Source organism: Ceratocystis lukuohia (assembly GCF_044167205.1).
Source record: "Ceratocystis lukuohia strain C4212 chromosome Unknown Supercontig6_pilon, whole genome shotgun sequence".
NCBI lineage: Eukaryota > Fungi > Ascomycota > Sordariomycetes > Microascales > Ceratocystidaceae > Ceratocystis > Ceratocystis lukuohia.
Window position 1 is genome coordinate 1 of NW_027263525.1, and position 1,096,130 is coordinate 1,096,130.

The 1,096,130-nt window shown below is 48.8% G+C and overlaps 264 protein-coding genes across 264 annotated transcripts; 129 read left to right on the forward strand and 135 right to left on the reverse strand.

The window, feature by feature from the left end:
* HOO65_060001 (Retrotransposable element Tf2 155 kDa protein type 1) lies at positions 1-3,397 on the forward strand (the record flags this gene model as incomplete). Its single annotated transcript, XM_071003648.1, has 8 exons — positions 1-163; positions 213-596; positions 681-847; positions 902-990; positions 1,092-1,147; positions 1,209-2,025; positions 2,248-2,342; positions 2,541-3,397. Coding segments are annotated over 8 exons (2,628 nt in total), but the record flags the coding sequence as incomplete, so codon positions are not given.
* A 10,494-nt stretch (positions 3,398-13,891) lies between these two features.
* Positions 13,892-14,539, forward strand: HOO65_060002 (Endothelin-converting enzyme 2 region; the record flags this gene model as incomplete). Its single annotated transcript, XM_071001031.1, has 1 exon — positions 13,892-14,539. One exon carries the CDS (start codon positions 13,892-13,894, stop codon positions 14,537-14,539), a length of 648 nt encoding a protein of 215 aa, XP_070857352.1.
* A 3,124-nt stretch (positions 14,540-17,663) lies between these two features.
* On the forward strand, positions 17,664-18,849 carry HOO65_060003 (putative double-stranded RNA/RNA-DNA hybrid binding protein; the record flags this gene model as incomplete). Its single annotated transcript, XM_071003941.1, has 2 exons — positions 17,664-17,702; positions 18,067-18,849. 2 exons carry the CDS (start codon positions 17,664-17,666, stop codon positions 18,847-18,849), a joined length of 822 nt encoding a protein of 273 aa, XP_070857353.1.
* Positions 18,850-20,002: 1,153 nt separating this feature from the next.
* HOO65_060004 (uncharacterized protein) lies at positions 20,003-22,558 on the reverse strand (the record flags this gene model as incomplete). Its single annotated transcript, XM_071001032.1, has 1 exon — positions 20,003-22,558. One exon carries the CDS (start codon positions 22,556-22,558, stop codon positions 20,003-20,005), a length of 2,556 nt encoding a protein of 851 aa, XP_070857354.1.
* Positions 22,559-24,335: 1,777 nt separating this feature from the next.
* On the forward strand, positions 24,336-25,352 carry HOO65_060005 (uncharacterized protein; the record flags this gene model as incomplete). The annotated part of the gene is made up of 1 exon (XM_071001033.1): positions 24,336-25,352. The coding sequence occupies one exon, from the start codon at positions 24,336-24,338 to the stop codon at positions 25,350-25,352; it is 1,017 nt and encodes a 338-aa protein (XP_070857355.1).
* A 2,716-nt stretch (positions 25,353-28,068) lies between these two features.
* Positions 28,069-29,744, forward strand: HOO65_060006 (mutator-like element transposase; the record flags this gene model as incomplete). Its single annotated transcript, XM_071003832.1, has 2 exons — positions 28,069-29,656; positions 29,710-29,744. 2 exons carry the CDS (start codon positions 28,069-28,071, stop codon positions 29,742-29,744), a joined length of 1,623 nt encoding a protein of 540 aa, XP_070857356.1.
* A 492-nt stretch (positions 29,745-30,236) lies between these two features.
* Positions 30,237-31,112, reverse strand: HOO65_060007 (uncharacterized protein; the record flags this gene model as incomplete). The annotated part of the gene is made up of 1 exon (XM_071001034.1): positions 30,237-31,112. The coding sequence occupies one exon, from the start codon at positions 31,110-31,112 to the stop codon at positions 30,237-30,239; it is 876 nt and encodes a 291-aa protein (XP_070857357.1).
* Positions 31,113-33,687: 2,575 nt separating this feature from the next.
* Positions 33,688-38,285, forward strand: HOO65_060008 (reverse transcriptase family protein; the record flags this gene model as incomplete). Its single annotated transcript, XM_071003609.1, has 2 exons — positions 33,688-36,721; positions 36,769-38,285. The coding sequence occupies 2 exons, from the start codon at positions 33,688-33,690 to the stop codon at positions 38,283-38,285; spliced, it is 4,551 nt and encodes a 1,516-aa protein (XP_070857358.1).
* A 2,878-nt stretch (positions 38,286-41,163) lies between these two features.
* On the reverse strand, positions 41,164-43,228 carry HOO65_060009 (uncharacterized protein; the record flags this gene model as incomplete). The annotated part of the gene is made up of 6 exons (XM_071003762.1): positions 41,164-41,356; positions 41,416-41,976; positions 42,046-42,223; positions 42,319-42,481; positions 42,696-42,919; positions 43,036-43,228. The coding sequence occupies 6 exons, from the start codon at positions 43,226-43,228 to the stop codon at positions 41,164-41,166; spliced, it is 1,512 nt and encodes a 503-aa protein (XP_070857359.1).
* A 1,643-nt stretch (positions 43,229-44,871) lies between these two features.
* On the forward strand, positions 44,872-45,855 carry HOO65_060010 (Ankyrin repeat protein; the record flags this gene model as incomplete). The annotated part of the gene is made up of 1 exon (XM_071001035.1): positions 44,872-45,855. The coding sequence occupies one exon, from the start codon at positions 44,872-44,874 to the stop codon at positions 45,853-45,855; it is 984 nt and encodes a 327-aa protein (XP_070857360.1).
* A 1,256-nt stretch (positions 45,856-47,111) lies between these two features.
* Positions 47,112-48,195, forward strand: HOO65_060011 (Acetolactate synthase small subunit, mitochondrial; the record flags this gene model as incomplete). The annotated part of the gene is made up of 2 exons (XM_071003973.1): positions 47,112-47,887; positions 48,015-48,195. 2 exons carry the CDS (start codon positions 47,112-47,114, stop codon positions 48,193-48,195), a joined length of 957 nt encoding a protein of 318 aa, XP_070857361.1.
* Positions 48,196-48,704: 509 nt separating this feature from the next.
* HOO65_060012 (Ornithine carbamoyltransferase) lies at positions 48,705-49,917 on the reverse strand (the record flags this gene model as incomplete). Its single annotated transcript, XM_071003935.1, has 3 exons — positions 48,705-48,745; positions 48,807-49,488; positions 49,579-49,917. The coding sequence occupies 3 exons, from the start codon at positions 49,915-49,917 to the stop codon at positions 48,705-48,707; spliced, it is 1,062 nt and encodes a 353-aa protein (XP_070857362.1).
* Positions 49,918-50,659: 742 nt separating this feature from the next.
* On the forward strand, positions 50,660-51,526 carry HOO65_060013 (uncharacterized protein; the record flags this gene model as incomplete). Its single annotated transcript, XM_071001036.1, has 1 exon — positions 50,660-51,526. One exon carries the CDS (start codon positions 50,660-50,662, stop codon positions 51,524-51,526), a length of 867 nt encoding a protein of 288 aa, XP_070857363.1.
* Positions 51,527-51,658: 132 nt separating this feature from the next.
* On the forward strand, positions 51,659-53,630 carry HOO65_060014 (pre-rRNA processing protein; the record flags this gene model as incomplete). The annotated part of the gene is made up of 2 exons (XM_071003782.1): positions 51,659-52,628; positions 52,780-53,630. The coding sequence occupies 2 exons, from the start codon at positions 51,659-51,661 to the stop codon at positions 53,628-53,630; spliced, it is 1,821 nt and encodes a 606-aa protein (XP_070857364.1).
* A 371-nt stretch (positions 53,631-54,001) lies between these two features.
* On the reverse strand, positions 54,002-56,090 carry HOO65_060015 (U4/U6.U5 tri-snRNP-associated protein snu66; the record flags this gene model as incomplete). Its single annotated transcript, XM_071003759.1, has 2 exons — positions 54,002-55,209; positions 55,253-56,090. The coding sequence occupies 2 exons, from the start codon at positions 56,088-56,090 to the stop codon at positions 54,002-54,004; spliced, it is 2,046 nt and encodes a 681-aa protein (XP_070857365.1).
* A 1,196-nt stretch (positions 56,091-57,286) lies between these two features.
* HOO65_060016 (glycosyl hydrolase family 15) lies at positions 57,287-60,402 on the reverse strand (the record flags this gene model as incomplete). Its single annotated transcript, XM_071003659.1, has 4 exons — positions 57,287-58,491; positions 58,560-58,994; positions 59,080-59,474; positions 60,299-60,402. 4 exons carry the CDS (start codon positions 60,400-60,402, stop codon positions 57,287-57,289), a joined length of 2,139 nt encoding a protein of 712 aa, XP_070857366.1.
* Positions 60,403-62,307: 1,905 nt separating this feature from the next.
* HOO65_060017 (putative cytosolic iron-sulfur protein assembly protein 1) lies at positions 62,308-63,681 on the forward strand (the record flags this gene model as incomplete). Its single annotated transcript, XM_071001037.1, has 1 exon — positions 62,308-63,681. The coding sequence occupies one exon, from the start codon at positions 62,308-62,310 to the stop codon at positions 63,679-63,681; it is 1,374 nt and encodes a 457-aa protein (XP_070857367.1).
* A 533-nt stretch (positions 63,682-64,214) lies between these two features.
* HOO65_060018 (putative oxoglutarate dehydrogenase protein) lies at positions 64,215-67,432 on the reverse strand (the record flags this gene model as incomplete). Its single annotated transcript, XM_071003653.1, has 2 exons — positions 64,215-64,756; positions 64,867-67,432. 2 exons carry the CDS (start codon positions 67,430-67,432, stop codon positions 64,215-64,217), a joined length of 3,108 nt encoding a protein of 1,035 aa, XP_070857368.1.
* A 3,430-nt stretch (positions 67,433-70,862) lies between these two features.
* Positions 70,863-72,970, forward strand: HOO65_060019 (putative RNA polymerase II transcription factor B subunit 1; the record flags this gene model as incomplete). The annotated part of the gene is made up of 2 exons (XM_071003754.1): positions 70,863-71,004; positions 71,100-72,970. 2 exons carry the CDS (start codon positions 70,863-70,865, stop codon positions 72,968-72,970), a joined length of 2,013 nt encoding a protein of 670 aa, XP_070857369.1.
* A 378-nt stretch (positions 72,971-73,348) lies between these two features.
* Positions 73,349-77,299, reverse strand: HOO65_060020 (Protein MSP1; the record flags this gene model as incomplete). Its single annotated transcript, XM_071001038.1, has 1 exon — positions 73,349-77,299. One exon carries the CDS (start codon positions 77,297-77,299, stop codon positions 73,349-73,351), a length of 3,951 nt encoding a protein of 1,316 aa, XP_070857370.1.
* Positions 77,300-79,548: 2,249 nt separating this feature from the next.
* On the reverse strand, positions 79,549-86,808 carry HOO65_060021 (Protein mms22; the record flags this gene model as incomplete). The annotated part of the gene is made up of 2 exons (XM_071003576.1): positions 79,549-80,771; positions 80,859-86,808. The coding sequence occupies 2 exons, from the start codon at positions 86,806-86,808 to the stop codon at positions 79,549-79,551; spliced, it is 7,173 nt and encodes a 2,390-aa protein (XP_070857371.1).
* Positions 86,809-88,398: 1,590 nt separating this feature from the next.
* Positions 88,399-89,345, reverse strand: HOO65_060022 (Protein RER1; the record flags this gene model as incomplete). The annotated part of the gene is made up of 4 exons (XM_071004004.1): positions 88,399-88,484; positions 88,559-88,858; positions 88,923-89,040; positions 89,277-89,345. 4 exons carry the CDS (start codon positions 89,343-89,345, stop codon positions 88,399-88,401), a joined length of 573 nt encoding a protein of 190 aa, XP_070857372.1.
* Positions 89,346-90,409: 1,064 nt separating this feature from the next.
* On the forward strand, positions 90,410-91,357 carry HOO65_060023 (enoyl-CoA hydratase; the record flags this gene model as incomplete). The annotated part of the gene is made up of 2 exons (XM_071004003.1): positions 90,410-90,551; positions 90,627-91,357. 2 exons carry the CDS (start codon positions 90,410-90,412, stop codon positions 91,355-91,357), a joined length of 873 nt encoding a protein of 290 aa, XP_070857373.1.
* An 882-nt stretch (positions 91,358-92,239) lies between these two features.
* Positions 92,240-95,425, forward strand: HOO65_060024 (E3 ubiquitin-protein ligase CHFR; the record flags this gene model as incomplete). The annotated part of the gene is made up of 3 exons (XM_071003656.1): positions 92,240-92,269; positions 92,339-94,627; positions 94,850-95,425. 3 exons carry the CDS (start codon positions 92,240-92,242, stop codon positions 95,423-95,425), a joined length of 2,895 nt encoding a protein of 964 aa, XP_070857374.1.
* A 373-nt stretch (positions 95,426-95,798) lies between these two features.
* HOO65_060025 (Cysteine synthase) lies at positions 95,799-96,999 on the forward strand (the record flags this gene model as incomplete). The annotated part of the gene is made up of 2 exons (XM_071003939.1): positions 95,799-95,928; positions 96,002-96,999. 2 exons carry the CDS (start codon positions 95,799-95,801, stop codon positions 96,997-96,999), a joined length of 1,128 nt encoding a protein of 375 aa, XP_070857375.1.
* Positions 97,000-97,289: 290 nt separating this feature from the next.
* Positions 97,290-98,438, reverse strand: HOO65_060026 (uncharacterized protein; the record flags this gene model as incomplete). The annotated part of the gene is made up of 1 exon (XM_071001039.1): positions 97,290-98,438. One exon carries the CDS (start codon positions 98,436-98,438, stop codon positions 97,290-97,292), a length of 1,149 nt encoding a protein of 382 aa, XP_070857376.1.
* A 458-nt stretch (positions 98,439-98,896) lies between these two features.
* On the forward strand, positions 98,897-99,664 carry HOO65_060027 (mitochondrial 54S ribosomal protein bL19m; the record flags this gene model as incomplete). Its single annotated transcript, XM_071004043.1, has 2 exons — positions 98,897-99,050; positions 99,141-99,664. The coding sequence occupies 2 exons, from the start codon at positions 98,897-98,899 to the stop codon at positions 99,662-99,664; spliced, it is 678 nt and encodes a 225-aa protein (XP_070857377.1).
* A 554-nt stretch (positions 99,665-100,218) lies between these two features.
* Positions 100,219-103,415, reverse strand: HOO65_060028 (Potassium transport protein 2; the record flags this gene model as incomplete). The annotated part of the gene is made up of 2 exons (XM_071003654.1): positions 100,219-101,205; positions 101,277-103,415. 2 exons carry the CDS (start codon positions 103,413-103,415, stop codon positions 100,219-100,221), a joined length of 3,126 nt encoding a protein of 1,041 aa, XP_070857378.1.
* A 3,743-nt stretch (positions 103,416-107,158) lies between these two features.
* Positions 107,159-107,708, forward strand: HOO65_060029 (putative zinc finger protein; the record flags this gene model as incomplete). The annotated part of the gene is made up of 3 exons (XM_071004081.1): positions 107,159-107,163; positions 107,241-107,284; positions 107,389-107,708. 3 exons carry the CDS (start codon positions 107,159-107,161, stop codon positions 107,706-107,708), a joined length of 369 nt encoding a protein of 122 aa, XP_070857379.1.
* A 338-nt stretch (positions 107,709-108,046) lies between these two features.
* Positions 108,047-109,163, reverse strand: HOO65_060030 (Proteasome subunit alpha type-4; the record flags this gene model as incomplete). Its single annotated transcript, XM_071003965.1, has 5 exons — positions 108,047-108,371; positions 108,456-108,843; positions 108,950-109,002; positions 109,065-109,071; positions 109,133-109,163. 5 exons carry the CDS (start codon positions 109,161-109,163, stop codon positions 108,047-108,049), a joined length of 804 nt encoding a protein of 267 aa, XP_070857380.1.
* Positions 109,164-110,160: 997 nt separating this feature from the next.
* On the reverse strand, positions 110,161-111,852 carry HOO65_060031 (Proteasome subunit alpha type-4; the record flags this gene model as incomplete). The annotated part of the gene is made up of 3 exons (XM_071003829.1): positions 110,161-110,928; positions 110,983-111,129; positions 111,202-111,852. 3 exons carry the CDS (start codon positions 111,850-111,852, stop codon positions 110,161-110,163), a joined length of 1,566 nt encoding a protein of 521 aa, XP_070857381.1.
* A 6,324-nt stretch (positions 111,853-118,176) lies between these two features.
* On the reverse strand, positions 118,177-119,811 carry HOO65_060032 (D-lactate dehydrogenase cytochrome 2 mitochondrial; the record flags this gene model as incomplete). The annotated part of the gene is made up of 1 exon (XM_071001040.1): positions 118,177-119,811. One exon carries the CDS (start codon positions 119,809-119,811, stop codon positions 118,177-118,179), a length of 1,635 nt encoding a protein of 544 aa, XP_070857382.1.
* A 1,119-nt stretch (positions 119,812-120,930) lies between these two features.
* Positions 120,931-124,849, forward strand: HOO65_060033 (Alpha-actinin-like protein 1; the record flags this gene model as incomplete). Its single annotated transcript, XM_071003625.1, has 4 exons — positions 120,931-122,654; positions 122,765-122,831; positions 122,899-123,878; positions 123,970-124,849. The coding sequence occupies 4 exons, from the start codon at positions 120,931-120,933 to the stop codon at positions 124,847-124,849; spliced, it is 3,651 nt and encodes a 1,216-aa protein (XP_070857383.1).
* Positions 124,850-125,419: 570 nt separating this feature from the next.
* On the reverse strand, positions 125,420-129,118 carry HOO65_060034 (Protein priB; the record flags this gene model as incomplete). The annotated part of the gene is made up of 4 exons (XM_071003633.1): positions 125,420-126,803; positions 126,893-127,321; positions 127,399-128,268; positions 128,901-129,118. 4 exons carry the CDS (start codon positions 129,116-129,118, stop codon positions 125,420-125,422), a joined length of 2,901 nt encoding a protein of 966 aa, XP_070857384.1.
* A 2,612-nt stretch (positions 129,119-131,730) lies between these two features.
* HOO65_060035 (General stress protein 69) lies at positions 131,731-135,369 on the forward strand (the record flags this gene model as incomplete). The annotated part of the gene is made up of 5 exons (XM_071003636.1): positions 131,731-132,603; positions 132,696-132,866; positions 132,989-133,555; positions 134,327-134,472; positions 134,592-135,369. 5 exons carry the CDS (start codon positions 131,731-131,733, stop codon positions 135,367-135,369), a joined length of 2,535 nt encoding a protein of 844 aa, XP_070857385.1.
* Positions 135,370-137,580: 2,211 nt separating this feature from the next.
* HOO65_060036 (fork head domain-containing protein) lies at positions 137,581-140,024 on the forward strand (the record flags this gene model as incomplete). Its single annotated transcript, XM_071003708.1, has 2 exons — positions 137,581-137,715; positions 137,781-140,024. The coding sequence occupies 2 exons, from the start codon at positions 137,581-137,583 to the stop codon at positions 140,022-140,024; spliced, it is 2,379 nt and encodes a 792-aa protein (XP_070857386.1).
* Positions 140,025-140,757: 733 nt separating this feature from the next.
* On the reverse strand, positions 140,758-144,860 carry HOO65_060037 (GSKIP/TIF31 domain protein; the record flags this gene model as incomplete). Its single annotated transcript, XM_071003621.1, has 4 exons — positions 140,758-144,420; positions 144,516-144,571; positions 144,655-144,780; positions 144,839-144,860. The coding sequence occupies 4 exons, from the start codon at positions 144,858-144,860 to the stop codon at positions 140,758-140,760; spliced, it is 3,867 nt and encodes a 1,288-aa protein (XP_070857387.1).
* A 1,835-nt stretch (positions 144,861-146,695) lies between these two features.
* Positions 146,696-149,146, forward strand: HOO65_060038 (uncharacterized protein; the record flags this gene model as incomplete). The annotated part of the gene is made up of 1 exon (XM_071001041.1): positions 146,696-149,146. One exon carries the CDS (start codon positions 146,696-146,698, stop codon positions 149,144-149,146), a length of 2,451 nt encoding a protein of 816 aa, XP_070857388.1.
* A 609-nt stretch (positions 149,147-149,755) lies between these two features.
* On the reverse strand, positions 149,756-151,503 carry HOO65_060039 (putative ctp synthase protein; the record flags this gene model as incomplete). Its single annotated transcript, XM_071003814.1, has 2 exons — positions 149,756-151,346; positions 151,412-151,503. The coding sequence occupies 2 exons, from the start codon at positions 151,501-151,503 to the stop codon at positions 149,756-149,758; spliced, it is 1,683 nt and encodes a 560-aa protein (XP_070857389.1).
* Positions 151,504-152,785: 1,282 nt separating this feature from the next.
* Positions 152,786-154,510, forward strand: HOO65_060040 (Protein dml-1; the record flags this gene model as incomplete). The annotated part of the gene is made up of 2 exons (XM_071003822.1): positions 152,786-152,857; positions 152,918-154,510. 2 exons carry the CDS (start codon positions 152,786-152,788, stop codon positions 154,508-154,510), a joined length of 1,665 nt encoding a protein of 554 aa, XP_070857390.1.
* A 1,212-nt stretch (positions 154,511-155,722) lies between these two features.
* Positions 155,723-158,023, reverse strand: HOO65_060041 (Poly(A) polymerase pla1; the record flags this gene model as incomplete). Its single annotated transcript, XM_071003728.1, has 4 exons — positions 155,723-155,770; positions 155,959-156,091; positions 156,188-157,765; positions 157,869-158,023. The coding sequence occupies 4 exons, from the start codon at positions 158,021-158,023 to the stop codon at positions 155,723-155,725; spliced, it is 1,914 nt and encodes a 637-aa protein (XP_070857391.1).
* Positions 158,024-158,992: 969 nt separating this feature from the next.
* Positions 158,993-161,270, reverse strand: HOO65_060042 (heat shock protein; the record flags this gene model as incomplete). The annotated part of the gene is made up of 2 exons (XM_071003730.1): positions 158,993-160,350; positions 160,424-161,270. The coding sequence occupies 2 exons, from the start codon at positions 161,268-161,270 to the stop codon at positions 158,993-158,995; spliced, it is 2,205 nt and encodes a 734-aa protein (XP_070857392.1).
* A 1,947-nt stretch (positions 161,271-163,217) lies between these two features.
* HOO65_060043 (Negative regulator of the PHO system) lies at positions 163,218-164,595 on the forward strand (the record flags this gene model as incomplete). The annotated part of the gene is made up of 2 exons (XM_071003902.1): positions 163,218-163,286; positions 163,390-164,595. The coding sequence occupies 2 exons, from the start codon at positions 163,218-163,220 to the stop codon at positions 164,593-164,595; spliced, it is 1,275 nt and encodes a 424-aa protein (XP_070857393.1).
* Positions 164,596-165,411: 816 nt separating this feature from the next.
* HOO65_060044 (Lysophosphatidylcholine acyltransferase) lies at positions 165,412-166,621 on the reverse strand (the record flags this gene model as incomplete). The annotated part of the gene is made up of 3 exons (XM_071003936.1): positions 165,412-166,123; positions 166,195-166,299; positions 166,404-166,621. 3 exons carry the CDS (start codon positions 166,619-166,621, stop codon positions 165,412-165,414), a joined length of 1,035 nt encoding a protein of 344 aa, XP_070857394.1.
* A 560-nt stretch (positions 166,622-167,181) lies between these two features.
* HOO65_060045 (Nitric oxide synthase-interacting protein) lies at positions 167,182-168,380 on the forward strand (the record flags this gene model as incomplete). The annotated part of the gene is made up of 2 exons (XM_071003940.1): positions 167,182-167,191; positions 167,254-168,380. 2 exons carry the CDS (start codon positions 167,182-167,184, stop codon positions 168,378-168,380), a joined length of 1,137 nt encoding a protein of 378 aa, XP_070857395.1.
* Positions 168,381-168,785: 405 nt separating this feature from the next.
* On the reverse strand, positions 168,786-170,172 carry HOO65_060046 (Cell division control protein 25; the record flags this gene model as incomplete). The annotated part of the gene is made up of 4 exons (XM_071003897.1): positions 168,786-169,180; positions 169,263-169,439; positions 169,513-170,043; positions 170,097-170,172. The coding sequence occupies 4 exons, from the start codon at positions 170,170-170,172 to the stop codon at positions 168,786-168,788; spliced, it is 1,179 nt and encodes a 392-aa protein (XP_070857396.1).
* Positions 170,173-171,955: 1,783 nt separating this feature from the next.
* On the reverse strand, positions 171,956-175,855 carry HOO65_060047 (Cell division control protein 25; the record flags this gene model as incomplete). Its single annotated transcript, XM_071003626.1, has 5 exons — positions 171,956-172,245; positions 172,305-172,521; positions 172,650-173,768; positions 173,830-175,014; positions 175,223-175,855. The coding sequence occupies 5 exons, from the start codon at positions 175,853-175,855 to the stop codon at positions 171,956-171,958; spliced, it is 3,444 nt and encodes a 1,147-aa protein (XP_070857397.1).
* A 3,803-nt stretch (positions 175,856-179,658) lies between these two features.
* HOO65_060048 (uncharacterized protein) lies at positions 179,659-181,043 on the forward strand (the record flags this gene model as incomplete). Its single annotated transcript, XM_071003899.1, has 2 exons — positions 179,659-179,714; positions 180,755-181,043. The coding sequence occupies 2 exons, from the start codon at positions 179,659-179,661 to the stop codon at positions 181,041-181,043; spliced, it is 345 nt and encodes a 114-aa protein (XP_070857398.1).
* Positions 181,044-185,202: 4,159 nt separating this feature from the next.
* Positions 185,203-187,924, forward strand: HOO65_060049 (Transcriptional regulator form adherence 5; the record flags this gene model as incomplete). The annotated part of the gene is made up of 2 exons (XM_071003680.1): positions 185,203-185,368; positions 185,658-187,924. 2 exons carry the CDS (start codon positions 185,203-185,205, stop codon positions 187,922-187,924), a joined length of 2,433 nt encoding a protein of 810 aa, XP_070857399.1.
* A 1,865-nt stretch (positions 187,925-189,789) lies between these two features.
* HOO65_060050 (Glucanase B) lies at positions 189,790-190,956 on the forward strand (the record flags this gene model as incomplete). Its single annotated transcript, XM_071001042.1, has 1 exon — positions 189,790-190,956. The coding sequence occupies one exon, from the start codon at positions 189,790-189,792 to the stop codon at positions 190,954-190,956; it is 1,167 nt and encodes a 388-aa protein (XP_070857400.1).
* A 3,807-nt stretch (positions 190,957-194,763) lies between these two features.
* On the forward strand, positions 194,764-196,967 carry HOO65_060051 (uncharacterized protein; the record flags this gene model as incomplete). Its single annotated transcript, XM_071003738.1, has 2 exons — positions 194,764-194,984; positions 195,086-196,967. The coding sequence occupies 2 exons, from the start codon at positions 194,764-194,766 to the stop codon at positions 196,965-196,967; spliced, it is 2,103 nt and encodes a 700-aa protein (XP_070857401.1).
* An 812-nt stretch (positions 196,968-197,779) lies between these two features.
* HOO65_060052 (Peptidyl-prolyl cis-trans isomerase-like 2) lies at positions 197,780-199,621 on the reverse strand (the record flags this gene model as incomplete). The annotated part of the gene is made up of 3 exons (XM_071003794.1): positions 197,780-199,462; positions 199,518-199,534; positions 199,612-199,621. The coding sequence occupies 3 exons, from the start codon at positions 199,619-199,621 to the stop codon at positions 197,780-197,782; spliced, it is 1,710 nt and encodes a 569-aa protein (XP_070857402.1).
* Positions 199,622-200,316: 695 nt separating this feature from the next.
* HOO65_060053 (Membrane protein PTM1) lies at positions 200,317-202,323 on the forward strand (the record flags this gene model as incomplete). Its single annotated transcript, XM_071003775.1, has 5 exons — positions 200,317-200,391; positions 200,479-200,512; positions 200,572-200,738; positions 200,834-201,275; positions 201,365-202,323. 5 exons carry the CDS (start codon positions 200,317-200,319, stop codon positions 202,321-202,323), a joined length of 1,677 nt encoding a protein of 558 aa, XP_070857403.1.
* Positions 202,324-202,586: 263 nt separating this feature from the next.
* HOO65_060054 (Protein arginine methyltransferase NDUFAF7, mitochondrial) lies at positions 202,587-204,261 on the reverse strand (the record flags this gene model as incomplete). Its single annotated transcript, XM_071003833.1, has 3 exons — positions 202,587-203,672; positions 203,747-204,022; positions 204,088-204,261. The coding sequence occupies 3 exons, from the start codon at positions 204,259-204,261 to the stop codon at positions 202,587-202,589; spliced, it is 1,536 nt and encodes a 511-aa protein (XP_070857404.1).
* Positions 204,262-204,622: 361 nt separating this feature from the next.
* Positions 204,623-206,082, forward strand: HOO65_060055 (cyclin-dependent kinase G-1; the record flags this gene model as incomplete). Its single annotated transcript, XM_071003885.1, has 3 exons — positions 204,623-205,171; positions 205,217-205,284; positions 205,338-206,082. 3 exons carry the CDS (start codon positions 204,623-204,625, stop codon positions 206,080-206,082), a joined length of 1,362 nt encoding a protein of 453 aa, XP_070857405.1.
* Positions 206,083-206,790: 708 nt separating this feature from the next.
* Positions 206,791-207,758, reverse strand: HOO65_060056 (uncharacterized protein; the record flags this gene model as incomplete). The annotated part of the gene is made up of 2 exons (XM_071003999.1): positions 206,791-207,542; positions 207,623-207,758. The coding sequence occupies 2 exons, from the start codon at positions 207,756-207,758 to the stop codon at positions 206,791-206,793; spliced, it is 888 nt and encodes a 295-aa protein (XP_070857406.1).
* Positions 207,759-209,913: 2,155 nt separating this feature from the next.
* On the reverse strand, positions 209,914-212,125 carry HOO65_060057 (Vacuolar protein sorting-associated protein 9a; the record flags this gene model as incomplete). Its single annotated transcript, XM_071003734.1, has 3 exons — positions 209,914-209,943; positions 210,002-211,832; positions 211,956-212,125. 3 exons carry the CDS (start codon positions 212,123-212,125, stop codon positions 209,914-209,916), a joined length of 2,031 nt encoding a protein of 676 aa, XP_070857407.1.
* A 1,879-nt stretch (positions 212,126-214,004) lies between these two features.
* HOO65_060058 (Protein RTA1) lies at positions 214,005-214,913 on the forward strand (the record flags this gene model as incomplete). Its single annotated transcript, XM_071004011.1, has 2 exons — positions 214,005-214,200; positions 214,273-214,913. 2 exons carry the CDS (start codon positions 214,005-214,007, stop codon positions 214,911-214,913), a joined length of 837 nt encoding a protein of 278 aa, XP_070857408.1.
* A 2,750-nt stretch (positions 214,914-217,663) lies between these two features.
* HOO65_060059 (uncharacterized protein) lies at positions 217,664-218,083 on the forward strand (the record flags this gene model as incomplete). Its single annotated transcript, XM_071004095.1, has 3 exons — positions 217,664-217,720; positions 217,805-217,924; positions 217,976-218,083. The coding sequence occupies 3 exons, from the start codon at positions 217,664-217,666 to the stop codon at positions 218,081-218,083; spliced, it is 285 nt and encodes a 94-aa protein (XP_070857409.1).
* A 1,619-nt stretch (positions 218,084-219,702) lies between these two features.
* HOO65_060060 (Trafficking protein particle complex subunit 13) lies at positions 219,703-220,716 on the forward strand (the record flags this gene model as incomplete). Its single annotated transcript, XM_071001043.1, has 1 exon — positions 219,703-220,716. One exon carries the CDS (start codon positions 219,703-219,705, stop codon positions 220,714-220,716), a length of 1,014 nt encoding a protein of 337 aa, XP_070857410.1.
* A 62-nt stretch (positions 220,717-220,778) lies between these two features.
* Positions 220,779-223,244, reverse strand: HOO65_060061 (DNA polymerase iota; the record flags this gene model as incomplete). The annotated part of the gene is made up of 3 exons (XM_071003704.1): positions 220,779-222,247; positions 222,384-222,681; positions 222,852-223,244. 3 exons carry the CDS (start codon positions 223,242-223,244, stop codon positions 220,779-220,781), a joined length of 2,160 nt encoding a protein of 719 aa, XP_070857411.1.
* A 3,955-nt stretch (positions 223,245-227,199) lies between these two features.
* HOO65_060062 (uncharacterized protein) lies at positions 227,200-228,834 on the forward strand (the record flags this gene model as incomplete). Its single annotated transcript, XM_071001044.1, has 1 exon — positions 227,200-228,834. One exon carries the CDS (start codon positions 227,200-227,202, stop codon positions 228,832-228,834), a length of 1,635 nt encoding a protein of 544 aa, XP_070857412.1.
* A 1,660-nt stretch (positions 228,835-230,494) lies between these two features.
* On the forward strand, positions 230,495-235,231 carry HOO65_060063 (Meiotically up-regulated protein 190; the record flags this gene model as incomplete). The annotated part of the gene is made up of 5 exons (XM_071003604.1): positions 230,495-230,875; positions 230,951-231,394; positions 231,458-231,528; positions 231,592-231,938; positions 231,990-235,231. 5 exons carry the CDS (start codon positions 230,495-230,497, stop codon positions 235,229-235,231), a joined length of 4,485 nt encoding a protein of 1,494 aa, XP_070857413.1.
* Positions 235,232-236,021: 790 nt separating this feature from the next.
* HOO65_060064 (FabD/lysophospholipase-like protein) lies at positions 236,022-236,912 on the reverse strand (the record flags this gene model as incomplete). Its single annotated transcript, XM_071004018.1, has 2 exons — positions 236,022-236,514; positions 236,641-236,912. 2 exons carry the CDS (start codon positions 236,910-236,912, stop codon positions 236,022-236,024), a joined length of 765 nt encoding a protein of 254 aa, XP_070857414.1.
* Positions 236,913-238,617: 1,705 nt separating this feature from the next.
* HOO65_060065 (Ribosomal RNA-processing protein 12) lies at positions 238,618-242,504 on the forward strand (the record flags this gene model as incomplete). Its single annotated transcript, XM_071003627.1, has 2 exons — positions 238,618-238,686; positions 238,764-242,504. The coding sequence occupies 2 exons, from the start codon at positions 238,618-238,620 to the stop codon at positions 242,502-242,504; spliced, it is 3,810 nt and encodes a 1,269-aa protein (XP_070857415.1).
* A 593-nt stretch (positions 242,505-243,097) lies between these two features.
* On the reverse strand, positions 243,098-243,973 carry HOO65_060066 (Vesicle transport v-SNARE protein vti1; the record flags this gene model as incomplete). Its single annotated transcript, XM_071004021.1, has 3 exons — positions 243,098-243,185; positions 243,286-243,704; positions 243,794-243,973. The coding sequence occupies 3 exons, from the start codon at positions 243,971-243,973 to the stop codon at positions 243,098-243,100; spliced, it is 687 nt and encodes a 228-aa protein (XP_070857416.1).
* Positions 243,974-245,138: 1,165 nt separating this feature from the next.
* HOO65_060067 (60S ribosomal uL24 domain-containing protein) lies at positions 245,139-247,155 on the forward strand (the record flags this gene model as incomplete). The annotated part of the gene is made up of 7 exons (XM_071003772.1): positions 245,139-245,383; positions 245,476-245,545; positions 245,610-246,060; positions 246,124-246,187; positions 246,564-246,607; positions 246,693-246,805; positions 246,877-247,155. 7 exons carry the CDS (start codon positions 245,139-245,141, stop codon positions 247,153-247,155), a joined length of 1,266 nt encoding a protein of 421 aa, XP_070857417.1.
* A 1,393-nt stretch (positions 247,156-248,548) lies between these two features.
* Positions 248,549-251,147, reverse strand: HOO65_060068 (uncharacterized protein; the record flags this gene model as incomplete). Its single annotated transcript, XM_071003693.1, has 4 exons — positions 248,549-248,771; positions 248,833-248,879; positions 249,031-251,012; positions 251,093-251,147. 4 exons carry the CDS (start codon positions 251,145-251,147, stop codon positions 248,549-248,551), a joined length of 2,307 nt encoding a protein of 768 aa, XP_070857418.1.
* A 3,939-nt stretch (positions 251,148-255,086) lies between these two features.
* HOO65_060069 (galactose-proton symport) lies at positions 255,087-255,905 on the forward strand (the record flags this gene model as incomplete). The annotated part of the gene is made up of 3 exons (XM_071004030.1): positions 255,087-255,347; positions 255,425-255,493; positions 255,573-255,905. The coding sequence occupies 3 exons, from the start codon at positions 255,087-255,089 to the stop codon at positions 255,903-255,905; spliced, it is 663 nt and encodes a 220-aa protein (XP_070857419.1).
* A 195-nt stretch (positions 255,906-256,100) lies between these two features.
* On the reverse strand, positions 256,101-258,059 carry HOO65_060070 (uncharacterized protein; the record flags this gene model as incomplete). Its single annotated transcript, XM_071001045.1, has 1 exon — positions 256,101-258,059. One exon carries the CDS (start codon positions 258,057-258,059, stop codon positions 256,101-256,103), a length of 1,959 nt encoding a protein of 652 aa, XP_070857420.1.
* Positions 258,060-258,632: 573 nt separating this feature from the next.
* HOO65_060071 (Retrovirus-related Pol polyprotein from transposon TNT 1-94) lies at positions 258,633-262,931 on the reverse strand (the record flags this gene model as incomplete). The annotated part of the gene is made up of 1 exon (XM_071001046.1): positions 258,633-262,931. The coding sequence occupies one exon, from the start codon at positions 262,929-262,931 to the stop codon at positions 258,633-258,635; it is 4,299 nt and encodes a 1,432-aa protein (XP_070857421.1).
* Positions 262,932-263,609: 678 nt separating this feature from the next.
* HOO65_060072 (Lanosterol synthase) lies at positions 263,610-265,986 on the reverse strand (the record flags this gene model as incomplete). Its single annotated transcript, XM_071003717.1, has 4 exons — positions 263,610-263,897; positions 263,996-264,472; positions 264,530-265,708; positions 265,777-265,986. The coding sequence occupies 4 exons, from the start codon at positions 265,984-265,986 to the stop codon at positions 263,610-263,612; spliced, it is 2,154 nt and encodes a 717-aa protein (XP_070857422.1).
* An 846-nt stretch (positions 265,987-266,832) lies between these two features.
* HOO65_060073 (Meiotic recombination protein SPO11-2) lies at positions 266,833-267,891 on the forward strand (the record flags this gene model as incomplete). The annotated part of the gene is made up of 4 exons (XM_071003979.1): positions 266,833-266,925; positions 266,986-267,072; positions 267,263-267,334; positions 267,391-267,891. 4 exons carry the CDS (start codon positions 266,833-266,835, stop codon positions 267,889-267,891), a joined length of 753 nt encoding a protein of 250 aa, XP_070857423.1.
* A 1,874-nt stretch (positions 267,892-269,765) lies between these two features.
* Positions 269,766-270,408, forward strand: HOO65_060074 (Ankyrin repeat-containing protein YAR1; the record flags this gene model as incomplete). Its single annotated transcript, XM_071004072.1, has 2 exons — positions 269,766-269,961; positions 270,038-270,408. 2 exons carry the CDS (start codon positions 269,766-269,768, stop codon positions 270,406-270,408), a joined length of 567 nt encoding a protein of 188 aa, XP_070857424.1.
* Positions 270,409-288,857: 18,449 nt separating this feature from the next.
* Positions 288,858-289,621, forward strand: HOO65_060075 (Arp2/3 complex subunit; the record flags this gene model as incomplete). Its single annotated transcript, XM_071004045.1, has 3 exons — positions 288,858-289,112; positions 289,204-289,331; positions 289,408-289,621. The coding sequence occupies 3 exons, from the start codon at positions 288,858-288,860 to the stop codon at positions 289,619-289,621; spliced, it is 597 nt and encodes a 198-aa protein (XP_070857425.1).
* Positions 289,622-289,953: 332 nt separating this feature from the next.
* Positions 289,954-291,131, reverse strand: HOO65_060076 (NADH dehydrogenase ubiquinone 1 alpha subcomplex assembly factor 5; the record flags this gene model as incomplete). The annotated part of the gene is made up of 2 exons (XM_071003946.1): positions 289,954-290,772; positions 290,841-291,131. 2 exons carry the CDS (start codon positions 291,129-291,131, stop codon positions 289,954-289,956), a joined length of 1,110 nt encoding a protein of 369 aa, XP_070857426.1.
* A 917-nt stretch (positions 291,132-292,048) lies between these two features.
* On the forward strand, positions 292,049-295,141 carry HOO65_060077 (AP-2 complex subunit alpha; the record flags this gene model as incomplete). Its single annotated transcript, XM_071003660.1, has 3 exons — positions 292,049-292,545; positions 292,609-294,892; positions 294,971-295,141. The coding sequence occupies 3 exons, from the start codon at positions 292,049-292,051 to the stop codon at positions 295,139-295,141; spliced, it is 2,952 nt and encodes a 983-aa protein (XP_070857427.1).
* A 214-nt stretch (positions 295,142-295,355) lies between these two features.
* Positions 295,356-296,342, reverse strand: HOO65_060078 (putative family pyridoxal phosphate enzyme protein; the record flags this gene model as incomplete). The annotated part of the gene is made up of 3 exons (XM_071003995.1): positions 295,356-295,870; positions 295,987-296,158; positions 296,235-296,342. The coding sequence occupies 3 exons, from the start codon at positions 296,340-296,342 to the stop codon at positions 295,356-295,358; spliced, it is 795 nt and encodes a 264-aa protein (XP_070857428.1).
* A 390-nt stretch (positions 296,343-296,732) lies between these two features.
* HOO65_060079 (Protein SGT1) lies at positions 296,733-298,141 on the forward strand (the record flags this gene model as incomplete). The annotated part of the gene is made up of 2 exons (XM_071003892.1): positions 296,733-297,506; positions 297,575-298,141. The coding sequence occupies 2 exons, from the start codon at positions 296,733-296,735 to the stop codon at positions 298,139-298,141; spliced, it is 1,341 nt and encodes a 446-aa protein (XP_070857429.1).
* A 220-nt stretch (positions 298,142-298,361) lies between these two features.
* On the reverse strand, positions 298,362-299,876 carry HOO65_060080 (Gamma-butyrobetaine dioxygenase; the record flags this gene model as incomplete). Its single annotated transcript, XM_071001047.1, has 1 exon — positions 298,362-299,876. One exon carries the CDS (start codon positions 299,874-299,876, stop codon positions 298,362-298,364), a length of 1,515 nt encoding a protein of 504 aa, XP_070857430.1.
* A 535-nt stretch (positions 299,877-300,411) lies between these two features.
* Positions 300,412-302,037, reverse strand: HOO65_060081 (putative tRNA-splicing endonuclease subunit tsp-2; the record flags this gene model as incomplete). Its single annotated transcript, XM_071001048.1, has 1 exon — positions 300,412-302,037. The coding sequence occupies one exon, from the start codon at positions 302,035-302,037 to the stop codon at positions 300,412-300,414; it is 1,626 nt and encodes a 541-aa protein (XP_070857431.1).
* A 3,849-nt stretch (positions 302,038-305,886) lies between these two features.
* HOO65_060082 (Ceramide glucosyltransferase) lies at positions 305,887-308,108 on the forward strand (the record flags this gene model as incomplete). The annotated part of the gene is made up of 2 exons (XM_071003732.1): positions 305,887-305,978; positions 306,518-308,108. 2 exons carry the CDS (start codon positions 305,887-305,889, stop codon positions 308,106-308,108), a joined length of 1,683 nt encoding a protein of 560 aa, XP_070857432.1.
* A 689-nt stretch (positions 308,109-308,797) lies between these two features.
* Positions 308,798-310,094, reverse strand: HOO65_060083 (multidrug efflux system translocase MdfA; the record flags this gene model as incomplete). The annotated part of the gene is made up of 4 exons (XM_071003918.1): positions 308,798-308,954; positions 309,017-309,379; positions 309,469-309,675; positions 309,751-310,094. The coding sequence occupies 4 exons, from the start codon at positions 310,092-310,094 to the stop codon at positions 308,798-308,800; spliced, it is 1,071 nt and encodes a 356-aa protein (XP_070857433.1).
* Positions 310,095-314,741: 4,647 nt separating this feature from the next.
* On the forward strand, positions 314,742-317,864 carry HOO65_060084 (Mitochondrial chaperone BCS1; the record flags this gene model as incomplete). Its single annotated transcript, XM_071001049.1, has 1 exon — positions 314,742-317,864. One exon carries the CDS (start codon positions 314,742-314,744, stop codon positions 317,862-317,864), a length of 3,123 nt encoding a protein of 1,040 aa, XP_070857434.1.
* A 918-nt stretch (positions 317,865-318,782) lies between these two features.
* Positions 318,783-320,301, reverse strand: HOO65_060085 (Protocatechuate 3 4-dioxygenase beta subunit; the record flags this gene model as incomplete). The annotated part of the gene is made up of 5 exons (XM_071003867.1): positions 318,783-319,318; positions 319,377-319,545; positions 319,601-319,767; positions 319,842-319,888; positions 320,081-320,301. 5 exons carry the CDS (start codon positions 320,299-320,301, stop codon positions 318,783-318,785), a joined length of 1,140 nt encoding a protein of 379 aa, XP_070857435.1.
* Positions 320,302-321,171: 870 nt separating this feature from the next.
* On the forward strand, positions 321,172-322,189 carry HOO65_060086 (abc-type nitrate sulfonate bicarbonate transportsystems periplasmic components-like protein; the record flags this gene model as incomplete). The annotated part of the gene is made up of 2 exons (XM_071003985.1): positions 321,172-321,442; positions 321,555-322,189. 2 exons carry the CDS (start codon positions 321,172-321,174, stop codon positions 322,187-322,189), a joined length of 906 nt encoding a protein of 301 aa, XP_070857436.1.
* A 198-nt stretch (positions 322,190-322,387) lies between these two features.
* On the reverse strand, positions 322,388-323,866 carry HOO65_060087 (uncharacterized protein; the record flags this gene model as incomplete). Its single annotated transcript, XM_071001050.1, has 1 exon — positions 322,388-323,866. The coding sequence occupies one exon, from the start codon at positions 323,864-323,866 to the stop codon at positions 322,388-322,390; it is 1,479 nt and encodes a 492-aa protein (XP_070857437.1).
* Positions 323,867-325,884: 2,018 nt separating this feature from the next.
* HOO65_060088 (uncharacterized protein) lies at positions 325,885-327,491 on the forward strand (the record flags this gene model as incomplete). The annotated part of the gene is made up of 2 exons (XM_071003850.1): positions 325,885-326,333; positions 326,711-327,491. The coding sequence occupies 2 exons, from the start codon at positions 325,885-325,887 to the stop codon at positions 327,489-327,491; spliced, it is 1,230 nt and encodes a 409-aa protein (XP_070857438.1).
* Positions 327,492-328,553: 1,062 nt separating this feature from the next.
* HOO65_060089 (putative sugar phosphate/phosphate translocator) lies at positions 328,554-330,338 on the forward strand (the record flags this gene model as incomplete). Its single annotated transcript, XM_071003806.1, has 4 exons — positions 328,554-328,678; positions 328,776-328,840; positions 329,183-329,808; positions 329,922-330,338. 4 exons carry the CDS (start codon positions 328,554-328,556, stop codon positions 330,336-330,338), a joined length of 1,233 nt encoding a protein of 410 aa, XP_070857439.1.
* A 2,344-nt stretch (positions 330,339-332,682) lies between these two features.
* HOO65_060090 (uncharacterized protein) lies at positions 332,683-333,951 on the forward strand (the record flags this gene model as incomplete). Its single annotated transcript, XM_071001051.1, has 1 exon — positions 332,683-333,951. The coding sequence occupies one exon, from the start codon at positions 332,683-332,685 to the stop codon at positions 333,949-333,951; it is 1,269 nt and encodes a 422-aa protein (XP_070857440.1).
* A 609-nt stretch (positions 333,952-334,560) lies between these two features.
* HOO65_060091 (Septum-promoting GTP-binding protein 1) lies at positions 334,561-336,003 on the reverse strand (the record flags this gene model as incomplete). Its single annotated transcript, XM_071003887.1, has 4 exons — positions 334,561-334,659; positions 334,737-334,811; positions 334,970-335,552; positions 335,666-336,003. 4 exons carry the CDS (start codon positions 336,001-336,003, stop codon positions 334,561-334,563), a joined length of 1,095 nt encoding a protein of 364 aa, XP_070857441.1.
* Positions 336,004-337,663: 1,660 nt separating this feature from the next.
* On the forward strand, positions 337,664-338,330 carry HOO65_060092 (Glycine cleavage system H protein; the record flags this gene model as incomplete). The annotated part of the gene is made up of 2 exons (XM_071004064.1): positions 337,664-337,784; positions 337,933-338,330. 2 exons carry the CDS (start codon positions 337,664-337,666, stop codon positions 338,328-338,330), a joined length of 519 nt encoding a protein of 172 aa, XP_070857442.1.
* Positions 338,331-338,785: 455 nt separating this feature from the next.
* On the reverse strand, positions 338,786-339,817 carry HOO65_060093 (Porphobilinogen deaminase; the record flags this gene model as incomplete). Its single annotated transcript, XM_071001052.1, has 1 exon — positions 338,786-339,817. One exon carries the CDS (start codon positions 339,815-339,817, stop codon positions 338,786-338,788), a length of 1,032 nt encoding a protein of 343 aa, XP_070857443.1.
* Positions 339,818-340,754: 937 nt separating this feature from the next.
* On the forward strand, positions 340,755-344,519 carry HOO65_060094 (NAD(P) transhydrogenase, mitochondrial; the record flags this gene model as incomplete). Its single annotated transcript, XM_071003629.1, has 7 exons — positions 340,755-340,848; positions 341,080-342,129; positions 342,195-342,806; positions 342,884-343,186; positions 343,252-343,422; positions 343,500-343,885; positions 343,947-344,519. The coding sequence occupies 7 exons, from the start codon at positions 340,755-340,757 to the stop codon at positions 344,517-344,519; spliced, it is 3,189 nt and encodes a 1,062-aa protein (XP_070857444.1).
* Positions 344,520-344,958: 439 nt separating this feature from the next.
* HOO65_060095 (NADH dehydrogenase ubiquinone 1 alpha subcomplex subunit N7BM) lies at positions 344,959-345,875 on the reverse strand (the record flags this gene model as incomplete). Its single annotated transcript, XM_071004009.1, has 5 exons — positions 344,959-345,010; positions 345,082-345,240; positions 345,366-345,408; positions 345,474-345,551; positions 345,821-345,875. The coding sequence occupies 5 exons, from the start codon at positions 345,873-345,875 to the stop codon at positions 344,959-344,961; spliced, it is 387 nt and encodes a 128-aa protein (XP_070857445.1).
* A 353-nt stretch (positions 345,876-346,228) lies between these two features.
* On the forward strand, positions 346,229-348,028 carry HOO65_060096 (CDP-diacylglycerol--glycerol-3-phosphate 3-phosphatidyltransferase; the record flags this gene model as incomplete). The annotated part of the gene is made up of 4 exons (XM_071003803.1): positions 346,229-346,504; positions 346,575-346,646; positions 346,710-346,990; positions 347,062-348,028. The coding sequence occupies 4 exons, from the start codon at positions 346,229-346,231 to the stop codon at positions 348,026-348,028; spliced, it is 1,596 nt and encodes a 531-aa protein (XP_070857446.1).
* A 292-nt stretch (positions 348,029-348,320) lies between these two features.
* HOO65_060097 (54S ribosomal protein L35 mitochondrial) lies at positions 348,321-349,775 on the reverse strand (the record flags this gene model as incomplete). Its single annotated transcript, XM_071001053.1, has 1 exon — positions 348,321-349,775. The coding sequence occupies one exon, from the start codon at positions 349,773-349,775 to the stop codon at positions 348,321-348,323; it is 1,455 nt and encodes a 484-aa protein (XP_070857447.1).
* A 570-nt stretch (positions 349,776-350,345) lies between these two features.
* Positions 350,346-351,479, forward strand: HOO65_060098 (mitochondrial 54S ribosomal protein uL4m; the record flags this gene model as incomplete). Its single annotated transcript, XM_071003961.1, has 3 exons — positions 350,346-350,441; positions 350,506-350,581; positions 350,704-351,479. 3 exons carry the CDS (start codon positions 350,346-350,348, stop codon positions 351,477-351,479), a joined length of 948 nt encoding a protein of 315 aa, XP_070857448.1.
* Positions 351,480-351,940: 461 nt separating this feature from the next.
* Positions 351,941-353,653, reverse strand: HOO65_060099 (uncharacterized protein; the record flags this gene model as incomplete). Its single annotated transcript, XM_071001054.1, has 1 exon — positions 351,941-353,653. The coding sequence occupies one exon, from the start codon at positions 353,651-353,653 to the stop codon at positions 351,941-351,943; it is 1,713 nt and encodes a 570-aa protein (XP_070857449.1).
* Positions 353,654-357,050: 3,397 nt separating this feature from the next.
* On the forward strand, positions 357,051-357,552 carry HOO65_060100 (Replication factor A protein 3; the record flags this gene model as incomplete). Its single annotated transcript, XM_071004084.1, has 3 exons — positions 357,051-357,203; positions 357,279-357,381; positions 357,506-357,552. The coding sequence occupies 3 exons, from the start codon at positions 357,051-357,053 to the stop codon at positions 357,550-357,552; spliced, it is 303 nt and encodes a 100-aa protein (XP_070857450.1).
* Positions 357,553-357,813: 261 nt separating this feature from the next.
* Positions 357,814-359,070, reverse strand: HOO65_060101 (uncharacterized protein; the record flags this gene model as incomplete). Its single annotated transcript, XM_071001055.1, has 1 exon — positions 357,814-359,070. The coding sequence occupies one exon, from the start codon at positions 359,068-359,070 to the stop codon at positions 357,814-357,816; it is 1,257 nt and encodes a 418-aa protein (XP_070857451.1).
* A 415-nt stretch (positions 359,071-359,485) lies between these two features.
* On the reverse strand, positions 359,486-361,891 carry HOO65_060102 (uncharacterized protein; the record flags this gene model as incomplete). Its single annotated transcript, XM_071003710.1, has 3 exons — positions 359,486-360,669; positions 360,999-361,203; positions 361,406-361,891. 3 exons carry the CDS (start codon positions 361,889-361,891, stop codon positions 359,486-359,488), a joined length of 1,875 nt encoding a protein of 624 aa, XP_070857452.1.
* Positions 361,892-363,292: 1,401 nt separating this feature from the next.
* On the reverse strand, positions 363,293-365,739 carry HOO65_060103 (5'-AMP-activated protein kinase subunit gamma; the record flags this gene model as incomplete). The annotated part of the gene is made up of 4 exons (XM_071003706.1): positions 363,293-364,026; positions 364,091-364,240; positions 364,306-364,429; positions 364,693-365,739. The coding sequence occupies 4 exons, from the start codon at positions 365,737-365,739 to the stop codon at positions 363,293-363,295; spliced, it is 2,055 nt and encodes a 684-aa protein (XP_070857453.1).
* Positions 365,740-368,852: 3,113 nt separating this feature from the next.
* On the forward strand, positions 368,853-370,886 carry HOO65_060104 (Vacuolar protein 8; the record flags this gene model as incomplete). Its single annotated transcript, XM_071003767.1, has 4 exons — positions 368,853-369,005; positions 369,158-369,392; positions 369,505-369,750; positions 369,808-370,886. 4 exons carry the CDS (start codon positions 368,853-368,855, stop codon positions 370,884-370,886), a joined length of 1,713 nt encoding a protein of 570 aa, XP_070857454.1.
* A 1,034-nt stretch (positions 370,887-371,920) lies between these two features.
* Positions 371,921-372,433, reverse strand: HOO65_060105 (Mitochondrial inner membrane protease subunit 1; the record flags this gene model as incomplete). Its single annotated transcript, XM_071001056.1, has 1 exon — positions 371,921-372,433. The coding sequence occupies one exon, from the start codon at positions 372,431-372,433 to the stop codon at positions 371,921-371,923; it is 513 nt and encodes a 170-aa protein (XP_070857455.1).
* A 432-nt stretch (positions 372,434-372,865) lies between these two features.
* Positions 372,866-373,879, forward strand: HOO65_060106 (translation initiation factor IF-3; the record flags this gene model as incomplete). The annotated part of the gene is made up of 1 exon (XM_071001057.1): positions 372,866-373,879. The coding sequence occupies one exon, from the start codon at positions 372,866-372,868 to the stop codon at positions 373,877-373,879; it is 1,014 nt and encodes a 337-aa protein (XP_070857456.1).
* An 805-nt stretch (positions 373,880-374,684) lies between these two features.
* On the forward strand, positions 374,685-376,160 carry HOO65_060107 (putative translation initiation factor eIF-2B subunit delta; the record flags this gene model as incomplete). The annotated part of the gene is made up of 2 exons (XM_071003879.1): positions 374,685-375,242; positions 375,345-376,160. The coding sequence occupies 2 exons, from the start codon at positions 374,685-374,687 to the stop codon at positions 376,158-376,160; spliced, it is 1,374 nt and encodes a 457-aa protein (XP_070857457.1).
* A 657-nt stretch (positions 376,161-376,817) lies between these two features.
* On the reverse strand, positions 376,818-377,162 carry HOO65_060108 (NADH2 dehydrogenase subunit 14K; the record flags this gene model as incomplete). The annotated part of the gene is made up of 2 exons (XM_071004101.1): positions 376,818-377,050; positions 377,129-377,162. 2 exons carry the CDS (start codon positions 377,160-377,162, stop codon positions 376,818-376,820), a joined length of 267 nt encoding a protein of 88 aa, XP_070857458.1.
* A 624-nt stretch (positions 377,163-377,786) lies between these two features.
* Positions 377,787-380,558, forward strand: HOO65_060109 (uncharacterized protein; the record flags this gene model as incomplete). The annotated part of the gene is made up of 4 exons (XM_071003677.1): positions 377,787-377,987; positions 378,045-379,211; positions 379,453-379,723; positions 379,768-380,558. The coding sequence occupies 4 exons, from the start codon at positions 377,787-377,789 to the stop codon at positions 380,556-380,558; spliced, it is 2,430 nt and encodes an 809-aa protein (XP_070857459.1).
* Positions 380,559-381,194: 636 nt separating this feature from the next.
* Positions 381,195-385,699, forward strand: HOO65_060110 (Cullin-associated NEDD8-dissociated protein 1, C-terminal part; the record flags this gene model as incomplete). The annotated part of the gene is made up of 4 exons (XM_071003613.1): positions 381,195-381,424; positions 381,498-384,447; positions 384,530-385,230; positions 385,321-385,699. The coding sequence occupies 4 exons, from the start codon at positions 381,195-381,197 to the stop codon at positions 385,697-385,699; spliced, it is 4,260 nt and encodes a 1,419-aa protein (XP_070857460.1).
* Positions 385,700-385,869: 170 nt separating this feature from the next.
* HOO65_060111 (uncharacterized protein) lies at positions 385,870-386,772 on the reverse strand (the record flags this gene model as incomplete). The annotated part of the gene is made up of 2 exons (XM_071004014.1): positions 385,870-386,130; positions 386,230-386,772. The coding sequence occupies 2 exons, from the start codon at positions 386,770-386,772 to the stop codon at positions 385,870-385,872; spliced, it is 804 nt and encodes a 267-aa protein (XP_070857461.1).
* Positions 386,773-388,012: 1,240 nt separating this feature from the next.
* On the reverse strand, positions 388,013-392,194 carry HOO65_060112 (putative phospholipid-transporting ATPase DNF3; the record flags this gene model as incomplete). Its single annotated transcript, XM_071003619.1, has 2 exons — positions 388,013-388,481; positions 388,584-392,194. 2 exons carry the CDS (start codon positions 392,192-392,194, stop codon positions 388,013-388,015), a joined length of 4,080 nt encoding a protein of 1,359 aa, XP_070857462.1.
* Positions 392,195-395,685: 3,491 nt separating this feature from the next.
* HOO65_060113 (Protein kinase domain protein) lies at positions 395,686-396,687 on the reverse strand (the record flags this gene model as incomplete). The annotated part of the gene is made up of 1 exon (XM_071001058.1): positions 395,686-396,687. One exon carries the CDS (start codon positions 396,685-396,687, stop codon positions 395,686-395,688), a length of 1,002 nt encoding a protein of 333 aa, XP_070857463.1.
* A 5,441-nt stretch (positions 396,688-402,128) lies between these two features.
* HOO65_060114 (Homeobox domain-containing protein) lies at positions 402,129-404,021 on the reverse strand (the record flags this gene model as incomplete). Its single annotated transcript, XM_071003790.1, has 2 exons — positions 402,129-403,623; positions 403,711-404,021. 2 exons carry the CDS (start codon positions 404,019-404,021, stop codon positions 402,129-402,131), a joined length of 1,806 nt encoding a protein of 601 aa, XP_070857464.1.
* Positions 404,022-411,656: 7,635 nt separating this feature from the next.
* HOO65_060115 (Alpha and gamma adaptin binding protein p34) lies at positions 411,657-412,801 on the reverse strand (the record flags this gene model as incomplete). Its single annotated transcript, XM_071003959.1, has 3 exons — positions 411,657-412,084; positions 412,175-412,651; positions 412,717-412,801. The coding sequence occupies 3 exons, from the start codon at positions 412,799-412,801 to the stop codon at positions 411,657-411,659; spliced, it is 990 nt and encodes a 329-aa protein (XP_070857465.1).
* A 548-nt stretch (positions 412,802-413,349) lies between these two features.
* Positions 413,350-414,765, reverse strand: HOO65_060116 (Alpha and gamma adaptin binding protein p34; the record flags this gene model as incomplete). Its single annotated transcript, XM_071001059.1, has 1 exon — positions 413,350-414,765. One exon carries the CDS (start codon positions 414,763-414,765, stop codon positions 413,350-413,352), a length of 1,416 nt encoding a protein of 471 aa, XP_070857466.1.
* A 442-nt stretch (positions 414,766-415,207) lies between these two features.
* On the reverse strand, positions 415,208-416,842 carry HOO65_060117 (Alpha and gamma adaptin binding protein p34; the record flags this gene model as incomplete). Its single annotated transcript, XM_071001060.1, has 1 exon — positions 415,208-416,842. One exon carries the CDS (start codon positions 416,840-416,842, stop codon positions 415,208-415,210), a length of 1,635 nt encoding a protein of 544 aa, XP_070857467.1.
* Positions 416,843-417,436: 594 nt separating this feature from the next.
* On the reverse strand, positions 417,437-422,633 carry HOO65_060118 (ATP-dependent bile acid permease; the record flags this gene model as incomplete). Its single annotated transcript, XM_071003594.1, has 2 exons — positions 417,437-422,357; positions 422,566-422,633. 2 exons carry the CDS (start codon positions 422,631-422,633, stop codon positions 417,437-417,439), a joined length of 4,989 nt encoding a protein of 1,662 aa, XP_070857468.1.
* A 3,369-nt stretch (positions 422,634-426,002) lies between these two features.
* On the reverse strand, positions 426,003-427,815 carry HOO65_060119 (Protein transport protein SEC61 subunit alpha; the record flags this gene model as incomplete). Its single annotated transcript, XM_071003800.1, has 3 exons — positions 426,003-426,078; positions 426,153-427,497; positions 427,806-427,815. 3 exons carry the CDS (start codon positions 427,813-427,815, stop codon positions 426,003-426,005), a joined length of 1,431 nt encoding a protein of 476 aa, XP_070857469.1.
* Positions 427,816-428,741: 926 nt separating this feature from the next.
* Positions 428,742-430,204, forward strand: HOO65_060120 (tRNA dimethylallyltransferase, mitochondrial; the record flags this gene model as incomplete). The annotated part of the gene is made up of 2 exons (XM_071003883.1): positions 428,742-428,801; positions 428,867-430,204. 2 exons carry the CDS (start codon positions 428,742-428,744, stop codon positions 430,202-430,204), a joined length of 1,398 nt encoding a protein of 465 aa, XP_070857470.1.
* Positions 430,205-430,610: 406 nt separating this feature from the next.
* Positions 430,611-433,119, reverse strand: HOO65_060121 (Homoaconitase mitochondrial; the record flags this gene model as incomplete). Its single annotated transcript, XM_071003700.1, has 2 exons — positions 430,611-432,929; positions 433,102-433,119. The coding sequence occupies 2 exons, from the start codon at positions 433,117-433,119 to the stop codon at positions 430,611-430,613; spliced, it is 2,337 nt and encodes a 778-aa protein (XP_070857471.1).
* A 4,715-nt stretch (positions 433,120-437,834) lies between these two features.
* Positions 437,835-440,712, forward strand: HOO65_060122 (Fungal specific transcription factor domain-containing protein; the record flags this gene model as incomplete). The annotated part of the gene is made up of 4 exons (XM_071003671.1): positions 437,835-438,143; positions 438,233-438,532; positions 438,655-439,131; positions 439,195-440,712. 4 exons carry the CDS (start codon positions 437,835-437,837, stop codon positions 440,710-440,712), a joined length of 2,604 nt encoding a protein of 867 aa, XP_070857472.1.
* An 8,813-nt stretch (positions 440,713-449,525) lies between these two features.
* On the reverse strand, positions 449,526-450,836 carry HOO65_060123 (uncharacterized protein; the record flags this gene model as incomplete). The annotated part of the gene is made up of 1 exon (XM_071001061.1): positions 449,526-450,836. One exon carries the CDS (start codon positions 450,834-450,836, stop codon positions 449,526-449,528), a length of 1,311 nt encoding a protein of 436 aa, XP_070857473.1.
* Positions 450,837-451,449: 613 nt separating this feature from the next.
* HOO65_060124 (uncharacterized protein) lies at positions 451,450-453,156 on the reverse strand (the record flags this gene model as incomplete). The annotated part of the gene is made up of 3 exons (XM_071003825.1): positions 451,450-451,482; positions 451,917-452,080; positions 452,184-453,156. The coding sequence occupies 3 exons, from the start codon at positions 453,154-453,156 to the stop codon at positions 451,450-451,452; spliced, it is 1,170 nt and encodes a 389-aa protein (XP_070857474.1).
* Positions 453,157-457,962: 4,806 nt separating this feature from the next.
* HOO65_060125 (uncharacterized protein) lies at positions 457,963-459,172 on the forward strand (the record flags this gene model as incomplete). The annotated part of the gene is made up of 2 exons (XM_071003937.1): positions 457,963-458,720; positions 458,797-459,172. The coding sequence occupies 2 exons, from the start codon at positions 457,963-457,965 to the stop codon at positions 459,170-459,172; spliced, it is 1,134 nt and encodes a 377-aa protein (XP_070857475.1).
* A 1,781-nt stretch (positions 459,173-460,953) lies between these two features.
* On the forward strand, positions 460,954-461,692 carry HOO65_060126 (uncharacterized protein; the record flags this gene model as incomplete). The annotated part of the gene is made up of 2 exons (XM_071004052.1): positions 460,954-461,194; positions 461,256-461,692. 2 exons carry the CDS (start codon positions 460,954-460,956, stop codon positions 461,690-461,692), a joined length of 678 nt encoding a protein of 225 aa, XP_070857476.1.
* A 1,001-nt stretch (positions 461,693-462,693) lies between these two features.
* Positions 462,694-463,836, reverse strand: HOO65_060127 (uncharacterized protein; the record flags this gene model as incomplete). The annotated part of the gene is made up of 1 exon (XM_071001062.1): positions 462,694-463,836. The coding sequence occupies one exon, from the start codon at positions 463,834-463,836 to the stop codon at positions 462,694-462,696; it is 1,143 nt and encodes a 380-aa protein (XP_070857477.1).
* Positions 463,837-464,932: 1,096 nt separating this feature from the next.
* HOO65_060128 (Regulatory protein SWI6) lies at positions 464,933-468,164 on the forward strand (the record flags this gene model as incomplete). Its single annotated transcript, XM_071003652.1, has 3 exons — positions 464,933-465,616; positions 465,775-467,488; positions 467,542-468,164. 3 exons carry the CDS (start codon positions 464,933-464,935, stop codon positions 468,162-468,164), a joined length of 3,021 nt encoding a protein of 1,006 aa, XP_070857478.1.
* A 934-nt stretch (positions 468,165-469,098) lies between these two features.
* Positions 469,099-471,417, reverse strand: HOO65_060129 (VAC1 protein; the record flags this gene model as incomplete). The annotated part of the gene is made up of 3 exons (XM_071003726.1): positions 469,099-469,958; positions 470,014-470,871; positions 471,135-471,417. 3 exons carry the CDS (start codon positions 471,415-471,417, stop codon positions 469,099-469,101), a joined length of 2,001 nt encoding a protein of 666 aa, XP_070857479.1.
* Positions 471,418-472,311: 894 nt separating this feature from the next.
* HOO65_060130 (ATP-dependent helicase hrq1) lies at positions 472,312-475,144 on the forward strand (the record flags this gene model as incomplete). Its single annotated transcript, XM_071003674.1, has 2 exons — positions 472,312-473,743; positions 473,889-475,144. The coding sequence occupies 2 exons, from the start codon at positions 472,312-472,314 to the stop codon at positions 475,142-475,144; spliced, it is 2,688 nt and encodes an 895-aa protein (XP_070857480.1).
* Positions 475,145-477,059: 1,915 nt separating this feature from the next.
* On the forward strand, positions 477,060-479,113 carry HOO65_060131 (Vacuolar cation/proton exchanger 2; the record flags this gene model as incomplete). The annotated part of the gene is made up of 4 exons (XM_071003763.1): positions 477,060-477,792; positions 477,887-478,232; positions 478,331-478,582; positions 478,645-479,113. The coding sequence occupies 4 exons, from the start codon at positions 477,060-477,062 to the stop codon at positions 479,111-479,113; spliced, it is 1,800 nt and encodes a 599-aa protein (XP_070857481.1).
* Positions 479,114-479,418: 305 nt separating this feature from the next.
* On the reverse strand, positions 479,419-481,990 carry HOO65_060132 (Cullin-domain-containing protein; the record flags this gene model as incomplete). The annotated part of the gene is made up of 3 exons (XM_071003695.1): positions 479,419-479,476; positions 479,570-481,443; positions 481,610-481,990. 3 exons carry the CDS (start codon positions 481,988-481,990, stop codon positions 479,419-479,421), a joined length of 2,313 nt encoding a protein of 770 aa, XP_070857482.1.
* A 936-nt stretch (positions 481,991-482,926) lies between these two features.
* HOO65_060133 (Serine/threonine-protein kinase tel1) lies at positions 482,927-490,068 on the reverse strand (the record flags this gene model as incomplete). Its single annotated transcript, XM_071003577.1, has 3 exons — positions 482,927-485,375; positions 485,433-489,932; positions 490,058-490,068. The coding sequence occupies 3 exons, from the start codon at positions 490,066-490,068 to the stop codon at positions 482,927-482,929; spliced, it is 6,960 nt and encodes a 2,319-aa protein (XP_070857483.1).
* A 355-nt stretch (positions 490,069-490,423) lies between these two features.
* Positions 490,424-492,183, reverse strand: HOO65_060134 (Serine/threonine-protein kinase tel1; the record flags this gene model as incomplete). Its single annotated transcript, XM_071003811.1, has 4 exons — positions 490,424-491,849; positions 491,921-491,954; positions 492,026-492,073; positions 492,123-492,183. 4 exons carry the CDS (start codon positions 492,181-492,183, stop codon positions 490,424-490,426), a joined length of 1,569 nt encoding a protein of 522 aa, XP_070857484.1.
* Positions 492,184-493,502: 1,319 nt separating this feature from the next.
* On the forward strand, positions 493,503-498,611 carry HOO65_060135 (Nucleoporin NUP192; the record flags this gene model as incomplete). Its single annotated transcript, XM_071003597.1, has 3 exons — positions 493,503-493,692; positions 493,763-498,492; positions 498,558-498,611. The coding sequence occupies 3 exons, from the start codon at positions 493,503-493,505 to the stop codon at positions 498,609-498,611; spliced, it is 4,974 nt and encodes a 1,657-aa protein (XP_070857485.1).
* Positions 498,612-500,611: 2,000 nt separating this feature from the next.
* HOO65_060136 (putative double-stranded RNA/RNA-DNA hybrid binding protein) lies at positions 500,612-502,962 on the reverse strand (the record flags this gene model as incomplete). Its single annotated transcript, XM_071003722.1, has 3 exons — positions 500,612-501,720; positions 501,979-502,065; positions 502,701-502,962. The coding sequence occupies 3 exons, from the start codon at positions 502,960-502,962 to the stop codon at positions 500,612-500,614; spliced, it is 1,458 nt and encodes a 485-aa protein (XP_070857486.1).
* Positions 502,963-503,216: 254 nt separating this feature from the next.
* Positions 503,217-503,609, forward strand: HOO65_060137 (Vegetative incompatibility protein HET-E-1; the record flags this gene model as incomplete). Its single annotated transcript, XM_071001063.1, has 1 exon — positions 503,217-503,609. One exon carries the CDS (start codon positions 503,217-503,219, stop codon positions 503,607-503,609), a length of 393 nt encoding a protein of 130 aa, XP_070857487.1.
* A 1,461-nt stretch (positions 503,610-505,070) lies between these two features.
* On the reverse strand, positions 505,071-505,768 carry HOO65_060138 (Helicase-like transcription factor; the record flags this gene model as incomplete). The annotated part of the gene is made up of 2 exons (XM_071004060.1): positions 505,071-505,102; positions 505,363-505,768. 2 exons carry the CDS (start codon positions 505,766-505,768, stop codon positions 505,071-505,073), a joined length of 438 nt encoding a protein of 145 aa, XP_070857488.1.
* A 1,657-nt stretch (positions 505,769-507,425) lies between these two features.
* Positions 507,426-510,977, forward strand: HOO65_060139 (DNA polymerase gamma; the record flags this gene model as incomplete). The annotated part of the gene is made up of 2 exons (XM_071003641.1): positions 507,426-507,475; positions 507,536-510,977. 2 exons carry the CDS (start codon positions 507,426-507,428, stop codon positions 510,975-510,977), a joined length of 3,492 nt encoding a protein of 1,163 aa, XP_070857489.1.
* Positions 510,978-512,169: 1,192 nt separating this feature from the next.
* HOO65_060140 (DNA repair and recombination protein pif1) lies at positions 512,170-514,511 on the forward strand (the record flags this gene model as incomplete). The annotated part of the gene is made up of 2 exons (XM_071003724.1): positions 512,170-513,196; positions 513,283-514,511. 2 exons carry the CDS (start codon positions 512,170-512,172, stop codon positions 514,509-514,511), a joined length of 2,256 nt encoding a protein of 751 aa, XP_070857490.1.
* A 2,266-nt stretch (positions 514,512-516,777) lies between these two features.
* On the forward strand, positions 516,778-519,136 carry HOO65_060141 (Enhancer of mRNA-decapping protein 3; the record flags this gene model as incomplete). The annotated part of the gene is made up of 3 exons (XM_071003721.1): positions 516,778-516,784; positions 516,879-518,068; positions 518,150-519,136. The coding sequence occupies 3 exons, from the start codon at positions 516,778-516,780 to the stop codon at positions 519,134-519,136; spliced, it is 2,184 nt and encodes a 727-aa protein (XP_070857491.1).
* Positions 519,137-520,315: 1,179 nt separating this feature from the next.
* Positions 520,316-521,122, forward strand: HOO65_060142 (uncharacterized protein; the record flags this gene model as incomplete). The annotated part of the gene is made up of 1 exon (XM_071001064.1): positions 520,316-521,122. The coding sequence occupies one exon, from the start codon at positions 520,316-520,318 to the stop codon at positions 521,120-521,122; it is 807 nt and encodes a 268-aa protein (XP_070857492.1).
* A 3,718-nt stretch (positions 521,123-524,840) lies between these two features.
* HOO65_060143 (pH-response regulator protein palH/prr-4) lies at positions 524,841-527,276 on the forward strand (the record flags this gene model as incomplete). The annotated part of the gene is made up of 1 exon (XM_071001065.1): positions 524,841-527,276. The coding sequence occupies one exon, from the start codon at positions 524,841-524,843 to the stop codon at positions 527,274-527,276; it is 2,436 nt and encodes an 811-aa protein (XP_070857493.1).
* A 1,682-nt stretch (positions 527,277-528,958) lies between these two features.
* HOO65_060144 (Canalicular multispecific organic anion transporter 1) lies at positions 528,959-533,844 on the forward strand (the record flags this gene model as incomplete). Its single annotated transcript, XM_071003601.1, has 3 exons — positions 528,959-528,994; positions 529,233-529,574; positions 529,636-533,844. The coding sequence occupies 3 exons, from the start codon at positions 528,959-528,961 to the stop codon at positions 533,842-533,844; spliced, it is 4,587 nt and encodes a 1,528-aa protein (XP_070857494.1).
* An 869-nt stretch (positions 533,845-534,713) lies between these two features.
* Positions 534,714-536,258, forward strand: HOO65_060145 (uncharacterized protein; the record flags this gene model as incomplete). The annotated part of the gene is made up of 2 exons (XM_071003861.1): positions 534,714-535,773; positions 535,840-536,258. 2 exons carry the CDS (start codon positions 534,714-534,716, stop codon positions 536,256-536,258), a joined length of 1,479 nt encoding a protein of 492 aa, XP_070857495.1.
* Positions 536,259-538,185: 1,927 nt separating this feature from the next.
* HOO65_060146 (Guanine nucleotide-binding protein subunit alpha) lies at positions 538,186-539,462 on the reverse strand (the record flags this gene model as incomplete). Its single annotated transcript, XM_071003923.1, has 4 exons — positions 538,186-538,229; positions 538,295-538,851; positions 538,916-539,258; positions 539,345-539,462. 4 exons carry the CDS (start codon positions 539,460-539,462, stop codon positions 538,186-538,188), a joined length of 1,062 nt encoding a protein of 353 aa, XP_070857496.1.
* An 8,803-nt stretch (positions 539,463-548,265) lies between these two features.
* HOO65_060147 (Smr domain-containing protein YPL199C) lies at positions 548,266-549,306 on the forward strand (the record flags this gene model as incomplete). Its single annotated transcript, XM_071003982.1, has 3 exons — positions 548,266-548,299; positions 548,468-548,568; positions 548,767-549,306. The coding sequence occupies 3 exons, from the start codon at positions 548,266-548,268 to the stop codon at positions 549,304-549,306; spliced, it is 675 nt and encodes a 224-aa protein (XP_070857497.1).
* Positions 549,307-549,851: 545 nt separating this feature from the next.
* HOO65_060148 (Protein kti12) lies at positions 549,852-550,952 on the forward strand (the record flags this gene model as incomplete). Its single annotated transcript, XM_071003966.1, has 2 exons — positions 549,852-549,857; positions 549,921-550,952. 2 exons carry the CDS (start codon positions 549,852-549,854, stop codon positions 550,950-550,952), a joined length of 1,038 nt encoding a protein of 345 aa, XP_070857498.1.
* Positions 550,953-552,578: 1,626 nt separating this feature from the next.
* Positions 552,579-555,503, forward strand: HOO65_060149 (Cell division control protein 48; the record flags this gene model as incomplete). Its single annotated transcript, XM_071003669.1, has 5 exons — positions 552,579-552,619; positions 552,805-552,912; positions 553,026-553,275; positions 553,359-554,850; positions 554,905-555,503. 5 exons carry the CDS (start codon positions 552,579-552,581, stop codon positions 555,501-555,503), a joined length of 2,490 nt encoding a protein of 829 aa, XP_070857499.1.
* A 700-nt stretch (positions 555,504-556,203) lies between these two features.
* On the reverse strand, positions 556,204-556,866 carry HOO65_060150 (uncharacterized protein; the record flags this gene model as incomplete). Its single annotated transcript, XM_071004065.1, has 2 exons — positions 556,204-556,632; positions 556,753-556,866. The coding sequence occupies 2 exons, from the start codon at positions 556,864-556,866 to the stop codon at positions 556,204-556,206; spliced, it is 543 nt and encodes a 180-aa protein (XP_070857500.1).
* A 4,142-nt stretch (positions 556,867-561,008) lies between these two features.
* HOO65_060151 (Heavy metal tolerance protein) lies at positions 561,009-564,093 on the reverse strand (the record flags this gene model as incomplete). Its single annotated transcript, XM_071003661.1, has 3 exons — positions 561,009-561,343; positions 561,472-563,617; positions 563,725-564,093. 3 exons carry the CDS (start codon positions 564,091-564,093, stop codon positions 561,009-561,011), a joined length of 2,850 nt encoding a protein of 949 aa, XP_070857501.1.
* A 15,762-nt stretch (positions 564,094-579,855) lies between these two features.
* On the reverse strand, positions 579,856-581,333 carry HOO65_060152 (longevity assurance proteins LAG1/LAC1; the record flags this gene model as incomplete). Its single annotated transcript, XM_071003877.1, has 3 exons — positions 579,856-580,275; positions 580,388-581,092; positions 581,157-581,333. The coding sequence occupies 3 exons, from the start codon at positions 581,331-581,333 to the stop codon at positions 579,856-579,858; spliced, it is 1,302 nt and encodes a 433-aa protein (XP_070857502.1).
* A 1,182-nt stretch (positions 581,334-582,515) lies between these two features.
* On the reverse strand, positions 582,516-583,895 carry HOO65_060153 (Cell division cycle protein 123; the record flags this gene model as incomplete). Its single annotated transcript, XM_071003901.1, has 2 exons — positions 582,516-583,716; positions 583,792-583,895. The coding sequence occupies 2 exons, from the start codon at positions 583,893-583,895 to the stop codon at positions 582,516-582,518; spliced, it is 1,305 nt and encodes a 434-aa protein (XP_070857503.1).
* A 462-nt stretch (positions 583,896-584,357) lies between these two features.
* On the forward strand, positions 584,358-585,237 carry HOO65_060154 (Pre-mRNA-splicing factor CWC21; the record flags this gene model as incomplete). The annotated part of the gene is made up of 2 exons (XM_071004020.1): positions 584,358-584,581; positions 584,658-585,237. The coding sequence occupies 2 exons, from the start codon at positions 584,358-584,360 to the stop codon at positions 585,235-585,237; spliced, it is 804 nt and encodes a 267-aa protein (XP_070857504.1).
* A 275-nt stretch (positions 585,238-585,512) lies between these two features.
* Positions 585,513-586,331, reverse strand: HOO65_060155 (uncharacterized protein; the record flags this gene model as incomplete). Its single annotated transcript, XM_071001066.1, has 1 exon — positions 585,513-586,331. One exon carries the CDS (start codon positions 586,329-586,331, stop codon positions 585,513-585,515), a length of 819 nt encoding a protein of 272 aa, XP_070857505.1.
* Positions 586,332-586,877: 546 nt separating this feature from the next.
* On the reverse strand, positions 586,878-589,248 carry HOO65_060156 (indole-3-glycerol phosphate synthase; the record flags this gene model as incomplete). Its single annotated transcript, XM_071003718.1, has 2 exons — positions 586,878-588,852; positions 588,929-589,248. 2 exons carry the CDS (start codon positions 589,246-589,248, stop codon positions 586,878-586,880), a joined length of 2,295 nt encoding a protein of 764 aa, XP_070857506.1.
* Positions 589,249-591,002: 1,754 nt separating this feature from the next.
* On the reverse strand, positions 591,003-594,990 carry HOO65_060157 (Vegetative incompatibility protein HET-E-1; the record flags this gene model as incomplete). Its single annotated transcript, XM_071003624.1, has 3 exons — positions 591,003-592,388; positions 592,454-594,403; positions 594,472-594,990. The coding sequence occupies 3 exons, from the start codon at positions 594,988-594,990 to the stop codon at positions 591,003-591,005; spliced, it is 3,855 nt and encodes a 1,284-aa protein (XP_070857507.1).
* Positions 594,991-597,213: 2,223 nt separating this feature from the next.
* Positions 597,214-598,174, reverse strand: HOO65_060158 (putative double-stranded RNA/RNA-DNA hybrid binding protein; the record flags this gene model as incomplete). The annotated part of the gene is made up of 2 exons (XM_071004000.1): positions 597,214-597,764; positions 597,973-598,174. 2 exons carry the CDS (start codon positions 598,172-598,174, stop codon positions 597,214-597,216), a joined length of 753 nt encoding a protein of 250 aa, XP_070857508.1.
* Positions 598,175-599,640: 1,466 nt separating this feature from the next.
* Positions 599,641-604,155, forward strand: HOO65_060159 (Vegetative incompatibility protein HET-E-1; the record flags this gene model as incomplete). The annotated part of the gene is made up of 3 exons (XM_071003612.1): positions 599,641-600,189; positions 600,257-602,206; positions 602,266-604,155. The coding sequence occupies 3 exons, from the start codon at positions 599,641-599,643 to the stop codon at positions 604,153-604,155; spliced, it is 4,389 nt and encodes a 1,462-aa protein (XP_070857509.1).
* A 1,719-nt stretch (positions 604,156-605,874) lies between these two features.
* On the forward strand, positions 605,875-606,186 carry HOO65_060160 (Endonuclease/Exonuclease/phosphatase family protein; the record flags this gene model as incomplete). Its single annotated transcript, XM_071001067.1, has 1 exon — positions 605,875-606,186. The coding sequence occupies one exon, from the start codon at positions 605,875-605,877 to the stop codon at positions 606,184-606,186; it is 312 nt and encodes a 103-aa protein (XP_070857510.1).
* A 2,657-nt stretch (positions 606,187-608,843) lies between these two features.
* HOO65_060161 (Vegetative incompatibility protein HET-E-1) lies at positions 608,844-613,574 on the forward strand (the record flags this gene model as incomplete). Its single annotated transcript, XM_071003605.1, has 3 exons — positions 608,844-609,356; positions 609,424-611,373; positions 611,433-613,574. 3 exons carry the CDS (start codon positions 608,844-608,846, stop codon positions 613,572-613,574), a joined length of 4,605 nt encoding a protein of 1,534 aa, XP_070857511.1.
* A 3,176-nt stretch (positions 613,575-616,750) lies between these two features.
* HOO65_060162 (Mitochondrial import inner membrane translocase subunit tim-9) lies at positions 616,751-617,237 on the forward strand (the record flags this gene model as incomplete). The annotated part of the gene is made up of 3 exons (XM_071004087.1): positions 616,751-616,758; positions 616,825-616,900; positions 617,004-617,237. The coding sequence occupies 3 exons, from the start codon at positions 616,751-616,753 to the stop codon at positions 617,235-617,237; spliced, it is 318 nt and encodes a 105-aa protein (XP_070857512.1).
* A 437-nt stretch (positions 617,238-617,674) lies between these two features.
* HOO65_060163 (Nucleoporin nup184) lies at positions 617,675-623,156 on the reverse strand (the record flags this gene model as incomplete). The annotated part of the gene is made up of 2 exons (XM_071003590.1): positions 617,675-622,141; positions 622,230-623,156. 2 exons carry the CDS (start codon positions 623,154-623,156, stop codon positions 617,675-617,677), a joined length of 5,394 nt encoding a protein of 1,797 aa, XP_070857513.1.
* Positions 623,157-627,287: 4,131 nt separating this feature from the next.
* Positions 627,288-630,950, forward strand: HOO65_060164 (Rho-GTPase-activating protein 5; the record flags this gene model as incomplete). Its single annotated transcript, XM_071003634.1, has 3 exons — positions 627,288-627,417; positions 627,829-628,020; positions 628,102-630,950. 3 exons carry the CDS (start codon positions 627,288-627,290, stop codon positions 630,948-630,950), a joined length of 3,171 nt encoding a protein of 1,056 aa, XP_070857514.1.
* Positions 630,951-632,178: 1,228 nt separating this feature from the next.
* On the forward strand, positions 632,179-635,730 carry HOO65_060165 (uncharacterized protein; the record flags this gene model as incomplete). Its single annotated transcript, XM_071003642.1, has 7 exons — positions 632,179-632,466; positions 632,563-632,590; positions 632,775-633,177; positions 633,256-633,373; positions 633,490-634,686; positions 634,761-635,339; positions 635,581-635,730. The coding sequence occupies 7 exons, from the start codon at positions 632,179-632,181 to the stop codon at positions 635,728-635,730; spliced, it is 2,763 nt and encodes a 920-aa protein (XP_070857515.1).
* A 1,259-nt stretch (positions 635,731-636,989) lies between these two features.
* HOO65_060166 (putative endo-1 3(4)-beta-glucanase) lies at positions 636,990-638,093 on the reverse strand (the record flags this gene model as incomplete). Its single annotated transcript, XM_071001068.1, has 1 exon — positions 636,990-638,093. The coding sequence occupies one exon, from the start codon at positions 638,091-638,093 to the stop codon at positions 636,990-636,992; it is 1,104 nt and encodes a 367-aa protein (XP_070857516.1).
* Positions 638,094-639,404: 1,311 nt separating this feature from the next.
* On the reverse strand, positions 639,405-643,782 carry HOO65_060167 (Vegetative incompatibility protein HET-E-1; the record flags this gene model as incomplete). The annotated part of the gene is made up of 4 exons (XM_071003616.1): positions 639,405-641,168; positions 641,230-643,087; positions 643,130-643,179; positions 643,249-643,782. 4 exons carry the CDS (start codon positions 643,780-643,782, stop codon positions 639,405-639,407), a joined length of 4,206 nt encoding a protein of 1,401 aa, XP_070857517.1.
* Positions 643,783-645,625: 1,843 nt separating this feature from the next.
* On the forward strand, positions 645,626-646,714 carry HOO65_060168 (uncharacterized protein; the record flags this gene model as incomplete). The annotated part of the gene is made up of 1 exon (XM_071001069.1): positions 645,626-646,714. One exon carries the CDS (start codon positions 645,626-645,628, stop codon positions 646,712-646,714), a length of 1,089 nt encoding a protein of 362 aa, XP_070857518.1.
* Positions 646,715-648,003: 1,289 nt separating this feature from the next.
* Positions 648,004-650,213, reverse strand: HOO65_060169 (putative transcription factor SEF1; the record flags this gene model as incomplete). Its single annotated transcript, XM_071003735.1, has 4 exons — positions 648,004-648,971; positions 649,009-649,124; positions 649,317-649,751; positions 649,846-650,213. The coding sequence occupies 4 exons, from the start codon at positions 650,211-650,213 to the stop codon at positions 648,004-648,006; spliced, it is 1,887 nt and encodes a 628-aa protein (XP_070857519.1).
* A 982-nt stretch (positions 650,214-651,195) lies between these two features.
* HOO65_060170 (PIG-X-domain-containing protein) lies at positions 651,196-652,977 on the reverse strand (the record flags this gene model as incomplete). The annotated part of the gene is made up of 3 exons (XM_071003807.1): positions 651,196-652,449; positions 652,529-652,604; positions 652,673-652,977. The coding sequence occupies 3 exons, from the start codon at positions 652,975-652,977 to the stop codon at positions 651,196-651,198; spliced, it is 1,635 nt and encodes a 544-aa protein (XP_070857520.1).
* Positions 652,978-689,694: 36,717 nt separating this feature from the next.
* Positions 689,695-690,983, forward strand: HOO65_060171 (Homeobox protein TGIF2; the record flags this gene model as incomplete). The annotated part of the gene is made up of 2 exons (XM_071003920.1): positions 689,695-690,730; positions 690,793-690,983. 2 exons carry the CDS (start codon positions 689,695-689,697, stop codon positions 690,981-690,983), a joined length of 1,227 nt encoding a protein of 408 aa, XP_070857521.1.
* Positions 690,984-696,808: 5,825 nt separating this feature from the next.
* Positions 696,809-698,999, forward strand: HOO65_060172 (Azaphilone cluster-specific transcription factorazaR; the record flags this gene model as incomplete). Its single annotated transcript, XM_071003741.1, has 3 exons — positions 696,809-696,925; positions 697,021-697,809; positions 697,914-698,999. 3 exons carry the CDS (start codon positions 696,809-696,811, stop codon positions 698,997-698,999), a joined length of 1,992 nt encoding a protein of 663 aa, XP_070857522.1.
* Positions 699,000-701,002: 2,003 nt separating this feature from the next.
* Positions 701,003-701,452, reverse strand: HOO65_060173 (uncharacterized protein; the record flags this gene model as incomplete). The annotated part of the gene is made up of 1 exon (XM_071001070.1): positions 701,003-701,452. One exon carries the CDS (start codon positions 701,450-701,452, stop codon positions 701,003-701,005), a length of 450 nt encoding a protein of 149 aa, XP_070857523.1.
* A 3,229-nt stretch (positions 701,453-704,681) lies between these two features.
* HOO65_060174 (ADP-ribosylation factor family protein) lies at positions 704,682-705,514 on the forward strand (the record flags this gene model as incomplete). The annotated part of the gene is made up of 2 exons (XM_071004027.1): positions 704,682-704,730; positions 704,790-705,514. The coding sequence occupies 2 exons, from the start codon at positions 704,682-704,684 to the stop codon at positions 705,512-705,514; spliced, it is 774 nt and encodes a 257-aa protein (XP_070857524.1).
* A 418-nt stretch (positions 705,515-705,932) lies between these two features.
* On the reverse strand, positions 705,933-706,883 carry HOO65_060175 (Exosome complex component rrp45; the record flags this gene model as incomplete). Its single annotated transcript, XM_071004002.1, has 2 exons — positions 705,933-706,659; positions 706,720-706,883. The coding sequence occupies 2 exons, from the start codon at positions 706,881-706,883 to the stop codon at positions 705,933-705,935; spliced, it is 891 nt and encodes a 296-aa protein (XP_070857525.1).
* Positions 706,884-707,260: 377 nt separating this feature from the next.
* HOO65_060176 (Pre-mRNA-splicing factor cwc15) lies at positions 707,261-708,116 on the forward strand (the record flags this gene model as incomplete). The annotated part of the gene is made up of 2 exons (XM_071004024.1): positions 707,261-707,293; positions 707,355-708,116. 2 exons carry the CDS (start codon positions 707,261-707,263, stop codon positions 708,114-708,116), a joined length of 795 nt encoding a protein of 264 aa, XP_070857526.1.
* Positions 708,117-708,313: 197 nt separating this feature from the next.
* HOO65_060177 (D-xylulose kinase) lies at positions 708,314-710,212 on the reverse strand (the record flags this gene model as incomplete). Its single annotated transcript, XM_071003788.1, has 3 exons — positions 708,314-709,546; positions 709,612-710,060; positions 710,167-710,212. The coding sequence occupies 3 exons, from the start codon at positions 710,210-710,212 to the stop codon at positions 708,314-708,316; spliced, it is 1,728 nt and encodes a 575-aa protein (XP_070857527.1).
* A 638-nt stretch (positions 710,213-710,850) lies between these two features.
* On the reverse strand, positions 710,851-712,104 carry HOO65_060178 (Mitochondrial metal transporter 2; the record flags this gene model as incomplete). The annotated part of the gene is made up of 2 exons (XM_071003929.1): positions 710,851-711,473; positions 711,546-712,104. 2 exons carry the CDS (start codon positions 712,102-712,104, stop codon positions 710,851-710,853), a joined length of 1,182 nt encoding a protein of 393 aa, XP_070857528.1.
* Positions 712,105-714,803: 2,699 nt separating this feature from the next.
* HOO65_060179 (Peroxisomal catalase) lies at positions 714,804-716,453 on the reverse strand (the record flags this gene model as incomplete). The annotated part of the gene is made up of 3 exons (XM_071003838.1): positions 714,804-715,945; positions 716,013-716,151; positions 716,226-716,453. The coding sequence occupies 3 exons, from the start codon at positions 716,451-716,453 to the stop codon at positions 714,804-714,806; spliced, it is 1,509 nt and encodes a 502-aa protein (XP_070857529.1).
* Positions 716,454-721,096: 4,643 nt separating this feature from the next.
* On the reverse strand, positions 721,097-722,114 carry HOO65_060180 (ADP-ribosylation factor-like protein 1; the record flags this gene model as incomplete). Its single annotated transcript, XM_071003986.1, has 5 exons — positions 721,097-721,117; positions 721,187-721,510; positions 721,734-721,817; positions 721,920-721,958; positions 722,037-722,114. 5 exons carry the CDS (start codon positions 722,112-722,114, stop codon positions 721,097-721,099), a joined length of 546 nt encoding a protein of 181 aa, XP_070857530.1.
* A 2,872-nt stretch (positions 722,115-724,986) lies between these two features.
* HOO65_060181 (E3 ubiquitin ligase SCF complex, Skp subunit) lies at positions 724,987-725,772 on the reverse strand (the record flags this gene model as incomplete). Its single annotated transcript, XM_071004038.1, has 3 exons — positions 724,987-725,163; positions 725,376-725,653; positions 725,718-725,772. 3 exons carry the CDS (start codon positions 725,770-725,772, stop codon positions 724,987-724,989), a joined length of 510 nt encoding a protein of 169 aa, XP_070857531.1.
* Positions 725,773-728,812: 3,040 nt separating this feature from the next.
* On the forward strand, positions 728,813-730,828 carry HOO65_060182 (GPI mannosyltransferase 4; the record flags this gene model as incomplete). Its single annotated transcript, XM_071003773.1, has 3 exons — positions 728,813-728,933; positions 729,137-729,487; positions 729,837-730,828. 3 exons carry the CDS (start codon positions 728,813-728,815, stop codon positions 730,826-730,828), a joined length of 1,464 nt encoding a protein of 487 aa, XP_070857532.1.
* A 2,184-nt stretch (positions 730,829-733,012) lies between these two features.
* On the reverse strand, positions 733,013-733,336 carry HOO65_060183 (uncharacterized protein; the record flags this gene model as incomplete). The annotated part of the gene is made up of 1 exon (XM_071001071.1): positions 733,013-733,336. The coding sequence occupies one exon, from the start codon at positions 733,334-733,336 to the stop codon at positions 733,013-733,015; it is 324 nt and encodes a 107-aa protein (XP_070857533.1).
* A 3,623-nt stretch (positions 733,337-736,959) lies between these two features.
* Positions 736,960-737,818, reverse strand: HOO65_060184 (60S ribosomal protein uL1; the record flags this gene model as incomplete). The annotated part of the gene is made up of 3 exons (XM_071004022.1): positions 736,960-737,416; positions 737,532-737,628; positions 737,719-737,818. 3 exons carry the CDS (start codon positions 737,816-737,818, stop codon positions 736,960-736,962), a joined length of 654 nt encoding a protein of 217 aa, XP_070857534.1.
* A 617-nt stretch (positions 737,819-738,435) lies between these two features.
* On the forward strand, positions 738,436-743,333 carry HOO65_060185 (uncharacterized protein; the record flags this gene model as incomplete). Its single annotated transcript, XM_071003600.1, has 5 exons — positions 738,436-738,533; positions 738,601-741,175; positions 741,233-741,240; positions 741,282-742,521; positions 742,587-743,333. The coding sequence occupies 5 exons, from the start codon at positions 738,436-738,438 to the stop codon at positions 743,331-743,333; spliced, it is 4,668 nt and encodes a 1,555-aa protein (XP_070857535.1).
* Positions 743,334-743,534: 201 nt separating this feature from the next.
* Positions 743,535-745,980, reverse strand: HOO65_060186 (uncharacterized protein; the record flags this gene model as incomplete). The annotated part of the gene is made up of 2 exons (XM_071003707.1): positions 743,535-745,456; positions 745,527-745,980. 2 exons carry the CDS (start codon positions 745,978-745,980, stop codon positions 743,535-743,537), a joined length of 2,376 nt encoding a protein of 791 aa, XP_070857536.1.
* Positions 745,981-747,526: 1,546 nt separating this feature from the next.
* On the reverse strand, positions 747,527-752,055 carry HOO65_060187 (putative PH domain-containing protein C19A8.02; the record flags this gene model as incomplete). The annotated part of the gene is made up of 2 exons (XM_071003611.1): positions 747,527-747,911; positions 748,001-752,055. The coding sequence occupies 2 exons, from the start codon at positions 752,053-752,055 to the stop codon at positions 747,527-747,529; spliced, it is 4,440 nt and encodes a 1,479-aa protein (XP_070857537.1).
* Positions 752,056-755,775: 3,720 nt separating this feature from the next.
* Positions 755,776-757,053, forward strand: HOO65_060188 (Alpha/beta hydrolase family protein; the record flags this gene model as incomplete). Its single annotated transcript, XM_071003922.1, has 2 exons — positions 755,776-756,078; positions 756,178-757,053. 2 exons carry the CDS (start codon positions 755,776-755,778, stop codon positions 757,051-757,053), a joined length of 1,179 nt encoding a protein of 392 aa, XP_070857538.1.
* A 3,348-nt stretch (positions 757,054-760,401) lies between these two features.
* HOO65_060189 (pth11-like integral membrane) lies at positions 760,402-762,137 on the forward strand (the record flags this gene model as incomplete). The annotated part of the gene is made up of 3 exons (XM_071003819.1): positions 760,402-760,690; positions 761,032-761,692; positions 761,945-762,137. 3 exons carry the CDS (start codon positions 760,402-760,404, stop codon positions 762,135-762,137), a joined length of 1,143 nt encoding a protein of 380 aa, XP_070857539.1.
* An 8,466-nt stretch (positions 762,138-770,603) lies between these two features.
* Positions 770,604-771,800, forward strand: HOO65_060190 (uncharacterized protein; the record flags this gene model as incomplete). The annotated part of the gene is made up of 1 exon (XM_071001072.1): positions 770,604-771,800. The coding sequence occupies one exon, from the start codon at positions 770,604-770,606 to the stop codon at positions 771,798-771,800; it is 1,197 nt and encodes a 398-aa protein (XP_070857540.1).
* A 1,784-nt stretch (positions 771,801-773,584) lies between these two features.
* On the reverse strand, positions 773,585-776,194 carry HOO65_060191 (Long-chain-alcohol oxidase FAO2; the record flags this gene model as incomplete). The annotated part of the gene is made up of 5 exons (XM_071003692.1): positions 773,585-774,265; positions 774,341-774,426; positions 774,487-774,571; positions 774,736-775,696; positions 775,788-776,194. The coding sequence occupies 5 exons, from the start codon at positions 776,192-776,194 to the stop codon at positions 773,585-773,587; spliced, it is 2,220 nt and encodes a 739-aa protein (XP_070857541.1).
* Positions 776,195-778,769: 2,575 nt separating this feature from the next.
* On the forward strand, positions 778,770-780,289 carry HOO65_060192 (Elongation of very long chain fatty acids protein 3; the record flags this gene model as incomplete). Its single annotated transcript, XM_071003866.1, has 2 exons — positions 778,770-779,531; positions 779,633-780,289. 2 exons carry the CDS (start codon positions 778,770-778,772, stop codon positions 780,287-780,289), a joined length of 1,419 nt encoding a protein of 472 aa, XP_070857542.1.
* A 724-nt stretch (positions 780,290-781,013) lies between these two features.
* On the forward strand, positions 781,014-782,195 carry HOO65_060193 (Homocysteine S-methyltransferase YbgG; the record flags this gene model as incomplete). The annotated part of the gene is made up of 1 exon (XM_071001073.1): positions 781,014-782,195. The coding sequence occupies one exon, from the start codon at positions 781,014-781,016 to the stop codon at positions 782,193-782,195; it is 1,182 nt and encodes a 393-aa protein (XP_070857543.1).
* A 6,006-nt stretch (positions 782,196-788,201) lies between these two features.
* HOO65_060194 (putative amidase) lies at positions 788,202-790,241 on the forward strand (the record flags this gene model as incomplete). Its single annotated transcript, XM_071003766.1, has 4 exons — positions 788,202-788,485; positions 788,563-788,990; positions 789,090-789,159; positions 789,257-790,241. 4 exons carry the CDS (start codon positions 788,202-788,204, stop codon positions 790,239-790,241), a joined length of 1,767 nt encoding a protein of 588 aa, XP_070857544.1.
* Positions 790,242-797,037: 6,796 nt separating this feature from the next.
* On the reverse strand, positions 797,038-798,347 carry HOO65_060195 (FYVE-type zinc finger-containing protein C9B6.03; the record flags this gene model as incomplete). Its single annotated transcript, XM_071003913.1, has 2 exons — positions 797,038-797,424; positions 797,694-798,347. 2 exons carry the CDS (start codon positions 798,345-798,347, stop codon positions 797,038-797,040), a joined length of 1,041 nt encoding a protein of 346 aa, XP_070857545.1.
* A 7,262-nt stretch (positions 798,348-805,609) lies between these two features.
* On the reverse strand, positions 805,610-808,058 carry HOO65_060196 (Cyclic pyranopterin monophosphate synthase accessory protein; the record flags this gene model as incomplete). Its single annotated transcript, XM_071003705.1, has 2 exons — positions 805,610-806,238; positions 806,588-808,058. 2 exons carry the CDS (start codon positions 808,056-808,058, stop codon positions 805,610-805,612), a joined length of 2,100 nt encoding a protein of 699 aa, XP_070857546.1.
* A 380-nt stretch (positions 808,059-808,438) lies between these two features.
* HOO65_060197 (WD repeat-containing protein WRAP73) lies at positions 808,439-810,053 on the forward strand (the record flags this gene model as incomplete). Its single annotated transcript, XM_071003848.1, has 3 exons — positions 808,439-808,463; positions 808,610-809,424; positions 809,481-810,053. The coding sequence occupies 3 exons, from the start codon at positions 808,439-808,441 to the stop codon at positions 810,051-810,053; spliced, it is 1,413 nt and encodes a 470-aa protein (XP_070857547.1).
* A 267-nt stretch (positions 810,054-810,320) lies between these two features.
* HOO65_060198 (HEAT repeat protein) lies at positions 810,321-816,715 on the reverse strand (the record flags this gene model as incomplete). The annotated part of the gene is made up of 2 exons (XM_071003582.1): positions 810,321-810,842; positions 810,920-816,715. The coding sequence occupies 2 exons, from the start codon at positions 816,713-816,715 to the stop codon at positions 810,321-810,323; spliced, it is 6,318 nt and encodes a 2,105-aa protein (XP_070857548.1).
* A 539-nt stretch (positions 816,716-817,254) lies between these two features.
* On the forward strand, positions 817,255-818,347 carry HOO65_060199 (putative transcriptional regulatory protein C8D2.12c; the record flags this gene model as incomplete). The annotated part of the gene is made up of 3 exons (XM_071003969.1): positions 817,255-817,459; positions 817,521-817,583; positions 817,638-818,347. The coding sequence occupies 3 exons, from the start codon at positions 817,255-817,257 to the stop codon at positions 818,345-818,347; spliced, it is 978 nt and encodes a 325-aa protein (XP_070857549.1).
* A 333-nt stretch (positions 818,348-818,680) lies between these two features.
* Positions 818,681-819,050, reverse strand: HOO65_060200 (Protein PET100 mitochondrial; the record flags this gene model as incomplete). The annotated part of the gene is made up of 2 exons (XM_071004099.1): positions 818,681-818,923; positions 819,021-819,050. The coding sequence occupies 2 exons, from the start codon at positions 819,048-819,050 to the stop codon at positions 818,681-818,683; spliced, it is 273 nt and encodes a 90-aa protein (XP_070857550.1).
* Positions 819,051-819,735: 685 nt separating this feature from the next.
* HOO65_060201 (uncharacterized protein) lies at positions 819,736-820,995 on the reverse strand (the record flags this gene model as incomplete). Its single annotated transcript, XM_071001074.1, has 1 exon — positions 819,736-820,995. The coding sequence occupies one exon, from the start codon at positions 820,993-820,995 to the stop codon at positions 819,736-819,738; it is 1,260 nt and encodes a 419-aa protein (XP_070857551.1).
* Positions 820,996-822,507: 1,512 nt separating this feature from the next.
* HOO65_060202 (putative zinc protease mug138) lies at positions 822,508-826,009 on the reverse strand (the record flags this gene model as incomplete). The annotated part of the gene is made up of 3 exons (XM_071003645.1): positions 822,508-824,664; positions 824,790-825,644; positions 825,719-826,009. 3 exons carry the CDS (start codon positions 826,007-826,009, stop codon positions 822,508-822,510), a joined length of 3,303 nt encoding a protein of 1,100 aa, XP_070857552.1.
* Positions 826,010-829,351: 3,342 nt separating this feature from the next.
* Positions 829,352-830,244, reverse strand: HOO65_060203 (uncharacterized protein; the record flags this gene model as incomplete). Its single annotated transcript, XM_071004017.1, has 2 exons — positions 829,352-829,681; positions 829,759-830,244. The coding sequence occupies 2 exons, from the start codon at positions 830,242-830,244 to the stop codon at positions 829,352-829,354; spliced, it is 816 nt and encodes a 271-aa protein (XP_070857553.1).
* An 839-nt stretch (positions 830,245-831,083) lies between these two features.
* Positions 831,084-831,855, forward strand: HOO65_060204 (Lactobacillus shifted protein; the record flags this gene model as incomplete). The annotated part of the gene is made up of 4 exons (XM_071004040.1): positions 831,084-831,350; positions 831,473-831,646; positions 831,715-831,773; positions 831,825-831,855. 4 exons carry the CDS (start codon positions 831,084-831,086, stop codon positions 831,853-831,855), a joined length of 531 nt encoding a protein of 176 aa, XP_070857554.1.
* Positions 831,856-832,349: 494 nt separating this feature from the next.
* On the forward strand, positions 832,350-832,721 carry HOO65_060205 (Lactobacillus shifted protein; the record flags this gene model as incomplete). The annotated part of the gene is made up of 1 exon (XM_071001075.1): positions 832,350-832,721. The coding sequence occupies one exon, from the start codon at positions 832,350-832,352 to the stop codon at positions 832,719-832,721; it is 372 nt and encodes a 123-aa protein (XP_070857555.1).
* An 865-nt stretch (positions 832,722-833,586) lies between these two features.
* On the reverse strand, positions 833,587-834,568 carry HOO65_060206 (uncharacterized protein; the record flags this gene model as incomplete). The annotated part of the gene is made up of 2 exons (XM_071003997.1): positions 833,587-833,918; positions 834,031-834,568. The coding sequence occupies 2 exons, from the start codon at positions 834,566-834,568 to the stop codon at positions 833,587-833,589; spliced, it is 870 nt and encodes a 289-aa protein (XP_070857556.1).
* Positions 834,569-835,486: 918 nt separating this feature from the next.
* Positions 835,487-837,211, reverse strand: HOO65_060207 (Carboxypeptidase Y -like protein A; the record flags this gene model as incomplete). The annotated part of the gene is made up of 2 exons (XM_071003823.1): positions 835,487-836,640; positions 836,725-837,211. 2 exons carry the CDS (start codon positions 837,209-837,211, stop codon positions 835,487-835,489), a joined length of 1,641 nt encoding a protein of 546 aa, XP_070857557.1.
* A 1,832-nt stretch (positions 837,212-839,043) lies between these two features.
* Positions 839,044-848,552, reverse strand: HOO65_060208 (Ubiquitin carboxyl-terminal hydrolase 12; the record flags this gene model as incomplete). The annotated part of the gene is made up of 6 exons (XM_071003574.1): positions 839,044-839,774; positions 839,903-840,623; positions 840,699-843,439; positions 843,555-844,302; positions 845,869-848,318; positions 848,390-848,552. 6 exons carry the CDS (start codon positions 848,550-848,552, stop codon positions 839,044-839,046), a joined length of 7,554 nt encoding a protein of 2,517 aa, XP_070857558.1.
* A 7,315-nt stretch (positions 848,553-855,867) lies between these two features.
* On the reverse strand, positions 855,868-858,938 carry HOO65_060209 (Copia protein; the record flags this gene model as incomplete). Its single annotated transcript, XM_071003662.1, has 3 exons — positions 855,868-856,054; positions 856,162-858,190; positions 858,263-858,938. 3 exons carry the CDS (start codon positions 858,936-858,938, stop codon positions 855,868-855,870), a joined length of 2,892 nt encoding a protein of 963 aa, XP_070857559.1.
* A 2,316-nt stretch (positions 858,939-861,254) lies between these two features.
* On the reverse strand, positions 861,255-863,434 carry HOO65_060210 (Tryptophan--tRNA ligase cytoplasmic; the record flags this gene model as incomplete). The annotated part of the gene is made up of 11 exons (XM_071003742.1): positions 861,255-861,877; positions 861,945-862,103; positions 862,185-862,225; positions 862,299-862,337; positions 862,401-862,460; positions 862,523-862,578; positions 862,641-862,693; positions 862,750-862,761; positions 862,824-862,912; positions 862,973-863,019; positions 863,129-863,434. 11 exons carry the CDS (start codon positions 863,432-863,434, stop codon positions 861,255-861,257), a joined length of 1,485 nt encoding a protein of 494 aa, XP_070857560.1.
* A 525-nt stretch (positions 863,435-863,959) lies between these two features.
* On the forward strand, positions 863,960-864,904 carry HOO65_060211 (Ribosome maturation protein sdo1; the record flags this gene model as incomplete). Its single annotated transcript, XM_071001076.1, has 1 exon — positions 863,960-864,904. One exon carries the CDS (start codon positions 863,960-863,962, stop codon positions 864,902-864,904), a length of 945 nt encoding a protein of 314 aa, XP_070857561.1.
* Positions 864,905-865,493: 589 nt separating this feature from the next.
* On the reverse strand, positions 865,494-866,590 carry HOO65_060212 (40S ribosomal protein uS13; the record flags this gene model as incomplete). The annotated part of the gene is made up of 5 exons (XM_071003967.1): positions 865,494-865,605; positions 865,676-865,952; positions 866,047-866,055; positions 866,116-866,172; positions 866,575-866,590. The coding sequence occupies 5 exons, from the start codon at positions 866,588-866,590 to the stop codon at positions 865,494-865,496; spliced, it is 471 nt and encodes a 156-aa protein (XP_070857562.1).
* Positions 866,591-867,312: 722 nt separating this feature from the next.
* HOO65_060213 (Heat shock protein hsp98) lies at positions 867,313-870,081 on the reverse strand (the record flags this gene model as incomplete). Its single annotated transcript, XM_071001077.1, has 1 exon — positions 867,313-870,081. One exon carries the CDS (start codon positions 870,079-870,081, stop codon positions 867,313-867,315), a length of 2,769 nt encoding a protein of 922 aa, XP_070857563.1.
* Positions 870,082-870,881: 800 nt separating this feature from the next.
* Positions 870,882-871,765, forward strand: HOO65_060214 (mitochondrial 54S ribosomal protein mL67; the record flags this gene model as incomplete). The annotated part of the gene is made up of 2 exons (XM_071004019.1): positions 870,882-871,082; positions 871,181-871,765. 2 exons carry the CDS (start codon positions 870,882-870,884, stop codon positions 871,763-871,765), a joined length of 786 nt encoding a protein of 261 aa, XP_070857564.1.
* A 329-nt stretch (positions 871,766-872,094) lies between these two features.
* Positions 872,095-873,333, reverse strand: HOO65_060215 (Branched-chain-amino-acid aminotransferase-like protein 2; the record flags this gene model as incomplete). Its single annotated transcript, XM_071003931.1, has 4 exons — positions 872,095-872,232; positions 872,297-872,827; positions 872,998-873,180; positions 873,265-873,333. 4 exons carry the CDS (start codon positions 873,331-873,333, stop codon positions 872,095-872,097), a joined length of 921 nt encoding a protein of 306 aa, XP_070857565.1.
* Positions 873,334-875,135: 1,802 nt separating this feature from the next.
* Positions 875,136-876,101, reverse strand: HOO65_060216 (Bifunctional chorismate mutase/prephenate dehydratase; the record flags this gene model as incomplete). The annotated part of the gene is made up of 1 exon (XM_071001078.1): positions 875,136-876,101. The coding sequence occupies one exon, from the start codon at positions 876,099-876,101 to the stop codon at positions 875,136-875,138; it is 966 nt and encodes a 321-aa protein (XP_070857566.1).
* A 5,560-nt stretch (positions 876,102-881,661) lies between these two features.
* Positions 881,662-884,451, forward strand: HOO65_060217 (Protein kinase byr2; the record flags this gene model as incomplete). The annotated part of the gene is made up of 2 exons (XM_071003676.1): positions 881,662-882,081; positions 882,148-884,451. 2 exons carry the CDS (start codon positions 881,662-881,664, stop codon positions 884,449-884,451), a joined length of 2,724 nt encoding a protein of 907 aa, XP_070857567.1.
* A 1,006-nt stretch (positions 884,452-885,457) lies between these two features.
* HOO65_060218 (putative aspartic-type endopeptidase opsB) lies at positions 885,458-886,950 on the reverse strand (the record flags this gene model as incomplete). The annotated part of the gene is made up of 2 exons (XM_071003873.1): positions 885,458-886,684; positions 886,756-886,950. The coding sequence occupies 2 exons, from the start codon at positions 886,948-886,950 to the stop codon at positions 885,458-885,460; spliced, it is 1,422 nt and encodes a 473-aa protein (XP_070857568.1).
* Positions 886,951-891,033: 4,083 nt separating this feature from the next.
* HOO65_060219 (Vacuolar membrane protein pep3) lies at positions 891,034-894,026 on the reverse strand (the record flags this gene model as incomplete). Its single annotated transcript, XM_071003664.1, has 2 exons — positions 891,034-893,708; positions 893,783-894,026. The coding sequence occupies 2 exons, from the start codon at positions 894,024-894,026 to the stop codon at positions 891,034-891,036; spliced, it is 2,919 nt and encodes a 972-aa protein (XP_070857569.1).
* A 1,431-nt stretch (positions 894,027-895,457) lies between these two features.
* HOO65_060220 (uncharacterized protein) lies at positions 895,458-897,861 on the forward strand (the record flags this gene model as incomplete). Its single annotated transcript, XM_071003711.1, has 2 exons — positions 895,458-895,602; positions 895,652-897,861. The coding sequence occupies 2 exons, from the start codon at positions 895,458-895,460 to the stop codon at positions 897,859-897,861; spliced, it is 2,355 nt and encodes a 784-aa protein (XP_070857570.1).
* A 3,269-nt stretch (positions 897,862-901,130) lies between these two features.
* HOO65_060221 (uncharacterized protein) lies at positions 901,131-903,534 on the forward strand (the record flags this gene model as incomplete). Its single annotated transcript, XM_071003712.1, has 2 exons — positions 901,131-901,275; positions 901,325-903,534. 2 exons carry the CDS (start codon positions 901,131-901,133, stop codon positions 903,532-903,534), a joined length of 2,355 nt encoding a protein of 784 aa, XP_070857571.1.
* A 3,525-nt stretch (positions 903,535-907,059) lies between these two features.
* Positions 907,060-908,840, forward strand: HOO65_060222 (mutator-like element transposase; the record flags this gene model as incomplete). The annotated part of the gene is made up of 2 exons (XM_071003808.1): positions 907,060-908,623; positions 908,776-908,840. The coding sequence occupies 2 exons, from the start codon at positions 907,060-907,062 to the stop codon at positions 908,838-908,840; spliced, it is 1,629 nt and encodes a 542-aa protein (XP_070857572.1).
* A 1,694-nt stretch (positions 908,841-910,534) lies between these two features.
* Positions 910,535-911,804, forward strand: HOO65_060223 (uncharacterized protein; the record flags this gene model as incomplete). The annotated part of the gene is made up of 2 exons (XM_071003926.1): positions 910,535-911,210; positions 911,287-911,804. 2 exons carry the CDS (start codon positions 910,535-910,537, stop codon positions 911,802-911,804), a joined length of 1,194 nt encoding a protein of 397 aa, XP_070857573.1.
* Positions 911,805-914,696: 2,892 nt separating this feature from the next.
* Positions 914,697-916,061, reverse strand: HOO65_060224 (Ribosome production factor 1; the record flags this gene model as incomplete). The annotated part of the gene is made up of 2 exons (XM_071003906.1): positions 914,697-914,832; positions 914,905-916,061. 2 exons carry the CDS (start codon positions 916,059-916,061, stop codon positions 914,697-914,699), a joined length of 1,293 nt encoding a protein of 430 aa, XP_070857574.1.
* A 646-nt stretch (positions 916,062-916,707) lies between these two features.
* Positions 916,708-918,815, forward strand: HOO65_060225 (Glycine--tRNA ligase 1 mitochondrial; the record flags this gene model as incomplete). The annotated part of the gene is made up of 2 exons (XM_071003755.1): positions 916,708-918,300; positions 918,435-918,815. 2 exons carry the CDS (start codon positions 916,708-916,710, stop codon positions 918,813-918,815), a joined length of 1,974 nt encoding a protein of 657 aa, XP_070857575.1.
* A 4,412-nt stretch (positions 918,816-923,227) lies between these two features.
* Positions 923,228-925,839, forward strand: HOO65_060226 (Serine/threonine-protein kinase CLA4; the record flags this gene model as incomplete). The annotated part of the gene is made up of 2 exons (XM_071003691.1): positions 923,228-925,237; positions 925,330-925,839. The coding sequence occupies 2 exons, from the start codon at positions 923,228-923,230 to the stop codon at positions 925,837-925,839; spliced, it is 2,520 nt and encodes an 839-aa protein (XP_070857576.1).
* Positions 925,840-930,351: 4,512 nt separating this feature from the next.
* HOO65_060227 (uncharacterized protein) lies at positions 930,352-931,342 on the reverse strand (the record flags this gene model as incomplete). The annotated part of the gene is made up of 2 exons (XM_071003994.1): positions 930,352-930,363; positions 930,431-931,342. The coding sequence occupies 2 exons, from the start codon at positions 931,340-931,342 to the stop codon at positions 930,352-930,354; spliced, it is 924 nt and encodes a 307-aa protein (XP_070857577.1).
* A 3,863-nt stretch (positions 931,343-935,205) lies between these two features.
* HOO65_060228 (Sterol uptake control protein 2) lies at positions 935,206-941,814 on the forward strand (the record flags this gene model as incomplete). Its single annotated transcript, XM_071003579.1, has 9 exons — positions 935,206-935,616; positions 936,104-936,608; positions 936,755-937,323; positions 937,564-937,580; positions 938,311-938,361; positions 938,538-938,647; positions 938,781-939,175; positions 939,319-939,568; positions 939,638-941,814. 9 exons carry the CDS (start codon positions 935,206-935,208, stop codon positions 941,812-941,814), a joined length of 4,485 nt encoding a protein of 1,494 aa, XP_070857578.1.
* A 720-nt stretch (positions 941,815-942,534) lies between these two features.
* HOO65_060229 (Vacuolar protein sorting-associated protein 21) lies at positions 942,535-943,534 on the reverse strand (the record flags this gene model as incomplete). The annotated part of the gene is made up of 3 exons (XM_071003993.1): positions 942,535-943,208; positions 943,302-943,365; positions 943,460-943,534. 3 exons carry the CDS (start codon positions 943,532-943,534, stop codon positions 942,535-942,537), a joined length of 813 nt encoding a protein of 270 aa, XP_070857579.1.
* Positions 943,535-946,212: 2,678 nt separating this feature from the next.
* Positions 946,213-948,355, forward strand: HOO65_060230 (Protein KRI1; the record flags this gene model as incomplete). The annotated part of the gene is made up of 2 exons (XM_071003747.1): positions 946,213-946,372; positions 946,443-948,355. The coding sequence occupies 2 exons, from the start codon at positions 946,213-946,215 to the stop codon at positions 948,353-948,355; spliced, it is 2,073 nt and encodes a 690-aa protein (XP_070857580.1).
* Positions 948,356-948,826: 471 nt separating this feature from the next.
* Positions 948,827-952,365, reverse strand: HOO65_060231 (putative transcriptional regulatory protein; the record flags this gene model as incomplete). The annotated part of the gene is made up of 2 exons (XM_071003644.1): positions 948,827-951,044; positions 951,257-952,365. The coding sequence occupies 2 exons, from the start codon at positions 952,363-952,365 to the stop codon at positions 948,827-948,829; spliced, it is 3,327 nt and encodes a 1,108-aa protein (XP_070857581.1).
* Positions 952,366-953,697: 1,332 nt separating this feature from the next.
* Positions 953,698-960,187, reverse strand: HOO65_060232 (Cell division-associated protein bimb; the record flags this gene model as incomplete). The annotated part of the gene is made up of 2 exons (XM_071003580.1): positions 953,698-957,031; positions 957,093-960,187. 2 exons carry the CDS (start codon positions 960,185-960,187, stop codon positions 953,698-953,700), a joined length of 6,429 nt encoding a protein of 2,142 aa, XP_070857582.1.
* A 450-nt stretch (positions 960,188-960,637) lies between these two features.
* On the forward strand, positions 960,638-961,316 carry HOO65_060233 (uncharacterized protein; the record flags this gene model as incomplete). The annotated part of the gene is made up of 2 exons (XM_071004062.1): positions 960,638-961,094; positions 961,162-961,316. The coding sequence occupies 2 exons, from the start codon at positions 960,638-960,640 to the stop codon at positions 961,314-961,316; spliced, it is 612 nt and encodes a 203-aa protein (XP_070857583.1).
* A 63-nt stretch (positions 961,317-961,379) lies between these two features.
* HOO65_060234 (SIR2 family histone deacetylase-like protein) lies at positions 961,380-962,603 on the reverse strand (the record flags this gene model as incomplete). The annotated part of the gene is made up of 1 exon (XM_071001079.1): positions 961,380-962,603. One exon carries the CDS (start codon positions 962,601-962,603, stop codon positions 961,380-961,382), a length of 1,224 nt encoding a protein of 407 aa, XP_070857584.1.
* Positions 962,604-963,072: 469 nt separating this feature from the next.
* HOO65_060235 (putative NADH pyrophosphatase) lies at positions 963,073-964,378 on the forward strand (the record flags this gene model as incomplete). The annotated part of the gene is made up of 2 exons (XM_071003916.1): positions 963,073-963,607; positions 963,696-964,378. 2 exons carry the CDS (start codon positions 963,073-963,075, stop codon positions 964,376-964,378), a joined length of 1,218 nt encoding a protein of 405 aa, XP_070857585.1.
* A 2,754-nt stretch (positions 964,379-967,132) lies between these two features.
* HOO65_060236 (Siderophore iron transporter mirB) lies at positions 967,133-969,126 on the forward strand (the record flags this gene model as incomplete). Its single annotated transcript, XM_071003778.1, has 3 exons — positions 967,133-967,317; positions 967,507-968,120; positions 968,180-969,126. 3 exons carry the CDS (start codon positions 967,133-967,135, stop codon positions 969,124-969,126), a joined length of 1,746 nt encoding a protein of 581 aa, XP_070857586.1.
* Positions 969,127-972,055: 2,929 nt separating this feature from the next.
* HOO65_060237 (Mitochondrial import inner membrane translocase subunit TIM23) lies at positions 972,056-972,844 on the forward strand (the record flags this gene model as incomplete). Its single annotated transcript, XM_071004037.1, has 2 exons — positions 972,056-972,718; positions 972,788-972,844. 2 exons carry the CDS (start codon positions 972,056-972,058, stop codon positions 972,842-972,844), a joined length of 720 nt encoding a protein of 239 aa, XP_070857587.1.
* Positions 972,845-977,617: 4,773 nt separating this feature from the next.
* On the forward strand, positions 977,618-980,238 carry HOO65_060238 (uncharacterized protein; the record flags this gene model as incomplete). The annotated part of the gene is made up of 8 exons (XM_071003689.1): positions 977,618-977,628; positions 977,706-978,181; positions 978,383-978,535; positions 978,603-978,799; positions 978,863-978,901; positions 978,960-979,083; positions 979,680-979,722; positions 979,779-980,238. The coding sequence occupies 8 exons, from the start codon at positions 977,618-977,620 to the stop codon at positions 980,236-980,238; spliced, it is 1,503 nt and encodes a 500-aa protein (XP_070857588.1).
* A 571-nt stretch (positions 980,239-980,809) lies between these two features.
* Positions 980,810-982,096, reverse strand: HOO65_060239 (Eukaryotic translation initiation factor 5; the record flags this gene model as incomplete). Its single annotated transcript, XM_071001080.1, has 1 exon — positions 980,810-982,096. One exon carries the CDS (start codon positions 982,094-982,096, stop codon positions 980,810-980,812), a length of 1,287 nt encoding a protein of 428 aa, XP_070857589.1.
* A 1,045-nt stretch (positions 982,097-983,141) lies between these two features.
* Positions 983,142-984,677, reverse strand: HOO65_060240 (putative sterigmatocystin biosynthesis P450 monooxygenase STCB; the record flags this gene model as incomplete). Its single annotated transcript, XM_071003862.1, has 2 exons — positions 983,142-983,962; positions 984,041-984,677. 2 exons carry the CDS (start codon positions 984,675-984,677, stop codon positions 983,142-983,144), a joined length of 1,458 nt encoding a protein of 485 aa, XP_070857590.1.
* A 1,812-nt stretch (positions 984,678-986,489) lies between these two features.
* Positions 986,490-987,621, reverse strand: HOO65_060241 (UPF0613 protein PB24D3.06c; the record flags this gene model as incomplete). The annotated part of the gene is made up of 3 exons (XM_071003962.1): positions 986,490-986,766; positions 986,832-987,112; positions 987,178-987,621. The coding sequence occupies 3 exons, from the start codon at positions 987,619-987,621 to the stop codon at positions 986,490-986,492; spliced, it is 1,002 nt and encodes a 333-aa protein (XP_070857591.1).
* Positions 987,622-989,502: 1,881 nt separating this feature from the next.
* Positions 989,503-992,959, forward strand: HOO65_060242 (HEAT repeat protein; the record flags this gene model as incomplete). The annotated part of the gene is made up of 2 exons (XM_071003647.1): positions 989,503-989,574; positions 989,726-992,959. The coding sequence occupies 2 exons, from the start codon at positions 989,503-989,505 to the stop codon at positions 992,957-992,959; spliced, it is 3,306 nt and encodes a 1,101-aa protein (XP_070857592.1).
* A 736-nt stretch (positions 992,960-993,695) lies between these two features.
* HOO65_060243 (mitotic checkpoint regulator, MAD2B-interacting-domain-containing protein) lies at positions 993,696-994,865 on the forward strand (the record flags this gene model as incomplete). The annotated part of the gene is made up of 1 exon (XM_071001081.1): positions 993,696-994,865. The coding sequence occupies one exon, from the start codon at positions 993,696-993,698 to the stop codon at positions 994,863-994,865; it is 1,170 nt and encodes a 389-aa protein (XP_070857593.1).
* Positions 994,866-995,178: 313 nt separating this feature from the next.
* On the reverse strand, positions 995,179-997,344 carry HOO65_060244 (uncharacterized protein; the record flags this gene model as incomplete). The annotated part of the gene is made up of 2 exons (XM_071003743.1): positions 995,179-996,667; positions 996,725-997,344. 2 exons carry the CDS (start codon positions 997,342-997,344, stop codon positions 995,179-995,181), a joined length of 2,109 nt encoding a protein of 702 aa, XP_070857594.1.
* A 2,340-nt stretch (positions 997,345-999,684) lies between these two features.
* Positions 999,685-1,008,193, reverse strand: HOO65_060245 (Ubiquitin carboxyl-terminal hydrolase 34; the record flags this gene model as incomplete). Its single annotated transcript, XM_071003575.1, has 12 exons — positions 999,685-999,791; positions 999,864-1,002,059; positions 1,002,134-1,002,697; positions 1,002,769-1,002,980; positions 1,003,044-1,003,147; positions 1,003,205-1,003,421; positions 1,003,476-1,003,782; positions 1,003,890-1,004,193; positions 1,004,270-1,006,243; positions 1,006,319-1,006,826; positions 1,007,127-1,007,295; positions 1,007,368-1,008,193. 12 exons carry the CDS (start codon positions 1,008,191-1,008,193, stop codon positions 999,685-999,687), a joined length of 7,488 nt encoding a protein of 2,495 aa, XP_070857595.1.
* Positions 1,008,194-1,010,426: 2,233 nt separating this feature from the next.
* Positions 1,010,427-1,011,327, forward strand: HOO65_060246 (RNase p and RNase mrp subunit; the record flags this gene model as incomplete). The annotated part of the gene is made up of 3 exons (XM_071004016.1): positions 1,010,427-1,010,491; positions 1,010,545-1,010,595; positions 1,010,655-1,011,327. The coding sequence occupies 3 exons, from the start codon at positions 1,010,427-1,010,429 to the stop codon at positions 1,011,325-1,011,327; spliced, it is 789 nt and encodes a 262-aa protein (XP_070857596.1).
* Positions 1,011,328-1,012,816: 1,489 nt separating this feature from the next.
* HOO65_060247 (Nucleolar complex-associated protein 3) lies at positions 1,012,817-1,014,913 on the reverse strand (the record flags this gene model as incomplete). Its single annotated transcript, XM_071001082.1, has 1 exon — positions 1,012,817-1,014,913. One exon carries the CDS (start codon positions 1,014,911-1,014,913, stop codon positions 1,012,817-1,012,819), a length of 2,097 nt encoding a protein of 698 aa, XP_070857597.1.
* A 420-nt stretch (positions 1,014,914-1,015,333) lies between these two features.
* On the forward strand, positions 1,015,334-1,015,995 carry HOO65_060248 (60S ribosome subunit biogenesis protein nip7; the record flags this gene model as incomplete). The annotated part of the gene is made up of 2 exons (XM_071004066.1): positions 1,015,334-1,015,559; positions 1,015,655-1,015,995. The coding sequence occupies 2 exons, from the start codon at positions 1,015,334-1,015,336 to the stop codon at positions 1,015,993-1,015,995; spliced, it is 567 nt and encodes a 188-aa protein (XP_070857598.1).
* Positions 1,015,996-1,016,326: 331 nt separating this feature from the next.
* Positions 1,016,327-1,017,835, reverse strand: HOO65_060249 (Glutamate 5-kinase; the record flags this gene model as incomplete). Its single annotated transcript, XM_071003872.1, has 4 exons — positions 1,016,327-1,017,021; positions 1,017,088-1,017,358; positions 1,017,430-1,017,728; positions 1,017,796-1,017,835. 4 exons carry the CDS (start codon positions 1,017,833-1,017,835, stop codon positions 1,016,327-1,016,329), a joined length of 1,305 nt encoding a protein of 434 aa, XP_070857599.1.
* Positions 1,017,836-1,018,897: 1,062 nt separating this feature from the next.
* Positions 1,018,898-1,019,848, forward strand: HOO65_060250 (WW domain-containing protein C2F3.14c; the record flags this gene model as incomplete). The annotated part of the gene is made up of 1 exon (XM_071001083.1): positions 1,018,898-1,019,848. One exon carries the CDS (start codon positions 1,018,898-1,018,900, stop codon positions 1,019,846-1,019,848), a length of 951 nt encoding a protein of 316 aa, XP_070857600.1.
* A 207-nt stretch (positions 1,019,849-1,020,055) lies between these two features.
* On the reverse strand, positions 1,020,056-1,022,369 carry HOO65_060251 (Pre-rRNA-processing protein rix1; the record flags this gene model as incomplete). The annotated part of the gene is made up of 2 exons (XM_071003727.1): positions 1,020,056-1,021,960; positions 1,022,031-1,022,369. The coding sequence occupies 2 exons, from the start codon at positions 1,022,367-1,022,369 to the stop codon at positions 1,020,056-1,020,058; spliced, it is 2,244 nt and encodes a 747-aa protein (XP_070857601.1).
* A 1,253-nt stretch (positions 1,022,370-1,023,622) lies between these two features.
* HOO65_060252 (putative cargo-transport protein ypp1) lies at positions 1,023,623-1,027,233 on the forward strand (the record flags this gene model as incomplete). Its single annotated transcript, XM_071003637.1, has 2 exons — positions 1,023,623-1,023,640; positions 1,023,709-1,027,233. 2 exons carry the CDS (start codon positions 1,023,623-1,023,625, stop codon positions 1,027,231-1,027,233), a joined length of 3,543 nt encoding a protein of 1,180 aa, XP_070857602.1.
* A 179-nt stretch (positions 1,027,234-1,027,412) lies between these two features.
* Positions 1,027,413-1,028,399, reverse strand: HOO65_060253 (putative sugar lactone lactonase; the record flags this gene model as incomplete). The annotated part of the gene is made up of 2 exons (XM_071003996.1): positions 1,027,413-1,027,900; positions 1,027,991-1,028,399. 2 exons carry the CDS (start codon positions 1,028,397-1,028,399, stop codon positions 1,027,413-1,027,415), a joined length of 897 nt encoding a protein of 298 aa, XP_070857603.1.
* Positions 1,028,400-1,039,077: 10,678 nt separating this feature from the next.
* Positions 1,039,078-1,040,529, forward strand: HOO65_060254 (uncharacterized protein; the record flags this gene model as incomplete). The annotated part of the gene is made up of 1 exon (XM_071001084.1): positions 1,039,078-1,040,529. One exon carries the CDS (start codon positions 1,039,078-1,039,080, stop codon positions 1,040,527-1,040,529), a length of 1,452 nt encoding a protein of 483 aa, XP_070857604.1.
* Positions 1,040,530-1,041,358: 829 nt separating this feature from the next.
* HOO65_060255 (aldehyde dehydrogenase) lies at positions 1,041,359-1,042,873 on the forward strand (the record flags this gene model as incomplete). Its single annotated transcript, XM_071003869.1, has 3 exons — positions 1,041,359-1,041,399; positions 1,041,495-1,042,119; positions 1,042,310-1,042,873. 3 exons carry the CDS (start codon positions 1,041,359-1,041,361, stop codon positions 1,042,871-1,042,873), a joined length of 1,230 nt encoding a protein of 409 aa, XP_070857605.1.
* Positions 1,042,874-1,043,279: 406 nt separating this feature from the next.
* HOO65_060256 (putative guanine nucleotide exchange factor-likeprotein) lies at positions 1,043,280-1,045,311 on the forward strand (the record flags this gene model as incomplete). The annotated part of the gene is made up of 2 exons (XM_071003768.1): positions 1,043,280-1,043,420; positions 1,043,524-1,045,311. 2 exons carry the CDS (start codon positions 1,043,280-1,043,282, stop codon positions 1,045,309-1,045,311), a joined length of 1,929 nt encoding a protein of 642 aa, XP_070857606.1.
* Positions 1,045,312-1,046,993: 1,682 nt separating this feature from the next.
* Positions 1,046,994-1,048,178, reverse strand: HOO65_060257 (Whi5 like protein; the record flags this gene model as incomplete). Its single annotated transcript, XM_071003943.1, has 2 exons — positions 1,046,994-1,047,710; positions 1,047,777-1,048,178. The coding sequence occupies 2 exons, from the start codon at positions 1,048,176-1,048,178 to the stop codon at positions 1,046,994-1,046,996; spliced, it is 1,119 nt and encodes a 372-aa protein (XP_070857607.1).
* A 2,621-nt stretch (positions 1,048,179-1,050,799) lies between these two features.
* Positions 1,050,800-1,056,175, reverse strand: HOO65_060258 (uncharacterized protein; the record flags this gene model as incomplete). Its single annotated transcript, XM_071003592.1, has 3 exons — positions 1,050,800-1,055,263; positions 1,055,463-1,055,565; positions 1,055,994-1,056,175. The coding sequence occupies 3 exons, from the start codon at positions 1,056,173-1,056,175 to the stop codon at positions 1,050,800-1,050,802; spliced, it is 4,749 nt and encodes a 1,582-aa protein (XP_070857608.1).
* Positions 1,056,176-1,063,445: 7,270 nt separating this feature from the next.
* HOO65_060259 (Aspartyl aminopeptidase) lies at positions 1,063,446-1,065,013 on the forward strand (the record flags this gene model as incomplete). The annotated part of the gene is made up of 2 exons (XM_071003855.1): positions 1,063,446-1,063,512; positions 1,063,599-1,065,013. The coding sequence occupies 2 exons, from the start codon at positions 1,063,446-1,063,448 to the stop codon at positions 1,065,011-1,065,013; spliced, it is 1,482 nt and encodes a 493-aa protein (XP_070857609.1).
* Positions 1,065,014-1,067,120: 2,107 nt separating this feature from the next.
* HOO65_060260 (GPI anchored serine-rich protein) lies at positions 1,067,121-1,067,888 on the reverse strand (the record flags this gene model as incomplete). The annotated part of the gene is made up of 2 exons (XM_071004044.1): positions 1,067,121-1,067,220; positions 1,067,281-1,067,888. 2 exons carry the CDS (start codon positions 1,067,886-1,067,888, stop codon positions 1,067,121-1,067,123), a joined length of 708 nt encoding a protein of 235 aa, XP_070857610.1.
* Positions 1,067,889-1,075,347: 7,459 nt separating this feature from the next.
* HOO65_060261 (Exportin-T) lies at positions 1,075,348-1,078,915 on the forward strand (the record flags this gene model as incomplete). The annotated part of the gene is made up of 3 exons (XM_071003640.1): positions 1,075,348-1,075,359; positions 1,075,761-1,077,294; positions 1,077,390-1,078,915. The coding sequence occupies 3 exons, from the start codon at positions 1,075,348-1,075,350 to the stop codon at positions 1,078,913-1,078,915; spliced, it is 3,072 nt and encodes a 1,023-aa protein (XP_070857611.1).
* A 504-nt stretch (positions 1,078,916-1,079,419) lies between these two features.
* HOO65_060262 (Patatin-like phospholipase domain-containing protein) lies at positions 1,079,420-1,081,814 on the reverse strand (the record flags this gene model as incomplete). The annotated part of the gene is made up of 2 exons (XM_071003714.1): positions 1,079,420-1,080,696; positions 1,080,773-1,081,814. The coding sequence occupies 2 exons, from the start codon at positions 1,081,812-1,081,814 to the stop codon at positions 1,079,420-1,079,422; spliced, it is 2,319 nt and encodes a 772-aa protein (XP_070857612.1).
* A 1,428-nt stretch (positions 1,081,815-1,083,242) lies between these two features.
* On the reverse strand, positions 1,083,243-1,084,177 carry HOO65_060263 (Small COPII coat GTPase SAR1; the record flags this gene model as incomplete). Its single annotated transcript, XM_071004007.1, has 5 exons — positions 1,083,243-1,083,436; positions 1,083,514-1,083,579; positions 1,083,649-1,083,688; positions 1,083,815-1,083,918; positions 1,084,132-1,084,177. 5 exons carry the CDS (start codon positions 1,084,175-1,084,177, stop codon positions 1,083,243-1,083,245), a joined length of 450 nt encoding a protein of 149 aa, XP_070857613.1.
* Positions 1,084,178-1,086,070: 1,893 nt separating this feature from the next.
* On the reverse strand, positions 1,086,071-1,088,413 carry HOO65_060264 (AAA ATPase containing von Willebrand factor typeA (vWA) domain protein; the record flags this gene model as incomplete). The annotated part of the gene is made up of 1 exon (XM_071001085.1): positions 1,086,071-1,088,413. The coding sequence occupies one exon, from the start codon at positions 1,088,411-1,088,413 to the stop codon at positions 1,086,071-1,086,073; it is 2,343 nt and encodes a 780-aa protein (XP_070857614.1).
* Positions 1,088,414-1,096,130: the final 7,717 nt, after the last annotated feature.

Sequence of the window (1,096,130 nt, forward strand, 5' to 3'; positions counted from 1 at the left end):
CCTAACCCTAACCCTAACCCTAACCCTAACCCTAACCCTAACCCTAACCCTAACCCTAACCCTAACCCTAACCCTAACCCTAACCCTAACCCTAACCCTAACCCTAACCCTAACCCTAACCCTAACCCTAACCCTAACCCTAACCCTAACCCTAACTCAGTTTGTGAGGAGGCTGTGAACTTTCAAACAGTTGATTGAAAAAGATAGCAAAGACCACAGCATGTACAAGGCCAAAGTTTTCAGAGCTACAGTGGAAGACATCAACAAAGCCCTGGACTGCCTTTACCAAGACCAACTACCCACAGACCCATCAAAGTGGAAAAGCAAGGTACCTGCCTGGGTGTCAAACGAAAACGTTGATGCTTTCAACCCAGATGCACAATTTACCAAGCGCCTCCCTCCTCACTGTCCAGGAATGGATCACGAGATTGAGCTGTCTGTCCCAGACGATAAAGCACCATGGGGTCCTCTCTACAAGATGTCTCGCGATGAACTCCTGGTTCTTCACCAAATGATTCTGACATTGCTACAGAAAGATTACATACACCCAAGCAAGTCCACAGCCGCCACGCCAATTCTATTCATCAAGAAACCAGGTGGTGGTTTACACTTCTGTGTGGACTACTGAGCTCTCAATGGAGTAATGATAAAGGACTGTTACCCACTTCCCAACATCACAGAGACCCTGTGCAATGTCTCAGAAGCAACCCTCTTTATGAAACTGGATGTCATCTCTGCCTTCCACAACATTCGGATTGCCAAAGGAGATGAGTGGAAAACAGCTTTCAGGACTCGCCAGGGACTTTATGAGTGGCAAGTGATGCCATTTGGACTGGCCAATGCACCTGTACACTTCCAGAGATTCATTAACAGCCTGTTGTGACTGTATCTCGATGTTTAGGCCTCTGTGTATGTCGATGATGTTCTTATCTTCACAAATGGAACCCTGGAAGATCACTACGAGAAAGTCAACACAGCCTTGACCTGTCTGTGAGAAGGAGGCCTGACTGTAGATATCAACAAGTGTGAGTTTGCAACTCAGGAAATCACGTATCTGGGATACATCCTATGACCTGGTCAAATTCTGACAGACCCAAAGAAAATCTCAGCGATCTCAGAATGGGAAACACCAAGTTCTGTACAGCATGTGAGGAAGTTTTTAGGGCTTTGCAACTTCTACTGAGGATTCATTGACAACTATTCTGAAGTCGTCATGCCACTTAACGCCCTGGTAACAATGAAGAAAACATTTTGCTGGAATGAAGCAGCAGATGAGGCATTCAGGAAACTTAAGCAAGCCTTCACCTCAGCGCCAATCCTATGTAGTCATGACCCAGAATTGACAACAATAGTGGAGGCAGATGCCTCTGGGTATGCTATGGGTGCAGCTCTCCTGCAGATTCAGCCAGATGGTTCCAAACGCCCCTGTGCATATACAAGCCGAAAACTGACTGCATCGGAATGCAACTATGCCATTCATGACAAAGAACTTCTTGCAATCATTTATGCACTCAAGGAATGGCGTAGTGAACTGAAAGGTTTGAAGGATGCCTTTGAGGTGGTGTCAGACCACAAGAACCTCCTACACTTTACAAAGCTCCAACATCTGTCAGAACGTCAAGCCCATTGGTACCTAACGTTGAGCGAGTACAATTGTTTCATCACTCACCACCCAGGCAAGCTCTCTGCACTCCCTGACGCCTTATCACGGCGTGACATGCCAGAAGGCCCAGACGACAGTCGATTCGAGGAACGAAAGCAACAGCTGCTACAATCCCAGAGAAACAGAGTTGATGAAGTGCTCAAAGTGAGGCGTACCGACAGCCAACTTCTGATTCCAAGCGAAACCACACCCCCAGATTCACTGCCAGAGAAAATGAAGAGCATGTGGTCCAAGGCTGTAGACAACGACAAGGATCTTGAACAAATCAGAGCCTGCCTGATGGCGAAAGACAGCCAGTGGCCAGAAGATCTCAGACACAGACTGCATGTGGGCATCAGTGACTGCTCCTTGGACGACAAGATGTGAGTACTGTACTGAGGCCGATTTTGGGTCCCCAATTCAGAACCCTTGAGAACAGCATTGATGCAAGACGTTCACGACTCACCTACCCTCATACACCCTGGAAAGAATGTGCTATATGCAGAACTGGCTTGTATGTTCTTTTGGCCCAACTTTGTTGCAGATGTACGACGATTTTCGAGAAATTGCCAGGTCTGTGGAAGCACAAATACTTGGCGCACTAGCAAAGAGGGCTTGTTGAAACCCCTGCCTATCCCAGATCAGCCATGGCAAGACATTGCAATCGATTTCATTGGCCCACTGCCAACAGCGAAGAAAGGTGAGGAGGAATTCACCCACATACTCACTGTGATTGACTGCATGTCGAAAGGAGTGCTCCTAATGCCAATGAAAGCACTGGATATGGAAAATGTGGCTGATGCTTTCTTCCACAACTACTACAGGCACCATGGGCTACCAAGATCCATACTTTCGGACTGAGAATTCATCAACGCAGCTTGGAAAATGATTTGCACAGAACTTGGAGTGGAAAGGAGGTCAACAACAGCATACCACCCAGCAACTAATGGAGCTGTTGAGAGGATGAATGCTGAGGTCAAGTCTAAACTTGCTAAGCTTGGTGCCCAAGGACCACATTGGTTGAAGGCTATCCCAATGGTCGAGTTTGCTCTCAATGCAACACCAAGCAGTGCAACCCAAATATCACCATTCTTCCTCAGTCATGGCTATCACCCCAAGACAATTGACCTGGAACCCCCCCAGACACTGCCACCAAACCCTGATGGCCTGCTTGGCCAAGCAAAACGGGTTTTGGACAAGTTGAGGAGTGCTCGAGATTGGGCCAAGGCAAACCTTACCATGGCTAGAGCTACTATGGAAGAAGCCGCAAATGAGAAACGAAGGCCACACAGAGACTACCAACCAGGTGACTGGGTTTGGCTGACACTGCGAAAGGAGCATTTTGGACCAGGACTAGGACGTGGACTACAAAGCAAACATATCCGCTGCAAAGTGAAAGAAAAGGTTGGCAGTCACACTTACAAGCTGGATGTACCAGGCTCGACAGCTCATGACACCTACCATGCTGACCGACTCAGACCTGCAGCAGATGATGCTTTCCCATCCCAGACTACTCACGATGACCGTCCAGGCCCAGTGGGACATGAAGATGGTGTAGACAAATATGATGCAGAAAAGATACTGAACCAGAGGACAAGATATGGCAAGTTACAATACCAAGTCAAATGGCAAGGATGGAATCAGCCCATGTGGGAACCAGCTGAATATCTGGAGAACACCATCGCACTGGAGGAGTGGAAGGAAACTAATGCACAACAACCGGAAACGAGAAGGAGAAGAAGGAGGCAGATGTAAGGGCTGCGCCTGGAAGGACACGCTGGCCAGCCCCACTATAGAAGACCCACCCCGCAGAAGGGACTATAAGAACCTTCCTCACCAACTAGCTAGTTTAGAGTAGTTTCCCTTTCCTTTCCTCTTTAATGCGTAATCTTTGACCATCTCCGAACTTGCTTATACGAACATCTGTAGGCTAATCCGTGACATACACTCTTCCTCTAAGGGAGCAAGGATAGTTATGCATGAGGTAGGCTTATTGAAGGCCAGAGTTAAAGACCTTAAACTGGCAAATAAGAAGCCAAGTCGGCTCCAGAGAGCAATAAGAACCCCCAACTGCAGGAAAGAGGGGCAATGAGAGTCGAGGAAGGGAATCAAGCAATTGGTCAAATGGATGTGGATGCATAGGTAGTGGCCAAATTATCGAGAAGTGGTTGGTTGGGGAAGGTCCCTTAGACCAGAGATTCAAGCCTGCGCATAATGCAAGGACATGTCAGGGAGTAATCCAGACATCTGCGGAAGAGTATAGAGAATAATTTAGCCTGATTAAATAATTTGTCATGCTTTAATTGCGATTTCTATCTTGAAGGTATAAAAAAAAGTGTGAGGCATTCTTGGATGCGGCACATGCTTGTGATCCACGTTATCTGAAGAAACCAGTGCTAGTTCTAGGTAGGCCAGGCATGAGGTACATAAACCCCCCCATTTGGTACTCCAACTCCCCTTTTTGCTTACTAAACCCTTTTTTAGCTTATATAAGTACATTTTTGCTGTGACCCCCCCTTAGCAACACTAGCAAGTAGACTACAGATACAGCAGATGGAAGCAAACAATACAGTGGAAATTATTTATTTAGTAGCTCAGAATACCTAAGAGGACATGCCTTCGAAGTCATTATATGGCCAACCTGATGACACTTGCTACATCTTGTATCTTTCCTTTTCATAGGCTCAACATTCTCAAATGCAGACAGCTCGCGCCTTGTACTTGTGGCCAGCTGGGTAGGTTGTCTGAAAGTCGGGGTCTTCAATGGCTCTAATATAGGATTTTTCTGAAGTTGATTCCGTTTGAGATGCCAATGGGAGTGAAAATATTGAATGGAAAGACTCTGGTTTGTCTCTTGAAGTAGCTGAAGAGTGTGGACACATGGTAGACCAAGAGAAGAAGTGAACGAATGGGTACAAGCTTTCAGGGGCTTTCTAGACCTTCCAGTTATAAATACATAGCCTCGAGGCTTTGCCCAGGCATTCACAGCAGCAAAGAGAGCTTGGCTAGACTCATAAGTCCCTTCAGGTGGAAGGACATCGTCCAGAAATTGACTGATTTATAGCGCCTCTGCTACATTGTTTGCATTTACAGCATTTACAGCATTTGAAGCGTTTGATACAGCATCTACTTCCATCTTTATCTACTATCACTGGTGTATCTGCTGTATCTGTAGTCTACTTGCTAGTGTTGCTAAGGGGGGGTCACAGCAAAAATGTGCTTATATAAGCTAAAAAAGGGTTTAGTAAGCAAAAAGGGGAGTCGGAGTACCAAATGGGGGGTTTATGTACCTCATGCCGGTAGGCCATCATGATCATACAACTGTGGAGGAAAATTATGAATACGAGGAGCTTGTGGGACACAATATCCCAAATATGATCCTAGATGCTCGTGCTAGGATCCAGGGAGAAAAACTGCTAAACATATGGGGCATCTTTCCCCCGATCAAGACTATATTGCACTGTGGTATGATCCTATTCTTGATAGACATTAACTTGATCAGACTAACGAGGTTATTAGGCCATAACTACTGAAAAGCCAAGCAGAAATTAGCTTGGTGGCAGGAGTCAAAAACCCTCTGTCTACCCCATTGCCTACAATCTCAAGTTACAGGCCTTTCTTTTTTTCCATGATATTTGGTTCATGAAAGCACGCTCCATTTATGAAGGCAGTAGCATATATATTCAGAATATTGATAGGTAACACTTTCTTCTACCACGAAGTTTCCGAACGTGATGAAACTACCTTGTATTCTAATTCTGTCTTCTTGGACTTGACTGATAGGTGACTCGGATTATCTCAAAGCATAAGCGCGGCTTCAAAGAACCCATGACTAGACCTCGCTAAAGACCACCCCAGTTTCCCCAGAGCTTTTTCCGAGGAGTGGCCAATGTTTGTCTCAGAGAAGACCTTCTATTGGCCCTGGCCAGTGCTTTTTGAAAGTCTAACAGATATGAACTAAACGCCCTTGTGCTAACCAAGTAACAAGCACAATGTACTGGCTTCATGCATCCAAGTGTTAAAATGTCACAAACGCTGGGCCTAAAGGACTAGCCCGCCACACAACAGGACATCGTGCTTTCGTAGTAGTATTTAGAGCATTGTGAGCTTCAATTTCTACATGGATAGTATGCCTTCGTTTGGGCGGTGTTTTTTATTCTTTTCCCTTTCTCCTTTCTGATGAACACCAAGATTTAGTCATGATTGAAACACGCCGACCTGGGAAACGGGGAATACTAAGGACCAATATCGGGTTAAAGTTCCATCCCGAGGATTTAACTGTGGGGTCTCTAATTTGAGCTTAAACAATCAAAGCTAAGATTAGTTGAATGACTGAGGTGGCACTAGTAGATGGGGGGGGGGGGGGGCTAGCATTCTTTGGCTGCTGTTGTTTACACTCGAAATATTAGCATTTAAGGCTAGAGAGAGCATAACAGATGTGAACTTAATAAATACAGCATAACAACTAAGCACAGGATATATACTATATCTTCATCTCCATTACAGTAATTGTGGCTATGCCACTTGGTGAGATTAACATGCCAAGTTGGAAATCGATCAGTAGTTCTTTCAAGTTCAGTTTAGGATCTTGCTACGACTTGCTGGACTGTAGCCTGCTAAAGGCAAAGGTCAGACACAAGCAATTCAAAATTTCACCAAATCATTCCAATAGTTCAACGTCGAGTAAATCTTAGTGCTTGGACTCTCATGTATGAATATATTTTAGTAGCATAGCTTAACTCAAGTATTTGCCGGAGAGACAGCTTAGGTTAGGACTGCTTTTCATTGCCGATCTTATCCTAGTCCTAGCTATCTCTATGCTGAGGTTAGGTATACCAAAGGCTGGCAAACTCCTACTACAGGCACCACGCCACAGGAGCCTCGAAGGTTACATCATCCTCGTCAACGCACATACAAACCCCTTCTATTAAAAAGCAGTGTATTTCTCCACGTCCAGTATAAGTGGTATCAGGATCAGGCTCTTGACCATTGCCGCGATTGTGAAGGTTGCTGGGACGAGCTGCCAGAGCACTGGCAGCAAAGGCGAGAAGTAGAGTAACAGTCCAGCGTTGCATGATTGTCGAGTGAGAGTTTCTGGGTAATGTTTTGTAGAGGGGACTTTGCAATGGCAAAGATATTGTAGAAAAATCAAGGATTGCAGATAAAGAGAGTGGTAAGGAGGCTCAAGAAGAGGCTGTGAGTGAAGTCAAGATGTGAGAAGTATGAAACCAATGTTCAGGAGAAAGAAGAAAAGGATCTACATGTTGTGAAGTGAGACCCCCTTATATACTTGTCTGAAAGTTTTTTCAAGCAAGTCTAAGCACATTCAAACATGTTGCTAATTCCACATCACTTGAGCTACCTCGGCATCAAGATCGCGAAAGAGGGTCACCAAATCAAGTATGCCACACATCTGAAAACAATATTTAGCAGCTATGTTCACCTCAGCATCGAGGCACATGATAACAGAGTTGCCATGGCTCACATATTATCTCTACAAGTTCGAACTCCGGCAGGTTTCTGGAAAAGCAGAAAGTGGAGATTGAATTACAACGAGCTCCTTTCGTAGCTCAGACTTCAATGCAGCCGACGAAGGATGTTGACTAATGCTGTCTTCCCTAGAAGCGCTTACATGTAACCTTCCCGTTTTCTCGTCCGGCCCCAGAACCAATCGGTTTTTCATTATGTTATATAATTGCTGTGTTACTCTAAAGCCATCTTCTTCCATAAATGTCGACAACTCATTCTTACATAGCACGGCTCACATACAGGCAAACACAGTTACAGGCCCAATTCTGGCCAATGGGCTGTCTTCAGTGTTCTCGAAGAAGACTTACCATCTATCCCTTCCACAACGCTCAGTCGAAAGGGGGGAGGGGGGCGGGGGAGGAGCCTCTCGAATGCGCGTTTGACGTAAGTGTGACTAAAGGTTTCTCAATGGAGAGAGCGAGCTTCCTGGAACTAGCAAGGGCTTCGCGTTGAGTGTGCCGTCTATTCATTCTACTCCCCACTGTATTTGAAGTCAATATTGTTGTCGGATACTGTGTTTTTGGTATTGATAGGCTGGAGGACTAAGAGTAGCCTGGGCCCTGTGGCTGGAATTTCATCTGCTTAATAAGACCTTCATCCATATTGAAGGATGGGCTTAGGACAATTGTACACTGGCTTATAAGTCGTGTTATTCTTTTGACTCCTAATTATTCCTATGTGTGAGTAGGCAAATTTTCAAGACAGCATCCCAAGCTAGTGGCTAGCATACCCTCAACAGAAACTACATTGCCAGGGCTATAAGCCTCTTTGATTCTCATTAACAGCAGTTGATTTTGTGATATTCATAAGCTATATGAGCAATAAGGGCAGTCTTTCCCAAGATATAGGTGTGTGATTCTAGAGGCTCTGGTATACTTGAGTCTGAACTCGAGTAGCTTTCATGCAGGTAGAAACACAGCTATACATCACGCTCTTGAATAACTTTGATTGTGGTTGAGGCAGCGCCTATATGTGGCTTGATTCTAAACGAAGATAATTTAATGCGCCAGGCCTTTCCATGTCGTAGTTCCCTCAACTTATTCAGGGATACTTTTCTCTATCCCTGCCCTTAACTCTGAGAGTGCAACAGCCATGAAAGCATTCTAAGGATCAAATAGACAATGTCTTGTAGTAGGGTTATGGTGATCATCGAGAAAGAGGGCCAGTGTTAACGGGCTAGCCTAGCGTCCAGCTTGCTAGCATGCAAGTGGTCTGTTGAAGCTGCATCTCGAATCTCACATCGAGTGCTGCTGTTGTAAAGGGCACCATTAGGGTGTATTGCATAGTGGGATAGATTAACAAAAGGGCTGTGGTAAAAGAGGAAGTGAAGCATTTCAAATGTAAGTGAAGGCCAGTAGTTGCGGTGTGAGTGTTTATTTTCGAACCCGCTTTCAACATGCTAATAAGCTGGCGTTAGGCAGATGTACTATCTTGCATCTGGACCTATGCTCTGTGGATTTGGTAATATTTATCTCCCTATCTTTGGGATATAGAGCTTTCGATGGGGGTGAGAGGCCATATTTGGGGTAACCGCGAAATCACAGATCCCTACTATACACCAGCACACCTTTACTATGGCACACGTGGAGCAATGCCTAGACCCCGCCTGGAATTGACTAATAAAACTCTTGCCAGCCAAGGCGTGTACTTAAATCGGATTACAAATACTAGTTATCTGTTGAATAGATGGCTCAAGAATTACGAATTCAACTCTGCCACGTTGATCGAGTTCGTCTTTTTACTTTAGCACTACATATATACCATGTCACACTTGATGACTGACAGGATGTCCCTTGAGGTTATTGTGTGGTAGAGTACAAGAATCGCGTGTAATTCTTAGCTTGATGATGGTTGCACAGTAGATATCAGTGGCACTGTGGGTTATAGCGGAGCGACTTAATTAGTCTTAAAAAAATGAGCTTGGTTTGAACGGGATCTCCGCGCATCTCATATTGCAAAAGCTACTCCTGCTCCTTGGGTAGGGGCCCAATAGGGACACAGGTACCCATCGCTATAAAATCACACAAGTACCTGTGTGGGTTATGTAGGTAAAGCAGGAATGGGTCGAGCCTCGATGCAGGTCTTAGCAGCAGATACTTTGCTGTATTACAGTCAACTCGCAATAGAATCTATTTCTATTTAATAATAGAGCTGTTTCTGTGACTTACGTCCAATTGACAAAAGTACTGTACTTCATTATTGTGATGTGTGAGTCAACTCTCCCTCTTACAACCCTCGGGGGGGTACCTTTGAGGTCTGGTGCCTCCCCTTCTTCCAGGCTGCTGGAGGACGACGTCTATGACACTGATAAGCGTCTTTCATTCTTTTCTTCTTCTTTGACTCTGTCATGGATCTTGACAATGAGCTGTGGAGCCTTGAGGCCGCACTTACCCAACTTTGAGGATAACCTCGTCGTCAACTCGCCCCCATTTTCACGACAACTTTCGCGATCGCCAACTCCTCATCGCCACAACACCACTCCAACTCAAGGAGTTCACCTTCACACCCAGGACTGAATTTTGGAGAGTTCACACAGTCCGCACCTTTTTCTTTTGTTTTGTTTTCTTTCTTGCGCTCCTCTGTCCTCGGATAGACTGGTGACTGTGGCATGTCACTAGAAAGGGGGCTGTCTCGCGCCTCATCCACACGCGCAAGGCAGCGGCCACCAGAAAAGTGGAAGGATATATCACGAGCCCTCGGATGCTCACACAGTCTGGTTTTTTTTCTCGTCTTTGACTTATACAACTCCTGCAGGTCCTGGGCAATACCTACATGCGCACCCCCCTTGCCTCTATGCGCCCCGCCCTCTGTTTGGGGTCAATAGGGCCACGCCACAGCTATCTGTGGTTTTAAAATCTGTAAGAGGCTGTGTAGAAATTGGTCCTTATTTTATTATTTTAAAGTAGATAAAAAGTTTTACCACTTGTCGATGATTCTGTCGCTACCTACTCATCCACATCCATTTGATCAATTGCTTGATTTCCTTCCCCTACTTTCATCACCCCTATTCGCGGTAGTTGGCTTCTTTTTGTCCGCTGGCGCTTACGTTGCATCTCATTCGCCTGTTCAAGGTCTTTGACCACATTAGCCTGCACCTAGGATAAACGGTGGGATCACTCAGCAATCTACATGAATCGTTTGAATGACTACAATCTATTCCCTGTTTCTAGGCTGAACTAAATTTGGTTTTCCACATTTATTTGCAACTGTGATGACTGTTCTACCATGAATCATGCCCATCACAAATCTAGTCTTGTCAACATTGTAGATATTATCTAATCAGATGCCATACTTTGCAATTCTGTTCACCAAAAGTGTGAACCAGTTATGGGTAGTAGCTGGGCCTTTGCACAGAGCTCTCTGGTACTTATACTTCTGAAAAAAACAACATGTCTTGAGCTCTACTTGTCGCCTGACGAAGTTTGAAGCTGAAGGTCGGGTTCGGCAAGCAATTGATCAGCCATTCCTCTTACACCACACAGACTAGGGGCAATCCTTGCAAATATAGGTCAAGAATGAAGTGAATAAAGGGCTCTTCCTCTGGATCGGATGGATTGTGTAATTTAGGGATAATATCGCCTCAGGGTTGCATGCCCTTCCATCGACGCCATAGAGTTATTAGGTTGACTATATAGATCACTACAACACATTAGAGTTTCTGTTAAAATTGGTCCTTATTTTTTATGTATTAAGTTGGAAAATATTTCTTTTCCCTCTCTCTACTTATGTAACTCCTTTTTTCCACAGATAAGAACCCAGTCTTATCTATTTACCCGAACTTTCTCCGGGGCACTCGTGGACGTTCTCTCAACAATCCTTCTGGTTGTTGTTAGGGTCATGTACTTCCCTACCCCTTTTCTGTTTAGAATCTAGATAGTTTGTGTTATGGATTGTCTTTTGTTAAACTTGATTATATTAAGGGAAGAGATTTCTCTCAAGAGCCACATCGTGCTATACATATCTACATAGTGTATTTACCCGATGTTGACCCGGATAGTGGCGGTATATCCACAACAGTTTGAATGAACAATGCATCATTGAATTTACAAAATCACATGGGACCCCATGGGACTTGCGTGAGCTTCCGCTTTCAGCATCACTAATCGCCAGCACGAGGCGTAAAATCGCGGCAAAAACGCTCCTGAAGTGTGGAGAAATAGGTAACACAAGAATGGATTGAGCCTGGATTGAATTAAATATATTTCAGAGAATTCCTATTCACACCTAAAAGTTCCATCCCCTACACGTCAAATACTTGAACCAATCACATAACTGATCTGACAACAATCTAGCCAAGCTAATAGTCTTATATCTTCATAAAATGTGAATATTGGCCAGTTCATCAAGAGTAGGCAGGTTGTTTTGTCAAGAGTATCAGAAACTACAGCCAATGAAGTATCTCTCCAACAGAGTCAGCACATCATGAGCCAAAAAAACTATTTGATCAGAGGTACCGGTGGCTTGAAGGAGGGTTTTGACATTATTCAAGAGCTTTTACAAAAGAAGTAAAAAGCTTTTGATGCAGAAGTTGCTAAGCAAAAGAAGGGCATTCGATGAAGTGACACAGCTAATTAGCTTAGCATTATCCCTTGTGAGGTATCATGTGCCTGTGTTGATATTCCCACTAAGAAATATCACTATATTGCAGGCGCATTAGATTCAGGTCTACCTACTTATATGCCTCTTCGATTCAAGGGAACAGAAAGAGAGGAACATGGCAAATAACACTGGCCATATCACCAAAGGAGGTACAACTGGAGCCAGAGGAAGGGAAGGGGGCTATATACAACACTCACCACGAGAGGCCCAGAGTTGACTCTCTTAAATTCAGGAAAGACATCTCATAAAGTATGGCTCTTACAGTTATTTGATTAGCTAGATTGTTCTTAAATTTGTCATGTGATTGATTCAATTACTTGGTGTATCTAGCATTGAACTTTTAGGTGCAAATAGTGATTCTCTAAAATATATTCAAACCAAATTGGTGGTGTGGGATAGTGCACCATTAGATTCATATACACTGTGATAGATGCACTTATCGGGGTTATGTAAGTATTTAAGATATACGTAAGTGTACAGTAGTGTGTGCCTAGTGAGAGCCTTTTCAGCATAGCTCACACATCAGAATAATGAAGTACAGCCCTGTGATCAATTAGATGTTCAAGTTATAACAACAGCTCAATTATTAAATATCAATATATTCTATTGCCAGTTGACGATAATACAAACGTTCTTCTACTGCTGTTCTTCGATATCTTCATTGAGAGACTGTTTTGCTGTTATTGAGAACAGGCAGTTGGTACCTCAGGTAGTACCCTTTCATCAGGCAAAAAAATAAGAGTGTTCTGTTCCTATTGGCACCATGATGATTTCCTACTCACACCTCAAAATTTAATGCCCCACATACCACAAAGTGATTGAACCAATCACATGCCAAAGTCAACAGATACCCAGCCAATCAAATAGCCGTAATAGCCCCACTTTACAACATCCTTTTCCCCCTCAATTCAAGAAGGTCTACCTCGGCCTAGACTTGGATAGATACAGAACAACTTCAATAATCACTTATTCCTTCTCCCTCTTCTTCACAGGACATTCAGTACATCCTCCTAATATATACTGTTAGATTGCTGCATTATAGTCTTTGCTATGCATTGGAAAGCGAGTCTGATGGCAGGATGGACTAGACTCGGCATCAGCTTTCTCAAACTACTCGATGGCAAGTTGAGTGATGGGAGCAATAGTGTGTTTGCGTTGTTTAATGCTCTCAGGATGTGGGATGGAAGTCTAGTATGCCTAATAAAAGCCATTCATACATAGACTAGGGTATGCAGGAGAGCAACTAGGATAAGCAGAGAGTCTACTTTAGCATTAACTTGCATACCTCTTGGACTCCATGGCCATCTTCACTTGCACGAGGCCTTTGACCTGTCAATACTTTTAATAGTGAAATAGATATTTACAAATCCAAGTCCACAAGGGAAGGCATTGGACTGTGTCTGTCACAATGAGGGGGCTCTTGTTAGGAAAGCCCTCTTAAAAACAGAGACTGGGCCAAGGCGTGTAGACTCAAGGAGCACAAGGTGAGGACGATAATGTAAATGCTTAAGGAGTAAACCTAAGGTGACTTGACATTCATGTGGTGTAGGAGGAAAGCAGTTCCCAGGCGTCTGTGCTAAGCGCCTGTCTGATGCCATTATTAATGCTGCTTCTAGCAGAGACTGCACAACTATGTGGCCACCTTCGTTTCTTCTTGTGGGTGTTTCTAAGATGGTTTATGTAAATACCAAGCGATAGCATCAAGTCAAAAATCCAGAAACATGCTTACTTATCCTATGAGGAGATGCTATAAGCCCATCTATGCGCCGCCTGCTGGTGCCAAGCTTTTTATATATAGTGATTGGTAGACACCCCAGGCGTTCCTTGCCTGCCTAGAAGCCGACTACAAGTGTCTGTCTGCACTATTCCTCAGCACGTTCCTGGTTGATATTTTCGTGCCATAAACCACTTCAAAACTGAACCGTGCTTGAGGAGCCCTGGAAGGCTAACAGTTGAGCACGTCCGTATATCTCTACCGCTAACGACGATGGTCAAGCAAACTGGCCAGGTTCTCCCACAAGCCGAGCCAGCTACTGTATTTAAGACAGGCCAATCGCCCTGGGATGAATATCGTCGTTAAGGAAATACCACTGAACATCCGCTTCTCGTCAATACACCATCATGATCAAAACCGCGATGAAATTCTCAGCTGCACTACTGGCGGTGTGCTCCGCTACTCTTGGCGTTCGTGCTAAGCCAACTGTTAAGCTCACGGCCGACACTCCATTAGCTACTCCTGAAGTCCCCTGCGACACCCCTGAGTGCAAGAGTGCTACTCGCGAGATTCTTGATAGACTCTCGCTGAACTACATGAATATGAACGCTTGCTCCAACTTCGATGAAATGGTCTGCAGTGGCTGGCGTGATAAGCACGATCTTCGGCAGAACCAATTCCAGATGTCTACTACCACCCTTATGGAAGAGCAAGTTAAGGCCTCTCTACGTGACATCATCGAGAAGCAGCCCTACAAGAACACCTGGTTAGAGGCTGACATCAATTTCGACAAGCTCAAGGCTTCCTACGAGGCGTGCATGGACATAAAGACCCTAGCTGGTCTTGGTCTCGGACCTCTCCGAATGCTTCTGGAGGAGGTTGACCGATCCCAGTCTATCAATGACTATCTCAAAGTCTTGATGAACAATGGTGTCGCCACCACTCAGTCGATTTTGAGAAATATTGTGAAGAGAACCACATCATCACACTTTGTATGCCAGCTCATTCCTCTCATCTACTTCAGCCTCTTGATGTCGGGTGCTTTGGGCCACTGAAGAAGGCTTATGGTCGAGAAATTGAGCATCTAATCAGGTGCTCGATAACCCACGTTTCCAAGACTGATTTCTTTCTGGCTTTTTATGCTGCCCACCAAGCAGCTGTGAAAACCAACTTAGCGAGTAGTCTGAGTCTTTAGTGAAGACTTAGGTGCGGGAGCGTGTATAAAGTTGATCTTGTATTGTCCCTCTTCTATCTTCTAACGAGTGATTGTACGAGCTACTTAAATACCTGGAAGTGAACCCCTTCTCCAAACCATACCTGTCCTTGTGACTGAATCTCCAACCATTAGTTCACGATTAGTAGTTGGAGAATATGATTGTGACGTATGAAGAGTAGTCACGAGGGAAAGATGTGACATGGGTGATTTGCACTCAGCGCCATCCCTGCGGTCACATGCTTGCAACAGAGCCGAAGAAATACTGCCGACGGAAGCCGAATTTTCACAGCAGCTATGGCGGAAAGCAATATCAAAGGGGGTTTTAGAGGCACTGGAATCATTCCTTTAGATCCAGAAAGTGTGATATCTAAGCTTGACGTGCAGCTACGGACTCCAACACCGATCGAGGAGGAGGCCGGCCTCCCCGACCCTTGGGTTTCTAAGACGCCAAAGACAGTGCTAGAAGCCAATTCTCAATCTGAATATCTTGAAAAGCGAATTAGAAGGCATCAAAGCAGCTCCCCAACACCAATTATCCAGACACTTGAGTCATTTTCAAAAGGAATGAACACAACAATGTGCCAGAACACCTTGTTGAAGTCCAAGGTCCAGATCCTTCGACAGGCAAATGAGACCCTTAGCAGGCGTCATAGAACAAAAAGAACTATACTACAGAATAGAGGGGAGATGACTATAGATGAGGGAAGGAGTGAGATTGATCAGAAAGACGTTGATGCGCAGGTGATGGCAGAATTATCCCGAAGTGGTGGTCAGGGAAGGTCGGGATTAGCGAGGGTAAGGCTGTATGGAACTTGTGGAAAGGCTGGTCATAATTCAAGAACTTGTCAGAAAGCTGCTACAGTGTCTACGGAAGAGCATAACACTTAGTTTCAATCGATTAGATGTTTTGTTGCGTTTTTATGCTCTGTTTTGTCTCGAGGGTCGATATTTTTGGTGCGTTCGCATAGTTGGTGCATTCGCTTATCATTGACGTTAGCTTTATTAAATGATGGAGAGGAACGGGAATCTTTACCTGCAGTGAAACATGGCTGCCATATTGAGTTTTGGCCCTTTGCTTCTTCTAGTTTCTTTCCATATGCTAATTCTGTTTCTTGCTTTATTCAGTGCAGGCTATAATACCGGCCTCTATACCCTTCAGTTAATTCTAGTTAGACGTATGGATGGATATGGGCGCACGGCACATGTTGGTGAATATGTGTAAGCAAGCTCTTTCATCTATAGAATTACTTGACCAGTGAGAGTAAATGCCCTCACGTATAGCAACTAAAGCAAAGGCTTTGCAATCCTATGTGTTATCATTAACAAGCGCGGCGAGCCAGTCAAAAGACGCTGGGACACTTGATACATAATACGAGCGACAACTCACTTAGTGCGGCTAGATCTAGTCTCCGTCTTCTTCCTAGCATATCTTTTTGCAAATTTCTAACGAGATTTTTACAGCTTGACTAATATTACCACAAATTCGACAATTTTCTTTCTTCAGTTATGCCGACTATCATGGTTGTCTAGCTACATAATACGCCGTATAAACGGGTTCGGTGCAAAACGGAGACTTCATATTAGAGAAGGAACGAGGAACGATTGGCTGAAGCCATACGAGCGAGTTGGCATTTATAATATAGTGAGATTGTTGTATAGCTTTGCTGTAAGCCTTAGAAGACTTTCAGATGACAATTCAACCAGGGCATTGACCCGGAGTAACTCTATACCTTGTCGTATCATCGTATATCACAAGGGCTAGTAACCCTACATATCAGCGCCCCTTTCACTGCAAGAACGAAACCCTAGATAGACCCTACATTCCAGAAGCGGGGCTGGCCACTAAAGGTGATACAGAAATAAATGGTGCTCAATGACAAAATTACACATTTCAATGAAATCTTGGAACCTTTCTCAAGCTTCAAATGACAAGACTTTCATTTCCCTACTGGCCGTTGTCTGATGGAATGTGAATGTGACTTAAGACAACCCCATCTCTAGTGGCTGTTCACAGCCATCAGTCCGTTTGACAGGCTGCGCAAACTCTCTAAACACAGCCCCGAGTGCCAGGACAACCCCCAAGTCGGAGCAATGCGGCGGCGATGACGGGCTGGGGGCCTTGAGAGATGCCGCGAGCAGTGAGCAGATCTATAATGAGGCTGTCTCCAAAGCAAAACTCTGTTTGCCACTTGCTGCTGGTGACAACTTAATTAGCCATGGCCTAAGTGCTGATATGTGGATTGCCGATGGACGAGATTAGATTAGCCACCTGCCCCCCTAATCAGCCGGAGTCCACTCCCAACAATGCCCGAATCAAAGAAGAAGAACATAATAGAAGCGCTTATAAGTGTCATAGACATTGTCATCTAGAAAACTGAGAAGAAGGGGGGGCACTACACTTCAAAGGCATCGCCCGCCTGCCTCCCCAAGGGTTGCAAGAGGGGGAATTTGCTTATGGCTACAAGAACATTCGAAACCAGATATACAATCCTCTTGATCGAAGTTCTCGCGAAGATAGTAGATGGAAAAGGGTCGATACAAGGAATGCGCAATGCAAAGCCCCGGAATACAAAAATCAAAGAGCCTCAACCTCTATCAAACAGAAATTGCCTCCTTGCTATCCGCCTTTCATTACAATCATTCGGCAAGACAGCAATCATCTTAAAACAGACAATATCTCAACAAGACACTTCCACAACCGTGGGCACAACTGCAATGTCCCCTAATTGAACCTAGTTAAAGACTGGCCGAGGCTTCCAGGGCTTCCTCCAGCTCATGCGATCTTTGCGCAAAAATCAACCCAAGGCCAATCCTAGCAATCCCTAGGTTATGAACCCTGACCTTCATCGATTCAGCTACCACCCGTCTCAAGGTTTTACCATAAACAGCAATGACCGAAGATCAAATGGCTTTTTCTGCAACACAGCCGGACGTCGTAAAAGCGAATGCAGGATCAAGAAAACATGGGAGCAGAGAAGCATTACTGCGAACATGAGCTAAATGTATGCAAACTCGAGTAAGAAGACCCCCACACACTAGATTGTTGACAGTAGCACCACACATAACTTGACTAGAGACCTAACCAAAGTCTAGAGTCTCCGAAAAACAGGTCCTACCACGGCAGTTTGAGATGATCGCAGACTAGACATACGGATGGCTGGGCTACCAAAAATAAAGTTAGGGATTCTACCATGGCCATCAATGTCTACTATATAGAATGATTAAACTAGATTCTTCTGTCCGTAAAGAAATTATGCCAAAAAGGAATGAAATTAACTGCACGCAAAGCAGGAGTCCTTATAAAACAAGGTTAAAGGTACATGAAACCCATTGAGAAAGATGGACTATACACAACTCCGTGTGTAGAGACCAAGTGTAGAAGTGGCGGATGCGGAAGCGATTGCTGCCCTAAAGGCAGTCAGAGCGGCCGCTGAAGTCGCCCCCTCACAAGCAGAAGGCCTGAACCTATGTGTCGACAATTTGGGAGTGGTAAAGCGGATTGGCCGGAGAATGCAGAAACCGGGCACTTCGCAGCTTGCGATAGACGAGATCCGCCGCACCCTCGCAAGATGGCAAGGCGGATCAGACAACCTGGCCCTGGAAAAGCCGGTGGGCAAGGTGCACTGGGTCCCAGGACACTGCGAAGTCCCGGGCAATGAAGCAGTCGACCAGCTGGCCAAAGCGGGTTGCAATAGCGAAGACCTCCTGGTCCCAAAGGCCACAATGTCACTGACGGCAGCAAGAAGGTGGAGGAATGAAGCCTTTAAAGCAGACTTCCGAAACTGGATGAAAGAAAACTGCCCAAAGATCAAGCACCTCGGTGGAGCGCTGAACTGGCCGAGACCATATGACATCGGCTGGATGAAGGGGCTACACAGAGGCACAGTCGCCCGGATCCTGGCAGCGCGCTCCGGACACGGCGACTTCAAAGAGTATCACGTGCGGCTCAACCACAGGAACGCAGAATTACACTGCCCAGTCGCAGGGTGCGATCAGGCCAAGACCTTTACCCACCCATGGGAATGTCTAGGCAATGAGAAGAACCTGTCCACGACATTTGTACGAAAGCTCCTCACAGGAGACAAGAGCTGCAGATATCTGGCAGGGAAACTAGACCCTAAGTGGAGGGTGTTCCGCATTGGGACGTGAGAGAGGACGGTGTGGGAGAAGGTGATCTGCCAGGAGAGGGAGTGTGGAGGTACGAGTCTGGTTTTCTTTGCTACTTTTCTTTTGCATTCTTTCTACGCTTTGTTCACTGTTTTTGTTTCTCTGTTGGATGATTGGTGTTTGATTTTGTTTTCATTCTTTCCTTCCTTTCTTTGTTTTCGTTTTTTTTTTTTTTTTTTTTTTTTGCCTTTTGTACTTTAACCACGGTAGAGTGGAAACGAGCAACAAGGTAACTTGGGAGCAATTGCGCTTCGCTCGCCAAAACTCTATAGTGAACCTTGCAGAGGGTTAATTTCTGTCCGGTAACCAGCCCGGCGTCGTTTGATCTCTGTGATTCCCGTAGACGTTAAATATATTCAAGTTCAAGTTTCTACAACATGATCATGTTTGAGGTATGCAGTAGGGATTGTGGTCTACTATTTGTGTGGAGACTTCAGCTCTACTAAAAATAGCATTATGTGTGTTGGATGAAATGTTGGATGAACTACATATGGAGGATGGGTATTGTGGGGAATCTGCCTCTTTTCGGATTAACCCTTGGTAAACCTGTTGATTGTTCCAACATGTCAGAATAATCTACTGAATTCAGATATTATCACTTTAGAAGTCACTCGTGATCCTGTACAACCGCACGTGGAACCGTGCTGGTATACAGATTGATCGTTATGGTGAAGCTTGTTTTCTATTCATTCTCTAAGGTGTTAAGTTCTTCCATCATGGACAACTAAGCTGAAGTATTCAGGCTCGGGTTTACCCAGGGTTAACCCGACTGAAGGCAAATTCCCCACAATATCCACCCTCCATGCAGTTCATCCAACATTTCATCCAACACAACAAGTATTATAATTTGCAGAGTGTTCTACCATCTACACCACATCAAGTGTGCAATAAGTCAATGAAATCCAATCATTCCATCCTAAAGCAACTAGTCCACAAGGATAAGAGCCTAGAAATTGTGCTTTATACCTTTCTTTCTGCCATAGTCTATCTTCTAATTAGTTGCTTCACCAACCTATGATAGGCATTTGATAAAATTGATGATGGCACTATATTGTATTGATACAAACTATGGTAAAGTCCAGACGTTAAAAATGCCAATCAAGATGAGCTCCCAGTCCATATTCTCGTATTGCAATCAGGGTAAATACTCTGTCTCGAATAGAATACGCTTGTGGGCATCCTTGTTCTTTTGCAGCTCAATCGTATTTACTGCAGATAAAATTGTCTGGAAATAACGCAAGACTTGCTGCTTGACTAATGTATAGGGATCTTCTGGTGGCCCCTGGAACATTGGATACCGTTCTGCGTCTAGCCCAACAGACAGAATGATGCCAAGGTTCTTTTTATCACTCACAGAAGAATGCCTAACTCTAGAGCCATGTTTTATACCCCGTAGAGACATCATGAAGCCAATGCTAGGCATTTCGCGACTGAATTCTAGTGCTGTGAAACCACGATTTGTATGATCATATGCAGAGTTCATTGCATTGGCGGCAAATCGATGGTAGGCTTTATTCTTGACCTGCACAAGAATACAGCCAACATAGCCCATTCTGTTGTCTTGTGGAGGAACCCAAACTGGAATGAGGATGTCAACCCCATTAAAACCAGGTGGCAGATAACAGGCTGTACAGGTCCTATACATGTTGTAGATATCTGTTTCCGATGGTGCAGTAACCCGGCGATAAATCCGGTTGAAGAACACTGTTCCAGAAGAGAGCATCGTGCCAAAGTTCAGATCTAATGAATCTTTTGAGACTTTCAAGAGATCTTTCACAACAGCATCCCCAAGTAGGTTCTTGAGAAAGACCTGAAGAGGAAGAGGCTTAGGGAATGAAACAAATGAAGCAGTATCAAAGGCAAGGAGAAGAATGAGTCCTGCAATGAACTCACCTATGTCTCCTACATTGACACTGTTCCAGTAGAGTTCTTGATCAAGTACTTCTAGAGCTTTGAGCAGCATATCTGACATTGTCATCCCATGCTGAAAGGCAGCTAGGGCTAGGATGGGCTCACCAGGTTGTAGTACCATTAGTTGCTCACGGTCGTCTGAAACATCAATTAATGTGTGCATCCATTGTGAAACAAGGGTTTCTGCAAGAGCAAAATTGGAGATGGTGAAAGGTATTCGATATGAAACAAGAGCAAGAAGCCCAGTCTTTGTATCAAGGTCTTGGCATGGTGGTTCACTAGGCTGACACTTTTCTTTACAAAGATCGACCACAGCCTGACAGGTGCTGCCCTCTTGAAGCAGTGCCCCCCATAGAGGGCGACCAAAGTTTAACAACACATCCCAGGATACTTTTGGTATATCGAACTGGGGTGGCGTTGGGGGCGCATAAATATTTTTCGTGAAAAACTGGTGGTAGGGGGGGAAGAGCACTGCACTTGGTCGCTCACCAGTGCGAACCTTCTGACTAGGGTCTCGTGTGTGAGCAGGTGAGAAATTAGATACCTTGGATGTTGTGTCAAGGAACACACCAAAGAAGGAACTTTCATCCCCATACTTAGCAGCCCACCACAGAGCTTGACGCAAAGAACGGAACAGTGTGCTGTCTCCTTCAGGTCCTCCCAAAAGATTCCGTGCCTCATCGATACAAACTACGAATGCGAGGTTAGATGGCTGTGTGGAACTATTTGCATCATCATTGGTCATTTCTTGAGGCCCAGGTGTAGTGAATGCATTTTTGCAGTGATCATCAAAAGCTTGCCAGTCAGCTGTTGGGTTAGGAAGTTGGATTGTTGGACAATGAAATGGGGGTTGATTGATGGCGAATTGAAGAGCAGATGTGATGACATCTTGTTTTCTAACGTCGCCCTCATCGATTTGCAAGTGAAAGAAGTCATGGGCGCTCACCCCAGAAGCCCGGGCTGATCTGGCCAGTCGCAAAAGCGCCCAAATAACAATACTCCAGATCCATTCCATCCTGCGGCGTCTTTCAAGAAAGGGTAAACCTTGAATTACTTTGTTGAGGGCCTCCAAAATGAGAGAGGCGTAGCTTGATCTTCCTGGATAACCTTTATGGTATTCAGGGGCAAAGTTCAGGTAAATCACATACTTGTTGTGTTTAACAGCGAGCTGCGAAACAGTATATGACTTTCCTGTCCCTGATGGTGCAACAATCGACGTGTAAGGCGACAAGTAGTGTTCCATTTTCAACAAGAATTGGCGATGGTATTGCTCGAGTATTTGGCAGAGATCAGCACTAGCATAGCCAAAGTCGGGATGAGCCTTTTCACCAATGGTGAATGCCTTTTCTATAAATGTCCGCTCAGCATCATAGGGAGAGGGTTGCTGCTTGGTGTATTCCTCGACTTGGTGTAAGACCCTTTGAATCTCAGGGATAAGTATGTTCCCAACACTATCCTCAAAGATACACATATTAACCCATTCAGTGTAGGATACCTTCAAGGAGAGGTAAACTTTCAAGTTGTTGATGTCGATGTACTCCTTTTTCTCTTCCAGCTTATCAAGTTCTTTCTGTAGCCATGGAAAACACTTGTATGCTCTTGTAATTACAAAACCACACCAGTCTTGGATCCAGCCTGCACGAAGGTCTACAGGCAGTGTAGAATATAGCTGTGGTGGTGTGCTGTTTTGGGGCCAGTTCGCGTACTGACACACGTCTTCAAATGTTCTGAGGTTCATGATCTCATCGAATGAGAGGTGGAGCCCAGGGTGACTCGTCATTTTGAAAGCAGTGGGCTGTTTTGTAATCAACTATATTGTAGTCATAGCATCAGCATAGAATATGTAAGATGTAGCAGCAGTCCTAAGGTTGCTTACAGATAATATTAAATGGAGAGGGCAGTGAAAGGGGTAGATGTGACTTGAAAGAAGTGATAAATAGAGAATTGAGGGGAAATCAACAAGAAAGCAGCTTGGTTCTTCAGAAGTTCAATGATCAAAGCTTTTAATGTCATGGTGATGTTTGAAGTAATAAGCTAACCATGACTTAGGTTACTGACAAATATTGATCATTATCATTCTGGAGGTTCTAACCTTTATCGGAATAGCACTGGGTAAACTAAACAGATAAGACAAGGCTCTTATCAGAGGAAGCAGGGAAAGAGGGGTAAACAAGCTTTTTGTTGGATGAACTCTGGATGAACTATATAGAGGATGGGTATTGTGGGGAATCTGTCTTCAGTCGGATTAACCCTGGGTAAACTTGAGTCTGAAAACTCTCCTTTACTTGTGCATGATGGTCAAAGTACAATACGCAAAAAAAAAAAAAAAAAAAAAAAAAAAAAAAAAAGAAAGGAAAAGGAAGGAAAGAATGAAACAACCAAGCACTAAACATCAAACAAAGAACAAAGAACAAAGAAAGCAGTGAACAGAACGTAGAAAAGAAAAGTAGCAAACAAACAACCAGACTCGTACCTCCTGAGAGATCACCTTCTCACCACGCCCTCTACTCTCACATCCCAATGTGGAATAGCCTGCACTTAGAGTCTCTTGTCTCCTATAAGGAGCTTTCGCACAAATCTCATGGACAGAATCTTGTCATTGCCTAGACACTCCCATGGATGGGTAAAGGTCTTGGCCTGATCGCACCCTGCGACTGGGCAGTGTAATTCTGCGTTCCTGTGGTTGAGCCGCACGTGATACTCTTTGAAGTCGCCGTGTCTGGAGCGAGCTGCCAGGATCCGGGCGACTGTGCCTCTGTGTAGCCCCTTCATCCAGCCGATGTCATATGGTCTTGGCCAGTTCAGCGCTCCACTGAGATTCTTGATCTTCAGGCAGTTTTTTTTCATCCAGTTTCAGAAGTCAGCTTTAAAGGCTTCATTCCTCCACCTTCTTGCTGCCGTTAGTGACATTGTGGCCTTTGGGACCAGAAGATCTTCACTCTTGCAACCTGCTTTGGCCAGCTGGTCGACTGCTTCATTGCCTGGTACTTTGCAGTGTCCTGGGACCCAGAGCACCTTGCCCACTGGCTTTTCACAATCAATCTGTGTTGAGAAAACTTCCTAACTGGTTGAAGTCTGCTCTTCAGGCAAGAAAAAGACAGACATAGAACAACTTCAATAATCACTTATTCCTTCTCCTGCTCTTCACAAGAAACTCAGCACATTCTCCTAAAATCTACTGTCAAAATCGCCACAAGAACCAAGTCAAACACATCATGTGCAAGGTGTCTACCAAATGTTTTTCTGGTTAGGGTTAGAATGTTCACAACAGTAACAATCAATATTCTTTACACTTGAAACATGATCATGATATTGAAAACTGTAATCACTCAACTTCTGGAAGACCAAGCTGCTTTGTTGTTGATTACCCTTCAATTGTCTATTTATCACTTCATTCAAGTCACACCTACCCCTTTCACTGCCCTCTCCATTTAATACTGTGCTGCAACTATATCTGTAAGCAACCTTAAGACAAGACTACTTCAACATCTTGAGTATTCTATGCTGATGCTATGACTATAATGTAGTTGATTAAAAAACAGCTCACTGCTTTCAAAATGACGAATCACCCAGGGCTCCACCTCTCATTCGATGAGATCATGAACCTCAGAACATTTGAAGACGTGTGTCAGTATGCGAACTGGCCCCAGAACACCACACCACACCTGTTAATGACTGAAATGCCCCAGCCTAATGAGCCCATCTTGGCCATAGCTGCCCTTCAGCATGGAATGACGATGGCGGACACACTTCTCCAAGCTCTTGTTGTGCTCGGTCAGGAACTCTACTGGAACAATGTCAGTGTAGGAGACATGGGTGAGTTTGTTGCAGGGCTCATTCTTCTTCTTGCATTTGATACTGCATCACTGCAGCAGTACCCTGAGCCTCTTCCTCTCCAGGGCTTTCTCAACAACTTGCTTGGGCATGCTGTTGTGGAAGATATTATGAAAGTCTCAGAAGATTCATTACAATCAAGCTTTGGCCAGATGCTTTCTTCTGGAACGGTGTTCTTCAATCGGCTTCATCGCCGGGCTACTGCGCCATCAACAACAGACATCTACAACATGTATAGAACCTGTACAGCCTGTTACCTTCCCCCTGATCTCCATGGGGTTGATATCCTTATTCCAGTTTGGGTTCCTTCAGAACGTGAGAGAGAGGCCCACATTGGCTGTATTCTTGTACAGGTCAAGAATAAAGCCTACCATGCATTTGCAGACGACGCAAAGACTTCTGCATACATTCACACAAAACGTGGAGTCAAGGCACTAGGCTTCAGTGACCAAATGCCTTTCATTGGGTTCATAATGTGTCTGCGGGGTCAAACACATGGCTGCGAAGTTACATCTCACTCTAGGGATGCTAAAAAGAATTTTGAGGTCATCCTGTCAGTTGGGCTAGACACAGAACAATATCCAATGTTTCAGGGGCCACCAGAAGAGCCCGAAACACTCATCAAGCAGCAAGTCTTGCGTCATTTACAGTCAATGGTATCTGAGGTCAATACATATGAGTCTGATAGGGACAAGAATGCCCACAAGCTTCTTCTATTCGAGTCAGAGTTTTTGCCCTGATTGCAGCCAGAGAAGGAGGACTGGAGGTTGGTTTCGCTTAGTATTTTTCAGTTTAACTCAACTCTAGTTTGTATCAACACAGTAGAGTCTCAGCATCACTTTCATCAAATGACCATTGTAGGTAAATAGCAACACCAACAAAAGGTAGAAAATGAAGAAAGGAAAGGAAGAAAGCAAAGCAGAGGAGACACATGGGGGACTGAATAGATGAACACAGGAGGAGATAAATTATGGTAGGGGACACAGAACAACATGAAAGGAGAGATGAAAGGCACAGGTGTTAAAAGCACAAAAACAGTCTTTAGCAGACATTTGTAGAGCAGCCAGTCCCAGATAAGTCACACGCTATCACACACCACACAATTGCGTACAATTACACACAATCACAGTCAACACCCCGCAATGGCCAGATATGTAATGATCTACGGATCATGTATGGTTCAGGCCTTGCCCTCACCCAGGAAACCATACGATGCACCAAAAGCCCCTTTTTCTCTCTAGCCCCTTCTCCTAGCGTCTCCCTAGCGTCTACCTAGTGTCCTCCTAGTGTCTTCCTAGCGTCTTCCTCTAGTCCCCCTACCAAAGTGCATATTTCCCAACGTACATATAAACCACTTGACCACCGTCGTTAGCATAACTCCTTTTAGTTTCTTTTAGAACTTATCGAGTTCTTCTTCAATACAGAGCTGTTATACAATTGAATCTTCTTGTATCTCGTGAAGCCTTACAAGATAGATGCAAGAGACTCCTTGGATCATGCTGATATTTGGGATACTTTGAGCACAACGTCATTTGCCCGGGATGCTGTGGAAATATGCACTCAGTTCCAAGATATGAGCAACCGCTATATTCAGTCATTCAAGATTGGCAGATATTATGACACTGGAAAATGGGTGCAGATTATATTTGCTACAAAAAGTGAGTGATGCTCTGACAATAGCTTTCAAGGCTCCCAGCATGGCTATGGCAGTCTATATCATGTGTAGCATAGGCCTCACTCATGCCCATCACACTGCATTTCAGTGCAGTGAAGGACCCCCCCCCCCCCCACCAGGTAGAGGGGGGACCTTGGAAAATTCTTCACAATACTTGAAGGGAGAAACACTCCAGCATGTAGTCCATTTTCTTCTTTTTCCTCCTCTCAGTTTCTTTTACAATAAAACGCTTTAAGTGTTGGATGAAATGTTGGATGAACTACATGGAGGATGGGTATTGTGGGGAATCTGCCTTTTGTCGGATTAACCCTGGGTAAACTCGAGCCTGAATACTCCAGCTCAAGTGTGCATGATGGAAGAACTTAGCACTTTAGTGAAAGAATAGAGAAAACAAGCTTCACCATTTCCATCAATCTGTATACCAGCACAGTTCCACGTGCAGTTGTACAGGATCACGAGTGACTTCCCAAGTGATAAAAACTGAATTCAGTATATTGTTCTGACATGACCTGTATGACGTGTATGGCCTGTATATCAGCTGTTACGGGTTAGGCGCACTGCTATGATACGTATAGAATCTTTATTGATTGATGGGGAGGGAAAGGAGTCTATCTAGAAGATTGTGCTGGTGAGCAGGGTGAAATACTTTCACTCACGGGGCCCGGTAGGCACACGGGTCCCTGTGGCTTGAAAAATCACACGGGTACCCGTGGCGATTACGTGAGCTTTTCTCTTTTGGCATCTCTAATATGTGAGAACTTGACTTCCATCACCAGTACTCCTTCGGCTCCATTGTAAGTATTTGGACCACAGGGACAGCACTAACTAGAAACCACCAGCGCTTCATCTTTCTCCTGTGTTTGTGTTTGATTTTCATCTATTTCAATCTCACTCTCTGACAACTTCCATCTGAACATTATCTACCTGTTTGATCCCATCACAGCAAACATACAGTATGGAGAAGGCTGGAGCATTTCCATTCACACTGGCGTTTGAAACGAGATGACACACCCCAATTACTACTGGAGCCTCGTCAACGTTTTGAGCCACTTACTGCCAGATCAACCATACCACAATCTAGCACGAGATGAGAGCCTAGTGGATTCGAGGCAGTGGAGGCAATGGCACGGCAGAAAGCACCACTGAAGTGTAGTAGATGCCACGCCCTTGGTCATATTATGACTTCGAAAGCATGTCCTCAGAGATTTCAGGAGCTTATAGCGTCAGTCACAGCTACTGAACAATCCCAAGCCCCCCTTGAATCACAGGTAGTAGAACTGGTTTCGCAGACAATGGCGGCTACACCAGAGCAGCTTACCATTGGACAGGTTAGAGGAAGCACATATCAAGGCTCAAGCAGCACAGGAGATGGAGGGTAACCCTTTACAGGTGATAAAAGAGGTGTTGGTGAATTATGGGAGAAAATGGAGAAGGATATCGAATAATAGTATCAGATACAGTCCTGTATCGTAGTCAACTTGCAATAGAATTCATCACTATTTAATGATGGAGCTGTTTTTGTAACTTAAGGCGTCCAATTGATCACAGTACTGTACTTCATTATTATGATGTGTGAGCTATGCCAAAAGAGGCGCCGCCTACATGCGCGCCCCCAATTCTTTTATGCGCCCCCTCCCTTGTTGTTTTTTGCTTACCTAAGCAATTTTTTGGCTTACCTAAGTATGATTTTGACCCCTCAACAGCGATGCAAATTCAGAAGATACATGAAACCAAATACACCACATACACCACATCAAATACACCAGATAAACCAGATAGAGATGGAGACAGACGCTTTATCACACGCTTTAAATGCTGTAAATGCAAACAACACAGCAGATGAAGTAGCAGACAATGCAGAGGCACTACAAGTCAGTCAATTTCCAGACGATATCCTTCCCCCTGAAGGGATTTACGAGTCTCGCGAAGCTCTCTTTGCTGCTGCGAATGCCTGGGCGAAACCTCGAGGCTATGCATTCACAACTGGAAAGCCTAAAAAGACTAAAAATGGCCGGACAAAAGTTGTTGTTGCTTGCGATCGATCTAGAAAGCCGCCAAACCCTTTAGCCATACGAAAACGCCGAACTTCAAGTCGAGTAACTAGCTGCAAGTTTTCAGTATTAGCCAAAGAATCTCCAGATGACGGTGGCTGGACTCTAACTTACCGGCCAGGCAGCGAATTTGCCCAGCATAATCATCCGCCAAGCGACGACCCATCTGCACATCCCATACATCGCACTCTCAAAACAGAGGACATATCTACAGTTTCGGGCCTAGTAACGGCTGGAGTTGCCCCTCGAAGCATCAGGACGTATCTATATAATACCTCAGATACTCTTGCAACTGCAAAAGACATTGGCAATCAAATTGCAGCTGCGAGACGAGAATTACGCCAAGGGCAGAGCAGCGTACAAGCCCTCATCGACCAGCTCAAGATAGAAGGCTTTAGGTGCGAAGTTCGGGTTGACTCGGAAAACCATTTAACAGCTCTTTTCTTTGCGCATCCTAGCTCTATAGCATATCTACTAGAGAACCCAGATGTCTTGTTACTTGATTGTACATATAAGACAAATCGGTATTCTATGCCGCTCCTGGATATGATCGGAGTCGATTCCTTCCAGAAATCGTTTTGCATCGCCTTCGCATTCCTTTCAGGAGAGACGGAGGATGACTATCTATGGGCATTACAACACCTGAAGTCTCTATACCAACAAGAACTTCCTTCTGTTGTTCTCACAGATCGATGTCAAGCAGTTATGAATGCTGTTCCAATTCATTTCCCTTCTGCTGCTGCCTTGCTTTGCCTTTGGCATGCCAATAAGGCAGTTCTCCAACACTGCCAACCAGCTTTTGGCCTTAAGCGCAATGAGTCACCCGACAGTCCGGAGACCAAGGCATGGGAGGAGTTTTATGGATGGTGGCACTCCATAATCGCATCGCCAGACGAAGAGACGTACAAGACCCGTGTTGAAGACTTTCGGCGTCAGTACACCTCACAACACCTTCAAGAAGTTGGGTATGTCTTGACATACTGGCTCAACCCACACAAGGAACGACTTGTAAAAGCATGGGTGGACAAGTATTTCCATTTTGGTAATACCGCTACCTCAAGGGTTGAAGGAATTCACTGGCTGATCAAATCACACTTGGGAACTTCAAGATTTGATCTTTTCGATGCTTGGCAAGCCATTAAAAACGCAATCTTGGGTCAGATGAGAGAGCTTCACAAAATGCAAACCTCCCAGAAATTACGTGTGCCTCTAGATATCCCTGTGGCACCATTTGAATCTGTCCGTGGCTGGGTCTCGCATCAGGCTTTACGCAAAGTCCAAGAGCAGCGGCAACTTCTTGGAAAGCCTCTGAAAGCTTGTACCCAATCATTCACATCTTCTCTTGGTCTACCCTGTGTCCACACTCTTCAGCTACTTCAGGAGACAAACCGGAATCTTTCCCTTAAATATTTTCATCCTCATTGGCATCTAAACCGAAATCAACTTTATCAGCAGCCTATTTTAGAGCCATGGAGGTGTCCGACTTTCAGAACACCCACTCAGCCAGCCTCAAGTACGAGGCGTGAGCCGTCTGGATTTGAGAATGTTGAGCCTAGGACAAGGAAAGCCCCTAAATGTAGCAAGTGTTATCAGGTTGGCCATACAATGGCTTCGAGGACATGCCCGCTTAGATATTCAGATCTATTGAATCAATAAATTTCACTGTATTGTTTGCCTCCATCTGCTGTATCTGTAGTCTGCTTGCTGGTCATAGCAAAATCATACTTAGGTAAGCCAAAAAATTGCTTAGGTAAGCAAAAAACAACAAGGGAGGGGGCGCATAAAAGAATTGGGGGCGCGCATGTAGGCGGCGCCGGGTACCCGTGTGATTTTTCAAGCCACAGGGACTCGTGTGCCTACCAGGCCCCTTCACTCACCCCTCGTGTTTCCGCCCATCTTCACCGCCTTCCATATTCAGTACTAAACTGCAATAGGGCTCTCTGGGGACTGGGGGGGGCCCTCTGTGATGGGCCAGGTCGAGAAGATGACGCTAAGGCGGTATGGCGGGCTCTGTGATGGTCGACTGCCTGCATCTGTTGCCAAAGCTCTTGGACCCGTAGCACCCATGCATTGTATTCCTTTGGTAGAATTGCGAAATGGTAGTAAAGGACGTCTATGATCTTTGGGGAGAGAGAAGACTTCAAGAGTTCGATCTTTTGGAAGTCAGTGAACTCATCACAACCTGAGAGGTACAAGAGTTCTTCGAACCGCTGCAGGTGGGCGTCGAACGACTTGTTTCCTTGGTGGAGTTGATGCAGAGCATGGCGGGCCTTGCCCGCTGCCGTTGGGTCGTGATACTTGGTGTACATCATTTTCAGGAAAGATTCTCCCGAGAGGAGGTTGGCTGCATCTAGGCGTTGGACCTGTGCTGTGGCATAACGGGCAACAGGTCCTTCGAGTTTGTTCATTACCGTGGCGATGAATTCCTTGTCAGCGTTTGGGAATTCCTTGTCAACCTCCCACTTCATTCGGAGGTGTTGGTAGTACGTTGGGAAATCCTTAAGATCTCCTTTGAATGTGGGAGCCTCTATCTTAGGGCGATACGAGGTGCTCCCCATGGTCCTCTGCGTGGGCAATCCTAAGAGGTGGTCGAATTGCGCAAACGACTGTCCTTTGGCTTCAACCGCGGCCCGGAGCTGTGCAATATGGCAGAGGTAGTTTGCATGGGCTTCGACTGCTTCATCTACCAATTTCGGATCAGCGGTGTGAGCTTCCGTTGGGGGGTCCGTTTCCATGAAAGAAGCCTGAGGGGCATTCTCTGGCACTTGGTTCATTGTGATGTGGGTTCCGTGTCTTCCGTAGGTTCCGTGTCTTCTGTGGGTTCCGTGTCTTCTGTGAATTCCGTGTCTTCCGTTCCGTAAGTACATTCTTTGTGGTGCTGGTGTCACTCAAACAGCAAGAGGAACGATTGTAATGTAAGGGAGCGAATCAAACTAATGGATGTATTGGCATAAGAACAGAAACAATCGTTGAAGAAAGAACTAACCAATACTACAGGCTTGCCATGTAATTTGCCACAGGCCCCCTCCTTCTCCTCTCACACAGGATATCCTCCAACCATTATACTTCTCAAGTCGGTAGAGTAATATATGGCCTCTTGTTGTCCCTTCGAATTAGCACTTTGCAGCAGCTCCAAAAGGGGTTCAATCATTCCCAAGAGTGTAGCAATGGCAACCCCTCCTTTATCCGATTCGATCGATATTCATAATTCCGCAATCCTCGTCAGTCGTCCGTCGTCGTTAGCCACTTCATTTGGCTGTTCGTTGTCGAGATAGAGGGCGTTGAAAAACATCAAAAGGGATGTAAAGGCAGGTGTAAAAATTGAAGATAAACAAAAGAGTGTAAAAAGAGAAGGCGCCGTTATTTTATTTTGAATGCATGTTGATGTCACGGGTTGGATACAAGATCTTCATTGTAGCCAAAGAACAATGCATTAAGGAGGGAAGGGAATCACTAGCTAGACTGTACTGGCGGGAGAGGGGCTCTTTATAGGTTAACTCTGTGTGGTGGGGTCTCGCACGGACCAATGGGTATCGCCCTAACACATACAGGCGCAACCCTAACATTTGCGTGGTGTCAAAGACTAGCAGAGCCTTTTCTAAATAAGTCTTCGAGTATTCTTAACTGGGCTATAGAAATGCAAAGTCATAGAGTGGAAATAGAGCTTTTGGAAAGCTCAAAGCTTTGAGCTCCAGCAAGCTAGAGGAGGAAAGGGCATATCTGACAGCGGCTGCATAAGTTCTACATTTATGTGCATACTGTTGCCGGTGCTAGACGATGATGTCTCAAATGACTATACCTTAAAGCGATTTATTCTTAAAGAAACTAAAGAAGGAAGGGAAAGAAGAAAAGAACTAAAAGCCAAAGTATTCCTCCCTCTAAGTACTATGATGATTTGCCAAGGACACGTCTCCTTTTCACATGATCCTTTCCTGTACCCTTGCTCACCCTTCTCATAGGCGCCCAGCCTATAACACATACTATGCATGCTAATGTGGTACGTTTTGAACATTATCTATACAGAAGTGATAGACAAACTGAGTAGATTGTAGTTAGTGGGGGCAAAGCCTAAGCCAGCTCGATGTAACGGAGACCAAAAGCCTTGCATGGCGAGACCGGCTATACATGGATAGATAGCTTAACCGCCAATCTTCTTCGGTAGATAGAAAACAATATTGATGTTTGTTGTTTTCTTGACTTTCTCTAACCGAAGTACTCAATGGAAAGGGTAACTAGGATATGCAGGATTTACTTTCTCACAAGTGGTGTTCAATCAACCAACTATAAGAGCCTCGTAGCCTTCTAACACACACATTCGCCGCCAGCATTTACAAGTTCCTTTGCATCCGTAATGGAATTGGCCACCTAGGCCCCATTTAATTAGACATTTAAAGTTGAGCTTAAGCTAGACTTAAAGAGGTAAGGTATAAGACAAGGCACAGACATGATAGCTACCAAGGCCCGAACCTTAATGGGAGAAAACATCAAGCCACAAAACAGCAGGGATCGATCCCCTTAAGAGTGCCCATGTCGGAACAATCTACTGAATTCAGGTAAATCACTTTTGAAGTCACCCGTGATCCTGTACAACCGCACGTGGAACCGTGCTGGTATACAGATTGATCGTTATGGTGAAGCTTACTTTCTATTCATTCTCTAAGGTGTTAAGTTCTTCCATCATGGACAACTAAGCTGAAGTATTCAGGCTCGGGTTTACCCAGGGTTAACCCGACCGAAGGCATATTCCCCACAATACCCATCCTCCATGTAGTTTATCCAACATTCATCCAACAGATAGCATGATATGCTGGGGTCTGCCTCCTGTGAAAATTCGGCTTCCGTCGGCAGCATTTCCTCGGCTCTACTACAAGCATGTGATCGCAGGGATGGGTCTGAGCGCAATTCACCCATGTCACATCTTTCCCTCGTGACTACTCTTCATACGTCACAATCGTATACTCCAACTACTAATCGTGAACTAATGGTTGGAGATTCAGTCACAAGGACAGGTATGGTTTGGAGAAGGGGTTCACTTCCAGATACTTAAGTAGCTCGTACCATCACTCGTTAGCAGATAGAACGGACAGACAATACAAGATCAACTTTACACACGCTCCCGCACCTAAGTCTTCACTAAAGACTCAGACTACTCGCTAAGTTGGTTCTCACAGTTATGAGCCCGGTTGACGTCTACCACTTGCAAAAAACACAGAATCTCACGCTCACTCGCACTCGCTATTACTGATTCACTTTTTACACTTGTTCTCGTCACCTCGTCTTTTGTTTCACCCTAACTAACACATTTCCCGCCTCACTTGTATTAACGCAACTTTACATTCGCTAATCAAGATGTCTACTCAGAAGCTTCAACTTGAGGTCACGCTGACCTCTCAGTCGGATTGGGATGTCTGGTACCACCGCTTAGAGCTTAAATCCATTTCCCTATCAGTATGGGATCTCCTCACACCAGAACCACCAACCACTGTTGACGCAGCTGCAACTGCGGCACCCGCCACCCAGACCTTACTTACTGAACCTCATCTCCCCGATCTGGAAGACCCCTTGTATGAGCGAAAGTATCGTGTCTTCGCACTCGATTTGAAGAGATATGAGGCGCAACAGAAGGCTCTGCAAGTAATCTCAGACTTCATCGGTCAAACCGTCTCCGGCAGTCTCAGCCGGCTTTTGCTAAAGAAAAAACACACAGCCAAGGACCAGATCGCCGCTCTCTACAAACGGTTCAATCAGTCCACCGCCCAGATGAAGAGACAGGCTCGTGAAGCCTGGAGGACGGCCCTTCAGCCACCGAAGAAGCAGGGTCTTGAAGTATGGATCAACAACCTGCTAGCAGCCCACGCAACTCTCACAGAATTTGAGTTGTCAGAGGCTGAGAACACCAGCGCTGTTGAAGCCCTGCTTGCGTCTGTTGGCCCCATCGCACCGACAGGTTGGGTAGAACGAGTGGTCTCCCGAATGATAAAGAACAAAGAAGTCATCTTCGAAGATATTCTGGTTCAATTCGGACAGGAGTGCCAGTTGGTCAACGCTTTGAGAGGTTACCAGCCTCAGACGGGAGCCTTTGTCGCAACCACCGATCAGCCAAAACAGAAGCCCGTGGAAAAGGCTTGCCTATGTGGAGAGATGCATCGGTTCAGTGCATGCCTGTACCTCCACCCGTCACTTCGCCCATCGGACTGGAAGGCGAACCAGCAAATTCACGATTCGATAAACAAGAAACTCGCTGATAGCTGGAAGCTACGCAAGTCAGTCGAGAACTCAACCAAGTACGTCAAGAAACCAGAATCTGCGCAGAACAAGCCAGATCAGCCGTCGAACGCGAGTACAGGCATCGAAATCAAGAAGGCCTTCGCAACCTCCTCAACCGCCGGGACTTTCTCAGTCCAAAATCACGATCACTTCGAGCGCCTCCGAGACAGCTGGATTTATGACACTGGTTCAGACGTCCACGTCACCAACTCACGTATGGCCTTCACCGAGACACGCCAGGTGCAGAATGAATGGCTCGCTGCCGGCAGCCAGAAGGTCAAAATAGAGGCTTACGGAGAGGTTGTCATACCTATCAGTGGCCCTGAAAAGACCGAGTTCATCAAACTCACCAATGTTGCCTACGTGCCGGACTTTCTCACCAACCTGGTATCTAACAAACTGCTCAAATCTCGCGGAGTGTACCTCAACACTCGTGACAATGTGCTCTTTTCCGACGACGAACCTGTCTTTGCGCGCCTACGAGAACTAAATGGCCACCTGTTCGTCAACTTTGGCCATGACACGCCTATGGAGCTCTTCCAGAGCAGCGCGTTTGCCGTCACAAGCGCAACACCCCGCAAGCCCATCACCGCCGCAGAAAATAGATGGCATCAGGCGCTTGGTCACCCTGGCCCTGATGTAATGAAACATCTTGTCAAAGCAGTCGATGGCGTGAAGGGGGTGGAACATGGTCCAACCACCATCGAATGCCAGACTTGTGCTCTGTCAAAGGCACACGCAATTGTCTCACGCCGATCAAACCAAAATGAGATCCAGGCAATCAATCCTTTCGACAGAGTCTGCTTCGACTTTATCCAGATGGACCGCGCTTACAACGGTATGGAATGGGGGCTCCACCTGGTCGACCAGATCAGCCATGCACACTGGTTTTGGCCTCTGCGTCGGCGCAAGGAGGTTGTGCCACATCTCCGCGCGTTTATTCTTTTAGTCAAAAATCAACATGGCCGCAACGTCAAATGTTTCCGCTCCGACAACGATTGGGCGCTCTTAGGAGCACCATACCGCGAGCTCACCCAGGAATTTGGCGTCATCACTGAATCGAGCGCCGCCTCCACTCAAGCACAGAATGGTCGTGCTGAACATGCTGGTAAGATGATTGTCCAGAAGGCTCGTACGCTTCGAGGACCTCTTCCACATGATCTATGGCCAGAAGTCATGGAAGCGGCCGTGTATCTCCTGAATCGGACTCCCACTCGCGCACTCGCAGTTGAAGATGAAGGTAAACTTAGATATCGGACGCCCTTCGAAGCGCTATACGGACACAAACCTTCGCTCGCCCACATCCGTCCCTACGGATGCAAGGCATATCCGTTGATCCGCAATATCCCGCATCGAATGAAGCTCCAATATCGAGCGCACATTGGTTATCTTGTCGGATACCATTCTACCAATATCTTCCAGATCTGGGTGCCGAGTCAGCAGGCAGTCATCCGCACACGAGACGTCACTTTTGACGAGACAGACTTTTACGACCCACGAAGTGTCGACCTGGCAATCCTGCAGCCAATACAACACTTCGTCAGCACGATCGAGCCAGACTCCGCTGCGGAACCTGATGAGGATATATGGGAAACCGTTCTTCAAGAAACAGTCCAGCAACCAGTGGAAACACCCGTACCAGATGCCATCTCGCCCTCAGAAACAGAAAAAATAACAATGAAAAAACCCGTCAAACCTTGGAGTGGCCAACCTACGCCCTCACCAGAAGCCTCGCCTTCACAATCCAACACTCAGAACGAGACGGCCACGGCAGCACCTCCCGTGAACCCTCGCACGCCCAGTCCCACGCCAGACATTGATTTTCCGGAAACAGAAAACTCACAGTTTGATCTCCTTCCTCCATCATCGCCTACACAGCTCACTGGGGCGTCGCAAACTCTACCATCACAATCACGCAGAGTCAATGTGGCGCCTCGTGCCAACACGATCAGCGCGGATGTCGATACTGCGAACATCCTTCCAAATCGCAGAACACGCCGACGAAACGCTGCACTTGCCGTAGCACAGCTTGCTGAGGGACAATTTCATGCTTCCTTCGCTGGGGGGTCAAGAACAGTCGTCCGCATCGCGACTCCATGCCTCCAGAGCCAAAAACGTACTGGCAAGCCATGAAATCCCAATACGCCAGTCAATGGCGTGCAGCATGCGAGAAGGAAATCAATACGCTGATCAGCAAAGAAGCATTTAATTGGGCATCCAAAGAATCCGCCGACCAACAAGGAGTCCTACCTTTGGTATGGGTCTTGAAGTATAAGTTCGATGAAGATGGCTATCTCAAGAAGTTCAAAGCACGTATTTGCGTACGCGGAGACTTACAGCCAACCCCAGAAGAAACTTTCGCCGCCACTGCTGCAATGCGAGTCTTCCGCTACTTCATGTCAATAATAGCAGCCTACGATCTGGAAACTGCTCAAGCGGACATGGTCAACGCTTTCATCAATCCGAACATCGATAAACAGACCTTTGTACAGGCACCAGACGGCTTCTCGCAAGGCACTGACATCTGGGAACTGTTAAAGGCTCTCTACGGACTAAAGCAGTCACCATACCTCTGGTACCAACACCTCACCAACACGCTTTTAGACATCGGACTGGTACCCGTGAATGGTTGCAACTGTCTGTACAAGGATCCCAATGGCACTCTCCTGGTCATGTACTACGTCGATGACCTGATATACGCAGCCACAGCAACTGACGAACTACGCGCATTCGAAAGAAAGATCTCAAAGATTTACGAAACCAATTTCCTCGGACCAGCAAGTTGGTTCTTGGGAGTCAGAATTCTACGAGATCGCAGTCAACGGAAGCTTTGGCTTGTACAAGACGCGTATATCAAACGACTTATCACTAAGTTCAACATCGTCACCACGCACAAGTACCAGACACCCATGAGGCCTGACAACATGGCACCACGAGAAGGCACGCAAGCACAGCCCGACTTTGTCAATCTATATCAACAGAAGGTAGGGTCATTAAATTGGCCAGCTGTTGTCACACGTCCAGACATCGCTTTTGCGGCTTCACAACTTGCACGCTTTATGTCGAATCCCTCCAATGAACACATGGCTGCTGCTGACAGAGCACTGGCATATCTCGCTTCCACACCTACACTTGCGATTGAGTACTCATCCGATGCCATGGAATCTGCCTTCAAAGTTTACGAAACAGACGTCAAGGTCTACTCAGATTCTGCTTTTGCAGACAACATCGATACTCGTCGCTCCTCGTACGGATCTCTCTTTCTGCTACACAACGGGGCTATTGATTGGAAGGCCGCACGCCAATCCACGGTCACTACTTCCTCCACAGAGGCCGAGCTTCTTGCACTATCGCAAACTGCAAGAGATTTAGTTGCTTTCATGCGCCTTATGAAATCGGCTGGATACCCAGCAACTACGCCAGAGATCTATTGTGATAATCAGCAGACGATTCGCCTTCTCAAGGCTCCAGACGCTCAGCTCACCACGAAGCTTCGTCACGTCGACATCCACAGGCACTGGCTTCGTCAAGAAGTCCAGCAAGGTCGTTTAGTACCTCAATGGATAAAGACATCTGAAATGGCTGCTGATGGACTCACCAAGCCTCTCGCTACGGACGCCTACAAGCGCTTCGTCCAACAGCTGCGTCTAGTCGACATAGGCACCAAACTTGCGCCGTAATTCAGTTCAGCCCCATACTATCAAGCGTCAGCAATGGCACTGACCTGGGGGGGTCTGTGAAAATTCGGCTTCCGTCGGCAGCATTTCCTCGGCTCTACTACAAGCATGTGATCGCAGGGATGGGTCTGAGCGCAATTCACCCATGTCACATCTTTCCCTCGTGACTACTCTTCATACGTCACAATCGTATACTCCAACTACTAATCGTGAACTAATGGTTGGAGATTCAGTCACAAGGACAGGTATGGTTTGGAGAAGGGGTTCACTTCCAGATACTTAAGTAGCTCGTACCATCACTCGTTAGCAGATAGAACGGACAGACAATACAAGATCAACTTTACACACGCTCCCGCACCTAAGTCTTCACTAAAGACTCAGACTACTCGCTAAGTTGGTTCTCACACCTCCTTAATAAATCAGAGCTCACTCTCAACATACATCTTCACAATCAAACTCATGGCATTCCTACTTACTAACACCCTATCTGAGAATAGTAGGATGCATGGGGGCCAAGGTGAATCCAAGTTTGATCGTCTTCTAGATTTCTCTCATTGTACCAGGTTAGGCTGGTTCGCTTAGAGTGAGCTTGTCACGCATATATATCATGGCCTCACTCGATGTACGACAAACACCAAAGCTTGCAAAACTTTGTGTTGTAATCAGGTTGCAGCACATCGTGCAGCCAGCTTGAGGAGTTCTGTTAGCAAGGCATCCCGGGACGCTGCCTTCTGTAAGTGCTGGAAAGTCTTGAGAGCCGGGGTTGATCAAGGATAGGTAGATGTATCTGCTTAATTAGGAGTAGGCCTTGAAAGGAAATAAGAGTATCTGATCTATCGATCCAAAGCTGCTCTACTAATTTAACCGGCAGGCGTACGCCCTTATACCATCGTATCCAAGGGCCATGAGTATTCTCGCTATCTCCAACTAAAATTTCCATGGACCATTAATCGGCGGCTTAAAGATGTCAGCAATCTTCTCCCTCGCACAAGATTTTCTATAAGGCGGTGGGGGGTAATTGGAATAATTGGAATGATAGACGTTAGTTACTGGTTTTCTTTAGAAAAGGGGATGGGCGTTGTGACAAAGCGCTCCTCTGTTATGGCTGCTTTTGAGCCAGTAGTAGCTATTTTGTGTTTGCAATAATGCGAGATGGTCTTATCACCAAGGAAGCACCCATCATCTATTGAATAGAAAGGGCTGCTGATGCTCTATTAATTATCAATGTGATAGGAAGCTCTAGTGTCTTGATAGTCACGTGATCAATATTTGTAGAGCATCTACCTTCCGTGCAAAAGAATACCACGTAAGCCCTTCTCTTCCAATGTATACACGTCTAAAGCACTTGATCTAGAACGACAAGAGAATTTCAAAAGATAACAAAACCTAAGTGTAGGCAGGGTACGAATCCTCCTGTTAAAACGAACGGCCCATAAGAGCTAATCCCCAAACATATCCTCGCTGCCAGGCAGGAAGATAGATAGATCTGGAGAATCTGTCTATCAAGTCGTCCAAAGGCCACGAGAAGAAACGGGGTTGGATGTGGCGCAGATCCATTCTTGCAGATCTGAAGCCAATGATATACACGACAGACAAGACGGTAGACGGTAATGCTGGCTCATGAAGTGTTTAAATGGACTTCCACCAAGCCTGGTACCAATTTGCCAAATGCTACTCCAACATCAGCTTAGGTCTCAGTACATCGAGTGGAAACAAACGTAGGGGTCTCAAGACCCGGCTCACCCATCATCCAGACGTCTGTGTTGCCGAGGCACAGCAGAGCTGCATGAATGTTTAGGTTACCACACAGCACGGTGCAATTAGCCATGAATGGCAAGTCAAATTCAAACTCGCGCTCTCTTCTAACTGGAGGCGATATTCTTTTCTTCTCTTCTATTTTTTTTTACCTTCCCTTTGTTTCATTGATTTTATTTCATTTCCATAGAGACCGTTAACTGTCACTCACCAGTTATTCATACTTTTCCTTGCGCGGATTTACTTCTAACATGTGCACCGCCTCCCTACATCCCAGACCTGTCGCACAGGAAGTCATGTAGCTTCAAGGCTTTCACTGCGCCGCACTTCCCTATTTCTCATCTACTTCAAAGTATTAAAAGAGCACGATATCAATATCACAGCTTAAACAATACATCTACTCTTCACAGGGAGCTTGCAAGTCTAGCTTTAGCCTAGATCAGATGGCTCTCACACCTGCATATATCCCCCAGGCAAGGCGACTGCCAATCAACTGAGGCGTTCCAAGTATACAGACTCCAAAACTTACGGCTCGCAATCGCAATGGGCAGGGGGTGGTGTATACATACCACAGAGGATGAGGCATGTACGGCACTCTGAGAAAAGTGCGGCCGCGTATATACAAGGTGGATCTGTAACCAAGACCTCAATGCACCTCTGCGTTGCAATCAGAGGAGGGAATTTGAGGGACATCTGTAAGAGAGAAGGAAAAGTCAAAGTTCAACACGGAAGACAAATCAGGAGCATAGCATGGCGGGAGGCTGCAGCGTAAGATATTTAACGAAAAGAAACGAAACGGGCGACATAAGTGACGTCCGAGATGAAGCTAGAAGTGAGCGGCCCATTAAACACAGTATGAAAGACGTTTACTCCAACTATCCTTTTTCGCTGTCAAGCATTTTCGAGTTTTTGAAACACTGCTCAAGGAGCAAAGGATACAGAGAGAAAGAGGGAGGAATTCTGGTGAGGGAATTGTCAGTGACGCTGACTGGTCCATGTCGTTTGCTACCAATCCCTGCTTTGTTTATAGGCCAGGTGGAGGAGGAATCTGGGGCCCAAGAAAGGCGAGTCAGTAACGCAAAACCTAACCCACACACTTCAAAAATAAACCCCCAATCATTTGATCCTAGTAACTTACCGAGCTGTAGCTACCAGGGCCAGAGGCTCCTGGAGGAGGCGGAGGCGGGGGAGCAGCAGATGACGGAGGCGGTGGGGGAGGGGCAGATTCCGTAGGAGGGGGTGGAGGGGGTGAACCTGAGGGAGGGGCGGGGTGCTGTTGCTGGGCAGCCGCAGCCGCAGCGTAATACCACTGCACATAACTATAATTAAATTAGTCATCCGTCCATCATCAGCACCCTCGAAATAGTCGCCAACTTACGCAGTATAACCACCATAAGCAGCATAAGGGTCTTGGCCACCGTAGTACTGGGCATACTGGGCAGCAACCTCAGCATCTGTTGCAGCGGCAGCGGCGGCAGCAGCAGCCGGGTCCATTGGTGGATTAGGGGTTGCTGAGGTCGCGGTAGCTTGGGAAGGGTTAGCAGCACCGTGTGCGTGGGCGTCGCGGGTCTGGTATGAGTTCTGATCATAGCCACCACGACCATAGTCACCTCGATGGCTGTCTCTGTCTCTGTCACGCGGCCCGTCGCGATGGTAGCCGTCTCTGTCATTCCGGTCGTGGTAGCGACCGCCACCGCGATTAGCACCATAACCACCACGATCACCGCGGCCATTATGACCACCGTCGTTGTCGCGGCCACGATAGTGGTCGCTACCACCGCTACCTCGGGGACCGCCACCGTACTGGCCATCATCATAGCCGCCTCTGTTAAACTGCCTGGGAGGCCGAGCCTTGAAGTCCTTATACTGTTGCATAACACTCGAAACCAGGTCGTCGCAAAGAGCCTTGGCCTCTTCGACCTTGTTAGGGTCGGGCCCGCTATTATTCAAATAAAGGCCAAGGTTAGTCTAGGCATGGAATAGGCACAACAAACGACGGTCCACTTACGCAACATGCAAAAACATATCCTCATCAGCTTCCTGATTAGTTGATTGCTCAAGGTAGCCGGAGCCACGGCCCTTGATTTGAACGCGGCATCCGGTTTCGTTCTGTATGTGCTTCACATACTGGCCGCCTTGACCAACTACTTGAGCCCTTAGGTTGAAGCCCGGTAGAGGCTCGAGTACTATGGGGATCTTGGCTTCGGGCCACTTGCGCTATGAGGTTGAGGCATATTAGTATTGGTAATTGGTTAGCTAAGGGACAGGAGACGTGCTCTACCAAACTCGTCGCGCTCAACTTGTTCTTGAGGCTCGCGACGGCGGAAGCGCCGCTCATCGACAAGATTAGGAAGGTCCTGCTTTAGCATGCCCTCGATCTTGGCAACAGCTTTTTCGAGGCCCTCTTTCGAAGTGCTGGTGATGTGTAGGTACAATGGGGGTTTCTAGTGGTCAGTGTGTTAGCTAGGGTGAACGGGGGCGGAAGGTCGACGGTCAGGCAGCTTGGGAATCTTATACAGATGAGGTGGCCATGCTCTTGTCGGGCAGGTAGTTTCCACGAGTCGTAATATCAGCGCCAGTTTCTTCCTTAATCTAGAGATGTAAACTTTGTTAGCAGCACGAGCTAGAACGCAAAAATTGCGACGGAGCCAGATTTACCTGGGCTTGCACGGAGCCCTTGGTAACAAGGAAGCGAGTCTTGTAGTCGTTGATTTCGATGTCCTTGATGAAGTCTCCGTCGGCTACATAGATTTCCTCGCGGATAGGGCCATCACCACTGACAGAGCCAGCAGCACTGTCCGAGCCCTTGGCGGTCGGTGTGTCGGCCTGCTGGGCTCCGCGTCTGGCCTGAAGAGATGCGTTGATTCTTGCGGCAGCAGCAGCTGTATTATAACGTTAGCTATGAAGCAGAGCGGGGGCAGAGCGCAGCACGCTTTTTGTTGCGCAAGCAACTATTATGCAGCAGCTATGCCTTCCGGCGCGGGGATAGTTTTCTTACCCGCAGCAGCAGCAGGGTCTGCGGCAGTCTCATGCTTTGCATCGTCCTTGACGCTTTGGGGGCTGCGCTCTCGGTTTTCGGAGCGTCTCGAAACAGGAGAGCGAGAGCGACGGTCGAATCGGGAGGCGCGCTTGGGTTCAGGTTCGGTCTGGTCAAAGCGCGACCGTTTGGGACGATGTTCGGAGTCAGCCATGGTAGAAATACTACAAAGCCGGGACTAAAGGCAAAAAAAGCAACTGGAGCTTCAAGTGCCAAGCGGACGAATGGCCGGGAGATGGCAAAACTAGACTAGGCGAGGAAGACGTGCTTATGCTATTCGAGCCGTGTGCTGTCTAGGACGCCGCCAGTCAAAGCAAGGGCTGAGCAAGTATAGCAACAGGAGCCGAGGGGAGGGATAGAGAAAGCAAGAGGCAAAAATACAACCAATGGTTCTATTGTTCTATTGGAAGAAGCGAAAGAACCAGAGCCAATCAATAAAAGGTGAAGACTTTTATGGTGGTGGTGGTCGCAGTTCGCAACGTCAGGTCTGTTCTAACCAAGGTTAAGCAGCCAAAAAGAATATCAAGTGGGTCTCCAAAAGCAAGGTCGCGCCGGCAGCTGTCGACTGGCAGATCGACAGCTGCCAGAAGCAATGCTCCGTAGCATGCACCTTTATGCAGCTCTATGCATATTTATGCAGCGTTATGCCGCTCTACATGGCTTGATCATGTCCGCGTCAGCACCCTCACACGCTTTTACCTCCATGCCAAGAAGCATCACCTGCCTGCCATGGGTTAAAGGCAGCGATCGGCTATCAATCTAGCCGTCACATCCACTCATGCACGTCCGCTCTACCTTGCCAACCTGGGCAGCTTGTCGGGTCTCCACGGGCTCGACCAAGGCCTGACCCCCGTGTCACACTAGGGTGGGCTGTGACGTGACAAGAGAGGCTGCCCACGGTGTAGAGAAGCACCATAGTAGGACCAATAGAAGGGCTATCAAGGCTAGGCGAGAAGCTGTTTGCTCCCGTCGCATCAGCTCTACTACAGAGAGCTGACAGGAAGGACGTACTATGTCTGTATCGGCCTTGGGCTAGACCCAGCTTAGAGCTTGCTTGTTTGCTATCCTGCCTGCAGCAATGAGATCTGCGCATCGAGCCCTGTCTCCTCTCTTCTCCTTGCTCTTCCCCCTCTATTTCCCTTGATGTTTAACCATTCGTCATCCATAATACAGACCCGCTACTCGTCCTGCCGCGAGTACAATCGTAGGCCAGCTTGCGATGGTGCGCACAAAAATGCAAATGCAAATGCAAATGCACCTGTGCATACAGACACAGACACAGATGCATACACATGCAGCACAGCAACGTTCACATGCATAGTCCATGGATTCCATGTATCGCCCGTTGATCATCCACCCACCCATCCAGCCCTTTCGTCTCACTACAGCTCGACAGCCCTTGGCCTGCTGGCTCCCAGTGAGCACCCTCTTTAGCTTTTATCCTGCAGCATTGAGCATAAACAGCATTCACTCCTTGTGCAGCTCATCCATCCCAGGAGGCTTCGATAGTATAGTCAAGCGTACAGAGAAGGCGGGCACTTTTGGCAGAAGAACTTGGGCGTTGTTGGGTTTCTATTTCCATATCCATATCTACATCCAGATCCACATCTACTCGCCTTCTTTATCTTTATCCCTCTGTTCTTTTTGCTGCCTTCTGTCCGTCTTTTTTTTTTCCTTCTCTCTTCTCTTCTCTCCATCTTCATCGTCTTTCATCGTCTTCCCCTTTGTCCCTATGCACAGACTCCGACATATTGACTTTGCCTCTTGAAAGATGCACCTTGTCCTAGCACCGCTACCATGCCTGACAAGAAGGACAAGAAGGGTCTGCGAAAATTTATGAGCAAGCTAAGCGGCTACCGTCCGCACAGGCATCCTGACAACACTCAGGCCCAGGCCCAGGCCCAAGTCCAGGCCCAGACGCAGGCCCCCGACAATGGCCTCCAATATGCGGACCCTAGCCGCCAATTTACTGGCGCTGACAGCCTTTATCAATGGCCGTCGCATATCCATTCATCCACCACCTCCGAATTCTCGCCACTCCCTCAACACACATCCTACCAACCAGAGCCCAGTCTAGATCCTGGGATGGTCGGCAGCCTTGATACGAGCTACACCACCTCCGCATTCAACCACGGCCCTAGTCAACATCGCCGCCACCGTTCCAGCCATACGGTTTCACCCCTCTCGTCGGATAGAAGCAGCCATCGCCACCTCAGCTACCAATCCGCCCATGCCAACGCTAGTTCTACGCATCGCCCAAGTCATGAGAGCGGAAGCAATAGCAGCGCACAAGCCTGGGGACAGGATCGCATGCCCGATATTCACCAGCTGTGTAAAATGTGCGTCTCCAGCAGCCATAACAAAACATCTACTGCTATTCTCCGTATCCTTCGAGAAGCCAGGAGCGCAGAATGGAATACAACACTGCAAACATGTGCTTTGGCCACTGCACAGAGCGACAATATCGCTCTCATGCAAGAGCTCTGTGAGCTTGGCGCGAGCATCGGGCCGGAAATTCGTGGTGAAAATCACGAAACGGTTTTGCACATAGCTGCAAAAAAGGGACAGCTTCTCATGGTCGAATGGCTGATTGAACACGGGGCTGCCCTAGGAGCGAGGGACTATGGGGGGTTGACCGCTGATCAGACAGCTAGTAATCATGGGCAACGAAGGTGTGCTGTCATCATTGCAGACGCAAGAGGCATGCCTTATGAACCGTGTATGTTACCTTCAACACTCTTGCCAGTCGGCTTCAACCTTTTATACGTATTTCAAAACTAATCAGCGTGTTGAATTGCAGCAGCGCAGTGGTCGCACTACCAGCCCCAGTATACTCACACGCTGTCCCATCATCCGCCACGCTGAAAGTAGCATAAAGATACGGGTTTTATCCTGGGCAAAGAATAATGCAACTCGGCTTGCTCGTACGATCCGGACATGGTTGCATTCTCCTACTTTTCCCCATCTCGGCCCCCTTCGAAATATCAGCGAGATGACAAAGGTTACTTGAATGCTCCCTATTTTTACTCCCAAGCCGTCTTCCGCCAGACATTGACTTTCCCCTCTTGTCCCCGTCAGCTTACTCGAATGCACCAGTAAAAACTTTTTTCCGTGTCTAGCACGCCTCTGTTATCGAGCCTGCGCCCTATGGGTTGAGCTTTAGCTGCCCAGTCTTGCACTGCACAATCACAACGAACTGATACCGAACCACAGCGCAACTTCAGTCATACGTGGTATGGTCAGTTGACGACAAACAAGATATTTTCCCACACAGATACACACCTGCGCACATCAGCCTGTTTTCATCCCATCCCTCCCTCCCTCCCTCCCCTTTCTCATTGTCTCTTTGTTATAAGTGCGCAGACACGCGCCCATATTAGCAGGGCGTAACCTCATCATCTGCTTTTTTCCTTGCCATTGTCCTTGCTTGATACCTCAGTTTTTCTTTTTGCCCTTGTTGCTCTTCTTACTTCTTTCTTTCTGCTTCTCGTTTCCGCATATCTATAGATGCTATAGACATACATATAGGACAATTTAGCCGCATATATTGCTTTTGCAATACTCCCCTACACCCATTCCCACTCTCACGACTCTTTGTCCGTCATCATGACACACAGTCGCATTTCTCTCAGCCCGATGTTGCAACCCTTATCTCTAACCCATGATTGCAACATGAAGCGACTAGGCCAGTGGGTCAACAATCTAGCCAACCCCAGATATGCGTTAGGGTTTATAGATCATACCCCACAATATTCTCTTTCCGGCGCCGGAGAATGGAGCAACTTACTTACGGCTAGGATCCATGACTCTACTCAATTTTTACTCTCTTTTTTTTTCCCTCCCGCTTTTATCAAGAGAAACATAGCCTCAGCCAGAATTTGCACCTTGGGTCTCTCTCTTTGTTGAGGAAGGGATCGTCGTCTAATTTTGTCTCGGTTTCTTTGTCACGTCTTCTTGCTGTGGCTCTTTTCCCTCTAGCGTTTTCTTTTTTCCTACTACTAACCTTTGCTTCCGTTTGACTCCCTACCCCCTCCATTATGGCTTCCCGCCGACTGCTGGCCCCCATGGCCCAGCTTGCCTCGGCTGTCCCCGTTGCCGTTCCGTCTATGCCTGCCATGCGCTCCTCTGCCGCCGCCGCCGTCACCCGCCGCTGGCAGTCAAGCTCGACCTCGGCAATTGCCTACAAGGCCCTGCGCCGCCGCAGCGCCCCGCTGCCCCTCGCTGACCCCCCGTCTTGGACCCCTGAGGCCGCCGTGTCCAACATCCTCTACGAGATGCCCTCGCCCACCTCAGCGCCGTCTAAGCGTCATATCCTAAACTGTCTTGTGCAGAACGAGCCCGGTGTATTGTCACGTGTTTCTGGCATTCTGGCTGCTCGTGGCTTCAACATTGACTCGCTGGTCGTCTGCAGCACAGAGGTCGAGGACCTGTCCCGAATGACCATTGTGCTAACGGGCCAGGATGGCGTTGTCGAGCAGGCCCGTCGTCAGCTTGAGGATTTGGTCCCCGTCTGGGCCGTGCTGGACTACACCAATGCGCCTTTGATCCAGCGCGAGCTGCTTCTGGCCAAGATCAACACCCTGGGTCCCGAGTTCTTTGAGGAACTGCTGGCCCACCATCGCGAGTTGGTGGCCACAGATGGAGATGAAGCGCCTTCCCTGGAGCAGATTTCCAAGGACTTCCACCCTAGCAAGCTGGCTCCTAGTGAGGCGCTTCGCCAAAAGCATCGCCATCTGCGGGATATTACGTACATGGCCCATCAATTTGGTGGTAAGGTGCTAGATATTAGCACTAATAGCTGCATTGTCGAGATGTGAGTAATGTCATTCTTTTGTTTCTTTTGTTCTAAACGGGTTTGGAGCTTGTTTATAGGCAGTTTGGTGCTGCCAAACTTAGTGGGCCTTTTTCTTTTTGCTGACTGTCTCACTCCATCGCTATAGCTCCGCCAAGGACTCACGTATCGATACCTTCCTCAAGCTGATTGCCCCCTTTGGCATTCTCGAATCAGCCCGTACTGGCATGACTGTCCTGACTCGTTCGCCTCTGTACGAGTCTGAGAACGAAAACATGGTCAAGGAGGCTGACGAGGTTGTTGATATCAGCCAGCTGCCCCCTGGTTAAAGAGGTTGGTTGTTTGCTGTAAAGATATGAGTCGAAAGCTGTTGTGGCTTTTGAGTTTCCTTTCTTTTGTTGCTTCCTTTATTGTGAATGAATAGCCCTTTACTACCTGCTTTTTACGTTGACATATCAGAGACCTTCATTTTACATACACACATATACACTCGCCTAAGCCACAGGGCTGACTGGGAAATGTTGGTGACTAACTTTAGAGAGAAAGGAGGCCAGAGAAATTAACTTAAGAAAGGAGACAGATTAACAGAATGTGTTCTTTGCCGATGTGCGTGTGTGTGTGTGTCTGGCCGGCTCTGTCAAGATGATGTTCAGAGGAATGTAAGGACAAGGGATGTTTGCTGTAGAACCACAGGAAAAAAACAAGATAAAAGGTGCACCGTCAAATGCAACAAGCGCCGTCCAGGTTGTTGGACAGTAAAGATCTGTTATTTTATATTATTGTATTTTTCTTTTTGTTTTTTTTTTCAAGTCTACTGCCGTAAAACAAGCGTAGCCCCTTAAATCTTACCCTTGTTCACGACGAAGCCCTCTAGAGCAGCTATTGTGTTCCTGAGTCAGTACAAAGTGTATTGTAGACGCATCTAAGCAATTCAACTTACAAACAGCAGCCCAGAGGCGGTTTTCGGCTTCGGGGAATACTAGCGAACGGTCGCTGTAGAAAACCTCGTCGTGCACTTCCTCCTGATGGCGAGGCAGGCAGTGCATGAACTTCCAGCCCTCGTTGGCGCCTCCACGCTTGGCCATTTCGTTGGTGATCTGGAAGCCGGCGAAAGCCTTGAGGCGGCGCTGAGCCTCGGCTTCCTGGCCCATGGACACCCAGGTGTCAGTGACCAAGACGTCAGCGCCCTTGACAGCTTCTTCAGGCACGTTTGTCTCTATGAGCTTGCCAGGCGAGGCAACACCCTTTCCAGCGGCGAGGATGAGCTGCTTCATGGTCTCCGGAATGGTGAAGCCGGCGGGCGAGGCCACAGCGATATCCACGCCCATTTTAACGCACCCAATGGCTAGATCAAACAGGACATTGTTGGAGTCGCCAATCCATGCCACCTTGAGGCCCTGTAGGCCAAGACCCGAGGCAGCGCCAGGAGCAAAAGTTTCGTGCAGGGTCAAGAAGTCGGCAATGGTCTGCAGCGGGTGGAAGTCATCCGACAGAGCGTTGATGACAGGAACGGAGGAGTCCTTGGCTAGGCCAGTAACGTCGGAGTGCGGGCCGACGCGGGCAACCATGCAGGAAGTCATAGATGATATGACTTTTGAGGTGTCGTAAAGGGACTCGTTAACCTACAAGGGGGTGTTAGTCACATCAGAGGTGGTGGGGGACGTAGGCACGAGCCAGTAGCAACACAATAGGGGCCCATTAGTAACACTCACGCCTAGCTGAATGTCATCTTTGCCTAGGAACATCGCATGGCCGCCTAGCATAGCTACAGCAGCCTCGGTAGACACACGTGTGCGTGTACTGCGCTTGCTAAACATCATTGCCACAGCCTTGCCTGCCATTGAGCCAGCCAATTGGGCGGGGATTTGGCCGCCCTTGACGGCGGTCTTGTGGGCAGCGGCATTGCGAACCAAGGTGGTGAACTCGGGGGGTGTCAAGTCCGCAATGGTCATGAGATGGCGCGGTGCGGACGGGGCAGCAGAAGCGGAAAAGGCTCGCTTTTGCAAACCGCTAATGGCGGCCTGGGCTGCCTTGGTGGTGTGGCTCTTCATGTTGGAGATAGGCGAGCTTGGGGGAAGGTAGTGAAAAGTTTTTAGAGTGCAAGATGATTTTAGGCCGTGGTTAAGAGCAGACAGAACGACGGACGGGCGCTTTGATTTAGGGCGGCAACACTGTAGTCATAAAGTCGTTAAGCGGAGCAGACCAGCAACAAAGGATTTGTTTGACGTGGGTTGTAGGTCAAAGTTTGGTTTAGGCCCAAGTGCAGTAGGCTAGTGAGACAATGGCTCTTAGACGCCGTTTAGGCATTGTAGGAGTCAGCGATGAAGGGCTGCAGAAAGTCGCTTAATTAATGTACTCACATTCAAGCTGCTAGTCGGCCAAGGGCAGCGGATGAGTCAACCAGACGTCCATTCGATGATTGTTTTGTTCTCTTAGTATCTAGTATTCCGTTCCAGCATCGTACCTTGCACAGTTCCAGTACACAGTCCATATTGATATTTAGCACTGTTAGAGCTCATTGTCGAGTCAGCCTTATCTTATCAGCAAGAGGCGGCAAAAGCCTCGCGCGGCGTCTCTGTGCTGTCTGTGTCTTGCTCATATCTTCATTCTTGGTGTGTGGTATGTGGTTAGGCTGAAACAACGTCCGTGTCGAATGCCTTAAACCAGGTTTTTTTTTTCCATATTTCATTCAGGTCTTTCTTTCTTGGCTCGACCCTTTTCGCTCTTTTCTTCACTCTTTTTCTTTTATTTCCAATACCCAATTTATTGCTTCATTACTCGCTCCACCACACCATGACATCGCCGCCATCACCGACTGGCTCGGCCCTGGGTCAAGACCCAAGCCCTTCCAAGACCCCCAGTCCAAACCCCATTTTCGACGACGACGACCACATACCTTCCGACGAAGTATCGCCGCTTCTTGGTGCCACAATTCCGCGCCGCTATGATGGCGTCGCAAGCAGTTCTCAGGAGCCATCGGACGATACCAACGACAGCAGCAAGCTTGCATCAACAAAAGCCTCACGTAAATCGCTCGCCTCCACCATTGCTATCGCTCTACTGGGCTTGGTCTCTCTGCTGGCCATTGTTGGTGTTTTCGTTCTCCCACACAACGTCGAGTCCTACGTCAAACAGGCCGCTGTCCTGGAGCCGACAAACCTCGCGATCGAGTCGGTGACGTCAGATGGCATTCGTGCCCGCATCGGTGCTACTTTTCAGCTTGACTCCCGCCGTGTTACTGAAGATACACCACGCAAAGTCGGCACTTTCGCCACTTGGGCCGTGCGCAAGCTTGCAACTGCAGAGACTCGTCTTCATCTGTACTACGCCGATAGCACTAACACAGACTTGAATAACAAGCTTCTGGGCTCTCTCGTGGTGCCCCCTCTGGCCATCAACCTAGTCGACGGCCGGGTCACCCATCTAGACTTTATCACAGATATCGTACCCGGCGATGCTGAGGTTTTCCGCAGCCTCGCTAACCAGTGGCTGCATGGCCAGCTGGGGGCTATCAAGGTGATAGGCAAGGCTAATGTCACGGTCAAGACGGGAGCTATCCCGCTAGGCACACACGCTGTGGCCGAGTCTTTATCGATTGAAGGTCAATCTCTCTACCACTCCTTTGCCTCGGCGTACTTTGGCGAGAAGCGTCTTATCTAGCGCTGACATAAATGCAACAATCACAATCCCATACACTGTTTGTTGTTCCTGTGCCAACCCTGGACTAGTGATGCGTGCGCCGTTTTACTCCAGTCCTGCCTTTTTCCTGCTGTTCCTGTGCTAATACGTTCTATGTCTGTTTCTCCTGCCGTAGCCGGTGATATACCTGCGATCCCCAAATACACCATATCCCGCCTGGAGTTCCGCGATGTCGGCAATTCTGCTGTAGGCGCCGATGTAGCTGTAACGGCTTACAACCGACACCCAATCCAAGCAAGCATTCCATCGCTTGCATTTGACGTGTTGATTCCCGACTGCAACCCGCTTGATCCATATCTCGTAGTGTCCCGGGCTACCACCGACCAAGTTCTCGTGTCTCCGTCTTCTAATGTGACGGCCAGCGCACACGCCGTTATACACCAATTGCCCAAGTCCATCATGCGTGTATGCCCAAAGTCGACAAGCTCGCCCCTGGACGAGTTCTTGCACCACTACATGAATGGCCACGACGCCACCGTATTCATTCGTGGAAGCCGAACCCCGGCCAAAGGGACGCCAGCCTGGATCGGCGCCTTGTTGTCGGACCTTATGGTACCCGTCCCATTTCCTAGCCACTCGTTTGATGATGTTATCAAAGATTTTTCCCTCACCGACGTCGACTTTACACTTCCCGATCTCTTTGCCGAGCCCGGCAGCCCTGAGGCGGACCCCAAGGTTTCGGGCACCATTCATGTTGTGGCAGCACTTCCTAAGCAGCTAAACTTCGACATCAACGTGACGAATATCCGCGCCTCAGCAAATGTGTCCTATCAATCGCACAAGTTTGGCGAGTTACATCTAAAGAAGTGGCATGCCGCCAACTCAACTAAAGTCCATGATGACGTCACAGGCGAAAGCGACCTTGAGATCTATTCGCGCATAAAGAGCGCGCCTCTCACTATCACTGACTCAGACGTCTTCTCCGAGGTAATCCAGGAGGTTCTCTTCGGCAACGGTGACATCATTCTCGATGCAGATGCTACTGTTGACGTCAAAGTCACCACTGCTCTTGGTGAAGTGATTATACGAGATGTGCCTGCTTCTGGCCAGATTCCAGTAAAAAGTTCGTCTTTTTTCTCCCCGAACTAGGTTTCTCTTTTTTCTTTCTTATTTTTCTTTATCTTGGTTGTCTCTATTGTTTCTTTGTATTGTCCGTCCTCCTGTGGTGTCCTTGTCTATGTCTAGCTGCTCTTTGGCTAACGGCTTCCTTCTAGACCTCCCTGGCGACTCCCTCGGCAAAAGCCTGGAGCCTCAAATAAGCGAGTTGCGTATCATCGAGTCATCATCTGCAGCTATAACGCTTTCCGCCGTTGTAAACATCACTAATCCTGCGCCTTATTCTGCTTCAATCCCCTATATCAATATCCATTTGCTCAAAAACGGCTCTGTTCTTGGAAATACCACTCTACGCAATGTCAATATCACCAGGGGCCGCAATTTGAACATTCCTGTGTCTGCAATTTGGGCTCCCGAAGATGCAGGGCTAGATGCTCGCAAAACTGGCGTGGATCTTATTTCTGGTTATCTCTCCTCCTATAACACCACCATAACCGCGAAGCTTCATCCTAAAAGCATCCCCGCCTGTCCTATAATTGGGCAGTCGTTATCCAACATCAGCATCAACGCCACAGTTCCAAGACTCTCCGCACCGCGTGATGGCCACAGCCCAGATGACGGCAGTAAAACGGGACGCGGCAAGGGCGAATTTATTCGTGATGCTACTTTCCACCTGTTTACCTCGACTGCCACCTTTACCCTTGTCTCGCCGCTGCAGTATGACACTATTACACTGCGTAGCGTGAATGCCACAGCTTTCTGGAACCACACCGAACCCGTCGGTGAAATTAACTATGGTTATTCGTTTGACGCCCCGCCCGGCGCATCGACAACGCCACGACTGCCGGTTGATTGGAGCGTTGGCTCCGTAGGGTACAACGAGTTGCTAGGTGCCATGGGGGGTAAGCTAAAGCTAGATGCACGGGCCAATGTCATTGTGGCCATTGGAGCATACGAGGAGACGCTCTGGTATGTTGGTAGAGGCATTGGAGCGACTGTCAGGCTGTAGGGGTAGGGGTAGTAGAAGAGCTGTGGTTTGACTGTATTCAGACGGTGCATTTCGTTCCTCGGCGCTCATTATTGCCATAAGGCTTGACCTTATTTTGTAAGTATTGTTTCTGTTTTAGTGTTTTCTTTCATCTGCATATCCACCCGTACGTACGACATTGTCATCTCTCAAATTGCACTCTATATATACATATTTTTTCCCGCAACCTTTATCACGCGCAGCTTTCTGAATGATCTTTCTAGACTTCGTGAACCATGATGTAATTACCAGCAATTAGTGAATTAAACTTGCCATATATGTCACCGCCTAAGCCATATTCTCCATGTGCTACAAAATTCATATGATACTACCTATACCTACCCACCTCACCTCTATGCCAGTCTCACGCCTGCTTCCTTGCGCTTCTTTAGCTGCTGAGCCGTCACCGAACTCATGCCTACATTCTGACTCGCGTCTAGCATGGACTGCGCCTCGCGCCTCTTCTCCTCCTCAATCTTCTTCAACTTCAGCTCCGTCTTGCCCTTTCCTGAGCCCTTGCCGTGGAAGGCATGACTCAACTGCTTAAAAGCCCCTTTAGTATCAAGACGTCGGCCGTCGTCGTCAACGTATTTGATCTCAAACGTCGGCACAAAGTTCTCTGAGAACAACTCCGCCATCTTGCGCGACTGCTGCGTCTCGCGCTGCGCATTTTGCTGTCGTGCATATTCTTCGCGTTCACGCGCGCTCATCCGGTCAAGACGGCCGCTATTGCGGTCACGTTCACGCTGCAGGCGTGCAGTTTCCTCCATCTCAACCTCCATTTGCCGCTTCTTTGCAAGAAACTCTTGCTTTTTGCGGAAGGCTTCATGTGTTTCGCCGCTGTTTGTCTCTTTTAGGATTCCGCGCTCACGTAACAGAGAAAGTGCTGAGCCCATGCTATGCGCCACGGTCTTTTCTTCCATGAGTTTCCCATCCTCGTCGTCGTCGTTGTCGTCGCCGTCGTTATTGCTATCGCCGCCTGGCATCTCCTGTGGGTATTCACCATATGTCTCAAGGGGTTCGGCCTCGCCCATTTGTTGATCGCCGTCCTTGTCCTGTGAAGAAGCCGCGATGGCCGACTTTGGCTTGGGCTTGGGCGCTTTGGCTTTTCGCGTTTCTTCATGCTGTAGAGCACCGAGTCCTGATACGAATTCAGACACCTCCCCAATGACTAATCCAGCAGAATCTTCTGGTGTTGGGTCTTCTTCAGTCGCCTCCGTTTTAAGCTGTTTGGCAAGGTCCTCTGGCTTCATCTTTTTGCGCTTTTTTAGCGCTTCGCGTCGTTGTTTTGAAAGGGCAGCCTGCAAATCATCGTCGTCACCCAGGTCAACATTGCCTGATTTTCGCTTCTTTGAAGGAACTAGGTCGATTTCCATTTCCTCCGTGACAGCGTCCGCTGCTGGGAACAAGTCGTTTTCGTCGTCAGCTTGTTTCCTTCGCGTCGACTTCGACTTTTTGCCCTTCTTGGGCTTCTTGACTTTAACTTCCGAGATGTCGAGATAGTCGGAGGATGGTTGGCCGGTGCCATCTAAGGTGACGAGTCCGTTAGTTGGTGGGATGGCTACGCTATGAGCAACATGCGCAGAAGTTACTAGTCAACTTACCAATCATGTCGACATCAATTCCTTTGGGTTTTGCCTTGGCCGCTTCGCCTTCCAACATGTTTCCCAAAGCCGCCACAGCTCCATTAGTATCTAGGGTGAACTTGGTGAGCTTCTTTCCGTATATTTCTTCGTCGTATTTGGAAAGAAGGCCTGAGTTGTCGTCGTCTAAGGGATTGTAGTCTGGACGTTTTATCTTCAAGTCGAGCCGTTCCTTGAGTTTTTCCTGGTCTCGGATATCCACGTTCTCCAATTCGTCGCCCTCTTCCTCTAGTTGGTCGATTGATGCATCTTTAAGCGTTAGAATCTGTTCGTCGCCGTCGCCAAACTTGTCAACTTCGTGGGCGACTTTAAGGCCTGCCAAATCCTTGGATGTGTACTGGATTGCAGCCGCCGCACGCGCCTCAGCCTCAGCTAGCTCCTCTTCCATCTTGCGCGCCTTGTCGATCTTCTTTTGGCGCTTCTTCTGGCCCATCAACCACGACTTGGCGTCCACGTCTGCTTCCGCTGCATCGCCCAGAATGCTGCCCTTGAGCAGAGCATTGCGCTGCTCTTTTTCGCGCTGCTTCTTGATAGTAGCCATGCGCTCAGCGCGCTTGCGCTTTTCCGCTTCTGCGGCCTGGATTTGGCGGTAGTTGTCATATGAGGCCGCCTGACGGGTTTCTATTGTGCTGGCAACCTCGCCATCATCGTCGTCGGCATCCCTGTCGTTTCGGTCGTCGTTATCGGAATCGTTTGTATCAGCATTTGCCGTTGAAGAAACTGAGCCGGCCACGGGCAGCGGCTTCATGCCCATTGAGGCACGCAGTTTGTTCTGCTCTTCGATCATGGAGGCATCCATGTTGGATATGAGGCGTTGTTGGTAGTTTGTTGGCGTGTATACAGAATGCGACAAGCTTGTGATATGGACCTGGTCTAGAAATGCAAGCAGCAAGGCTGCACACAGGATCTGCCCTACACCTCAGCCTTGTGTGACATAAGACTAGTGTCTAGGGTTGCCCATTAGGGTTACGGCCATCAACCAGGCTCCAAGAACATTTATAAATTCATAGCTCATGCAACTAATAACTAAAACTAATAACTAATTTAAAGCTGTGGGCTGGCTCTTTCTTCTTATCCATTCCACTCTCTATATCCTTTATATTAAACAAAAATCTTGCATTGGCCCAGCAACCGGCCAGCAAAATTTCTCAGTTCAAGATGCAAAAAAAAATCAAAGGTTGGCGCGCTCCAGCCCCACCAACCCCTAGCGCGCTGAGTGGTCAATTTTGGGACCCACTTATCCTCCAGATTTTAGTATATAACAGCCACTCATCTCTCTCTTCCTCTTGATTTACTTTCTCCTCTTTCACTACCAAGGACCTGTGCCCTGCGATCCCCTGGCTGCAATTTGCGGCTTCAGGGTTGAACGCAGACGGCAGCTCGATCGTTCTATGGAGCCACACATACTTCGGTGGTGTTATCCGATCGACAGTTCCCATATCAAGTCAGCTAGATTGGCCATACCCGGGTTCTTCGCTTGTACCTTGCACATGCTCGCTCTTCACACGGGCTGAGCGGTGTGAGGGAGACGGCTCGGGGAGACCAATCTTGTGCTGTTGCCGCTATATTCCACCCCTTTTTTCTGAGGTCATTGATCAGTGAAGTTGAGGATACCCATAGTTGGCTACATTTCAGCTCGTTCCAACCTGAATTTGCAGAACGATTAGGATTAGCAGGGGAAGCAGTAAGCAGTGTTCTGGAAGACGAACAACCGAAGCGCAACACCAGCTCGGCTGGTATCTTGGTGGCTAACACCTGGTGTCAAACTACTCCATGTGCATGTCTTTGCTCAGTAATCCTTGTACTACTACCTTGATTTCTGTCGGTTGGCTAACCCTGTCATAGTCTACAAGCATTCATGTTTATTTCACATCACTTGAAGTCTGAAAAATTATGGTCGTCATTCATGTACCCATTATTCACCTGTCTGCATCAGTTTCTCTTCAAGCCATGTTCCAAAGGCCCAGGCCATTATCGATGCACCAGTGCTACCGTTTAGGAACTGTTGACACTGTAGCCGCTGTTCCAGGTAGCACTAACAGTGATCGTGTTCGCTTCGCTGCCGGCAGTGAGGACCTTGTTGTCACCACTCTCCCATGTTATAGCACCATCTGAACCAACGCGGATGAACTTGAACTCCAGACCAGTGCCCCTGGCAATCGATGTTGTCAGTGACCACAGGGGGTTGCTGTCAGTGTAGGCATCAGCCGACAACAGCACTCCAGAGGCAGGGTCCCACGCGCCAAAGTCGGTTGTGTTGCCAACAACCTTGATGTTCTCGCCAAAGTAGGTGACGGCAAGCTCGTTAAAGATCAGCTTGGCGTCATTGGAGCCGTCGTCAGGCTCACCGGAGTTACCATTACCAGCACCGGAAGAGGCACAGTTTGAAGCGGCAACGTAGGTGCCAGTGACGGTGGTCGGGGTGCAGGTGGTCGGCACTGAGACGGAAGCAGCACCGATCCAGCCGGGAGGGACGGTGCCAGCGCGGCGCTCAGTGGCAGATAGGAAGGCAGCGTAAGACCAAGTCAAGTCATGGGCAGAAAGGGGGGTACCGTTGGACTTGTCAAACTGCTCCGCAAGGGAACCATCGGAGGGCGTGTAGGTCTTGACAATTTCAACGAAACCATCAGCGTAGTTGGTGACTGCAGTGATAATGGACTGGAAAGTGCTCGAGTCGGAAGCATAGGTTCCCGCCGTCAGCGACGGCAGCAGATCGGTGAAGAACGGCAGCGATGTAGAAGTGACGGTAATAGACCCAGCAGCCTTCCAGGCGATGACCGAGTCGTAGAGCTGCTCAGCCACAGCCAAAGTGCACAGGTACCAGGGGTTGCCGTTGTAGTAGACATCCTCAGCGTAACGACCAATAGCGATAGCGGTACCAGCAGCTTTGCCCGAGTTGATGCTGTACACAGTGCGGAAAGAGTCGATCAGCTTCTTGGTGGTGATTAGCTGCTTCGGCGCACAAGGCTGGAAGGTAGAGTCATCGCAGCCCACAGCGGGGTCAAATAAGTGAATAGAAAGCAGGGCGCTGTTGGCATCCAGGCCAGTGCGGCCAACGTTGGTCTGCACATTGGAGACGATGTGTCCCTTGCTGCTAGACCAGAAGGTCTGCAGGTAGCACAGGATCTGAGGTGACACGGCGTCATATCCAGTATGGGCCTTGCCCAGCCTGGCGGCCAAGGCCGAGCCCTCAGCAAGAGCTAAGCAAGGGTTAGTGACTGTCTAGCAACAAGCACATTGCATCGCATCCATGGCTGATTGTACGTACCTCTGTATTGGGCGCCGACAGTGAAGAAGGAAGATCCCTGGACCTCCTCCCACAAATCAAAGCCCGTGTTGTTCCAGTACTGGGCTACATAGTTGAGATCGTTCTGGATCACCTGCCACAGCTTACAGTCTGTGGAAATTTCGTTGTCTAGCAGATAGTTGTAGTAGCCAATCAGAGCCGTAGCACGTAGAGCCGGGCCGTCGCGCTGGGGGCGGCCCCAGGCGCCCGTGAACTGCGTCATATCAACGTTGAACTTGGGCTCAGCAAGACCAGTGCCTAGGGCAAGAGTGCCCGAAGGGTTGCTGACCGTCTGTAGATGGGCCTGGGAGGTCACATAGTTCTCAATCTCGGGCAGAAGCAGCTCAGTGTTGGTGTTGACGTTGTCAATGAGCTCCTTGAGAACCAGGCCAGCATCACGAGTCCAGGTGTACCAGTCTAGTAGATATGAGGGTTAGAAGCAATGCTAAACCAGAACAAGGAGCAAGCAAGGCAGCACAACAGTCTGGCCATTGCAACTTACAGTCAGGGTCCGATTTCGAAGGTGAGGCCACAACGATTCCAGGGCTGGCTCCCGAAGCAGCACATCCCGATGATCCAATATTGCATAGCAGCTTGGTCAGGGCAATGGGCCGCTGGGTGGTCACAAAGGAATCGATGTCAGCACGCTTCCAGGACACAGGGTTAGCTACAGCGCCAGTAGCGGCCATCAGCCAGGCGGTGGCTGCAACAGCCGTCTTAGAAAAAACCATTGTAGATGATAGTGGATAGAGCAGAGAATCCTGAAGGCTAGAGAAAGAAGCAAGAGCAGAGGAAGAGTCCGGTTGACTAAGGGTCTCGGAAGAGAAGAAGAAGTCGTAGCCACTGTGGGTGAAGAAGAGATACCAGATGAGCAAGAAACCGAGTGAGACGATAGCCCTAGTTATAGTTTTCCGGGACTGTGTTAGCAAGCAGATATCTTGGGGACTCGGCGACCATGGAAAGCAGGCTGCGAGAAGGTTTAGCATAGACTCGATGCCATAGTGACCTTCCGGAGTGGAGATTTCTCGTAAGGGAGCCGAAGATACAAGGTCAAGCCAGTTCGCCTGGAAAGGGCCGACTAGACACGGGGGAGGGGAGGGGGGGGATGGTCAATGGCGGGGAAAGGGGGGGGGGGGGGGGGATGGAGGGCATCAGCGAGAAAGAGAGAAAGACAAGCAGAAGACTGAAGAGAGGATTTTACAGAAACAGAGCGGCAGGATCACAGCAATCAGAATGAAACCAAGCAATATCCCCTCCTAGTCTGGCCGATATGATCCAAAGACAGAGACAAGCAGGGACAGGGGCACAGGCACAGGCATGGGCAGATTGGCTAGGAGACAGGAAAGGAACAAGCACTAGGCCCGAGTCGCCCATCGCAGTCTAACAGGCCAGAGGCGACAGGCCAGAGCCCAGAGCCCAGACCATCCATTCTCTAAGTCCTGAGCCTAGCTTCCCCGGACTTTTCCCCAGACTTGACCGTCAACTGCCACAGACAGGGCAGTTAAAGCCAAGTAGGATGACAGCTTATAGCCTAAATTTCCGTCTCTGGTCCTCCACATCCTGCTCCTTCTTTCTCTTTCAAACGGACCGATACCAGATATTTATCCAGAGGTATGCTTCTCAACTTGAGCTTAATGGCACCGAGGGGGAGGGGGCGGAGGAAAAAGGACGGGAAGCGTTACATTGAGAGCCCTGAAGTGTGGGGGGCGCTTCTGTTGCACCGGGGGCCGGGATCGTTGTCCTGAGCGTTGGCAGAGCCTTTGGGAGAGGCTTTGGCGGTGCCCGTCATAGAGATAGAGCTGTCACGAGACAAGGGCGACGACATAGTTTCTGCTAGCTTGTTTGTCTGTCGCCAATAAAGAAAAGAATAAGATGATGAAAAGGAAGATAAAAGAAATCAACCACACACGACAAACATATGTATGGAAGTGTTAGGAGAGAAGAGGGACGTCATGCAGCAATAGCAGCAGTAGAACAAACAACAACATACAGCTGTACTGTACTTGTCCACGGGCCATTAAGGCGTAACGAAAAAGGCAATTGCCGGCTTTACAAGGGCCTCGACTCCCAATAGTAGCTCGCAGAAGGTCCGAGCAGGATAAAGTAAGAATGCGGTTACATAAAAGAAAGAGATAAAGAAGCAACTGCAACCACGAAAAGACAAAAAGAGAAATTACCAGCTTTTGTTTTTCTTTTCGGGCCTATATGGCCTTGCTCCAACGGCCATCGTGTCCGTTCTTTTTCTCATTCTTCCTCTTCCTGCTCGCCTGCATGTTGATTGTATCTCGAGCGCCTGGACTGGACGGCCATGAACATGAGGCTTCGTGCTTCAACGTGCAGAGCGCTGCAGGACAAGCCAGAGGGCTAGCCAAGCCCAGGCTGCCAAGACCATGTCATACCTGACGTCAAGGGAGCAAGAGGAGCAACTAAATTTGACCAACAATAAAAGTAGTTGCTCTGCTAGGGCAAATCGGTACATATACGGCAGTCTTCTTCCTACGCAAATGCCGGACAGCATAAAAAAAAGGAAAGAAAAGAAAAAGGCCCATGACTCGGCAAGCAGGCGCAGGCTGCATGCACGCAGTAACAGCAAGCAACAAACAACACAGGCTCCGTGTCAAGATAGACAGACTTGTGCACATGTACCACGTGCTGGCTGGTCGATGAACAGCTGTCTCAATCCAAACAAACGAGTTGATTTTCGCCCTGCTATTGCAGTGGCAGTGACTTCGGTCGTTTGCTCCTTCCCAGTGGCCAAGCCCCTCCCACTTTACTGGTAGTACCAAGAATTGGTACGTATATAGCACTAGTACTATTGACACACGAGCTTTCTTCAGCACTCCCCCAGTCTTCCCCCAGTCTTCCCCAGTCTTCCCCGTCTTCCCCAGTTATTCCCAAGCCTCTCCAAGCCAAACTTTCCCCAGAAACTATCATCCCTTCCCCCAAGATTTTCCCCAGCCCCTTGCCAGTTGAGTCCCTGCTAGAGAAGGAAAATGAGGAAGGAAGCAAGCCCCGGGGCAGAGGTGTCATTGACAGGGCAGCAGTTGCAGAACATGAGAGCAGGGGCGGTGAAGCTTGCCAGGCTGTAAGACACCCCCATCCCGTCTTTACTTCTATTAGGGCCGCTTCTTTCACATGCAGATGCGCCGATGTATCATTGGACTAGGCCATTTGGAGCTGGCGGCCGCTCGCTTTTCCTCCTACCCCTTTTCTAATGCCTCAGCGGCAATGGCCTATTATCACATGTTCAGAAATAGCTTATGCCAGGCCATACCTAGTAGTAAATCACGGATAAAGATCATCTGGACCGTTGCATTGCATGAGCGGAATTGGAGAACATCCAATTTGGCCTAGAAGCTCCCTAGCCTGAATTAGAGCTTTCTTTATTTGCGCTTAAGTTTCTGACTAGCTTTTGCTGCATGGTCGGATTTAAGTGGATTACACCCTATACCCTACGCTATAAACCCTAGACACAGACCCTAACATAAACAATATCTTTTTTGTTCATCACATCGTCATCGATAGCACCAAACACACCACACCCCTCCTTCAACAAGGTCTTCTGCCCGTTCATCTTCGTTGTTTCTTTGCCCACACACCCCTAAGGCCGCATGGACACGGGTTTCACTGGCTTATTACCTCATTACTCCCATTTGCTAACCAAGTTTTGCTTTATTGCCGTTTGTGATACTTCTCTCTATTTCTCTTCCCTCCTTTGCTCCTCTCTAAAATGGCTGCAACTGCTGCCCCTCCTGTCCCTTCTCCTCCTGCTCAACACAAGCCCCTGTCAACGAGAAAGACCGAGATTTCGCCCTTGACGCCCTTCTCGCCAGACTTGTACGAGCGTGCATGGTGTTCAATTCCGCATCCCACCCTGCCGCTGCTAGCCACCGCCCATGCTAAGAGCGTTACCATCTTTTCTCTGTCCACTTTGACCAAGCACAGTGCCTTGAGCGGCGGCCACAGTCGGTCTATTCGGTCATTGTCATGGAAGCCCAATCTAGCGTCAGATGGCATGTGCTTGGCCACTGGCAGCTTTGACTCAACGGCTGGCCTGTGGCGCTGGGAGAACATTGAGGAGGATGAAGACGCTGCACTGGAGCGTGAAGTTACCCGCTCTAATGTGGCTACTAAACTGGGCAGCGCTGAGGACACTGACAGCAAGGAATGGGAATTTACACTGGTTCTTGAGGGCCATGACTCAGAGATCAAATCCGTGCAATTCTCACCGTCCGGCACCTACCTGGCTACCTGCAGTCGCGATAAGACTTTATGGATCTGGGAAGATATTGGTGCTAGCGAGGGTGATGACGAGTGGGAAACCGTGGCTGTCCTCAATGAGCACGAAGGCGATGTCAAAGCTGTTGCCTGGTGTCCTGATGTTCCCGGTCGTAGCGCTCGCAATACGTATGCCAGCGACGTTCTGGCCAGTGCTAGCTACGACAACACCGTGCGAATCTGGCGTGAAGACGGCGATGGCGAATGGGTCTGTGTCTCTGTACTCGAGGGCCACTCTGAAACTGTTTGGGGCATGGAATGGGAAGGGCGGCCACGCGATGGCGACCCATTCCCACGCTTACTTACCTTCTCAGCCGACCGCACTGCCCGCATCTGGGAGTTACAGGAAGACGGAGAAGACAACGAGACCAAGGACAAAAGTGGCTCAGAAAGTGGATTTGGCGGGGCTCTGGGAAGCATCCCGAATACTATGCGCCGAGCCCTTCACGAGACATGGAATTGTGTCGCCATCCTACCCTCTATTCATACACGAGAGATCTACGCTGCATCTTGGAGTGCCTTATCTGGCCGTATAGCAACAACGGGTGGCGATGGACGTGTGGTGGTTTACGCCGAAGAGGAAATTGCCTCTCCTGCACCTTCTGTCCCCGAAACCGAAGGCACCAGTGAAAATCCCGGCTCAGGCAACTGGAAGGTAGTTGCTTCTTATGAGCAGGCGCATGGTGCCTACGAGGTTAACCATTTAACATGGTGCCGCCGCTTCGACAAGGAGGCAGAAGCCCTAGCGGGCGTTCAGGAGATGCTGGTGACAACTGGCGACGATGGAGTTGTGCGTTCATGGGCAGTGTCTTTGAAAGACGTGTAGCGACCAGTTAAAAAAAGGTTATTACTAAGGTGTTAAAAATACAATAGGACAACATGTAAAACAACGCAGGGATACAAGTCAAAAGCCAATATTACACATAACACAAGTTAGTCACCTGTCATTATTCATGTCTTAGCCACTTTAGCTTGCATAATTCATTGATTTTGTACAGCCTTATTCATTATCACATTTATAGCATGTGGTAAGCAAAGGAGAAGAGAAAAGAGAGACGAGAGAAGACATGAGAAAAAAAGGAGAGAAGTCTAGAGAAAAAAAAAAGATATAACAACAACATGGCGAGTGACAAGGGGAGGAAAGAGAGTGAGGGACTAGGAATTGAGAGGAGATGGGATGACAGACGAGGCGAAAAGCGTCTGATAAGGGTATGTTATGTGTATGAGATGGGGAAAAGAAGCACAACACCAACACAAAAGATAAAAAAAAAGGAGAAAAAAAGCGAGAATTCTGCATTGCACCATCAAAGGGAGCAGAAGGGCTACAGATACTCATCTCATTCATGCATAAGCATGAATTCACTCGCCCTTGAGCTTATCCTGTGTAACACTAAACGCAGCCTCGAGCAGATCGTTCTCCTCCTTGATGTGCATCTTCTTCATACCAGTGGCAACAGAGGCACTGGGGTTGCGGCCGGCATACATGACGTGCTTGCGGTTGTGGTGTTCGGTCTCGTTAAGCAGAGTCTCAATACGCGGCTGGGTGAAGGTCCAGGCGCCAGCGTTCAGAGGTTCTTCCTGGGCCCAGACAATAGTCTTAGCGTTAGGGTAGGAGTCCAGGTTCTCCTTCAGCTGCTGCCAAGGGAAAGGGTGCAGCTGCTCAATACGCGTGATGGCAACGTTATCAATCTTGTTGTCAATGCGGTGTTTGTGAAGAGCAGCATAGACTTGACCAGAGCAGAGAATGACGCGGTCAATCTCCTCATTGGGCTTAAGGCTACCAGTCTTGTGCTCAGGGTCAGAAATGATCCACTGGAACTGCGAGTCACCGAGGAACTCGTCAATGTCGGAGCGCGCAAGGGGGTGGCGCAGAAGAGACTTGGAAAAGAAGATAACCAAAGCTGTCGGGATAGAAATGAATGGTCAGCAACTGCATTAACTCGCGAGGAAGGACATCTACTGAAACAGACAGACATGCAAAGATAAAGGGAGGGAAAGAAAAGAAACTTACGCTTGCGGAATTGACGGTTCATCTGGCGACGCATGATGTGGAATAGGTTAGAGGGGCTGGTCATCATGGCAATCTGGACATTGCAGTCCTGGTGCTGGCGAGCAAGCTTAGCCTCGGAGGGGAAGAAGCGAGGATCCTCTGAGCACAGCTGGAGGAAGCGCTCAAGGCGTCCCGAAGAATGCTCAGGACCCTGACCATCGTAGCCATGGGGCAGAGACATCACCAGGCCAGTACGCTGCATCCACTTGGCTTCACCAGAAGCAATGAATTGGTCAATAATGCACTGAGCGTTGTTGGCAAAGTCACCAAACTGGGCCTCCCACATGACGTAGGCATTGGGAGATGACAGAGAGTAGCCATACTCGAAGCCCAGGACACCAAACTCAGACAGAGACGAGTTAGACACGACAAACTTAGCCTGGTCATTGGAGATGTGCTGCAAGGGAGTGTAGACATCCTCAGTGGCTTGGTCGTGGAAGACAGCATGGCGCTGAGAGAAAGTACCACGCTCAACATCCTGACCAGAAACACGGACATGGTGGCCTTCGGCAACCAGGGTGCCAAAGGCTAGAGCTTCGGCAGTGGGCCAATCAATGTTGGTGCCCTCAAGAACCGACTTGGTACGGTTGGTGACAATACGCTTCAGGTTCTTGTGCATGGTAAAGCCCTCAGGAACACTGCCAATCTTGGTAGCGATGGACTCGAGCAGCTCGCGCTGGACGCCAGTAGGGCTATGGGGTAGGATCTCAGTGGCCAGCTCCTTGGGAGACTTGAAACCGTTCCAGGCAGAGGTGGTCCACTCCTTGGAGGTAGGAGTGTAGTCCTTGGACTTTTGGAAACTCTCCTCAAGAGTATCCCATACCCACTTCTTGTGCTCCTCAATGTCCTCCTTAGTGAAGGTGCCCTCGTCTAGGAGCTTCTTGACGTAAATATCAATTTGGGGATCCTTGGCCTGGATGCGCTTGTACATCAGGGGCTGGGTGAAGGCGGGCTGGTCAGTTTCATTGTGGCCGTGCTTACGGTAGCAGACAAGGTCAATGACGACATCGCTGCGGAACTTGGCGCGGTAGTCAGCAGCCAGCTGGGAAATGAAGTTGACGGCCTCAACATCGTCGGCATTGACATGGAATACGGGGGCATCAATGGCCTTGGCAATGTCCGTGCAGTAGGGAGTTGAGCGGGCAAAACGGGGGTCAGTGGTGAAGCCAATCTGGTTGTTGACAACAATGTGGATGGTACCGCCAACGGAGTACTTGGGCAGGGAGTGGAAAGACAGGCACTCGTAGACAATACCCTGGGCAGCTAGAGCAGCATCACCATGAAGTAGAATGCTCATGGCGGTGTCATGGGTCTCCTCGTCGTTGTTGTAGTGCTGGATAGCACGGGTCTTGCCCATGACAACGGGGTCCTCGGCCTCTAGATGCGAGGGGTTGGCGACTAGAGAAAGATGGACACGCTTGCCCGAGGGGGTGGGACGCTCAAAGTTCATACCCAGATGGTACTTGACGTCACCCGAGCCCTCATCAGAAGCATTAGCAGTGCCCGCAAATTCCGAGAAGATAGACTCGTTAGGCTTGCGGACAACATTGGACAGGACATTGAGACGGCCACGGTGGGGCATACCAATGACGATGTCCTTGACACCGTGGTCAACGCTGCGGTCAATGAGAGCCTTCATGCCGGGGATTAGAGTTTCACCGCCCTCCAGACCGAATCGTTTGTCGTTGGGGTATTTGGTGGACAGGAAGGCCTCGAAGCTGGAGCCCCAAATCAGGCGATCCAGAATGCGGCGCTTCTCGTCGACGGAGTAGGTGAAGGGCTGGGGCACCTCAAGACGCTCGCGTAGCCAGTCGCACTTTTCACGGTCGGGGATATGGATGAACTCGCTGCTAGAGGTGCCACAGTAAATGCGCTCGCAGTGGGCAATGATCTCGCGCAGAGTCATTTTCTCACGGCCAGCCTCCTTGAAGCGAGGCAGAATGCCAGGGCCCAGGTTGAATTCCGTGTCCAGGTCCTTTTCGGAAAACTGGTAGAAGCTCAAGCGAAGCTCCGGAGGATCAATGTTGCTGAATCCCTTAGCCTGGTCGGTGTTGCGGATACCAAGAGGGTCGATCTTGGCCTTGTGATGGCCGCGAGCCTGGTAGGCGCGCACCAGAAGCTGGACTTTAAGGTGGTCTTCGGTGACCTTATCCTTAATGTCCATGGAAGAGGTCAGGTTGGAAATGTCACCACCAGCGTTGGGGAGGAGAGTGGGGGGAGCTTGGAAAGCCTGAGACATGGGCATGTCGCCAGTCTCCATGTTCTTGAAGTAAGCCTGCCACGAAGCGTGCACACTGGAAGGGTCCTTCTTCCACTGGATGTACATCTCGTCAATGTAGCTGATGGCATTGGAAGTCAAGAAGCTGTCATTAGGGTCAGGAGGCGAGCTCTTGACTGTAGAGTACAGGCGCTGATGCAGGTTGTTGGCAATGGCCAGGGGGGCACGACGAGCCGAGAAGGCTCTCAAGACTGGTTGCGACGAGCGCATGAGGCCTTTGCTGGCCCGAAGGACAGAAGAGGACAGCATGGTGAAGGGTGTGCTGCAGGGGGGTATGCAGAGGATACAAAATCAAGGAGGGAGAGGCCAGACAGCAGCGGCGGTTTGGATTGTATATCGATCGAGTCTAACCCGAGTTTATAGAGGATGGTGGTCGGGAATATAAGGGCTCGGCCGAAGATTGCGCTCGGGACGGAAAGAGGCTCAAGGTAAGATTATTCCGCGGCAGGGAAAACCGAGAATGTCAAGACTTAAGACTGATGTTGATTTTGTCACAGAGCAACCAAGATCAGGCCAAAAAATCAAAGACCAGGAGTCAGGTCAAGGTAAGCTGTTAGTATTCTACCGTAGCAGCCAATTGCGGGTTGCAACAAAGGGGAGAAATCAAAAGGTAATAAAAAGGGAATAAAGAAAATAAAAAGCAAAAGCTAAAAAGACAAAAAAGAAATCTCAAATGAGCGGCGGAGTAAGTCGGACGCCTAGAAGATTGAAATCGAGGCTCTTGAAAGACAACAAAAGAAACGGTTCTCAATTTTATGGAGTGGAGATATTCATCTATGAGGGAAGAGGAAGAAGAAAGATGAAGATGAAAATGAAGATGAGAGAGAAAATAAGAAAATAAGGGAGTAAGCCGGCTAGGGGAAGGTAAGAGAGGTGCTGGCAAGCGAGAACCAAGGAAAGAGGGAATCAGGAAAGGGCTTTCCGAGAGGAAGGTGCTGCAAGCTTTGCTATTGGCCTACAGGCCCTTTTTCGACTTATTTTTTCATTTGGCAAGGACGTTGGACGGCAGGTGCACCAGCAAAAAAAAAAAAAAAGAATTGGAGCCCGCTGACCCGTTTGCCGTTCCTGCCGCTGTTTGTTCTTATTATACACTTGCCTGAATAATATATGGCGGTGATTTACGGAAAGCTTGTGTTGCTGCTATGCAAGCCGGACTCTGATTCGCTAATTGTGGACCATCACGTGTATGTGTCGACCCTGGAGCTGCCTGTCTGATGGAAAAAGTGGCGCACAGCCTCTGTTGAGCCACTCAAATCCAGCCACAGCGGGGACCGCTGACGTTTGCTTGCTCTGATTGGCCCTGGTTACCGGATAGTGAGATTCATAAAGAGCAAGCATCGTCACTTCGTTGAATCTTGGGCTCAAGTATCAGCATATTATGTTGATAACCCAGCCTTACTTCTGTGAGCTTGGCATCCCCTTCCATCTAGACATAGGACTCCATCGACAGAGTTGGCAACATGCTACGGGTCTTCATTCTTCTCACGCAATGGTCTGGGGCTGAGCCGCCATCAGCTTGGCCAACGTTCGAACGCGGGGTACGATGCAAGACCCGAAGTAGTGCCAGGACGCCTTTGCTCCGCGGCCCGTCCGCTACTAAGATCTTAGTCTCACTGCACGAGTGGCGTATATGTTGCCGAGGGCCAGTGTCTTTGGACGCATCACGGCTAGGCACACGACAATTGGCAAGTGTCCATCTAAATGAGATTGATCCCGCATAGGGAATTTGGGATGCGCTTAACTAAGCTGCGGGACTAGACACTTGTGAGCAGCTGCGCTTGCTGATCTTGGAGCTCCACAGGTTACAGCATGTGCCGGGCGAGTTTTACCTAGTGAGCTGTTCAGTGACGTCATCTATACCAACGAAAGCTATCCTTCAACAAGACCCTTTACATGTATAGAAGAATTCCACGACTAGCTGTTAATGGCAATGAAAACGCCCATGCGGTGCTACTTTCCAGTTCAAAAGATCCCTAAGACTCTGGCTCCATATCGGGCGCCTGGAACGTAGTTTACACACGTGTTGAACTGCGCCTCAGCAACATCGTCGTGTCGACCGAGTTGAAAGGATCTTGCAAAACTGCGGTGGCTATAGACTAGAGACAGTCGGGTTGGCATCGGAAGTACTAAAAGTTCCACAAGGTGTCTGCGGTGACTGGCTGCATGCCTATACACTTCGATTAACCAAACTATGATGATACGTGGGACTCTGTTGCTGGCACATTCGAGTCTTGGGACACAGAGAAAAATTATCGGTGGAAATATTTTTCTTGACCATGACAAGCTATCTTCATGTCATGCTTTCTACGTAATAAGGAGACTCTACTGGCGTTAGTTGACGCTGCTGTATAGTTCATCCTCAGCTTCCTGCAGCTAGTCTAGTTTCTGAAAAAGTATGGCTTAGCCCAAAGTGCTTTGGACACTAAAGCCAGCCTTCTGGGGACCGCCACATGATGTTTTTATGGAAAAGACAGACTTGGAAGTATGTAGGTACCTGGCAAGGTAGCAGGTCGGCATATGAATGCTACTCCTTCCTATAAGTGCAGCTTACTCGGAGTAGCAAAAGAATGCACTGTAACCAATCTTAAGTCTGTGTGCTTCTGACCCCATGCCCAACCACTGCAACCCTGGAATTGCTATGGGTTGTCCTACTGTTTGCCCTTTCTCGCTTCTCGGCTTGCGTATAGGGAAACACGCTGAGGCTTCCTGGAGTAGCTCTAAGTTCTGGTTCCCGATTCTTGCCTCAACTTCATGGGGCTCACGTGATACACAATGCCAAGAAACTATTCGGTACTCGCATGCCCCACTAGGCTCTATTCGGGAATAGCTGCAAGTGCTGAGTGTTGTTGCTGACTGACGTTAGCCGCCTATTGGCTGCAGCCAAAAGAGTCCACTTATATAAGAGGGTCGATCTGCCACCAATCAGCAAGTTAGCAAATAGAGTCACAGCTGAGATTTTTGATTTTTAGAGCCTAGCAATAGCGGCCTGTCATGCTGTTCTTGTGCCTCGGAGCTCAAGTTCAAGGGCTTGACTGAATGAGTTCCTCTTTTTTCTCTTTCATCACGATAGTCCTAAAGTTGGGGACTCTTCTTATGAGGGAAAAATGAAGGGACAAATTTTGAGAAGGAAGTCGTCACTTGGCTACTATTGGTTCTGGCAAAAAAAAAAAAAAAGGAAATTACGTAGTAGGGAGCAGCTGGCTGCTGGGGGAAGGACTCAACACTAATTATGTAAATGACGGATACTACGCCACAAAACAGCCGCCACATTACTTGCCGTTTCTTGTGTGGCTGAAGGTCTGCATATAGTACAAGCAATTCGCGACAGTGTAAAGCCTTGTGAAGAAATCTCACCGACCCCAACGTCGTAATCAGAGTTTATCCGTGGTCGACTCTCGCACAGCGCCTTCATCACAAACGCACCGACGCTCTGTGCTTTCATTTGAAGCGGCAACGCCATCGCCAGTGGCAAAGAATAAAAAGGACAAGCACAAACACGCGGCCAGCGGCTGCTGACATCCGGGTGGTTTTAACCTACAGCCTAGTCTGCAATCCACAAAAGTTTTCTTTACTGGCTCGCCATCACGTCGACCTGTAATCGCCCCTCTACAAGCAGCCGGATTTGCGCATTGGCCGAGGGCATGCCGTGAGCCGAGCCTCAACAAAGGCCAATCCTGCGATGCCAGCCCCTACAGGCCAAGCGGCCTTCAAAAAGAAGGATGGCATCATTGGCCTCACCCTTGATAACAAGCATGTGACATGGACACCAGTGCCTGGCAATGGGCCTCCAACGGTGTCATTGGCTGTAGCCAACATTACAAGTAAGAGGCCCGGAAGGCGGCATAGGAGACGAGGAGCAGCCGCATCTCTTTTTGCTATGACGTCAATGCACCCTAACGCTAACATGCGCCGCCAGATTTGCAGCAAACTCCGGACAGTGCACCAAAAGTAATGCTCAAGATTTTTGAGAAAGGCCCCGATGGCGGAGAGGCGGTCTCTTATCTATTCCATTTCAACACGCCCGAAGCCCGGCCTCAAGCCAATGCCGTGAAAGACGCCCTCTCCAATCTCATAACAGGACTCCGTTCCAATGATCCAAACGTCCCTAAGCCTGCCGCTACGGCAGCTCCGGCGTCATCCGCTAGTACAACACAAACTGTGGCTTCTGGAGCAGCGGCGGCAAGCAATGGCTCAGTATCCGGCTCCATGGCATTTGCAGCTGCTGTCAAATCTTCACAAGCCCTCTCGACAAAATGGTTTGATGATAACCAGCTCAAAGTCGACATAGAGCTTCAGCAGTCTCTTATGAAAAAGGACCGCGACTTGCACCAGACATACATGGAAGCTCGACGAACTAAGCCCGAAGCGATATCTGATGGCGCCTTCAACTCCCAGTTTTGGTCTACGCGCACTAATCTGCTACGTGCACACGCTATTGAGACGCACCAGAAAAAGGGAGCCTACAACGTCTTGTCTACAGTCAAGCCCCGGACAGTCGACGGCGAGCTGAAGCTCAACATCAGCGTCGAACAGGTGCAGATGATCTTTGCCCAGCACCCGCTTGTAAAGCGGATATATAACGAAAACGTACCAAAGCTGAGTGAGGGCGAGTTCTGGTCGCGCTTCTTCCTAAGCAAACTGTCAAAAATGCTTCGCGGTGAACGTGTCACTGACGCTGACAATCGAGATGCTCTTTTTGACCGCTATGATGCTGCTGAAGATACGCGTGGCTTTTACTCTAGAATGTTGACACAACAGGTGCCGGCTATCATTGATATTGAAGCCAACGAGGAAGACCAGGGTGGCATGAAGACTGGCAACCGTGCTGATGTAGAGATGCGGCCTCGCACAAATGTTCCAATTGTCAAGACCCTAAACAGCCTGAGTGAGAAGATTATGGCCCACGTGGCGCCATCGGATGCTGACCCGTTGGCTCCAAAGGGCCTTGACGAAAGCACATACAACCAGCTTCTGCTTCACGATCTCCAGGCCGATGTAGCTGAAAACCGCATCATGCTAAATGTCAAGGAGCAAAACCTATTCTTCACCAAGAAAGACACGGACCCATCATCCAATGCAACCATATTCACCAAGCAGGACCCAAAGGCAGTGCTACAGCAGTTCCAGGCCGAGCTTGGTACGCTAGCAAATAGAGCCGGTAATGGGCTTGATCTCCATGCTATGATTGGCGTAGATGATGCCGAGACTGAGGTTGAGATCGAGGCTAGTGGAAACCCTGCTACAGGTGCAGAGGCTGTAGATGCGAATAAGCCCATGTACGTTGGATCGCGTGCTGCACGCCAGGCTGCTGAAAAAGACGTGCTGGATGTGATTGTCGCTAAGCGCAACCAAGTCCACGGCGATCTGAAGGAGTCCGACTCCCCGCTGGGCCTCTCGCCTGCGCTCGCTGAGCGCTGCACCATCACACATGCTACAACCATGGAGTTCCTAAACCAATTTTGGACTGCATTTCTCTCAGGGGACCCAGACCGTGCTGGCGAGCTGCCTTACTTGGTTGAATCTCTAAAGCGGTCAGCGGTGCGCATTTATGCCGTCGGTGATGAAGCGGAAAAGGAGCGCAATGTTATCATTGAGGTCAAAAAGACTGAGATTAGAGACTACTACAAGAAGACGGGCAAGAAGCTGCGCTGGAAAGCAGACAGCGTGGGGGGTGGCAAGGCAGCTGTGGTCACGATGATGCGACCGACTTTGGAAGCGTTGGCTAAAGCTGAAGCTGAGTATAAGAAGGCGCTGGCAGCCGAGGGAATTCTGCCATCTACAGAGTAGATTTAAAGGCGAGAGACGAAAGACACGGAGCCGGCATGTATGTTGGGGGGGATCACACAGGGTCAGGACGAATAGGTGGAGTCTGAATTGCTCATGACAAAGATACCATAACCAAGCTTAGATTTATAAGACAAGTAAAATATATAGCTATGTATTGAATAGACCAGGAGTGGAGAAATGAATAACAAAATGCACAAAAAGCCGCCCAGTCAGGCGAATTTCTGTGATACCGTATGCCGATGGTGAATAGTAGTCGTAGCTTAGGCACGGAGAGAGGGAGGACAAAGGGAGACGAAGAAGAAGAATAGGGGGAAGGAAAAAAAGAGGCAAAGGGAAAAGGAGAGATGAAACAAGAAATGGACGTCTACACACCTCGGCCTACGCCGGTGCCGTCTTTTCCTCCGTATTCGCGCCGCAAGCCTCCCCGTCTCCATTCTCCTCATCCTTCTCTACCTTCCGCACGCGTACGTCCTCGGCATCTACTCGGCGCTTGTCTGCGCCAGGGATGGCAAAGCCCATCGAGGCCTTCTTCCGCTGGCCTGGCTTGCCGTGCATATCGTCGAACTTGCGGATTGCCTTCATACTGTCCATATCCTCACTGATCGATGCGCCAATCTCCTTGAGCGCATGGTCGAAGTGCGACTGCCGAAGCGTCCGCCGCAAAGGGTACGTGTACGGCTGGTCGTTTTCGGCATGACGGTCAGCCTCCTCGGTCTCCTCACGTACTGCAGCCATGGCGGCGGCAACGCACATGTTTTTCAGATCAGAGCCTGAGTATAGCGGGGTGCGCTTGGCTAGGGCATCAATAGAGACATCGGCACTGAGCTTCTCGTCGCGTAGAAGAATCTTGAGGATAGCTGTGCGGTCTGATTGTACGGGCAAGTCAATGAGCAGCTTGCGTGGCAGACGGCGCAGGACAGCCTCATCGAGGTCAAAGGGCCGGTTGGTGGCAACCATGATAAACGCATTGGTGGAGCTGATGCCGTCCCACTCGCGCAGAAACTCGTTGATGATTTCGCGATGCGACGTCATGCTGGAAGTGCGCGAGCGACTGGCTAGCAGAGCGTCGGCCTCGTCAATAAAAATTACTAGTGGAGCTAATTTCTTTGCTAGAGAGAAGACAGCTGCTACATTTTTCTCGCCCTGGCCAACCCACATTTCGTTGATGCTGGCACCGCTGATTTGCAGCATGTTGGCGCCGCTTTCTTTGGCTACGGCTTTGGCTAGGAGCGTCTTACCAGTTCCCGGGGGTCCGTACAGGAGACAGCCAGGGATGCGGTCACGTGCGAGAACTCCATAGCCAAAGGCCTCTGGGCGCTGCAGCGACAGCATTGTCAGCAGCTTCAGGGCCTGGATGGTAGCCGCAGGGGCCTGGACGTCTGCAAATGTCGTCTTGATGAGCGATGCGTTAACCAGACCACTCAACAGCTTCTTCTCGTGCTCATTGAAAGGACCTGATGAGGCCCCATTTAGGGGCACAGCCATATCCGGGTTCTGCCAGTCGACTTCTCGGCCACCCCGAGACATGGGGCCAGAGGTGCTCGCCTTGAATGGGTGTGTAGCGCTGCCGCTTGTGCCATCGCTGCCGCTAGCAGACCGTTCGGCTTCAGAGCCTGGCTTAGGCACCGGCACGTGCATGTGCTGTCTATGAGAATGCGACGGATAGTGCTTAGGCTTGTTAGTTGAGGAAGCTTTCTTCAGCTCCTGAGCTAGAGCGGCTTTCTTTCCCACTTCAGACAGCGGACTGTTCTCTGCCTCAAGCTGTTCGTAAACCTCCGAGAACGTCGCGGCTGACACAGCATAGGGGCTTTGTGACAGACCAATGATGCGCTGTGCAAGCGGGTAGAGCTCCGTAAAAGGCACGATGCCCGACCCTATAATAGGCTCGTAGTCACGGCCGAGGTTATCTCTCAGCTCGTCGAATAGCTTCTTCAAGGGTTCTTTGATAGCCTCACGCGACCACCAGCCCTGTTCGCGCAGGCCTGCAAGGCTTTTGCGATAGCTAGCTAAGGCCGAGAAAGGGAGCTGTTTCTCCAGGAACTCGACGTCGAGAGGCTCCTCGGACAGGGTCTCCAAAACGTGCATTAGATTAGCGCAGTTTTGCTCTAGAAAGTCGACTTTTTCAGAGCCGGCCCACTCATACGAATCTAACGCTAGTCGAGGCTCAGCTTTGAACGGGATAAGGCATTCGCTGCTAGCAATTTCTTTGACTGTCTTGACGTATTCTGCTGAGCGCTGTCTTGCCGACGATGTACCAACGAGCACAATCTGCTTGCCCTTCATCCACTGCGCATCAGCCATCTTTCGGAGTCGGCCGATGATGAGAGCGCCTTCCAATGTCATGTTAAGCTCTACAAAGTCGTCGATTTGGATAATGGTCTTTTTGGACTCGCTGTGAGGCCCAGCCTTGGCGGTTGCAGCATGGAGAATGCGTTCTAGGGCGGCTTGGATCTTGAGATTACCCCAGCGGTCTGTGCTCGAAAGCAAATATCCCATGGGCTCCTCTTTAATCTTCAAGAGCTCTTCCTCAAAGGCATCTTCAGCCACATCTTTAGAATGCGCTCCAAACATGAGCTCGGCCAACTGAGCTGGCTCGTGTTCGGCATTCAGGTCTTTGAAGCCAAGGTAGTTGACAAGATCATCGGGTAAAGCAAGCGTGCCATTCAGGAAGGCTGCCCGGAAGCCAAGAAGCGAAAAGGGTCCTCGGGATAGGGCCCAGTCTTGGCCTAGGTACTGGCCAAGGATCTTTGAGAGATCCTGGGCGTCTAAGCGCACGAGATCCGCACCAACCGATGTGGCAACATGCCTTAGGAGCGACCTGCTAAACCGCTTGCCACCATACTTGGACGTCTCGATGACGGTGATGGGCCGCTTGATATCATGGCTGGTCCTGCCTATAGGCCCCTTGGCGTTAAGCTCGACATACACAGCCTTTTCCACTTCGAGAATATCGGTAACTGGATTGGATTTGCCGGACTCTTCGGGGAAAAACGGCTGCTTTTGCAGGATCATTTCAGGGATGAATACTGTAGGAGACTGCATGTATGGCATGGACATCGCCTCGACAGCTTCGTTATTTAGGCTGTCCTCCCCGCGTGAGAAGTCTTCTGGCTTGTTCTCTTTTGTGCGTACAGTGCGATCCAACCCCCAGTAGCTTGGCGCGGATTTGCGCACTGCATCAATCGTCTTGAGAAGATGGTTGGGTGGCGGCAGCTTATTTTGGACATGCCAGGCGTAGAGCGCGTAAGCAGCGCTGAGAGATGTGACAGCCGTACGGCGCTCTATAGAGCCGAGATCGCGATGGAGAGCCTTCTTTAGCTCACCCTTCTTCCATTCTGAAAGGAGGAAATGCAATCTGTAGCGTTCAAAAGAGGGGGTAGAAAGGGGGGTGTCTTGGGATTCGGCAGAGCTGGGAGCATCAGTAGGGGAGGGGACTTCGACAGTGGATTCTGTAGACTGGACAGGTGGATTAGAGTCAGGTTGTTCTGTAGATGGAGTAGAAGCCTCAGAAGAGACGCCAGCCAGTTGGGAGGAGCCGTCTTTTCGTGCTATATCGGAGTTCTGGGTTTCGGAGAGGCCACTTGACAACGGTTCTATGGCTGGTTGGGCGTTTTCTTTGGGGGGTGCACTTTGGGTGATGGGGCTTTCAGTTGGAAGTGGCCCGGGTGTAATAGAATCTTCGACGAGACTGTCTACGGGTGTTTCTGTGGTGTTCACATGCGTGGATGATGGACAACTCTCTAGGGTGTGCGGCCCGTAAAATTGCTGCAGCCAGGAAGCCTGCACTGACCTCCAATTGGGCTCGTCGAAAACAGGCCATTCGGGCTCAGCAAAAGGCTCGTAGAGATGGACATTGTGCTGCACAAACGACTCGGGCAAGTCACATGCCGGCTTTTCGGTCTCTACAAGTTTCTTGCTAGCCCGACGCGAGCGAGACTGTGTGCTTTGCTGAATACGTAGTCGTCGGGCGGTAAGCGGGACACGGCTGGCGGTCTCCAAGCCGTCGGCTGCTGTGGGAACGGAAGGAGAGGGGGTTGAGGAGGGGTCATCGGTGCCGCTGCTGTCGTTGCTGTTGTTGTTATGAGGGTCGGAAGATGGCGCTGGAGTGGACGAATCGGCGCTTGAGGGTGTCGAGTCAGCGGCTGGGCTGCTCGAGGGCGTCGAATCTTGCAGACGAGACGTAGCGTGCAGATTGCGGCGTGAAGCAATGGAGCTTGGGGCCGCTGTTGATTTAGACGCCGAGGTCGCGGCTGCGACTCGGGCGGTTGCTCTTGAGACGGAAGCACACTGGCTCCCTAAACGGTGATAGCATGGCGCAATAGAATGCATTGCAAGCTAAGTTGTGTAGCGGAGAGGCAGCAATGATCAAGCGCGAATGTAGGAAAGGGTTGTAAGAAGCAGGAAAGACACCAAAACGAAGAGCATCCTTCGCTTTGTACAGGTGGTGGGGAGGAGGAGGGGCCACACGGCGATCAAGGAATGGCCCAGCAGTCAATATACGTAAGAGTTGAAAGGGCGGTCGTGAAGCGATGAAAGGGGGGCAGGAAGAACGAGAGATAAGGAGCAGCAGGCCAGTTATCGCAGGGGAACAGGTTAGGAAAGATCAATGTATAATGCACAAAGCACAAGCAAGCGGTTATGGTCCGCTTATGCACAAATAATCAGTGACGTTGGTTTCTTTTTTGGGATCGCGAAAAAAAAGCCCCGCGGCTTTGTGGCCCACTTTTATGTTGCTAAATTGCGTTACACAAGATCACGGACCCACTTTAGTGATGGCAGCAATTGAACTTGAACTTGAATATATTTAACGTCTACGGGAATCACAGAGATCAAACGACGCCGGACTGGTTACCGGACAGAATTAACCCTCTGCAAGGTTCACTGTAGAGTTTTGCCGAGCGAAGCGCAATTGCTCCCAAGTTGCCTTGTTACTCGTTTCCGCTCTACCGTGGTTGAAGTACAAAAAAAAAAAAACAAAAAAAAACAAAAAAAAAGAAAAAGGAAATCCCCAGATATACCCTAAGCCCAGAAGTAGTGGGGCTAACCCCCAACTTCCCCACAAACATTCGTTCCTCTGAAAAACCTGCCACGCTTCCTGAAGTCGTGAAAATCACGAGAGCAAGACGGCAGCGTCCAGTGCAGCCTGGGAAAACCCCCCCAAAGACGAGAAAAAAAAACCAGACTGTGTGAGCATCCGAGGGCTCGTGATATATCCTTCCACTTTTCTGGTGGCCGCTGCCTTGTGCATGTGGATGAGGCGCAAGACAGCCCCCTTTCTAGTGACATGCCACAGTCACCAGTCTATCCGAGGACAGAGGAGCGCAAGAAAGAAAAACAAAACAAAAGAAAAAGGTGCTGACTGTGTGAACTCTCAAAATTCAGTCCTGAGCGTGAAGATGAACTCCTTGAGTTGGAGTGGTGTTGCGGCGATGAGGAGTTGGCGATCGCGAAAGTTGTCGTGAAAAAGGGGGCGATTCGACGACGAGGTTGTCCTCAAAGTTGGGTAGGTGCGGCCTCAAGGCTCCACAGCTCATTGTCAAGATCCATGACAGAGTCAAAGAAGAAGAAAAGAATGAAAGACGCTTATCAGTGTCATAGACGTCGTCCTCCAGCAGCCCGGAAAGAAGGGGAGGCACCAGACCTCAAAGGTACCCCCCCGAGGGTTGTAAGAGGGAGAGTTGTGATGGCAGCAATGGCGAGAGCAATTACTTGATAAAGCAGGACCCTACGGCGGCGACAAGTTACATGCGCCCCTTCATTGAGTATTTGCGCCCCCCTCCGGATTACCTAATCAAGATTTTGCCGTGAGCCCTTGACAGTAGGGAGCCCAACATAGAGATACTAGAGCGACCCCTCCTGTCCGTAGAGGAGGCGAGAGCGACAATGTGAACACCTGCAAATACAGCTCCTATGGCAAAGAGGATCTCCCATGAAGTGGGGAAGAGAGCCTGGGAGCAACTGGGCAAGGAGATAACAGGACTATACGGACTTTTCCTAGAATCCAGACACCACCCAAGTATCTATAGGAAAGCTAACCTGGTAGTAATCCCAAAAATCAAGAAATCCATGTCTACGGATCTCCCCAGTCTCACCAGTGCTTTACATGCTATTCACGTCATCACCACACAAACAGAGCGTGCTACTGCTGAGATATACAAGCTATACGGTTGGAAATGATTTTACCAATGGTAGAATAGGTATTATGTAGTATAAATTAGCCCCTACATCTTGTGGCTACGGACATATAAAATAGTCAAAGGCTCCAAAATGCTCATACGTGGAGTAGCGAAGGCATGGGACCCAGGATAAGTAGAACTTGGACATGGAGAGTAGGGGGAAATAGAGCATATGCTTGCCTTGAGATCTATAAAAAAACAGTAGTTTACGGAACGCCTATGCCACCAAGCCACTCTATCGCTGACCTAAAATGCAAGCTGGAAAGACTCTAGGGCCAGCGCCCTGGGTCTACCCGCGATCAATCCACGAGAAGTATTCATCCAACAGACCTTAAATACAAACTGCACACTCAACATATGTCAAGCCCGCCCTACGCGCTATGCCACCACCAACGCCTCACCCTATAGTATTAGATCCGGAAACACCCCTAGGATCTCGCGCGCCATCTCTCGCTCCGCTAGCTCTGGCGTCATTGCCATTTTCCACTCGTGATTCCAACAGCCCACTTCCTCCTCTAAGGTATCGAGTGTTTCTTTCAGCGGTAGTAAAGGCATTGGATATCCTGGCGGCGCAACCCCCGGCCGGTCCGATCCAGCGCCACGCATAAAGAGACGGCCTCCCCGTACCTCCCAAGACCGGCTTACGTCCGTCTCGATGATACTGGCAAAAGATATCACATTAACGTCATTCTCAGACCGCAGTTTCTCGCGTCGTGTGGGATCAATACCCGACAATATATGCTGAGTGTCAACGCGACCAAGACTGCGCCACTCAGCTATGCAGGACTCCATAGCACGCGTTATACGCACAATGCGACCCAAGTCTTTAACAATTCCACCAACAGCAGCACGCAGATCGGGCTCAAAACCATGAATGCGCACTAGCGGCCAAAGCGCGCGGACCAGCTGGATGCATCGTATTATGCTATGCACCACATAGAGCGATACCTCTACGCTGTTAGAGCGAATCAGATCGTACATGGTCGTTAGCATGCAATCTAGCAGTAATGCGACATTCTCAAGATCCCTTGCTGAAAGATCCCCGGGGACTACTGGCTGGCAGTAGTAGGCTAGAGTGGCACTGGCATAAACGTCTAGAAAGAAAAAGGTATAGGGAAGAGCAATCATAGCTCTGATGACGGCCGGAAACATTTTGGTGAGGACGAACATCCTAATATCCGCATGCTCCATGCCATGCCTGATAATAGAGGCTTCCTTGTCTGTGCTATTGTTGACTAGCGCAATCTTAAAGTTGTTGTACAGGTAGTGGAACAGCTGCGGGACAACTTTAGAGTCGCCATCTCTAAGCCGAAGGCCATAGGATACTATGCCTGCTACGCGAAGTTTGGGGTCCTGCACTGGAGGGGAGTAATCCTTTGTAATCTGATAAAAGAATGTGTCCACAGCGCAGATGTCAGTTGCGTAGGAGCGAATGAGATTGATGATTTTCCGGATGAACAAAACGTATGGCTCGTGTACTTGAGGGCTGGATGAAGAGAGGGCCTGGAGGTCGAGCTTGACCTGTTCCATGACCAGCCGCAGAGTGTTGGAAAACGATGATACCGTCGATTTTCGTGCCGAGACCGTGGATTTACGCAATGAGGTTCGCATCCACGCCAGAAAGACTACAGGCAAAATTTATGTGTTAGTAGAAAGCCAAAAGAGCGTTCGCGGAGCAGACTCCCGTCAACAAAGAAAAAAGCCTAGCTTACATTCAAACAGCTGGTGCTGAGTGCTATATGAGGCGTTTGCGGCGAGTGCGACTGCATCCCGAGGCAAATATGGCTTGCCTCGTCTAAGAAGCTCACTTGCTAGCAAATGTTCGTAGATGACAAACTTCGATGGCTTGCATATTGACATCGCCCAGAGATCCATCACGGAAATAAAGTGAGGCTCGACACTCTCTGGAAGCTCACCTACGTGGGTAGCCACGTACAGCGGAACGTATCTGCGCTGGGCAAGTCGCAGACGATGCAAGTCGCCTTCAAACAAAGACCACTTATTGCCAGAGAAGACATCAGAAACTTTCATAGCACCAATACGAGACAACAGATTAGTAGCCCGCGCACATAACAGAACCAGATTCTCGATGCACATCTCTCGCACCATATCAGTCCCTGAAGACGCTAGCTTAGGCGCCTCCCGCTCCGTCAACACAGTGCGTGCGGCTGCAAACAGATTCGTAGCAAGTTCACGCTGCAATAAAACTGCGTCGCTGCGCCTGACAGCATCAAGAGACGAGTCGCCAGACACAGCGCAATCTCGATCAAAGAACATGCGCAGCGTTTCCAGGCCTGCCCCAAGAATAGACCAGTCCAGCATGGGTGGCGAGTACGTGAACTGGCGGAGTATCTCATTTAGCTGGTAGGTGTTGAGCGCAAAGACAGCCGCCTCCCGCGTCTTGCCATGCCGGAAAATGTCCTGCGAAGCTCTAACAGAGAAGAAGATCATGTCTTTAATGGCAGCTCGATTGAGAGAAACAAACATGTCAATCTTGGACTGGCTAAGCCCGTGGTTGGTCCCTTTAGGCAGAGCAAGTAGCTGCGCCTGCATGTCAGATGCCACAGACTCAAACTGATCCAGAAGCTGTCGGAAGATATTGTTCTGCCATGACATAAACGCACGAAAGACCTTGGGATCCTGGTTAGTTGCAGCCACAAAACGTGCAAGCTGGTTCCAAGCACGTAGGTTCACCAAGCACGCCTCTTTGTGGGATTCCGAAGGAGTCACAAGCTTGGCAATCAGCTGTGCATTTGGCCGCAAGTCAGGCGGCGCAGCCCAAAAGATCGTACATAATAGATCATGGTGGTTACGTAGTGAAGCTAGATCTTGATGGTGGATGTTTTGGTCCTTGAGAAATTGCCGGTTGTGATTTGGCATGATGCGAGCAATTAAATTGCGCACTTCAGTTGACATTTTCCTGTCGTTAAGCTGTTTAATGGCCAGCGCAACAAGCTTGAGGAAGATATGAAAGCACCGATCGCCAGCCTCAACAGACAAAGAGGGACCTCGACAAAGCTCTTCCAGAAACCCTGGGGACTTGAACACTTCCTCGTTCCGCAGATGCGAGAGGTTCTGAGACCCAAAAAAATCAAAAATAAGACCAACAATGCCATTGCATTTAATCCATCCCCATTCCTCAATCAGGTAGTGGCACCGCCCAACCAGCGCTCGGCAATACTCGTTGAAACTTGGAGACTGAAGGGCGCTCCCTTCTCTATAGATGTCAAACACCCGTCGTATGAGCTTTTGAGGAAGAGCCCATCCATCCATGGACTGCACTCGACGCATGCCAGGCATCAGAGCCCCCAAGTCATCAAACTCGCGCAAGGGAAGCAGGGTGAACATGGTTTCCCAGAGCTTCTCAAATCGAGACGCTGCTGTCCCCTGGAGGTCCTGAGGTAAAATCAAAACAGCATACAAAACATCCCAGAACGACATGCGGGGGATGTTGACCGCTTCCAAGATTCGCATCAGAACGACCCACGCATGTAAATAAGTCTCGTTAGCGGGAATGGCTCGCTGCACTGATGTCTCCCGCTGAGAGCTTACATAAAAGTCGTGAAGAGGCTGGAGACCAACGGCCAGCAGAACTTTGATGGTGGCTTTGCTGAGGTCTACAAGCATCGTCTCCATATTAATAGCCTCAGACAACAATTCCGGCTGGCTTTTGCAAATACAGTGAGCAGAAAGCGCAGCTATAAGAATTCTAGTAAGGACCTGAACCACAAGAGCTTTACGCCCAACTTGCAGACCCTCTATTCGCGATCTAAAACTGCGGAATACGTCAAGGATCCGCGAAACAAAGGATAGCCCACTGGCCGGATCCGCAAAAGTGACTGTGTTCTGCAAATAGTTGAGAATAAAATCAGCGCCTTCAATGACCACAGAATCAGGCATGGGGTTCTCGTCAGATGGCCCATTGAGATTATCCAAAATAGAGTCGAGAAGCACGCCGAGTTCCGAAGACACTTTAGCATCCCAGGGACCCCAATGCAAGCCAATACCACCAAACAGAAACGAGACAGTTAGTTTGCGCCCTTTTTCCCAACCCGCGTCATGCTTCTCTACTGCTCTGTTTATGAGCCCCTTGCCGAGCAGCGTATCTGCGTGAAATGAGACATTAGTGCTGAGTGGGAAGACGCCAAAGTGAAGAGTATAATGCGTGCCAAAGGGACCAAGCCCAAGGAGTTTAGGCTTTTTGCTTAGTGCGTCGCGCGCCGGTACAACTGGGCCATCATCTTCAATAACCACAGTCGGGAGAGGGTCGTTAGAACGCAGAAACTGGGGTGCATGTACGTCAACTTGACGCGGCTTAAACTGCTTTCGGACCTTGCGCTTTCTCCATATCGCTGCCTGGTTTACTACTGGCTGGTCGAGATCAAACATGTCCTCATCCTCGGCGAGTAAAGGCACGGCATCCCCCTGGCCTGGTCCTGGATGTTGTGGACCAGGGATAACAGAGGCCATCAAGGCTGGCTTGGCCGGTGCCTTTTTCTTCGTACGCTCGTACAACTCGTCTAAGATCCGTTTGCCAGCCTGAAAATTTGCAACCTTTTGCCTGTTATTGTAATAATTGCTTTGAGAGGCAGTGATGCCCTGCTGGGTAGGTGGAGTAATGTTTGGTCTCTCTCGCCGTAGACCTGCATCGGGTTTCGACACAAACACGCCACCACGGCGTATTGGTCGGCTGACATTCTGACTCTCAGTACCTTTAGGCGCGGGAATTGCAGCAGCAAGGGTCCTAGTGCCATCCATGTTCCAGATTTCTCTAGTTGTTCCGGGCGCTAATGAAGATGCAGAAATATCATGAATGCTAGCGCTGTCCCCGTTAATCGCATCCAAAGAGTCCCAGAGAGCTGCGCGGGGCGTGGTGTTTCTAGCGGGAGGCCGAGAGGATGGAGGCTTTCGGGATTTAGAGACAGAGAGGTCCCTCTGCTTTATTCTTCCTTCTTTCCACTCGCTGAGAACTGTGTTAACGTCTTGATTGTCCCAAACATTTGCAAGCTGAAAGACCTTTCTGCTTGGACTCGTGCGGCCATCTCCGGCGGCGAGTCTAGAGCGCCGCGCTGCCAGGCGCACGAATCTCGGGGCATTTGCTTCAAGAGTATCAAGGATGCTAAGTTTAGGTGGTGGGGCCTTCTTCCGAGGCTGAGAAGTGCGAGCGATTTTATTACTTTTAGAACGAGAAGGCGGCGGCTGGTTGCGAGTCGAAGACGGCTTTTTCCTAGCGCTAGACTTGGAAGCAGGAGCAGGCGCGTTCCGGGTGCTCGAAGAGCGGAAATGGGATGTTATAGAGGGCTGGTTCCTCGATGCCACTTTCCCGGCCCTAGATGATGAGACAGAGGTCTTCAGGCGCTTCTGTCCTGCGCTGCCATTGAGACGAGAGGATTTGGATGGACGCTTGCGAGAAGCAGACATCATCTTGTCTATAATATCTTCTTCCATATCAGAAGAATCGCCGTCTTGATTGCCAGGGTAGTTGTCCTGGGTTTCAAAATCATCCACGTCCAAGGTGTCTAGCGAAATGTGTGTTTGTACATAGTCTAATCTAGGAAGCGCAGCTGGTTGCGAATCTTCGTCATCCGAATCTTGAATGGATTGCAAAAAGCTGTCGTGGGTTCGGCCCGTGCCAATCCTTGTTTGAGCAACTCCACGCTTTGGCGATGTAGGTTGGCGTCTAGTGGGAACGGTCGCATTTGCCTTCCTAGCAATCTGTTTTTGCTTCTGCTTCTCAATTTCATCGGCAAGGCGAAGATAAGAAGGCGGCAAAACACCACGGAGACGCCGCCCGAACTTCTTCAAGGCAGCGTCAATGTCCTCTTCTGAATCAAGCTGCTGCTGATTGTCCTCCTCAACCTGGGTTTCTTCTTCTTCTTGTCCACTGCTGTCCCCTTCGTTATTAGAGTCCTTATCAACAGCCACTTCATCTTCCGAAGAGCTCTGCCGCCTGGGTCTCTTGTGTCTAGCTGAATATGCATTTTGCAGGTCAGAATTTGCATTTGTAAGTGGGCCTATACCGGGCGAGCTAGGGATCACTATAGCTGTGGATCCTTCCCTACCCTTGGCTGTCGTTTTTTGTGCAGGGTGAGGTAGGACCTGCAGTTCATCGTCTTGGTTGAAATCATAAAAGTCATTAAAAGTGTCATCATGCGTAGTTCTATCCGCGGTCTTGCTTGGTGTATGAAATGATATTGCAGCCTGAGAGGAGGGCCGCAAGCGTCTTCGGGCTGAGGTATTGATAGGAGGGCTACTCGACAGTAATATTTGATCTTGGGCCGTAGCATATGGGACAGCAGTCCCCTCCGTGCTATTCAATAGAGCCAGACTATCCGGAGAGTCAGCCCTGGGAGCTGGCAGCCGAGCCCGCTTCTTGGACTGGCGAGCCGTGCTTGGTGATGACGGTCGCTTGCCCTTGCGGGGTGTCCTTGAAGAAATCAAATCGTCTAAAGTAGGGAGATCATCAGAGCCTTGCGAAGCAGAAGGGCCGATGGTTTGAGAAGCAGGAGACGGCGATCCGCGATCAAGCAGCCTCCGCATTCTTCGCGGTGGATTTTTGGTCGACGAGGATGTTAGCAAGTTGAGCTCTTCAGCACCAACTACCAAGTTCTCAATATCATCCTCAGGTAATGGCGCCCCTTGGCTGTCTTCTTCGAAGTCCTTGTCCTGAGAATCGCTTTCTTCTCTCCGCTTGCGAGAGTCCTGCGAGCTCTGTGCAATACGCAGGGGCTTCACACCATGCGATTTCAGCTGCTGATTGTAACTGGCTATTTCAAGCAGATATGGATGCTGCTGGATTGGTTTCCGGGGTCTAAAAGTCCGTTTGGGAGCCTCATTTTGGAAACGCAGAAGTTGTTCAGGCGTGGTTTCAGCCAGCAACTCTTGGGTAGCAGATGGCTCGATCTGAGAGGGCCCGGATATTGGACTGCCGTAAGGACTAGAACGTGGAAAGGACCTAGCGCTAGCTGTAGCGCTGGGAGTCACTGAGGGAACATGACCACCTACAGTTTGGTGGGCATGAGATGCCTGTAATTGAAGAGGGGCTTCGCTATGGCCTAGCAGCTGCGGCGTCAATTGTTGGGACGAAGGCTGCGGTGGAAGTTCCACCTCCTGTTCATCAATAAGCTCGACATTCCCATTACTTGCGTTATCTCCGGTTGTGTCAAGGTCAGTTTCATTCAACGGCTGAGATGGGAACGGCGGTTCGGGCCCTGCTAGGGGGTTCAGCGAGGACTGCACCAAATCCTGGCTTCGTGAAAGCTCTCTATCCGGCCTAGACTCTGCAGATAGAGTCCTAGGAGGTGAGTTCTGGAGAGGAGGCGTTGCGGATAGCCATGATAGGGGCGATGAAGGAGTATGTTCCAAGGGTATCACCCCAATTTCGGAAGATATATCACCTGGCAGTGGCCGTGGGCTTTCTGCTTGAGCAGGAATTTGGTGTTCTGACGATTGGGGGACATTCCAGATATCGGACTCTATAGAGCTCTGGGGGTGGGCGTGGGGTTGATGCTGAGGCCGGGTCTTTGGTACAGTCCGTAGTGATGGAGTTGTTGGCGAAAACTTGGGCGAGGTCGATAAAATCGCGCGAGACGGGCTATCGGAGCCGGAGTCATCATCGTCTTCGGAATCGGGAACGACTCCACGCTCTTTCCAAGGCGTCATTCCGGGAGAAGATGGGATGTTATATTAGCACCAGAGTAAGTAGCATTGCAAGCTAGAGGCGCGTGGCGTTATTTTAAGCAGAGCTATTGAGGAGGAAAAATGGCATGCAACAATCACGCTTGGTGTGTTTTAGCAGGATACTATCGTCATTAGGCAAACTGGCTGGTACAGTCTTTTCGTGCCGCACCAATTCACGGCGCGAGAAATAGGCATGAACGCGATCCCTGTGAAGCCAAGCTCGCGGTGTCACGTGACGGATATCAGAGGTGCTTCAAAGTTCTTCCGCTAAAGCTGTTATGCCAACGGCTTGACGTGGTGATCACGTAGCACAGTAGCTGAAGAACCATGCTGTTTTTTTTTTCATACTCGTGGCCTCTTCAATTTTCTTGTGTTTGCCCCTGCTGTATGTAGTCACTCTTTATTTGCTGCAGGCGTTGTAGATCTAGCTATTCATGTGAATCTTGCATGAGCCCTTGTCGTCCCTAAACCAACATCTACATAATTCCAACGGGACTCTTTCCAATTGCCAATCCATCCTTTTACATATCCATCGTACTTTCGTTAAATGTCTTTGTAGAAGAGCATAACTTGCATGAACGCAACAACTCCATGGCTGAGGGCGTGGGTGGTCCAGTCAAGCCTAGCTTCTTTCAGCCAATCATAGCACTCTATGGCCCAGACCAGGATTTTCCGACAACCAAGCTTATCACTGACATCCCAACATAAAGGCCCTGGGACTCCAACAGCTTCGAATCGACCACCCGTATCGCGATTCCAGTGATATCACCTTCAACCAAGCATCCGCAACACCGAGATCCTAAAATCACTTTACACGCTCAGGCAGCATCTCGCCCTTCGCGTCTTACGACATTCCCACTTGTTACTGGTTCATGCCTTCGCAATGAGAGGTAGCATTCTCCCAATAGTTGTTGCCGTAGGTGCAGGAGTCGGCATTTGTACGTCTTTCAGTGTCAAAATTCGATCACCACCCATCTTGCTAATAACCTTTCTAGCAATGTACACCTTGCAGCCAGCATTTGCCGAACAGGAACAACGCAGGCTTTCCAAAGAGGCGGCCAAACAGGTCGAAGAGGCTGAGAAAAGGATGAATGCTGGAAAGAGGAGCTAAACTAGACGGCGCAGCTAACTAATGCCATCGCTGGTTTCAAAATACAAAGTGTGGACTTCTCTGGTTGCCCTCATCACCAAGTTTTTGACATTTCATCACAGGGTGGCCTACGGTGTTAGGGTTAAACAAACATTAAGGGTTAAACATCAACGTATGGTAACCTTGTAAAATAAATCAATAATTAACGCCAATGCTTGTTTGTCAAGCCGATGATTCCAGAATTAGACAAGGCGAAACACACGAGCAAATACGTAACGCCGAGGAAGCAAGATGTGCCGTAGTTGTTGGTGGCAGAGAAGGCATAGTCATTGGAATTTAGCAGCTCGAAGGAAGCGAGATTCATGTATTGATCGTTATTGTCGACTAGATGCATGTCTTTTTTTTTAGTGCGGACGCAGTTGATCGCATGAAATGGGTAGTATAGAAATCCATAGAAGAACGCAACAGAAGGGTAGCGTAGCCTAGTTCTTGTTTTTGGCATAGTTCTTCTTGCCGAAGGAGAACGGAACGTAGCGGTATTTGATCATGTGCTGGATTTGGCGGCGCACTGGAAAGAAAAGAGGACGATGTGAGAAACAAGATAACAAGAGCAATTGGCGGGCTTCGGTAGGTGGTACTTACTGGTGAGGAAAAACAAAATGAACCAGTACATCAGGAGTACGGGCCAGAACACCGGGATGTTGAAGAACTCAGACCAGCTGCAAAGAAACGAAATGCCAATCGCACGGGTAGCCCACAGCCAGAACTTGAACTCGGGTAGGCGGCGGATAAAGGGCCGGAACTCCTCATCGGCGCGGGTTGGGAGGGTGCCTACGGAACCATCCTCCATTTCACTGTCGATGGCATCATTCGAAGGGTCGAACTTGGGGGAGAGGAAGGCGAGGAACAGGTTGAGCAGATAAATACCGAGAGCATAGGCAACTGGAAAGAACGGATAGAGGAGGTTAGCACTAATAGGCGACGATTGGCAGAGGAGAAGGCGCACCAATGTACCAGCCCTGCGCAATCAATATGCGCAGACCAAAGATGAGGAGTAGCACGCCGGTGCCGATCCAGCGGTAGAGGACGTATGGCGTTGACTGGTCAAGCAGTACCTGCACTCTCTGTATGAGGAAAGCAACAAAAGTTAGTCGTGAATGCGTTCCTGGTATGAGAGACGTTGGCGGGATGTTTTGTTGGCAGAGCCACAGCTGACGACTTAGCAGGCCAATCGACAGCTAGCTCTGTTCTAGCTAGAAAGTCTTGCATCGAGGCAATGGGAATGGATATGGCCGGGGAATTGGGTTCTGGTCCTAAATTTGCCCGGAGGCTCAGGACAATTGATCTATGGGCGACGTACACGCTGTATCCGCGAGGTTTGGGAGGTCACAGCCTCAAAGGGGGTCTTGTCGGGCTCGGGGATATCCATGGTTGTTGGCGTACGAGGCGAGAATGTGGAATGCAGTGGTTGGAAGTGAGGCAATCGAGGACAGTAGACGACCGTTGATGCGTGCGTAAGCGGACTTGGTAGAACGGGGTTCGTGTAGAGCAGGCTTGCGAACAAGAAGCGATGTGTAATGGGATACGCAGAATTAGGAGCAAGGCCTGTCTAGAGAAAAATGGAACAAGGGAGACGAGAGGAGAAGAGAAGGAGTAGAGGGTCGAAGAGGGCGTGAAGCGTGGATCTGGGCCAATGCACACTGTTGCAGGGCAAGGCTTGGATTTTGAAGACAGAGACCGAAAGCGTTTGAAGGCTAGGAAAAGTGAGACAGACAAAAATCGCGAAATCGGAACAGTATGCAATTTGGCAGCAGGATGGCACGGCGTGGGCAAGTTGTGAGGTGTGGGAATTGGGAAGTTTGTTTTCTCTGGCGATCTTGGTGATGGGCCTATTGCTGCCACGTAGTGCGTACAGGTTAGTGCTTTACTGGGTGTTACTTGCCACCTACACACTTGACTAGCTAGCTTTGTTTATCCACTTAGTGGGCAGTGCAACACGATGCTGCTTTGTGCCAGGTTGGTAGCTTTTCAGGTTTAGGCCTAGATAGACCGCAACCAAGGGCCTAAATAAGCTACATAAGCGCCTGGAGTTTAACGGCGCCCGCTGTATTTAGCCATAGTTTGGCCGATAAAGACCATAATCAAACCCTGTAAAATCACATGCTACTGTGCTGGGTCGCTATTAGTGAGCGCAGTATAGGGTAGGGGCAGCTACTGCTAGTTAGTGCTACGGATAAAAGCAGCGATGACTAGCCACGAGTAAAGCAGTAACGAGCTTCTCCAAGCTCTGCCTAGCTTCCCCAAAGCCGTCTGTCGCTTGCTACTCTCGCCATGTGTATTTGTCTCAGCCTCGGCAATACATGGATCCATATGTAGGCTCTTTGCTTCATTCTTTCTTCTATCAGGACCTGCGATCAGGCTTTTCCACATGAACCAACTAGTACCTACTAGAATTTTACTGCAACCTCTTCATTAGCTAAGCTCAACTCTACCATGAACGCTTTCAGAACAGCCATCCAGCCTCGTGCTGCCCTCATGACTACCCGCCGGATGTCGGCTGCTCGATTTTACTCGGTTGCTTCCCCAGCCTATGAATACTTGGCTGTTTCCCAGCCGCGCCCGGGCGTCGGCCAGAGTTGGTTACCCCTCCCTCAATCTGACAGAGAGATGTTCACTTCCGGCTGTTCTTGTGGCTAACGCTCCTGCACAGTCACTCTTAACAGACCCAAAGCACTCAATGCATTGTGCACGCCACTGATAGACGAGCTCAACACCTCTCTTTCTGCACTCAACGCAGATGCCGATACGGCAGTTATTGTGCTGACTGGATCAGCCAAGGCCTTTGCCGCCGGCGCTGATATCAAGGAAATGGCGCCGTTGACCTTTAGTTCCGCTTACACATCGGCCTTTATCGAATCCTGGTCGCAGCTCACGACAGCCGTCAAGAAGCCTATTATTGCCGCTGTTTCCGGCCATGCTCTTGGTGGCGGCTGCGAGCTGGCCATGATGTGTGATTTTATCTACTGCACTACAGGCGCCAATTTCGGCCAGCCGGAGATCAAGCTCGGTGTAGTCCCCGGTGCCGGCGGCTCGCAGCGGTTGACTCGGGCGATCGGAAAGTCGCGGGCAATGGAGCTGATTTTAACCGGCCGGAATTTCTCTGGTGCTGATGCCGAACGCTGGGGCGTTGCAGCACGCGCATTCGAGACGCATGAGCAGCTGATGCAGGAGACGCTTAAAACAGCAGAGACTATTGCGGGGTACTCCAAGGTAGCGGTGCAAGCAGCCAAAGAGGTGGTTAACAAGAGCCAGGATTTGGGGCTGCGGGATGGTGTAGAATTTGAGCGCAAGATATTCCACGCGCTCTTTGGCAGTAAGGACCAAAAGATCGGAATGCAGGCGTTTGCAGCAAAACAGAAGCCTGAGTGGGTGCACGAGTAAGGGCAGGGCCGAGCCAGAAGGCCAAGAGCGAGAAAGAGGTGACGGGGGATACAGCACTGTAACCATCTCTTGGCCAAGGCAGCGCTTGCTCGCCCTTGCAACAAGTGGTTCGGTGTTTCTTATGCAATGATTAGGGCTGGGAACAGTTGTTTACTGAGAGAAGGATGCGATGCAAAGTGAATAAACAGATAAACAGCAACGGGCCTGGCGACGATTGGGTCGTGTTCCCAGAGGCCTTTCAGCCTACTTATGTGCATGCCATGTTAGACGTAGACAGGGGCAGGCAAGTAACTTTATTTCTTGTTCTTTTTTGCCCCATGCTAGGTTTGATGTGAAGCTCCGCTTCCTCTACTCTTCCTCTGCATCTTGTACGCTGGCTGGCTGGCTGGCTGGCTGGCTTAATTTAAGCTGGTTTGACTGGCTGCAGCTACATTCAATCCAACCAAGCCAGCTTCGCTTGTATGTAGGCAGCCTAGTACTTGTTCCCACTCGCCCATCACCCTCCTCTTTTTTCATTTTTATTCTCAGGCTTCTCCCTCTAGGGCCCGCATGCATTCTAGCTCATCTTTCTTCAATATCAATACTCCTTTTTCGCGGCTACAAACCCTCAGCGAGCAAACCCAACCTAGAAAAGACAGCAGTGGTTGGGAAACCGCTGCTGCTTGCTCACTTGCCCTACTGGTTAGCAAAGGGCTCCGCTTAGGTTGGTTTCACTGACCAACTCCACTATCGCCATCGCCTTTAGGCGTCCGTGCTTCCACGCATTTGCTGAAGGCAGAAATCGTCCATCTCACCGCCCACCAACGCTAGTTAAACGGGTTAAACCTCCTGTTTATCAAGTCTCAGACACGGGGGACGGCACTGTCGCAACCTTCTGCCGCCATGGATCTTGAAAAAGAACTCACCTGCTCCGTAAGTCTTTTTTTCGCCTTGCCTGCACGCTTTCTTCTGTCCTTTCTCTGACACCTACACTCGCAATAGATCTGCACGGAGCTGCTTTTCCAGCCCCTCACTCTGTTGGACTGCCTGCACACCTTTTGCGGTGCCTGCCTTAAGGACTGGTTCGCGTTTCAGGCCTCTGCCGCTGAACGGTCCCCTCTACCGCTGCCCCCTGCGGGGACACCACTCTTCACCTGTCCGGCTTGTCGGGCTGCCGTGAGAGATACAAAGCACAATGCTACCGTTGCCACCCTACTGGACATGTTCACCACTGCGCACCCAGAAAGAGATCGTAGTGCTGCTGAGAAAGATGAACTTAGAGAGAAATACCAACCTAGTGAAAAAGTCCTCCCCGATGTTGATCTACGTGGTCGTTCGGAGCAAGAGCGGGTGTATGCCGAAGAAGACAGTCGGCTGATGGAGCAAGTGCGTCAAATAAGCCTGAATGAGATTGGAGTTACACGTCCATCGAATGCACCAACTCCGAGTAGGCCGCAGCATCGTCGTCGTCGTACTGATGAAGGCAACTCCGATACCGAACGTCGGACACATCGTCGCCCTGTGAGTCATGACGGGAGGGATCGACCCCGCAGAGACCGATCTGCCGCTCGTGCAAATTTGCGTAATAATGGCGACCATCTCCAGCCTGTCGATTTTCGCGGTTCCAGCTCTAGCAGCGATGGAGGCCACCGACGACGTAGTGTTGACCAGAGACGTGGCGAGGAAACTAATGCGCCACAAGGCGCTATCAATAGAGACGAGGGCGAAGCATCTTCAACAGCCTCCCGTCAAGTTGAGCACCAGAGCTCACTACGCTCCTTGATTGGGACAACAGGAATGAGCGAAAGTCAAATTGCACGTGAAGTCGAGGAGCTTGCTCGTCAGATTCAGCAGGAAGGGCTTCTCGATGGCCTAGACTTGGATAATCTAGACCCCAGTCACCATGATGAACTCTCTCGGCGTATTGCGCAGGCTTATCAACGTCGTCAGCGAGAGAAGGAACGTGATAGAGAGAGAGAAAGAGATAGGGAGAGGGAAAGGGAAAGGGAGAGAGAGCGAGAACATCAACGTCGGAACGAGGCCCGCAGAACCCGTGCTGATGACCAGTCTGATGTCAGCCGACCGCCACGCTCGTCAAGTGCCCAGCGTTACCATAGCAGAGACCATAGCCGGGCAAGACGTGGCACAACAACAACGGCAACATCAACAGTACCGACTTCATCTTCTCAGCACGAGTCGCGCCGAAACTCTGAAGATAGATCCCGTCCACCACCTGCACCTAGTGCCGGCCACTATCTTGAGATAGACACAGACCGTCGCCGTCGGCGTGCCGCAAGTACAGGCCACTCAATAACGAGTGCAGTTCGCAGCGCGACTGATTCTATTAGTGGGACGGCTTCTGTTAATACCCAAGCGGCAAGGTCGCAAGTAGATCTAGCCGTAAGAGCACCCACGAACGATAATCGTGCAGCCAGATCCCAGACAGATCTTTCGCTTCATACAATGACAACGAACAGCTGTGCTGCGAGGTCGCAAAATGACCTATCGCTGCAGACTGCCAGTCTACAAACCGTAACCACAGAGGCTATCACCATGTCTCCACGAGACCACAGTGATACCCAACTATTCAGCTCGCCTCCCCAAACATCAGATACTGCGCGTTCGTTTGCCAGTCGGCTGCCACAAGTCACGGTAGCTTCAGCACCACAAACGCCGGCTGTTCACAGCTCTAGCATTGCTCCAGCGCCCGCGAATCCCCCCTCCTCTCGATGGAACACCCCCCAAATGGCTTTCGAGCTTCCAGCAGAGCTTCCCGTCAATTCTAATCAGCTAGTGCCTCGAAATACCCTTGCTAGCTCTCAGGGAGCGGGCCATCATCGCAGTGTATCACAGCCTGCAAATATTACAACAGCCCTCACTACAATACTAGCCCCAGAGCCCAGCATATCCTGCTCTCGCTGTGAAAAGCCCCATATCGAGTACGAACTGCATTATAACTGCGGAAAATGCTCTTCGGGCACTTGGAATATCTGCCTTTTGTGCTACCGCAAAGGTCGTGGCTGCCTCCATTGGTTAGGCTTTGGATATATGGCATGGCGGAAGTGGGACCGCCTGCGTCAGGCCGGCGATGCAGACCTTGAAAGGCCCCACATGCTTACGGCTGGCCGGTACCGCCGCCCCAATAACAATGGCCAAAGCTATGGCGCCGACTCGGTTGAAGAGAGGTTTGAGAGCGGCTGTTTCTGCGCGCGCTGCTACCAACGCACTAACGAATGCTACTGGCGCTGTGAAATCTGCAACGATGGCGACTGGGGCTATTGCAACTCCTGCGTGGGGCTTGGTCGGCGCTGCAACCATCCATTGTTGCCGTTAACATATCAGCCCACCAGCAATAGTGGCAAAATGTCGGCAAACCTGCCCCGTTGGGCAGCTCTTTTGACAAGCCCAACGGCCGCAAACATTGGATCGTTCCGCCCGCTATCCTTTAAGCCACAATGCAATATTTGCGTAAAGCCTATTTTGCCGACATACTGTAGACTACATTGCTTCCAGTGTGTAGGCGAAACTGCCATAGATTTGGAGGGCTCGTATGAGGGTGACTACGATTTATGCATGACTTGTTACGCATTTCTTGTTAGCAGTGGCAAGATATCACAACAGAATGGCTCCGCAGGCTGGCGACGCTGTCTTAAAGGCCACCGGATGGTTATCGAGGCTTATTTGGAGGGGAACGGTGGGGAGCGTCGCGTTATAATTGAAGATATCGTTGGAGGATCCTTGCTTAAGCTGGAGGATGACCCTGAGGAGAGATATCTACGATGGACATCTAAAGAAAACGGCAGGCTTGTCTCTCGAAAGGTGAGCCGCAATGTTGCTTGTGATGTCCCCACTTCAGAGCTCAAAAACGCCGTATTCTCGGTTCCGCGGGAGCAGGATCTAGGCTCCAAGTATGTGGCAGGCTGGCCGTGGTTTGGCCAGCACAAGCAAGCAGACGATGAGCTGTACTTCCCCCGAGGAGCTTCGCTGAAAGAGGTGGAAATAGCTGGTGAAAGCTGGCTGTTTGGTGTTTTTATGGACCGAAGTGGGCTGTTTCCAGCGGGCTATGCGAAGATGATTCCCGAGGCTTGAAGGAAAAGCACAGCAACAAGTATTTACAAAACATAATATAGCAAATCTACTCTTTCTCTTTTACTATACAGTCCGTCATCCCATTATTTAAACGAATTTTCACGCCTGCCTTAATTGCGGCAAATCTACGGCACTAACCCTAAGATGTGATGACAATAGCTAGAATGCATAAATTAAGGTTACAGGCTGTTCGACGTGTTAGCACTATGTTCTTGCCGGTTCCGGTGACGCCATCGCAGATGACCCACTTCTTTATCCCTCAGCTAAACCACAGTAAACTTAAGCTGTCCATTGTTATCGGATCATTTAGTGTTGCTCATAATATCTGCACCATATTTTGCTTGACTTTTTTTTCTTCTCTGTTCTTCTTACCATGTTTCGTTGTGGTGCGCGAGGCTTTGCTACTTCGGTCCGGCGTGCCCTCCCCGGATTTGCGTTTGAGCAGACGGTCCGTTCTAAGGGTCTGAGCTTGGCTCAAGGTACCGTTAATGGGCTGACTGAAGGTTAGTTATCTTATGGCGAGCATGATTGCTGAATTCCCGCTCGAGTTTTCCTGTACTGACGCTGTCGCTGTAGCTATCGGCAACACACCACTCATCCGCCTCACACGTCTTTCGGAGGAGCTGGGCCGCAATATTTTGGGCAAGGCTGAGTTTATGAACCCTGGTGGCTCCGTTAAGGATCGCGCCGCACTTTTTGTTGTCCAGGATGCTGAGAAACGCGGGCTTCTTAAACCTGGTGGAACGGTTGTTGAGGGCACTGCGGGAAATACTGGCATCGGCTTGGCTCATGTGTGCCGTAGCCGTGGCTATAAGCTGGTAATTTATATGCCTAACACACAGTCTCAAGGCAAGATCGATCTGCTGCGTCTTCTTGGCGCCGAGGTGTACCCTGTCCCTGCCGTTGCCTTTGATAACCCGATGAACTATAATCACCAGGCCAAGCGCCACGCAGAGAGCTTAGACAACGCGGTTTGGACGGACCAGTTTGATAACAGGGCTAACCGACAGGCCCACTTTGAAACAACCGGCCCTGAGATCTGGCACCAAACCAACGGCAAAGTTGACGCTTTTACTTGCTCTTCTGGCACTGGCGGCACTTTCGCCGGAGTCATGGGTTACCTAAAGAACCAATCAAAAGGAAAGGTGAAGGCCTACCTTGCCGATCCCCCTGGGTCTGTGCTGCACAGCTATGTGCAAAGCGGTGGGAAGCTCACCGAACGCAGTGGCAGCAGCATAACTGAAGGTATTGGCCAAGGCCGAGTGACAGACAACATGGCGGGTGAAATTGAATCTGTGGATGGGTCCTTCCAAATTTCAGACGAGAAAACTATCGAAATGGTGTATCGCTGTCTTGATGAGGAGGGCTTATATTTGGGAGCTTCTAGCGCGCTCAATGTTGCTGCTGCTGTTGAGGCTGCAAAGGAGGTGGGACAGGGCCAAACAGTCGTCACCATCTTGTGTGACGGTGCTTACAGATATGCCGACCGGCTCTTCAGCCGCAAATGGTTGGAGAGCAAGGGTTTGATTGATGCTATCCCGAAGCATCTCCACAAGTACATTGTGCTCGAATAAGCATAATAAATTGCAACGCTCTGCATTTTGTCATGTTTTGAATTACCTTTAAGGCGCCTTTTAATAGTTGTCTTGGCCTTTAAGCAGCTGTTCGTGCGTGCGCGCGTGTGTATAAGGTAGCAGAAAGCACCTACATCATGGTCTTATTTGGATGGAGCTTTACCAGTATTCTTATTATTGTACAACAGGAGTATATGATGAAATAGACCAATACCCGGACACGTTATTCTTAGTGTACATGAGCTGCATAGCTGTCGCAACTTTTCTTTGTCTAATCGTACATGTTCTGCTCAAGCCTTAGCCTCAGTCTCCTCAGACTTGGCTTCGGTTGAGACTTCAGCCGGTTGAGGCTTTACTTGGTTAGGGCCCAAAAGTGCATCGTACATGGCCCAGCCGCGTCTGTCATTGCTTTCAACTCTCTTGCTTAGTCTATCCTCCATTTCTTTAGTGACACCACTGGCAATACTATCCAGCTTAACCGCTAGCTCTGGGCTCACGACTTGCTTTGCTAACTCGATAGCCTTCAGTGTAGTTGCTGCAATGGAAATGTGTCGCGTGGGCGAGTAGTTTAGGTAAAAGTCTTCAACGTAATCCACCTTTGCGCGTAGCATTTTCGAACTCCGGTTGGGTTGTTCCTCTGGCACGGGGTGGAGCTCTAAAAGACCCTTACCGGCTGGCCACTCGAGAGCTAGGATCTTTGCTATTTTAGAGACATGACCACCGGCGTCCAACTTGTTGCCGTGGAAGACTGATTGCGCCGCCAACAGCATCAGATATTGGGCCAGGACTTGGGGTTCACGGTGGAGAGCGCGTGGGCTCAAGGACTGATTTGGCCGGCGATGCTCGGGCTCCTCTAGGATGTCCATGACGATGGTGGCCCATGTGGCGGCCTGCTTAGTCTCAGACGCACTCCAGTTGTTTGAAACAGCCTTGTGGCATAACCAGTACATTATTTCGTCAACCGGGGGGAGATGGCGTAGGTACAGGCCGCTCTTTTCTGAATGACGCATTGCCTCAATAATGGACCAGATGTTACCGGTGCGGCCGGCCTCACGGATCATACGGAAGCGATCGTGAAGCTTGATAGTGCGCTTGCTGCGCGCATAGCCATTGAGGAGGCGGACAAGGTTGTCCCAGTCGGCGCGGGTCTTCATGAGACTAATAGCCTTGAGCAAGATGGCGCGCGAGTTGGGCACATCCTTCTTCTTGAAGTTCAGGGTTTCGAAGCGGTGCTCATAGCCGTCAACTTCAATGACAATAGGGTCAGTCTGCAGACGTGAGCGGTACTCTTCGCTAAACACCATTTTTCGCTGCAGGGCAGGAAGACGGTACGGAAGCACGATCCGGTGTAAAATCGTCGTGAGAGTCTCATCCAGCTCCGGGGACGACGTCTTGGAGAAAATAACATCGCTTTCTGAGGTAATTGTTAGCTTCTGCATGCTCAATGGCGCACGAAAGAAGGAGCAGGCATACTTTGCGGAGCGGCACTGCTCATGTTGCGGATCATCACCGGGGCTTGCACTGGAAGCTGGGAAGCTAACCTGGCCCGCAAGCCGACTGATCGTATCGTAGAAGAAAACATGGCGCTTATGGTCTCCGTAGCTTAGCCGGGATATATCAATAAAGCTAGCCTATGTTACGAATACTGAGGCCGGAGAAGTATGAAGCGTTTCACGTGATCATGATTTTGTCGAAAGCCTGGATCTTTTTTTTTTGACAGCCTTGCTAGTGGGGCAAGCTGCTCCACCAGTAGGGCAGCCAATAAGCAAATTCAAAGTGCCTATTGACCCACCTTTTTCTCGGCCTGGAAATTTGGACATCGTCAAGCTGGGTTAACTTTGAGATGATAATGTCCAGCATCACATAAACTAGCGACAAGCTTCCTGCACAAAAAGCTATGAACGTGCTTCCTGTTTGCCGGCCGCTGGGCTGTCTGAAGACAGCGTTTCGCCAGGCCCGCACCCAGCGTATCTCCGCACTCCAACGCAACTATGCTTCCTCCTCTCCGGCTCTGCCCTCGACCGACATCAAGGGTGCTGGCGCCCGTGTCTGTAAGTACTTGAGGGATTCGGGAGGAATTTGTACAAGATGTTGAATATATGCGCTATTGAGCCGTTTTTAAGCTAACCCCTCTGTTATAGTCTACAAGCCCTCCAACAAAAAGCCGTTTGCCGTTTTCACTCCCCCACCCACCGTTCGCACCGAGTTCAAGAACCCTCTGCCATCTTTCCACGCCGACGAAATAGCCAGGCTCGATCCTACCGGCAGCCGCACGGCGCTATTCTCTAAAGCCCGCCTAGACCGCGCCAAGGTCGGTGACGTTCTGATGGTGACGACTCGCTCGGGCGAGCCATTCTCCGGTGCTTTTATGCAAATTCGCCGCCGCGGCGTGGACACGGCCATCCAGCTACGTGGCAATCTCATGAAGACGGGTGTTGAGATGTGGTACAAGATTTATTCGCCGAGTGTTGCTGGCGTGGATATTATTTGGAGAAGACCGCGTAGAGCTCGCAGAGCTAGACTCACGTACCTGCGCAAGCCAAAGCATGACATGGGCAGTGTCGACCATTTAGTCTTCGCATGGAAGAGGGAGAGAAGTATCCTGCGTTCGTCAGCAGGCAAGACTGGCGGTAGCAAGAATCTCTCGACTCTGTTTGAGCCCTAGAAATTGGATGTTTACCATGTGCTTGCCGTCGGATCTAGAGGGGGTGTGTAAGTGAAGTGAAAGGATTGACTGTACTATTATTATTATTATTACCACACGTATCTTGCAATACAACATCCCGTCTTGAATATGGGCCAATTGTCTAAGCGCCGACATCCAAGACAGCTGGATGAAGTAAACATATTCAAACAGGTGATGCCATAAAAACAGAGGGCAAAAAAGTGATTTCAAAGTCTATAAATCTATCCACGGCTCGATTGCTTTGTGGCAAAACGCCGTCAGTGGTTGGCACTGGACATCAAAGGCCTCTCTAGTCATCAACAGTGTCGTGGCTCCTTTCCCAATCTTTAGATGCATCGAAGGGGAGAGCTAATTTAAACAAATAGCTGTAGTTGAGGAGGTACTGGGAAAGGGAGAAGGGGGAAGGGGGCAAAAAACAAAACAAAAAGAGATCGCTAAACAAGGATATATGACGTGCTAGTAAACAAAAAGAATTAAATCGCCCTCACTTAGGGGAAAACATGTCTGAGAACGGTAGTCTATGCCTTTCACTTTTAGTTGGTTGTCAGTGACCGCGGGAAAGACGTCGATTTTGCGCCCATACGGTGTCTTATGTTCGAGTCATCATGTTCGTCATTATCGGTAGGATGATAGTGCATCCGACGTCGCGGAGCCGCCGTTGCAGTTGACATTGAGCGAGGCATTTGGTGGTGGTAGTGGTGGTGGCCCATCCCAGGAAGAACATGGGGCAGTTTGTGGAATTCGTGAGAAAGGGCGGGACCGGGGTGCAAAAGCTGCTGAAGAATGCCGGGATTCCTCTCTGAAGTCCTACTCCGAACCATTCCAAGAGTGCCACGACGGGACCTGGCGCTCATAGTGCGATGCAGGGGAGGGACAAGATCGGGGGGCACCAGAGTCTCGCGCTCGAAGCGTTGCTCGCTGGGGAGAAGAATCGCGCGATCCAACCCATAGGGCAGACCGCGATGGCGACCACGTATTTGCATGGCAATCATCACTAATTTTCCAATGACAGAAAACTTGCCACTTAGCGATGTGTTGACACCCGAATATCCAAGGGACATGCCTACAGTCCCATAGGCGCTGATGACCTCGAATAATACAGCCCACATAGTAAATTTGTTGTCCTGGACCTTGCTACCCTCCACAATAGCAAGAAGGAACAAACCAAGACAAACGTACCAAATGTCGAAAGAAAGCTGGCGGCGCAAATGCGTCCCAACATAGGAAACCTCGGCATCCTCTTTTTTTTTTTCTTCTTCTTCATCTTCATTATAGATAGACTCATAGATAGACTCATACACGCCTAGAGACCGTTCCTCGTACACGTTTGTGCCCCGGATTGAAATGGCAATGGGATACACGGAGATGTACATCATAATCATATTTGAGACCTGTACTCCAGGATGTAGCTGAGAAATGTCCAAACAAGCGAAGCCGGCGGTCCGCGTTGATGTGGCTTGAAACAAAGCGTTCAAAATGCGAGTGTGGACAGGCAAGTCTGTCACCACATCGGCTTTTAGCTGTAGAGCGAACGCGGGTGTGTTAATGTACTAAGTCTAACCAACAGTTAAGATGGGGACAAGGAACTTACGTCGAGGATGATGAAAAGGATGACGTCAACTCCGTTGAACAAAATAAGAACACCAAAGAGCCACCATGTAGGGCTGGACGGGAACAACAAAGTAAAACACCGGCGAGGGTGGTCCAACAAAAACCTTAGCTCTTCCCAGAGCCCACTTTTCTCTGGGACAATAAGAGACAGTAGCCAGATAATGAACCGTAGCATTATAGGGAAGCCAGTATTTCCAATGACAATCAGAAATGACATGACCAGCATGACGAGTGTAGAGGAGTTGAAGGAGTACATGCTGTTTGGGGTCAGGGTAAAGCCCAGATCCATAAAGGCAGACCCAGATGTGAAAAAGCCCCACCACGTTCTGTTGATAGCCATGTTGTCCAGAATCTGCCCATAGCGGTTACTATGCTTGATAAACGGCAGCAAGAAACAGAGGCCAAATATGTGGAAGCCCCAGAAGTAGCAGCCGAGAATGACAGCCAGAGTGCGAAGGGAGCGATACTCTATGCCGCCTAGTTCCTCGCGCTGTTCTAGTGACAAGCCAATAAACTGAGAATTGCGACCGGTAGTAGGTGTGTAGCTCAAATACGGCATGTCTTGGATTGCCTCGCCGCCACTGATGATGTCCCGAATTTGAGAAAAGGTACGAGTGCGATACGCGCTAGGCATTTCGTTGTCCACTTCACGCCCAAAACATCTTTTCAGCCAACGCGGCATCTTAAAGATGCTGAATGTATTCTTTAGCGCCTCGGCCTCCTCTGCTATTTCCATCCGCGTATTGCGGGTATTTTGCGCCTGGCGATGATCCCGTGTTTCACGACTAGGCTCGGAAATGACTATAGTCGCTCTATTGTTAGGGTTTGCATTAGAGGCCGTCAAGCTTCTCTGATTTAGTAGACCGTCATCCCGAGACTCAGGTCTGTATAGTGCGGCTGATTCGCGTGGGACACGGGTGGGCACGATTCCCTGCTCGACCTCACGAGGATTGGGGATCCGAAGAACCTCGTCACCATCAACAGAGATGACGCGAGAAAGATTGGGTCGTTCCAGGACATGCTCAGATCCAGCCGTCGAGCCCTGGCTGAGGAGCTGCCCCGCACCGTAGCTCACTGGTTTGAAGTTTGTCTGGGCATCGACTCCGTCGCTTCGCTTTACGGTCTCGCCAAAGACAATGCGATTGGGCTGTCGCGAAGGCGATGTTTGGGTAGGGCTTATATCTCCATCGTCCTCGCTGTCATCACCATCAGCGGACGCAGGGGGCTTGTATGATTTGCTGCCGGTTTCAGATTCGGTTGACGAACTTTGCGACGAGTCTGATGGGAGCGGGTTCGCTGCCGTGTCAATGCTATGTGGTGTAGGGGACTTGACATCAGGGAGAGGGGAGAGCATAGCGCCGTCGTGGGCCATACGTTGGGGGCGACCTGACGAGTGCATGACGGTAATGCGGCGGCCGCGAACGCCACCACTACTATTGGCGGTCTTGCTGCCATCGCTGGACTGAACGCTGCTGCTTGAGGCATTTTGGCGGTTGATCTGCGACTCAGGGTCAGCTTGTTGCTGGTCTTTGGTGCGGCTTTTGGAAATGGTTGTCCTGCGAAGGCGCGCCTCCTTCACAAGCTGGTTGAAGTGCTTCTCAAACCAGTACAGACGCAAGTAAACCACCATAGAATGCATGATGATGGGGTTTGCCATCATGGGAATTAGATAGAGGACGACTTGCTGTCCCGTGTTGAGCAGGTTTACATCAACAGGGTTAAGGCCAGCTTGAGTGCTGGAGCCAGTTGAGAAAAAGAGAGCATCGATATATGCGAGGTTGTTGTTTCCAATAGTGTAAACCAGGACAGAGCCAAATAAAGAGAAGCCGACAATCGCGATATCTAATGAAAGCGAGGTAAGTATAGTGCTATCAGCAGCTGACGGCGTGGAGTATTCAGCATGCAGGGCCCGGTTTCGCGCAAGCACCACCAAGGACCCATCAAAGAAGACTGCTGCTGCGGTGCTTGCAGGATCGTAAGAGCAGGAACAGGCCAGAAGCAGAGACTCTAGCAAACTTACAGTGAATAGTGATGAAGCTGAAGTGCGGTTTTGACGTTGGAAGAAACGTCTTGAGATTAGTCTTGAGCCGAGGCCAAAAGCCTGGGGGGACTCTTCCATAGCTTGCGATCAGGCAGGCCGGGTTTCGAGACGAAGAATACGGCGAATCCGCAGGAGGTAGCGAGCTACGGAAGCGAAGAAGAACGGGGCCAGGGAAGACGGATATAAGACGGACGAGGGGGGAGCGAGATGTAAGCCGCGTGTACGTGTGTATGTGTGTGTACATACACATACACGTACATGTGTATATATGCGTGTGTATGTGTGTGTGTATGCGTGTGTATGTGTGTGTGTATGCGTGTGTATGCGTGCACAGTGGATGTCTTGGAGCCGCGCAATTTGAAGCCAGGACTTCTAGCATGCCGCGAGCAAACGATCACTGGTATAAGCAATGCGCGTTTTTGGCAAGACGGCAAACAAGTCGGCCAGGTGGATGAGAGTTGGGGTTAGAAAATCATGATGATGCAAGCAGAAACTAAGCCGAAAGGATTGAGGAACGAGTCTCTAAATCGAGAATGATGAATTGGAAGAAGAAGAGGCAGAAAAAAATGAGCAAGGCCACGCGAGGGGAAGGACGGTGATGAAGGCAAGGACGAGAAGGAGAAGGAAGGGGCGGCAAAAAAAATAGGTAGTTTCAGTATTCGGAAAGAGGATAGATGAGAAAGTGAGATTTGGAAGCAAGCCGGCTAGATAAAGGCAGCCAGCCCCCAATATGTTCTAGAGCTTATTAGAAAAAAAATTAAAAAATAAATAAAAAATAAAAATAAAGAAATACCAAAGACAAAGAGCAGCGCGAGAGCCATCCCATCAGGAGACATAGGGAAGCGCTAACACCAAGTCTAGCAACGCCTTAAAAATGACTGGCCTACGCACCATGCACGACCTCTGGCAGCTCCAGAAATGATTTGGCTCGTCCGTCTTTCCTATTCTCCCTCTCGTTTTTCGCATCTCGACTTTCGCTGTTCCCTTTTTTGTACCTCGTTTTTGTATTCATCTCTATCTCTGGCTGGGCAGACAGGGAGAGAGGAGAGGGGTACGTATGGTCACCGCAACAGCAGCACAGCACAGCACAGGCCCAAAGCACAGCAGGAGCTAGCGGCGGAGAAGGAGAAATTGGACCAAGAATAGTGCTGTTCCAATACTTAACGTGGTTTTCGGGTGCCGCGCAAGGATTTGAGGAGTGCGGTGATATGATGGTTGGGTGGTAATGCAGCAGTGGGAAGCTATGCTATAGAGAGTGACGACTGCAGCGGGTAGGAATTGCAGTGATATGTGCTATCATGATGTTATGGCAATATCCAGGGTTTGTAAGAGCGGGCAAACAATAGCAAGGCGATAACGGCCCCTGGTCGACTTGCCTTACCGCAAGTCTGCAGATGCAAGACACCACCACCCACTCCTCTCCACCGAGCGTTCCGTCATATTATGTGCCCTTGGCTGGCTGTATAATGTGTTGAAGAGGAGGGGGGAGGGTAGCTAGCTATGCGCAGATTATGGCTTGAGCCAAACGGTCAGGGTACTAAGACAAGGAAATGGACGAAACAGCCAAACTCCAGCTGAAGTGAAAGCAGACTAGATCCAAAATGTGCAAAGACGCAGCAGTGCCTAGTCACTCATCATCAGGGCTTTGAGAAGGCGTACGATGAAAGGAATAGCAGGCAGGGCTATGCCCTCGAAGTCGAGCGAAGTTGAAGCTCGGCTATCACGAGCCAGAGATGTCAGTCAAAATCCTCTGCTTGCCTTTCCTTGTCCAAAGCATTCCAAACAAGAGTCATAAATACAGCCATCGCGCCCTTTTTGAGTCTCGTAGACCGCCTCTTTCAAGAAACCTGGACTTGGGATATTGCATGCCCAGCCTTTGAAACAACAGGCTTATCATGATCTGTCGGTGTACGCAGCATGTACTGCTAGTTGTGCTACAACGCAACCGCACCTCTCGCTATCTCGGCTTGTCCGCCCCCGCCTCCTCCTCGCCCATCTCAATGTACTCTTGCCGGTACTAGCATGCCTGGGGTAACTTCAGTTGCCACTATTATACAGAGGAGATTCAAAAAATAACAACTACAAAGCTTATCTCTATCTTGTCCTACCTCCATCATGTCTTGAGTATTTCGATACCGTTTCATCCATCAGCCAAAGTGGCGTACTTTCATGCATAACATTGCTACCCGCCTTAGAGCCTCAAGCACATATAAGTCGGGTCTTATATGCATGCAGAAAGTACCATGTTTACCATGGTTTGTTTTCTACAACCCTGGCCCGTCTTGGCTCCTATAACCTTGAGACTGAAAAAGAAAACAAAATACGGGATGGGATGCATTGCCCTGCCCACTGTTGATGTTATGATGTGCAGCGCCAGCACGGCACTCATCTCTTCATCTTTACGTCTTTTTCGGCCCCCCCTCTTCTTTGTCCTTCCTGATCCCCAAAGCTTTGACAATCCAAGGCTTGGCAGTACTTTTGTTCCAGAGCGAGTGCTGCCCTTAAATGCTGACAGACAGTTTGTTGTTGCTCTTCTTGCATCCGAGCTTTGGCTTGGGCTTTAAAAAGAGCCGCAATCCTAAAATAATGTTCCCAACACAGAAAATACCCTGGTTGCAAGAAACCAAGGACAGTCAGGCAAGACGAGGCCAATAATAGCTCCTCGTCACAAGGAACGTGTCGTGACGCAGCTAACACTGATGATGGTTAAAAAAAGATATCAACAGAGGAGCTGCTGGCAACTGAGCACAGCACGTCCCACGTTTCTTGTCTTCGATTTCCAGGAAACAAATACTTGTCAATCTCCGGGATGTCCTTCCAAACAGAACAGAAAGAAGAGATCTATGTCTCAGCCAACGTTCGAAACTCCCCGAGATCAGCACTTTCTTCTGCGGCATGGATAGCACGTCGAAGAAAGACCCCATAAGCGCAGCTTCACGCCAAACGTCTTGCGACATACGCCGTTAGCGGCACTTCCAGCGGCAAAAAAGACTCGCTTCCCTGGCAAGCATCCCAAACGGTAATGCCGATGCAGCCGGACTATTGTATCGCTCACAGTGGCATTTCTTGGGGACCACCCGCCTCCTCTGTCTCGTGATAATGACACATAGCAATGCCGCCCCGCCCGGATAGCACAGAGGTTGATATCTCAAGAGGCTCATAGCAGCGCAGGATTGAAGTCTAGGACTAATTTCATTGCTTCCCCGATTTAAATCTGAATAAGCACGCCTGCATTCGCTTGTGCGTATCGTCTGATGGATCCCAAAGAAAATCAGGTGGAGCTGCAACGCTGTAGTGAGTTCGCATAGTATGCGATTGCCTTGGAATGGATTTGGCATCCGGCTAAGCCTCCCGCAATGCTGAGCTTGGATTTATTTTACGTCTATTGGAATCACTAAGATCAAACGACGCTGGACCTCTGCCGGGCTGACCACAGATTTGGGGTGAGAGAAGCCCTGCCGCGCTGTCATCTGCTCTTGAAGACGGTATGTATGCGAAAGACTAAATAAATAACATGAGGAGGAACACAAAACTTCCACTTACCTTGATTGTTGGCAGACCAAGGCTTCGCTGGACATGCTTAGGTTTGAAGGTGCTTATAATATACATATGCTGTGGGTTAGTCAAAACTTCTCGCTCAAACAAACCCTAGTACAATAGGGTTAATATACTAAGAGAAGCTAGGGTTGATAAGTTATCAGGACTGCCCCACACTAACATCTTGTATAGGTGAGCCCAGGGGCAGGCTGGACCTACTTGCCGAATCACGAGCCAACGACAGCAGCAGCTACACCAGACTACGAACAACACTGTCACTCATAATGTGGTAAGCAGGAGTCCCTCATTTTACTTATGTCCAATACCCCCCCCCCCCAAACCTCAACTCTAACGACACGCTTTTAGCAAACACATCCTGAACGCCCAGGTTTCCATTCGCGCGCCTTGCTGTACGTCTGTTATATGATGTCCCAACAAGCGGCCCTAACGTGGTCGTCCGACATCCCCCTTCCCGCCAATTCGTACTAACCCCTTCTGCCACCGCCCAACATAGGCCGCAGATGGTTTGACTGCGCTGAATGCCACGCCGAAGCCGAAGCACATCCTATCCGCCAGCAGTCCGACATGACATTTGCCTGCAAGAAGTGCAAAAAGTGCTTCCGCAAGGACGCACAGGAGTTTGAGGAGGCCGACGAATACTGCCCACACTGCGATAACCACTATGTCCTTGAAGCCGTCATGCCCAAAGCTGCGCTGCAGGTCGAGGGCGAGGACGCCCGTGTCGATGCGAGAATGCTCAAGGATGAACGTGTAAGAGGGAAGGGTGACATCACCATCTTTGACCCTCAGCCGGAAGCCGATAAACTCGGTTAGACCCGCCTCCGCGGGACAAAAATGCGAACATTTCATTGGCTAGGCATGTATGGCTTTTATCGATTGGGAGGAAGCAAGCCTGCTTCATGGACATATACTCTAATAACTAGGCTTCAGCGAGTAGTTTTCCCTGTGCGGCAGACTATCCAAAGGGCTTTGGTGGTGTTGTGAATTTAATGAGCATACGATTTTTCTTTTCAAAGGCCATTGCCGTTGTCCGCGTCGCCTCCGTGTAGCATGAAAAGGGGTGGCATGTAAAGTAAAAGCAGATGTTCATTACACGTCTAGTATGCACGTTGCATCGTATGGATGGAAAATAATCAACAGAGTTGTGGCTTTTACTCGGCGTCATCTGGGCCCCGAGTCAATATTGTGGCAGTGCCTGTTCCGGGCGTCCGGCCAGTCTTCTTCTTAGCCGCCTCCTCCTGCTTCTCCTCCTCAATGCTCTTCACAAAGGCCTCAATCTCCTCTAGAGGCATCATCTCGATACTCTTTCCCGGCGCCATCAGGGCAATCTCAATGTTCTTTGCACCAGTCTGCACCACCTCTAACAAAGATTTGATGGCCAGGCGCACTGTGGCGTCACGGTCCATGTCGTCCTTGTAGTTGCGCTCGAGGAATTCACGGACGGTCTTGCTCGATCTACCAATGGCATTGGCTTTCCTATTGTGGGGGTAATAGCTGCTTGTTAGACTTGGACTTATGCAATCGGAAACAAATATGTGGTGGTGATAGGATTCAACGTACCATGCTGAGTAGATGCCCGAGGGCTCCGTCTGGTAGAGTCTAGGGACCTCACTGCCCTTGTCAAAACCAACAATCAAAGTGCTGATTCCAAAGGGACGGACACCACCACTCTGCGTGTAGCGCTGCTGCACACCAGCAACATACTTGGTAATGTACTCGATGGTGACGGGGTCCTCGACAGTGAGACGATGAGACTGTGCCTCTATGCGAGCCTTGTCGACAAGAATTCTAGCATCAGCATTGAGACCAGCAAACGCCAGACACACATGATTGTCGAGTAGACCGAGCTTGGAGGGGGTGATGCGGGTATCTTGAAGCTTCATGGCAGAGCGCTTTTCGCAGCCTAAAACGACGACATCCTTGCCTTTCACGCCAACAGCGCAGGTACCTACGGAGAGAAGAAGGCAATTAGTAGTGTGCTTGAGGCATAGGCTCTGTGGCTCTTGGAGACCGAGTTGGGCGGAGAGAACAGGCTGTGGTGGAAATCGCATTACCTCTCTTGACAGCTTCGCTAGCGTATTCAACTTGGAAGACATGGCCATCAGGACTAGGGCAGCGTTAGTACATGGCAGCATGCATGCATGGGCCGTGGTTGAAATTGGTGCGCACCTGAAGACTAAAGGTTGTTAGTTGGATTATACAGCAAGGCTGAGCAAGACGAGAGTAGGTAGACTAACCAGACAGAGCTCTATCGTATGAAGATGCCATTTTGTATGTTTAGATGCGAGGGGGGGCAAAAAGAGCAAAGCAGTGTATCGCTCTGTTTAGAAATCCGAGTAATTAAGGTTGATCTAAGGTGTAGAGGACCTTATATGTGTTTGTTTTTTTGGTGTTGGCTTCGTCATTAAGCTTCGCTGTGGAGGAGCCTAGCTAGCTTGCAGGCGCCAGCGATAGCGCGGCTGGAGCTTGGAGCAGTCTTCACCACGTGACCATAACCCTAACTGGGTCACGTGACTGTTTATAAGGGTCATTGGTGGGGGCTAGAGTAGATCTCTTGCATCTTAGGTAACAATGACGCAATATCTACCCATCAGAAAGTCAAAGATAGCAACCAGGACTATGAAACACAAGGAGTATCTAGTATTTGAAGCTGATCGAGGCATCTACAAGTACAACTATCCGGAACGGGATGCCAGCAAGCTAGAGCACGAGTGAGACAGCCTAGTGCTAAGGGCAGCTTGGGGCAGCCACTGCATCCTCTAGGCTACATGCCGCACAGCCTATACCATGCGGCTGCAGAATAAACAGGTGTGTCACATTAGTCACTTGGAAGAGGCGTGGCAAAGTCAAGATAGATGGCATATCGTCTACACGACTTATTGCTAGTTTTGTTACACAACAAAACATGTGCAATGAATGAAGCACATCGCGTAGCGACATGTATCCATGAACTATTCGTGTACTTCACCAAAAATAGACAATAAAACATGGCGGTAGAAGAGTAACCATAGGTATAGATTAACTAATGCGTAGGGAAAGAGCGCTAAGCGTGATGCAGAAAGAGTTTGGGTATGAAAGATCCTCAACAGAGGAGATGGGTGGTATAGAAAGGATGGCTGTCATTATGAAAAGGGGGAAGACATGAAACGACAAAGATATCAAGAGTTAAAGAGTAGAGGAAAGGCAGCAGCAAAGAGACAAAGCAATACGCCCCCTCCCCCCTCTCCCGCTAAAGATCTGCACAACTACCATGGTTACGGCGAGCTTAGAACCTGCCATACTCATCCCAGTGCCGCGATGCTACGACCGACACAATATGCTGGCCTTTGGCAGCCATTCTTTGCCGGAACCCATCGCACCATGCTGTCTCGAGCTGGCTCTGGCCGCCCCCCTGAAACCCCTTGAAGTACATATCTGCGACAGCTAGTGGACCGGCTAGGACATCCGGCTGTGTGGATGTGTTCAAGGCAAAGTCTAGAGAGCAGCAAATGTTGGCAGCGAAGATGCCGTCGCGCTGGTAGTTGGACACGTCGATGTTGAGTTCGACAGGAAGCACTGGGGGGTACATGTTGTAGTCAACGGCGGGCTGGAAAAAAAGCCTATGCAAGTTCAGGATGGACCGGTTGAGGAGCAGACTCCCCATCCAGTAGTAAAGGAAGCCAACAGCTGTTGCTGCGTTGATAAACGCAAAGGTCTCGGAGAACGGCATGGATGCCTGTGTTTGCGGCGATCGGCTGATCCAGTAGCTGTGGCGGTGGCTGTCTTCTGGGTCTTGTGCAGCAATGGCGCACCATTCATTAAGCTGACGATCGATGTAGAGACAGCGAGTGAGCAGATCCTGAATTTTGAGTTGTCTGTCCTGTGTTGGGACGTGATGAGACGTGGCATCAGCACGCTCCAGGAGATCGGGAATCTGAACTAGAATATCGAAAAGGCGATCTATCAATGACTTGGGGTAGTATTGCCAGGGAGTAGTGGCCCAATCGCGCTGGGCCAAATGTGTTGCTTTGCGGGTGAGCAGCGACCACGCAGTCTAATAAAGAGTCAGAGGAAGGCCGCGAAGCAAGCAAGTCAAGAATATTCATACGTTAGACGGTCGGTATACGCGAGAAAAGAAATGGTGTGCGGGGAACAAGGTGAAGGCTTGAGGACCAGCAGCCTGCACAGTGTTCATGTAATCATGGGGGCCCTTCCACTGAGAAGTCTCTGGGGGAGAAGAAGAGCAGTTGTTGGGCTAAAAAGGCAGCTGTTAGAGAAACATGGAACAGAACAGGACGCACAAAAAATAATAATAAGCAATACCAACCTCGTACAAAAACACACACAGGCCTGACTTGGGCTCGCTCGCCGAATCGATGTTGACTATGCATTGACCTGACACGCTGAACTCGCCACTGCTACTAGCAGGCCGGAAGTCTGGCAGCTCATAGCTTGGAGGGCTGAAGATGCTGCTGGAGACCCCACGGCTGACATGGGCCAGCTTGGTCTGGAGGGAGACAATTTGCGTGGTATAGTACGAATGCTTGTCTGAGAGGAAAAGCAAGTCGTCCCATGCCGGTCTCAATGGTTCGCTAGGAGACAATGTCGGGGCTGAAATTGGGGAGCCATTGGACATGGAAGCGGAGGGGAGGGGAAGCTGATGGGATATTGAGCGAGAGGAGGACGCAGAGGCCGGTGGAGAGGGGGAGTTTCCTTCTTGGCTGTTACGGGACCCATGGCTTTTCACACTGGCAGAGTCGCCCCTGAGAGCCTTTTTGGATGTGCTACGCGGAGGGTGTGAGGAGCACCGACCACCGTCCTCGGGGGTAGCCGTGATAAAGATCATCTGGCGCTCATAGCCCTCGCAGCTGCGGCCAGTACTGACGCATTTCCGGCAGATAGGACGCATGTTGTCGCACTTGACTCTCCTTCTGCGGCATGTCTCGCAGCCTTTGTACTTTCCGGGAACACCAACCATGGTGGGTAAGGTGATTTATGATGAGAAGAAGGGGACGTGAATACGCAGACAAAGCAGACAAGAGAAGGGACAAAATAGAAAGTGGGAAAGGTAAAAGCTAGAGTGCGGGCTGGGGAGGGGGAGGGGGGGGGGGGGGCAATGGGCAAGGACAAAATGGAGAGAAACAGGACGTAGGAATATGAATATGCAGTAGACTGGTATGTATGACAGCGGCGTTGTCACAGACCAAAAGTTTGTAAATATATATAGAGAAACTATATGACAGAGGGAAAGAGATGAGAGGCGAAAGATATGCTGAGCCAAGCCATGTCACGATACCGCGCTGGGAGAGTGGCTGCCAGCTTGTTATATATAGCCTTTGATTTAAACATCCATCGTTGATATAAGCCCGGTAGATAGCTACCAGTCGAGTGGCATGTCAAACCATGGAGTAAACTAGGAATAAAAACAATAAAAACAGGAATAAAGCAAAACAACTACCTGAAGGAATAAGGGACTCAACCATCAAGACCTGAATTCATAGTGTAGTTTCTTAGTTACCATAGACAGACGGCCCAAAATATGAGCGACTCCAATAAAGCCAATGATTTATCGCGAATTAATCGATGGAGACAAGAGGAAAGAGAAAATGTCAAAGACAAGGACGAGGAGGATAAAAAACAGGAAACCAGATGGCCTCAACATAAGAAAGCAAGACAAGGGGAGAAAGAAGCATGAGCAGGGGAGGAATTGCACAAATGCGAGCCAGTGACTGACTGACTATACTAGGCCGAAACCAAGCCCCTCGTCAATTATATCGGAAATTTTTAGCTTGGAAAAACGATGCAAGGTCAGGCCAGACGCCCACACCCCTAGGGTAATGCAGTTGTAGCCTGCTTAGTAGTAGTGATTTTTGCGCCCGGAAAGACAGTGGAAGGGAAGAGCCATTTCCACAAGCAAATGAGCGGGTTAGTGCGTATGCCTCCTTCTTTCCTTCTTCGTTTTGGCCCCCTCTCTCCTCTCCTCTCCTCTCCTCTACTCTGCTCTACTCTCCTCCTCTTCTCTCTTCCTTCTTCTCTCTGCTGCCCTCAACAAAGTAACCCCATCGGGGCAATAAGCAAGCCAAGCCAGGAAGAGCAGGCGAGGCAGGCTAGAAAAGAAAAGCGCCGACAAAGACAACGACCGACAGCAGTGGGCGGAATTTCAGCGCAAGCAAGACACTAGGGGGTAGGGTAAGCTATAGCCAGGTTTCCCGGCTTGACACACGCACCACCCATACGCACCTACACACCTACGCACCATGAAATGAAATGAGAAGGGGGAGAGAAGATAGAAGAGTCAGTCGGTTTAAGGATGGAGGAATAGAGAAAGAGAAGGAGAGAAAGGGCCAAAAAGCGGTTGAGGTTGAGGGCAGCACAAGCACGCCCAAAATAGTAGTAGATATGACGGCTGTTGTTATTGCGTTGCTGCTGGTGTTGCTGTTGCTGCTGGTGCTGCTGTTGCTGTTACTGTTGCTGTTGCTGTCAATGATCTGCCTTCACACGTGCCCTCTATCCGCGAGACGCGAGCCAAGCCTGCTCCCTAGCTCTACGAAGATGTCTCTAAAAACATATACGGCTTGTTCCTGCGAGCGAGCTTTGTCGGCCGCCCTCTCCCGCGAGAAACGGGTCCCCATAACTCTGTTTCCCTGGTTCGTTTCATCGGCTCTTGGGATTCGTTGCCGCCAAAGATCTACCCACTATAGCTCCAACACAGAATATCATGCCGAAAGATGGGCATATGGATGGATGGATGGATGGGATGAATAAGACTTGAGTCGACAACGGTACTTTGGGTGTTTTTTCTTCTACAGCGAACGGAAGAAGAGAGAAGAAGGGGCCTTTTGTCGTGAAGGGATGCAGCCCTACGAGCAAGATGGCAGGGTCTGGAGTTGGTTGACTTGAGGGCTCTGGAAAAAGCTTGACAAGCATCCGTGTTATGCACTTTTCCTTTTTTTTTAATTTTTTTTTTATTTTCTTCTCGTCGTTTAGGAAGACAATATCAAAACCACTTCTCGGCCGTTGGCGCTGCCGGTGTGCCAAGCTGGGTTTCCAGCGATTGGAAATGCAGATGCGGATTCAAGCGCAGATGCAGGCAGATGTAGGTAGGTGTACATGCGGGTGGTCAGGCAAAAAGCAAAGTGAGCTGATAACCTAGTGGCATAGCCATAGCCAGTGATGCCCAATTGAGGTCTGATGGACGAGATAAAGCCAAGGGTAAAGGAGACCAAAAAGGCCAAAAAAGACAGTCCAGACGAATAAAATGAATGATGCAGAGGTAAGCGGATGGCTTGTCATTGCAGCCCAAATTAATCGCTAGCAAACATTGCCTCTCTGTTTTCCTCTTATTTGTCTTCTTTTTACACTTGCAAGATATGCCCTGTTGTGGAAAGTGGATCCTTTTGCTGTCAACTAGAGGACTCGAGATTGACTCGAGTCAACTCATTGGCCACTCACAGTGTACAGGGCCTTCATTCCTTCCAATCATCCCTGCATATTGGAGAAATCCTTACAGAGGAAGAAGGCAACTGCTATTAGAGGTAGGATTCAGAACACACACACAAAGCATCCATGTGGGAAAAAGAGTAAGAAAAAAAGAAGAAGAAGAACAGGAAATGCAAGCCGCTCTCGTATTGAGAAACACAGGCTATCGATTGGCCTAGATGAAGCGGCTGGTCCTCTCTCGCTCGTGTATTTTGGGGCTCCTAGCCCACGCTGCAAAGGATAATGGGGAGAGTGTCCAAGCACTAGCTAGGGAAAGCGCACTATTGGCAAGAGGCAGGAGCGGCACGTGGATAATAGCGTCAAGGGCGGCACAGAGCCGGGGCAACTGCCCAAGCTCAGATGGTGTTGCAAGGGCCTGAATATCTGGGGGGGGGATGGGCATGGAGGCTAAGGGCGACGATGTTGGCGACATGGCAGTAGGTTGCAGGACGTCATGATGTGAAATTGCCTAGTGGGATAAATAATGTGAACAGAGCTATGCTGGAAGGGGTGAGGGGCGGCCAGCTTTTTTTTCGTCTTTTTTTGTTTTTTTTTTGTTTTTTTTTTTCTTTTTTTTTCCTTTTTTTTCTTTTTTTTTTCTTTTTTTTTCCCTTTTTTCCATCTTCTTTTTCTCCTCTACTTTCCTCTTTTTCTCTTTTTCTCCGTCTACAGAGTCTAGGCCTGGTAGCACGCTAGATTGTCTCCAGGGTCTTGAGCTCGTTTCTTTTTTTTGTTTCTCAACGAAGAGGCCGGCCCCTCACCTGAGCGAGCTGCAAACCCAGCTTGACCACCCACCACCCCCTATGCAGAATGGAGGAAACATTGGCGAAAAAGCAGTCCGAGAAAAAAGGAAGAAGCCTATGTTTACTACGTACTACACCTACCGCTACCACTACCACTACCACTACCACTACCACTACCACTACCACTCCTACCCACAATCCATCAGGACTGGCTATGGATTCCGTGTACATTAGTTTGCCCACTCACCTGTCAATGGTCACAAGCTCTCAGACACGGCCGGCCTCGCCGTGTCCAATCATAGAGTGCAAAGCCGCGGGCGAGGGAGGGAAAAGGCCATGTGGCTAGCATGGAACAAGGGATGGGGCTAGATAGGAAGAGACAGGTGGGTGAAGAGGAATTGATTACGCCTTTCCCCCAAGGAAAATTACTAGGAAGGAGCAGAAAAAGCGCGTAGGTCAGGATATTTCAGCTAACTGAACTGGCTAGCTAGAACAAGGAGAAAGCCACACACAAAGATAAACAACGGAGCAGCAACTACGCCCCAGCATTGCCCTTCCTCGACCTACCGTTCTGTACCCGCATAACCCCTTCCCCCCCCCCCCCCCCATGCATATACATACTGTAATGTACATACATTGCATGCATGTGCACGCACATAGCACATAGCTCACTCATTGTTGAGGCCGAGATAAGAACCAGAATCAACGCAAATAACAGTACACCCGCAATTCTCGGGGGCCACGAAGAACTAGAACCACACATCAAAGGGCGGGCGAGAAGGAAAAACAAAGCAAATTCACCAGACTTTTGCCCTCATCCTTGTCCGCCCGACTCCATTTCACCTTTGTTTTTTCCGCTTTTTTATCCTAGCATCAAGGTTTGGTTGATTGTTTTACTTGGGCGCCCTAATCTAGAAGACAGAGGGAGATAGAAAGACGGCGAAACAGCGAGACAGCGAGAGAGTGAGAGAGACAGATAGAGGTAAGATGTGAGAGGGGGGCTGATAACGATGGTACGCCGCGCGGTCACATATCAAGCCATCAGGTAAATACGGCACTAGCCAGTGAAGAAAAAAGACAAGGAGAGATAGAGGAAATCTTCGGAATAAAATCCGCGATTGAAACATACGCACAGAAGAGCAACACCCCCCCCCCCCCCTCCTAAGAGAATATATTGAATCCTTTTCCGAGTGCATGTTAGCCAGGTATGCCCGCACATCAATCCCACTCTCACAGCCAGAGTATAGACCGCAGCTTCCTGTAAAAGAGCTTGGACTGGAGACGTCATACAAACGCCGAGACACCGGGCTAATTTCGTGATCGAGCGGGGGGAGAGGAGAGGCAGATGATGGGGAGCTGGCGACGAGCCTTGGCCAAGCCCCTTCGCCTTTCGCTCTCTACTGATTTTGGGGGCCAAGTTACAGAGGTTGAGTTTGAAAAGAGAGGCAGGAGAAAAGAGAAATATACATCTGGTAGCGTAGGAGTTTGCAAAGAGGAGGGAATATGCACAGGAAAACCGCCGTTGGCCTGGCATTGTGTTTGTCTGCTGCCAACAGCGGTTTTGTCTTACCCCAAGGAGATGGTTAAGCTTTTGGTAGGATTTCCCCTGTGGAATCTAGAGATTGGGTATTTGATTGAGAGAGGAGAGGAAAAACAAATTAAATAAAGAGAAAAATGACATTGGGCGAGCGATTCGTCAAGCCAAGCTGCCCGCCTGCCCGCCCGCCCTCGTCCCCAGACTAACTAGCTAGAGCTAGCTAAGCTATGAATATGGGCTGATATTCTCACGCTCATGCTCACGCTCATGCTCACGCTCATGCTCACGCTCGCCCTCTCGCCCTCGCTCTCGCCCTTTCTCTCCTCTCTTATTGCTTCTTCTTGGTTGGTGTCTCGCGCTGCCCGGAGCGCCCTTGTCTCTGCTATCAAGATCAAGAGGAGCAGGAACGCAAGAGCTGGATTTGAAGTGAGCCTGTTTTCTCTTTTGCATTCATTGTTGTCTCTCTTTTTAGTTTCTTTTCTCTCAACTTTAGTTACCTAGCTAATGCTTGTCGTTTTCCTGGCCATCCCTCCTCCTGAGTCTCAAAGAAAAGAAAACCCAATTCCATTTCCATGCGTACAAGGCCAAGCCCCAGGCATACTGTATGTAATACTAGACGCACGCACGCACGCACGCACACAAACAGCCAACTGGCTGGCCGCAATGGAGTGTCTGTTTACAGCCAGATTTTACGTGCTGATGTTCTGGGGTCGTGGCAGAGGAAAAGAAAAGGCAGGCAGGCAGGGCTATATGAAGGAAAATGAAACGAAAAACCCCCAAAGCCTGGGCCATGAGGAGAGACAACATCCGACCGAGTCAACGAGGCTACAAAGGAGCGACAGCAACACCCTCTTGTCCCCTCGCCCGTCGCCCGCCTCGAGGACTGAGAAAACAGCCAGCTTGGTCTAGACTGGTCTAGGCTCTCCTCCCTCCAACCCAAAAGCCTAGATTGGTCTTTGTCTTTTCCAGCTTGCCAGCTTTCCAACTTCCTGGGACTATACTAGGCCAAATTCATGTCTGTTTCCTTTGTCTCATTGGCCAGAGGATGGCAAGGAATGCAAGATGAAGAGGCCGAGAAGAAAAGGATGGGGGGGGGGGGTTCTTTTCTTCGCATTTTGACGATCAAAAGCGTGGAAAAAACGAAAAAGAAAACAAAAATAAAAATAAAAAGAAGCAAATGTTTTAGCTGGGGCTGGAAGGGTCTATATCCAGTCGGTATCTGCCGATATTATGGGCTGATACACAGATCCTGAGTCTGACCCTCTTATACTATTCTACTTTTACCGCCCTTCTGCATTTCCCTGCTCCCCATGTCGCTCTTTTACGGCCCAATGAAGCGCTATTTTTCTCCTATCGTTAGATGTATTTGTAAGGGTTCATGATGCCATTCTGTTCAGTCCCTTTGGTTAGCATGTGTCTGATTTGTCGAGTCAGACGTCCTCCCGTCTGGCTCCCCTCCCTCTCTTATCTTTTCCAAAAAAAAAAAAAAAGACGAAAATAAGAGCAGAAACAGAAACAGGATCGCTTGGGTTGGGTTGGGGGGTCAACTTACCGGATCATATAGCTTCTTAATGTCCTTCATCATGCCAAGCACCGTCTCGTTGCGGCTATACCCAATAAACTTTTTCTTGGCAACTCCCAGGCCGTGTTCGGCACTGATGCTGCCGCCCCGCTTAGATATCCACTCGTACACAAACGGCTCAAGCACCCGCTCAATCTTCTCATCGTACTTATGTGCTGCAATGTTCAGGTGCAGGTTGCTGTCGCCCATGTGTCCGTAGCCAACAATGCCAACCACTAGGTCACCGTCGCCCGTGCCAACCAATCCGGCCTCGGCCATGCGGACCCGCACGTCCTCCACCAGCTGGTACATCTCGCCCAGCGGGATAGACACATCGTACTTGTAGACTGCGCCCCAGTGGCCCAGCGCTTCGGCAATGCCCTCACGCCACCCCCAAAGGCTGGTGATCTGCGTCTGGTCCTGCGCAACTACGCCGTCCACCACAATCTCCTTCTCCATGACATCCTCTAGGAACTTCTCTAGCTTCTCGTAGTCGTGCTCGCTGTTGGATCCGCTAGTTTCAATCAGGCAGTAGAACGGGTAGTCCTCCATGGGCCGGTTTGCACCCTTGGCCACGCTGACCATGCGCTGGGACTCCGAGTCCATCAGCTCGAAGGCCGACAGAATCTCTCCCAGCTGGCCCTTGGCCTCGCGGAAGGCCCGCTGCACCTGCTCGAAGCTCTCCAGGCCGAAAAACGCCACGTTGACAGCCTGGGGTCGCTGCGGGCACTGGATGGCAATCTTAGTGATGACGCCAATGGTCCCCTCGGCACCAATAAACAGCTGCTTCAGGTCGTAGCCAGTGTTGTTTTTGCGGAGGGTGCACAAGTCATCCACTATGCGGCCGTCGGGGAGAACCGCCTCAACTCCTAGCACGCTGCCATGCAGAGAGCCATAGCGCAGGAGGCGAAGACCGCCTGCATTTGTAGAAACATTCCCGCCAATCTGGCACGAGCCCTTGGCTCCCAGATCAAGAGGAAACAGGTATCCACGCTCAGCCAGGTACTGGTCAGTGACCTCGAGAATGGCACCGGCCTCAACCACCAACACGCCACTGACGTCATCAAACGAAACCACCTGATTCATGCGCGACATGCTGATGACAATCTCATCAAACACCGGCACTGAGCCGCCCACCAAGCCCGTGTTGCCTCCCTGTGGCACAACCGCCAGCTTGTGCTCGTTGCAGTAGCTCAGAGCCTGGCTCAGTTCCTCGGTCGTTTTAGGCCGAAGAACCAGTCGGCTCTGGCCGCGGTACTTGCGCATCCAGTCTTCGTTGAAGGGCGCAATGTCCCCCGAGGCGTCTGTTGTCACGCCGTCAATAACAGCACTCTCGTTGCCCAGCAGACTCTTAAAGTGAGCCACATGCTCTGCTGTGAGTGTGCCAAAATCGCCCCGTGTTATGTCGGTATACTTATCAGCCGTCAGACTAATTTCTGGCGCACGTAGCCGGGCTGATGTGCTCAACAGACGCTGAGAGACGGTGGCCGTGGCAATGCCACCTATTCTTAGGTGGGATGCCACAGCATGGGACAAAATTGGGGTTGAGCTAGAAGGGGCACTGCTGCGGCAGATGGAAGCTCGCAGTACGGGGCTGATTCTCGACCGGGACGCCATGTTGTGTGCGATGAGCAAATCAGGGGGTCCGCGTTAAGTCGGTGCAATATAGTGGTTAGGGGAGAAGGTCGCAGCACAGCAGATCACGACATATGTGAAGTCTTTTTGACATTGGATTTAGGGTTTGCGGTTGCCAAGATTGGGCCAATCAAATGCTGTTTAGTCGGCATAGCAAGCCGACTTCGGTAGGTGGGCTTTGGTGGAGCTTTCGGATAGTACAAACCCTAACTCCAAATCAGTTATACAGCCAGTCCGGACTTTACTGCTGGCAACTATTATTATCCGTTGTTTTTTCGGGCCACGGCTTTTTGCATTGACGGAATGCAATGCGATACAAGACGAGACATCGATCATGTCGAGCCAAAGAGAGGATTAAGATCTGTGACACAAACTGTTTACTCGAAGGCGAAGCATGTTCCACGCCAGGGAGCACATGGAACGCATTTCAACATAGCATAACAGCGACCTAAGAGGCGGCCGAAGCATGAGATTTGCATTCTGTAACGCAGTAAACAAAAGGCGGAGCGAAATTTGGTGACCGTTTCGGTTCATATTGCGCATAAGAGGCGATGGCCTAGCTTCGGGAGTTAAGGAGGCACCAACGGAGGGAGTTGGGCAGAATGATGTACGGCAGATGGGAAAGAAAAGCAACCAGGAGATAGACAATCTTATAAGCAGAACGGCTCCCCTCCTGCCAAGCAGAGGCTGCTTTTTTGTGTTCTTTGATCCTCTTTGCAAGATATCTGACTCTCAGCAAATGATACCGGCTGGCCGTACACTCTTTTGACTCTCATTGATGCTTCACTTGATTTTTCTCGCTGTCTTTCTTTATCCTTTGCTTATCTATCTTCATCCTCCTCTTCTTACGCTCGCTCTGCCTTGGTTTTATCCCTACATTTTATCACGCGTCCTTGATTCACCGACCGATTCGTCCCATCTACCTTCGCCTAGCATCATTTATATGGTCTGTTGCTAGCTTCTTATCGATAAGCGATAACAGCGACGGACCCACTTTATTCTTGAACTTGTTCCACCATTTGGCCTTCTGTAAGCGCTAGGATACCAGGCGGTAGACCACTGATAAGGCCCTGCACATCAGGCGTGCTCTAGGCCTACAACATGGCAGCACGGTTTTTTTCCAGGCTCATAAGGGGTGATGGCAGCACCGGGGCTACCACTGAAGCCACTACTGGCGTTGCTGGCGCTACTGAGGCTGCTGCTGGTGCTGCTGGCGCTCCTGGTGCCATTGCTACTAGCGGTGGTTCTCCTGGCAACAGCCTGTTGGCGGTGGGTGTCAGCAGCGGCGGTGAGCACGACGAAGATAGTGATGAAGTGCTGCTAGAAATCACTGACGTGACCCACGGCCGAGCAAATACAGCGGCCATTACCACTAAAATTATAGTGGGTAAGACAGCGGGCAGGAACACTGATGCCAGTACCGTGAGCAAAGCTAGCAGTGATGCCAGCGCCAGTGCCGGTGCTGATGCTACTCGTCCTGGCGACAAGGCTACTCAGGATGCAGACTCCAGCTTTTGTTTACTCCCAGACCAGGGCTTTGTTTCCGAGCCTCTTGACAGCCAAAATCCTCCTCTCGACAACGCCCACCAGAACCGCCAGATAAATACCCAGGATAGCCTTGTAGCTGCAAAGCCTCCTGCTTGCTCGTCGCCCACCACATCGCTCCCGGTCTCTCCACAAGCGTCGTCTGTCCCATCTTCACCTCCCTCTCCTTCTTCTTCTTCTTCTTCTTCGCCTTCTTCTCCTTCTTTACCAGCTCTAGAAGCATTGGGCTCCAAAGAAGACCAAATCGACGACACCCAAACCCTGGGGCAGACCCTAGCGAAGTCACCATTCAGAACTGCGACCCCTACAATCGCTTCCACTAGCAGTGCTCCTGTTGCTGTTCCTTCTACCGCTGCTGCTGCTGCTGCTACTGCTGCTGCTACTGCTGCTACTGTTGCTGCCGTAACTGTGATTGCTGTGGATGCAAGTGACCAGACACCAGAGATCTCGCCAAATCTGCAAGCCCTGGCCCACCACCACCAAACCCCACCCTCAACCACCACCACCACCACCACCACCACCACATCACGAGTGCGAGTCTCGACCAATAGCCTTGTCTTTCTAGACGACCCCAGAGCCTCAGTTAGCAGCTCTGCTTGCTCTGAAATCTCAACCTTTTCTTCACCGCCCGCCTCTACGTCCTCTGCCTACACAGCTACCTCCGCTTCCGTTTGTGACACTGGCGATACTGCTTCTGCGGCTACCTCCCCGCCATCCTCGGATTATCTCCCGTCATCCCCATTGGCCAGCCAAAGCTATAGTCGTCCGTGCTCTCCGTTTCCTCGGGTGACTTCAGCATCGCTTGCGGCATCGACTGTCTCCACATCGGCGCCATCTTCTGCAGCTCGTAGTCGTGCGTATTCTTCAGCCTCGTTTGCCTCGATTTCGTCATTGATCGACCCCGCGGCTACCGCGTTTACTACTACTACTACTACTACTACTACTACTGCTGTTGCTTCTACTTGTGCTGCTCCTGCTGCTGCCACTACTGCTGCCACCGCAACTTTTGCAGATTCCACCTCCAAGCGCTCGCGATACAACAAGCAGGAACTCCACGCTGCTCGAGTACAGCGCTCGGCCAGCAAAAGCGTCTCATTTGGCTCTTCCCCTCCTCCAGGAGAGCGCCGTACGAGCATCCAAACCCGATTTAAGCGTTCGGCGTCTAGTCCCGCCGAAGCCTTGGCTGCTGTTGAACCCCCTAAAGAGCAGGGTCTAACTAAAATGGCGTTCGCTGAACAACAGCGCTGGATCACCGTCCAGCAAAAGACTTTCACAAAATGGTGAGCAATGAAGAAAGAGGACAACAGGGAGTTAGCCAGAACACTGAGCTGCAAAAATCACCCGCTCCTTTCCCCAGCTTTACACTAGCTAACATGCTTTGTACGGACAGGTTAAACACTAAGATTGAGGTCAGAAACCTCCAGGTGAATGATCTTGTCAAGGATCTAAGCGACGGTGTAAGCATAGACCCTCCTTTTCCCTCCCTCCGTTCAGCAGCTAACATACCCCCCTTCTCCTCCCCAGGTAGTTCTCATTCACCTACTGGAGTGTCTCTCAAACGAGTCTCTTGGAAGATACGCCTCGAAGCCTAAGCTGCGTGTACAGCGCTTTGAAAATGCCAATTTGTCGCTAGACTTCATCAAGTCTCGCGGCATCCAGATGACTAACATTGGTGCCGAGGATGTAGTAGACGGGAACCGCAAAATCATACTGGGTCTAATATGGACACTAATTCTGCGCTTCACCATCAATGACATTAACGAAGAGGGTATGACAGCCAAGGAAGGCTTGCTGCTCTGGTGCCAGCGCAAAACGGCGTGCTACGACGAAGTCGACGTGCGAGACTTTAGTGCCAGCTGGAACGATGGCCTTGCTTTTTGCGCACTACTAGACATCCACCGCCCGGACCTGATTGACTACGATTCGCTAGACAAGAGTGACCACCGCGGAAACATGCAGCTAGCCTTTGACATTGCCCACAAAGAGATTGGCATCCCCAAGCTGCTAGATGTGGAGGATGTATGCGACGTAGCCAAGCCTGACGAGCGGTCTTTAATGACGTACATTGCCTACTGGTTCCATGCCTTTTCCCAGATGGAAAAGGTCGAAAATGCCGGCCGCCGTGTCGAGAAGTTTGTACTAAACATGCAGGGTGCCTGGGAGATGCAGAGTGCATATGAGCGTCGAATGGCTGCGCTGCTGGCTGCCCTCGAAGGCCAAAAAGAAAACTGGCAAACTTCCAAGTTTGAGGGCACGTATGCCGATGCTAAGGCCCAGGCTGCTCAGTTTGCAGCATACAAACGCGGCCAGAAGAGAGAGTGGGTTGCGGAAAAGAGCGAGCTGGCTACCTTACTGGGAAACATCAAGACAAAGCTTGGCACGTACCGGCTCCGGCCGTACGAACCTCCCCGGCACCTGAGCCTGGAGAATATGGAGATTGAGTGGGCCAAGCTCTCCAAGGCCGAGATGAAGCGGGCACAGTTGATTAACGAAACAATCAGAGAGTGAGTCTAGCCGTGCGCCTGCCGATCCATTTATCCCTTCCCTCTTTTCAAGCTACTTTCACTGCCAGTTCTTTGCTAACATCCCATCTAGTATCAAAAATGCTCTACGCAAGTCCTTTGCAGACAAGGCCAACGACTTTGCTATGGCCCTCAATGCCATGCAACTGGCTATTTCTGGCCTCGAGGGCGATATTGAAGATCAACTAGAGCTGGCCAAGCAACTGAACCTGAAGATCCCGCCCCTTGATAAGTACCTCGAGACTATCCAAGTAGTCGATACTCAGTGCATGGAGGCCAACATTGAAGAAAACGACTTTACCACATACACTCTGGACGAGCTTGTCTACGAGCTTAGTTTAGTCAAGTCTTCAGTACAAAAGAAGCTTGCCTTCCTTGACAATCAAATGGTGGCACGAAACATGACAAACCTAACGCCTATTCAGCTGGAAGAGTTTGAGAGTGTATTCCGCCACTTTGATCGCACGGACAGTAATTCTCTCACAGAACTGGAGTTCAGTGCTGCTTTGGCATCTCTGGGTCTCGTGTTTTCAGAAGACGAGATGCACGACTACTTCGTTGAGACTTCCCACGGCCGTGACCGCGTTACTTTTGAGCAGTTCATCCGCTTCATGGTCGAAGTGACGGAAGACCAGAACTCAGCCGAGCAAGTCTTCCAGTCGTTCCGCGAGGTGGCTGATGGGAAGCCCTACATCACGGAAATGGACCTGCGACACTCGCTAGTGCCAGACGAGGTCATTGAGAAGCTTACTGACATCATGCCTTCACACAGTGGGCCCGACATGCAAGCCGACAGAGGGATGCCGCAGTATGACTACATCTCGTTCATGGATAAGCTGATGGCGGATGTGGATGATGAGACGTATGGCGAGGACTCCTTATTGAGTGGAGAGGGCGATACGCAAGACGATGATGATTCGTACGAGAGTAGTAGGCATAGCGGGCAGATGTAGACAAGTGAGAAACAGCGAAGAAAGAAGAAGAAAAAGGGGACGGGGAAAAGATATCCTGCTCTATTTTCTATCCATGGTTGTCTAAATGATCTACTATCTACTATGTTTGTCTCTGTCTTTCTCACACTTGGCTGTCATGGCTTTTTTTTTTGTTTTTTTCTTTTTTATTTCCTTATTTTCTTCTTCTCATGTTGGGAGCTGTCTTGATATTATCCTTTTCTTTTTATTTTCTTTTTATTTCCCCCTTTGCTCTCTTTTTCATCATCTTGTTCACATTTTCCTTCTTCATACAACGGCTTTGCTTTTCTTCCTTGGTCTTCTTGTCTTTTAGTTTCACGAATATCGAACGTTCTTTTTTTTTTTAAAAAAAAAAACAAAAATTACGATACACATACATTAAATTATCCTCTAGTGATTCGTCATAATAGCTTGGAGTCTGAAAAAAAAATGAAACAAAAGACGAGAGGTGCCGCAGGTGTACTGTAGTTCCACCTGTCGATAGATGTAAACTTGGGGTCATGTTGGCTCTCGTTATCGTCTTGTAGTACGTTTCCTAAGTATAGTTGTTCGTTACATGCTGGTTATATTAGGCTGCATGAAAGCGCCCGTCTCTTCGTTAAAGCCGGCATTAGCAATAAAGTCCTGCCACGAGGGGCCAATTCTTGCAACAAGATAATCTTCGTTCAAGAAATCCATCTGTTGCTGTTGTTGCATTAGCTGCGACATAGCCTGATAAGCCTGTGGCGGTTGCTGCGACTGCTGGCTGAGGTCTGCAGGGTATGACGTCATGATAGTGTCTTGCATTTGTGACGAGGGCTGTGATGGGGGTAACTGGGTTTGCAGAGACTGCCTGGTGCCTGCCCATGAACTATCGGGCGTTTTGACAGATGACATGGGGAAGGAAGGGCCAGAAGAGGCAATACCGCTTGATGGTGGGTTAGTCAGCTGGGGCAGCTCTGGCTGAGAAAACGGTGGCCAGCCCAGCGAGTTCGGCTGTTGGGATAGCTGGGGCTGAGGCTGAGGCTGAGGCTGAGGCTGGAGTGGTAAAAGTTGCTGTTGGTTAGTCTGTCCGGTACGCGCCGTAAAGAGCTGCCGTTGATCCGGTATTGGAGTGGTCGAGGCAGAATCTTTAGGAGAATACGGCGAAGGTCTGCGGGGGCCCTGGGGGGGCTGCTGTAGGCCTGCGGACAGCGTATTTTTTCCAGAAGTGGTAGGTGACTCGTTTTCCGACGAGCTAGCAATCTTCTTTTCAAGCTCGCGGATGACATTTTCCAGAAACTTGGCCTGAAGATGACCTGTATCAGAGGAAGCTTTGTGGTGTTTGAATACAGCCCTAACGCCTTGCAGAGCTTCCATAACACTTAGCCGTAGGGTATTGTGAATGCTGTTTCCCCCGCCAGAGAGACAAACTTTGAGAAGAAAAGAGGTCGCATAGGCCGTCATGACGTGGATAGAGTCCTGGCAAAAGCACAGCGATGGCAACAGATCCGGCTCGCTGAGGAGCTGCAGCATCTCATGGGCAGAGGTAAAACATGCCCATAGGGGCCGCTTATCAAAGGCCTGCATGTTGAGGGTTGTGAGCATGCTCGGCTGCAGGGGAATGGAGTAGAAGCTCAGGCGCAGATGAGCCCCATAAAAGCAAATCAGGAAACTGTGACAGCGTTCGGGCGACGTGCGGCATATGCCGTACCAGCGGTCGCGCCAACGCCGCAGATCAGTTTCCATGCTTTCGAAGAGGACTTCGGATTCCAGCATGTGGTTAGTACGTGGGCCGCGCCACATGTATTTCGGGTGGACAAGCTTAAGGGTTTCCGATGTCAAGAGGCGGAGATTGACGAAGCCACAGAGAAGCTTATCGTTGTTAGTAGCCAGGCGGTGGGTGTACCAGTTGCTAGAGTCGATGATAAAGTCAGACCGCTCAATCATCCACGGCTTTCCAGTTTGAAGGCTTATGCTGAACAGCAGAGGGCAATATTAGCAGACTATAAACCTGGGGGGGGGGGGGGGGAAGGCATTAATATAGAGAAAAGATAGAGAACATACCTGCGATCGTAAACGAAAAGGAGCAGCCAAAGCCTTTCGACATCTCTCTGCTTGCGCAGCTCCAGATCACTTAGTTCGTTGTGCTCATCCTCGTCCCGATGGAAGGGCAACTTGTGCCAGCCCAGCTCCATGCACATGCGGATAATGTAGCCTGTTATCAGCCACGCGCGAGTATCATCTGGATCCTTCCAGTACGTCAGCAACAGTGTGGCGTGTACGACATCAACAGACTTAGTCCCTTGCACAAAGGATTCGGTGTGAAGTTTCCGAGCAAGGGTTTGTAGGGGCTTTGTGAATTGGTGACTAAAGGCCTTGGCTGCGGCAGCGAGGATAGCCGTGAGCAGAAACGTGGATCGAGAACGCACGTAGCCAAAGGTGTGCAAGGAACGGTCGAACTGGGCAATCCAAGGGTTGAAATTTTTCATGAAGCTAGGCGATGCGTGCATGTTAGTGATGGGATCAACACGGAGAAACAGACGCAGAGGTAATGGGAAACCACTACTCACTCGTCAAACAGGATATTGGCTGTCGACATGCTCAGGATGCCCTGACTAATCGGGTCATTGGCCGCGTCTTCAGGGCCTAGCCCAGCAGTGGCATACTGGGCTGTGGAGGAAGAGCCTGGTCGGACCTCTTCATCTTCCACACTGAGGATGGTTTTGAGAGAGAATTTGCCCATAGTGGCCTGCTGATTCAGAAGGTCAGGCGGTTGGAAGCCCCTGTTCTTAGTCCAAAAGTTGCCAGTGCCGCCATTGTGACTGCCACTCAGCGTGCTATTAGCAGTGCTTCGATGGGTGGGAGTGGCGGCTTCCACGCTGCATTCTGAAGGAGATTCGATCTTGTAGGGTTCATTTAAAGTGTGGGGGAGTGTCGTAGAGCCGTAGGCCGAGGCAGGGGTAGAGAGCTCCTGGGGGGGTTGGCGCGGCTGTGGTTGAGATTGCGATGGGAGAGGCTGATGCTGGTGCTGGAGTTGGAGCTGGCGCTGGAGCTGGAGCTGGTGCTGGTGCTGGTGTGGTTGGCCATGTGGTAATGGTGGCTGATGTGGCGCCTGGTGTGGCTGATGTGGAGGTTGTTGGTGGGGCGTCTGTGGCGCCTGCTCCTGCTCCTGTTCCTGCTCCTGCTCCTGCTCCTGCTCCTGCTCTTGCTGATGCTGATGCTGATGCTGATGCTGCTGCTGCTGCTGCTGCTGCTGCTGATACTCTGAACAAGGTGGAGCCGGAAAGGACGACGTGCCTATGCTAAATGAAGGTGGGCCCACAGACGACGATGGGACGGTTGGATCATAAAATGAGCCAGGGGGCGGCGTGCCCATGTTAGACAGGCCTGCAGAGGATGATGGTGGGCGGGTAACGACTTTGCCGTTGGTGCGGTTGAGCCTGTTATATTTGTGTAAGTATTTGTTGCTATACCTATACATATATTGCCCTAGAGGCGTGCGTGGGTACGTGGATGTGGATGCCTAGGTGTGTAAAAACACAGTCTTAGACGTGGGTGTGAAAGCATAGGTCAAGGCAGGTAGGTGTGTGTAGGTGAAACGGAGTCTGTTCGACTGGCGAGCGCAAGTGCGCGTGCGTGGGTATATGTAAGCCATCTCAAAAACACGATTGAACACGTAACACGTATACATATTGCAGCGGATTTGACAGCGTGAAGTGGGTTGTACAACATACTTAGTGCCAACTTTGCGACCTCGGCGGTGTTTTTCCAAAATGCATTCGCATTGCAGGCGTATGCAGCGTTTACAAACGATCTCGCCCTCTGCAAACACACATTTCATTTTGACTTTGCGACACGCTATGCAGGCATTAGCGCTGAAAGAAGGGGAGGGAAAAGTAGGTGAATTGTGTTAGCATGTGACATTGCAAGAGAAACAGGAGCTGGATGGGGACAAATGGGGCCAGATAGGGCAAGAAAGAGAAGGGCCGTAGAAGGGCGGCATATAAAGACAGAGTGGGGTGGATGGGTGGATTGTCAGCGGGCTACAGTGGGATAAGAAATGAGGTCGTACGTAATAGGGCCATTCTTTAATCGGCGCACTACAGTAGCAGCAGGTGTTGCTGATGGTGGTGGTGGCAGTGCCGATGATGGTGATATTGCCGCCCCGGGATCCAAAGCCATGGCCGGAGCGGGAGCTGATTCTGACGATGAGACATGATGAGTCTTGTCTCGGCCTGGGGTTGGGTCACTATCGAGCTCAACTGAGAGCTCGTGTTGAGACGAGCTCATTATGAAGATGAGTCAATGAAAAAAAAAAAATGAAAAAAGAAATTTGAATTTGAGGGAGGAGGGAAATTAACTGGCAAAGGTAAATGTGAGATTTGGTGGTTTGCAAGTGGAGTTATGAGAAGAGAGAAATAGAAGAGGAGAGCTTGAGCTTGAGCTTGAGCTTTTAGGTCAGACGATAGTAGCACCGAGGAAGAGAGGAAGACGTTAATTCATGGCCCAAGTATTGAATGGTCGATTTAATCAGGAATAAATAAAGGAGCGAAGGTGGGACAAACCGGGCGTCGAGTAGTAGGATATACGATGGAGAAAGAAAAAAAAAATAGCAAAGAAAAAAAAAGAGAAAAAAGAGGGAAAAGGGAAAAGGAAAGATGAAGGGGAAAAAAAAAGAAATAGAGAGGAAGAAGAAGGAGAAAATAAAATAGAATAAAATAAAGTAAAATAAAATAAAAAGAAGCCACAAAGAGTCAGTGAAAAACGAGAAAGAATAAATGAACAGAATAAAATAAAAATAAAATAAAAAGAGCAAAAGAACACACTACCAAAACGTATTATAAAAAGAAGCTCGGCAGATAAGTCCAGTGACGCCGTGCTCTCTCCTGGAGCTTTGAAGAAAGAGAGAAGACCAAGAAGCTGGCTAGCCAGACTTGTAACTGGTGAGATATTTTATTCGCGTTTGATATCGTTTTTCCGCTATTTAATAGCAACCAAGATGAAGAAAATTTTCATCCGACGGTCTTGGTGACTAGGAAGGAAGAAAAGAGAGGAAATATAGAAAATAAGACGCAGAGGAAAAGATATTCAGAAAAAAAGGCAACAACAGAGGCACGCCAGCCTTACAGTTCTATTTCGGGCGCCCTTGCCTCCTTCGCTCGACGAACATGTTCGGGGTCGAGGTCGGGGTCGAGGTCGGGGTCGAGGTCAAGGTCAGGATCAGGATCAGGATCAGGGTCAGGGTTGAGGCCGAAAAAGGTTCGCTGACTAAGCATAAACCCTACTTGCTTCACCTCTCTTTGCTGCCATACCATCCACACACACACACACACACACACACACACACACACACACGCAAATAAGCATACATAATAATAATATGCAGGCCAAAAGCAGCTTGCAGATCAAGCTCGAGAACGAAAACGGGCCTCTCTCCTCGTCTTGCCTCCTATCCCAGCCCAGCAAGCCTCAGCCAACCCAGCCCAGCACCTGCCTTTGCGGTTCCCTGCTCTGCTATAGGCCGATCGGGCCGAGCTCAGGGTTGTATAGGGCTGGACAACCCTAATTGGTTCGCAGCCAAGATTTGCTGCAATAATGCGAACTCAAAAGCCTATGAATAGTTACACCGGCACTCTGCACAGATCGTAGATGACCGGTTAAGCAATAAACTTTCTCGTCTAAGCTTCAAGCACAACCTTTTACCGCAGGAATGAAACATAGCCTGTGTAGACGAAGCCATGACAAACTAACGACCAGCCAGCCAGCCAGCCAGCCAGCCGGCCAGAATCTGTCACCCTATCAATGCTGCTGTCTGTCTTGTCTGTCTTAAGCTTCTCAGTACTTGCAGATCGGGGGAGTTGGGTGGAAAATAAGCGGGTTTCTGACAAAGATGAAAATCAATAAAAAAAACGGAATTGAAATAAAAAAAAATAAATAAATAAAAAATAAGGCAAAAAGATATTGTAAAAAAATAAACCCCCCCCCCCAATACACATTCACTAAAATCCCTAACCGGCATCCTACTCTCAACCACTCGGCGCTTCCTTTGCCTGCACTGCTTTTCCTGCTCTCTCCCTTTCTCTGGTTGCTAACTAGATAGATAACCGGTAGGATGGGTCTATAAGACGAGCGAAAAATTGCAAGACAGGAGACAACAACAACACGACAAGGTCGTCTATTATTATTCGTCTTTTTCGTTTTGCTTCTCTTGGGGCCCTGGTCTTTTTCCTCCCCTTGTACTCGGACCGGCTACCAGTGCCGGTGTTCGGCTTCTTTCGAGTTCTCGACTCTTGGCTGTTATCAAAATCGTGCCATGCGACCATTGCACGACGGGTGGACTGGCCGGTATCTAGACAGTATGCTGCTGCGGCAAGACAAGGAAAGTCAAGCTAAGGTAGGCTGGGTCCCTTTCCATCCTTTTCTGCCTTTATTGCCTCGGGCTCCTTTTCTCACTTCGACTGCTACGTAGTATGTAGCCGGTGTTCCAGTTACTCGGCTTATACCACCTCCAAATTAACTAAATTAGTTAGCCCGAATGTCGACATATGTAGCCTCTGATATTAGGACAATGACGGAGGGAGAATGTGATTATGTATATCAGACAGTATCCCAGTCTAGGAGTAACGCGTGGCCATTGTTATTTTTGCTTGATCTGAGGCATCTATCCTATCTATCCTGTTCCTCTTTTCCCTTCTCCTCCATCTCCTTTCTGCTTCGTAGTCTTTTCTTGGCGTCATTGTTCTTCCTGTCTTTGCCGTAACTTAGCCTTGTCTTGCCACCATTTCTCTCTCTTCTCAATACAGGCTCTTGGTGCGCTGCCTTGCCTCCTCTCATCTTCTCTTGATCCTTTTGTTGTAGTAGCTATATCCTTGCCCCTACAACTTGCAATACTAGCCCTCGTCATGGCCTCCTCCTCCCAGCTTTCACAGGCTAAAACGGCTCATGTCAACCTCATGACAGACACCATCATCGCCAATCTGCCGGCCGATGCTCTCCGCTGTGTCCTCCGGGCTATGCTGACAATAAGCCCAGATTATAGTGTTGTCTTTGAGACGGAAGCTAAGAAATACCTACAAAGGACACCCTTTGTTGTCCCTTTACCAATATTTGGCGTCCCGCCAGAATCCTTAATTAGTCGCAACTTCTATAAAGTCCAGGCCCGCATCCGGAGCACACTGGGCGCAGGGCTAGCTAGTGACTCTCTTCAACTACTTTGCCAGGTAATCCATGCAGCTAACGAGCTTGTATTTCCTCATGACGATGAGGAAGCATTGCTTGCTCTGGCAAGCATTGACGGCGATGTTGTGCAGGCCATTACAGCTGTACAAAAGACCCTGACTACACCCACAGGCATGAGAAGCTTGGCTAAGAAGGAGTCGGAGGTCTTGCACAAGCTCCTTGACGCCATGTCCTTGGCTAAACAGGCCTGGCGGCCCAAAAATCAGGAATTTGTGCTAGAAAGGAGCTTCGTTTTGGTATCGAAGCTACTTGATCCAAGGGAATTAACTTTAGCAGCTCCTAGAGTATGCGCACCCGCAACCACACAGGCAGCCGCCCCCGCCACTCCCAAGCCCTCTATACAAACCCGTATAGAAACTTTTTCAATGGGCGGCAGAGTCTTGCCTCGATTATTTAGTGGCCTCTGGCAACTCTCTAGTCCTGCCTGGGGCGCCGCTCCCCAGAGCAAGATCCTAGCCCAGTTTGAAGAATATGTAAATATGGGCTTCACGGCATATGACATGGCTGATCATTACGGTGATGCCGAGGTGATTTATGTAAGCTGTGGTAGCAACAACAGAAGACGTGGTATTACCGTTAGTAGCTAACAGTTTGCTTCCTTTTTTTTTCCTTTTCTTTCTCTTTTCAGGGCCACTTCCGTCAGAGCTACTTCGCGCCAGAAAGTCTCTACGCCGCAACTAAATTCTGCGTCTTTGGACCCATAGAGGTCACGCCCAAGGTCATTGCTGCAAATGTCACCGAAAGACTGACGCGCTTGCAATCAGAGCATATTGATCTGCTGCAGTTCCACTGGCAGGACGTAAGGACCCCTTCCCTTCTCCTTTCCTCGCCCCCTCGTCTCCCCTGCTCACTTCTGCTTGCCTGCGACATATGCTGTTTATACTTGTACAACAGCGGCTAACACTTTCGCTATGACAATAGTACTCTAACCCTAGCTGTATTTCTGCGATGAAGCTTTTAGCCGCAGATAGCCGTGTCAAGGCTCTGGGCCTCTGCAACTTCGACACGTCCAACATGGCTGCTATTTTGGCCGCTGGCGTGCCCATAGTTTCCAACCAAATACAGTTCTCGCTCATCGACTCACGCCCAACCTTTGCCATGGCCGAAGTTTGCACTAGACAAAAAGTCAAGCTCCTGACTTATGGTACGTTGTGTGGCGGCTTTTTGGCAGACAAATGGCTTGACCGCCCGGAACCCGAGCTGTTCGCCCCTGGCTTAACTCCGTCACAGCGCAAGTACTTTGAGATGATTGGTATTTGGGGAGGCTGGACTCTATTCCAGGAGCTCCTAGGCGTGCTAGACCGCATTGCAAAGAAGCACAAGGTGTCTATTTCTAATGTGGCCACTAGATGGGTCCTGGACTTTGACTATGTCGGGGCCGTGTTAGTGGGCACTAGAATGGGTGTGAGTGGACACGCTAAGGAGAACTTGAAAGCATACGGCTGGAGGCTGGATGACGAAGATCAGAAGGCCATTGAGGCAGTGCAGGTAAAAAGCAGGCGTGCAGTAGTCTTTCAGGCTATGGGTGATTGTGGTTCTGAGTATCGGTGATGGGGCGACCAGGAGCAGGGGAGGAAGAGGTAGAGATAGAGGGCAAGGGCAAGGGAAGACTGCACGACAGCAGGGCGACAGCAAAGGAAGAGGGAAGGAGAGGATGGCTATCTCTAGACATGATAGGGCGATATCGTGACGTCGTCGACATGACAAGGAACTGGGTACTTAGGTGAAATACATGAGTACTTGCATAGAGCATGGATCATGCAAGTTTTCTTTAATCTCTCAAGCTGAGCATCCGGCGACTTATGCACAGTTGTTCCTCCTATTCCTCCGCAACACAGGTGCACGCAGATACATCCTTACACCGACCTCATGACTTTTTTTTCTCTCTCTTTCTTTTTTTTCGTCCTGGTGATCTGGGTCGGTTATCCTAGGCAAAGCAAAGTCCCGCTGTCATTCTATCGGTGTAACCAAGAATTACCCAGCATAACCGAGGCCTAACCGTTGTGCTACCGTCGTTAGCCGCTGGATAGCGGAAAAAGACATGACACATGGAACGGGAGACAATGGGCGAATGGTTCTGTAACCGTACTTGAGCAAAATTTGTTGTTGGGTGCATGTTGGAGTGGCTAGTGGGTGGTCATCGTGTATATTAGGGTTGAGTAGGGTTGCTGTAGAGGTGGGGAAGGATCAAAGTCGTGCGGTTTGTCACTTGTCGCACGTCTTTGAAGTGTTTCCTGTATACTTTCACCTGTCATATAGCTCACACAGACAGTCCTTTGCAAGCCCAATATGTCTTACCGTGTGCATAGCTTTGGCGACCATGCGCTACAACGAGTCGCCGTTTGGCTGCCCAACAAACTAGAGCCCTTGGCCATCTCGACTAACATCCCGGTATTTTGGATTGTGTAAGTGCTGCTGCTGTTTTATCGCCAACTCCCTCCCTCATAAATTGCGAGATCTGGTAGCTTGTGACTGAGGTGAGGCATGGCATGTTGTGTGTCTCTAACAATTGAGGAAAATGCAGCTTTATACACGGGGGTGCGTGGCGCGATCCTGCCATAAACCATGTCAACTTCGCGCAACCCACGATCAACCACATCACGGCTTCCCTTGAGTCATACAGGAGCCTCCTTGGCGGGAAGCGATTGGGCTTTGCGTCGCTCGAGTACCGGCTTTCCGCACACCCGGATCACCCGCAGGGTCCCGAAACGCCTGCGACCGATATTCGCAGCGCACAACATCCTGACCATGTTAACGATATATGCTCGGGCCTCGAGTTGTTGGAAGAGACTTATGGGCTCAGCAAGGGCCAGTATATCCTAGTTGGTCATTCGTGTGGTGCGACACTGGCATTCCAGACATTTCTGGAAGAGTTCCGAGGGTTCAGGTTTCCGTTGCCACGAACAGTTGTGAGTCTTGCTGGAATCCATAATGTCAGAGGCATTGTTGAGAATCACAAAGACAGCCCGTGGGCCGGAGTGTACCGCGACTTTGTTAGGGGAGCTTTTGGGGAAGATGAGGGAGGAGCATGGGATGATGTTTCACCAGTAAACTTTCTAGCACAACAGGGGCTAGAGGCTTATCTGGGAGTGGTGCTATGCACGGCAACATCAGATTCTCTGGTAGAGGACAACCAGCGGCAGGAGATGGCGACAAGGTGTAGTGGCTTGGGAATTGAAGTTATAGAGATTTCGGTGGAAGGGGACCATGACGAGATGTGGCAGATTGGGAGTAGACAGGCTGCCGCAATACAGGCCGCCCTAGAGAGAGTGCATGCGGAGAAAGAAGTGCGAGGGACATGAAGAGACAGCAAGAGAAAGCGACGAGGGAGGAGAGAGGGCTGGGTGGAATCTGAAGAAGGTTGTATGACTTGACTAGTGGGTTAAATAAAGAGTCCTTTTGGAAAAGATTTCTTTTTTTTTTAAGACAAAAAAAGAAAACCTCTCTCAAAGGAGACCTACAACAATAGGAAACGCAACCCATAAACTACAAAACAAATTGTTAGCACAGAGATAAATCAACGGTGTGACGGGACAAGCTGATAGGTAGTGAGTGTGATTTGCCTGTCCTCCCCTGTCGGTTTTGCGACGTTGTGACGATCGATTACTAGATGAGATGCAATGCGGTGCCGATGCAGGTACCAGAGCAGGGAAGCAGTGCTAGACCAGGCACAGGCAGTTGGCTATAGGTACAGGCATAGGTGCTATATGGTGCAGTATGTATAGTGTATAGTCTAGTGTATAGCACAGAAAGGCCCAGGAGTGCGGTAGACGCAAACGGCACATGGGGGCGGGAATGCACTTGACTTGAATACATATAAATACACATATATATACGCTTCCGTCGGCCACTCTATGCGGAGTCGAGGGAGACGACGCGAGCGCAGGAAAGACTCAAGTTTTCTTTCTTCAGTTCGGCAAGATCTCAGCCAACACAGGGATGGACGACGAGTAAATAGGCGGCATACTAGGCAGTTTATAGGTCGCAACAAGAAGCAAGGGAGCCTTAGTTTCGCTATTAGGCCACAAGCCAGAGGCACAGAGACGATCACATGGATGCAGATACATGGCAAGGGACGCAATGGAGTTGTCAAAGGTAGGGTGGCAAGTAGTAGGTTGTATCGGTTGATGTTTACGTATGTACGTATGCAGTTAGCCTAGTCAAAGTAAGTTTAGTAAACTTTAGAGCAAAGTACCTCTGCACTTACATCGAGCTCATCGGCTGGTCCCTGCACATTTTTCGGCTAGGTAACCAAGGAAAGAAGAATGGTAGAGGGAAAGACAAAGGGGAAATGGAAGAGGAACGGTTCGTGTGCATAATGCAGGGGATAGAGAAGCGTGAGAGAAACAAAGCTTTTTGGGTGGGTGGCAGTGGACTCAACTTAACCAGTGCCATGTAGCACACTAACCCTAGCGGCCTTCTCGCCGTAACCCCGGCGACGCGTAGAGTGAAGGCGTCCCGTGACACGCGCGGTTTCTTAACTGGGGAAGACAGCCAGGGAAGGCAGAAGTAGAAGGTGGGGCTTGGCGTGTCGAGACAAGAAAGAAAATTGAACAAAGAAAAAAATTGCAAAAGCGAAGAATGCACAGGCGGAAAAAAGCAGACGCAAAGACGAGACGAGACGAATGAAGAAAGAGAAGAAGGGCGGTGGGCGGTGGGATAGCACTTGGCGAGAATTATTTGTTTCTCCGTTGTTCTTGTTGTTCTTATTTTTTAAGCTAGTAAAAGGCAAGGTCTCTTTTTTGTCTAAATATTTGGCAAGTTGGCAACTGCCTGTTGCAGATTCTCAATTTTGGGTGCACTTTCCATGCTGGAATTTTCTCTTTTTTTTTTTTTTTTCTTTTTTTATGTGCGTGGTCTTCCCTTTTGGACTTTTCCTCTCAATTTCTCCCTTTATTTTATTTCCTTTCTTTCGTTCATCCATTGACCGACGGCCTTGTTTAGTTTCTTTGGCCTATTATCATTTTTTTTTTCTCGTATTATTCTTTTTTCACGTTCATTTTTTTTCTGGTGGTTGGACGCTTTGGCTCTCGCTTTGTTTCCTTTGCTTGCTACACCCCAGCCTTTTATCACTACCGCAACCACGACAACCAGAGAGCCTCTCCTCCTCTCTTCTCTGTCCTCCCAGTTTTTGTCTCTAATCTTTTTTCTTTTCTTTTCTTCTTTCTCGTCCAAAGTTCGGACCACGAGCCCACGAACCAAGCCAAGCGAACAAGCCAGGGTTGTTTACTACTATATCGTTATACACATCGATCGATGCTCTTGCTACGCATTTTACCGCCAACCTTTTTTCTCTCTATTTTGTTTCCTTTGTAGCTGTTCCAAGCTTTTTTTTTCCTCCTTGTATCACCATATCCCGCTGCGGAGCGCTCCCACGTGAAGTTCGCTCGCATCTCTTTCTGCTATCTTATTGCGCTTGCTACCCCCCCCCCCCCCTTCTTAGTCGCATATACCCACCCAGCCGACTGCTTCTTCTGAACTGCCTCTGTTGATTCTCTCCTCAATCCCCAACCATGGCGCCGTCGTCGACTACTCGCGGCCAGCGCAGCCGTGCAAATTCCAAGCGCGAGGCTGCCGCACCCACAATATCTGTCTCCGCTGCTCCCGATATCGAGACTCCTTCTAGACCTCCCAAGCGCAGAAAAAAGGTAGGTCTTGCTCTTCCCTTCTCTCCCTCTCGCAAACACGCCCTAACCCTTACCCCCCCCTCCAGGTCGACGACCTTCCCTCCCAAGCTGCTGCCCCCACCGACGACGACGATGACGAAAATAACGACACCCACTTGACCGCGGACACTTCAGCGGCTGACGAGCCGGATGGCGACCAGCTCGTGTCGCAAATAGTTCAGCATCTTGTTTGTCCGAAAGAAAACCCTGTCCAAGCTAGCAAAGACCACTCAAACCAAATCCACGAGTCCAACAAGGACGGAGTCAAGGCCTACGCTAAAATCGCCGCCCAAGACTGGACCTTTTATGTGACTAAGTTGGAAATCAAAATCGGCCGCTCCTCAGATGCTTCTATCCTCACTGCTGCTGCTACTACGGCCTCTGACGCCCCAGCGCCGCAATCCGAGACCACAAAGTCTGAAGATCTTGTCCACATCGACCTTGGCCCTAGTAAAACTGTATCGCGCCAGCACGCCCTCATATTTTTCAACTCCGAGGCTGAACAGTGGTATCTCAACGTTAAGGGACGCAACGGCGCAAAAGTCGATGGAAGCGTGCTTAAGTTGGGCACTTCTAAAGCCCTCAAGAGCGGCAACGTCATCGAAATTGGTGGCGTGGAAATGATGTTTGTGCTACCTTCTGAGATTAGCCCTTTACATATCCATGATACCTTCCGTCGCCGTGCCGGTCTTGCTACTGTTTCCCGTCTTCCCGCCGTTTCTACGCCAGCGCGTCAGCTACCTTCTTCCTCATCTTCATCCTTGTCGCATAATCCAAACCTCGAGACGCCTCTGCCGCGCTCGTCATCGGCCACTGCTCGCTCGGTTTCTCGAGATCTGTCACATTCCTCGGCCCAAACACTCACATTTCAGCAGCCAATTGCCCCTGCGCCCGTCGACTATCGGCGCCCTGGAACTCCGACGTCGTCTCGAAACAATCTACTTGCTACTCCTCGTCTCGGCATACCCCCTAGCACGCCTATTTCCGGCCCTTCCGACATCGACCTTAGCCTGGATGAAAACCGCCATATTAAGCCCCAGTATAGCTACGCTCAGATGATTACCCAGGCCATAATCAACACTCCCGACGAAAAGCTAAATCTCAACGGAATTTACAACTACATAACCGACCAGTATGCCTACTATCGCCATCAGCCCTCTGCTGGCTGGCAAAACTCTATCCGCCACAACCTTTCTCTTAACAAATCCTTTGACAAAGTCGCTCGATCTACAGACGAACCAGGCAAGGGAATGAAATGGCAAATTGTAGCGGAAGCGCGCGAAGACATGATACGCTCTGCCTACAGGGGTGGCAGAGGAGGTCACCGTGGAAGCTCCGTGCCTAGCTCACCTAGCCAGCTTAACTACATCACACATGGCCCTCGCGATATGGCCGCTTCTTCTCGCAAACGTAGGCTATCGCCTATTCACTCGCCGCCTTCATCAGGCCTGACCCCTGCGCAGTCAACGCCAGATCGTGCTGGGAGAAGACGGGGGCCCTTGGGATCTGCTGTCGCCGTTGATGGAAGTCCTCTTCCTAGACCTCGCCAGCGCAAGCCCGTGCCTAGCTCTGCGGCGTCTTATCAAACCACTCCCCAGTCGCTGTCGAGTCTTAAGGAGATATCACAACAAAATCACCAAGAACAACCACCTCCTGCTCCCTCACAAGGCCATTCTCTTCCCCGACAAAATGAGCCGCCAGCATCATCTCAACAAACCCTCATTGCCCCGCGTTCCCCTACTCTGACATCCTCATATCTACAAGAAGATGGCTCTTCTTTTGTCACTCCAGCCCCACCACGTGTACATCCACGGCTTGCTCCACCAAGCACCGTCCAACGGCCTAGCCAGTACATGCCTACAAGCTCCCCTGCTCCATTCTGGAAGTACATTGATATTGGCAGCACTCCTTTGCGCTCCATGCTTAACTTTGACTCATCTCCATCGCGCCAGCCTTCAGGAACTGTTGGGGCCATGGGAGGAGATTCTAGCCCGCCGCGCCTGGGAGACAACAGTCCTACCAAAGGCCGGGGGCCCATCAATGCCACCCCTTCAATATCTGTCTCCAAGGCAGTCGAAGACCAAGAAACCGACCATACAAAAGACGCCGTTGCTGCCTCTGCTGTCGTTGCCGCTGCCGTCAATGGCGGTGGTGCGCCTCGCGCGAGCCCTAGCGATGAAGAAGAAGAAACATTTGATCTGGCCAAGGGGTTCCAGTCCATTGGGTCATTTCATGCGTCAGCACCACCCGTGTTGGGACGTGGGCTTCAGCTTGCACCAGGCCAAAAGTAAATGTTGGGGGGGAAGTGAGGCGTGGGAAAAAGGGAATGAAAAAAAAAACAGACCTGGCCAGGCTTGTTGGCGATCTTCGGATGTTTGTATTATTGTTAAATATGTAGTATCACGGATAATGATACTCTCCGACCAATGAGACATGAATCTTGATTGAAGCGTAACCTAGGCTCCATTCTATGCGTTGTAAGCAGGGTTCTTTGGTGATACATCAATTATAAATGAGGGAGAGAAGTTGGTGACTTGAAAATGGGAGGCCAAGACCGATTGAATTGACTGACGTATCATTGATTCCTTGTTTTTAACTTTTCATTCACTAATCGTACACCCACCCAAAAAAAAAGGATAAAAAAACAATACCGTCAGGTAGCCCCTAGCTTTCAGTGCAATTTGAAAGCATCAGAGGCTCGATTGTTGGTCAGATGAGAAGCTAAAGCGCGTCCGACCAGAGGATAAAGAGGAGTAATAGAGGTGAAAACTGGGACGAAGAAACATAATGGGAGACGTGGGAAGACATGAGGCAAGATAAAAAACAAAGATATAGCAAAATAAGAGCAAAAATGCAAATAAGAGCAACGGAATGGGGATGAGAGAAAAAAAAATACAGCTCATGGCAGCAGCAATTTACACGGATAGAATACATAGACTTTTCCCGCTGGCTAAGCCTCTCGCAGATAGCCCTGTGTGCCTGTAGGAAAGAAAATCAACAAAGGTGGCGCGATGTGAATCTCGTTTATTTGCGCTGCTTGCCGCCACGGGAACGGCCCTTCTTGGATGAAGAACCGTGGCCAGGCCCTTCGATATAGCTGACCAGATCGTCGATGCTGCGGCCATCAACATTGGGAGTCTTGGAAGCTTCTGAATCTAGAGTGCGTCCGGCAATACCCGCACCGCCGTTCAGACGGTTCTTAAGCAAGCTTTCGGGACGGATGCCTCTGGCTTCAAGGAACTTCTCCTGTTTAGCAAGCGTAACAGCATTCTGTGTCAGACGCTCTAGCCAGGCTTCGGCCTCCTTGGTGTTCTTGTCTTCCTTGCCCAGGTGAGCTGCGAAGATGTTGAATGACTTGCGCATGCGGGTGACAGCGGCTTTAGCGTCCGAGTCCAGAGCAAGGGCTTGTGACAGCTGGAACTGCAGCGTAGCAGAGTTGACACTGTCTTCGCCAAAGATTCCCTCGCAGACACGTAGGGACTCTTCAAACCACCGGCGAGACTCATGGTACTCCTTAAGCTGCTGGAGCATAACCGCAGCATTGTTCATGGCAGTGATTTGATCGGGGTGGTTGACGCCGTACACAAGCTTCCACAGCTTTAGCGCGTGCTTGGCGTAAGCCAGAGCAATGTCACTGCGGCCCATCTGATGCATAAATAGTGACAAGTTGAGGTAGTTAAGCAGTGTCTCAGGCGAATCAACACCCAGAGTGCGCTCTGAAACCACAATAGCCTTGCGGGCAAGTTCGATAGCGATCTGCTTCTCATCCATCTGGTAGTAGATTGTAGACAGAGAGTTGTAGACACGGGCAACTTCGGGGTGCAGAATTCCATAAATCTGCTCGTGCAGCGACAGAGACTCCAGAAGGAGTTCTTGACCTAGCTTGCGCTGGCCTTGCAGAATGGAAATACGACCGGCCTCGAAAGCCTCCTCCGCAAGGGCACTGCGAGGAGTGGAGTGCTTTATGACGGGCACAATGTTGACAATGTCCTCAGCCATGAATGTGACGTTTAGGACCTTCTTGGTGACGACATCGGGAGAAGCCTCGCGGGCCTTCTTGCCCTTCTTCTTCTTGCCACCTTCGGAAGCACCGGTGGTATGGGCGGCAGCATTCGGAGTAGCAGAAGCAGCGGCAATAGCCATATCGGACTGGAAGCCCTGGGCCTTGGGGAGACCAAAATTGTAAGTCTTGGCCTCAATTTGCAGACCTAGCGAGATGGAGATCTCACGCAGGAGCTGGACAGGCTTCACATTCTCAAGCCAATCCTCGGGAAGAGTGAACCTGAAACGCTCCGTAACATTCTGGGCGATCTCAGCCTTGATGGAGTCGGTAGTGACTTTCACAAACTCCATGTTGGCGTCAGGGTACAGCGACTGAAGGCTCTCATCAACATCGGCCTCAGGGGTCCTGGTCACGCGCCAGCCCAGCAGGCAGTTTAGCAGGTGCGCGTAGCAGGAAGTGGCAAGAACGAAGGGGAGATCAGCCATGTATCTACGGCTAACATGCTTGAAGGCACGCGCAATCATGTCTTGCTGTCCGAGAATACGCAGGGCTTCGAGGCGGGAGTCGGTAGCCTGCTCAATAATCTTTCCCAGATAGCGAATGTTGATACCACGCTTGTGGAGCATGAGGCTCAAAGAAGGACTGTCCATGGGGAAGCCAATGTCAGACTCGGCTAGGTCATTGAGCAGGTTGGGGATGGCCTGTTCTAGGAGGTAATCGCAGACCTCGCGGACACGGTCCTCGTCGTTATCAAGCTCTTCTGTCTCTTCCTCGGTCTGGGGCATCTGCCCACTGTAGACATCAGGGTTGAGGCTAAACTCGAAGTCTGCAATGTTGAGATTGAACTTCTCCTTAGGCTCGAGATCAGACTCCTTCTTCTCGGCCTTCTCGACTTCGCCTCCCTTTTCTTCGGCCTTCTCCTCAGCCTCCTCAGCCTCCTCCTCCTCCTCCTTGCTAGCCTCACCTTCCTCAGTGCTCTTTATAGCAGCATCAGCCTTAGCCTTCTGAGCATCACTATGCTCCTTGTACTTAGCTTCAGCCCATTCCTTCATCTTCTGGCGAGCGTAGATGTCAACAAGCTCAGTACGGAGAACGGTCATGCGGTGGGGATAGTCAGGGCCCTCCATCCAAGTAAGATCTAGAGGTGTAACGCGGTATAGATCAAGGACGTACTTGCGGCCGTCAGTTCCCATGAGACCCTTGGTTTCCACACTAGCCTCCAGATCAAAACGCTTGCCATCCTTGTCCCAGACGGGGTGAGCCTTGACTTTGAGGGCTTTAGAAAGTTTAGCAAAAGGCTCAGCAAAACGCTGGTCCGCAGCGACAACCTCCTTGCCCTCAACACCTCCATAATCAATCTGGTTCTCGCCAGGGTCGCGTTGACGGAAGATACCAGGCACAATGCTCTGGCCAACAACACGCTTTCCAAGGTAGTCAACGACGACAGTGGCAGCGGTATAAATTCCATCAATGTCCAACTGGTTTACAAGGCGGACGCCAGCAACATCCTTTCCAGTAGCAACACGGGCAGCCTCATCGCCGCCCTCAGAAGTGAAGGTACCGACGCCATCAGCACCAAAGGAGAAAAAGACATTGTTGTGGACAAATATCTGGGCATCGGTAAGCTCAGTAGGGTTGAGAGGAGCAATCTCGCCACGAGCGACCATAATGGCACCCTTGGTAGCAGCCTCCACATAATCAGCGTACAGCTTGGAAAGCAGGCGCTCACGGAAGACTCTATCGGGGACAGTTACTCTAGGAAGCTCCTTGGCCGACTGGAACTCTTCGTTCCAGTCACGGAGCGAGTCAGTGTTATCGACTCCAGACATGATGAAGCCCTCCTGGCTACGAATCATGTCAGAAGAGTGGTTAGACTGGACAGTGGTGGCAGAGGGCACTAGCCATGGCGCAGCAGGGATGGCATTGGTGCACTGGAAGGTGGCCAGAGCATCCCGGCGATTGTTGTAAGCTTGAAGCTCCTCAAAGGCCGCTTTGAAGCCAGGAGATACCATGCCGATTAGAGTCATCAATGAGTGCGAGCTAGCGGCCTTAGGAGGGGGGCGCGGGAAAGGGTCAAACTTGGCATTGGAGGTCTTGCTGATGTAGAAGCCGCTAACGTGGGAAGTGACCTGGAACTGCTCGCCCTCGAGAGTGGTGAACATGAGGTAGAGAAGGTGGCCCTTCTGGCGAAGGTTGTGGGGAGGAGGGTTCCAGGGAGAGATGGAGAGAGCCTTGATGGTCTTGGGGGCGCTCTGAACGGGGGTAGGAACAAACTCGCTGGGAGTGGGCTCAGAAGAGAAATCATAGACGCCAACGGGAATAGGCTTCACGGGGCTTTCTGGCGTCTCAGTTAGGAGCTCCTGGAAGTCGATGGAGTTCTGAGCGTCGACAGTCTCAAGAAGAGTGATTCCAGGGGTGACTCCTTGAGTAGCCTCGATCCGTTCGGTTGCAGCGCCAATAAGTTCCCGGGTTCTCACGATATGGATACGGGCTTCCTTTTCGGTGTAGGGGTCCTCAACCAAGGTGACCTCCGGCTTCTCTAGGATGCCCTCAATAGATCCAAGAGGAACAAAGTCGGTGATGCGCTGACCATTGAATTCCAGGTGGAAGCATGTGTACTGGTAGGCATCGGGCGAGTCGATGATAGACTGTCGGATCTCGTGAATCTGTTCTTGGGTTGAAACCTGTGGTAGACAAGTTAGTAACGAGTGGCAGTGCGGCTAGCAGCAGGAGTAGTGTGCAGTTATGTGACGGGGCCCTTTCATTTTGAGGAACTTACAGCTACACCCATTTGGAACGGCTCCTGGGGAAGTTTGACGAGGAGTTCAATCATCTCTAGGGTTTTCCATCAGTATGACGTCTTCTCTTTGATGGGGGGCTCGGGGCAAGCCCGGCACACTACTAGTCCCATTACTCACGCTCCTGGACATCGTTCTCGATCTCATCGGCGCCAATATCGGCAGCGACTTCGCCGTCATCAACAGCCTCAACAGGCTCCTGCTCCTGGGGTTCTATAGACAGAGGATCTTCGGTTAGCAAGTGAGCTGAGATTAGTCGGTAGAAGAAATTACGACTGTCTTAGAGTTTGCATCATTTACTCACCTTTCTCAGTGGAGGCAGTCATAATTGGTCACGATCTTCCTTTTGTAGAAGAATGATTCCAAAGATAAAAGACGATATGGGGGAGAACAAATGAACCGGAGATTGGTTGGTTCAAGTTGATTCTAAGTAGTGTTCCGCTCCAAAAAGAGAAAAAAAGAGAAGGGAGGGAAAAAGAGAAAAGGAAAAAAAAAACCACTCGCTTATCGATTCAACAACGATATGTAACGAACAACAACTGCTCTAAGCCGCGCCAAGACCATTTATCTGAAGGACGGGGATGACAGGCACACGGAAACTTGAGGCTGAGATTGCTGGAGATGCTATACAAGGCAATAGAGTGCGTTAGCGGAAGTCCTTGAACCTGTTCGGGGGGTGTCTCGAGTCGGATGTAGAGCAAGCTAACAACGTACAATCAAGGAGAAGCAAAAAGAGAAAAAAAGAAAAGAGCCTTAGCCGACGAACTCAACGGAACTAACCTCGGGCTACAAGGGCAGAGTGAGTGGGTTTTGGTGGTGTCAGTATTCTAGAACTTGGACTCATAATAATTTTTTTCTGTACTTTTTCTAGGATCCGCCTTGAGTCTTGGGAGACCCCTCCATCCAGTGAGTTATAGGGCTTTTGTGGGCAAGTGGATACGCTATGTAATATGAGGATCGGGATATTGACAGGATCAAGAAGTTGGAAGACAACGACAGGAAATGAGCCAGCAATGGCGAACGAAGAGCGGGCGGGAGTGAGGGCCAAAAGAGCGCAGCTGGGCCGGAGAGGAGAGGCGAGATAGAGTGTAGATACATACCTCAAATCAATAGCGTATACCAACCTCGGACACCCGCAGAAGTGGAAGTTTTTCGCGTTGTGGATATGCGATACGGTAAGCAGGAGTCTTGCTAGTCTGCAGCAATACAAACAAACAAACATGAACAAACATTCACACTAAAGGCTAACGGTTTCTATCTATCACAGTCATTATATTATGGCTCTTCTTTTCCCATTGTCTCATTGGTCCCGCCGCCCAATTCCCCATTGGCCACACAAGGGCCGTCATCTACCACTTACGGTAGCTACGACAAGAAAAACTTGAAGAAAAATTGAAGTTTGTGCGCCACGATAAGCCCACTTATCAGACTGTAAATAGTGTTAATAGTCTAACAAAGAATAAGCCTTGTGCCTTAACAAAGACGACTTTCCATGTCTGGCCCTTCCCCACCAACACCAAGTAGCAGCCAATCAGCCAAAAAAACGTTCTTTATCTCAAACAGGCAAGTTATTATTGTACGTAGCCAGTGGGGGAATGAATGTAAACACAAGCAGCAGCCGCCGCCTAGCAATCTTTCTTTTCCTCTTCTTCACCGGTCTCGTCCAGCCAAATGTCCATGATCGTTGCGTCTCTCTATTCTTTGTCCTTCTCCGTTTTTGTCTTATCCGTTCATCTATTTGCCAGTACTTCTCTTGATATGTCCATATCCATCCATATCATTCCCTCCTGATTATTCTCTTACCCTTCCCTTCGCTCATCGTTCCCCCTGTGCATGGTATAATCGATTGTATCAGCACCCCCTCCCTGTGCTCCCGACCCTCCCTCCCTGTCTTTGAATGCTAATTTGGTTGCTGTGCCATGTACAAGATGGCCTAGCTAGCCTTTCGGGAGCACTCGCCTTTTGACATTCACATTCCTTTGAATCATGGCGTCACTGTACCTTTACGTTTAGACTTTGGAACATAACATAACATGACGGTGTCAAGTCGCTGTTTGGTTGAATAAACTTTTTTTTACCCCCATCGCTATTGCATGTTCTACAACTATATTATTTCGGCTCGTCGTCTATCCGCGAAGTGACGTAGCCCTCTCCTTTCAGTATGAGTGCTGCGCCGCCGCGTTCATCATCACATTCAAGGCCCTCTTCAATATGGACCGCATCTCGCCGCCACCGCCTTTTGCGCAACCTCAATAACCGCCTCAACAACATCCGCAGTATATTGCTGCCTACGAACAAGCCCCTTAATGATGAAGACACCACCTGCAGGCGCCGCTCATCTTCACACAATGCCCCCCCTCTCGAAGATTCAAAGCGACAACGAAAGCGGACGCGCATCACTTACTCGCGTAAATGTAGACCGGCACCGCCAATCGAAACACCACGTAAGCCACAAGTCAATAACGACGATAGCGCAAAATCATCTCGACTGGCTTTTCGCGCACCGGTAACACCTGGAAGAGTGCCTCTCGAAACGCCCCTGGTGCGTAAAATCCGACAGGTTGACACACCCGGCAGAACTACAGCCCTTTTCGACCCCGAAACCCCCTCTAGCCGGCGGCAATGCCACCAAGACGCGTTGCCCTCAATTCGCGCAGACAAGAGTTCCCAGCTTCATACCGAATATGATTTTGTCCTGCGCTCTATCAAGACAATCATTGCACAAACTCGCGCTGAAAGGACCAATGGTCTTCCCGGGGCTCTCATGGAGATGTGTCTGCGCAAAGTCACAGGCGTAATCCAGGAGCTCCAAGTCCAGGAAGAAAAGCGACAGTGTGAGGCTGGATCCAAATCGCTTTTATCGGACACCGACGTTACCGCTAGTATATACACCCACCTTGAAGCCATGAACTCCCAGGGACCGGGCTGGGAGCCTTTGCGAATAGTTGTTCTCCGCGAGGCGACTGAAATGCTCAAAGATTCTATCTGCGAAGGCTTGTTCGATATGCCCTTTATCCAAACCCTCATACAGCAATTTGCAACCAGTGAGTTGCTTTCGGAGGCTTCGCTGCTGCTTGAAACTGTCACCGATATCCAGTACGAACCTCCGTCAGACGAAACCGATGCGGAAGTGCTGCCACCAACACTTGCTCTGCTATACAATTTCTGCAAACACAATCATAAGCGAGACCTGCTCTTCCGAATACTCGAAAAGCTTCTGTTCTCTGGGCAGCTTCCCGGTGAATGGCTTAGCACTGCGTGCTTCTTGCCCATCTGGTCTGAAGCCTTGAAGGCGCTTTCCAACGCCGCACCTTGTCGGACCATCATGGATTTCACTGCGATGGCTTTGGCAACTTTGTCGCATTGCATAGGGGTGAAGCTAAGTCCTGTATCAAAAGCGCATGTCTCAAAATCAGCTAGTTCTGCGCTTGCTTTATCAGCACAGGTATGCGAAAGAACACTCATCAGTGTTCTAGGTGCCATTGTGGCACTAGCTATCGTCAACCAAAAGACCCATTCAGGTAGCACAACAAAATCAGGTACCATAACGCGTCGAATCGTCTTTATCTTAACGCATTGCGTTTCCTATGCTCGCAAAAAATTCCGCCGCAGTCGAAAGCGCGACTGTATCTCTGTCTTAACCCTCGCCTGCTATTTGTCTGGTCACAACTCTAGTGATCTGAACTGCAGGGATTGGGACAGCGTTGCTGCCCTAGCGGGCTCGTATCTCGAAAAGCCTTTAGGGTCATTTGTGGACTCCGCCGTATATGACACACTAGTGAAGCTTGCATCATCAATAGCCCATGGCGCAAGTCGCGGCTCCACCATCGCTCCTCATCGGCATCTTCTTAAGCTATGTGAAGCGTTGAATGGTGTTGTGATCTGCGGAAGACCATTAGGTAATATTAAAGTAGATGGCGCTATTCTCCTTTCGCAGCGAACTGGAGATCTGCGTGACGTCGTTTTCGCAGAGGGCTTATCTGGGAAAAGACGTAGACCTGTTGGCTTTGAAGCTGAGAAGGCCCTTCAAAACCCCAAAGGCATGTACTCTGGATATCAGTGGGATGATGCATTGAGTGAGTGGGTAGACTGTACAAGCAATTGTAGCAATGCCCCCTCCTCTCGCTGCACAACGCCGGTTAATGTAACAACCAGGCAGATGAAACGGACCTTAAGCACCATCTCCAGCAGCAGCTCATCCTCACATCGCCGCCAATCGAAAGTGCTAACACCCCCCACTCCGGCCGATACAAATGAGGACCTGTCTGAAAACGCTCTGTCTGACCACATCTCTGATGAAGATGAAGACACCAAGGTTTCTCTTTCTAGCAACGAACACGGGCATCTGAGTGAAGATGATGACGAGCTTTCACAGTGCTCTCTCACTTTGCCAAGAATGAAACGAGACGTTAGCGATTCCGGCTCTTCTATGTCGCTTCCCGGACCCCGTAGACCGCAACCCTTGGTCAAAATGTCGATGCCCCGACGTAAAGCCCTGCTCAAGGTCCAGCGATCAAGTAGTTACACGAAGATGCTAGCATCAAAGCCTCATGTAACATTAACAAGCATCGGCAGCTGGGCCGGGGCTTCAAGCGATGACGAGCTTATATAATACCCAGGTGCCTTTTTCTTTCTTTATGCCCCTCTTTTCATATTCTTTTGCGTATTCAATTTGAGTTTAGAATGGACTAGATACTTGGAACTATTTGGGGTTTTTTTTCAGGACTGGCTTACTTCTAATATTACAAGACACATCTCTAAATTTGACACAACCAAGGCCAGCCCTAACCACGTCCGAATATTCGTTCCCACTGCTACTGTCAACACGATGGTATATTCTAAAGGTTCGATTGCATTATGTCTATCAAAGAAAATAGGGAACGTTCTTCTACACCGGATATCAGAAAATAAACATGATGGGATGGTGCGAGTATACTAAACTCGTCATGCTGCATACATTGACAGCAGTTACAAATAAATGAAAAAAAAAAAAAAACAAATCGAACCCTGAGCTCCCTAAAAGCTGACTGGTTCATATAATAGCCGCCCGTTCTTGTTTTTTGTTGCTTCTCCAGGTCAGTTCTCTCGAAGGCCGCTGCAAGTATCATAAACATGTCATATAACAAGAGCACGCCACAAAGAGCAGACCAAATGTTTCCGTACAGCTGGCTACGAAATTACACTTCGTCTGTCTTTCCTCATAGCATCATGGCATTTCTGCCTAGAAATGAGTGCCCTCAGTAACGCCGTTAACGAAAGAAGCCGACTTCTTCGCCTCCACGATGTCCTTGGTGATCTGCTCTAGGCAACCAGCGCTGGCAGCCACAAAGCCTAGATACGGGCGAGAGGGGTCAAGCACACGGCTGAGGTACTCGGGGTGGTACTGGACACCGACATACCAGGGATGGTCCTTGAGCTCCAGGATCTCCATGCGGTTCCCAGTATCGTCCTTGCCGATAAATGTCAGGCCCGCCTTTTCCAAGGCCTCGACCATGTCAGGGTTGGTTTCGTAGCGATGGCGATGACGCTCTTCAATCTCTGACACATCGCCGTACAGAGCACGAAGTTTGCTGTGCTCACTACCTGGCTGGAAGTGAGTCATACGGGAGCCTAGACGCATAGTCCCGCCCAGAGTGTCTTTGGAGCCCTCGGGCATGAAGACGATGGCCTTTTGCTCAGCTTCAGCATCAAACTCCTCCGAAGTAGCACTGGCAAAGCCGGCGACATGGCGGGCATATTCGATAACAGCAACCTGCATGCCGAGGCAGATACCAAGATAGGGGGTCTTGCGCTCACGAGCCCACTTGGCAGCAGCAATCATGCCTTCAGTGCCCCGGATACCGAAACCACCGGGAACAAGAATGCCCGAGGCAGTGCACACCTCGTGCCATGCCTTGTGATATTTGGTGGGGTCAGACTTTAAGGTCTTTTCCTCTAGAAGCTCCGAGTCAACCCACTGGATGTTCAGCTTGCGGTTGCAGCGCATAGCAGAATGCTCAAGAGACTTTGTGACGGACAAGTAGGCGTCATGAAGGTCGGTATATTTACCAACAAGCGCAATGTTAACGTCTTCCAAGTGGGACTTGGGAAGGACAGTTTGCTTCCAGGTCTTCCAAAGTCCCTGGCCGTGGGTGACACGGTCAGGCAAAATAGGAATGCTGTCAAGTCTGAGCTTGTTGCTCATGTTCTTGAGTAGGCCTTGCTCTTCCAGAAGAAGAGGAACCTGGTAAATGGTGGGCATGTCACGGACAGCAACAACCTGATCAATCTCAACCTGGCAACTATTGGCAATCTTGCGGATAGTGCCCTCTTCAAGGGGGATTTCGCAGCGACACGCAATCAAGTCGGGAATCAGACCGGCGCTGCGGACGCTTTTCACTGCATGCTGTGTGGGCTTAGTCTTCTGCTCACCATTAATTAGCGGCACATAGGAGACGTGAATGTTGATAAAGTTCCCCTGGCCAACAGAGTGGCGTAGCTGGGTCAAGGCCTCAACGAAAGGCATGCTCTCAATATCACCAACAGTGCCACCAAGTTCGATGATGCAGACGTCAGGCTCCTCATCGGAATTGTCAACGGGAACCTTGGAAATGCGCTGGATCCATTCCTGGATAGCATCAGTGACGTGGGGGACAACCTGGACAGTGCGGCCAAGGTAGTCACCGCGGCGCTCCTTCTCGATAACGTGCTTGTAAATCTTGCCGGTGGTGATGTTGTTGTCACGTGTCAGATCTAGGCCCAGGTAGCGCTCATAGTTGCCGAGATCCAGATCGGTCTCGCCACCATCCTTGAGCACAAAACACTCACCGTGCCTGAGAATCACATGTTAGAAAAGGCCAAAGCCAGCAAGCACATGCATCATTAGGAAAAAACACACTCTTTAGGGTTCATAGTGCCGGCATCGACATTGATGTAGGGGTCGATCTTGATGGCCTGGTGAAAAAAACACATGTGAGTTTCGATGGCCATTTAACATTAGACGAAGCAAGATCATTGCCAGTCTCAGGAGAAACCAGGGACGGCAAGACATACAGTGACCTTGAGGCCCAGCGTCTTAAGCAACAGACCGGAAGAGGAGGCTGTCACGGCGAAAGAAAGCACAGCAGGTTAGTGAACAGAGACTCTATGCATTTAATAGCACAGCATTAGACGAAGCAAAGCACCCCAGGCTAGCATTGGGTACATGCTAAACAGCACATATCCACTGCAGTAGAGATAGCGACGATCACCACCATAGTAGCGATGCTGGCAATAGCCACAGCAATGACGAGAATAGCCACATCACAACGAAGAGCGTCGTCGTCGTCGTCGTCAAAAAGCTTTCAAGAATGAAGTACAGATAGGGTTCATACCGATAATGCCCTTGCCCACGCCGCTAATAACACCTACACATTTTGCAAAATGGAAAGAACATTGGTTAGAAGATGGAAACTACTACAACTGTGGCAAGGCGGATCAAGATCAAGGGACACCGCTTTCCCACGGCTGTTTCAGATTGCAAAGACATGACTTACCTCCAGAAACTAGAACATACTTCATCTTGGCTGAGGTTGGGATAGAAAATGAAGCACGACAAAGTTATCTGGAGGGAAGGGGGGGAGAGAGAAAAGGAAGAAGAAGTGGGCAAGAATAAGAAACCGAAATTTTTTTCAGTCCTGTCTATAAATGGAGTAGTTGCTGTACGTAGTTCAAGGCTGTTTCCCTTTTCTCTCTTTTTCCCCTTGCTTTTTTCTGCATCCTACAGGAATGAAATAGGTTATCTTGTGTTGTGGAGAATCTGCCTTTGGTCGGATTAACACTGGGTAAACCTGAGCATCTTAAATCTTTAATAAATAAATAGAAAATCAACATACTTCACAGCAGCTTTAGTTAAAGTCACGTGCTAACGCGTTGTCTCCATTCCAGAGAAAGACCCTGACTTACAAGATGCAGGCACTGTGACGCCGCCTGGTTGTTTGCGTTCGTATTTATTCACTTTGCCAACAATGATGATGTTGCCGTGCTGCTGTTGTGCCAATGGGTGGTGTGCATATTGCTGCTGTGACTCGAGCCAGTGACGTAGTTGAGCGCTATCACAGGCGATGATGTTAGGGTTGCCACCCAGGGTTACGTGAAGAGAAGATGGAATTTCTCTGCCTTGTGTAACCCCTCCCCCCACTAGGACTGACATCACAGCCAAGCTTTTCAACCCTTCTTGCGGCCACCAGTTCAGGACCATAAGACGCCCTGCTTTATACAAAACTCTGCGGGAATGAGAGAAATTGTCACGCTTCAGCTCGGTGAGCTTGGAAACTACATGGGCAACCAATTTTGGAACGCCCAGGTCCGTTGCCCTGGGATTTTGCCTCCCTTGGGAAGGTTCTGTTGCTGACAGGCTTACTAGGAATCATATTTCACATACGATAAAAATGATGTTTCGTTGGTTAATCACGATATCCATTGGCGCCAGGGCCTTTCTCCCGATGGGTCAGAGACCTTTCTACCTCGCGCTGTGATTTATGACTTCAAAAAGAGCCTAGGCACGCTACGCAAAATCTCGCCTTTGTATGAGACTGAAGATGAGGCCAGCTCTTCTTCCAATACTAAAGAGCTTGCTGCTGCTCTGTGGAATGGAAAGGCCGAAATTCATGCACAAGATCCACTCAGCGTCAGTAATTATCAGGAAGCCTTGAACGCAGGCTCGGCCCCAACCAGGCCGACTGCCAAAGATGTTCGATATTGGTCAGATACTACCCGTGTCTATTTCCATCCTAGATCGCTAGTGCCTCTAGATGACGTAGAGATTACGACTCCTAAAGTTACTGCGGGCCATTGGATGCGAGGGTCCGATCTATTCCGTGAGCTCGATCGCGAACATGACTTGATGGATCGCGATATGCGCCCGTTTGTCGAGGAATGTGACCTGATGCAAGGCATACAAGTCATGTGCAGTATTGACGACATCTGGGCCCCGTTTGCGACTGAGTATGTCGAACGAATGCGTGACGAATACGGAAAGTCATGTATTGTTGTATGGGGCGGTCAAAGCCCAGATCTCCCAGCGACTAAAGACCAACGTCTCCTGCGCTTGGAGACTAAGACGCGCGCTATTGCGGAGATGTGGTCTCAAGCATCTCTTTTAGTCCCGCTTTCAGCCCCAATTCTCCCGATGAAAAATGGCTACACACCCGATCTCTCGTCTTTTTGGCATCTATCTGGTCTTTTTGGGACGGCACTTGAAAGCGCAGCGCTGGCTTCAAGGCTGTCGTATCCTAAGCACGAGATTGGCGTCTCACTAGGTGACATGGTGGAGGCGCTGAACGCCCATGGAAAGCAAACAATCGCACGCCTGCGCATGACTGTGACAAAGCCAGAAGCCTCCCGTGTTGAAGAGGCTGAGCAACAGCAGAAAAAGAAGATTCAGGGTGTAAGCCTAGAGCTACGGCCTAAGGATCCCGCAGATAGGGGCCATAGCGGCTATCAGGCGGAGAGGCAAGAGGATGAAGGGGCAGATGACGAGATGCCGGATCTAGACCTTGACCTATTTGATCTTTTAGGAGAGAATAGTGGGCGTATGCGGAAGCGCAACAGCCGTTCTGACCCTACGTTCTACACGCAGATCCTGTCCCGCCGTGGAGTAGCCCGATCGGACCTCGCACCAAAGCGAAGTGGGGATCAAAACTATGCTTCTTCCCGGCCAAGGGAATACCTCGGAAGGTCTATTCAGCGTAGCTATGGCATTGAACTTGGGTTTCCCCTACTGGATAGCTTCCCTGATATCTACAGCAAAGGGTATCAAGGTGAAGTCAAATGCTTGGACGTGGATACGATTTTGTCTACAGACAATACAATCTGCGATGAGATCCGACTGCTAAAAAAGGTAGCCTTGTTTACGGTGGGCCAAGAGGATAGAGAAGGCCTTGGAAACTCGTTATCAGAGATTGTAGACGAGTATCACGAAGGTTGGTCTAGTGGGAGCGACGACGATGATGATTAGACGGCTACTTTATAAAGGGGACCATTGAATTTGGTATGTTTTTTTGTTAACGATGATTTCGAGGCGGCGCGTCCCCGTGACAAAAGATGTATTGTGTAGTGTAAGATAAATAAGCCAGTAAAAAAAACAAAAGATAATAGAACAGCGATAAAGCAAAAACAGTGAAACCCTCCCGGAAACCGACAATCAGTCTATACCAAACCAATACCAAGTAGGTATAGAGATATAAAAGAAAGGTCAACTACAAAGCAGTGAAACAACAAAACAAACCCCCAAAAGCAAAGCGAGATGTCCTGTATCATAAGTAAGAAAGGGAGAATTGAGAAAAATAAAGCCAGGATATCCCGCTGAAATAACCACAGCAGCGCCTCGGTACGCCCGATTAGAAGTTCCAGACAGAAAGAAAACATCGACGAGCAATGATGCAGACAAGAGAAAACAAGGAAATAAAAGAGTGACAAAAACGCAAAGAAAAGAAAAGAAGAGAAAAGAGAGAAACTCCAAAGAAGCAAATATAATGAATAGAATCTGGAAATTGCGGCTGTACTCACAAATAAGAAGGGGAGTGTGCCTTTCCTTACCTAACTTGGGTTATTTTTTTGGGGGAAATTTCAAATGTTGGTGGTTATAATGATACGGCGTATGTGTTTTGTGCTTAAAAAGACTTGAACGGGGGAGTAAGACAGCAAAAAAACAATGTTGAGGTTTTTTTTTCAAGCGTGTTGCCGATATCATGTCGAGTAGTGTCGCCTACGACATCGATGGTGGCGTGTTTCTCGATTCACGCATTTATTATCGGTGGTAGTTGATGGGGACGAAGGAGATTTCTGCTCGTAACCCAAGTAGCTTGGGCAAAACTTGAGGTTCCGGACTAAATAGTCGGGCGTTATTATGAAATTCGTAGGTGGCTGCGCCAAATTAACTAGATATAATTGTGTGGTGTGTGGACCTGGCTGTTGATATGTTGCAAGGTAGAAGCCGCCGGCAATACGATGGGAATGGAAAGCTGACGTGTCTGTAGAATGAACTTGGTGTAGAGATTAGAACTGTGCTGCCAGAGATGCGAGGTTTTGCGTTGTCTGGCATGTCGAAGTTAGGGTGAATAGGAATGAAGCCTTGGCAAGAGCCGACGGCAAGCCGAATGAATCCATGAAGAGGCCCGGGTACTATGTGCACCACACCGTGAGTATAGACCTGCATCCTTAATCAAGCCTAGGTAGCAGCAACAGACTGATGCTTCTTGGTAGGGGGCTCAGCAACCTAATTGGAAAGATAATATTAGCGGCACGAAAAATACAGGCATAAATGGATAACCCTTTGCCCAGGGACAGCCTGATTTCTTAGGCTACCAACAAAAAGACGCGCAAAACACAAGTGCTAGAGTCTTTTATGGATGCAAGAGTAGTAACAGAATTACTCTAGAGTATGATAGGAGAGCGTTGAAATACCTCGGGCGCCATGCGACGTTTCTTGGCCTGCATTTCGGTAGGTTGAGCTGACTCGGCCCGGCGAACCCGTTTAATTGCCTTGCGTTTGGGCTTGGCTTCGCCCTCTTCGAAAACATCATCAGGAAGATCAAAGCTACAGAGAACTATGTTAGTCTCTGTTTTTATGTGAGGCGGGGTACACACACACCCACTGTAACTAGTGGAAAATGGAAAAATGAAAAATACTTACTTGCGCATGTGAGCAATGTTCAAAAAGTTCACTTCGGGTTCATACTTGTCCCACCTTATGCAGACTTCCTTGAAATCTGCCACTGCAGTGGACAGGTCCAGCGATTTGGCATCTTTCTTGAGCTCTAGTCCAACGTAGTGCGTTAAAGTGTAAAGCAAGTCGTCGTCTTCCTTGGGCGCTGCTGTCTCATCGGCGTCAGTCTTCTCACCCCCGGCTTCGGTGCCGTTAGCCTTGGCACTGTCAATCTGTGCGATATTAGTCTCGGCTTCGTTAACCTTGGTACCGTCAGTGCTGATGCCGTCGATCTTTCCGTCGACAGCCCCAATACCGTTGACCTTGGTGTCATCCGTCTTGTTGGCATCACCACCTTCCTTGGATATAGACTGCTCAGCCTCAGCGCTAGATATGGCAAACTCTTGAGATCCGTTCAGCACCTTTTGAATATCATGTGTCGCCTTGCACCTATGGACTCGTTCAAATCCCTTGACAAAAATGTGAGCCACCTCGATACTGTCGTGGCGGTCGACATTCTGCACCAGGACTCGGGCTTTGGATTCAATAAACCCACTCCACTTCTTGTGGGCTTCCTTGGTAGTACTCGCGCTTGTGACGGCCAAATAGTACTTGTAGCCAGTCGTGAAGAACGTGTGCTTGACAAAAAGCTCCGACCATGGCTTCTGGCCCGTCACAATCTCATCGGCAATTTCGCCGCCGCGGTTTAGTTCTCTGTTGATGATTTTTTTGGAAGACTCGGTGATGTTGTATGTAGCGCACATGGACGGATATGCGGGTGTTATAATGGGCATCAAATGGTATTGATCAGCTTTGTAGACTTGAGGGTTCCAGACACGGACTCTCAGTGGCCCGCTCTCGACCATTTTCAGGAGCACAGGTTGGGGCCATGGCCACAAGCGCATGATATGAAAAAACTTGCAGACAATGGTGGAACTGTTGGCCTTGGGGTACAGCTGGCAAACGCGTGCGACAAGCATGGCCCAGGCAACACCTCCGGGGAATCCCATGATATTGGCATACACAGCACGTCTCTGTGCCCACAGCTTGATGGCACGAAGAGCAAGACGGAACGTGCCCTTTTCAGGAACTAGGTTCAGAATCTCGTCAGTAACCCGAGTACCATTGAGCGACCGCAGCTCCTTGTCGTCTAAGCCCCGCAGCAGATTGGAGTCTTTGAGGTCGAAATTGGGGTCAGAGGGTAGCTCCTGAAGAACAGCAATCCGGGAAAATATAAGATCAATACTGATCCCATTGTATTCGAACTTGATAATCGGGACGAATGCGTCCTGGACACTGGACATGTCTGTGATGGCACCGGGTGGCGTCATTTCGAGGAGTAGGTTGGGGAAAATATCAAAGTAGTCCTCTCGAGTGACATATTTGGGCGCAACAACTAGAGTATCGATATCAGAGCCAGGGCCATAGACGCCCAGGCGGAAACTTCCGTAAGTAAAGACCTTTCCACGGGCCGACTTAAGGACGGCATCACCTTTTTCTCTCCGGATGGCGGCCCGGCGCACAAACTCGTCGCATATTTTCTGGAGAGAAGCCAGGACTTTGTGTCTACAGAGAGAAGGAGACGTTAGCAGATGGACAGTATGTAATAGCAAGAAAAAGCCAGTAGCTATGTAGATGAAGCCATGAGAGTTGCTGTATAACACCATACCTCTTTTCGGTTTCGGCCGGGCTTTCAAATGTTCCCTGGGATCGCAGCTCTTCTAACAAAGCAGCATTGGCAGCCATTTCTTCGTCTGTTGGCTTCTTAGTCGATATGGGTGGCGTCATTCCCAATGTCTGGGAGGATTCGGGCTGAGGCATCATGGCGGTTTGGACTGAAAGAGATAACGGGTACACAGGTGGTGGCGATATACATATAAATGGTACGACGCCGCTTTGTATATGCGTATGGAAGATAATCGCGCCACCAGAGAGCAAGAGAACGTATTCGATCGTGATTTGATTATCGGTACGGTTATCGCGACGTGACGCCTGTTTGTAGGGTGTTTCGGTCGATGTTGGTTCTGTCGCGCACAAGCTACAATCCTCAAACTCAAACACTTTCGTATGTCTGGCTATTGGACAAGGTTTATGTTGCCAAGCAGGCACAAGTCACTGGCGAGCAAGAAATGAATGCAAAAAGAATGATTAAAGAGAAGGGCCTGCAGTAACTAGTCGAGGTGACCTGAAGACAGGCAAAATGAGCTAACCAGAGTATCAAATGAAGAAAAGAAGAAAAAAAAGAGAAAAAAAAAGGTACAGAAGGACGAAGGAGAGGAGAAGAAAGACACGAAAAGGGAGAAAGCCGCGAACGATACAAAAATATGACTGACTAAAACAACTTGGGGTTTGGGTGCTACCAAATCCAAGTCTTGATCAGCGCTATCGTGCTTTGGTCGCTCGACTTTTTCTTTGGGAAAGGGCACAAAAAATAGAGAGGGAAAAAAAAAAAAGAAAAAAAAAGAGGTGGGAAGAAAGGCAAATTAATCAGTTTGAATACTGGCTTTACCTGTTTGTCCCCAGACGCACGATAAATCCCATCACGTCGCGAAAGGGACATATTACAGCCAGGATAGGAAAAATGCAGCCTCGCAGCCTTGCATCAAATCTGTTGTTGGTCCCACAAAAAAAGAAAAACGGACAGCCCCATATCTACAGGTACAAACAAGCAGCTTGATAGTTGACAAAAACACCCACCCACCATACGTTGTACAGACAGGCCAACTGAAAATCTAGGCCCCAAAAATGCAATTACTATATACCGCCAGAAAGGAAGAAAGAAACAAAATCCTTTCATAATGCCGCCATTCCGGAGGGAAGCCCCCCTAATGAAAATCCGCCCCCAACAAGGCCGACTGCTCCAATCATCTGAACAGCAGACCAGCCAGTGTATTTGATGCCCCGTATTGTCGTCAACAGCCCTAGTGGATCTTGCTCCATGCTAGGCGTCTCAGCGCGGCTGCGCTGCCTTCGGTGGCCTTCTGCCTGGCCCTGACCATGACCATTCCTATGTCCGTGTCTTGCACCGCCGGCACTGCCGACCACGTTGCGCTGCACCAAAGCACCGCCACCCGCACTGCGTGCCAAGTCCATCTCACTGTCAATCTCACTTAAAACTTGATCACGGTGTGGTAGACGAATGTTAGAGAGGCTGCGCTGTAGGTTGCGCGCCCAGGGCTCAATCTTGATGCGGCTTTGGCGATGGGCCGTTATAGTCTGGTCAAAATCAAAACTACACCATCTATTGCTCCCAGGGCCTGAAGGCGACGTATGCGCAGAGTTAGACAGCGAACTAAGTTGCCACTCATAGGGCCGGAGCTGAAGGGCTGTTGGGGAGTACTGCGACTGCAGCGATTTGCACCACAGAAGGGCCTTTTTGGCAGAAGCATGGCGCAGCCAGCTTGCGCCGTCTTGGGTGAAAATATCATCAATCAGCCGAGAGAGATCGCTAGGAGCCAGCTTTTCTTCGCGGTCAGGCTCTAGTGCAAACAATGATGACGCAGAGTAGATAAAGGGCGCCGAGCCCAAATCCTCCCCCTGAAACGTAAACGGCACAATACCTGCAGAACTAAGAGAGGATGCAACAGTCTCTTTGAGAGCTTGGAGTGCGGATTTGGATAGAGTATCAGAACGCGAGATAATGGGAATCACATTAGTAAGAGGCTGGAGAGTTTTCATGAACTCAACGTCGCACTTAGTCAGGCCAGTGGGTGAAACCAGATAGAGAACTACGCTGACAAGATGTGACTCGTCTCCGCCCAGAATGCGGACGGTATCAGCGTCATCGTTGGACTCGCACAAGGAGCTTGATGTCTGCAAGATTGCCGTGAGACTTTGTGATACAATTGACATAGCCTGTTGTGTTTGCTTTTTTAGTGATGGATCAAAGCCTGGCGCTTCAAGAAATGTGATGTTGCGATCTAGGAGTTCTTCGTGGTGAGCTTGCGGCCCAGCAGAGGAAGATGCCCGTCTGCTGTTGACCCTAGTCCACCATGGCGGATGTGGCTTCGAGCTAGCACAGGTTTCACAGAGAGGCAGCGGCTGTGGCCGCGAGCCAGAGACAGGGCTTCCTGAAGCTTTGGTAGGGTCGGCGTGGATGATGTGCGTACACGACTCCAGGGTGGCACGGATTAGAGACGACTTGCCAGTAGCTAGAAATAAGATAAAAAAAAAAGCAATTTAGTTTACAGCTCCATAATTAAAATGCCACAATCGGAGTCTTACCCGAGGCCCCTGCAACGAGGATCTTGATGCGACCCAGTGCTTTTCCGACATCAGTGAATGGTCTCCTTGAAGGAAGGGTCAGGGTTGGCATGATAAACTGGGATGCGCCGTTACTGCTGCACATGTCGTTTAGCGCTTGGCTAGAGTCCAGACCAAAGTTCCCAGGGACGGCTGCATCTGCGTCTGCCTGGCTAGCAGCGTAGTGATAGTCTGAAAAAGTGGCCGCAAGAGATTCGCCCAGCGAGGAGGAGCTGCTTAGGGCCGACGATGAAGCTATGGTCCCAAACCGGGAATATGTGGGTGAAAGCGCCTGAGGCGCCTGTCCGAAGAATGGGTGGAGTGGCGAGTGACGTGAAGGGGTAGCAGACTGCAAAGACTGGAGCGATTGTAGATCTGTATCGCCGACATCCAGGGGTTCGCTTGGCGGGAGAGAGGCAAGCGTCTCGATACCGAAATCCGACGTGGAGTCGCCCTCGTAAGATTCATTATCGTAATCGTTGCCTGGCTGCGCCCTGGGGGTGGGCCTGCGCAAGGGAGCGACAGATTCCTGGGGCGGGATGGCATCGCAGTCGCGGTTGATTGAAGATGCGGCGCTAGACACTACAGAGGTTGAACGTCTTTTATACTTGGATGTTGCAGCATGCCGGATATTAGAGTGCGGGTGGCAGGGCGGGGCAGCGGTGTTAGTAGTGATACTATTACGGCCGCGTATAGCATCCATCTCGTCTTCGGTTCCTAGAAAGAAAGTGGTTGGCATCGAGAGACTAGAGTCAGAGCCAGGTGGAGGACCAGAGCCAAACGGCCTTCGATAGGCCGCAGACGACGTGTGGCCGCGTGAATTGCGCATGGCTTATCAAACTAATCGCCGGACGGCGGCGAGGGTCACTGTAAGAGCGAAGTGGAGCGGGCACGATGGAGATAATGCAAGATTGATAAGCAAGCCAAATTGAGGCAAGAGGAGCAGCGCAATAATAAAAAATAAGAAAATAAAAAAGGGGGGCTATTGAAAACCGTATGCAAGAACAAGGACGACGTGATGGTGAGGGAAAGCGCAAGAGGAGGCACCAGAAGGCGTGATTGTCTGAGTAAAAAGAGCGAGAAAGGGGAGGCAGAGACAAATGAGATAATTACGATGCGTACGCTCAGCGCAAGGGTCTAGCAAGCACGAACGTCTTGTCCCGGAAGATTTTGGTCAGGCGATAGAGCAGAAGATAGCTGAGGCTACTAAAAGGAGCTGGGGGATAGGAGTATAGAAGGAAACGGGCTCGCATCTAGGGTGAGGGAAAAAGACTACAGTAGAAGAAGCAGGACAGAAGACAGGCAGAAAATGGACGGGACCGAGGGCAAAAAGACACGTTGAAATATCACGATAACCACAGAAGGAGAAAAGGAGGTGAGAAAAAAGAGCATATGCCAGGACAATCGGAGGAGAATGCAGTCTTTATGTCAGTGTGCAGAGCATATGCAATGCACGTTGAGGTTGGGAAGACAGGAGGCCGATAATCAAATCAAGAACGGGTCAAAGTTGGAGAAGGACTGTGAAACCCAGAACAAACGTACGAAGGAGGTCCGCTACCGGTCGGTCTGTAGGGAATATCAAAGAGAGGGGAGACAAGAGTAGGCAAGGAGGGGAGCCGCAGGCAGGTGGTATCGTAGGGCAATAAAACACAGCGGAATCAGATCACTTGGGAGCGTTTGTTTATGCCACCTGCATCAAGTAGAGCCACCTTCACAAACAAGCTTTTTGTGGTGACTGTTTCGCATCTCAATGGCTGATAGAAGACATCAAATGGGCTGTTGGGGCAGCAGTCGTTCGTTGTACCGCTAACATGAAGACCCTGCCAACCTTGGTGACAGGCCCATGTAGCGGTACCCTGCCGTCTTTGTACTGTTGTACTGTACCTGTTGCCACTGTCTACAGCGGTAGCAGTACTGTGGCGTGGTAGCAGAACTAGTGGCAGTTGCAAGTATATACTACCTGTAATATAGTACGTCCCCAGTGCAGTACAGCAGAACCCTGTCTCTCTTTCTCTTTCTTCCCCTCCCGCCCCACTCTTTTCTCTTTGCCGTCACACTCGGGCCCCCATTAGTGGCATCATTAAAGAGAAGCCGCTGCCACTCTCAACAAGAACACCGACAGCGAGCCGTAACCTATGCTCTTGTTTTTTTTCTTTTTTGGCAGTTACCCAAAGCCGCTAGCTAGCCTGGATTCCCTCTTGTCTCCTATCTGCTGTGCTGGCTTGGTTTGCCTTTACTAAACAGGCTCTTGCTTCGACCCCGCCTCCCTTCCTCTGCCTGCTCCGTCCCTCTATTATCTCTCTATCCCTTCTCTCCTTCTCTTTTTGGGCCTAAAGAATATTTTCCCCTCTCTAGCCGAACGCCACACAAATCCAAATAAGACAGCCTCCCCCCCCCCCCCCCCCCCCGAATCGTCATTCGCTCTTTCTTCCTCATCCGTCGTCCTTTTCATCGATTTATCGCCATAGATTTTCCATTTCCATCTAGTCTCCGACATCCCATCGCAGCCCCTGTCGCAGCTTTCTTGTTATTTTTATCGCTTTGGCCTTACACCAACAACGCTTCCCTGTCCTCCTCTAGCAGCCAGCCAGCCTTGCCTTGTTATTGATTGATCTTATCGTGTCGGCCTTCCAGCACTTTCCGCAATATATCGTTTCAGCACTTTGCCCATCTTGCGACAAAGCCCTCCTCGAGCACACGCTCCAAGCACTCCTCCACAAACAAACCACTCCGTTGCTCTGTTGCCGCTCCACGCGTGCTCCCATTTCATCCAAAAATGGATAACAAAAGACATGCCAGTTCATTCGCCCAGCTAGAGAAGCTAGGCGAGGGCACCTATGCCACAGTAAGCCCCCCCCCCCCCAGCCTAGGTTCTCGGCTTTCTGATCCACAATCCGCCGAAACCCCCCCCCCCCCATCTTCCTATACTAACATTTCTTTGTTGCCAGGTTTTCAAGGGCCGGAATCGCCAAACCGGCGAGCTTGTCGCTCTCAAGGAAATCCACCTCGACTCGGAAGAGGGAACCCCGTCGACTGCAATCCGCGAGATCTCGCTCATGAAAGAGCTCAAGCACGAAAACATCCTAGCCCTCCACGATGTCATCCACACGGAGAACAAGCTCATGCTGGTGTTTGATTTCATGGACGGCGACTTGAAGAAGTACATGGACACGCATGGCGACCGGGGTGCTCTTAAGCCGCCCACCATCAAATCATTCATGTACCAGCTGCTCAAAGGCATCGACTTCTGCCACCAGAACCGCGTGCTGCATCGCGATCTCAAGCCTCAGAACCTGCTTATCAACAATAAGGGGTCCCTAAAACTTGGAGACTTTGGACTTGCCCGTGCCTTTGGTATCCCCGTCAACACCTTCTCCAACGAGGTCGTCACCCTCTGGTACCGTGCCCCTGATGTCTTGCTCGGCTCGCGCACCTACAACACATCCATCGACATCTGGTCTGCCGGCTGCATCATGGCTGAAATGTACACCGGCCGGCCTCTCTTCCCAGGCACTACCAACGAAGATCAGCTACACAAAATCTTCCGCATCATGGGCACCCCGAATGAACGCACTTGGCCCAATGTTACCAAGTTCACAGAGTACAAGACCACCTTCCCCAACCATGCACCCCAGGACCTGCGCACTTTCCTGCCTCAGATCGACCCTCAGGGAATAGACCTTCTGCAATCCATGCTCCAGCCACGGCCAGAACTCCGAGTGAGCGCCAGCGATGCCCTGAGACACCCCTGGTTCAACGACATCATTATCCAACAACAGCAGCACCAGCAGGCGCAGCAGGCGCAGATGCAACACAAGCACCAGCAAGCCGCTATGCATGCCCAGGCACAAGCGCAAGCGCAAGCCCAGGCTCAAGCCCAGGCTCAAGCTCAGGCTCAGGCGCAAGCGCAAGCGCATGCTCATGCCCAGGCACAAGCTCACGCACATGCTCATGCCCAAGCCCAGGCACATGCTCATGCTCAAGCTCAGGCACAGGCACAGGCACAGGCTCATGCCCAAGCCCAGGCTCAGGCGCAAGCACATGCTCAGGCTCAAGCTCAGGCTCAGGCCCACGCCCATGCTCAAGCCTATGCCCAAGCCCAGGCACAAGCCAGAGCTTACTCGGATGCCGCTCATGCATACGGCTACCAATAGAATAGGCACCAGAGCGTACAAGACATGAACAATACCAACTGGATCAGCACTGGAATCGCAATCAATCGTGTGCCTGCACGCGGGGATAGTCAGGGCGGACAGGGCCATCAGTTCCAATCCTATGGTGCCTATTGTTAGACAAAGAGATGTAGCACAGCACAAGTACATATCAAAAGAAACCATGCGTGTTGTGGTGTTGCGACATCTCGCCGCAGAAAACAAGGCAAAAGGTTGGCTTCGGTTCCATAAGCAAAGCGGCCCATGTATGTCTCTCTAGGAGCGTGAATGGTAGGTAGTTAGGTAGGTAGGTAGGTAGGTAGGTACTGTGATTCTAGCGTATGTTATGCACCAAGGCCAGGCATGGGACAGCGGAATAGGAAAGGGTGTGGCACGTACAGGATGTCTGTATTCACTACATGTCTGCATAAATATAGCCAGTCTGGCTTGCTTGACTGTGTAGCGATAAGTGGTCGCCTCAAAGACCCCGGACAATGACGGGCATTTTTCCGTTCCAGAGCAACCAGCCTATCCTCAGCTGCAAAACATAGGCGAAATAATATAGATACAGATGGTGTTTGCTACTTGCCTTGTTGTAGTCATACATTCGCCTCATCAAAGCGAATCAGGGGTGGTAGTGGCTTAATTATCGTAATATATATATATATATAAATATCATCGTAGCTAAGGAAAGACTTTTGTTCTGTTGTACATTGCCCACCCGCAAGAAACTAAGACGTGGTTATGTGTTGACATCTGCATCTGTTCCTATATGTGTGTGGAGTTTTGCTTCATTCTTTTAGCCGTAGCCGCCAAAGATTACAGCGTGTTGTCCCGTATCTCCCCAGCAAAAGTCGATGCCAGCTTCTGCTCGCTCGGCGTTATGGGATACCCTTGTTCTGTCTTAACCTTGTTTACCTGCTCCCACATACGCTCGACAGTCAGCAGGCGAAGATTCTGTGCCTCCTGGCTCGCCTGCAAGTCCCCCTTGACCTTGCCCTGCCGATGGCGCTGTTCCAGCGCACGCCACTTGGCAATCAGATCGCCAAACACGGCATCGACGTCAAGCGGTGTGCCAAAGGCAATATTAACATCAACACCCCATTTCGGCAGCCACCGGGGCTCGCGATCCTCGGGCATGATATCCTGGGTACCGTTAATGAACATGGGGATAACATCAGGCGTGGGCTGTGCCTCAAGAATGAAGCGGGCCACGCCCCATTTGAAGTAGCGCATGGTAGTCATCGGGCTCTGAGTTATGCAGCCCTCGGGGAAAATATGCAGCCACACGTTACGGTTCGACCTGAAAAATGCAGGCGAGTTGTGTATGTCTACCCCATCAGTAGAGTATTTGGCAGACAACGCTTTGGGCGGGCTTGACGGGATGGCTGAAAAGGAGGCGGACGCAGATGGAGAGGACAGCATGTGCAGAGCCTGCGTCATGGTTGGTTGGTATATTCCTCCATGAGGAGAGTAGCGGAAGCGGTGTGTAGGGAGCACCTGGCCCAGGGCGAAAAAGGTGGATGCAATTCTAAGGTGGGTGGGTGATTAGCCGGGTGAGGACAACCCCAGGAAGACGGCCAAGATGCAGGCTGTACTTACGGCGACTGGAAGCAAATGTCGTGCGCTCCCAAGCTCCAGCGCATAGTGGATGCACTTATCATATACTTGAAAGGCAGCACGCCCCATATCAACGGGTCGTCAACACTGCGCATTGAGTTAGTGGGCTGGTTCTCACACTTCCTCACTCCCACTCACCACGCTCATGTTCACATGTCAGCGCTCTACCGTGACGTAGTATGCAGACTTACACTGAAACGTGATTTGATATAGTCAGTAAGCCCCTTTCACTCCTGTTGGCGCGCCTAGCATCTAGCTTCTCCAGCAGATGTTCCATTCCTGTCACCTTGACGTTGTTGAGGCCATACAGGTACGTTTTGCACACCAGGCCTATCGCACCTATGACAGCACTAGAGGCCATGCGCCATGGCAGCGTGGGCAAGTCGGGAAGACCGCCGTCAAAATCCATGACGAATACGCTGTACTGTATAGCCTAATAAACCAGGTTGCAGCAGTGTGAATTGGTCAAAGCAAGCCCGTCCAAGGCAATGAGTAGCAATAAATAACGAGTGTAATATAGTGAGATAGAAGGGGAGGGTCTGGCTAGACTTGCAGTATCACAACCAACTCCTCTGGCTAGGATGGGCGACGTCTCTCAATGGTTGGAATATGAGACCACAGAGAGCAAAAGAGAAGGCAAAGACGACCCTTTTTCTAGGCTTAACACCGTCACAGGCTTGTGGGTGAAAAGCCAAGTATCAAGGACCACGTTAAATCCCTTGAAGAAGGCCGAAAAACCTGCGACTTGGATGAGAGGGAAAATGGCAGGAAGCTAAGGATTGCAGGGGTCCCCGATTGGTGATGCATTTATCGGGTGTTTGTAAAATGTGGTGCGATGCATCTGCTTAGGGTTTAAGGTTGACTTTTAAGCTTCCTTCATGAACACTTCTTAGCCTAGGCTTATGACTACGCGTAGCTTCACGGCGCTTCTCCCATCGTTTAGGCCTTGCATTTGCTCAAACAATAGTCATGTCTCATAGTATGCGCCCCCCCCCCTCCGCATGATATAGCGACCCTTTTGTACTAACCCGCGCTCCTTAGGCAAGCGCAATACCTCGCGGCCTGTTTTCACCGCCCACGAACGCTCTATTGCACGTGCGGCGTGGTCATCATCGTCTGCGCGTTTGTCGCGAGACTCTTTCCTCCCCTTTGGCTCGTGCATACTATGCCTTGAAGCCGCACGTGACCCTGTGTGCTGTACGCACGGCGATATCCTATGTCGCGAATGTGCCCTGGCTAATGTGCTTGCACAGAAGAAGGAAATAAAGCGTGCAGCCAAGATACAAGAACGCGCCGCGGAGGAGATCAGCAGGGGCTTGCGTGAGAGGGAAGAGAAGGAAAAGGAGCGCGAGGTGAAAGAGTGGGAAAGAGTCCAGGCGGGCCTGGAAAATTCGGCGCCAGCAATCCGGCCAGATGTGACACAGAAGCTAGCCCAAGAAAAGGGCGTCAAGCCCCCATTACTACTTCTCGAAAACGGGCCGGCCAGTCGCAACTCTGTGCCGAGTGACGCGAATGAATCTCGCGGCACAAAACGCAAGCTATTGGAGCCCGAAGCTGTCGCTGCTGCCTCCGACATCAACCGCACAAAAACACAGCGCCTCCTGGCCTCGGAAGCTGCTGCTGCACCCGTTCTGCCATCTTTCTGGACCCCTTCTCTGACGCCATCCGTTGATTCCAACGTCATTCTTGCAGGCAAAAAGATCAAGGCGGGCCCCGTTTGTCCAGCTTCCAAGTCTGATCACGAGCACGGCATTAGTGCCAAGCACCTAATCACGCTCAAATTTACAGGCGAGGGCGGCCAGGAATGGGTCGAGGACAAGGAGAAGACGAGTAGTGTCAGCGACCCTAAAAAGCCGCGCTGGTTCTGTCCGTCGTGTGTAAAGCCGCTCACGAACTCATCAGGCGCGATCCTTGCAAAGGACTGTGGCCATGTGTTTTGCAAGGGATGCACCATGATGCTTATCAGCACCTCTTCGAAGAGTAAGGCAGCTGGTAGCCCAGATGAAGAGGTCCCAAGATGCTACATCTGTAGTAGCTCTCTAGCTGGGGAAGGCGGCAAGAAGCACGGCCTCCCGGCTGGGCTAGTATCTCTCAAGACAGAGGGGACAGGATTCTCGGCTAGAGGCCAGAGCAAAGTTCAGCGCTCAACAACAGACTTCAATGTGTGATGTCACTTGCCAAGTTGGAAGACGGAAGACAACATACAACAAGTGCGCCATGCGTTTAGAAAAGACCACAATCAAGGAAACCCATCAAAACAATACAACATTGGGTAAATAGTATAGAATTATTGACGTGTAGAAAGTAAATGGTTATACGAAATAGAAAAAAAAAACAGAGAAAAGAAACCCCAAAAGCCAAATCACCTAACGCCAACGCTATATGTCCCGTAACAATGACATCATCCCAAAGCTCCCCAACAATAGACAAGCGTAAGTAAGTCCCTCCCCTATGCCGTGATATAAGAACAAAAAATAAAATGCGCCATAAAACATGTTTTTTTTGCTCGTGCCTTGGCCGAAGCAAGTAAAAAAAACAACCGAGAATAGAGGAAAGCCGTAATGCCCCCTTCTCTATCTCGCTATCGTGGATAGCTTCCGTGCTGTGGTGCCGACCGTGCCCGTCGATGGTGGCAGGATTTGCGACGTATATGACACGCCAGAGTCGGGCTCCCCTACTGCGTCTTCGCCATCTGCTTGTGAAAGGTTGTGGTCAGGCGGAAGCTTCTGCGCGCCAAAGCCCACGACCTTGAAGATGTTCTTCTTCATGCCATTTGTTGCAATCATGAGTTGCTCGTACAGTCGTGAGCGGCTGTACTCCCGCTTGATGGGTTCGAAAACAGGCTGTTCTACAACGGGTCGAGGGTTCCATTGACTGAGGCCATTCATAACGGAATTGAATTCTTCCTCAGGGTCAACGGGTCCCGTCTCATCTTCTTCGATCGGTGCATTCGCATCCATAGCGGCCTCTAAACGGGTGGGAAGGAAAAGTGCGTTAGTAGTGCAACACCAAGACTAGCTAGGTAGGAGGAGGTACGGTTCGGTGCTTACTCTGCTGTTTGGCCTGGTTCTTCTTTTGGTATGCTGCTAGCAGCATGTCATAGGGCAGTGAGCGCCCAGCCACAGCTCTCTTAGCTCCCATGCTGTGGCTCTTGCAGGTAAGAGAGCGAGCACAGGGCATTCCATTAGGAAGCAGGACACCGCATTGTCGTTCGACATCAACCGGTCCTATGAGAAAGGTTAGCAAGGCAAAAGCTCCAACTGCGGCTCTACAGGCTAGGCTGTTATATTGAAGACATACCCTTTGGTTTCGCGACTTTGGGCTTGGGCTCCTCTTTCTTCTTCTTGGACTTTGGTCCCTTTTCTGCCTCGCCATCAGCCTTTCGTTTCTTGCTGGCCCGCGAAGAATCGATATCGGTCTTCTTGGCGCCTTTCCGGGTGGTTTTGCCGGCATTGCCCTTCTTGTCGGCAGGGATATCATCATCGCCATCGCTAGAGTCGTGTTCTTTGTCGTCGTCATCCCGTTTCCCGCCTTCCTTTGCAGCTTCCTTGGCACGCTCTCGTGCCTCACGTGCCTCCTTTTTGCGCTGGGCCTTTTCCTTCTTAAGCTTGAGGCACATGTTGATGTGGTGGCTTGCATTGGTGCGGTATATGCCCTTTTTGCAGTGCTTGCAGAGTTGGAGATCAGGCCCCTCCTCAACCAGACGCGCAAGACTAAAGGAATCACGAATCATGGGATCGATCTGGTTGGTTTCTGGGCGGGGGAGGGCTGCCATGGCGGCTTCAAAGGCCTTGACCTTTTTCTCATCTGTAGAAGCAAACAAGAGGGGGACTGTGAGCAGGTGGGCCAGAGACGGTGCATCTAAAAGACGGGTGTGTTCTCACCTTCCTGCCAGCTAGCGGTCTTGGGCTTAGGCTGGGACTTCCTGAGTTTTAGCACGCCTCGCTTTATAGGCTTCATTACTGTTTAGTTGCGCGGGCGGGGGGGGCAGTTGTCAGCGACCTAGTCTTAAAGCCTGTAGCAAGCGAGCATAAGCTGTTGTTGTAGTCAGGACCAACCTTCAGTTGCCATGTTGCCGGTGTAAAGCGATTGACAATGCGCCTAGAGACAGGGTGCGTTGTGTGCACGTGTTTGTTTTTAGATATGTAAAGAGATCGATGGGTCGGTCGTTGGCTGCGGGTCACAAGGCGATGGATGGATGAAAAGAATAGAGGTGCGACGCGTTGAAGGAACAGGGGCCGCCAGGTCAGGCTGGGTTTATGGGCAAGAAGTTGGTAGTAAATGAGGCGCTATTAAAGATTCCAAGGCAGCAAAAAAAAGCCAAAAAAGAAACACAAATTAAAAAAAGGGCAGAAAAGTCATCACATTTGCCTGGAATATATATCGGATATCGCAATAGCGCAGTTTTTTTGATGAAAAATCACGCTTTAACACACAAATTTGATGAAAGAATCATCTGTATAGTGTTCCAGCAAAGTCAAGAAAAGGCGAGTCGTGATTGAAACTTGCGATGGAAGGCTACCACTATGCACAGGGATGAGAGCCCTTTGCTAGCGTGTCACGTGACTGACTGCTTGTCCCTTTGCATGTTGTTAGTTTGGCAGCTGGCAGGTTCTCGTTTGGCAGCTGCCATGCCATACCAAGAACAAATGACGGAGGACTGAACAGCGACGGCAGTTGAGGATAGCGATGCAGCGACCGGCCGGATATTCACACGTGAAAGCAAACTTTATGCAGTGCCAAAAGAACGGAGACAACGTATATTTACTTTGATATTAACCCTTAAAATCATGAAATCGTCCGTGTGTACATGAGCCCCCAACCAGGGGACAGACATCCGCCTTATTACTTGTAGTCGTACAGTAAGTAGTAGTGATAGTAGTAGTGGTAGCAGTAGCAGGAGTAGCAGTAGTAGCAGTAGTAGTTGTTGCGGCGCTAGTAATGGCGAAAACAGCACGGGCTGTAGCTTGCAGTAGTATGTTCAATTTCTCATAATATGTGATAGGAAGGATGGGCTGTCATGTTACAGCGCCAAGTCCGATATTGAAAGGCAGGTGGGTGCTGGAGGCAAAGACGGATGCATAACAAATGCACAGGCCCCTCAAAAACGGAAGAGAATGGGCCAGAAGCGGCCAAGGCGGAAAAGCAGAAAAAGAAATAAGGGGGGGGGGGGGGGGGGGCAGAGGGAAGGAAGGGTTTATAAAGCCAAGGGTTCTTCTTGTTCTTGGTCTTCCTTGCTATGCCTTGACTGCTCAGTAAAACACTACAAGAAACCCGACTCGGCCAGTACTCTGCATCATGTCCACGCAGGTTAGTCTTGAAAACGAGAACAGTGAAATCTAGTTGGACGGAGAGAAAAGTCTATGAATGAAATGAAGCAACAAGAAAGGAAAACAAAAAAGACAGATGGCCAGGACCAAAACAGAACTAGAGAAAGTCTTTCTTGGAAGCCAATGAGCAGAGAAAAAAAGGCAAAAGTAGAGCGATAGTAGCAAGAAAAAGAGAAAAGAAACCTTCCCAGCCTAAAAAATAATAGTAAAAAAATAAAAAGAAAATCAAACGCCCCTCGTCCATAAGATACAAGTGAAAAAGAGATAGCAATACAAAGAGAATAGAAGAAAGGAACAAACTGAGGACAAGAAGAGGAACAAGAATGACAAAGACAGAGAAATGGATAAACACAAGGTGATATGAGAAATGTCCAACATGTGTTGTTGCCTGCTTATTCTCTCGCCCGCGTTCACTATCGTGGGAGGACATACCTAACAATCTTCTCGTCCTCACGCTCTCGAGGTTCGACTTGGAGACTCTTGTCGTACATCTCATGCACGTCTCCAGCAGCCTGCATATTGCTTAAAATATAGTCTTGCAACTCGGGCACCGCGTGGAGGTTGTAGCCAACGTTCTGGTACTGTTGAATGTCCCGAATGACCTCTGCGGTTTTGGCGCGTTTGGCAAAGTTGATTAGGTTCTGCTTCTTGATGATTGAGGGAATGCCATCTTCTATGAACGTAAGGTCCGTGAGGTAAACGCCTACAAAAAGTCGAAAACGTCAGCAAGGTTAACAAAGCGTGAGCATAGAGTCGCCATACCAAAAAATGGGATGCATGGAGGATTTGCCGCATGCAGAGCCTCACGGTATTCGCCAAAGTTTTTGGTGCTAGCCATAAGAGTACGCATGGTCTCCAACATGTTTGATGAGCGTTGCGGCACTTGGTCCCAGGTGCGCTTGAGGCGAGAAATTGGGGCAGTACCCAAGGCAGAAATGATGGATGTCAACGTGGAAAAGTTGTTCATGGAGCGGCATTTCTATATCAACGACAGGTGGGAGGGGGGAGGGGGGAGCATGTTAGCACATTGGCACTAAAAAAAAAAAAACAGAAAAGCTTGAAGCACGAGGATCAGGGGGGAGGGGCTACCATCCTGGCATTACTTACATCCGCGACAGACACAAAGTGCTTGATGACAACCACGCGCTTTCGCAAGTCCATCTGCGCCAGGATCATCTCTGCAACCCAGTTGGTCATTTGGTTGGAGTGCAGAATCAAAGCCTTGACGTTTGGAGCCGGCTCAGGCTCGCCTTCGCCAACTTTTTTCTGCCACGTCTTATTCAAGCACTCAGTAGCCTTGATCTTTCCGTACAGTCGGGACTCTATAATGGTTAACTGGCGGGCAAACTCGGTTACGTCAATATCGAGGAACTTGAGCTTCTTCATGTTCTTGGGCATGATGGATGCTGGTACACTGCGGTCCAGGTTCTGCACCATGCGCCGAGCACCGGCTTCCTTGCCCGTCAGGCGCTGGTCCAGCACAGCCATCAATGGTGCGGAGCCAGGCGCCTCGGCGCTCTTAACAGTGTCGCGCGCAAAATTGTACACATCGCGCATCAGCTGCTTGGAGTCATCGTTGTAGTCCTCCATCCAGAAATTGTCGAACCAGTTCTTGAGAATGTTGACCACACGCACGCGCACAATCATCTGCTTCTTCACTCGCCACTCTTCGTAGTTGCTAGTGTGCAGTCCTTCGGGGGGCTGTATGCTAAACCGCTTGACAAGCATCTCGAATAGCTCGCGGGCCGTCGTAAAGGACCGATATGTGAGTAGGAAGGTGTTGTTGAAGCTTGAATCCAGCTTATCATGGCGGGTGAGTTGCTCAACAAGGGCTTCCAGAGTACCACCCTTAACAGTGTGCGGTGTTGTCTTGGTTTCCCATGAGATTTCATGCTCAAGGTCAAGCGATAGGTGGGGGGGGAGTCTGCGAGTCGGAATTCTGGGGAGAGGGGTCTTCGCCGAAAATCTTCTTAATCTTAGACATGTCGCCTTTCCGGAAATTCCCAACAGGTTCTCCCTCGGTAAAAGACTGCGCAGAGAGCATGGACGGCCGTGCTGGGATCGTTGATCTGGACTCCTGTCGTTGGTGTATCCGGCCAGTTTCATATGGGTTAGAATCACCGCGACGCAAAGGCTCTCTTGCTCCTGAAATGGATTCTGTCCGTTGGCCGTGGCCGTGCTGCGATTGCTGGACGCTTTGATGCTGCTGCACATATGCGACCAGGCCTTGCAGATTGAACGTCAAGTGCGCAGAATTGGTCTCGAGAACCGTGGCACATTGACGTACATACTCCAGCCTACTCTCAAGGGCCTCGCCCCGGACCTCAGACCACTCATCGGCCAATGGGCCGCTGACAGCCTGGCAGCCGATAATCACATCGGCAACGTTGTCGTAAATGCTCTGTTTGCTCGTAAAGAAGTCGGCCAGGACTGGCTGCTGCACTGAGTGGTTCATGCTGGAGAGGTCAATGTTTTCAATGAGCGAGATCCAGGCCTTAAAAGCATCAAGCACTCTGCCACCAGTGGCACAGATATTGTTGCCAATGAGCTCATGGCGGGCGGGGGTCACAATCTTGTCGTTCAAGACTAGCGTCTTATCTAGTTCTCGCAGACTCGATATCAGCAGCCTCTTCATATCGTCAATACGCTCTAGTATCGCATCGTCAAGATGTGCTGATGGCTCTGATGGGCCTTCATCATCGTCATAGAAGTTGGCAGCGATCCGATCGCGTGGGCCAATTCCATTGTTCTGCCAGCTCCCGCCGGTAATGCTGCCAATCACGAAGCCAGGGAAAAGACGGGGGATCTCCTCGCCTCTCTGCTGCCTGGCTACTTCGACGTAGTTGAAGACACCCTGGAACACGCCATCGGCCTCGAAAAGGCACTTTTGTACGGATTCAGCATTTGGCCAGTCGGCCGCAGCAATGTGTGAAGAGATGACGAGCTTAGAAAACTTTGACATCATATCACGAAAATGCGGGTAGAGGGCCTTGTTTTGAGAGATAATTGACGGTTGGCCGGAGTGATTGTCCGTAGTACCAGAGCCAGCGGCTAGCAGCAGACGCAGATGGTCTGAAATATCTTCAGCTCGGGCGACATACTGGGCACGGTCGTTGCTGGTGACGGCCTCGCGGTAGCGGGCAATGGCCTTCTTCATATTTTGCACCAGACGTGTCCATGTGAGAGGGGGCGTGGTTCCATCATCGAAAAAGGATTTTGACATGTTGGCCGTTGATGGGAGGTTGAATGCTGTGGTCGTGAAGGAAGTGGCAGAAGCAATCATTGGTGGCTGTGCTTGTGCTGTGGAGGAGGAAGGGGGGCCAGAGACGGCGTCTGTTCGTGAGTAGATGTGTTGCTGCTGTATTTGCGCAGGCGTTTGTGACGAAGGTTGTGAGTGAGAATGTGAGTGCGAGTGCGGTTGTGCTTGTGCTTGTGCTTGTGTTTGTGGCTGTGACTGTGACTGTGACTGTGACTGTGCATGTGTGTGTATGTGTTGTTGTGGTCGTGATTGTGTCTGGGTCTGCGCTTGGGGGATGACCCCATTGATAGAGTCCATCGAGGCTGATGACGATAGTTCGTCACCAAACGCTCGCTGGTTGTGTATCTGCTAAAGGCAGGCGGGGTGGGTTAGTTTGGTTTGAGCCGGCTGTCAATGCAGACGAAAGATTTAAGATACTTACCATTGGGCCACGTGAGCTGCCTGAATGCTCACCATCTGCCTCCGAGATCGAGGCAAGAGATTCTTCGTCTTCGTCGCGCATCAGGCCGCGAGCCATCATCTCGGGTGGGAGACGTGTGCGGTCAGGAATAGCTACATTCGGTCGGTCCATGAGGCCGGTCTCATTAGCGGAAACAGGAGACTCCAAGGGGAGCTCAGAGCTCCGATCGCCCGTCATCATGTTGTAGTAGAAAAGACGGCCATCGGCGGTCGCTTGCGGTATCCAAAAATCGGCTCGGGATTTGTCACCAGAAGGGGCGTCGTCAAAGGGCATTCCAGCTTCATCGCTATGCTCTTCTTCGATCTGGTCGAACTGGTCTTCGTATGCGGGATTGTCATCCTCATCATCTTCGACAACATCAGGCGTTGAGTCGGGGATTTCGTCTGGGCTTTCGATGATCTGGCAGTAATTACTAGGGAACCAGCCTCGCACGCCATTCATGACACCATCCCACCATCCACTCTCGAGCTGCGTGATGACTTGGATGATGTCGCCCTCATGGAAGCTAAGACTTGTCCTATCGTCGGCCTCATAGTTGTATAGCGCCCGGACAAACATGGTTCCGGGCGGGGCCGCACCGACGAGGTTATTCATTGAAGTTTTTTAAGTTTGTTTTGAGGGGGGGGGGGGATAGGCGGACAGAAGAATAGGGGGGGGGGGGGTGAGTTGTGATGGAATTATCGGCGACGAAGGCTGGAGAGACAATTCGAACAGTCGAGCGGAGACAAGGCGAAAGAAAACGGAGATGTAGATGCTAATTGGATGGGGGTAGCAGAAGAGGGCTTAATGTATGGTGACGGGCTAGGTGGCTGTGGTTATTGATATTGTGTGTATCGTCTCCAGGGCTCTCACAGTAGTAGCGGCAGTCTCAGATATGGTTTCGGCCCAGCAAGTTCAATGGTGTCAATTTTGCAAGACAAGGCTGAGCAGCGACATAACAGGGTAGAAGGTAGAACAACGTTGAATATGGGGATCAAGGCTGAGCGAGTGGAAGTTGTCAAGCTCATGGGCTCATGGGCTCATGGGGGGGGGGGGGGATGTCGAGACAAGAACAAACAAACAAACAGACCAGCAATCAAGCAAAAGCAAAGCAAGATGGGGCCAGGAGGCAGGAGGAAGGAAGGGCAGAGCAAAGAAGAAAAGAGAGAGCCCCAAAAGGAATCAGGGGCGTCCACTCCAAGTTTGTAGGGCGTAAAGGTCCAACGCAAAAGCCAAGTGGAAAACGATTGGCCCAAATCGAGGAAAGAAGCGTTTGAAGCCGGGCAAAAAAGGACTGACGAGGCAAAAACGGTAGGAAAATAAGACAAAGAGTAGAATAAAATAAAAGAAAAGAAAAACGAAAAGATGCAAAGATGCAAAGATGCAAAGATGCAAAGAGCAAACATCAAACACCAAACGGTCTAGGCGCACTTTTTGATCTCCTTCGAGGGAGGGAAAAATCGGCCAGAGGAGAAAATGGCAGGTGCGAGGTTTGGAGTGGAGTTCGAGAAACAGAAATGAGGCAGGCACGGTTCGAGGCAACAGTAGGCAGGTGGGCTGGCTGGTGTTGGAAGGAGGAGAATGGAAAGGAAATTTCAAGGCAAGAAGCCCACCAAAGAGAAGGAATAGAGACGAAAGAGGCAGAGAGAGGAGAAGACACGAGAAAATCAGTGCATGCCAGGTGCTAAGCTAAGCTTCTTCAAGCCGACAACTACCATACGAACTACGCACTACGGGAACCTACAGCAAGGGAACAGGAAACTACTGCAAGCTAAAAACGACAAACGGAAAGTAAAAAAAAAAAAAAAAAAAGGTTATGGAAACTACTCTGAGTGCTACTGGGCTGGTCCGGTTTAGCGTCTAGCTTACTTCTCAATGCGGCAGCTTTATGATGAAAACCCCGTGCTTGTGGCGAAAAACTGGAGGCAGCTTCCGGCACCCGATTTGTGGGCACAAGACAGCAGACAGCAGACAGCAGTTTAAGGCCAGGCAAGACCAGGCAAGGCAACTGCCATGGAAAGTTCAGATCAATAAACCAGAAAGAGCAGGTTGGAAGAAGAGACTGAGATCCGACCAATCCTGTTCGACCCAGCCATGACACACGCACACACACTCACTCACTCACTCACGCACGCACGCACGCACACACACACACACACACACGACACTACGACTCTGCTGTTATACTATTATACGAAACAAAAAGCATGGAGGGGAAGGGAGGGAGGGAGGGGGAGCAGAAGAGACAGACCTGACCAGCACAGTACGCGCAAAGGCTTTCTGCTTGAGGCCAAAAGAATCGTCCCTGGACAACGGGATGTCATTCGTTGGCGACTATCTGGCAAATTTGCACTCCGTGAGATGGAAAAAGTGAGAGAAAAAAAAATGACAAGCAGAGTGACAGCGGAAGCAACACCAGCTTCAAACAAGCACCATTGAAACCAATAGCTGATATTTCCAAGACAACCTACAACGGGACAGAGCAAAAGAGCGAAAGAGAGAGGGATAGAGAAAGACAGGACGGGGAGGGGAGGGGAGGGGAGGGGCGAGAGGGGGACCAGCCTCCAGAGGACAGGTCCAAACCGAGCGAGGGGTCAGTCAAGGAGCAGCACCAAACAAGGAATGTCCAAGAGCAAAGATGGCATGGCATGGCATGAAACGTGTGATGTTTACACCAGGCGGCCACCAGCCTTGAGCAGAAGAATAGAAGAATGCTAGGGTTGCTTATCAGAGGGTTTACAGTGGAACACAGAAAGACTAGCCCGTACAGCACTCTTCTTACCTGTGCAGCAAAAGAAACGGCAACACAGCCAGAGCAGAGGGCAAAGTAGCAACAACAACGACGACGACGAACGGACCGCAAAAGCACGGACGCCCTAGGGGCTCTTATGCGTTGCTAGTCCTCGACTATAATTCAGGCCAAGTGTGGATGGAAAAACGGATAGCGCGACGAAGCTCACCACAAATCAAATGCATGTGTGTATATAATACGATGATGTATGATGTATGATGCATGCATGCATGCTGGCTGGCTGGCATGCAAGTAAGTACAAGCACAGGTAGCTCGAGCTACGGCAGCTCTTGCTGTAGAGGTTATGTAGTCAGCGGTTGGTGCGCACGGCGTGTATTTGTGTATGTATATATGCACATATATGCGCATGTATATATATCTCTCCCTCCCCCTGACAGAGTGGGACCATGATGATATGGCCCACTGGGGATTAGCTGCGAATCGGGTTTAGTCCCAATATTGTTGTTGACTGCTGGGCATGTTGCTTTGACGCGGTTGAAGCAGCTATGGAGAAAAAAACAAAGAAGGCGGGTAGAAGGGGGGGGGGGGGGAGCGAGAGAAAGAGACGGAAAACAGGGGGAGGGGGACAGCCATAATGTTGTACTTGTGGCGGGGCATTAGAAACGCCAAATGAATCAAATTATTATTTTCTTTCTTTGTTTCTTGTCTTTCTTTTCTGCAAAGCACTCCAATCTCAAAAAAAAAAAAACAGCCTGAGAGAAATAGGGGAGTATGATGCCGAAGCAACAGCTCCTTGTGACCTGCCCAGGGGGAAGCAGCTTGGATACGCCACCAAAGGCCCAATGTTTTACAGCACTTGACACAAACACAATATTAAGAGAAATTTGAGTGTACGATGGCTTAATTTGGGAGGAGTAAGAGCTTCAAACAAAGGCCCAAAGGAGAAAAAAGAGTGTGTTGTTATCCAGGAAAGCCCCTCTTAAACCCCCCCCCCCCCCCCTTCCTCCCCCTCCAACACCACCAATGAAGACAGCCAAACTTGACGATCTGCTTCCCGCAGGACCAACTTGTAAGTGAGATAGAAGAACAAGAAGAAGAACAAGAAAAGTGGGATGAACCGACAGGGGAAGCCAAAACAGAAGCATAAAAGAACAGTGCAGACATAGCATAGCATGCCTACATAACTGCAACCAAGATGCTATGCTAAGATCCCCCCCCCCCAGCCTTGGACGCCCTTCGCTTCGACCTCACCGCCATTGTCTGCTAGCTTATAGGCCGGGCAGATGAGAGAGGGGAGGAGGAAACAGAATCAGAGCAAAATAATGACGAGTTCCAAGCGGAATCGAGCTGTCTTGCTACTTGTAGTCTACTCAAGCTATGAGCTCTCCCATCTCCCTTGGAGGAAGGCCAGGAGCTGCAATAAAAGCTGTAACGCAGCTGATAGCACACAAAAGGCCATGCCTGCCTTGCTCGCCTTCTTTCTCTTCTCTCTCCCCCCGGAGGACCTTTTCATATCCATCCCTTGGCTGCAAGGCATGGCAATAACAGTAACATTTCCTCCGCGCCGCCCTTTGAGAGCAGAGAAAGCGGTCAGATGTCATATCAGCTGTGGCTCCAGTGCTATCGCCGACAGGATGAGAAGTACATGTGAGCATGCACCACAAATATGCACGTATACTACACTACATACGATAAAAAAGACTACCTCGCATATTCATTTATGTACGTAGCATCGAGACAAGAACGAAGGATTTATCCCCTTGAACCCTTGGACGACCTACCCCGTGACCCAAATCATGCATCTCCCGGCCCGGGCCTGCCCTCTCCCCTCTGTGGTCTTCTTGCAAAGGACATTCCAACAGTAGCATTTATGTTGCTGGCTGGCCTGGCTTGTCACCGCTCATTTGCATGTATGCATCAAAGCTTCGTGAGAGCGCAGCCCAAGGATATGGGAAAAATAAGAAGAAAAAATAAGAAGAAGCAGGAGGACAGAGAAGGAGGTGAGCGAGAAGGAGAAGACAGGAAACCAGAAGGAGGGGGAGAAGGAGGGGCAGCAAAACAAAGCCTCCCCTCTCCTCCTCCTCTCCTCCTCTCCTCCCCTCCCCCCTTATCGTGGCATGTTTGGAGTCACACGCTCGTATCGGGCCTAGCAAGAAGAAAAGAAGGCAACAGCTGCGAACTGTAAAACAGCCACTTATTGGTAGCAACCAAGCCCCATAGCTGCGTAGCTCGCATCACGGTAATATAACTGATTGCAGATACATGTATAGATAGATCATCTGTCCTGTCCTTGCCCGTGCAGCACTATTTACTTGCTGCTTTTTGTCTGGTACCTACGTGCCTGTAACTCTACTTGCACAGCAGGGGGAGCCACTCCGTAAAGAGGAAGAGGGGTTTTGCATTCGCCGTTATGAAATAAATTTAAAGTCCATCCATGAAATGAGGGTTATCCAATTACGAAGGGAAGGGTTATGTACCTGGTACTTGGTTTTGGCGAAGCGCTCGCGGCCCGTGCTTTGTACTAGTGACTTTGCCAGAACTTTTAGACTCTGGCGCACACCCCCTCCCCCTCCACATTGACCTCCCCTTGGCTTACTGAGCAAAAACAAACACGAGCTCTAACAAGGAAGAAGAAAACGCGGTGGTGATTTGCGCCGCTCAGAGCGACGCGTCCTCACATAAAGACCCACCCCTTGCTTGCATGCCTGGCCTTTGGCTTTTTTGGCTTGGCCTAGCCTGGCTGTTGACTGGCGGTTAACTAGCGGGAGGAAAAGGCAGGATGAAACCCTGGGCCGGGCCATCTGGGAGAGGGGGGGGGGGGGGAGAGGCGAGGGCGATGAAGAGGATGGGGATGAGAAGGAGGAGGAGGGGGAGGAGGAGGAGAAGAAGAAGAAGGAGGAGGAGAAGACGAAGAAGGAGGAGGAGAAGACGAAGAAGGAGGAGGAGAAGACGAAGAAGAAGGAGAAGGATAAGACGGAAGAAGACCAGTCCCCTCTTCTCTTTCCTTTCTTGCATTCCCTTGTTTTTGAATTTTCCTCGGAGATGTCCTAGAACTCGTCACCTCTGGTCTGCTATAACAAGAAGCAAAGTGCCCCACCCGCCTCCTTCTCTTCTTCATCCCCCCCCTCCCCCTCCCCCTCCGCGTTATTATGTCCTTGCAGACGAAAGACCCAGCTGGAGACCTGGGTTTTGTTTTTATCTCGTTTTATTCTTCGTTCTTGCGGTGAGCTAGTTTTGTGCTGTTTCTCGGGACTGCCATATGCACGCACAACTAAGGCATACATGTGGTAGCAAAGCACTCACTCCCATTACGCCAACCTTACACGTAGCCTAAAAAGGAACAACAAGTGGTCGGGCTTGGGAGCCGACGACGAGAGGGAGAGGGACACAGGGAGCGTAAAATGAACAAACAAATAACAATAACGAGAGACAAAGCAAAGAGACAAAGCAAAGAGACAACTGCAATCTTGAGCGACATGACCTTGGGGAGCCTTTGTCCATCTCGCCTCTCTCTCCCCCTCTCCTCCCCTCCCCTCCCCTCCTCTTCTAACCACACGCCTACCTCCTTACAGAGAAAGGGCCCTCCCTGTCCTGTCTGTCTGTCCGTCCGTCCGTTTTTGCCCCTCTCCTGTTCCAGGACAAACCTCAGACGGACACTGGCAGCTAATATATATTTTAAGCAATTACACCAGGACTTGTCTTCTGTCACGTACCTTACCGTACTTGTAGCATGTATGTCTAACAATAAACAGCTAATAACACGCTAAAGGAGGAGTTTCAAGAGGTGGGTGTTTAGCAAGAGTCACAAAATTAGACTAACAGCCTGGGGACGAACGAACGAACGAACGAGCACCAACAATGGGATGGGGCTGCTTGACGTGTCGAGCTCAAGCCATCAGAGTGTGTTGCTGTGTTGTTGTGTGTGTGTGTGTGTGTGTGTGTTGGTATTGGTATAGGCATAGGCATGGCATAGGTAAATGAGCGAGCCCCTCCTCCTGTTCCCTCTTCTCTCTAACAAAACTAACAGAAGATCAGCCAAATGAAGACCCCACCTCTCCAAAAAGACTCCCATTCCCAATAGATCAAGTGGAAAGTTGCAGTCTTCTCTTGTTGGCAATAGTACAATGCATGCGGCCAGTTGGAATGTATTCCGGCAGTGCTCTAATTCAACCTGGCATGAAGCTAGCTATACTGTGTGTGCTAGCTCGTTAATTAAAGCAGGGCGAGCAACAGCTTGGTTTAGCCTCCTGGCGTTGCAGGCTGTCGGTTGGGCTATCTCGTAGCTTTTTGCGTTGGTTTGCTTTGTACTTTGGGGGGGGGGGTTTATTTATTTATTTATTTTTTTTCTTTTCTCTTTCCAACTTCCCTTTTTCTCAATCTCCAGAGCTTGCCTCCTCCTTGGATTGAATTGATTGTTCGTCCGTTTTGGCTGCAAGCTAGATGGCTAAGAGGGGTCTAGCGGGCTTGGGCTTCTTCCTTGGAGATGACAGAGGGATTTCTTGTCTTTTTTGCTTTTTTTTTTTTTTTTTTCTCTTCTTTTTCTCGCCCTTTCTTTATTCCCAGCGAGTGTCCCCTTGCCGACAATGGGCTGGGCCTTTATAAGTGCACCCCACCTTGGATCTGATCGGGAGGCTTCATCCGCTAGGACACGAGACCGGGCAGAGAGGAGGGGGAGGGGAGAAGGAGGGGGGAAAGAAGGGGAGAGAGCAACAAGAGGGGAAAGACGGTGGCCCTTGGTTCTGGGTTGAGCTGGTCTGCATGTAAAAAATATATACATACAGCCCGGAAAAAAAAAACGAAAAAGACCTCTTAATGAAGCCGAACGCTAGGCGAGCAAGAACAAGGCTGTCTTGTCCTACTTGCAAATCACAAGGACAGCCACAAGGTCAGAACAGGCCCGGGCCAAGCTTTGTTGTTATTATTTATTTCCAATTTTTTTTTTCCCCTTCTTATTTCCTGTGCTGCCTGTAAGTAAAATGCTGTGGAGTTGCAGTGCGCGTGCATCTTCACTTATGGAAAACTTACATGCTATTGCACATGTGCATATGGTCGATGCGGGGTGGATTTAGCGGCAGATCCGAGGAGAAATCGAGAATACAAGAACAAGACCCAGGCTGACCTTGATTTTGCCTGGACTTCGGCCTTCTTCCTTATTTTTATTCTCGCTGCGCTTGCAAGTCTAACTGATAGTAGCATCCTTAACTGGCATGAGGCACCAACCAGCCTCTCTTTCTGCTCCCTGGCCCTCCTTTCCGTGGCTGCAGTCATTTAAAGTGGGAGACACAAAAAATACCAAGGCCACCCACTGGTTGGCTGCTCACCTTATTCTCACCTCTTTGGATAGATGAGCTGTCTTCGAAGTACAGCCCGGCCCAGCCACGCGAACGATCCGGCCGGCTAAAAAGCTGCTCGATGCGTTGGAATAAACAAGGCTCGTGGTCTTTTCGGTTTCTTTTTCTTGATTCTTTATTTCTCTTTCCCTTCCTGTTTATCCTCTGGTGCCCAAAGGCATGTGTACAGCCGCCAACTACGTACGTACGTAAATGTCGTTGTTGTTCCTTATTGCAGTCGTTGTTTGCCCTCGGGTCCAAGTCGTCATGTCATTGCATGCATGAAGACCAGTAAAATGGCAACTACTTGACTTGATAACTTTCGTCTAATATCTTTTGGGTAATTGCCAAAATGAGCTGGCCTGGTGAGGCAACTGTAACAAGCCTGATTTCTAGATTGTTCCTCTTGCGGAGAACAAAAAAAAAAGCAGCAACTGCAGTTTTTGGTTAACAACGTCGAGCCTTGATTTGTAGGTGAAGCTTGACTTTGGTTCTTCTCTCAATCTCTATTTCATCTCACATCGTGCTGAACACGCCCCCCCCCCTTCCCTTTGCACAATGTATTCTTTTTCCACTCCTTCCCTTGTTGACCCTTGCTATTTTCTTTTTGTTCAACACCCCTGCCCCCGGGTCTATTTCTGATTTCATTGCTTAAGCTCAAGCAATTGAAATGGACCTGCAGTCAAGTGAAGAGAGCTAACTGGACAACAGTAGGCAAATTCCCCGACAACAATTGTCTTTGCTCCTTGTTTTTGCCAGATGCATTTTGTGTCCGTCGTGTGCTGTCTTCCCTTGTCGTGTCGTGTCTTCTCTTTATTTTCAGCGGCCCCTCCGTTTCCTCTGGGACTAGCCTCTTCTCTCTTCTCTATCTTTGCCCCCCCCCCCCCCCCCCCCCTCCTTTGTGCTGTGTGGTTTGCCTTGTTCGCCTTTTTGTTCCCTTTCCCTCTTTTTTCTTCCACACAATTTCCACGCCTTCTACCCTTTCTGCAGGCTTACTGACACTAGTGCCCATGTTACTTTACCCCCCTTCTTCCTTTTGAATTTACCTCTAGTTTCTCTTTATTTTGCTTCGCCCTTTCTTCTTTCTTTTCTTCCTTTCTTTGTTCCTCTTCATTTTCTGCTCTTTTCTTTTCTTTTATTTTCATTTCATTTTTAAGTTCTTCGTTTTTTTTTTTTTTCTTTTTTCTTTTCCCTCTTCCTCTATCTCCCAATTCCCTTCATCTTTCCTCCTGCTAGTTTCCATTAATATAGCTCCGACCTTCCTCTTTCCCTTCCTCTTCTGCTCCCGTCCTTTTGGTCTTGCTTGATTTTAGCGCTTCTACTCCCCCCCCCTCTCTCTCCCCCTTCGTCGCCTTTCGTTTCCCTGCACGACCACCGCGATTTGAAAGTTATCTTCTCCAAGCTTCACTCCCGTCGCATACACAACACAAACTTTCAACACCTAAATCTCCTGAGCCTAGTGCTCCGTCTCTTTTCACCATCACATGCCTATATCACCGTACTCAATGATCAACTACACGAACCAGTCGAACGAAGACGCCCTTTAAACCCTTCAACGGGAGCGCGAGTAGTTGGCCACCATCTCTTACCACTACCATTGACATCCACTCACCACCACCACCACCACCACATTACCCGACTACATTTACTACAACAACTGCCCATTGTCGTTATATTCAGCCTAGCAACAGCTTCCATTCACCTGGTATCTTGATTCATTTTTCACTCTCTGTTCTGTTTGCTATATTCATATACCCGAGCCGTGTTCTTTTCACTTCGACTTCATTTTTTTTCTCTTTTTTTATACCTATCTGCCCCGTCTCCCCTGGAGACCATAATAATTACTACCAAGTTACCTCCCTTCGCATACACACTTCAAGATGCCTGCTGCAGGTGTAGCCACTCTTCCCCCAGCCGCCACGGCAAACCCACCAGCTGCTAGCGTCAAGAAAACTGCCGCAAATGCGCCAGAGCGCAAATACAAATGCCAGTTTTGTAACAGAGCATTCAGCCGTAGCGAGCACAGAAGCCGCCATGAGAGAAGCCGTAAGTCCTAATGAATTTCATCGTCAGCAGAAAAATATCGCATTGCCCCTAAACATCCATCTCCAACAGCTTCCCCTCTTCTGTACCATCTACATCCTTCTTCTGCTCGCCCCTCTAGGGCCTTCTGCTTGGATTACACCCAGTGAAATCGTGGGATTCTTGAACCCCGCGATTTATTCTTTTCCCAGGAAACGCCTCTAGCCTCTTTTCGGCTTAGCCATCAAGCTAGTCTAGCCAGCCAGCTTGCCCCTCTCAAGTTCTTTTTTACTAACTCAACTGACTTGAGCAGACACTAAGGAGCGTCCGTTCAAATGCATGAAGTGCCGTAGCACCTTTGTGCGTCGTGACTTGCTATTGCGCCATGATCGCACCGTCCATGCCAAGGATGGAGGTGTCCCTCTTCACAGCGACGGAAAGCGTCGTGCTGGCCCTAAATCTCGCGCGACTGCTACGTCTACTAGTGCTTCTTCTAAAGCCTCTATTCCACTTGACCAGTCTGCCCTCGAGCAAATTGAGTCGGTCTCAGACAATGCCTTTGACATCGAAGCCGCTGCTATGCTGGTCGCCGATATGCAGCAAAAGGCTATGCGCGACAGCGCTGGTCCCTTTGAGGGCGATACTTCTGGAGCCTACCCGAGAGGCAACACTGCCGTCGAACACACTGGTGTTTATTCAAACGGGCCTATTGCTGTTGGCCAGCAAATGGCCTGGGAATTTATGCCCCAGGGCGCTAGAGAGAACACTGCGCACTCTGTGGCAAGCACTTCCGCCTCGTTTGATTCGCAGCCCTCTTTTGGTTCTTCCAACGGCACTGCCCCTCCCCAGCCCAACCGCCGTTTGCCCCCCTTGAATGGCCTGGTTCCAGCTCTGCAGTCCATGATTAGCTCGCTATCCCCCTCGGAAGCTCCTACTTCTGCACCTCAGACGCCGCTGGATATGCAATCCGTCCCAGCCAGCTGCTTCAAGGTCCCCTTTGTTGCCAGCGAGGAGGAACGCTCCATTATCATGGAAAACATCCACAGCATTGACACCGAGCGTGCTGTTCCTGATGGATTCAGACTGTCTAGCCTGAGTTCCTTGAACCGCTACTTGTCTACGTACTTTGGCCTGTTCCACCACCACCTGCCCTTCCTGCACCCCTCGTCCTTTGTGCCCTCCCAGGTTGCCCCGGCCCTCCTTCTCTCCATTTTGAGTATCGGTGCTTTGTACTCGTTTGACCAGGATGAAGCCTATTTGATGCACATTGGCTCCAAGATACTGGTCAACCAGTTCCTACAGCACAAGGAAAACTTCAGCTCCCGCAAGTGCCCGCTGTGGACGATGCAAAGCTCCCTGCTCAACATGGTCTTTGCCAGTTGGAGTGGAGATGCCAAAGGGTTGGAGTGGACCTGCTCTATCAAGAGCTTGTTGGCAAACATGGTTGCTGGAAACCGCTACGAACTGAAGCTTCGCCAGGAAGCCCGCGGCAATGCTTTGCCATCGCGCGCAGAGTGGATCGAGGACGAGGGCTGCCGCCGTACGTACTACGCCGTGTACATTTTCTTTGGTCTGTTGACCATGACGTTCAACCACACTCCAGTCATAACCTTCAACGAGTTTGAGAACCTCCAGCTGCCTTCTACCGAGGCGCTGTGGAATGCGGGTCACATGGATGAGACTGTCTGGCACGAACAACTGCGGGCGTCCCACGTGCCTACGTTCATTGAGGCTCATGTCAGCCTGGTTCAAGGCCAGCCCATGCGCTATAGCTCCTTTGCCACTCGCACTCTTATAAACGCTCTGTTCTTGGAGGTGTGGTACCACAAGCGGTCGCCCGAGGCCCTGCAAGACATGGTCACTGAGTACAAGCTGCGTCTGGCCCTTGAAACATGGGAGAAGAGCATCGACATGTGCGAGCAGGAGTCGGTTTCCGTGCCTCTCAGCTCGCCGCATCAGGGCCACCACCCCCTGATCTTTAACGCCAAGGCCATGTACAGAAACGCTCTGTGCCGTCTGGAGGTCGATCTTAAGCCCGTGCAGGAGGCGCTGCGCTATCACGACTCGTATGAAGTTGCTGCGGCCATGTCCAATGCCCGGGACCGCGTAAAGCGGTCTTCGGAGATGCTCAAGGTTATCGAGCTCTCGTATGCTACGATTGAAACCTGTGTGTCTCAAGGTGTTCGCTGGGTCGCGCGCACTTCACCGACCAACTGGAGCATTGAGCACCCGCTTGCTGGCCTGGATATGATGATCATTCTCTCCATGTGGCTCTACCGCCTGGAACATGACGGTGAGCCAACTACTCCCCAGGAGATGGCCATGTATAACAAGCTTCGCGCACTTTTAGAGCGCGAGTGTGCTGAGCATCGCGTCAACCAGCTGTCGTCTGTTGTCGCGCGTCTCTGGGGTAGCATGCTTGACGAGGTTGTTGTCTGGGGCATTGCTCGTCTCATGGGCGAGTCTTTCCGTCTTCACTCCCAAGCATTGATTGGCTATGTTGATGACATTGAAGGGTACTCGAATGCATCTACTCCTTCAATGGTCTCGCAAGGCGTTGATGAGGACAGTGTTTATTGAGTGCACCCTCGTCGCACAGATGACCATGCTGTGGCCAAATCTTTTTTATTGTTTATTTTCTTTATTATTTTCTTGCTTGTTTGTTGAACACACCACAGATATACAATTACAAAAACACTTGGGATAGAGGTTTGGGTTTCACGGCCAAGGTGGGTGGGAAATGTGGTATGTTTACTCGTGGTTGGAGCGAGGTGAGAGACAGACTCTCCTGTTCTTCATTGCCCACCGCTATCCCGTCTTGCCTTTTTTTTTTCTTTTCTTTTTTTTTTGCTTACCTCTTGCTGAGCGCCCTCTGTTTCATCTTGTCCTTTTTTGGATCTCATTCTACTTGTTGTCTATGTACTCTTACTCTACCTTCACTCGCGTTTTCGGCTTCTTATGGCTTGAGATTCACAATGGGAGGAGGTCCACGCCGGCTATCCAACTGTTTTAGAAGTTGGATAGAACAACCTTACGTTGCACGCTCAGGCTTGTGTTCCGCATCTATCTACGATTCACTCTACTATTTACACACTTACACATCTGGGCTTCATGCATGCTTCTGCTGGCCGGCGCACATTCTCTTGAGATACGCGACATTCTCGTTTCATTTCCTTAGCTAGCGATGGCTCTTTACATCGCGCCTCTTCATTGTCTATCTAGAGGACTCTGCCACGCCTTGATACTTGGTCCACTCTACTGTCTTTCTTTGTTTTTTTTCGAGCGAGTTTATTTTGCTATCCTGTATCTGGGATGTCGACCGGGCAGGGCAGCCTTGATACCTACGCACAACCTGTCTGGCGTATTCTCGTTTACAATTTATCTTTTCTCTACTGTTTTGGTATTTTCTGTCTTTTATGCTTTCGGCCCTGGATTTGTTTTGGTTCTTGTCCTGTGTGTGTTTTTTTTTCTTTTTTTTTTTGCTTTTTTTTTTCTTTTCCTTTTCTTTTCCCTTCTTTTTTTTCCACCTTTATCAGCCTTTGGTTCAATCTTTTTCGACTTGTTTCTTTTTCCTTCTTGTTTAATTTATTTCTTGTTTCTCCTTGCTCTGTTTTACATTTGATTGTTTTCTTTCTCTCCAGCTTTTTATCTTTTTATCTTTTTTTTTTTTTTTTTTTTCGGTTTGTGGCCTCTTGTTATTGTTGTTTTTGCAATTAGATTTTCATTTATTGTCGGCTTGTTTTTGCTTCAGTTTTCTTAGTTCCTTTATTATTATATATCAAACTCCATGCGCATTGCTTTTCTCCTCGTGGCAAGATTTGTTAGAAGGCATGACATCACCATGGCCTTCATGGTATGTTGCTTCTAGGAGCTCCATTCCGGCATCATCGCGTGCATCTCCGTCCAGTTGCTTTCCACAAGCCACATGATGTGATATAACAAAAGCGACCTCTTGGATTATGTACGTACGTTTCTGATGTTACACTGTCATCTTTACATCAGAATAAGCCACGTAGTTGCCGATTTTCTCGAGACCTATAGCTGTTGATTTATAGCAACGAATCACACCTCAAGTTGTCATCCTCGAGTCTGCCTGCACCTGCTGTTTTCAGCATCAAAATAGGGCGGGACTTGGAAAGGGTTATTACCAGTTTCTAATATAATAGTCTGATGTTTATATGGCTCTTTCCTTTTTTGGCACCTGCTTTCTGCGTTGTTCTCGAGTCAAAGCTTTTTATAGAAAGAGATTGAGCCAAAAAGCGGTGCTCAAATACTTTTAACTTGGTTTAATAACACGCTGTTCTATTTTCATCGCTATATATCGCCGTACTTGACCAGGGAGGCTGCTCGCCTCACCACAATTTGTTTACATGATCGACCTATTTTGATCTTCTTGTTCGTTCTTGTGTCACTAGGAAGAGAAAAATAACTTACACCATATCATCATGGTGACTGCCCAAACCCTCGATATCACGCTCCGAAATGACACCGCTTCGAGCAATGTATTTGTCACTGTTACTGGGCGTGCAATGCAGCGAAATATGAGGCCGGTCTTCCTGTCGGCAGATGGCAAGACACCCTTTTATCCTGCCTCTCCATCTGCTATATTGCAGCCATTAAATCATGATGTCAGCATTGCCCTTGGCCCTCCAGGCAGCACTCGCGTGGTGACTGTACCGAGAATTGCAGGCGGTCGCATTTGGTTTTGCAAAGACGCCTCCTTGACTTTTCTCGTCAATCCAGGCCCTGCTGTGGTGGAGCCGTCCATGATGAACAAAACAGACCCTAACTATTACCTTGACTGGGGCTTTGCGGAGTTTACCTTCAACGAGCACCAGCTCTTTGTCAACGTCTCGTACGTGGATTTTGTCAGCATCCCGGTCTCACTTGAACTGGAGAACACGGCTGGCAAAAGAATGGTGGTCGAGGGGTTTCCCAGCGACGGCCTTGAGCAGGTTTGTCGAGAGCTCCAGAAGCAGGAGGCCCGAGACCATGCAGGGTGGGGTAAGCTTGTTGTCCAGACGCAGGATGGAAGTAAGCATCTGCGTGCCCTGAGTCCCAATTCAGGATGCCATCTTTTTCCGGGGCTATTCAGAGGATACCTTGAACCATATGTCGACCAGGTATGGGAGCAATATTCTAGCAAGGACAGGACACTGGTGGTCAACACTCAGGCGGCGTGGGGAGATGTTAGCGGCGAGATGGAACACTGCCACAATAAGCTTCTCTTGAGCTTTGGTGGCTTCGGAAAGTTTGAAAAGCCTTCGACTGCGGACATCTTTAGTTGTTCCACAGGTCCGTTTGCTCGGACTGCAGACTACACAGAGGCCAAGGGGGCGATTGGGGCCCGGCTTGCTGCAGCACTAAACCGAACGACTTTGGTGGAAAATTGCCAGCAGCCTGAGGGGGAGACTGAGTCGAGATACTATCAGATGGAGAGGACAAACCATTATGCGCGGATTTGCCACGAAGTCAGCATAAGGGGGCGTGGTTATGCATTTCCATACGATGATGTAAGCGCGAGCAAGGGCATGGACCAGTCGGGATCGCTGTGGGATGGGAGTCCCAAGATGTTGACGCTAGGAATTGGAGGTTGGAGAGGCAGTGAATAATGAGTTGAGGCATATGAGGAAGTGGGAGTGAGGGAAGGAGTAGATGGGGGGGATGGATGAGAAGGGGGAGGCAGAGAAGGAGGAGGCAGAGAAGGAGGAGGCAGAGAAGGAGAAGACCGACCGACCCAATGATGATGGCAAGGAATCAAAGAATTGACAAGATCAAGAATAGGAAAGACATCCGAAAAGAGGAACAGCCCCGGCCCTCAAACGAGATTGTCACGTTGAACAAAAAACAGCCTTGGGACTGAGTAGGCATGCATGACGTGAGTTTTGACTTTTGGATCATAGCCAGACGGTATAGGATTGGCTAAACGCCCTTGGTATTGGGCTATCTCAGCTATCGCTCCCTAAGCGTGGCCTGGCGGGTCTGGGTGCCTGTGGCGCGAGGCCTGAGCTTGAGATTCTACAGTCAATGAAGAGAAGGGGAGAGGGGGCCCATGTCATGGAAGAGGGGGCTCCTTGCTATAGCAGCAGTATCCGCCTAATAAGATCGTCCCAATATTTGAAGTGCTTTTTTTTTATTTTATTTTATTTTATTTTTATTTCATGCTTGATATTTGCAGCATAGAACTGGCGTCTTAAAGCTTTAGTTCAGGCTAGTGACGATGGGTTCACATGATAGAGTGATGATGAATATCATGAACATGAAACCGCGTACACTTATTTAGTTTCTTGGCTATAGAAGATATTTGGGTGCTTTTTTGACTTTTTTTTCCGCATTTCTCTCATTGCCCATGTCATACGTAAGTGGCACACTGTAAATAGAAGCGGCACTGCAGGCTGCATTCTTGTATGTTATTTCTTTATCCTCCATAGCATAGCAATAAACAGGTAGCAATAATGCTGGTGGGATAGACAGACACGAATGGAGTCTTGAAGATGCATGTCTAATACCAAATAGCAGCCGGCAATGGCTACCGTTATGTCTAATTTGAGCGACTGCCGCCACATAGAAGAATGAAACGGAGGGTTGAATAGTCAGGGAAGCTTTGTTAGACTCGTGAGGGAAGGAAGAAGAGATCACCAAGAATGGGAGGAGGAGGAGGAGGAGGAGGAGTAGTTTTTTTTATTTTATTATTTTATTTTATTTTATATTTTATTTTTTTAATTCTTTTTTTTAATTCTTTTTTTTACAAGAGATCAAGGGCCGGATGCTTGAGAAAGGCAGCAGAGGTCCAAAGAAACATGGGAACAGAACAAAAACAGAGCAGAATGAGCAACACGCATGGGGTATTCATGGCCTGCTTGTTGCCGTCGTTCATCTGCACATTGCACGCACATCGCTGCTATTACTACAGGCCTTGCATACGAAGGTGATGCTGGAAGAGGAATCTGCCATGGCGCAAGCACAAAAGACCTGGCTAGCCTCAAGAGGTCAAGAAGCAAAGAGGAAAAACAAGAGCCTGCTAAAGACTCCCTTCTCTTGTGTAGCGTAGCATCTTTCTGCCCCTTTGCCCTTTTGCTCCTATCTTGCCCGCTCTATGGCCTGCCACTAAAATTCTCTACTCTCGTTTGGTCGGGTCTTTGGTCTCTTTTGGCCTGAGCGGATGAGCTTGGGCCGGCCTTGAAGGCTAGAGATAGAGAGCCCATGTTTCAGTACAGTTAAAGCAGAGAGCGAGCAGGAGCAGAGGAAGAAGCCCTGGCGAGTCCTATGGCTATTCTTGGTAGAATGTGATAAAATGACAACAGAGACTAAGCCCAAATAAGAACAGGGGGTCGGTTTGTTTCTTGAGAAGATATGGAAGCTGGAACACGCTTCGCTTAGCAGGCCTGCGTTCTGTCGTGCTGTCTCGCCCGGTCTTTATTCTTCTTATATGGTTACTTTTGTTTTACCCGTCTTAACGCCAGTGAAGTCTGACGGATAAACACTTTCACAATGGACTTAAACAAACCAAGAGATTGGAGATCAAAGAGAAAGCTATGTCCGTGACGCCTGGGACTTGGGTGACTGTTGTTCCTGTGTGTCGAATGTTGCATGCTGTATGCCGAATGTTGCATGCCGAATGTTGCATGCTGTATGCCGAACGCCGCATGGTGTATTTGTGTTTAGCCTCCTCCTGGGTGGCAACAATTTCAACGTGATCTCGAACACTATCTATTGTCTAACAGCAAGGAAGCATCCATCCGCCCTTTTAGCGTGTCCTAGCCTAGCTAAACGCTGCAGCAGTGGCAACAAGACAGACACTTGGACGGCAAAGAACAAAGACTAGGACAAGCCATAGCTTCCGCAAATGCGATCTCTGCGTTGCAACCCCCACATTCTTGAGCGCAAATACTGGCTCTGGCCTTTCCTGGGAGCGTGCTCTCAGATCTCCCCTTCTCTTTCTCCTCTTCCTCCCCTCCCTACTACTCGGTCAATAATCCGGAGGAGGCTCGAGGGCTCAGACTAGCTAAGCTAGCCGACTGGACAGCAATCACTGAGCTACAGACAAATATTGACGACAAAGAGAAGGTCTTTTTGGCCTTTGTCAACTCTAACGAGGCGGAAATATTGCTAGCCCAGGGGCAAGGGCCTTTTGGCATTTGCGATCGCGTCTAGGATAGCCTAGATGGGCCTAGCTGCCAGATTGTGATAGTGGCTTATACCAATGCCATCCTTATTCGATTCGTTCTTCATTTCTATTTAATTCGTGTTTTTTATATTTATGGTGCAGTCCCTCTTGTTAACAAAGTAGGCCCGGCCCAGCAATCACGCCCCGTACTGCCTCCTAAGGAGGCTCAACCGAATTGGGCCGAATCCGAGCTTCTCGGTGTGTTGGATAACTGTCCAAGCTTGTGGGAAAAGCAAGAACAGGGCTTTTCTTTGCTGTTGCTTTTAGTGACTTTTAGGGTATTGTGGATAGGCCAGGGATGATCATCTCTATCTACTGTCTAACACGCCAAAGAGGGACGGGGGGGTGTGTGTGTGTGTATGTGCTTCGGTGAGTGCTCAGTGCTAGGACCCCTCCAACCTAAATTCCAAAGAATGGACGGCCGTAAACAGCAAAAAAGGACATGCAGAGTAGATATGACGACAGAAAAAACACATCGAGAAGGCTCCTTTGGTCTCTTGTAATGAGTGGCTTATAGTTTGCAAATAAAAGCCGCCGCTAGATTCGGATGTTAGTATGGTGGACGGGGATAGGAACCTAATCAAAAATTGGACGAGGGGGGTGGACGGGGGTGCACCGAACAAGCCCTGAGCTATTCTCGACTTAACTAGCGAGGCGTGTGAAGAGGCACGGCATCAAAACCAAGGAAACCCGAAGGCTTTTCTACTAAAAAATAGAATGGGACGGACATAGAGTCAAGATCGTCTTCGAGACTCCGAAATCTCTGATATCTTCATATACCTCATGTCAAGTCGCCATTCAACGAGTTTCTTGCTCTTCTCTTCCCGAGCACCTCGGATTTCACTCTGCTTGTCAACCAACTTCTTGGCTCTTAGCTTCTTGTCTTGGCCCCCATTTCTGTTAGTGACGGCGTCATTCTTGCTTTCTTGAATGTCCTCAGACTAGCCGTTCTCTCCTTTCTTCTTTGCATTCTAACTTGTCCTTCTCTTGACTACTCATATTACTGACCTTCTTTCCTCCTCTCTCTCTCTCTCGGTCCCGGTCTCGGGTGTCTTTCATATCTTTAACCCTTATACTTGCCCGTTCATCTAGGGAAGAACTACAAGCAAAGCCACTGCCAACTTATACATCTTTCTTTCTCGTAGGCCTGGCTGCTCTTTCCTTGATGTGTTTATCTAGCCTAGGCCGTTGCGTTCATTGATACGATTTTATATACATATACGCACGTCACTCGTTCTTCTTCATCACAGCCATGCTATTCCAGAGGCTCTTTTCCTTGGCTTCTGTGGCCTCTCTTCTGGGCTCGGCCATGGCTAAGCCCGTGGTTGTCAAGAGCGATACCTGGGAGGTCCCCGAGGCAGTACGCCCCCTCAACCACATTGAAATCCGCGATCCCATGGTCGAAGCTCGGTCTCAGTACCTCGAAAAGCGCTTGTCAGGCAAACTCGACTTGTCAAAGTCGCTCATTGACAAGTCCCTCTTCTCCAGGCAAGTAAAGACGGGGATGACCCTTTCTGCTTTCTTTAGCTCCCACCCCTCTTCAACATACTAACCTTTATCTACCCTCTCTGCAGCACTGCTGGTGGCATCCGCATTAGTGCTAGATGCGTCGAGTGCCAGACTCAGGGTACCGTCAATTTCCAACTCACCAATGAAGACGTCATAAACCCGGTATTGCGCATAGACTTTACAAGCGTCAAGGCCTGGATCGAAGTGGGATTGATTGTCAGTGGTGGCAAGGCTTTCAGTCTGAACCTGTACTCCAGTCAGACGCCTATTGGCATTGGCGTCCCTGGACTGAATATCGGTGTACTCCTTTTTGTGGACTTGGTCATTGATGTCGATGCTGAGATTGATATGACAGGCGGGTTTTTCGTCGAGCTTGCTGAAAACTCGTACATTGAGGCTGCCCTACTCAAGGGACAGCTTGAGCAGACCGCCTTCAAGGGAGTCGGTGTCCAGTCTATTCCTGTCAAGGTCAAGTATTTCGATGTCCTCCTGACTGCTTCTCTTCGTGTCCGTGTCCAGGCCGGCGTTGAAGCCAAGTTTGCTGGCACTACTGCTGTAGTCGGAGTCTACGCCAACGTTATTGAGTTTGTGCTAAGCCTGGAAGTCGTCGACAATGACTGTTACTTCGAAGCTACAGAACATTTCAACGTCAATATTGGTGCCTATGCTAAGCTGGAGCTCCTCTTCTTCAAAGTTGGTGCTCCCACCGCCTCGACCACACTGTTCCGGTCGCCTACTCTTACCCAGTGCATCGAGGAGACAAAGCCTACTACTATGAATAGAATCATGACCAAGTCAGGACAGGTTATCGGGGACTCACCCACTAGCAACTATCCCCTTATCACTAGCCCCCCTGGTGATGCTAGCGACCCTTCTGCCCTTCTGCCCGGCTCTATTAGTGCTTCCAAGACTATGCCCCCTGGAACTGGTATTACGAAGGGCACTGGCTTGCCTACTGGCAATCCATATGCCATGCCATCTGGCGTCCTCGGTGCTGAGAAACCCACTGGTGGTGTTGGTTCCACCGGCTTGCCTTATTACTCTAACCGAACCAATACTGCAGTTGCTCCATCCGCTGCCTACACGCTCTCGACTAAGCTAAGCTCTCGGCCTGCAATTTCCACTGCTACTCGCGCCTCTTCGCCCGAGTATGGAGGCAAGGGTTCTGGCATTGCTGCCGTCCCTTACCCTACCTCTGACTCGTATTCTCCTAAAGCTACCGGGACCTATGGCCAACGGCCCTATGCTCCTTCGGCCGCCGCTTCAGGCCCATCTTATCCTGTATATAATGCAACCATTACTTCTCACGCTGGCACTCAGGCTACTGGCATACCTTATGGTACTGCTCCTCCTATTGCAGGCGACGTTTACACTATTACCATGTGTGCTGTCCACGCCATCAATTGCCCTGCGGAGTACGTCCAATACATCACTGTCACCAGGCCTTACGAATCGTCGCAAACTAGTAGTGCCGCCACTGTTACTGAGGCACCCACTACTAGCAGGGCTCCCTTCCAGTTCCCCACAAATTGCACTTCTCTCGAGCCCTTGGAGACTCCTATCGTCAACGTCTATGTTCCGCCCCCTGACGCTGTTATGCCCGACTCTCAATCGCTCAATATTATCGACTACGGCTACGAGCAGATTATCCACAACGCCGCCGGCAATGAAACTACAATCCTCCTTGAAACTGCTACTGCCATAAATGTGGCCCCGACCGTTATTCCGGTTGTCCCTAGCGGCCTTTCTGGAGATGGTGGCTTTAATGCTCTCCCCAAAATCAAAGAATACGAAGGATCTAACACGAAGACCACTGCTTCAGCATCAGTCAGCGCTTTCCCGCCATCTAGCTCTGATGTCGTGCAAAGCAGTGCTCTCATTCTCCGATCTTCTTTTGGAGGTGTCATGGCCTCATTGGTCGCTATGTTTGCTGTCACTGTCCTATAAGAAGCACATTGCGCTCCAAGTCCGGCCTTGATTCTTATTTCTTTTTGGAAGCCAGCGGGCTGTTAGGGCCGACTGCATTGCGGTAGCTCACTTCCACCATCTCTTGCTTCGACTTTCCTTTCTTTTGTTTCCTATACTACTGGCCCTTTTTTGCCTTTCTTTCTTTTCCCTTCACCATCTATATTTGGGTACATATATCAGCACGCATGTGCAAACTCTCACTTGCCCCTATTTCCTTTTTCTTTTTGTTTGATAATTGGACGAGCCAACACAAATATCCCTGGTCTTATGTTTATTGCCTTTCCTATGTCTTGTTCTTCTGGAACGAATCTAATATATATATATATATCTTCTCGCTACATGCTGTACCTATGCACTCACAAGTTAGACTGTTATGATAAAATCTCAACACATCAACGAATAAAAAAACAATACTTTAGCATCAATCTCTTGTGCCACTCGTAGATCTAAAAAAAAAAGGATCGACCAAGCAATATGCTGGTATTTCATTCTGTGTCTTGTTCTCGTTGAACTGCCTCAGTTACAAATGTGACGTCGAAATTTGCGGGGCTCTTGCCTGTGCTACCTGCCGTTTTGATGTTCCTTCCCAACAAAGTCGTATTTGTCTTGTCTTCGGATTCCTCGAGTACCTTCCGCATTCTGTTTTTGAATGGCGCTTCGACCAAGCAAGTGCATTGTGTAACTATACAGACGCCCAAAACGCGGCCTCCCCGTTGCTGCCCACATTGAATCACCTCTAGTCCCTATTAATTGTCTCTAGATATACATATATATCTAATTTGCTTCATATCCTACCACCCATCAAAGTTGCCAAACCCGCCCCGTGACTTGACTTTCTTGCGTGCTGGCTCTTCCCACGGTATTTGCTCAATAACCTCCTCCCGCACCACTGGCGCTTCTTGCTTGCCCTTTTTCAAGTATTTCCCCACGCGCACCTCGGTATCCGAGTCGACAATATTGCCGTCGCTCAAGATGCGCTTGCCTGTCCATGTCATCTTGTCGTCGTCGGTGCCTCCTTGGAGAGCAATGGCTTCTGCTTTTAGCGCTTCTTTTTCCTTCTTCGCCTTTTCTGTCTGGAATTCTTCAAAGGGATCAACGTAGATTACAACGTCTTTGATGGTGATTTTGTTGAGCGGCCGATCAGAGCCATCCGTCGGTGCATTTTCCATGCGCGTCAAGGGCTGGTTTGGCTGCAAGCCACCGCCCTCTATCACCCTGCCAAATATCGTATGCTTGCGATCCAGATGCGGAGTAGCTTTGTAGGTAATAAAAAACTGGCTCCCGTTTGTGTTCTTGCCCTTGTTTGCCATGCTGAGGACGCCCCTTGCGTTGTGTGTCTGAGCGCCTTCAAACTCATCATCAAAGTTCTTATTCCAAATGCTAGAGCCCCCCTTGCCAGTCCCAGATGGGTCGCCGCCTTGAATCATGAAACCAGGAATATTACGATGGAATGAAACGCCGCGGTAGTAGCCTTTCTGAGCCAGGCGTGTAAAATTCCAGACGGCCCTAGGCGCTGTATCTGTGTGCAGCTCGATATTGAGGTTGCCTAGATTTGTTTCCATACGAGCATAACCTTTGTGTTGGACCATTTTGGGCTTGAGCATGTACTCTTCATCGGTGAGAAGTGCGCGTTCTCCGCTAGTTTCAGGCGTCAGCCCAGTACTGGTGAAACTAGCCGCTGCCTTTCCAGTGGTATAGACTGCGGCATTTGCAGCTGGCTTTTTTCTATCGTGAATCATGCGGTTTATTGCTGGAGTTGTCTTGTTGGTAGTGGCCAGCGCAGTAGATTTGTTAACGTTTATCCCAGCTTCGCGCTGCTTGCGCGCATTTTCGACAGCCACTTTAGCACGAAGAACCTTGTCGCCTATCCTACCCAGAGCGGCTACATTGACATTTCCTGTAGCTCGCATTTCTTGCTGCTCTTTAGTGGCCACTGCTTCCTCGCCGTCTTTGAGGTACTTGAACTGGCTGAGATCGCGCCCGCCAAGAGCCTGTGGATCTTGCAGTGTAATGATATCCTTACGGGTGAACTCTGTATCGTCAAGCAAATCAAGCCACATTTTGGCCTTGATATTCATGCGCTCGACAGTATCATAAGCGAACACATTTGCATACGTGCCATGGCGAACCGCGACAATATGTGTGTTATCTGTAAAGACCTTGAACGTCACAGGGTCGACCAAGTCGCCAGACCCGTCCTCATTACGCACAAAGTTGAGCTTTATAAGATCCTTGGGGTTGAGTGGCTCTCCATCAACGGGGTTTGTTTGCCGCTTGTCAAGCCATTGGCTAATCACTTCGACGTCAAAGATTGTCCCTGATGGCGTACAAACGGGGTTTTTGAAGGGCTGCAAGCTAGCTGCACAGAAATTAAACGGTAGCTTCCGGAAAGATCTATCACGATGAGACCGGGATAGGCCGGCACCGCCGCTCGCAGAGAATGAATCTGACGAGGACCACTCGCTGTGGGTGATCTGGAGCAGAATGTTAGGAACAAGCAGAGTGTGAAAAGAGCTAGTGTTTACATACGTATAACTTGTCAGTTCCTAACGGATGCCGAGAAATAAAGCGCGTTAGTCGGGATACATCCGGTTCGTAGCCAAGAGCAGAAGAGGGCTCGTACCTTTTCCCATTTTAATCTTAAGCGTTCTACTTGCTGATATGCTGCAAATTGTTGAATGATTTACATGAGGTGAGGCTGGCGATGCAGTCGCCTCCAAGGCTGAGCGCAAACCAGTTTATAACCCTAATCAACCCTCCTAACACATATGTGTATGACTAAGCCGACAGCTGGTCACAGCTGCCAGACACTAAGCTTCCAACCCAAGCTTCAACACTATGCTGCTTACTCTCTCTGTCACTCTGTCTCTTACTTCATTTTCTTAGCTTAGCAACGGCGATGGACGCAAGTCGCAACTAACGTCCCATTGCATCTCGTTTTTTCGCTATCGCCCTTTTTCGTGACGCCTCTTCTAGGATTGTTAATCAATTTTCTGCGCCATTAAACCCCATCTTTTTGGCAGCACGACTGAATCTTCGCAGAGTCCAGGCTTACGAAACAGACGGCTCGACTCCTTGTCACATTATCTAGAGACCAGACAACAAATTAACTACGTGTTTGGACCTCCGGCTGCTTGACTTGCACTCTTGCGACGCTCCAACCTTTGTACGGGCTGTTATAAAAGACTACATATCGCACCTTTGAAAATCACCGACTGTGTTGGCACCCATCTTCGCGAATATCCTTCAAGCCTCACACGACACAAACCCGAAAGCTTCCCTCTTTCCCTCTCTCTCTCTCTCTCTCGCACACATCGTTCCCGCAATCATGCGGTCGTGGCTCTGGTCTATGGCCATAATGGCCATGTCCTTCTGGGTCTCCCATGCCATGGAAGTGTTAGTGGTATGTTATGGCTCTCGCAATAAAATGCCCCTCCACCTACCGGCCAAGGACATGGACTGTAACTAACACATCTCGTGCCATAAACAGGACCAAACCGAAGACAACAAACGCCAATGCACGGGTTAGTCGCATATCCACGCGGTTGTCGCAATCAATGGCGCATCTTCTAACACTGAACAGGCATGTACAGCAAGTCGTCCTGGGACGGCCCAGTTGACCCCTTCATCAACGTCATTTTTCACAACAACTCAATTCCCGATGATAGAGACCCGATTGTCAGTCTGCTGATTTTCGAGTGGCGGGACATGGATCTGATTGGCATAACAGAGCCGGATTTGCCGGGCGAGGTAAGATGGCCATCTCTACAATAACCATAACCGCTCCTACTGCTACAACATGACCACGACACGAAGCTAATGCAACCACTTGCTCCCCCCCACAGCGGATCCTTGTTCTTTGCGACGATGCGCAAGTCTCGGCCAGCGCCTGCGAAGAGTCCAACAAGGGCCAGTTCGTCCTGGCTCCCAATGCTCTCAACAGCTCCAAGCTGCCTATCTATAACGAAGCCGTGCATTTGAAGGATCCCCATGTCAACATGTATCCTATTACTAAGACTGGATACTACTGCGTCTTTACCGAGCCCTTCACCGATGATGATTACAACGCTGCGGCAGTCTTCCGCAACGCCTACGGCGAGCTACCCGCTACCCAAGTTCCAAAGCTGCCATTTTATGGCGGCATCACGATCCTGTATGCTCTAGTAGCAGTATACTGGGGATTTCTCTACTACATGCATCGCCATGATATCCTGGCCGTGCAGAACTATATCACAGCAATTCTGGTGTTCCTTGTGGTCGAAATGCTGCTCACATGGGCGTTCTACGGTTAGTCGGTCTACTACTACTAACACTATTGCTGTCAAGCAAAACCATCTGTGCATCTGTAGCTCAAGCTAACCGCTCTTTTTCTTTAGACTACCTCAACCGCAATGGCCGCAATATGGGGGCCAACATCTTCATGATAATAGTTGGAATTCTGAACGCTGGCCGCAACTCCTTCTCCTTTTTCCTGCTACTAATCGTCTGCATGGGCTACGGAGTCGTCAAGCCAACCCTTGGGAAAGCCATGATTTACGCCCGCTGGCTGGCCGTTGCTCATTTCGCTTTCGGGCTGATCTATGCCGTTACCGGTCTTTATATCACCCCGGAATCTGCTGGTCCCTTCCTATTGTTTGTCGTGCTTCCTCTTGCTGCCACGCTTACCACCTTCTATGTTTGGACTCTCAACTCTCTAAATGACACTTTGAAGAACCTGCGGGAGCGCAAGCAAAACGCCAAGGAGGCCATGTATCGCAAGCTTTGGTGGTGCATCCTGCTGTCAATTTTCATCACCTTTGGCTTTTTCTTCATCAACTCTCTGTCGTTTGCCTCGGTCAGCGACCCCGACTACGTGCCTTTCCACTGGAAAACCCGTTGGTTCGTACTTGATGGCTGGCTGAACCTAGTCTATTTCGCTGATGTTGCTTGGATCGCGTACGTCTGGCGTCCCACTGCCAATAACCGCCGTTTCGCCATGAGTGATGAGATTGCCCAGGACGACGACGGAACCTTTGAAATAGCCGACCTTGGCCAGCCCGATGGCCTCTCAGATAGCGAAGACGAGGAGGCAAATATCGGCAACAACCACTCTCGCCAGGAAGAGGGCATCATTTCGTCCAGCTCTTCTATGCCTGTGGCTTCCATTACAAGGAGCCAGCCACAGGCGAAGCCTGTTCAGGCACACTCTAAACGCATGTCGGAGGAGATCTTCGCAGTCGGCGACGGCTCCGATGAAGATTCCGACAATGAGCTTAATGATTCGGGCCAGTCAGATGACGACTCGGACGAGGAAAATGCCAAGCTTGTAAGGGGACAGGGAAAGAAGAGCGAATAGAGATGAGAGGAGAGCAGGTGTGAAGTAGAATATCCAAGATCCAATCGTTGTGTACTAGTGAGAACATTCCTTTTTTTTCGCTGTTCTTTATACCGCTGGCATAGGATTACAGATTCAATTCGTATTGTTGTTGGTTAAGCGTGATTAACAGGGTTCTACGTCAAAACGGTGAAGACATTTTTTCCATATGAATCACACAACCAGGCTTTCGTGATACACTTTTATTACATGTAATCCGTTTTTTAACTGTATTTCCCCTGTCACTAAACAGGTATATCCCCCCCAAATCCAACAGGCACTCGCCTTCCACTGTTTTCCGGTATCACCGCAAGCATCTTGTACACCTTGCCCATTCCGCTTGGCGACTTGTCCATCAATCTCTCTGCCGAAGCTCTAATTTTCTCTGCCAAAGCTTTGTCAGCTATTGACTCGGCAATAGTTCTAGCCTGCTCTTTCATTCCCATCATGGAGAGAAAGTCGCCCTGCATAACCGGTCCGTGAACCTCAACATGCTCGCTTGAATCCAAAAATGCGTCGGCGAGGCCCTTGAAATCCACATCGGCACTGAGATCAACTAAGCCGGGCTCGGAGAAGGCGCTGACCCGCTGATGTTCCTTGATGCCACGAAGGGAGTTGGCTGGGATAGCATCCGACTGGCCATAGTCGATTATCAAGGCAGCTCCTACGCGGTTTTCCGGTGTGAAGCTATCATTGCCACCAATGCGGGCTGCGAAGTCCGACGCATACATGTCCGCATCAGGACAAATTTCTATAACCGTCCCGGGTTTGGACTTTGCAGAACGATAGCGCTCGTGCATCTCGGGTAGAAATCGGGAATGCCGGGTATGGCCCTGCGAACAGTGCAACTGGAAGTCCGGTACAGCACCAACCCGTTCAATAGGCGGGGTTTTAAGGCTTTGGTGTGTTGCATCCGGTGGAGAGGGAGCCACGACAAGCTCGCGCCACTCGGTATTGACAACAGCAGACTTTTCAGTCTCCGGGCTAACTTGAGTGGGAGCAGGGGGGCTGCTTGGTGTATGTTTAGTATCAGATCCAGACACTGGGACAGACTGGAAGATATGGATTGGAAGAGCATCAAAGAACTCATGAGCAACAATAAGAGGCATCCGCTCAGGGCTTTTCGGCACAGACTGTATCGTCTCGACCCAAGTGATTTGAACCGGAGCTTTCCCCTTCCACATGCAGGTCCATATGCCGGCGGCCTTATCATGAACCAAAGGTGCTTCTTCTCCACACAAGCGCTTCTTCTGTTCTAGCCGCATCTCAGCACTAGCCTCAACCATGTAGATATTCTTTACGCGGTTTACCAACGCATGGGAGCTAACTATCTAGAGAATCAACACAGCCCGTCAGTACCACAGCACATACACAAGCTCGATAGTCCGACAGCAGCTTCACTCACCCGCATAGCATCACTCATCAGTGTGCCTCGACCAGGGCCAACCTCGATAATGTCTACATCTTGCAACGGCCGGTTCGCATTTTGAGCCATCCACTCCGTGATGAACCACAGTCCTACAATTTGACCGAACAGTGGGGAGATTTCGGGCGACGTAATAAAGTCACCCTTGAGCCCAATTTGCTCGCGATCCTTGCCCAAAGCACCAGTGTAGTAGCCACCAATGTCTGAAGTCAGACACATTCGCATGTACGAAGCTACTGGGATGGGGCCTGTGATCTAAAGGAAAATAGAGTCAGCACAAGTGCGGGCATTTAGGGCCTCGACAAGGAGACAGTAGGTACCGAAATAGCCTCAGCCAGGCGTTTAGACAGCGGCGTTGACCATTTGCGCGACGAAATGTCGTCGCGAAGGCAGCATGACACTGAAAATGGCCGAGTAAGAGGCCGTCTGACTGGAAGCACAGCAGCACGGGCAGGCTTCGCCAAGGCCCGCAATGGTAGTGAAAACCGACTCATGCAGAGTTATTAGGGGAGATCTCCAGGGAAACTCTGGACTTTACTGGTGTTATATGTAAAACATTGGTGTCATCTCACAAATCGAGGCCAATATAAAGCTATTTACCAATCAGTAATGGCTCGTTGACTTGTCGCTCTTCTCAACATGCGAGGCTAAGATTTAATGTGGGGCTAGAATATATCTCAGCCTTGCGTATTTCTTGACGTCAATAAAACAAGAACAAGCTTGCTTGGTGTCTTGGCTTGAGCTGCAGATCGACCTAATTTTTTTTTTCTTACGTTTGCCTTTCTTTTTTCTACAATAGACACACTCTAATAGACCGCAGCATCCCTATCTTCCGTATCTCCTAACACCACGACCATGTCCACCAAGCCATCGTCGCGATGGGCAGACACGCCCGAAGATCTAGCACACGAGGCCCGCCGCAAGAAGGAAAAGGCCGAGAAAAAGCGCCAAAAGGCGGAAAGATCGCGCCTGGAGGCCGCAGCAAGAGCACAAACCAAACTCGAAGATTACTCAGCCTCCGCAACCTCAAATCCAGAGCCCAGTCTCGACGACACGCGATCAACGAAACGGCGGCGCATAACCGCACCCCAGGATAACGATTCTTTTCAGACTGAGCCAGAAGATCCGGGAAATGACTCGGCGATCAAAATGCTTCGCTTTGAAGGCGGAAGCTTTGGGCCACCCTCTTCCCTCTACCAAGGCTTCTCGAAACTCAACAATATCGCAGAAGGGACTTACGGGCGGGTCTGGCGCGCAGAGTGCAAGCAAACAGGCAATGTATTTGCAGTAAAACAGCTCAAGTCAGAAGATAGCGGCAATAAGAGAGTCCTACCGTTGACGGGTCTTCGTGAAATTCAGATCTTACGAGACTGCGATCATCGCAACATTGTGAAAATCGTCGACGTAATTGTTAAAAATACGACGCCTCCCATTGAAACGTAGGTGTAGCCATTTGCCATGTTTACAAACATTCGGGCATGGAATACAACAGCTAAACCCAGTGGCGAAAATACAGGGTCAGTCTTGTTCTCGACTTCATCGAACACGATATCCGTACGCTCCTATGCAGCATGCCTGAACCATTTTTAGGCTCAGAGGTCAAGACGCTGCTACACCAGCTGGTATCTGGTGTCGCATATCTCCACGACCACTGGATCTTACACAGAGACCTCAAAACAAGCAATCTCCTTCTCACCAACCGCGGCGTCCTCAAAATTGCAGATTTTGGCATGGCCCGATACGTCGGCGATCCACCGCCAGCTGACCTAACCCAAGTGGTTGTCACACTATGGTACCGCGCACCAGAGCTTTTACTTGGCGCCACTTCGTATGACGGCGCTGTAGACATGTGGAGCATCGGATGCATATTCGCAGAGCTAATGACTCGCACACCGCTCTTGCAAGGGAGCGTCGAGGCTGACCAATGGTCCAAGATCATGGGCTTCTGCGGGCCCCTAAACGACCAGACGTGGCCCGGCTTCGGGCGACTACCACTAGCCCAGGCCATGAAGGCATCCAAGTACCAGTCTCGCGAGAACAAACACAGCGCCAACACGGCAGAATCCATTGTCAAGCTTCTCCCTCAAATCGCACCAGGCGCAAAAAGTTTAATGCAAGCTTTGCTCTCACTAAACCCAACATCTCGGCCACGGGCAAAGCAGGTGTTGGGAAGCGAGTACTTTTCAGAGCTGCCCAAAGCAAAACAGGAGCACCTGTTCCCTACATTTCCCAGCAAAGCACGCCAAGAAGCCAGAACATGGGACGAGCCACGGGCTCCAACACGAGGGAAGAATCTCTTAGAAGGCGATGACTGAATAAAGTGTGGCGGAGACGGAATAGTACTAGAATAATACTGTTTTTGGTTAAAAGTGCAAAGCATAATACACAGCGTAGACAATGCCATTATACTCCATTTGCAAGCTCTTAGAAAAAAGAAAATAACATTGTAAGGCGAAAAAGAAAAAAAAGTGTCATAAATTTAATGTTAAGCTGCAAGGCCTGTAAATCCCCCCTCCCAAAATCCATCACGTATAAATTAAATAAAACAGGTAATGCAAAGAAAACTTCAGAACAAACAAATAAAGTGAGCCTCCACTGAGGCTAGCCATCCAGGGGCCATACATACCACACAGTCCAGTACAACGCACGACTTAACGGGCCATAAGAAAAGAAAGAAAAAAAAAAAGGCACGAAGGTACCATCATACTTGGATACATCCTCACGCTCACCCACCACAAGGGCTGTGAGACATCGCTGGTGTTATCCAATGTCGCATGTCGAGGAATGCAGAACGCGGGGTCGCAAGACAGCTCAAAGTGGTTCGCAGTCTGCAGGAGATGGCTCATCAGGAAAATATGTACGAGCAGGAAAATAAGTGTTGGTGAGCAAAGGGTGGTGCCAGTCTGTTACACCATGGGAAGCTGACCCAGTCGATGCAGTCTCACCACAAGCAGAAGGGGGACACACAGGGTTACTTTTGCACCTGTTTGTGAAACAAAAACAAAAGGCATGCGGAGGTCCGACTACAACACGAGTCCGTTGAGGAACCACATGAATCCAAATGTGGTCAACAAACTGCTGATAACCATGGGCAAAACCATATCGGACGGTCTTGAAGCAGCGCCCACAATGCACGTAGTGCACTCCCAATCGGCAAGTGGTGTGTAAGGGGCAGGAGTGTATACACCAAAGGTAAACGTCGACTGCACAGCAAGATATCCAGCTTCAGCAGCAGCAGTTACCGAGTCTTCGGAATCCTTGATGATTAGGGTGTAGTTGTTGGGCACCAGTGGCTGCTGGGCATCATTTGCCTGCTTAGATGAGTCCCAGACAAAGGTAGCTGGGGTAGCGAATGTCATATTAGAAGTAAGAGTCCATGACTGTGTAATAGAGCTGCAGCTGAGAATCAGATCGATGGCAGTCGGTGTGGCGCGGATGTTGGTGTAGTTCCACTCCCAGGTGAAGAAGTCGCCGGCCTTGTACAAAGGCTTGAAAGCAGCGGTCTGGGGAGAAATCATCGACATTCCACCAGCCTGGGCTAGTGGATCGGTATAAACAGTGCGAGTGCTGTTTCTGTTCGACGAACCGCGGCTGCTGGTACTCCTGCTGCTTCCTTGGCTGGTGATAGTCGCGTCTTCGGAGCCAGAGGTCCCAGTAGCTGTGGAATCGGCATTATTGGAGGTGGTGGCAGTCGAATCTTGGTTGGACACAGTAAAGGCGTCGATGGTTGAGCTGGCATCGTTGTTGTTGTTTTCTTGAGATGATGATGCGACGGCTAAGGGAAAAGTAACATTAGTATCAGGACGCAGAATGCGGGATTACGAGGTCAGGTGTGGTGTGAGCAATATTGCCTACCTGTGTTGACGCCGACGTTGTTTTGACGCACATAGAGCGAGTCCATGGGCGGCATCCAACTCGGCCAGGCCTGAGCAACTGAAGCGGCAGACGCAAGGCCAACAGCCACTCGTGTGAGAGTTGTAGAGATCTTCATGATGATGATGATTATTCGGGCTTTGGTCTGTTGTGTGTATACTCGTGGTTTTAGGTTGACCTAAGAACAAAGATGAAAGATGCACCAGAACTTTATTTTCTCACGTCGCTATACGACCAAGTTGAAGTCGATGGAAACAGGGACAAGTTTGCAAGAACGGAAGGTCTGGTCAAACAAAATCGACGCAAGGAGGCTCAATTTCGATTTGGTATGTCGAATTTCCACCCAGGTCGACCAGGGGCACCTTGTCGTGTTATTGTTGTTGTTGTTTTTTTGGTGTTCGGAAGGGTGTTGGCCTGAGCTGAATAGTTTATGGCTTGTTTTTCAACCTGGCTCTTGCACGGGACCTGGGCACAACGAAAATAGGGGGGTAATTGTTGAAGTTAGGAGAAGGAAACAGATTTGAGAATCAAAGATGCAGAATTAGGCTGATCAGGGAGATCGAGGTAGCAAAAGCGAATGTTGCCAAAGAATGCCAATGAAGAGTGCGAGCATAGAATGAAGAGAGTAGGGGATTAAAGCGAGCGTACAATACAGCTGAGCTGGACAGAAAGCGAAAGAACACCTAAGAATGAAGATGGTGTTAATCGGACGTCAAAACGAATGAACTGACGATGAAAAAGGAAAAGAAAGAAAATCAAAGAAACCAAGTTCTGGTGGGTGGGAAATTTTGAGGAAGAAAATACCAAACGCCATGCCAGGCCCCTAGCCTAGGGATTTATTAAAGCATAACTACACAACGGCAAGGGGTAACAGAGGAGGAAGGACCTCTCCTTTCGAAAGGAAAGAGCGACAACTCCTAGCCCTGCTAAACGGCTAGAACTTGCATGTGTGCATGTCCCTTCCTATTCCTACCTTGCTCCTGCCCGTCCAGCCGCCCCCAAACAAGCCGAAGAAAAAACAGAGTGGCGCTACCCATACATGCACATACAATATTGTAGCCATAGCCAGCGACCCCGTATCCTGTACTGCCCATACAGAGGCCAAGTCCCATACTAAAGCGTCGCAGCATAGCGCAGCATAGCGCAGCATAGCATGGCAAAGCGAGCAAAACCCTCTAAGCTATGCCATGCCATAGAAACGAGACAATTTTTTCAGTGTACGGACCAATCAGGTAGTCACACGACTCAGCCCCAGGGGCAAGGGTGGAAGATGAAAGGAATTACGGAGGAAGGAGCAAAAGAAACATTCGTATTGGTCTAGGCCCGACTTCCTTCCCAAATCTCTTCCTAATGTAAACTTAAGCCATCCATCAAACCTAGCTCCCTCCCTCCCCTAAGGGTTGATAGCAGATTACCTGCGGCTAGCACAGTCTCTAGGGCTTCAAAAGCCTGCCTACAGGCCCCGTCGACACTAGGAACTCGAGAAGCGGCCTGAAGAGCGGACACAGAAAAGGATCTGGTTCAAAAATAAACCATCCAGCTCGTATCCATCCCACACAGATGTCATCAATGTCACCGATGTCACTATACAGCCACGAAATCCCTAAACTGGTCTTGTTGCAAGTGCTACAGGCTGTGGTTTGAGAGTTTTGCTTGCTTCCTTTTCCGCGACTTCGGCTCATGTATCGATCGCATCAACGCAAGCAGCAAAATCGTCGAGGGCCTTCAAAACAGCCTAAAAAAAGGCACTGTTCTCACCCTGTTGATTACATCGTATTCGCTCTTCCTTCTTCCCAACGCCTTTTATGCGTCCGCTATTGACTGCTGGTTTACTTCGCCTCTTCTCTCACTACCGGGATACTACACTAGAAAGCAGGAACAATGACGGAAAATCAGGTCACACTGAGTGAGGCAAACCAATCAATTGTCTATCAATCCTGCCAATAAAAACCCAAAACCCTAACACAATAAACCCTGGAGATAGCCCCTATGTCCCTTCTATAGCAAAGCCTTACCTACTGATCCCGCAGGTCAATGCACACCCTTTCTATGACGTCACGAAATAAAGGCATTCCGCTCTTCCAAGGCTTTTGCCAGACGTCTATAGTCTCGCAGGAGATCTATTACTTCTGACACCCGGATATCACCTGGGTTTTGCAACTCCATAAAGCGTTTCTTAGGAGGCGCGATTTTGGGAAGTTCCTGAGGTGGCAATATGTGTGCCGGCCCTGGAAATGCCTGCATTAGAGGTGGCTTGTTAGTTATAACGTTACTTATACCGGCGTCAACATAAGCTCTGGCGCCTATATATCTATATAAATGCATAGCATGTTGTTTTTATTCGCAGCGAGTTAGACTTACCGAAACGGGATGGCCGCCTTCATCAGGAGCCACATCGGCATCTGACCCACCAGAGCCCAAGGGTGCGCTCACATTGCTAACGTTCGCATTCCTCGAGCTCGCTGAAGGATGAGATGTGGGAGCTACTGTGGAAGGAGGATTCTGACTTCCAGACGCCGACCTGCCAAACCCACGGAAAGAGCTGATGCTCGACAGGCGTGCCATAGGGTTTAGTGAACTGCCGAGGTTGAGCACGCTGTCAAGCACTGCGGTATTGGACCCTGAAGAGCTAGGAATGCTGTCCTTGACCGCCGCATTCCTAGAGGGGGCTCCACTTCCAGCATTACGGTTAGTCGCTTTACGGCCTCCCATAAGATCAAACATTTTGCTTTCTGGAGGCGGAGGTCGGTGGAGAGTATCTTTAGGAGCATTGGGCGATGCGACATCGTGGCCATCCGTAGAGTTACCGTAGCTGAATGTTTCTTCTTCTGGTGGAGGCGTGCTGATCAATTTGCGTGCTTCTTCAAGTGTAGTTGGGACTACGAGGCTTCTGCCCGTAGCATTGGGCTCGCGCAATTTCCCTAGAACAAACTTGTAGCTATCGCCAAGACTAGTGGAGATATTCTTCAGGCCCTGGTCGGCTGTAGTGAGGATGTCTGATGCAACGCCGATGGCGTTGGCGGCAGGTGCATTCGCCAGTTCACTCAGCGTCCGAGGCTTGGATGGACGTGACAGCCCGGCTAGGATTGTGCCCGACATTGTTGTGGTGGTTGTCGAAGTTGTGGCTGCTGACGGTGAGGTTGAGCGGGAGTTTGTACGTGATTTCGAGGTCTCAGAGGGTGCAGTATCTGTTTCGGCGCCCTCCATCGCAGCAGCAAAGTCAGAAGTGTAAGCTGGTGGGAAGGTTGCTGACTTGGTGAGCGAGCTCGACCCGGGCACCTTGATAGGGCCTGAAGGACGCTCGTCGGCACGTAGGGTTGACAAGTCTACCGTCTCGAGAAAGCCTATCGCAGCCTCCAGGTTGGTGAGACAATATGCAGCCTCCCCCGTCAACTTTTGAGTCCAGCGGAAATTCTGGATAAAGTGCATGTCGCTCGTGACGTTGAGATCCTCTGGAGGCATGGTGATCAGGGTGTAGATGAGCATGGGCAGAATCTCATCTGCCGAAGAGGAGGAGGGGTGGAACCGAGCCAAGGTTTCCACAATGGCACGGTGTGCTGACCTCAGATGGTTGAGCTTTCCAAGGGGATAATGGCTCTCATGCATGCGAACTAGACTTTTGCGGGCATCTTCCAGCCACGCTTTGATCTTTTCTTCGTGGGCGATCTTTGCTTCTGGAGTGTCCCCTGCAATATCTCCTAATGCGATACCAAGATCTGACGGGTTTATTCCAACCAGTGCAAGTGCGGCAGTGCGAGAACGCAGTCTATCATCTGAGGCTTGATCCTGAGTACTTCGATGTCGGTAGATGCGGTCGTAGATACCCTCACATAACCTTCGTTCTACCGCCTCTTCTAGCCGCATTCTCTTAGCCTCAAAGGCTTTGCGTGCCTGTTGCTTGGCGGCCATTTCCTCGGCAGAAAGCATTTGCTGCTCAGAGTTCTCTGAAGCATTGCTTCTAGTACTGAGCGCTGCCGGAGCAGGGGCTCGTCTACCAAGAAAGGAGCGTGAGAGAGACGGGACTGTGGATGTTGGTGCTGAGGACGATTCGCGGGTTTGCTGTGTAGCTAGGGTAGCTATATGTGTGCTAATATGTGATGATGCAAGGTCGTAAAACTCTTGGAAAAGAACATGGAGACGATCGATAGACGGCGGGGTGGGGTGGACTTTTGCGGTCAGAGACTCGACAAAGCTAGAAATATGGGAAAATATAGCGTCTATTAGTGTCTGTAGTGCAACGCATGGAGGGTGATGTAAGGCCGATTGGCTGGGCTGGCTACTACTAAAGGCCAAACTAATGCGGAGGCGGATTTACCTATCTGAGAGTGTCACAATTTCAATCGGGATTTCACCTAGGTCTATGGATTGGCGAGGTACATCGGATAGTAGCGGGACAGGCTCGGATGCAGGTGTAGGTGGTGTAGGTGTAGTGGGTGCAGGAGTACCCTGTGGACGAGGCGTGTTCACAGAACTGAATTGGTCCATTTGTGGGCTTGGTGGGCTTGGTGGGCTTTGTTAGAGAATGGGATGAGGATGGATGGGAGAAGTTAAGATGCTCGAGCTTTGTAAATCTGCTCGTCTTCTTCTATATGTACCTGTAGCTTAAAGTGAGGGGAATATCAAAAGCACAATAAGGCAATTCAAAATAGGACGCATGAACCCATCTAGGTGATTGACTAAAAATAACCCTAATAGCGGTACTAAAAAAAGGACATGGCGCTGTCTGTTTTTTGTTGGGGTTAAAGACCCTAATTGACATCCCTCCCTTTACCGTGCGGCTCATTAGTTTGGCTGCTGAGGCACGATGGAATAAGCATCGGCTTCCCCTAACCTGTTCTTCCAAGCGGATATACGTCGTTGGTAAGGCTCTATGTTTTGCCGGGTAGACCCACACGTTTAGGCGGTACTATACCTGAGTGGGTTTGTTTTGTAGTACTTAGGCTCTGCTCAGAAGTGCTACAGTGGCTAGGATGGAGCTAGGATTATCGTGATAACATGAGAGTACTTGGGGTGTAGGAGTGTTGGCTTATTATAAGGGCTAGTTTTTCTCAGGGAGACTATTATGGTATAACGACAAAAGCCCTGCTTGGCACTCTTGTCAGGCCAACTGTTTATCCTTACGGCTATAAACTTATTGGCAAGGGGGTGGTGGATCCCAGATTGCCACTCGTAGTCTGCCATGAGCTACCGGTGTGTAGTTGGAGGATGCCTATGTAGAGAGTCGTGAGCCCGGTGTGCAAGTCCAGCATGAGTGTCATTTTTCCATAATAGGAACTCGGCTTGACTGTACAATCGAGTGGCTTGGAGTAGGGTTTCCTGTATCACATGCTACCGAGAAGCGTGTATTGTGTACTATATCTAGGCCTTGGCCTTGGCCTTCAGTATGCATGTATGTATGTATGTATGTATGTTTTTCTGTTCCCCTACTCCATGCACTTAAGATATGGCCTGACGCTCTATCCTATATTTCTGTTTCCTGATGGATTCATGGTAGGAAAAGCAACGCTGGAGCCTAAGACTGCAGGTTCAGAATAGTGTAACATTTCTAGGGCTATTTTCATTCTTAACATCATTGTACTTTTTTTCGAACAGTAAGACAAAGAATAAACGTATTAGGGGGTGGTGTGGCGTCGGCAGTATATCCATCAAAACACTAACCAAATAAAGGCTACCACCATTCGAGGGCTTTCCTAGATGTAGCTAACCGCTGTATAACGTAGTAGCCCTACCTTGATCGGGACATGCCCGGCAGTACGACTATTCTAAAATCCAAGATAGTCATGTCATGGCATAGTGCATAGTAAGGCACCCCTTTTCTGAGAAAAGCCTAGGTGATGTATGGCACAGATGGATGTCTCTTATTTGCTACTCGTACTACCTGGCCTACACCATGTTGATGAGTGAGTGCCTTCCGTCCTGCTGGTCCCTGTCGGTATAAGCGCGAGTCCTCCTGATTGATATCCTCTTCAAGTCTTTTAGGCAGCGCTAACTCCTATGGGGAATGAAGCTCATAAAGGGGGGCGACCTTCCTGACATAAATTCCTCGTAACTCTATACGCGTATTTGAGCACTAATACGCGTATTGATATTGAACTTGGTGAGACAACACCACTTGTGTGATAGCCATAGTTAAAGAAAGTTGGTTACCTAGCTAGAACATTATATATATATACCTACGATGCTTTCTTGTCTTTGGAGTCAGAGAAAGGGCAAGCATCACTCTCACATCTTCCCCAATAAACGACGACTACCTACCTCACTTTACCACGCCACCCTTTTCCTGCATATCTTTGGGGTCCTAGACTAAACCTCATTGCACCTACACGTCGCCAAATCTGCGACTGCCAGCACACTTATTTTCAAAATGGGAAACTCGCTTTTGGATCCTGTCCCCGGCGTTGAGCCTACAAAGGGTGGCTACTACCTGTGGCGCTATCTCCCAAGCCAAGCTGCTGCTGCTCTGTTTCTTGTCCTCTTCACAGCTTCTTTCTCCTACATATCATGGAAGACTTACAAGACTCGAACATATTTTTGCATTGTATTTGCAGTAGGTTGCTTGTGTACGTCTGCCCCAGCCCCATCCACTGCATTAGATACATTTCCAAATGCGCTAACACACTTGTCTATAACAGTCGAGGTCATCGGTTACGGAAGCCGCATTAGCGCCCGCAGCAACACTGGAAGTATCATGAAATACTCTATCCAGAATGTCTTCATTCTTGTCGCCCCGACGATCTTTGCCGCAGCCATCTACATGACATTGGGACGGATCATCACGAGTGTCCGAGCAGAGAAATATTCTATGATCCGGCCGAGCAGGCTCGCCAAGACCTTTGTGATCGGCGATGTCCTTACCTTCTTTATCCAAGGAGGCGGTGCGGGAATGATGGTTTCACAGTCACAAAACTCTGTTAAGCTCGGCGAGAAAATCATCATTTTTGGTCTTGTGGCTCAGGTTGTCCTGTTCTCGCTCTTCGGCGTTGTTGCGGCAGTTTTCCACCGTAGGCTCAAGCGCTTTCCTACCGCCGACTCTCTAGACGGTTTAATTCCATGGAAAGAGACGCTTGTTATGCTATATTCCGTCAGTGTTCTTGTCATGATCAGGTCCATCTTCCGGGTCATCGAGTATCTCCAGGGCCATACCGGATACTCTCTTTCACACGAATGGACACTGTATGTCTTTGACACGGTTCCAATGTTCGCTGTCACTGTTCTTTTTGCGTGGAGATTCCCCAGTGGCCTTAAGCGAAAGGGCAGTATTTCAATGGAGTAGAGGGATATGAGGTTAACTTGGCGGCCAAGTATTACAAACCGGGAGTGGCTTTTCGATTGTTAGCTAGTTGCTGTACTTTATATTAACTTAAAACTTTCTTTAAATCTCTATATTTTACTTTCTCCTCGTAGCACTGCGTTCGGCCACCTTAACCATCGCTCCCAATGAGAGCCTAAATGGCTTGTAATAGACTGGATTATGTACTGTCCACCGTCTGCGAATATCCAAAAGTCTCGACTGCAATGGAGCATCGTTGCGTAAAAGGCAAGGATCACCAAGGCTTCTGGTTGGCGCTGCTTAAGGAATTCAACATAATTCTTGTTGACGGTAATACAAAAAGTCATAGGACCGTCAATTGCCTGTATGCCCTGTTCTGTTAAGGCATGGTGGAAGTTAAGGCAGTTCCTAACGCATTTTATTGCCTGGTGGTATGCGTCAATTGAAGCATCATTCATGTGCGACTCATTAACCATTGTATATAGAACGTCAGTTTCATGCGCATGGTCAGGTGCATTATTGAATGTATCTTCAACTTTCTGAATCATAGTTTTCAGGTCTGAGCTTTTGATAATAGCCCACGATTTACCAGTGATAATAGAGACACCGCGATGGAGAGACATGTAGCTCATGTATTGCTCAAGGAACGCGCCAAAGTTATCAGGGCGATATCTCAATGTGTCATGGAGAACATGGAGCCCTAGCAAGGAGGAGAAGAGGAACATTGGGATGCAGGTGGCTTCTGAGACGTCGTGCTTGGCCTCATTAAATGATGATAGAGCGCGTGTCTGCAGATCCGTTGCATGTTGTGGATAGTCTGTTCTTTCAGAGTGAAGATGGGCCAGATGGAGAGCAGAAAAAGCCAACAGCTGATTCATTAGGTACTGCCCCTGAAGAGCATATTCCAAGATAACAGAGACAGTATGTAGCGGAGATTCATGAGGCATTGCCGTGCCGTTCAGAACGGTTTTGGCGTGATTGTAAAGAGCAAAGTGCTCCAGAGTAAATAAACTGGGCGAGTCAAGAGCGCTCAGTTGTGCTGCTTTGTACACTGGTGGGCCGTGTTGGTGGGACGGTGACACTGCTGAGATGGCAGCTGGCGATGGACGTAGGGTGCAGAGGATCGGAGCCGGACTGTTGGCTTCAGGAGTGTCTGGCAGCGAAGGCTTTGGTGATGACACGAGAGACGATTGGTACTCACAGGTACGGCCAGCAACAGAGCAGTTTATACAGGCTGGTCGTGTCTCATCACACTTCATGTGACGGCTTTTGCAGACACGACAGCCATTACGGGACTTGCGATGTGAGCGCCGGGGCTTGACGCGTTCGTGTCCGGTGACTTTGCTAGACGCCATAAAGCTAGATTTTGATATGGATGAAATATGATGGTGGATATCGTCGGCTTTGTGTGGAAGTAAATACTCGTACTTTGGGTTTTTGGTACGAGTATTTTGGGGGTTGATACGAGTATTATGGTCTCCTTGCTAATAGGGTTTTTAGCCCTAAACAACAGGCACCAACTCATGCAATGTTTTTAATTGTCTGCCTAGTCGCTTGTTCATCCTACGAGTTGTCAGGGTATTAGTGACACTGTTAGTAGGAATGCTAGGGCTGACGAGAGCCAATAGGGTGCTGAGACGCGCCTATTGTCAGTGACAGACAACATGAGCTTTCACATTAGGGCTTATAAGCTAGCCGCCCTAGTCTGGGACTTGCGCTAGTTGGTACGTCGTCGGTGTGAGCGAGTACAAACTGCCCCGTACTAAGTTGTTACATGAATTCCAATGAACACCCACTGTGTGCCTCTATGTGTTTATCCAGGGCCTGTTATTATCGGGCCGAGCCGAAACTTGTCACAGCATCTTGCCAGCTCAGGGCGGCGCTGCCTACATGCGCGCCCCCATTTCTTTTATGCGCTCCCCTCCCTAGTTGTGGGCCTGGATCCAGCAGTCGCTGCCTGCATTTCTGGTCATTTTAAAGGGCACCTAGGCGCTGTCATAGTGCGAGCTTCCGCGTAGAGGAAGTCCCACCAAAAATCACCAGCTAGAGAATATATTCCGCCCTCCCCCCGGATTGAAATAGGTCGTTGCCTCGTTCGCAATAGTCATCTGGCTTGGCCAGCGTGCGAAATACTTTCAAGCTCACTAGATGACCCGATGACACGGGTCGAGCAAAATGCTATAGTATGCTTGATTGAGAGCTAGTTGCTGAACTCTAGAAAGCAGCAAAGAACCCTTCAAAATACAGGCTAGTAATCACTACTTTTCATGGTCAACCGAGACTAATGAATGGGATAAGGCAATCGCCATCGCCATCGCCATCGCCATCGCCACGCTACCTTCGCTCCGCCGCAGTGTCATACGTTGTAATTCAGACAAGGCGGATACAGAGCAACGCAAGAGGTATCTATCTATCATGGAGGATCCACCGCCGCCTGGGAGAATCTCGGGTAAGTGTGAGATACGCGTGGCACCTTCCGCGAAGGGACATGATCTTGAAAAACATGAAGGCTCAACAATAATAGTACTTGGATTTACAAAAGTATTGATTAGATCAGATAATCATAGATAACTGTTGTTGCTGTCGTCATTTTGTGGGTCACGTGGGCCTGGCCCTGTTGGATCATTAAACGCCTAGCTTGAAAGCTTCCTCAAGGACAAAGGAAAGGAGAAAACTAGCTTCTCTGAGAGCTGACAGCTTTGGGGCTCAGGAACTTGAAGAATTAGCTCTTGGTTGTCACGTTGTTTTCCGCCATGCAGTACGGGAGACAAGGGACTGGAGGTTATGAGCTTTTGTGCATGATCTATGGAGTGCGTACCTTGGTCTTCCGCGTATAAACTTCCCTCCTCGCACCACCAAAAAATGATTCGGACCCCACGGCAGACATTATGCAGGAGGAGCTGGACGATTGCATCCTCAAGACCCTTTCGGGCTTCGAGGCTTCCGGAATCACTATCGTGGAATGGGAAACCCGCCTCCTGCGTCGCCTGGACGCCCCTCTCAAGATAAACCCAGTATGTACCCCCAGGGCCCCATGTATATTCATTCATATTGACCACGACTAGGATTTGATATTCCTTGTTCCAGACGAGCAACTAGACAAGGCGAATGAGATCGCGGCTAGTAGTGACTTCAAAATCGTCGAAAATATCGATTTATCCCCGGGCTTCTAATATCACAGCTGTGTGGGATGGGAAACCCACCACCTTCGTCGCTTGGACCAGGGGTGGCGGACGCCAGTAGCATACTGCATGCGTGTCCATATATCGACTATTACAGCGCACACTGCTTGCTGCTCCCGACGAGCAACTAGTCTAGGCAAGCGATCGCGGCCGATAAAGGCCGGCAAGTTGTCACAATTGATGAAGCATCCACAGGCCACCTCTTCCAAACCATCTTTCAAGATACACGAACTATACCTTTCACCATGTTTATAACCAACAAAACAATGGTCCATTCTCGCTTCTATCTCACGCACTGACGTTGAACAATACGAAATTGAGGTGACCCAGTAGGATAGGCATCACCTAGCACTTTCCAGCACTCGGCGCGCCATGTCTTTCTTTATCTATGTACTATGCGGCCTACCTACGGACCATCATAGCGGAGAACAGGAGATTCGTGGCTCATGTAATGGCAGTTCCTAGCCTTCCAGGTACCGTCAGTTGCGTCATGTTTGGCATGGGTTCCAGAGGAGACTTTATGATTGCCCCGAAGAATCGTCTCGACAACGACATAATTGGGCCCTTAAAGGGAAGAATGAACTACAACTCCGGAACGCCCGACGCAAGATGGAAACTTAATGTTTCGAGAACAACTGCCGGTAGATTAGAGATGTGTTTATTTATTGAGTTCCTAGAAAACCAGGCTATGCCCATTACTTGACAGGGTATCATGATCCAAGCAAATACTAGATTCTCAGATGGCAAGCAAATTTGCTAGCATAATTCCTCCATCCCTCTAAACACTTTTGCTCTGTGGTATCTTGTTATTTTCAATTTCATCCCCCCGCTCACTGCTTTGTTTGACATCAGTTTTCTCCTTGGGTAGTCAAAAAGCAGTCCCTCACGTAGACTTGACCAGGTATGATACGGCAAACCTAGAACAGCTCTACCAAGATGCCTGGGCCCTGTAGAGGCGGCACTTCACATGCAATTAGGCCCCCAGCCCTCTACAATATCCAGACTTAGCTGTTAAAGAGGATAGATTAGCTATCTCCAGAATCTAGCAACATACACGACAGACACAATAAGCACAATCTGCAAGTCTTGGTGTCCATAGTTCAACCTTCCCTTTCTGGGCCATCCATTTCATTCCCCAATCTTTTGCTTTTCCTTTTATTTATACACCTCTCTTCTAGTACCTATAACCGCATGCATCTTCGTGTTGCTACCAAGTATCACCTCTTCGAGACCCTAACGTCAACCCTAGTTTCAAACCTGGCATATCTCTGATGACGTGCAGTTTTCTAGAGGTAAAATGCAACTTCAAGGCCTCACCATCAGCAGACATCCATCTAGTTCTTTCTTACTGAAATAACCGCCACTCCCCCCCTCCCCCCCCCCCCCCAAAATGGCCCATCAACGGTATCCGTCTATCGATCCTACCCGCGAACCGCATTCGCTTTCTCTCAAGGTTCTGCGGTAAGCCAAGCCCGTCATCATCGACCCCCAGGCTTACCTCCCACCTAACCCACCCTCCTGCTCGTAGACTCTCACGCCCCTCCCTCTCGCGCCAAACGCCGCTCACCAAGCCAACCTCGGCGGCCCATCATGACGATCTCCCGGTAATAATGCCTGCCTCTTTGGCTAGCCCCTCCAACGTTGCTTCCACCTCAGCCTCGCTCTTTTCCCCGCTCGCCAGCCTCCCACAGTCCTTTGGCGCCGCGTACATTGGTGAGACCTTCAGCTGTACGCTATGTATCAATCACGACGCGCTCGACCCGCTGTTGCCGCCGCCACCAACAGCTGCAGTCTCTACTGCTGGTTTATCACCAGACGGCTCTGGCCGCGAGCCGCGCAAGAAGACCATCCGCAACGTTCGCATCGAGGCCGAAATGAAAACCCCCGGCACGTCCGCAACAGTGCACAAGCTCGAACTCCTTCCTCCCTCCAATCCCCCGATCAGCCCCGAAGACTCCGGCTCTACAGCAGCAACTACTGCTGCAACTACCACTACCACTACCCCACAGGCAGCACAGGGCGTCGATCTCGCTCCAGGCCAAACGCTACAGAAAATCGTCAGTTTCGACCTGCGCGAAGAAGGCAACCATGTGCTCGCTGTTAGTGTTAGCTACTACGAAGCCACGGAGACAAGTGGGCGTGCCCGCACATTTCGCAAGCTGTACCAGTTCATGTGCAAGTCGGCGCTGGTAGTGCGCACCAAGACAGGCCCACTAGCGCTAGGCAAGGCTCCCGGCCGTTCACGCAGGTGGGTTCTGGAAGCACAGCTGGAGAATTCCGGCGAGACGCCGATTCTACTACACAGTGTAGGGCTAGATGTCGAGGGCCAGCTCTTGTACGATGATTGCAATTGGGAAGTTGATAGCAGATATGTAGAGGCAGATGAGAACAACGACACCCAGGTAGAAGCAAGAGCGGGGGTGAGTCTAGCAGGGCGTAGGCCGGTATTGAGGCCAAAGGAGGTGGAGCAAATTTGCTTTGTGGTGCGAGAAGAAGAGCCGGGATCAGCAGTTGTGAGTAAAGACGGGAGGGTTGTATTAGGAGGGCTGACGATTGGGTGGAGGGGCGAAATGGGGAGCAGGGGATCACTGACCACCGGCAAGTTGAGTGCAAGGTCACGGTAATATGGACAGAGACTAATATTAAAACGTAAAATATTCACATTACGTACCATCAGATCATGTTTCTACTGTGCAATGTAACGAGGATCTTCTGGTTCTCCCATATCATGATACCGCAAATGCGCTGTCATGGCAAACGACAAAAACCGCCTCCCACATAGTGGGCAAATAGTTTTCAGACTGTCTTCATCGCTATCACTGCCCGTCGCACTCTCCCACAAATCCATCTCCTCTTCGCTGGCTGCAAACTCACAGCCACTGTTTTCTCCACAACTAGCCCCGTTATCATCTCCACCCATTTCGATAAGCTTGAACGGCCGCAGCACCTCGTCCTGTTGCTGGAACATGTGCACAATATCCCGACTAGAACCTGCCACTCCACGAGCCTCACCTGCGGTTGCAACCATATTCGTCACGCATACATTCAGGAGGATCAGCTGCCATTCAGTTTCAGCGACACCAAACTTGCGCAGCAAGCTTTTCAGGGCTTCTTCAACCAGCCGTGAGGCAAGCATCTGCGGAGATTCGTCTAGGTTGAAAAGAAAACTAGGCACCGGCTGCGAGCGTGATACACGATGCCTGTACGCCTCGCCAATAGATTCACCCGGGGTCATGTTTTTGAGAGACAGTCGGAGAGTCTTGGGCCTCGCCACCCAGCGAGGGCGTTGATCTGGATTTGTGGCGCTGCTGGTGTTGACGCCATCACCACCAGTCTGCAGCAAATCCGCTCGCATGCGCCTAATCAGAGAAGTAGACAGCTTGTGCAACTGCTCATAGATACGCTCCATGCCACAAAGCTGGCGATATGAGTCTTCAATGCTAATTTGAGTCGGCAGGCTACCGCCGTCTTTTACAGGCGTGTTGTCCACTCCGTGCAAAAGACCCCAGACCCGCTCGCCAATACCCCGCTCGGCACCAGGCCCAGCGAGGGTTTTTTCTAGTAATGACGGTGAGATGCCGGGAAGCCCACGGACGTCCGAGACAGCAAGACTTTTTCCATAGTTGGAGCTGAGAGCGGGACTACCAGGGTTTTTGGTACGGGGGTACACAAGAGTATATAGAGCATTTGCGAGCCGTGATCCAATAGCAGGGATCTGGCGCAGTGTATGGCTATCCATAAAGTCCACAGCTGCCTCTTCAGACCACACAGCTACGGTGGTTTGATTTCTTGGCTTGTGCTTAGTTCCAGCAACTTTGCTCAGCAGCTTGTTTGTAGCAATGCCACAAGCAGACGTAAACCCACACTCATATTCCAGTTGTTGGCGGAGATAGGCAGCCAAATGAGAGCCTAGAAGCAGGCGCAGTGGAGCGAGATTGTATGGGGGGACAGACGAGGGGTTGGGGGAGAAGTCGGGCGAAGATAGAGCGTGGCTGAGGGCCTCCTCGATGGGCAGGCCGACGACAAAGCCAGAAAATGACGTCAGGTCACATGCAAAGCCATGCTGGGGGTTCTGGCGGGAAAGATGGAAAAACGAATTGGCCAGATTATCACGATTGAGGCAGGAGATGTTGTAGTCGACAATGTCCGTAACGTCTGGTCAGGCGACGATTTAGGGGCGATGTCAGCGATCGGTGGGGGGAGGGGGAAGGGGCAGAGTCGGAGCCCTCACTGGCACCCGATTCGTATTCAGCTTGCCATGTATTTTCCATGTGGGTAGGCAAAGACTTACCCAAAAAAACCTCGTCAAGCCCGAGCCTTTCAACCTTGGAATTCCATGAGACACTAGCCAACACAGCATACAAGGCTTTGCTTTCTTTGCGGAAGAGGGTCAAATCCTCGCCGTCAACCACGACCAGATCGGGACAGACCTTCCGAGCATCATGCAACAAAGACAACTTCTTGACACCACGCGCGCGGGCTACATAATTGCACGTGGCAATGATCGATTTCTGCCGGACAGCAAGAGGCTTTGATTTTAACGACGGGTCGTGCTTTTCAAAAACAGAGGCGTAGAAGCAGTCGTAATCCTGTGTTATATGAAGGGAAGAGGAGATATAGTTAGCTCTTAAGGTTACTGGCGGGGAGAAAGGAAGAGACGAAGGCAAGATAGAAGAAATCCAGCGGCTTATACGAAGAGGTAGGAATTAAATTGACGAGCTAAAAAGCAATTATACGCCGGTCAATTGGGAGGGCTCACGAAATGCAGAATTAGTCGGTCGTCTCTTCGCCGCGGGGTTCTAGGCCTTGCTTCAGAGCCACCCCGGCCAGCTCCAGGCCTAGGCTTGGCGACAGCCATGGCTGTTGCAGTGCTGGTAGTGATGGTGGTTAGCGTGGCCGGAGATATTGTGGGAGCAAGACTCGGATTTGTAGGCGATCTTTGCATGCTATGGCAGGCGGCATGATAAGGACGGTTGCTATTACAGTGGGCAGTTGTGGAGGCGCTTGTGGAGGTGTGGGCGCTAGAGCTAGTGCTACTGATGCTGTTTTTATTATTACCATCACGAGTTTGGCGGTGGTGTGGGTGCGTGTTCGTAGTAGGCCTGTGCTTGTGCTTGTGCTTGTGCTCTTGGGCGAGGTTCTGGTGGGCCATGTGGGAATAGGGGAGGGGTTTATTATGCAGTCGCTTGGCTGGCTGGATGGATGGATGGATGGGGTGGGCTGGTTAGCTACCCAGGCTAGGTCAGATTAAGAAACAAAGAAAGAAACAAAGCCTGTGCAGCAAGCTGGCAGGATAAAGCCGGGCTAACCCTCCAGTCCAAGGCAAGTAGACAAAAAAAAAATTGCAAAAAAAAAAAAAAAAAAAAGAATCCGCAGCTGTGGCCTCCAATTGGCCAGTGCCCCTCAACTTGCCAGCTCGGTGCTCGCCAGACAGCAGGCCAGACAGCAGACCAGGCAACAGGCCAGACAGCAGCCCATTCATTTTTCAAAGCTCGTCGTCGTCCCTTTTTTGGTGTCCGTGAAGCCGTGGGCGAGCTGCCAAAATGAACTACCGGCGTTCTTCGTGCACTTTTTTTGTTGTTAATATTTCTGTCCCTCGCTTTCCTTTTTTGTCCGTCTTGTGCCGGTTTTTAGACCGCAATCAATGCTATAGAAGTCGTGGAAAATACCAGGTTCATCTGCTGGTCTGCCTTCTTCCCTCGCAATGGTGATTTGACGCAGCAGAAACATTGCAAACAATCCGTTATGCCAACAGGAAAAGGTTGCATTCAGCAAGCAGACCATCGACAAAACAAAGACAAAAGTCAGAACACCTTTGTTAGGGTTAAATAATACGTGACCTATAGCCCCACTTAGCGGTCTCATACTCCATACTTTGGCTGCTGCTTCACCAAAAATGAAAGGCAAATAAAAAATTAAATCTCCTTTCTCCTTGTCCCCTCCAATCAAAAAAAAAAACCGACAACGATCAGACCTTCTCTTCCAGCAACATAGACGGGAAGGAGAAGGCAAGACTAGCAGGCATAGGCAATACAGCAAGTGTCGCATCTGACAGCCCGGGGGCGGCGCGGGGCAAGGAAGAATACTAAGTAAACATACTCTATACAGCCCAAGGCCAGCCAGGGCGGGCTGGGCCCATAGGAGAAGCACCACGTCTTGGGAGCTATCCATCGGGAAAAATTTACAGTGTTAAATTGCCTTTCCTGGTCTCTGTTGGGTTGCCCCCTTAACACACCATCTAAGCCCTGGCCAGTAAGAACGAAGCACGAAGCGCGCAAGAGGCCTGCTCTATTTATAGCCATGTATAGGCATCTGTGGTGTATCGCGACCCACTTCACGAACAAGGGCCCTCCTTTGAGGACTGACTTACAAGGACGGACAAGGGCTGCTGGGAAGAACAGGGCTTGGGCAGAAGGGCGATGAGTTGACGAAATCTTGTATCGTGTAGAGGATTCGTCTGGATTTCCTAAAAAGGTAATGAATGGCCGAGAAGACGGGGTATTGGGGCTGGGGCAGAGGGGAGGGGGAGGGGGGGAGAGGAAAACAGAGGAGCGGACAGACGATGGAGATTGATGGAAAAAAGGAAAAGGGTAAAAGGGTAAAAGGGTAAAAGGGTAAAAGGGTCTGTGGGTGGGTGTCTGTGTCTAGTGTCTGAAGCTTTCCTTTTCTTGGACCTCTTCCCTTGTTGGCTGTGGTTGGCTGGATAGAGTGAGTGTTCTCTTCCCGAGTATGTCATTCTTCTTTTCAATTTGGGAGCAGACTTGCAAGCTGCTGGCCGGCCGGCTGGTGTTGGGATTGTTAGCGCCTGGGTTGTCGGTAGATGTGCGGTGGTAGAGTTGTAGTCATACGTGCGCGAGCTATGCGCGTGCGTAGAGCTGCTGTGTTTCTAGATATGCAAGTACAGGCAGGGACTGAGGGAAGGTTGTGCACACGCGTACATGTGTCCTATCCCTCTGCCTGCTGTGGCTAGCCAATAGTGATACTATGAATAGCCGTCGTTGGGAAGGGGTCTCTGCAAGTATGTGCAGATGGATGTGCGTGCGCATGTATTGCTGCTCTCATTTCCATGAGCCTGATGGGCCTTTCCTTGTTTTTCCTCACCTCTTTTTTTTCTTTTTTCCTGTCTTTTCGTGCCCTTGCCCCTATGGCTTTTCATTGTCATTGTCATTGCCATTTCCTTTTATTTTTTCTTATTCATTTCGTTTCTCGCCTCTATGCAAAACCCCAAACCCCCGTTTTTACATTAATATCCGGAGTTATCTCCTGCCTCCTTTCATTGGTTTTGGAGGGAATATTGATTGTGCTGATAAGGGCAGCCCAAAACTCGAGAGCTGACGGAAATGCAAGTAAGAAAAAGGAGTGGCAATCAAGAGCACATCTCTGCACCTGTAGAAGAGGGATCGCTGCTTTGGCCATAGGGTCGTTTCTGTGACTGGGCGTCGCCCACCCTCCTGCCCTTGTGGCTGATTGGCTGTAGACGACGACGGGGGATGGCCCCATACTGCGACGCACACTTTACCCGAGGATTACCCGCGGCGAGATTAAAGTTATTCACTGGTCTGGCCAGCGGTCATACAAACAAGCAAGCCAGAATCTTGTCTTGCAAAGCCAAACCCAGGGACTCAGGAAATACACGAAAAAAAATGAAAAGACCGAGACAAAGAACTGTAGCGAATTTTGATTGTGCTCCTATTCTCCGTGTCCTGCTGCAGCCCGTTCCTTTTTGGCAAAAAAAAAAGAATCTTTTTTTAGAAGCTTTTTTAACATATAAATATTGTGGGTCGCCGGGCTGGTGGTGGTGATGGGCAGGATGTGCTACAGCGACCCCCGTGGTGATCTCTCTGCGGCCTGTTCTCCTCTTCTTTCTGGCCCATCGGAACTGCTACAAAAACAGAATAGAACAAACACCAAGGGAAGCAAGGCAAACAAGCAGAGCAGTGACGGAGACAGAAAATAGAGAGAGGCCTGGAAATCTAGCTCCCAGCTAAAGTGTCCCTGGGGTCTGTTCGCAGGCTTAGTCCAGACATTGGGCGAAGAGAAGAGTCTCAGCCCCCTGCTGGGCGGCCAAGGTAGGCCTGCTCCTCTTCTCTGGTTTGCGAGGACTGAAAGTCAGAACGAGACAACAAGGGCACTGAGTCAAGTAGAAAAAGTAAAAGTCGTCTCTGATTAAGTTCTAGCGGCTGCATCTTCTATCCTCCCAGCCTGGTTTCATGTGTAAAATTTTGTGTGGTGTGCTGGTTTTAGTGTGCGTGCTGGGGATTTATCGGGGATTTAATTGGCCAGTCCCCACATTTCCTTTTCATATAATTCGTTTAATTTGTGACTTGGTTATTTGCCTTGTGGCCTGTAAATAGGACTTTGGGGGAAGGAGGCAGGAGGAGGCACTATACCTTGTTCTTTCTACCGTGTCTCCCATGTACCTAGCCCTGCACACCCTGTCTCACTGTATCTACCCCTTGCCCGTGAATACACCAGCGACTTGTCCTTGTCCTTGTCCTTCCTTGTCTTCCTCTTTTTCTCTATTGTTGACCCCCTGTTTTAGCTTGTTCTTGCTCTTGTCCTTCCACTGGTGCTCATATATTATAATTACTCGCCCTCTGATCTCTGGCCTGATGGTTGGCATCCCGTCCTACCTCGTGTCTCTTCATTTCTCTCTTCCAAGCCTATTTCTATTCTTCTTCGTTCGTCCCGACTCAGGCAACACGCTCAAACGTCTCCATTTATAACGTTGTTGTTTCTCTTTTGTGACTCCTGGTTTCAAGCCTATTTTTTTTTTGCTTGTTTTCTTGGTTGTGAGGGAGATCGCTGAATCTACTCAGCCACCTGAATCGCTTTTATACAACTTTTATATAGCTTTTTTTTTTTTATTTTCTTTTATTTTCTTTCTTCTTCTCGTCATTCTCTCGCTTTATTCTTTATATCGCCAACCGCCGACATCTCTACATATCCAGAACACACCTTCTTTTCTCCTTCATCCTCCCCTTTGTCCACCTCGGCGCTTCCATACATCACCTCATATACCCTTTTTGTTATCTTCTTTCCTTCTCCTCTTCTCTCCACGCACACATAATTTCTTGTTTTCACACCCGCCCACACCACAGTACAAAATGAGTGCTGCTACGATACAACAGCAGCAGCCGCTGCAGCTGCAGACGCCCGCTCCTCGCGTCCTGAGACCCAAACTGTCTCTTACTACCTCGCTCTCCGTCGCAAGCCGCAAATCATCTCTCTCACACACTGCCGCCATGGCGACCCAACCTTTATCACCAACTGCTCTTACCGCATTGAACACTCTTTCAAATAAGCATGTCGCCCTGTCTACTTCACCTCAGGATGCCTTTCTACCCCAGTCTCAGTCTTTGCCACAGTCTGAGTCCGCCATCCCCATGACTGCCATCAACACCAAGGCCCAAACTCCGTACATCATCACCGCCTATCCTGAGACGCCCATGACTTGCCAACAGATCTCTCCTGCTGCTCCCCAGACCGCCATCTGCCTGCCCAACACTATGACCTTCACACCTCCGCTCTCTGCCGGCCCCGCCGAGCAGCGCAGCGTCTTCACTTTTACCGATGCCAGCAAGACCTACCCCAAGCTGAGCATCAACACCCAGATCAACTCCGTCGGCACACACTCTCCTCCTCAGCCTAGCCCTCCTCTATACCCCCGCCGCGTCAGTGCTGACGATGTGTCATCTGCTTCCCTGCCCTCCTCTCATACTCCCCACCACGTGCGTGCCGGCTCTCTGCCCTACACTCATCCCCGCGCCCTTCACAGCATCCTGCGCAACTCGCCGTTGCCTTCTGCTGCTCAGCTCCAGTCCCAATCTCAAGAGCGTCGCCCGTCAAACAGACCACCCAAGCATGTTGGCTACAACAGCCCGCTGGAGCAGACTATTGTTAACCGCAAGTACACTGTCTCACACATTGACCTGCTGGTTGCTGATTGCTCTCCCAGCTCTCCCAGCATGCCCGGCAGCCTTGGCTGTGACACCCCCATCGACCCTTTTACTTCCAACGAGACCCGTAATGGTGGTATGACACCGGGCCCTTTTGAGGAGATGCGTCGCCGTATTGCCGGTCTGGCTGCCAATTCATCTCCTCCTACGAGCAGGCCTGCTGCTCCCACCTCTGACGCCAACACGGCCACCACACCAATCGTCCCCAAGCGTCGCGAAAAGAAGCGTCAATGGCGCTGGACTATTGGACAAGATGACGAAACAGACCTTGCCGAGGAGGAAATAAGTGGTGCCCTGGTTGCTCTGCGTGCTGCTGAGGAGCAGACCCAAAAGAAGGCCCGCGTGCTTGCCGCTGTCGTAAACCCCGAAGCCAGCTTAAATGAGCCCCAGCCGGCTGTCACGGAGCCAACTACTCCCTGCCCCCTAGCTGCGCCTATTCAGCTGCAAATCCCCGCGCCCAAGAGGAGGCGGCCTGTACTATCATGCTCATCTACCAAATCCGGTCTTGCTAAGCAAACACCCACAGCTTGCTTGACTGCACCAATATTAATAGGGTCCCAGGACACTGAAATGTCTGATGCTAGCAGCGGCTACAGTGTCTTTGAGTCATCAATGGCCGGTATGGATACCGATACCGATATTGACACCGAAGGCGACAGCGGTGCAGAGATGGATGACAAGACCCCCGTGGCATGGTCACGCGCGTACTCTGAAGAGACGGAAGAACAACCTTGGAGTGGTCGGCAAGACGGTCCAATGATGCTTCCTGCGCTGCTTTCATGACACTGAGAAAGCAATTAAATGAAAAAAAATGAATAAATAAATACACACGGATGGTGAAGGAATGTACGGCATTCAAAGGCTGTGCGTCCTTGAATAATATTGATATCATGAGCTTTTTTATTTTGGGGGAACACGAAGGGAAAGATACCACGAGGTTATTACTGTACTATATATTTTTACAGGCGTTTTCATTTCTCTCTGCTTTGCATTGTGGAGAGACCGGGAAGGAGCTTTACGTCTCCCTTCCCGCTTTGGAGTTTATACGTTTGTTCGTGCTACTGATATCATCTAATATAATTGGTCTAAGACCCTCACCATCATATTATTATTGCGACCGTTAAATATCTGTATATATGTGTCATGTACCTGTCAGCCGTTCCATATTTTTCGCAAGTAGTTAATGTCTAGTACCTCTATAGAGCACGCACATCAACCATGTAGAGCCAGAAATAAGCCCAAGCCAAGTGTCACGCAACTAAAATTGCAATTTCAAGCTACGACAACGCTTACGCAACTGCTGCCCTCTAGTTTTTGACGCTGGGTAGGCTTTCCCTTGCCTACATGGATCCCACCCCGTCAACCTTTCTGCAACTGCCGTTAGAAGATAGCACTACTTCTTCAGCCCTTCCCTTCTCCCTCCTTGGCTCATCCCCATTCCCTCCCTAGCCTGACTTTTTCTTTTGGCTCTATCGTCCATTTATTTTTAAAAGTGGAGCATTTTACTCAACCCGTTATGTCATCGTCATTGCCCTAAAAGTCTTTGGCCTAGCCCGCGAAGAAGGGATAGCAGAGAGGGCAGAAGCGGAAATTACCAACTAGACGGAGGAATAGGTAGTCGCTCCGCTTTTGCTAAGCTATGCGCATGTCCGTCATCTTCTCTGTTTGTTCTTTCCCTTGATAGTTCTTTCCGAATTCGACTTGCTGTGTGCCGCCTGCCGTCAGTCATCGCTTAGCCCTAATGCCGGCTAATTGCATTTCCCTGATCTTTCCTTTACGCACCATAATCCACCCACACTTTTGCTCTTTTTAAATTTATCGATCAACTCTCGACCGAATTTCATCCCCATTGCCATTAATGAGGCGGCTCGCTGCTAAGAGCTAAAAGATAGCGACAATGACAGCTTATGACGCCAAGATGCGGTCTCTTTAGTGTTGTCTTGCGATGTGTGGAGACAATTGGCTGATTCCGTCGACCGACGTCATTGGTGTGCAGAATCCCCGACATGGCATAAGTACTCTCCGCAACAGGAAATAAAGACAGGAGCCCGGCCTGGATCTGGATGGGAGCTACAAGGGCTTTGGGGAACTAGGAATGGCAATGAGCGCATCATCCATCAGCTTGCATTGCTGTAGGCTCCTATTTCTGGTTCCGGTTTCTTACTGCCCCTGACTTGTGCGTGACCTTTTCTTCACTTTGCTATTGTTACTGATATAACTTCATGATCTCTTGCATTTCATTGTGCCCGGCACTTGATCCAACTTTGTCTCGCCAGTTTTCTGCATCTTTATTTCCCCGTTGAACCCCGTGTTTTCGGTTGTATGCCGCTTGACGATTGCTCAACTTGGACCCGGATCACATCCGAATCAACACCAAGCTACTGGGTGCTAATATCCCCTTTTTGTTTGTTGTGCAGCCAAATCTCGCTGGTTGCGTTGCGCCATGGAAGCGACAAAACGTCTGCCTGCGAGTCAGCCCTACAGTGGCCGCAACCGCATTCCTAATATCTCAGAGTTCATGCAGCGGCTTGACCAGAACAAAGGTCAGCGCGATGCCGAAATCGACAACTCTGATCAGCGGATTACGCCTTCGAAGCCTAAACGCACCATCCTGAGCAGCTTTACCCAAAACCCGAACGCTGTACAGGCCCCTGAAGACGATGACGTCAGTGTTGAGGTCCCAGTTGATGGAGAAGCTCATGATCATGTTCCAGTGAAAAGGAAGAAGAAGGGTTGGCGGACTGTGCGCGACCCAGTCACAGGCAAAGATGTCCAGATCCAGGATATTGATATGGACTACAAGACTGTTGTCGACGACCCCAAGGTAAGGAATCTCCGTCTTTGCGTACAGGACTAGACTCGATAGCCGCTAACTTTTGGCTTATGTAACGACTTGTAGCTGTCCGTTCCCAATGAAAATTTGGGCCGTCCTACAACAGTGCCGATGAGCTCATCTATGAGTGGAGAAGAGTACCGTCATGCGCAGGACATCACTGCACCTCCGGATCCAATAGAGCTAGGATCCACCTCTGATGTTCCCATCCGTAGCGAAAAGACCTCGATTCTGTTCTACAAGACCCCCAGCATAAGCTACGAACCAATGTTTGAGTTGCTCGAAATGCGCGCTAGCTTCCTTGCCGTTGGCCTTTTCTTCGGGATTTCCATCGTCGGATCCATGTTTGGCGGTAGAATCTGGGCTATGACGCTATTAGGCGCCTTTGTTGCTTCCGCCGTGTTCCTCTGGGTTAAGGATCTAATTCGCAGTGGTCGAGATCGTGAATGGGAGTCGGAGCGTGAGCGCGGAGAAATGGCGACTGCAAATCTGATCCCCGAGTCGGCGGAAGTGAGTATCTTGGACCCAATTTCAAAAAAAAGAAAAGAAATCCTCTAAGCTAACTATTGATAGTGGATGAACTCTATGCTGGGTCTTTTCTGGGGCCTTATCAACCCTGAAATGTTTGCGGGTGTGGCTGATACGTAGGTTATTCACACATCATTTCATTCTAATCGCGTGGAAACTAATACGCATGATTGCCATAGAATTGAAGACATCATGGTTGCCTCAGTCCCCGGAATCATCGAAAATGTGCGTGTTGCCGATATTTCCCAGGGATCCAACCCGATCCGCGTCCTCAGTCTCAGATCCCTCCCCGATAACCACATGCAAGATATCAAGAGCGAGCTGCATAATCAGAATGTAAAGAGCATGGACCCTGAGGAGCTTGCGGCTATGGAGCAGTCTGGTGCATTTTACAATCTGGAAGCATCAGTCGCCTATCATGCCAAGCCATCGGGTGGCGATGTTTCATCCAAGGCTAAGAATATGGGCATGCGCCTGGTTTTCTACCTTGGCATTCGCGGCCTATTTGGTGTCCCGCTGCCTGTTTGTAAGTAGCTACTGTGCCTGGAACCCGTTTTTGTAAACTAACAGGTTTTAGGGGTTGAACTTATTGGCTTGGTTGCTACCGTACGCATGCGCGTCCAACTTACCCCCGAGCCTCCTTTTTTGAAGACGCTGACTATCACTTTAATGGGTGTTCCCAAGGTTCAGGCTGGATGCACGCCCATGATTGAACGCGGAGTCAACATTCTCAACCTCCCCCTCATCTCCAACTTCGTCAACTGGGCTATCAAGACCGCTGCCTCCATGTATGTCGCTCCTAAGAGCTTGACTTTGGATATTGCTTCTATGCTCTCTGGCGATGACATTGTGCGAGATACGACTGCTATAGGTGTTATTTACATTCGGATTCGCCGCGGTATCGACCTCAGCAAGCAAGATCATCGCGGTAGCCCTGGTGGTGGCTCTGACCCTTATGTCACTGTCTCATGGAGCAAGTTTTCCAAGCCTCTCTTCTGCACTCGCGTCATTCAAGACTACCTTAACCCAATCTTTGAAGAGTCGTGTGGCCTTTTAGTGACACCAGACACTATTAATGCTGACGAGCGCATTTCATTGGAACTTTGGGACAGCGATCGCAACTCAGCCGATGACATTGTTGGAAAGATTGAGCTTAGCATTGAAAGGCTGATGGCCAACCCCAACCAGATGTTTGAGCAAACATCTTCTCTTAAGGGCCTCAAGGCTGAAAGCAGCATGCCAGGCCAGCTCTTATGGGATGTGGGCTACTTTCAAAAGGCGCCCTTCAGAGAATCGCTGCGCCTTGCTGCCGAGAAGGATATGGAGCGTGAAAGACAGGAAAAGAAGAAGCAACTGGAGAAGATTGAGGAAGAGGAAAAGAACATCCAAGAACAAAAGGGCGAAGACCAGACTAGCGGACATTTGGCCAAGGCGGCCCAGGGACACCAACGACATGATAGCAAGATGGCAGACATGCCGCAGTCGCCAGCCAATGCCCATCACCCCCAACCTCAGTTGGGTGATGGAATTGTTCAATCAGCTAATGGTAGAGCTGGAATGGGTAGTGGCCACACTCTGCCCGCTGTTGGGGAGGTTGATAGCCAACAGCCATTTCAGCCTTTGGTTGAGATTCCTACTTCTAACACTGTTGCCGCCTCACATATTGTTGACAGTCGTGGCATTCCAAGCCCCCTCGGCGTGTCTAATGCCCCCAACTCTGCAACTCACAGTGCCAGAACTTTAAACTCTTCAAGCCCGGGACTGGATAGTGCTGGCCCGAGTCCTGGAGTTGAGATGAACTCTGCTTCTGCAACAAAGCCTGCTTCTATTCCACATCAAGCAGTCAAGGCTGACCGTAAAGCCGAAATCGCTGCCACTACGAGCGAGGATGAGAAACACGCCATTCTTACCCCTCCTGACCCACAGTGGCCTTCCGGTATTCTTAGCATTGTTGTGCACCAAATTGTTGGCCTGGAGCTTGTAAACATCAAGGGATCTGCAGGTAAACGCAAGGGGCGTGAGTATGAGCCTGGCCGCCCTGAGGCCGGTGCTATTAAGGAAGAGCAAGGCCGCTCATTGCCCAGCTCATACTGCACTATCCTGGTGAACGATGAGCTAATCTACAAGACTCGCACAAAGGCGGTTTCATCGCAGCCGATTTTCAACGCCGGTACGGAACAGTTTATTCGTGACTGGACGAGCTGCATTGCTACAGTGACGGTGCGTGATTCTCGTAACCGTGAGCATGACCCTATTTTGGGAGTGGTTCCTCTCAAGATTGCAGAGATCCTCCACAACTCTAGTCAGATTACCCGCTGGTACCCTATTGATGGGGGCATTGGGTTCGGCCGTGTCCGCATCTCGCTTCTGTTCCGCAGTGTCCAGTTGAACCTCCCCCCTACACTCCGTGGTTGGGATGTTGGTACTTTTGAGTTCACTTCTGGCAAGATGACCGCTACAAGCTACATCAGCAAGCACCGGCCTAAGCTTCGACTACGTACTGGCGGCTCTTCAGTTGCTGTCGGTAGGGAAATGTGCACGGTGCTGGATGACAAGGGAACTGTGGAATGGGACATTAGCACGCATGGAAAGCATGACCATGCAGTGCTTCCCGGCCTGCGTCTCCCCGTGCGTTACCGCTATAGATCTCCCATCTTTATTGAGTTCTGGCAGCCCAGGAAACACAGCCCGGATGCTTTTGCGTCTATGTGGCTTCAAGATATTGCGGACCTGGAGGAGAACAGTTTTGATATTCCTATTTGGAAGTGTGACAACCAAACCCGCCTCTCACAGAACTACATTACCGAGCAAAATCTGAAAGACGTGCGCGATCTTGACTTGGAGGAAGTTGGCCGTCTGCGGTTCTCCGGTCGCTTTTCGGCTGGCACAGACAGGGACCATATTAGATTTGTTACGTCGGATACTCTTCGGGAGACGATTGAAACATGGGAAGCCTGCTACGCTGAGGGTGTCCGCAGTGAGTCTGTTGATGTAGCGATACCCGAGTCTGCTCAGAAGCTGCACAAAGCTGCCGAACACGAGGAAGAAAAGAAATTGCGCAATTCGATGCGCTCATCGTTTAGTCACCGCCAAGAAGACAGCGAGGCTATCCCGGAAGAGAAGGGCAGCGATGATGGCGGTAACAACAATGGGAAGAATCCGTGGATTGCCCATGATGGTACTGACTGGAGTCGTGCCTTTGGCGAAGACCCTTCACAGCTCATGGCTGGCCCGCGAGCGCGTAGTAGCATGGCCATGTCGGAAGGTGTTTCGTCACTTTCTTCGCATGGATACTCGGAGCCATACACTCGGTCCTCGATAAGCGGTCCACATAATGATGTGGTGCAGGCAGAGGACAACATGATTGGTGTTGTAGACACCCAGCATGTCGGAAACTCTCAGTCCGCTGACAACACAGCTGTTGTTGACCATGCCGGAGACGGCTTCTCCCAGCAACAGTCCCTAGGTGTTTCCACCAACGCCTCATCTTCTAGAATGCCGCTGCAAAGCCGCGCCAGCCTGGCTAGTCACGACAGCAATGATAGACAGAGATTGTCAAGCCCTAACCAAGGCGTTCGCGCCACAGCCGAAGGTGACTCAGACAAAGAATCCAAAAATCCACTCAAGCTGATAAAATCTTACAAAAGCCGCAGCCGAGACTTGCACAGGGTAGAGCGCGGATTAATGCAATGGAAGCCGATGCGCAACATTCGATTTGCCAAAGACGAAGCTATTTATGCTGCACGGCGGGTGAAGAATCTGGGGTCGCTGAATGGACGGACCCCTGACGTTGAAACAGAGATATCGAACAACAAGTGAAGGGGTTGAACGTCATGAATTTATTTTGGTTGCGATTAGCTAGGTATTAATAAAAACTTTGGGAACCTACTGACTCAATTGTAGTGGCGGACAGTATCTTGTCAGCATAGGATAATGTTATCAAAGGTTCCCTCACCTTCAGCCCTTCGAAGAACAGGATCTCTTTGCAACCCATTCATCAAATATCTCCTGACTCCACCCAATCTCGGTGACCCTTGTGCAACGAGGATCTCGAGTAGCTCAACTATAGTTTCACAAAGCCCAATCACTATTTGAATCGACTTTAGAAGCAAAAGATTGCTATCGACCCCAAGTCTCTATTTCGTTCTTATTGCGCACTCAGTAGCCAAACCGATTATCGACTTGGCTTCTATTAAGGTATGCTCTCGCAAGCTCATTTTGAGATTTTAAAACAAGAGGATCATTGGCCTTGAGTGTCTTCCGTCTCGCTATCACTACGTGCTTCAGTATAGGAATGGCTGTTTTGGCTTGGCCGTTGGCAAGGCGGGCTTCCGCCAGTGCCTGTTGAGATACTAGAAGCGTACAGGCTTCAAGGCTATCTGGGTTATACCCATGCCACCTAGACCTGCAAGTGCGGCCTGATGAAAGCCAGCATGAAAGAAAAGCTTGGCTTTTAGTACTGAAAGGATTTCCTCATGTCTAACAGAATTGAGGCCTTCTTGAAGGGGGATACTATGAAGTGGGAGACTGTCTCAATATTGAAAGCCCAGCCCAATAGCTACACTATGACTTCTTCTTGTGCTGTTACTGGCCTGGACGCTAGCAAAACCTAAAGAAGGCCCTCGGTAAAAGCCTGAACAAACTTCCGAATAACGTATTCATTTTTGCCAAGGTAGTTCTTTGTATGCGCCGAGATTTTGCTCATTTCGCCCCAGTCCGAGATAGTAGTGTCCCTCAGTCCATCGTCGACATCAAACCGATAATATCCCCTGATATTCCTGTATTCGTTTTCAAGCCTGAGGGTAGCCTGCTTAGAGGTAGATGCCATTGCCTTCAACGCTTCGATGACAGAGCTCTTGGTATCACGGATTTCAATGACATTGCCAAGACCCGTTCCAATGCTCGTAATTATCATTGGCCGGTCCGGTGACGACTTCTTCTTGGCCTCCTCGATAAGAATCTCACAAGGATTGTTAAAGCCAAAGTTGGCATCAATAAACTTGACTGAATCCCGGCCGATTTCAATCGGGCTGAAAAAGGATGCCGCTGCCGATGTTGCTCTTGCCACTTCCCAAATCTTGCACCCAGTGAACCCATCGGATCTGTCATATGTCCTTAGGAGAGTTGGTACTGTTTCGACGTTAACTTGAGTCAAGGCTAATACAGCACTGTAATATTAGGGGAATATTAGTTTCAAGAGTCATTAAATGCGCACGTCTAGAACTCACGTATCTGTGCATGATCTGTCGTGGAAGATTAGATCCTCATGTGCACAGGTTGTGGCGGCAGGATTATCCAACTGCCGAAGTTCTACACACGGCGCTTGAGTGCAGCTGTCCTGAATCATTTGCTTGATAGCGTTCTCTAGATTTATGTCTGAGAACGTAGTTGGCCATGGCCTCTGAAACAACCTTGGCTGTTGTGTGGCGAAGGCGGTTTGGGCGAATTTCTTATACGCTCGGATAGATTGGTCAACTGTCATCCCTAGTCGGCCAAGCATGATGGCAATTATGCTGAGGAAAAGCTGTTAGCAAAGTTTCCCAACGCGCTACTGGGTCATGATCCATACCCTCCAGTGCTTGTACCGCCAATAAGATCAAACCAGTCACAAGGTTTTGGTATTTCATTGAGGTTTCCGGCTGTTTTGATACATTCCATGATATTTTCGAGAATCAAGAGGCTAGATAGTCCACGAACGCCACCGCCATCTATTATTGTCAGCGGTATAATGCCAGTCCGGGGTAAATCGGGATAGCGTACCGAGAGAAAGGACCCTCAACGGTTTGGAGTTTGCACTAGACTGCGTAGCTGGGCTCATATTCTTGAGTCAAAGACTACGATGACATGAAATTATAAATCAACCTAGCCAGTATCGCTCGAGGGAAGAAAAGAAAAGGCAGGGAGTAAAGTATGCAGTGGAAGTAATCGGCTGGCAAGACAAGGATAGGGGATTCCCATCCTAAAGAAAGAGAAAGATGTGAGCAGGCAGTGGAAAGGAGATGTATGCCTCGCTGATGGGACGACATGCATGTATGAAAACAAGTAACGAACGCCCTGAGACATGTGCCTTCGCCCGACTTGTATTATCCCTGGCAGAACATGCAGGCGCTAGGGAGGCGGGGTTAAAGCCCAACTGGTTGTGGCTCCAATCACCATAGCCTGGCCAAGGCATTGGGTGTAAAAAAGACTGCGCCTCACTTGTGATGTAGCTTCAGATCAGATGCCGCCAGTCAGGACTTCAACAGTAGTTAGTAGTTGTTGGTTGGCACTATTGTAGACAGCCTGAAGGAGCAAGCCAAAAGCCTTCAGTCTGATTCAAGACCGTGTCAGTACATGAAGATACATTATTATATAGCACTCTACATTGCATGCGCCGCTACACTGGGCACGCAGCATGTTTAGGCTCAAGGGACACGTCCAGCCACTACTTCCTACACACATCCGATCGCATGAGTGTCAGGGATGAAGCAGTTCGCAGCATTGCGCCAACAAGTCTTTAGGTTGAATGTTCCAACGGACAGCCGTGACAGACGCAGCGTCGATACACTCAAATCAGCAACAGTCAGTCAGCCTATCGCGAAGCCAGGGAGTTGCAGCCATCAGCTAGCAGCTGGGCACAATCGGTGGGAGTGGGAAAGAGTGGGACCAAGGGGTCTTGTCTCGGTCGCAAGGGCCAAATAGACACAGCCAGTGTAGCACAGGATGGTTGATGCTTGGTATTGAATGCCGCTTCTTTCCTTCTTTTTTTCCATACAAGAGCAATATGTGTCTTACATTCGGCCATGTATTTCCTACACAGGCAAACGCTATTAAGACTGTGCATGCAAAACCCACGATACCCAGCCCGTCAGTCCTACCTAATCCCGCTTAGATTTTAAGTCGGCTAAAAACCAACTGGTTCCCCAGCCAAAAATGTGCGATAAGATAAGCAAATGCTTCTTTCTAGATAAGCGCTTATCAGTGGTGGGCTACTGCTGGTGACAGCTGGTGACAGCTGCTAGCCCCTCGAAAATTTCAATTTTTTTTTTTTTTCTGGATCACCAAAGCCTTCACAGTAGCAAAAAAACAAGACTGCAAGCAACAGAGAAGACTGTCGCTGTGAAGAACATATTTGTGTGTTTAGGCCACGGATTCCAGTCTCCATTCTCCTTCTCACTCTTCTTCTTCCTCTTCTTCTTCCAGCCTTTGCTTTCGTCACCGCAACCATGGCGACACCAACGCTGGCGGAGAAACTGGACAAGATCAAGTCGCCTGGCTTGCAGAGCCAGCAGAAGGTCAGTTCAAGCTATTCTACTTTGTTCTTTATCTGCTCTGTCTCACTCACTAACTGCATCCCCATCTCCCTCCATAGAACGTCATTGTCCTCTCGGCTGTCGAGTCCACCATCAAGGAACAAAATGCCACACCTACTCCAACCGCCTACCTTGCTGCTCTGCTAGCGCTCCTCAACCAGAGCATAGCCAACGACAATGCCAACCCCGAAATCACCTCTTCTGTAATCTATCTACTAGATGTCGTGACACCCTATGCACCGCAGTCCATCCTGCGGGCCAAGTTCACTTCTGTATTGACTTTCGTTGCGCCTGTGCTTGTCCTACAAGATGGCGAGCCTAGTTTGCTACGCTCCTCCATCGGCTGTCTAGAATCGCTGCTGTTAGCTCAGGATGCTGCTGCCTGGGACCTGTCTGCCACGGAAATCAGCCCTCGTCGTGCTGTCGCCGGCCTTCTCCATCTGTCACTCGATCACCGGCCCAAAGTCCGGCGCCGTGCTCAGGATGCTCTGACTCACGTGCTGCGCAACCCACCGCCCAGTCCTTCGCTGGACCACCCGGCCGCTGATATGTGCGCCCATACTGCCATGAAGAGCCTTGAGGATCTCGTGGCCAAGAGCGCCCAGCTACGCAAGCAGAGCAAAAAGGCTGATGCCCACGATCCCACGCTGATCCATGCCCTACAGCTCACCAAGACCGTTGCCCATGCGTCGGGAGGTTGGCCTAGCAAGACCATTGAGCCTCTTTGCGAGCTGCTTCTAGGCATCGCCAAGACCGGAAACGAGTACATGGCCATGGCCGTGTTCGACATCTTTGAAGTCATTTTTGCTGGCATGACCGACCAGACCATGTCGGCCAAGCTCCCACGCCTGATGGAGATTATCTCAGAGCTACAGCCGGCCGAGAACGACACCCAGCTAGTCCCGCCGTGGGTGGCTATTCTATCTCGTGGCTACGAAGTCTCCGCCCAGCTCGAGCCTGAAGAGACTTTCCAAAAACTGCCCGAGATATTTGCTCTGGTAGCCCATTTCCTCGAGTCGCCCTCCGAGAACATCCGCATTTCCGCCTCTCAGTGTCTGGTTTCCTTTTTGGCCACATGTGTGCCTAAACAGACCATCCTCGATCCGTCCATCTTTGACCAGAAAATTCTGGAAAAGGTTGCCAGCATCGCCGAATCCCTGCTCAGCGTACGATACCAAGCCGCCTGGATGGAGACCTTCACTGTGCTGGCCGCCATGTACGATGCTCTGCGCTGGACAGCTTACCCAATCATGATGGGCATCACCAAGAACATTGGCGATATCCGCGTGCATGGTGCCTTCCAAAATAAAGCCAAGGCCGACGAGGTCATTGGTAAGGCCATCCGTGCTATGGGTCCCGAGGCCGTGCTCTCCGTTATGCCCCTTAACCTGGCGAAGCCCGTCAAGGGCCAGCCTGGCCGCGCTTGGATGATGCCGCTGCTGCGCGACTATGTCAGCAACACTAACCTGGCCCATTTCAAATCTGAGTTTGTGCCGCTCAGTCAGGTCATGTACCAACGTGTTATGGAGCACCAGGGTGAGCGCACCATGGAGATCAAGATCTTTGAGACTCTGGTGCAGCAGACCTGGTCTCTGCTTCCAGGCTACTGCGACCTGCCCCTGGACCTGACCGATGCCTTTGATCAGGAGTTTGCTGAGCTTCTGGCCAACCTACTATATTCGCAGCCAGAGCTGAGAATGGACATTTGCCGCTCCATGCGCATGGTGGTTGAGTCTAACCAAGCGATTGCCGCAATCGAAGATGATGAGGATGAGAAGGATGAGGACGAGGACCTGGTTCTGCAGAGCCGCGTGTCGCGTGCCCAGGCCAAGAAGAACCTCGAGTACCTCAGCGCATTTGCCGGCAACTTCCTCGCTGTCCTTTTCAACGTATACACACAAACTCTCCCCCAAAGTCGCGGTCCCATTCTTCAGACGATCAACGCTTTCCTAAGCATCACCCCCGAGGCTGAGCTGATGGAGACCTTTGAGCGCGTGAGCCAGATGCTTGCAGTCGAGCTAAACAACAGTGTTCCCAAGGATGACAAGGAAAATAAGACCCCAAAGAAGGACGCACTTCCTTCAACGTCGCAGACCCTGATGGACTTGGTCATCACCATGTCCATCTACATCCCCCGCGCCAGTTTCAGCGCACTCTTTGAAATTGCTTCTGTTGTCATCTCTAGGGGCACTGAGCCACAGCTCCAGAAAAAGGCCTACAAACTGATCCCTCGTCTAGCTGAGTCTGCCACCGGCCAGATGGCTCTTAATGAACGCAACGCTGAGCTGCAAGAACTGCTAGTCTCGAGTGCCAGCAAGGTTTCAGCGCCAGCACGCCGTGAGCGTCTGGCTGCCATCAGTGCACTATTGCCGTTTGTGCCGACCTCAGACTTGCACTTTATCCCTGCCATTCTTAGCGAGGTTGTCATCTCATGCAAAGAGAATAACGAGCGAGCTCGTGAGACTGCCTACGGTCTGCTGGTGCAAATGGGTCAAATTATGGCCAATGCCAACGGTGCCCTAATCCAGAACTCAAAGGTGGCCCATATGCCTGACGACTCACCAGCAGTCCCAGCCACCATGGAGGAGTACTTCACTATGGTTAGTGCCGGTCTGGCTGGCAGCACGCCTCACATGATCTCGGCTACCATTACAGCTTTGAGCCGGATACTCTACGAGTTCAAGGATGCCATTAGTGTGCAGACACTAGCGGATTTGGTGCAGACCATGGACCTGTTCTTGACATCCAACAACCGTGAGATTGTCAAGTCGGTTCTAGGCTTCATCAAGATCTGCGTCATCAGCCTGCCACTTGACCTGGTAACCCCACGCCTGCAGTCATTAGTGCCCAACATTATCGTTTGGAGCCATGAGCACAAGGGCCACTTCAAGTCCAAGGTCCGCCACATTCTGGAGCGCATGGTGCGGCGATTTGGCTACGATGCTATTTACCGCAACACCCCCGAGACTGACCGCAAGCTTATCATCAACATCCGCAAGACCAAAGAACGCAGCAAAAAGAAGAAGCAGGCTGAGAAGGACGCTAACCGCGAAGGCGGCAGTGACAGTGACGAGGGGGCCGATAACAACAAGTTCGAGGATGCCTACGACCAGGCCTTGTACAGCAGCGATAGCGACAATGACGGTGAAGCTGCCTCTGATGACGAAGGTGAAGGCGCACGCAGCTCGCGGTCGCGTGGCGCAAACAAGAAGGGCGGCAATGCATACATTATCGAGGATGATGATGAGCCTCTGGATCTACTAGATCGTCGCGCTCTAGCCAGCATCTCGAGCACCAAGCCTGTCAAGCTGCGCAAGCCGACTAAGAACAAGGCCAAGACCGATCTAGACGGAAAGCTGATTCTGGGCCGAGACGATGACGTCAGCATGGACATAGACGACGATAACAACGATGCTGTTGCTGGCGGCGAGTCTGGTGTTGGAGCATACGTAGCAGCACTTAAAAGCAAAGAGGCTGGTCGCCGGATCCGCGGAGGCAAGCTCAAGTTCTCCAACAAGCGCACCAACTCCAAGGACTCGGATGATGAAGACGACGAGCCCATGGCCGAGAGCACAGTGGCTGCAGCTGCCGGTGCTGTCCGGGCCCAGCAGCGCGGCCGTGGTGGTCCACGTGGTGGAGGTGGTCGTGGCGGTCGTGGCGGTCGTGGCGGTCACGGTGGCCACGGTGGTCGCGGCGGCCGTGGCGCAAGCGGCAGCTTTACCAATGGTCGGAGAAGTCTCGGCGGCGAGCGCAGACGCGGTGGCGGTGGTGTGATGAAGTCGCCGAGACATAACAAATAAGAGAAACGAGGTAAATGGGGAGAGGCTTTGGCTCGCTCCCCTTCTACACTCTGATTCTTGCTTCTTCCTATGCTCTTCCATTGTTGCTGACGACCTGCTTAATCCTTATGCTACGACCAACCCAAAACTTTGCGCTTTTTGCCTTTTCTTCTTCTTTGTCTTTACACGGCTTGCTTTATGTTCTGTTGTTCTGTTGTTCTGTTGTTATCTTGTTTTTCGTTGTTGTTGTTGTTGTTTTTCTTACCATGTCTCGCGTAATCTTTCTATGCCCAGGAGATTTACTGTAGTTGTTTTAGCTGCTGATACTGATGCGTAAAAAAGTTTTTATCTTTCACCCTTAGCAAGATTCGTCTCTAGCACGGAATCGTGATGTTTATATTGGTGTTTAGCTGAGGGGGGCTTTGCAAACATAAAGAAAATTAACAGCAGGCTGACAAGAGAGAAAACGCCCAAACATAGAAAATCCCTAAAAAAGAAATCACGGGCAACCAAGAACGCCGCAGCAGTAAGTAACAAGCAGACAGACACGCACACTAAGGTGGGAAGGGAAGAAAAAGGAAAGGCCCAATCCAATCCAGTGCTGGTGGCTCACTCTACCGGAACTTGCTGAAAATGACGGCAAAGATGAGCAGCACCAGGATAGTAATGATAGAGATTGTAATAATTCGGTTAGTCGCCATTCTAAGCACGTGCAAATATAGGCGGAACGGTTAGCCTCAGGGATTCACGGACAGACAGACAGACAGCATACATCATGGACACAAAATCGCGTTACACTCACCTCCGTGCCATGCCCCGCAGCGTTTTTACGCTGCGGTCAACATATCCCTCACTTTGTAGCAAGGTATCATGCGTATGCTGTATCGTTTCGCGCTGGCGATGCAGATCCGCCAGCGTGCTTGCACCCAGTGCCTCCGTCTCAACAGCCAGTGCCTGGCTAGCCTTGAGTCGCTGTGTGCTACGGTCCAGCCGATCAGTTCCAGCCAGCAGCTGCTGTCGTTGTTCCAGCTGCACATCTGAGGCGCTGCCACCGGGGCTATCGGTATAGCGAGAGCCAAAGAGTGCTGCGCGATCGTCAGCGAGAGTGCGCAGCTTGCGGCGCTGGCGGTCGATTTCGGATTCATAGTTGCGCAGGCGCTGGTTGACCTTGGTCTTAGCAGTGGCCGGGATGTTTTGCTTTTCGAGGCGCATTTGGCCCATCTACATGGCAGGTTAGAGGGGGCGAGTTAGTGCGTGCTTTCTTCTTCTTTATTTTCCAAGGGTTTGCAGCTCTGCTTGCAGCAACTCACCAGCTCATCGGCCTCCTCCAGCGCCCGCTCGGCCTGGGAGATTGCGGCTTTACGAGGCTCGCCCGATAACTCGGGAATTTGCTCTAGTTTCTGGTTCAAATCGGTCTGGACCAGCTTGAATTCAGCCTCATACGAGCCGAACAGCTCTGAGCCAATGTCAGTATCCAGAGGGTTGGCCATGGCGAATGATACAAGAATATCGAAGTAAAATGTTGGGTTGGGGGTTGGCCGAGTCTATTATTATTTGTTGCACTAAACAAAGGCTGGTCGGTATCAGAGAAACAGCTTATCTATCGCAAGGCTGAGGACAATGTAAGGAGAATGAATAGGCAAATCTCTTCTACCACGAAGAAAGCAAAGACACAGGGAATCAATTAATCAATCAAAAGCAAATGAGTTCTTATCGGCATGCCGTTTCCGTCGCAGGTTTCGCTACTTTGCCTCAGCCTCAAGTTCTCAACCTTCACCAGCAAGCCAACCGCGCCACACAATCCAACATCCTATCTTGTTACCGTGCCACGTGATCTATGTCTCCGTAACCCTTGATTCATAACCCTCGGAAATTGTCAGAGACTTCTGTTTTGTCTCCACAAATTTAGTACCACGACCCACTACTAGTCCTATAAATACGCCAACATCCCCCTCTGTCTTTCCAGATTTCTCTTTCTTCTTTTCTTCTCCATGAAAGTTGCACCCGAATATGAAGAATCCATGACTCTGTCTGCACCTCACTGGCGGCAAAGTTGAATTAGACGGGGAGAGTATGTGCTATTTCAGTCTCCTTCCTTTTTTTGTCTGAGACTAGTTTCAGATAGAAAGAGGGGGTTTCTGTAGGCCCGGCGCTTCTAAGAATTGGCTTCTCTATTATTACAGATTCCAGTCCCGTTGAGTGTTCGACATTTCTCCAATAGAAAATCACTTCGTTCCATGTATGAAGGTTTTTTTTTGAGTCCTGCTAGCCATCTGGCTGGCGGGAAGTGTATTTTACGTATTCTTAACCCTAACAAGATCTTTTCACGGGGGGTTCATCTGTTAAATGCTGAGAAACAAATGTATATTGTCATTGCATTGAACCATGAATCTGCACCAACATCTAGTAGAAACTAAGTCCTGTGAATTAATTTCCAAAGCCAGGAGAAGTGAAGGCTTCTGATATTTGACTTGCCCAATAAATGATGACTGTGTTACACAAGAGCACATGGCAGTTTGAGAGCACAGCTGCCATCAGCTGACAAAGAGCTGAGCCGCCTAGAGCCTGACAATACTTTTTCCAAGCACCTCTGCTTATCGCATACCACGCCCGCAACTTAGTCAATCCCACGTTGATTTGTCAAGACCTACGACCATGAACATTTCGCAGATGCCCTTCCGGCGCATACCATATGCGGCCGGCCAATGGTCGTGCGCCTTTTGCAAAACTACAAGCCGTACCGCCTCGCGCCGGTTTACCTCGACCCTCCCCCCATCGACTCCAAAGCAGACCTCAAATGGCTCGACCTCTATTCCTAATGCTGCACCACGCCGGCGCCAGGTCCAACCTACGATGCAGCAAGTCCAGGACTACTACCGCAACAAAAACCGAACTGCTATGTATGCGTCTCTTGCTAGCAGGCGAAGCTTCGCGCATATTCATGTGCGGGCTCTGTACTTTGGGCGGTCCTTTGGCTGACAAATTGGAAAAGGAACTACACTCTAAGCATGGTATTGATGACCATTGCACTTTCATATGGCTCTGTTCCCTTGTACAAAATGGTATGAAAACTACGGCTTATAACCTTCGCTCCTCCAAAATACCTAACCATTCATTCTCTTCAAGATTTGCCAAACCACTGGATGGGGCGGACAGCCCATCAGAGTCCATGGCGGGCCCGGCTCTAACGACGAAGACATCAGCCAGCGCTTGGTTCCTGTTACAGATGTACCACGCATAAGAGTCACCTTCAGCTCATCTGTGTCGGATGTGTTGCCATGGAAGTTCACACCACAACAGCGAGAAGTGCGCGTTTTCCCCGGTGAGACTGCACTGGCGTTTTACACTGCTACCAACAAGAGCGACCAGGACATCATTGGTGTCGCTACATACAGTGTCACACCGGCACAGGTAGCGCCTTATTTTTCAAAAATTCAGTGCTTTTGCTTTGAAGAGCAGAGGCTGGCCGCGGGCGAGACTGTGGATATGCCCGTGTTCTTCTATCTCGACCCTGATCTGTTGAATGACATCAACATGAAGGGCGTTCAGACTGTTACTCTGAACTACACTTTCTTTAGTAAGCTCTATTGCTCAAAATTTTCCCTTTTTTATATCATTTGCTGACCTGCTCACTTAACAGAGGCGAAATACGACGATAACGGCGCCTTCAAGGCTCCATCCTCTGCTCCTCTCCGTGAATCTCTGTAAGATAATTTGCTAAATTTTGGACTGGCGAGATACGTCCATTTGTATTCTAGATAACTGGTAGGCTCTAACCTGAGTCGCCACTGTAATAATACTATCCCCGCATCTTGTGTCTTCCTGTCTTTGTCTTCCGTGTTTAAGGGCCGACCCGGTCCCTGCCGTCGCCAGGCTAAAGTGGAGCCAAGCAGCCACATTAGTTTAGCGCCATCGAGAGCGCCTCATCTCAATAGGTCACGTGTACAAGGGCTTCCTCAGGTTTTTGGGCCCACAATGGACCCCACACACTAACTTCGCCAATCCAACTGGTATTTGTGAAGTGGGACAAAAACGATAAAAATTGAAAATTACAATCTTGTTCTTTTGAATCCCCTCCAGCAGTATCATCGACTCCAACGCCGCCAAAATGAAGACCTCTCCCAGTATGTTCCGATTCTATTCCAGCATCATTACGCTCACGAGATGCCGTAAGAAAGCAACATTTAGTCGACTAACATGTCTTATTAGCCGTCTCCGACTCTCGCCGCAAGGCCCGCAAGGCTCACTTCAGCGCTCCCTCGAGCGTTCGCCGTGTCATCATGAGCGCTCCCCTGTCCAAGGAGCTCCGTGAGAAGTACAACGTAAGTTCATTGCTGATATCTCTCACAATTTCTCTCCTGTCGGTACCAGAATCTAATCTGCATCCCTTTAGGTCCGCTCCATCCCTATCCGCAAGGACGACGAGGTCATTGTCAACCGTGGCTCCTTCAAGGGCCGTGAGGGCAAGGTCACCTCCGTGTACCGTCTCAAGTATGTCATCCACGTTGAGCGTGTCACCCGCGACAAGGTTTCCGGCCAGTCCGTTCCCGTCGGCATCCACCCCTCCAACGTCGTCATCACTTCCCTGAAGATGGACAAGGACCGCGAGGCTATTCTGGAGCGCATCAAGGTCGGCCGTGACCTGCGTGCCAAGACCAAGGCCACTGCTTAAGCGGTTTTCTTGGGCAGACAAATAAAAAAATTCGGCAACAGCGGCTAAAAAAACTTTTTACGAAACGGACATGCGAACTAGTCTTCATTGGCGACGATTGCAACGGACTGACACGGCACGTCATTTACATATATTGACGGATACGGCGTTTGGGAATAAGGAAAAAAGATCGGGAGTGTTTTAGCAATTCACTCATCAATTAAGAGAGATACCAAAATATCTCAATGGCCGTTTCACACCTTTGCTCCGTCATACCTGTGAAGCGCTCCATGGGAGGTCCTCCCGAAGCCGAACAGCATTTGCCTTGCCTCGCCTTTTTTCTCTTGTGTTGAACTTCTTCGCTGGACAGTCCACTTGGATCAGCACCACTAAACTCGAGTGTTCGTTTTTTGAGCATTCACGTATCGGCTTGCCTCTATCTCTAGGAGCATGATGCATGAGTGTTGCAATGGACAGAGTTTGTTGGTCGCCCACGAAAAGTCAAAGAGAAGATGCATAGCAGATTCCACGTTCATGCAATGGCTTTGAGATGACCTGCACCATGCCGTGGATGTGATATGTGGATATGTATACATGTATGTGCAGTATGAACACTAACCTGAACAGAAACTTTGACTGTCATGTTATGTATAACTAGTTAGTTGGCTTTTTGCCCATCATTGACATGGGCAACGAGCTCATCTGCTTGCCAACAAAGATGTAGCTAAAATGGCTCTCTGATGATGGCAGGGAAGAAACAGCTGCTTTCATCTCGTCATGAGGTTTTCGCATCGAAAAGCGACATATCCCAAGGTAGGAAACTATTATTTGTGACCGAGTAAATTAATGAATGGATGAATCAAAGGCCAATTCAATGGATATCAACATACTACCACGCTATAAATCACCTTGTAGACTACAACCCCGTTGGTTCTCAAGGTAAACGAATGGCGAAGAACAACTACCTCAGACTGGAACTCATGAATCCTCCTTTCTGATCTCTTCGAAGACCCTCCGCCTTAGTTCTACCAGGCTGAGATTTTGATGTTGAGAAACAATTATCAACACCGTTGCATCTTATCTGCAGGCATAGACACTATTCTCGTCTCTCTAGGCGTAATACAATAATCTATTTAAAATATGCCATCGTCTTTGGGCTTGTGATAGTCATGTAGTAAAGTAAAAATGGTCAAAAAGATAAGCAACGCCATGAATATGGATATCCTCGGCCTCCAAAAACAATATCCTGTATATAAATGCCCCTCAAGTCCCCGATTTTGAAAGCATAAGTCATGTGGCTATCAATGCTATCAAAGAAGCTAAGCAAAAAACAAACAATGATCCAAAAAAAAAAGGGCGATAAGCGAGCTAAGTGGTTGTGTCTAGTATTCAACACACAACGTTGTCACATGTTTCAGAAGTGAGGAACAAGACCGCTTGGTGGCAGGTTCTCAATACCCCGGCGAAGCTTGTCTCTGGCTCCAGCCGGAGTCGCTTGCTTGGGCTCGGGAGACTTCTCCGTAGCAATTGTGGCATCGGAGGGCATAGCGGGAGAGGCTGACTTTTGAGCCGTTAGAGCCTGTGCCGATGAGGCGAGGACATCGCCATTGGTTGTCCAGTTCACAGTCATCTTTGGGCTATAAAAACAGGCAGTGTCAACGAAAGTTTTAGAAGACAAGAGTTGTATCAATCTCTTACCTTGTCTTTTCATCTACAGTCTTTGAAGATAAAGGCTGGCGCTTTACCTCTAGAGTTGAGTCGTCACTTTTTTCATGATGCGAAGTGCTGCATGAACCAATAAGAGTGACAGACTCGGACTACACAATAAACAGGGAACATTAGTCATGTTTCAGCAAACAATTATAAAGTGCTTTGTTGACAAAACACTAGACTTACTTGATGCGATGCACTAGCATCAAGCGAAACTTCGCTGCCGGCCATGGTTGACTCCGAAGTAGTTGCCACCTTCTTGCCGTAGTCTTCTTCACGGCTGGACCGGCGGCCCCAAACGCGAGAGGTGCTGGTACCAGAGCGTCCAGCATGTCGAATCTTGGGGGGGGAGGCAAAGTAAAAGTCCTTTCCGTCAAACTTGGGAAGGCCACGAAGAGCTGATTGGGGAGCACGACCCCAGTACAAATGACGAGCGCGAACTTCCTCCTCAGTCAAAGGCCGGCGATAATGAAAGCCATTCTTCATGGCATTTTTTTCATCCATACCAGGAAGAAGCTCACCCTCCAAGTAAGGCTTGACTGTCTTCTTTAGAGACTCAACAGTCGAGGAGCCTCCTGTTGAGAGGCGAGAGCTAGATGAGACAGGACGGCTGGGTGCAGCCGAGGCTTTCTTGACTGGCTCAGAGGCCTCAGTAGCGTCGATAAAAATAACGGGCTCAATGCTTCCACCACTAGAAGTCTTGTGCTCAGTGTTCTGGGGCTTGAAAGGGGGGGCAGTTGGAGCCATCGATGAAGAGCTAGAAGTGGCAAGTTTGCCATTGCTGTGGTTTGTGTTCGATTCACTCTCGCTGCTGGTGTTTCGCATAGCATTGCTCTTAAAAGAGCGGGCACCCTTAGCAGCAAGTGGCTGTTTATGAGAGTCACTGCGAATACGGCGAGACTCCTTGCGGCTTAGGGGAGCCGAAGACGGATGAGCAGATGCTGTAGACTTGATCTTGCTTCTTGTTTCAATCTTGGGATAGTGCAGCTCTTCAAATTCAAGCTGACTAGGAAGGGCCTCCTCCAGCCCCTTGATAGCGTCGCGGATTTCGGCAGCCCGTTGCTCCATTAAAGGAACGTCAATCTGATGCATATTGTACTTGAGCTGATCTTCAACACGACGCAAGTTAGTACGTAGAGAATCCAAGTGGGCCTTGCTGATTTGACTAGGGCGAATCGATGATACGGGGGGGTTCAGAGGCGCTTTGAGGGCACTTGAGGCTAAAACGCTCGAGTCTGAGGTAAAGGCAGACATGGTGCCGCTCCGTTGGCGACTAGTAGTGGTAGACTGCTGGGCTGCAGCCATGCCAGGCATACCATAGAAGCCCGGGGGAGACATAGCTGCACCCATGAAAGGACTAGGGACATATCCTGCTCCAGGCATCATGCCTGGAACTCCATAGGAAAACTGTCCCCCCCAAGGGTTCATCCAGCGATTCTGGGGCATGTAGCGAAATGCGTCAGGCTGCTCATTAGCTGTTGAATCGCAGGCCGTAGACGACATGCCATTGGGAGACTGCTGGTCATTTTGATCAGAGCTAGATGAGGTCGAAGCCTTGGCCTTGGGCATGATACCTGGGATGGGGCCAGGCATAGCTCCTGGAACGCCAAGGCCATAGGGGGAAGGGAACGGAAGGGCCATCATGCCGGGGGCAGGAAAGCCAAAGAGCGGGTGCGGGGCAAAGGTGGACGAGGGGAAGCTGGGATAAAAGGGATTATGCGGGACTCCAGTCGAAGGGCGACCCTGAGCTTGACCGTCAAGGTTGATTTCTTTTTCACGGGCAAACTTGGGAGTTGGAGAAGCGGGAGGCTTTGTGTTGGGGACAATACGACCGCCTGCAGTTACCCGGACATGAGTGGGCGAAACGACCGCCTTGTAGAAACGCTGAAAGCCTTCTTCCTTTTGGGCAGCCAGAGTGGGAGGCGCACGGAACTCGTGAGTGTTGGCATGTAATGGGGGCTGAGTTTGCGGGTTGACGTGGGCATGTTGGTGAGAATGCATATATGACTGGGACGAATCACCCGACGATTGTCTCATGCGACCACCGTGGAAAAGGTTTTTGGACTTCATTAGAGGGCCATCCTGAGAGTCAAGAGGCTTCCTCAGGTGGGAATCCGAAATGCTGCCGTCCTCAGAAAGCTCGCTGCTTCGAGTGGCGCCCAAAAGCCCTGCTTCACCGAAGTTAGCAATGGAATTGTCAATTGTGCTGCGCACTGTTATGTTACACCACGCAGGAGCTCACGCTTACACAGTCCGGCATCATGCAGAGGCTTGAACATGTTTTCAAGAAGCTTGGCCTCCATTTTTTCAGGGCGCAACTTGAGTATATCGTCAGGGGTATAAGTGAGAAGAGCCATTTTCTCCCGATGAGGGGTGTCTAAAACGTAGCAGTTGAGGGGATGGGAACGGGCTTCCAAAACAAGGAGCTAGGGGCTAAAGGTCAAGACGGGGAGCTGTCAGTCACAAAGCTGTAAGCACAACAATAAATGGACTTACTGGAAATAGAACACGGCTATGTATATACAAAGTGTGATGGTCTGTTTAAGCAAACAACACTAAAGTTCAACTCAAACAAGGGCCTAGCTAACAAAAGAGCAGCAGATGCAGAAGAGGAGAGAACTGAAGGGCAGATTGATGGGTAGAAGCTTGAGTCTTACATAAACAGCAAGACAGAGCAAGCAAATGGGTAGGCTTTAATGAAGCAGAGTGGGCAAAACAAGATGTTGATTAGCAAATCAAAGCAACAAGAAAGAGCCGCGCCTAACCAGGACCGAAGGCTGCGGCAAGGAGTAAGGAAGAAGCAAAAGACAAACACGCGTTTAATGATTGCAGAGAAGAACGAGAAGAGGGAAAATATTTGTATTGAGAAGAAGACAAAGAGAAGAAGAGCAAAATGCGAGTGCAGAGAAGAGAAGGAAGAATAAAAGGAAGAGAAGAGAGACAGACAAAAGCAAGAGGAATGCCGGTAGTAAAAGTTTTTCACGGGTAAAGTGGATAACGCCGGCTTGGAATCGGGCAAGAGCCTGCAGGTGCAAGTGCAAACAGAGCCATTGTTGTCTACTGCCCAAAATATCAACATCTGTGGTGGTTATCAGGAAGGAGCCTAGCTCCAGCCTCCCCGTGGCTTCCGTCAATCTTCCAGCAAGCTGGCAAACAAGCAGACGCAAGAGATCAACATAAAGGTCACTTCTAAGTGTAAACATACAAACAACAGCTTCTTAGCTCGTTCTTGACTTGCTTTTAGGAAAGAACAACATACAAGCTTGCCAGATCTAGAAAGCATACGCTTCCTAGCCCCTATAGCGGCTATTTCCTCCAATTCTAGCAAGCCCTTGAAAAAGCACACAACGAAGCTAAAGAGGAAGCTACCACGAGTATTTCAATTATCAATAAGGAAACAGCAAAATTGGAGGCTCTGTCTCAATAACAATAGAAGTTGATTTGTTTTGATGTAAACAAGCCAGCCAAGACTTGTTATGCCTCTTTTACGCAATGTTACACAAGTCCATCCACAAGCTCCAGGACGCAAATCTTTCTTAGTCAAAATCCTTTACGGAGAGTGTTCCTCTACGAATAGTAAAGAGTAATAGACGGGGGGGGGGGGGGGTCTCTTTTTGTATGGGCCGCATCTGGATATAAAGGCTATGCAACGATGGAGTGGGGGAAGTGTCATTGCAAGAAAACCTTTCTTATTGGGGCATATCCATCAGGGTGCGTGGAAAAGAAAACCTTAAAAGTCCAAAGTTCAGTAGCCAAAATCCCTCGCCTACCAAGACTAACTAACAAACGCCAAGAATCAAACACTGTGAAAGGGTTGGGCCGTAATAGCAGATGCGGAGAACCGAAATCACAGAAGGACCAAGAAGAGGAGTATCAAAATAGGCAGCAAGTAGTAGTAGCAGGCAGTTGCTGTTCGAGAAAGTGGGCGGACAAATGGTAGGCAAGCACAAGAGTAGGCAAGATAGGAAGGCGTGCATGTCACTATTGCAAAAAAGAAGCACTTTACAGGAGTGGCAAGTGCCAACTGTGATGCTTGGCTTGCAAAGTGCCGCGATTATGTGGCGCCTTAATGGAATTCATCGTCAACCTCTGGGCTAGGGTTCGGATGAGGCACCGGCGGCTTTGGCTGGGGTCGAGGTCTGTTTGACTTATCAATAGAAGAGGAAGATGGAGACATGGCGAAAATATGTAAGAGTAGTGTAGATGGGTATTGCAGTAAGACCAAGGAGAGCTTGCCGAAATCACAGGTATAGATTGTCAACAAACAAAAGGAAGGTGCAAGAACCAGAACAAAGGTGCACTGGCCCAAAACAGAAGGGCGGCCTCCTACGTTCTTATACTAGACAACAAACAGGCCAGCCTATCACACACCCGATCACATAATAAGGCACATGGTAAGAAAGACCATCAAGGCAGGGACTACATGGCCCTAGCTTGTACATGTGTGATTGGCTTCATGCTATGGAAACAAGAAACGCACACAACACCAAAAGCATGAACGATGGTTAGTATAGTGTGGTGCGTTGGTCGCAACGGCCAATAGACATGGCGAGACGGCCATAAGCCATATAGATATTACTCTAATATCAGGAAAAGACACAGCAAGTTAAAAGCAGCCAGTGGCAGAAAAGCACAATACCGATTGAGACATAAAACTTGTGAGATATCAGGAGATACATCACTTCTGAGATGACGTCATCTCTATATGAGCAGGCTGTCCATGAACAATGCATTTCTATTCCCCGGAAAAACTAAATTCGTTTCATAGGTGGTACATAGTACTTAGTACATGGCGAATGAGACATGCAACACACATGTCGCCATGTAGCTCACCATGCAAAAAGACCGAGCACTAGGGAGGTCAGCTTCTAAGGCTACCCTAGTTCTTTCTTCTCCTACTCCAGAGCCTCTCTGTCATCGTAAGAAGAGGCCCGCGCCTAGGAAAAGAGCAAGTTGGCAGAATACAACGTATATCTATGAGGCTGCTATGGCCGTTATCGACAATAGCGGTATCACCTAGGAGCTACGGCGCCCAATATTTTACTTTGCTGAGTCATGCATGTAAAAACAAAAGAACGCGAGTCTGTGCGTCACTTACTGCATGAAATAAATGGTGAGTTGCAATGAATTCTGCAGCGACTGATGGTAATACTATGACAGTCGGTTAATAACTTCCGTTATTTATGACCTAATATATGCGTCGATATCCGCTGATTCATGTAGTTAGACACAGTGCGTTCCCCATTCAACGCTCTTATGATCGGGTCAATAACCCTATTTATACACTCGGTACCCCACATGGTGTCACAGCCAGTAGAAGTAGAAGGCGAGATTATTAACACGGCAGGTGTCATTCAAGACGGAAGGGGAAGGTTCGCAAATAAATAGAGGGAAACAAGAACTCGAGTATCAAACGAACGAGGTAGCTACGAATATGGAGCAAGAGCTATGTTATAAAAAGAATCCAGTATCAACGAAAAGAGAAAACGCAACTACTACAATATTGTACAGGATGCATGGACCAATCAAAAAAAAGGAAAAAAAAAAAGCAAGAAAAAGCCCTCATGTTCCTTGATTCAGGAGCTGTGGTTTGATGTTAGCCACTAACTCCATCTAGCCTCTTGGGTTTTGTGCTTGTTCCCGAGTCTGGGGCTAAAGCGAGGTGAGAGGGCCTAGAATGACCGTTTCAAGGGAGCCTCTAATAGCTAGTAGCGTTCTCCGCCGCAGCGTTGTTTCTGCGAGTCTGATACACTCAAGCTGATGGTTTCCTTCCATTTCTGCTGGTATAACCCTTATTTATACTGTGTATGACGTTCAAAATTCTCGTGTATGCCACAATTTCTTCTTTCTTCTCTGGTTTCTATTCACGGACCACAAGCAGAAACTTGCTTTTATTTGCTTTATAATTGGCACTTGGAGTTGTTGCGAAATTTTATCCGAGGCTTGCGGTCTTTACGGACTAGGCGATGGAAGTCATGGGACTGCTTCTAGGAGCCGAAGGATGTACGAGGATAGGTAGTAGAACATATATAAACATACAAACGTTTATCTGTGATTTTACTTGGCCCCATTGGTTACTCACGCACAACTACCATCTTTCACGATCTTTCTGATCTTTTGTTACTCCGCCCTAGTTCACGCAACCGTGTGCATCCATCCATCAATACAACTACTACCATCTCTACTGCCAAGCACTACTACTCTGCCACTCTGCCATTACTATTTCTACTCCTACCGTTATCATGTCATCCCCTCTCAAGCCTCACTGGGACCAGCCCTCCCACTCAGATGTTCAGGAGGTCATTATCAGCACTGATGGGTTTCTATCCAAGAGCTTGTCTCGTGTTGAGCTTCCGCCTTTTGCTGTCTTCGCAAAGATGCTATGGCCTCCATGCACTGAGGCTTCTGAGCCAACCTATGCCACTGTGCAATTTTCCAAAGACCGCCACCTGAACTTGAACAGCGACCTGCTATACATCAACCATTCATGTGACCCATCACTGGTGAGAAGCCACCCTCTCTCTAATGTGCTGCTGTATAGTGTATCTGAGGTCACATACAAACTAACACTGCTTGACAGATCTTCAATACATCAACCTTTGAGATTCTTGTAGGCCCCAAGGGACTCAAACCAGGCGATGAACTGACCGTAAGCATGCCTCACCCTGTTTCTTCACCACTTTTTGTTTACATCTACTAACCCTAGGGCGAACCCTTGTCATCATTAGTTCTTTTACCCGTCGACTGAATGGCATATGGCCCAGGCTTTTGACTGCTTCTGTCAAGCAACGAACTGCCGTGGTCGTATTGCCGGTGCTAAGGATATGACCGCTGAGCAACTGAGCGGCTTGTATCTCAACGGCCACATTCACGCGCTTCTAGAAGAGCGTGATGCTGCACTAGCAGGAAAGAAGTTACCTGCTAACCACCCACCGGCTGTGAGTTGCCATGATACTGGTTCAGAGACTGAAGCCAAGATTAATGGAATCGCACCCAAGACGCGCAATGGACCGACGTCACGTGAGCTGGGTGGCGAGATGGGCGGCGATACCGTAGCTTAAGATGACCAGCTTGCAAGTATTGTACATCTACAACCTAGAGACTCTATATTATAAAATATCAACAACCTTCCCCTATCCCCAACGATACAAGTCAGACATGGAATATAATGAAGAAAAACAAAACTGGAACAAAGAAAATATGCGGCGAGTAGTCTCCTCGCAGCCAACCTCAGCCCTTCGCGGCTTTTCACTCTCCTACTCGGCCTTATTCAACCCATCTTTAGTATCGCTAGTCTTGCCGCCCACTCCAGCGATCTTGTCCTCGATGTTATCCCACCAGCGAGTCCTCCGGCCCTGTTCAGTGCCTAGGCCCTGAACATACTTGCTCTCCTCCGTTTCCCACTGCTGGCGCTCAACAATGCGTCGTGCCAAAAAGGCTCGTGCAAATTTCCAGGCTTCCAAGTCAGCTAGGTTCCAAGCCTCAAGGGCATTGCGGATCTTGACATCGTTGGCATCACGTGAGGTACCTATGGAGAGAGCTTTTTGCAGCAGAGTGGCCTCCCTAATAAGATCCGTGGAGTCAGAATTGCCTTTTTCGGGGGAATCGGTGATTTTCGCTTTCTTCTCGTCCTTTTCCTCTCCCGCCCTCTTGGCCTTGGCTTTATGCTGAGCATCGTGTGCTAGCACTGGTAGAGATGGCATCTTGACATTCTTGAGTGTCTCCGATTTCGCCTGTGGAATCGCAAAACCAAAATGCCAGTTAATATCGGCCGGTGCGTCCTTCTCAGCACTCATCCACAACGAATGCGATGGCGCATACTCGCCTGCCACGGCCTCCTTGAAGCGCATGAGCATTGCGTTGCGTGAAGCTGGCTTGGAAAATATGTTCTCGGTGATCTTGGTCAGCCACGGATCGCGCACCGTCATTTCCTTCAAGATCCACTTAGTGTCTATAGCATTCGTAAGATGCACCATCGAGGCAAACGTATATGGATGCGGGACTGTGCCAATAGTGTATAGAGATGTCGAGTTGACAATAAATTCGCCTGTAGTAAGTTTCATACGGGCGCTATCTGAGCACTGTACACATTCAGGCATGTTCGGTGGGCATGAGCCAGTAGATAGCGGCGTAGGGCTACATGTAACCAAGTCGTTGGCAATTGAAACGGCGTTTTTCACGATAAACCCCGTGTGCTCAGGCTTAGGCTGCAAGACAACCAAGCCCTCACTAAACATGCCTTGCCATGTCTGGTGGAGATGGGAATTGATTAGCTCGTTGAGCTTCCTCAGCCCATCTGTCTTGTCAGTTGCCATGACTTTGGAAATCTCGTTGTATTTGTCTTGAATGACTGCGGCATCGTAATAAGCAATGACCTGAGAGCCATCGTCGGTGACAAATAAATTGCTAGGGGCAGCATGGAAAACATCCTTGGCACTGTCTAGCTGCTTGCTTTCTAGCGTAGCCTTGATTGTTTTTGTAAGGTCGGCTTGAGAGCCGACTAGAAGCCCGGAGTCTAGACCGCTGTAGCGCGTCATCTTGCTGTACTCTCCGTTGCGCAAGTAAACTAGCAAAGGATCCTCAGCCGGACCCATTGGGAGCAGCGTGTACTCGGCTAGGATTCCTCCACCCATAGTATCCCAGGCTATCCAGCGCGTTAGCTGTGTCTTAACAGCAGGATCCATTGTTAGGCGCTGCAGCTGGTCATACAGTGGATTATTCGTGGCCTCAGCCGCACTTAGGATCACAGGCAAGAAGCCCTTTGCCCACCACGCGCGACGCCATGTTAGGAGAAGAGCGCTTTCGGCGTCCTTGGTAGCTGAGTCCTTCTTGGTTGTCGTATCGTAGTAGCAGTAGATAGGCGGTCGTGGCTTGAGCGGTGGCAGCAATGAGCGGTCCTCGTCCAACGTCAGTGATGATGAGAATGGCACGAGCCACTTCCAGTCTGACCACCAAGAAGACTCGCCATCGGTGTCGTTTTTCTGGCGCGGTGGGGCATGTACAGGGGCACGGAACGGGTTTAGCACATTTGTGACGTCGTGGAATGGGTTAGGCACTGTCGGCAGCGTGAACTTGTGCTCAGTCGTAGGCTTGCTATCGGGCTTTTCGGCATCGGACCCAGCCGGCGCGACGTTGTGAGGCCCATTGACAAAGATCGAAAATAGGATGAACATGAGGAGGGCGCTGAGCAGCAGCGGCAGCTGTTTGGTGCCCATTCTAGGCAGAGGTTGACCAAAAAGGCCTAATATACGGGGCATGAAAAAACAGGAAGGGGCAAGGCAAATGTTCAGTCAGGCTGGGGCTGAGGCTAGGGCTCAGAATGAGATCAAGGTCGAGTTGATAAAGGTATATATCGTCAGTATTAGAGCATAACAGCCAGTCTGTAATCTAGGGAGGAGCTCTTTCTCGCCAGACAGCTTGCGAATCCTGAATTAGAGGAGGTCTTTGCGTATACAAGGAGACAAGACAAAGCTTCATAATGGGCCATGGCCACCCCCTGATCAAGATCGAGGTGATCCTAGTCTAAGGTTGTACCTGAGCTGAGCTTGCATAGCATCCTGACAGCTGTCAGTAGGATCTGGCAGCTGCCAAAGCGTAGCTGCTGTGTGAGGTCCTGCGTCATCATAGATAAGAAGCTACTGTTGTGAAGTGTATTGATTTTCTATTGATTTATTAAAGGTTTAAGTTCTATCACTATGCACAACTAGGCCGGTGTATTTATGCACAGGTTTACCCAGTGTTAACCCGACTGAGGACAGATTCTCCACAACATTCCCCCAGAATCAACATCATTCGGATTCGCCAGGTATACTGATGTTCATCTGTGATCTGAACTTGTTGAACTTGACGTTGTTGAGTGGTTTTGTAAGTCCATCTGCCAGCATGTCTTCTGTTGCAACGTATTCAAGTTTCACTTTCCCCTGTTGAATCCAGTCCTTAACTGCATGATGCTGTATGTCAATGTGCTTGGTTTTGTCGCTGGCTCCTAGGTTGTTGGCGATCTTTAAGGCAGCTTGATTGTCTCCGTATATCAGAGTGTTGGCTCTTAGCTTAATGGTTTGCGCAGTTTTACTTCTTTTTCCGTCGAATTGTAGCCTTTCGAGACACCACTGTATCATTCTGTGTATCCAGATGCCTTCTTTAGCACAGGGAGTAAATCCGACATACTCAGCCTCGGTTGTTGAGGTTGCTACGCTTCGTTGTTTCTGAGCTTTCCATTTTATAGGGCCACCAGCTAGGGTAAACACCATACCTGATACCGACTTTCTGTCTTTGGAGTTCGCGTAGTCCGCGTCAGAGTATCCTATCAAGGATTCCTCCATTCCCCCAGAGCGCCGTAAGCTAAATCCAATGCCCAGTGAGGCAGTATCTCTAAGATATCTTGCAACTCGTTTGGCAGCATCTAAATGCCTTTCGGCTGGATTCGAGTTGTGTTGTGATAGCATTGCTGTAGCGAAAGCTATGTCCGGTCTTGTCATAACGCTTGGGTACATCAGTGTTCCAATCAGTGACTGATATGTTTTCTTGTCGACGCTCTTTTCTTCTTCGCGTATTGGTTCCAACGTTTCCCATGCTGCTATTGGGGTGCTGACCGGTTTTGCTCGTGGTGCAGTGATGTCGAGCTCTTCAGACATCTTCATGATGTATTGCTTTTGACTGAGCCACATCTTTCCTTTGTCTCTGTTTCGATTGACTTCCATGCCTAGGAAAGTTTTCAATTCCCCCATGTCCTTGATCTCAATCATTTTCGCAAGTCCCTCTATGAGTTGACTGATCTGGGGTTTGTCAGGGCCTGCCACGGCTATGTCATCAACGTATACAAGCACAATAATTCGTTTCTGTGGATTAATCATGATGCACTCGTCATCCGGGCATTTGACTAGTCCAAGTTTGTTTAGGCATGGTATTATTGTGTTGCGCCAGGCATGGGATGCTTGTCTCAGACCATATAGAGCCTTGTTCAGTTTCCAGATGGTGTCCGGCTTCTTGAGGTGTGGAGGTGGATTCACATACACCATTTCTTCCAGTTTGGCTTGAGCAAATGCATTCCTCGCGTCTACTTTGCGGCACTCCAGATTAAGACCACATACCATTGCAAAGAAAGCTCTGGTTGTTGTTTGTTTTGGGGTTGGTGCGTAAGTTTCATGGAAGTCAACACCTTGTTCCTGTCTGAAGCCTTGTGCCACAAGTCTAGCTTTGAACCTTTCTGGCTGTTCATCGGTGCTCGGTTTGATCTTGAAGATAAACTTGGTGTTTACTAGTTTTATGCCGTTTCTGAATGGCACTTCTGTCCAAGTTCCGAATTTTCGCAGAGTTCGTATTTCTGCGTCTATCGCTTCTCGCCATTCTGATGCATGTGTCGGGTGCATGATGGCTTCGGCATATGTTCCTGGTTCCCGTTTCAGCATTGTAGCCATCATTGCTCTGATTCTCTTTGCTTGTGGGTTTTCATCGTTCTTTTCATCCTGTTGAAAGATGTTGTACGGCCTTTTCAAGATTCCACGGATATATAGATCGTGTAATTGGCTGTCGATCCTTCTTTGGACCGTGTCGGGAGTGTCCTCAATTTCATTCGTTGAGTCTTGCTCCACATCCTTCTGTGTCTCTTCTGCTTCTGTGTCCTCGTCTTGCCCATCGATCATCATGTCTTGTCCCTCTGGGGTGACATATTCATCGTCATCCATGTTTGGGTTTTGTGGTTCCTGAATTGCCAGGTTGTCGTCCTGTGTCTCCAGCTCATTGACCTGGTGATCAACTTGGTTGTTTTCCCCCAGAGTGTTCATTCCTTGTCTTGGTGTTGACTGATCGTCTTCATGGTTTGCCTGTTCTTCTTGCACGAGTTCCTCGGGTGTCGAGACATCTTTGTTGGGTTGATCCGACTCCAGCAAGTCTCCACCGGATATATTTTCGAAAAATTGCAATGACTCTGTAACAAATGTTTTGTTCTTCATGATGTCCCAGCATGTGTACCTCCCAGTTACCTTCTCATCAATTGCCAGTAGGATTCCTTCCCGTCCACGAGTTTCCAGTTTGTTTCTCTGCCGTGTGTTTGGATTCTTGTTGTAGACGTTGTGGAATACTACTTTGCAGCCCCATCTGTGTATATGCATGTTGTTTGGAGCTATGTTGAAGAATAGTTCGAATGGCGATTTTGCGTCTCTGATGCTCGCTCTATTCGCTATGTATGCCGAGTGTGTGGCTGCGTAGGGCCAGAAACTGGTGGGCATTGATGAGTCCGCTAGTATCGTGCGAACTGAATCATTGATCGTTCTGATTGCCCTTTCAGCTATACCGTTTTGACTCGACGTTCCTGGGATAGTGAACTGCGCTTCAGAGCCGTGGCTTGCCTGCCATTGCAATGTCAGTTTCTTGAGTTCTGGGGCGTTATCAGTTCTGAACGCTTTGATTGTTTTGTTCATTTTTAACTCAATTCTCTTTTTCCAGCTGTTTAGAACCTCCGCTGTGTCCTTTCTTTGCTGTATGGGGAGTACCCATTTGTACTTTGACGCATCGTCGACTATGATGATGTAGTATTGCGTCTTGTCGATACCAATTGGGTGATTGCCTGATATGTCCATGTGTATCAGGTCGAGTGGTTCTTGGCTAGGCAGTGTGTGGGAGTGTCCATTCGTCTTGGTGATCTTCCCTTTTACACATGTTTGACAGTGAAAGTTTGTCGGCTTCGCAGCAATCTTCCAAGAATGCTTGTCTGCTGACTGTTGGTGTAGTTTTCTAAGTTTTTGTTCACCTACATGCCCAAACTTGACATGAGCTTCCTCATATGGTATTGTCTTCATACGCATATCCATTCCTCCCATGCATGGAATTGTATACAGTCCGTCCTTCTCAGTGAGGTCGGTTCTTTTGTAATTCTTTCTGATGAAGGCTCCATGTTCCAATGCTAGAACCTCGATTCTTTTTCGGCACAATTGTCTTACTGATAACAGATTTTGATTTAAACCGTCTACATGATACACATTTATAGTAACCTCTGATCCCCCCACATCAATCTTGGCCAGGCCGTATGTGTTGGTTACTAAGCGGAGACCTCCCCAATGAACCGGTATGGGGTCTATTCTTTGGAAGCTGTAAAGTCTCGTTAGATCGCCTGTCAAATGATGTGTGGTACCACTGTCAACTATCCAGTAGTCGGGGGTCTTCTTACTTGAGGGGTCCATGTGACTCATGTTGGCGGAAATCTTCCTCTGCTCCCAGGTCTGCTTGTTCCTGCATTCCTCTTCTTTGTGTCCGATCTTTTGGCAGAAAAAGCATTTTGGCTTTCCAGCATTCCTCGTTTGTTTCGCTTTCGAGGAGTCAGTCTGATTGGATTCTCTCTGTCTGTTAGATGATATTAGGATCTCATCATCTATCTGATCCATAACATCATTCCAGGTGCCATTTCCCTGCCGAATTTGTCTTTCAAAGATTTCGGCGATTTTAGGTGGCAGATGCATCATCCAGCATTTCACGATGGGCCTAGCCATGAAGTGTGTGATCAACTGGTCCCTGCCTAGGGGTGCATACTCTGTCGTTTCTGCCAACCTGTGCCTGATGCTATGCCATTTGCTGGTTGCTTGATCTCCATCTTGCCACTTCATATGCTCCGCGATTTCTTCCATCATGTTGCAATGTTTGCGGCTTGTGGAGATGGCGAATTGTGCCTTCAAGGTAGTCCAGCATTTGGAGACAGTTTCTATCCCCTCAGTTGCCAGCTGTGTTTCTTCGTCCATGCCGGCACGTAGGATTGTGAACGCTTGTTGCTCATCGATTGACCGTTCTGCTTCGGTTTTGACGAGGTCCATCGCGTCCTCAAATTCTTTTTCTCCAGTGTCCTTGAACAAATAGAGTACCTTAACGCCTTTCAAAGCACGAACCGCGTGCTTCACCCATTTGTCCCAGTTATTTGCATTTAGTTTCGGGAAATTGTGAAGTATCATTTCCCTGGCTAGGATTGATGGCTGGGCATCTTGTCTGCTTTCCTTCGTAGTTGTCGCCTTGTTTGATTCAAGGGTCTCAAAGATCCCCTTGATCATTTTTGTGACATCCTCTTGGGTCAGGTATTGGTTCTGGGCGGGTGGGTTGCTCATTTTGTTGTGAGATTGTAGCGACGACTGGATTTTTTTTTTTTTTTTTTTGGTAGGAGAGGTTGAGAATTAGGGTAGATTATGTTGTATGTGTTGTTGATTAGGCTGAGATAGTAGGTTTTTTTTGTTTTTTTTTTGAATAGAAAACCTCTTCAGTCCTAGTCCTGATGGTGGTAACGTTGACACGTCTTTCAATTCCGTCTTCAAGATTTATCGGTTCGGTTCTCGACTTGTTTCTCGTTCACGGTTGTCGTCTCAATTGTCTGTTTTCGAAGGTGATTTTTAGTGTGCTAGAAACACCGGGCTCATAACCTGTTGTGAAGTGTATTGATTTTCTATTGATTTATTAAAGGTTTAAGTTCTATCACTATGCACAACTAGGCCGGTGTATTTATGCACAGGTTTACCCAGTGTTAACCCGACTGAGGACAGATTCTCCACAACAGCTACCATGTGATATCGTCACGTGCTAGTAGTGAAAAGTAATTTTAGGTGCAAGAGCAGTGCTGATAATTAGAACCATACTAATGTCGTAGCATACTGACCTTATGAACACACATGTATTGATATCTGATTTAAATTAAAGTTGTATAGAAAGAGAAAAAAAAAACATGGTAGAATTAACCGACTCCCTGTCAGGAACAAGCTCCTGCATCAGCCTACTGAGTTGCTCTGGCCACCTCAAATCTCGACATCAGGGTACCGCCGCGCAAACATCCCCAATGCCTTGATTGGGAAAACAAACTTGTAGTTGGGGTATGAGATTGTGCAACTTTTGTTAAACACTCCCTCGATGTTCTCCTGTAACCACTCGCCGTTAGGCTGTTGCCGCCCGATCAAGAACCGGACACCCTTCTTGAGAGGCTCAAGATGGGGGTAGTCCGCTTCCATTAGGGCAATTAGGGCCCAGGCCGTTTGGACTACCTGTGAACCGTTTTCATGATCGTGCCAGGTCATGGCCTCAGAGCCCTATGAATTATGAGCCACGTTAGTCATAAATATGGAAGATGTGATGGCGTGCTGCAGTAGAGAGGAAAAGCCTCCCCCAAACAAAATAGAGTACGTACCTTGTAACTTTCAGACCATCCTCCATCCTCGCGTTGTTTCGACAACAAGAATTCGCATGCGCGTTTTGAGTCTGCACTGGTCAAGTATGTTTCTCCAACATGGGCCAGGCTCTCGGTCGCGAACATGGCCGCATATGTAAAGCAGATTCCCCAACTACCATACCAGCTACCGTCGGCTCTCTGGTCCTTCTTGATCCACTGCACAGCGCGCTTGACGAAACGCTTGATATCTTCGGACCGATAGTCCGGGTAGTATTTCTGGAACAGTGACAACGCAGTAACACACGCAGTTGTGCATTCAGGGTAGTCATATTCGACCATGATGTTGCCAAACACTTCGGCCGCATTGAGGATTTCCAGTCTTTTAGAGCCACGCCGTTTCTCGTACGAGCCACAGCCACCAGTCGAGTTTTGATAGACTAAAATGGTATCAACAGCGTCTTTTATGCGCTGGTCATCAAGCAGCCGTGGATATCCCTCGGAATTTTGCAGTAATAGCACAGACTTTATGCACTCTGACACACAATCACTTACTGCATAGCCTTGTATTCTATTGCTGAACGGCCAGCCGCCCTTACGTTGCTGTCGGTAGTACTTTTCCTGGTCAGGGCAGTTGTCGCGGATTTGCTGCTCGTCCAAAAAGGTCAGTGCCTTAAGCAGCATAGGCTTCCACCGCTCTTCTTTTTCCAGGCCAGCCGCTACGATGGCCTGAATAGCGAAAGCCGTATCCCAGCACTGCACGCCGTTTGTGCCGTTGACAAGCATTCCCTCTTTGTTGACCCAGATGCAGTCCTCAAGCCGCTCGAGATGTCTGCGTACAGTATAGGCACCTGGGCCATCGCGGATATAACAAACAAGCGTGTTCATAGGCGCGCTAACTGGGGCAAGGGCAGCATAGTCTGTGTTTGCATCTTCTACGTCAACCAGCTCACTAACCCATGCTTCCGCTCTGTCTCTAATAAGGGTTGGCCGGAGATACGGATTCCAAACATTAGCAATCAGCCAATTGACCGATTTGAGCACCCATGTTTTGGGGTAGTAGTTGTCAGTGGGGGCGATACTGTTTCTGTGGCTTCCCCAGTTGATAGTCTCATAGGGCTCGGCATACACCTCATTACGGAGACTACGAATCAAGTCGTTTTCCTCGCACTGCCACCTGCGCGAATACAGAAAAGACATGGGGAGGAACACCTGTCGAATATGAATCCACCATCTCCATGGCGAGATGGGCAGACAATCGGGTAGCAGCCAGATCTCAGGCGGCACGGGGTTAATCAAGTCCCAGCTAGCAATATTCAGTGTGGCCAGCCAGAACTTAGCCCAGTGTGGGCTATGGGTAGCCCCTCCGAGTTTATGCAGAAGGGAGCGTGCCCTAACCATCTCCGGCACGTCTGGTTCAACACCGAGTAGACGTAGAGCAATATAGTTCATGGTGATGCCAAAAACAGACGATTCGCCCTCTATGTGTAGGCCCCAGCCTCCATCCTCTGGATGTAAATGGGCGAATAGGTAGTTGCGCATTTCGGTGGCATATTCATCGGAGATCTTGGTTTTAGTCGCGTACCAGCACATTACAATGCCGGGTAGGAGAAACATCGGGCCGCCATATTCACATCCCCAGTTTCCGGGCGGGAGCTGAAGCCTTTCAAAGAAGTCGAGGCCGTTGCGAACAGATGAAATCGCACTGTCTGGCTTTGGGAGATCAGGCAGGTTCTATAAAGTGGAGAGGAGTCAGTGACATGGCATTGCCTACCACAGGCAGAAGTAGTGGCGGTACGTACCATGGGTATGCCAAGATACCATCTATCCGCATCTGATTGAGGCCACTCTTTTGCTGCCTCATCGTCGGCCATGTAATGCCAGGTATGGCAGCCATCGTCGTCCTTCAAGCGCCAACGTGTAACATCCGTCTTTGTCAACAGCTTAGGGCGTTTGGGCCAGGGCTGCTGCGCGATAGCTTCAGCTACACGTTTCCTGCTGAGGTTATCCATTGCGTGTCAGTTTTGGCGATGGATAGATGGATGATGGTTGATCTTGCAGTGCAACGCGTGATCTAAGTCGTTGGCCCAAAATGGCCCCCAAATGCCGTAAGGTTCAACAAAAATACTTGCTGATTGAAAAGCGCCAACAAAAACAACCCACCAATTCGCAGGGGGGGGTGTGCTCTAGGTCAAGGCGTTTTGCTTCTCGCATGTGAAAGTCATGCCAGCAGGGGGAATGAAATAATCCGCCACAATAGCGTAGAGATGTGGCTAAAATAATGTGGCTGTAAACATGTGGCTGTAAGACCTAAGGCAAGTTGCGATCGCAAGTAGAAGTTACGACAATACACAAAATCCAAGTGAAAGAGCGAAAATATTTTCCGTTTGTGCGCCAAATTTTCATTGCGTCTCACCTGCTGTAATATTTGTGCCTTTGCTGGCGTCAACAGCCTCAATCCAGCCCCGAAGTCCACCAATGACACCCCATTTTGATCATCGCCAGTCGGTCTTAACTAAGATCGAACATGTGATTGAAGAAACTATACTAAGCATCTCGCAGGGTGGTGAAGCCTTGACTACTGGTTTACTAAGAAATTGTAGTGATATTTTGGTCGCGGTTTCATTCCCCAGCTCCTCTTTTCATTCGCGCAACACTCTCGGTATGTAAATTCACGCAATAGCTGTTGAGCCAAGGGTATGACATTAATAGAGACAAGCTCGTCTCCTATATATTCTCAAGGTTGCACATTCGGCTATCACATCGGGTGCTGTTGTGACAAAGAGGTACGCTTCTCTCTAACATTCCTGTCCCACGTGCGCTAACTCTCATATCGCAATAGGAGCATCTACTACGAAATGCCCACTCTCTTCACTTCGCAAAAGCAAGTAGATGAGATTGTAGATAGGGTTTCTCGGACTCTTCGTGTTAACCGGAGCGATCTTGGCATAGTGCGTTCGTGGTTTTTAGATTATTAGCACCATTGTGGCTAGTTCACTAACCTATCGCAGGTTGCAGCGGGAAAAGGTCTAGCATCTGGTGCCTTGGCTGTACAAACAGCCGCCGGTTCAACCGTAGACTTTTCACAAAATGCAAAAGTTAGCCAAGATTGATCGCCGTTATGACGCATGCAATCAACTAACAAACGATATGTAGGGAAGCTTCGTTGTACAGCCAACACTAATCCGAAGGGCCGGGCTCCATTCTCTCAGATAGGTTCTGGTTATTGAGAAAGAGGTATTCAAACCAAGCGACTTTCTAGTGCGTACATTTCTAACACATTCACAGGCAACCTTTCGAACCCTTGCTGCAGACCGATTTTGGAAAACAGCGTCTGTTGCACCAGGCCTTTTGGTCACAGTATGATGCACACCACACCAGCCAGGCATATTTCCCAATATATTAACAGTTCATAGGGCAAAGGATACCCAGATCTCTCGACACGCTGCTTTCTCCGCTGGATTCACAACATCCGACCAGATATCCCAATGCTAGCCTTGACAGATTTCGATCCTGATGGCGCTAGGATTTTCTTTTGCTACAAAAGCGGTTCCAAAACATTGAGCCATGAAACAAGCGCCACTCTTCCAAATCTTCAGTGGCTAGGAATCCGCGAACAACACCTCCAGGCTTTGACCTCCTCCAACGAGGACAATGATCCAAGCTCAAATTCGCGAACCCGCCAAAGCCAGCTGCTCTCTATGTCTACAAGGGACCGATGCTGTGCAGCCTGCATGCTAGTCAAGCTTTCAAACAGTGCCCATACAGATGCTCAAGCATTAGAGTATATGAGCCAGATTCAGATGATGTTGATGCTAGGTGTTAAGGCCGAGATTCAAATGCTAAATGAGAATGGTAGCATTGCAACATGGCTAGACGATCAACTAGTCCAGTATTTCCGAGAGAGCTGTAACTGAAGCCGCAACCTGGAGCCAAATATGCAGTGCACAAAGAATGTCTATTCAATTTCTCGGCATCACTGTGGACATCGAAGGCCTGTGCAAGACAGCTATAATGACTCAAGTAGCCCGTCAAGCATGCCGTGGGGTTAAATGCTCTGAGCACCCGTCAACTACATCACTAGCTAATTATTTAGCACTAATATATCAACAAACCGTCAACTATCTCCTACGTCATGTCAAGGCACCAAAGCTTTGGCGCGCTAATGCTCTATTTGATCCGGGCTCAATCTCCCAGTCCTTCGGATTCGCCCTGGGCAATAACAGCTCAAGCCTTGCCTATCAGTAGATGTCAGCTTTGACGACAGGAACCTATTGTAATTAGCTGTTCAGAGCAAGTAATGGACCCGGAGTGGGTAGATTAAAACGCCTTGACTACGCGCCAGACCCTCAGCGGAAGATGGACAATAGCCCACTTCCCCAAGATCGCGGCATCGCGGCAATTTCCGAGTAGTGGCTATGCATGGAAGATCGGCAAATTACAAGAAATCTGGAAGATAACTATACTGTCTTCGGTCTTTCTTCTTGCGACTATCTGGGAGCCCAAGTTCATACTCCAGGGCTACCAGCTCAAAGGCGCTCAGCAAGAGGATGAGAAATACAGTACTAACGCCAACTCCAAACATATATATAGTGGGGGTCGTCCGCAAGAAATCAGCGGGTTGGCCGATCGCAAGCACGAATACACCATTTCATTCGTAAATAATACCAAAGTGTCGACTATGAAGAGCGATTCATATCTGTACAAAATGCAAGCACCCCGACACTACGCAAGTTCGTTATTCGTACCTAGCGCCTAATGCTCTTGCCATAGGTGAGCCTAGTCACTAGCTAGTTGATCATAGAATCAGCAGGCATTTATTAGCTAACAAATATTCTCTGAGGCTCTCAAGGTCCAACAACAGAGGCATCACCACCACTACCAGTACATCGGGAACTTTGACGAAACCCCATATGGCCAAGCCATCGGTGGCAACAGAAGCAGTCATAGATTTTGGTTAGGCTATGTGCAGCTCAGCCCACTCCGGATATCACGAGAACCTCGCCTATATCAATGGCCATGATCGGGGCAGCACAGCTGTATTCAGCGCAAAGCCCGTATCTAAACGAGCTCCGCAAGTAGATATGCAGCCATTTTTCACATGCCGATAAACTGCTCACGATGGTTTGTGCAGGCAAGATAGGGTTCTTCACGCCATCGCCGAGTGGGGGCAATATCTCCTGGCTGCCATAACCAGCTAATCCCACCTACATTGAAGCTTTTAACCACACTCAAACGAGCATGTATTATCTAGCCATTCAAGGGCAGCAGTACCTTGGAACCTAGCTTCTGAGTCGAGGGGAAGACGGTGTCTATCTATCCACATGTTAGACAAGCAGTCTTTCTAAAAATATCGTATCAGACTACGTAATAAGCAAGCAGCGCGATTCTTAGGCTGGTCAGTGTTGCCTTGAGGAGTTGAAGATCATCAAGTGCATTGAAGAGGTTTTTTATTATTATTAGAAATAGGACAAAGGGTTACACCAATGATCACAAAGTGGGCTCTGTCAAGTGTCTCTCAATTAAAGCCCAAACAGGCAAGACTCAGATTTTGGCTGGTCCGTTCCATATATTTGCTAGCTCTGATTGGCCAAGCTGAAAACATATTTTTTCATCATCACCTTGCCCGCAGCAGCCCATCCGCAACATCCCCCACTATCAAGATTAATCCAGTCTGAATATACATACAAAGCGTCTCATCTTTACTCCCCAAGTCGCAAGCCACAGCCGACCTTTGTCAGCCGTTTTTCAATCATTAGAGGAATTTCACATCCATCACCCTCAGCTCAACATGGCCCCCACTCTGAACGAAGAGGAGATCGATGATCTTCTTTACTTTTCTCGGACCGGTGAAGACAATGACCTGAACGAGGTCTTAGCAAGCCTAGCGGAGAGAGAAAAGGTGACCAAGGCGGAGATCCTAGTCGCTGCGAAGGACGAGTCCAAGGCCACTTGCCTCCACATGGCTACCGGCAACGGTCACCTCAGTAAGTCTATCTAGATGGCAGACAGCGCTGAAAATAGAGAAAAACTCACACATCCCTTCTTTTTTTTCCCATTTAGGCACAGTCAAGATTCTTTTGGAGGCCTTTAGCGGGCGGCCAGCAGAGGAACAAAAAGCATATGTGGATGCAGCCAACGAGTTTGGCAACACAGGCCTGCACTGGGCGGCCATGGGCGGTCATCTAGAGGCAGTCCAGGCTCTGTTGGCAGCTAACGCAGACCCGGTTCTAACCAATGAAAAGGACTACATGCCCTTAGACCTAGCCAATTTGCACGGCAAGCTAGACGTAGTCCAGTTCTTCATGAAAGAGGCGGGTGATTTGGAGACTGGCAATGACGGTGGCTTGGAGGGAGCAACCAAGTCGGTCACGCTTGAGACGCTAGAGAAAGCGGAAGAGTCAAAGGAAACTTCTGCTAATGATGGGCTGTAGGAACGGAGGGCCTGCACCGCCAAAAGAAAACCCCGAGAAGCACTGGGAGAGTCAACCAGACAGATGGAACCAGCATAGGAGCACAGAAGCAGTGGAGGATGTCTCAACCAGAAAGGGCCAAAGAGGCATGATGGGACACCAAACAAGAACGGGACCTGAAGCAAGTAAGACAAAAAATACACCATGTCTACTGAGACGAGACGGCCCAGACAGAACAGCGGCAGTAGAAGTTAGACAAAATGAAAGGGGGTTATCAGTGCAAACCCAAGAGACCTTGCCAGGGCGTGATGTTGCACGCACCGTACCAGACTTGACAGAGATCAAATGACTCAAATAAACACAACGATCAGACCAATAAGTGGTAACAAGCAATCAAGAGCCTGCGTGCGTACATGGCCAAGAAGGGACACAACTCAGCACCATGCAGCATTGCAGCATTGCAACGATGTGAGATATTCCGGGCTTACCTTCTTGCTTGCGTCTTCGGATAAGCCACGTTCCGAGGTGAAATAGACGAAAAGGGGTGGCTTCGCGAGGTATTCCTACAGGAAAAACTACCCAAAAGTCTTGCTTGTGTTGGCCAAAAGTCTTGAGTCGTCGGTGAAAAAAGGGAAAAGAAAATTTAAAAAAAAAAAAAAAAAAAAAACAAAAAAAGAAGAGGAGTAAACAGCTTGGGGCAGGTGTCGGGCGACAAAGAACGGCAAGCCGTTTCTAGTCAGACATTCACATCACCCACATGCCCATACGCACACGCGAAAGAGCAATGGAGAACGGCGATTAAACAGAGACACAAGCCGGTGTCTGTTCTATTGTCCTAGGCCTGTCTCCCCCTTCTCCAGCTTAATGCTATCCCTCCATCCCTATGAGATTCGTGTTGCTGACTCGCATCTCTCCAAGCCCACGGTAAGGGTACGATTTTAGGACAACCCAACTAGCGCCGTCGTCTGCCTCCTGTATTCCTTCTTGTCTCTTTTCCTTTCTTGTATTGCTATTTGTCTTTAGGTGGCCGGCCTGTCTCGCGGATGATCTTCCCGACTCCTAGGAGCATTCTCGGGCTGTTTCCTTTTCACTGTGTTTATCGATAATTTATTGCCTCTTATGTCTACTTATCCACTTCTGTTTATGGACAAGAGCAGTTGTCACTTGCCTTTTTTAGGAGACATTGGATTGGTGTTGATACGTTACCCGTCTGGCTCCTCGAGGGAGGACACGCAGAATTATGACAGGTCGACTTTCCTGTTTGTCCTGTTGTCCCATTTTAATTGCCATGGCAGGCTGAAAAAAAGGAGAAGATGGGAAAAAGGAATATGGTCATGGCCAGCAGCCTGGGGCTGGCTGGCTGGCATTCCGGATCCCAAGTCTTGTCAGCCAGTTCAGCCGTCGCAGAGACTTTGAAGTGTGCCGATATTGTGTTAATTTTAGGCTAGTGCGGTACGGTGCGGATACGGGAAAGAAAAACTTGGAAGAGGGAAGAGGACGCGTGGGTGTTGTCGTAGTGTAGTGCCTACGTTTCCATGCAAGTATGTACAGCCCCAAAGTATTTTTCACTGGCATATATCAAAAGGAAGCGGCTTATACTATTAGGAGGGGAGGGGGACATGAAAAGCGAGCGCTGTATCCACACTCTCAACCAGCCAATGGCAGTATGTTTTCTATTCTTGTCAGGCACTTTTTCCATCTCGTTCTTTTAGATGGACTCTTCAGCTAACAACAACCCGGCTCAACATTCTCAGCATGAGGAGCCGAAGTTCTTATGCAGGTACAAGTCCAGTGGTGAGACATGCATAAGTCAGATAGAGAGGATCCTTCCCCCCTAAGACGAATCTTTGCACACACACCTACAAAAGAGGGGAGGGAGGTGAGAAAACAAAGCGTAAGAAAATAATGAGAAAACAGATAAAGAGGATGAAGAAGCAACAAAGCAATGAGAAGCACTTTCGGAATTTGTAAGCAACAAAAAGAGGAAGTGCTACTACGAGGTTGAGCCACAGTTGGGAGGAGAAAAAAAAGACACACATCTCCAGTGTTAACTTGGAGGACGTCAAGCCTAGTGTTGCACAAGACTCGACGATATTCTGGTTGTGGTACCTGCCTACCTTGTCTTTGGGGCCTTGTACCCTACCTACTCAGTTGTACGTGCTGGCTAGGTACTCGTTCTTCCAAAGCCTTGTATTACAGAGCTAGCGGCTGCATGCATTCTCATAGACAGGGAAACCGCTCAACGCTAATGTCCCAGATACATTAATCGCCATCACCACTAGAGCATAGCTAGCTTTAGCTTTGTAGCAAGAGGATATTGATTTTTTCTTTCCTTGCTGGCACTGAATGCCATAAGTCCCTCCCTTCGCCGCCGTATAGGAGACAAGTTCAAGAAGGCAAAGGACAAAGAAAAGCCTGTAACTGTGAGTGATCGCCATCATACTCGTCCATCTTCCTTCATCGCCCTTTCCCTCCTTGTTTCCTTCCCTTGCCCCTCCTCCCTAGTCCGTCCTGAGCCAAGGAGGGCTCTAGGAAAAAAGTGCAAGTGAAAGGGAGGAAACGCGAACATACAAAATTGAACGAAAGAGAAAGGGCAAGGATAGAACGGGAGCGTGAACGTGAAAATGACTGTTCATATTAGTCAGTCGGGGGAGATGGTAAGGGGAAAACCGGACAAGAGATGGACCCAGCTTCTTCAGGCAAGCAGGCTCGAGAAAGGAAGCTGCATTTCTTTTTATGCTTCCTGATAATATACATTACACTTCCCTCTGGCCCGATGGGCTAGCTAGCTAGCTGAAGCTTTGGTAAGCAGCACGTTTCCTCTTTCCTGGGCCACTGCTTTCCTATTCAGCCAGTCAAAAGGCAAGCACAGCAAGAAAAGGGATGCCAAGTTCGAGGCGAGGGGTATTATTTTACATCAAAAGAAAGGTCGAAAGGGAAAGTAGACAAAAGCAGGTGGGGAAAAAAAAATCACTGCCCCACCTTCTCGCGCCGTTCTCCTGCAAGTGCAAGTGCAAGATGCAAGAACCTCCTTCCTGCCTTTTCCTGTTCCCTTGATATTTTGTTTGCTTCCTAACCCCACTTCCTGCATTCAATTCTGAGCAAAGCACCTCATAGAGCAGTAGCAGTACATCTGTACGAGAATGACAAAAAAAGAAAGTGCCGCCGGGAGAACCCTGGGGGTTTAGGTTTTCCCCTCATCGCCCGGTGCACAAGCAATCAGCCAGCCGCAGGCACGAAGCATGGTGGCAAGGCATGGCTTGAAGGAAGAAGGGCTTAATGCAACCAAGATTGCGGACATCAAAAGGACTATCTGAACACAACATCAACACAATAGTGGCAGGAGATATGCAGGTAAGCACATGCACAAATGTATACAACACGGGAGAGGCGTTGACTCTTCTATCTTTTCTATGTCGGCTGCCTGCAGGTGCAGCCGCAGACGTTACCTGGTCTTTTGTTCTAGAAGGGGAGGGCGGAAGGGAAGCACCCAGCCTATTCTCCCTCTATGACATGAGAAGCTGTCAACTAACTATATGCAGCCAGCCGTTTCCCGATAGGCTTCCAGATTCCCCGGAGCCTTTGTACACCCAGTGTCACTTACATAAGTACATGCACGCCAGCCACAACAGCGGGGGAGATGGTCTGTTTGGGGTTGATGAAGCTGGAACGCGACAGCGAGGGCGACAGCATCGGGGAAGCGGGGAAAGCCATCTCTGGCTCATTTGTACCACCAACGGCATGGCATGTATGTATCGACCTGCATCAAACCTGGCTGGTTGGGCGTCTGAACAGAGCGATCGATCGTGCATCAAAGCCCCCCCCCCCCCCCCCCCCGAGACACCTTGCATCAGAAACATGTGAAATCAAAGAACCTCAAAAATAACTGCCGCGCCTCCTCCCCCTCACCCTGGATTTAGGAAAGGACGGTACTATTATTGTGCAGACAGCCGTGTGTGTGTGTGTAACAGCACCTCGGACGACGATGTGACATGAGGGCCAGGCGATGGCAAAGAGCACCTGTCTGCATGTTTCTATAATTGACGATGCACCCGCTGTTTTATCTATTTTGCGTTGGCTTGTAGTTAGCTCCCGCCTATTGTTTTCCTCCAGCAGGATTCAAGTGAGAAACACAATGAAGCTGGAACTGACACACTAAACAATTGACAGAGGAAGCTGCATTAACCGCACCAGCTCGCTCTGGGCCTAGGACCCAGCCTAGCCTAGCCTTGGCCCAGCCTGCCTAGCCTTGCCAGTCTCAGGCCTAGTGCATATCTGTCGCTTTTGTGCTACAAGACACCAACCAAACATGCACACGCTATGCACAAGTATACCACGACAAAGGCGCCATCAGGATATCCTCCTCCTCCCTATATTCCCCTTTTTTTTTCTTCCTTTTTTCATGCTGCAACCATCCGACCGGCCGATCTGCTTCTCATCTCTTGGCCTCTGATTGTCTTCTTCTTTTCCCCGTTTCAAAGTCCCCCCTTCGTAAAGAGATGACTCCTCCATTGCCACAGAACAAACAAACCAAAAAAGAGAGAAAAAAAAAAAAGAAGAAAAGAGCAGTGTCCAAGCTTCATTCGTTGCTACTCTTTGTTTGCTTAGTCGTCCACTATATAGGCGCTAAATTGCTTCGCTCTGGTTTTGGCTGTGGCTTTTGCTTTGCCCCTTATTTTTGCTACCAGCAGACCAAGAATCCTGCAATTATCCAGCCAACACAAATTGGCTGTCACATGCCAGGTTCAAGGGGCAATCAGCAGCTTCAGCCCAAGGCAGGGAGAGCAAGCAGAAGAAAAAAAAGCAACAAGAGGCAGGCGGCAGCGTAATTCTTGTCCATTCGCAAAAGTATGCGTCACTGTTGGTTGTGCTGATTTCTGAGCCATAATATTTTCTTGCGCCAACCGTATTGCCTTGAACATTTCAACTAGGAGCTCACGACAACGAGCCACACAAGTATTTAGCAACCAAGGCATATGGCCTATATACGAAAGAAAACATGCACAAGATGGACTAAAATCAAACACCGATAGAGCAAAAAATCCGGTTGTCAGGGGAAACATTGGCATAAAGTAAAAGTAACCCCTAAATTCTATGGAAATTTATCACGAGAATAGAAAATAATAAGTGCAAATTGAAACGCCACGTCTATAGTTCCCAGCAATCAAAGGCAGTAATAAAAGCAAACGCCAAAAATAAACCCCGAATATCAGATATGCTTGGCCAAGACGCCTTTCAGCGAACGGCATTCTGACCAATGTTCGTAAAAACAAGAAAAATAAACACGGTGTAGTGGGAACTGGGCTTTGTAGCAACGAACGTCTGTCTCGCTCGCTCTCTATGGTTGAAGACGATGGCGGTCAAGCAGTGTGAGGATGTCGGTATCTCAAACACACCCACCAAAGTCATGAACAAAATAAATAAAAGAAAAACGAAACAGAAAAACAAGAAATATGAATGGAGGCGCAATGGGCTACTGGGAAGCTGGCAACCGTCTTGAAAAGCGAGAGTGCAAAACATCTCGTCGAAAAAGGGACGGAGTGAAATAGAAACAAAGAATGAAAATGTCGGAGGGGAAGGGCAGCGAGCCGAAGATTGTAGAGAAAAGAAAAAAAAAAGAAAAAAGAAATGGACCAATAGCAGGACCAAGAAGAAAACCCAAGGCAGATTAGAAAGAGATATTGTGCAAACGCCCAAGCGGATAATGGGTATCGGTAACATCAAGAGGAGGAGTCCCGCCAGGGAAACCCAAGAAGAGAAGCGCCAAAGGTCAATAAACCAAGAAGGGTAGAGTCTGGAACAGACATGCGAAGAGTGCGATCAAAAAAAGACTCTTGTTTGGACGAAGTGGTGTGGGGCGAATGGCTGTTTATACAGCCAGGTCGAGGCACTATCGCCAGAGAGCATTGTAAAAAGAAAGGATAGAGCTGCTCAGAGCAGAGACCGACCGTTAGCAAGGCGCAGTAGTTGTGGCGAGTACTCGGGCCTGTCCATTGTGCCATGTGGATATCGGGTGATACGGGCAGAATCCCCCATTGCCGCAGTCTAACCAGAATATTGTAGCCGACTGTATGACCAAGCAGCACGCACACTGAGAGGTGTCTACTTTTTGTTCGAGCTGTTGGTGGAGCCGCCAGTAGGTTTGGGAGTAGTAGGTACACCGCTAATGTCGTAAGCACCGCGGCCCATGTCGACAAGCTCGAAGTTGTTGGAGAAGGCCATTTTGAAGTTTAGGGATTGGAGGCGTCTGCAGAGAGATGTTAGCTGATGGAGCTTCGAAGGACCAACTTTGGAGGCATAGCACTTACGCGTAGAGGTTGAGTGGAGATGGTTCTGGTTTTTGGAATCACAACTGTGTGGATAGGCAAGAGAGAAAAAAAAAAAAAGGATACGGTGAGGTTGGTGCCACGAAGTCCTTTTATAGTCGAAAATCTATACTGCTGCAATTGCGTGCGATTGTGGTTGCTGTGCAGAGTAGTTGTCAGAATGAAGGTGGGCTGGTGATATTAATCTGGCGATGTAGCGAAGTAGATGGTCTAGATGCAGAGTGAAGAACAACGATGTGGTATAAGGCAAGTGCGTCAAGACAAACGGGTGCTCTAGTGCGAAAAAAACAAGAAAGGCTGGAAGATGATAGAAAATATTAGAATAGAAAGATGGAGTGGAGGAAAGAGCTTGATCTGGAGAACAGAAGGAGCAGATGCAGCAACGAAAGAGGGAGAAGAGAGTGTGTTATATCTAAGATCTTGAGCCTACGCTTCGTACTCCTAACATGCTAACAGGTCTGAGAAGAGAAAAACTCCTTTTAAAGAATCTTTTCTCTATCCTTTTCATGGGACGAGCCATAGCCAGGGATTTTGGAATAGAAGCCAGCAATAAAACATAAAACCCATTATAATTCTACAGAACGTTGTACAATTTATCTTATTTTATTTTAGTATTTTAGTATTTTGAACATGGGTGGGTGTATGTTTGGGTTTTTGGGGTGGTGTGGATTTAAAAAAGAAAAAAAAAGATTTATTCCAACACCTTTATTTTTTTTTTTCCCCCATATCCCCTTTGTTGTCAAACTTGTCTCACGCCTTTATACAGGACACAACTCTCAACCTCGCAACTGCAAATTTGCCTTGCAGCAGTGCAGAAAATTGTTTCTGTCTCTACTGGCCTTATCTCACTGTGTATCTGCCCACGCCGCTCCTAGGCCTCTACATGTCTCTCGTTTTGTAGTTTTCTCCCCATCTATGTCTCTTTATCTCTGTCTCTCTGTCTCTCTCCAATTATGTGTGTGTGTGTCCCCCATCGCATCACATCCTCCATCCCATCCTGATCCAGTCTGTCCCGGCCTGAAGTTGACCTATCCCATTCTATCCCCATCTCGTGTCGCTTGTAGCTTACCTATAATCATCGCTGGCCGCATAGCTGGCAGCCAGTCCATCCCTAAGGTGATTCTTTTTCCAGGTATCAGGTACCATGATGGCATGGCTACAGCCACAGTCACAATTACAATTGCTACCAAAATGCACGAACAATGCAAGATACAGTCACCCATCACCCGCCTCTTTTATTATTCAGGGCCATGTGATCGGTTCTTTTGTTACCAGCACCAGTTCTCTTTGTTCCCTAGTGTCTTGCCATCTGCCCTGTTGTCAAGCTCTGGCTCAGCTAGCTACCGCCTAAATCTAAACCCCTTTACACCCACTCGTAAGCTATCTCCGCCCTGCAACGTGAAATACCCCCTTCACGCCTGTATTTTTTGCTACCTGTCTACTTTGCTGTCAACAGGCTCTTTTGTGCTTTCCCAGCACTGGCAGACCCCGAAGCATGCTCTTCTGGCTGGAAAATGCACCTGGACTATGTTTCCTAGCTTCACAGCTATCTCCTGTGTCTGTACCTTTAACAGCATCGCAGCCTCACATCTGGCCCTGGCCTGCCTTGTTCCACGATGCTAGGTCCCTTGCTGGCTGCCTGAAGAGAATAAATGTACACACAATAGCCACCAAACAGAGACGGAAAGGCTTATGTGAGTGCTAGCATGGTCGAAAGCACAGTCCTAGCCACCCAGAGCCCCCCCCCCCCCCCCAGAACATGCACCCATGGGATTATTCTCTGTGTCCTTGTATTTGTACATCACATACAAGGGCAGCAGGCCAAGTTCCAAGTCACACAACACAGCAGATTGACAACATCAAAGGGAAGAAGAGAAGGGCATCCAGCCCGGACATGCACATCCACGCACACATAAACACACCTCACCACAAACATGCCCACAAAAAAAAGCCACGTGAACTTACAGTCAGAGGAAAAGAATAATAATCAGACGCTCACATATGCCAGCTGTACCTTGGTACATTGCATGTATGTATGTATTGTGCATGCAACAAAAAGACAACAAATATGCTCTTGCTTGTTTGCCCTTCTTTTCCTCTACCTTGCCTTCATTCTCATCCAACCCACGGTATTTCTCCCTGCCGTCCCCGCCTTGTTGTCCGTCCTCTGCCTACAAGCCTGGGACAGTAAAGAGCAGACAGCAAAGAACATCACGCCATCGTGAAGCCCTAGAACTAGCCCACTTAGCATTGCTGAACACGCGGACAACTGAGCTCGACTTTGCATGAGTGTCCATAGGGATTGTTGCTGCTGCTTTTTCTACTGACTGACCTCCTGACCCCTGTTTTTTGGGGTTTTGGTGTTTACAGTGCTACTAACGCTTGGATAGTCGTTTGCGGCTCACCATTTTATTGCAGTTATTAATGCTGTGATTGTTTTGCCTCTGTTGGCCTATTCGTTTTTATGAGACTAGATAGACCAGCTAACGATTGCAGGGCAGGGGCAGGAGGAGCCAGGGCAGAAGGATGGGGGGGGTGAGAAGGATACTGGGGGCTAGCTAGAAGACTAGAAAACAGCCAGAGCGTCCGTAGAATTGGAGGAAAAGGCCAGCAAACCAAAACAAACAAGAGCACAACAAAGACCGACCAAAGCAAGCCTATCAAAGGAGGGCAGATCAAGCAAATCCTTGAGGGGGGGGGGCTCTTGGCTCAGGCTCAGGCTTAGGCTTTGGCTCAGACTCAGGCTCTCAGGGCTTGGGGGTGTGTAAAGTGCGTGTAAAGTGCTGTTGACAATGTTCTGTCTCTCGCTGGTTTGATATGCCTGATGAGAAACGGCGCTTGGCCTGAACGTTGTACTAGTTAGTTGGCTGTTCTCTCTGCCTTCATTTTTAATCTAACCTAAATTGATTTTTATTTATGTATTTGCATGTTTCCAACTGGAATCTTGTCGCCAAGACGTCCCGTCCCGTTCATCTAGTACCCGTAAAACAAGTAGAGTGAGAGACCTTTTGGATAAACTCCCCCCGCTAGCTGTGATGTGAGTGATAACACATTCATCTCCGGCCTGGGTTTAGCCTGCCCTGGTGTAGAAACGTCTACTAACGGGTTCAGTTTCCGTCGTTTCTTTTGTTCTCCTTTCTCCTGCTTTTTACCTTGGCCGGCCTGAAGCTAACCTTCTCGCCATCCAAAAGAGAAATAATATGATTTGTCCTGCCTTCGGGCAACAGCCCTTTAGCCGCTAGCCTACCCCCAGCCCATCAATCAATCGGGATTAGCATATCAGCGGAACAAAAGGGCAGGCAGCTGGCCAGACCTGAAAAGAAAATAAAGGAATCACCAGGCCCCAGGAGCGATTCCCGGGTCCTATGGACTGTTGGAAAGGGCTCCTTGTCAGGGGACTGAGGGAGAGAAAGGGCGGTTGTGAGCGGGCTGCCCGCAGCTTGCCAGACCTGTTTGGTATATGGATAATGCAACTTGTGGCAAGTTGGAATGAGGGATAAGGAAGGGCCTGGAACTTTTAGCCTGTTACCCCCGAATTGATTGAGCTACGGGGTACGGAAACATCTTGTCTACTAGAGCCAGCCAAGGAGAGAGACAAAGTTCCCAGCGTCGTGGATGTTTTCAAGGATAAGATGAGTGGACGCTATTCCAGCTCTACCTAGGCCGTGTTTCTGGGACAGAAACTGACAACGGATCAAGCAATAAAAAAGGGAGATGTCGAGATATACGAAGTAAGGATGGGCGAAGGGAACTGGAAACCCAGGGAAAAGAAAGGCGTTTGAGGAAAGGTAACCCAGACTTGATAGCGATAACCCTAATCTAAGCGCAAAGCAAGACAAAAAAAGAATACTTCAAATTGTTTGATTGGCCGACGAAGGTTCGGTGTGCGACAATGTGGGCAGGCTTTTTTTCTTTTCTTTTTTTCCCCTATATTGCCTTTTTTGTCACTTCACTTGTGAGAGCGTTGTCTAGCAATGGCGACACTTGTGTCAGCTTACAAAAGTAGGCTTATAAGTCCTTCCGGGTGCTCAGGCCAGTCTGTGATCGAAATTAACCAGGAGAGGGCGGGCAGGTAGGTCTGAAGGAGGTGCCGAAAAATGAGAAGGACAAATTGCCCATTAAAACAACGAAATCGTTATGTTATCTAGCTCTCAAGGATGGACGGTTAATTAGGTGGCGAGAAAAGAGAAGAAAAAAAGCGCGGTATAGGACTGCCTCTCATTGGTGGATAAGCAGTGTAAGTCTTGTTTGTTGTGCTGGCTACTTGCATTAAGATTCCCATTTTTGTTCTGCTGTTGTTGTTTGCTTTGCATGAATGAAAAAAATGGATCGGGTTCGTTTCCCCTACTTCTTCTAGAAGACAGCCAAGTCGTACAAGCGTGGCCAGTCAGTAATGTCATGCATGCATGAAGGTGATGTTCATATTTTCACGCATTCGCATACTCACACTCTCTTACTTCAAGGGAATCAATCAATCAATCAATCCTTTTTCTCACTACGCTCCATTTCTTGTCTCGGGCGCTTGTCTCTCAAGCTGGAAACGGACGGAGTCTCCCCGTTCCCCATAGAGCATGGACTGTTTGATACCCTGCGGGTGGCCCGGTGAATGAATGGGCGAAAGGCGGGGCTCTGGTAATATATAGTGTTTTACTTGATGCTTTTATATACGGCCTGGGCACGCTGGTTGAGGTTCTATGAAAGTTGTGGAAGTAAATAGTGGAACGGGTCCAGGCCGAGCATCAGTGCACACCTAGGAGGGTAAACTTACCTGTCACAAATGCTTTTTGACATCCGTGGATCTCTTCTCCGAGCCGAGAGTGAGGGCGAAAAGAAGGGGTTTGTCTCTGTCTGCTGCATCTGAAGTTGCGTTTGTTGATACGGTGAAGGTGCATATTATGTAAAGATACCCAATGGCATGAGGCTATAGCAGCCTTGGGGTAGTATTCGTGGGCTATAGCTGATGCAGTGAACGTATATCAGAACCGCCACAACTTGCCCGCTCTTTGCTCTTTGCGCTGTTTGCATGAGCACTGTCTCCTAGACCAGGTATGACGATGGCCAGTAGGAGAACTGGTAGTTCTACTTGATACACATCACGCACCCACACACGGGCCCAAACCAAACTGCTGCTCACCGCGAGAGGCGGGAAAAGGAATATATGATGGATGGCGATACCTTGCATGACTCAACAGAAGCCCTTGGTACCCAAATTCCAAATCGGCTCCATCCGCCGTTATATTGCAATGTCTGACAATCTGAGAATCTGAGCTGTTGAATTGTGTGATAATATTGACAAGGTTAAGCGTGGCGGTACATGGAAAGAACTCAAGACAAAAAAATAGAAGTGGGTGCTGCTGACAAAGAAGCGAAGAAGAGGCAAGAGCCCAGAGTCAAAAGCCCTAGACACGTGTTTTTGTGGAAGCCAGCCGATGCAATCGGAAGTTTACTTGAATGCAATGTGCGGTGTGATACTGTTTGTGTGTGAGTTTTATGATTTGTGTGCGTTGCATTGTTGTGATATGTGTCAACTTGGGGGCTTGTGTAGCCTCAGCCTGAGCTAAAACATTGTGGCATTCTACCCATAATCTATCTCAGACTATCACCATCGTCGTTGATCAGCATGGGCAAGCTGAACTTCCCCTTTCGACATTTCTTCCCCATTCTCTTACTATTTATCTCCCCGCACCTGCGCATATACATGGAACCTCCCGCCCCAATCGAACACTGAAAAAACTCTTCTAGAGCTGAAAGGACGGGATCCCTCTACAGAATGCCAATTATTGGCTTTAGCCTAACTCAAGGAAATTCCGGACATAACAGAAACGGACAATTGGCGAAAAGAAGAAAAAAACAAAAAGAGACAAGCAAGTTGGTAAGTTTTCCTTTTTGTGTTTGGTCTCCTTTTGTTCGGTAATCTACTTTGTGCTTGTTCATGGTGTGGCCTATGCTCTTCCGCCCAAAAGTTTGGCATTTCATCTAACAACGGCAAGCAGAATAGTAGAAATGAAAGCAAAGGAAAAGGGAGCGGTCCAAGAGAGAAAGACATACTGCATAACTGAGTATACTGAGAAAAAAAAAAAGGCAAGTCAGGTCTTTACGAGTACGCCTTGTGCATCAAGCTAACACCATAGACAGAGTTAGACGCCTGTTCGATGAATATTCTACGGGGGCTTCTAGTTTACCCTTTCGCTCCCTAATCTTGCTTTAGCAATCCTTTGGCTGCAGCCACTTTCTGAGGAACAAAGCACAGGGAACATGGGTGCTGTCAACTGGCCACTCTAGGGAAATACAGCAAAAAAAGCTAGCATGCTATCTCTACTTGGCTTGTGTTATAGCCCCGTGAAGAGATCTTATAGGGCTCTACCACTTAGATCTTATAGGCATTTATAGATGCTTATAGGAGGCAAGGCTTATTGAGCAAGAGACAAAGTGAAGCGCGCGCTATGAGCAGCAAACGCCCTTTCCAACCCCCCCCCCCCCCCCCCGAAGGCCCTGGCTGGTTGAACCAGGCTGACTGGCTCAACTGTGCTCTTATACCTTCCATTTTCTGCCTTTTCTCTTGTTTTGGAAGATGCTCGTTCGGTCTTGTCAAGGTAAGGCCGGAGGAAAGGAGGGAAGAAGACAATACTGGCCCATTGGCTTGGTGATTTAGGGGGGGGGGGATAACGCAAATGTCTGAGATACACACAGGTATACATATTGGCATAAGATGCCCAGTATGCAACACAGACGACAAAGCTCATACAACATTTCCCCAGAATGCTCCTATCCGGTTCCTCCGCTGCTTTTCTCTTCCCATGTATTATACACGTGCCGAAAAAAAACACAAATGTCTCTCTGCATCTCTCCGACTATGTTATCTCCCGCTCTGGTCCGCTAATTAATGGGATGGCATGACCGAAAGCACATTCTTCTATATCCACATCACTAACACTAGCGCCCGAACCACCCTAATACTAACAGCAGTCTCGGTCGGCATTCCTTATTGCCCTTGTCTTGGCCTTCACCTTGGCACCCTCAGACCCTCACCTTCTCTCACCTTGACACAAAGCTCCCCTTGGGCCACACTTAAGCCAGTCTCTCCACCTCCATCATCTTTTCTGTCTGCGTCCTTCCTCCATTCACCGTGGCTTCACCTTGCCTTCTTTTTCGGCTTGGCTCTGTGCTCTGTGCTATGGCCTTTCAAGGAGTAGCCGCTCTTAGCTCTGCGTCTTGGCACCTCCGTCACCCCCCTCTATCAATACTTCGTCGCACACCTATAATAGGCCGCCCACTATAACATAAAATCAAGCTAAGGCATCCAGAAAAGGCCAAATACGCAAACAAGTTTTTGTTGTCGTAGAGAGCAATACCAAAGATTAGAGGAAACTTGGCCCTGTTGTTGTCGCCATGTGGCAAGGTTGATACAAAGTGTATAGATTATAGCCACTAACACGCATTTGGACCAACCAAAGCAGCCAAGTTGCCTTTCAAGCCGCACAAACCTCTTGGGCCATTGCCCTGTAGCGGCTTGCTTTCTTCTAACCCCCTCATCTTCTCTCTTTTCAGTATTGTGTCGCATCTTCCGCTACTGGACTGGCTTGGGCTGGTGCGCAACACTCACCTTTCACCTCAACTGACTGCACCTACCACGCATGATTTTCCCTTCTATAACTCGCTTGACCCGAACTAACTATGAGCCTAAACAATGGCCGCTTTATTATGACACTAGGTTCCTTTTTCTTAGCTTAGCTGACTTGGTGCTTGTCACTGTCCCCTTGGCCTTTCTTCTTTGTTGGCTGGTTAGCGCCCTTGGGTACCCTCGAGCCCAGCCAAAAATACTATGAAACAGTCAAAGGACTGAGCGACTAATAGTGTGCTGTGTCGTGGTGTGATGCGCCTCTTGCTTTTTTTTTTTTTTTTTTTTTTTTTTTTTTAATTCTCTCTCCCTCTCTTCTAGGCGCCCTTGTTTCCTGGTCTTCTCTTTCTGGCCTATGTTCCATTGCCGTAGTTCGTAGTCATTTGTGGCGTGACTGCGCCAGACCAAACTGGCCCGGTCTAATATTGAGGCAGCATTGCATTCACCGGGCTAATGCCTGCTCTCATCCCAACATGAAAGTCGAATGGCAATCACATTAAAATTCCTCTCCTTCCAATGCCTTGGGATCTTCGCTTGCTTGCTCAACCACAGGGCCAGCGTAACACAGTAAGGAAAGGAAATTGCTGGATATTTTTTGCCTGGCTGTTCAAGCCTACTTCCAGCGCTTCAGGGGTCATACTTGAGGCCCTTGTCGGCTCCCCCTTCTCGCATGCCAGGGTAGCAATGCCAACTGCGTTGCCACTACTGTGGTGTTACTTCTGCTATGCACCCATAACAGCTAATCAAACGCGTCCTGGGCCACGGGCTGCTGGTGCTTCTGAGGCCCAGGCCTAGTAGGTAAAAAAGAAACCCGATCCAGTGGCTTGGATCTCCGAATCCCAGAGGAACCCAAAGCAACGGTAGTTCAAAGGGAAACACCAATCCGAGCGAGGGTCAAAGGAAGTCACACGCCTTCTCTCCATCCCCTTTGGCCTAGGACCAGCCCTGTAGCCACCCAAAATAGGCTGGTAAACTGGAGGAGGGCAGGGAGGAGACGACAAGGGAAAACTTATAAAACGCAGGTTGCAATTTGATGGCACACTACGCTAGATACACGGCGTCGTAGCAAGGCGTTTTGACACGAAGAACTCAATAATTTCTTCCAAGTCTGGTGCTGGTTCTATTCTCACTTTAGTTCGCTCACCTCAAACCTCTGATGCACCAAGAAAATCAAAGCCAAATAGCCGGCCCCTCCGTTTTGCTCAAGGTGGAATTTGGGCTCAATGTATCAACGTGCAATCAATACTACCGCAACGCGGGAGGAAACAGTAAATCAAGTGTATTTTGGGAGGAAAAGACTTCTGTTTTCAGTAAGCCCAACCCAGTTACATCAGTACGTACCAGCCTTGTCGGCTTACTGGTTTCCCAAATCCGCAAAAAGAGAGCAGGACATGTTTGAAATAAAAAAAGCCTTGACTCATAACTTCCTGGCGATCAAGTTCGTGATTTGATTTGCTTTCGGTGGTGTTTTGGAGAAAGCTACGATCGATTCTGGTTCAAGGTATGTCGAGGCGAGAAGTATGTACGCTTGGCTGGTATCATCGTGAGACTGGTGTATTATACGCAACTAGAGTGCGTTTTCAATTGACCCAAGGCCTGCCAAGTCTCGGGACTAGTGCTTTGCAACCACAGCCGATGAATAGGCCAACTTTCTCCCTCTAGCCTTGTCTTTCTGCACCGTCGATCATAGGATCAAAAGGCCCCAATCCAACTATGAGGCGGGATGGGTAGAGGGTAAAGAAGCATGAAAGGCGGCGGCTTATCCCTTCTACTCTTGCCAAACAACAAGAAGTAGGGCTTGTCCTCGGCCCTAAGCCACTAACCAAACCGCGGCACCAAGACGCTAGAGAAGTCCCTGAATTTACACAATGAACAACAAAAATAACAGTCACCAGAAAAAGGATGATCCCAAAAGAGAACTAAAGGACCAAAAAGGGGGGGAGGGATGGCTTGTTTTCGGTACTAAATAAAGAGACCCGCTCGGGACCACTATCCGTAATGCTAATTAGGAAGGAGCGATAATTAATTTACTTTGTGCGATTGTAGCTTTGTACCCCCCTGATCTGGGAGCACAAAACAATATGTAGGTACACTTACATGCACAAACACACAAGTTTAGGTACAAATCACACAGACTTGACAGCTTTCGTCTGAAGACACAGTGTTTTATGTGCTTCTCATACAAGCCACTTACTTGCCCAACACGCACCCCAAGCTTGTGTGTTTGGGACTTGGGACAGTCCGCTACACTTATTTCAGAAGCTTCTTTTAGGCCTGATCCTGGCCCTGAGTTTGGCCTGTTCCTCCTCCGTCTGTCTAACTTGGTGCTCGCTGGCTAACTGTATTGCTTATAATAGAGTCGCTGCTGGCATTATCCCGCCCATGTGTCGTCGCCCTTTGCTGCATCTCCTGACTAATCAGAGCTGTTCTCGGTCTTCTCCTCTCGTTAATCTCTACCAGAAAAGAGACTTTCTTCAGCTTGCGTTCAGCTTTGATGAGCTCAAAATGGCCATCCAGTCATGAAAGGACCTCCTCGACCTAGATTTTCTTTTGCCCCCTTCTTTTCGCTTCCTCGACCGTCCTTCTCCATAGCCGCATAGAAGAGCCGGTAGCTTGGACAAAATGGAAATGGATAGGGTAGCTATACCAGGGCATCCCACACCCCCATTCCATCTCAACCCATTCCATCCCCGTCCCCCGGCCCCTCCCCTTCCTCTCAGCCCTGGTATCCCGGAAATTTGGACCCTGAAAGGGGGAGGGGAGCCATATGCCTGATTTTACATAATGAACTTCTCGATTAAACAGGGCTCTTCTTCCTTTTCCGAGTTTTCTCTTTTGCCTTTTTCCTTTTCTTCTAATTGCTACGATCTCCTTTTTTTTCTTTTCTCATTTCTTCCTCAGCAAGACTCGTTGTATACAGGAGAGGAAATCTGGGCCAGGAAAAGAGAGCAGAAAAATAACATGGTATATTATTGCCAAATAATCCCCGTCAAATCTCAGAAGATCGCCAAAGGAGGCGTCGGCTTTCCACTCTTTGGGGTCCGGCCCAGAACAGGGGTGTCTTTTCGTTCTGTGGACTTCTATGGGTATTCTGTTGAGAAGCCAAGGAAAAGGCTGCAGCCATGAAAGGAGAGTGCAGCCATAAGCCACTTAATACTTGCCTTTACACCCCAGCTTGCCCCTCCGCTCTACTCCCCTAAAGGTCATATTCTTATCTGTTGGACTATCACCAAACCCATCCAGGTTTTTTTTCCCTGCCTGTCCCGGCTCCTGGGTTCTGGTGATATATTAGGCGTAAACTCCGAGTCAATGCCCCCTATGAGAAATTTAATAGCCTATACCCTCTTATTTCTCATTGCATTCTTGTTCATGGACAGCGTTCTCCCAACAACCCCAACAGGGGCATTGTCTCTCCTTCCTCTCCCACTATCCATTTCTCTTCCCGTAATCTGGTACCGACTTGTCCAACTTGCCTCTTCTGTTCTGTGTCTTGTTTTTGTCCAGCTGCCCTGTCCTGCCATGCCACACCCTGTAAGCTGCACAGTTCTCTCTGTCTACCTTGACAATCCATTCTCCTGAAGCATCCAGTCGTCAGCAGGCCCGCATTGAGTTCTCTAAGCGCCATCGCATGGTCTTTCCTATCTCTGTTCTTTGTCTTTGGCTTTCCCTTGGCGTAAGCGACTCACCGCTGATAGGTTCCTTATGTTGTCTCCTTTTTGCTATATTGATCTCCAGAGTTCCCTAGACTAGGTGTACCTCATGGCTTTATCATGCAGTATAGAGGCTGAGTAAAAAAAGCAGATCCCGCCTGACCGGTAACCCTGGAGCAAGTCCTCGGAAATTCGAGCCATGTCAGGCATGCATTTGCTTGTGCTACAGCCTGTTTAAATAAACTAGGTTGGCTCAAACTTGAGTGAATATAGATCTATCTCTCGCACGCACTCGGAGAATTTAAGGTAAAGCCGAGTGAATGGTGATATTTTATTAGCAAGTCGTACAAGCCGGAAGTAAATCTACTTCCCATATTCCTACATGTAATACCATCTGGGTCTTAGTCAGTATGGTAATTCTTAGGGTAGATGGGGTCACGTACTAGGGTTTGGTGGGGATGCATCCTGCAGCTGCCACCAGCTGTTCCCGCAACGTCACCCAGCCCCGCAAGGCTTGGGCTATGCAGCCATTAGTCCAGAGCTCCCGATAGATAGCCTTCACAAGATAAAGGCTGTTGAGCTTCATTGGGTCAGCAATTCTGTTCTTTGTTCATGTCTATTAATCAAAAAGTCTAAATCTCACTGGGGGCTTTCAATCGCATATTTTAGAGAAAAAATTGATCTTTTTTTCTGTAAACCTCTGCTCTGCCAACACACTAAAGCCGCAATCAAAAGAGAGGAAACCCAAGCTCCACGACATCTACATCTAAAGCTTATTTACTCGAGCTCCACTGCTCCAAATCGCCTCCATCTTCTACAACCATCTCTCGAGCTCGCACTCAATTTACAGAAACTAAATACGACGCTACCGCCAGGATGTCTATTATCCAGCAAGTCACGGCCGATTCGTTCAACGATGCTTGGCGTACCATCAACATTGATGCCTTGGAGGAGGACTCGCCCTACAACTTCAACACATCTACGCTGCACCCACCCCAGCCTGAAATCTCAGAGGCTGAAGTACGTGCGTTATCGACGCAGGTGCGCCAGTTGCTGCGTGGTGGGGACTCTGAGGGTGCGTTGAGAGGGTGCCTGGAAATGCCGGTGTACAACGGCGATGACGCGGCAAAGGTGAGTGATATATCGGCAGCAATGGAGGCCAACAGGGACACATTTTCACAGAGGAGAGCAAAAAAGGCTAATTGTTCCCTTGTACGTATAGGATGCCCATCTGCAGACCATCCTCGAGGTTCTGCAGTCTATCAAGGCTAGTGACATGACTCCTATCCTCACCCAAATCTACACGTCCCCCGGCGGCAGCGAGCTGGTTGATGTTTTGATGAAGTACCTGTAAGAGCAAATCACAGCTGTAAAAAGCTATAGTGACATTGATAGGAAGACTAATAGTTTACTTGGTTCCCGCTAGATACAAGGGAATGGACTCTGGATCGTCCCGCACGCCCTCGGCCAGAGTGGCTCCCCAGGCGACGGGCTTCAGCCAAGTGGGAATGAGACCTGGTGGCCCCAACGAGTCGGTGACAGCAGCCATGAGCGTGCTTTTGAGCTGGCATGAGAAGGTGGTGGATGTTGCGGGACAGGGCTGTATTGTGCGGTGTATGTCGGACTTCCGAAGAGTTTGAACTTGAAGGGCGAAGGAATCTTTTTGGAAGCTGTCCTTCGAAAGCTATGCTTTGATGAATGGAAGCGGCGTTTGACTAGTTTTTATTGCTTTTAAAGGCGTTCTTATTTCTTTGAATGCCCAAGTATGGGGCTTTCGGATTGGTAGAGATGCCGTCTGCGACTGCTTTTATTATGGTGCCCAAGACATATGAATAGAGGTGTTTTTTTTTAAGAAATTTAGAGATACACATATTTGTACAGAAAAATGACCAACCGGTGGGATATAAATTACAGACGCAGAGATGATGAGTATGAGGTACACGAAGGCGGTTCAGTCTCCACCGTCATCTAATCAGTCCTTCTTGGCTAGAACATCAATGAGACTGACCTCGCCACTGCCTCTCTTTGCGGGCTTGGGCTGGTTCTCACCTTGCTTCCAGCCAATCATGTAGATGATGCGGAAAGTGGCGGGAACGCTCCCGTCATCATTTCCATGAAGCTCTTTGTATATAGAATTAGCAGCTAGTAGCACATCCCTCGAGATGGGCCCCATTTCGCGGCCGAGAACAGCGTTGGCTTCGCCCATGGCCTGCAGGTCCTGCATTAGGGCGAACATATCGGGGTAGTCGACAATGATATCATCAACGTCAACTGTTAGCATCTGGAAGTTAGCCTTTTGTAGAAGATTCCCGACGTCGCGAACATCAGCCAGTGGCGAGACATGCGGAGATACGCCGCCGCGACGCTCCTGCTCGGCTAGCTGCAGCGATGTGCGAAGTTCGAACAATGTATCACCGCCAAGCATGGCCCCGAGGAAAGGACAGTCAGGCTTGAGCATGGCATTGACCTTAGCCAGAAAGCCGGGCAGATCGTTGATCCAATGCATGCTGAGCGAGCTGAGGACCATGTCAAACGAGGCGGGGTCGTAGATAAGAGATTCCTCATCATCCACGACGTCACGTGTGATAGAAAGCTGCTCGTTAAATGGTTGGTCAGAATCGCGATAGAGAAGGGCATGCGACGAGTCGACGGAGAGAAGAGACCCGATGCGGTCGGCGATGGGCGGCGAAGTGGGGCTTGCAGGATCGGGGTTGGGGCGGGTCAGGGCACGAGCAATGTTGCACGAGTTTGCACCGAGGTCGAGAACTCGAGGAAAGTGGCGCTTGACGTCCTGGAGATAGTCTTGGTTTAGCGGGGGGGTGGCCGTAACTGGCGATTACTGGAGGAGCAGAAACTCACGAGTAGACGTTCGCAGAGGCGAATAGCGACTTCATCCTTGAGATAGTCTGCCTGACGACTGTCCTGGACATTGCGGGCTGCCCGTTCTTTCTGGAGCCATTTAGTGCGGCGATTGAAGATTTGAAACTGCGGAGAAGGCGAGGCGTGTGAAGCGAAGCCGCGGACACAGGGAAGTGCGATGGCGACAGCAGAAGAGGTGGGGGAGAAGACGGGTGTGGAGGCCGGTTTGTAGTGGAGGGGAGACGTTAAAGCCCGGATTGAAGTGCGGGTGGCGAGAGTAGCAAGGATCATGGCATTTAGACGGAGGGGAGAAAGGAAAGAAGGGAGAGAAGAACAACAAGATGTAGGATGGGCTGGTTGTTGGTGTTGATGTTGTACAATGCTATAGCGGGGAGGAACTAGAGCAGGATCATAGCAAAGGGTTTGGAAGGCATGTGCATGTGCTATCGATAAGGGTTGAAGGATTTCCTGCTGCGTTCTCTGTAGCGCTGGGATGCCCTATAAACACAGGGGTATCTAGATAATTTATAGGCTCTTGCAGGCTCCAATAGCTCATCATAGGCCCCCCATCAAGACATTAGGCCGAACGAGACTGGCTTCTTTTACCATTATTTCTTGCCAGCCATCCTGCCTTTTTGAGTCTCTGTCTTCCCCATCATCCAATTAATAATTCTATTTTTTTTCGTCGTTGCTTCAATCAACAAGTGCCCCCTTTTTCCTTCTCTCCTTGCCTCTTTCCCAAGGCTACCACTGCAGTGCAAAGCCAGACAAGGCTACGCTTCATTAAACGAAGAGCCACAAAGCAAAGCCTGGCTAGCTTAGCCGCCCCGCCCACCCGCCCCCTATTGTGAATCTCCGGACCGTCTCTTGCCGACTGCGATTTGAACCAGCTGGTCTCTGCGGGTTTCCCGGCTATTGAAAAAAAGCCCTGGGCCTTCTACACGTAACTGCGGGTGTTTGCCTCACGAGCCTGGACTCACTTTTTATCTACCGGCCTCGGCCTATCCTTTGACGACTGACATTGAAGCGTGTCCACATCCCCGATCCGATCTCCCGATAACGTCGATATCGTTCTGGCTTTGTCTAGCCTAGTCTAGCCTGGCCTTCCGTACTCTTGCCATCCTGCTCCGATTTTACCTCCTCTTCCCTCCTTTGCCCTGCTCTCCCGTTTAGCCCCCCCCCCCCATAATACTAACCCTCCATTAATCATGTCGTCCGGAAGCACATCCTTTCTGGGCCGTTCGTCCACTGGCAATCAGAACATGCGCGGCCTTGTCCAGTTCATTGCTGACTTGCGCAATGCTCGAGCCCGGGAGCTAGAGGAAAAGCGCATCAACAAGGAGCTGGCTAATATTAGGACAAAGTTCAAGGATGGAAACCTGAACGGCTACCACAAGAAGAAATACGTGTGTAAGCTCTTGTACATCTACATCTTGGGCTGGGATGTCGACTTTGGCCACCTGGAGGCTGTTAACCTCATATCGTCCAATAAATACTCGGAGAAGCAGATCGGCTATCTTGCCCTGACATTGTTGCTACACGAGAAGCATGAGATGTTGCATTTGGTTTTCAACAGCATCCGCAAGGATCTCATGGACCATAACGAGCTGTTCAACTGCTTGGCACTGCATGCTATAGCTAACATTGGTGGGCGTGAGATGGGTGAGGCTCTTAGCAGTGAGGTGCATCGTCTGCTGATTTCACCGTAGGCATTCTTCTATCCTTTGACTCTCTGTAATAGGTACTAATCAACGGTCTTCCTCCGTAGAACCTCAAAGTCCTTTGTCAAGAAAAAGGCTGCTCTTACCCTCTTGCGCCTGTACCGCAAATACCCGGCCATAGTACAGCCGACCTGGTCAGAGCGCATCATTTCTCTTCTTGACGATCCCGATCTTGGCGTTGGCCTTTCCGTATCCTCACTTGTCATGACTCTGGCTCAGGACAACCTCGAGCAGTACAAGGGCGCATACCCCAAGGCTGCTGCAAGATTAAAGCGCATAGTCATGGACAACGAATTCACACACGACTATCTATACTACAAGGTACCATGCCCATGGATTCAAGTTAAGCTGTTGCGTCTCCTACAGTACTTCCCACCATCTGAAGATACCCATGTGCGGGACATGATACGCACGTCACTCACGAAAATCCTCAACAATGCTATGGAGTCCAATAAAAACGTGCAACAAAACAATGCCCAGAATGCCGTGCTATTCGAGGCCATTAACCTGATTATCCACCTTGATAACGAGACCGGGCTTATGAAGTCAGTCTCGACACGCTTGGGACGCTTCATTCAGTCACGAGAAACGAACGTGCGATATCTCGGCCTCGAAGCCATGACCCATTTGGCTGCACGAACCGAGACCCTAGACCCCATAAAGCAACACCAGGACATAATCCTTGGCTCACTCAAAGACCGCGACATCAGTGTGCGCCGCAAGGGACTGGACCTGCTTTATAGCATGTGCGACTCGTCTAACTCGCGTGCCATCGTGGGCGAGCTGCTGCACTTCCTCCAAAACGCCGACTTTGCCATCCGTGAGGAAATGGTTCTCAAGATTGCTATCCTGACAGAGAAGTATGCTACTGATGTACAGTGGTATGTTGATATTTCTTTAAGACTGATTGCCATGGCTGGTGACCACGTAGCCGACGAGGTCTGGCAGCGTGTGATCCAGATTGTCACCAACAACGAGGAGCTGCAGGTTTACGCGGCTCAGAATGCCCTGCAGTATGTCAAGCACGACCACTGCCATGAGACACTGGTCAAGATTGGCTCCTATATTCTCGGCGAGTTTGGGCACCTCATTGCCGACCAGCAGCGCTGCAGTCCTATTGAGCAGTTTATGGCATTGCAGTCTAAAATGTCTGGGTGCTCTTCTAGCACGCGCGGGATGATCCTGTCATGCTTCGTTAAGTTTGTCAATTTGTTTCCCGAAATCAAACCACAGCTTATTAGTATCTTCCAGCTATATAGCCACACCTTGGACTCAGAGTTACAACAACGTGCCTGCGAGTACCTTTCTTTGGCAACCCGGCCAACTGATGATCTACTGCGGACTGTTTGTGATGAAATGCCGCCTTTCCCCGAACGCCAATCTGCCTTGCTCTCGCGTCTGCACCAGAAACACGCCAATACTAGCGACAAGACAACGTGGATTGTTGGCGGCAAAGACGCCAATACCGATACCGTTGAGCGGAACATGGCTGTTAACGGGGGCTTGAAACGCACGTTTACCGTTCGTGGGAGCGGAGATGTAACTGGTGGCTCAGGCTCTGGCCAATCTGGAGGAGCGGGCAATGATCTTGCTGGAATAGATCTTCTGACAAGCGATGGAAAGACTCCTAAAATGCCTAATCTGGCTAGCGCGGCTCATCTTTCCCCAGGTTGGGAGCATGGATACAACCGACTGATGCTTAAGGCTGACGGTGTGCTGTTTGAGGATGGCCAGATTCAGATTGGTGTGAGATCCGAGTATCGCGGTGAGATGGCGTGTTTGATAATGTACTTCCGCAATCGTACGCCGGCTACGATAACGTCGTTTACTACGACACTCGATCTCGACGAATCAGAAAAGGGCAATCTTACGTGGGATGTCAAGTCTCTTCCGGAGCCAACTATTGGCGAAGGCCAGCAAGCCCAGAAAATCATCATGTACGAAGCTAAGCGCATGTTTGGGAAGATTCCCACTATTCGCATTAGTTACCTAGCTGGTGCACTACAAGCACTGACACTCAAGCTCCCTGTCGCTGGACACAAGTTCATGAGTCCTGCCGACCTGTCAGCCGACGACTTTTTTAAGCGCTGGAAGCAAATTGGCGGTGGCCCACGCGAGGCACAAAAGATTGTCGGATTGACTGCGCGCGCGGCGGCGAGCCGTGGGCTGAATGTCGACTTTGTGCGCCATATAATCGACGGATTTCGATGGAAGATCCTGGACGGTGTAGACCCGAAGCCCCAGAATATTGTGGGTGCTAGCGTGCTGCATACATCGGAAGCCGGAAAGTTTGGTTGCTTGATGCGACTGGAGCCGAATTACGAGTCTCAGGTAAGTTTGGTTCATGGTGTATAGTTTGTCCATGTAGATACCCTTTTTCACTAACTGGTAACCCATCTGTCTTTGTAGGTTGTGCGCCTCACGATCCGCGCTACCGATGAAGCCGTCCCGCCGATTCTGCTTAAGCTCATGGAAGATCGCATTGCAGAAGGCTCACCGGCAACTATGGATATGGGCGGAATACATTCCGGGCCGACAAGACAGGAGATTTCGGATGTATTTGGGAACGTCATGGTGTGATGACAGGCGAGGATGGAGACGACGAGACTGGGTTTCTAGGGCTTGAATCAGGGTTTTGCTGTTGGTTGCTTTGATGCTATTTACACGCTTTGTGTTGGGCTTGTTCTCTCTCAGACCAGGGGAGATGGCGTACGTTGGAATAGGTTTTGCAGGTATATATTTTTACATTCCTCCTGCCCCTCCGCCCTTTAATACTACACTAGACCTACATCAACTACACCACTACTTGTGCATCCGTCTTTGCTGGCCTTGTCCCGAAAATCGTGCTGCCCACTCGAATCTCCCCACTGCCCATGGCAATCGCTCCTTCAAAGTCCTCACTCATGCCCATACTCAACTCTAGCTTTTCATCACTCTGTAGCTGCAACTCGGACTCAACCAGCAGCTTCTGCTCTGTCAACACACGGAAGTCTTCGTTCTCGGTCTCAGCTGTCGTTGCATGCGACCGGGCAATCGCACCAATGGTCATCAGGCCTAGAAGGTTGAGCGCTGGTAACTCACGGACGGACCGACATAATGCAACAGTGTCTGGGCCGGGAGCACAGCCAGATTTGTTTTCCTCGCCCGAGGTGTTGACTTGGATGTGAATGTTGAGCGGCGTGGTGACGGGAGAATCGGCGGATGCAATGGCATCGGCACGGTGCTTGGAAAGGAGCTGTGCTTTCTTGAGGGTATCGACGCTGGAAACGACCCAGAGGTTAGGGATCTTGGAGAGCCCTTTGCAATGACCTGGAGAAGGACGTCTTTGTTAGTGATTGGAGTTGAGGAGGGGCTGGGGGGCTTGGATCAGGGCTGGCGCAGAGGAAGGGTGATGAGATAGAACAAAAGGATTAGGTGATACGAACCGGATTGCAGACCACCAATGAAGTGCCACTTGATGCTGGGAGGGAGCAGTTCAGCCTTTTGCGTCAGCTCTTGTGCATAGTTCTCGCCAAAGTGCTCGTGGTTTGTAGGGCTCTGATGGAGAGCAAGAATGTCATTGGCAGGTTTCAGCTTGGAGACGGCAACAAGACGGACCTGCACAGTTGCGAAGCGACGCATGGACCTATGGTTAGCTAGACAGCTCGTTGGGGGAAGCAGAGGATTAACCTACTGGCCGGCCCTTGGCTACTGCGGTAACGGAGCTTTGCACCGACTGGAGTTGAGAAATGAGCGTGGCGGCACGGGTATGATCGACCTTCATTTCGGAAACAACAGACATTGCGATATATATGATAGAATCAAGATGCCGATCTTTCCCTCTTTTTGTTGTGCTTGAGAGGCTCAACTCAAGTTTAGATATATCAAAGTTGGAGATCTTTTAAAAAGCGGTAAGGGCCTTTTTGCGGTAGATTCGTAGCTCCTAAGGCGGTGAGCAAGCTACTTGCTAATTCTGCTTGGCAGATATGCCCCGCGCTGAGGCCTTAAAAGCTTCCATGACATTCTAGCACCTGTAAGAAAGCAGAAAACCGCAGTTGCTAGATTTAGGCATTTATTTTGAAAATACTGCATTTCATCACGAACCTTGCGTTTTCCTCTTCATACGTAGCTTATCTATCTCAGCCTTATATTCATCAAATATTGACCTTAACTTTGTCACTTCCCCCCCATCATGTCAGCTACTACTCTGGCAACACTCGGTGCCCAGGCCCTCGAAAAACGCGACTGGCCGACTGCCATCGCTAAATACACTGCTGCTATTTCCCAGACTGCTTCACCTCTATGGCTTATAAACCGCTCCAAGGCCTATGTCGGCAACCAGGACTACGCCTCTGCTTTGGCCGACTCAGAGGCTGCCTTCCACGCCGCTGTATCGCGGTCCAATCGAAAATTCATGGCTGAGGCCCAATATCGTCGTGCTGTAGCGCTCCTGCGTCTTGGCCGCTATGCTGATGCCGACTGCGTTGCACTCTGGGCCCTGCAGTTGTATGGACCCGGCCCGGCGTCGACTCCTGATGATGAGACGACTCAGGTCGATAGCCAGGGCAACTACACGGTGCGAAAAGAGTCAGCTGCCGAAAAGATCAAGGCAGCCATGTCAGGTCTGGACAAGAAGGCTGTTATGGAGGTTAGTGAAGTTCGTAACCGCATGGTCGCCATCCAGGCTTTTAGGCAGCAGTGTCTGGGTGCTCTGGAAAGGCTCCCGGAAAACGACCCTAGTCGCAAACCGACAGTGTCTAAAGTGCCCGCTAAAAACGGAGTGGTGGACACCCAAACGACGCCTGTAACTACAGCGGCCCCAGAAGCTGCCAAGAAGGGAGCGAACCAGACGGCGGCAAAGGACTTGCGGACCGACTTTTATCAGTCAACGGGTCAGGTGACGCTGTCGGTTTTTGTCAAGGGCGTGGATAAGGCTCAGTTTGCGGCCCAGTTTATACCTGACGATGTGAGTGCACTACATATAGGATGGGGTGAATGGTTTGTGGAGAAGCGACACTCGCTAACCCTATGCAGGACCCTGCTACTTCTTCAGCTGTGTTGCTCAATGGTCTCCCAGTTGATGGCCAGGATGGCGCTACTATCAAGATTGTTCTAGGAGGCCCAATTATCATTGCTGAATCAAGCGCCCGCGTGTCACCCGTCAAGATTGAACTAAGCTTGAGGAAAGCCACAGTTGTCAAGTGGAACAAAGGCTTGACTGGGGCTCCTGAGTCTGTGACTGCCACTGAGGCCGGGGCAACATCTACCGTTGCCACTTCAGACGCCGCTTCAACATCTGCGCCTGCTATGGCTGGTTCGTCTGCTGATGAGACCAGGCCCAGCTACCCGACATCCTCTAAGAAGGGCCCTGTGAACTGGGATAAGCTAACACAGGAAGAGGATGATGACGACGGCAAAGATGTTAACCACTTCTTCAAGAAACTGTACGCTGGTTCCTCGGACGATCAGAGGCGGGCCATGATGAAGAGCTTCCTGGAGAGCAACGGCACTGCGCTGAGCACAGACTGGTCAGATGTCAAGGACCGTACGGTCGAGACTAAGGCCCCTGATGGCGTAGATGTGAAGCAATGGAAGCCGTAGATGACAAGGTAAAATGTAAAAATGTCCGCTAGTCGGGCAAGGAAAGAAACACACAATACCCCCAGCCCTTTCCCGCTCCCTATGTAACCCGCTATTTGAATGAGATGATGGTATTGATATTGCATAGATATATACAGGCAGATTCACCTACACTCTCTCTTATTTCATATATTCTTGATATTGTTTTGTTTCGCCCTGATCCACATTGCCTTTAGGTAGATTAATTTGCTTGTAAATATTCCAGCACCGTCCGCTCGCCCTTGACCGCCTTATTGTTGACGAGAACCGGCAGTCCCATCCTTTCGGCATATACTTGCAGCCGGTCTCTCGGGACACTGTGCATTTTACTGCGGAAATCCTCGTCGGAGATGTATGTCCCTCGCAACCACCGCTCGCCTGATGCTGTGTCAAACGCACGTCTGGCGTGCAACACACGACGATTATCAAATAAGGCGCAATCACCCGCACCCATCTTGGTCTCATAGACGTGGTCGGGATGCTCAATCAGTCCGCGAAGAACCTGCAAAGCCTGCAGCCACTCTCTGCTTCTACGTTCAGCCTCAAGATCTGAAATACCCTCAGCCTGTGGATCGGCTGGGGGGTTGGGTGCCTGGAACGGGGGCGACCACCAGACCTCATCGAGCTCGCGGCACGATACCCCACGACTATCAAAGGTGTCGCGGAATTGCAAAACGGGCCACGAGTTGCGGTACGTGAAGGGTGGCGTGGTGTAGTGGTAGCGCACGCGGAAGTCGGCCAACAGCTGCACATACCTAGCGGCCTGAGTGTCACCGGCTGTCGACCGATCGAGAAGTTTTTGGGCTGCCAAGCGTGCGTCACTGAAGAGTGATTCACCCCCCGTTGCCGAATTGACCATGCAATGGAGAAGCTGGATACGTGGCGGCTGCTGTACGTAGAGCATATCCTGGTGCAGGCCTAGGAAGCCAGCTGTATAAGCCACGTTCTCGGCCTGCGGCTTGGAGACTACGTCCCAGGTGCGGCCATAAAAGGTTTCTTGGAGCGTGTTTATACGCAAACCGATACGCGCAACTGACTCCTTATCGCGTGGCACGTCAGTTAGAAACACAAGACCCAGCGCTTCGAGATCCAGCAGGGCACGCCACAGCCCAGAATCGTCACTAGTGTCCATGAATTCGGCATAGGGAATTCGCTGAACGTGTTGGCGCGCGGCCGCACCATCCCAGAGCTTCATGCCAACAGCGCGCTGTGGAGCGCGAAAGTCGTGTTGGTCCTCATGCTTGCCGGCACGCTTCAACTGCAGACTCCGCAGGTACTGGGGCGAGTACTCTGATACATGGCCGTGTGGGGCACTGGCGACATCGGCCGTCCACGTGATCCGCAGTGTGAAGTCGGGCAAGATGTCAACGTGACGCGGTCGGATGTCCGCAGGAATATCAAACGTCCCAAAGGTCTTTTGACCTGAGGATGGCGTGACGCAGTGCGGACATCGACAGGCATCACGCAGAAACACTGAAGCGGCCACAAGCTTGGCCGGGATATGGGCCGTGGGACCATCCCATGCGCTGGAAAGACTGGGGCTAGCTGATTCGGCGATGGTAGAGCTGATGTAGGATGAGGTGTGGCGTCGGCTAGATACAGTTTTCAAGGAGGCTAGGGTTTGGCGGCGATAGGCTTGTTTTGGCGCCCCCAAAACCAAAGCTGCAGTAGCCCTTGCCACCCGTGTTCGTGTTCGTGATAGTAGAGCAGAGGCCATGGTGATTGGACAGGGTTAAGTGAAGCTTACTAGGACAAGGACTGATTGATTGGCTGGGGTTGAGAGAAGAAAAAGAGTGCAGGCAATAGTTCAGTCTTGATTGGGATGCCACGTATGTCTTGTAGCTTCACTGAACTTCCTGAGCTTTTGTGTATCGTGTTCAGGCAAGTCTTCTAAATCAAGTAACTTCCTCGGTCTCGGTAAAAATGAAATAAAAGCCACTCAAGCTCGGCTGACCAACTACGTTGCTGAGGCCCGCGCTCCTTCCTTCCCTCATTGCAAGTGGGAAGTGGGGAATTGCCCTCTCAGAGTGGGGAAGGGAATACGGCGATTCATTATCCATTCGTATTATTATCAAGATTAACTGCAGGGGGCATCACATGCTAATAGAAACCTATACAAAACTAGACGCAGCCAAGCCAGGACAAAATATCTCCGTTATCATCTAGAATGCTAAACATTACGTCTATAAAAATCTAAGTCACAGTATCATACAAATACAAAAGGGGAGGATAGAACCGTGGGCACGCTCTGCTTAACGGTTTCTATTCGCAGACCATCGCTTGATAATAAACTCTCGTACTTTGTAAAGCTTCAGCACAGCTGTTATCCCTCCCTTTTTCTCGGCGAATGCAAACTCTGACGGTGAAGGAATATCAACGTACACCACAACGAACGTCTTAAAGGCATGAGCTAACGTCCGGTTGACCCCGTGGAACCACTGCCAGTTGCGTTCCGGCATCGAGACCCCAAGCTTTGCCCACTCTGGGCTTGAGTATGATGGGATCAGTACCATGCCGTACTCGGCATGATCAAAGACGGGTCCACGCTGGTACAAGAGCCAGTCCACACCAAACTTCATGCCGGGCCGAGGCACAAATCCGAGGGAACGGAAGTGGTGATACACCACATAATTAACTAGAAATGGATCGTCCGAACGCAGGGGTGCTGCTATACGCGGGGGAACATGGGAATGCTCGCGGAATAGCCGAAACAGTTCCGTATTAGAGTAAGCTTTCTTTGACTCCGGATTGGAAATCTGTAAGCAGCCCAGACCATAGGCCAGGAAGAAAGCCTCTTCAAACGTTAGCTGCAGATGTTCGGCAGTCACCAGAGTCTCGACCCCAACATTGACGGTATGCCCCTGCTTTAGCGTCGCAGGCTTGACGTTGACAATACAGGCCTGCGAGTCGTCGCTGGTGGTCTGGGGGCTTGGCGGGGCGTCTTCGAAATAGACAGCGGATTCCACTTCGGGAGAGAAACGGACAGTCTTGGGCAAATTGCTGTTACTTTCCTGCTCTGACTTGACAGACACAGGAGGCGAAGGGATTTCGGCCGTAGTGACTAGCTTCTGCGCTTCCTCCCGAGCCTCAAGATCTGCTTGTGAATTTGGAAGTGCCAGGAGAGCTAGGGGACTAAAAGGAACAGAGCTTGTTTTGATAGTAGGAGACACTGAAATAGCTTCTTCTAAAAGGGGTGAAGAGTTTTCTACCCCACGATCCGTCTCCTCGGCGTTGGATGAAACTGATAATCCAAAGGACTTGAGATGGTCGTTTTGACTGTCAATTACGACCCGCTCCAGCGCTTGGCGCTTTGCGACCATGTCTTCAAGCGAGTTGGGAAGTGTCAAGAGAGATAAAGGGCTATGTGGGACTAGCGACTGATCGAAGTTCTCCAAGGCTTCGCGAAGGCGAGTAGCATTTATGGCAGCCTGCTCGGCGCGGGCTCTCTCCCACTTTGCTTCTTTACGCTGCTCACGGCGTAGAATGGTAAAAGACTCACTGACGTGCGCGTCTTTGAGGCCCTTTTTGACCTCTTGGCTTTTAGCCCAGTTGGGCTCGGAACGACTAAGATTCCCCTTGCCATAAAAGCCTTGTTGCCATAGAGCAAACATCTCTTTTTCATTGATAATGTTCACCGACATGCTATGGGGCGAGAAGAGGCCTTGGTACATTTCAAAGGCCTCTTTGGGCGGGAATAGCACTTGGCTAACCCATGAATACAGTAGCTGCGCTACAGACAACGGGTTGCTAGGCTGGAAAGTGGGCAGCGGAAATACTTTGACGGGGGCAGGCCGTGCATATATGTCGTGTATAGTGCGCCGAGGAGAAGCCTTGTCAGCCGGAAGCCTAGTGGTAGGCTCCAGAGCGGGAGAAGCCATGGTCATGTATTGCTACTAAATTTGGATGCTTGATGCATTGTTAGCACCACAATCTGCTGTAAGATGAATTGGAAGCTGGAGAAAGGGAGTCGAGGCGTTTGCATTCAGATACCGTTGTAGTCATAAGAGTTTCCTGCACCGAAGAAGTCCTTACGGAAGTCTTCTACAGCTCGTTGGAAAAGTAGTCATCATCACAAACATGGCCGCTATCGCAGAGACAACTACGACGCTGGGCCAGAGGGGAAGAGGGAAGAAATAGAGAAGCATTGAAATAATAAATGCGGTGGGCAAGTGAGCGAACTTACTTGGAGACTATGGGTAGGTCTTCATCCCGTGTGAGGGATTGTAATGCGACGATCCATCCGGTCAGTCCCAGTATGTTCTAACTGGGAAACAAAGCACGAGATCTCGAAGCTGTCCGTATAGGTAAAACACCGAAGTGTCGGAGGGTGAGATAAAGAAAGAGAGAAAAAGTAGGAGACAGTTCACGATATAGCACGAGAGAATTTTTTTTCGCGGGCAAAAAAAAAGGTGCCCAAACCCTGTTTTGGTGGGTCCAGGAATTCACAGAAAAAAAAAAAAAAAAAAGAAGCACTACTGCTGATTGGCTCGGGGGAAAGAAATGGAGAAGCTCCAGCTGCTCCAAATTGACCTAGAGCTCAGAGAGAGCTCAGAGTGCCCGTATCACGTGATCTAAACAGGGTAATTGTTCCTGTGTCTAGGATAACATTGATGATGCTCCAGTTTTGTTTCAGCATCAGGGTTGAGGTGGAGGTTATGGTTGAGTCCAGGGCCGATCAGAAACAGACAGAGACAGAATTTAGAGGAGATAAGATGGCCGAGTAAAGAAGTAGAGTTGTAGCGTGTGATGCAGAGGGTATAGGAGATAAAAGATAGAACGAGTTTGCCAAGATGCGTCGTCCTGTTTGATCAAGGAACATTAACCAAGAGTGCCAAGAACTCCAAGCCTTTTTTGACTTGAGTCAGACGTTTGAGGTTTTAGCGGATCTGCGGAAACGGAGTTGATTAAAACCCCGCACGCAAAATCCGAGTAGTTGTGTGTGTGGGGCTGCATTCTTGGCCTTCATAAGACGGCTGTTCGTGCGTTTAGAAGGCGAAGAGCAGCAAACATAGCTTCCTGGAGAGGGGGCCTGCTGCTGGCTGTGCAGTTTATTCAATCTGTTTTTGAAGAGTAAAAAATGGACAAAAAAGGACATCTCCGAATAGCCCGGAAGGAAAAAGTGTACAGACTTTTCTTCTCAGCTTCTTTTCAGCGTCATAGCTTGGCATGAGGGCAAGCCGGACGGTTGAGTAGTTATGAGCCATAGCGTGTTGTACCTGGCCGTGTTCCCAGCGTTTTTGCATACACGGTGCTGATTGGCTAGATTCTGCATCTATGTAGGCATGTTGGTAGCAAGCAAAAAGGTCAGGTGGAAGAAGATACGGACAATAAATGGAGATTTTTATGGGGGCGGCATATGACGCAAGGATCTGGTCTCATTAGGAGAGGAAGACTAGAGAAAGAAGAAAGCCCAACCAAAGGCTCTTCCCCGTGAGGCCCGTGTGGTATGATTTTAGAGGTGCTCATTAGACACAAGTCCTTCGTTAAGCCAACAGCGGTCACGCACGACACAGGTTGTACAACAGTACAACAGGGTGGGTACATGCCTCCCAGTCTGCCAACGGGATGGGGGGGCAGCGATTTGGCCGACTAGTTCTTGAGTTGGGCCGATTGTGAAAATGTACGTAACATATACGTACTTATGAGAGTGCTTAATGGTACTTTAGAGAATAGGCGACTCGCAGCATAAAGGACAAGGTTGAAGAATCTGGCAAGGGCAACAGTTATTGGGTAGCTAGAAGTCGGCAAATCGGCAAATCTGGTACATATCAACCAAGGAAGTAGCTACTGCGAATAAGACAGGGTAAGCCGGCCGGGTATCGGTCGTTAGTGTGGTGTTGATTTGTAAGAATACAATAAATATGGAGCACCAAGGCTTTTTTTTTTTTTTCCTTTTTCTTTTTCGGCAGGTGGGCTCAGTGAAGATTTTTGACCCTCTTTTTTCCTCTATAAAATGGCCTGTAATTTAGCGGGATTTTTGACCTCATTAGGCGCGCTTTAGACGTCGCTTCCCTAGTATATGCAGACTTTAGGTTTTTTAATCCCTCTGTTATTTCCTGCTTGTAGTGCGTCAGATGAGAGAAGAGACAAGAGCGACACAAACAAAGGGAAGACAGGAAGACAGGAAGATAGAAATACAGAAAGAAAAAGGCAAGGGGGCACGAAGAAGCAGGGCGAGCAAGAAGGCAATAGACAGAAAAAGCGCGAAAGGAGAGGGAGGGAGAGAGAGAGAGAGAGAGGGGAGGGGACACGCCCTGGCCTTTGATTCCTAAACAAAGGCGAGAAGGAGAAGGCGTTTCGGTACTGCATGGTGGGGTGGGGGCTAGGGTAATGAGCGGTAGGAGCGAGTTGAAGAAAGAAATGAGGAGGCAGCATTGCCTGTATACTGTATACTATGCGCCGGTGTGTTGCAAGACAAGCCAAGCCATTGCGCTGTGTTGTGCTGTGTTGTGTCCTGCCGTGTTGTTTTTGTGGCCCAAACCGAAAGCCAATCGGGATGTGGGATTAACCGGAGGAGGGAAGAACGCACGAGTCAGCAGAGAGACAGAGATCAGCATAGGTGGTCTTAGGACACGAGAAACAAAGCTCGACAAAACAGCGTTGCAGTCAGCAAATCCCATAGGCTTTATGGGCCTTCAAAGAGGATGGCGTCGGGCTGTAAATCATAATTCAACTTCAGAGAGCCAGAGCCCACGTTAGACCCAAACCTGGAACTCTGGTCTGCTCATATTCCATATGCAGCGGGCACAAGCGCGTTGTTTTGTTTGTGTGGATCGCGCGCGTTAGGAAGCTGCAACTGCAACGAGTCAAAAAGCCTTGGAGGGAAGGGGAAAAGCGGGGCCAAGTAAAAAGAAGCAACGGTAAAATGATGGCGAGTTTATCGTTGACGACGTCACTGCAACTTCCCAAAGCATGGAATCCCAGAAACCCCACTTTCAATTTTCCACGAGCTCTGGTTTTTTCTCTTCTATTTAATTCTTTTCTTCGCCATTTAATTCTTTATTTATTCTTTTGATCCGTCGTCTTGCCTACTTCACAGTCACAGCCTTCTCTCTCTCTTGCGTCCCTCACAGCTTCGTACTGTGCCTTTTCCATCGCCGCACCTGTCACTTAGTAGCTTCATCCAACATCTCTTTGGCTATCGTCCCGTGTCTCGTTGACACCACACCAACCCATACCGATCCATCTATCGCCCACTCGGCGGCTGCAGCACATCAGACACCAACCACCAACCACCAACCACCAACCACTTAGTATCGCCTTGACCCAAGCAACGGGCCTAAGAAGAAGCCCTTCAGTCGTGCTCGTTGAGACATCCACTCGCATCATCACTTGTTGTGTGCCGCGTCCTCCGCCCTGTATCCCGCGTGTTGTGTTCTTTGCGGTTAAGAAGAAGCTGGGCCCTGAAACGACACCAGGCTCGCCTTTCCGTGCCCTTGGAAAGCAACGGCGGAGCCTTTCGTTCCTTGTGTCCTATTTTACGTCGATGGTCAACTAAAGAGAGCGAGGCATAGCATCGCACCGCATAGGCCAAGGCCCAAGCTTCTTTTTAAATACCAGAGACGAGTCAAGGCGGCGCAACTGGGAATCCGACCAGGCCAAGAAAAACTAGTAAAAGACAAGGCATGAGCTGTTGATACTTAAGCTTTGTCCTGCTGCTATTCCTTCAGACTTTTCTTTCTCCCACTTCTCAGCTAGCCACCAACGCCTCCGCCCAAACCGCTGTTATGGCTTTTTCAGACCTTCACATCCTCGCTTCTGCATGCTTAGGCTGGAGCGTGGGCATCTTTATCGTGCAGTTCATTGGCATCTCCCGATTGTAAGTAAGCGGTAGACTCATCACGCTACTGTTGCTGTCGCTGTTTTGATTCTCCATCCATCCATCTCCCCCAGCCCTGCTTTCTTGTGCTCGATTACACCATGGCCGGCCATCGTTATCATCGCATGTCCGCTTTTTTCCTCGCATGCGTTCTTTCGTCGTTTTCACAGCTGGCTGCGATTCTCCTCTCTATTAGCTCCAGCGTTTCCTCTGGCTCTTGCCCTTCTCTGTTCAGGGCAGGCTGGCGCTTCGGGCGGTCGCTAGAAGGTGGCGGGCGTACACGAGCTAGGCCCTGTCAGTCTGCTTGCTAGGAACTGTCAGGCTTTTGCTAGGCCTCTATTTTATTTTGAGCGCTCAGCCCTAGGGCCCTATTTTTAGCCTTGTTTTCTCTGCATTTTCAGGGCTTGCATTGCTATAATTTAGGGCTCTTTTCGGCTTGGGTCTCCCAATTTGCCGCCGCCGCCGCCACGACATCGCCTCTTTATTTTTATTTTTCCCACACATCCTCTGTCAACACTCTACTAACTCGTCTTTTCTAGGTTCAGAAACTTCTCGAAAGTCCCCCGCCCTCCTATCTCGCCGTCACTCCCTTCTTCCCAAATTCCCCACGTTACCATCATCAGACCAGTCAAGGGCCTCGAACCCGGTCTATATGAGTGCATCGCCGCCACTTTTAAGCAAGACTACCCCGTCGACAAGCTCTCAATCCGTCTCTGTATCTCCGAAAAGTCCGACCCCGCTTATCCTGTCCTGCAGCGCATCATCAATGATTTTCCCGAATTTGACGCCCAGGTCCTTGTCGAGGAGGAGGACCCTGTCTTGCACGGCGTCAACGGCCACGTGAACAATCTGGGTCCCAACCCCAAGATCCGCAACATTAGCCGTGCCTATCGTGAGGCGCCCGGTGACATCATCTGGATCGCTGATTGCAATGTGTGGATTGGCCATGGTGTAGCCGGCCGCATGGTGGATAAACTCATGGGCTTCCGTGCTGGAGGTCAACGCGGCCCCATGTACAAGTTTGTTCATCAGCTTCCTCTCCTTGTCGACATTGATCGCCCCAAAACTGCTGGAACTGAGCCTTTGCTTTCTGTTGCTTCCTCATATACGCCAACAATTTCTGGCACTCCCGTTTCTACCCCCAGGCGGAAAATCCAGAGTCTTAGCAATGCCTTCTCCTCTGGGGGAGGTCTCCTCGACGAAATGTTCATGGCCACCTCGCATGCCAAATTTTACAGCGCCATCAACACCGTATCTGTGGCTCCATGCATTGTCGGCAAGAGTAACATGTTCCGCAAGTCTCACCTTGACATGCTGACTGACCCCGACCAAAATCCCGTGCTTAAGGGGCAGGATAAGAGCCACCCCAAGGGTATCGACTACTTCTCTATCTACATATGCGAAGACCACCTCATTGGCGACCTATTGTGGCGCTCCAAGATTCCTGGCTTCCGAAACCACGGAATGTGTCTAGGCGACTTTGCTATCCAGCCCACCTCCAGCATGCCTGTCAGTGCATTCTTTGCCCGCCGTTCGCGCTGGCTGAGAGCCCGCAAGTGGACTGTCCCCGCTGCTACAATCGTTGAACCTGGAGTCGAATCTCTCGTTTGCTGTGGCGCGTTTGCCTATGCCGCCACCTCCCTTCCTTGGTTTGCTAATCGCCTGGGCATTCCTCCTACCAGTACTGCCCAGTTCATCATCTGGGCGTTGGCCGTGCTCTTGTGGATGATGTTTGACTACATGACCTTTTGCATGCTGCACCGTGGGTCTTCCATTGAAGCTGATCATGATACACCCATGTGGGCTCGCGGTACTGAGAAAAATGAGGGCAGCACTCGTAGACCCTTCCGTCAGTGGGCACTCACCTGGATTGGTCGCGAGCTACTTGCCTTGCCCATCTGGACTTACGCTGTGCTCCTGGGAACTACTGTTAACTGGCGTGGCCGCTCTTTCCGTGTACGCATGGATATGCGCGTTGTCGAGTTGCAAAAGACCGACAGCTACATGGTCTGCGGCAGCGATGGGTCACAAGCGCGCTACTCACCCACCCATCGGGGAAATGGAAGTGGCACACGCACGCCCGAAATAGAAATGGGCCGGTCAGCGAGTGACTCCCGTCGACTCGACTAGATGTGTTGATTATTAGTTTTCTTTTGCTTGTTCCTCCTTTTCCTGCCTGCATGTCTAATTTCTAATATTTTTTACCTTGTCTTGAGCCTGTCTTGTTTGGTGTTGGAAAAATCTTTTTCTCTTCTATCTTGTCTGTTTTCTTTTTTCTAGCAATTTGGTTGTGATTGGCTTTATCTTGTTTGATATCTAATTTCAAGCTTGAGCTTGTGCTAGTTGGTTCGCGGTTAGGGGCGGTTAGCTTCATGGGAATGAGTAATGACAGTATCCATTTAAGTAATTAATAGTTTCATGCATCATGTCATGCTACCTACCAAAGACACGGCACGATGGCTTCTATTCGAGGGGCACTTTCTCGTCTCCATCCCTACAAGTCCTCATCCTCGCTGTCCTCTTCTCTCCCAACAGGCCTATGTAAGAACCCCAACCCCACCAATGTTGCTCCGCACAGTCCAGCGATATACAAATATGGCAGCCCCGTCAACCACCCCTTCCTTCTCAATCCTATCTCGAAGCATAATGCTAATACCGGTCCGCCAAAAAATGAACCGGCCGTCTCCACGATGCCAATCAACGCCATCAGCCGCGATGTTTCCTCGCGTGGCACGTATCGCGTAGCCACCGCTCGAGCAAGAGGGTTATTACTTGACCCGACCGTGCCTACCACCAGGCCTGCCATAAACCATTCCACGTTACGCGATGCCCACTCTATCAGTGCTCCAGCCGCTACCAGTCCCAGCGCCACACGCGTCAACGCCACATCCTTGCGCCACGCACTCAACCGCAGGCGGGTACACAGTTCGCGTGAGAGGCGCGGCAAGCTGGCTAGACAGAGGATATTGAGTAGACCTAGTGGTGTGAAGAGGTAGCTCGTTCGTGCGATGGTCCAGCCAAAATGGTGGCTGACGTACTGTACCATTATGGTGCTGTAGGCAATGTAGATGGGCGTCTGTAGGAAGAAAACAGCCATGACCAGTTGGATATTGCGGTTGCACAGGAGCTGCAGCGAGGGTAGAAGCTCGTGGAAGCTGGTTGAAAGTGCAGAGATAGAGCGCGAAATAGAACTAGAAAACGCTTGCTTCTGTGGTGGCAAGGCCGGTTGCGGGAGTGTCTCGGGAAGCAGGAGGATAAGTACTATGATTGGCGGGCTAAGAGCGAACACAACGAATATAGGCGCCCACGGGCCGTAGAGCATCATTATTTTGCCAGCCAATGGAGGCCCAGTAATGCCACCTAGTGTGGCACTGATAGCTAGATAGAAGAAACTCGTAGCACTGTAGTCGCGTTAGCCTTGTCTGAGACAAGTTTTGCCTGACACATTGGCTGTGTCACACAAGCTGCAAAGTTGCATACGAAGACTCACCAGTTCTGGTTCGCTGTTACATCAGACGCCACGGCATAGATGGTGGAGAATGCAACAGACAGGCCGCCACCAAAAACCTGAAATAGCGACCCGGTAAGAACAAAGTACAAGTTCCGGTCACGAGCCAAGTAGATGAAACCCATAATGTAAGCGAACCCGAGAATCATGCCACACCATGACGAGAGCAGAGCTGGCTTCCTACCGACTCTTTTATATTAGTGTACATAGTTAGTTCAGACATCATATTATAGCTTTCCCATCATCCTAGGCCATGAAACTTACCGATCAGCCAAGATCCCATACGGCATTGCCGCTACAATCGACACGACTCCCTCTGCGACCTGCTGCCATCCCACCAAGTAGCCAAGCCGTGCCTGCACCTCCTCCGTTTTGCAAAGAGTTTCGTCCAGCAGCCCACGCGATGTATCTCCACGCACCTGGTGACATACGGCATCTTCAAGCAGTCGCAACATTGGGAGCATCACCATTGACGTGGCGAGCGTCATAGAAAACTTGATGATACATATGGATAGTAGAATTCCATTCGAGGAACGCCCGAGGCTGCGAGAGACGAGGGGTATCGCCGGTGGACGGGCACTGAGAAGTGGCTGGTTTTCAGATGCCATCTTGAAAAGTCAGGACGTGTGTGAGGTGAGTCTCGATGAGTTGAACCAAGCCTGCTCGCTCACTTATAGTTCAAAAGCCGAAGAAAAAAAAAGGAACATCGGAGGGGGGGGGAGGCGGGTTTTCATCATTATAGCGTTTCTGATCTTTGTAGCCTAGAGCAAAAAGGGAAGGAGCCCCTTTCACCCATTACTTTTATTATCAATCTAAAAGGATGAGGTTGCATCAGGAATGTCCTAACACGGACTCGATCAAAAAAAGAACATAACGGGTCTTGCCGTGGATCGAACACGGGACCTCTCGCAAGCAATGCCCTAGGGTTAACCCTAAGCGAGAATCATACCACTAGACCACAAGACCGGATTCATGCGGCGACGGGAAATGTGTATTTTAACAAAGTATTAAAAGCCTACCACTTTTTGGGGCGAGTGCACCACGATAGAGCACAAACGAGCAACATGTTCAAAAACTCTCCCTCTTACAACCCTCGGGGGGGTACCTTTGAGGTCTGGTGCCTCCCCTTCTTCCGGGCTGCTGGAGGACGACGTCTATGACACTGATAAGCGTCTTTCATTCTTTTCTTCTTCTTTGACTCTGTCATGGATCTTGACAATGAGCTGTGAAGCCTTGAGGCCGCACTTACCCAACTTTGAGGATAACCTCGTCGTCGACTCGCCCCCTTTTTCACGACAACTTTCGCGATCGCCAACTCCTCATCGCCGCAACACCACTCCAACTCAAGGAGTTCACCTTCACGCTCAGGACTGAATTTTGAGAGTTCACACAGTCCGCAACTTTTTTTTCTTTTGTTTTGTTTTCTTTCTTGCGCTCCTCTGTCCTCGGATAGACTGGTGACTGTGGCATGTCACTAGAAAGGGGGCTGTCTGGCGCCTCATCCACACGCGCAAGGCAGCGGCCACCAGAAAAGTGGAAGGATATATCACGAGCCCTCGGATGCTCACACAGTTTAGTTTTTTCTCTCTTTGGAGGGTTTTCCCAGGCTGCACTGGACGTCGCCGTCTTGCTCTCGTGATTTTCACGACTTCAGGAAGCGTGGCAGGTTTTTCAGAGGAACGAATGTTTGTGGGGAAGTTGGGGGTTAGCCCCACTACTTCTGGGCTTAGGGTATATCTGGGGATTTCCTTTTTTTTTTTTTTTTTTTTTTCTTTTGTTTCTGACGACTACAGGTGGAAGACGAGTAACAAGCTTGCTTGGGAGCATACGAGCTTCTCTCGCCCAAAACCTGTGGTCAGCCCTGCAGAGGGTTAATTCTGTCCGGTAATCAATCCGGCGTCGTTTGATCTTAGTGATTCCAGTAGACGTTAAATAAATTCAAATTCAAATTCAACGAGCAACATGTTAGTTTAGGAGCTACTTAGCATCCGCTTTCCTTCGCATGCTTTCTTTGCTTTCGTCGTTTTCAAGTTAGCTTAGGAGCAATCGCGCTTTGCTCGTCAAAACTCTATTATAGTGAGCCTTGCAGAGGGCTAATGCTGTCCAGGAGCCAACCCGGCATCGTTTGATCTCCGTGACTCACCCAGATGTGATATTCATGCCCACCCGTTCGTGAATTATCTCCCATGCTGTTGTGGTATTGCCCATTTGACATTTGGGCTTGCGTCGCTTGACCTTGGTGAGTCTATCTGACGTTGAATACATTGGGATTTGAGTTCAAGACCTAGGCTGGCTGCCTATTAAAAGCGAGAAAAGGACCAGGCGATAGGCAGGTGCGGCTGTCTGCTGAGACTGTTATCCGGTAGTATAGAAAGGAAGAAAAGACGGATGGCAAGTTGAGATTGTTGAGCCGCCATGAAGGCGGAGGAGATGAAAGGTAAATTCTTGCAGCAGTCAGAAGGGACACTAAAACCGAGGCTCCTGGCGCCTGATCATAAAAGTAGGTCTTGGAAGTTGAGAAGCCTAGCCTAGCTTGTAAGAAGACCCACGCTACTGTCCGTTTTCGTCTTAACTTGGCTGCGAAGGCTTTGTTTTGGTTTAACGGACTGGGTGAACGCCCTCTCAGCAATCGGCGACTTCTTCTCTGGCTGGCCAAGCAAGATTCCTCAGCTATGCAAACCTTCCCCCTTCCCGCCAGCATGGGTCTATGCCCAAGCCGCAGCCCAACAGCCAGCTGGTTGCGTGCGAGACTTGCAAAACCAGCGTGCAGATGGCGGGCGAGCTTGACAGTTGGCCTGTTTGCAAGCCTTGGCTTTATATGCGGCGCTGCAAGGCCTTGAGGGTTATCGAACCCTTTTGGGGGCGGAGTTTGTCCATGACTTTGTTAGTGATGATAGTATAATCAAATTATGAGGACTGATAACCCTAGATTACATCACGCTCCTTGAAAAGACAAAGGAGTGGAGGAATAATTACCTAGACGGCGGCCTAACAAAGAACAGACAAGGCAACAAAGGCGCTAGAAGAAACAACTAGAACGTCATGTTTCTAGCCGAATACAGTTAGCGCTCATGGTTCTTCTGGATTGGGCTGGATCTTGCCCATGGAGCAACTGGTCTCAATGTGGACTGTGCAGGTGGATATGGAGCAGCAATATTTTGCCAAGTGCGAGTATAGTTATGCAGCCGGCAGCAGCGTTAGGGGATGAATGGGAACAGGGTAGCTGGTGAAGCCCAGCCCGCTGTATTTTTAGAGCTGGGTCGCCTGTAAGCCCCGGCTGGCTAGCCCTGAATTTTCTCCCCTAGTTATTGGACGAGCGAGCTGCACTCTTCCGGGTTGCCTGCTTTTGCGGAGAGTGGGGAAAGAAGCTTGTACTTAAAAGGTTCACCGCCAGGCGGGGAGCCATTAAGACAGTGGCAGGGCATAAATAATCAGCAAGAGAAAAGGAAGGTGGGGGAAGGGGGGTGAGGAGGAGAGAATGAGAGGAGGGCGAGGAAGATGAGAGAGGATAGAGAGAGGATAGAACAGGCAGAGGGAGGGACGGAACCAAGATGGACAGATGGGCGATGAAGTGGGAAAGCAAAGCACAAAGAGAGACAGCCAGCCATGTAGTATCCTGATAGCAGCGCAGCAGTCACACGCATAACAGGCAAACAAGCGCAGCGCACAGAGATGAATTCGAAGGCGAGAGAAGCGCGCAAACTCTGCTGGCAGGGAGGCTAATGAGCTTGGGCTTTCTTGTCCGCTCTAGCGCGATAGCCTTTTCGGCCAAAGCCTTTGAGGCTGTTGAAACACGGCGTCGGTGAAGGAGGTGTGACTCAGGACGGATAGCGCTGTAGTGGAAGGGGAAGCTGGAAGCTGATTGATTGATTGCATGCTGTGGGCTTGGGTAGAGGCAGGCAGAAATGCAAGCGAAGAGGCAGAGCAAGCAACTGCTGGCAGAAAACGAGTAGTACAGGCCCTAATGGAAACGGGACGAGCCAGGCAAGGAAGGGACGGACATAGACAAGCACTGCACTAGCGTATGCTCTTGCCTGGCTGGTGCTTTGCTTTCCCTGGCCTAGATTTCCTCCTTCCCTTTTTTCTCTCTCCCTTTGACGCCCGTCAGTCTGGCCACACCGCTCTTGGCCTGGGGTCAGCGGTCCCTTGTCCCGTCCAACCATCCTGTTAAAAGCCGTCGCGCCTGGCCGGGGTAGAGGGGAGAAGGGGTGACCGGTTTTCCGAGGCTGGGGGGCTTCTCGCTGGGGATTTTTCTGCGTTGTCTAATAGTGGAAGACAAGAAGAGAACGGTGGCTTGGAAGGAGGCTGTCCGCTACCTCTGCCCTCCTGCCCTCCTGCCCTCCTGCTCCCCTTGGTTCTCTCCTGCCTTATGTGCTTGTACTTGTTTGTGCTTTGCTGGTGTTATTCCTTGTGTGGGTGGTTGCTGGTTTTTGCTTGCTTCTTCAGGCTGTATCGTATCCTGTTTGGGTTAGTCATCCTACCTGCTGCTCATCATGAGGATGGGGGGAAAGCTGGCGCTGTAAGTGCATACAACTCTTATCCATACATGTACATCCACGTTAAACGTGCATGCTGCACCTGCACCTCGTTCATCTGCTCTCCCTCTTTCTTCATGTCTCTACTTTTTTTTTTTTTTTTTCTCCATGTACTTTGTTGCAATTTTTTCCTCATCTTTTTTCTCTCCCTGCTTGTTGGCTGTTTTGATTTCAGCCTAACCTCAGTCTATCTTTCTACTACCCGCCTGCTTGCCCACGTGTTTGTCTCTTGCTGTATGCACTTATTACATTGCTGGCTCTTTTCTCTCTCTTTATCCTTCTCCGTATTCTTTGGGTCACACCGGCTTTCCTTTCTTGTTTTCCCACGCTACGCCTCGCACAGGAAATCTCTGCCAATCTCGTGACATCTTCTTGAAAGCCTGCCTGCTTGCTTATAAGTTTCCGTTGGTCTGTTTTTTATATCTAGCCAGCTGCTCTCTTGCTGGCTTCATTTCTCGTTCTTGAAAGTTCGTCTGGCATTCTCTCTTTCTTCATTGATTTTTCCTTTGCGAGCAAGCTTGCATGGCAGTCTCCCTCTTTGGTTTTCTCTGTTTATATTGGCATCTATTTCTCCTCGCCTTTCACTTGTACTTTCTCTCCTCCAGCAGAGCAGGGTAAGCGACTTAAGCCGGGCCTCCCGCTTTCTCCTATCCGTCTTGCATCGAATCACTCCCCCCTAAATATTCGTACTTGCTGTCTCAATCACTGCTGTCGCTTGCCATGACGTCTTCCGCCACTGGCGCCGTCGCCGCCACCTCTCTTCTCACCGGCTCCCCCTTGCAGTCTCTCTTCGAGGCCTACACCCCCGGCTTTTCTTCGCTCCACTCTTTCTTTCTGAAATGGCTGCACATTGACATCACTAAGCTGGCCATGGCCGTGACTATTTGCGCCATGTTGTCCGGTGCTATTGGCAATATTGGCGACATGGCTACTCGCTTCTATTGGTGGATAGCCCGATTTTTGACTGCTAGCATCTCCATCACCGCCAAGGATCGCCTTAACCGCGAGGTCATCAACTGGCTGAGCGCCCATGTCCTGCGCCCCAAGAGAACGGGGGACATCTTTTCAACGCTCTCCTGCAGCGAGACACGCACTATGATTGCCTGCTCTTCTGAGACTTTTACTCAAAACGATGCATTTATCCACTCCCGTTGCATGGAAATCGATGATAGCGCAGTCTCCGACACAAGCTCGGCTTCATCTCTTGATCGACCTGCCGGCCGAGATAACCGGCGAGCTCCAGTGCACTATCTCCCCACCTTTGGGATTAGCTGGTTCAGATTTGAGGGTAAGCTTTTCCTCGTGCGTCGTGTGAATTCTGGCGACTCCCAATCTCAGAAGTTGCCATTTGTTCATGAGCCTTATAGCAGCGAGTATCAAGAAGCTGCTACTGGTGCCGAGCCTTTAGTCATCATGTGCCTGGGCCGAAGCATTGACCCCATAAAACGGTTCTTAAATGCTTGCCAGGAATTTACTGCTAAGCAGGCCGAAAAGTATGTTACCGTGCGCACAGTCCGGGGTCGCTGGAGAAACGACGAATGGGACGTCACCATCTTGCGGCCACGACGTTCATTAGATTCTGTGTACATAAGCAAGGAAGTCAAAGAAAGTCTTATACAAGACATCACCACATACTTGCTCCCTTCTACTCGCAACTATTATCTTTCCCATGGGATCCCGTATAGACGTGGCTATCTTTTTCATGGCCCGCCGGGAACTGGAAAGACTTCGCTGTCCTTTGCTTTGGCAGCGCATTTCAACATTCCCCTTCACGTGATTAACCTCCAGATGATTCAGGGAGATTCGGATCTAGAAGTTCTGTTCATCGCCTTGCCTCCTCGCTGCATTGTCCTCTTGGAGGATATCGACTGTATCTGCATGAAGCGCAGGCGGCAATTTACCACACATGACCCAGATGATGGAGGGGTTTCTTCAAGCTCTGAATCCGAAGACGAGCGAAATCATCGAAGCTATTTCAACCTATCACTATCAGGCCTGCTCAATGTCCTGGACGGCGTCATCTCGCAAGAAGGCCGCATTGTGGTTATGACATCCAACATGCCCGAAAAACTTGACGAAGCCTTGGTGAGACCAGGTAGAATCGACCGCAAGGTGCATCTGGGCCTTTTGTCGCATGAATGTGCTTCCGAAATGTTCTTTCGCATGTACACTGATCTCTTGCCGACCAAGGCTCACGTCGAGGAAGAAGACCACTTCTTTGGCTCCGACTCCACAAGTCGCTTGTACTCCTCGTTCACCGCTAGCAAGCCCCAGGAACACTGGACTCACAGAACGCTTAATGAACTGGCATCTGATTTTGCACAAGCTATCCCCGAGGAAAAGCTTTCACCTGCCCTTGTACAAGGCTTCCTGCTTGACTACAAACATTCACCATTTGAGGCAGTGCGTGCAGTTCGTCCATGGGTGGATGCTGAAATGAAGCGCCTGCAAATAGCCGAGGGCTTGAAACAGCGATCGCAGGAAAAAAAGCAGGAAAAGATGAAGTACAGGCGCCAGAATCGCAAGCTCAACGTGATGCAAAGAGATCTGAACCTCAAGCAGTCTATGAAAGACACAATGTCTAGAATGGAGGAGATGGCGCGTAGCGAAGAAAAAGAGCTACGCAAAAAGGAAGCTATTGCAAGGGGCGAGCACGTTAGCAGTAGCAGCTCAAGCTCTCCCAGCAACTCAAGTTCCGACTCTGATTCATCACCTAAGAAACATCGAAAGCACAAAAAGAGGAAGGATGGAAAGAAAAAGAACAAGCGCAATACCGATGTTAAGGAAGGTAAAAACGAAGATAGCGACTGTAGTACCAAGGGCTCCTCGTCTGCGCCGAAAGATCTAATGTCCCCCATTACCCCTGCCTCTACCTCTGAGCCAGAAATGTCGGCGGAGGTGGAAAGCCAAGATCAAAAAAGCAATCTCAATGTCCCGCTGGAGGACAGACAGGCTTTGGTAAGTCCGGAGACTGTGGAGGACGTTGAGGCTGTTCCGGAAAAGCTTATAAGCGTTACCGACAAGACAATCGCTGAAGAGCAAAAGCCCACAGACTACAACATCGCTAGTGCCCGCCCAGAGAATGCTGCCCAGGCAACTCCACAACCAGAGATCCAGAGCACAGATCTGCTTGAACAAGAACCGGTAGAGCAAGGTGCCAAGCCAGGCCAGGAAGCTCGTGTGTTGGCCGACAACGAGCGGAGAAACGACCAGATAAACGATGATGTCGAGCGGCCACAGAGTACGCACCAAGTCAAAGAAAGGCTCCAGAAGATCGATGAAGAGCCCGAGAATGTACGAGAGCAGCGGGGTGATCTCCAAGAGGCTGAATCGTTCTTCCCCTCTGCGCCTGCTACCCCAGCTTCGGCCCCCCCTTCTAGTGTCCCTAGCAGTCTTCTGGAAGTAGAAGACAACGCGGGGGGTACGCCACCTTTGCCTTCGCCCGTCTCGCAGACCCGGCCGCATACTCCACCGCGACTGCTCGGCAAACTGCCGCTCCTGCGCCGCCACGCCAGTGTAGGAGGGTCTAGTGCAGACTCGACCAAGTCGCCACGCCGGCTTAGTGCCAACTTTGGGGATGTAGTTGGATCGGTTATGGATTTCCGTAGCCTCAGCAGCAGCCGCCGTAATAGTAATGCTAGCATGGCAGCCGTAGCTGTGACGCCATCGGATCCCGGCGCGTCGCGCAACGACATGGCACCCGCACCTACCTCCTCCGCCGAAGCCGCCTCTTCGCCTCACGAGCGTGTTCAACCTCACCTCCATAATGAAAGCAGGATCGCGGCTTCGGGGGCTGAGGAGAAAGTTAAAGACGAAAAACCCAGGGAACTCGTAGGCCCGTAGCAGCGATGGCGATGGCGGCGAGCAATGGTGAGAACTAACAACAAAGATGAGAAACTAAAAACTAGACACACGGGATAGAACAGAACCGAATAAGATAGGTGGGTTGAGGTGAGAGGGAGGGAGGCTGACGAGATCAATTTGGTTAGTTAACTATTGGCGCTGCTAGAGAAAATGAGTCGTATGGGTAGGAGAAAATTGCTGATATGATAGAGCAAGCAAAGAGGAAAAGAGGAGAGAGACGGAGAAGAAGAAGAAGAGGAGTGGAAAAAGGGCAAGACAAGGGCAGCCGATTCACTCGCTTTTGTAGTGATAGATGCCATGTGAGACGAGGAAGGGCAAAGAAAAAAGCGGCTTTCCAATTTCGTCTCTCCTTTTTTTTAGGGCTTTATGGGGGGAGGGGGGGTTCTTTCTTTTTCCATCTTTTCCTCATTTTTTTGTCTTTCCATTTTTGTGCGCGGCCATCTGGGTTGGCTCGGTGTGGTGTTTTCGGCGTTCTTGCCTTTTTTTCTTAGAATTTCGGGCTGTTAGTGGCTCTCGGTTTATGGGGCCCCTTTTTGATTTTCTGTTTTGTGCGTTCTTATTCTGGTTGTTGCTCTTAATGTTGGTGATTCAACCTCATACGGCAAAAGAGCGGTAAACGACTAGAGCAGCAGTAAGGCAGATACTTACCATTTTGCTTTTCAAGTTAATACCGTTGCTCTGTGGAATTCTATTGACTTCCACGGGCTTCCACGGGCTTCCACGATTTGGTTGTTTACTTGTATTCTTTGAAAATGACCATCTGACTTATTGATTTTATTGAATGAACGACAACTGACGTTCTATGATAACTATATTCTATCTTTATTCTTTGTGTAACTCCAACTAAACGTCTCCTTTTTTTTTTTTTTCAAGTCCAAATTTTGGCTTTAGACTAGATTAGGGAGCAGCTGAATCATTTGCAGCCTTGCATGTGGCTTCCTTGTCCTTTTCCTTTCCCTTGTCTTTGTCCGTATTCTCGCCCTCCTGGCTTTCTTCGGCATTATCTCGTGCATTGAGATCTTGAGGCATTGTGTTCGAGCCGTAAAAGTACATCTTGGGCATTGCCACGGGCAGCGGCAGCTCAGATGGGTCCTTTCTGGCGCGTGGGGTAGGCTCCGATCTTTTCTCGGGATGTCCAGGCATAGGACGCCGGGCCTCAAGATCAACAGCGAGCCGAATCCATCCATACATTCCCTGCTCTAGGTGGTCGCCCAGCAGGGAGTAGCGCATGACAGGATCGCCGCCAGTGGCGGCATACAAAAAGTGGGGATCCTCGACATTTGTAGTCCATGGCATCATGTTTTTGTTGTATGGGTCTATTAGCTCGACCGACCTCAAGAGCGTTTGGTCCATATAGATTTGGCCAATATGGGAAACATGGCCACCCTTAATTGTTCCGTCATCCATGATCTGGACGTCATGGTGCACACCAACTACGAGGTGTTAGCAAGGTCGATTATTCAAAACGCCAGAAAACCTGCGCCTACTTACCATGCATGTGTGTTGTGCGGCCAACATAGTGGCCAGGAACGTTGACAATGAAGTGGGCGATCCCGTTTTCGTCAGTGGGCTGAATGCCGCGAGCAAAATGTTTATCAGCCAAGGTTGTGTCTGAATCGTCTCCGTTTCTAACGAAGCCCGAGATAGCCGAGTAAACACCCTATAATTGGATTAGCAGCTGTAGCTTGTAGCGCTAGTAATACTTTGATTGTTACTAGGGCAAAGAGCTGAACACCTACAGAAGCATTGGTAGCCCAGAAATCAACATAGGCGTCAGGAACTGGCAGGCAAGTTCGCATGTCAACGATCTGGACTTCTAGATGAATTGGGACTCCGGGCTCGTTGTCCCGTAGATCAGAGCGGATCTGCTGGCTTCCCTTGTCTATCATAAATCATTAGCATTGAGCATCTTCTAGGTGGACTCTGCAGCCATTTTTCTTCCCAGCCCGAACTTACACAAGGGGCCAATATCAGTCTCTGGGGTCATTGGGCAAACGCCAGCACTGCCAAACATTTCCACCATTGTAACATCGTCCTAGTTTTTGAACAAACGGTGGGTTCTGTGAAGCACTTCCAAGGGCGAGTGTTGTATGACAGAGATGTGGTGATCAAAAGGATTATCGAGAGATCTAGGAAAGGTAAAGTTGTCAATAACACGGACATTCAACCGAGCATCTTTCCGTGCATGAACTCACTCATCTTCGAGTCCCTCTAGAATCCGGGCACGATTTAGGTTGAGCAGATGGCGTTTGGCCGTCCGGTGCTTGAAGCTCTCCTCGCTAAAATGAGATTGGCAGTGATCGATGAATGGGCGGGCTTGAAGCATATGCTTCTTGTGAGCTTCAGTCAATTCATGGGCTGAAGTGGCCGCGATGAAGAGAGACGCCACAACCGAAAGAGCAGTGGGAAGATGCATGGCAGATGTTGTTTAAATGGGCTGAGTGATGATAGAATTAGCGATGTGCAGTTGCCGTCATACTAAGGTTAATCAGTTCAAAAGTAAACAAGAAGAAAGGATCTAAAAGGCTGAAGGGAGGGATATTAAAAAAGAAAAGGATAGGGTATGGGGTGTGGGCTAAGCTATTGGTGATTGAAGCTGAGCGATGGATAGACAAATTGATGTTGGAGAGGCAAGGAAAAGACAAACAAGATCCATGGCGGGATTTCCGCGCTATTAAAAGGCTAAAAACGGTGGCAGACACTCATTGTTTATTGTGATATGGCCACTGGAAGGGGGTAGTTGCCTGCCAAGATGGTTCGGGGTTTCGGGCTAACGGGCCGTTTGTAATTCTCTTTCCCAAGGAGGAAATGGAAAGCTGGGCCGGCCAAAGGCTTGATTGCCGCATTCCAGCAAGCAGGATCTCAGGGTTACTTTGAGGGTTATAATTGCTTTTACTTTTCTGTTCGTTTTCGGCAAGACGGGCCTTGTTGACTATCTGTGCTCTTTCTGGATTTTATATGGAAACTACGAGGCATAATACAAAGACATTCTTCATTCGCTGATAGCTAAGCTAAGCTAAGCTAATCCATAATTGGTACGTACATACGTACATATGGAGTCGTTGCTGCCATGCGTCAATACTAAAACCAAGCCCCGCTTTCATTCAATGGTGGAGCTTGAGTCTTATTGTCGCAAGGTGCTCTTATCAAACTCTGTAAAAGAATAATTGCTGCTCTTATAAAGTTGACTAGTTACAACAAAGATCTTTTCATTTTCACTCGGCAGTTTTTTTATCACACCAACAACGTCACCGGACATAAAAAACGAGCAAAACAAGCCGCTAATATGGCCTCCTCCACTTCTACCCGCCTGAGAATCGGCTATGTGCCCGAGCATTTCTCCACTCCCCTATTCTTCGCCCAAAAGTATTTTGGTCTAGAGGCTGAGCTTATCCCATTTCCATCCGGCACCGGTCACATGATCACGTCCATCCGTGCGGGAGAGATTGACGTTGCCATTGGTTTGACCGAGGGCTGGATTGCCGGCTTGGGTAAGGAGGATATGCCGGGTGATGGCGGGTATAGACTAGTCGGCACGTATGTGCAAACGCCTCTGTGTGAGTAATATAACCTTGTAGTTTGGCTCGCTACAATACGCTATTCTACTAGATATCTAGCTTCTTCAATTCCCTCTTTTTCTAACCTCTTGATGTTTTGCTTCATTGCCAGGCTGGGCTATTTCCACCGGTGCTGCCCGCCCAGAGATCTCCTCAGTTGACTCTCTTCATGCCTCCAAGATCGGCGTTTCCCGCATTGGCTCGGGATCTTACGTCATGGGCTTCGTTCTTGCCGACCAGCAAAAGTGGCTTGTGCCCGGGACCCCTCCCTATTCGTCTACTGTTGTGCTCAACACCTTTGCCAGTCTACGTGATGCTGTCAACTCGGGTGCTGCCGACTTTTTCATGTGGGAGCATTTTACCTCTAAAAAGTACTATGACTCGGGCGAGATTCGCCGTGTTGGTGAGATCTACACGCCGTGGAGCAGCTGGAAGATTGTTGCTTCGACACAGCTGGCTGGCGAGAATGGCAAAGTCGATGATAGGGTTAAGGATCTATTTTTCAAGATCGACAAGGGGATTGAGCATTTTAACGCAAACCAGGAAGAGGCCGTGCAGTGGATCAGCGCGAATCTTGATTACTCCGAAGCTGACGCCCGCGAGTGGCTAAAGACTGTCAAGTTCGCTGACAAGACCGAGGGTGTTGATCTAGCAGTCGTGGAAAAGTGTGTGTCCATCCTAAGGAAGGCCGATGTTTTATCCGAGGGCAAGGGCATGGAGCCCGAAGCTATGGTAGTGCGGGCTTGAGTTAGCCGCCCTCTAATTAAAAAAAAAATAGAATCCCCAATTCAACAACGTTTAAGAAAAGAAGTTCATGTAAATTAAAACTATGTACATATGGCTTAGCCTAACTATAGCTAACATGCTGTGCTCTCCCCTTTAAGATAAATAACTAATCCCCTTCTAAAATGCCGCGATAGGCAATCTCGTATCTGAATTGCTCGTTTACCACCACCACAAAGGGGGGGCTCCAGTGGGCTCAACGTCAGGCTGGATGCAGTGGCTTTCGGGATTGCATGAGTTTTCGACAATAATTTCCGAAATGGGAGGTCGGGTTGGGGCAAAGGCATCGATAGCAGCCGAGTCCCAGTCTGAAGTAAACTTGGACTCTGACTGGCTGCAGTCGACGCATTGGTCTCCAACGTAGCGGAAGCTCGGTGACTCGAGATTGTACTTGACAAAGGCCTCTGAAGAGCCATCAGAGACCAAGACTGACATGGCCATGGGGAGAGTTGTGTAGCCATCGCTCTCGACAATCCATGTCCTTTCCTGGCCCATGCGGTAGAGAGCATCGATGAGCACAGGGACAATGGTCTTTCTACCGTAGCCTTCAATATTGCTTCCTGAGCAGCGGTATCGAATGCTAGTATCATCCGACAAATAGATGCTTTCGCTGTGGCAATTACCCCAAATGTCAACGAGTGCCTTCTGAACAATGGCAGTCCAAAGACGCTGAACGCGGACCTGGCGAGGATGTGCTTCAACCTTGACAGTAAGGGATCGGCTAGCAGGGTCGGTGGGGTTGGGGTTGCTTGTGCCAGTAGGAACAGTCCCGGTGGCAGTGCCAGTGCCAGTGCCAGTGCCAGTGCCAGTGCCAAACCCAGAAGTGCCCGTAGGGAAGCCAGTAGTTGTGTTACCCGTGAAGCTGAAGCTTTGACTCTGTGTAGACACAGTCGACGAGGTCGACCAAAAGCTAGACAACGGGATAGAAGTGGATGAAGACCCTCCACTAGTGGTTCCAAGACTAGGTAAAGAGCTGCCGGTGCCCGATGAATACAGGGTAGAGGTCCAGAAGGTGGAAGAGCTCAAACTAGAAGTGGAGGACGACCAGCCAGTGGGTTGAAATGAGCTAGTACCAAGATTGCTAGTAGACGCAGAGGTTCGGGAAACTCCATAACTAGGAGTAGTTGGAGAAACGGGGTATGAAGTAGGCTGAGGAGCCCCATCAGTTGGGGGACAGGGAACAGGAGGAGCCTCGTTACGACACAAGAATGTGGACTGACAGTTTTTTCCCGAACCAGAAGGGCTAGGGCCCAGATCGACATCATGGTGAGCATAGCAGTACAAGGACTCAATACGCTGACCATTGGCATCACGATGGATGCCATAGCCAGCATAATTGAAATCAAAGATATCGTTGTTAATGGTAAATGCCCAGTTAGTGTTGTCACTAAACTGGACAGTGACCCCGGAAAGTCTCCACGGATAGACACCGTTATCCCAAGGGACTACAGCATGAGTATTGGGACTCTTGACGTTGTTGTTTCCATCAATATAGACATAAACCTCGCGGCTAGTCGACCACGTAGGGTGATCAGGAACAGTTCCAACACCGCAATCGGCAAGGAATACGGTGGAAGCAGAGGCTAGGGAAGGGCTCAGAGCCACGACAAGAGCAGAAATGAGGGCAAACCGACTCGCCATTCTAATGGGGAAGCGAAAAGCGTGAGACGAAAGGAGATAGTGAGGATTGAATGAGAGAAAAAGAAATGAAGAGAATCAGAAACGAGAAGAGGCGGGGGGGGTAGGCAATAAATAGCAGGCTATGCTATGGCCTTTTCGGAGAAAGAAGCGAGAAGTCAGCCTGACCCCGCGGAAGGTTCCATTTCTTGGAAACGCAGTGGAGCAAAACAAGGCCGAATAGGTAGTTTGTTGTGCTAACTATGGAAACAACTGACGGAAGCGATAGCACGATGACGGCCTCTATAGTGCAACAACACATCAAATTGAGCAGTGTTACGTGTATCGAGGTGGGATTGGGGAAGCTTTCAAAAGGCTCATACGAAGCACCTGATTGAAGCCAGCCACAAGATGCCCTCCTGCCGCTTACTTCGCGCAGTTTACAAAAGCAACTGCTCTGTATGCTCTAAGCAAAAATGAAGCGGCTGGGACGATGACCTTTTTTTTTCTGCCACCTACTCAATCGGCAGTAAACAGAGCCACCATTGTAACCCTCAACCTGCCGAGAACCTTCCATCATGTACTAGATTCTCAAAACCTACACTAATTTGGGCCATGTGGAAAGGAAATCTTATGAATTTTGTGGGAAACTTAAGGGGTTATTGCTTTGACAGGAGTTCTAGAGTCGTTAGCTTTGCAGTCAAGCCGGTAGTGTGATTCGCCTAACTGCCTTCTCCTTTGTGCTCCGAAGGTAGTTACATCTCTTCTTGTGCCATGTGCCTTTAAAAGGTATTCTTTTCCTGGCTGGGAAATCGCGAGAAGCATTGGCTAGCGTGTGTTTCCTTCGTATATTTCTAGTAGCTATGGGTTAAGACGCATATTTTTCTTTCCACTGACGCGGCGGGATTTGCTGGCTGATGATAACCGAGAATGGCAAAGTCGAAACGGAATTACTCGCAGCTTGAGGGGTATCTTCGGAGATGAATATTATTATGAATAGTTTAATAGACCTATAAACTGCTAGTACTTGGACGGCCTTAGAGGGTTCTTAACTCCAAGCTTAGGTATAGCCAGGGCAGGTGCATTCGTATGTACTAACCTAAGAAAAAGGCGTCGTACAACACACTACTACCAACGTGAGGTCACCACGTATTTTAGGGTCTGTGTAGGGTTGAGCCAGGAGAACAAATCGACTGGTTGTCTGATCAGGGGCAGCTCAGCTATGATAATCTTAAGATTTCTTGTTGGGGATTAGACCAGAACAATCATTCGATTATTTGCTTCTATCGTTATTGCCTCAGCACCTTTCGCTGCCTTTTAACCCCTTTCAAGAGTTAAAGGCAACCCTAGGAATGATAACTCAATAACCCTAAATACAACCTACTACCAAGTCTTTCAATTTCGCTGCTGCATGATGGTCCTTAAGCATTGATCTCTATCACGCTCCCACAAAACGATTCCAACAACGCTACGAAGCACGAGTCTCAAGCTGTATCTTTTCAAGAACGCTGGTATTACCATCTAACTTCCTTGTTGTTTCTTTCGCTTGATTTCTCTTCCTCAGACTTATATCGCCTATCCTCTGCCTGGTTTCTTCTGCTATGGAGGATGCCTCCCCTCAAGCCGATAAATCCGCTCCCTGCCGTACGCTTCGGCCGTACTTTTCCCGGTCTCGGGGGGCATGCATGTTGTGTCGCCAACGCAAGAAAAAGTGTGACGAGCGTAAGCCGTCGTGCTGGACTTGCACACGCAGCGGAAGAAAGTGTGTGTACCCTGTAGCCAAGGGCAATGCAGGCGGGAGTGGCGGAAGTGGCACAAAGGACCAGGACCTTGTGGTCGGTACAGGACAGGCTACTGAGACGGTTACAATCGTGGATTTAACGGGGAGGAAAGCAGGCAGTGGGCCAGAAGAGGGGGCTATTGACAATGGAGCAATTGGGAATATAGAGAACAGGAGAGAAGAGAGTACAAACACTGATATACAGCCCATTTCTTCTTCATTTTCTTCCCGCCGCCCTGTCACGCCGGTGCCATTGGCTAAAATGGTCTCGTCAAGTACACAGACAGATCCTATGATAAACACGGAGACTGTGCAGCCACAGGCCGTGTCATCGGTAGCAAACGGGCCTCAACAGCTACAATCTACAAAGTCACAACAACTGCCACCGTTGGTGGAGCCACAGGGCACAGATTCAAGGCTAACACCGGCACAGGACGCCTCTTCCCAGTGCATACGGCTTCGGGGCATGCAGCTGCAATCTGCGCACCCCATCCAACAACAGGCTCACTCTCCCAAGAACCTTAGGGACCGCCAAATTTCGCCCACATTCCCATCCAGAGTCCCTGTCTCGCCCAAGCTCCAAACCTGCTCTGAGTCTTCTAAACGACCAGTCTACTCAAGCGCCTTCTCTAACAACTTTCTCGAGCACTATCTCCACATGACAACTGAGATCCTGGTGTCCAACACAAAAGCAGAGAACCCATTTCTACAGTATGTCATGCCGCTAGCACATAGCGATGACTCGCTAATGGAGGCCGTGTTATGTCTTGGCGGGACTCATCTTTGCGCATCAATGGAAACCCCCGACCCAGCGGTGCGCAAGGCTACACTAGGACTGTACGGGCTTGTTTTGCATAGGCTGCGAGAGAATATGATGAGTGGGAGCACAGCAATGCATGATCGCCAGCATAAGTTGCGGGTAATGACAATAGTGATGCTGCTCTGCCAAATAGAGGTAAGGCCGAACCTTGGTTTTTTGATCGTCTCTCCCCTTCTCTAACTTTTGTCTTTATTCTTGCCGCTTCCCTACAGTCTTTACAGCGGCATCACCGGGGCACAATTTTCCCCCATCTTAGAGCATTTCGCAGCATTCTGCTTTCTTTGCAGGATGAAATGCCTAGCTCATTTGATTCCATAGAAGAAAAGCTCCAGGGCTCCATGCTGGAGATCTATTCGTACCTTGTTTTGGTGGCAAACATCACCCCGTATGGCCTTGATGAGAACCGCACTCTGCCATTCGACTCGTTCTTGTTTTCATTCGGTGAAAAGGTTGCTGGGCTCGACAGTTCTGGCGTGATATTTTCCTCAATCGATGGCCTTTTCTCACTAATTCCAAGCGTCTCCCTCCTTGCACGCCAGCGCCTCGAGGAGCCTGATAATAGCCCGAGTGCCGGGCTTATGCGCAAGTTCACCGAGTTGGAGCAGCGAATCAGTGGATGGGAGCCTCCAGCGGATACTGCGGTTGTTTGGGATGCGGATCGCGACTCGCTGGCGTCTGTGTATCGCCATGCACTGCTTGTATATCTCAAGACAGCTCGCTGCGGCGCAGTTGTTGGTGATGTGCGTGTGATCCAGGATGTACAGGAGCACGTTAACTCGGCCATTGCTACAATGATGTCGTTGGCCATGTCCACCATGTGTGCTGTCCTGCTTTGGCCGGTGATGATTGTTGGGTCGTGTTTGATTATCAAGCCACAGCAGAACATGGTGTATGAGGGCCTGCGATATTCACGGTATAAGACGGCGAATGTGTTGCAGGCCATTGAGCTTTTGGAGAAACTGTGGAGGGACCCAGCACCTGAAGCGTACGGACCATATGGCCTGCATTATGTGATGAAGAAAACAGGGATTAGTCTATGCATGTCTTGAGAGATCGTAGACAGGTGGCGACAGGTGGAGGTCTGTGCTTGACAGCTGTGCTGCAGCCACACGTTAGAGATCTGGCTGGGGCTCTGTTTCATGTTTCACCGGGGTTCAGCATTGTTTTAATTAGAGCTTGAGTTAAGGCATAAACAACACGTCGCCCATACGTACTAAATTCCACTTTTGTTGAGAACTATTTTAGAGCATGGGCTGTACATGGGTTGCTGTGAGAAGAGGGAGAAAAACGTGGACTTGGCAGCGAGCTGTGATTTACTTTAGAGCCTGAATGAAGTGGTGCTCCTTGTTAGGCGAAATGTTGGGGGGGGGGGGGCTTCGTTAGAGGCTTCTGTATATTTTTAGCATTCTTTAGCACTGCATGACAACAACCCACAGTCCTTATTCTTCCTATTTTCTTTGGCCTTTTTAGTTCTTTCCATCCCTGAATTTCTGCTTCTAGCAAGCCCATAATCCCAATCTAACTCCATTCTTTTCCTTTTTCTCCGTGTCTTTCTTTTCTTCTTGTTCCTTCCTTAACCTCACGATCATTTTTCGTTCTTGCCATCATTCCAATTGTCATCATTTCTTTTTTTCTTTTTCCCGTCTCGCTTAGTCATTCCTGCGCCTGCCCTCTGCTCTCCTTATAGCTGCAGTCCCGCCGTCGCTCTTAACTCACAGCGTATTTGTCACATAACTTATTCGTCCTTTTCTCTCTTGTTGTTTGCGAGTATTCTTTTTCTCTTTCTTTTTCTCTTGCTTTTTCGTCTCTTTCTTTTTCTTTTCTCCCGTTTCATTTAGTCCTCGAATGTCCCTTCTTCGAGCCCCCTTATTTGGCTTCTAGAAGACTTGAAAAGATTCTTTTTTTAGGGTCACTGTTGGAATACACAGGCGTCGTTCGATCCCTCATCCTCGTTGCATCCGCTGATTTATTTCGCCGCTGTATCTTGACCTAAATTCCTGACCGACCTGCCTGCCTGCCTACCTGCTTGTCTGTCGCACGCACGCCAATATTCCGAAGACGAGTGCATTCACACACGCACACACGCACACATAGACCCATTGTTCCCAACCATGTCTTCATCTACAGCGCCCCCGCGCAATACCCTTCCAGTATCCTCATTTGAGGTGGAAAAAGCTCAGGCTGATGCCGCTGCGAAACGAGCTGGTCTTTCGCTACACCCTAGCATTTACATTATGTATGTCGCTGCGGCTAACCATCGCATCACGATACCAGCAGCATTTTTCTTGTATTAGGAGATGTCTAACTGCTTATTCTTGCCGTTCTATTTCTAGTGTGTGGATGATTTGCTCCAATTCCACGATTCTCTTCAACAAATGGCTACTCGACCGCAATTTTCGTATGTCTTTTCTTTCCTACCCCTCCGACGCGTCATCTATCATCCCCCCCCCTCAATCTATACTTTCTCGATTTTGATCTAGAAAAGTGTAAAAAAAAAGGGGGGGGAATGATGCTATTGTTCTTGGCTGTCTTGTCAACCGCTGCTTCCCCTCCTCCCGTCGTGTCCGCTCTTACTAACTAAGTTTGCTACTACAGGCTATCGTGAGTTATACTTTGCCCTTTCCTAAGGTCTTCATCCGAGCTATAATAGGCCTGCGACTCGCGCTTTGCTGCGCTCATACCGTCCACGTAACCATATCCATTTAGTGCTCGTCCCTAACTTAGTCTGCTCCTTCTACAGCCATTATCCTCACATGCTGGCATCTGATTTTTGCTACGGGCTTAACACAAGTGCTCTCGCGCACTACCTCGCTTCTTGATGGTCGCCACAAGGTCAAAATGACCGGCCGTGTCTATCTTCGGGCTGTAGTGCCCATTGGTGTATGCTACTGTGGCTCGCTGGTTTTCAGCAACATTGTGTACATGTACCTCAGTGTGGCCTACATTCAGATGCTCAAGTCTGTTGCGCCTTGCACTGTCCTTCTCATCGGTTATTTCCTGGGCACCCAACACCCTACTCTGCGCACGTGGATCAATGTCCTGGTCATCACGCTGGGTGTAGCCATTACCAGTGTTGGCGAGCTACAGTTCTCCATGGCTGGCTTCATTTACCAAATGCTGGGCATCATATTCGAGGGCACTCGTCTAACCATGATCCAGGTCCTGCTTTCTGGCGACGATTTCAAGATGGACCCTCTTGTATCATTGTACTACTTTGCGCCTGTCTGCGCCGTAATGAACTGCACTGTGGCGCTGTTTACTGAGCTTCCTTCTTTCAAAATGGAAGATTTGTGGCAAACTGGCATTGGCATGCTTTTTTTGAACGCAGGTGTCGCATCAACATTGAACATTGCGTCAGTGTTTTTGGTAAGTCCTTTTTATTCCGCACCTGTCTCTCAGCTTTGCTTCCTCATTACCTATTTGCATTGCTGTCCGGATCTCATGTTTCGTGCTCTAACCCTGGCTCCTCGAAATATTAGATTGGCAAAACATCGAGTCTGGTCCTTGTCTTGGCCGGCATTCTCAAGGCCATTCTCTTGGTTGTATTGTCGGTTATAATTTGGGGTACCCCCATTGCCCCGCTGCAGATTTTAGGCTACGGCATTGCGTTAGGAGGCCTGACTGTCTACTCTCTTGGCTGGGATCAAATGAAGACCCTGACCATTGCCGGCGTGGCATACACCCGCGCCTTTGTTAGCGAGGAAGGCCGGATGTCGCCTTTGATGCGGCGGTCTGTGATTGTCTTCGTGTCAGTTATTGTCATGTTCTTCCTCATGTCGCATATGTTCCCTGCCGGAGCAATTCCAGAGCCGGGGCAGGTGAGCGAGGCAGCTGAGCAGGCCAGGGAGGAGACCAGTAAGACTGCTCGCAGCTGGTTTTCGTCATTTGGATGGTAGTATAGCGGACTATCAGGAAGGAGGGGACTATGAAAAGCACTATTACGGACTTGATGCACATGACACTGCCAATTTCGTGCCAAGCTGCCCGTATAAGCATCGGCGTGTATTCAAGTATCAACCAGCGCGTGGGTGCACATGGGGAGGGTGTTCTTGGGCGTGATCGATATGACGGATTTGACTTTACTCTTCTTTTTCTTATATACACTTGAATCCATATCTCATGTCCTTGTTTTTATCTTGTTTGTTTTGTTTTCCCAGGCGTTGCTGTAATTGACACAACGCCCAGTCATCTGCTCTCTGCCCATGTCCACACCACGATGGTCTATTATCATTTTCCTGTCAATTACGGTACTTCCCCCCCCTGCTTCGAATCCTATATCTGGCTGGCTTTGTGCGTTTCTCTGTTTACCTCTCTGTCTTTGTCTCTTGTTCAAGCGCAAGGCAATGATGGAGCTGAGACATGTGTCTCTAACGATCTCCCCCGAGGAGTCTTCCTTCTTAATAAGCGCGGTAGCAATTCATATCCTAAGGGTTGATTGGCTGGGTGGGTTTTTTGGTATGCCCTATCTCGAGGGGTCGGCTCCAATATCTCCAGTCTTGGGACGAGGGAGCTACAACTGGAGGACTAGGGAGAGAGAAGGAGAACATGAACAAAACAGTTGGCCATCTCTTTTCACACTCACTGCTTCAAGCAGGCCCAGGAAGGCTGGGTAGAGGGGCATCAGTGGGGGAAGTTAGTAGGCTCCCTTTCCAGACAGGTGAAAACGAGAGAAGCAAGGGAGAGACCACAGGGGAAAAGAGGGCAAATAGGTAATCGGGAAGACGTGAATACCGACAGGCCGGGCTGCATGCACCATGAAAATTAAGCAAAGAACAGACGGCAGGGACCGGCACCTCTGCCACTGGATTTGCCTTTTGTGGGAGGGGCAGGAACAGGCTCTTTCTCGCTCCTTGTGAAACCCAGCTTGCGGCATTACCTGCCTTCTTCGTTCATCCATATCACTTCATAGATCTGCTAAAACGGTAACTCCCTTGTTTGAAGCAAGCAATTGCGAAAAAGCCATCAAACAAGACAAGACATTTCTTTGTTCTCAACAGATCTCTCTTTCTCAGTCTTCCCCTCTCCCCTTTCTCTTTCTTTCTCTCTTAATCATCTTTTCTTCTTTTTGTCGTCTTCTTTGGCATCGTTCCGCTTCGTTAATCATTCTTTTTTTTATTGCTCCTTTTTTTTTTTTTCTTTTTTCTGCTTTTTCATACTTGCTCTTCTTCGAATTATTATATTTGATAAACATCACAAATAGTCGTCAAGTTGTTTACTTTTCTCTTTTCTTCCCATTTTTTCTACTTGATGTTATTTTATTTCTCGCCTTCTCCCCTCCAATAAGTGACAAACGACGGCTAACTCGTGTTGCTTTGTTTTATTTATTTCTATTTATATTCTTTTTGTCTGCTAGCATCGACCGATATTCACCTTTTTCCCCACGTCGATCAGTCAGTCGGTTCAGGCCCGTCTAACCGACAACAGGCCGGTTACTTGCGGCTACGTCCTTTTCTTGCTCTCATTCCTGGCTTTATCCCGCATCTTGTCTACCGCTTCTATTTGCTGCCCTTTTGTTCTTGTTCTTTCTCCCTTTCTGTTGGCCTGTTTCACATGCATCAGACGATGGGCTTATTCCGTGGTTTCCGTGGGGGGAGCAGTCTGACAGACCACATACACTCATCGCAACTATCAACCATCCAGCCTATGTGCACTCAACGGGAGCAAACACCCGTTGCAACTAGCACGGTTAGCGCCGCTAACAAAGCTGGTTACTGGAAAAACATGCAGGGTCCAAACATGTGGGTGAAACTAGCCATACCATGTCTGACCTTCGGCCGGACCCATCAGCGTCTAATTGATGTGGAAAATGGCGAATCAGGACTAGATAGTGCGCTACGCAGAGAGGGCCTCACTTCGTGTATCGAGTGCTTTGGAGCTTCTATGTTTGCTGGTGAGTTTCCCGTTCCCTTGCTCTTTTTCTGTTATTGTTGTTATTTTGACGATTTCCCATGACGTCATCTAGCTAACAATGACATGTGAAACGTCGTCTACTATGAAGGATGGGGTTTTTATATCGCAAAAGAACGTCAACGCATTCGCCATCGGCTGGGGATTCCTGGCTCAAAACTTACCGATTTTACTGCATCATGTTTCTGCCCTTGTGTGGTGGTTCAAGAACATGAACGAACTGTGTTTGAACACTGCGTCGAAACCTCCATTACAACGCAACCTACACCGGCGCTACCCATGACCCTAGGTGACCCTAACAATCGCTCATCTTTCATTACCATCCCTGAAGCTATGTTTTCCAGTCCTCGAACATCCGACGTGCCGCAGGTGTCAATACCGCATTTATACCCAGGCCCTCGCCATGTCATCTGTCAACTTTACGAGAGCGGCCAGAGCTCATCGGAAGACGATTATCTTGTCCAGGCCAAGGCTGACGCTGCTGCCATCATTGGCAATTTTGAACTTGACGACACTAATCCCAAATCTTTAGCTCGCTTACCTATGCGTCGTGCTTTTAGCGCCACGGCCTCCATATCCACAATCGAGGAGGAAGGCTCGGATGATACAATTGCAGTGGGAATTCCTTCTCGTGACACATGGCCCAATAGCCGATCCGACAATGCTATAGGTATGAGCAAGGGTAAATCTCATTTGCAACATGGCCAGATGCCGCTGTTGCAGAGAAAGCCGCATTTCACTTCGTCAAACTCTCTACGCCGCCCGAATTCTGCTTCCGATGGAGCAGCACGTGCCTCCCGACGTACGGCACCTAGTGACCAAGAATTCGGCCAGTTCAAATTGATAGGCCGGCCCCGCAACTGGTCTCCCCTGAATCGCGACAGTGACAAGGCGGCGCGCCTTAACTTCCTAGATGACCAAAACCGCGAGTCAAGTAATCAGAGTGACCGTGATCGAGAGGCTGCAAGTGGTATGTCACTTCGCCTACACAATGTCCGCCGTCGATGGCACAAGCATGTTAGGGCCATCTCAGAGCCGAGATGGTCGTTCGATGAGATGAAGGACTTGAACAAACGGAGTGGAGCTCGAGCAGCCACAGAAGGCAATGCAGAGCATTACCATTCACGCGGCAGCCGGTCTGCCTCGCAAAAAATACCATGCGATTTGCCTCTCCAGGCCAACTCATCTACTTCCAGCTCTAATGGATCCTTGGAATTTTCGTCGGCACGAGGCTCGTTTGGGCCGGGTGTGAAATCATTTGACGGTGGTGCATCAAGTGCAGGTGATGGTAGCGAGACAGGTAATGGCCTTAGCCCAAGCAAAAGCCAGAGTCAAAGGTTGAGCTACGGCCAGCGACTGAGCCATACCTACCACAGTCAAAACCAAGGCCATACCCAAAGCTATAGCGATAGCACTAGCAACAGTCATTCTAACAGCGACACGCCAAACGGCAGTGAATCTGTTATCCAGTCCAGGACCTCATCCCACTCTCGTTCTGTCTCAGACACGCCCAGAGCACGTAGTCTGCCAGATATGGGCATGGCAGTGGAAGATGGGACATATCTACGTAAGATGCGGGTAGCACGGTTCTTAGCGCACTGAGTACGTGCGAATGAATACGTGTATGGCCATGAAATGAAAGCAGAGATGGACTTTGTCTCTTCCTTGAGATCGTAAGGGCGAAAGGGTTAAGGAAGACAAAAAAGAAAAAAAAAAAAGTCAGTTCGACATGGCTAAGACAGTGCTTGTCTGCCTTGATAGATATACGGTTATTGTTACTTGTTAGATACCAGTTATTGATTATAAATTTCATTTGAAGGTGCTATATTCGAGTTTGTTTAGAGTTTACAGGGGAGGGCAGAGTGATAGAAATGCATGCAGAGAGATGGGGAGTATAACAACATGATGGAATATGAGAGGGCGAACTGTTGGCAAAGCAAGCAAAAGGAGAGAGAATGGAATAGGAGCAAGGTATCAACAGCAATGATAAGGAAACTAAAACGAAACGCACAAAGAGAAGAGTAAAATATAACAACAAGAAAATAGAAGCTCAAGGTAAAAAAGAAGAAAAAGAAAAGCGGTGATTGAATTTCAGTCAATGTTTAGATTTTTTTTTTGTAAAAAAAAAGTAAAAAAAAACAATTTTTTGTTTTTTGGGATTTTTTTCTTCTTTCTTGTCTGATCTCGCTTCTTGGTTTCTTGACTTCGTGCCTAGCAGTTCTGGTATAGTAGCAACGGCTCGCCGACGTTTTCGATTTCGGGAATGGTGCACTTTAGGTCAAAGGCTTTGGACAGGACGATTTTGAAGATCTAGAGGTGGAAGAAAAAGGAAATGGCGGGTTAGCAAGTGGACCAGAGGAGATGGTGAGCAGGACTAGAAGACTCACCTTTTGTACGTTGATGCTATGGCTGGTGCTGCTGAATATAAGAGCAGCACGCATTGCCTTGGCGAAACGCCGGGCCTGAATTCAAGACATAGTGTTAATAAAAGCAACAAAGTGAGTAAAACAAGACGATAGACATGTAGTCGAGTCAAGCAACAAAGACAGGCAACATCTCTCTTTGCAGACACGATACGGCATATTACCGTATCATCCTCAGATAAAGACCGGGAACTCACCTGGTTGGAAATCTCCTCCTGCTCCTCGCGCGGGAAGTTGACGAAATGGTCATACTTTGTGCCCACCAGGATTGGAATAGCGGTCTTGTTGAACCCCCGGCCCTGCCGGTACCACTCCTTAATGCTGTTGAGCGTACTCTTGCGCGTTAGGTCGAACATGAAGAGAATGGCTACAGCATCATTGCACACGAGCGGCAGCATGTTGACAAATTCGCGCTGGCCACCAAGATCCCAGATGGAAAATGTGATTTCCGTGTTGCGGATGCTGATAGTCTTTTCCATAAAGTTGACGCCCAGCGTCTGGATATAGTCCTCGTCCCAGCTGCCCTCAACATACTTGACCATCAGACTAGTCTTGCCAATCTGCGCATCGCCAACCATGCCGACCTTGATAACCACATGATCGCGACGAGCCTGCTCGGCAGCAGCAGCAACAGCGGCAGAAGATGACGAAGATGCAGAAGCGCCGGCTGGGGGGCGAGATTGGTAATCGTATGATGACGGGGGTGTTGTGCGTGCTGGCTTTGGAATTGTTGGTGTTGTTGTTGGTGGTGTTGTGAAGAATGTGATGACGTCTGGTGTCCTGCAAGCCCTGAGGATGGCCGTGATGATGGCTGCTGGTGTAGGTGAGATTGCGACTGTGAATGGGAATGAGAGTGGGAGGAGTTGGGCTGATATTGAGACTGTGAGGCCGACATGTTTTGGTCTAGGGATGTGGCCGAGTAGCGGTCGACGAGATCTTCAGGGCTATGGTTGTTATTGTTGTGGGGGTGATCGAGCTGTGGTGCGACAGCGTCCCCAAAGTTTTGGCTGTAGTGATGGCCGGTAGACGGCCGTGACGAAGGAGCCGAGTATGAGACTGGGTGGTAAGGGATAGAGGCTGGCGAGGGCGAGTCAGCAGCAGACGGGGAGGCGTTGTCGGGATCCGTGGCGGCAGCAGGGGGCCCAGCAATAAGAGTAGTAGAGTTGGTAATAGTGGTGTCTTCGGGAGCGGCCTCTGTAGACGTGTAGGGTGGCTGCTGCTGAGGGTCCATGATGGCCGCGGCGGGAGTAGAAATAGACAGCAGAAAGAAGGGAGAAGGCAAGGAAAGCGCTAGGGTCGAAATTGAAGACCAAGTCTAAGAGGACAGGGCTTTCTTTGCTTGGTTGAGGGTAGGGTTATCGTCGGTTTGTTCGCCCGTTAGTTGGTTGAGGGGAAGAGGGAGAGACAGGGCTGGAACAGAAGAGTAGAGAGGTAGAGAGATAGAAAGGGCGGATTCAAAGAAAGAAGCAAAAAAAGAAAAAACCTGAAGCCAAAGATGTGATTTTAGTTTAATGCGAGAAGTGGATTTTTAGTTTGATCAAGAGTGACAAAAGAGAAGAAAAAGAAGCAAGAAAAGGCGTCGCGGACTTTGAAGCGGGGAAAGAAAAAAGTAGGGAAAAAAGAAAGAATTATTTCAAGTGAGCGTGAAGAAGAAGAAGAAAAAGAAGAAGAACAAGATGAGGAACAAGAAGTAGAAGTACAAAAGGAAAAAAAGCGTTGAATTTCAAGGTGACGACACGAACCAAGAATAAAGTGACGATCGTGAGCAAAAAAAAAAGAATGAAGAGAGAAAACAGACGCTGCAATCGATGATATCAACAAAGATAAAGATAGAGTGACAAGACGTAGGACAGGGCTGACGATGAACGATTAGGCGTTGGCTTCACTAATGTCCAGCACTATCGAGCTGGCTTCTAGCACTGAGGCCCCCTATAAGCAAGGCCGACGAGTGAAGGGGCTACTCTATAAACGAAGGGCTTATAGGCTGCAGCCCTACAGCGAGCTACAGTTTATTGCTTCCTCTCCAACTGGCGCCTGCAAACGCCTCGACCAGCCAATCAAACAGCATAAAAACTCGAGCTGGGGAATTTCATGCTGGCTGCCGTCCGTCTCCGCTTTTTTCTCTCTTTGCTTTCGTTTCACAGCCAGGGCATTACAAGAGCCGCCAAAATAAGCAGGAACGCGGGCAAGAGAAGCCGCCCCTCTTTTGCTGCTGCTTGTTTGTTTGTTTACTTTGTTCTTGACAAGGCTGCCATGCTGGCTTGCCTGCACATGCCTGCTTCCCTTGATGCAGCTTGTTTTTTCTATTCTTCCATAGTTGAGGCCTGGATGCAAAGCGGCCGGTTGGGTGATGTCATTCATTTGCTAGACTCGCCGCATTGCTTAGCTATCTACCAACCCCATTTCTTGATGCTTCTCCTCCACAATAATACCACTAACAATCCACCCATTAAAAAGAGCGTCTCTTTCCTCGGGCAAGTACCTGAAAACAGCGGCTCCATATTTTTTCTCGCCCATTTTTTCCTTCCTTGTAAGATGCGATAGAAGAGCTGCAAAAAGCTGTGAAGAGCTATCTAGGCTCTAAAATACAGTGGATAGGCCATAGCAGGGCCGTCTAACCCCCACTAAACATTCTTTCCCCTCCACTGCTTTTTTTCTCTCCTGCGGTAACGTAGATACTTACTATCCCAGCACAAGCCACGGATTGCTGGTTGGCTACTATCAAGGATTCCTTCAAGGATTGTTTTCCGAGTATCTAACTCTTCCCGCTTCTTCTTTCTCGTTAGTCCCCGCCATCGCCATCATTCTATTCTTCTCTTCCCTTCCTCCCACTCCAACCTCACCCAATATTCACCTCCCTCGCTCCTCGTTCCTCGCTCCCCTCTATTACAATGGCCTCCGTCATCCGGTCCCTTCCTATTACCCGGGTCTTCGCCTCCGCTGTCCCCAGAGGCACTGCCCGGCCTATTGCCCTTGCCGCTAGCCGCCATGCCTTCTCAACTTCTAGGATCGGTATGTCTTCTGCCTCCTGTTCCCTGCCCCCCGTGTCTTCCGTCTCTCTGGCTTCCAGCCTACTCCCCCCCCCCCCCCCTCATGAGTAACGCTTTCCGCCTGGCCCCTCGCTATGTGCTAACCCCGATCTTCTTTTCTTGCTCCTAAGCTCTCGAGAAGCGCTACGCCAAGGACCACGAGTGGGTCGACCTCGACCTCGAAAAGAAGACCGCCGTTATTGGAATCAGCGAGTATGCCGCGGAGAAGTTGGGCGATGTCGTTTACGTCGAGCTGCCCGAGGTCGGTGCTGAGCTTAAGGCTGGTGACACCATGGGCGCCGTTGAGTCGGTAAAGTCTGCATCCGATATCCTCGCCCCCATCAGCTGCCGTGTCGTGCACGTGAACACCACCCTCGAGGATAAGCCCTCTACCATCAACCAGGCCCCCGAGGACCTTTCAGGTGGCTGGATTGCCAAGGTTGAGTTGGACGATGTTTCTATCAAGAGCTTCAATGAGCTGATGACCTTTGCGGACTACGACAAGTTCACCCAAAGCGGCGACCACTAAAGCGGCATATTTACGGACATCAGGGCCATGCGATTCTACCCCCGTTGTCGTCGCCGTCTCTTGTCTCTTCGCCACCTCTCAACCCTTCGTCTCTACCCCTGCCTGCGCATCGATTACTCGGAAGCCTTGTTCAACACTCCAGACAGCTTTGTTACCCTTATCTGATACCTCGCCCTCATCTATGTACTATCTTATGTTCCTTTTTTTTTTTCTCTGTGGTACCTACATATATGACAGGGCATCGCCAAAAATAAAAAACTGCTTTCAACCACCATCTATAGTGACTAGTCACCCCACCACTGTTTTCGGTCATGTGATTCTTACCATGCCATTTCCTGACCCCATGTTCAGTAGACCATTCCGTCAACGTTTTTATTGTTCTCTTCCTATTCTTACATGCCCTCCGTAAAATGTTGACGTCATAGCAGACGACTGTCCTTGAGCCTTGACCTTTTCTACGCGGTCGTCGCCGGTGTTTCTACTTGCTTGACGGGGGCAGTGTGCTTCAGCGCATTAATGCCCTCTAGAATCTTATCCGCACCCATACCCGACAGCTTCTTGGCAATATCGTTGCCAAATACATGTGCATCTTCCACCGTCTTGATCTCGCGTTTTTCATCTGCATCCACCGCCTCGCTGCCATTTGGCCGAACGACGGTTGCCTTGAGATGTAGAACATGGCCGCCGCCAACCCAAGATGTCTCTACACCAATTGGCACGCTGCAGCCACCCTCCAGAGCCCGCATCACGCTGCGCTCTGCCGTACAAGCGAGCCGTGTCTTTTCGTGTTGGATGCCAACTAGTAACTGCGCGATGCGCTCATCGCCCTCACGAGCCTCAACACCAATAGCGCCCTGTCCTACAGCATGTAGCACGCCAGCACTTTCGCTGTCGAGGTACTGCGCGATGCGCTCGCCGTAATCCATGCGCAGCAGACCGGCAGCAGCTAGGATAATTGCTGAGAACGGGCCAGAATCGTCATCAAGCTTGCGTAGCCGTGTCTGAATGTTGCCACGCACATCGGCAAATTCCAGTCCTTGATAGCGCCGCTTCAGCTGGGCAATGCGTCGGATCGAGCTAGTGCCCACTACGCTGCCAGCGGGCAGATCGGCCAGCGACGTGTACTGAGTGCCTAGCGAGGCCTTGAAGACGACTACGTCGCGCGGGTCTTCGCGCTCAGTGATGCAGGCCAGAGTGAATCCGGCAGGGATAGCAGTTGGCATGTCCTTGAGCGAGTGCACGATAAAATCGACTTCGTTGGCAGCCAGCATGGCTTCAAGCTCATTGGTCCACAGGCCTTTGCCGCCGAAATTGTACAAGGCCGTCACTTGGTCCTTGTCGCCAGCTGTAGAAATGCTGTTGACGCGGAACTCATGGTCAGGGTGGAGTTTCTGTAGAGCTTGGATGACGAGGTCGGTTTGTTTGAGGGCAAGTGCCGATTTGCGACTGCCAATGTTGATGATTGTAGGTTGAGATGGAGCAGACATTGTATATGTGTGCAGAAAAGAGAGGGATATGGTTAGTAGGCGAAGACTGCTTAATAAAGCCCAGTGAAATCTGTCTTGTGATCAAGTGTTAACAGTGACTCAGCGTCAGAGTTTTCCTATTGCGTGATGCTCTTTCCCTGGGAACTAGGAAGCTAGAGTTTTGATAGCAAGTAGTTGCAACGTTGAAAATATGCCAGTGATGTTTCTGGAACCTATAAAACAAAAAAAAATGGAAAGCGAAAAACGAAGTCGTGATTAGAGCTGGGGAGTTATTGCCTTGTGTCTGGACCTCCGCGGCCCAGAGAGCAGGACGTAGCGGGGCACTAGTAAAGGACTACTGTGTGAAAACAAGGATCAGTGCTATTAGCACGGTGCAGAGTAGAAACTAAGATCTGATAAGAATTGATCAAAATCAGAACCTTGTTTATCAATCAGTAGTCAAAGTGGCTCCATCACCACTTTTTTTCATTTCTTTTATTCCTTTGTTTCCATCTAGCAGGATGCGCGAGAAGGCAGCTCATTGGGACTTGGTGGTAATAATTACGTTTTCGGCCGTGTCTCTGAACTGAATATCCTGATATTCCCACGTGTTACTCTTCACTAGCTTACGTAGCTATAGTTGGAGTAATGTCAATTCATGTAACGTAAGCGGGGGAAAGACAGCCATACGGAAACATGCAAAGAATGGCCGGTTTTGTCAGAGGCCCCATAGGGATCCCCAAAGAGTCAAAAACTGCGATGGAGTGAAGACCCTCGATTCTTGGCTCCTCCCCCTCTTTCTTAATGCGCCATTTCCTGTTGTCGGCCCTTCGTCGTCCATTGTTTCCCCTAACCTTCTAGGCGACCGTAATACTAGATGTCATCACCATAAATTCACGCTGTGCTGATATACTGCGTTTTGCTTACACCGGCTTATTTTCTCTTGTTTTGTTGAGCCATGTCTTTGGCATCTGGCAGACCAATAGCCCTCTTGGGCTTTGGGTCTGTTCCGGCTCTAGACTCGTCTATCTCGAGGGGGGTTTGGTGTCTAGGTAAGATACTACAGTGGCTGCAATAGCCACAGTGTGCATGGAAGTTCTTCGAATGGAATCGCTGATTTGCTCGCTCTGCAGCTTTGAGACAAAATCGCATGCCTGTGTCTCCTCCAAGGTGGCATTGGCACTCGACTGCCTCAACAGCGTTCTCTTCTAGAGCCGCAAGTCCTGTGCCGTCGGACGGGCTAAGACTCTTTTCTCTAAGGCATATGACAAGTGCGAATACAGCCTTGACTCGCTCGCACTCTACTAAAGCCGCTTCTAGTGTTTCTGCTTCCGCTTCCGCTTGGTATTCGTCTTTTTCACAATCTGCTCCTGTCTCGTCCACCCCATACAGCGTCCTCACCGTCGGTGTGCCCACGGAAACCTATCCCGGAGAACGCCGCGTAGCCGTTGCCCCTGCAAATGTTGCTGTTCTGCTGAAAAAAGGCTTTGCGCATGTCATCGTCCAGTCTGGTGCCGGGGCTCTAGCTGGCTTCCCCGATTCCGCTTATCTAGCCGCAGGAGCAACTATTGTCGCCGAGCCTAGCTTAGTATGGAAGAATTCTGATATTGTCCTCAAGGTCCGAAGCCCTAGCTTAGATGAAGTGCCACACGTGAAAGCCGGCCACACCATCTTGTCCTTTGTCCAGCCCGTCCAGAACAAAGCGCTAGTGGATAAGATCGCTGCCCAGAAAGCCACGCTCTTCGCCATGGACATGGTCCCGCGCATATCCCGTGCCCAGGTATTCGATGCCCTCAGCTCGATGGCTAATATTGCCGGATACAAGGCCGTTCTGGAGGCTTCCAATACGTTCGGCCGCTTTCTGACTGGCCAAGTAACAGCTGCCGGGAAAATCCCCCCCTGCAAGATACTGGTTATTGGTGCAGGCGTGGCGGGGCTCAGTGCTATTGCCACAGCTCGCAGGATGGGTGCCATAGTGCGTGGCTTTGACACGCGGCCGGCCGCCCGCGAACAGGTGCAATCTTTAGGTGCCGAGTTTATCGAGGTCTCAGTAAAGGAAGATGGCTCTGGTGCTGGCGGCTACGCCAAAGAAATGTCCAAGGAGTTCATTGAGGCTGAGATGAAGCTGTTCGCTGACCAGGCTCGTGACGTTGACATCATAATCACAACAGCGCTGATTCCTGGCCGCCAAGCGCCGGTCTTGATTACCAAGAGCATGCTAGACGTCATGAGGCCCGGATCTGTGATCGTGGACTTGGCCGCCGAGGCTGGAGGCAACTGCGAGGCTACTGTAGCTGGGAGTCTGTCCGTCTACAACGATGTCAAGATAATTGGTAAGCATTGGTATCCCTTGCGCGTGTCCCATGTTACTGCTAATCTGGATATTTCATCTTTCCAGGCTACACTGACCTGCCGTCACGTCTCCCCACACAGTCTTCGACGCTATACTCCAACAACATCACCAAACTGCTTCTATCCATGGCACCCATCGACAAGCACTTTGGTATCGACCTTGCTGACGAAGTTGTCCGTGGGAGCATCGTGACTCTCAATGGCGAAATTCTGCCTCCTGCTCCACATCCAGCCCCCCCTCCCCAAAGGCCTGCGGCATCTCGTACTGATGCCCCCTCTGCGGTTTCCGCTCCTGTTATCACTCCCTTACGTAAAACAGCGCGTGAAGTCGGTGCTATTACGCTGGCCATGGGTGCTATTTTGAGCCTCGGTAAGGCTACCGACCCGGTCTTTATGGGCAACGCTATGATTTTTGCGTTGGCATCGTTGATTGGCTATCGTGTGGTATGGGGTGTAACACCAGCACTTCACTCACCTCTAATGAGCGTTACTAATGCCATCTCGGGCATGGTTGGCATTGGAGGGTTATTTGTGCTAGGTGGGGGATACAGTCCGGAGACAGTGCCGCAAGCACTAGGTGCTGCATCGGTAGTTTTGTCATTTGTAAACATCTCGGGTGGCTTTGTCATTACGAAGCGCATGCTCGATATGTTCAAACGTAAGTTGTATAGTTGCCCTGCCTGCAATGTCCCGCTCCTAACAAGCCTTATTTAACGCAATGCCTCGCCCCTATAGGCCCAACTGATCCCCCTGAGTATCCGTACCTTTCTGCTATTCCCGCTGCTCTTTTTGGTGGGGGTTTTCTTATTGCAGCATCTTCCGGAGCAGCTGGCCTAGTCCAAGCTGGATATTTGATTAGCTCAGTGCTATGTATCGGCTCGTTGGCCGGCTTGGCCTCGCAGGCTACCGCAAGAATGGGCAGCATGCTGGGAATCCTGGGAGTTGCCTCGGGCGTCCTGGCTTCGCTTTTGGCTGTCGGCTTTACGCCCGAGGTCTTGACTCAATTTGGCGTACTAGCGTCAGTCGGAGCTGTGATTGGTGAGAATTATCAAGTAACATTGCAACTTTGCTGTGTTGGTGTGGCTAACGGACCGTTTCGCTAGGATTGCTCATTGGCAAGCGCATCACCCCAACCGACCTTCCTCAGACTGTTGCTGCACTGCATTCTGTGGTTGGTCTAGCAGCTATGATGACAAGCATTGGCAGTGTCATGTCTGGGATTGATCATGCTACCAGCCTTCACTTGATCACAGCCTACCTTGGCGTTCTTATTGGTGGGTTCTCACTCAACTCACATCACACTTATTATTGGCCCGAAGCATACTGACAGGCAGGTAATGCCACACTCTAGGTGGAATCACATTTACTGGCTCTGTTGTGGCCTTTATGAAGCTTGCCGGCCGCATGTCTTCTAAACCGATACGCCTGCCCGGAAAGCACCTCGTTAACGGCACTTTGCTCGGCACTAACATGGCAACTATGGGTGCATTTTTGACGCTGGCACCTGGGTCACCAGCAATAGCGGCTATGGCTTTAGGAGCTAATGCTTTGCTCTCGTGTATCAAGGGAGTGACTACCACAGCAGCCATCGGAGGTGCCGACATGCCGGTGGTGATTACGGTGTTGAACGCTTATAGTGGCTTTGCACTAGTTGCCGAGGGCTTTATGCTAGACAATCCGCTATTGACTAGTGTTGGAGCCTTGATTGGCGTATCAGGCTCAATCTTGTCGTATATTGTAAGCGAACTAACAAACTACTGTACTCCAAACCATAGGGACTGACACGCTTTGACCACAGATGTGTACGGCTATGAACCGTTCACTGGGAAATGTCCTCTTCGGTGGCATGGCACATCCTGTATCGCAATCCGATTATAAGATCGAAGGGGCTATTACCAAAACTAGTGTTGGCGATGTAGCTGATGCCCTTGTTGGTGCTGAGAACGTCATCATCGTCGTCGGCTACGGCATGGCCGTTGCCAAGGCACAATACTCAATCAGTGAGATTACGCGCATGCTGCGCTCTAAGGGCGTCAACGTGCGCTTTGCCATCCACCCGGTAGCCGGCCGAATGCCAGGACAGTGCAATGTGCTGCTAGCCGAGGCAAACGTGCCCTACGACATCGTGCTGGAGATGGATGAGATCAATGACGACTTTAGCGACACGGACATCACGCTGGTTATCGGAGCCAATGATACGGTAAACCCAATTGCGCTAGAGCCAGGCAGCTCGATTGCTGGGATGCCGGTGCTGCATGCGTGGAAGAGTAAGCAGGTGGTTGTCATGAAGCGTGGAATGTCTAGCGGATACGGTAAGCGACAATATGTTCTCAAGCAAGAGAAGCCGCAAGTACTGACAGGCCATCTATAGCCGACGTGCCAAACCCTATGTTCTTCATGCCAGGAACACAGATGTTGTTTGGAGATGCCAAGACATCTTGTGACGGTAAGCAGAGAAACACCTTGGTGCTCATGAGTCTTTGGTGCTAAAAGCTAACAATTAAAAAATGAACAGCTCTAAAGGCAGCTGTAGAGAGCAAGCTGACATAGCATAGATGGGGGTGACAAAGACTGTCTGCAAGTTAATGCGTAATGTAATACAATACATGCACTCCATGATGCATGCTACAATGGATATGCACGGGAATCACGTGAGCCAATTGGTAGAGTTGTGTTTGATCTTGGTCTGTACTAAGATTCTGTCTGGTGTTCGTTCTATACGCAATATCACTGCGTGTCTGTTCTTTATGGGCTCGGTGCGGCTGAACCACGATTTATGTGGTGACGATGAGCGCTGTGCCTTGGTTCATTTACCGCCTATCAGCGACCTTGGGCTGCCAGGCAGAGAGCTTAGGTACGGTGCTGAATATCAAGTTAGCGGGGGAAATAGACCCCAGGGGTAGCATTTTGATGCCCAGGATTTGACGACTTACGTGTTGTACGGTTTGTAGGCACCTGGTGTGGCTGTGAGGTTGATAATCGACTCAGGGCGCTCCCATTTGCGCACCTTGGTTTGCAGTAGTGCGTCCTGTGTGGGGGGTTGATCAACTGCGTAGGAGATCCAGGCGTGCCAGCCAGGCTCGATGTGGCCACTATCAAGGAGAAGATTAGTGCTAATTGAACAGACGAGCGCGGTCAAGAGGAGAGAGGCTCTTGGTTTAAGTTTAAACGTTGAGAGAGACTGCCGACTGTCGGGGAGGAATTGTGTTCAACATACGCATCGTAGTCGTGCTTCTTGTAATCAACCCAGCGAGTACGGACTATACGCGAGGTTAGAGATTTATCTTGGCTTGCGGATGGCTTTTGACGGGTGGTGGGCTCTTACGGGGGAGCTCCTCGTTGTTTTCGTAGTACTTGTTGCCGAACTTGTCGGTGCCAATCAGCTGGCCATACTTGGTGTCGCCTATTCTGTTTTGTCAGTCATGCGCTTCTGGTAGTATTTGCAGGTTAGGGGCCAATCACACCAATGTACTAGTGGTGGGAGGCCCATCGAAGAGCGTCTAGAGGTTAGCCTGCGGCTGGCATCAGGACTCTCAGCAGCAAAAAACTGCCGAGACAAGAACGAATAAATCGACTTTACCATCATCTGGATAACATATTGCTATATTCAGGGAAGAATGACAGTTAGCTTCATGATCAGCAGCACGTCTAGGTAGCTTAAAGCCTGCAGACAAACCTTGAAGCCAATCTTGCGCAGATTGCTCAGCGTTCTCGTGATTGTTGACATCGCGACTTGGAAGCGACAATAGGGGCGCTTTAGGCAAAAAATAAAATAAGAAAGGACCAAGAGAGCGTGGTTGCGAACACAGGGTTACAATTGAAGCTTTCTTGAGGTTCTAAAAGTAAGTATCGTGAGCTTCGCCAATGCATCGGGCGGGCGTGATGGCTAAATATCGGGTAATGCCGGTATGATTCACGGCAGAACATACTGCTTTTATGGGGCAACCGTATAGTGGATACCATTCCTTGTATCACCAAGACGTAAGTGTTGGCTTCCCTACCAGCCTACGAAGTAAACAAGCAGCCCTTCTAGATCTAGTGGCTCTCCCCTTCCTACGCATCTATTAATATTCATTCGCTATGTTTCAGGGCCTTAGGCGGTGTGCACCCCGTCTTTGTGGGCAGACCCGCCAGCTCTCTCTCCGATCAACCTTATATCAACCGCAATGCCGTATGTATTCTTCGGCTAATGGCTCGGCCTCGTCAGTCTCCGCGGATGCAGCGGCCGGTTATTTGGGTGCTGGAAGTGTGGTACCAATAGTCACTGAGCTAGACCAGATTGCGCCGTCGTTTAATATAGATGGCTCGCAAATCCAGGTGATCCAGTCGCCGGCTGAGTTCTACAAGACCCTCAAGGTAAATAGACGATGAGTCTCTGAAATATCAAGATTCCAGCTTAGTGCTGTCGTGGCTAACGGCCCCACAGGACAAGATTCTCTCGGCCAAGCGCAGGGTCTTTCTCTCAACCTTGTACATAGGCAAGTCCGAGCGTGACCTGGTATGTACACTTCTTGACCCCTTTCGTTCTCACCACTAGCTAACCTGGCTTTTGCTCCTCAAGATCAACACTATCCAGGCTGCCCTGCGCACCAACCCGGAGCTTCAAGTCAGCATCCTGACTGATGCCCTGCGAGGTACGCGGGAAGCGCCGCAGCCCTCGTCAGCGTCACTACTTGCACCACTAATCAGTGAGTTTAGGGCTGACAGAGTCGAGATCCGCATGTACCATACGCCCAACTTGACTGGTCTGCGCAAAAAACACATACCCAAGCGCATCAATGAGGGCTGGGGACTGCAGCACATGAAGCTCTACGGCATGGACGACGAGATTATCTTGTCAGGGTAAGTTTTGGCTGCAATTGAAGCTGTTGAACTTCACGTGCTGTTGGCCATGCATGCTGACTAATCCATAGCGCCAATTTGTCCATGGACTACTTCACTAACCGCCAAGACCGCTACCATCTATTTTCCTCAAAACACATCACGGAGCACTTCAGCAAGTTACATCACGCCACCGCATCGCTTAGCTACTTGATCAAGCCTAGCCATGACCCTGCTGGCTTTGAGATGGTGTGGCCCAACACCGGCCCCGCACCAGTTGAGAACCCTGCCGCATTTGTAGCCCATGCGACGTCTGTTTTGACCCCTCTAATATGCCTATCGCCGACTGCAGCGGCCCAGAAAAATCCAGCTCTTAAGAACACGCGTGTGTACATGCTCTCGCAAATGTCACAATTGCTCCAGCCTGATTCCTCCACCGAGCTCCCCGCTGTCACCCACATTCTTCAAACCCTCTCACGTCCGGAATACACACAGTCTTCGTGGACATTCACTGCCGGTTATTTCAACCCAGCGCCATCTCTGACAAAGCTGCTACTTGGCTCAGCCTCTAAAAGCGGTACTGTCATCACGGCCTCGCCCCACGCCAACGGCTTCTTTCAGTCTAAGGGTGTCTCGGGCATGTTGCCCGATGCCTACACGTATCTAGCACGGCGCTTTCTCCGAGCTGTTCACACAGCTGGCCGAGACTCGTCAATCACGCTCAAGGAGTGGCGTCGTGGGTGTGTCACTAAACCGGATGGTTGGACATATCACGCCAAGGGCCTTTGGGTAACGCTACCTGGTGACAACAACCCAGCCATCAGCATTGTGGGTAGCTCCAACTATACCAAGAGAAGCTACTCGCTGGATCTGGAAGCCGGGGCATTGATTATTACACGTGACGAGGAGCTGAAGCGAAAGCTAGGCCGTGAACAGCAGTGGCTACAGGAATACGCGTCCAAGACTACGGTAGATGATCTGGCAAAGCCAGAGAGACGCGTAGGCATCCATGTCAGATTAGCCATGTGGTTTGTGCAAGCTGTAGGGGGGGCGTTGTAAGTGATTAGAGGGCAAGTCGAAGACGGTCAACGACCACCATGTATTTTATATCTGTATTATCATTCCCACGTTGCATTGCATTAGATAGCATGTCTTAACTCTACATTTTATACTCTTCGACATTAAGCTTAAACACGGCATTTTCACAGGAATCAGCGTAGGGGCATTGATAAAGCACAAAGGGGGGAAACTATAGGAATACATATAATGTACAAGGAGCAGTAATGAAAGCCATACGGCATAGCTCTGTCCCTTTCTCGCTCTCTCGGCCACACCTTCAACCACATCCGCCTCACCGCTTGGTCCAGCCACGGCCATTCGACAGACCACGAATGCGCTTCGTGTACTTCCAAAGGTGGCGGTACTTGGGGCCTTGGCGCTTAGCTTCCCAACCACGGGCCTTGCGACGAGGCTTGAGCGAGTGCACCCGGACTCTGCGGAACACCTGGCCGAGGCCGTCATACTTGTTTCGTTCCATGACAGCTGCCATGTTCTCATCCCACACAGTGCGGAACAGGTTGAAACCAATAGGTGTGCAGCCGGTCTTAGAATTGAAGCTCTTGACGCTGAAGCCAAGACGCTCAGAATACTGCTCCTTCAGCTTCGCCGTATCCAGAGGCTCAAGGCCTGGCTGCTCCAAAACCACAACAGCTAGGCGGTGGTAGGGCGCACCTTCATGGGCGTAAGGCGCCATCCACGGCTGCACAAGCTGGGAGGGGTCACGGATGTGCCAGAGTGGCAGCGAAGAGACAGTGGGGTCGAAGGGGATGTTCACAGCCAGGAAATGGCATCGCTTACGGTAGCTGTCGTTCTCGACATCTGGAACATCCAAATCGACCACGGCCACAGAGAGCAGACGTGGACCCGGGTTGAATAGCTGCACGTTGAGACGCACGGGGTGTTCGCTAACAGCACTGTTGACGGTAGCACCGGGCTGGATCTTCTTGCGGTGAAAGTGCAGACGCACTGAGGCCGTGGGATCCAGCTTGGGCAGCATGTCAGGGATAATGTTAAACTGCTTGATGCGCTGCATTGTGATGAGGTATTCGTACGAGCGCCACTTGCGGTGAGCCAAGTAGCGGTAGATGGGCTTGTTCATGTCGCCTACAGCAGAGGAGCGTGTTAGCCTTTCAATATCTTTTTTTTTCTTTTCCGTTTTTCTAGATTCTTTTGTGTCTTGCTTGTAGGATAACTCACCCACGCCGTCTTCCGACCTTCGACGCACTACTGGGTCATTGATATCTGCCAGGATCTGAAGCTGATTCACTCTCTTCTGCAGGCTCTGTAGCCTGAGATCACGGCTGGCTTTGCCTTGCTTAAACATGCTTCCATCACTCCGCTCCAGACTTGCAATAAGCTCGGCCTTCTCCTTTAGCTCTTCAACCTTTTTCTCGCGGTCGGCCTTAAGAACTTTGCGGGCCTCCTGAAAGCATTGGAACGGCAGCTGCTCAAACGGCAGATTTTGGCTTGTGCGGATAGCCATACGACGACGACGAGAACCAATTGGGGGCTTGCCAGCCTTTTGCAGGGCTAGCTCAGCAGCCCGGCCGACAGCCGTGTTGGGGTCAAGGGTTGTAGGGTCAAGCTGGGCAGCCGGTGCGGCGTCCGTTGTCTGGCCGGTCGGGGCCGTGGGAGCATCAGAGCGGGCGGCAGCATTCATTGAGAATGGCCGAATAGCCAGTTTCACAGGGCCATTTCCAGACAGCCCATGCAGTAGAGGGCGCGCAAGCGAAGGGCACCGCGACATGGCCGTTCGTTTTGACCCGCCAACAGACAGCCGGAAAAAAACGGCGGGCGGGGGGAGAAGGGGGGAAACTCGGGGGATGCCGGAGCTAGTCGGAGCGGGAAAGCCGGCGGATGCTCGGTAGCTTTCGTCGCAACAATATGAAGAGGCAGCTAGCAGCCCGTAAGATGGAAAAAACTTGACTGTGTTCTTGCAAAGGGCTCGTGATGTTGCATAGCCAAAGCACAAATTTCCTAAGCTTTTGAGTATGCCCCACTATGAAACTAGTGGCGGCTGCCAGCTGATGTTTGCCAGCTGTAGGAGGCTGCTGGATTGTTCAGACAGCCATGCTGCCACCTGTAGCCACCTGCCACAATTGAGAATGAGGCACCGACAAGCCCACAAAGCTTTTCATAGCAACGCACTACCAAAAGCCGTCAACTCGACTTGACGATCCTTGGATTTTGAATTTAGGTTCTCAATTTTACCCCAGACGGAGACCCCCAGTCCTGGCACGCCAGTCTTTGCTCATTTGCTCTTTCCGCGTGTCTTGGGACCCTTACTCAGCTCTTTCAACCGTTCAGCTAAGCTTCAATGGCTGCTTCCGGAATTCGCAGTCTCACGGAGGCTCTACGGTCATTGTCAGTATCTTCGGCTGCGCCTATCAGATCAGGCACCTCTGTGATAGCAGTATGATGCGCTCTTTCTTTCTATCCTGAGATATTTGCAGAATTAGCGTTAACAATTCTTCTAGAAAAATGCCCGCGTGGTAGGCATGAACCGTAGCATAACTACTACCACTACTGCCGCGCCCCAAAACTTTACTACTGGTATGGAAGTCTTCTTTCGATCCACCTCTTTCCCACTCTTCGATTCGTTATTCTCCCCCCTCTGTCTCTTTCCTCTCCTCTATGCTACACGCAACGAAACGCCCACTAACTCCGTTCTCCAGATGTCCCCGTTACCATCCACTCCTTTCCAGCTCTAGAGCCCGTTGGTCTCGAGCAATGGTCCTCCAAACACCTTTATGTCCCCCTTCGCCGCGACATTCTTCATAGAGCCGTCATTTTCGAGGGTGACAGCACACGACAAGGCACGGCCTCAACCAAGACACGGTGGGATGTACATGGCTCGAAACGCAAAGTCCGGCCACAAAAGGGCAGTGGACGTGCGCGAGCCGGCAGTCGCCAATCGCCTGTCTTCCGCGGTGGAGGTGTTGTCTTTGGCCCACATCCGCGCGACTTCAGCACCGACCTCCCCCGCAAGATGTACGACAAGGCGTGGCGCATGGCCCTTTCTTACCGCTATCGTCGAGGTGAGCTAGTCGTGTGCGAAGACGGCATGGAACTGCCTCTCATCTCCGACTTCACCTCTCTGCGTGATGCCGACTTCCTTGAGCCACAGCTCGTCGCTGGCTACCTGCGCAAGCAAGCCGTACAAATGCTCGAGGCCCACCAATGGGACCGCTCTCACGGCCGTACTCTGTTTATCACCAACGATGTTCGTGACAACCTTTTTGATGCCCTAGATGAGGCCGGCGATCATGGTCGTGTGCTGGTCCCAGATGAGGTTGATGTCAAGGATCTCTTAGAGGAGGGCCGGCTCGTTATTGAACGTTCGGCTTTACAGCGCCTCATCTCGGAGCACCAGAGCGATCTAATCAGCAAGATTGTCATTGGTGGTGTCTTGCCAAAGGGTCCAGAACTAGGCAAAACGGTTGTGGCATGAGACACAAAGAGCGAGTCCAGTAAAATTATGCGAGAATTAAGGGCAAACCTCTAGTCGAGAAGAAGACAAGTCGTCGTACTAGCAGTGAAAGAAGCAAAGGTTGGAGCCGCAATGGCATGTAGCACTATTGCACTGCTTTCTGTGTAGAGCAGTGTCTGTACCAAATATATCTGTATAATACGAAGCGAGAGAACACCGCTACCACTGGACGAGGTTACAAGACAACACGTGTATAACAGACATTACATATTCAATGCCAAGGCTAGGTAAGAAACAACGCTTTTTTTAATCCAAGGTGACGTAAAACAAGCACATCAAGGCTTGTGCAAAGACGGAATTTAAAGACTATGCCATAAGCAACCAACCCCAAACACCATTCATAAGAGTCCCGAAGACGTCATGAAAGAAAGCACGCTATGGGCGCGCTAACAGTACCCCCCCCCCCCCCCCAGAAACCTTTCTCATAGGCCCATCAACTCGCACACGTTCATGTTCACCATCTCATCATAATATGGTTGGTACTGTCCACCTCTATCTGAATTAGCCCCCAACACTGGTTCGCCCCCGTCTCCAAAACGAGCCACTGCCTGAGCATTCAAGCCCTCGGGGAATCCGGGGATGTAAACTTGCGGGTCACGACTGGTCAGGGCATTTGGAAAGTGGAAGTCTATATCTACAGAGCCTGTAGACATCAACGGGACTTGTGCTATGGGTGTGGAAATTGGAAGAGACTGGCTGGATATGTTCGTCCCCAAAGGCGAGAGAGGGGCTGTATTCTGACTAGGACATCTGTCAGCGGCCAAAGAGAGGACTAGTTCAGGGGCCTGGGCAACAGCCTGTGCCAAAGCCTGCGCCGCAACAGTTAAAGAACGGCTTCGTGAGGCTCGGCTACTACCAACTAGATTCTGCGAACGAGGCGGGGGAAGACCCGACGCCATTTGGTGTGGCGGGGTGCCCAGACGACAGAGATGTTGCTTGTTGGGAGGCACTCCTTGATGGACATCCTGCTGAGAACGCGGCTTGGCATAAGGGAGGCTAGGCTGGGCTGGTGGGACCTGCTTCCGAACGTGTTGCAAGTAGTCATTTTGGACGTGCGCAAACCGGGATGTCTGGTACATCTCTACCGGTAGATTTTGCGGTAAAGGCTGGGCTGGCTGCACCATAGGAGTCATGTCCCAAGTCTGAGCATCTGAAGCATGTTCATGGTTTAGGCTGCCAGGCTGGAAGTCGCCCTGGCCAGATATTGCCATGGTCCTGTGGTTCAGCCCCGTCGCGGAAATTTGTGCCTGTGCAGCGGCCTTCCCGTAGAGATACTGGCCGATCTCGGGGTCATTACAATGAGCATGGCCCTGGACCACGGCATGCAAGCGCTCTACTTCTGCGCAAAGATCCCGGACCTCTTGATGCAATCGGCTGTTTAACTCGGTTGTTCGCGCATATTCTTCCTCTCTCATCATCCGTTCCATCTTCTTCTTGTGGCGAGATCGAGCTGCTGCATGCCGGTTTCTCTGTCTCGGAGTGAGAGGGCGTTTCTCGTCTTTCTGAGTGGCAGCAGTGGGAAGAGCGGAAGCATCACAAGAAGCATAAGGCGCAGCAGCCGAAGCAGAGACTTTCATTTGGCTTTCCGCCCCATCCGGAGCCGGGTTGACTTGGGCACAAGGAAGGAAGGAGCCACTGCTGTCATTGTAGCCTGTATATGAACCCTGGGACGGGGGTCTTGTAGAGCTACGCGACATAACAACCGAGCCGCTAGTCGAAGAGTCCTGGACTGAGGTTAAAGCCGAGGCCCTATTTGAAGATGAGGCTGACGATGACAGAAGCAGCTGGGTTTCCGGGGCAGCGGGGCCGTTGGCGGCAGCATGCACAGGAAGCGGGGAAGGTATTAAGCTCTGTTCGTCGCCCGTTGATTCGCGATCACTCGCGTTGCCAAGAGCACCGGAGAATTTCTGTCCGAATTTATGAATCACCAGATCATCAGAATCCGAATTGCCGGCCAGAAACCCCGAATAGCTGCCGGGGGAAGGCATAGCATAGGCAGAAGTCGGAGAGATTGAGTCTGAAACAAAGGCATCAATTTTGGGAGGTGGAGAATAAGAGGAGCTCGGCTTGGGAGACTGTAGAGCCCCTTCTGCAACAATAGATTGGCTCTGCATGGGGACACTCAGCCAGGCCATGTCGACCAAGTGAATCAAGGAGCAGTGGTTGGTCTTATCTAATCTGATCTGAGCAAAGCCTGCTAGGAGCGATCGGCGTCCAAGGAAACTGCAACGAGGCAAAATAGCTCAGAGGATAGGAATAGGAAGGAATGACAACTCAAATATCAAGCGATAGAATGCCGGTATTCGAGGTTACCGGTAGAATGATGCAGTTGCCTGTTATGTCTTGTAGGTATGCTAGTAGGGAAAATCTGTCACAAAATCTAGCTCTGCAGTTATTTCCAGGCCCAAGGCCGCAAAGATAGACAGATCCGCACTTCTAAAGCTCCAGCGACTTTCCAGCAGAGAGCAACCGAGAAAGCTACGGTCGCACGAAGTCTGAGACTAGCCTTGAGGAGACAGGCCCGATGGTGGGCCAAGCTGTGCGTGCTGATCTGCTTCTTTTAGGCGAAATAAATGAAGATTAGAGTATCTGCATAGAAGCTGACAGAGAGGCGACCACGAATATCAAGAAGTAGAGTCTAGAAGCTCTATTAAAATCGAAGCAGGTTGCCAGCAATAAAGGGAAGAAGAAGTTAAACCGAAGCGAACGCAACCGGTAGGAGGAAAGAAGACTAGGAAGGAAGGAGGGAAAGCAATCCTCTTTTGTAGCATGGGCACCTGCCAGATTCATATAATATACTACTTTCCCAGAGACGGTTTGGACTGCCAAGCGGCACGACTCAGCGAAGGTAATATCCTTTGTAAATCTGTAGACGAAGCGACGCAAGCCTGATTCGAGCAGCCATCCAACCAATCACAACACGGCCGCTTTTCGTCACTTTCCTATTTCTGACTCTTTTTGCGACTCATTTTCTCCATACCCTACCACACGGCCCAGTCTTTGGTATGTCTCTTGTTAAATTCAGCTCGATTCTTTATATTTTATCTATTTTCCTTGTGTTTCGCTTTTCCTAGTGCGCGCCAGGCCAACTTGTCACTCCCTGCATTGAGAAAAAAACAGGCCGACTTATGATTCGGGACTTCGATTAAAGCTTCTGGTCGCTAGACGGCTGCCGATTGCCAGCTAGCTGACAAGCCGACACCCCAACTTCGTATTGCCCTTGGGAATTTGGGAGGCGAGAGGTCAGCACAGCAAGAGATAGGGCAAACTGGTACGAGACTTGCATCGCATAGCCCATATAAACAGTATATCTGGGTCTTCTTCTCTTTGCTTCTCAATTGACACAGAAACAAAATCACTATTTTCATGTTTCCCATCCTCCTAAAAGCAGAAGTAACAGCCCCAGCAATGAATATGTGTGTGTCTCAATCCACACCCACACAGTCTGCGCTGCGTTGCGGGGAGCGAAGAAAAAGAGATAAGAAAAGAAAAGTAAAGAACGAGATAGCAATTGCTGCTGCGCTATGAAGAAAAGCTACGCTACAGGCTACTACCTCACAGCTTTGCCTCAACGTCCTCTTAGCGAAGGTCGGCGGTCTAGAGTGGGGCCAAAAGTATTAGCTCGGCAGGCTCGTTTCTTTCCAGATCGGGCCTCGCGGCCAAGAAGGCCATATATATGTATATACATGTGCCTTATCAGCCCCCCTCCCTTTCTTGGTGAATGCTCAAGAACTTTGCTGTGCTGTGAATGTGGATGGATGGATCTTGTGCCTTTCTTTGGCATGTGTCTCACGTCATGCAAAAGGTAGAAACGAAAAAAAAAGGAAAACAAATAAGAATAGAAATTGCGAAAAGGGTGACGCTTCATAACGAGGCAAATGACCCGTTCCATAGTAGCAGCAGTAAGCAGCTCATGGCTTCAATCTCCCAGGACAAACACACTACAACCCATTAAACGAGGATAAAGAAGCAAAGGGCCGATCTTCGCTTGGCCTATGATAGGTCTTTCGTTTTCCCTAACTTGCGCATATTCTATTTCCTATCTCCTCATGACTTCACACGTCCTTTTGTACTTTGCCCTCCTAGCCCGTCGTGGAGGGGAAGGAGGGGGCTCGTGACATCGTCATTCCTCGATGCTTTATCGATGTTTTCAGCCATTGCGGTAACAGGCCAGACCGCCGGGTCTGCAGACGTGGGTCTGCGCCTCTGTCTCCCAGGTCTTGTCTCCCCCAGGTCTTCCAAGTTGCCAACCCAAGTCCAGCCAAGCCCATATAAAAATCCAAGGCCAACTAGTAGCACAAAGAAACACCCCTCCTCTCCTTCTTCTCCCAATTGTGACATGGGCGAGCGGCATCAGCACCAGCACCAGCACCAGCACCAGCACCAGCAACAGAAACAACAGAACCAGCAAATAAGCCAAGCCACTCGAACAACCCCACTCCTAAGCACAAAGATGTGTGTGTGTGCTGCGTTGCTTGAAAAGGAGCTCCAATTTTCTCAACAAGGCAAGCCAATCCAAAGCCACCCCCAGTCTCTATCTCCCTTACCATCCTAGCCAGGCCAGATGAATCAGTCACGCTAAGCAACCCACCCCAACTGACTCGTGCTGTTGCCAAGCTGTACGATGAGGATGAGACACAGTTTCTGATCGATGTTCCTTTTCTTGCTCCCTCACGGCTCGTTGACCATGGATGAGATCCTGCCTGTGCTTTTCCGTCTGGCCATCTATCCCGTCTCTCTGTCTACTTTGTTCGATCTGCTGATTTTTTTGCCTCTTGATTTTAGCTTCTGTTGGGGAAAAACAACATTGGGGAATCTAAGCCTCTGCTTGCTCTCCCAGTTTACAAATTGGCTATTCAAGCAGGTCTTGCCCCTAGCAAGCGCCCAAGAACCGGAAAAAGAAAAAAAAAAAAAAAGAAAAAAGAAAAACCACTCAAAGGTTAAAGGCAAGTACCAAAAATCATGCACGAATCTCACCACTTAAAACACACCATGTGAATGAAACATTTCAATGGAGAGGAATCTCAGACATGAGAGAGACAGTACAAACCTATAATCCCACCCTTAGGGGGATCGACTGACTGACCCGCTGTCTCGCTGACTCGGGCTTTGGTGCGTAACCAATCAGCATTGAAGCCTCGCAAAGTCACCCATGCTGTGGCCTAGAACCTGACTCGCCGCTTTCTACTACAGAGCAAGTGTGGCTAGTATTATAGTGGCGTTCTAGCACAAGGTGTGGCGCTAGGCTGCCTATATTTCACGTGATACCGCGTAGCTTGCCTAAACACTAGCCAATTTAATCTACGCGCAAGGCTTCCAAGTGGGGCAACAAGCATTCCACTATCACGAGCTCCCTCACGCGTTCCCATCCCATTGTTGCACCATCAATCAAACCACGACCTAACAAATGCAATATCTCCTCTCTTTCAACCCCCCCAAAACAATATAGTCCAACACATAGCTCTCTTTGACGTATCTTCTACACACATCGTTTTTTATTCCCGTTGCGAGCCCTCTTACAACTTCCTCGCCATGGCCGACAACATCTCAACCCCGCGCATCACCGCGCCCTACCTCGACCGCTACATCAACCAGAATGTGATTCTAGTAGGCCGCGTTGCTGAGCTGCGCGGAGATACAGCTATGATTGAATCTGACGGTATGGTGACCGTTGTCCTAAATCGGGTATGTTCTCGCCCCCAGTCAGCCATAGCCAGCCGACGTTTAGGCCCTAGCTAACTCTCCCTCTCTACCTGCCAGGAAGCGCATCTCTCTATCAACAACGGTGTCCACCTTATTGGCAAAGTCAATAGTGACTTGACTCTCAAGGTTCTCAGTGCAGGTGACCTTGGGCCGGATGTGGGTAAGTCTTGTCTCTCCTCTCGACCCTCAGCGCCAACCTCCATGCTCTCGCCCTGGAATAATATGTGCGCGTATTGACCTATCCACCCCTTTTTCTACAGATTACAACATGTATCATGACGTAGTCCAGGCTACACATCAGTTTAAGTCAATCTTTGTCGTCGAGGCGTAGAGTCGTCCGGCTTTGATTACGTATGTAGAAAATAGCAGATATAAATGACATCACGACTCCTTTTTTGACTGTTGCCTGTGGCTCAAGTCCATACATGTGTACTAAGTGCCCATTTAGAGGACAGGACGCCTTGTTCCCCCATAAATAACTTGGAAATACTTCAATTTGTTTAATGGTAACGTATATGGATTTCAAGACCACACCAGCCATTACTGGTTACCCATCAGTAACCCCCAACTTATAACCCTTATCATCCTGTCCTTATTCTTCCCGTATGCTATATTGGCTCTCACTGCTTCCAGCACTAACTTTACGCACATCTCTTCTTTTTGTCTCGCGCTCACGCTCACGCTCCTCTTCCCGTCTCAACATCTCACCTAGTTGTCCTTCCGCCCTTTGTGCACGAACCTTCCATATCTTGCGCTCATTGTGGCACTCACGTAGCTCAGCCTTTAGTGCATGGACTGTCATATTTTCCTGGTTCTTGGCTTGTGCCACCTCTTGGTACAGCGAGTCGACTTCTTGCTGCAGCTTACGCACCTCTTCCAGGCTAGGGCGAACAAGACACATGGAGCTTCCAGACTGGCGTTGTTGCTGCGCAGTGCGGCCACGCCATGACATCTTCCATCCAGAGCGTTCCTTGTTGGCAGAAGTATCAATCGTCTTAGTGCTAGCTTCGCTTGTTGCAGTGCTGATAGTGGTACTTCCACGACTATTTTTGTCCTGACGAATCCGAACAGAACCACTGCTAGTAGCACTTTCAACGGATTCAATAGTATCGACATTAGAGGTGTCAGACTCCCTACACATAGTAGTCTTAGAGAAAACCTCAGGTCCATTAGCGGCCTTGTCAATAATAGGCTGCTGTTGCCTTTTCTCTGGTCTTGCAGCAGCCGTTTCGAAATTTATATTGTTTTTGCTAATTTCAGTGTTAGGGCCGACAACAGCTGCCATGATTGCAGAAACCATAGCATCTTCCTGTGGAGTACCCTTGGATTCATGCAGCTTTTGATCTCCAGAGGTGTCGCAATCTAAAGCAATCTCAGCATCCAGACTCCTGTTGCTTTGATCCATGTTGCAAGTGTCTCTGATATTGGACAGGACTCGTCTTAGGCGCCTGTGCCTTGGCTTTATTCGAACAGCGCCATTTCCTAAGTGGCTACCATCAAGGTCAGCTACAGCAGTTGTTGAGGCTGCTGCGATAGAATCCACTGACGTGTTGAAGACATCATCACTGGCTTCTTTTTCTAGTTCGGCAAGCTTCTTATGGGTCAAAGCTGCAGACTTTCCTTTATGTAGCGTGGGTACAGCATCTACTGGTGATAGGGAGTGCCCATGATGGCGATGAAAGAGAGCACCTAACGAGCGGACTGTGCGCAAGGCTCGTCCAGGTGTTCGGGTAGTGCTTGAGGTTTCAGTAACCATTGATACTTCCGAAGTAACCATATTGGCCTTGATATCATTTTCGAGTGAAAGTGCTTGTTTTTGAGCTTTGATAGGAGTCTGGGGCTTGTTCATGATCTTTTAAAGCATCGTCAATAGAATTAACATAAGAGCACTAAATCAAGAAAAAGGGACAGCATACCTCTTGCTTCTGTTGGTCAGGGGATTGACTTTGAAAGTGACCATCAATATAGGCTATCGGAGTTCTATTTTCATAGTCGGCAGACAAATGGGCCGTAGCCCGATTATAACTTGTAGGGACTTCTCGGCGCTTGAAAGCCTTGAGGGTCTCCTGAGTATGAAATGACTCCATAGGGCTCATGGAACGGTCAGGATCACCTACTCGAGCCTCCCGGTTCACTTCTACGTTAGGCGAAACCACACGGGGGGCAGTAGAGTTATTGGTAGTATCTTCGTCGTCAAAGTTGAAGGCAAAGGGACGAGGAGAATTAATAGGCACGCGAGCCGGAAGTTGATGTTGGGGCCGATTCTATCTTTGGCCTGGGACAGCATTAATTTTGGGCGCAGAGCGGGTCAAAGAGGTTAGTCCAATATTCTTGGGACTGCAAACAGGAAGCTCAGTGATAGTATCACCACCCTTAAAGCCAGAATCCTGTTGCTGTTGTTGGATACGACGAATGTACGAGAGAGGTACAGGCATGTTGGTAGCTGAAGCCTGTAAATGGGGTGGTGAATGTGTTGGAATTCGGCTATCAATGCGTTCGCGATGTTTCGGGCGTGGTTGTGGTTTAGACTCGCACTCAATATCAGAGTTTTCGTACGACGGGACTCTACGAATATGGACACTATGTGGTAAAGCCGCAGCAAGATTCTTTTCTCGAGAAGAAAATGCCTTTGGGAAAAGCTTGCGCGCCGACTTTAACGGTGATTGTGGTCTAGATCTTGGTTCTGGTGAAGTGCTTCGTGGCGTCTCTCTTGGAGAAGATAGTTCAGGTATAGGAGATGCCCGCCAAATACGGGAGGGATTCTGGTTTAGGCTATTGTCAGACTGTTGGAAAAAAGAAGTGGAAACCTGAGTTGAGGGCGAAAATGGCCGGTATTGGTTTGATCGGGTTTGTTGTTGCTGGGGTTGCTGCAAATTGTTTGACACAAACGGACGAGCAATGCGGACTTCCAACACTCTATTGTTTTTAAGCTCGGGCACGATGTCTCTCCACAACGATATCAATAACGAGGCGATGTCATTGGCGTTTCGGGCTTGTTCAACAAGACGTTTTGTTGCTTCTAGGTCCACAGCAACTGGTGTAGTAGCACCTGAACCAGAAGGCCCTGAGCCCGAGGCTGAATCAAGCCCAGATAGATGAGCACCTGTTTCAGTGGATGGAGTGCTGCCAGTTAACAAAGGCCCGAAGACAATTCCTAGACCTTGAGCACCCAGTTGTTCCTCGCCGTTCCCCATGGCAACAGACTTCTTAGCAACCGCTGCCATGAGAGCCAACAACCCAAACACACCACAAATTAACTCACGCCTAGGCTGATAATTGACCGCACCAAGGGCAAGTGCAATCAGATTGGCTGTAACTTTTGTCTGCTCGTCACGTGGTAATGATGAGTGGTTATGTTGGTATGTGACCTCTTCCAACGCTTCAAATAGAGCTACTGAACCTAGAATGCCCCCCGGGATGGCGTTTAGAAACCGTTTGAAGGCAGATGCTATATCATGAGGCCCAGTCTTAATATGGGACGGAAGCCCCTCGCACCGGATAGTTTCCGAGATGTCGTGGCCGCCATGGTGAGCATATAGATAGTACTCATACAGTTCATTAACTACCCTGTATGATCCAGGCACGCGAAACAGGCCGGGGACCCCCATATCTAGTCGATTAGTCAATAATCTGTAGGTTAGTCTACCTTCATTTTGGTCAAGTAATAACCAGCAAAGAAATGCTTACAGTGCTCCAGAAGGTACACGCCAGTCTCATGTAGACATGACGGTAGCATTACTGGTCTAGATAAAAATGGATATGGAAGCGACAAAACACTAACACCGCTGATGCGAATCATAGCATCAAGGCCGACATATCGTGGCATATTCTTTTTCACAAGTGGCCTCATATAATCACCGACTGATTTCTTAGTGAGTTTGAGACCCGTATCTGCCTGCTTAGGGCTTGGGCTTGACGTGCTGGCTCTAAAGAGCCGAGCCAGCAAGGATCGACGAGGCTGCTCAGGCGCATCGGGCTCGCACTTTTCAAGACATGTCAATAGCTGTCTAAAAATTCGAGATTACTATTGCTTGCTAGCTCATGAATAAAAACTCACCTGCAATGCGCGGAAGTTTTCCGCTTCCAACATATGCACACCGTCCAGCTTGAGCACAACAACATTTTGTCAGTTTGCTTCTACAAGTATAAGATTTGTGAGGGCCTTTTTCTGCTAGTTCTCTTACCTTGGCAGCCGCCTCATTGAAACGCGCGACAAACTCGTCCCGGTCTTCACCGTTCTCCTGCCGGTTGAGACTAGCCCATGTCTCACTTGGTCGCAACTGCGGCTTCGACTTGGACCTTAGGCCTAAGCCCAAGCCTCTCACATAGCCCTGGCCTTGATTCAAGGCCGATGCGGTTGTCATTGACACTGGCAGTGCGGGAGTTGATCTATTGTTTTTATTAGACATCTGCTGCAACTGCTGCAATCCCGTGGTTGCAGAGTCTGTGGGTCCACGATACAACGGCCCGGGTACATAAGAGCCGGACAGAGATGCTGATGTGGATGCGGGAGATGATGATGGCGCAGTCCTAGGACGAAGCATGCGAATACGCCGGGCTCGTACATGATCGTCGGGATTCTCGTGATCGGCTTTGTGCTTAGTGTCGTCGTCGTCGAGTTGGCTGGATGGAAACGGGCTGGCTATGGGCGATATATGCTGCCGTGACATTATGAATACAGCAACAAATGAAGAAGATGCCTGATAGCAGTAGTTCGAATAGTAAGGCTGCCCTTGGCACAGATAGATACAGCAAGAAATTGGAAGCTATACTCAAGGAAGTTGTTAGGCTGCAACAGTAGTAAATGGACAGCAGCCTAATATAGCTTCAGCCTAAAGGCAGTGAATCCTGCTTAGCAGTATATGAAAGTGATGATAGTAAGATAGTTTAACATAATAGGAATTCAGAAGAAAGAGAGAATGAGAAGGACTGGCTTAGCAGCCTGAAATGATTGCAGCACAGGCAGTGTACAGCAACACAACAGCACAGCAACAAAGCAGAGAAAATCCTTCTCAGCTTACTTTGTGTTGCTCATAAAGAGATGAAGAGAAAGAGAATAAGACTAGCCCTAGAAGAATAGAGAAGGGGGAAACGAAGATGCCTGATGGAAAACAGGCATGTGCAGTGTTGTCCTTTGTTTGGTTTTGGGACCTTCCTGTTTTCTTTGTACTATTTTTTTCTTTGTGTCTTTTTGTGCTGGTTGCTTGGTGGTTGAGTCCAAGCTTAGAACGAGCTTAAGAAGGAACCTGTCTTGATCAGAGCAAGTGCCCTAGCGGGTTTTGAGCACTTGCCAAATTACAAGTTGGGCTAGCCGTGAAAGACGCTCTGGCTGCTCTTGACGCCGTGCTGGGGCCTGAGGACAAAGTCTAGGAAAGCTTTATGAAAATACAAAAACAAGGAAATAAGAGGATAAGAGGATAAACGCATCTGTGATCCAAGCATGTGAGATCCTACCACAAACAACAGAAACAAAATAATATTAGCTTGACCAGGGTCATGGACTGAAGTATTTCGTCAACACTTTACATGCTCGTACAGACTACCACATATACAAGCTTTGCTTCATGTTGTACCCCAGCCTACCATATATCGTAGCCGCCTAGGAAACAAAAGTCTGTTTCACACACAGTACACTATGAGAATGCTCAAGAAATAGCTTACAGCAAATCTTGTTTACCTTAGACCCTGTGTATATGTACTTGTCAATGCTCAATCTAAATGTGGAAGGCTAAAAACCAAAATCCTAACCCTAACCCTGGTCAAGACTCTGTTGCACAACATATGCTCATCGCATTGCGTCCAATTTCCTGTTTCCGTGAAACGAAGGGAAGCCACATCTTAAGGAACCCAAAATTAAGACTCACAAGATACTTCTGTTTATATTCATTACAGAAAAATAGTGCCAGAAAATAAAAAGCGCAAATAGATCCTTTATTATACCAGAAAAAGTCGAGATGGAAAAAAAAATCAGAAAAAAAAATCAAACCTCTGTGTAGGCAAATCGTGGCTAAGAAAAAAACCTCGGTTTCTTTTAGTTTCCTTTCCCAACGTCGTACAAGCAGAGCATCAATCTACTTTTGTTGCGGCTGCGTGTACCGAGCGGCAATCTGGTTTTGGCGGTTAATCTCCTGTTCATCCTCTTCTTCCCCGTATAAATTGTCCGTCTCCTCGCCGTGTAGCAAGACGTACTTGAGGATGTCCGAGAGAGAGATGATTCCTCGTAGCTTTGTATCGTCATCCACAACCACCAGCCGATGCACCCTGGACTTCCGAATTGTGTCGAAGATAGAGTCGAGGCGATCCTCCTCGCTGCAAGTGTAGATACCCGGTGACTCATCCGCACGCTTGCACAGCGCTGTGCCAATGTCTTCCGACAGCTCCTCGTATATACCACCCTGGATGCAGGGGATGATGTCGACGGCCTCAAACACATTCAGCACGCGGTTATTCTCATCAACAATAGGGATAGACGAAATATTGTGCTGTACCATAAAGTGCACAGCGTCCAGCACTGTATTGTCCATACTGAGTGTAACCAGGTCTGTGTAGGTGCCTAAACCAATCTCTTTGATTGACTTGCGGAGCAACACTGTGTTCATCTCGTTATTCACTGCGATGAACTTGAGAATGCGGTATTGCGTTATGACGCTTATAACCGTCTCACGCCCCGTTTCTTCGTCAATATCAACTAGCGGTATTCTGCGTGCACGGGTCTGGAGCATTTTTCGGAGAGCTTGGTATAGCGGCTTAGTAGGTTTGACCGAAACATCTTCAATTTGTGACACGCCAATGGCGTTTTCAATAGCTATAAAGTATATTATGTCAGACCCGGTAGTTTTGCTGATCAGAAGATGCCCATAGTAACTTACAGCGAAGATTAGCTAGCTTGAAATGCTCGAGAGCGCCCATTTCTTCAGGAAACAGGCAATAGTACTGGATGACGTTGATGTAGTCTGTGGCAGTAAGTAACCCCGCAAAGGTCGATGTTGCGGCATCCCATAGCGGTGCCGAGACGATGGCTATTCATTCATCGTGTTAGGAGCTTGGCATCTACGGCTGGAGTCGGCAAACACATCGTACGCACCATTTTGAATGAGTATGTTGAGGCTCTTCTTGATCAGCAGGTTGTTATCAAGAACAATGAGGCGGAAGGACATGGGAAGGACATCGTAGCTTGTCCGGACTTTAAGGAAACGGCGAATTGTTCTCTGATTCGAAAGAAGAACGCAGTTGTTAGTTAGTTCAGCCTAGCGACATGCTTAAACATTTCAATGGGATATCTTGGGGCTTGTCGCATTGAGCATGCGGTGGCCAAAGTCTGATGAAAGGAGACAGAAACGAAAAGAGAAAAAAAAAAGGAAAAGTCAAGGCGTATAGCTACATTTAATGCGTTCTATCAGATGTCTCAAAAAACACACATCACAACAAATCACAACCTTTCCAAGGTAGAAGAATAACAGAAGATGCTTACTAGACCAAGTAGTTGGAGGTATTCAGCCTCAGGCAGACTCTCCTCCGTCTGTGATTGGACCATTATATTTGATGGCGAGAATTTGGTAGCAAGCGGCGTTATTGGCTCGGTTAGGTCGTTGAGTGTTATGAGGTGACCTGGCGACGTCGGACGGCCAAGAGGTTCCGTAGAATACTGGAGGAGCGGAGGTGCTATAGATCCCAGTGTTGCAGCTACAGCAGGGGGAGGCAGTCCTGATACCGAACTGGGATTTTCTGGCGTATTCTGAATAAATGATGATGGCGTCACAATGGTTTGTGGCGTTGAAGATGCTATTGATGAGTGGAGGGACGCGGGGTTGGCAATGCAAGAAGCGCCTGTGCCTACGTCTGTGGCTTGTTGTAGCGCAGGATCTTCGGCGGTCTCAGGCGCAGGAGCCAGTATTTCGCTCGTAATTTCACCTTCCAGTTCGAGTGCAGGCTCGGGGGGCGGAGTGTCAGTTGCGGCGTGTATTTCGCTAGAGGTAGCAGCAAGTATGGCAGCGGCAAGCTGTTCAGGTTTATCGGATGAGTGGAGAATTGGCCCAGAGGACGTTGTCGTGATGACAGCAGTCGTAGGGGCGATCGGATCAACCGCGTCGGGTTGAGCAATAGTGGGTGTGGGATTTAATGGCAGATTGTCGTTGTTTGTCGAGGTATGATTGTGGTGGTTGTCGATGTCGATGTCAATGTCGGTCTTGGATTGTGGTTGTGGCAATGTCGGGGTGCCACTATTGTGGTGGTCCTCAGTAACAGCGATATCAGCGGCAGTCTTGGTAGCAGTGGTATCAATGACAGTAGCGGTAGCACTCTGCTGGTTGCTATCGTTTACGGCTAGTAGAGCCTCCTCCTCCTCCTCCTCCTCCTCCTCCTCCTCCTTGCCTGCGGCTTCGTGGGGTTTTTGCTCCATGCCTAAAGAAGCGGCACTATTGGCCGCATTGGCCTCAGTGGCTTCTGTAGCTAGTTCAGTGGACATGAGTAGTGGGGGAGGGGGTGATGGATGGGATACAGGGGCTTCAGATCCGGACATAGCTAGGCTAGAAGGCGATGTTTGTCTCGCCTGCTTGTCCTATATTATGACGAACAAGACAACAGAAGTAATAGAAAAAAATCAAGCGTGCGACGATAGAGAGCAAATAAAGCCGGCAATTGGTTGTAAAGCTTGACCACTGTTGGTTGCTATCAAACGTCGGCGGGTGGGTTTTCTTGTAGCGTGTAGGTTCAGGGCATCACAACCGCTTTGAGGCCTAAAAGAAGCCTAGGATACAGAGGCACAGCGAACGCCAAAACTGACAAATGTGTACCAAAGAAGTTGAAGATCTTCGCGACAAACAATTCTGGTCGGAAAAGACAGGAGTTGAGAAATATTATGAAGAGAAAGAAAAGAAGAAGGACGAAAAAACCGGAGCCTCAAAAAAGATGTGCTTCCTTGATTACTACATCGCTATATGCAGTGAGCGGGTGGTGCATCTTTTGATTTGACTTATCCTTTATTCCATATGTTGGCCTTTGTTACTTGTCATATATCACGTCACCTTTTCTATCCCGACTATAATAACCAGCCAGCCAAATCAACCCAGACCCGGCCGGGCCAGTCAAATCTCGATCAATTATGCTAGTGATGGGCTTCTGTCGTCACTGATAAGCCTTTCTTGGAGCACCTCAACTCCGCACTTCGCTTTATCATATTGTCGAGAGGGCGCCAAATTTAGCTTGACACAGGGCTTAGCTGACTTGGTGCAAAAGGGGTTGCGATTAGTAAAAGTTTGTGTTGATACAATCACGTGAACTATAAAATTTAAGGGTTATGCGTGAACTCGACAGAGAAAGATCCAAAGCACTAGGTCTTGTGCAGCGTGAAGCGCCCATATCATGTAATATTTATCCCATGGAAAGAAACATGCCAGTACAGGGTAACCCAAAAATAAGAAGGGAAATAATTTAAAGAAGGAAGGCTGTTAATAAGAAGATAGAGAGAGAGAGAGAAGCTTGTCTGTGCATAGTTAAACCCTTGTCGACATTTTATCAGCACAAATAAGGGTAAAAAGGTCGAATAACGCAAGTACTTCATTACCTCCCTAGGTGCACGGTCTTCTACTGGTCATCACTTGAGAGGAGTAGAAATCGACGTACAGTAGAAGCGGATGGAGAGCAAGTCATGGACCTAATGAACCCTGGCGAATGCAGGTACATACTCACGCTCATACAGGCGTTCTTCGCTTTGCCTTTGCTCCTTCAAGAAAACCTAAGGGCTGGGCTTTGTGTGTCTTTTTGCTGTGATTGCAGGAGACGTGATTCAGCACATAGGTTGGGAATTAAGGGATGATGGTTGACAAGAACAGCTCTGAAATGGGTTGGAGAGTGCCTGAGATATATGAAGCCATAGTGACAAACAGCAAGGGTATCTATTAAACTTTGTGTGGTCTACCGAAGAGGAAGTTGACGGGCCATGCAGTCATGTGGTGCTATAGGTGAAATAAAGGCATTGTGCTGATAGGAGGGGTAAGGGTGAGGGGCGAGGGGCAGGCAGGCTATTGCTGTACTGCGCTCTCTTCTCGTAGGTGAGTGATATAATTAAAATGTGGTGTCTCTTAATCAGTACTTGGGCTCTATTTTGCTAGTTCTAGTTGTCGCCGGAGAGACATCCGCGGAGAAAGACCTGCATTTCAAATGTGCGGCATACTAGGGACAGGTAGTATGTATCATGTGGCTACAACCTACAGATACTACATCTTACGGATGTGGATAATTATAGTAAGCCTCATAAATCACTCACGCGATATACGTACACAATCGTGGCCATTTTACGCCTGTCTCCTTGATTCAACTGCTAGTCAGGCTTGCGAGACCAGAGATTGCGTTTTTTGCGTTGTCTTGTACTTGACCTGTACTAGCCAGTCTTGTATCAGACAGACAACACTCTATTCCGGCCTTGTGGCTTACTGAGACCCGTGATTAGTACTTCTACCTTTTGTCTAGCTTTCTACAGACTGAATTCTTTGTATAATGACTTTACTTCCACACTCACCACTACTTGCCTTTTTTCTTCCACATGATCCCAGGCCCCGCGTCCAGCCGGGCGTTTGCTGCCTGGAATTCCCACTCCAGTTAAGACCAACACACATGCCATTAAGAAGGCTAACTCTCCACTACAGGAGTGGCTAGCTTTTTTCTGCCTTATTCTAGGATGCTTCTGTATATGACTTTTATTTCAACCTGGCAATTACTATATTGGCCGGTAGAATACTGCTGGTAGATGTAGTTTGTAGACGTAAATCGAAGCTTGTGTATTGTACCACAAAGGAACTTTCTCAGGCTCCATTCAAGTCAGGCTTAGGCTCTGCATTCAGGGTCCCACAAATACAACAAGCTAGCTGGCCCCTTGCAAGTATGGGGTCATAACTTACAGGGTTACTAGAGGATAGCTACAGAGTCCTACAGGATACTACAGGGTACTGCAGGGTACTACAAGGTAGCTTAACAGGTACCAAGTACAAGAAGTGACAAGACATAATTAGTTAAACATCCAGCAACCCTGTTGAAGCACAGCCAATGCGATTATCGAAGACCTTCGAAAAGAATTAATTTTTTGATTGTCATTTATTTTTCTCCCTTATTTATTTTCTTCTTTTATTTCGTTGCTTTGTCTCAGCATTCCAGTTTGGTGCCTTTTCTTTGCTGCTTCTGCCTCTGGTCTTTGCCCTCCTCAAAGCCAGCCAGAAAATCCTCCTTCGGCCCAAGAGCCTTATTTGCGTTTGCTTAGTACGCCAAACACGCTTCTGCCCTTTGCCTTGGCCGTTTTCACCTTTTGTTTCTCTTTTTTTTTTCCCACTCCATCGTCCACGTCCCGTCCATCGCCAAAGGCCTCAGGAGAAACACAAAAAAACAGCGCTGTTTGTCTATTTTATCTTCTATCCTCCCAGCAGCAGCAGGCTGGATTTTTGGCTCATCTATCGTCATCTACATTCTCATTAATTGCGCGGTTATCCATCGCTCTCAGCAATGGGCGTCTGTAATTCGTGCTGTAACGGTTCGTCACCATCTGTATTCATCGCCACGCATCTTCACACTGCTCGTATTCATAGTTGATCCAAATTCTACATCTTGGCCTCCTTCATCTCTTTTGCCCTCTGCCTTGTGTCTATGCTGTCGCGATCCGATGTTTTGCGTTTTGCCTCAACTAACCCAGGCTTTTTGTTTCTCTTGTCAGGCCGATCAGGAGACAGCCTTTATGATCCCATACTGGCCGAAAATGAGCGCGAAGCTGTTGCCGAACTCCTCCAATATCTAGAAAACGTGAGTGCCATCGTTCTCTGTATTTTCGCTTATTACACTTGGTTTATCGCGGCTCGTCACCACTCCTAGCGCCACGGCCACCACCAATATCATCATCAAGGGCGCTCCTTCATACTTGTACCTCCTACTAATCTGGCCCTCACTCATCATAGCGTGGCGATACCGACTTTTTCTCAGGCGAGGCCTTGGCAGCCTTAAGTACACTTGTCTATTCAGAAAACCTGGATCTCCAGCGCAGTGCCAGCTTGACCTTTGCGGAAATCACCGAACGAGATGTGCGCCGAGTAAACCAAGCCACGCTCAAACCCATAATCTATCTGCTTGGAAATGCCGACATAGAAGTCCAGCGGGCATCGAGTGCCGCCCTAGGAAACCTTGCTGTTGACCGTGAGTACCGAAGATAATATCGTTTGCTTGTTACCAATGCCGACTCCGCAAGCTTCTTATATATAACCGCCGGCAGTTCTATCGCTAATATGCTTGGCCAATTTTTCTATAGCCGACAACAAGGTCCTTATTGTGCAAATGGACGGCCTTCCACCTCTGATCCGTCAGATGCTCTCGCCCAACGTTGAAGTTCAGTGCAATGCCGTCGGCTGCATCACTAACCTTGCGACTCATGAAGACAACAAGGCCACTATTGCCCGATCAGGGGCCTTGGCTCCTCTGACTCGCTTGGCCAAGTCACGCGACATGAGAGTGCAACGTAATGCCACTGGGGCTTTGCTCAATATGACACATTCTGGTAAGTCCTCTAAATTCGCAACCATTAATGATCGGCTGCCTTGCTAACACCACCTAGACGAAAACCGCCAACAGCTCGTCAACGCTGGTGCCATTCCCGTCCTTGTCCAGCTTCTGTCCTCCCCAGATGTCGATGTCCAATACTACTGCACCACGGCCCTTAGCAACATAGCCGTGGATTCAAACAACCGCAAGAAGCTTGCACAAAACGAATCTAAGCTGGTCCAGTCACTTGTCAACTTAATGGACTCTGGCTCGCCCAAGGTCCAATGCCAAGCAGCCCTGGCTCTCCGCAACCTCGCATCCGACGAAAAATATCAGCTTGAAATTGTCCGGTCCCATGGTCTGCAGCGCCTCCTCCGTCTTTTGCAATCTTCATACCTGCCACTTATTTTGTCGGCAGTTGCTTGCATTCGCAATATTTCGATTCATCCTCACAACGAGTCGCCTATAATAGAGGCTGGCTTTCTGAAACCGTTGGTGGACATGTTGGGGTCTACTGATAACGAGGAGATTCAATGCCATGCTATCTCGACCCTGCGCAACCTGGCGGCCAGCTCGGACCGCAATAAAACCTTGGTGCTTGATGCTGGAGCTGTGCAGAAATGCCAGCAGCTTGTTTTGGATGTCCCGCTCTCCGTTCAGTCTGAAATGACAGCGGCTATTGCCGTGTTGGCCCTGAGCGATGAGCTTAAACCTGATCTTCTGAACCTTGGAGTTTTTGACGTCTTAATTCCTCTGACGTACTCGGATAGCATCGAAGTTCAGGGAAACAGTGCAGCGGCTTTGGGCAACTTATCCTCAAAGGTTGGGGATTACACAATCTTTGTTCAGAATTGGTTTGAGCCGAATGGTGGACTTCACGGCTACCTTGACCGCTTTCTTCAAAGTGGAGATCCTACTTTCCAACACATTGCTATTTGGACTCTGCTGCAGCTAATTGAGTCTGAGGATAAGAACTTGATCTCTCTTATCGGTAACTCGGAGGATATCCTCAACGAGATTAAGGCTATTGCGAACCGTATTCCTGACTCTGAGTGCGAGGATGATGACGACGAGGCCGAGGTTATTACTCTTGCCCAGCGTTGTCTTGAGCTTTTAGGTCACAGCCTTCCGAAGACTCACATTGAGGGTTAAGTATCACTGACAGAACAGACCTTGCTCGGGTTGTGTCAACTTCTACGGCGATGGAAGCGCTTGCTTGCTTGTCTGTCTGTCTCTTTGATCTTTCTTTCCGATATCTTGGCGTTGCTTTTTTTTTCTCTTTGCTTGCCTTTTCTTGTCCTCTTTTCTTCCTCTTTTCAGCGCAACTTCATTGTTTTTCTTTTTGCTTTTCTTTCCGGTATCCCTCTCTGCCCTTTTTTCTTTTATTTTCTCCCGCATGAAATGGCGTTTATATGGCGTGCTTGGCCTCTTTTTTTTTTTTTTTTTTTGTTTTCTATGTGCCTGCTATTGGCTACTTTACTACTTGGATGGTTATCCATCGGTCAGCTTTGATTATCTTTTGCTCATCATATATTGCTGACTCTATTTTTATTTCTACTCTTAACTATTATTTCCTTGTTCTTTTGCCGTCTTGTTCATTTGGATTTTCTTGCTGTCACTATTTCCTCCTTGTTGAGTGCTGGCTGACTTGGAGGTCCGGATTCTTTTTGTTTCTTTTGTTTCTTTGTCGTGCTTATCGTGGTTTCTTTTGTATTTGGCCTTTCGCTGCTCTGCCATTCTATCTCGTTATCTCGCAAATCTCTGCTCTTCTATCGGATATTTGGGACTCGAATTGAAAGGGGCCTTGGATTGTTTGTAGGTAGAACAGTATACTCAAACGCAGATACCGTGTTTTAGTAGGACGAATGATCCGCCTTTAGCCTCTGCAAGGGTGCATTTCATTTCCTGATCTTCGTATCGATTATCTTTGTTGAATTGCTGGTCATGATGAATGTGTCTGGGCAATTGAGGCTGTCTATGGATTGCATATGCATAGTGCCGTGCTGTATTTTTGCAGAGGTCCCTTTCATAGTGATTTGTATCAACCGTGCCAATGCTCAGTTCTGAGCCTGTCAGGATGCAAAGTAAGTATATGCATCGGATTTATAGGGACAACAATTCTTTCTGTCGTTTGCTTCTGGCAATTCATACCATACACGTGGACGCGGACATTATCGTAAAGCCATTTATTTTACCGATAACAGCCCGTTCTTGATCCGTTTCAAATCCCAGAATGGAAACTTGTAACGGTACACGACTTTGCCTGTCACCAAGGCTAAGGGCAGCGGCCCAAAGTCTCTGCAATCCCTCGAAGCCTTGAGGTTATCGCCAACTAGCCAGCAATGGCCCTCGGGAACCTGCAACATATCCTGGCTGCTTCCGGGGTTGCCCACTAAGACGTAATCACCAGGCAAACCAATTACGCGCTTGACACCGATCTCCTTATTGATGGGGATGTCGTAGGCAACCAAATCACCGACTTGGACGTTGCGCCCAATGCGACACAGACGGTTGATAACCAGGCCTTCGCCAGCGACAGTGAAAGTCGGAACCATGGATGGACCCTGTGCAGGACCGAAGGCAACAATATGATCAAATGTGTATTGCGAGATGCCAATGACCTGAATAGCGACGGTGATGGAGAAGACAACACCACGGAAACGGGGAGAGGCCCAGCTAGAGCGGAGAAAACCGGCCATATTGTGCGGGCTGGGGATAGAAGGAAGAAGGTGGGATGTAGTGTAAGCTGGGGCCTAGAGCCGCTGCGAGAAATAGCAAGCAAATTGTTTTGGATTAAGGTTAGAGCTAGGGTATAAGGGAACCAAGACTTCTCGTGAAGCCCGATCATAGATAGATGTTCATGAGAAGCCATTGGTACGAACTAGGAGTATTCGCATGTGATTGGCTGAAATGTCAAAATTTGCGGGGTTCTGTTATCCTGTACCAAAAAAAGTCAGTCACTAGGAATTCTCCGTATATTCTCTAAAAAGCTTCCAAAAAGCATTTGCGCACTGCTGCTAACTGCAACACATCGCCTTTGCAACCTTTGCAACAGCGTTGCAGTCCCCCCCCCCCCACCTATTGAATGCCAAGGACCGTACGACATGATCGCAGCTCCGGGCCACTTCAATATGAAAATAGCCCTCTACCGCACTTTTATCGTCCCAGGGCTCCTTGCTCATGGGGCGCCTCTTGTTCTACAGCCTTCTTTTTCTCCATGCAAAGGAGGCCCGTCAGCAATAGCTATGATGGTATCTAGAATTCGAAGTGCCCAGACAGCAATTCCCATCTGGCATTCCTTCTCGACAATGCCACTGCGTCTCAACAAGTATCGCAAGCAGCTGGACCCGAGCGCGATGCCACGCGACTGGAATATCACGGCCCCCGAAGTTATGATTGCCGATAATCGCGGAATCCGTGGCCCAACACGCACATCAACCATCCTGGAAAAGCTCGATCTGGGAACCTACTCTCTGCGCATGGTAGCCAACCCTGGAGGCCAATTGCCCATCTGCCGTGTGGTACACATCGCAACCGAGGCCGAGCTAGAGAGAAAAAGGCAGATGGTAGAGGGCCAAAAACTCAAAAAGAAGTCGGCGAAGGCGATTGAGATCAACTGGAACACCACAAAGCACGATCTGAGCTACCGCATGAAGCAGCTAGGCGAGTTCCTAAACAAGGGCTTTGTAGTAACCATTACAATGACCCGTAAGCGCAGAAAAGAGCAGTCAACGAAAGAGCACATTGCTGAAGTCACAGAGTGGGTGCGTGACGCAGTGAATGCAGCCAATGGCTCTATTTCTAAAGAGGACTTTGACAGCGGTACAATGACGCGCCGCTTGAGTGTGGAGCGCAAGTCCATGGTGGTTCATTGGAACATAAGAAAAGACGACCCTATCTACTCGATGCGACAGCTCACTGCCCTCTTAGAAAAGGGCTTCCTAGTAAACGTCGTATTCTCGTCCAGCCTTGAGGCCCAGCAGTCAGAGGAAGAGTTTAAGCGGGAGACCACCGAGTGGGGAATGAAGCCGATCGCGGATGCGGGAGGGAGAATTCTCAAGGATGAGACTGAGAGCAAGTCAGGCAGGGTGTCGCGCCGGATCACAGTGGATCAAGTAGGGACACTTGCGAGTCGGAAGGAGTAAGGGGTGTGTGAGCGAGCAGAGAGAGCTTTGAAAGCAGAGGAAAGCTGCAGTGTACGATTACGATTACATCCCATCTGTATATTATTTCTTGATTTCTTGATACCTTGGGCACGGAAAAGCGAGGCAGAGGATGCCACAAAAGCTGGGCCGGCACGAAGCTGTGAACTAAATAGATATGCACATACGTACAAACTTGCATGTGTATAATAAATAAATCAAAGGAAAATCAATCTATCTATCTACATCACAGTTTCTCTGTTGCACAAAGACTTCCTTCAGGCCTATGTAAGCCCACTTAGGCCCCTGTTGCTCCAAACAAGGCGCTGTAAAAATACGTCAGCGGGGCTGTCAACTTACTGCTAAAAGCACAAGCAAAAAAGCACAATGAGTGAGTCAGCTTCTCGCTTTCTTTCTCTCCATTTATCTCCACCACAACGACTACACACATAACGACTAGAGCTTGTATTTGGAAGAGAAAAAAAAGAATTAAACCTAAATAAATATTCACTTTTTTTTTTTTTACTTGAACCCCCCTCTGTCCTTTATCCCCCTCTCTTCTCCTGCTCTCTCATATCTCACCTTCTCTGCGTTCACTATTCCATCCTCATCTTCAACCTCACAGCCCTGCCGTTTTTGCGCCAGCTTTCTTATCCCCCTTTGCTGCTTCTCTTGGAGTCGCTCATCTAGGACGGGAGAAACTACATACACACAGCAAGCGGCAAAACCTGGTACCTTTGGCCCTTCATTAGCCTACACTCCGACAGCAAACACAGCTCTCCGTCCGTCTCCGACACCTTGTTTAACAATGACGCAACAACCGACCCCTTCTGATCTAGCAGCTGCTGCTTCGCCTACTAATTTAGCTGCTGCTCCCACCTCAGCCACTGCCACTCCCGCTTCAGAGAAGCCCGCAACCACAGGGACTCCCGCCGCCGGCGCCACTGGCGAAAAGAAGCTGACTGGAGCCCAGCTCAAGGCCCAGAAGAAGGCCGAGAAAGCTGCTCGTCGGGCACAAACCAAGGTTGCAGCGCCGCCGCCTGTTGCTACTGCCGCTGGCCCTGGTGCCTCTGGCGCCGATACCAAGAAACAAAAGGGCAAGGACAGTGGCCAAACAACTCACGCTGCTTCTCGTCAAGCAGCCCGTCAAGCAGCACAGGCTGTGCCGGCCGTGCCTGACAAGGAGGCTAAGAAACCTACTATCCCCGACTGCTTCAGCCATTTGTCCATGGCTAAGCGCATACAGAGCACACAGGCTGATAAGGACGTGCATCCTTCCGTGTTGGTGCTAGGACAAAAGATGAGCTCGTTTGCCCTTTCCGACAGCATTCAGAGGCTAGAAGCTACCCTTTTGGCGCTGCGTCAGGTATTATTTTCTTCCTCCTTTGTGCTCTCTAGCAATCAACTCGTCTTTTGATGTAGAGCAGAATCAGCCGTGTGCTAACCTTATTTACTATCCTCTTCTCAGGTCATCGAGTCCTATTCTGCCCCCCAGGGCACTAGCATGTCTAGGCACTTGACTCCCCATGTGTTAAATCCCCAGATTGAGTATCTAGCCGCCTGCCGTCCCCTGTGTTTCGCCATGGGCAACGCCATCCGCCGGATTAAGGTAGTCATCACCAAGATTGAAATCGACACCCCTGAGGCTGAAGCCAAGCAGATGCTTTTTGAGGTCATTGATTCTATGCTACATGAGCGCATCATCATTGCCGACAACGTCATTGCTCACAACAGCGCCAACCTGATCAAGGATGGTGACGTCGTTATGACCTACGCCAGCCACCGCTTGGTCGAGATATCGCTCAAGTTAGCGCGTGCCAATGGCCGGCAATTCCGTGCCGTCATCATTGACGACCCGTTCCAGCTAGATGGTCTTACCCTTGCCAAGCGACTCAAGGCAGACGGAATTCACGTCACCTACTACTCGGACCTCAGTGGCCTGCGCGCTGGCCTAGAAGACGCCACTATCGTTATGGTTGGTGCCGAAGCCATGTTTAGCAACGGAGCCATGTATGCTCGCTCAGGCACAGCTGACTTGGCTATCGCCACCAAGACCTTTGGCACGCGGCTGTACGCCCTCAATCAGTCCATCAACTTCACCGATCGCATGGCTTTGGACTCCCTTACTTATAATGAGATCGATCCCGACCTAAACCGCGAGACAGGCATCCGTCTCTTGTTTGACACCACACGCCCGGAGTATATTGGCTCGCTAATCACCGACTATGGCGAGACACCACTGTCAACAGTTGCAACACTGCGACGGCTGCAGGAGGAGAATTAAGAAAGGGTAGGAGAACAAAAGAGAGTAAAAATGTAGGCACGAGGATAAGGGGAAACAGGATAATTGGTCAATCAAAAAAGTTTTTCGTCTCAATTGCGTAAACGCCCGATATATATATATATAGGCACATTTATGATACTTTCTATTTTACGCTTACCTGAACTTTCCTTGTCTGATCAGCGGCACCATAAGTGTGTTGGATGGTGTAAACTTGCAGTACAAATAATCTTGTCTTTATTCAGCCAGCAAGACTAGAATACCGCCACAGCCAGTAGCTACTAATCCATGCATTCACATAGCTAAAGACTGAGGTGATTTGAAAGTATAGTTGACATTCAGAGACGAGTCCTGTGTAACGTATCAACACCTAGAGATAAATCCAAGCTGCCGCCTTTCCCTGTTTCTCGTCCCCTTTCTGCTCTAAATAGTGAATAGCTAGAGAGCATGGCCATTCAACCAGCTGCTAGTCTAATTCAGAGTATCTGATTTGCTTGTACCGTATTTCGCTCGCTCGCCTGTTCGATTTGGTTGTTGTGGGCCGAAAGGCTTGTCTGTACTATGTTCATTTATGCCGATATCGTGATCGGAAACGAAGTTCTAAGGCCTCACCGATCATCTTGTTGTGAAAGAGTAAAGTGCGCTCGTCAGTATTTACGTTTAGGACTGAGTCTGGGTTTCAGTCTCAGCGGCCTTAGCAGCCAAGCGTGCCCGCTTGTCCAGTAGCTTTTGTTTCCGGTCTGCCAGAATAGCCGTCTGTCTGTCGTCAACGCCCTGCAACCAGTAGCCAAAACTGGCACCACCTGTCATGTAAACTGGGTACGCCCACAGTGATTCCTTGGCGAAGAACGGACGCATCTCGATACCCATCTGCCACCAGCGGACGGCAAAGCCTATTTTATTTTGTTGTTAGCGACAGAAAAGAGACTTAGAAATCGTGTGTTGCTGTGCTAAAAACTGGTTTTACCCACCGAAACCACTCCAGAAAGCTAGACGACCAAGCATTGTGAAAAGAGTAAACTGAGAATTGAAGACAGTATTGATGAGAAATCGCCAAAAAAAAAAAAAGATTGGTGTAAAGAGCGACCCAGTGAAGATCAGCTGTGATGTTATTCCAGCAATCTTGAGCAAATGGTTGACGAGTACTAGCTATGCAAACTAGGATTCACAATAAATGTGATATCTAAACGGACTGACCAACATCACGAAGGACTGGGATCTGGAGTGTCATCACGTGACATGACCATATCGCAAGGATAAGGCGTTTTAGCTGGGAATCCATTGGTGGCAGAACGATGCGGGGAGCCCCACATGGCGACCATTGGCTGCCGTAACAACGAGGCTGTAGAATTTCAACAATGTTTAGAGTCTAAGTTTGTTACTATCTTCGCTAGACTATTAGCCATTGATAAATTCACAGCAGTGCTTCACAACCTACAACAAGAGTTTTTCTCCTCGCTACATTTTGCAGTATTGGCCGTGGTGCATATTCAAACGCCCGGTTGTCTTTTTTTATAGATTTTCTTTTTTGTTTGTACCTACAATAAACATTCTGACGACTCCTGATATGATTTCTCAGATACACTTCTCGTGATACTTGAAATCTAGACGCACATTATTTTACCTACCATGGCTGAAGGCAAGGAGGATAAATCTGGCAAAACATCCTCTAGCTCCATAGCAGCGCTCCCTATTCGAACATACAAGGCTTCTGATCTACCACTGCCATCCGCGACTCGAGGCGCTATCGAACAACTTGCTACCGCTTTCAAGAAAAAGGGTGGCTATGATGATATCCGGAAACAGGTTTGGGAGAGCTTCCAAGCAAGCGTACGTGTCTCTTATTATCACATGATGTTTTTGTCTAGTCTAACGCTCAGCACATAGGACTACGAAGCGCAAGTAACAAAATCCATCCTTGAAGTAGCTGAATGCGAGCTCGAACGAAACCCCTCCCAACTTCTTTCCATAGGCCCCAGCAAGGCCGCGGTTTTGATCGACGGTGCCCTTGAGCGTTCTGGTGTGTACCAAAAAGCAGAAGAAGTCATCGCCAAGCTCATTGACGTAGATGCCATTGAGAAGCAAATCCGCGAAATACGGCGTGCCGAAGTAGGCCTCGAGCAAGCTGAGACAGAACGCATTCTAGGCTCTAAATCAGACGAAGCCTACGCTGCTGAAACAAACGCCCGCCAAGCAGAACGTATTCGTGTTCGTGAAGATATCAAAGCAAAAGAACAGGCCGCAGAGGAAGAGCGCAAACGTATTCTCCGCGAAGAGCGGCGCAAGCGTGAGGCAGAGTTGGAAGCAGCTGAGGAGCAACGCAAAAAAGAGCGAGATGCGCGTCGCCTCGAACGCGAGCGCCAGAGAGAAGAGCGCGAAAAGACACGTGAGAAAGAGCGGGCCGAAAGAGACGCACGTGATCGTGATCGTGAAAAAGATAGGCCACCACGGTCTAGGTCTCGCGATCGTGATAGGGATCGCAGGGATTGGTCTCGTGATCGGTCTAGAGAGAGACGAAGAGATAGATCACGAGATCGACCTCGCCGTACTTCATCCGAAAGAGACCGCTCAAGAGAACGGCGGCGCCGTGAAAGAGAGGAAGAACAAGAGCGCGCCAAAAAGAAGCTTACCAAGGAAGACCATGAACGGCTAGAGCAAGAGGCACTTGCTAATCTTTTGCGCGAAAGCAAACGGGATGACAAGCAGCCCGAAGTCGAGATCGATGAGGCTCTTGCTCCACCACCCAGAAAATCTAAGCCTGCTTCTGCTATTCTTCCCTTCAAGCGCGAACCTGGAAAAGCTACTGAGCCTAGTAAACCCGGTGACCTTAAGCCGGTCAAAGATCCATCCGAAGCCATAGAGGGCCCCGCTGAAGAAGACGCACCCAAAGCAGCAACTACTCGTCGCAGCAGCCGATCGCATTCAAGAGAAGCAGATCGAAACAGAGATGGCGAACGTGATCGTGACCGTGACCGTGACCGTGATCGTGACCGTGACCGTGATCGTGACCGTGACCGTGATCGTGACCGTGATCGCGATCGCGATCGCGATAGAGTGCGTGATGATAGAGACAGAGACAGAAATAGAGAATACAACAAAGGGGATCGCTACACTAGATCTCGGGAACATGGCAGAGATCGGGACGAGGAGCGACGACACGATCGCCCCATTTATTCTCCTCGTCGGGGTCGAAGTCGCCGGTCTCCAAGCCTAGCTGAGCGGCGTCAAAGAAGTAGATCTCGCAGCAAGCTTGATAAAAGAAGCGAACGGAATGATGACCGACCCCACTCACAAGACCGGCGTCGGGCGAGTCCGGCTCGCCGCTCACGGAGCGGATCTAGGAGCCGTATTGATAGGGCCGAACGAAGCAGAACTCGCCGTCCTTCGCCTCGCCGCTCTAGATCCCGTCATCGCACAGAAGCTCCTCAGCCTGTTTCTCGCCCACGATCTAAAAGCCGGGCGCGACGCCCAGTTGCTTCTGAAAGATCTCTCTCGCGCCGCAGATCTAGCAGCAAGGGACACTGGGATCGCAACAGCATACAGCCACGCCCAAGAAGACGCAGCAGGTCATCATCACCTAGCACTGCAGTTGCCCCACCACCTGGGCTAGACAAAGAGCAACGCGAAGCCTGGAAGCAAGAAGAGGTACGAAAACGAGAGCGAGAAGCAAAGGCCTATCTCGCTGCGCAGCGCGAGGCCAAAAGCAAAGGCGCAATTCCAGAGACTCGGCGAGTAGATAGGGCTTCCGATGTCTCTTCTCGGTCGAGACCTATGGAGGACCATGATCGCTACGTCCCTCCAGCACGCGACAAGAGTGCAAAGAGAGATGACCTTGAAAAAGCCGCCCGGCCGCAAAGTCGCACCCGCAGTCGAAACAGAGATAGGGACAGAGATAGGGATAGAGACAGAGGCGTTAGAGATATTCGGGACACTCGAGACCGGGGTAGGGATAGAGACGGAGACGGAGATGGAGACAGGGACAGGGACAGAGATAGGGACAGAGACAGAGACAGAGACAGAGACAGAGATAGGGACAGAGACAGAGACAGAGATAGGGACAGAGATAGGGACAGAGATAGGGACAGGGACAGGGACAGAGACAGAGATAGGGACAGAGATAGGCATCGTGACAGGTCGAGAGATCGTGATAGGCCAAGAGACCGGGACCGGGATCGTGCTAGGGATCGGAAGGACCGCGATAGAGACTGGGACTATGACAGATCTCGGGCCCGCCGCGACCGGGAGAGAGACAGAGATCGCGATCGGGATCGGGAGAGGGACAGAGACCGAAATCTACGTAGGGACCTGAGCGTGTCTTCTCGTCGAGATCGGGACCGTGATCGGGACCGTGATCGTCGAGATCGCTCACACAGCCGGCGTCGTCGCAGTCGCAGTCCTTGATCTTATCTCATGCCAATCCCATTACTACTAACTTCTATTGTGTAATCAGGCCCCCATCAATAGGCACTCATTCCAGAATCCAGAACTCTTTTCATAGTTCTATAACTATCGCTTAACCCTACTTTGTCCTAATAACCCTATTCATCTTGGTGGCCCATACATGCCAGGAAGCGATCCCAAGGCTGTTACGTTTATTTTGGCAGGTTCCCCTCCCCGCCTTATGCTTGTTCCTTCCTTTAGCGGCTTGGCGGGGAAGCTCCAGCTTTAGATTCTTAAAAGGCAGCTGTCCACGTAGTTCTTGTGCGTTTATATTTTATTTTGACAGAACCCATCACAAGGCTAAGAAATCTTAGTCGTCAGTTTTCGTTTTTCTCTGTGATAGATTCTCCTTTCATTAACTTCACGAGAGTCTCTACGTACTCCTTTTTGCCCTTTTCTCCCTTTTCTTTTTCCTTTTTTTTTATTCGCTTTTGTTGACAAAACCATATCTATCCCTGGCTCTTTGCTCCCAAACCATTCGCGCTCAACTAACCGTGGAGAGTACATCCCCACCCAGTCAGCCTTGCACTTGACGACCTATTATTTGATTGAAGGCTTATCTATTACCATCGACATCACCACTGTTGGCCATTCATAATGACTGGTCCTCCTCCCACTGCGGCTTCAGTATCGCAGCTGCTCCCTAGGTTAAACGACAATGATCCCGATTTCCGTTTTATGGCTTTAACAGACTTGATGCAGGTACTTTCAGTGGCCAAAGAAGATATTTTGCATCATGATGTTCACACAGCATCTAAAGCTATCGAAGCAGTGGTTTCTTGTCTGAATGACTCAAACGGCGAGGTCCAAAACTTGGCTGTAAAATGGTAAGTCACAAGTTAAATATGTTTGGAAATTTGAACAAGCTGTGAGTTGACCATCTTGCTTCCATCTATCTAGCATCGGCCCTCTTACGACTAGAATTCCACTTTCATTGTACGGGACATTGATTAATGCAATCATAATGCTGAAGTTGCAGCACAATGCTGATAACTCTCTTACTTCACTTGCCATTCGAAACTCTATAATGGCATTTCCCCGCCCCTCGGCCTCCATAACAGACAGCGCTGGAATGTCATCTATTATGGTGATCACAAGTAGATTCCTTGTCTCTCGTCTTATCAGCCCTGAACTACGTCCGGAAAGCGATTACATTACCAACCCATACCGCATAGACCTATTGGAAAACGTCAACGAAGTGCCTGAGAAACTTGATGTGCTTATCGAGGTGGTACGTGGCTTGGGTGCTTGGCTGACCAAGGTTGAGATCGAGCTGCTTCTAGCCACTCTCATTTCTTGTCTGAGCAATCCCAATTCAACGTCGGCTGTCCGCAAGAGAGCTGTAGTGGCCATTTCTCTCATAACGGTTTACATTAGTGACAGTGCCTTGCAAAATCTAGTAGTGCAAATCACACAACCTCTCAAAGACCAGAAAGCAAGCCCACTTATCCAGCGTCTATACATTTCCATAGCTGGTTCCATGGCCCGATCTGATCCTCAGCGTGTAGGAGCTTTCACCTCGACACTCATTCCCCCGATCTTTCAGGCTTTAGGCCAAGAAGAGTTAGATGCCCACATGGAGCTTTTGGCCAATGGTGACAATGGCAGTGCCGAATTTGAAGACATCCGCGAGTCAGCCCTTTTAGCACTCGACAACTTTTTGGCCTCTTGCCCCCAGGACATGAAGCCATATACTGATCAAGTGGTTGCGGCAGGACTCCGCTTCATTTCATTTGACCCAAATTACGCCGCGGACGACGACGATGAGGATATGGAAGACAGCGACCAGGATGAAGACGAAGACAATGACTTTGATGATGACGATTTCGGTGATGACGATGACACCAGCTGGAAGGTGCGCAGAGGAGCCGTGAAGGTTTTGCACACCCTCATAGAAACCCGTGGAGGCGGTGATTTTTTGGAAACTGGAACTCTTTACAGCCATATTGGCCCTGCCCTCATAAGGAGATTTGGTGACAGAGACGAGAGCGTGCGCTTAGAAGTCATTTCAACACTCTCTATGCTGATTCGCAAGACTGAAGAAATCATTTTTCCAACTGGACAGTTGGAGCCAACTGAGATTGAATCAGGAGCTGCCCCGACAGCTAGTCGCAAGAGAAGAAGACAAAGTAGTAACCTTGAAACACCCATTTCTCCTGTTGTTTCGCTAGAGCCGGCTGGGGGCATCCGCGTTGACTTGGCTCGTCTCTCGCCAGGAATTGTCAAAGAATCGCTCAAGGTTCTCAAGGGCAAGCTTATACCAGCCAACCAGGCAGTCATGAAAGTTTTGAACAGCCTAGTCAAGGCCCGGCGTGGAGATATTGACGATTCTTTCGTTCCTGTGGTTGTTGCTGCTTTGAACTGTCTGAACACTTCAGGCAACAACATGACAGCATCTACAGCAGCTGCGTCTGGGACAGCCTCTGCTACGCCGACAACCTTGAAAGTGACAGCTCTTGTGCTTATTCGCGATATCTGCAGATTCAAGCCGTCGGTCCTTGAAACCCAGATTGAGAAGATTGTGTCGACTTTGGTTTCCCTAATAGGAGAAAAGTTCTCCAAGATATCTAGTGAGGCCATTTTGACAGCCAAGGAACTTGTCAGATCGTTCATTGATACGCGCTCATCCCTGGCCAGTTCGAACTTCGAGTTGACAGGCATGTTCGACGCAATCTATTCACGTGTAGATCCCGCTAGCAATAAGATCGATACGGAAGTACGCCAATATTCTATCGAAGCTCTGGGTGTGCTGATCTCTAGAACTCTGGTTCCACAATTCAGTAACCTTTTGTCAGACGATCGTCGACACTCTGGATTGCAAGCAATCCAGGCTCGCCTGAGCATTGAGACCACAAAGCTGACCTCAATTCACACCATTGAGGAAATTGCCTCGTTCAAGGCCGGCTCTGCGCAACTTGAGAAGTCATGGATTCAGGCTGTAATGCTTGAGCTGGCTAACGATATCAACAAGTCAAAGAGAATTGTTCGTAGCGCTAGTATCAAAGCTCTCAAACATCTAGCGGCGGCTGCAATTGGCCGGATGGAGCCTGAAATCGTGCGCCAGGTTGTGACACTCCTAATTCCTGTAGTAGACTCGGATGATGCCTACATGGTGACTTCAGCCCTCTGGGTTTGGGCTTCGTTCGTTCAACAGGAGCCCAGACTGATGACTACTGACGAGGTTTCAAAGGCCATTGTGACTATGTTGAATACCCGCTCGGCTAGCATTGCATTAGAGCCTCTGCTAGTGCTAGTTTCACACATTGGAAAGAGTGGTTGCGGAGACACCTTGATGCGCCAACTTCTAGCTAGTGCGCACAATATCACCGATAGCACAGTCTATGGCCGGGTTATTGGAAGTCTTCTGGTTGCTGGTGGCGACTCTACCGGGGTCAGTCTTGACTCTTTCATCTCCGAACTAAAGCCCAATCCTGAAAATGATAACCGTACAGCTTTGGCCTTGACTGTACTGGGTGAGGCTGGCAAGCAGCTTGGAGAAAAGTCTCCCCTCGATCCCAACATCTTCTTTGTCCAGTTCCGGCCAAGCTTTGATCGTGTATCCCTAGCTGCAGCTTTTGCTCTAGGCCGTGCTGGCTCGGGAGATGTCGATAAGTATCTTCCGCTAATTTTGGAGAAGCTAAATGCTGCTAGCGACATGCAATATCTTCTTATCCTATCACTAAAGGAAATGCTTCAGAATATGTCGCCAGATTTGATGCCTCACTTAAAACCAATCTGGTCGCAGCTTCTAACAGTTGCAAACGCAAATCTGGAAAACCGCGTAGTCATTGCCGAGTGTCTTGGCCGTCTTGTTGTTCTTGACTCTGCATTTTTCATGCCAAAACTCCAGGTAAGTTGCCGAATATACGTGGCGCTCTATGCCTGGCTATGCGTGCAGACTTGAACTTGGCTAACTAACCTTGGTGTTGTAGGAACTTCTTGAGCATAGAACTCCCATGGTCCGCGGACTTGCTATTCAAGCGGCTCGCTACACGCTTCCCGAGTCCGATGAGGCATTTGACACTGGGCTTAAAAGCTCGTTAGTATCTATGCTACTAGTTATGCTTAAGGAATCTGATATGGATAACCGACGCTTGGGAATGATGACCTTGACCTCGGCAGTACAGAACAAGCCTTCCATTGTTCTTCCACGCATGGGCGACCTAGTACCATTCATCATCGACGAGTCCAAGATCAAGCCTGAGCTTGTGAGAGAGATCATGATGGGACCTTTTAAGCACAAAGTAGATGATGGCCTAGAGGTGCGCAAGAGCGCCTACGAAACTCTGTATGCTCTTCTAGACACGGCCTTTAAGAGTTTCAGTTTGCCAACTTTCTACGACCGTGTTCTTGCCGGACTAAGCGATGACCATGACATTCGGTCTTTGTGCAACTTGATGATCATCAAGTTGGCTTCAATTGTGCCCAAAGAGACCACACGTCGCCTAGATAGGATTGCCACTGCCTACCAACAGGTCCTATCCGTTAAGCTGAAAGAGGGTGCCGTGAAGCAAGAAATTGAGAAACAGGGCGAAGCCATTAAGGGTGTCATCCACGTTACCATGGTCTTGGTGGAAAAGTTGCACCTAGCCCAGAGTGAGACTGGGGGCGAGACGTGGTCTGAATACTGGCGGTGGGTGAACAGGGAGTTTAGCGCGCAGGTAAAGGCTATTAAGAAGGCTCAAACCGAGGCTAATCCCTAGGAATTTCGGGGCGGTTGTAGGGCAACCGCTATCATAGCCCCGCAAAAAGGCCAGAAAGGACAAAGCCAAAAGAGGTCGGGAGTGAATGGGAAGAGTCGGAAGGCAATTAAGAGGGAGAAGAAGGAGAAGAAGGAGAAAAAGAAGAAGATGGATAAGATGGATCAAAAGTCGAGGGAGGAGAAAGATAGTATGGAAATACAGGCCGCAGAGCTGGCTCAAGCAAAGCCGGCCAGTGGGCAGCAAGGGGCGAAAGCAAGGAAAAAGAAGACCAAGAAGAACAAGGGCAGCAACCAAGGCAACGGCGATTTTGAGGGTGAGAAGGGCTCTATTGGATTACGGACTACTCAGCAGCTTGTCTTGTTGCCGCACCCTAGCCTTTCCCATCATGGATCACAATAAGGTCTAACAATGGACCTAGCGCCCAAAATGCATCGTCAGCAGTCTAAATATCACGGTTAATATTTTGCCTCTTAATTAAATTCATTGCCTCATATCTGCCGAGACTGGTATCACATGTATATTTTAGTAGTTCGTTCCATCCTGCCTTCATCCGCCTCCCTTCCACTATCTTAGAATTTCAAGGTCGGCAAGAACTTTTCAGCATCTTGCTTCTGCTCTGAAACCGACTGGGGGAATGCTGCGATTCCAGCCACGATACCGCCGATCATGAAAAGCAGAGAGACTAGACTCCACACTATGCCCCAGGCACGCGATGAGCCACCGTAGCGATGCGCAAAGACACTAGCATCGGACTCGTTTATTTTGCGTAGAATGAGGTCGTCGCAAATATCCCAGACGCTGTAAAGCGACGACATGACGCCGATGAAGAGCTACGGCAGGAGAAAACCACAAGAGTTAGCTAACGAAATAGAGCCAGACTGCTGCCAGGGGTATGGCATGGGGAGAGGAAGACATAGCATGAGACTTACCACCACAAATCGCAGGGCTTCGGCGTGGTTGATGAACCAGCAGGCCGCAAGTAGGCCGACAGCTGAAAGCACAGTCAGCACCGTCAGCCAATCGCGCTTTCCCCACCAGATAGTCAACAGGAAAGCTACGGCAAGAACCAAACTGGCGATCTTGCTGGCGACGATATTAAAGCCACAGAAGGTCAATAGGGCGCCAATCAACGACGAGCCAAGGTATCCCGCAGGCAGAGTGATGGCCGGGGCACCGCCGAGCATGTGGGTAACTCCACCCTCGTGGGGATCAAGCGAGATGCTCTTGACACGGCCGCCGGTGCAGATGCAAGCAAAAGCGTGACCAAACTCGTGGAACGCAATCACAAGCATCTTGAACGGCCATAGAACCCATCGGATGTAGGGCACGTTCCACAGGATCGCTATGACTACCACATACGCAGCAATAATGCCCAGAGTTACACCCTGTGTGTGGTTAACGGACAGGCCACGACGGAGAAGCTGGCCGGTAGTTATGGTGTCATCAGAGTATGGATGGTCTAGATAGGGCATGGTGGACAAGGCCAGGTCGGGGCCAGGGTTAGGGTGTCGGATCGCGGGGGGGGGGGGGGGGGAGAGGAGTTTTGGATGTGGTGTTGTCGAGAAATCAAATGGAACTAGAAGGAGACGAATAATAAGATATAATATGTAAAAAGGGCAAGTTTTCGTCGCAACAAGACAAAAGAAAGGGAAGTTGTATGCTGCGTTCCTGCCTAACGGGGAGAATCGACTCGAAACAAAGAAGAGATAAAAAAAAAAGCAGACAAGCGAGAAGGAGTTGTCTTTCTTGTCTTGAGGGCGATGAAAAAGAAATGAAAGAAAGAAGAGAAGAAAAGCAGATGTTTGGATGGCTCTTTCCCTTTCCCGTTCAAATACAGAATAGAATGCAACTACGCCTTATGGCTGGCTGGTTGGTTGTTGCCTTTTGGTGCTCCCCTTGTTTCTTGTTTACGTCCACGCATGACGCCATGGTTTTTTTCTTTTTTTGGGGAGGCGCGGGCGGGCAAGACACAGACAGAACAGAGCAAGAAGAGGAGGAGGGGCCACATTCTTTCCCTTGTTCCTTCCCCCCCCCTTCGTTGTTTCCTAGTTTCCCAGACTTAGGTCAGGTTAGCAGGTTCCTGGCTAAAGTAAAGTCCCCTGCTTCATTCTTTCTTATTTTTTTTTGGGTGGGTTTTTGGTCTTCTATCTTTGGGTTTCTTGACGCAACTGCCGCTCCTAGGTCCTAGCCCATGCGGGCCCTGTTAGCGAAGGAACTGGGATAGAGCAGGGAACAAAAAAGAATTAATTAAGCTCTAGTGTAGTAGTAGCAGTAATAGTATTACAGTATTACAGTATTACAGCGCTACTGCTGCGTGTGCTGTACAATGACGCGGCGCGGTGTGGCTGAGGCCCTGCCAAAACAGCCACCCACATATCGTTTGCCTTGTTTTCTGCCTTGCGTTTGTTTTACTTTGGTTGAATAGCTTTGCATCAAAAGTGCTCAAGGCTCCCCCAACTTGACGACAAGCTAGCAAGATTGAAACAGGAATATGGAAGAAAAAAAGAAGCAGAGAAGCGTAGTATAGATAAAATCGACTGCTATACGCAATGGGCAAAAGAACAAGGAAAGAAAAAAAGCCAGCCGCAATACAAAACAAAGAACTGGAATATATACAAAAAAATCAGCGCTGCCAATGACGTAAAAACGATTCCAAAACTCCAGACCTCCTACCCCAAAGATTCTCACAGTATATACTCTGCCCAAAATAAATCACATCGCTCTAGATCGTCCTGTTCTCGCCTCCGGTTGGTCCTCATCGGCCTCTACCACTACGGCCTCATCTAGTTCCTCCTCAATAATATTATTATATGCCGGCGGTGTCTTCTCCGGAATCAGGTTTTTTGCCATGTGCGACTGGGCTTCAATGTCAGCCACCACCTGGTCAACCTCATTGTTCTTCTCAATGCGCTGCATCCAATCGATATCTTCGGGCAAATAGATACGTATCAGAGCCTCCGAGACGAGCTCCGTGATAATCATAGCAACGAGAATGACAAACAGGGTGGCCCACCACGACAGTTTCTGTCCAAAGTTTTCCACAAACGCGTGATATGTCTGGTACTGGCTCAGAGCGTTGGAGGTCATGTAGCAGAGGATGATCATCCACAGCCACCAGGCCACATTTGAAAGCAAAAACACGGCCCATGACAAGATAGTCTTGGAATGCATTTCGAGAACCCTGAGTGTCGGTCATAGTTAGTAAATTTCTGCCTGCTCTCTCTTTCTCCCTTTCTCTCTCTCTCTCTCTCCCATAATCAAAACAGTTCAAGGAGATACTTACAAAAGCTTAAAGTTGATAAAGATCACCACGGCAGTGAAAGGGGCTGATCCCATGGCATACAGAGATGTATCCTGGTCAAATAGCAGCTTGTCATACTGCAGGTATGTAAAGAAAAACAGCACTGCCGACTGCGAAATGCCCATAAACATCCAGCCAGCCCATTTGCGGAAGTTGAATGCCTTGTTCTGCTGGCCGTACGAGTACAATTCAGGGACAGCAAGCAAAGTCTCAGCCTTCAAATCGCGATCAAGCACACCAAGTGCGATCACTGGCAACGACGTGAACAGCACATTAAACACTGTCAAGGTCCAGTTCTCGTACAAAGAGGTGCCAGTATATCCAGTATAGCCTTGGTAGAAAGCCTGAGTGGGGAAAAAGGCAATCTCCTTCCAGAACGTCGCCAGAATATATTTGCCGGTACGCATGTAGTTCCACCGGCCGTGGACAAGCAAAAGTCGCTGCAAGAAACGGAACTGTGCAATAGAATAGTCGGCAGTACGCGCAGCCTGAAGACCCTCACGACCAGAAATTCCAATACCAACATTCGAAGCCTGGATCATGCCAATATCGTTGGCACCATCTCCAATAGCAAGAGTCATAGACTTTGGTACATGGTCTCGGATGCGCTTGACAATACTAGCCTTTTGGGCTGGTGATGTTCGGCAGCAAATTACGGCGCTAGCCATGACAGCAAGTTCGTAGAAGGCGTCATGCAAAGAGCTATCATCGTTGACGACATTCAGTGTATAGCCGTCAATGACGACACAAGAATGGGGAATCATACCACTGCTAATATCCGCCGAAGCCCCGGCTATTGTGTTGCGGAGGTCCCCGGACCCTGTGGCGCTCAAAATGTACATTTTGGACCAAGGCAGAGCAACGTGGGCTGATAGGCCGATGTTGATGGCAGTCTCGCGTCTATCACCAGTTATCATCCAAACACGGATGTTAGCCCGGCGGAGTTTATCAATAGTCTCGGGGACGCCGTCCTGGAGTTTATCTTCAATAGCAGTAACTCCCGAAAGTTCCAGTTTTTGTTCAATAAGCTCGCCAACCTCTTCAATCTTTTGCTGGCGGTTTTCCAAGCTGGTGGAAGCCTCGTGGAACTTTTGCTTCCAGACCCGATACTCGTCATCTTCGAGGTAGCGATGTGCGAACATTAGAGTACGGAGACCCACAGTAGAAAAGTCATGCAGATGGCGGAATACCTTGTCGAAGATGGCACCATCGTCCGCAGCAACCCTCTCGTCAACCATTCCGTCGAGATATTCGGAATCAGACCTAGCCATTCTCTGCCGTGGGGTGCGATAGTTGGCACTATCAGTGGATTGCCGGGCAGCCACAGGATCCCGGTGAGTCTGGAAAGAGGCGCGTCCATTTCCAAAGCTGTCTCTACCCCCATCTGTGCTAGCCCGATGCATCATTCTTTGTTGCATGTTACGCTGTTCATTGGCATGGCGCTCGGCTGCTTCAGCCTTGCGAGTAGCCAACTCACTTTGAGCAAGGCGTTCAGTGATAACGTTATCAGCGCCCTTGCAAAACACACAAATCTTGCCATCAGGCATGCGGATGATGATAGACATGCGCTTTCGCTTACTACTGAATTCGATCACATCCAGAACCTCGTAGGACTCTGTGGTCAGAGAACCATTGGTATCAGGGAACTGAAGAGTGATCGTCTGTGCAGGGCGATCAATCATGACGAAGCCCAGCTCTTGGGCAGCCTCAACCAAAGCAAGCTCATCAGGGGACGCAGACTGGTAAACAATCTCGCCGTTCTTGTTTTCCGGTAGGCACGTGTGGCACAGTGCTAGCGACATTAGGAAATGGCGGGCTTTGCGGGAAAATTCGGTATCGGGGCGGGCTGCGATATAGGCTAGTAGATCCTCAGTTTTCAGCTCGGCTTGGCCCTGGACAGGCTTGAAGCGAGACTGGGACCGGAGTCTAGTGCTCGTCTCAGAGTCGACGCGAACGAGAGGCATAGGATCTGGGGTGCCAGACTCATCAGCCTCGGGATCGTCAATTGTCACAGGACCTCGGACCTTCCCCTGCCGTCTTGCTTCAATTTTGGCACGTCGGACTTCTTCGTCATGATCCATGTTCATGTCATGGACAAAAGCCATACCGGCGACGCTCATCATACGGAAACGCAAAAGATTTTCGGTTAGTGTTCCAGTCTTGTCGGAAAAGACATAGTTAACTTGACCTAGATTCTCAAGGATAGTAGTGGTGTTGACGACCATAGGGGTATCGCTGACTGGGTCGTACATTTCAATGTCATCCATAAAATAGTACTGGCCAATCTTTATGATTTCCATGCTGACATATAAAGACAGAGGAACCAAGACGTTGAACATGATCAAGTAACCAACAATGATCTGCGACATGGGTACGCTACCAATGAAATCTCGGATATACCAAGAGTCAGTTTCAGTGTCGTTTTTCCAGACGACGTAGCCAACGGAAAGGCCGGCAGACAAAATGCACACAACTGCCACAAGCATGAGAACTATGTAGTTCAACTGATCTTGAATAGCGGGTTTCTTGGTGCGAACGTGCTTGTGGGCGTTCATGCGAATCTTACACTCTTCACCGCTGTTGACGACAATGCCAATTGCCTCGGTGGTGTTGCGCAATGTAGAGCCACGGAAGATGATGTTGGTCAGAGTGAGAGGCGATGTCTGACCGTCAAATTTTACACGGCCTTCGTAGCTGTAGAGGTCGACGTTGGGATCTTCGGAAACAATTTCAGCATTGCAATTTTGGATTGCCTCGAGGGAATGGCAGCGCTCAGCCAAGAGAGGGCAAGCTTGCTTGCTCTTGAGGTTCGTTTCTCCGTCCAGTGCCATAGTTTCGATATAGGCGATGCCATTAGGGCCAGTGGCATGCAGAAGCACAATGTCGGCAGGGACGTTGTCGTCCCGCTTAAGGCGAATGACATCACCAACCTTGATATTTTCCCATGCAACACGATGCCAATCGTCGGTAAGCGGAATTTCGGGTAGCTGTCCGGACAGCACAGCAACGCGGTCATCTGTGTGATCGTTGTCGGTAGGTTTTACGCGGGAAAGTCTGATGTGACGTCTCTTCTTGCGGCCTTCCCATCCCAAAACACGGGCAACACTGCGGTTTTCGACTTTGTCCATGAGGTAGCGGTGATAATCGTCGTATCCCTCTTTAAACATGCTGAAGGCAACGAAAATGATCAAGGGAATAATTGTTGTATAGCGTCCGACGGTGCTGAGCCCTGGGATCATCTGGAGGATACCGATAACAAGAAAGTAGAAGTTGGCGAGTTTGCTGAATTGAAAGACGAGCTGTTTAGGAAGGAAGTCCCAAACGGTGTAGCGACTAGAGCGGATGTAGTTTGTGATGTAGGCACGATTGCGACGTTCATCAACGAGATCTGCCGGCGAGACAGCCATAGAGACATGGCGGCCATCTTTTGAAGGTGGTAGAGGTTTCTGGCGCAAAATAGTCTCGATAATAAATTTTTGGTAGAATTTAGCCAGTGAGCGTTTACATGAAGCGGTGCTAGTCTGTGTTCTTTTTTGCTTCTTTCGCAACCGACCAGAGGCCGTTTTTGAGGATGTGGGTAGCTCGGCACCCATTGTGGGCGCTGAAGATGGTGTAAAGCGGCAGAGATCAACGACGACTCGATGATTGTTGTCGCAGCAGAAAAAGACTCGAGACCGACGTAGTGTGTTTGAGCAACAAACGAAAGCAGCTTGCCGTCAGAAAATATTTAGGTTTGGTTCCTCTCCAGACAGCTAGAACTCAAGCCGCGAATGGGCCCAGTGCAGATGGGAGGAATTTCTGGTGTCCCTGAAGGTTGGGGCCCTGCAAGTATCCGAGGTCAGTATTAAAAGGTCATGGGGTGGTCCGAGAGCTGAAGCTTAAAGCAAGAATAGCAAAGTAGATTAGACCGGGGGGGGGGGGGGGAGGCAAGCCTTATGGTGAGAGCTAAAAAGATAAAAAAAGATCACAGAGCAAGGGAGGCGGCATGTTTATATGGGGAGGGAGAAGAAGGGCAAACAAGATATGCGAGCATCGATAAAGTGAGGGCTATGGCGATGGTGATAGCGGGGTGGACATGTTATTGGTTTTGGGTTGAGCCCAAGCTTTTGAGTTGTTTTTTTCTTGTTATATTTTTTTTGGCAGTGATGACGATGATGACAGTCGCTTTTTGCCTTGAGCTGGCTGTGCGATACTGGGTTCCGCTCCGCCCTCGTATTCTGTCTGCTTGTAGGAAGCAGGAGGCAAAAGCGCAGGGGAGAAGCTATTGGTTACTCACAATTTAAGCGGGCGTCACTATCCGCAGTTTGCAAGAGAGAGAATAATAATCAAGAGAGGAGCACAAGGCAAGGAAAGGCGGGTGCGGATAGGGATATTCAAGTCAAGCCAAGTTAAGACAAGACAAGACAAGACAAGACAGGCCAAGACAGATTGGAGTAATAATAAGAAGAACGTTGTGCAATCTTGGCCAATAACTTAATAACTTGGCGCGTGTTTCAAGCTGCTGGCTGTGGTTGTTGGTATAGTTGCTTGCTGGCTCGCAGGGCCTGTCAAAGTCGAGGTCGTCGAAACTTGGGTGGATTAATAGATGCCGGCTAAAAAATTAGACCCAGATTTGTCATCGCTTGGGGTCAATGCCAGCGAGGAATAAAAATAAGAAGCAAAAGACAGCAAAAAGCAAAGCAACATAAACCAAGGCCAAGCCGGCGATAGTAAAAATACAGATGGTGAGGATGAAGGGCGATGGACGAAGGATAAGAGGGGAAGAGGGGAAGAAAAATAGAGACAGGCCATGAGCGGGGGAAGTCTTGCTGTGCTGCTTTTCAAGTCTGCTTTCAAACAGGAAACTGCGGACTTAAATATTATGACAAGGTATCATGGATAGAGTTGGCAACTGCACAGCCCTGTCGTTGGCGAAAAAGAAGCCAAAAGGTAAAAACGCAAAAAGGGCAAGGGCAGAAGAGCAAAAGCAAGAGCGCCTTTCTCCTCCAGGAAGGTGCCTATATTATCGTGCTCTTGCTTAGCCGTTCGGGCCAATTATTCTACCTTCTCTTGCCATGTCCTTTTTTTCTTACCCGCCATCTCCTGCTTGCAGCTGCCTTGAAACTTGGACCTGGGCGCATTTTATTTTTTTTTCTCGGTAGCTGCGTTCTTTGCGTGCGGAGCAGTAACCGTTCGTCCTTCCACCGCTTTTAGGACGCCTGCTTAGCTCTTATCCTACAGCAGTTCCTTAATCAGACGAAAGCATGCTGAACTGGTAGGTCAAGAGACGCTCGCAACACTAGGGAAGGAACGAGACTAGGCTGAGGCAGGAAATAACGTCATATCAGCGAGTTTAACAAGGGTGAACATCGTACACTTATCGCTAGGATGAAGGAGCTTCTCTGTACGGCAACAGCAAGTTGCTTGCGTATACCATTTATTATGTCATTAAAGAACAAAAGCAGGATTGAAGCAAACACGCCTCTCTGTCCAGGCCCTACTTTACGAAATAAGGGCTAATAACCCCAGGTAGAATCTCGACCACGGGAAGTTTACATCTATGTCGGCCCAGATTTTGTCTAGGCTAAAGTTTGCTTGGAGAATCTCGTTTTTTGTTCTCTTGCAAACGCCTCTTCTGCTTCTGCTTCTACTGTTTTCCTGTCTTGGCTCTGCTCTTTTGCTTTTCTTTGGAGGAAGGCTCTTGGTTATGGGCTTATGGATCGTGTCTTGGGCTTTGCACGCACCGCCTTTTTGTTGTGAATCCTTGTTTTTGGGTTGGAAGGCAGCATGCACTGCGCTGTCGTGTTTTTGTTGGGCATGGTGCATGTTGATTGGGGCGCTGTTCTTATGCTTTGTGATGCATTGATTATGAGTGTGCTTAGTCGTTGCCGTTAATCCCGTAGATGTGTAGTGAGCATAGCTAAGCAGCCGTACTGACAGTATAACTTGGGCAACATGCTATGTATATGCTAATTACGTATGTCTACTCCAGCCTCGCACTAGCACGTGTGCTCGCAGTGCTGCAGCTACAGGTGCATATGTATATGCATGCGTGTCCATGTTGCCCGCCTAGGTCTCAGCGTACATTTTGCTCACTGATCAAGGGGTCGAGGCTTGAGCACAAAGCGCACTTACCAGGTATAAGGCGAACGGAAAGCTTTGGGCGGCTTTTTATTTTTTCGATTGCCCAGCGAAATATTGTGCACTCTATTGGACCGCGTTTCCGACGTCAGTCTTTACTTTACAGCCTGTAAAAGCCTTGCGGGAGGTACAATTTAGAGGGCAGACAAGCGAGTCAGGGCAGAGACCAAGCCAAGAAGAACGGCTATCGCTAAGTATGTACGCAGTTGCGGGGATATACCATGATATGATAACCCCACGTGATGCAGGTGGCGTCGATGAGGGGGAACACGAACAGGGGGTTGTTAAAACGGTTCTTGATTCTCCCAAGATACCAAGTTATTTTAACTACATTTGTATCCACATCCTCTTTTCTTCGATAAGCCAGACTCTTATCAGTTTACCCGAGGCTTATCCGAAACGACCGCGGAGGTTCTCTCGACATCCACCCCACTCTCCCGGAGTTCCAGAGAAGTGGGTTCCCGGGGCCATGATGCTCGTGGGTCTCGTACTCCGACTATTGACCTGAATTCGGGCATCTCCAAGTGGCTTCGCCAGCCCATCTGCAGCCATGCTAGCTACTAGAATATATCTGGCCTTAATCCGACCTGCCTGACTGACTGCATGATGTTGTATATCGTATATCAATGTGTTTGGTGGTTGTACCTGTAAGTTAAAGCCAATCAGAGCGCGTAAAATTTGATGCCCACATAGGCCTGATGCCCGTGTAACAAAATGGGATGCCCACGTAGTAATTGCCATCTTGAGCCCTTAACAGCGAAAAATCTGCAGATACAGTGAAATCAGATGGAGATGGAGACAGACGCTGTAGCAGACGCTTTAAATGCTGTAAATCCAAACAACACAGCAGACGAGGTGGCAGACAATGCAGAATCAGAGCCATGGAAGTGCCCGACCTTCAAAACACCTACTCAGCCAGTCACAAGCACGAAGCGTGAGCTGTTTGGATTTGAGAAAGTTGAGCCTATGATCCCTGCATGCCGTGGCAACATGATTCATTGACATTAGCTAGAGCTCCCTGATAGCCTCCCTCGTTGAAGGCCGCTATTATAGGGTTGTAAAGTTGGCCTGGATCTCCAATAGGTGTTCCAAGGCTCATCCTCCTGTCTTTGTCAAAAGGAAAAAGGATATTCCTAATTTCCAGGCAGAGCGGCTTCACGACATCCAGCGTCTCTGGAAATTCCTCCATAATATCTCCAAGACCATCCACAGTCATATCATTGAGCTTAGCATTTGCTATGTCTTTGGAACTCCCAAATCTCCATTTCCGAAGGATACTATACTTGGGCGGTTTCTGTTTACCAGCGAATCCATTACACCATGCTTGCCGTGCGCACATCCAAGTCAAGACATAGAAGAACGACTCGAGGTCGTGGCTGTAGGTGTGATCCGTCTTGCATAGTACCTCCACTGCCATACACCCCAACGTGCCGGCCCGGTTCTGCGCCCCGCTCGGCACACTTTCTCGTACTTCGGCCAAGTCAAGATCGACGAGCATGCCCTTGAAGCCATTGGCTGTTTCGGGGTTGGCGATAATGATCTTGCTCAGAGAGATGTTGCGGTGCAAGATCTTACCACTGACATAGAGAGACCGATGCGCTTTGATCGCATCCCGCTCAGATTCCAGCAATTCCTTGATGGTTGTAAACTCGCTGATGACACGGCCGGCTGGCGAAACGATAATGCAGGTGTAGACCCTGTTCTCCCACAGGTCCTCACCAGGTGTGTACAGACTCGGCTTCGTATTGCTAGACCGCCGCCTCTTTGACCCAGATGCATTGCCAGAAGTGCGGTCAGCTGAAGATTTGTGCCTGGTTGACATGCTCATGGTTGTTAGTGGATCGTCAAAGTGAACGTCCTCACCCCGAAAACAGTGGGCTGTGGAGAATCGGAGTCCCTCCCGCATCTCTGCAATAGTAGTGATCTGACGATGTGCCATAACCCTGGCCACGCCCTCGATACCCATCGCTTCCGCAAGTTTCAGTTGTTCGACCTCAAGCTTCCGCTCCGCTTATCCGATAGCCATAAAAATTTGGCAACGTGGCTGCCCCGCGTCTTGTAGCATGTCTTTGCGCGGGACACAACGGCTTTCTGTCGAATCATTAGCTTGTCCAGCCGGAGCCTTGTTTTTTCGCCACTTGCATCATCCAAGGTAATATAGCGATTCCCATCCTCTCGCTCTATGAACGTATCCAGACCCATCATATCATCATCCATTGTAGCATAGACAACAAGGGCACGCGCAAATTTGTCCGGCTCATCGTGGATGTCGAACGTACCCGAGCTGTACGCCTCTGACCGATCGGAGATCCAAAGTTCCATTTTGGAAGCACAAAAGAAATGGCGTGGACAAATCGGCGGGTCGGCTGGTCAGTGAAGACACCCCGAACATGGCACGTGAGCCGAAGGAAATCGGCCTTGAACCTGCTTGTGTCGTAGGACTTCTTCTGATCCCCCACAACAAGGACGTTCTTGTGCCAAAGCGTGTCACTCCCTTCTGCAGCTGGCCTCTGCAAGAAAAGGACCATCTGCCCTCTTCGGTTTTGGAACTCGTTGGCAGTCTTAGTGGTGTGGAGCCTGTATGGCGCGTAGTCCAAGAAGAGCTAATAGAAGGTCTGCGATATCTGTGCCCTGTGGATTGTCGATATCATCGCGTAATTTTTCTCGAAGATGGTCAAGCGTATTTTCGAGAGGGTGTTCTGAAATGATAAGGTCGTTGTCGTGCTGATGGTGTCAACCGTCGGAACTGGGGCACCTTCCGGAGGGGCTATCCGAGCCAGACCACGGCGGTTCATTATGGGTGTCTTTACAGGGCAGATCAAGGCTGGGCTTCATCAGCGAACACCTCGGCTAGCGTTAGGAGGCCTTCTAGGCTCTCGGTGCTCCAGCCTATCCGGCGCTCTAGCTATGGTGGCCGAAACCCCGCTGAAATTGCGTGGCGGGCAGATCCCCAGGGCGTGGCGGAATGGTGGCACTTCTACCGCATATTGAACCAGAGATCTGGAGGTTCAATGGATCCTTGGGGCGGCGATACAATCAAGACGCCAAGAGGCCACAGCTTTGACTCATAATCAAGCTTTGCGGCCGACATGCTGCCCCCCCACTAACTAGAAAGCCACTTGACCCAGCCTCTATTAGAATGATATTGAAACTGGCCACATGCGTGGCTCTTTGCCTTTGCTTCCATGAGTAGTAGGTGGTGGTGAGACTTACTGGCTCAAGCAGTCGTTTCCAACTCAGATATATGACAAGGATGCCTGCCACACCACTTAACCTTACACCCTTTTTCTGCCTCCTGCAGCTTGACCACAGCTCAGCTACAGCTCATTTTCCCGAGCCACGTCTCCCCCTCACTTTACCTCACACCTTCAGACGCTGCTAGACAACTACCTATTTTAACAGATGCGCGTGAACACATCGCACCTACGAGGAAACAGCAAGCGGTACTCGCTGCCAGAATTCTCGCAAATCTTCCTGTAGTATCGATATCTCACCAGACCGTGTGAAGGGCAGGATAAGCGATGAAAACATATCTTGCTATCTCAGAGAAAACTACTATGCTAGCTCGAGCATAACACTAGTAAGGATTCCCTCCCGCCAGGGCACCTTTTGGCTTTTAATGTGGTCTCACAGGAATACAAGGCCTGCGGTTGGCAATACCATTGTGTTCTAGCAGTACGTCGAGTCTGAGCTTCAAAGGCTCGCCGCAAAGTTTAGGCGAGTCTCAGAGCGTTTAAATGGCTCATAATTGCAGTGAATATAATGTAATCATGGATCTCCATGTGCTACACGGAAGTACTGTCCCCTGATGCACAAGGAAACGGTGGATAGATAAGATACTCTTATGCTATGGTCAGAAAGTGCGGGGGATTCAAGAACATCAAGCGCGGGTACAGGTATATGCTAACTTGAAGGTTACGCAGGAGAATAATCCTACCGCATTTTGTATGTTTCTAAATGCGCCGCCCTGAACATTTAGCCTGGCCTTCAGACTACCCTGGCAGTATCGATATAACGTCAAATCCATCAGGCCGCCAGCCGTGATCGTAGGCGATAATCCCCGTGCTTCTGCCTGTTCGCCAGCATTAAGCCTCTCCCGGAAACCCTCAATATCTCATACTGCAATGGAATGAGATCTATTCAAAGGCATGTGTCTAGCAAAGCCCAGCTCACTAGGTTAGAGATACAGCCGCGCCTGTAGCACACAAAGATGTGAGGCCATTGCGATTCAGCAACCTCAGCAACGGGGATTGGCGCGCCGAGAATTCTAGCTGGATCCATCATTCCAACGAGAGCAGGCTGTCTTGAGACTTGAAAACCAAAGCCGGCAGAAGCTTCTTCCCCTACCATCCCATACAGGCCACAGCTAGTAGTCTATGCGCTGCGTGAAGCCCTAGGAGCAGGAGACCGTGAGGGGTATTTGTGCTTACAGGGTTCTGTGCTATGACGAAGGCTGTGGAGGTATAGGCCATAATTAAATCGCTTTGGTAGATTCCTGTCCAGCCGTGAGGGCACCTCTGCTCAAAGACATTAGTACATCCTATCCAGGCTCGCGCCTCCGATTTGCCATGGAGCATCGTCTATAAGACCAGGTTGAAACGGGGAGTTCTCAGATGCGATCTTGCGCCGACTTGCTGACAAGATGGTGCTACCATTGTGGAGGCTGTACCGCTGAGACACCCCACTTAGCCATAGCTGTGGCCGGCCGTTTTCGACCTCTGCCCGGCCCTGCCCGAACTCACCTGCGGCCAATGGCCTTCACATCAGGGCGTATCTGTGCTTTACAATTCCGAAGTTCACGGCATCTCGTGCAATCACCACATGTTTGGACATCTGCTAGGCGTGTGCATTTCACCATGTCGTTAAAGAACGGATGCATGATTACAATAAGCACAGCTGCCCAGACTCCGTGGTTAATATCTCTAAACATGGTAGAATCCAGGCGACAGGAATTTGGTGTCTGCGTCTGTCCAGATTTCAGCTTGGCTAAAGCTTGCATTATTTTTTTTGTTTTGTTTTTTGCGTTTCCCCAGGTGTCCGTGTTTTAGCTTCTTCCACTGTCTTGTAGCCCTGCTCTTTCGTTTCCTTTAGAGGAAAGCTCTTAGTCGTGGGCTTATGTATAGCGCCTTAGCCTTTGCATGCACCGCCTTTTTGTTGTGAATCCTCGGTTTTAGATTGGAGGGCAGTACTGCACGCTGCGTTCCCGTAGACACTGTTCTTATGCTTTGTGATGCATTGCTTACCTGTTCTTGGCCGCTGCTGTCTGTGATTGTTGCCGCTAAGACATCTTGATAGTGTAGCTCGGACAACATACTGTTCGTATGACTCGATTACTCACCTATTCTCTCCCTCCTTACACTCGCACGCCCGGTCGCAGCTGCGGCTACAGCCACATATGGTATATGCATTATATCTACGTTGCCCAAGTCTCAGCGTGCATTTCGCCCATTAAACAAGATTTTGAGGCTTAAACACGGTCTCGACAGATATGGTACCAAGGCTTTGTGTTTGGTTGATGACTTGGCTAAAAAAAAAAAAAAAAACAAAGGCAAAAAAAATCGGGTGCGTGTTACTGTGTTTCTGACGTCAGTTTGTACAGCTTTCACAAGACCTGCTCTGCTGTATCAGTACAATTTAAAGGGCAGGCACGAGAGTTTGGCTAGCGCCCAGGCGAGGAAAAACGGCTATCGCTAGACACTTTTCTACACGTAGTTGCAGGGATGTGCCATAAGATGGTGGCCCCACGTGATACAGATGGAGAGCTCGAACAGGGAAAGAGCTCGAAGCTCAAGCGAGCAAGAGGAATGGCAAACAACAATTGACAGGAAGAAGGAAAAAGAAAAGAAAAAAAAAAAAAAAAAAAAGAGGCAAGGAGCTAACTAATACAGAGTACAGACCTAGGCCTAGGGAGAAAGGTAAAACCAGCAACAACCCCAACAGGTGAATACAAAGAGAGAATGACAAAGATGCAAAAAAGACCTGCAATTGGTCGATTTAGGAGCGCTAACACGGTTTTATAAGTTGCCCTAACGTTCACAAAGTCATGTTGCTGCCAAACGCTAGATCTAATCTTTCACATGCTTTATTTATACATGCATATATATAAAAAGCCGAAAAAACATTTCTTCTTGTCTGTATTTTGCCACTTCTAGCTTTTGTTATTGCTGGGCGCAAGCATACGCATGATGCCATGCCCCAGCCCAGAGCTGTCAGTCAGTGCAACAACTCCTGGGCAAGTGCGTTTAGATTTCGAGGGTCGAGGGTGCCCTGTAGCTTTTAATCTAAAACGACTGTAAAAAAAACACTAGTCTAAGAGGTTATCAGCTTTCAGCAGACCTCGGCGGAGCACCGTGGTCTTGTTCTCAAATAGCTAATATCTAGAAAAGAACCCCTTCAACACACTCTAATAGAATTGCCCTCACCATCAGCTCTCGAACTGACTATCTGCAATACTCTATAATTCCCCCTCCCCTCCCCTTACATTTCTTCTCGCTCCGTCTCAGCTTCCTCGCCAGCCTCGAAATCGAATCTCTACTGGCCCTTTACTTTCTCTACCAAACCTCTTGATTTGCTTGTGCCTTCGAGACTTTGATGCTGCGTTTCAGGGGCAGGTCCTTTACAGCATCACCTAGACGAAAGCCATGTAAGTACATGTCGTACATATTGTATATTTCTACTACGGGAGGCTAGCCCATAGTCTTTACACAAAACTTAAACTTGCTGTAAACAAAATAAAATTTCAAAGGCCCAGATATTGCTCAGCCCGAGATGAGGCATGGGAAATAAGAAAATAACTACCAAAAAAAACAGGAAACACAGTAATAGAGAGAGTAGATGAGCATCAGGAAAGAAGAAAAGAAAAAAAGTAAACACAGTAGAAGAAGAAATCAAGGACAGGGAAAAGAGCAGAAACATAGAAGAAGCAAACAAAAGTAAAATCATATCCACAGCTGCGCCTAACTGATATAGTTGTTGAACCTTCAACGCCTTCAAAATGATGAAAGCAAATTATCATCATCATTGATTTTATAGCAGGCAAAGCAGCAAGCAAGCCATAAAAAGTGAGAACCAAGAAACAAAGAGTAAAAAGAAACCAAGCAGAAAGCCACCACCACTAAATTGACTGGCTGACTCTAGCAAAAACAATCACGATGCAAAGGAAGAATGAAAACCTGCACCGCCTACATTAACAAAGAGGCCCGTTTTGAGAAGCACGGTTGGTCTGAGCGAGAGAGGCGGTAGCATGAGAAAGAAAGAAGGAAAAAAGGAGAAAAAGAAAAAAAGAAGAGGGAAAAAGGCGGAGAAAATTCACAAAAAAGACATGGAAAACCAAGAATATATGTACGTCCCCAAACAAGCCCCATGTTTAAACCACCGCCCCCGCCCTTACACAGCCACGCCCGGCTGTTACTGAACCTGAGCCATTTGAGATCTCACTTCAGGGGACAGGCTATGGGGGTTCTGATCTGAGCCGTCATAAGCAACGAGGTGGTTCATGTCAATATCAGTTGCTGAGGGCTCGACAAATGAGGCTGGCGAGTGAGTGTGGATAGGAAGGTTCATGGTTTGTTTCGGGTACATATCCCCAAGCCCATTCCCATCATCTGAGATGGCACACGAAGAGTCGGGGCCTGTCCCTGGGTAAACCTCAGCTGACGTTGGACGCATCATACCAATGGGAGGGGATTGCTCGGCAATCGCTGAGTCGGTGACAGGGCTCGTAGAAAACGGCAGGGGCGAGATAACAGGTGCCATTGTTGTCGAGTTTGCCATGGGTGAAAGGAAAGAGCCACTATACGGCGTGCTCACCGGTAGTGGCGTAGGCTCTCCAGTGGGGGGAGCAAAGTAGTTGGGGCTAGAAAAATCAGCAGGCGAGGCTGCAGTCGCGGACATGGGGTACTGGCGCATGTCTAGGCCAAAGCCAGCCTGTGTGTCGATACGGAGACCGGAGCCCATATTCGCCGGTTGCTGGGGTACAGGAGCATACAGATTAGGACTCTGTTGAGACGCAGCCTCGCCCGGTTGTTGAATATAGAACGAAGGCATGGGCTGTTGGAACATGGAAAAGTCTACGGCCATGGGCACCGAGCGACTGCGCTGTCTCTTGTGACCAGGCCCAGCACGCATGTTTGGTTGCATGTTGCTGATCCCCCAGGTTTCCTGGAACATGCCCACATGAGGCGGAGCCATGAAGTTGGGTTGGGATGAAGGACGGGGGATGGGAGACACAGGAGCCGAGACGGCCAGGTTGTTATGATCAAACATGTGCTGATGGGCATGACGGTTGATAAAGGACTCCAGGGAGATGAGCTTAGCCAGCTGTCCACTCAAGACCTTGGCATTACCGGCGAGGCGATGAACCAAGCACTGTGAGGCCTGCTTGTCTTCAGTGAAGTCAAGACAGTTGACAAAGCCCTGGGTAATGGCAGTCTGGTCCATGAAGAAAAATGGAGGGCTAGTCAGATCAATAACGATGCCGCTGGGTTTTGTCGGGTCGTCGTCGTTATTCTCGAGGTGGATATTCTTAATGTAGGAAAAGGGGTACTCGATTTTGTAGCCGGCCTGATCATTGTTAATGTAGTATGTCATGGTACATTTGTCAGGAGAGTAGAAGACGATCAAGTCCATGGTGTTCTGGCCAACACGAGTCCACTTTCCAATACTCAGGGCACGACAGGTAAAGTGCTGGATGAGAACCTTACTCTGGGCAGCCTGATCGCCATGCATAAACATATTGTTGCCGTACGGGTAGAGGCCGGAGCGACCCAGAAAGCTGCCGCCGATTCCTTTGCCAGTTTCCATGGCCTGGATAGCCAGATACTGGCGCATGGACTCGGGGATAGACTCCATATCCTCGCCATTCTCCAAGCTTTTCTTCGCAAGCTGCTTAATCTTGGCTCGTCTATAATAGGCGCGCGTTGTTAGCAAATAGAACGGACGTATCTAACGGGGGGGAGGGATGCGTATTATTATAGGACGTAGTGCGTACTTGTTCTGAAACCAAATCTGAACCGACCTTTCGGTCATGTTAATCTCGTCAGCTATCCGGTCGCGAACAGCAGCAGTGGGAGTGGGGTTTTTGTTGAACTCCATTTCCAGTGTTGACAGCTGATCGGGGGTGGCACGCTGACGCTTGTGGTTTTTCTGTTGCTGGGTCAGGGTGCTTTTCCGCGGGGGGCGCTTAGAAGCAGAGTTGGGGCCTGACTGCGAGAAGTTCTGTGTGGAGCCGCCAGGAGTAGAGGGACTAGGCGAGTCCATCATGGAGGGAGGGCCCATCATGGGAGCCGAAGTAGATTCCATTGCAGTAGCCATAATACAATTGCAATCAGAAAAGGAAAGAGCCAATACTATGCACGTGACGTAGTGCGTTTATGGTTTCCAGAAGCCAGATAAACTCTTCGTTGTCGGGTTAAGAGGGTGAGGCTATTAAAAATAGCTCGTCAAGAGGGAGCAATGGAAGACTTTTTAGGCCAGGGAGCTCGATCTACAAGTTGAGACGGGAATGAAGACTGGCTGTACAAGTAAGCTAGCGGGGTCGCTTGCATATAGAGAGAGACAAGCAGATGAGGACGGAGGTGTGTGTAGTAGTAGTGAATCAGTCAGTGTTTGAGGGGGATATCGTGAAACCGGAAAACAAAGGCATCCAAGTATCTGCGGGTGAAAAGAAAGAGTCGTGAAAAAGAGCGACAGATCGCGAGACCAGATCGGAGATGTCGAAGGGAGGGGGGAGAAGAGAAGAGCAAGAATTACGGCGAATTAAAGGGCTGTGTTAAAGGGAGCCAGTCTGTCGTAGCGGAGGGGTCGATGACGGTCCCTGAAAGTGAGTGTCTGCAAGTTTGCCAATGAGCGAGAGAGTGTAGAGAGCGTGTGGGTGTAGTAAATACAGTGGGTTGGGTTGGACCAAAAGAGCGGCAATTTGAGAGGCAACAAGGCCAAAAGAGTGAAAGAGACAGACAAGCGACAAGCTGAAAGAGGTCTGAGTGCGTGTGTGTGTGTGTGTGTGTGTGTGTATGAGCCGATCTCGGGTGAAAGGTTCCCCTCAATTCGAGAGGCGGGTCTACGGTTGATAGATTTATGAGAAATATTTCAGTCGGAATCGAGTCGTAAGAGTGCAGAAAGCGTGGAAGCAGATCCAAGTAATAATAAAATAGTAATAGAAAAGAAGGCCAGCAAAGAAAGTGTGTGAAAGAAAGTGGTATGGGACCTCGAATGAATGAAAGGAAACCCAAGGACTGGCGATGAAGAGAGTGACTTTGAAGCAAGAGAAAGAAGAAGAAAAAAAATTAGAGAAAAAAAAAAAAAAGAAAGAAAATAGCGAAAAGCTGGAAAGAAAGAAAGAACGACAACACAAGGACGGGATATGGCGATGATACGACAAAGACGGGCAGAGAAGAAGAGAAGAGGAAAAAGGAGGAGGGGAAGTGGAAGAGAAAGAAAGGGAAGAAAAGAAAAGAAAAGAAAAAGAACAAGCGGGAAAAAGTCAGAGAGAGCGGGCCAGGGACTGGGGACTTGGGGGGGAGGGATATAAGGAAAGAAGGAAGCTATGGGAGGGAATAGGGGAACAAAGGAACAAGAGGAAGGCAGAGAAGAAAAAAAAAATGTGGAGGAAGGAACTGCAACTTGTAACTGCAAAAAATGCAACTTGCAACAACTTGTTACTCGCCAGTTAGGTAGCTACGCTACTGCGCCTATGTCTACACCTACGCCTATGTGTCTGGGCTGGGGGTCGGACTTCTTTTCTGTCTTCAACTTCCAACTAGCACGACGACTAGAAGCCGCGTACCTGGCCTTGGCCCTGCTTCTTCCAGTCCCTGGCCTAGTCTTGTGCCTGGCTGGCCCTGTCGTCTTTTTTCTGTTCCTGGCACCGTCCTACTCCTACTTAGACACAGACCAAGAAGGAACAGAACAGAAGAAAAGAAGGAACAGGGGAAGAACAGGGCAGGTGCGCGCCGGGCAGTCAGTGGGCGGGTGTGTACTGGCGTACCTACCGGGTTGTTGTGGGCAGGTGGTAGTGGCGGGCGTTTGTGCTTTCCCTGCCCAGGATTTTTCTTTTTTGGGATGCTTGGCTGCACTCTACATGGCCAGGCTGGATATCCGTCGATGTATCTTTCCCATCCATTAAGGGAAAGACCCAGCCAGCCTGCCTCGACCTCAGAAGCCAGCCAATGGAGTGGAAGAGACAAGCAGAAGGGGGGGAATAAAGATAAAAAGTAAAAAGAAAAAAAAAAGAATAATAATAAAAACAAAAAGATGGACGAAAAGTAGACGATAAGATATTAAGAGAAGAATTATAATAATAAAAAGGCAAAGCCTTGAATAAAAATATAAAGTATAGGCAAGAGGAAGCCAGCAGGAATCAAAGGATAAGAGAGGAGCCAGTCTGGATCTGGAACAGTCAGGAACCAGAAGGAAGGAAGCAACTACGAAAAAAAAAAAAAAGCTGTCAGGCGGAGAGACGCAGGAGAAAGAGCAACAACCAAAGAAGGGCACCAGGCCGGCGTAACAGTCACCGTTCAGCGGCTTTTTTTTTTCCCTACCCTCCTCTCTTTCTGCATCAACCCACGCAGACGAGCGCTGATCTTGGTTCATACTTAGTTTTGACCTGTTTCTTTCTTTTCTTGACCCCCTCCCCTCCCTCTCGCTCTTGCTCGTTCTTGCTCCTGTTCTCGTTCGCTCTTTCCCGTTGTCTCTTAAAGTCCTGGCTGTCTTGCTCAGGGGGGATGGGCCATGCTATCTATCAACCGGGGCCTACCATATAGTCAAGGCGGTGTGGATTAAGAAACAAAAAGCAGAAGCCCATCCACACCAAAAACGCAAATCCACCTTTGTTCCCCCCTCCCCTCCTCCTCCTCCTCCTCCTGCTCTTCCTCCTCCTCCCCCCTTCCTCCCACGCTCTGCTCGCGGACCTGCTCTGCTTAGCTGGCTTGTGGATGGTCACTGCCACCACCGCCCGCACCTGCCTTTGCGGTGGTTGTACTAGCTTGTCCCGCCTATACTTCAGTGCGCCACAATGCCGCTCCTATCCCCTGGACCGCCTGTGTGCTCTCCCATGCTTTTCTGTTCCCTCCTATCCTATGCCATCTGTACTTTGAATCTTATCTAAGTCCGCTCGTGCTTTCCTTTTGCCCCTGCACTTGCCTTGTCTTTGTCAATGCATGGATTTGCACTGAGCATCCGTTGCTAAAACCGCCCCGAAAGCAGCAACGCACACAGTTTGCGGCGCAGGCTTTAGCTCTTTCTTCCTACATTCAACTGCTGCTGTTGGGTGCTATGCATAACTCTGCAGGTAAGCACGCCCTCGCCAGCCAAAGACTCAGGGCCGCCTCTGCCCGCTGGGGCTCAAATCCATACAGTCGGCTTTGCAGCCCAGGCTTGACTGGCTCCGCTATGCCGCCGCGCTTCACTTCGCCCATCTTCTTTTTTTTTTTTCTTGCGTTCCCCAACAGGGGCAGGTCAGGAACCAAAGTTGTTGGGCAAGGGTTTCCGCGCCTGGTCAGAAGATAGGAAAAGCCCTTGTTACTCCCAGCTCGGATTGGCCCGGGATTTGGGCTCATTCTGCAAGCCGGGTGGCAGAAAGGACAACGGACAGGGCATTCCCAACCCTTTCTATAGTCTACGGGATCTGGATGATCTGCACAAATTCCAGAGTTCAGCCAACCCCAGCGGCCAGAGTCTGGCGAGTCATCCAGGCTTGTCTACAGCTGAAGAAGACGCATGATAGGACGACCAAGGGCTTCTGCGTACATCCATAATAGCGCGTTCCAACGCCCTATAGCACGCATTTTCTACATGTGTGTTTGTACATGATAGTCTTGGGCGTTATTATGGCTATGTGATTTCCGATGAAAAAGCCTGGCTCTAGTGGCGCGGTTGTTCCGGATGCCGTGGGCTTCCTGTCCTTTATGGGGTTAGCAAGGGGAAAAGACGAGATCAGGGGCAGGGCCCTTCTCAGAACTCGAATTTATCCAAAGGTTGAGACAGCAGATCTCAGACTCTGACGCTTTGCTAGTAGCTACGTACGTCGTTGAATGTTGACGTACAGGTACTGTGTACTGTAGCGCATGTACCTCTAGTCCTCGCTAAGGTGGTCTGAGCCTTTTTCTTTTTTTTTTTTTTTACTTTTCTTTTACTTTTCCTCTTTTGCTCAAGCAAACAGACCAAGACCCTTCTCTGTATCTCCATCGCTGGCAAGTTCAGGGGGGAGAGAAGCAAGAAAGAAAAGGCGGCAATAAGGAGACAGAGCCAAGACCAGGACAGCTTGAGAGGGGTCTGTTTCAGAAGTCAACCCAATGCTAAAGTGGCTCCCTCGTCAAGGCTGCAGGCGTCCAGGAATGGCTTGGCTTCAACAGTGCCTGCATTAACTCTTCCTAGTCTCCCTGAGTTAACCCCAAAGCGAGCAAGCGGTAAGGGTCTTATTGGGAACATTGAGAAACCATGTTGGGGCTAAGCTGGAGAGGCTAGCTGCTAGCTTGTTGCTGCGTGTAGCTGGACAAACCCTACTGTTGTTTGGCTCTGTCTCAGACAATGAGTCGCAGGGATATCCCTTGGTGGTTCTTCTTCTGCTTCTGTTGTTTCAGAGACAGGGTCTGCTCGTTTGCAGGATATGTGTTTTTGTCTGGAGTACTGTTGCTGTGAATATCATATGTGCACATTATATATGTCATATTTAGTGCACATATGTGGATGCATTGATGGTATATGCACGGAGTCAACAGGCACAACTATCCTTTGGGCACCTATAACAGGTACTTTCACACATGCACCTTCTCTTTCTGTGGTTTGCATGTCGCGCTTACTATCTTGACATAGGTGAGCTGCCCTCCCTTTCCTCCTTGGGAGATCCAAGAAAGGGGCGGCAGGGGGATGATGAACAATGTGCTGGTTGGCTCTGTTTACTGCTCTTGCCTTCTCGCTTTCTTGTCCCTACTCGGCCTAGTCCCATCTATCTTCCTCCGTGTTAGCAGGCCCGCCCTGCCTTCTTTCATGATCTATGACTCCAAAGTTGCCTAGTTCCAGGCTCTTAGCCATTCCGGGCTACGTCAACAAGTTTCTCTCCGACACCTCGCTACGAGAAACGGCTCATCGGAGCTAACAAGGGAAAAGGAAAAAAAAAAAAGCCCAAACTGAAGGAACAAGAACGTCGAGGCGTGAGGTAGAAGAATACTAGGGTGAGGAGAAAGAGAGAGTCTAGCGCCGTTCTCTTCCTAGTGCGTGCTGCTTCTCGCGATTTTTTGTCACTTGAAGGAGCATGGGAGGCTAATAGGACAGCAACAGGGCAAAGATAGACAGGTTATGGAGAAGTAAGCATAGAGCGTACAAGGCAGTATTGTTTGCATCCTGCCTCTGCTCTTACTCATGCACTTGTGTAAGCCGTGAGATTATGTGCTCTCGTCTATTGGCCTCTCTGTCCTCTAATCCTCTAACACCACCCTTACTTTCTTCTGCCCTTCCTAATGCCTTGTTGCTTTTCTCTTTCTGCCCCATTGATGTCATGAGATGTTGACCCCCCCCCCCCATGCAGGGGTATGTTTTGTGTTCCTGGATTTACTAGTGCCCCTTGATTTTCACCGGTGAGAGCGATTTCAGGGATCCCAGTCTCTTTCTCTCACTCGCTCACTCTCTCTTTTGACTTTGGCTTTTTTTTCTCTTCTCTCCTTTTTTTCTGTGGTCTGGCTTGTTTCTTGTCTCTTGCTCTAGTTGGCCTGCATTTCGATTCGTCTGATTCCTTGTCAGTGTTCGTGTGGACTCCTGCTGCTTGTCTCTGCGTTTTTTTTTCCCGGCCGAATAAACGATTTGATCCCCAAGTCGGATCCAGACCTAGGCCAAAGGCCCAGCAATCATGTGGGGTGGGAGCAGAGGAGCAGAAGGGGGTTGTGCTGCTTTGTTTTACTCTGCTTTACAGCTTGGCCTCTTCTTTCCTCCCTTTGCCAGCCCGTGCTTCTAGCACATGTGTACATCCGTTGTCTGTGTCTCTTTCTGTCTGTGCCTACATCTGGGCTTGTGCCTGCGCCTTCTGTCTGGTTATTCTGGTTATTCTGGTTGTCTTGTTATCTTGGTGTCTGTGTCTGTGTACATGCATAAATCTATGCATTTGGCGAAGCACATGCAGACACGTACCTGCTTCATGTTGGCGCTGTTTCGCGTATCGCAGCTTCCCATTCTTTCCCATTATGTCCATTATGTCCATTATGTATGCATTGCATTGCTGTGACGTTGTGATGTGACATGTTATGTCCATATGCCTTCACTGTTTACACTGCCCACATGCACTTTCACGTTCGCGCGTGTAGGGGGGGGGGGGGTACATCAGACTAGTGGGCGCCCCCATTGGCTGTTCCACTGACTGCTGCCCGCTTCTCTTCGCATGTCGGCTAGACGGTGGAGAGAGTCTAAAGAGGCTCTAGATGTGGTCCTCTATCGCGTATATTTTTAGCCAGCCAAGGCAAAACTCGGACCGAGAACTCTACCCCCTAAAGATTCCTGTGATGTATCTTGAGCGTCCGACGGTTCACCAGCAGCGCGCCTCCCAAAAATAGACCATGCTTGGATGGCCGTTGTAGCACTACATAAGTTTGGATCTTGTATCTTGTATATTGTTTTCTATCTCGTTTTACGGTCTCAAGTTCTCCAGTGATGAGATGTTTGGCTTTTGCCGAAGCTCAGAAAAGGGGGGGCAAGACCAAGAGAGAGGAGAGGGGTGGAGGGCAGGGTAATGGAAAGGCCCGGACTAAGTCAAGCCAAGTCCAGCTTGGAAGGAAGAGGACGAGACATAGAGAGACACGCAAAGAGAGACAAAAAGAAACACGTGCAAAAAAAAAAAGTGTGTGAAAATAGTTTGGTTGCAAAGTTTCCATTCAGCGTGTTGCGTTGCACTTGGATGTGGAGCGTTACAGTGAAGGCACAGGCTCAGCCTCAGGGGTATGAATGGATTCTTTGGTTTTCTTTTCTTTGTCGGGCTTGCTCCGATCAAACAAGGGAAAGGAAGAGCAAAAAAGCCCGTGGATGCATGCGGTGCTGGGAGTTCAGAAACAGATGCTCTATAACATAGCATTGAGCATGTAAGTGCTGCAGTACAGCATGTAGCCAACCCTATGACACCCCAAACCCTAAATCTAGAGGCCATCTCTCTTGCCGTTTTATTTATTCTTATTTTTATTCTCTAAATTTTCGTCACTGCTATTTTTCTTCCCGCCTGGCCTCGGCGTCTTTCCCGATATCGACCTCTTTCCCCGTTCTCTGTGCTTCCTTCGTGAGCGTTAATGGCTAGTGCAGAGTCTTGGCAAGAACCCTTTTTGATTCTCTTCATCCCATGTATTTCTGTTCTTCGACTCTTGCTTTCAACGTATTTTTCAAACATTGGCTTTTCCCATACAAAATTACCATTACCAAAAATTTCGGGTGGCTCTATGCTTCCTTTTCCTCGCTGCTCCTTCCCCCTTTTGTACCTTCAGGACGAAAGCCTGTACATATGTTACACCGGCCCCAAATGTAAACCTCCTCGTACGGATGTGGCCAACACTGCTCTAGCCCGTCTTGGGTTCTGGGGTATGCTGCTGGCTATATTGGCGGGGGGCTCTACTATATGTGCTTGGCTCTCACTATGGTCCTGTTTCTAGCTACACGTAGACAACATAGATAATTTGAAGGAAAAAAAAAAAAAAAAAAAAAAAAGCCACTCGGGAAGGGAGAGGCTGGCTGTCCGGCAAAGCGACCGACAAACAGGCCAAGTCTAGGGTCCGAAAGCAAGGGGAATCCAAAGAAACAAAACCTGTTTTGCAGGCGGGAACACATACACAAAGGAAGGGACGGAGGGGGAGGAGGCAGAGAGAAAGGGAAAGGGAGAGAGGGAGAATGTGAGAGGAAGGGAGGGAGATGCGAAAAAAAAAGAGGAAGAAATATTGGGCTCAGAGTAGGACAAACTGTCATATTTCCTATTCACAGTTCCTTCATCACTTCCAGTACCGCCTTTTTAGCCATCTTTTTGCGCTGTGCCTCTGGCAAACCCTCGCCCATCTCGCGGGTGGCCTTGAGCTTCATCATGAGCTTTTCGATCTTCTCGACGTCGTCGGGGCCGGACTCAAATGGATCCGGGTTTTCTACTGTCGGGCCTTCCTTGGTCTCTCCATCCGCATCTGCTTTCTCCGTGGCGGCTGCTGCTGACTCGCGTGCAGATATCTCGCCCCAGATGGCCTGTCGCAGCCCCTCGAAATCACTGGGGTCGCCCATTGCGAAGTCAAGATTATCCGGGTCAAGATCAAACTGGTCCTCATCAGAGTCGGCACCATCTTGGCCGGGATCTTCGGAGCCAGAAGCCCAATTGTTAGCCTGTAGAGCCTCTAGGACTCGCGCAATGCCCATTGTCTCTATGAGTGACGAGAAAAGGAAAAAAAAACAAATGATTAGTTGGTGCATGTGATGCAATGCCAGGCGTATCTGTACAGGAAGAAACTCACCCCCAAACTCGTTGCGACCTTGGCCTTTATCTCCGCCCCGCACAGACACGAACTCCAATCCAAGCTCAGCGCAGCAGTCCTCCCAGTCGTCTGCGAATGTGCTGTCTTCGCCTGCGCCAATTGCCAGGGCAACTCCGTCCCACTCCCAGCCTCCCAGACCGTCTTTAACTACGCGGCCGATCTCTCGCAGCAAATCCCCGGATGTGGGCTTGGCTATGGTCGTGCCCGATTCCACTGCCTGGCCTGCCGTATCCCGTGGGGAGACACTCGAGGAGAAGACCACTACTAGCGCCCCGAGAACCTCTAGGACTTCTTTAGCCTCGTCGGACAGGAATGTCTCGCTCCATTCGTGCGGCGATGAAACTAGATCCAGCCATATGGGCACATCAGCTGAATAGTAGGCTGTGGTGAGGGGCAGCTGGTGTGATGTGCCGGCCAGTGAGTCTTCGACAGGCTCCGGTGAAGAGCCGGTCAACTCTGCGATGCTGCAAGTTAGCTAGTCTATGGTGCGCCACTTGCATTTGAATAGCTGGGAAATGTACCGGTGATGATACGACTGAGATGATGGCCCTCAGTGTCTAGAGACACGGCAAGAATACGGCGGGGGTTTTGTACGTCTTGCGTCATATTCGAGGGGGAGAGGGTGTTATGCGAGTAAGTATACGTGTGATGGTGGTATAGTAGTAGTCGTACAAAAGGACGCTTTTTGGTGTCTTCCAGTGTGTCAAGGATGAAAAGGCCTGTTGGATAGTTGTCAGCTAGTCGGCTTTGCGTGATTGTTTGCCTTAGAGGTTGCTTTGGAGGTTTGAAGGCTTTTAGGGTCTAGACTTGCGATTTGAGGAAGGAGGAAGCGCAAAAAGGGTGGGGCTGCTGAAAGAAACGTTCCTTCCCTGGCGCGATGCAGGCGGGTGGATACAGTACAGTGTACAGTATACTTACTACTAGCACAATACGCCGAATACAATGCATATACACTATGCAATGAATGGCAGCGATAAACCTGTGACACAAAGGACATTGTTTATATTGCGTGATATTGACATGAACTCGAGGGCTTGTAAAAAAAAAGAGCAATTAAAATGGACTGGAAGTATGGCAGAATACGAACAGAATATGCGACTTCGTGTACACGTCCCCAAGCAAGCCGCCCCTCCTCGCCGCTCCCTTCTACTCCCTTAGCAGTGCCGACCCCATCCCGTATGCCGCTGCATTGCTGAGGCCGCATAAAACGCCGACTCCATGCGCCCCTGCATGTCTCTGTATGCCTCTGCTCCCTGGCCGCGACTATGTGAATCGCGTGCTGAGACGGCATCCCCAACATGTAGGTTTCCCCTGCGTTTCCGCATTGCTGCCTCTTGGATCCCATGCTGCCAGAAATCGAGGATCTGGTCTTCCGACATAGACACAAAGCGACGTTCGCCCGTAGCCTCGTCCCGCCGCGAGAACCACCAGTTAACAGAGACAACGTTGAATTTGCGCGTGCGCAGGAATAGGTACGGCCACACAAGAACAACCAACAGCGTTAAAATGACTGCCCAGCGAAGCCATTTCATCAGGCGCCACTCGTTGATATAGCACGACGAGAAGACTGTCATGCGTGCGTGGTCAACGGGGAAAGTAATTGAGACATCGCCCATGTAGCCTGTCGTGCGGATTAAATTAGTTACTCGCCCACGCACATAACTCTCGTCGAAACCTAGAACCCGCTTCTCTACTTCGAATGATCGAACCAGCCCGCTCGAGCAGTAGCGATGGCACCATTCTGTCAGGGACGGTTTCTCCTCTCCACCAAGAGCTAGTCCGCTATTCTCAAGCGTATCTAGACTATCGCTGTTGTCGCTGCCAAGGGAAACCCCCGAAGCAGCTTCGGGTCGCAAGATGGCCGCACTTTCACTCTCCTCGTCGGCAATCGTCAAATCTCGTCTACGACCTTTCCAGAGCCCCCGACGCCGACGCCATAGTTTCTTGACGCCGCGAAACGGGTGGGCCCTGCTGCGGAAGATACCACCCCGGTAGGCCTTTTCGTGGTTCTCTACTGTATGTAATTCGGCCCACGATGCCTTCGAAAGCATATCGCAGAACAAAAACGCCGTCAGGTCGATCTGGAAGTCGAAATCCTCCACCGTCTCCTGTTGATCGCGTGAGCGAGATCGACCATCGCTGTCGCGGTGCATATGCATGCGTGTCTCGGTGTGTTGACCGCTGATGCGAAGCTGCATCTGGATAGGCTCGCGGGCAACGTGACGTATCCATGCCTCGAGGAAGGCCGGATCCGAGTCGAGTTGTGGGTCGAGGTAGCAGTCAGATGAGAACCATTTGAGGTGCTTAGCCAGCGGTCGTGCGAATGGCGGGTTGGCTGGCACGAGTAGATTGTTCTCGGGCTGTGGGTGGTGGGCGTTGATGATTTCAGCGTATTGTGGTGGAGACTCAGTCGGTGCGGGGCCGGAGCCGGACATAGCAGGCTGCGAGAAGATAGCATCGTCAAAGGCCGGGGGAGGCTCAGAGGGCCCGCCTACAGGGCTATCGGAATGAGACTGTGAGAGCGTGCCATCAGTAACGGGGCTGCCCTTGTGCTTGTCATCAGAGCCCATATTTAGGACACTTAGGGGGAAGAAAAAAAGAAAAAAAAAAAAAAAAAAAAAAAAAAGGTAGATAACACTACGAGGGGGCAGCAAATGAGGCAAACAAGAAGAAAACGATGATGAACTTTTAATTGCAGCAAAGAGAAGTGTCAAGACGTCAAGGCAACCAAATTACCTGCAGGGCTAAAAATAGAGATGCAGGCAGCAGCCAGCCCAGCACCTAGGCAGTCACCAAGCAGGCCTTTGAGGCTTAGCAAATAGAAGGGTTAAGCAACAGTCGGGAAAGGAAATAGGGTTAAGGCATAGATGACCAACGCCCCGTTTCACGATGTTTGTATTTATCTATCATCTACAGCCAAGCAGAACTTGATTAAACTAAGAAAGCTCATCCGTAAGTTTATACCATTTTCGTCCTGAACCCCGAAATGCTGTCTAAAACGCATCTCCGAAGTTAAAAAACGAATCCCCCACCCCCTTCTTCATACTCTCCATAATCTTCATAATTTCCATAATCTTCATACTCTCCATAATCCTCAAAATCATGGTGTTCTTCACTTTCTTCAAGCTCTGCATCTCCGTCGTCTGTAGACCCGAAAATTTGGTGACCTACCATAGCGAATCCGCCCAGCGTACCCCATCTTGAATCCATATGAGGACCATTGATTTTAGTAATCACCATCAGGTTTGCAAGATTCCTGAAGCAAGTTGGTTTTTGTCCGTGTAACATGTCAATCTGAAATGAGCTTTTGGAATTTTCAATCTCTCTTTTCATCAACAAATCTGAATCAAGTGGATAGATTTGTGGTCTGAAACCGATGAATTGGCTCGCGGTTGATTTTCTCCAGTTCAGTGACAGATACTCGAAAGACATCTCGAGTTTGTTGTTGGCCAATCCGGGGCTATTGGTTCCGTGCTCAGACTCAGTCTCGTAAATGCCCTCGCGTTGATGTATGCGTTCATACATGTTTGCTAAGTCTTTAAACATCTCGCACCATGGATTTTTGGACTTGTTTAAATGCAATACTGGATCAGGAATGTTGTCAATATCCACCTCCTCTGAGATCAGACCCACACGGAACAGTCGGAACGTGTGCAGCTGCGATAAGAAAGCTTCGATAACTTTGCTGAGCACACCGGCATCGACGATCATCTTGCCTAGTTCTAGGTGACGCAGATTAGAGAGGTCAAGCGGTACTCGTGGTAGCTCTAGTGGTCTTAGCGTTATGTCATTTTTAACCTCTCCTTCATCTAGAATGGCATCTTGCACGATTGAGAGCTGTGCGCCTTGCTCAAGCAGCTCCTGACCATGGCGGAAATCAGAAACCAGCGAGTTCAATATTATCTCGGCATCGATGTCGGTAGAGCTGCGCTCACTATTTATGCGCAATAGACGTAGGTTTGGCGTCTCGGAAAGCAGGTAGCTGAGCGGTGATGGCATCATAACGTCAACTAGGCTTGTGTTACGTAGAGCGAGTTTTAGAGACGTGAGTGAACGGAGCACGGGTCCCATGGCTATGCGTGTGTACTTGAGAAGACGGATTGCCCTTGGGTCAATCCCGCCGCCTCTAGTGCCATTATATTCAATCTCAACAGACGTGATAGGATGGTTTATGTTGGCAGCAGCAACGATAGGACTCTGGAAGCAGACATATTGCGCCATTTCGGACGACCCTGATGAGACAACAATGATAAACTTGTGGAGATTGGGGAGTACCCGAATTGCGTCTTGCAGCATGAGAATATGAGAGCCAGATGCGATAACTGGTAACATCGAATCATTCTGGCTAGCTTCAAAGTAGAATGCTCTATCATTGTACTGGAAACGCATAGCCTTGATATAACCTGCCACTTTCTCGCATCGTGAGATTTTAATCAGTGCCCTCAGGCTGGGCAACGACATGGAAACATTGAGTGTAGAGAAGTGCTGTTCATAGAACTGCGGTGCTAGCTTGGTGTTGAGTGCTTTATTGCAGAGCCTTAGACTGCCAAGGTCCCCTGTTTGTAGCGGCTTCAAAATCTCTGTGAGGATCTCCAGCGGGAGTCGCTCAGTCAGGTAGTAGACAAAGAGATTGTCACTGGCCGACATGATGGTGGCAGCGAATGCTATGGTCGAGACACGGATGACAAGACGAGGGTTAGAGTGGAAAGGAGGAGAGAGGAGAAGGTGGAGGCGGAGAACCGGACAAGAGAGGAGAGGTCGAAGGAGCCGAGGTTTGAAAGACGGATGACAGGATTTGGTTATGAATTAGAGAACCATGGCCGGCTTTTGTATTAGATTAAGTATTGAAGAGTTTGGGATCGTCTTGCGATTCGGTAAATTCAATGTGGGGGATGCAATTTTATGCCAGGTAACCACGCTTGTTGCCTGGAAAGTTCCCACTACCTAATAAAGCCTTGCTGTGATGGGTTAGAGCTATAGACTAGGGTTGGCCGGGGGTGGGGTTTAGGTGACATGATTACTACTGTCGCCACTATAAGAAAGACAGCATATTCAGGCTCAGAGATTAATGTCTACAAGTCAAAAAGAAAACCCCCCCCCCCCCCAAAAATAAAGGAAAAAGAATCCAAAACAATGTCCCAAACCTTATCCACATCCCCCTCTTCCTTATACAAAGCAAGAAAAGAAAAGACTCCGGCTTCCCATCATTCCCCCCTCCCTCCTCCGGTGTTTTAGCAAGACTTACTCTTGTCTACTAGCTGACTTCACATCATATGCCTTCTTGGCAGCCGTCAATAAAGTCTCATATTCCCCACTTGTCTCACACATGCCCTTGAAGATGCCCTCCTCCATAATCATTAGCTCGTACGGGTGTGCAAACTCCTTGACCTCACCCTTGTCGAGTACAAGCACCCGATCGTAGTCTGCAATTGTCTGTAGTCGGTGGGCAATAGTGATGATCGTGCTCGTTAGCTCACGGATCGTGCCTTGAATTTTGGAGTCGGTCGTATAGTCAATCGAGGCCGTGGCCTCATCCATTAGAAGAACCTTGGGATTCCGCAACATGGCACGGGCTAGGCACAAAAGTTGCCGCTGGCCTTGCGATAGGTTGTTGCCTGATTCACTGACTGGCGACGACAGATCCAAGAAAATGTTCTTGTTCGACTCAGAGGGTGTCGATGTGCCCGATGGAGCGCCAGGAGTCTCGTCAGGCCCAATCAACTGAACACGACGCAAGGCGGCAAAAATATCGGCATCTTCAAATGCCTCAAACGGATCAAGGTTTGTGCGCAGGGTGCCCTGGAACAGTGTTGGCTCCTGCGGCACAATGGTGATATTGCTGCGCAGGTCCTCCAATCCGATCTTGCTAACATCCAGCCCGTCAACCACAATCTTGCCCGTCTCGGCTTCGAGTGCCCGGAACAGTGCTAGAGCCAGAGAGCTTTTACCTGCGCCAGTGCGACCAACGATGCCGACCTTCTGTCGAGGCTCAATCTTGAATGAGACATTTCGTAGTACAGGGTCCAAGTCCTCGCGGTAACGCGTCGTGTAATCGATGAATTCAACGCTTCCTTGAGAAGGCCAGTCATGGGGCGGCCGGCTGTCTTCGATAACGGCAGGTGCCTCTTGCTCTACGTCAATGTATTCCTGAATACGCTCAACCGAGTTCATGTTTTGTTCGTTCATGGCGTACAACCGGACTAGCCATAGGATGTTCTCAGTGAAGGAAATAGCATAACTCAGAGAGATGCCAGCGGCACCGGGATCAATCTTGCCCAGGCTGAGCACAATAAACACACCAGCTGAGAACGAGACCAAGTCTCCAAGCAAGTCGCTGCGGAGAGCCAGCCAACGGTTGCAGGCCCAAAGATAAATGAACGGACGCGATTGCGTGTTGATCTTGGCTAGGTTCTCGCGAATGAAACGTCGCTCATCGCCATAAGCACGAATTGTCGTCATGCCGCTTAGCGTCTCGCCAAACTGCTGGAATAGCGGGCTGCGCTGCACCGACTCGAGACGCTTGAGGTCACGGGATGCACTGATATACAAGATACCAACACCCAGGAAGAGAAGCGTTATGAAGAAGGCCGCTACCAGGAATAGAGGCGTGATGGTGGCAATCAATACTATCGTAATGATGATGCCGAGTGCACAACCAGCAACACTAAGAGCAATGGGTGCAATTTCTTGGTCAACAGCTTCTAGATCTTTGCTGAAGCGGTTCATGATCTGACCCAATGGAGTGACGTCAAAGAACTTGAACTTGGCGCGTGTCACCGACTCGATCAGGCGTGAGTGAATGGACCGAGATGCCGTCAAAGATCCATAGAACACCCAGATATCGCGCATAAAGGCAGCAAAGGCACCAACCAGTCCAATGATAGCAAGAACAGTAATGTAGTAGGTCGCATTAACTGAGGGGGCCTCAGGATGAGTGCCATTAGAAGATGCAACGGCAAGCCACGTCTGTGGGGCAAGATAGGCAGAAGTAGAAGCGGTAAAGATCGAAGATGAGACGCCAGCTTGAACCTGAGACCCTTGGGCATTGATACCCATGGTTGACAGGTTGTCCTTTTCAGGCACATATTGGTTGCTCCATTCACGAACCCAGATACTACTAGCAACAGTGCTTAGCTGTTGGAGCCAGAAGACAGCCAGAGCCACAACCCAGAACCACCACGACCCCATGGACTTGAGGTACAGGATGAGAACTGACCATTTGACACTACCAACAGCCTTGTTCTCTTCCATTGCACTACGCTTAAATTTCTTGGTCGCATCCTTTTTGGAAGTCGCATCGGGAGAGGTACCGTCAGGGCCACCTTCAACAGCAGTTTCGTTACTTGCGGATCCAACACTTGACGGGACACGAGAGGGCAGCCGAGAAATCTCGCGAGAAACACCCTTAGACTTTTGGATCTCCTCGCCAAGCTTACCGGAACCAATGACGTCGTCAGGAGAGCCCTGGGAAACAATACGACCATTTTCTAGCACGACAACAAAGTCGGATGCGGGGACACATAGTTGAGTGTTGTGGGTGACCATGATGCAAGTACGTCTATGCATCAGAGGCCCACGGATACAGTTGGCAAAAATCCATTGGGCAGTATGAGAATCAACAGCACTTAAGCAATCGTCGAGAATGACGTGCTGTGAGTTGGAGTATAAGGCACGGGCAACGGAAATACGCTGCTTCTGGCCACCAGAGAGTGAAATGCCCTTTTCGCCGACAAGGGTCTCGTCACCGTCATCGAGGATATCAAAATCACGTTCCAGAGCACAAGCAACTACAACAGCCTTGTAACGATCCTCGTCGAAAGGAGCGGAAAACAATATGTTTTCCTTGATGGTGGCATTTACAAGCCAAGGAGACTGGGCGGCATAGGCAAGGGTATTGGCAAGACCAGTCTCGGGGTCAACACGCACATCCTCACGACTACGGCCACCAGGACAGTAAACACGGCCCTTCATAATAGTCATCTCACCCAAAAGGGCCATGAGCAATGATGATTTACCAGCGCCGGTGGGGCCAGCAATAATATTGAGTTTGCCGATCTGAAAGTCAACATTGATGTCCAGAAGACGGAAGGCCATGGACCCGTCCTCACGCACGGCGTTTTTGCCACCCCAGATGAAGGTGGCATCACGGATACCAATGATGTGATTTCCATCATCGTCAACATTGTCCTCGCCAAGCTGATGATATTTTTCGGTCTCTTCCTCCATAAGAAACTCCTCAATGCGATCAATCGAGACCTTTGTCTCCTGCACGTGAGCAATCATGTCGCCAAACTGGTCTAGAGGAATGCGAAGCAGCATGAATAGCGACATGGCCGTAAAGGCAGTAGAGGGTAGAAGGGGCTTCTTCTCAATGAGGGTGTAGGAAACAAAGGTGAAAAAGGTGATAAGAACGGGAACTGAATTCCAAATAACGACAGCAATCGACCACAGGATGTAGCGCGAGCGTAGAGCACGAATCTCCTTTTCACGCTTCTCATCGACCATAGCACCAAAACGACGCTCCCATGCAAAGTACTTGATGATGCGGATGTTTTGAAGAATTTCATTGGTAATGCTGATGCGTTTGTCTGTAGCACCCATAATCTTCTTTGAGGTAGTGCTGAAGCCAAGAGCGAGGGTATAGTTGACAGGCAGCAGGATAACCATGACAACGAAGCCGGGAATAGAGCTACGGCCCATGACTTGCCACAGTAAGACAATTGCGAGGGTAAGCTGGACAGGTGCAGCAGCGCAGAGAAAATGGAGATAGGCAGTAATCTCAGCAACTTTGAAACTGTCAACAGACATCAGGTTGATAATGGTACCTAGGTTGGCCTGCTCATCGCTGCCGTTCTTATCATCGTTGTCGGCATCGGCTTCGGAGTCAGAGTCGTCCTTCTTTTTCTTAAGACCAAGAGCACGCTTGGCGCGAGCGACGATACCGTCGTCACTGTCTCCGTTATTCTTGGTTTTCTTCTTGTCTTCGCCAAAAGACTTTTCGTTGCCAGATGCAGCCTTGCGACGTAAGGCCTTGGCGTAGATCTCGCCTACCATGATGGCACGGATACGAATGCAAATCTTGCGACCAGTCCATAGTGCCATGCCGTCGGCAAAGGAGCGTATAAAATCGACTGTGGGGAGAAGGATGACATAGAGCCAAACAACGTTTTTGGGTGCAATGGTTGGCTGCTCAATGTACTGTACAATGGCACGCAGAAGCAGTGTCGGGACAAACGTGAGAGCGCCTGACAAGGCAGCCATAAGACACTGGTATAGAAGCATGCCCTTGAAGTACTTGAGCAAGTGGAAGGCAAGCGTGCTCGTCTTTTTCATTGAGCGGTAGTTGGAGATAATGGCAGCAGCCTTGTCTTTAGGAAGCAAGTTCCAGACCATCTCCATCTCCATAGTCTTGTTGTACCCTTGCCAGACAATGGCATCGACCCAGCCGAAAGTGGCCAGAGAAAGCAGAGAAGCTAGAGGCTCGCGTGAAGGCTCAATGCCATCTTCCCATTCTAAAACAACAGTTTTGTTGCCCTTGCGCTCAGTCAATGCGATTCCCCAAAGAAGCGAGGATAGAATAAGCTGGATAACTGAGATATTGCGCTCGATAAGGCCAACAGGATGTACTAAAGCTGACCGGAATAGAACGAGCTGGATAATCCACAGACAGCCGTAGATGGCTGCGGTGTGGTTCCAAAGGTGAGGCACACGCCACTTCGAGTTACCTAGGAAGAGGCGCAGGCTAGCAAGTATAAGAACGTAGGACCAAGACACAATTCCAGCAATTGGTCCGGCAACCTTATCGAAATGGAAGAGGGGGTAGATGTTTGTGAAGATAAGGCCGATAATAGCAATAACCTCGACGATGATGAGGAAATGCTCAGCAGGAGGCTTGTCAGCCTGAGCAATCGAGCCACGGGTGTTGGTTTTAGCAAGTGCTAAACGGCCGCCGTTTATTTCAACATCGTCTTCAGATGAGTCACCTAGCTCAGCTTCGGCAGCGGTATCAGGAGGCAAATCGGTGTGTTGATGAGCAGCATCGCTGCTGATTGAGATGTATCCGTCGTTCCGGCGAGAGTCAAATAATCGCGAAAGGGCACTGGCAAGCAGCTGAAGGCAAGAAATGGAGACGATGGTTATAGGGAAAGCAATAGCCAAATATCTGCGAGAAAATAAGAGGGCGTTAGTGGCGATTTTATCTTGGGGGCGGCTTTATGTAGATATCTGTCCGTCTTTTTTGCGAGGCGCCGTGTTGCTGCTTAAGAACCGCAAATGGGCGACCAATGGACTAGGTTTCTATCTTCTTCTCTCTGAGTACAGTAAGAGCTTGATGCTTGAGATTCGAAGGGGCTAGATTGGCTAGTACTGACCTTGTCTTGAAGCAAGCTGTGAAATCATCGACCTCCCAGATGGGCCAGGAACAAGTCTCTGGCGCCATGGAGACAGCGAGAGCGCTGGAGGTTAATGAAAGAGTAACAAGGAGATGCTGAGCGGTCTTCTAGCTAAAACCAAGCTCACAAAAGTCGCGCCAGAAAAGGAATGGGAGGGACTCTAGATGAGATGCGAAGAGCAAGTCCCGAGGTGCTTCAGCAATTGGCTGACAAGACGTGAAGATGGAGATGGAATTCCCAGATTCAATAACGAGACGCCAATGAAAACAAAAAAAAAAAAAAAAAAAAAAAAAAAAAAAAGAGAGACAAGAAGCAACACAAGAAAGAAGGAAAATAAAACCTTGTTCTAGCAAAAGGACCGGTGAGGAAAAGAACAGAAAATGTGCCGATCAGGAATATAATTGAAAGCACCCCCAACAGTGCTAGCAAGGCCTGGAACTAGCAAAAAGGGCACAGGGTTTTTGGTGCAAAAGGGAACAAAAGAATATAGTAAGAATTAACTCAAAATTAATAAAGAAGAAAATCGGGAGATGGGAAAAGTTTATAGCGATGATAATCCAGAGAAATGGTAAGAAGGGAGAAAAAAGAGAAGTAAGAGAGAAATACAGAAGAGGGGAAGAAAAGGTCTTCATAGGTCAGGATTGGTAATAACCATTTGGTATTAACATTGACGTTGGCAGATACTAACCTAGACAAAACCGGTGGCGGGCAAGGCAGGACAGGAAGTAAAGTTTTCATCTTCGTATCTAAGTGCGTAATGATAATTGCGCAAATAAGAAGTACATGTGATAAATCTTAGTCTTATGGATGCCTTATACGCGCCAACCAGGAAGATGATAGCTAGCACATATGAGATGGACACTACAAGTGAATGTATAGGAGGGAAGTAAAACTATGAGTCTTCACCGCATCATCAACCACACCACCGCACCGACCAGCACTAACTACAGAGGTGGCAAGCACCTTCCCTTGGTGGAATGAATAATAATAGCTTCCTGCCTGAACAAGAACGTGGGAAGGAAAAAAAAAAAAAGGAAAAACTAGATAGCGCAAATTTGTTTAGGTTAAGCTTGGGGGCAGCCGAAGACTAGAGTATAATATATAGACAACATCAAAGGACACAAATTGGAATACCTTTCAACGACTGCGATAGATACTGGAGGGTATATACCCTGGAATAAGCTTTTTAGCTACTTGTGTGAAACGTTGTTTCCCATATCCCTTCGTGCTATTGCCTCACTTCCAGCACGAAAGCGAAGGGTTTAACTGCGTGGTACATTTGGATCCATCAGGGCAGAAAAGAGCTAACCAATCGCACGCTCTCGATTAAAGCCAACTGCATAGCATGGCCTTTAACATTCCGCTACTCCAAGAGAAAGAAATGTATATGTAGGTGGTACCACAATTACTTGCATTTGCCTAAGCATGAATATACCGCACATCAGCCAACACGCGCACATTACGGATGTGCTGTATGTAGCCATCTCCATATTGTCACCGCTAGCACATGAACTCAACTAGCATTAAACCGCTAAGCGCAATTGCTGACAAAATGAGTTGTGGGGGTCTGTGTAATATAAATAGCCCCCTCCGCCTGCATATCCTGCGCTGCACGCATCCGCGCGAGGCAAGACAAGAGGTGCTCTTCCCCATCTCGCTGCCGATTCCGTTCAGAAAGTAGTTCGTTGAGTCGCGCCGCACAATGGTTGTACAAGCTCCAAGCCTGGATCTTTTTGTAGTTTTCCTTAGTTTTCGTTCTCCATGATTGGGTAGACTCATACTATCATTACAAAAGTGGTGCTTCTTTCTACCTGAGGAGCTAAGCAAGGACCTTTCGTAGTTGTTTTCGCTAAAGAACAAAATACCACCTAGCTGCGAGCGTTGCCCGCTTAATATCAGTCGAGTTAAATACAACGAGAGGGTACTGTAAGCTAAAGTCAACTGTCCTCCAAAGTAAAAGGTACTTGTGTAAGAATCCTACTGGTCGGTTTTCTTACCTTCCTATTCGAGCAACTAACTTTCTTACCTTATCGCGAGGAATTTTTGTATCCTGTGTCATTTTGCATCATCCATGATAGTTTGACAAAGCCCTGTTTAAGCTATGAAATCGAGGGCGAGCAAATTGAAAAGGAGGAATGGATTGTATCTACATGCCACATCCCCATAAATAAGAGCTATTAAGGCATTCTTCATAGCCTAGACCCCTTCATTATATTTTAAGCATACTAGGGCTCACTTCTAGGGTTGCCCATACTGATTCTTGCATCATCATTCCTCGCTAAGCCATGGTATATCTCCCTTAATCAGGCACCCCTTGACTGTGTCTGCTTCATGAAACCCTGCCTATGACAGTTGATAGATTGTTGAATAAACAAAGAATGACACGCTACGAGACCCGCTAGACTGAGTGAAAAGTCTCGTGATTTGAGAAGATACAGGCGTTATGGAAAGCTCGAATACGACGATGTCTTGGGGTCCATCGTGTATGGGCTACGTACCATCTATGCTATACAGAATGGTTGCTTGCGTAACCCGGACACGACTCTAAAACTGGGGCACAAAATGCAGGCTAGAGTGATGATGAGGAGTTTTTAGAAGTTTATCGAAGCTTTAGTTTGATAGTGTGAGTGACATTGTCTCATGGCTATCTGGACTTGGCATGGTGTTTGCTACTGGTGGTTGACTGTGTACCTGGTGGAATAAAGGTGAAAGCAACACGTCCATCCATACAAAGATGGGCAGAAGTTCCGGTGGTTGATAGATATATTTCAACTATCATGAATAGGCATTGTCTCGCTTGGACGTAATTCATTGTTTCCTCCCTCATCTCTCATCTCAAGGCGAACTTGAAATAAAAGGGTATGGTATAATAATGGCATGGCCTTGCACGTTGGCGTGTGATGTCTGGAGATAGATGATAGATATAGACTCATAGTAGAACTGCGTTAGCGTGGCATTCCCATAGCGCTTTGATTTTCTTGGGAACAACCCCTTCTTATCTGATTATCTACCAAACCAATCAACAAAAAACAGAACATATGATGAACATCAAACAACCCCATCCGTAGCATAGCTGTGTAGAACCAAAAGCCAAAAAGGAAGACACAAAACAAAAAAAAAAGCATAAACAGATAGATGTTACGACAGGGCTCGCTCAGTTTGTGCACGTACTTGTGTACATTGGTACAAACGAGTATAGCCTATGTTGCGCGTGTAGGGTTGGTATGCAAGTAGGCAATAGGAATTATACCATGACTTTAAGAACAAAAAAATCGAATTGTGTTGGTATTACACAAGGAGCAGATCGTCTAGACCTCATCTCCTTTTTACTCTCGTTTTAGCTACGAGATCAGGGCTCATACTTCAACTTCAGATCAGCCCTGAGATTCCCACACTAAAAGCTGTGCAATGTGACCTTAGGCCATGATCATGCCCTTCATGCTGGCCATGTCGCCCTCCTTGGCAGCAATTTCAAAGTAACCGTAGATGATGCTATAGGACAAAGATGCAATGTTAGTTTAAGAAAGGACAATAACTGGATAAGGGGAATAAGAGAATAGACTTACGTTACGGCGAGCAGAGTACCGGTACCGGATCCGAGAGCGCCCATCAGATCACTGGCAACAGAGAGAGCACCAATGGTGGCACCACCAAAGGCGGCAGCAGTAGGGATAATGCGCTTAAGCTCCTTGTACATGCTCTGGTCGCGGTGGCCAGCCATGACAAGACCCTGGTCCTTCAGCTGCTTGGCAACATCGCGGGGGCTGGAGCCGGAAACCTCAATCCAGGTCTTGGAAAAGATGGCACAGGCAGTCAGCATGTAGGTGATGTACAGCAGAGTGTGGATGGGGTCCAGAAGAGCATCCTTGAAGTTCAGGGGAGGCGACATGTAGTAGACAAGACCAGAAATGGCTTGCAGCTGCGTAGAGCCTTCCTTGGCCTCCCAGACACCGAAAAGACGAACAATCAGGTTTTCAGAGAAGCGCGAGTACAGCATCTGGCTGATTAGGAAGATGTTGGAAGAGAGGGCAGACTGCAGCATGATGGGCATGTTGGAGGTGTAGAATAGACGGACGGGGTACGAGCCGCGAGCACCACGCTGGCGCGACGACTTGACGGGGATTTCAACGCGGAAGCCCTGCAGGTAAATGACCACAGCAAAGATGACGATGGTGGACAGCAGGTTCATGACATTGGGCAGGTTCTGGCGGTAGAACGCCTCCTGGAGGGCACGCTGCTTGTTGGGCCAAGTCAGGAGCAGGTGGAACAAGGCCAGAATGGCACCCTCGAACTCAGGGCCACGGCCAGTGTTGATGGTGGTGGGAGAGAAGGCCTTCCAAACAATCGACTCGCAAATATTGGTAGCAATGAACAGAGAAACACCACTGCCAAGACCATAGCCCTTCTGCAAAAGCTCATCCAGCAGAATGACAATCATACCAGCAACGAACAGCTGGAGGATGAGCAAGAAGACGATACCGGCACCCAGGTCGGAAGGAGGTCCGTAGAGGCCAGAGAAAACGTAGACAGTGGCAGTACCGGCAGAAAGGATAAAGGCAAACAGCTTCTGGGCGCTCTGGTACAGCTCGCGGTCGGACTTGAGCTCTAGGTTGACATCAATCATGTGGGTACCAGCCAGGAGCTGGAAGACCATACCAGAAGAAATAATGGGGGTGATACCCAACTCCATGAGGGTTCCGCGATTACTGGCCATGACCATACGAAGCCAATATAGGGGATCGGAGTTGTCAGAAGAGACAATGCCGTACAGGGGCATCTGGCTCATGACCAGGAAGATGAGCAGGGTAAGGGCTGTCCACATGAGCTTCTGGTTGAAGGGGATCTTGGTTTCGGGCTGCTGAACCTCAGGGAGGAACGGCACGAAGGGCTTGACCAAGTCAAGGAAGCGAACTGTTTTTTTTTTGGAGAAGGAATGGTTAGCACCATGCTTTGGGAATGAGCATTGGGGAGACTATTTGAAGACATTGAATTGAAGTGGCTGCGAGGAAGCTAAGCTTTATGCGATGAGCGCCGTCTTAGACGGATTATGAGCCATTGTTGGCCCGATGAATTCACCAGGCCGTCGAGACTACCGTTGGGAGCCAATGGCAATGCGCACCACGAGTGATGTGTCCATCGAGGTCGCAGCTACTAGAATCGCAATCACGGGAGCAATCCCCACTAGAACACCGAGGCACTGAAGAGAATCGAAGACTTACGTGAACTCATGATGGGCGAAGGCTATAGACAAGCAGAGATAAGAAACAGGATAGGGACGAAAAGAAGAGAACAAGGACGGAAAACAACACCACTCAATGATAGCTGAGCAATCAATTGCCCTTGCTCGAGAAGAATGGCGATGAAGGAGGGCTGAAGAAAATAAAAAGAAGAAAAAAAGACTTGAACAAAACAGAAAGAAAGGGAAAGAGAGGATGGAATCTTGGGAGGAAGAGAAAGAAGAAGGCGGTCTTTTTGGGTGGACACGCTGGAGCTGGCGATCTGGCTTCAAAAACAAGAGAGCCCGCAAAAAGGACGATGTGTCCAAATTGGCCACCCAAGCTAAAAGGCTACAGGCTTAGTTGGCCTTGAACGCACGCGAGCACGTGATCATACGCTGCTACTAATAGTTACAATCCTTGCTGGGCTTTGCTGGGGTGGGGCTGCTGTCAGCATGTTCGTAGCCGCTTTTAGTGTCTAAACTGGCTAAACTCCACTAAAGAGATCCACTGTAGCGCCTGATCATTCTTGAACTCCAAAAAAGACATCCAATCTCCAATCAAGGCTACTGTGCTTCTAGAAGGTTTTCCTTGCGGCTTACATAATAATGGCATGGGTAAAAAAAATCAACTAAAAATAATCTATAGTAGCAAAAAGCTCAAAGTATTAGTTCGCTTGACACTGAGCCTGTGAATATTCACTTCACTCATGGAATACTAGTAGTTTGAAAATAGGGTCTTTCACGCGGCCTTCTCATAACCCTGCCTCAAGACTTGCTATGCTTTGACTGGAGGCCAGGAATGAGCTTGCTTTCGCTATTTCCTCACGCTCTTGGTTCCCGTCTGGCCACTCTCTTCTGCTGCCCCCTCCGCAAACTAGCGTCTACGTCTGCTGCTTCTACCTCTTTTGCTATCTCAACGACAGCTATGTCGGCGAAAATGAGGCCTACAGACCCCCTGATCGTTATCATGGGCTCCACTGGCACCGGCAAGTCTGATGTACATAACACGTTTGTCCCTGCAGCGCACCCGATGTGTCATACATACATAGACTACTAACATAGCCTTCCTACGGGGGTTTTCCCGCTTTACAGTTGGCTGTTGAGCTAGCCATCCGCTTCGGCGGCGAGATAATTAATGCAGATGCCATGCAGATGTACAGTGGCTTGCCAGTTGTCACCAACCAGATCACCGAGGCCGAAAGACGTGGAGTTCCGCACTACCTATTAGCTCATATCAGCCTTGATCAGGAAACATGGGCCGTGGGCGACTGGAAACGTGAAGCACAAGCCCTCATTGGCGACATTAGAAGCAGAGGCAAACTGCCAATTGTCGTTGGTGGCACTCACTACTATCTAAATGGCCTTTTGTTTGAGGATATACTCGTGGCTGGAGACACCGATACGACATCCGACTTTCCTGTATTAGATGAGCCTACCGAAGTTTTACTTGCCAAGCTGAGGGAAGTTGACCCTGTAATGGCTGATAGGTGGCACCACAATGACCGGCGAAAGATTCGACGATCGTTGGAGATATTCCTACGTATGGGGCGCAAGGCGTCTGACATTTATGCAGAACAACAACTGCGACAGCAGAGTTTCACATCCCCACTTGACGTGCAGAAGCAATCCGGGCCTTGGGAAACGCTCCTATTCTGGGTGTACTCTGAGCCGGAAACTTTGAAAACCCGCTTGGACAAGCGCGTCGACAAAATGGAGCATGCAGGTCTCATGACTGAAATCCAGGAAATGTTCAGCTACCTTGCCGCTAAAAAGGCTTCTGGAATCACTGTCGATATGACGCGCGGCATCTGGCAAACCATTGGCTTCAAGGAGTTTCGTGCGTACCTTGAGCTAGTGAACAGCGATTCGCAAATAGAGCCTGATGTGTTTGAAACCATGAAAGCACAAGCTCTTGAGGACATGAAAACCGCTACGCGACAGTACGCCCGGTCGCAGATTCGCTGGATCCGCCGCAAGCTCATCCCTTTGCTAAAAGAAGAGCCCGGCGCCCTGGCGAAGCTGTTTCTTGTTGACAGTACAGACGTCTCAGCATATGCTCAAACTGTTGTTGAGCCTGCCAGCACCATCACGCGAGCCTTCCTTCAAGGTGAGTCTCTGCCAGCACCAGAAGAAGTATCAGATGTTGCTCGGGAGGAGCTCAGAGCCGCTGGTGAACCTGTCAAACCCCGGGCTATTCCTATTAAGAGAACGTGTGAGCTATGTCACATAACGCTAGTGTCTGAAGACCAGTGGCAGAAGCACCTTAAAAGCCGCCGCCACCACAGAGTAGCTAAGAACGCCAAAAAGCGCGCCCTTGCTATAATCCCAAATCAACCGGCCCAAGATGTGTTGGCAGTGGACGAAGCCATAGCAGACATGGAAGGACTTGAAGCTGATTGAGGTGATGAAGTAGCATAAAAATGGGACCAAGACATGTAGTATGTATGACAGAACCTGCAGCTCTACAAAACCATCAACGAGAGAAACATTGGCATTTTGGAGTCTTGGTTGCGATGAGCGGGGCCTTGCCTACATGTTTAGAATATAGCGCCCCATAGATTAGGCTGGAGAAAAAGGAGGAGGAGACTCGAATATAGAACAAGAGAAAAGAAAACAAATCTAAAAGACACCAATCACAGGCCTATGAACATACAAACAAAACCCATACACTAAACTCCGCTCACCCATTCAGCCACTGAGCATCGTACAACTAGAGAGACCTGGCTCTGGTTGGCTAGGCTCATTTATATGAAAAACACGGACCAATATCCACACTATCAATTGTTTGGTTTTATTTTTCGTGCCCTTACAGGCCGATCTCAGCCTTGACCCATTTCTCCAGACCGCCACGGGCGATGATCTCTTGGACGTTAGGGGGCAGTTCGCCAACCTTCTGGCTCCAAGACTCGCCGCTTTTGCCCTCGGTGACGGTGACCTTGGAGCGACGCACATCCCAAGTCAGCTTCCAGCCAGTGCGGCGAGTAGGCAGCTTCTCGGCATCCTTGAAGGTCTCACGCAGGCGCTGGATGAGACGCGGTACTTCGACGCCCATAAGGGCGTTGTTAATGGAGTTGCGACTGAAGATGTTGCCAAAGCTGCCCGATACAACTAGCGGGATCTGCTTAGCCAAAATAGCCGTGGCGGCTTGCTCGCGTGACGAGCCACAGCCAAAGTTGAAACCGGCTACGAGAATGTCGCCGGCCTTGGCGATGTTGCGGAACTCGGTGTCGTAGTTTTCCATGCATACCTGGGCCATGGTTTCCTTGGGCACGTTATCCTGGTACGTGTACTTTCCGGGGTAGATGCCATCAGTGTTGATGTTGTCAGCATCACACCACACAATTTCACCCTCGATCTTTTCAGGGAAGCCTTCCAGGACCTCCGTCAAGGTCTCCGACTCGCTCTCAGCGGGAGCCGAGCTAGAGTCGGCCGCTTCACCGGCAAGATTCTTCTCACCCTCAGCAGCAAGAGCCACGGCTTCGGCAATCAGCTTTTCTAGAGCAGACTCGACACTCTGGGTCTTGTCGGCAAGAAAGTCGCCGCTTCCCTCGCCAATAATAACCTTTTCAACGCCCTCAGGCTTCTCGTACCAGCCAGGACCAGCAATCTTGCCCTTCAGAGCACTGGCAGCCACGACTTCGGGACTAGCAAGGTAGGCCTTGGCCGCAGTCGAGCCCATGCGACCCTTGAAGTTGCGGTTACTGGCACTAACACCAACCTCGCCAGGCTCCAAAAGACCAGTGCCCAGGCCAATGCAGGGGCCACAGCCAGCAGGCAAAGTCTCAGCACCAGCATTAACTAGCACTTGCCAGTCGCCAGCTTCCTCGGCAGCCTTTTGTTCGGGAATAGACGCAGCAGCAATGTAGAACTTGACGCCATCCGCAATCTTCGGAGTCTGGCCATTGGCAGCAGCTTCCCTGAAGACGCGGGCCGCTGCAGAAATATCAGACGAGCGAGAGTTGGTGCACGAAACCAGATAAGCCTTATTAACCGCAATGTTCTGGGCCTCCAGATCACGAAGGGGAGTAGCAACCTTGACGGAGTTTGGGCCAGCAACGAAAGGGGATAGAGTTGACAGGTTGAGGTACAGCTCCTTGGCATAAGTAGCACCCTTGTCAGCCACAAGCGGGTTGGCAAACAGATTATCTAGAGCCTCATGAGTGAACTTGCTCTTGCTAGCTTCGTCGAGAACGGCAGAAGAGGTGGCCTTGGCACGCAGCCATGACTGGAGAACCGAGTCAATAGGAAACAGGCCACTTAGGGCACCCCATTCAGTGGTCATGTTAGCAATAGTCAGGCGGTCATCAACAGGAATTGAGTTTAGGGTCTGCTCAGAGCCAGTGAATTCAATGGCATGGTTTAGCACGTCGTCGTTGTTGAACAGGCCGCAAAGGGCAACAATGACATCTTTGCCGGTGACACCAGCGGGCATGATGCCGGTTAGAGTAATCTTGGCGATAGGAGGAATCTGCCACCAGGTGCGGCCAGTAGCCCAAATCGATGCGGCGTCCGTGCGAACCATGGGGGTTCCCAGGCAGCCCACGCCACCGTACATGTTAGAATGGCTGTCAGAAGCAACAGTGACTGTTCCAGGCCAGGCGTATCCCTCTTCGACCATGATTTGGTGGCCAATTCCGCGGCCAGCAGGGTAGAAGTCAACGCCGTGCTTCTTGGCAAACTCCTCGATCTGGCGGTACTTTTTGAGATTGTTTTCCGACTTATTCTGAACGTCATGGTCTAGGGTCATGACGACCTGGCGGTTGTTGTGGATAGTAGATGCTCCGATGCTCATAAACTTGAGAGCCACAGGCCACGAGTTGTCGTGAGTCATGCAGTGGTGGGGTGACAGAGTGACATAGTCACCGGACTTGACTTTCTTGCCAGCGGCCAAGCCAACCGAGTAGCGCTGCACAATCTTTTCTGTGAGAGTTTGCGGGTTCTCGGGCGCCGGCGTGGAAATCGAGTCGAAGGCGGACAAGACATTGCCATTGAGCACGTGGGCGGTTGTTGAGAAGGAAGATCTAGCAGTAGTGGCCGTGATGGCGTTACGATGCACAGCACCCAGCTGAGTCCGGGCGGTGAGTGTAGGAAGGCGACGGGTAGTAGAGAGAGCCAAGGCTCTAGTCTACAGCAAAGAGAAGGACAAGTCAGTCATATGGACGTTACTGGCACAGGCTGGTCGTGCTGGCAGCAAGCCCAGCGAATATCGGGGAATGAATGGGGCGGGCAGAACAAGCGCGTTTTGGATGGGTTGGGTCGGCCAATTGGCCAAGTGAATTGGTGCGACAAAGACTTACACTGGCCCGGGGGATCATGATTGGCTAGTTTTGCGTGTTTGAGAAAGCGGTTCAAGTTTAGTCACACCTTCATTTAGCCTTACAGGCAGCGTGAACATCAGGGAAAAAAAAAAAGCCCACCTACGATGACGAACTAAAACTTTGGCGTTGATGGACCGGGGTTGAAGGTACATGGGTACATGAAATCCTCTAATGGCAGCTGGGCCAATCAGGACCACTGTAAATCAATAATGGAGCTCTTAGACCCAGAGTGTGGTGACTAAGCATGCAATGTGGTACAGTACTTTGTGTTACCTGACTTCATAGAGAACAATAGACGAGAGAATAGACAAAGGACACTCGACGTTCTAGGATCACTCACTATCAATAACTTTTCTGAGTAGACAGACTGACGATCATATATGGTTTTAGCCTTGTAGATGTGTGAGGCGGTGGGTCTCGTCCGGGTTTTGGTATAGTTATATACGGTCAGGTGTTAGGCCTGATCACCAACGCATGGATGACACCAATGGCACCATGTCAACTTTGGCCAGAAAATAAACATGCGCTCCCGCAATGTGTAGAATGCCAAGTGTCATTAAGCAACGGGTTTTAAGACTTCTATATTCTGTCTTTCTGCCCTGGGAAAACTGGACTTTTCAAGTGGCTGAAGCGCAGTATTTGATTGCGTAGGCCTGTTTGTGTTAGCCTGGCACATAGCAAGCTTTTGCCGCTGCTATACACGAGCACAACGCACTACTGAAAGACCAAAACTGGTCTCGATGTACTAGGCTAAGTGGCTGACATCGAGTGTCCTCATCCTCTATACGCCCGAGAGCCGGCAAATTATCAGCATGCTGCTTCATGCTAATAATAGAAATACACACGAAAACTAAAGCCATTTCCCGATGCTTGACGCAGAAATAGCCCAGAGGGTTGAAGGGGAGTTTTTCAAGCCATGAAGGCCAGCATGGCAATGCAGGGGGAAGAGGGAAGAAGGGGGCAGATTTGAGGCAAGATGGATCCCATTATTCCGTAGAATGGAAGGGGGTGAAGGCTATGAGTACGATAGGCAGCAACTTTAAAGTTTAATAGAAAGAGGACGCTAGGAGGAAGGGAGGGTGCAAGGTTGGGTCTGGGATGATGGATAAATAAACAATGCTGCCTGTTGAGTGATAGCAAGCATGAAAGCGAGGAGGAAAATGAGATATGAGAGACGGCTAGCTTTACGTCACCTGATTTAAACAATGGAGAAAAGGCACTCCCTGCAACAAACTTCTAGTCCAGGGGGGATTATGAAAAAGAACAATAACAAAGCTTTTAGGAGAAGTGCCCAAGCGCTGAAAAGCTTAGCCAAGTAGGCCTCCCAGGAGAAACGCGTACCGCACAGAACACACAAACGCTGGTCACCAACATCCCTGAAACAGGTTGTGCTTCCGTGTGATTTTCATTTTCAGTTACTTCTCCGTTCGAACCTTCTGGCCTTGACTTTTTCTTCTCCCTTCTTCTAGGGACCTTCGCGAACAATCTCGGGTTATAATCCGAGCTACACTCGCTCCGCCCCTTTAGCAGCCTACCCATCTTCGTAAGAACGAGGCCAACTTCTCAGATGCTTTAGTACCAAGACGAAATACGACGAATTACTCTTGTCAGCTCGCCGGTGAGGTCAGGTGAAGAAAACAAAGGAACAAACTGCATCAGAGAGAATAGCCAACAACAGGGAAGAAAGTAAAGTTGGGATGAGACTTTTTTTTTTTTTTTTTTTTTTTCTAAATCTACACTGCAAATTTGCGGGGCAGTTTGTGATTACAGTGGGGCCAGCTGCCAGCACCCACTGAAGTGCTTGTTTGCTTTTCCCCTATCATGGCTGCAGCAAGTAGCACATGTTTCAGAATGTCATGGAAGCCCAGGGAAACAAGAGGAACTGATCACTAATCACTATCTATAGCATGCTAACCACAGCACACGATATGGTGATATCGGCGATTACATCATAAGACGATGCCACGGCTTGATTGCTAAGCTAAGCTAAGCAACAACAGACACCCAATGCTCCGAATGATGGGGCAGTGAACAACGGGATGTGGGAGATAGAGGGACACGGCTGATAGGACGGGCAGGAAATGAACCATCGTCAATCGAGATGCAGCAGCGAATGGCCTTTTTTCGATTCTCTGACCTGGCTCCGGCCTTTCTTAGAAAATCTGATATTCTTGCGGGGGAGTGGCATCTCCCGGTTTCTTGTTGTACGTAACCTTGCCTTGCCTGGAGATGATCGTCAAAACCCTCCGAAGCGGATATTTGAGCAAGACGGAACAGAACGTCTTTGGCCCTCGAGAGTCGAAGATTTAGAGAAACTAGATTCGAAAAGACGTATGTGTCGCTCTTGTTCTTATTCTTATTCTTATCTGCCATAGGAGTCTTTGTCCTCTGTCCCGCCAATCCTGTCAACTCGCTGTGGCGGCAGACGGACAAATTTTTGCTTCCATTCCCTTTGAGGCTCAGGCTTGTCCAATACCGGATGAAGGTTGCACCGAATGCGCTGCGTCTCCCCGTTCCTAATTTTTTTCTTTGTTCACAATGGCTGTTATATCTCGGCGTCTAGCCTGGCTGGCCTTGAGCTGAAAGACATTCGCTTCTTTCCTCTCCCCATCCACTTTTGTCTTCCAAAATCCGTATTTACCGTATCCATCGCATTTCAATCTCTCCTTTGATTTCAAGCTATAGTTGCAAAGATTTATATATTACTACGACTTTGATATTGCGTAAAAAGGCCTGCGAAAAGACGACTCATGATGATGTATAGTGAGCGTGTGGCGGGGATCTAGTGCCCCTCATTGATAACCCTGACCACTAGGGTTCACACATGCTGGCTGTCGCCTACAAGCAAGGGGCGGGCAGCTGCGTTGAATGTGATAGAGCCACAGTATGATCCAACAGGAACTACGAGCGGCGAGGTTGCTTCAACCTAATGGCTCTCTAGCTTCGCTTCCGGCATCTTGCCTCAGCCTTCATAGCCACTCGTCTTGTGTATGTGCACCCGCTATGGCCCATGGCCAATGAACAGGCTCCTTGCCCTACGGGAGACTGGCTGCCACTTACCAAAGCTAGCATTTGAAGGAAGCGCTGTGCCCCTTGTGCTGCGTTAAGTGACCACGGCAGTCGTGAATTTCTGCCAAGAATGAATCCGTCAAATAATGTATAGATTATTCTTGCATTCTTGGTAGGCGCAGAGAGAGGAGGAAAATAATGCTTCTGTAGGTCTGGCCTGACCCTGGCTTGGCTTTGCCGCGGTTTGGGCTCTGGTTGATGATGAGTCAAAGATTGCCTATTGCTGCGTGAAACTGCAAAGAAAATGCCAGATGTCCCGTCTGTTTCCGTCTCATAGACTTGAGTAGAGGAGGGAGAAGGACAGTGAGTGGGTTCTTCTTCAGTATTCAGTGCTATTTTGATTTTTACTTCGTCGACGTAGTAGATGAAAGAAGACCAGGAATCGTCTTGAATAGCCTGCGATCTATTAACTGGTGATGGAACTGCGGACTAGATACTGCAAAACGAAGTTATGAGTAACGATGGACCAGGATTTGTATGTATCCCAGCGAACATAGTATAACAGCAATATTCCATCTCGGGGTCTTGGAGAGTTTTCGGCCCCCATCACACTGATTAATAGCCCGTGCCAGGCCAGCCCAAGAGTAGAATGTGGCAGCCTAGGTATCAGACCATGCCTAGTTGCCGTTGAAGTACCAACTCATGGGTTCTAGGGCTTGTACGCTAAAACACTGTAAAAGTCAGGGCCCAAAAAGTACATAACAGGGGTCATGATAGCCCCACCAAGCCACTGAGTACTCAAGCCACTGAGTACTCAAGCCACTAGAATGGTCGCTTAAGCCCCCCTCCTTTGCAAGTAGGTACTTTCCTCGCCAGGGGGAGAGGGGTGATCACCACTAAAGGGCAAACGCACCCACAGAATATCGCCAACTTTTTATTCTTTTATTATTATTTTCTTTCTAGAATTACTATCAATTCATACATCGCCGCTCCTTTTCCTCTCCTTTCATTCCCTTTCGCTTCGAAGATTGACATCAAAGTTGTCGCAGAATTTTTCTATTTAGTCCGATTTTATCTACCAAATTCTCCGTCTCCGTTTCCCTGCTTTGTTTTGCTCTGCTTCGCTTCGCTGTTCATTGAGAGGTTATCGCGTCGATTAAATCAATCAGCTCCCATATTGGGCTTCCGTTTTTCTTCTACTGCCAAATCAATACCAAGCAACAGCGCGGTCTTCTCATTCCATCCAGCCTGCGTTCTCTGTCTGCTACAATCTGGCTAGCTGGCTGGCTGGTACTCTGGTCCTATCGTCGTCACCATTGCTCATAGAACACCCATCCCCCCCCCCCCCCCGGCCAATCAATCCCCACTTCCTCCACTATCATTCATTGCTCATCATTCATAATCCTATCCACTCCCACTTGTGTTCGTACTGACTGACTGGCCTTACTTGACCTTGGCCTTGTGAGCAATCCCGTTCTCTTCTCTTCCTTTCGTCATATTTGCCGTCATCATTTTTAATCCTTCCTTGTCCACTTTTGACGCCAGTTTTTTCTTTTTTGCTCTTGCTTCCCCAAACAGCTTCTTCCACTTTCTTTTGTTTTCGGTCGTTATCGAACTAGATAAGATACTCGAGTGCTTGGTCGGCTAGCTATTGCCGGAAGGAGATATCTAAAGATACAGAAAAATCTTTCCTCGGCCCCGCCATGTCCTACATCACTTCGCCCTGTGTCAATGGAAATAGTCCCGTCCGACCAAGCCCTGGTGCGGCTTCAGACATGACGATAGCCAGTCCTATCATGAGTAGCAATGTCTCAACACCTGTCCAAACCCCAAGTGGCCAGCACCAGGCTACTACTCCCGGTAGTTCCACTACTACCGCCAATACACCTGCAGCCTCGGCCGGCGCCGGCTCCGGACACGCCATAAAAGCACCAAGAATATTAGCCTGTGTATTGTGTCAACACCGCAAGATCAAATGCGACCGGAACACGCCCTGCTCCAACTGCATCAAGGTCAGTCAGTCAATCCATGTTTACACGCCTGCTCGGTCTTCTCTGCTTGTCTTTGCACTGAATTTTCGCCCCCCGCTAACCCCTCCCAGGCCAATGCCACTTGCACTCCTAGCACACCAGCTCCTGCTCGGAAACGACGCCGCCCCAATCAAGATCTACAAGAACGCCTTGCGCGATGCGAAGAACTGCTCAAGACCTATTACGCCACTAGTGGTCCCGCTTCAAGCATTAGCACCGCCTCGTCTACGCCATTAGACTGCTCAACCGACACTGAGCCCGCTCCATACCCCCCAAACTCGACTGGATTCACACAAACTGGCCGCGTAGTAATGGAGGATGGCACTACTCGCTTTACTGACAGTGCCCTCTGGAGCAAATTTTATGACGAGGTAAGAAGGCTAGCTAGTTACATGAGCATATATTCAAAGAGGCGGTGACAATCAACTCTGTTCTACAACATCTTTTTCCTATTGAACTTTTCGTCGTTTTTGTTAACATCAACTTGCTACAGCTATCTGCCATGCGCCAAATCATAAATACCCAAGACAGTGGTATTGAAGACACAAGCCTTGGCTCTGAGAGCACCAGTCCCGACGAGCTCACGGAACTCATGATGAACGACTACTCAAACATGTCGCTACGTGATGTGCAACCCGAACCTGTGCAAATGTTTCGCCTCTGGCAAGTCTTTTTGGACAGAGTTAATCCTCTCATGAAGATTATCCACGTACCTACAATCCAAGGCTATATTGTCAATGCTGCAGGCTACTCAAGTACTAGCCTTCCCGCTAATTACCGGCCGCTAATCTTCGCCATTTTCACCATGGCCGTGTACTCTCTCACCGACATTGAGTGTCGCCAAATGCTGGGCGTGCCGCGTGAAGATGCTATAAAAAAGTATTCCCATGGTGTGCGCACTGCGTTATCCAACGTCAATTTTATGCAAACATACGACATCCCTATCCTGCAGGGTCTATTTTTGTATTCGGTAGGTGTCTTCTAGCTTTATACCCTCTTGAACGCCTGCTCCTCTAACAAATAGCAACATTAGATCTCACTATCTGGCAAAATCGATCCTCACTCTCACTGGATCTTTGGTGGCCTTTGTATGCGCATTTGCCAAAAGATGGGCCTGCACCGAGATGGTGAAGTCCTGGGCCTCTCCCCCTTTGAAACCGAAATGCGACGTAGAATTTGGTGGCAGATTGTACTTCATGACGCTGGCTGCGCCTTGATGACTGGCATGAGTGTCAACGTCATTCCCTCTTTCTGGGACACAAAGCTTCCTTCCAATGTCAATGACGCAGACCTCTTCCCTGGATCTACTGACCCTGTGGAATCTCGCGAGGGCCCTACGGAAATGGGCTTCTCATTGATATCCTACGAACTCGGCCGTTTCATGATTCGCAGCCATGGAATGGCGGGCTTCGAAACCGCCATTATGGGTGTTGATCCCAAAAGCGGTCGTGTTCTGAACAAACTCGATCTTGAACTGGTGCGTAAATATCGTGCTTGGGTCCGTGATTTCAAGCAAAAGATCCAGTCCCAAGCTGAAAAGTATCTTGATCCAACTGCCGGGCCTATGCACGAAGCTGCAAGCTTGCTGGTTGATTTCATCATAAAGAAGCTTCTTGAGGTTCTTGAGCCTTCAGAGGACATGCCTCAACCAGACTCTGATGACTTCGATTTCAAGGAAAGAATGTTCCGCTTGGGTGTTATGAACCTTGAGAGTCACCTAGAGCTCTACGGGGTCATGGAGCGACTCAATTATCTATGGTTTGCCAAATGCCATTTTTCCACGGACGTCATGGTCATGGTGGCCGGTCAGCTCATGAAATATACGACTGGCCCATTTATCGACCGGGCATGGATCGCTATTGATCAGACATACCACTACCATCCTGAGCTTTTTGATATGAATAAACGGCCAACGCACTCGCTAGGCACATTTCTACTTAGAGGCTGGGCTGGACGAGAAGCAGCGCTGGTCGCACTTGGGGAGGCCTCTGTACCTCCTAGATGTATTCTAGAACTACGCACCCGTCTGCCTAATCACTCGTATGATTCCTTTTCAGACGAAGTTCTATCGGAACCGCCCATCCCGTCTTCCTTGGAGGCACCAATGTCAAGCATGCCGATGAGAGCTATGCGCGGCGGAAATTCTAATATGCAAAGTGCCAATATTAATAACGCCGCAGTCAGCACCAGCAACCTTGCTGGTAGCAGTGGCAACAACAACCCTGAACTCATGAACGAAACTCTCGATCCCTCCATTGACCAACTTATTGGGGGATACCTCAACGTCGCACAGTTTGACTGGGACATGTGGCAAGATGGAAGCAACAGCAATCCCATGAACATGAACACAGCTAACATCACCAACGTCAACAATCGCACGCCGCAGACTCCCATGATGCACAACTTTGACAATGTCCTCCAGCCAAACTCCCTCCCCGCTACGATTCCTGGCTTTGGTAATATCCCTGTCGTCCATGGGATTTCCATGAACAGCCATGATATGGAAGCAAGCCCTGACGGACTTAAGCATCCTGCTCCAGGTCCATGGTGAAGGACGTGAATCCGGCAGCTGGTGTAACTATTGAAACAAGCTAGGTGCAACAAGCTCCTGTAGTCTGTATCAATTTGTTACGTGTATAATAGTAAATAGTGTGTTTCTAGCACCTACTTCTCCGCTCACTTACGCGGCGAAGCATACGGCCCTTTCGTTTTTGAATTCTGGTCTCTCGACTGCCGCAATTGTGCTAAAGTATACCTGCTCTACCGAAGAAAGTCAGGTGCATCCGCTCTGCCCTGAGATCAAAGCGTAAAGCTGCTAAGCTATAGGCCAGACCTAGGCTTAGTCTTGTGTTTCCAGACGCAGGCGGCTATGCCGTAGTACAGTAGCAAGTTATCTAGCCTACTGGATCTTACTGGCATACGGATGGAACGATCTGTGTGGGTGCAATATCGGTATTACGTATTGTCTGTCAGACCTAGACAGGGCCGATGTTGTTTCTCTCTTATTTGAAATTTCTTACATCCTGGAAACATTCTAGCACGGATGAAGCCAAAAACGGTAGCGACACCTGCATTCCTGCTGGTGACAAAACCGCTTGGATTGCTTGGCTGAATTGGATTGATTAGAAGAACTCTTAGACATGCAGCGCGTTGTCGTGTCCTTCTTTTTCTTCTGACTAGATATGTGGTCACCCAGTTCTTAGATCTTGCAGCATCTACATCATGGCATACACGTCATTTCTTGTAATTCTTTTTATTTAATCTGATTTCCTTTTATATGCTACGAAATATAATTCATTTGACTTGGGCGGCAAGATGTACATCGTACTTGACGGGGTCGACGTGCTATTCTTGAAAATGTAGCGAGTAAAGGGATAGACCAGACCATATGGCCAAGCTAGGGGCATGAAGACAGCAGGAAACCAAAAAGAAAACTTTGTAGGATTCCAGTTATCATCGTCAAGAATGAGTGATGACCTCACATGAAGATTATATATCATTGGGGGCAAAAAAGGAATGGTGATGGTTGAAAACATACAACACCGAGGATTCGCATGTGGTCACCCACCATACTACTGGTTCGGCGCTCTGTGGCTTGACTAAGGGGGAGCAGACGGGACCCCGTACTTTCCACAGGCTATGGTCGTATGTCGGAGATATAGCGCTATTATCGGACATTATATTCTGTCTGGATCACCGCCCCGGGCGTCTTTTTTTGTTCTTTCGTCGTGTGATCTTGGTGATTCCAGTAGACCTTGGATAGATTCAAGCTCAAGTCACCGCCTCGGAGTTCTATCCATTATATTCCGCCGGGGCCTATCTCCCGTGCCGAAAGCTGGTACGTTTTTCACCTGGTTTCTATCTACCAAAAATACCAGGCAACTAACCCTGAAACTCAACAGGTACGGACGGCCCTCGGGCCACACTAGATAGAGAGTTCTCCTAGCTCTAATGCCGGGCCCTAGAAAGTCACAGGGGATGCTTGAAATCTATGTTTTCCTGTCACTGCTGACCGGCCGGAAGATGCTCCTGCCCAGGACATGCCGTCGTACTGCTGTAGAAGACCGGTAGGTAGGCGTTCGGTGATACAAGCAAACAGGCAAACCCTGGAATTCTGCCTGATAGCTAACCCGGCGCCGTTTGATCCTTGGAATTCCATGGGGGTAAAATATCTTCAAGTATTTGGGGTTGAGCTCGACACGTCTGCCGATTAGCCCTGGTGATTCCTACAGACACTAGGTAAATCCAAGTTTATGTTCAAGAACTTGACCCCTCTCCGGCTTTGGAAGTAAAAAGAGCGCCAATCAACCAACAAATACGGTGTCTCAATTCGGCCTACCGCTTTCCTATACCCAACTTATTTCACACGCAATAGAATATATACATTAGTGGGTGGTTACATTATAGTCGGTTAAAGGTACTAATGGCCGGCCCCAAGAAGCTAATATCTAACGAGCACAAGAAGTATGTTTATTAGCCCAGTGCAATTCCTGCACATGTACATACTTGGGAAATTCAAGGAGCACCAAAGCTAGACACTTTGTATCCTTTCATGACTGCATGAACAAGCAGTATGTCTTGCTTTGCTTTTACTAAATTCAACGCAAGCTTGAAGGCTAAAGTGGTTGGGGTTGATTCGGCCTGGCTGTCTATGAGTGGGGGTGAATGCTAGTTTTCAATTGGTCTGATTCTTTTCCTGCCAAAGGCGGTGAAAAAGCAGGGCTCGCATGGCATTACACATAAACAACCACCACCACCTACCTACCTTGAATTCCGGCCAAGTACATGACAGAAAAAAAGTATCACGACAAAAAAGTAACATACAACACTGGGGATTCCCATGTGGTCACCCACCATAGTACTAGTCCAGCGCTTTGTAGGTTAACTAGGGGAGAGCGGACGGGATCCCGTGCTTTCTACAAGCTATGGTCGTATGTCATGATCACAAGCAAGATATCATGATCTATATCATAGGTCTTCTAACAGTACAAATTAATGAAAAATGAAGAATATCGTAGAGAATACATACAACACTGGGGGTTCTCATGCGGTCACCCACAATAATACTAGTCCAGCGCTTGGTAGGCTGACTAGGGGGGATCTCGTGTTCTCGACAAGCCATGGTCGTATGTGAAGTTCTGACGACACCGGTGCAAATTATATCTCCAAGTTTAGCCGGCCAATCGCTTGGAGTAATCTTTTCAACAACTTACTTCTTATATAGCATGAAGCCTTCATTATCCTTTTCATCATTTCCATGGTTACCCATAGTCCGTCCCTAGAATCTCCAAAGGGGCAGAAACATAGCACTAACACTCACCATCAATCCAGGGATCAAAGTCAACATCCGAGGCGAGATGAAAATGTAATCTAGAGGTGAGATAGGTTAGTGGATTTATTAGTTAACGAAGCCTAAACACGAGCTTGACGGATGGCCCATCTGCTTACCCTGGCGAGTCGTTGCAACCATTCCATATCAGCCAAGGGAGTTTGGAGGTAATCCGGGCATGTGGCTACCATAACTGGCATGCCACATCTGGGATCATGTGCAGCTTTACTATCTCGGACAAAAAAAAAAGAGTAAACAAAGAGTGGGAGAGAAATAGTGGTAGATACGATACTTTGTCGCAGATGTTGGCAGAGCTTCTTAAGGCATCAGAGCCTCCGTATACTTATGCAACAAACCCTACCTTCCTCCCTGTCGCTTTCAAACTTCCATCAGCTCTACTCATATACACGGTCTTCTAAATCGCCATATATCTGACATGTGGCCAACAATAGCATCGAGGCGCTGGATCCCTGCGCTGCCCCCGCGATACGCCATCCTCACCGTCGTATCAGTCGCTGTCACCCTGTTTACTGTTGTTGCCAATATCGCGTTACTGGCAGCAGGGCGACACATCTCTGGCGTCGGCACAGCCCATGAGTCTATTTCACTATCCTGTCTTGCTCTTGCATCTGTTAGTTCAACCTACCCACTTTCGTTAGACAACCGACCAGGCCACGTCCTAATAAACAGAAGTTCCGTGGAGTTGCAGTACAACAGTTGCAGCCCCATATGCCAGCAGCCTCGTATGACACTGTTTATGATAAAGATCAACAGCAGGTCCTTACTACGCATGCCGAAGATTCAATATCTAGCTCAATTAGTAACGTCAACCCTCAGTGGCGTCCACGGAGAAGATTAAATAATACAGTCACATTCGCCGTCCGTATAGCTGTGTTCCCTCGGTCAATTAGCTGGGTTTATCCCGATGCGCCATTGTCGAGTGTGCGCACAGGCACGCTCTTGCCAGCGTCATCAGGTTCATCGTCGTCGCGACTTCTTCTAAGGCCTCGTCTAGACTTGATAAACATTGCAAAGACAATTGGGCTCCCACCCAGCGAGTGGGATTGCGGGATGCAGGGTATAAATGACAACAACGACGACAACAACAACAACAACAACAGCGACAACAACGAGAAATACCAATTATCCAATGCAACTCACAACGAAATTAGGAAATGCACGAATCCATTCTTCCAATCCTGGACACAACCGCCATTGGTAGAAAAGGCGCTCCCTCTTGGCATAGGAATAGGATGTTTGGAGTTGGCAGTTGTGCTGGGAATTGCCTCTTTGTTGATGGAGTCAATCATCCTCTGGCGGCCAGACCTTCTACTGCATCACCAAGGCCCCACTGCTAGTTACTTTTCGGACGATTACATCGCGCGGCCCAGAGTGGTTCGTTCTTGCAGTGGCAGTGGCGGCAGGCTGCAGCAAGTTCTACTAGTTTCTCATGACAGTCAAGAAAGTGAGAGTAGGCTTGCACTCCAAAAACAATGGACGCCATTGCGCATAGCCCTTTCATCACTTCTAGCCATGGCTATTGGTTTGGGTCACTACAACACTAGCCTCGTGACCGCCCAGTTGCTGAGCATGCTACGCCTGGTAGATGCAAGTATGATTCCAGAGCTGTCGCTACATGTTCATGGGTGGGGCTATGTGGCTCTTCTAAGCACATCTTTTGGCTTGTCGCTGGGGGTGGTAATGGGTTGGGCGTGTGTGATTCTTTTTGAGACCAAGATGGATAACATTGCCGAAGACGAAGCAATTATTGACGAGCGGCGTCAGGCTGACGGTGAGAGCAATAGTGATGAGGGATACCACAGCACAAGGTACCGTTGTTACAGCGATGGCTACCAATATATCGACAGATACGGCTGCCCTTCAGCATATGATTCTGAGCGACAACGGTATTTAGGGTTCCACTCGGAGAGAAGGCGAGGCTATTCAGGATACAGTTCGAAAAGGAGACTCTATCCAGAACTCAACTCAGACCCAAGGGAGCCTGCAGCCAGCCCTCCACGCACATTAAGGAAAAATGATGAGGCTCCATTTCTGCGCTATAAATATGGCACTGGTGTGGGCCTAGGGATTTGGACCAACAGCACACAGGCTGTAGTCAGAGCGTTTAGTCAGCCGGCCTTCGTATCAAGACCACTATCGCCTGAGTGCCTGATTGTGCCTAGATGGGAAGATGATGAGGGGATCGACGGCGATGAAAACGAGGAGCCAGTGCAAGATAGAAGGCTAGGCAGAACAGGGTGCCTACAGACAGGCAAGAGGGGCCGAAGGATTCAAGAGACGAGATAGTCTGAGGGCCAGCGGCAGAGGATATCTTGGCGAATGGCAGGGCTTGGGCGTGTATTTATGTGATGAATTGATGTGTCTGCCTGGGCATTTTGCTTACCTGTAAGAAGGAGGCCGGTGATGAGGCGGATTTTCACTGCAGCTAGTGTGCATGTATGTACCTAGGCTATTTGCTGGCCCTCTCATTCTGAGGATTTTCTGTGCATGACACAGGTAGCTGAGAGGTGGCCCTGGAAGCTATTGGCGAGAAACTTTCTGTAGTTAAGTTTTACCTTTTCCATCTCTGCCTGCGGTTCTGCTGTAGTTAGAACTAACAGTATGTGCAATGCAGATGAAAATTTACCCAAACTCCAAGGCTCTTCTTGGTTGTCGCACCTATAGTAAGACACAAAAAGACTGAGTAGGATCTGGCATTGATTAGCAGGCTTTGTCTTTGTCGTATGTATTACCATATTAGGAAATCTGGATTTCATGAACAACCGGTCTAGATGAATCCAGTTGTTTTGGGGGAGGGGGTGAAGGAAGATTTTGCCGCTTAGGTCTAGACATTGCTATTGTAAGAACACTGTGCAGATGAAGATGAAGAGGGGTAGAATGAGGGGCCAATAGGGAGCGAAGTGTCCCCGGTTCATAGGCCAGAAGAAAAACCGGTTACCGTATCCATTACCCCATTTCCTGACTTGAGATTGACCATGCATGACTTGCGCGCTGTGCTGGGAAATAAAAGCCACATGGTTGGTGGTGATAGAGCCAAGGAAAAACGCAGCCCCGTAAGAAGAATATATAGGACGCATGTACAGAAGAGCCAGGCCGCATACAAACGTCGCACAATTAGGGCTTGATAATAATTAAAACACGCCACAAGCCACATACTTGTGGATGCCAGTAGCCATGGCGCAGTGCCTTATTGTGGCTGTCTCCTTCCTGGGTTATTGCCGTGTGTGATCATGTCTTCATGCCTCTGAAGTCCATGTAGTGTGCTTGCGGTACATCAGGGTATATGTGTGGAGTTGGGCGAAACTATACGTACAAGTAGCTTTACAATGCATGTGGGCAATCTCAAGGTACTTATTACGCGTACATGTATGTGTATGTGCATGTGTACTTGCACTTGCCTGCCGCCATGGTATGCAGACGCTTGTGGGGGGCTCACCTAAGCATGCACATGCGTATGCACCTGCCCAACCAGTGGACTGCTCAAAGTGGGAAGAGCAGCATATCAAGGTGGTATTTCTGCACTCTAAGGCAGTGAGGTTTTTGTATATGAGAAAACGACAGACCCTGCGTCTCCCCAGCCGGAAGATTGCTCGTCTCCTACAAGTCACGAGTCCTCAAGTTACTAGGCACCAAGTCCACTGAGTCACCAAGCCAGGTCCAAGCTAGCTTGTTCCCTTTTCTAGTCCCCTGCCTAGAACTTAGTTCCCAGGTCGCACAGCAAGTAGAAATCAAAGCACAAAGGCAATTGCCTAGCCTCAATCCCGTTAGTCTCCTATATTAGATAAGTCATTATCGCCCTATTCTCACATCTCTCGCGTCGCACATCGAATTGCAACCACATTACAACACACCAACAATTGGCAAATCAGAGACATCAGAGGATGTCTGACTGGCTGTTTTAGGAAACTTTCCTTGTAGCTTGCCCGTCCGCCCGCCTGTCCCCCATTTCCTCATGTCCCACTCCTCGCCTGCCGCTTCTTTTTCTGTTCCTTTGGGCTTGTTGCTCCTCAAGTTCCTATCTAGCACCCTAGGGCCTGTCCGTGTCCTTCCCTGCTTGTATTCTTATGTGCTTATTTATGTACTTGCCTGCGCATGCATACACATTCCACGCAAATTTGTAAATGTGTGAAGACATGGGCAATAGTATCATGTACTGTCTATGTACAGGCTCTCTTCTTCCCCATCCCCCTTCTTCAATCAGGACGCTCCTCCGCTTCCCTTGTCTCTCCTCAACTTTTTTTTTCCATATATTCACCCCAGCTCCCTATCTCCTTGATCTTTCTTTGCTTTCTTTGCCTTCTTTAATTCGTGTTATTTCAATTTAGCAGTCTCTCTGCTACCCCCTATTGCTTCCTTTTCTATCGCAACACTACAACACCAGTCCCCAATAACCACTACGAATCTAGGCCTCATGGCAAAACACTACAGATGTGTCGGTGTTGTAGTCGACTCAGGTCAAGGAGTTGGCCTGGAAATTGGTACGCTCACCCACCACAAATTCCGTCCCTGTTTTTTTTTTTCATTTTTTTGTTTCAGCTCTGTTACTTGCTGCTAGTCCTGTTTGTAGAGTGGTCTTCTCTCCCCTCCTCCCCCTTCTTGTCTAGCTGCCCTTGAAGCTTTATAGCCAAGGCCTCTTTGCCACGTCTTGAAATTACCAATTTAGGCAATTTTCAGATGTCCTAGTCCACAAGACGGGGTTTGGTTACGCCCGCCCCCTTGCTTGCCTAGCAAGGCTTGCTTCACTACTCCATGCCAACTTATGCAAGCTCAAGACTGCACTCAATATTGTCTGACATATAAGGCAATACAGCATACTTGGCCAGTAAACCCTATTATTCATTCACCGTGATATCTAACCCTATTCATCTTTGACTTGTTAGTTCGTCAAATCACACTCGGTTACGCGGGTTCGTCATTGGATAAGGGTCCTTTGCTATTGTACATGACATCTAGCCAGCACCTTACAGTGGGCCAAGGCATGATGGCGCTGCTCTCAGACCCGGAAATTATCACATCCAAAGCCTTGCATATCCACGGTGGGAAAGTGACACTCAGCATCGAGGTCGTCGATCCGTCCGACATGGTCTTAATAGACCGGTTTACACGAACTATCAACGAAAGACACCACGGAGAGCTAGACTTTATAGTGAATAGCATGGGGCTTATGTTCAATGGCTTTGGTGAGCAGATGGAAAAAAAAAAAGCAACAAGGTACAGCGGGCCACTAACACTCCCTTTCTACCAGATTCTGCCTCTGTCCAGGCCACAATAGCCCATGATATTGATGGCTTACTTGCTATTTGCGATTCTTTTTCACCTCATATGCGTCCCAACACCGGGCACATTATCCTTCCCGGACACGAAGCTGAATCTCTCTCCTACTTCCCGCCCACATGCGCCTCACTCTTTCTCAACTCAAGAACACCACAAGACATACAGTCCATCATGCAAACCTTTGCCTACGCAGCTATGCGTGGCGTTGTGATAGATGAGGGGTGGGTGCCAAGTGCCCTTTCCATGAGCCAAGCAGCCACAACAACTTTGGCACATGTGTTGGCGCTAGAGAATGAGTTTCAGAGGAACAAGGTCTTGTTCAGTGCAGCTTCCACTAGGCAACCTATTGAAACACACATTACGAGATTTCCATTTGAGGAGATGGCCCAAACGGCTGTCTCATTGGTGCTTAGCGGTTGCGGTGGCCAGTCAGGAGGTCTATGGGACAATTCCGTGGCGACGTTTCGGTAGCAGGAGGTGAGGGGGGGGGAGGGGGATACAATCTAAAAGTCAGCTGACAGCCGATTAATCGGACCATGGGGTTTGTATATCTGCAACGGCAACACTATTTGAATACACACAGTGATACCAAGCTCAACACCTATTCATCGACCGTTTATCCTCGGTTGGTAGTGCGACCGGCATGTTCATGTTTCTTTCTTCTCTCCATCTGGTCTTTTTCTTCATCTCCACACTTTGATTCAATCTCACACCTCACTTTCTTTCCTCAGTTCTTCCTCTCACTCACTCATGAACGCCAGCAAGCTATACAGCCGCCCGTTCTCAATCCGACACCCCTCTTCATTCGGTGCTCTTCGAAAGCCATCTTCTAGCCACGACTCGATAAGCTGCTTACTCACACCCTTGAAGTTCTGCTGCACCACCATTACCACTGCTTGTGTGCATGGCGTCGTGCCCGAGTCGCCTGCTGTTGCCGCCTGCAAAATCTTTTTAGGCAAATGTGGACCGTGAATTTCTGGCTGCGAGCATTCCATGTCCTCGCTTTCATCCGCCTCTTCGGGGTCATCATCGGCGTTGGTGTCGGCACCCACACTTCCTAGGTCAGTTACGGGAGGTAAATCGTCTGCACAACACCTTGGCCCCAGAACACATGACGATGTGTTGTTTTCCGAACCGTCGCCTCCATCACCATTGTTATTTCCAGAGCGGAAAGGAAGCGATAACGGTGTGGATCCAAAGCTACGAGATATTATAGCCAGGTCGTTGTCAGTGCAGCAGGTAGTTTTGCTCCCTGAGCAAGATGATTTATTAGCCCTAGCTAAAGCCCGATCCATAAAGGTACTGATCTCCGGCGGTGTCATAGGGAATATGTCGAATCTAGGGTTAGGGTCCATCATGGGTGCTTCTGTACTGGCGAGTGGGGGGGTTTCCATGAACTGAAGGAGTGTGGGTCCGTCGGCGGTCGGAGAGTAGCGGACAAGCGGCATTTCGGAAGAAAGGTTCGGTACAGAAAGTTGTCTTAATGGTGTTACGCATGGCTGCAGCAGATTTTCCTTTGGGACTGCAGCTGAAACAGAAATGTTGGTGCTGCTACCACTACTATTAGTGACATTAGCCACAGCAGAAGTATTAGTGACAATGATATTGGATGCAGCAGCATTGCTTGCAAGTGCTAGTGTTGGAATCCCAAGGGCAGTTCCCGTGAGCACAGCATCGTGGCGACCACAGCGCTCTAGTTCAGACTTGATGGCAGCCAGCTCGGCTCGCAACTGGTCGATGGTAGCCTTGTTTTCACAGGCGAGACTTTCGAGTTCCTCTAGTCGCAGACGCTGCTGCGCACGGTGACGACGCTGGTTATCTCGCACGCGCTGACGAGTGTGCTCGGCCGTGACTCGCTTTCGGCGGTGCTTTTTGCTCAGTGTAGCGATAGGAGTTTCGTCTGAAGCCATGGTGCTTTCGTCGGCTGGGTCAGTGGCAGAGGCAGAAAAGACGTCGGGCCAGGACGGCTCGTGCGTGGGAGACGTGCGGCCAAGGCTAGGATCAGTATCTCCAAGTAGGGCGGTGCCGGGATCAAGCGGTTGTTGGGACATGAGTAGTTACGGGATGGAAGATAGTGTAGGGTATAAAAGCGTGGTGGTAAGACTTGATTAATTCAAAGAAGAGGGGGGGAAGCAAGAGACGAAAGTAGGAAGAGCAAGTTGAATAGGCGAAGCACAGGGTGTAAGTCGGTTCAAGACGATGAAAGAGCGTTGTGTTGTGTTGAAAAGAAGAGGCAATAAAGGAGGAAATCAAGCAGCATTGAAGGTGGAGGGGAGGTCACAAGAAAATTCTGCAGCAATTTGACTGGCTTCCAAATCTGTCCTCTTTTTTTTTTTTACTCGGGGGCATGAGTTTCTCGTGGAACGCAGTTTCCCAACGGATCGCGACTCAGGATCGGGAGTTTGAGCAAGAAAAACAAGGAAGGGAGTAGCAAAACTCAGCCAACGAAGGTTTATACGCAGGGGAGGGGGATCAAATGAGAAACAGATACAGGCGGTGGGGCGCTATAATCTGGGGCTTGTAGAAGCTCTATAGAAGGGCCTCTTTCTACAAGATCCTTGAGAGACTTATTATCTACGAAACGGCGATTGGGAAAACGCTAAATCGATGACGTATCGATTAAGCAGGCACTTAGCGTTGGCCAATAGCAGCATGATTACCGCATTAAAGGTGGAGCTGTGGAGCGTCTGTGACTGACTTGACGCTGATTTCGTGTAACGCAGCGTTTTACCATGTTATTATAGACTTGCAGTTATGAGCAAAGAACAATAGTGGTAAAGACGCTATAATTGAAGGATAAGGCATGTCAAAATATCTTGTGGGTAATCTATGAACAAGAAAGGAAGGGGAGGAAGAATAGAAGGGGAGGAAAATGTACAAAGGTAAGAAATAACATGCAGGATAAAAAGCCAAGCACCCCCCTCACCCAATATGCCAAAGATCTCGTGGGAGGCTTCGGCCAAACGCTAACAACTTAAACACGGCAAGAAATGATACAAAAGAAAAAAAAAGAGAAACCGCTAGGAAAATACCGCCGATCAGCCGATAACGGCAGTACAAAGAGAGCAACAGAAGCAATGCAATGCATCCTCCGGTCATACTGACAACAACACCGCACACAGCGCACTTACCATTACCACCACAGTCACGTGGCTCGCCGAGGATCGCGGCGACCCGTTGACACCAGTGACACGTGGTGTTTTCGCTTTGACAACAATATTGTCTGCCATAGCGTCTTGATTGGATGTCCAGACTTCTTCAGTGAAGTTGCACGTCCAGACAATGTACGCAGCGGCTATAAATACATGTTAACACCGACGAAAGAGCAAAGGTAAAAGAGAAACTCCATGGGGAGGGAACGGGGGGATAAGGGGGTGAGGGAATAGCAAAAGACTTACGGCCCATAGGAAACCCCGCCTGTGCAATGCAACTCGAGCACAATGCTGCAACGCGAGCCACATCAAAACTGTCGTTTGAGCACACGCAATCCTGCTCTGCCGCTTGAACTCTCTTGATATCCAGACCGCTTAGCTGACTTTCCTTCACAGCACCGGTAGATTTAGGAGACGAGGGATCCGAACTAGACTGCAATCCTGAGTGTATGTTCTCTGTGCCTGCTGCGTTGCCTACGGCTAGCGGGTCTCCAGAGTCAACAATTGTGGGCAAGCCCGTTTCACCTGCAGGCAGAGCTGACGTGAGAGAGGGTGGGAGCGGAGATGGCAGCGGTGATAAAAAAGCTGTTGTTGGGGGTGCCAAAAAGGAACTGTTCCGGGTGCCCCCGGTGGTAAGAAGAGGTATGCCTGTGCGAAAACTGCCTGTTCCAGAAATACCAGTCGAGAATGGACGGGGCGTGGTTGACGGCGGGAGCAGTGAAAAATCAGCTCCGAGTCCAGTAGACAAGGGAACTGAATCTGTGGTTGAGGATGTCTTCCTCCAAATTCCCATTTTACTCGACGCGTGCGCCGTTCCAGTTCGCTGCCCTGTGGTCAATCCCGTTGCTGGAACTTGCCCGCCTGCAAGCTGCGACGTATTTGAAAAACGGAACTGGTGTGTCAAAGACGCTGCCGGCGGCGTGGTGCGAGCCGTCCTGAACGCAGTGGTCTTGCGCTGTTTTCTATGTCTATCAGGCACGGGCTCACGGGCGTCGAGCTCCCGTCGTAGTAGCCGCAGCTCCTCGGGACTAGAGTCCACGGGAATCTGGCAGGCGGAAGATAGTTCGACCATGGGTCCACAAATATCGATGCAGATGAGTGGGACATCATTAGGGGCGAGGTTGGCGTTGGTTAGTGCTGCGGTGGCTTGTGTTGGGAAGGAGAGGCTGAAGAATAGACCAAGAAGTGTGACGGAGGCTTGTAGAGTGGTTGCTCTCATGATGTGTGCTTGAAAAAGCCTGGTTGGTGTGTCTCGCTCTATTCGTGTCTATGGAGCAGTGGAGAGACCGGCTGACTGATTGACTGACTGACTGGCTGACTGACTGACTGACTGACAAGCAAGTAGGTGAGTAAACGAATGAAAGTGCACAATCAGAAGAACGAGAATAAAAAGCAAGTCGTAGCCAGATGATCAAGACGGCAGCATGTGGAGAGATTCAAGAGTAAAGGCGGCTGAAGGGCCTTGGGAATGAAGGACAAGCTCAAAAATAGCGTGAGCGCAATTGTTTTGTATGCCTTCAGGTAAATCGGATTGTATGTATAAGTGAAAGCAAAGCTTGATTAGCTTAGCTGCAGCTCTAGGCCAGCAGAGAACTGAAGGAGTCAGACAGAGACTAAAGAATGAGAGGCTGAGAGCGTATCTCAAGAAGAGCGGTGGAGGAGTTCACGATGATGATAGCAGTGCCATATCAGCCAGAATACGGTCACGCAAGCGTGGTAATCGAGGAAAGAGGGAGAGTGAAGAGACGAACAAGAGAGTGAGTAGGGAATGGCACATAATGAGAGAGAGGGAATATGGACAGGGAAAGCCACATGTACTACGAGCGAGGAACAGTAATATCGCATGAGTATCTACGTAAGAAGGGAGAGGAATTCGCAATCTGAAGCGAAGCTGGACTAGATGTCAAACACATGATACCAAACAGTTAAAACACCAAACGAGTAAAACACTAAACAACCGGATAAGAGGAGTTTACTAGAGATACCAGAGCAAATTTCGAGTGAGGGTCGTGCGCGGACTGTCACAAACACGGATACCGGGGTTAGGGTGGAGGTCGGTATCACTTGAAGTTTCCTGTATAGATGTAGGCAGACGGGACGGGTTCAATAGGGTTAAGCTGGAGATGATGTCCGTGATAGGGTTGATGAGATACGGGCTGCCCAGAGAGAAAGAGGGACCCGTTCTTCCCACTTTGGCCGATTTTCTTGACCTTCACTGCTGCTTAATGATGCCTATTGAACCTAGAATCATCATCTTCTTGTCATTTGTCCTTTCTCTGTTTGCATATTTTTCTTGTTCCTGTCTTGCCAGTGGGCAGAGGCGATGATAGACAGACGTGAAACACAAAATGCCCCAGTCGTTGTTTCTAAGCCAAGCCGACAAGTCCAGCTTAGCCAAAGGCTTGAAAGCTTGGGGAGGAAGAGTGAGGGGGAGGGGGAGGGGGAGACTTCTCGAGAGGAAAGATTTAGCCCAATTGTTTCCCAGTATTGTACTGCTTTTCTTTGCATAGGATGCAGAGTAGGCAGAAGGAGAAAAAGGAGGGAGACGGACAGGCTCTATCAACGAGGCTTATTTGCTGGCCCCGTACCTGGTGAAACAAATAGGAATGATGCATGAGCCAATCAGCGGACTTTAGCGGACGGCGTCGGGTAAACAATGGTTGAATACAGTTACCTACCTCCAGCTCTAGGTAGGCTGTGATCTTTGAAACAGCATACTAGCTGGCGTTATCAATGCGGGCCTTGCTGCAAATAGAAAGCAAAAGGCCCTGAACAGCAATGATCTGACGATGTATGCGAACCTCTACATACCCATACCGAAACCAGCATTTACCCTAAGAGGATAAAAATGTGGCAAAAGAAAAAGGAGGAAAAATATGAGAAAATAAAAAAAAAAGAGAAAGAGAAAATCACTACAGCCACTAGTCAAAGGTAAGCGCTTGTCCCTGGTGTTACATGTGAGGCAATCTGCGTCTCGATAGTTACTGATAGCCTGTCGATGAAGTTCTATTATGCCTCTGAGAGACTCTTGGCAGCAGCCCTTCATTACCTAGTCTCGACCATGGCTAGTTGTCATTTGGGCTTTGTGGTGTGGCTTGAAAACCTCGCGATTACAAAGCTGTATTAGATGGCAATGGGCTGATGGGAGAGCCCCTGCCTCTGATGTGTAACACATTAGACGATAAATTAGGCAATGCTTCTCTGTCTGTTGCTTCGTGACTTGCTGCCTCGTGATCGCAGCGAGATGGCAGGCCTTAAAAGGTTCCTTGACGAATTTCGAATTAACCCTAAAAGTTAACCCACGAGAAAGCGGCGCGCGCTTCTCACGAACTACAGACAAACTGTGGGGACGGAAGAGGGTTTATTTCAAGGGTCAGGTTAAGGAGAGCTGTGCCTTTTAGGCACAGACCTCGTGTCAACTATGGACTATGCTTCAAAAGGTCGGTCCACTTCAGTGATCGTGGAGAGATAAAAAAAAAAGATAAAAAAAAAGAGAGGACAATGAGTCCTAGATTAGACAGGGGGAGGGGAGAAAGACCAAGACCAGCTTCGTTTTCGCTTCCGCTTTTGGCGAAGACTAGAGGCACTATTTTGGATTTGGGGCAAGAGGAGCCTGGCGTCGCCTGGCCTGATACGTGGGGGCTTGTCTAGATCGAAAATCAGAGAGGGTTTACAAGGGCTTGTGAGTAGGCCCAGCGCTGGGTTGACAGATGCAGTGAGGTAAGTGCAACGGACATCAGGATATTTGCGCACAGAAAAAGCACAGCCCTCAAGCGGAGAAGAGAGGAGGAATGATTTTCTTTGACAAACTGCTGGCACGTCTGGATTCTTGCTATAAATTATTTACAGCCCCCAAATCGAAATACGGCGGCGAGGTCCCCGATGTGTTCCTCCACCATGAGTCGGGGTGGGTGAGCGAACGGCTCTGTTGTTCCTCTCTGTCTCTCGCTGGTGCATATTATGCGCGCGCGGGATTCTGGTAGAGCACAGAAAAATTAACGTTGCCAAGAGTGAAGAGGATAAGGCCAGCCAATCAGGCCCAGCCAGGCCCAGCCAGGCCCAGGTCTAGGCCACTGCTACCCCATCGTAGTACTACTATGACGGGAGGAAAAAGCTTGGCTTTTTAAAAGTGTAAATGTAAAAACGCCAAGACACACGAAGGAAGTTATATTGGCTTCAGCAAGCATATGCCAAAATGTACTCTAAGCGAGGCGGAGAAGTAAAGGAAAAGAATAATGGCTGGCGAAAGGACCAAGATACTGGCCAGCAGTGAGGTTGGAAACTGCTGCCACTGCTGCCACTGCTACTGTTGCTACTATAGTACTGTACCCACGTTTTCTCAGCCCTTCCCTAAGGTCGGCCCGCTTTCTGCCCGCCTGTCGGCCGCAACATGCCTTGTGACAGAAGTACAAGCTTCTCTCGATCTTTTCTCAGTTCTCTCCTCCTCGCGCTCCCTTGTCTCCTTTTTTCCTGAATATTAGAAAAAAAAAACCCCCGAGGTTATGGTGACAGCCAGCAAAGGGACACGGGCTATCTTGGGCTCCGATCAGTTTGTTCAGAGTCTATAGACAGGAATGACAGGACAACGAGTCAAGAAGTCAAGAAGCCAAGAAGCCAAGAAGCCAAGAAGCAGAGTTTGACCGCCTGATCAAGTCTATTGGTGGGGCCACTTTCAGGCCATGCAGGCATGATAAAGAGATGGATAGGGAGGACTCCAGAAGACGGGAGAACCTGTTTGGCACTGCCCATGTCCTTTTTTCCTTGTCTTGTCCCCTGTGCCCTGTAACAGCAAGCCTACCAATCCATGTCCGCCTCCTATCCCTGGAACATAGACTCACTAACCGTGCGTGCTCTATTTTGCTTCTGTTTGGCTGGGCTGGTTCCTTGGACTTGGTTTCTTGGTCTCACCAGACTTTTCGTCCGTTCTTTTTCCTCAGCATTCCTTCATCTCTAGCTGTCTCTGTGTCTGTCGCTGCTTTTCATTCTACCCTTCTATTTTCCTTAGGTTCTTCAGGCATCTCCATCTTCCTTTGGCTCAGCCTTCTTTTTCCTCCCAACGCTCGTTTACCAGCCATCTTGTCTTCCTTGAATTCACTGTCCTTTTCATCATATTCACGCTCTCTTGTATCTTCATCTTCGTCTTCGTCCTTCCCGTGTTCCCGTAACTATAAAATTCTGTCTCGAATTTTGCATGCAACCGCCACATTAGCATCGCACCACCTGCACATATATACTAACCCCCAACGACACTCGTTATCAACCATCACCACTGCCAGTATACTGCTGCCGTACAACCTGCCATCCTCCTTATCTTGGCACCCACATTCTGCTCTCCTTTTCTTGTTTCTCCGCTTTTGTTTGCCGCTTCTCTTAGCTGACCGCCGTTCCCTAACTGCTCCCTAACTCATGATCGACAACCCGACACACGCCCAGCGTCTGCTTTGTTTTGCTGCCTTCGCCTTTGGTTCATCGTCGGATTGATAGCCGTTATTGTTTATGCTTCTTGCGTGGAACCTAGTGGCATATTTGTTTCTTGTGTTCACTGGCACCATAACCGCTTCTCTCATTCGGGCTCCCTCGGCTGCCCTTCTCTGGCATCGCGATCCGGGCTAGTACTTCTTCCTAGCTTGCCCTGATCACCTCGTCTGCTTCATTCTTTTTCTCCTTCTCTTCTTTCTTTTCTTCGTTCTTCCTCTCCCCAGCCGTCTTCGCTGTGCGGAACCAGAACTGCTCTCCAGTTTCTCTTCTCTTCTTGTTCATTTCTAATCCTTTTTTTTTTTCTTCTCTTCTCACAACCGCCGGTCGGCCTTTTTTTATTTATTAATTATTTTTCTTTTTTTTTAATTTTTTTTTTCCATTGCGCATTTCCATCACTCTGCTGTGGCTTCTTTCGTGGTTGCTTCTTGCTCATATAATTCGCACTGAGATAACTTCACAGAGACAACGCCCAACAGCCCAGCCAAGGTTGTCTGTCTGTTTCAACCAACCCCAGCAAAAACTCTATCCATCTTTGTCTACTAGCAGAATGTTCTCCAATTTGGCTTTGGCCCTGGCTTTGGTCGCAGCCGTCATCGTTCGAGCTGGCGATATCGTCAATTCTCCCCTGGGCATTGACTCCTCTGGCATATTGCGTTTATCAGCTTCCGAAGCCACCGTCGCCAACTACGGCGAAATCGTCAAGATGCGCAAAGCAGCCGAAGTATCATTTTCCAGCACCAAATCCAGCCTTGGTCTAAATAATGGCACAGATCTCAACGATGTCAGTAACAAAGGCTCAACAAAGGCCTCTGATCGCGACATCTCCGAAGTGCCACTTAATCCGGACGGCACAGTCAACATGGAGATCTGGCAACGCACAACAGAGCAGGCTTGCCAAAAAGCCCTTTCGTCTACCCCCGCTGCTTCAAATCCGTCCGGCACTGGCATTTGCTATAACCTTCCGGCGCTGAATATGACTTCCGGCGTCTTCCAGGCCGATCTACGTCTGTACAAGATCTCTGATCCGTCTGGAGAATTTGCCGCTGTGCTGCCGTCAAATATCCAAGTCCAGCTGAGCTATGACGGTGCTTTTGTGTCTACCGTGGATGTTTTGAATAAAACGACAAATGCCAGCACTACCATTACACCAGGCTCAACCTCCAATGTGCCCAGGTCAGCCGAACTGGAGTCATTAACTAAGCGGGATATTTCGATAGAGCGTCGTGCAAACGAGGTCCCGCTGCTCAAGCAGTACATGCTTGTCGGTCAGATTGACCCTTCACGGATGACACCTGACATGTCACTGTAAGTCTTTCTTTTTTTTTTTTTCCTTTTCAAGCCATACGACTTAGAAGTGTTTCTGACCCTATTTTTTTCACAGTGCCTCTCTAGAAGCCCTTGTCATGCCTATCCTTACTCTTAATGCCGCTGGTGCTACCGGAGTTATCCAGACGAATGTTTCCTCCAACGAGGCTTTGTTTGTCAGTGGCATTTTCTCTCGTGAGGTGGTGATGTCTGATTTGTCGCTAGCCATGTGGGCCGTTGAGGCCGTGCATGCTGAACTAGCCAACGGCACTGTGGCCTTTGTGCTGCCTGGCATGCAGCTAATGGTATATCCCATTGGGCTGGGAATTACCGGTGGCTGGATGCTGATTGGGTTTGCAGTGTATGGCTTTGGCACATACGAGCGCTTCATGTATGCGGCAAGATATCGCCGGCAAAAAGCCATGGCCGCTCCTACAGTCAAGACATTCTAAGCCTTGCTCTGTTTTTCCTTCTTTCTGACCCATTTTTTTTTCTTTTTTGTGGTTTATATTTTTTTGTCACATTGTACTTTTGTGCATGACGATACATACAAGCGTACAAGGTAGCTGCCAAAAGCAAATTGTCGTCTATCTCTAGGGCTATTTGAATATTTTGTCTTAACCTTGATTCGCCTTTTCCCGTAACTGCCTTTCCTTGTTTCTTTGTTTAGCTCGTTGTAACGGCCTTTGGTTCTTTTTTTTGTGGCCGGCGTTTTGGATATGCACGAATCTAACCCTCCCCCCCTACTTTACTTTCTTGTATATAGTCTTGTGTACACTGCAATGTGTATCTAAATGCGCATTGGACATTACACTGCAAGTCTTTTATTCATTTTCAATCACACCAATTACTGGGGCTTTTTTTAAGGTTAACTCGAATGAGATGAAACGAAACATTTATCTATTTAAATACAGCATGTAACGTTCTGAATATCTAAGCATAAAGAATAAGCCTTGAGCATCCAAAGCAAACACAACTTGAACACAAGATGGGGAGAGCGTGAGACAAAAGAATACACTGTACAGGACTAGCCGGAATCTAGAAAATGAAATAGCCTCTGTTTTGCCTTTCATTTCGAGTTGGCCCGGGGGTAAGGAGCCATAGGCCGCTGACCTGCCAGGCGCGGCCAGCTGGGCTGAGAGTGGGCCGAGACTCGGGCAGAGATAGAGGAGTGCTGAGTAGAGCGGGCAAGAGACGGAACCAAAGGGGTATAGCATTTGTATGAGAGAAATCTAGGCGGAGAGTCCTAGGAGTAGAACGTAAGCCAATAGAACGTTGAAAGATTCGGTAGAGGGACTGTCTGGGACCTTTTGGTTATAAATTGATAAAAGACTGATATAGAGGAAGGTGACTGCCGACAGTGCAAACGCGCCTTCTATTAGCACAGCGGCGGATAGAAAAAGCCAAAGACCCCGACAGTGTAACTGCCATAAGAAGAATAGCTACTAGAATGATGTATTTGGCAGTCTGGTATTTCTAGCTCATAGCCTGCTGTGCGTTTCAGGCAAGGTCTCTAGCGCTGGGTACGATCATGTCTATTGTGACAAAAAGGGTAAAGGCTCAAATATATATTTCTAAAGAGGCGTCTCCATCACTGACTAAGCTCCGGCATAGTGCTCGAATAGTAGCACCTAAAACCTAATATCCTACTTAAATAAAAACACGAATCGGGAAGCCATATTCTAAATTTTCATTTTCGATGCTCATGTTGTTCACCGATTTTCCTTGTCATAGTCTAAGCATTGATAAAAATAAATAGTTAACTGGTACAGCTAACCCTAGTACATCCGCATCACTATCACGGGACAAAACCCTAAAGAAAACTTGCATTCCTAAGCTGGCAAACATCTTCTCCAACATCACGGTCATCGTTTCATCCCAGCATTCCTTTTTCCCTAGTGGCTAGGCGCTGTGACTCATGCTCACATTATTCAATGTTTGTGAGGGAATGTAGCAACAAACCAACATTACGACGAAGTGCAAATCGTGTGACCAGCCCGGTTGTCAGGTTACCACAATCATGTGCCATTAGCTCTGCTGACGCCTTTCATCTGCAGCAGAAAAATGAACAATAGCATGAGCAGATACCAACCCACCTATCTAGCAAGCAACAAAAGAATAAATACTTGTAGCACTAGTTTTGGAAAACTCTGCAATTCTGCCAATTTCAATCAAACATCGAAACTGAATTTCCTATAGTCGCCACTGAAAGCTATACGTTGCCATTTGAAAAATGCACACACCCAAGCTTGCTGCTACTGCAGCTGTCTTTGCATCCGCGGCCATTGCCCAGTCCTCGGAGGATGTATTTGGTCTAGCGCCATGCAGCGCTCGCTGCTACCAACAGACTGCACAGTTGATCGGTTGCAGCTCAGATGATTTCCCATGTCTTTGTCGTGTGTGGGATATTGACTTCAGAGCGCAGTACACCAGCTGTTTGATTGAAGGCTGCATTGGGTCGCCCAGCACCATTAGTAAGTCGCAAGCTATGGCCTCAGTGGGGGAAACATACCACTAACATGTGAATGATGACAGCTGTTGATGAGTTAAAGCAGAGAGTTTGCAGTGAGGCTCTAGTATCCAACTCGACGGCTTCTTGGGTGTCTACTGGTACCACTGTTCCAACAGGCATTACAGCATCCAACTCTGGATTCGTCACTGATTCGCCAAACGCCACATCTTCGCCACTCACTTCCACTACCACCACTTTTGTTGGAACGTTTTTGACTGAGGTAAACCCTAAGAACCGTACTCAACAACCTCACGCAACCACAACTGGCGAAGCCGCAGAAAGCATCGTAACAACGGACACTGAGACACCGAGCACCGACACAATGACGTCTGGGCTTGCGCCAAGCTCTCCAAGTGTTTCCGCATCTGTTCGTCTTGGTATGGCTGACATTAAGGTTCTGACGGCTTGCTTAGTCGCGGCAGCAATGGCCGTGAGGGTGTTCGCTAATGGTATCTTTTGATGTTACAAGGGAAAATATTTAATCAACATAGGGAATCGAGATGCTGGGGCTTGCATTGTAATTAAAAGTGCGGAGGCGAAGTTTGTCCTACGTTGTTCTAACACTAGCAAAAATAGTCTGAAATCAATGCGAATCAAACAACAGATACGACAAGTGTCCTCCTAATCTGATCACTACTGGCCTTTTCCTTCCCGAGTCCTTCTCTCCCTTCTTCGCCCGGAAGAGCCTGTGTTTGACGATGGGTTCTGCTGTATTTGGTCACAGTCGAGTCCAGGGCCTAATGAATAAACTATATTACTGAATCATCTGAATAGTTGCCATGCATAAATATACCTAAATGACTTATCTGATCAGGCGTACTGCTCACCATGTTTCATTTTATATAAACAAGCCACAACTATTCCCACTTAATCCTCAGCTGAACGCCAACTGTTGATTTGGTATAAAATACATAATGGTAGAGACCATCCCAGACGTCCGGAGCCATGCTATAGAAATTGGCCGACTGCAAGAAAGAGCCAAACGCCTCGGAGACAACTGAGCGGAAGCTTCTGGCCACTCCTACCTTTGATTCTCTAGACTTGCCTCAAACCCAGCAAGGCCTCGATTGCATTAAACCCGCCACCTCCACACGTCTAGCTCGCTACCTAGTCTTTCGTGAAAACGACAAAGCAGCACTCTAGTTGTACAGCTAATAGCACATGGCGTGTCAAGTATGGAATCTGCCTTCAGCACCTGCTTGTCCGACCTGCATACCCTAGGAAGGTCTGGGGCAAGAGGCTGCTAGCAGAGCTGACAAGTGCAATGGCGACGTGGAGATGGGTGGTGGGTAACCCGAGAGGATGACTCCAAAGCAGGATAATCTGAGCATCAGCTTTATGAAATTACTGGGGCTAGATTAATGGATTACTAAACTTGAATGGGCGTGGATAACGAGGTGCTCATGAAGTCGTAACAACAAGTGCTTTTTGCTGCGTTCCGCTAAATCAGTATGCTGCCGCTTAGGTTCGCTTTTTGACTTTAGGCGCAGCAAGGAAACTTTCAACGTAACGCTGCTTTTGATGGCCTGGAGGTAGACCAGTGATCTTGTCTACACCACTAAATAGGGCATCGTGCTTTGACGTTGCGTTCTTAAATTCTACTTGCACCTTACCCCAGGTAGTCGTACGCTCCAGGGTGACTGGATCAAGCTTTGATATAGATGCCGAGTTATATACGAAAAGGAAAATGCGCTGGAGATTCCGAGCCGTTAGAGGAGACCATCTTTCAACTCTCCAAGGAGAATCGTCTATCAAACCAGATCGCTTGATGAATGGCCGCGACTTCTGGCGCTCAACTAGAGCAGTCGAGGCCCTGATATCATTACCGAACTCCCATTCAGTCTCACGTTGGCCATTGAGTTTTGCAAGGTATCTCTGGTCAATGGCCCGGCGTGGGGTCACCTCGAGCGGCTTGCCATCGTCGATGCCGCAGGCTAGATCTCTTAATCGCGAAAATCGCGTCTCTGTCATAGGCGGAATGATCTTCTCCTTTGTCCGCCGCCACCACGCTGCCGTGCGGTATCTTTGACCATTTGCGCTGAGTGGGGTGCCCCAAATAGAAAGCTCAGGGACTACGTTGGTGGTGGGAGTTGCTTTTGTGATTGTGGCTTTAGGCCACATGACTTTGGGGACAGAACGCTGCTGATCCATTTGGGTCTTGATGTATTCAGTGAGTTTATTTAGAGGCCACTGGTTGAGGATGTGCGTGCGCTTAGGGCCAAACTGCCCGTTTTTGAACTTGAGCATCTCCCGCGTTAGCTGCTCTTCAACCTCTTCAGCATTGCGTGGACCATCCGGCCTCATAAAAGAATTGATCCGCCGAACGCGGTGCTCGCCAATGCGACCAAACGTTAGGAGGGCAATACGGTACATACGGTCGAGTTGGCCGGCGTTGGCTGCACGCATAGTACGCAGAGCTGAGTAGCCATCATCAATATGTTCATCGACACGGGTTTCACGGAATTGGTTGATGCGAAACTTGTGGAAAATCTGCCCACGCACGTACTGACGACAGGGTCGAGGCAGGTATGAGGCTTCACGAAGGAGGTGCCTGTAGAGGTGGAGTTTTTGGATTGGCTTTTGGAGTGGTATTTGGAAGGACATGGCAGGGGTGGGGTTGGAAGAAAAGTATGAGGTTTGGGGGTGCCGATCAGGAAAGACGAGCTGGCGGATTTACGTCCAATTGATAGGGGAAGGGACAAACGAGTGTCAAGGAGCGCTCAGTTCAAACTCTGTTAGCTCCTGGTGATGTGATAGCTTTATAACGGCCCTTGCTCGGGGACCCCTACCTAGGTGCAACGGTTACACAGAAAAAAACGTGAAGCAGGCGCCACAAAGTATCTTGTTTCATTTAGCCACACCAGAATTGTGGCGTCATGATCCTGAGTAGCTGAGTAGGTGAAGCGGGTGAAGGCGAGGCGCACTAAAAGACGCGTCACGCTAAGGGCAAAAGACACGCTTTGTTTTCTTCAGCCTCGCCAGTGCCACGAAAACGACACGTCTTGGTTTAATTGAATTTGCCATTTCAGAAAGACTCGAGCCTGATACTAGTGACTTTCTCCTCTACAAACTACGCTGCGAGCGAATCCTGTTACCAGGGCAAAGAAAGCGAGAAAACTCTCTCATCATTTATCGTCTTTTTTTCTTTTTTTTAGACGAGACATTTCCTCTGTCTTCATTTGCCCAAGCCTGCGATTTAACCCAAATATCAGGCTTTAATTGCTCACCTGCAAAGGCCTTTTATTCTCTTTACTTTCTTTTCAGTCTTTCTAGACGCCCATCGTTGCGCATTCATTTTTCTGGGCTCATTTCACTCGCTATCACTCACTTCCTTTGTTCATTTGAGCTTCGCGAAATACAAAAGCCGGACTTCTTTTTTTCTCTTCTGTCTTTGCCGTTGCCAGGTAATCAATCAGATTCCCCAAAATCAGGCCCAGCACTGAACGACTACATACTTAGTTACCACAGCTGCCAGACAGTCCCAATTCAGCCTCTTCGCCAGCTTAAAGGCCCTTTTGTTTTCTCCTTCCTTAGGCGTCGCTTTACTTTTTTGACTCTTGACAGGAGTTGTCATTGCTCCTATTTTCTTGTATATCCCTTGGGCTTATCGCTAGACCCTAATTCCTATTTCGTATCATCGCCACCAGCTACTTCTCCCAGCCAACTTGACTCTCGACAATCAAGCAATGCGCTTCTCTCAATGTCGATAGTAGTTACAGAAAACCCCCTTCCATCACCTACTACTACCGCTACTCTTGCGCAGCCGTTGTCTCTACTACCATCAAAGTCCGAAGGTATCGCACATCCATCAACAATTTCAACTCAGGCTGATTCAGCCCCTGCCATTTCGACCGCTTCGTCTTCGTCTACGATTGCCAAGCCACCTGCTTCGGCCTCCTCACCAGCCCCGGAGATGACCTCTAAGGTTACCGCTCTTGCCGCCACAGCCCTGGCAGCCTCAGCCTTAGTAGCGCCTTCATCACCAGCACCCTCAGTCTTGGTTGCAACACCTTCGCCAAACACTTCTATACCTGTAACTTCAGCACCCCCTTCAGCCTCGACTACCCTGCCATCTCAACCTTCTGTGACTCAATCGCAATCGCAATCGCAACCACTCCAACCAGCTACCGGCAATATACGCCCTGCTACAGCCCCAAAACAATCCTGTTCCTCGTCTTCCGGTCCCGTTCTCAAACTCATGGCGACTCCGGGTGCTTCTACTTCTCAACCTCAACTACCAACTAGTGCCTCTATTGCAAGACCCGCATCCCAGCCTAATAGTTTTGCGGTCTCCGTGACACAACCACCCTCCATGGCCAGCGCCGCGCAGCTCCGGTTAGCTAAAAACAACCCAGCGCAGATCGAGGCACCGTCAATATACTCGGTATGCGAACCCTTGAATAACTAATTGCCTACCTTGTCCACTACCTTCCCTCCTCCCCCCTCCCCTCCATCGTGCAAAGTATGTTTGCGTTCTTGTGGAATTGGCAATGCCAATAGACTAAACGAGACCCCGCTAACAAAATTCTCACTTTGTTCCAGGCTATTTATTCCGGTGTTGATGTCTATGAAATGGAGGTCAACAACATCGCCGTCATGCGTCGCCGAAATGATAGCTGGTTGAATGCAACCCAAATTCTCAAGGTTGCCAAGATCGACAAGGGAAAGCGCACCAAGATTCTCGAGAAGGAGATCCAGACTGGCGAGCACGAAAAGGTCCAAGGCGGCTATGGCAAATACCAAGGGACCTGGGTCAAGTTTGAACGCGGTCTCGATATCTGCCGACACTACGGCGTAGAAGAGATTCTGCGACCTCTCTTGACTCACGACATGGGCCAGGACGGCACTATTGCTGGCCGCGACGTCAACACACCCACAAAAGAACAAGCCATGGCAGCCCAGCGTAAGCGCATGTACAATCCCAGCACGGCAACAGACACCCGGCAAAACGGCGTTTCAGGCACCTTCTTCCGCAATATCTCATCCACGGCGTCACATGCAGTAGCGGCTATCAACAAGGCGCGTTTCGACTCTCCTGGCCCACGAAATCGATCCGGAACATCACTTTCTAGAGCCCCTAGCTTTACCCGACAATCATCAAAGTCCCAAGGGGGCGATGGATTCCCTACCAACTCGCAGCAAAGCTTTACTTCAGACTATGGCAGTGGGCACGACACACCATATTCCAGCCAGCAAATGACAATGTCTATGAGCATAGACATGCCAGAGCCACCACTCAAACGTGCTCGCTCGACTTTGACACCTGCTGATAGTTGTTCATATGGGGGACGAGATGTGAATCAGAGCCAGAATTTCCCCGTCTCCTCTATTGAAGCAGGCGAGTCTTTTTCTTATAGCAATGGCTCCTTCTCTAGTCAGTTTGACAGCCAGGATGGCTTCGGCCCTCTCCCTCCATTGCCATATGAAGCTTCACAAGAGGCAGATGACCGTAAAGCCCAGCTGCTTGGCCTCTTCCTTGACCACAATATTTCAGAACAGCAGATTGAAGAAAGCATCAAGGGCATGACACCTGTAGAGCTTGACATGTCTATTGATAATCACTGCCACACAGTTCTGCACTGGGCTGCTGCTCTATCACGCATGACTTTGCTCCGGGCTTTGATTCGCGCTGGTGCTAGTCCTTTTCGTGTAAACGCAGTTGGTCAAACTGCTTTAATGAGGGCATGCACCGTGACAAATTCCATGGAACTCAACACATTCCCCGAACTCCTTGACGTCTTAGGATGCACCCTTGAAATCAGAGACAACAAGGGCCGAACCGTGTTGCACCAGATTGCCGTTACCAGTGCTGTCAAAGGCCGTAATGCTGCTAGCCGCTACTACCTCGAGAGCCTCCTGGAATGGGTAGTTCGTCAAGGGAGTGTACCAAACAGCCAGGTCACACAATCCAATGGCATCATACCTAATGGATCGCAGCAACCGCCCAAGATGGGTCTTGCCAGGTTCATGTCTGAAATTGTCAATGCCCAAGACAACTCAGGCGACAGCGCCCTGAACATCGCAGCCAAGAACGGTAACAGAAGCGTGATTTCACAGTTGCTGGAAGTTGGGGCCGATCCCAACATTCCAAACAGATCAGGCTTGCGGCCTATTGACTTTGGGATTGGTGGTGATGCTAGTGATGTTGCTGCTAATGGCAACGGGGGGTCTGGTGTTATGGTTGCAGGCAACACCAAATCAACGGCATTGCTTGGCTCACAAAAGAGCACTCAGAGCAATGACGAGATTATGAGCTGTAAGTATTATCTCCCACGCCTGTCTGCGAAACCTTCTCTAACAGCTAAACAGCTATTTCACTTATCCTTAACGAAGCCACTAGTGATTTCCACAAGGAAATCAAGTCCAAGCAAGCATCTGTAGACAGCTTACACAAAGAAATCCGCACAGCGTCATCCAATCTCTGCGATGCACGGCGCAAACTTGACGCCATCCAAGAAAAGGTCCGCAAGCAAACCCATGCACGCCAGCAAATTGCCAATCTCATGCACGCCAGCGAGGATGAACAATTTCGCTCTGCGCGCGACTCTGCCCTGGCTGCCGGGCGAAGTGATCCTATCTCATCATGGGAAGCTCAAATCAGCAGCACAATAACCCAGGCATCTGATTCAGATGCCAACTCCGCTGCTGCCGCTGCAAGTCTCCCATCTTCTACTGTGCTCAAGACGCGTATCAAGGCCTTAACGGAGCGCAAGGAGGTCATGCGGAAGATGGTCTTGGCGCTTAAAGGTCGTAGCAAGGAGACCGAGGTCAAATATCGCAAAGTGGTGTCGCTCTGCACGGGCGTGCCGGTGGACGATGTTGACTCGGTAGTAGAGGGTCTCTTGCGTGCAGTGGAGAGTGAGAAGGCAGAGCTAGAACTAGGACGCGTGAGGAGGTTCCTAGGTGGTGTTGAGGAAGGCGCTGTGCGATGAGCTGTTTGGAAGATGGGTTTCTTCCTTTTATTTTCTTTTCATGTCCCTCGCTTCTTTCTCTTGCGCTCGTCTATATGTATGTCGTCCTGGTCAACATGCGGAGCCAGGCTGTCTACGTTGTCTTCAAGGATGCTGGATAGCATTTCTGTTTGTTCTCTTTGCCTGATTACTACTACGCCTTCTTCTTTTTTTTTTCCTTTGTCTTGAGGCTTTTAAGCCACATCTCGTCCCCGAGTTTCCTGTTTCTTTTTTTTTTTTTTTTCTCTCCTTCTTTGGTCGATTTTACTTATTCTTCTCTTGTTCCTTTGCTTTCTCGCCTTTCTTTACACGACGCATTTCCTTTGTTACGCGGTTTCATAGCTTCTCTTTTTTTTTTTGGAGTCTTTCATCTTTTCTTCTGGTTTGGCGTGAATATATAATCTCAACACGATGACGTCGTTGATGCCCACTGTGACCCTCAAAGATAGCTAGCTAGCGGCATTGTAGTGAAGATGTCATGATAGATGGGCAAAACGAACGCGCCAAGCTTTCTATATAACTGTTTGAATAAATCTTGATGGGGGAGGAGGAGGGGTGGCGGTCGAAGAGAAAGAATCATCAAAATGAACGCCATGTAGAGCAAATCAAAATAATAAATAATAAAAGTATGAAAAAAAGAAATAACAAACCAAGACAAAGACAAAGGCCCGCTATTGAGAACTTCCGAACAAGATCAACAAGTGCCAAACGCCATGCAAAACAAAAGGAAGAAAAAAAAAAGGAACCAGAGAAGAAAAAGCAAGTAGTCAGATAGCCTCTCGGAACCATGCCCGCCACTGTAAAAGAAAACACAAAAATAAGGCTTACAACCCAAAAAGAAAAATATACAAGGCCAATCCAAGCTCCGATATTGGAAAGAGGAGATGGGTTCCAAGAAAAAAAAGCTCCCGTTCCCCTAAGCCTCACCCATGGCATACAGGCCGTGCCATCGCTCCTCAACATTGCCCACACGTGCTTTCGCATGCGCAATCTCGGCATCCAGCTCCTCGACATTCCTTGTCAGAGCACTGACCTCCTCGAACCGTCGTCCACCATGCGCCGAGTCAATCATCTGCTGCACCATAAAGCGCTGCTCCTCGAGGACAATCAGCTTCTCGCGCACTTGCCGTTCCTCTATTTCCAACATTGACATAGCTGTGCTAGTTTCCGAAGCCTGACTAGCTGTTTCCGAGGCCTCGGCATGGCGCAATGGAGAAAGTCCTGAGTTTGACCGGCCACGATGATGGTGATGGTGTGGGTGGGAGAGGTGGTTTTTACTTGAGGGAGTACCAGGCTGGCTTTTGGACGAGCTGTGGCGGAGAATATTGGGCACGGATTTCAACGTGAGCATGTGTGTGTGCAAAAACGCCGAGGCTGCCGCATATATAGCCTTCTGCAAGCGTAGTTGTGTTGCAGATTCAGTCCGCAAGTCTCGCAGTCTGCGTGCTGCGGCATCATACTTGGTGAAGCTATCAATCAAGCGTCGTCGTATCTTGCCTGCTTCTTTTATCTGAGCATGGGAGGGCAACGTAGCGACCTGCAATGAGGACGGGTTGTCAGTCTGTAGAGCAACAAGGCTCTTTTGAAATCGTGGAATTAACTGGCGTATGCCGCGTTCAAATTGCTTTAGAGTATCGTAAGCCCGTTGATCTGGGGGCTGGTGTGCTATAGAGGCAATAAAGTCGCGCTTAGAAAAAAGTGTGTGGATACAGTCGCGACACATGCGTATATCGACGGGGATATTGGCCTGTCCAGGCTTTTCTGAGGCTTCTAGGGCTGGATTATTAGTAGTTAGCAAATGAGTGACAACAGGTGTTCGTGGGTAACGTACGGCTTTCTACGTTCAGCCCTATTTCGGATGAACAACTCGTCTGGGCGTCAGCGCAAACCACCTTGCCGCACATGCGACAGTGATGCCTACGAAAGGTCCACGATCCAAACTCTTGCTGGCAAAATGGACATCTAGCTACAGCTGCATCGTCTTCCCATGTCACTATAGACTGTTCCAAGTTTTTGCGCTGGTTCTTCTGCGTTAGAATCCCTGCTGAACCAACAAAGGCAGCAGGCTGTTGTTCCTCTGGTGGAGCCGCTAGTAGCCTGGTGAGTTTAGTAAGTCGCTTTTCAAGACGCGTAACATCAAGGTTTTGCCGCTCTGTTCGTTTGGTGCGTATGGAAACAAAAAGATCGGTATGATCTATGAGGGCACCATGGTGGTCGTTATAGCCTTCGCGGGACTTGTAACACGTCTCGCATACACGTGCCCATACTCCCCGTACAGGCTCATGGACAGCTGATCTTGACAGTTTCATTTGGTACATCGTGTGGGCCTCGCAGAATAGACGGCCACATTTGCGGCAGTTTACTGGCGCATTCAGTGGGCCGAGACGTTGCTCACATGTAGGATCCGTGCAGTAGTCGTTGCTTGTCTGGCGCTGCCAATGGCTACGACTTATCATCTCATCGGGCTCAGCAGTGGTCTCTGGAAATTTGATGACGGGGCCAGCGGTGGAAGGAGGGGCGGATTCATTAGATTCAAAGACATCAAGGCCACGAAGCTTTTGGTTGATTAGTGAGAGAGGCTGGAAACGCTTGGCTTTAGAGACCTGTTTATCGAACCAGGTGCGCACTTCGTCCTGAGCAACGGCTGGAAGCTCTTGGTGTTCATCATCAATATGGCTATGGGAAGCGACTGTTAGTACATGCATACAGTGTTCGTAGTATGTACAATAGACCTGGACCGTCTCATCTCTATCAAGGGAGGGTCGGATAGAGGGTGTCATACCGGTTTAGTTGGAGCAAGGTGAGCTATAAAAAGAAAATGGGTTAGATTACAAGTCAGCGGCCCCCTTGGCAGACAGTGTAGACAATATACCGACAGTCGACGTACCATTTCCTCGTTGCATATTGGACACACCAACATAGAATCCGTCTTTGTTTGGGAAGATGCCTCACCAACACTAATGTTGGCCAGAAGATCATGCGAGTTATCTGCCAACAAGGCCGAAGGCGTGGGTGAGGATGCTGAAAAGGAGCTCTCGGACATTGCATCGAAGCCAGCAAGTGCAGCTGCCGATGCTGCCGACCGACGTATGGCTACACCGCCGCCATTGGATATCGAGGGGCTTGGGGATGTGGCAGCCAAAGATGCAGCAGGCGAGGGAGAAGGAGGAAGTGGCGGACCGAGAGCGCGGCCGTTACCCAAAATGCGGCCTCCGCCTAACTTACGCCCAGACATTGATAGAAGCTGGGCATAAGGAGGGAGCGGCCCCTATAAAAGCTCGAAACACTGGGATTCCAGGCTCAACGGCGAGGTGAAGTTGTATTGGCGCAGACTATAACTCGCGATTGGGGGGGGGGGGGGCGAAGAAAGAGAGCAAGAGCAAGAGTTTAACGCTTTAGGGTCGCTAGCGATGAAAGTTTGACGGTGGGCTCGAGGTACTAATGTAACAATTAAGGCGAGGCTGACGTTGGAAGAAGGTCGGGGCTATCACGAGATTCGGTAAGCGGTAAAATGGCTTTTTTTGGTGTTGGCTTCGTTTGTGCTAGCAAGAAAGGGAAGGAGGGCTGAGGTGAATTTCAGCTGCAGAGCAAGTAGGTACCTGCACACTATATGTGGGTGTGTCAATACTTATCCACCGTGCACCAAGTTATTTAGTTTTCTTAATATTCACTTCAGTACGGATACGTAAGTGCCTAGCTACTTACAACACTCTGCGGAATCCCCATCAATGAGCTAGCGCTAGCTAAGCCCAGTCTGGGGCTTAATGAGCTGGAGCACTCAGCAATACCAAGGTACAGGAAAATGTATCGTCTTAGCATACTAATTTCAAGTCACTTCTTATCGCTCCAGTGGGGCCGGGGGCGTTGCTTGGCTGGATCCTATCTTATCGCCCTTGTAGTAGAATTATTCTCGCGCTATCCCTGTTTCATCTCATATTTGCACAGGGTGACACAAGGTCATTGTGCAATGTCCCAACCCTATCAACCCTAAGTATATCACCTGACTACGTGTCAACTCCACATCCAGAATCGCGACAGACGTGGTGAACACGTCTGGAACCAATGACCTCATAAATTTACATTATTCTACGTTCCGTCACATCGCTTTCAAAGACTTAGCAAACTCACCATGGATGAGCCATCTACAACTTGTGATAAAAAGAGAAAGTCTAGTGATACTAAGCACCGTAAGCGACCCACCAAAAAGCAGGCGCAATGTTCTAAGGAACCAACAACTCCGGGCTCTAGTTGTGGACAAGGTGATGTCGAATGGCCAGAACTCTTCAAGGAAGTGGAAAAGCTTCACCGCGCTCTTAACACAATATTTACCTTTTGCAGTGCTCGCAAGCACATGCCGACTACATTTGATATTATCAAGAGCACTGTTGAAGCAAACCTGCGCCGGCCAATCACGATTGCGGAAGTCGCACAAGTTGTGGCTATCCAGCCGGAGCGCTTCCAGTTTGAATATGTCAACGAGACGATGCTGCGACCATTAGACCTGGATCCATTTGTCGCAAGGCTGGGTGCCGCGGAGAATGCGAGCCGTGGGCGGTGGATTCGGGCGGATGGTGCCGACAAAGATTATCTGGACCGAAAGCCGGTTTTAGCACCGGGCGAGGCAACCTATGTTCTCTACTTTGAATTTGTTGATACGCCAGCAAAGGAAAAGTCGGAAATGACAATAGATCACGAGGCTGTTAGTGGCTCGTCGTCGTCTTCAGCTGCGAGGCCCCAACGGCGGCTCAAAGACGACGGAAAGCCGGGGACGATGAACCATAAGCACCTGGCAAAGCTCATCAGCCGGAGGAATGAGTTATTCACAAAGGCAGTCAGTATTTTCATTGACAAACACACTCGCCAGGGCGACGACCCGGTAGAAGCTTTACAAAGAGAGAGTCGGAATTACATCCCTAGGCCACCAGAACCAGCGACTTTGAAGCCAAAAAGCGAGTACCAGGATACCATACCCGCTAAAATCCCGACAGATCGCAATTCCTTTGCCGAAATAATCAGAGAGCTCAAGGCTAGCTCATGGTACCTTGATCAGATTATGCCGGACGGTCACTTTACGACAATGCCCAAAGAACCCGAGTACGGAGACTTGGAGTTCCTGCTTAGCCAAACCCTAGTTGATGCTATCTATAACGCGCGGGGCATCACGCAGTTTTATTCTCACCAGGCCCAGGCACTGAACGCTCTACACTCAGGCCACAATGTGGTAGTCTCAACCTCGACTAGTTCCGGAAAATCCCTAATCTATCAGCTGCCAGTTCTGTACGACCTGGAAAAAGACCTTGAGACACGGGCGTTTTATATATTCCCTACGAAGGCCTTGGCGCAAGACCAACGCAAAAGTCTGGCTCAGACGCTAAGCTTCATGGCAGGCCTGGAGCATACAGTGGTTGACACCTTTGATGGTGATACGGCACGTCATGTACGCGATGACATCCGCGAGAATGCCAACGTCATCTTTACGAACCCCGATATGCTGCATGTCTCCATCTTGCCACAGCATCAAAGCTGGGGTCACGTGTTGAAGCACTTGCGCTACGTAGTTGGTGAGTTGTGTGGTATCTGCGTGCATAACTATTGGAGGGTGGGGGTTTTTTTTTTACCCGGGACGGATAGTCAAGACGAAAGAAAAAACACAGCCATAATTAGGCCTGTAACTAACCATGGCTGACCTTTTCTATGCGAGTACAGTGGACGAGTTGCACTACTACGACGGGCAAATGGGCGCACATATGGCCTTTATTATGCGCCGCTTACGACGAATATGCGCCCTGCACGGCAATACTAGCGTCAAGTTTATCTCTTGTTCAGCCACTGTTTCTAATCCAGTGCAGCATTTTCAGCGTATTTTTGGCCTTTGCGATGTAACCTTGGTATCGCAAGACGGCTCTCCAGAACCGCTGCGGCACCATCTTCTCTGGAACACTGCAAGTCCAGCTCTTGCAGCTGCTGGGGCTGAAGACCCCTCCCATGTCTTGGGCGAAGTGGCTCGGGTATTCTGTGCACTTCTCTTGCGAGGGGTACGCCTGCTTGTGTTTTGCAAGATGCGTAGCCAATGCGAACAGCTCCTTAATGCCGTCCAGAATGAGCTTATGAATCTTGGGCGGGCGGAGTGTATGGCACTGGTCATGGGTTATCGTGGGGGCTATATGGTGCAGGATCGACGGCGTATTGAGGCCGACATGTTTTCTGGTCGACTCCGCGGCATTATCGCGACATCGGCACTAGAGCTTGGCGTCGATATGGGCTCATTAGACTGTGTTATTAGCTGGGGCTTTCCACACAGCTTGGCAAATCTCAGGCAGCAGTTTGGACGTGCAGGGCGCCGTGCACATAGTGGGATGGATGCACTGGCCATTCTAGTGGGTGATCGCACAGCAGAAGACCAGCACTATATGGAAAACGCAGCAGAGCTGCAGATGCCGGTGACAGCCGAGCTATGGAGCGATTTGGGCAACAGGGAAATTTTCGAGGGCCATCTGAACTGTGCTGCGTTCGAGGAGCCTGTGGACATTGCAGGGGACATTGTCTATTTTGGGAAAGATCTTCCCGTTGTTTTGGCATCATCCTCCCCTGTGGATGGAGATTGGGATAGCAATGGGAATAAAGATTGGGAGGATAAGGAGGACAAGGCCTGTGGCTGTCCACGCCCCCGTCCATGTCCGTTGGCCGAAGATGGTAAAGTTCGGGGAAAGTTCCACCCGCGGCAAGTATTTTGGCCGTATCCAGCGAAACGCGTGTCAATCCGGGCGATTGAAGAAGATATGGTCTCAGTGGTCGATCTGACCAATGGTAGATTTGTGGTGCTAGAGGAGATGGAGTTATCGCGAGCGACTTTTGCGCTGTTTGCGGGGGCAGTTTATCTCCATCAAGGCCAAGCATATACGGTCAAGGAGTACAATGCCAAGGAACGCATTGCCAAGGTGGAGTACGTGAAAACAAGGTAGGCGGCAGTAGATGGGAGATGGAGAAGTGACAAGAACGGAAAAATTAGAGAGAATTGAGGCTCGGATTAAGGTTTGAGGGGGTAGGAGGCATGTTGCTGGAGTTTACGGAGCGGAAATAGGCGGGCCGGAGATAAGAAAAGGCGGGCGGAACTTTGAGCTGTTTTGAGTTTGGAGGGGCGGACAGCCACAGGAATGCGGTCGAGGCAAAAGCCAAACAGGAGGGAATAGGAAAGAGCCAGATGGAGACAGATAAGGATAGAGGGGGGGGTTAAGGGATCGGGAGAGGCAATGATATGCTGTGCTATGAATAAGAAAAAGGAGCCAAGAGGACTTTGTTCTTGTTGCATTTTCGGGGCCGCCTAATTTGGGGTATCACGAGTTAGAGCTAGGGAAGCGAGACCAGCGAGTCTAGAAGCTAGGAAAAGGGTAAAGGGGAGGGGAGGGGGAAGACGAAGGCGATGGGGGGGGGGAGCGAAACAGAGGTGCCAGAGACGAAGGCGAGACAAAGCGGATAGAAATGTGGCCGAGATGTAACAAGGACAAGGGCCAGCAGCCACAAGGAAATGAAGATTACAAGTGAAAGGCCGTAAAGAGGAGGAGAGGAGGGGTGGAAACAGAAAAAAACACGAAGTTTATGCGGGTGTCTACTAGGAAGGCAGGTTTCCACCGTCGCTGTATAATTGGGCGTTCTTATGCGCACGTAGGCAGACCAGAATATGCAGAAGATGATAGACAAGCATTTTGGGGGGGGGGGGGGGGAAGGGGGAGAAGAGACAAGCACTGTTGCATGTATTGATATGCCTAGATGTACCTAATCTAAACACCCATATTCATGATGTAGATGTGGTCGTAGGTCTTGCATGAGAGGGAGGCCTTATTGCCGACTGCCGTTTGTTATTGTTTTTTGAATGTCAGTTGTCAGCAAGAAGCCTTGGCGGCAACATAGTAATTGCTAGGGAAGGAGCATCACACACTAAAACACGCACCGGGAAAGAAACACATCCGCTGGCAACAACTAATCGCAGCAGGGGGAGGAGCAGAAACAGCCCCCAGAATTTACAGCCCAGGGTAAAAAAAAGGCAACTGCAACGGCAATAACACCAGGGAGCAACAACTAAAAGGAACTTCTTTCTTGGCTTCTTGAGAAAAGAGGAAGTTACGAATAGGAAAAAAAGGAAAAAAAAGGGAAAAAAAAAAAAGGATTTTGTCTTGAAGAAACAAAGGCGGGCCAAAGCTCCACAAGTGCCCGCCAGCGCTACGACATAAAATAGATAAAGTAAAAATACGGCCAGCCAGGGGGCTTTTATCTAATTAACCTCGAATGGCTAGGCTGCTTCCATTTGCCACTCACAAACTAGGCCAAGCCTTTGGCCCTAAAGCTTAAATGAATAATTGCTGTTAAATCCATAACTTTAAAAAAAAAAAAAAAAAAAAAAAAAAAGGGAATTTTGTCGTCCCTTGGAGCCCTCTCGGCCTGGCTCTCTGGCTTCATCTATGGCATGGCCTTGACTTCGGCCTTTATATAGTGCTTGCAAGCTCTCCCTTCCCCCCTCCTGGCATACTCCATACTCTTGTCTTGGTCTTGGCCAATTGCTTCTTGCTTTTTCCTCCTTCCCTTCCACAGCTACTACTACAGCTGCTGCTACGGCTACTACTCCTCTCTAGCTTCCTCCAGCTTGCAGGTCCAGCTCCCATTTTCCAGCTCGAGTCGTCCGTGTGTGTGCCTTGTAACTTCTTGTTTGTGTCTATCCTGAGCTTGTGGCTTTCTCGTCTCCCCCTCCTTCTCTGTGCTTGTATGTTTTGTACGCCCTTCGTGTCTTGATTGAGCGCCAATCAGCAGGGCAGCAGCTTTCCAAGCCAAGTCCTCATTTCCTTTCCCTCTGCTTCCTCCTCCTCTTCCTCCCTTCTCGTCGCCATGTCACGCTCCCGCTCACATTCCCGTTCTCACGCCCGCTATAGCGAAGCCTCGTCTCCAGAAGATCTTAGTCCTCGTATCCCGCTCGCCTCTGGCCACGCTACTTCACCGCACTACTACCATCAGCCCCCCGCTGTCCAGGACGAGGACAACAACCACTACGTGCCCTCGGCCAACCCCAATAGCCAGTTTCCCCCTTCCTCGCGGAGACGGAGCAACAGCCGTGACCGTGGCCGTCGCTCTACGTCGCGCCAGCATTCGTCTCGAGGCTCCTCGGCCGAACACCACCACCAGTACGCACAGCACCCGCAGCCAATTCCCACTGCCAACAACAGTGATATTGAGCGCACAGCTTCTGCCCCACGTGTAAATGACCATTACGTTGCGCACGATCTGCCGCAGCCACTCCACCATCGCCCACAATCTGCACGGCCCACCAGCACAGGCCTCCAAAGCACTAGAGCACCACAGAATCTGCCACGCCGGAAGGCCGTTTACAACGTCGCCCGTGAGACGTCGCGCTCATCACAGCCCGGACTTGCCCAGCATCAGTCTATCCCTCAGTCTACAATGTCCGCAGAACCTGAAAGCTGGATCCGGAAAGCCGGCCAGAGTGGCCGTCGGGGCTTCCATCCCGGAAAGTTCTTCCTTATTGTCATGCAGTCGACTAGTAGAGCATCGATGCTATGCAATTTTCTCTGGCCGATTGTGCCTGTGGCTCTAGCCATCAAATGTAAGTTCCTGCACCCGCACCCCTTGCCGTCGCCGTGGTCCTCGCTGGCTGCCCTTGGACATGTAGCTAAACGAATCCCAATCCTTATCCGCAGACTCGCTTCCTAATGACCACCTCCTCATCTTTGCCCTGTCGTACATTGCCATGATTCCTTGCGCCAACACTGTTGGTTTCGCCGGAACGGAAATCGCCCGCAAGCTACCTCATGTGTTTGGTGTCCTGATCGAGGTCACGTTTGGCTCGGTTGTCGAGATTATCCTATTCATGGTCTTGTTGCACAATGATAAATTCGCCGTCATCAAGGCTGCGTTGCTTGGCTCTATTCTGGCAACCATGCTGCTGTGTCTGGGCATGTGTTTTATTGCAGGAGGTATCCGTCGCGAGGAGCAGGGCTTCAGTGACGTCGTTAGTGAAGTCGGCAGTGGTCTGCTCCTAACAGCGTAAGTTATATTGTACCCCCAACCAGCCAGCAGTCCGTCCATCAGCTAACCCCCCCTGTCCATTCTTGCAACAGCGGTGTCTCGCTCTCTGTGCCTAGTATCTTCATCCACTCGCTTAGCGGTGGTGACATTGAATCTGAGGATCTCGAACGGCGCACGCTGGAAACGTCTCGCGCTGTTTCGCTTTTCCTTATGCTCGCGTACACGGTTTACGCATATTTCCAGGCTCGCACACACCACGGAATTTTCGATGCCATTTTCCAAGACGATGAGAAGCTTAACGAGGATTATCACGTCGACAAACGCAAACCGCGGCTAACGCTGACGGAGGCGGTTGTAGCGCTATCTATGTAAGTTATTACTGAGGCATGGCCAATTAGTTAGCCTTGTATGCTAACTGCAATCTCTCTAGTTCCCTGGCCCTTGTCACCCTCATTGCCATTTCGCTCGTCAATGAAATTGAACCAATTGTTGCTCGCCACAACATCTCTGACCCTTTTATGGGCCTTATCATGGTCCCACTTGTTGAGAAGTTTGCTGAGCATTTGGGTGCTATCAACGAGGCCTGGGACAACCAAATGAACCTGGCTTTGTCCCATGTGCTTGGTGCCACCATCCAGACGGCTCTATTTAACGGGCCGCTGGCCGTCATTGTCGCATGGTGCCAGCAGAAGAAGATGGACCTGACGTTTGTCGTGTTTGATATGGCCATGCTACTGCTAGCCATCATTACGGTCGGCGGTTTTCTGAGAGATCAGAAGAGTAACTATCTCGAGGGCTTTTTGTGTGTGACGCTATATTTGTCGATTGCCGTCGCAGCTTTCTTCTTCCCTAACTTACATGATCCCGATGCAGGCGCTACTGATTCAGGGGGACATTAAACAATAGGAGTGGAAGAAAGAGTAGCCGAGAAGACATCACGTGTTTTCGAAATAGACTCTCGTGGTAGGTTGGTTGCATATGCCTTATATTGTCCTGTTACAAATAGACCCTGTACATACGAAATACATTTGTAGACCTGTTTTATTTTGCCCTATAGGCACACGTTTTAATCTTTTTTTTTTTTATAATTTTTTATTAGAATTTAATATTTTTTCTCCATATTCATGATAGTGCTGTTTACCGTCCAAAATAATCACGTACTCTCTCCTACCCTCATTTACTGATGGTATGGTGAGAAAAAGAATCAGGCAATGTACTCGTATTCGTTGCCGTCACGCTCTAGATAGTCCTTGTCAAGAAGTCTGCATTGTTAGGACGCATGTCAGAGTTAGCAAATCTTGGATCTAGTCTCGAGACTCGAGATGCAAGCGCAAAAGTAAAGAAAAATAACTTACGACTCAATCTGCTTCTTTATTCCTGCTGGGTCTACCTCTCCTCGCGATCGCATCATGTTGATAACCTCAGCTACCAGCACTGAGTGCGAAATGCGCTTGCGGCTCTTCATAATGCGCACAATGGCCGCCTGTGTCTCCAATTGGCGATCTATCACAATGCGTTCATGTATTTTCTTGTTTTCCCGGACCGTCTCGCGTAATTGGATTTGGTTGATCTTGATCTTGAACTTGGGGTCACTGAAGCCGCTGTTTATCGTGAAAGTGTCGGTCACCTCGACCTCACGGCCCTTGGGGTGTTTTGTTAGCACACGCAACTTGCCGCAGGCCAGTGACTGCAGGGTGCGTTTGAGTTCAGCCCCGTCGAGTTTTGATTCCTCCGCAATCCTGGAGTATGTGATAAAGCCATCTTGGCCGTCGGGCACATCATTGAAGAGCAGCAGAATAGTAGCCTGAGCCAAGCTGACGTTGAGCTCCTTGATTCCCTTGGGGAAGCAAGCCTTGACCACACAGTTGGCAAGCGAATGCTTCCATGTTAACAGGCGGCCCGCATGATTTCTCATGTAGTAAGTCTCAAATATTCCTAGTGCCTGCGCCATGTGCAGCGGAATCGTGGGTTGGATATCGGGGTATGTTGGCCAAGCAGCGGCAGAAAGCACTAGAACTTGCAAGTCGATCTTGGGCTTTAACTTGGTCTCCTCACACCAGGCCTTAAAGTGATCCATTGTCTCCTTGTTCATCTCCTTGTCCTTGAACATGTTCTCTAGGTTTTGAGTGAAGTTCACACCGCACTCGCTGCGAAGACGTGCCAGCATGTTCCGTTCGGCATCGTAGCTGATGCTTCGATCCATGAGCAGACGACGAGCCAAGTCGCGCTTGTAGAACGCCTCAAAGGCATCCTTGCCATTAATCAAGCGGAATACTTGCAGCGCCTGATTCAGCTGGTAGTCAAGCTGCGAGTCGTCATCGCCGGCACCCATGAATTCATCTTTATCGTCATTTGTTGCTTCATTTAGCAGCATAGGAGGAATAGCTTTGACGCCTCCCCGCAGCAACATATCCATGTACCGTGCTATAAACTCTCCGACATTCGAGGCGCCTTCACTGAGATGAGCCGTATTGGCCGCGTCGTTGATAAAGACCGCAAAAGAGTCTCGAAGGGCATGTCTCAATACTTCATTCGAACCAAATGAGCAGTTGACTATACGGTACAGGGATCTGCGTAGAATCAATAGTCGCGAGACTGTGCTTGCTTTGTTATCATCTCCACTTTCTGAATCGCGCATAATCTTTCCGCCTGTCTCTATAATGTAATGGCGCCACGGCTTCTCTAACTCCTGGAGCATACTGGGACCAGGCTCCGACTGGGCACCAACCATTAGCGTATACAGTATCTTAAGTGTTTCTATGTCGACTGTGTCAAACAGCTCTCCCATAGAAGTACAATCCATAAGTCGATCCAACGGCTCTCGCAATAGATATTGGTACACCCTATCAGAGAGGCGAAAGCGGGTTGCATGGTCAAGTCCATATACATCACATCTCTCAGTCTCCTGTGTTAACAGCCGGTTGCAGGCCGCAATATAGTCAACCAAAGGCATAACGGCATTTTCTTTAGCGACTTGTGCGAAGTAAGCCGAAGAATGATCCAGGAATTTCCGTTCAAATATCTTGGTGTACACACCCAGCTGGTGCAGCATGGAGATGCTGTCCTTGTATAGAATAGGGTTAAACTTGCCATTATCCCAGCGATGGTAGTCGGTTAGTTTACAAACACCTTGAACAATCGCTGTCCCAAGTAGAACGTTCGGACCAGATGATGATCTGCCGGATGGGAACAAAATGCGACAAAATTGTGAGGTCATGAGATCGTTAAGCTGCAGCAAGTTTTTTGACTGCTGAAGATAGGTTCTATCCAAATAGCTAAATATACTTCGGACTAGCCTCTATAGACAGTATTAGTTAAATCAAGTAGTCAGATATAACCGCGAACATGTTGTAACAGTGATGTAGTATCCCGTTTCTACTTTAGTTTAGGCTTACCGTCCGGTCCATCCAAATATTCCAATTTAAAACTACCAGGTTTAGAGTCTCTAGCTCCGGCAGGTCCGAGTTTCCTTTGAATAGGACGGGGTACACTTTTGATCTGAGGTGGTCGTAAGTACGTTCAGAAAGTCGTTTGCACAGTTGGTCTGCCTGGCCATGACGGCAGATGGCCTCAACACCGCGATATAGTGGGTCGAGGGGAGTTCTGAGAGGCTTTCCATGCAGTAGGGCATCAATTGCCGCACTTAGGTCTACCCATGTCTTGTCAAAATATTCTCTGACCTTTTGGTCTGCTTCGGTTGGAGGTTGGCGGCGGTTCTTGATGACAAGCTTTTTTGCTCCACTTAGCGGCTGGTAGGACTGGCGTTGGGTCGCCATGATAATAGAAGTGAGAAATGTGAAAGGTTGTATGTAGGATGCCGCAGTGAAGGCAGTGCCAGTGGGTGCAAATTTTGATACAAAGCTGGAATTGATCGCTCGATAAGGAGAATACCGGCTTTTGACTTGAGATCGAGCGTGCTTGTAGTTGGTAATGATGGTTTCCGTTCGATTCGTATCGTCTCGTCTCGTCTCGTCGTGCACGAATGGTACAAATGCGGATGTCAGTTAGGCTGGCTGTGGGGTATAGAGAAAAGCAGGAGATTCGGTCTATTTGCAAAATATCAAGAAGCAAATAATCTTGGGGCTCGTGATTATTTTCTTTCCCGCTCTCCAACGCAATAAAGGAATAAGGCAAACGAAGCTGTTTGAGGCAAGACAAAAGGACCGTAGGCCAACGACAAAGAAAAGTAGAGCGCCTAATATGATAGTAAGACTTCCTTGATTCAAGCCAAGATTATGTGTAGATGTATCGGTGTATGAGTTAAGTTCGTGTGTTGTGTTAATTTGAGATTCTGACTATTCGCAGAGCCTGCAGCATTCAAAAGCCCATCGCTTGAGGAGTCTTGTGGACGGGCGTCTTTTTGGAGGTGCAAAATTTAGGGTTTAGCTAACTTGTAGCCCAATGGAAGAAGAAAACAATAATCAGGCTGCATAGCAGGTCACAGCAGCTTGGAGAAGCGAAATGCAAGGGAGAATGTGAAGATCAGTGCTTTATGAAAGGATTTATCGTTAATGAAGCTTCTTAGAGAGGACAAGTAAAGCTAAAACCAAGAAGAGTGGAGGTGAAATTTTCTTTTGATGCAGCTGGGGGTAACTACCATGTATTGAACTTGATGCTATGCCTGCCGTTTTCATCTTGCTTTTGAAGATAATGTGTTAAATATAGGGTTATACATTATAAATAGGGTTAGATTTGTGGTGCGAATGTTCCCCTTAAGCATATGCACCCCATCCAGCGAAAAGGACGGCTAGATTCCGGTCGTCAGTTGCTTGGTTGATAAGATCATTGACTGTGGCAGTGACACTCAGGGTCTTGGACAGCTTCTTGCGTACGATAGCCAACGCTCTATCAGCCTCGCTGGCCTCGCTTACTAGTCCATTTTTGCGGCGTCCATCAGCTCCGATATCTGCGGCATCCTTGTCAACCTCTTCTTTCTTGGCATCCTGGAGCTTTGCCATGCGGACAGGCGACATGCTCCATGAGTACAATGGGTCGTAACGGAGCACATCGAGGATTGTCATGATGCTATATGTCTCTTCGCGTAATGCATCGAGTGTGAATTCACAGCTGCGTCTGAACACACCTTCGGTTTTGGTAATGCCCATTCCGTCGACGATATCCCGTGTCATGCGAAATGGCACAACTTCGGGGATGGGAAGCACTCGTCCGAGCTCAAAGGCAACGCCAAGGTCAATGTGCACGACTTCGCCAGTGGCAGTGTCAAGGAGAATATTATGGCCATGGCGATCGCCCAAACCAAGGATATGGCCCACGATCGAGATAGCAGCAGTAGTACGTGTATAGGCAAGGCGCCGTGCAAACCAGTCATCTGGGTCCATGAAATGTTCCATGAAGAAGAAGCGCATCACTGGACGAAAATTGGCGGTGATTTTGCGGAAAACCTTGACGCGAACATCAACAGATTTACTGTCTACAAGAGAGATTTCTTTGCGGCAATGGTTGCTTTTGTAGTCGCTAGGATAATAGCGTTGATGGGCAGGCATTAAAAAGTCGTGGAGTGGAATGGTGTTGGCAACAAATTCGATGATACCCGAGGTGGGTGTTAGGGGGAGGACTTTGTAAGTGCGGATGCTGAGATTGCGCTGTTGAGTCGCGCGATGGCGTTTTAGTAGCGATGAAACTGCAGCAAAGACTTGCTCCATGATGGCATCTTGACGCAAATCGTCGTTGCCGCCTTTGACTAGTTGTTTGTAACGCTTCCCATCTGTACCGATTGCTGTAATAACCTTAGGAGCGCTGTTTCCACCAGCAATTCGCATGTATGGCTCCAGAAATTCGACCAAGGGCACTTGGCTATAGTTCCTGTCGGCTCTTACTTCGAGATGCATTGTTGGCGGCGGGATGCGATATTTGTTGAGGCTTTGTATAAGTCTGAGGCTAGTCTTACTGCTCTTCAACGCAATCTTGGCGCCTGTTTTGTGCTTGTCTGTAGGCTCTGCTGCAAACAGGTCGTAGCTCTGGCTTGTTCGGTCAATGGCTTGCCATACACTGGCCATGCTAGGATGAGTTTCAATATACTTGGCGACTTGATGAGTGGCTGTGATTCTGCTAACAGCAACACTATCACGCTTGTTGGCCCGTGATTTAGTGCCTGACCAAATATGATACATGCCATGATACGGATGCTCGATGCAAATTCGCTTGACCAAGTCAGTGAGAAGCTCCTGGAAGGTATTTGACAAGTCCTGAAGGCGCGAAGATAGCTGGTTCATGAGTGTGGCAAATTTGCGGGTTGGAACTTTGCTTAAATGCTTGAAAGCTGCTGCATTGATGCTGTCGTCATCGGATCTTTCGAGCCACAGAGCTGCAAAGCGAAGTGCATCATTGTTGTGTTCGTCGGACGCAATAAGCGATAGGAGATAGTTTTCAACTCCAAGGCGTAGAAACTCAGTTCGAGCGTCTTCAAGACGTTGAAGCTCCATCTTGTCGAGCATGTGGAAACGACGGGCGCGGCCTTGATGTGCTTGGTAGCGCCTCTTTGAATTAGCATCGCGGGTGCTAGCAATCAGCATTTCAAACTGTTCTACTTCTTCCGCTTTGCCCTTTTCCAGTTCCTTGAGGCGCTCTAGATCTTCTAGCATATCTGGATTCTGCAGCTGTTCATCGCAGAAAATGGCAAACTGGTGGAAGACTTTGCCGGCATCTTTGCCTTCAGAGCGTCCCTTTAGCTCCCTGAGCGCCGGCTCTAGATAGTTTTTCTGAATTTCGTCAGGATTTTCGAGCCTTGCTACAGAGACTTGGTGACCCAGCCGAGAAAGAACGTCTGCAAGACTAATAGGAATGCTCTGGGTTTTGAGCGAGTTACTATCACGGGAAAGAGTCTGCAAGATCCCGATAGATGAGAGCATTTCGTCATGATCCCATAGAGAATTAGCAACTTCAACTTTAATTGCAGCATCAATATTCAGGCCGAGTTTATTGCAAGGGCTTGCAAGAGCTGAAAGAGAGGTTGAAAGATTGAGTGACTCCTGTTTCGCCTTGTGGAAGCGGTAGATCTCGGATGATAATAAAAGGCTATGCACCTCAAATTTGCGTGCATCACTGGCAGATATATTGACAATATTGCGGAGAAGCGGGAGTTGGCTAAGGAGTCCAAAAGTAGTTTGGCGGCATGACAGGATATTACTGACGTCATCGTATCTGCAAAGAGAATTGATCGTTAGTATTGTAGCCAGGAGAAGGGAAATATAAACCAACCTTCCACTACGCATCCAAGTTTTACGCCTGTAAAAATCGGATGGCAAACTTGATAAATCGGTGCTGCGTGTCATACTTAGCACATCATCAAGCTCAGTTAAAACTGCCAAGGATCTTAGGTGTTCTCTCAGTGTTGTTGCGGAATTATTTTCTTTCGATGCAACCAGGCTCATGGTCTCGGAGAAGCCATCTTGTATGTAGCTCCTCGCTATGTCGACCTCTGTCGCCTGGTACAAACCCTGAAAGACTTTGTAAATGGTTGCACTTGAGCTTGTGGAAGCAACAGGAACAGGCAGATTCCACTGCTCCAGCCGTCGAGCAATCTGAAATGTGCTATCCAATGATTCTTTGGAAGCCACATTATTGCTCTGATTTTGCAAGATAGAGCTTGCAACTCCGGACAGTCCGAGGCTACCTAAAACCGCCACAAGAGCTTGGCCATCTTGGGATGCCAAAGGGTCTCTTTTGCGAAGATGGCTATCATATTGCGCACCTCTTAGTGCCAGACTTTTCGCACCGTCCCCTTCGTATTCCATACGTGCGAGAGCACTGGAAAGACTGGATGCTTGCGAGATGCCGTAGTAAGCATCTGGGTCATCGATATTTTCAAATATGCTTAAAAGGAGCTCCTGAGATGGCGCATCTTGTGGTTGGGGAACCGCAAAAGAGGATGAGCTGCGTGATGTAGAAACGCTTTTCAAAGTCGTCCCCTCTAGAAACATTAGAGCGGACTTGTGCATGCCGCACTCAACTGCCATTTGGGCCGCAATGTTGGGGTCAACGTCAAGCCACTGCATACGATCAACCATAGACACTCCATTTGGGGGCTGCTGAGTGCGAAGGTAGAGAATGGCATTTAAAATTAGACTGATGTTGTCTCGAGACTCTTTTGAAACAGGGCTGTTGAACCAAATTCTGATGGCATCTGAAAAGGTCTTTTTAATAACCTGCCCAGTGTCATACTGAGATAGCAGAGTTAAATGTAAGATGAAGGGAAAGGCCTGTTCTGCGAAGCCGCGCACATTCTTGACGACAGGGGCGACTGCAGAGATAACCACCTTATCAGCAGCACATAGGCAAAGGTTGAGCGCCATTCTCTGTATCCAATTAGCTCTTTCAATAGCTTCAGCTGAGAAAGCGAGGGGATCAAGCTTAGGATTCACTTCTGGGGTTTCTGAGCTGGGCGCATAGTACTCTTTCCAATGCGATGACCAATATAGGCTCTTGCTAAGTGCTTCCTCACAGACTTTGGAAAGAGTATCATCTGCAGTTGACCCGGCATCAGATACAATGCGCCTAATAGCTCCCTCAGCAAGGCCGGCAGTAAAAGAGACTTCACTGCTAGAAAGTTCCTGGAGCAGGACGAGAAGCGCTTTGTCGGAGCCTACAAAGTCTGGCGATACCTTTTCGTACTCGGGTAGGCGGGACTCATAAAGAAAGATCTTTGGGACAGTGCCAGAAGCTGCAAATGAGCGCCCAGCTACTTGCCCCGCCCAGCTCAGATACTCTTTGCTTTTGCTCATCGAAGACGTTTTGCATGTTTTGCAAACTACAGCCGCAAATTTGACAGCATCATCATCAGTTGAGATGATGTCCACAGCACTGGATTCAGGCAGCTTAAAATTTCCGCCGAGGAGACCTAAAGCCAAATTACGGGCCGACTCGCTGAGGACTTGCCTCTGCCTCTGCTCATCCCTGAGGATTTCTAGAAGCAGGTTACTTTCGTGTGTCCCTTTCTCTGCATTCCCAGATGAACAAATGCGTGCTGCAGACTGTGTGATGATTTGAAAGGCCCCCTTTTGTGCCTCTTCAGCAAATTCGCCCAGGTCAAGATAGCTAGTTAGATATGTACTGAGCCAAGAATGGAAAGCCTGAGTTTTCTTCAATGTCTCGTGGAACTGGTATTTGTCAGTAGTGCTGAATTGACTTGACTCCAGAAACACCCGCAAAGATGCCAAAGTAGAGAGGCCAAAGCCGGCAAGAAATGAAGGCACTGATTTAAGGTATTCGATACCCTTAACTAGGAGATACTGAGCAAGGCCCATGGCATCATCCGCACATTCAGGATCAGTCATGAACGGCCGCAGGGAGAAGAGCAGCATCTCAAGGGGGTGGTACTGCAACGCAACATCTCCACAGAGACATACCAATACTCGCAACTTTCTCAGTACTGAACAAGCATGAAAAGATCCAAGAGCAGGGTAAATAGTGTTGATCAAACGCCGAGCTACGTAGACAACTAGAGGCGGCGTCCACATTGTAAATACGTCGTACTTGGGTGTTAGGGTGCAAAGATGGTTGAGCTGGCGTACAAGGTGTTTGCCCTTGAACAAAGGTTGCTGGTTTGGTGGTATTAATACTGAAGAGTGTGAATAAGCTTTGATCTGGGCCATGATATTAGCGGCATACTCCAAGCCACTCACGAAAGATACCTCAACAGGGTCCTCTTGGTCAAATATATCCATCAGGATGCTAACCGCATCTGCGAAACCAGAGTAGACGCTGACAAGGAACGTCTGGTCTCCAAGAACCTTTCGTAAATACAGCTCGCCTTTACTCTTGGTTTTAGGCCCGTCATAGACGCCAGAATCGGAAGCATTGCTGTCTCTGTTGACTCGGGATCTCTGTTTGGCAATGCCATTTGCAACGCTGTATGCAATAATTTTCGCAAAGTGTTCTAGGATAAGCTGTTTCGGTGTCATGTTGACTCTAGCGGCAAACTCTTCAAACGTCGCCTCCTCGCCACGCATTATTAGAATGCCTGATGCTTCTTCCCGGCATGCCATGAGCAAGTCGTATAAGCTATTGAACCCAAAGATTGAGAATGGCATATCATCGACATTATTCACTGGAAACCAGGTATACAGAATTTGTGGGGCAAAGAGTCCAAAGAGATCCTGGGGTGACGTGAGATTGAGTGCTTGAGAAACCTTTTCAAGTCCCCTTTTGGCGTAGTTTGCTGAATTTGGTATCATTCCAGGCGTCTCGAATATGTGATATATGCACCTCCTCAAAAGTGTGGACCAGTGGCAGGCAAGTTCAGACAGAACGTAGAGTCGATATGCAATGCCTTCGATGAAATCTGCAGATGTCGGAAGAGTTTCCATCACACTATTGAAAATATCATCATGAGATTTGAGAACAAAAAATCCAACCATCTCGGGAAGCCTCTGCCCAATGTAAAACTTGACTGCCATATCGCCTTTCTGCTGAATGTGCAAAAGGGTTGACTGACAAGATGCCAAGCTGAGCCGGTCAGCATAGTCTGGCATCTCCTCGATTAGTCTGAGCAATAGTTTTGCTAGGCTTATCTGGGCACTAGAGGATAGCATGTTCATCTTCAAGCCATTTTTGACAATATGAAAGTACATGTCACCCACCATGGCCGCAAGATCCGATTTATCTGACTTCCATACCGGCAAGAGTCCGTTAATGGTGTCGATGCATGTTGTGAGCGCTACCTCGCAGCAGTCATAAGAGCTCTGGGACATGATACTGCCGACCTTTTCTACAATTTCAATAATACCAGAATCTCTAAACCTGATTTGAGATTGGAAAAGTTCTATCAATGCATCACGGCAGGCTAGAATGTTGCTATCCGGCATAGCAATAAGGTAATCTGTGAAAGAAGTGGGAAGCTCTTTCAGTGTCTCGCGGCTATGGCACGCAAATTTGATAATTTGAAGACGAACCTCAGTCTCAAGCTGGAAAGAATAGGAGCGAAAGCCAACTTCTTCTATGAGGCGCGGCGCGATAACTTCTTCAAGTTGGGATATTAAGCCCCCCTTTTGTGACTCAAAGTCATCGTCAAGATCCATAAAGTCATGCGACATTTCATTTCTCATGTTTGCATATCTTTGATGAACAGCTTCATTCAACTTTCGAATTAAATCCAAAAGCTCAGGTTGGTCATATCTGAGACTTCTGAGACCCTCTGCTGTAAGTGTTGGCAAATGTGGTCGAATAGCTCGAATTAAAGCGGAAAAGAACGAGCTGTTGTCAACAACTCTCGTGACTGCCTTGAATGATGCGTCAGTCAGTGCTTTCAGAGATCCCTCTAGAGTCGAGATATCGGGGTCTTTGATCTCCTTTAGCAAAGGAAGCATCAAGGCCAAGGTTATGCATGTGGAAAACAAGCTGTGAACCATTTCAGGATGAATCAACAAGCCACCATCTGCGACCTTTTTGCTCCAGAGGGTACACATATCCTGGAGAGCGGTCATTTTAGGCAAAAACAAGTCTAATGTGAGTTTACGAGCAGCGAATGAAGCGACCTGATCAGAGCTTTGAGCAAGGAAACTTTGGGATGAGGTTTCATTGAGGCTCTGGCGAGTTTGCAACTTTGCAGGCTCCTTGAGCAACGCCAAGTGTCTCGTTACATGCTGGATCTTGAATTGCTCTCTCCAGGCTTGCCCAAGAGCTCCCCCAGGCAAAGTGTTAACATGCACTTCTTTTAATGGGCCAGCACCACAACAGGCCCGAAGGAGGTTGGCCACGTCGCTGGGATCAACATGACAGGAGCGTGAATATGCAAAAGCAATATCGTCTTGAAAAGCAGAAACAAAGTTAGACACTCAATGACAAATTGATAAGAAATTTGGAGGTGGGGGTAGAGGGGCACATACCAGGATTCCATTTCGAAAATACCCAGCGAATAGTTTGACTGCAAGTCATTTCACTTGCATTTGGCGCCCGCGAATTCCGCAAATGGAGAAGACAGAGCATCAGCAAGAGAGACGAATCAATGAGGATAGTTGGGCCGTTCACATCGGGATTTGTCATTATGCGCGAGATTTCAGCGCAACTATCAGCAGAAGAAACGAGATCCAATTGAAGAACCGTATGTAAGAGGACGCACGATGCTCGGCAAACGCCTGGTATACTGATGACTCGACTAGCGGTTTGCCAGAGGTGCTTCCAAGTTAAAGCCAGAGAAGCATCATTTGCGCCTTGTCTCAGAGCGCAACTATAAGTTTGTTAGTGATGCTGCCTTAATTATTTTTATCCTCAAGAATTTCAACTTGCCTTGAGCTTGCTATCATGGCCCAAGAGGCAATAGTAAAGCTCTTATGCCCAACAAGGTTTGAGCTATGCTGAAGGAGCTCCCATACATCTTCTTCGGCAAAACTTTGCGACTGTACCAGAAAAGAAACAAGCTGGAGGGCTGTGATCTGAATGTTTTGATCTGGGGACTTCAAACGCTGGTGAATCCGGTTATAATTCAACACCCGTCTGCGTTTTCTCTGGTGCTCACTTGCCTGAGTAGCAACATCCAGCAACTCCATATTATGGCCACAGCAATAAAAGACTTCTTCCAAGGAGGCGATACATTCCAATGTGGTCCAACTTCTCTCTTCACCAAGACCACGGTAATAGAGGTAGAATAAGGGAGTTTGAAAGTAGTCCTTAGGGATCCTAGAAGACCCAAACGAAACATCACCAAGCTGCAACCGACACTTTTCATCTCTTTGAGAGTATTCCTCCCATAAAGTGTCTAGCAGGTCTTCGATGTGAGTGCGGAATTGGGTGGAGGCTTCGTTTTGTGAAATATACTGCAAATGGAGCTGCATCGAGAATAGTGTCTTGAGAATTTCATCGCGAGCGCTTCTCACCGTCTCCTCTTTTTCTGGCTTATCTGGTTGCCACCAATAACGAATGTGCGGCAGCACATTTTGAGTTATTGACGTTGCTTTTGCGATATTATCTGCTTGAAGTCTTATCATTAAAACACTAAGAACAGCGAAAATATCTTGAGGGATGCGCCCGAAAGCCAGGTGACGAAGGCGTATGACGTGAATCACGGCACTAGTTATCTTGTCAACTAGATCTTTAATAGGGGCTATAGGAGGAACAATCAAATGATGCAGACACTCAAGCAATAATTGGAGATCTGCAACGTTAATAGCCATTCCTTGCAGGGCAATGCGATTCCCTGGGCGTGAAGAGAACACGGATCCAGATGAAGACACTGGGTGGGAAGATGCCCGCGTCGAGGACTCAATGTCAAACTCGACTTCACTCAGAGATTTGATAATGACTTCAACACAAAATCCTGTGCACGTCAACCACCCCTCGCTATGATCCCGTGCAAGCTGCTCAACTGTGCATGGATTAGATAAAATGCTTACAAGAGCACGAAGGTACTCGCTCACGAGATTTGGCAAAGCAACAAGAGTGCCATCTGAGCTCTCCAGGGTCTGAGTGATGTGATCAATAACAGCAAGGATAGTCTTGCGTTTCAAAGCACCAAAAGCGTGTTCATATGTCAGGCGTACAGCTTTAGCACATTTCCCTAGGCGTAGCCCTGCAGCAGCGGCAGTTGACGAAGATTTTCGGGCATTCTGCTGCTTTTCTGCAATAGTACACTGGAAGAGAGTTTCGAACACCCTGTGATATTGCTTGTCGGTGAGTTGGGGGCTGAATTGAATAGCTAGTTAGTTCTAGCCGTTGATGGCAAGGCTGCAGCTACTTATGCGTTTTCGACGTACAGACTTTTGGATTTGTCCATCAGTGATAATAGATCTAGACAATTGTTAGTTTTTGTATACGTTATCACAGCCCGTATCTGCGTGGCCAGGTGAGGGCGAACATACCATCGAGCCCGGATGCTCTAGCCTTCTGGGAAGTTCCAGAGATCGCGGCTACAAGTGTGTGAATATTTGCGTTAGTATCTTTTGTTTTAGGCCATACCACGACAGGCTGTGGAGAGATTACCCAAAATGCCATTAATGGAGCTGTTTTCCGGTGCCATTCTGGATCACCACAAAGGTCATTATATGAGAGAATAGGTTGAGTGCCGAATGCTGCGAGTAGCATGTAATAGTTCGCGACACTCTATGGAGTTTGCAATGTGCTTTGATGAAAACTCTTTCTGACTAAGTCCAGAGATGGAAGGGGCCAGTTGAGGAGCCAGGAAAGTGCAGAAAGCAAAGCGTCGGCCAATCGACTGACAAACTCCAAACAAAACAAGAAGGTGCAGGGGCGGGCACACTCTAGATAGAATAGATAAGGGGTTATGAAATAAGGGTTATTTCGCAGTCGGATGGGATGATGCAGATATGGGAAGCGCGTGTGGTTGAAGTCACGACAGACAACACATCTTCAAACAGTCATAAATACACGATATCTCGCATTATCCTTGATATTAGGATCGCTAGAAGCTGGAGGGAAAGTCGCTAGCTTGTGTTGGCACTTCGAAACTTCTAAACCCTTACTAGTGGCAAGAACCCCACCGCCTTAGCTGTGTGCCCTCGACCATGAGCAACTCTTACAATGGACTATTGTGTCAAGAGCGTTACCTACTTTTAGTTGATACCAAGTGATGTAGGTAATTGTATCTACGATGACCTGATAGTGGCATACAAGCTTTTGATATAAAAATTAACCACGATAATTAGGCATGAGTAATGTGAAGTATTTTTATTTTTCTCCAACTTTGCAGGCAAAAAAAGTGTGGGGCGGTGTGCACGAATCTTAGCAGCTCAAGTAGCTACTTGTTTGTACTGCCTGTATATTTACATGCCTGTGTAAAGCACAGGCTACCTAGGCCCTAACTACTACTGCAAGAAATATCGTCTCCAGCAACTTCCAGCCTTGTAAAAAAGATCGTCAGTTTATTTTGGCTTCACTTTTCATCCTCATCCATGGGCTTGTCAACGCAGACACTTTGCTGATGGAACAAATCTGGGATTAAGCTTCCTTCAAGTTTCTGCCCTTTTTGCCTAGACAACCGAGCTTTGTTGATGTTATTTTCCTAGCATACCAGCCCTTGTCTCTACTCGCTCGAACCTTGTCACACTTTTTTTTTTTCTTTTTTCATTGGGGCACTAACGCTCATCGAGGTGTGAAGCCATCAATACTACTAGCCTCTGTGGTCCAAAAGCTTGCCCTTTACGCCCGCGCATCGCGACAGCTCGACCATTTTTTCCCCTCCCTTTCACATTGCCACGGCTGAAGGCGCATCCAAGCCCTTCCACGCATTGGTCGCAGTGGCGTCTCGTTGCCATACAACAAATTTCTTTCTACCATAATTATCCATCAATACACACAAAACCCACACCATCATCCATGATGGCTGACGTAAAACGACTTGAGATCCTCACCCAGCTTCATAGAGATCTTCTAGCTTTGGCTGAAGGCGACCTTGACTATACGGACATCCTATTCTCCGATGCCTGTCTAGCACTCTTTGAGTCGGAGCTCGAGATCTTTTGGATGAATGCTGGCAAAAATGACAAGAGCCGTGCTACTGTCAACGCAGGTTCGTCGATGACACGCGCAATATCTAATGGCCATGTTTAGTTGCTAACTATGTCTACTCGGCCTCTTAGGGGAGATCGAATTCAATGACCAAACTTTCCAGCTCAACGACCAATTCAAAAAAGACGCCCTCGCCTTAGCCGACGAGGCTAACATCGACGAAATCGCCGCCGTCCATTACATGCTAGAATCCCAAGATGATATTGAAACTATGGACCAACCGCTTCTTGAACTAGCTTTGATTCGCCTGCATCGAACGCGCAACTTCGTCCTCGACATTGCTCGCCTCTTTGTCGATATAAACAATAGTCTTGATGAAGAAGAGTTCTCAGAATACGTCAACCAACAGATATTTGCCGATGGCTCCAAGCGCGTCGTCCCCCGCTGTTCTAAGGCAATGATCGCTTTGAAAACCAATATCCAAGCTATTAACGACAAGCTGACAGCAGCATCAGTACTGGCTAATGGCAACACCAATAATAACCTAGCCGACGACAGCTTTCAGACTATCTATTTTATCCGCAATTCGCTTTACAACCAACACCAGCTAGTGGCACATATCATGAGCCGTGCCATTGATAAGAGAAAGTCTGAATCTCAAGAATTCCTCAATCTTCTAGCCGACCTAAAGATTACCGACAAGTACGACGCGCTACTGATTCACAAAATCCCCGTCCTGGGTGCCTTCATCACTGAGTATGCGTCTACGGAGGGCCGCAACGACGTTGAGCTTGCGCGGAAACTTAACCCCTCAGTGATCCCAAGTAGCGATGCTCCTTGGCCGCTTCGTGGCCTACAAGCAACAGTGAAGGCGTGGTGGATCGCCGAATACGGTGGCCACTTCATGGGTACCCAACCCGATCCTGCAGATGAAGCGCAGTTCGAGCTGGAGGAAAAGAAGAGAGCCTCTGATTTCATAGAAGCACTTAAAGATGGGGCTTTTGACTTCCTCCTATCTGTTGCTTCCGACATACGCTCGCCTGATTGGCAAGATCCAGCGCGTAAAGGCATGCGACAATGGCTACAGCGACGGCTCCCTGCTCTACCCTCTAATTCTGTCAAGTTTCCCGACTACTTCCAGGTTTTATTAATGAGCCGATTTGAGATATTTGTAGATGGCTTTATCTCAAACCTACCCGATGTCATTCGAAAACTGCGCACTGACGAGGACGAGCAGCGCCAAATGAGCCAGGCCCACGAGCAAGATCTTGATCTCGAGCGGTTCCTCATCATCATTGCCTATGCCTACGAAGGACGACCCGAGGCAGCCATGAACTTTTGGACCGACCCAGACAGCAACTTGGCTGGTTTCATGCAGTGGGCGTCTCGTCGAGCTTCTACCCCCCTGGTCACTGCATTCTGTGAAATGCTTCAGGCCATCTCTGCTAATGAAGAGTGTGCTACCTGTGCCCATCAGTTTTTGCTTGACGAAGGCTCGTCTTCCTCTAGTCGCCTCCGCAAGTCTCTCTCATTGACATGGAACCAAATTATGAAGGAACTCATTTTCTTTACTAATAAAATTCGTGAAAAACCCGCCCCGGCACCCCCCGCTTACCGCCACGGAAAGCCTGTTGCCAATCCCATGGATATCGAGCCGGAATCCGCCATGATGCTTGAATGCTATCTCAGACTCACTACGCGGTTGGTTTCTCAGAGCGAAGAGGCCCGCAACTTTTTGTTAAAGGATCCAACCTTTAACTTGGTCGAGATTCTTTTCCAGCTAGCCAGCAACCCCGTTCCTCCACGACTGAGAGCATGCGTGTTCTGGACTTTGGATGCCCTCATGACTAGCCGATCTGCAGACAATGCCAGCGTTATGTGGGTGTGTCTTGATGCATGGATCACGGGGGCATACACGCCCATGGCTCTTAGCGGAACCCACAAGAACCAGATGCTACCAACATCTCTAGCATCCGCAGAGAGAATACTTGAGGAAATAAGCCAAGGCTTTGAAGAGCCTCAGGCATTTATCACGCTTCTAACTACTCTTGTGACCCCTGTTGACGACGCTGGCCCGATAAGAGATACGCTGGCGTTCCCAGAGAATCTTGGTGCCTCTTACAGAACTCCTGGGATTGATCTCTTTGTTGACTACGTCATAGGCAAGGTATTTTCTAACAAAGCAAACGAGCTTGAAGACGTCAATCAGAAACGACTCATTAGACAGAAGTGCCTTGAGTTCTGTATCGTGTGTCTGCAATCATTCAACCAAAACCTCATTGAGCTCGCCAACGTCACCAGTATTAATGTCGACTCAGCCATGGGTGCCAGCTCGCTCGAGGCCTACGTCAAAACCCACCCCTTTGGCCGCATCATGGAGTGGATGATGAACGAAAAGGTCATGTCTACCATCTTCAGCATTCTTCACGAGTCACCTATGGAGATTGGTAATTCTTCGCCCGATTCCCCCTTAATTCAGGGTATCCATAACGCCATCACGCTTTTGACCTTTGTACTGGAGGAGCAACCAGTGTTTGTTAATATTGTACGCAAATTCAACCAAAAAAACCAGTCTAGTTCTCACAGTCAAGTCACAACGACTCGTTATGCCTCATTTGACGATTGCCTGGTGGGCCATCTCAGCCTTGTTGTCGACTTGGGTCTGCTATGCGGCATTGCCCCTACAGACGTTGTTTGTGCTTCCTTACGCCTTCTAGAGAAGATGTCAGCTTCACAAAAGATTGTCTCAGTGTGGTCCTCTGGAAGTGGTGGCTACGTTTCCCATCGGAACAAGGCCATCGTAGCCATGGAAGCTGACGGCGACCATGAAAAGATTATTGGCTACTTCCATGATATATTTAAAGCTTCTATGGATGAGAGACTAGAAGACAAGACGGATGCGTATATTATGAAAATGAGTGCTTTGGAATTCCTCCACGAGTGTCTTCTCAATTCACCCACAAAGCCGACAATAGCACATCTACTTCTAGGTTTTAAGTGCCATGCCGATTCTGTCTCTATCGATCCTAAAGGTGCCTTTGCAACACGGAAATCTCTGTTCCATGCGCTGCTAAATGTCTGGGCTGAGATACCTTTCGGGGGGCCCGATAATGTGCGTGGTTGGCTGACGTCTATGAAGACTAAAGCTCTCATGATCCTAAAACTTCTCTGGAGCTCGCCTCTAACTTCTGAAATTGTCCTGGACGACTTACGTATGGGCTCATTTGCCTTTAGCCTTCTTCAGCACAACATGATTATCGACGAAAATGCCAAGTGGGAGGGAATTGAGACGTTTGGCTACATGTTCACTCTATCGCGCAGTGCTGAGACCTTCAGTGACTTTTTGGCTCACCGAGCTGCTTCTCTAGACTACATTTCCCGCGAGCTCTGCTACCTTTCGCAAACCAAACTCCCCACCTACCAGCGCAGGCTATTTGATGCTCTTAAGGGCAACCTCTACAATGACTCTGGTGAGATTGAAGAGGTCCCTTCGATTTTCGACATGTTTGACTTCCTCCCAAATGGCGCTATGCCAGAGATAGATGAGCCTAAGCCATGCTTCTTTGCGAATGTCATCTTTGATGCAGCTGAAGTTCCAAATCCTAGGCAGCCTGAGCTCAAAGTCTACGATGACACCCGCGCAGCTGAAATTTTGCTTCTGAAGCGCGGGGAAAAAAAGGATGAATATGCACTCATCACGGCTCAAGAAGCTGCTGCTGTGGAGGCAGAGCAAGCGCAGATTCTCGATTACTTGCAACATACTAATACCACCACCGAAGCTTTGTGGAGAATAAAGGATGTTTTGAAAAAGTGGGCTGACCTAGTCCTTGTTATTCTGGAGTCAAACGACTTCCAAGGCACAGCGCGCACAACTCTGTACTTGCAGACACTTCAGACTATCATGCCTCATCTTGAGTATCACGCTGGTGACAAGCCTGACACAGCTGTTCCTTTGGCACAGCTCGCAAAGGTCCTGTTATTTAAGCTTGATCCTGTTTCAAAGACTGAAGGCACCTCTGATAGCGAGTCGAGCGAGCTAGGCGATCTAGTAAGCGATAAACTGTACCAGCTCTTCCAAGCTTCGCTTGATTCAATCAGCCGCTATGTACCGGAAAGTGGACTACGAGCCACCTACTATAGTATCTGCTACCGCTATGCCACTCACATTGCCAGCTCTAGCTCTGACTCCGCCGACCGCCGCCAGGTCTTGTCAACAATCGTCACTTATGGAGAACGCTTTATCAACTTCATTTGTGACGATGCTTGTGACGGCGATTCGTCCTGCCAGATTGCTGCCCTTATCTTGCTTGATGCCCTTGTCAATGTTTCCCGCGAGGAATTTGACCTGTCATTGATTGAAGCTTTGATCAACGTCAATTTTGTTAGTATCCTGATTGACTCGCTGAGCACCATTCTTACCGACAACGAAACTACTGCAGTTGATAAGCGCGGCGAACAACAAAATGTTTTAGATGCCAAGCTTAGCCTTCTGCTCTCATTGTGCCAGTCGCGCGAGGGTGCCAAACATGTCTTCCATGCCAATCTCCTTCGCAATATCGACGTTTCCGGCCTCTTCTCAGTTGACCCCGAGCTTCACGTAGATCAGGCTGATAGCGAGGCTATGGCCCGGCACTACTCCCTCCTAGCACGCATGACTCACATCATCAGTGCGGCCATTATCAGTAGGGGGTCACAATACATCCCCTCAGGCCGCCATTTTATTTCCAAGCACAGAATGCTCATCATGCACACGCTCAAGCGGTCAGCAGGCATTGGTCAGGTTGGGAGTGGGCTAGAGGAGGCTGTGAAGGATCTTGCAGATGCCTTCTTGGTGCTTATTTCAGCGACGGACTTTGTCAATGTAAGTTTCACTTTTTCCCTTCCTTTCCTAGACAATAACCCTTGCTGACTGGATTCCCCACGCAGTTTGAAAATGATAGCATGCCAAACTCCGAACTCACGACGCATGTTTTCCACTGATAGCGGCTATCTTGTTAGAAAATCTCTTCGTTGGCTTTTGTATTTTTCTCTGCTTAAACTGTGTGCCCTTCTGTTTATTTTCATTCCTATTAGGCTCTTATTTTTGGTCGTATACAGCTCTGATTCAAAGTGCCTCTTTCCCCCTTTCTTCGTGCTTCATCCTGCTTCATTGTTATGTCCAAAATCTATTTTGCGTCCGTTAGCTAGTCAATGGATTTGACTCTAATTCAATCCTTCCGTGGGGCTTGTGTCACCCACACCCAACTCCGTTCTTCTCCATTACTGCCCAAGTGAACTCATATATGCGGTCTTGACAACGAACTAAGCTAAGATAAAGGGTAGTACTATTCAAACCAGGATGCTTTCTTCCAAGACGTCAAGACGCTGCTCATTCAGAAGATGGCAAATTATTACTGAAGTTTTATAACTTCAGGAAGGAAGACATTTGATATAGCGATGATAATTGGCCTAGAAACTTATTTTGGGCCTGTCTCGAAGTGGTACATAGGGAAGTTCTGCAATGTTTAGACTGATAGTCTAGATGTCAGTTTTCAATGAGTCAGTCAGGCGATAAGCCGACAACAAAGCAGGCTTGAACTTGAATATATTTAACGTCTATAGGAACAAGAGAGGCTTATCTCATATTCCTGTAATTTAAAGCGGCGCTCTTTGTGTCACCTTGCACTACTCTAGTATATCCTAGTCATGACAAGCTATCTATCGTCTTAGCGCTGGGGGCCTGCCGGCGTTATATGGCGTTTGATCATTTAAGCCAAGCCATATGTCCTCTGATGGTAGCGCCTTCTCTTGTTTAGAGTTGGATAGTATGTTATCAAAGCCATTGTCTAGGGAATACTTTACATAAACCCGTTCTGTCACACCTACTGGAGTAAATTTGAGGTAGTACCAGTAGCTAAGTTAGCACTTCATTTTCTCTTCACGAAAATAGAATTTGTACAAGATCAGAGTAGCATAATCCTAGCCCTATCTGACTCTCTCTCTCTCTCTCTTGACTTCTTCCCTAGAGCTAGTTAGAAAGCCTTGTGTACCGCAATATGCGACAGGATTCGGATAATCTCCGTTCCATCATACATAGCAAGACCCGTGTGGGTCCAAGCTCGGTGTTTTCTGAGCTTTACAGGCGCGATATTTCTCAGCCAAAACAGGCCAACAAAAAAGTATGTATATGTATGTAGCCCGGTGTAAATCGGTACTCCTACTAGATAGAGCCATCACTTTTGCTCTCTGTTTGACACCAAATGCTTAATACCGTTGCCAAGCGAGGACCTTTTCCTTCGGGCCTTATGTACCCCGAATTGTGTATGTATATATAGTTTGGCTTCCGATGTTACCTACCCCGTTACTTACCAGACGTGCTGGATATCAAGATTCCGGTGAGCCGACTGAATCAAAACGCTGTGTTTTGTTTAGTAGTGACTTACTTCTTTCCACCTACTAGCAAAAAGCATAAAGAAGTAATTAATGCCCGAGTACTAAAAGTTGAAGCTCCAGACTGCCTGCCGCCCAAAGGCAGCCGGGGCCGGCAAAAAGCTAGTCCCACTGGGGATCGAACCCAGGACCTGTCCCGGACTTCCACATGGTGTATCAATGTGAAGGGACCGTCATACCACTAGACCATAGGACTCATTAGCTGTGCCTGATGATGATGATGATGATGATGAGATTCTATTTATACTCTAGCGGCTATTTGCGGCCCCAATTTGGGAGTCCGGAGCTCTTTCAAGGTCCGAGTTTTCTGGCTCCTGTTTTTCTGTCCCCTGCCGCCCGTGTCGTTTCTGGCCCCGGGTAACGGCGGCGCCGCACCCATAGGGACCTGTGCGCGACACTCCCCTGCTGCTGTGCATGTCTGCTCAGCTCCAACGCGAAAGATAAAAGCAAAGAAAGAGAAGCAAAAACCTAAAAGAAAAGGAAGGAAATGTAGATGTGAGTCAGTGTTACCAGTGCAAGCTTGACCCAACTTGCCCTTTCAAGGCCGCAGCCTATTGTCCTGTGTTTGTTATCAGCTTTTTTCCGAGCGTAGTTCTGCCCTTTGTTGTCTTCAGTAATTTGGTGACGAAGTTCTCCGTCCACGGTTTCTTCTTTTTCTTGCACGACCATCTGTGCGTTTCCTTCTTGTCCTCGCCGCATGCGGGGCATTGTAGGAGGGCCGAGTGGTGTTTAAACCTTTGGTGGTATTTCTTGAAGTCTCCATGTCCTGATACTGCCGCTAATATGGTCCCTAAGATTTTCCGAGGCACCTTGGTGCTTTTGAATTTGTCTTTCTTAGGGAATTCCAAGTGTTTCCTAAAGTTGTGATCCTTTATGTCTGTCTTGTCGTAGAACCACTCTTGGAAGTTCTGGTATGTCGTCTCTCTCAGCCACCTCTTAGCCCTTGCCAGAGACATGTGGCGGTCTGTGACTTCGGTAGCTGCCTCTCTTGCCTTCTCGTCCGCAGTCTCATTTCCGCGAATTCCTGAGTGACCAGGTATCCAGATGCAGTGGAAGGAGCGTCCGGGGAGGGCAGCTTTTTTGCCTTGTATGTACATTTTTGCTTGGTCTATGACGTGTTGTGATGATGTCACTGACTCGGCTCTAACGTTCATTCGTTGGACTGCCGCCTGGTTGTCCGAGCATATCCATACAGTATTTGCCCTTCTCAGTGCCTGGTCGGGTATGTCTCGCAGGCCATTCTCTATTGCCCGGATCTCTGCGTCCGCCACTTCAGCCCATTTCCCGCAGGACCTTAGGCCAGATCTGATGATTTGTCCTTCGCTTTCAATAGCCCATCCAGCTCCCGTCCAGCCATTTTGGAGCCGTGAGCCGTCCGTGTATAGCCACACGTCTTGAGGTGGTCTCGTCTCCTTGAAAGTGACGTGGTCGCGAGCTGCCTCGTCCTTGTCTTTGCCTGTGACTAAAGCCTCTGGGGGCGGTGGGTCTGCTGGTTGTTGCTTGTCTCTCACTGTGCCATACCTTGGGGGGGGCTTTGGTAGAAGCCTCAGTAGGTTGCTGAAAGAGTTGTGTTCCTCTAGGTTGCAGAGCGGGTGTGCTTCATCCAGTGTGTACCACCTTATCAGTTCCCGCAAGACTGCTGTGTGTAGGATCTGGTTAGCTGGGGGAACATTAGCTGTGCCTATTTTTGAGGCTGTATTAGGGCCTTATATATTTTTCACGATCTGCGGAAAATCGTGCGCTTTCTCAGGAAGAGGTTAAGGCATCAATATGGAAGCCAACGAACACCGCCCCTGGGGTAGACAGTATCTCCAATGAGGTGTGGAAGAGGGCTTGGAATCCACTTGGTAAAGTTATAACGGGATTATACTTGTGCCTAGAAACCAGACACCACCCAGCTACCTTCAAGAAAGCCAACCTCGTGGTGATCCCAAAGCCAGGCCGCCCAAGACTGGCACCACGCTCGTACCGCCTAATCTCGCTCCTCCCAACTCCGGGGAAGGGCCTGGAAAGATCAATAGTGAGAAGGCTCGCAGAGGAAGCGATTGATAGGGAAATCATCCCTAGAAATTACATCTGTGGGGTGCCAAAAAGGGCGGTAATGGACCTGCTTATTGATCTCCGTGGAAAGATAGAGGAAGCCCAAGAATGGAAGAAGGTAACATCAATCTTCACGTTCGACATCAAAGGAGCCTTTGATGCGGTCGACCCTGAAAGAATAGAACGCAGGATGGTGGAGAGCCTTTGGCCGACAAAATTGTGCAGATGGGTCAGAAGCTTCATGGAGGGAAGAGAGGCGAGCATCCATGCCAAAGACACAACCACAACCCTCGTGGGAGGCTCTCTCCCACAGGGCTCACCAATCTCCCTAGTGCTATATATGCTCTTCATGGCACCGCTCTACAAACACATCCCCCCCGCTACTAGGATACGCAGACGACGGAGCCCCGGTGGTCAGTGGACGAGACTTCGCAGAAAATAGCAGTGCAATCGAAGTCATCATGAAGGAAGTGGTAGAGTGGACCACGCTCAATGGACTAGAAATAGACCAGGAAAATTCAACACGTCTGCACATCAAGGGCAGAATGAGGATTGCAGGAAACCCATCCGTGACTGTGGAAGGCCTAGGCACGCACGAACCGACCCCGGGAAAAGAATCGATGAGATGGCTTGGACTGCATCTGGACTCAAGTCCTCTCTTCAACAAGCACATCGCGCAGGTCATTACGAGTGTCAACCGGTTGGCAAATGGCTTGAGATATCTAGCCGGCTGCTGTAAAGGGGCAGGCACAAAAAGCATGCTCACAGCGGTGCGTGCCTGCGCCTTGAGCAAAGCGCTCTTTGCAGCGAGCGCCTGGTCTAGACTAGAGACAACGAAAGAGGCAGCGGAGAAGCTGAACATCTCGCTTAGGAAGTGCCTCCGAGCAGCTCTCCCCATGTACTGTACGACACCAAGGGAATGCTTACACCATGCTGCAGGCATTCCTCCTTTCGGTCTCCTCCAAGAGGAGGGAAGCCATACGGTGGCACACACTAGGTGATAGACACATTATGAGAGGACCAAGTTTCAACCCAGTGGTGGAGAGGCTACGTAAACTCCTGCCAGCGCAAATGGAGAAGCACACTAGGTTGAGGCCACTTTTAGAAGGACCAGACATGCCGCCCCAAACATGGCTCAGCAAAGAGGAGGAAACGAAGCGACACCAGGCAGAGGTAGAGAATACCCTGCCAGGAACGCTCGTCGCGTACTCCGACGGATCGAAAGATGCAAGTGGCAACGCGGGCGCAGGATGGGCTATCATCGAAGACGGAGCTACCCAAGAAGTAGACCACATAGCTCTGGAAAAGTGGATGGAGGTGGCAGACGCGGAGGCAGTTGGCGCTCTCGGGGCAACTAAGCGAGCGACAGCTCGCGGAGGAGCTGGAGAAATCTGGCTGTGTCTAGACAACAGAGGAGTTGTGAATCGACTCCGCAATGCAGCCACCAAAAACAGCACATCACAGGAAGCGGTAGACGAGACAAGACGAATTCAGCCTTCCTTCTCCTAATGGAAACAGTAATATAGCGATGCAATTATTTCCAATTCATCAGAATGTCCGAGGGGGTACAGTTAGACTCGACGAATTTTGTCCTCTTGTCCGCCATGTCGTTGACAAATCTACTGACACCGGCATCTGGGAAACGGTATTCAACATCATCAGCAACCTCACTCCCCCCGCTAGCATCGCCCCGTCATTCAGAGGAACTTTCGAAGAGATAAAGAAATGCACCTTCCGCAATGTAGGGGACGACATGCTACAAGACACAGGACAGCCACATTGCCAAATTTTCGTAGACATCAGATAAGCGGAAGCTTGAGGTCGAACAACTGAAACTTGCAGAAGCGATGGGTGTCGAGGGCGTGGCTAGGGTTGTGGCACATTGTCAAATCACTGCTATTGCAGAGATGCGGGAGGGACTCCGATTCTCCGCAGCCCACCCTTTTCCGAGTGAGGCCGTTCACTTTTACGATCCCCTAACAATTATGAGCATGTCTTCAAGAGAAAGTTTTGGGAAACCTGTTCTTCTCAACGACCAGTAACAAACTGTGACAACCGCTTCGGGGATCAAGGGCAAAATGAACGTACTCCGTCAGGGCCGACATCCTATGTCGACAGTTTTCCATGCAGTTGCTGCAGACCCAAAACGCCAAGTCGTTAATCCTTAAGCCATACGCCCTGGAGCCGCGTTAGACAAAATGTCATCCTTGTTCCAATACCAGCCCCTGCGATCGCTGGCTACCCGAGAGCTCCCCTTGGTGATACTACCCGTTTGTTCCCGACCAGTATACACTGTCGCATGAAACAGAGAGTAGGCGTAAAAATACAAAGAAGGTAACAAGAAAGTCGCATCACTCGCCGGGCTAGCTCAGGGTCTTATACATAGTTATCACGACTTGGTTTAGCAAAAGTGAAGCTGAAAAGATGGCCACAATTACACACCTTAGGATGCAATACGCCAATGTCTGATTCATTAAGCAAAAGCCCATACTAACATGAACATGAAGAACAAGCAAGCACATGCCATGAAGGAACCAAGACCTGCCGTCCCCCCATCATCGTATACGGCTAAAAATAGCCAAGAAATATCAAAAGAAGAAGACCTCGCGGTAAACAAAGAGAAAGATAAGCAAGCGCTATGCGATTTATTGTCTAACCCAGCATTTATGACGCCCTCTGCAGTAGGAACTGTCTAATATCAACAAAACGCTAGAAGAAAGAGGCAGAAAAAACAGTGTATGTATGTGAAGCAAGGGCAAGGCAGCAAACAGAGGGAGGATCTTAGCTCGATCAGACTGTTGCAGAAAACAGAGAAGCAGAATAGATATGAGGGCTATTCGAGGCAAGGAGGCGCTCGGCGGTTGCAAAAACAAACATCGAGATGCACACAGGGCAGCATCCTGTTCTAGGAAGTTAATCATTTCCATAGCGTGCTTGGGGCGCACAACAGAAATTATTTCCGCCTAGATGTCAACTGCTAGCTGTTAGCTCTCCAATGTGCCCTAGCTAGGAGCAGTTGATGGCTTTCGTGGTCGTGTCTTCACTTTGATTTCGAGCGGCCAAAAGCCCTTGGTTTTAGACGTATATGAGCCTCGGTCTTTTGATTCGACTTTTTGTCGACATATAGGGCATTTGTTAGTTTCATATTCCGATCTCAGGGCGTTAGATAGACACTCGAGGCAGAACATATGGCCTAACTTAGGTTGTCAGTACTTGATTCTTTGTCGTGATATTGTAGGTAGGAGAAGCGGCAAGCACGTACCACAATGGGTAACAGTTAACTTCGTTGCATGGTCCATGCAAATAGCACATTGGAAAGTAGCTAATCGCACCCAGTTTTTCCTCCGTTCTTTTTGTTCTGCCTCCTCCCTAGCGGCCTTTTCAGCAGCAGTCTCGCCTTGAGATGGCCGCAGGTCAATAACACCCTCCTCTAGATCTGCTTCACCAAACAGGTTGTCACAATCATCGTCGAACTCGCCGTTGTTGTCGAGGAATAACCCATCATCTTCATTTATTGGAACAAAGGCGTCAGATGTCCTTTGTCTCTTGTTCGCTGATCCGGTATTTCCAGATGGACTTCGACGGGCAGATGGAGATGCCAAGGGCTCTGGATCTGGCGAGGATACGAATAGCTCTGAGCTCCTTTTCCTTCGGTGGCCAGTCGGCATGTTTGGGGTCCTTGTCGTGGTGTGGCGGTGACAGTGGTCTATGATTTTGGCTGGCCTTCGAGCAACCAACAGGCCTCAAAAAGGAAATGTATTGAAAGGAGAATTTGTGAGAAAAAAGAGCAAGAAGCAGAAGCTATTGGCAGTTATAGCAGCTCGGATGGCGCACAAATTGTCAGAATGGCCGATGGCGAACAAGAGATCTTTCACTGTTCGGTTTGTTTGTGAGCGGCTGGATGATAGGTGGATTGCACGCTGGGATTAATGGCGCGTAGGTTTGTTACTATCAGCGCCAAAGCAGCAGCACAAGGGCGTAGGTAGATTTGCAAAGTGTGGGTTTTTAGTTGCCCTTTCAAGCTTTCTATCTAGAAGGCGGCAATCAAGTAGAGCCTGAGACTTGGAACGGCTAAGAGTAGGTCAACCAAGCACGAGCGACGATATATCAAATCAAAGAAAGGTAGAATAGGATAGGATAGCGAAGGGCAGTTGAAACTACCGTCGTCGGGACTTCGGCTTGATAACTATGATTTTTAGGTGGCTCGGAATGCTAGCAACAAGGGCGAGATTCGTGCTGGTCGTATTGGTTGGGCAGACGGTTGGTCAGTCGGTGTCGGTGGTGTTTGGTTCACATATAAAAGGGAAGCGAACAGGGAGATGGGAGAAAATGAGAGAGACAAGCACAGAAATGGGAAATAGACGATTCGAACTGATCTAGCACAGGATAAGAAGAGTGTTCGTTAATAAGGGTGTAGATATACAGGCAGATAGCTTAGGCAAGGACTGAATAAGAAAGAACAGAGGAAGAAATAGAGGGAAAAAAAAGGAGAGGGTGGAGGTTTCGAGAAAGAGCCACTAGAGAGTGAGAGGGGCACTCTATTTAGTATTTATACTAGCCCTATCTAGGCTCTCTTTAGGGCATCTTCAGGGTATATAGTACAATAATCATACTTGCTACATGTTCCATTGAGATGGCGTTTTTGACGCAGGACAAGCTGTCGCAGCGTAAATGGGAGAGGATAATTTCTGGAAATCGCCGTCACAGTAGAAAAACGAATAATTTATCAAGCTTGGGCGGCTCCAGAAATGCGCCTTTCAAGTGAATTCTGTCTGTGGCTTCTGCTTGTGACAATAATCCAGCCATTACAATAGGGTATGCAACCCTTATAGTTGCTGACTAATTCCTGCGCGCACTGATCGCTAGTAAGATGGGATTTTCAATGCCTTCACTCCTGGGATCCTGGGATATGACATAACCATATTCACATTTCGATTTCACAAGCCGCAGCTCTAAATTTTTTTGGTGCCACCAAACATTACGCATGATAATCAGCAGCAAACGGGCAAACATGCCACTCAATCTCGGGTTTCCTTTCATTTGAAGTCAACAAGATAATCATTGCGGCCACCCAAGACTTTGTTGCTATTATCGAGTTCTTGGAATTGGCTACAGTGAGAAGAGCACAAAAAACCTTGCAACAACCCTCTTGTCATCATAGTTTGGATAAGGTCTGCCCCTCACTTATAGCGCCCGCAACGCCTGCCGCGCCATGTCCATCTTCTCGCGTAATTTGATAGCGCATAGAGCGCCGTTGCGTATTTCTCCCCCGTCCAATCTGCGGATAGTGTCAAGGAGGTTGCCTGCTTTTACGGCCATTTTACGATGTGCATCCACCGAAGCCGCAATCGAGAAGGAGATGAAGACCCTGGCATGTAAGTTATACCCGTGATGATCAAGAAGAACATGCTTGCCCATGACAAAATCTCTGACAGGCCTTCTCTTCTAGTGCCCGCAACGACTCGCACCAATGAGGTTGGAATCCAACACATCAGCCATGAGATGCACAAGCAAATCTTCCCCAAGGGTGCGGCTACTAAAGTCCCCCAGGAACTTGTTGAATTGGCTGAGCTCCACCTGACAAAACACAATTTGCTCGGCAAAAACACTGATGCAAACGGCCCAATTGCCTTTGAAGTTCCTGAATTAGTGGGAAAGTCCAAAACCCTCGACGAACACTTTACACGTCTCGGCATAGACTGTGCAGAGCCATACCTCACGAAAGCAAAAGAGTTTTCCATCTGTGGCTACCCGCGGAAACCTTCAAAGTGGGCACAAGTCAGTGGTTGGGTTAAATACACACGAGATGAGGATGGCAGAGAAGTCCATCAGGCTGTTGACGCTCCCGATGACGACTGTTTGTGCTTCGATACTGAGGTTCTATGGAAGGAGAGCCCATATGCTATCATCGCGTGTGCTATGAGTCCGACCCATTGGTACTCCTGGCTGTCGCCATGGCTCCTTGGAGAGTCAGACTCTCCTAAGCATCTGGTGCCACTGGGCGACCCCTCTAAAAAACGAATCATTGTTGGCCACAATGTAGGCTACGACCGGGCTAGAATTCTCGAAGAATATGATATGAAACAAACTAATAACGCTTTTATCGACACCATGTCTCTCCATGTTGCCGTTAATGGCATGTGCACGCAGCAACGCCCTACGTGGATGAGGCATCGCAAGAATCGCGAGCTGCGAGAACGCATGCTTGAAAACCCTGAAGACGTCGAGCTTGCTGAGCTCATCAAAAGTCGCACTCAAGAAGAGGAGGAAGAACTGTGGGTGGAGCGCAGCTCCGTCAATTCTTTGCGAGACGTTGCACAATTCCATCTAAAACTCACCATGGACAAGTCAGTCCGTGACGACTTTGGAACCCTCAACCGCCAGGGTGTAGTCGAAAAGCTGCAAGAGCTCATGGATTACTGCGCCGCAGATGTGCAAATAACTCACAAAATCTACCGCATCATCTTTCCCAACTTCCTCGAGGTCTGTCCCCATCCTGTAAGTTTTGCTGCGTTACGGCATCTCTCATCAGTCATTCTTCCAGTTGACCAGAGCTGGCAAAACTATATTCAAACCGCCGAGAATACGTACCAAGCTATGAACGAGGGTGTTCAAAAACGCCTGGTCGAGCTTGCGCACAAAGCCCTCGAAGTCAAAGATAACTCTGAAGTATGGAGTAAAGACCCTTGGCTATGCCAACTAGATTGGTCTGGCCAGGAGATCAGGATGGCTAAGGGCAAGAAAAAGAACGACCCACCTCGCCCAGCTGCAAACCAGAAGATGCCAGGTATGCCTAAGTGGTTCAAGGACTTGTATTCCAAAGCCAATGGCCCTATCAATCTTACCGTTCGGACGCGAATTTCCCCTATTCTTTTGCACTTGTGCTGGGACGGCCATCCCTTAGTTTGGTCTGACAAATACGGCTGGACCTTTCGCGTGACAAAGGAAGAAGCCAACACATATCTAGCCAAGCAAATGGTTTTATGTGACTTTTCGGAAGGAGAAAAAGTCCAAGCTTTGATAGACGACAAGACTGGCTGCTACTTCAAACTCCCTCATAAGGACGGCCCAAACTCTCGGTGCACTAACCCCATGGCCAAAAGCTATCTTTCCTATTTTGAAAAGGGCATTCTATCTTCCGAGTACCCCTATGCGAAGGAGGCCCTTGACATGAACGCCTCCTGTTCGTATTGGATTAGCGCTCGCGACCGAATTATGTCACAAATGGTTGTCTATGAGAAAGACTTCAAGGGCGAGAAGGCTGACGGCGAGCAAGGATACATCATCCCCCAGATTATACCTATGGGAACCATAACTCGTAGGGCTGTCGAAAACACGTGGTTGACAGCTAGCAACGCTAAAAAGAACCGAGTTGGCTCTGAACTTAAGGCTATGGTTAAGGCTCCGCAGGGCTACAGTTTTGTTGGGGCCGACGTGGATTCCGAAGAACTCTGGATTGCTAGCCTTGTTGGCGACGCTACATTTAAGCTGCATGGTGGAAATGCCATTGGTTTCATGACCCTTGAGGGGACGAAGGCCAGTGGTACTGACATGCACTCGAGAACAGCTAGTATCCTAGGAATTACCAGGAATGATGCCAAGGTCTTCAATTACGGCCGTATCTATGGCGCGGGTCTCAAGTTTGCCGCCACTCTTCTTCGCCAATTCAACCCCAATCTTTCGGAGCAGGAAACTATGGATACTGCTTCACGGCTGTATGTTAACACCAAGGGCACCAAGACTAACCGCAAGATTCTGCATAAGCGGCCTTTCTGGCGAGGCGGCACAGAGTCGTTTGTATTCAACAAGCTAGAAGAGTTCGCCGAGCAAGAGCGGCCTCGAACATTTGTCCTGGGCGCTGGTATCACCGAAGCTCTTATGGGCCGGTTCATTAGCAAAGGCGGCTACCTTACTTCCCGCATCAACTGGGCAATCCAGTCATCGGGTGTGGACTACCTTCACCTTCTCATTGTGGCAATGGATTATTTGATTCGCAGATATAGCATTAACGCTCGTCTCTCTATTACTGTGCATGATGAGATCAGATATCTAGTCAAAAACGACGACCGGTACCGCGCCGCCATGGCATTGCAGGTGGCAAATTTGTGGACCCGCGCCATGTTCTCAGAACAAGTCGGCATTCCCGACCTCCCTCAGTCTGTGGCTTTCTTCTCAGCTGTTGATATCGATCACGTTCTCCGCAAGGAAGTGGATATGGACTGTGTCACTCCTAGCCATAAGACACCGATTCCCCATGGCGAAAGCGTCGATATTGAGACTCTTTTAGCCAAGGGTAGGCTAGCCTATCTCGATCCCAACATTACCCCCGACCCACTTGTGGCCCCAAAGCCCGAAAACACTGCCTTTTCCCCGCGCTCTTCGGTTATGGCTGGTATGAAAGGCGCTGGATCCTATGATGAGCACATGACCTTCCTCAAAGCGCAAATAATAGATTCAGACAAGGAACTCGAGGATCTTGTCAAACAGCGCGTCAAGAAAAGGACGGTAGCCTCGGCACTTGCTAAGTCTGCTACATCTACAAGTGGCGGGTCTAGGTCCAAGTCTAGAGGCGCCGCTGCTGTTCCTGGCAATGCATCCGACAGCACCGGAATTAGAACGCAGGACGGAAGCAAATGCAGTGCATATGCCACCACGGGCATCAAGCCGGGTCCTGGGAGGCCAGTTTCCCTCAAAAATGTGATACCGTACCATGCAACCCCCAAGATGATGCCGACCAAGAACCCCGTAGTATTCTACAATTCAGTCAGCAGCTTCAACTACAAGAGCAACAAATTCGCCAACAAGCCCGGCTCGTCACCATCGGCTCGGTCGGATACTTCTATGTTTATACCATTTTACGACGGCTTCCGGGGGTAAAGCAAGCAATGCTACTTGTTTTTCTGCTACTTTTCCTTCTCTTCTCGTCAACCCCGCTACCACGGAGTTTACCATCTGTATTATTCTAGCCTGTGTTCTTGCTGCTTTCATTTCTTCTTCATTCCCCTCTTTTATTGTATGTACATCTAACTTGTTTGCCGTGTTGACACCCTGCGGTCCTTTTATTTCCTTTTATCATCTTTCGCACTCAACTTTCTGTATTCTTTGTGAGTAGCGTTAAGGGAGTGGTGTTGGTTTATCTTTGGGTTTGTTACGGCTCCTGCTTTTCTCTTCTATTCCGCAATCCTTGTTTTGGACTAAGCAACGCAGCAGGTACAGCTGGAGATCTATGCGTTCCTTTCTATGAAAAATGATTTTTCAATATTTATTTCTTAAAGTTTGCCCTAGGTTTATTAATATAAGGCGAAGGTTACCGATTTGATAAAGATTCTAAGTCTGGCTCGAGACCCCATGAGGAAAGCTTGGCGACAACGACACAGAGTGTTTACTGGAGACCCACTTATTGTGTCCCTCCCCCTCTATACGCGTCGTCGCGGTTTTTTTTTTTCACAATGCAGTAGGTAATGCTAGAGTCCATTTAACCTACCCACTATTGCTGCCTGTCTGTGATTCTTGTCCATTCAGGCTTCAGTCTGGTATCTCTGTTAGCAGCAGTTGCTGTTTTCTCTCTCCTCTCCTTCCTTTGCCCTAATAGCCTCATCTGAAGCTAATCAAACTACCCTAACCTACGTACCTTGCCTGTTTGTTTCTCTGTCCTGATACAGAGCGACGTATGTTGTCCAACTCTCCTTGCTCTTTCCTCCCTTGATATTTACACGCCCATTTATTCATCTGTCATCCCTTGCATTTTCTTGGGACGCTTCTTTCCATGCGCATTACTCCAAGAAGCAGCCATTCTGATCGACTGACCTGGCTCTTTGATCAAACTATAACCCGCGGCGAGTTCTTTGTTACGCCTCTCTCCTTAGCCTCCCCCCAAACACACCAACAGCCTCGACTTAATCTCTACTCTACACAATCACAATCACAATCAGTGCCACCCTTAGTTATGCTCTCAGACGACAAGTATAAGGCCGAAGCCGCCCTAATATCCCGGCCACCAATATCAGCGGCCAAACTAAATCTTGGTTCCAGGCGATCGGGCACATCTTCCAATCAAAATATCTCACAGATGTTTAGCGCTCAAAAATCAACGATAGCAAAATTAGAAGGGTCAGCTTCTATTCATCCGCCAAGGGCTTCCGCCTCCACATCAATCAAGCATACTCGCCAACCACCACCACCACCAGCTTTTGGTACTTCGAAGTTGGCTTCAATATGCGGAAACTCGTCTTCCTCCTTTGCAGATACACCACCAAAAACAAGCAGCTTTCTCTCCGGCGATCAGTTCGCAAAAGACCATGGCTTTGAGGACCTTGACCTCGACGATTTCTCTGACGATCCCCTCGCCGAATCAGGCCCGCCCGCTGCGCTTCCCGTAGCTGCACCACCTCGCAAACTCGCCACTAAGCTGCCACCGCTGGCTGCTACTCAAGATATCCCTTGGTCTTCCTCGCCAGAGGCACATCGCAACCAACCGCCCCCGACAACTTCCGCCACTTCATCGACTCAGCACAAACGCACTCTTTCGAATGCCCCAACAGCACCCCATGTAGCTGTGAAGAGACAGCGTTTGCCGGAAGGCTCCGGCTGGACCAGCCATAGTCCTGACCCTGATGCTAAAATTGAGCCCGCCCAACCTGCACCAACAACACAGGAAAAAATCGAGTCTATGATACTCAATAACCCTATAAACAAAGCTACTGCAAAACTCAAGAAGGATCCTGCTGCTGCTTCAGAAAGTTCCGGTGGCTCTGCTACTCCTGCTACTCCTGCTTCTAATGCATCTGGTGGCAGCGGCGACAGCCAAGGCCCTAAAGATGGTAAACAAGCTCCCGCATCTATAGTAGACCCATCAAAAGCGTTTGCCCCCGTATTCCTCAGTTCTGAGCAAAGCGAAGTGCTCAACATAGTGGTTAACCGAGGGAAATCAGTCTTTTTCACCGGCCCTGCCGGTACTGGAAAATCAGTGCTCATGAGGTCCATTATCAAGGACCTACGCAAGAAATGGGCCAGAGACCCCGAAAAGCTCGCTGTTACTGCGTCAACTGGTCTTGCGGCTTGCAATATTGGCGGCATCACGCTTCACAGTTTTGCTGGTAAGCATAGCATATGGAATATGCAGACTCAGGTTACCCGAAATGTTCTTTTCCATAAATTTCTAACACCGTACAAAACACTGTAGGTATTGGTATTGGCAAGGATGCCGTAGATGTCTTGACAAAGAAGGTTCGCCGCAATCCAAAAGCCAAGAACCGCTGGATCAAAACCAAGTGTTTAGTTATCGACGAGATCTCAATGGTAGATGGAGACCTCTTTGATAAACTAGATATGATAGCCCGCAAGATTAGAAACAACGCCAAGCCCTGGGGTGGCATCCAGTTGGTTCTCACGGGTGACTTTTTCCAATTGCCTCCTGTTCCTGATAGCCAGAACCGCATGGCCAAATTTTCGTTTGAGGCTGCAACATGGGCGACATCAGTTCAACACACCATTGGGCTCACGCAGGTTTTCCGTCAGCGGGACCCCGAGTTCGCAGGCATGCTCAACGAGATGCGTTTGGGTCGCATCAGTGACCAGAGCGTCCAGGCATTCAAGAAGCTGTCGCGGCCTTTAAAGTTTAACGACGGCCTTGAAACGACTGATCTTTTCGCCACTCGAAACGAAGTCGAAAACGCCAACATTCGTCGCCTTAAAGAGCTTCCAGGTGCAATCCATAAGTTTGAGGCCTATGACACGGGCGACCCGAATTTTCGAGAGAAGCTACTATCCAACATGATGTGCCCCAAGATGCTTGAGCTCAAGGTTGGTGCACAAGTCATGTTGATCAAAAACAAGGACGACAGTCAGCTGTTCAACGGGTTGATTGGAAAAGTGGTCAGCTTCAAGACCGAGCTAGAATGGGGCTATGCATCAAGGATGGAGGCCATGGCCCCGGAATTGTACCTCGTTAGTGGCGAAAAGGCGGCCAAGAAGTTTGCCAAGACGCCGGAGGGAATGATGGACGCCATCAAGTACCCGGTAGTTGAATTCCCCGTGGCAGCCACCGGAAACACCATACGTATTCACGTGGTTCCCGAAGAGTGGAAGGTTGAACTGCCTAATGGTGAAGTGCAAGCCACCCGTAGCCAAGTTCCACTGATTCTAGCATGGGCGTTATCAATCCACAAGGCACAGGGCCAGACGCTGGAGCGCGTATCAGTCGATTTGCGTCGAATTTTCGAAAAGGGCCAGGCATATGTGGCACTGAGTCGTGCGACAAGCCAGGCCGGTCTGCGAGTCTTGGGTTTTGAAAAGAACAAAATCATGGCACATCCGAAAGTCACCGCCTTCTATAATCAGCTGTATAGCGTGGAGAAGGCGAAGAAGGGGATGAATCAAGGACACATCACGGACGTGTTCAAGAAGACTTGAGAGGGGAAAGGCGAAGAAGGAAGGGGGGAGGAAGAGGAAGGGAAATAAATAGACACAGAAGGTGTACTTTCAAGCTGCAGATATACGTGAAGATGAGACAGGGTATCACGCATACCTACTCCACGTTTAATGTGGCATGTGCAAAGGACCAGAGGCTTTTCATCCCTTCCCGCCTATATCGCATGTCTATAGCCGTATTGAGCTGCTTTTGAAGCTTTTCGCATGTTTGATTAATCCCTTTTATTCCTTTCTTGTTTGTTTATTTGTCCTATTGAACGTCCATCTATCTATTCATTTTCCAAAGCAAATTGGACGGCGTGTTCTAGACGGAAGTGGCTTAGATGTTGTCGTCTCCCAGCATCACTTCTGGGTAGCCGTGTGTCGACTTCTGGGATTTTCTGTGCCTTTATTGAGCCAGCATTGCATCCAGGAGGCTCTTCCGCCAGACGCTGCCTCAGAGCCCCCCCCCTCAACACCCTCCTTCCGAACCTATTATCTTTTTGCTTCCTCTTGAACTTGCTTAGCTTTATTTAACATCTACTATAATCGCCAAGATTAAATATATTCCAACTTTATAGTTGTATGCTGAGATTCAGAGGCATTGCTTTGATTTGATTTGAATATATTTATCGTCTACTGGAATCACCAAGATCAAACGACGCCGGATTGCTTACCAGACAGAACCGTCCCTCTGCGAGGTTGGCCGCAGACCTCGGGCGAGAGAAGCACGTATGCTTTCAAGCAAGCTTGTTACTCGCCGTCCTCCTGTAGTCGTCATATACAAAAAAAATAAAATAAAAAAATATTCGGAGGCAAACTTCCAACTTTCGCCGAAATCACAAATTGACAAACAAGAGCTCGATATACCGGCAAATAGCTTATCCTCAATAGTGTAGTGGTGATCATACCTGCTTGTCACGCAGGTGACCTGGGTTCGATTCCCAGTTGGGGAGATGTATTTTTAGTGGTTTGTGATGCTCTTACCAGTTTCTATCTAGCTATTTGTTGTATGTACTTCATCAAATATACATACGATAGTCATTTCGCTCAACCATTCGTGTTGTTTCACCCTGCTACAAATTAGCTATGTGCTACTTTCTATTTTTTGCTACTTTCTTTGCTAGGACTCCACAGTACACGAAAATAGACGCGCTGACACGTGACCACTATAGCTTCTATCGATAAGCAAAAAACCTTGTCTGGGATCAGGGGCCTTTTTGCACGGTTCTTGGTTCGACTCTCGCTCTTCGCTTTCAGTGTTAACATCTATCGTTTTTATTCACCAGCTTTTCATCTACATTGATGTGCTGTGGCTGCTTTGACCTAACACTTGACCTCCTCAAAACTCTCCTTGGCTCCATTTCATCCTGCAATATCAACCAACCTTGGGGCTCCCTTCCCCTCCCCCCCCCAGAAAAAAGAGGCGAATAAGGGTCAGTTATTAGAGGGCATCCTAGCTCCCTTTTTATCCATCACATTTCTATCGCATATTGGTTCGCAGTCATCATCAAAACAGAATAATCGGGAGACTTGGGCAAGATTCCAGCTGCTCAACAATTCGAACATGTGAGTTTACTTTTGACTTTTATTCTGACTTTTCTTGGTGTGTCAATGTTCTTTTGTACCCTTTGGCTTTTGCTCTGATGAAAGCCTCTCCCCCCACTGTTCACAAGAAGATCTGTATTGTCTTGTTGGTAGCCTTTCTTGTGCGTTTTGGTCCCGATGTCGATGTAAATTCTTTGCCCGCATCAATTAAAAATCACAGAACGCGCTTGAGGCAAAGCCTATAGTCTGCAAGCAACCACCAATATTCCACATCACACGTCATCGCAATCTTCCCATCCATTACCCACCATCACCGCCCTCGCTGCGACCAAACCGTGGGGCTTGCAGCACCCTGCGCCCTCGGCACGTTGTTGACTGCTCTGTCGATGTCGGCGGCTTTATCCCTAGTTCCCATTAAGTGTTTGATCACCTAGATCCAATGATGTCATGCCACTAATTTCTGCTTCCTACGTGTACACTTCCAACTAGCTGTTGGTATGCAGGAATAAATAAATAGTCTTGTCTTAACTAACGCCTTTCATTTATTCGAACAGCTTCAAGAGACTCCGCTCTTCCCGTTGAAAAACTGCGCTCCAGTGATTCGAGATGGATAAAGAGGTGCTTGGCTTGCATGTTCTGGTAACCTTCCACAACCCGCCTGGGCTTCGGGTTCGTGGAAATATTGCCAAAGCCGTGCCCGGAGTGAGCCTCCAGCTACAAGATGGCAAGTAGATCCTTCATGTTCCTTTGTTGCTACATTGCAACCTACGGTACTGTCTCTGCTCCCCTACTAACACTCCGCTCTCCTCTTCTCTACTGCAGTCGTGATACTTGGTGCCCGCCCTTCCACCGCCCCAAGCCTCGATATATCAATCCGAGATCTGTCCAATGTTGAGGTCATTAACCCTCAGAAATACATCCCCGTTGCTGCTTCCGCCCCCGGCCCCGCCTCGCCCGCCATTAACACTCCTGTGTCCTCAATTTCACCATCTACAACCATAGCCCTAAAGACAATAGCGCCCAAGACGATGGCCCCGAAAGCGAAAGTCCTCTCTCAACCACAGACCCCTCAGGCCCAGCCTCAAGCTGAAACTCTAACGGGCCCAATCAATATCCCTCTAAGCCACCAGCCCAATCCCCAATTCAAGCCCCAGCCGACGAAAGCCTTTGTGGACCCCGCTATCATCAGTGTTGGAAAACCAACTTCAACTCGTTCTGGTAGTGAAGTTGACGAAAATCTGAAGTTGGTCAAGGAGGGCATGTCTCCTCTGGTTAGCACCGGATCTACTCCTGGTGATGCTGTCAACACACCCCAATCTGCTCAAGTTTTGAACTCCCCAAGCATAGCCATTGAAATGTCAGCCATAGAAACCGGAGTAGCCAAAATGGATTTACAACAAATCAAGGCTCAGGCCATTGCCAAGATTCCCAAGACGCAAACTAGGGAAGCCCGTCTTGCCCGCCACCGTCGGAAAAAAGAGCAACAGCAGCAACAGCAGGGCCAGAATAGTAATTGCTCAGGAGCTGGTCGCGGGAAAGGCTGGCGCAACACCCCTCTGCTGGAAAATGCCAAGTCGTTTCAACCGTTCACTGCGCTCAAGAGAAACTCCAAGTTAGCAGCGGGTGGCGGTTGGGCGTCCGAGGACTTGACAGATAAGAACGAGTTTGATTTCGCGGGCGGACTAGCCAAGTTTGACAAGCGCACGGTATTTGAAGAAATTACCAAGTGCGATACAATCCGCGAAGACGAGAGGCTTGTCTACCACAACCTCAAGGCGAAGCCCGGAACTGCGGGCGGCAAGAATCTTCATCATTCAGAGAATGTGCTGGATATGTCACCATCGCTGAAGACTCATGACGACTTCTGGAATAGTGAGGCAGATGTGCACATTGAAGATCGACGCAGCAATAAACCCACCCGCAAGAATGATGGAAGGCCAGGACTTAGCCGCCAGCAGTCTATCAGGAAGCCTAGTATAGTTCCTGGTTTACCACAGCCCGCCGTAAGCAGAGTAAGTTCTCAGGTAGGTCTCCTCCATTCAAGACCTTTTCTATCCTGAGCAAACAAACGTAAAGCTTACTAACATTTGGAGTCTGTACAGTTAAAGGAGCATATCGTGGGCTTTTACCTGGAGCCCTCAAACCGATACATCGACCCCGTATCCCCGTTGCAAATGATTACCCTTGAGAATACAGCAGTCAACGAGCTCGGCATGCCAGAGGTTGTGCTGACGGAAAACGCAGGTCGCGGTGTAGCCGAAGTCACGCTACACACGTTACAGGACCCGGCAGTGCGACATGGGCTAGGTGTGGCCAATCCCGACCACCCTATGTCGGATCTGATACAAAAGTGCGTTGTACTAGTGCTTGCTGGAAACAACAAATCTGGTGCGCGGGCTATTGCAGCTGCCAGACAACTTAGATGCAAAGGAGTGGAGGTGATTCTTTGCGTAGTTGACCTGGACCGCGATTCGCTGCTGATTGATGCCGTGCGACACCAAGTGCGCCTATTCCGCAACTTTGGTGGCCGCGTGTACGACAAGCAGGAGCTCTTTGATCTCTATAGAACAGCTAAGGAGAATGGCAGTCCCATCACGTCAACACTAATCATCGACGGTCTATTAGGCCTGACGGTTCCGTTTGAGGAGCTTCGGACAGGGGAACAAACAACGGTATACGAGCTGATCCATTGGGTCAGCAAAGACCCAGGGTTTGTGATCTCGCTGGACATTCCGTCAGGGGTAGATCCGTCGACGGGCAGGATCTCCATAATTGACGGACTGCCGTTGTGTGTCAAGCCGCGGTACGTGGTATCGTTTGCGGCACCCAAGAAGTGTCTTGCCGAGGCGATCTACCCAACTATTGAAGAAGATCTGGCTCTAAGCGCCACAGCTGAGACCTTGCGCAGCACCGTCACAGACGGCAATGAGTGGCGGCTATTTATCGTCGATATCGGACTCGACACGGCAGTGTGGAAGAAGGCGGGAATCAAAGCACGCCATGCTGTGGACTTTTCGGGCGAGTGGACCTGCAAGATGCATTACCGTGGGCTGGCATCTGAGAGTGACGAAGATGAATGAGGTGGGGGGAGGAAGATGAAATCAGTCAAGAGGATCTACTACAAGGTATGGTGCATCTTCTGTCGCCATGACGGACTGCATACAGCCTGTAGGTTGTGATATCCAACGAGGTTTGAATTGTGTTTCTTTTTGTATTTTTGTTTCAAGAGCTGGCGAACATGGCGTTTTTCTTTTATTTTCCGCCCATTATCTTTTGGCTTGATGGTTTAGTGAGCTTTTTTCTAGTTTTCTGGGAGGTTCATATTGAAGGAAGTAAAGAGGGCTTGGGGGTTTTTTTGCTGCCGCTTTATTATTTTTTTTTTCTTCTTTTTCTATCACTTTTCCTGCTTTTTTATACAATAAACCAATAGAATATCTTAGCACACAGTCATGTCATGAGCAAGAAGAAGAGGCCCAAACGAACAACGTCGTGATGTAGTTTTTCGCAAGGTCACACCAACAAATAGCATCAACCAAAAAGAAAGAGGTTGGAAAATGGGAGAGTAACGAATTAACTAACTACCAAAAAAAACAATGCAATAAAAATGCAAGGGGGCCTGCAGAAGCTTCAGCCAACAGAGAACAGCCTTGCGTTTTATTTTCTTGTTTAATATAGTTGCAAGTTGCTACTTTTCTTTTTTTTTTTTCTTTCTCCTCGAATCTTCAGAAATTCTCGCCTTTTTTTTCTTTTACTTTGGTTGTTCTCTAGCTCTCGCCAACCTCTTCATTGCTGCTCCTTCTTTTTTTCTTTGATTGCTGGGTCAAACTATCACCATCATTACAACCTTTTGGCTTCCTTTTGTTTGTTAGCCCTAAACGGCGTTTTTCCTGGCTTGTGTTCTCCTACTCCTCCCTGCGATTCTCAATTGCTTCGAGCTTCTAGGCCTGGTTTTTTTGCTCCTGCTTCATTCCAGTCGTTCAACTGGGATTACGCTTCCGACCGTCTTTCTACAAGAGTAAAGAGCGACGTGACGTCTTACTTGTTGCGGCACAAGCACATCCCTCTTACGTAGACGCCCTCCGGCCTCCCGTGCTGTGCTCCTGGATTGCGTGTCCCGGGCGCCCTCTTCTGGAGCTTCCCCACCACGGAGCCCCGAAGTAACGCAGGTGAGAGAGAAAGAAAGAGAAAACGCGTATGTGCGTACAAGAGACAATACGAGACGTGTAGTCCAGTCCAGCTTCTGTCTCAACCTATCCACCATGCAAGCCATCGGCCCAATCAAAAACCACTTTTTTTTCTTCTTCCGCGGCGATGACCGCTACTTCCTGTCCACCGGCTTCAACGATGCTTCTCACAACCTGCCGCCCGGCGAGCACTTGAGTGTCTTTGACGAAAGCTGGCAAACCATGTGCGTCAGCTGGCAGCACAGTGTCGAGGGTGTCATGGTCAACTATCGTGACTGGAAGTGGGAACGCAACGTTTTTCTAACCAGTCCGACAGCGGAGGCGACGTACGGGCGACTCAACACATTTCTGGCTGCAAACCGGCCCGATGATGTACGCGTCGTCTTTGGCCCACATGGCAGCTACGTAGCATGGACCCAGAGCGAGCCGCTGACGTTGAGCGAGTGGCCTGACCGTCAAACTTGTACACGCATGACCCCGGTAGTCCTAGGTGCCCGGCTAGAGGTAGTCGCTCTGGGTGTCGCCGGCGCGCACTACATCAAGACGCGTGACGGCCATGCCACATGGGAGCTTTACGGTCGCTATGACGCGCTATCGCGAGCGCTCAAGGCAGCCCCGGCCAAAGACGTGACATTTGTAGCGCTGAACCCGGACAGGGATCACGAGTTTCTGCTTGTCCTTCGCAACAAAATTGTCGTCATGTGTTTGCCGGAGCACATAGTGTTAGCAGTCCGCAGGCATCTTGAGAGCAGGAAATACACATGTATTGTGCTTGCAGGGCGTGATGGCGACTTTGCAATTCCAGAGGGGTTGTCGTGGGAGAAGGTTCTAGAGTACACACATGCAGTGGTGGCAATAAGCTCAGAGTGTGCAGTGATGTGATGTCATATAAGCTAGAGTGTATGGGAGGAGTCATGCTATGTACATTGTCATGCTAATTGGGTAAATAAGGGTTTATATTGGATAATTGGATAGGGTTAACCGGGAAACGACAGTCACGATGAATGAATTCTTTTTGACCGTCATTTTTTTTTGACAGGTCGCTGGCCACAAGACACATGAACAGCGCACATACACAATACAAAGGGACTGCTTTGTATACGGGAACTTTTTCTTGATCTTTTTGTCAGTGCATGGTTAGACAAACCGAGTGACAAGCAGGTAGATTGCCTGTTTGTATGGTTCCCTGTTTTCTCCCGTTGTTCGCGGCGGCATATTATGCCGAGAAAGAAGCCGTGAAGAACAAAGGAAAAAAACTGGTGAGGTGTGACAGCAACCTGGGACATTACGCACAAAAAGAAGAAAAAAGGGAAAAAAAATAAAAAAAAAAAATAAAAACTCTGGCAATGATGCAATTCGACATGGCATGGAACAGGAAAATAAGAAATAGCAACGCAGAAAGAAAGTTGGGATGAAGGAGAACGAGAATGGAAAGGGAGACAGACGGGTTGAGATTCTCCAGGGCTTGGCGGCATATGCATGCACGCTATAAATGTAGGAGAGAGCTGAGAAGAAGGGCGGGCGGGAGGCCTAGCGGTAGCAGAGGCAGAGAGAAGTAAAAGTTGGTTGCATTGTTTGCCAAGAAGCAGGTGATCAAGCAAGCAAGAAGGGCAGAATTAGAGCACTAGGAACAGGGAGGGAGAGAAGAGCGAGTAACGAAGAGTGTAGTGGTAGGTTGATTCCAGCGGGCCTGGCTTGGATTAGTGCTAAGCTTTACGGCTAAAAAGGCTTGGTTTTTAGCTTGCATGGGAAGGGACATAGCAGAGCGGGGCTTCAAAGGGAACGGCCAATCGGAATACAGGGAATGCTGGGCCTAGACTCTTTTTTTTTCTTGCTGGGAGGAGAGAATCTCATTGTAGTATGCAGTAACACTATGGGATTGATGGATGATGTGCAGACGAGAGCGTTTGACAGTGGGATGGATGCTGGCCTTGATTTCTTGGCCTGGACTCTGGGCCTGTGGATCTTGGGATGTAGAGTGGTGATGTGGAGGGGAACACTGGCAACGACAGAGACACATGTATGCCGTAGATTGCTGGCATGTGTGACGTCTCTTAAGAGAGGAGAGGCATCATGTATGGGCATATTCGGCACGTTTCACGAACAAGGAGGGGGTCAGAAACAAGAGGGCGAGAATACGTAAGAAGAGACACAGAGACAACAGTAAATCGAGGACAGGTGCGTGCTGGAAGCTGTTCAGCTTGGCCGTTCTTCTCCTGCCCTCCAAGCTTTGGCAAGGCACATCAAACATGGACGATCACGTAGCGTCTAGAGGTCGACCGCACAAGTGCCTCTCTTTTGCGTCAGGTCTTTTCGACAGGCTGGAATAGGCTAGTGGTGGTTAGATCCTGAGATAGTGTTACGCAGTTGGGTAGTGCGGTGCGTAGCATAAGGGGTTCTCCACATGCTCCACTCAGGGAGCCCAGGGACTGACATGCTGCTAGCCAGGGGACTCTGGGGGCGCCCCTTCCTGCTGATTTAGTGGTCAGGCTGCTGTAACTTGGCTGCCACAGGCTTTTGCGGCGCTGCTGGGACAGCCACTAGAGACCCGGAGGTAAGCAATAAGGTGTGGCCTAAGCTTCTGGCTTTTGGCTTTTGGCTTTTGGCTCTGGCTCTGGCTCTGGTTATGGTTCTGGTTTTAGCGCTGGCTGTGGCTCTGACTTCGGCTTTTGTAGCTTTACGTTCCTGGCTGTTTGGGCGGGCTTATGCAATGGGGGAGCTGGGAGAAAGAGGCGGCTTTGAATTTTATTCATGGGTTGTTCGAAATATGAACCTACGATATGAAATGCTGGAAGCATAGGGGACAGGACTTCTGGGCTGGACATAGCTGAGAGATGAGCGGCCGACAGAAGGAGAAGGAAGGCGGCGAGGCATGCCTGTGAGAATAAACCACAGCAGAAAACAGTGGTGACGGTCTGTGCGTCTCAGTTTCGCTGGGCCCTGCATTCTCTTGTTTTAAGTGCATGGCCCCAGCGTAGAAGGACAGAAGGGACATTGAGGGGACAGCGGAATGGGGGCACAGCACAGCACAGGATTGGTGGGTGAAGGGTGAAGGGATGAAGTGAAGGGGGAGGAGAAAACGTGGAACTTGGAGATGGGGGCCTGGCTCTGGCGCCGTGATGAGAAACACACATAATTTGAAAAATTGGCGAAACTTCATGATCTATGTAGCAGTTGGTATTGTTGTGTAGGATTTTCCACGAACGCATCGTGGGGTTTGTTCTGATATGCTGGCCACCCTGCTCTCCGTCGCAAAGTACAGAGCACCTGGGCCCTGTGCTTCTTTTCCTCTCCTTTTATCCGCCCTCCCCCAAAACACACCCAAAACAAAATTTCAGGCCCTGTATTTGCTTTTCGTCTCTGTGTGCACAGCACAGCAAATACAACTCAAAACAGCAGGCTCTTGTGCTGCAAACTCGATCTCGATTTTAATTGATGTTCCTCTGTGATTTAATTAGCTTCGATTATTTGGGACTATTTTATTTTATTTTATTATTTTATTTTTTACCTTTTTTCATACCCTTAAACGCCAATATTTTCTTCTTTTCCCACTTCTGTCTTGCCTGTATTATCTCACCATCGTCATCGTCAGTCCTCGTCTGTGTCTGCATTTGCTGCTCTGTGCTTTGTTCTTCGCTTAGCTTCTTCCCTATGCACTCACATGACTGCTGACTTTCTGCTTCCCATCGCCGTAAGCCGCCTCTTCCTCGACCGCAGCGCCCTGGCTTGACTTGTTGTGTCCATTCTAAAAAGGACTTGTTATGGTGATCTATTGCCCAGTCCATCAACCAGCAGCCAATCGACCGAATCACTCTGTCCGTCTATCTCTCCCTTGATCGCGACATCCACAGCCTACCACAGATTCTGCTATCTGCCTCTGACTCAACTTAACTCGACTCGACTCGACTCGGCTCGATTCAACTCAACCCAGCTCAGCTCAGCTCAACACCGACCGACCCAAGAGCCGCCCGCCTGCCCCTTCGTCTCCGAAATCCATAATCTGAAATCTGGACTCGAACGGACTCTTATTTGTTTTTCTGTTGCGCATTCTGATCGTCTCGATTTTCTGTCCTCTTTTGGCTAAACCTTTTTTTTTTATCTCGCAAATTCGTTTTCACTCAATCCGTCCTCCTCTCTTCTCTCCTCTCTGACCTCCGACCCCTACTTTTAGCCTGCTCCATGCTTTGTCTGTCTGTCCTCTCTCCCACACAATAAACGCAAGAAAACACCGCCCCCAAATTATTCAAACCACCAGCTTTCCACAGCGCTTTCCCTCCTCCGTCTCTTCGTCTCTGTCTCTGTCTCTGTCTCTGTCTTTGCATCTGCATCTGCCTCTGTGTCTGTATCTGTCTCTATCTGTTTTTTCTGCCTCATGGCGGTCCTTTGACGTGTCGTCGCCGTCGTCTCTTTTTCTTTTTTTTTTTTTCTCTTTTTTCCTCTTTTTCTCCTGTATTCTTATAATCGACCCCTTTCGAGCTACCTTCTCTCGCCTGCCTGTGTGTCGCGCTCCAGACAGCACGATACCAGCAACGCCAATCAAAAAATCTTCCTCCGATATTTGCCGTCCCTCCGCGCGCCTCTCACCACATCCAGAACCGCCATGGCCTCATTACATCCAATAGCCGGCCTCGGCCGCGGTCTCAACCATCCTACTGCCGTCGCCGCCACTGTCGATTGCTCACAGCCAATTCTCTTCCAAAACAACATCCTCTCATATGCTAACGGCGGCATAATACGAAATCTAGGCCGGGCTGCCTCCTATGTCCTCGAATGCTCAAGTCCTCATATTCACATCCCCTCCCGCGTCAATCCACTTCAACCACGATCGACAGTTGACCCAAGTACGGTCACAATACCATCTAGCACTGACCTGAACGATCCTTTCTACGCCTCTAAATTCCCTGTAATGTACGCTCTTGCCGCGACAACAGTAACAGCCTACATGCTCGTCATCATGCTCTTTATAACACCACGGTCATTCCTTGATGGAGGCATCGTATATCTAGGCCGCCGCGGTGGCTTCACCTCCGGCTCAACAGGCGGCATAAATATTGGCGGCCGGCCATGGCTACAAAAAGTCGCCGCAATCTCCGTCGCCATTTCTCTCACCATTGCCTCCAGTAGCACCTTCGATGTTGCACAGCGCCAGTATGAAGTCGGCGTTCTCAATACCAAGCAGCTTCAGTTTGAGGTCATGGACGGCACGGAACTCAAAGTCATCCGTCTCATTTCAGACACATTTCTCTGGCTTGCTCAGGCCCAAACCCTCATCCGCCTCTTCCCCCGACACCGCGAAAAAGTTATCATCAAGTGGACTGCTTTTGCTCTCATCATACTTGACGTTATCTTCAGTGCTCTCGACAGTTTCAAGTACAACAGCACCGCCTCCTCAAGAACACATCCTAGGACCTTTGTCGACGCCATCCCTGCTCTCAGCTACCTCTTCCAATTGTCGCTTGGCCTCCTATACGCCGCATGGGTAATTTACTACGCCATCATGAAAAAACGCTATTCCTTCTACCACCCGCTCATGAAAAACATGATACTCATGGCCATGATGTCGCTGGTCTCTATTCTTATACCCGTCGTCTTCTTCATCATGGACATTGTCAACCCCGAGTTTACCGGGTGGGGCGACTATGTCCGTTGGGTTGGAGCTGCCGCTGCTAGTGTGGTAGTTTGGGAATGGGTGGAACGTATTGAAGCGCTGGAACGAGAAGAAAAGAAGGACGGCATTCTTGGTCGCGAAGTCTTCGATGGCGATGAAATGCTGGATTCTTCTAGCTCTGTCTACCGTAGAAAACGGTCCAGCGGAACCGACGATGACGGCAGCGAAAAGCGCCTTCCTAATACTAGAACACAACAGACTTGGTCGTCTGCTTTGCGGAATCAGCGCAGGCTCAGACGCCTCTCGAGGAGACACGATGAGCCGCCGACTACGACCGTTCCAGCACCACATCGAGATATTCCACTGGGCGACTCGCCCTGGCTCCAAAGACCGCCTGTTGCTGTGACTCCTATTAGCAGAACGGACACGACAAGTGTTAGCAGCACCGTCTACACCGTTCGCCGCCCTCATCAGTCGGAAACTCCTATGGAGCGGGTAGCTGAAGATGGGCCTCCTTCGCGGGGAACCAGTCCTACAAGAAGCCAGTGGACGGCTGATGACCAGCCCCCCCCTCCTGCATTGCCCACAATTAATACTAGTCCTGGCGCTGGTGCCAAGGAAAGCACTGCAACCATTACTACTACCCACACCTCATCTAATAGCCAGAGCCTTCGCCTCCGGGAAACATCGCCCACGGTCCCTACCGAACCTCAATCGACCACTGCTACCGATCTCGAAGCCAACAACTCTGACAGTTCCACCGAGGGCCGTCGCCGCCGCTGGCTTGCCATGCCTAGCTTCAACGACCTTGCGACACCTATCCTGAGCCGTAGCTCTGCCCAAGACAGTAGCAATGTCCAAGTCTTCAACAACCGCACTGAAGAAACCCGCCCTTCACACGGTGCTCATGATGACATTGGCCGGTGGGACATTCGCGGTCGTTTCGAAGAATTTGCTGTTTCGCAGGCTGAGAAGATCCGTGAACGCTTCCGCCCACAAAACAATTTCGAGGAGCTGCCAACATTTGACATTCCCGCGCCCCAGCGCATGGGCGAACCTCTTCAGCAATTGCTCGAGGAAGAGGAGCAGCAGCAACAGCAACAGAGTGACCGCAGACGTAGCCGTCGTCCTGTATACTCCCTCTTCAGAGCTAGCTCTGGCCTGGGAATTCAGCAACAGCCTAATGGCTCAGACGTCCTAGGCCGGAGCATTTCAGTCACTGATCATGCTAACCCGAATTCCCAGACGGTTCATTCATTGGGAAGCGCCACGTCGCCAGGTGCTTACGAGCGCTTGAATAGCTCAAGCTCCGTGATGAGCGGGGTGCGGCAAGAGGCACCGCCAATGTGGCCTGGTGTACACCCGCGTGTTGAGGCCGATGACAGCGCGTCTGGACCGTCGTCGTCGGCAGGCGTGACTCGGCGGTAAATGTGCCTGGATCGCTGGTTCCGTTCCGCCTTTTGTTTCATTTCTTTTGTTTCCTATTTCCATTTCTTGGGTGGCTTGTCTATACCCTTGTTCCTTTGTTCTCTAACCTCTGCCACATCATTTTGTCTTTTTCTCCAGGATATTCCTGTTTTCATCTAGCGTGGCGTTGATTCTGGTCCTGATATATATTTCTTGGATCTGGTGTTTTTTTTTTTCTTTTTCATTTGCTTCCGGGGGTATCTCTTCTTTTCTTCTCATGCCATTTTTTGTTTTCTCGTATTGTCCTGTACAGCACAGGATGTATAGCATGTATACATGGGCTTCGTTAAAAGACCGAGCCTTTCGATTTTTTAAACATTCAAGAGGGGAATATTCTTGGGGTTCTTTTTCTTGGGGACGACTTGGGCTTCGGGGTTGTTATTTATATACCTTTTGCAGGTTTTTCTTTTGTTATTTTATATACCCTATCTCTCTTGCTGCTCGCGTTTACTGCCAGCAGTGGCTTTCGTATGGTGTTTTTGCGTATTCGCAAATGCCAGCGAGAAACACAATGAATACACCAAAGACACATGCACGAAATGTGTGGTCTGGAATTTAAACACTTAAGAGACTGGAACCAGCGGAACATGAATTACTAACTTGATGTGGGGGCCATTCGTAAAAAGATGGAGGAGGGGACAACGGTGAGAAAACAAGAAAGTGGAGGAGCGGCTTCGTTGTCTGCGCGTCTTTGTTGTACGTACATGCAGGAGAGCATGCATGAACGGCAAGGTCAGTTGTGCTCAGTTAGTTGGACAGAGGTACGGAGAGAGATTGCCACAAAGTCGCAAGTTCGCAGATGTGCAACGTGTGGAAATGGATTTGTCTAGGCCAAAACATCCAAGACTCAAGCTCCTCTCCCTCAATAGCCACAAGTCCAGGCCCATATATAGGTTGGTAGAACCCTCATCTCGGTACCGAGCAAACGCCCTTGACTTTTTCCTTCTTTTTCTTCGTTTCCTCCTTTTTCTAGATCCTAACTAATCCATAGGACCTAGAGCCCGACTCGGGGCTCATCATCACTACATCAAAACTAACAAGGCACTTCACCTAGATAGGTCTAGTCTAACCCACCAACCTGCCTGTCTAGCTTCAAACCCACAAGGCGATATTTGGCTCATTTTGGGCTGCACAACAGGCATAGCATGTACAACGAATCAATGAAAAGACCAAGGCCCATATTCGCATGTCACAAGACCCGTTCTCGGTCAGCTTCATCCCTATTTACATGGTTAAGAAAAACAATTGCATGTGGAATCAAAGTAGCGGTGGAGAGGGCAGCTGCCGTGTTGTTGATTGGGTGCCCGGATATATATACTAAAAGGAAATATAATAACTACATACACGCTTGTATTCTACCTTGGTCCTGAACTAAGCTCCCCAGGAGGCTATGCTGGCCACTCTAGTAACCTCATTCTTTTGTGAACGGCCAAGTACTTTCTCTTTTGTCTTCTATCGTCACCATTGGTTGGCGTTGGCTATTCATATACCCCCACCCATCTCTTTTTTATTGCATCTCACCTTTCATGGTTATGATAGTGCTATCGCCAGCGCCGCATCTCGTCCGTCTTATATCCCTACCAATTGTGTCTAGTTCTTAGCCCATATAAAGCATCAACACAAGAAGCCTCTACCCACCAGCCATGGACATCTGTTCTCGCTGCTTGGGCGACATATGGGTATGTACTTATCTTATGTTCTCATATTCTTCTTCCGGCGACGAGGCAATTGCCTCTACGTGATCCGTAACCGTACCTGCTATCCAACGGGGGAAACTCTGGGAGATTTTTGGGAGATTTGGGGAAATTTTAGAGCGCACAATTCACACAGAAGAAAATAAAAATAAAAAGAGACGAGATTTCTTCGTGTATCCATCGCTATCCATCGCTATCCATCAGCTACTAATTCCAATCATAGATCCCACACCAAGCGGCATTCAGCCAAGACTGTATTCCATTGCTGAGCTCCCTCCCCACAGCACTCACCTTCGCGGCTCTGGCGGCTCTTTCGCTGCGCCATGTGTGGAAATCCCGACCCGTATGGATGCGTAATTTCGCCGCCGAGGACTTTGACGATGATCGAAGAGTGCTTCAAGAATCGGCGCCGTCATGGGCGATGTTATCTCCACACATTTGCAGCAGGCCGCGCTTCAGCACTAAATGGTTGATGTGTTTTGTCTCCTTGGTTGGCGCTGGGCTGTCCCTCGGCTTGTTCCTGCATCATCACGTCGTCGTTTTCATGGCTAGCTTGGTACCCATGGTTAGTTCGCTCTACATACACAGATCTCATGTTGGTAGGTCCAGTCACTAATCCTCTCTAGATTATCACTGCTGCTTGGGCTGCGTCTCTCCCACATAACTACTCCCTTCCCGTCGGTCTGCTCGTCATCCAAGCTGGTCTCTTTGCTATTCAGTTGGCCATATTGCTAGGAATGCCTGTAGACTACCAGACCCGGAATTTGGTTGTTAGCTGGCTCTTGAACATGCTGCCTTCTTTTTGTTTACTCGTACACCTGCTTCAAGTGCCACTCCGTCCCCATTGGACTTTGGCCTATGGCATCGCTGCGCCCTTTGAGCCACCGTCTAATGAGAAGCGCAGTCCCGAGGATAACCTCACCATGTGGCAATGGATGAGTGTGCGCTGGATGAACCCATTGATTTCTCTTGGGAACATGCGCCAGCTGAACAGCGATGATGTCTGGAAACTGCCTCTTGAGTTCCAGCACGCTAGGCTTCACGCGTATTTTGCAAATCTCGAGGGAAGCATTGTCGTGCGGCTCCTAAAGGCCAATGGCTCCGACTTGGTGATAACTACTTTTCTGGCCATTTTGGAAACAGGCTTGTCATTTAGCGCTGTTGTTTTTTTGAGGTTGTTGCTAGGGGCTCTCGGTGCTGAACCCAATGTATCACCAAGTGACTCGTCCATCTATGGGGGGAATATACGTGCGGCAATTGTCTATGCTATTCTTATTCTCATTGCAAACGTAGCCTGTGCCCAGTCAGAGCTCTTCTCTCTCTGGTTCTGTCGACGCGCCTACGAACGCTCACGGGGCGAGATGATCACAATGATATATGAAAAGACCCTTAACCGCAAAGCCTTCACTTTTCCTGGCAACAAGGCAGATGATGGCGACCGCAAAGCAGCTGACGCAGACCAAAAGCAAAAGGAGGACCAAAATGCACCAGCTTCAACAGGCAAGATCTTGAACTTGATGCGCAACGATGTTTATGAAATCTCGCAGCGGCTCTGGGAGTTCCCTGAGATCATCACATTCCCCTTGAATCTGATCATTTCTACTACATTGATCTGGAAGTTACTAGGCCCATCTTCTCTTGTGGGCATTCTTGTATTGATTGCCGCTCAAAGCTTCAACGCTTTGCTTCTCAAGACTATTTACTCTTGGGAACATATCCGCCGAGGTGTCAGCGACACCAAGCTGCAACTTGTCTCGCAGTTTATCGAGTCTTTGCGTCACTTGCGCTGGTACGATTGGCAAGACAGCTGGCTTGCCCAGATCCTCGAGGTTCGCGAAAAGGAGCTTCGGTTTCGTGTGTGGAATGGTCTTTTGATGAAGCTAATCACAATGACAAACCGCGCCGCAGCATACACATTCCCTGTTGTTGCATTTTGGGCGTACACGGTGGTTGGGGGCAACAAGCTCACCGTCGACCTTGCCTTCCCTGCTTTGAGCCTGTTTACTATTCTCCAGTCTAGTCTGCGCCAGCTTCCTGATCTCATCACCACTATGCTAAACGCTGCAGTGGCCATGGGGAGAATTGAACGGTTCATGGCTGAGCCTGATCGCGAGATTATTGGCGGCAGCATACATACCCAAATCGACATCAATAAACCTGCAGTTCTTGAAATCAAGGATTCATGGTTTTCCTGGCCAGGAAGCGCGGTCAACGTTCTCGAGGATGTCAATGTCTCGTGCTCCAGTGGATTGACTGCGGTTTACGGAAGAGTTGGTAGTGGCAAGAGCGCTCTCATGCATGCGTTTCTTGGCGAACTTGACCGCCATGTTGGCTCAGTGTCTGTGCCCAATGAGATGATGGCGTATTGCGCGCAAATACCCTGGCTACAAAGCATGTCAATTCGTGACAACATTCTGTTTTGCGCACCATTTGATGAAAAGCGGTACCGCCTTGTTTTGGATGCTTGCTGTCTATTACCTGATCTTGCTAGCTTCAAGGCAGGTGACTTGTCTTCCATCGGCGAGAATGGCATTGGGCTTTCAGGTGGACAAAAGGCTCGTGTGGCCCTTGCCAGGGCTGTGTACAGTAAAGCGAGGATTTTGCTACTTGATGATCCTATAGCAGCTCTAGACCACCAAACAGCCGAGAGTATTATGCAGAAACTCTTCAGTACATCGAACCTGATGAAGAGCCGTACTGTGGTGATTGCTACCCATCGTGTTGATATAGTCAAGCCGTATGCCACGCAGGAGCTAGAAATTATTGATGGCAAGGTAGTTCAGCACGTTTCGCCGCCTGTGTCTGAAACAGAATATCCCACCAGCTTTATTGACTCTTCATCTAGCACGCATGAAGACAGTGATGATAGCGCGGAGGAAGACCGTTTCAAGGATGCCATTCCCGACAAGTTTATTGAAGAAGAACATCGCACGCATGGCTCGGTCGTGAGCACAGTGTATTGGCGGTACATCAAGGCAGGAAAATTATACTGGTGGTTAGCCATTATTGTAGGATTCCTGACATACCGCAGTGTGAATGTCCTGTACTACTACTTTCTGAAGATCTGGGGTGAGGGCTACAAACTTTCTCAAAACCTGCAGCTACATGCCTTTTACCACACCAGCTCCATCAACTCGCAAATCCTGAATCTCCCAGACGTCGGGTCTCTTCTTGAACGGTACATGAATCTACCCTCGCCCGAGGACGATGTTAAGCCTTGGCTGTTCTGGTTTGCGATTCTTTCTCTTATCATGGTCATTGCACAGGTGATTCCGGATCTTGTTCTTCTAGCCTTGTCTTATACAGCGGGTCGGACCATTTTCCGTCAAGCTATGCACCGCATCTCCACATCAACCTTCCGGTTTCTTGACGTAACACCAGTTGGGCGGCTAATGAACCGAGTGACCTCGGACATGAGTAGCGTTGACGGCTCCGTAGCGGCCAATATATTCTACTGTGTATGGCATGGCGTCACGTGGACTTCGGCCATGCTTGTTATTGCCATGACGGCGCCAGCATTCTTGGTACTCGCTATCATAATGACTGTTATTTTTGTCCTAGTGTTCCTAAGCTTCCTTTCATGTTCGCAGTCACTTCGACGTCTAGAAATGGTGTCGCTCTCACCTCTAATGAGCAACTTTGGAACACTTGTGGAGGGTCTGATTACAGTACGGGCGTTCCATACACAAAGCCACTTTCGTGACGCCAACATCAAGACTACAGATGCTTTCCAGCAGATGGATCACTTTTACTGGTCTCTGCAGGGATGGCTTCAAAGCCGATTTGATACGATGTCTGCTGTAGCGACCTTTTCCCTGACACTTGCTGCCATTTTAGGATCGCACGGCTCGGGCACTGTAGGCTTTGTCCTGGCTGCAGCATCTAATTTTGTTAGTACAACTCACGTGCTATGTCGAAGATATGGCCAACTACAGATGGAATTTGTCTCTGTAGAGCGTGTCATTGAGCTTCTAGATCTAGACCAAGAGGCCCAAGGCGATATTAAACCGGGGCCAGAGTGGCCATCGCCGACTGACGATGTGGTCTTTGATAATGTCACACTGAGGTATGCCCCTCACCTGGACCCAAGCCTGCAAAACATTTCGATGCGAGTGCCTGCTGGGTCGACTGTTGCTGTTACAGGGCGCACCGGGTCTGGAAAGAGTACCATGGCGTTAGCGCTTCTTGCCACCCTAGCCCCAGAGCTTGCGACACCATACTCAGATACTGAGCCAGAGACAGCAACTTCCTCTTTACTAGACACCACTATTGCCGAGTCGGAAGCATGCCAGGTGCCCTCAACTCCTGGATCAATTTGGATTGGCGATGTTGACCTGTCCCGCGTGGACAAGCATATTCTCCGCCAGAGAATCTCATTTGTCGCCCAGGACCCAGTCCTTTTCCCGGGCACCCTACGTGACAATCTCGACCCTGCTAACAAGTATAGTGATGCCGAATGCGAAGCGGTTCTCGAACGCGTCATGCACGGCTCGGGCTCATTCTCACTAACATCGCCGGTGGATGGCGGGGGCAAGAACATGAGCCAAGGCCAACGCCAGCTCATCGGACTCGGGCGTGCGGTGCTACGCCACAGCCCGATTGTCATCCTAGACGAGGCTACGGCATCGATTGATATGGAGACGGCACTTTACATTCAGAATGTGCTGCGCGAAGAACTTCAAAGCAGCACAGTGTTTACAATTGCGCATCGCGTGGAGGCTGTTAGGGATGCAGACTTTTTGGTGGTCATGGATAAGGGCCGGTTGGCGTACGCGGGCCCGCCACTAGCACAAGCAACAACGGCGGCAGCAGCAGCAGCGGAAGAAACGAAGTGATGGGCCATATAAACTACTTCAAGCCGAAAGAGAGTGATAGGGGAGGGGGTGACGTAAGTAAATCGGGATATATTTGTATGTACACATGGTGGATTTATTGAGTTTTGGTAGACAAAATAGATGTATCAACAGGGCATAGATATATAAACAGCGAGTTCACGCGATTCCGCAAAAAAAACCAGGCGTCGTCATTCAGTAAATCGATCGCTTGTTCTTGGCCGCGTTGTTTCAGCAGCCGATCGATCGTCTTTGCCTGTCTTTGTCTATAGTAGTAACAGTATATATACTAAATGCAATGCTTCCCCAACCCCAACCCCATGCCCATGCCCATGCCAGAGTTAGAGTGGGGCTTCATTTCGTATATGTTACCATTCTTCTCTTGCTAATTAATCAATGTACTGGCACTACTAGTAGCACAACTATAACTTACTGTATCACTGCGCGGTTCTGAGATAAACAAAAAAAAGAAAAGGACAAGGAAAGAAAAAAAACCAGGTTTTTTTTTCCATGTTTTTTTCGTTTTGCTTTTTTCCTCTTGAGTTTACAAACTCAGCCATTTTTATTACTCTCCTACTTCGTACCCGCACTAAACTCCCCTCTTCCACCTGTGTTTATCTTTTTTTTTTTTTTTTTTTATCCTTGGGTTTTCTTTCTGCCTCTCGGCTCAGCCTTGCAGTTTGCAGCAGCTCACCTTCATTCATCTCTTGTTGATAGACCAGCCCCAAAATTGCTCGTATTGCCACCAATTAAAAACATCCACCGATTTAACAATCGGCGAGGTTTTTCGCACTTTGAAGCTTCGTGATAAGCTCTGAGTTCTCTTTCCCCCTCCTCCCTCCCCCAATCCCCTACCGCCCCGTTAAGCGAGTATGTCGATGCGCGCTGGAGCTGCCACTACTGCTCCTGCCCGCTCACCTGTGCGAAACCGCGCCACGTCTATCGCTACATCAACCACGGCTGTCACCGGCAACAACAAGATCACTAAGCCCGGCCCGCCGGCCCGTCGTCACCCGCACTCCCACCCTCACACACACGGGCGGCCATCGCCGCTGCTTGAAGACACGTTGGAGCGTATCGCCAACGGCGAGGACGGCCTGGACGACACCGTCAACGTGAACGTGTCTGTGTCCACTACCGCATCAACCGACCCCGTCTCAATTACCACCGAGGCCCAGGCCAGCATTGACGCTAGCGCTGCCCTAGTCCATCACGAGCAACAACAACACCAGCACCAACACCAACAGGCTCAGGCACAGCAGCAGCATCAAGATCAAGCCCAACATCATCAACAGCATCAGCACCAACACCACGATTTAGCCGCTGTTGCTGCCGACGCTGCTGATACTCAACGCCAGCTGCAAAACCTCAGCGCTGCAGCCAATCTGCTCGCCAACTCTACCAACGACCCAACCATCCATCCCGAACTGCAGCGCCTCAGTGCTGTTGATAACCAATCAGCTATTGCCACGGCTGCACGCACTCTCGATCAGGCCGTGCAAGACCAACTACAGGATATGCAGACCGACAGCAGCATTGGTGCTGCTGCTGCAGCCAGCCTCGTCATGGATACAACGTCGGGCTCAACCAACGAGAACAATTTTGAGACCGCTGAGATCCTTGCTCGCGCCAGCGGATACACTAATCTGGATATCGAAAGTGCGGCAAGCACGCTGAGCAAGCGTCTGGCACCACAACCAGGCCGCAGAATTGCAGTTCAACGCCGCCAGGACCAGACTTTGAATCTGGGACGGCGCAGTAATGTCGAAGCTTTGTTGGCACACATCGCTGGTAATGAGGCGGCTAGCGCCTGCAAGAACTGCCACAAGGGCCATGGCCCGTGGAATACGTGTGTCGTGGTTGAAGGCCAGATGTGTGGTAGCTGTGCCAACTGCTGGTACAATGCGAGTGGTTCGCGCTGTTCATTTCACGGTGAGTAAAGACGACGTCTGTTTTGTCCTAATCAAAATTGCTAATTTTTTCTTCCCTTTGTCACAGAGACCAACAATCCTCAAGCTCATCAGCCCGCTTTGCACAACAATCGCGCGTCTACTTTTCACAGCCAAGCCGCAGCCTCACGTCTCTCGCAAACCTCACAAGGCCTGCTACTGCAGCCTAATGCAGCATTTGCCGCGACGTCGGCCACACAGGCCCAGGGCATAGTAGCAGCAGATTTTGCAGCACTACACTCGGGACTTGATGACGAGGCTACGACATTAATCGAAAAGGCGTTCCGCGAGGTACGTGAGGGCTCGGCACGCGCACGGCACCTTCTGGCTATTGACGCAGCGGCTAAGCAGTTAGCACTGCGTATGCACGAGTATGATGTATTCCTACAAACGCCTGAAGGTGCTCAAATGCGGCAGGAAGAGTTGGAATCTCTTCGTTCACCTGACCCAGCATCGATGAATATGTAGAGAGCAGAAAGGCTTGGCTAACTCTATTATGTGTGTCAATTTCATGGATTCAGTTTTTGTTTCGTTTCGGGATCGTTATCAAATAGTTATATTCCTTCGGCTATGTCTGTATACAATCGTGTTGTATTGCTGTTTTTAGTGTTTCTGTGCTATCGACATGCCATGATCGTTGTAGTTATCGTTGTGACCACCACTATCGGCTCATATGCCTAACTGATGTCAGCGTATTTCGAGTTTCGTATCTCAAGGTGCCGGGTCTCTGGTTATCGTAAAATCAACATAACAAGCACGTTTTGCTTTCCTCGTTGGTAACCGACAAAAAAAGGGGGGGGGAGGTGGGGGAACAAGAGGGAAATTAAGGGAAAGAAAATTCCAAACCCCGCCTTCAACTACTCTCGTAAGAACAAAAACGATCAGGCACTGACTACCCTTTCTCGCCAGCTGTAGACAAACGGCTACCGATCGACGCCGGCCGGCATGGCATGACAGCTGCCGGCGGCTGGTTGGAAGCAACCCGGCAGGCAGCAGGAGGAAATCGGAGAGATGGATCGCTGGAGCGGAAGAAGCAAAGGGAGGGCTGCTGAACGGGAGGGCGTGGATTATTCGGGGCCTACACGGGCTACGGGATGTCATCGGCCGGGTCCGACATCACGGAATTTCTATGCACAATCAAGCTACGGAAGCATGCAGCAGCTGCACTCGGCTGGCACATTATTGCCGGCAGCTGTCAGCTTCCCCCCGGCAAGACTATTCATCTCCTCTCCCGCCAACATTTTGATTTTTCTGTCCTACAGCATTGTCCTCCCCCGGCCCCCACCTAACAAAATCCCCTCATCTGTGGACTAAGGCTTGGGCTTAGACAGACCTCCTCCACGTGCATATCAGGAACAACAGCGTTGCACTAGACCCTGCATCTGACAGGCAGTTGATTAAGACCGGAGTCTTCTTGATATAACCTCAAGGTGGGGAGAGAGAGATAGATACGACAATAAAATCCCATACCAACAATAAAAAGAGCTGGTCAAAAAAATACAGAAAATACAGATAGAGGGAAGCCGGATTCTAGGTTCGTTCGTTTAAGAAGACAGAATAACGGGTCATGAAATGGGGGAAGGGGCCATGCAAATTTAGAGACTCCCTTTTATATATGCCATTTACACACGCACACATATATTCAACAGACACATCATTTAAATTGACGATATGAAAAAAAAATATCAGCAACATTGACAAAAACATTTTCTCGTTCCATCTTCTCTTTCTTGACTAGAAAAGAAAGACACTAAACAAGATATTAAAAGAAAAGGAAAAAAGAAAGGCAGACGAAAAAACAGCAGCAAAACCATCAAGCAGAACGATCAAAAAAGACAAACAGGCGAGCAGTGACAGGGAAAGAAGAGGTAAAAAAGAAAGGAAAAAGAGAGAAACGTTCGTCTTTTCATACAGAGAGGACCTTCCATCACTACTTGGATCAGCTCTTCATGCCCAACCAAGGAAAAAGAAACGGGGGAAAATGATAGCGCGCGGAAGGCAACGCCAGAGATGGAATACAACGAAGAAGGTAGAAGAAGATGAGGGAGTAGGATAAGACGAACCCATGGATCAGGCAAGCTAACCCTGGTCTAGACAGGTTTTACAGCGCAATGTCGGATAAATAGAATCAAGGTCTATCCATCTCCTTCAGTCGGTGAGATGAAAGTCGGATAGGTAAAGCGGGAGAAAAAATCATGGAAGAGGTCAGGTTCAGTTGGGTATTGATGGTATGGAAAATGGACAAGAGTAGAGGAAAAAATAACAAAAGAAAAGAAAGAGAACCACGATACTCGATTAAGGGGAAGAACAGAAGAGAAAAGAAAGAGAAAAAGGAAAAAGCAACCAGTGCGCCCCCGTGCGTGTATATGACATGACAACTGCATGATGAAATGGTCTAGATGAGACCACACAAACGCAGATTTTCCTGGATGATGATGTCTATAGTAACATGTTAGAAGTTGTCATGATATGACGAAAATAAGAAAATGCGGGTGAGAGCTTACCATTCACTGCTGCCATGACAAAGCGTATTTGGGTCGTGTCCGTGGCACAGGTGAAATGAGTGTAAATCTGCTTAGTCTCGTGTTGGTTCAAGCTGACGAAACGGTTGAGGATGTAATCGCAAGCGGCGGCATAGTCATCGCCGCCCTCGTAGTCGGGGAAGTAGTTCTTCATTGGGCTAATGGGTAGCTTCTCCTTGAATCGATCAATCTTGTTAAGGAACAAAATGATGGAGGTCTTGATGAACCATCTAGAGTTGCAGATTGAGTCGAAAAGTGTCAAGGCTTCCTGCATACGGTTGACTGTTTCGTCTTCGAACAACAACTGGTCGTACTCGGAAATAGCCACCAGGAAGAGAATCGTGGTGACATTCTCGAAGCAGTGAATCCACTTCTTACGTTCAGAACGCTGGCCACCAACATCAAACATGCGGTATGTCAAGTCGCCAATAATAAAGGTGGTTTCGGTGATACCAGTAGTCTTGACACGAGAGCGCAGGACATCTTGGTCATTTGGCATGTAGTCGGGAGCAGCAATCCGCACAATGTTGTCAAAGTAGCTGGAATCAGTTAGCATACTGTTCACTTCCTCAATCCAAGGAGAGAGAAGGAAAGGCCACTTACTATCTCGCTGAGTCGTTCAGCTGGTATTCGCGCGAACGCTTAAAGCACTCCTGCACACCGTGATCCTTCCACAGAGCCTCGATGGCAGTGCCAACCTCAGGAGGCAGGACATCACCTTCGATCTGAGCAGGCTGAATGAAGATGGTTTGAACATGGTACTCCATGCGTTGGTCCTCGAGAGGTAGCTCCAGGGTTTCCATGGCCTCAAGAATGACACGCATAGACTGGACTGTGTTACTGAAGATAATCTCCTTGAAAGATTCCCGCTCATCGCGCGAGTAGCCACCCTCGTGGATCAACTTCATTTGCTTAAGGATAGTAGACTTTCCAGATTCACCGGCACCTGTCGTATGGTAATAAATGTTAGCCACGATCTAGAAACATGAGAGCCAAAGCCTCCCGATTAGTTAAATGCGGGCGAGTCCTTACCAAGAAGCAGCATCTTGATTTCGTTTCTCTGGTTCATCTTGTCGCGCTTAAGCTGGTTTTCAATCTCCTCGTTCCGGGCCTTGCCCTCCTTATCCTCTGTGCTCATTCCGCAACCCATTGTGGCAGTATTTCCAGATAGCACTCTGGTAGGTGAACGAAATTGTAAATAATTAAAACTGTAGTTGTAGGATGTCGAGTCGATGTCGACTTTGTATATTGCCTATAGACACGTAGATAGATAAATAGATTAGCTTTAGTTCATCTTATGAGGAAAGAGGTGGCAATATTTCCAACCGCGCCAAGACGTCCGAGCAAAATCCGAGGGACATTGTCAACTCGCAAGTCGCGAACTTTGATGCTGGTCACAATCGCGACAAACGTATCGAAGGACGCATCCGACAGGAAGAGAGTCGCATATGGTGTGCTGCGATTGGTTCACGACGGATGGTACCAAATTGATGGCAGTCGCGTCAATCTGGTCGAACTATCTATGCAGGCAATGATAGATTCTTGACTGATGTTCAAACCAAAGGTTTGGAAGATATCGGTCTGGACGCGCAATTGATGATAGGGGGCAAGTGCAGCATAATTTGTGTAGCTGTCGAGAAGACATACCTAGGATATACTACCTGGCGATAGGTGTGTAGATGGATATTTTCAGGGCGACGAAAAGGGGGGGGGTGGTTCGGAATATCGAAGCGCAAACACAAGAACAAAGACAGTAGTTCTTGGACAGAGGTATTTCGCGTTAATGCGAGAGTCGTGCAAAACCGTAGTAAAAGGAAGGCCACAAAACGATACGATGAGGATATTATCAGGACGATGAAGCTATAGAAGAATCCAAATGTGGATTAGAAAGAACAAAGAGATTAAAGAAGACAAGAAGCAAAGAACAGAGTCTCACAAGAAATGCCGTGTGTTTTGTGACTTAGTTATTCTTGTTTACTCCAAAAAGGCGTCTTGATAAGCGTTGTGTGAATGTGAGGATGGTTGGTTTGTTTAGAGGAACAGGAAGAAGAGGAAGAAGCAAGAATTGACGAAGGGGAGAAGGGAACTGGGGAGTTTTCTTTCTTCCAGGGCCTTTGAAGGAAACAAGGGAAAGAGCGACAAACGCACAGAAGAAAAATGGGAAAATGGGAAATCACGCCCGGTCAGGAAAGCCCGTTGAAGCAGGTGTAAAGGGTCAAAGGGAAAGATGGATAAGGAGAAAAGAACAAAAACAAGAAAGAGCAAGAGCAAGAGCAAGAAACACGGCCAACGCAAAAATGAGAAGAAGGAAAGAGGAACTAAGAGAGAGCAACTGTAAATTGAACAGTGAAATCCAGCTTCAGCCGACACGGTCCTGTAGACAGGGGTAAATGGGTGGCCAGAGACAGGACAATTACCTCTTTGAGGTTTAACTCTACACACTGTGCACGGTCTGTGCTGCAAGAGTAAGGGCCAAGAAAGTCAGGGCAGGGGCAACCGCCAAAAGCATCAAGGGATGAGGTACAATAACATCAACAAGGAACAACCGTCCGTAGCATAGCATCCATGGTGCATGATCCATGGCCATGGCCTTGCGCTGCTTGCCCTCTGGCCCTGCCTATTCTCTCCAGCGACCCTGCCCGTGATCTATGGCTCACGGCCCACAGTCCTCTCCGTCTATTCATGATTCAGTAGCCAATGCTCATTTAATTCAAGCATACCAAGACATAAAAAGAAACATAAAACAACAGCTATTCAATTGTCACTGCGGTTAAGATTTTGATGTCGAACAGAGAAAAGTAGCCCCGTACCCAGTGTGTGGTTACTGCAGAGGACTTCAGGGGTGGTTGGTCGTTCTTTGCTAGGGATTCACACCTTCCGCGAGCAAGCCCCCATCAAACTAAGCAAGACAGCAAGAGTAGAGAGAGGAAGAAGCAATTGCAGAAAGGGCCCAAGCGCAAACGGTTGATAGGCGTATTCACTAGACAGAGACAACCCTAGTAGAAATCATACGACGCTTGCTCTTTTGGCGTGCTTCCTGTTGTACCTTTTTCTTGCTACCTGCTCCTCTAATAGCTATATTTTCTGACTTTGTCAGCCCAGCCAGGTCACAGAATCAATAAGTATTTCCTTTCTTTCTTTTTTTTTTTTTTTTTATTGTGAAGCAAGGGACTGAGGTGCTTTTCTTCTGCTTCGATAGAAGTGCGGTCAAGACAAGGGTTCGCGTACAGTCCATTAAACTGTACGAGAAGCATGTACTGGCCAGCTTAGCACCATCGAGGGCAGTACACCCAGACGGAAAGGTAGCAAACAGAGAGCCCTCCACTAACAAAAAAGGGCTAAAGGACCAGTAAGCCCAGGGACTACAGGCCAATGGGAGGCTACAGGCGGACAGTGCGAGGCTAAATGTTGCTCTTGTCGTTTTAGAATCCTTCTTTCTTAATCGTTTATTTATCGGTTTATTCTTTCCTGTTTCCGTTGTTTCTCTTTTCTGCTTTTTTCTTTTTTTTTTTTTTTTTTTTTTTTTTTTTTTTTTGTTGTTCGCCCTTCCCTGTCCGCTCCAGAAAGGCTACATACAGAAGGCGAGAGACAAAACATGAATACCTCAAGCCTCATACCTTTTCCCAAATATTCACTCCCGTCTCGTAGGAAGGGCAGTGGATATTGCAGCACTTGGAGACTGTCGATAAACTTTCTCCATCGTCTTGTCCTATTGTCCTATCATTCGGGATGGGCACCCCCAAGACACTGGTCTTGTTTTGTGTACTCTGTGCTTGTGCTGCATTACAAGAAGCACCAGCCAGGCCTGTACCACACTACTTGCAATAATTCTTCTTCCATGCTCCCCCCCTTTTTTTTTTCTTGTCGGTTGCTTGATAGTACCAGACTATCTTTACTCTAACCAAGTTCATCCCAAAAATGATAAAACCACCGCAGAGTGCCTCCGTGCTCTTGTTCCTTTTGTTCCTAATTTTTTTTTTCTATGTACATATCACTAGTGTATTTCTAGACTCCGCTCGTGGCGCATGAAAGCTCGTCTTTCGCCGTAGTCTCCCTTTCCCTCCTTTCTTCCCTTCTTCCTTTGGCTGGCAGAAGAGCGGGAGAACAAGCCAAGACTAGATGCCAATGTCCTTGCGCAAGAAGAAGAATAATGGCATAGGCACTGTCTTTCCATCTGGACATGTATGGCAAGACCAAACGAAAACAAGACCAGAAAAGTTATCCATAGATGCTCCAAACAAGGTCGGCACAGGATGAGTGGTTGAGATGAGCCCCAAAGTGCTCCATGGCGGCCGGATAAGTCTACCCGTATCTATACTTGCTTTGGGAGGTCTTGTTTCGGCCTCAACGCGCTCATCATGGTCTTCACAAAACGGATGTCGCCTGGAAATACGACCCCTTCCCCCTTCCTCTGTCTGCTTGCTGAATCACTGCCAAGGAAATTGATTGGATTAAACATTGCCTGACAGCCTATTTGTTCTCGGGCAACATTTGCTACTAGGTACTTGGTTTTGCAGATGTCCACAGCTGAAATCGCTTGGGCTGACTACCATTACTTCATTGCATACATACGTACATACACTCATGCCTGGCTATGCGCTAATCCTTGCCTGGGTATGCTATTGTTGTCTTGCTTTGTACGTTTACCAGCTCCTATCTACACAGTACAGACATAAGAAATACCACAGAAGCTGCAAGAATCTGCAGAAGAACGAGAAGAAGCAACCAATGCGAGACAAGCAGCAACAAAGGCCGATCTCGACCGCTTTTTTGCTTTCTTTTTCTCCCTTACAGGTTCTCTCTTTTCCTTTTTCTTACCTGCTGTGTGTCTTGCTTGTCTCTCCGCTTCACCTTGGTCCTCTTCTGCTTTGATGTTTTATCGAAATTTGTTCTTGTTGCAGAGAGCTGAGCCAGGATCCGTCAAATAGACCCTCTTTCATACAGTTCATCCGTAATATATCGGCACTGTGTGGAATTTGTCGTGGGGGATCCCAAACATCTGGAAGACAATCTCCTGTCCTTTTTTCCATTGATGCTAGTTTTGTCTTGGTTCTGGCAAACTACATTCATGCAGCACTTCAAGCCGTGATTTTTGCAGGCCGCCTGGTACAAGAGAAGATGCCTCCCAGCGTGCACATCAGGAGAATAGGGGACAGGCAATAGCGAAGAGTCTGGGTAAGTAGGGCAGAAGTCACCCTGAAGACAAGCACTGGGCATGACAGACTAGCGGGAAAATGGGTAGGAGATTAAAGAAAAAAGCTTGGTCCCAAAGTCACACAGGGCGACAACCACCAGACCTGCTACCGAAAAGGAAAATGGCAACAGGAAACGCAAAGTCCACAGGGGCCTCTGGGCTCTTACAGGCTACAACAAGTCCGGTACAGCCTGCCAAAGCTAGATCCTGGTGCCTGGTAAAAGAAAAACATCTCCTTCAAGCAATACACCGTCAGGCTAGTCCAGATGTATCTGTTTCCATCCTCACATCTCTAGTAGCCTTGGTCGAAGCTCAAGTCTCTCATGATCTGATCACTTTATGCCTTCATGCTGGGCCTGGGCTTTGAAGCATGGGCCCCGTATGCCTACCCACCTGCGCTAGACGGGCTGTTGCGGAGGAATCAATATCCAGCGGAACGGGAAGAGTAAAAAAGAACGAAAAGGAAGAACTGGCTCGTCTAGCAACATTCAATATCGCTGCAAAATAGGACGCGGAGCAGGGATTTGGAATGCCAAAGTCATAATATGTCCAGAAAGGTCATACAGAGTCAAGTCCCCGAAGCTGCAGAGCAGCTACGTGTAATTAGACATATTGGAGGTGTCGTAAGGCTCGCGATAAGATAAACATAATGGGGACTAAAGCAGAGAGGATGATGGATGAGTGGTTTTGCTGGCGACCAACTCCCTCTGTTTCGTCCTATCGCTCACAACACCGCACGCACATTTCTTTCGGTGTGGCCCTGCCGCTTGTCCTGCCGCTTGTCCTTCCCAACACAAATACCCTCTTTTCATATCCACAAATGAATTATTACTGCCTACCTACCTTCCATTAATCGCCAGGTCTTACCCTACCGACCCTGGCGAGAAACCCTAGCTGAGCTGTGGTTTTGTGTGATGGTGCCCCATTTATATTTTATCACTTTGCCCTGTCAATGAAGAATCACTATGGAAAGAATTTTTGCCCCCAAGATCAAATAGCTTTCCTTGAGACCACGCATACGCATTGCACGCTCTTTCGCTCTTAGTCCCTTCTTTTCTTTTCACTTCTCCCCAACTGGTCTATCCGCTTTGACTTTTTTCTTTTTTACCTTCGGCATCAAACTCCTTTTTCGCCCGTTCTGGGATAGCAAGACACGACTTAGCCCTGGTAGTATCACAACCCGTTAAATGAGGATCAAACGTCTCGCTGCTGCGGACGATGGCCTCTGCTGTGTCGGACTTTGGGCTTTGCGGGGTTTCCCCTTTTTCTGATTGCTCCTCCCTTCTCCTCCTCTAAATCCTGGCCTTGCTCTTCTTTCCGCTTTTTCGTCGTCTTCCCCGCTAACAATCGCTGAATCCGACCTGGCCCTAGTCTATAGAAAAAAGAAACACACCTAACGTATGTCATTTGACACTTCTTCAAGGCTTCTAGTCTCTTGCTACGACAACAATCAAGCTGCACGTGCCATGCTGTTTTTATTGCCCTGCTTCCTTCCCTCTCTCTCGCTCTTTTCTTGGGGGTCGGCACAGCACTAGGAACGAATTGAATACTGCACCCGAAACACGCCTAAGATTGTTTTCGACTTGACAATTCAATTTCCCGATATTGAATTTGACGTTGACGTACTGTATTTCATGCATACAGGAATGGGTTGCAGTCGTTATATGCAATTAGAAACTATTGTCACTAACATGCCATACGAACTCGTGGTGTTTGAGACGAAGGCTCCATTACAGGCCCTATTATGTGCTAATCCTCTGCCCACAAACATCCGTCTTCATCTGTTGCAGCTCCGGCATCAGCTGAATCAGACCTCCCTGATACTTGAGCGCAATTCAAACACAGGTAAACCCAAAGTCTAGATGTCCATCTCTGGCAAATCCGTAACAAGATCCCTTGTTTCTGGATCTTGGGAGGCTTAGAGAGAATAAAAGTGCTACGAGATATCGAACATTCTGCAGCTCTTCTTTTGTCGCCTTGTTCATGCAGCTTGTGCGATTTGCGTTTATACTTTTATGCTTTCAGCCCATCAAACCAAAACTTGCATTCTCTAACCTTCTTGCCTCTCATCTCATCTCCAAACTCCAGGTCACACACTGAAACAAACAGGCTCAGAGCCACGTCACTGCTGGTCCTTTACAACAAGCAAAGCCTTATTGAGATGCGCAGACATGACAAGAAGACGGCCAGTAGAGCATCTTCAAGCCCATACCATGAAAATCTAATGACAACGCCACACGGTTCAAACCAAGCCACTCCCGCGATCTCCTCCCCCTTCCCCCATAGCAACATCCCCGAGATCTACGCAGCCCTCAGGCCTTGGGCTTGTCTTCTTTGTAGTGGCTTATTTGGGTATATGATGAGATTGACGAGACAGGTTTTAGATTCCATCCTGCTTAGAGGTTTCTGGTCCTGTTGCCCTTCAACATTTCCTTACACGCCGTCACAGGGAGCTTGCCTTGGTCTTGGGAGTCATACTTTCTTCTAATAATCTAATCGGCTTGTCAGTGTCAAGAAGACAAGATTTCCAGCTTCGGACATCAGCCCAAAATTAAGTGTGTACTGTTAGAAAGAAAGACAGTGAAAGTAATTCTGTTAGGCTATAAATTACTCCCGGATACGAATGTTGTATGTACGTACGCGATGCCACGTGTTGGTGTTATCTGTAGAGTCGTATTTTGCGTACGACATGCAAATGCACGTATAGATGCATACATGGCACTATCTCCATCTAGGCATCTATTCGCCCTTGCTTCACTCCACGTTGTTATTGTTGTTGCCGTTGCCGTTGTCGTTGTTGTTGTTATCTCCTGTAGCAAATGCACGAGCCACAGCGTGCTCTTTGTCTCTCAAATATACCGCCACAAATAAACCTCACGGCCCATCACAGACGACCAGAAGCAGAGAAAATCTGCGGTTCCAGCTTTGTGAGATTTAACGACAATTCAAGTGAGGTCCTTGGTAATTTTACTGGCGTTGCAGCCTTACCGTTCAAGCACTTGGAATGCTCTCTTCTGCCTTTATCATCTACATTTATACGTTCATATGCTGGCTGCATATACTATTAATGAATGATCTTTTTACCCCCTACCTTGTCAAGTACACAAGTTCTTGCGCACAGAGCCCCTTTTGCTCCATTTCAGGTCTCCCCCAATTCATAACGAGGGTTATGCAGATTGACGTTGCGCACACACACACACACACCTGTATTTATGTGCTCGGTTTTAATATAAGCTGCACGGTCGATGGTAAATGAAAAGTTACAGGCTTCTTCCTGCAGTTTCCAAGTACTGTGTGGTTATGTCATCTTTCATTTTATCTCCTTCAAGCCAAGCGTGCGGCGTCATATGGCATGGCGCAATTTTGCAAGGCGAAAAGAGTTGGTCTTTCATTTTCAATAACTATGACAGAGAGAGAAGCTAGTCATGTACACACAGGTCAGCTTTTCTCTTGTCTTTGGTCGCCTCCTATTCCCATTCCCCTCATCATACTTGACGCTTATCTGGCTACCCTCTCTGTCTTGGACCACCCCATAAAGAGGGAGGAAGGGTCTTTATGATCGTGTGAGCCTTCAGCTGGAATGTGTGTATGTCTCATGTACACAAATACTTGCCGGAACGACAAGAAGGTCGTTGACTTGGACTGACTCAGTGCATCAAAAAGAAAGGAGTTTTACTCTGGCTTTTTTTTGCCAAGGAGGGCTGCTTTTAGACATAATTCTCCTGTTTTCGACCTTGACTTTCATCTAGAGCCGGCTGACTGACACTAAAAGCAAAAGAGTCTCCGCATAAGCTCTATATTTCCACGTCCGTTCCATTAGAACTAGTAGTTGATTACCAGATATCGCTTTGAGCAACAAACGCCTCGTGCTCCCATATGATAGGGGGAGGCACTGGCCATCCATCTAAGCTCCTAAGATGGAAAGTGAGACGAGCGCCGTAAGAACGACAAGAAATAGAGGCAGAAACTGTAATTTTCTTCGCGAGTTTCTAATAACTATTGCTCTCAAAAACAAAATGAGCGGCGCACTCCTAGTTTCCTTTGAACAAGTGTATACACTCGTTAGGGTTGATTTGAATTAGAGGAGCCGTCATGTAGCCCAAGGGTTACGGACCCTATTCGGAACAGGATACTTCCTTGGCTTCAATACTCGAGGCTTTTGTAATTGTTTGTAGCACCAAGTTCTGTTTGCTTGTTTGCATAAGACGAATTGCTCTTATTCATATTAGTGTTTATTCATATAATCGTTTCTTTCTAGCATAAATATTACGTACTAGAACTTGTCTCTCATAGAAGAACAAGAGGAAAGGAAAAGAAGATTTTGGGGCAACGGGGCTTCGAAAGAACCTCGGATCAGGCGGGCCCCTCACTAAAAGAAGAAAGCTGGTCAGAGACGACCGACCTAGACGAGAGAATGAAACCCCCCAAAGAGACCAGCCAGCTTAGCCAGCTAACTAAATGACCTGAATTCAGGATGGGGCTGGTTTGATTTTGGCTCTAGACGCAGACAACAACTGAACAACGCAGCCGATCTTTTTTTCATATCGATTTGATGGATGAATATGGATGCCTTATGATTGGGCCAGGCTGACTTTTTTCCCTATAAAAAATCGGACCTAAGATAAAATAAATACATGAAGGCTGCTTGTTGGCTTGCTGAAGAGATAACGTGAAGATCGCTAAATCGCCAGCCTGTCTCTTTTCTTTTTCCTCCATCTCTTTTCCTTAAACAACACGCACAGCATATAAATCAGAAGCCATGTCGGTCCAGATGGAAAACCGGCGCCAACGCGGTGAGTAAACAATTATCACAGTCAAAAAGCGCCTAATATCAATATTACCATGCCCCAAAGTTGCTTTGATCTTGGCCCTGGCCTGGTTCGGCCTTGATCGTCTATAGATGGCACACAAATATATCTGCACATGCTAATCCTGTCATTCGAATTTGCATGACTGCTCAGCCTTCCACCATGACCAAGACGGTGAGATTGAAGTCGAATATGACCGTCTGCGCGATCTAGCCCATGAAGAGGCTGCGAAGCGTAACCAATGCTTCCAGCAGGTACGTCTACACCCACATCTGCGTCATCGATGTCCCTGGCTGGTGCTGGCAGCACTGCTCGGGGCCTGGCCGAAATAGTCGGCGTGAAACGCAGCCCTGTGAGCTTCAACATTGAGAACTCCAGCCCCCCTTGCTAGGCTTCGTGTTACCTCGCATTCCGAATCGGAAACCCGAAAATTAACATCATCCTCTCTTTAGTCGCGCGAAGCATACGAGAACGGCGACGGAGCTGCAGCGAAGGAGCTAAGCAATAAAGGCAAGCGCCATGCCGCCAAAATGGACGACTACAATCGCCAGGCCAGCGAGTTTATATTACGCGAGAACAATGCCCCAGGTCGCATTGACGACGACGAGATTGATCTCCATGGCCAATATGTGGATGAGGCTGAGCGTATAGTGGAAGAGCGAATCGGGGCTGATCGTGCCGCCGGTCGGGCCCGCCTGTGCATCATCGTTGGCAAGGGCATTCACTCCAACAAGAACGTGCCTAAGATCAAGCCAGCTGTTGAGCAGGTGCTGGATCGCATGGGTTTAGAATATCACACCGACGAGCACAACACAGGGCGAATAATCGTGAAGCTGAACGATGGCGGTTATGTACCACCACAGCAGCCGCATAACCACGGCCAGGGACCGCACTACCAAGAGCCTTCACACGGCAACCAGCAACCGGAGTCAACAGACCTCCTGGGCGCGTTATTCAGCTATGTCCAAAAGCAATGCTGCAATATCATGTAGGTGGTGGTGGTTGCCATGGGATGCGACTCTACTTTGGTGAGTGTATGTGTTGTTTCGCAAAGCGATATAAAGACCAGGCTGAGGGTGGTGGCGAGGGTGGGTTGGCGATCTATGCTGCCAGATGTTTTATGTACTTTGACGATCTTGATGACGATAATTTCCCTTTGCACTTGATAAGCACGACATAAATTTTAACATTATATATTTTTTTTCTTAATATTTATCTTTAGGAGATGGCACTCACGCTTGACAAAATATCACATCACTCTGGATACTGGAAGAGGTCCATCCTGAACCCTAACTTGTCAATTGCTTAAGGTTATTCTGATTTCTTCAGACGGCGCTGCCAAAATCTGGAGCCTCTCCGACGACTCCACTCCGCTTGGTTTTTTCTATACCTTGCAGTATTCTGCCGAGATTCATGTACGCACTTAAAGAATCGATACAACCATTAACATATATTGTATTGGATGCTCAGCCTCTAAGAATAAAACTACCTGCTAACACTTAACCCCCCCCCCCCCAGCTTTGTATCTACAAACAATATGCCGGTATGTTCACTCTTCCTTCCTACCCACCCGTCAATGTGCCTTGCTAACACTTGCTATCACAAGCTTATTATGGTTACAGGTCTGCCAACCTCTGGCAAGACCACACGCTCTAAGCAGCTCCATGATTTCTTATCTCGGAAAATAGAGGTGGAACAAAACAAAAAGTACCGGTTGCACTACATCTCCGACTCGACGCTTTCGATCTCGCGATCCGTCTACGACTTATCCGTTGTGCCTGAGCACGCACGCTCGGCAAACTCTTCCGAGAAAGATGCACGTGCGTTAATATCTTCTGCAGTCAAGCGTGTGCTCTCCGACAACGACATCGTCATCCTCGATAGCTTGAATTATATCAAGGGCTGGAGATATCAGCTGTACTGCGAAGCCAAGGCCCAGCGCACACCAAGTATTGTTTTACAAATCGGGTGCATGCCCGACCGAGCGAAGTCCGTCAATGAAGCGCGCTTAGACCGACGGAACGAACAGGAGCAAGATCCTAAAAAGCCTGTCTCATCACTATCTGGAGATGTAGATGGCATCGACAACAAGTTGCTGGTGCCTCAGAATGACGAGCAACCCTACGAGCCGGGAAACTGGGAGAATTTGGTCTTTCGATACGAGGAGCCAAACGGAATGGCAAGGTGGGATAGTCCGTTATTCTCGATAGTGTGGGACGACGACGAAGCACAGACAACCAGAACCTTTACGCAAATATGGGCAGCAATTGCTGGCGAGGAGCGCAAGATTGTAAGGCCCAACCAGGCAACAGTGCAGCGGGGCATGGATGGAGGTGGGGACTATCTCTATATCCTCGAGAAAGAGTCGCAATGGTTGGTTAAAATGATCTTGGAAAAGCAAGATCCAGATGGAGGTGGTGAGGTTGGCATACCACGGGCCTCTGATGGGGCAGAGGAGCTGGTCGTCTCTCTCCCTATGCAGAAACTAGGCTTGCCACAGCTCCAGCGCATGCGCCGGGCATTTATAGGACTGAATAGAGGCGGTATTGGGCTTGAGATGGTGGGGAGCATGGCGGTGGATAGGATACGAGAGAACTTTGTCGAGTATCTGAACTGCCACTTCGAGAGGGACACGTAGATGATACGACGGATGCATGGGGAACTCCATAGGGATACTTCTATATTTCTGACATATGTGATCATATCGCAAGCTGTGAGGATGTTGGTTGTTGATAGCGATAGGCATGTGATAGTATACCCTGGTGAGAGGGACTACCTTAGGGTTAACAAGAGATTGCAATGTTCGTTTGAGCACTAAATGAAATGAATTACGAAGACTATAGACACGATTGGTAATACGTACCACATCATATGGCATGCATGTAGACGTATAGTGGAAGGTGTGGTATATAGAATGGAGAAGAAGAAGGGAGAGCAATGACAAAGCTTCTACACATGATGATGTCATGTAGGCAGAAGCAAAATAGAGCCGGTCACTGGGGAATACTGTAGTAGAGAAAAGATGAACACATGAACGAAATATATTCGAGAATGGAGAGAGAAAGAGACGGAAATAAATAGAAGCGATTGGGAGTTTCATGTCTATGCCGTACTTTTAAGATGTTGTTATAATTTGTCTTGTAGGGCGAGGCTGAGGAAAAAAGGCTGAGCCAAGGTGTTGAGCTTTGCAAGGGCGGCAAGCTGCACACATTCCAGGCGAAACATGATTTGGATGAAACTGAAAGTTTGCCTAGGGCAAACATGTAGTAGACAACTTCGAAAATATACGCAGCTATTAATGGTGTGCTGTACTTGTAGTGTTTACGTTTGCTTGGTTGCCGAGAGAGCACTACTACAACCGGCCGACCACCGATGGCATGCAACGACCATAGGTAGCAAGATATAGGGAAGTCAAAGGTACTTGGAGGTCTGTTGCGATATGGATGGATGGACTTTGCAGTGAAAGGCCGTGGTTGACCTACCAGTTCGAAAACAGCAAGCTCGTCCCCTCCCGATTGCGTATTCCAGCCGCTGCCTACAGTGATTATGGAAACTAGAAGCTTCTGATAACTTCTTGTATACCCTGAAAAAAGGGCCCAAGGCATCATTGGTAAACGTGGCTGGTACCTCCTCCTGCTGCAGAATTGTAGTGTAAATAGAAGTACTCTTGGGTGACTAAGCGCAGCGAGGGGCCAAAGAAGTGGGGCATTTTGCTAGGGTAGCCTAGCTGGGGCTGTTTAGCTGCTGCGGGAAGCATTACTTTTGGTGCTGTGGGCTACTCGAGCTCTGTAAGCCTGGAAGCTACAGGGGTTTAGAGGGCATTATAGATAATCTATCGGGGTGTTTCTTGCTTAGTTGAGCCTTGCCCACGTCCTCGCCTTGCCTGCCTTGCTGGCTGCAACTTGTTTATTCCTCTACTAAAAGCTTGCTTCCTTCTTCCTCCGACTACAAAAGCAGGACTTCTGCCCATCTCGTCAACGTTTTGATCTTGCTGAGCTGGAAACCCTATTTGTCTCTTCTTCTCCCTCTTTGATTCCTTATTGTCAAGAATCAATCTTCTATTTTTTCCTGCTATCAAGTCTCACCTGCCTTGGCCTTGCTCACTTTGAACCTCTTCTATCGACTTCTCGCTCGATTTCGTCTGTCTTTTCTCTGCTGTGCAGAGATAACTTGTATCATCAACACGCCCTTTGCTACAGCATCTGTTCTTATCATCCTCATTATCGAATAACCCAATTCCATCTTCCACTACAAATCGCTCAACATGGCTCCGACCGAAGAGCACAAGAAGAAGGTCAATCTGAAGTAAGTTGATGATGTGGTGTTACGGCAATGATACTTCTGTTCACAGATGGACAGCTGCCTTGCCCAAAGTCCACTAGGAGCCCGCCAACTCGCTTTTGTTCACCGTTGCTAATCGTTTGTTTATGGTAGTGACCCATCCGGCGCCGAGATCAAGGATGTTAGTTGTTGAATACCCCGCCTCTCAGAGCTTGCTCTGGGCCGTCTTTGTGTATCCGCTCAATACTGACCAACCTCAAGGAGAATGATGTTGCAACTGCTATCTTGAAAAAGAAGAAGAAGGACAATCAACTGATGTATGTGTTGCTACATTCCCATCAAAATACTCGCACTCCCCCCGGCCTAACTCTAATTGTGGCATGAAAACTCCAACAAAACGCTAACCGTCGCCCAATCTTCTGCCTTATAGTGTCACTGACGGTGGTACCGATGATAATTCGGTCATTGCCCTCCCCGAAAAGACCATGGAGCTGCTACAACTGTTCCGTGGCGACACTGTCCTGGTCCGCGGCAAGAAACGGAAAGACACAGTTCTCATTGTCCTCGCCGACGAAGAGCTAGAAGAGGGCAATGCCCGCATCAACAGAGTTGTCCGCCACAATTTGCGTGTCAAGAATGGCGACATGATTACGATTTCGCCTTGCCCCGATATTAAATATGTAGGTTTTCAAGCTGTTCCTCCCTCTAGCCACATATACGCATGTTCTATTTTCAGTCTTACTAATGCTCCTTTTCACTACAGGCTAAGCGTATCTCTGTTCTTCCCATCGCCGATACTATCGAAGGTATCACCGGCTCCCTTTTCGATGTTTTCCTGGCTCCGTACTTCCGTGAGGCCTATCGCCCTGTTCGCCAGGGCGACATCTTTACCGTTCGCGGTGGTATGAGACAGGTCGAATTCAAGGTCGACCAGGTCGACCCTCCCGAGTTTGGTATTGTCGCCCAAGACACTATCATTCACTGCGAAGGCGAGCCTATTCAGCGCGAAGATGAGGAGTCTAACCTGAACGAAGTTGGTTACGACGATATTGGTGGTTGCCGCAAGCAGATGGCCCAGATTCGCGAGATGGTCGAGCTCCCTCTTCGTCATCCTCAGCTTTTCAAGTCTATTGGTATCAAGCCCCCTCGTGGTGTTCTTCTGTATGGACCCCCTGGTACCGGTAAGACCTTGATGGCTCGTGCTGTCGCCAACGAGACTGGTGCCTTCTTCTTCCTTATCAACGGCCCTGAAATCATGAGTAAGATGGCTGGTGAGTCTGAGTCCAACCTGCGCAAGGCCTTTGAGGAAGCTGAAAAGAACTCCCCCGCCATTATCTTCATTGACGAGATCGACTCTATTGCTCCTAAGCGTGACAAAACCAATGGTGAGGTTGAGCGCCGTGTTGTGTCTCAGCTTCTGACGCTCATGGATGGCATGAAGGCGCGTGCCAATATTGTCGTTATGGCCGCCACCAACCGCCCTAATTCGATTGATCCGGCCCTGCGTCGTTTCGGCCGTTTCGATCGCGAGGTTGACATCGGAATTCCCGATCCCACTGGCCGCCTGGAGATTCTTTCTATCCACACCAAGAACATGAAGCTTGCCGACGATGTTGACCTCGAGCAGATTGCTGCCGAGACCCACGGTTATGTCGGTGCTGATATGGCTGCCCTGTGCTCGGAGGCTGCTATGCAGCAGATTCGTGAAAAGATGGATCTGATTGATCTGGATGAGGACACCATTGATGCCGAGGTTCTAGACTCTCTTGGTGTTACCATGGAGAACTTCCGCTTTGCTCTCGGAGTTTCCAACCCTTCGGCTCTACGCGAGGTTGCCGTCGTCGAGGTCCCCAACGTTCGCTGGGACGATATTGGTGGCTTGGTCAATGTCAAGCAGGAGCTCAAGGAGAGCGTCCAGTACCCAGTCGACCACCCCGAAAAGTTCCTCAAGTTTGGCATGTCGCCCTCTCGTGGTGTCCTATTCTACGGCCCTCCCGGTACTGGTAAGACTCTTCTTGCCAAGGCCGTGGCTAACGAGTGCGCGGCCAACTTCATTTCTGTCAAGGGACCCGAGCTGCTGAGCATGTGGTTTGGTGAATCAGAGTCGAACATTCGTGACATTTTTGACAAGGCCCGTGCCGCTGCTCCCTGTGTCGTGTTCCTTGATGAGCTGGATTCCATTGCCAAGGCCCGTGGTGGCTCTGTTGGCGATGCTGGCGGTGCCTCTGACCGTGTTGTTAATCAGCTTCTGACTGGTGAGTTTATCGTATTGTGATTTTGGTAAGAACAGGGAACTAACTTGATTATAGAAATGGATGGCATGACCTCCAAGAAGAACGTATTTGTTATCGGTGCCACCAACCGTCCTGAGCAGCTGGATCCCGCCTTGTGCCGTCCTGGTCGTCTGGACTCGCTCATCTATGTTCCTCTGCCTGATGAGCCTGGACGCAAGAGTATCCTGGCGGCTCAGCTGCGCAAGACGCCTGTGGCCGAAGATGTCGACCTAGACTTTATTGCTTCCAAGACTCACGGTTTCTCCGGTGCTGATTTGGGCTTTATCACGCAGCGTGCTGTCAAGACTGCCATCAAGGAGTCCATTATGGCTGATATCAAGCGTACCAAGGAGCTCGAGGAGGCTGGTATGGAAATTGATGAGGAGGAGTCTGGCGACGACCCCGTCCCTCAGCTGACCCGACGCCACTTTGAGGAGGCTATGCAGATGGCACGTCGCTCGGTTAGCGATGTGGAAATTCGCCGTTATGAAGCCTTTTCCCAACAGATGAAGGTTGCCGGTCCTGGCGCCTTCTTCAAATTCCCTGATGCCGAGGCTGCCGCGTCGGCTGCTGCCGGCAATGCCAGCGGTGACAACTTCGGCGATGCGGGCAACGATGATGATCTGTACGACTAAATGCATTGGGAAGGGAAATAATGAAAGCTTCCGTACTGTAATGTCTCTTTTCTTTTCCCTACTTTGTTCCTCATTTTTTACGCAGCCCCCGAGATACCTCGTCGACCAGAGTAAAGAGGCCTGTTTTGTGTCTGCCTAGAGGAAGGAGAGCGGAAGCTAGGGCTTAAGAGCGAACATGGATGCTTCGTGATCTGGGATTTGGAGTTGTCTGTTTTGTGCTTGTCTTTTTTATGCCTGAATTATGCGATTGTCTTTTTTATGATATGTTATTCCATGCTTTTCCTTTCTTTTCTCCTGCCCTTAGCTAGATAGCTTCCATGTCAATTCCGCCATCATTATCTACGAAGTAGCCTTGATGGTGGTGTCTGATGTTCAAGTTGAGGTTTCGATTTATAGTTAATTTCGTGTACTAAGTGTCGAGTACGTGCATGTGTACATGTAAGACTAGCGATGGCTAACACATAGCTTGGGAATATGAAACACCGTGTCGATTGTTACATGAGAAGTATATATTGTAACAAGGGAAACTGCGTACTAGAGATCGTCACTTTCAGACCTGATGCAAAGAACAAGACAAGAACAATAATAACAAAGAAAAACGGAAACTAAGCACATCAAGAGCCACGAAACATAAAACAATACCATGCTACACTGCACCACACCATACCCCATAGAATCGCATTCATTGGCCTGTCAACACCTATTCGTCCACTGTCACCACATCTTCAAGGCAATCCCGAGTAACCCGCAATGCGCTTTGCACCACAGCACGCGGCAGTGCCAAGCCCGCCTCGAAGTTCCCATTTGCCGGAGCAGCGCTAGTGCTACCGCCGTTCCTTGCTAGACCATCGCCGTTGGTCGACTCTGAGGATCCATGGATGCTGTCGGTGTCCTTTTCCTTTTCCTTGTCTTTGTCACGAGTGCTGCTGCTGCCGTTTGTGGTAGCTGAGGGCGAGCCGGGATCAGCCGTGGCGAGGGCTGCGAGCGATGCGGGAGAGTTGGCAGCGCGAACGTCATCTAGTACGCGGCGTAGGAGGTCTGGAAAGGACGAGGCTTCACCGTTGCGTAGTAGCGTGAGGGCATGGTTTTGTACAAGGGTCGGCCAGTCGGCAGAGTTGGAATTGAGAGACTGGAGCAGGTGCTCTTGGATTCTGGAGTCGCGAGAGAAAGGCCCGAGTTAGCGCGAAGGGAGCTTTAGACAGGCAGCAAATCAGGTGAGCAGGGAAAGGGGAAGACGGAACTTGTTCACGTGGCCGTCACGCAGGAGCGTCATGTTGATGCTGGTGCGCAAATCGGTGTCGATGGTGGCAGCCGAGTAACTGCCTGCTGCCGCGGGCACATTGACGTTATCTGAGGAGCCCATGACAGCGGACGGCGACGGCAGCTGAGTTGAACGGGAATTATGCCCGGAGTATGTGCCACAACAGAGATGGTATAAGACAAATAACTAATATCGAGGAAATTGCAGCGTGCTAGCTGGAGAGACTTTGGGTACCGAGCGTTTTAGGTGAAGGTGTGCCGTGCTGGCGTTATCGATATCCAGGTTGTGCAAGCAGGCTAGAAAGACTTGGCCAAAAATCGAAGCACTTTTTTTTTTTAGTGTAGAAGCTCAAGCTCAAGTGAATATCACGCAATGGAAAGCACGAGCAAGCGAAACAGATGTAAACAGTAGAAGCAAGAAGCACACGATTTTTTTTTTCTTTTTTTTTCAAATCATAACTTTTGTAGATAAAATGGTTAACTGTGATGTGATGACTTTCTGCCCCGGAGTGTACTTTTTTTCAGTAGGATCGCGTTTTTAATTGGCGAGGCTGAGATGATGTTGAAGCATAAGGCTGATAGTTAAGGGCCTTGATGACGTCTTGAGGCGCTGCTCTTTTCACAGCTGACACTGGCGTCTGGCGACAGCTGTCACAATCTCGGGGAACTATCAACCAAGAACTATCGGTCAGCTCTAGCAGCTTGGCTGCCTACCTTTCAAGTCTCTCTTAGACTGTTGATTGTGTGTCTTTGTCTCTTCCTCGCCCATAGCTAGCTATCCTGTCCGTCTATATTCACCGCTGCCATTGGTATCCCACGTAGTTGACATCTTCCCTAAACACAAAATACAGTTCTCAGCGTCCGTGGGGCCCATGGCGATCCGGCCGAAGTCAAGTACCTAAACAGGAAGGTATATGCAAGGCAGAACACACAGACGACGCTTAGGTTTGTAGCTCAGATTCACACTTTCTAGGAGTTCAAAGACGGCTGAAGGGAGATGGACACAGACTTCTCTCAGATCTAGCTATGGTTCTTGACTTTGCAAAAATCTCCGCTCTGGATATCAGGAACCTCCAGACCCTCCTGCCACTGCGTTATGAACCGAGAACAGGCGGAGTATGCTGAACTCGCTTAGGCCGGGCGTCGCTATCAAAAGATGACAGGTCACGTATCGCTGACTGCTGTGCTGTAATAGGGCCAAAGAACACGAGCACGGCACGACAAATAATAGCCAGTGGTCTCAAGGAAACATCATACGTGTCGAGATCTCTCTTCAAAAGACATTCCCTTTCGTTTGTTCCATTTTATTTCTGCAGGTATCTTTGCTACGCTGCACTCGGCCTCAGTTCAAGACCCACATACACACACTGTATAGACGGGTAGTTCCCCCACCCCACCACCGGCCATCTAAACGTGGCCATCCCTTTATATATGCACCTACCTACCGGCCTGCACGTCTGAACCCATATTGAGCGACAGTCAGTCTAGGCCGTCCCGTGCGCTGCCCCGGCTTGGCCTAAGCTCTTAAACAAGACCTGTGATTGGATCAAAGATCAAATTATCCCATGGCCATGACCGCCAGGACTGGCCAAGAGTCTGAGAAGGCAGGAGGGGCTGTACTCGCGGACAAGACAACGTCGCATCTCAGCGTTCCATCTCACAAGCTTCGCATGAGTGAGAAGTAGGGACACGGGGCGGGGCGGGTCTTTTGGAGGTGGTAGGTGGTGGTGCTGCAGAACGATACTATCACGTGAGGTGAGGGGAAGTGGGGGAGAGGAAAAATAGCGTCTGATAGGCTTTGGTTGGCCGAATGGAGGGAGGAGCAGTAGATGCGCGATACGGGGCAGGCGGCTAGACTAGCTAACTGAATAGCCAACCAAGCTCACCAAGCCCGCTGCTATGGACTATGCGGAGAGCGGGAAGCCGGGCTTGGCAATGTTGGAACGCGCATGCATACTCGAACATATTTCTATTTTTGCTAGAACTTTCGTTAAGTCGTCGTCAGCACGACTGACTCTTATAGGGGGCCTCCGAAAATTATGGGCTTGCCGTTGATTGAACAAGGGGAGGGGAAAAAAAGTAGAAAAAAAAGCTCAGTAGTCTCCGGTCTGGGTTCTTCCATGTGTCGAAACATTCCAGGTGTTTGCAGCTGGCTCGATGGTAAACGAGAGGAACAGCCACCCGTCCCATGAACTCCTAGGTGTCCCGGGAGTAGTTACTTGCTGCCGGAGCAAAGCGAAGGAAACCACCTCTACCCTCATCCTTTGCTCCTGTTTATGCAGTTGCGGTGTTTTATTTTTGTTTCTCCTCTACACACTCCCTTCCTTTCCCTTTTCTCGGCTTCACATGCTCATTTTTCCCAAAAAGAAACGGTAATTTATCTTTATTTTAGTTCTCATTTTCTATTTGACTAGTTGTTCTTAAAGCCTTCCTTTTTGTTTTTTTCTCTTGTCCTTGTTGTAAAAGACTCGCTCCACTGCCACAATGGTTGACTGATAACATGATACTAAGACGGGGATCAACCCGGGTATCCGCAAGACGTGCTTTCGCGGGAAGGGAGGGACAAGGAAGGCAAAAGAGATAGGAAGGAGGGGGAGGGGGTCCTTTTCAATCTAGACTTTTCTTTTGGTAGATTGATTGGATTGGAAGCAACCCGCTAGATATTGCTCTTTCCCGAGTTAAAATGACATATATTAGCTGCGAGATTGTGAGCCTGTCAGATTGGAGGCTCTGAAAGTCCACCCGGTGAGAAGGAGAAGTAAGTCTTATAAAATACCTCACATACTCACTACTCTTTTCTTCGTCTTGTTGTTTCTGCGTTGTGGAGTAGAGTGTCCACCTAAAACAAAAGAAAATCCCATATTCACATCCTCTTAGGAGGTAAGACACATTAGGAAAAAGGTCTCACCTTAGCTTTCCTGCTAGAAGCCCTTGATCATGCCTTTATTGTTCTTGTTTTATTTTACGTCTAAGAAAAAAACGGAAGACAGCCAGCCCTCTTGAGATCTTGAATTAGTTGCTTGTTTTTTTGTCTTGATTTCTTGATTAATACGATTTTAATTAATTAATTTATTCCCAGCTTTCTGTTTTGTTGTAGCTGAGAAAGACAAGGACCCTGGCCTTTCAACTAAGAACACTCGCCATGCCAACGGATCGCCATCCACCAACTAATAAACAGGAAAACAGGTAAACGAAAAGATCAAACAAATGATTCTTTTCTTCTCATCGCCGACTACAAGACAGATCAGCCTTGTTTTTTTTTTCGCCCCCCTCAGCTTCACCTGGACACAAAAGTGAACGAAACACACGTAACGAACACAAGCTTGAGTAAACCCTCTTCTTTTCCCTTGACCAAAAAGAAAATCAGAATAAATAAGAACAAAAACAAATGCATCATATGCTAGATTCCTCCCAATAATTGAAACAAGAAAAATAAAAAAAGAATAAAAAAGAGACAAAGAATAATAAGATGAGAGAAAAATAAAGAACGCCAATCCAGGCAGTGACTCTTGACGAAAAGCAAATGATCCCAGAACCCGATATGAAAACAAGAGCTGAAAGAGAGAAGACGAGCCAAAGAACTTCTTCACATACGGGTCAATGTGATAAACTTGTAGTCCATTGCTCTGTTCATCTTCCTTCCTCAACCCAAAATGAAGACAAGGAAAAAAAAAGTAGAAAAAAAAACAAATCTGATGAATAAGGCCAGTGTATAGGCATAAGAGTTCAAGCTCAAGTTCCCTTTTTCTACGTCCCTTTCATGAGACGTCTAAAACGGAACAAAGCTAAAAAGAAAAAGTTTGATATGGCCACAGATATTTTGTATCCGGCATGAGTATCGCGCATGTGTGTCTATGCGTATGCGTATGCGTATGTATGCGTGTGCATGTACATCGGTAGATCATTAGTCCAGGGAGAAGAGCCAAATTCGTCGTAATCTCTGTACCACTCTGAGTAGTATAGAGGACCGAATGGGAAAGAATTTGCTAAATACTTGCAACAACTCCCCTAGCCTGTCACATAAAATCGTAAAATAAACGGCATCGTCCAATTTGCTTCGTGTAGTGTCGATGCGTGAGTCGGTTAGACAGGCAACCTGCTAATTGCCTTGGAAATGACTCTTTGCAGCGTGGACAAACCCTGTCTCGACTATGAGAGTAATCTCTTTAGTGAGTCGGTTAGACAGACCAACCTGCTAATGGCCTTGGAAATGACTCTTTACAGCATGGACAAACCCTGTCTCGACTATGAGAGTAAACTCTTTAGTGAGTCGCGCTTCAAGCGCTCAGCGTCAGGCTCTGGGCTAGCCTCCGGCGAACTAGTAGTCGGTGGGCTAGGCGGCTCCGTTGCGTTGTCTGAGTCTTCATGCTCCTGGGAGTCCGTTGAAATGCTGCAGCTGTCCGATGGATCGCAGCTCGATTGTAGCCCGTGACGAAAGCGTTCACGACGCAGGGCTTGCCGTGTTTGCTCAGCTGCCTTTTCCGCATGGATCTGGCGCTCCCACATCGATGCGTACAATCCCTTCTTGTGAATCAACTCATCGTGAGTGCCCTTTTCAGAAACCTCACCCTTGTGAAGCACTATGATTTGATCGGCATGTGTAATAGTAGACAGGCGGTGGCTAGAAATATATGTGTCGGTTAATAGATATTCTTCAAGATCAGAATAGAATAAAAGACATGTACTTACGCAATTATCATCATCGTACGCCCAACTCCAAGAGCCGCAAGTTCCGTCTGGATTTGCTGTTCCGTATGACTGTCGAGAGCGGAGGTAGCCTCGTCAAGCAGAATGATCCGGGGGTTCTTTAGAATGGTCCGGGCAATAGCAACACGCTGCTTCTCGCCACCACTGAGACGCATTCCTCTCTCGCCAACCTTGGTGTTATACTGTTCAGGGAAAGTCATGATTTTGTCATGAATCTTCGCCGCCCGACAAGCTTCGTAAACCTCCTCGTCTGTAACATTGGGATTGGCGTATTTAAGGTTAAACATGAGCGTCTCATTGAAGAGGATAGTTTCCTGCGGGACAACGCCGATGTGTTGACGAATCGAGTTAATACTCAGGTCCTGCATATTGACACCATCAAGCTTAATTTCTCCCTTAGTAGCGTTATAGTAGCGGAACATCAGACGGAAAACAGTTGACTTGCCGCCGCCGGATTCTCCAACAAAAGCAGTGGTAGATCCAGGAAGGCAATCAAAGCTCAAGTTTTTCAGTGCCGTAGTCTTGTCCGCGTAGGAAAAGTTGACATTTTCCCAGGTGATATGACCTTGACAAGCCTTCAGCTCCTCTGCACCTTCTTTGTCAACAACTGTAGGCCGGTAATTAAACAGCTCCAACAAGCGCTCGCCAGAAATCAACGCCTGTTGCATGGTCCGATAGAACTGGTTGAAAAAGTTCAGAGGGTTCTGCAACTGAAGCATGTAAGAAAGCAAGGTTACAAAGCGGCCACCAGAAATGTGACCGTGGGCAAGTTGCCAACACCCGACAATAATAACTAAGCTTAGACCACCGCTAAAAACGAAGGCCTGAATAAATGTCATTTTGCTTGTCTCGTAATTGAGATTGGCCTCCGCACGTTGGAACCTGTCAATGGCTTCCTCGTAACGACGGTACTCGAATTCTTCGGCATTGAAATACTTGACTGTTTCGTAACTAGTGATGGAGTCGTTTTTCACGGCTTCTTCCTCACGGTCGGCGTTGGTCATTTCACGGCGCTGATCAGCGCGTGCGCGAGAAAGGTTGATGCTGAGCCATACGTACCAGATCGTGTTGACACAGACAATTGTACCGTAGAGACCATCAAAAACGCTGGAAAAAAAGTACACGCCAATTATAAGGTCAAAAAGCATAGGGAACAAATTGAAAGTGACTTGTTCGAGGAAGTTATTGATAGACGCTCCCTTGTTGAGAGCAGACAGGACTTCGCCAGTCTTCTTGCCCAAGTGAAAGTCCAAACTGAGACCGTGGACATGGCGGAACGCTGCTGTTTCGATTCCCTTGTAGGAAAACTGGGACACATCGATCCAAAGAAGCTGGCGAATAGCTCCCAAGACTCCGGCCGAGCCCTGAAACATAAATAAGAAGTCAAGGATGGCAATTGGAAGCCAAGGAATAGTGCTGAAAAAGTCCTCGGCAAAGCCCTCATAGGTATCGCTGTTTTTGACATTTTGGAGGCAGTCCATCAATTGGCCCATCTGCCACGGGATCAGGACGTTGACGGCACGCTGCACCAAAAGGATCATGAAGCAGATCAAGACACGGAATTGGAGGCGCAAGTTACCCTTCGGCCATACGTATTGCCAAAAGACACTGTACGAACGCAGGTACTCAAACCATGAACGCTGAGGAATCTTCTTCGGACGGTAGAATCCAGCATTTTCATCACGGCCACGGGTGGAAGCGGGGGCTTTAGTGCTCCCGTAATCGCACTCGTTACTCGTTAGCAGACCGGTAGTCTCGTCGCATTCACCGACTTCGCAATCTTCGTCGTGATGTGAGTACGTTTCGGAGTTGGAATCAGAAAGGTTTTCGTGCAGAGCCGAGATGTGTTGGTAATAGGCTTGGGAAAGCGTGGCAAATAGAATGCAGCAAACACCGAGGATAATGACGGTGCGCAAAGCGCAAATAACCATACGGCCCTGTGCCCATGCATCAAAGCAGGCTTCTTCTTCGTCCTCGACAGCCTGATCGCAGGGTTTGAGACTAAGGAACGAGCCAAACATGATGATGACTTCACCAGTCAAGCTCACAATCCATGAGCAAAGATGAGCGACCCCAGGACCATGCTTGCTAGTGTTGAGGGAGATTCCGAAAAAGGCAAAGAGGGAGAGTGAGCTGTAAAGGTACATCTAGAGAAAAGCATGTTAATCTACTGTCTTGTAAGAGCTCAAAAAACTTGTTGCCTTAAGTCAAGGGGTGGGGTCTTGTTTGTGAGTCTAAGTGGATGGTATCATACCAGACGAGGAGTGCCAGCCCAATAAGTTGAGTTAGGATCCAAAACGTCGACATGGAGGGCAGTAGCTTGTGAAAGGAGCCACCAAGCATCTATGAAGAAGGTTAAACCAACAAAGCCGCAAATGGAGACGAATACTCTCCTCCCAGTAGGACCGGTCTCAAGGCGAAAGGATAACTGAGAAGAGGCGGAAGAAGCCGAGGCAGAAGATTTGCTGCCAAGGGACTGGTAGTCGGAAGGTTTTCTCGAGGTTTTGACGCTGTAGATGAGAGAAATTGCAATGAAGACAGCAAAGACAATGACAGCATAGAATTTCTCGGTGGTTTCAACCGCGGCCATCCAGGTGGCGCGATTTAAATATACGCCTAACATTTCTGGAGACCTCTCAGAGACTATCCTTCCCCGTATTAGTAAAACTGGGATTCTAAACAGTAGCGCATCTCCTTATCGAAGACGAAGCTATAACGGGGGGAAGATAACACAAAGGGTTTAAAGTCAAGTATAGACAGGAACTTGGAGAGAGGGAAAGAGAGATGGTGGGGGTATGTAAAGAGGGGGGGGGGGGGGACGGGGAGATATAAATAGAGGGGTGGAGCTGGAGGCAAATAAGGGAAAACGCAGAACAAATGTTTGTTTGTGTCGACAAACGTAGTGAGAAAGACAATGAAATAGGGAAATCAAGATGGGGGTGAGAGAGGAAAGTTGACAAGTCAAAGAGTTAAAAGAAGGAGGATGGGCAGAAAGGATAGGGAATAAAAAGGGCAGAGTAGAAGAATGAACTAGGCAAGCAAAGCAAAGCAAAGCAAAGCAAGTTGATATAAGCCAGCAGTCGGAATAGGGGGACAAGCCAACAAGCTGTTGTAGATACAAACACAAACAAGAAGCCACAAGAAAGAAAAAGACGAGAATAGAGGGAGTAGAGGGAGAAAGAAAAGAGAAGGGGCCAAAAAAATTATAAACGGGACTTTCTTGGCTGAGAACTCACAATAGATGTGGATGGAAGAGCAGACAGATACAGGCAATATCCTGGCTGAGAAGAACAAGCAAGCGTCTGGGCCAGAACACTACCTGAAATGAAGCAACCCACTTATAACAAGCAAACCAAGCGAAGAGCAGGACCGAGGGAGGGATAGCAAGAGGCAACGGGCTAGAAGTTATGCACTCTGCAAAAGACAAACTGAGACAGTTAATAGCGACGAAGAGAAAGAGGGACAAACAGAATCTATGGAGGCTAACGAGAGTGGAAGGTAAAAAGCAGTCTAAAGAAGTAGAAAAAACAGGGCAAATGAACAAGAAGTGAGGGAGAACTAAAAAGAAAAATTGGAAAAAAAAAATAAAAAGAAAAGAGGAAAAAAAGAAAAAAAGCGAAAAAATAGCTAATGAAGTGTTGTCCTTGTGAATGAATATAGCGCAGGCTTCAACCAAACAGTTGAAGCGTTCACTCGGCCGACAAAGGTTGGGTTGGGGGTGTGTGAGAGAGCAAGCAATTGGGGGTGCGCTAAGGAAGGAGATGGCTATTTTATTTGTATAAAATACTGGAATTTTACCTCGTGGACAAAAAACAAATAAAAAAATAAAGAACAAGGCAAAAAAAAAAAAAAAAAAAGAAATGGAGTACAAAATTCTGAGCCTAGAATCAATGCAAGTGAAGTGAAGGAGATGTTGTTACACTGGCAAATTTTTGCTTTCTGGCTGTCTTTGGGTACTTTTCAAACGAGGACCGTCCCGTGTTATTTAGAGAACAACAAGAAAGAAAGAATATTGTTGCACTCCAAGTTGACAAGGTTTAGTGAATGGTAGAAAGAAAAGGAAAAACCCATGTTCATAAAAGTGCAGGTGTCAAGAATGGATGGGTCTGGTCTGGGGATGACGACAGCAACAGTTGAAGCCACGAGAATAGACGGGGGGCGCAAAACACACAATAGGAAAAAGACACAAATCGTTGGTCCCTTAGATCCCTGGCCCTTGGCCCTTGACTCGATTTTGGTAACAGTCTGTAAAATACTGAACAAACGAGCAAGCTCTCATAAGACACCCACCGTCAAGGCTATTGTTCTGTTATACGGAGAGGCAGCCCAGATTAGCTGGCCCAGATCGTCTGGCCCTGCGCAGAGACGAGAGGGCGCAGAGACGAGAGGGAAGGCCAGCCTCCCACTCAGGAATGCGAAGGGGATTAGGACCTTGAATGGATATTGAAGCCGCACGTCGAGAGTGGAAGAGAGAAGGAGAACCCTGAGTGGTTGACCAAGGCTGCAGGAGGAGCAGTAGAGCCAGAGCCAGAGGCAACAAGAGCCAGAGCCAGAGCCAGATGGAGGGCAAGAGCGAGGCCGCGTGGGGCAATATATTATTGCTTTTCTTTCTCTCTTTGTCATCGGAAAGGGCAAAGTAACGAAAATTTGTACAAGAGCCAATGGGTCGTGAAATAGCATATAGTAGCAGCCATACTATACGCACGTACGCAACAACGAAAATTGGGAGCAGGGAAGATGCAAGAGGAGGAAGAGCGAGCAAAAACTTATCTGCACATAACTCACATAATATAAGATGCACGCACACGCAAGTCTGGTGGTAGGAGCTCCTCTCTTGGCTCTCAGTCTCCCTCTGTTCCAAGGTTTAAAGCCTATGCCATGCCCTAGGGCCAATATGAGAGAAGGGGTGGGACGCGGGAGATAGAGGACGGAAATCGGAGACAAGGGCAGGGAAAGGTCAGATTAAAGAATAACAGGGAAGAAGGGGAGACAAAAGAGAAAAATGGGGAAGAAGACAGATACAGAGACGGAGAAAGGAAAGGACAATGGAATGAGGATGAGGCAGGGCCGGCAGAGAGGTATAGGGATAGAGGAATAGAGAGGAATAAAGGTCATGTACTCACTGCAAAAGAAGGCTAATAACCTAGCTAGCCGTAGCGAGAGGACGGGGCCCAGAACGTCGGGCCAGATAACCGGGCCGAACGCAGTAGAGAAGAAAGGCGGGACTAGGATGGCGAAGACGACGCCGAGAGGCCGAAATAATCGAATATGGCAACGGGGAATATAGCAAGAATACAATGATATGAGGAGGATAGGAGAGAAGCAGAAGTAGAGGGGAAGGCGGGGAGGAAGGCGCAGAGAGCGGATGTAGGAAAGGCATAGATTTCTTTTGTGGGCGTTTGTGTGTGCGTGTGTGTGTGGGCAGCCCTGGTGTCCCGAAAAAGAAAGTACAGATGAAGAGTTTTTATCAAGTAGTTTCCAATCTCGGACAAATTGTCTACGGGCGCATATCGAGGTAGGGGTTGTGATGTGTATAAGTATTTCATTTAATTGCCTAGTTGTATTTCTTTTGCAGGTCCTATAGGTCCCTATCCACGTTAAAGTCCTCTCAGCAAACTTAGCCGATAGAACAGACAAGCTTCATGCATAGAAGCCGCAGCAGCAGTAATGTCGATGCCGTAACACAACAGAGATCAGGATTTGCCCAAGCTATTCCTGGCAGATCAGCAAAGGAAGTGGTTTAATACAATGTGTTAATGCCAATGGAATTGTGCTTTTACTTTTGAAAGAATAAGGCACCGTTTTGATTAACCCCAAGATAGATCAGTAAGCCAAAATACAAGATTGCTAACCCTAAGCCGCGGGGTTGACCCCACTATAAGGGCAACAAAGTGGCACTATCAATCTCTCCTGGTACCATATGATGGGCATAAAACAAATGCGGGGAAAAATGATATGGCGGGAGGACAGCGAGTTCCTTTGCCCTGGGACCGAAGATAGAATGCGCAGCAAATAGAATCATTTGGTCTCGGGATATTGGGGTTTGTGGGAGGGATGACAGATCACAGCCAGCCCAGCTTGTTCAAGGCTTGTCTTGTGAAGTTGAGACATGGCAAGCCAGGTCACGTCACGTCTCAGACATAGGTGGTTGTTGATAGCCTGAGACTGAGTGGGTGTATAATGTAGGCTGGCTGGCTAATGGATAAAAGCAAGAAGGCAAAATACATTAAAATTGGAAACTAAGTTAAGAAGCTGGCCACAGATCGCTAAAACAAGGGAGAACTGGAGGTGTGGCTGGAAATGTGGCTGATATGTACAGGACTTGTCGCTTGAAAAATCAACCTTAATTCTGGCATCTTGTCACTTGTCAATTGCAATGCAAGCAGAGCGCCACAGTCACTGCATTTCTCTCTGATTTTGTATTCCACTCCCATTTCTTTTTTTTTTTTTCTTTTTTTCTTTTCTTCTTGGTACCCGCATGCAGATGGAATATATATCTTCGCAGATATGCCGACGCTCAAAAGTGGCGGCTGTGGCGTGCGAAAAGCGAAGTAACTGACTGCTAGCTTGACTTGCATCCGTAATATCTGACAGAAAAAAAAGCAACGCTATTGAAAATAGGCCACGGGTGATCTGTGACGTCATTTTGGGTTTAGGTGCCAAAAAAAGCTCCCCAAGTGACCACAAAGGAGAAAACAAGCCCAAATGTCGCCTGCTAGAGAGGCCTAGGCTTGTCGCATACTGTTTATGGAAGCTCGTCACGAAGGTGGCGGTGTTTCTTCTCACGAGGAGGGAAACAACAACACATAAACGAAGAGAGCGAAGAGGGCGACGAGCAGGCAGATGATGTCATCATCGGCTTGTATATAGCTATGAAGCTGCTAGGTTATGGATTACGAACTCGCGTATACGTACTCACGTGGGGGGAACGAAAAAAAAAGAAGCCACTTAACTCTCACCACAAGCGAGCGTAGCTTGCAAGATCAGCAGAACCTATAGCTTTTACGCTATGCGCAATGCGTAGCTGGAAATACCGACTAAAAGCTAGAGCAGGGAGGGCAAAGGTGGCAGCTGGACGCCTCAGAACCCCGTGGCCGTTAGCAAAATAAGCTTTCACACACTAGGCATAGCCAGGCCATATGACGACATCATAAAGTGCCTAAGAAGGCGTCGAAAGGGTCTTTTCCCTGAACAAGCAAATACTTAGTAGCGATTTAAAAATGAGATTCCGAGTTTAAAAGACGGGGAACTTGTTGGGATTAATGCACATGCTTGTATGCAGCCGCCAGCCAACCTTACAACACACCACCATCTATATATATATAGCCTGTGCGATCAATAGCTGCACAACGCTTTTTCATTGGTCTCATGCCTGTTACGTGACGGTTAAGATATAGCCTGTATGGGAAGAAGTAACGGAAGGGATAGAAGTCAGCTTTGATGTATATATCGATGTGCACGTGATTATTTTCGGTTGGGGACGGGAAGCTGTCGAAGGTTGAGTGAGGTACGGCGAAAATAAAGGGAACAGCTTGTTACATTACAGGAAATCTTGCTTTGGAGCAGAGCCGGCAACACGTATTGGGGAAAAACGGATTTATTACCCCTTTCTCGATAAACCACGCGGGAGAATAGCCGTATAGATAGTCGCCAGGATACCAAGCAACCTAGCATAGCCTAGACTAGACTAGTCTAGTCCAGTCCAGTCCGGTCTAGCCCGGCCCAGCCCGGTCCAGTTTAGGCTGTATTCTATGGCGTGTGTATTTATATAGGACATCGAGACCCTCGCCCTTCTTCCCCATCGGCATCTTTTACCAACTGAGCCAGCCCGTTGCTGGCTGTGTCTTGACCCGGGGGCTCAGATGAAAAGGGGCTCAAAGGAGAAGAGGAGAAGAGGGACAGGACACCGAGAATTTGGGAGTCGTGTTCATCAGCTGGTTGAGGTTCATGCTACCGTAACTATGCAGCAGATCATTGAGTTCTAGACTTGATCTTTGTCTTTTTTTTTTTCTTTTTTTGCCGATGCAACGTGCAGCAAAGGCCAATCAGCGCACACCACCGATGACGGAGCATCGACCATCGACCATCGATCAGTTGTTGTATGTGTGTATGTGTGTATGTATGTATGCATATGCGTGCATGTATGTATAGGTGTATAGGTGTATAGGTGTATCAATGTATGTATATATGTATACATGTATACGTGTAGGTACTTCACAGTGACAGGAAGTGCTCCTTGCTTTCATGTGTTTTCCAGCTTGCGCTGCCTTTGGCGATACGGGCTGGTAAATATTGACCTGGCGGCTATATCGTGGGAGCGAAGCAAGGCATTCCTCACGAAATGCGCAACGTGTGTACGTACGTTTTATCTTCGTACACATAAGCTCGTGTTGTCTGCTCGCATGTCTCCATTGCTCCATCAGAGCAGGCAATAATAATACGGCCCGCTGTTTCCTTATTACTGACTGCTATGCTATACTAATGTTGCTCCCCGTCCTCGTATCTAAGAACACAGCGTGATTGCCCCAAAGGCCTTGTTCGCGCACTGGCCAGAGCCTAGTCTGATCACCCAACCAGGGCCGCTCTAGAATTGCCTATGTTGAGTCGGTGTCTTGGCTCGGCTTGTTGCTGGTGGGTTTATGGATGAGACGATGTTGTTCTGAGCTGGTTTGTTCCACGTTTTGCCATGCGCCTTGAAGACGGACTGGAGGGGGCTGCATAGCTGTATATCGGCAGCCCGATTTACGATGAGCCCACAGCGGCTCTGTTGCGTGCTTTAGTGGGCCTTTGGTTCTCAGCCAGTGACTTGCAGCAGGCCACAGTGGACCTGCCCGCTATAATACTGTAAGATTAACTGTAGCTTCAGTAGTCTTCTACTAACACGCCCTTCCTAAACTTGCAGGCTTGTTTTCTCAGACATAAGCTGTCCATAGCTTTTGCCTCCCCAATCCCGCGATCTACAGCACGCAAACACTACAGCAAAAGCCAGAAGCCGATCATTTCGAGGATAGAGGAGAGGCAAGAAAAGAACATCATTTTTTTTTTTGCTCCTGCAGTGAGTCTATTTTCTTTTGCGTCGTGTCTACAGTTTCTTTAATCGACCTGGCCCGCTAAATTCCTATTGTAGCGTAGCGCCAACAAGCCCCAGAAGCCCCAAAAATCCTTAAACAGCCCCGAAGCCCAGGCCTTCTTGTTCGTCGGTTTTGGGTGCTATCCACTGGGAAGGGCGTGTATTTATAGCGGCTTTATAGTTGTTGGTGCTATTTTTTTAGTGGCGCTTTTACCATTTACCTTTGCTTCTGTCAAATCTCTCAGCCGAGAAGAAGGTATGCGGTTTGCGGCCAATCACAGCGCTATCAAGCCGTTGGGCAGGACAACAAAAAATAATTAAAAAAAAAAAACAATAATAGAAGAGAAATCTGAGATCTTTGCTCTTGGATCTGTGATCTGTGTGATCTTGTGATCCGTGATCAGTGGATCTGTGGCCTCTGAGGTCTCTGATTTGCTGATGAGTTATTGTTAGTAGGCAAGCCCAAAAGATAGAGGCAAGTTGTCAGTTTGGAGGGAACAGCCTCCCAATGGCTAATGAGGGCATAGAAATAAAGTATAAAAAATAGGAAAAGATAGAAAATGAGAGTAAAAAAGGAAAAAAAAATAAAGAAAAAATAGAAGAAAAAACAGAAAACAAATAATAGGGAATAGAGAATAGAGAAATTCCCCAATGAAGAATGCGACGTTGTTCTAGAGAGAGGTCTTACTAAGAAGCCACTCGTACTTTAATATTACTGTGCGAACGAGCTAATTATTGCTTTTTTTTTTTTTTTCCGTCTTCACTTTTTTTCCTCTATTTACTTCTACCCTCAGAAATGGCGACTGCGAGAGACATTGGCGCACTGTTTCTGGCAATCCTGTCTCATGTCCCCCCTTCTCTCCTCGCAAAACCAACAATCAATTTAACTAACACCCATCCTAATGGCAAAAAGAGCACATATGTATATGCCATGACATGACATGACTAACAAAAACATGCCGCCCATTGATATTGATACTCATCACAACAACATGCTTATCCCCCCCCCCCCCCCCCCGCCTCTCTCTTGCCACCCCCGGTCCCTGTCACATAGTTCGTTGGCCTTGCTCTAGCCTAGCTTTTGGCCTGCCTCTCAAGCAGATGAAAGGAAGCATGCACAAAACAAAACAAGTGGTTGACTACGATGGTTGGTTACACACACCGCCACTTTCACCTCACCTCACCTCAACTAAACCAAACGGCGTCAAAGCCGATGCCAGCCACTGGGCCCCTCCCCCGGTCCTAAATCGGCTGTGGCCGAGAAGCAGTGGTAAAAGGCGGGACAACAGGTGTTTCCGTCGATAGGCCTATCTACCTGGCTAGCCCCAGGGCAGGGCCTGTGCTTGAAGAATGAGCAAACAGAGCGACAGTCAGTCAGGAAGAGGAGATGAGAGAGGACGGTAGTAAGATATTTACTTGCCCCTCCTATACTGTTTTGCACTTATGAGCCGTACTGCACGCACGTAAGGCGAGACAGGTGTGCTAGTGCTATCCAAGCTGGGGATTTGAGGCAGGGAAACCAGTCCGGAATACAGATGGATGCTATAGCTGGTGTATTACTGTCAGTAATGCTACTCAGCGCTCTCTGTTTTTGCTGACCACCCTCCTTGCCCTTGCCCACTACCGTTACTATCACTACTACTATGTTTTACAAGATTATTTTACCAGCCACTGCTACTACTACACAGCCAAGCCGTCCTCAGGAAAACCCCCACTACGTTATAAACGAGTGATACTGTGATATAAGCAAGTGATGCCACTACAACTAGAGAAGGCCTCATTTCGTTTTTTTTTTCCCGTCTTCCGTAGTTGTTTCTCCCGCCGCCATTGACACTGCTAGCCGTGCCATTGAATGTGGAATCCCGTATGCTCGTCGTTCCGTTCCCGTTCCCGTTCCCGCTACCGCTCTCCCTGGGCCACGTTTTGGTTTTAGTATGGAGGGAAAAGAGATGCCGGATGACAGGCAAGGTGATGGATATACGTGTGTCCATGTCACGAAAGGTTGTTATGATGTTATGTACAAACGTGTTCAAGAACTGTCTCTCCATGTCCCCTGTCATCCCCCCCCCCCCCCCCCCCGCTGCCCTATTAGACTTCACCTGACCTAAGCTTCCCTGCCCTATTTTACCCATCCTGTCCTGAGGGCCCAACCCAACTTCCCAACACACAAAGCTCCGAGATAGGCTATCTTCCTATGAGTGTTTGACTTCTTATTGAGGCTTGGACTTGCCATTTTGCACCAAGCATTACATCACATAAGAACCCCCCCCCTGGGAAAACGCGAGCTTACCATACCCTGCTCAAATACATTGGGTATTGGTGGTAGTGTTTTGACCTAATAATACTTTTGGGCATGGGGCTTTTTGCTAACCACCCCCCCCCCCCCTTCCCCTCTCTCCTCATCCCTCTTTTCTTACGAAATAACAATGTGTTCCCGTGCCTGGCTCGCTTCACTATGTTCTCCTGCTATATAGAAAAGCTATAACTCACTCGGCCGCTGCCGGGGCGCCATACCAGAGGGCACATAATAGCCAAGCTTATAGGCATTTTCTTTTGTTTCTATAGGAGCCCGGGAATTGGCAGACGGGTTTTGAGGCCAGTTGATTTTCTGCATCACGTTGTTGCCAACTTGATATACAGAAAGAGACACACACATACACACACGCACACACCCAGACACGCACATATATATACCGAGATACACCGGATGCTTACATAGATAGCATATATAAGCACATGTAGCTAATTTCCAGGCCTGTATTGTGTAATTATTCACGCCCACTCAGCCCGTCCCTTTCTTTCATTTTACCCCCTAGTTGAGCTCTCAGCTTCTGTGTTGTTATCCAAGCCGAAGGAAAATCCATGTTCTTCATGTCCACTTGGCTTCACTAATCATTGTTCCTTTTTTACCAAGTTCAGCCAAGATGAGGCCCGAAGCTCGCGCCTATCTCTCTCTTCTACCACAAGTGCAATCTTGCTATCTCTTTGGCTCGCTTGCCTGCAAAGGAACGGCTGGAATGTGTGTGTGTGTGTGTGTGTGTGTGTGGTAGGTGGTAGGTGGTAGGTGGGCTCCATAAATGGCGATAGCGACTCTGTTGGGAATAGGACCAAGAGAGGAGAAAGGGAGGAGAGACATGAGGGGACAGAAGGAACATCAAGAGGAAATCACAAATGCCTGATTTGTCGTGACTAGCCAGTTGCTGTCCATCTATCGCATTCGTTCCCTCTCCGGTTTCCACGCTGACGAAGCGGTGTGAAGAAGGAAGCGAGTAAAAGAAATACCATACGGAGAATAGGCGTGAAGTGACAGGAGGATGAAGAAAGGAACCGGTGAGGAAAAATAGACAAAGAAAACTGCAGGGGGGGGGATGGGGACAAGAAAATACTCTTAATTCAGTGTCTAGCTGAGAAGAGGGGAGATGGGAAGGAGGAGATGGATGGGAAGAGAGGAGGAAAGGTAAGAGAAACCAAGGACGCTGGCAACATGCAGAAGATACCGACTAGCATGGACACCGCATAGAGACTTCATGTAACTCAGACAGTTGGGCTACAAAATACAAAAGGAGGCGAGAGAAGAGGGTTGAACAATGGGAAGTGAGGGGCAACAGCATGACATACACCGGGAAAAAAAACCCTACATAGTACCCGGTATATTATCCATTGGGGGGCACACTAACAACGTCGTCTACTAGCCACGCCAATGGCTTAGGATTTCATCCGTTCTCGGCCGGCTGGCCCACGGGAGAGGCGGGAGGGATGGGACTTGTTTATTCAATAGATGGACAGTTACTCGGGAAAACTAAGTAGGAGACAATGCAGAAGGGGAATAAGGAGGAGGAGATAAGAGAAAAGAAGTCGGAGTGGAAGAGATAGAGGACATGCAAGGCCCCATTCACAAAACGAAACTCGACCGACTCTCCTCCTCGGCTTCCCCATCTCTCTTCCCATTCAAGGTGGATTGTGCGCTTGCTTTGCATTGAAGTCCAGACTGAGCTGGCAAGAAAAGAAAAAGAGTTGAAAATCTCACCAAGTGCCTTATCTCTCCTCCCCCTCCCTCGCTATGAAGAATTAACCGGTCGCCCTGTACAAATAGAAGAAAGAGCAGAAGAAGGAAAGGGCAGTACGTTTCATTGATCAAAGAAGGTAGTTACCCTTTTCTGTAATTCTGTTTCTATTTTTTCCCCATGCTTCTTGCTTCTTGCACTTTCCGTCCGCTTCGTCGAGTCCTGGCTCTTTCCCATCTCCTCTCAACCCTTGGAAGTGGGCCTCTATTAAAAGAAACAGGGGAGAAGGGCTACATTTAACAGCCAGAAAATTGAAGCTCGACTCGACGATCGGGTTTTTATTGTCTCTTTCCTTGTTTAGTTGGTCGCTTCCTTCCATCATTACTATGGGGAGAGGGGGAGGGGCTCTTTATTGCATCGGTGTGTGTATGTGTGTGTGTGTGTGACAAAGCCCCCCCCCCCCCAAAAAAAAACAATGCGAGAGTCTTTCCTACTTAGTCGTGAAGATATAGTTGAACAAAGTCATTATTAAATTCCCGTTGTGTTACCATGATGCCAGTGGCAGTAAAAATACCAAGATATCAGGATATAGACGGGTAAGTGCCGAACAGTTTGCATAGTTACACACGGTATCAAATTGATAAGCGGCCGTTTTTTATGACCTTAAGCCAGAAGAATTAAAAGAAGAATCGAAGGGGAAAACCTTCGAACTGAATTTCTCGTTTCGACTTTTCCCTGCTTCCCATGATAAATTCTACAGCATACATACATACATTATGCATACATGTATAGGTGTATACTCAGCATTGTAGGATCTCCCGCCTGGCCCAATGTATACCACAATACTAGATGCAGCACCACGTCTTCACCATCCTGCCTGTTCCTTTTCCTTTTCGTCTTTCCCTTCTTTCCTGCCCCCCCCCCCCCTCCTTGCCTTCCCCAGGAAAACAGAGGGAAGAAAGAGCATCACGCAACGCCACGTCAAGGCGAAGCACAAAATAACACCCGTTTGTTGAGGGGACAGGAGCCTCGAAAGGAAGCAGAAACACGACATCCAAGACGAGTGTTTTCTACTGCTGTTGCTTTCCACTGTTGCGGCACCGTATGTGACACATACGTTTACATCTATTTGCAACCAGATAAATGTATGTGTCACACACCACACTATCTTGGTTGTGTTTCTCTCTTCTTCTTCTTCGTATCTTCCTTCTTCACTGCCAAGTTCAAATAAAAGGGCGTCCATCTCTCTGCAAATTACCCAACTCTGGTCTAGAGCTAGCTAGGCGCGAGGGGAAGCATCCCACCTGCTCCTCTCCCCTCCCCCGTTCCTTCAAGAGCGGCCAGCATGTCAAACAACCTCAGGGCTTTGTTTAGCTCCGTCTCTGCTTGGTATGCGTGTCTCGAGGAAAAGCCCTGTTTTTGTCACACAGATTTTGTCTTCGTGGCATATCAGCCCTTTTCCCGTTTTTGCCTTCCACGTCCTCTGTTGCTAGTTAGTTCTTATCAGCCGTCGCAAAGCAGATTTATAGGCGGTGTGCAACAAGCGGGAGATCATCACAATGTGTTTCTGTGCTACTTTGAGGACCACTTGTAGCTAGAGGATGCCAATCCATCCACTTCAGGATTTTTTCTACCACAATAAGACTGGGCCTAGGGTAGGGTTCAGCTTCTAGGTTCAAATTTCAGGGGTGTTTATCCATACATGTTCTTTATGGGCTGAGCTGGGGGCTCCGGGGAAGAGCGAAGCTGCAGATTACTCCTTGTCCAAGGTCAGAAATATTCTCTCCGCCTCTTCCCACGCATTTGAGCTCGTTTTAGCTGCTTAAATGAAAAACATTGAAAGTCATAAGGCCTTCCAGGATTGCATAGAGCCAATTCAACAGGCTAATTCTAAGGACTCCGATTGTAACTCACCGGTAGTAGTGACTGCTCAGCAAAAAGCTGCATATATTTACATTCCACAGGGTGCACCCGAACCTAGGGAAACAACTCAAAAGATCTCACTGTGTCTTTAAGTGTGTGTATGTGGTATGTGTGTACATGTACGTGACTTCACATCATGCGAGCCTGCTGCTATTGTGCTGGCGAGAATTTCTCAAGGAAGCAATTTTTCAAGTTTTCCCCTCTCTCCCTCCCCTTTGAGCCTGACCATGCTTCCTTCCCCCTTCCACTGCCCCCTTCCTCTAGCCCAGAGCCATGGACAAAGGAGACGAGCTGATCACAATGACGACTCACATTGTCAAATCTCGGGCTTGGCCTCATCCTAGTATATACTTGGTGGATGCGAGTTTGACCCCTGCTCGAGGTCTAGGTCATGGTCGAAGTCGAGCCAGAATCGGGCCAGAGTCGAGGCTGGTTCTGTGTTCTTTTACTGTTGGCCTTGCTTTTGCGTACATGCATCACACAGCAATGACATCATCGAACTTTGCTGTTTTCCTCCTGCTTTTTAGGTAACAACACAGCGTAGTAGGAGTCTCAGACTCAGACTCAGGAGCCAGAAAAAGAAACGAAAAAAGAAAAAGTCTTCTCCTCCCCTCCTTCAGGCTGGGCCGTGTTTTTGGAGAAAAATGCTGTGTTGTGTGTCAAGACCAAAGGTCCTCTTGCCACTGGGAGGCAGGAGGTCGGCTCCGGCACTCGGGGTGAACCAATTTGGCTTGCCTGAAGCCACTAGTAACAACAATCCATGGGATTTGTGTCCCTGTCTACTGTCTACTAGAGACCACGGCATATTATAATTACAACAGCAAGGTAACTTGTGGCTGTCTAGCCCGTGTGTGAAATTCCGTTGTTGATCGCGAGTAGGCACAGGTAATGTAACAGTTGGACAAAGACGTAGGCTGTGTGTGATCTCCATAGAGATAAGAAGCAGGGAGGAAGAAGGGGGGGGGGCGATAGACTTGCTATTAGATCCGTAAGTAGATGAATTAGGGGACGGGCAAAATAGACAGACACGTACTTAGCCGATGGTGCCGTTGCTGGCTTTTGAGATCTCTCCAACCACTGCTGTGGCACATTCAGTGTACATAGAGACATACATGCACACGGGGACGGACCATTATACAACGGAGCCTGGGCTCGGTCTCGCCTAAAGGGACGGGTCTAGAACGCCATGGCTACCACAATCATTGCGATAAAGGTGCTGTGCTATGCAATGAGTCCTTTTGGTACCATGTTGCCGCTTGATCCCCCTCCCGCGATGTGGCGGTTTAGGACATCTTTTGACGGTTGCGAGGAACACGGGATATGCGATAGGTGGAAATATAGAGTTACCGGCAGCCAGCTATCCATGGTTCTCCTACACTCAGCTGTGATTGATAGCCTGTTTTAATCTCTATATCGTGCAGCATCTCTATCTCCATACAGCCCCCCACCCCTCTCTTATCCCTCCTGAGTTTTGTCCTATGCTCATTTCCTCTGTCTCGTCACAGGCGGCTATGAACATATCTCCGTTCAATATCTGGTTAATATCTGTATAAAATCTTTGTCTCACGGAAGCCTGCACTTTCACCCGTCTCATAGCTGTCCTTTCCTCACCGCCTATCCATTGCTAGCAAAAGATACATTCGAGACCGTCGGGAACATGCCTTACCCACTAATCTCCCCTCCCGTACCTTTATATGTATCGCGATGCACTGCAGCAAAGAAGATGTGACCTTTCCTCTAGACTAGCCCGGATAAGTGTTTGTCAGTCTAGCCACTCATGTCTCTTGTCTTGTGTGTGTGTGTGTGTGTGTTGTAGCCCGTGTTTTTGCTTGCTGCACTTGACATAACATGTGCTCAGCCGTGCGGGTTACGCTCAATTCAATTTCGGTTCCCAATTTTCCTTGGTTCAGCCGTCGTGATGAATCGCTGTTCGGTGTTTCACGATCGCGAGAAGAGCCATGTCTAAGGCCGGTTAGGGACTATGCATAATATATATGTGTAGTAGCCGTGTGACTAGTAACATTGACTCACTTACTGGATCGACCGCTAGAATTTATCCCGTTTCGGGCTTGCCTTTGCGATTGTCCGTCTTGTTGTCCCTCCGAGTAGCCCAGTCACTTGAGTAAGCTTGTTACGCATGGCGGAGTCAATGTAGAGAGTGTGGGTGAGTAACAGGTAAGACCTGTGCCAGTGATGGATCTCGGCCGACTCGGGAGACCCTATCGGAAGGCTACACATACATGAATACATGTGCGCTACAGTAACCGCCAACCAGGTCTGTACCATTGCGCATGTTGTGGGTTGTGACCTGTGGCAATGCGCGATACTTATCGTGGGGTTGTTGACCCTCGGTTCGTTGCTATGTTTTGCCTGACATTTGTTGGGGATGTGGCTTTCTCACCTCTTCGTGTCTCTTCTTGCTGCTCCTTCTCCCTGGTGCCAACAAGAGCACAGGATTTGCCATGTGCACAGTGTATCACGTCTTGCCCCCCCCTCCCCCAAATAGCTTGGTGGACAGTTACCAGACCGCAGGATTATCGCACAAAGTGCAGAAGAGAAAGGGATCTCAGTGAAGATAGTCGCTACGAAGCCCATGGTGATGTTACGCAACAGACCACGACCCGTTGATTTTAGTAGCAGGGCCTATAGGTGGACGCAGTTCTAGACATCCTTATCACGACCCTTCTTTGTTACGCAAAAGGCTATAATCGGAGATTCAAGTGGCCCCGGTACAAATACACAACATTCTGTATTGCTCACCGCCTTGATGGCTTCTTCTTGCACCTTCATCTAAGCTGCTAGAATAATCAGCAGCCGAAGCCCAAGATTAAGTCAGAACTATCTTCATGCCCAGTCACACGCCCCCGTTTTCGGAGGGTGGGTTTTGCTGCTTGCTGACGTCAAGTGAAATCTGGTAAGAGTGAAGTCGCTTTGGATCTGATATAGCGTGATTATTCAAGTTCATATGTATATATATATACGCAACAGTACAATAAAATCACCGTACCGTGCTAACAAAAAAGTCCATTTTCTTTGGTACACTGGTGTGCCAGCATACCATAGAGACCGTTTATACCTTCTTCTCCAGCACTAACTGTCATGCGTCATGATATTACAAGGATTATAAGCAAAATGGGGGGAGGGAGGGGAGAAAAGAAAAGAAATAAAGGTCTCAGAATAGGGGAATAGAGGGGGAGAGTGAAGGAAAAGAAAGGAAAGGGAAGAAAGGAAAAAAAAGAAAAAAAAACAGGAAAAAGAGAAGCAAAGTAGTAAAGAGAAATCAAAGATTAAAAAAAGGTCTCAAAAATGAACTCGCCAGCATACAACTAGAGCACCCAATATCCCAGCGTCACTTGTGCAACTCGCGACTAGGACTGAACTACTCTATTTAGTTGGTCGGATCTGTCACCTTAATCTCAACAGGCGGTGCTACCGTTGTCGTCTTGTCTAGTAGCGAAGCCTTTTCGGCTGACGTGTGGGACTCGTCCGATTCGTCCTCGGATCGGTCGTCGTCAGCCGTCGAATAGCGGATAAAGCGGTAGGCTATCCGGACAATGTGAGACAGCCAGATGAGGTTGAGAGTCTGCAGGGCTGAGAGCAGTGTAGTGGCAATGACCTGGGCCAGCAGACACTTGTACTGCTCATTCTCCCAGTCTAGCTCAAAGGGGCCGACAGTGCGGAATTCAAAGAAGAGCGATATGAGAATACGGATGTTGATGAAGTGGCGGCAGTATATCCAGACGCACATGAAAAGAAAGAAGTAAGGGCCGACTATGGGAGAATCGATATAGTTGAGGGTCTTGGAGGTCTAAATTAAGGGAAAACGCAAAAGATTGGTCAGTCAGATGGGGAACGGGACAAGAAAGAGAAGGATGACGGTAACAGCACAGCACAAGCAAGGGCGGCTTGAGTAAACTTACAGCCAGGAAAAAGTCACTAATATCATGTGTGGTAAACACTGCTAGACCCACGTAGGTGAAATGAAAGCGGTAACTTAGGGCGATAAGCGTCAGGGATACCACATGGTGCAGGCAAAGTTCCTTGTAGTCCTTGCGTTGCTTCTCCAGGCCCAAAATCATCACAATGGCCTGCTGGGCCCAGAAGGCAGCCTGGAACAGATAGTAGAACTTGACGATAGCTTCATGCGTCCGGTGAGGAAAGTTTTCGTACATGCCGTAAGTATTGTAGTACCAGACAGGCGTTCTACTCATGACGTACATGCCGAAAGGACACACACAGCCAAAGTAGATGGCACTGTACATTTGCTCCATGAAACGGGCTTGCTTAGAACGAGACAGGCTAAACCAACGGGCTAAGGGGCGTAGAATGACCTGCATGATAAACTCGCGCGTAAAGGACAACACGATGGTGTAGAAAACGACAAAAGCGATATCCCAGAGACCTTTGCCATATTGGAGAGGCGAGCCGTCGGTGGGTTGCTCAAGCGGATAGCTGAGGAAGATGAAGTGATATATGGGATTAGACGGCGATGGGTTGAGAGCATATAGGGGGACGAAGGCGAGAAGCATGACGGCGGGGATCAGATATGTATGCTTGATCATGGCGCTGTTTGCTGTGTAGAAGAGGCTGCGACCACGCCGTTTCTTGGGCTTTTTATCCGGGTGCTAAAGGAGAGAGAGGGTTAGCGAGGGGGCAGTCTAGAGCGAAGGGTCTTGATGCTGTCTATACCGATGATGAGTCGTTGGCATCCATAGCCATGCGGCTAGATGCCAGAGCTGGAGCACGCGTATCTCCTAGGCGAACTTCGGAGCCGAGCAAACTAGACTTACGGCGTCGACGGGGCCCGGATCCATCCTCGGTGGTTGGGGGAGATAATGTCAGAAGCGGCTCTTTTTCGTCGGCCATAGTGTGGAATTAAGCTAGGAGAGAGAAGGGTAACAATAATGAATTATTTAATTATTTTTTAGCCCGCGGAAGGAGTGGCGAAGACAAGCAAATGAGTAGCGGGACTTTGTTATAAGATGTTGAGCTGAGTTTGGCCGAGGTTGAAACGTGTATTCGAGATAGTAACAGGGAATGATAGGACCAAAGAAGGTAAAGAAAAAAGAGCAAAAAATCGGAATATGTCTATCTTTGCCGCATTAAAAGAAAGGACGAAAAGACAAAGCCTTAGACTTGTTTTCTTTCGTTCCTGCCGCTCTTCTCTGGTCTGGCTTGGCGAGCTTCTTTTGCTTTTGCTGCCTTGTGTCTTGCTGTGCTATGCTTCACTTCAGGGGGGATTCTTCGTGTCGTGTTCTGTGGAGATTTTGTAACAACAGACAAGCAGGGCCTTATGCTAGGGTTTAGATTAATGAACAACGTCACAAGGAGCAAATGAGAAGAAGGAGATTGATAAGACAAGAAGGGGAAGCAAAAAGACAGACACAAAACGGCACAATGAAGGCCAGCTAGATACAGTAGATGAAGCAGAAAATGAAAGGAAAATCATGCAAAAATGATGGGGAAAAAGGGCCTAGCAAAATTACAAACTTGTGGGGCCTGTCTATTCGGAAGCAAAACCTCTCCCGGCCCTTCCTGACCAAAATCCTCAGCAGGGAAAGGGCCCGTTCGGTCTCTTCGCAGCCCGGCCTATCACAGGTTAAGCAGTATTCCTGAAAGAAAAACAGAGGAAGGCGCGCCCGGAGCAAATCTGGCAAATTGGGGCTTTCTTTGTTTTTTTTTTTTTTTTTTCGCATCTTGTCTTTTCCCACAACTGTGACTTGAGAATTAATTTTTCTTCTACTAGGGTTTGAGTGACACGGAAGTAACAATACCTTTGTTCTCAAAGACACATTCCCTTCGTCGCACGAAAGTGACATTAGCAAAATATATGATTGTAGCTCCTAGCTACCTAGCGAGCAACCAATCATTGAGTACTTAGACGCTTTTCTCTCTAAGCCTACATGACTTCCTCTCCCTCCAGCTCCGCCTATGTTCTTCATAATGTCAGCACCCGCCTTGGCTGAAGCACGCTCGCTAGGTTTATGCAACACAAGCCCCGGGGATAAGAACCCTAAGTGGGGAGCACCAGGGAGATAACCCGCCCTACTACTGTCCTCCTGTCGGAGACTGAAACATCTCGCCGCCTCGGCCCTCTGTTGCCTCCTTCCATTGTCTAGCAAACTCTCTCATGCCGCCCTGGCCGTCTAATCCCGCATCGACCACCTCCTTCGGAAGTTTGTGTGCTGAATATTGTGTCGAGCTAAAGTTATATGCGGAAGGATCCTCCTTGTTTACCAATCTCAGGTCTGGTTCAAGATAGTCGTCGTCATCTGTGCTCGAGTCTGTACTCTCTAATATGTCAACGACTGCTGCGCCGTCTAGCTTTAGGCGAACGAAGCCTTCCTGCTCTCCCTTCTCTGCTGAGGAGGAAGAAAAGGAAGCCACTGGAGGTGGGCCAATAAGCGGTTGTGGGACTATCTTGTTCAGCAGCTCCTTCCAGTCAAACAGGATTGAGTCTGTGGTTGATGCCCAGGGATTGATGTCGATGAGTCTTAGGCGGCCTAAACCCGTCCCATCTGTTGTGTCATTATCCTCGGGGATATACACATCAAATACGAAACTGTCGTCGGGGAATGTCATGCGAAGCTTGGACTCGAAAAAATCATCAACCCGATCAATAATGTCGGTTTTGAGCTTGAACAAAAAGTCGTAATAATTGAGATCCCGCTGGCAGATGCCAATTAAATTGCGCTGCTTGACAAAGCACCTGAACTCAAGTGCTGGGTGCATGTTGAAAAATGGTCGTAGGACGAGCGCATATTTAAACTGGTTGGTGTCATGGCTCGTTGGGTGGTAGTCGTCGATGGTCTCTTCAAACGCATGTTCTAAATCATGAGTTACGAAGCTGGAGCTTTTGAGTAAGAGGTAAATGTCGTTGGGACTTGTGCATTTGAGCGTGTTTTGGTGTCGAGATATCCATGCTGCATCCTTGGGCGTGGACCAGTTCAGCTTTGGCACAACGCTGCCACCAAGCTCTTGAATAGCGTCCTTAATAAGCTTGTGCTGAACTGGAAAACGTACGTTGGGTGGTGTGCGCTCTTCCTCTTCTTCCTCGGACTCGTCGTCTGAATACACCTCGCGTACAACTCCTGAAGATATGGGGCCGGTTGAGTGCCACTCCTCATCCGCTGTCTCTTCTTTTCCTTGCTCATCATCGTCAGCTAAAAGAATGCCGTCTTCCTTAAAGTAGCTAACCATCACCTCCGTCAAGGGAACAATGCGAGACTTGATGCAACTTGTGCGATATCTGTTGCAGGTTAATTAGATGGGTGCATCGTAATATGCCTAGATCACTTGGATCAGGCAACTAACCAGGACATACCGAGGGAACCATTGGTCATAGGCGCAATTGACCATGTGCGACTTTTTAATGGGCGGGAATTTGTTTTCTCCTGATGGAGAAGTAGAGCCAGTAGCTTCAGGCATCGTGATAAGCAAGGGTGGAGGTGAATAATGGGGTTGGTGTTGAGGGTGTACTTATGGCGAACAAATATTCGATACTAAATTTGTTGGAAAAGAAAGCTGGTTCATAAACAGAGGGAAAGTATGGGTTGGGTGAAACGGCACGTCGATAGGACATAAAATGCGATTTTCACATGCATGCATAGACTAATAGTCATGATTCAGACTTTTTGGAGGGGCCCTTCTGACCCTTGGCTTTAGATACCCCGCGACCGAGAGAAGATATTCCTTATCTTATCGGCTACCCCAGCCTTGCCTCTAGGCCCATTTATATTTTTAAGTCTAGTTCCTGCACTTGTTTTCAGCCTTGTCGCATCTACCATCCTTCACCTGCATCTTTGCTAATAAATACCTGCATCTTTGCTAATAAATACCTGTATCTTTGCTAATAAATACCTTGCATCAACCATCTATCCAACTAAAACAATGGACAACGTTGGTCTTTCAACACCGCGTGGAAGCGGCACGTCAGGCTATGTCCAGCGGAATTTAGCGCATATCAAGCCACGAAACTATCCCGCCCACAATCCCGACGCTGAAATTAAGGAACATCGGCCTCGCGAGGCTAACCAGGACATTCTGGAACATGACCGCAAGCGAGCCATCGAGTCCAAGGTGTTTGACTTGCGCGACAAGCTAGAGGACGAAGGGTATGTATCTTATTTTTGGGCTTTGGTACAGCAATTTTGAACTTTGCGGTAGCTAACCACAGGCATCTTGGTACAGTGTTGATGAAGACGAAATCGATCAGCGGTGCGATAACCTTCGCAAACAACTCCTCGCCAAACTCAATAACTCTCGTGCTCCTGGCCCACGCGGTGGCCGTCGCGACTTTAAGGCCCACGAGGTCCATGAGATGGCTGATGCCAAGCAGCGAGAAAGCGAGCGAATGCGCCGTGCTTTGCGCCTCGGGCGTGGCAATAACAGTAACAATCATGGCTCTGGTGGCCCTAGTGGGGGACCTGGCAGCAGCTTGAATCCCGATGGTCCCCGCGACGGTCCGGGTCGTAGAGATAGGGATAGACATGATGAACGCGATCGCGACCACTTGAGTGGCAGCGGCAGAAACGAGCGCCGTTATAGAGACCGGGACGACCCGAAACACACGCATGGTTATCGCAAAAGAGGCAGTAGCGGTGATAGATATAGACGCGGTGACTCAGATGAGCCGCCGCCGCGGGATGCTTCGCCTGGCAGAGGTAGGCGGCGGAGTAGAAGCCCAAGTGATCGCGGAGGCTCGCGTTCGCCTGCGGGGTCATTGTCGTTCTCACGGTCTCGGTCTGCTTCCCGCTCAAGGAGTCCTTGATTCTGGGAGCATGATTTTCTATGGTTTATGGCATAATGTTCTATCTTAATTTGGGCGTTGTTTTTTTCTTATTTTTTTTTGCAGGCTCATTGCACCGAGATTTGTTTTTGAATTATTCGTATCACTGTTTTAACGCCTATGGGAGCTGTCCTCATTGACAACTTGATTGATAGCTGCGTCTGCTTGCCGGGCCTCCCATTCCTCGCTTGTTCATGTCATGAGCCTAACTCACTCTAGCCCTGTCCACAAATGTAAGGAAGATTAATTGTACGCCTCTAAAATCTCAGCTTTGGCAGTACAAACACAACTAGCAGTAGCGCAACCATTAGCCCGTACACCCATGCAAATAGAATCATGCGACCCCACCAGCCCTTTCCTTCGGTCATGCGCCGTAGGGCCGACATTCTTCTACTTGCGGCATCCATAGTTTCCTCTGTCTTATTCATGCCATCGCTAGCCTTGCTCAGAGCATCTTTGTCTTGATCTAGTGTGTCGGAGAAGCGCTGTGATGATGCCTTGAGCGCTGACGCCATCTGCAGAATTGACTCGCTCAATGCGTTTTGTTCCGCTCGTTGGTGGTCCAAGATGGCCTCGGCCGTGGCATTGGATGTTTGCGGTGCCGCAAGTGAGGATTTGCCGCTGCTGCGTGAACCGAAAAGCGCCTCACGCGCAGTAGTTTGTGCGGCAGAATCGGGCACAGAAGATGGGCTGGGTTCTTGACATGTTGCTGGTGTGGCGGGGGTGGCGGTTTGCTGGCGACGTGTGCGTGGTCTGAGCATCTGTGCTGTGACGGTAGGGGCCTCTGGCTGTGTATATGTTGCTAGCTCTGCGTCTGGCTCTTCTATAGACGGTATCACGTCCTCTTCGGGGGATTTCCTAGGTGAAGTATCTTCAGGGGCCTTGGACGTTGTTTTTACTGCGTCGATTAAGATCTCATCCATCCACTCGCTGTGTATAGAGTCTGAGTCACTATCATTTCCTAGAGCCTGCAGATCTGAAATGAAGCCTTCCTTGTAGATATTATCTAGGCTTTTGAGACTGTCTCCATCGCGCCACTCGTCGTTGGCAATGCTGGCCTTTCTGTGGGTGTCCATCATGAAGCAAGGGGGTTTGGAGTAGGCGGTCGAGGTTATGAGAGTAGTCAAAGATTGGACAGAACCGAGGCGATTTTTGTTTTCAAAAGGGAAGCATGTAAATATGTGTAAGGGAAAGAAATATTGACGTTGGCAATGCAAAGTACAATTAGACGTTGGAATCTGGAGGGTTGATGAGTGATGTTGTAGTACAGGATAAGGGTCCATGGGTCACGTGATGCTTGGGCAGCAACAGTTACTGACGCATCAGTTGCAAAGCCGCAAAATTCCCTAATCTCATCATGGCTATGTACTGTTCTATAATAAAATGAGGAATAACTGAAACGAGAAGATCTTATAGAATATGTAATAAACCAAGAATAATAAAAGATTCCAAATATTTGCTTAAAGGTGTATTTGAGTTGACGAATGCTTTGTACTTTTACTTGACATCTAATCCTGAGCATTGAAATAAGTGTGTGGTGCATTAACCCTAATTTGACATCGTATCAAACTATATTTTACTTTTTTCACTGCCTGTCTTTCCCATGTAACTTCTGTGTACTTTTACCGCACGCTCTTGGCCGCCTTAACAAAGGCAGAGATCTTGGCCAGGCTTTGCTTGCCATCCTCTTCCACGCCACTGCTAACATCAACGCCAATTACCCGATCAGCATACTCACCCACCGCTTTGACAGCCTCGACGACGTTATCTGGATTTAAACCACCCGCAAGCATAACTCTGAGGTTTGGGTCCTTGCTAAGAACACTCTTGACACCGACCGCATCTAAAAGCTTCCCTGAGCCAGAGCCAGAGTCTAGCAGAGGGATAGTGTGTAGACCCCGAGAGCCAATGCCAACCTGGCCTGGCTTGAAGCAGCGAATCACTGGCACAGGGATCTGAGAAGCCCACTCGAGCGGTTCTTCGCCATGGAGTTGGACCATGTCAAGACTGAGCTTTGATGCAAGAGAAATAACCTCTTCCAGCGGTTGGTTCTGGAAAATACCTACTAGGCGGGGCTTGGACGCGGGGAGGCGCGTCTCAAAGGCCGAGAAGAAATCCCGGGCAAGCGAAGAAGGCGAGGATGTAGTGGCTGTAGATGCGGCCTTTCCGTGCACGGCGTGAGAGATTGCTAGCGCTGTTTCTTCGGTGATGCAGCGCTTCGCACCGGGAACAAGGCAGATGCCAATGAAATCGGCACCACTGTTGACAGCTTCCAGAGCTGCCTCAACCGAGCGAGTCCCGCAAATTTTGGCAAGCAAAGGTGAGGGTGCAGCTACTGGCTTGACAGTTTCAGTACCGGCACAGAGCTTCTCAATAAATCTAGAAGCATCCGGAGCACGCATGAGAGCTTCACCGACTAGGATAGCATCAATGCCGTCGGCCTTGCACTGCTTGACATCGTCATGTGAGGTTATGCCGCTCAAAGCACAGAGAATGGTCTCCTTGCCAACCATGCTGCGTAGACGGCCTGCCGTGCCGATGTCAACCTCAAAGGACTCTAGGTTGCGGTTGTTTACGCCAATCGCCTTGGCACCTAGCCTAACGGCGATTTCCATTTCTTCGGCGTTCTGAACCTCGACTAGGGGCTCCATGCCTAGCGACAGCGAGTAGTCATAGAGCTTCTTTAGCAGGGCTTCCTCGAGCATCTTGACAATCAGCAACACTGTGTCGGCTCCAGCCAGCCGAGCCTCCAGGATCTGGTACTCATCGAAGATGAACTCCTTGCGCAAAATGGCAGGTCTGTTAGGCATGCTACTCAGAACCTGACGCACTGCACGCACATCGTCAATGCTGCCCTTGAACCACTCAGGCTCGGTGAGAACGGAAATCACGCTGGCACCAGCCAGTGCGTACTTGTGGGCCTGCTCGGGCGCGGAAATATCCAGGTCAAAGATACCTTTGGAGGGTGATGCACGCTTGACTTCCGCCATGAGTGAGATTTCGAAGGGGGACTGACGCAGACGACGTAGGAGTGGGACCACAGGCGGCGCAGCATTGAGGTCATACGCAGACTGCAGGTCGCTTGGCCGTAGACCAGGGATTAGCTTCTGGGCATCGACGGCGATCTTGCGGGCAGCGTAAATGCGGGCTAGGATGTTCCCAGACGGCTTGACGTGGGGGACAGTAACATTCTTAGACGATGGCAAAGTAGAAGAAGAGGAAGCTTCCTTTTGTAGACGATCATTCTCCTCCCAGGTGCCGCCCTGCATCTTAAGGAAATTGCGGATCATGGTGCGGCCCTGGGCAGTCAGGATGCTTTCAGGGTGAAACTGCACGCCCTCAACGGTGTTTGTCTTGTGGCGGACACCCTGTATGACACCCTGCGAGCCGTCTGGTCTGGCGATCCACGAAGTCACTTCTAGGCACTCGGGCAATGTGGCATGGGTGCCGGCCAACGAGTGGTAGCGGGTGACTGGCAGACTCTGGGCCATAGCATGGTACACTCCCTTACCGTCATGGGACAGAGGGGAGGTCTTGCCGTGCAGCCATTCGCCGGCTGACGATACCTCGCCGCCATAAATGTCAATGATGCATTGTCTGAGGCGTAGTGTGTTAGTCATAGATGGATAGGGTACTAGAGGAGCCGGTTAAGGGGAGGCTCGCTTGAACTTACTGGCCCATACATACGCCGAAGATTGGAATCTTGCCGGCGAAGTGCTTCAGTGCGTCGCGGCTGATTCCACTGTCGGTCTTAGGGTGGCCGGGACCGGGGCTGATGATGAGTTGGGTAGGGTTTTTAGCAATAAGCTCGTCTAGTGTGACCTGGTCGTTACGCAGGACGGTGACGGTGGCACCTTCCAGCACCAAGTATTGGTAGATGTTCCAGGTAAACGAGTCATAGTTATCAATCATAACTAGATTGGACGCAGTAGCCACCGGGGGCGACGGCTCCGGATGCTGCGGTGAATGATCGATGATATCAAGGGATGCCATGGTTGGAGAGGGGAGGGGACTGATGATGTCGAATATTAAGGGGGGGGGGAGACTGGTGCCAAAATAGTGGCTAAAATGGCGGCGTAGAGCAGAGCAGCAAGACTAGTTTATAAAATGATGAGCAACTTGACCTGAGTCTGGGTGCCTTAAGACGCAATGGAAATTCAAATTCCGAATGACGCACGAGCGACTGGTGAAAATCGACAGGCGGGGCCAGCTTAGTGTGAATGCGCTAGGGTTAGGGTTAAGGGGAGAGTGACTGTACTAACAGATGGGATCGCACTATCCAGTATCTGGGTTTTCCTCAGTAGCACTAGAGAGTCAGTATGGGCAGAACTACATTGTATTGTATTGTTGAACGTCCATCTACTATTATTTCGCGGTGATACGAATGTGCATTTCACGGTAGTAGCCCACTGATGTCATTTTACAGCGCAACTCCTGGGCGCCCAGCGGTTGTAAGTGTGCTTATATTTGGAGTGCTTCCTGGGGCATTTTAGCATTGAGGGCGCTCTTCGTCCAGCATAGTCCTAGGACGAACCTTGCCGGCTACCTGGTGTTTTTGACCTGAAAGGGTGCCGGGCTTCAGCACAGGGGATGGGGCCCAGTAGAGTGCGGCTGATTTGTTCTTCCATAGACCGATAGACATTACTAATACACGGTAGCCTGGAGAAAGACTCCATCAACATCTCGTGGATCCCCCTCAATATCCTCCGACCCTACAGAATCACATCCCACCATATCCCTTCCCCTCAATTCCCTCTCCTTTATCTACCCCTCGCTATTTCCTTTCTAAGCCATTTTTGATTGCTTCAGGTAGCCACGATATCGTCCTAGAATGCCCAAAGCACCCCAAAAGCTCCAATGCAACCAGTGGAGGGAATGATCTACCTCTGCGCGGCTCTATCAGCAGGACTCAGACAGCTCAGCGCAGACCCTAGCCGTCGTTTCTCCTAGATTGCATTGAGGTTTCAGCGTAGCGCGCTGGAAAAACGGCTTGCCGCTTTTGTGTTTTTCTAGAAGCTTGCCTGAAAGCCTTTGGCTCTATGGCTTTAGTAGAGCCTTGCATGTCCACCAATAATAGACGGCATTCTTTCAGCTCTTTACACTGTTCCTCATAACTGAGATGTGATCGATCACTCTCCTCCATCTCCGTGCGCCTAAGAGGCTGATGAGATGTTATGTGGTCGTTCCTTGTACACCAGGTTCGCTTGAGCAGCCATTAGTTTGCTGCCTGCCCTGGAGTCGTAGCACCAAGGCAAGCTTTATAGGTGCCTCAGCCAACCAAGTGTTTAGGATTTGTTTTAGGCCTATGATGCGCTGTTCTTTTGGCGAATAGGGTGGAAAGACGGCTTACTGTTTAACAAGTGCACGCAGTAGAAATACTGTGCTGTGTATCCTGCATTTTCGACTAGGGACATATAAGCAAGTAGGCTGACATCAAAGAGCTGCTCTAGGTGCAGGTTGATCCAAGGTATATGAGATATACAACACTGCCAGCGAAGAATGACACGTATGGATTCTAGTAGCAGTTGGGCCTATCAAGCTCCCAAGTCTGATGGGTTCGGAAAGCCCCATTTAGCTCTCTAAAAACTATCGAGTTGTCTCCTATGGAATGCGACTGGAAGTGGAATTGATGCTAGTGATGAGTTAAACTTGTAAGCTTGACGAGAAACTAGGTAGAAATATATATAAATGGCTACAGGCGGTGTAACAGTCTAGAAACTTTACGCTTTGTGTCCAAACTGCCTGAGCTAGCCGGGTGACTTGAATCCTATGACTATGATACGATTGGAAGAGAGGGCTAACCCAACTCCTGTCTCTGATACTACAAAGTTTGTAGAACGATACGATGGTGGTAACCAAAGCTTCCTTTGCCCATCCTGCAAAATCCACATCATATCTTTACTGAAAGTGTAGTTGCAGGGTTTAGAGTGAAGCAAGGATAGCTGGTCGCTTGATGGCTCTGATGCAAGTCGCTGTCCATCATTGGAGAACACCACTGATGTCACAATGTGGCTATGGCCATCAAGAGTCTGCACACACGCACCAGAAGTCGCATCCCAGATTTTGACTGTCTTATCATCTGAACCTGATGCCAGTCGCTGTCCATCATTGGAGAACACCACCGATATCACGTTAAATCCATGGCCCTCAAGAGTCTGCACACAGGTACCAGAAGTCGCATCCCAAATCTTGACTGTCTTGTCATAAGACCCTGATGCCAGTCGCTGTCCATCATTGGAGAACACCACCGATGTCACGTCAAATCCATGGCCCTCAAGAGTCTGCACACACGCACCAGAAGTCGCATCCCAGATCTTGACTGTCTTGTCATCTGAACCTGATGCCAGTCGCTGTCCATCAGTAGAGAACACCACTGATGCCACCCAGCCACCATGGCCCTCAAGAGTCTGTAGACACGCACCGGAAGTCGCATCCCAGATCTTGACTGTCTCGTCCCAAGACCCTGATGCCAGTCGCTGTCCATCATTGGAGAACACCACTGATGTCACGTAATCTTTATGGCCCTCAAGAGTCTGCACACACGCACCAGAAGTCGCATCCCAAATCTTGACTGTGTTGTCATAAGACCCTGATGCCAGTCGCCGTCCATCATTGGAGAACACCACTGATGTCACGTCAAGTCCATGGCCCTCAAGAGTCTGCACACACGTACCAGAAGTCGCATCCCAGATCTTGACTGTCTTGTCCCAAGACCCTGATGCTAGTCGCCGTCCATCATTGGAGAACACCACTGATGACACGTAACTTTCATGGCCCTCAAGAGTCTGCATACACGCACCGGAAGCCGAATCCCAAATCTTGACTGTGTTGTCCCCAGACCCTGATGCCAGTCGCTGTCCATCATTGCAGAACACTACTGATGCTACAGAACCTCTATGGCCCTCAAGAGTCTGCAGACACGCATCCCAGTTTGTCTCGACTTTTGGCTTCGGCTCAATCCAGCTTGGTTCCTCGTGACCAAACATTCTCCTTATTAAGCTGTTGGTTGGGCTGAATATGAGAGCCGATGCATAAACCTGCAAGGGGGCAATTTCAATAACTCCGGCATGTGAAAGGAGGAATCGGCGAGCATCTTTGACTATATTTTGAAGGTTCTTGGATGTCTTGTTGGGCTACGCAATGTTAGATTTCACACTTGAAAAAATAAAATATATCCTCCCCATTCAGAGCTACTCACCAGATAGGTTTCCAATCTTCCCATTCCTTTTACTCCGGTGTAGATGCTGTGTAGAAGACTAAGAGCCTCTAGCCAGTAAAGATACTTTTTCTCAAAGAAGACCGAGATTCTATCGTTTTCGCTGCTTAATGAAGTTGCAGACGAGTCATGAAGATGGTCAACCCAGAAGATGCAAGAGTATCGAATTGGAGCCAATGGGTCAGGGTCAGGAGTCGAAACTTCGTGGATAAGATGCCCCGGGGCGTGCAAGTTGTAAATGTCGCGTTCAAGGATCTCGCAAAGAAGGTCTAGTGATCTTGCAAAAATCATCTGGTGCTGGTGTGCAATACCACGAGGTAGCATCTTGCCGGGAGCCTCACTCAGCAAGTAGTCCTTCGCTGACTGGTGCACAAAGGAAACAACATCGTGTTGAAGACTCAACAAAGAACCGCATGAGGTGATGACTTCTTTGACCTCTTTATCCTTCAAGTTCCCGAGACCCTTAATGAGGGCACATAGCTCTTTCAAGGTGATCGGACGATATGCCACCAGGACTGTAGCAAGGATTTCCCTACACAGTTGTGCATCTTCTGACTTGTCGATTTGCTCAATCATTCTCTTGTATAGACAATCAAGCCCAGCCGGAAATAACTCAAACTTTCCCAGGGTGTGACGATTTCGGACATCTGGCTTGGAAAGCTCTTCACAAACTAGAGCTACCCAAAGGAAAGTACCACCAGAGTTTTTCTGTAAATGTTCCAAGACACCATCTCTCGTGGCGTGATCGTATTCCTTTCTCTCGGACAATTCATTGACCTTGATCTCGATATAAGATTCCACTGCTTTTGAGACTGAATTTTGGTTCAGTTCGAGGTGTATCCTGACCCTTTGATCTGACCCATTCGGACTTCCTTCAACATCTACCCAATTGCGGCTTGATACAATCCATTTGGCAGGGGAATGCTCAGTGATGAAGTCAAGTAGGCGATTTCGGTCTACCATACACTCATCCAAGGCATCGACAATTAGAATGGCATTTTTCAGACTTGGATCATTCAGCATGGCAGTTGCTATCTCACGGACTTCATGCCAAGCGTTCTCATCTTGGAATACTGTTTTCCCAATGTAATCGTAATTCTTTCTCACGTGCTTGATTAGTTGTGGGTTGCGGCGTGCAAGGTGATAAATGAGGCCGCGTAGCACAGATGTGGCTGTATTCAGTCGGACACCGCCGGTGGCCTGACAAAAGAAATAGTAGAGTGATATTGACGGATCCAACTCCAACTCATCGATGATGCCGCAGAGAAGCATCGTCTTGCCTTTGCCAGGGTCCCCCTTGATCCAGAGGATTTGGCTTTTCGCATCGTTCTTGAAGTTCTGGAAGTCCTTGTGCTCAAGAATCCATTTGTAGGAGTCTTTCAGCAAGCCGCCTTTCTTATCCTCGATATTCTTCTTGTCTTTGTGAGGGTCAGTCACGAAAAGGTCTCGGAGACATTGCTGGTCCTTGTCGTCTTCTTGTGTCTTTGTCTGATGTTTTGCCTGGCTCTGTATCTCTGCATAAATGTTTCCTAGACTTGCTTGCAGGGCAGCTGCTGTGTTGTTGAGCTTATCCATTTTTAGTTGGCTCTCTTGGGAGTTGTACTGCTCCATATAATACTGCACAGACCTTTCGGCTTTCTCGATATCACTGAGCTTCTCTGCCCAGTTGTCGATCAAAAACACATCCCTCAAGACAGTGGCAGCCTGATTGCGATGGTAGAGACATATGCTCCTGATTTGGTACAGAAGGAGTTTTTCAAAGAGCTCTATGATGTTCTTCTCCAGTCTGTCTCGTAAAACAGCTGTTGCCGCGTCGCCCTTATTCCCGTCAAGCAGCAAGCCGGCTAAGTTCCAATACCACTCCGTTCTGCCTAGAACATACTGGATGCCTTGGCGGTTTTCGAGTGCTTCAGTAATTGGGTTTGTCAAAACCTGTCTGATGTTAGCTAAGAACACTACGCTTTGTGCCATCTTCCTATGGGCATATTGTGATCACGTACGTCTATTCCAAGGGAGACAGTCGCCCACAGAACGGCGGCTTCTGGAGCGGCGCGAAAAGCTCCATCTATGATTCCCCTGACAGCATTCACTGCCTTCAAGCCGTCGTCAATCCCTTGCTTCAGGGAAATCTCGTTTTTCGTTCGATCGATTCCATTCTGAACAACCTGTTGCATTTGAAACGATGTGACTTCGATTTGATCGGTGGATTTCGCAGTAGTCTCGCCGGGGTGAAGCTCGGAGAGGATAATCTTCTCAAATGCTTCCACTAGCTTTAGCTCCTTCAATTTCGAGTTCCTGTACGCCTGTTTCCAAATATTCTCTTGTAGGCTAGGCAGTGGAACTGACTCGGGCTCGGCTAATCGTGGAGAGGGGGCTCTCTGTAGTGGCGGTTTGGTTGGTTCACAAGTTGGCTGTGTTGAAATAGATAAGGGGGAGGCGGGCGGGTTAGCAAAGTCAGATTTTCCGGCGAAAAGCTTGAGCTTCTGGAAGCCAGATTTGATTTTACTAGTGATTCCCATCTTGCCAACTCTCCAGGACATAGAAGAAGATTGCTGAGTTTGGATAGTAATCTAGTGAGAATTGTGATGGTTTGGTTTGTAGAGTAGAGAAGTGTAATCGAGACCAGATGCCAGATGCAGAGAGGACTGACTGAGTTGCCGCCCAAGGCTGAGCGCTTGTTGCACCAATAGCATCGCATTGCGTTGCTTAGGTTGTGACGGTAAGATATGCATGGCTGGCTGCTAGGATTTAACCGATGCATAATATGCATGGTGGATTTCGCCCAGCCAAAGATGCACAAGTTATGAAAAAACAAAGATGGTAGGGTAGATGTTTGCCTTTGAAAAGAGATTGTGCAATTCAAGTAGAATGGACGTTCTAACGGTGCTCTAGCCTTTCCTCTGTAGCTACCAAAGTAAACGAATGCTTCTAGATACAGTTGCATCAACTTCTAGCAACAGGCCACCGTAAGGCGCCGCCACATCAGCTGCTCAGCTAGTTGCTATTAGAAGCCAGCAGTTTGAGAGGACGTGTTTATTTCTAGCGCTACCGATCTTGCAGCTTAGTGAGATTTCGGATTCTAGAAGGTGAGGGCCAGCCATCTTGAGCCAAGCATTCTCTCACCTAGCTGAAACATGCCAAACAAGACGTCTAGATGACCAGCTTCTCTCCTATAGAATGGAAGCTACTATCACCTGCTCGAGGCATACTCTGTTATATCATCGCCATTAATGCTCTAAGTAAGTACTGGCACACGTGTAGCAGACGACATTAGCTTGATCTGCTCGTGGTAAATGAAAGTCTTGTCCGCTTGCTCGCATTTGCTACTGACAAGTATCCTGTCCTATCCTTGATAGTCTCTCGTCCTAGGAGAAATCAGCTGCGCATGCCTAAATACCGCGTTGCGGCCAGTTGTTGAAAGTATACAGCGCGTTAAATGGTGTAGTGTTCTCAATGATCTTGGGAAACTGGTAGCTCGCTTTCTGTAACTTACAGCTGCTTATCGCAAGTTGTCGAGGTGCTCTCTTTTCCTCTGCTCTAACCCACGTAACCTGAAATCTACCAGCTCAAGCTTCGCCGTCGGCTCTGGGAATGTAGAACTTGGAGTGTAGCAAAGAAGGCAGAAGTAATAGAACCAAGCAGCAGCAATAGAAGATGGAGACAATCTATCCGCCGACGGCAGTTTCTCGGCTAAATAGCCACTAATTTCCCCACTTGATGTTGCAGCATCGTCACATGATATATCAAGTCTTTCTGTCTGTTTAATTTCTCTTTTGCTCAATCTTCAATAGTGATGACGGCCTACTTACTGAATGGCTTGTTTTCATGACAGTTTGAGCTCCCTTTTCTGCTGTTACTTGGTGAATGTTTCATTCCAACTATCTCAATCATGTACTCCTATTTGGACATGCCCCTGCACTATGACCAGTCTTGCCAGACACCATCCATCCCCTAGTCCCAACGACCTAGCTCCCTAGACCACAACTTCTCGACGACTCCAGCGTCACCTACGCATCCATCCATCAGCATCCATCTGTCGGTTCCTACTTGCCTCCGTTTCTCTGCTGCGGTGATCCCTCTTTTTTACGACTAGGTCCTTTTCGCAATGGATTGGTATCCAATTTAACTACCAAAAAGGCCTTGCACTTCCGCCGCCCATGACAACTAATCCGAACGTGTTGGCATCAGACTTGGTTGGAAGGACTAAGTTCTAAATCTCTTCACAACATCGTGTGCCACGTATCTACATAACATGTTTACCCGACGTTATTCCGAGTGAAGCTGGAATCTCCACAACAAAACTTGATGGAATTACTGGACTTATATTCTCACGATTTTAAATATTACATGCGCCAAAAACTGCTCTAGTGTGATAAAGATTTGGTCAATTCAGCACTTGTGCAATGTTCTTCAAATAGAGCATTAACCTAAAGCTATTCTAGCTCGGCTAGCATGACTACAATATCTACAACTCATGCTTACACACGTGCAACCTCATTTCACACATATCACGCTCTCTACTACATTTAGTGTTGTACATGATAGGTGCGCCTTGTTATTTTCAATCACAAACTATACGATAAGTTAATGTACTTCCATAATTTCATCATTAATCAACTGATCTGGGCCTGGCAATTCTACCTCCTACCCCTCTCCCCTTGACCCCATTCCCTACTTTGTCACTACTGCATACCGGTCTGCACAGTTCCCATGCTACTCTTAGTGTCCTTGTAGGGTTTCGGCTAGTTCAGCGCTCCACCGAGATGTCTGATCTTCGGGCAGTTTTCTTTTATCCAGTGTCGGAAGTCTGCTTTAAAGGCTTCGTTTCTCCATCTTCCTGCTGTCGTCAGTGACATTGTCGCCTTTGGGACGAGAAGGTCCTTGCTCTTGCAATCCACTTTGGCCAACTGATCGACTGCTTCATTGCCCGGGACTTCGCAGTGTCCTGGGACCCAGTGCACTTTGCCGGCTGACTTTTCCAGGGCCAGGTTGTCGGATCCGCCTTCCCATCTTGCGAGGATACGGCGGATCTCGTCTATTGCGAGCTGCAAAGTGCCCGGCTTCTGCATCCTCGGGACGAGCCGTTTTACCACTCCCAAATTGTCGACATACAGGTTCAGGCCTTTTGCTTGTGAGGGGACGACTTCAGTGACAGCTCTAACTGCCTTGAGGGCAGCAATCGCTTCTGCATACGCCACTTCTCCGTGTCTGCTGCATGAGCCCTTGCCCTTTGCCTCGGTGGTAGATATCCCAGCCTGCTCCAGTGTCTGCGTATCACTGATGTGTGAGCCATCTGAGTAGACACATATCGCGTCTTATGACTCTTTGCTGAGCAGGTCTAGGTGAGCCTTGGCTGCCTGTTCTTTGCTCAGTTTCTCTGCCAGCGACTCGGCTGGTCCTTCCTGTCCTGGCCGGAGTTTTGTCGAACTTTATTTCGTTCTCCGGGCTCAGCGTTTTTCCGTTTGGGAGTTGTAGCCTTGTGTTCATGCTTGAGAGCTTACGGCCGGTGTACAAATGCATGACGCCTGTCTTACTGCAGTCAATCCGCAGCTCGTTTTCCCTGCACCACTTAAAACTTTGTGTCATGTAGGTTTGCGGAGTGAGAACGTTGGTCTGGACTGATGTCGACGAAATGTATGTCACACCATCGTCTGCGTATCCTAGGCTGGGAAGATTCTGAAGGAGTTCCGCCATGTACAGCATGTATAGGATGGGGGAGACCGGAGACCCTTGTGATGGACTGTCCCCTACTACTACCCTGATGTGTATTTAACCGATGGGCTTGCGGACCTTAAATAGCATCCTTTTTTTGCTATTTTTCCCAACATTACAACCCTGTCATATTATCGGTTGACATTCTCGCTCACATGTGAAGTATCTACTACATCCAGTGAGGTAGGTTTATTATTGAAGCTTGTCAGCTTGTTGTTGAATTGGAATGTCAGCAGATGGCATGGCCGAATTGGAGCGCCTGCTTGCATGATCTGACCAGGAAATAGAGGAGGAGAGGAGGCAAGCTGACGAGGCAAACCGCCGAGCCGATAGAGAGAGTGAAGCCCGTCAGGGCGTAGAGGCCTCTGCCACCCAAATTCAGCGTCAGATCAACAATATGAGAAGCAAGATTGAAGGCCGTGAGTTACTAAGGCAAAAGATACAGTATACTAGCAGTATGAAATTTAGCTGACACGTCAAGAAGCTCAAAGCCTACGAAACTATGTGAACCAGACTTGCATCTACACAAAAGTCGCCTGCTGACGGTTTATTCGAAGTCGCTGACTGTTAAGCCTGAGCACTAGTAGCAACTGCACTGCCTCAACAGCAACCTCTAGCCAAATATCCATCATAAAAAGCGGTTATCCATTACGAGTACGACAATGATTGGGTTCCATCAAGAGCATAGGAAAGTGTTTTCTTCTCTTCAAGGACACCTACGGGATGCCAGTGTTCCCCCTCCACGGAAGACAGTAGAGATCTTGGAGGAAGCGATGCAAAAATGTATCCCTATAGGCTTTTGGAATCAAACAGGTTCCTCAACCATTCAGGCACATCCGCGTTTTTAGATTGTGCCATGGAACAGCCGTGTTCAAGCATGCCCACAGGGCATTTTACAATTGCTGGCAACAAGAAAGAGGCGTTCACAGCTCATTAGCCTGACTATACAGTTAGTATCAAGGAGAGGATGGACACTGGCTTGCCATTCATTTGTCACAAGATCAAGACGTGTGCTATTTAGTAGCTGATGTTGCAGTGCCTCACGGTGGGGCGTAGGTAAATGTAAATGCTATCGTCTCCAGTAGTATTCATTTACTTGAGTAGATATGGAGGAAAGGTGAGGCGACAACCAGGGTAATATACCTGATTTCTGTACGCCCTTTTTGAAAGCGAACGCCCGACTTCTCTGTTTTTTGTTATCGCATGCCTCTAGGTGGGCGAAATCCATGTTGCATGTTGCGCATCGCTTAACGGCCGTGCATATTCTACGATCACGATGAAAGTAAGACGATGCTTATAGCCTAATAAACACTCAGCCTGAGGCGACAATACATCTTTCCCCGCATCTAGTATCAAGAATGCTATAGTATGGACAAGGCAACCACGTTTTCAACTCATTCATTGTCCAAGTTTATCTTTTTTCACTATTGCAATACACGCTTCTGAGAGCCGGAATTATGAGATTATTCAACAAAGTTAAACGTCACTTCTCAAAGAGAAAAGCGCCTGTTCCAAGGCCAGGCCAAGCTACGTCGCCGACCGTCCCCTCATCGGTTGCAGTACAGCTAGAACCCGAGCAAGCTCCATCGCTATTAGAGGCCGCGACGCCTACACCACCGCCCAAGCCCGAGCCGGTAGCATTGTCCACTCTGCAGGAGAAAGTTTGGGAAAATGCGTACAAAGGTGTAAGATCGAAAGAGCCAAAGCTGGTGGAGGCGTTCGAGAAGATTGTCTTATCTGAGTGCCACTACGAGGACGACGAACCATGCGTGGAGCCGACCGATCGAATCAAAGGCAAGATGACAGCGGAACTAAAGGTCACGTCTTCTCAAATGAGAGAGATTGCGGAGAGAGGCATCGAAAGAACAAAGAAGGAAGCTGCCCTAAAGCAAGGAATCGACGATGGTTTGCGAGCAGTGCAGGCTGTGATGGGAATCATGGATAGAGCTCTCCGTGCTGCCCCGGAAGCTGCTGTTATATGGGCAACTGTGTGTCTTGGAATAGAAGTATGTGATTGCGATTTGTCCTTGGAAAAGAACACAAAGCGTGCTGTTGGTGGCTAACATTGCCTAGGTCTTGAAAAACCCCATCACCGAGACAGTTGAAAATGGCCAAGGCATCCAGTATGTTTTAGGCAGAACAGAGTGGTATTGGAACCTGACCAGTTTGCTTCTTGACGAAAATAAGGGACGTACAACTACCCCCTTGCTACGAGACACACTGGAGAAGAACATCACGCAGCTCTTCGAAAAGCTCCTCTTGTATCAAATCAGAAGCATCTGTCTCTACCATCGCAGTCGAGCCGCCACTTTTGTGAGGGACATGTTTTTGATCGATGACTGGGCAGGCCAGCTCAATGACATCAAGACAACCGAAATGACTGTGTTGCACGATATGGAGCAGTACAATACCCAAGAGATCCAAACGCAAATTCGTGATCTCAATAACACAGCGTCTGATTTGCAAGTCAGTCTTGAAAACATCCATGTAGCAATCCAGAATCAAGCACAGCAACAAGAAAAGAGGCATCACGACAAAGAGGATAATAAGTGTCTAAGAGACCTCTACACGACCGATCCCCGAACGGACAAGAAGAACATCCAACACAAAAAAGGTGGCTTACTGAGAGACTCGTACAAATGGATTGTCGAACACAAGGACTTCCAGAAGTTCAAAAACGAAGCAGCAAGCCGAATCCTCTGGATCAAAGGGGATGCTGGCAAGGGCAAAACGATGCTCCTTTGTGGCATCATCGATGAGTTGGAGTTGGATCCGTTAACATCACCCTACTACTTCTTTTGCCAAGCCACAGGTGGTCATCGATTGAGCTCTGCCACGTCTGTGCTACGCGGGCTTATTTATCACCTTGCAGATTGCAACCCACAGCTTACCAAGCACGTCCGGAAAAAGTATGATTCCGTGGGGAAAAAGCTATTTGAAAACGAGTCTGCTTGGTTTGAGGTCCGCGCAATAGCAACTGAGATGTTGAAGGATCCAAGCTTGAAGAATGCCATTGTAGTCGTCGATGCCCTGGATGAGTGTACTGTGGACCGGCAGCACCTACTTGACTTCATCACTGAGTCTTCCACCACCAGATGGATTGTATCAAGCCGTAATTGGCCGGATATTGAGGAGAGCCTGAATGACGCCAAGCAAAAAGTCAAAATTCACCTTGAAATAAACCAGGATTCAGTCTCTGCAGCGGTCGACACTTACATCAAATTCAAGGTAGATCAGCTTGTGCAGAAAAGGAAATACGACGACGAGACGAAGACCGCTGTCTTGGATCATTTGCAGTCAAATGCTCATGGCACCTTTCTGTGGGTGGCCCTGGTTTGTCAAGAGCTTTCCAATGAAAAAACACGCAAACGCCATACCTTGACTAAACTAATGTCATTTCCACCCGGGCTTGATGCTCTATACAAACAAATGCTGCAGCAGATATCTGAGTCAGAAGATGCTCAGCTTTGCAAAGACGTTATTGCTAAAGTCTTGGTTGTATACCGACCCATCTCTTTGGAAGAGCTACACGTCCTTGTTGAAGGACTGACCGGCGTGGGCATGGAGGAGGTGGAAGAAGTCATCAAGTCATGTGGCTCTTTTTTGACTATTAATGACAATACCGTCTCCTTCGTGCACCAGTCAGCAAAGGACTACTTCCTGGATCAAGCATTAAACCAAGTCCTACCCTGTGGCATTGCGCACCAACACCAAATGGTCCTCGTGCGATCAATGGATCTGCTCTGCAAAACTCTAGAACGCGATATTTACCACCTGGAGGCCCCAGGGTCCCTCATCGACGAAGTCTCTCCTCCTGATCCTGACCCACTGGCTGCTATTAAATATTCTTGCACATTTTGGGTTGACCATCTTCATGACTCGCCTGTAAACGTAACAGAAAGTGAAAATGATAGCATCTTGGCCCTCTTCACAAAGAAATATCTCCAATGGCTGGAAGCTCTTAGTCTTTTACGAAGCGTCTATACTGGGGTACGAGCAATTGGGAGATTAGAATCTTGTCTGGTAAGTGGCTATGCATGGAGAGGATAGATTTTGAAAACGCAGGGTTTAACATTGTACAGCAGCAAAAAGCATCAAACCACCTCCACGAAATTGTCAAAGACGCTTACCGATTTCTCCTCTCCACTGCGGGAGTTATTGAGATTGCCCCCCTGCAGGTCTATAATTCAGCGCTCATATTCAGCCCCAGCAATAGCTTGATAAAGCAATTATTTACTCATGAAGAGCCAGGCTGGATCAGGTTGAAGCCAAGGGTCGAAGAAAATTGGGATGCCCATCTGCAGACTCTTGAGGGCCACGGAGCTTACGTGAGATCAGTGGTGTTCTCCAATGGTGGACGGCGGCTGGCATCCGGATCAGATGACAAGACAGTCAAGATCTGGGATGCGACTTCTGGTGCGTGTCTCCAGACTCTTGAGGGCCATGGAGATGCCGTGACGTCAGCAGTGTTCTCCAATGATGGACGACTGCTGGCATCCGGGTCTTCTGACAAGACAATCAAGATCTGGGATCCAACTTCTGGTGCCTGTCTGCACTCTCTTGAGGGCCACGATGAAAGAGTGGCATCAGTGGTGTTCTCCAATAATGGACGGCGGCTTGCATCCGGGTCTTCTGACAAGACAGTCAAGATCTGGGATGCGACTTCTAGTCTGTGTCTGCAGACTCTTGAGGGCCATGACAATGCAGTGAATTCCGTGGTGTTCTCCAAGGATGGGCAACGATTGGCATCTGGGTCAGAGGACAAGACACTCAAAATCTGGGATGCGACTTCTGGTTTGTGTTTGCAGACTCTTGAGGGCCATGATAATGGAGTGAGATCAGTGGCGTTCTCCAACGATGGGCAGCGATTGGCATCTGGGTCAGACGACAAGACAGTCAAGATCTGGGATGCGGTGTCTGGTGCGTGTGTGCACACTCTTGAGGGCCACAGCAAAAAAGTGGCATCAGTAGTATTCTCCGATGATGGACAGCGACTGGCATCAGGGTCGCATGACAAGATAGTCAAGATCTGGGATGCAACTTCTGGTGTGTGTCTACAGACTCTTGAGGGCCATAGCCTCGTGGTAACATCAGTGGTGTTCTCCAACGATGGACAGCGACTGGCATCAGGGTCTTATGACAAGACAGTCAAGATATGGGATGCGACTTCTGATGCGTGTCCAGAGACTCTTGAGCGCCATGATGACTGGGTATTATCCGTAGTGTTCTCCAACGATGGACAGCGAGTAGCATCAGGGTCACGGGACAAAACAGTCAAAATCTGGGATGCGACTTCTGGTGCGTGTTTGGAAACTATTGAGGGCCATGGAGATGCCGTGACATCAGTGGTGTTCTGCAATAAGGGACGGCGGCTTGCTTCCGGGTCAGAGGACAAGACAGTCAAGATCTGGGATGCGACTTCTGGCGTGTGTTTGCAGACTCTTGAGGGCCATGATAATGGAGTGAAATCAGTGGCGTTCTCCAGCGATGGGCAGCGATTGGCATCTGGGTCAGAGGACAAGACAGTCAAGATCTGGGATGCGACTTCTGGCGTGTGTCTGCAGACTCTTGGGGGCCATGGAAATCTTGTGAGATCAGTGGTGTTCTCAAACGATGGACAGCGACTGGCATCAGGGGCAAAGCACAACGAACTAAAGATCTGGGATGTGACTTCGGGCGCGTGTCTGCAAACTCTTGAGGGCCATGGACATTACGTGACATCAGCATTGTTTGGAAATGATGCGCAGCAAATAGCGTCAGGACCACTAGCCGGCCAAGCCTCTTTGTCTCACTCTAGATCCTGCACATACAGTCTCAGCAATGATCGCCTCTGGATTATGGAGAATGGCCAAAGGCTGCTTTGGCTGCCGCCATCTTTTCGTCCCCGGAAATTCGAAATATCCAACGCAAGGTTTGGGATCGCTCTTTACACTCGTCGTGTCATAATCATGGAGTTCAGATCTGGAGACTAGCTTCAGTAGTCCAGCATAAAAGAGAAATGCCCTTGGATATAGTATCACGTTCACTCTATTCTAGATTACACTTTACACAATTACCAGCTGTCTTTACAAATTCGACTCTGGTTTTGCAACATGTAGCTCCTTCATCAGTCCCCTATAAATAGTTATAGTTTACAAATGCTCAATAGTATACCTAATTAACCTGGACATAACTGCCCGTTGATATCAAATCTTGCTGGAAGGCCAGGTAGAGATCACCCTTCAGCAAACGTCCACTTCTCGTCATTCTATCCCTTACATAATATAAACTATGCAGAAAGTATTTTACTACAACTGACGCTGCAATAACTGAATTTGTCTTCAACCGTCAAGGTCTGTTGCTGCAGAAAGTTGAAGGCACACAAAATAGCACGGATGAATATAAGAGCGCCAAGAGTCTAGCGTGAGGACTTCTCCCAGTCCTAGCAAGGTTCTTTATCTTCCCCCTAGAACTCACACCCGAAATCTCCGTCACTTAATGCAGAGCCATCTTGTTAACTTTAACGATATCCCGTCAAACAACATTCAACACCTGTCGACCCCTACTTGAAACCTGGCTTTGTTGTCTTGTACAGCTCAGGGGCTACTCAGATAGGTGCTTATTGGGCCTTATCAATGCAGGCTATCCTAATGAATCATTTCTAAATTCTTCTCACCACCACACACCCCATTTTTATGACTTTTACCATCTCTACCTTGCCAATGGAAAACACACAACCTGACACCCCTCTTTGAAGGATCCCGTGAAGGTTTACCCAGATATGTAGCACACGGTGAACTCCGGACTCTGCCCTACACAGAAGTAAGCGTTGCTGATATGCAGGGGACAATCAGGCATGTTTCTAAGTTCTAGTGGTCAGTAATATATAGTCTTGGTCCCCATAGCTTGGAGGTGTTTACAGCAATACCTGCGGTCAAGTGTGTCCTAAGATGCCAAGTCCAGGTGCACTATGCTTATTGATTTTCATTCAGCTAGAATTTTCAAACAGCACCCCCCCCCCCCCCGACTCCACACTTTTGGGATCCCTTGAAGATGTAGCAACGCAACAAAACGAAGATGAAAATACTTGCCATGATGGCGAATATGTGCACACAGTCCACTTGGAAACCCAGCATTGGCACATCTCGAAGTGGTAGGATGGATGTGTGGGTTAGGCATAGAGTCTAGTCCATTAGGGTATTGTACTACATGACTCTAGTTTAGAATGGTGCTTGTGTCACCTCATTTAAATTACATGGCAAAAAGGATTAAATTCAAGTACTAACAGTAGATATTAGGGGGACGTACTGAATGTTCTGTGAAGAAGAGGAAGAAGACAATAAGTGATTATTGAAGTTGTTCTTTATCTATCTAAGTCTAGTCCGAGGCACGGATCTCGGCCGGTTTATATATCCATCACTACCATGCTCTGGATCGGGCCTTGGAAGAAGACCCTTGATGTCTGATTCTAACCCTAACGTTTGGTGAACTGGATCAGGGTCAGCAATCTTGGTAACCCTGACTTAGGTTACTGACACGTACACTGCATTTTGCACACCTACTGAGTGGCTTATTCAAGAGAATCTAACTCAACAGTTTGGGCTACAGGTGGAAGATGGCAGAGTGTCACGCGCTGCAAAGTGGACAAATTTGCACAGCCGGCGGCTCGCTAGGACAACGGAGTCCTGGTGAGAATCAGCGCAGACAGCAAAATGTGCGACTGTGAAAGCTTTCTGACGGCAGGGAAGCTAAAGGAGTTGAACACAGAGTTGGGAAAGGCTCTGAAAAATGCCCAGAAAACCAGAACCGGTTTCGCACTGGCAGCGCACAAGAATGGTCGCGACACTTTACAAGAGGAAATCGACGAGACCAAGGACTATACCGGGTCGGGCACCGGTGTAGTGCAGGCTATGAACACCGACTCATACCTCGTCGGCAGAGTCGAACACTACCTCAACGGAGAAGGCAAGACTGTTGAAGTGGGCGGGAACATGATTAGACATTGCTTCGCCCAGGCCACATAGGTAGCCCCAGTCTACATTACATGACTGAGAAAACCCTGGGCAACAAAAGTACCTTGATAATCAAGATACCAGCTATTGAGCCAAAGATCTTCACGCAACTTTGGATGGGCTCAAGACTCACTCTAACGAGCCAGATGGTTGAAAAACCAAAGGCGAATCCCCAGTGCTCAAGGGCGCAGATATGCAAGCGCCATGATTTGATCGAACGCGAAAGCACCAAACACGCAAAATGGTGTGACATGGAGCACCAATGGGTGTGTTTGCCTCATTTGCCGCGGCGCTCACCCAGCAGACTCCAAGGACTGCCCCTTTTGCAAAAAGGGGCCCACTCCAGAGGAGATAGGGGTGATTGGGAATGCACAGCAAAAGCCCACCTCCGAAAGCAAGAGGGCCTGCCCGAAGGCGATCAGACCAGTTCAGACACAAGTCAAAGATCAGATGAACTGCACCGAGGCTAGGGAGAAAATGCCAGAAGACGGACCTGGAAGGCCAGAATAGGAGAACCGGCTAGGGTAGCAGAAAACGCTCTTTTCTAAAGCATAGAGGATAAGAGGAAGGCTTCGGAGTTGATCAGCTCTGAGGTCGCCTTCAGAGAATCTGTTCTCCAAAGCTCGGGGAAATCCGCGCGCAAGAGGCCACGTGGAGGAGAGGAAGAAGCTAATCCAAGAGCAAGACTCCGGAAGAAACTAACCTCGGCGGAAGTTGAGGACGCAGTTTTCACGTTGGAAATACAGTGTTCGGAGAGGATGGATGGCATATTGAATACAGCCTAGAAGCTGGCACGGCCGATCTTTGAAAAGTACGGAGTCAAGCTCTTTAGTTGCTGCTTAGAAGCTGGATGTCACTCAAGGATCCTCAAGTCTGCAACGATGATAGGGATTCCAAAACCACAGCGAAACAAAACACTCCTAAGGAGTTACCGGCTGATCCCGCTCCTGTCAGCCCTAAGGAAAGTCCTTAAGAGGGTAATAGAAAGAAGACTGTGGACGCAGACAGTTGAGCCACGCATCATCCCAGAACAACGCATTGGCAGTCTAGACATAACAATTCCAAGCAGTATGACGCCCAGTTCAACCATCGAGGCGCCCAGACAAAGTGCCAAGTGCCGAGCTATGGCAAACTGAAGGACTTCAGCCACCCATGTGAATGCATTGGCAACACCGCGAGGTTAACAGGGAGGTTTGCGAAGAGACTCACCAGAGAAGATAGGTCGTGCAAGTACCCAGCGAAGAAATTGGACACTGGATGGTAGGCGTGTCCAGGAGGACACACAACAGGGGGCGTTGAAGCTTGTATGGAACTTACATGGGGATACGTGCACTAATTATTCTTTCTTTCTCTTTTCCTAAATTCAAACATGGGATAACTGTTAGCAAAGTGCCTGTCTAAGCCCAGGGAACCAAATCGCTACTGCCAGGATATATCAGCATTAGAATTTTGGCCATCTGCTGTTCCGGCAAATCCAATAGCTGCAGATCCAAACCCAGCATGTTATGTCATCTACTACGAATGTTGATCGAAGTCTAGCCGGCTATTAAGCCTAGGAACTTGTAATAGCCCCAATGCCTCAACAGCAGCCTCCGGCCAAACATTCATCAGCGAAAAGGTTTAACCATTACGAGTACGGCAATGGGTTGAGTTTCCTCGCGTAGCAGAGTGTTTTCTTTCCTTCAAGAACAACTGCAGAATGCCTGTGCTCCCCCTCCCACAGAAGACAATGGTGATGGACCGTAATTTGCCATTCATTTGTCATAAGGTGAAGACATGTGTTTTAGTCGAAATATAGGCTACATGTGATTGAGCTATCAGATTTGATACTAACCTTCTAGTGCTTGCTACTTCTGACGGCCCAATTACGCTGAGATCATCTCTATGCCAATTCGTCGTTTTCTCAACAGCCATTATCAGATGTCGAAAGTGCTACTACAAGGTAGCATGGTTCATGACCGCCCCAAAGCAAGTGCATAAACCAGACTGTCAGAATCAGTGCCCCATGATAGGGGCGATATGGGTGGCTTAGCCTCAAAGCGGGTGCTGGCACACCTGTCATTATCCTATAGAGTCTGATTAATGGTAAGAGTACTAATGGGCAATCAGGGGCCCTAGAAATCAGGGCGGCAATGTTATCACCTGGGGGCTGGGGGTAGACACAGGTACGGTACTTCTGTCGCAGGACGTGTTCGCACTGGTGTGATAGGTATGATGTCAAGTGCTAGAAAGAAACACAAACAATCAGACTGCTGACCACATGTGGCAAGCTATTAAGTGACTGAAATAGATTCGAAAGCAGTCGTATCCAGTACTGTCTATTTACTTTCATGGATATAGAGGAAAGTTGAGGGGACGGCGTGGGTACTACACAGAAATTACATGCCCCCTGTTTGAAATCGAACGTCTACTATCAGCTTTTCGTTATCCCATGTCTCTAGGTGAGCGAAATCCATGTTGGTTGCATATTGTGCATCGCTTAACAGTCGTGCATATAGGGTCACGTCAAAAGGAATAGAAAAACACTCAGGCCTGGGCGGCAACGCCGTTTTCCCCGCTTCTAGTATCAAGAATGCTATGGTATAGACAAGGCTCACATCTTCAACTCATTCATTGTCCAAGTTCATCTCCTTTCACTATTACACTACACGCCTCTGAGAGGCGGAATTATGAGATTTCTCAACAAAGTTAAACGTCACTTCCCAAGGAGAAAAGCGCCAGGCCAAACTACGTCGCCGGCCGTCTCCTCATCTGTTGCAGTACAGCTAGAACCTGAGCAAGTTCCATCGCCTTTAGAGGCCGCGGCATCGCCACCATTAGCATTGTCCACTCTGCAAGAGAAGATTTGGGAAAATGCGTACAAAGGTTCGAGGTCGAAAGAGCCAAAGTTAGTGGAGGCGTTCGAGAAGATTATCTTATCTGAGTCTCATCACGACGAGACAAGCGTGGAGCCTACCGATCGAATCGAAGGCAAGACGACAGCGGAACTGAACGTCACGTCTTCTCAAATGAGAAAGATTGCGGAGAGAGGCATCGAAAGAACAAAGAAGGAAGCTGCCCTAAAGCAAGGAATCGACAATGGTTTGCGAGCAGTGCAGGCTGTGATGGGAATCATGGATAGAGCTCTCCGTGCTGCCCCGGAAGCTGCTGTCATATGGGCAACTGTCTGCCTTGGAATAGAGGTATGTGATGGCGATTTGTCCATGGAAAAGAACACAAAGCGTGCTGTTAGTGGCTAACATTGCATAGGTCTTGAAAAACCCCATCGCCGAAGCAGCTGAAAACCGCCAAGGCATCCAGTATGTTTTAGGCAGAACAGAGTGGTATTGGCACCTCGCGAGTTTGCTTCTGGACGAAAATAAGGGACGTACAACTACCCCCTTGCTACGAGAGACACTGGAGAAGAGCATCACGCAGCTCTTCGAAAAGCTCCTCTTGTATCAAATCAGAAGCATCTGTCTCTACCATCGCAGTCGAGCCGCCACTTTTGTGAGGGACATGTTTTTGATCGATGACTGGGCAGGCCAGCTCAATGACATCAAGACAACCGAAATGACTGTGTTGCACGATATGGAGCAGTACAATACCCAAGAGATCCAAACGCAAATTCGTGATCTCAATAACACAGCGTCTGATTTGCAAGTCAGTCTTGAAAACATCCATGTAGCAATCCAGAATCAAGCACAGCAACAAGAAAAGAGGCATCACGACAAAGAGGATAATAAGTGTCTAAGAGACCTCTACACGACCGATCCCCGAACGGACAAGAAGAACATCCAACACAAAAAAGGTGGCTTACTGAGAGACTCGTACAAATGGATTGTCGAACACAAGGACTTCCAGAAGTTCAAAAACGAAGCAGCAAGCCGAATCCTCTGGATCAAAGGGGATGCTGGCAAGGGCAAAACGATGCTCCTTTGTGGCATCATCGATGAGCTGGAATCTGATCCGTCGATATCACCCTACTATTTCTTTTGCCAAGCCACAGGTGGCGATCGATTGAGCTCCGCAACATCTGTACTACGCGGCCTTCTTTATCACCTTGCAAGTTGCAAACCACACCTTACCAAATACGTACGGACAAAGTATGATACCATGGGGAAAAAGCTATTTGAAAACGAGTCCGCTTGGTATGAGGTCCGAGGGATAGCGACTGAGATGTTGAAGGATCCGAGCTTGAAGAATGCCATTCTAGTCGTCGATGCCCTGGATGAGTGTACTGTGGATCGGAAGCGCCTACTTGACTTCATTACTGAGTCTTCCACCACCAGATGGATTGTATCAAGCCGTAATTGGCCGGATATTGAAGAGAGTCTGAATGATGCCAAGCAAAAAGTCAAAATCCACCTTGAAATAAACCAAGATTCAGTCTCTGCAGCGGTCGACACTTACATCAAATTCAAGGTAGATCAGCTTGTGCAGAAAAGGAAATACGACGACGAGACGAAGACCGCTGTCTTGGATCATTTGCAGTCAAATGCTCATGGCACCTTTCTGTGGGTGGCCCTGGTTTGTCAAGAGCTTTCCAATGAAAAAACACGCAAACGCCATACCTTGACTAAACTAATGTCATTTCCACCCGGGCTTGATGCTCTATACAAACAAATGCTGCAGCAGATATCTGAGTCAGAAGATGCTCAGCTTTGCAAAGACGTTATTGCTAAAGTCTTGGTTGTATATCGACCCGTCACTTTGGAAGAGCTGCATGTCCTTGTTGAAGGACTGACTAGCGTGGGCATGGAAGAGGTGGAAGAGGTTATCAAGTCATGCGGGTCTTTCTTGACTATCAATGACAATACTGTCTCCTTCGTGCACCAGTCAGCAAAGGACTACTTCCTGGATCAAGCAGTAGACCAAGTCCTACCCTGTGGCATTGCGCAGCAGCACCAAACGGTCTTGGTGCGATCATTGGATCTCCTCTGCAACACTCTAGAACGCGATATTTACCACTTGAAGGCTCCAGGGTCTCTCATCGATGAAGTTTCTCCTCCTGATCCTGACCCATTGGCTGCTATCAGATATTCTTGCACATTTTGGGTTGATCATCTTCATGACTCGCCTGTAAACGTAAGAGTTAGTGAAAGTGATAAGATCTTGGCCTTCTTCAAAACGAAATACCTGCAATGGCTAGAAGCTCTTGGTCTCTTACGAAGCGTCTATACTGGAGTACGAGCAATTGGGAAATTAGAATCTTGTCTGGTAAGTGGCTATACATGGAGAGGATAGATTTTGAAAACGCAGGGTTTAACATTGTACAGCAGCAAAACACATCAAACCACCTCCACGAAATTGTCAAAGATGCCTACCGATTTCTCCTCTCGAATGCCAGAGTTATTGAGATTGCCCCCCTGCAGGTCTATAATTCAGCGCTCATATTCAGCCCTAGCAAGAGCTTGATAAAGCAAATATTTAGTCATGAAGAGCCAGACTGGATGAAGGTCAAGCCAAGGGTTGAAGAAAATTGGGATGCCTGTTTGCAGACACTCGAGGGCCATGGAGATGGCGTGAATTCAGTGGTGTTCTCCAATGATGGGCGGCGGCTAGCATCTGGGTCAGATGACCAGACCGTCAAGATCTGGGATGCAAGTTCTGGTGCGTGCCTGCAGACTCTTGAGGGTCATGATGACTTGGTGAGTTCAGTGGCATTCTCCAACGATGGCCAGCGCCTGGCATCGGGGTCACATGACAACACAGTCAAAATCTGGGATGCAACTTCTGGTGCGTGTGTGCAGACTCTTGAGGGCCATCGTTACGGAGTGACATCAGTGGTGTTCTCCAATGATGGACAGCGACTGGCATCAGGGTCAACGGACAAGACAGTCAAGACTTGGAATGCGACTTCTGGCTCGTGTGTGCAGACTCTTGAGGGCCATCATTACGGAGTGACATCAGTGGTGTTCTCCAATGATGGACAGCGACTGGCATCAGGGTCAACGGACAAGACAGTCAAGACTTGGGATGCGACTTCTGGTGCGCTTCTGCAGACTCTTGAGGGCCATCATCGAGCAGTAAAATCAGTGGTGTTCTCCAATGATAGACAGCTACTGGCATCAGGCTCTTATGACAAGACAGTCAAGATCTGGGATACGACTTCTGGTGCGCTTCTGCAGACACTTGAGGGCCATGGGAATTTGGTGACATCAGTAGTCTTCTCAAATGATGGGCAGCGACTGGCATCGGGGTCGTGGGACAAAACAGTCAAAATCTGGAATGTGACTTCTGGCGTGTGTCTGCAGACCCTTGAGGGCCATGATGAGTGGGTGGTTTCGGTGGTATTCTCAAACGATGGACAGCGACTAGCATCAGGGTCTTGGGACAATACAGTCAAGATCTGGGATGCGACTTCTGGTCCGTCTCTGCAGACTCTTGAGGGCCGTAGCCACATGGTGGCATCGCTGGTCTTCTCAAACGATGGACAGCGACTGGCATCAGTGTCAAGAGACAAGATAGTCAAGATCTGGGATACGACTTCTGGTGCCTGTCTGCATACTCTTGGGGGCTATAGCTACATTGCGACGTCAATTGTGTTCTCCAAAGATGGGCAGCGACTGGCAACAGGGTCTCATGACAACGCAATCGACATCTGGGATGTGACTTCCGGCGCTTGTCTGCGGACTCTTAAGGGCCATGGACATTCCTTGAGGTCAGTGGTGTTCTCCAATGATGGCCGGCGCCTCGCATCAGCGTCTTCGCACAAGACAATCAAGATCTGGGATACGACTTCTGGTGCCTGTCTGCAAGCTCTTGTGGGCCATAGCCACATTCCGACATCAGTGGTTTTTTCCAATGACGGACAGCGACTGGCATCAGCGTCAAGAGACAAGACAGCCAAGACCTGGGATGTGACTTCTGGTGTGTGTCTGCACACTCTTGAGGGTCATAGCGGCACGGTGATATCGGTGGTCTTCTCAAACGATGCACGACGACTAGCATCAGAGTCAAACGACAAGACGGTCAAGATCTGGGATGCCGCTTCTGGTGCGTGTCTGCACACTCTTGATGGCCCTGGAGATGACGTGACATCAGTGGTGTCCTCCAATCATGCACGGCGACTTCAGTTATGGCCAGATAACAACGCAGTCAAGATCTGGGATGCGACCTCTGGTGTGTGCTTGCAGACTCTTCAGGGCCATGACCACATTTCGAGATCATTGGTCTTTTCAGATGACGGGCAGCGAATAGCATCAGGGCCACTAGTTAGCCAAGCTTATTTGTCTCACTCCAGATCCTACACATACAGTCTCAGCAATGATGATCTCTGGATTATGGAGAATGGTCAAAGGATCCTTTGGCTCCCGCCATCCTACCGGCCTCGAATATTCGAATTAGCCCACACAAGGTTTGGGCTGGCTACTATGTCTCACCGTATCATATTCATGGAGTTTAGTTCCGGAGACTAGCTTCAGTATCCTCGCATCAAAGCGAAACGCCCTCAGAAGGAGTGTGGCATTCACTGCATTCTAGATTACGTCTTAGACAATTACCGGCTGTCTTTGCAAATTCAACTCTTGTTTCGCAACATTTCAGTTTCTTTATTAATCCCCCATAGTTTTAGGGCACAAACGCTCAACAATCCACCTAATTACTCTGTGAATAACTACCCATTGAGGTCAAAGCTAGCAGAGACCAGTAACAGTAGATATTAGGACGACGCACTGAATGTCCTAGGAGGAAGAATAAGTGATTCTTGAAGTTGTTCTATGACTATCTGTTTCTTGCCTGAAGAGCGGATATCAACTGATTTTTATATGTCTCGATCAAACACATGTGCCTTGGAACATGGGCCTTTATGATTGCTGGTAACCCTAACGTTTGCGCAAGCTAGATAGATCAGGGTCATCAACCCTAGTAGCCCTACATGCTTTCGAAGTCATTATATGGCCAACCTGATGACACTTGCTACATCTTGGATCTTTCCTTTTCATAGGTTTAACCTTCTCAAATCCAGACGGCTTATCACGGTACGCTAGCGTCTTCCGCATAACTGTCACAGTACACTAGCTAGCGTCCTCTACATAACCACCGTCCGTCATGGCATGATACTATCTTCTGCATGACCACCGTTTCTACATGACCACTATCCTACTTGATGCTAGTGTTACGGGTGAGGCGCAATGCTATGATTCGTATATAATCTTTATTGATTGATGAGGAGGGAAAGGAGTCTATCTAGAAGGTTGTGCTGGTGAGCAGGGTGAAATACTTCACTTACCCCCTGCGTTTCCGCCCACCTTCACCGCCTTCCATATTCAGTACTAAACTGCAATAAAAGAGACGAAACTGTATTCATGGAGGCAAGGCACCAGTCGGTCAAGATAGCTGAAGGAAAGACTCCATTGCACTGCTCATACAATTCCTTCAACTGTTGAAGGGCGCACGTATAGTCCTCTTCAGTCTCGCCACTCAAAAATGCAAAGGCGATACAGAAGGAGCGGCTAGTTGCATCAACGCCAATCATATCGAGAAGTGGCATATTGTATTGGTTTGTCTTATACGTGCAGTCGAGGAGGAGGACTTCAGGGTATGCTCGGAGATAAGCAAGAGAATCGCGGTGTGCGAAAAAAATTGCTGTCACATGGCTATCTGGCCCGTACTGTACACGACTTCAGAAGCCTTCTTTCTCAAGTTGATTGGCAAGTGCATGAATTGGGCTTTCACCCTGACGAGAGTCTCGGCGTATGTCAGCCATACGGTTATATATGTCTTGACGTGTAGCCAGAGAGCCACTCAGTCGTACAACCGTCTGTATCTCCTTTGGTGCGGGGCCAGAGTTCGTGAGTCTTTCTAGGTCTAGTGTGTGGTCGAGTTTCCGGTGGATAGGATGCGCAGACGGGTGTAGGCTTGGTTCGTGGTTATGGACAGCGAAGCGCATGTCCGAGCGGTGTTTTAGAGTCCAGCCTTCACTAGACTCCTTAGCGAGGACTGAAAGGGGCAATTCGTCATACGAGTAGTCGTTCTTCTCTTTCCCTGACGAAAATCGTCTAGAGAAGGTGGTTGGCGGCTACGTCGCATGCGTAGTAGACTTTCAACAAGCCATTTCTTTCGCCGGCTGATCTTTGTGTTGTAAAGGCATAGCCTCGAGGCTTTGCATACGAGTTAATTGACTCAAATAAGGCATTGCGTGACTCGAAAAAGCTCTCAGGAGGGAGGCAGTCGTTTAGGAAGTAAGCCATTTCACTTTTAGTGTAGATTTTGGGTTTGATTTTGGAGGTGAAGAGTGTTTTTGGGAATCCAGAACAGTAGACGTTAAAAAATATTCAAATCGAATTGGTGATGCAGGACAGTTGTAAATTCAATGATGCGTAGTCATTCAAAACTATCTAGATTCTCAACAGAAGAGGGGTAGAGAAGTACATGCCTCTGACAACAACCAGAAGGATCCTTGTGCAGGGTCTGTCAGCTGACCAGTCATGTGACACACCCTGGTCTCGAGGACTCACAGAATGCCTGCCTCTTACAACAGTAGATGTTGAAAAATGTTCAAATTAAATTCGTGATGTAGGACAGTCTGTAAAAAAAATATTCAAGTCAAATTGGGGGTGTGCGATAGTGCACCGTTAGATTCATATACACTACGCTAGATGCATTTTAGAGATGGCAGTTACTACATGGGCATCAGGTTTTTTCTTCATGGGCATCAGTCTTATGTGGGCATCACATTTACACACTCCAATTGGCTGGAAATATGTCTGTTAGTGCATTCTATGCTCTGGAATTCTGCCAATGCACCTCTCTCCCCTGGCCAATTCTGTAGCTGATACTTACATAAAGAAATGTAAAAAGGAAGGGATACTCATTGTATTGAAGACTTCACTCATTACCCTGATATATGATTTCTTTATCCTATGTTATTACTCTTAAGTACTATGATGCAGCTGCCCCTACTCAGGATAATAACCTCATGACAGCCAGTAGAGTAAGGCAGAGAATAGCTGTATAGAGGCTGAGGTCACCTGGGAGCTGGGGGATAATCCTCTCAGAATAGGAAGAAGGGGTGTAGCTGACATCTAGAGAAGGATAGATAAAGATACCAAAGAATAACAAGCCTTACATCTAATAGACAGAGAGGGAGATTGCATTGTATTTGGAGAATGAGAATCAAGTGGTTATATTTGAATATAAAGGCAGTATAGAGACAAAGGCTGTGAAATGGCCCTTCCAGAAGAAGAAATTCACAGCAACTGTACTGTTAGTGCACATGCTTCACTGCCTTTATCAAGGCTTGTACCCAACCAGAGTGCATAAAGCCTGATGCCCACATAAGACTGATGCCCGTGTAGAAAAAACCTAATGCCCACGTAGTAACTGCCTGCGCCTATTGGGGCCCTCTGTGCTTGGCCGGATTACATCATCAAGAAACTTTTTTTTCCCAAAAAAAAAGGCGGGCCAGCAAGGCTTTGAATAGCAGGCGGCACTTTTGAACCATCTCTCAACTCATCACGGAGAATCCTCTCAGCCTTCTACTCTCAGCCTTCTCGACTCACATTACCTGTCGTCCGTCTCACTATACTACAAAACTCCGTCTCAATCGGCCTCCTATCCATCCCATCAACACCACGCACAACACACATACACAATGTCTTTGTAGGTAGCTCTAAGCTCTCTCCCTAATGTGACTCGTGAACTAACCTTGCTACGCCTATGATATAGCCCCGGTCTCAGCGCAACAGAGCAGCGCCAGCTTGAGGAGCGCCTCAACGGCTTCCAAATGAAGCAGATGATGGGCGTGAGTGCTAGCCCCAGAACAATTTGCCCCTTCTCCCTGTGTCCATGCGTGCTTTACACACACACACACACACACACACATCTTCCTTTTGCGAAATCCACAGACATACATCCCAGCTAACCCCCGGCCCGCCCTGCCCCCAAACCAGTTCTTCACCACCATGGTCGAAAATTGCTTCACCGCCTGCGTCAACGACTTCAACTCCAAGGCCCTCTCGTCGCGTGAGAACGGCTGCATCACCCGCTGTGTCATGAAGACGTACACGGCCCAGAACCGCATCAGCGACCGGTTCCAGGAGATCAACCAGACCCAGCTAAGCAACATGCAGCAACAATAAGTAAAAGTAAAACCAGCCTCAGCTTAGCCAGCGGGGAGATAGAGATCGACTCAGCAAAAAAATGCTCAGTCTCAGTGTGGGGTAGGCGCATGTCGTGGAACTTGTACGAATAAGGGCGATCAACGGACGATACAATAGACAATGGAATGCGTCAACAGAAAAGAAGAGAAAGAGAGGAAACGCGAATACATTTCATTGTATACTAGAACAAAAGCCAAAACAGCTCTGAGCTCTAACTGTGGGAAATATGTTGCATATACAAAAGCTAAACCCCCAAGTAAAACCAACCGTACCTAAACAGGAACAATAATCAAGGACAGGCCCAAAATCAAAAGTACAAGCAGAAACAGAAGCGCAAACACAAACAAAAGCCAGACGCCCTCGCTCATCAGAGAGACATGTGCGTCGCAATTATAACCGTAGCCATAGCCCCTCTATTACATCAACTCACCCAACACGTTCCTAATCTCCTCCATCTCAGCCACTACCTGTGTCTCTAGCTTGCTTTCAACTAATCCATCCGATGCGTCGGCTGCTAGCCCGGCCCCATTACCGGCCTTCTCGCTCCGTGCCATAGCCTCGCGGGGATTCAATGGGACTAAACGCTCACGTAACAGCCGGCGACTTGAAAGCCAAAACTCAACATTCTCCAGCATCGAGGCCGCATCCCAGTGCACCTCGGGGATATCACGCGAATTAGCTGCGCGCAGACCCGTCAGGATTCGCGTAATAAGGGCCAGCGAATGAGCCTCCATGACAGGCAACAATGCAATGAACATGACACGGTCCTTGGATGCTGTGCGGCTGGCGCCAGGAGCTTCAAGTCTCTCGACACTAGCCTTCATCAACGACGGGAACTGGTTGAGCACATAGCTGATTTCCGGTGCTACCGTTGCTCCCATAGCCATCAGCAGGTTGAGCAAGAGCGGCAACATGGCCTTGGCCCAAATGGTGTAGCAGCGCTCTGAGGCAACATCAGCGGCAAATGGCGAGATGATGCTACGACGCATAAAGTTGGTAATGTTAGCCGACGTCAGGTGGCTGACAATGCCGTCGCAAGCCATTTGCTCAGCAATGCTCGACATCTTGGAGAGCTCCAGTAGGAAGAGAAGACTGAGCTCGCCATACACCGGGTCTCCAGCCACTGTGATACGGTCGGACCAAGAGAACAACGAGCAAGCCACATGCACGACGTCATGGGCGGCTAGAATGTTGATGATCTGTGACTGCTCATCTTCGAGGCCAGACACACTCAGGCAGCCATGTAGCGCTGCGGTAAGTAGCGCCAGATCCTCAGGTGAGACGTTGGCATCCTTTTCATGGATTCTAGTGACAACAGCACGGAAACCCTTGCCCACAATCTGGTCCAAGACCACCAAGATAGTTTGTGTTACAGACACATCCTCAGCCTTCTTCCCCATATTACTACACGCCCGCAAGACAATGTACAGTGCACGTAGCAATGTGCGGTACATGGCCACCGATGTCTCGCTCAATGGGTCCTGTAGTGCTTTGATCGAGTCGAGCAGCAGTGTCAAGAGATCGGGTGCCTGATCAACAAGGGCATCTGTGTTGGCCACCCGCTGAATCAAGGTCAGGGCAAAGTTTGCACGAGACTCGGTGATGCGCACGAAAATGTTCTCCGGGCCGCTATTTTCCAGATTGGCCGAGAGACACTGCTGTGCCACCTGCACCATGTTCTTGTTCAGTACAGGGCTCTGTATGCAACTTCCCAGCTCCAGCAAAAGGAATTCCCACGAGTGGTACAGTGCGATTTGCGAGTCGACAAGTGATAGATTCAAGTTGGCACGCTCCATCTCACCCTTGAAGCCGTTATTATTGCGGTGGCCATGCCAGCTACGGTCGCACGATAGCATAGCATTAGCCATGGGCAGATTGTAGTAGTAAAAGGGACCCAGGTGGGAGAAGACCAATTGTGTACGCTTGAACTGCTCTAGCGTGCACCCAGGGTACCTATTAGCAAAGTTTTTATTAAAGTTCAAGTGCAGCGATTTGTTATAGCCCGAGATCGTGGCCCCGTCTCGCAAGAAGTAGTCGAGGTCCTGGACCAGCTTCTCGGCCAATGGCGTGGCTTGCTTCATGTGGCGCAGGTGATATAGCTGCATGGCAAAGGCCTCGGCAATGTATGCGGCCTGACGGGCTTCAAAGGCAGCTTTAATGGAGCTCTTGGTCCGTGCTGTGACCGAGGCAGATTCGAGCCCACGAACATAAGACCGAAGACTGTCCAAACACGACGGGTCCTTCATTATGGTGAAAACAGTCCAGGGCCAATAGTTTTGTGCTGCCGTGACAAACTCCAGCAGCGCGATAATCTCATAGTCAGACATGGCGGTGATGTTATCTCTAAGCTTGGTCAGCGCCCTGTTGAATACCGAGTCCTCGGCCATATCTGACTTCTTGCCGGCATCGCTCGAGGCTTCGCGGGGTGTCTTGCCAGAAATTAGACAATTAGACATCCATTGCTGCTTGTTCCTGATAACCGCTGTGAGGAACTTCCACACAATTGTTGAATCGCTAGGTAACTGGAACGGGCCAGAGTCCTTAAGTAGGTCAAGGAACGACTTGGCCGACTGTGCCCCAAGAAAGCCCAGCAATGATGGTGGCTCTTTGCTCGCCTCGCCAGCCGCAGTTACAAGGGCCTCAAGCAGAGTCAGACAAGGGCCCTTGAATGAGCTGTTAACAGCCGAGAGACGTGCCAAAAGAAACGAAGTTTTAAACAGGTATTTTTGAAGGGCCTCGGAGCTCATGTCGTGCAGCGAGGCACAGCGAAGCAGATTGGTATGGAATGATGTCACCTGGTCAACGCGAGAGCAGATTTGGTCAAACTCACGAGGGAAGAAGGTCGCTTGGGGAAAGGCCATAGCTGACGTGAGCGTATCAATCAGATGCTGCATCTTAAGCGACCCGGCGTTGTGGGACAAAAAGCTCTTTAAAATATATTGAGCGCCTTCTTCCATACACGATGTCAGCCTATTAGCACTGCCAATATCACCGATGCGGTAGGCACTAGAAATAACAACATTAAGGACGGAAACGATCGACTCGATGAGCATTGATTGGCTCAAGAGACTACTAAACCGCCACGTGGTTGACGTCTCAAGGATATCCACACACCCTTGGGAGATAGCGCTTACTACACGGCTAAGGACCTTGTTTGCAGTGCCTAACCATACATCAGTACTACCTTCGAGACGAGTAATCAGCTTAGGCCCGCACTTTCTATACACTGAGCTGCGCATAACAGTCACGATGGCCTGGTGAAAGAGCCTCATAGACGCATAGAGGAATGCAAACTGCGCAGGGACGATATCGACGGTGCCAGCGAAGCGGCCCATCTTACCGCCATCAGCCTGGTACGGGAGCAAATGACAGCGTGCCAGATATGAAAGTACCCGACTAGGATACACGTCCAAGGTAGCATGGAGAAACTCAATACAGGCTGTCAGGACGGGTGGGACTTCCGAGGAGTTAAACGCTGTGTCGTCCTGGAGATAGTGATCCATAATATCGCAAACAACGCCAAGAATGTCACGATCGCCCTCCATAGACGCGCTAATCTCTTCACATATCTGGGCCACATTGTACGCCTTGGCTTGGGGCAGATGGGCTGAAGGGCCCTTCAGATGTTCAGTGCGCAACAGGGAGGCCAGCAACGAAACAGTCTCCGCTACTTCTTCTTCGTTCATGGGCCCAAGCAAGAGGCTAAACCCTGATCGACAGTAGTTTATTTGTAGCCGACGACCCATCAGCTGTAGCGCAGAGTGGGAATATTCAATATACACCAGCCGCCCCGAGTCCGAGACAAAGCGTCCCGTAGAGCCAGCAGGGATGACAAAGCCCATACCAGCATTTCCGTAGCGAGACCGCGTAGCAGCACCGATAATTGCCAGCGGCTCCAGGAGTTGGAAAGAGTTAGTGTTTTCGTCTTCAAACACCAACTCATAGTCCTGGAAGTCCTCTGGCAGATTAAAAGTGACGCGAGGTGTGTTTTTGAGCATGTCGAGGACCAATGACGTATTAGGCAGATCTTCCTCGTCTTGCATGGACCGCGAGAGAGCCTTGCAGAAACGCAAAAAGGGGACTAGCTCTAACGGGTAGCGATTAAAGGCCTCTTGGAAGAAAAACTCCATAGCATCAGGGTCTTCCAGGACGAGACTAGACGGGTCATAGTGCTTGGGCGGCAGTAGCTCAGCGCTTTGTACCCAGTAAGAGCTTCCAGCTGATACAACAGAGAGCATAGCCTCAACATTATCGCTTTGATACTGTACCATAGGAAAGGTGAAGGTCAAGAAGTCACGGAACACGCTCCGCATTCTAGCGCCCTGTACAGGAGGGAACGCAGCACCATGGCCAATACCAGCCACCTCACTCATGCGCTGAATAACAGAAAAGGCCACACCATGCTGAGTAGAGATCTGGCCGAGCTGTTCAATCAACTGGACATCCTTTTCTATGCCGGCAAGCACAAGGAAGCTGTCATATGAGGATGTCTCCAATGAAACAATACTGCCAATGGATGACCTTCTTCCCACAGGCCTCATGGCACTCTCATTTTCGAGGGCTTCTACTGATTTTTGCTGCTGGATTGTGTCACGACGGTCGTTGCGCTCTACATATGACACATGCATACGATGTAGTAGAATTGTCCACACAAATATCTCGGGCATGAGGTTTGCGGCACCGCCGTCTGCTGCAGACAGTAGCGCATTGTGAATCTGTTCAAGAGTCTCGGGAGATGTAAAGTACGGACTTTCGCCGAGCTTCGGGTCCTCTTCATGGTTCATAAGCCTAAGAGCACGTCTAGGATTGAGGAGGAGAAGAGAGGTGGCGCAAACTAGGGTTGTTATGGGGCCATAGAGGCTAGGGACGGGGAAGCTTGGTTCCTATGTTTGGAGCAATGTTAGTATTAGCAGATATATTCCTCTTGGGTTATATGACATGGGTGCTTTTTTTTTCGCAAAGCAAACATACTGGAACTTCGAGAAAGGAGCCCTTCGCCATCAGAGCAAACCAATGTGTAATCAGACTTGGTGCTGCCAGCATGCCGTCGTACTCCATCTCAAGATATTGCAGGGCCTGGAAGATGACGGAAATGGCATGTGTCATCTCGGCAAATAACGTTGCTTGGTAGTCGGCAGCCATCTCTTCGGTGTTGATAGTGGAATCGTTGGAAAGGGAAGACAAGTAGTTCTCGGCACCATCCATAGCGGCAGACAGAAAATCGAGGTATTTCTCCATAATGGTCTCAACGAGCGCTACTTTGGACGTGATGTCTGATGTATCTGAGGGTTGGTAAGGCGTGAGGCCCTCCTTGTTGGCGGGATTCCAGAATGGCAAGGTGCCGTAAAACAGGTTGGTGTGCATGTGGTCTAGAGCAAGGGCATAGCTTCGTCTCTCGGAAAGATATGTGTGAAAAATTCGCCGGCGGCGTGTCTCTTCTTTGTCAAAAAGAGCAGCGAGATCGTCTGTATCCAAAGATTCTTGGGCTCTGAGCGTAGCTGCCAATGTAGTTGAGAGGGCATCGGCACCACCACTAGCTTCTTGCAGATTCATGATTTCTTGCGCTGACAGTGGCCCTGATAGCTGACTGGATGCGCGGGCCTGCCACTCGATGACTACAACTCGCAATGCAGTGTCGAGATTGACTCTAGCATTAGAACTGAGCCATGCCGCATCGGCTTTGATCTGGTCGAGATTAAACTTGGACTTCGCACCATGGGAGATGTTTATAGCAGCGGTTCGGGCTTCATAGTCGGCACGAGCAGCCTCGTTGGGCGGGCTGAAGGCAGTCGCAGGTTCCTTCATGCACTTGATTACAAAAGAATCGACACCAAATTCTTTAAAGACTGGCGATGATTGGGCGGCTCCCTTAACATCGAAGAGGGCGTCGGCGATCATTTTCCATGAGCTACAGACGAAGAAGACCAGCACAAAGTTAGCAGACACCAAGCAAACAAAGATACAAAACAATTTACCCAATCAAGACTTACATTATCGCCTTTTCTCCACGCAAGCAGTCAGCCAGCGGCGGGAAGTAGACGCTCGACGTACCCGCCATTGTGTAAAGCTTCTTCGGTTGTGAGGAAAAAGAATGAATTGAAAATGATGGAAGAGAAAAGCGAAAAAATTCAGCGCATCGCTCTTTCCCCTCGCGTCTATTTCGATTGAGACCGCTGCCTAGAGAAAGTAGGCAAGGTGTTTTCAGATCAACGCTGTTTCCTAGCTTGTCTTCAATTGAAGGTTCGTGATGTTTTTTTTTGGCGTTTGCCAGCTTCACTTTTCTGTGAAGGTGTTTTTTTTCACGCGACAAAGAAGGAAGGAGTGAGCAGAGCTTGCAGGGCAACCAAAGTGGGTCTCCATTGTTGTGGTTAGGGTCGAATCAAATGTATAATAAGGGTTACTTTACATGGCATACTCGAACCCTGTCTTGTTTCACATCTTACATCTCTTGCGTCCATCCTTTACTGCTTTACTGGGCTACACATTTGTTCAACTGCTGGCTCGCAGCTAAGCCAACGTCACCCAGTGAAATATATCCATACGTGTATTCCTTTACATGCCGTGCCTTGCTGTACGTACGCTACATGCGCCTGTCTATCTTCTATAGCCTGCCTCAATCAATGATCCGACCTGTCGCCACCGAAACACCCGTTTAATTTGCGGCTTAGACGCTTGGGCACAGCATGACGACTACCTTTGTTCAGGACATCACCAGACAGCCAAAAATTTTGCTGCGGTCTACTAGGGTTACGTCATGAATCCGAAGAGGAGGTGGAAACGTGGACGTGACTCGAGGCAAAGAAACATAAAATAATACTCGTAACTTACTAGGCAAGGCCTAGCAGTCAATCAGAAACCAGAAAGCAGGCGAAGCGTCAGATTTGGCCATCATCTAACGGTAGCAAGCAAGCCTCATGCTATGGCTCCCCCCAATCCATCATGGCTATCAAGTAAAAGCTCAAACGCCAATGCAGGGCTGACGACTAATGAGACATGACGTCTATTGCAGTTAAAGAGTTAGATTTTTTTTTGGATATTTACACCAATTAGACCGTCTCGACTAGTTGTTGCCTAGAAGCGTATTGGCCATTTATCTATGGGTTGATTTTCTTGGGTTTCCTGTTTGGGGGCTAGAGAGAGTGTTGTATGGATAAAGGACGGGTGATGATGCGATTGGACCCAGACGGAAGAGCAGGACACAGGCATAATCTTGCCCACGTCAAAAAGTAGCGAGAGATCATAGTGGCGTTACCAGTGTACAGCGGCCAATGCAAGTGCACAAGAAGCAACAGGGCACAGAGAAGATCACAAAGCGTCAGAGCACAAAATAAGGCATTCTTTTCTCTCTATATTGCTGCACACTGTAAGTAGGACAGTATTTTATTGCATTTCCATCACATGGCGCTTTGTGCAATGCGACAAAAACATGTGAAAGACTTGCCGCTAGCTTCGTTGATATAGTTCTTGCTGTCTCACATGTGCACTGCTATACTACAGCTTGCTGTATGATAGTCTATACTGTCACGTGAGACAGACGCCCTATTGAATGCTAGGGTCTGGCTATGCCCAAAATAGAAACAACAGGGTGAGCTATACTAGGGTATTGGACAGATAGGGTTACTGTGGTTTCCATGTTTTGCTGCCCTCTTCTTGTGTGCCATTCGCTCGCACTTTTTGCCTTCTCTCCTTTCTTTCTTTCTTTCCTGCTCGCCTAAAATCTATCTAGCACACAAGGAGCCTGCCTGACCCTAGGGGATGAGAAGGCTGTGATACATAGCGCTTCGACCTTGCTTACCAAGTAGTACCAAGAAGACCTAGGATGGTAGCTAAAAAGATAGAAGACGCGGGGTTGACTGGAAAGTTCGGCTGGAAAAGAGATTCATGGCTCACTAAAGAGTAGATTTGAAACATGAGAAAGGAGAGAAAGAGCTAAACCTAGCTCTAGAGTCTAGTTGTGAGTCTAGCCAGTCTAGCGCTAGACCTAGCTCTAGGCTTGGTTCTTCTGACTCTATCGCTTAGAAGCGAAAAAAAAGAAAGGCATCAACTTGCACGCACACAAGTATTAGAGGCCGCCTGTGCTTTAGGCCAACAGCCTAAGGAAGGGATGGAGTTGGGCAGGCCTAACTTTAGTGTTGGTTTGCTTGATAGGACAACTTAAATTGCCAGGTAACTTTAACTTTGATCCATCTGTCCCCCTTGATTTTTGAACTCGACCTGCTTTGGTATTTGGTATCCTTGGTTTAGCTTCCAAATTGCAGTCTAGAGCTTATCATTGGAAGCTTGGTGTGTTCATATGACACGGGGAGGGGAGAGAAACCGATGCTCAGTTGGGTTGGAGGGATTTAGCTTGATTTCATTTTAGGCTTGGTATTTGGGATTGGGGGGAAGCACACTCTTTTATCTGTAAACAAGCGAGACGATATATGTACGCAGGTTGCATGTAAGGACGTATGTACCGTATGTACCCATGCAACAAGAGATATACCTGCTACGGACGCCTTATATGTACTGGGTAGACGGAAAGATAGACAGCATGCGAACGCCGCCAACACATACGGGCAACACTAACACACGTATATAGCGGGGCGCCAAGAGGGAGCCGGCGAGAGACAGCAGCAGAAATAAGGCGAACAGAAAGGTATAGGTTGATGCGAAACTGAGAAAAGAGAGAGGGGCGATAGAAGAGGGGAAGGAGACAAAAGGTAAGGGTGAGGCGAGATGAGCTAATGAGGTCAGCGAGTACAGGTGATGAAAGAAAGAAGGGTGGACGCCGACAAGACAAAGAAGGCTATAGGAGAGCCAATATCTCTCCCGATCGCGACTGAGTGTCTAATTAATCTATGGTTTCTCTTTGAAAGCCTTTGTGAGTATTTTGGTTGGCATCTACCGTGTCTTTGATGCAGCCCTCCTAATTTCCTCTTTCTGTTTTCTCTTCTATGATGACATCTTGTAGTGGTGACGAAGTTGGGGGAGGGGGCCCTTGCTAGCTATATTTAGAACGATCCAGACCGACAAGAGGCAGAGAGAGAAGATCAGGCCAAAAGATCGATCAAGCCTTCCTCATCTCATACTGTTCCCTGAAAGCTGCTTCTAAGCATTGTTTTTGAGAAGCTCTTGTCGCTGTTGTGTCTTATTAAGCATTCTTTTTTTTTTTTTTTTTTTTTTTTTTTTTTTTTTTTTTTTCCAGCTAAAGTAGAAAAAGAGAACAAAGTAAAATGAAATGAAAATAAATAAATAAATAAAAATAACCCCTTTTGGGAACAGAAATCCAGAGATGCCAGGCACCAGGTGTCGTTTTCCATGGCCATCTTTTAACACAGGCCTTTGGCCAAATTTAGCACCCACCACTTTTCCTGGCCCTCCTAGAGCCCTCCTGGCTTTCTTTCCCTGTCTTCGCAGCTTCCCTGGCTTTTCTGGCCTTCCCTGACTTTTCTAATTTCGATCCCCATTGAAGAAGGAACGAAATCTTGGACAAGCTTGAATTTACTTGGTGGTTGCCAAAGTTACCAGTCGCAAGTTGACTTACCACATACCCACCTTCCACTTTACATTTACTAACCGCTATTGCAAGCTTGTACAGGAGTCTGTCTATTTTTCTGCCGTTTTCCTGCGTCTTCCTTTTTTCTTCCTTTTTTTTCTTTTTTTTTTTCGCTTCATTTTCCTCTCTTTTTATCATAAGAAACCGAGGTTTCCTTCCTATTTTATTCCAGGCTGTTCAATTTGTCGCTGTGTGTGTATGCCTAGGTCTTCGTCGCCTTATTTTTCACTGCTATTAATTCCTGCTATTTAACACGCGCATTCGCCAACACGCCACTACTATTTAGCCCGTCTCTCCTCTCAAATATATTCTCGACAGACCCTTCTCCGCCCCTCGTCTCATCTTGCCCTTCTTCATCTGTCTACAATCAACACAAAAGACTCTCGGCGAAGCCTTCATTGTCCACGACGTCCAAACCACATCTCGATATCCCCTACTTTTGTCCATCTCCACTACCGCCCGTCGCAAGCTTTGGTCAAGTCATCGTTACGATGACGTCTGGCTCATTCCTCCCACATGAGGGCAGCCCTCCAAATTATCCATCTTCCCCTCCGACAAAGCGCGACCTCAAGTCATGGTGGAAGAGCTTCAAGATGCCCAAGCATCAGGATGCTGTAAACGGTATATTGCTTTCTACCCCTCTCTACCTCTCGCCTGGTTAGGTGATTCGCCTGTGAACAACTAACTACGCTTTTTCTTCCTTCCTCTCCATCTCTTGTCAATATTCTTGTCTTGCGCACTTCCTTCTGCAGAGGTGGTAATCAATGATAAGTGTCTTGTCTACGCCTCCCTTCAGAAAACTTGCCGTGTGCTATGCTTTTATCTGTCTTGTTTGTCTGCATTGTCTCTGCTTACTATCGTATCTGAAGCCACCCAGCCTCAGTTGATCAGCACCCACAATCACTATCACACACCAACTCCCTTTCTCTGATCCTTTTCTCCTCCCTCTTCAATTCTCCCCCCTTGCATTGGCTGCAACTCCCCTCAGCACGCGCAGGAAATTCAATCCTGCTTACAACCGCACAATCACAGTCATACAACCTGCTAACCCCCCAGTTCCAATAATAGCAACCCGCCCGACAGGCATCTTCGGTGTGCCCCTGCGCCAAAGCATCACATATGCCAATGTAGCCATTTCCCTCGTTGACGAGGAAAACCGCAGCTATATTTACGGCTATGTGCCTATTGTCGTCGCTAAATGTGGCGTCTTTCTAAAGGACCGAGGTACGCTTCCACTAATGCCCACACCTACATAAAACATTCTGTAAATCTAACCCTGCTGAACCCCCTCTTCCCCTCTATCAGCCACTGGAGTTGAGGGCATCTTCCGTCTAAGCGGCTCCGAAAAGAGAATTAAAGAGCTCAAAACCATTTTTGATTCGCCTGATCGCTATGGCAAGGGCCTTGTCTGGGAAGGATACACGGTACACGATGCGGCTAATGTCCTTCGACGATATCTCAACGACTTGCCAGAGCCCGTAGTCCCCCTGGATCTCTACGAAAAGTTTCGTCAGCCCCTCAAGGGTGCTGTAATGCGAGCCCCTAACCACAATGAAGGCAGTCATCTGTTACAAAACGTCGATCCCAACCACGTCATTGCGCGCTACCAGAATCTAATTACGGAACTCCCACCTCTTAACCGCCAGCTCCTGCTTTATCTGCTCGACCTTTTGGCTGTTTTCGCGGCCAAGGCGGATGAGAACCGCATGAACTCGCAGAACTTGGCTGCTATTTTCCAGCCAGGCATGCTCTCACATCCTGATCATGATATGCTGCCTGAAGAGTACCGCCTCAACCAGTCTGTTATAATTTTCTTGATCGAGAACCAGGATCACTTCCTTATTGGCATGCAGGGTACCGAGGCCGACGAACAAACGAAGCAGGATGTTGAGTATGGCGCACCCCAACGAATTGAATTTGTCAGTAATGGCTCTACTACTGTGCATCCTAGCCCTGGTGGTCTTGTCCGTACTGGGTCCAACGCTAGTGCTGGAGCCGAAAGTGTGCGTCGGGATGGTAAGCTTAGACGTAACCGCTCGGTATCATCCCGTCACTCGAGACAAGGCAGCGGCGCGAGAACTCCCAGGACGCCCACCATTACTACAACTCCTTCGACAAGCGGCGGACTCGGTCGCAGCAACACTGTTCCTTCGAAAAGATCGCCTGGAATCGGCGGTCCGCGCCATCCGCGTGAATCCCCTCGTGAAGGGTCTTCTACTCTAGGTGTCATCTCAGATGGCATGGTTTACAATGACCAAGCCCCCAATGTGCCCTCACGCTCAAAAACTCTGAGAGTAAAGGGCGCATCCATTTCAAATCCCATCCCTATTGATAAGAGCAGTATTTCCAGTCTGTCGCCAAGCACGAGCAGCTATAGTGACAATTTCCAATCCAAACGCAGAGAGCACGCGACCCTTGTGAAGCCAAGGCCCACAACGTCCTCGGTTGACAGCTCTTCTGAACGGCGCCAACTTAACAAACTGCGCAAAAAGCGTATGCCTGACAGTGCGAACCCCAGTGCCCAAAGCTCTTCAACGTCTCTTTCACAATCTCTTGCCAGCGTTTCTACTTCTCCCACACACGAAAACAACAATCCTCTGGAGAGCCCAGGAGCTGATTCATCCTCGCAGTTCAACGTCCGTCCTCAGCAGCCGAATTCCGACATTAGTGCTAGCCCAAGTCCAGCGATGCAAACGGCGGAAATGGGGGAGGGCTGGTCGCACCCAAACCCGAACCTGAATTCGAGATCAAACCCGAGCCTACGGCCTCAAGCTGCTAGGCTAGTGCCCAGCCAAGAACACATGTCTGCCCAGTCGTCTGTCCAGTCGTCTGTGCAATCAATTCCCCAGGCTGCTATGCTTCCCCTTCGGTCCCCATCACTGAACCTACGCTCCCTATCTCAGCCTCACGCCCAGGCGAAGGCCGAAAGCACTGTTAGCACTACCTTTGATGATTTGCTGAAAACCGCAAAGTCTCCCCCAGCACCAGCCTCCTTGAATTCCTCCTTTAACGAAGGATCAGATATCGACCAGATCGACGAATCTTCGCAGCCACTGAATAATTCGGGCGAGGCTGAAAGGGAGAAGAAGCGACGCTGGAGATTATCTCGTCCACGCAAGGAGGATATGCAGGGTTTTATTGCACCACTGACTTCTCGTATGGCAATCGGTGTAAACAGCAATGCTGAGACCAGCTCAACATCAGTTGGTAGTGGAGTGCCTCGCACACAGGAAAATATGCCTGGCGAATCTTGTGATTACGACCAAAATTCTGGCGCTGAAGATCCACGACCCATTGACTGGATCAAAAACAAGTATCGCGACGTCAAAGAAATCGTCGACCAGAAGATTGCTGACCAACGTCGTACCAAATCCCCCCCACCCCCAATCGAAACTATGTTCGCCTTCAACGCTAGCTTCACGGCCGTTTCCCAGACACGTGGCCGCAGTATTGATTTACCGCGCCACGATCGCCCTGCCGATCAGGTCCAGGCTGAGCCCAGCCCCGTGCTGCCCCCACGGCCAAGAAACAGCGAAGACTCGACTAAACCAATATTGCCCCCGCGCAAGTCTCAAGACGACCTCGAAGCACCAATGCTGCCACCGAGACGGTCGCCGGATGATCATAAAGTTCTTGTCAGACCACGCAAGCCCGTCCCTAGCCAAGTCCCGAGTGGTAGTGCGACGTCCAGTGGAGCCGTGAGTCCTGCACCCCTGTCGCCAAATGTCTCAACTGCGCCCATGGTAGAAAGGATGGCCCCAGCTGTACAAGACAATGTACAGCAATCTGGTGTTGCACCTTCTGCTGAGAACACTGTGTCTTCTAATCAGTCTGCTGGTAAAGCAGAGGCCATGGCCAGGGCTGAACCTGTGGTCAAACCTGGGCTTACCTTGGCTGCGTTAACCACTCCAGCTACAGTAGCACCAGTTGCATCTCTTGGAGATGTCTCTCCAGTTGATGACGATGAGGAGGATGTCTTCCCTGTTCCCGTCTCCCCTATTGTCGAAGATGAAGATACCAACGCCGACGGCTACGTGCAGGTAGACAGGACGCTTCATGGAATCCCTGCCGCTCCTACGACTACCATGGCTCAACCGCCGTCGACTGAATTGTTGGCTAGTTCGGCACAGCACGACATACTTTTGTCAAAGTAGAGCATATCCAAGCAGCTTTTCTCCCCTCATCCCATGTTCCTCTATAATGTGTTGACCTTTTTAGGAAGAGTGTCTATTTAAGACCGTGATGCACGTCATGGTTACCTTTTCATCAGTGTTATACTTTTGCGCGGTTTTTTTTTCCTGTTGGAAAGACGATTTATGTTCTTTTTTTTCATATACCTGATGCGACTACATATTATTCTTGTGTCCCTCTTCGTTTCCTGTCTCGTTTTCTTCGCCGGTGGCCATCGCGTTGTTTCACCTTGTATTTTTTGTTTTTTTTCAGAAGAAAGTCTGATAGTCAAACTATGTTCGTTTCGAGTATATACGGGTCTGGGGCTGACTTAGGCTCGTCGTTTGTTGGTGGTTAGTTGTTTATCGGTCGGCATTTATATATATATATATATACATCTTGAATTTGCGATGCTATCTAATGTAGTCATTGTCTGACACCTCTTGCTGGCCCTGTTATACGTATCTCTTTCCTTTTATCACCGTAGACCCTTATTTTGCCTGTCTTTCCTTTTTCTCACCGCCTTACTTTCTATCACTGTCTATAGAGGGGTTAGAAACCTTTTTTTCCAGGCAGTTGCAAACAAATAACTCTTTGCCTTGTCCTTGCCTTGATTTTCTCTTGTTTCTATCTCTCCTTCCGATTCTCTTGCTACTTTCCGCATTGTTAACATTGAGCCAATCATCAGGAGCACACAAAAAGAAAAGACAGGAAAAAAAATTAAAACTTGTCCTCTTTTGATTTTTGAGTTTCTCGTTTTTTAGTTCCTTTTTTCCTCATGAGCCTTTTAATCCACCATTACCAGATCATCATTAGATCACTAAGATCACAAACCATCAAGCATCACTAAAGCTTGTTTTTTGCCCCTCGATTTTATTCCTGTTTTTATTCCTTCAGCTTCTCCATATTTTTCTTCTTCTTCCAGCTTTTCCCATCTCTCTGCGCGCATTGACTTGCCTCAGCCGATTTCTCCTTGTTCTTGCTGAAAATCCCCAGCTGGGTTTCTAGCCTCTAGTATTTCTTCATTTTTCATACATTCACGGCCTACGGCTAACACCCCCCACGCTCGGCTGAATTCCATCCAGATCCACCCGGGCCAACCAGCACTGCTGAATCACAAACAAGACAAGGCAAGGCACATCACATACCACGTATAGATAGACGTATATAATCAGCTCGCATACGCACGACTCACGCGTGTGCGCATTTAGGATGGATAATCGACAGCAGCAAAAACACTACCATCACCAGCAACATCCCCCGCCTTCATCACAACAGAACAGTTTCAACGACTTCCCTAACCCCCTACCGGCTATCGCCATCTCAGCTCCGGCTCCAGCGTCTGTGCTCGTGTCCACATCCACTCCCACCCCGTCTTCCGAACAGCCTTTTTCGGCTATCGCTGCTACTGCCGGACTTTCTTCTTCGGCCCCTGGTCCCAAGAAACGTCGTAGTCAAGCCAGCCTTGCCGATTGCTGCAAGACATGTCGACTGCGGAAGGTGCGCAAGCCATTCGCCTAGTTTTGACTTCTACTTCATCGTGTTCATCATCGATTATTCATCCATCTTATTCTCCACTTGCTTACTTTCTCTTAGGTTAAATGCACTGGCAAACCTGCCGATGGTGTGAGATGTACAATATGTCAACGTCTAGATTTAAAATGCAGCTTTGTGGCCTTGACAGAAGGCCCTATTGACATTGGTATGAAACATAGGGCTGCCGTACACACATAGATAGACCCTATAGACAGGCAGATGTGGTTTCCTTCTCAGAACCCTCTAACTAACATGCTTCATGATATCTTTAGGATCTGCACGTTCTACGCCATCCCGTAGCCACACAGAAGCTGGCACAATCCGGAAGCGCGCCCAAAGGGCTTGCACTAATTGTCACACGCACAAGACAAAGTGCTCTAGCGATCAGCCGCGCTGCAAGAGATGTGAGGCCAACAATATGGTTTGCGAGTACCAAGTGTCCAAGCGCAAATTCAACTCTAATGCTCCAACTACTGCTGCTTCTGTGGCCTCTGCTGCTTCTGCACCTAGTCAGACATCCGAGGTCTCGCCTGTCGATGATCAGGCTGCCCGTGTAGTTGATGACCGTGTGCCTGATAATGCTGGTGTTGATGGCCCGGCTGGTCCTGGAAGCCCTGAGCAAAGCAGCGAGGCCTTACACACACGATTTGTAGAATTGTTGAATCTCGAAAGCGAGTACGTGCTCTTTACACTGCCACCCCTCTCCTTCTTCTCTCCTTTTCATTTTATCTACTGCTATTAACACTAAGCTAGAGATCTTCTTCGCCGCCGAGATTTTATCCAGCTTCATGTTGACGCCTACTTTCAAAATGTCTATCATCTTCCATGTTTAAGCTTTTATCACCGAGAAAGTCTTAATAAGGAAATCGAGGTACTCCCATTTACCTGCTCTCCCCTAACATGCATGCAAAAAGGCAAGCTAAAAAGTGCCTCTGTGAGATTTACATCTAACACTGCCTCTTCTATTTGCATGGCGCCATGTCCTAGAAAGGCACTCTTTCGCCTACTCAAGTCGCAGCTATCTGCTCGGTAGCCGCCTTCTTTGTCACCTCCAACGAAAATGCCAAGGACTTTGCCATGACCTGTTGCCGCCAAGTCGAGTTCCAGCTATTCCGCAACGTTGGCAGCCTCACTGAATCTAATCTCACTCTCTATGCCCTGTGCATTGTTCACAATCTCTTTGTCGGCAAGTACGCCAAATGTTGGCAGTTAGTGGCTGTAGCTTGTCGCATCATGCTTGGCCTACAGCTAAACTGGGACATCCCCGGCTCTCAAAAAACCTTTATTCAACAGGAGTGCTCTAGGAGACTCGCTTGGCACATGTTCCACATGGACCGTATCTGTGCCGGAGGCTTTGATGCATACGTATGCTTCAACGAAGATAATATGAAGCTTAGGCTTCCCTGCAATGAAGAGGCCTTTCAAGCAAACCAGCCGGTATCTGCAGAACGCCTGACAGAAAAGGGGCCTCGCAATGTTTCGTCGTCCACTTACTCAATGGGTCGCCAAGGGTATACCATCCGTCTCATCAACCTCCGACATCACGTGCAAAGCATAGCGAAAAAGTTTTCTGGTGGCACTGCCTTTGTTCATGGTGTCAAGTGGGAGGCGTCTCGTGTCATGGAAGAAGTTAATCGCCTTCAAAACGAAGTCTCATCTTTCACAGCGTCTCTACCCGACGACCTCAAGCTCAATGAGCAGAATATAGCACGATGGGCCGGATCACGTGAGGAGCAAATATATGTTTTCGTGCATAGTTGGATATGTGCTCTTCACGTCGAGCTTTATCAATTTGCTGTTCCGGGACTACAGGAATCTGGATCAGCCGAGTTGTTGCGAAAATTACCGAATAACTTTCTCATCAAGGCTCAAAAACAAGCCGTGGCATTTGCTGTGGCAGCAGCTCGTTTCTGGCGCATGTTTCAAGCCCAAGCCACAATCAACAGAAACCCTTTAGCGCCATTATATCTCGGAGATACGTATTTGATGCCAAGTGTACAGGGGTGCACAAAGGTGCTTATTACGGCTTTGCACCATAAGCTGTATGATAACCTGGCTGAACACAGCACGGCGCCTCTCAGCAGAGCAGAGCCTATCAATGCCGATTCCATTAGAGACTTCATTACGGCCACCGTGACCTTCATTAAGCCTCTGGCTAGTGTAATTCCCTCAATGAAGACTCAGGTCAGCTAACCTTCGCTGAGTGTTGCATGCTTTTCTTGTAGCGTTTCCACTAACGATCCCTCATTTTGATATAGTTCACTCAACTCTGCCAAGATGTTGCTGAGTTAGACAAGAAACTTGGCCCCAAGCTATTGCTTCAGCAAGCTACTCCCAACCAGCCGCTTGTGTCGCCTCAAGATCCGCCCCCGGCCACGTTCAACGTTCCTATGAAGCTTCCAGGGCCCGAATTTATCTTGGACAACGCTAGCACCTTCAATGTGCCCATTCGTGCCGATGATCTCTCTACACGTCCTATAGCAGACCCAAACTTGATGGTTACAAACTGGCTCGGCATGTCCACGCCAACTCCCTGTGGCAGCAATAGCGGCAATGCTAATCCTAACAACAATAGCAATGCCAATGCAAATGCTAATGCTATGATTAATAACTCGAATACCGCTACAGCCATCAATGACCCTCATGATATGTATACAGATATGGTAGGCTTCGGGCCTGACTTTGATTCCGAGTTCTGTCCACCCGGAATGCCCTTGCTTCTAGCTGAAGCCCGAGGGTTACCTGCCTATTCGGTGTTTCCGTTTGCATTGCCAGAGGCAGGCTCCTCCTCGGCGGGGATGCCTTTATTGGGTATCCAAACACTGGGCGATGGAGGAGTCAGTGTGGCAGGGGGTAGAGTCGGAGGAGGAGAGACATATGCTGTACAGCCGGGGCCGCACTCACAAAACAATGGCAATCCCCATGGACATGGCCATGGGCAAGGATTCGGCCCATCCCAAGGACATCCCCTAGGACACCATCCTCTAGGGGGGCATTCCCTAGGCCATGGCCATCCACAGCAGCAAATGCATAGCGCCCAAATGCATGACCAGCAACTAATGCTGCAACAGCATTCAGCACAGTCAGCACAGCACCAGAACCAACCGCAACCGCCACCGCAACAGCAACATCAGCATCATCCAAATCAACCGCGACAAAACCAACAACACCACCCAGCCATTTTTAGCCAAGGATACAATGGCAGTATACACTACCCAGGGGGGATGACGTGAAAATGGAGATGAAGAAGAGCAAGCTTTGCCCAAGCTGAGCTTGATACTGATTGTCAAGTGTCAGGGTCTCTGTTCTTTTCCCTTTGGGAAATACCTCCGGTCTAGGCATCATTTCTATCTGTCGTATTTAACGGTGGGATGCGAGGCGTTTTAGCTGACACCGCACAAAAAGAAGACAACATATCGTCGCGCTCTCGTCAGACAGCTAGAATCAAATTTTAGGCAGGTTGTTTTGCTATTTTGGTACAATATCCAAAGCATCAGATCTTCTCTTTTCTAGTTTATCCCGTATTATCGTCTTGAAAAAAACAAGATACTAGAACAGCTTTTCTTCCAATGCGAATTATAGCCGCACTAAGCCCAAGTTTTTGATACTGAGCTTACTCTTGGATCATGGCAGAAAACAGGCATGCTTTTGTTTGATACATGGGCTAAGGATATGGCTGGCATAAGCAAAAAGGGGAAAGTCATTAGCATTGTTACCGAGCATGGAAAAACGGATATATTATGATATTTAAACTAGAATATCATGAGCTTGATTGGCAGCTTTAAAAGCCGTCTCAACTGTTGAGGTTACCCTCCTTGGTGCTAGGCTACAAGAGCTGACTACCCAAGCTTAATACCTGTCACGTCTTTGCGTGATACAGCTTGCATCATGTGATGGCATTCTGCCAACGATCCGGCTTGTGGAGGCGTCGACCCTGATATGCGTACAGGGAGGGTAGATTGCATCAAAATTCTTACAAACTCAGCAGGAGGCACGTAGACACTGGGGAATTCAGGCAGACTATCAAGTAAAGCATGGTAGTATAGTTCCTTGAGCAACGACTTTGAGTATGTCTAGGAATCAAGGGCAGAAACTCATGAAAGAAGTGAGCCTAATCGATGTCACAAAGTCCATAAAAGGGAGCCAAACTTATTTGATGAAAGGGCTCTTCGAGACATTGTAGTTTAGTCTTTTACCCATTTGTAATCGCCCCATGTATTACACAAGACCCGTATGCGGAAGAATATGGCGATACTAATGGTGCAGAGTAAAGATAACTAAAGAAATGACATACGATGGACATAACGATGGTATCATCATATAACAGAAGACGCGAATAGAGGTTGAAAATTTTGCAATAAGGAAAACAGAATGAAAATGAGAAATGGACGTCTATGAGATGAATATATGGCCTTGTTCGTCATGGGGATGGTAGATGATGAAGAGGGCAGGGGCTTTTTAGGCTCCAAAGCCCTTGGGCTGCATACCTACCCAACTCCTAGCCAAGCCCGCCGGGGTCCTGAAGCAGTAAAATTATAGACAGCCAAAGCAGTGTTGGTTGGAGAGACTCCAGTGAAATAGCCTCCGGTAGGGTAGGTTTTGGGGGTTTCCTTATTAACAGTCTCGTAGACCTTGACGGAGCTGATGAGCCAGTAAGCCTTGGAATACAAATGGGGGTTAGCGCCAACAAAATCCACACATTCCTTAGCCATGCTAGTTAGATTCTTGTCCCATTTCCAGACACTGCCAGCCCAATCACCGCAGAAGTCTGTGTTGAAAACGAGGTTATGCTCATTAAAGTGGGAGCCAATGTCACAGCCAGAGCCACCGTTGAACTTAGCTATAGGAGCTTCCCAGGTGCCAGGATCGGGTACCTCATTCGAGATGTCAGCGGGGATAGAGTCGCGAGGGAAGAAGTACATGGCTATGTAGTCGGCGGTCCAGTCCAGAGCATAGACGCCACCACTAATCGCATTGAATGCGGTCCCAAAAGGGGCCTGGGTGAACTGGCCACAGCCTTGTCTACCTTCCCTATAGTGGCAGTCATCATGCTCTAAAACAGTAGTTTTAGCACTACCTGTGTTGATGATAGTACAGCCTGGGCCGGTGTGAAGAGCAACGTGGTTCGCAACATCTAGGTTAACGCCTTCGATGATGTCAATCTCACCTGAGTTAGGCCACTCTTTACCAAAGGACCAGAAGGCAGGCCAGATGCCAGGACCAGAAGGCATATGAGCAATATCACCGATGATGAGGGACCTTGTGAAGTTCTGCTTGGATTCAAGGCGAGTGCTCATACGGCCATTTTTAGGATTGACAGTGACATGGTCAGCACCCAGATATATATAGCCATCAACGCATTTAGCATATCCATTTTTCTTGGCAATCTCAGGCCCTACGTACTCGACGTAGCCATGGGTTGGGTCAGGCTCAGTGAAGAACTCGAATTCATCAAAGAAGTTGGTATGATTGTAGTTTTTGATCATCTTGTAGGAGGTAGTTCCAGTAGTACCAGTGGAGTAGGAAGCGATGGTGGAGGCGAGGCCGGCTACGGTCGCAGTCGAGAATAAAATCCTAGAGGAGGAAGACATGGTAATAGTATTAGGGGTGGAGTCTGAAGATTCAGGGCCTGGCAATAGGAAGCCGAAGAAGAAAGAAGAAGTGTGTTCGTTTAACCGAAGCTTTTGGAATGGTGATGCGGAAATGAGCGGGTATAGGTAAACAAGCAGGAAGGAGTAGCAACTCGGAGGGGTGTGTTTACAATAAGGAGTGCGGAAGAGAAAGGGTAGAATAGAGTAGCATGGTGATGCCTATATCAAAGAGGAGGGAAGAAAGGAAAAGGCTGCCAAATGAAGCTTTTCCTTTTCCTAAACTCTAGTCACTTGAGTGTTTGTTTCTGTTCCCTAGCACACGTGATTTGGTCGGTCGGACATGTTTCTATATGGCATTGCTTCTTATCTTTTCGTATTTCACTTGCTATTCTTCTTTCTATGAGTCTTCCTGTCGTTACATTTCACAAGCGTAGGCACTTGCCTTCTTCCCTTCCCCTCTTCTACTTCTCTTACTCATATCAAATGCCCTACCCCCACGTGGTCTATACGTTGCAACTAGCCTGTTCTTAGCCCTTTCCTTTCCAAAGCCGACTGATGTCCTTTCTTGTTTCGCAAACCTTCCGTGCTTTCTTCTTTGGGGGGATGAGAGAGGGAAGGAAAGAGCCGAAAATACGCGGATCATAACAAGTACTGGATATGGAAGAAAAGACAACAAGTTTGTTCATGGGGTAGCACAAGATAAAATTGTCCAACGTCGGTAAGTTATAGAGAGGTCGTGACATTATCTCAAGTCTTTCTAAGATAGTCGCGGCAAAAGGTACTCCTCTTTTAAGCTATAGTGTGTATACACAGCCTACTCTGTAAGTCACAAACTCAATTCACTTACTCGAGCTTTGGCTCCATCTAGCCTGCGTCTTCTCTTAGTTTCTAGCTTGAGAACTGAATTATGGGCTAGAATCACATCAACTTCATCCTACATATATTAGTACGCAGGTTGCAGATAGTCCCATGAATTCTTTACAAGACTTTTTGAGTTCTAAGTCGATTGTGAAGAAAAAGAGGACGGTAGGGTAGAACACTTAGAATCAGCCAACTCCCTTAAACGATAACTATAGAACTAAGCGATGGAAGGCAGCCTTCAGCTGTATGCTTTCAGTTTGAGTGGAGGTGTCCGGTTCGCTTGTAAATTACGTTACTAAAAGTATATGTGCATTAAAAAAAAAACTAAAACGTGGCGAAACAAGAGTTGAATTTGCAAAAGAACGGCTATAGTTGTGGAAAATGTAATCTATGATACAATGGAAGATACTTCATCTAAGGACATTTCTCTTTCATGATAGCCTACTGAAGCTAGTCTCCGGATCCAAACTTCATGATTATGATGCGGCCAGAGTTAGTACCGAGCCCGAGTTTAGTGTGGGCTATTGTGAATGACATAGGCCGACAAAATGGCGGCAGCCAAAGGATCCTTTGAGCGTTCTCCAGAATCCAGACATGATCGTTGCTGAGACTGTATGTGTGGGATCTAGAGTCAGGCAAAGAAGCTTGACTAGCTAGTGGTCCTGATGTTATTGGCTGCTCATCATTTCCAAACACCGCTGATGTCACCCGGGAATCATGGCCCTCAAGAGTCTGCACACACGCACCGGAAGTCGCATCCCAGATCTTGACTGTCTTGTCCCGAGACCCTGATGCCAGTCGCTGTCCATCATTGGAGAAAACCACTGATGTCACCTGGTTATCATGGCCCTCAAGAGTCTGCACACACGCACCGGAAGCCGCATCCCAGATCTTGACTGTCTTGTCGCAAGACTCTGATGCCAGTCGCTGTCCATCGTGGGAGAACACCACCGATATTACTTCTCGATGATGGCCCTCAAGAGTCTGCACACACGCACCGGAAGTCGCATCCCAGATCTTGACTGTGTTGTCCTCTGACCCTGATGCCAGTTGCTGTCCATCGTTGGAGAACACCACTGATGCCACTCTGTAACGATGGCCCTCAAGAGTCTGCACAAACGCACCGGAAGTCGCATCCCAGATCTTGACTGTCTTGTCCCAAGACCCTGATGCCAGTCGCTGTCCATCATTGGAGAACACCACTGATGCCACCCGGGAATCATGGCCCTTAAGAGTCTGCACACACGCACCAGAAGTCGCATCCCAAATCTTGACTGTGTTGTCCCGAGACCCTGATGCCAGTCGCTGTCCATCATTGGAGAACACCACTGATGTCACGCCTCGATGATGGCCCTCAAGAGTCTGCACACACGCACCGGAAGTCGCATCCCAGATCTTGGCTGTGTTGTCCTCTGACCCTGATGCCAGTCGCTGTCCATCGTTGGAGAACACCACTGATGTCACAATGCGGCTATGGCCCTTAAGAGTCTGCACACACGCACCAGAAGTCGCATCCCAGATCTTGACTGTGTTGTCGCAAGACCCTGATGCCAGTCGCTGTCCATCATTGGAGAACACCACTGATAATACTTCTCGATGATGGCCCTCAAGAGTCTGCACACACGCACCGGAAGACGCATCCCAGATCTTGACTGTCTTGTCCCAAGACCCTGATGCCAGTCGCTGTCCATCATTGGAGAACACCACTGATGTCACGTAATGTTCATGGCCCTCAAGAGTCTGCACACACGCACCGGAAGTCGCATCCCAGATCTTGACTGTCTTGTCGCAAGACCCTGATGCCAGTCGCTGTCCATCATTGGAGAACACCACTGATGTCACGTAATGTTCATGGCCCTCAAGAGTCTGCACACACGCACCAGAAGTCGCATCCCAGATCTTGACTGTCTTGTCATGAGACGCTGATGCCAGTCGCTGTCCATCATTGGAGAACACCACTGATAACACGCCTCGATGATGGCCCTCAAGAGTCTGCAGACAGGCATCCCAATTTTCTTCAACCCTTGTCTTTATCTTGATCCAACCTGGCTCTTCATGACTAAATACTTGCCTTATCAAGCTGTTGCTAGGGCTGAATATGAGTGCCGAATTGTAGACTTGCAGGGGGGCAATCTCAATACCCCTCGCATTCAAGAGGAGAAATCGGTAGGCGTCTTTGACAATTTCTTGAAGGTGCTTTGATGCATTTTGCTGCTGTACAATGTTAGATCTTGCTTTTCTGTAAAGTTTATCCTCTCCATTTATAGCCACTTACCAGACAAGATTCTAATTTCCCAATTGCTCGTACTCCAGTATAGACGCTTCGTAACAGACTAAGAGCTTCTAGCCATTGGAGATATTTCGTTTTGAAGAAGGCCAATATCTGATCATTTTCACTAGCTCTTACATCTACAGGCGAGTCATGAAGATGATCAACCCAAAATGTGCAAGAATATCTGATAGCAGCCAATGGGTCAGGATCAGGAGGAGAAACTTCATCGATGAGAGACCCTTGAGCCTTCAGGTGGTAAATATCGCGTTGTAGAGTTTTGCAGAGGAGATCCAGTGATCGCACGAAGATCATTTCGTGTTGCTGCGCAATGTCAGAGGGTAGGACTTGGTCCAATGCTTGACCCAGGAAGTAGTCCTTTGCTGACTGGTGGATGAAGGAGACGGCATTGTCATTAAGAGTCAAGAAAGACCCGCATGACTTGATGACTTCTTCCACCTCCTCCATGCCCACGCCGGTCAGTCCTTCAACAAGGACGTGTAGCTCTTCCAAAGAGATGGGTCGGTATACAACCAAGACTTTAGCAATAACGTCTTTGCAAAGCTGAGCATCTTCTGACTCAGATATCTGCTGCAGCATTTGTTTGTATAGAGCATCAAGCCCGGGTGGAAACGACGTTAGTTTAGTCAAGGTATGGCGTTTGCGTGTTTTTTCATTGGAGAGCTCTTGACAAACCAGGGCCACCCACAGAAAGGTGCCGTGAGCATTTGATTGTAAATGATACAAGACAGCGGCCTTCGTCTCGTCGTCGTATTTCCTTTTCTGTGCAAGCTGATCTACCTTAAATTTGATGTAAGTGTCGACCGCTGCAGAGACTGAATCCTGGTTGATTTCAAGGTGTATTTTGACTTTTTGCTTGGCGTCATTCAGGCTCTCCTCAATATCCGGCCAATTACGGCTTGATACAATCCATTTGGTGGCGGAAGACTCAGTGATGAAGTCAAGTAGGTGCTGCCGTTCCACAGTACACTCATCCAGGGCATCGACGACTAGAATGGCATTCTTCAAGCTTGGATCCTTCAACATCTCAGTTGCTATTGCGCGGACCTCAAACCAAGCAGACTCGTTTTCAAATAGCTTTTTCCCCACGGAATCATACTTTTTCCGGACGTGCTTGGTAAGCTGTGGATTGCAATCTGCAAGGTGATAAATAAGCCCGCGTAGCACAGACGTGGCAGAGCTCAATCGATGACCACCCGTGGCTTGGCAAAAGAAGTAGTAGGGTGATGTTAACGGATCCAACTCCAACTCATCGATGATGCCACAAAGGAGCATCGTTTTGCCCTTGCCAGCATCCCCTTTGATCCAGAGGATTCGGCTTTCCGCTTCGTTTTTGAACTTCCGGAAGTCCTTGTGTTCGAGAATCCATTTGTACGAGTCTCTCAGTAAGCCACCTTTTTTGTATTGGATGTTCTTCTTGTCCGTTCGGGGATCGGTCGTGTAGAGGTCTCTTAGACACTTATTATCCTCTTTATCGTGATGCCTCTTTTCTTGTTGCTGTGCTTGATTCTGGATTGCTACATGGATGTTTTCAAGACTGACTTGCAAATCAGACGCTGTGTTATTGAGATCACGAATTTGCGTTTGGATCTCTTGGGTATTGTACTGCTCCATATCGTGCAACACAGTATTTTCAGTTGCCTTGATGTCATTGAGCTGGCCTGCCCAGTCATCGATCAAAAACATGTCCCTCACAAAAGTGGCGGCTGGACTGCGATGGTAGAGACAGATGCTTCTGATTTGATACAAGAGGAGCTTTTCAAAGAGCTGTGTGATGTTCTTCTCCAGTGTGTCTCGTAGCACGACTGTAGTTGTATGTCCCTTATTCTCCTCAAGAAGCAAACTGGTGAGGTTCCAATACCACTCTGTTCTGCCTAAGACATACTGGATGCCTTTTTGATTTTCAACTGCTTCGGTGATGGGGTTTTTCAAGGCCTATGCAATGTTAGCCGCCAACAGCACGCTTTGTGTTCTTTTTTTCGTAGACCAATCGCAATCACATACCTCTATTCCAAGGCAGACAGTTGCCCATATAACAGCAGCTTCTGGGGCCACACGGAGAGCTCTATCCATGATTCCCATCACAGCCTGCACTGCTCTCAAACCATCGTCGACATCTTGCACTAGGGCAGCTTGCTTCTTTGTTTTTTCGATCCCTTGCTCAGCAACCTCTCTCATTTGAGATGACGTGACGTTTAGTTCCGCTGTCACCTTGCCTTCGATTCGATCGGTAGGTTTCACGCTTAGGTGGGACTTGGATAAGATAATCTTCTCGAACGCCTCCACTAACTTTGGCTCTTTCGATCTCGAGTCTTTGTATGCATTTCCCCATATCCTCTCTTGCAAAGTGGACAATGCCACCGGCTCGGGCTTGGGCGGTGATGGAGGCGTGGTGGCGTCTAATAGCGATGGAACTTGCTCGGGTTCTAGCTTTACTGCAACATATGAGGGGGCGGCCGGCGACGTAGCTTGGCCTGGCCTTGGAACAGGCGCTTTTCTCTTTGAGAAGTAACGTTTAATTTTGTTGAAAAAACTCATAATTCCGGCTCTCAGGGGCGTGTATTGCTATAGTGAAAGAAGATCAACTTGGACAATGAATGAGTTGAAGATGGGATTGCTTTGTCGATACTATAGCATTCTTGATACCAGATGCGGGGAAACTTGTATTGACGCCAAAGGCTGAGTATTTATTGGGCTACAAGCATCGTCTTACTTTCGCCATGACCCTACCCTACCATATGCATGGCTGTTAAGCGATGCATAATATGCAGCATACATTTCGCCCAAGAGGCATGCGATAATAAAAAACAGAGATAAGGGACGTTTCGCTTTCAAAAAGGGGTATGGAATTCAGGTATATTGCTCTAGTTGTCGCATCGCTTTTCTTCCATGTTCGCTCAAGTAAATGACCACTACTAGATATGATAGCATTTACCTGCACACCACTTCCAGGCACTGCAATATCAGCTACTAAATAGCTTGTATTTATGGTCAACAATCCAATTGCTTGTATTTCTCCCCCCCCCCCCCAGCACTAGCCAGTCACTCGACATCATAGCAATCAGAGCAGTACGTACAAGTCCTGCGACAGAAAGACCGACCCTACCTGTACCCCAGTCCCCAGGTGACAGACAGCATTGCCACCCTGATTGCCAGGCCCCCCAGATTGCCTGTTAGTACTCCTACCATTAAACAGACTAAATAGGATAATGACAGGCGTATCAACACCGGCTATGAGGCTAAGCCTGCCACATCATCGATGCCGCCCCCTATAACGTGGCACTGATTCTGCCAGTACAGTTTCTGGACTTGCTTTGGGGCAGCCATGAACAGTGCTACCTTGTAGTAGCACTTTCGACATCTGATCAAGGGTGTTGATAAAACGATAAATTGGCATAGGGATAATCCTAACATAGTTGGGTGCCGAGAGATACCAAGTGCTAGAAGGCTAATATCTAAGCAGTGGAACATGGGTCTAGGGAAGGTTACCTTCCAGTCTCGGATGAGCCATTAGCCTCGTCTATCGTGTGCTGTGATGCTTTTATAGACTTGGCTTTCTTATTCATCCGTCGGAAGGATCTGTGTTCATTGAGTCCAGAGAGTGAGTGCGCGTCATCCAGAGTGTGCTATCTGATGAGGTCACGTGCAACCGCTGTGTGCAGAATCTGCCCAGGCGGTGAGACACCTGCCTCCATGTGGAGGAGCGAGGACGGATGATCGCATGTATCTTTTTCTATGTTTGCAAGGCATTATATTAGGGTTTTGATGACTCTCCAGGGTTAGGAACGAAGTAACAGTAGGTAGACGTACAATAATACAATAATGCCAGAGTTAGGACGCCAAATATATACAAGCCGTGTAGAGATTTGGCCACTAAGCTAGTTAGAAGCAGACCCCAGAAGACTCCGGCTGAAGTCCGGATAAATCGATAGGGACCAACCCCTTATCAGGTAGGTCTTCATATAAAGGAAAAGGGGTAACGAAACCTGGTAACAAGTAGGACATAGATCTGTAAGGAAACTTACTTGGAATTACAGGACATATATTCTCACAAGCCGGAAAATACAGAGCAGGCAAAATGCCGCACAAGGGGCATAGCCGAAGCTCAAGTAGAATGTCGTCCAAAGAAGGTGAGGCGCGCTAGTAAATAAGGTGCAGGAAAAGAGCCCTATGATTAGGTCGAGACAACCCCCAAATAAGGGTTAACGCATCGAGCTGTCTCGCTAGGCACACTTTTGGCTACTAGACAACGCGTGTATGGGCTGTGAATACGACATTCCCATTGGTCGAAATAATAGTGTCGCGATCAGAAAACTCGCCATGACGCAGCATCGTGACCTCCTTTGGTTAAATCACACTGCCATCAGAACCACCCAACATAATGCCTTCATCTGTACCTCTCCGCACTCTTCTGCCACGTCCTAAACCTCCTGCAGCACCGCCCTCTGCTGAATCCATCGCATCCCCTGTCCGTCCTGCCAACTCTTTCATCGATACCTTCGCCGAATCTTCTACCATTCCTCCCACAAATTCCCCTCCAAACCCTCACATTTTTCTTTCTACTAACCCTCCTACCAGCCCTTGTGGGAACCCTTCCGAAGCCCCTTCCGAAGCCCCTTCCGAAGACTCTTCCGAAAACCCTTCTGCTGACCCTTCTGCTGACCCTTCTACTGCACCTCTCACGAACCCTCCAACCAGCCCTACCAACCCCGCCAACCCCGCGGGGCCTGCTGTCATCTTTGAGCCCCCTCCTCAAGTCGAATACACGACGAAGCAAGACCTCCTTGCCGGAATCAACCGTTGGGCTTCCGAAAGGGGCTATGGCTTTGTTACTGGCCGTGTCAACAAAAATGTGCATGGAAAGTCCACTATTACTTATACCTGCGATCGATATGGGCCTCCCCAATTCCGCTCAATCAACCGACGCCGCATAACCAATACACGAAAGACTGGATGCCGGTATTATGTGCTCGGCAAGGAGACTAATCATGGCACCTGGCTTGTTCAGCACGCATCGAATTCAACCTCCTGCGTACACAACCACCCCCCAACGCCAAAGAAGTACCACCCCCAACATCGTTATTTTACAAGCGACGACAAAGATCTTTTGAAGTGTCTTGTTAATGCTGGCGTTAAACCAAACTGCATCGTTGATGTGCTGCAGCAGCGCGGCAACAGCGTGTTTATACACCGAGATGTCTATAACGAGGTCGACAAGATTCGGGCTTCGGGGAATCATGACAATGACCCAACCCAAGCTGTTTCTAGAAAGTCCAAATCAAGCCACAAGCGGGTGCCGCGTGTTGGTGGGAAGACAGGCGGGCTCCAGCCCCAACAGCGCAAGTGCACGAAATGCAACTCAACAGGGCATAGCAGCCGCTCAAAAGCATGCCCTGCACGGCCGCAAGCCACAAAGGAGGCAGTGGCGGAGCTGGAGAGCTGTGGCAATGAAGGAGGGGATGGCGAATAACTACTTGCTATTAAGCGCATATTGTAGCGCATTTTGTTGTACCCAGACAGTTGATTTGCCTAGCGAGAGCTTTTATGCAAGTACAGTGGCGCAGGGACACTCCATGTCAAGTTGGACTTGAGTTTGAATTTGAGCATTTCCATCAAATTTCATCCATGTCCTATCTATCTATCTTTCTCGGCATTCAGCCCGCTTTGACTGGTAGCCCGTCGACAATCCGTGCCCAGGCCACCGGTCCGACCTTCCGGCCCGAAAACGCCCGGAATTCCGAAATGAGTCTGTTTTGCGCCCAATCTTCCAAGTTCCATCAAATCCTGCCGGAAAAACTCAAAACCATGGAGCCATACCTTCGTGCAGAAGTTGCTGCTCTCTTCCAAAGGCAGAACGTCTCTGATCGGCGCGATTGCCAAACGGTCAAGCCCGACATGACAATCCAAGAAAACTAACAGCGGCGTGAACCGCCCCAACTAACTCTAAAGACACCAGGAAAAAAATCCCACTCCCGACAGAAGTCTCCCCAATGAAAAGTGCCGAGTACCTGACGTTCACCCCGGCCCGCCTCCGCTCCCCTCTGCTTCCGCTAGGTGAGATAAAGTCGGATGACGAACCCCCCCCCCTCTCCCCACCTCTGACACAGCCGTTGGTTCTCCCCATAGGGAACCACTCCCCTCGCATTCAACACCCTCTGGAAATCTATTGCTTGCACAAACCTTCACCCAATCTCGCTCTTTGCTGCTTGACTGCTTGAAAATGTGTTTGCCTCAATGCTTTCCATTTCTGCTTTTGTTCCTTTTGCTCTTATCTTTCCTTCCCGCTTTGCTCTTCACCTGTCAGGTAATCGACCCGAACAAAGATCCCTATGGCACCGCTGGTGACCGGGGTTGGAGGACGGATTGATGGCCTACACAGGCCCATATACGGCGGCCGAAAAAGCAGTCTTCTTACGGCCGAATCGAGAAGTCTGGACTCGAAAAACCTACATTTTTCTTGATCTGATCCCACGTCATAGAGATCCACGGAGCCACGACGCAGGTCAAGCTTAGATAGTTTTAGGTAGAGAATAAATACAACAACAACAACAACAACAACAACAACAACAACAACAACAACAGTTCCATCAAATCCCGCCCGGTTAGCTCAATCGGTAGAGCGTGAGACTCTTAATCTCAAGGTTGCGGGTTCGACCCCCGCATTGGGCTCAATTCCCAGTGCTCCAGAATATCTGGAATCAACTTCGAACCATCCTCCGGGACCTTCTTTTTTTTTTCTACTTGCCTTTCATTACCCTCTCAACCCATCGTGGGAAATCCTGGCTCTGTCACGTCATCCCAGTCAAGATCTCGCATGAGTGCATCCCAGTCAATATCCTGCAGCTGTTCAGCTGATGCACCTGATGTCATAGACGGCATCATAGTACCCAAGTCCTGGCCCAATGCCTGGTTGTAGTATAGGCCCTGGTCTTGAGCGCCACTATCCACTTGCGTTGTGTCTACGCCCTGGCCCATGGCGATGCCGTCCCCCGTGGCCACGACTACGTTTTGTAGTGCTACCTGTTGATGGGGCTGCATCGTCGCGGTGTGAGGCTGTATATGCGACTGTGTCTGCTGAAGGCCAACAGGAATCTCCGTTGCTGCTATTACCGCCTGCTCGTCCGCACTTTTTCCCTGCATTCCGCACATGCCCTGCCTCTTGCGCTGCAAGCCTTCTAAAAGCACCTTCCAACGCCGCAGAGAGTCAAAAGTTAAAGATGACCCAATGCGCTGGTGCAATTCCGACATTGGTCCAAATGGCGGCAAGACACCCCTCAGCGACCAGAACGACTCCATGATCTTGAGTGTGCGAAGCGGCATATCATTTTCTCGCACGGAACAAGCACGCAGAGCAGTACGACAGTTGCTAATGTTAGCCGTGGTAGCTGAGGCACTATCGCTGCCTTCATTTCTGGTATTACCGCTGCAAGTCAGGAGGCTCGAAAGGCTGCTCGTCATGGACACCCGCATGATGATACATGCTGCCTCAAGGATGTGTCGGAAAACATAAGAGGGTGCATGATGTAAGAATCGGATCGACGCCTCTAGTTTAATAGCCAGGTCAACAAGGTTGGTGGCTGTTTGGTATGCCCGCAGCATATTGTGCTGTAGAGTTGGACTCTCCGGGTCTGGCTTAGGCGTAAAATAGTAAGCCTGGATCTCCAGCCGCGTGCACAGCAGCGTAAATGTATCCAGATCTGGCTCTAGGGAGTTAGCCTGGGCAATAACTAAATCCAAAGACATAGCATACAACGGGAAACTTACCACTGGTATTCATCCATAACGCGCCCTCGCTGTCAAGCTCCGACTCGAACAATTGGATAGTCGACTCGGAGACAGTGTTGCTCTGTTCCAACACGGCAAACATAGTTTTGGCTACACTATTGCATTTAGCTTGTGCCGTGAGCAAATTTTTGAAATATGGGGAGTTGTCAAACTGTCTCGTTGCTCTAAGCGCGTGATTGAAGAGCGCAAGGCTAGGAGGACAGCCATTGATAGATGATACTCTGCCGAGTTGGTTCTGTTAGCCTCATAGTACCTATCCATCTACCAGTCTAAAAAGCCGCTCTTACCTCTGTCCCACAATATTGCAACCAGCCCACGAATAGGCCGCCTCTTCGTCGCTGACATCCATCTTACGAGGGCCAAAGCAAAAGTGCGCATGGCCGCCCTTCATCGTATGCAGCCCAACAACCAAGCTAGCGCTCACTGCGATGCTTGCATAGGTCAATGCCGGGTCCGACAACAGCCGCTCCGTCGGCAACGACCACATGCTGAGAAGGAGGAGTGCATTTATCGATGCTACTGGTACCAGATGGCTGCATAGCACCGGCCAGATTTCACGTGGCAGCGCCTCAATAAGGAACTCAAACGTCGTTGCGGACCGGGCATAACGACGGCTGACTATACAAAGAATCGTCCAGAACAGCAGCGGGCTTTCGGTGTATGTCTGGTCTGGGTCGCGACTGCGAATGATGGGGAAGTATGGGTGGAAATGCTCAAAATACCTATGTAGCCAGACGATAGCTAGATTAGTCTGTGTGTCAAATTGGGCGGGTGGTCTGTGCTTAGAACTCGATTGTTAGCGCGCTGTAGACTTACATGTCGAAGTAATAGTCAATATCTGCGCACGCAAAAGCCTGGTTGCCTAAGGCCCGTGGACATGTAGCTGTCTTTTTTTCGATTTCTGGTGTGTGCCGCGTGGTGCTCTCCACACTTCCCGCCGATGATAGAATTGTTGTACTGGTGTTGACTCCTGCTGTTGCTGTTGCTGTTGCTGTTGCTGTTGGCGCTACTGGCGCTGCAGGCACCGCTAGCTCGGGTCTGGGCACAGATACGGAGAGCTGTGGCAGAGTCTCTCGCAGTGCAGAAGGCAGAAACCCCGATACCAACGGACGTGGGATATCTGGTGACGGCTCAGTAGATGGTGAAGACAGAGAAGGCGGGCGAAAGGACGGCTCAGCAGCCATACTGGTTTTGACAACATTTTTAATGGAATTTAGCTCCTTCTCTAGCTGCTCAAGCTTGCTGTCGACGGTAAGTTTTTTGGCGATGGGTATTAGTAAACACAAAACCCTAAAGATAATTGGATGGACACAGAAGCCCCCTCACCTCCTCCGTGTAGATCGCTTGTGCGACTTATCAACCACACACCCAATGCCCAGTTTTGTACAGCGTGAGCACGGTGCATGATTGTCGTTCTGGCTGGCGTTACACTTGACCTATTAACCCGTTATAATACCTTTAGTTAAGCCCCTCTAATTAACATTAGGGTTAAATTTTTGTGTGCGGGGAGACTTTACCTTCGAGTCTCGGCATCCTGTACACGCTGTGTTTCGCCGAATCCGGTCCGTGGTGGCGGCTGTTGCGGCAGTCATGGCAAATAGGAGACAAGGACAGTGGTAACAGGCGCGTTCTGATGAAAAAAAAAAAAGAAGAAAAAGAATGACAGGCAGGCTTTCTCTTCTAAGAGGCAATTAGCAACAAGGTCTTTGGCCGCGCTCCTCGGGCCGAAAGCGGCGAGTTAGATATACTATAAAAGCTTGGGAGCCCAGTAGCAAAAAGGGATGAGCTCCTAATAGCACAGTAGCGCTTCAACAGCTATCATGCGCCGCGGACGAATGGAGTAAAAAGTAAGAAAAAAATATGGCGAAGAGGGAAGGAAAATAGCAAAACAACAAGAAGAATTCCGACATCTATCACAGTGTCAACGTGGTCAAAGAGGTGAAAAGAAAATTCAGGCCGAAAAAGAAAAATGTCCTGTAAGATAGATTCGTTCGTATTCGTCATCAGAACTAGGCGGTGACACATTAAGTGGGACTAACTAAAACGGAAAAATAAAATATTACTAAGCTATTGTGTAACAGACCTACCCGCGGTCGTACAAACAAGGGACGAGGACGGCCCTTGAAGCCTCCTTCCCGCTTTGTCAGGCTTTCTCTCTTCCATCATCTACTGCGACTTCTTAGCCTTCGTCTTGGTCTCCGCCCCATCTCCCTTCGTCTTCTCATCGCCCTTCTTCTTAGGGACCGTCTTCCTAGCCATGCTCGCGCCAGCAGAGAGACACCAGACAACCCACACAAAGCCAGCGATCACGGCAGCCGCAGTGCCAAGCTCGACCCATCCGCTTGCCCTAGCATTTAAAACTGGAACGCTAACACGGCTGGTCAGCTGAGCAGCCGCTGCCGATGCTGAGGCTCTTTGAGTAGCCGGCTCTGGCGTAACATGCCAGAACACTGTGCCCTGCTCAAACAAGGAGTCGTAGCCGACGTTGGCGCGGTCAAAAGGGTTGTTGCCAAGCTTATCGGAGTCCGATGCAGGGACGGCACCGCAGGCCCAGAAAACCGCCGGGTAGGGGATAGCAAGATCGGTGTAGCCCGTGTTCGACGGCTCGAGATAGCGCAGGTGCAGTGGGATCTCGACAGTCCATGGCGCGTTAGCGGTGGAGCCATCAGCATTAACAGCCGCGGGCGGCACGAGATCAAGCAGCACGGCAGATCCCCAAGTCGGTGTGGCGTACTCGGGCTTCTCAAGGTCTACGGGAGAAGAGGAGTAACGCAGGGCGGATATGTTCTTGGACTGGGCGAACAGTTGATCAGCCAACTGGTAGCGGTCGACAAAGATAGAGCGCGGCAGAGTGAGGTAGACATGTGGAGTGCATGACGTCTGTTCAGACGTCTCAGGCGGGGCGCCAGAGCTCATCTGCAGTTTCCAAACTGGGTGCAGGCCAGTAGGCGGCAGGAAACGGGCGGAAAAGGTAGCCTCGGCACGCTGGTGGCGCGAGGGAAACGAGAAAAGAACAGCCGAAGGTTTCTTGCTTTCGCCAAGCACAGACACAAGCCCGCCCATGCCGACCTGACCAGGGTTGAGATGAGCAGGCACACCTTTAGTGAGGATGCCGACCTCGGTGCGGTACGGGGCCTCGCTGCTGTCGGGCAGGCTAGAGATATTGATGGTGTGTTTTTTCATGGGCCAAGTCATGATAAGGCGGACGATCTTGGCAGCCTTGTCGTACGAAAGATCCAGAGAAATAAGATCTTTCATGTGACCAGCAACTTCATTGCATATCTCTACAGACTGGCCCAGCGGACAGAATTTGGCTTTGAGAAACTCGGAGAATGCGTCCAGGGAAGCAACCGGCTGGTAGAACTGGTAGACATCAGAAGGCGCTGATGGATTGTCCTCGGCGAGCCTCTTAGTAAAGGCCTATACTTAACGTGTTAGCAAGCCCGAGTCAGGCCGTTTTACACCATATGGTGCAGGGTGTTGGGGGGGGGATGGTTACCTCCGGGTCAGAGCAATCCAATGGGCCAAAGGCCTCTGATACAAAAGCACAGAGTGCAGGGCTGTCGCAAGATGGACTATTAGCACAGCACACATCTGATCCTCCCCTCCAGCCATCCTATCCTTAGATCTTTGGTGAACTTACAGCTGCTCCACAGCATCTATGTTCTTCTCCAACGCCGAAAACAAGTGGAACCCCGGCGTCACGCGTGCCGTGAACGGGGCAACCGACTCGTATGGCCGCGTGCTTGCCCAGCGCAAGTGCAGCTCGGAAAAGGACTCCAGGGCCAGGCCAACGTTTTCTGGTAGCTCACTCAACCCTACAGTGAAGCGATCCTCGCGCATAGCCTCGGAAAGCGCCGGGCCCGAGATTGAGGTCTCTGTTAGTGCCAGGGCATCGGGCTCGATGGACTCCTCGGGACGGTGCACAAAGGTGATGCGATGACGCATGATGGGCGGTGAGAGTAGGCTTGTTTGGCGGTATGTGCTAGGAAGCAGGGCGTTGCTAGGCGGGTACTTATCTCAAGTGGCGGTTGGTAGCAAAATGCAGATACTACTAGTTACTTAGCGCTTCTTTACTATAAACGAGGCTTTATTACGACATCGCCGTCAAGTTGAAGCTCAATCCACAAGAAGCTTAATGCTTCGGCGAAGCGAGAAGCTTGGAGCTTTAGGAGGATGATAGCCAATCAAAGCGCAGAATTATGGCAAGGGTTGATGATAACACGTCAGATGTTTTGACAGCTGCATGACTACAGCGCCAGATGCTGACAGCTGCGGACGGAATACCAAGGCTGGCTTAACTCCGTCCGTCCAGCTTCCTCCAAAGAAGTTGCCTTTTTCAGTCGGCGTTCAAAATACGGTCTAAGCATTTCGGGGAACACGGAGACGCAGAGGACTAGAAGCGCAGCTTGCATGGAGAATTTCGGCGCAAGCGAGCCCAAAAACGGTGATATCTTCACTCGCTCGTTTCAATTCTTTTCTGCTTCTATTTCTTGGCTCTATCTTCTAGCATCTTGTTTGATGTTTGAGATTGATGAAGAGGGGGCGGGGGGGAAGGGTGTGTGGTGAATGGCCTTGGTAACTCCGGGTCGACGGCCTTTAACTCGCTGCGCTTGTCCGCTATTTCTCGCTGCCTAGGCTCTTCGCTAAGATCAGATGTTGTTTATGGGAGAATAGAAACTTGGTCGAATGCAACAGAAGAGTCTGAGCGCGCGTTCTAGACAGGGGATTGCTTGTAGTAAATAGAAGGTTATAGAAGAAGGAGATGAAGAAGAAGATGCAAAAAAAGGAAAACAGCCAGGCTATGGCAGGGGCTCAAGGGCTGACTATGGCGGGCAGAGAATGCCCAAATCGCAGTCAGACGGCAGTCCAGTAAAATGAGAAGCACTGTCGGACAAGAGCGTATATCTGAGCACGGCTTCGTCAGGGAGGAGAACAGGATGGAAGGACGGCAAATGCAATATGCACATGTGCCATATTTTATCTCATTCCCAGATGCCCGCCATGTCATGCTCGAGGGAGGAGGAAGAAAGAAGAAAAAGACAGGCAGGCAGGCAGGCAGGCAGGCAGGCAGGCAGACAGACAGACAAGCAGACAAGGCCAAGGGCCTACATCTGTAGAGACACTGCGATATAGACGTGTAGACATGCATAAACAACACTCCGCTCTGTGGCCCAAGAAAAAAGAAACCATCCGAGGCCCCGACCAGGCATATCTGATAGTGCCAACACAAGGAAAACTTGCCTATTTGACGCCCGCTAGCCTGTCGGTGCGCTGTTTCCGGGCGTATCAGTCCAAGCATTTTGATCTCCTGCTCTCCTCACTCGGCCCCCTCACCCCTCTCTCTCCTCCTCTGGCATAAAATGCCCTGCCATATTTATTCCCCATTATTAATACATCCTTACTAGCAATAATCCCTGATGAAAGAGGGCTTCCTCATTAGCTAGACGTCTGAGGCCGTTCGATTTATTTTTATAATCAGGCATAGTATTACATTAATAGGAATTTGGGGCCTTGGACTATCAACTTCGGAACATCCAACCGTGGGAGATTCTAGCTGGCTTAGCTAGGCCCCTCTTTTTGCAGACGAAACATAACATGCGATCCTGATGAGATTTGAGAGGTTCATGTACACCAGTGCCCGGCTCGCACACCCTCACGCCCCCCTTCCCTCTCTCCACCTCTCTCCTTTAGTATCAGGAATACGAGAGCACTTTGCTTGTCTTGCCCCTCTTCTCGCCCTCGCAATCTAGGCAAAGAAAACGAAGAAAACGAGGAGGGGGGGGCGTCCAGACTTCTTTGTTGTTGTGTTTTTATCTTTGCTATAGTAAACAAGTTTGTCACTTCTTCAACTGACACCCACGAAGTAAAGAAAAAAAGAAAAAAGAGCTGCCACCCCCTTGTCTGTGCTGACTTAGCCATGGATCGGACTTCTCCATGTGCCGAAGTAGAGAGAAAAAGGAGGGGAAGACAGGAGAGAGGAGAGAGCTTCCTTTGCTACCGTTACTTGGCTGCTGCTGCTGCTGCTGGTGCTGCTCCTCCTCAGCCAAGCCCGCCATCATCGCCGCCCAATGTATTTGGGGTTTCCTTCGACGTGCCAACATCAGAATTTATTCCCCGGCGTGCCAGAGCCAAAACGCCAAGATAGTATTACGCGTCCGCATTTTTTGCGGTCGTTGTTGTTTGGCAGATGGACATGTGTCGTTGATATGTGCTGTTGATTTAGTGGGATTTGGCTTTTCTGGCGGGGATTCTGTCAACACGGACTCGATACCAAGAACTTTGTTCACGTAGCCCAAGCCCAAGCCCCAAAACCAAGCCTAGGCGAAGTCTAGGCAGCGTCCAAGCCTGAGGGCGTTGCTGTTTTTGCTGTCGCCATTGTTCCTTGGATTATGGGCCGCAGGCTCACCGTCTCCTGCCAAGTAAACTAATGCTTTCCTTCCAGTTTGCATAGACCTCTCGTCTTTTTGTCTCTCCTCCCTCACCTACATTCTCCCCCCCCCCCCCCCCCCCCGGTGAGCATCTCCCTTTGCCTCCGACTTCCCCCTTCTCCTCCTCCCCCCTCCTCCTGCTTTTTTTTCTTTCAGGTCATGTTGCAGCTGGCGAACAGGCATTGACAGGTTAGACAGGCAAGCGGATAGGTAGACAGACAGGAGGAGGCAAAACTGCAGCTTGACTTCCTGCTACATGAGAAACAAGGCCGTGAGCATGTAACAGGTGAAGCAAAACAAGAACAGGTATAGGAACAGCAGTCTTGGTTCTGCCACCTGTCATATGCCACCTGCCACCTGCCACCTGCTGACCTTTTTTTTGCACTGCCCGCTGCTCCTGTTCAGCCGCCGCCAGCTGACAAAACGGCCTCGGGTATGCAAATTAATTCTAACCCTCCGATATTGCCATCATCTCAACAAGCCTCTTGGAGGCTTAGGCGATGCCGAAAAGGAGAGAGCATGTCAAAACGCAGTTCATGTTGCCGTCCAAGTGCACCCAATCCAAATTGTTTCTTGGCTTTTCCCCTTCGCGTTTGACTAGACTTTCCAACAGGCTTCAACATTATCTTCTTATTGTCCTTCCTGATTCTTTTCCCCTGCTCCTCAGGGCCCTTAATCCTTTCTCTCTCTCCCTATCTCTCTCCCTCTCTCTCTCTCTCTCTCTCTCTCTTACAGTTGTCCCGGCACGCCAAGTGTCAATTATGGCACTAGTTCCCCAAGATTCAATTTGACACGCGCGCGCGAGCAAGGCAAGCAAGCTACAAGGGGGGGTGGGCTAATAGAAAAGAACTAGGCTAGGACCAAAGCACCACTCAGTAGTAGCAAGGAGAGTTGTCTTCTTCTCTTCCTTTGGTCGATGATTTCCATCTTCCAATACTCGCTGCAAAACATTGCGTTGATCTTGGCGCAGCAATGCTTTAAACTCTGCGAATGATGGCTGCACATTCGTTTCGAGATTTTCTATAAAAATATGGAATAGAAGGCTGCCTATAAAACACGCTGATAAAATGGCAGTTCTCCACATTTCTGCAACTTCCTGATTTGCTCATGTAACAAAAAACTTTGACGTGCCATAGATAAATCCTGCGGAATCCTTCAATCCTTTGATCCTACAGCCCAAAGACCATTGATCCATCCTCGAGACTCTTCCTCCAGTTCTCAGCCCCACCTTTTCTTTTTGTCTCCCAGAAGCTGCCCTTGCTAGAAAAACTAATCCCGCAATCCAAGCACGAAGAAAGACAGGAACCCACATTAACATGCCGCTTTTCCGAAGTACCATATTATGCACTGTCTTTGCGCACTGTCCCCACGTCACACCACATGAAACTTGTTGCCCTACTTTCTTTTGTGCCGCAGTAGCTTTGCTGCCTTTTTGCTGTCGATCTCTCTTTGCTGCTGCTTCGCATTTTTAGCATCAGGCTGTTTCTGTGCCTAGCGGCATGGCGGGGGCTCGTGTTTGTGTGTCCTAGACCTCGTCTTACTCTTCTTCTTTCGCCTCCTCCCCATATGGATGGATACTCGTGCAGTGCCATTGCAAGCGCTGTCGTTTGTCCCTCGACAAGACAAAGTGCAAAAAGTCCAATGATTTGCAACGCTTGGGCAGAATTTAATTTGCCATTTTGGCGCCTCCTTTGCTGTGCCTCGAAATCTGACTGTTATTTTCCTTTCCTCTTCTTCTCCCTTGCTTCGCTCAATCTCTACTAGTTGCAGAGAGGAAAGACACCCCTCCCCCCCCCTTCCTTCTCCTCGCTTTAGTGATTTGATTTCCCGATCGGATCAACACCAACACAGATTTGATCTAAAGATAGTAGGGCTGGGGAACGCGTTTCAGAAAACCCTTGGCAAGCCGCAGATTTGGGGCCGCAAGATCTTATTTGCTAGAATTAAAGCCATGGGGGGGTGGGGTGGGGTTTCTCGACTAGCAGGATGAAGGAAGTACTACCCTGCTCTTTACTCCAGGAGGAAGACGAGCTCTTTTTTTTCTTTTGTTTGGTTTGTTGCGGTTGCGGTGTGCGTGTATGTGCGTGTGATCGAGGACATGTTGTCTAGTTAGTGTCTTGTGTGAATTTGCGTTGTTTTGCCTTCTTGCAGGCTTGAGGACTGGCTTGTTTCCTGAGTTTCATCTCATCATTTCATATGCCGGGATCCGTCCAAGCAGAAGACAAGAGGCAAGAATAGAACGATATTCGTAGGGGAAAAGGGGTGGCCAGGAAATCAAAACGACCAAGCAACGACAGTGGCGGCCATCATGTTCGTTTCCTGTCACGGCCATAGTAGGTAGCGACTATAATCACAAACTGACGCAATGAACCCTCGCTGAGTCAATGCATTTGAGCTGCTAGGCTTAGCCAGTTCTGCTCAGGCTTTGCCTTCTTCGCTGTAAAGTATGGCACCCATTTCCCAAAAGTCAAGCAATCTCCAGTTCCTCCATGCCCCTTGTCTACGCACTCGATTGGCTGCTTTCCATGGCCTCCGATTCGCCTACACATGGAGAACGAGACAATGAAGACGAAGCCAAGTAAATTAGGCAGGAAAAAAAAAATAAAAAAGAAAGAGCCTGTCTTTATCGCTCTCTTCCCCTCCAATGACGTTGTCTTGGATCCCGGGATGGATTGCTGAAATGAGCCCATGCCTACCTAGTAACGCTTGGGTCTTCTTGCTCCTCCTGCTCGTCCTCTTCACCTTCTTCGCCTTCTTCGCCTTCTTCCAGCCACCTCGCCATCTCTTCCCTCTTTTATTCTTACTCATATTATAGCAAGCCTGAGGAAATGAAAACACTAATTACAAAAGACGGCCAAAACCTAAAAAGAAGGGGTAAGGGTGCGAAGGAAAGGACCGCCAAGCCTCATGCCCCCATCACCATCGACAGATTAGTGAGCTTTTGCTTCCTTAGGTATGTGCTGCCAAGTTATCTGCTAGACGCCCAATACGCAAGCAAGAAATGGCTGAATTTTGCTAACAGCAAAACAAGACTTGGCAAAAACCGTTAAGCCAGCCAATCGTATGTTTTTCTTTACAGTCGTTAGCGTCACATCTTTCTTGTCACCTTTTCTTGGCCTCCCTTCCTGACGTCGTCGGCCGGGCTTCCGTTTCTGCTAAGCTCCTTCTTTTCTCTCACGTCCCACTCCCCACTCCCCTCCATCATCCATTTTTAGTTGCATCGCATATGCATTAAGCTGTCGGCACATCTTTCAAACCCAGCCACCCCTCTGGTTGTGTTGGCATGCCTGCTAATTCCTGTTGTCATTTGCTGTATTTTCTTATGCTTATGCTTGTTGTTGTGCTGTGCTGTGCTGTGCTGCGCTGTCTTATGCTGTGCCGTGCCGTGCCGTGTTGTTCTTGCTCTGACCTGTCCTTTGCTGTCACCCACCTCCTTTGTGATTTCTCCTGGCCTTGGCCTTGGCCGCCTAGCTTAGCCCATCTTTTTTGCCCCGTCGCCGATGTTCCCAAAGAGCCCGAGGTCACCTGCCCTAGAAGGGGCGTTCGCGAAGAAACAGCGCACCGATGCTAAAGAGCAAATAAGCAAGGAATAAGAAGACCCAAGACTTGCACAAGCTCCATTATCAGGCACTTGGCCATAGCATGAACCCATTTTCATCATGGACTTTGTTCGGGGAATTTTTTAGGCAGTGTGTGTTGTCTGTCTTGGCTTCTTAGTGAAGATTTCAGGTTGAAGGATAGCAGAAAATTCTTACATGTCAATAAGCAGACACACGGACCGCTTTGGCGTGTTGGTCATTCTAATATCGACGTTAAGTTATATCAAATCAAATAAGCCAAGCCAAGCCAAGCCAAGCGCTGGGCCAAAGGGCAAGCCAAACAAGACAAGGCCATCGATCAAGCAGAGCAAGTATTAAGCCCTCATCCGCATAAAGCAAATAGAGCAGAAAACTTGGCAGTACTGATTTTGAGGCAAACGCAATCCCGCTCGGTAGGTTCTGTCGTGTGTTGGCAGGTTTAGCCAAACGAGAATTTGCAGGTTGGGCTCAGTTCACGTCTTTTCCGGGGAGCCTAACAAAAGCAGGCGAGGCGAGGGGCATTGATGAAAGCTGTCACCTATTGTTGGCCTCTGACGCATGTGCCATCAGCTGGTGCCAGCTGTGTGACTGCCGTCACAGGCAACTTGAATGTTAGACCCTAATGGCCCATGACCCTAATGCTTAAAGCGCACCTACCTACCCATCTGCCTCCGCCTTCATGCGTCTCCTCCTCGACTCCTTGCTTCTGCTCCCTTCTAATCCTCACCCCCTAGCTAATAGCGCTCATGGCCTGAAATCTGGGCGCTGTCGAATCTGTCAACAGCAAAATAGTTCAGTTTTTGCATTTATTTTATTTTTATTTTTCTTTTCGGCGGCCGGCCGAATCCCTTGAATCGACCCATGAAACGATACAGCAGTAATAAAAAAAAGCCCAATATAAAATGCTTCTTTTTCTCTTTCTCTCTCACCTTACCAGAAGTAGAAACGAAGTTCCCGCGCGCGTTTGCTTTCTTGGGGGGCCTTGCTAACATTGGCCAAGCTAAATATCTTTCAAGGCTTCTTCCCCCTCCCTCCCACTAGGACAAAGCTCAAATCGTCACACACCCTTTAACCCTGACTTAGAATTTCTAAACCCTTGACCCCGGCTTTAAAGAAGATCCATCGTTTCTTTGGCTGGCTAGTCTGACGACCTCAAGCTCGTGTCTGATATCTTGCTCCTCAACGCTGACTGACTGACTGCCAGCCCCTTGCAGCCACACCCCATCCATTATTTTTACAGGCCTGCAGTCTATAGCCTTTTTTCCTTTTGCAGCCTTGTTCCCCAAGCTATAACGTAGGGGACGAGGAGCCCCTGCATGGGCATGGAGTTAAAGCCAAGGACAGCATGAATACTCATACCCGTGTTGCTGTTGTTTTTTTTAATTTTTATTATTTTCTTTTCTTCTTTTCATTTTGTCCTGCCCTGATCCTGCCCGGTTTGTCCATATATGTCAAGTTACTAGGACTATGAAAGCAAGATAATAGGGTGCCGATCTGATTTTGGCTGGGCTTGGCGAGTGGACAAAGGGTCCTGTCAAAGGAACAAGGAGTGCTGGCATAAAGTGAGCTAATCGTGACCGATTTGGAGGTGTTTCCTCCTCCTTGTGGAGGGGAGGAGAGAGAGGCCCCATCGCCAAAGTCCAAGCCAGCCTAGACGAGGTTCATAAATGCATTTGTATGAGTCCCTTCTTTGTCCATGTAATCTCCGGCGGCTTGTTCTGTCATCAGATACCCTCCCTTCCTCCTGCTGTCTTCCTTGATGATATGAAGAAAATGAGTTCTCTCGGAAACGAAATCACATCTTCATGTTAATCAGCTGGGATGGGTCGAGGCATTTGTTGGAGGAGGTTGTATCTCCGCTTGTTGCCGAACTAATAATTATGTCATCCACATATAATAAATAATACATAATAAAGTGCAAAGAGGAACAGGCTGATCTCACTACAAGTTTGTCAAAGAGCCGGCGCCCATCCTTCAGGTTTCCTCATCACATGGCGAGGCCAGTGCCATAGTCATTAACCACCCGAGATCCGGATGACCAATTCAAATCGGCGGCCCCAAGATTCAGTCCCCCCACTAGCATAAGGAATTTGCACAGCCCAAGCGAGAAAAGAAACAAGAAAAAAGGGCTAATACCATCACTAATCAAGGCTCGGCGTATCATCGTGAACAAGGACGAGACAAAGCAAGGCAAGTGCACTTATGGCATTGGACCAGGGATGGGGAATCTCAAGAAAAGCAAGCAGGACATGGACTACCAGCCTGTTACTTGAGCTTGGCCGCTATTTAGCTGGATAGCGACTGACTGGCTTGGCTTGGCTGACTGAGCTTGATCCTTCTAGATTAGCGCGTCCTGATATGTCGGTTCCAACGAGATCTCTGGGTGGTTGAGCTATGTACAAAGTTACATAGTACTGGCGGCATAGCGAATACGTGAGCAAGTCGGCATATGGACGGTCAACGGGAGCCGATGATGGCAAGGAAACTTGATTTTCTTTCCTTTTGGACTTAATGATACAGGCTTGAGACTAAGGAATAAAAGGAGAGTAAAAGGGAGAGTAAAAGGGAGAGAGTCTGCTAGGTCAGGGCGTTTATTTTGGAAACTACCATCCATGGCCTTGCAGCCTCACGGTCTCACAGCCTTGTAGCGTAGCCTTGTCTGGAGCGCAAAATGCTCCTTCACACGCTCAAGGGGCTGCCTGTCAAAGCAACCGTAGCGTGATAATAAAATCCCACCGATTCCGTTTGCATCTTTCCATCCCCTTGCGAAAGCAGAATTAACTTAACAAAAGGTCCTGTCTCGTTCTATGGGCTGACAAGCCAGCGAAACATTGCCCATCCATAGCTAGGCACTTATCTATACCATGTCTGTTATGATTCAGTGATGCGCATACGGTCAGGCAAGCTTGCGCATCACTGGCGTACTCTGAGAAGAAGCTGCAAAGCTCAAAAGCCCTCGGGCAATACACACAGACACACGCAAACATGCACACACGTGCACACACGCACACACACACACACATCGACACTCACCATCTTGTCAATTTACTCCAGATGATCTCGGCTTGCATCTTGTCCACTAAACAAGGGAGCCCCCAGCCCTTTGCTCTTCTTGCCTCTTGTTCTCTCCCCCCAATTCTCTCCACCTTTCTTAGCATTTGCCTTGCCTCCTCCCTTCTAATTGTTCGGTCTTTCCGTGCCGTGGCAAGCAAAGCATAGCAGAGAGGCTAAGGCTAACAAACATTTATGCTAATGCGGGGGGGTATTATGCTGGCTATAACGCCCTCAGGTCCCAGGGACATGCTTAGTGCTAGTGCTGGTGCTAAGCCAATGCTAGCACTAATACTACATAGTCTCATGCTAATCATCAATGCCTGTGGTTCTTGGCCAGGTGCGCAACAGGCCATCATTCATCCTACACTAGCATTGCCACACATTCCCGTCCTTTGCCCCCTCCTAGCGGAGTGTGTCTCGAAATCCATGAAAGGATATCGGTCTTAGACCCGCCGACTAGCTATCAGTAAAGAGGTACTTTTCCTTTTTACGCCCGCGATGGCACTCCATTTCCATATTCTCCGCAGGCCGGCCAATGGAACCTTTCACATCAAAATTCTACCTTTCCAACAACCTACTCCTATTTGCCAAGAGGCCAAGCCGCACATGACAAGAACGGCAGTCGTGCTTTGGGTGTACGGGTGCCTGCCAAGCAGAGGGAAACGTAATCGGGGTGAAGCCAACTTGGAGACCAAGGGTGTGTGGTGTGGGCTAATGGGGAGGCTGTAATAGAGCGGGGGCTAAGGATACGAAAGGAACTTGTGTGCAGGAGAGGCCAGGCGATGTAGTTGCCAAGTCCCACGATGCATATGCATACGTATACACTATCTAACTCGGGTTGCCCATACCAGTGCCAATGTGTATCAACATGATGGCGTTGGGTGTTGGAAAGGCGGTAAACTGGGGGGAGGCTAGGCGGCCAGGCCAGCAAGCCAAGGTTGGTATTGCTTATGAATGGAAAGCCAAGATTGGCCTTTCTGCCGTTTTTGTGCAGGCCTAATTAACGACATTTAATACAGCAGGCTTAGCATGAAGGCACTGTTAGTCGTCGAAGTGGTTCTCATTCAAAGGAGCTTGGATCAACTCTTTTTCTAACATCACGGGGACCAAGCAATTGAATGGGGGGGGGGGGGGGGGTTTATTCTTCTTTTCTTTCGCATCTCGGGCAGCGTCGACTGAGCTAGCTATGAAAAAAAAAACAGCCAAATGCGAAGCTGAGAGGGAAAAATAACAATAATAACAACAGTGATAATACAGGACTGAAGAGGGACTATTTTTATTGTGTTGTTTAATGTCTACCAAGGCCAAGGCGTGCATTTCATGTTGGGTATTTGCGTTGGAAAAAAAAAAAAAAAAAAAAAAAAAAAGAGCCGCCCGCCTTGTGCAAAAATAGCGCACGGGTTTTACGTCAGCACACCAATTGAAGCCATAATAGTTTAGTGGTTAGAATACGTCGTTGTGGATCGTGGCAATCCGACGTGACCCATGTTCGATTCATGGTTATGGCACACCTTCACTTTTTGCTGTTAGTTTCGTGGTCTTATGACCAAGTAATTTGGTTTTATTGGAGCAGTAATTAGATTTTATTTTTTCTCAATCTATTATCGAAAGTACCAACCAGCCTGTCACCACGTTAACAGCAAGATTAGCAAGGAGAAAAAAAAGCCCTACCGGCTTCGTGTTTAGGTTATGGCATGAGATCAGGACCCATTGGGGCGGGTCTCGATAAGAGAGCACGAGCAAGGACAGAGGGCAGAGGGTAGAGAGCAGAGTGCCGATCCATCTTTTACTTTTCGATCATACGAACCCTCAAGCTTCAGGCCCAATAATAGTATTACCAACCATAAGGGGGGCGGGGGGCGTTTTTGTCTCTGCTTCTTGTTTTCTTTTCTTTTGATCTTATCGCCCATGACCTGACCTGACCTGACCTATCCTGTCCTGTCCTGTCCTGTCTTGCTCTCGGCTTTCTTCCCCGGTGCATGGGGCTAGCCTGACTTGAACTTGGATGCTTTGCCTTTTGCTTGAGCAGACAGATCTGCATGTAGATTGGCTCCTCCGTCTATGTTTAGGCTCTCAGCCATTTATCAAAAGTTTGGTTGTGAGAGTAAGAGGGTATCAGAGGGCGAGGCGAGAGGCGAGGCAGAGACAGAGGCAGAGGCTGTGACAGAGAAAGAGAGAAGAAGCATTAGTACCACGAAAGAAAAATAATGATTTCAAAGAGAAAACATAACAAGTCGTTTCATTAAAGCAACCCCCAAGTCAGCAGCCATGTAATTCCTCGGAGTCTGCATCCGAGCCGAGTCCGAGCCCGATAGCCTGTGCCGTGTTTCCGGTTTATGCGTTGCTGTGCCCCAGCGGTGTTTGTGTCAACTTTGAGGGCTCTGCCTCCCCTGGGGGTGGTCCTCTAACTCCTATTCCATGACAAGGCCTTTTTTTTTCCTTGTATATATTTTTTTCCTCTGTTTTCTCTGGGACCTGGTAGTGCATTGTCATGACCCGGTCTCCATAGCCGATCGCCCGCCTGCTTGTGTCTCTGATCTCATTTTGCACGACAGCCATCCACATTGTCCCTCCTCTTGTATATTTCTATTCCCTGGCCCCGTCGCAGAAGCTACCAGGACCTGTTGCACAACACGCACATACACGGAGCATGCGCGCGCCCAAAGAGAGAGCGATAATCTGGGCCGTTATGCATCCAGTCACAGACTACACACCACGCACGCACGCACGCACACACACGCACAATTTCACACCCCTTTGGCACTGATGCCGCAAGTACACACAACGTAGAGCTGGCTTTTGCCAGTGCAGATGCCCGTTGTAACGCGGCCTGTTTTGCCTGTTCTGCGAGCGATTGCTTCTGATACCAGCTGTTCCGACAGCCACAATGCACTATCAGCCGCCTGCTGTCCTAGTGTCCCTTCCCTACAGGATGCGCAGCGGCGCAACAAAAGATCGCAGAAGGAGAGGGCTATGGACGAGAAAGAAAATAAGTTCTGGGATAAAGAAGCGGCGGTGAGGGCAGAAGCAAAGGATGAAAAGAAAAAGAAAACATGGATGGACAAACAACCAGGCTTCTACCAGAGTTTTGCAGCGCCGGTTATCGCTTAACATATCAACGAACATAAAGCCGTGTCACACTATGTGCCTCTATATACCCGCGCACATATAGGTATATATGGCATACATCTATCACGAGCAGGAGGTACGAGAAGACAAGAGGCGAAAGACAAGATAACGGGAAAGGATGCAGTAGCAAGAGAAAGAGAATAAAAAGTGCTCAGTTCTCGAGTACGTGGGGAAAAGGGACAAAGAAAAAAAGAAAAAAAGAAAGAAAAAAAACCAAAGTTAATAACAACATAACTAAGGACTGAAAAGTGGTACGTTATTGAATTACAGGCTGTTGTAGCTTGTTGCCTGTGCTCTGTTCCCGGGATCAAGGGATATCGCCAGCAGACAGGGGGAGGAGAGAGAGGAAGAGCCGACACAGCGCGTCTTGTGGAAGCAGATGGAAGCTAGCCTAACAAACGCCTGGGCTATACTATAAAAAAAAAAACAAAGTTCTTATGTGCAGAAGATAGCCAAGCTTTGATATGGCCTATTACAAGCTATTGCTGCTTTAATATTTGCTCATTAAGACAGTGTCCGATGATATTGGGCCATTCAGACTCCCTATAGCTCTAGGGAATGCCAGACTTCCATATGTCCAGGTCCAGGTCCAGGTATACATACACACATATACCTTTGGCTCTTGTCGGTCCAGCAAATAAATGCCTTGCACCAGCTGGGACGCAGCTACGCCAAATCGGCACTTACAAAGCCCCGACTGGAGCGTTAGCTTGTGGATAACTCCGTGGGTTGATATAGATACCACCTCCTCATTCTCCCCAGTCCCCAGTCTACATGGCCAGTGTGTCCACTGTCACTTTGACTCTATCTACAGGCAGCCAGCCAGTCTTCTCTGACCACGTACCTTTATGGACGTCCTTCGGAATGCCCCCGCAAGCAACGACCCATGGACAGCGCACCGCCCGTACCGGCAACGCACGCACCAAGACAGTGTAGCGAGTAGAAAAGAAGAACGGGGAGAAAGATAGAGAGGCGAGTTGAAGATTCCCAAGACGGAAAAGGAAGAGAGGAAAAAAGGAACCAGGCCAGGAGGAAGCGAGCCAAGGGCCAATGAAGACGGAATGGGAGAAACACTTCCCCCTTCCCCCTCCCCCTCAAAAGGGCAGAAAACCAGGCGGAGAAACGCACACGGAAACATATGACAAAAGGGCCGTTTCCTTGTGGGCGTAGCTTTCTTCTCTTTTTGTCCTGTCATGACTACCATGCCAGCAAGCACAAGCACGCGCATGCATGCATGCATGCATGGCCGGAGCGCGAGACGGCTCGAGCCCGGTGTGCAGATGTGAAGAAGTGAAGCTGTAAGCCCCAGACGTACATGTTGCTGGACACGGCTGCGTCGGGGGCATGAGCGCGCAAGCTCGGGCCCTAGGCTTAGGCCACGCAAGAACAACACACAGCGAGGAAGAAAGGACATCCAAAGAAGCAAGTAGCCGGCGAAAATAAAGCCCATATTGTTAGTTCTGGCTGGCCCCAGCGTTTGAGAACACGGGAAAATATGCCATGGCAGACAAGACGATGGTGTTTAGGCCAACAGGAGGCCGGGTTTTTTATCCTCTTTTGGAGTTTTTTCCTTTTTTTACCCAAGTCTCGGAGCATTTCCTTTTTGGAACGGCATAAATGAAGGAAAAAGGACGAAAGTAATAGTCCGCTCGGCAGATGTTGATGGGACGGGAAGAAGGAGAGACGGTTGGGGCTGTCTAGCGTGCTGCGCCGGCGACGGCCTGGCTGCTGGCTGCACTGAATCAGAGGGCACGGCAAGGAAATACAGCAAGTGTGAAGACGAGTACCGCGACGGCAGCGCCTGAAAGGCTAGCAGCAGCAGCCTCGACGCTTATGGACATGTTGCCTTTTTCGTGCAATGCAGGGAAGACCAGAGGCATGAGGTATGAGGTGCGAGTGCGAAAGTAGGGGAGGATTGGGCAAGCATGGAGCAAGGCTTTGCCGAGCTGTCATGTCATCCTAGAGCTTTGCGAGAGAAAGGAAAGAGCGAGTAATTTGCTCGATTCTGCCCTGTTTATTCTTTTTTTTTATTCTTTTTTTTTTTTTTTTTTTTGCACAGGCAAGTTCTCTGACAAATCCCCCTTCATCACGGGGCCATTGGACGGCCATTGCCCTTTTTCTGCTGTCTGCGTTTGCTTGTGGGCGGGCACAGCAAGAGAGGAGGATCAAAAGTCCGACCAACACCCCTTTGTCCTACTTAGCCCGTATTGCCATAAGGCACTTACTCCTTCTTTCTTGCGTTTCTTCGTTACCATATGTGTCGCGTTTTTTTTCTTCTTCTTCTTCTTCTTCTTCTTCTTCTTGCTTGCAGTTCTTGCCCAATGCGTCTTCTCTCCGCAGCATCAACTTTAACGCCCCCCCCCCCCCCCCTAACCCCCCAGCGCCAACCAACCAGATCAAAAGTCAGTCAGGAAGAGAAAAAGCGCCTCCCTTTTTCTGAAAAGCTTTGGCAGCCCCCTGGCCAGTGCTTGCTTCTCGCTTCTGTCTTTACCTCGTAGGCCATCGATCGATAGAGAAAAACAGCGTGCAAGGCCCTGGCCTGACTCCTTGTTTTAGCCCTCCACCTCCACTGAAGAAAACTGCCGTCATAGCGCTAGCGTACGTGTGTTAGGCGGCGTGTGTGCCCTAGACCACTTATACAACAACAGGCCGCCTACAATGCCACCAACTGCCTCTGTAAGGAGCTAGCTCTCAAGTCAGTCCTAGACGCGTGCACCGATCATCCACTGCACACTGTCTTTCTATGTGTCTTCCTTTCTTCTTCTTTTCCTTCCTTGCTTCCTGCTCGGCCCCTTCTGCTTTCTCTTTAGTTCTTTCTGCGCTTCTCCTTCAATGCGGCAGAACAGACTACACAGAGACAACATGGCGAATCCCCCCCCCCCCCCGGGCCTCAACACTCGAGCCTCGAAGCAAGAACAGAGCCAGGAGAATAGGAGAAAGGCAGAAACAGGCGCTGACAAGAGCTGGTCTCGAGGAAAAAGAAAGGAAACGAAAAGAAACTTGTCTTCTGTTAAGCTTCATGTCTGTCTGGGATTTTGTTACTACAACAACAGGTCTCATATGACTTTGTGTCTAGATATTGACCATGTGCTGACTAACAACTAACACGCACGCACGCACGCACGCACGCACGCACGCACGCACATACTCACACTCACACTCACTCCTCGCTCACTCTCGCTCTTAATAGAAGCATTATCCCAGCTTTAGCAGCTCCCCGAGTCGCCCCTCTCGTCTCTTAGTTCTCCTCTTTTTGCAAGCTCAGGCCTGCAGAAGGCCCCCCGGCCTCAGAACGCCCATGTGTGGCTCTCCCTCCTCTCTCTCTCTTCTCCTCTGTCCTCAACTGCTCCCTGGGCGTACCGGACCTATTGGTGGTTGGTGTTTCAAGTAGGTAGATCGTGGCATCTGACAAGCTCTGTGCATCGGTGCTATCCAAACATCTATGTTCTATATTTGTGCGCGCACATGTATGTGCCACTGGAGAAGGAAATAGAGACCCAAAAAACAAGAACAGAACAGCACACGAACACACCTGTGCTCCATCCCGTCCAGCTCCGTTGTTTGTGTCCTATCTCCAGTCTCAATGTAATAAAAAAAAACATCTCAGCGAGTTCCAGAGCCGGTTCTTCAAGAAATCAAGGCTTGAGTGCACAGGCTGTCTCGTATATTTAGTACTACTTTTTTTGCACGTCTTTGCACCACATGTCTCATGCTCCTACGCCCATGGGCTGCTCGTGATATAGGACGGAGCTTAGGGAAGTTTTCATCTTTTTTTTTTTTCTTTCTTTTTTTTCCTCCCCCATCAGTCAGACCAGGGCTTACTCGGCCTGTAGCAAAGGGTCCAGCCAGTCCAGTCCATATGACTGTCTGTACTTGGGCAGGCATCTCGGACACATTTGCGCATTATAGTTTGCCTGCGTTTTCTGCGTTTCAGCGAGACAGACATGCACCAGATCTTAGTTAATAGAAATCAAAAACAAGTTCTTGTTTTATATGCAAGTTCCATATTCATGTTCGTTCGCTGTGCAATGGCGAGCTCCTTTCGACCGCCCACTTGGTGCAGGTGAATGAAGGAGAGATCGATGACGCACAACGCATAGCTTTTCCTATTTAACTTGGTTTTGTCGGCTGGGACATTGCAGGTTGTGCGCTGGTGTTTGTGGCAAGTTTGCATGAATGCACGACAGAGACAAAAGGAGACAAAAGGAAAGGCAACAACTTGAGCTGAGGTATGCGGTGCTCAGTGTTGGCCCAGGTTGTGATGCAAAGTGTGTAGTGCGAAACGGGCTCAGAAGGGCTCTGATTTGTGAGGACTCGACCGACCCATCGCATCAAACACACAACAAACAGTATTCCTCATCTCGCGTAGCCAGGCTGCTGCTGCTGCTGCTGCTGTTAATTGCCATTCTTTCGTCTTTTCCCTTCCATCCTGCTTCAGCTGTGCAAGCCGTATTCCTGTGCTCAAAAGAAATTCCTTTCCCTCCCCTAAAAGCCAGCGAGCAAGGAGTCGGGAGTCTTGGTTAGGGCCTTTGCTGTCCCTGCTTAGTCCTTCGTTCCCCCTACATTCTTTTCAAGGCTGAACAAAGACTACTAAAGGGGGAATAATGTGAGAGCAAGGGGACACATGGAAAGAAAAAAGGGTTACTTGTCAAAGCCGTGTTGGCAGTTCCGTCACCTCGGCTAGACGCAACAAAGGGAAGCCCTCCCTCTCCCCAGAAAAAAAAAAACAAAACTAGCAGCCACTAATGGGGGGGGGGGGGGGGGGGGAGTTGGATTGGTTTGGAATGAGCTTTTTACTTTTACTGGTACCTTCGTACTGGTAACCAACACTAACTCCCTTCCCTCCATATTTGTGTAGCTGCGTATCTCTGTGCTGTGGTTCTTGTGCTCCTGTCAACCGCCTGAGCTCACCCAAGCTGCCAGCGCTGCTGGCTGCCGTCGATGACAAAAATACCCCGATCCAGTATCGAGAAATCTCGCTCGTATGTCGTTGTGCTCATGTTTCCCATGTCCATGTCCCCCCCCAACTTCATGTCGTGATACGGCTGCATACACCAATACAACTGCTTCGCAACCGCTTCATTAGCAGGGCGCTGTCGGCTTGGGAAACTGAGGGGGGGAGGGGGGGAGAAGACAGCTCCGAAATCAGTTAGGTAGCTGGCTACAAGGACGTGCAATCATAATGCGCACAACAACGTAGTGTAGTGCGGGCGTCCAAGATGCATGTGTCCACTTTGTGTTGTAGTCTCCGCTTTTGTGTGCATCTCCCCGAGGAAACGTGTGACTACACCCCTTCAGCTCTGTTTCCTCTGCCCGCCTGCCTCTCTATCTATTTGCTTGTCTTTTTAGTGCTGATCGCTGTCTTACATCAGTTGTCTTTTGGTCTCCTTCGTCTCCTCCTCGCCCTCGCCCTCGCCCTCGCCCTCCCTCTTGCTCTCTGTCGCCCCCCCACCCCTTTCTCCTCCCTTAGCCTTTTCGACGTGGGATTTTGTTGCTCTTCTTTTTCTCGCCCAAGACCTTTGCCACTTTGATTCTTTGTTTGTTTTTTGGCTGTTTTACCTGCTGTTCCTTTTTCAGCTTTCCTTCGGGTATGGCCTTTCAGCTATTGGCTGGCTTTGTTGCTGATTGACAGGCCGAGCCGCTCTAGGGATGAAATGGCATTGTATGGAGTAGAGCTAGGGTAGACAGACACACCAAATCCTAGACAAAAAACACTTTACATCAATAAGGCGTGCTGTTTGAAACAATGCACACAAACCCTAAAACCCTATAGCAGATAACCCAACGCCCCCATGGCCAATCCTAGCTCAGCCCATCAAAAATGACAGCCCTTCTGTCCAAGTCCCTGTTGGGCTAAGCCCCTGAACCCTTGGGTAAGCCACGCCTGTTGACGCTGATGGTGCACTATGGGGAAACATTGACTGCCTGGCTTGTATTGGCCCGTCCAAGCCACGGCCAGGAAAGACAGGCCTTGAAGTCCAGCGTACAGTGAGTGAGTGGGTGAGTAAGTGAGCGAGTGAGTGAGTGAGTGAGTGGTCGCACAGCAAGCAGAGACATGTGATTATGTGACTGAGACTCCCTCTGTCTATTTTGTCTCTGGATATGTTGTGTGTGAGTGGATACGTGCATGTAAATGCATTGTTACGGATGTACTTACGCATGCAAATATTGCAGAGGGGGTGGTTACATTGTCTATCTGTCCGTGTTTCTGGCGCAAACGCATCCACACACGACGTATTGTGGCCGAATTAGTGATTTCGTTAGTCACGGTATGTTGTCAACGGGCGGGTAACCTGTATCTCTCCTGTTCGCTTGTTCGCCTTGTCACTTTCTTTTCTGCCTCCCCCCTTCTTTCCCGCAACCAAATGCCACATTGAGCGGAGCCCCATACAGCAACGACGTCATCGCTCTGTTTTGTTTTCTTTTTTTTGGCGGTATTTGTAGTCACGCTCGTTAAACTTGCTGTGCATAATGCAATTTCAAAGTGTAGGCTGGCCGAGGCGAAGCGAGAAGCACCCGTCAGGTAGGTCGAGGTCTTTAGGGAGGTTCTTTTTCCCCCCTTTTTACAAATAGCTTAGAATTTTGATAGTCCGCGGCTTAGTCAGCTATCAGCGTACCCCATTTTTTTTTGTGCTTGACAAGAAAGTACCAATGTACATTTGCACACAGCATTTGTAGCATCTATAGCTTGTGTAGGCTGAAACATGGATGGTGATCGACTCTATTGAATCGCAGTTGAAGAGCCAAGTACAGCGCGGTGCAGCGTGGCACAGCAAAGGCACACCCACACAATCCAGCACACTCATTACGCACAAAACAAGGGAATAGCAAAAAGGAAAGGGAGTGACAATGTCAGCTGGATGTGTCATGCTGTGTCTCTCTGCATTAGGCCTTGTCTTTTCTCCTCCTCTATCGCCTCATTCCATTTCTCTGCAAAAGACAAGAGGAATAAAGCGTTGGTGGTGGAGGGAGACAGGCCTAAGAGTAATATAGCACAGTAAAATGCCTCTTACATGGCATGCTAATGCAGGACGTCCTCCACTTTCAGTGCTATCCTTCGTATCTCAGCGAACGGCCAGCCAGCCAAGCATACGAAGAAAAAGAAAAAACACACACACAAACGGATCCGTCATCAAAATCCCTCCGTTGGCTCGCCCAGTAGAGCCCAAGCGAGTCCGCTGCCCGCGGCGTTCAGGCGATGCGACCTACGCAGACAGCACATGCACACATATACACATACATACAGAAAAAAAGAGAAGAGTCAGAATAAGCAAACCCCGCGTAAACCAACCACCCCTCTCTCCCCTCACATCCCGCCGTTTGACAGCAAATAAGCTGACGTGGAATGACTGGACACATCAACATGCACACACGGGGTTTAAAGGACCCAAGCCGCACATTGCAGGGCGGGCCAATGGACAAGGCGGCAGGCAGGCAGGCAGCAGGCAGGCGGGCCAATTGGCAGGCGTGTGTTTAATGTTTAATACAATGGATTTTGCATTCATCGTGAACTGTGGCGACTGAAGTCGCCGGCTCCTTCTTGTTGATGGAGCCAAACGAGCAAGCGAGGGACACACTCTCTCTAAACGAGCCAGAAAGGGGGGGAGAGAAGGATGTGAAGGACAGGAAGAGAGAGAAAAGTGCGCACAGCATCCAATAAGAATGCAGCTTTGCATCCAGCCCCTCCTTCTGAAAATCATCAACTAGAAATAGCAATAGCCAAGACAACAAAAGAAAACAAGGGAAGTTGCGTGTTAGTTTTTTTTTTATATTTTTCATTTTCATTTTTATTTTTCCTTTTTGTGTCTCTCTTTTTTTTATTTTTATTTTTTTCTCTTCATTTATCCCGAAATGTTACATGTTGCAGCGCTTAGAGACCATTCAACCCAAAGCAAGTTGGCTAAATATGAGGGGGAAAAGTCGACAAAAGGGATCGAGCAGACGGGCGTGGGCAGAGCAGAGCAGATAAGAAGTCGCAGACGCATGTCGTGCCAAAGAAAAAGGGAAGGGGCCTTTCTTTTTTGTTCTTTGCTGTTCACCAGCGAGCTGGCTGGCTGGCCTGACATCGGGCTGGCTTGCTGCTTACGTTCTTTGCTAGCCCTTAGGCGTGCATCTATTTGGCACCTTCTCTCCCACGTGGCAGGGGACAGTTGGAAAGCAAAAAAGTCAGATTTTAGAGCCCTATTGGACGGATGGATGTGCATAAGTTCAGAAGGAAGAAAAGGGAAAAAAAAAAAAAAAAAAAAAAAAAAACTTGCTCATGTATTGAATGGATTGTCAAAGCACCTGCTCGTACAGAATATGGAGCGGGGCCTGAAGCAGAACCCCATCCATGGTTACTAATCTGGATGCCTACGCTTCTTGTAGCGTGCCTATCTATTATTTCTCTCACTATTTCCTTATTGCTTTGCTGCTGCAACGACAACACTGCATCCTGGGATCCTCCCTCCCCCCTCTGACATCTGCCACTGGTAAGAGGCCAACTTGCACGCCTCTGGGCAAGAGGGCAAAAGGAAAAACACAGCTTCGCTTACTGGCAGCTTAGTAGGATGCCAGCTGTCAGATCATGTTCTTTTGCCTTGTTTGTTTGTTTGTTTTTTTCTTTCTTTTCTTTTTGCCCATATCCTTATGCCTGTTTTTGGCCTCCATTGTCTTAGCATGCGAGAGTCCAGAACACGAGAAGTAATTTTTTTTTTTTTTAAAAAAGACTCAACAAAACTAGAAAGAACCAACAGAGAAGCACAATATACACACCCCATCCATCCACACGCATAAGCGCAGCTCTCTCCAATCCGTAATGCCACCATGCCAGATCCTCACCTTCCGTCCTCAAGCCACTGCCCTCTCGCTTCAGGGCGATGGGGGAAGAACAACAAGCCCGCGGCCTCAGGTTGCAGAGAGCCAAGCAAGACAGCCAGCCATCAATCAAGCCTTTCTCCTCTGGTCTGTCTTGCTTTTTTTTTTTTCTTTTCTTTTTCAGCTTAAACCCTCGAGATAAAAATGCGCTGTGCCAAAGGAAGGATGTCGTGTAGTTGGCTGAAAAGTGGAGCCGCAATTCCTAATCAGGACTAGCACTGCCGGGCTGGCTTTTTTTTTTTTAATTCTTTTTAATTCTTTTTCGTCGACGATTTTCACGTTGACAAGCCTAAAAGCAAGGTAAGCAAGCCCAAGCCTGGAACTGGAGGGCGGGCTTCTTCCCTTTTGTTGGATGCTCGTAAGACATGCATTTGTATGCAGGCGTGTGCATGTGAAAACCTAGCAATATCCACACATTGCGAAGCGAGCCCAGATACAGACAGAGCAAAAAAAAGAAAAAAGAACCAAGAGGCTTACACGACTTCTTGCAAGGAAGGAAATGTGACTGAAATATAGGGCGCTTGTCCTCTCATCTCCGTGAGCCAATCAGGACGGACGCACATGGTACAGGTTCGACGCACAAGTCTATGAGGCTGATGACGGCCCCGTTCTTTCTCTCTCTTTTTTTTTTTTTTTTTTTTTTTTTTTGCCTCCCTGGCCATCAGACAACAGCAAGTCTCAAGCCAGACCCATGGAAGGAAGGATAGAAAAAAACGGGGGGGGGGGGGGGGAGCTCCAAGTCAACGAGTCCAAGACCCCACTCAGAGTCAGCCTAATTAACTACCTGTCACAAAACTTGTGTTGTCAAGCCACAAAGTGAAAGGAGATCATGGGCAATGAGCTCGCTGCTTGGGTCACAAGCCTACCAACTCTAAATGCTAATAAAATGATCCAGTTGCTCTGAGCCAGTCTTGTGCTTTGTCGAGTCTCATATTGCCATGAACACAGGTTAAAGCCTGAAGGAGGACATGTTTTCTTTGTTTCATTAGAAGGTCTGGAGGTGTGGCAAGACAAAATATGCATATACACAAAAAGAAGGACACAAAGGGGAGGAGAATTAGGTGAGGAAGCGGAAACGGAAAGAGCGCAGGAGAAGGGAAAAAAAAGACTCATACTGAGGGCCTTGTCGTTTCTCTTGCTTTCTTTCTTTCTTTCTCTTCGGCTTCTACCTGCACACCGCTCCACGGAACAGTGAGTGGTAATGGGGGCTGTTTGAAGGACACTGGTGTTTGATTGTTCATTCTTTTGCGTGGATTATTCAGCAAACATATATCTATCTACCTGGTAAATAACACCGGTGCTATATGGACAGCTCTATCGCCGTAGTTGTCAACGGCAGGTAAATTTAGCCCTGGTTTGACAGCCGGAGAATTAAACGAGCCCGAAGACAGAGTGAGGACGGAGAAGGAGAGAGAGAAAATAGGGCAAGCACTATGCAGAGCAGAGAAAAGAGCAGGAAAGAGACGAGAAATAGCAGGAGCAAGCGCAAGAGAAAGTGCAAGTCCAAGTGTAAAAAAAAAAGAAAAGAAAAGAAAAAAAAAACATCATACGATAACTGTGGAACCAAGCTCGTTCCTGACATGTAATCAAAAGGGCATGTCAACTAATTGTTCGCTCGCTTGTTTATTGTTAGTCTGGCATTTTTGCCATGTTAGTCGACGACAGCTGGCAGCTTACCAGGGAGGGGGGAGGGGGGAGGGGGGCTCTATGGCCTGACAACATGACGACTTATTAGGCAGTCTCAAAGCAAGAGCAAGAATAAGCAGGGCGAGATGCCGCTATTCCGGTCATGTGTCTATATCCATTTAATTAATATGAGCTGATTTTACAAACGGAAAAAAAGAATATTACAAAAGAAAACAGTGGGAGAAGTGCTCTTCCTCTTCCATGTCCTTCTGCCTCGGGCGATAGAGCAGGCAAAAGGAAAAAAGAAAAACAAAAAAAGAAACGGAAGAACAACAAGGAAACCCCGTTCGCTCCTGTCTGACCTTTTGTTTAGGCCTTTCATTTCATTGCCGCTGCCACCCCCAAACCCGTGCTCTCTGTGTGCCGTTTTCTTTTAGGTGTGGTTTCTTTGCTGCTGGCGCCGCTCCTGCTGTACGTGCGTGTGTGTGTGTGTGTTTTTTGTCAACGTACTTTTCCTCCCCTCTATGTTCTGTGTCGGCCTCTGTGTTTCTCGTGAACGAGCCAATTAGCGGCCAGACCCTTGCCAGGCTGGCTCTACTCGGTGCTAGTCCTTTCTTTTCCTCCGATTTTCTCTGGCTGTTGTAGATAATGTAAGCAAGGGGGGGGGATACACGAAGTTTGGGCTTGTGGCACACATGTCTCTGTGGCTAGGCACACTATCTAGCTCGTACATGGCATCAGATCTGTCGTCTTGTCGTTCTTCCGCTGTTGCAGTTGCTGTTCCCTTCTCGTCTTGTAGTGTGTTGCTGATACGATCACCGCTTAACCAGGTTTGCTGATTATGCAGCGCGTAAAAAAGACCCAGGCTATGCAAATGTGATGCAGGGCTATCTATCTAGGCTTGTGTTGGTTGTGTTTATTAGTTTTTTTTTTTTTTTTTTTGGAAAAATGAAGAAAATAAGAGTAAAAATAAATAAGGGAAGCCCCTTCTTCCAGTTAATCTTCTTTTCTTTTTTAAAGTAGTGGACTTGGACTTCCTTGGGCCTGACCCTCTCTTCCATCACTGCTCGTAGAAGCACGGGGCCATGGAGGCTTAGCGGCTTCGACGCTATATAGGGGATGTCTGACAGACAGCAAGCACTGTCCACCAGGCCAAGAGCCTCTTCATAAAGATTAAAAATAAGACCCAAAAAAATAGCAGAACATGAAATGGACAGGGCAAGAGGCAAGTACGTACGTACGCCTGTGGGGCAGTTGGACCTGCCTGGCCTTGTCCATATGGCCAACAGCAATCAAGATCAATATATTGGAATGTCCGGAAAAGGGAGCTGGCCTGCACATAAACGCTCTGGCTTTTTTTTGGGGGTTTATTTTTTCCTTTTTTGGCTCTGTGATACTTGGCAAACAGATCTTTGTCCCTCTACAAGGAAAGAAAGAAGGAAAAAAAATAGAGAAAAAAAAGAAAAAAAAAAGAAGAAAAAAAAGACAAAGAACCAAGAGAGCAGTGCGTGTGCTTCTGTACACAAACTAAAACAAGAGAGCCAAGAGGGGAAAAGGACCTCACCGCCCGCCCCTCCATCAACAAAAGCGGTCACTTCAGCACCACAAAACCACACATTCACGTACGCCCAGCCCAGGGACAGGCGGCACAGCCCACAATGGCGTCCGTAATCGTGCGGGGCGCATGTTCATGATTGCTAGTGCTGCCTCGCTGTTCCCTTATTTACTTTCTTATTTTTGTGATTATGCGCTTCTTTCCTTGTCTTGTTCTTGTCTCAAACCCATCGTTCAACGGGGTGTTCGAGTCCCATCAACAAAATTGACAAGGTGGAAAGGAGAAAAAGAAAAAAAAAATAAAAAAAAGAAAAAAAAAAGAGACCTGAATAGGAAAGGCTAGACAGCGCCAGTGGATAAACTCCGGAGTGTGGGCGGGCCCATCACCACCAATATGAAACAAAAAGAACCTCCAGGCCAAGAGCCAAACGACAACAACCTCATCACACCATGCTGCATGAGAGGACTGGAGATGGCATTGTGTGCATACGTACATACGTACGACATCCTGCTGTTGAGCAAGGAAAGGAAAAAAAGAAAGAAAAAAAAACAGCAGGGCGGGCAGGCGGCTGGGCGGGTGAGCGGATGGGCGGATGAACGAAGAAAAAAGGACAGTAGGGTAGGGCTTGGCCCGACCCGCGCCAAATCTTTCCCGGTTTACACAGGCTGGCTGGCTGGCTGTATACCCAGCTCCAACAGCCCTCTTGCTTTGGGCTGGGCCAATTTCGGCCTTATCACATTTGTGCAGTCACAAGTACATTGCATGCAAAGAGCAGTGTTTGGGTGGGATGTCTTTCTAGGGTGGAAGCACACATGCAAGTAGCTCATCTAAGGCCTTGTCCAACAATCAATAGGAAGGGAAGCAAGAAGCAAGAAGCAAGAGGGTAGCCAGCCAGCCAGCCAGCCAGTCAGTCGCTTCCACCAAAGCAAGTTGGTTGAATGCATAGATCAGGATCTAGATCTTGAAAGCTCCATCTGTGTCGCCGTCTGTGTCGCCGTCCGTGTCGCTATCTGTGTGTATGTGTGTGTGTGCATGTGTGTTGCTGTCTGTGTTCTGTCTGTCTCTAATTATTTTGCCCGTGTTCATCTGTGGTTGTCTGACAAAGATGGGTGCGTGTCCCTGTCCATGCCATGCCCTTACCTCTCTCTGCTCTGGCCCTTGCCTCTTTGCTGTAGCTCTTTGGCAATAGCTTTATTTCCTGTTCCTTCATCCTCGGCTTTGGATGAGGCTTTAAAGCCCAACGAATAAAGTATGCGACAGTTGTTTCTTTTTTTTTTTCTTTTTTTTTTTTTTTTTTTTCTTCTCTCTCGATTCCACCTGGATCGTGCACAGATAGTTGGCGCGTTTCTGCTCCCTTATCGCACTTGTTCTTTTCTCCCAGTGGCAAAGAAGAAGCCAGAAATCGACTCATGAGTCGGAGACGCAGCGGAGAGGAAAAGCAAAAGAAAGGAGACTAAGTCCAAGTATGCAATGCAACTAAGTCAATGTTGTTTTTCTTGGCAGCTCCCATGTTTGCCCGGACCTGCCGTCTCTGGCTGTCTGTCTGTCTGTATGCGTATTTCAGGGCTGTAAATCCAGCCTGCAGGAGAGGAGAGAATAGGAAGAAAAGAAAAGAAGAAGAAGAAGAAGAAGAAGAAGAACCCCCAATGTATGGACGTCAGGCCTCAGCCCACGGCCCAGCATCTTTCGCGTGTTCTTTCTTGTTCTCCATCCCTCTGTCCTGTGCTGTCCTGTCCTGTCCATCTACATGCTCTCCACCGCCGTTTGATGGGGAGAGGGGAAGCCAAGCAAGCCAGACGCCAGACGCCAGAAGCCAGTAACACCGCAAGACGGACCCAAGGTGCTGTTAAGTCCGCAACCAACCAAAACTGGTTAGGAGCAACGTAAGACCTTTCAGCACCCAAGAACGACATGTGAATTGCCACTAAATGACCCCGTGTACACATACACTCTAGGCTGCCTGCTGGAAAGCTGCGAGCGAGTAGGGAACACTTCTCCCCCTTTGTTTTTTCTTCAACGTCGCGTGGTTCCTGTTTGCAGACGCATTTGCGTTTTTTTTTTTTTTTTTTTTTTTTTTTTTTGCTGTCCGTTTTCCTGTGTACCTCTGTGTCGGGTTGCTCCTCCACCTCCACGTCTTCGCCCCTTTTAAGGTGCTGTCTCGTCTCTCCTATTCCCTCCGTTCTCGTTATATTTCGCACTCTTGTTTTTTCTCCCCCCTCCTTTTCACGATTCACTTTTGTAGTCAATGAAACAAGCGGTAATTCTCCCCTAGCAGTCCAACCCTTTCCAATTAAAAAAAAAAAAAAAAAAAAAAACAAGCTCTGAACTTCCCTACTCCCTGTCACATTAAAGGCCAAGGATTGCATGTGCAAAAAAAACCAAATTCGAGAGAAAGCAATGAAAAGAAAAAAGAAAGGAAATCTGGCAAGGAACAATAACCCTACCCGATCGAGTTTCTGGCAGTTGTTCTTCGGATAACACCGACTTGTCATCGAGTAACAAGCACAAAACAGCCAGAGGCTCTTGTAGCCTTCTTGGCTTCTTGGTATTGTTTAGTACACAGATGTAACATGCACTAAGCTAGCCAGACTAAGGTTCGGCCTAGGTAGACGTCCAGACACTACAAGACAGCACATGACACCAAGTACATGCCCCTATAGAGTGCTGTTCTATACGTTATTTTTCTTGGTACGGCTTGTGCTCAGCCAATTGCTTGTTCTTGTGCCTGACACAGCAAGGTTGCCGCTTTCTCAACCAAGTGCTCACACAGGCCCCTGCCTGCTGCTAAGAGAACGAGAAAGAGGGCGGGCGGTAAGAGTGTCCAAGGAGAGAAAAAAATTAAAAAAAAAAAAAAAAAAAAGATTAGAAGACAACCCCAAGCATTCAAGAAAGGGTAGATGCGCACGAATGCCCATGCCATGTCATGCCATCCATGTCTACAACGCACACACACTCAGCGTCGGCACTTGGTCGTCAAAGAATGCCGAACAAAGCCATTAAGGCGATCGGAGATTTCCACGTACAAAACTTTTGTTCATTCCCAGAGCAAGAAGGGGGGAGGCAGTGTGGACTAGCGAAGAGAACAGAACGCGAGGCAGCACAGTGTCTTTCTCAGCAAAGGAAAGAGGGGGAGAGGGGGAGAGGGGGAGGGGGGGGAGGAGGAGGGGAGAGAGGGCCTTACCAGCCGTTTTATTGCGGTAGGCTATAGCCTGAGGAAATGAAGTTCTTGACAAGGTCAGATAGCTGTAATTTGTCGAGAGATGGAGAAAAAGAGAGAGAGAGAGAGAGAGAGAGAAAGAAAGAAAAAAGCCGGCAGAAAGCAGTAGTCCTGCTTGTGCTCTTGCTCTCTCTCTCTCCTTTCCTTCTTCGCCTCTACCTTCCTCTCTGCCTGCTGCTGTTGCCTTTACTTTCTATGCCGTTTGCTTCGTGGGTCTACTTGGCTTGAAACACAACTGCCTATTTTGATCCTGTCCTTCTCTTAGTACGGTGGCTTTCTTTTGCCAACTCTTTCCCCTCAATCCTCCTCCTCCCCACTCGCTAATTTCCCTGCTTCTCTCTGCTTTCCCTTATATCTTGTTGGCTCGTCCTTGCTCCTCTTTTTTTTTTCTCCCTTTTTCTTTTTTTCGTACTGGCTAGAACTAGCTCTGGCCCCTCTGCAAAGGTTCTTCTCCTAGTCGTCCTGCGTTTCGCTATGGCTTAGGAGTTTGGGGCTGAGGTAGGGGCTTACGACTTCGCGTTGGGTCGGCGTCAGTCTGGGCTTGGTACCGGAACTGGGCATGTCTGGGCTTTGTTGTGGCTGGCTGGCTGGCTGGCTGGCTACTATACATGCATACATGAATATATGCACATATGTGGGTGCATGTATGTAACTGTGTGTTGCTGTTCCTGCCATCGGGGGGATCGGAGGGGCAGCTTGACAAGTTGACATAGAGAAAATGATGTTTCCTGCCTTTTGGGCTCCTGCTTGGGAGTGGCTTAGAAGAAAGCGCATGTTCCCTTCCTGTTCTTCCCATCCTCCTCCTCCTCCCCCTCCTTCTTATTGCTCCTGTGCCCCCTTCAAAGACGAAAGCCCGCCTCTCTCTCTCTCTCTCTCTCTCTCTCTCTTAGTATGCTATCGCTTGTTTCAATGTTTTTTTTCCTTTCTCTTTCTTTGTACCTTGGTTAAAGAGAAGAAAAAAAAAAGAGATCTTGTGTACGTGTGAAGCTGGAGATGTGGTGTGGCATAGAGAAAGAGAGAGAAAAAAAAATAAGGGTTCCGGGACGCACACCGCTACCCACACCCCCCATCGTGGACCTAACGCAAAGACAATTTGTAAAATAAAGTCAGAGTCATTCGTCCATGCTATGCTCATCCTCGTCCTCGTTCTCGTCCACCCTCGTCCCCGTCCTCGTTATGATGCAGACAGATGAGCAAGGCAGCAGCTAGGAGGTTGGGTGTCTCTGTCTGAATGCTTCTAGACTAACTGATTCAATCACTCGGTTTCTCAACTACCTCCCTCCTACACATTGAGGCCCCGTTGGTGCCAATCTCCAAAAAGCACATTTAAATACCTCTGAAAGTAAAAAAAAAAAAAAAAAAAAAAAAAAAAAAAATATTAATCAAATAAACACATGGTCTGATTTGATGGACGATCTGCCTTTTCTCCTTGGCCATTAGTCCTATAAGTCAAGCCGCGATATTGGGCCAGTGTCGATGGCCTCTGCTTTTACCCCTCCCTCTCTCCTTGCCTGACTAGACTTGGTCATTCGTGAGAACCCCCTTCTACATGTGTATTCTATCGCGGACTGGGGCCTTTGCCATGCTACATGCTACATTTAACGGGCAAGATTTTTTTTTTCTTATAGATTCTCATCTCTTCTAAGCAGCGATTGCCGGAAGGCTCGGAAACAGGATCTCGGCTAAGGGGGAGTGGAGGAGGGACAGAACGGACTGAGTTGGTCCGGGGAAACTACAAGAGTAGAGAGAAGCAAAAGCCTCCCTCGCCAACCGCACTTATCCTGGCTAATAGCCGATGGAGGGGGCAGGCAATATAATATGGAATAGCATAGCATAAGCACGAGACCATGTCATCTGTCATTTTTTTTTTGCAGTTTCTGCTGTTGGCCGTTTATCCGCCAGATCCGAGGCTGGTAAAAGAAAAAAAAATTAAAAAAACTGGCTATGGCATAGTTGGTGCCTATTTGCCATGCCCTTATATCCCTGCTGGTTGTCGGTATTTTGTATTTCATTTGTTTCATCCTATATTTTGAATGATGATGGACATTGGGCGTTAATGCGCGCTGGAAACAGTTGCGGACGGCAAGCAAGCAAGCAAGCAATAAGACCAGAGAAACCAGGCCGGCCCAGTTGGCCTCGAAAGGCAGAGGGGCAGAGACCAGAGGCCAGAGGCCAGAGGCCAGATGGACAAGTAGAAGCAGAAGCAGAAGCCAAAATGACCCCGTTCTTGTGTTTTTTTTGTGCACACTCACAGACCCTATCTACCTGCTACCTGCCCACCCATCACCTAGCTACACACATACCTGGCCTAGGAACAGGTTGTATCAAATCTCGATTCAATCTCTTGGCATATGCACGCACGCATTTAGGTATGCATGTAAAGTTGCACGGCAAAGTTTTACCCATACCCATCACTAAAGCGTGTTTTACTCTTAGCACATTACTTACCAACTCCATATTTCCAACTTCTGGTCATATAATATCGTCTAGTAATTCTCCTCTTTGCGCCGGCTGAAGAAAAAAAAAGTGCTTGTTGTGCTTGCTATTGTCCAAGAGCCTTTTGAGGCGGAGCCCTTCTCTCCTCTTTCTTCCCCTAACCCCCCCCCCCCCCAATGATTTAGGCATACCTACGACTTAGTCCTGCTAACTAACCCTTCTAACCCCTAGCTCTCCTCACCCAAGGCCTTCGTATAATCGAACAGGGCTTAGTGCCTATCCCCTGTTTTATGCCTGTAACTCCCAGGGCTACCAGACGTTGTTTCTACTAGCCTTAGCTTGTTTGTCCATTGTCGAGCTTGTCACCTTTTCGCTGCTCTAGCCGGGCTGCTTGTTAGAGCCTTAGGGCCCATGTTCGTCTGAATTATCCATTTGGCCCTATCTCCCAGCGGAGCTAGATCTTACTGGCTGTCCCTTTCTGGGTATTTACTTGGGTGCTTATTTATTTTTTTCTTTCTCGAGGCTAGAATAGAAGACAGAAGACTAGCCAGACCTGTAAACTCCGCCTTGCCCCCTTGACTGAGTACAAAAGTACGGATCTTATTCTTGTGCGTAACCGTCGACCCAAGTCCTCTCCGCGTTGCATTTAGTGTGATATGGGATTTACCTCGAGTCTCTCGAGAGTCTAGAATGTCCCTGCGTATAGCACCTCAATTTTACGAAATCACATAGATGGTAAGCCAGCGTCGCCCGCACCAAACACAGCCCTTCTCATATGTCCATCAGCTAATAACAAACTTTCCAAAGTCCCTGAAACACAATGCCATAATGCCATAAGTGTGAAACTAGGCCTATTTTACACGTCGGAGGCGGAGTTCATGATGGTGCAGTGCAGTATTGTTACTACTAATGGATGGAGTTTGTCCTGTTGAGAAAAAGGACAATCTCTTACTATCTCCGGCTGCAGGCTACAAAGCAAAAGATATCCAAAGGTCTCGATACCATCAGACATGAAAAATGCACAAAGCGCATATCGGTCATAGCGATCAGCGATCGCTATTAGTCCCCAACAATTGTGACAAGAATCAACTTAAGCAGGTTAAGAGAAGAAATAAAGAACTGGGAAAAAAAAAAAAAAAAAGAAAAAAAAACCTTGCTACTTGTCTCTTTGCTCGTCGAATTCGAGACCCACAACGAATTTCAGGCCGTTGCGGCCACAAGAATCAGGGCGCACCAACGCCAAATGCGAAAAAAAAAAAAAAAAAAAAGAAAAAAAAAGAGACGAGAAGGGTTAGAGGGCTTTTTGTTTGAATGGCATGGATGTAACCCTAAAAACGCATTCATCGTCTGACACTCTGGGAAATCACAAGAAAGAAAAAAAAAAAGCTGACAAGAATCACCCTCCCCAACAAGCGACACGTGATGTGAACCATGTCCTTGGTGCAAGCAATAGCGCCTCTAGGCCAGTCCATGACCCATGGCTAATTTGAAAGAAATAGACGTAACCAAAAAAAAAGTTCTCATGAGGAGCCCTGAGGGTAACAAGAAGGACTCTATCGGTCTTTGCTGTCCGACCATGGAGCACAAGCACAAGGGGAGGAGCTTGGTATTTCCGTGCTTGGATTAACAAGCTTGTCGGCACCAAATAGTGCGGAGATGTTTGTACACTTTAGATGCTTACGTACCTACGGCCAAGACGACATTTACGAGTGTTTAGGGAGAGCAATTTGAACGTTTGTCACAGCAAAAAAAATGTGATGGATATGATTGTCTTGATGCTGTTCTGTTTGCTTCCTGCTTTGGGAATGCAATTGTTCATGTTGAGCTTGTTTGCCATATAGCAGGTTTCGGGTTGGAACAAAGAACAAGGCGGACAAAACGAGCAGAGGCACAAAGAGCCCAAGGGTGGTGGGCGGTGGGGTCCCTAGCGCATCACGTGATGCAACAACAGCAAATTGAAGGTCGGGAAGGGGAAGGCCTTTTCTCTCTGTAAGAGCAAGCCATAGAAATCGCAGAAATCAACTCTGCCCTTGTTTCTTCCTTTTTTTTCTCGGCTCGCTTACTAAAAATACATACTTTCAGAGAAGGGAAGAGAGATCGACAGCCAGTAACAAAACAAAAACGCGAGATCAAGTTGTTTTCTGCCCGGTTGGGCGCTAAGCGGGCAAGCACAATACACCAGGAAAAGAACCCAAGACTGTTTTTGTCTTGCCTGTCAGTAAAGAGAAAAAAAAGGTTAATCTAGCAGACAGGAGGAGAAAGAAGGAGTAAGCAAAAAGCTGGATACGAAGAGGCAAAGAAGGGCAGATAGAACAAAGGGATAAAAATGGTGAAAGAGTAGAGGTGCAGGTTCGTTCGCCGCTGTCATCCATGCTGAGGAAGCGGTTAGACCAGTAGGTGAGCTGCGACGGGGATGGATGGTGCAGAGAACAGGTGCAGACGTGGATATCCAGGAGGGCCTACAGTATAGCATGCAGAATATAATACAGTACGTAGAATATCTACACGTATGCGTGCAGACACAGACTCTGGGACGAACGGTAGGCAAAAAGGAGCAAAGGAGCAAAGGTGCAAAGGTGCAAAGGTGCAAAGGTAAAGATAGATACCAAGATACCAAAATACAAAGGTACAAAGGTACAAGAGTACAAAAATACAAAGGTACAACGGCGCAAAGGCATGAACATGCCACCAGATAACAAGATGCAGCAACATATCACCTTGGATTCAAAGCCACTCACTGCCTGCTTCTTTTGCTTTTTCTTTTTCTTTTCCTAGAGTGTTTGTACCTAAAGACCCGAGACGAGCCTTTCTTACCTGTCGTGCATGATAAAAAACGGATTAGCCAGTCGGGACCCTCGATACCCTACAGCGGTGCATCCTTGGCTGCTCGTAGTTGGTATTTTCTTTTCTTCTCTTCTCTTCTCTTTTCTTTTCTTTTGCTTCCTATTTTGCCACAATGTAGGACTGGCTCTTTGTTTTATGTGATGTGTTGATGTGACAAGCGATAAATTCTGTCAGATCAGGTCGGGTTGGGTCGGCCCAGGCCAAGTGTGGTCGGGTCAGGTTAAAAAGCCAAAGCCAGAATGCATGTATATATGGCTACTTGCTTGCTGTATGTGTACACAAGATGCAGGTATTATGCTACAGCCTGGCTTGCATACGACTTGCATAGAAGGGGGAGGAGATATACACATCAAACACTATTCGCATGAAGGAGCTGGGCCTTGGAAGGGTTGAGTGAATATTCAAGCCCCGGCCCCTGCTTTTGCAGCCAGTCCAATTCATGGGCCTCTTTTTGTCTTGTTGGCTTTATGCCTCTATTTGCTTTGCCTAGACTGTCCATGATCTTCACTGTGCTTGAGATTGGCCTATCATAATGTAATCATGGGGCCTTGCCTACCAGGCTAGTTGAGATTGAAATCTCAGATTGCAAGCTTCTCGCCCATCCAAAAATAATTTCCATTATTCTTCAATCCTTGGACCACCCCCCGACCTCGAGCCTTTGATCGTCATATTTTCTTTTCCCCTTTCATCTATTTTGACTCTTTGACTTCTTTGACAAAAGGTCTCCATGGCTAGGAGGTTCCCGACACTCGGGATATGGCAGTTTAGGGCAGGGAAACAGAAGGTGGGAGAAGAGGGAAGAAGAAAGTATGGGCCGTAGAGAAGGAGAGATATCGGGAACTTTGGAAGAAATGAGGAGGAGGAGGAGAGAAGGAGGGGAGGAGAAGAGGAGAAGAGGAGGAGAGGAGGAGAGGAGAAGAGAGACAAAGAGAGAATGATGGAAGAGGGGAGATGGGGAAGGGGAGAGAGGAGAGGGGAGGAGAGAGAAAGAAAGAGAGAGAGAAAGAGAGAGAGAGAGAGAGAGAGAGAGAGAAAGAAAGAAAGAAAGAAAGAAAGAGAGAGAACGACAGCGAGGGAGAGAGGGATGCAGAGGAGACAGCAAACAAGCGGTAGTAAGCAGGTTGTTGCTTTTTTTTTTCCTTTGCTGTTAAACTTAATTTGATCTCTTTATTCTTGGGTTTTGACAACGGAGTTATTGGTTGCATTGGTAAAGTTCGCCCGCTGTCTTGTCGGATTGTGAGCCGATAAAGGCTGATTTGGATGGCGGGGGTGGATTGGCTACCGTTACTGCTGCTGCTACTTACCCTACCATGCTGTTTTAGTTCCTATTTGCTTATTCTGTACTGTGAATGGCTGGCCTGTGTCCTTGGACTTGGCCGGCTAGTTGCTAAGCTGGCCACCCAAAAGAAAAGGCGGTAGCAACGACCTCATGTGTTGTGGCACTTGGAACATACGTAGAATAGAGCCTGTAGTCGGAAAACTTTGCCTCTTCCCCTTGCCTTTTCATGTCCCCTCCTCCTCGTTCCCCTCTTCCCCAGGCTGGGAACTTTGTGTTTTGTAGCAAGGTCAAGGCCAGGGCAAGGCGCAGGCGAGTTGACTGAGTGGCCCGAGTAAAGGGAAGGAGGTGAGACAAAAAAATGGACAGCAAGAGAGGTACAAGCACCAGCTTGCACTTGGGCAAGCAAAGCACAAGTAAGAGCAGCACAATAGAATACCATACAATGTCATACAATACAATGCCATCCTCTCCTCTTTGCCCACCTTGTAGTTATATTTACTTCTTCTTTTTTATTTCGCTCAGTTCTCATGTTGGGATTGGTCTCTCGGTGGCCTAGCACGGCGGCTTGACCCTCTCCTCTTGCTTTGATGACATCTGGATACCATTTCTTTGTCTCTCCAGACCTATAGGCATCGGTAAGCCGAGGTTCTTCTGCTTTGCTTGCCGCTGCTGACAGAAAGCCAAAGGCCCGGCTTCCGAAGGCAGGTCCTCCGCGTCAGCACATCTTTTGCTTCTTTTTGGCTTGTACCGCCAACCATAGAGTACAATCGAGAGAGGCCCAGCAATAAGGCGGAGTCAGAAAAAGCCACGATACGGAACGGAGAGAAACGGAAGGAGGACGATGCAGCAAACAAAGACCAAACAAACTAAACAAAAAAAGAGGACTGGACATGTTTGACTAGGAAGGAGCAAGTGAGAGAGGAATCTCAAGCAGAGGGACGAAGTAGAGACATAGAGGGAAAGTGTGAGTTGGTTGGTAGAGGGCTAGTGGGGGAGAGAGCGGCGGGGGGGGGGGGGCATGAGTGCCATGAGTGCCATGAGTGCCATGAGTGCCATGAGTGCCATGGGAGCTATGAGAAATGAGAGGCGAGAGATGAGAGGCCAGAGACGAAAGCTGGAGAAGCGGAGGGGCGGAGGGGCGGAGGAGCGTGAGGTGGACGTGGGAGCTGATGTGGTCCTCAGAAAGTTCCACTTGGAGAGACGGACATTTGCAGCAGTGCGAGCAGGACCAGCAAGGCCAAGCAGACATGCATTTGCATACACCTGCCTGTGTATGAGCACCACCTTGGAAGTCGAAAAGGCGTAGACTAGACTGATGGAGCGGGATTGGGATTGGATGGTGTCGAGATGGTGTAGAGTCCGGGGAGGCGTGGGCGATAGTCCCTGGGGGGCGTGAGGCGTGAACACGCTCATGTAAGGACGAGGAGGAGAGGGGGCGTTGGATAGCAAGAGCAAGAGGTATGAGAGAAGGGTTTGTTTGAGGGGAAGGGGTAGAAGGGGGCGTGAATCTCTGGATCTCAGCAAAAAGAAAAAAAAAAAAAAAGGATCGCACCCCCTTACGACAAGGCCATATCCTCTTCCCCTGCTCCTACCAAAATGCTAGCATCCGAGCGAGCAAGCAGCATTCTTCAAGACCCACTCCGCTACTTTTTATGCTTGGGCTTGCTTTTTTATCTTCTTTTATCTAGAAGAGAAGGGGGGGGGGTTTCTTCTCCTTCCTCTTCCTCCCTCGAAGTACAGGGCAGGAGCCAAAGGACACACCCGTGTGGGCAGCTCACGCCCCATAGTTCTGACTGCTAAGTCTAAACACCCCCCCTTTGCCCAGTAAACACACCCACCACCCGCCCATTCTCCAGCACAAAACGAGACGTCCACGCCCCAGAAACAAGCCCAATAAAGTCAAGCTAGTCTTCTACCTGTAGTTGCAGTCTGCTAAGAGCAGCCAGCATATAAAATAGCGATAAAATCATACGGGGAGCCATGCAATTCATTCAATCCTAGAAAAATCCAAAAGAATTGGCACACCTCACCCAAAACTGCATCAAAGCAGGAAAATAGCTGCCTTTGGGGGGGGGGGGGGGTTATTTCTTTTTCTTTTCTTTTTTTTTCTGTTGCTCTCTTGCTCTTGCGTTTTTCTTGGCTATTGCTCTCTATCGCTCTTTCCATTCTATACTTAACCTTCCTCCTCCCCGTCCAACTTTTTCCCTTCTTTCCTTCTTGGCTTGAAGCTTAAACATTCACACTCACATCATCTCACATTTACACGCCCATACCTTTGTCACCAATCTCCATTTCGAGCTTGCGCTTCAGGTCTCCCCCATTTGTTTATAAAGACTCTCGCATTCCCGCCTTTCCCATCATCATTCACTCTGCCATTCTTCCTCAAGCCTCTTTTACTGTCTCCACCACAACCACCAATCGTCAACTGCAACAACAACAACAATAATAACCGCTGTTGTTTCTGCTGCTCCTCACGCTACAGCCAGCCCACCAAGCAACCCTCTGTTGCCTACCTTCGCCTTTGTCATCTCATCGCCAAACTCAGCCAGCCAGTCAGTCCGGGTTTCTCTGCTCTCTCGGCCTGCTTCTGGTATATTGCGTCATTAGGAGCATATTCGCGAACACACATATCTTAGACTCTTCTTTGTCTGCTTTCCGCAATGTCCACCCTCGCTACTCCTGCACGTCCTCTTCAGACCTCCTACCCTCACCAGTCTCTGCATCTCTCTCGCAACATGATCCAATCACCCAACGAGAGCCGCGATGGCCCTTCGATTTCGCTTCCATCTCTCAACCAGGTCAGTCGTCTCCCCTCTAACCCTTATCCCCTCCGCATCCATCCATCCATCCAACTAACATCCCCTCTGCAGATGTTGCCCGAGTTCTACTCCACTCCCTCTCCCAACAACTCGGACTCTCGCTCTCCCCGGGCCTATCTCGCTCCCTTGACCTCCCCCGACTATGTGCACTCGCCTACCTCGAACAAGCGCCGCAGAGCGTCGATCGAGGAGGACGATGCTGCTGAGAGAAGCAGCAGAGTGCCCAGAGTGTACCCCAGCCCCGTTACCGACGCTGCTTCGGCCGCCAGTCGTTCCCCCTCCATGCGTGATGCCAGCTGGTCTGCCACTCCCGCTCCTGGCCCTACTCGCTCTGAGCCCCGAGCCCCTCTTCCTCCCATGTCCTACCCCCGCGAGCCTGCTGCTCCCCACCCTCATGGACCCGCACCCACACACCACGCCGCTGCCCACGGCCACGCTCTGCCTCCCCACGCCCCTGCTCCCGCGCCGGCTGCTTCTGCTCCTCCCATGCCCCAGCACCCCTACTCCACCCTCTCCCCCAGAGAGGAGCAGTACATGCACCATCCCGCTGCCGCTGCTCCTGCTGCTCCTCACCCCCATGCCCACGCCCACTACCAGCAGCGCTACACCTCCGTGCCGCCTCACCACCAGTACGCCTCTGCCCACATGGCCCACGGCCACCCGCATGTTGCCAATGGCCCTGCGCCCTATGGTTATGACCACTACCAGCGCTTTGAGGGCATGGCTGCGGCTGATACCAAGCAGCGTAAGCGCCGTGGAAACCTGCCTAAAGAGACCACCGACAAGCTGCGTCACTGGTTTATGAACCACCTGAACCACCCATACCCGACTGAGAACGAGAAGATGGAGTTGATGCGCATGACAGGCCTTCAGATGAGTAAGTACTTCCCACATCGCAGACACCGAGAGTTCCTCAGCTAACATGTCTTTCCTTCACAGACCAAATCAGCAACTGGTTCATCAACGCTCGCCGTCGCCAGCTGCCCAACATCATGTCCACTGCGCGCAACGAAGCTGAGGCGCGCTACAACCAGACCAACGGCAACAAGGGATCCAGCGTTCCCCTTAGCGATGGCGACAACAACAGCAGCTACGGCGACGACGCACACTACAAGCGCACTAGCGTGTAAACACCTTGTCTTGCTGTACTTTGTTCTTTCATCATTTTTCTTTCCTTTGTCTTTACCAAAAAAAAGACGTGTGGCTGTAGCCTCATCGGCACCAACACACCACATCTTATGTATGACGACTAGACCGGCCCGTTTCTTATATCTTGGCTTGGACATTGGTATTGAGCACCATCGTTGTGGCCAGAGACGGGCCGTTCTTTATTTTTTTTTCCTTTTTTCCCTGTTTTCTGTCTCTACATTTTTACAGTCTTTTCCGACGCGGTCTGTCTTTTCTTTTCTTTTCTTGGTCATGGGTTTTATACACACTGCATCCCCCCCTGTTGGAGGTTCTTGGGCTTTGGGTCTTTCGTTTTGTTTCCTCATTTTCTTGATGTATACAGATTTCTCCTTTTTTCCTTTCTTTGTCTTATTTTTTTTCTCATTACTGAGAAGAGCAGTGTTGATGCTCTCTTTCTCTATTTTTTCTTCACTTCATTTCTTGTTCCCCTAGTTTCATGCTGGTTGAAACATAACATCTGGGCTGGTATATCCTTTTCATTTCCCCTCTCCCTTGGTCTACTGTTGTCTTGTTATTTAACGGCGTCTTTTGTTTTGGCATTAAAGACGATTATGGCGTTGTGTTTCTTTTGTCTTGTTTTACTTGGTTTATAAAGCCATTTACAGATGATTTTGCATACCTTTTTGTTCCCCGTTGTCCCTCGTCCTTCATGTTTTATCTATTTACTGAGGCTTTGATACTCTCTGCTTGTTACTGCTATTCTTGTTGCATTACCCAAGAGAAGCAATCATGAACTTTTCTTTCACATAAGGTCACTTTTTTTTTTTTCCTTCCCTCGGCTTTAACTTGGCGTGAAATTATGTGTTGATGGATATGCATTGGCCCGTGTCAAAAATACACAGCATCCTGGCTGGTTCGGGCTTAGGCATTTGCTTGAGCATGGGCATGTATATGTATGTATGTGTGGGTGGGTGTGCCTTGTATTATGATTATGATACCATGCATCTTCGAGCTTCGATTCCAAGATTTAGTGTTTGTCTTGGATTGCAGCCTTGCTTAGCTTGTGCGCCAACCAAGATGGGTGCTAGGATCGCCTTGAGTTTCTCCTTTGCTAGATAGCCAGACCGGGCAGTGGATGCATTTCTGCCTCTCTGAGCCCTTGGCCTACCACTATCTACCCAGCCGGCTAGCTAGCTGGTGTAATTTACAGGACGACATACGGGTTTTGGGTGGCAACTAGGAAAAAACGCATCTGCGCGATGGCGTAGCATGGGCCTTGTTGGTTGGGATTAATGAGGCAAGGTCGCTGTGACATGACGACGTGTTGCTCTCCCAACTTGACTCCGGCATTTTGCTCTTCTAGTGTGCGATGCATGTGGAATGAAGATGACTTGGTGTCTATATTCAAAGTGCATTATGGTGTTGGTGTGTGCAGCACATCACATCATATCACATTGTTGGTCTGCATTGTACATTGACGTCTCTGCTCAAAAGTACTCTTCTCTTTGAGGCTTCTTGTCCCGGTCTAGGGGTTCCTATTTAAAAAGGCACTCTTTGGCGCACATACTTCTTTTTGGCTTGTTGTGTATCGGGCGGGCTAATCTGGGGCTGCGTTGAGATGGCTGGCCGGTAACTGGCTGGCTGGCTGGCTGGCTGAATGGGACGCAGGTCTAGTGACGTGAAGCTTTGGAGGATTCAAATACTAGAGTGTTTGAGTCTGGCGCATCCTGCCGGGCTCGCGGCAGGGTGTTCAGCTGATGCAATTTGTGTATGTGTACACGTTGCGCAGCATGTATGTGTCATGCAGTGTAGCAAAGTGCCGTGCAGCGTCTTTTGGTAAAACGCCGCTGGTCGAGTCTTTCTTGTTTGCCCTCTGGCTGGGCGGGTGGGTGGATGAATGGACAGAAGGACAAGTGACAGTCAGTCATTGACTGACCGCTTTGGGCTGATATCAGGGCGGGTGTGACTGGGCTGTCATGACGCTTATTAGGTGCACTTTGCCACTATTTAGTGACTATCGCTAGCTGTCATTCATCCGCACGGGAGACGTCTTGTAATGTCGGCCTTCTAGAGTAACGCTGAAGCTGGGACTGCTAAGTGCTACAGTCCGCGATATAGGGTGCAATGCTGCAAGCTTGTAGAAGTGGCCAACTAGAAATTGCAAAGCACAGGATGCTGGGCTAGGAGTTGTGGGGTAACGTTGAGGGCTAGTAGCTTCAGTTGTCTGCTGTCCAAGGTGTCACCCTGCTTACCAGGTGTTGACGGGTGGCGACAGGCTGACAGCCGTAAAGCAAAGAAGCTGAAATCTAAATGGGCATTATACGCAAATGCATGGTAAAGTCGCACAACGGGAGGGGGAGAGACACATGTATGCATATGTGTACTACATGACTGTATGACTGTATGTACTGTATGTATGTCTTTATCCTGCTGAGATGGCGCATAACGAGGACAGATAACTAGACAAGTAGGCAAACAGGCCAAAAAACAATCTTTTTTTCCTCTTGTGGCACAAGTTTGCGGGGGAAGAAAGCTTAACTCTAGCTCTTGATCATTAGTCAAGAGTAGTTCATTAGAGTTAATCGTCTCGCCGTTCTAGGTAGCAAGACATTAATTACTACCCGACGGCAAACTAGTAGGAAAAGGCGTCGTCTGGCGTAGACATTAAATAAATACAAGTTCAAGCTAGTAGTAAAAATTCCATCTCATCTTCATTCTACGCTCTCGGTATTGTTGACGGGCTGTTGGATCAGTATGCTCTATCTTGAAGACTGGATGCTGTGGAGAACCTAAACTGAGGCTGTAGGGAAAAGGAGCTACTAAAAACAAAGGGGACAATGAAGGTCGCCTGCAGGTGCTGGCAAGGGAAATCCCTGTGCGAGAGAAGGTGCAGAGTTTTCCCTGCCTGCCATTCTACCATTTTTGAGGGCCCCAACTTCGCATTGCTTCATCTTTATTTGCGCTTCTGCCTATCTCGTATTCTTGCAGTTACTCAGAATGACAAACGTCATCGTCCCAATTCTGGATAACCTCTGGCCTAACAGCAACTGCCCGAAAATTAGCCGATAGACAGATAAGGAAAGAACTTTCTCAATGAGTTTGGGGGCTGGGGCGGCTTTGTTTTAATTTTGTCTGTCGTCAGGGGAGACAATAGGGACTGGACGCTGCCGGCATTTTTTCTTTCTTCCCTGTTTTCAATGACGAATTCGAGTCGGATCTGACTGATACTCTAGTGTCCAGCCTCGGCAGGCAGCAAACGTCGCCCTTGGATAGCCATGGGACTGGTCATAGGCGCTGTTATTTCCCGCCCTTGCTCTTATACGGCTGCTACTGCGTCTTTTGCCAGTTGCGTCCCCTTTTAGAGCGTTAATCCGTGGTTACCATTGCGTGTATTACGGAGATTGGAAGCTTGCTTCCTGTTTCGGTCTTTCTTGCTATTAACTCATTGCTCCTTCCTGTTTTGCTTGTCCCACCCAGACTTGGTCGTATGTGTAGGTCGTAATAGTGATCTGGGAAGGGAAGGAGCGAAGTCCTTGGCTCGGGGTTTTCATCTCTTCCTGTATCTGATCGTTCGTTTTTTGCCGCTGCTCCTGCTATATGTGTCTGTTGCTACGTTGGTTCCTGCTCCTACTCTATAGCTCGCACTCTTTTTTTTTGGAGGGGGGCGGGGGGGGGGGGGGGGGGAGGGGACTCACTCTAATTCATCTCCTCTACTTGTTCCCCTCCTTCTTCTGTTTCCTATAATTGAATTTTATCAGGAACAAAGGCCTAACTTGCATTCTCTTCATTATGGAATCTCCCTCCTTTCTTGTTTGCCTTTCATTTTGCTACGCTACGCCTGTGCTTGTTAGATCACATGTGTAATATACCCTAAGGGTTCTTGTGTCTGCTTGGTGGGACATGTTCTCTCGCCTTCGCTCTTCATTCCATCAATCCGTTCGTCATGATGCCTTGGTATTTCTTCCCCCCCCCCCTGCATTGATCCTAGCCCGCCTAATCGTAGGCATCTAGATATCTCAGCTAAAAAGCCTGTCCCAACACCTCCGCTAAACATCTAGCTACCATGTATCGAGGCAGCTGCTGGCGCGGAATCTAGACAATCAAATTGCCATCTAAACGCGCGCACTTTGGCCCTTCTTTTATTGACTAGTAATGCTTCCTACTCCGCGTCCCCGCTCTCTGTCTAGATATACATGCCACGGCTTCTCTTACACATTGCGCATTCTACGCTCTCTCCCCCCCCCCCCCCCCCCCCTCTTTTCATCCTCTTAATCCATCTTCCAATCCTTCCATTCCGCTCGTCTTGCTTTGATAAACGCACTATACATGGATAGGCTTGGCTTGGCATTTAACAGCATCGTCTGCTTCCTGCATGCTACTTACTCTTCTTATTGCTTTTGTTTCTCTGTTCTCGTTCTTCGCTATCTGAGCCACCGAATTTCTTTGTCGTAAAATGTCTTCCCAGCAGATACCAGTGGCATATCCCGACGACGACCACCAACAGCAACAGCAATCACTCGCCCAGTCGCACGCAAGCCAGCCGTACACCCCTGGGCTGTCCCAACAGCAGCCTTACCACTACCACCAGCACCAGCAGCATCTACATCAACAAAATCAACAACCTCTGCACCAGGCGCAGGAGCAAATTCATGCTGCCACAAACCTGCCCTCCTTTCATGCTCCCCACCAGGTTGGACCAGAGTCCTATCCCCAGCTTCAACCCGAGTCTCAATCCCATTCCCATCCCTATCAAACCTTTCATGACTCCCAATCTCTAGAACCGCTATCTTGTGTCGCCTGTCGCGCACGTAAACTCCGCTGTGATCGCCTTCCCACAGCTTGCACTAGATGCCTCAAAGGCAATACTGAGTGTGTATATCCACCATCTCGGCGTAGGCCGGCTCCTCGCCACCGCAGCGTCAAAGAACTCGAGGCTCGTCTTGGTTAGTCCTCTCAAAATCCTGCCACCATAGTCCCTATCACCAAAAGCTGGTAGACCTCACGATCTACTCACTTGATTTACCTGCCCCGCTTTCCGTCGCCTTGTCTCCAGGCCAGCAGGGCCATCCGTCCAATAGAGCCTTAGTGCTCAAAGACTGCGCGATCCCAGTTCTTCGCCTTTTTTTCTTAGCTCGCCTTGTTTTTGCCCTAGCTCGCTCTGTCTAGTGTTGAAGAGTATGCATATGAAACAGGCGCAGTGTGGTGTGACCAAAGCCATGCAATGCAATGATATGCTTCATTATGCCTTGTATATTTCTTTCTCTCTCATCTACTTCTATGTTGCCATTAGAATACTCACACCTAAATCACCATCGATATGTATCCATGAAAACAATCATCAACTCAAATCAGCATAACAAACAAAACATACACAGGCAACAGCCGCACTAACCCCCACGTCCAAGATTCCAAGATCGCTGCTAACTGTCCGTCATGCTTCAATAGCCCAAGTTGAAGGACTACTTCGAGAGTCTCAGTCAAACACCAAGTCCTACGACCATGAGAATCGCAACGCCTATGCTTTCTCTTACGACGAGCGAAATAGCTGTCAAACTGATAATCCGTTTTCGCCTCTGCAAGCTACGCCTTTGAAACAAGATTTAATAGATCAAGGCGGCATGTTTGAACCGCTGCCTGCAAGTGAAATTCTCGACGAACTGTAAGTTATTCTACTTCCGTTTCTATTCCTCCCTTCGTCTATGCTCACAACGGCTCTCTCCCGTTACAGAAACGAGTACTACTTCAGTCGTTTGTACTACTTTGTGCCCCTTATCAACCCTAGTCGCTACCGGGTGGCCTACAACTCCGCGCCGCACCAAAGACCCCTATGTGCCTTCAATATGCGATATGGGCCAATGCCTCTCATGACCATCCCAAGTACTCTCACTACCACCGATTCTTTTATGAGCGCGCACGCCAATACGCTGAGCGCGACGAGCTGAAGGTAAGCCCTTGGACGCGGATGTAACGTCATCCTCTCTGTACTTACCATCATCCCTTGCTTGCTGCTACCTCGGCTAACCTAACCAACATCCACAGGGCGAAGGCGAGTATTTTCTAACTCTTGGCCATGCCCAGGCCTGGGTTCTTATTGCTACCGAAGAGGCCCGCTCTTTGCAATTCAGCCGGGCGGCAATGAGTAGTGCTCGATGTACTCGTCTAGTGCAAATGATGGGCCTCCATCGCATGGACGTCGAGCAAGAATGGGCCGTGCCAGTCCTTGGACCGGCGTCCTCTTGGATTGAAACAGAAGAAAGACGACGAACCTTTTGGTCTGCCTACTGCATTGACAGCCATGCAAGTCTAGCGACTGGCTGGCCTAGTCTGATAAACAATGACGATATTGGTACCAGGCTGCCATCTTCAGAAGAAGCCTTCACAAGCGGCCAAGAAGAGCAAACTTGCACCCTTAAAGAAGCCTTGACCGGCCATTCCTACTCTACTTTTGCCGGCGCTGTCATGATTAGCCATCTCTTCAGCATTGTTCTCCGTCATGTCCAGCGACCGCCACCCGGTGACAATCCTAACGACATTAACGGGCCATTTTGGAAGCGGCATCAACAACTTAACAAGACTATCGGAGATGTCTTCATGTACTTGCCTCCGCAGCTTCGCCTACCAGACAACATCAAAGACCCATCAGCAATCCATACCAATTTACATCTGCATGCCAGCTATATCTGCCTTCACCACCAGGCAGTTGACAAAGCAATAGACTTTGGCCTGGATTCGTTCAAAGCCGTTAGCGAGCAAACCCTTTTCTCTTCAGCAAGTAGTATTGTTTCCTTGATGCAAGGCACTAGCCACGTCACGAGTGCCAGCAACTATGTAAGTAGTCCTTATCTTCTTTCTCGCATCTTAGCTAGCAAAAGCTGGAAAACATCCTGCTAACGCGTTTGTAAAACCTCGAACAAAAACACCATCGAATACAGAAATCACCACTAATTGCACTCTCTATGTTCTGTGCTGCCTCGGTATATGTCTATCACCTGCGAGACTCCGCCCCTACACCCCTCCATGCCAAAGACATGGAAAACCTCAACTACCTCCTTACCACTATGCAAGGGCTGGCTTCAAAACACATAATCACTCGCTCATTCCTTCAGCAAATTTGCTCTGAAATCGAACGCCATGGCCTCCGTACCTACATCCATCACCCAGCCGTGGAAAAGTTTGCATTTGAGGGAACCTCAGCTAGCATTCCACTTGTGTCTAGAGGCCGAAAGTTATACCCCCGAGACCGTAACAAACATGTGGACCGCAGGACCATGCCAGCGCAGCTATTGTCGGGATTCACTCCCCTTGAATGCGACTACATAGAGAGAGAAGACGTTGTTGAACTGTCTGAGAATAAAAATCCGAAATACAACAGCAATATACCACAAAGGGCACAAGGTAGTGTTGTGGAACTGTCAAGCCCCACGTCTTCCAAGTCTCAAATGTCGCCTTTGTTGATTCCCACATCTAGACATGGAATACCCCAACAGCAGCAGCAGCAGCAGCAAATGCCCCAGCAATACCTCAACGCTGTCCACGATTCCTATGTAACCTCTTCATCCGTGCCTTCTCTCTCAACTCCCTCTTCCTCTGCCACCCCTCCAGACACATGGAAATATCGACGCCCAGGTCCCACGACTTCGACTAATCCGCCGCTTTCTGATCCCCTTGGAACAGGCCATCATTGTGCTTCTGTTCCGGCCACTGTCGCTGCTGATCCAGCCTTCCCTGTGTCTCTCCCGTGCCAATCGGTCGTTGAAATGACGCCACGCCAACAGACATCAACACATGCGATGCAAGGAGAGCAACAGCAACTTGCACTTAACCCGATGCCCCGAGGCTGGTCGGCAACACAGCAGTACATTCCCGTATTTCTGACCATGGAAAACAACGACGGCCGCATGGCACCCCCGCTCGAACAACCCGGCCATGTGCCTGTTTCCGTAACTGGGTGGGATATGATAAGTCAAGTTGTCATGCAAGGATCAGAGCGATGGCCCAACAATGAGCCGCAAAGTTAACACCCTACTTTCGGTATTATGTACATGTATCTCTCTCTTTATTCTTCTTCTTTTCTGTGTATAGTGTGGGAATAGTCTTGCCACTACAAAGCTTTACCACAATCATCTTTTTTTGCCATTTATTACGTATGAAGCATACACCAGGTACATGGCTGTGTTTCTTTTGTTTCCGAGAGGATGAAAGCCAGTGAAGTATCTGTGTCACGTGATCGTGGCTCTTCAGTATCCACTTTGGGTGTATATCCTAGCAGAGCCCGTTGTCTCCACAGTTCCCTCTCTTCTCTCCTTTGCAGATGAAAAGTTTTTTTTCTTCTTCCCTGATTATTTTCTCTACATCAACAGGCTAGGCCAAGTCTAGACAGGCTGTATTTTTCTCCTTGTTCTTTTGCCATTAGCATCTTCGCTGCGTTGGCGATTTCCGTTCATTTCGTTCGATCTTAGCAGACTACATCTACATCAGCACGGAATGCGTGCCTGTCCTGTCCCCTCTTCCTCTCTTCATGCAGTAGATTGTGTGTCGACAATGCCAGATCGGATTAGATGGAACTGAATCGGATGACTAGCCAGCCTCAGCCTACGCTGCCAATCGGCCACGAAGACTGCCAAGTCCAATCCAGCCAGGTGGACAGTCGACTAGCCGACTAGTCGGTTATACATACTCCCGTCTTGTGCCAAGCTCGGCCTGTCTTGCAGCAGGTCTTGAGCCGGACAAGAAAGGAAAAGCAAAGGGGCCAAGGTGAGGAGAAGAGATGAATCCTTCGTCTTGACTCTTCTCGTTGGCCTTTTTCTTTACTTTTCTTCGATAGACAAGAGCAAACATGCCACACAGTGATCTTTGAGTGCAGGACCTTGCCGATGCCCTTTTGTGTATTCCCGAAGACTCCTGCAATTAATCTCTGTGAAATCGTAAAGCCCTAAACGAGCCCGTTAATGGTTTCTGTTTCCCCATGTTTTGTACCCGATGACGACATGTCTTGGTGAATCTGTGTATGGTACCATGTTGGGTCGGCTGTTGTCACATTCATGTTCATATCCATATCCATATCATGTGATGCCCTGGCGGTCAGAATCTGGTTATTTTTTCGGGTAGAAAGACCATCGGCCATCTCCTTGATCCTAATTTGTTTCTTAGTCTCCCTACGTTCTAGTGCCCGAAGTGCGGCCGGCCCGACTTTAAGGGAAGGCAGCAAGATGATTCTCAAGAGCGACGTTCGATAAGCACATTGTGGGCAGTTCAGATATCAAGTCAATAGAAATGAGTAAAAAAGATGACAATCTTTTTTTTGTCTGTGGTTTGTATTGTTGATGAAAATAATCAAGCATCCGGGTGTTCTCTAGTCAACCTCACTAAAGCCCTCTAAAAGCCCTTGAGCAAACATGAATAAAGAAAAAGAAAATCCAAAAAGAAGAGCAAAACATGACACCGTGCAGAGCACCTGTATATCAACGCCAGTGAGAGAGGGGAAAAGAATGAAGAGGCACCGAAAATTAGGAAGAGAATGAAGAGAAGAAAAAAAAAAAAAAAAAAAAAGACTTTTGGTAGAATCAAAACTCCTGCCAAAAGACTGCGTAGCACCCCGCCTGTCGCTGGATGTGGGATACAACCAATCACAAGACGACGGATGTGAATTAGATGGGAGCTACCAAGTCGCAGGGTAGAGCCGGTGTAAGAAGAAGTGAACAAGTCTTCCTTTCTTCTCCCCTTATTCTTGTTGCCGCCGGCTAGAATAAGGAGAAGGGAGTTCTTGTTCAAAGAAAAAGAAAAAAAGATAGATTCCTCATCGACGATAAAAGAATTAGAAGAGTGAAAAAAACAAAGGCTATCAATGAGATAGATAGATGTCCGAGAAAAGAAATTTAGTCATCAATAATAAAAAATAGGGAACAAGGGTCGTTAAGCCGTAGCAAGAGAAAAATAGAATGAATCGAGACGAAAGGAAACACACAGGACATATGCAAGCTGCCGGAAAGCCGTGTCAGCCCATCATTGTCCCTACACCTCTCTACACCTGTAGAGGGTCAACGGCCTCATCATTGCGATCTATCGCTTGCTGGCCCATAGGATCCAATGGTAGATGCACGCGAGATGTACACGGGCTAATGCCCTCTCTATCGCATGTTGCCCAGCTGCCACGGCGGCCAAAGGATATGGTGAAGCCACTGAGCATCTGCTGGTGCTGAAGATGGGTTTCGGTGAAAACGATTTCACGCGGGTCCGGCCGCGGCTTGCGGAACAAGCGGCCTGTGAAGGCAACAAGAGAGCCTAGAGATGATGACGATGATGACGACGATGTGGAAGAAGTTTTGAATATTCCTGACTTGGACGGTGGCGGCGGAGACTGGGGCGATGACGATAATGGCGACTGTGGCGGGGAGGCGGTGGCGGTTGATGTGGAGGAGAATTTGAGGGAGCGGAAGAAGCGGCTGAAAGAAGAAGACTTCGAGGTCGTCATTGTGAAAGATGGAGAGCCGAGCGACGTTGGTTCTTGTGGCTGTAATTAGGTAGATGCGATGGCTTTTTGGCAGTTGCTAGCGGTTGTTTCTTAGAAGAAATGGGAGGTCTCCGATGATGGCTCGTGATGGTAGTGCGGGAAGCAAAGAGTTGGGCAAGAGGGGCGGGCAGATAGAAAGCACAAGACAGGAAATAACGAGAACAAATATTCCAAGGCAATTGCTTCTTATTCCATTTAAATCAAATGTTGGATGGCTGGTGGGGAGGGGGGAAGAGGACAAAAGGAAACAAAAAAGGAAGAGAACAGCACCACATATAAAAGCTTTCCCGCCCTCTCGGTACATCCATCTATCCCCCATCACACATACACACAGGCCGACTAACAGGCAAGGCAAGAGTCAGAGAACAAGAAGGTAACAAGTGACAAGGGTCAGGGATATGCGGCGGGTCCCAAGGGATAGTCAGCGAGGAAAAAAAAAAAGAGACGGTAAAATAGACGGTAAAATATAGTGGTCAAACAAACGCCACTCTTTTTTTTTTTTTTCCCACTTTTGAAGGAAGAGAAAAAGCCCTTTCTAGAGCTCCTCTCCCCACAAAACAGTACATTTCTCCACAAAAGTCGCCCTTTTTGAAATCTCTGATTGGATAGATCGATATCTCTTCTTGGAAGCCCGCCTCCGAACGAGAGACAGAAAAAACGCCGAAAAAACAACGAGAACCAGTTCAACTTCTGAGGAAGCAAAAAAAGATAAGTCCGCTTTTGGGAAGGGCTTGGAATGGTTTTGGAAGGAGGGAAATTTTTTTTACTTTTCTTTTCTCTCCTTCCTGTGATAACGAGTAGACGGCCAACGCCGGAAGCGGCTGAGCAGCACTTGCTTGTAAGCCCAAGGCACTCTACTTTTTCTCATTTGCTCTTCATTCTCATGTTATGTTCGGCCGTCACCGCCCCATTTATATCAACCCAATTAACTATCAATTTAACTTTTTACAATGGCAAGAGCGATGGGCTGTGCCTAACGCCAGAAAAGAAGAATTTGGGGCAGTGGGCATTATCTGGGCCCCCGCCTCTCCACTGTTCTTTGCCTACAACAAACGGTCGTCTCCGCTTTCTTCCTCTCCTTCCTTTGTTTGTCGGCAAAGCCCCCTTGTCAGCGTCTGCCAAATCTGGTACTTGCTTTTTTCTCTTTCTCTCTCCGTCTTGTTAGTTCTTGCGCCTGCTTTTCATTTACATGCATACTCACGCCTCTTGGTAGATATCTTGCATGGCGACCACTTGTATTTTTGCAGGGCCGTTAATTGCAATATCTTGCATTATCTATACAAGACCAGGCAAAAGAAGAAAAATACCCAGTTTCTTTCTCACGCGTTCTGCATGCTGCAGGTCCGAGGGGTAGAAGAGAGAGGGGGGGATATAATCCACCCAGCTTTGCTTTCCAGGTTTCTCTTTTGGGCCGTTGATCTGTCCCTTTTCTTCTTGCCTTATGCCGTAAACCCAAAAGCAGCAGCAACAGCAGCATCAACCAACACTAATATCCAACAGCAACTCTTTGCCCCTGTCCTTGTCTGCTGCCTACCTTGTCTTGCCGCTCTTCCTTGTTCCCTAGCCTTGTTTATCCTGCCTTCTTATTTTCTTATTTATGTTCCCCTGCATCGTCAAGAGAGGGGAGCAGGAGAATAAATCCACTACTATTACTAGAAAGATAACTGCATTGTTAAAAGAGCCAGCTGTTCTAGTATGAAGAGCTTGCTTCTTGGCTCTTCTAGCATGTGTGTTGCGCTCTACTCAATCCGTCGACCCAATAGCTGTGACAATGGGTAACCCACCGCACTTAGAAAGAACCTGGAACACCTGTAGAAGACAGAAGAAGAAAACCCCGCAACATTCCAGCATCTGAAACTTTCGCTGCCTTCTCTTTTTCTATGTCTCCCCATCCGCATCCAAAAAGAAAGGCTGGTGTTTGGTTAGTTGGTTGGTTAGCTGACCATCACCGGGTCAGGCTCTTGACGCATGCCGGTCCAGCATAAACAACAACAAGCAACCTGGTCAGTCTTCCTGGACAAGGTCTTCTTCCCAGCATATTATATTACAAAACAAGCAGCAGATCGGCAGTAGCAAAAGAAAGGAAAAAAGCGCATGTCTACGGCTTGGCTTTGCAAAGCTTAACTTAGTCCAGCCCCAGCCCTCCCAACTTGGAAGAAACAACAGCAAAGAAAAAAACAAAGGCTTGACAACAAGGTAACCGGCAGCAACGTTGTGTTGCTCAAAGTTTCATTTTTTCATTTTTTTTTTTTACAGTCTGTTTGTTCGTTTGCGTAACATCCTCCTCCCTTAAGAAACTCGGCCAGAGTCACAGCGACGCTTGTACGTTCTAGAAGAAATATGTCCTTCTACCGGTTCCTCTTTCTTTGTCTAAACCAACAATAATCAATCCCAAGCGAGCAAACGAGGCCCTTCCTTCTCTCTGCCTAGCCGCTTGCAGTACAAAACAATTACAATTCCCGCAATTCGCCGCCCATTGAAATCAAATTTCCCCACACAATGCTCCTAAATGAACTTTCCATATCAAATACTCACTATTGTCTGGAATGTCGCCTTTCGCTCTCATCTTTTCATGTGCTCTGCTTCGGGGTTCAATGCCTGCCACGTGCCTTCCTGTTTAGGTCATGACAGCTAATCTAAGTCAGGGCTCGAGTTCCTGCCTGGTTTCTTCGTTACTTCCTTTCCTTTTGGCCTCTTCTTTTTTCTCTCCCTATTTTACAAAAATAACAAATACAGTCCTCCCTTTATCTAATCCGGCAACTGCCCTACTTACAGTAAGACTTCTCTTTATGTGGTCTAGGAAATAATAATCGACTTCTAGAAAAAGACTTCTTTGTTTCTAGCGCTAGTGCCTGATGTTTAAAGGCACAAACCCATTGCAGCTGTAATTACACAAGGAGCGTCCTTCGTAAGGGTTACACTTGCTAGCTTCGGGTAAGCACAGCTCAAGGACGTTATCTATCAAAACCCCACTTTTATTTACTTATCAACCCTTAACCCCAATGTGGGGAAGCAGTTGTGTTTCAGAGCTTCCCATGCTAAACCGACGTCAAGCCTGTGTTCAGCCTTGCTTCAACCGCGCCGCCCCTTCTCGTATTCTCTAGAGCTTGAATCTTGCTTACTTTTCTTTTTTTTTTTTTCTTAAGCCACTACTACTACTATCACTACCGCTATACCCCTAGCAGCAGTCATGTATCACCTAGCCAAAGGCCTGTACATGATGGCTACTAGCAAGGAGGGTTAGTAATAAAATGAGCTCCAGCAGCTTTCTTCCCCTTAAGCCGCGCCCCGGTACCAGTTCACAAGTCCAGCCCTATACCAGAAACCCTAACCCGCATTGTGTCTCTAGAATACTCCGTCATTCTCCTCGGCCTTGACAATGCTGGCAAAACAACATTCCACGAACAGGTCAAATCCCTCTTTATGCCTGACCGGCCCGCTCCGCGTCTCAAGACCGTACCAACGGTCGGCCAGAACGTATCCACTATCGAGTTGCCCGACATGTACCTCAAGCTATGGGATGTCGGTGGCCAGATGAGCCTGCGTAAGCTTTGGCAGAGCTACTACGCTAGTTGTCATGCCATTGTATTCATAATTGACAGCACCGACATTGGTAACGGTAGTCTGGACGATGACGTCGACCATGACGCCGACGATTTGAACGTGGGCATGGCTTCTAATTCACACACGCGTGTCTCCCGCGGGGCCACTGAGGATGTTGCTGATGGCCGTCTTGACGAGTGCCGACTTGTGCTCGAGGACGTACTACAGCACTCTGATACCGAGGGCGTGCCGTTGTTGGTACTAGCTAACAAACAGGACCGCGAAGACTGCGTTGAGGTCGTGCGGATTAAAGAAGGCTTGGTTAAGAAGGTGTTTGAAGGAGAGAAGGCAGACAGTATCAGAGACTCGCGGGTATTGCCAATTAGTGCCTTGACGGGCACAGGTGTGACGGAGGCAGTGGAATGGGTCCGTTCACGTGTCAAGTGGAACAAGGAGTCGAGGCCACCAGTGATGCGGTGATGGCGTAGGCGGCGGGCGGACTTGCTAGTGTTGCGTAGAAGCGATTGCTTGTTTGGACTTGCCGACAGACGGAAGGGCGCAAGAGACGACCCCTGATACCCGGCTCATGTTTGGCGCATACGGCGTTTTTGGCTTCACTTTTGGCTGATATGATTGATGATATTGATTGGATCCAGCTAGCTCTCGTTGTGGTTTGGGTGTGTTTTGATTTGGTACTTTTTGATCTTTTATCTTTTGGTTGTTTGCGTTCCCGAGTATCCAATCCTTGGCACGTCTTTCGTAATGGGGTATCTCGTTTTTTTTTTGTTCCTGTCCATTCTATGCAATTCCGTCTTTGATGCTGGTGGTACCAACCATGTCGTTGGCCTTAAATTTGTTTGCTCCTCTTCTCCTTTCCCATCTTATTATACGTTCGGTTTTACATAATTGGCCGCTCGTTCTCTGCCCGTAATTCGGCCATAAAGCCACCCTTATCCCTCGCCTTTGCGTCGTCCTTGAGCTTCTGTTCTAGCAAATTGGTCAATTCTCTGACCTTCTCCATTGCCAAGGCTCCGCATTGCAGCATGTCAGTGGCCTCAACAGCTAGGCCCCCCATTTTGGTCATATGACAGACCTCGCCGTGCTTATTCAAGCTGACACAGAAGGCACTCTGGCGCAGCTGCTCCTCAAGATGCGTGGCGTCCAGCAGGACGATTTTGCCATCCTCACCATAGAAACCAAAGGTTACACATAGAGGCGAGTGCAGCCAGCTGAGTGCAACGGGCTCGCGCTCGGCTGGTGTGTAGACTGTGACTACCCCACCATCGATTGTAGTATCTGGACGGCGGAAGTGGCGTAGGGCTGCTACCATGGCTAGACACGCAACATCGATCAAATTTCCGTCGTTGGAGAGCACGTGCACATCAACACGGATGGCCCAGCACTTCTGGCCGGCGATTAGACACAGAGACTCGGTGTCTAGTGCGCCCGAGCGCCGCACGGTTTTCTCCAAGATGCGCGAGAGCAGCATTTCGCCCTCGTTGGGTCGGTTGACTTCGTATGCCGGGGACACCATGGGGCTGAACTCTGTGGATATTGTAAAGACGCCGTCGAATGGCCGGTCAGAGTAGGGCACTGTGACTTCCGCTGCTACTTTGGCTAGAACTCTGTAGTTGAGAGAGTTAGTCGAGATGGATATCTTGACATGGATTGGAACTTGGGCTCACCTTGTTTTGCCCAATGTCACCTCTGCCACGCCGTATTCATCGCCGAATGAGATATTTAGTTCTCTGAATTGATTTAGTGTCCGGCCATCTAAACGTAAACCTTCGTCTAGAGCCTGGAGCACAAAGTCCTTTTCGATCTGACTGGGTTCTGCTTCACGAGGCATGGTAGCAGATTGTGTGAGATTTATGTGAGGCTGGATATGAAAGCTAGAGTAAGGCAAAACTATTCCGCTTTTGATATCTGTATATGCGGTAAATATGATAAAGCAAAATTTCCCAACAGCAGTTTTCCACAGAAAATCTGGACTCCATCTCTCGACATCAAGGCTTCAGTTGAAAGCTTAGTCTCGCCAAAATCAGCGAGCTTTTTTTCTGCCGGGCGGTGAAGTCGCACTTTGTAAATGCCAGCCAAGGCTGAGCAAAAAAAGCAATCCAAAGCCACAGCCTTGTCTCAGCATCAAGGCCTGGGTTAACTAAGGTTGCTCTGTACCTACATTTTATATATTTTCCCTTACATAAAAGCTATACGAACCGCATCAAAATGACGACCGCACATCGCCCTACCTTTGATCCGGTGCGTGCCCCATCCCCACTCTTCCTCAGCGACCAGCTACTAACTCCCCTTTCTCTTTTAGGCCCGAGGCAAAGAAGCCCTACGTGGGCCAGGCTTTCATCAGCGCCTCCTCCCAGCCTACACGAGCCTGAAGTACCGCCAGCCTGGCCAAGGCGGCTCGGGCGGAATCTCGGCCCCGACGGACACCGGTGATGTTGTGCACGACATGCGTGCCGAGCTGCTTGCCGCCGAGGCCGCACATTTCGCCAAGAAGCACGGCTCGACACTGGCATCTCCACACGACGAAGACGGTGATAATGACGCTGTGCGCGCCAGTCTGAAGCGCAGCAGTGCCGCAACTAACACAGATGGCGATGAAGACACGGGTGGCCTGCTAGCCGATGCCGATGCTAAGCGTCGCAGAGTTTTGCAGGAGTCACGCGCTATTGATGCTGATTCATCAGACGACGATGGAGGGCCAGGAGATGAATCAGAAGCCGACGATGACGACGACGACGATGATGATAGCAGTAGCGATGAAAGTGACGACTCAGAGGCTGAACTGCAGCGCGAGTTAGAGCGCGTGCGGCGCGAAAAAGCCGAGAAGAAAGCGCGTGAAGAGCGCGAGCGCGCTGCAGAAGAGGAGGAAGAGCGTGTGCGCGATATTGCTATGGGTAATCCGTTGCTGAACAAGCCGGATTTTAATATCAAGCGGCGCTGGAATGACGATGTCGTTTTCAAGAACCAGGCTCGTGGCACAGAAGACAAGGGCAAAAAGGAGTTCGTCAACGATATGTTGCGGTCTGACTTCCACCGACGATTCATGAATAAATATGTCCGCTAGATCGGATAGGTCGTGCGAGAATATAGTCAGAGTGTTAGTCGGGGCTGCTGTGGGATTTTGATTTATTGTCTGGCGCTATCGAGGAGTTCTTTTTTCCTAACTGCTGTGTTATACCTGGGGTTTAACGCTATTACTGCTGCGTTTTCACTATTAAATAACGAAAAGATGCTTTACGCTTTTATGATTTACATATGTACCTAACGGCCCTCTTCAGCTAGTAGCCTTGTCTCCATCTGCTCGAAAGCCCCTAGGACTTTCTCATACTTGGCAAAAACTTTCTCGTCATAGCCATCACTAACCTTTTCGATGGCGGCCTCCTCCTTCCAGCGCTTCCCGATGAGCTCATCAAACGTTTCGCCTTCAGCTCTCTCCAAAGCCCATACGGCTTTGTATGCACCTCCCAAGGCACAGGCATTACCGCCCACATCAAGCCGATATACGCCTTCTAGTCCACCCAAGACATCGCCCATGACCTTAGAAATGGCCGGATTTAATGAGCCGCCACCTACAAGGTAGATTCGGCGAGGTTGTGGGGGAAAGCTGGGTTGGTTAACTGGGCTGTGTACGAGATTCTTGGATCGAAGTTTTATGCTTAAAGCTTGTGATTCAACGATAGCTCTAGCATCCAGCTCAGGATCCCAAGCTTTCTCGGCTGGTAATTGTGTCAAGTTGTCACCGCTTGGCCCGCATTCAAACCGCCATGTTCCCGCGCGGATATTGGGGACAATCTCATTGAGATAAAAGTACAACCCTAGTTTGGCCTTGTCCTCTTCGTTTCCCATATGCAGCGGGCTAGTGCCTGTCACCTTTGAGTTGAAAGAGGCCCAAGCATCACCATCTTTATCAGCCGCAGATGGAAGCGCATCTCGAACCTTTTCACGGGCCAGGCCGCCATTCTTGTAACATAACATGAACATGTATTGGCCGGGCGTAGTGGGATGGTTGAAAAAATGATACGCAGGGTCAGGCTTGTAGTACGGCGTGCTCATCAAGAATGTGGTCGACGTGCCCAATGAGATGATAGCATCCATAGGTCGCAGGGGCAGAGCCAGAATGGTCGCAGGGTTGTCTCCAGTAAACGGAGCAATCTGGCAATCTAGACTCATACCGTACTTGATTACAAAGTATGGAGACAAAGAGCCCATAGAGCCACCACCATCGCGTCGCACAGACCCAAGTTTGGCCCGTATTTCCGCTGCAGCGGCTGGATCGGAACTGGCCTGTGTTGTGAGATGGAGCAAAGCCAGGCTCCAGTCATTAGCAGAAATGTCCCAAAGATTCATTCCACAAGCATCACTGATATCTATGGGCGCAATATGACCCAGGAGCAGAGATGCAAGAAACGAGGAGACCAGAGAGATTCGGCTAGTGTTGGAATACATATCCGGGAAAAGACGTTTCAGCCGCATGATTTGAGGGCCAGTAAAACGCTGCGGGCGAGGTGTTTAGTATAATGCCAACGTGGGTAGCAAGCCTAAGGAGAGGTGAGACTCACATGGTGGGCTGCACTTCCTGTGATTTCAGCCAGCTTTGCTGGCGACCCAAACTCAGCGTCAAACTGATCGCATTCTCTCTGTGTACTCCCATCTTGCCAATTAGGTGCCCATGGATGGGAAAACGCCATGTCTAACTGCTCCTTGAGCCCACGGCTACTTCCTGCGGCGAGGCCCTTCAATTTCTCCTCTGCACTCAGACTCCAGTATACACTGCCATGCTGCTGACATGAACCACTAATGCCTTTGATGGCGGCCATGTCGGTTGTGGCACTGAGACGGGCAAGGACAAGGTCCAGGGCCTCAAGCCACATGGCTACTGGGGCGTAAACTGAGTTGTCATTTTGATTAATGTGCACACCTTTCGTGATGCCATACTGAGATCCAAAGTCAGCGTCGAAGTCAACCTTGGCTTCGGAGACAACTGTGAGATCGGAAGAGACTACGATGGCTGTTCAGGGATACGAGCGTCAGAACACGGGTAATTGTGTAGCAGAATATGAACGGCTATGGGGGGCTATAAAAGACTATGGTGTGTTACGAGAAAGCTTGCTCACCTTTTAGTTGCTGAGTAGATAAGTCGAGGCCGAGATAATGAGCCATGGTGAAGATAAGGAGGAGGGATGGAGATCGCAAGATGTGGGTGGATAAATAGCCTCAAGGCAAAATGCTTTTTCTGTTTATAACTAGGCAACTACCAAAAGAAAAAGAGTTGAGTCAAAAAGAAACTAGATCTCCCAACAGAAAGCCGTCTGGGTTAGCTCTTTCCTTGAAGTATAAGTGCAGCTAGTCCGCAATATGTAGGTTAGGAAACGGGGAAGCTGCAAATGAGTACTGAGTGGTTTTCTTAGGCGCATCATTTTCTAACGGAGGACTTGGGCCTTGGTCTTTGTTCATCCTTTAACAAGATGGATGGTCCCAGCTTTAGTTTTGAACAGGGGCTGGGCGAGAAACTATGATGCGCTCCAATGAGCCTGGAGCGGCTGAGTAAGGCGACAAGCGGGTGGAATGGCGGCTGTACAGTTACTCAGAAACACTACGTTACCTTCTCAGGTTATGTGCACACTGTATATATATACGCCTGCTACGCCACGACATCGATTGGCATAGAGCATGATTGTTTTCATGTAAAAAATTGGGTTAGATTCCAACATGCAGAGAACTCCTTATTCACCAAACTATGCACCCCTGACTAAAAAAAAGAAAATGACAATGATTCCCATCCTGCTGTTAGCCTTCTATTACTCCTTGCCAGACTTTCCATTAGAGTGTTTGTGATCATGGCCATCATGGTCGTGCTCTTCTGGCTCCGGTGTAGATTCGCGAGGGGTCACATCGCCCGGCACAAATTCATCGAAGCTCTTCTGCTCTACGCCCTCAACCGGCACAAAACGTACACGAACACGCTTGGCGCCCCGTACGCGAGAACCGATCTGAAAGCGAACAGCATCTTCGATGGTGCGCATTTTCTCAATGGTCCAGCTCAACGGCACGGCAACTTCAATATCAATCAAGTAGTTCTGGCCCGACTTGACGCCGCCAACTTCGCGAATCTCCAAGCCATGGCCGGGCTCTAAATCCTGTAGCACGCGCAGCGAGTACTTGCGCACAGAGCTGGCGGTGTCGGTGTCAATGGCACGATCGGCCAGTTCAGAAACGGCGGCAATGGTGTTTTCAGCGCCGGCCTTGATCACCAGGATAGAGATTAATAAGCCGCCAACGGAGTCGAGCCATTCGGCATTGGTAAACCAGTTTGAGGCTAGAATGACGGCAAGGGTGACGACGCCAGTCAGGGAATCGACGCGGTGGTGAATGGCATTGGAAGCCAGGACAGAGGATTTACGCGCACGCGCAACGGCCATGGCTGTGGGGTGAGGGAAGATTAGCAAATAAGTTATCGATTTTTTGTAGAGCAAAGGGTGCTACCTAGACTTACTCTTGTGGTAAAGCCACTCTTTGATTGCAATGGTTCCGGCGGCAAGCCATGCAGCATGAAGACTAGGTCCTCCGCTTCCGTGACTATGACTATGGCTGTGGCCATGATCATGAGCATGGGCCAAAATACCCCCTAACGCAGCTGGGTCTAGGCCTATTTGTTCTAATAGGGCGACAAAACTACTCCAACACATGAGAAGACCGCCGGTTAGCAGCATGCCTGAGACACCCAAGGAGCCTAAGCTCTCGACCTTTCCAAAGCCAGTTGGGTAGTCGTGCGTGGGCTCCTTTAAGCTCCATGAGACGGTAGCAAGTGTAAGAATATCAGAGGCCAGGTCTGTAACGCTATGGTAGGCGTCAGCAACCATAGCATGTGAGTTAAAGGCATAACCTCCAATGCCTTTGGCAATTGCCATGCCAAGATTCGACAACAAGCCAATGCGGGTGATACGCACACCAGCATCGTTTTTGTCCTTGGAGGTAAGGTATATGTTATCGTGATGGTGATGGTGGTGGTGGTGATGGTGGCCACCATGTGTGCGTGTCTGGATCGCGGACATAGTGACTATAGCAGCAGCGAGAGGAGATGGACGTCGGTGAGCGGACGATGAAGACAGAAGAGAAGCAACGCGGGTTGGTGGATGCGAAAGGGGCGGACGAGAAAGGTCGAGGATATGAGCGAAAGAGGGCGACGAGGAAGATGACAACGAAGATAAAGCAGAGCAGAGAGAAGCAGAAGAAGAAGAAAGGGGAGAAAAGCGAAAAAGAGGAGAGGAAGAAATAGAAGAGTCAAGTATCGCTAGCCGAGATGAAAACGTTTGGGGCGTGACACTAAGACTCAAAGCCGGCGTAACAGGGCGAGATGACGACGCTAATCGCGATGATGGTAGTGTTGTGGTAGTGATATTCCTGCCAAATGATGGTGCATCTAGTGGCAGATGTGCTCCCAAGTATGGTGGCAAAGCAGCAAAAGCAACAGTTGATGGCGTTTTTCTTGGTGTGCTTGATACAGCGGTTGTTGCTAATGGTTCAGTAACTGTCGCAATGGTGGCAGTGGCACTGGTCGGGGATGCTGTCCAGGCTGGTAGCGATAACAGGGGGGAATTGGAGGTGTTTTTGGTATTATTGACAGCTGGACCCCTTGATTGTGACTGGGATTGAGGCTGGGGCAAGGCCGCTGTAGTAATAAATGCGACCCCGCTAGTAGAGGACAGACATAGGGCTTGAGGAGGGGAGGACTTCGCTAGCCAATTAGACCTTGAGGATAGGCGATTTGCAGCAGCCGTAGTAGCTAATGACGACGGCGATGGTGATATTTCTTCTGTTGTTGTTCCACAGGCTAAACCAGGAGCAATAGCCGAAGCAAAGGGCGACGACGACGACGACTGCGAAACATCCGAGTAGAAAAGCCGCCCAAGATGACGTGGATGATGGCGCGACCTGTGGAGCCCCCCCTGGATCCAGCAACCATCGTCAGTAACTGTGCTAAGCCCCCTACGGGGTAGTGTGCCTGGGCAAGCGCTATAGCGCAGAGAGCGCTGCAAATACAGGGCACTCAAGCCCTGTAAACCTAGCAAGAGGCCCACACAAGTCTTATTGTGCCGATGTCTGGGGTTGGGCTTGGGGTTAGTGCTGCTTTTCAGAGAGCGAGCAGCACAACTGAGGAGTGACATTTTGAGGGAAAAGACGAGAAAAAAGAAAGGAGGGGGGAAGAGACAAGGAAGGCCAAAGGACGACCATAAAGAGCCTTCTATAGGAAGACTATAAAGGCCTCTTTTTCTTTGCTAGTCTCGATAATTTGTGCTCGCTGTAGTTATGGTGATGCTTGAGACAGAGCAACGAGCAATTTTCACTGGAAGAATGGGAAGAGGAAGAGATAACAAAAAAAGGAATTGAGAGGAAGAAAGAAGGCTTTGTTGGCAGTTCTCTAGATTGAGAGAAAAAAAAAAAAAGCTTAATTGAGGTTCAAAACGGTCAAGCTTAAGGTTCAGGCAACCATAACAGGTATATGCGTACTGGCCTTTGTCGATAGACTTCAAGCTTAAACGTTCATTTTTGAGGGGTCAGACCACCAATTAACCACAGCGAAACAAACCAATCTGCAGTAGGTAGACACAAGGGAGAGTAGCCCTTATTATTAGCATTACGACATTTAGAATCCGATCCGGCCAGGTTAGACAAATCCCGGAAGTGCCAGGAAAATAGTGGGGCCATTTGTAGCAAGATACATAGCACACAACATAAAAGGGACATTGTATACATGCAGATAGATAGGTACAAGGGGGAACAACTGTGAATGTCAACATGCATATACGTAGACACATGCTATAATCTGCATGGCCAAGAAAAAGCTTGCTTTTCGATGTCCAGAAAGGTGTACCAGATGCAACAAGTGTCGTATATCATGGAATTGTAGCATTCGAGCTAAATTCTGGTCTATCAGGGTTTCATCGTCATACACTAGACATGTCAGAGAAGATCAGCCACTAGCCAAGCTGAGAGGTATAGGCACTGCTTGTGCGGTAGTAATGTGCACTTCTTGAGCTTGAACTTGAATTTATCTAGTGTTTATCGGTTCTTCAGCCTATCCACACCGCGTGGATGCTGCTTGTTATGCGGCCTATATTTATCAGTTGAGATTCCAGTACCTTGGATTTAAACTTGAATTTATTCAACGTCTACGGATTTCGATATTTTCTTCCTCGCAGCGATACAGGACTAGTCGAGTTGTCTGAGAACAGGTAGCCTCCCCGGGCATGAAAAACACATGACCCCGGCCCGGTTCCGCTCAAACGATCGGCAGTGCTATAGTGTACCGTTTTTCATCCGCAATACGGCGCAGTTTCACCGCGCAAGCAAGCTAATCCGATATGGTCTAGGGGCTAGGATATCTCGCTCTCACCGAGAAGGCCGGGGTTCGATTCCCCGTATCGGAGACAAGTGTGTGCAGTTTTTTTTTCGTGCCTTCACCGCAGATGGAGTGGTACTGTTGCAACTACATGGTATCCGTTTTTTTTACTTTACATATCACACGACACGATAGTATAAAAATAGTAACCATAAATGAAAAGTAAAATAAAGGTAAAATAAAAAAATTCTCGTGATGAAAAAATACTGAACAAAGAATCGAAAAAGGGTCATAAAAGAATGTGGCGAGTCCTGCTGCCGCGTCCAACTCCAACCAGCCAAAAAAAGAGCGAAAAGAAAAGAAAAAAAGACAAAAAAGAAACATCGCAAATCCAAATCTCCACCGCGTTCACTAAGCAGCAGCCTTCTCAGTAACCTTCTTCTCCGTGGCATCACGGATTTGCTGTCCCAGGCTTTCGTTGACTCTGCCAAACATCTCGTATGTACGGTTACGGATGTCAACCTGTGCTGCAGACAGGTGGGCGGCCACGTTGTTCACCAGGTTCTGTTGCTGGCCCTCTGTTCTTCCAATGACCTCCCAAAGCTTAGCAGGCTGCTCAAAGTCAGCGTCCGAAACCTCCTGGAAAAGCTCGTTGGTGACAGCGCCAGTCCAAACTTCATGTTCATTGGTGACCTTGACATTGGCGTTGAACTGGAGCTTGCGGTATGAGCTGGGGTAGTTGGGGTTACGACCATAGCCACCGTCGACGACCATGGAACCATCACGCTGCCACGGGTTGAAGGCGTTGAGAGGGCGGTTGACAGGGATCTGCTGGTAGTTAACGCCCAGGCGGTAACGCTGGGTGTCAGGGTACGCAAACAGACGGGCCTGTAGAACGGGGTCAGCCGAGGGCTCAATGCCAGGAACCATGTGCGAGGGCGAGTAGGCCATCTGCTCAATCTCGGCATGGTAGTTCTCGTGGTTGCGGTTCAGAGTCAGCTTGCCGAAGCGGCGCAGAGGGAACTCTGCCTGCGGCCACACTTTGGTAAGGTCAAACACGCTGTACTTGAACTTCTCTGCCTGCTCAGGCGACATGGTCTGCACGTAGACATTCCAGCTGGGGTAGTCACCCTTCTCGATTGACTCGAACAGGTCCTGTGCATGTCTGTCGGGGTTCTCGCCAGACAGCTTTCCAGCCTCCTCATTGGTCAGGGTCTTGATACCCTGGTTGGTCCTCACATGCACCTGAACGTAGTTGAAGGTGCCGTCAGCCTTCTGCCACTTATAGGTGTGGCCCGAGTAGCCGTGCATGTGGCGGTAAGAGTAGGGAGTGCCTCTGTCAGAGAAGAGGATCATGACCTGGTGGATGGACTCCTGGTGGGTGGAAAGGTAGTCCCAGAACATGTTGGCATCCTTCAGATGCGTCTGCGGGTTGCGCTTCTGTGTGTGGATGAAGGTAGGGAACTTGGCCGGGTCTCTGAGGAAGAAGACGGGGGTGTTGTTGTACACCCAGTCCCAGTTACCCTCATTGGTGTAGAACTTGAGGGAGAAACCTAGAGAAAAGAAATGATATGTTAGTGATGGACAGAACATGGACGGGAAAGGGTAGCGGTATCTTACCTCTGGGGTCACGGGCTGTATCAGCAGAGCCCTTCTCACCACCAACCGTCGAGAAACGGGCAGCGACGGGAGTCTTCTTGCCCACGGTCTTCAGGGCATCGATAATGGTAATGTCACTGATATCATCGGTAACCTCGAACTGTTGTTTCAGTAGCGTTAGCGGCCAGAACCCGTGAAATAACCTCTACCAACAAAAAAGATTGTGCCACTTACCTCGCCAAAGGCACCAGATCCCTTGGCGTGAACGACACGCTCGGGAATACGTTCACGGTCAAAGTGAGCCAGCAGATCAAGCAAGTTGAAGTCTTGTACCAGGAGAGGACCTCTGGCACCAACTCTTTGGTAGGCTTCGGGGTTGGCTACAGGGCAGCCATTGGAAGTGGTGTAGAAAGGTTCTTTGTCATACTGAAAAGTATGCGGATCAGCAGCGGGTTCAGCCATTGTTAATAATGGTAGAAATATGAGGAGTGCGAGAGAGAGACGAGAAGAGGTAGGGCCTGCCATTTTAAAAGTAGTGTGAGTGTGAGTGTGAGTGCGAAGAAGTGAGATGACGATGACTTATACTTCGTGCTTACTTTGTTGGAGGTGGCGCTAGTCGCCTCTTATAGACGTTCACGGACAAGTGCGATTCTGTCTTACAGTCATCATTCTCCCTCCTTACGCAAGTGGAATTACAAAGTCAAGAGAGATGGCGAGACGGGGGAGGGGAGGGGAGGGGAGTGGAGGGGGAAGGAATGGACAGGGCAAGGTACTGTGCAGAACAGAGCAAAGCAAAGCAGAGAGAAGTGTTAGATGAGTTGGGCGTGTGGATATGTGCCAAGAGTTTGTGTACATGGGTATGTGGTGTGTGGTGTGTGGTGTGTGGTGTGTGTAAAATAGGCGTGTGTGTTACAACTACAAAGACAACAGAGATACAAAGGTACAAAGGTACAAAGATACCTAGGTACCAGAGTACATAGGTACAAGTCCGGAAGGAAGCCGAGATTCGCCCCCGCAATATACCTTCCAGACGATTCCCAAACATGTTTCCATGACGCATAAGGCCTAGAGGTAGTGGTGCACATGGACATGGCGCACATCATAGACTAGGCCGGCGAAGTTGGCCTCGTCTTCTATCTCCCAAAGCGGCCAATTGAACTGCTTAGAAATCTAAGCGTGACATTGGCTGCTGGTGCTCAGCCGTGTTCTGTGTCGCTACAGCAAAACAGGACCTTCCTTCTCCAAATCTTATCATATCAAATATGCAGCATGTGAGTGGCCGACGCGGCCTGTTCCTCTTGCATTTTGGCTTTTAGGCTCTTTTCCCTTTCGGGTGGGTCCCTGCCTTCTTGATACTACTGTTACCTTTCAAATAAGTGAAATATACATAGAAAAATAAACAAACCCAACAGGGCAGGACAATGGAAATCATGGCAGGGCAAATAGGCAACTGCGTTTTTCCTTCTCCGGATTTTCGTTCTGGTCGGCTTTGGGTAGACCCCAGCCATCTCTTTTTTTCTGGTTATTCATCTTCCCTTTTTCTTTCTTCCTCTAGTACAAAGCTCACGAAAAACGGAAACTCTGCCTAAAGAAATCCAAATCTGCCGTCATCCTCATTTCTCTCCGTCCTCACACCTGCACTTTTGCGCTTTTGCCCCAGTCTATAGCACATATACTTGTCCAAGCTCCACTTTGTCTCACTTCTTGCCTCTGCAGCAGCACAGCGACGGCAAATGTGGGGGGAGGGGCTATAATTATCACTTTCCAATCCCCCCTTCCCTTTTTGTCGTATTAGTGCTTTAACTGCCATAAGTTCCCCCTAGTCTAGTAGCAGTATTGCTACTCAAATCTGTATCCCAACCTCGGAGTTGAATGAGATTTTATTATTCCGTCGAATCAAAACACGGCAAATGGATCCCTGCTCGTCATTCTTTCTATCTATTGCCACGAAGGCAGTTGGTCCGTCGGTTGGTCGGCTGGTCGGCTGTTTCTGCTAGTCGAAAGATAACAACGTCGTGGGTTCATGGGTCCGTGGGGCTCCTGTGAACTGGGGCTTGTTGTCCACCCTGCTCTGTTGCTCGCTCTCAGTCCCACAAGCCCTGGTTCGATAATCACAGTCCCTAGTCCAAGTCAGAACTCCCAGCGCATAAAAGTCTTGGTTTTTGCTCAGCCGAAGTCTTGGCGTTGGCGTTGTTGGCTTTCGTTGCTTGGTTGCTCTCGCTGCTTCGGTCTTATTTCACGAAAGACGAGGAGAGGAGCGAAGAAAGAAGCCAAGAGTCTCAAGCACATGCTGCTGCTCCCTCAACTCCCAGCAGCGTCGTGAGGCACGCCCAAAACAGCAGAATATGTGTCTGCCTTGTATTTCTGTTGCACTTGCCTTTTTTTTCTTTCCGTCTTTGTCGGAGGAAAGTTAAGGGATTGCTCTCTTACCTCTCTTCCCTCTCTTTAGCCCGTTAATTACAGGTTATCTCCATTCCATTCTCTTTTATCTTTTTTTCCCTCAACAAACAAGGAATGTGGGATGAGAGCGTAGCATCAAGGCTTCCATCTAAGCACAGCATCAAGTGACCATCCCTAGAATCTTTAGCGCTTGTGCAAAATATGATTGTTGAGCCATCACAATAGAGGATAGGATGAGCGAAAAGGGTGTCTGTGATTGGTGGAGAGGAAGAAGATGTTCTTTCGCTATAAGTGGAGCTCTCCTCGTTAAAATGGGCCAAGCACACCCAGATCCCAACTAGGAGAGCCGATCAACTCCCACCCCCCTAGAAGGAGGCGCTACTTCGGTTGCTTGTTCCGAAAAGGGTGGCACAACTTGTCACATCAGTCAACATCAAAACTGCAGACATCTGCCCAGAAACCAAAACAAAAAGAGAGTTATCTATTCCTTTTTGGCTTGCGTTGTCATGCATATACAGGAGCTGCCAACCCAGCCCTTTATTTTTAATTGCAGCTTCACGTTTGTATGGACGCAAGCGAGCTCATGCCGTCACAATCACCCATCCCCTAACACATCTCCTCTCCTCTCCTCCAAGTTTCTCACTAGCGTCTCTTTCGTCTCCATTGCAATCTTTTCTCGGTCTCTTTCCCTCGTAGCTCTTCCCTCATGGCCTGATACCTTTCCCACACAGCCCTGGCTCGACATCTATTAATGTAGCAATATGCATCGTTATTTCGCTCCTTCCCAAAAACAATCACATGCAACCGCCTGGCCAAAGTCCGATAGTGCTACCAACTGAGAGAATGGGAGGTGGCTGTTCACTACGTACCTCTGCTCTGTTATGTAGCTCCTTCCAACTCTATGTTCCATATTGCGGCAAGTAATTTTAGCTCTAACTCTGTTAGGGTCATAAGGGTCAGAGAACAGGCTCCACGTGCTCTACATTTCTGCCCCTGTTTTTTTTTCTTTCCTCATATTTCTCCCCTATCGCGTTGTCAGCCCCCAAATAACTGCACTTGGGAGCTATTACGAGGTAAAGCAAAACAAAAACAAGACCAAGTCAAGATACTGTTCTTATACTGGGATATTAATAACATATGGAGGGGCCTCAATCAAGACTTGAAGAATTCCATGTGGATGGGCATCTGGAGCTAGTCTGACCTGATGTTTCTTCTTCTTCCATTGCTTTGCGAAAGATTTTCCTTCATTTCTATTTATTGTCTGCTTTCTAAATACTGGACTAATCCGAGACGTTTGCTGTCGAGAAGCGCGAATCTTTGAATCTCTTATTATGTCTCTATCCAGCTTTGTATCCTGTTTGGGACATTTCATACAGGAACGGCAAATCATAGATAGAGTCAAGTATACTAGCCTATAGGGAAGAGACGGAAATCTGTTACGAAGCTCGCTCATCTTATTCCTTGGCTGATACAGGGTTCTGGCACTTGAAGGGGCTGACCTTGAGGCCTAGGGGAACTACAATCTAACAAGCACAGCGCAAAGCCTTGCCCTAAGACCCCCAAATATCCAAAGAACCCAACCCATACATCGCCCCTTTCCCTTGTATTTCCTCCTAATGTTTAGAGTTAACATCGCTCTTGCCGGGATCCGAGAACTACCCTGTCTCGTTTCAACTCCCTTCCTTATTCCCTGTTATGATTCATATGGGCACTCCTCTCGCTGTTCTTCCATTTTTTACTTGTAACTTCTTGTTAGAATAGAGTTGACAATTGCCCCGATCCCCCGTCTGGACCAGCGGTGTCGGTGTCGGAGATTCGTCTAGAAGACAAGAAGGAATAGAGATCATTCATGTGTCTGCCCTTGGTCCCCTATTCGTAAGCGTGAATAGGCTGCTAGCCCATCGTCTCAAGATTTGATCGCCGTCAATGCTTCGATAGTAAATCTCTAAATAGCTAATTCAGTCCACTCGTTACTGTACCTGTATCAACACAATATGGTGCCTGTATCAATCAACCTAATATGTACGCACGCACGCACGTACGTACGAACACATACACATCCACCTATAAAATTGTAGACATATTTGTTTGTCTTCTTGAACATAGACGCGCGGGATGCGAAAGTCATGCCCCCTGATTTTCATGCTAAATTTCCCCTTGTCTCTAATTAAAGCAAGAAACCGCCAATATTAAAGGTTTATAAAAGGATGACAACACCCTCCTCCCATGTGTAGGAAGAAACAGAAACAATAAAAGCAGACGTATAGAATAGGAGACAGGAAAAATGAAAAAAAAAGCCCAAAACAAGGGAAGGTATGGTTGGCGAGTGAAAGTTGGAGCGTCAAATGATGGAAAAAATGAAGGGAAAAAAAGTATTAATGCCGGTAGGAATAGCGAAGTCGAACCGCGTGGCAGATAATATATGCAAGAGTCATACGGTGTATGAGGTCATAGATATAAGACACCGTCGGCGAAATCTTGTCGTTTACACCCGGTACCAGTGGTGGATAGATACTGTGTGTACATCATACAATCCATAAGCTGGGTCTATACCATGAGCCATGTCTTAGATGTATTGTGGCCGACCGGTAAGCCGCAGGGCGACCCTATAATTCTTTCCAAATAAACTGTCGAAAGAGCGGGACTGCATGTTTGCTGTATCAACACCCGAGACTGATGGTAGATATTGAGCGACGACCTGCGCCTTATTCCTGAGCAATAGTTGACTGTACACATAACATGTTAGAAAAAAAAACTCAACACAGATGGGTTGCAACATCCCTGATTCGACTTACCACTAGCCAGTCCATGCCCTCATTCACACCGCTTCCATCGATAGCTGAACATCCTACAATGGTCCAGTTGCGATCGCGCAGTTCACTAAGCCGTAGGGCTTCGGATATATCGGCCGCACCCTTTGCGCCTGGCTGGTCTTGCTTGTTGGCAAAGACTAGCAGCGACGCCTCCTTGAGTTCATCCTCCTGTAGCATGGCGCGCAACTCGTCTGATGCAGTTTGCAAGCGCTCGATATCCGTCGAATCAATCACAAATATGACAGCTGCCGTATTGGCATAGTAACATCTCCAGTACGGTCTTATACTTGTTTGGCCTCCTAGATCCTGTCACGTGCCAAAAAAATTGAACCAGGTGTTAGCAGCAGTTGCCCAGTGAGGAGGGGTGGCATATTCTTGCCGGGGGTTTAGGCTTGGCCTTGGCCTTTTGCGACAGAGCGTCATGTGGGCATCGTAGCCTCGACTAAAAGGCTGGGTCTGTGATGCGACAAGCAAAGCAGAAGAACAATGAAATGGAGCAAGGAAATATGGGTTATTATCGATAACGTACCCAGACATTAAGATGTAAGTTCTTGTAGGTGACGGATTCGACATTGAAGCCAATCGTGGGTATCGTGGTGACGACCTCGCCAATCTACAAAGAATAAAGTTAGCTTAGTTGAGATATCCCCCAATGTGAAGAATGCGATAAGGTTATGTATGCGATTCGCCGCGCCAGGCGCAAAAGGAGGCTTACTTTGAGTCTGTAAAGAAGAGTAGTTTTGCCAGCGTTATCCTGAGATGTTATTGGCACATGTTAGTGGACCTGATGAAAAACAAGCCTTTTCTCAGAGCGTCGTGATGCTCAACGTACAAGACCCAAGATCAAGATTCGCGTTTCCTTCTTGGTCCATGTTAATAGACCAGACAGCCATGACATAGATTGGCCCATAGTATTAAGTTATAGTGGGAGGGATTGGTCGGTTTGGTTTGGGTGGCGGTTTGTTGTTCGTTTTCGTCTTCGGCAGAACAGCAATATAATGAGGAGATGTTGCTGAACGAAAGTCCAGAGCAAAATATATAGATAGTGATGGTCCAAGAACGTTTTCGAAATCAAGCTTTGAACTCGTATTCTATTGCAGTATAGTCACAGATGATGCGAGTCAAGTGGAAGAGGCCAGAACTACAGCTCTCGGCCTTTGGATTCAACGAGATTAGCCTCCTCATCTCAGAGTCCTCCCGCGGCCCCCCTTTCAGCTTGGGCCAAGCCAGAAATGGCTAAGTCTCTATAGCCATCGACATTGTTATATTAGTCATCATTTGCCACACAAATGTGGCGTACAGAAGACGCCACCTTTCCCATTTTGGCACTGCTAGCCAAAGTCACATGATCCTGATACGCCCACCAATCAGTGGATTTTGCACATTTATTTTTGCATTTCGAGGGCTGGTGAACCCTCTGTGTGCGGGATTGGAGACGATGGGTGTGCATGCCACTTTATCCACCCATACCATCACGGTCCTCACGAACATCTCCCAAGTTAGCTATTCTAGTCATTTGAGCAACGAGAATACCGCCAAAATGCCTGTACGTTTGAGCCTCATTATTAAAAGCCAACCTGCGATGCCGTCGTCGTCATTTTGATTTGAAAATTTTGCCATGGTTGCTGCCGCCGTCTTGCTGTCGTCCCTTCGAAATATTTCACAGTAACCAACTGCCAATAAGACGACTACATAAAAGAGCCGGAAGCGAAATCCAACAACGACTCGAAAATTGAAACCCACACGCGACTCGACAGTATCATCCGTCCGAAAAGGCGGCATACCAAGGCAGCACCGTTCGATTTGAGATGACGACGACCACCCAGGCCTGATTGCATATGATACACCAATTCATTTATTCCTTTGACATAACGAAATGTAGCAAGTCGCTGACTAGTTACTCCTTGCCCTACTACAGAGCCAGAAGTCTTTCCGTACGAAGCAGAAGCTTGCGAAGGCGCAGAAGCAGAACCGCCCCATCCCTCAGTGGATCCGCCTCCGCACCGGCAACACCATCAGGTATGGCTTCTTTGTCTATGCAGATACACATCCCTTGTTCATATGATTTACTCCCTCTTTTATGGGTGTGGTTCTCAGATATGTCTGCGACCTCCACATGCCGAGGGCAGGAGTCACTCCCAACCTGGGCCGTTTTTGCATCATGCTAACATAACATCATAGATACAACGCTAAGCGGAGAAACTGGAGAAAGACTCGCCTGGGTATCTAAATACGATGCCATTTTCAGCTATGTTCCCTCTGTGAGCGAGGAGAGGTGCAACGGACCCTACCGACTGTCCTTCGAGCTTGTACACAACCTATCCGTCATGGGTTATTGAGGATATACCCCGAGAAAGGAGGGCCCAGAGCAGAAAAACAAAAAGAAAAGTCTAAACTCATACAATTCCCAATTTCTACGTTATGTTGTCCCCAAATGATGAAGTCAGTAGAGTACGATGGAAGGGCCAAAATGCATGCCTCATACAACATCATGTATTAACTTTCTTCTTTCTGTCAAGTATTGTTTGTGAGAGATGCGAGAAGTTGAATCTCGCTTCTCTATTGATTTGATCACCCATTCTTTCTACATGCCCATGGAACAGCTTCAGTCTAGCATTTCCCATCCCGATTTCTGTGCATGTACACCTTTCTATATCCTGTTGAGCATTACTCGTGATAGAGTGTGCCACAGTTGGTTATCATGGTCTTTTTTTTTGTCTCTAATATTTTACCATTAGATTTCACTTTCAATATAGTGGAATATGGATGGATCTGAATTGGAAATACATTCTCGTTTTCGTCTTCTTTATTTGCCTGTACCTGCCCGCTGCTACAGAACATCCCGAAGGCCCAGATGCACCAAACGAACGAGATAGTCCATTTTGTGGTGTAAAATATATGCTCCTTAAGTCTATGTAGATTAGCATGCACACTTATGATTTAGCATTGCAAGCCTAGCATTCCATTCCACCTTCGAGATGTACTTCCAAGCATCATGCTGGAATTTGATCCGTTCTACCATGTCTTTACTTCATTCACCCATGATGGCCCAGCTAGACCACGGCATGAGAATATCCCGTGCGTCTTTCCGAGTGTTGTCATAGTGGGGTAAATTGTAGAGATAGTAGGTGGACGTCAAGTCGTGGTCGAGCCGCTTCGGTCCCACCAAACCGAACCCCCAGGTATGACGTGATTACTCTAGACCATCGATGATATATCCATCCTATGTGCTGAGCTAACTTTTTTCTTCTGTTCACAGAATGGAATGCCGTATAAATCGGTGGCAAGTATGAATAAGGAGAAATACTGTCCTACGCATTTGTGATATAGATGAGGAAATGGGTAACAACGCGTATACATATGGATCCGAACAGATTTGTCCCTGTCAGCTACACGTTCTGTCTCACATTTACAAGAAAAGTCCATTCATCAAGTAGCCTCAAGCGAGAAATAAAGAACTAAAAACAAGATACAACGACAAAGCCTACCGGAACGCCGAAAAACAAGCCTGGGGGCCAGACAAACAAGAGGGAGATGAAAAAAAAAGAGTGTGTGTAGAGAGCTACAAAAGAGGAAAGGGCAAGGAACGGGAACAGGTTAAATGTCCTGGAATCCCCCTCGGACTGGCAAACAGCTGATAGGTGATACATATGGGCTTTCGGTCGTTCGGCAGTATTCGGAATATTCGTAGATTATATACCATCGATGCGTTCGGAGCGGATGAAGCGTGACTTGTCTTCCATGTAACAGGCTATGTACTTCTTCAAGGCAAGGGGAGTACTTTAGCGGTCCTCGGCCCATTCGTTCTCGCGGCGGATTTGCTCTTCCTCCTCAGGTGAGAAATCATTGACGATGTTGAAGGTCTTGCGGATTTCTTCGGGAGATTTGCCCTTGATCATGTTGGCGACAGTCTTGCAGCCAACATCGAGCAGGGGCTTGATATCAAGATAGTTGGAGGCCTATTTGATCGACCAAAAGACTTCATTAGTATGCGTGTAATTATAGCTGTCAGACAGTATGGTTTGGGGGATATTAAATGTAAAACCGCGCTTCTGATCGTTTAAAGATGGGAGGTGAGGGGCAAGGCTGAAATTGGGGATGGGTGACACAAGGATAGTTAGGCTAGCAGCCAAACCGGATCATTGGAGACGAAGGAAAACAATGGACTTACGAGGATGATCTCAAAGAGCATTTCCTGGTCGACCTGCATGAATTTCTGATCCCATTCCTCGATATCAGTTGTCTTTTTGCGGGAAAGGTCGTCTTCATCGGGGCTGGTAGCAGGGTCATTGCGGTGCTGCTCACACCACTCGACTACCTTCTTTAGAACAGCATCGTTGACGTTTGGGATTGGAATAGGGTTATCTTTTGACAGAACTAGGTCGCCAATATCTTCTAGCATGTTCTTGATGAGAACGGAGCGGTTAATAATCTCCCGGTCTACAGATGCTGTTAGTCAAAGGTAGATCAAGCATTGAGTTATTGGAGCAAGCATGGTGGTTTGTGTACGTACCGACCTCCTGAAGGAAGTTGTCATTAGACATCAGCCAGACCTTAGAGTCGTTCATATTAGTAGATTTTGGATGGAAATTGAAATAATTAACTAATAAAAATCCGTACTGCGAGAGTGAGGATGTGGTAGCAATGTCGGAGGTAGGGGATGGATAAGACTGGGTCCTGGTTTTAATGAAGAAGATGGCAGAAGAGGGACGAAGGAGAGAAAGAAAAGAAACGCTTCAGGCGGCAAAACGGCTAAAGTGGGTCCGGCCCGCCTGTAGCCTGATTTGATAGGGTTTGCTACAAACAAAGAAGATCACAAAATAGCAACGCATTAATAGCTAGGAGAACAAAGAGACTTATCAAAGAGAAAGAGTTTCTAGAATAGCGCGTTTCAACGAACTTTTAGATTTCCAAAGGCAATTCACGCTTTTTTCTTTGATTACAAATCGTGCAGTGTGCCATTTTCCACGACTACCATAGACACCCAGTGGCAACCCTATCATGTGCCTAACCTAGCATAGGGTTTAGACTAGGAGTCAATTACTCTGTGGTGGTATGAACGCAAGGTGGTGTCTGTAAAAATAGAAAGGGGATCTGTGTGGAGCTCTATGCAAGATGGGGTTTGGGGGGGTATTTGACAGAGTGAAGCACAGACGAAGCTTGATGAGTTGCTTGAGTAGATATCTGGCATTTGCAAATATTGCATGACATAGTATATGGGTGCGGCATAACAGTTTGTGGTGCAAAGTATTGATTCAGTAGTGCTTCTAACAAGAGCTGTCCAGGGCTTCTTCTGTTGGTAGCCTCTTATGTATTCTTGAAATTAGGAGCACATTATGTTGCCTTGTAAAGTGGACAAAAGTCGTAGACAAATTAGAATGAGAAATAAGAATCAAGCAAGGGCCATTGTACAAGGGGACAGGGGAGTAAGGGGTAGGTAGAATGAGATATCAAACGAAGACATCAAAGGGGGTAGGGGATAAAGTAGGGGATATGATATTAGACTACTTGTGATGAGCAGGTTGACGAATTGTGAACTGTCCTATTAGTGTCTCTTTTTCATCTGGGCTGGAAGTGAATGCATGTAAACATAGGGTGATGTCGTACACGTACGCACACAAACACACAAGTATAGTTGCATGGATTTTAGGCCTGCAGTCACCCAGTATTTACATGGAGGTAAATGCATACATAGGGCATGAGCAGATCTAAGGATGATCTAGTTGCCGTTTGCGAAGAATTGCAGGTGTGGTTGAGGACAAAAAACATTGGCCTGGGCAGTTATCGGCAAGGGGCAGTAGAAGCCCATTTTCTCATGTGGCTAAAAGATACCAAGAAATATAGAGCCTACTGAAGTGCATTTCACCGCAAGACTTTCCCCACATTTCACGACGCTCTAGAAAGAGGGATAACGCAAAGCAAGAAAATGTGAGGAGGAACCAAGAGGATGGGGAAATGGGAGAGATGCATTGGCTGGATTTGAGCGGCGAGAGAGGAAGGGAGGCGTGGAGGCGTGGAGGCGGAGGATTCAAGATTTGGGTTGAGACACATGCGTTGCTTCTGGCTCGCTCGCTCATTTCTGGCCTCTTGATAACATAATACAATACTATGCAATACAAAGAGACATTCGTATCCCGGCTAAAATCTGTTAGCTTAGTGGAAGCCCACTGCTAGCCCATATGAAGAAAGATAGGATGGGAGCCCCTGTCTCTAGGAGATACTAGGGGAGGAGGAAATCAGACCAAGTCACCTAGATCAACCAAAAAGAACACTAAGAGCCAGGCTGCCAAATTGAAGCGATACATGGTTTTCTTGCATGGCCTGCTGGCCTTGTCGATCGATCTATAACGAATAAATTGAGCTGGACTCTGATACAAGCCAAGAGGGCTAGAAAAGTTACAGTTGTCAGCATTGAAGCAATTAGGCAATTAGTTGGGCGGGATATTTCCCTTTTCTTTGCGTTTTCTTTCTTGTTCCCCTTCATCAAGTAGTTGCCAATTGTTCAATTGCAATTGCTCTCAATATTTCATCTGAGTTGAAGCAAGCACCCACGGAATCTGCAGCTGAGAACGGCCAGCTTTTTATTTTATTTTATTTTTATTCCAGGGTTATTTTCTATTGTTTCTTCGTCTTGGGCTGCTCTGGCTAATTCTCTCCCCTCCTTGAGCTCGCTCCAACTAGCACCGAGCCATAAAATCGAGGTCTGGCCATTTCTCCTATCACCTTCAAAGTCTCATACCTATTATCGCACCACACAATTAACTCTCAACACAATCCGGAAATTCTGTCGGTGAAGGGATCTCTTTTCCAAGCCAAAAAGAGCTACTGCTATTAATTTCCACTTTCTGTTATTTGGCTCTGTTAAGATAACGGTGGGTGGGAACAAAAGAAGGGTGGTGTTATTTTGGGTTTGTTTTCTTGCAACAGAAGACGCCAGTTCACAGTTGCCTTTTGAAACTTCTCAACACTTTCTCTCTCTCTCTCTCTTTTTTTTTTTTTTACCTCTTTCCCTCTCCTTCCCAGTCGCTTCTACTCTTTCTTGTGTTGCCGTGTGTGCGCCTTCTCTCAGTCTTCCTCAATCTGATCTCGCACCTGCCGCCAACCTTGTGACGAATTGTTGGGGGGCTTTTCTCTCCTTATATTCTATATCGTCTCCGCACTCTGTCCCGCTTGCCATTTCTTGCCCTTCGCCTTTTGCGCTTCGACTTGCGCCTTCACAACAACTTTTGCCCTCCATTGTATTTTTTTTTTGCCACGACACATGCTATTTGTGGATTTACACAAACCACACTAAGCCGCAATCGCGGACAAAAGACTAGAAAATTCAACATTTGATAACGGACATCGCAACTCTCCTCCCTCTCTTAACGACCTCCCAACACCTTGACGCGACAACGAACCCGCCACGAATCACCGACACTTCGAGTTCGCTACCCCCACTACAGTCAGCCTTTCTTTTGCCTACAAAACACGAAATTGACTGTTTCGCGCGAAATCAAACCGAGATACCTATCCCCTATCATCCAAGCACAAGCCTGAGACAGCACTTCCCCTGTCGCTGACGCCCTTTCTCCCCTCGATACCCTCTTCACATTTGTATGCATCAAGATGGCAAGGCGCATACCAGTTCTACTACGAGTTTTGCTCCTACTTGTGCGCCTGTGGTTTGCGCTTTCGCCCAGTTACTTGCATCCAGATGAAAACTTTCAGGGCCCTGAAGTGATAGCAGGTTGGTGGCCCCTCCATTCCCTTTATTGCTTGCATGATTGCCTGTTTCTGCCAATCTGTCGCCGGTAAAATAGAACGGCTATCCAGCACATGCAGTCCTTGATGCGTCGGCTGCATTATCTCCTGCGCCACTATTCGCTTACATGTCTGGCCTTATCAACAACTAGGACACCTAGCTAACCCAGCCTAACTACATCTTTATAGGAGAAATCTTCCATTACCCTGTGCGAAAAACATGGGAATTTGTTGGCGATCACCCCATACGAAGCGTTTTCCCGTTATGGCCCGTCTATGGTCTTCCCATGCAACTGCTCCAATGGCTCTGGGTTGGCAATGGCCTTGATGGTGAAATCACACCTATTGCTGTATTCTGGACTCTCAGAGTGCTTATGTTTGTGACCAGTCTAGTTTTGGAAGACTTTGCCATCTACGAACTGATGAAGCAAGACTCTACACAGCACCAAAATCGCGCGTGGCTGCTTGTTGCGTCATCCTACGTCACCTGGACGTATCAAACGCACACTTTTTCCAACTCCATCGAGACCTTGGTTGTGTGTTGGTGCATGGTGCTGATAAGCCGTATTAAAAGAGACCCGGTATGTTATATCTTTGATCTCCGCCCGTGTTCATGTTGTCTTGACTGGCTCTTGTCACCATTTCCTGCTTACAGACAAGGCATTTGCTGTTTTCGGCTTGAATCATGTTCCTTTTAAAGTCGTATTTTGCTGCTTTTAAGTCATGATGCCCATGCTTTTTTTTTCTACCCTCATATCCTGCTAGCATTCGTGATGCGCAAAAAGAAAAGGTGTATAGTTGCTAATTCTTTTGCCACAACAGCACATTTCGTCCTCTTGTGTCCAACTAGGGATTATAGCTGTATTTGGGGTATTTAACCGTATTACAGTCCCTGCCTTCCTTCTCGTCCCTGGCTTGTACATTTTGCCGAAGCTTTTTAGGAAGCCTGGCTCACTTGCTGCTTTAGTTTTTTCTGGTCTTGCCACTGCTTTTCTTGCTATTGCACTAGACACCGCGTTCTACACGCCGCGTGCAATCACATGGTTAGATCTCTTTAGGAACCCGATCATTACCCCCCTCAACAACCTTCGCTATAACATGAATCCTGATAACTTGGCTCACCACGGGTTGCACCCTTGGTATCAACATCTTTTCGGAAACCTTCCCATATTGATTGGCCCGGCTGTTCTTCTCATATTTACTCGGGCTCGCATGTCTCTGCGTCACTCATTCCGTCTGTACTCGGCACTATCTGGGATCATGATGCTTTCCTTCTTCAAACATCAAGAAGCCCGTTTTCTGCTTCCCGTTGTGCCATTGATATTGTCATCGATCCAGCTTCCAGAGAATAAAAAGATCTGGCGCTATTGGGTTGCTTCATGGGTCATTTTCAATTCGATATTTGGTATCTTGATGGGCACCTATCATCAGGGTGGCATTGTTCCAGCTCAAGTTTTTATGAGCCAGCAGCCCGATGCCACACATGCAGTTTGGTGGAAGACTTACACGCCGCCTATCTGGCTCCTAAATGGCAAAAACGAGGTTCTGACAACGGAAGATGTCATGAGCCTTCCTGGAACTGAGTTGCTTTCTCGGCTAACGGAGATAGCTACCTGCGACACGCCTGCCGACCGCCGCAACAATGAGTACCGAAAAGAGAAGACAGGCTCATACCTTGTCGCGCCGGCATCAGCCACATGGATCGACCCGTTTTTGCCTAATAAGGGCCTAGACGGCTTGCGTTTCCGTGAAGTCTGGAGGTATTCCAAACATCTGAACTTGGATGATCTAGACTTTGCGGAGGATGGTGTCTGGAATACACTCAGGCGTGTTGTCGGGCGGCGAGGCCTGGTGATATGGCGGGTGACCAAGAGTTGTTGATCTCGGACCAGCCGCTGTTACAATGTTTTGGTTTGTTTATTTGCCCTTTCATTCTTGGCTGTATGCTCATATATGCAGCTCTTTGTCATTTTTTCCTTCTATTCCTTTCTTTTTTTTCTCTTTTTCTTCTCAAACGAGCCTTTCTGTCATTGTTTTAATCCTTTTTCCCCATACTCTTTTTTCGCCTCCCTCCCCTTTTCTTTTTCTCTCTCTTCATCTAATTCTATTTTTGTGTACATAGAAGTGTATATTTCTTTTGCTTTGTTTCCGTTGGGCATTCAGCATGCTCTATCTTTGTTTACCTGGTGCCTCATCAAGCTCGGAAGGCAACTTCGGAGGGTGGGGGATAGTTCATCTCCCACATGGCGTTTTCCTGCTCATCTTTTTTGTCTTTATTTCTGCTTTTGTTATACTATTTAGACTTGTTTGTTTTTTTATCTTATTGGCTTTTTTCATCGAAGGCATGGGGAGCTGGAAAGCCTGGTTTGGCACAATGGAACGGTTGTTATCGTGGATCACGTGTTAATTGCTAAAAATTTTCTTGCATTTCATGAAGTTTTTGTCTGTCTTGTAAATCCTGTGTATATCTTTGTGACCCTCGGAAATATGCAATTATTACTATCTAGTGCGATCAACCAAGACCACAAGGAAGAGCCTATATCGGTATTGGTACTTGAATAGTTGCATTACGTGACTGTATCTTTTTCTTGGGTAGATGGAATCGGATTTGACCAATGGATTTACACATTGGATGCTTGTCAAATTTGTGCAACCCAACTCCCCCTCCCCCCTCTCGGTAGACAAGAATGACGACGTTGGGATTCACATCGATGCTACCATGAGGCAAGTATCTGTTTTCAAAAGAGAAAAGGAAAAAAGTAAGCTATGCGGCTCATTCGATTAGCATACTCGAAAAAGAAACGGCTGCTGGAAGGTGAAAGGGTGTAGTTTCGATTGTCCTACACTCTCATATCCTATTTCTCACAGAACCTCAAGAGTTTGTAACTAGGTACTATCTCTCTTGTCTCTACTCTTTGCTTTTTGGTGCACTAGAAAATGATTGTGCTTATGAGGTTGACCCTGATTCGCGGAGCCTTGGGAGGACAGTCAGTTGTCCGCGGAATGGTTTTCAATAGCACGTTGTATGTCCTCCATATTTACTCGCAGGGTGTTGGGGACGTGGCCGTAACCATCAATTTGCAGCCAGTGGAGTGAATGTGCATTATATAAATGATACGAGGCCAGTTTGCTTCTTCGGCTCCTGAAAAGATAAGTAAGGGGTTGAAGTTGGGATAAAAGAGGCGCGGTATTATCAATGTGTCTATTACAGTCATTTATGAAATGCGCGCTATATTTGCTTTTTGATAACGAATCATGTGTCGTAGGCAAAATACAGCGCCGGAGATTTAACATTAACACGGCAAAGTAAATACACTACAGGAGACGGTCCATAGAAAGATTCCTTCTGGTGCTGAGATAGATGCCGGCGGCGTGCACATCGTATCAATATGTACAGGTCTGTGGAAGGGCATGCCTTAGTATGTGCGACAAATTAAGTTGCACATTTGGGCTCGTTGGCAAACTTGCACAATCTGGTTCAATCGGTGGCAAGGCTGTACGCCAAACTCCAGAGTCTCGAGTTCTTTGTACGTATCTGTGACGGGGGTGTTGAGAATCATGGCCTGCCAAGCCGGCTTGGTTGGTAGTCCGGGGTATATGTAGCCGAAGTTATTGAGGCTGTCGTGTGCTAGCATCTGGTCTAGACTGTCCTTTTTAGGCTTTACGCCGAGGACGGCAAATACCGAGGAGGCCAGATAGCAAAGCTCTGGGTGTGTGTGTCGTAGGTGCGAATGAGCAGTCACATAAAGAGTGACAAATTAAATCGCAAAGCGCCAAGTTGGCTGTAGTTCCTCGAAGCATCTTGCCTGGATGTTGATGAAAATGTGGCTTAGCATGGTGCCCAGTAGCTGTTGTCGGAGTTGCCTAATACGGACAGACAGTATGCAGTAAAAAAGAGAAAAAAAAAAGGCAACAGGGCGGCCTGGACCACGGTTACAACCCCGCGAGTAAATATTTTACTAGACACAGCATAGATTTGTGGCAAAGCCCTAGCTGGTCTAAGCTAGCTCGGCCTCGCTGATGAGTTAGTATTTTATGTAGATAGAGCGAACTGAGCCGTTTAGTTCAGGTCTTGAAGGCAATGCCAGCACCAACACCGAAAGCGATGGCGGCAACGAGTATCAGCAAGCCCGCACCGACGGTAATGATCATAGAGCGGCGTTGGATGCCACAGAACATAGGCTTGTCTTTCGGCGGTGGAGATTGGCTTTCAGGGTCGATGGCATTATAGGTTTGGGCGGTTGCGCCATGGTGGGCTGTGGACGAGGGGGTAGAAGACATGGTTCCAGTGGCGTCTTCTTTGGGTATGGAGGACATAGAGGACGTTTGCGACGGCAGAGGGACGGTAGTATCAGCGGCGGGCTTTTCAGATAGCTGTGACAAAGTCATAATGGAAATATGGATGGCGTCAATGGGAAGGGTTGGCGGAGAAGGTGCGACGATGTTGCGAGTTCTAGAGCTTCGAGGAGGCGGCTGCACAGGGAGTAGATGGGGGAGGAAATCGAAAGGAAGCTGTGCCTTTGGGGTCGGAGAAGAAAGTTACGGTAAACGCGCTGAGAGGCTGTTGTGTGTCATGTGCAGATCGTCGTCAGAAGCGATAGTGGTAGCCGAAAACGGACAAGATATTATAATAGATGGTACAAAAAGGCAGTAACAATGGCAGGCAAGGTCCAGATAGGAAAAAAAAAAAAAAGAAGAAAAAAAAGACGAGAAACGTATAAAAACACGAGAAAGAAAACCAAAATGAAAAGATCAGAAAAAAAAAGATGTTCGAGATTCTCAAGATAAGGAAAGGATGGTGGCGACAGGAGACGGGCTTTTTCGAACGTAGTTCAACGGCCCTATTAGTAACGTAGGAGGAGAGGAAGAGCTAAAACTGCGCTAGGCACGGCAAGATTTTTATCTTTTTAGCTTAAAAGGGAATAAAAATGAATTACTTGGATTCACCCATATCAGCTTCCGCTAGGAAAATCGGAATTGTCTTGTTAAGGGAGACAATACGAGACTCTGGCTAAAGTAGGCAAGCATGAAAGCAAGCGTGAGAGAAGAAGGTAGTAAGAATTAAAAAAAAAAAAAATAAAGGAAAGGAAGGTAGAAAAACAGAAAGAGGCAGAGCAATGAGGAAAGAGAAAGAAGAAGGGAGGGAAGGAGTAGAAATATTGACATATATATCATATCAGGCGTTCAAAAAATGCACCTAGAACAAACAAGCATTAAAAGGATCGGCAATTGCTCTGCTTTTCTTTCCCTTTCCTTTCCTCCCACACTCCCCCTCTCTTGCCTTGCCCTACCCTTGAATGTGGAGATTTTGTTCTCTTCTTTTTCTTTGGTTCTTGCTCTTGTCTTCTTACCGTTGTTGGGATTTTTGGCTGTTGTATGGGGTGCTTGGACCCGGGCCTGGGCTTGGACTCGGAGGGGGGGGGGGGGGTTATCTGCTTTTCTTCAGCTCGAGCTTGCTCAAAGTCAGCTTTCGCACATCAAGGGAGACGGATAAAAAAAGAAGGGAATGGATTTAGGAATTGAGTTGGCTATGCTTTCCTTTATTCAGGGCAAGTGCAAGTGCAAGTATGGAAGCTTGAAACCATGGCCCAAAGCCTGGAGTACAGGCTCTCTTCTTCCGGAAGTCACGCACGCGATGTGCCTATCTTGCATCTTAGTGTCGGGAAAACCAGAAGCTTCTCTCTTGTTCCAAGGACGCCCAAATGTATTAAGGGTTTTCGATGCATACGTTGATTCCTCCGTTTACTTGGGCCATACTTCCCGCTAGCCCTTTCATTTCTTCTCCGCAACCCAAAACTATAAAGGAAGACCGACCACCCGCTTTGTGCTGTATCTTGATGTTAGCCTGTTTAAAAACTCGCGAGTTGTACCTCATATCCTAGCTTATGCAAGCCCATTCTTCATTTGTTCCCTTGCCCCTTTCTCCAGAAAGACTAAGACGGCAACTACCCATCACGTTAAAGTGGTAAATGCATGTATATATATATGTACACAGACAAGCAGGTCAGGCAGCATAGAGCAGCAGACCAACGCACGCATTTGCAAGCTTGTCTTCCCTAGCTTGTTCTTGGCGGGAAACTTGGAGAGAAGGGCAATATAAAGCCCACAGGGCAGCTTGCTGATCACGAAAAGTCCAACGGCTACAGGCAGAGCATGCATAGGTATTCACATGCAAGCATAGACATGGCGTATCCCTATCCACCTAGATGTCCTGTACAAACATGCCTGCCAACATTTCGCTCATTTAGGAAGCACTGACGTCAAGCCAGAAAGTAAACACAAATCAAGCAGCATACCTGCATATATAAAGATTTATACATACGAATACATGCGCAAAAGCGCAAAAAGAGAAAAAGCTTATGTGAAAACGTCGCCGGCCATTTCTTTTTTGTCTCCTCCTTCTCCCGTGATCTTGTTTTGTTTATCTCGGTCTTAATCCAGCCTATATCAATTGAGGCTCTCAAACCCCAGTAGACATGGATGGGAAGACAGAAAAGGCACTGTTAAGCTAGAAGAAAAGAACAATACCTAGGCACCCGCCTTTTCTGAGTCGAGGCTTTCTTGAAGACAGTCGAGTTCAGTGTGAGTGTGGCCCGTAAATGGGCCGAATAGAAACAAGACCGGGTATGGGATGGGATGGAGACTTGGCCATCAGCAGGCTATTGCATATGCGCTTTGTTTGCATCAAGTGACCTCTTTGCTTTTATGGCTTTTATGGCTTTTATGTGACTTTTCCCTCTTGCCGCTGTTGAATACCCGGTATTTACCTTATTTTTTTTTATCTATTTTCTTCCTCTTCTTCTTCTTCTTCTTCTTCTCTTTTCCTTCTTCTCCCCTCTCGCGTAGCACCAGAATAAATTCTCCAACATGATTGGCTCGGCCTGGCTTGTCCGCCTCAATCAAATCCCACGGCCTGTCTTGATCTAAACCAGGGCAGAAAAAACCCAGACAGCCCCAAACGGGACAAACGGACCAAACAGAGCCTCAATTCTCCTTCACCTTCTTCTCTTCACCTAATTCCTATTTGTTTCTGGGGGGAGGCATAACGTTGGCAGGACCAGGGTGTTTCATTCTCCTTACGATCTTTCCTCCTTTCCTTGATAGGCCCTAACCAAAGACCCAAACGAAGAAAGGGTATCTTTCAACTATCCCCAGTCGTTGACTCTTTTTTTGGATTTATTTTCCTTAGCAAATTCGGCCCGTTCAAGAATAATTAGAAGTAAGGCCGGATCTGTAGAGACGTGCTGGCAAATAGCCGGGGAGTTTAGCGATTCTTACATCCGCTACGTTAGTCTAACCCTATATTCCATCATACCCTAGTGTGGCCCTCGGCATTTTGACGACAGGAGTTTACAAAACAACGTCTCTGCCGTTCATTTCTTTTCTGCTCACGAGACCCAGGAAATGGTCGATGCACACACACACAATCCCCATCCGCAAACGATGTTTTTTGCTATCTCCAACTAATGCGTGGTTGAGGTATATCGGACTACCCCTATTGGGAAAGACCGCCATGTTTATTCCGGCTGAATTGCCGATGATTTCAACAGCGACCTCTGTTTAGCCTTAATTTGACGAGACATGGCGCATGTCGATATTTTCCCCCTTTAGGGGAAATAAGACGACAAGACAAATTACCTGTGTGCGTGGGATATATGGTCACTCATGCTTCACATATACGTTAAAATATGATGGTAGTGGTTGGGTGAAAGTTTTTTTCTTTTGTTCATCGTGACTCGTTTATAGCTTTTTTTTTCCATCTGGCCGCTGTAGCAGCCCGTGGCTCTAATGGTGCAGGGCACAACACTGTCAACCTTTTAACTACAAAGGGAAAAACTGGTCCTGGCCGTCCTGGGCCTGTAGAACAAGAGCGCCATGCCTACCCCGGAAAATATCAACCAAGACATCTCTAGGGCTGGCACGAACGCTGCCCTATCCTTCTCAGAATAGTGACCCCAAAACCCCTAAAGCAGTACCAACAGAGAAGAAACAGAAGCGAGGCAGTAACACGCTTAGAAAATGCGCTTGGGGGGAGACATGGTAGCCTTGATGGTCAGGCTACCAACGTTCTGCCAGCCCTTCTTCAGCAGAGAGACCAGGTAGTTGATGGCCAGCATGATGTTACCAACCAGCTGCTCCTGGGTCATGTCGACGTTGCCGACAGCGACACCCAGGCACAGAACCTTCTTCAGCTGGAACTTAATGGTCGACTTGACCTCGGTAACCTTGCCGCTCAGGTCATCAGCGTGAGAGACGGGGGTGGGGAACTTGCCAGCCTTGGAGAGACCGGGACCCAGAATACGGGGAATCTGCTTGATCAGAGTCTCGGAAGCAATGAAGGCATCGTACTTGCGGGCGAGCTTCTTGATCAGCTTCTTGTTCTTGTTCAGCTTCTTCAGGTCATCAACCGACATGGAGTCGACACCACCGTGCTTGGCACGATCGATATCAAACTGGTCACCCAGAATGCTGTTTTCCGTGTTAGTGGATTGTTAAGAAACAATGCTTAGCATTGGTGCCAAATATCCCTCCCCCTCCATGCACTAGGCAACAGAATATAGCGGTGTAGAAAGGCAGGACCTACCAGATGGCCATGTTGGGGCGGGGGACAATGGGCAGCTTGATGGTACCCGAGAAACGCTTGTCACGCTGGGGGTCGTAGTTCTTGAGACCGATCTGGACTGTAGTATTTACACACAAGTTAGCACAGCCGAAATATCTACACCCGCCGGTTTGGCGGGATAGCCTTCATTTCCAAGGGAATAACTCACGTTCGACGGTCTCAGTGAAGTTGCGCTTCTTGGTCTCCAGAGAGTACTCAAGGAGTTCACCCACCTGGGTGCGCACGTTGGCGACAGTGATCTTCGACATTTTGGCTAAATTTACTGTCTCCCAGAAATCTGGTAAGTTGCGTCAGGTATGTGGTTTGGAGATTCTAAGAAAAGAGATTTAACTAGAGTAGGCGGGCTAGGCCTGTATTTTCCATCTTTTTTTTTTTCATGTAGTGGGGATTTAGCTTAGAAAAAAAAAACAACTTGTGGGGAGGGCATAGGGAGTCACGTGTGATAAGCGATTTATCTTATCGCAGATATAGCTGGTGATGCCTGCCCACTTGTGCTTCTTACCAATGTTGGCTGATAGCTATAGAAACAAGATGTGTTTTTTGTGCGGGCTGTATTTGCTTGACCAAAAGAAGCGTTCATTTGGGTATAGAAAAAATATATTCTGAACACTTTAGAAGATAATTATATTTTCAAAAGATTCTTACTGTTTACCGCTGCTCTTGCTGGCAAAAGCCTTGCTTGGCCCAACGTACTTACACCTCCTAATCGGGACAAGATCCTTCCAGACCCCCACTTCGTGATGTAATTGGCTGACCCGGAAAAGTTCTGCATCAAACACTCCAACAAGGGCGATATCCTCATATGCGCCACGACAACCCTCTCCTTCACCGACGAAGAGAAAGATAATAGGGTCTGTTTTCTAGAATGGAGGGCTTGACTCAGATACCGCAGGACATTGCCAACTCCAAGGCAGTGGCCATAGTACAATGGATCCAGTCTCAGCCTGAAGCTTCCCACTCTCAGTAAGGCCATTTATCACATGTTGCTTTTCTTATTCGCAGCTTCTGAATCTAACATAATACACCACAGGATATGCACTGATGTTTTCGCTACACTCTGCACCGAGGCGGCTGTTTCTACGCCCCAGACTGCTAGAGACCGTTTCGTCTCATTTGTTGAGCTGTGCGGCAAATCCAAGGCTAGCACCCTGCGGAACTTCATTTTCAGCAAGCGTGTATGCCTGGATGTATACTCTAACTACATGGCATGGAGCAGTGAAGATAATGACCGTAGTCTCCGCCATGTACTGGATCTGGTCAATTTTGTCATCGCCAACAACCCTGACAAAGAGATTGCCACAGCAGTGCAGGGGACGATAGCTGAGTCCCTTGTTCATGCTATGCTTCGACAGTCGACTAAGCCCGTTGTCAAGGCCTCGATGAAGCTACAGACCCTTCTTATATCAAAGGGCTCCTTGGACTTGGAGTATATTTCTGATGCTTACGCAAAGACGGCGGGCTTGGACTCGCATATGAATCACTGCCAGGTCTGGTGCAAGTACATCAGCGAAGTTTTACAGTGGATGGGCCAACAGTTCATTTGCCAGGTGGCTGGAAAGCTCATCGCTACTGTCTACATATCTATTCGCTCTGCTTCAAAGGAGGGTGGCTCTCTGGAATCTACGCCTTTTAGTATGCAGACGTGGAGACACCTGCTCACAAACAGTCTAGGCTCCGACCCAAGCTTCGTTGTGGCAATTATGAATTACATATTTCTGCCCCTTTTTAAGGCTGAGCGTTCCGATTCGCTACTATTCCTGGAAGAGATGAATAGGTCCCATGAGGAGGGACTGGCTACCACGGCGGATCTCGACTCCACGGCATTGCTGCAATTGGCTGCTTTGCAGGTCGGAAAGAAGGCTGGTCTTGTGGAAGAGCCTGTTTTTTCCAACAGATCATCCAAAAAGAGCAAAAACAACATCGAGCCCATCATCCTCAAGGAGCAGATTCTGGATGGTGTCCTGGGCCAGGCCTCGTATGATGTCCGCCTCCTTGCCATGTCGCTGCTTGTATCTAGCTCTTCAACTACGCGGCCGTACTCTACGACCGCGCTGAATCTCCTGCGCAAGTACATACCAGGGTATTTTTCGGAGTCTGACGCCAAGTTTCGCGTTGATTTTCTCGGCATCGCGAACTCCATGTATAGGCGCATTCGTGGTGCCATTGCCCTAGTTCGTCGCAGCATGAAGACCCAGCTCCAGAGCGGCGAGCCTATGAAGGTTGATGGAAGCTCAAACTCTGAGCCCAAGCTTAAGAGGCAGAAGCAAGAGCTTCAGCACACTAATGTGCTTAAGATCTCCATTGACGAGCTAGAGGCTGTATTGAAGGAGCATCAGGAATACCTTAAGTGGTATTTGAATTTCATCAAATGGGAGCTAGTACCGACGGCTTCGTATCAGCGCCACACTATGGGCCTCAAGGTCCTTGTCAAGGTCATTAAGCAGGAAAACGATGAGGCCCGTATCTGGGCTGGACCTGAAGACGACGCCCTGTTCTTTGAGACTTTTGATGAATCATGGTCGCGTGTTCTCTTTGACCTTTTGATGGATCCCTTTGATGATATTCGCGACGGCAGCGCTCTAGTTCTGAAGGCTGTCATGACAAACCCTCGATTCAGCAAATTCTTGAATGGACAGACTGCAGTCCAGACAATCACAAACTTCTTACCTAGAGCAACATCCTTGGCCACAGTTACTGGCCGTGCCGACTACGCTAATGGAGTTGCCCGAACCTATGATCTTTTGTATCGTTTCTCGGAAACTCCCGAAGCCCGTCTTGCCGTCCTTAATGGAATCATAGCAACATTGAGCGAGAAGGTTGCTTTGGCCGAAAAAGACTTGGGAGTAGCTGTCCTGGAGGCTCCTACCCATGGGGAGTTTGCTTCTCTGGGTTATATCCTCCAGACTTGTCAAGAAACCACTTATGAGAGTGCCGAGCTACAGTCAATGCTTGAGATCCAGACCAAGCTGATTTCTTTTGGTACTCGTATGTGGGAGCTTGTTTGCGATATCCTGTGTGACAACTCACCTGAGGGCTTTCTGCCTGATGATCTCGAGGAGGTTGATGGAATTGGCACCAAAGATGTGCTCAGCTTTAGTTTCCGATCCGTCGATGAGTCTAGCAAGCTTTTGCGTACCATAATCATCGGAGCTAAGAATCTGAAAAAGCCAGGCTTGATTTTCCCCTCAAGACAAGATCTAATTGCTGTTGGCGACCTGGCATTCACACAACTGGCTACCTTGAGACACCGCGGTGCCTTTACTACTGCCGCACACACGTTTGCTTCGTGCTGTCAAATCAGCGAGAGTTATGAAGAAGACCCTACTCCCGCTCATGAAACTCTGCTGGCTCAATGGTACCAGCGTTCTTTAGAAGCAATCTCCAACCAGGAATCTACTACGAGGCGCTCGGCCGGCATTCCTGCCATGTTCACAGGCATACTGATGGCCAACTCACAGAATCCATCGTTCGACCAGGTCATGTCAAAGCTGATTGAAATTGCGGGCCAGCCGGCCTCAACGGAGTTTGGCACAAAGCTGTGCCAGGTACATGCGCTTAACAGTTTGAAGGACATTTTCAAGAGTTCGCAGCTCAGCTATCTTGGGGTGCGCTCGGATAAATATCTATCCAAATGTTTAGCGTTAGCAGCAAACTGTCTGCAGTCCTCTGTGTACGTAACTATTTCCTTCCGCTGTACCTATGGTGATACAGGTTTACTGACTTTCGTGGTAGCTGGGCTATTCGCAACTGCGGCCTCATTCTATTACGCTCCATCATGGATTGTCTTCTAGGTACTAACGAAAATAAGACTATGATTGAGGCTGGGTGGGATGGCAAGGCGTTGCGCATTCAATACGACAAATACCAAAGCGTTCCACCTCTTCTTCTGCAACTCCTCAAGGAGGGCTCATCAAAGCTTAAGCTAAACCCTACCATGGCAAGTGCTGCTGAGGCTGTCTTTCCTGCCCTTGACATTATCCGCCGCGCTGGCCCTCCCAAGGAAATCCGGGATGGAGCACAAAATTACATTGCCGAGTACCTCGACAGCCCTGTGTGGCATGTTCGTGAGATAGCAGCTCGTGCTTTGTGCTCCTGCTTGCTGCATGGTGATTGGATGAGCGAAATTTCAATCTTGCTCGACAAGGCGTTTGCGGATATCAGTCGAAATGGGCAGAACTACATCCACGGCGTTCTCTTAGCTTTTGGATGTGTTCTGCAGCGTCATTGCGAAGTGCAGCCGGGGCGTCTAATTATGGAATGGAAAACACTCCTGCAGTTACTTAAGACTACAGGCAATAGTCTTAGCACAGAGAGGAGCTTTCATCCGGAGATATTTGCCGCGTTCTTGGCGCTTCTTAGCAGAGCCCTCGAGTTTTGCATTGAGAAAATGAGCCAGGTTGATGAGGATCTTTTTGCTGTCTCTCTTCCCTCAGCCAAGGTAATTTCTCTTGGCTCGCTGGCTCGTATTCAGTATGTGCGCTGGAAGGTGTCTTGCGCTGTGATCCAGAAGCGGTTTGGTGAACTGAGCGAGATTGCTGAATTCGTTAAACACAACCCCAGCACAGCTACCATGTTTTTAGATACTGTCCATGACATGCTCAAGCTAGAGGAACTCTCGATATCCGAGATTAGACAATTGGCAGCTATCCACATGGAGATCAGCTGTAACGACTGTCCGTACGATCTTATAGCCCGCAACCTAGCGGCGATTCTCACCCATACGTTTAGCCCCAGATTTACTGCTACCAAGGAGGAGCTGAAGCAGGCAGCTAGTGATGACATGGATCTAAGCAGGCTAATGGATACTACTCTGACACCTGCTGTGGGCGACGGCTTGATTCTATTGAGCGGAGTGAAGATGCTACGCGATGCTTTGGCCGAGAGACCTGAGGCGGCTAACTGGTGGAAGAAATGGGCGGTGTTGATGCGCCAGAGTGTCCACGACGATCAAGTAAGTTATTTTTCCGCGAGGTGGCTAATGCACACGACGACGTCAACGTACTAATATTTTCATAGCCCTTTGACACTCGTTATGCTGCAGTATCAGCTCTGGCTACGTTCTTTTCTGGGCCTTTCGCCGAGCAACAGCAAAGTCTTCCCGATGCCTTGTTCGCACTATATGACGCATTAAATGATGACGACGATCAAATCCGCGAGCTTGCCGCTACGGCTCTGTCGCCAGTTCTTTCTGGGGCCACGCTGGTTCCTGTCGAGGCTGCAGTGGCCCTGTCTGCGTACATGCAAAAGACTTTTGCTGAAAACAAGGCTTTCCGCCAGGAAGTCTTGGCGCGTATGACAGGCTACATGCCCTCCAGTGTTGATTCGTTTGTGGCTAGTGTCAGTAACACTACTATGGAAGAAGAAAGCGGCGCTGTAGTTCAGCTCAAAACAGCACTGACGCCGAATAACGCATTGTTTGCAGTAGAAGAGAAGAATCTATTCATTGACGAGATCCGCGAGACACAACGCTGGCGGCAAGTGTTTTCTGCTCTGGCATGGACAGATGATGAGGCGGAAGTGCGCATGCTGACCAAGTGGACCGCCGAGGGCCTTGATTTGCTAGTCCAAACAGCAAGGGACAACTTCGATGGGCCGATTGGTTGGGCGTCCAAACCAGCTGTGTTTGCAGTGGCAGCACGGATTCTAGTGGCGGCTAGGGAACTGATGAATAAGGGCTTGGGCATCGACATTGAGGCGAAAATGACATTATTTGAGGAGACGGCCAAGGCTAACAGTGTCTCTGGTTTGCTACTAGAGATGTAACCAACAATGAAGGATGACATCACATGGCAAGATGAGCAGCAAAAATGTATGTCATGACAGATATATTACAGTATATTTATCATTATTATATTCAGCTACTGTTGTATTTATTATCGTTATCATTAGTTGTTTGTATTGGGTTCGGCTTTAGCGCATGGTGGTACAGGGAAATGATAGTGCCACAACATATCATAACAGTCATCAAGGCTTGGATGCAAGTGCTGCCAAGCGTTTTATCTCATCATCTTCCAGACCCAGCTGCCCCAAGCGGCCAGCAAGCAGGGCATTCTGGTTTCTCAGTCGTGCTACCTGCTCTTTGAGCGTATCTCTCTCCAGCTTCAACACCCGCGGGTCCTCTGCTGCAGCTGCGCCAGGGACTACAGCCGACATCGGTCTAGCAGATCCTAGGTCGCCTGCTACTGAACGCGGGACGCTTTCTGTACCTGCAGCTCGTCCTGGTCGAATCCCCGCTGGCGATGTGCCATAATTGTTTTCTTTGCCCATGCTACCCTCGCTACTGCTTTGGCGGTTGTGCGAAGCATCTTTTTGGGTCTTTAGTGCGGCGGCAGCGGCTCGTCGTGCCTTCTTCTCCTCTTCATGACGCGCTCGTATGCCTTGCTTCATCTCGCGCTCCTCGCGCTTCTCAGCAGCTCGCCGTGCCTTAGCCTCCTGCTTACGCTGGCGCTCGGCTTCTTTGCGTGCCGCCTTGCTCTTTGAGGGCGTGCGATGAAGCAGGCGATCGGCTAGACTCCGGTGCTCCTTTTTGATGCTGCCACCACTACTGCTGTTGGGTGCAGCAGAGGACTTGGAGTCGGATCGAGAGCGTGACCGGGAAGATGAGCCGGATGCAGAGGATATGGAGGCGGCAGAGGCGGAGGCAGCATATTGCCGTTGTGGACTGGCAGCAAGCTGAGTAGAGGAAGTCGATGGTGTGGTTGCACGCCGTGGACGATGTTGGCTCTGGCTACGTCGTGGCGATGTAGTGTGGGGTGTGTGCATGCTGGCAGAATGCATGTGAGCGGATTGGCGGCGGTTTTGCAGATGGTTACGAAGACGGTCCTTGCCTTGGCTGTTGGCCACAGCGGCGGCAATTTCTTCGGTCGATGCCATCCATTCCGCGGATAGGCGGGGAGGCGTGGCCAGGCTGTCGGTGCCATGGGTCTTCATAATGGGGAAGGTGTAGTTGGCGCGGTGTGGCGACAGGTAGCCGTTATGAGTGGCCATAGGAGCGTCCGTGGAAAGGCGTTCAGGCGTGTGGTTATAGCTGTGTATACTAGAAGAAGGACGATGTGGTGATGGAGGACTGGGGGTGAAGTGCTCAGGCTCTGAAAGGGCGGAGATGAAGCTCTCATTATCATCGTCGTCACTGTCGTAGGCAGAAGGCGTGCTGTTGCAGGCGGCGTTGAATGTAGGGGGAGGGCCCTCAAGGGTGTCTGCTATGCTCCGCATAGACTGGATGGACCGGCGAGAGCTACCCGGTGGAGAGCTGAGATGTGAAGGGTCATATTGGGAGTTGTGGTAGCTGTGGCTATGGTTGTGTTGCTGGTCTGTGGGGTACAATGAGTGAAAGGCATGTCTGGAGTCATGCTCAGCAGCTGCTGCTGTCGGCACTGCTTTCTCGGTAGCCAGAGTCTCGGAAGAATTCGTTGACAAGCCGCCCTGACCGTTCGTAGCTGTCTCTGGGGGGTGCTCGTAGGCCGACAAATCCACTGTTTCCATCCACTTGTAGAACTTGACGGCATCGCCGCAGATGGCACTAGGTGTCCCACGCTCAATCATGAAGCGCGGCACGTTTCCACCAGGGTTACTACGTGTTACCATTGCCCACTCAACAGCAATGTGGCCATCGGCGCCCTCAATCTCGCGGATCGACTCGACGCTCTCATAGAAGCCACGAATGGTACCATGCACGGGCGGGCTGGCCGGGTGGTCACACGGCTTAGACACCACGATTAGCTCGCGCAGTAGGCGTCCAGAAGTGGGGGTGGCGGTGGCGTCGGAAGTGACGGTGGCGGTGGCGGATTGGGTGCTTGCTGACAGCGCACTGGATTCACAAGTCAGAACCATAGCGACGAAGTCGCGTGGAGCGGTGGGGCCAGGAAACTGGGCGCCCATACGGAGAACTGTATGCGCAGTTAGAGGAAAGGTTAGCTGGTGTGGTACCATATACTTTGCGTGTGCTTATATGCGTACCTTGCACATGACAGCTGTCGGTGGCAAGATCCTCAAGCTGCTCCTGAGCGCTCAAGCCACGGATCACCTGGCCGGTGCGCAACGCCTCGGGAAATTCAGCCATGAAGGCGTTCTTCCAGCGGTCAAACGGCACGCGGGTATCAACACTTCGACGGCCGAACCACGTGCCCTTGTTATCGGCGGCAGGCAGGCGATATACGGCGATCCCGAGCTGGTCGTCTTTGCCGCTGGCGCCCTTGACCTCTTTCCACTCACGCCGTAGGCCCTCAACCATCAGACGCACGTGACCATCGAGCGGTATTTTGGCCGGAGGAGCAGCGGCAGCTGGTAATGAGGCGATGATGGAGCGTCCATGAAAGATTGTGTCGTCGAGAATATCAGTGAAATCGGCGGAATGTGAGATGTCGTCCCATTCAATGGGCTCTAGTACGTGGAAGATTGCCTGTGAAGTCATGGCGAGTTCTGAGGCGTGGGGGGATGGGAGAGAAAGGAAGGGGGAGGAGGAAGATAAGGAGAATGCGGCAGAAGAAGAGGTATATGTGGCGGAGATCTAGATGCAATGGAGATGATGTAAGAAGCGCAAACCACTCAGACGGGTCCGGGTCCGGGTCGGGCCAGGTATAAATTGAGGAAGAATACAAGGCAGCCAAGAAAGGAAGACGCTCTAGAAGGAACAGGAAGGAAAATAACAAGACAAGGACGAAGGTAAAGCCAAAAATAAAGCAAAAGAAAATGGGATGAAACCGGAGAGACAAACAGGGGGCGGCCTGGGGGGAAGGGGGTTTCCTCCGGAGTTAAGAAACAACGACAAGACCAGCGACACACAAACAAGACAAGGCAAGGCAGGCAAGCAAGCAGCCAAAAGGAACCGAGCAACAAAATCCAGGAGCAGGAGACAAGCAAGCAATGTAGGGCAGAAATGCGAGAATATGGTGGTGAAGAGGAAGCAGGAAGAGGGAAGAAAGATGGGTGAAAGGTGGCTGTCAAATAACAAAGTTCAATCCTAATAGTCAAGTTAAAACAAGACCTTTCCCCCTTTGCTTATGCCAGCTTGCTATTATCCTCCGTATGGACTCAATACTCACTTAGAAGGCTTAGAAGTCTGGAGGACTAAAAGGAGCTCTAACTAAACCTTAAAGGCGTTTTTGGGTGGTGGCTATTTTATTTGGTGCCTAGAACGCACAGCCCGAGGCTCCCGTATCCAGCCCCCAGTCTTGTAATCTTGTTAATCTATTAGGCCTATTCTGGATCTGATCTCAGTTAGGCTGGCCTGTTTGCTTGAAGAAAAGACAAGGGGGCCATGGCACCAGCAATGCAGCAATGTTTTGGCTGGTGCCTGAACTCTTAGACTCCCCCCCCCCCCCCAGCCATTATTGCTTTGAGATGGGAGGCCAAAGTCAAAGCTAGATAGATGGCTAGCTAAGAATAAACTAGGCAATGAAGAAAGGGAAACTGAGCCTGCTCGATATGAACAGCCAAGCTTTGCGTTCTTGTTGGTGTTGGTGCCTTAATGTCTTGTCCCATTGCAGTCCGAGGAATCCTAAGCCTCTAACTATACTGCACAACCAGCTATTCGTCTTGCCACTTATCCCTTGCAGCATCGAGCTTTCGAAACCAGATCGAGGTCTAGGAGAAACAAGCAAAAGAAAAGAAATCCCAGACACAGTAGCCATTTGCGTCTGCCTAGACATCACCCCTGTTGTTTCTAAATTCCAACCCCATCTAGGCTTCCGGCTTCCTTCCTCATTGGTAAAAAAGGAGCGATTAATTGATTGCAGTGGAAATAATAAGCGCTACGATAAGAAACAAGACTTATTGACACTGAGGAGGAACGGACAGCGTCACCAATGTAACCCTAACAAGAGAAAGCTAGCGAAACCTAACCCTCGTTCGGCTGCTGTTGTTGTTCCTGGCCGTGTGCCAGCTTTAAAGCGTCTGCTCTGCAGCTTCCACAATAATCTTTGTACCAGTGAAACAGTGCCTTGCGCCGTTCGGCCAACTTATCTGCGCCGTGTGTACCGCCCCGTCCTTCTTGCGTCTCTGTGTCCGTCTCCGTCTCTGATCCCCCCTTCGTTGCTCTTCGGCACTGCGGGTACGGAGACATCCAGAGCATAGCGCAGCTGTGCACAGCGCTGGTTCTCGTCAGACACCCAAGACTCCCACTCGGCAACCTCCATCTCACGCTCAATCTTGTTAATGACCCGCATCGCTACAAGCAGATCATGACGATATGAGCCTAGTCTTTGGCGGGTGCGGTGCATGCGACGCGCTGTCTCGTACGAGTGTGGAGTGGAGAGAAATGACGATGGTGAGCCAATAGAAGCGGGGGAATCAAGATGAGCGTCCGGATCAGTGGAGTTAGTGATGGCTTGGAAGGCGGCGTAGCTGGAGCAATTGGGGAGATGTTAGTTTGCGAGCGTAGGTGGAGCCAAGGAAGAGGAAAACACAGAAAGAATAGATAATAAATGACTTACCATTCGGAACCGGTGTTCCAAAGTGGCTCGCTGCTACCCACAGCAGCGCTCAGATCTTCCCATCGCACAGCGCGGCTCATGACAACATTCGGGCCTACGCCGACACGCTGCATAAACCGCGCAGCACGGCGTTCCGTCCACCAGGTCGACGCATCCTTGCTAGTCATCAGCACATTGAACATGGCACTGGCTACCAATAGACCCAGCAGCACACGGTGTGCCGAGATCAGTCGGAACAGCGAGCGAATCACCGCAAAGACTGACATCAACACCGATGTCGCGATGCTTTCGGCAAACGAGAAGAGCGTATCGAATGCCATTTGTGTCAGCGTGTGGCGTCGCAAGGTTGCGGCTCTGCTACTACTGATCCCGTTGATTCTGATGCCTCCGCCGCTGTTAGCGCTCCCGTTGCTGTCCTTGCTCTTGCTACCGCTAGAGAGCTGTGTCCCAGTCGCCGATTCACCCCCGTTGCCTGCTCCCATGCCACCCTTGGCCAGTGCAACTGTCACATCACCAGCACCACCATCACCCGCATACACAACCGTCTGTGTCGTACCGCCGATATGGCCATACACCTGGATGGCCTTCTTTGTGCGACTGTGGGCGCCCAACTTATGGACCTGATCCGTGATCGCATCGGCCAGAGCATCGATAACAGCTGTTGCATCGTTCATGGCTTGCTTATCAACCATGCGTTTGCCCAGCGGTGGTGCCGTACTGCCCCAGTCAACACGCGTGTAAAAAGCCATCTTACAGCGGCTTTTGGCTTCGTGAGTAATGACCATCTTGGTAACTACACGGAAGTGGCTAGAAAATGGGAGATGCCAGGCTGTATTGACATGAGACACAACATATGTTGCGTGGTCGGCGAACATGTCGATAGTCTGGTAGTCGGTAATATTCTCCGGCCGGGTGCGGCCTAGCATGTCGGCCGTATCGGCCCGGTACCTAAATTCACGGCGCATGCGGCCTCCTTCCTCCGACAGGGCCCATGGCCGTTGCTCGATATTAGTGGCCTGGCGCTCGTTATAGAACCTCGCAAAGATATAACTGCGATCGCCGAAGACCACATGAAAACACGCTTTAGCGCCAATTTCAAAGTGGCGCTCACAAACCTTGGTCTTCATGTCATCTGGCTCGTATCCGCTTGGACCTCTTGGCAGCAGTCGTCCACCTGTGTTTCCACGAGTTCTCCCTCCTGTTGATAGGCCAGTTGATCGTCGTGCACCCATCGCCATGCGGGGGAGGCCGGGACTCACAGGGGGAGGTGCATGTGCTTTCTGCGACTGTAGCTCCATAATCTGTTTTTCAGTCCGCGCAGCAGCTGCAGGTGGTAGAGATAGCGTGATAGGGGCAATGGGAGGTTGCTCTATTTCCTCCCAGCTACCAACACTGACGCTTCCACCCGGACTATCGGGAATGCGAGAGTCATGGCCGCGTTCCATGTCAATAAAGGTGGCGGTGATATCCTGAATATCCATGGGCTCCTCAGCTTGAAGGTTGTCCATGAGCACATTCAGTCGGGCTTGTAGAAGTGGGAGGTTTTCCAGGAACGTCTTGATGGTAATGCGCGAGAGGCCTATATCACTGGGGCTTTTGGTCTTTTGTTTGCCATCGTTCGCAACGTCATTGCTCTGGGACTGACAATTGCCTGCGCCCGTCAGATGTAGGAAAAGGTAATCACAGTCCTTTCCAGGTGCTGCAGTGATCTCGCTAACCCAGTCCAAACTCAGCGAGAATGCCACTAACAAGCCCATCCGGGTTCCGTAGAAATGCAGGCTATCAGGGGTCACAAATACCCGGCCTGTTGCAGTGAGTTTAGTATCACCAGCATCAGAGTCGGGGCCAGAACCGCGTGTGCTAGACCAGGCTCCGCGAAAAACTAACACCAGCTTCTCCGACATAGGCACACTGGGGAACAAAAGCCGGAACGAAGCATGCTGAGCTTTGAGCTCGGGCGGGTACTTTGGTGGGAAGACTTCTTGGCTGTGAGACTTTGGCACAATCGGGTACTGAGGCTGCTTTGGTGTTGCTGTCTGCAGGTCCAGCTTCTCGCTCATCAAAGTTGGCTGTATCATATCGGCACTCATTGTCTTTCTGTGGCTGGCCCCGGGGGGAGGATATGCAGCTGTCACATTCTTTCCTTCTGATGCGGCCAGAGCCAAAGTGCGCTCCTCCTCTTTCTTGTAGTCAAGCTGGCCATTAGCATAGAAGCTGCTCCATGCGTTAGAACCCCAGAAGTTGGCTAGCAAAAACGCGGGAAGCTGGTATGGCGTCCCCATGGCCACACTGCGGTCTGTGGCAGCTTGGATAGCAGCCCGGGTCATATTAGTGCCTAGTGGTGGGCGTGGCGGCGTTAGTGGTGCAAGGCTTCCTGGAGGCATATCAATCTGACCCATAGCAGCTGCGGCGGCCGCAGCGACGAAGCCTTTGCTGCTAGATGGGGTGGATATTGAGGTCAGGCCAGCAATGCCACCAACAGGACCATGGCCGGCGGATTGCGGCGGATCCATATTATAAAGCGTAGCTTTGCGGTGAAGATCACGACGGGACATGATTCGATTGCCAGAATGAGTGTGGCTATCGTCAGAGTCCCGGCCTATTGCTGCGGTAAAGGAACGACGGGGAGCCTGGTTCCCATAGACATCTATACTAGCACGTGAGGATAAAGCGGGCTCGAGACTAGGCACAGCCAGAGCAGAATCGTCAAGGGCCAGGGCTGTGGCCGTAGCAGCATCGATGTTTCTGGTCGAGAACTCGGGCGCGCTAGGTGGTTTTATAGAGAATGCCGGGTCGCTACCAGTACGCATTGGAATGAACTCTTTGCTGGTACTCGTCTCTAGTGCCTGTTTCTTTGCTGCTTCGAAAACATGCAGCCACTCACTAAGCTGTTGTTGTGTCTCAGCTTGCAGTACCAACGCTGAGATCTTAGTCTTGACTTCAAAACAGAAGCGGCGTTCTTCACTGATTGCCGGTTTTGCACTGCACAGCAGCACACCAACCTCGTCATCCTGGAAGACGCCCTGGGCGTTGTGCTGGAGAGACCCAAACACGCCGTTTCGGCAGTAGAACCAGCGTCGCACCCACTGCGTACGCGCGGGTTTTCCCGAAACTGACTTGAGGAATAACCAGCCCTGGCGCTCCAACACACCTGAAAGACCTCCCGGACTCCCAGCCGGGGTTTTTACCGCCGTTTGTAGACTAGATACTGGGCCGCGAGATCCGAGAAACGGCACCGTGGAAGCACTGTATGCCTCGAGCTCACGAGAAGGTTGATAAGCTAAGATAGCAGCATCGCTGATTTCGCGGCGGATGCTAGCAAGCTCCCGCCTGAACGAGGGCTCGGCAGCCTCCATCTCCTTTGACCAGCCTCGGATACGGTCTAGATCTTCGGTCCAGGGTAGCGAATTGTGGGCTATATCGCGTGACAGCTTAACTTCCCGGGCTAATTCAAAGCACTGGCGCACCATGAGCTTATCGAGAGAGGCACGAGCCTGGGGCCCAAGCACACAAAAGTCCATACAGGCCTTGAGATATGCCTTGCGGGTCTCATGCACGGCAAAAGCCTCTTCACGAAGAAACGACGGCTCTTTGGTTTTGTTCTGAGAGGCATACCGTGCCAGGGCCTGATCAAAGGTCCTTTGCGTGGTATCGAGCGTGCGCCGCGCTTCTTTAAAGGCCCTGAGGTCGCCGTTGATGTACTGGCGAACAGGGTCGACCATGGTAGCGTTCATTTTGCGCATCATGCTTAATACCTGCATCCACCACTCACGCGAGGCGTCGCTGACCCGCTTGAGAGCAAGGAGGGTGTAGTCTTGATCTAGCATGTTATCAGCGATAGCCATGGGTGGTGTAAGCTTATTGAGGTATAGATTTATGGTGTCTTCAAGCGACAGTATTTCCTGCGTGAGCTTGCTAGCTGACTTTGTGGCCGATTCTAGCCAGCGCTCGACAGCTTCAATCTGGTCTGCATAGTATGCTGCGCATGCACGAAAGGTCGGAGAGTCGAGGCCTGCTTCGGTGAGGGTGACGGGGATTGGCCTGCCCCGAGCCATTGAGTCGTGGGTACATGGAGATGATGTGAGTGGCATTCCGGGCGTCGGGGGGGGATTGAATGCTGGAGGCGGCAATGGATTCGACATTTCGTGCCGTTTCGGAGCTGAAGAATGGGCAGTATGGGTGAGGGGGCGAGAGCCGGGGAAACCGGAGAAGCCGGGGAAACCGGCAAGGCCTGCGTGGTCGTCGGTCTGATGGCTTGGATAGGGAGATGGATTGTCGAGTAAGGGATATTCTAGTAGTTGTCGTGGCAAATGCGTAGATAGTTGATAGTCAAGTGAACGCAAAGGAGAGGGCTTCAGCTGTCTCCTGTATCACGGCTGACGTATTGTTTGTCGTCTTCAAGCTTGATTGGGCTCAATCAAGTCCTGATGCTAATTAGGGCGAGGATTATGTCGGAAACCGGATGGATTCTTTGGCTGTTCTTGTGTCTCGTTATAGGCACAAACCCTGGGAGCTCCAAGACACGCACTGGCAGTGATAGCGCAAAGACTGTAAAGCTTTCCGCAACACTGGCTGTCGATTGGTAGATGAAGCTGACGGTAAAGTCTTGATCGTCTTAGGCTTTCTATGCACACACTTTTGGCTGACCGTCTTGGTCACGATTATGTAATCTGATAGGGGAGTGCTGTTTACTCGTAGCAAGAGACACATGGAGACAAAAGGGGGGCACTCTTCAGCTAGCTATGATCAAGCGCAAAGGGAAAGAGCCATGAATGTTGAGAAGCTTGGGAATAAAAGTGGAGAGCTCTTCTGTAGCCTGCTCTAGGCTGCAGTGAGGTTAAGTCTTCTGAGGATTAAAATAGTGACAGATTGTCTGTCTATCTGGTAAAAAGAGAGACTATAGGCTGTGTTCTCTCTCGCCTCAACCTCTGATTTTACATACACCCTGTAATTTTTCTGTTCACTTCCGTTGCACTTGAAATTAAAAGTTGAATAAATAGGTTTAATGTCTACGGGAGGCTCACTATAGAGTTTCAAGGAGCGAAGCGCAGTTGCTCACGAGCCAACTTGTTGCTCATTCCCACCCACCCTATCGTGGTTGAAATGCGAAAAAAAAAAAAAAGAATCAAAGTATACAGAACACGAGAAATCAATGCAGAGGAAATTCAACGAGAGCAATTTAGACCCGTGAGGCGAAAACCCTTACCGAAACCATGTCGTCCCTTTGATATCTGGGTGCAGCCCCTTCATTTAGCTAATATCGGACCGCTTCGGAAGGTCTAATGGCCCACTGAGATGTCTAATTGTCGCCTGTTCTAGCTGCGGGAATGCAGCCTCGCACCGCCTTGGCGAGACCCTTTTATCGGGAAACACGAAAAGGAGATTCGGTGGAAACACCATTCCCGAGTGAACGGTATCCTTTTTGCTCTTTTCATCATCCCCCATGGTTGAGACATAATCGGTCTCTTTTCCATCTCTGTGCTTCTGGAAGGCTGGCGCTATGTTCTGTTGTCGTTCCTTGACACCCCAACTTTATCTAAGCACCGACTGTCTCAATGGACTTGAACTTCAACGGGGATCATCAAGATCAAACGGCTCGTTGCGCTCCGGAGGCCGCCGTGCCCGGGCCGGATGCGACAATTTTCTTCTTGATCTCAGACTAGACGGCCGTTTTCTGTCGAATTCGTTCGCCATAATAGTTTAGTGGTTAGAATACGTCGTTGTGGCTCATGAGTCTCACATTTTCCGACGTGACCCATGTTCGATTCATGGTTATGGCACACTGGCATAGTTCCTTTTTTGCATGATGCATTTCCTGGCCCCAATATCAATGTCAACAGTGCGTGCACCCGGGAGCAAGCACGGCCCTTTGCGTCAAATAGGACAGCCAGATAATCTGACCTAGTCCACCCAGCGGGAGAAAAATATATCTACGTCTGTGCCAACATAAGCATATATTCTTCATTATATTCAGATCAATTTCAACAACGGGTAAACAACATTCGTGTCTACAATTAGCACCAGTAGCCTCGGGAAGCCGCGGGTCGGAATGGGAAAAAAAAAAGGCATCTCTCTCTTTTTTCTTTTTATTTTATTTTATCTCCTAGTCATTCCAGACCCCGAAGGACCGGCGCTCAAGTAAATACAGAAGAAAAATGCTAGGATAAGGCTTCGACCTAGTAAAGATTAGATGACAAAAGCACAAGTTGGGTGGGTTTTTTACATGTGCCAATGTTACATCCTATTTATTTGTGAGCTATGATGACGAGTGTTTGTCCTTCCCTATTACATATTTTCTTCTTAAAATTTCCCACCTTCCAGTTTGGCAGAGTTGCGGCATCCTTGGGCAAAGTAGTGATAGAGTAGTAATAGCGTAAAAGGCGATAGAAGACTCCGGTGAACTGAAAACTCGACCGTCTGGCTTCTCGGCTTGGGCTGTGCTGCTTGTTAGAGTGGGGCCATGGTATTGCTCTATTGAAAGGAGATGTCCCTATTGGGAAGTATCGGCGAAATAAGTGAGAGCACTCTACAGTAGAAGCTTTGTAATAACAGTAACAAGAGAAAGGGTTCGATGAGTTGAGATGCTAGGAGCTAGGAGTTGGGAACCGCACGTGGTAGCTAGTGCCTGTAGCCCTTGGCTTTCGTAGTGTACATGGTGGAAGCAGGCATAAATAATGAGGGCCAGATGCTGGGCTTGGACAGACACTAGACTGCAACTACTATACTTGGCTACTTGTCAGCTTCTGTTTGCCTCCCTCTAGACGGAGACTTGTCTTGACATCAGCGTGGACAGGCACAGCGGATGAAAATGTATGTAGCAGTTGCCTTCCCTGCCCAGCCTCGTGGACTTGTCCCCGCTTTTCTTCATCCTATATGACGATCAAGTTTTATTCCCAGCCAAAGAAGAGGGCTTGAAGGTTCGAAGGCTTCTATCTCGAAGGCTCGTTTTCTAGCCCCAGGGCCACATCATACTATCACGAGTCTAGTCTGGCCCTAATTATATTTGGTTTGCTTTAGTGCCCTTCCCAATTTCTTTTCGGCGCGTTTCTTCTGGCTAACTTTTGATCACTTATTAGACTTACGCCGCGGTTATTGTTGGTCCAACCTCCCTCGATATCACCGAAAATGCCTTGACTTCATGCCAAGTTTCTGTACTGCTGCTTGCCAAGTGCATTCATTATTCTTGGCTCTGTTTGTAGCGCAAGACAAGCTGCAGCATCGGATGAGTAGCAGCGTCGTGTCTTGACCTGGACTTGCTCTGGTTCTGGCCTGGCCTGGCCCGGACTTGACTTCCTCTAGTTTCCCGGTATGCATTGACCTCTTGCTCTTTCTATCCCTTGTCAATGCCTGTCGAGCTAGTCAAGTCAAGTCAAGTCAACTTAACTTTGCTTGCTAGGCCCTTGTTATTATTACTTCTTTTTTTACATTTTTGGATGGGGCTTAAACAGAAGACCCCGTCTTATATAAAGGGTCTTGTTGATCAGCATCCCATGTTTCCATTTTCCTCTGGCTTATTACCTCTCTCACGCGTCATTCCTCTTTGCCTTGTTGCATTTGCGCCGGCTTTTGCTTCTCCCTTGCAGTCATTCCTTAAAGAAAGCAACGGCTCTCTAGTCGCATCGCATCGCATTGCATCACATCACATCACATCGCTTTCCTTTTTCTTGTCTTGTTTTATTTTCTTTTTCTTTTTTGCAGTTTTTATTTTATTTTATTTCTTTCTTACCGCTTATCGCTCTCTAACTTAACTCCTCTTTCTCCCCCCCCTCCTCAAAATGGTTTCTCTTCGTACTATTTTCACCGCCGTGCTGCCTTTGTCTTTGGTGGCTAGTGCAACCTGCACTACTCCCATTTCAAACTCAGTGCTGGCTGAAATCGCCTCTAAGGCCAATGCCACTAATGAATTTGGCGAGATTGCTGCTATCCGCACCTTTTTCTACGTGGGCGGTGGCTACGAGGCTGTTGGCAGTGGTCATCTGTATACCAATCAGATGTATGTCGAAAAGCTGGTCCCCGTTCATGGTGTGACTAAGCGGACACCCATTGTGCTGATTCATGGTCAGGCGCAAACTGGCACTGTAAGTTGTTGACACTCTATGCTATGTTCATCTTACGTCGTGCCCTGTCTCTATCCCTAACCTTTACATTTCTTCTCCCTAACACTATATCTCTATCAGAACTGGCTTATCAAGCCCGATGGCTCCCGCGGCTGGGCCTCTAATTTCATTGAACAGGGCTATGAGGTCTACATTGTTGACCAGACCTTCCGTGGCCGCTCTGCCTGGAAGCCCCAGGCCGGTGCTACCACTCCGTCTACCTACTCCGCTGAAATCATCCAGCAGCGCTTCACGGCTGTCAAGGACTACATGTTGTGGCCCCAGGCTGCCAGCCACACGCGTTGGCCAGGAACTGGCAAGATGGGTGATTCCGTCTTTGATACCTTCTACAGCTCCAACGTCGAGTTCATCAACAACGCCGTCTACCAGCAAACCACCGTACAAAGAGCTGGCGCTGCCCTGCTCGACAAAATTGGAAAGCCCGTCATCCTCATTGGCCACTCGCAGGGTGGAATCATGCCTATTGTCATCGCTGATGCTCGCCCTGACCTGACCAAGGGCCTAATTCTGCTTGAGCCTACCGGCCCGACCTTTCGTGAGGGTGTTTTCTCTACTTCTGATGCCCGTGCCTACGGCCTGACAGATATCCCGTTGGTTTATAGTCCTGCTGTTTCTGACCCGGCCACAGATCTGGTTAAGCAGGAGTATCCCGCTCGCGGTGAAAACTATCTGTCGTGCCTGATGCAGGCCGAGGATTCTGTGCGTACACTGCCTAACCTGGCTCCCAAGCCCATCATCGTTGTCACTTCAGAGGCGTCGTATCATGCCCCTTACGACTATTGCGTTGTCAACTACCTGAAGCAAGCTGGCTGCTCACGCGCTCAGGGCCTGGAGCTTGCCGACATTGGTATTCATGGCAATGCCCACATGTTCTTCATGGAGGACAACTCACGCCAGATCCAGTCTGTGCTTGAGGGCTGGATTGAGCGTATCTAAGCCAGCTTACTGCATACTTGCTTTTTCTTTACATCCATGATATCCAATCAGGCACGGAGAGGCGGGGAACAAACGATATTTTCATTCTCCATTCACTCTTTGACCTCATTTTTCCCTTACTTTCTTTTCTTAATACCGACCCGTCTCGCAGCCAGTTGGGGAAAGAAAAAACACCCCCCCCCCCCGCGTTATTTACTCGAGGGGTTCATAGAAACCACTTTTGACGACCTGTTATGACGCTGCTCTTTTCTTTTCTTTTTTTTTTTCATGGTGGAGGATTTTGTCATTTTGTGTGTTATCATCATTGTACACCACTCACGATGAATGGTATTGGTGATGTCTTTTTAAAAAAAAAAAAGACTTTATGTCTGCCCATAGCTCGTTCCAATAAAGATGTCAACGGTATTTTTTCTTGACTCAACGGGGTAGAGACACACTGGCTGGAGATGAACTGCTTGAATTGAAAATGTGCTAGAAAGCGAATGGAAGAATAAGGAGTGGAATTGCCAAATCAACATGATAACCTGTCTGGCGAGAAGTGGAGGCATTGCTTGGTGTGCACGGAGGATACTTATAGAGGACGGAGAGACATGGCCGCTCTTGGGCCTAACCCGTCGATCACCCTGCCCATCTGGCTGGCTCCTTGCCCTTGCAGCCCTCGTATACCCATTAGCAATTTACCCTTTTTGTTCTTGGCAAAATGCGGCAAATCTTGCTGGAACAGCCAAAAGGCCCACTACCATCGAGCTTAAGCACCTTTTTATATACTTCCTTCCCCCCTGACTTTGTGGATACAAGGAGCTACATGCTCGACTAATTCCCAACTGCTAAAGGCTGTGTATGCAAGAAGACAAGATGGGAGGAGGAGCTTGACTAGAATGCCATCTAAAACGATGTCACGGGGCGCGGAGCGAGGAAGGAGGCGGAGGTAACAGGGACGAATGGACGGGGATGCCAATGGAAAAGAAGAGAGCACCCGGGAGAGAAGGGGCCTGCCCTAGTTCTGGCTGACCCGACATGGCCGAGGGCAGAGACAGGATAAGGATGGATGAATCGGGCCATTTTCGACATTGCATATGGGAAGGGGTCATGTTTGCCCCCCTCCTTATGATTGGTGCCTGGGATGCAAGATGTTTCGACACAACTTAAAGGCTTGAAAAACAGGGGCTCGTTGGTTGTCTTTGCCTCGACAAGCAAGACCTGGCCTCTAGTGGCCACGCAGCAGTCAGAAATTAGACTATGTAGAGGAAGGCGGAGAACGAAGAACGAACAACAGCGCGAAAGAAGCCTGGTCCCATGATCCGCCTTTAATTTTGGCACTTTGCATTTTGCATTTTTTTTTCTAGTATGGGTGCTTATGCTGTGGGTGGAATTTTTTCTTCTTTTTCTTTTCTTCTCCACCATAGGATGATCACGTGATGGTTCTGTTCTGTAGAAATTGGTCCTTATTTTATTATTTTAAAGTAGATAAAAAGTTTTACTACTCCTCTTTTCCTAAATACTCCCCTTTTTAAGATAAGCACAAAGTCTTATCAGTTTACCCGAACTTCATCCGGAACTTATTGGGAAGTTTGCTTCAACATGTTCTGTCTTATGGTGAGTCCCGAAACTGGAGAGAAAAAAAAGGAAAGAAAAAAAGAGGGAAAGAGGGTCGTAGGAAGGAAGGGAAGGAACACACACGGAGGATCAAATGTACTGAAGGCCCATGGGATTAAAGACTCCACTTTTAACATTGACAGGAACAGCATAGCTTATCTCGTAGTACAAGACACCAACCAGCCAGAGGTCGTCGCGCACATATAAGGTGGTCCAACCTGTTATTTATTTTTTTTCTTTCTCCTTCGATAGGGCATAAACATGTGAAGTAGCATAGCGGGCTAGGGAAAGGGGGAAGCAGAGAAAAATAAAATAGCAGGCTGAACATATGAGATATATTAACTTTATAAGAGATATACTATACCCACAGTTAGCCCACAACGGCATTACAACACAGACCTCATAGTTACATGGTGCCATTTAGCTTGCGTCGCGGCTGTCTGTGGTACTTTTTTCCTCCCTTTGGCTTCATCCCCATACCATCTTGATCCTTTCCCTGTTTGCGGAGGATGCAGATGTCTGTGTGGCAGCTTGTCCCCAAGGCCTCCTCTCCTGCTCTTTCTGGGCGCCTCCTCCAACTTACTCTACCCAGCCCAAGGTGGATTGGAGGTTAGAGTACTTGCGAGGGCCGTGTTTCCTCAGCTCAAGCGGTGCCATGATTGGTCCTTTTTCCTGGTGTCTTTTTTCTTTTTGATTGCGGGAGCCGATAATAGAATACCGGCAAGGTAGATCTCATCTGGACCAATCCAGACAGCGAGAAATAAAGGCACTTTGCGTAGGTGTAAGTGAGAATATATGCATGTACACGTACCTGTCTATGTCACATATAATGGACAAATGGCGTACTGTCTCACATAAGCAACTTGCACTCCTACTTCACATCAGCTAGCCAAGCAGTACTCGGTCATAGCCAAGTTTTATTACTGCCGTAGCGTAGTATCCAGCTGTATGGGAAGGGGGCACAATATAGTTTGTGGTATGATGCCTTTAGCAGGCATCATGTCAAACTCCTTTGAAGAAGACATCAGAGGGTAGAGAAGACCCTGGCCGTATGAAACAAAATCAAGAGAAACCAAGTTTTGCGATAAGCAAAAGAGCCCATTAGTAAGAAACTTACCTCGTCAAAGAATCTAGACATCTGCCCTGTCCTCCCATCCTCTTCGGGAATGGAAGAAGCCCCCCCCCCCCCCCCGGCCGGTTGATCTGGGCCTCGAATTCCTTTCTTAAGCCATGGTTAAAAAAAATGCCCGAAAAAAAAGCGCAAGACTACGTCGAAAGGGAGAGAAGAGTAAAAAAAGAGTTTCTCCGTTCCTTCCTCAGTGTAGGCGTTATTATCGTAGTGCTAAAGTTGAACCCTTGAGACAAGCGCTATGCTATATCAGCATATGTGCTGTAAGAACTACATAAACTGGACCTACTTTCTCTAGCTTGTGCTTTTTTTTTTTAAATCTTGTTCCTGGGTTGATTTCCTCTTTCTAACTTTCTCTTTTACGGCCACTCTCTTTTCTACTAATTCTCTTTCTGTTCTTCTTGTTGTACCCGGTGACGGGCTAGAACCTCACGGCTTCCTTGCTATTGCAGCTGGACTCCTTTCCTTTTCTATCCAGCATCGTTTTTGCTTCTTTCTTTATTAGTTGTTGCTGGCTCCAGCACGTCCTCTCTTTTCTATTCCTTGGTAGCCCATACTCACTCACTCACTCGCTCACTACTTCCCTTCCCTCTCCCTTCCCTCCCTCTCCTCTCCCTTCAGCCATGGCCATCGATAAACTCACTCTCGGCCTTCACTGGGCCTTCACTTGGCTCACCGTCATCATCATCACTACTCGTCTCATTTGGCGTAAAATACTGCGTCAGCCATACTTGCTGGGTGACTGGCTTTCTATTGCCGCATTGCTGTGTGTTTTGGCTCGTCTGGGTTTGATTCACGTCGTCTTGATTTGGGGCACCAGCAATATCCCAGCTGCCCTCCGTGCAAAACTCAAGTTCACGCCTGATGAGATTTACCGTCGCGAAATTGGCAGCAAACTGTCTCTAGCAAACCGTGTGTTCTACAATACATAGTATGTGCTAAGCTGAGCCTGGATTGCCCATTGTCTGTCCTTTTCTGCTAACACTATCCTGATAAATAGTCTGTGGTTACAGAAATGCGTGCTTCTCGACGTCTATCAACGCCTACTAAACAATGTTTCATGGAGAAAACCGGCTCTAGCAATATATTTGTTTATCTTCCTTGGCACATATACAGCTTGCCAGGTCACCACATTCAGCGAGTGTGCACCCGTGCAAAAGTACTGGCAAATAGTGCCATCACCTGGTATTGCCGATCCTTTCTTTTTGGTTGTTCTTACCTCCATGTCGACTTCCTACTAACAGTCACTCTAGGTCCTTGTGTAGCGGCTCAAGTTCAACTTGTTGTTGTCGGTGTCACTAACATCGTCACTGATTTTATGCTACTTCTCCTCCCTATTCCACTGCTTATCGGTCTCCAAGCCAATGCGCGGCTCAAGCTACAACTCAGTGTCCTCTTTACTCTGGGTATTTTCATTATTGCCATCACCGTCATCCGTTTGCCCATCAACTCGCTCAACCAAAGCCTGCAGTCGTCACGTACCACTTGGGCCAGTACTGAATTGTTCACCTCTGCCGTCGTTGTTAATGCGCCCACACTCTATGGCTTCTGGAACAAACGCCGACAGGCTTCTAAGAATGCCTCATCCAACCCTACAGGAGGACGTACCGGTGGTTCCACTGTTGGCACTGCCGTCGGCTCGTACTCGGCGAGCGGCACACGCCGTGGTCCGCGTAGACCTGGCTCGCAGATTGACTACATGGCCAATATCGAGGGCGATATCTACGACGATAGCTATGAGATGGGTGCGAGGAGGCCCCCACTGGGTGGCATCATGCAGACTAAGGAAGTTAGGGTCTCGGAGCTAAGTGCTGTTGAGGCCAAGACCAAAGGTTACAATCATCTGGATGATGGAGCATCTAGCCATTCTAGTCAGAAACAGATGATACAGGAAGAGACATCAGCCAAAGGGTGGTAAGTAAAAGCGGTTAGGGGGCTAAATGTTGCTTTCTTTTTGTTTTATATTAATTTCTTGATATCCTTTAATGATTTTTGTTATGATGATACTAGAACCTATGTTGGCCGTTTTGTAATAGAGTGAGATGCTACCGTGCTCTGCGTGGGCGTTTGGCCAACTAGTCTAAATGCACGCTGTGTATGCAGTAGCTATAGTGCCTTTAACATTCTGTAATGCTTCTGCCAATAGCACCGTCTGGCCTAGTGTAGTGTCCAGACAGCACTTCGCTTCCTGGCTTGCTTTACTTTCCTTGCTAGCAAGCTTCTAACTGCCGGAAAAGGTCCCCTCCCTGACACCAAGCAGGAAGAACTTGGCTTGCAGAAAGATCATGATAGTTCAAGCAGTGAGGAGGAGAAGAGAAGCTCCCTAACCTGGAATCATCTCTCAAGGGATAAGAAGTAGAGTTGAGGGGGCTATGTAAGAAAGCCTAGGATATTCCCTGTTTTCCAGAGTGCAAATCAAAAAATGCTAAGGTGATGTCCTTTTGGCTTTAACTTGCGGCGCTCCTGTCTTCATGCAAGCGGGACAGGTGGGACTTCCATCAGCTTCAGGCCAGACCTTTTCCCAGGCTTAGAGCTTTGATAGGAAGGGCTGCTTGTTCTCTGGTACACTCGGCGTCTCGTTGCTTGACCATCGATTCTAAAGAGTGTTTGCTCCGCGAATTTCCCGCTACTTCATCAGCTTACTGAAAGACGCGCTCGTGCTAAAGCTTTAACGGGATAGGCGCCTTCAAACGATGGAAGGATGGCAACGTCTCTCGCCTAAAGCTGACTAGGCGGATGAGGGAATTGAAGCTTTAGCTCAAACAGAACTAACTTGATGATGCCAGCCAACACCTAGGAAATTGGCACATCTTTAGTATCAACTAGCTGACAAAATGCCTTTCCGTTAGAGTGTGATTTGGATAATGGAAAAAAGATAGCCCAACTCTTGGGACGAACTGTTTTGGCATGAATAGTGGGTTTGGGAATCTTGAGACGCGGCTGTTGTTGTGACAATGGATCTGTTAGCTAGACGTTTGTTTGTTTGTATTATTTCACGCCTACTTTCTGGTTTTCCACAGCAATATGACGGATAGCTAGACGCATATGAGATAGACCGTTGGTATTGGGACCATCTTCTTTTATCTTGAAAAAAAAAAAAAAAGAAAATGCCCACTTAGATGGCGCAATCTCGTTTAATACAGGATTGATCAAAAATAGGGTCTTGCCGTGGATCGAACACGGGACCTCTCGCAAGCGATGCTATAGGGTTAACCCTAAGCGAGAATCATACCACTAGACCACAAGACCAAGCCTTTTTGGGACGATGATTACGCTCTTTATAATTGGTTATATTGTGCACAAAAAGTTGCGCTTTTTTTTTTTTTTTTTTCCCTCTTTTTCATTAGGTCGTTTGATCTTGGTCATTCCAGTAGACGTTAAACATATTTATATCAATTTAGCGATTCCAATAGGCGTTAAATAAACTCAAATCCAAATTCAAACTCAAACTCAAAGGCTGCGCAAATGATCAACAAGCTGTTGGTACTCTCTAGCAAGCGACAGCTCGTGATAAAACTGGGGAAATCCAGCTATGTCTAGACAACATAGGAATCGTGGACTGACTCCGCAACCCATATACCGAAAACACCACGCCACGGGGTATAGTGGACGAGACAAGGCGGATCCTGAAAGCTCGGGAAGATGAGGACACCTGGAAGGCCGGCCCGAATTGTGTGAGTTCTAGGGCACATGGGCGTAGAAGGCAACGAGCTAGCTCGTTACGTTCGACTATAAGGAATGATGGGACGAGTAGAAAGGACACCATATACTCCAGACTTGTGTTTCCCCATACAATGATACTATCTGGACGGAGCTGGGCTATATTCTCGTCTAGAATTGGTGATGCTGACTCTGACAAGTATCATGGCCGATGAAGGCACGCTGTCCATGTGGATACAAGGCCTATAATCAGACGAAAGAACAAGGCCACTGGCGGGCATGCGGGATTCATGGGATCAAAGGTTTGCGGACAACTTAGCTAAAAACACAGAAGCGACAAGTGTTAGTGTGTCAAGTTGCAATATCAAGCCTATGCGGGACAAACAATGGCCGGCGCCTGCACTGAGCTGTCCGCCTCCCAATATCTGAGCACGCCTGCAACTGGTGTTTGTGAGGGAGCTACACTAGAAGGCACCATTTAGTTGCTCCTGCCCAGCATGCGCCATAGTATTTCTGCAAAGTAACAGTACGTAGGCGTTATAGAGTACAATATATTGTGATGGAGGCTGAAATGACAAAAGATATCTGTAGACAAGATAAAGATGAAACTTTGCAACCAAAAAGTGCATTTAGTTAGTCCTAAATATGTATTGCACGACATATGAAGATACTTGCACCATATAGTAGGCTTCTCATCAGTAAAAGTCCGGAAATATGAGAGGTGGAAAGCCGCACCTTGGAACGCACTGAATAAAGGGACACACTACGCAGACTGCAGTAAAATTCAATGCTGATGGGACTACGCAATGGGCTTTCAGCTCAAGTGGTATAGCACGTAAAGCTGAGGCTAAAAGCTAGTGGACTAAGAATGGCGCCCTGAGTCTGACTCAATGAAAGAAGGCGAAGAGGAAGTAAAGGGACACGGGTGGAGGTGGATAAGTAGAAATGCCCTCGCTCTCTCTCCCCCCAGAGGTACCCATCGTCTACTCCAGCAACGCAAAGGATAGGTAAGGCAGCATAGGAGCACGATAAATAGGGCTATACGGGACATTGGACACTGGATACAAAGACTTGGGTAAGTGGATGGAAGTGGCAGACACAGAAGTGTATAGAGCCTATGAAGCAGCAAACTAGACTACTTTAGAGACGGGTGCCGAGGGCATCTGACTCTACCTGGACAGCCAAGGGGTAGTAGTAGAGTGACTGCGAATCTTATTCATAAGATACATCACATCTCAATCTACCATCGACAAAACAGCCCGAATACTGAGTTACTGAGGGAGCAAGAGTCCTGCGATAAAGGTACAAGTGATGTAGGCTGCAAGTCCCGCGGGCTTTGGAACGAACAGGCAGACACACACGCGAGGCTAGAGTGCCAAGGAGCGAGTAGAGAATACCGCCTTGGTCTAGTTGGAACACGGAGGTGAAGGAGAGACCAACTTGAGTACCAAAAGCGGCGAGAAAAGCAGCAAGGGTATTACTTGCCTAGAGACACTTCCTGCAGCTCTCCTTTTCATGTGCCTGATTATAAAGGCTTGAACAGGATAGAGCTGTGGCAAGTCCTGGCAGCTAGACTTTGATGAGGATGAGCGTCTACGTAGATGGGGTTAACTAAAAGATGGGGGAACATAGGTGGAAGTAGAGGGTGCTGCGGAGGCCATGAAGCTAGAGATTTGTGCAAGATGCTGAAAGACAAGAAAGCGACAAGGCTTGTTACTAGTATACTACACTGTAGCCTCGAGCTTTTACAGAAAGGACAAGAAATTCTGTCTGCACTTGTTCACAATGCTTTTTCTGTCGAGGAAACAGAATGAGAGGACGAAGGGCGAGAGTGTTGTGAGAAACAAAAAAGATAGCAGGTCGTAAGGAGGCACTAAGAGGGGCTCTAAGGTGAGGCTTAGAGTGCCTTCTTTTCTCAACGGCCGGCAATGCAATAGAACTACGGCAGCCTCTTCGCTGAGTGGAGAATATAACCAACATATGCCGTCAGAGTCAAACCCCCGAGCCAACACCCGTTAGCTTCCTAGATGAGGCTAGCTCACATGTAGGGTGCTACAGGCTAGAAACACTAGGTGACCAGCCCTGGGAAGCCAACTTGCAGGGAAGCCTTCAAGTAGTGCCTGGCGGAAAAGCCTCCTGGCTGTAGAGCTGTATCCTAAAAGAGTCGTAAAAGATCCTTAAAGATGACACATACCTGTCATTGCTGGCTGACTGGAAGTGGTGTTGGATGGCGACATGACACAAGTTGCTCCCGTTGAGAGCACGCCGTTGTATTGCTGCAGAATCAATAGAGAGACATTGAAGAAAACGAACGGACACAAAACAAAGTATCCTGTTTCTTGTTTCATTACGTGCCTTCACCAAAGTTAAGATACCAGGCTCGAGTATGCCTTGTAAAGCTGCCCGAACAAGTAGCTATGCGTCATAACGCATATCCAGTAGCTGGATAAGGCCGTAAGCATAGAGTAGAGCTGTATGTCCAGATGGCGCTGAATACTACGCGGTCAAAGCCAAGGTAGTTGATATCAATGACGTCGTTGTATCTGGGGGCTTGTTTGCGAGGCCATAACAGTTGGCATGTGATGCTCCTAGGCATGTGGATCCTTTTTTTTTTCTCTTTTTTTTTTCTTTTTCTTTCCCTCTCTTCGCTAGCTCTTCCTTTGGCGTTCATGTGTCCTGGGGAATGATGCCTGGAGCGTGCATGAAAAAAGCGAGACTCGGTGGCCAACAATTAAGAGAATGGCCCCAAAAGACAAGGAAAAGAGGAGAAAAAAAAACAGGGCTTTACAGACTGGGTTGGAGAAAATAGAGCAAAGCGACGGGGCGTTGCGTGTGTCACGCCTTGTTTCTGCACTGTTATCTGTGCATATAAGAAATACAATTCGGGAAATGTCGTCATACTTAGTATCTCTGCTTAAAGGCGGGTAGGCGTCCTTTCAGCGCCTCACTCACTACTAACCTGGTCTACGGCCTTGATCGGCAGTATTCTCTGTCGAGCGAGAGGGAGTTCGTCATGGTTCTACGGATCACCGGGGTGCCTCTTGGCAAATTTGGTCATTTCTACTGCTACTTTCTTATACTCCTTGTTAATTGTCTCATTGTATTGCGCCGAAGTTTGCAAGGAACAATGTCAGCTCTTTCAGATGCTTTCATACGCAAGGACATCAAGTACAATGGGTTGGGGAACAGGCAGACAAGGGCGTAGACAAGAAAGACATGGATGGGTGGCTACATGCAGTGACGCAGCTCTAGTCTTAGAACGCAACTCGAACCTGCACACGGCACAGGTAAATTTGCACTTGCTTTGCAGAATCGCCGTGCTAATTTGCATCGCACAAGCTATTCCTCACAGTCTTACGGTGGCTTCTCATACCGTCATACAACGACTGCCTAACAGTCCTGGCTGAACTATGCATATGCGTACACATCTTCGGCCACTGTTCCTAAAAAGACATCAGCCCTCCGAGACTAAACAGCTTGTACGCGTATAGCAAACAGCCATGTAGGCTTGGCTATTAACGGACAAGATGTGCACCACTACACGGCAAAAGGGGGGGGGGGGGAGGACTGCTTGTAACGTTGAATTACATGGTGGATATGGCGCGAGCACGAGGCACTTTGCAACCCAGGAAGATCAGAGCTCGGGTCTTGGAAAGCAGGGTGGTGTATGACCTTGGCCTTGTCTTGATACCAAACTCTATTTCTCATTTTCAAAGAGGGGAAGAAAAGGAAGCATCCCCTTTGTTTGATAGAGGCGACGGTCGTTGAAAGCGTGTCTGGGGATGCTGATTGGCTAGGCTGTGGAGTATTCACATGAAATAATTTACATGGGCAATATGCCAAGCGGGGGTTAAGAGAGTGTGAGAGACACGGGTTGGATCAAGATATGGTTGGTCGATCGGGGTGTCTGCAACAGACTGACATTGAAGTGGTGGATTTCTTTAATTTACCCATCTTTCCCATGTTTGTCTTCTTAGTTTAAACGCCGATTTTTCATCCAACCACATGATCAGCTTTCGTTATTACAATAATCAGAAAATGAAACCAATTCCTCGCCCCAGGCGCTTGTCTAATGAGCACATATGCATTGTACGATAGTCTAGCCTAGCATTCTAAACTCGAGATATTACGCCCTTTATATTGGCCTTTCCTCTATCTCGCCCCCCCCCTTTCCCCCTTCTCCTGTACTATCGCCTCGTTCTCAACCAAGTCTAGCCTGGTTGTTTCTGCTATAGACTTCAACATGCATGGTACTTTGTATGGGAATGAGAATAGCAACTTAACAGGGCGACAGGAATTCATAGTAAGTCTATAGAAGACTAGAACGCGATACGAAGCAAAGACACCTATCTGCCCCTCTTCTAGCACATTGATATACAGAGCAGAAAAAGAAGTAAGAAGAGAGTTGCGATAGCTGGCTGGAATATGTTCCTGTGCTTGTGCTTCTACGTTGGTCCATGCACAGAAGGGAACTGCTTCCGAATGGTCAGTTTTGTAAAGCTTGGACCACAGCTTAAAAAAAGAAAAGAAAAAAAAGAATAAGAGCAAGTTAATGGGAACTACAACCTCGCCGGTGGCGGAGGTGTAACAGCAAATACATATTTTGGTGGAACTAGGAAGGAGAGGACTAGAAAAAGAAAAGAGGATGAGAGGGAAAGAGAAAAGGAGGAAAAGAAGAAAAAAAAGAAAGGGTAGAAGAGCAATGATCAACAGGAGCACAATGGGCATGGCCAACTGTAAGGTTATTGTGTCCGTAGGCTATGCTTTGCGTGGATTGGTTGGATATTAAGCCAGCGCCACCGGCAACAACAATAAAGAAGAACGAAGAGCTAGAGATCTAGACCCTGCTCTACCTCATGCTAAAGATAGAAGGATGAACTAAGAGAATGGGAAACAAACTTTGAAACAAAGATAGGAGCCAAAAGGCAAGATAAGATGGAAGCTGCCAACTATAGGTAAAACAAACAGGCTGGTAGGGACTAGGAGTATTGGGGCTAGCTAAACAAAGGAGATCTAACGGCGGCTACAGACGGTACAAAAAAGTCACGAACGTAAGATTAATATCAAAAGTTGCAACCATCAGAGACTTTGTTAGCCTGGAGTTAGAGGTCAGTATTATTATTATTTGCCGCCCCTTGTATGTTGGACTGCATTGCCAAGCGAAAGAAAGATTATGACATGGAAACAAAAAAAAATGAAACCTAAAAGCGATCAACGAAGTCAAAAAGCCCTGCCTGTTACTTTGCTGTCCCAGAGGCTTGGGTCTTGTTGAGCAAACGAGAACGCAAAGGCAACACAAAAAAGGACGTATTGCTATCAAGCTCAGAGTCAACATGAACGGCCTCCGAGTGCGCTGGCAGGGCGAGAAACAACTATATGCTGGCTTGGGAAGTAGGAGTTAGGGAAAGAAAAAAAAAAAAAGGAAAAAGGAAAGAAAAAAAAGCCAACATAAAGCGAATAGAAAAGGGAAAGTCAGAAAATGCAAGAAGGAAGAGGCAAATCAAGGAAAAGAATGCTTCTGCACTGCTTTTGCTACTACATGCAAGGCCGTGCATTCGCTTGATGGAGATTTCTAGCTTGGTTATTTTTACATGGGGTGGGTTGTGTGTGACTCTACAAGAACTCAAAAAATGGCCTGGAGAGGGAGCCGGTGGGGCTGTGTTCAACCCCCTTCTGCATATGCATGTGAAAAGGGTGCTGAGCTCAGAAATAATGACGGGCTCGCATGTTAGGATCGTGAAGCTATGAGGAGGGAGAAGGGAAAAGGGATGTGGTTGAAAGTGGATGTTGATGCTTAGGGTAGTTACTAAAATAAAGCCCCGTATTTGCAAGCGCGGAGAAATTGGAAGAAAAAAAGAACAAACAAGAATAGAATAGAATGGTGAACAAAGGAAAGAACAGGCTACGTTGTTGAGCGGAATTGCGGAAGTTGCCTTGCCATTTTCAAGGCTTCAACAATGGGCCCCACTGTTTGGGTTGTTTTTTAGTGTAGAAGAGGGGAAGCAAAGAGGGAAGAACGGGGCGCTTCACACCACCTAAAGCCTCAAGTCAAGAGGAGGGCAGACGAGGAGAAGAGGAGCCAAGGTGCTCAGTAAGGCAGGAGCCGTGCGAGAGTGAGAGTTGGTGATTTGGCCGGCTGGGCAAAAAGGAAGGATGGCTATATCTCGGGTTGCTTTCTTTCTCTTATTCATCCCCACGACTCACCTGTAGTGTGCCCAAGTCCGAGCTCCTACTTCTTCCTCTTTTGAAAGTCTGCCCTGCTTTCCTGCAGGTGAGCTGTATGCAGACCAAAATTATAGAGAACAGGCCGTAAAACATTTGGTGCTACGGGTGTTTGGGGATAGGGGAGGGGGGAGGGAGGAGGGGGGGAGGGGCGTCTGGAAATATCAGCTCAACCATAGCCAAAGCCTTTTCATGGGTGGATGGATGTCTTGGTGGGCTATTCAGCCACAGACAAGAACAAAGCAAGGCAAGGAAACAAGGGGCTTGGAGAGGGTTTGGGCAACAGATATCAAAGACAACGAAAATCAGGCCAAACGTAGCATCAGTCTTTGGAACTGGCACTCAGGTTTTTTTTGTGGAAGCGAAAGAGGGACGCATGTATGAAAGAGGATAGAGTCGAGCAGCATAGCAAAAGCAGGATGAGGAGAGTCAATCGAGACAAGGGGGGACATTTAATTGATGCAAGTAGAAAAAAAGGAATAAAAAAATAATAAAACAAAAAAGAGAAAATAAAAAATAAAAAAAAAAAAAAAAAAAGTCCACAACTTGCTTCGCTTCCCACTATCAGGCACAACCAGCGGGCGAGGCCTTGGCTTTCTCTTTGCTACTTATTCCCTTGTCTGCTCCCCCTCTTGACTTTCAACTTCACCTTTCTTCTCCCTTCTTTTCTTCTCTTCACGGGCTTCTCGTCTTTCTTTCTTCCCCCCCTCCCTCTTTTCTTTCTTTCTCTTTTCTTCCCCTCTTCACTTATTCTTTTGTTTCTTGTTTCCTTAGCCCTTTTTTTTTTTCTTTTATCCCCTCCTCCCCTCCCCCTCTCTGCCCATATACCGGGACCCCCCACTTCAGAGCTCTCCTCGAAATCGGGCTGGATACCACTTATTTCGGCGCCTCAGCCCTCTCCCGCTTCTAACATCACATATTTGCCGAGACGGATATTCCCCTCATGCCTCCTCAACTATTACCTGCTTCGGCAGCAGCTTTTGCCCCGCGGGCTTCGTCAGTTAACGTGGTGCTTGGGTCTCGAGTCGAACCCTGGCTAACCCAAACCCTAAAGCGTATCAATAAAGTCAAACGTCCTCTTAATAGCGTGCAACAGCACCAACGGTGCTTGACAGAAACCCTTTCGTCACCCAACGCTACGTGGACTTTGTGCTCGCTGTTGTTAACAAAAGCCACCGGGGTGGAGCTGCAGCATGGGGACGACCCAATAGCCGATGCCATGGCTAACTACAGTATGGTGCATGTCGAGGCCTACATTGTGCACATTGACATGGTACTACGCAACGAAGTGGCCTTCAAGCTGACTCCAGGCACGATAAAGATTCTCGTCGACCACCATACGAATGTGTACTGCGCCGATGCCAAAGCAAACACATCGCAGTGGCCTGAGAAGGAATCACAGATTAAGAAGCTGCATGAGGACTTTGTCCAGGCCATCAACAAGTATGTTTTTCGCACTCCTGTTATAGCACTCGAAGGCTTAGAGGAAGAAGGAGCCGGAGAGCTACTTGGTGGCCGCGCAGAGGAAGTCAAGAAGGCCATTTTGGCAATGATGAAGCCGTTAGTGCCACCGCCGCCGCCACCCCCGCGCATCGTGGACGTAGTGCATCGCCAGCCACAGCTCTCATCGTCAAGCCACAGCCAGAGCCACGCAAACCCACACTGGTCACGACCCACGCCGCCAATCTCCATGCCTGCAGTCGAGCCATGGCATGTCTTGCCCTCTAGCACAAGTCTCAGCCAATTCGATCTAAACGCCTCCGCCACAGCCGTGTCATCCGCTGCCGCTGATGTTATCTCAAGCTCTATGGTGCACACCACAGCCAACATGACATCGCCGTTATGGGCACAAGCATCATCTATGGAAATGCCTGAGCTTGGGCTACACATCCAGGACTCGCCGCCGCCGCTAGCACCATCACAGCTCATCAACTCCTATGTCCCCTTCACTACAGCTGACATGTTTGGCTCAACGCAGCCTCTTGTCTCGGAGCCAATAACCATGGGAGCCTTTTCTAATGTGATGGGGGTGCCATGTAGTGTTGGCATCGGTGCAGGCATGGGCCTGGGCCTGGGCATGGGCATGGGCTTGGACTCATTCCAGGCCTGGGGCCACTACCAGGAGCTTCCCACGATGTAGCAATCAGCGCCAGTGCCGGGATATGAGTACCCCGCTGTGACCGCGCCGCCTCTTTCTCCGAACCCGCCGCATTTTCAACGGCAATGAGCCGGAGGCAGCGGCGACGGCAGCGAAAGTGAGCGGCTTGGTCTGGATCTCGGCACAGGCATAACAAGGCTTTGATGGCATCTCTCTAGAGCCGTAGAGCAATGATTGGCTCTGTAACCCGTTTTTCACACCTCTCTGTTGTCCGGTATCCTTCTCTTCTTCTCTGTTATTATTTTTTTCTTCTTTTTCATTTGCTCCTTTTTATTTATTTTCTTTGTTCTCTCGCCCATTTTTTCGGAATTTTGGAAGAAGCGCCTGCAGCGATGCATCATTTCACACATGGCCCATCAGCAACCCCCTTCATCATATACCTCACCTCACAACTTATACTTTTCCTTTGTTATTTTGCTTCCTTTTTTTTTTTTTTTTTTACTGAGATCGTCTGGCCTTGGTCCAAGACAGGTTTATTATTGGGGATTCTTTTCATCTGCGAGCGTTTTCTTTTCGTATTTTCTTTGCCCAGTCTTTGTTCTCTTCTTGTCATTCCTTTCCTTTTTGCATTAAACCTGGTGTTTACGAGGCCTCGTATTCCTCAAAAGGCAGCCCAAAATACGAATTTCCTATATCATGTCGTCCCGGTGCCTCTGCTCCTCAACACAGAGCATGTCTCCTCTTTTCACCGGAGATTGCATCGATAGTGCTTCACTCCCTTTACGGCCTCACGATCTGACGACCTCTTTCCACGACGACGACGACGACGATCCAAACGTATACTTAATATTTTTCACAATCCCTGGTTGGAATGTGGAATAATACTCTCGACTGCCGCCATATTAGACCGGATCTTTTTTTAGCAGCGTCGATCTGCTGTGTTACGTGAGACAGCTTTCACTTATACTGGAACTGCGGAGCTACGGCAGCACATGGAGTGAGGGGGAAGCAAGCCTACTTGCTCTAGTAGCAACCCTTGGTTTTCCCTACTACTTGTCAGCTGTCCTTGATGCATACTTGATTGTCTTGCGTCACTCTGCTTTTCCAGCCTCGTCGGATGGAATGTACGGAACCTTGCACTGGCTACATCATTAGTCCTGTGTAGCGATTACTACCGTCTTGTTAATCAGAGCGGGAACCTGCGCGACGAAGAAAAAGGCCGGATTTCCGTTCTTCTTCGCGCTCTTGCATCTGCATCTCCTCTGCCGCGTGAGCCTCCTTGGGTTTGCCTTTGTGGAATCACTGTGTTCCTGTCTTACTCGGGTCAGACTGGGTCTGCTAAGACGGAGTGCTGCCAGCGGGTCTGTGACCCCTCCCCTACCCCCACCAACGTCTGCTTCGCCCCCCTAGATGGGGGATTGATTGAAAGAAAGACAGGGAGGGGGCATGGGCTGGCATCTCAGGTACAGGATACCTGGGGCCTTATTGCTCTGCCATATTTTTGTTCTTTTCCTATAGGTACTCTATTGCAGGTGTTTCGTGATTTCCTGCCTGGCTGCAGGGTTTCTACTGATCCCAAATCACCTCAACAAGTACTTTGAAAAGGCCTGCGGCCTGTACTTTTAGCTTGTGTATCTCATTTGGCGATTTTTTAAGCGGTCTTGATGGCCCTTGTTTTTTATAGCTTGAATATCAGAAATTAGTATATCAAATACAGAAACATTAAAACTGTATCTGTGTAACGTAAACTTAGAGCGGCTAGTCCACTTGTTGCGCTGCCAGCGGCCCCGTGATGACTGAAATTACACCGGCACGACAGAGCAGCTTTACCTGGTCCTGTCATCTTCAGCCTGCAGACGTTGGACCATTCCCTTTGAAATGTGTAGCGCTGTTGCCATGATTGACACCATGGGATTGACCCCGGACGCACTAGGCAAAACGCTAGCATCGGCAACGTACATGCTATTGTATCCGTAAACACGCCCGGTAGGATCTACGACGCCCTTACTTTCGATCCCACTCATGCGGCACGTGCCCATTTGGTGCGCTGTGAACCAGGGCGTGCCTTCTCCGTTATTGCCCACGCTCTCTACACGATTAAGCCATGCTTCAAATGCAGCATCTGCCCTTTCAGCTGCTGTTTTGGGCGCGTTGCTGCCGAGCAGAGACGTCTCTTCGCCGTTGTAGACTGGCCCTGATCTGACCCCTCGCTCCGCATCGTCCCGTATGAACGGAGGTAGATTGGGAATCCCCACAATTATTTCTCGGGCTCCTTGTGTGTAGACTATGCGTGCAGTCGCAAGGATACCCTTAAGTACATGGTGTGCATCGTAGGGAGATGGCGTGTAGTTAAATTGTGGGCGACCTGTCAATGGGTCCACGGTCACGCTGCCGGGGTCACGTTCACGTGCAAATACAACATACGGTGCTAATGTAGGAAGTTTGGCAAGGTTCATGCGGTGGGCGGTGCCGGGGTACCAGGGAAGGCCGATAAAGGCAGTGAATGGCTAAGTAGATGTTAGTGAAGGAACGAGAGAGAGAGGGGGGGGGGGACAAAAGGGGAGCTAGAACTGATGGCGTACAAGTGAGCATGAAGGTTCGACCTTTATACCGTGGCCAGAACCATCCTGGTTCTCAAGCGATGTCATGATTGATGACATAATGGGACCTGTAAGCATGTTAAAATAGGGGTTGACTTGGAGGTGGCCGGACTGCACATGATACATACCTTCCCAGGGGATAATCTCCTTGTCAAATCGGCCGATGACAAGGCCGACAGGGTGTATATGAAGGTTGGTGCCGATTATGGGGTTCTATAGCAGGAATGCATGTTAGCCGGCGGGGTACTTCTCTTGTTGCTTGTTATGGAAGAAAGAAAATAAGGACTTGCCTTCAAGCCACTTTTTTTCAGGATAGTTGGACTCCATAGACTACCCGCGGATATCACAACAGCCCTCTTCGCCATGATCCTAACAACCCGCGTGTAGGCATTATCTCCAGCTGATCGATTACGTAGCTTCCAGACACCCTCCACGCCCACAGCTGTCTTGCCGTCATCGCCAAACAAAACTCTGTCAACTTGGAACCCCTCGACAAACCGGGCTCCATTTTTCGCTGCCTGTGGAAGCCACACTGTCATAGGGCCCTGTTTGGAGTTTGAACCGCAGCCAAGATGGCACCGGCCACAGTAGTGTGTTTTGTCGTGGCCCGTATTTAGCGCCAAATATTCAGCCTTGTAGCCAAGCTTGTGCGCACCTTCAAGCAGGATAGGGCCACGCGGACCCTTGTCATAGTCCGTTGTCGCACCAATCGCCTCCCACACAGTGTCCATACAGGCGTCATAGTCTTTGCTTGAATAGAAGGGCAACTTGTCACCCTCGGCCCATTCACGCCGCACGTAATCCTGCGTGCGTAGACTCACGCTCCAGTTGATCGTGCCACCGCCGCCCCAGCAACTGCCAGCAATGCATGTGACTTTTGATGAAGTGCTCATGACAGCGCCCTGATTCTCAAATAGATGGTGCTCTCCCTGGGCTTGTGACATGGGGAAGTTCTGCGAGGGATAGTAGAAGCCCTTGTCGACAACAGTGACATCATAGCCAGCCTCAGATAGAACTTTTGCACAGACACCACCGCCGGGCCCAGAGCCGACAATAACAATGTCAGTATGAAGAACATCTGGGTGTGAACTGTCAAACTGGACGAATTCAAAGGGGTAGCTTGTGGTCTTGACATAGTGTGGGGGCACAGGAGTAAAGCCGATGGTCTTGGCGTATAGGGTGCTGTACTGCAAATAAGGGCGTTGTGCAAGCATAAGAAAGGCTTTAGACAGCTGGCGTTTCATAGAGAAATATGACGCATTCCACGACTTGAAGACGCGCTGTCGGCTGGCCAGGCTCTGGCGCTGGAAAGGCGTAAAGCTGCCAGTGAAGATGAAGCTACCTATACGAGACCTACATGCCCGGAACACGGGGCCAAGTTAGATTTGGTTTTTTTCAGCGTGTAGAAAATGCAAGTCTTAGTACTAACGATAATAGCCAGGCTATAAAGAACATCTCCTTGGCCTGTTTTGGCCCAGACCCCTCGATTGTGCGGCATACGGAGTTTACGACATCGCCATTGTCTGCTGGCTTCTCGGCTAGAAACTCTGCGAACTCGGCCTTGGATGGAAATTGCGAGCGATTTTTCCTGGCGTCAGCATACAATGCATCGAACTCTGCACGTGAAATTACCAGACTCTCACGGGTCTCTATGTCTTGGTTGGCATGGCCGTCAGTTTCGGCTTCGGAGGTGGAGACTCTGATTCCTGGTAGTACAGTATCAACTAGAGCACAGATAACATCTAGTGTTGCCGTGTCAATAGTAGAATGTAGGGTAGAATCTACTGCTGGGCTGGGATCAGGTAGATCAGAAGGAGACGGAACCAAATTGGCCATTATGGAATCGGGAACAGCGAATGTCTGGTGATCTTGTTAGGTGGGGCAGTTACAGGAAAACAACGCATTGGCAGAAAATGGTCTGTGTTTGAGTGCTAACTTGTGGCCGCTAGTACATTTAAGTATCACGAGCGCCATCTCTCCAACCAGGCGTAGAACGATAGTTGAGTTGGAGTCGAGTGAACCAATATGACGTTTAATTGGCTGACATGTAGGGTTACACCCAGGGTCACGAGTAAGCCGAGGCTGATGGTGGGTTAAGGGATGTTTATGTTGTAAACCTGTGATAGAAAAGACGAAGCTGAAACAAAGAATACTTTGCCTTTATCATTGGAAGCTAACTTGGCCATGATTTTGTAGTGTTTCCAAGTTACACAGCCTGACGGGCAGAAGTTCGGTCACGTAACTGCCACTACAGAAAGAGTTTGACGGCCTGGCCCCACTTAAAACTTTTCACTCGGCACGAACCACCTACACCCACCCGATCAGATCGGCGGACACTAATCGGGTGTTGGAGAACTGAGAAATGTGAGATGGCGGGAAGAAAAGCGTAGGTTGTCTTGTCGCAGGCCAGAATGCGGCAAAAGGTCAAACATTTACTGAGTAGATTGAAACGGGTATGCAGCCCTTATGCAGTCTGAAATACAACCTCATAATCTGAGATTTAGGTAACGCAAACGTTCTTGAGATTTCTGTCGCATTGTTTCTGACCAGTAGTTCTCGGATTAAAACCTTGAACCCGACGTTGTCCTTATGCAGTCTTGCGAAGATGCTAGTAGAAAAAAGAGAACGAAAAGGAGAGAAGGAAAGCGAAAAATGTGTTGTTCTGGAAGTCCGGAATAAAGATCGGGTTAAGCTTAAGCCGAGGGAATTCTGTCTCAACAATGTATTTTTAGGCGGTTAGTCCTTATAGTGGGGCATGGGAGTCTACAGGCGTTTTTAAAGGCTCAACTAGGAGGATTTCACAAGAGAATAGGGCACTTACAGTGTAATAACAGTGTATGCACAGTACGAGTGGCTGCTGAGATTCGCTCTTTTTGTTCTTGGGCGGTGGGGGCGGGGTGCAGGCTAGCAAACCTCATGCACTCTTGAGAGCTGTTGGGGATGATCAGAAGGTTATGGTAGGATCTTTTGCGTGTTTTGCGAGGCGAACAAAACGAGCTGTTAGTAGGATTAGCAGTATAAGACTGCCGCTCTTGCCAGTATGAGTGTGGGAAAATAAAAATAAAAGAAAGAAAAAAAAGAATGCGCACTAGAAAGTTTGGGTAAATGGTGAACAGGGCGCGTACGCACACTGGAGGCTTCCCAAGTTGTTGAGCTTCAACCCATTCAGCATAGCAAGGCTTGCTTTGCTTAAGCTCTACTTAGCCCGGACTTACACAGGCAGTCTTAGTCTCGGCTTGACACTAAGCCGTTGCCGTCCTTTGTTGGTGCGTAAACGCGTAAATCGCCCTTTTGGGTAACTACCAAGATCTAGAAACCTTGTCCGGGGTTCTTTCCTTTCACAAAAAAGGCGGCTCTACTTTGCGTTTAGACGACAATTGCTTTTTCCGAACAAAGAACCCCAACAAAAAAAAAAAAAGAAGAAAGGTACGCACGCTGTACACGGATGGAATAGGGTGTACATATGGACAACGTACAGATATCATACAGTTATTTCATTGGTAGAATAAACAGGATTTGGCCACTCACCGACCGAAATTCAACATAGCAACAAGCGGTCATGCATTTTTCTTTTCCGGGTTTCCGGGGCGCGAATTAGTTGTGTCTTTGGCCCCTTGCTCCTATATCAATGTTATGGCATAGGAGGAGACCATTGTGTAGTGATCATTGAACCATATGGCAAGACCACAAACGATATAAAACAGGCAGGTAGCACATGGGCAAAGGGCAAGTAGACAGTGAGTGTTTCAACGAAACTGCAGTTTGCCTAGACTGTCTTGTGCACCTTCCGCCCTGTGTATGTTGTGGGTATAGCTGTTTGCGTACTGCGTTTCGTCTCTTTCCCATTTGAAAAAGAAAAGAACTAAGCAGCAACGAGAAAAAGGAAGAGCAAAGGAAGGAGCTGCCAAACAAGTAAGGTACGGCAAATGGAAATCCTATTCTACCAGCCAGCTCCCCCAACAAGTGGCCAAGTGAAACGACAGTGATTAGGAAACTACGACAACTGCCATACATAGAAAAAAAAAGATCAAAAGCAAAGCAAGAACCGACTGAGCAAGGCAAAAAAGAAAAAAAAAAAGGGCCTGGGCCATCCGATTAGGCCCGGCTCCTGCCCCTGCAAGAGGGAAGCATTTATTTGCTGTGACTTTATTCCATTATTTATTTCCTTTTTTCTCTTAAGCTTAGAAGAGCCCACAAAGCTTCAATCTGTTTCCTTTCCTTTTTCCTTTTCTTGAGGTAAAAAAAAATCTTTCTTTTCAATCTCTGTACCTCTGTTTGTCCCCGTGACAAGACTTTTTGTTAGTAGTAGTGCAGCCAAGGGAAGTACCAGGTTCTTCTCTGCCTTTTTCAGTTCTCTGTCTTGCTCCCTATAGACCTCCCTCCTCGGCTAGGTCAGCCACCCTCATTTGCCATGGACACCCTACCTTTCACCTACCTTATCAGCCCCTCCTTCAAGCTCCCGTCCGGGGCCGAGCCCTTTGCTGTGCCCCCGCCTCCGGCCGGTAGCTTTGCCCATGCTCCACCCTTCGACATCCCCGAGTCGTGGTGGGTCTCGGTCCTAGATGCTCGTGTACCGGTCACTATTGCCGTTGTGTACGCAATCACTGCCAAAGCTCTGACTTCGTATAATCTGTCTCGCAACAAGCAGCCGTGGGCCATCAGCAAGACTCGGGCCTTCAAGGTCTTTGTCGTGCTGCACAATGTCTTCCTGGCCGTCTACTCGGCCTGGACCTTTGTCAACATGGCTGGCGCTATGCACAGAGCAATTGCTGGCCCTAATGGCCCCAACGGTATCACTGCTACCATCGACAGCTTCTGTCAGATCAATGGCGTGCCTGGCTTTGACGGCGGCGTGTTCTTTAACGAGGAGACCGGCAAGTATGCTACTCTGGGCAACAACGCTGGCATTGACCCCGCTACTGGCCGCCCTAGCCGCTATGCTACTGGCCGCCTCTGGAACGAGGGTCTGGCCTTTTACGGCTGGTGGTTCTACCTCAGCAAGTTCTATGAAGTCCTTGATACCGTCATTATACTGGCCAAGGGCAAGCCCAGCTCTACTCTGCAGACTTATCACCATGCTGGTGCCATGATGTGCATGTGGGCAGGCATCCGCTGGATGGCGCCTCCTATCTGGCTGTTTGTTGTCTACAACTCGCTGATCCACTCCTTGATGGTAAGAATATATCCCTATTCATCAGGCCGGCCATGCCATGGCACTTGATTGGCATCTACCATTTTCATGCATGACAGACATATTAACAACATACCTTTTAGTACACCTACTACACCGTTACCGCCTTCAACATCCGTGTCCCCATGGTCATCAAGCGCAGCCTGACTACCATGCAGATCACTCAGTTCCTGGTCGGCGTTGTTTGCGCCATGTCGTACGCTTTTGTTGCGTACGCTCTGCCCATGACCGTGCAAGTCGCTGAGACTGTAGCTGCTGCCGAGCCACAGCCCACCGCCTCTATGGCTGAGGCCAATGACAGTGTTCTTAGCACTCTCAAGCAGATGGTCATTGGTGTCATGACCAAGGCCGCCGATGTTGCTGCTGCTGCTTCCTCTGCTGCTGCCGTTGAGTCTTCAGCTGCCCCAACAAACTATCGCACTGAAACTGTCTATGTCACTCAAAACTGCGTGAACAGTAGTGGCGTCCAGTTCGCTGTCTGGCTCAATGTCTTCTACTTGGCGCCCTTGACGTACCTCTTTGTGAGCTTCTTCATTGCCAGCTACACTCGTCGTGGTCGTTCTGATGCTCGCAAGAGTGGCAAGGTCCAGGCTGCTGAGGTCCAGCTTATCGACGTGCAGCGTGCTGAGAAGGCCGGCTGGGAGGCTGCCAAGAGTGTTGAAAAGGAGGTCTATGGCCAAGACGGCGCGTCAAGCCCTAAGCGGGCTACGCGTTCAACTCGCTCCAAGGCCGCAAAATAAGCGGATATTGTGGAGAAAAGTGAGTCGATTCGGGGCCCAGCCCGGGCTTACCGTTAAAAAGGGAGAAGATAGCCAACACTATGTTTGGCACAAGTTGAGCAAAGCTTCTAGGCCTTAGGACTGCCCTTTTTTTTTTTCCGTTTTTTCAAGCACCTAGGCGCTAGGCCTTTTATGAAGCAAAGCTAAACTTGTCTGTATAGCTGTATCTTGTGTTATGGGGTTTCCATGTTTGTTCTTGATTTATGTCGGCGTTGGGTTATCATGTCATTTTTGTTCATCCTCTATTTATTTTGGTAAAAAAAAAACACTCTTTATGAATCAAGGCTTTGATGATATTTGAGTTCTTTTTTCTCCCCAATAGCCTATATCTCTCGTGTTTTTCCGTTATCACGGCCTAATTGTCGCAGTGGCTTATTTGGTTAAGTGAGGTCCGTCCACGGCCTTGGCTGGGTTGGCTGAGTCATCAAGCTAAGCTCAGATCAAGCTAAGTAATGCATAACGATGACTAGATTTTCATTTAAATCGGTCGTTTTCTTCATTCAGAACTTTTCCTGTCACTTGATCATCTTCCTCCGCGATCTGCTAATCGCTGTCATCCATCTTTTACAGATCGTCGCTGTCATCCCAAAATCAGAGTTTATAACCCACATCGTTGGTTGCCACTTGCCACTCACCACTTACAACTTACAACTTTATTTACATAACCCTAAAGCCTGCATCCATCATGCCCTGCCCTATTTACATCCTCGATGGCGGCCTCGGAACTTCCCTTGAAGACGAATACGGCGTCAATTTCTCATCCTCTGCCACCCCGCTTTGGTCCTCTCATGTAATCCTCTCCGATCCTGCTAAACTGAAGCAGTGCCAAGCCGACTTTGCCGCGTGCCCTGTCGATATCCTCACGACTGCCACATACCAGCTATCGGTCGAGGGGCTTTCCCGCACCAAGACAGAGGAGTTTCCGGATGGTTTGCCAGAGGACAAGATAGAGCAGATGGTGGACACAGCCGTCGAGGTGACGCTCGACGCGGTGCGGTCCAGGGGCCATTCCAGGCCCGCACTGGCTGCGACGGACGAGGGCCAGGACCAAGAGGGCGGCTCAACTGTCCCTTTCCCGGTCCCTGCGATTGCCCTTAGCTTCGGGCCCTACGGGGCTAGCATGGTGCCTAGCACTGAGTACTCGGGCAACTACGATGCGGATGGTTTATCAACACCGCTTCTTGCGGAGTGGCATTCACATCGGATTGAGCTTTTCCTGCGCAGTGCGCGGGCACGTGCAGTACCACGTTTCTGGGCGTTTGAAACAATCCCACGTCACGAGGAGGTGTTAGCATTGCGGCGTGTGCTGGACCATCGGATGCTTGAGGAGAGCAAAGGGGAGGACGGCATAGGGAAAACAAATGGCAAAGAAGACTCCGGCGTGCACCCCCACACGTGGATCTCCTGTATTTTCCCCCCGACGGCTGCTTCTGTAGATGGCACTCCCTGTCTTCCCGATGGCACGAGCGCATTTGATGCTGCCTGCTACATGCTTTCGCGCTCTCACGGAGCTACGCGCCCATGGGGTATCGGCATAAACTGCACCAAGATTATGCACGTGTCGGCACTTGTGCGTGCATACGCAGATGCTGCCACTCATCTGGTTGCCACTGGTGAGCTTGACGCATGGCCGGCGCTGGTGCTGTATCCCGATGGGACTAATGGCGAGGTGTATAACACCAGCACGCGGGCGTGGGAGGCTTCAAAGGAAGGGGATGGGGAGAGGGAGCACTGGGAGGTGCAGTTGGCGAATATTGTGAAAATGGCGGTGCAAGAGGGGCAGTGGGAGGCTGTAGTTGTGGGAGGCTGCTGTAAGGCAAGCCATCGGGACATCCGACGGTTGGCAGAGGTACTGAAAAGAGAGTAAGGGAGACGGACTGCTCGCATTTCGCTGTTTTGTGCAAGTGCTTTTGTTTTATTTCATTTTAGATATATATACGTTGTTTGAAATTCCTTTTAAGGCATATAACATGTCCTAGAGTGTGCTAGTGCCCTGGTGCTATTCGAGTTGGTGACTGAGCCTATCTAGCACAAGCGGTGCTAGTAGCATAGCGTAGCCGTTCATTAGCTCCAGAGCTTTTGGGGACCTTACTAAGCCTTCATTGTTGTAGCCATCTATCTCTGCACGCACTAGTATTAGAGAGATGTTATTGACAGAGTGAAAAAAAAACAAGACGGGGGAAGTGGCTCAGCTCACGTCATTCCCCATTGACTATAGTTTCGATGTCTTAGCGTGCTGGCTCCTGCTTTTATACTGCGATCCTTTCTTGCGCTGTTTTTGAGTATCCTCTGCCTGCGCCTTGTTTTGATATACCGCGGACAGTCTTTACAAGCTAGTGCAATACTTATGAGCTCGGTAGGGAAAATAGGGGGCCTGTTATAATGTTCACTATAAACGCTTTATCATACATGCAATCATTGTCTGTCATAGAGTACGAAGCGCTCGAGGGGGGGGACTGCGGCAAGGTTACACAAGGGTCAAAAGACTACCTGTGGAAGTCTGGAAATTTGGCTCCGTGTCCACGGGTAAAACCTTGACACAGAATGGAACAGATGGTCGATGTTCAGTAGATTAGAGTAACGAGATGCGCATAGAAAGGAGTTTCTCCTCCAACCGTGTATAGGTTGAAGCTGCAGATGCAGAAGCCCGGGGTTTAGATTCTGGGCTAGAGGCTCGTTGGGCGCAGCTGTACAATGTGGATATGCTCAGACGGCCTGTCAGTGGTAGGAAATAATAGAACTCGGCAGATGAGCAGACAATTGCACCACACCACGAGCTGGCGCAGGCCATAATAGCTCAAGACTTCCGAGACACCTGTTTGGTTGGCAAGATCTACTGCATTCAGGTCGCGGGATATAGGGAAGCTGAAGGGGGCGAGGGAAAAGCCCCGCTGTTGTTAGCTTGCCTGAAGAGTAGCTATAAATGACTTGGGATACTTTCTTTTCGCCAACTAGAACGGAAAATGGCTATAGCAAGGTCTTTCACAGACCTATCTCGGCAGGTTTGAGGAGCAAACTGCTGCTCAGACATTTCAGGTCTAAGAAGCACTCGGGGTTGTCGGGGTACGGACGCTTGGGCACTTGGAAATCGCTGAAAACCCTAAGCTCAGGGAAGATAGCTACATTGGTATGTCGAGGTGGAATGCCGACGTAGACTCCAGAAAACACCGAAGTTCTCGGAGGGGGGGGGGCTGGCACTGACTAAGGGGGGATTATGCACCTCCATACTTACTTGCAACTGGCCTCTCTGGCCGGGATCAAGAGGACTACACGTCGAGGCAGTCTTGGCGCCGCCTGCCTCCTCTAGCCACTAATGCCATTCGTGTTGTCGTTCACACCTACAAATACTACAACCACAGCCTATCCGCCTTTCATCTGCTTTTCCTCCACTAACTAACAACGAACTAGCGTAGAATCATGGGGAATGACGACGCGAAGTTCTCCATTGCCATCTATTTTCTATTACATCTAATATCATTTTATTACGTCAGGTTGTAGGTATGAATTCAACCGGGAGTGGTATGATATAGGGATCTTGGCTTTTGCCATCTTTGGTAACAGCAAAGGAATTGAGCCAATCAAAGGATAGTAGTATTATCTAATTCGTCTTTGGGCCGGACACCCGGACGAAAGCCGCCGTACTTTGTGGTATTGCTTCTACACCTCAAAAGGTCTCTCGCTTTACTCTAGCTCCCACATTACACCAGCTCCCACTTCACGCTACATGGCCTACTTGCATCGCCCCCAATTCGTGATCCTATTGTTCTGACTTGGCACCCCTGAATACGTGACGTAAATGATGCGAGGCGGATTTAGCCGTTCTACCCTGCTAAAATCATCAAAATGGGCGTTCACCATTGGCAGCGAGTTTTATGTTTAAGTATAGCTACCATAGCATAGAGAAACGTGGATTTTGCACTAGTCCTACCAGCCAGCCGAACCCCAATGACATGAAGGATTTCTATGTCGATCTCACCAAGCCACTGCCAAACTTTGGGGGCTATGCAACTGCCAATATGCTGTGCGATAAATACGAGCCTGCATCCACCAAAGTTCAACCTCCATATTGCACGCATGCAGCAGCGGCTCTATGAGGGCTACAGCTGTATATGTGCTTTCTATGATTGAGCGGACTTGGCTTCATCTAGATAACAGAGTCAGCGCCAACAGGCTATGAGAGATGGCCTAAAGACGAGATTAAGGTCTGCTCCGTGCAGGACAAGTTAGAGAATGAGTGACTGTCTTGAGGCGTATGTTGGAGACAACAAGAATATTTCTTCAGACACTCATCGTGGCAGGAAGAAGAAGAGGTATTAAATGGGCAGACTATCGCGATGAGAACTGGTAGGCGGCGTGTGTATTTTACACGGCGGTGTAGCTATATCTCATTTGTTATTTGACTGAAACCCGTTTTAGAGCGCTAATAACAATTGTTTGATTTGAAAATAGTTTGCCGACCCCTACATAGTTAATATACACCCCCATGTGGCTTTGCATGTTACACTCTTGTTCCACCGCCAAATCCGAAAAAAAAAAAAAAAAAAAAAAAAAAAAAAAAAAAAAAGAAAAAAACTTACCTAATACCTGCGTTAAACCGGCATTGTCAAGTCACTAGAAATGATCACAGCTTCCTTTTGTCCAAGGCTCCTCATACATCAAGCAAAGGTCATGTGTAGTGGAAATCCACCCTGAGCATTCGAAATAGGGGCGCGTCTCAAGCAACAGCATTTCTGAGAGAACAGCTATTCCCTTAAAAGTCCAAGGCGCTGCTGCGCTCATGCTCTGTTGACACACTAGTAGCAACAGCGACCGAAGAACAACTTGCCGCCGCCATAAGAAAGCCCGTTTCTGCAGTCATTAGCCTTTCTTGTGTTAGTCCTATTTAATGCGGAGAGCCTCTTGATGACATCTCTCTACTAGATTTTCACAGCCACAGATTTGTTTCGGGCCACGCCCCTACCCACCTCCCATGATTCTGTCAAATCAAGTCTCTTTTTATTGGATTAATTGAGGTAATGTAGCTGGCTACTGATTGCATCGGCAGCTAAGCACCAAGCGATTCAAGTACTTTTGTGACGGATATTGCCACGGCATATGTGTGGTACATGCCATGGAAGCATGGCAGCGAGTGGCCCAACTCGGGAGAACCATTAAAGAGGCTGTTGGGCTCTGACTAGAATATGATGGTATTCAATGTCTAGGGAGTGTCCGTAAAACAGCACAGCACTTGTAGTGGCAAGGGATTTTTTAATCAAGTTGCATGGCCAATGGGTGCTATAGCGGGACTGAAAAAAGGGTCGAGGGACTACAGGTGGCGCTCGGGTCAAGCTCATGCCTGTTTGATATTACAAAGCAGTGCAATTTGCCGTACTGGCTTCATTCTTCCTGTTACGGGTAAGGCGCAGTGCTATGATACGTATATAGTCTTTATTGATTGATGAGGAGGGAAAGGAGTCTATCTAGAAGGTTGTGCTGGTGAGCAGGGTGAAATACTTTACTTACCCCCTCCCCTGTGTTTCCGCCCACCTTCACCGCCTTCCATATTCAGTACTAAACTGCAATACTTCCCCAGTTTAGATCTTTATTTACCTGTTTCACTGGTAGATCGGCTAGCCGTTCTTCGTGTTGGCGGAGGAAAGGACAAAATGTGTCGTGGGGCAAAAGTAGATGGAACGGAGGGTTTTTTCTTTTTTTCCAGTTTTCTCCCGTATGGATCTTGGCTGTTAGTACCAGGCCAGCCTAAGACCTACTACCGTAGGACGCACCAAAGAAGAGGAGAAAATAGCAATGGGAGTTTCGTGCCTGTTAATGCCCAGATTAGGGTTTTCAAAGCAGCCTGAGAACTGGCAGATATCAACGCAGTCGCCGTTTACTGCGGATATTGCCAGTTCCCCGTTCTAGCCAGCAGGTAGCACACGTCTAAATCCCCATCAATAAGGCCTTGGGGGCGGTTCTAAGTCTGTCATACTAATGCAGCACCACAATCGTTAGCTCTTTTCTTCTAGAAGTTCTAGCTGCATTCTAGAACATGGCTAATCTCCACTTTATCGAACAAGGCAAGAATACCGAGTACTATGACCGAGGGAATCCTTTAAGTCCACCGGCGTTTAAGGTGGGGATTTATAGTGCTCCACACCACATGCTCCACATGTCCTGTATCTCATATTTCTTTATTTCTTAGTTCTTTTTCATTTCCTTCCATCCTGAGCCTCATTCGCTTCCTACTGCATTTTATACGTCTTCAGCCACAACTAATAGGATTCAGTCTAGTTCCTATTCCTAGTTTGCGCGCATGGAGCGTGTATCTAATCCGCCACGCAAAGTATAGACCGCCAAGAGCGTCTTATCTTGCTCACAATCAGCAACTTTGTGTGAGAGTAAAACTAGTCGCGGCTTTTCACGTGACCTCATATTTCTAGTAAGCATCTTCCAGCATTCAATGAATGCAGATATTAAAGATTAAGGTACTAATTGCCCTGTACACGGTATTATATACAGTGTTACTCATGGCCCTCGCATGGGTAATTAGTGATGGTGGCTCTAACTTGCAGGATCGCACAAGGAAACTAAAGACAGTCGAATTAAGCAGCACGGTGGAATTTTGTAGCGCAACTAAAGCGGCGGGCGGCTACGCTACATTCGCCCGTCGCCTTCTTTAGTATTCCCTTCCACTGCGAAAAGGGCTGTGAAACTGTGGAGACAGGGTAATGGCCTAGAAAAGAAAAGTTACCTGTCACCTGCGTTAAGATGCGGTCGAACTTAATATACCATGCATAAAACTCACCCTAGTGAAACTATTTAACAGCTCAAACGTCCGGCACTTGGTCCGGGGGATCAAAAGAACGGGCAGGGCAAAAACAGTCGCCTATCTTGTAACATTCTAGAAGAAGCATAGCCACGTCCGCGCTGTTTGTTTTCCAGTTAGGATTTAGAGATTAGTCACCTATTAACATGAGCATTGTCAGAGCCAAAAGGCCCTTCCCAGAGGCGGAGTGTCCATCTTGTTGCACCCAAGCCTTTCTTCTTCTGCCTGGCTAATAAGAATTCTTACGGGCCTTTAGGTCTTGTTACCGGCCTTCTTGCCCTATGTGCGATGGGTTTCTAGCCTTGACTGTAACCCGTCACAGGCCATAGGTACCTAATCTCCTATTCAAGTGTGAGCCATGTGTTAGCAATGCCCAAAGTCAAGGCATGTGGACCCTTAATATCTCTCACATAGCATCACCGCGCTTATATTGTTTGCAAATAACATCTCTTAGCGCATTGCCTACTATTATACTCTCGTTTTACGCGATCAACAGATTTTCAATCATAATATTGGTGAATTAAGCCCGTGTGGGTGGCCTGGACTTCTTGTCATTGCCGTTTCTATTACCTTTTCCTTCCCCTCGACTACGCCCCAATCTTCTCCGTTGCCTACACACATCATCTACAAAGCTTCTTATGCTATGTTCCGTATGTCTGCTAGGCGTTTATCATCCGTACTTTATCTACACCCTGGTGTAATGATACAGCGTTACGCACGCCCACCTCAGATCTTGCCCCATCCCTTCGTCGCCTATCTCCAGCTTCACTACGTGCTCTCTGATTGCTATACGCACATATGTATATATATATGTCATTTCTCGTGCTCGCAAAGGTTTCTTCTCCTTCTTGTCCATCCTATTCATTCACTCACTTCATTGTCTTTTCGAAGTCAGTTCATCTCTTCTTTCACTCACTCACTTAGCCGTATTTCTAAAATTTGTTTTCCTCATCTGTCTGTCCCCCTCTTCCAGCACAAAATCTTGTGTCAACAACTCTATTGGCTTCGTTTATTCGCTCAACAAATCTGTTGCCCAAGATTTAGTTCTCTGTTTTTTTTCCCCACAACATGCCATCCCTTAGTAAAATCGCCGCCAGCACCCTACAATTTGCTGCATATACTGTTGCGAATATGGGAGCAAACTGGGTATCAATAGATGATGTCGCTATGCTTCCCCAGCAAACGCATATGAACAAGCCTGAGCTGTTTCCTATGCCTGCTTGTGGCGACTTCATCCTAGAAGAGGCTACTATCGACCAGATGCAAGAGGGCATGAGCAATGGGACTATCACGTCTTTCCAGCTTACTGTCTGCTACCTTCTTCGAGCCCAACAAACTCAGAACTATATCAAGTAAGTCTCACAGTCCTAGCACTAGTACCAGCCAAGCCACTGCCTTCATTAGCTAACCATTATTCCTTTCCGGCAAGCTCTGTCATGCAATTTAACCCCGATGTATTCAATATCGCTGCCCAGCTGGACTTCGAGCGTCTCAGTGGCAAAGTTCGCGGCCCCCTACATGGCATTCCATTCCTTGTCAAGGAAACGATGGCTACTAAAGACTCCATGGAGACCACAGCAGGAAGCAATGCTCTTCTAGGAAACGTTGTTCCTCGAGATGCTTTTACTGTTAAAAAGCTCCGTGAAGCCGGAGCCGTCCTCCTCGGAAAAGCCACCCTCAGTGAGTGGGCCGATGTCCGCTCCAGCAAGTACTCAGAAGGATACTCGGCTAGGGGTGGGCAAGCCCGCACTCCCTACAATCTGGGCAACAACCCTGGTGGTAGTAGCACTGGCAGTGCTACATCCGTGGGTGCTAATGTCATTCCCTTTTCCTTGGGAACTGAGACTGATGGCAGCAGTAAGTCAAAACCTTTCCAAATTTGTAGGAACGAGGTGCAGCCATAGCTATACAGCAAACAGACGGTAAACAGCTAACCCATCTTCCCCTGATCTTTAGTCATCACTCCTGCTACAAGAAATGGTGTTGTTGGCTTCAAGCCTACTGTTGGTCGAACTTCCAGAGCTGGGTAAGAAAAACTGATACTCCTCCCCCTGTATTACCTTTCCAGCCTCGTCACCAACGTAAACTAACATCTTTTTCTTTTTTTTTTCCTTCTTAATCAGTGTCATTCCTGAGAGTGAGCATCAGGATAGTATCGGCACCTTTGGCCGTACCGTTAGGGATGCTGTCTACGCTTTTGATGCTATCTGGGGTATTGATAAGCGGGATAATTATACGGAAGGCCAAAAAGACTTCATGCCCAAAGATGGGTATGTCCCCTTCCTCTCCGACAAAACAGCCCTTAAGGGTGCCACCTTTGGATTGCCCTGGGACAGCTTCTGGAAGTACACCCCTAAAAACCAGATCGACGGCCTTATGGCAATGATCAAACTCCTTGAGGACGCTGGCGCTACTATCATCAATGGCACTGAGATTCTCAATGGCGACGAATTTATCAGCAAGCCCTGCTGGGACTGGGACTACGGCACTAAGCTGGGATACCCTAACAGATCTGAGTTCACTGTTATCAAGGTTGACTTTTACAACAACCTCAAGTCTTACCTTTCCGAGCTCACCAACACCAACATGCGTTCGCTGGAAGATATCATTGCGTACAATAACGAAAACCTTGGAACTGAGGGTGGCCAGCCAGGAGTCCACACCGCTTTTCCTTTGGGCCAGGACACCTTTCTTGCTTCTGCAGAGACCAAGGGCGAGCAGACCCAGGAGTACTGGGAGGCCCTCCACTACACCCAGACCACTTCCCGCAATGGCATTGATCACGCTCTAAACTGGGAGGGCAAGAAACTCAACGGTCTGCTTGTGCCCCCCAGCGTAGGCCAGTCCTTCCAGGTTGCTGCCCAAGCTGGCTATCCCATGGTCACTCTCCCTATTGGTGTCGAAGAGGTCACCCACATCCCCTATGGTATTTCGCTTATCCAGACTGCATGGAAGGAGGACGAGCTGATAAAGTACGCTTCCGCCATCGAGGATCTGCAGCTCACCACCCCCGGATGGAAGTACAAGCGCGTTCGGCCCCAGTGGAGAAACTACTTGGCTCGTAACATTCCCGTGCCCTCTGAGAGTCAGTATGTTCCCAGTGAGTGAAGTGGTCGTTACTGATGGCATGGATAGGGCGTCTGGGCCATCTTTTGTGGAGATTGACATGATATTGCATTTGATTTGATTTATAGAATATAGACTTGCTGCACGTATAGTGCAAAGACATTGGCTTTTGAACATTACCTCTTTAATTTCTTTACAAATTCCAATATGTTGTGAGATGGATACATGTAAGAAAGCTATTATCATTACAAAATACATCGAAGGCCTGATAGTTGGAAACCGTCCGAATGTTTAAACTTATAGTAGCTCAATATCTGTGACTACTGACCATTAAATTGAATAGTGGTGTAAGTGGAGGATAAGTATTGTGGGGAATCTGCCTTCAGTCGGGTTAACCCTGGGTAAACCCGAGCCTGAATACTCCAGCTTAGTTGACGAGTGACTTCAAAAGTGATATAACTGAATTCAGTAGGTTGTTCTGACAACAAGTGTAATTACTACATCGGTGACAGCCTGGAGTTCCACATACTCCTATGGCAGATATTCAACCTAGTACAGCAAGGGAAGCTGCAAATAAGAGTAGACTTTAGTGCGTAGAAATTATGACTAATCAGGCCCTAAACCCGGCGACAGCTACATGCGCCGCCCCACATCTTCGATGCGCCGTCCCCCCTAGTCTTCCTCTGCGTTACCATGTGCCAGCTAGGTACTTACTCATACCAAGCACCTACCTAATGGGGTTTGGCTGTAGAAGTCAAAGATTTCACATTTCAGAATCAAAGAGGGGAATGATGGTTGAGGCTGGCAACATATATATTCCTTGGGATTGACGGAGAGATACCCTGACCCAGTACCGTTCACCACAGGCCCTGAAAACAGAGAGTTTAATACGAGTTGGAAAACTTCACCAGGGTAGAATTATAGCGACATTTCAGTACGACTTTAGCGAGCTACTTAGAGACTTTTATCATGTTCAATAATCCCGCCGCGGGCTAGAAGAAGAAAGCCTCCGCACATGAGTGATTCAAAGACGGAGCCGGAAGCATCAGCAGCACGCAGCTTAATCTTGGCGAGGGCCAGCCGGAGAGACCGATGGCGTCCCCTTCGCGAAGGCTCCTAGATCCCTCCACCCACGAAGGCAATGCTGATAATCTCCTCGCCGGCAATCCCCTCGGACCCCGGTTCCAGAGAGCTCCACAACCAACCGACGAAAGGACGGACGAAAAAATATCTCTGAGAACTTGAAATAGTAAGCAGCCAGTCCTATCATACCAAAGCAAGGGTTGAACAGTGACCTTAAATGTGATTATTGACTTCGATTTAGTAGCAAGATCTAGCCTATGAGATAGACGCCGGAAATACGGAGAGCACCCCCACATATGACGCTACACAGCCCTGAGAGAACCCTAAGGACTCATGTAGGCTGATCTTGACGATTCGATGTATTGAAGTCCAAGTTCAGGGCCCCTTAAACTGCAGCAATCTCAATGCTGGAGGTCCTGTGGATCACCGAATGCTCAATGATGAAGGCAAACACCCCTTACTACCCGTGGCGATAAAGGGGGTACCAGACGAAGACGAAAAACTGCATCTTTGCAACAAGATATGAAGTTTGAGGACAAGCCGGCCACGCGAGCAGCGACTAGACGCAGGAAAATCTCAAACAAAACATAACGTCAAGCGTCTCGAAAAACCAACACTTCTTTGGTCATGCATCTGCTCGGCGACGTTACGGGTCCAGATCCTGCCTGCCAATCAGCTTTTCTAGAGCTAAGCTTTATGATCCGCCTTCCCACCTAGGGGGTGTGTTCCCGATCTCATCAATCTCGGACCAAGAAGTTCCTGGTTTTTTCATTCGTTTGCCAGCTCATTTGGTTACTCTGGGGTTGTCAGTGTACAAGTTCAAACACTCTGTCTGTGATGGATGACGCAGGCGTGGTAGACCGGACACGCCAGCCTCGCAAGGCTGCGACCCTCCCCACCAGAACCCCACCGACAAATCGACAAAGAAAATGAGGGTCAGCTTCAGCAAACTGCTGGTCACTGTCTGGGGTGAAGCGAGCAAAGAACGCGAGGCCATGAGGAGAGGCACGTTAGTCTTCATGTACGCGCTAGACCGGTTGGAAGCAGACCCGGGGCTGGACGAGGAAGACAAAACTGCGCACTTGGCAGCCGATAGCTTCATGAAGGAAGTCAGGGCGTGGTCCCAAACATCCCCACCACCATCAACGCGGTGGAGAACAACGAGCTGGTCTCTAGACGAACCTCACTAGAGAATGTTAGGGATGAGGTTTAGGCAGTTTTCGCGGGACGGTCAAGAGCCTAGTTTAGAGAGACTACGAGCGGGACCCGACTATGCAGGGCCTCCATGTAGCAATCCACAAACCAGAGAAGGTCCCCCATCCCAGTACAACGGATTTGCGTCAGCTGTGCTCGGAATGGCATCTGATATGGAAGCACATCATTAGCGACGGGCTAGTAGACATGCTAGGACAAACTCTAGGGCCCCCGGGCCCAAATCCTGCCTCCACCCCAGCCTATTGACTGGCAGCCTTCCAACATTCCCCTCAAGCCCATCAGTCCCACGGAAAGGAAAAGCTTGAGACAGTCCAACTCGTGCTTTCGTTGCCGCAAGCCTGAACACCGGCGATGGAACCGCCCCCCCCCCCTCCCAGCCAGGGTCGGCCTGTGACAACCCATACTATAGAAATTCCTCCCCTGGACACTACTACTGCCCTTCCCCCTGGGAATCAGGGAAACTGAAGGGCCTAGATGAGCGTCGCCATCTAGTGCCCAAAGGAGAAGCGATCGCCAGGGAAAATATGGGAGCAACGGTTACGTATATAGATATAACTTTGAATAGAAATATCTTGGCCTGTGCTTTTGTTGATTCCGGATGTCTTTGTCGTGCTACTGTTTCCCACCTCCGGCGCCCTGTCCTGGCGTGACCAAGACCTCCCACACAATCTCTCTGACGACCGACTACAATCGAAGATGCATCAGGTGCTGGGCCCCTGTGGTAACGATTTTGCCATCACTGCAGCCGTCTTGGCTAAAAACCCGGACAAAGACCCACAAGACATGGAAGTCTCCACACACACCAAACTTCCTTCCCCTAAACACCATACCCTTTGGAACACTGCTTTGGAACACAATGAGAGATACTAGCAAGCCCGCCTAGCAGTACAAGAAAAGACACACACTTTCCCTAATAGCTAGCGTTTGCCTTAGCAGATCAGTGAATGCTCCTTCGACCCAGAGACCCGTCTCTTATGGCGTGACCGCCTGTGGATTCCCGCCTACGAACCACTACGCATAGCGATAATCCAAGCCACTCATGATTCGAGCCTGACAGGCCACCCTACCACTACTACCATCACACGGGATCTGGTTAGCCGCTCCTATGCCTGTCCCGGGCTAACTGAAAATGTGCGTCGCTTTGTGGGAAACTGTGGCACTTGTGGCCGGAGTAAAATCTGGCGTGAACAAAAAAAGAATTTGGCCTCTTGAAACCCCTCCCCATCCCGTCCCAGAGTACACATGGAAAGAAATTGCAGTTGACATCATTGTTGACCTTCCCCTATCTGTTAACTGCACCACACTGACCGCCCTGTCCAAGTCAAAAGTTCTCATACCACTGAAGTCCTCCACTGCCCTTGATGTCGCTCAAGCTTTTCTAGCTCATTTATTCGCCCATCGCGGAACCCCATATTCTATCACCTCCGATCAATGCCTACAGTTCGTTAGCCTTTTCCGGGCTGAGGTATGCCGCCAACTTGGCATCACCCGTCAACTGTCTACTGCATTTCACCCCGAGACTGATGGAGCCCAGGAGCGCTCAAACCGGGTCCTGCAGTCAGGGACTTTTAAGTGGTTTGGAAAGAGAGCAGTGTTTCACAGTTACCAACATAGTCTTCTTTGTGGGCTAAAGCTAGGGCCAGGTTGAGGGGCTTGTAACACACGGTGTTGCGGTTTGGTGAGGACAGAGCCTGAGCCACACATGGTCCATAGATCGTTACACAGATCGCCAATGTCTTCGCAAGCTCAAGATGCCAGACCTAGAAGTCACCAAACTGCTCACGTAGATGGACAAAATGTATGAGGACCGCAATGCTTGGGAACACCACATGTCCCTGCTCTGCCAGCCGCAAGGCAACACCCCCTTCAGGGAGTTTTCTTTTCCTAATTTTGAAGACCACTTGGCCCAAATAGGAGGGCTCACCTGGGCAGAGGATGCCAAGATCACACATTTGTCAAGCTTTATGAACCTTCATCTACATACCCTTATGTAATTAGTAGCCACTGATGACCTCGCTTTTGATCAGTACTGTGAACTGGCCATGTGTTGTTCCATGAATCAAGGTGGCTTGAGCCTGGTCAGCAAGAGCACAGGTCCCCCAAGCCGGACGTGGAGCCTATAGACTGGACTCTATAGCATGACGGTAGCCATAGACATGGGCAACGTGGAGGCTGTTGTGTTGTCCATACAGCTGAGCCCAGGCTCAGGTTGTTGTGTTTCCTGGATGAGCCTCAGGTTGCGGCGAAGCACGTTGGCGACATAACGTGTCGCTTTCGTGTTTTAAAAGAGCTTATCCGCAAACTTTTGGCCCCATAGTCTAGGCAATCCCCCGCAAGTCCATCAGTTGCCTCGTTCCTTTGTTTGGTTGCAAGTCCTGCATCCAAGTGGGCAGTTGTGTCCCCATCGCTCGTGGTATTTGTCGAAGTCTCCATCCCCAGTTCTAGTCGCGAAGATATGGCCCAGCTCTATTCTTGTAAGCCCCTTGAGGCGGGAGGTACGGAAAGGGGGTTCGGTAGAGACGCCAGTTCCAAGTGGAAAGTATCCTTTTTGTTCTTTCCATCACCCTTCGTAGTCGAGACGTAACCGGTCTCTTCTCCATCTCCGTGCTCCTGCGAGGCTGAAGCGGTGCTCTGTTGCCAGTTCTTGGCATCCTAACTTAGCCTGGGCATCGGCTAGCTCATTGCCTTTAATGCCCATGTGTCCTGGGACTCATAGCACTCGGGCGAGCCTTCCGGGTGTCTTGTCTGCCCAGGCTTTTAGGATTTGTCTTGTCTCGTCCACCGCTTCCTTTAGTAGCCGCGCATACGCAGTTATTTATATATACCCTTTTATGATCGTGAGTTCTCGTTCAATAACATCCTCATTAGTGTAGTGGTGATCATACCTGCTTGTCACGCAGGTGACCTGGGTTCGATTCCCAGATGGGGAGATTCTTTTTGCACCCATTGCATAGACACAAAATGAGATAGTTAGATACCCTGAATAGTATTTATAGTATTAATATCGTGTCCAAGTTTTGTATAGATAACAGTTTGCAAATATCAGAGCCAGTCGTAACTAAAAAGAGCAAGTCAAATATATAATTAAAATGAATCTTTATAAAAAAACAAGCTTGTTTAACTTGAGGAAGACCTTAGTTATAAGAGTGTGTATCATGTTGCGTGTACGCCTAGTATCGCATGAAAGAGAAGAAAATTTAAGATAAAAAAACAAAACTCGGTTGTCTCAGGCCAGCCGAGAAACCACCGGCGCTGTGCTAGAAAGAAAAAAAAAGAACACAGAAAAAAACAATAAAGTGCGATTGTCAAGCGTAAGCTAGGAGAAGTTTTGGGGGTTCACGATAGTTGCAAAGGCCAAAGCGACGTTTCCAAAAAAGAATGATACCAAAAAGTACCAATAAATAAAGAAAGAGAAAAGAAAAAGAGACAACTTCGGTTAAAGAAAAGAAGAGGATGACAGGAAGTATGACCAAGCCCATCTGCAGTCCATGCACTCTTGATGAGAGGAGAGGAAGAATCGGGAGAACAAGGAATTTTCACAGATACACGGAAGACCAGTGTGCGAAAGGGGAAGAGACCCGAGAAGGGACTGGCCCATAGCAGGACACAGCGCTGCAAGCCACCTATAAGCAAGTCTCCCATTGTAGACCACACTAGGCCACATGCATGTCCAAGCAACTGACAATGCCGGTGATTTCCGCCCATGCAGAGCTGTGTTTGCACAGCACATATGGCTCGAGATGCCGCTCGCAGCGCCCATCCACCGCTCCGCCATCCTCCTTGGCCCAACTATCGTGAACACAAGAACATGCAGGTCAGGGCGGCCCTAAGCCTGCATCAGTCTAGGACCAAGTCTTATTTACCCCCACCTGCTGCAATGCATTGTACTCCGGGCCTGATCATGAGCCATCCAGAAAAAAAAAAAGGGCTCATAAAAAACGGAGATATGGCACAATGCCACTGGAAGTGGAGAAACCTGATGAGTGAGGAGATAGCAACAACGAGCTACATAGAATATAGTCTTGGGCTCATATTCAAATCAAGGACCCTCACAGGTCAGACGGCACAAGGGTGGCACATCTAATTGATGGTTTGGCTGCATCCCGCAGCAAAATACGGACACAACAAAAATCGGTACATGGAAGGCCGTGCGGTGCAGTGCAGTGCAGTGCAGTATGTTCCAAGACAAGCGGGGATGGGCAATCTGCCAGCTGCATCAACAAACCACCAAACTTGATTGGACAGAAAACCTAAGGCAGTCTCTCAGCCTAGGTTTATCTACTGAGAGTGGCCGTAAAGACAAAGCTTGACTTATGAACAGCAGAAGAAGCTTTAGCCTCCGCTCCAACAGTTCATCTATCGGAGTCGCATTGGTAATATGACAATATACCACGCTCTGTATAAACAAGAGTGTATGCAGGCACTTTGGAGAACTGGCGAACAAATGGGCAGTGATTTCCACACTGGTATTCCCATGTCGCAAGAATATGACGGAGGTAAGGTAACAAAGCTAAGAATGCATCAACTGCTAGCTTGTGCTTCAGAATGTGCTCCAGTTCCAGTCACGAGGTACGCTCTGGGCGACCTCTTGGCTGCTAGTAGTAGGTTTAAAAAAGCCATTCTGGGGCATAGGAGAGGGCACAACAGGGCTCTGAGAAATAACCTCAGACTCGGTAGAAGCAGTCGAGTTAGAGGGGCTGTTGCTGTTGCGGTTCTTCCAACTCTGGAACTCGTCAAAGCAGTGGCGGCACGAACGGCTCATTGAGGCGCGAGGATTATAGTTGGCATCCTGATCCAAAGGCACCTCAAGGCTAGAGTGAGGATCACAGAAGATATTGCCACAGCGGCGGCAGTGGTGTCTACGGGTGAAGTAGCTAAAGGTCTTTTTACAGACAGGGTCGTCGCAGGTTGTAACAGCAGTATCGGGCTATAAAGAAAAGTCGGAGTATGGCATTAGTAATTAAGCCTAATACGGACGAACGGAACAAGGGCAAGAATGTAGGCAGCGAGTAACAGGAAGAGGGGTTTAGATCAGGTGTCGCGTTCAAGCCTGTCTTATTCATGCCCAGCTCTACCTTTGCCTCAGCAAAAGACGCATAAAAACGAGTAGCCTGGTCGCATGCTGACAAAGACAGGAGAACATGTGTAAAGACATAGAAATACCAAAACTTTGTAAAGAGAAATGAAATCACTCACCTTCCAGTGCTTACGCGTAGGCTCGGAGGTAACTTCAGGAAAGGCCTCCATAGCCCATTCGTCATCGCTACATCTGCTATCCTGCGTTGAGCGACGACGACCAAGTCGAGGCAACGCATAGCTAGCTAGATTCAAAATGCTATTGCGACGCTCCTTGACATAGCCATCGTTAGATGAATTTGAGCCATGGGAGCTAGAAACGTCGACTGGTGGCTGCTGAAGCTGCTGTTGCTGGTCCAGCTTCTGGTTCTCCTGAATGGGAGACTGGACCTGAGTGATTTGAAGCTGAGAGCGACGGGTCTTCTTGGAGGGGAACAAATTGGGGCGTAAAACAGCAGGCATGTACACAGGCAGCGCGCCGTCGCGGCGGCTAGAATTGTTTTGAGGGGAAACAGGTGTGCTGCCATTGGTGTTTGACGGGTTGGTATTTGAGCCGCTAGTGCTTAGAGGAGAGATCTGGCGAGAGTCGCGGGGGGCAGAAGGCATATTTTGGAAAGATTGTGAGCGAGAATGACGACCATGTTGTGTATGTGCACTCTGGGGTGGCAGTTGTGGTTGTGGCTGGTGCTGGTGCTGTGTCTGGGTGCGAACAGTGTGTGCAGCATGGAGGTTGTTGAGAAGGCCGTATTGTTGCGCATCGGGAACCATAGGCATGATGAGGTTTGTGTTTCCAGCCCCCATATGGGTGGAATTACGGACATGCGTAGCAACCATATTCATGGTTACGGTTGGAAATAGCGAATAGGATGGGAGGATGGTGAGATGAGGAATTGAGGGTATAAGATCAGAGACAGCAGTGCTTTGTAGCTAAGCAGATAGAAACCATAAAACCCAGGCGTTTGTTTTTCGTGTTATCAAACTTCCCAAAAGAAAAAAAAGAAAAGAAACAAAAGCTGTGATTACAACGAGGCTTAAGGCAACGCAAGCGTCAGAAACTTGCGGGGACAAGTTTACCTTTATGTGTGATTATGGATGTAAACGCGTGGTTGGAAACGAGAAGAGCCTAGTGCGGATTTGGTTCGAATGGATGTATGAATCTGAATCCAACGTATCTTTAGCGTCAAGACGGTGAGGACCGAGACTAGAGGCAAAGGTAAAATAATATTCTAGGAGGGCGAAAAAAGAATAAGAAAAGAAAAGACAGAGATAAAAGAATTAAGTCGAGAGCAAGAGCGAATAGAGCGAGGGGAGCGTAGACGAAAGTAGATTAAATAGGTAAAGTTGAGAGTCGAGTAGTACCAAAAGCGACGAGACCGGTATTAAATAAAAGAGGAATGGGATTAAAGAGCAGAGAGTGGAAAGGGAGAGGTAGAGAGAGATATGGTGAGACTGGACAACTAATTGACAGGTAGGTTGGCGAAGAATGGGAGGATGAAGAAGTGGGATTCAGCTTATGGGCGAGAATAAGGCAGGAAGAAGTGAGTTATAATGACGAACTTGATGTGGAAAAAGAAGAAGAGAAGAGCGAAATCACAAGCAAAGCTAAAGCAAGGCGGGTGGTGGACAGACGGAGAGTTAAAGAGGAAATTAAAAGTGGGGATAAGAGTAGACAGGCAAGTAGAAACAAGCAGTCAGACACAAACCAGGCAGGAGCAAGAACGACCAGAACAAACGGATGTTATCAGAAGCACAAGTGGAAAGCACACGACAGCAAGGCAAAAAAAGGTAAAAGCAAAGGCAACAGAGACAGGGGAGGGAGGGAGTCCAAGCAGCTGGGAAGGTGCTCAAAGACAACGACAGGGTCCTGATTGGACAGAAAGGTAGGCTAAAGGCAAACGCAGAGTTGATGCAAAATGCAGGCAGTTACCCAGGAGCAAGACAGACAGAAAGCGGGACGAGATAGTAGGGCGCTATAAAACGAGAATGAAGGGTGCCCTGCGAGTTGCCATGTTCCATGCTTGCTCATGCTTGCTCTTCTTGCTTTCGTTATCTCTCCTTCTATGTTATTAAGAGCCTCTTTTCTCTTCCTCCTTGATTCCTGCGACCTTCCTTCTCTTTCTCACTTTTTGCTCCCTGCTGTAAAAAGAACAGGAAGCCTTCCCCGTAGCAACCCAGGGCCTATAGAGCCCATAGCCCACAAGCACGTAATGAAAGCCCACAGCCTACAAGATCCCACAGCCTACAGAGCCTAGAACTTATCCGCCCAGCCAAGAACAGGCAAGCTACGGCCACCCACTCCAGAACAGGAAAGGGTAGGCTGTAGATGTGGGGCTGAAACATGTGCTGGCTCTCGTGAGGTAGGCCACCGAAGCTTTAGGCTTTACAGGCTCTAGGCTCTGAGGCTTCTGTTTTTAGGGCAGGCTTGCAGGCCTGCCAGGCCCTATTGTTGTCCAATGACCCCATCTCCTTCGTCATCCGGACTTGATTTTATCGCAATTTTTTTTTTTTTCCTTTTCTCTATCGCCGTCCCTCCATCAAGCGCCCAGTCTTACATCTGATTCATGCACGGCTGTATGCTATATGCACGAATGAATGGAAGAGTAAGTGAAGGAATGACAAAAAGAAGGGAAAAAAAAAAGAGTTGGTGAACAGATGAGAAAGCAGACATGTTTAAGATGTACGAGATCTCTGTACACACACGCACACAGTAGCAGCCCCAGCCAGCTCAAATCTCGATCTTGGTCTGCAACATTGACTTGGCACTACATCCATCCGTCTGTCTGCCTACCCTCCCCTCACCCTGCCTAGTCTCGGGCTTTGATGTGCAACTTAGTACAGACCTCCGAGTGCGTACCATGTCTCGGTCTCTAAATTACGGGTCATCTAAGAAGCCCCCTCCCCAGCTATCCAGCAACTCACGCTAGCAGAACCGTCATTTGCATGTTTGTCTTCCTTTTGACCTAACTTCTTGCCATGCCAGTTTGCTAATCTAGGCCCAAGCAGGCCGCTCACACTAGTCTTCTCCCACTGTGGCCCCCATCCGGCCCTCCTAAAGCATCTTCCGGCAAATCAGACAAAAGGCCCGTCTTGAACCTCAACCAGCGCTCCCAAAATAATGAAGGATTCTTTCTGCTCTCCCAAAAGTCCATCTTTGCTATCTTTGGTCGATGTCAAACTCCCAATTTCTGCCTTCCTCCCGGGGATGTTCCCAGTTGTTCTCCAGCCAACGGTAGTCCGCAATTAGCAAGCGGCAAGCATGAGCCAGGTCAGGCGCAAAGCTCCCAGCGGTCAGTGAAGCTCGGATTAGTGATGGCGATGGCGATGGCGATGGGCAGCAGACAAGCTACCAGTTGGCCTTTGCCCTCTTCCACTTGAGACTAGAAGAAAAAAAAAAGAAGACAGGTAGTCTAGAACCGCAGGAGAAGGAGAGAAAACTGATAAGGGAGAGGGGGGCTGAGTTTGTGAGAGAGAAGACAAAATAAACTTTAGACGAACCAACCACAGCAATAACAACGACGACAACGACAACGACAACAACAACAATAACAACAACGGATTGACAACTTATAGCTACAACCGACTGCAACCAACATCTCCCCCATAATGCATTCTTCTGTCCTCGTCTTTTCTTTCTTGTTTCAGGCCGCTAATAGGAAAATAAACGAGAATCAAGAATTACCTCGTAGGAAATCCTATAACCCGCACCACCCTCAAAATCAGAGTGTTTGTGTTGTGTGTCCTTCCTACAGCAGGGCCAAGGCCAAAGGCCAAGCAAGCTCTCAAAGACTAGTAGTAATCAAGCCACGAGCAAGGAGACAAGGCGAGGGATGGGAGTTTTGCCTGGTCTTGTTCTGGAACAGAAGAAAAAGAAAAGGAATAGACCATCTGTTTATTCAAGGGGGGAGTCTTTATGACGACGTGGTTTGTTCGTTACGCTTCTTCTCCTTACCCTCCCCAGGCTGTCTCTGTTATCCCTTCACTTTCATTGATCCCTTGTCAATGCAAGGGGGGAAGAGTGGGGGGGAGGTCTCGTTGCAACTAGCAGCCTCATTCTTTAGTTTTTAGTCTTCGTTCTCCGTTTTCGTAATTTATGATCATCACATGAGGCAAGAAAAAAGCCAGCACTCATCAAAGTCTCGAAACCCCCCAAGCCCCAAGCCTCAAGCTTGAGAATATCAACTTCCTTCTATCCTTCCTCCGGACCCGCGGTGCAAACATCCCACGTAAGTCAAAGCCCTAATCCCCTTCACCTCTTCCTCTCCTCCCTAATCCCCCGTGCTCTCTCGGCTGGCCGCCTGCCTCTGCCTTATTTTATTTTTTGTTTGTACATGGCTTCTTCTATCTTGTCTTATCCTATGCTTGTACTTAGTATCAAGCAGAAGCAGCAGGTATAAAATAACGAGGCATATAGACAAGCCCCCCCTTTGTCTTCCTTCTTCTCTCCTCCCCATGCGTCATTCTTAGGCGGTCGTGTTGGTGACGCTTGGGCCATATACAAGGGTGGGCAGAGAAAAACAAGGTAGAGGAGAAAAAAGAGTAGAAGGTATCAGCAAAGGAAAACAGGGCTTGGCTCTTAGTTTTGGCCCACTTGAAATTCTGGCTGTTGACCTGCATGTAGCTTATTATTTGCCTGGTCTCATGATCGTGACAATTTAACTTACTAGCGTTTGCCCCACAGTCTCTATCTTAACCCTACGATGTGGTGTTAACCCTACTATCTTACTCATTCTCGTACACACAACTCACGACAGCCAGCTCTGCCCAGCGGCTTAGGCGAGAACTAGACAATAAACGGTATCGTTTCTGCACATCAAATAAATCTAAATATACACATATATAAGTCATAGTGCATCATCGTCTTCCTGACTAGGTGCCTGTTAACTAGAGCCTTCGATCTTAAAGTGGCTGGATTAGTCTATTTAGTGCATAATACTAGCAGCGAGCGGCATACATCTCAAAAGACCTAGTCTCTCTGCATAGGGAACAAGGCGAGGGATGGCTCTGGCTCGAACTAACTAGTTGACAGGACATCCGTAGGAAAGGGCCAGAGCGAAATATGGCACGTGAGCTCATTGCTATCAAGATGAAAGATAGAGATAGAGAGACTTGCTTTAACCGATAATCCTGAAGAGATAGGTTAGATCGATCCGGCTCCAATGCTGTCATGCCGAGCTTAGCGCTGGGTCTAATCTACAAATCGGCGCTGCATTTACTTAGTGCAGCCACAAGTTTGCTAAATTTGCCTGTCTAAATGATTTTCCTGACTGGCTTAATCGCATGCACAGCACGCATGCTGCTTGATCTCTCACCGCCCGAGTAGATTTGGCTATTGAAGGGCAGACTTTATAAAAGAGGCCAGGCAAGGGTCGAGTCAAATGCTAAGCGGATTTTGCAGCTGTAAATGTATGGTCGGATCATTCGTGCAGGTTGTCGGTAGACTTCAGATGCGGCCGGTCTGACGGGCGAATGTATATGGATGTATATTCACAAATATAGATGTACTTGCATGTCTCAGGTACGTACTAGCCGTCACTATTTAGATGTATGCATGCATGCTTGTACTTACGTGTACATGTCGTGCATACGGCACCAATTAGTTAACCTACCTATACATCACCCGTGTAGTGTAGTATACATGGCGGATATGACTAGAAAAGAGGGCGACTGCACAGATGGCACATCTTATATATTGTCTTATATAGTAATTACGACGAACAATGACAGTGAAGCGTTGACGTGGACTTGCAGTCGGTGAAGCAAAAAGCCTATTTGTAAATACATCCTCAGGCAAGATAACGGGTTGATTGCCAGTACAATAGTAAGTGTCTTGTTACTACATGTGCAAGATTTTGCTTGTCAGTAGCACAGAAGGACTTTTGTGTGGAGGACAGCCAAAAGGAACTGGACTGAGGGGGATCCAGTGATTATGCTTATTTGGTTGGCTATTCATGCGGAGTCAAAGATACACAGAACAACTTTTGTGAATTGTGTGTGGTAGGGCATGATAGTTGGATGGTTTTAAAAAAAAAAAAAACCTATATAACCCTTGTCAAAAGCGAGACAGCAAGGGTATGGATGATGACATAAGCAGCGAGACCCGATCCGTCGGACGTTCGTTTAATTGCTCGGCCGCGCTGTTATCGCAGGGCGCTGATTGGCTGCTTGTTTAAGGCCGTTGACGTAAGTTTTGTATGAATAAGGCTTCTGACGTGCTCTTGACCAATCAGAATAAGATGTCGAAAATCAAGCCACTAACGAATAGTGATGCAAGAAAAAATTAAGACAATAAAAGATAAAAAAAGAGTATAAATGTGCAGAGGCACATTAAACGACGAACGGCGAAAAAAAAATAAAAATGGTGCTTGAAGCGCACAAAAGTAAAGCGCAAAAGGCTCACCGCCAGTCTCGAGGGATTTCCTGCACGTGGTCTTTGCTTTTCTAGGTTGTAGCAGGAAAGCCACAAAGCAAGAATTTTGTTGGATGCAAAGACTCTGTCTCTATAATTGGCAACTAAAGGGGAAGGGGGGGGATGTACTTCTTGCGTAGGCGTAGATGACGTTGTATGTGTACATGCATGTTGCAGTATACCTTGGGGTTGCATTATATTGGAATCATCAATGTAGTATGCGTAGTATATACTTATATGATAACTGTACAGTTTCGAGGGTAGTCATGTTGTGTTATAGATCCGGGTATGTCTGATATAGCCCGTGTTGCTGTCCACACACAGGCGCTTTATATTAAGTATGCTGTAATGGGACAAGTTTACGGTGGTGCTTAAGAGATATTTGACTATTGACTTTTCCTGAAGTTACGTGGGGGTACAGAGAGAACAAGAATTGAAGGAGCGGAATTATAAACAACTAGTAACAATAACAGAGGGAGGAGCATCACATGCATGTCAGAGATGCAGTTTGATAATGTCTCAAGACATTGTTTATCAATATTACGAAGCTGGATGAACACAAAAAGTGAGCTACAAGAGAAAAAGAGGAAAAAATAGAGCGAATAAAGGAAAAAAAAAAAAAAAAAAGGGCAATGGCAAGACTGCCACTAGGGAAGGTTGTGGCCACAACGGATAATTAGCAGGCAAACCCCCCAAGTTCTAAGCCACCAACAAGCCCCTATAGAAGAACAACCCGACAGCTAGTATCGCAACATCAGACGAGGGGGAGGGATGGCGTACGTAGTTTCCTTCTTCATTTTTACAAAGCCAACACGCGAATTCAACGAACCGGCTCAGCGAAACAATCACCCACCGGACCGGGTCGTCGACGGAGTTTCTTTGTTGGCCTTGTTTAGCTTTAACGCCATGGAATGGGCAAGCTAGACTGGAAGAAAGCGCTACTGCTACTATGTCGCGTGTAGTAGATAAAAGGCCCCCCTACAACAGCGTGATGGAGAAGCCGCTAGCTTAGTGGGAAGGCTCGACTTGGTAAGCCGCACCGAAGCTCGACGAAACTTGCGGGAATAGGGAGGAAAAGAGCATGAAACATGGATGTTGAGGGGGCCTTCGTTTCGACTTTTCCTTACAGCCCTTACGAGGCCCTCTTCGGCCTCTTGAGAGGGAGGGAGGTAAGAGATTCTTGTTCTTGCTTTGTTTACTAATGGCTCTTAAGAGAGAGGGCCCGAAACTGACCAATCAGGGCATACGCATAAACACAGAGGGAAAGAGCAAATGGGAGGCCGAGGGGCTATGCTTTGCCCCGCATTTTGGATCATCATCCCTTCCCTGTTAAAGAAAGAGAAAAGCGGGGGGGGGGGGGCAGCAACATGATTATCATTGATCCCGCTTCTTGCTATGATCGCTGTGTCTTTGTCACTTCACAGAACATAGAAAGCTGTAGGATATTGTACATGTTTTTGCTCCTGTTTGTAGTAGTGTATCATATAATTCAACAGAATCTCGGCTTGAATCGGTAGTCTCTGTCTAGACCCGGCCATAGTTAGTATAGCGTTGCATTTCAGGCCCTCCTTCTCCTCCTGGCCGTTTCCCCTCTTCCTTGTGACCACCTCCATTTGCCTCCACCCTTGTCTCACAATTCCCATCGTCCACTCTTTCCACCCTCCTTGAGAACTACGCGTAATCCCTCAACGATCATCTCTTTGTCAACAGCCTTGCACATGTCGTAGACAGTCAGGGCTGCTGTTGAGGCGGCCGTGAGTGCCTCCATCTCGACGCCCGTTTTGTTGTCGCACGTGACTGTAGCCTTGACATGGAGAACATGCGGGTGAGAGGAAATGGAAGTGGGCGGGGATGTGCACGGTGTGGTCGCTCTTTTGTGCCCCTCTTTGTCATTGCTCTCGCCATTGGCATTGTCGCCACTTCCACCAAGCTGCAGGTCTACAGCAACATGCGAGAGTGCCAGTGGGTGACATAGAGGGATCAAGTCGGCTGTGCGTTTAGCTGCCATAATCCCCGCGATACGTGCCACACCTAGTACATCTCCCTTATTGACAGCATTTGCTGCAATGAGCCGTGGTGCCATGGCAGACGAAAAGACTACACGGCAGACGGCCACAGCTGTGCGAGTAGTTACAGCTTTGTGTGAGATAGAAACCATTTGCGCACTGCCTGAGGCCGAGACGTGGGTGAGCTCAGGTGTTGGGGGTGCAGGAGGCGGCAATAATGTAGACAGGGTGCTAGTCGGAGTGGAGCCGGAAGCTGATCTGCATGGGGAGTCATGTTTGGGTTCGGCGGGGCTGCTTGTTTTATTGTGGCTGGTTTTCATGTAGCAGTGGGTTGTTGAAAAGTGTTGAATTCGGCCGACAAATTGAAGAGGGGAGCGCGACGATTTGTAAGAGGGCCGCAGCCAAGATGCTGGCTGATAGCTTAGAGATGGAAGTGGGCGGTCTACAGCACCAATTTGTTAAGCTTTACGGACTTGGCTTTGATAGATGGAGAGAGTATGTAGATGTGTATTGAAGAGAAATAGCCAGCCAAGGTACTCCAAGACGCCAAAATATTGCAGAAAAAGAAAGACAAAGAGGACTCTGTGCTTGAATTCACCCACCTATTAGTATCATTGGCCTGTTCTTAATATGCTCCAGTTCGCCAATTCCCGCATGCTTTTCCTTCTTGCGCCTGACAGCCTGGCCAATCACATGCAAGAGCTGGTTTTCAATCGCGGATAAAGCTTGTAGCTCTGTAGAAGAAGCAGATCCGTTCTGAGCTGTCGTGAGCGACGCAGCTTTTCTCAAAGTCTTTAGAGCGTTATCGTCAATGGGATCGCCGCTGTTAGCCTGCCGCAGCACGTCACGGAGCGAAACCTCGGCATTGCCAAAAAGGCAAACTTTGAGATTGCCGTCGCTTGTGATACGCAGGCGGTTGCACGAGCCGCAAAAGTTGTGTGTCATGCTAGTAATGAAGCCTAACCGGCCAACGTGACCTGGCACCTGCCACGTCTTACTAGTGTCATTGGCATGACCACGAACAGCATGGACATCTGGGTGCACACGACGGATTATATCTAGCATGTCTGCATAGCTGAGCATTTTGGCCTTGTTCCAGCGGTTGCCATCAAACGGCATGTATTCGATGAAGCGCACTTCAAGATTGTGCGAACGGGTCAACTCGACAAAAGGGAGTATCTCACGGTCGTTGACACCGCGAATCACGACACAGTTGATCTTGAGTTTAAGCTTTGGCATACCGGTCTCTTGCTGGGAGGCGTGGTTTATGGCAAGTACGCGGTCGATGCTCCTTTGCACAGCATCAAAGCCTTTGCGACGCGTCATGATCTGGAACTGTAGCGGGTCTAGCGTGTCAAGGCTTAGATTGATGCCTGTTAACCCGGCATCAACCATGGCATCGAGCTTGCGGTGTAGTGAAATCCCATTTGTGGTGATGCATAGCTCGCGCAGACCGCGCGATCGTAATGCGCCAATCTGCTGCATCAGTGGGACAATATCGCTCCGTACCGTAGGCTCGCCCCCAGTCAGCCGTATCTTGGTGACGCCCTGTGAGACAAAGAGCGACGAGAGGAGGACAATTTCCGGGGTTGTGAGAATTTTGCGTGGCGGAGATAACGGAACACCTGCTTCAGGCATACAGTATAGACAGCGCAGATTGCAGCGCTCGGTGACAGAGATGCGTAGGTAGTCGTGCTGCCGATTAAAGGTGTCTGTCAGAAAGTCCGAGAAGGGTTTGGCCTCCTTGATCCGGTCTCGATTGCGGGAATGCGGGGTAGAGAGGCTACCGGCCGGAGCCACGGGCAATCCCTCGGCACCGGGTTGGTCTTCCCGGGATACAGCCGGCGACCCATGGCCTTTAGCCAGGCCATCTGGTGGGGGTGGCGTTATTTGTGGCTGAATCCCCTTTGAGGTGTTCGTGTGATAGTAATGCCAAGAGGCGCATTTGCTCTCCCGAAGCGCTGATACGTAGTCGTGTGATAACGCTAGCGGTAGTAAGGCTAGGCTATGATTTCTTTTGCCATATCTGCTGCTGGAGCTGAGACTCCGATTCAGAGATGCAAAGCGATTCATCACGAGGCTCAAGAAGATGAGGCAAGATGAGGAAAGAACAAAAATTTGTTCATGCGTAAGAGAAAAAAAAAGGAAGGAGCATTGCTTTGGGTTGGAGAAACTTGGTTCGTTTTGTGGAAAGCTTGCCGATGAAGAAATGGCACTTGCCTTGTTCGCAATCCGGCGGTGATAAGAACAGTAGGACGGAAGTAAAAGGGACTTGGGGTTTGTGCTGGGGTGTTATATCATTGGCAGCTGATAAAAGGTAGGAAGGTGCTACTTTGGCGTTATCGATAAGAATAAATGCCAACAGCTTCTAGCCTGTTTAATGTCACCAACCTATCTTCTAGGCTTGATTTGGGGTCTGTCTACAGATTCACCCTCGTTGCAAATAAATCATCATGTTTAGCTCGCCGATATTTAAGAGTATGTCTAGTTTTGCCCGTTCAGACTCGTCCAGCTGTGCCTTACCTAGACCTGTCAGACCTGTTCAACTAATCTAACCCTCAGCCTTGTCCTGCTCTCGTCAGCCTCACAGTTTTGCGTTGCTAGCCCTGATGGACTACTGCTAGCTATTCTGCAACAGGCGCGTATCGTTGTGCGTGAGATCAACACGTTGCAGGTTGTCCATGAGATCAGCATTCCTAATGACGCAGCCTCGTCGGCCTTCAGCCTTGTGTGGGCCCCATCTTCGACAAAGGTGCTGCTAGCTGCCGGCGATAAGCTGTTGGTGTATTCGGCATTAGACTCAAGCTTCCAGGCTACAGTCAAAAACCCGGCGTCATCATCGGCTAAGCCGACACACGTGCAGTTTGGACCAACAGATAGCGAAGTTGCTGTGTTTTCGCACTTTGGCCTCAAGCTAGCACTAGTGAACTTGGCCACGTCGTCAGTCGTGGAGGTCACGAACCCCAAGTTCCACCAGCCACCATCCGTATCACGTGGGCTCTCGTTTCGTCCTGGCTCGCATCACCTAGCACTGCTGACGCGGACTAATGGCAAAGACTCCATTAGCATCCATCTTCCGGGGTCGCGAAGTGTTGAGCGCGCCTTTCACCCTGACACTGTTGATGCTCAGGGTGTCTTGTGGGCAAGCAAGGGCCGCTGGTTAATTGTGTGGGAGAGCGCAGCCCATGGCCACAAAATGTTGATGTATACGCCAGACGGTCACTTGTTTAATACGTGGGCCGGACCGCCAGATATTGGTGCCGAGGCGCAACACTTTGATCTTGGAGCAGGAGTGAAGCATTTCCACATGGATAGACTTACTACTAAGGCGGCTGTCTGTGACTACACGCCAACCGTGACTATTATGGATCTAACAATTGGCAGTCAGATGATGAGACTGGCTCACCCGGAAACTGTGACACCGGTAGATACACTACAAGTAAGATCCCAACCCTTGACAAGTGAGAAAAGGCTAGTGGTACTAACAAACATTAGGTTTGGCTAGAACAAGAACAACAGCCCAACAATTTACCTGCATTCACTCGCGCCACACATGCCTTTTCGCCACCCGAACGTACAACCTCCACCACTGCTGCTAGTAGTTCAGATCTGGTCTCGGGCTGCTTCCTCGCCGACTTTGACTGTGTGTCTGGACTGCTGGCCACGGTGACCGAAGCCCATCGCAGCACACTCTGGATCTGGGATCTTAACAGCGTTGATCTGCGTAGTGTCATTATGTTCCACGGCATTGTGTCTAGTGTGGCGTGGCATCCGCTAGTACCCGAGCTTCTACTGATTACATGTACGACCGACTCTACTGCTCCGTCGACTGTGTACGTTTGGGACCCTCTCCTTGGGGGCCCACGCCCTGTGGCCTCTCCCGCTCAACTGCGTAAGCCAACTACCAAGCCTGGGGCCATTGCTGGGCCGAAGAATCGCGCGGCGTGGATTTCTGCACAGACCGAACCGCCGCTGTTGCTCATACATGATGGGGCTAACGGGTTGGTTGTGGCCGTTGGTGATGCAGCATTTGATACAGCTGTGTCATGGGGGATAATTCCCATTTGAGCGCAAAGGTGCTGCACGGCGCGGCGCCAGCGGGACCGAAGGTGTTGGATGTGGCTGAGATGTCGTTTGCGGATGAGGAGGGAACAGTGCGGGTAGATGACACGTTTGACTTTAAGAAGCAGAAGACGTAGAAGAGTGTAATGAGACATAGGGCAAAGGACACAGGACAGACAATGAAGAAAAAGACAAAAACCGAACCAACTATAAATTTTATAGTAATTAACCTAATGCTAATGTTATAATCTTTCTTTGCACCCTCCCTATTGCTCATGCGCCAAAGTTCATCTTCAGCTCAATTGTTGGTTGTTCGCCCCTTTGTGTCTCATGACCCTGATCTGCAGCCCCGGGCTTTTGGCCATGCCTCACAATAGCCTCTAGGAATGCACGTTGTGACGCATTCAAGCCTGCTACGACAGCCTTGAAGGCATCAGCACTCACAGCCGCCAGCTCGAGCAAGCGTGCACTGGCATGTGCATAAGCGCTCCTGCTGCTACCACTGCTATTACCACTGCTGCTCCCTGGGTCCTCCTCTTCGGCCGATGCCCAGGCCAACAATGCGGTAATCATAACGGCGAAGGCTACAGGCAGCCGCTCGCGTGGCAGGGTGCTGGAATATTTCGTTAGGGCGAGCATTACAAGCGGGCGGGCAGCCTCAGGGTCCTCGGGGGCAGTATTAGTAGCAAATGCAATGAGGCGGGGGACTAGATAGCGTGCAATACTGTGGTCGGCAGCAGTTGGAGAGGGCTGGAGGAGGAGAGAGCGGATACAATTTGCAGCGGTCTTAGCAGTCTGTTTAGCGGTTAGGTTAGCAACGCAATTCGGGATAATACACTTGGCAGGCCGCTTTTAGACAACATAAAACTCACCATCCGGTCCGTTAAGCAGTCCACCACCTCATCGAGATACCGTGCCACAAGAGGGTCTGATGCCGGCAGCTGATTGCTGCCACCAGTAAACAAGATGGTGCTCGCCAAAAGCGCATTCTTGACGCACATCAACGCGTTAGGCTGCTCTCTACGCTGTGCAATCAAATACACGCTTAAGAAACGGCGTAGACATCCACGGAGTTGCAAGACGGCGCCCTCTGATACAGCACTTGATGCAGTGCTTGTGTTGGCCACCACCCCCCCACGTAACCCCGTTACTCCGGCAATGAAGCGTTTAAATATAGGTAGGGTCTGCGGCACCACTAGATCTTGGCACATGGGCGTCGCTAGCATAGTAGCGAAGATATGGATGATACACGCATGAAGGTCCGTCTGGATGATAGCGGGGAAGACGTCAGCGGCATCAGCCAGTGCCTCAAGGGCGGTTCGTACTAGCAACATGGCCTCCTCATTCATCTGGTGACGCACGGGCTGAGCAGAATTGTCATTGAGATTCGGCAGTAGCCCCGAGAGAACTAGCACAATGATGCGCGTGAGTTCAAACAGCTGCTCAATATCCTCAGACAGATCGGTATCAGCCTCGTCAGTCTCGGCATCAAGATTCTTAGAGTCATTGCGCTTGCGTGCTGATGGGTGGGCTATACATAGATCACGCGCAATCTCAACAATCACCCCCTGTACGTCAAGGCCGTCCGTTAAGGCTAGTCGGTCCAATAGGTCCATAGTTTCGCTGAAGATAGCATCGCGGTAGATGGCGTGGCCGGACACGCTAGGATGCAAAATCTTCTTGAGGGCTTTTAGGATCGAAAGGGTCTGGGCCTCGGATGCTAGCGAGTCTGACTGACTGGGTTTGGTGGCCAAGGCCTCAAAGGCGATACCAAAGAGCACAAAGAAGAAGGCTAGAGGCTCATCCCGGTAGTTGATGTCGGCACTACGATGGCGATTCGGACCCGAGACTGAACCTGAGCCACCAGCATTGCTGTTGTCCGTCTTCTTGTCATCAAGCGCATCAAACACAAAATCGCTGTCCTGCTCAATTAGACTGGCAATGGCATCAACGAGTTTTAGCCACGAGTCCTGATAGAACTTGAGTAGTGTTTCACGGTTCAACGCAGCATAAATAGTATCAAGACTACCGGACAGCGAAGGAGGGCCGAGCGTCATGGAAATGTCTGGCTCAAAGCGTAGTCTTGCAAACTCGCGTAGACTCTCTAGCCATAGAGGTGTTAGGGTGGCAATGTGCGGTCGTAGAACGTCAACAAGGTACTGCTGATCGGCACTAGCCACCTGTAGCTCAGCCCAGGCAGCAAAAACGGCCATCTTGACCATGACCTGGGCATTAGACGAAAGAGCCTTGAGGTCCCCGATACCGGCATTCTCCGTACCCTTTGACAGATTCTCCAAGGCTGTCACGAGTGTCTTGAGAATACGGCCCATACGTTCAACATCGGTAACAATACCAGTAGAAATGAAATTAGCACAAACATTGACAGCCTCAGCTGCCAGCTCGGGCGATGAGTCGGCTGCAAAAGCCGGGGTCAGTGCTGAACTGATTTGTGCCTGGTATTGCTCCAATAGCATGGCCTCGTCAAAGTCTGGATCGGGCGTCTTGCCAAACATGCGTAGCACGGCACCAATAATCTTGAGACCCCAAATTCGTAGCTCAAGTACACCCGATGTCGAGGCTGAAAAGGCCATTTGTACTACATCACCTATACGGGCTTGGAGCTCGCGCTGACTAACTGAGTTTCCACCCGTGGCCACAGCGTCTTTAGCGACTAGTAGGAACAGCTCGCTGAGACACTCCATGGCAAACGTGGTCACCTGCCACCGCAGAGGTTCCGCCTCTGAGCTTGCAATTCCGTCATCGCCGTCGCCGTCATTCTCAGCATCCTTAGCAGCACCCGCAAAGCCAGCCACCTCTTCGTCACGAAGATCAATGGCAGGACCCTGTGACTTTGAAGCTTGTGAATTACGCCCGTGATCTCGTTGGCGAGTCATCTTGAGCACTGACTGGAAACGCTGAACCCAGGCAGCTGTAGACTCTAATGCTGTCTGCCGCATCCAGCTACGGATAATATTCCGTATGCCGTCATGGGCCGGATCTGAGTCAAGCACAACCCAAAGTTCCCTCTCGAAGCCAGCCCGAGCTGTGCTGACAACCTGCTGCGGGTTTCGCTTCATGACGTTGTATAGGCCATCGACTGCCGCATCACGTAAGGTCACATGATCTGAGTTCATGTATTTTTGCAACAACTGTACGTAGTCGGCAAAAATGATATGGCCTGGGGCATACAAGGACAAGTGTTCCATGCAATCCAGTGAAGCTTGTTGGACTAGCATGTTCTTCTCCCCCTGGAACTGGCTTACCAGTGTCAGGGTCAGCTCACGTGATTTTGTCGAATCTTGTAGATCAGGCCCTAGCACGTTGATCATTGAGTCAACACAGCGGGTGATGGCCGTGGTGGTTGACATGTCGACCTCGAGATTCATGGTGATTACTGAAGCCATCTCGGCGTTGTGGGTATCAGATGTATACATTTGAGCGACCATACCCAGCGTACTGGATACGTACTGTGAGAAGCCCAGGCCAGCCGCATTGGACGCTAGTGCTAGTGCTTCCAGAGCCCAGAAGTGCACGGTAGGGTGCGGGTCATTGGCTAAGGTGATGAGGATGCTGTGTATGGTTTTAAGGTGGAAGCCAGCCGCCATGCCGCCGACCTTGCTCTGAATAGCACCAAAGGCCATGGCACAGCCAGCTCGAGCACTAGGCTCACGGTTCATGACAATGGTATCAACTAAGAATTTGATCTCGGTATTGGTGAATGCATTCCCACAGGCATTACACAGTCGGGCTACAGCTGCATATCCTAGACTACGGACATACGGGTCTTCGTCCAGTACAAAGTCACGCACCATATCTTGCAGCAGCCGTTCAACAGCCATATTAGTCACATTCCCAGTCGGAGACTTGGTTTCACGAGCAACTACACGCATCGTGCATAACAAAGCTGTGGCCACATTGACGTTAATTGCCGCCTTGCGCCCGGGATCCCGTTGTAGTGAGCCGGCCGAGGCAAATGTCTTGATCTGTTCCAGAATGCTTTCTTGCACCTTGGCCGGCGTCTGGGGGAAGATAAAAGCAAAGAGCTGGATAGCTGTATTGACGACTTCGGTAGCTGTGGGGTCGGGCGCCATATTGTCTGTTTGGTCAGAGATGTATAAGACAGAAGCATCATGCTCTAGTGTGCCACACACAGGGGACAAAAGCAACCTATCCATGTCATGTTCTGGGCTGCTATCTTCCAGTACTTTCTCATCGTCTGCTATCTCATGTTGTCCAGGCAGTGGCACAACTGAAAACCCACGAACCAGGCCAGTAACACCAAAGCCCGAGTTATCGCCGACATCCCAGATAGTCTCAAAGGCACCAGCAGCCGTGGCTATAGAGCTGCTAAGGGAGTTAGCCCCGTATTTTTCCGGGTCAGCAAAAAGCGAAATAGCTGCTGTTAAAAGGTTTGAGTGAATCAATGCCTCGCTACCACCCGCTGGACTCATAATTACGAGTTTTGTATAGCACTGAAGCACGCGACGCTGTACCATCAAATCAAAGTCAAATAGTTGCAGTGCTGGCATCAGCCGCAGTGTGACGTCATCCGTAGTTTTCTTGGCTGGGAGTGTGCGCAGAAATGCTGACGTGCTCTGCAACATTGCAGCGATTCGCTTGCTCACATCAACTGTAAGCAATCTTTGGTTGTACTGCAAAAATGCCAAGATCGAGCCTAGCGCACACTCGCGGACGTGGGCTAGAAATGATGCCTCAAGCAGACTACGACTAGCTGTGTTATCCTTAGCTAGAGGCTTAGGCAATGCGTTCTTCCACATGAGCAGAAGTTGAGACAGATGGATCTTGACAAAGTTGGGGCCCAGAGCCATCAGGCCGCCAATGAGGATCCATGCTACTTGGATCTGCGTGGCCGATACGCGTAGCTCGGATTGGCCACTAGACTTGAGCAAATTAGTGGCCATAGTTAGTACTCTGCTATTAACATCGACGGCACCATGAAGTGGTCTAGCAGGACTAACACTGAGAGCAGCCGAAAGCCCGTGTGAGAACCCGACGCAGCGTCTCTGGCTATTTCGGCCGCTGGCCAGTTGCGAAAGCTCTCGACTAAGCGAGTTCATGCATACAGCCAGACATGGCAGCAGCTGTTGAGGGCAGTTGTACACAAAGACCTTCATGCAGGCTGACGCGTGCACCTGTACCGAATAGCTGGGGTGCTGCAGGACTTGTAACAATGCGTCCCGACAGGCTTCTGCGAAGCCGTTAGCCGCGGACCCCAGAGCCTTGACTAAGGCACGGATGGCTCCCAGCGCCACAATGAGTGTCTCCTTTGTTGAATCGACCTTTTCCGTGGCTGGTTGTAGGCTATTCTTGAGTACATGGGCAATCAATGCATTAGCCACAAATATTTGGCCTGATTCGCCGAGAATGCGCTGGCCAGCAATATCCTGAAGCAATATTTCGACGATCTTGCGTGCCATCAGTAGCCGGTACCGGTTGTTGGCGATGTGCGAATTGACTAAGATGTCTGCAGCGAAGTGCTCAACCAGAAACACAAAGTTGGCTTGCACGAGCTTCTCGCCCAGCTTTTTAAACAGCATACTGTAGCAGACACCAATGCCAGCACGGCCTTTATTGCTGGTGGCTGGCTTGACATATTGGTTTGACAGGATTTTGACCATTTCTGGCACCACAAGAACAAGGGAGTCCTGCCGCCGGCCATTGGCACCGGGAGCTGGGCTAGATGACCTCGAGGGGATTTCATCGTCTTCGGCACCGGAGCCAGCAGTTGCCATTGTGACCGTAGCCGTTCGACGAAGACTCTTGGGCTTAGGCTTCTTTGCGCGAGCCGCCGCGCTTTCGCCTACATTTTCTGAGTGGGCAAGCACCAAAGCCTCAGTAATGCAGTCGGCACTCGCATGTCTAACGGGCGCCGATGGCGAATCAATAGCCTTAAACACGGCTGTCTCTAGTTTGTCAAAGTCGGCGGAGTTGCGGAAAAATGGCGTCCCTTGCACCAAAGCACGCATGCAATCGCATGCGGCAATTATGACCAAAGCGCCCTTGTCGGCTGCGGCATGGCTCCGGGATTGCTTCCAAATGTCGCGGGCCACTGACTCATCCATACTACCCTGGATCATAGACACCATCTTGGTCAGGGCCACAAACACTGCAGCACGCAGGCCAGCATGCGAACTAGACGACTTGAGGAGGCGTATTAACACGCCAACAGCCATTTGATGCAAGCCAATGGCACTGTCGCCTGCTGCACCGTACACGTGGCCTAACAGACTCACAGCAGCATGTCTATTGCGAGATTCAGCCTCGGTCTTAGGTTTGGGTCCACCGACAATAGCCGCAAGTTCATTGATGGTCTCAAATAACAACTTGCGGTCGCCGTGCTCAAATACGTGTGCCAAGCATTGGCCGAGATTGTTGCGGATAATGCGGGTTGGTTGTGGGGAGGTTAGGTTGAGGACCTTGAACGTCTCTTTCTTGACATAAAACTGCTGGGCTGTGCAGTCTTCAGCGTTGAGGGACAGTACATGGCGGCTGAAATTAGAGACGAATGTCAACACAAAGATATCTTGGTGATCAGCGGGCAGACTCTGAAGCTTGGAAAGGTCGAGTTCGGGCTGGCTTAGCATATGTGCAGGTGGGGGGACCACGGGAATGGCCGGGACCGAGTCTCCAGGGGCCGAAGAGGCCATTAGATGGGAGCTAAGAAAAGAGTGGTTGAGATATTTGGGATTCCAGGACTGCTATAATATCGACGGCTATGAAAGGACCGTTATATCGCCAAGGGTAGCGGTGGTGGCTAGTCGAAGACGAGTTCGTCTCGGTGATGGAGGACGAAGCGAGAGACGGGCCAAAGAAACGAAGTAGCACGTAGTAATATGACGCACACAAATAATTTATTGGGGGTAATAAAATCAAGGAACTAGCGAACCAAGTGGAGGCGACGTCCCTTGTGTTAAGCCTAGTGAAGCTTGCGATCGAACAAAGCTTTGATCATGTCGTCGTGGAGCTTTCCCCTTCAATGGACATCATAACCCTGGTCAAGCCCCACCTCAAGAAGAAGCTGGTGTATATCACGTGGTATCTGATACTAGGGTTATATTTTATCACAAGACCAAAACTATTAGCACATATCACCACATCGCAAATTCAACAACATCTTACTAAAAAAAGGCCTTCTACGTCTAGCTTCACACCAGGCTATCTTCTACCCTGATCTTATTTCTTCAAAATGAGTAGAGCACTGAGGCAGAAGCTTCCACATGTTCAACTTTTAGCCACCAGTATCAGTACTAGCCGGCTATTCAACACATCGGCTATCCTTGGGTCTGGCCATAATAGATGGTCCAAAATCCGCCATGAAAAGGGTGCAGCTGATCGCAAGAAGCAGGCTGAGCGCAATGTGCTGGCCAAGTCAATTGCTTTTCTAGCGAAGAGTGAGTAAATCTATGAAAAAAAACTACAATAGAGTTATCTTATTATTGACGGCTTATACAGCGTACGGCCCCGACCCGGGCATGAACAAGCAGCTCGCTGCGCTAATCCAACAAGCCAAAAAGTGTTAGTCAACTTTTCACTTCCGTTTCTACAGCTCATGGCTAATTCTCTCCACAGCTGGAGCTACCAAAACCTTCATCGAAAACTCTATTTCGCGTGGCCTTGGCCGTTCCCCTGACGGTGCACAATTAGAAAACGTCATGATCGAGGGTATGACTCCAGGCAACGTAGCCCTCGTTATCGAAGTCGAGACCGACAGCAAGGGCCGTAGCTTGCAAGATCTCAAGCACGAGCTCAAGAAGTTTGGTGGTAAGGATGCCGGCTCCACTCTCTTCTTCTTCGATCAGTTAGGCAAGCTGGTATTCCAGCGGCCGCCATCAGCCTCCGAGGACACATTGGACGAGATTATCAATTTCGCCATTGGCCAGGATGCTGTAGACGTGGAGATAGGGCCAGAGGTAGAGCCACAGCCAGGCATAAGTGAGAATGCAGAAACACCCGCAGCCGTCGTACCTGTAGAGGCCGAGGATGGTCCAGCCCCGGGCGAGATCATCGTCTGGACGAGCCCCGCCACAACCATGAGCATTGCCACGGCATTCAGCGACAATCTCGGCCTAAAGCAAATCAGTGTAGGCGTTATCTGGAAGCCTAAGGACGACATGCGTGTGACAGTAGAAAAGCCGCATATTGTGCGCGAGATTACGGACTTGCTCATGGCACTGCGCGATTATCCCGAGGTCAGCAGTGTGTACGCGAACGGCGTGCCGGGTGATGACATAGCGGAAGAAGACTGGGCGAGGGTCGAAGATTTGTTGGATGGGAAATAGAGGCAATGTAGTTAGAGTGTGATACTAGTGTAAGAGTACTGTACTTGTATAGATTGGAGGGTGTTGGGCATACAGATAAGAGCGGAGCAGAGACAAGAGTTGTATATGCAGAGAGTAAATTGTGTCATCTGTTGAAAGCATAAAAATAATACAACGCAAGTAGCAGCCGTGCGCATGGCATTTGGAATTAGCAACATGTCATTGCAGGCTGTACCGCAGAAATAGTGTACAAAACCATCATTGGCCCCTTCCACTCACCAACTATCCCTCCCCACTCACTCTCCTTCAGTCACTTCCATCTCACATTGCCTCTCGTCACAAGTATGGCACTCCCTAAGATGACTCGCTCGCACTTGGGCCCTGGCCCGCTGCTGCACGTCGCATTGCTTCTCTCTCCTTCAACAAGCGCTGACGTGCCACGATACGCTCGTACTCGGCTTTGATTTCCTCACGCGTGTGCGGCACCTTGTTAGTCTCCTCAGGCTTAGGCCAAAAGCCTTCGACAGCAAAGCGCTGATCCAGATTGGTGCCGAAATAGTACATGATACCAATAGGGAACATGACATACATGCCAAACTAGAAGGGAAGGTTAATGATGATGGTTCTCTAAGGGGGAGGGGGAATGTAGCTGCCTCGTTACATAAGCCCGTTCAATCAAAGGCAAGATACGTACTTTGAAAACCTCCAGATTAAAGCCGCCCATGGTAGGAGACTATTGTGCACTTAGGTTGCTTGGGTTGTTGATCTTTTTCAATGTCTCATCCAGATTCCTCGTGGGGCAACTGAATTTTCCAATCCCTTTGCTTTCGCTCAAGATGTGTGACGAAAGGGAAACTTCTATTAGTTTATTTAAAAGAGAACAAAGAGGCTCTAGTTTGTTGGGTTTTGATGTAGATGAAAAGAAGTCAAGCATCATGATGACAAGAGAAGAGAGAAAGGATGAGTGATGAAGGGCAAAAAAAGCCGATGAAGGATTTGATGATTAGGGTTAAGCATAATATTAGGGTCATATAGACCAACATCTACCTCTATCTTTTTATGTCCATCACCACGTTGTTGTATGCAAGTTGAGGATGTAAGTGGTAAATATGTATGAAGTCCCGGACCTCTTCTAACTTTGCGTTTAGGTGCGAACAATAATCCCGTAGTAGATGAAAAAGAAAAATCCAAAAAAAGCAGATGTCCCAAAAAAAATCCAATACGCATGGCTTGAAAGATAAAGGGAAAAGGGACATGTCTCGTGGACTGGGTTTCTAGAGAAGCAAAGGGAACAAAAAAAAAGATAAACGCCAAAGGTTGAGGCAATACTTGAGCCATAGGACAAAAAGAGGACAGACGGAGGTAGACCTTTTCTATTTTATACCTTATCCGCCGGCCCAACTCCTATCTTACGCCACAGGCGCCTTCTTCTGAGCCCGGGAGCTCTCGCGTATCTGTCTCTCCTGTTGCCTCTTGACCAAGAAGTCCTCGCGCTTCTTGCGCGTCCATTCAGCGCCTGTCAATGGAGGGGAATGATCCGTGAAGCTACGCGGCGTACCCGAATACGACAGGGCGTCAAGCCCACCCCCTACACTGCCATTGCCACCATCCATCCGCAAAGAGCCTAAGCCGCCACCATAGCTACCGGTTGCGAGGCTGGCACGGTAGCTCTGAAAATCGCTTTCATCAACGCCACTGCGACCGTCTAGCCCACCAACAAACGAATTCACCTGGCCAAGAGCCTGCACGCGCTCCTGTACTGAAGGGTCGCGAAGAATGGGCATCATAAGTGGCCGGCCCTTGTATGAGCCGAGAGAGCCCGAGACAAAACTCTTGCTCACAGAAGCTGAATGGTCAGCATTAGCTGTTTCTGTTGCTGCTGCGCCGGGTGTGTTGGCGAGGCTGCTGCCGTAGTCAGGGTGATCTGGCGGGAGCGGAATGTTTAGCGCCTGTACATATGAGTGCGAAACAAAAGTTTCCCGGAGAGGTGTCACGTGGTCTCGTCCCTCGCTATCTAAATCCCCGTCATTCTCGTCGTCGTTGTCTGACTCGTCATCGACCGGAGCATCTTTGGGCCGATCGCTGGTTTCGTCTGCGCCAACAGCCGAAGCAAACTTGGATGCAATGGAAATGGGCATGTTATCGTCGTCGTCGAAAATGAAAATTTCGTCGCCATCCGGGACAAGAATGTTCTGGGGGGCAGTGAGCGGCTGGGCTTTATTTTTGGTGTCCCACATAGTGATATGGGTACTGGCCACAGTAGCGTTCGGCTTTTGCAGCGGCTGGCTTGGAGGAGGCGGTAGTGTATGCGTCTGCGTTGTCTCACTAAACTTGACCGTTTTCTTAGGTGTGGTTGTGAGTTTGGGAGACGATGAAGATGCAGGCTGGTTGTTGGAGGGAGTTTTTTCGGAGCCGATATTGGAGCTATGTTCGGGTTTGCTCTGAGAGACGGCTTCGGTAATTGGGCTAGACGATAGCCTGAGAGCAGACATTGGCGATACAGGCGCATTGTCGTCGATAGACTTGTCGACGATGGGCTGGGCACTAGCTCCTGGAGTCGTTGTTGCTGCAGCTGCAGGTACAGACCTAGCGACTGGCCCCATCTCCTTATCGGGAGATTCTTTACGGGCCAAAGCCGGCGAGGCCAGCGTAGGAGGAGATGCCGACATTGTGGGAGTGGATAATGGTGAAGATGGCAGTCCAAAATCAAAGCAGGGATCGAATTGAGACTTGTCGTGAAAGCAGCAATGGAAGTAGTCACAATACAGCCACAATCACAGTCACAGCCTCAATCTCCAATCACAGTAGCCTTCTTCCGTTGTAGCGGAAGCAGAGTTTGCGTGATAGCCCAAAAAGGCAATGGTATCAGAGAGCCGTAGCGGTAGTGGTAACGGTAAGTAAGTTGTAGTAGATGGCCTACACAGGTTGCTGGGTTATTTTTCAAAGTAACTGCGTAATAGAATGAGTGGGTGGCTAAGAGCGTGGATCGGCAGTAGAAAGGTGAATGCTTTTTTTTTTTGAGACTGATTCTCTCGCCTTTGTTGTTTCTGGCCGACAGATTTATTACTGTTTTGTCTGTCTAGCCTTCAATGGTCGTTGTCGTCTCGGTTTCTCCTGCCTGTGCAAGTCCTCGGGAATGTATAAATTTTGCAGCCAAGACAAGGAGCAGGGGACAAAGACAAAAGAGCCAGGGCAAGGAAGATCTAGAGTAGCAGCTGATTTTCCAATAGAGAGGTTGAGAAACAAGGGCAAACTGCAAGGCAGAGAGAGACAAAGGCACAGGCAATGACGTCGGTTGCTATTTTATTTCTCCTGACTCATAAAAAATCCCTTGAGCCTGACAGATTTGTTTTCTGCAGATCAGGTTGAAGCCAGGACAAGTGTATGCGTCTTGATTTAATAAGGGCGGGGGACTCGATCGTTTTGATGGAATGGGATGGAACCCGACTTCGGCTGGTGTTCGGGGCTTGTCTTATCTTGCGACTGACTCGAATTGTCTTGGTGTCTTGGTATCGGTATCTTGCCTTGGCTATTATATTTCTCTGTGCTTAGCCTGCTCCTATGTGGATGGGCAGTGCCTGCTGTATTTATGGGGCTCTGATGTGTGCTAAAATATTAAAACTTCTAGGCTACCAGCTGGCCGCCTCGCCCTAGCCTGGCCTAGTCCTCCCTGAATTGTGGGTTTTGCAGCTGGACAGGCCGCTCTTCCCTCTTTTGGCCAAGGCTTTCACATGCTTCTTCCCCTGAACCTAGAAAGTACTGTCTATTAAACTCTATTCTTTTCTGGTTGTGCTTGTAGCGACTCTGCATCTGGCCAGCCCATACCATACATAAATCAGTAGCTACAATTTCATCAACCTCAACAAACATGGCTGGCTAAACATTCTAAACTTTGAGGCTAGCCCTTGTGTTTTGTGTCTTTAAACCTCTTTTTATGTTGCCCAAGCTAACCTCACTGCCTCCCCCATCTATGGAGTCACGCTTGTATCCCTCGTTTAGATAAGAACCTTCAACCTTTATAGACTAATAATTATCCCAATATTTCTTTCCCTCCAAAACAACAATTAAAAAACGCCGGTCCTCTTGATGCAAAGTCGTCCCTGACCTGGCCTGACCCGACCCGACCTAGCTCACCCATTTCATCCATGCTACTAAAGAAGTCCGAGACAGATGATGCCTACTCACAGCTTCGGTCCAAGTTGTTCAAATTCCCGAAGATCTTTGGCTGGAGTCGGTGCCGAGCTAGCCTGAAGGCTGCTCTTCCATTTAGGCACATCCGTAATTACACTGGCGCCCTCGCCATATACCGGCTCTGGCAACGTGAATGCCATTTCTTTCTCCTTGTCCCCACTGCGCTTCTTAGCCACTTCTTCGACAGAGTCGCCTGCGCCCTCGACAATCGCCTCAACTACGTTTGGAGCCAGTCTAACCCTGGCAGATAAAACTTTAGCTAGGCCTTCCTTGGACCCACGTAGCACTGCTTCAACAATGGCGGCGCGGAGTGCCGATTCGGTCTCGAAATTGGCAGATGGGACAGCTTCTAGAGCTTTGGTCACAATATTCTCAATCTCCGTTTCGCCCCGTGCATACAGCTCGACAATCAGCTTAGCCTTGCTGGGGGAGCCATTAGCAATGTATGTGTTAAAGAACTCCACTACATCTTGCTTAGTTAGATCCTTGATATAGTCGGCATCTTTCTGGGCAATGTCGAATCTGTAGTAGCCCGATGTAATCTGAGAATGGAAACGAGACGTCTCACTAGACAAATTGTCGTGTTTCTTGAGCCGGCGTACAATTAGACTGCGCTTGTGTGTTTCGAAGTCTGCATCGCTCATTGCAGCAAATTGCTTTTGCTGCATATCTAGGAACGCTTCAATGCGCGAATGCAGGTACTGCGGATACTTTTCACTTTGTATCAAAATGCGGAATGCCATCATGCTGTCCCAGATTCGCGTTGCTGAAAACACAATGTAGCCCAGCTGCTCTTTGGTACGCAGCTGATCGAACGCTGGTTCGTTAATTATTTGCTCAAAAAGCAGCAGGGTAGCTCGAAGCTTCATGTCATCACAAGAGCCAATGTAAAGCCAGTACTCGATGCAATTGTTGACATTTTCAGGGTCCTCCAGCGTCTTGCTTAGGACTTGGTTTGATCCGGGCGGAAGGATCAAGTAGCGGCTCACTGGCCATTCGAATTCCGGAAGTTCACGGGCAGGAAGAGTCGTTTCAACAAGAGTAGTGATGTTAAGGGCATCCTCTTTGCACAGATTACCATGGACTAGAACTTCAAAATGCGCCTGCGAGATTAGCAGCTTATGGAAGTAGCGTACATCATCTGCAGTAGTAGGACCAAGGTGTTCAAGCAGGTTTTCCACAGGATATTCCTTCTCGGCAATAAGACATTGTGTGATGAACGAAACCTGGTTATAAGCCGACTGAAGCTTCCAATTGCGAAGGTTGCGTTGGCTTCTTTCCTTGATAATATTGAAGCGTTCATCGGTGATCTTGAGGTCGCGGACCTTCAATAGCACTTCTTCAAGAAGAGCCGCAAGCTTGTCGTTGTAGCCGCTCACTTCTATGTTATATCCATGGCTGCCAACTCCAACATTGTAAGAAAGACCGGCCAACTCAGCATCGTACGAGTGCTCCTCAAGAGCGTCCCTCACAAGGTCCCCGTAAAGTTTAGCTTGGATAGCGGATTGGCATGTTGAATAAGCCAATGGCTGGCGCACCTGGACAATAATGGAAGCTTTGGGCACCCCAAAGGTGTCGTCTTTCTTCCACCAGGTACGGGCTTTAGAATCATTGCGAATCAGAGTTGGTGCGACAGCAGGGTCCTTCACCTCCTTCATCTTAACAACCAAGTTTGTGGGAATGAATCTGTTCTTTGCAGGTAGATGCAGCTCATTGGGCCTATTGGAGGCATTGCTCTTGGTTGCAACCCAAAGCTCCTTGACAAAGTCATCTGTCATATCAACCTGTTTGTACTCGGTCTTGTACCACTTTTCGCGTTGATCCCAGTCACCAGGGTACGTCTTAGAAACAATGGTCATACGGAAATTATCAGGAGTGATAGAGCCGATAACTTGTTCAATGAGCTTGGTGTTAAACTCGCGGTATTTGCTAGTCCCGCTAAGGATCCATTCGCGAGGGAAAGGGCGTTGCATTGAGGCACTCATTTTGCTGGTGAAGCGGCTTTCAGTGGTCTTTTGACGGAACTTGAAAGTGACATCACCCATGAGACGCTGCTCATCAAAGATCCATTTCTGAGGCTTGGTTTCCCTGAGCAAGGAAACATATTGAAAAAAGGCCTTGGTAATCTCGGTGTAGTGTTTTAAGCCCTAGAAAGAATAGGTTAGATGTGAACTCTAGCTATTTAGCATATTATTTCTCTTTTCTCTACTCTGCATGAAAAGCACAAGACGTGTATTCTTTTTGCATTATAGAGGGGGGGGGGGGGACTCACGGCTTCAGTCAGTCTCATTTCACACTCCAGGATCCCAGGACTTCCGGGGCAAATTGACATGGCACCAACGCTCAAGTTGTTGACCCAACCCTTAGCTTTAAGATAGGCCATCAAGCTCCCAGGGCTTTCATGACCGATCAGATGACTGACATATCGGCTAGGCTGCGAACGATATTGCAAATCTTCGTTCATGATTGGGAATGAGAGACACAGCTCACGTTTGTCGTACACAGGCTTTGCATAGCATATTTTTTGGAGCTCAGACTTGCGAAGAGGCACTTCATCAGTCCAACTATTGCGCTGTAAGTTTTTGTTGGGGATGGGAGTAAAGATCTCGATAGCCCACTTTTCGAGAATATCAAGAGGCTCTCGGCCCAGAATGACTAGTTTCATCAGGTTGGCAGAGTAGTATTTGTCATGGAACTCCATGAACTTTTCACGAACATTGATACCCTTGCTCTCGGGGATGGTCTTGAGGACCTCAAAGTTTCCGGTGCTAAAATGGCAGTAGGGATGATTTGGGTTGGCTAGAGCCTTGTCCAGTTGGTGCAACCTCCATACATCACTCTGAAGATTCTTTTTGTTCTCAGAATCTACGGCCTTGAGCTCTCGGTCGAGAGTTTCTGACAAGAACAGGGGACAGATGAAGAATTGGGCGAAAATGTCCAGAGCATCATGGAATGGCGATGGGTTCTCTTCAGTAGGCTCTCCATCATTGGCTGGTTTCGCGGCCACGTCAAAGAAATAATTGGTAGAAGTAGAAGCGGTGTAAGCATTGGAACTACCAGAGTTGGAAGAGAGATACTGGTGGTAGTGGTTTTCGGCAGGGTACTTTTCAGTGCCCATGAACAGCAACTAGGAACGGCGGATAAGTAAGTTTTTTTTTGACACGAAGAAAGGAAATTGGAAAAGTAAGACATATAACTTACATGCTCTACTGCGTGGGCCATGCCAGGCATATCATCCTCATCACTAAATGCACCGACATTCACATCTAAAGCAGCGCTGGCTTTGTCAGTGTTCGGATCATGGGCAAGCAGGACCTCGAGGTCATTAGCCAGACGAATGACACGATATTTACGGTCGTCAACATCAGGTTTTTCGATATGCTCTGTGATAAATGTAGCCTTGGGCAGAGTCTCTGCAGTAGTAGCAGCAGTCGTGGCCGTGGCCGCAGCGGCGGCGGCGGCGGCCGTGCTCTGCTTAATTTCAACACCCATTGCAGACACCAAGGCGAACGAGAAAAGGATTCAGATGGGATTGGGAAGAGGGAAAGATTAATGACGGGAAAACGAGCGGGAAAAAAGAGAGAAAGCTAAGGATTTTGAGACCGAGTCTACAAATTTAGGCAATAGAGGCGGCTGTGGCGACCGTACTGCCGTAGTTGCAATGTTGTCCTGATGTAGGGGTTGTTAGCAAGTTAGGGCCAGAGAGAGAAAGAAAAAGGCAAAGACACAAGGGGAGCCTAGGACATGAAGACAACTAGGGAATATTATTAATGGAAATGAAGCCACCCAGGCCAATGGGGCTCAAGATTTGTAATGCCAGAGCGCTATCGGTCGTTGCCTTGATGGTATAGACAAAAAGCATTGGCAAGAGACGGACCAGCCGAATCCAGATACACAATTGCTATGGGCAATGTAGCAGTCCTAGCAGTCCAGAGCGATCAATTGGTTATGCCGCAGCAAGAAACCTATAAGGCCGGAGCAAGAGACGAGAATGGCGGCTCAAAACCTTAGATCTCAGATGAGGAGGGGTCGTTATGGGCCTCTGGCTTCTAGGCTGGTTTCTAGCCTGACAGCCAGCCAACAGCACCGGTCCAAAGCTTTATCTTAAGAGCAAAGAAAATTCGAGCAAAACGGAATCAAATCGAATGTTAACTGACCTTGTGTAGAGAGGGCAATGCTGAGCGGCAGTCTCAGATAACGAGAATGAAGAAGAGAACACGAAGACGAGGAGAGGAAGAAAAGGGACAGCCACGTTAATGCAGATGCAGGCAATAAAGAATTTCAACCTGTCAGGCTAGAGGGGGAGAAAAAAGGAAGTAAATAAAAAGGAAAAAAAGAAAATGCAAAAAGAGAAAAAGGATTAAAAAAAAGGAAAGAGAGAAAAAGCCGTGTAACTGCCAATTCTAGCAGTTGAGTCTTTCTTGGGCTTTTTTAACTTTGCTGATTTGTATTGGCGAAAATCGAGAAATTAATACAACCAACTTATCACGTAGAAGATGAGAACGGAGAGGTGGTAGAGCAAGGACCACCATACAAGAGAAGAGGAGAGCAAAGCTTCCCCAGACCTAATTGTTGTGCTGGATAGCCCCAACAACAATTTACGGGACAAAAGAAGGCGAGAAGAGCAGAACAGAAAAGCAGAACATAAGGGAGAAGAGTGACTAACGCAAGCCCTCCACAAGAAGGCAAGGAGGAGCCTGGCGAGAGGAGGGGTAGACCGGCAAACAACCAACCAATGGCAATTTAACAACCCAAGCAAGACATGGCAATAACAGAACTAAGGCTGAGATTTATGGCACACAGGCTCCCTTCTCACTCTAACTTGACTTCTCCACAACAGGGATGATAGGAGCGGGGGAGGGGTAGAGAGAACAGAAAAGCTCTTTCAAGTGATCATCCGAAATTTGAACTCAATCTTAGAACCCTCTATTGCCCTTCTTGTTTATATACATATGTGACATTACGCTATCCCAAGCTATACAGTAGTATGCTTACCCCATAAAGGCAGGGAAGGTGATCACAGAAGGGCCTCGCGATTATCCCTTGTCTGTTACGTGCTAAACTAAACTTGCATATTTACCCACCTCGGATGAGATATCCGGCCGCGTTAGTGGGATGGACATGAACTACAGAGCAGGATAGCGGAGGACAACACAGCAAACAGGCAAGCCAACAAATCAGCTGAATCCTTTCTAAAGTGCGAGTCCTCCAGTTCAGTTAGCCGGAAAAAAAAGTCTGCAAAAACAGTCAGCCAGAAGAACCTGGGGAAACGAGTTGTAGCGATGTAAATGACAGGGGCAGGAGACATGGACGGGTGCCCACAGACGTAGTTTGCTTTGATAGTCAACAGACAGCCTTGGAATTTTCCTGTTCGTCTTTTTGGCTTTTTGGCTTTTGCGCAGGGTGCGTGTGGCGGCCCATGTCAAGATATCAAGACTTGGCGGAGGAGTAGAATCCAGAGCGGAAGAGAAGAGCAAGTTCTTGTCTAGTTATCACAGGCAGAGAGATAGCGCACAAAAGAATGAACCGCACTGCTAAAACCACTAGCGGGATACTAAAATGGCGACATCAAGGCGATGCAAGCACACGGACGAGCCAGAGCCGACGGCGGTAGCATAGCCCGGGATTTCGACATCGCTTTACGTGCTATATGGTTACCAAGGCGTTAGCCAAGTCGCGTATGCGGCCTATTGTGTGACAGGGAAAAGAGAAAAAGACATCACTGGCTAGTAGTTTCTTGAGGCTTTGCAATGTGTTGCATCTCCCACTCACCCAATGCACATATATGGCACCGATAGAACACAAGGAAGACGGATCTAAGCATTATTTGCTCGTACATAGGCGGACACAAAAAGAAAGACAGAAAGGGAGAGAGGAAGGGCAAAAGGGCGAGGGCGAGAGGCAGTAAGGGAGAAGAGGATAAGGGAGCAGGCACCCTCTGACTCTTCTTCCCCGCCAAGCGGTGACCTGGCGCAAGTACCCTTTTTCATCTTGCTATCAAGGTTCTCTTGTTCCCCCTCTTTCCCTCTATTTCTCTCGCCCCTCCTTCCTTGTGAACCAACAACCCAAGCAAACTCGCTCCTTCTACTACTACTCTTATTGTTCTCCCCTCCTTTCGACTTTAGTAGCTTCCTTGCAGTCAGTCGCAGCCTCAACACAACCCTGCCGAGTTCTCTTTGCCATTGTTTCCTCGTTCCTCTCCCCTTCCTATTCTTCGCGTAGACAATTGTCGCTTGCGTACAAATGCGCGTACGTAAGAACAATTCCATTTGTAGATACATGTAGGTCTGTACTTTCCTTTTCCAAGGGACACAGGTTTCACTGCCAGGCCACAGTGAGGACAACAACGGGATAGCTACAGCAGCCCTCTTCACGTGGCCGGGTTCCTGGCTTGCCGTCCCTCCCCTCTAGCCAATGAAGATGGAAGCACATTGTGAGAAAGACCATGTTATGTCTGGCGTGTAAATGCATGCATGTAGTTTGCCGCACTCAAGAACCTCGCTAGTTACTGACAGGGCTGTTTTCATGGTGATCTGTTGATCTCTTGACGTGTGTGTGTACGCACATATGCATTTACGGATGCATATACACCCGCGCATTTTCCCATTACAAAGTACTACCCGTGGTCCCAACAAGTCCCTCTGTTGCCCGTTTGTGCGACAGGCAATAATACAACCGGAATTCCTTCCTTCCTTTCCTGTAACTAATAAGCAAACGAAAACTTTTTAGCAGTACTGCACATGAAAAAAGCAAACTTGGGCGCCATTACCCTTATCTAAATCCACAAACACATAAGTCCACACACCAGGTCTCCCGTCCCTCTCACCAAACACCCTAATGCCTGCTTCGCTGGCCAAACGGTGAGTGTCCGTCCCCGCCACCATTGCTACGGCTCATCTGTGATCCACGCACCTCCTTCCTGAGGCGCCGGTCGCGGAGCTCCTTGCCGCGCAAATCCTCCACACTCATTTTACGCTGTCTCTTAAGGGAGCCAGCACTGCCGCCACTTCGCGGCGACGCCACAGGCCCACCAAAGGCCTTTTTAGGTGGCGTATCAAAGTTGGCACGACCAGAGATGGATGTGATCTTCTTCATCTTCTTGTACTTGCCGCTGGTGCCTCTAGTTTCGGTGTCAGAGTCGGAACCAGAGTCAGAGTCGGAATCCTGTGGTGATGTTAGCCTTGTGCTAGTGTAAAGTCGTTTCGCGAGATTGTAGTTCGTCAAGGACCAAAATATCTTACCTCTTGCTTAGCAGATTCAGCTGTTGCCGCAGCCTGGGCCGCCAGCCTGTATGCAGGTGACTGTGTCCGGCCAATCTTGGGATCATCCATATCGGCCTCTACATCACTGTCCTCGCCATACGTCGTGTTCCAGCCAACAACCAATACATTAAGGGCCGGCTTGGACGGCAATTGCTTGGCCACCTCAGGGAGCACCCAGTGTGTGTCGGCCGTGTTCTCCACATGTCGCTCCATGGCAGCCTGTTGCCTATCCTCCATCTCTTTAACAGCAGCCTTGACAGCTGCTGCCGTCTCTTCAGCCGTTGTCGCAGCGTTTGCGCTGCCATTAGCTAGCCGGCGTTTTTTGGCCGAGTGAGAGCTTTCACGCGAGCTCTGGTCTATAGGTGACGTCTCGCCACTGGTAGCGCTTGCGGCAGCACGCTGCATGAACTTCATAGTCAACACCTTGGAAGACATGCCTCCGGCAGTGGGTGTGGACGGTGACATTTTCAGAATAGGTCTTGGATCGGGTCTGATTGCCTGGGAATTGTATGTCAGATAGCAAGAGAAAGTCAAAAGAGAGTCCAGGTTCACTGTTATCTGTCTTCAGTAGACTTATCCCGGCAGATAAACACGCGAAGTAATGTTTCCGTTGGGCTGATCTCGGCCTTGACGTGTATACGAGAACGAAAACAAAATGCAAAACTTTCAAGCGTTGTCACAATTTAGATTTACTGGAGCACTTCCCGTAATTCTAGCCTTGTTCCCTTTTGCTTTGTTCTCAGCCTTTTTTTGGTTGAACGCTTTTGCCTTGGCTTTCTTTTTTTCAGTGTTCGCTTGAATCATCTACTTGCGCTGTGATAGCAAACAAAAAGGGCTCAAGACAAGAAAAGCAAATACGTTTACTATTGATGTCGCTTGTCCCAATGTAGTCGATATTGGATGTGTTTTCTCCTTGGGGAAAGATTCAGAATTTTCACACCAAGCAAAAAAAAAACGCGCTTTTCGGCAGCTTGAGAGTGTATTACATAAGCTTTCGTCCCTCTTAAATAGCCGGGAATCTACCGAGCCAGTCATCTTGTTTTCGAATCCACCCACTACTTCTATTGGCTCACCTACGGCGAACGTCAAACCTCCAAGCTTGCCGGAATCGAAGCTTCCTCGGCTGCTGGCCTATCGACTTGACGCTCTATAAAAACCGGGCTGCTTCTTCTGTGCCCCTTACGTTCTCTCTGTTCTAACATACCTTAGCATCGAACTCCATTCTCCTTTCCCCTCTCCAGCCTCGAAAACCCCCTCCATCCACGAGCTAACCGCCACTCACTCACTTACAACCCACGCATACAATGTCCGCCTCATACAAGATCCGAGAGGTGGCTGCACGCAGCGCTCGTCTGGCCGGAGCTGCCCGTCGTGCCTTTACCTCGACGGCTCGCACTGCCGACGCCCACCGAAGCACACTTGTCGACTCCTCCGCTAAGAGCGAGACCGAGTCTGCTTCAGGCGAAATCCAGCAAGCCCCGAACCGCACAAGCGTCTGGGCGAATAGCCAAATCCCACGCAACCAGGCCATGGTAGGCCCGCGCTTTGAGCAAACGGACTTTTCTGCCCAGGTATGAATTACAAAGGGTCTCATGGGTGGGGGATCTTGGAGATAGTGACTTGTTTTTCTCGCTTCCTTTGTGCCATTGGCTAATATGCGCTTCGTTTTGCTTTCCTTTTTGCCTCCGTATAGCCTGCTCCGTACTCTGCCATGGCTCTGATCCACGAGCAGCCCGTTCAGTGGACCCATGACAAGATTGTCGTGTGCGATGGTGGCGTCAACTCAGCATCGGCTGGCCACCCGCGCATATTCATCAATACCGATAAGCCCAAGATTTGCGTGTGCAACTACTGCGGAACGCCTTACGTATGATGCGATGATCACCCCTCGCTTTCCGGCATCGAGCTACTAACACGTTAACCACGAATATCTAGGCTAACGAACACCACCGCAAACATATCGAGGCCCAGCCAAAAACCGCCTATCCTCTCCAGTAAGGCAAAACAACCATGCCGAAAAACGATTGACAATACAGACACACCAGAACCCTCACATGGCCACAGACAGGACCTTAGTATAGTCGCGAGGGAAGGCCTGTGGAGAAACAACAGAAACAGCCATGAAAGACTACCAGACTATTTATTTGTACGACGAAAGTAGAGCAGCAGAAATTGACAGAGAAAATGAAGAATCGCACGATTTGGCCGACTTATCCAGATGCTGCTGGGACTCTTTGTAAATAAACTCTTCTTTCCCTCGCGCTGATTGCATTAATTAGCATACCAATCATGTGTAAAAAAAAACTCGTTAATCCAGCGAGCTTTCACTTTAATGTATATGCATAAATCTTGTCGTTGTGTGTGCAAAAGTTAGCTCTTAGTGCTCAGGCAGCTGTAACCAATGAGCTAATGGGGGATCATCAGATGCCCCACATTTGCTAAACCTCACCAACTGAGTGATAAGAGCTCGCCTTGCATCAAGACTAAAGCTTTCCATCTAGATTCATACCGTAACTCTTCCAGCAGTGGCACTTCTTTTTACCCTTCTAATTAACCCTCATTCTATAGCCATGTCCTGGAGCCAGAAGCAATTCTCTCTGCCAGCCCGATCGCGGGGCTCGTATCTCGTCACGGACCTCATTGTCGATGCATTGCCCGAAATCCGTGAATACAAGGTCGGCCTGCTCAATCTGTTTATACAGCACACATCATGCGCTCTGAGCCTCAACGAGAACTGGGACGAGGATGTGCGTCACGATATGACCGATGCACTAGAGAAAATTGCACCGTATGAGGGACCCAAGGGTGAGGCGCTGTACCGCCACGACGCCGAGGGCCGGGACGATATGCCGGCAAGTTTCCCTTTTTCCTTCGTCCCCTTATTATCCTTTTTGTCTCTCTGCTCCTGTCCAGCGAGCTATGTTTCGGTCTCCTCCAACTAACCTTCGGCACAGGCACACATCAAGAGCTCGCTCATTGGCGCCAGTGTAACCATCCCCATCAAAGACGGCCGTCTAGTAAGGCTCTCCCCTTCTTGACTCCCGTATTTCACCAGTCACCCATAAACGCTTCCACTAACTTCTCCCACTCTTTTCTTTCACGCATAGGCTACCGGTACATGGCAGGGCATTTGGTACCTCGAATTCCGTGCAGCCAAGCACGTGCGTAAGATCATGGCCACAATCCAGGGCCAGAAAATGTGAACAAATGAAGGTTAGGAAGGCATGGAGGGGGAAGTTTGTGTGGACAAATAAACAGACACGTAGCTATAGGCGGTATATCAACACGCAAGCAAAAAAAGGAAAAGAAAAGAAAAGAAAAGACAACAGAAACTTTCTAGTAGTAGAGATAAAAAAGGAAAAGAAAGGAGAAAATGCACATACACATGTACACACACACACAAAGACAAATATGAATGTGACAAAAAGGCCAGACAAGACAAGGAAGAAAGAAATAAAAGAAAAGAAAGAAACCAAAAAAAGAAGAAAACGCCCATAACTCCTGCTAATACCCATCGACAGTGCCCTGCCTGGTTGGGCCTTCTCCCTCTTGCCTCCACCTGGCCGGCTAGAGCCGTCCAAGATAGCATAGCATGTAATAAGTAGTGCAAAGCTACTCCCTCCCCCGCAAGCTCTTCTCCGTATTAGCCTTGTAATCCTTAATTGCCGGGCGCAATGACACGTGATTTTCGCGTCCGTGTCTGGCAATCCGAATGTCTTAATAGAGACCGAGAACAAAGAGAGAAAGAAAGAAAAAAAGAGAAAGGAAAAGAATGGGAAGGACAAGTCATCAGGCTAATAGCTCGACTCACGCGCCCTGCGCATCGTCCATTCCGCTATCACCCTGACCATCTTTCTTAGTCTTGTCTGCCGCAGTGGCGACTTTGTTGTTCCCACCACTACCGCCGCCCTCTGTGTCCTTGCCGGCCAAGACGCGCGTATACGGAACGTATCCATCGGGTGCAGGGTATCCTGGGGTGATAGCAGCGACATTGCCCTTCTCATCAACAAACTCAAAGTTGTAGCGACTCAACAGATGCGGGATAGCAGATAATTGCGGACCATATCGGGCTGTATTGTCGTATAATTCGAAGAGAGGCACCGCCAGAAGTTTCATGTTCTTGGGCACGCTGAGGGCTTCTATTAAACACATAAAAAGAAAGGGGAACTTGTTAGCAAATCTGAGTAGACCAACTACCGAACTCTTTCACGCAAAAATGTAGCAGAATGCATCAACACAAGCGTGACTTACTATTCTCTGGCAGACGGATCATGTACATCTTCTTGCACTCCTTGGGGCGCGTAACGTGTGGCGGCAGAAAAGGATACATGAACAGCTCAAAGTTGGGACGCCACCACTGCGCCAAGCAATCTCCAATCTCCCATTCACCAGCAGGGCCGTCAATCTCTCCCTCAACCATGGGAGCCAGCCGTTCGTCCAGGCGGCGTTTGAAGCCAGTTTCCTCATCATCATCAGGCATCAGGTAGTCGCCAGGGAGCTTAAAAAATGCGTTGGCAATCTGCAACATCAAGATGTGTGGATGGTTGTGCTCATGGCACACCAAGATGCCTTCGCACGTACGGCGCATGCCGTGCTTGCCATAATGCTCTTCGAGTCGATGCAGCCTTGCTACCACGCTGGCATCTTCTTCCGGTTGTGTCTCTTTGACACCAAACGTGTAATTGGACAACGGGTACAGGCGCAGCGTCGGGGGCTGTTGCGCATTAAAAGCCTTTGGGATCACAGGCGGCTGCGACGTCTGCAGCATATCGGGGGCTATCGTAGTCATTGTGGTTTTGTCGAGTATGAAGACAGAGCTATCGTGCTCGAGAGAGGGAACAGGCTCAAGCCAGAAGCGATTGGATTGACTCGCTAGGTGGTGTGCTGGAGGATTTAGGTGGCGTATTCTGCACTCCAAAACGAAGCGTCGCAAAATACGACAGAGAGGAAGAACAGGAGCGACGGGACTAGAAAAGCTGTGCTTCGAGACAGCGATAGCTTCGATTGGCTGTTGATTCGACAGGGCGAGGGAAAGGGCTACCGCAAGCTATTAGTCTGAAACAATGCGAAGATTCTCTACAAGTATAAATAATGTAGGTGAGAAGGAAAACCAAGCGGCCAAAGGCGATTAGAAAGCGCGATAGAAACAGTCTTGAGATGAACAAGCACAGGCTCAACACTGCTTTGTATTGAAGCTTTAAATTTAAACCCTTGAAAGTTGCTTTTGGATCAGAAAGCGCAGGCTAAGCTCAAGCGGCAGAATTTTATCAGCCACCAGCCGATTATGGAAGGCGGTGAGGGGGCTTGGTGTCCTCCATTCCCTCTTTCTAGCCCATCCGCAGCATATATCATGAAAACAGGCCTCGTGCTAAACCAACCCTTCACACAAGTCATTTACAAGAGCAGAGACATAAAGACCTAGCTTTAAACCGGCATTTGGAACTGTCTGGAGGTATCTGTCTATTGATACGACAAACGTTAAATTATAAAACGCATAACAAAACAATCATGACATCTCCACCAGGGCTACAAAAACTCCAGGTTCCATGAGCGCATCACATCCACCTATCACATCTCACCAAGGCCAAAAATAAATCCCAAGTTACAGCGTAAGGCCGTCAAAAAGAATCATCATATGGGCCTCCCAGGGTCTTTACAGATCTAAATCACCGGACCTAAAACCTCGGACCTAAGCCCCTGCAAGCCTCTAGGCCTTCCACTCACCTGCGAGCCAGCGATTGTAAAAGTCAAGCGAGTTGGCAGGCTGGTCCATGGGAACCATGTGACCAGCACCATAGATTTGCATAAATGTCAAGTTACCACTGTGCTTCACGCGACCATACTGGTCGCCATCAAGAGTCAGGGGCTTAAGCTTGGCGCTTTCAAAAGCCTTGTGACCGGGCCATTCGAGCTCGTTGGTCCAAGCCTGGTTACCCAACCAGTTGCAAATGTAGTCAGCATCGCCAGCATAAATCAACACAGGAATCTTCTCCAGAACTCCCGGCACCAGGCGGTGGAAAGGAGTGAACCAGTCACCAGCAAACAAAAAGTCGCGGTTGATATCAAAGTTGCAGCTCTCGTAGCCATCGACCTCGACACCGAGGGCTTCCTTGACGTGGTCCTGGTTCAGGTAGTCGCTGATGTACCCTAGGCCTGAGTAGCAAAGGTTGCTGCTGTCCTCACAAGGGCCGCGGATGTCGTAGACATTCTGACCAGTACGCTGGTAGGGACCAATCAAGGCATTGTTGCAGTAGATGGAAGCAGGCACGCAGGACCACGTGCTGCCAGACTCATAGCACGAGTTAATGAGAGACTGGCAACGAGGAAGGGCGTTGTCCATAGCCTGGCATTCGCTTTCACTGAGAACACGGGGGTAGCCACCATCACCGCAAGCCATGGGGCGGTAGTAGGCATACTGAGTGTATCCGTCAGTGAGGCCATTACCAATTAGGACTGACTTGAGGTTGATGTTACGGTTAGGATGTTCGAGAATCTCAGAAGCCATCGCAGGGATGTAATGGCCGGCGTACGACTCGCCAGCAATGTGGAAATCCTGGGTAGCATACTCGGGGAACTGATGGAAGAAAAGCGATAACAGGGCATAGACATCTTTGCTGGCAGCTGTTGTAGTGCTAACAGGCTTTTTGCTGTACGAGAAGCCAACGTTGACGGGCTGGTCAAGGAAGATGACTGAAGCATTGTTGTTCCACGAGAATGGGTTGTCGACAACCTTCAGTTTCTTGTCAATAGAAGCAGGACCCAGTTCGAGAAATAGACCGGTCAGTGAGGAGCATCCGGGGCCGCCGTTGAGCCAGAGGACAACGGGGTCCTTCTTGGGGTCGCCACGAGACTCAAAGAACCCTAAATAGTAGGAGGTCAACCGTTAGAGGGGAGTTCAGTAAGGGTGAGACATGGTGTTTGTTAAGTGGGTGGGAGTAGTCTTACAGTAAAACAGGTGCTTGTCGTTCTCGTCGTCGTCCAAGTAGCCACTGTACTGCTTAACAGAGTCGATTCCCAGCTTCTTCGGGTTGACAGACTTTGCACGCAAACTGTAGGAGCCAATATCTCCGTCAATCTTGGCGTGGTTCTTGCCGTCGGTCTGGGCCATAAGATTTTGCACATGGTTTCCCTTGACGACATAGTCCCAAGCGCTGTCGGGCTTGCGGTTGACTTTCTTGGAAGCCTTGGCTTGAGCAGCCTGGGCGGACTTGAAAGCCTGGACAGCCTCGGGAGCTATCATGGAGATCTCGTCCCAGAGAGCCTTGGCCTCAGAGCCCGCCTCACTGATAGACTCCTGCAAGGAGTCCCAGATAGAAGCACCAGGCTTGTTCTCGGTCTTGAGGTTTGATGGGACGGCATTAGGCTCATTAAGGACGACCTGCTCGCTAGCCAGGACAGCAGTGGCAGCGCCGAATATGTAGGACGGCTTCATGGTTGCGACAAACAAGTTTGTTTATCTTGATGACGTCGATTAGTAAAGGATTATCTGGGTTAGGTAGTGGGGGAGGGGTTATAACGACAACAAAATAAAGCGAAGGGTAAAATAGGAAAAGAGGCAAAGAGGTAAAAGGAGGAGGAATAAGAAAGAAGTAATAGGCACGCGGTTGCGAAGTAAAGGAAAGAAGAGAGGTGAAGAAGGAGAAAAAGAAGGGGATTGTGAAGAGGGAGGGAAATGCTGATAATGTACCTACTGACTGGAAGGGGGTGGCGGCAAACAGAAAGGCAGGACAACAAGGATTTCAAAAGCGGAAGTTAAAGTAGAAATCAACAGGTGCCTGGAATGTACCACTACATCGAGACAATACAGCGTGTACAGCGTGTCTAGACAGCAAACGGACAGCACAGCACAGTACAGCACAGCACACTTAGGCTTACCCTACGTGGGCTTTTCTAGTGGATAGCTCAGCTGTTTACTTGGGTTCGTAAGCCTAAAGCTTTGCCTAGTCAAATGAGAAGTTGCACAGCCAGCGCTAGATAAATACCCCCATAATACAAAAAGACCTCTCTAATTAGCCTTCCCCTCGTCATTACTCAAAAGCTCGTGCGATAAAGTGCAAAAGCAGAAAGGACCTTGCGCTCGCTTTACTCCCTTTTCGCGAGCATATTATCGCGCTCATAATAGACAGTAACAAGTACTGGCACCTAATACAGGTACGGATGCAACCTTCTAGCGGAAGGAAGACAGAATAGATAGAATAAGCAAGAGCAAGCAAAGCAACAGTAGCAGTTTCCTTGCTTCCCACATTAAGCGTTAAAAAGAAACAGGCTCCAAACTGTACTAGAACAGCTCCAACCTCCTCTTTTCGTGTTGATTCCTATCTTCTTCGTGAAGGCAACCCGATAAGGCCATAAGTATTTATTCGGTTCACAGGGTATTGGTCGATCAAATACTTTTAGACCGACACCCTGTTGGCACTTTCCCCAGGGAACCTAAAAAGGCTGGGAAAGCCTAGCCTACCCGACCTCTAGCTAAGAAAATAGAGAGCCTGATAATGATATCTCTGAAACTCTGCTTGGTTTCTTAATGAAGCTATCCCTAACCTTTTTTCATTCAAGCCTACATATTTACAGTAGTTGTGCCGTACCCCCAATGGTCTATTCCATTACGCAAAATGCATATTCATCGGCAAACAAAAAGTCTCAGTGATGGTAGAAAAGAAAGAAGAGGCATTAAATCGAGCGCAAATCAACTGACTAATTCTGAAACTTCGCCACTTAAACGAGGCTAGAAGCTATGACTGTTCTTAGGGTTAAAGTCACTAAGCCCCGATACTGCGGTGTAACATACCGTGTTAGGTAAGCACAACCCTAACACAAAGGCTACGGCTACTAACTCTACATATCGCGAAACACGAAATCAACCTCACGATGACGTAGATGTTGGAGAAAAAGTGCTTTAAAAGCCATTGTTTTCGTTATCTAGTTGTTGGTATCTACGGTGTTTTATCTTTTCCTTTTTCCCTTAGAAAAAATACCATCAAATTGATACCATAGGGAGAAAGCACAAAACAGCCAAAATAAGGCTCTTTGGCTTCCGCAGGACTTTGAGCCTTCCCTCTCTATCTTTCTCGCTCTAACTAATATAACCTCGCCATCTCGCTCTATCCGGTCGACTTCCATCTTTATCAACCACAGCAAAAAAGTCAATGCCTGTTCCTATTCTAAACAACTTCAACGAGAAAGAAAAAGAAATAATCATAAATGCATCAATCAACCCTCTTCTCCAACCACAACCAGCACCTGCTCACATCTACTATATTCAACTTACACATTCTCGTTGTTTTCCGGCCGAATATCCGTCGCCGGCCCATCTTCTAGTCCTCCATTGGTTCGAAACACATGCTTTCCCAGATCTACTGGTGTTGCGGAGTCATCGCCCATGGCCTCATCACCATCGTCATCGTCATGGTCTTCGTTTAGTACTTGGTATCTAGTGGCACTACTAGACACGCTCCCATTCGCATTATCCGAGGCGATCTCGCTGTCTGAGTCGCCGGCAACACCATCATCGCTGCGGTAGCCCGCTAAGGACTGCGAGCTTCCCACAAGGGAAATCCCGCCACTGCCGCTGCTATGTGCTGAGGATGTGTTGAGCTGGCTAAAGCTCCAGCTTGGGCCAATAGCGTCTTGGACCGTGCTACTTTCTTGTGTGTCATCCTCAATGCTGCTATGTAGCGAGTTCTGATATGACAGTAGCTTACCACTGTCACCAGATACAGCGGCTCCCTGAGTACGTGCAAGCCCCTTTTGCGGAGAGTGCAGAGAAATGCCTTGATCATCACCACTATCATCAGAGCTGCTACTGGCGCCGTTGCTGTTATTGCTGTTGTTTCCATTAGAGTCGGCATCAGCATCGGCACCGGCATCAAATCCTTTGACAATGCTTTCGAAGCGAGGGCCACCAAGAGTCCCAGATGTGCGACGACGGTAAAACAAAAGGTAAGCTGCTGACGATGAAACGTTGGTAGGATCTCTGACACGTGAAACCGAGGAATCTAAAAAAGAGCTGTTAGTACACATAACAATAAGGCCAAGTAGGAGAACACTATCACCATGATCAGCTGTACAGCCTGCTGCACAGAAACCATAAAAAACACCCCCTCCCCCTCCAAAAAAAACTTACCATTAAAGTTGTACCAATTACCGTCTACAAAATTCCTGGCCGTCGCCGTGTAGTGACCACCGCCCAGACCGCCGTAATGCTCGTCAATGGCAATCAGGTCATAGATCTCCTTCTTACCAGACTCCTTATGAAGCACATGCTTCTCAAGGTCCAGGCCCTCAAGTGGGAAATCCACCTTGTGGTCAAGCTTATCCCGTCGCCATCCCGACGAGCTAAAGCGCTTGAGATGACAAATGAGAATGTCAGGTGTCTTCCATAGGTCAAACTTTTTGCTTGCACGACGATGTTCCTTGCACCGGGGGCAGTACCACATGTCCTGCTCTGACAAAACCTCTGCTTTTTCGAACTCTTCGAGACACTGATACAGCGTGATTCCGCGTGTCCGGCGAGACTGACGGAGTGCTCGCTTTTTGAGTAGCGTTTGGTCCTTAACCAGCTCCAATCGCTCAAAAGTCATGGCGCCCTGTGTATCTTTGTTTGACTTTCCAGTCTGGCCAAAGACTACTTCCCAGCTGTCTGCGTTCCACTCTACAACAATGCCTTCATTAATACGGATCAACGGGCCATCATCGACAGAGGGCGGCGGCGTTGTGTCTTTGACGTCGGAAAATCTTTTCTTTGCCGTCTTAACCCCGGCCTTGCGAAGCATCTTGCGTGTCATCTTGTCACGGCCGTGTTTGCCACGGCGAACATGATTTTTGCTACCAGGTTTGTGTGAGGTCTAATTGTACTTCGATGTTAGCCCTGAACCATCCTGTGAAATAATTCGAATATGCATTTATAGGAATATGCTTACCATTACATCGAGTTCAGTAGTCTCAGTTTCAGACTCAGACACCATGCGAGTCTGGGGAGACGAGTTATTCTCGCTAGCGCTCTCCTCCTCCGTAGCATTGGCGCTGTCAATTTCGGTATCTTCACTCACATCAGCCTCCGGAGTTTTGACTTTGACGCGGTCGCGAAGATGAGGTAGCTCTGCCTTGTTGTTGCTAAGGGACCAACCAGATGGCAGCCCACCTTCGCCTTTTTCTCTAAAGTAGCAAAGATCAAACAAGTTCTGCATAATGGGATCCATGTGGCATTTAGTATCCACCCAAAGTGGCCGTTGAGTGTTAAAGTCCCGGAGTTTGTCCGGGAAATCCTTGGTGAGATCTGAGGCCGCGGGATTAGACTTTCCTTCTACTTCCTTTGCCTTTTGTTTTTGCTTGTCACTAGACGATGATGGCTCAATACCCCCCATAGTAATGTCAACCATGTCATCTTCACTCTCAATAGACTTTGCAACAACCATCTTATCATCAGTAGAAGAAGAGTCATCAAAAGCCGATATGTTGCTAGTACCATCAATGGGGCTGTCATAGCGGTGCAGTGTAGTCCAGGACGAGAAGGTGGCGATCTTCTCCAATACTTTGCGGCGAATAGCCTCCTCGCTGTATGCTTCCTCGCGAGTTAGGCAGATGAAGTGTGGTGGGCTGACATTATCCACCTTGGGTGGTTTGGAGCCTGTTGGTGCAAAGCGGTGAATAACAGGCACGGCTAAGCAATCATACCTGGTGTCGTCAAAGGGTGCTTCCTTTTCCATGCTTAGCCTTGATACGTACTTTTGCTCTACCGCTAAATTTGTCGGGGCCATTTCAATCTCGTGAAGTGCGATGATGTCCTTGGTTTGGATATCCGACACATCGTCGCTGTCTTGGAAAACTTTGAAAAACTTTCCACTATACTCTTCAGCACAAATAAGTTTGCAACCTGAAACACCAGTGCGTTCGGCAACAAAGCTTTTGAGTGCAGAGACAGTGCTGTGCGTGGGCAGCTCAACCTCCATTTCAATAGGAATGTCGTTTAGCGGGAAGAACTTGATTGTCTTGGTCCAGGCAGAGTCCACGGGCAGCGGTAAAGTCAGGTTATTGAAAGGATCAAACGTGATGCTAACCTTTTTGCAGACAGGGCATTTGAGCGTACTCTTGTATAGACCAGTAAAGAGATCAGCGATCACCGAGTCATCGCGGCGCCGAGTAATGTCCCAAACCTCCTCCGCCATTTTCGCAATAGCTGCTGGATCGCCAATCATCTCATCTGTCGAGTCAGGCTTTTCAATATACGGCTTGCTCTTGACACGGCTAAGATCTTCCTGGAGGGCGTCTAGCAGGAACCCTAAAAACTCCTGTGAATCATGCTGAGCATAGCCGGCAAAGGAGGGCCGGCAATGGCCAACCACGGACTTGAAATTAGAGGGGCGGACGGCGTCGTTGTTTCCCATGTACATTTGCTTAAGCAGCTCGCCATAGCCATTAGCCATGCGACCGTTGTAAGCAAGCGGATTATCGTAATTGATCTCTTTGTGGTATTCGCCACTAAGGAAGTACTTGGACAGCTCCTCTACACTGCGGACACATTGTAGAGCAGAGTTCATGTAGCATGTATTGCCCAAATTCCCAAGGCCAATGGCGCCATGATGCTTCTTCTTGGCAATGAGCTTAGTGTGACTTCGGGTCGATGGGCCCGCCATAGCAGATGATGGGCTCGTACGACGACTAGTCTGGGCGCTGCTCTTAGGGCTGGTCCCAGTAAGCCGGATAGACTTTGCTGCCTTTTTATTGCGTGCGGCAGCGCCAGCTGCCGGCAGCAATTCCTGGTCGGGCTTTTCCTCAACAGCATAAACACTGAAACCCATTACCGAACGCATAGCCAAAGTAGAGCTCCCGTTGTATTGCGGGTCTGCGGTAAGATCCTTGTGCAGTAGTTCTCGCGTGCTCTTCATTAGAGTTGCAGAAGAAACAAATAGAGAAGGCCAGGCAAGGGTTTCCGTTTGGTTTGTGGGAGTAGCATTTGCCACGTCTACACCAGCAGAGCTAGTAGGAGAGTCCGGAGGCGTCAGAGTAGAGTCTACGTTGGATGAATCTGTTGGCCGGCCTAAAGTAAAGGGCTCAGGCCTAGAAACTTGGTAGAGCTTGATTTTGCGACTCTTGGGAATGGAAAGATAGCTCTTGATATCGAGGAGCAACGACTGGTAGCTAGTAGAAGAATAGCGCATAATGAATATCGGGGCGGTTTTTAGATCTTGGCTCAACTTGGCGGCACTAGACGAAGACAAGGAATAAAGATGGTGGATTTCCAAGACGGGCGGGTGGAACTCAAACGAGATTGAATCGCTGGTGTTTTCGCCGTTGAGGTCAATAGCCTGACGAACAATGGGAATCTGACCATCGGCCAGACCATACCACTCAATCATACAATCCCAGGCATTAGCGGGAAACATCTCAAACGCATCGTTGCTAGCACCTGTTTTGAGCTGCACAAACTTGGAGCCATCGGGCTGGGTGTAAATACGGTCGATAATGTCAGAGTTATCTATAGGCCCGAGAGGCTCGGCAACCTCGATCTTGGCCTTGGGATCATCATATGCAAGGGCTTTGCCGAGCCAGCGATGGGAGACCAGGTAGCAAATATCGCCGACTTTGATGGGAGCCTGAACAAAGGCGTCTCGCAAAGCACGAATGGTTTTGATTTGCTCTTTGAGCGAGGAAGGGGTGGAAGCTAGAGGGAAATAAGGAAATCAGCAAGAGATGCATTGAATACAGGCAGTGGCGGTTAGAGCGTTAACTACTGGGGAAGGAGATGGAAAGTAGGTAAGGTGTACGCAATGACGTACCATTATTGGGCACAGGCGTGGGCATAGGCGCAGGGTCTAGGCTCATTTCGCGGGGCAGATCAAAGGACGATTGCTTAGGGTTAGGAGAAATAGTAGTGGAAGTCTGTTGTTCTCCTTGTTGTTGTTGCTGCTGCTGGAGCTTTTCAGCGGCCATTTCAATATCACGATTGTCGGGATCCATGCTGGAGGCACGTCGTTTTAAGGGAGAAGAGGCTCTGTCTTTGTAACCGTCTCCATCAAATAAAGGACCCAGCGATAGCGGAGACTTGTTGAGCAGGGTGCTGTTGACACTGTCGAGGCAGGGAATGTCGCTGTGGATGGAAGCGTCGAGCTCAGCAGTGGTGCCAGGAGTAGAAGGGGTAGACGAGTCGAAATCTAGGGAACCAAGGACAAGAGATGACTTAAGCGGGAGAGGCTTTCGGGACGGCGAGATAGATGGTCTGTGAGTAGTGGCAGTGGACGAGACCAGGTCTTCGGACGCAGGACCAACAACGGTGGTGTCGAGGTCGAGATCAAGATCAAGGTCCGTGTCGACGTCGATATCAATGTCGATAGGGGCAGAGCCTGCAAGCACTGCAGAAGCAGCGGCAGCAGCGGCGATGTCGTTGCTCGACGATGGCAAAACCAAGACCGGCGAGGGGTTTCTTGAGGGGTCAGAGGAACAGAGACTGGGGCTAGGGTGGCCGGTAGTGGTGCCTGAAGGGCGGGAGATTTTTCTTTTCTTTAAGGAAGACGTCGTGTCGGTGAGCTGCCTTGAGTTGCAGCTCGGGAGGCAAATTCAACGGCGAGGAGGAGGAAGAGGGAAGAATGGAGGAGAGGAAAAAAAAATAAAAAAAAATGGAAAATGAACAAAAAATGGATTTTTTTCTTAGGCTGGAAATATTCAAATAACAGGTAAAAAGGCCAAAACAGTAACAAGAGAGAAGCTTAATTTTGTCTTTCTTTTGAGTGTGAAAGAGAGAAAATTCGAAAGGAAAAAATTTGAGGAAAAAGAAAAAAAAAAGAAATAACGAAAAGAAGACTGGTTTTCCTTTTCTCTCGGATGTGCAAAGATGGGAAATGAGTAGGAAAAATGAAAAAAATGAAGCCGCTTCAATCAAGTACTCAATGTTTTCGGCTTGTCCAGGAAAGAGAAATATCGAGAAATAGAAGAAGAAAATCAACCAAAAAAAGGTAAATTAAAAAGGCCACGAAAGATTATTCGGAATGGGAGAAAATAAGTTGTACAATTTGGCTAAACGGAGTGAATCAAGGTGCAGGAGAAGCAACCACACCCAAATAGAGATAGGAAGAACAAACCCACTAACAAAAGGCCCTAACAGGAAGGGGCAGCAACCCAGCCAAGATCCAAGACAAAAGACATGTCCCCTGTTAGCAGCCCCAAAAAAAAAAAGCAACTACCCAGAAAATATAGGGTTGGCCATCAGAGCAATTTACTGACTGTAAAGCAACCCGTCTAGCAGGGCAACCATCAATCACGGGATACTTGACTCAACATCTATCTTTGCAAGGCACAGAAAAAAACGATTCCTATTACAATAATTGTACATATCCAGCAAGGTCTTCCACAGCCACACGTAAAAAAAAAAAAGCAAAATCCCAGTAATGAAAATGTATGTAATGTATCCAGTTAAACACAGGAACCTCTGCCTATAGCCATCTCTCTATGCTTTGGCCCAGTACACCTACCTCAACTCCACCGCCACCTCATTCGTTGCTTTTAAAGAAGAAAAGGAGTAAAAGAACACGCAAGGAAAGTAAAAGAGAGACTGTATCTCCGAGTTTAGAGAGGTGGCGGTTGGTAGTCTGTGTGCGAGTAAGAGTAAGGGCAAGCAAAGAAAGTGAGAGAATAGGATGAGATCCAGAGAAGCAATGAAAAAGAAAAGAGCATGTCCCTGCGGACGAGTCATATACCAGCAGAAAATAGATACGCAGAAAGATGGATAGCCTCCGAGGTTTGACAAAGAGAAAGAAGAAAATGGAAGAGGGGTAAAAGAAAGAGATATCAAAAAGAACAAAGCCAGACAAGCGGCCCGCCTGTCCGCGAACAAAATGGTGAGAAACTAAAGGGAATAAGACAAATGAAACAAAATAAAAGAGAGATGCAAAGGTGATCCGGTGCGACCAACAGGAGGAACAAGAAAAAGACAACCCGTCGTTCGTTCGTGGCAAAGAAACAGAAAACAGACATGAAATAGCATAAAACCCATGAAGAGGAAACAAAGCCTCGACCTAGCTTGACTCACTCACACTAGTCAAACCACGCCAATGCTGCTGTCGTCGCTCAGGACATGTGGCGGCTGACTCGCGATACCGGCGCTGGACTCGTTCCCTTGCGCTTGAAAAAGGTAAACGCATTCATCCGGAATCGACTAGGCTTCTTCTTTAGTGTCTCGCCCTCTGCTCTGCCAATGCTGCTCGTGTTGGACGCTCCAGAGTCATCTGGGGAGCGCGAGTAGCTGTCCATATTTGTTGGTGTAGCCGCCGATGAGTCGTCGGGGAAGACTATGCGCACTGGTACATCGAGAGCCTCATCATGTGATGATTGGCTGTTGATACTCGTTCCGCGCGTGCTGGGCGACAGAGGCAACTTCCCTGTTGCACTATTCGTCTGTGACGCCCAGTCATTTGTTGAAGGGCCAGATGTGCTGTCCTCTGTTGTTGTCTCACTACGCCGCTGCTTTCCTGGATTGACTAAACCAACTTCAATGCACTCACCAAGCTGGTGAATATTGAATGGGTCACTGGCTGCAAAGTCCGCCACGCTTTCAAACGACGTGACAATGTCCTCATTCCTATCTTGCGAGCTAGCTTGGCTGGCCGAGCGGCCTCGGGGCGCTTGAAGAGTGTAAGGACTAACTGGCATAGAACCCAGACTTAGTACTGACATTCTCGGTTTCCGTTCTTGTTCGTCGGTTTCTGATAATGACTTGCATATTGTTTGGTCATCCTTTCCTGAATCAAATGTCATCTGGTCATTATCGTTCTTGGGTACTTCATCCAAATCAGACACATTTTTCATGCTGACTTCTGTCGACCTTGATTCTAGAAGGGCTGCCTGATCTCCAGCAGACATCTCTCGCCCGAAGTTCTCAAACACAGCTTTGTTGGTGACGAGTTGGTCCACCGTGTATTGCATGTTTGGCATAACAGCCGCGACACCTTGGAAAAGTGGAATAGCAAAAAGGTTCATGAAGCTCGTTTGAGATTTGCAAAGGGATGCCATGTCTTGTTTTGGTGGCGACATGAGAGACGACTTGATTTGAAGCTCGTTTTCCATGGTCCACTGGCGAGCAAATTCGTCTGATAAAACGTGCATCCATTCAACCGCCGTGGAGTACTCGCGTGCAACATTGCAAATGTCAGCACACTTAATGATCAATGAACAAGCTAAAGACTTTTGCTCCAGAAGAGTCTTAGCATCCCAATCCGCAATACTGTTGTTCTCTTTGAGCTTTACAGTAACATCAGCCAACTTTTTCATGTAGTCAAAATGTAGGCCCATATCCGTTGCCAAGATTGAGCTAATCATGAGACTGCGCATCTTGGTATCCTCAAAAGCCGAGTACCAGTAGCGTCGAAGGATTTGTGAGTATGCAGCACAGTGAAACGACTCAAGAACAGAGCGGTCGTTATAAAGTTGCGCTAGCGGCGAGTTGAGAGTGACCAAGAATCCATTGTTGACACCTGGATGGCCAACGTCATGGCCTATAGCAGTAATAAGAAGGGTTAAAGCTTCAAAGGGCTCAAGAAGCTCTACCATTGGGGATTTGACAGGCAGCTCTTTTTCATTGCCATAAGAAAAAGGGTAAGGCGGGAGGGCACCAAGGTTAACCAGGAAACTGAATGTAGCTTGTAGTACGTCAACAACATGTCGAAAGTTGTGATAAGGTACGAAGTTGTTGTATGCAGCGCGGCAAGCAACAAGATAGTTTATGAGTTGGTCCGTAGGGATTTTCCACTTCTCTAATTCAGGCATAGTCAATGCATGTTTGAAGATCAGCATGCTAGCAAACAAAAGCTCATCGTCGGAAAATGAATGGGCTGAGAAATGCCATTTTCCAATGGCATCAGCAATGACTGATTGACGGGAAAGGGGGACGGCAATTTTGGTTTGGGCCATGAGGTCATCCTCACCGCCGTAGCGACAAATTCCCTTCATCAAGCCTGATACCATGGCCTCGCGTAAATAAGAATATGGTTTCTCTTCATTCACACCCACCCAGGACCGTCTGCGACCCCGGCGCACCTCAAGAATTGCTTGCTGATCACGCAGAGCATCTCTATAGGCGCGGTAGGCGTGCACCTCCAGACTTGTCACACATTTTTGGTTAATAGAGCCAACAATAACGTCAGTAGCACCCAGATCAAGGCAACGTTGTAATAATCTTTTGTCAACCCATTCTGATGTGTTAATTGGCTGAGAAGGAAACTCGTGCAATGCTGACGTTGACGGGGACATTGGACCGATTGGGTAACTAATAACGGGGATAGCGACAACGAGTTTGGACATGCTGCGTAGGTGCGCCTCTGTCATGATGCGCTGAAGCAGCTTGAGACCATAAACCTCGTCATCAGGAGTGTGAAGCTCGAGTTCTCTGCTAGGCTTTCCTGGTGAACCTGATCGTGTGCGTTGTGGCTGAGGAATTTCTTCGTCATAAGGGGTATCAATCAAGACAATAAATGGCGTGAGTTTGGCGAGAGACGAATCCAAAAGTTGGATCAATGTTGAAATGCACGAAGCTCCTGTTGAACATATTTGAACTACGAATGGGTATTGAGTTAGCAAGAAAACCAAAGGCGGGGAAGGTTCTATGGATAAAGAGCTGTCATACCATCAGTATATTCTAACAGTGCCTGCAAAGACTCGGTAATGTGACGGCATTCTGGGGCTGTGTTTGCATTGTCTGAGCTTGTTTCGCGAAAGCGAGCGGGCACGAGACGCTCATGCTGAACATCCTTGTGTATAAATATGACGTGTGAAAGTTTAGAATCCATGGCGCGTGATGTGAGGTCGCAAGGACATTCAGAGCAAAGCAAAAAACCTAGGAAGAAAAGAAAAGAAAAGAAAGAGAAAAAATAGCTAGACAAGGACAAGACAAATTTGGGCGGCAGACCAGAACGGCAAACAAGGAATATGGAATGGCCAACCGCACCAGATTCCCCTCGGCTTTGAAAAGAAAAATTAGGTGTCAATCCAAACACACGGAAAAGAACCGAACTTTGTGGTGGCAACAAAAGAGTAGACTTGACCAACAAAGAGGGTTTTTTTTTCAGAGCAGCAAAACGTATGAGAAACGATCAACTAGTGGTAATTCCAGGACATTCAGTCTAGAACTGGTCTATTCCACTAGGTTAGATCCGGTTACGAATAGTAGCGTGAAGCTAGGAAAATCGGCGGCGCGACGATTAGATGCAGCGAGGAGTTTTGGGTGTATAGTATTCCAGCGTCGTGAGAAGGAAGATGTACGAATTAAGACCTAATCGAAGCGCATAGGTGTATGTATGTATGGAGGACTAAAATGAGGAATTGGCTAAGTTAATATCATGGCTAATCATGAAATAATTGTAGTTTGGAGTGCACTACGCAATGATGGTAAAAGGGCAAGGTATGAAGTCAAAATGCAGTTTAAGAAGGGTATGGTCGCGGTCGAGAACAGAAAAAAAGCTGTTTTTTTTTGCTTATAAAAAATAGGAACACCAAGGGAAGACAATGTGTGACTGTGTCTCTGGCCAGTAGCGTGTTGAAATAGCTGGCGTAGGACTCTGTCTCTCTTTTTTGCTTCTCTTCCTGGATTAGAACACTACATGTGTTCCCCTTTTTTCTTCTCTTCCGAATAGCAAAATCACGCGCAGTTGGTTTTGGAGGGTGTGATGCAGATTCAGATTCAGACTCGGCAGCAGTGGTATCAGGATCCAACGTCACTGTTGAAAGGGAGATGCGATAGGGAGATGCAAGTGTTCACTAGAGAACAGAGTGTATCGAACAATAGATACATGGGTGTGGCATGGCATTATGAGGCATGGAATATACTGAAGAAACTCAAGAGTCAACTTACTCAGCTTGCGATGTTTACTTAGTCGGAAAGAGATTTATGGCGATCGGATGCCCAGCTTCGGTAGGCAGAGTCAGTCGCGGGAAGAACAAGAAAGTCGGGCAGTATTGGTGTTGCGTGTGTGTGTATATGCTCAATGCGACTGGATATTTCCAAAGGGGATGGTAGAAGACGGCAATGCGATAAATCGACCTGTGGAGATATTGCTGGATTGAATGGCGAAAAAGGGCTTTGAATCGGGATTCCCAGGGCGAATGTATGCTTGTGGAGATCGACTGGTATGAAGGCGAGCGACGGCAAGACAGCACAAGCGTGACCAATCAAGCTAATGCTAGCGATGTTCGGGTGATAGTTTCGTGCGTAGACCGTAGTTCTTGTACTGGCGACAGCTGAAGAATAAATAAATGCGCAAAAGAAGCTTCTGCGAGTGGGAAGCGTCAACAAGGCAATCGTCGAAGAAACAGGAGCGAGTGGAAGAGTTGCTAACAGGCGAGCGAGTTCCACATATTCAATAACAAAGGGAATAAAAAATAATAAAAAAAAGGGAAGAAGGAAAAGAAAGTAATGGAGTGGTAAATGCGAGAAAGTGAGAACAAAAGAGATCGAAAGCGAGTAGATAAGAAGAGAACAGAAGAGAAGAAAAAAAAGGTCTCTAAGAGATCAAGAAAGGAGAGCAGCTGAGACAAGACAACTGTGAAGTGAGGTGAAGTGAGAGAAGAGGAGAAGAAAAGAGAGAGGAACAGAGTAGCGACTTGGGCGTGGAGAAGGATGAAGAAGAAAAAGGGAAGAAGCAAAGAAGGAAGGAACAAAAAAAGAATTAATTAAAAGAATAAAAGGAAGTAATAAAGAAGGCAAGTATCAAAACAGGAATAAAGGGAGATAGGAAGAAAAAAAGAGACAAAAGAGAAGCAAGCAAAGCGGAAGTTGCTGGGATTAGGACAGGTTCCCTACTAGGAAAAAAGAAGAGGAGGAAATTTGAGGGAGGAATCTAGAGAGAAGAAAGAAGGAAGGGTGTGCACTTGCACTATGCTAGCTGGCCAAAGCTGGAAGGGGCCTTGAAAGAAAAGAAGAAAAACAAAGCAGGAGCCTATGAGCGCGTGAGTTCCGGGGAGGGGGATAGTGACAAAACTGCAAGAAGCAAATTACATCTTCTGCATCATGTCAATCAGCTTCCAATTGAGACAAAGAAGACGAGGAAAAAAAAAAGAAACTGCCTATAAAGAGAATCAAGCGAGCATACACGCATGCGTGCCCGTAGCGAAACTTTGCCTTTGGGTATATGTGCATGGGTAAATCTAGTCTGACAAGGTCACTGGCAAAATAAATAAAAAAAGGGAAAAACGCTCAGTTTGGTAAAATAAAATAAAAATAAAAATAAAAGGGCTTACACCACCAGCCTTGCCAAAAGTCCAGACCACACACCGTACTTCGCCAACAGCACGAAAAAAAAAACAAAAACTCAAGACAAGCAAAGCAACACTGGCCGATTTGTTGCGAGAAATGAACATCGGGGCTGCTTGCTTGTTCCTTATTTCCTTTTCCGTTGCCTGTTTCTAAACTTCTACTCGTCCTCTTCCTTCCTATCTTCCTCCCCAAAAGTACAGCCTCCCCTTCCCATGTACCCCGAGCCCTGAACCGGGGAGTGGTACCTTTCTTGGTACCTGCTTCTTTTCCCAAAGGGAGTGGAGCAAAAGCAAAAAAAGAAGCCAAAGAAGTCCCAAGAAAACCTGGGTAGAAGGGGCTCTAAGAAGTGGGCCAGTCATAAGTTTATGGCCTTTGATTGGCGAAGACGGCAGCTCTTTCTTTGGAGGTGGGAGATAGGGCTTAGCTCTGATTTGACACCTTTCTGTGTTCTGTCGTAATCTTACCTGTTTTCTATCCTGGCACAACAAAAGCCAAAAGAGATCCAGACGAAAGACGAAAATAAAGAAGAAAAAGAAGAAAAAAAAACATTTTCTTAAATAAAAATAAAATAAAATAAAAACCAGTCTAGTTCCCAGTTGACTGCGCTCTAGCACTAACTAAGCCAGTGTACGAACATTTAACCCCTCTTGTTAGCAAGTAAGCTGCGTGACGCCATTAGTGCACACTTCACTTGACTAATTCACACGGGTTAAACTCGAAATAATGGGAGGGTAGAGAGAGAAAAGCGACAATCCTTCGCTATATCAAAACCATTGTTATGCCGCTGTATGGCAAGTTTTCTGCAGAATCCAAGATAGAAAGAATAGCCAGCACCATGAAAACAAGTGCATATAATGGCTTGTGTTTTTTCCTTCTATCAGTTAAGGCTCAGCCAATAAAAAGAAAAACGCACACATACGCAGTCGCATACCCCCACAAAAACAGCACCATGCAGCTAGCCAATCACAGATCAAAAGCCTGTATCACTAAGGATCCACAAAATGCAAACCTCTTCTTGTTCCTTTCAGAGTTTGCTTCGATCAGTTTTCGAGAACATGCGACACACACTACTAAGCTAGATAGTAAGCTTCTCTGCCGCTTCCTTGCTGTTTCCGGATTTTTCACATTCAACGATCGAGAGGGAAAAAGGAAAAGTGCGTGACTTGTCAGCTCTTTTGTTTTTTTTGTTTTTTTTTTGCATTCTTTCAATTTCTTTTTCGTATTTGATGTTTGCCGTGACATCTTTCTCTAGACTTTCTCTGTTACTCTAGTGCGGGTGGCGGCGTAAATTTTAGTCTCAAAAATCAAGAAAATAAAATATAAAATACAATGAATAAAAATACAAAAACTCATGACCTGACATTTCTGCTCTCCTGCTTTTCTTGTCCCATGATGGCAACCCGGCATAAAGATGTAATAAACCAATAAGGACATGAATAAAATGAAGCACCTATTGTTCTTCTTTTCACCCTTCTTTTTCCAAACAGTAATAGGGAGAAATCACCTGGGAGTCCTTGTCGTCTCTTCTCCTCTGTTGCGGCCAATAACCTTGCAGTATAGTTGCTTCCCTTGTTCTCTCAATAAACATGCCTGTTGCCATCGTTGCATCTTTGCCATCTTGTCTTGCATGTGTTGATGTGCAACGCAAACCAAGCCAGCTGTGACTTCCTTTCTCTCCTCTTTCCTCTCTCTCTCTTCCCCTCCCCTCCTCTCCCTTCCTCTCCCCTCCCCCTCTTCTCTTTCTCCAAGCGAGAAAGCAAGGTCAAATTGAAATTAGGGCACCAGCTCTTTTAACAAGGGGCAAACCCAGGCAAAGAAGGCTTCGGATAACTGACTCTAGAGCTTGGTGTGTCTTTTTTCTATCGTTTTTTTTTCTTTCTCGCAGCCCACTTTTGAATGTGGCTGACGATTAAGAAGCGGGCTTACTGTGTGATCCTTTTTAGGACTCGCTTTGTTGGTCCTCAAAAAATGAAATGAGCGAGTGAGATTTCAGCGTAAAAGCGATGGTTAAATGAGCTAATCAGGAGGCTAACTTGAACCCTACCAATAATATACTATAATTTTAGGGTTATATACTGGTCTTCTCCGAGGAAAGCGGGCCGCCTCAACCTTCAGCCGCACCAACATGAAAAGTGGGGCCACGTCGGGTAGCAGGAACGAGTCTATCAAGATTAGTTAAGTCTAACCCGAAATACCAGTGCTGCAAGTTTTTGTTTGCTGTTCTCCCTCGTGTTTAATAATAACATAGAATTCTATATCAGGGCATCTTAGAATCTGGGTATGTGCTATTGATGCATAGAGTTATATTTTTTTTTTACCAGAACGCAACGTGACATTCGCTATTTCTATCTACGGCTCCTAGTGTATTGAGGGCACGTGACCTACGTACTGGGTGCAATAGCGACAGCAACAAAGAGAGAATAGATATTGCAATATCCGGCCTCTTGCATACAGGAAGAGCAGCAGTTTGCACCAACTGCATAACGGTGTGTGACACATAAGCGGGCTACCGTGCGGTGATACCGTTATATGCACCTGCAACGCGACTGATTGTGTACTGGAAGCACAGCTAAGTAAAATGCTATCAAGTGATGAATCAAGGGGGACACAGCATTAAAGAATAGTCGTAGAGAAGAGACGAAAAGAGACAGACTAGAACCTTCGATTTAGATATGTCACGCGAGGGAGAAGAACTCGGAGGGGGGGAAGGGCGATGAGCCTTATTATCATTGTTGTTGTTGTTATTATTACACTGCTGTCATTGTCTTGGAAATAGGCCAAGTTCCTCCCGCAAGACAGGCTGGTAGACGAAGCCGACAGATAGGGAAGGGGATGGAGGCATCAGAAACAGTAGACCAGAGGAGCTGATGTGGGGAAAAGTCAAGGGGGGCCAACCTATTTTGGTCTTGGCTAACCCATGTTCCAATATACATTTGTTCATGCAGTCAAAGGGCCTCAGAGTGCACAGCATGAGTGACTTGCCAGCAGTTGCAGAGCAATGGCAGATTGTGTTCTTGTCCCCATTGGCAAAGTGAATGTCGTACTACCAATCTTGTAGGCTAAGCCAGAGAGCTGGAATGCAAGTTAACAAGGTGGGTGTTGTGCATAGAAGGAAAGAAACGAGAACCAAAAAACACAACATGGCATGGCACAGCGTTATGGAACAGGACTGAAAGATTCTATATTTCCATGCATCTACATACACATCGCACACCACACACTTCAATAGGACTAGGCGGCAAGGGATGTATACAGGGCCATGTGGAAAACTTGTGAGCCCAGAAATCGCGAGAGATAAGGGTAGCAGCATGCCAATACCTTGCCTTGCTGCATTTTTTCTTGCTCTCTTTTTTCGCCCCTTCTCTCTTTGCATTTCTCCTTCCCTTGTTAATATTTTGTCAGCCTGGGCCGTTGTATGTCACAGCACCAGCGAAATGTCTCAGCCCGCAACTGTGATCGTGGCAAAGATGCGCAAAACAAAACAAATCAAGTTACCAAGATACACAGCACAGGTGTATGGGATTAGCACCCGTCACAGCTCATTAACAAGCCGACTAGCATTGATCGTGCCACGTAACGGGTGCACGCCGTCGATAAAAGACGGACATGGGTGCGGGTAGGGATTCCGTCCACAGACTAAAATTCTGGTAAGCGAAATAGGATGCGTTCAGACCCTTATTACACACAACCCTAATATATGCGCTCCTCATTGAATCAGACGTCGGCTTACGGAACATATCCTATTGGACCAGTAGAAAGTGTCAAATCCTTATATCCTTGATGCATTACTCTCCTTTGGCTTCTTGTTTTTGTCATGTCATGTCGTGTGTTGGGGCACATAACCACTAAATAATCTTGTAAAAATTGGTCCTTAAAGTTTATGTATTAAGTTAGGTAAAAAATCGTTTACCCCTCTCTCCATTTATCTTCGTCTCCTTTCCACAGATAAGAACCCAGTCTTATCTATTTACCCGAACTTTCTCCGGAGCACTCGTGGACGTTTTCTCAACATCCCCCCACTTTCCCGGAGCTCCGGAGAAGTGGGTACGTCTGGCCATTGTATTTGTGGATCTCGTACTCCGATCATCAATCTGAATTCCGGCATTTTCTGAGGACCAAGCGGTTTTGTCAACCCGTCTGCCGCCATTTTCGCTGTTGGAATATATCCGATCTTAATCCGACCTTCCTTAATCCATTGCTTGATGGCATGGTGCTGTATGTCGATGTGCTTAGTCGCCTTCTTCACACCCAGGGATTTTGCAATTTTGATTGCCGCTTGGTTATCTCCTAGAACTAGGGTCTCGTCTTTCAAACACAGTGTCTGACTATTCCTAGTTCCAGTTTCAAAAGTTTCCAGGATTTTATTGAGTATCCTTCGAAGATGGATCCCTTCCTTGGCGCATGGAGTTAGTCCGATATATTCGGCCTCCGTGGTTGATGTTGCGATCGCTGCTTGTTTCTTAGAACTCCAGCTTATCGCTCCCCCGAGCCCAACGAAAATTAATCCGCTGACAGACTTCCGATCATTTGCGTTCGCATAGTCGGCATCGCTGTATCCAACGATATCCATCCCCCCTCGGCGTGCTTCGAAGCAAATAGAGAATTCGGCAGTATCACGCAAATAGCGTAACACCCTCTTTACTCCACCAAGGTGTCTGGGTGTTGGTCTCGCAGATGCCTGTGCAAGGCTTGACACTGCAAATGCTATGTCCGGTCTCGTCATCATGGCTGGGTACATTATCTTTCCCAGGATTGACTGGTAACTCTTCGAGTCCAAGATCTTCTCGTCCTCATGTGCTGGCTCAATGTCCCCCCAATCTCCCACTGGCGTACGAATGGGTGACCTCCGGTGTTCATCGAACCTCGCTTCCTCCACCATCCTCCGGATGTACTGCCTCTGATTTATCCAGAGTCTTCTCTGTGGCCTGTCTCGTGATACTTGTATCCCGATAATCTGAGTTGTTTGGCCCAAATCCTTGATGACGAATCTCTTCGAAAATAACTGCTTGAACCATTTTATCGATTTGTCGTCCATCGCTGCTATAGTTATGTCGTCCACATAAAGCAAAACCAGCATTTTTCGTCCTGCATGATACAACAAACACGGCTCTGTGACTATGTTCTCAAATCCCAAAGATTTAAGGTACCCTGTGCAGTCCTCATTCCACTGGTATGCTGCCTGTTTCAACCCATATAGACAGCGATCCAGTTTTGCCACCATTCCATTGGGGCATTCAACATTCGCTGGAAGTTCAATGAAGACTTCCTCTTTTATCTTGGATTGCGCAAACGCATTGCACGCATCCACTTGATGGCATTCCATGTTGTACTGGCATACGGTCGCCAAAAACAATCTCAATGTCGCGCTGCTGGGAGTCGGTGCAAAGCTCTCAAAGAAATTCACTCCGTATTCTTGTCGAAAGCCTCTCACCACCAGTCTGGCTTTGTATTTCTCAAGTTTTCCATCGAGGTCATACTTCTTTGCAAACACAAATCGCGTATCGATCGGGACACACCCCTCTGGTTTAGGGACGAAATGCCAGGTTCTGAAGTCCATCAGCGCCTTCAACTCCTTCTGGATCGCTCCTTTCCATCCCTCACTCTCAGTTGGATGTCTAATCGCGTCGTCCAGTGTCATGGAAGGTTCAGACAGCGCTATCATGGCCCTCTGTTGCGTTTCATTCTCTTCGTGTATTCTGATCCTCTGCCTTGGCGGTTGATCCTCCTTCACGTCACCATCTCGGCTCAGTCTTCTCTTTGGTGCTTTCAGATTCATTGACTCGATTATGAACTTCAACCTTGCGTTGACCGCGTCAAGTTGTGTTGTGTCCGTGCCCGTTATAGCTTTTGTTTCCGAAAATGGTTTTAAGGATTGCTCCTCTCCACCATGGTCCTCGACTTGGCCTTGACACACCTCGTTCTCGTCAGTCATCTGGCCCGTGAGTTCTTCCTCTCGCAAACCTCTTGGATTGGATAATCCAGGTTCTTCGGACATATTGCCACTGTCCTGTCCTCCAAGCTCTTCCTTTTCTTGCTGCTTCTTGGGTTTCATTTTCTCGTAGAAATGCACTGATTCCGTGACCCGGACCTTCTCAGCATCAATATCCCACAGAATGTACCGACCGTCGACGTTTTCATCATATCCTAGTAGTAGGGATTCACTCCCCCTAGGACCATGCTTGGTCGTCGCCAAATGCCTAATAACTCGGCATCCCCATCTTCTCATATGGTCGGTTCTAGGCTCAATTCCGAAAAAGAGCGTATATGGGACACCTTGCGTGCTCAATGTCCTGTTTGCAATATACACCGTTGTCATTGCAGCTTCCACCCAGAATCTACTTCCCAAGCCTGTTTCCGATAACATCGTCCTGACGCCATCGTTTACCGTCCTAATAGCTCTCTCTGCTATCCCATTCTGGCTTGAAGAATCCGTAAGCGTATAGGTTGGTTCCGTCCCATTAGCCTTTCTCCATTTCTCGAAGATTTGCTTAAGTTCTGGTGCGTTATCGCTTCTTGTCCTCTTAATGGTTTTACCCATCTTGAGTTCAATCCCTTTTCGCCATTCGTCCAGAGCTCCTTGAACTTCACTCTTCTTCTTCAACGGCAGTAGCCATTTGAATCTGGAAAAGCTATCAACGACTATCGCGTACCACCGATGACCTCTTCTCCCAGTCTCGTGTGGACCAGACACATCCACTGATATGCTGTCGAGAGGTTCCTCTGCAGCTATCGACATTGTCGGACTCCCATGACTCCTTGTCATTTTTCCTTTTGAGCAGTCCTCACACGCGAAATCCTCTGGTCTCGGGGGTGTTTTGTCTGGGTTGATCGCCCTCAGCCTCTTGTCACCAACATGACCAAATCTTCGATGCAAATCGTCGTATGCAAGCAAACATGTACTGGTAACTGTGTCTTCCTTTCTCAATGGAATAGTGATTTTCTCTTTCCCATCGTCAATAATAACTTTCATGTCCTTGAACAAGACTGATTTCCCTTCCTTGAGCAAGGCCATTACTGATATCAAATTTTCGGACAATTCTGGCACATATAAGACTTTGGATAAATTGAGCTTCTCCTTCCCAACTCGAATATCTACTGAACCCATCTTGGATGCCCCAATGCAGCTCCCATCCGCCAACTTAACTGTCTCCTGTGTTCCCTTTGCGTTTTTCAACACTGTTAGCTCTTTCGTCATATGACACGAGCACCCGGAATCAATCACCCAGTTATGGCGTTTGGAACACTTACCGCATTGGTTCTCCTTGACAGCCAGCTTCGCTTTTTGTTGAGAATCGTCTTTCTTCTTAGCCCAACAATCCATTGCCTTGTGTCCTTCCTTGTTGCAGTTAAAACATTTCGGCCTCGACTTCTTGGTCGATTCTTCGTATTTTCTGATGGCCGACTTTTGCTCTAAGCGCTTAACAGCATCCTCTGCTTTTAACTCTTCTCGGTAGCATTCCTTTGCCACCTCTCGGTACTCCTTCGGGAGTCCGATCAAGAACATCTTGAGCACCATCTTTTCGCTCAATTGCTCCTCCGTGTAAAACTCCAAAATCGTCATTTTGTGGTAGTACCAATTCTGGAGCATGTTCATTTCCTTTCGAAGTTGGGTCCGAAATAGCTTCCCCAATCTCTCGAATTCCTGGTCGACGGTATTTGGTTCGCAAACCTTCTTCAGCAACTCGTATGCTTCTTTGACCGTACTCTTGTTGACCATCCTGACGAACCCCTCGCCCAATGAAAGTTTTAGCGAACGCATCGCTTGTTCTTCATCAGTCTTTCGCTTTCCTAGACCTCCTCCATCTCTTTCCACACCCTCCATCGGACTCTCGTCGAGTAGGTAATACAACCCATCGTTCTTCAACTGGTGTAGGAAATTCATTTCCCACTCCGACCAGTTGTTCACTCCGAGCTTTTCCGACATGATTAAACAATCGTATGAAGATAAAATGAAGATAGAAGAAAAATTAAAAAGACTTGTTCTTTCAGAACACAATAAGCAACTATCTATGCTTTCCCAAGAACAAAAATCTGTTCTCCGAAGGTAATTCCATAGAGGCTCATAACCTGTAAAAATTGGTCCTTAAAGTTTATGTATTAAGTTAGGTAAAAAATCGTTTACCCCTCTCTCCATTTATCTTCGTCTCCTTTCCACAGATAAGAACCCAGTCTTATCTATTTACCCGAACTTTCTCCGGAGCACTCGTGGACGTTTTCTCAACAAATCTCATATTATCGCTCTTTACAGTAACACTTGGGCCGTATTGAGGTGCTGTATGTGCCTTTCTTTATGCTACGCCAATCCTCTTTTCTCATTCTTCAACATAGAGGCTATTTTTATTCGCCTCTCATTATTTAGCACTCACTGGCTTGGACGGAGGTTAGTCGGGTAATTAGTCAATACGGAAACCTAGTCTGGTTAACGCGTCGCATTCTGTCAAACTTGTCAACTTCAGTGCTCATAACCCTATAGCTCATAGGCTACCGAGGTCCTAAACTCGCCTCCTGGTCTGTTCAGTGGCTAACAACAAATAAGTGCCTAGCCCCTGCAGGAAGCCTGCATTTAGGGTTATAAAAACCGCAAAACCGCAGGGTTATTCCTTGCTGTATCCTTGACTTGTCGCTTTGCTGTCTTGCAAGTCCATTTTTTTTCTTTTATTTTTTTTTGCTATTTGCCTGTAGTGTTGCTCAGCTTCGCCGTCGCCGAATCCCGAGACCAACGCATACCCGACCCGACTCAGCCTCTAGAGGCACCATTGAAGATTCAAAACGAGATCGGAGAGAGGAAGAAAGTTGTGTGGGAAACCAGCCCTGCTTGGTGAGGCCAAATTGGCTATCAACAATGAAGAACAATGTCCGGTTTCCCTTCCCATGCCCCTCAACTATATCCTGGACAGGGCTGAGACTGAGGCTGAGGCGTGCTGCACTTCATGATCCATCTAATCTTGTTCGTCTTCAGGGCCCCATGTCCCGCAAGCTTGCTCTGCTAGCCCCAAGACTTTACCAAATCTTGCTAGCTCATATATTGTCTGGACTTATACTTGTAATTGCTTCCTTTTATTCATCATTTTTTTCCTCTCGCTCTTCTTTCTGCCCATGCCCCCCCAAAAAAACAAGCATCAAGGAATGGCATTGAATAAAAATTAAAGCAAAAAACAGGAGGCCTGGCAGCGAAATTTCTGGATTTACTTTTTCTTCAACCCTGGTCTGCATAGGACCTCGCGAGACGGACTAGGGAATTAGCAAAGACGATCAATGACAGTCATTTATTAACGATCCTGTCTTTGGAAGGGGGTGGGAGATGTAGAAAAAAGAAACTTGAGAGCTTGAGATTTTATGGCTCATAGATGGCCATGTCCGAGTCATTAAGTGCAGCCGGGTGGACCAACTAGCTACACAATGACGAATGAGAGTGTGATTGTCGTGTTGGTTTTGGTAAGGATTTTATGCGTCTGGGGGACTATGGTGCACCGATGTCTTATCATATTGGCTGTCACGTCCACTGTAACTCTGTAATATTATGACATCCTGCCCAGAACACACATAAGATAAACCTCCTCGAACAGTGCAATTGACCGGCGCAACATCACGTGATAGACCCACATTTCCCGACCTCAATAACCGGGGACCCACTGGGTCTCCGACATCACATTCTTTTGATAAACTTGCAAGTGAGTGGAACTAGAGTCCCATTCGGCGGAGCAGAGTGCGAGCGCTATACATCAAGCAAGTATGTCGAGCAAAGTTGGTGTAGGCAAGGAAGGGTATGGATCCTTCTTTGCAGACTTCCTTGTTCTTCTTTTGCGCCAGAAGGGCAGGGCATTGCTCATTTTGCAGTCATACAGCTATTTTTCTTCTATACGTGGAGACAAGGCTGAAGCTGAAAAAGAAATCTGGTTTGCTCTTGATGCCAGCCGGCTGCCTCCCTTTATAGTCTTCCCTTGGACGCCATGTCATGTCACCCCAACACACGTGGCATTTACCCAACACCGCATGTCATAGCCACGCAATAACAGACGAGCGCACATTCTTCGTTTACTAGCACATGTAACTGCAACCTACTTAAATAGGGAATAAGAAGAGTAAGACATGCTACTAGCAACCAGAGTAAAGGGAAAAAAGGGAGCAGAGAAGTAAAAATAAAGTAAAAGCTGCTTCTCTTTTATCATTTCTAGCTACAGGCGGAGAAATCGGACAATATGCGGTATTTCTAGGTTGTCGGGTTAGCTACATTTTCTCTTCAGTTCTCAGAGACCACATTTGCAGTCTTTTCGGCCTTTTCTTTCGCCTTCGCAGCCTTCTTCTCTTCCTGTTGCTTCAGCTTTTGCAGCTTCTTCAGCTGGTTCTTGGTCATCTTGCCATCGCCCCCTTCAGTATTTTCCCCGGCGGTGGGAGTAGTAGAGACACCACTAGCGACCACCGGTACCACTAAATCGGCACGTGGCACCTTGGGGTTGCCACCCCACTGGAGTGGGCGAGGCGCCATGAAAGTCGAGACCACCTCCTCGGTAACCTGGGCACGGCGTGTTTGGAATTCCTGAACATAGTCTTGCAGGAACTTGATGCAGATGGCCTTGAGTTCGCCAGTGAGCATGCGGCCCGACTCGTATTCTTCCTTTATCCGCTTTAGCTCCTCGTCGTCTTCTAGGAAGAACAAAAGGTACTGATATGACACATCAATATCAGCATTTCCGCCTTTTTGCCGGTGCTCTTCAACTGACACCTGGCCACCAGAGAAGGCATATTTGTTGATCTTGTTCTTGATCTGTTTGGCTGTGTCTGTTAGAAAAATGGCAGATGTGTCGTCGCTGGCAGACATCTTGGAGCCAGGGCCCTGGAGAGCATCGAGGAAACGCATGTGAACTAGTGCGGACACCATGTTAGACTAAAAACTGGCCATAGGATTGAAGGAATTAGAAAATCTTCGTACTGAGAGCAGGCTTCGAGTAGTGAAGTCGTGCAGCGACATCACGAGTGACACGGAAATACGGGTCCTGGTCGATGGCACAAGGGATCAGGCAGGGAATAGAGTTGCTCTTGGACTCGTCATCACCAAAAATGTGAGGAAAAGAAGAGGCAAAGGAGGTAGCTGTTAGGTAGGTAGACAATGTTAGAGCTCTCGTTTGGATGGATACCAGCCGTCTTAGCTTTGGGGAGTAGAGAGACTTACCACCCTGTATACTGCCAAAGTGAATCTTGCCGATGTTGGAACTGAGAAAGTGTTAGGTGATTTTGAATAGAAAAGAGAGGGTAAATGAGGCGAATAAAGAAGATGAATGTTTACCTTTCATCGAATCCAAAGACTTTGCAAGCGGTATTGAGACTGGCAAACAAAATGTCAGTTATCTAAGTCTCTACAAGTCATGGGAGCCGAAGAGAGACAAACGAGACAAGTTTAGCAAAGCGGGTGATGTTGCGGTAGAAAGCACCGCCCATAAAATCATAACTACACAGAGCAATCGTATTAGCAAACGTTAAGTGCCAAGGAGAAAAACTGTGTGTGCTTACTCGGAGAAGATGAAGGTTTTGTTGATATCAAAGCCTACGCTGATGATATCACGGACCTAAGAGACCCAGATAAGAGATAAGTATAGGCGCACAACTGAGATGAAAAAGGATAACATACATTCTTGCGAGTATATCCCATGACCTCCTCGACGGTGCGCTTTTCGCTGAACACTTTTCTATGTGAGCTACAGGACTGTATTTAGAGACCGCACTAATAAAAGACTTACGGAACTTCTCATCTATAATAATATATTAGAATAGGTCTTGGTACAGTCAGGAAATTTGCAACAGATGAACTTACCGTCGGTCATCATGATAATAAGGGGAACATCCAGTACATCCTGAAGCCATTTGACGAACTGAAAGACTTGGACGTGCCCAACGTGCATGCTGTGATAGTAGGTTAGCCATTAATGTACCATGCCACAACTAGGTAGCGACCCTACTCACGAATCACTGCTGGGGCCGCGACCAGTGTATAAGAAGAAAGGCTCGTTCTACACTACAAAGTTAGTGCTCAAGCATCAAAAAAGCACAGTTCGAACCATGCTGGGTCAAGCCAATCCCAGAGCCCAGAGGACTCTCTACTACCCAGGCTGTCCCTACCTTCTCAAACCGGTCCAGGATCAGTGACATGTCGCGGTGACTAAATACAATCTGGCGGCGCATAAAACGGTGAGGCTTGTGACCCGTAACATGCTCAAACCGCGCCAGGAGGGCATCGTCAATCAGCGTTGTGCCAAACTCCTCTGTCAGCTTGCGGTAGTCGATAGCCTTAACCTTGCCGTCCTCGCCAATTTCACCCGACACACTCCATGGATTGACGTTTTGCTTGGCAGCCGAGGGAGGGGCATCGCTGGTGGCGATACCCTCGGTGATAGGAGCCGGTTCGAGGATGGTAGGCGAAGCCATAGTTTGGTTGCGTAGGGGCTTTTTTTTTGGTTGAGTGATTATAGAAGTCAGTGGGTGCCGTGGTGACAAATATGCAAGGCTGAAGATTGGGGGTGGCGATAGCTTCTGGAAGGGGAGCTGCAAGGCTGATAGCTTCTTCGGCTGTCGTTGGTTCTTGAATTTTGCTAACGATGAGTCAAGGTGAGCAAGAAATGCTCATGTGTGACAAGGCTACCTGAGCGCTGTAAGCATTGGTCTGACCACCTGAATTCCGGGCACTTCTGTGTGGCTCGAGGGGATTTATAGTGGTGTGGGGTGTTAAATTACCCCTCCATTTCGCTTTTGTCGTCATAGCAAATTGACATGAAATAATTTTTTTTACTGGAGCTTCACTCACATCACGAAAAAAAACACAAAACAAAGGAGACTCCCGTTTGTTTCTATCACAGCATTGGCATTTAGATTTACTTAGAATTGTCAAATTGAAACCTCTTTGATATCTCTTTTAGTTCTATACCCCGAATTTACGCCTCTAGACTCTTCACCATGTCGCGAATTATGCAGCCTGTGGGCCAAATCCGGCTTACTAACGTTTCCATGGTTCGACTGAAGAAGGGAAAGAAACGCTTTGAAATTGCGTGCTACAAGAACAAGGTGCTTGAATGGCGCAGTGGCATTGAGACCGATCTCGACAACGTGTTGCAAATTCCCAATGTATTCCTGAACGTGTCCAAAGGCCAGACGGCGCCCAAGGACGATCTCGAAAAGGCCTTCGGCAAGAAAGCCTCGGTCGACGACATCATTCTCGAAATCCTCAAAAAGGGCGAAATCCAGGTTGGAGAAAAAGAGCGAGCTGCCCAGCTAGACCGCGTACATGCCGAAGTTATATCTATAGTCGCCAGCAAACTCGTTGACCCGCGTACAAAACGAGTCTACACAGTTGGAATGATCGAAAAGGCCTTGGATAAGCTCTCATCGCAAGCGCACAACGCACCAGCAGCATCCACACCCTCGTCGCAGTCTACAGCCCCGTCCACGCCCACCACCAGTGTCCCGCCCGAAGCTTCCACCCCGAAAAAAGAAGTTGTCTGGACTGGCGTTGTATCTACTAAAAGCGCAAAGATCCAGGCCCTCGACGCCATGAAAGCCCTGATTGCCCATCAACCGATCCCCGTCGCTCGTGCCCGTATGCGCCTGCGCATTACCTGCAGCACTAGTGTCCTCAAACAGGCTTCCAAAGGGCCTAAGGGTCCAACCACAGCTGATTGTGGCGAAGATAAGGAGAAAGAAAAAGAGAAGATAACGATCAAGGACCGCATTCTGAGCTACGTTGAACAGATTGAGAGTCAAGACGTCATGGGCTCTGAGTGGGAAATTGTCGGCTTTGTTGAACCTGGCGCCTTCAAGACACTGTCAGACTTTGTCGGGAACGAGACTCGTGGCCAAGGACGGGTTGAGCTTTTGGACATGGCTGTCACGAACGAAGCATGAGCTAATGCATCTCTTTTGGCTTCTCCCAATATTCTGTGTTGTTGATTTGGATATCTATTCATTGCTTTTCCTTCTCTAGCGATACCATGCAAATAAATGCACAACTGTTGTCTATAGTCTTGCCTTGATAAAAGTATACTTATTCCATTTGACTTGGTAATAGTACAGAACTTATCGTTATCGTTCCTATAAAAGCCTGTAGTTCAATCGTACACACGGTTTACGTTATATGCCATCATTTTTTCTTCATTTTGTTTTTCTTTCATTCCTGTTCATGTATCATACATGTCATATTCAGCTGGTTGTCGAAGAACCGAGGTGACTAAAATCTAGGTTCTAATCATGGCTCGGTTCTATTCATAAAATAACACGTTCAACGCCTTGACATGAGCTGCCTTTCTAAAGTTCGTTTTACTTTCTTTTTTTTTCATTGTGACATTCTCTGTTCATCTATAGAGAAGCCCAATGCTGTCTGTGGTACACACATGGACTGTGTGAGCCAAGCCAAACCCGTAAAGCAAGGGGAGTTTTGAAGAAACCAGACAATGCGCCTTTCCACCCCAAGCTGAAATGAAAACCCATAAATCGTTTAACCACCCTTCTTCTTCGACACACCGACGGTCCGGCCGCGACGACCGGTGGTCTTGGTGTGCTGACCGCGGACACGGAGGCCCCAGTAGTGACGGAGACCACGGTGGGCACTGAGAGGGGGGAAGAAAAAAGTCATTAGTCCTTGCTAGTGAGTAATTAGACACAGCCGAGAAGACTTACCGGATCTTCTTGAGACGCTCAAGATCATCACGCAGCTTGGAGTCAACACCGTTGGCCAGGATGTGAGAGTCCTTGCCATCGACAATGTCCTTCTGTCTGTTAAGGAACCACGAGGGGATCTTGTACTGGGTAGGGTTTTGCAGGATGGTGACGATACGCTCCAGCTCCTCAGAGGTGAGCTCACCAGCGCGCTTGCTCAGGTCGACATCGGCCTTCTTGCAAACCAGGTTGGAGTAGCGGCGACCGACACCCTTGACCTTGGTCAGGGCGTACATAACTGTGGTATCGGGTTAGAATTTCCTGGTTGGATAATCAAATGGGTCGTATCGCATCGTTCGAATAGAAAATCAGGGTGGAGGCTCAGGGCTTACTCTTCTGCTCTGTAGGATTTGTTAGCAATTGATTGACTGAAAAAAGGGCTTATCGTGGCGTTTACTCACTTCCATCAACGTTGGTGTTGAGGAGACGCAGGATGAACTGAAAGTTCGTCTTTTCCGCTGGAGAGAGAAATGTGTTAGTAAAATGACGAGAGCGAATGGTTGCGCGAGGGTTTTGTTCGGTGTTTGCAAGTCAAAAGGTAGTTGTAATTGTCGAGTCCTCTCCCAGCATTTGCCCCTAACATTGCTGCTAATCAAAGGCTCAGATAATATTGATATATCTGGGCAGCTGACTGCACCACAAAGGCACCCATGAAATGATACGTTTTGGTTTATCGTCTGTTTATATCTAGCGTATCATGCACCACCAGAATCAAAATTCCCATCTCTTTTGTGACCCGTCGGGGGATCTAAACAGCTTTTTGACGGCGTAGCGGGTAGGTAGAGTGATTGATTCGGAGGGGAAGGAGAGGACAAGGCGATAATGATGTATCGTGATGCAAAGAAGAGGGCGAAACGTACAAGAAACCAGCGACATATTTGCGGTGGGGTCAGCTTGTCCAAAGCTGATAAATGTCCTGCCACTAGGAAAGTTGCTCGATAGTTTTCAAGAGGAAGTCGTGAAAAGAATTCCCTACCCGTCAAATTGAGTGAGTGGTGCGCTGTGCAATGATGAGATAAGCGGGTCTCCGGGGCATGCCCACAGTATTTGGTATTAGGGCTGCTGACACGTGATTAGATTTGTGCGTTGAGTGCATGTTGGAAAAAATCAGGAGGCGCTCCACTTTTGAGATATCTTATCTTATCTATGGATAAGCCGTCATCAGCCTTTTGCTAGAACGCCACAGTGTTTAGTTTTTGACACTGGTGTTGATTGTTATGTACGTATTTGAGTTATTTAATTTTAATTTTAATTTTCCAAAGTGTCTTTACTGTCTAATATACAAGCCATGGTGCTCCACAAGGTACAACGGCTGTAAATTGAAATAGACTAATTACATGAGTCCATGAGTCTTCACATGTCAATAATAGGAACATAAAATCGTCTTTTTCAGTAGCTTGATATCAATGAGTGCACAATGTGACAATGCTAGTTCTAAGATATGTGCACATACACCTTTACACTTTCCTTAGCAAGTTGAAACATGAATTATCTACGTTTATTAATGAAGTTATGGGCGTATAAAAAAAAAGCTAAGCAAACTAGGAAACAAATGCATGATAACTCTTGGTTTTTTCAAATCTCAAGAACCCAGCCACTCAATCATAAAGCTCTTCGTCCTCCTGCATTGGCTCAATTTCAATAGCATCTTCTTCATCTGTCATGTTAACATCTTCATCTTCATCATCAGATACCTCATGGTTAGGTAAAACCACGATCTTGCCTTCCTGTAGGACAACATGGGCAGTCTCGCCGTTGCGGATTTTGTCCCGAAGAATTAGGACGGCTAACTTGTTGAGAACCTCCTTCTCAATCAAGCGCGCTAACGGGCGTGCACCATAGGCTGGCGAGTAGCCTGCCGAAACCAAGTAGTCACGGGCTTCGTCGTCAATCTCAATTTTCACGTTGCGGTTGTTGTTATGTAGTCGTTTCTGAATTTCGTGGACCCGAAGATCAAAGACCTTGCGGATTTCGGACTTGCTGAGACGGTTAAAGATAACAACGCTGTTGATGCGGTTAAGGAACTCTGGCAAGAAATAAGTCCGTAGAGCGTTCATGACTAATTCACGTGTTTCGGAGTCAATCTTGGTTGAGATTGTGGGAGCACGTGTAAGGTATTCGGCACCTAGGTTGGAGGTCATGACAACGATACAGTTGCGTGCGTCGACAACACGGCCCTGGCCGTCAGTAATACGGCCATCATCCATCAACTGCAAGAGGACAGTTAGGATTTCTTTGGCGGCCTTCTCAACCTCGTCAAAGAGGAGAATCGAGAATGGTCGGCGGCGAAGAGCTTCCGTGAGCTGACCACCGGCATCATGTCCGACATAGCCGGGGGGCGCACCGATCATACGGCTTAGGGAATGACGCTCCTGATACTCAGACATGTCAAAGCGGATCATAGCCTTGGGGTCATCAAACAGGAATTCGGCCAGAGCCTTGGTGAGAAGCGTCTTTCCAGTGCCCGACGGACCGCAGAATAGGAAACTAGGTGGCTGGTTTGGGTTGCTAAGCCCAGATCGCTGAAGTCGAATGGCATTGGCCACTGAGGCAACGGCTTCCTTTTGGCCGATAACTGTTTTACCCAGTCCTTTTTCCATCTGGACAAGCTTTTCAATTTCCGATGTTTTCAAGCGTGTAACGGGAATTCCAGTCCACTTTGATACGATATCGTTAATGTTATCAGCCGTAACAATATCAGTGACCATCGCATTTGGATCAGCGTCATTGAGAGCAGCATCAGCCTGGGCCTTTTTACTCTCTAGTTCCTTGATGCGTTGCCTTTGCTCGGGAATAGCGCCATATTGTAGATCGGCGGCCTTGGAATGATCTTCATTTTGCTGGGCATCTTCTAGTCGCTTCAACAGCTCATCTAGTTTGAGCTTAGCTTCGTGAATCTCCTCACCGCGCTTGATCTCGTTTTGGTATTTCTCTCGCAGTGGAGCTAGCTCTTCTTCAACATTCTTGGCTTCGAGACGGGCTTGGGCCAAACGACTCTTTGAGGCCTCGTCTTTTTCCTTTTCTAAGGCTTTGATCTCAATCATAATTTGACGGTACTTGCGTTCTAGACTGTCAATGACCTCAGGCTGAGATTCACGGGCTACACGAACGGCTGCCGCGGCCTCATCGACTAGATCGATAGCGGAGTCTGGAAGTCGCCGAGATGTGAGATAGCGGGCGGCTAGGTTAGTGGCTGCAACAAGGGCATTGTCCATAATGGTAACGCGGTGGTGTCTGTCATAACGCTCCTTCAGACCACGCAGGATTGAAATAGTCTCAGGGACTGTGGGTTCCTTGACAAGCACCTGCTGGAAACGGCGCTCAAAAGCAGCGTCCTTTTCGATGTACTTGCGATACTCGCCCAAGGTTGTAGCGCCAATACAGTGTAGCTGGCCACGCGCAAGCATGGGCTTGAGAAGGTTAGCAGCATCCATGCCGCCCTCGCCAGAAGAACCAGCGCCCATGAGAAGATGGATTTCATCTACAAATAGCACTATCATCTCTTTGGCTTCTTCGATCTCCTTGAGAACGCCCTTCATGCGCTCTTCAAACTCACCGCGGTACTTGCTGCCTGCGACAAGTGCACCGACGTCTAGCGAGAGAAGCTTGCAGTGTTTGAGATTGTCGGGAACATCACGGTTGGCAATGCGTTGCGCAAGACCCTCGACGACAGTGGTCTTTCCTACACCGGGTTCACCAATGAGCACTGGATTGTTTTTGGTTCTGCGGGAGAGAATGCGTACGACGCGGCGGATCTCCTCTTCACGGCCAATGACGGGATCGATCTTTTTGTCACGCGCCATGGCTGTCATGTCAATAGTGAATTTGGCGAGGTTTTCGTGCTCCTCCTCAGTATCTGCAGTTTTGCTGTCTAGACGCCGAGTGCCGCGGATCTCTCTAACGGCATCTTCGATGAGCTTGGACCTGGGAATATTGGCTTCTTTAAGTGGTGCCTGCATGCTATGGTCTTCGGCAAGAGCGACGATAAGATGGTCGACAGCAATGAAACTATCCTTTTGTAGCTTTTGAAGGTCCATAGCTTTTCTGAGGACGGCATGGAAAGACGGCGCTAGGCCAACTGATTCCGGAGGCGGATCTTGAGTAGGCAAGCGGACCAAAGCCTTTTTCAAGGCACGGTCGAAGGCCTGGGCATCACCACGTGCTCTCTCGATAACTTGGCGGAACATGGTGGCATTAGAACCAGGAGACGTGTTCTGCTGGTCTTTGGACAGGTCTGGCGGAGGGTCGAGCAGCGACACAGCCAAGTGCACAGGTAGAAGCTGCAGGTGGCCATATTGCTCAGCAAGGGCCATGGAGTCATTGACGGCCTTGTTGGCACGCTCAGTAAATTCCATTCTAGACGTCATTGTGAAGAGATGTGATTATTGGTCAATGTGTAAAACAAAAGAAAAGACTGAAAAAAAGAGAAAACCCAGATGTCTAGGTACAATAAAGCAGAGGGGACAATGAAAAGTCTGTTGCCGTAGGCGTCGTAGATGAACTGTGTTGATTGATTGAAAGAAATTATTGATGGAAAAAAGAAAAGAATCAAGGTCGATAGGAAACAGAAGCCAACTCAAGTCTTATTTATACTTGGGAGGCTGAAGGAAGTGCTGACGCTCTGTGTATTGAACTACGAGGATATCCGAGCCTGAAAAAGATGCCGCTTATAGCTTTAGGCAGCTACAGGCTTCTTCAGGAATGTTCAAGTGTATTCAGGTATATTCGAGGTGATGTCACGGAAGCATCTAGCTACTTCTGGATGGTTCTGCGGGGTCCATGCTTTGGGTGTAGCAGGGTAGCTTTTTTAGACAGACACCGTTGGACTCTAGCATTTCAAAGACAGCATTACATCTCGTGGAAATATAGGCTAAATAACGGCTAAACTAGGCACTGGCATTTTGAGTCTTGCAAATCTAGTCCATCTTTCTCGCGATGACCAGGTAGTCGTCCAATTAAAGAAGTAACTTTGCGCAACCAGGCGTTTCTTCCCAAGGGCCTCATTTGATAATTATAAAGTCTTTCTTTTCTTTTTCCTTCGTTCTTCCTAGACAAGCTCTCGACCTCGCTAACTACACGGAGCCCTAGAGCCCTAGAGCCCTAAGCCACGAGTCCCAGCCAGCCGGCCAGTCAACTTCTTCCTTTCCTCTCTCAAACACACCTCGCCATGAGTGCCTTCCCCGCCTCCCGATTCTCTGTCGGCCAGCTAGCTCTCCGCACTGGCGTTCGTTTCGGTCACATCAAACCGCAATGGAAGCAGCCTCGTCCCGACTTGGCAGGCCATGCGCCTGGTCATGGCGAAAAGATCTACTTCTACACTCACATTGGTACCGATGAGATCGTCTATTCGCACACCAGTGTTCTCAATGTACGTTTGCCGCTCGTGCGAACACTGGGCTCTATCGCTGCCTATCTCTGTTTAGTATTCTTGCCTTACTGACTAAAAGTTTCCGTATCCTCATGCAGGTTTACAAGGCACTCAAGCAAATGCCCTTTGCCGGAAAGAAGAACAAGCCTGCAAAGATTCGAAAAGATCTGTGGCGCCAACTTGCCATAGTGTCCTTCCCTTCCGGTCAAGGCGTGGTTGGCCAGTCCGTGTTCCAGCGGCTACGTGAGTTCCGAACACGGCACCTACATGAGTGGGGCGATGAGATGTTCCTAAAACCCAACCCCGCCAAGCCGTCGCTCAAACTGTCACGCTCGCGCAAGGAGCGTGGTGCTGCAATCATCGCCCAGAAGCCCAACTCTATCGCCGATTTGGCTGCTGTGTTATCTGGTGCTGGCGCGGGCTCGCGCATGTGGATTCAGGATGAGAGTGGCAGCAAAGTGCTATGCCCCGCGACAGTGCAATGGGCAAATGCTGGCGATCATCAGTATGCGCAGTCATGGACGGATAATGTCACTCACATTGAAATGGACCAGGAACAGAGGAAGGAACCAGTTGAGGTTGAGGAAAGGGCTGAAGATGACGCTCAAGAGTCTAGCCCTGTAGCACCAGCAGAGGAACTTTCTGAGCCCAAAAAGAAAGGCCTGTTTTCATGGGGGTCATAATGGCCCAATTTGGCTGGTGGGGGGGAAGGGGGGCAGGGGAGGAGGAGTGAAGAAACAGAAAAGACGGTCGAGAAGCAAAGCCTTGCTTCGGTGAATTACAGCGAATTCACGCTACGAGGCCTCATTTACAGATCGAACCGAGACATGAGTGAGGGCTCTAGATGTATGTAACACCTTGTACTTGTATCATGTATCATACTTGCATTTCTTTTTATACACAAAACACGAGCCGTCCTGGCCATTGTGAAGACATATGGTCATTTTTTTCGTTTTTCAACATTCAATATTCAATATCTAGTGAAGTGCCAATATCTTGATTCAGATGATGTTTAAAACTTCATGGCAAATTGCTTCAGGTAGTTATAGTGCTCCTCGTTGTCATCAACACATTGACGAATAACCTTCTGTCCAGTCTCACCAAATTTGACTCTCCATGAAGCATCATCTTCCTCTCTTGATACAGGCGTCTAGGTTCGAGATTAGTGTGTGTTACTTTGGGGATTTATATCGATGGGGGGGGGGGGGACTTACTTGGGGATGTTTGCGAGGACGTAGAGATGAGCTAGCCAGAGCATCCTCGTGGAAGCCCTTCCATTTCTCAAAGGCCTCCTTAGCTCTCTTGTCGTCCTCCTCCGTCCACTCGAGCATGTTGGGTGTAAAGTTGATATCCGTGCGAGCGCAGTACTCACGGATTACCTTTTCGGGTTGATCCAGCATGTCATCGGCATCAAGCACAACGATACGGTCCTTAGGCACTACCCCTGACTTAATTAGATAGTCAAACAGGCGGCGGAGCTCGGCGTAACCTGCTTCATTAGGCATGAACTCGTCAAAACCCGTCATCTCAACCAGGGGAGGGAGCGTGCAGCGGTAGTATGACGGGATGCTACGACGTGGGTGGCGAATTAGAAACGTAAATTGAAACTTTTGGAGCTCCTCAAGAGGGATTGTGGTGGGGTTCTCGGGCTCCTCGTCAACATTGAACGAAGCAGCAACCTTGGTTGGTTTCCCGTCGGGTGCCAGCAAATAGTAAGCAATGTCTTTGATGAAGACGCGTTTTCCCTAATTGGACGAGGGGGGGGGGGTTGTAAGCGTTTCTTGCGTTTACCCAAAAAGAATGATGCAGAATCCTGACCAAGAATACCAAGTGGAATGATGAACAGGAGCAAAAGAAGCAAAGCAAAGTGAAGGTAGAAATAAAAGGACGAAAATTAGAAGGAGTGAAAGCGAACCTCGTCACCAGCATCCTTGACATGTTGCAAGACATCAGCAAAGGTGGTTTTTTCGAAGCCACTCTTCCTGCGCGCCTCTTCATCCTGTTCGAAACGTTCACTGAGGCGCTCGGGGCCGTAGTAAAAGGCATCGCCAAAGGGCTCATGGACGCATTGGAGGATGTCGCGACGAGCCATAAAGACCTATGGTTGGGAGAATTACTTGTCAGCATTGCCAAGAAACACGCATGCATATTAGACAACAGGCAAAAAACGGAATAGACTTACCCGTTCAAAGGCTGTGGAACAAGCCCGCGGATGGGTGGCTACAAAGATGGGCTTTGTTGGGACAGTCATGATGGGCGATATATACGCAGTGCGGAGAAATTAGAGAGGTGGTAAAAACGAGTGTAGCCTTGGTTCTTGCTTTTTTTAAACAAGGAAGGAAGCACAAGCAGAGCAAACGACCAAGTGGAGTTCTTACTTATGAAGAAAGGTTAGCCCCCCATCAAACTACTACTGTGCCCTGAAGAGGAAACAGAGTTACCTTTATACCAAATGCTGGGCACTTGGTTTTTTTGCTTCGTCTTGCGGTTAGATTGCTAAAATAATTTCCCGCTTCAATTTTTGCTATGTAGGCTCTTACTCCATCCGGATAGATGGGGCAAATGGAGCCTGTATGTATTGTATTATATGACATGATTCTTGTGTACCTTGCTCAGCAAAATAAGCTCAGCGGAATGAATATAGAGGCTGCTACGTCTGTCTTTCCAACAGGTGTTGCTTTTCTTTTGGTGTGCTCTTCTCTGTGCGCAGTTCGCCTTGTCTTTGCTTCGTTTATTTAGTGGATCGGACACCCTCGGCTCCGTTCACATGCCTCTTTGTGTCGCGGGCCCGGTATATTCCCCGCCTATTAGGCAAACTCAACTCGCCTCATCCCGCGCAGAGGGAAAAAAAAAAAAGGGGGGGATTGACCTTTTCACTGCAATATGACGGTGATGAGCTGCAAGCCAAGGCCAAGCTCACCCACCGTTAGATATGGCTTGATATTATTTGGCTCATACTTGCAGTTGCTTCTTTTCGTCTACATGATACGTCACAAACCAATCAAAAGCTTTTTTCCTGGTTGAAAAAGAAAGAAAATTTGAGCCTCAAATCTGATGAAGAAACGACGCTGACTTCCCCCGCAAGGTGGGTCTCAGACACGACCCGCTCTCTACCAATCTACCGACCGACAAGGAAAGAGGTTTACTTTCTAGGCAATGACTAGCGATGACGATGAGCAATATATATTAGGTACTACTTGCTACGTTTGAGTTGATTTTTGTATCGTGAATGCTGTTCACTCCCCTACGTTTTCATAGGGCTGTCTGTATGGCTTTCGCAGCCTTGGAAAGACGTGAAAGCTCAAATGCACTTTTGGACGTCATGTGGGCACGACTGAATGCTGATTTTACTCCTGCAAAAAAAGTATACATACTAACGGCCGTCGCTACGATATAAGCCCCTCTAAGAACACCACGTCATTACGTCCAACAATCCTCCCAAGGGATGGTTTTCTAGCTATCTTGTTTCCCCTCATAAAATTTTACCTACTGTACAACACCCCTCCCCAATTAAAACAGCACAATGTTGGCAACCAGCCAATCCACTCCTGGTCTCGCCAACAACCATCACGCCGTATACCCACCCACCCGGCCCGGAACAAGGAGGCCTTCTTCTCTCCACGAAGTCTGATTTGTGGGTCCCACTTTTGGCTTGCACACACACTCACACAGGGTGGTTGTATTTTGGATATATCTTTGGTCAGCGTGGGTTATGAGGCAATCTCTACATGGATAGATAAGAGTTGTTTTGCTTAGTCAATTTAAATATGAAAGGTAAACAACAATATTCCCCTCATTCAGCCCTATATGACGCTTGGTATTATGCCCGGAGGACCAGTAACTAATCAAGTCAAAGCTAGTTGGGTCACTTTCCGTATGTTGTTGTTGTTGTTGTTTATTCCAACCCTAAACATATTAACTCAAAGGGCTTGTCAAGGCTTCAGGGATAGCTTATTAGATACATGTAACTGTCTCTCCCGTTTATTTTTGGCTTGTCTCTCTATATACTCTTTTTACATCTCTCTCGACCTTTTTTAATAGTTTTCACGCACGTCAAGAGCTCTTTTTCCAGTCCATCTTGGGACAATATCCAAGCCATTTGAAAGTCTCTGCCTCTCTCGATGCTTCCTCAACAATCTTGCATATCGAACTGCCATTTTCAATAGGCGGCGTGGTCTCAAAAGTCAAGAAATAATCGAGACCAAACGGCCTGCCCTCTCGTGGCTGTGAGTGGATCTCGACCACATCAACGCCATTATTGGTAAAAACTTTGATGAGACGGCCTAGAGTTGCAGGCTTGTCCTCTGCCACAGTGAAGTGGATAAACCCCTTCCAATTTTTTGTTTCTGGTGGGTTCGGAATGACCTCAGGTATCTGAGCAACACTGTCATTGGGGGCTGCCTTTCGCAGGACATAAAAGCCTGTGGCATTCTTCTCTGCGTTTTGTATAGACTTGGCTAACACGTCAATTTTGTAAATATCCGCTGCCATGACGCTAGAAATAGCAGTTGAAGCGCCAGTCTTGTCCATAAAAGCTAATTCTGCAGCTCTGCTAGTCGATGATACCTCAACCCGCTTAGCGTGGCGCAGATATGCGTCAAGGAAGACGGTGCACTGCGATAGTGCCTGTTCGTGCGAGTACACTGTGGTCACATGTTTCAGGCTGACCAGCGGACGGCTGCGCGGCATTGCAGAATGCAGCTCTGAAGGCGCGGATGTGTTGGTATCAGGTGCAGAAGTAAGGGCCACGGGTTTTTGCTTATCAGCTAGATCAGCGCCCACTTCTTCACGGCCATTAGCCGTGCTAGTTATGCTATTTGCAGATGGCTTGTGGCCCATAAGACAGTGGTTCACACATACGTAAATCTCGCCACAGATGCGGACATTGGCAAAGAGCCGGTCGACATCCATAAAGGCAGCCAGGGTAGCGTGTACCAATCCACGGGTAGAGTTCAATATTGGTACTATGCCGTAGAGAGCATCACCTGAAGCTACATGGGAGAAGACGTCTGGTAACATAGGTGTTAGCTTGCGTTGTTTATGGGGTTTTCTGTGTGCTTATGACTATTTATGACCGGGTCCAGACCATGTGTTACGTGTTTGCTATGGAGATGGGCAAATACAGGAGGGTGCTGTTGTGGAAAGAAAGTCTGTTAAGCCCTGGGGTGATATGTTTTGGTAATGTACTATTCCACAGTACTTACCCGGAATAGATTTAGTAGGGTCTAGGCAATAGTCTGAATTGAAGATCTTTGCCGTGGCCTATGAAACGGATGAGGTGTTGAGGTTAGCGACCTCCAGAACGCTTTTTCCGGAATTGCTTTGTTTTGGGCGCGTGTAAGTTGTTCTTTTATGCATGCGTATCTGCCGGTGCCCGTATGCATGTGTCTGTATCATTTTATACAAGATAGCTCAACTCACCTGATGTGTGTAGGTACCAGGTGGGCCCAGATATGCCACACGTGGATAATTGCAGGCCATGGCTTAGGTGAAGCGGGTGGGAATACGAAGAGAAGGGGTTGAGACGCTTTTTGTTGAATAAATTGGTTTGAAGCAAGGAGCCTTTTGAGGTGGCTATGGCTAAGCTGCTAGTGACTCAGAGACTGAAAGAAAGAGGGAGAGCAGTGTCAGCCCAACAGTATAGTAAGTATTACTAATTGATGCGGATGCAGCCAAAAAATGGCTCGCTTGGGTCAAGCTGGACAATTAAAACGCTTTGTTTTGTAGTCATGAAGTGAAGGCAATCTTCATCAATATCCCATCCATTTCGCCAGTCTTTACTTTCTTTTGATGCCGGAGGAATGCTTTGCCTCTTGGTGAAGTACTTCTTCTTGAACAAGAGTTCCGGGATAACGATGGTTAACAGAGCGGATATTCGCAATTGCGGAGTAGGGCAAGGTGATTTTGCGTGTTATCGTGGCAAGGCTACCTTGGGGAGAGATATGGCAGCATTACACAAGAAAATAAAGAACATAATTGTGGGGCAAGTTGTCAGGGTTTGTTCGAGGCCCTGACAATCTGCCCGTTGATAAAACCCTAATGGCATGTTTAAAAAAGAAAAAAAAAAAAAAAAAGAGGTTCCCTTTAGCCTTGCCGTTGTTTTGATTGTCCCGCATGTGCCACATATAAGACAAGCGGGAATCAAGGTTTGTGGGATTCCTGATATGTGACAAATAGGTTGATACACGTTTGAGGGTAGGTCTGTAAGGGCTTAGTTTGGAGAAGAGGGATGAACTTAATTAAGGATGGTGTTTTTCCTTTCTCTTTCTCCCAAACTTAGGAGAGGTACTCATGAAAAGCAGCCGAGTATGCACTAGGGTTAGCGAAAAGATGGGCAGTGACAATGGAACATTGAGAGCAGTATGCAGCAGTTCCAGCAGCACAGGTAAGTTGACAGGCATTGATATGCAAGACATGCAAGAAATGAAAAAAGGAAAGCTTCATTCCCTTCTCTTCTTTGGGATGTTCTAAAACACACCGCTAGAAAGGAATAAAGGGAAGAAGAGTAAATCCGGGGGACGAGGGCTGTGTGAAAGAAGTCATTAATAAGCCAGTCGGGCAGTCAGTCAGTCAGTCAGTCAGTCGGTCGGTCAGTCAGTGTCAAGTGAGCAAGAGAGGTGAATGGGCGTGAAAAATAACAACATCATTTCCCGTTTTGCTCATGTTACAGCTCAAGACAACAAAACAAACACGACGAATGCAAGACGCAAGCACAAAGAGGTGTTTATTCTGTATTTATTGATTTGCCATTTTGTTTCACTATGCGCACAACATAAAAAAACCTTCATGGGTCAGGCATCGGGAGCTGAAAATCCATGCACCCGATCTCATCGCGTCCCCCGTAAAGAAAAGACAAGAGGCCGGTGTAATATGACGAAGTCAGAGCTCAAGGCACCCAGGGATTTTTTACCCTTTGGCTTTTTTGTCGTTTCTAGGATGCCGATGCATGTAATCGTCAAGAGTTGTTCATCACTATCCCAAGATTCCCTGTTCGCTGTCTTTTCGTTTTGCCCAAGTGTTTTTCCTTCCTTTCTTCCTTTTCTGCTGCCCCTTCGGGTTTCATAGCAAAGCATCGCCTTTTGAATCTTGGTTTGTATGGGCAGTGGTGTAGTTGCGTTGAATGTCGTCAGCAATGCCAGCCAAGACCAAACGTCCGTTGGAGCAAGATGAAAATGCCGCAAGAAAGAGAAGAAAACAAAACAAACTAAACTAAACCAAGAGCAGAAGACGTAGACGAGATCTCGCGGAAGGAGAGAAAAGGCATGCTTGTTTGGCCTCAGCATACGGCGCGCGCAAGTCTGCTAGTGGTTGGGGAATATGCATTGTTAGTCTTCTCGGATCAAAACGATGCAGGAAAAAAGAGGCATTTCACTTCATTCAGACGTGCATGGCGGGAATTCCGACATTTTCTTGAAACCTATTCTGATTTTAAACAAAGGGCCTCAGAGAATGCTGACTAGCTACGGACCATGAGCCACAAGCCACGAGCTGCAAAGGGAGAAGATCTGGGCCGTTACACTGCATTCCAAAGCGACACAAAAGAGACCAGGAGAGACAGGAATGTAGCATTTACATGGCAGGCATAGGCATTGTATTTGTGCGTCTTTGCTATACACCTCCGTCTTGGAGGTGGGTGCTATGCTCGAGGCCACGAACAGTGAGGTTGGAAAGCGAGCAAGCCGAGTACGGCATAAAGAAAGAAACGACACAGAAAATTAGCCGTCACTAGCGCAGAAATGCATGGCTGTACAAGTCCAAGTCCCCCTTTTTAGGTTGCATCGATATCAAGTATGGTGTGGTATAGTGTGAGTTTGGGAGATTAAACATGAACGCATTTTGAGCGGATGTGCCTTGCTGCCCTGCCCTGCTTTGCTATGTTCTAGGCCTCTTCCTAGACAACGACAAGAAGCAGAAAACAAAGCCAATATAGTCATTAGCGGGCAAAGCCAAGGTCAATGCCAATGCCAGCGCCACCCAGAAACAAGCCGCCATTTTTTAGCGTTACCTAATTTCTAGCGCTGCAACAGAAAAACAAACAATCAGAGGAAGGAGACTTACGCAATGGATTGGATTGCGCAGATGATGATGGACGTCAACCATCGTCACATGCTGGGAAAGGGAAAGAAGGATGAAGGGGGGGGGGGGCAGTCCAGTTGTAGGCCAGTGGCAGTGCGACGAGGCGTATACTAGAGCCGGTGAAGAGGCGGGTAGGTTTGCTCTACCTTAGGCGATCTGTTTCAGAAACCTTAACAGATCTTCAGTTAAGAGGGATACTAGATACGATGTGATGTAAGCACTGCAATACAAAATAGAGGCGAAAAGAAAAGGACACACATACCCTCTCTCTCTCTCTCCCTCTCTCTTTCTCTGTCCCATCGGCCTTTGCCATTGCGCACTATGGGATCAGTGAGGATTTGCCGTCCTTCCTCTGCACTCTTCTTTGTTGGCAGGCGAGACATGAGGGAGACAAGACACAGACAGAAACCGGGTGGTCATGTTCCCATGCTCTCCCCTCCCTAAAGCCCCCGTCTGTGCAAAGCAGTAAAGAAGGAAGCATAACTACCACACAACTATGGCCCTGCTTGAAACATTGCTCGTTTCAAGTTAATCGTTGTTTGGGCCAATCACATCAAAAGATTATCAGCAGCGATGGAGACTTGGGCCAGAATGAGAGAAGACCAAGGCGCCTAACGGCAAAGGACCCTAATAGTAGAGAACATAAGGGTTAGTTAGAGAGGAGACATATAGCAGAGCACTGGACAACTAAGACAGGGAACCCTGTCGGAACCATTGCCACCAGCGCCTAATCGAGCAAAGCTTCAGGGCCAAGGGGGAGGAGGGCCTTCGTCACTAAGAGAAGCTGGGACCAGGAGGGGCAGGAGAAGGAGAGGAGGAGAGGAGGCGGAAAAGGCCCCTTTACCCATGCCTTATCACCAGCCCACTAAAACCTGCAGACTTCCCCTCACCTATCCTGTCCAATAAGCTGGCTCCATTTTGCTCATCTCAAACGCAAGTGGGGCGATTTCTTCGCTGCGACTTTGCTTTCCTGTTTCCTGTCTACTGCATACTCCACGGCCTCTTGATGAGCAGGATAGAGAGGGAAAGAGGAAGGGGAAGAGAAAGAAGCCACATACGTACGCGGACAGGCGAAAGCCTCAAACAAACACCTCCGTGCCTTGATGGAGTTTGCGGTTACATTCGTCATTAGCGTGGACAACGGGAAGTGAGCCAATCAGTGGCACGAGGAAGAAGAAAGATACAACAGAAGAAGACCTGGACCTCAGCTCGAGTTCTTCTTCGCAGGCAAGGCAGGCAACAGGCCACCCATTATCACACGACAAAGTTTCCGTGAAGAAGAGGAGGGGTTGAAATGAGGCGGGACACGAAACAAGAGGAGAGGATGAGGAAGGGAAGTGGGAAAAAAGGGATAGTGGACAATACAATTGACTGGCTTGCTTTGTATCAAAAAGCCCACTGAAATTGGCTGGTCAAAGGCAAGCCCGTCTGAAGGCGCAAAGGGGAGGAGCGTGTGCCCTGTTCTCTCGCTTTCTTTCCTGTTCTGATTTAATGTACATTTTATTTTTTCATGATTTTCTCAAGCCATTTTTTGGACTTTCCCTTTTCTTCCCTGCTCCGTTCTCTTTTCCTTCCTGTTTCTTGATCGACTTCTACATCCTTCAAAAGCTCTTTTTTTCATTTTTCATTTTTATTTTTTTATATTTTCTTTTTCTACTGGTGATTTCTTTATTTCAGTAGCATTTCTTTTTGCCGCTATTTTATTCATTTTATTCCTTTTCCCTTAGCCCAATCCGACGTCAAACCTGCTCTTGCCTTTTTTCTTCGTTCGTCGTTCTGTTTTTTGTCTCTTGTCTCTTGCCCTTCTATCTCTTTGGTCGGCTCTTTCCCGTTTCCTTTATCTTTCAAACATCCCCCAGCCCAACAACCGTTGTCACCCCATCATTTTCTCATTTTTTCTTTCTTCTTTTCTTCTTCTCTTACTCATACCTTTTTCTCTTCTCGACACTTGTCAAATTGTCCTCCAAACCTCTCTCTTCTCTTCCTCTTCTTTTCTTTGCTTGAGCTTGAAGCCTTGTTTGCTTTTCCTCCCTCGATTTTTCCGTTGCCGCTGTGCGTCTTGCGTCTTTGCTCCCCCTTCTGTTATTGGTTTCTGCTTTGTGCCTTGCCACCCACTATCGCGAGTCTTGCTTTGTCTTGTCTCCGCTTCGATTTGCTTGTTGTCATAGGTTGAACGGCTGAGCCGATCCCGTTCTTTTCTTCTCTCTTTTTTTATTTTATTTTGCTGCCCAAAATATTTTTACTCCTAATAAAATTTCCGCCTTCTCACCCGTTCGACTCTTCTTAGCTGCTACCAGCCTGGTTTGTTCCAATCCAATAGAATCGAACCGAATCGAATCATCGGCAGAGACATAAAATAAAGTCTGCTAGTTATAATATATATCTATTTCTCTGACGTACCTGACGACCTTACGGAACTTACGACTATTAATCCGAGCCAGCACTCGCTGCTTCAACGACAACACCGCACACCTGATCGAAGCTTTCATTTACACACAAAGCCATGGCCATGCTCACACAAAAAGCCTTTGGCTCCTCTCTTGGTCCTTCTGGTGCAAGCATGGTTCCTCAAATCACTACCGCCCCAATTTCTGCCACACGCCATCAGGCCACTATGCAACAGCCCTCTAGTCATGCCTTTGTCATCAGCCCAACAAACTCAGAATTTTCTGACGGCGAGGGCCCCGACTCGGTTAAAAATTGGGATGAAAATCGCGTGTGTGAATACCTCCACTCCGTCAAGTGCGGCGATTACGAGAGGCTCTTCCGCCACAATCACATCAATGGCGAAAACTTGTTAGAAATGGATAAAGACGTGTTGAAGGAGATTGGCGTGGAAAAAGTGGGCGACCGTGTCCGTCTTTTCCTTAGCATTAAGAAGCTGCGCTCAAAAACATATGCCAACCAGAAGAAGCGCACTCGGGTATGTGTAATCAAAATCTGGCGGCTCCTCTCTTAGAATTACATGCACTAACACTTGCTCTATTAGGACTCGCTCGGCTATATCGACTCACCACAATTATTGCAATCTGCCGGCTCCACGCTGGTCAATGCACGCTCTCAAGCGATATCTTCGAACGGCAACAACAGCAGTAACGGCCCGGGTCGGCGCTACTCACGTTCATATCAGGACTCTCTTGCGCCCTCAGATGCTGCAAAATCTATCTCAAGATCAGAGTCCCCTTCACAGACCGATCTGCGACCCTCTATGTCACGTCGCTACGGTGGTGGAAACCCTTCTTACAGTGGTGCCCGCTCGCCCCCTGAGTCTAACAAGTCTGCTCGGCTGGCGAACACCCACATCCGCAACAAGTCGAGTTTTGATGGCTCTCTCATGGCTGGCCTCCCCCAGGGCCAGGATGTCATTCGCGTCATTTCTAATGGAGGTGTCACAAAGGTCGTCAAGATCTCGGACTGCAATACTTGTGAGGATGTCATGCGTGTTACTTTGCGCAAATTTTCCCTACGTGAAGACTACGAACGCAACTATTGCTTTTGGGTCCTCAACGGCCTGGACCCTGACCCGAGCCAGTGCCGTCGTCTGGGCGACACCGAGTTATGGCGCATTATTAGGGACCAAACCCGCCCAGAGAGAAACCGTTTAATCCTACGCCGGGTTTCTGCTTCGGAGCCGGGCGAGGCAGAGCTGGATCGCGCTGCTGCAATTGCTTTCCAAGAAACCCAGCAGACTCACATGCGTGCTCTAGAGACTCAGGACAACAAACGGAGTCAGCTCAAGGTGCAAAAACTGCTCGGTGAAAACTGGAATGAAGGCCTTCAGCGACCCTTAGCGCATACTCGCTACGCGTCTAATAGCCCCAAGGGACAGGATGCTGGATTTGATACTGACTCATCTGTTCCCTCTTCCATGCGCCGCAAGAGCAGCGAAAGCCAATTAAGACCATTTGGTGGACTCCGTCCCCCTAGTGAGCTTATTACTTCTGATCTCACCTCATACTTCCCTGACCATGCCCGGGAGGACATTGACCGAACAGCGCGGTTGTCTGTGCGTCGGTCTACCCGACTCAGCCGAGTGAACCATCGCCTTAGTGTTGCCAGCACAATGAGCTTTGCCTCTAGCATCCAGGATGCGCCACCAATACCCACCATTGCCGATTCATGGCTCAGCATGAATGGTAGTAAACCGCGAATTGCTTCGCGCCTAGGAAATTTCCGCGATTCTGTCGCGTCTTCAGTGCTGGAGCCTCTTGTCGAGGAAGCCGGGGCGGGAGATCGCAAATCGTTCTTGGAGTACCCCCCTGGCACTGTTGAGCCCACCGTCATTAACGTGACAGATCCTGACGGCCACACCATGATGCGTCGCAGTTACTATAGTGACGAGACTGCCACCATTGGGTCTGGATCCGGTTCTATTCAGGAATTACAGGAAGCGCTCAATGAAGATGGTGAGGAGATGGATGAGGAGCTCCAGAGCTTCCTTTCAGGCGAGTCATGGGATGATAACAAATGGATGAAGGGTGCGCTTGTTGGAAAGGGATCTTTTGGTAGTGTTTACCTCGCTCTTCATGCCATTACCGGTGAGCTTCTTGCGGTTAAACAGGTCCAAGCTCCCTCTGGAACCCAGTCACAGACAGATCAGCGCAAAAAGAGTATGATTGATGCTCTGAAGCGCGAAATCTCCCTGCTTCGTGACTTGAAGCATCCCAACATTGTGCAGTACCTTGGCTGCGGCACGTCTGCCGAGTATCTTAACATTTTCCTCGAGTACGTGCCTGGTGGCTCGGTACAGACCATGCTTAACTCGTATGGTGCTCTGCCGGAACCGCTGGTGCGTTCTTTTGTTCGCCAGATCCTTACTGGCCTGGAGTACCTTCACGAACGCGACATTATTCATCGCGATATCAAGGGCGCCAACATCCTGGTCGACAACAAGGGTACTATCAAGATTTCCGATTTCGGCATTTCTAAGAAGCTTGAGGCCTCTAACATTCTTAACGGTGCCAACAATGCCAAGAATCGGCCATCGCTTCAGGGCTCTGTTTTCTGGATGGCCCCCGAAGTTGTGCGGCAGACGTCGTACACACGCAAGGCTGACATCTGGTCTCTTGGGTGCTTAGTGGTGGAGATGATGACTGGCACGCATCCTTTCCCTGACTGCACACAGCTGCAGGCTATCTTCAAGATTGGCGGAGCCAAAGCCACGCCGACGATTCCCGAGGCGGCGTCTGCTGAGGCTAAGGAGTTCTTGGGCAAGACGTTTGAGATTGACCACAATCTGCGACCTAATGCTGATGAACTAATGCTGAGCAAGTTCTTGGTGCCTGTGGCTTGAGATGACAAATAGGACAAGACAACAGATATCTTTGCTCTCAGTCACCATTTGTTTCTTTTTTTTTTTTTTTTTTTTTAACGTATTACACGATCAACGCTCTTTTTTCTATCCTCTTCTTTTTTTTTGGTTCCCTTCCTTGACAACTATTTCCTACACTCCTTTTTACAACTTAACTTTTGGTTTTTAACTTTTAATTCTCGGGATATCTTCTTTCCCACCTCTCGTACCCACAATCTTTTTGTCATGGGCAGTGGGAATGCTTCTTCTATAAGCTTTATTCCTCTCCTTGAGACACGCCCTCCTTCTCTTCTTTTTCTTTCCCTTGGGCTTACCACGTGACTGCAACCAACTGGCAGTTATTTCGTGTTGATCTTGTCTGATATTTATTGCGGCGGCATTTTATCTCCTGGGTGCTATTTAGCCAGCTGCCTTTTTGTTTTTGGTGTGGAGGAAAAAAATGACTTCTCTTGGTCTGTGTGTTTCTTGTTGTCAGCTTGCAAGCTTTTGTCTTGACAATGTCGTCTTGAGTTTTGTTGTGTTCTTTTTTTTTTTTTTCCTTCCTTTCTCATGAGCCCAAGCATAATGAACTACTCGCCTTTTTTTCTTGATGGAATCTATGTCTACTTGATTTTTGCGTGCATGTAATTAAAGTTTTAGCATGTGCACACGATTTACGATGAAAGGGTTGTGACGAGGAATTTGCTTTTGTGATATTGTCTGTAAATAAAGGGAAATTGCAAAAGAGAAAGCCGGAAACACCATCATTGGCGGGCGTAATGCAACGGAGCGCTAGATCGATCATATAGAGTAGATGAAACATAAAAGCAAGACCAGCAGGTTTCTCTGCTGTGAGCTTTATATGAAAAAAGAAAATGTCGTAGGTCGTGTATGTTTTGCTAAAAAGGATGAAAGAAAAAAAGAAATGGGGGGGGGGGGTATCGATGAAAGAAGAAAATAAACAATTAAACAAAAAAGAAATGGACTGTGGAGGCAGAGCTGACGTCATTTAGAACACCACGAAACTGATAATCAGCAAGGTTGAAGCCACTACAACGCTTCGCGGTACCGCTTCGTGTGTGCCTGCACTGCTAGTTCTGCTAGAACTGCTCTGGCTGCCTGAAACGACTCCAGTAGTCGCCTGGACGGGATTGGAGACGGCCGTAGCTCCAGGAACTGAAGCGCCATCGGCGCCGATTTCCTGTATGTTGCTGGCGGTGGTGTTGAACTTGGTTTGCGCCATGGATATCTCGTTGCGGTCGAGATTGTATACAACATAGGCGGAGCGCAAGAAGGTGTCACCCATCACAACTGTGGAGCTATTGGTGGGCGCAATACCAAAGAGACAAGCCTGCTCGCCGTTGGTGAAGGTTACGTCGTTGCCCTGCACGTCCTGCACAGACAGCACCAGCTCATCGATTTTGACCGTTATGGATGCACCAGAGAAATTGAAAGCAAGATCGAAGCCAGAGTCGTCGACAGTGTTACATGGCACAAATGCTACTTGCTCAGCGGCGACATAGTAGGCACCAACCTTGTCGTAGATGGCATTGGCGACGCTGTTAGGAAGATAGGTCAAGCTGCTGCCTGAATCAAGTAGCACGGCTTGGGCCATGTTCTCACCTAGTGTGGTGCTTCCAATGGTTATGCCAGTGAGTGTGACAAGAAATTCGCTGTATACATTGTTATCGCTTTGAATAGGCACCGTGTAGAGGGTGCCCTCGTATTTCTCCGAGTCAACGCCGCCGAATAGCAAAGTGCCAGTGTTGGCATCGAGGTCATTTAGATACAAGCTGTATGTACGCGAGGGAATAAGGCCCTCGTCAACCATCTTTTGTGGCAGGTTTGCATATGGGTCCATACCGGCGCGGCCGACTTGGACCTCGTTGATGGGATATCCGATGCCAAGAATGGCTTGGCTAGAAGAGCTACTGTATCCAATACCAAACTGGAAGTTGGTCAAGTTAGAGCCACCGATGGTGAAGGTGTCAGTTACGTAGTCTCCCGAGGCTGAAGTGCCATCCATATACGTGATGTTAAAATAAGAGCCGACGTATTGATATGTTGATGAAGAATTTGGGTTGTAGGTGCCAGACTGCGCACAAGGATCGCCTTGGCTTTGGCATAGCGTAGAGTCTTGGTAGTTGACCCACAGGTCTGAAGATCCGGTGTCAAGGTGCATCCGCACACTTTGAGCGGGAGTGCCAACGGATCCATTGGCAAAGTAGAGAGTTTGCTGAGGAGGAAAGGATTAAGTTAGTTGGGGTTGGGTGGTGTGGCGAGAAATAATAGGTATTGCAGACTTACAAGATTATCAAGAGAAGTCTCAACTGTATCTCGACGACGCAAACGATCACGCTTGACAGGATCAGTAACCGTCGAGCGTTGTGTGCTGAGAGAAACGACGCGAGACTGAGGTTGGGATTTAGACTGGACAGTGGGCTCTGTAGGGGCAGCAGAAATACCAAGAGTGGCAACAGTTAGGAGTATTTGGAGCAACATTGTGCTGAGCATATGTGAATGTGTACGCTAAATACCAGATTGAAAATTAAAGAATAGTAGGGGGCCTAAGTGTCTGATATTGAATCAAGGTAGACTCTAAGGCGGGAAAAGGCGGTAGATAGGGCGTGAAGTGTAGTGTACAAAGAACCGAGTGGAACCAGAACAAGAATAGTGGAAGTATAGGATTCAAGAAGAAAGGACGGGGAACGCAGGAAATGGCTTTATATGAACGACTGGGAGGCAAAAACGTGAGTCGAGGCGTAGAGTGAATATGACGATGGTTGCGGCGAGTCGGTGTTTAAGCGTGCCGTGCTATGGTGTTCTCGGTGTAAGTGAAGCTCAGTCTAAGTTCCCTAAAAGGGTAAAACAGGAGGCGAAAATAGGAGAGTAAAATGGAAAACGTCTAAGACTGCACAGAAAATGGCGAGAGTAGAGGTATAGAAATGAGAAAAGAACAACAGATGAAAATGCAGCCTTCAATGGTAGTAGAGAAAAATATAGGAAAATCAGACGGAACGGCCAGCGATGTTTATTAAAACGAAGAGGAAAATGCGAAGAGAGAAAATGTACAATCAGATCAAGTGGCGCTGGCTGCAGGTTCGGCTGGCGGAGACCTGGGGGACTCGTAATGCCCTTGTGTAAGTGATGACGAGGCAAGTCTCGGAGAAATAGGTACAGTTGCAGAGTTTTGGGGAAGACGACAACAGCCCAAAACAAGAGGAACAAACAAAGGGAGCAAAATAAATGGGAGAAAGCAGAGAGAGGAAGAAGAGAATATATGGGGACAGAAAATACGAGAAAGATATAGATCTGGCATTCATCAAGCCGTTGTTTCTAGAAGGAAGGAGAGCGCGGCCTGTATAGAAAAAGGAAAGCAGGAAACAAAGAGAAACAGCGGAGTGAAGGGGCAATAACGGAATGCGGGGTGACTAGAGTGGTATAGACAAAGAATAGAGCCTGTTCGACGGCTAAAGCAAGCTTTTACAAGCATTTCGCTTGTCTATCAAGCGTGAAATGAAGCAACTACGGCTTCATCTTCATCCACACTCCTAATAACGGAAAGCGCATGTCTATGGATCAGCTGTTGTCATCAGGTATGTTGGAAGTTGCGACAAACTGCCTGCCAAAAAGAGGCTGTTCTTGCGGAATTGCAAACAAAGCCAGTGGGACATCAAACAGAGGCACGGCATGGGATTGACGGCAGTGTAGTGGCGGGGCTTGCAGCTACTAGCTATTTGGGCTGTAAGTATTAGCCGCCGCCTGTACTATCCTCTAGAGTCCCTCTCCCTCCAAGTCTCACTAGAGGTCTTCTGTAGTTCCATAGACTTCGTCGGCTCTGCTACTGCCCGTTCCAATTTTATCAATAAATATGTTGGGGGAAGGGAGGGAAACAGTGATGATACGAAACAAGTGCCACAGACATAGCAGGGATCTAGCACGCCTCTGTAGGCTCTTGCTTGGCTGGTTGTAGGCTGGGATAGGCTAGTCTAGCAGTCCACAGCCGTTTATTTGCGCTTACTTTACCGTCCAGCTAGTAATGCATTTTGTGTCTTTATCCCATATCCCGCCTGTTGAGCGCCTATTTGTTTACACTTGTTTGCACGGCTAGAACATCAGGAAGAATATTATTCTTGTCCATTGCTTCCGGGCTAATAGCACAGGAATAAGTAATGATAGGCTCATGCCAAGGGCTAGTCAAGGGAGAGAGCTCATTTACTGGCGATTTGGCCTGGGCTTTAAGGTTACGGCGGGCTGTTTTCCCATAGCCAGTGTCTTACATATCTTGCTTGCGCCTTCTGCTTACTCTGAGCCTTTCTCTCTAGGAAATACCGGACTTTTATTGGGGATATATTCGGAAGCTCTGGGCGGCTGTGGCTCTTCTGGCCCTGGGCCTTGCTTCCCTTCCCCCCTTGTTCTGCTGCTGCCCGCCCGCCCTGGGCGGGTTATTGCTCTGAGCAGCTTCTGGCCTCAGCACAAGCAATCAATCCGAAGTGCTGGCTGTTTGCTCGGTTCGTGGGCTTTGTCGCGCTTGGGCCATATACCTGGTTGTCATATAGCCTGCCCCCGAACAAGAAAAAAAGACCCCAGGCAATCACCTGCATCATTGGCGGCGGAGCCAGCTCTAACCAAGAAGCATACGAATGGCACAATCACATGGATGCAATCGGAGAGGCTCTTGCTTTTTAGTTCATGACGGCAAAAGACAGCGCGTCATCAGGGCTGCTTTCTTCTACTACTACGTAACAAAAGGCTGACGACGCAGGGAAAGAGGGGAGAAAAAAAGGAAGGAAGATAAGGAGGCAAAATAGTTACTGATTGGCCTAGACTGCGGAGGGCTCACCTACTTCCTAGGTCTTGGTTTGTGTCTACGAAGACGTTGGGGCTTTTGGTGGCTCTTGAGGGGCCACTATTCACAGTCGGCGGCTTCTGGGGATATGAGGTGAGCAATAATAGCAGACCACACTGAGCAGTTTTCAATATCCAGCCGTTCGCGTTGAGGCCAAGGTGTCGGGAGCAGCGGCAGGAAGGATAGCGTCTATAACTAGCGTGGGACTGAATGGGGCTTCTCGCTCTCATTCTCTTTGTAGTGGCTGCAAACCCTCTCGAAGAACTAGGAAACCATGGTGAGCTTAAGTCTTCCGCTCAATATGCACAGGGAAAACAAGGAACTTGGCGTTGTCGTTCACTGCTTCCACATTCAAAATCATATGTCTAGAGTAATTCATTACAAATCAGGCGATATTTTTCGCAAAGGAACTACGTAAGTCGCTCCTACCACGCAGAAACCACTTTAGTGCGGAGATGCCCCTCGCCTAAACGTCAAAGTCGCACGAAGCTTCACAAGGAGAAATTCAACGATTATCCAGCGATGCGAGGGATATAGAAGTAAAAACTCAGAAACTTGGCATATGATAGTATTGGTCGTAGTCTCTCCCATACCCAAACTGACTGATCTGAGTAATTCCTGTGATGATTTTGCATGAGAACCCCTGTTCTAAATTGAAGTCTCTCTACATATCAGTCACGTGATGTGGCACCGGTGGCTGAGACATGCTGCTACAATGCCACAAGCAGTGGCGGGCAAGTTTTACACCCAAATCATACTACGCCTCTTGTCTGAAACCTAGGCGGAAAATGAAATACACACTTTTCTGGGATTTTGTCCCTTATTTTACATGTTCTCGTTGTTTCGCATTGAAACACGGCTCGACTGTCTTCCGGGTCCTTCAAAAACAACAAACTTACGGCGTCTGTCTTGGGCTGTCTTCACGATAGATGCCACAAAACAGCAGTCAGCCACTTTGCTCCCTTTTTTTTCATACATGTTTGATGTTGTATTGATATAACGCACTCATCGACGAACCAGGACCTCTAAAGATAAAAGCGGCGGTTAGATGGGGCGGGTAGACTTTTCCTCCGCCTCCTTCCCGTTATCTCTCTAGAAAATGGTTGTGGACAAGACTGGTGACTGGGTGCGTTATCTCGGGGGCGTAAAATACACAGTAAGGCTGTTGTTGAGCCTTCAATCCAGTCCAGAAAACATTGCTAGCTTGCAATAAGCTTCCTGACCTTGTGCGTACTATCCCTTCTTATACTTGGGAGCCGAAAGCAAAAACCTCCTCACCTACTCTACTTTGCTTACCGTCTCCTTGCTCTCTCTATCTTACTAGTGGTCTATTGGCCGCCGCCCTACTCAGGCTATGCTGCTTGCTACTTTGCGATACAAATATTTCAGATGACATGCTAAAAGACCCAACGGATTATGTATCCTATGACTACAAAGTCGTCTGCTCAACATTATCGACTTGCCCTAACTTTGACTTTGATTAGGTGGTTGGGCATGATGGGTAGAATAGGAGAGAAGCCTCTCCGTTAAAGGACAAAAGCATGTTGGTTTTGCCAACCAGCAGAAGCTCAATAGAAAAAAAACCCCAAAAGAAAAAAAAAACAGCATATGACGGTGTTCACCCCAGAGAAATCAAACTCATCAACACATCGCCAACAATGATCACGTCAGTGGCATCAAAGAACGAAAACACGGAAGAAAAGGATAGAGAGGTCTGCTATACATGCCTGCCTCACTTACAGAACCCAGATGGACTGGTCCTCATCTGGACCCACAAACGGCTCATCAATCCGCCGGATTGCCAAATCACTGCACAATACGCAGGCTGATGCCACGAGTCCGTCTAGCTCAGCAACCATCGCCTCACGTCGACTACCTGAGACAAGGCCCTTGGTTACTTGAACTTGAAGCTCCTTGATACGTGAGCTAATAGCCATGCCCGACATCTCTAACACCCGGCGGCCAAGGCAATCTGAATGAAAGGCGTGCTGGCATGGAAAGACAAAGAACTGCCGGCTAAGCAACGGCAGGCTGCAAGCGTAGCACTTTTCACCTGGTTCGACGATAGCATAGCGCTGGTCAAGCGCGGCAATATCGCTCTTGATGTTAGCTGCTGTCTGTGCTGCCTCGTCCATCTCAGCCTTGAGGGCGTCGATACTGCGTGAGTAATCTTCCAAAGCCGTGCAGATTTCTTCCTTGAAGTCGTCGATCACCACAAAGTCAGGGAAAAATGGAATAAGGTCCTCGATCTTCAGCAGGTCGCACCGCTTAAGGAAGTCAATTGCCGCTTTGATCCCATTGCCGTTAGACTGAGAGATGACCTTGCGGGCTACGGCGAGCCACAGCTTTTTACGGAGCGCTGGGTTCGCCAAAGGCCGATCGGCAATCACCGATGCAAGCTCAATTTCTCCATGGGACAAGGCTAGATCAACGGCCTGCAAATACTGACCCATGTTTGTGTAGATGTGTACACATGAAAGTGTGCGGTGATGCTCTATACACAGGCGCAGAGCGAAGTCTGAATCAAAGCTAGGCTCGTCGCCCTGAGATTCGAGATACGCCAAGAGTGCTGACTCATCCTTGGCTGGGTTCGAGGCGTATAAAGAGACTAGGGTATTATGAACAGCGGCATCCTTGGAGTTGAGCTGATTGACAACATATAGCAGATATCTCACTGCCTGGTTCTGTGCAAGCGATCCCTTGAAGTTGCGGTTGTACTCAAGCATTGCTGGGATGAGTCTTCGTGTCTTAAGATCAGGATGCCGCATCAAGATCTCCACCATTTCTGTAGCCGCGTGCGTCAGTAACACACTACTGTACTTGTAAAACACCTCAGGGTCTGTCTGTTTCTTGAGAACCCCCAATGCCTTATTCCAGCTCTCCCTTTGCACCCAGTATGCGAGAACATAGCCGTAATCATTAACAGACTCTGCAAAGAACAGCAGCTCCGACTCTCTGCCATGACTGCCGATAATTTCGTAGACGGTCTTGCGATCAAGTATGTCCTTGTACCGCATCACAAAACTCTCGTACTCTTTGCGCACTGTTTTCATAAGCTCCTGCGACTCGCTTGGGTCTGTCACTTCTGATGGCTCAGTCTGTGTGAGAATATCATCCTCTAAGCTGTTGAGTCTTGCCATGAAAATTTCTACTAGCCAGGACGCCATCATGATGCGTTGCATGACAGCAGCTTTTTTAGATAGAAGCAGCTTGGCAAGTAGATATTTGCGGAGAGCATCTGGCTGGGCAGCATCAATAAAGCCTAGTGCAACTTCTTCAAAGGGCTTGTTGCTGCGCCCGTAGATATCAGCGGCTTCGTTGTATTGGCCCTTCTTCATCAAAAAGTCGCCATATGCTGTAGCCACCGTCTCTTTTTGTATTGGCGTTCTAGCATACTTCAATGCTGCTGGGTACTGCTGTGTTTTCATCATGATTTGCCAAACATTGCGGTCTTCATCTCGTATGACAATCTCGAAAATTTCACTTGCCGTAAATAGCCAAAACGTGTTTTTTTGTACGTCGACAGAAAATCCAATAACAGCATCACCAACATCTAGAACTGCTTGGTTATACACAATCTCGCCTGTCAACTGGTTTGTGATGATGACTTTTGTGCCCACGAGTGTGACGACGTGCCATTGTGTCAGGGCTACCGCGTCAATTGTATCATGGCTAGATCTCTTTCCGGCAGCATTGACAAGCTGCGAGCGTGAAAGGAGTTTTGAAGCGCTGTATACATAACTCCCCAGATCTTGTGAAATTGGCGATCGAAGCAGCTTCCCGTGAAAAATGCCCTGCGAAGAGAGCCAAGCAAAGACACGCTCGTGGGGCTCATCGTCATAATTGCTTGTGTTTGGAGGATCGGGCGAGACCGTCAAGGCAGAGGATGATGATTGACTTGTTGAGTCTTGTAATTGGTGGATTGTAGGCTCTTCAGCTTCGAATAAACGTGTGTAGATAGAGCCGGCGCTCTCGTGGGTAAGCCCAATCTTGCCGACAAGATGGATCAGCCGTGTTTGCGTACTAATAATAATCCGCCTGACATCTGGCTCGATGCTGTCAACATAGAGGCCTGTGATGGGGCCATCTGAAAGCTTGTGCAGTGACTTTAGGTTTTTTACTTCTTTCTTGTAGAACTCGTTAGACGTTTCAATAAATACTTCGTAGATATTACCGTCGGCGGCGCCAATTAGGATTTCGCGGGTCGAGGCTGTAGGTAGGGACGGATTCCAAGCGATGCTCTCAATTGCAACGCCGCGTAGACGGCTAAGCGGCCTCGGTATCTTGGTTTGCGAATGGAGATAGTAGTTTTCGCCTAGCGATGTGCATATGAGTAGATGCGAGGCAGTGGGGTCGAGAAACATGCGACGGATAACGCCAATTTCTGAGGCTTTCCTAGGCAGGTCGATATCTAGACAAGGTGGGATAATAAGTCAGTTGGTTGCACACGGTGGGTGGGTGGTCTGGGGACAACCCAACACTCACCATCAATATCTTCAGGCTTATTCAGGTCGATGCGCAATATGCGGCCATTTGAAAGCGCTAGCACCAACACATTATTTGCAACCTGAGCAGCCACGAAATCAGCAGCAATCGAAAACTGCATCTGCACACGCTCCACGACAAACATGGGTAGCTGGCCGGCGTCCAGGTCCATCTGATTCAGGTTAAGCTCGAGGCCTGACTCCGCGGGGAAGGCATCGCCGATAGCCTGCGCTTGATACGGCATGGTTGAGAAGATGTGTAGAGACAAAAGAAAATTGTGATGATAGTGCAGGTGGTATGCACACTCGCTTTGTCTCAAGCTAGACACTACAGGTCCCCAAGATTCACACCGAGCCTCTACTACGGGCCCCAATAGGCGCACACGGTGGTGCAGCTTACGTAAACTTGGGGCCTCATAGATCCACACTGCTGTGTGCTTACGTAAGTATTAAATTCTTATGAAATCTCGACACACGCATCTATATGCATCTAACGCAATGTATATGAATCTAACGGTGCACTATCGCACCCCCAAATTAATCTTGAATATGGAATGAATTCTACAAGTTTTGGTTTTTGATGTTGGGTACATCAAGGAGACATGGCTTCTGCCATTCAAGGAGAAACTTGTTGCTGCATGGGTTGATAAACAGGCACATTTTGGGAATACATCTACTTCCTGTGTCGAAGGAATCCCGGAGGTCAACATATGACCTATTTGAAGCATGGAAGGGAATTCAGCTTGCATTACGCAACCAACTTTCTGGGTTAGAATCTAACCAAGCGAGACAGCAGATTCATACCCCTATTGAGCCCGACGAGGCTATATATAGGCCTGTACAAGGCTGGGTCTCATATGAAGCACTGTGAAAGGTCGAAGAGCAGCGACAGCTACAGTGGAAGGACCCCCCTCCATCGCCTACCTGTACAGGTACTTTTACACGTGTCTACAGGCTCTCCTGTGTACATGCACTGGCTGAACGCTACGGTGAGCCTCTTCTTCTCCAAGACTTTCACTCGCATTGGCACTTGATACGTAAGGGGGATCTAATTCACCTTCTAGAGCCTCATCGTATAGAGTCCAAAGCGATGAAAAGCAGTCTTCCACTATCAAGTACAAAACGTGAGCCGAGTGAATTCGAGGTTGTGACAATGAGATGGACTAAACGCCCAAGTCAATGTACAGCATGTGATACAATTGGCCACATAAGGACCTCTAGATCATGCCCACGACGTTATACATACATAGTGCAAATTGATTAAATTCTACTGATTTTGGTGTTAATTTTGGCCAAGTCTTTTTTTAGTGATGTAATGTGGTGCAGTGAACTGTAACCGTTAGATGCCTATGCACTGCGTTAGATGCATATAGATGTGTGTGTCGAGATTTCATAAGAATTTAATACTTACGTAAGCACACAGCAGTGTGGATCTATGAGGCCCCAAGTTTACGTAAGCTGCACCACCGTGTGCGCCTATTGGGGCCCAACAGGGGGGGGAGCGAAGATAGGAAAGGGGGGCTGCTCAGCCTGGTGGCTGGTTGGCTAAACAGGACTTGAGTTGAGTTGAGTTGAAAATATTTAACGTCTACGGGAATCAGTGAGATCAAACAACGCTAAACAGGACTTCTTTTGGTCCATTCCATCTCTCCCGTTTTGAAAGCATCCCATCCGCCATGGCAAATCAATCGCCGTCGAAAATAATCGAGAACCATCCCATTGGGAAAGGTCTGGATGCCTTCCGCGCCTCGTTCAATTCGATATGTGAAGACAAGAGCATCTTGTGCTCGCCGGACGCGCTGGATCAGCTTGTCCTACGAGGTATGGTCAGCCAGCTTTGCTGTCATGCACTATTCTGACTAGCATACAGATAGACAAACTCTCGTTATGAATCTTCTCGTCGCCGTACAAACCCTCACTGCCAGTCACTTCCTACCATCAAAGACAGGTCACGATAGTCTCCAAACCGATCTCATCAGACTAACTTCTGCTGTCGCCTCTACCGACTTCAACTTCGACCGCGTCAAACCTCTCCTGAAATCAGCCCTCGCTGACGAAACAGACGATACCCTCCTCTGGGATCAAGTCTACCAAGCTGTTACTGAACATACCCCACCCCCCCGACCGGTGGCCTCATCTATCAAACAAACTCCGTGGCTGCACAATACCAGCAGCTTTGTGAACTCGTCCGAACATCGTAAATATGTGGATGACGTGCTCAAGGCGGAGCTCGGCTCTATTTATGTTGGGCTCTGCAAATTCCACGAGACATACTTCGGAAACGTGGCCGGCCTGGAGACAGCATCCGAGACGTTCTTCAAGCAGTGCCAGGAAGGCAGCAACCCACTCTTTGACGAAGGCTGGAGCGGCTGGCCGAAAGACGCGAAGCAGGATGATGTGCTGAGCTGGTTTGCAGACTTCACTGAAAAGCTGTCGATATTTGCAGAGGGCAGCAAGTCAACCTCGACACGTCAACGACGACCACTAGCAAAACCCAACGAGCCGATTGATGGTTCTATAGGGAAACGAAAGATGGATGTTGGCTTCGTGAATGTCCCTGCAGCTAGGAAAGACTCGAGGTGCCATTGGTCTCAGATCCTCGTGCCAGGAGAGCTCAAGAGTAACCGATCCGCTGATAAAGCTTCAGAATCATGGCTTGATCTTGGGAGGTACGCGAGGGAAGTGCTCGCTGCTCAGGATACTCGCCGCTTCGTCTTGGGCTTTACCATCTGCGGATCTCTCATGAGGGTATGGGCGTTTGACAGGCTCGGGGCCATCGCATCTGAGCAGTTTGACCTCAATGAAGATGGGCTGCGGTTTGTGTATACGATCCTTGGCTTTCTCTGGATGAATGACGAGCAGCTTGGGTTTGATCCAACAATTATGACGACAACAAACAAGGAGCGCTTCGTCGAAGTCAAGCGGAATGGTTCCACTGAGCGTATCATCATTGACAAGGTGATGCAGCGTGGGCCTTGCATAGCTGGCCGGGCGACGACTTGCTGGAAAGCCCATCTCGAGGGACGCCCTGATATGCCGCTTGTCATCAAGGATTCATGGCAATACCCAGAACGCGACGAGGAGGGTGAATTACTATGTGAGGCGACTACCAACAATGTCGTAAACGTAGCTCGATATTACCACCACGAGACAGTTCAGATTCACGGGGCAGACGATGACATCCGGAGCAACGTTCGAGGCGGGTTGGACGTTACGAGAGCCTCGAATTACCGCCCAGAACACCCGATGCTGCCAAGCAGCAGCGCAGCCGGTGCTCCGCGGAAAGGTCGCAGGATCAGCGCCGCCGGTACGAAGCGGTCGTCTAGTCACACTGACGCTCCCCTACCTCCCACCAAGCGATCCTGTTCTACATCTCTAACAAAGGCCGACAGTCAGGCACTGATGAATCGGATACATCGTCGTGTCATCGTTCGCGATTATGGAAAGTCTATATACAAGGCGAGCTCTCGATCTGCCCTCCTTGCAGGTTTCGAGGGCTGCATCAAGGGACATGAGTCCCTGTACAAGGCAGGTTTCTTGCACAGAGACATCTCGATCAACAATCTTATGATCAATGAGGATGGCGACAATCCCTCTTGGCCTTCGTTTTTGATTGATCTGGACCTTTCTATCAAAGAACAACGAGAGGGCTCCTCTGGAGCTAAGGGTAAGACTGGCACAAGAGCCTTTATGGCTATTGGGGTGCTGTTGGGCGAGCAGCATTCTTTTATGCACGACCTTGAGTCATTCTTTTGGGTACTCTTCTGGATATGCATCCACTACAACACGCCAAACGAGAGCAGAGTCGTTCCCGAGTTTGACAAGTGGAACTATGTACAGATGGGAGACCTAGCGACATACAAGAAGGGTATGGTTGTCAACCAAGGAGATTTCTTCAAGATTGCAGAGGTAAACTTCACGCCGTACTATCATCCATTCATTCCATGGGTCAACAGGTTACGGAGAATAGTGTTCCCCAATGGTGACAGGTGGGTGAGAGAGGATAAAGGATTGTATACTCGGATGAGAGAGATCCTTCTGGAGGCCGGGAATGACCCGGATGTGCTTGCAGACAAGTAATATTATGGGTTTATGTTTTTTGTGCGACTACTAGTTGCTCTAGCACAGCTCATTAGCGAAGCGAAGGGCTGGTGTTAAGGACGCGAAAAAATAAGAGGGAGCAAGAGGACCACCAAGGGCCAGCGGTAGTAAGATGACGATCGTAATTAGTAGGCTATGTGCCAGGCAAACCCACGACTGGGCTCCGAGGTGCCTTCATCAAGAGAACAGAATATGGCTGTCCCCAAGGACGATTCGGAATCATGATTGATATACATAAGTTCAATCCGTCAACTATACTTGATCCAAGCCATATTCATTAGCTGCATTTGGCTATCTTTTCATTTGCCCCTCGATATAAAGCTGTAGTGATACATCTGAAACTGACCCAACAAATTGTGTTACCCTATGACCAGCCGTCACATGTTTTGCTTGCATTGGCGCTGTAATTGTACAAACAAGGATTTGTTGGCCGTCGTTGCCTATGCTGATGTCCTGAACCACGTTCACTTATCTGTGCTCTTGTCAGACCTCCTGGCCCTCCTTTCCTTCTGTTTACCGAATTCGCTCGTCGACTTTATGTGTTGGAGACCGTGGCCGGCACCGCTTGGAACTGCCCGAGCAGCCCCGTCCTGAGTAGCATCTTTGCTGCCTGTACTTCTATTGACGATTTACAGAGAATCTTCTTGATGTCCACACATGGTTGCTTGCCTGCCCACATCTCCCATCGTTCCTCTATCCAGTTCCTGCATTCGAGCAGGATGTGTCGAATTGATTGGGGTCTGCGACCGCATTGGCATTGGTCGGTGTCGGCTTTGTTGATGGCGCTTAGATGGGCCCGGAGGGCGATCTTGCCAGTACGCATCTGGGTGATCACTGAGCTGATGGCTCGGTGCATCCCTTGGTGCTTGTCGAGTGTCGCTTCCCAGGACTCTACCTGTCCCAGGACCCAACCTGTCTCAGGACAGCCACTCCAGCTACACTCCGAAACGCCCGACCTCCAAGAGCAAAACGCATGCTCGTAGAGGTCGCATTAGCTGCGCATTAGAAATTCAAAGTGTATCGACTGTGGCTACTTGGTTAGGCACTAGTGTATAGGAGACTCTCCACTAACTATTGCGTCAGTATAGCAAGTGGAGGCTTGTGATGTGCGGCAACCACTTACTATACTCCACTAAGAGTAGGTTGCCACATTGATAGCCCAGCCGTTATTTAGCAAGCTTACGGGTGGGCCAAACGGATTTGTTACAGACAAAAAAAACCCCAGGCTAAGAGTCCAGCTTTCGTGTTGTATCGCGAAGTTTGAGGTCGTCAAGGCGTCAGAGGGCTGGCCATTGAGGTCTGCAAAGAAGTTTGCGGCTTCTCGGAGTGAAGAATTTGCGTTGGCTGATTTTCAGGTGAGTGCTTCCATGCTAGGGTAACTCAAGGGTTAGGCGTATTAGGGTCCGTGGTTGCACAGATTTTGTCTTGGACTCGGGGAAAAGAATCCAGACAAAAACTGAACCCCTTCCAGACCTAGGACAGATGTAGCTTCCTTTCACTATGCAGCCCCTGGACTATACCGAATAAATAATTTCCACTGTATTGTTCGCCTCCATCTGCTGTATTTGTAGTCTGCTTGTTAGAGGGGGCCCCATAGGTGCACACTGCTGTACACTTATGTTGTCATGATCTATGGATCATGTATGGTTCAGGCCTTGCCCTCTCTCCAGCGTCTACCTAGTGTCCTCCTAGTGTCTTCCTAGCGTCTTCCTCTAGTCCCTCCACCAAAGTACATATAAACCAACTCGGCCACTGTCGTTAGCACATCTCCCTTTAGTTTCTTTTAGAACTTGTCGAGTTCTTCTTCAATACAGAGCTGTTATACAATTGAATCTTCTTGTATCTCGTGAAGCCTTACATATGTAACCCTTAAAATGATGGCAGTTACTACGTGGGCATCAGGCTTTTTCTACAGAGGCATCAGGCTCATGTGGGCATCAAATTTACACACTCTGATTGGCTAGAAATGTGTCTGTTAGTGCATTCTATGCTCTGGAATTCTGCCAATGTACCTCTCTCCCCTGGCCAATTCTATGGCTGATACTTGTACAAGGAAATGCAAAAAGGACAGGATACTCTTTGTGTTGAAGACTTCACTGATATATGATTTCTTTATCCTATGTTATTACTCTTAAGCACTATGATGTAGCTGCACCTACTCAGGAAGACAACCTCATGACAGCCAGTAGAATAAGGCAGAGAATGGCTGTATAGAGGCTGAGGTCACCTGGGAGCTGGGGGACAATCCTCTCAGAATAGGAAGAAGGGGTGTAGCTGACATCTAGAGAAGGATAGATAAATATACTGAAGAATCACAAGCTTTGTATCTAGTGGACAGAGAGGGAGATTGCATTGTATTTAGAGAATGAGAATCAAGTGGTTATATTTGAGTATAAAGGCAGCTCAAATAAATAGTATAGAGACAAAGGTTGTGAAATGGCCCTTCCAGAAGATGATGTGAGAACCAACTTAGCGAGTAGTCTGAGTCTTGAGTGAAGACTTAGGTGCGGGAGCGTGTGTAAAGTTGATCCTGTATTGTCTGAGTGTTCTATCTGCTAACGAGTGATGGTACGAGCTACTTAAGTATCTGGAAGTGAACCCCTTCTCCAAACCATACCTGTCCTTGTGACTGAATCTCCAACCATTAGTTCACGATTAGTAGTTGGAGTATACGATTGTGACGTATGAAGAGTAGTCACGAGGGAAAGGTGTGAAATGGGGATTTGCACTCAGACCCATCCCTGCGATCACATGCTTGCAGCAGAGCCGAAGAAATGCTGCCAATGGAAGCCGAATTTTCACAGATGAAATTCACAGCAACTGTAGTGTCACTACTTGTAAAGAATCCTTGAGATTTGGCCCACTGTTAGTGCACATGCTTCACTGCCTTTATGGGGCTTGTACCTGTAAGCGATAGCCAATCAGAGTGCGTAAATCTGATGCCCACATAAGCCCGATGCCTGTGTAGAAAAAACCTGATGCCCACGTAGTAACTGCCTGCACCTATTGGGCCCCATGGGGCCCCTACACTAAAAAATTGATTAGGTAATCCAAAAAAAAAACAGGGGGGGGAGCGAAGATAGGAAAGGGGGGCTGCTCAGCCTGGTGGCTGGTTGGCTAAACAGGACTTGAGTTGAGTTGAGTTGAATATATTTAACGTCTACGGGAATCACTGAGATCAAACAACGCTAAACAGGACTTCTTTTGGTCCATTCCATCTCTCCCGTTTTGAAAGCATCCCATCCGCCATGGAAAATCAATCGCCGTCGAAAATAATCGAGAACCATCCCATTGGGAAAGGTCTGGATGCCTTCCGCGCCTCGTTCAATTCGATATGTGAAGACATGAGCATCTTGTGCTCGCCGGACGCGCTGGATCAGCTTGACCTACGAGGTATGGTCAGCCAGCTTTGCTGTCGTGTACTATTCTGACTAGCATACAGATAGCCGAGATCTCGTTATCAGTCTTCTTACCGCTGTACAAAACCTCACTGCCATTCGCTTCCTACCATCAAAGACAGGTCACGATAGTCTCCGAACCGATCTCATCAGACTAAATTTTACGGTCGCCTCTACCGACTTCAACTTCGACCGCGTCAAACCTCTCCTGAAATCAGCCCTCGCTGACGAAACAGACGATACCCTCCTCTGGGATCAAGTCTACCAAGCTGTTACTGAACATACCCCACCCCCCCGACCGGTGGCCTCATCTATCAAACAAACTCCGTGGCTGCACAATACCAGCAGCTTTGTGAACTCGTCCGAACATCGTAAATATGTGGATGACGTGCTCAAGGCGGAGCTCGGCTCTATTTATGTTGGGCTCTGCAAATTCCACGAGACATACTTCGGAAACGTGGCCGGCCTGGAGACAGCATCCGAGACGTTCTTCAAGCAGTGCCAGGAAGGCAGCAACCCACTCTTTGACGAAGGCTGGAGCGGCTGGCCGAAAGACGCGAAGCAGGATGATGTGCTGAGCTGGTTTGCAGACTTCACTGAAAAGCTGTCGATATTTGCAGAGGGCAGCAAGTCAACCTCGACACGTCAACGACGACCACTAGCAAAACCCAACGAGCCGATTGATGGTTCTATAGGGAAACGAAAGATGGATGTTGGCTTCGTGAATGTCCCTGCAGCTAGGAAAGACTCGAGGTGCCATTGGTCTCAGATCCTCGTGCCAGGAGAGCTCAAGAGTAACCGATCCGCTGATAAAGCTTCAGAATCATGGCTTGATCTTGGGAGGTACGCGAGGGAAGTGCTCGCTGCTCAGGATACTCGCCGCTTCGTCTTGGGCTTTACCATCTGCGGATCTCTCATGAGGGTATGGGCGTTTGACAGGCTCGGGGCCATCGCATCTGAGCAGTTTGACCTCAATGAAGATGGGCTGCGGTTTGTGTATACGATCCTTGGCTTTCTCTGGATGAATGACGAGCAGCTTGGGTTTGATCCAACAATTATGACGACAACAAACAAGGAGCGCTTCGTCGAAGTCAAGCGGAATGGTTCCACTGAGCGTATCATCATTGACAAGGTGATGCAGCGTGGGCCTTGCATAGCTGGCCGGGCGACGACTTGCTGGAAAGCCCATCTCGAGGGACGCCCTGATATGCCGCTTGTCATCAAGGATTCATGGCAATACCCAGAACGCGACGAGGAGGGTGAATTACTATGTGAGGCGACTACCAACAATGTCGTAAACGTAGCTCGATATTACCACCACGAGACAGTTCAGATTCACGGGGCAGACGATGACATCCGGAGCAACGTTCGAGGCGGGTTGGACGTTACGAGAGCCTCGAATTACCGCCCAGAACACCCGATGCTGCCAAGCAGCAGCGCAGCCGGTGCTCCGCGGAAAGGTCGCAGGATCAGCGCCGCCGGTACGAAGCGGTCGTCTAGTCACACTGACGCTCCCCTACCTCCCACCAAGCGATCCTGTTCTACATCTCTAACAAAGGCCGACAGTCAGGCACTGATGAATCGGATACATCGTCGTGTCATCGTTCGCGATTATGGAAAGTCTATATACAAGGCGAGCTCTCGATCTGCCCTCCTTGCAGGTTTCGAGGGCTGCATCAAGGGACATGAGTCCCTGTACAAGGCAGGTTTCTTGCACAGAGACATCTCGATCAACAATCTTATGATCAATGAGGATGGCGACAATCCCTCTTGGCCTTCGTTTTTGATTGATCTGGACCTTTCTATCAAAGAACAACGAGAGGGCTCCTCTGGAGCTAAGGGTAAGACTGGCACAAGAGCCTTTATGGCTATTGGGGTGCTGTTGGGCGAGCAGCATTCTTTTATGCACGACCTTGAGTCATTCTTTTGGGTACTCTTCTGGATATGCATCCACTACAACACGCCAAACGAGAGCAGAGTCGTTCCCGAGTTTGACAAGTGGAACTATGTACAGATGGGAGACCTAGCGACATACAAGAAGGGTGTGATTGACGACGAAAGAGATTTCCGCCAGATTGCAGAGGTAAACTTCACGCCGTACTATCATCCATTCATTCCATTGGTCAACAGGTTACGGAGAATAGTGTTTCCCAATGGTAGGAGGTGGGTGAGAGAGGATAAAGGATTGTATACTCGGATGAGAGAGATCCTTCTGGAGGCCGGGAATGACCCGGATGTGCTGGCAGACGAGTAATATTATGGGTTTATGTTTTTTGTACGACTACTAGTTGCTCTATCACAGCTCGGTAGCGAAGCGAAGCGCTGGTGCTAAGGACGCGAAAAAATAAGAGGGAGCAAGAGGACCACCAAGGACCAGCGGTAGTAAGATGGCGATCGTAATTAGTAGGCCATGTGCCAGGCAAACCCGCGACTGGGCTCCGACGCGCCTTCATCAAGAGAACAGAATATGGCTGTCCCCAAGGACGATTCGGAATCATGATTGATATACATAAGTTCAATCCGTCAACTATACTTGATCCAAGCCATATTCATTAGCTGCATTTGGCTATCTTTTCATTTGCCCCTCGATATAAAGCTGTAGTGATACATCTGAAACTGACCCAACAAATTGTGTTACCCTATGACCAGTCGTCACATGTTTTGCTCGCATCGGCGCTGTATTTGTACAAACAAGGATTTGCTGGCCGTCGTTGCCTATGCTGATGTCCTGAACCACGTTCACTTATCTGTGCTCTTGTCAGACCTCCTGGCCCCCCTTTCCTTCTGTTTACCGAATTCGCTCGTCGACTTTATGTGTTGGACTTTATGTGTTGGAGACCGTGGCCGGCACCGCTTGGAACTGCCCGAGCAGCCCCGTCCTGAGTAGCATCTTTGCTGCCTGTACTGCTATTGACGATTTACAGAGAATCTTCTTGATATCCACACATGGTTGCTTGCCTGCCCACATCTCCTGTCGTTCCTCTATCCAGTTCCTGCATTCGAGCAGGATGTGTCGAACTGTTTGGGGTCTGCGACTGCATTGGCATTGGTCGGTGTCGGCTTTCTTGATGGCGCTTAGATAGGCCCGGAGGGCGATCTTGCCGGTACGCATCTGGGTGATCACTGAGCTGATGGCTCGGTGCATCCCTTGGTGCTTGTCGAGTGTCGCTTCCCAGGACTCTACCTGTCCCGGGACCCAACCTGTCTCAGGACAGCTACTCCAGCTACACTCCGAAACGCCCGACCTCCAAGAGCAAAACGCATGCTCGTAGAGGTCGCATCAGCTGCGCATTAGAAATTTAAAGTGTATCGACTGTGGCTACTTGGTTAGGCACTAGTGTATAGGAGACTCTCCATTAACTATTGCGTCAGTATAGCAAGTGGAGGCTTGTGATGTGTGGCAACCACTTACTATACTCCACTAAGAGTAGGTGGCCGCATTGATAGCCTAGCCGTTATTTAGCAAGCTTACGGGTGGGCCAAACGGATTTGTTACAGACAAAAAAGGCCCGGGCTAAGAGTCCGTCTTTCGTGTTGTATCGCGAAGTTTGGGGTCGTCAAGGCGTCAGAGGGCTGGCCATTGAGGTCTGCAAAGAAGTTTGTGGCTTCTAGGAGTGAAGAAGTTGTGTCGGCTGATTTTCGGGTGAGTGCTTCCATGCTAGGGTAAATCAAGGGTTAGGCGTATTAGGGTCCGTGGTTGCACAGATTTTGTCTTGGACTCGGGGAAAAGAATCCAGACAAAAACTGAACCCCTTCCAGACCTAGGACAGATGTAGCTTCCTTTCACTATGCAGCCCCTGGACTATACCGAATAAATAATTTCCACTGTATTGTTCGCCTCCATCTGCTGTATCTGTAGTCTGCTTGTTAGAGCTGCTAAGGACTCACAGCAAGGCAGTTACTACGTGGGCATCACGTTTTTTCTACATGGGCATCAGTCAATAACATGATTTCCACTAGTTACATTATTTACCTCTATCTAGTATGTATGTATGTATTTTTTAACGTACCTCTATCTGGTGTAATCACGACATCTGCGTTGCTAGGAAGGGCCCAAGGCAGCTACTACGTGGGCATTGGGTTTTTTCTACATGGGCATCGGGATTATGTGGGCATCAGGCTTTATGCACTCTGATTGGCTCTAGCTTACAGGTACAAGGCCCATAAAGGCGGTGAAGTATGTGCACTAACAGTGGGCCAAATGTCAAGGATTCTTTACAAGTAGCAACACTACAGTTGCTGTGAATTTCTTCTTCTAGAAGGGCTATTTCACAACCTTTGTCTCTATACTATTTATTTGAGCTGCCTTTATACCCAAATATAACCACTTGATTCTCATTCTCTAAATATAATGCAATCTCCCTCTCTGTCCATTAGATACAAAGCTTGTTATTCTTCAGTATCTTTATCTATCCTTCTCTAGATGTCAGCTACACCCCTTCTTCCTATTCTGAGAGGATTATCCCCCAGCTCCCAGGTGACCTCAGCCTCTATACAGCCATTCTCTGCCTTACTCTACTGGCTGTCATGAGGTTGTTTTCCTGAGTAGGTGCAGCTACATCATAGTACTTAAGAGTAATAACATAGGATAAAGAAATCATATATCAGTGAAGTCTTCAACACAAAGAGTATCCTGTCCTTTTTACATTTCTTTGTATAAGTATCAGCCATAGAATTGGCCAGGGGAGACAGGTACATTGGCAGAATTCCAGAGCATAGAATGCACTAACAGACACATTTCTAGCCAATCAGAGTGCGTAAATTGGTGCCCACATAAGCCCGATGCCCATGTAGAAAAAACCCAATGCCCACGTAGTAGCTGCCTTGCCGCGACCCCCCCTTAGCAGCACTAGCAAGCAGACTACACTACATACACCGGATACACCAGATACACCAGTGATAGCAGATAAAGATGAAAGCAAACGCTGTATCAGACGCTTCAAATGCTGTAAATGCAAACGATGTAGCAGAGGCGCTACAAATGCTGTAAATGCAAACGATGTAGCAGAGGCGCTACAAATCAGTCAATTTCCAGACGATGTCCTTCCGCCTGAAGGGACGTACGAGTCTCGCCAAGCTCTCTTTGCTGCTGTAAATGCCTGGGCAAGGCCTTGAGGCTATGTATTTATAACTGGAAGGTCTAGAAAGCCCCTGAAAGCTTGTACCCGTTCGTTCACTTCTTCTCTTGGTCTACCATGTGTCCACACTCTTAAGATACTTCAAGAGACAAACCAGAGTCTTTCCATTCAATATTTTCACTCCCATTGGCATCTCAAACGGAATCAACTTCAGAAAAATTATATATTAGAGCCATTTAAGACCCCGACTTTCAGACGACCTACCCAGCCGGCCACAAGTACGAGGCGCGAGCCGTCTGGATTTGAGAATGTTGAGCCTATGAAAAGGAAAGATCCAAGATGTAGCAAGTGTCATCAGGTTGGCCATATAATGACTTCAAAGGCATGTCCTCTTAGGTATTCTGAGCTACTGAATAAATAATTTCCACTGTATTGTTTGCTTCCATCTGCTGTATCTGTAGTCTGCTTGCTAGTGCTGCTAAGGGGGGGTCGCGGCAAAATCTTGCTTATATAAGCCAAAAAGGGTTTAGTAAGCAAAAAAGGGAGTCGGAGTACCAAATGGGGGGGTTTATGTACCTCGTGCCTTTTCTGCGACCCCCCCTTAGCAGTGAAAAAACTGTAGATACACCAAATACACTACACTACATACACCAGATACACTACGCTACATACACCAGATACACCAGTGATAGCAGATAAAGATGGAAGCAAACGCTGTATCAGACGCTTCAAATGCTTTCGATGTAACAGAGGCGCTACAAATCAGTCAATTTCCGGACGATGTCCTTCCGCCTGAGGGGACTTACGAGTCTCGCCAAGCTCTCATTGCTGCTGCGAATGCCTGGGCAAAGCCTCGAGGCTATGCATTTGTAACTAGAAGGTCTAAAAAGACTACAACTGGCCGGACAAAAGCTGTTGTTGCTTGCGATCGAACTCAAAATCTACCAGACCCTTCAGCTATACGAAAACGCCGAACTTCAAGTCGAGTAACTGGCTGCAAGTTTTCAGTATTAGCTAAAGAATCGCCAGATAGGCATTCCTGGACCCTAGTTCACCGGCCAGGCAAAGAATACGCCCAGCATAATCATCCGCCAAGTGATGACCCATCTGGGCACCCTACACATCGCGCTCTCCGAAAGGAGGATAGATCTAAGATTTCGGATCTAGTAGCAGCTGGCGCTCCCCCTCGAAATATCAGGACATATATCTATACTACGTCGGATACGCTCGCAACAGCACAGGACATTCGAAACGAAATTAAAGCTGTGAAGCAAGGTTTACGCCAAGGGCAAAGCAGCATACAAGCCCTCATCGAGCAACTCACCGAAGAAGGCTTTAGGTACCAGGTTCGGGTTAATTCAGAAAATCATCTAACAGCACTTTTCTTTGCACATCCTGATTCGATAGCATATCTGCAAGAAAACCCTGATGTCTTGTTACTTGATTGCACATACAAGACAAACCAGTATGCTATGCCACTCCTGGATATGATTGGGGTGGATTCCTCCCAAAAATCATTTTTCATCGCATTTGCATTCCTCTCGGGGGAGACAGAGGATGATTATTTATGGGCATTACAACACCTCAAGTCTTTATATCAACAAGGGCTTCCTTCTGTTGTTCTTACGGATCGATGCCAGGCAATCATGAATGCTGTTCCAGTATATTTCCCTTCTGCTGCTGCCTTGCTTTGCCTTTGGCATGCTAATAAGGCAGTTCTCCAACACTGCCAACCAGCTTTTGGCCTTAAGCGTAATGAGTCACCCGATAGTCCAGAGACCAAGGCATGGGAGGAGTTTTATGGATGCTGGCACTCCATAATCTCATCGCCAGACGAAGAAACCTACAAGACTCGTGTTGAAAGATTTAGGTGTCAGTACGCCTCACAATACCTTCAAGAGGTTGGGTATGTCTTGACATACTGGCTCGCCCCACACAAGGAACGGCTTGTAAAAGCATGGGTGGACAAGCACTTGCACTTTGGTAATACCGCTACTTCAAGGGTTGAAGGAATTCATTGGCTGATCAAATCGCACTTGGGAACTTCAAGATTTGATCTTTTCGATGCTTGGAAAGTTATCAAGAATGTAATCTTGGCTCAGATGAAAGAGCTTCGCCAAACACAAATCTCACAAAGAATGTCTATTCCTCTAGATATCTCTGGGACAAGATTTGAAGCTGTCCGTGGCTGGGTTTCACACCAGGCTTTACGCAAAGTCCAAGAGCAGGGCCAGCTTCTTGGAAAGCCCCTGAAAGCTTGTACCCGTTCGTTCACTTCTTCTCTTGGTCTACCATGTGTCCACACTCTTAAGCTACTTCAAGAAACAAACCAGAGTCTTTCCATTCAATATTTTCACTCCCATTGGCATCTCAAACGGAATCAACTTCAGAAAAATCCTATACTAGAGCCATTGAAGACCCCGACTTTCAGACGACCTACCCAGCCGGCCACAAGTACGAGGCGCGAGCCGTCTGGATTTGAGAATGTTGAGCCTATGAAAAGGAAAGATCCAAGATGTAGCAAGTGTCATCAGGTTGGCCATATAATGACTTCAAAGGCATGTCCTCTTAGGTATTCTGAGCTACTGAATAAATAATTTCCACTGTATTGTTTGCTTCCATCTGCTGTATCTGTAGTCTGCTTGCTAGTGCTGCTAAGGGGGGGTCGCAGAAAAATCTTGCTTATATAAGCTAAAAAGGGTTTAGTAAGCAAAAAAGGGAGTCGGAGTACCAAATGGGGGGGTTTATGTACCTCGCGCCCTGTATGGGGTTGGGCTGCCCGTGTAAGGGTTTAATAGTGATAAGGGTTGATAAACAGACATTGAAAGCTAGGGTTTGCTTGCATGCTATCACATTACTGCCTAGTTTGTCGAGTTCTTGAAAAAAGCGCAAAGGCAGACAAACAACGTTTAGTGTCAACGACAGGCCTGTCTTTATTGAATAGTAGCATATGGAAAGATGGGCCGTTGCTTTTTTTATTTTTTATTTTTTGACTTTTTATTTTTTTTGGTGTTGGATATATACAAATTGCGACAAGCCAGCCAGCCGGATAACCAACTTACTAGTTTTCCAGTTTTCTAGTGAGTGTTCCGGTTTTAATTCGTAAAGTTGCATGTTATCAATGCAACTGCCTCTTGGTTCTTGTCAAGTGGCGTGCTTGCCTCCCCCTTGGCCTGGTTCGAGATCTTTCTTTCCGCAGTTGCAGTTTTAAAATCGGATGATTTAGAGTACCAACACCTCGTTCGTGTATGCTGCTCAGCTCAAGAAAAGCTGACGAGGGACCCGGCTTTCGGCAAGATCGGTTCTCTGTTTGCTAGGCCTTGAACACCGAGAAAAGCACGAAATATGAGTGAGGCTTGATACCTTGCTTCTTTTTCTGCCTGTTTTCGTTCATGACTGTGCAACCCAACCCCCATTGTCTCTCTTTATTTTCGTCGTTAGTGCAGGGCTCACCGAGCTCAAAACAGGATATGCAAATTTGCTGCAGCTAGCCCCAACAGAGCCAAGTGCAAGTCCAGACCGTCTTCCTCACTTTGGCTAAATAGCCAATTGCAGATAAATTGCAGCCAAAAGCGGACATGCTAACGCCGAAAGTGATTGGCAGGAGTCGCGGTGAGAGGAAGAAGAAGGGAAGAGAGAAGGAGAAGCAAAGTGCTAGCCCCCCCCGGCTACCAAACCAGAGCCCGTGCAGGTACATTTCGGTATGTACATACTTTGATAACAGGCTGCGATAAAGCCACGCCAAAAACAGACCACTAGCAGCGTAAGCCAGGAGATTTAATGCTCTTTAATGTCTCTATTTTATCGATCTGGGCACATCCTTGGCCGATATATCGCCTTATCGACCTATCCTGATGTGTACATGATTCTTCTTTTGGTTATGCAACACTACTTGGCTGCCCTGGCTGACCCTTGTGGATTGGCGGCTCAGATAACTCCTTTATGACCCTTTATATGAGGCTTTGATATGTTGTTGAAGTATATGTGTACGCACGTTGAAACTAGGAATATAAATATGGCACAAGCAGAACTTGCTTTCAAGTCTGGCTAGGCCGTTCTGTGACTTCTGCTATATTCCAATTGAACGAACTATCTGATTTCCTTGACGCCTGCATTGAAGCTTTCTTCCCCTCAGCGGACCTGCACTTACATCCATCTAATTAACTACGTTTTGCAATGTCTTCCTCTACAATACACGCCCAAGACTTTATGAGCGTGCTGCCGCCAGAGTGCTGCGACATGGTTTGGCAGCTTCTTCCCAGCGACGCTCTCCACAGCTGCATGCTCGTTAGCAAACTCTGGTACTCAGATGTCGTGCCTCTTCTCTACAAAGACGTCGTTCTCGAATGCGACAACTACTTCTTCCAAAAGTTCTCCCAAGCTATGCGCAACAGCCCCCATCTCGCACTGATGGTGCGCAGCCTGACATTCACCCACTCTGATCGCCTTGCCAAGGATATTGACTATTTCATGGTCAAGTGCATTGAGCCTCTGCGTAATCTGCAGTGCCTACGCCTAGACGGCGCGTTTTCTGGCTTTGGTAAGCGTTTGGCCCAGATGGAGGAGAGAGGCTCCTGCTTCCCTCATCTGAAGGAGCTTCATCTCGGAACTCATGGTCAGATGCTTGCCGACGTCTCGCATGTCTGGAAGCTTCCTGCTCTTCAGTCGCTGCAGGTTGTTATTGGTGATTACACGCGCTACGAATTCGACTTTTCCAGTTGGCCCATGGCTGAGAACCTGAAGAGCCTCAGCCTTTCATGTGCCAATATCGATTACCAGAGAGTATCTTCTCTACTTTCCCTGGCGCCAGGCTTGTGTCGTCTCGACTTTGTGGATTTCCGCGATGTTACTGGTACGTATTACTTGAAGATTGCCCCCACCCCCCTCGCTTAATTTCCTCCTCCTAGTCTCGCTAACCATGGCTACAGAACAAGAATCCGCACAAGACTATTCCAAACTAAAACTAGAGCAACTCGCTGATCTTGAGTGTCTTATGCTCGGCGTCATAACGTACTCTAAGATGCATAATGTTGATGTTATGGATATTATGCCAGAGCGTGGCCATCTTCAGCCCATTACCAACCTTAAGAGACTACACAAGCTAGATGTCTCCGTCAATTCGCTACTGGGATGGTATCCCGAGGAAGCCCCGCGTATTTCCGACGTCATTCCGACATCCCTGACCACACTTACACTCAACGACGACTGTGTGGGACAGTGCGGCTATAAGTGGACTGAGAAGCAACTGATCACTCGGTTGTGGGATCTGCTACGGGCCACCACTACGGGTAACACGAACGTGCAGACCATCGAGTTTGGCCCATTGGGTGACCGCTGGACTGGTGAGACGCTAGACGAGCTGCGGCAAGTCATTAAACAAAGCGGCTCACGGTTTGAAGAAGAAATGGTAGAGGGGCACGGTCAGTATCTCAAGATCCACGTGTAAACGAGGAAGCGGACGTGGGGGGTTTCTAGTGAGAAAAACAGGGTGGGCCTACAGTACACACGCATGAAATTGCTTGATAATGTTGAAACGAGCGATTTGGTTTTTTTACAGTCTTGGTGGATAGAACTATACGGGAGAACGTGGCAGCGTTCTGGGCAGGACAAGACTAGATTAGACTTTACCGTCACCTAATACTACTTGATAGAGCTAGATTTGTGCATTACCCAGCGTTATCTCATGTGATTCATAGGGAGTGCAAACTAGCTAACCTCTCCGTAAAGTAGGCATCAACGTAGAAGGTCACAAAAGCACGCCGTCTATCCGGTGGGCATTCCTATAGAAGAAGCAAAGGATTGAGTGCGGAATATAGAAAACTTAGTGAAACTTAAGCGGTATGGCGAGCGAGTGTGAGTAGTCCTGGTATAAAGCTCTGCCCTTGTTTTGTCTTTGTCTGATGGCACCAATCAGCCGTTTACTTGGTGGCAATGCAGCTAAGCTAGGCCAATCAGCAACGCAAGCATACTAGTTATGCAGTGCAACCCTCTCAAGACTCAAACAAGACCTAGATCTAGACCTTGGATTAGACAACGGTAAGGGTGAAGATGCCTTTTCTTTGATTGTAGCCCTATTCTGGTATGGCTCATGCGACTTCTCCCGATGGAGGCCATAAGCAGGCTATCGGCTGTTTGTCTCGGCCTTGCTGTTAACATCCTCTGACAAGCTATTACTGCAAAGAGATATGATGTGGGGGGGGGGGGGGGGGGGGGGCAAGGCAGCTGTTTGATGCTGGTAGCCCGCTAATAAGTTATCTCTGATTTACTATGTATATTCAACCGATTCCTAGGTAGCCAGCGGCTTTAGCTCACACAAATCTTGGCACTATGTAACTAATAAGCTGGTTTATGATTTTTTTTGTGCTATTTAACGTCTACCTACTGGTTTTCCACAGAAATACGACAGCATGCAGGAGTTCACACATAGCTGTATGTATGTATGTATGTTTTATTTAACGTCTACCTACAGCTATTTCACCATAATACGACGGCCTTCCGGCCGGGAGCACCTCCCGGGCGGTCCGCAGTGACAGGAACGCATAGACTTCAACCTTCTCCTATGACTTTTTAGGGTCCAGCAATATAGCCAGATTGATTGATTGATTGTACTATTTAACGTCTACCTACAGCTATTTCACCGTAATACGACGGCCTTCCGGCCGGGAGCACCTCCCGGGCGGTCCGCAGTGACAGGAACGGCAATATAGCCAGGAGGGTCTCTGTATAGCGCGGCCCGAGGGCGTACCTGTCGGGATCTAGGATTGGTTACCTGATATAATGTGAACTCTTTGAAACAGGTAAAAAAGAGAAAAAAGAAATCTCATCTTCTGCGTAATCTGGGAATCGAACCCAGGGCTAATCGAAATCATTACCTGATGGCAACGATTAATGTTACCACTACACCAATTACGCCTTTGACATTTTGTGCACGTCTTAATATGGATCAAGAATAGTATATATGACCCTAACCCAACTCTCCCTCTTACAACTTTGTCGAGGAGGGAACTCTCCCTCTTACAACCCTCCGGGGGGTACCTTTGAGGTCTGGTGCCTCCCCTTCTTCCGGGCTGCTGGAGGACGACGTCTATGACACTGATAAGCGTCTTTCATTCTTTTCTTCTTCTTTGACTCTGTCATGGATCTTGACAATGAGCTGTGGAGCCTTGAGGCCGCACTTACCCAACTTTGAGGATAACCTCGTCGTCGACTCGCCCCCTTTTTCACGACAACTTTTGCGATCGCCAACTCCTCATCGCCGCAACACCACTCCAACTCAAGGAGTTCACCTTCACGCTCAGGACTGAATTTTGAGAGTTCACACAGTCCGCACCTTTTTTTTTTTTTTTGTTTTGTTTTCTTTCTTGCGCTCCTCTGTCCTCGGATAGACTGGTGACTGTGGCATGTCACTAGAAAGGGGGCTGTCTGGCGCCTCATCCACACGCGCAAGGCAGCGGCCACCAGAAAAGTGGAAGGATATACCACGAGCCCTCGGATGCTCACACAGTCTGGTTTTTTCTCGTCTTTGGGGGGGTTTTCCCAGGCTGCACTGGATGCTGCCGTCTTGCTCTCGTGATTTTCACGACTTCAGGAAGCGTGGCAGGTTTTTCAGAGGAACGAATGTTTGTGGGGAAGTTGGGGGTTAGCCCCACTACTTCTGGGCTTAGGGTATATCTGGGGATTTCCTTTTTTTTTTTTTTTTTTTTTTTTTTTCTTTTGTTTCTGACGACTACAGGTGGAAGACGAGTAACAAGCTTGCTTGGGAGCATACGAGCTTCTCTCGTCCAAAACCCGTGGTCAGCCCTGCAGAAGGGTTAATTCTGTCCGGTAACCAATCCGGCGTCGTTTGATCTTAGTGATTCCAGTAGACGTTAAATAAATTCAAATTCAAATTCAAATATATGACCCTAACCCTAACTATAACTTCATTTGGAAGCGGTGAATTGTCAAATAAACTACGAGCCTACAGTTATTGTAGAGTTCAGCAGTTGATAATACTCTTGCAAAGTGCTTTATTTTCTAGTCGAAGACTACTATCACGGCCTGGGCTTCTATTGAAATAATTATAATTTTCTTTTTCCTGCGTCTTGGGGTTCTAAATTGTAGATGCTAGGTACAAGGTTGGAATGTAAAAAGGACTTCTACAGAGCTAACTAGTTAGTTGTATTACAAACTTAAATCAACATCTTAGATGACAGAAATGTAATTAGACTCCTACTGCAGTATGCTACCTTTATATTTAAAGAGTCATGCCAGATACAGAAGAAAATCATAACACGGACACAAACCCAAGAGTAAAACGCCAAAATATCGAAGAAACCAGTGTCCAACAAAAAAAAATCTATAAATTGAAGCGCTTGCGGTCTTTCTCCATGCCCGCCTTCCATTCCCACTGCGTAGCATCCTCACCCTCGCTGCCGGCTTTGCCAATCCCCTTGTCAATTCTGCGCAGCTTGAGCGTGAAACGGGGACCGAGCCTAAGGAGTGGAAATGCGTGTGTTAGCGTACATAAGGCGGGAAAAGCAGGATAAGAGGGAATAATGACTTACTCTTGTAGACCAGACCGAATATCTTCAACGCCCTTTAGCTCTTTGCCGTCAGCACCAGCAATCTTCTTTTCGGTTTCACGGCGATCGCGGAACACGTATCTATGTCTACGCACAAATATGAAGTCACGCTGCGAGTGGAACGTCATGACCGTGCGGCCTACCAGCTCGGGCTGCTTAGGAAATAGATTGCCTAGCATGCGCGCCGTCAAGATACCCAGTGGCGTGCGAAACCCGTTAAATATGAGTTCAGGGATATGACCAGTTGCATTGCCGTGACCGGGGATGTACTTGCCTAGCAGCCATGAGCTGATGGAGAAAGTAGCGGTCGGGCCGGAAGGCAGGAAAGTCACAGTCAGGCCAGTGGGCTTCTTCTGGTCTTCGCGCAACATAACAACGGCGTTGTAGTCACGGTTATGCGCAAACTTGGCAATTTCACGGAGCGAGTACTTGTACCCATAGCGGTGGGCAGTGCGTCGGATATATTCAGAGTTCGGGAACAGCTCACATAGCAGGCGGGCTTCGTCGTGAAGTGTCGAGTTGAGTGATGTGGTAACCAGGATCTTGGGCGCCGGCCGTGGACTGTTGTCAAACAGCGTGGGGAACTTCTTGGCCAGCGAGTCGGTTGTCATTTGGAAATGGATGCTGGCGGGCTCGTCGTCAGGGTTCTCTTCTGCCGCATCAGCCGCTACCTTTTGTGCCATTTTGAGCTTCTGTTTCTTTTCCTTGAGGCGCTTGCGCTCCTCCATCTCCTCTTCGTCTTCCGAGTCCAGCATGCTATCCCGGTCAGACTCGCTGTCGCTGTCTTCTTTTTCTGATAGATCTTCATCTATGGCCTCAGCAGCCTCGCGCTTTTGTTGTGCGCGCTGGGCACGCTTTACATCGACCGCAGCACCTAGAGGCGCATTCTCAATGTCCTCGGCAGTATCCCATACACGTTTGTCTTCAATAGTTTGAGGTTTGTTAGTAGCTAGGCGCTCAGCCTTTAACAGAGGGTCCCGGGACTCTTCTTTCCGGCGGCGATGACGAGCTTCATGGCGCTCTTTAGTGACTTTTCTCTTATGCTCAATGAATAGGGCTTGGCGCTTGAGGCGATTGGCGCCCTTGGAAATGGATATGCTCGAAAAGGAGCCACGCGGCCGCGAGGAGGTAGGTGCCATTGCAAGAAAGAAGAAAGGGGGGGGGGACAGAGGGTATTTTCTGATGGTAATGTGATGGTATGCACATGCGATGCGCTTGGCTAGTCCTGAAGTTTGAAGCTCGTACCAAAACTTTTTTTCCTTATCGCTTATCAAGAGAGTGAAGGGTGCTAATTTCAGCAAGTGGGGTCCGTATTTTAGACATAGTGACTCTCCACTTTGAGTAAATAAACGGGTGCTAATATAACCCTAGCCTGTGCAACCTAGCTTGTTCCTTTTCAGTGGAAAGAGTCATCTGCTGACGAGCACCCGCCAAATTTTAACACTTGCCTCACAGCCTCTATGACCCCTCCATAATTTCTCCTCCAATCTGGATACAGCTAACATTTCGAAAGCTGTATCTTCTTTACTGAGGTGAATGCTACTGACGACCTGCCCGCGCCTGTCTTTGAGCTCCCGATTTGCTTCTGGCTGTTTGTCTAATTGCTTTCTTTCATCATCCCGCAATCTCTCCTCCCTCTATCTTGCTGTCACTGATAAGTCTCGCATTGTATCACCAGTCAAGCACTTTCGTTCTACTGTCTATCCTTTATATACTGGCTCTCGCCAACTCCACTCTACCTCTTATAAGTCCGAGTCTCTTCAAAACAAAACAAAACTTCCTAAAATGGCCGCCAACACTACTACGCTCAAGGGCCAGCCCCTTGATCGCCCCGCACTCGATGCTCTTCTCCGCCGCCGCATGTTCTACACTCCCGGCTTTGAAATTTACGGCGGATCTGCCGGTCTCTTTGACATGGGTCCTCCTGGTGTCACCCTGCAGGACAACATCATCAGTCTGTGGAAGAAGCACTTTATCAACGAGGAAGCTATGCTCGAGGTTGATACTACCGTTTTGACTCCTTACGATGTGCTCAAGGCTTCTGGTCACTGCGACAAGTTTACTGATTGGATGTGCAAGGACCCTAAGAACGGAGAGCTTCTGCGTGCTGACCATTGGGTTAAGGATACCCTCAAGGCCCGCCTTAACGCCAACAAGCTTGCTCGCGGTGAGACTGTCACCGAGGAGGAGGACCCTAAGAAGAAGAAGAAAGCTGGCAAGGTGGCCGCCCAGAAGCTAACCGACGATGTTGTTAAGGAGTATGAGGAGATTCTGGCTCGTCTCGACAACTATACCGGTGCCGAGCTTGGCGAACTGATTGTTAAGCACGACATGAAGAACCCTGCCACTGGCGTTATTCCTGGCGAGCCCAAGCAATTCAACCTCATGTTCCAGACCCAGATTGGCCCCAACTCTGCCAATGTAGGCTTCTTGCGGCCTGAGACTGCACAGGGCCAATTCCTCAACTTTTCTAAGCTGCTCGAGTTCAACAACAACTCCATGCCCTTTGCCTCCGCCTGCGTTGGTCGCTCCTACAGAAATGAGATCTCGCCTCGTGGTGGTCTGCTGCGTGTCCGTGAGTTTTTGATGGCTGAGATTGAGCACTTTGTTGACCCTGAGAGCGGCAAGAAGCATGCCCGCTTCGCCGAGGTTGCCGACACTGAGCTAGTTCTTCTAGACCGCCATACCCAGCAGGATGGCAAGACCGATGTCCGCAAGGTCAAGATTGGCGAGGCTGTTTCGAGCGGCCTGGTCAACAATGAAACTCTGGGCTACTACCTGGTCCGCATCAACAAGTTTATGGAAAAGATTGGGGTTGATATGAGCAAGTTGCGTTTCCGCCAGCACATGGCCAATGAGATGGCTCACTATGCTGCCGATTGCTGGGACTGCGAGCTGCTGACCTCCTCTGGTTGGGTTGAGTGCGTTGGCTGTGCTGACCGTGCTGCCTATGATCTGGAGGCCCATGCCAAGCGCACTGGCTCCCCGCTGACTGTCCGCGAGCGCCTGGAGACCCCCATTGAGGAAGAGAAGTGGGAGGTTGAGCCTAACCGGAAGGTCTTTGGGCCTTTGTTTAAGAAGGATGCCAAGACTGTGGAGAACCACTTGATTTCTCTGTCCCAGGAAGAGCTGGCTGCCCTCTCTAAGCAGCTTGCTGAAGAGAAGAAAATCACTATTACTGTCCCCGGTCTTGCTGACGCGTCGACTATTGGTGCTGAGGCCTTGAAAATTGAGCTCAAGAAGAACACTATCCATACTCGCGAGTACTTCCCCCACGTTATTGAACCCTCGTTCGGTATTGGTCGTATTATGTACTCGCTGATTGAGCACAGCTACTGGACCCGTGCTGCCGATGATGGCGGTGATGAGGCCCGTGGTGTAAGTTTACTATACCATGTTTCGTTGATATCTCTGCCCTTTTTTTTTCCCTTTTTTTTCACGTTTTTCTTTTTTCTCTTCCCCTTCTTTTCGAATGTAAGACAATGTCGCATTAACTCTATACTTCTATCTAGGTTCTGTCCTTCCCTCCTATCGTTGCCCCTACCAAGGTCCTAGTCGTCCCTCTATCCAACAACCCCGACTTCAAGCCCCTGACAGACAAGATCTGCCGTAAGCTCACTAGCCAGGGTATCTGGGTCCGTACCGATATTTCGGGCGCTACCATTGGAAAGCGTTACAGTCGTAACGACGAGCTGGGAACCCCGCTGGGAATCACCATTGATTTCCAGTCGACTAGTGACAACACTGTTACCCTGCGTGACCGCGATTCGATGACACAGGTCCGTGGCGATGAGGACGCAATTATTGACGCTGTCCGGTCTCTGGTTACTGGCCAGAAGACATGGGCAGATATTGAGAAGGAGCTGCCCAAGTTTGATGGCCAGAAGGCTTAAATCCAGGAATGTTGCCGTGTGTATCCTTTTTTTGTTTGGATACTCACTTAGCCCCCTCCCCCTCTCCCCCCAAAAAAGGGTAATGTCAGTGCTTTTATTCTTCACTGTTTGTTAAGAGCGCCTTGGCAAAGGGAGCTTTTAGAGGCCCAGGTCTAGTTAACAGGAACAAAACGGATTAGAGATACAATGAAATAATGATAAAAAAAGCCGTAAACATTACTTTCTCGTGTCTGAGTGTGTTTCTGAGACGATGCTTCCGAAGATCCAGCGGTTAAAGTAGGGAGTAAGGCCTTGGATTAGATATTTATTGGGGTGCCTGGAGCATTCTGCTATGACAATGGAGGGTGGGTGGGCTCAAACCTGGTGATATAAGCCCTAAGTCCATTGGATGTGCAAGAGAGCATGTGCATGGGCTTGTGGGAAAAGGAGAGAGAGGCCTCGGTTGCAGGCAACATATGTAAGGCTTGACAAACTAGAAACAAGCACTGGCTAAGGCGATGTTTGAGAATGTCGAGGAAGAAGAGCAAGGAAATCGAAGAGGGCCGCCCTCACGGTCCCCTTTTTCTCTGTATAGCTACGTGTATAAGAGGGAGCTGGCGTTTCCTCTCAAGTCTCATTGGAAGGCCTCGGGCCGGGAGTTGGGAAAACAAATGGCCCAAGGGAGAAAGTCATAGCACAATATATGGTAGGTAGACAGAGCAGGTCCCGCGACAGAGCCAAGACGATTCGTTTCTTTTGAAACAGATAGGCTTGGGCTGGGCCGATTTTCTGTGGTGCCTGGTTGTGCCTCCCTATGCGAGGATTGTTCTACGAGGCTTCTTCTACTTCTCCCACCTGATTCTATTCTGTTTAATCTTCTTCTGTTTTCTCGTCTGCTGCCCTCTTTTCTCCCTTTTTGTTCTGGCCGTGTTTTCGATTTCAGAAAGCTGGCCTACCTTGTTTTGGGTAGTTCGGGATCAAGATGGAAATAGCAGCGCCATGGGCGGAGAGAGATGGAGCTGCTTGGTGATCCTTGGCCAGAAGTAAGCAAGCAAGAGTGGGATCTTGGTTCTTGCTTGGGATAGAAGAGCATATCACATCACGTTCCCGTCCCGTAGAATGCACCATGCAGCATAGTAGGCCATAGAGTGAAGTGTACAAGACTAGGCCGGCCTAGGCTGGCTTAGTAGGCGAGAGTAGAGAAGGATTACAGCGGTCGAAGCAAAGATGCAACCGTGTTTCATTACAGGAACAAGTCGTCTCCAATAAGCCTGGTTCTTTAAACGACTTCCTGGAAGTTCAATTTTGAATTTGGGACTGTTTAGCCACTCCCTTGGACGCAGGCCTGCCTTAGAGCTTTCTCTCCCTAAGGCCCAAACACAGCCAGTCAGTCAGTCAGTACCAGGGAGGGACGTGTATGTAGAGGATAGTAACGCACTTGCTAGTACAATATCTTGGTACAAGCACAGCTGTATACGTATGCACAGCCCTCTTATTTCTTCTATTGCCTTCCTCCTCGTCTCGTCTATTAGTCAACCAGGGGTGTCTACCTAGCTTTACAGGAGAAAGAAGAAGAGACAAAAAAAAGGAAAGAGGAAGGAAAAAAAAGGAAGGGGCGTTCGTCGCCTCTTTCCGTAAACTGACAAGCCCCAGGGCAAGATAGTGGGTAGGGCGGATAGGGCAGGTGAAAAATATGCGTGAGGCAGGGCGACGAGGAATAGGGCAGTAGAAGCAAGCAGCATAGCGCACCAGAGGATACTGGACCTGTACTATGTAGCCCAGCCGTAGCCCTTGTTAAGAGCTGGACATCTGCATGAACTGCTACTTGAAAGTAGATTGCAGATTGTCTTCCGCAGGTTGCGGCGCTTGTCGGATATTGCACCTGAAGGCTTTCTCCTCTTTTTTTTTTTTTTTCGTTTTTGTTTGTGGTGAAGGCTTCACCCACTGACCACCATCGTGACTAGTCTTGTTGTCCGTCACGTCGCCCACTATAGTACACCACTGACATTATCGCCCACAACTCGAGTCAGCTGCCCTCTTTCGCAGGTCTTTCCTTGGCTAGATTAACTCCGCTCTCCGGTGTTAACCCCACTTGCCGGCTTTTCACAGCTCCGCTTTTGCATGGAGTGGTTCTCAATTAAACCCTCCATTGAATTGCCCTATTGCCATGTCAGTTGGCCTGCTTCTCACTCCATTCCATTCCATCTCATCTCATCTCCATTCCTAGTATCGCGTACGCACTTGCTCGTTGCTACTGCTCGATGCTCACCTTGGCCTGTTATTCGCTTCTTTATTTTATTTTAATTTATCTTCTTTTCTCGATAAGCATATGTTTGATCTTTTTCCGCTAAAACCCCATTCGATTAAGTCTTTGTCTTGACGCTTTGCAAGATAAAAAACGCTTTGTGTATTTGCCAATATATGTCTATCCACCCATCATTCGACTATTTCGCTGTCCAGGCACAATCCGATCTTGACCCAACATCCATCGCTCGCTGACATCCTCGGTTTCTTCTCTCTTGTTTTGTTACAGCCCAAGCCGCGACCCCTCATTCCTCTTTTGTTTGTTCATTTGCCTCAGGCCCCCTCCTCTCCCCACGTACACCCTGCGAAACATAGCGAGTTCCACATAACCGCACTAAACCCAAGGTATGGCTGGTGTTATTTTGTACCACTCCCCACTGTCAATAGCGACGGCTCGGCGCTACGCCACCTCATACACACACAAGCAAATCAAGGCAAACGCCCACTGTTACCATGTCCTTCCTCCCTCCCTTCCCCCCCCCCCCCAGCTTCCCGCCTCCCTCTAATCCCCCATCCCATATCTGTTACGCCCACTACCACTACCACCGCAGAATAACAGCTCACAGACCCCTCAATAACAACACTGACCTTATTCCAAGCCATTCCAGAATACAAGTTGGAGCAGACTCCTTGTTTTCAACGAGGGCGAGACAATAGCACACCATAACAAGAAAATAAGGCCAACCAGGAAGCTCAGGCTCTTCCTTGTCGTGCCCTGCGTTGCTTTGGCCTACCTACAGCAAACAAAGGCCAAGTCCCCTTGCTTCCTTCCCCAGAAGAAATCCGATCGACTTCAGTTTAAAACCAGCCGCCCCCCTCTCCCAAAATCGCGAATTCGCCTGGTGTGTTTTTGTCTCCTCTATGATGGCAACACCAAAAGGGTAAGTGTCATGACAATTAATTCCTCGTCCCCTTCGCTCTCGACCCGACCCGATCGACTGCACGCTTTATACTTTCCTGGTAGTTTCTGCTCTTTCGCCTGGTTTCATTGTGTTCTCTTGATAGCGCAATTGGGGGCTCCCTACTTCTTTTCTGCCCTTATGCTGCATACTGCATCGCTCATCGCTGCTACGACTGGCGACAATTATACCAAATCGGCCCCCTCGAAATATGCTCGCTCGAATATGACCTTTGAAGTTAGGGGCATGTCTAGTGGGGCCTAGTGCGGTTTTATGCCACTTGTGCCTAAGATGGGCCGTGAGCATTAGTTTGATGATTGATGCTGGTTTTCGATGAATCTTCCGTATCAAAGAATAAGCAGAACGAAAGACGCAGTGCAGTACCACGCAGACCATTCATTGTCCCATATAGCGTCGCTTGCTCGATTCAATCGACAGTGTCGTCTACCCGTCAACACTTGTTTCAAGGCAACCAATCATCGGTGGCAAAAGATGCTGAGTTTTTAACCACAGTCGAGTTGGTTGTTTCTAAACCAGCAATTACCTCGCGTTAGTCAAAGCTTATTCTCAGTATGTGGCGCAAAGAAAAAGAAAAGAGAGCTAGAAGTATCTGGTTCCTGGTCTTTTCTTCTTGTGTCAACCTGCAATTCGTCTGTTCTTCGGCCTGCCCTCCTATAGTTCGTTCTATTTCCCATTTTGCCCTACCCGCCACTAACAAGCTGGGAGCCATCTTGCTTGTTTTGTTGGACGGGTGAAGTGAAACGAGCATTCTTTAGGCCGGCTCCTCAGTTAAGTGACTTGATTCAACATGACTAGTTCTTTTTCCAGTAGTGGAATTTGGTCTTTGGCCGCAGCCACGGACATACACACGCACACCCCTTATTAATCTAGTGATCCATATCGCCCTCTACTTATCCGCCCCTTTTCTTTTTCCGCTGCTCCAACAGAAATCCTACTCCCCTCTTCTTCTCAGCAGGTCAAAGCTTTCCCACATCACCTTACTTTTACCTCAAAGACAGCTGCAGCCAGGCGTCTGCAAGTCTAAGGTGTTTTTTTTTCCTTTCTTTAATCCACACACACTCGTTTTTTTTCCTACTCAGCGTGAGCGGTAACAAACGCATCTGCCCGCCACTACGCTATCAATCATACACTAAGAACGCGAAACTTGGAGTTAAAGAACAGCACAAAGACAACTACACCACACAGCTCGACTTGTTCTTACCAGTCACCATGTCTGCTAACACTGGCGGCCACAGTTTTACCCCAGGCCAATTCATGAATCCAGGCCCCGCCCCTCGACCACCTGGTGATCGACCTAAGCTAGCCCTCACACCAAACACGAATCTTCCTGGCAGCATGAACAACATGGCTATGGCTCCCATGCGGAGCATGCAAACCTCAACCTACTCTGGAACAACTATTGCACTCCCTATACAGACTCGACCCATCAACAACGGCAACGACGGGCAGGGTGGCGTCGCTGTCAAGAAAGAAGGCTGGGCCCAAGTTAAAGAAGGCAAGAACTTCATTCAGCCCTGGAAGAACAAATTTTTGATCCTCCGCAAAGAGTCTCTTGATTTTCACAAGACTGAAGGCGGCAAGGTGTCCTATACCTTATTCCTCCGCGATGTTGTCAATGTGGGCCGTCTTGAGGCTGCCGGTACAATCCTAGAAATCAAGCGCAACCCCAACGGCCCCTCCAACAGCCCTGGCGATGATGATGGCACCACTAGAACGCTGCAAATTAGAGTTAAGAGCGATGATGACCTGTACGAATGGATTGATTTGATCTATGGCTCCTGTCCTGGGTTAGGCGGTGTTAGTAATCCCACCAACTTCTCTCACGCTGTGCACGTCGGCTTTGATCCCTCATCAGGCCAGTTTGTCGGCTTGCCACCAGAGTGGTCCAAGTTGCTCAACAACTCGGCTATCACCAAGGAAGACTACGAGCGCAACCCCCAGGCTGTCTTTGAGGTTCTTGATTTCTACACCGATCTCACTAAGCGTGAAGACCAACCGCAACAATACAACGGTGGTCCTAACGGTGCCGCATCTAAGCCCATGGGCTACGGTGGTGGTGGTGCCTCCGTCGCGCCTCCAAGACAAATTCAACCCCAGCGCCAGCCCACATTCGACAACCAAGCACCCATGCGCCCAACACCTCCCGACCAGAAACTACAAATGCAACAACAACAACTTGCCCAACAACAGCAACAACAGCAATTACTACAGCAGCAGCAGCAACAGCAGCAACAGGAAGCGATGCGAGAGGAGCAGCGCAAGAAGCAGATGGAGGCCCAGCGCCAACGCGAGCTTCAAGAGAGAGAGCGTCGGGAGCAGGAAGCCTACAATGCTTCAATTCCGCAAACAAAGATTCCTTTAGCCAAGCAAGAACTAGGAGGCTATGGCTCGCCATCGCCCGAACGCTTTAATCCCACACGCGCTGCTCCTTCCACCCCTAGCAAGGGAGTCCCGTCCCCAGCTCCCCTTCGTGCCCAGCGCCCAGCGCCCCCTGCCCCTGGCCGTGTTCCCGCATCTACTAGCTCATCTCAACGCCCTCCACAGTCTTCATCTGGTCCTCGCTACCAAAACACTGGTCCTACCGGGCCGTCTCAGCCTCGTGCCTCCCCCGGGCCATCATCAGCTTCTCAACAAACCAGGTTGCCAGCACCTATCAAACCTCTCAATGTCTCCAAACCTACGCCAGCTGCCCCGCCAGCGGATGATCCTAGGAAAGATGCTGAGGCACAGCTCAGTAAGCCTCGTAAGGAGAATGTCCGCATGTCAACCATGTCAGAGGGTGAAATCATGGCGCGCCTCCGTGATGCCGTATCTAAAGAAGACCCGAACATGTCGTACCAGAAGCAAAAGAAGATTGGACAGGGCGCTTCTGGCTCTGTATACGTCGCTAGAGTTAAGCCTGATACGACATCAAAACCCGCACGCAGAGTTATTGAAAGCAACGAGGCTCGCACTGGCCGCGCCGACAAGCCGGCGTACGTTGCTATCAAGCAGATGGACCTAGCTAACCAGCCGCGTAAGGAGCTGATTGTCAATGAAATTCTGGTTATGAAGGATAGCCGCCACGAAAACATTGTCAACTTTGTTGATGCCTTCCTGCGCAACAACGGCGCTGAGCTGTGGGTTGTCATGGAGTATATGGAGGGTGGTCCTCTTACCGATGTTATTGACAACAACCCGGTGATTACCGAAGAACAGATTTCGACCATTTCTTTGGAGGTAAGTTCAAGCATACATGAGGGATTTCCTTTTCTCGTGAGGCGGTTACATATGTCTGGTCTACGTGTATGCAAAACTAACTTTGTGTTTAGACTTGCCGTGGATTGCACCATCTCCACTCGCAGAACATCATTCACCGTGATATCAAGTCCGACAACGTTCTTCTGGATGCCCGGGGACACGTCAAGATTACTGATTTTGGTTTCTGTGCTAAGCTGTCTGATCAGCGATCTAAGCGTGCCACAATGGTGGGTACTCCGTACTGGATGGCCCCCGAAGTGGTAAAGCAAAAGGAGTACGGCCCCAAAGTCGACATTTGGTCGCTGGGTATCATGGCTATTGAGATGATTGAGTCGGAGCCACCTTACCTGAACGAGGAGCCGCTCAAGGCGCTCTACCTAATTGCTACCAACGGGACACCGAGACTTAAGCGGCCCGACAAGCCCAGCAAGGAGCTGCGTGACTTTTTGTCGTTCTGCCTCTGCGTCGATGTCCCTAGACGAGCGTCGGCCGAGGAGCTATTGCAGCACGAATTCCTGAAGCATGGCTGCTCACTGTCAAGTCTAGCAGATTTGTTGTCGTTTAAGCTTACAGGCAAATGAGATGCACAGACAACGGAACAGGTTTCTGGAATTATTTGAATGGCAGATATTTTAGGGGCAGAGAAAGAAAAGATGCGAGCAAGAAATGCAAAACAGGCGAGGCGTTTCTTTTCTCCTGACTAATATAGCGCTCTTTTTTTCCTCGCGTAATGGCGGGAGAGAGGGGAAAGGGGAGAAGAGAAGATGATGAAATGAACTATGGAAAGGAACCCCGGACGACAAGAGGACGCAATTGATGTTGATACAATGGGATGGGATGGACGACTTGATTGGGTGACTGACTTACTTTGCCTAGTTTTCATCTAATGGGTAAACGAATACCACACCAACAACGGCAACAACATGACAACAACTTGGATACCTACAATGGGAGGGGATGGAGGGTGGCTTTGCTTGCCTTTATCGGAGGATCATCGGATTTCTGTGTTTTTTGTCTTGATTTCTTTTTCCATCTCTTTTTTTTTTTATTTTTGCACATATTCGTTCCTATGCCCCATCTACTTGCTCGCCTTATCATTTTTTTGCCCAAGAGGGCGGAAGGTTCTCTTGTTTCTTGTTTTTGTGTAGTTATGTAACCTTTTCTATCTAATATCATTTTTAACCTTTTTCGAAGTTGATGATGGAGAGATCAAAACGGTGCCTTGAAAAAGTGAAGAAAAAAGAAAAAAAAAAAAGATGAAAAAGAAAAGACAATCGACAACGACAGGATTCGAACCTGTGAGGGCGAACCCATATGATTTCTAGTCATACCCTTTAACCACTCAGGCACGTTGCCCATACCTGAAGTTGCGATATCTAGGGTTATATCGCCGAAAACCGGCCCGCGCCGGATACCCCAACTCTCCCTCTTATAACCCTCGGGGGGGTACCTTTGAGGTCTGGCGCCTCCCCTTCTTCCGGGCTGCTAGAGGACGACGCCTATGACACTGATAAGCGTCTTTCATTCTTTTCTTTTTCTTTGACTCTGTCATGGATTCAGACAATGAGCTGTGGAGCCTTGAGGCCGCTCTTGCCCAACTTTGAGGAACAATCTCGTCGTCGACTCGCCCCCTTTTTCACGACAACTTTCGCGATCGCCAACTCCTCATCGTCACAACACCACTCCAACTCAAGGAGTTCACCTTCACGCTCAGGACTGAGTATTTGAGAGTTCACACAGTCCACACCTTTTTCTTATGTTTTGTTTTTTCTCGCGCTCCTCTGTCCTCGGACAGACTGGCGACTGTGGCAGGTCACTAGAAAGGGGGCTGCCTTAGGTCACATCCACACCGCATGAGGCAGCGGCCACTAGGGCGGTGGAAGGATAGACCATGAGCCCTCGGATGCTCACACAGTATGGTTGACTTTCTCGTCGCTTGACGGGATGCCCAGACTGCACTGGAATCTGTTGTCTTGTCTCCATGATCTTCATGGCTTCAGGACACATAGCAGATTTTTCAGAGGAACGAATGTTTGTGGGGAAGTTGGGAGTCGATTCCACTTCTGGGTTTAGGGTTTGTCTGGGGTTTTTGTCGGTGGGGAAAGGGGGATGTGGAAAATGGGAAAACCAAAGGTGTTGCAGCAGCCACGCATAGAAGGACAAAACCACTGTACTCCGCCGGGGCCTACCCCCCGTGCCGACAGCCGGGGGCCTTTTAGACTAGTTTTTACACGGGGCCTCCACCAACCAAAAATATCAGGTAACCAATCCTAGAACCCGACAGGTACGCCCTCGGGCCGCGCTATACAGAGACCCTCCTGGCTATATTGCTGGACCCTAAAAAGTCATAGGAGAAGGTTGAAGTCTATGCGTTCCTGTCACTGCGGACCGCCCGGGAGGTGCTCCCGGCCGGAAGGCCGTCGTATTACGGTGAAATAGCTGTAGGTAGACGTTAAATAGTACAATCAACAAACAATCAACAATCAAAGCGCCGGATACCCGGGACTGGACGAGCGACATCTTAGCTGAGTACTGCAGAATTCCACCCAAGTCAGCGTTGCAAGTGATGAGATCCTGGATAATGCCACAACTGATATATGCAGCTACTACTTGAAACCCCGCGGCGAGCAAGACAGCAATGGATAAGCTTGAGGTCGCGCTTCATGACGGAACTTGGGCTGCCCTTCCAGTCTAAAAAAATGACAAACCAAGCCTATACAGATTCGCAGCTTTCCCAGCCGCAAAACTATCTGTCAAGATATAGCACGGGAGGGTGGAATGCGGGCATCCATATGTCACACATGCCACCCCTGTATCTAACAACGATAGATGGAACTATAAAAAAGACAAAAGCAACACTCCCACTCCCGATTAGAGACTCGACGAAGCTACCTCCAAATTTAGAGGGACCTGCCGAGCCTCTGACATAGAAACTTGGCAAGAAAGAGGCGTCTAAGGCCCACCTAAATCTATTAGAAAAAGGATAATAGGATACAATCCGGGTGTGCTCAAATGATTCGCGCAACAGCGACGGTGACACTGGAGTCGGCCGGGAGGAAAGATTCCGGCACAATGCTACGGTACATTTGGCAGAAACAGAGAAGTAGTAGATGCGGCAGTAACTACATCTCTTAGGTCAGTCCAGATCGCCGTTGAGGTCAGATCACCACAATCAGAGGGCCTGGATCTACATCTAGATAACCTAGGACTAGCAAAGCAAATGGGCAAGCGAATGAGCAAGCCGGGCATTCCTGAAGGCTTAGCACCGGGTAAGCCTATTAGATTCCAAGGCACTGCGAAGTCCCAAGCAACTAGGAGGTAGGCTGGCTAGTCAAAGCTGGCTGCAAAAGCGCAGGTTTGTCGGTACCCAATGTGGCAATGTCTCTAGGGGCAGCGAGATGCTGGAAGAACGACACATGCAGAGCCCGTTTCAAGAACTAGATAAGAGACAGCTAGCCGGAAACCTATCGCTTTAGAAGGGCACATAGACTCCCAAAACCACCTAGCGAGATCTGGATGAAAGAGCCATACCAGGACTCCATCGCAAAAGTATTAGCAATCTGCTTTAGACACGGCTCAGTTCAATTGTGAGGGCGTTGAGACAAAGTTCCAAGCGCCGAACTGCGGAAAGCCGAAGAACCTCGGTCAACCATGGGAATGTACGGGCAATGCTACGAGAACGATGAGAAAATTTGCGAGAAAGCTTCTTAGAGAAGGTGCCTAGCGGAGAAATGGGACCTGAAATGGAAGGAGCGCTGAGTGGACACATATAACAGGAGACGGGCTAGCGTCGGGAGGTGTCAAGTGCTAGGTTTTGTTTGGGGGTTCTTTGTGGAGTTTCTTGCTTTTTTGTCTTGTAACAAATATAGGATGGAGGTGAGCAACAATAGTGCTGGGAAGCATATCTCCTTTTCCCGGGACTATGTGGTCAGCCTTGCAAAAGAATCATTCTGACCGGTAACTAATCCGGCATCGTTTCATCTTAGTGATCCCCATACCCACAACTTTGAAATAAATTCACGTTCAAGCCCAAGTCAACTCCCCTCCCCATGGGTGGCGCACTAGCAAAAGGAGAGCCGAGCGACTTGCAGAGAACAACTATGGGACCTGAAGCTTCAATCCTCCGACGTCATTGTCGTTGTTAGCTTGGACAAGTAGCATTAACGACAAAATGGGGCTACTGGTTTGACTAGCCAACTATCAACAGGTTTTATGAAATGGCGGTCTAAACGGGCACGGCGAGAGAGGAAGGATGCCTTAGTATGACCTCCTGTTTTCTCTTATCATGGTCGGATGATAACCGAAGTTGTTAGGAGAGAGAAGGAAGCCAAAAAAAAAACATTGAAAAGCAGCTCGGTGTCCCGGGCGAACACGGCCCCGGGATCCAATTTGTGGATCATATTCCAGCAAAAAGTTACAAGGGTCTGATAAGATGGAGAGAAAGACAGGGGGGACGTTAGGCAGCAGAAAAAGCAAATCAACCACAAAGTAACAGCAAGGGGAACAGTATGATTTGGCGTTTATGCATATCTGGGTGACACGCAGCCTATGAGCATGTAAGTCGAAAAGTGCTTGTTTATGTTGGACAAGGCGACAGAAGGTACAACCCAAAGGCGGATGAGGGGAAACAAGGGTCATCTGGTGTGTGTGTGCTCAAAAAGAGCGAAGATATGTGCTGGCAGCCATCTGAGACAATAAATGGACAACAGCTCGAATAATGTGTTGGAGGAAATGAAGCCTCCATAAAGATTTAAGGGACATTAGTGGCAGTCCAGGTGGACGATTACGGAGGGGAGGGGAAGAGACGGTAGACCGTGCTGGTCTATGGCTTTTGTTGTGGGTATGATGGTTGCACACAAACATGCATGGGCTCTTTCTTTCTAGCCCCCAAACGTCACTTTTAGAAACCCGGGGGTAGAGGGTAAATACTGAGATATGAGATAAGCTAAGGCTAGTTTTGGGGGCAGAACTTCCTTGATCAATACAAGCTTCAGCCTATGCCACTATAGACATCAACCAACTCACAAACAAAGCAGGCCTATTTCCTTTTCTCTAATAGAAGAAACGAAGGATGAGAAATCACCATCTCATTCTCATTCTATGGCCTGTCCCATACCAGCATATGGAAGAAGACGACAACGACGACGACGACCGTTTTCTTTTCAGCCTTACTTCTTTTACGTCTGTCTCAAAGTTGCGACGGATGCCTGAGAAAAAGTATCTTTCAGGTTCTGATTTTGCTGATTCATCTGGCTGCATATCCCCAAGTACTGCTTCCTTGCTAGCCGTCAATGTGACATGGTCGTTGCTGATGAATCGAAGAACGAATTCATGTTTACCATCGTAAGACTTTAAGCGAACTTCATCTTTGCTTGACACCGTAGGAAAGGTGAACGGTAAAAAGTGGTGGTCGCTGTCAACTCCCATGTACACATGCCCATCGACCTTTGCGACTTCTTCGGCAGACTGCCCTTCATCGTCTTCCCTGTAGAATTCTACGTAGCAGGTAGAACGCAGATACACATCGTAGCGGTGATCGAGGAAATCGGTAGAATAGAGCTTGAAATGGTGGTATTTCAAGGGACCTTCGGGAATTAATTGATCGATCTTGACTGGCGTAAAGCAATCATATGCTTCTTGTACCTCTTTCATGCGGCTTATTTCATAAACTCGATTCCCCTCTTTTTCCCTTTCCATGCGCTTTTTATATTCGAGCAGGTCGCGTTTCCGTTCCTCGCGTCTTTCTTTTAGTTCGTAGTACCAGTCGGCGTCCGATTCGGTGTACGATCTCTCTGAAAGGTTGTCCTCTAGGCTGGAGGCCAGAGATTCACAGTCGCATTCGCAGTCGGCGTCCTCGCAATTGCAGACGGGACCTTCGCAGTCGCTCTTATCTCCCGCATCATCAGACTCTTCAAGCTCAGATAGGTCTTCATCGAAGTCTCGATCCTCTACATCTCGATCTTTTTTGATGGTAAGAATAACAAGTCGGTAATACCATTTTGGGCGATCTCGTTTCGGAGCCTCGGAAGCTACTCCAGGTGGAGCAGCAGTAGTAGTATCTTGGGCGTTTTTTGGAGATGACATAACGTTAACAGCCTTTCTAGGGATGTTGGGTTGAACAATTTTAAAGAGAAGTTCTAACGCCTAGGTCTAGCTTTAGAGGTAGCTACTTAGTATAGCACGTGATATAGCACGTGATACATCGTAGTCTTGGTATGGTACCTTTACTAGACTACTTGTGTTCTAGCACTACCTCTGGATCTCTATATGATACAGCGCTAACCAACATTTACAAGCTAAAGGCTCCAAGGTACGAAAGATAGCGTTCTAATGCCATGTGCTTCGATTCAAGACGGGTTTACAACGGAGGAACAGGTTAACTCGTTTGTGAAAAAGCTTGCCGAAGCCGGCCTACGCTAGTCTGCATATGAAACCTTGAGAATGGGCTGTGGCTTTTCATGTGCCCAGTATGGAAGACAATAGGTGGGTTGCGGGCAAGATACCTAAAAATATTTGCAATGCTATTTGAAGATTAATCTTCACGCACTTAGAGGCCAAAGTCAACCTAACTAAACTATTTAATGGTGAGACGAGAAACCCACTTTCTTGGACAACCTATGAGATGCTGAAAGATGGGGTAGTATGCAACAAGCACCAATCCAACGAGCAAGTTGCGAGTCGGCACAAGACGCCTTTATTAATCATTGTGGTTTGTACTTCCGCGATCAAATATATTCGGCGATTCCTAGTCCATTGGACTGCAAAAAGCCGCTTATGAGCATACTAAGGTTATGGCCGGAACCTTCCATTGATTGTTAGGTTGTTCCTGCCGAGTTCTACGGCATCAGGACAGCGACGACTTGGCTGTAATCGACTTGTGTGAAGGGTATGGTCGATAGAAGCTAAGTAGGGCAGCATCGTGATGGGCGTGTTGCAAGAACACCTGTTTCGAGGAATACCCACCACTTGCTAGTTGCATAAAGCTATTAAATATAGCTGTACTAGAGATGTGGCGTGGGGACAGCGGCTTTTTTAGCCTTGTTTGCCGCCATCGCCATCTCAATGAAGTAGCTATTTTAGGGCGCTAGGGGCAGGGAGGCTTCGCGAATACAAGAGATGGAAACTTTCCCGCTCGCAACGAAAGACGTAGTAGTTATTTCATATCATGTCAATAGCACCAACGAAAAAAAAACGTAGTCACTTGCGACAAAATTATGGGGAGCGTTCTTCCTTCTCAACAATTCTGGGTATTTGAATCTAGTAGTGCACTCTACTCCAAGGTGCATAGCGCCCTATAGGATATCGCCAATGAACTTAACTTGTGCGGCTGCCCGAAAAACATGGGACGAAGCTCCATTTCTACCCACGAACCAAGAGCGCAAAGGCGGGGCAATCAATGCTTGTACATCTTCGAAGCTGTGAGCATGTTTCTCGCGCGCTTCAAGTCTGTAGAATCTGGGGATGGCCCCCAAACCAGAACCGACTGTATGGTGCGGTAATCGTCTTTCTCCAACCAACTTGGATATTCCTAGGCCTGTGCAGCTAGATCGCCCGGGTCTAATAATGCGTAGCCGTGATTCATGTTCGGGATCCATAGTACGAAAAAGGCCTGCTCTGCCAATGCAGTTAATCTGCCGGACTGCTCGCGGCTACGAGGAGGTGGAGCAATTGATGCCACATTGTCCGTGCAAAACGCGACCAGGACAGACAAGTGGCTGGAGGCGAGAATCAGGAAACTTTGCGGGGATAAAATCACGAATGACGGTGAGCTTAAAAAACGCAGCGGATGGGCGGAACGCGGCTACTAAGCGACAAAAGCGGCGGTTGAGTATGAAGGCATAAGAGCAGAAGAGACAGATTGCGAGGAGACAAATCGTGTGAAGAAAAGTCCCTGTAGGGCAAGAGCGAGTAGAGTGGGGAAGGAGAGCGACAGCCAAAGCCAAATCACTAAAAAAGAATTAGTTTAACTAGGGCTGGCCGGGGTAAGTAAGCAAGAATCCTTCAGCCAGAAGTTCTCGCTTAACAAAGGAGGAGCTGTCGCGATATTTGTAGCAGGTACTGCAACATCCGCTACAATATCTCCCTCTTTCGCAGCCTCGCCCGTCGCAGCCTCGTCGCACAGCTCACGGCAACCTCCGGGCCATCAGGGATTGCTTCTTAAAATAAGAAATTCGAAGTTCTGGACCAGACAATTATGAAAAATTTTGGCTGAAGGATTCTCGTTCAGGTCCTAGCTGGTCTTCATATCGAGTGGCAGTTGTTACCCAACATTGCCCCTCTGTTTTTGACGTCGGGGATGCGAGAAATCCGAAGATCCCGAGAAGCTTGGGTCCCTGTCTGCTTTTTTCTTCGACACAGCAGAGCTAAGGAGACAACAGAGTTATTTTTCCTTTGAGAGGAAGAGAAAGACGAGAACCGAAAGAAAAGATAGGCGAGGCAACATAAGGGGGAAAAAATGGGGAGATGCCTGACGTTCTATTGCTGCTGCTACCTTAGCGGCAAGCTCCCATAATGCACTAGCAAACCCTCGGGCGGTTTTGCCTTCCGTATTAATCAGCGATGAAGTAAGAAAACACTGCTAAGCATGACAAAACCCCTTCCCTCTGACTCCCCTGGGTGCCTTGTCTCTCCCTCCCCTTCTCTCGCTCCTTCCCCCTTCCTCTTGCTCCTCTTTGTTCTTTGTTCCGCCCCTCCCTTCCCAACCCAACATTGCTGCCCTCAACAGCCTATGTCTCCACTGACTGCCGGTCAGGGTCTCTAATAGGAATCAGACCTAATCACGGGATTCACGGACTTGCGGTATTTGCGAAAGCCGCCTTGTACACGGAGTCCTAATAGCAAGCGACCAACGCTTGTCTCGTCTGTCTCGTCAGTCCGGCTATGTCTGCGGCAACTCTTGATCTATAGTATATGTAGAATATTCATGCGCCGTCTTTTTATCAGGCTCTTCCTAATACGATCAATATATTATCGAAGCCAGTGTAGAGCAACAAATAGGACAACTGGGAAGCTACTTGACTAATTTCATGCTACATGAACGTGTGAAGACTCTCATCCATCTTGTCCATCGTGTTCATCCTGTTTATCCTGTCCATCTTGTCTTCTTGTCTTCTTGTCTTCTTGTCTTCTTGTCTTCTTGTCTTCTTGTGCTTCCCACCCTCCCCATCCTTCTCTTTCTTTCCCTTTCCTCCCATATTCTCTCTCTTTGCTTTCCCTCAATCAACCATCAGTTATCACCTTTATTCTTTTGCCTTTTATTAATTTTTACGTCTTATACGCCAGCTTTGCTCTTGCGCCCCGCCTACTTCCACCCGGACCTACACTTTGACTTGGTTCAGTTTGGCCTTATAAACATAGCCGCGCGCGCCAACCCGGCCCACCTCACACGCACAAATACAAATACAGGCTGCAAGTACCGCTCGCAGACACACCTTGGTCAAACCGGCTCATCCAGGCACGCAAACTCCAAAGTAAGCTCAGACACAAGCACAAGCACAAGCACAAGCATAAGCATAAGCACGGGGAAACCTTCCAAACCCCACCCCTCACATCCACCTTCAACGCCTATATACGTTCATCTCGAGATCCATACCTGCCCGTGCTCATGCCTCCTGGTGCTCATGCTTGGCTCTAGTCCTATCCACCTCTTCCCCTACTCCTCCCCGTTACCGCCTCTTTCCTTCGGCCACCACTATCGTCACTGCCGTCTTCTCTGCCTACCTCGGGTTTTTTGATCTCTCTTTTTTGATCTTACCTCTACCTCCCCCTTCTCTCTTCTTTTCTCCTTCTCTTTCCTCCTGCACTCCCCATCTTCCCCTCTATCACTATCTCTGTGTGTTCCTGTCTCTTTTCCTACTTTCCACATCTCTCACACCCCGAACCATTACATCCTAATCCATACAACACACTCCTTCCTCCTCCCCTCTCTTCTATTTTCACCCTCTCACATGCCACGTGATCTTGTGCGAGAAGCACAACTTGCCGAGCTCAGGCAAACTTGGGTCAAGCTAGAAAACGCAGTCTCCCAGCCTCTTGAGGCGAACCATACTCTTCTCATGGCAGACCACCACCTACATCACCAGCAGCAGCAACAGCAGCAGTCGTCTCTCCCGCCCACCTCCGCGCCTAAATCTGCCGCCTCCGACCCAGCTTCTGGTGCCGCCTCGTCGACCCCTCTCCCGGTTACAGCAGCGTCGGTAACTGGGCTATCACAAGCAAGCGCGGGCACTCCACCGCCTTCCGGCAGTAGTGGAAACAACACCGCGAGTGGAAGTGGCGGTGCGGTGCTGGGAGTCTCACGAAGAACACATCCGAAATCAAGAACAGGGTGTCGTACCTGCAAGATTCGAAAAATCAAGGTGAGTTTAGTTTTGGAATTTAGACCCCCCCCCCCTTTTCCTTTCTCTCCCCCCCCCCCCTGCTCTTTTCGTCCGTCCCCGGGCCCTATCAAGCGGCCGGTTGGCGCCCATAGACGCACTGGAACCTTTCCCCTGGGCTTTGTTTCATGAAAACCAGGAATCCCGCCGAGTTTAACTGGAAACATGCTGCATGACATCAGTGTGGCTTTCAGGGGTGGGTGCTTTTTGCTAGTTGTTCTTCTTCTTTTTGCCTTATTTTTTCTGCCCACATAATTCAGCCCCAATCCTATCCTCATGCATCCACACCCTCCCCTGCAATGTAACTATATTGCTGTTAACTAGCTCCTCCATTCCGGGCATTCGGGCCCGTCATCAATCCCGGAGTGGACTTCAGTCAACAAACCTAACACACTATCGCTACCACCTCTCTTTATATCCGCTTCCTGTCTATCCTAGCTACTAACAACTGCGCTTCTCCTCTTCCCAGTGCGACGAAGAACGCCCATCTTGTCGCAACTGCATCAAACATGGCGTGACCTGTCCGTATATTACCCCCTCCTCATCAGCTACAACCCCTAGCGGGACCATTTCCGCCGCTGCCAGTCCTATTCCAGCCTCTTCGCTACTCCCACACGGCCTATCCGGCCTACACGGCGACCATGATCTGAATTTAATCGACCTCGAGCTACTACACAACTTCACCACGTCGACCTATGCTACCCTCTCATCTGATCCTGGCGTGCGAAATGTCTGGCGCATCACAGTCGTAAGATTTGGCGTGCAATGCGAATACGTCATGCGGTCCATTCTCGCCGTCTCAGCCCTGCATATCGCCCACCACAAGCCGCAAAAGCGTGATTTCTACTTCTCACGCGCCCTTACCTATCATCAACTAGCCAGTCGCGCTGCTACCCCGCTCATGACCAACCTTGCCACCAGCAATGAGGGCTGGGAGTGCCTATATTTGTTCTCCGTCTTAACTATATTCTTTAGTATGTTACACACATCCGTCTTTCGTTCGTTCTCTTCTCCCTCGTTCTTTTCGTTTTATTCTTCTCCTTCTCTCGCCATCTCTTTCTTTGTTTCTCTCTGCACATCCCCTCTAACACCCCGCCCCTCTCTTTCTCTCTTTCGTCAGGTTTCGGAAGCACCAAACACTCTGATGTGCTCCACAGCGAAGCCTTTCCGCCGTGGATCTTCCTACTCAGCGGTTCCAAATCTTTAATCTGCCTCTCTTCGATGCGCATCGAGGAGTATGACGGCCCGCTTTCTCCGCTGTTCATTCATGGCAAGCGACGCTGGGACATGTACTACGACAGAAAGTACTCTCCGACACTGCAAAAGGAAATTTCCGAGCTGGAGCAGCGCATAACCTCGACCGTAATGGACCCCATGGCACGCGCCATTTACGTCAACACCATCCACGATCTTGCGCGTAACATCAAAGCCTTCAAGTCAATGGATGTGCCCTTTATGCCCGATATCACCGATGCTTTCGTATGGGTTTTTTCCGACCTTGACCCGTTTCTGGCCCATTTGCGCGCGCAAACGCAGGAGAGCATCGTCATCATGGCGCATTTCGCCGTCATGATTCGCTCACTGGAAAATCACTGGTGGCTTGAAGGCTGGAGTTTCTTACTGATTGCTAAGGCATGGGACGTGTTGGATGAAGAACACAAGCTGTGGGTTCAGTGGCCACTTGAGCAGGTGGGCTGGATCCCGCCATAGATTCGCGAGAAGAGCTATTGATGGTGTTGTTAGAAGAGATTTCCATGTTGTGGAAACGGGGGGGGCGAAGCGCCATTTAGGCGCGCTTTGTATCACTATAGAGTCTCTGATACCCAATTATTGAGTTTTTGGTTTTGTGTGAGAGTGGGAAAGAAGCATTGGGAAAGTATATTGTTATGTGTTGTCGAGGTTGCATCAGTGTTACACAAAGCTTTCTAGCCACAAGAGTTTTTCGTGTAAGTCACATGTCATGTAGTCATATTTTAGGCCATATTTGTGTCCATTGTTAGGGTTAATTCACAGACCATTTATTAGCGACCTGCCGTTAATCGGCCTCAACTGCAGGCCCAACTTCAAGGTTCCAGATTATATCTTTTTATATTTATTTTTATTTTCGGACTGCGCTTTTCGTGTTGATCCAGCAGCACTTGTTGTTCTTTTTGGTTTTTGCTAATTTTTTTTGCCAGCGAAAGTACAGCAAAGACCAGGCCTTTTTAAGATTTTTTCTTTGATTTCCTGCCTGGTTATTTTAGTGCTATTGGGTCTAAAGACTTGTTTCGTTTAGTGGGGGAGACAAGCAAGACAACATCAGTCTGAGCAAGCAAGCCAAAAGACAGCACGAGAAAAATAACGGAGGAACTTGGGGCAATCTCTTCTTCTATATTTTGTTTTAATAAGTCTTCATTTTCTTCTCCTGAATTGGTATCGTCTTGATTTTCGTCACTTCCATATACCAAGGTAATTCTTTGCTAGCGTATGTCAGTGGCGGCGCAGAATAAAGCAGACAAGGCTGACAACTAAAATCCTTGGCTGGGTTCTTGAGCCTTCAGCCTCGTGACGTGAACCCTCAAACTTTTTTTTTTGGTGCAACCACTTTTTTTTTTTTTCCCTATCTTTCTCTTCTACTTTTGTCGCTCTATCTTCGCCAATACAGGAAGACCAACACCATCTGCTACGAAAACGCAGCTGCGATTTGAAGATGGCTACGCTGAGTGATGCTCAGAAGGAGCTCGCAGGGTAAGTTTTGCTGCTTTATTTCTTTTTTTTTTTTTCCTTTCGCTAGCTTCTCGTGAAGTCGCGGCCACTTCCAAGCAAGCGAGGAACCTAGTTCTTAGATCTTCTGGCCGTGTGCTTTTGGCGCCGGTGCATTCTGCGTCTCCTCCACTGCTAACTGTATCTTTCCTCTGTTATAGCTTACTTGCGCCTGACGATATTCCCTTTAAGTTGCGATGCGCCAACTGTAGCAAGTTGGCTATCAATGCTTTTCGTTTGCCTTGCTGCGAGCAGCCGATTTGCGAGATGTGTATGTTTCTTCCGCTAGCCCTTGTCTTACTATCTCCCGCCGCCGTCTCATGTCAACTCCATTGCTTATTGCGATCCGATTGCTCTTACTCGGTCTATTTGTAACTAACATATTTGCCTCTCCCACATGTTAGGCCAAGCGTCTCTCCCCTCAACATGTCCCATCTGCGAACACTCGCCTCTCTCTGCTGACGACTGCAAGCCTCACCGATCGCTTCGGACAACCATTAAGGTTTTTATCCGCACCGAGGAAAAGAAGCGGGAGTCTATGAAGCCCAAAGAGCCCGAGTCTGATGCTGATGCAAACCCCGAGCCTACCATTGTACCCGAGAGTGACCCAAGAGTAGACACTGTATTAGATGACACAGAGACTGCACCTGCTGCTGACTCACAGCTTGCGCTTGGTGTCCAGGGCTCAACTGGAGGCCCAGGTGCCTCTGCAGAGACTGCTGCTCCTGATGAGGCTGAGGGACAATCCGAGGGACCTGATGAGGCGGCCCAGACTGAAAAGCCTGTTGATGGCGAAAATGTACGTCCTGTTGATTCAGAGAAGAAGAATAAAACCAAGTCCCATTTTTGCGAGCCTAGTATTGGTGTATTTTGTGGAGAGTTTCATCTAGTTTGAGTTTTTCTACTTGAGATGGCTAACATATTTTTGTTTTTGTGTTATAGAACGACGCTCTCGACAAACCCGTTGCAAATGACGAAGTGACGAAGGATTCCGCTGATGGAACTCACAAGAACAACGAAATTGCGATAGCTGGCCAGCCCGAGCAGACTAGTGACGATGCCAATGATGCGAAATTGGGCAGCGGCACTGCAGTCAACATGGGATTTGGCCCCGATGGCTTCAACCAGATGCAAATGATGATGGCCATGCAGAACAACATGGCTAACGGCTTTGGCGGCTTCCCGATGATGGGTAAGTCTTTATCTTTGTCCTTGTTTTTGTCTTTGTCTCGGCGCGCTAGCTAACACTTTCTACCTCTAGGAATGAACATGGACCCGATGATGATGCAGAACATGTACATGAACGGGGGCTTCAATTCAGGCATGGGCATGAATTCAATGAACATGGGCGTTGGAGGCTATGGCATGGGGTCCAATGATAACTGGAACGATCAGCAGCAGTCATGGAGCTTCGGCCAAGATAATTACAATCATGCAAACAATCAAAGCATGGCCCCTGGTGATTTTGGAAACGGAAACGGAAACACACCCAACAGCAGCAACAACAACAGCAATATCGACACCGAAAATGGAGTCGCTACCGTTGGCGATAACAACGGCAGTGCCGCTGCTACGGTTGGTATTAACGGTACTGCAAATGGCGTCATGGCCGGCCCTGGTGGTAACATGAATGGTAACTTTGGTCTTGGCTTCCAGCCCGGCTTTGCTGGAAATCGCTTCAACGACTGGCGCGGAAACTATGGAGGAAACTATCGTGGCCGGGGTCGGGGCCGAGGCTTTCAACAAAGCGGCTTTGGCCGTGGCGGCCGTTTTGGCTTCCAGGGTAACCCGTATTGGGGAGGCCAGCAACAGTATCCCGGCCAGCCCCAGGCGTTTTCCCAGCAACAGCAGCAGCAACAGCAACAGCAACAGCAACAGCAACAGCAACAGCAACAACAACAAATACAGCAGCAGCAGCAGCAGCAGCAACATGGCAATAGACCTGGAAGTGCCGGGGTTAGCAGTCATAGCAATACGGGCTCAGTAACTGGTGGTGATGGCACTGACCAACCCATGCAAGATGGAGAGAAGGCAGAAAATGGTATTGGTAATGGTGATGTGAACGGTCAAGGCTTATGCGATAACGCCAATGGAAAAGCTGAAGATGCAATATCGCAACAAGCAGCTAATGCTGATGGCAGTGCTCAGTGGAACTGGAGAACACGGCATGCTAATGGCGCACCGCCGCTCAACGCTCCAACTGGTCCCAAGTCTATGCGGCAAGGTGGTAGAGGAGGCCGCGGGTTTGATGACCGGGAGCAGGTTGAGCAGGATGCAGCTACTGGTAATGTTGAGGATTCTCGGAGTAGTTCTCCCAAGCGCTCGCACATCCCAGCGAGCCATCGAGACCGTAACGATGGTGACGATGATGACCAAGGCCGATCCGAAAGTCGCGATCAAGACGCCGATGGCCAACATCGTAGCTCACGCAGGCGTCGTCGTCACAGAGCCCATTCCGTATCCAGTCAAACCACAGCTCATGACGGCAATGGCAGCAGCAGACACCACCGACACGAGGGCGACGCGACTGTTGACACGCACGATGACGATTGTGATGAGCGACGTCGCAGACGGCACCGTAGTCGGAGGCGCGACGAGAAGAGCGACGACAAAACGCAGGCTGACCGCGCTCGGTCGTCTTCGCCTACTGAGTCTCGTCGGTCTGGCCACAGAAGCCGGCGCGATAAGCGTGAGCGTTCCAAAGACCGGGATCGAGAGCGGGACCGAGAGCGGGATCGAGATCGTGATCGGGCCCGAAGCGATAAGCACCGCGACGATGAATCGCGCAAAAAGCACCGCTCATCCCATAAAGATCGCCCCAGAGATCGTGACCGGGAGCGCGAGCGCGAGCGTTCTCGCGATGGTGGCGACAAGGAAAAAGAGCGGGAGAAAGACCGTGACCGTGAGCGCGATAGAGACCGACCGCGTGATCGTGATAGAGACCGTGGTAGAGAAAGAGATCGCGACCGAGACCGTGATAGAGACCGGGAACGGGAGCGCGAGCGAGACAAGGAAAAAGATAAAGACCGTCGTCGGGAAAAGCGTCGCGAGGGTCGACATGCGTCTAAGCCAGACGCTACGACAGACTCTAAGCGAGCATCGTCTAAAGCTGACGGCGCCGCCTCCCGCACAGCAGCAGAGCTTGTAGGCACCACAACATTAGCAACAGCGCCAATAGCAGCATCCACAATTCCAGCAGCAGCAACGGCGACTACCACTATGGACGCACACGCACGCGAACGTGAAGAACGCAACCGCGAGCGCTTACTGAAGGAAACACAGCGGCGTGCAGGGCTGGCTAGTTTAGTGGGGTCGAAGCGAGGGCGCGAGGACGGCGATGATGGAAGGCGCGGGCGGAGAAAGGGCCGCAAGAGCGATACGATTAACTACGATGATGAGGAACGGCCGAGTCGGCGATTGGATACTGAGCGGTGGTAGCGCAGAGGCGACTTTTTTTTTTTTTGGGCCGCGGAGGGAGAGGAAGAAATAAGACTGACTACAACAAGCTGGTAGCTTTTTGACAACTTTTCTTTTGTCTGTACAACAAAAAGAATTTTCACGAAGACGGAAGGAATGTGGTGCTTGAACTTAGATACTCGATAATCGAATTTATGCCATAATAAAATAAGAAGAGTTACGGTTTATTTGTTCAACATTCGGAAGGACATATTGATCACATGGTACAATGAATGGCTAAAAAGTGAGTGCAAACAGGAGAGTAAGAGTAGGGGGAAGAGAGAAAATATACATATGGCAATTCAAACAAAGCATACTACGAGCAAGCTTGGCTGCGAAGACGAGTTGGATACAGTAACAAACAAGAAAGACGGCGGCAACGTGAGAATGGATAGGCAATAATGTGAACGAACAAGCAAGAGGGAAAGCAATAGCAGCAGAAGCAGCAGCAGTAGTAGTGAAAAGAAGGATAAATCAGAGTGAGTTAAAGGCCCAGACGCAAGGAAGAGACAGAAGAGGCAGACCACGCGACAAAAAGAGAAATAACAATGGCACAGAATATCAAGACAGGGCAGTAGCAGGACATGGAAAACAAAAGCGTAGAAAGCATGTCAATGACAGAACAAGAACCAAAGAGAGAGGGACCAATGAATAGAAGCAAGAAAAAAAAAGAGAAATCGCAGGTAAGAAACAAAGGGTTGTCTAGCAGGAACAGCCATCGCGGACAGCGTCCGTCGAGCCCGTCAAGTTGACGCGCGTTTGATCGCCACCGGCACTTGCAGCCGCTCTGTTGCCCGCAGCATCGCGGACCGAGCGCAGCGATGTCTCAGGAATGGCGTTAGCGATAGCGGTAAAGACCTCAGTAACGTTGAAGCCAGTCTTAGCTGAGGTCTCAAAGAACAGCAGACCCTCTTCTTTGGCGTATTCCTCGGCCTCGTCGGAAGGGATTTTACGGGCATCGTTATCTGCATCGGTGCCGGAGGGAGTGGAGCGTGCGGCGGGTGTGGATGAGGTGTCAGCGTTAGCGCCAGCAACAGCACTGGGCGAGTCGGGGTCGTCCGAAGTGGCGGCAGCGGCCGGGGCGTCACTGGCTAGATCGAGCTTGTTGCCGACCAGAGCGATGACGATGCCGGGAGAAGCCTGGCGTTGCAGCTCAGCCACCCAGTGCTTGGCCTTGATCAGCGACGAGGCCTTGGTCAAGTCATAGACTACTAGTGCAGCCTGGGCGTTGCGGTAGTACATGGGGGCCAGAGAGGCGAAGCGTTCCTGGCCAGCAGTATCCCAGATCTCAAACTTGATTGTGCGGCTGGGAAGGTTGCACTTTTGCGTGAGAAAGGCGGCTGGAGAGAAGGGGATGAAGATGGACATGTTAGCTGCTGTGGAGAGACAGTACTAGCAATATAGGACGACGGGAACGGCGGGAAGATAAAAAGCCACAAACGGGCGGGGGAAAGGAGCTAATGACGTACCACCGATAGTAGGTTCTTTGTTTTCCTGAAAGTCGTTGTTGACAAATCGCAAAACGAGAGACGACTAAGGAGGACATGGCGTGTATTAGTACTAGAGCGTATGGAAGCGTAACTTGTAAATTGACAAAAGAGCCAGTCGTGATGGCGATTTCGCTCACCTTTCCAACAGCAGCTTCGCCGAGGAGGACGAGCTTGACGCTGCTGCTGGGCTTGGGGCCGGAGAAGTCAGACATAGTGAGAGGATGGGTCTGTTTGAGGCGAATAAAAAAGGCTGTGGTGTTTGCTTGTGTGTTTGTGATTGTTGCTATTGATGACGGTGCCTTTGTTCTTGTTCTTGTTGGTACTACTAGAGGAGATATAATTGGGAGCGATCAAAGGCGGAGACAGAGATACAGAAAGGCTGAAATGAAACCAGGTCGAGCTACTGGCTGTGTCAAAGTTATCAGTGCGTTTTGTCGTTTTGCTGTGCTGTGCTTCAGCTTTATGACGGCGATGCCCAGTGTGGGGTTAAAGCTTTTCGCTTTGGGTTATTATTTTTAGACTGGAAAGGGGCGCAAAAGAGAAGAAATGAAGCCTGAAAAATTAGTCGCCAAGCATAAGCAGTTGAAGGCTTGTGAAGACTGTTTGTTCACGATGATTTGGAGCAAAAAAAGGCTGGAAATAAAAGAAATATTTAAAAATGACACAAAATTGGTAGTTATTGCGCAGCCTTGAGTATCCAACCCCAGTCACGCTGATAGCGTTATCTAGCCAATCACATGCTATTATGGCCATCTCAAAGGTGGATGGGTGGGGCTAAATACATCAAATTGGAGGCCTAGTGGACAAGTCCAGATTAGAGACAGGCGGCAGTTCTGCAGCAGAAACTAACATGCCCTGATTATCAAGAGCAGAGAATACTGGATAAAAGAAGATCAACCATTTCATCAACGGTTTGAGTGCCTGAAGTATCGTCACTTCCTTCCATACACTATCAAGCCAACAACTGGTAGAGCTTCACTAAGTTTAGGTTGATCGATTCCTGTCGAAATATGGTCTCACACTGAGTTCCTTGAGTGGGGGGCAAGGGCTTCGTCTCCTGTCTTATTAATCGGGATAAAGACATATTCAAGATAAACCGCCTCACTTCTGGCTTGCAGAATTCATGCAGGGATAGGGATATCCACTCTATGCAGGCCACTGGGGAGAAAACAGGTAGTGCAGCTTCTGTGCGTGTGGTACAGACCCGACATGGAGGGCTTGGTCATACATCGAGTGAGTATCTTGCCTTGGGCTAGCACGTTGGATAGCCTGGCTGCGGCTGCACTGTTTGTGATATCCGATAGTGTCTCTTCTTCAAATAACTGTTGGGAAACGGGGTTGTATAACCTGGGAGGCTTTTGAGAGATTTAAGAGTAAGTGCTTAGAGCAGAAGTAACAGAGTAGAGCAAAGGGCCGTGTAGTACAGCGCAGCACCTCCCAGCCTAGACGATCGTTTAGTACTAGCAGGGGACTGTATATTCTCGAGACAGTGTCAAGCACCATGGCCAAGAATTCTTCCCCATTCTTGATGGCTTTTCCCGGGGCCCTCCTAAAGGCCGAGAATATAATGTTTTCATCTGGATTTGAGCCCTCCCTAGAGATTCCGTTCCTTTATAATACATATGACGAGCTAGGGTGACGGCGGTTAAGGTGTCCTCGAAGATTGTGGCCCATCTCCCATTGTATTCGGCATTTCTCTCTTTTAGATAAACCCCGGCAGTCATTGTAAGACTCGGGGCGATCTACCTCACTGCCTCTATGAACGGACGGACTAGGGAGTATTGCAAGATCTTGTTGGTACTAAACGCACTCCTTTTGAGTTGTGATTGGAAAATGTTTCTAAACGCATGCCACACACCTAGGCTGTTTTAGAAAGAGAAAGCCGAGTCCATAGTATGTGTCCCCATATAGGAACTATCCGAGGCCAAGGTTTGTGGAATGTTGTAGTAATAGAACCAACATGATCTGAATCCTCGGAATGGTGCAAAGTTCACATAAAGCGTGTATCTTCAATGTTTCGTAGAGAACCAGGACACAGGATAAAGCTTTCCGGCGCCAAAAGATCCAATGGTTGATGCGCATAGGTCGAAGTGGAAGCCAGAATTAAATCTGCTGTTAGCAGAGGACCATTGCAATTGGCGCATTTTGAACGAGCTCTTCCAGGAGCTAAAACGACTCCGAATCTCGGTCCTGAGGTCCAGGAGGGGCTTGGGAGATTCAGAATGCCACTGAGCCTTTGCGAGGACGTTTTGATTTAGCCTACAAGAGGCTCTGGGGAGACTATTTAACCAATTTCCGATAAGTGACTTGGGCCGTCTGGAAGGCTTTAACATCGGACAATTGGCTTGTCCAAGTTGCCTAGGGCTTTTTTGAAGAGCGAGAGCGTCTAATGCATTTCGAGAAGTCAAGAAGCCCGCGAGTAACGTAAACACCCAATCAAATGCAGGGCAGTCGAGCGGCCACGTGTCGTAATTCGAAGATAGAGTGATCGTGATAGAGATGGTGATGGTGGTGTTGTTGGTGTTTCTAGACATCGTAATATCAATTAAACCCAATTAGTACATGATTGGAGCTGGGCTGGTCGTACCTGCAGCCAGCTGCTAGCAGCTGCATACTGTCTCTGTGAATGGCCCCACATTGATTGTAACTCACCGCCTTTTGCCGACGGCAGAAAAAAAAAAGTTGGGAGTTATGAAGCCGTCCTTGATTTTGGCGAAGCTTTGCATCACTAGGCAAGCGAACAAAACGCCACAGTCACATATACGCTAATAGAAAGCTCTTCATTACTCAGGGCTCATTTCCCAGTCCTTTCTAGCTGCCTCCTTCTCTTTTTCTTTTACTTCCCGTCTTGATACCCAATTTGCGCGACCTCCAGTCCTCCCCGTCCACCATGGGCTCTACAAAGGCGACCGAGTCTGTCGCTTCGAAGAAAAAGACTCTGTTCGACGATAACTCGGACAGTGAGGTTGAAGGAGGGGCAAAGATCAAGATCAATACCGAGTTTGCCAAGAGGTTTGAACACAACAAAAGACGAGAAGAAAAGCAAAAGCGTGAGTCTCTCTTCATGCCCATCCCTGTTTCTCTGTTTCTGCCTCCCAAACTAACACTACAGCTCTCTAGTTGAGGAAAAGTTCAAGCGCGAAGGTCGCTCCCTCAATAGTGACTCTGATTCTGGCTCCGAGTCCTCTTCTGGCGAAACCGAAGACGAAGATGGCTTCCTAGCCACTGAAGCTCTCGACGCTGAAATCTCTGCCACTCTCAACGCCATCCGCAAGAAAGACCCCCGCATCTACGACAAGAGCGCTACCTTCTACACAGCCAAATCTACTGCCGACGCCGATGCTGATGCCTCCAAATCTTCTAAGGAAAAGCCACTATACCTTAAAGACTACCACCGCGAGCAGTACCTCAAGGGTGCCATCGAAGCGCCCGATCACGACGAGGATGAAGATGTGCCTATGACTTACACCCAAGAGCAAGACGCCCTGAAAAAGTCTCTTGTTTCTTCAATCCATGCCGCTGCCACGACCAACGACTCCAATTCTGACTCTGAGAATGATGGTTCGAGTGCCTTCCTCAAGCGCAAGACCTCTAAACAAGCAGAACTTTCGCATGACGGCATCCACCCTGAGCGCAAAGTCGACACCAACAAGACGCTGACAGAGAATGACGTCGCCAACGCTGACAAGAACCCTGAGTTGTTCCTGTCCAACTTCATGTCATCACGTGCCTGGGTGCCACCAGATGGCTCGAACTGGCAGGCCTTTGGGTCTGAGGACGAAGATTCCGATGTTGACCGAGCCGAAGCCATTGAGCACGCTTACAACATGCGTTTCGAGGATCCGGAAAAGAGCAACGAGGTGTTGACCACATACGCCCGTGATCTGACTAACGCGCGTTCAGTTCGTCGCGAGGAGCTCAAGGGCCGCAAGCGTCAGCGTGAGCTAGAGCGTGAGCGCAAAGCAGCCGAAAAACAGCAGCGTCGCGACGAAAAGGCTCGCTTCAAGAAGCTCAAGCTTGATGAAATGCAAACCAAATTGGACCAGATCCGCAAGACGGCTGGTGCCTGGGGCAAGCAACTGACCGAGGACGAACTGCTCAAGTTCCTCAACGACACGTGGGAGAACGATAAGTGGGAGGACGAGATGAGAAAACGCTTTGGCGAGGACTACTACGAACAGCAGGATGCCGGCTTTGGCTCAAATGGTGAAGACAGTGAGGATGAAGAAGTTGAAGAGGACGGTAAAATGGTGAAGAAGCCCAAGAAGCCGACTTGGGATGACGACATCGACATCTCCAAGATTGTTGGCGAGGTTGATGACGACGAGAACGGCGCACGAGAATTCACTGTTGCTGATCTAGAAGACAGTGGCGATGAGGGGCAAGCTGAAGCTGAAGCAGAGGATGAAGATGATGTTGAGGACGGAGATGAGAGTGAGGAATCACGCCCCTCCAAGAAGCGCAAGACCTCCAAAGACCACAAAAAAGACCGTCTAGCCGCTAAAAAGGCCGCCAAGACTGAACGCAGCAAGCTCTCAGCCATCGTTGACCTGCACATGGACCTAGAAGACCCTGATACACTAGCGCTGCCGACACGGCGCAAGAAGACACGCGCAGGCCCAGCCTTCCGGTACCGCGAAACATCGCCCAACTCCTTTGGTCTGACCCCGCGCGATGTGCTGCTAGCGCCGTCTGACACAGCGCTGAAGAAGTTCGCCAGCATCAAGAAGTATGCCGAGTGGCGGCTGCCCGAGCAGAAGCAAGAGGACACACGACGGCTTGGCAAGAAGGCCCGCTTGCGCAAGTGGCGCCGCGAGGTCTTTGGCAAGGACTTTGAAAAAACCGGTCCTACTTATGGTTTCAAAGAACTATTCAAGGCCGAGGAGGAGAAGGAGAAGGAGAAACAGGCATGGCGGGGTGCAGATGCTAGCGATGATGACGTCAAAGTGCGCAAGGCCGACACCGAAGAGAGTGGCAAGAAAAAGAAGAGACGGTCAAAGAAGAAGAGCGGTAAGGCGACAGCCGAAACATGAGGCTGTGACATGCCAGAGAAGAGTGTTTACCGTAATGTCATCATATCTATGGTTTTTAATTTCCTTTGTTCTCTTATCCATGTATCCTACTGTTTTCTTTGAGCTTAATCTTGCACTTGCTGAGTTGGCTAAGGGAAGCTCTATTCATATTAGACGTTGAACAATATCTGCGCGGTGATTTATTCTTTTTGTCTTGTGAGATCATAATATACATACTGTTTGTTGTATTCAAATCACATCTTTTCTTGATATAAACTCGATATGAACAAACCCGCAACATGGTCATGACGACTAGGGTAATAGAAAAAAAAAGAAAGAAAAAAACAACTAAAAAGACCTAAAAAGACCTAAAAAGACCTAAAAACCAAAACTCCACGGGTATCATTGATCAAAATAAAAATGCTGAGCGCCAGCTTCAACTCATAGGACCATCCAGACGCCGAAGAGCCCGCAAGCCGCGACAAGGTCCCCCTATGGATTCTCTTCGTTCGCAGCATTGCAGCCTAGACCATCCAAGCCGTCGGTATGGCTACTCATATTGCCAGCCAGAATGCCGCCAAATGACTCTAGCCCAGTAATGCTCAAGCCCATATCCTGCGTAAGTTCAGGCGGTTCGGTATTGAATGGCATAAACCAGGCCGAGGACGCTCCAGGGCCAAAATTCATGCCGACCGAGCCCCATGTCATATCAGCAACAGCGCCGTTGCTGCTGCTAACTGCTGTAGGCTGGCCTCGCGGCACAGCCACGTCGAATTCTGTCATACTGTTTGTCCCAGTTTGGGGCGCCATGGAATTGCTCTGTCCCATGTTGGTGACTCTATTAAGATCAGCATCCCATGTATTTTCGCCCGTATTGACGTTGTTTACGGTACCAATAATGCTCTTGGAGGCTTCTCCCATGCCTAGGTCCGTAGAATATGCATCGAGCACGATCTGACGATCAAGAGGCTGGATGATGTTGGCTGATCGTGAAAGTGACATGGAGAAAATATCAGGAGAGAAAATAGCCGAGTTTGAATTACTGTGACCAAACTGCTGGCCTTTGGCTGTCTGGAGATCAAGTGGTGACATGAAATTGCCCGAGCTGTCCATAGAAGTTGCACTCATAGGAGGGTCTCTGGTGGTGTTGCTTGTCTGAATCAGAGGTAAGAATCTAGATGGGTTCTGGAGTCGGGCGTTTATGTTTGCGTCCGCTGCGGCTGGCGCTGGTGCTGGCTGTGCGATATTGAAGGCTGGTGCCGATATGGCATTGAAATGCTCCATCTGTTGACCTTCTGTGACCATAATTGGTGTAGCCTGGCTTCCTTTGCGGTTACCTGCCTTGCGCTTAGCCGGATGCTGGCTACTATCTACTGATTGCGGCGGTGTCAGTGTAGTGAAGAACTCTTCAACCGTATGAAGATCGGGCTTCTGCTCAAGCACAGCATCATCGCTCCTTTGCTTAGACTTGGCAGTTAAATCCCCAAATTCTGTGTTCGCCACTCCGTGTGGATACTGATCAAACCAGTCGCCATACTGAAAAATGGGAGACGCAGGAGTTCGTTCTGTCAGGAGACCCTTGGCCTTTGTATCAGAGTATGACCGGTATTGTTCTTTGAGGTTTTCAGACATCCAGTGAAGCATCCCCCAATACCGCTTCATTCGGGACAGATACTTAACATTAGTAGCTAGATTTTTCTTAGACGAAGCTTCAAGCTCATAGTTGCCAGAGAATATGCCAAGAATGTGAATTGTGCTAGACGAGAAGGCACAGTATCCCGCAAAAGGGGCCGATACAAAGTGAGAATCAGCATCCTTGAGTAACTGCGAGATATGGCTAGCCGCAACAAAGGCCTTTTCGCCAACTCTGGTCACAAAGGATCGCGGAGTTTGTGCTGCTGCCTCTGGGCTGGGCGGCTTGCCAAGAAGAATCCGACTGAGAAAGAGTATGTTTTGTTGGATGGCTATGTGCATAAAGATGAACTGGTTGGCCATGTTTTCGCTTCGGTGCAACTGTATGTTCTCTGGGGAATAGCGCAGCGATTCTGGAAGATTGGCTAGGATATCCTCGGCTTCTTTCGAAAGCCCAGCATAGCCAGAATCGGGACTAAAGATAGGGTGAATGTCCTCAGCTTTGCCGCCCAGATTAACGTATGTTATAATGCGCCCCCAGAGCGCAATGACTCGAACAGTGTATGCAGAAACGCCCATGTTTACACTGGTATCACCGTCGCTCACTGCTGAAGGACTAGGAATATCACCCTTGAGAGTCTGGGTAGAGGCGGGAACGTCCAGCTGAAAGCAACGCTCCTTGACTGGCAGAGGGATCTTTATTGATTCTTCACGGATGAACATTGGCCGGTCGGTTCCCGAAGAATTGAATCTATCCATGAGGAAGCATGCCCACATAGTTCTTCTTCGGATCTCACGGTCAATAAAGCTAAGCTGCGGCTTGTCCCCATTTGGGTCATGGTCTAGATCGCGATGAAGCTGCAATGCATAAGCCATGCGCATAGCCTGACCTCCAAGAGCCCAACTGCGTCCGCCGTGACACGTGCCAAACTCGTGCAGGCCAAGAAGAATTAGGCAGATAAGGGTCGTAATGTTGGGCCACTCGTATCGCTTGGTGACAATGTCGCGCGCGACCATGGCCCATTCCTCGCCTCGCAGAAAGTTTGGCGATGTGTTGAGCTTTGGGTGTGTCGAAAATCTTGCCGAAATAGCACAGACCGATAATATGAGTACTGGCGGAAGAGTGCCGGTCCTGTAATAGGAAATGAATAAGCTGTCAGTTACTTGTACAAGACGGATAGATGCCTTGTGACACACAAGCTATGCAAGCTATGAGACATTGTATGCCGCAGGAATTGCATCCTTTATACCTTGGCACATAGAGCGGGCGTAAGGGGAAGTCTAACAAACCTTAGTTTGCGCATGTAGCTGGGCTTGTGTAAAAGATAATAAGCCTGTCCGTATACATGGTCGAAGTAAATCTCTGCCAAATGCTCTTGGATGTCGGCTGAAGGAAGCGCTTCGCGTCCTTGCGCAAACAGTGTATCGTTTTCGCTGTCCTGCAGAGGGTGTGCAGGGGGGCGCGATATTGAGGAGTTAATGCTGGATTTTGAGGGGGCATAAGCCCATGAGTCGAGGTCATGGCCAAAAGCCTCGTCGGCCGGCCGCTTCTTGGAGTTCTGAGATGTTGTTGCCGACGCTCCTTTTGCGGAGGTATTAGAGCCTGGGATAGAAGGCTTGACAGTAGCTCTTGCCACCGATTGCGCCGGATTGCAGTCGTCTGACTTTGGTACAGCCTTAATGATGCGTTCCTCCATGCGCTTAAGTCTTTTATCCAGCATGGCCATATAATCGGTACGAGGAGCAGCCTTGCGAGTGGTGACTTTATACACACATGGAATTCGGGACCGTAGGCAATGCTTGCAAGCAGGCTTTTCGCCAGAGCAGCGGATTTTCTTGCGCCGACATGCGATGCAGGCTAGAGGAAGACGCTTGCGCTCCTTGCCGGCTTTAGTTTTGAGCTCGCTCCATGCGGGCGCCGGATCTTTATCTTCTTTTTGCTTGGGGGCAGTCGACGCTTTTTTTGTGCTTTCGGGACTTGTAGCTGTTACTGAGAGTCCGAATTCGTCCGCAACAGCTTCTTCCAGAGGATGTGTATTCGGCGATGGGCATGGATTTTCTAGAGCCTGACTGCTCCGAGGTGGGTCTGAGGTAGCCACGACGGGTGTTTGTCGGTGTATTCCTTGGCTAGACCCCTCTGCAGCGGTTCCAGAAACAGGGCCAGAGTTATCGGCATGGTCTAATCCAGAGTTTATGGTGTCGCATTGGTCATATTCGATCGTGAAGTCAGTCGTGGAGGACGTTGAATTCGAATTTGAAGCTACGTTCTGCATATGGCCTGCATAGTCCAAAGAGTCTACAGGCGGCTGGCTGAGAACATAAGCTGCAACAGCCGCCACTTCGGTATTAATATCGGTAAAAGCCTTGTGGGAGTCTAGGTCGGGTGATTCTGGCGACATGGTGGCCAAGGAAAAAGATGATGCCTTAGAGACAAGACAAAGCGATGATAGTTACGGCTGTTGCTTATGCTGTTGTTTCGGATCTGTGCCGGTCTTGCCCTCTGACGGGGCCAATATGTGGTTTCGGAGGAAGCCTGTTGCGAAGAGAAAGCACTCAGGTGTAGAGGGCCAAAGACATCTCAGGCTAATAGGAAGAACGCAATCAAGCTATGTAAGGGAGCGAGCGACCAACCTTGATTCACGGCTAACTACGCTGACGATGTCGGGCAGAGTATGTAAAGAGGCGATGATAAAAGATGAGATCAACGTGATGGAAAAGAAGAGATGAATATGGCGATTGACAATGACGATGATGGTACTATTGTTGCTATGCATGAATATAGGAGAGCCTCCCTATACAAGGCTAGAAATTAGATGCACGCAGGGAGATGACACACACTAACAGCTTCGTGCAGACAGACGATCAGTGGCAATGGCATGAATGAGAAAAATAAAAAAGGCTGAAACAAAAGGTATGGTGTTTGGTCGCTTGTTTGACCCGTCAGTGTGAAGAGGCCTTACTTGACAAATGCTCAGGACAGTCAATGCAAGATTTAAGAGAGAAGAGAACCGAAAGGTGAGCGGCTGTTTGTGGAGAAAACAGCAATATTACCATAATGAGAGGTACTAGCAAAGCACGGCCAAAATACACGGAGCAACAGTACTAGAGTGCACAGACAAAAAAGTATTCAGCAGGTAGCAATCAAGTAGTAGCACTACAGCAGTGATAAGGGCTTATAGCAGGGTGCACTGTACAGGAGGATAGCAGTACAGAGTGCGCTTTCTAGGGCCAAGTAAAACAAAAACTAGCCCCTCCTTGGGGTAAAGCGACTAAATGATCTAAAAGGAAAGGGGGCAATGGAAAAGGTTAGGGTTAGTCACTTGGCTGCCAATAGAATTCAAGTTTCTTTATTTCTCTTTTATTTTTTTGTTCCCTACGTTGATGGAGATACCCAGCTTTCTTTTTTGATTCTCCAACAAGGCAAGGCCGCCTGTCCGCCGTAGGAAATTATAACACTGCGCTTGTTATTGGACCTAGCCTAGTGTTTCATCGCTTAGTATAGCCGCTTATTAATTGGTCTGGAAGTTTAAAAGCACATGGGCACGTGAATCCGGAAAACGCTGCTGTGTAACAGTCTAAATAATCCTCAATTGTTTTGTGCTATATACAAAACTGTAAAGCCAGTATACAGGCCCTAACGTATATCTTTGTCGTTGCATCTTAAGCTAGAAGCCCACGAGCAAGATAATGGATCCTCTGTAAACTTCAGTAGCCTCTATGTGTTTGCTATACTATTCCTTTGCAATGTACACGGGAATCCCATACACTACTACCGCCGCTGCTGTCAAGTACCGGAATGTACATGCGCTACGTGCAGTCATCACAGCCTCCACCAGCGACATTTCGCCGTCAACGAGTCCCCTGTCTCTGTACTGCCTGCGGGGGCTCTTTGCGTGCGAATCGTAGAAAAACCCTTCATCAAACGTTCCATGCGGCAAGAGCCCCCAGTTTTGCATCAGTGCTGCTGCATAGCGATCGATCTCGCGGTCTGTGACATCCCAGAGCATGCCCACTACTGCGGGGCAACCAGCTAGTAGATAATTGCGAGGTGTTCCATAGTGCTCAAAGGCTCCGGCTGGTGTGAGCCGCGCTGATGAACAGCCAATAAGCAGCGCCGTAGAACGCAGCTTGTCCATTTTGCGCACCGTCTTACTACGGATGTACTGGGCGCCGGAGCCGTGACCCATGTATACTAGAATGTCACTATTTGCGAGTGCGTTTTCAAATGTACTCTCTGTTGGAGTGGTTGTGACAATTCTGGACCATGATGAAGGTAATGCCTGTATTGCATCCTCGAAGCGTGCCTGTGTGTTGGTCAGGTCACCGCCAGGGTTGAGCATCCACGTGCCACTGCTGCGTTGCACGTGGTGACCGGCGGGGCGCGTTTTAGCGTTACGGCTTCCGTGAACCTCGCTCTCGCTGTCACTGGATACAGCGGTATGAGGGGTAATGTGAGATGTTGAACGCTGCTCGAGAATGGCATGTCGGAGATAGTCGAGGCTTGGAACTCGAGAGACAGCTTGGTTTTCCATGCATGGAAGAGACTCCCATGGAAAGGGGATCAGGTCTTTGTCGACAACAAGAATTGTGTGCGAGCTTTTTGGGATATCTAATCGCTTTTGCGTTGCAACTGCGTGATGGTAAGACTTGAGCGCATCCATAGTGTCAATGATCATGGCATCAAAATCAATCTCATCGTATGCGTTGCGTTCGCCGTGGAACTGAAGAATATCAACCACAAAGTATAGCAGGTCAGTAAGTGCTTCGTCAATGTCGTAAAGCTGAGATTCTGAGTTTGAATGATCTGCCGGGTCGCCCAGACCAACAAACAAGTCTAGGATGCGCGGATCCAATGTGATTTTGCTAGGCGCCTTGCGGCCACGAATGCGTCTCCTTGATGGCAAGTGCTTGTCTAGCGTGTCTTGGAAGCTCTGCTGGAACTTGGCGAGTAAATCGGTACGTCTACGATGCTGCGAGAATATGCCACGGAAACCTCCCAGCCATAGATGCTCAATGTTGGCTAGTAATGACTCAAGCCGTTCGTCAATTTCCTCCCGTTGCCTACGCCATTCCGCTCTTGACTCTTTATCAACCATCTTCTTGGCACTATGGCACGATTCGTTGCTTTGTGAAACAATCTCCAATAGCTCAGCATGACCTTGTGAAAAGTTGAAAACGTCGACGTCCATCTCGCGTGATGTGGCCCGCTCAAGAGGGAGTCGAAGCATGAAAGGTGTATGACCAGCCTGGAGTTTGGTGATGCACAGGTCACTTTTGTTCTCACTAAGCGCGAGTGAAATGGCACTCCACTCTGGCGGTAGAATATCAACGTAATCCTGCTGGAATCGTGCAATGTCGCCGTAGCCTTCGACCGCCTTATTCTGCTGCGAGGTGGAGTCTTCCAGCACAGGAGGCCATTCCGTCAAAAGTGAAAACGAGCATGTTGAGGCTTCTCGTTCACGCTTCCAAACCACATTCCGTGCGTACTCTACGGTCGATGAGGCATATGAAGGGTGGGCTACCACATTGCTGTCAGCCGTAGTGGCAGATAGGAAAATCAGCGTCGTTTGTAGCAGAGAGGAAACTCGGTATACGAGCCCAGCGTCTCCGCAAACAGCAGCCACAGAGTTGGCCTTAACTAATAGCTGCTGAGCTTCACGTAGGTCATCTGTAAACGAGGGGCCTGTTGTCGCAAATCTTTTGCCTCTGCCCTGCCTGGCTACATGATCCTTCGTTTCACTTGCCTCTTTCGCCCCGGACTTTGGCTTTTCGCCGGGCTCCATATCAACGCTGCCGTTATCAGCTGCAACCTTGGTGTTGGCATTGCACACAGCTGGAAACGACAAGGTTGAGTCTTGAACAACGGAAAACACAGGATCTCGAATCATTTTTTCAAGGGCTCTTCCCACAAGACACATGGCACATGCAACATCTCTCTCCATTGATGAGGTAGCCTCCAACATGACTTGGCCGGCTTCCTGCAAAATTTCGTAGGCTCCAACATAGTCTTTTTGGTTGATAAGGGCCAGGCCTTGAGATAGTATGAGCGAAGTCTTGGTCTTGAGCATGTGAGACACAAGCGGTGAAGAAGGTCGTGCGATTTGGGCATCTTGAGTGGCTTCAGTAATGGGCTTTTTAGTAGGAGCGGTATCGGCGCGGCCTCTACGTGTAGCCGTCGTGGTGGGCTTTTTAGAAACTGTAGATCTAGTCCTAGCATGGGAAGAAGCTGCTGTAGACGTGCTAGTGATGGTCTTTGCTCGCGTTGATCTTGTTGAAGCTGCTACTGTAGTGGATCGTGTCCTCGTGCTTATTTTTTTGTCGCTCTTTGGGGGTTCTTTGATCTCCAGCTCTTGCATCCGGCCAGCTAATTCCGTCTCTGCAGACTCGCCCTCGCCGAGCACACCGATGGAACTCATGTGCGCATTCGCTAGCTCTAGCATTGCCACTTCATCCTCAGCGTAGTTCATGCTTCGGAAAATGCTTGCTAGCTGACATGCTAGCGACACGGAGTTAACACAAGGTTCCACTGAGCCTAGATAGCTCTTGACTATAGTAATGTAATTTTCGGCATCTGCTAGGTTGTCGCCTTTTACCAAGATAGAGGCTGCCCAGCAAGCTGCCTGAGCTTGGTAACGAAGAGAGCCAGTACTGCTAGCAACACGATATGCCTGCTCTGCATAGTACTGTGTGTCGGCAAAAGACCCAAGGTACATGTATACTGCGGAGGCTCTCTGCAGGTATCGCATCATTGGGGAGGTTAGGCCCCAGAACTCGGCACCATGGCCTTGGACACGGGAGCCCAGCTCGTCGGTACTATTACTACTATCGGGTGTAGGAGAAGACGATACATCTTCTGTCTTGAACTGTTCGAATCGAGACCACAGTTGATATATTATCTTAACTGAAGTGCGAGCATATTCAAGAGCCTGAGCTGAGTCTCCGCGGTTGAGTGCAAGAACAGAGTATAAGTGGCTGGCTTCTGACGTGAACTTGACGCGTGTCGTGGTGGAGATGCACGATTTGTTTGCTTCGAAAATGCGGCGTGCTTCGTCTAGATTGATTTGTCTAGATATCAGAATGTAGGTTAGTTTTAATTCTTTAGGTTAATACGCAGGAGCATACTTACGCTTGCTCAAGATCCCCACGCTGCATATCGTAGTTAGCCGATGCTAAGTAGTATGCTACATGCCCATCTTTGGGGCCGCCTTCATCTTCATCCAACTGGCTTTCTTTACGCGAGAAGATGGAAGCAGCCTTGGCATGGTCTCCAACATCTAGGAAGTGTGTACCAAGCATGCTCTCGTAGAGCAAGACATTCCCAGGGCTTGAAGCCATAGAAATGCAAATATCCCGTGACAGTTCAAGCACATGGGCTAGAATCTCACTCTCGCCTTTCATTGTGGCGTATTCGCGTATGGCGCCAAGATGGCGGAGCAAAGTTTCTGGGTTTGACATGACGTCCTCCAACGAGCCGCTTTGTGACATGGCTGATGAAACAGCTGCTCGCCAGCCTCGAATGGCCTCAGAGAAGTTTTCTAATTTTGCTTCTGGACTACGCAGCATCTCAATCGACTTGTAGTATGCCCAGGTTTCATCGAAGTAGGGTGACAATTTATCGTCTTGGCCATAGCCTTTGGAATCAAGCTGTTGTTTGGCCTCAAGGACCTGGGCTGAGATATCAGTGCAGTCCTCGCCATGGGCAAATACACGTTCGTAAAGAAAGACTAGCGAGCGCAGGTGGCGAAAGTGGCAGTTTGCATTTTGATAGATTTGGGCAAGCTTATCGGCGCTTTCTTGGATCATGGCCCAACTGTTTTTCATCGTTCCTGAGCTTATATGCAAGCGATGTTCGAGTAAAGCAGCTTGTTCTAAGACAGGGAGATCATCGATCCATGAATCATCAGTGTTCCCAAGCCTTGCGAGGGCTATCAAGGTACGGGACAGAATTATTATGTCGCCGTGTTTATTCCATGCAACGGAGGGAGACTTGGCTTCAAGTAAAAGAGCCACATCGGCGAGGACGCCGGCTTCAGCAAGATTGTGGCACAGCTTACTTAGAATGGACCGAGCCTCGGATGCATGCCCAAAATGCTTGTAGGATTCAGCAAGCTTTTCCAGCTTTGCTGTGTACTTGGCTTTTTCCTTCTCATTAGCCGGTCTTCCATTCATGGCCTCGATTGATCTTCTAAGCGCTTTAAGGCCATTAGCCTGCTCTGTCTTGTCCTTGACACCGCGTGTTTTTGACGCGTATAGGAAATAAAGACCGGAAATCTTGATGTACTGATTTGACATTATGCCTTCATTCTGTGCCTGCGAAGGAAAGTCGCCCATGCGCTGGAGAAAGTCAAGACAATACTGCAGCGTCGAGTTAAGTGCCGACCATTCCTGAGTTCCTGCATCTAGTCGTCTCTTCAATATCATAATACATCCGTCAACAATAGAGTCTGCATGACCCACGAGTAGCTGCCGCCGTTGTTCAAAGCGTAGGGTGTCTTTTGGTTGCGCATCTTCACCCGGGGGCTTTCCAAGCCAGCGAGCTGAAAAGCGAGGGAACTGTAAACATAGAGCCTCAAGGTTGTCGATAAGAATAGTATTGCTTGGCTGGCGCGTGGTTGATAAGTAACGAAGGGCTCGTCGCCGCAGCGTGTTAAGATCTAGAGTTAGTTGCTCGAGCTCGCTCATCTCGCCCTTGACAGTGCCTTCCAGGCCAGACACAACGGCTGTGGAAATTTCAACGGCTTTGGGGCTTACCGCTGAGTTTTTGAGCATGACGGCGAGTAGCTGGGCTGAGACTGAGGTGTACCGGATGGAGTTAATATCTGGTGTCATAAGGTCATGGACACTTTGAATCCATTTTGTTGACTCGGAAATGTGACCTGCAGTTGCAGCAAGAGAGCCAAGTGTGAGGTGCATAGACATGATGCATGGGTCCTCTGGCCCAGGCCATTTGCCCATCTTGGGTTCTAACTCAGTTTGAAACATTTTGTAGTAGCTCGACGCCGCATTATAAGCGCCTTCCTCAAGCTCTCCTCTTCTTTTCAGGGCAGAAAAGACCTTACTCAAGGGAACAATGATCTTGGGATAGTAGTCGGCCGACTGCTCTTGATATTGTATCACTAGATGTGCTGAGAGAAGACCTATGCATTGCAGTTCGAAAGCCTTAGTTGGATGTGGATATTTTAGATGATCCAAAGCTTCGGCATCGTCTTTAGAAGACCAACTTGGTGACAGCGCAAGGATCGTCTTGGTTATCGTTTCAAGTTGGCGAATGTACTTGGAAGCCATCGCAGGGCTTGTCATAATCAAGCTCGCTGCTGTTTGGGTTGGCGACCCCGGTTCTTGAAACTTCAATGTTGGTATGGCTGCTTCGACCAGCTTTGGTTTCTTGCTCATTGTTAAAAGCCGTAGTGCATGCAACTGCGCCATGGCTACTAAAGGCTTAATAGTCACCGGAATTTCGCAGCCATTAAACGCCACAATATCTACCGCACTAGCGTCCTTGGCCAATGGCTTCATGACGGTCTTTGTTGTCTTGGCGAGAATCATATCCACCCGCCGCCTGAATGCGCGCAAATCAACAAGTGCCTCATTGTATAGGCCTAGGGCTAGCAGACGCCCAACGAAAGTCAAGGCCGCAGTTTCAATTCCTGGGTCACCAGCCGGCCTTGAGGCAAGAAGTATGCCAAGCGCAACTCGTGCGCATTCGACTACGCACATACAGCCAGACTGTGGGGTCGTAGGGGGAGACTTGGTCGGCTTGTTGTCTATGACTGAGCCGATAGTGGTGGCTACACGATTAAGGGCTCGGGGGCGACGTGGAGAAAGCGGTGCCTGGGCAGATGCTGGTCGTGGTGGCTGATTCTCTTTGAGTTTTTCTCTGGACAAAGAAACATCGGGGGAGTCAGCCGGAGTCGGTGAAGGCGGAGAGGCAGTTTTGAGAGCATTGAGGGTTGCGTTAGTTATTTGTGTGGCAAAGCGTTCGCGCTCGCTTTGCAGCAAAACATGGGTGTTAGTGCTAGTGGCAGGTTTCAATCGGGAGGTGGTAGTAGCTGATTTGTCGGAGCGTGTTGTCCGGGAAGGAGGTTTTGTAGCTGGAGAATCGTCGGGTCGGAGAAGGCTATTAAGTAGGCGGAGAGTTGCTGGGGAGCAGTTTGCGGCAGACGATAGATCTGTGATCACAGACTCCATCTGCTCAGCCTTGGAAGAGGAAGTGGCGGTCATAATGTCTTCGTTTGCGGTGGTCACCGTATATAGCGGATGATTAAAAGGATAAAGCGGACGCTTCGAGATGGAAGAAAAAAACAACAAAGAACAGTTTATAAAAAAGTCTCAAGTAACAAACGAGGGTATCAAATATTAACACCATACACCAAGTATTAGATGTGCACACCAAAGCCGACCTTTCACTTGACGCAAGGTTTGTCAGACTTGTCATTTGGTGATGTATGTGTGTATATATTGCAAGTTGAGTGAGGATTGCCATTGGAGGTTTTCCGGCTGAAGTTCGGCTGTTGTCAAGGGCAACTGCTCAAATGAGGAGCTCCACCAAAAAAATCATCGCCACGGCTATTTTCCGCTGCAACTTTATGTTAAGGTCTAGGGCCTAATGAATACTTGCATGCTGTGACTATTGCTGGTTTGTACTGAAGAATTATAATAAGCCTTTACACTATGCCTAAATTTTCTCCTGTTAAGCTAAGTCCCCTGGCTTTGGCCGCCTTCCCAAGGGCAAGTATCGGCTTTGTGCCGATGGCTGGACTACAGCATATCCGCATGGCTAGTGACGCTAGCCGACTACCATCTATCGCTCAGCCATCTCTATGGCTTTCGATGTTGCCCAAATCCTTGCGCCAGCGACGCGGCCTGAAAAAGCGCAACCAAAAGAGCATAATGGAGCGCATGTCAGCCAACCCAGCAACGTTCTTCATGGCTATGTTCATCTTGATTGGTTCCATGTCGATCAACCTACTAGGCATGAAAAACGAGTTTGCAACTTTCACTCGGCGCACAGACACGCGCATTTGTCTGTTGAGGGAAGTCATCGAAAGACTTCAGGCTGGCGAAAAGTTCGACGTAGATCGGGCTTTGGGTGCTGGCGACGAGGATCAGGAAAGGGAGTGGGAAGACGGTGAGTTACATGCCATAGAACGTCGAAGCTACGTGCTTCTTGGAGATATGCTAACATATAAATCCAGTGGTTGGTCAATTTGTTGGTGATTTGCCATCGGCCGAAAAGTCAGATACTGAAGAGAAACACAAGACTGAGGCTGCCCCGGTATCAACAAAGCAGTCCGAGTCAGCGACGGAGACGCCATCTAGGAAAAGCAAGGGTTTATCTAGCTTCTTCTAAAGCTGTATGTCTAATATCCATGTTGGCAAAGGTGTATTACATATGATATTTTACAAAAGCAACTTACGACATCATTTCCTTAAATACTCCTACTCCCTTAGTCTGTAAACGGTTCGAAGCTGGGGTGTCGGCTGCACTTCTAGCACCAGGTGATACCTCGTCCCATAGCTTTTCTACCAGCTGTGGTAGCAGTGCGTGTGTAGGCAGTTCTACTCTGACCCCCTGGGCACCGAACTGGCCCGGCTCCAAATCTCCGTGAAAGGTTTCTTCGCCCCTAACCCCGCCAATATTTACGATGGCAATGGGCATGCCTCGCTCTTTGGCGCTTTTTGCCAACCGCCAGGCCGAATAGGTAGCTAGTGAAGTTCCTAAAACCAAAAGTTTCCCAGCTTGATCAATGTACTCTTGTGCAGTATCTTTGACATGATCCGCAATATTTTCTCCAAACTGAACTACCGCTGGCTTTAGCACACCACCAGTGCTAGTTGGTATCCACGCCCCATCGCCGTCAACTTCGACCTTGTGCTTGCGGCCCATCGCATCTTCCGTCGGGCTCACTAGACAACGCGGACATGCGGGGTACCGAAATGTCTGGTACTGCGCGCCGGGAACTTCCACGTCGCCATCAGGATTTGACCTGATCGCAGGAGCTCCCAGCTTTTCCGACTGCTTCAAAATATCAGTGCTTGAAAATGCGCCTTCGGCGATAGCCTCGCGCAAAAATTCTGCCCAGACTGGGTTCAGCCGTGCCAAGTCGTCCTGGAAGCTGTCCCGAGGAAATTCAGACTTGCACATGACGCACTTGACGGCCCGTAGGTACCCATGTAGCTCCATGGTTCGCAACTGTGGATGGGCTAACGGATGGAACGAGTCAACGTTCTGTGTAACTACGGCATTGACTAGGCCCATCTGGCCTAGATCACGCACGGCAAAGTGCCCCACGTTTGGCTCTGCATTGTGCAGTGTTGTCCAGCCAAGAAAACTACGTGCCCAGTAGCGTTTGCGTGCGGCGTGATTGGCAAGGAATTCACTGTAGTAAATAGGCCGGTAAGTTTTGTTGACCCGGTATGTGCCGTTTTCGCCACGGTAATCCGTGAGTCCCGATGCTACAGAGAGGCCAGCTCCAGATAACACTACTGTGGATTGTGGTAAGCCGTGAGGCGAGCGGGCGGTTAAGAACTCTAACAAGGCGTCTATGGCTCCAGGGATTGATGCTGCTGTTGGAGGTAGAGTTACTGGAGATGGGAACTTGTCCCGATAGGGGATGCGAATGCTAGCCGGACGCATTGTAATTTTCTTCAAGCAATTTGTATGATAATTGTAATTGAAGTTATTTCATAAAGAATCATATTTGTGCAGTCGTGGTTAGAAAAGAAGGCCGTTAATCTTGTAATGACGACACGACACTGATCAAAATTAAGATATTAGTAATCAGACGGTTGCGAAATAGCGTAATTGGTGATAAGGTATTCGAGGAGCTTCGCAGGGCCGACCATCCATACACTGGCATAATAGGAGGCTTTTTCTTTCCATTTGTTTTTACATTTACTCACCCTTCATTTGTAACCTGATAAATATTGACTGTTGCCGAAGCTTACTGGCAGAGTCGAGTGAATTTATCTTCTTTTGCGTATCACACCAGTCAAACCCTAATTTCTAACCCACTTCTTCTTCTCTATCCACCGATCGGCTTGTTGTGTCTGGCCCTGCCCTGCGTCGTAGTTCAACGCCATTGCTACAAATATCCTTGCTCACCATGAGCTCGTCTTCCGCTGTAACACTAATCGAGCCCCTTGCACCCGATTCCATGCTTTCCAAGCACTTTGGCCGCGGCTTGATCAACTACTTTTCCGGTACCAAGATCAACCGCTTGTCATTCCTCCGTGGCGACCACACTTTCCTCAGCGCTGCATTTACTCATCCGGAGACACAGTTTGTGCTTCTTAAGGACCTGGTTCCTGCAGTGAAAGACAGCGCAAGTCTTGCACTGTTTAAGCATACTGATGTAGCACCGCTGACGGGCAAAAACCCGTTCGAGACGCCTGAGGATGCAGTAATAAAGGCCTATGACTCGACCAAGGATAAGCCACTCGTGCTTTTCCTGGGCGTAGAGGAGAATGAGGGGGCTGGTTTCGAATACAAGACGTACCGCGGCCAACCTTGGTTTGCTGTCGATGTGACACCAAGGGGGACATATAAAGAGGCAGCACAAAGTATAATCGACTATGTCGGAGCCAGTGGGATTGAGTTTATGAAAAATCCCCGGGCCATGTCTCTCAAAGCCACCGATGGTGAGTGCCTACCTTTGCTCTGTCTTGATCTTCTCCCATCCCTTAACCAAATATTTCACCCACAGTGGCTAACCCAGGTTTCTACTAGCGGCCACCTATGCCCAGGCTCGCTCTCTTCTTGACTGGAACGCCCGCAACCAGTTTTGCTCCGGCTGCGGCGGTTCTACGTTTTCTGTCCAAGCTGGTTACAAGCGTGTTTGTCCTCCAACAGACTTCCTAGGAAGGAGTGAAGCCACTACGCGTTCCGCTTGCCACACGCGCGTTGGCGTCGCCAACATGTGCTTTCCAAGATATGATCCTGTCATGATCGCTGCCGTGATTTCGGCTGATGGTAAGCGCGTGCTTCTTGGGCGGCAGGCGCGGTATCCAAAGAAGTGGTACAGCACGCTGGCTGGATTTGTCGAGCAGGGCGAATCGGTCGAGGATGCAGTTATTCGGGAGGTTTGGGAAGAGAGCGGCGTTCGGGTGGGCCGTGTAGTGCTTCATTCAACCCAGCCCTGGCCATACCCCGCAAGTCTTATGATTGGTGCGGTGGCTCAAGCATTGCCGGGTGGCGAGGGGATTAACCTGAGCCATGATGCTGAGTTAGAAGATGCTAAATGGTATTCGTTTGAGGAAGTTCGGAAGGCGCTCAAGATCGGTACATTTGGCTTGGATGATGCAACACAAAAGGATTATGACGGCCTAAAGCTGCCGCCTCATACAGCCATTGCTCACCAGCTGCTTGCCGCTGTTGTAGCAGGATTTGGTAACCCTACAGCTAGCATCTAGGTAGCCCACCCTGTGGGTGCTAATGTTCTCTCAACCTAGATTTTTCTTGTGCGTGTCAACTTGGCAGAAAGAAATGAGAGGGAGTGCCAAATACGCGCCCGAGCACTGAAATAGGCAAAGGATTCTGATTACAGATTGTCAGAATCATGAACTTGGACTTGCAGCGCCAGCAGGGTCACAGATAGGTGGATGGAATAAACCCCTCTCGCTGGGTTTAAAGCATAATACTGTAGAAATCAAGAGCCAATGCTAGGGCTGCCACTGCGCACTATTGATAATAACGATGAACAGTAAATACGGCCAGAGGCAATGACTGCAAATGACGCCCAGGTTGAGACTAGCAGCCCGCAGTCCATCCACATACATATCTAGTACCCTGTTGAGCCTGTGGATGCGTGTTCATGGTATCCTATAAAGTAGCCTCGGCACGCAGGTTTAGAGTTACAGCGCTTCTTTTCACTATAGCTGCCAAATTTTGCTTGGCATAGAATGTCCAGTCCATCCCCCCTCCTCTCAGCCTAAAGAAAAAGATCCGGCCTTAGTCTTAGCTTGGATTTTTGACAAGATCTAATCAGATCACGAGACAAGAGGAGATATTATTATCGAGACTATAATATTAGCATTTAGTTTGCAAATGTATAGCTTGCCCTAGGAAAATGGGAGTGAGCGGCGGAGACGAGGAAGGGGAGAAGCCTTTGCCTGTCCTTTATTCTTTGCCTGGATGTTGGTGCGAGATCGGCCGTTTCTCTGCTTCCGGCCACAAAGAAGAATAAACAGACGGCAAGTTCTGTGTTGTCTTGATCCGGTATAGTGTGTCTTTTATCGTTGGCGTACATACGTGTACATGAACATACAGCAAGGTACAGGAGAGATACTTCTTGTTATGGGCGTCGGGATGTTTTTCAGGGCTCAACCTTGATCTTTCAGTTCCTGATCCTCGTTTTCCCCGAGAACGGATACCATATAAAACAAAATGGCTGGCTGGAATCCAGCTGCTCAGCTATAGCGAGAGTGCCTGCTGTGTATATTCTATGTCGCGTGAAACGAAAGTACAGCGCAGATGCCTATAAACCCCCAAGTACATAGGTAACTGTGTGCCTTTCGATTTGAGCCAGACTCAGTCGAATCAACCCTTGTCTGGTTGACTTAATGCCTGTCTACCCAGCTAATCAATCAATAGCACTCGCGTTCAAAATAGGCCGAGCCAAGGAACAAGGAACAAGCCAAGACAAGTCAAGCTCTTGTCATGACAGAAAGCGACCAGGTGCCTGCCCCGTTCTTAGCATTCTTAGTTGTGTTGCTTCGGGCTGAAGGCTTGCTTGGCCATCCTCTTGTCTCATATTCTCTCGCAAGCTTCCTGCTCCTCAAGTTTTTGCACAGTCACCCAGGCTCGCTCCCCGTCGCCGGTGTTAGGAGTCTAGCAAGTACGTGTGGGCCTGACCTGTTGCTCTAGATGCTTGGTGCGTGCGTAGGATGTAGCATGAGAACATGTCGCATGTACTATTAGCCACCCTTGTCAAATCATCTCCGATAATCTTATCAGATCTTTTTAGCCATAGCAATAGCCATGACCGAGACCAACCATCTCCCCTTCTCCCCCTTCCCGTCTCTGGCCGATGGGCTGCCATTCTTTGCTACTTGCTGCATCCAATTCCCCTAGCCGATTTTTTATCTCTCTCTCCCATTCCCCGCCTTCAATGTGACGCGGATTCTGGCCTCGCGGCGGCGTTACTGAACGTGGTAATCTGATCCTTTTTTAGTTAGTAAAATATACGCTAGGCTTTTTAATCTTATCAGATTTTTTTTTTTTTGAGTGATCACACCACATCGCGACCTAGGTTGAGGGAAGAATTCATCTTACGTGTAGTTTGTGGAAATAACGGAAACTTCATTTCGTGCCATCACAGGGCCTATTGCCTTCATTACAAACATGCGCATGTACATCTTGACGTATACGTAGAGCCTATACTCTTCTCTGCACCTGGATCTTCTCCCTTTTCCTACTCGTAGGCCTGGCTTTTTCGCAGTCTATATCAAATCCTGAATACCTCCTGCTCCCGCTGTGGATCCTCCCGGCTAGCTGTGAGTAAGTGAAGCAGGGAGCTTGCACCGTGTGCTTCGTCTTGCAATCCATATGTATACCTGCCTACCTGCCTAACCACAGACATTAATACCTCGACGTCTTTATAGAGTGCACGTCTAAGGAAACCAAAAGTACAGCAGAACAATACAAGCGATGATGCAAAGAATAAAATACAAGTGGCACGGCGTCATGACACATGCCTATTAAATACAATGAATCTACTGTGTAAACCCTTAACCATTCTTCTCCTCTGCCTGCTAACGTACACCATGTAGCCCGCTCACTATACCTGCTAGTTGTACAAAGCGCCTAACTAAGAAAGGAAGCTGGTGTATACAGGTGCCCCTCCCCTCTTATTTCTTATAGGATGCTATAGCCCGTAGAGTTACATGGCCGGGTGCCAGATTTTGTATTGTATATAAGAAGACAAAAGGCCCCCGCTGCTTCCACACTAACTTACATATCCTATCCTCTTTGTTCCCGCGATTTGCTGTGTGAAGTGATTCTAGGCGTCTAGAGCTTCTTCTCTCGTTCCTCTCCCTTCTCTCACCTTGCTTGTCCATTAGGAGAAAAAGCCCTCGTCTACAAGTTCTTTTTCTCCCTCGTGCTCTTTTCTACCCTCTGTTCTTCTTTTCTACTCTCCTATTCTCCCCTCGTCTTGAGCCCCTATAATGCTTGAGAAGAACTCAGAGATGGCCGTCTCGGTCGACCATGAGAAGCATGAACCCCAACACGCTCCTGTCGACGCATCTGACGCCTCTTCTACCAGCAGCAACGACTTCCAGCCCGGCGTTGCCCGGGCGCGCGCCGTCGCTTCCGTCTGGGGCACCAAGACTCTGTGGGCTATGTTTGTTCTGTAAGTTTGATGTATGCTTCGGCTCTTATGGGTCTTATGTCGGGCTCAATGGTGTTATACAAGAGAGGTTTCATTGACTCTCCGCGTTTCTTTTCCACTTTCTTACGGCCCATCCCGACCCAATTATTGCTATGAAAAGCCTGTACTAAGGACTCTTTACTAACAAATAGCACTCTCTTTTGCACGTAGCCTTTACCTAGTTAACTTTGTCAGCTCTCTTCTGAGCTCCGTTCAAAGCTCTCTCAACGCCTATATCACATCTAGCTTCAGCAGCCATGGTCTTCTATCGGCCCTTGATGTCCTGTCCACTATCTTATCTGGCTGCACTCAGCTAGCTCTTGCCAAGGTATCCGACGTCTTTGGCCGTGTCGAGTCTTTCACCTCCATGCTTCTCATAACTCTTATTGGTCTAGTCATGAAGGCCTTTGCCAAGGACATCCAAACATATGTTGCTGCCCATGTTTTATACTGGGTCGGCTATGTCGGCCAGACTTATGTAGTCAATGTCATGATTGCTGACATCACTTCATTGCGCAACCGTATGATCATCTTTGGCATCAACACTACCCCCGTCATTTGCTCAACTTTTGCTGGCCCTAAGATTGCCGAGAGATTCTACGAGGATCTCAACTTCCGCTGGGCTTTTGGGGCTTTTGCCATCATTCTGGCTGGAGTCTCGATTCCCTGCATTGCTCTGCTTTTGATTAGCGAATCCAAGGCTCGAGAGAGGGGTCTGCTTCCTAAGCGTGACAGTGGTCGCAACGTTTTCGAGTCTCTCAAGTATTATGCCGTAGATTTTGATGGTGAGTTTTCCGTAGTCTTGGAAATACGGTTCCTAGCCATACTAACAATTGTCTTCTAGTTGTTGGCCTTATCCTCATTGTTGCTGCTTGGGCATTCCTCCTGCTCCCCTACTCCTTGGTTGGCTACGCTCCCCATGGCTGGAAGACCGATTACATCATTGCCTTTGAGGTTGTCGGTGTTATTCTTTTCCCCGTCTTTGCTCTATGGGAGTACAAGTATGCCACCGTCAAGTTCCTTCCATGGAAGTACCTGTGTGATCGTACCATCATCGGCTCTTGCCTGCTCTATGGCGTCATGTTTTTGTCGACGTACACTTGGGACACCTACCTCTACTCGTATATCCAGGTTGTCAATGGTCTTGGAATTGCGACTGCCGGCTATGTAATCAACTCTTATTCGTTGGCCTCCGCAATCATCTCCCCAGCGGCCGGCTGGGCTATCCGCTACACGGGCAAGTTCAAGACCATTGCCCTCTGTGGTGTCCCGCTGATGCTGCTTGGTACCTGCCTGCTGATTCCCTTCCGTCGTCCTGGTGTTGGCCGTGGCTGGATCGTTTTGACACAAGTCTTGGTTGGTATTGGTGCGGGTTTGTTCTCTATGTGCGGCCAGATCGCTGTCATGGCGCCTGTCACGCATCAGGAGATTGCCGTTGTGCTCGCTATATACGGTATGTTCGGCTCGCTTGGTGCCTCAATCGGTATTGCTATTGCTGGTGGTATTTGGAACAACACCCTGTACAAGGGGCTAGTGTCCCGTCTACCCGACGACATGAAAGATCAGGCCTCTACCATCTACGGTGACATCACAGTCCAAATGAGCTTTGCTAGTGGCACTCCTGGCCGCTCAGCGGTTGTGGGCGCATATGGCCAGACTCAGCGCTATATGGTTATTGCCGGCGCTTGCTTCATGCCCTTCTGTCTTGCTTCCATCTGGATGTGGAGAAACATCAACATCCGCAAGATTGAATCCGATGGCCATGCCCAGACCAAGGGCCGCATCTTCTAAGAGAGGGAAGAAACCAAAAGCAAATTTTGTATCCGTCCATCGTATCTGGCTCGCCTCATGTAAAATGAACATGACGCTTAGGATACCTCTTGCCCAGTTGCTGTTGGAAGGCCTAGTTTTGTTTGATATGTTCACCAATATCCCATTGCGAATGGCGTGTATGTTGAAAATACGGTGTGGTGCTCTAAAGCTTAGTTTGCTTTATCTCTAATTAATTAAGAATGATATCGTTTATTTGTGTACAATTTTTTACGTAACGGCGATGTTGGGATTTTCCATGTTTTGCAATGAAGTTGGAATGTTTTACTCTACAGGCTCACGGAAAATTTTAAATAGCCAACAGCCCCTCAGGCTAAGCTGATATTGAAAAGGCCGGTCAGATTTTATTACTCTGCTCACCTTAGCCACCAGTGACAAAGACTGCAAGTTAGTGGCGAAGAAAACTAGTTACAAAGAAGCAAGTGTTTGTTGGCTAATTGCGATAGAGCCTATATAAACACCGAGACTACGATCGTTCAAGGCTATTGGCAATCAAGACTAAAGCGAGGCACACCCAATGCAAAATAGGATGCTGAGATGGAAAGGAAATGCTAAAACTTTTCCCTTTTTCCACAAAAAAATGTACGAATGCTAATGCTCGCGCGGCGGCTAATACAATGGTATATTAAAAGGCGGCAACCATGCTAGTGAGGGACGGCAGCAGAGTTTAGGAAGCTATAGTCCTAATGCTCTTTACGGGTGCAGGACTGGGTCATGATGTTTCTGTTTTTCATCCGTTCTGTTGTTGATGTTCTTTTTGCTTCTTCACTCATAAGGGTATCTCGATAGCTTAGGGTTAGAATGAGGCTGTGGACAAGACCTTAGTTTTATTTTTCAAAATTTGACCAGTTCTCGTCGATACACAACATGGCTTCTCACAATGCTAAAATCAATAGTACACAGCGGCATTAATTAATACTAACATCGTGTCGCGTTGTGGACTTCATTTCGCCATAGGTCCTAAAATACACTCATTGTCGCTCGCTCAAGGCTTGGAAGAGTTTCTTAGAAGCGCAATTGACATAATGCCAAGTCGCGCATTGTCAATTTTCAAGAATATGCCTTGAATAATCATACGCGGTAGGGTAGGCCTAGATAGGTGCTCATGTTGAGACACCAAGTGTATTGTGGCCCTCCATCTATCATGTTATATTTTGATGCCTCGCTATCAACTTCCATCTTGTGGGCAAGCATCAGTTGTGTCACACGGAAGTCGGCCGTCACTTGAAATTTTCAACCTTGCAGCGGGACCCGATACTACACGCGCAGCACTCTACTATACTATACATCTTTTGTTATAAAAAAAAAGCTTTTCAAAGTTCAAAATGTCGCAAACACCCCACAGTCAAGAACCTGGTAGACCAGACGTCAATGGCTGATAGGTTGGTGTTTAACTTTACTCAAGGGGGCCGGGAACGGAAGGAAATCCATCGAAAAAGACAACCCTCAGCAAGCCGCCGTAGCGGAGCCGCCAGTGAAAACCGACCTCTCCATATGACGATGTAAAGGTCAGCCGAATTGTTGAAGAAGAAAAGGGAAAGAAAGAATCTGGAAAGTTGGTGCTGTAGCGAAGACTTTATACTAATTTAGGGGCCCGCTTTCAGATGGGGCCTTGCAAGTGGGGTCTCTGCTTAGTCAGTTGCCTGTTGTCAATGGCGCCGCCTACATGCGCGCCCCCAATTCTTTTATGCGCCCCCTCCCTAGTTGTTTTTTGCTTACCTAAGCAATTTTTTGGCTTACCTAAGTATGATTTTGGGCAGTTACTACGTGGGCATCAGGTTTTTTCTACATGGGCATCGGGCTTATGTGGGCATCAAATTTACGCACTCTGATTGGCTAGAAATGTGTCTGTTAGTGCATTCTATGCTCTGGAATTCTGCCAATGTACCTCTCTCCCCTGGCTAATTCTATGGCTGATATTTACACAAAGAAATGTAAAAAGGACAGGATACTCTTTGTGTTGAAGACTTCACTGATATATGATTTCTTTATCCTATGTTATTACTCTTAAGTACTATGATGTAGCTGCACCTACTCAGGAAAACAACCTCATGACAGCTAGTAGAGTAAGGCAGAGAATGGCTGTATAGAGGCTGAGGTCACCTGGGAGCTAGGGGATAATCCTCTCAGAATAGGAAGAAGGGGTGTAGCTGACATCTAGAGAAGGATAGATAAGTATACTGAAGAATAACAAGCTTTGTATCTAATGGACAGAGAGGGAGATTGCATTGTATTTAGAGAATGAGAATCAAGTGGTTATATTTGAGTATAAAGGCAGCTCAAATAAATAGTATAGAGACAAAGGTTGTGAAATGGCCCTTCCAGAAGAAGAAATTCACAGCAACTGTAGTGTTGCTACTTGTAAAGAATCCTTGAGATTTGGCCCACTGTTAGTGCACATGCTTCACTGCCTTTATGGGGCATGTACCTGTAAGCTAGAGCCAATCAGAGTGCATAAAGCCTGATGCCCACATAAGCCTGATGCCCGTGTAGAAAAAACCTGATGCCCACGTAGTAACTGCCCAAAATCATACTTAGGTAAGCCAAAAAATTGCTTAGGTAAGCAAAAAACAACTAGGGAGGGGGCGCATAAAAGAATTGGGGGCGCGCATGTAGGCGGCGCCGTTGTCAATCGCCCACAGCCACAAGGTCCAGGACCAAAGCAGCTAATGAGGCGCTCACGGATGTGGCGCTAATCGTTACAGCGGGCTGTCTAAATTTTTTTCGATGGGACGTCAATTTGGATGGGCTGCCCAGAATGACGCTTAGGCTTGGGTGATAGCAACAACAACATACGGCTGTGTCGCAACATTCCCACACATACACTTTACGGGGCCCAGTCATAGGCAAACAGCACTTTGCGGACCTATTCTCACCTGAAATCGCCAAGATGTCGTCGCTATGGAACACTATCACGGGCGGTAACAAGGACAAGCAGCAAGCCCAAAATGTTGCTTCCCACATGCCAACATCGCCCACTCCTGCCCCCTCAGCGCCAGCAACGTCAGCTTCGGCTGCACCCACATATGATCCGACCCAAAATACCGGCGTCGAATCGTTCCTTAAGCCTTCTGCCTTCGCTGACCCCACTATGCTGCACCCGCTGGCTGGCCTGGATAAGGATACCCTCGAATACATTACCCTCGATGATGCCTCGCTGCCTGGTGGCCAGTCTGTCATTGCGTCTCGTGGCTTTACTGACGATCTCTGCTATGGCACCGGTATTACCTACCTGACTGCCCTGACTCTAGGAGGTGCTTGGGGTCTGCAGGAGGGCCTGCGTCGCTCCGAAGGCCAGCCGCCCAAACTGCGGCTAAACTCGGTTCTCAACGCTGTTACAAAACGGGGTCCTTTCCTCGGCAACTCAGCCGGTGTTATTGCCATTACATACAATTCATTTAATGCGGTGATTGGGGCTGTGCGAGGGAAGCATGATGCTGCAAACTCCATCGTTGCTGGATTCCTATCAGGTGCCATGTTCCGGAGTACTAAGGGTGTTAAGCCTATGCTCATTGCTGGTGGTGTTGTTTCTGGTTTTGCTACTGCCTGGGTGGTGAGTTCAAAAGCGCCCGTTAATCAAAAACACAAAGTCACTGGAAACTAATTCTGAATTTGTCCTTAGATCGCTAAAAAAGCGCTGCTCCCTGAAGAAGAGCAGCTCCCTCCCCGCGACCTGTAATATTTGCACTTTTACAGCTTCCTTTACTCGGGCGCTTCTTCATTCCGCTATATCCAGCGGCTGTACCATATGTTTTTTTTATTTCCCTTCATTCTTTTTCTCAACAATCTCTTGTACGAATAAACACTTGTCCTTCTGCCTAGGATGACACATCCTCCCTAAGATCTTGGGCAGGGAGGGCAGGCGTTGGTGCGAGCTAAGGGCTCACTTGTCTTCTCCCACTTGCTGCTTTATCTTCTTTTTGTACTCTTCTTTTCCATGCCATGCATTTTCCTTATATTCCCTGTTCATCTGCTCGTTTTATCCTGTTACTTTGATGGGTTTTTGGAGACGGATGGTTAGACTCTAATTGCGTTTTTGAGCCGTGAAATCAACTTTTTCCATATATGCCGTTTTGGCTTAAAACGCTGTTCAAGATATGAAAACACAAAATGGCGCCCATTTCGAAAGGCCGGCATCTCCCACTTCTCGCCTAAGGATTTGACTCGGATCTGTGTGGATTGGTGAAGGGAGGGCCAAGGTATTGCTTGCTCTTGTGTCTTTACTCAGGCTGCTACTTGGCAGGCTCTAGGCCTTTTGCAAAAAATATCTTTCACTTGTAGAACACTATTGTAGTACAGGAAATGCCGCCTGCCTGGGGCATGGAATGTTACATGGACAACTCACATTTGAGGTGCCGATGATGACGTGATGGGAAAGTAGCACTATTTTGAAAAAGAGGTAACGCCATGGTGTTGTCATGATTGGCCATACGTCAAAGACAACAATTGAATGATGAACTTCAATGCTGTTCAACGAGTATACTCTTGCTAGATATGCCGTTATCATCCATATGCTAAGCCAATGGTTTTCTTTGTTCACGTAGAAGCGGCAGCTTGCTTGAATGATTGTGGTACGAAGGTGGCAATCTACAAGGAGCCAGCTACAGCGAGGATACATTCCACAAAGCCTGTGACTGATAAACACACTGGAAGTTGCTGTTAAAAGGCCTAGTCCCCGATATGTTGTTCTGACATCTCTCATTCCAGCATCCCTTTCATGCTCCATATCCCCATTAACACCATCGGCGTGTCTATTTTGTTTCTTCCCTTACTTTTTCAGCCCATTATCAGCATACAGGTGGGTTTCAACTACCGGCACTAAAATGGCGTTCCACCCATACAGGCCATTCCCAATGCCTTCGATTCCAATTGTCTATGATCCCCAGTTCAATGGCGCCTACATTGTGGTTGGAACCCAACGGCCAGGTATGATTCATCGTTGCAATTTTGGGCGAGTAACAGTAAGTAACCACTTTTCTTATCCAACTTTGACCTAGCAACCAGCAGACATTAGCGAGTAGTTTTCGTTTTGTGTTCTCTACAATCTATGATCCCATTAATTGCTTCCTTTTCACTTTCTCATTTTCCTCATCAATTACCCCCTTTGCCCTACCTCCGCCGTCATTGCTCAAAAGAGGGCTATTACCCACCGATTCATGCGCCATGGCATATGCTATACGGACCGAGTTTGCGATATGCAAATATTGCCAAGTTAGCCCTAGTGTTGCTGGGGTAAACTTTCGTCCGCGAACCAACTCTGAGCCCTCGGCATGTATACACGAGGCACGAAAAAAGCTTTTTGACGAATATGAACACTACGCCATCAAGAAAGCTAAGAAGAATGCCCATGTTGAGAAACTAAGAACCGTCTGGCTTAAAGACAACATTGAGAAACACAAGCAGTTCTGTCGCAAATGCGAGCAGAAAAAACGCGAAAAAGCTCTCCATAAAGAGGAAAAGAGGCGTCTCAAGCAGGAAAGAAAAGCTGATAGTCAAGCTGAGAAAGCAAAACGCGCCGAGGCCCACGAGGCCAAGGTCAAGGAGTTTATAAAACAAGTCAAGAGACAGGCCGACGAGGAGGCGCAAAAGATGATAGAAGCACAGGTCAAGAAGAGGGTTGAAGTTGAGGTGGCCAGAAGAAAGGCTTTGGAGGAGGAAAGGGCCAAGAAGAAGGCCGACGAAGAGCTTGCGGCCAAGATGATTGTCGAGAAGGAAGCCAGAAAAAAAGCTGAAGCCGAAGCAGCCAAGAAGAAAGTTGAGGCTGAAGCTGAAGCTAAAAAAAAGGTCGAGAAAGAGCTAAGAGAAAAGAAGCTTGCCGAAGAAGCCGATAAACTGAAGGCCGAGATGGAGGCCAAAAAGAAGGCCGAAGCCAGCGCAAGGGCAGAGGAAGAGGCTAAAGAGATCATACTTGCTGAGAAAGCTGCCGGCAAGGAGACAAAATCTGAAGTCGAGGCCAAAGAAAAGGCACAGCAATTGAGCCAGGTCCTCAAAAAGGAGTGCCTTGGCTCTCTTACTTCGATTCTCAAGCGTGAACATCCTAGCTCAAGATATCGAAATCTGCGAGGGGAACGAAGACTTCGTCGTGATTCCAAGCTGGAATATTTCGACTTGGATGGAGTCCTCCACAAGTACAAGTGGAACGGTGTGAGCTACGATTACAGCTCGGAGGCCATAACCGCTGGCATTTCTACTAGTGGTAGAAGACCTGTCGTTAGTTCTCCCTACCACCCCTACAATGGCCATGACTTTATTCTTCTATGACTTTGTGACGTCAACTTTGACGCCCAGACAGGGCTTGAATACTAACCTTGTTATTTAGCAGGGCCGCGGCGAATCCCATACTTATCCATGCAATTTACAGGCGGCGCCAGAGCCCAAGTCATGGTATGTTGACAACGAGAGATGAAGCCTTGTGAACACTAGCTAAATACATCTATCAGCCACCAACACAGCCGCGCAAATTGCAATCGCCCTCCAAACTCGGATCCGAACAGGATGTTCCCTTATAAAGATGAAAATGGCGAGTTTACTACACGTTCGCGATTCAGCATCGATAGCCTAGGTGACAGTGTTGTCTGGGAGTACCAAATCAATGGCAACGTTTGGTTTGCCCTGCACAAGGCCAACAAGCGCTAAATCTAGTAGGAACTTTACCCCGACTACTAGAAATGGATAGATGCTAACTGGTTGACAGTCTGCGGTTTTCAGCCCCTACCCTCTACAAGCGACACTAATATCGAGTTTGCATGTACGATGTGTTGGAAAAAAAGAGATCTACATAGGCAGTGGGATTAATATCATACTAGTAACGATTTGCTTGTTAAGAGATTACAGGATACAGTTTTTCGTGCTGACCGACCTGGTGTTGTAACTTGACTATTCTACATCAAGCCTTGATGTAACACAAGCAATCCTTGCTGCTGACTAACCCAAGTAAGCTCAGCTCCATGAATGCCTGACACAATTCCGATTTAGAAAACGAGGCAACTTTGCGTCTTTCAACTTTCAACTTGAAGTTCCTCAAAATCAAGCTCCACGAGACAAAATGCTCTTCATTGGCCTGACTGGCTCTATTGCCACAGGAAAATCTACTGTATCTTCGATTCTTTCAAAACCACCCTATTGTATCCCTATCATCGACGCTGATATCCTGGCCCGAAAAGTCGTGGAACCAGGTAGCAACGGATATGCAGCGATTGTCAAATATTTTGGACCCACCACTCCGGATCTCTTGGTGCCCATTGCGGATGGCATGCCCGAAAATGGGCCCGAAGGCAAGGGCCGGCCGCTCAATCGACCAGCTCTTGGACGGCGTGTATTTGGCGATTCGGAGGAACGGAAGCGTGATCGAGGTGTTTTAAACAAGATTGTCCATCCTGCCGTTCGCACAGAAATGTACCGCGCCATGTTTTGGTACTACCTCACGGGCCACTGGGCTGTGATTTTAGATGTCCCGTTGCTTTTTGAGTCGGGCTTGGATCAATTGTGTGGTACTGTGGTGGTGGTGGCTGTTAGCGACCCGGAAGTCCAGATGAATCGTCTTATGGAAAGAGACTCCCATCTCACTAGAGAGGATGCAGAAAACCGCGTGCGCAGTCAAGTCGATGTGCGTGTAAAAGCTAAGAGGTGCACGGAACGTGGTAATGGGCGTGGTGTTGTGTTGTGGAACGATGGAACTCGAGAAGAACTTGAAAAGAATATTGGCGAAGCCATTTCAAGTTTGAAGGCTTCTAGCCCTTATTGGTGGTCATATTCTCTTCTAGCCTGCCCGCCGTTAGGTTTGATAGTGGGTGTTTACGGATTTTTGCAGAATGTTCGCTTGAACCGTAAATGGACTAAGCTTGAAAAGGAGGCTACAGCGAAGCTGTGATGGAATAAACTTAGTACGTTATTAATTTGCCATTGATTCGCGTCTGAAAGTCAATGTTCTGTTTATCGGTCTAATTTTTGAGCTCTACACATACCATATCCTTAGGCAGGTATGTTCGCGTACCTTCTACATCTAGTAGCCACTAGACACCACACACATTGATCAAAGGAAACTACTACTTTGATGATACTTTTTGAAAAAAGTTCGCGTTGTTAAAAAGAAGTGAAATATCCTCACGCATAGCTTTTATTCTTCTTAACTTTCTCCTCATCCTTTTGCCCCCCTCCTCATTCAACTTTGTCTTTCACGACAATAGCTATCACAAATCTTTCACCAAGCTATTTAAAAAAAAGAATCACTCGAACTTCTTTCAGTCGGTCGATCGATCGCGTCACTTTCTCTACTTGACATAAAACAGTATTTTGGTCTTTCTTGCTCTACTCCTTTTCCTGTCTTGGTATCATGTACTGCTTAGAAGGTTTTTGCATCTTGACTACATTTTAGAAATGTCTTTTTGCTCGACAATTGTGGATAGTGAGTGCTGCTTGTCAGGTGTTCATTTGTATACAGCAAGCGCAAATCATGGGTCAAGAGTAAGGTTACCAACGATTGAATATCTTGTCATATGCAAGGCTGATGAAATTAAACTGACTTACTAGTAGGTCTTTAGCGATGGCCCCGTGGCCATGTCCATTCGAGATGGAACGGCCGAACCGTATCCCCCACATAGGGTCGCCAAATCCAAAGAGGGCTTATATGATAAAAGCTCCCAGCAACCACAGCCATTAGCTGATCATCGAAGCAATTATGGAAAGCTCAGTTCACCAGAACTAACGAAAGATGGCACTCTTGGGAGCCTTTCGAAGCCGCATGGGGTTGGATCCTCTCAAGATTCGAATGATGCGGTCTTAGATTTGGGGGCAGTGGCTTCGTCAGTATCATCAGGTGCAACCTTGTGCCAGAAGTGTGGCCATGATGGTAGGCCTGCCCTAAAAACAACTGCAAAAGAGAGTAATGGCGGAAGTCTGAAGGGTATCATGAAAGCCAAGGACCAGTGTTCTTGCTGCAAAAGTCATGGTAGCAAGTCTTCGCCTGATGGTATTCAAGGAGATAATGTTATGAGCACTCCGGGCTCCAAGAAGTCAGGTAAGAAACACTCTTTGGGCATATGATTTACAGCACGTTTTCACCTAAGGTTGTATAGAGGCAATGGTACATCGATGCAGGGGTAATACGAAATTATTTACGAAGCCTATCTGTTTTTGCATATCCTGTCACTGGAAACCGGGGAAACCATATTCTAACCCATAATACATAAACTAGTGACCTTTCTGCTACATACTCCAGAATCTTCATCCACAGACAAACACAAAACATTTGGGTTGTTTGCTCCTGGAAGCAGCCGCTTGCTCAGCCCATCACCCAACCTTCTCAAGACTCTTATCGACCAAGCCAGTTTCAGCAAGACTTCATCCGATGACAAAATGGACAACACACAAGGTATGTCGTTCTATATATTTATTCCATCAAAGCGAGCGTCCGCTCATCAAAGTTGATACTGCAACAGGCACTTGTCGCACCCATAGTCACTGTCACAATATGGCAAAGAAATCTTCTCCTTCGTCTCCTAGCAACGATGGTGACGGAAAAGAACCTCCTGATCAGCTCACGAGCACCTCTCACAAGGCTAAACGGTCTTCGAGCAAATCCAAATGTCATGCTCGCTCATGCAAGTCAGGCCATCGATCACATAGCAAAATGAGGGTATGTATTTGTATGGATAAGCCGTGCAACTTACTACCAAACAGCCATTACGACCCAATGCAGAATGTTTTGCACATTTATGGACAAGGTCTGCCTAGCCATGTAAGTTCCGACCGTTACTTCCGTAAGCATTTGATCTTACCTGACATGTAAAATAAAGCATGACCCTCTTGCAGACGAACTTCCAATGGCTCCAGACGGTGTACCGGCTAGGGCTCCTTCAGATTACCACCAAAGATTTTCATTTGGTGCTGCCGGTGTGCAAAGAGACTCGCGGAATCGAGGTTAGTGCTATCAGCTTTCCATTTCTGAAAAATATCATACCATACTATACTAACAGCAACATCGAATAAATAGGCAGGACTTGTTCATATCATCTTCGGAAAGTCGCTCAAGATATAGCTGATAATGAGACGGCGGAAAAGGCCAGATCCCCATCTCCTAAACTACGGTCTGCCTCCAAACAACGCTCAACCATTTTTAGCCAACATTTTAGGGTTGCATCACGTTCTGTTTCCCGTAGCCGTGCTCCTAAGCCGTGCTGCCAGAAAAAACACCGTGAGGTCCGAACTGCTTCAAGGCTTCGGTCCCCATCAAGCTCCTCCGCAGCTGAAAGTGTTGGAAATCACACCGCCGATTATTTTGATTCAGACTCTTCACTTTTCGAAATTCATCTAGCAAAATCGAGATCCCGTAACAAGGACTTAAGCACTAGATGCGATAAGCACTGTGACGGAAAACAAAGCTTTCCCAAGAGGTTTGACCAATTCCAAACGCAAGCTCGCCAGGGAAAATCTTGCACGTCTTGTGAATCAAGCCGGTCTTTGGAAAACATTTCTATTGGGTCTAGTATTGAAAGTGACTTACAAAAGCCACCCAGGATTACCAGCAAGCATGAACGCCACCATCGCAATGAATCCACCGTACGTTCTAGATCTTCGTCTCCTGACTTCTCCAAGTTGTGTCACAAAGTAAGCAGCGAGAAGATCCCGCTACCCGGCGCCTGGAACTGGGACACCGATTATAGCACTGACAAGAAGAAGAAAAAGAAGAGCAAAGAAAGCAAGTCTTCTTGCTACTCTTTTCATCAAAATCCTCCTCAAGCTTGTTGTCACAATGTGGACATGGGTGAAGATCATGTGGTATACGAGAAAAGCCGTGGCAGGAGCCGCACGCGAGATGCTGCTGAGAAACGCGAGGAAGGGGAGACAGTCAATTGTTGCAAGCATGTGAAAAAGTCTCACATCGAAGACGAGCATCAGTCTGCAAAGAACAATGGCTTAAAGGACGAGCACAAGGAAAAGCGACGACAGGAAAAGCGACGACAGGAAAAGCGCCACAAGCACGGCCAGGAGCGGGACCATAAGAGGGAGGGCTATTCGTGCAAACACCGGCATTCCTCACGAACCAAAGCGCCTACTTGCAACCATTCTTCCTAGGGTGAAGATGAGATGATGATGGTGTCCTGCCGCAGGCTAGATGACTGGATCAAGGAACAGAAAATGTGGATGGCTAGGGAGGACAAGAAGCTTTAGTGGCATTAAGGAAGGGAAGGGCATCGGCATAAACATTTGTCTTTCAAGTAGTGCAGTCTTCAATTAAATTAGCTTTACTTAACATCCAAGTTATGTGGTTTATTGTGTATGCGTTTACAAGATATCGTGGCATAATCAAGTAGTTTATGTTGATTAGGCACAGCGAAACAGTAGGCTAGATAAAATCATAAGATATGGCAAGTAGATAATTCAGTGTATTCAATCTAGATGCTTCACCACGGGGTGGCTACTGGAGCTACTAATAAAACATGAAAAAAAAAACGCGAAACATGATTCACAACAAGAGAAGAAAGCCCCAGGCCAGGTGCCAAATATCTTTGTCTTCGTGTTTCAGAAGACTTCGAAACAGAGAGCATCACACGAAGCGAATAGAGCATGAAAAGCGATGGGGTGAAATCAGAACAAGGGGCAAGACAAATGTGAAGAAGAATAAAAGGATGTAGAGAAAATTCCTCTACTCCTCGTCATCAGAGTCCGACTCCTCTTCAGCCTCCTCAAGCCAAGCTAGGAAAGGCTCGGCAGCCTTGCGGACCTTCTTGGAAGTAGGCAAGTCAATGTACTTCTTGGAAGCTTTAGTACCCCACTTGGTGACAACTTCTTCAGAGATGAGGTCCTTGAGGTAGTAGAGCTGTAGAACCTTGACAACAGTATTAGAAATGATTTCTGGGTCCTCCTTGCTCTTGCTACCAATCATACGCTCGGTGCCACCAAGAAGAGCCTTCATATGCTTCTCGCTTTCGCCAATCAGCTGCTTGAGCATGCTAGTGCGCTTGGGAATCTGGGCAACAATGTTCTCGTTGAAGATTGTCTGAGCCAAAACTAGAACAGTGCGGTGCTTCTTCTCGATGCCCATTTCCTTGGCCTTGACGTAGATGTCCACTGAGTTAACGTCATCAATGCTACTCTTGGCTTCAGCCTGGTCAATAACCCACTGGCCAAACTCGTCGTAGATGGTGTTGCCACCGCCCTCGCCATCTTCGTCATCGTCATCGCCTAGAGTCATCTTGGCCTTGAATTCGGTGGGCAGCTGAGCCTGTCGGGCTTTGACAGCCTCCTCGCTCATATCAACAGCCCACTCATCGTCCTTGACCTCCACGTCCTCAGTAGCAGCGTTGACGGTTGACTTCATCTTCTGAAATTCCTGGTCACTGGCATCGCCATCATCATCGGCACCATCAGCCTCATTGGAGCCATTCTCAGAGGCTTCCTCGGCACCAGAGCCACCGTTGTCCTTGCCAGTAGCAGCCTGCTGCTGCTTCGCACGACGGGCAGCCTTGCGTTCAGCTTTGTCCTTCTTGCCCTTCTTCGGCTGGTTCTTCAGGATGAAACTGCTAAGCTTCAGGCGCAGATCAACGTCGGTGCGTTGGCCACAGGCCTTGCAGTCTAGGATGATGTGGTCATCCTTGATAATGACGACGGTCTCGGGGTTCTTGCACTTCTTGCACAGGACAAACTTGACAATGAATCCATAGACATGGTCCTGTAGCTTTTTGGTATCGTGGGAGCCGTTGATAATCCAGCGGTCATCCGGGGGGTCAATGTTGGTCTGGGCACCCAACTCAAAGCCAAAGTATTTGATCAAATGGGAGCCAGGGCGAGCCAGAGACTGGGCAACAGCAGACAGATTCACAACAACAGTCTTGATACCATTACCCTTGCCTTCAATTTTGGTTTGAAGACGGGGCATCTTGTACCGGTAGAACTGGTCGGTGATGTCGGGATTGACGTTGATGTTGGCCATTTTGAGCAAGTTTTTTTAATTTATGTAAAGTCCTTGAGTGCTAGGGAAAGAGAGATGTGAGAAACTTGATGAAGAGATTGGTTGGGTAGTCCTTGAGCAAAGGGCAGGAAGAAGACGAAGAGAGAGAGAGAGAAAGAGAGATCGAAAGACGAGGATGCAACAGAGAGAAAATCGAGGAAACGGTGATTAGACACGATTAGGAGCGTATAGGAACATGAGCCGAGCAGACGAATCGAAACTTTTGGTATTTGAAATGCATGAACTCGTGCTGGAGCAGACGGGATACTTCAACCGTCAGACTTGTTGTTCTGTCTTTTCGTACTACAACGAAATCTTCGTCGAGTACGATTGAGTATGGGGTGTTTGAACACAGGGTCGTTGTCGTGCTGATACATACAAACAGCTAAACTGCCGTCAACGTAATGTATGTATTTGATGGGAGGAGGTGGTAGAGGACGAGCTGACTATGAAGGTTCTCTAATGCCAGTTGGTGATGTGCTGGTTTGAAGTGTATGAGGAGAAAAAGAGAATGCAGGCGAGCCAGTAGAGCAAATTGTGGAAAAGGAGGAAAAAAGCGTAGACAGGATCGCAGAACGTTCGATGACACACTAAAAGAAAAAATAATGAAAAATCCAAACCTAGAGTCAAAGAGGGGCCAGGGAAAAGAGAGAAGCAAGGAGGAAAAAATTGAATCAATAAGCGGATCGGATCGCGGGGCAAAGGCTGAATGAAAGGGGTTTTGTGGTGCTAAGGCATCAAAATTTTGGTTTGTGGGTTTCAAGGCCATTGTCGGCTAAACTACGGTTGAGAAACCACACAAGAGAGAAGGCAGCGCTTTGTTTGCTCGGATTAGGGTTAGCGGCACGGATATTATAACTTGTGCACAAGGACACAGACTTCTTTACCAACACATGCACCCAAACATGAACGAATAGCACGGATTTACGTCTCTATTCGTTGCTGTAGACCGCGACATTATTGATCCTCTAGTAACCGGCTAGTAGTGCGTACACTATATCTCGGACCCTCATTTGCCCGCCACCATCTACAATGTCTCCTTCTCGATCGGTTCAAACCGCAACAAGCACCGTTGGCCCAACGGCCGCGATGAGATCAGCTGGTCCGACATGGCCATGCTCTCTGGTTTCATTGAAGGATCCGGGAGTGTGTTGAATGTTGAATACACATTGCGTATCAGTGTCTTCATCTCTGCCATAGCTAGGTGCTTCCCGATGCACCCACGGCCGCCCACGGAGAAAGCAAACTGCAATCTCCTACGGTCAGCATCGCCCTCCGCTGCCAGCCAGCGCTTAGGCGCAAAGCAGTCGCCATCAGGGAATATCCTGGGATTGAGACGGTGAACAGAATATGCCTGGCAGCTGACAATAGTGCGCTCGGGCAGGCTGTAGCCATCGATAGTGCGACCGCCGCTTGGCACATAACGAGGTAGGCTCATGGGGATAGCAGGGAAGCAACGTAGGCCCTCGTTGATCACGGCGTCAAGGTATGGGAGCTCGTCAAAAGAAGCCTTGGGCTTATCGCGAAGCTCTTTTTGTAGCAGCTTCTGCACATGGATGCTGTGTGGCTGAGAAAGCTCCCACATCAAAAAACAAAGAACATCGCCAGTGGTATCGATTCCAGCGGCCATGTGATCCAAAGCCTCAGCGGCAAGGTCAAGCTGCTCTAGGTCGCCTATCTTCTCGCGCATGCGTGTCATCAAAGTAAACTGGGCTGTGCTTGTCTGGCCACTCGCATCAAGAACAAAGGCGTCAGCAAGAGGAGTGTCTCGGGGTCTCACACCAAAGTACCCCAGAAATTTAGACATGACGCTATGGATTGTGGGGCTGTAATGCTCAATCAAACGGTCTTGCTACATTGTTAGTCGACATCCCACCATAGAATGCATACACGCACACATCATTAGAGTCCAAGAATGATACTTACTACGTAGGCTATCGTCAACGGCAACCTGGTGCATCATTTCCTCATCATGTTTATCCTTCAGTGCACGCGTTCCAAAAGGATGGAACAGATGCTGCGTAACACAATCACAGGCATAGGCATGGAGGTTGCGAAAGATGTCTATGCTGCCGCCACTAGCAGAGTCCCAGCACTTGGACATGAAGTCCTGGGCACGGTCGTTGATGCCACTCATCGACGCAGGGCGCATTACGTTGCTGTTGGCATAACGATCAGCAATGATGCGGCGTCTCTTGGAGTGCTCATTCTTCACAAGCGAGGTGAACATGGTGCGGCGGCCATAGGCCTTGAACAAGTCGTAGAACTCGGTTTTGTCGTAGCCACTGCCACCATTGTTGTAGATTTCCTTCATGGCGGCAGGCGAAGTAAAAGCCACCTCGTTAGGTGCGATGCGCACGACAGGGCCGTACTTCTGGTGTAGCCCATGGATCCATAGTGTCCGGTTTGCGTTCATTTCATGGTAACGAAGAGGCATGCGCGATAGACGGGTATAGAATGGGCCAGGGATGCTTTTTAATGGTGAGAAGGCTCGGCGGAGGAGTCTTGCTACCAAAAGCACCACGCCTAGTCCAAAGAGGATGGCGGGAGAGAATATGGCCATGATGTTTGGCAGGCTGGGAAGGATAGTGAAAAGGACAAAGGATAGCAACGAAATGAAGCACAGAAAGGAGTACTATGAAAGTAGCTTAGAGACCTAGGAAAGGGAATGGTAGCCAAGATAAGAACACCAAAGTTAACGGTGGACGGGATGCGACCAGCTTATAAGGAGCTTTAGCCTTCCAGCTCTACCATCAGAGCTATCAGCTGGATCCTTATCTACTCTTATTCCCCCGTTCCTCTCTCTAGTTATTGTACGCTGTGGTTCCAAGGGAGATAGGCGAAGGAACACTAACACCAATGCAGCTAGGTTTGCTGATAACAGTTGCTAACTGTGCTAGAGTAAAAAGTGACTCGCAAGCGCAGCTTACAGTGACACATATTATGCATCGTGAAGCTCGGAGTCTTGTCTTTTCTCATGAATAGAAATGGTACAAGCTCTATTACTGTCCCCTTCACCTATCCACCCTACTTTGGTTGAACAAACCAGTCATGAAAACTTTTTTCCTTGTTGACTCCTGCATCCTGTTTCCCCTCATGGAGAAGGAGAACGGGTTCTCTATCATCCTGCCATCGATATCAGGATTGGTTAGCCTTATCGGCGAGTAAGATTCGACGCATTTAATAAAAGAATATATGTATATTCAAACCCTTGAAAATGAGGGGGAAGAGCAGTGTAGTGTTGCATGGCGCACAGGTAAAAAAAATCTCGAGGGTGTGAAGAAAAAGCAAATATTATCGTTTTTAATACGTGGAGGCCCATTACGAGTAGCGAGTTTCCGCTTTCCCCGCCGATTCCTAGCTCGTGAAAGAGACAAGCTCATGCTTGTCTGTGATTGTTCTCGATTTTCAAGGACCTTGCAGGAGGAACTCTACCTGGCACCATGCTGTAGGAAGAGCTCCCGAGATGCCACAGTCTGTCAGAAAAGCACCCGGGAGGGCGCTGACCTTTCGCCCGACGGCCTTCCAAATTAAAACCATATCCTCCCTGTCGACAAACTCGGGCACAGGCTTGCCCTGGCCATGGTAGAGCTATGACAGGCTTGGTGAGTGGCTTTGCGATTTGATGAGGAAAGTTGTCATCGCAACTCGGAATACATATTATACCAGTTGCTCATGCATTGCAGAAGCGAGTCCAGGGAAGTCAACCTGTGCTACTGTGGCCAAAGACGGGCAGCCGCAGACGGCGAATAGTTCGTATGTATAGCCTCTGGCACCACCCATTTGTGTATCCAATGGAACTGTTGGCTATCAGCAGGTTTATATGCATGCTTCATCGCTCTCAAAAAGTAGTTCCCCTGGTTAGGCCTAGTAACAAGGTACGAGAAAGCCTAGCGACTAGAAGCATGGTCTAGGACAATGAAGTCGGCAGGCAAAACTTTTTCCTTGAGCTTACCGTACGTCGTGATACCCCAAGTTTTGTTTGCTCCAAATATATCTGTCGTGTAAGCAAGCGGCATGCACTATTTTGTATGTTGAACTTGAACTATCGTCAACTGAATTCCAGTTAGGTTATCACCAGGTCTGACGTCATCGAGTCACTTAGGGAGAAGACTGTTTATTTGACTGGCCTAATTCCGTTACTTCTCAAGTGCGCGAAAAGCAAGGCCCAAATATCATTGCCCTAATATTTCATCACACCCACATGTCTTGCGCGCGAAATCGATAATGTTAGAATCTGTGTATTGTTTGACTGATGCCCTGGCCGCGTGCAAATAGCTCGATTAAAAGCAAGAGGAAGAGCCACGAGTCTTGTTTGCCATGCTAGTTCTCGATTTCCAAGGGACGGAGGACCTCTTGTCCCAATCCAACCTGCTTAAATAGTTTGCAGGAACTCCTCAATACGCTCGCAGAACCATGCTGCAGGAGCAGCTTCTGAAACAGCATGGTTGGCGTCCGGAATAACGCCCGAGAGAGGGCTGACCTTTGGCCCGGCGGCCTTCCACTCCGAAATCAGCCCCTCCTTATCGACAGACTCAGGAACAAACTCATCTTGGCCACTGTGAAGCACCATGGCCGGCTTGGTGAGTGACTTCCATATCCTGGAAACATCCTCAGAGCTCAAATCTGGCGAGAAAAAGTCATCATCACCACTAGAACCAAATTTCAGGTTAGCCACTTCTGGATTATGGATGCGAGACTAGAAACCTCGACTTACCCTACATCAACCAAAGATAGGAAGCGATAAATTGCAAAAGGTATGTTGCGGACAGCCTCGGGCATGAGCCATCTAGGCATCCAGTCGAGAATTTCATTACTGTTGACCCGCGCAAGGATCGCCGTTTCTCGTGCATACTCCAATGCCTCAAGGTAGTTGTTCATTTCACCGGGTTTGACAATGATATTCTTGAAAGCCTCACGATCAGAAATAGGACCCTGGAGAATGAAGCCGTCAACAGGGGGGAATTCATCCTTGAGCTTATTATACGTCATGATATCCTAAGTTTTGCATCTGTTAGTACTTTTCCATCCATCGTTAAAAAGATGGTCACTGATAAGCTTACCTGGCAGCCAATCGAGTGGCCAAGCAGGACAATCTTTTTCCGGCCAATCATCCGAAGATATTTGACTAGAGCGCCGATGTCTTGGACATCTTCTAGCATTCCGAAACTTCCATAAGATTCGAACGAGCTTCGCATACGGATTTCGAACAACGAATAGCCCAGTTCCGGATTATCAGTCAGCTTCTCTGATATCTTGCGGGCAACACTCATGGTGTGAGGTCCGCCACCAAAGCCTGCAATGAAAACAAGTGCATTTTCAGCATTATCGGGACCTGATTCGTAGGCGCAGACATTAGGGGTAGAATATTCGAAGCGATGGACGGTAGCCTGGAACGGTGTTGTGTACGGGCTAGCCTGCTCAACTGCAGACTCCTGGCCACCACCAGTTGCTACAACAGCACCTCGTGCGAAAGCAAATAGCGCGGACAAAGCCCAGACTTTCATGGTCAAGTGCAGTTATAATATGCCAAAGGACAGGATCAGGGCAGCTTGAAATTGGAGGTCTAACGGAGGCAAGCGATCCGAGACAACGAAATAGAATATTGGTGAAAATGGGAATGACGAATATCAGAGCTGTATGGAAGAAACTAAGCGCATATGCGAGTAACTTGACGGTGGACTTAGAGAAGAGCAGAAGATACCAACTTAGCATGGAGGAAGAGAAGGCATTATATACAACCTATGCCAATGCCTCCCAAGCAAGACCGATTATCCAATATTCCAACGACAACAATACTGACAACATCAACATTACGCCGGCTATGACAGAATCTTACTAAATTTCCAGGAGCCATACGTACAATATCCCTAGCAGCACACAGTGCACATATAGCAACTAATGTTCGCCACCCGAGCCCGGTGCCATTCAACATTGTGCAACCGCCGGGTCACCAACAAGCCAGAATATGTCAAAGTATCTACGCTATACGCGGGGGAAACGACTCAAATAAAGCGTCAGACAGACCAACATTTCTAAAGTAGACGGGGAACAGAATATGGAATGCACGTTCAAAATCGGCGTGAATGGCTATGCACAGCTTCAGCCTACCTCCTTACTTCTTATCTTCAAAATAACTACTCTCCAGGATCATGCTAAGCAGCATGTACCAGAGAATGGTAAAGGCTGTATCTTGAGTGAATAAATGCTCCTCGACGGTATAACAGAGGTTTAATAGTCCCACCCGTCAAGGAGACCTTTCAGCCAGGCAAGCCCAAAAGGTCGCAAGCATTGGACTCTATGTGGCAAGTCTTGAAGTAGGCTTGCCCAACTTTATTTTGACCTCGGATTTAGGCTATGCCTGCCAGCTACAAAGCCTATGGAGTTAGTAGCAAGAACATCACGACGACTATACTACGGACTCTGCAGACTCTACAGACTCCGTAGGCTCTACAGACGCTACAGCAGATAGTGTGCCATGTATATCGTCTAGTTTGGGGTTTAGAAAAGCTAGCTTGCGCTGTTCGTCGCTATAGCATATTGGAGTGTTTAATTTCTCATGGAGGTAAAGTCCTCTTATGTGCGCTAAGTAACTATTTATAGAAATCTTTCTTACCTTTGACTAAAGCCTGCACAATCTCGCGTTTTGTCCATGTAGCTGAGGTCCACATCACCCCATCCTCAGAGTTACTCATTTTCTTTCATCTAGAAGATGTAATAGCTTGTTAGCCTCCGAAGAACATGGCTGGTGGCCAAACAAGCCATAGGGTTAGCAACCCTTGACATCGGTTTATTTGAGGCTATCACTTGGCTCTCTTGGCAGCTTTATTTTCTCTGGACAGCCCATGCTGGAGCCCAAACTTGTCGTCTTGGCTGCTCCTCGACCCTTACCCATCGAGTCCACAATCTCGCCTAGCCTTGTGATTGTACATTCTTTTAAGACGAAAGATTATGTTGTACGGTTAGTTGGTAGGGTTATAGAGGCAACAAATTGTGTTGATAGAAGTAAAGATTAAGATAAAAGGCTGTGAATATAGCTTAGGAGTGGTTAAAAAGATGGGGAAAATTATTTCTTACGTATTATCTGAGTTCCCTTCTCCTATCAGGTACTTATTCTTCTTCGTGGTGATGCACAGTAGAGCCTCGTCGAGCCATGTAATGTAATTGCCAAACTTGACCCGCCTAATTACTCTGATTACATAAGCTCGTAAGTGGTAAACCTTCCCCCACGAAACCTTCTCTCGAACCTTCTTTTACCATGATTCCTTTGTACTACCCTGCCATCACAAGTCTTTGGCATCATCACCATCGGGCTTCGCGGCAATTACTAAACAAAGAAAGACAGCCTGGCGCAAATCCTTTATCTAAGCAGAACCCCGACCCCCAAAATGACAGGCCCAACACCAGTGCGGCAGACATCTCATGTAACCAATGCAGCACGCACTGAATTCTTCCAGCAGGTAAGCTTCATAACCCCATATTCTTCCAAGGGCCTCCGGACTTTAACATGTCTGTCAATAGATCAAGCCGTGCTGTGTCTCAATTAGCAAAACAGCATCCAAGTCAGAACAGTCGGCCTTAGACTCGCGCTTTCTCATTAAATTGGTACAGGAACTCTTGGACCACCTAAGTGCCCAAGTCCAGCGAGACTCATCGGCCCTAGACAAGAATCTAGCCGACTACATATTTTTTCCGCTGTCGCACATTTTCAAATATCAGGAGAAGCATCCCCTCACGCTCATTGAGCTTGCTCTACGATGCCTAACTATTATCATATTTCATGGCTGGAAATCAAATATCGAGCCCAAGCTGGTCCAACAACTGCTGCTATTTCTGACATTTGTCATCGGTGGCGTACCTTCACAAACCCAGACACGTAGTATCTCAGAAGAGGCAACACTAGAAAGTCTGCGCGCTCTAAAGACCCTGATCATAGCGGCAGGCAAGTCTGCTGCGGCATCGGCATCTCTTGTCGATGCAAGTGGAATCCCGGCTCTTGGACACGCCATTGCAGTTCTTCTCGATTGTGTATCTGACGGCAAAACCCCCGAGATTCAGGTAGAGTCTATGAAAACATTATGTGCCTTCTTCGAGGCTGTCAGAGACGATGCCGCTTTGGCTTCATTCCTCCCAGGAACAGTATCTTCACTAGCCAAAGTAGCTTCGACGCCTGCGCGAGAGAAAAGAAGAGTTCTTGTCAGCGCTATAAAAACTCTGCAGACCACCTTGGTCCGCGTTCTTAGTGATATCCGGACACGGGTGCTATCAATGAAGCTTGAGAAGGAAGAACTAAAGAAGAGCTACGAGTCGATTGAAAATTTTGCTGACAAGCAAGATAACTCAAGCGAGCAAGAATCTGAAAGAACAGACAAAGGGAAGGTTTGGACACCATCATGGCTGAAAGCCACAGCAGGACAGGTCAAAATGGCACTTGTTACAGTACTCAAACTAGCAAAAAGCGATGAGGATGAGATTCGATCTGCTCTTGAGCGCCTCTGCGTTTCTCTTTTAGATGAATGCCACAAGTCATTGGATAACTGCGCGCCTCTACTTGTTGAAACTGCAATGGCCCTATCCGATGAAAGAATAGATCAAGATTTGATGACAACAAGTCTTCCCGACCTTGCCATGGTCTACCCCGAGCTTGGCGATTCCATTAAAGTTACAGTCTACAATTGGGCTACAGCCTTACCGCGTGTCATGCAATCTGCCGATGATTCTATCAAGCAGAGGGCTGTTCGGAATCTTCAGCGGGGCCTCAAGCTGGCATCAGCAATGGATTTTGCATCCGCCACTTTGGACGATGCCGTCTCCGCTGCTCTCCGCGATAGCATCATGCAACTTATTGCTAGTGCAAAGACACCACACGTTGTCGATGAAGTCGAGACTATGGAACTTCTGTCTGGAAGTACGGAACTTGCAACTACACCAGAAACGAGGCTATCTACATTTCGCCCTGTCATCATGAACCACGATAGCCAAACCACGATACGCGGCGAAATCCTTGACTTGCTACGATCTATGGGCTCTGCTAGTCAACAAGTAAAGTTAGCCACGGAGATGATAGATTACCTGCAAAGGTCCATGGGTGATACACAGGTATCTGCCTTCTGGCTGTCGCTTGAGCTCTTTAAGGCTGCTTTCCAGCAAGATGCAGACATCGATGCGTTCCTTACATTTTCTGATGGCCCTAGCGAAAGTGAAGCTGCGTTTCATGAGTTATATACATTTTCTGTTACGGTCTTGGACTCCCACTCGAGTTTCCAAGATATTGACTGGCGGGTAGAGGCTCTCGCCCTAGAAACGATTTCTCTTGCAGCATCCCGGTCAAAAGAAGGCTTCAGGCCAGAATTGATTGATGTTCTCTTTCCCATGACCTCATTTTTGGGATCAGAGAACGTGCAACTACGGCACCACGCTATCGTGGGGCTCAACCTTACAGCTTTCTACTGTGGATATTCAAGTGTCTCAGAGCTCATAATCGCCAACGCCGACTACATGGTCAACTCTGTCTCGTTAAAGCTCAACACACTGAGCATAACTCCTGCTACCAACAAAGTCTTGCAAATGGTAGTTAAACTAGCAGGCCCCCGTCTAGTCCCATTTCTTGATGATGTGGTGACATCGATATTCTCAGCTTTAGACAACTACCACGGCTATCCTACTTTTGTGGGCAGCCTGTTTAACGTTTTGAACGAGATTGTCAACCAGGGCGTCAAGTCTGATCAGCTTCTACTAGAGAATAGCCCAGCAGATGATATGCTGATTGAGAAAAAAAAGGGTCCCAAGCATTGGATGACAATATCAGAAGTTAAACAGGCCCTAGCTAGGCACGAGGAACGAAGACTCCGACGTGAAAAAGAGGACCTAGAGCTTGATAATATTGCATCTCATCCCAAAAGGCCTTGGAAGGCATCAGACTATAAACAGAGCAGCCGAGTACAAGAGATTTTTGATGAAAAAGACCAACAAAATGCTGAAGCAAGCGAAGAAGGGGAGCCCGAAAGAAAACTGGGTGAAGAGGAGGGCGAAGAAGAACCACCACAGCCGACAGACCCAGAAAAACCCCCGCCCACACCAACGTATGCTATTCTTTCCAAGATCGCCAAGTTAACGCAGCACTATCTTACTTCCCCCACGCCTGCATTGCGGAAATCTCTCTTGTCTCTGCTGGCTACAGTTTCTCCTGCTTTAGCTCCGGACTCTACTGCGTTCCTGCCTCTCGTCAACGCCGTATGGCCTGTCATTATTCAGAGATTCTACGACTCTGAGCCATACATTACAATTGCTGCATGTGAAACGTTGTCTGCCCTGTGCTCCTCAGCTGGCGATTTTATGTCTTCAAGGTTCCGAGATGAGTGGAAGAACAGGCTGCATTCATGGATGATCAGGGCAAAGAAAGATGCGTCTGCTGGCGGACAAACAAATAGACTAACTGCAGTAACCGACTCCTTCTCACCTGGGATAATTGTGCCGCTTCAGAATGAACTGCCTTCGGCAAACCCGAATGCTGCGATATCAGGACCTGCACTAGGAGCAGGCGGGGCTATGCCGATGAGTAGCCTTGGCAGGTTTGCACAGGCTACTAAAGTATGGGAGGCTACAGTCCAACTTTTGGTTGCAATGTTACGTCACATACGGATCGAAGATGGAATGTACGATGAAATTCTGGAGCTGCTAGCAGATCGCCTCAATGATGAGGATGTGAGATCGGCTTTGGAGACTATCAATCCAGACGCTGTCTGGCTAGCACTCTATGAGCGAGGTCAGCTACCGACAGAGGGTCTCTTTAGACCAGCAGGAGAGGGATTTGAGTTTTTAGACTTAGTCAAGGTAGAATCTTGATGCCGTCTTAGTAATATTGGGATTAAATCATGAGACAATCAGTAATTGGCCCCAACAGGGCTATTGATGCGACTAGCCAACTATGGCCCTCAAGGGAGTGCAGACACCCACCGAAGTTTCATCACAGATCTTGATTGTCTTGTCACCTGACCCTGATACCAGTCGCCAGAGATATTATGCAAATGAAGCATTAAGCGAGTGCAATACACATAATCTGATAGAAGCCGCAAAAGACTCCATTCTTATTGGGGCCTTGCGCGGACGCACATAAGAGCTCATAACCTGTTGTCATAGAGAGTACTGACGAGCCTTCTCAACTTCCAGATTAATAAAACTATTTGAAATTCTGTGGCTTTCTTCGATAGACGACAGCACCTGTTGCTTCAGTATCATCTAGGCTCTAATAGTTTAATTTATTTCCCCGTTTCAGTGAGTCTAGCTTTGTTAGATGATGACCCCAAGACACTGACGGCGCTCTTCGAGAGAGCTTTTTGTGCTACCTAAAAGGGAGCGAGGGTGCCAGGTTAGGCCAGTAAAATTGCAGGATCTTAGGTCCCAAAGAGGCGCTGCAAAGCCAAATAGGGGTGGTAAATAGTGGGACCCAACTTATGGCGCAACCAGCCAGAAACATCACCAGTTCAATGAATAATCAACCCCCTCTACAAACCCGATTCATCACATCTAAAACCTAATACCCCCCGCGCCTTAATCCCTCCTCTAAACAAAATCGCAAATCATGGGTTTAGTTGACTACGATTCCTCTGGCTCCGACGACGACACACCCACGCCGCTGCCGCCGCCGCCCAAAGCGCCCTCAACCAGCAAAAAGCCCTTCCAAAAATTCATCTCCAGCGGCAAGATCCGCGTATCCCTTCCGACCGCTTCTACCCCCGCCACCGAAGTATCAGCCGAAGAGCCACCTGCAAAACGCGCACGAATCGGCACCGGCGCGCACAAGTTCAGCGGCTTCAATTCGCTGCTACCAGCCCCGAAGAATCGCGCTAGCCTACGTGGCTCCGGCACTACCAACAATACCCCAACAACACATCTGGAGGGAAACTCCTCCAAAAGTACATCCGGCGCAAAAAATACCCCCCGCGTTGGAGTGAATCTCAAAACGGGCGCAGGGCCAGCATGGAGCCGTGACGGCAACCAAGACGAAAGCAGTGGAACAGGGGGGATCATGGGTCCTGAAATCCCAGAGGGAATGACGCCAGCCGAGGATGTCAAGCTAGTGGGCAAGCCGCAGATGTTTATGCCGCTATCTGTGGTGCGCAAGCGGGCGAAGAAAATTGGCCCACCAAAAAAGACGGATGCTGTGTCTGCAACACCACAACCAATGCGCCCAGAGCCCGTACAGACGCAGAAGAATCTCACCAGCACCACACCCACTACAGACGCCCCAGCCGAGCCAGCAAAGCCCATTTCTCTTTTCTCCTTCGCCTCCACAGCTGACGAAGCTCCACAGTCCAACCCCGACGAAGCCTATATCCCTCTTTTTGAAACCGCAGCCTCCTGTGTGCCCGAGCTCAGCGCCGCCGTCCAAAATGTCCAAGAAACAGATATATCCGCTCCCCAGGCACCACAGAATCTCGCTGACCTAGCCGACTCTATGCATCTCTCGGCAGCCGCACGGCGCGAACTCTTTGGGCGCGGACGCGACGCGACAGATTTTGCGAGCTCCAAGCTGGTCAATTTCAATATGGACCAGGAGTATGCGCATAACGAAGCGCTGCGTGCCAAGGGCGAGGAACAGGTGCACAATCCGTTGCGAGCAATCCAGCCGGGTAAGCATAGCTTGCGCCAACTGGTTAGTCAAGTACAGAATCAAAGAGAGGCGCTGGAGGAGAGCTTTGCTGCCGGCAAGAATAAACGGAGGGAAGCAGGCTCGCGGTATGGATGGTAAGAACAGAAAACTAAGGGGTCACGAAGTTGCCGTAGTGGGTTGTCTTGTCCTAACCTTGGCGATCGGTCCCAATATTTGCGTCAAACAAGCAAAACTAGAAGCAATACGAAACACAATGGATATCTGATATTGTATGAAAATCAAAGGCTATGGAAAGATACGCGTCCCAACAAACTCCCAGCGTGCAGAATGAAAACATGAGACGGTTAAGAAAAAAGAAAAAAGAAAGAAAAAAAAGAGCAAAGGAGCAAAAAAGAGTCAAACGCCCCAGTCCAGCCCAACCCATCCATATCAGTCACTCTTAGCACATTACTTAGTTGTGACATGTCTCCACTGCTACCGTGCGTGCATTCACGAAGGCCGGGCCAGCAAACAGAAAGCCCCATTCGCCGCGCGTAACAGGTGATATGTCCTCCGCGCCGTTTGGAGTTATCGGGCCCAACCCCAAGCCAGTCGTGGAGCTCTGCATAGATAGCCGCGGGTCAACGGGGTCGAGTAGTTGGGCTATTGAAACATGGGGGTGCCGTCCCAAGGACAGTTTGGCATCGAAGTTTGAAACCTCGTATGGCATACGGTAAAAGTTTGTAGCTATCGCTGAAGATGGCGAGAGTGTGTCTGTCGCTACTTCTGTGACAGGGGGGAATGCCTTCAGAGTAAAGAATGGTGGTTGACCATCATTGTCTGGATGAGGAGTGATTGGCGTTTCCGTGAGCTCTCGTGGCTGGTCTGCAGTACAAACCACAGTCCCGCTAGTAGCGAAACCCCTGTGTCCATCCAAGATCGGAGCAGTTGTTGTTGACGTGACAGGAAAACTAGTCTGCAGGTTAAGATGCGGCTGGGAATCCATTGACTTGGGGAGGTTCTCAGGGGAATTAGATGTGGGGATCACTAGCCGGGGTAGAGATCTAGTGAGTATCCGCGGCAGGGGAGTCCGGGAAAGGATCGTAGCTGGGGGACGTTCGCAAGTTGGTGCAGGTGGAGGAGTGGTGCTGACTGGACAAGGAGTAATTGTTTTCGGATTAGGGGCAGTCACGGGTGCACTAGCCGCTATGGTCTCGGGCGCCAGTTCCTCAAGTCCAGCAATAGTCCCACGCGGGGTCGATCCCCGATGAAGCTGGAGGGGGCGAGGTGTCGATGCACGCTTCAAATACGAAGGGTCGAAGGAGCTATCATTCGCGAGGTGAAAGACTTCTGATTTCTCCTCCCAGGAAGGCAAGTTGATTTCGCTGCTGTATTCGCTCCCAGACCAACGCGAGTCCATGGTAGATACTTCACTGCGTAATATGCTCTCCACCCCTATTTTCTCGTCTAAGGGCGTAAGCTCTGGGCTGTTTAAGCCAACAGATTCAAAACGGTGTTGAAGAGATGCCATGTTTCCACCAAGGGTCGCAAAATTGGACTCGCTGTTAGCAGTGCCCACAACGTGCGAAAGGCCTTCGATAGCCCCAAACCCCTCTACACCACCATATGCTCGGCGATACATAATGTCAACCTCGGCCAAAGCCCCATCACTGACACTCAACCAATCGTATGAGCGCGTGATGTGACATCGCGATATTTTACGACTGCCATTAGCCAGATAAAGTCGGCGTAGCTCATCGACAGCGTCTTCTAGACGAGTTGAAGATCCAGTTCGGGAAAAGCTAGAGAGCGCGCTCTTGAAAGTGTAATATCTGTCAAGGGAAATCAATGTAAGCCCCGTGGAACCATACAAAATCTCATCCTGGCTAATGGACCGACGAATTATAGTGTCAGTAATACCACAGGCATCCGGAGCAGTGATCCGAGGAAGCATATCATATCTAGTTGCATCTGTCAGCTAAAAGGAGGGTTGATACTTTGAGGAGAAGACAACTTACCCAATACCAAACTTGGCACGGACTTTGTTGAATACATGGTTTAAAATACGAGTAGTCTTAGCATCGACTTTGGCTGTTTGGATCAGTCTGATGCCCAAGGCACACGGTCCATTTGGGCTCACGGCATCAATTGTGGATGGAAAGGTTGTGGAAGTGGAAGCCGTCATAGGTGGAGGAGACATGGGCGTTACAGGCGTGTGTGCAGACGAGTGAGACGGAGAGGGAGCTGTGCCTTCACTAGTCCAGGTTGAGGCCAAAGACAAGCTTAATGGAACATGGCCAGCAAGTCTCTGGCGCATGCTGGAAAAAGCATTGGAGAAACTGCCAAAGCGGGATGAAGTTGATGAATAGCAGGCTGAGGTAGAGGACGGAGAGTAGTCGGGAGTTGGGGGCTGAGAAGCGTAGACTCCGGTTTCGCTATAGGCGGAGGGAATGATGGTCAAGGTGGGCAGCTGATAGTCGCGAAGAGCGACAGCTAGCTTCACGCTGACTCCCTTACTTGAAAGCTTGGAGGAAGCGTGGTCAAGGGCATCGCAAAGCCGAGGCGGGAGATTGCAGGCATCAAGAATCGACTGCCCAGCTTCAAGAGGCGAAGATATTCGAAGCTTAGTGACGGTCATTGAGACAGATAGTGTAACAAGAATCTGCTAGTGCGATCTTTAGGCTCAGATCTTATGTTGTACAAACTAAGTAGAGGTCTTAGCAAAGCAGAGACACAAGACCAAAGAAAAAGACTACAAGGACAAGAGAAATATAAATAACCAAAGGGAGAATAGCAATAACAACAGTGAAGTAGGGCGGAAAATCAAGCTTGGAATAGCAACGCAAAGGAAAGGAAGGGCACAGATCAAAGACTGTGAAGAAGAAAGGAACAAATGCAACAAAGGGAATGGAGCCACGAGGGAATATAAAGGCAAGACTAAGGAGCTCAAGGAGACAATACAGGAGCAAGCGCTTCAAAAGCAAAAAATAAAAATGAAGAGCCCAGTAAAAAAGATCCTAGAAGGATACTACCGCCCATGTCATGCAGTCCCAAGAAGGGGGGTCTAGCGATGTGACGGTAAGAATAAAGCTGGCCTAGATATGGAGAAGACAAAGGATAAAGCAAAGGGGAATGAATGATCCTGGGAAGCCCAGAGGAGGCGACTGATAGGGACAGACTCCCAGGGGCAAGAGAGAGAAGATGTGGACGGACTCGAAAGACGAACAGAGAAACTTCGGAATCCTCAGGTGAAATGATCTCAACTGACTCGATGCAATGAGCGCCTCTCGAGAAACAGCTTCTGCCACCAAGCTCCCGTGTTTCTATCCATCCATTATCTCAACCAGCCCGGCGGTCCTTGTCCCCCCCTCCCCCCCCCCCCGGCAAGGTATGCAATCCTAAGGCCCATCCAGCCAGTAGCCGGCCATTCAATAACAGAACAAGGAAGACACCTTAGTTCAAAGGGGCAAAAGAAGGAACAAGCCAAGGAGAGAAGTTGAGAAGTTGAGAAAAGTGACTGCAGGCAAAAAAAAGCTTTGTTTCATGTTTCCAAAGCGTTTCATATCCGAGCAGAGCCAACAGAGGATGGAGGGAAGAGAGAAGGAGTCGCTTTCAAAGAAACGAATGGCCCGCGTCCAAGCTCTGATTCGTTCTTAACTCCAGGCCCTGACAGAATTGTGTTTCTGTTTTCAAGACAAGAACGCACAAACGTCCACTTGAAGCTGCAGTAGGGCCTACCAGAATAGTATACAGCGCCTAGAGCGATGCGCATACATATCGCAACAACAACAACAACAACACCGCAGGTATTCTCCAAGCCGGGAACTGCAGACGCGCAGTTCATCCTCGGCTTCAAACACCGGATCCTCCCATGACCAAGTCATGACGAAGCCTCCGCTATGCGTGTGAGCCCGTTCCGGGGTCTAACCATAGAAGGCACAAAAAGGCTAGCTTTTATCTGCAGAGTCGATAGCTAATTACAGAGCCCAAGCTTCCCTGTAATCCGATCCCCTGCCCGGCGCTTAGAAGCCTGATGTCAAATCCTCGACAAAGTAAGAGTCTTGTTTCATGGATCAGCATTGAAACAAAAAGGCGGGCATAATGAAAGTGAACAGGAGGGGGTGTTCTATTTTCGACTCTAGCGTTGCATTAGAGCAAGAAACAAACCCTAAAACACGGAATAAAAGCCTGAAGGTTTGTGGAAAGAAAAAAAACTTTTGTGCGTCTCTTAACCCTAGCCCAGCCCCATTTTTGTCATTATCTTGAACTCATCATAACCAGCTTCTAAGCGCCCAATACTCCGCTGTGCATGAGCTCTCTTCCCTCATTCTACTGGACGAATAGTCTGCGTCCGAGAGGACAATCCAAACCCTGATATTGCATGAGAGCAGCAGCTAGAAGAATTGAGCCTAGAAATAGAGGAAAAAAAGAAACCACTCTGTGCTAAATATGGAATACAGACAATCAGCAACACAATTATGCATACTGGTACATCAGCTTTGCTCCTATGAAGATACAAACCTTACGCTCTCTTAGAAGACACTAGTAAAACAAACAAAAAGGGCACAAAAATAGCTCTGACTAGACTAGAGTAGGCCCAGAACGAACGCAAACATTTCCCCTTTGTGTAAATGCCGAATTGTGGGAGGGGAGGGGAATTAGAAAGTATGAGATGGAGAACGCGTCTCCTCTCATATTAAGAAATAACATGCATTCAGGAAAGACGACAGACACCCTTGAAACACACCCTTTTTTACTTCTCATCCCCGTCGCCCATCCCTATTTCCTAAGAGGCCTTCGTTCTACCTCAGAAACGGTCCATGACAATCGAGTCGCGGGTTGCAAACTCTTCGATATTGATGTATTGTCCCGATGAGACATCCGAATTGTCCCAGTCTACACGGAGGTCAAAGGGGCGAGAAATGCGCCAAGCACGTTAGAACATGTTCAAATGTCTCCCGGACAGGCCGACCAACATTTAGTAGTCTTCCTCCACATCAGAATAGGTATCGGACGAGGTAAACATACCAGAGGCTTCTTCCTCTAACTGATCAACTAAGAAGGACTGCAATATATCGAGTATATCTATCGTATAGGTTAGTAGCTGCTGCTATCCAGCCTTGAAGATGTATTTGCAATACTATGCTTTCCACTTACTTTGGCCCATGTTATAGAAAAAACAATCCTCAACCTCACTGCTGGCAGCATCAAAGTAATTTGAACATCTCGCAATGGTTTGTTGGATAGCACTCATCGACTCGCGGGACACCTGCGTCTTAGTGTCAATCACGTTGCTGTTTATGTATTGCAGACAAAGTATGCCGAGCTGGCGGACAGTCTCGCGAATCATGTCAGCAATTTCCTCGCCGCCCTCATTCTCAGGCACCTTTGGAGGGCAGCCGTAATGGAAGAGCGCTGTGATTAGGAAATCTTCAGTCAGTACACGCGTTTCAGCTGGACTGCTATTCTGATTGTAACACAGAAGCCATGGTGCCCATATCTTTGTGGAATCCAGCACTGCATTAAGGATGCCGAAGCCAGCAGTACGATCATGTTGTAGCCGCATCAATGCATTTTGATGAATGGCCTTGAAAAACACGGGGAAAATCTTGCCCTCGATCGACTGGATGTTGATCGCTTGTTTGGAAACAAAGCTAATCATTTCCACAATACGCTCAACATTCTGGCTCTCGGCACAAAACCATATGGCACAGCGCATGTATGGGGCGATGCGATGATGTGTGAAGCCACCGTTAATGCCGTCTTGAAGTGTAGTCATTAGATGGGTTTCCATTAGGGGGCCTGCGCAAGTCAACCTCTGGATGATACGCTCAACTAGTTGTGGGCTTTGTCCGTAAGAGCAAATCTTGGCCATAAACAGATTGCTTGTATTGTATGGGAAGGTCTCATGGAAGGCGTTCACTTCGGTTGAGCTCCAAGGGAGAGGCCTGCCATTTTCTGCCAGCCAGCTTAGCCTTTCACGCGGGTCATCGACAATGTGATCCTGGCTGAACTTGGGAGACAGCGAGTTCAGGAAGTGCTCAATGATCAAAAAGACATACTGCAAGCAAACTGGCTTAAGGCTAGCAGCCCGTCGAGTCATCATGTTAAGCAACCGAGAGAACTGCGGTGTCAACTGAAGCGCCTGATCGACCGTGACAATCTGTGTAAATTGCACAAGATAATCTTCGGCAAGTAAGTGCGCCGTTTCGAGATCTCCCATCTTGGCAAACGACAGAATGAACTGGAAATATTCGTCCCATGCCCGTATACATGTGTGGAAGGCTTGCCACGTGTGTCCTAAGATGTCGAGCATACTATGGAGGACACATGCTGAAGCATCTTCACAGCCGGACCCCCTTGGGTGATATGCGAATGGCCGCTCCTTCTTTAGTATTTGTAGAGCATTAAGCATCATCAAGCCAATATCTTGACGCACACAAAGCTCAGGGGAGCGTTGCAGCATGACGCGGAACGACTCCTTATAGTAGGCGAAGTGCTGAAAGAAATTCATTGCACATTCGGGACACTTGTAGATTGCGTTGTTGATGATAGACTCGTACTCTGAAAAGTCAGGAAGACCCTTGACTCGGCTAACAACTTGGTCTAGGTGGCTAAGCAATATGCCCATTCCCGTTTTTTGTTCGCCGTGAGATGATCTTGGGCCTGTGCTGTGATGTGCCTGAGTCTGGTTAAACATTTTGGCTACGAACTGCACATGGCCAGAATCATATAGGCAGTGTCGTCGTAGAATCAAAAAGTTTTCGTCCCGAATGCTCAGGCTAATATCAGCTGGGACACCAACCTTTACCGGAAGCGATAGGCCTTTGGCAGCCAAATGGTTTTGTTGCTCCTTCAAATTTGAAACGCGCTGGTAGAAGAGCATGTATGCGCTGTATGACTTCTCGAATGGCCCCGAATTATTTTCATATGGCATACGAGTCTCCAATCCACCGTATGTAGATGACTCCATCTGGTTAGGATCCCATGGTGTCACTAGGTCATCATTGAATTCGAACCACTTGTTCGTGCCTGGCTCTGATGTGCGGTCTTTAATATAAGAGTAATAGTGGCCGGACTCCGCCGTGCCAGAGTGCACTAGAACGCCGACGAGCTCAAAGGTATCCGGCTCAAGAGACTTTTCTGGAGAGGAGAGATGCGCCACGGTGTACGGGTTCATGTCGATTGTTTTGGGAAAGGAAAAGTGGTCGTTGATCTTACTTCGTTGAAGCGTCCGGAGGTTAAAGTCAAACCGCTTTAAATGGAAGATCAGGTTGTTTGGCATATCCTGAAAACAAGCCCGTTTGACGGCACTTACATGCCTGTCGCATGTTGAGCACTTATACTTGTTGTCTGCGCAATAGTTAGTAAGCCTTCCCATGCAGAAAAATCTGGTTCGCTCGCTACTTTAGCGCTAGAGAACTCACCCCCATCTAGAAGTTCACCGTCGACATAGGCCTGCAGACTGTCCACTAGCGTAGCCTTGCCCTTGATATCACACTGGATCGCAGAAAAGGGCTCCATGCGCTCCGATACATGTTCACATTCTAGCGATTTGACTTGCTGCACAATCTGACCGCCAAAGAAGGATCTAACCTGCTTGCGCTCCTGAGGGTTTGCCATCTGTGATTCGAACCGATCAAACAAGAGATTGTAGAACTCATCTACATCCATCTGATTGTTAATATCAATGGGTCCTTCGTCGTATGTTTTGATTGAGGAAATGACGGCCGAAGGGTCGACAAAACGTGCCATGCTGTTTTGCATGTTCCCAAATAGTCGTTGCGTATTGTTTAGAAGCCGCTGCTCGCTTTCATCAGATATCGTGGCCTTTAACATAAGCTCTCTGAACTTGACATTCATAAAGAGTTGAGTAAACAGCGAATTTAGATAGCAGGTATTGGAAAGATTTCGCAGACCAACATATCCACAACTAGCTCTGATGACCTTAGATCTGTCAAACTGTGGATGAAGATCGTAGCAGTATAGCGCTAAACGTAGAAAGGTATATTGGATTAGATACACCTCCAAAAGAGTTCGTGTATGCAGGAAAATGACTCACAGTAATCTGAATTCACATCGAGAGGTGCAACATCAGAGAGACATTGCAGAAGAGACAATCGCTCTTCCTGATTTGTGGTGGCGATTGTGTGTAGAATATTGTAAAGGCGGCTTCGGATGCCTGGAGTAATGAGAACTTTCTGGACTGTAGAGTCTGCACAAGATGGCTCACGAGGAAACAAAAGCTTCCAGAAAAGCTTTTGTGCAAAGCCACTATCTGGCGTGTTAGTGAGCTTCATACTGCGTGGCTGCTTCATAGCTAGTCTATCAACTTACGCGTTGACACGATTGTTGAAAATATCGGGCTGGATTTTCAAGCTGCACAATACTAGCTTGACGATACCCAGTGCCATGAAATCAATGTGTTCGGTCCCAATTTCCTACATCAAAGGTTTAGTAAACAAAGAGTTTTAGTCATGCCAATTTGTGCCACATACCTCTACTGTGTTGTGGGCGAGAAGAAGCTCAATGCACGTTTTGGCAAAATCGCCAACATCAATAGACTTGTCAGGCAGGCTAGACAGACTCAAAAGGAGGCTTTCCGCTAGCCGAAAAATCTCGTTGAACGGGGTTGACTGTTGTGCCATTATAGAGATGATGTCTGCAACAATAGGCCACAAATACTGGCAAATTCGTACATTGTGGCTGTTTCGACTAGAATACCAAGTTAGCACACTACCACAAAGTATAGGATAGTCTCTACCATACTTGACTGCCTCTCCAACCCTCTCATCAATTATATTGATGATGCCATGGCGGATAAAGGGCATGCTATTGGTCAATAGCCTCACGAGCATGTTCACAAACTTGTCTTCTTTCGATAGTGGAAGCCATAGATCATCCCCTTCACTTGACAGCTCGAAGACGGCTCTAATAGTTCCAAAGATAAAGTCATAATCTATGTCTCGTGATTCGGCCTGAATACTCGCATTTGAGAGAATATCGATGAACCTGCTAGCTGATGGTGGCTTGACATCAGTAATAATCGTAGCATCAGTAGTTTTGGTAGCGAGATCTAAGATAAGACAAGGCGGTTAGCGGTTAGATGAAGTATCAATCATGTGTCATATCTTCAATACTTGCCTTTGTGAAGATTCGCGGCGGTTTTCATCAATTCAGAACCAAGCCTGGCCATGTGTGGTTGTGACATGTCCAAGATCTGGGGACTGTCGATGGCTTCTGAAACCAGTTTGAGTGCCTTGGTTAGGGATTTTACATAAATCTCGTCAATGTTCCCCTTGCCACCTTCCAAAAAGTGTAGTCGCCCAATTCTATTGATATCCGTCATTCCACCAATGGCAAAAAGGGCATAAAGAGACTTGAAAGGCTGCGAAGGCGGGAAAACGTCTAGACTTTTTGTGTTTACGTCTAGTAGCTTGGAGACTACTGAGCTATCAGCAGGAAACTTGACTAGCAAATTGTAGATCTATCAAAAGTTAGCTAAAGGTCGCACTGCCACACATAACTCATATACTGCAGTTATGGAATAAAGGCTCGCTTACCTTTTCTGCAATGTGGTTAGGGAAGTCTAGGTAATCCCAAAACTGCTTGAACTGAGACAAGAGCTCTATTTCAAGAAGAGAGGCCCCAGGACAAGAGCCAGAAGGCGCAGGACTTTTACGGTCTTCACGTTTGACAAGAATCAAGCCCTGGTGCATCTTTAGGTCCTCCAGCGTCATTCGAATATTAGTCTCAGACGGTGAGAAACGCTGGCCACCGTAGTACATTCTGTAGTTATCAAAGCCGGAAACTTTGCGCACAAGTGTTAGAAGGCAGCCGACGGTGTTTAGGGCACCAATTTCAATCGGCTTGATCTCAGAGCATCTTCCTTGATCAAATGTTTGAACTTTCAGCCCAACTCGGCCTCCATTTGGTGAGCTAGGTCGTGAGGGAATCAGAGGCCAGATATCAGGTGTAGAAAATCGAGGCTTGTTCTTGTAAAACTCCATAAAGGTCGTGAGGACACATAGTGTACGTAAGAATGTTCGTTCGTGATCTTGTTCCTTGTCAGGGATAACAAGTTCAGCATCCACTGCTAGGGCCGCGTCTTTAGAAGAAGAAGAAATGGCCGGTGACTCTCTTGACTTCCCCTCTAACTTCCTCATCTCTGTAGCAGATTTCTCCAGTTGCTGCATGCAGCGTGTTAACAGAAGAAGATGCACCTGGCGAGCCCGGTGATGAGGGTAGCTGAGGATTGAAGAACTCTCGGTGTATATATCTTTTGCTAAGGTACACGTGGCAGCTTTTGCAACAGCTTCGTTCGGGGAAAGAAGAATCACACGCCACAAGTTTTCAATACCGCTAGACAAAACACTGTCCTCATCGTCAAGCTGCACATCGTTCAAGTTGTCTTGCCCGGAAAGGCGGGGCAGCAGCTTTAGCTTGATGAACTCAAGCGAACCTTCGCAAAGACAATATGCAGGAAGGATGGAAAGTTGGCTGTCAAAGCAGCACTTTAAGAATGGGTTCATGGATGATATATCATGTCGTGTAGCACTATTGATAACTGACCAGCCAGATCGGCGAGCATCATCAGAGGCTACTCTAGAGCCAACAAGAAGATCCCAGAGACGAGCACCAAGCTTCCCATCAAATACAGAGGGTTCATGTAGAATCATGAGATATATGAGTTCTTGCCTGGCAACATTGCAGGGTCCAGATAATGCGTTTTGATTGTTGCGCATGGCATGATCCAACTCATCGACGATAATCTTTCCAAAGTCGTGGTTAGCTGCCAAGTCGTGAAGCTCGGGGATAACAGCACTCGATTTGAGGGCAATGTACACTCCCCATAAGCTGCCAATGGAAGTTCGAGACTTGGATCGAATGTCTTTCAGGCAATCCGCGTAAAAGAAGCTTCGAGCAGATGCATCAGGCTCATTGTGAAACAGCTCCCGAAGTTTCGCGCATGCAAGCTGATGAACTTCGGCCAAATTTCGATACTCGCTCGGCATTGAGGCCGAGGTTGATTCCCTCAAAAGCCTTAGGCAAAGATCAAACGGCAAATGCGTTAGCTGGGTGTTGCTGGGTTTCCGACTAATTATGGCCTTGACGACAGCGTCGGCGAAAGATTTGAATGAAGGGTTGGCGAAGTTTTCAAGAGGGAGGTGAATTAGTTTCTGGCAATGAGTAACAACTACTGAATACTCAAAGAGTTCCAAAACCCGGCCGAGAAGCTTGAGTAGCGACTCAGTGACACGAGGATCTTGGCATGTGGAAAGGGTGTTCCAGGCTTGGTCTAGATGTTTTTCGCTGTAGAACCGAGTGATGGCTAGGAAGCCAACAATATTATAACATTCCGTTGACACTTCTGGGTGGCAAGTCGCGTTGAGAATATAGTCAAGAACGCCGCACTCACAGACTTGATGAGCCATGAATTCGAGCACAACTGGGCTGACCTCATCGGGCTGGTCGCCATACTTCCGCCATACCGACACAAGAGTGAGACAAAAGGTGTTCGCCGCACTCACACGCAGCTGCATTTGGCTAGATTTAATTAATCTAGAATAAATCATGAATTTCCATTTGCTTGAGATGCATTCTGCCATTACCTGAGCGGGTATTGTGGGGAACTCAGTTGCGAACTTTTCCTTGACTGACAAGGCATTGGGGTGTGACCCGGTCAGACATGATCTGAGAATACCGTCTAGGCGGGACACTGAAGTGAGAAACCCTTCTGGTGTCAGATGTGACGTATAGCTTTCAATAGCTTTTTCAGTGATTCGGACAGCAATAGTATGGAAATGATGGCACTCTTCTAAGCACGTAGAGACGTCGAGAATATTTAGCCCATCCTGGTCTAATTGAGCTATCGCCGTTTCGGAAATGAGAGATACTACTGAGCAGATGCCAGTTAATGTATCCAGGATCTTGGGGAACCGAGGAGCCAGCTCCTCCGTTGCAATGAGGTAGTTTTTCAGGCAGGTTGGGGAGGTGTCATCCATCAAAGCAAAGCGCCAGATGATGCTAGAAGCATCGGTGCTTAGTGGACGTCCACCTAACGAGGCAATCTCCTCCATCTTACGAATAGCCATAGATAATGGGGTGAGAAAGGTACAGCTATAAAGCATGGGGAGAGTAGTCCGAGTAGTATTCCCGGTCAACATTGCCAAACAGGCAGCATCAAAAGAGACCAAGTAAGCACACAACCGCGAGTATGAGTCGATGAAAGACACCATAGCTTGGTAAGCAGCACCAAACTGGAGCATTGAATCATTTGTTCTACCCAAGATGAAAAAGATTCTTGTTAGTCAGGAGTTTTTGGAATGCTTTAGAAGGGCACTGCTTGTGAAGGGGCGCGGAGGTATTTGTGGGCGGGTTGCTAGCCAAATAAAGTATCAAATAGGACTATAAACTCACTTTCGATTGACAAAGCTCCAGACAATTTCAGGGAAAGACGTCCACAGAGACTGATTATTTGACATGGACTGTATCACTAGAGTCATATTTGAACCCTTGGCCCAAATAACCCAGTTGTCTACCCATTGTGATAAAGCCTCAAATAGGCTTTCATCGACAACCTCGGTCCCTATATTACAAGGCCACGTTAGCTGGGCAACTCTGCAGGGCCAGAGTTATGGAATGGTGCGGGGAAGTTTACCGTAAGCCAGAAATTCACAGACACGGCTTATGTTTTCGCCATGATTTTGGTTCTCGCAGTACGGAAAGTCATTTGTTGGATCGAATACAATAGTCGGTATGTCTGGAATTATTGACGTAGCATCTGCATGAAGAATGTCGTCATCGCTATCAATGTCAAGATCAAGCCGTGGGCTATCCAAGTCGTTTTCATTGCTAATCATCTCAACATCGCCGTCTAGCTCGACACTATTTTTAATAGAGGCCGACGGGTCAGCCTCTATCAAGTGTGGGTCTTCGCCTTCTTGAGAATGATCTATGAGAGGCAATGATGGTGATGATGATTGTGCGTTGGCCGTTGTTGGCCTTATGTTAATGGTAACACGATTTGAGGGTGCGCCGATGGGAGTCTCGGGCCGATCAGTGTTGATGCTACAGAGGGAGGTGGGGCTAATTTGCACGGGCGATGATGGCGTTTGAGTTTCATGATCGGACATTATTATAGTGGGCTGCTGCGGCGAATCGTTCGCGTGTGGGCTAGGGATACCAGACGGCCTAGATATTGGAAGATCTCCAGTCGATAATAAAATGGGAGATTGGCGAGAAACTGGATCGGGAGTAGATGAAGTCTGGGGCGTCTTTTCAGTAGAGCGTGATCCTATTTCGCTATCACTGTCTTCAGAGAGGCTGTGAGAAGCCGAGCCGTGCATACGGCGGCGTTTCCTAGCAGATTCGGTGTCCGCAAAAGGGTTTAGACGTGTGGAGCTTGTTTCGGGCGACGATGAAGGGCCACAGGCATCAGGGCCCTGATCGGAAATCTGACCATGGCCGGAAGGAAGGGTCGCCATTTGAGAGGTGGCAATACGGTGAAATGCTGATGATGAGCTTTTTTATTGTTAAAAAAAACAAGACAGCTCAGCAGTCTATAAAGATAGTCAGCAACCACGATGGATTGTAGAGGTTATGTACGTTGTGTATGCATGAATGAACATTCGGCACAAAGTGGCAAGTAAGTAGCAGCATAGAATACGTAATGTGTGAGGTGTGTATGGCAATGTAATGTGCAGCGGCTATGAGTTACTTGCAGCTGTCCAGGCCTAGTTCTACCAAAGTGAAGATACAGCGATAGATAGAGAGGATGCTAGACAAGACGTCATTAATCGCTCTTCAGACAAGACATGGAGAGGAGAAATCTTGGTTGCTTGATGCCTGCCCGTAGGCCACTAATTAAATCCAAGGCTCTAGAGGGGGATGAGGGAGGATTTGCAGGTGCTTTGAGCACTGTTGTCAAATGCTCAAGGGGACACAACAGTTGTAATAGAATAACAGCGAAAGGAAAAAGCTAGGATGCAGACTGTGGAGTTGTGGGTAAAACAGCGTAGCGTCGCTAGGTTGGTATGGGTATAGTTTACATGTACTACATGTAGCAGATCCAACCTAGAACCGGGCTTTTCCCTTAGGAGGTTTGAATGACGGTGTGCGGGTGGCTGCGAGCTTGGGGCAGCTAGCATACAATGGATATAATGGGCGGAGAAAGACGCGCAAAAAAAAAAATCAGGAAAAAAATCAGACTTGATGGATTGTTCCAAGAAACCTGGTGATGACGATAAAGCCCAACGGGGTTCTCTTACCAGTAGCAAGATGGAGCAAATAGAGCCCTCGTGCAATAATGCAAGTGTGGACGTGGGGTGCGTTCAAAGGAAGAGAGACATGGATGGAGGATATCTTGTGGGAGGGAAGAATATATACGTATAACTATATGTATACACATAAAATTGTCGTTGGCAAAACCCTCGAGTAAAATAACAGCGGGCGGTGCAACAAAACAGCAAAGCAGAAAAACAGCAACAAGGAGGGCGGGTTGAAAAATGCTTGTTGGGTTGGGCTGGCTGGTGGTGCCTGGACAAGTCAAGGCGAATGGCTCTATGCTGGGTGCATCAATGGTGCATGGAGCTCGTCTTCTATTGGTCAGACTTACCTGGCTGACGGGATTTGATTCGATAGGTTCTGCCGTGGCGTACGTAAACTTGGAAACGACCAGCAAGCTTGGTTGGCGTAGCTACCTGCTGCAATTAAGCTGCTGAGCTGTGAGCTGCGAGCTGTGGGCTGTGAGCTGTGAGCTGTGGGATGTGAACTGCAGCTTGCTTTCAGAAGGTGCAGTCAATAAAGGGAAGACGAGAAAGCTAGACTAGAAGCTTGTCGCGGGCAGCAAATTAGGCCGTCAATGGAAAATTCAATCAGCCAATGACCAGGCTGCTGAGGGTTGGAGTCAAATGGGGTTAATAATCATGATCTTTACAGGCGGGCAAAAATGATGCATGCATAGCAGTGCGAATAAATACAAGCCTATTAACCTGTACTAATTTCAGTATGTAGAATCTTTAGATACAGAGAGAAAAGTTCAGTTGAAGGTGTGTGTTTGTAGCAAATCAAAAAGTCAGGATAGCGATGATGTCAGGGTCAATCGTCACGTGAAATACGAAATAAAGAGGGGCAAGGCTACTAAGGGAAGGCGCTGTTGACTCTAGCCGAAATCCCCCACATACTGTACTTGTACTGTGCTATGCATCCTACAGTACAAATGCTGCAGAAACCCTGACAAAAAAGCCCAAGCTTGCTTGGTGCTCAAGGTGGGGGTGTTCAAGGAACCAAACTTTGTAAGCTTTTCGCTATGGGTTGGTTAAACCTTGCCTTCCAGAGTTCTAGAGCCTCTTCCCACCAAGAAAAAGGGACTTCTCCATGCTTCTGAGGTCACATCACTTTCTTTAGAGAGGGGGAGGCAAAGCCATACTTCATGACCTTTATACGGCACTTCTTGCATTGACAGCTTTGGATCTAGTGGTCTTTGTCTTCCTCCTTTTGCGTAAAACACGCTTAGTTCCTAGGCGACTTTGTAATCAGCCGATTCAAGCTGATGTAAGATGCAACCCTAGTACTTGAACCCCAACATAGGGACAATCCTTGTCTTTCTTATCGATAACAGCAATGATAATTTGGGAAGGTCAGTTTCCATGATGTACTGCGCAAACAAGTTTTCTTTCATTATACTAAACAAATCAGATTCCCATGTTGGCATCTAAAATGCAGAGCCAGGCACGTAAAAAGACAGTCTATCAACTAGGTACACCCTTTACCACAACGGAATGGTAAGCTATTACTTTCCTACTTACTACTTACACAAATTTCTAATTGCTCCCAGGCCTAAAGTTTCACCTGAACATCAAGATGTTATTCTTGAGCTGCTCTGCTCGTAAGTTGCACATGAGCCTCAATTTGCACTCCGAGTGCCATGAAATTAATATGGTCTAGATTTCTTGAGCCTCTAGGCCAATACCGAATGCGCCATTGCGAACCGTCAAAGGGAAAATCATCACGTAAACGCAAGCGTGGGGCGATAAAGAAAGCGAACGAAAAAGGCCTGGATGCACCTACAAAGTCACTAGAGAAACCCCCTCCCCCAGTGATAACCGAGTACGTCGATGTTGGCCTGTCTGGAATCACGCGTAACCTCCAAATCTTGTCATTCCCCAAGCTTCAAAATGCTAAGGAAACCCAAGCCGATGCTACGCCACAACAGGACCAACCTTACGCTGCGATTTTCATCGCCCGCTCTGGGCAGCCATCCATGTTTCATAGTCATATGCCTGAACTTGTAGCCGCAGCATCTCGACATCCATCAGCAGTGAAGCCCATAAGGCTTATCGCCATTTCTCAGCCCTGTAGTGAACGCCTAACGAAAGCGCTCGGCCTACCTAGAGTCTCTGCCATTGCTATACGAACCGGGGCTCCTCACGCTAATGCATTACTGGACTATGTAGAGGAGCACACAGAGGGGATCAGCTCTGCCTGGATAGACTCCGCGACTAAATATTTCAAGTTTCAAGCGCTGAACGTAGTGGCAGTACAGACTACTATTGGTCAGCGGAAAGCACACCTAGTGGACGGGACAACGGCTAAGCAAACCTCTGCCACAAGATCATGACACAAGTTTCCTTAAACTTAGTAACAAACACTGTAGCCATAGAAAACGATGCGCTACCCGTATCAAACAAATATAATAAGGGCTAGTAAGACCGGCATATTTTATCGGAAAAGAGCTTTAGGTATCATGTTTGATAGAGCTTCTATATATTTGCTTGAATAGGGATATTTGGATGCGGTAGTTTCCCAAACAGGTTCTCAGCGTCTACACAACACCAAACTTCCAGGCCACAATAGATATAAGTCGTAATCCTAATAATTATGGAAACTACCAAACAATTGGTTCTTCACTGACTGCCTAGAAGAAAATTTTTCGTGGCTTCTTTCATTTTCTTTATAACAATGATCTATACTCAATTAACGTTGAGTTCATTGTCCTGTCCTTTGCTGATCTTGTCTTGAATCGTATACACCAACTGTGCCTTCACGCTGCTTCTATGCCTAGTGTACGTGATAGCCAAAGATAAACTTTGCCCTTAGCGGCCAGCCCTATTAACGCTTATCTTAGATGCCGCCAGCAAAAATGGCACCTCCAATTCCAACTTCATACGCTGAATCTCATGCCGAAAAGATGAAGGCAGCCTTGGAACTTAGTAGGATGTTCGCCTCTCCAAAGACCAACACTAAGACCCAAGGTCTTTGCCAGTCCTCCAAGAAAGGCAGCAAGCAGAAAGCATCCCATAGCACTGGGTTTAAACAAGACGAAGTCGACATCTCAAAACCCATAGTTTACAACATCCCGTCGGATGTCACGGCCTGGCTTACTGGGGGGTCATCTTCATCTACACCTTTAACTCCCAGACTGCCTATCTCTAGAAAGACAACCTCTGCTTCCGTCTCCATCGTTTCCCACTCGAAAATTAAGGTTCATGAAATTCAAACCTCTATACCTAGCGGCTCTCCGCGCAATATAGGACAAGTAAGAGCAGCTTGCAAAGGAGACATGACTTCTTTTCATGGCCCTAATATTGGATCACAGCCGGGCCGACCACAAAAGCCTATGCTGCAGGTTGTTGATATTGAGAAAGCTCAAGACTGCCACAACCTTTCATCCGAGAGACCCACTGCCGCACCAACACTAAAGCTGGAACCGGATCTGATTGATATGTCGCCTTTGTCACCACACCAATCTCAACTATCAAGTACGAGCGATTACCTTTCTGATCTGAGAGGGCTTTCTTTTGACGGAATTACAATTCCAGGTGTAAGCAATACCGAGGAAATAGAGGAGAGAAGACCATGTGAAGCTAAATTAAAAGAACCGTTGGATATAGGGGGGTTATCAGATTCAACGCAGAAGACTGAAATTTCCGCGAAGCCGAAGACCGGCCTCGCCGCCTCCCGCTGGGCTGATTGAGTATTAGCCACTACGTCTATTTTAGCTTAGGGATAAGCCTCTGGTTTGAATTGCAAAGTAAAGAATTATAACAGAAACTTCCTTTCGCGTATAAATTGAGCTCTGGTATTATTGTGAATTCTAACTATCCAGTCTATCTCCCACGGCCGTTGCCACCACCAATAGTCCTCTCCAGAAGCTTTACACCATCACGAACTTGTGGTGAGAAGTGCTTTCGTAGAATCTCGCCTTCCCACACTGTTGCTGCAAATGGGTTACTGCCGCCAATTGTTTCGCTGACTGGGTTGAATGCGCCATCTCCCTTGCGTTCCTCCGTATTCCAGAGAGATGCCACTTTTTTGCTGTGTGTATCCGCCACATCAGTCAACAGTGCCAACACAGCCCTGCACGACTTTTCTGGCATGTGGAGTGATGAAGACATAAGCTGCTTCGAGAAAGCAGCTAGCTGAACTGGCGGGACGGAGCGAATGCCCCAGTGGGGCAGTAAGACAGCCGTCAAGCAGCGTATCAACAAGACCGTTGTGGTCTGTAGGTTGACTTTGTTGGGTACGACACGGGCAGGTTTGGGTTGTGTCGGGTCCCATAGATGTGAGCGGGCCGTCTTCTCAAGGTCTGGATTGACTGAGAGTGCAAGTAGCGAGCGGTACAGATGCGTTGTAAAATGCGACAGATCTAGATGTAGATCATTGCGAGCATTGTGGGCATCTTGACCTGCCAGCAGGGAAAATGCGGTGGCATTACACAATAAAGCCTCGCGGCTAGTGTTGCGTGTCGGGGCACTTTCCTCTTCTTCTTCTTGGCCTTCTTGGTCTTCTTCATTTTCCTCAGTTTTGCCATCTAACTCGGCATTAGCATCGTTGTCAGCGTGTCGGATAAGGTCTTTTAGAGCTTCAAGAAGATCGCCAAAGAAATCTTGGTTGATCAAGTGGGAGTATTTTGCCAGGCCCTCAAGGGTAGCACCCATAAGATGAGGTAGGCGCTGTTTGAGGATACGGAAGTAGGTAGCAAATACTAGCTTCAGCGTCTCACTTTGCATACGCTCGCGCTCTTCATGGGATACCACAGCCTCAGCCTGAGCCATATCCTTGTCTAGTGACTTCTGCTCTTTGCGATTCTTGCGCTGGCGTTTAGTGAGGAAGACCTTCTTTGGCTTTGGCCCAGATGCTTCCATTTCTACTCGTTCGTTTGAAGCTTTTCCAGAGAATTCAGACAGGAGACGCAAGTCCAAAAATAGGTTGACAACGCTCTCATCAACCTGGAACTCACGGACTTTCATCATCTTGGTCAACAGCGATATTACTTCAAGTCCGTAGCGGCCATCCTCATCTTCCGCAAATAGCTCACGTAGAGTGTCTAGACAGCGGACGAAGTCATCATCCACCTTACGTCGACTCAGTTTCCACACAACAATTTTAATGAGTTCGCTGCGGAAGTTGAAATGGGGGACGGACTTGAGCAACATGCAGGTGCAAACAATAGCAATGCTGCCAAGGGATCCCTTCTTGCGAGAGGCAGACAAACCCATCGGGTCACTCTTAGCATAGTGAGACAACTTTTTAATATAAGCCTGATAGCCAGCAACAAGAGCTTGTTCGTAGGCACGCAGTGTGCGGGTTTCCTTAGACAATTGCTCCTTCGAACCCTCTTCGGCTGGTCGTATCCGGTAACCAGGGATAACATCCTTATAGACAGTCATTTGTGTCATGACAGCCAGCTTCTGGATGGCGACTATTTTGGATTCACCGATCTTGGCAAGGGCGCGAAATGCGCCGGGATGGTCTTCGGGGTCCATGGTGAGGGACGTTGCGATCTTGGCCAGCTCTTCTTGCGCTAGGCGGATCTGCTCGGGAATAGGGATTTCAGGCTTATCCTCTTGCTTCTCGTCATCAATCTCGGAGATAGAACCATCCATGCTATCGCCCTCGAGCCAATCGCCATCGCTAATCTCGCTTTCGTGGCCGGCATCGTCGTTGGCATCGGGGGCTGTGACGTGTTGGAGGCGTCCGTCAGCTGTCTTAATTGGGAGTCGAGTACTTTCTTTCTCACGCTTATTGCGCTTGCGTGGCCGGCTCTCGTAGTCTTGTTCCAAGTTCCAGTTGGTAGCATTTTTGAAAAAGGCCTTTTGGATCTTGTTAGAGGACTGGGCATCGTCATTAGTGGAGGAAGAGGCTTTAGGGCCGCTGTCTAGACCCTCAGACCTCTTGATCTTGCGTTTTCCAGCTGCAACCATGGTCGCAAAGGAAAATCAGTTGATAGTTCTGACGTAGAATGAAATATAATGAGCAAGGTTGCCGAGAGAAAAGGTAGACGAACAATTCTTGTGATGACGGCAAATCAAAGCTTCGATCAAATCAAGGCCTGGATCGCAAAGAAAAATAAAGTGGGGATTTCTTCACCGCCAAAAGTTTTCTTGAATTCTGCCATCCAGAAAAAAAAACTTAGCGAGGCTTTACCATCACCAAATTCTAGCTTGTTAGAAGTGGATTAACCCAAATCTTTGAGACAACGAAACTTTCCTTTCCCTTACGGCTCTCTGTTTAAAACTTGATACTCACCGCCCTAACTTTGTTTCCTTACACTTCCTCTTCATTGCACTTCTCTGACCGACTTTGCGCTTCTCTCTAATTATCTCCCCGTACTCTCCCTCGTTATGCGCCCTCTTACCGAGCCCGAAACCCAGACGCTCTTTGCGAAGCTTGCCAACTATACTGGTAGTTCGCTCAAGGCCCTGATTGCGCCCATCGGCGACGGCCCCAATGCCGACCGCTACGTCTTCCGCCTGCACAAGGACCGTGTATACTACGTCTTGCTCTCAGTATCCAACCTAGCTACGTCCATTGCCCGCGAGAAGCTCCTGTCCATTGGTGTCTGTCTTGGTATGTTGTGCCAACCGCCCGCTCGTCTCCCTCCCCCTAGCTCAAATTCCCGACTTCTTCAATACTAACCTCTGTGGCTTTATCTCTATTTTCAGGCAAGTTCACTAAAACTGGCAAGTTCCGCTTGCACATTACTGCACTCCCCATCCTTGCTGAGCACGCCCGTTACAAGATCTGGGTCAAGCCCAACGGCGAGATGCCTTTCCTGTATGGTGGTAACATTGTCAAGGCTCACGTCGGTCGTTGGAGCGAGGACTGCCCTGAACACCAAGGTGTGGTAGTGTACAACATGAACGACACACCCCTTGGCTTTGGTGTGACAGCGCGCTCCACAGCCGAGGCCAGACGGCTGGACCCGACAGGTGTTGTGTGCTTCCGCCAGGCAGATTGCGGAGAGTATCTGCGCGATGAAGACAATCTATTTGCTTCCGGCTAAACTGTTGAAAGGGTATTGTCATAAAATGATTGTAAAGAGCGGAGATTGGAGATATTATGTGGCATTTCTTTGCGGGCATTTCGAAAAGCTATTGGAGTGAAGCGGAGCGGAGGGACTACACATATTACGGCGCCTTGGAGTCATTGTTTTTTCTCTTTCTAGAACTATCTAGATTTATAAGTACATGCACATGGTTTGTGTCTTTTGTTTGATTTGGATATGGCCAACGAAAAATACGTAAAGAAAAGCAACAAGAAGTAACATTACAACAGTCTAATTGCAAACTTAAAAACCAACTGTATATGAAAGCGTAACAAAAACAAGAAAGTGGTTAGGGGGAATCAACCCTGCGCTCGCTTCTAGGTGTCGTGATGCACGACGGCGTACGCTCGTCTCCGGGACTCGGGGGCCTGCTCTCATTACGTAGAAGACTGATGAATTCCCGCTCAGCAACGTAGCCGCTATCGGCATATCCAAGAATACTCTTGATCTTAGAGCTCTGTTCGCCCTGGATTCTCGCAATTTCCGATGATGAATAGTTAGTCAGCCCGCGGCCAATCTCTTGTTGGTCATCCTCCCACAGTCTCCCGTGTTCATCGGGAGTTTGGCGGCGCTTGGCCACCACCAGCCGCACTGACTCGTGATGGCCAAAGTGGCCCTCAACACCGACTACACCCACAGGTAGCAGACCTGCACGACGAATCAGGGCTCTGTGTGCGCCCTCGTCAATATAGACAGTGCCGTGTGGAGCCAGTCCGTGCAACACCCAGAAGTGGCGATCGCGGATGGGATCCGCGATGGGTAGGAAGCGTGTGTGTAAGGGAGGTTGCTCAATTGGTATAACAGGGTTTTCGAGATTTTGTGAGGCTCTTTTCGTTGCCTGGATATACCGGGCAATCTTGGGAAGATTACCTGGTGCTGACGATCGGGTAATTACAGTGGTCACACCAGCTGAGGTGGCAAGGCGGGCAGCGACAATCTTGGTGGACATGCCACCAGTGCCAAGGGCAGATCCTGCTTGGGAAACTTGAGGCCAAATGTTAGTTTACAGTGTCAAGAACGAAAGCCTTAGTTCTTTGTTGATATTCTTACCATCAGCAGTAATTTCTGAGATGTCCCGCACAACCTCGATAGGTTTTGCGTCGGGGCTAGTACGAGGATTTTTATCGTAGAGGCAATCGACATCTGTCATTAAGAACAGCATGTCTGCATGTACCATAGCACTTGCAATGGCTGATAGCGTATCATTGTCGCCAAACTTGATCTCAGCAACAGCAATGGTATCGTTTTCGTTCACAATAGGGATGACGCCCATATGTAGAAGCTCCATTAAAGTGCTTTGTGCGTTGAGATACCGTGTGCGCTGTAGCAATATATTAGCATAGGCTCTCACTCTAGATCTTTAGGTTCAAGGATGTGCATATCCAGACTCACATCAGCAATATCATTCCGGGTCAGCAAGATTTGCGCAATGGGTTGACGATAGTGGCTGAACAGACTGTCCCAAAGATGTATCAAGTGGCACTGGCCAATTGCAGCAAGCGCCTGTAGTGACGAGAGATGCTTTGGTCTTTTGTCAAAGTCCATTGTCCGGAGCCCGACACCAATGGCACCAGAAGACACAATCACAACCTTGTGGCCTTCTTTTCTCAGCTCAACGGCAGTCGCGACAATTAGCGACAGAATAGGGAGAAGAGGCTCATGCGTCTTCTCATCGACAATTGAGCTGGTGCCTATTAAGAGGTTAGCGGTGAGATTGTGGGGAGGTATGAATAGTGCTACAGTGGACGGTGAACTCACCCAGCTTGATGACGATGGTCAAAGATTTGATGCCTTTCATTTCTGCAAATATTAAGTGTCAATAAAAGAATGGGGTAAAAGTAAGTCGGGGACTTATATGTCTCGAATAGCAAGTAACCTGTTGGAAGAGCGGTTGCTCTTCACATATATATACAAAATCATTGTAGCCCATATTTGGTGAGGCCGCGCAATAACAGGAGACTTTTTGCCAACAACAGCAGAACAAAGAGCGGTAACCAAGGCGTATAAAGACATATGCCCATCGCGCAGGAAAAAACGCAACACTGCCAAGTAGTCCAATGGAAGCTTACAACGCAAAGCATGGGCCCGTAACTTCCCGGCGCATCGCCATCTGCTGTAATGGCATTGAGGCCTTGGTGGTTTGTTCTCTGCTTTGATCACTTTGATCAGGGACTTGTGCACCCAAGCTTCCCGCCTCTCCCTTGCCTCTAGGTTGCATCAAACAACTTTTCCCGAGTCCGTGGGCAGGTTTGATTTTTCCATCTTTCTTACCTGCATCTTGTTCCACGTTCATTGTAGCGGTCGGCCGTTCGCTTCCGAGGATATATGCAAAGAAGGGGGTCGTTAATATAGGCTGTGTCTGGCGCAGTTTCGTATGTCTTATGCACAGGTGCAAATGTGAAGGTTTCGAGTCAAAGTCTGGGCTTCACGCCATATGAGTCCAAAGTCAGCAGAAAAGGCTGGTGTTTCACACAAGACTGTCGTGTTTGTGTAGCTGCATTTTGGTGCACCTAGAAAGGTCGGTGCTGGTCGATGGTGTTGCGGTTGTCATAGAAAGAAGCACCGAATCCTCTAACTTTAGTACCCTCGTTGGGACCTAGCCGTGGCCCCCACCTTCAAGTGCGGAAAAAACCTTTAAGAGTATCTCAGGGTTAGCGACCCTAGAATATGTTGCAAGTTGCAATATGGCGTTTATTGCGGCTAGTATTTTCTTATCAACGTTATCGCGCCTAACTATACCAAACGCGTTCACCTAAAGCCGATGCCCATTTTTTGCTCGTTTTTCATTCCCTAACCTACATTTCAAGCCGCTCTTTAACCCACCATCCCATCTTCTCCTGACCGCTTAAGTCATCCCATAATGTCACCCGATATTGCTGATAATGTACCAAGAACTCTCGATAAGGTCACGCGAGACGATACGGAGCTTGCGGGCCAGGCGCAAAGTGAGGGTGGTGTTGCTAAAGCGACGACTAACTCCTTAGCTAATGAGACGCAAACAGGTGCTGAATTGAAAGCTGCTGCATTATTAGATGAGTTGATGTCTGAGGAGGCCTGCCGGAATATAGAGGGCAATGGCGAGACAGCAGATGCTGACCGAACGGGCCCAAATTCCCCTGCGAACAACGAAGAAGATGCACCTCTGTCAAATGAGCCTCCTCTACCAAACGAGCCGGTTTCCGAATCCATAAACAACAATGCGCCACTACCTCCTAGTGAGCCAACACTAGGGGATGATGGGTGGGACTACAGATGGGATCCTGCGACAAACCAATATGTGTTTTTTAACCGGTTCACTGGTGTCGAGCAACTAGAGAACCCGCGACTACAGGAATCATCACACCCGCGCCCGACGCAACTTAGCAGTGGTACCATAACAGGCAGCACTGCAACTGACTCAGCCGATGCGCCTCCACCGCCGCCAGAAATCCTGGGCTACAACCCTGCCATCCATGGTGATTATGACCCAAACGCATGGTACGCCAAACTAGATCAGCCACAAGAACCCGGGATTTCCAGCAGCGCATTGCATATGAATGCGCTAGATGACGGCTCACAGGTAGCGTTCAACCGGTTCAACGGCCACTTCCAGACTGATGGCCTGGGCAGCGAAAGATACAGTGGCGATGCAAAGGCGAAGAGACAACTACACTCGTATTTCGACGTAGATGCCGCAGCCAATGCACATCAAGGCCGCAGCCTAAAGGCAGAGAGACAGGGCCAAAGACTCAGCAAAAATGAACTGAAGCAGTTCAAAGAGAAACGCAAGGCGAGAAAAGAGGAAAAGAGGCGGGCGTGGCTGAGAGATTAAGAGAGTGTGGCATGTTTGTGGCGTGCTTGGGCAGGAAATATGCCACATGTTAATGCGTCATATGCAAATGCATATACCTTTTGTAATGTCTTCTATAATTAGATTATATATTTTGGACACCCCTCTACTTTCATTCTTATAAGATGTGTTGATATACATATTGTACAACTAAAAAGCTCCTTTTTTCCCGAAATCACGCCACCGCTTCTATTCATCATCACTGTCTAAGTCCATATTGAGATGAACGCTACCGTCGTCATCACTATCAGACTCTTCAACAGCAATAGCCACAGGAGCCAGTGATTCAGCGGCAGATGTAGAGCTGACAGCAACCTTTTTAGCTGATGAGGGGTTCAATTCGCTCTCCGAATGCTTGCGCTTAATAGGGGATGTCGGCGGTACGCCAAACGCTTGATCAGGACTCTTAGCACGCTCTTCAAGAGCACGCTGGGAAAAGGGCGTGTTCTTGACATTGCCAGTGGTAGAATTGATCTTGGTTGGCTTTCCATCCACATGATTGGCGCTATTCTCCTCTGCTTCTTGGTCCTCTCCCTCTCCTTGCGCATTTTCTCCCCCGTCTTGAGAACCCTCGTCCTCATCATCGGCACACTTCACCTCCTCAACCGTAGCAAAGAAAGAGCCGGCGGCGTGTGGCGTAGTCCGCATGTTTGTCCGCAGGACCTCGACGCCCTGATCCTGGGGGTATTGTTGAGAAAGGTAGGGAAGTATGCTGGCATAGAGTTTGCCCTTTTGGTCCCTGTATGGGAATAGCACACTAGACAGCATGGAGTCCCGGGCACTGATTGCAATAGCAGTCTGATCTAACAAGCCTCGAAGAGCAGGCTTCACATGTTGTTGTGGCAGTCCAGTGAATAAGACCGATAGTAATTTTTCGGCAGCCTGGTAGTGTGCAGGAGTCAGGACTACTCGGACAATGTGCGACTCAGGTGCGCTGTTCATGAACAAGTCAGCATTTGCCGCAGTGCCGTTCTTAGCTACGACCAGCTTTTTGGTGTCGATCTTGGCCGCTGACTTGAAGACGCCGGCGTGTTGTTGCAAGTCACGGCAACAGGCAGAGGCAATTATATCTAATAGCGAGACGGTGCTTTTAGGCATGGTAGGCCCAGCGATGGCCAAAATAGAGACTAGCAAGGTGTAGCAGGTTGTGCGTACGCTAGACATGGCAATGCCGCTTCTGAACACCCGGATGACGTAGTCAAGTGCTTCAGGGACTAAGGAAACAAAGGAGAAGCCCAGACGATCTGAAATAACCTGCATCAGCTGCAAAGCAGCTACGTGGATCTCTGGTATGGCTGCCCACAGTTCATCCCTTTCCTCACGGCCAACAGCAGCCTTAGTTTCAACAGCCTGCTCCCACGCCTGAGTCTTTGGCGCTGTCTTGACAAGCTGAGTAGCACGTGATATCACATCCATGTAAACAGCAATAGGGATCGTGACAGGCGCGCGAGTTGGATACCGCAGAGAATCGGCCAGAATTTCCATAAGACCAATCATACGGCGCGAGCCAGCACGAACGCCAGACCAAGCAGGATATTCCTCAAGACCGTCACCACCTGCCGCTTGCGCATCGAAGTCAACTTTGGAAGTAGCATGCTCTGTCTTAGGCTCCCATGTTTCACTAACACCACGAAATACTTGGTCGGCGGTCTGGTGGTAGTGGGCAACAGTGTCACGAACCAGCTTAGCCCAGTCATCTTTGCCACCAGCCTTGGGAGCTGTGTGGTGCAGGGCAACGGCCAGGCGACGGCTAGAGCGCTGCAGTGTGTTGGGAATGAGTATATCATCATTGTCGGTGGGTGCAACAAATAGACGAGCCACGGACTTGATCTGGTTTGTAAAGGGCCGGAAGGTTGTGGGATACAAAGGAATAAGAGTTGAGAAGGCATCGAATACGGTCTCGATAACATGCAAAGGCGTCGCCAGTGTTTTCGGCTCTAAAGCAGGCTTGACCAAGACAATACAGGCCTGGGCGAAGGAGGGGATCGTGGGGGTTGAAACTTCGCGGGCTAGAGTCTGGTACCCGTTGACCAGAACATAGATGCGAGTTAGGGCGACAATAGCAAGTTCGCGAGACGCGATAGGGTCATGTCTCTACACGACAGGATGTCAGCGGCAGTCAATACGCATGCACAAAGCCAGCAACATATTCTAGTTCCCTTACCTGGACGATAGCAACCAAGCCCCGAGCCCAGGGCTCGCTGGCCTTCAAACACTCCCAGCCGCCCACATCGATGACAGCCTTGACTAGGACCACACCAGCAAAGCGGCCTTGTGCAGTGCGACCATTCAGCAATGTGGTGATAATAGTCTTGAACTTGTGCACTAAGCCTGCCGTTTCAGAAGCGGCGCCCTTAGCCACCTTCAAGTCGTAAGAAGCAGAAAGCGCATCGCGACAACGGAAGACATAATCGACAAGTACAGGCACAGAACGAGGAAGACGTGCAGGTGGCGTAGACGTCAAAAGCCGGCACAGAACACGCAGTTCAGGAGCAAGAGACATATCTGTGTAAGGCTGTAAAAGAGACGTGGCGTACGATTATGGGTATGGAAAGGCGTGCAGCGCAAAACAACCCGAAAAGAAGCTGAAGATTCTTCGCATAGAAAAAGTTTCTAAACTTTTGCGGTGAGCATCGGTCTAGCATTGCGATAAGAGGTGGCCGGGTCTTATCTCGGTGAGAACCCCCTTCACCGAAAAGAGTATGTAGTGGGCCAATGTTCTTTTTTTTTTGGCTTGTGCAAGTTTGGTTATCGTGTTTGTTTCTTGGTTCCCAATGAAAGCCAAGCACCCTTTATAACAAAGTTCTTCATAGATTTCGGAAAAAAAAAAAGAAAAAAAAGAATAATAATAATTCTAGTAACTTGTGCCCCTCGACTTTCTTCTACCGAATTTTACTCGTTCCGCAAGAACCAAAGGGGGGGGGAACAAGCCTGCTGAAGATTTACAACATAAAAAGGACGAAAATAAAAAGATTAAACTCACTCAAAGTAAATCCCAGTGCTAAATTCCACGCTCACACCAACATCTTTGTTCATACCCGTCAAAAACTGCTCCCAGGCGTCGCTTTAAGTTTTGATTCTTACTCTTGCCCTATTTTTTCTTATCCCATCGTAGCTCCAGCCAGCTCCAGGCCAAGCATTGGTTAAACTATTCGGGGCAGACTTTCTGCTGGTCTTTTCTACTCCCTGCTTGAAGCTCACCTTGTTTCTCCTTTTTGGCTTTCTAGGGACATCCCCATCAAAGCTTCCCCTTCGAGTCAGCCTTCGCTTCCATTTTCCTATATCTTCCATCAATTTCGCATTACCAGCAGCTTCTCGTATTTTGGCAATGCCACTGCATCTCATTTACCCAGCACTACAAGCTCTTTGACGGCCAATCACGATAGTTTCCACTACCTGGTATCAGCCATTTTTATCTATAAACCCACCGCTCCCCATCGGCCTCTCGTCGTCCATCCTCCTCTGCTGTTCTTATTGTGGTCCTCTCACGATCCACATCTTATCCAGTCCAAGCTCCTCCCCCCCCCCCCCCCCTTCAAAAATACTCTCACAGCATAACAATGTCGGTAAGGCTGGCCTTCGATATCATTTGCCGATTTTGCCTTGTCTAGACCGTGTACTAACAAATAGACCCCTCATTCTTTTGCGCTGCTAATTAGACTGCAAAAGCTCAAAATTACTTGGCTCTTTTAGAGATCGCTCGATGCGAAGGCAACTGGTCTGCAGTTCCCGAGCTTGTGCGCAAAGTGCGGAAGCATGCGCCTGAACGGGCTTGTAAGGAGCTCTCTACTCCCCTATATTTAATTACCCTCCAAGCTCTCCTAGCTTTCTTATTCTAACAGTATCCCCCTGATACAGGCCTTACACTTGCAGCGTTGACGGAAGCCCAGATTGCCGAAGCTACTCAAAGCTCTACAGAAAACTCAACTCCCACTTCTGATACCCTTCAAGTCGCCCAACAGTTGCCCAAACTTGTCGAGGCCATCGAAAACGAATCAACATACCCTCAGGATCGTTTTCAAGCCACCATTTGCGCAGGATGGCTACACTGGGTTGTTGGTGAATACAGCCTTGCGGCTCTACGACTCCCAAATCGGATCGACGAAGAATACCCCTCGCTACAAAACCCATCTGAATGGACCACGGTATGTGCCCTCAAAGCGGCCTATCTAAAGGGAAACTGTGCCGCGCGCACCAGCCAACCTTTAGATGCTCTCTCCGTCTTCGAGACCGGCCTTGCTGCCATGGATGGTGTTTGGGGCGCCGACAAGCAGCCTCGCCGACAGCTACGATACTGGGCCGAGCTTTTCCTTTCAGAATACAGCATGCTTAGCAGCCAAGTGCTGAGCCGACAAGAAAAGGCTCTTCAAGACCTCAACTCATTATCCGGCTTCCGCTCATGGTCGCGTTACTGGGAATCTTTGGTTGGGCCTGTTATCGGTGGTCAAGGCTTCCGGGGCTCTGTCCCCAGGAGGAGAATCTGGTACGAGTACTATGTCGCGCTAAGCAATATCCTCGAACTAGACCTCCCCTTGCCAACGGCCCATGTCAAACCCATCAATGAGACATCAGCCCGTACCCAGCTTCGCATAGAACTCAAAAAGACCGAGTCTGCCTACGAGGCACTGTTGTTGGATGAAACCCAGTTCCCCAAGGCCGATGAGGAGCGCGAAGAGGTTGAAGCCTTTGTACAACTAGCCATGAAAAACTGGTCGATCCTGTGTGGCCGTGGCTGGAAGGAGGCCGACCTTGGCCAGGGGGGCCGTGCAAGCATCAGCCGTGGTGTTTTGGATATCCTCTACCGGGCTGCTACCAAAACGTATCACAGCACCGCAATTTTGAGACATCTAGTTACTGTGCACCTAGCTGTAGCAGAGTTTGATATTGCCTTCAAAGCCTTTGATTCGTACATGGAGGTCGTCAAAAAGGCCAAGGCCCGTGTTGAAAAAACTGGGGTGGCTGAACCTAGCTTAGACGATGATAATACGGTCCTCAAAACCATGAGCCAGGCCATTGTTGCCCTGTGCCGTTATGGCGGTGCTTCTGCCACTGAAAAGGCCCATGACCTTGCTCGTGAACTTGAAGACACCATGGCACATCTGCCTCAACTTCAGCCAGCTTCGGAGGTTGCCACGCCCATTGAGCCCACGCACGAAATCGGGATACACACAAAGGTCGCTGGTGATACTCTCGCCTTTGCTTGGCAAGCTATTGGCCTCGCTCATGCCAGCTGGTCAAGAGTGACTCCGGACGCTCCATCACGCACTGAGATCCAGGCAAAAGCCATCCGCAGCTTGCGCAAGAGTCTTTCTCCTGCATTTGGCCGTAGCAGGGACGTGCAGAGTCTGTACTCTTTAGGGCTGCTTCTCGCTGAGCGCCGAGACATTGGGGCTGCCATTGAAGTGGTCAAGGCAGCGCTTGTATCAACCAAATCCCAAGAGCCAAATGCCGCTCTAGTATATGGGCCATATTGGCAGGAACGTGCTTTCATCCCTGTGTGGCATTTACTTGCCCTTCTACTGAGCGCTCGGCAGGATTTCATGATGGCTGCCCGTGCCTGTGAAGGCGCATTTGAGCAGTTCAAAGACCCATCCGTGCTTTTTGGTAGTCAACAAGTCTTTCATAGCGAGCACCTGAAAGCCCAGGCCGCTCCTCAGGCTTCTTTTGGACTTGTCGATGAGTTAGATGATGCTGAGCGCGAAGCTATTCTGGAGGTTAAAATGACGCAATTAGCCCTAATCGAGCTTCTTGAAGGCCCCGAGATTGCAGTTAATGCCAGCTATGAGCTCATCACACTGTACTCTCGTCTCTTTGGATCGACTGCTACTACGCCCAAGACATCTCTCCAGCCCCCGCCTGCCCAGATCCCCCCTAAGAGTTCATCTGGCACCGTCCGTAGTTTTAGAGGAAGTATCTTCGGCTCTCGTGCCGGGAAATCTCCCTCGCCGGCGGTAGGCGCGACAGCACTGTCAGTTGACGTGGTCTCGGCTGAATCTCGGCCACTAAGCACTCTTCCTGGGACGCCCAGTCTTCCTAGCAACGGGATGAGCTCGCCTACAGCCGCTCCAACGCCGGCTATTCAAATCACTACCGAAAAGAATGGCAGCGCGCAGCGGTCAACATCGGCAAAACCCACAGGCGGTCGGTCTTCTCGACGTAGCAGCATCCGTAATCGAGATAGAAGCGCCAGTGGTGGTAAGCGTGCCTCATCAAGTGGCCCAAACTATCGCAACGTGCCGGATGGCGAGGCCTTCTTTAGTCCCGAGGGCAATTCATCCTCTGATGCATTTGCGCTCACCTCTCGTCCACAGGCATCTATAGCTTCTGCCTTTGTTCGTCGCCAGAACGTGGGCTCGCTAGATACATTCATTTCTACCAAGGCAAAGGGCCTAGATCACTTAGTAGACCATGCTATTGATGGCGTCTTCTCGCTACCACCACCGCTCCCGCCAATTGTTTTCTCTAAAGATGAGGAAAAACGCCAACGCAGCGTTATTCTCATTAGACTATGGCTTATGGTAGCAGGATTCTATAGACGGGCCGATATGGTTGAAGATGCAAAGGGTGCCGTGGCTGAAGCACAGAAGCTGGTTCAGACCCTCGAGACTGAGCTAACAAATGATGCCACGGGTTCACTAATTCTCAAGGTGCCAAAATGGGCGGAGAAGAGAAGCGTGGATGAGCTGTGGGCTGATGTATGGGCTGAGTTTGGCAATATCTCCCTAACCAATGATGCCCCTCTCGATGCCCGCAGAAATTTCGAGTCGGCCCTCACGTATTTTCCAAATCACGCTGCGGGCATTGTCGGCCTGTCCAACATACTTCTGGACATTTACACCGAAGATCTTGTCCCTGTTTCCCACGAGCCTTCCTCTCATGATAGCTATTCCCACACCCACAGCTCGGTCGCAACCAATTCGGAACTGAGCTCTAACTCGTCTAAAAACAAGGGCACATCACCCCTGACCAACGAGCCCCTAGGCCTCGGTCCCAATCGTCCCATCAGACCGCCGACTTCCTTCTCTAATGCCGAAAACGAAACTAAACTAGCTTCTGAGTCCTATCCAGACTTCAAGCACTCTTCGACGCTTCCGCACAAGTGCTTCTCGCCTGAGCCGCGGCCCTCGTCACTCCCTTTGATCGACCGGCTAGCGGCACGTGATCGCGCATATGGCCTGTTATCAGCGCTGACTAAGCGCGGCTCAGGCTGGAATAACTCGGAGGCGTGGTTTGCGCTTTCCCGTGCGTACGAGGAGAGCGGACAACCAGAGAAGGCCAAGGATGTGCTTTGGTGGTGTGTTGATTTGGAGGAGGGTCGGGCCATACGCGATTGGTCTGTGCTGGGCGATGACGGATACATCCTGTAAGGCGGATGGGTAACCCGAAGCTTTTTATGTCCTCTTTAGGGTGTGGTTGATATGGAAGTAAATCTGCCTATTTCAGGATATACCTACCTGTTAGTTTGCCATACAGCCTGCAACATAAACTATTATATACACATATAACATTCAATAGAATACACTACAATTTGCCTCAAACTAAATCCTTATAGCTTATACTCGAACGGCTTCAGACCTTGAGCGCCAACTTCTACCATAAACACTGCCCCTCCAAACTCCATGCTCTTTTCATCCCCGCTCTCCTCGTCAGCGGCCGTTGTGATGAACAGCTTTGAGTCGACAAATTGCACGCACGTGACATTCCGCGTGGGCAAACACACCTCGCCTACCACCTCCCCATTTGGTGCAATCTTCAGAACCTTACCCTCGCCATAAACCGCATGCCACATGTTCCCTTCTGTGTCGATGCGGAAGCCATCGGGCTCACCCGTTCCCCCATGGGTATAGAATATGCGCTGGCTGGAATAGCTGTGTTGTGCGGCGTTATAGTTGAATGCAAAGACCTGGCGTGCTGATGAGTGCGTAAAATACATAGTTGAGGTATCGGGCGACCAGCCAATGGTGTTAGGTATTGTAATAGGCAGCGACGGAAGGTGCCGCTCACGCTGGCCATGAGCGTATGTTACCAACCCGCCTTTGTTGTTTCAGTGACCATGTCAGCGATTCGCTTTGCGTATATGCAAAAGTGTCGTTTGTTTATGATCATGCAAGGGATACTACTTACCTTCTGGGCGGAAATCACCCTGACCAAAGTCTGTCATATATCCCAGCCAGAACCGGCCATCTGGACCAACCGCGCCGTCGTTTGGCCGCAGTCGCTCGTTTTGCTGCTCCGTTAGTGGCGCCAGGTACTCCAGTTCACCGGTTTTGCGATGCAGCTTTGCTAGGCCATGCTTCGCACCGACCAAGATTGTCTGTGCTGGGTCAACACCAGCGATATCCGCAGTCACTGTCACTCGTGTGGCAAGCGGGAGAGTGTTTAGAGTTTTAGTAGCGAGATATACGGTATGTAGACAATTGCCCTTGATGTCGACGAAGCGCACTGAGTCAGTGGCGGGTTCGTAGTATGGACCTTCGCCAAGCTGGCAACGCAGCTTGGGCAGGAAGGGATCGGTGACAGTCCAGATATGCATTTTATGAGCTTCTATGGCCCATTTGCTACCAGCTCCAGCTAAATAAAGGATTTTGTTGCAAGTATATCTCTGTTGTAGGCAAAATGGCTGAGTATGAAAATCTTAGAGACCGTGAAGTTATCACGCCATCTAAGGAAGGAATGAAAGTAAAGCGGGGGCTGCTGGCCAGGGAAGCAGTTTCCTTTGAAGTGAGAAAGCTACGCAATGAGAGACTATTGCCAGCTTTTTGATTCAAGCAAGAACCCCCGCAGAAATCCATCGCCACCTAGTGGAGCACTTGCAGGGTGACGACTTAGCGGCCTAGCGAAGACATGCTTCAGTATCCTTTTGACTTTGAGGGACTTTGCTTTATATATATTAACTGCACTCTTCAACATCGCTACCCCGACGATATTTGCGTAAATACTTTAAAGTCAACATGGCGCAGCTTTTCCATATTTATGTAGCCCTACATCACAAGACATGCGGCTCTTCCTCCATGTCTAGGTCTCCAAACCCCAGACCCCAAGTACACCATTCTGTTGGCGGCCATCCGCCTGCACTGCGACCGAGCCATCACCACTATTCTCATCAACATCTCTAAGGCCCTCTTGAAGTCTGCGCAGTCTTTGCGCCAAAAGCCCAACAGCAAGCGGTCCAACTATAGTGCACAACACCACAGCCCAAGTGACAACTAGAAATATCTGCGAGCTTGATTGGCTTTCATCGGGGTCATCCGTATTCGAAGATTCAAAGATTCCTTGGCTCTCGGCGAGCGAGGATATCAGAAAGCCAATTTCTCCTCTGGCAACCATGCCACATCCGATGAGAGAGGCCGGATACAGAGACAGCGGCCGTTGCCCTGCAGGAGAGGTATGTCTATGCGACGGACCGTCCCTTTCGCTCCTTTCGCTCCCTTCTCTAGATATCTCTTGTTCTTCACCTGTGTGGGCAGCCACGCCACTCTGATCCTTCTGAGAAGGGTTTGCAGCTTGCGAGGGGGGGCTAGCTTGGGCATTTGCATCAACAACTATGGCATCTGGCTTTTCTATCTTTGGCGATAAACAAGTCGATAGCGACGTCAACCTTTTCATCAGGTATCTTGTTGTGTTTTTGAAGGCGTTAGACAGACGGCAGAAGGTGTTGGGCAGAGACACCCGCACCAGCCATAGGCCACAGGCAACCTTCCCCAAAACCATCAGTATGGAGTAAACGACTCCCTTCCATACCACAGTTCCAGAAAACATCTCCGTTATAGGTATCGAGAATCCAATTGAAGCCTATAGTCACCACACGGGCGTACATTAGTTCCATGTTCAGTCTCTAGTTGATCGTGAATACAAATAGCACAAAAGAAAAAGAACAAAGAATTTCTAACTCACAAAGAAGAAAGGCCTCAAGACCCGATTCACGGCTCCCGAGTAGTACATTTCGTACGCCTGCAAGCCGCTAAGCCCCTCTACTACACCATTGCCCTGTCTTTGCTCTGCTTCCGTTTGCGCTCTCGACTCATGGCAAGAAAATTCCGTATCCCACCAAGTCACACAAACACCCGCGATATATGCAGCGTAAAGAACCGACGTACCTGCGTACCCCGCACCTGCTACAAGCCCCAGCAGTACAAGTGTGTGGATTACCACCGCAGCTTCCCGGCCCCCCAGGGTCTCTTTTATCAGTTGCGGTGTGTTTTGCTTTTGTCTGTACGAATTAATGCGAAACGTAAGTGGCTTCACAGCCCAAATGCAGACAGCAGGAGCAAGGACTGCAAACCCTATAGATACCAATACTGGTCGGAGAACATCAGACACCGATAGCCCAGCGCCCGGAGAGGAAGACTGGCCCAGGCTTGAAATAACCTGCACCATTACTAGCCCTATCACATCGTCCAGCATCGCTGCGCTGGTGAGAATAACCCCCAATCGCGTATGAGCAAGGCCACTAGAGCGTAACAGCGTAAAGGTCGTCCCAAGACTGGTTGAACATAAAGCAGCTCCTGCGGCAAAACACTGAAGACTAGTTGCATTAAGCAGAGTCTTAAGAGCAAAAGAGAAGCTAATTGGAAGGGCAATTCCGGTGAATGCCACGCCTAACGAGAGCCAGAAGTTTGCCTTCAAAGCCGATAGAGAGGTCGATAGCCCGCCTAATTTGCCTCATAATTAGCAACGCAGTATCTTGCAAAGGAGGAGGGTAACATTTTCAAATTTTCAATATGGCTAGAAATGCCGCCTCACCTTCATACACCATCAGAATCAAGCCTAAATATCCAAGCTGCACAATCGTCGCCTCAATTGTGTCATCCAACCACTTCACGCCAGGCGTGCCCCATGTGATGCCCAAAGCTATCTGTCCTAATAGCCCGCAGTATGCCAGCTTGTCAAAGACAGAGTTCAGGGCATTCAATGCAAGCAGAAGCGATGCTTGTGTCAGCACAGTGGCGATGGTGGGTTCATGATATGGCAATGCTGCCGTTGCAATAGTGCTATGGGTCGCAGTAGTTTCCGTGCTACTCATGGTGAACACACTTCTAAATAGTACTAACTACGGAAGAAAAAACAAACAATGACTGGTTGCGGCTTTTGTGAAGTCGTTTACGATTCGTGTTGCTAGTCACATGAAACGAAACCCTCGGCCACAACCTTAGTCTAACCCTAGTGCCTAACATCACATGACTTACAGCGCAGAATAAACGGCCAATTAATAGCTGTTGTTTACATTTGCATATGCATATGTTTGTCCTAATTCGCCATACCGCAAACATCCTCAATCATACGCATACGACACTATGTGATGTGATTGGCACTGCGGGAAAGCCCCGAGTCTGACCTGTCCAATCATGAAGAGTCATCAATCCTGTGATAGCTAGTATGTTGCTATATACAGTAGCATGCATACCATATCATACGTACATGTGATGTGATATATTCTCCCCCTAGGATGCACAGATGCTTGCAAAGGAAGTATGGGTTGATGAGGGGTGGGAGGGTCTTTTTTTCTTTTTTTTCCGCCCTGGTCTCTTAGACCCTTGGGAGTATGTTCCAAGTGACCCTTTTCCTTCCAATGTTTCGTCCAACTAGCTTTCTAGGCGTTGCAACCGAGATTTAGTATCTCGGAGAAGGATTGGATTGGTGATAGCCAATGACGCTATGGCAGCTCGAAAAGCTCGCCCGAGATTTGGGGGGGGGGGGGGGGGGAGTGAGAGAAGGTATGAACTGAATCCCGAACAGCTATAGAAGCACCACATCCACAAAGGCCGAACAGAAAGCGATGTTATGCTGATATTCACCCTAATTGACTAGCTGACCAGTCTGTCCATAGCTAGCCTAGGCGAGCTGAAGAGTGGGCTTCTAGCCTGCTCAATAACTTGAAGAGATCTTGACAACAGTATCATCCCTATCCTTGTCCCGTGTTTAAGCGTTGCTGGCGCCTAGGTCAGTAAAACAAACCTAGTTGACAGATTATGATTGTTATTTGTCTGCTTCCAAAAAGCCCAAATGTCCCCCTCCTTCGTCCATGTTAAATGAAGGGCAGGGGAAATTGCATCAAGAGAAGCCCTTTTTTGTTTCTTTTACTCAAGAACGGGGCTAACTGCTCGTATGATCGACCTGAACAGGCCAGGCCCCTCTTGCTCTTCTTTCACATGTGCCACCCAACGGTACGTCAAAAGGTTTAGCGAGTTAAGCATTTCTCGCTTTGTATCTGGACAGCAAGAGACAAAGGCTAATAATGTAAGTGGTGCCAAGAGAGAAAATACAAGATGCAAAGGCCAAAGTGCCAAGGGCCAAAAGACCAATGTCGAAAGAACCTCCCTCACTCTCACTCTCACTCTCACTCTCACTCCCACCCTCACTCTTACTCTCACTCTCACTCTCACCCTCACTCTCGCTCTCTTCCTTCTCTCTATCATTTCCCTAGGAGCCAGGGCTAGATATAACGGCGAGAGATGGGGACGTATTACCTAGTGGAATATCACTCTACTACATCATAGAGTCACAGTGCATGAAGGCGTAGCATGTGGCATCAAATATGTACGCAGGGCGCCATATGTATAACATACATGTGTGTACACATGTACATTCATGGCCAAGATGTCCCTATGCATGTGACTCCATGTCTGTATCTACCTACGTGCCTGCCTGTGTGTATGCGTGTGTCTATGTGTCTTGCATCTTGCCGAGAAAACAAGCGCGTAATGGGGAAGAAAAGATACGCAGCACGATTCTCATTGGTTTTAATTTTCTTCCCCCATATCTTCCCTACCCGTTGAGTTGCTCGATTGCATCATCATCTTCATACATACATACATGTGCATGTACATATGCATCCTATGTATTTGCTTAGACTGCAACCGAATGTAAACAAACAGCTTATTTGCTTCAGAGGCAAAGGCCTTGCCTGCCCCCCGGCCTAGTCTGCAATCATTTCCTCTTGGTAACTATAAGGTCAGTGCGTGAGGTGGCTGATGTCATCATTCGTGAGAGGAAAGAGAAAGTTTGGAGTAGCTATTATGCTCTAAGCAACAGTGCTCGCCAGAAATAATATGCATGTTTACATGCTCACGCTTTGTGCCACTCTAGCTTAGCCTTACGGAATCGAGCAGCTCAGCATAATGAGAACAGAAAGCAAGACTTGACTTCTTCAGGCCTAGCCTTTCATAGTCTGCCCATTGTTGGTCCGTTGTAGCTCTTGCTGTCGTCGTAGCGCCTAAACTCAAACTCCTTTGTCATTCTACAAAAGGGGACTAACCAGAGTGACATCCCTAGTCTGGTTTCACCGCCAAACAAAGTTTGTTGGTTGGGCTGGCAATCTACATATGGCTCGCCCAGACAAAACAGCACACCATTCCATATGCCCATGTCCTCCCCATCTTGTCACGTTTTCCTATTTTTTTTTACTGTACGAGCTGTTTTTTGTTTTAATTTTACGTTATTTTATTTTCTTTTTACATATGTATAGTACATTACAACATATCTATTACTCTGTTCTTTATATCCACTATGTGCTTGTGGGATACGCTGGTGTGTGATGAGATGGAAGCAGCCCTGCTGACACCTTGATTAGACCAATAAGCCCCTTACCCCCGCAGAAATCACTGTTTCTTTCTTTCTTTTTCTATCCGCTCGTCCCCCTTTTTCTCTTTTGATTCCCAATGAAGAAGCGTCGTGATATTGCTGGACACAATGTGAAAGGCTGGCTGCTACATTATTCACCGATGCCATTCAACATGAAAGCGCGACAGAGCGACAGAGCTGTGCTAGTGCTAAAGACACCAGGGGGGGCTGAAAACCAGGCCCCCTTGTTGAGGCCCTGCAGATGGTTTGGTGGTTGCGACATCTATGTAACATTCACACAGAGAAGCACATCTGCATATTATGCATGAAGAGAAAATGAGCGTATTGCTCACGAGACCTCGTGTATGGTGGTGCCAACCCTATTATCCAGGGTTATCACAAAGTGTGCCATGAGTAGCCCGTCCAATAATACCCAGCCATATTCACAAATAACGGGTAGCCAATTTCCCCTGGACAGGGAAATTTCTAGATCGAGACGTGGATAGTCTGCCATGACCTTCCATGCAAGCAATACAGAGACACGTATGCATATACCTGCACTCGTATTTGCAAAAATGGACAAGTATACATGTATACAGATATACAGTTAATATACAGGAACCTATATCTGTTTGTGCTGGCCAAATCATTCTGTCTGTACCACAACGACTATTAATAGATGACTCTGGCTCGCCCTATACCGACATTATGGCTGACTAAGCATCACAAGCTTGGGCGGAAAAAAGTTTCAAGTACATATGCACAACAAAGCCACTCTGTCAAAATTTAGCACAGACTTTCCTGCTCTCAAGCCTACAAGTACTGTGTAGAATGTACACGGTCAGATAAAGCATGAAGAAAACGCAGGGGCTAAATTGGCCAAAGCTTACTGCTACCTTCTGCTATATGTCGAGAGCCCCTCAGTCCCTTGCTCTGGTTCCTTGAACGATGCTCTTGCTCCCTACTAGGCGGCGGGGAGCTCGACAAAGGGCTAGAACACCCTAACCTTTTCTCTATGCTTTAGCAATCGGAAAAAGCGTTGATGAAGCAAGGAGCAGCCTGTTTAGCCCGAAAAACATCGCAACACACAAGCAAGGATATAACCCTGAACGGGGAACATGGTATCTATGCACACTATCAGCGTTGCTTGGATTAATCCTTTTGGACCCTTGGGACAGCAGATTCAAATGCGAATGCGTCAGACATAGTACACTACATATGCACATGCTGGTCTGCAGGCATGCCTGTTGTATAGTAGGTGTATGTTATGATCATCGCGTTTAAGCTTGGACTAATCTTGACCGCATCTGCCGCCTTTTTCTTTCCATCGCTGCTGTTGTACCCCCTTGATTTCACGACCTGAGCAAGACGAGTGAGAGTGCAGGCATGGGCTACAGCTTTTTATCGAGGGGAGAAGCGGAGATGCTAGTATGGGGCTACTCAGAGGACAAGCTGTGCGAGTTGGACTAGATTGACCAAGAGCATGAATGAAACTTACCAGACTTGTGAGGGATAAGGTGGGTATGGGTGGTGTCAGCAATTAACCGCTCGAGGGGACCACGGGGACTTCTCCTGCATATGCCAACAACAAACCATTGGGTCCATTGGGTAATACTACCTGAAGGACCTACTGTTAACTGGGAACAGAAGAAATTAGACACAAAATAAGTCTATAGATGGGCATGTTCAGCTTCTTCAAGGCCTGCCTTTCCCCTTATCTAACATGACATGTCACTGGTATTCTTCCCAATAGCTAGACTAGTTGGCCTTGCTGCTTTTTCCCTCTGCCTAACCAAAAACTCTGGAGCAACGTTGTCTTTTTGCTTTCTTTTTTTCTTTTTTTTTTTCTCCCTCTTATAGCTCTTATTCGCCTGCCGCTAACAGGCACAGCCATGGATAAGCAGCCTCATATTCTAGGATTTTCCCTGCTAGATATTCCGTTTGTTTAGGAGCCTTAGCCCAATATGGATAGAATATTTTCGCGGAGGACATCCGAGAATGCAGAGGCAAGATCGGATCACGGTGCGTCACCTTCTCCTTTGATGAGCATTAGCTCAGGTTTGGCGTGAAAGTGTAATAGGGTCGGGGTGATGATTTGTTTACAGTGGATCATCAAACACACAAAGTCGGAGGAGGGGCTGAAAAAAGGGAAAATTAAAAAAAGAAAACAAGAACAGAAATAAAAAAAAAATAAAAAAAAAATAAAAAAGGAGAATAAAAGGAATCAAGGGCTTCAGGAGTTGAGAAAGAAAGGGGTGTAGGAAGATGGATGGGGAAGAAGAAGAAGAAGACGGCAATGCAGGTGAAGAAGGGAGGAGGGAAAGAGAGCGCTGAGAAGGGTGTGAGAGGCATAACTTGTATCTACACGTGACGATTGGACAGGCAAGCCAGGCAAAGCTTCAGGCCCTATCCCTTCCTATTCTCTCCTTCCCCGCCCCTGCTAGATAGTCGTAAACCAACAAGGACCAGAGTAGTACTATGATATTTTGCATGTACAACTAAAAAAAATAAGGATTCTTACTTAGGGGAGGGGGCGGGGCCCATCGACGAACCAGACATATGGGAACTAGCATTATTTTTTTCCTGAACCGCTGGGTCGGTGAGCCACAACTGTGATGGGAAAGGAAGGGTAAGGGCTTCTGTAGGCAAGGTAAATAGTCGGAGGTGGAAAGTGAGCAAGAGGTCAAGGCTAACAGGGTTGTGGGAAACGATAGGGCATTAAGCAGGATGTGACATGTGGACTTTGACTCCTACAAGGAGTGTGGCCACCCATGGAGAAGCTGTGAGGCATTGACTTATAGTAGCGAAGGAGGGAAGTTAGGATGTTGAAGGCGGCATGATGTGATTGTGTGGGCAGGCAGTAAGGCGACTATAGAAAAGATATATCTGCATACATGTATGCGGTACGCTATATGAAGGCGTCTGTGTGTGTGTGTGCATGTGTATGAAAATCTCATATATGGTTGTCTGCATATATTAGCAGCAAGCACCACGTATTATTCGATGCTACTACTCCATAGCGCATATAAATACCTGCTCAAGCGCGTAGTTAGCTACTTATATGTATATGTATATATATATGTACATATACTTGGGTACTTTCTTGCTGCAACTGCCTCCGTTTCCATTGTTTTTACCAGTATTTACTTTGTCCTAAGGCTCGCCAACTCCACCGACTTTGAGGCCATCTCTTGCTTCTACTTCTGCTTCTACTTGTGCTTGTGTTTGCTCTGCTTCAAGTGACCTGCCTTCCCTGTCCATGTTCATGGCATAGGCTACGGGCTGTTTGCTCCTTTCACTCCCATTGCTCTTCCTATGTTTCATCAGCTTCATTCAGCGCCAGCCAAGTCGTGCACAAAAAAAGAAAGCAAAGTTCCCCTCTCTGGCTCCTCGAAAGCCCCCCCAACCCAAAACTCCAGCAACTGGTACTAGGTGAATCTTGACACTGTTGCTCGCTGTGATTTTCCTTCATTATGATATAGCCCAGAAGTCTAATATACTAACTGACTCCTGATACGAATATTGTTGATAAATATACACCCCTATTATCACTTGAGAAACTGCCAGGCCAAGGTTCCGTACCTACTTAAGAGCTTTCTGGGTTGTTACCTCAAAAGGACCTGCTGCTACGAACCTCCTTCCTTCATTCTATGCTCTTGCTGCCCAGCTCTCCCCTCTTAGTTCTTCTGTTCTTTCTGCCTCTCTTGGCCCTCCTGCCTCTACTCCTCTGTTTTCTCTCCTATTATCTCCGTTCTTTCCTTATATTGCCCTACCCCGCTCCGTGACAGCACATTTGCTCCGTTTTCAAACCGCACCGCTTTCTCCTTCTCGTGATATTCTTCGTCCATTCGTATCAACGACAAGTTGAGTTACAGCTGTTGGAAGATTCAACGTCAACGACCACCAAGCTTCCCTTTTGGCTTTTCGTTTCTTGTTGTCACCTTGACAGCTTGTTCCGCTATTTTTTTTGACAGCTGCATATGTCGCACATGATCACGCACCTAATATTTGAGACGATTATCTTTATTTCTGCTGCTTTACGCTTGGTTGAGACGAGGAACTTGGTGTACATACAGTGAATATTACTGCAACTTACACACAACTTTGACACTCTGAGAATCTACAAACCCGGATACTTTAAAGCCTACAAAGAACGTCCTTTGCCGTGGGAAATACTACATAGCAAGAGACACAGCCCAATCAGCCCTTTCTTACTACATACCTACTCTCATAGCTAGAGACCCAACATATCCATCTTGCTTCTCTACCCTGTACTCCATTTCATCGCTACCGCTACGTCCAGTCTTCAAGAAATCCCGAATCAGTAAGTCATGCACTGCTAGACACACGCCAGCTTGTTATAATCTTCATTTTGCCAGAGTTGTCGAGGTGGATGGTCTTTGTCTAACCTGCAACTTCCCGTACATTGCACGACGACATCATGGCTACACTAATGCTTTCGAGACTCTTTCTGTCTCAACTTTCCAATTGTCCAGCTGCCTATACTTGCCATTTCGCTCGTGTACAGCAGTTGTCTCCAGCTCAGCTTTCAGTTAACATAATATCCCCAGTTACCTTAGTGCCATCTTGCATATCAACGTCTGCCCATCTACATCAATCTCTCATCGCCCACTGTCTATACTGTTACGCCTCAAAGCCGGACTGGAATTACCTTTCTTTGTAGCCCATCTTGTTGATTTTCTCTGTTTGCGCCCTTTACTGCTCACCGTTTGTCACTATTGCCACCCTGCCACAATATTCGCCTGAAGATATCAACTATTCTCGCCCTATCCCCTCATCACCACGCACTGCACTGCACTGCTTCATAGCTGGGCTTTTGTGACCGCCATCACTAGCAACTGCGCCTTACGCCTACCGCCTATCGCCTGCGTACCGCCTTGCACCCAAACCCTGGTACATCACCCTCATTTGGGACAAATTTGCGAACGAACAAAAAATAGCAAAAGGCATTCCCGCACTCACCGACTTCTCCAGCTTCAGCCCATAGTCAAAGTGACTTGACCCTTGTCAGAGGAAAATCAAATACCGTCATCATTTTCTCATTTTCCTTCCTTTTCCCTCGTTTTCGCTTGTCACTTATAGGTCTTAGCACTTTTTATTCAGGTGTCCTGGCGTTGTTGCTGTTACTAGGGGGGTTATCCCAACGCCGAGATTCTGCATTTTTGGTTCATCTTCTACTATCTCATGAACCATTAATGTAAGTACTTGCTCGACTCTAAACAGAGTTGTCCTGTATTTATTTTTAAATGTCGAAGCGTGGGGCGGCATCTTACGCAGGGACGGCTTCAAGAAGCCCTCTATCCCCGAAACAAGAACCTAGGCCACATGGTTCTCTTCAAGTGGAAACATCATCCAAGGCGACCAACTACCAGCCCTCTCGGCCTCCTTCGTCACACCTGAGCCCACATGATCACCAACTCTCGTCGGTAGATAAACAACATCCTGATTTTATGGATCCCCGAAGCTCCTATGGCGCCCCAACTCCAGCTCAATCCCGAGGCTTTGCCACTTCGTTGTATCATGATCAACCCCCTACAACTAACACTGCCACAGCCCCAGAGAGCCGTGTTCCGCACATTCCGCCATCTAGATACCAGGAATCTTCCCGGCCCATAAGTGGACATGCCAGCATGGGTTCAACTTTCACAGCTTATCAAACACATCGAGCGCCTCCGATTAAGAATGATGACGTTCTGCGACATGTCGGGCCGACGCCATTGCCGCCAATCGATGTTAGTGCAGGCCGCCGTATTCTAAGCCCAAGACTGCGCCGCCCGGAAAGCTTTAGTGGACCGTCTCCTTCCACAACAAGGCCAACTCTTTCGCTCGTTCCGTCAGCACCGCCTCTGAAGCGCACTCTTTCAAAGGACCACCATACAGATGCCCAATTGCACCCATTTGAACGCATTTCAAGGCAACCTTCAAGAAACCCCCTGGGCTATCCGCCAACGGGAGACAATACTGAGCCACAATACTCGCAATCTTCATCAGGGTCCCGCAAGGCCGATGGGCCGTTACGTCATGGACCGTCGCATGAGCCCTCATATAATTTGGCCCCATCAAGCCATCTCCCCCAGGCCATTTCAACACAGCACATAGATACCATCTATACTCACGGATCCTGGTCTCGAAAGCATTCTCCGGATTCTAGCATATCACCAGCCCATGCCTCTGAAAACAGAATGTGGCGTAACCCTTCAGTGAGCGAGCGTGGGCCAACAATCGGCCACCCATTAGTAGATCACCAAATTCAACGACCACCCCCTCTCTACCTAGAATTAAACCAAGGTGCACAAAGGGGGCTCATCCCGGTCCCTATCAACACGAATATCGCGTCAAAGCAAGCGAATGAAAAGCGGAAGCGCAATGCTTGTGCGTCGGCGAAGTTTAGGCAAAGAAAAAAAGCAGAGCATGTTCAAAATAAGGAGCGTATTGAACAGTTGGAAGATCGACTGACAATTATGAATGCCCAAATAACAAAGTTTTATACTTCAATGAATTACTACAAAGATGAAGTCTATAGACTCCGCAGTCTTGTAGAGTCTGTCCCCGAAATTGCCCATCGAACTCACGAAGGGCGCCGGAGTCCTGTCTTGGACGTGCCGCAAGACTTTCTGGAGTGGCTACACACGTTGCAAAACGCTAGATCAGACCAGGCGCAGAGACAGAGTGATAGCGCTGATGTGGCGTCTTCATCGACGTCAGAAAAGCGACCCTCGATGAGTCGTGCTGTATCTACGCAGTCTAACCCAAACACAGCTACTGCTGCTCACCAAGGCCAAAATGTGCCTGGCGCTCCGGCCTCATCTCGTAGCCACTCAGTAGCCGAGGGAAGCCGCAGAATACACCTTCCAAGTTCAGCCTCTAGTGCCGGCCCTGGCGCATATTTCCAGACCTCTACATCAAGTGATGGGAATCCCGAGATCATGAATCGTAGCCAAGGTGTTTACTCTGGCGAGGTTGGACAACAGCCAAAACAAAGCCCTCCATCAGCTTCCTCTAATGTTGAGCGCTTGCCTCCTATTAGCAGCCTTGGGCCATACAGCACGAGATATAATTCTCCTACTGACCCCCAGAGGTGAAGAGTTGAATGCCTAACATCAAGAGCGCAAGAAGAAGATATCCATTTGAAACGGATCACATTGTATATATTTACTGTGACTGAAAGCGCTATGCTATCACTACATATGCAAGGCACAAAATGTGTTTTATGGCTTGCACACATTTTTTCATTAGCTTCCTGTCAATATAGAGCCATGTGTATTTTCCTTTGAGTTTTAACTCACATTTTAACCTTTTTTCATGTATCAAGTCATGTCTTTGTGCGATGATGTTTATTAGTCGATCACGGCACTATGGTTTTAAATATGTGTAACAGTCGCTTGTGTAACCTTACTTAGCCCCACCTTTATTTTATCGCTCAAGGCTTGATGGATTTTGACCTTTTTTGGCTTCGGCTTAAAGCGATCTCAAGTCGATCAGCAAAAGAAAGTCGCCCCTAACCGAGAGGAACCCACAGCAAGAAATCGGTGCATCTGTTGCGTTTGCGGCCCTGTTCTTAGTCATTTCTACTTCTCCTGTGCCGCTATTTTAACATGGCATATAAAAGAGCCTCGTCGGTTCTATTATGCAAAAGCATTTTCTCGCCTTGCTTGCGATATGAGCCTGTCCGCTTATCACGGCTCCTGCCCCGCAATGCGATTCCTATCTCAGGAATATCTTATTCTACCTTGCATTCAACACTGCCACTTGCCAAATCGCCAGCACGATCCTCTACGTTCCCGTCATTCACCCCTTCGCCTCTCGTGTCGCAATCATGGGACCCCCCCACTGTTAGACTGCCAGCTGTATGCGCCAAACGGCGTGTCATGGACCCAGCCTGTCGGGCTATTCATTAATAATAAGTTTATCATGAGCGTTAAAAGGGATATGATTGAGGTTATAAACCCAACGTGAGTATTCATTCCTGTCTTTTCATTATTTTTCCCTGTTGCTTCTTGTTTTCATAAGCTTGTTCATATTTTCTTTCAGAATCTGACTTGCCCAGAAATGAAAAGCTCATCTGCAAGGTCTATGCAGCAGGCAAAGAAGACGTTAACGCTGCCGTCTACGCAGCTAAAACTGCATTCAAAAACCCTGATTGGCGCGCGCTCTCCGGCGCTGAGCGTGCCAATTTAATGCGCCGCCTTGCTGACTTAATCGACGAACATGCTGAGACGCTGGCCGTGATTGAAACGGTAGATACCGGAAAGCCGCTTTCGGCTTCGCGCAGCTATGATGTGCCACAGCTTTCGGAGGTCTTGCGATATTATGCTGGCTGGGCGGACAAAAACCACGGCCAGACCATTGATGTTGGCCCAGGGAAGCTAGCGTATACTATCAAGGAGCCGCTCGGTGTTTGTGCGCAAATCATACCGTGGAACTATCCACTGGCTATCGCGGGGTGGAAGTTGGGTCCAGCATTGTGCTGTGGCAACACAGTTGTGCTGAAAATCGCCGAACAAACGCCACTTTCAATGCTGTATGTAGCTCGTCTGATCGCTCAGGCTGGCTTCCCGCCTGGAGTGGTTAACATAATCAGTGGACACGGCAATGTGACGGGCGCGGCACTGGTAAGGCATGAGGATGTGGCTAAAGTGTCGTTTACTGGAAGCACGGCAACTGGTGTTGAAGTAATGAAAGCCGCCGCAGGGACACTCAAAAATGTTACTTTGGAGACGGGGGGGGAAATCGCCCCTGATTGTCTTTGCCGACGCCAAAATCCCCCAAGCGGTGCATTGGGCGCACGAGGGTGCCCTGGACAACCAAGGGCAAATGTGTACGGCAACATCTCGGATCCTAGTCCACGAACGTATTCTACAGCAATTCACGAAACAGTTTGTTCAAGCTGTCAAGAAGATTTCTGTGGTTGGCGATCCTTTTGCCAACGAGACGTTCCAGGGCCCACAAATCTCTAAGATGCAATATATGAAGATACTCGCACATATACAACGAGCTAAGGACGAAGGTGCTACAGTTCTAACAGGCGGCAAGGCCATGGCCCCCCTCGCCAGCGGAAAGGGTTTCTTCATTGAACCGACCGTTATAACAAACGTTAGGCCGAGCATGCACATCTACCGCGAAGAGGTGTTTGGGCCATGTGTGGTTATTGTTCCATTCTCAACAGATCAGGAAGCCATTATGATGGCAAACGATACGGCCTATGGACTAGGGGCGGCGGTTTTCACGCAGGACATTGGCAAGGCACACCGCATAGTACGGGACATTGAAGCCGGCATGGTGTGGATCAATAGCAGCAACGACTCTGATGTCAGAGTACCGTTTGGCGGAGTCAAAATGAGCGGAATTGGACGGGAATTGGGAGAAGCAGCACTACAGTCATATTCACAGGCCAAGGCCATTCATGTCAATTTAGGGGAGTGTTGAAAGCTGCTCTACAATTAATTGAAAATAGAAAATAAAAAAAAATGGCTACAGAGCCTAAGGCAACTAACCCCTGGCATTTTATTACCGCCACATTTCACGCCTGTTTGTGGCGACTACCAGCCACATTTCAGCCACATTTGAAGTGACCTCATTCCTAAAGCTTCAACTTGGCCTTGCCGGTGCCAATTGAGAGATCCTGATAGCACCGTCGCGATCGACCTCCAATCCAACAGCCTATTTGTTCTCTGCTACAGCTGAGCCATCGATTGGATCTGCAGTCTTGTTTGACTTCCTGCTTACGTGCCATCTGCGTTGGCATTTTTCCCACTACGATCCCCAACCCCAACCAACCACCCCCTCCCACCAAATCATCGTCATCACCAAAGAACTCCAAGCTTCTACAAGAATGGCCCCTCCACCATTGCCCTGCGCCACGGCTGGGCTTTCGTATCCCCTATACGCCTGCGACTTTGACCCCAATGATCCCACTACTTTGGTTGTGGCTGGCGGAGGCGGCGCTGGTCGTAGTGGCGTTAACAACAAGATCGTGCGTATCTCTCTTCTACTCTCTACATCATTTGGTTTCCCTCAATTAGCTGCCCTCTTTGCCAAATACAGCCCTGTTAATGTCTTCTGTGCGTATCTTTTAGACTATTCTCACTCACGGAAACCAAACCACCCTCACGCCTGTCTCCGAAATCGACTTGAGCCGCGATGAAGATAGTGTCACGTGCCTCGCCGTCGGTGGACGTCGTGACGATAGCCTCCTTGTTTATGCAGGTATCAATTCAAGTGCTGCAGACTTTAAGCGTGGGAAGAATGACCATTTCCGGGTCTTCAGTGTGTCGCCTGCCTCTAAAGCAAAAGACCCTTCTATTGAGCTAATTAACAAATCCAACCTCTTCTCGGTCTCACACCACGAAAAGTACCAGAGACTAGTGCGTCTTGCCGCACCCGGCTCTACAAGCCAACTTGCTGCTGCAGCTTCGGGCTTGGGAAATGAATTCCAGATTGCCTTGGCTGAGCTGATGCATAGTGGCTCAGTAGCCCCAAAGTTGCGTCGCATGGTAGATTTACAGAATGAGGCAAATGACATTGATCTGATGCGTGTTGGCTCTGCAAACGAGCACCAGCTAGTGTATTGCAGTAACAACGAAATCTACACGGTCGACTTCACGCCGGGCGAGAGCAAGGCGGACTTTTCAGATCCTACTCTTGTTTTCGAGCTGCCAGTTGACGACCGCACGGGTCTGAAGCCTACCATTCGCTGCCTGAGATACCTGACTGCTACCTTTGTCCTGGCGCTAGTAAACCTGCCTAGGCGCGGTGGAGTTATGCTCAACGTGATTCGGCTCCCTGGCAAAAAGGGTGAAAAGGGTCGTCTGGCTGCTACCTCGCGTCTGCCTCGCCGTGTTGTCCAGGCGACTGCCCTCGCAACACGGCTGATTGGTGTTCCGCCCGCACCAGGCACAAAGCTTGGTCAAGCACAGTTTGCGATCGCAGTGGCAGGGCATGACTCATCTATATCATTGTACACCCTAGAGCACCAAAGCGTGCAGGCCGTAGAACTAGTTTGGGACCTTCTTCCCGTACACACGATTTTCGAGGCGCATCCGCTGCAAATCACTGGCTTGGCCTTTGCCCCCTTTATAATGCCGAAGGAAACTGACGGCTTTGTCACTATCGCATTGGCAAGCATTTCAATGGGAAATACAGTCTCGGCGCATTCGCTCCCGTTGCGGCGTATTGTAGACAAGAAGGTACCGGCGTCTAAGGAGAAGCAGGCTACTACAGATGCCCCCAATGTGCGCTATGCTCTAGCGATGAAGGGATCAAAAAACGCGGGCAAGACTGTCATGATCTTGTTGGCGGTGGTTGTCCTGATCATGGCTGTGGCTGGACAAGCGCTTCTTGAGAGCCTTGGCGAAAGTCGCGAGATTTTTGGCGTGCGCAAGTATTTTGACCAACCGTTCCAAATCCGTTCGTCGGTCGCACCATTATCCCCCGTCAAGGCAACTAATACTGTTGCCGACACCATGTCCATCACTAGTGCTAGCTCTGCTTCTTCGTCTACTTTGGCCTCGGCCGAGATTGTTTCCGAGTTTCTAGCAAACATCCAAGCGGCTGACGTTGATGGGCCAATTCTCCTACACGAGTACGCCGCCGATACAGATATACCTGCATCTGACCAATCTCCCGGTGACGACCTGCAAGCCGATGACGCAACAGCCCAGCCCATCACCAACAAGATCGCAGCAGTCCTCGCGGAGGAACAGCATCAGGGCAAGGCATGGGAGGACGTTTCGTCCGAGCAGAAGGAGCTGTGGAAAGCGAGACTCAAGGAAGCAGGACACTGGGCGGAGCATATGGGCGAGGCTGTGTTTAAGGGTATTCTATTCGGAGAATTGGCAGGAGTTGTCCGTGCAGCTGTCGCTTAGGAAGAGCAGTCCTCTATATTGTTTTCTTTTTTTTTTCTTGGTTATTTAGGCTATGGAGGGTGGAGGGTGCATGCGGACTAACTAAGTCAGGAGCCTAGACTGGGACTCGCCAGTTATGTGTGTGCATGTAAATTTAGAAGAAACTACAACACGACTGTTTGTCTCGGTCAATCTGTATCCATCGGTGATGCAAGTGTCTTTCTGTGGAGCCCTTGGGGTTGTCTCGGTAGTACTGTCCTAATTAATACTTTAAGTGGGGCATTTTATAAACGAGAAATCCAAGCTTCTCAAACTTTTAAGCCAAATATGTGTAAGTATACAAGGATAACATCTCTCCAAAAGCCGATATGGACGTTAAACAATGCTGTAAGAGGCAAAGGATTTCTTACGGGGGGGGGGGTTTCTTTTTTTTTTTCACTTTTACCATTCTCAAAAACATGTACATTTATCGGTTGCACGCTGCTTGTTTTGCCTCTGCAGTGGCGGTTTACATACAACTTGGGTCGATCTGAAGGGCTGGAATTTTGCGATTTCCGTCCGTGCAGGGGACCCCTCATTATCACGGCCATGCATGAGGCACCAACACCACGAGACAATGGAGGGAAGGGAGGAGGGATGAAGAGGGAAACAAGCAGGCTGCATCAAGCTGCATGCGTCTCTGTATTCATGTATGCATGCATGCGAACCTAGGAATGACTGAAACACTAACAAGGCTGACGACTTCACACGTTGTTTCGCTCTTGGTTTTGAGGGAGACACTCACTACATAGCCAACATGTGCAATTTCTATGTCTTTGGTACAAGGGCGGGACGTCAATGCAGGCCCATGGAGTGAGTGTGTGGTCTGTAGAGGGGCAGCATGACAACTTCAAGGGATCCACATATGCATCTACACATGTAACTGATGCAGGAATACAAAATAGCTACATCTGTACGTAAGTAAATACGCACGCACGTGAATGCATAGAGCCGAAATAAGAGAGGAGGAGCAAAACCGAAGAGCCCAAGAACCCTTGGTGAAATAAGGGAAAAAAAAAACAGGGTGGAACAAGTGCGGGGGTCAGCGTTGCCATACCCAGTTGTTCTCTATACAGCTTAGGAAAAGAACATCACTGTAATCTGCGACGTCATCAACCATATACTGGCGGTTCATAACGTAAAGGGAGGAAAAGAGCAAGAGATAGTTTTAATAGTAGAAGGAAAAAAAAACAATCCTGAAATGCGTCGAGCCAGTACATAAAACCACGCGTAACCCTCAAGACAACACAAACAACAAAAACATGGAGATAAGAAACGAACCAAAAAGCTCCCAGGCTAGAGAAAAAGAAAACAAGCGAAATGTGGTGTACAAAGGAATGTTATAATCGGTTGGAAGGGAAACAAATCAAGGCAGATGGGTCCTAGAAACGAGGCAGGAGAGTGTGATTGATGGATGATGGCAAGAAGTGGGAAAAATGAACTTGATAGACAAAAAGAAAACGGGGCAAGGGAGCGCGTATGTAAAGAAGCAAATAACAACAAAGGCTACGCAGAGGTAGGAAAACTAAAGAACTTCAAAACAAATGACATGGGCGTAGTAGTAGCAACAGAGATCGCGCTGGAGAAGAACAGGTTCCAGCATGGAGAGAGGGCATTTGTTACAAAGAGGAAGGTAAACAAATGGAAACAGGGAGGATAGAGAGTTAAGCAGAGCGTGCTAGGAACAGCAGCCCCGTAGCCGCACCGCTGTCATCGTCAGCAGTTGAGCACCCCGCTATCTGTTTCTTCGGAGTGACTACGAGCTCAGGCTCGGTCTCGGTCTCATCACCAGCATTGTCAGCATCACAACCATCGCCGGTTTCTTCTCCTTCTTCTTCTTCTCCTCCTCCTTCTTCTTCTTCTTCTTCAGCGTCTGGCTCTGGCTCTGACTCTGTTTCGTCACCAGTCAGCTCCATCTTGGGCATTTGCAATGGCGTTTGTCGTAGTAGCTGCGGTTGTTGCTTTTGTTTTTGTTTTTGTAGTTGTCTCTGTCTTTCCTGGCGCTCTTCTTGAGACGGCATGGGAGTGGGCAGTTGGACTTGTCGAGGGGCAATAGCAGAAGCACGAGGAGGCGTAGTAGCCGTCACGTCAGGAGCAATAGCGGCAGCCGCTACACGATGCTGGCGCTCGCGTAGTGGGCTAGGCTGAACAGGAGATGATGACATCATGGCGGATGTTGAGGTTGACATGTGACCAAGGGCCTTGCGGGCAGTAGCAGCCATAGCAGCGAAAGTGGGCGGCGAACGGGGGTTGGGAAAGGAAATAGAGTGACGGAATAGGCGACATGGACGCATCTGGAGTTTATCGAGAGGCACGTCAGCCTGGCCCGTACGGAGCTTGTAGTTGGCTAGGCCGAGACGGAGACGGAGAGCATCGGCTTTCTACATGGGCGAGAGCAGAACAGTTAGCGAGACAGAAGAGAAAGCGAGAAGCAGAGGAAATGTTACCTGGCGAGTTTCCTGTCGTGACATGGTCCGCGAACGAGCTCTGGGAAGCGAGACAGTCGGAGACGAGGCACACGCTGTCATAAAGGCCCGCGACGCGTCCGGCGACGAGTCAAAAGACGTCATCCCGAGGCCCAAGGATGGACCGGCTGGTGGTAGGTCAAGTTCCGTGTCGTTTAGCGAGAACTTGGACAAAATTGGCGAGGGCTGCAGGCCGTTAGCAGCAGTGGACATCTTGTGAAGGCATGCTCGCTTGGAAGGGGTGGGCAATGAAGGGATGTTGTCGAATGGTCTCTTGCGGATGTCTGAAGCCGGCGTTTTGAGAGACTTGATGGGAGAGCGCGGTGAAGCGTTAACATTAGCATCAAGCAAGCCGAGGGCGCGTCGCTTGCTTGGGGTCTCCATGGCGAGACAGACTCGAGCTAGTGGATGAGCAGGAGTTGAGAAGAAAGTGAGCAGGTCAGCAGCGACTAGCAAGCGTACACAAAGCCGGACTTGTAGACGCGATCCAACCTAATATATATCACAAGTTTGTCTTTTTCCTAGTGTGTGCCAAGGCAGTGCGATAAGTTGGCAGGACGTAGAGCAGAGAAGGACCCAAAGATGCGACAAGAAGTTGGAAAGGCTGTTTAGTGTTTGTTACGGAAAAGGAATGAAAATAATGGAAAGGAAGCGTCGAAGCTGTAGAGTGGTGACGTGCGAGTGGACGGAGTGAAGTCACGGGTTAAACCTGGCTTAGCTTGGCCTGATTTGATTTTGGACTAGGCCTGGGCTTAGGCCTGTACAGTATAGCAGGCCCGTTATATCAGAAGGTCTGAGACGCGAGGCTGCTTGTTAGTATGACGCCTACTTGAAAAAAAAAATTGACAAGAAAACCAAGTTCAAGCATAGGATTGGGCAGCAGAGCTTTTTTTTTTTTCAAGGCCTGTCACAGGCTCGATAGTTGGAAACCAAAGTAATGCTTGTTGTTTTTTTAATCGTCTTCGTCTGACAACTAACAAAACAAAACAATCGCCAAAAAACGTAAAAGGATATCTGTCTTTACGAATGCATGGAGTTATGGGGCCGAGATTTATAACAGCAGCAGCGCAATCAATATTCACAACCAAATACAAGTCAGAGACATGTACATTCGGTCGGTACATGAGCGCAAGTCCTTCAATCGGTCTACAAGAGAGAGCAGGCACGCGTCATGAAAAGTGGGGATCCGTACGAGGTGCAGTGCAGCACAATTGCAGCTTAGAGCCCCGTCGCTGGAATGGAACCCACGGGCTTTCCCTGTCCTGCTGTCTTTCCTTGTTCCCTTGTAGGAGAGAAAAAGGACAACCCCGGAAGCCAAGGGAGAAAAGCCCGTCACGGTCAGACGGGAGCAAGATAAGAAGAGAAGGAAATGCAAAAGTAAGGACCATGTCAAGAAAACTTTTCTACGTGACTAACTAGTAATTCCCTTCTTCCGGCAATTGCTCATCACTCTATTGCTTTTCTATCTTGCCCACCTCCTCCTCCTCTTGAACCTGCTCTTCTCGTCCCAGCGGCTAAAGTGGCAGAGACGAAAAGACGGAGAAAAAAGATGACAGAAGTGGCTAGCTACCCTATAAAAAACGCGTCTCCACCTTGCTACAACGGGTTCAGTTCCTTCCATTCCATTCCGGCCCCTGCAAGCCCAGAAGCCTTGGGCTAGCTGGCCCCTGTTTTAGGTTCTTGCTGCATGCTGTCTTTCAGGCATCTACAGGCCTCTTGTGGACTCTTCTGTGCTTGTACCCTTGACCGTACGCTCGGCTCCTTCGTGGGCCTCAATCCGCCAGTCATTAGATGAATCCGAGCTATAACATGATGACTTGCGATCGAATCTGATGACTTCTAAGCCGCACACTTCCCACGTACATGGCGTCATGCCAGTCTTTGCCCAGCGCCATAGAATAGTAGCCACCTATCGCCGCTGCAGCCTGTATCCGGCCAATATCTAGGACACTACTCCACTGTGCAGCAAGGCGAAGCCTCGACGAATAGATCAAAGGGACACACTCATGCAACTAACTACATGGTATAAGGGCGGGATAAGGTGTATTACCGTGTTATATAGCCATACAGTATATCCACTGTCGTTCTCTCTACATGCCAAAGCAATAGTCTCGCCTTACTACATACTCGCATCAGGCCACCAGAAGGCAAAGCTGTATGCGTGGATTCTTTACAAAACAATCACAGGCTACATAAATAAATACAAAATGAAGAGGGGGATGACAGACAATGCTTTACAAGGTTGAAAGAGAGTCGAATGAACAGAGCGAGCGTACTTTATATAAAATCAAGTCTATCCCGCCGGGAAGATACCTGCGTATCATATTTCTGATAACAAACAAGAAGGCTTTTTTAAAAGAAAAGAAAACTATAATAACCAGAAACACGAAGAGAGAAAGAAAAACCAGGATTAAGACGACGGCTATGACGCCCAGAAGATGTAGAATCATATAAAACGCCTCGCCTTGCAACCACTTCAAAGACAAGAGCAAAAAATCAAGACAAGAAGACAACAATGAACAAATAGCGGAGGAAATAATAAAATGCGGAACAAAACCCAGTAAAAAGAAGCACAAAACGGCCCTCCAGCAGAACAAGAAAAGGACGGGCACAGAAAGCCATCGTGCATTGTTGTCCATAATCGACCCACGCCGGGGAGAAGAGAAGAGTGAAGGGGTATAACAATGCTATTCCGGACCAGGGAGACTATCAAGAAAACGAATTGGGAAAAAAGAAAAAAAGGAAAAAGATTCATCATCTGAAAAGAAAAACAAGAAAAAGCGAAGATGGACGTGATAATAAGACAAAAAGCAAAAACTAGCAGCAGGAATCAAAAATAGAAAAGGCAAAAACAGGTACATAGAGGGGGACAAGGGGACAGTTCGGGGATATTAAAGAGGATATCACTGCAAAAAATAGATAGGAGAGGACGAGAGAACATGGAGTGTATAGCCACTCACCCATTCTCCTCACCATCACCCCCTCGCCCAAGTGGCAGGAATCGTTCAGGCACCTGCAGCTGGGAGAAATGAACCCAACGAAGTGTCAAGGCTCTTGAGGTCCAGATCCTCATACTCCGCGCGTCCATAAAACATGTCGCGACCAATAAGGTCCCCATCATCTGGGGTCATGTCAAACGCAAAGTTATGACTATCCCAGCAGTCAAGGAGCACATTCTCGGCCTGATGCGCCTTTTGTAACAGCTCCGTATCCAAGTCTTCTGGGAGTGCCAGGTCGATAGGTCGGAGCGGATCATCCACATCAAGTTCTTGGGGCTCATTAAGTGACTCAGCCGTTAAGACATCGGACGTTCCAAAGTCGTTCTCATCCGGCAGATTAAAAATCTCAGCTGGCGCCGCATGCAGCGTATTGAAGAGACCAGTCGGGCTAATCAGCGGCTGGAACAAGTTAGGCGCTCCAGTCGAATTATCAACCTCAGAAAGCATAACATCCTTGGTAGCAGTTTCTTTGCTAGTAGCCGCCTGAGAAGACATATTGGCATTGCGGCCTTGCTCGGTCGATGCAACATACTTTTCGCTGTATTCAAGAAGGCTTTCGTGAAGATATCCCATGGGGTTTTCTTCGTGCTTACGATGCTCCATGTCAACATGTTGATCTCTCATATCCTCCGTAGCAAAGCCAATGCGCGCAAAATCACAGCCAGACTCTGTGCATGGGAATGTTGGCTTGGGCGTAGCGACCTTGGGAGTGGCAGTCTTAGTCATCTCAACTGGGGTAGCCACGGGTCCCGGTGTCGCAACAGGGGTTAACTTCACAGCTTCGGGCGAACTCAGCTTGACTTGTCCAGGAGATGAGTTTGCCCCCACATTTGCCGAGGAAGCGGCTCGAAGAGCTGCTGCTCCTGCCGTCGGCTGAGCCTGAGATAGGCCACCAACAACTTGTCCTGAAGCCGTCTTGGACTTCTTGCGAGGAGGCAAGTGAAGGTTCACATTCTTAAGGTCTTTAGAATAGCTGGGCGCTCCACTGGGCGATGTCGAGGGAACCTGAAATTCAGTGTTGCTGCTATTCTTTGACATGCTAACAGCGGTTCCGCCATTAGCAGGGGCGGCTGAGGGAGCAGTAATAGTAGCATTAGAAGCGCCTGTACCGCCCGTACCGGGAACACTCGTACTGTGGGCACCTGTACTAGGGGCACCAGTCGCCGTTGAAGCCAGCGCAGGAGGGGGAGGAATAGGCGTGCTCTGACTAGGTCCAACAGTCGCAGGTGGAACTGCAGGCGTATCGGCTGCTGATGACGGGGTAGCTCCTTGAGGCTTATTCTTGGCAGCCACCAGAGCCACCTGTATTGCGGCAGTGCCCTTCCACATACGTTCAAGTGACTGAAGATAGGAATTGATTTCAGGGATATCAATAGTTAGAGTTTCCTTGAAGGTCATGGAAGCCTCATCCACAAACTGCGCAGAAAGACGGTAACGGCCTCGGAAGTACTGAACGATTGCCTCTTCATCACCACTAAAGACATACCAGTGAGGCACTATCTTACCAGTACGGTTTAATTGATCCTTAAGAATTTGCAAAGCCCCAATAACTTTCTGTTTATACTGAGGCTCCATCTTAATCTCAGCAGCTAGCTGGGCCGAAACAGACTTGATAGTCTCGCCTCCAATGCTCTTAAGGTTACTAATTCTGAAAGCCTTGAGCTCAGGGGAAATATGGAGATTGGTGTTAGGAGGAAGCTTGATTTGTTGCCCTCCTCCCTGTTGAGAAGATCCTGCATCGCCATCAGGCGGGTTGGTAATAGCAACGCCGCTTTGCTGGCTTTGACTAGGTTGAACAGGGGGAGCCTGAAGAGCATCATCGGGCGTGGATCGCTTCAGATTACGGTTGCCTTGAGCAGGAGACATATCGGGAACCCGCTGTTGACGCTGCTGAGACGACGCAGATCGTTGCACTCGATTAGAAGCTGATGCCTGATCGCCACCAGCGGCGGCTTTCTTGCCCCCAGGGACTTGGCCGCCTGTTGGCTTGATTGCCATGCTTCCGTTTTGAAGAGCAGGGCTAGCGATGGGCTGAGCTATAGCTTGAGCAACAGGCTGCTGGGGCGACATTCGGGGCATCTGTGACATTTGACTGCCCTGAGCCTGCATGGGAACAGACTGTTGAGGTCCAGTGAAACTCATTTGACCATTGATGGGCGTCGAAATATTCTGGCTAAGCGGCGTCATTGCAGGCCCAGGCTGTAAACCTGGTTGCTGTGGCTGGCCTTGTTGGGCCATCGACTGTTGCGTCATTTGTCCAGCTTGTTGCGCCTGCAAGTTTTGTTGCAAGCTTTGTTGGTGCAATAAAAACTGTTTCCGTTTCATTGGCAAGTACATGCTCGTAAGCCTATCATCTGGTGTATTAGGGTATCGCTTACGGAGCTCGATAAGATCACTAGCAGACACAGTGATGCTTTTGAATTGGGCGGCAAGATCAGGGCGATTAGCAAAATTTGGGCTGATGCCTTGCTGCAAGTTCATCAAAGGCGCACCAGAAGCTACACCCATGGGGCTTTGGTTTGCCGGTGCCTGCCCAGGCTGCATGGGATTCTGGAGCATTTGTTGCTGGCCTTGGCCCGTCAAGTTTCCACCACCCATCTGGCGGCGTTGAAGCATGTTACGGTTAGTCCACTGCTTAAACTGAATCTCCGCCAACTTGCCCTGAATGGCCATCAGCTGAGGAGGAATCGAGTTTGGGTTCTTCGCAATCCACATCTTCAGTTGAGCCCAGCTTTTGACCTCGGCGGGTATATTAATATTTCGGAAAATAGGTGGTAGATCCATCACATCCATTTGTTGTTGCTGTTGTTCCCGAAGACGCTGCTGTTGAATGCCGGGCGGTACACCATTGGCCATGTTGCCAATCCGCTGCGGGTTTGGCTGTTGAAGCTGGTTCATAGGGTTGTTTGCACCCATAGCCCCAACTCCAGGTTGGCCGTTGGCTGCTTGCATCGCCATGCGTTGGTTTTGTATAGTACGGTGCTGAACTAGCTCCATAAGCTTTTCCTGTGGCATGTTCTGCAGTCGCGCCTTTTGCTCAGGAGTCATGGTTGAAAGAAGCTGCGCAAATATCGGATTAGCAGCAAGGCCAAGTCGCTGCTGTCCAGGAGATGCCTGTTGCTGGTTGAACATCGGGTTGAGATTATTCGTGAACGGAGCACCGTTGTTCGCCATTACACCTGGTTGTTGTTGTGGGCCGGACCCTGGGGCCATTCCAAGATTTAGCTGGGGGTTTTGGCCTTGCAGGCGAGCTTGCGCTAGAGCCGCAGGACCAATAGCCGACTGGTTACCTAAACCCGCCCCATTTTGTTGCGAAATTTGGTTTTGTCGCTGAAGCAACGCGGCAGCATTTGTTTGCTGTTGTTGCGCTTGTGACATTCCATTCTGCATCATAGGATTAACTTGAGGGTTGGGTCTAGGTCCTTGATTGGACATGGGGCCGGAATGACTGGACATGGTTGACATTTGCTGAGGTGTCTGGATGACGCCGTTAGGTCCAGATAGACCAATTTGGTTCAAACCCCCATCCTGACCCAAAATCCCAGTCTTAGGCTGACCAGTTAGAGGATCAATTTGAAAATCAGCACCATTAATACCATTCATTTGCTTCATACTAGCAGCTATATTGAGGGCTTGTTGGTTCATGGCAGCTTGCTGTTGTTGTTGCTGTAGCCGTTGCACTTGTTGTTGCTGGGCTTGCTGTACTTGCTGCTGCTGTTGTGCTTGTTGTTGTTGTTGTTGTTGCTGTTGCTGCTGTTGTTGTTGTTGTTGAAACATGTTTGCGTTGTTGCTCATCCCTCCCCGCAAGCGATTCCTCTCTCGGGTAAAGTGAGAAATTGTTTCGCGTTGGATAGCCATCAAAGCGATATCCTTTCCTTGGAGTTCCAGAGTAGTAATGTTGGGATTTCCAGTTCTGCGCATGGCCTGACGATATTGGTCCTTCTGGGCTTCGCTCATGGCCTTGAATCGATTCATAGCCATCTCCAGAGCTTGCGCTCTCTCTGCCTGCGAGAGATCTGCAGGATTGGGCTGAGCAGCAGGTCTTGGTTGGGCCGGATTTAATCCCATCATTTGCGAATTCTGAGGTACCATAGGCTGAGCGTTTAAGTTGTTTGGCATTGCCAAGTTGAAGTTTATCTGACCAACATTTTGTTGTTGCTGTTGCTGTTGCTGTTGCTGCTGTTGCTGTTGTTGCTGTTGTTGTTGCTGTTGTTGACGTTGAGCAGCTTGAATTTGTTGCATCCTCTGGATATGTTGGTGTTGTTGCTGGGGAGTGGCGGCCATTCCGCGCCCCATTGACTGTTGCATCATAGCTTGAACTTGAGGGGAATTCATCGCAGCCATTCTTTGTGCTTGTTGCGCCTGCATCTGGGATTGGATATTCACCGGAGTTTGAATTTTAGGATCGATGTTTTGGCGCCGAGCAAATGCATCATCATACTTGCTTTGCACCCGAGCGTCGTAAGTTGCCTATTCAAGGAAAGAATATTCAGTGTTAGAATGTGTAGCGGCAACTCTGATACCCCCCGTCAAGCAGACGTGTTGATTTCGGACAATAAGCTAGAATCAAAAGCGAAAACAAAAGGCATAAAAGAAACAAGAAGGAAAAAAAAAAAATTCAAGTAAAAAGCGAAGCAAACACAAAAAGTACAAAATACAAAGGACGTACCTTGTCAGGGGAGTGATAAAATATTTCGCGTTCATACCGTAGACACGTTTCAATGAGTGCTGGGGCATCTTTATACTCGTTCGCAAGGGCCATGGTCGTAAACCTACAAAGTGAGAACGCGCGATGTTAGTCAATGTGCTGCTCCCTTAAAACATGGGGATTTGGGATGCGCAGTCGTGTTCGTAGTGCAAGCAAAATTTGTGTGTACAAATATGTGATATGGATATATGGCACGCAATGAAAAAATACCACCATACCATGTTGGTGCGTATGCATGCGTTGAAGAAATGCAAGGAAGCTGAAAAAGCTCTGCTGAGCATCGACCCTGGTGATTCAGGTGGTGGCTTAGGGATGGATAGAGACTAGGCGGTTGGAGATATTGGGAACTGTGAAGGCTATGAAAGAGGGAGGAAACGAAAGTGTGCAAAGGGAATAAGTAGAAGGGGATATGCTTGCAATTCTACGGCTGGAGTAGGCAAGGACGAGGGCCGGAGCCGGAACCGATGCGAATACTAAGAAGACAGGACTTACAATTTAAAGACGTTGATGGTGCGTTCGGGGTTTGTAATAGTAGCTTGCCAACCTTGGGTAGGGCGCGGTTGTGAGGATATTTCCTGCAAGATGTATGCTTGCGTGCCGGACGAAGCAAGAGGCCGGCCTTGTGGCCGTTGCATCTGCTGTGCCATCATGTGAGGGTGCATATTGGCAGCCATGGTAAATTATATGTATAGGGGGAGTCGGACTAAAGGGGAAAGAGTTGGTTCCAGTCACGAAGTGGGTAGCCAGCAGATGGCTGTTTGCCGGTTTCCGTGAGCCTCTGACAGAATGACGCGACAAGTATCGAGTGAGAATAGTTGTGTCTGTCTGTAACGCTATAGTGACAAGCAGAGTCGCCCGAGTAGTAATACTGAAAACGGGAGGTGCTTTTTCCAATGCAGAATACCGAGAAAAGAAAAAGAAAAAAAAAAAGTTGAAAGATTATTGGGTGGATCCAAGCCTTGAGGTGCAATGTTACTGTTGTCGACGATGTCAGGAAGAGGGACAAACAAAGGCGGCTCGGTTTCTAGATAGAATGCGAATGGGGCCGTGACGGTTGGAACAAGCTGAGACACTTGCAATTATTCGACAAGAAAAGGGATCGCCGAGCGATAGGCAGAGTGCAACTCAAGCTACGGACTCGATGAAAACGGCGGAGGACGATAAGGGAAGCTCTGAATCGAGGATACAATACCTCCGAGATTCATGAGACAAGGCGCTGGTGAATCAACGGGGCCGACAACACGGAAATCAAGGCGGAGGGGTGCGGCGACGCAGAGAGTGACGGAAGCGAGGATTTTAGTAGAAGATGGGGTATACAAGGCGACAGTAGGAAAACTGGCGAGTTCATGAGGTAGAAAGGAGAAGACAAATCTTGAAGAAAAGAATGGCGATACAAACAAAAGCCGTAGCGTAGAGACGAGTGAGGGAACGCGGACGGAGGAGAGAAAGAAACAAAGAAAGGGAATGGGAGATATGGTTCGAGCCGGTTCAAGAGAAGAAAGAGAATGCAGTAGAAGAAGGAGAAGAAAAAAATAGAGGAAGGCGTGATATGAGGTTTTGGAGTAGCAAAGGAAAATACAGAGCAACGCAAATCCCTAACTGCCTACTCGTAGGTTGAGGCGTAAATGATGGAGAACGTGGGTGAGGAAGAAGAAAGGATGTGGTTGTAGGAAGAAAGTCTTTTAGGAAGGCTCTGGAGGGACTCTTGAAAATGGCACCCAAGAAAAATAAAGGAAAAAAAAGAGAAAAAAAAATCCCGATTTAAGGATAGCCCAAGAAGGAAAGGAAAGGAAGACTAAAATGTGGGAAAAGGAAGAGGAGGAGAAGAAGGGGAAAAAGGAAAAAAAAGAGTGGGAAAGAGACAAGACCACCAAAGCAGCAATGCAGTAGCAACACAATAGCAGTAGCAGCAGCAGCAGCAAGGAAATACAAGGCCAAGGTCAAGGCCAGCAGCAAAAAAAGACAAGAACAAGGTAAGTGCCAGGATTGCTAGTGGCAAGTGCTAATGGCAAGTACCAGGCTGTCTGGGGGTCTGGAAGCAACAACAGCAGAAAAAGAAGCTAGAGCGAAAAGGAAGGAAAGGACTGGGGTCCCAGCAAAGGGAAAGGCGAGAGAAAGGCGCTCGCAGCAAATCAGAGCAGGGCCAAAGTTCAACAAGAGGGAAGGAAGGAAGGAAGGAGAGAATAGAGAGCTAGCTGGTGGTGACAGGAGAGCGACCGGTACATAGAGGCGTAGTGAGAACTGCAACCGGCTGCGCCATACAGAAATGCCTTGGCTGCTCACTGCTAGACCTCACAATACCTTGCAATACCTTGCTGTACCTTACAATACCTTAAAATACCCTACAATACTCTACAATACTCTACAACACCTACTGCTACAAGACACATGCTCTGTACACGCCTGTAAGCGCCTGTAAACATGAGATGAAGGGTTTCTTCGAAATTCGAGAACCCCAACAACCTTGTCATCCAACCCGGGAGATGACAAGGACACAAGGAAGGGCTCGTTCAGAAGGACAAGGGGAGAGGACAGAACCAGCATAGCAACAGCCAGAGGGATCTGGCAGGGAGGTTGAGTTTTCCTTTGATTTTGGAGTAAGAGTAGGCAGAAACTTGGCCCAGGAAGCAAGCCTTTGGCTGGAGTTTGGGAGGGCGGAGAAACGTCAGTCGGACAGATATAATGGAGCAAGTGTGCGATGGATGGATGGATAGCAAGAGAGCAAGAGAGGAACGAGGCACGATCCAATCAATGTCTCTACCACAAATACACACATCCAACAGCAACAACACCATGGCAGGGATAGATGGCAGAAAACAGGGTAGAGAAAAGAAGAATAGGAAGGCCAGGAGGGATGAGGCTCCTGGGCCGACAATGAAGGACAGGGTACTGTATGTCCTTCCTCTCCAGGCGTTAGCCTGTCCTTGGCCCTGCTCTTTTCTCAGCCATATTTGTCTGCTACAGCCTGAAATAGAGCCAGAAGCAGGCAAAGAAATAAAAATAAAAAAGTAAAAAACCAGTCGGATTGTGGGATTCTTACCAATCTTTTTTCTTTTTGTGACAGTTGCCCTTTATGATTTGACGACTATTTTCAGTGTGAACGTTTGCATGGTCCCACTATTCTTTTTTCCCATATAGCTAGCCAGAAACGTTAGGGTTATACATTGACGCAACCACCCACAAAGCTACTACCTAGCCTTCTGCCTGAAGAAGAACAGGCTGCATTTTAGCGGCCAACCAGCGTTGAAAGGTAGACGAAGTCAAGAAAAGGGCGAGCTGTCGATGCACTCATTCCAAGGAAAAATAGCAACTGCAGGAAGAAGAGAAAAAGGAAAGGGAGAAGGAGGGGACAGCTACAAATTGGGCAAATGGGGCCGAAGGGAGAGACAGAATTTGCTGGGCTTGGACTGCTCGTTCCCCTTCTCTCTTTTTGAAGCCAGAGCCATATCTTGCCTCCAGCTTTAGCACCTGCTTGGAGCTAATCTACTGACTACATGTTGTAATATAAAGGAGCAAGAAGCTAACGTTTAGCAAGAAAGCAATATGGGAAGGGAGGGAAGAGAGGAAGAGGTGAAAATCGAAGAGGAAACCTGAGGAAAAAAAAAAAAAAAAAAAAAAAAAAGACCAGGCAGGCGAGTTGGTTGGGCTGACCTAGCTAGGACAGTCTTGGGAGCACAACGAGCAAGAATAATGAGAGGTGGGTGCATGTAGCAGCAGCTTAGCAGAAGGCAGACTTAGCCTAGACACGAGGAACGGGGTGTAGAACGAGGACAGGGCCAGAAGCAGGAGCAGTGCTCTATGTCTGCTAAAAGCTTCGAAGGTTAAAAAGGCTGGGTGAGTGGGTGCTTGTGCTTGGGGCCCTAACACTAACAGACCCGCCCTTTGTTGGGTGTGCACGGAACCATCCACCAGTGGGGTCTTACAGCGGCTGCTATCGCTGTAACCAAGCATCTGTGCCTCGTTCACTGACCCTTCTATAGTGGCTAGCAAGAACAGCAAAGAGCAGCAGCAGCAGCAGCAGCAGCAGACGCAAACAAGACAGGAAACGGCGTGCGGAATGTGTCTTTTTTAGATGTTTTGGATGCTGGTGAATACGAGAAAGGACGTAAAGTGGCACACCAGCCAGGGAAATGAAGAAGAAAAAGACGTGGCTTTTCTGGTAGACGTTGTTGTCCCGGCGCGATCCGCAAGCCAGATAGCGCCAAGCCACCGCCCGATCGGCCTCGGTTACAGGGTATACTACTACTGTCATACGGATGAACGAACCTTTTCGTTCCCACAGCCCTCTTCACCGCCATGCTTGAGCTATTTCTCTATCCTATCTTGGACGTCCAGAACGCATGAAAACAGATAAATAATGAGAATTGACACCGCAAGGGACTAAAGGAAGCGAAGGAAAATACGTACAAAAAAGAGCAAGTCGCATGAGATCGATCGTTCGTCCGCATTTTGACAGGTCTATATGTTGATAGCCCCAACTCGACGCTAGCCTTGGTCAACGCCGGCGAGCCCAAAAATAAAGCAAGGCTCTCTGCGCCGACTGTTTGCTCTCCAGAAGCTCAGCTGTTTGCCGTCTGTCTCTTTCCCTCCATCTCTTGCCTCTGCTGCTCTTCTTCTTCTTCTCCTTCCCCGGACAGCCCCAAGCGCGCTCTGCTCCCCCCTCCCCCTCCCCCCCCATCTTCAATTACCTGTGTGCGACTTGAACGAAAACATCCAAGTACGGTGTGCGCACGCGAAGCCAATTAGTCATTAAGCCGGTCAGTAAATAGACCGACTCTGTCGTCTGAAAGCATAATAAAAAATAAGAAAATAAAGAGGAGAAAATAATATTCTGTGACCAAGTTGCATGTTGCTCCTGAAGACTGTTGCTTGCGCCTGACCATTGCCGCAACTCTATGTAGATTCCTAGAACGAATCCTGCGAAGCTTTGTTTCCAAAGGATATGCAAGGCTTCCCATCCCCTCACAGAAGCTTGCCCATGGAATGGAATGTATGTGGAAAAGACTATGATCTAGTTAGGGGACCCCCATGTCCTTGCTTTCTTCTCAAGGGGCTCTTTGTGTGTCTATTTTTCTCCTCTCTCCCCCATTGTCATTCTCGCAAAGAAGGCAATGAGCATATCCAGCAATAACAAGCCATTGGCGATCTCGTCCTCACTGTACATCTTGCCCTTCGTTCTCATCTGTTCTGACTGCCTGCTTCTCTTTTTCGCGCCCCTTGTCCCTGGCTGTTCTCCCCCTTGCATCAACTTCTTTCTTGTGTTATGCTGGGATGCTGCGCTGAGAAGGGCTTAGAAGGATTGGGCCAGTGTTGTTCTGGAAAAGCCCAAATTACTTGGTGGGGTTCAAAACACAGGCCCGTTGTGAAACAAGTCGAACGTCTGTGTGGTATGTGCATACGCCTTTTGCCTAGGTCTCTTTTGTTCTTTGTGTTCTATGCTTTTTCATCGCTCTGGGGTTTTCTTCTGTTCTTGTTCTTTTGCTTCTCCTCCTATTCCTTGCAGCACTCATCGACTCTGCGTTTCTGCACAGATACCTCGAACCCTGCCCTCACCTACCCTCCATCCATCCTTGCGCTTCTCGCCTCTCGCCTCTTGCCTCGCGCCTCTCACCCAGCAAGATCTTCTCGTTTTACCTTCGAACCAGCTGCCCTCTTTTATTATAACTAAGCCGCCGCTGTAAGATGGGATGAAACTGCAACAACGCTACAGGCCCTCCTGTAAGGCGGAACGCTGTGGTTTTCTGAGCGACTGCTACTACCCCCATGTTTGTAGGGGGGTTGCCCCTGTAAATATAGGGGTATACGCGGTGTCACAGGAGCGAGCCAAAGTACGTCTTGCTATGAACTAAAAAAAAAAAAAAAAAAAAGAACTAGAGCATAGGCAAAATGAAACCTGCGATCATGGCCAAAACAAGCTCGCCATGTTTGTGAAAGCCAGTCACAAAGACGCGCATGAGAATGAATCCTGCGTTTTATCAGTGTATAGCAAGAACCGTACACCAGTCTAAACAAAAACAAGACGGCTATGGGCCATTTATAGCACCTAACACAGCCAAGAACGGGGTCTAAGAACAAGACTTACAGGGGCGGGACACATGCCAGAAGAAGCAGCCTCCTTGCCATCGTCGCCTCTGCGCGGCTCTTGACCCACGCAGGGAGAGAGCATAGTAGAGGATTGGGCCGCATGTACGATGAAACGCGGACATGGCGAAAGAATAGGATAACAGCTCTTGTCCTTTAGTTGAACCAACTGCCCCGTCTGCTTCACTTACCGCCTTGTTTCCTTGTAGCTTAGGGGTTGTCTTGGAATCAAACATGATAAACAACCTGCCCAATTACAGCGAATGTTCGCCTAGGTAGTCCGTCATAGGTATCCGTCTTTTACCAAATCAGCACTGCCTCTTTCCGATCTCTGCCTTGTTGTTATATCGGGGACTTATTGACTGGTTGGAAAACTTTCGGCTTCTCCAGCGACGCGGTTCAAGGTTCGAGAACTCGACCTAAACCCTGCAAATCCTACAAACCCGGTGTTTGCCAGGGACCCTGGCCCAGATATGCATACCTAGAGCACCGCTGTTTATCAGGGGAGACGAGAGGGGGCCAGCGTTATCACCTCTTGTTTTATGGATGAGAAAACAAGAGAGAGAGAGAGAGAGAGGGAGAGAGGGAGAGGCGTCAAGGCACCCATAATAACTTTGCGAAGCGCATGGCGCAGTACACATCCAAGAAAATGACCAAGAAGATTGCCCGCCTGTCCCATCGTGGTAACCGCCGTTAGGGTTGCCGTGTCTTTAATGCTGTCGAGGTCATGGTGACAACGTGTGCATACATAGGAAATCCACGTCAGCAGGTTTCCGGCACTTGTTCATATCCCAGCTTTTTTTTTCAACTCCCCATGGGCCGCTGATCTTCGGATCCAAGCCCAACAATAATGTAACTCTAGTGTACAAGCCCCTACACATATACTTGTACATGCGTGTATGTATCGAACATGCATCATGCAGCATAAACATTCAAGCAAAGCCTCGGAATCCCAGGCCCCTCGAGTTTATCTTCCTCCACGACAGCGACGAGATAATAGTTATTTACGTCTGGCCAAACGACCGTACAACTGGCCCAAGGAAAGACAAAGTCCGTGTCCCCCTCTCACAAAGCCTTGTACAGGGATCAAATACGCATACTTCAAGTGTTTATAGTAACCTAGGCTCTTGTTCCTCTGTGTTAAACTGAAGTGTCAAGATTGACGCACACAAGACTATCATCATCACCACATCACAACTTCAGGCGGGCAGAAACAAGAGGTGCCATTATTACGTCATATCTCGCAAATTAAAGAAGACTTTGCCTGACTATACAGCACTTAGTTCACTGATTCTTTGTTTCCCCTGTTTACATAATCACAATTACGCAGCCTGACGTTGACATTGACACATCACAAGCACAGGAGGATGGATGGCTGTGCTGTTCATTGTCGCAGATACCAGGACAGCTGTGAGCACCTGCATGCAGATGTCACATGGCGATCTGGAAATAACGAGCTACTGCCACTCGCCCTAACTTCATCCCAAGTACCTGTACACTAATTGTCTAGTAAAAGTCCATGTGAACAAGGTATATGTACATAGCTACATACTTATCTTATCAGTCAACCGCCTACTCCAACGGACTGCTTCATTCAGCACCCTGCGGTTTAGCGGTTTAGCGATTCAACCACCCAATCTTGCGGTAAGCGCTTGTAACGCCAGTTCAGCAATTTTACTTTGCTGTTTCTCTTCGTTCGTCTTTCTTCATCCTCTCGTTTTTTACTTGCTAGAGCTCCTTCTCCCACTCATGCTATCCAAGATTCTTGGTAGCAAGTCTCCCACGGCCTCAGTATTGATCCACCAAGTGTCACAAGCACCCCGCACCCAGCTCGCTATCCATCATCGTCGCACGCTCTCCACTATGTCTTCCATTGGATTTTCGTCGTCCGCACAGGACTTCGTTGACTTTGTCAATGCGTCACCTACTCGTGAGTTCACCTAAACTATCCACAGGGATGCAAGAAATCTGCTCAGTGCTAACCCATATGTCGAAATCTACACGTATTCACAACAGCCTACCATGCCGTCCAGTCCGCCTCGGTCCGCCTAGAAAAGGCTGGCTTCCAGAAGCTCCGCGAGCGTGAGCCGTGGGCTGCCAAGATTCAGCCCGGTGGAAAATACTATCTGACCCGCAACGGCTCGTCCATCATTGCCTTTGCCGTCGGTGGCCACTGGAGTCCCGGAAACCCTGTGGCTATGGTTGGCGCCCATACTGACTCTCCATGCTTGCGCATCAAGCCCGTCTCTAAGAAGCAAAACGCTGGCTTCATGCAAGTTGGTGTTGAGACGTATGGAGGCGGTATCTGGCACAGCTGGTTTGACCGTGACCTGTCAATTGCCGGTCGTGTCTTGGTGCGTGATGGAGAGGGAAACTTCGTGCAGCGTCTAATCAAGGTTGATAAGCCGCTCCTGCGTATTCCTACGCTTGCTATCCATTTGGATCGTTCAAGTAGCTTCGATCCCAACAAGGAAACCCAGCTGTTCCCTATTGTTGGTTTGGTTTCTGAAGAGCTCAACAAGTCAGCTGATGAAGCAGCCGACAACTCTGCTGCCAGCGATAAGGAGGACTTTCAGCCACTAGCCGCCATGGACACCCGACACCACCCTCATGTGCTAGATGTTATTGCTAAGCACGCTCAGTGCCAGGTCGAAGACATTGCGGACTTTGAGCTTGTATTGTACGACGTGCAACCCAGCACCATTGGTGGTCTCAATGACGAGTTCATCTTTTCCCCGCGTCTAGATAACCTCGAAATGACGTACTGCACCATCACGGGCATTATAAACTCTACCGCTGACAAAGACGCACTGCTCAAGGACTCATGCATCCGCCTAGCCACCTGCTTCGACCACGAGGAAATTGGCTCTACCTCAGCCCAGGGTGCCAATAGCAACTTCCTCCCCTCAGTCCTTCGCCGTCTTGTAGCCTCTGACATTGCTGCTGCTGCCGTTGGGTCTGTTGACAGCATGACGCGCGAGCCCGACGAGAGTGCAGCTTTTGAACAAACACTGGCGAGATCATTCTTGATTAGCGCCGATATGGCCCACAGCGTGCACCCCAATTATGCCGCAAAGTACGAAGTGAGCCATCAGCCAGCCATGAACAAGGGCACAGTCATCAAAATCAATGCAAACCAGCGCTACGCCACCAACTCGCCTGGTGTAGTCCTGTTGCAGGAGTGTGCCCGCCGCGCCGGCGTGCCGCTACAGCTGTTTGTTGTTCGCAACGATTCCCCGTGCGGAAGCACAATTGGGCCTATGCTGTCGGCCAAGATGGGCGTTCGTACCCTAGACCTTGGCAACCCGCAACTTTCGATGCACAGTATCCGGGAAACTGGTGGCTCTAAAGATGTTCTGCATGCCGTCAAGTTGTTTGAACAGTTCTATGTATCGTATGGCACTCTTGAGGCCAAGATACTAGTGGACTAGAGAGATTGCAAAGAGATTTCCTTTGTAGAAGGGTGTTTGTCTTTTGTTTAGTCCAGGTATGCAGTGTATCAAGCTTAAATATTCAAATTATCCGTATAATTACCCAAAGGAAAACACTGCAAGTTTGTGTATGCACGCAAGAGTCATGAGGTCGTCGCCCATGACATTGAAGCGGAGCTATGACTATTTTGCATAGGCATAATATATTCTTTTCATCCGAACCACGAACTTGTTAGCCGCCTATTTCCAGGCTGAATTCCTGAGCCCGGTGTCAAGAAAACAACCTGGAACTGGCTAGTCCATTTGTGGGAGTTGTCCTCGCGACAATATAACAGTGCCTCAGCGCTATAGGGTTTACACGCGAGGCAGCGGTCCGCTACGTTTAGCTTTGCAGCTCCTGCCGACTGAGGTGTGTGAAGCATGGATAGGACCTGATTTGTACCCGCCTCATAAAGTGGGATGAGACGATGGGGGTGTACGATTGTGTCAGTCAAGAATAGGACCATCAGGCACTCGAGCTCATGGGGCGCTGACTTCCAGGATACAGAGGGTTTTTCAGTTGCATATCCAAGCTGTTTCTACGTCTATGAAAGATGCTAACACTTAGCTTGGGATACAAAGCACAATAGAGGCCATCAGAAGCCAGCCACCTCACACTCCTTTTCCCTTCCCCGGCCGCAAGATCAAGGGAGGTGCTACAAAGGTCAAGCAACACCAAGCGCATCTATTATTATCAACGTCGTGAACAAGTGGCTTGAGCTCTTTAAAAATACATTTACACGCAATACAAGACGTCTGTGGCGTAGGCGACGTCATCCTTGGCTGCGGACTGTGAAACTTGGCAAGCCACGAGCATTATATTCACGTGAGACGAGTACCTATTCCAGGCAGTATTTCATTGCTGAAGTGGAAATAGACCTGAGAAGGAAAAGCCCAATGTCTGAGGGTAAAATAGAGCAAAGCAACGCCCTTCCCACGGAGAAATTTGGTTGAAACAAGACAGCTGAAAAGAGACAAATCCGCAAAAATATAAGGTGTTGGAAGAAAGCAAGGGAATATCTTGATACACTTTGTGGTTCCTAATTTTGGGGTGAATAGAAAAAAGGACAAGGGCAGCCAAGATCTCAGTTTAGGCACGTGATATTAAATAGAAGAAAAGCCTGGCGTTTGAGATGTAACTATAGATGAACCGGGCTAGGCAGAACATGCATAACTTGGTTATCTGCATAATATGATACCAGACCTCAAAAGCCTTTGTGGTGTGTATGTGGCGCTGGGTGTGGCGCTGGATGGAGTCGCCCCCCCCCCCCCCCCACCATATCCACAAGCAAGACAGATGCGAAAATACGGAAATTGCACAAGTCAGTAAAGTGAAGCAAAGGCCCCATGTGAGTGAGTACCTGAAGAAAGTGAGAGATAAAAAGGCAAAAGACCATCGGCTTTTAACATTGGCCGAAGCACTAAGCAAGGTACGAAAAATAAGAAATTATAGAAGAGAAAGACTGAGTACTAGCCTGCATGATGTAGACGCTCGAACAATGCAATCTTGCGGGTTGTCTTGATATACAGAAAGAAAAATAAAACGCAGCACAATATCGAGAAGCTTGAGCCCGTGCATGCGCCCCTGTTAGTCAAGATACTATTGGTCCCCTCGTTCCAAGGGTCTTATTTCGGTAATTACTGATCTGTGCATCCATGCAATTTCTGAAACCGGCTAGACTCATAATAACCAGCCAATCGAATGTTAGACACACTACAGTTGACATTTTGAAGCAATCTCCAGGACTGTTCACTACAGACGCACTACTGATGACTTTTTTGGTCGCTTTAACGCATATCAATTCAGTAACTAAACAAGCAAGAGATAAGAACTCATAGCAGGAAAAACGAATAAGAAAAAAAAATCAAGCATAAACAAAAACGGATATCCCAAAAAGAAATGCTGTATTGAAACCCTGAACTCGGTAGCAGCTGTTCGCCGAGAAACATACTGTCATTGTCATTATCGAAGCACAGGAATGGCCTGGCCCGCTCTAAGTCTTCATCTGAAATCCCCTAGCAAATTGCCGGAAGAATCCATGGAAGCGGTGGTCTATAATTTGTGCGCTTAAGCCAGGGCGAAAGCAGCGACGGCACCGGCAACGGCCATGGCGGCAGAGCCAGCCAGGGACATGGCACCGGCAGTGACGGGAACACCGCTGGGAGGGCTGTGAGAAACTCTTGTTAGTTTGTGTCTTGAAACCGGCTTAGCTGGAACATAAACTTACGTGATAACACCAGTGCCGGAGGGAGCGCCACCGGAGGGAGCGACGGGCTTGCTGGGAGGGGCGGTCTCGCAGGGAACCTCCTCAGTGACAGTGATGACCGAGGGGACCATGGTGGTGATCAGCTTGACGCGGGCGGTCACGCACTCCTCATCAACGGGGGCAGCGGGCAGGGTGGTGCCGGGGACAGCGGCGTTGTGAACAACACCAGTGCCAACGGGACCAGCGGGGGCCTTAGGAAGGCCGGTACCCTTGGCAGGCTTCTCGGGCTTGCCAGCGGGGGTGGTGCCAGTGGGGTAGGGAGGCACCGAGGGGGCGACGGGAGCATAGGGGCCAGCGGGAGCAGTGGGGCCAGCGGGGGGAGCAGAAGGCTTGTACTCCTCGGCATCGCAGATGGTGGTAGACACAGCAACAATGTTGGTGACGACCTTGGTGGCGTGCGAAGGGCAGTCGGTGACGTACTCAGCGCAGTCAGTGATGGTGTGGTACTCAGTGCGGAAGACGGTAGAGGTGACCTGAGCGGCCTTGCCAGTGCCAACGGGGGCGCTGCCGTAGGGCAGAGAAGCCATGGCGCCAGCGGCGGCAATGATAGCAACGGTAGAGAACTGCATTTTGATAGATTTGGAAGTTTAAAAAAGGGTAGTCGTAAAGACGAAGAAAAAAGGTATTAAGATGAAGCGAATGGAATAGTTAAATAATAGTGCTTGTTAAAGAGTGGACGACCGGAGTCAAAAGAATTGAGCGAAGCGGGAAGAAGCTTTGAATATTGAGTTCTGGGCTGAAGAACAGAGAGAGAGAGAGGAGGATGTTGAGGAGGGGAATTGTGTTCCTATTAATACTTGAAATCGCCTCGCTGAGCCATAACAGAAAATAGAGGAGGCGAAGTGAGGCACAGTCACAATTAGTGCCCTCTCTAGTCTCAAACTCTGTGAAGCCTACTACTACTAGCCCACTGGCACACACACTGCAGCACGGCATCATGTGCCCACACACCCCTATGGGGGCCTTCTGACCCTCTTGACCCTCTACTGGATCTCCCGTTTCTGCCCGTGGCCAGGTATTCTTCCACCCCCCGGTCTTTGCTGACCTGTCTCTCAGTGAGTTGTCCATAGTGGCCCGTGTCTTGCTTTGCTGCCCTCTGTCTCTTCCTCGGGCTCTTCCCCTGGCTCGCTCATCCTCATTTCCCCTGTGAGATTGACCTTGTCCCCCCCCCTCCCCCTCTTCCTTCACTCTTCTTTCTTTCTGCTTAATTTCCACTCCCTTGTGCCTCCACCCCTCCTTTGCCTCACCCCTCTCTTTTCTTTCTACCCCCTGCCGCCGCCACTTCTTTGTTCCTCTCTGCCAACTTCACCGGCTGTCTGTGAGTTGGCGTGCCTGGTCTATCGTCCCAATAATTGCCCTTTTGTTGTCCTCTATTGCATGCACTGTAAACATGTGTCTCGTTGAGGGCTTCGTAGGGGCTTCCCCTCTCTCCCTTATCCTGCTCAGCCCTCTTCCACACTCTGAGCAATCCCATTTTGCTGCTCTTGCCAACGCTGATAAATTTACTCTCTCCACTGTTCTAATGATAGATACGCTAAGGACCTGACGTTTTGGTCCTTGGCGAGCCTTTGCTCTCTCTTCCTTCTAGCTTGGAGTTTTTTTACTCTTCTCTTTTTTTAGCCCAAATTTCGTCCCCGTTGGCTAGTGTAAACCTCCGCAGTACCCGTAACAGCCTAGAAATATTCTGAATGTTCCAGAGGCGTACGCACTGGAGCTCTTGTATCGTGATCTTAATTTGGAAGAGCCTTTATCAGCACAGCTTTTCGCTATTGCCGAGTTTGATCAAGTGTCTTGTCTTAGGGTTTCTTGTTCCAGCCCCCACTTCACCTTCTGTCTTTTGTCTACTCTTTCTTTTCTTCCCCTCCCCCCCTTCCCCCCCCCCATGCTATCTTTTGGGTAATGACTATGCAGAGCACTATCCTAACTTTTGCCTTGTCATTATGCTCAATCGGCGGTGAGGGTCCAGTCCAGGGCAATCTCGCCTGGCTTGCATTTAGCCTTCACACTCTCACACTGTCTTTGCCCGCATTCTGTCCTTATGTTTTCGCTTCTACTTCCTAGTCTGTCCTTTTCATATTAGGCCCTGAGCCTAGTGCTGCTCATGCTTTTTTGTGGTCTTTGGTGGTAGGAGGGGGAAAAGAGGGGGAGGGGAAAAAGGATAGTGACGCTAGTGGGAGCTAGTTCAGATCAGTTCTCTTCTTGTATTTGGATCACGGTAGTGCAGGTGCTAGAGGCGTAGCTCCGGGCTGCGGATATGAAATGTCTTGAGTTTGGAGAGAAATAACAATAAGGAGTCAGCCACTCAGAACATGACTAGGCTCGCTGCTGTATCTCCGGCATAATGGTCGGTACATGCTGTTTGTACCTATGCGCCTCAGAAATTACCTAGCCGCCTGAAGTTTGTTGTCGGTACCTCTGTCTGCAGATCTGCCAGTAGTATCCCGTTCTGCCTCTGTAAAATTGGCGGTGAAACACACCCACCAAGGAAATCATCGACGCACATGGGAGTATCCCATTTAGATTATCCCATTTTCCCCCTTCTGTCCTCCTTCCCCTTCTCCCTCGACTATCAGTTGCCTAACCTGGTGGCCCTGTTGTAGCATGTATCTAAGGGCACGGTCCTTGTCATGTCATAAGAAAAGGTTATTGTAATCAATTAGGTTGAAAATTGAATCGTGATTCGAGCCCTCACACACCCCCTAATCTCATGCGTCCAAAGTTCATGCCTATCAAGCTCCTCAGGAACCTAGCTCTGTCGTTTAGAGTTAGTTTCTAGTCGAAAATGTAACACCCCCCCTTTTTTTTTTATTAGTTTCCTGGGCTAAGAAGAAGCCTCATTTCTTTCCTGCGTAGAAGGAAGCTGGCAGAAAAGGCATAGCTAGATAGCAGGCGGTAATTATCACAAACCTTCTGGCTACATGAGCCACAGAGCGATACCAAGCTCCCGTTCTCTCGTCAATCTCTCTTATGTAGTCCTGCTTCTAACCGGAATTTCGTACAGCTGGTAATTACTTTTAAATGATATGCAATTCGCCACATTAGAGACAAGAAGGGGAAGGAGCGCAAGTGCCTTGTTGCCTCGTTGTGTTTAGATTTTTCTTTTTCCTTCCCTCCCCTTCTCTGTATGTCAGCGTCTAGCTAAGCTTTTGTTTAAGCAATACAGGCAGGCTGAAGCTGCCGAGCCATTATTACTGGCTGCCCATAAATCACGCCGTTCTGTATCCAGAGGTAACACCCTCGGTTCTTGATTGGCTCGAAACAAGCCCCTGGTGGAACCAACCTCTGGTACCTGCATTAGCGTAGCGTTCTGCTTATGTCCTTTGGTGACAATGCCAGTATCAATTGACTCCACAGAGGCCAATTCGTGCATAAATTCGGATGAAGTTGTGAAAATTTGCCTCCTTCCGCTGTAGGTAGGTGCTCATTATTGATTGCTATGCAAGCTGCAGAGCAACAATAATTCAATGTAAACAAACAGGGTTATAAGAAAACAACTGGGGAAAGGCGGGTGTCCAAAATGTCACTTTGGGAGACATCTCTCATCTTTGACCTTCCGGTATTCTTGGACCTCTTTGAGTGTCTGTTCTCGTCCCCTCTCTCTCTCTCTCTTTCTTAGCCATTAAAACTGTCAACCGTCAAGCCTTCTATCCCGCGTGCCCAGGCTTAGGCTCAGCTCAGCCTTGCCTGATTTGTACCAACACAGCCCCAATAACGTAGCTTATTTTGACATGTCCTAGGGCAAAACCTCGCCTAACACTTGCGTTTATAGAATGTAGACGGCACAAGGCTGTGCCTCGTCTCCTGTCGATTTTTCTACGGTGAAAAGGGCCTTGTCCCAATGCCTGCTGACAGATGAGCTTGTTTTCTTCTTCTCTCTCCGCTCACCGTATCTTCTCATTCTTTTTCTTCTACGGCCATGTGCGTCTCCCTTTGATTCTCTCCCTTTCAAACATCTCGTGGCTACCCGTCTTGGTAGAATGGGCCTTTAGCGATAGGCCCTAGATGAAACAGGCAAGCATGCGGCGTCTAGCACGACCTTTCCAGAAATTCTTTGAACTTGCTTTTTGTGATTGACTTGTCTACAAGAAAGGCCCAATCCACAGCAATTTACTGTCAGTTGTCATCAACGCTATATTCATCATGTGCTATAAACACTGTGGAGGATAACAAACTTGCTCTCCGCCTTTTCAATAGCAATTTCCCAAGCGGTCATCGTAATCAGATGGCCTGTTCACAAACCTCTGTGAGCCACAAAATGCACTCAGCATAATTTGGAGGAGCAACAGCACAGCTCCTGCTCTTTGGCCCCAAACCCTTGCCGAAATATGGAGAGAGCGAACAGGGTCCAAGACCGCCCTGTCTGACCCAATGCCTTATTCCTGGCGATTACCCTGAGCAGGGCAAAGATTCCTCGCAGCTACACCATCAAGGTATAGTTTTATATATACATATAAAATGGTCTTATCTTGGCAAGCAAATGTGCATATGTAGCACTTTTCCTCTCAGCGTCACAACAAGTGGTGCATTGCAATGCAATGCTATGGTACCAATAAGAAAGTACCTTTGTCCGGTAGGGGGTTGCTGTAGGTGCAACTGCTCTTAGTTGACTACAAGGGATTTTTTTTTTTCTTTCGCTTACCTTTCTTTCCAGATGTTGCATTGAACTCAGACTGTTCGCAAAAGTCATTTCCCCATAAGGAAGCTTCCATTTTTTTCTGTCGGGCCTTCCATGTGGCTGCAGCTTTTTCTCTCCGGCCTGGCTTTCCCTTTTTCATGCATGCCCAAAAAATTTCTTCTCTTAATTTTCCTCCTCGTCTTCTCTTTCTTTGCTATTCACAAGAGTTCATCCTGTCATCTTGTTACTTCTTTTGGAGCCAACGGCCATGATCTATTGAAATATTCCGTGATCCAGGATGTCTAGAACGAGCACAGGTGCTTTAGTTTTTCTTATCTTGGAATAAAAACAGCAGCAGTAGCAACAGGAACAACAACAACAACAACAACAACAACAACAATATCACTTGAGAGCGATAAACAAACAACCACAACATAACAAGCCATGACCATCCCGTATCCCGCTATGGGAAAAGCTAGTTGAACGATTCAAGCCAATGAGAGAGGACAAAGCATCAAAAAGAGACGGCTTCTTGACCGCCTTCTAGCCTTGGAGAAGCGAGGATGGCATTTACCTCTGGCCTTGGACATGCGGCTATCGCAATGTGGAGACGCCGTATGCAATCGTATGCAAAGAGGCTTATTCATATGCAGGACAACAAGGACACATGAGAACAATGAAATGCAAACGGGCATTGCCAACCCCCCCCCCCCCCCCGACTGTGCAGCATCATCTTCCCTGGGCCCTGAGCAGGATTTGCATTCATTGTTAAACATCGAAAGAACCTGAGAGGGTGGTGGAAGAAGAGAAGAGTCCTAACGGCCATTGATGACTTGCAACAGCATCATTACCTCGTTTGATTTGCCTAAAATTACCTCTCTCATCACGACAGCAACGGGATACCAGTGTTGATCTTGATCCCCTTCCATACAAAACCTTTTCATACTAACCATCGGCGATCTCCTGCGACCCATGATTCGTTCTGCAATAAGACTCTCCACATTCCCCATACACAGCGCTATGTTAATCCTGCCAAGTCTGGGTGGTTCATGTTTTCCTGAGATTACTGTGAGGCTTTTTTTCTAGCTGGTACTATTTGATAACTGACTGTCTGAATGGCTCTATCCAGAGCCTTTTTGCAAGTGATCCTAGCCAAGACGTGCTAAGGAATAGCTACTACAGTCCAATACTAAATCTGTCTAGGCTTCGGCGGACTAAAGCAACAAGAAGCATATGTTGTCATTGTACTTGGCTATACCTCGCCTTTGCGGCAAAGGAAGAGATAGGACGTCTACTTTCACTAGTGAACAAAGAACAAGACCGGCCAAGTTACCGAATTGTCACAAGCTCATCCCCTTTTTTTCGTCCCGCAATTAAGTAAAACGGCACGATGTAAAGAAGACAAAGGGCAACATTCATCATACTGCACTCCCAACTAAAAAGGAAGAAAAAAGGCTCACAAAAAGGCTATATAGCCATTTGCGGATCCTAATAGTGAGTTTCACCTCTTCTCTTGGCTCCCTAACAAGCCCTTTAAGTTACAGGAGCGGTTGGCTAATCTTTCTAGGGGTTAGTTTAGACGAGCACTTTCTACTACCCGACAGGGCCTTCTGGTTTGGCCATGTAGCATTTTCTTTTAGAAAGAGGGGGTTCTCAGGATCGTGCACCTCACGCACTTCACACTTTGGCGAAATTGGAAATGATTTGAAAATGAAGGTTTAGAAAGGGTTAAGGGTAAGATAAAGCAAGAGGAGGAAAGAACAAAGCGGGTTAGATCCTCGCTTCTCGCTTGTTGTCCTTGTGGGATGGAAGGGCAAGACAGGGCTAGAGGCTGGTCACGATCCGGAATAAGCTTGTCTTCTTTTTACAATCATCCCCCTTTTCGTGGGTTCTTTTTGATTGGACAATCTGATGATTGAGCTTGGGTCCCAGCCCTTTGTTTTATCATCAGTGGGTGGTAGCAGAGGGGCGAGATGATGAAACTTCATTAACGTACATTGCATGATGTGACCTCGTCTTGTTCCCACACTTTTTTTCGTCCTTTGGTGTCAAGGTATGGTACGTAGTTACAGCGGTACCGTAATGACCAAGGCAGGGCGCTGTTGGTCCTTTTGTCCCTGTTTATGCGTTGGCTGATTTGTTTGTTGTCTGCTATTTCTCTGCTCAAGGCTTTAAAGGTGAGGGTCAGTACATAACCCCCTCCCCCAACAGTAAACGGCTTAAGTCGTCTTCTATATAGCTATCATGCTTCCAAACAGCACCTCCATTCAGAGTTCGGAATTGTCACATCTCAAACTTTGCACTAAGAGTCAAGTATTGTGTCAGTTATAAATAGAGTTATATGTATAGGCCAAGCTGCGTAACACACGAGGCATATGGCCATATGTGTATAGACATGATATGATACAGGGAACCTGGCGAGTCTTTGCTCAACAATTACTCTCTCTTTCTGTGTGCATTTATCTGCACATGTATTATGTGCCGAGTCAACCACTGATAAGATGAGAATGCCCCGCTCAATGACGTAGTAACGCCACTGTAGTTGAGAGCTCGCAATATGGATAACGTAGGATATTTCGTGGGGCTGTGTAGTGGTAGGGTTGAATAGGGTTTGTGAGAAAACGAGGATGTGGTTTTTGTCGTGAGTCACTATGGGACAGTGTATGAGATGTTAGAGGGAACGCCAAATTATACAAGCCAATCATAGCCAGAGATAATTATGCCATTGGGAGTCATATCTTATCACGTTCACATACTGTGTGAAGAGCCCAAGTTGTAGGACAGACGTTGAGGCCAAGAATCACCCGAAGCTTACCCGAAAGAGTTAAACCCAAGGCTTTCCTATTCGGGCCTTGGGCTCTTAGCATAATAAGGTTTGTGGTGGTTGCACTCTAACAAAATGCGAAAATTGCACATCCAGAATTAACCCCACCAAAAAGCACAAACTTGAGATGGGCTATGAAGCTGTAATTTTCTATTAGGCCTTAAGCCTTGTGATCTTTCCTCCGCGTCGCTCTCCATTTGATTCTGCCGCATTGTTTCTGCCGTGCTCACCGCCAAGGCATCATCTTCGTGCTTCTCTCCTGTGTCCTGCGTTTTTGTTTGTGACTGTGGCTTCTTTGGTCAGACCAGACTCTGTCTATATATCTATTATCTGCGACCTCTTCAAGCCCTTTGCCCGACAAAACTCTCTATCAACAGGCTCAATACTCTCCCCTTATCGAACAATCCGTTTCAAGCGGGCTGAAGCACCCTAATACACACCCAATCCGCCCTTCTCGACCTTATCTGCAATAGATAGCAAGCGTGCTTCACTTGCGACTTAGCTTAATAGCATCACCCTCTTTCGTTTTGTTAATACTGCATCCTATCCTTCCTTGTATCGGCCTATCAAACGGCACAAAATCATCTATATGGATGCCGAGGTGAGTTTCTCCTCATCATTGGGGACTATCCCCTCTTCTATCTTCTCTTTTGCCTGTTATGGCAGGTCTTTGCTGGTGAATCCCTCCTGTTTCTATGGGTAAACTGAACAAAGCGACTGTAAGAGGCTAGCAAAGATTGCTGGATTGATTTCTCTGAGAATCTCTGAATATCTATGCAACTTGGTTGGCTGTGGTTGTGATAGTCGTGACACTGCATGATGGAGGGCTCGCTATTTTGTGATATCATATACCTTGTCAAACACCCCCGTCTATCTGTCATTTTCTCTTCACCTCCTCTCTGTCCTGTTGTCACCACTACAAATTTAACTTCACTATCTTTCCGGGATCTGTGCTGACCCTTTGTCTCCCCTCGTTTTACTTAGATTGAAAACGCGGTTCAGATCGCCGGAAACCCTCACTCAGACCGTGCCCTCCAAGAACAGGCCATAGACTACATCCTTCAGCTCCGATCCAATACACAAGCCTGGGAAGCTGCCCTTCGGCTTTTCACTCGAGAACCTAGGGCATCGGAGTTGACACGCTTGTACAGCCTTGATATCATCAACTATGCCATCCATAACCATAATCTGGACGACCAGAGCTTAGGGTACTTCAAGGACACCCTGTTCCAGTATGCTCAAAATGTCTATGGTTCTGGTGATCCTGCCATAATCGACAGCGCCGCCATTCGTAACAAACTCTGCCAGTCATTAACTTACATCTTTGTCTTCCTGTATCGAACCGGCTGGCCATCCTTCATTGGTGATTTTATGGCGTTGACTCACCTCCCTGGAAGCTCGCAGCCCGACAATGCCTCCGGTGTTGTATTGTACCTCCGTATTCTCACATCCATCCACGATGAAATTGCCGACATGATGCTATCCCGTGATGTCCAAGAAGCAAAGCGCAACACGGAACTCAAGGATCAGATCAGAGCGCAAGACATGCAAAAGATTGCACAGTCTTGGCGGGAGCTGCTGGCCTACTATTCGACTAGCAACGATGCAGTTGTTGAAATGGTTTTGCGTGCTATAGGAAAGTGGGTAAGCTGGATGGACATTTCCCTAGTAATTAGCGAGGACATGCTCAGCTTGCTACTTCCCGTTGTTGGCCGATCGAACCCCAACAGCAATGAAGACAAGATCAGAGATGCTGCTATTGAGACTCTGACCGAGATTGTTAGTAAGAAGATGAAGTCTTCAGACAAGATGGAGCTTATAACCTTCCTTAAGCTTCGCGAAATCTGCACCGAACTTGTTGCCAGCCCTCCGCTCAACGAATTTAAATCAACACCGAAATACGATACAGATCTTGCCGAGGCTCTGGCCAAGATGGTGAACTCGGTTATGACCGATGTCGTCAAGGCTATTGACGATTGTAACACTCCTATTGAGACCAAGGGGTTGGCTGAGCAGCATCTCCAGAACTTTCTCCCTCTTCTCCTGCGTTTCTTTTCTGATGAATATGACGAGGTCTGCTCAACCGTCATCCCCTCTCTGACGGATCTTCTCACAGCTATTCGCAAGTTCAAGGCTGTTCCTGCATTTTACAGCGAGATGCTTCCTGCCATCTTGAACGCTATAATCTTCAAAATGCGCTACGATGAGACATCGACTTGGGCCAGTGAAGATAGCCAGACAGATGATGCTGAGTTTGAAGACCTGCGGAGAAAGCTCCACAATCTGCAAAAGTCCATCGCTGCTATTGACCAGAATCTGTACATTGAGGTTTTGAGCAATGTCGTTGGTAGCGCCTTCCAGACGCTGGATGAACAGGGCGCACAGATGAACTGGCGTGATCTTGATCTGGCACTTCATGAGATGTTCCTGTTTGGCGAGCTTGCGCTACCAAACCAAGGCTTAACTGCTAAGAACCAGCCGTCAACAGCGGCGTCTGAGAGACTAGTAATTTTGATGAAGCGCATGATTCATTCTGGTAAGTTGAAATTTGTGGGCAAAGCTTATTAGTGTCCATTTCCATTGAATCTACTAATTCTAAGCTCGTTATATACTAATATTTATGGTCTATAGGGATTGCGAGTTACCCCCACCCCGCCATTCTCATCCAGTACATGGAAATCTGCGTTCGCTACTGCGCTATCCTTGAGGCCAATCACGACCTGATACATATCGTGCTTGAGAACTTCATTCACTTGGTCCACCACGACCACATTCGCATCAAATCCCGCTCTTGGTATCTGTTTGCTCGCTTTGTGAAGCAACTGCGCGGGCAGATTGGCAATGTGGCTGAGGGCGTGATAAAGTCGATTGGCGACCTGCTGCCTATCAAGGCCGAAGTCCCTAACAGCGATGACGCCGACGACCACGTCTCCTCGGACGAAAGCGACCATTCTGCTGATGCTTTGTTCACCAGCCAGCTGAACCTTTTTGAGGCTATTGGTTTTATCTCATCGACGAGCGCGACACCTGCAGATCGCCAGGCCTTTTATGCTAGATCCATCATGGAGCCTATCTTTGCGGATATCCAGGCGCATATCCCTAAGGCTGCTGGAAATGATGTACAGGCTCTTTTGCAGATACATCACTCGATTATGGCGCTGGGGATGCTCGCTCCTGGATTTTCTGACGCTATAGTCAGTGCTAGCAAGGCTGAGAACAAACCCAAGGTTGCCCCTGTTGAGGTGGTACAGGTCTTTTCCCAAGCCACTGAGGTTGTACTAGTTGCTCTAAGCCAGCTGAAGTTTAATCATGACATCCGCCAGGCTGCACGCTCAACATTCTCGCGTTTCCTGTCTGTCATGGGGTCCAATATGCTGCCTCAGCTTCCCCAGTGGATTGATGGCCTGATGTCAGGCAACTCGGCCAACGATGAGATTTCGTTTTTCCTACGTCTAGTGGGCCAGCTCATGCATAGCTTTAAAGGTGAGATCCTTGAGATTCTCGATGTGCTCCTGGTTCCCCTAGTCGAGCGCATCCATACTGGGCTTTACGAGCCTGTGGCTGGCACTGACGACGAGATCCAGCTTCTGGAGCTTCGTCGTGAGTACCTGACCTTTGTCCAGGTCATTCTCAACAATGGTCTAGAGCGTGTCTTCATTAGCGAAAAGAACCAACACTTTTTCGAGACCATCATTTCTTCAATCCTTAGCATTGCCCGGAACCTCGGCCAGAACGTCGGACAGAGTCGTCTGGGCTTTAACGTCATGACCCGTATGACTCAGATCTGGGGTGGCCCTGACCTGGCTACCATCTCTGACCCGCCCACTGCGCCTTCAGGCAGTCCAGCGCCCGCCATCCCTGGCTTTGATAGCTTCCTCATGGAGCGTTTCCACACCGTCGGTTGGGAGGTTATTCAGGACACGCAGTTCCGCCCCGACACCGATGCGCAGTTCAAGCAACTTCTCAATGAAGTTATCTCGCTTGAGCAGACAATCTATCTCAAGATCGGCGAGGCGTACATCCAGAATGTGCAGACCGTGATAGCACCACAGCTCGGCTTCGATGCTGCTGAGTTCTTGACGCGCCTGGCAAGCTCCAAGGACCGCAAGGCGGTGGCACAATATTTGTTGCAGTTGATCAAGAGCTGTAGACAGTAATCACCGAAAAGCAAAAAAAGAGGGGAAAGGAGAGAGAATAAAAGAGCATGGGTACAGTATATTGAAACTTTGGGAAGAAGCCTAGACGGGACGAGAGAAATAATACCAGAAAAACAAAAACTCCCAAAAATAGGGAATCATGGCCAAAAACAAAAGAGCACACAAACTTTGGCTGTTGGACGGACAGACAGACGGGGTTGGAGAAATGAGGCTATGGAATGGGATCTAGATACTGTGGTTTAGGAGTTTTCCTTTTTTTTTTCTCTTCCTTTTTTTATCTTAATGCCAATCAGTTCGGTTGATCAATAGAAGAAGTCTAGTTCCTGCTCTAATATTGTTAGCTGTGATATTATGGACCAATCTATTGTTTCTAATGGCGAGTGACAGACAAAAAAACAACCTTAACCTATTGTATTAAAAGTAAAAGGAAATAAAAAGGAAAACCAAGCAAGCCGCTGATGTACTTTCATAAATCTATATCTAAATGTTTGCTCTCCTCTTCTTCTATTCATGGTCCTCCTCGTCCATGCTCCCCTCGCTCGATGCGCTCGACCCCTGGTCATGGAGTGTCTCTAGCACATGCTGAATCTCGTCTTCACTCATCAGCTCTACGGCCGTTCCATCACTGGCAGAAGTGGCTGTACCCCCGCTTCGCCGCCGAGACTCCAGCCGGCCGCGTTCAACTCGCCGTTCGACAGCGAGCCGGTTCTGGACAAACTTGAGCGTAGGGAAGGCACTCTGGCGGCCCTCATGAATCATCCGCGCGAGAATGGGCCAGTCCGGGTCTGACAGAATACGAACCAGGTCATACGGTCTACTCTTGGGCCAGATAGTGATGGTGCCGTTGAAGGGTTGGAGCCATAGCTGTGACCAGTCTTGGCCAAGCGGCCGTGGGAGCAGCTCGGTACTACGAATAAAACGTAGCCACTTAATCATGTCTAGGCGCAAGAAGTTTTCAATGGCCGAGCCGATGTAGCCGCCTCGCCAGCCTTTGCCTTTGCGGTGGGTCACGGGATGACCGACAGAGCCACGAGAATGGAAAAAGAAGACATTGATGTGTGGGTTGGTCTGGCTGACAATGGTGAAGTTGACATTGAAATGCAGATTTAAGGCACGGATGGGGATGTCAGTGCGTAGACTGCCATCCTTCCAGCGATGACCGAACGAGTACGGAACCAGGCTGCCGTCTGACGTCTTCATCATGAGAACAACCGGGTTCAAGATGCCAGGAACCGCTGCCGATGCAATGACGGCAGACCAAATTACGCAGTCGGGACTAGTTAGATAGTTGCAAAGTATTGTAGGCGAGTGCGGGTCTGCGGGAACACAGGTGATGTTGAGAATCCGCCCAGTGCGTTCGTATGCCTCACGGAACGTGGTTGAGCCGCGTGTCCACCACTGGCACTTGCGAGCCCAGTCGACTGCGTCGAAGCGAGCGCCAGTCTTCCACCAGCGCGGGAACCATGTGGTAATGGGCTCGTTGCAGGCGTTGATTTTATTTGCCAAGTCAGGGATAAGCAACCGGTTTAACTCCTCGTTGGTGCGTGTAGCAACAAGCGCCGCTACCATGGCACCGCCACTAGTACCAGTGATGACGTCAGGGAGAAGATTGGCATCAAGGAGAGCTTTGACTACTCCAAAATGGTAAAATGAAAATGTGGCGCCTCCTGAGAGACAAAGGGCAGTTCGGCCGTAGTTTGTCGAGAGGTGTTTGAAGAGGAGGTGGCGGCGATCGTCGGGGAGCGAGGGTGATTTGGCTGCCCAGTCAATGCAGCAAGACACTAATTGATAACGGATATGTGTTAGCGTGGGAATCCACCGGAAGCATATCTAATTGCCGTCACCAGCCCAACTTACGCTCATCGAGAAACTCTTGCACCAGGTTCTTCGTCCCATAGTATGTCTGGCTGTATAACCGGGTATTTTCGACACCCGCAAAATTGTTCTTGACACAGCTCTGTAGCAATGCGGCAAGCTCATTCGCTGCCAATGACTCCTTGTTGCCCTTGGCCTCTGCAGCTTCAGCGATCGCCCTCAGCTTCTTGAGCTGTGAATATGCTCTGCGGACGGTAACCGAATCGTAGTAGGCAAATTTGTCATCCTCTTTCCACTTTTGCCTGTCGAGGAACTCGTCGAGGCGTCCTGCGCCCTCAACCCACTCATCATACGTTGTTGCCCTTTGCAGGCGCCGACGCAGAGCATTTCGCGGGCCACGCCATGTGAAGAAATGTTCGTACCACCAGATATAAAACCGGGTGAGCAGATATATAAGCCACTCAAAAGACAAAACACTTAGGATCCCCGCAAACAAGGGCCACTTGAGGAGCGAGTAAAAGACCCCCTCACGTGTCTCATCTTTGGTGCGATGGCCTTGGGGCAGAGCATGTGGTCGCTTATCTTTCTTTGGCTTTGACTTTAGCTTCAGTTTCGTCTTGGCTCCCGGACGCTTAATCTTTTCGTTGATGGGCGCCCAGTCGTTCTTTGCTGAGAAAAACATGGCCTTTGTCGGTGTGAGGAGGTCCGAGGGGGCTGCAGTATCGGGGCCGGTGGGGACCACAGGCGGGGAGAGCATCCCCAGAGTTGGGGGTATGTGAGATATTGGATCTTGCAGGAAGCTCTGGCGTCGATACATTGTGGGGGAAGCTGTCTGTGTATCATAGGGTGAGGAGATGGTAGGCGAAAGAAGCGAGTCTGGTGCTGCAAGAGCTTGCTCAAACGCTTCAATGTGAGCTGCATTGCAGAAATCTGTAGCAAAATCGCCTGTTGTCGAGGGTGTGGGGTCGGCACGATAGAAACCGTATGAAGGCGGGTATCCTTCATACTGGCTGGTTTGTTTGTCTTGTTCGTTCTGCAAGCTATCGCGGCTCTTGCGAGCACCTGCGGGTGTTTTAGCGCCCATTGACGCGGTTGAAAGGGCAGTTTCTGTGGATATAAAGCTCGGGTGCGGGAGATTGCGTCACAATGCATACAAAGACGACATGCGGCGTATGTCTTGACAGCAGGAGTTGTGTATGGTGGTGTACGGCACGTGGGATGAGTAAGTTGCTATTAGGAGGGATAGAAGGTTGTTAAGCAAAAAAGACGCAAAAAGAAGGCAGAGGAACGCAAATGATTAGTCAGTCAAACCAAACGAGAGGAAGAAAAAAGGTGGCTTTGATAAACCGGATAGTAGCAATTGCTTAAATGAAGGTTGAAGTTTGCGAAAGAAAAAATTACGCGACGGAAAAAAGAAGAAAAAGTGACAAATAAAGAGAAAAAAAGAGAGAATAAGAAGGGAATAAAGTTTATAAAGCCCGCCCATGAACTGCCAAAAAAAAGTCAAAATGCGGCAGGTGACGTCGTTGGCTCCTTCCCCAACGAAACAAGGCCGCTTCTCTAAAAGGCGATCAGCTTCTAAATAGCTGGGCCATATATGCCTTCATCCATTGGCCGAGAACCAACCTTAACTCAGTTGTTAGACAAAGCAGTTGCAATAAGAAAGATAAAAAAAACTAGGTACTTAGACATTGTATATGCCACAGTGCTTACAAGCAAGTACCTTTTGTTTTAGCCTTTCTTCCAGCTGCTTTCCTCTAGACCCTTCTTTCTGAAAAGTTGACTGCCCCCAAGATATCAATATTACATGGATTTTCTCATGTCAAAGAACTAATAATCATTAACGCGCACATGGACAAACAAAAAACGAAAAACGAAAAGACAAAGTGAAAACCAAACGTGGCATACAAGCTCAACAGCTGCAAAAGAGAAAGAAAATCACCTTCCCGCCCGAGAGACCATGACTAGAATGTCCCAACCCTGTTGAGTCTTGATACATTCTATTCGGCCCTGCCCCCTCGCCTCGCCTCCATCAATCAGTAGCTGTTATCTTTCCGGTCCTATTGTTGCTTGCCTGCCTGCCGCTATCGGTTATACCAGACAACAGGGGAAACATCGCTACCACTACCACCACCATCTCCATGCTCATGTCTCAACGTCCTCAAGGTATCATCATATCCGGGGCAAAGAAGTAACCGTGTGTCGTATCGCATCGCCCGATCATAATGTTGTCGTGTACTGTATACAACATGAATTTCGGATCCGTAGAATCGACAAGTGCTCATGTCCAATGTAACTGCTTAGACATACTGTGACAACCACCGAATGCCGTCGCCATATCCTGTTATTCCCTGTCAGCAGTCGTTCGTTTGAACAAAAAAAAATGAATCGGTATTGCCTCTTACCTTGTCGCATGACGACAGAGCACATGAAAACTTCAATAGGGCGGATGCCCTCCAGAGGCACCTTGCCCTTGCCGGTAGTCTGGTAGAGACCCAGCTGATGACGCAGCTCATCTTCTGATACGGCGTCGGGGGTGGTCGATCTTGTTGCCCAGAACCATAAAGGGCACTTTACTCAACTCCTCCATGGCCAACAGAGCATCGAGCTCGGCCTTGGCCTCAGGGAAACGCTCGTGGTCCTTAGCATCAACTAGGTAGACGATGCCGTTAACTTCAGGGAAGTAGTCCTTCCACAAACGACGAGCTATATACAAGCAATAAACGTTGTCAGCGTATTTCCTTTCTCAGGCCAAGAATGACAGTTGCATTATTTATTCGTACCCTGCTGATGGCCACCAAGATCAAAGGTGGTGAATTTGACGTTGCCAATGGCAAGCTCCTCGGAGTCTAAACGTTGGGTAATGTCGGTTAGTATTCTGTATTGCAAAGTTTCCCCAGGTGACATCGACAACATACTGGGATGCAGCGTAGGAGGCAGAATGGCAACACGGTCGTTCTATTTAATATAATTCTCGTGTCAGTAAATGGGCAAATCAAAGCACGACGTTGGGTAATTCAAAAACGGCCAAGATAGATCCCAAACTAATGGCCATCAGCTCTTGATAGTTCAGCAAGAACTTACCTTCAGCATGTGAAGAAGGGTTGTCTTTCCAGCGTTATCCAAACCCAGGAAAAGTAGCTTGGCGTGCTTGTTCAGCAGGCCAAGCGATGACAAAACATCGTAGACTAAAAGCCGATTCACATGTCAGTTTATACAATAACTAGAGATGCAAGCGCTCATCGAGCGATGATCAAACAGGCCTCTGTCGCTTTTTTTTTCTTTTTTTTTGCATGATGGGGGGGAAGCTATGACATGGCAACGCACACCAGGCCTTAGTCGCAAAAGCCAAATACAACGTTAAAGGGCCATGCTAAAGTTGGTATGGCATGCGCACCCACGACCAGCATGTCCAGAGATTCCCCAGTGTATTGTCATGCTTGACATGATGAGATTTCCCCTCGTCAACATCCCGGATAAATGGTACGGGTACGCCCATGGGGTTGTCCTTCACAGCCTGATTGGCAGGCCACTACATGACGCACCATGTAAAGCTAAGGGGGGGGGAGAGAAAAAGCAACAGAGGCCCCGAGATATCAAAAAATCAAACAAAGTTTCTTATATCGGACCGCACGTACACCAGTTAACAATCCACATGATGCCGAATTTCGGAGTTGTTGCTGTTGTTGTTTTTGGTACTGCTCTTTGCCTGTCAGGTGTTCGGGTGGGTGTGGTTGCGGATGGACAGGTTTCGGACAACGCTCTTTGTGTTGAATTGGTAGAAAATTCAGAGCCGCGGTAGAAGCTTCGATGGAGAGGGATTCAGTAAAGATTAACTACAAGCTTGACACCATAGACGTATATAAGTAATCAGATTCACTTGGTCTCAATAAAGCAAGCGATAAGAGAAGGGCGTTGGAAAAGGAAAAGGACACCTAGCCCAAATGATGAACGGCAAAACAAATGTTCCAGAGTCCAGGGTTTGGGTATAGCATAGCAACAAGAAAAGACCAAGGGCTTTGGGATGACGATGGAGGGAGAGGGGATGGGGGTACGACCTACACTCTCTTTCGTTGGCACAAGAACAATGGGAAGCGAAGATTTAAAGAAGGGATGGAAAGTCAGGAAGACTAAAAGTAAAAAAAAAAAAACCAGAGAAAGCTTGCATCAAAAGAGCAAGAACTAACAAGTAAGAAAGCCAGTAGCATAAGAGCTTACAGTGGCTCCCGGTGAAGTCTCCTAGAGGCAAAGCTAGCCTCAGCTCCACTAACTGGGCCTAACTAGACGTGGGGGAAGGGCCTCCCAGCTAAATTCCCACCCGCTCCAAATTTGGCTGGGTGGCCTGAGGGGTTGGGTGTCACCCAATTTTTAGCTGTCTTCCACCAGGTGGAGCAGCGCCAGATGCACGCAGCTGGCAAGCCCGTTCGGCGCAATCTAACGATTTCAATAAGGGACCACCATCATGTAACATACACATATCTGCTACTCCAAGTTCTGTATTTGAAATGAAGAGATTCTCATGATTCATTATAACGTCATGGCTATTCATAAGGGGTACACCGCATAAGCAAAAGCAAGACAGCAGTACAATACCAAAAAGAGTCACAGGTAACCCCTCTTAATACCACAAGCAGACAACATGCTTCGTCGAAATTAATGTCTATTTCGTGATAATGAGGTGAGATGAAGGGGGAGCAAAAAAGATTAAATGGCTGACAGGTAGTTATTTTATACTGAAAAGTATGTACAACCATCAGAGAAAGGCCACCTGTTATCCAGCAAATGAGCGCCTCGTCGGGCCCAAATGCTACTCGATAATAACATGTGGTAGCATGTCCTCTCACGGATTAGAGAATTGAAATAAAGCAAAACACCAGAGGAAATAAAAGAGATCAAGACGCTCTTCCGGACCAAGACTCCTCTATACAGTGTAAGAAAGCCGGCAGTTTCTGCTCAGACACTTTGTTACGGGCCAAAAAAAAAAGAACAAGTCCATAGTAAAGAAGACATGAAAACTCCCCTCCCAGAAAAAAAGAGCAAACGAAAAAGAAAAGAAAAAACAAACAAGGTGCTATGTTGAAGGAGAAAAAGGAAAAAAAAAATCAAAACCGACCACCGTAAAGACATGCCCCATGAGCAAAAGATCAGAATGTTTCGTATGTTGTATGTAGATGGAAAAAAAGATCAAGAAGGAACAAAAAGAATAGGCGGAAATATATGCTAGCCCATGTTTGCGAGGACTTTTGGCAATGGCCGAAATGAGGAAATGAATGGGAGAGGGACGACATGGGCGAGATAGCAAATGTGTTTTTGGTTTCAGTTTTGACAGGATTGGCCCAACTACACAGACATCATGTAGTTTCCACCCGCCTGGGGAGCCGGAGGTTGCTGGAGCTGTGCCTTGACCTGAGATAGATTCTTGCCCGACTGCAAAAGTCCGATCACCTTCATCTTCTCAGCTCCCTGGCCAGGCAGCATCTTACAGCTTTCCTTCTGGCCCTTGCGCGCACGATTACAGTACTCCTGGTACATCTTTTCCTTGCGCTTCTGGCGCTTGCGCTCTAGGCCCTTGATGATGTCAATAGCCCCACGGACATGCTTCTTGTTAGCCGAACGTCCTTTGCGGTACTTGTGTCCCTGAGGATGAGCAAACATAACGCCCGCTCGAGGCAGCGATTTGGTCTGAGCCAGCTCATTGATACGAGGCAATGGCATTGCTAGAAGACGCCCGTGAGTGGGTGAAATTAGAGGAGATATGGGCACACGACAATGAGCAAAAGGCGCTGGAGATCGTGCCCGCATCTTGGGCGATTGGCGGTCTGCCGCTCGCCGAGCCTTAGGTGGGGGAGAGAACATGCGTCTTGGGGCAGGAGACTTCGCATGTTGTCCCTTGGGAGCGGGAGAATGGAAACGTTTAGGTGACAAAGGCTTGCTCTTGCTCTTACGGCGGCCGCGGCGGTCCTGATCATGGTTAAGATCATCTAGATCTCCATGAAGCAGCATGTGCTCGCCACTACTAGACTTGAGGGCTTCAAAAATGCTTTCAGTCTCATCTTCAGGGTCTGACGCAGGGAAGCTAGGATCAATGTCCTGAGGGATAGTGCATAATTTCTTCAAACGGCGTTGTTCAATGCAAGACAAATAAGCGCTTTCCATGGGGCGATCTTCATCAAATGTGCCACACACAAAGTCAGTGCTGTCAGGTAACTCAGGAGTTCCAGGGCGAATGGAAGGACGTCTAGTTTTCTTCGACATACTGCGGGATGCATATGAAGAGCTAGAGCTAGTAGCCTTAGAAGAAGACTTATGGGCGTTTTTGATAGGCACAGAGCACGGTATAGGAGTACTATTAGTAAGAACCCATAAATGGAGGTCGTCATCTTCGTCATCAGAAGAGGCGAACCCAGTCTCTTCATCGGTATGATAGCCGTCTGAGTCGTACTCTCTATCGCTAATTTCGGCGTCATCAATATCGTCATTATCATCATCCAGCTCGTCGTCATCGTCTTCATCATCATCATCGTCATCGTCCTCATCTTCCTCGTCCTCATCCTCATCGTCGTCGTTTTCTTCGTCGTTGTCATTTTCCTCATCCTCAGCATCTTCTTCTTCCTCAACCTCTTTGGCAAGGCGGCGAATGGCGTTTTCCTTAACAAGAGTATCATTGATGGTGATTTTCTTGCCAATGGGAGTTTTTGACTCCATCCAATCGTCCTGGTCATCGACGTTTCCGGCAAATGTGTGGAAATACTGAGGCTTCTTAGTCTTGACAGTAGATTCATCTACCTGAAACTTCTTAGGTCCGGAAGGCAGGGGAGCAATCTGGCGAAGAATGGCATTGGGAGGGGACTTGATGGGAGTTCGGGAAAGCGAGGCATGGATAGTCGAAGTTGAAGCGGGGTCTCCAGATGGAATGATAACGGGAAGGCCCGTGGTGGCTTGAACAGAAGAGCTGATGGGAATTGGGGGAGGTGGTGATACACAGCGGTTCCTAGATACTTTGATAGCGGAAGCCTTAGTGTCACCACAGGCAAATTTAATACAAGGACGGCGGGGAGCAGGCTCTTCTACAGCAATCGTAGGCTTCTTAGCTGCGTTGGTAGAGGCGAAAGAAATGCGCCTCTCTCTGGGTTTTTCAGGAGCACCACAGGCAAAGGAAATGCGTTTCTTGGTGCCAATTTCAGAGAGAGCAATTGAAACACGACGGTTGGGGACGAAGTGAACCATTTCGGGAGGAGAAGGACTTGGAGTGTTGGCACGGGAAGGGCTAGTTAAGCCAGTATCACTAGTGAGGTCAGCAGCAGAGGACATGCTGAGCGAGCGCTGACACTCGATAGGAGGACAGTTGCTGTCGTAGACATCATTGCGATTATCGTCATTATTGTCATGGGCTTCCGCATCATCTTCTTGGTCGTCAACCTCGTTGTCGTCGTTGTCGTCATCCTCCTCCTCCTCTTCATCTGTGTCGTCGTTCTTAAGGGCAAGAGTAAGGAGAGAACGGGCCTGGAGGAATGAAGGGCGGCGGATAGCCTCTTTGCTGAAAAGGGAAGATTTTGGTTTTCTATTGTCCGGAGGCTCGTCAACGTCTGCAGAAGCTTCCTCTTCTAATATGGAAAGGGAGGAAGCTTGTGAGGCCCAGGCAGAGGCACCAGCCATGGTAGTATGTGAAAGATGTTCAGACATGATGAACAAGAGGTGATAAATGAGAAGTACGGGGGAAGATAGGGTAAGAGGGATAAAAAAGCCCAAGGTACGAATCAGACTGAATAGTTTTGGAAAGGCGACAACAAGTTGAGAATCTGGCCAACAAAAGAGAGCAGCACTCGTATGTAGCAGTGCGAGTGACTGATGTGTATAGCCGTCTATTGGCCTGTGTAAGGCGGGATTGAAAAGGTCGGTCGATGGTTAAACGATATAGCTGTTGTTATTGAGTGAGGCCCAAGCAAAGCGCATCAAGCAGCAAACACTTGGAAGTCCAATAAAGCTGAGGAGATAGAATATGTGCCCGTCGACGGACAAAGTGGCTATTATTGCATCAACATGATGGCTACCACGAGGAGAAGACAAGATGAAGGGCGCCTCTTAGGCAAATAAAATAATGGTATAGAAGTGAGGGGTATTAGGTGCAAGATGGAAGAAGCTTCCAGATATTGGGCAAGAGCGAGAAAGCAAAAAGTGAAGGAGGTCAAGACTCGTGAGCAAAAGAGAAAAGCATTAGAGGGAGTTGAAAGGAAGTTATTTGAAGGTGGGATGGTGTGGGACCAAAAAAAGCAGTACGAGTAGGAATAAAAAGAGAAAAAAAAAACAGTAAAAGAGGTAATAAATCAATAAAATAAAGTCAATAAAATCAGTGGGGAAGAAAAAGAAAAAGTGAAAAATAAAAGAAAAGAAAAATTAAAAAAAAAAAAAAGAAAAAAAGAAAAAAAGAAAGAAAAAAAGAAAAAGGGAAAGGAAAAGGAAAACACCAGAACACTAGGGGGGTGTAGGCTGCCCAGGTCAGCTTAGCCTGGAGCAGGCCGCTCAACAGAAAAGGAAAGGGAGAAACAGAAGGGGTGTACTATGGCTTTAGCAGGTACATGTGCGTTGAAGGGACCACCAAAACGGAAGAAAGGAAGAAAAGAAGTAGATAAAAAGTGGGGAAAAGAATATGGGGGTCCACCAGATGATGAATCATGTACATTGTATAGTACCAAATCAGGGTGTGAGGTATGTAACTGTCGAGTGGGGGCACAGAACGTGTCATCTGAGAACCCCATTCGGACGAACAAGGATAGAAGAAAAAGACGACAGGCCAGGCGCGCGCAGAGATGAGCAGCAGTGACTTGATGTGCAATAGTTCTTTGTCTCTCCCCTTGGCCTAGCTTAGTCGACTTTACTGTCTTGGCCTTTTTTCCCCTGTGCGGTCCTGTTGTCTCTGTCATATTGAGCTCATGAGCCCCCCTCCCCCCCCCCCCCCCAAAAAAAAAAAAAGGGATCATAGCTAGACACAAAATGGATAAAGTAGCCAAGAGCCAAGCCAGAAACCAGTAAGAGCACAAAAGCACAGAGATCTCGGCAGTGGCTTTTGCGGGTCTTGGCAGAAGCCTCGTTAAGGGCAAGCTAGCACTTGTTGCTTCTTGCTCTTGTTTTGTTTGTATTTTTTGTCTTGGCTACGGCTTTTTATGCGACTTGTTGGACGCATGCGTCACCGCAAAGCTCTGCTTATGTCTCCGGCTATTTACATAACATAATGTGGCACGAAGAGAACGAAGAGAACGGGAACGGTCAAAGTCGCACGATGCTGAGCGCGACAAACTGGCGACCAATTGCCACAAGATATTTTCTGTATCTCTTCCTTTCTTTTCCCTTTCTGCGTACAAACATGCCACCTAGCGGTTTCCTACAGATCCACAAACTCGTGGGACCTTTAGAAAAGGAGGGTAGTGCAATTGTATTATAGCCCGTGTATACCCTAATTAACCCTATAAGCTATGGCGCGCCTTGCATGCTCCCAGTGTTCATGGTCTAAAACTAACATCCCGCAACACCGGGAGGAGTGCGAGAAATGAAGACAAGCTTCACCGAGGATCAGCTGCATTTCATTACATACGCGAAATGAGTTGGGTTGAAGCGCTAAACAAGACTCAGTCATATGTGCGCACCCTTGCTTCGGGCTAGGATTACTGCCTTTTTTCCGTCTTCCTGATGACTTTTCTCGTTCTAGGGCTTACTCAAGACTAAGCCTTGCCTTGCTTAGCTCTACGAGGCTAGGTGGATATTTCTTCCCCTTCTGGTGCCTTGGTCACCCTGTTCTAGTGTCATGGTATGGCTCTGCGGTGTGAGTGGTGCCATGGACGTCGGTTATACATGCACATGTACAACATTCTACGACACCTCTCAGCTCTTGACAGCGTTTAGAAGCTCGCCACAGGCACCATTGATATGTTTGCTACCTGTTGGTCTTTGGTATGCATAAACTTGTGCTGCACCTGCTCATAATTTTCTGCTGCTCTATTCTACGAAGCAAACATAGGAGACTAACTTACAACACTTGTGAGAATTTAGTCAGGGACTAGCAGACTGACTGCCTTGTCACTTGCAGGGAGCTTGCCGTAAAATAAAACAAGAATTTGGCAGTGGGTGAGCTTGGAAATAGTAATGATCACAAGTGAGCGAGTTTTGGGGAGCTTTGCCTCAGTTTAATTTGGACGCCCAACATTCAACCCTCCTTGGTTGGGTGTTTGTTGTAGGGCCCTGTGCCCTTCCTCGTCAAGCCTTGGGCGCATAATTAGAGGGCTACAGGAGGCTTTGGCTTTTTTTTTTCGGGGCTCTCCCCCCAGTTTTGATCCACTACAATTTGACCGAAAGGCGGTCTCAGCTCTCCTGAGGCTGATTTTTTTCAGACTTTTTTATGGAGACCAAGCGTAGAAAATGCCCTGTAAAACGCTGTAATGGATGGTCATTCTGTGCTCCTAGGAAGAGTGGAGAATTGGACAGGCATTTCCATGTCTAGGCCATTCCAAACGCTTCAAGTGGAGATATGGTCTTTGTCCAGCTTTCTAGTCTTTGACCGTATTTTTGTCGTTCATAAAAGAAAACAGAAAAAAAAATCAATTTCGGTTCCCGGCTGGTAAACAAAGGAGAGTAGAAAGCAACCTGCATAGAAAAAGGGTCCGTGCTGCGACCAGGTGCAGCTGGGGTTGTAGCAAAAAAAAACTGCTGCTCTCCTTGAAGGGCAACGCCGAAACTTGGATTTGTGCATGAATTCAGAATAACAGGAAAAAAGGACAAAAAAACTCCGAGCCAAGCCACTGAGGGCCAACGCAATGTTCTGGGCCTTGAAACACCTCCATACGGTGGTGCGCCTGTAGACACAAAACATTTTTTTTCTCGTTTTTCTTTTTATCACAGCCCAAGAGCTTGTGCTGTTGTGTTGTTGTGCCGAGGTGCGTATGTAGATGCTTATTGGTCACATCACTGCTGCGAGATAGTCGTTTTAATGTCCAATATGAACCCGTTTTAATATGATCACTTTCATCGTTCTTTGATAATTGCAACATAGTATGGCCGATCTGCATGCGATCGAGTCACTAGCTAAGCTTTGTCGTGTTGTTGGCTTTTTAGAAAGAGCTACTTACGCGTGTGCATCTAGGTTTTTGGCTAAATGTTACCTATGGAAATATACGCATAGACAACTTAGCAGCCATTGTATAGCCTCTCGCCTGAAGCCTGATCCATGTTTCATTGTATACGGGTGGGTGACTTCAAAACCTCTACCGGCTTGGCTCATTGATACAGTACGGGCACAGCACTTCTACATATCCCTGGAATGCATTTTACCACGATGGCTATCTGGATGGCTCCTAATATCAGCCTCTGATGCTCTGCGCCATCGCATGGAAAAAGGGGTCGAATCTATCAGCATGATGCCAAACTCACTTGGTTGGTTTGTAGCCTGAATCAGCCAGTAAAGTAGCGCGCAACCATGGGCTTACCACCCAGTCCAGAATATCAACTTCAAAGAGTTCACTTGATCAAGAAATAGCGCCTCGATGTCAACATCAGCTTAGTGTGGGATTGGCGGACAACTTTGATAGATTTTGTGTACTTTAATTGTCCGTTTCGGCTGGACGGCTAATGGAGCGTCCCCTCCACCCGAGTCCTTCAGGCTATTTGAGACTGAATGCTATTTTTACGTGGTGACAAGTTCGAAACATTTGGCGTGTATGATTGTATAAGTTTAGCTTTCCGATGTCACTAGTTCCCTCAAACGAAAATATTGGGAATGCTATTCTCCGGCACTTTGCACTTAAGTCTTTTGGCAAGAATAGTAGTCCACTCATTTCTCTTCTATAAGCTCTTGCAGGTTGTGACGAGTCGGAAGTATGCCATGTGGTCAGCCAAGGAGATCACATGTTTGGCAAGCCTTCTCTACTTCACCAAGGTCTGGTCCGGATCTATAAAGTAGGAAGAAGCATCAAAGCTCCAACCTCGTCTTGTGACCTGAAAAGAGCCGAAAGGGCTTTTCGTCTTTGGGTTGTCCAAGTCCTGGCCACCGTGTGAGTCGTGCGTTCTCCGCTGTACCGTTGCCGAACTTGCCCTAGGGCTTTTATAAGCGGGCCACACTTTGCTCCATTCCTATTTGCTGTTTTTTCTCTGACTTAGGGCATTTTGGCCTTTCCTTATTGTGCTTTTTTTGCAGGGAACGTGCCGAAGCACTGTTAACGGAGCTTGTCCCGATGACATAACAAAAAAGGCGTGTGATTTCTGGGAGGAAACTACCAAAAAAAGCCTAGTAGGAAAAAAGAAAAAAAAAAAAGCCCCACTTTGAAAGATTTTTTTTCTCCTTGTTCTCACTACCATTCTGACGGCCGCTTTTTGGGCTTCCTCTTTCTTTTTCGTCATCGAATCAGGTTATGGGGATGTAAACCTCAGCACTAGAGAACAGAGAGCGTGTGATCCCGGCCCGTCAAAGCCGTGAAAATATCACACAACAAGAATAAAGGTACGAGTTGCAAGTTCCTCTGCTAGTCTGGAAAATGGCTTCGTAGAACTTGAAAATAAAATACTTCTTTTTCTCCTCGTGTAACTTTGGCTATGCTTTTGTTTTTCCTAGCCCTGGATTCTAAGGAAAATGCAACTAAATGACAAACCTTACTCTCAAATATGAGAATTACCTAGAAAAAGCCTCCCATTGAATTTAAAATTTCTTAGAGTGTTACTTTTTACAGGTCCCCTCAGGCTTCGCTCCGACTGTGTGACCGTAGACACTATTGGCACACCGTAAGCTTCTTGAGGATTCAGCCGATCAGCCGCGGTTTCATTGGTTAGGGTTGCATGGACCATAAAAGGGTTAGGGGGATATGTAGGATTTCGTTATTATCTGGATTCCAAAACATTACTCTTAGTGCCAGTATTGTCTTGGTGGTTGGCTTACCGGATTTGATAGAGGGAAATACCGCCCGCCTGCTGCAAGGTGAAGATGACATTGACAAGGCCAGGATCAGCCCGTATTCAGAGGTCTAGAGCAACCCGCAGTTGATACGCTGTTCAAGGCGCCGAGTGATGAAACTACAAAAAGACCAAAGATGCGTGGATAGTCATCGATAGGGATTCCCCAAAAGGACAGCGCCTAATTCCAGTTTCTTGGCTCTGCCTCATGTGATGGTTGACAAAAGAACGAAGCACTGGCCTATTATTATAGGCGTTGGACATATGATCTTATATGCATTTTTTTGCTCTCTTTTATTTCCCTTTGTCTCATTTGGAGCTGCGCAAGCCAGAAGCGGAGCTGACCATACGTTTAGAGTGATATTTTGCTCAAGACTTGGTAGTCCTATCGCTAATAAGAGGAGATGGAGGTGGGGGAACATGGAAAGAACACGGGGATAGCGTACGAAGAGTCCATCGAAGGAAACAAAAATAAGACAAAAGCTGCAGATAGGTCGCATTTCCTTACACAAGGGGACGTGTGCAGCTTAGCTACGGGTATGCGGATAGCTGCTTTGTTTGTTTCCAGCAATAGATTTGTGTAATTAAACAAGGCGGAACTAAAAACCGCCAGACAACCTCATCTTATTTAGTTTTGCAACGTCGCTTGCCAGGAACGGTAATTCCCCATTGTGCTTGTTCGCCCGCCTATTCCCAAGAGCAAGTCCAATTCCAATGGTGCAGGCAGCGCCCGCTCCCTAGCCTAAACTACCCAATGATAAAGCTCTCTTCCTACACGTTGAAGGCACATATGTATACGGAGTGTGAATAGGCACGCATATGTATGTACGTGTGCCAACATTGCTACATTTACTCACATGAACACACACCAGAGGTATTGTTGGTCTCGCTAACAAGCCCACACCTTGCCCCGCCCCGCCCTGTCTCGGTATGTAGAGATGGGCTCCTAGAATATCGCTCATTAATGCCTAACAAAAGCAAGAAATGTGTTGTGTGCTGCATAGAACCCTAGAATGCAAAGCCAACAAACCAACAAGAGCAGAGCGCTACATAATGCAATACCACTATAATTGACACACAGACTTATTAGAGCATAAGGACGGTTAAAGGAATGGACAATCTATGGTGTGAATCATGTTAGACGATCACCAACTTGATAACAGGGTTTCAAGGATACTCATGGCGTTGATAGGTTCTGTGGAGAATGAAGGGGGAGGGTCGACTAGGGGTACGAGTTGATCTAGGTTCGTAGGAAGAGAGGAGAGGTTGGAGGAGGCGAGCAAAGAAGAGGGGAAGGGATGAAGGGATAGCGTTACACCTTTGGTTTTGGGCTATCTGGTTTGGTTCGACAGCGAGTTAGGAGCAAGTGGATATTTAATATAGTTTCTGCCTACAGAGAGTCACAGGCAAAAGAGAGAGAGAGAGAGGGGGAGGAGGGGGTGGATTGCATAATATAGAGGGTTGTTTGTAACGAGATCAGATCATCCAAGCTGGGCTAACAGCGGCAACTGCGAGCGTCAGTGCCAGCGTGAGGTAAGGTGAGATGAGGCGACACAGTGCTGAATACAGTATACACACTATAGATGCTATCAATGGAACAGGGTAGAAGATAGAAGGTTGAATCTGTATGGAATGGTGCGGTGCAATATAAGAGGGCAGAAGCGCTGCGAGGGACTGGTGGGAGAAGGCGCAGAGATACAAATGAAGCTAAGCTGGTTTCCTTGTGGTGGAGGATTGGTGAACGCTTCAGCAACAAAACGTCATTTTAAATTGACTGGCCAAAAATGTCTCAATTCTTTTTTTGGCGATGAAAGGGGGGGACTTGGTGTTTGATAAGACATGACATAACTGGGGATTTGGTCGTCCTCCTGACCCGAACAGCCCATTTTTCCTGTTACCTTCTCTTAACTCTGGGAGGGGAGGAGGAGGTACTTGGGAGGCCGCGTGGTCTGGCTCTATTTACGCGAGTAGCTGGGAGGAGAGAGAACGAGAGGAAGAGAGAAAAAAAGATGGGAAAGGAGAATGAGAATGAGAAAATGAGAGGGGGCGTAAGGAGAGGAAGACGAGACGAGACAAGACAGGACATAAGACATGGGAAAAGAAGGGAGAGAGACAATAAAGGAAGCTGCGAGTGTCTTTGTTTGTAGCGTTGTAGGTATAGTGGAGAAGCACGAAGCAGTTGAAGTGGAATTGGAGAGGAGGTGACGGACCGTTATTTGCTTATCGGCCGATTGTTTGAGCCCGTCCGCGGCCTGGCCAGGAAGGAAGCGATGGGAAAGAAAAGCTGCTCGGTCCTGTCCTGCTCTTTCCTTTGAGCCTGGTGCTGCTGCTGCTTTCTCTCTGATTCTGCCCAATTGAAAACGAGGCGCCAAGGCAGCATGTTATGCAGATAAAGGGGATATGCATCTATAATGAGAAAAGAAGCTTGGCTCTAAATAAGGACTTGGAGCTGTGACAAAACGGCTGCATA